Source organism: Tamandua tetradactyla, chromosome 4 (assembly GCF_023851605.1).
Source record: "Tamandua tetradactyla isolate mTamTet1 chromosome 4, mTamTet1.pri, whole genome shotgun sequence".
Taxonomy (NCBI): domain Eukaryota; kingdom Metazoa; phylum Chordata; class Mammalia; order Pilosa; family Myrmecophagidae; genus Tamandua; species Tamandua tetradactyla.
In genome coordinates this window covers 45,404,174-46,557,606 of record NC_135330.1, presented here as the reverse complement: position 1 = coordinate 46,557,606, position 1,153,433 = coordinate 45,404,174, and the positions used below count along the sequence as shown (strand labels likewise).

General features: G+C 34.5%; 1 protein-coding gene, 5 long non-coding RNA genes, 2 other non-coding genes and 4 pseudogenes across 9 annotated transcripts; 8 read left to right on the top strand and 4 right to left on the bottom strand.

The window, feature by feature from the left end:
- Positions 1-3,129: 3,129 nt before the first annotated feature.
- On the bottom strand, positions 3,130-4,219 carry LOC143678926 (septin-2 pseudogene; annotated as a pseudogene).
- Positions 4,220-159,575: 155,356 nt separating this feature from the next.
- On the top strand, positions 159,576-161,130 carry LOC143678925 (ubiquitin carboxyl-terminal hydrolase 12 pseudogene; annotated as a pseudogene).
- Positions 161,131-250,379: 89,249 nt separating this feature from the next.
- On the top strand, positions 250,380-288,770 carry LOC143678924 (uncharacterized). Its single transcript, XR_013173479.1, has 3 exons — positions 250,380-250,520; positions 250,945-251,008; positions 288,647-288,770. It is a non-coding gene; the product is annotated as an uncharacterized LOC143678924 (long non-coding RNA).
- LOC143678923 (uncharacterized) lies at positions 281,946-318,590 on the bottom strand. Its single transcript, XR_013173478.1, has 3 exons — positions 318,481-318,590; positions 289,999-290,059; positions 281,946-282,202 (listed from the first exon to the last, which is right to left on the bottom strand). It is a non-coding gene; the product is annotated as an uncharacterized LOC143678923 (long non-coding RNA).
- A 141,733-nt stretch (positions 318,591-460,323) lies between these two features.
- On the top strand, positions 460,324-1,013,876 carry BRINP3 (BMP/retinoic acid inducible neural specific 3). The gene is made up of 8 exons (XM_077157266.1): positions 460,324-460,422; positions 538,134-538,419; positions 754,221-754,411; positions 774,504-774,694; positions 858,641-858,746; positions 868,058-868,294; positions 923,596-923,818; positions 1,012,422-1,013,876. Exons 2-8 carry the CDS (start codon positions 538,184-538,186, stop codon positions 1,013,536-1,013,538), a joined length of 2,301 nt encoding a protein of 766 aa, XP_077013381.1. The 5' UTR covers positions 460,324-460,422; positions 538,134-538,183; the 3' UTR covers positions 1,013,539-1,013,876.
- On the bottom strand, positions 462,149-462,968 carry LOC143678922 (THO complex subunit 7 homolog pseudogene; annotated as a pseudogene).
- LOC143678921 (cytochrome b-c1 complex subunit 7 pseudogene) lies at positions 466,898-467,233 on the top strand (annotated as a pseudogene).
- Positions 778,892-858,667, bottom strand: LOC143680773 (uncharacterized). The gene is made up of 3 exons (XR_013174172.1): positions 858,626-858,667; positions 784,943-785,003; positions 778,892-778,941 (listed from the first exon to the last, which is right to left on the bottom strand). It is a non-coding gene; the product is annotated as an uncharacterized LOC143680773 (long non-coding RNA).
- LOC143681956 (small nucleolar RNA SNORA2/SNORA34 family) lies at positions 836,533-836,669 on the top strand. Its single transcript, XR_013174991.1, has one exon. It is a non-coding gene; the product is annotated as a small nucleolar RNA SNORA2/SNORA34 family (small nucleolar RNA).
- On the top strand, positions 909,123-911,510 carry LOC143680771 (uncharacterized). 2 transcript variants are annotated; one of them, XR_013174171.1, is made up of 4 exons: positions 909,123-909,235; positions 909,574-909,699; positions 910,705-911,014; positions 911,349-911,510. It is a non-coding gene; the product is annotated as an uncharacterized LOC143680771 (long non-coding RNA). The 2 variants fall into 2 exon arrangements; XR_013174170.1 differs by lacking the exon at positions 910,705-911,014.
- Positions 1,013,877-1,037,637: 23,761 nt separating the features above from the next.
- On the top strand, positions 1,037,638-1,049,379 carry LOC143678920 (uncharacterized). Its single transcript, XR_013173477.1, has 3 exons — positions 1,037,638-1,037,721; positions 1,048,392-1,048,518; positions 1,049,269-1,049,379. It is a non-coding gene; the product is annotated as an uncharacterized LOC143678920 (long non-coding RNA).
- Positions 1,038,477-1,038,578, top strand: LOC143681873 (U6 spliceosomal RNA). Its single transcript, XR_013174925.1, has one exon. It is a non-coding gene; the product is annotated as a U6 spliceosomal RNA (small nuclear RNA).
- Positions 1,049,380-1,153,433: the final 104,054 nt, after the last annotated feature.

The following is a 1,153,433-nucleotide window of genomic DNA, read 5'->3' as shown; positions in this document are numbered from 1 at the left end:
TTAACCAAAGTCACAAAAGACTATATGCAGAAAACTATAATAAATAGCTGTAGGATATCAAGGAAGACCTACATAAATGGAAGGATATATCATGTTCCTGGATCGGAAATCTAAACATGGTTAAGATATATTTCTAGCCAAACTGATTTATAGATTAATGTAATACCAAATAAAATCCCAACAATTTACACTGTAGAAATAGAACAATCAATAACTAAATTTGTTTGGAAGGGCAGGGTGCTCTGAATAGCTAAAAATATCTTGAGAACTGAGAATGAAGTGGGAGGTCTCACACCTACTGATATTAAAGCATATTTCAAAGCTACAGTGGTCTAAAAAGCATGGTACTGGCATAAAAATAGATATACTGACCAATGCAATCAAGTTGAGTGTTCACATATAGACCCTCTCATGTGCAGTTGATCTTATTTTTTTAATGTGTAAACAAGAATGCTTTATTGATCAAAAGTTAGCTTTAATGGATACAAAGCTGCTGTGTAAAATTAGTGTTCTCAAAATACATTTCTACATGTAGATATTACCTCTTAGTAAAGAAACAATTATGTATTAGCAAAAGCATATATTTCTATGCAGGCAATAATACAGAAAGGGATTCACAAGTGTAACTTGGGTCCTAGTCTCCAAAACACAGGACACTTATCAGGTGGCAGTTTGCCATAAGTACGACATTAATTCAAACAAACAGGGCTTATACTGACAGCCTGCTTTTTTTTCATCTTTAGTTTCCTCTAGCATAGTTAATAAATACCAAAATAACCCAAATAACTGACCTTGTATGGGGGTATTCTATGGTTATGGAACACTGTTCCTTGGTAAAGGCATTGCCCAAACCACCTAAACACGGAGCTTTTAATCATTTACAATTAAGCAGTGAAAGGGCAAAGTTAATGAGACCAGATGAGTTTCTGCAGTACTGCAACTGCATGACTGGTATATATATTTTTTTACCCCATTTTGCTTTTTGTTTTTGAACAAAACAAAAAACAAAGCAACATCTTCATCCTCAGATTAAACATTTGTCAACCTCACCTACTGTGGTAAAATGAAATGTGGAACCAGCACCCACTCACATCTACATCACAGAGAAAGGCTGAAGAAGCTCCCCTATTACTACAAAAAGTGAGGGGTACAGGTGAGAACCTTGACCTCAGGGCTCACCCTCTCCACCACCCTGTCCTTAAAATATGAAATGTCCTTCATTCTTATATGATGCATGGAGAGATGTCCATTACAGTAAATGAAGGAACTGACAAAAAGATGAGACAGTATGCACACAGAATGATCACTGTTTGCCTCTCATTAGACAGTCATTTAAAAAGAGACCATGAGAAGCAAGAAATAGGAACTGTGAAAAGCTGGCAGGCCTCTAGTTCTCTTGGGTTCCAGAGCAGGACCACGGGTTGTTCTGGGCTACAAAGACAAGTTTACAAAGGACTGTGATTCCCAGGGCGAGGACTAACCTTCCACATATGCATTTATAGAAAACACATTACAGAACAGGATAAAAATACAGGATAAAAATGCAAAATGATTGTTTTCTGAACAAGTCAATTGTTCATTTTCTTTAAAAAGCTATTTATAAACTAAGTTGAGCAAAAATAATTTTGCTGATTGATCCTTATGTAAGAAAGAATCCCAGGTGCAATCTGAAAATCAGAGCCAATAGCTACTTTGATTTTCTCTGTAGCACAGCACAATTAAGACCAGTGGTGAGCACTACAAAAGTGGCAGGTTCTCTGAAATACTGATTTTAAAAATTATCCAGCACCAAAAGCAGAAAAAAAGGAAAAAATTATCCAATGCCAGAATCCAGATGCTTCCTAAAATTCACCCCGAAAAGCCTGTTATAAAAAAAGCTAGATATAAACGTATATCTCAATGGATAACTCTATCTCATTTTAGTTGGTATACTACTTTGCAAGCTGCTGGAATGCAATGCATCAGAAACAGAATGGATTTTTTCAAAGGGGAATTTATTAAGTTGCAAGTTTACATTCTAAAGCCATGAAAATATCCAAATTACAGCAAAGCTATAAAAATGTCCAATCTAAAGCATCAGGAAAAGATATTCTAGTTCAAGAAGGGTGGTGACATTCAGGGTTTCTGTCCCAAATAGAAAGGAACATGGCAACATCTGCTAGCTTTCTCTCAGGCGTCTTGTTTCATGAAGCTCCACTGGAGGTATATTCCTTCTTCATCTCCAAAGGTCTCTTGCTGCATGGGCTCTAGTGGTTTGTGTGGATCTTGTGGTTCTTTAGCTTTCTCCAAGATTGTTTCCTTTTTTAAAGAATTCCAGTAAACTAATCAAGGCTGGCCTGGAGTAGGGGGAGTCATATCTCCCTGTAATCAAATGTTAATACCCACAATTGGGCAAGTCCCATCTCTGCGTAGATAATCTAATCAAGTTATCAACCTGCTGTGCTGAATAGGGATTAAAAGAAATGGCTGCCTCCACAAGATGGATAAGGATTAAAATATGACTTTTCTGGGGTGCATAATTCTTTTAACATGGCACAGTTGATAAACAGATGAATGTGCAGATGAATTAAAGGCATTGAATTCTAGCAGCAAAGTTTCGTTTTAGGTATTGTGCCCAACCACAAAAGCGAGGACGTGAGTGCAGAGTCTCTGTGCAGTGCTATTACTAAATGATAGCATTGTACTAAGTTGGCTGTTCTTTCTGTATCACTAGGTAGGTGTTGTTATGCTCAGGAACATTCTGAGTAAATCTGAATTTTTTTTTTCTACATAAAATGAATAGTGCTCATCAATGATAAGTCATTTAGTCCACCTGAAATAAAAAAACTCAATATTAACTATATTTGCTGAGTCATCTGTGAAATGATTCAAACAATAAAAGTCAATAAAGGAGGAAGAAAAATGAAGATGGACAGTTCACCTCACAAAATATATAGTATAGCATAGCAATAAAAAACACATCAAAAATACTTTATACAAAACAATACGCACCAAAAGTTTTTAAAAATTAAATTCTCAGGCACAGGTACTGTGAAACTTGGATGGACAATCTTTGAACAACCTCATGAAAAACATGCACCTTCATCCCTCCTGTGGTATGTTTCCTTTTCATTCTTGGAGAGCAGTTCCTCACATGTGGTGCCCATGAGCACTGCCACCACCATCTTCCCCCTGAATTTGCATCTGCATCTGCATCTGCACTTACATTCTTGCAATCATCTCCTTCATGCAGTGAAGTTCAGCTTCCTTTTCCAGCAAGATCTGGTCTTTATTCATATCCTCCTTCTCCACTTTTCTGCTGCCCCTCTTAAGCCTCTTGGAATGGAAGTTGTCGTAGTGGAGGACCTGGGCCACCTCCTGCAGGTCCTGCATGTTGGTGATGACCATTGTCCTCAGCTTCAGGAAGTCACTGTGCTCTGGGTTCTCCACTCCCATGACTACCCACGGAGAGGCAGCCTCTGACCTTCTTACCTTTGGCTTCAATCAACTGATTGGATCCAATCACTGAAAATGGAATGCTGACCTTGACTGTTCAAGGAAGTCTAGTCTGCTCTTTAAAGTCCTCATCTTCATCTGACTCTGCATCAGGTGAGTGAAAGATTTTGATATTAGGTTCTTCAATTTCATCCAGAATCCTCCTCTTAACCCACTTCCACTCCTTCAGAGTCAGTGTGTTCACCTTGGTGATGACCTGCACAATGCTCACCTTGTTGTGTTTTGCCTTCATGAATGCCACATCCAAGGATTTAAGGTCATGTCCAAAAGGTGAAATAAGGTGAAAGCACCAGTACACTTGATTATCTATAATGTGACATGGATTTAAACCACTTTCATTGTGCAAATACCAACTGTTTGTCAGTGTAGGAGATAGTCTTAAAACAATCCCTTCAATTGATGGCATCACCTTAGTTGGGTGTGTCTACCATGGTCAGGCACAGTTTAACTCCTTGCTCTTCAGTCTCAACCAGTGAAGTTTCATGTGGACAGTTCTTTTAATTTTCTCTGCTGCTCCAAGTATGGGTCTTTCTGGGCAGATATCAGCCAAGAAAAATCCATTTATGAGCATTGATTTTCCTAGACCCAATTCACAGACCACCATTAGTGTGAACTTGAAAGCATTTTTCATGGATTTTCAGTGCATTTTGTTGGGAAGATTTGCAAATCCAACATAGTAAGGGGTTTCTGGACTCACAAACTGAATTTGTTGCTGCTTCAACATTTTTGTGAAGCGCTGTCCATCATGGCCGAAGACCAGGTGACCCAAACAGTTGATCTTTGATACGTGGTTAAGTCAACACAAATGGGACAAAGCAACATCATCAATAAATGGTGCTTAAAGAACTGGATATCCATTTGCTAAAGAATGAAAGAGGACCCCTATCTCATATCTTATATAGGAAATAATTCAAAATGGGTGAAAGATTTAAACATTAGAGCTAAGAACATAAAAATTTTAGGAGAAAATGTAGGGAAATATCTTTAATATCTTGAAACAGTGGGTAATTTCCTAGATGTTGCACCAAAAGAATAAGCAATGAAAAAAGATACAGATGATACAGATGAATGGTATCTCCTAAAAATTGGACACTTTTATGCAACAAAGAACTCTGTTAGGAAAGTAAAAAGGCAATTATACAGTGGAATACAATATATTGACACCACATTTTGGATAAGAATTTACTATCCAGAATATATAAAGAGATTCTACAACTCAATAGCAAAGAGACAAACAACCCAGTTAAGAAATGGGCAAAAGTTATGGACAGATACTTGTTGGAAGGGGAAATACAAATGACTCAAAAACATATGAAAAGATGCTGAACTTCACTGGCTATCAGGGAAATGTCAATCAAAACCACAATGAAATATCATATCACACCTATCATAAAAAAAACAGAAAACTACAAGTGCTGAAGAGCCTGTAGAGAAAGAGGCATACTTAAACACTGATGGTGGGAATGTAAAATGGTGCAAAATACCTGGGAGGCAGATTGGCAGTTCCTCAGGAAGCTAAGTACAGAATTGCCTCATGATCCAACAATCCCATTACTAGATATATATTCAGAAGAATTGAAGGCAGAGGCACAAACTGACATTTCTACACTGATGGTTGTAGCAGTATTATTCATGATTGCCAAGAAATGGAAACAGCCCATATGTCCATCAGGCAAACAGATTAACAAACTGTATATATATATATGATAGGATATTATACAGCTATAAGACAGAATAAAGTCATGAAGATGTAGCAATATGGATAAACATTGAAGACATTATGTTGAGTGAAATCAGACAGAAACGAAAGAATAAATACTGTATGGTCTTACTAATAGAAATTAACATTAATGAGCAATATTTGAGGGTTAATGTTGAGAACATAGGCTATCAGGAGATAGAAAAAGAGTAGAGATTGGGTATTTGATGGGAAAAGAGTACAGAATAGTCAACAAAATTGGTAATGAAGATTCAGAAATGGATAGCACAATAATATCCGATGGTAGCATAATATTTAATGTATACTGAACAAAGCTGAATGTAAGTATGATTGAAAGAGGAAAGTTAGGGGTATGTATGACACCAGAAGGAAAGATAGAAGATAAAGACTGGGGCTGTACAGCCTAGTGAAACCTAGAGTGGACAATGATGGTGATTAAATGTACAAATATAATAAGGTTTTAACATGAGGGAGAACAAAAGAATGTGAACATTACAAGGTATTGAAAATGGAACAGTGTATGGAAAAAATAAAAGCTAGGGTCCATAGTTAATAGTAGTTATAATATGTTTTGTAATATGCATCGTAATATGCTTCCATAAATGTAATAAGGCATTATGCCAGAGCTAAATGTCAATAAGGAGAGGATATAGAGGAGGGATTCTTGCTGCAGTTGTTGTTTCTCCTTTTTATTTTTATTTTTTCTTTTTTATCCTTCATTTTCATTTACTCCTCTTTCTTCACAGAAGCAATGGAAATGTCCACATATAGATTGTGGTGGTGAATGCATATCTATGTGATTATATTGGGAATCACTAATTGTTTATTTAGGATACATTGCATGGTGTATGAATAAAACTATGAAAAATACACAGAAAGATACAAGTGCTGAGAAATGTGAAGAGAGAGAGATGTACCTTTTCATAGTTGGTAGGGAAGTAGAATGGTGCAGCCTCTCTGGGGCACAGTGTGGTAGTTACACAGGAGTTTGGGTCTTCGATTGTCACATGATCTTGCATTGCCCATGTTAGGTGTATTTTTGGAACAACTGAAAACAGGGACACAAATGGACATTTTCATAGTAATATTGATGATTTGCAATGGATGGAATTGGCTAAGGGTACATCAAATGCTGAATAGAAAGGTGAACTGTGGTAAATATATACAATGGACTATTGCATGGCTGTAAGAAGGAAGGAATTTGGAGGCATGCAAATAGATGAATGAACCTTGAAGACAGTATACTGCAAAATAAGACAAAAATGAATAAACAGATATTATAATGACTCACTAATATGGACAAGCCATAATGTGCAAACTCTGAGAATTGAATTTGAGAGCATAGGTTATCAAGGGAAGGCTTATTATGAAGGTTTCTAGATTGAAAGCTCTTAGAGCAGTCATCTTTTCCTGAGTTGTAACAGTTATTTTTAACTTCTGGGATGGTGTGCTGGTTTGAAATAATCGTGTATCCTAAAAAAGCCATCTCTCAATACTAATCCTATCATGTAGTTGCAGTCATTCACTTTTAATCCAGATCCAATATTGGAGGGTGGAGCCTCTTGATTAGAATGTTTTATGGAGATGTGACACACTCAATTTTTGATTAGATAAAGATGTGACACTGCCCATTCAAGGTGGGTTAGTTAGTTAGTTTAAGAAACTCATGGAGGGGGAAAGCTGATCTGCAGACATTTGGAGATGCAGAGGAAAATGCCAGAAGAATTCCAGGATCTGTAAGAGCCATTTGATACCAAAAGCCAGAAGAGAAGCCCAGCAGTTGTTGCCGTGTGGCTTCCTATGAAATGCTAAGCAAGCCAGAACCCAGAGTTTTGCCCCAGAGAAGCATAGTGAGGGCCCACATATCCTTAGAGAGGAAGCCACTGAAATTAGAAGGACAAAGCAATGAACTGGGAGCAAGAACCTCATATGCCAGCCACATGCCTTTCCATGTAACAGAGACACCAGGATGGAATCAGCCTTTCTTCAGTGAAGGCATCCTTTTACTGATGCCTAATCTGAATATTTTCATGCCTTAGAATTATAAACTGTTAACTTAATAAATCCCATTTGTAAAAGCTGGTCCATTTCTGATATATTGCATTCTGGCAGCTTTAGTAAACTGGAAAAGATGGTGAACACTTTGTGTATAAACTGGTAATTCCCTGGAATTTTGGTTATGGAGTAAAACCTGAAACTCAGAGCCAGAGTTCTTCAGCTATGAAGGTCAGCATTACCCCATGCAACAACTGTTAAAAATACTGAAAAAGAGATCAGACTTCAATTAGAGATACAAATTAAGCTGATCTGGTTAGGACTAAGGTAAATCAGAGTAAAAGGTAAAGGATGATATTTACTGTACTTTAAAACTTAAACGTCTGTGTGAGACCCAAGGAAGAGAGGTTTATTTGGTGCAAAATGTGTATTTTCTGTAGCATACTAATTTAACTTGAATCATTCATTTACTTAAGCACTATAATTACATGGAATCTGGAATGAAGAGAGAGGTTTTGGTGGTTTGTACAGGTTAGTGTGATTCTCTGATACATCCCAGAGTAATCTGGGCAGCAGATAATAAAACATTTGTAAAACCCCCTTGAGGGACTTGGGGAAAAATGTGGAAACATCAAACTTCCCTACCTAGGGAATTCCTGATGTTCTCACAAGCATTGGGGAGTACCAATTTAATAGACCAGCCATACAGTCTTGAGATTTGCAATTATGAAACTTATTCCTGCAAAGGAAAATCTAAGACTATTTATAATTATGCCTAGAAGTCATTTCCAGAAAACCTCTTTAGTTCCTTAGATGTGGCCTCTCACTCTAAGCCAATTCTGCAGGTAAACTCTCTGCCCTCTCCCTACTTGGAAACTGACTCTCAGGCTGTAAGTCTCCCTGGCAATATGGGACATGACTCTTGGGGATGAGCCTGGACCTGGCATCAGGTGCTTGAGAAAGGCTTTTTGACAAAAAGGGGGAAGAGAAATGAAACAAAGTTACAGTGGCTCAGAGATTTCAAATAGAGTAGAGAGGTCATTCTGGAGGCTAATTCTTATGCATTTTACAGATATCCCTTTTTAGTTTTTAGTGTATCAGAATAGCTAGAAGGAAATACCAGATACTGTTGAACTGTAATTCAGTAGCCTTTATTCTTGGAGATGATTGTGTAACTATATGGTATGACCATCTGCCTGTGAAAGCCTGTGACTGACACTCCCTTTATCCAGTGTATGGAAAGATAAATAAGAAAATAAAGACAAAAAAATAAATATTATGGAGGAATAATATGTTTAGGATATTCTGGGTGTTTTCTTAATTTTTATTTTTATTCTTTTTTGAGTAATGAAAATGTTCAAAAATTGATTGTGGAGGTGAATGCACAACTTATGATGAAACTCTGAACTGTTGATTGTACACTTTGGATGAGTATATGGTATGTGAAAACATCTTGATAAAATTGCATTAAAAAAGTAAAAGAAAAAAGAAAGAACTCCTTAGCACCCCCTATTTTATTTTTAATATCATTATATTTTATTAGTCTGTAAGTCCGAAACATCGAAGACATTAATAATCAAAATCTTCATCACTTAGACAATAATCACTTGATTACTTTTATCAGTGGTATGTTTTACATTGGGTACAAAATTAGAAAAAAAAATAATAAGCAGAAGGTCTTTAAATACTCTTCAACCAAGGTAGAATGCTGACATGATGCTTGTCAGGAAAATCCTCTTCTTTATCTGTTCTCTCAGAAAGGGTCACTCAAACTGAATTTCAGTGTGTTTTCCAGAAGAGATCAATTCCACAGGGGCCGTTTGCAAATGAGACCTTCAGGAAATTTATGGTAGTCTGACCTATACTCTTGGAATGTTTGTGGAAGGCTAATAACTTTTCTAAGGTTAGCTGCAAAATTTTTCTGAAAGACCTGTAAGATTTTTCAGCACATTTAATTAATTTTCCAAATTGTGTAAGGCTTGTTGACCAATGGCTTCCATCTATGAAAGGCTCATTCTGGTCCATGATATCAATATATTCCATTTCTGAAATTTTAGAAGCAGCTCCAGGTAAGGATTATGCAGATGCTCTTCTTGGTCAAGGCTGAGGGGAAGAAAGGAAGCTGGTGATATTTATACTTACAGCATAGTTAGAATGGGGTAAACTTAGTATTGTAGTTCTCTGTTATGTCTAGTTCCTGCTGAGGAAAATTATCTCAATGACAACCGTGGATAAAAGCAGCTTGGAGCCTGCAGTAGTGAGCCCAAGCCTGCCTTGTTGAAAGCAAACCCTGCTGTATGAAGGGGAGGAGGTTAGCCTGCCAATCTTTTTTTTTCAATTTTTTTCATAAATTTTGAATTATTCTCTCTCAAAGAATCATTAGGTTTTGTTTGTCAATTGTTTACACTTTTGTTGGAGAAAACTGCAATGCCCCAAAATCTTTTGCTGAAAATGTGAAATATTGTACTTAACAGATGGGATAAAGCTCTTTACAAACAAGCCCAATTACACTGTGTTTGAGTAGAACATAAATGAGACATTTCACAAAATGAAATGTTGCATTTTGATTAGAACCTAAACTTTTCCAGCCATTTTAAGAATAGCTGAGTTGGAGAATCAGTGCATTCATTTTAGGGGAATACATTTTGGAATTAATACTGAATACATTTTTTAATGCAAAACTTGTACTTTCATGTTAAAGTTGTGAGAAACCACTCACCATGAACCATTTGATTCCTTTTAGTACTGTTGTGGAAAGATTGTTTTTGATCGAACCATTTTCTCTTTGTATTATGGGAACAAATGTTGATTTTGTTAGTGTTGACTGATTTTCTTAAAAAAACAAATATTGAAAACGTCTGAACTGAGATTCAAGTATGGTTTTATTTTGGCAACTTCTAATTGCAACATCTATAGCCTTTGAGAGGTTCTTAAGGATTTATTGCTTGTCATATTTTATTGACAGCTATTGCTGACTTTTAATGCTTTATTCAGCATTTTAATAATGTCTCTATATATTATATATAGTACATCAATCAAAATGTGCCAATGTAAATTTTATTGATCAATCTGAACAAAAAATAAATTCTACTGTTAGTTCTCCAAAGCAGGACTCCTATTAAATGCCTTATTTGTCCCCTATCAGCCAGCACATCACTTTTTCTCAGAGTAGCTTCCATGAAAACCCATTGAAGGAATTATACTGGCCACAGTACGTTGATTGAGCACTTACATATTTAAGATACAGCTAAAAGTAGCACTATTTTCCAGACATTGTGACTTCCTTTAATCCTCCCCAAACCCTATGCAGCTACTATTAGCTACTATTCTAATAACAATGATATAAGTAAAATTATAGTGATTTAGAGAGACCAGATTTAGATTTTACTGAGATGAGGTAGTAAAATATAAACACAGGCTGCTGATTTTCCAAACCCACTCCTATTCCTTATCCATACTTCTCTCTGGATGTCTACTTCATTCTTCTCTCATTATAAAGTGAAGCCCTTTATTATTCCAATTTCTCAGATAGAATACAGCAGTTCTTAAACCATTTGTTTCCTCATTATAGTCTGTTATACAGACAAGCTTAATCATTCTCTAAGCTGCAACCCCATATTCTCAGGGCTGAGGGCTAATAGTCCATTTTCATGGCTTAAGTTCTGAGGCAATTAACTCTAGTGAGTTTGGAAGTTTTGTGGGCCTGTGTGTTGGAAAGAGGGGGAAGGGTCACACTACATTAACAAAGCTGATGTGACCCACTGTGGAGATACCGTGTTGAGCATTTAAGTAAAAAATGTTTGTTACGCTCGTAAAAAGAAGAAAAAAAAATACTGAATACAACTAAAAAAAAAACAGAGCCTCTAAACTTTAATTTTTATTAAAATATAATTTATACATAAGATGTAAAAATAGGAAGTATCTGTTTCATTGAGTTTTGACAACTGGATACAGTCATGTAATCAAAATCCAAGAAAAGTTGTACAACACATCCATGTCCCAGCTAGTTTTTCACTTGCGTCCTGGCCAGTCATTTGCTCCTTAATGTCAGAAGCAACCTCGGCCTTACTTCTGCCATCGGAGCATACCTGCTGTTGTTATTCACACATGTGGAACCACACAGTATATATTTTGGCATCTGGTTTTCCATTGTTCAACATGATGTCTCTGATGTCCGTTCATGCTGATCATTTATCAACACTTCATTCTTTCTCATTGCCAAATAGTATTTCACTGTATGGATTTTAAATAAATTGTTTGTTGATTTATTATTTGTAGACATTTGTGTGGCTTCCAGTTTTCATCTGTTATAAATAAGGCATCCATGAAAATATAGACGTCTTCTTGTGGGCATAGATTTTCATCACACTTGGGGCAATTGTATGAATGTATGGGAGCCTAGGAGCAATGAATGGAAGAGAGGCAGCTTTTAGCAAAATACAAAAAAGAACTTGGGGAATACTAGACTTACCCAACTGATGTAATAAAATATCTCAAGGTCTCCATATTTCTACATCATTTAAAATGTAAAATAAAGGCTGGAAAAGTATCTGCCAAGTTGGAGGGTGGAGGGAGAGATTTTTGCTTCTGTTGAAGTTGCAGTAGTTTCTTTCTTTGTGTTCTGCTTTAGCTTAAAGAAAAACTTTGGGAAGGCAGCTTCTGAATCTTTTGAATTTCCTGTGATAGGAATATCTTTTGCTCTTCAAGGTGGGCCCAGGACCACAACTGAGAATTACAGAGTGGGGTCAGTCACACATGCTCAGCAACCTTGGGGGGGGGGGGGGTCACTTGCACACCAGAAAGAAGAGGGTTGGGGCCCCATCACATCAGCCCACATCAGCCCACCTCCCTGATCTCTGGGTCACTATGTAGTCAGTAAATTCGAAGCTTGGGAGAACTTCCACGATATTTTCTGACATGGAGAGGACTTGGAAGTTAGCGTTTGAGATATCCCTAGATTTTTCTTCTTTTGACTTCTTCCCCTTTGTATCCTTTTATGATAAAAATTACAGTCATAAGGATAGCACTTTCATTGAGTTCTGCAAGTCATTTTAGTTAATTATCAAACCTGAAGGTTTGGTGGGAACCCCTGGATTTGTAGTCAGTTTGTCAGAAGTACGGGTGCCCTGGAACCCCAAACCTGTGACTGGCACCTTACTTTGTGGAGTCCGGCCTGAGCCACAGTAAGAATTGAGTTACTGCAGTATTTGCGGTTTGGGTCAGAAGCTGTTGTGGAAATTGTAGAAGTTTCTGATATCTTTATGTCTTCCAACTCTTACTATTTAAACCAAGAGAATTCGGTTATAGTGCATTTTCCTGATATTTTAAAGCAGGAAATGTCTTTCATGCAAATAGTTTATTTTATAGGCAAGATAACTGAGGAATAAAAGTAGTTGAAGTATTTAAGTTGAATTTTACATTTATTTCACTGAGTTTGGAGGAAAACTGTGATCAGGACATAGAAATTATCCCAGATTTGCACTTAGAATAAATTTCTGCAACATTCAAATGTCTATTTTCTGTAAGGAAATACCAAGTTTTTGAATCCTAAAAGATACAAAATAACACTAAATAACGCAGTCCAGTTTTTAGAGTTTATGAAAATTCACCCTTGAAGATTACATTTTACAAGATGCAAAATATCTGCATATATGTAATTCCTCAGAATATTTTTGCACACAACAGATAGTAGTTATATAAAGACCTTATATTTGTGTTCCATATTAAGAAAAGAAAAAAGAGAATTCCCACACAAAATTCAAAGTCTTTGAAGGTGTTAAACTGTGATTTAGTAAATTCGGTTTTTATTTTTCTCACAACACCAACTGTAAGTGTTATTTAACAAAGTGACTTTGGTTTGCATGAATGCCCTTTTAAAATGTCTGGAAATGTGGCTTAGCAGCAGGACTTTAGCCACTGACTCAAACTAAAGCAAAGAACTCTAAAAGTGCAATTGTTCTGTGAGAATCCTCTGTGGGAAATGGAAATGAAAAATGTGTTGAAATGCAAATTTCCTTCGTATTCTTACAAATTCTGCTCTACAGGGATTCAACTTTTCAAAGGAATCTTCTACATTTACTACTCCACTTGTTAAATTGTAACTTCCTGGGCCAGGATTTGTCAAATGATCAGAGAACTGTGACTACAGGGCTACTTCAGATATGCTCCCACCCCTGTTACATTTTACACCTTTCAGCCCAATACTAAAGAGACTGTATCTGTAAAGTGCTGTGGAAGAGGCTATAAAAAGGCAGCTTTTACTATATAGCCATCTTATTAACATAACAAATCAATAACTGTAGACATTCTGGTCATTCTTCTAGAAACATAAGCAAAAGATACATCTCATTGTATGCCATCCTCCAAACTATTTATAAAGTAAGTTAAAATGAACCTACATCACGATTTTGAATTTTAAAATAATTTAAAAGAATTCTAATTTTTTTTCTCAGTTGCTATGGGATGGGGGGGGGGGTAACGCATACACAGGTATGAGGTTTTATGACCTTCAGAGAAGTTGTAGATAGTTCATCTCCCACTGTATAAACTCACCCTGCATTATGCATATTCACTGTATAGTAAGTTAGCGGCTTTGAAAAATTGTTTTGCAGCAGCCAGAGAGCTCTGTAGAGCTGAATCAGAAGCTTCTGATACAGGAAATAAAGGTGAATTTTCTGCTTTTCCAACACTTTTCCATTCTATCAACCAGAGCAAATCCACTTTGATCGGATTCATTTATTATATTTCTGTCTGGAAAAAAATAGTATCATGAATATATATGTACAAAATGCACTCACATATGCACAGGACTCCAATGGGCGGTATGTATGACAGTGATATCCCAACTATAGTGTCTGAGCCAACTTGTCACTGATAACGCATTATAAGCCTCTAATCATAGATCTTTCGTTAGAGGAGGAAATGAATATATATTTCTATAACTATGTGTCTGTCTACTTGGTTTAAGTTCAGCTTATTATGCAAGATCTATTTTTCCTGTTTGCTGTAACGGATATACTTCTATTGTTGTTTAGAATTGGTGAATACACCACACAATATAAGAAATCACGGGTCATTTTGAGCACAGACATAATCTGAATTATTTTATAATGTCATTTGGCTGTTGTGTTGTGACTAGAATATAAGATGTTGAATGTGGAAGTATGGGCAACTACTGCCAAACTGCTGCAATGATGCAGGTAGGAAATGAAGGTGGTTTGGAAAGGATGGTAGTATCAAAAGGGATAAACAGTACTACAATTTTACATATATTTTGAAGGAGAAATTGGTGGAATTTCAAAGATATTAAATGCATCATGTGACAGCACTAGAGATGATGAGAAGTAAAATTGTATAGTACATATATTGGACATAAAGCAAAGTGGGCTTGCAGGTATGAATGATATGGGGGGGAAGTGAAAGAGTACAGAGGATGTCACAGAGAATTGTGATGACATTAACTGAGATAGCAAAAACTGGCATAAACAAATTGAAAGAGGAAGTTTGTTTGTTTTTAATGAAATCTTTACCTAAAAATCCTAGCTGATAAGTCTAACAATTTTATATCAGCTTGCAAATTGCTGCTTAATAAACCATCTCAAATTTAGTGGGTTAAAATCCTTTTAAAAAATTATTCCAAATTTATAAACCCTGAGATGGGGGTTAGATAATATTGGCTAGGCACAGCTGATGTCATTTAGGTTCATTCATGCATCTGTGAGTTTTTTCGTGGTATAATATGAAATTAGCAGCTTTCCTTGATGTAGTGAAACAAGCCCAAGGTAAAATACAGTAATTTGCCCAAGGAAAGAACAATAAATTAAAGAATAAAAACAAGAGTCAGAATGCAAAACAAATATACATTCTTTGCATGTTTGAAAATATGCTAAACCCAGGTAGTTAAAGTATTGAGGATTCATTTTTAATGAAATAGAATTACTTAAATTTATATATTTACTATTCAAGAGAAGATCCCTTTAAATATATAGTTTTGGAGAAATAAAGTAAATAAAATTACATAATTTGAGATCCCCATAAGACTGAAGAGATTTCATGTTACCTTCTTAACTCTATCCTATGGCCATATTTAATTAAGGAATATCTTGAATTCTCTTTTCTTTAATAAACTGCATATTCTCTGAATACACACATACACACACTCTGAAACAGTCCAAAGAGATTTGAATCTGCTGATACAGCTTGCCAGAATTAAAAAAAGTAGAAAATATTATAGGGACAAAATAAAATTAAATAAAAGGACTTGTAGAGATGAAGAATCTGACAGTCCTGACTTTTCTCAAAAAAAAAAAAGAGTATTTTTCATCATTAATTTGTAGAAGAACAAGTATATCTCCAGTGTTTTCATCTTTAAAATATTCTCCCCGATAAGTTGCTCTCTGAAACTTGGTGACTTCAAATAACTATTTACTTAGGTCATATATCTGTAGGATTGTAGTTTAGGTTGGCTGAGCTGATACTGGGTCCCTTCATATATATGATTAGTTTATAGGGATGGCTGGTCAGCTCTACTACTGAAGTTGACTTTGGCTCTTCTCATCCTCCAGAAATCTAGCCCAAGCTTGTTCTCACAGCAGAAGTAAATCTATCATGAAAGAAGTAAAAGCACAAGCAGAAGAACACAGTATCTTGAGGTGAGCACTCAGAACGAACAGAGCATCACTTCTGGATGATTCCGTTGGCCAAATTAAGTCACAAGATCGACCCGGAATCAGAGTGGAAGGAACAACAACGTTATCAATTAAGGGACATGGATAAAAGGGGACTATTAATTGTTACCATTAATGCAACTGATCTATCAGACTTCTTATACTGCGAGTTAGTCTTCATTTACATTTTTTCCTTGAATTTCAAAAAGTTAAGTAAACATGCTCTGTGTATTTTTTGCCTTTTACAGTTCAGAAATGTTTAGAAACGCCTTATTATATTATTAAAAGGCACCCTTTGCAAAAGAGAAGGAGCCAGGTTTTAATTTCTGTTTGGATTTCCTTGAACAAAGTTAAATTCTTTTAAGACATTTTTTCTTATGTAAGATATGGAGAGTGGTATAAATTTCCCAAGGTTTTCTAGGGATTAGGGGAGATGTCTATAAGCATCTGGACCTTATAAGGTAATCAGTATGGTGGGGTTAATGTTTATTATTATCCATCTAATTTAATTCATTATGGTGAAATGTTTTCAGTTCATGAAGATATTTATCTTAGTATACAAACTCCAAGGAAGACTATTATGTATCAAGTCGTAGGTGTCTGCCAGCCTTTTAAATTGTATGAGTCCCATTGATACTTGCTCGATTTTGATCTGTTTGATTATTTTATGAAAGATGATTATGATGCTTTCTATAGCAATCAATGCAAATTAGATCTTTTAGCAATAGGATATAAGATTTTCAATAAGTATGCACCTAAAGTAATAAGAAATTCAATAATAATATTGACTATTTTAAAATTAGTTATTGAACAATTAGTTATGTGACACTATTCTTTTAATTGTCATCATCCTCATCATCAAAGTTATTATTCATTGAGTTTTTACTCTACCCGGTTCTGATATATCCTATACAATTCCAATAATTTGTTATCGTCTAAGTAGAAATCATTATCCATGACTTTTAGGTGGCAAGTAGAAAGGGAAATATATATGGTACTAGATTGTTTTGTTCAGTTAGAGAAACAATATTCATTTTAGAAAAAAACATAAAATGAAAGAATAAAATAAGCAAATATAAAGCACATATTACCCCATCTAATCAAAGAAAACCATCATGACCATTGGGTACAAAAGACATTTTAAACTATGAAATTATGAGTTATATGATTTCAAATCTACTTTTCAGTAAAAAATTTAGCTTTTCAACAAATATTTATCTCCATCATAAAGAGCTATAAGTTCCTAGCCTATTATTAAGCTCTTAACTCTTATAATATTGTGCACAAAAATATCCAAAGTTCAATAGTTTACAGCTACATGCATTAACCTTCCCCAGTTCTGAAGAGCATATGAACTTGAGCTGGGTTCAGGTCTAACCACAACTATGGGTCAAGTCTAACCATTATTGTCCCAGAAATCATTTCATTCTGGGACCCAAGTCTGAGGAGCAACCACTCTTCATTTTTTTGTTTGTTTGTTTGTTTGTTTTTCATGGTAGATTGAAGTTGCTCAAGATGGAAAAAGAAACAAATTGCCCTTAAAACCCTTTCTCAGAGTGAAGACAATGTCACTTCCATATTCATACTACTGGCAAAAACTATATCCAAGCTCAAAGTCAATTGAGTATGGGATTATTCTCTGCTCACAGACTAGAGATGAGGATAATGACTTTTTGCTTAAAATTTGAATACACGCAAAATTTAATTATATAGTTTATACAACTTAATTTTGTTAATGGATATTTAGGATGATTCTACTTTTTAGTTCTTAATGAAAAACTGAAATAAATATATCAATACTTCCTTAATTCCTCATGAAGAATTGTGAAATATGAGCACTCAAGTTTGTTATATGGCAGCATGGTAGGCAAATCACAACATATAGGCAAGTCGTCTTGTTTCTATGATATAGTTTAATTGAAATGCAGCCACAGACATTAATCTACATATTTTCTATGGCTGATTTTGTGCAAGAATAAGGAAATATTTGTGACAGAAATAATGCCTGCAGACTTAACATGTTTATTATCTTGTCCTTTAAGAAAAAGTTTACTGACCCTTAATTTATAGATATGACTGCCCACCACACTTCCCATGTCTGTATGTGCATGCTGCCCTTTCTTTCAAGAAAGGGAGTCTACTTCACCTCTCCTTGAAGCTGGACTGGCCTTGTGGCTTGTCTTAACGAATTAAATATGGCAGAAGTGATGATTTGAAAGTTCCAGACCTGGATGATAAAAAGACTGACAGCATCTATTCCCACTCTGGAATGAAATTAAAAATACCAAGCTATTCTGTTGCAGAGATGATGTGGAGTAGAACCAAGATGCTTCTGTGATCTGATTACCCAGGTGAAATCCCAGAGGAGTGCAGACCTATGAAGGACTCCAGCCGGCACCATGTGGGGTGGGAGAGCTGTCCAACCAAGCCCAGCCAATCCAAAGAAATAGGAAAAACAGTAAATCATTGTTGAAGTTACTAAGTTTTGGGGTGGCTTTTTATTCATCCACAAGCAACTGAAACATGAACTTGCAAATGGAAAACAAAATTTCAAAACTTTAATAATGGCTTTGGGCTGAGCTCTGAGAAAAGCTAAAATGCAGTCAGAAAATTGTTAGGGGAAGCTGGGAAAACAATGAGGCAATTGTTAACTGGTGACTGGAGACAGAATGAACATTATTTCATGTGCACCCATAGATTATTACCTACTAAAGTTCTTTTAAATGTTTCTTGAGCCTCCCTACACATAAATAACTTTTTAAGTCTTCTGTCACTTACATTATTGTATTTCTGAAATATTTTATTTGAAAATCAGTCAAATTAAAGAAAAAGTAATTAAAGGCGGTAAACTTCAGAATTAACAGTGATTTTCCCTTATTTCTCTAACTGCCAACCTCAGTAATGTTAAAATATCCCTTTCAGATTTAAAATGGAAGACTGATTAATGAGCTTTGAAATTACAATTTTGTAATCTTTTATAGCAGTGTTGAGCTTTTTTTTTCTTCATAGTATGTTCTGCTTAGTGAAGTAGCTAAATGTGTGGCCACTTTTCCTCACATATTTTTCTTTTTGCTCTAACCTGCAAATACAGATATGACTGTATGACTATTTTTGGTCTTATTCCAGGATGTGGAAAATAATGGAAGAACCCACTAGATGACAGGGCGAGGCTCACTCTAGCATCTAGCCTATTGTTATCTTTTTTCTTCCCAAGCGGTGCTGGGTTGCTCTTTCCAGAGGCCTCTCAGGACAGCAAATTTCAAACGCTACTATCTTGGTGAAGGAATTCTAAAGGAAATGTTCCAAATATGCCCCATTTTTTTTCCTTATTTCCTCCAAGTGCTATAATTGAATATGTCCCCAAATCTATCTTTCTTATAGACAGTATAGTGGCTTTGATACTACCACTTAGCTAAAATGGAATAACGTCTCTCAGAACTTCTGTTTCTGCATAGTTTTAAGTTCATATGGGTAACAAGAAATATTTGCATGTAATTTAAAACATGAAGATGAAGCAGCTGCCATTACTTTGTAAAGGTAGATGTAGGATGCCAGGAACTTTCACAATTTGCATGCATTTTCACAGAACTGCTGGCTTACTTCTTTGGCATGTCACAGCAGCTGTCTTATCAGCTTCCTTATCTCTCACCAGATCTCCTATTTTAGCTTCTGAGACCTAGTGAGAACATGTAGAGCTTGGCAGTAGAGGGTCTGGTTCCTTCCACTGGCTCCTACACAATCAAGGTTGAAGAAAGTGAGAGACAGATGCAGACTCCAAAGTGTTCTTGTAGGTTCCAACTTGCCCTTGCCATTGTCTGTTTCAAATCCAACTTTTCTTCCTACCTAATGAACTCCACTGACCTGCAGAAACATCAGATGCACCACCAGACCCAGATTAACAGAGTTCAATAGAATTCTTTACCAGCTTTCCCAGTTGCCTGAGGTGTAAGCCCTCCCTCTAATAACCCCCTTCTCCCTTGTCTCTTACAATCATTTGGCTCTCTTGATAAAACTGATACAGGGAATATCAGTGTTTAAAAGTGAGATGTTTAGGGCCCAACTTTTTGAGTTCATATCCAAATCTTAGCCTCTTACCTGTTGTGAAACCATGGCAAATTCCTTAGCCTTTTTGTGCCTCAGTTTTTGCATTGGGAACATAGGTACAGCAATACTACAATAACATGGAGCTGTTGTGTCAATTAATACATTTAAATGTTTAAAATAAAATTAGCAATATTTATTTATTTTTTTTACTTTTTATGCAACTATGTATTTTCTCAGGAGGAACAGATATGAATTCACTATATGCTACTTTCATTCAGCCTGTTTAAATCTCCCTGTTTCGTATATATGTGTCAAAATCTTTGTTTCAAATCCCAATGCACAGCGTCTTCTGAAGTTTCATATTCAATTGTCTATTTTCATTAGCATCTGGGAGAGAGGGATACAACTATCTGAGCTGAAGTCACCTATTCAAAAATAAGAAAGCCTACTGTTTCTCCAATATTTAGAACAGTACCTTGGACATAGTAAGCATTCAATGTTTTTGAATAAATTAGTAGTTTAATCCATTTAAATTATGTGATTTAAATTGGTTTATATTATTATCCCTATTTTTCATTTAAGAATGGTTGTGGAATTATTAATAAACCTTTGTAGAAAAATAAGGTTTACTAATAATTCCCTAAAGACAGAAAAAATAGTGTTGTGTCTGTATATATCTTTTTATCATTCTCTCTCCTTCTGTTTTTCTCTTTGCCTTTGAAAATGACTTGAGGCACACTTCAATTCCACAGCATAAATAAAAGGCACAGGCTTGCTAAAAAACGTTTCTGGAAACAAGAGGGAGGCTAACTATTTCTTTATTTCCAATCCAAATATATCTTCAGAAGCTCAGTTTCCTAAATTATAAATACATATCCAAAAGTTACTCATGGAGGTAACTACATACTGTAAGTAAACCTGTCAGCTGAACAAGATTCTAATTCTTTCTTAACCAGAAATATGAATCAATTGATGGTATCTATGAATATTCAATATATAATATACAGACGGTATATAGAATTCTTAAGCATACTTTGGAGCCTTCATCTATTATTTCACAGACTAATTGCCCTACAGGAATATAGTAACAATTGCCTTGTTGACAGATTAATTACCACTGCAGATGGATCAGTGAACTAATATACCAGATTATACATGAGAAAACTAAAGCTTAGTTGTTTAATGACTGGCTCATTCAGCACCCTAGCGTCATTACTTTCCCTTCTCCCATTGATAAAACCTAGATTTTACTTTGAGTCAAATTATCTCCTCCATTTTGGCCGTGTGATTAAGGTGTGTTTAACCCACTCTCATCATAGGGGAAGCCCTGGTGTCTTAAATCAAGCTCTCCCTGATCAGGAGATTTATTCAGGTTTCATTTATGTAGCAGTTCAACCCACTGAGATTGAGGCAACTGGCATGTTTCTGTTCGATGTTTGTAAACTGCTACAGAATACTTGCCTTTTCTGATTGCTTGTTTTCTCCAAATGAGGAAGTATGATACCCTGAGGATAAAGTCCTCTTACCTGGAAACAGAGAGCAACTTTGGTTTGTTTGGAATATTTTATACCTTTTTTTGTCTTGTTTTACCAGTTTGAGAGAGGTGTCTTCTTACTTGCTGTGGAATAAATAATTACTTCTCCAACCCCTACCTCCAGATATTCGTCATGTAAAGTTCACCTTATAAGGAAAGAGAGAGTTTTTCAGATGTGCTAAATCACACATGTTGAGATGGAGAGAATAACCAGTATTATTTAGGTAGTCACTAAATGTACCTCAAGAACTGTTTGAGAATAAATTTTTGTGATAATTTGTTATTAAATGTGTGGTAATTCATTACACTAGCCACAAGAATCCAGTACACTTGCAATTAAAATATTTCTAATTAATATAGAGATGAGAGTTAAACCAGGTCTGTCTAATGCCAAGAATTCTGTTTTACAAATTTTCAGGGGAGATGAGATGTAGACAATATGGAAAAAATGCCTGTGTTAACATTCCATCATTTTTGACCATGTATTTTTGATTAGTTAAATAAATTGATAATATGAAGTTGAAGTTAAAGCCAATACTGTTTCAAAATAGTTCTTTCTCTCTCTCTTTATATATGTAGAACATATATATTATATACCTATGTGTGTGAGAGTAAGTGTATGTATATGTATATGCAAATATGTACAGAACTCCACATAGTTCTCAAAATTTTTTGAAAGAGAAGGAATATTTAAGGGCAACAGCATTTCTTTAGCTTCATTCTTGTTTGGCTTTATCAATAATATATTTTGAAATCATGCTATTATTATGTCCCTTCTGGATTTCAATCTTCTGTTTTATTTTGCCTCATCTTTGTTTCTTACTGCTCAAATTATATTCTCTCTTGCCTCAAAATCTGCAGCTTTCTAGATCCCTAAGAGATCAAAAGAGTATTGTATTTCTTTACATCTAAATGTTGGTTTCTCACATATTCCTTTCTCAATGCCTCTCAATGTGCTCAAAGCACACTTCAAATTCTGCAGCACAGATATGAATTAGAATACATTTGCATTGAATAGAGGATCAAAATTCAGCACAACTTCAATTCATTGAAACACATGCACACAACAGATTTTTGATGATTTTCATTAGAGATTTTAGCATATATTAATTATATTTATATATAACAATTTGGAAATATCTAACATACTAAATTTAAAAAGTCTTCTGTGTAAAATTTTTTAAACTTATGTTGCACATAAAAATACATTGAAAACACACTAAAATGCTTTTTTATGCTTAATTTGGGTGAAAATAAAATATCAAATTGTTGCACAAGAAATAAATTTGTGGTTAAAATAAGTTGTGTATTTTATGTTCTTTTATCTTGCCGAAATTAATATGCATTTGCATTTTCATTCATAATGTCATTTTTACATTTTGAATATATATTTTTTAAGTCTGGCACTTATGATTCCAGCTTCCTTGCTTCTTTGGAGTTTCTGTTTCATGAACACATCAAATATATCTTCTTCAGGACCCTTTCAATTGCTGTTCCCCTTATTTTAACAGTCTTCCCCAAGGCTGCATCTCTTTCTGTTCACCTACATGCACTTATTAAAATGCCTTCTCACCACAAAGACCTTCTCTGAACATCTCGTCTTAAATACCCTACAATGGTTCTGGAAAGATGGCCAAATAGGGAGCTCAAGATTTGCCCTACTCTAAGGAAACGTTAGAGAAGGGAAGACAGGGTGACTGAGACAGTGATTCAAGAGTGCAACTGACCTGGGAGAACCTTCTGAACCATATAGGGTGGCTCTGGTTCCAAAGGCTGAGGAACGGAGAAGCGAAAAACTGGAGCCTGATGTGGAAGTGCAAAGCTCACAGGAGGGCACACATGGAAAGATGGGGACCAGGAAGTAAGCCAAACCAAGTTCCTTGAATGTGCTACCTTCATCAGCACAGTCCGGTGACCCATGACTCACTCCACACCCCATGTACCTGAACCCAGTCACCGCCCCTACTCCCCCCACTCAAAGTGCCCCCATCCAACCAGCTCCCAGCACCCCACACCAGCACCACAAGTGCAGTCAAACCACCTTTCCTGCATCCCCCCTGAGCACTACCTCTCCCTCCCTGCTCCCTGCAGGCTGTCACAAGTGCATAAAGGTTGCAGGTGCAAACTCCATACCCAGATTACACCAGCCCACTTCTGATAGTGCTGCACAGCCTCACCCTGCCCACCCTGAGCTCTGTACATCAGTTTATGGCACTCCTAAATGTGTGCATGAGCAAGGCCCCCAGTCACATCCTTTAAATCTGGGAACACTGGTTTTAAACACTCTTACACCTGTGCATGCACATGGCCCCCAATCACATCTTTCAACTCTGGGAATGAATGTCAGTTTACAACACTTCTAGATCCATGCATGGGCACAGCCCTAAGTCATGCTTCCCATCTCTATGAAAATTCTGATCTGTGCAGCCAGGTAAAATCCACCCCCAGCCCATGAAGACATAATGCTGACCTGCTGCCATAGCTCTGTGCATAAGCACAAAGGGCCCTATGCCCTAGATCAGTTCACAACAGGGTTATACCCCCCAGGTCTGTGCATCTGCACAGTTGCATCTTCTCTGGCCACAGGCCACCCATGTTTACAAGAACCGGCATGACATCCTCCACCTGTGCCTATAACTGTGATGCAAGCCATCAGGGCACTATTGTGCCCTACCCTGTACCCTGCACCCTATTGAAGAAAATCAACTCCCAAAGTAAACCAATCAAGGTATTTGCATGTGACCAAAACAACAGAAGATCACTAAGCACATCACAATGCAGTCAGATAAAGCCCAACCCAACAACCAAATTAAAACACTAGAGGAGGCACAGACAGATGTTGGAACAACTAATCAAAGATGTTCATATAACTCTACTTAATAAAATAAGTGGGAGGGTTAATGGCATAAAAGAGACCAAGAAGACAGTAGAAGACCATAAAGAAAAATTGAAAGAATAAATAGAAAATTAGCAGATATCACAGAGGTTAAAGACTCTGTTGACCAAATGAAAGGCATACTAGAGGCATACAACACCAGATTTGAAGAGACACAAGAAGGAATAAGTGATGTAAAGGACAAGATGACTCATTTTGAACAGTCAAAACAGCAAATGGCAAAAAAAAAGTTGAAAAATTTGAGTTGGATCTCAGGGAAATGATAAACAAGGCAAAGCACACAAAGGATAAAGACCCTGTTGACCAAATAAAAAACAAACTAGAGGCACACAATACCAGATGAATGAAGAATATGTAATATAGAGGACAAAATAACTGAATTTGAAAACTCAAAACAGCAAATGGCAAAAAAAGATGGAAAGATTTTAATTGTATCTCCGGGAAATGATAGACAAAACAAAGTACACAAATACAAGAATCACTGGTGTCCCAGAAGAAGAGAGGAGTAGGAAGAGTCATTGAGTATATATTTGGGGAAAACTTCCCAAACCTTATAAAGGACATAAGTATACAAGTCAAAGAAGCCCAACCAACTCCAAACAAAATAAATCCAAATAGGCCTTCCCCAAGACACATACTAATCAGTCTGTCAAATGTTGAAGAGAAGAAGAAAATTTTGAAAGCAGCAAGAGAAAAACAATCTTCTACATACAAGGGAAGCCACATAAGACTGATTTCAGACTACTCAACTGGCACCCCGTAGGTGAGAAAGCAATGGTATGATATATTTAAGATCCTGAAAGACAAAACTTCCAGCCAAGAATTCTGTATCAAGACAAATTGCCCTTCAAAATGAGGGAGAGATTAAAATTTTCATAGACAAACAAATTCTTAAAGAATTTGTCAACAAAAGACTGGGCCTACAAGAAATACTAAAGGGGTTTCTGCAGTTGAGAAAAAAAAAAAAAACAGGAGGGGGTTCTAGAGGAGGGCACAGAATTTAAGAGTACCAATAAGGGTAACTTAAAGGATAAAAAGAAAAAGAAGGAAAGCAATATGTAGATCTGACAAATAAAATAAAAAAAGATAAGATGGTAGATTCAAGAAACACATTTTCAGCAATAATTTGAATGTTAATGGACTAAAATTACTGATTAAAAATGCATACTGGCAGAATAGATTAAAACATATAATCTAGTTGTATGCTGCTTACAAGAGACCCATCTTAGGCACAAAGATACAAATAGTTTGAAAGTAAAAGGATGGAAAAAGGTTTTCCATGCATTTGTAACCAAAAGAAAGCAGGAGTAGCTATATTAATATCAGACAAGATAGATTTTAAATGTAAAGGTATCATAAGAGAAAAAGAAAGACACTATGTATTAATTAAAAGGACAATTCACCAAGAAGATATAACAATCATAAATGTATATGCTCCCAATCAAGGAGCTCCAAAGTACATGGGACAAACATTGGCAAAACTGAAGGGAATGATAGATGTTTCAACAATAATAATAGGAGAATTCAATACACCTCTCTCCCCTATAGATAGAATAACCAGACAGAAGATCAAGAAGGAAGCAGTGAAGTTAAACAACTGGATAAATTAATTGGACCTAACAGACATATATAGGTCAGTGCACCTCAAAACTAAGAATATACATTCTCCAGGATAGATCATATGCTGGGGCACAAAGCAGGTCTTTATATATTTTAAGATATTGAAATTAGTCAAAATGCTTTCTCTGATCACAATGGAATAAAGCTAGAATGGAATAACCACAAAAGAATGAGAACATACACAACTATGTGGAGATTAAATAATACAATCTTAAACAACCAGTGGGTCAAAAAGAAATTGCTAGAGAAATCAGTACCTATCTGGAGATGAATGAAAATGAGAACAGAATTTATCAGAAATTATGGGGTGTAGCAAAGGCTGTTCTGAGAGGGGGCTGTATTGCCCTAAAAGCCTATATTAAAAAACAAGAAACAACAAAAATTGAGGACTTAATTGCCCACCTGGGGGAACTTGAGAGAGAACAGCAAACTAACCCCAAAGCAAATAGAAAAGAAATGACAAAGATTAAAGCAGAGTTAAATGAATATGAGAATAAAAGAACGATAGAAAGAATCAATAAAACCAATAAAATTGATGGGCAACTAACAAGACTGACATAGGACAAAAGAGAGAGGATGCAAATAAACAAAATCAGAAATGAGAAGATGTGCATTAAAACAGACCCTGAAGAAATAAAAGAAATCATAAGAGGATACTATGAGCAACTATATGCCAACAAACTAGATAATTTAGATGAAATAGACAAATTCCTGGAAACACACAAATAAGCTACACTAACTCTGGAAGAAATAGAAGATCTCAACTGTAGGAGCCAATGGTTAATAGAAAACCTGCAGAATTTATTGGGAGAGACTGGCTTCAAAGTGGTGTCAGTAGTAAACTGTGGAGACTGTTATCTGGTTACTTGGAGGACAGGCTGAGAGGGAGAGGATGTTTGTTTTTTTCTTAAACCCCAAGGTCTTGTTAGCTATCTCTTGTATGTAGGGAGTAATATACTGAAAAGTAGGCATTCTGTTTTATCATGAAATGTATGCATGCTTTTAGGCAAGTAAACCCTGCAGTATATAAGCAGGAAGTAGTTAAGAATAAAGTTGTCTGTTGTCTTTACTGCTAAAGCTTCAGACCCCCTGATCCCAGTCCCTCTCTTGTTTTACTTTAACACTCCTTAGGGTCATTACAGCGGCTAACACTCAACAAACCAATCACAAGTAAAGAGATTCAATCCGTCACCAAAAATCTTCCTACAAAGAAAATCCCAGGGCCGGATGGCTTCAGAGGGAAATTTTATCAAACATTTCAAAAAGAAGTAACACCAATCCTGCTCAAATTTTTCCAAAAAATTGAGGAAAAAATAGCTCTACTTAATTCATTTTATAAAGTTAATATAATTTTAATAACAAAAACCCAGTGAAGATGCTATAAGAAAGAAAACTACAGGCCAATCTCCCTAATGAACATAGAAGCAAAATTCTCAACAAAATGCTAGCAATTCAAATCCAACATCAGATTTAAAAAAATTATATACCACGACCAAGTGGAGTTTATACCAGGGATGCAAGGATGTTTCAACAGAAGAAAATCAATTAACATAATACAGTAAATTAACAAATCTAAAGGGAAAAATCACATGATCATCTTGAATGGTGCTGAAATAGCATCCACAAAATTCAAGATCATTTTCTGATAAAAACACTCCAAAAGATAGGAATCAATGGTAACTACCTCAATATGATAAAGGGAATAGATAAAATACCAATAGCAAGCATTGTACTCAATGGAGACAGACTGAAAGCTTTCCCCCTAAATTAGGAACTAGACAAGGATTACCACTTCACAGCTATTGTTCAACATTGTACTAGAAGTTCTAGTGGGAGCAATCAGGCAGGACAAAGAAATAGAAGGCATCCAAACTGGAAAGGAAGAAGTAGAATGTTCATTATTTGCAGATGACATGATACCATACTTGGAAGATCCTGGGAAATCTACAGCAAAGTTATTTGAGCTAATAAACAAATTCAGTAAGGCAACAGGATATAAAATTAATGTGCAAATATCAACAACATTTCTATACACAAGCAATGACCTACCTGAGGAGTCAGTTAATGAAAAACTTCCATTCAAAATAGCAATTAAAAGAATCAAGTACATAGTAGTGAACTTAACTAGGGACATAAAGCACTTGTACTGGGAAAACTACATAATATTGCTAAAAGAAATCAAAGAGGATCTAAATAGGTGGAAAGACATTCCCTGCGCATTGATAGAAAAGCCAAATTCAGTTACGATGTCAATTCTCCCCACACTTACTATCTCCAATAAAAAGGATAAACATGAGAATTCAACCATTCTTTTCGCATTTGGTGTAACGGAAGGACTCATTAAGGTAACAGTTTATTAAATATATATATATATTTAGAGATAAGAAGGAAACTGATCAGGTTAGGATTAAAGTAATTCAGAACACAGAAGACAGGAAGACAATGTCTATATCTTAGAACTTCACATACTCTTTGATACTGAAGGAAGAAAGTTTTATTTAGTCTGGAACTGAAATTTCAGTAGTACATAATCTAACTCAATCTATCTGCATAATTTATTTTCACAGCTGAAACACAGGGAGCCCAGAATAAAAATGAGGTCCTTTGATCCTGTATAGCCTAATGTAATGCCTGGATAAATCCTAGAGTGTATTAAGCAGATAATCAAAATGTATTGGCAAAGTCCCTTGAGGGATGGGAGGAAAAATATGGAACTATTAAAATTTACCATCAGGAAATGCCCTGATATTATGTCAAACTTTAGGGACACTCAAATCAATAGGCCATACCCTTGATTATTAGAGTTACCCTTGTGAAGCTTATATAAGTAGTGGAGAAGCTTAGACTACCTATACATGTTTTTAAGAGTTATTTCTGAAGGACTGCTTTTGCTGCTCAGATGTTGCCTCACTCTCTCTAATTCCAACCTTGCAAGTGAAATTATTGTCCTCCCTTTTACATGGGACATGACATCTGGAGGTGGAAGTCTCCCTGGTGACGTGGGAGATGACTCATAGTGATGAATTCAGCCCTGGCACCATGGGACCACCAATTCCATCCTGACCAAAAAGGGGAAAAGAAGTGTAACTATAAAGTATCAGTGGCAAAGAGAATTCAAGTACAGTCAAGAGGCTATGCTGGAGGTTGCTCTTATGCAAGCTTCAGTTAGACCTTGCCACCTATTATAACCTGCCAACCCCCAACCAAGTCCATTCCAGCCAATCCTCAAGAACACCTAGGGCAATATATAAAATTCCACAAGGTTTCCCTGCACTAGTGTAACTTTCCAGAAACCTACAACCTCCAGATGGAGGGCCCAGCCTCTCCAGAACATCAGATGATTCCATCTCCCTACCCCATATTAGTGACAGGCTCTTCCAACATGAAAAAGTTAGAATGACCATAGCCCAAACACCCCTAAAGAGGAAAGAAAGATCAAAGATGATAGCGGAAATATACAGAGAAGATAGGATTTAACAAACAGATATGACTGCTGAATCATGAAAGTGATACCTCTTTTAATCTCCAATATCTTAGAACATCTAGAAGTAAAAACCTTAAAATTGTGGAATTGTAACCCATATCAAACTCTGAAATATGCTCTACAACTAATTGTGGTGCTGTGCTTTGGAATTTATTGCTTTTTTTAATATGTTATTTTTCACAAAAAAGAAATAAAAAAAGGTGATTGTGGTAACAAAAAAAAATAATTTAAGCCCTCTCACTTCCTATATTCTGGAGCAGCTAGAAGAAAAAATCTGAGAGGATCATATGGCAGCCCATGACAAACTCTGGGATCTGTCCTTTGATCTAGTTGTTGAAGAGTGCTTTGAAAACTACTGGTTATTTTATTTCTTTGCTTTGTATATATGTTATAGTATACAATAAAAAAAAGTTTTAAAAAATACCCTACAGTACACTCAGTACTCCTTATCCTCGTTTTGCATTTGCTTTAATTTTTCAACACATAACATATTACGTATTTTCTATTTTTTTATACTTTGTTTCCTCCACCACCTCTATGTACTCTTTTCTATCCTGTGATGATGATTAAAAAAGTATAAATCACTTAGAATACTTCTTACTATATAGCAAACCCTTAATAATTATTAACTATGGTTGATCTATGCTGAACCTTCACATGGTGGGAACTGGTACGTTTATGCTCACTTTAACATAGTTTGAACTATTACTAAATTGGTTGAAAATGAGAAAAACTGTACTGAACTTATAGGGATACCATAACCAATGCAATCTGTAAAATGTTTTTCCTTTCCCCAGACCCCTTCACATGCAGCAAACAAAACATCAAGGAAACTGTTTCTATGATAAGGTTGAAGTCAATTCAGATTGATCAGTGTCCAAACAGAATATTAATTACTTGGTAATAAATTATGTTGCTGTTGTGAATAATGTTCAATTATTCAGAACTATAACCACATTGCATATTATTTCATGCTGATCTATACTCAAGTAATCATGAAAAATTGTGTTATTATTTACTAAATTCCATCTGTAGATTCACTTAGATTTTTATGGTGACAGTCAATAACTAAACTTCAAAGAAAAACAATTTTGACTCTTTTTCACTGATCATATATTATTTATTCAGTTTTGGATCCATATGTTAGCTACAATTTTTAGTAAAGTATTTGATCAGAAAATTTCTAGGAAACACTTTTATCCTTTTAACTGACCTCATGATTCTAAGATCCTAAGATTTCATCTTTAATATATTTTATGTAGGCTTTTATTAGATTCACTTATTTTTTAAATGGCACTTATTTTCATGATTGAATATTGAGTTTTATTGAATTATTTTATCTACATCTTTTGAACCAATCATTCTATTCTCTCTTATTTTCTACGAGAATGTTATATCAAACCACACTTGCATTATTTGATACTCTTTCTATATATATATATTCACACTTGACTGAATTCAACTTTCCCTCAGTTTATTTAAGGATTTTGTATTTATATTTGTAAGTGAGATTGTCATTTTAATGCTCATTTTGCCTTGTGAATATTATCTCATCTTCCTTGTGGAAAAAAGTAATTCAGCTTTTCTTTTCTTCTTTCTCATAAACTGTGAACATAATATTTTTTTATTGCTGTAGGATTTTTTTATTTGTAAGTATTACCAACCTAAGAAATTTGTAAATTTGAATTATTTTGAGTGAGGGTTGTAGAAATTTGATTCTGACTTGAAATTTAATTTATTAAATTATTATTGCCTTATTCATCCATGCTATTGTTATTGAGTAATTTTGGAAATCCACATTGTTTAGAAAAATCATTCATGTAACCAAAGCTATCAATGTAAAAATAGCTTTAGCATTAGTTATGATTTTTAAAATTCTGATTTATCAATAATCATATCCCACTAATGTTCTTTTATCAATATATCACATTTTTATCATTATATCTACCTATTTAATCTATACTATCATCTATACATCTAGATATAGATGCAGACATCTCCATTTTTCCCATTTTCTTTGTCAAATGTATCTGTATAAAATAATATGTTCCTACTGCATACTTTCATATTTTATAAATGCTTGTTTTTACACAAAATATATTTTAATTATGTTGGAATTGAAATTCTTTTATATTTTAAAAGAATCTTTGTTTTAAAGTTTGTGTTTCTCCTGAAGAAATATATTAACAATGTCAATTAGACATTAACATATTTCAAAATTTTAGTTAATAAAATATTTTAGAACATGGTCAAAGCATCTTTGTTAATCTTAGTTCTGTAACTGAGAATTTGTCCACTAAAACTATAAGGCTTCCTCTGAGCTTTCTGATGCGTATTAACATTGGCTTACATAAATTGTTCTATTTTCAAGCCATAAGACTCAGAAAAATGTTCAATCAACCCCAATTCATGTAGAATTTGGAAGTCACGTCAAGAAGCTGGGATATATTCATTCCAGAAAACCCTTCTAATTTTTGCATCTTTTTGCAGATGTTGGGTTGGTTTTGCCCAATAAATGCAGAGTTAACAAGTGTTTGGTTTTCTGGTACCTTGGGGTCAAAAGGAGTGTACAGTCTAAAGGTTTCACAGAGGTGCTCACGGAATTGGCTAGGGGCTGTGTCTGCCTCTTGCAGGACTTCAGCAGTTTTTGACATTTTGATTGTCTTTTTGGTCCCCTTTGTCAAGCCTTGAATGAGCATAGTTTAGTAGACATTTAAGTTACTTTTGCCAGCTTGAGTGTTTGGGTCCCACTGCAGATCAGCATCTGGGAAGGGGTTTTGAACATACTGGGATGCATTCACCATCCCTACAGGAGCTTTTTTCCCAAGCACTTCAGGACAGCTTGTGAAATCTGTCTCCACTTCTGTGTTGAAGAGGGTGATGCAGAATTCACAGCAATCTTGCCAGGTTGGCCGACGGGTGTGTATAATTGAATGGAGCAAGTCTATGATAGCCTGAGGCTTCTCAGTGTAGGAAGGAGTGTGTTTTTTTCAGTTTATGAGCTCAGTGGTAGAAAAAGGCTGGTAGATGAATATTGGCTGACCTCCTTGCAACTGGCCATCTGTATTGTAGTAAACTGGTCCTTGAGTTTCTTGCAGGGGCAGTTGCAGAGCTCATAAACTGTAGGTTTTCCAACTTGGGATTGAAAGTTCCAGGTTAGTGGGATTTCTGAGAGGGAGTTCTGGCAGACTGGGACCAGGAGAGATGGGAAGTGATAGCGGAGAGCTAGCTGGAGTACCCTGATAAGGTGGAGTTTCCAGTACAGGGTGTCAGGGGAGCTGATAGTGCTTCTGGAACCACAGCCGGTGCTTGAGATGGGGGTCAGGAAGCCAAAGCTGAGTAAGGCAGAGGTAATGGGTTTTAGTTGGCAGCAGAGAGGACCAGAAGTCTATAGAAATGTCCAATCAAAGGCATCCAGGAAAAGATACCTTGGTCAAGAAAGCCAATGAAGTTCAGGGTTTCTCTCTCAGCTGAGGAGGCACATGGTGAACACAGCCAAAGTTTCTCTCTCATCTGGAAGGGCACATGGTGAACATGGCATCATCTGCTAGCTTCTTCTTTTGGCTTCCTGTTTCATGAAGCTCCCCAGGAAGCATTTTCCTTCTTTATCTCCAAAGGTCAATGGCTGGTGGACTCTTGCATCATGGTGCTGCAGCATTCTCTGCTCACTCTGAATCTCTTTCATTCTCCAAAATGTTTCCTCTTTTATAGGACTCCAGAAACTTATCAAGACCCACCCAAATGGGTGGAAACATGTCATCACTAATCCAGTTTAACAACCACTCTTGATTAAATCACATCTCCAGAGAGATTATCTAATTACAGATTTAGACATACAGTATTGAGTAGGGATTATTCTGCCATTATGAAATGGAATTTTTATTAAAACATGGCTTTTCTAGGGTCCATGTGTCCTTTCAAACCAGCACAGCCCCTCAGATGGCCATCCAACTCCAAAAGTGGGCCAGTCCAATTGGCAAAATTTGTGCAACTGTTGGGGTTTAAACTTCACTTCATAGTCTCCCAGTAAACTCTTTTTTTAAAAAATTCTTAAGAAGGTAGATTAAGGGGGTTTTGCTTTCAGTACCACCCATAGTGATCCTTCCAGGGCACCAGGCAACGAAAGAATAGAAGGTCCTCTTGGAATGAGGTGGGCTGGTAAAAACCCCCAACCTGGACTCTCTTGTTGAGAGGGTCACTTTATGAGCCATATGAGGACCCATAGAACTGCAGATCAGGACACACAATTTACTTCATGGTTGGCAGAGTCCTGAAGCCTCAGGACAGAGCCATGTCTCATTCACACTTTTTCATACACTGGGCACTCAACAACATGACAAGTTATGTTGCCTCCAAAAATCAGAATGTATCTAACTACTGGGAGTTTTTCCTTCAACATCTCCTCTGTCTGAAGGGTAAATGGCCCAGTTTAGGAGGTGATCAGTCTCCTCTTCTGCCTGAAAGGCAGGGCCTGTCACTCCCTATACCTGATCAAATGACTATTCTTACAGGACTGATGGGCTGAGCTCCAGTTCAGTTCTCAGGGCTACTGATGTCCCTCCTGAGTCCAGGGAAGCCAATGTCTCATTCCAATCAGATGACCCAAAACAGAAAAAAAGATTCCAGGAGCACCCAGGGATGATTGAGATCAGCTTGTGGCTTGGGCCTCCTTGGAGATAGGGAAGGGACACAAGGGTGTCTCTCCCTTGGGGTGTGGAGTTTCCCTGCCAATTCACCAGAAATGAGGTAGGGAAAAACTCCAGACACCACACAAGAAAGCACCAGAACCTCTGAGAAGTGGACAACCTTTTTTATTGCCAGCAGGCTCAGAGAACTTCTGTCCAAAGTTCTCTGAGCACCATATATCCCTTGTCTCCAGATTATGTAGGCTAGCAGAACTTAAAGGGCAGGAGTTACCATGGGAACAGACGGGGTGGTGCTATAAGCTCTGGCTCAGGGCTGATTTCTTTTAACTGGACAGTAGACATTTCATTTTGTTATGCAGGCAGGCCTGGGCATTCCTGGACATGACTAGGCAGATACAGTGGACATTTTGTTTCACTACCTCTTCCAGAAATCATATTTTTACACATTCTTCAGAGTACACAAATCAATAAAGTCTTTTCAGTAAGGGAATACAGCAATAACACTGAGGTCCCTCTTATGAACTACCTCAACATGAAAACTTGCTCAATCTCCTTTCTTATGAGGGAAATACGAGCTAAAACCATAGTGAAATAGCATTTTCCTCCCAAAAGAATGACTAAAATTACAAAGTCTGAAATATTAAATGCTGGTAAGAATGTGAAACAACTGAAATTCTCATATATTTCTGATGGGTCTTATGGAGGAGTAATTAAGGAGTAAAAGGACAGGTAAGATATAAGCTTCATCCTGGCAATTATGGAAAAAGATTAGAGATCTAAATTGATTTCCCATCACTCATCCCTTCACTCACTGTATTGTACTCAAGCTAACTGGCTCAAACTTCAATTTTACTTCAGCTCCTCCTCAAATCTCATCTTTTCAGAGGGAATTTTCTTGACCTCTCTTGTTCTCTACCATATCTTATTGAGTAATTACTTGACCTATATGACAAATTATTTATTTTTTTTTGTTTTATCTCTCTCCCCTCACTAGAAAATGGGCTCTGTAAGAGATTTTAACTCTTCTGTTCACTATTGTATTCCCAATGGAAAAGTGCTTTCAGTATAATAGTACCTCATTAAATGATTTGTGGACAAAAAGATGGGTGATAATTTAGAATGCGTCATTTGGGAAAGTTTGTCTTGCCCTGTACAAGGCACATACTTATGACTTTGTGACCATCAATGCCTGTAGTTTTATTATTTTACACATATAATTTAGGCACAAGATTTATTTTTCTATGTAATCTGTAATATGGTCAATGTAAATTATTGTGATATGACATCTAAACCATTCATTATGATATTTAAATAATCATGAATATTCAGCTATTTTATCACTGTCCTTAATTATCTTTAGCAGGATAATTTCAACATGAAAACCGGATCTTTTTAGTCACATATTCAGAATTTTATGCCTATCCATATACTAATGAACATTTGGAAAAAAATCCATGCCACAGAGCATGCATATTTACAGCTCTTAGAGCTTTATTGGCAATCCAATTATATTCAGAATTGTTAAAAATAAATTACTATTGATTAAGTTGAGGGAAATATTCCAGACAATCTACTTTTTTAGTTAGAAAAAGCAATTCATTAAAATTCAGTTCTCTTTTCAGAATGAATATTGTGATACTTTCACCTATATGACATTTTAGAATGTTTTGAATGTGGTGTTTGTAAAAACTCTATACAAATTTTGTTAACTGCTTAGATGTAAAGCATAGAAGGTGAGTCTGGTTAATTAAACAGAAAAGACTTTCATTAACTGAGTGTTGAGTAATTATAGAAATTTGAGGAGAAATTAATAAACAGATCCAAGACTAAATTTCAACCACAATGCTACAAATCATGTTGCAGAAATGGTTTAATGCCATAAAGGAAATAGCCTCCTTTAGCCCTACTGCTGGCCCACCAGGTATTTTAGCTGACAACTTTTACCATGTATCTGACTCTACTTCTTTTCAATAAAATGGATTCTATCTAAGGTACTCCAAACAAAACCAGAGTAATGGAGAGTAAACAATACCATCAGGACAGTATATGTTTTTTTGAAAATGAATCCATAGAAAATCTTGATATTTTTATGGTACCATAAGGTGCACATGATATTATGACTGAGACTTATTAATAGTAGCTTCTCAGAATGCTTGATAATCAAACTTTAGTTTCCTGTAAGCAAACAATAAAAGGAAAAATTGCATGCAGATATGTTACTAGGGCATGATCACAGGACATATACCCTAAATACATGAGGAAGTTTGGATTTGAAAGACTGAAACTGACCTGCAATACGCTAAGAGTTGAAGCCTCTTCTGATCTGACAGAGATCTTTGAAGCTTGTTCCAAAGTGATGCAAGGAGAATGGACTTTTGTGCCTATTCATTAGCCAATAATTGGCAGCCAGCTGCTCCCAGAAAGATGGCAAAATTGTATTCTAGGCAATTGACCTCAGCAGAGGACAATTCTGTCTGACAGCCATAGCTGTGAGCCTTCAGTCAGCAATTATCTGAATCGAACATCACAGTATCTGCTACATTCATCATTGACAACAAATTTTGTTCATAGAAGTAGATGATTTTTAAAAATGTAAAAAACTCAGATCATTAAAAATGTTCAACTTATATTTAAAGAACTTAAATGCTCTACCTTTTCTTTCTTTGAAAATTTAAAGGCTCAGATTACTTGTAACCAGGTACATAAATTTAGAATCCAATGTGCGGGTTTGAAACCCTTATGTACCCCAGAAAAGCCATGCTTTAAGCTGGATTCAATCCTGTGGGGCCAGCCATTTCCTTTAATCCTGAGTTAATATTGCAGGCGGAAACTTTTGATTAAATTATATCTATGGCCTTGGGCATGCCCAAGTGTGAATGTGGCCTTTTGATTAAATGGAGATGTGACTCAACCTATTCAAGGTGGGTCTGGATTAGTTGCGCAGAGTCATTTAAAAGGAGAAATATTTTGGAGATGCCTCAGATGCAGACTCTTGGAGAATAGTTGCTTTAGAACTGACAGAACCCACCAGACCCAGATATTTGGAGATGTAAAGCCTAGAAGATGCTGCCATGTGCTTTCCCGTGAGATGCTAAACAAGCCAGAACCCAGAGCTGTGTCCCAGGGGAGCTAAGTGAAGGCCCAGAGACACCTAGTGTTCTAGTGTGCTGGCTGCCAGAATGCAACACACCAGAGACGGACTGGCTTTTAATAAAAGGGGATTTATTTTGTTGGTTCTTCAGAGGAAAGGCAGCTAACTTTCCACTGAGGTTCTTTCTTACGTGGAAGGCACAGGATGGTCTCTGCTTGTCTCCTCTCCAGGCCCCTGGGTTCCAACAACTTTCCCCGGGGTGACTTCTTTCTGCATCTCCAAAGGCCTGGGCTGAGCTGCGAGTGCTCAGATGAGGAATGCAGAGCTGCTTAGCTATGCTACGTTCCAATCTCTCATTTAAGCACCAGCCAATTAAGTCAAATGTCACTCATTGCAGCAGACACGCCTCCTAGCCGACTGCAGATGTAATTAGCAACAGATGAGGTTCACGTACCATTGGCTTATGTCCACAGCAACAAGATTAGGTATGCTCACCTGGCCAAGTTGACAACTGAATCTAACTAACACACCTAGTGAGGAACCCTCATAGGAAACAGAGGCTGAAAGCAACAAAACCCAGGAATAAGGGACCAAAAGATGCCAGCTATATGCCTTCCCAGCTGATAGAGGTGTCCAGACAGAATCAGCCTTTCTTTAATGAAGATAACCTCTTGTTGATGCTTTAGTTTGGATATTTTCTTGGTACTAGAACTATAAGCTTGTAACTTATTAAATTCCCTTTTTTAAAAAAAAAATATGTTCCATTTCTCATATTTTTCTTTCTGGCAGTATTAGCTAACTAATACAACAACCAACTGTTGTCACATTTTTATCTCAAAATAATCCTGATTAACTAATGTAAAGAACTAACATGGATGGTTATGCAGCCATCATGCACCTAAGCTGCTATGGTCAGATAATCCAATATATGTAAAGACCCAGAGTTTTCTAGTATCACCTTGGTGCACAAAAAGCAAGCCCTCATGTAGATTCCATAGTAGATCTCTGATGCTGAAGTACCTCATTAGCCTATTTCAGGGCTGCACAGTCATCATCATGCTTACAAATAATGAAGAACTCAGGGCTCACCCTCTGATCCTGTCCCATTTTAACTGCCCTACGATGTGCTCCAGGTGAGGTTATTACACCATGTCTATTGAGAAGTTCTAGACTATAGAGTTGACAATATTGTATATACTTATTATAAAAATAAATCTTTGCATTTACTAACATTCACTCCAACAATCTTGCACTGAGCTTCCATTTAAATTATAAAATATCATACATTTTCTTTTTACATTTTCTTTTTAAAGAGAAAAATACATTAAATTATTTTAAAAGACTGCATATTTAATAGTTGTACAGAACAGATAAAATAGTAAAAGGATATTTCCTCTCAAAAATCTTGTTAGTTTTGATAGTTTCAGAGCATACATAAATGCAAGTTCTTTACAAGTTATTTAGTGACCAACCAGAAATTTATGAGAATCATTAAAAGATGTGGTGTTTTTAAATTTTACTTTGGAGTATTTGTTTAGTGTGCCTTAATGATGCCTGTGAGAGAGTGGAAAAATATACAAAGAAAAATGTATTAGGGGAAGGGAAGTTGGGGGCTGCAACCATGAAAAACAAATGCAGCTGAAGTACTTTTAGCCTCAGAAATGCAATTTAATAAAGCAGTTTGGAAGTGACTACCTAAGGGAAATAGTGACTCAGTCACCTGCTCACCTCTTCCAGCATTATCACTATCCAAAATCTTACTGAGAAAAGTATACTTGAGACTAGTATTCATCTGAATAAAAAGTAGCATTATTTCCTGCTGTTCAGGGGACTTTCTCAACATACTTTGAGATTAAGATTTAGATGAAAGAGAATCTATTACCAGAAAAGAATTCAGAAAAAGGATAAGTATGTGAGAGCTGAAGTAGTCAAGCAAAACATTTATATAAAGAGAATATTGAATGCTTTATAAATGCAAATCTGTTTAATATATCCAATTTTCTTTTCATTTGCAGTCATTGACTGATGCTGTCAAGCAATATTTTTGAAGACAAATCTAAATTATGAAAGCTTTAGAAACCATCTGGTATAGGTAAACCCCAGTATCAGGATGACATCTGTTATTTTCAATATCACTTATTAAAATTAATATATTATTTTTCAACTTTTGCTTTTTAAAATAATGCATTGTGATACTTAATAATCTGCATTTTCTTGCTGCTGCTAAAATGCAAATAAAATATAGTGATTAATCAAAGGTAAGTGTTCTAGCAATGTTTTATGTCTATTCCTAAAATTGGAAATAAGCTACATTTGTAATAAAACTAAATGTTTCACTTAACTAAAGTTTTCCCAATATTTGTACATATAAAAATCCTTCTAGGACATGGAACAAGCTCATTAGCATGACAGCCAATTCCTCTCTTATCTCTCCACGATTATCTGCCATTTCTTTCTGACAGGTTTTTACTTTGATATTAGCAAACTACTGAAGATTTATACACACACACACACACACACATCCTTTTCATTGTCTCACTGTGCTCTGTAGTCTATATCCTTTAATGTTCAGCTCAGTTGTTTCCAATTCTAAGCAACCCTTTTTAGCAACTCTAGCTATCTTTCATTTGCCAGGCAGAAATAAGTATCTCTCATACACTACCCAAGCACACTAGGTATGTCTGCTTCCTTATACTTAGCATTTACATGCATGAGTTCTGTTGCTTTGCTTGCTTAATATGACACTATAAGATCTCTTTGGAATTTCAATATAGTATATATACAGAGTTGACTGAAGAGAAATTACAATGAAAGAAGCTTTACCTGTTTTTACTATTTTCTTCTAAGTGTTTTCTTCCTTTCATTTTAAGCACACTTTATTAGCATTCCTGTCTTCCTCAACTCATCTTGAACAGAAATTATTTATTTTTGAAAAATGAACCACTATATACTATTAACTTGGGCATAGAATAAAAGAGGAGATCATGTAGTTATCATGTGTTGATATATTAAAGAAAAGACTGTGGTCTAAATAACCTTGAAATTGGGGCATACATATTAGGAATACACTTTTATCCAGATTAAAAATAAATAGTAAAACAATAGTTAAAGTTGTATTTAAAATGTCAGTTAACTGGTAGTTAGTCTTTAGAGTCAAAATCCATCAATTGCTATAAATATGGCATTGAGCTAAATTTTTGTTGTCAACTCTCATTTAAATTCAAATACAATAAACTATATTCTTCTTTTGGCATAAACAAATATTTTAACTATTATAACAGAAGAACATCAGTGATATAACCTAGGAATATGTTTTAAAAATAGCTAAAACACATGGATAATTCCTGCAACCAAAATATAAAATTCAACCTTTTATTTTTCTGAGAGAATAATAATGAATAAGTCTCATTAAGAATAAGGATTTAAACTATTTATTTCTCTTCATAAAAGTATCGATTTTAAACAGCAATTCTGGAAAGTATGCTCCTAGGAAGAAGAGATACATATACTTTTCCCTATTCCTCCTGCTAAGTACTTACTTAAATCCCTAGACATTATATGTAAATCCAAACATAAGAAAGTTCTGAAAAGTGGAGAGAAGGGAAAGCAGCTAGGGCCTTTGAGATCTGAGGAATTAAATGTTGGTGAGTTCTCTGGATGTTTTTTCTGTGTCATTTATTTCAGACTTGGATGTGAAGAAGTTAGCAGCCCAGAAATCCCAATGGTTGCAGAACAAAAAGAAAAGCAAAAATATAAATATATAGATAAACAAACAAGAAAAATAGCTACAACAAAGTTTACTCTTTTTAGACAAATAGTCAGGAAAGGGCCAGCCTAGCAAGGCAGGCAACTTCTAACAATAATCACTCTACTCCAGCCAAGCAGCACAGAAAAACTGTGGTTTCACTCTACCCATGTCAGGAAAGCCTGAGCTGGGAGCCGAGATTTCCACATGCATGGAGCTATAACAGACACACCAACACAATCACAGGTTGGTTTCAAGAAGATACAATAGGAATATGGAATGTCCACCCTCTCTGGCTGGCAACAAGCAGCTACTCTTGTTATCAGTGGAGACTAAATGGGAAGTCCAGAATCTTCCCACACCCAGAAGTAAGAAGGTGCTCCCCTTCCTCATTGCTGGGATGGTGTCTGTGGAGGCTCATCGGAAAGACCACTGAGGTGTCAGTGGAGACCACACGAGGGGCCAGAATGCCTAACTCTGCTCAATAGTAAGGAGGATCCTATGCATTCCATTCCTGCCTCAGGTGTTCATTGAGACGGAGTGGGGAACCTAGAAATCTAGCCCGACCTGTTAGTAACAAAGCAGTGTCCCCATTCCACTGCTAGAAAATTGTGTCAAAAATATATAATAACTAAAAAAGAAGGATTAAATAAGATCTTGTGTTTCATAACTTAAAATTGAAAATGACCACGTTTCAAGTGAAAATTATCTGTCATACAAAAAACTGGGAAGATCTCAAACTGAAATAAAAAAGATAATATATGCTCTATTAGTGTCATAGACTAGTAATAAAATCTGGATACTTGGACACTGAAATTAAAATATGATACATTTACAATCACTCAAAACCACAGAATACTTAGATGCATAATAAACAAAACTAATACAGAAGTTCCATGATGAGAACTACACAATGTTAATGAAAGAAATCAAACAGCACATAAATAAATTGAAAAATATAACATGTTCATGAATTGGAAGATTCAGTAATACATATGTCATTGTTGCCAGACTGATACACAGGTTTCACACAATTTTTATCAAAATCTCACCAAGAGAGACTTCCGGAGAAGATGGCGGCTTAGTAAGACGCGCGGGTCTTAGTTCCTCCTCCAGAACAGCAACTAAAGACACAGAAACAATACGAAACAGCTCCCGGAGCCACGACAGAGACTAAAAAGACAGCGTACCCCATTCTGGAACGGCTGAACGGGCAGGGAGAATCCACTGCGGTGAGATACCCGAGGGGCGCGCGTTTTCCCGGCCGGGGCGGCTGGTGACTGGGGTCCCCTCCACGCACGTGGCTCCCCGGTCTGACTGGGAACGTTGGATAGCGGGGCCCTCCCGCCACACTTGGTGTCTCGGGCCAGCTGGGCAATTTGGACCGGCACTCCCCCAAGCCGCGGCGGCCGGCGACCCCCCCTCCACGCGCGGTTTCCCGGGCCAACTGCAAGATTCAGCTTGACAAGTTAAAGGAGCCACAGCACCTTTTACTGGTGGGACCCCCGGACAGACAAGCACCACGAGTGCCACCTACTGGACAGGAAAAGAAAAACAGAGCCCAGAGATTTCACAGAAAAACCTTTCAACCAGCCAGGTCCCACACCCAGGGAAATCTGATCAAATGCCCAGACACCAGCAGAAAATAATGGATGATGCTTGGAAAATTGAAGATGTGGCCCAGTCAAAGGAACAAACCAATAGTTCAAATGAGATACAGGAGCTGAGACAACTAATGCTGAATATACGAACAGAAATGGAAAAACTCTTCAAAAACCAAATTAATAAATTGAGGGAGGACATGAAGAAGACATGGGCTGAACAAAAAGAAGAAATAGAAAATCTGAAAAAACAAATCACAGAACTTATGGGAGTGAAGGACAAAGAAGAAAAAATGGAAAAAACAATGGATACCTACAATGGTAGATCTAAAGAGACAGAAGCTACAATTAGTGAACTGGAGGATGGAACATCTGAATTCCAAAAAGAAACAGAAACTATAGGGAAAAGAATGGAAAAACTTGAGCATGGAATCAGGGAACTGAATGACAATATGAAGCGCACAAATATACGTGTTGTGGGTGTCCCAGAAGGAGAAGAGAAGGGAAAAGGAGGAGAAAAACTAATGGAAGTAATTATCACTGAAAATTTCCCAACTCTTATGAAAGACCTAAATTTACAGATCCAAGAAGTGCAGCACACCCCAAAGAGAATAGACCCAAATAGGTGTTCTCCAAGACACTTACTAGTTAGAATGTCAGAGGTCAAAGAGAAAGAGAGGATCTTGAAAGCAGCAAGAGAAAAACAATCTGTCACATACAAGGGAAACCCAATAAGACTATGTGTAGATTTCTCAGCAGAAACCATGGAAGCTAGAAGACAGTGGGATGATATATTTAAATTAGTAAAAGAGAAAAACTGCCAACCAAGACTTCTATATCCAGCAAAATTGTCCTTCAAAAATGAAGGAGAAATTAAAACATTTATAGACAAAAAGTCACTGAGAGAATTTGTGACCAAGAGACCAGCTCTGCAAGAAATACTAAAGGGAGCACTAGAGTCAGATACGAAAAGACAGAAGAGAGAGGTATGGAGTAAAGTGTAGAAAGAAGGAAAATCAGACATGATATATATAATACAAAAGCCAAAATGGTAGAGGAAAATATTATCCAAACAGTAATAACACTAAAAGTTAATGGACTGAATTTCCCAATCAGAAGACATGGACTGGCAGAATGGATTACGACCCAGCAATACCATTGCTAGGTATCTACTCAAAGGACTTAAGGGCAAAGACACAGATGGACATTTGCACACCAGTGTTTATAGCATTATCTACAATTGCAAAGAGATGGAAACAGCCAAAATGTCCATCAACAGATGAGTGGCTAAACAAACTGTGGTGTATACCTATGATGGAATATTATGCAGCTTTAAGACAGACTAAACTTATGAAGCATGTAATAACATGGATGGACCTAGAGAACATTAAGCTGAGTGAGTCTAACCAAAAACTAAAGGACAAATACTGTATGGTCCCACTGATGTCAACCGACATTCGAGAATCAGCTTGGAATATATCATTGGTAACAGAGCCCAGCAGGAGTTAGAAACAGGGTAAGATAATGGGTAATTGGAGCTGAAGGGATACAGACTGTGCAACAGGACTAGATACAAAAACTCAAAAATGGACAACACAATAATACCTAAGTGTAATGTAACTATGTTGAAACACTGAATGAAGCTGCACCTGAAATACAGTTTTTTGTTTGTTTGTTTGAAAAAAAAAAAATCTCACCAAGATTTTTGGTAGATACAGATAAGATTATCCTAAAATATACATGGAAAGGCAAAGGAACTAGAACAACTAAAACAATTTTTAAAAAGATTAAAAAAAGGCAGCAAAGAACAGTCTACTCAATTTTAAGGCTTATTGCATAGTTACAGTAATCAAGAATATATGGTATTGGCAGATTAGTGGGATGGAATAGAGGTTCCCAAGATAAACCAACAAAAACCTTCCCAATTAACCTCTGATGAAGATACAAAGGCAATTTAATAGAGGAAATATAGTAAACTTTTCAACAAATGGTCTTAGGACAAAGGAATATCCATAGGCCAGAAAAATTAACCTTCATAAAACTTTATATAAAAATAGATCATGGACTAAACAGTAAAATATAAAACAGAGAAAAATTTAGAAAAAAAACAGACAAATGTTCAGGATCCAGGGTTAAGCAAAAACTTGACATAAAAATAAAGCAAATTGATTTTTTTCAAAATTAAAAACCTTTTCTTTGTGATAAATAATCTCTAGAGGATGAAAGGACAAACCATAAAATGAGAAAAACATTTGCAAAATACTTATCAGTCAAAGAACTATTTTTTTTAATTCAACAGAAAAATAACCAAAAACCCAATTTAAAAATGGCCATAAAATATGACCAGACTTTCAACAAAAGAGCATATGCAGATGGCAAAATGGAAAGTAAACATATGAGAAGATGTTCAACCTCATTAGCCATTAAGGGAATGCAAATTAAAACTTCAATAAAATATCACTACATACCTTTCAGAATGGCTAAAAATAATAGTATAGCACTAAATGCTTGTGATGATGGAGAGAAGCTGGATCATTCTCACATTGCTGGTGAGAGTAAAAATGGTACAACCACATTGGAAAACAGTTTGTCAGTTTCTTTAAAACAAAATAAAATGTAATAAACAGGAAAACTAAATATTCAGCCCCATGGGACCCAGCAATTTCACTTTTGGGCATTTATCTCAGAGAAATGAAAACTTAGGTTAGCACAAAAACTTGTGCAAAAATGTTTAATGCAACTTTATTCATAATAGCACAAAACTGGAAAAAAAAAAAACAAGTAACCTTCAATGGGTGGATGATTAAGCAAACTGTGGTGCACATATACCAGGAAATACTACTCAGCAATAAAAAGGAATTGACTATTGATACATGCAGCAACTTGAATGAATCACCGGAGAGGTATTCTAACTGGAAAAAAAAGCTAACTCAAAAAGGTTGCATATTGTATGATTCCATTTATTAGCTGAAAATGACAAAATGATATTAATGGAGAACAGATTATTCTGCCAGGGAATAGAGAGGATGCTGTGGGAGAGAAGGGATAATGCGACTATTTAAGGGTAATAAAGGGATCCTAAGGATAAATAAAATGTCCACTATCTTTAATGTCAGTATCCTGGTTGTGGTATTTTACTATAGTTTTCCAAGATACTATCAGTGGGGAAAATTAGGTAACAGTTCCAAAAGCTTTCTCTGTATTAATTCTTCAACCGCATATGAAACTAAAATTATCTAAAAATTAGTTTAATTTCTTAAAAACCACTTATGTTGAAGATTAGGAATGGTGAAGACAACTTCCATTGCCACCTAACAATATATTCCCTAAGGTGGATATATTAGCTAGGGTTCTCTGGAGAAACAGAATCAGCAGGAGATATCCATAGATAAAAAAATTTATAAAAGTTTCTTACATAACTGTGGGAATGTAGTGTCCAAGTTCTGTAGGGCAGGCCACAAGCTGTTAACTCTGATGAAGGTCTACAACGAACTCTCAGGACATGTGTCTGGGCAACTGTGGGAATGTAAGGATCCAGGTCTGTGGGGAGGCTATGAAGCTGATGACTACAATGAAGGGTCTGGATGAACTCCAAGGAGAGGCTCACTGGCTGAAGTAGGAAGAGAGACTGTCTCTTCTGAATCCTCCTTCAAAGCCCTCTGGTGATCAGATTAAGTATCACTCATTGCAATAGACACTACCTTTAGCTGATTATAAAATGCAATCATTTGCTGTGGATGCAGTTATGATTTGAACTCAAATTATGATTTGAGTCCATGAAATGTCCTTATAACAACAGACAGGCCAGTGTTTGCCCGATCAGATGGCCAGGCACCACCACTTGGCCAAGTTGATACATAAACCTGACCAGGATGGGGGAATAATAAAGATTCTAAATGAATATAGTATGCACTTTTAACTCAAAAGCACAGATGCATATGAATTAGAAAGACAAATGTTCATCTTATCAATACAAATATTTAATTTCCAAAAACATATTGTACTTCTAGATAATCTATTGTAAATATCAGTTATATAATTTTAAAATGAGGCAAACAGATATATATTAAACAATTTATCCTATTTATTATTATAGTAAATCCTGAACAGCTGTGTAACTTCAAAGCGTTTATAACTTTTTTTTTTTTACATGGGCAGGCACCAGGAATCGAACCTAGGTCTCTGACATGGAAGGTGAGAATTCTGCCCCCGAGCAACCATCACACAGCCCAAAATGAATAGCAACACTAGTATTTATTACTATTCTTTATACTGTCTTGGAAACAAACATGAAAAGGCCATTATAACTAATAATTTAATGGTGTTCACTGTAAGATTATAAAGAAATGAGGTATCACCTCCTTAGTAATGTTTCAGAAAAATGCAATAAAGATTTATTGAAAACTATGTATCAGAAACTTTACATGGCCACAGTAATACAATAATACATATGTTTCTTCCTTGAGGATTAATATTTGGTGACTATTATAAGTGTAAAATTATAGTTACTTGGCACAAACAATGTACTTTGAGAAACAGAGGAGGGAGAAAATAATTATTGTTAATGTTAAACCTAATACTAAGGTGAGAAAGTTTCCTTTAAATCATTGATGTAGTATAAGTAAAAACAAGCAAATCTATTTCTTCAATTCAATCACATTAAATATTCAATCACACTGATTTTTCTTTCAAACACATATTTAAAAGTAGAGTTTAAATTGAATTATGATAACTTTTCAATTTATTAAATGCAATACATACTAAAATATTTGAAAAGGAATTTTTCATGGTAAAACAGTCCAAATGAGCTCTCATCTTTAAACTTTCTAATTCAATTTAGATGTTCTTTTATTTTAAATATGAATTGTTTGTTACATACATATTTTAATTTATTTGCTCCCATATCTATTCATGCATCATTTCCACATAAGAAATAATCATAATTAATAAAATCTACTTTTCAAATAGTCACCAAAATCCGAATATGGAATTAGGGTACTAAATTATATAAATTATCTCTAATTTTTACTTCACTATCAAGATTGATGCTTATTTTGCAGGTAAGAAAATGATGAATTTTGTATCTAATCCTAAATTATTTTCTCTTTCTACTCTACTACTTGAAAATATGGACTAGGTGATTTGTCTATTAAATAAACTTTACTTGTGATTTCTTAGGAAGGGATTATAATCATATTTAATAGAGGAAATTAAAAAAAAATTGGTGAGTATTTGTAAAATACATTTTCCAAGACATCCAATGTAACTTTCACTGAAGTCTTTTCTTTCATCTTCTCATCTATAATGCCAGATAAAATCTACATTAAGAAATGAAGTAAGTTATGAGGAAACCTAGTAGACTATTCATGGTATTTTAAAAATTAAGAACCTGGTTGATTTTTAAGGTACTTCATTAATATTCAGTATAATACATATTACTCTTTTATAATATGCAGTGTGATTTTAAAGTAGTAAAGAAGTTTTATAGCCATTGCTATTACATGCCTGATGTTATTTCTATAGTTTATATAACAAAAACAATAATATTATACATTTATAAAATATTTTGAATTTTCACAGGTATTTCTACATTTTATTAATAGTACAACCCCTGTAATTATGTATCCTGGTAGTTAAGAATATAAGTGAAGAAACCATGTTAACTGGACTTCCATCTTGCCTTCATTTTCACAATTGATTATGATTGGGTTCTACTGGTATACCATAAAGCTCATGATGACTTCAACACATGATGAATTTTTAATTCATGAATAAGAATTTTTAGTAAGAATTTTTTCTTCTTTTCATATTAAAAATGTCACAAAGTTCAGAGTGAAATGCTTCTAATCAGGGACCCACTGTTCAGCTGTTCCCTCTACCATCTTAGAGTATAACCTTCATTCTGTGCTTTCAATTTGCCTGCTAGACTTTTAGTGTAGCCATATTCCAGGCATCTAGAAAATGGAAGGTTAGAGAATATAAGGAGAGTGCCCTGAGTCTACTTCCAAGAACCTCATCCACTGGTTTATGCTTAACCTGTTTTGGCCATTTCTATCTGTGGGGTAATCAAACCAATGGTAAATATTTTATCTGCACACATTTCTATGCCAACAAGACAAATTGAAAGGGTAAATGGAGATCGGTTAGGCAATTCAGAATTTCTGCTACAGTCACTCTCTCTGTTTATAAAGTTGCATTAAAAATTGAAAAAAAAAGAGATGACATTATACATCTCAAGCCTGATATTTATTTCAGAAATCTCATGGTGACAAGATACATAGCAAAAGTCTGAGACCATAATTGCCCATTCACTCTAAGGAAGCACATGGAGATTTAGCAAACCAGATCTCATAAATACAGATTTTAAGCTGAATGAGTACAGAATCTGTGGCCAAGGTATGAGTAAGACATAAATGACACAACTGTGGCTTCAGGATTCCCTGCCCTGTCAGTGTTTATTGCTTATCTCTTACCTCTCCCTCAGCATGCTTAGAGGACTAATTATTAAGCCTGTGCATAGGACATAAAAAACAAGTTGAAGATTATCCACAATACTGTTTACAGTAAGAGAAGCTCCATCCATTTCCTCTTGATTAGAGACCATGAGACACAATCCTTGAAGATGACCAAGATTTAAAATCATAATTTTTGGGTCATGTTTCCATTGAGTGTTGCAGACCACCCAATTTCCAGAAGACAAGTCTGCAAGGGATCACTGTTGGACAAATTAGTCCTTACTTCTCAGTTTCTTCATATGACCTGAACTGGCCTATAAGCATGATGCACCACTCCTTCAGTAAACTCCCATTTCAACCATTAAGGTGTGTGAGGCTAGTCACTGACATTGTTATGGAAACACTGCAAGATTGCTGAAATAGCCAAGATGCTGAATTCATACCATATTCTATGCAGGCAATCTGGTGTTGATTTCCTGAGATGTGAAGGAAGTTCCAGTGATAAATAGCATGAATTCAAAATATTCCATCTGAATCACTGGATCACTGTGATTTCAGAGGCATGTTCAACTGGCAAATTCATATATGCTCACCAAATTGACACTTCCATTATCCTAAGCCTATACAGAGAGGGTAAATTTGAAGTCTTCTTATTCTTCTCTTATGATTATTCAGTGCCTTTTTCTAATATTCTTTCTATTTTTATTGTTAAGAAATCAATTTGACAGTACAAATCCATCTATTGACAGGAAAGAACACCCATGTTTCTATTCTGTCAACACAAAATTGTATCAGGGATACGTTAAATCTTCCCCACAGGGAAACATGACCTGTTTTGATTTGATTCGGTTACTCTTTTCAAAACAGTTAATAAAAACCAAAGGCTCTTATTCTCCATGGTTCCCTGTTCAGAATTAGAACACGGACTCTTGAACTGTTGGGAACTTTTGCTGCTGTATTAGGAGAGCACCAGAATTTCCTCCTAGGCCCCAGCTCTACCCTACCATGGTTTGAAAGAAAACAGGTCCTCCTTCAACATGACAAATAGATGAGCATATGTACCTTGCAATTGAAGCTTTGTGATGTGTCTAATTTCTGGCAGAAATGGCTACAATGCAATTCATGGATGTTCTAGCTGAATTCCTCAGTATGATGAAATGTTGGAAAAGTGACAGGATCCAAGTCTTGCCATTGTCCAGTCCTAGCAATTGAGCAGGAATAATCATTTTAAGGTAATTTCCACTGAATTTTGTAGAAAGTCAGTTACTTTTCTGAGATGGTGGTCTTGGGCAGGTTTACAGTTACCTTTCATTGGGCATGTTACTTGATCTTGGCAGATGGATTCCTTCAGAAGCTTGTGAGGATTAAATAAAGTAATGCAGAGTTTACAGATGTATTAGTTGTGTATTAGAGTATAAATAACAGACTTAAGTGTTTAATTATTATTTCATATATAATTATATCATTATAATTATTAGTTTACATAGTATGTGACCATATATTATATTCATCACATGAATAATGAAAGTGAGACTCAAAAAGAGTAAGTGATTTGCCCAAAGCCACGCAAAATTTAATGATGGCATGAAGACTACATCATCATTTACTATTATCTAAAATCACTTTACCTACATGCAAAATATATTTTGAGTTATATGTATAAAAAGGGACAATTTTCAATATAATGGGAATACAAAGAATTTATACTCATTAGTAACCTTGAAATTTCTCCTTCATAAAATATGTTGCTATAATATATTTTAAAACATTTTATAAGAAATATAATTGTTTCTCTAAATTGGATGATAGTACAATTTGGAAATGGTTCTTCAAAAATACAAGCTCCAAAAGAATTGAGCTTGAGCAATGATGCTATAAATATGGAATGTAATGCTATAGTCAACATAAAGGAAAATAATATTTCTTGTCTAAAGGATACTTATTATTTTTCAATTTTATTTGAGGAGGCGCTAAAAGGCACAGGGTAAATAATTCAATGTTTCATATTGTGAGGAAAGAGTATTGTGGTAAATGGTATTTCTTTCTGGGAAATTTATCTTTTAAATCACAGTTATTCTTTTCCCTCTGATTTAATTAAAGGAAATTGAGACTATACCAAGTATCAGAATAGAAAAGTCAGCATAGTATAGCATTAAATGCACAAGCTCTGAAATGATCTGCTTAGGCAGAACTCCAGGCCCCACAGGTCTATATCACTACTCTATAAGCTTCATATTTCTTATCTATAAACTGGAATAATGATAATATGTTCTTCTAAGATTGGTAGTTTATTTAAATAAAGGAAGCAAATTAATGTTCTTTAAAAAGTGTCTGATACAAAATATGTTAATGCCAGAAATGTTGGTTGATGTTAAAAAAACCTTTTTTTAAAATAAAAGAAACAGAGAACATCTATATTATTTATTTTTTCAGTATTGTAAATTATATAAAAAGGCATTCTTTTTCATTTTACTACAAAAATATTTGAAAAACATTGTCTGATTTTCGATCGTTTTATTTTATGTATTAGAACGCTCTTTCTCTCGAGTTTCGTTAAGAACAGTCAGACAAAACTACAACATGCAAAAGTTTCATTTTTTATAAAGATGAGTTTCAACATTCACAAACTTTTGGTATCATGGAAATAAGGGTATAATTAGGTATTCTAGAATTCCATCTTGTACTTTACTGATGCAGTAAATTACAGCAAATTTGAAGTTTATTCTTCGCTTTAACAATATTAGTTAACTGACTGTAATAATCTTCAAAATATAATTTCTATCCATTTGCTTTGAGGGTGAAAGTTATGAAAATTTCCTGCTGTTCACCTTTTTAATGCATATATTATAGAATGTTAATTATTTTTCACTTAAAATCCAGAACAAAACAAAATGCCCACTCTCACTAATTTTGTTCCACATTGTACTCCATGCTGTAGCCGAACAATTACTTAAAAAAAAAATCCATATTTGAAAGAAGAAAACTTTGCTTTATTCATAGATGACATAATGTTGGACATAGAATATTCTACAGAAACCCACAAAATCTATTAGAAATTTAAAAAGAAATTATATAAATTAACTTTGTATAATTTTAAATTATATAATTTAACAAAGCTGCAGGATATGACATTTAAAAAAATATAAAATATAAACAAAGATGTATATCTCTGTAAGAAATGCACAGTCTAAAATGAAATTAAAAGGAAACATTGTTTAAATTAGCATGAAAAAGAATAATTAGAAATAAATTCAACCAAATGATTACAAAACTTTTACACCAAAAATTACAAAATATTGTTGAAAGACGTTAAAGAATATCTAAGTAAATAAGTAAACTCAATGTTTATGGATTGCAAGACTTGATATAGTAAAAGATGACAATACTCCCAAAATTGATCTACAGCTTTAATGCAATTCCTATAAAAATTCCAGTTGGCATCTTTGCAGAAATTGACTGGCTGATCTGAAAATTCAAAGGGAAAAGGAAAAGACTAGTCCAGAAAAACCAAAATACTCTTGAAGAGGAAGAGCAAAGATGGAGGACTGATGTCTGCTGATTTCAAAACTTACTACAAAGAAAGTCTCTTCCACAAATGGTGACAGCAAAACTGTTATTCACATGCAAAAGAATGAAGTTAGACTCCCTCTCACACAGTTCAAAATGTTACCTCAAAAAATCAAATACAGCAATGTAAACTTGAAAACCATAAATCCCTCAGAAGATGATACAGGAATAAATCTTTATGAGCTTGGATTTGACAATGGATTCATCACTATGTCACCAAAAGCATAAGTAACTAAAGATAAAATGGAAAACTTGAACTTCATCAAAACTAACTTTTTTTTTTTGCTTCAAAGAATAACATTAAGGAAATGAAAAGACTGACCAGAGAATGGAAGAAAATATTTGCAAACCATATATCTGATAAGGGATATTATCCCAATACATAACAAAATCTTATACTTCATCAATAAAAAGATAAATAATATAGCAAAGTAATAAGCAAAGGATTTGTGTAGACATTTCTCTAAAGAAGGTATACAAATGGGCAGTAGGCACATGAAAAGATGCTCCACATCATTAGTCATTAGGAAAATGCAAATCAGAACCATGTGTTACCATTTTACATTGTTAGGATTGCTGAAATGAAAAAGACTGATGTTAACAAGAGTCAGGAAGAGGATGAAAAACTTTGCTGACAGAAATGTAGAATGGTGCAATGACTTTTGAAGACAGTTTGGAAGCTTTTCAAAATATTAAACACAGAGTTATCTTAGAACCCAGCAGTTTTACTCTTAGGTACATATTGAAGAGGAATAAATATATGTATTCATGCAAAAATTGTACATGAATATTCATAGCAGCACTTTCCACAATAGCCAAAGAGTGGAATAATCCAAATAGCCATCAATTGATTAATGGATTAACAAAATATAGCATAACCATACAATACAATATTATTTAGTGATAAAGAGAATTGAAGTATTGGCACTTTCACGTTACAATATGGATGAACATTGAAAGCATTTTGCCAAGTGAAATAAGTCAAACACAAAAGGACATACATTGTATAATTTCATTTTCATGAAATCTACAGAATAGGTGACTCTGTGGACACAGAAATTGTCAGAGGCTGTGGTTTAGGGGAATGATTGAGGGTGACCAATAATGGGTAGAGGATTTCTTTTTCAGGTGATAAAAATATTCTAAAGTAAATAAAATTTCATTAACAAATCTGAAAGCTAAATTAAACCTCAGGTGAGGTGTATCATGAATATCAATTCATAGATAGTTGTAACTTTTCATTCTATCTGTTTTGATATGCATAGCTTTACTACTGAATTCTACTTTTCTATATAAAACATAATTTGACATGGGGAAAGTATAACCTATAATGCTCTATAATAAGTATGAGTAAGACCTTATACATTGATTTCCTTGAGAAATACTGATTTTTTCCATGACTTTTGGTAACTCAATACTGTATCCTAATTTGTGAATTATTTTTTCACAAATAAATTATTTTTTCACTATTTTGCTGAGCAAAGTCAGCAAAATAATATAGAGGTCATTGCACTCTATTTCTAATCTTCCCATTCACCACTGTGTGTCTTTGATCTTGGAATCTCCATCCTCCACAGCCCCACAGACACTACCAGTTTACTCTTCAATGACATATCACAATTGTATGTCCCCTGGACAGGTGACCACAGTTATTGAAATAGGAATAATCCCAATATTCTATTGCAATATCATGTCAGACAAAAATATTCCATGCTCTTGTACATCCTCTAATTCAACCATTGTTCTTCAAAGCATAAAGTTTCTGCTCTGTAACTAGGTCTGAATAAGTTTTCATTATCAGCTATTTCCTTGGTACAAACAAGTCGTTATCCTCAATCATTGGCTCCAGTTCTTAACCTCTCTCCAATTTACTCTATTTTTTCTGGTAATGTTATTTTGAGAGACTTGTCTCCTATCACTGTGCCTGTGTTTGGGACTTCCAATTCTAAGGCAACCTTTAATACTAAGACACAGATTTTGGTATGGAATTTTAATTCCACTCAAAAGACTCTGGAATTTTCATGCAGATTAATCTGACTGCATTCCTTAAATCTTTTCAAATCAAACTTTCAGGAAGTGGCAATCTTAGAGTCATATAACAATTTATTGTGTTGTTGTCTCTGAACTGGATTTCACTTTAAGTAAGCACTCTAAATTTGCCTAAGGCATTCACACAGATCAAATTCTTTTGATTAAAACAAAAGAGAAAATGTCAGGCAGCACACAAGTATTCACATTTTAATTTGTAATGAACTCAGAGATCACTTCCCTCTCCTGTTATTTTTGGAGTCTACCTTCTTGGATGTATTTTACTCACTGGGCTCTCCAAAGTCATGTACTGCCATGTTTAATACTTCAATCTTAAAAGAGAGTAGACAGGGAGAAAATAAACTGCTAAGTTACTCTCCACATTGCATCATCTTTCTTTTCTACTCTAAATTTCAGAAAGCATCACCTCACTGAATTCTGAACCAAAGTATTGCTGCATCTCTGCCTTGTGGCTGTCACTTCCTTTGGCAGTAAGTGATGAATATTCTCCATCAATAAAATTAACTACAATTCCTGAAATGATTCTTTGCAGTCACAGTGCAATTATTAGTTCTGAGTCAGTTTCACCTTCATTGAGAATTGATTGAGGAAAGGCTGTTTTTCAAAAAAGCAATTACATTATGATAAGTCTTAACACTTTCTCATGTGGTTTTAATATATTTCATTAAAGAAACAACTAATTGTGGAACATTTAGTATTCTTAGGAATTATCCTAGGTACCAAGAAAATAAAGCACTTATGCTTCCTCTGATAAATCATAGCTTCATGAAAATGAACTTGTCTTCATATAGAGGCTAAGTGCACAATTGTATGACTTTTTTTCAAGTATTAGCACATTTATATTTATGAGATTCTTCAATTTTGACAACAATTACTAATATTATAGTCATTAAGATTCAGGAATCATAATGCAAGTCACGTGTAATTTGGAATTGGTAGAAATTCCTGTGAGCATAACTATCCATTCTTTATGCTCCAATAACTGGACCATTTAATGATAGAAAAAATATATTTGTAGGCAGAATAAGAAGAGACAAGGTTGAATTTTAACACCACTGACCTGGGCAGGTCACTATGGCTCAGCAGGCAGAGTTTTTACCTGCCGTGTCAGAAACCCAGGTTTGATTCCCATTGCCTGCCCATGAAAATAAATAAATAAATAAATAAAACCACTGACCTGGTCAATTCTGTGCAACTAAGTCAATTAACTTGCTTATTGCTATTATGTTAACAGGGTATGGACTATTTTAAGTAGTTGCAGGCCATTACTGAAGTATTATTAGCTAATAAAACTATTCAGAGTATAAAATTGTTGCCAATACACCATAAAAATTTGTTTCAAATGTATGTACGTGACCTATGAAAGGCAAAATTAAGTTGATTCCATATGTTGCATATCTAACTTCTGGAACTATTAGCCAGTGAAAATATTATTTTAAAAACATTGGTCATGAAAATGATACTACATCTTTTTTGCGTGAGATTTAACAAAAAAAAGAATACTTAAGTCAAAAGTTTTCAGAAGCTTATAAGTGCTTTGTAAAAACTTGTTTTAAAATATCTTTCTATTCCTTTTAAAAGTGAAACATCAATAACAGTAATTTTCACAGTTATGTTCCACATAGGTTTTGTCTCTTCCTTAACTTTAGCAAGTCAAAGGTGCTGAAAGGTGACCCAACTTCCTGCTGTTGCTCTTGAGCCAATGGCAATTATTTTCATTCTAGGTTAATAGGGCACCAACATCACAACATATATTCCTACAGTTGAAACTTTGCCATTTAAAGATTAGAAGCTCTTTTGAGAGGAAAACAGAGAAGCGCTTCCATCTTACAAGACCATTTATAACTATCTAAAGAATATGAGAATATCATTAAATCATAAAACCTTCAATTTAAGGTTGCATACTATATTTAGTGATGAACCTATTAATTAAATTATATACATTGTCAAAAGTTGGAAATAAGAAAAAATAAAGAATATAAACAGTTAACTTAGAGAAGAAACTCAAAATACCTGGCCCTCTATGATGGAATACTCAAAATCCTTAGAATTCAGGAAAAATGGAAATGAAAATAACACTGGAATATTGTTTACCCCTGTTGGAACAGCAAAATTTCAAAAGCTGAATAAGACAAATTACTTCTAGGATGAGGTGTTAGAATCATCCATGCAGTAAAATTGAGTGAGAGCATGTAGAAATCAGTAAAAATAATGGGCCATGAACTGAAAAATATAACTAGTTTAAACCTCACTACTTAAGATCCAGAAATGAATAAAAAGAAAAGAAAAAGGTAAATAATTAGGAAATAAACAGTTATAAAAGTGTTTAAAAACATGCGTACAAGACAATACTACTCAGAGAAATATAAAAGATGTGAAAATATTTTAATATAATTTCTTTTCAATCTGTAGATTTTAGTATTCCCTCTGTCTTGTTCACTCTCTCTCTCTCTCTCTCTCTCTCTCTCTCTCTCTCTCTCTCTCTCTCTCTCTCTCTCTCTATTTATCTGCATCTATCTATCAGGTAAAGTTCTTACATCAACTGGGCTACATTATGGAGCCTGGTTGTTCGGGTTGTTTGGTCCCACAATCACTAGCCTGATTGTTTCTGTGAAGGTAGTTTATAGATTTAAATCATTATTAAAGTTGATTGCAGTTTTGACTGATTACATCTACAGTCACAAAGGAGACTGCCTTCATCAATGAGAGAAATCTCATCTAATCAGTTGAAAACCTTAAAGGGAGAATTAATTATTTCAGCAGTCAAAAAGAAGAAATTGTATATCTATTTCAGCCAGCTTTGCCTGGGGAATTCATTGAACCATTCAGTGTAATTCCTAACTTGTCACTTGCCCTGTGGAATTCAGCCTTGCCTATCTTCCTGCATTAGTTTGGGTTCTCTGGAGAAACAGAATCAACAGGAACACTTGCAAATATAAAATTTATGAAAGTGTCTCACGTGACCACGGGAACTCAGAGTCCAAAATCCACAGGGCAGGCTGTGAAGCCAGCGACTCCGATGGAAGGTCTGGATGAACTCCACAGGAGAGGCTCACTGGCCGAAGCAGGAATAGAGCCTGTCTCTTCTGAATCCTCCTTAAAAGGCTTCCCATGATTATATTAAGCATCACTCATTACAGAAGACACTCCCCTTTGGCTGATTAAAATGGAATCAGCTGTGGATGCAGCTGACGTGATCATGATCTAATTCTATGAAATGTCCTCATTGCAACCGACAGGCTAGCACTTGCCCAACCAGACAAACAGGTACCACCACTTGGCTAAGTTGACACATGAACCTGACCATGACACCCCCCCCATCCCTGTGATCATGTGAGCCAATTCTTATTTAAAAATCTCATTATACACACACACACACACACACACACACAGGATATTATATATATATATATATAGTTAGAATGGTGTGTGTGTATATAAAATATGAAAATAAGAAAAATCTTATTTTTCTGAAAACAGAAAATGAATAAGAATAAGAAAAGTATCATCCAATCAGTCGAAGGCCTTAAAAGGAGATCTGATGGTTTCAGCAGTCAGAAAGAATATCCACCTCTACTTCAGCCAGGCAGTTTCTTCTTGAGAATTCATCAAAACCTTCACTGGAAGTCCCAACTTGTGGCCTGCTCTGTGAAATTGGGACTTGCTAATTCCCACAGTAATGTTGATTCTCTTTCTTTGGGACCTTTGTCTAATACACTATCTATCAATCTATCATCTAACTATCTTTCTATCTGTATTATAGCTCGTATGTGACTATCGACTGCTATCATGTATTGTATATACATATGTAAATATAGAAATAGTCAGATAGATCTCAATATTTGTTCTCCCACACTGCAATAGATTTAAAAATGATATATTTTCTTTATAAAACAGGTAGCTCTGGTAATATTTGGTGGCATAGGCATTCAGTGGGTTTCAGTGAGATACAATTAATAAATATTTGCCACCACAATTCAAGATCTTGAATTCAGAAAAAGTTTGATCCCTTGAGGACCTTTGATCTGAACCTGGACATCTCCCTGATTGCAGTGTCAAGTCTCACAAGACATTTTTGCTCTGTTTTTTCATCAAGCACCCAAATCCTGAATTCATTTTGTCTCCTACAAATTAGAAACACTGTTTTAGAAATCCTTTAGTTGTCCAACAATATTTGAAAACATATCCTTGCTGGAAACCTACCTTATTACTGACACTATCACTGTGACTACAGGATATAGGGTGGACCCTATAAAGGGTCCTACAGGAATAGGGTGGACCAGCACCGAAAATTTTGTTCACATGTCAAAACTAAATATGCCACACACACACATGAAGAGGATAGAAAAGGTTTATTACTTATAGATGAGTTTTTATATGGAGAATAGGGAAGTCTCCCAAGTTGGTGTGAAAACAGTTTGAGAGAGCAGGAAAAGGATAATGGCTTAGGGTTTTAAGTGGTTATGGAGTGAGGTTGTGTTGAGGATGGATATATGCGATTGGTGGACTGTGTGGTTTAAATCTTCCACTGGCATGAAAAGTAGACTCATCCAGGCTTTCTTCTCAGTTTCTTCAGACATGGGGCAGAAGACAAAAAGGAAAGGTGAATCTAAAGGCTGTGAGCAAAGATGAAAATATGGACCCAGATTCTATTAATACTTCTGGTTGTTTCTCTGTCTGCAATGAAAATTTTTATTGTGAGTCTCTAAGATGAAATTCCTAAGGAAATTGACAGGTAAAATTTTCAGAGTAATCTTTTGAGCCATACAGAAGTTCTTTTTATACCAATGTCTTCATAGGATGAACTTTGCCTTGAGACACCTATTAAAAATGTTATGAAAGGAGTCATGGGCATCTACCAACTGCATGAGCCAGAGTCTGATACAAGTCCTAGACTTTCCAAGAATCAAAAAATGAAGCTCAGTTCCTATAGGCTCTTTATATAAGGAATATAAACATAATTTTGCAAAAACATCATTTTGAAAATAGCTCCCTTGTACATCAAATGGCCTTTTATTTAATGCTAAGCAACTGAAACAAATCATATAACTTCATCTACTTCTGGACAACTCTCTTGGTCTGTTTGAAAAGTTTGTTCTACAGGACCAGGACAGAATAAGGCATTGGTTGTTTTTTATTGCACAGCTTCATGGTCAAAATCAAATCAAACTTATTTACAATAAAACAAAGCTCCACTTTAAGGGCGATGACTATTCTGGTGCTGGAATTACATGTTAATGATGATTTTCCTAAAAAGGAAACCAAATAAGAAAAACTCTTGAGAACTATAAAGGTCTTTGTGAAGAATATATCATAAATATTATGATGGTCTGATGTTGGTCTGGAATTTGTTACAGTCAGCTGGAAAAGTGTTTAATTGCCTAACCAACTTTCTCCTAAACTTTTCTCTTTTCTTACTTATTTAGGACTATTTTTATGAAGTTTATGAAGTTTTTATGAAGCATAGGAATATGCATGTTATGGATGTCCCAGAAGGTGAAGATAAGGAAAAAGGAGTAGAAAGAATATTGGATGAAATGGTCACTGAAAATTTCCCATCTTATTAAAGACAGTAAATGAGAGATCCAAGAAGTGCAGTATACCCCAAACAGAATAGATTTGAACAAATCTACCCCAAGACTCTTACCAATCAGATTTTCAAATGTCAAAGACAAAGAGAAAATTCTGAAAACAGCAAGAGAAAAAGTGATCCATCACATACAAAGGATTCTCAATAAGACTATGTGCAGATTTCTTAGCACTAAACACGGAGGTGGGAAAGTAGTAGTGTGATATATTTAAGATACCGAAAGAGAAAACTTGCCAACCAAGAATTCTATATCCAGCAAAAATGTCCTTCAAAAGTAATGGAGAGGGTAGTGTGATGGTAGCTCAGTGGGAGAATTCTCACCTGCAGACCCGGGTTCGATTCCTTGTGCCTGCCCATTGAAAAAAAAAGGTAATGGAGAGTTTAAAATATTTTCAGACAGACACAAAGAGTTTGTGAACAAGAGACAGGTCTATAATAAATACTAAAGGGAGCATAAGGCAGATAGGAAAAAAAAACAGGAGTGGGAGACATTTGGAGAAGAGTGCAGAAATGAAGTCTATCAGTAAGGGTTAAAACAGAAAAAAATTAGATATGATATCTCAAAATAAAGTAATAGCAAATGCAACAATGTAGATGAACTTCCGGGATATTATTTTGAGTAAAATAGCCAGAAACCAAAGGACAAATACTGGATGATCTCATCAATATGAACTAACATTAACAAGCAAGCTTTCAAAGTTAAAATTGAGAGCAAAGGTTTCAGGAGACAGAAAGAGGATAAATACTGGGCATTTGATGCTGAGGAGTAAAGAATGTTCAACAGGATTGATTGTAAAGATCCAGGAATTGACACCACAATACTATCTGATGGCACCAAAATATTACAAGTAAACTGAAGAAAGCTGAGTGTGAATATGGTTGAAAGAGGAAAGCTAAGGACATGTATGACAGTGGAATGAAAGATCAAAGACAAGGACTGGGACTGCACAACAGCAAAACTTAGAGTGGACAGTGATGGTGAGTAAATGGACAAATAGAACGTTTTAAATGAGGGAGAACAAATGAATGTCAACAGTTTAAGGTATTGAAAATGGGACAGTATACAGAAAAAATAAAATGCTAACTATAGTCTAGAGTTAACAGTAACATTGTAATATGCTTTTATTAAATGTAACAAAGGCAGTATGCCAAAGCTAAATCTCAATAAGAGTGGAATATAAGGGAAGGGTGTGGAATTCTTGGTGGTGTTGTTAATCCATTTCTTAAAATGTTATTATTATTTTTTATTCTTCATTTTTATCTTTTTCTTCTTTCTTTGTATAAGAAATGGAAATATCCTTATAGAGATTGTGGTGGTGAATGCAAGACTTTTTTATTATGCCAGGAACCATTGATTGTTTACTTAGGATAGACTGTATGGTGTGTGAATAAACTGTTTAGAAGTAAACAGAAATATAAAAGAGCTGGAGAAAATGTTGGAGGAGAGATGTACCTATACACTGCTGGTAGGGAAGTAGAATGGTGCATCTCCTGTGGAGGGCAGTGTGGTAGTTCCTAAGGAGGCTGGGTCTGTAGTTGCCATTTGATCCTGCAACCCTATACATAGGTGTATACTTGGAAGAACTGAAAACAGGGATACAAATGGGCACTGGTGTTTATAGTGGAAGTTATTTCATTATTTGCAAGGGATGGAGGTGTCATAAGGGTACATCAAGTGACTAATGGGAGGGTAATCTATGGTGTACAGATACAATGATTATTTAGTGGCTGCAAGAAGGAATGAAGTTGTGAGCCATGCAACTAGGTGAATGAACCTTGAGGACAGTTTGTTGAGTGAAATAAGCCAGGAACAAAGAGACAAATATTATAATGACATGCTAATATGAACTACCTACAATGTGCAAGCCCTGAGAAATGAATTTAAGAACATAGGTATTGGGGGAGCCTTATTGTAAATATTTCTGGATTGTAGACTTTACAAAAGCCAAATATATTCCTGAGTTATAACTGTTATTTCTAAATCCTGCAATGTCAAACTGTTTGTGCATAACCTGGACATTCCCTGGGGATTCTGATTATCTGCATGACTCCTTGTACTCAGAGCTAGAGTACTGCAACTATGAAATTTAGCAATTGTTTAAAAAGATGAAAAAGATATTAGACTCCAATTAGAGATATAAATGAAGCAGAACTCATTAGGACTAAGATGGATCAGACTAAAGGGTAAAGGATGATATTGGCTGTATTTTCAAACTTCGAATTCCGTGTGAGATCTAAGGAAGAGTTGTTTATTTGGCAAAAAATATATATGTATTTTTTTGTAGTAGGCTATCTAATTTAACTGGCATTGTCAGTTTATTTGAACACCATATTTACATGGAACGTGAATAGGGAGTGAGATCGTGTTGGTTTGTACAGGTTAGTGTGATGTCCCAGTGTATCACAGAGTAATTTGGCAAATGATTTTTTTTTAAAGTGTTTGCAATGTCCCCTTGAGGTATTGCAAAAAATTTTGAAACATTAAACTTCCCCACCCAGGGAAGACCTGATATTCTCACAAACATTGGGGAGTACCAATTTAATAGTCAAAGCCCAGGATCTTGGAGTTTACCCTATGAAACTTATTCCTGTAAAGGAGAAGCTAAGACTACTTATAATTATGCCTAAGAGTCATTCCCAGAGAACCTCTTTTGTTGCTCAAAAGTGGCCTCTCTCTCTTTAAGCTAACTCTGCAGGTAAACTCACTGCCCCTGTCCCTACATGGGTCATGTCTCCTAGGGTTGTAAATCTCTCTGGCAACATGGAACATGACTTCCAGGAGTTTGGACTGGCATCATGTGATAGAGAAAGAGTTCTTGACCAAAGAGGGGGGATAGAAATGAGACAAAATAAAATTTTAGTGGCTGAGAGATTTCAAATAGACTCAAGAGTTCATTACGGAGTTTATTCTTAAGCATTATGTAATATTCCTTTTTTAATTTTTTGTGTATTAGAATAGTTAAAAAGAAATGCCTGAAACTGGTGAACTGTAATCCAGTAGCCTTGTTTCTTTTTTTTAAATATTTTAATTGACAAATCTTCACACACACACAGCCCATACATGGTGTACAATAAACGACTCACAATACCATCACACTGATGTGCATTCATCACATGATCATTTTTTAGAAAGTTTGCATCACTCCAGAAAAAGAAAGAAAAAAGAAAAAACTCACATATCCCATACCCCTTACACCTCCCTCTCATTGACCAATAGTATTTCCGTTTACCCAATTAATTTTAATATCATTATCCCCTATTATTTATTTATTTTTATCCATATTTTTATCCATATTTAATCCATATTTTGCTACCCATTTGTCCATACGCTGGATAAAAAAAGGATTAGAACACAAGGTTTTCACAGTCACATAATAAAAGTCAGATTATAAAAGTCTTTATACAATCATCTTCAAGAATCAAAGCTGCGGGAACACAGCTCAACAGTTTTAGGTACTTCCCTCCAGCCAGTCCAATACATAATAAATTAAAAAGGTATATCTATATAATATGCAAGAATAATCTCCAGGATAACCTCTTAGATATGAAATCTCTTAGCCCCTGAAATTTTATTTTATCTCATTCTCTCTTCCCTCTTTTGGTCACGAAGGCTTTCTCGATCCCATGGTGCTGGGTCCCAACAAATCTCAGGAATTCTGTCACACATTGCTGGAGAGATTTATACCCCTGGGAGGACATTCGTAAAAAACAACTGTCATATGTTAACCAAAAAGCAAGAGGGTTAATTGGGCTTCACTGACTACTACCTTATGAATTAGTTATAAGAAAGTCCAGTTATCTAGGAACATCAGATCCAATTTAGCCTTTATCCTATTGCAAGCAAAGAAGGTCAGATACTACAAAGCATTCATGTAAAGTACTAAGTCTTGTTATCAAGAGGCAGTCTGTCTTCTAAATTTTCTAAACAACCCATGCATGGCATAAACTTAGATACATGGAAAAGAGATCAGAAAAGCACGGTTTTCATTGAAGACCCAATGGGTCCATATGCATATTATTAATATCTAGCATATAATAAAATGTTAAAAGGGTATTCCTTGGATGCTTATCTATGAAAAGAAGAAAGATACATGATTCTTAATTCAGTAGATGTTGCTCTGACTGAAGACATTAGGTTGAGGATATTATGCTGGTTTGAAGCTATTATATACCCCAGAAAAGCCATGTTTTAATCCTGAAACAATCTTGCTGGGGCAGCCATTTCTTTTAATACTGATTTGATATTGTAAGGCAGAAATTTTTGATAGGATGATCTCCACAGGAATGTGGCACATCAAATTGTGGGTGCGATGTTTTGATTAAAAGGAGATGTGACTTTGCCCATTCAAGATGGGTCCTGATTAGTTTAAAGGCGGTGCTTTAAAAGGGGAAACATTTTGAAGAAACCTCAAAGTTATGCAGATGGTTGGAGAACAGTTGCTTCAGAGCCCATATAGCCAGAGACCTTTGGTGAAACAGGAAATGCCCCTAGGAGAGCCTTATGAAATGAGAAGCCAGGAAAGGAAGTTAGCAAATATTGCCATGTGCCTTCCCAGCTGACAGAGGTGTTCCACAGGGTGGCAACCTATTCTCAATGAAGGTAACCTCTTATGGGTGTTTAAATTTGGACATTTTCACAGCCTTAGAACTGTAAACTTATAACTTATTAAATTCCCTTTTTAAAAGCCATTTCATTTCTTATACATTGCATTCTGGCAGCTTTAATAAACCAACACAGATACTTAGGAATCCTCAAAATGCACATGATCTTCAGGAAGAGACTACTTACACTCAAGACCTTCAGACCAGACAGACAGTTATATGAGGTAAGCAGGAAATAAAATCTCAGAGAACAAGATCCATTTAAAAGGAGCCACATCAGGATTTCTAACTGTGATTTTATTCTCCATTTCCCTGCCTATTTATTTACTCTCTGCTGATTTGTTACAGATTACTCCCACATAAATGTCAACTCTAATGAGTCTCCAGTCCTTAATACTGATTTTTGTATCCTTGGTCCCTTCTTGGCATGAGTTCAAAACCAAGCAATGCTTTAAATGAGATTTGGTTAAAACCAAAAACTAAGTAAATAAATAAATACATACATACATACATACATACATACATACATACATAAAATCAAACTGACTGCTGGATTGTTCCCATTTCTCATTGTTGCCACCCACTTCTTTGGTATCAGTTCCTTGTAATGCATCAATTGGTTTCCTGGGCAATTGGATTCAATCACTAAGTGATTCTTTTTAAGATGGCCAACATTAAAAGAAGCCTAACTGCTAAAATATATTCCCCATGCCCTTTTAGATCATTCTATAAATGTAAATTCCAGTTGCACAGAAATAACAATTAGGGAACATTCAAGAAGAGGTAGATTTTGTTATCAAACTTCAACAGAAATAGAGTGTGGGAAATATACAGGGAACTTGTGTTAGATATTTGGAGGCAGTCAGACTCTTAGAGACCTCAAAAAGAAAGTAGATTACTTAGGCTTAAGTCAAGATCTTTTGCTTTAGACCTATCTGATAAGCTCTGTTCTACAAATTATATTGCCAAATGCTGAACCACCTTTGATTAGTAGTGCAAAAAGGTTAAAATATGATTTATAAACCTGGTAAGCAATTTGACTTGAAAACATAACATTGGCTGACCTGTAACCATACACGTTGGATTTGTATCACAAAACTTTATTGGCTATTGAATAAAAATCATAGCATTTTTCATGTGAGGAAATGGGTGCCTGCCTTTAGGACAATACCTGATAAATTGTTAGGTAACATAATTCAAGAAGGAGAAAAACTAGACCACATATTGTTCTACACTGCTAGCTGCTGGAATACAATATACCAGAAATGGAATGGCTTTTAAAAAGAGGAATTTAATCAGTTGTTAGTTTACAGGTCTAAGCCTGAGTAAATGTCCCAATTAGAACAAGTCAATGGAAATGTCCAATCAAAGGCATCCATCCAGGGAAAGATACCATGGTTCTAGAAGGCTGATGAAGTTCAGGGTTTCTTTCTCAAGTGAGAAGGCACATGGTGAACACAGTCAGGGCTTCTCTCTCAGCTGGAAGGGTTCATAGCAAACACGGTGTCATCTGCTAGCTTTCTTTCCTGATCTCCTGTTTCATGAAGCTCCCCAGGAGGTGTTTTCCTTCTTCATCTCCAAAGGTCACTGGCTTGTGGGCTCTCTACTTCTCCTTTTTTTTTTTTTTTTCACATGGGCAGGCACTGGGAATCGAACGCAGGCCATCTGGCATGGCAGACGAGCATTCTTGCCTGCTCAGCCACCATGGCCCACCTGGCTCTCTACTTCTCGTGGCGATGTTGTTCTGCTCTGCTCTCTCTGAATCTCCCATTCTCCAAAATGTTTCCTTTTTTATAGAACTCCAGAAACTTATCAAGACCCACCCAAATGAGTGGAGACATGTCACCTAATCCAGTTTAACAATCACTCTTGATTAAATCACATCTCTAGGGAGATGATCTGATTGCAGTTTCAAACATACAGTATTGAATAGGGATTATTCTGCTTTTATGAAATGGGATTTAGATTAAAACATAGCTTTTCTAGGGGACATACATCCTTTCAAACCAGCACACACATTGAGACCCAAAATCTTAACAACTCGGGGAAATTTTGCACTATTATTTTTTCTGACCTCAAGTCGCTTCATGTTTTGCAAGAAGACAGGAAAGTTTCAGAGAATTCAACATGCTGTGGCTCAGAAAATAGCAAGAAAATGAGAAAATGTTATTAATGCCATGGAGTTCCTTATCTGGGAAATTAATAAAATAGTACATGAAATATTGTTCAAAAAGTAGTTAATTTAGATATAATATGAACTTCACAAGAGGGAATGTGCTTTCTTAAGTTATGAATGTTGAACTTGCATCAGCCTCCTTGGTCAAATTTGGATTTTGATCTGAAAGTGCAATGTGTACTCTGATCACATTCCTTTTCTTAAATTTCCTGTGTTGTTCTATGTGTTACAATGACAAAGTGTAAGATATCCATAATTTGGAATGCTGCTTTCTGATTTGCCAAATGATCAAGAAATGTTCAAGAATATGAAAATATGATGCTTGATGTGTTACAGATCTTTTATATTCACCAGTACTTAATATGCAATCATAGCACCTCCAATAGCAATACATATCTGAATTTATCAGATTTGCAAATATTTTCTATGTACCAATTTAAGCTGAAAAATCAACATGGAGGTAGGGGATGGAGAATTAAGATAACCTGTACTATATAGTTTAATAATCAATACTGGGAAATACGAACAACTGTGTCCACATGACAGATATTGGCAGCAGGAAATCATTGCTGAGAATGATAAGGTTGTAAATCAACTTATTAGTGTCTCTACTGCACAAAATTCTTGCCAACCAATATTTCTAGTGAAATAATTATCTTATCTGGGTAAAAATTCCTTTATCATAACCATAGATTGCTTAGCTGGGTAAGCAGCTTGCTTATCAAATAAGTTCTTATTTATTGAAATGTACTCTAAAATACCCACCTCTTATTTATTATCTACTAGTCATAACTTATTATAACACCCAGTCTGCCCAATCCTAATCATATAACTGTTTTGAAAAACCCACCTTTAACCATTTCATCCCAGAATCTAAAGCTCTACAAAAATCCTCTCCTCGGGCAGGCCACGGTGGCTCAGCAGGCAAGACCGCTTACCTGCCATGCCCAAGGACCTGGGTTCGTTTCCCAGTGCCTGCCCATGTTAAAAAAAAAAAAAAAAAAAAATCCTCTCCTCATTTCTTTTTACTGAAAAAAATGTTGACTGCATCATGGCGGCTTTCTCCATTACTGTGGCAGAATTAATAAACTTAGTGATGCTTCATAATTGGGTCATTCTGGTGGTCTTGGAGAAGTTGCCATTTATAATTCCTACTTATTTTAAATGTATACTCCATTGCAGAATTAGTAACATTTGTTTAATTCTATTTTAGTCTATCAATACTGTAAATGTTTTTGTAGATATTTTATTAGAAATTAATGTTGACTTTTCAAAGTTACAAATTAAAGGAGTACATTTTTTAAGGTAATAAAAGAAAGACTGGAAGAGAATGGTAAATTGACCAAAACTGTAGCACAAAGATAATTTTAAATACTAAAGGAGAAAAGAAATAAAAAAAAATTAAAAAGTCAAATTTGATGACCCAAAAATAAAAAAATAAAAAGATTGGAATAAACTGAACAGATTCATAGTGAATAATGGAAAATTACCGAATAGTATAGCAACATGTAAATGGAGTTTCCGGAATGAGATGAGAGAGAGAAATAAACCAGAAAAATCTATTAAGGAAATAACAGTTCAAAATCAATTACAGACTTAGAAAACATAGGGGACTAAAAAAGGATAAGAACACTATATACAGTGCAACAAATTATTGACAGTTAAGCACCACACATCAATGGATCCCTGATAAGGGGGAAATCACAAGGAATTTAGAAAATCTTCTAGATAAGTTTCAACAACAGTATAAAAATAAAACTTGTGCAGTTTAAATGGAAATTTAAACACTTAAATGTTTATATTAGGAAAGAATATTTTAAAACTGCTGATCATTATTTCTACTTAAAACTAAATTATTAGATAATTTTTTAAAAAATAGAAAGAATGAACTCATAAATAACAAGCAGAAATTAATGAAATAGAAAGTAAATAATGGGAAGAAAAATAATGAAATGAAAAGTTGAAACTTTGAAAAGGATTAATAAAATTGACAAAACAGCAGAACTGATCCAAAAAAAAATTAACAGTGTTAGAGATAAAGAAAGATATAATTTAAAATCCAACAGAAATAAATGGATAAGAAATATTATAGATACATTTACAGCAATATATAAAAATGGATAAAGAAATGTAATAAATACGTTTATAGCAATACATAAATCACTTAAATAATTATGGTTCTTTAAAACAAAAATGATACATGAAATAGACTGCCTCTAGGGCTTTGTATCAATTAAAGAATCTGTACTTATATAAAAAATATTCTCTTTCCATAAAAATGTAGAGGAAGAAGTGGAAGAGAGAGGAAGAAGAAAAAGAAAAAGAGGAGGGAAAAAGAGAAACCCACATGCTCAATATTTTATGGCTAATTATATCTGAATATCTAAAAAATGAAAAATACCTATATTACACAAACTCTCTCATAAATTAGAGAGAGAGTAAACATTTTTCAAAATATCAGGCCAGTATAATCCTGATAACAGAAGTTAAATAAAACTTTTCAATGAAAGAAAATTACAGATCATCAGCTTTCACAAATACAGAAAGACCATTATCAAAATATTAGAAAATTCAATTCAGTAATACATTAAAATGGCAATTCATCATGACTAAATTGGTTTATCCCAGGAAAGAAAGAATTTGAAATTTACATATTGTGCTAATTTTCACCAAATTAACAAAATAAACGAAAATAATATGATCAACCCAATAGAAACAAATCATTTAACAGAGTCATTCATGTTTTTAAAAAGAAACAACAAACTCAAAATTAAAAGGAACTTCTTCAATCTGATAAAGAATTATCTATGAAAAACCTGTAACTAAAATTATATTTAAGTAGTCTGCTCTCACAACTTCTATTGAATGTTGTTAGTTTTTTTAGCCAGTGTATTGAGGAAAGAAAAATAAATAAAAGCATAAATATTTGATAGTAAAACAAGATTCTTCTCTATGTAAAATATCCTAAGAAATCTACAAATATCTATAAGTAAATTTAGTAAATTATCATAAGATGTAGAATAGAAGGTCAATATGAAAACATCAATTGTATTACCATACACAGCAATTGTTTCTTAGTAGCAAATTGTTGTGAACTGAAATTTAAAATATTCGTTTTCAATATCATCAAAAAGTATAAAATCCTTAGAACTAATCAAACAAAAGACAGGTATAAGTAGTACCCTGTAAACTATAGAACATTGCTGAGTGAATTTTAAATAGTTTTATATGTATTCTATAGAATAATAGTGATTGCTCATCGTTATTTTAGTTTCCTTGACTACTCTAGCAAATGCATGCAATGGATTGGCTTACACAAAGGGAATTTATCCACTCATGATCTTGAAGCTAGGAATAATCTAAAATTGAGGCATAATCAAGGCAATGCTTTCTCTCAAAAGACTGGCATTCTGAGCCTGGCTGCTGGGGATCCTCAACCTTTACTCCTCTGTCATGTGAAAATGCACAGAGCAGCCTCTCCTCCCCTCTCTCTTTTATTCTGTATTTCATTGAATTTCAGCTTGGTGCTTCCTGTGGCTTTCTCTCTAGCTGTCTAAATTTCATTCTGTCTCTAAAGGATTCTGGTAATAAGACTAAAAGCCATAATGATTCACTTGGTCCTTGGTCCACATCTTAACTGAAGGAAACTCATCAAAATATCCTATTTACAACGGGTTCATACCCACAGGGATGGATTAACTTTAAAAAAATTTTTTTTAGAGTATCTAGCTCCAAACTATCCCCCCAAAATCTTCTTTCTACATGCAAAATTTAAATTCATTCCATCATAATATCCCAAAAGCTTTGTCATTTCTGTAACAATTCTTAGTACAAAGTCTCATCATAATTGATTATATGTGTGGTCTATCCTTGAACACAATTTCCCTTTGTTCCGGACCTGTGAAACCTAGAAAACAAGTTATCTGCTTCCAATGTACAATGGAGGGACTGAAATAGGATACACATCCCCATTACGAAAGGGGTAAATTGGAAGGAAAACAGGAGTTATGTCCCAGACAATTATGGAAACCAGCAGGGAAAATTTCATAAGATGTAAAGGTCTGAGAGTCATCTTTGGACTGAAGTTGTGTCCTCTGGGCCTGATGGAGTGGCACATCCACCTTGTCTAAATGCTTGCACAGTGGCCATGCTCTTGCCTAACATTAGAGTGAAGCCTTCATCCTTTCTAAGTATCATTCCCGAGCTCCCCATGAACACTGGTGTGGCAGCCAGGCTTCCTTCAAACCCCTGGGCACAGGCCTCATTCCTTCCAAGCATCAGATGTCAGCTAGGCTCTACACAAATGCCAAGGCACAGGCTCCACCCACTCTAAGCACTGGGGTAGAAGCACTCTTCTGGAACTACAGGACCAAAGGCCAGCCCCATTCAAAGATGGAAGAAGATGGCATGCCCCCTTCAAGCCCAGGGGACCCACATCCATGTGTAGGCTGCTCTCTTGGCCTAAAGAGATATCTTTTGTCCACACCTCAGCTTCCTTAATCCTGCCCTTGAAGTCATTCTTCGTTCAAACCATCCCTTTTCTGTCCCTTTTAGTCCAGGCCAGCAGTGGTTGCACTCATACAAATTTGAAACAAAAACAATTTGACAATTTTGCAACAAAAACAATTTGACAATTTTGCATATAATTTATAGGGATCCAAAACATGAGACAATAGAATTTTCCATAGATATTTATTGTAAAATTGTATTTCCAATCCTGACTTTCACTGAATGGCTGACTGCTTCACCTGAATCCCTATTCTATAGGTATTTGCCTTTTTAGAAGTTCATGGAAGTCCCTGATAGAGGCACTTCTGGTACTCTTCATATACACACTGTCTGGATAGGCACAGAATTTTCCAAACTATTAGTTGCTGCTTTACTTGTCCTTAATAGTTCAGTTTTAAGCATCTCATTTCCTCTCACACTTTATTATATATTGCAAGGAGAAACCAGGCTGCACTTTTCACACTTAGTTTTGAAATATTCTTAGCTGAATATCCTAGTTCATTGCTTTCAAGAACTGCCTCCCATCCAACAGAAGAACTCAAATTCAGTAAGTTCTCTGCACTTTAAAACAAAGGTCACCTTCTGTATTAGTTAGCGTTCTCTAGAGAAACAGAATCAACAGGGAAGACGCGCAAATATAAAACTTATAAAAGTGTCTCACGTGATCGTGGGAATGCAGAGTCCCAAATCCGCAGGGCAGGCTGTGAAGCCAATTATTTCAATGGAGGGTCTGGACGATCTCCACAGGAGAGTCTCGCCAGTCAAAGCAGGAAGAGATCCTGTCTCTTCTGAATTCTTTTTAAAAGGCTTCGGGTGATTAGATTAAGCATCATTTATTGCAGAAGACTCTCCCCTTGACTCTCCCCAGCACTTGCCCAAACAGACAAACCGGTACCACCACTTGGCCAAGTTGACACATGAGCCAACTATGACACCTTCCCTCCATTTTCCAGTAATACATTCTTCATTTCCTGCAAAGACCTCATCAGAAGTTCCTTTAGCATCCATATTTCTACCAACAGTCTCTTAAAATCAATCAAGGCATTTTCTAACAAGAACCTCACAATTCTTCCAGCATCTACCCCTTACCCAATTTCAAAGCCATTTCCACATTTTGTTGTTATTGTTGTTATTTGCAATAGCAGCACCCTGTTCTTCTGCCATCAAAGTCTATTTAAATTTCCTTGGCTACTCAAGCAAATATCACATCATGAGTTGGCTTAAACAATGGAAATATATTGGCTCATGTTTTTGAGACTAGGATAAGTTCAAATCAAGTCATCATCAAGGTGATGCGTTCTTCTCTAAGCCTGGTTCTCTGGGACTTGCTGCCAATGATTCTTGGTCCTTGGCTTTTCTTTCACATGGCAATTTACATGGCAGACTCTCATGGCATCTCTCTTCTTTTCCAGGTTTTCTTGTCTTTCAGATTCTGGCTACTCCCTCTGGCTTTCTGTTTGTCAAAATTTCATTTTTCTCATGAAACTCAAGTAATAGAATTAAGACCGATCCTGAGTGAGTAGGGCCACAGCTTGAATGAAGTAAGCTCATCAAATGTCTTACATAAAGTGGGTTTACACCCACAGGAATGGATTATGTTTAAGAACATGCTTTTTTTTGGCTTTGTTTTGTTTTGTTTGCTGAGATACATATCTCCAAGCCACTGTACCTTGTAACCCATAATTCCACATTGAAGTATTTACCTATGGTAGTTTGAAGCTATTATGTACCCCAGAAAAGGCCATGTTCATTTAATCCACTTCTATGAACATAGATCTATTGTGGGTAGAACCTTTGATTATGTTATTTCAATTTAAATGCCCACCTCATTCAAGTTGGGTGTTAATTTTCTTACTTAAGTATTTTATATGAGAATAAAACACATACAGAAGCTAAGAGATGAAATTAAAAGAAGCTCACAGTAAAAGCCCCTGGGGAAGCTAAGAGAGAGAGAGATGGAAACACCCAGAGAAATTTAGAGAAAAGGCCTCAGACAAAGAAGCTAGAAGCTGAAGAAATGAAGCCCAAGAGAGAAGGACCAGTAAGCATGGCCATATGCCTTGCTAAGTGACAGAAGAGACCAAGCTCTCAGGCAACTGGTCATCAGAGAAGGTACCATCCTATTGATACCTTAACTAGGACATTTTCATGGCCTTAAAATTTTAAATTTGTAATCTAATTAATCCCCATTTTTAAAAGCCAGTCCATTTCTGGTATATTGCATTTCATCAACTCTAGCAAACCTAAACATTACTCTAGAGACCGAAAAGTATAGCCAGTCAAAAATTTTATGAATTTACAATATGAGTTAGTTTATACTAGCCAAAAATTGGAAATAAGTTAAATGTCCATAATAGGAGAAGAAATTATTGTGGCATATGCCTACAGTGGAATACTACTCAGGAATGAACATGAAGAAACTACTGATACATATGTCAACATGGATGAATCTCACAGATATAATACTGAGTGAAGGAGATAAATATAAATAGTATATTCCACATGAACTTATCTATGTGTGAAAAATGCAGAGATATATGTTTGCTTCTTGCACTGAGCATAGTCTTAAACAAGTAAAATTTCTGGACTGTTCATATTCTTTTCCCTTATAGGGGTCAGAGTTACATGGATGTTTACACTTACCAGAACTTATCAAATTGTAAACATTACATATATGAATTTCACCATATTTAAAATATCTCCATGAAAACCTGGGAATATATATTTAATTCTAGTGTATAGGTGTACATTTCCCATTGGTCTAAGTTAGCAATGTGAAACTACCTTCTGCGTATTGTTAGCTTGAACAAATTAATAAATTAAAGATAAATTGAGTAAACTAGGTGATAATTTAGAAAGGAATTGAGTAAATTCAAAATTTTCAGTTTTTAGAGAAGGAAAATAAAGTAATTGAAGAAAGATTAGCGAGTACGCTTGTGGTTGTACCAAATTTTGAGATATCAAATGAACTCACACACATGCAAATAACTACATACAAATAAATATTGATAGGTGAGATAGATAAATAGATAATTATAGCCCTTAATAATTATGTATAGAGAGAAATAAATTAGTAGATATGGAGACAATGTATTTATCTACCTACCTATCTATCTATTTATCTATCCATCTTTCGAGAACAATTTCAACTGAGAGGACTGAAAAACAAGGAATAAACACAAAAATCTCCCAGATCATAATTTTTAAATATCATTCTCCATTTCTTCGTTAAGTGCAACCACAATTCCTTGAAAAAGTTATTGATTCCAGGTTGTAGTAGGGAAAGTACAAAAAAAAAACCTTAAAAATCTTGAAGTGACAATTTTAGAAGAAATTCGAAGAAACCTGGAAACACTTCAAAGGACACAGGGGCCAGCTTAAAGCAATTCCTGCAAGCCAAAATTTGTAATTTAATAATTAAAATAGATAATGATAAAAATTGATTATGATTCATTAAAAAATGAAATTCTACAAATTCATACTTACTAAAAATTTAATTAAATACATAAAAGGAGGAAAGAAATGTTCTTTCTTATATTGAAGTACTACAATAGATATTGAAACATAAAAAGAGTATAAACTGATATATAAGTTTGATGAGGAAGTATTTTTTCATTGTTTAAAAATATTTCCATAAAAATTGCCTAGTCATTACAAAGGAAAAAAATAGTACCCTAACAGTGGACAAATATGGCAGACTCTAAATGACCAAAGTTATATCATCAATATTGTGACCAAGTGGCATCCTGTATCTCCTGACATGGTGCACTAAGAAAAAAAATTCATGGCTTCAGTGAATAATCTGAACATAATCATGAAATACATTCTATGAAAATACTACTCTTCAAAAATGCTAATTGAAATACTCAAAAAAACTGAAGAAATGTTTCAGATTCAAGAAAATAAAAGAGAATTGTAGACAAAATTAACTTCTATATAAATACAAGTTTTCTTGCATTTGATTTTTAAAAGTTAACATAAGCCCACATTACCTGGAGTTAGTCAAACTGCAAGACTGAAAACTCATTCCTTCAGGCTGCCAACACTGCCACATCTTCTGGCCCTAAATACAGGGACCTACAGTACAACTACATAGTTAAAGGTAAGAGTCCACACGATACTACCCTCATTTCTGATACCAACTGCAAGTTCAGGTTTACCCAAACCATGATCAGTTTCAGTAGTTCTCTAGAAGGACTCAGAACTCATGGAAAACTTTTATGTGCTTGGTTAGGAATCATAACAGGGAAAGGATAAAAAAAATCAGTGAAAAAAAGATACATCGATCAGAGTTTGGGAGCATCCTACCAACGCAGTTTCCACTGTTCTCAGGATGCATTACGGTTCTGACATCTATGTGTGACAATCTGCATAGAGTATTGCTAAACCAGACAATCCACCCAAGATTTTTAGTTCCCAGCATTTTTATTAGAGCCTCATAATGTAGGCAGGATTGATTGATTAATCGCCTATGTGATTGAAAGAACCAGATCAACTCTTCCCTCTGGGTGTTGCTCTGGTATCAAGTGGCCCAAGGTGCCCACCATAAATTATTTTGTTAGCATCAGCTCTCAGTTGTGGTGCAAAGGGCCTGTCATGACAACAAAGATACACTCATCATTCTGGAAAGACCAAGGGTTTAGAAATAACATCCCAGAAGCCCTGGACAAAGGCCAGACGACTTTTTGCTAAGGCCAAATTATTTACTAACACATGCTCCTAATACTATAATAAAACAGCAAACACAATAGAGATTCAGTACATAAACATGAGAACATATGGTTACTTAGTGTCTGACAAATGTTTTTTTTTTTTGAGGTCTGTAAGGAAATAATAAATAATCTGAAAAATTTTAGGTTCCTATCTTGTGCTATACAAAAGAAAATGTGGCATTTAGAAAAGTCCTGGTGTTTATAAAAATCAGATTGTCCATTTTAGGACAATCTGAATTGTCCTCAATGTCCAGAATAGATAGAAATTCCTAAGTAAAAGACAGGAATATTGAATATATTCAGATTTTAAAGTTTCTTTTTTTGACAACTAATACCTTAAACAAATACGAACGTGCAAAACAAATTGCAAAAATATCTGCCTATCATTGAAATAGAGTGCCCAACTTAATAAGAAAAAAGAACTGTATTAGTTATTTATTGATGTGTAGCAAATTACTCCAAAACTCAGGACTAAAAAAAAATAATTGATTTTCTCATCCTTTCTATGGGTCAGGAATTCAAGAGCATGATTGGTGGGTGTTTCTGGAACAGGGTCTCTCATGTGGTTGCAGCAGGATGTCATTGTGGGTTAAAGGATGTGCTTCCAAGCACATTTACAAGGCATTTGATGGGGACCTTGATTTATTGCCTCTTAGGCCTTTCCCAATGACAGGATGCCTAACTTCCTCAAGGTGAGCAATCCAGGAGGTAGAAAGGAGGCCCATTTTTTTTGTGACCTTATCTCTGAAGTTGCATACAATTACTTCCATATTATTGTATTTGTCAGTCATTAAATTCAGTGAACGATTTAAAATGATTAATTAATCTTAATTAAGTTCTGCCTCCTAAAGGTAGAATCATCAAAAATTTTGGATGTATGTTAAAAACACCATAACAATATATGCAATAGTCATAATAAGCATTGATATACTCAGGGAAATGTAGGAAAAAGGAGAGAACATTAACTCAGGAACTCGTTCCCAATACCTTCTCCTCATTGGTCTGTAACTCCCTTGGAGCTTCTCCATGCTTTCTCATTCCATCAGGATTTTTGTTGTGGTGTTACTTCAGTTTTAGAGCCATATAATTTCTTTCTCTCTTCTGTGGCACCTCTAAAGTTTGGTTTAGGAGATGCATCCAGCGACCCATGTTTATTATTAATCAGCTTGTGTGGAACAACACACTGATCTCTCTATTATAAAATGTAAAGACATAGTTATACAACACTAACATATTTTTTATTATACATATTTATTCATGAAGTTTGTCTTTCTTATAAACTCTCCAAATTTATGCTTTGTGAGTTTTCCCTCAATATAGTAGATCTCAGTGAATATTTTGTGGATATTTCCTTAATAGTACAGTAGATGTTCTGTAGATATTTCTTGAAGAATGTAAATATTTATACAATGACTACTTTATTGTTTTCCAAAGAAAGGCTAAGAAAGTATTTTGGATACATATAAAAATTTAGATTACATAGATTTCCAAGTTCAAAACCTGAAGTTTTTACAGAAAACCTTAATGCAGTCAGGGATATTAATGAGAAATAGTGGAATCTAGAAATATTAGGTGTTGTGACACATAAGAAGGACATGTTAATGACTTAAACATTGTGAGTTTTTTTCTAAAAAATACACATTGACTATCTTTGCCACAAGCAGCCAATGTTACAAATAATACTTGAAATGTCATAAATGTATCTTACTTTTCATTGTTTAAAGCTCTTTCTCAATAATGAGTGTTTCCAGATCACTTGTTTTATGTTTTAGGCTTTACCGTAACTAATTTCAGCATATTCAATCTACAGCACAGCATTTCTCTAGCTTATACAGTTGGAAGACAATTAAAATGGAATTTTATAGGAACATTTTGTGTTTAAAACAGATTTGAATTCTCAGTAGAAAGCATATTTGATATTTTATTTCTCACATTTCACATCCTCCAGCTTTTTGATGTTACATCCAAATTGTGACACCACCATGTAACCCCATTGTCGATTTTTTTTCTGTAGTAAAGTTCATGAACTGAGTATTAATAAAGCATTTCCTTTCTAGCGCTCACTCAAGAAGACTTCTAAAAAGTCTTCTTGGTAATAATATTTTATTGTCATCTTTAATGCCAAACTCATGCACTTTTTTTTTTACTGCATTTCTAAACCACATATTCCAGTTCAGTCAGGAGTTTAAACATTATATATTCCAGATTGTGATCCACACTGAGATGCAAACAGCATTAGGTTTAATGCAGCTGTCATAAGGAAGTGTTATAAAGTGCTCCACAGATATAAAATGCAAGCTTAAATGTTACAAAATTCATTGAAATTAAGGATAAGCAAGGAGAAAAAGATCATTAAAATTTTTGCTATATTATATGCTTTATAAATGAATGTTATATATATATATTATATAAGCCTGTATATTTATAGATATTCTACATACATATTTTCAGCCTATAGTATGACTAATGTATTTAACATCAGCCATAAACCATATATTTTATGAAATTCTGAGTATACAGCAGTGAATAAAACAAACTCTTCCCCCCATGTAGCTTATATGCTATATAGAAATACAACATATCAAATCCTGTTGAATACCATGAAGGATAATAAAACAGCAACAATGATAGAGAGTCTTTGAAGTGGAATGGAAAAGGATCCTATTTGGTATAGAATAATCATTAGAGGAGTCCCCCTTATTAGGAGATATTTGAATAGAAACTTGAAGAATTGAGGCTATGTGCTATACTGTTAAGAAAGAATATTCCAAGTGAAAGTGAAAGCAGGTGATCCCTGAGCTGCAAATAGACATAAATGCTCATGAGGACTTGTATGGAGACTAATATGACTGACAGACTGAGAAAAGGCAGTAAAAGATGTGATTAGAGACGTGGCATTTTGTTTGTATCATGGAGGGCTTTGCAGGTCATTTGAAGGACATTGATCTTGAAATGATTTACATTTTATAAAAAGTTTAAGAATTTCAGAAAAATTCATATGATTGTACAGAAAGTTTTCATATACCCCACATCCAATTCCCACTATTACCAACCAAATTGGCTCCTCACAATTCTTCCAGAATTTTCCCCTTATGCATTTAAAAATCCATTCCAAGCCAAAATGTTTCCTCTTCTAAAGGATTCCAGTAAACTAGCCAAGACCCACTTAGAATGGATGGAATCCCAACTCCAAGAGTTACCACCCACAATTTGGTGGTCCAAACTTCCATGGGTAAAGCTGCCAGATAGCATTATTGAATGAGGATTAAAGATCATGGCTTTTCTGGGATCCACTCCAGATTCAAACTGGCACATCCCACCCTTTGGACCCCAAAAAGACATGTTCTTTTGAAATGCAAAATGCATTCATCACATAAAAATATCAGAAACCTTAAAGCATTTCAGTTACAATACAAATGCAATGCAAAGTTGTTTTAGTTTGCTAGCTGCCAGAATGCAATATACCAGAAACAGAACAGCTTTTAAAAGGGGGAATTTAATAAATTGCTAATGTACAGTTCTAAGGCCAAGAAAATACTCCAATTAACAAGTCTATAGAAATGTCCAATCACAGGCATCCAGGGAAAGATACCTTAATTCAAGAAGGCCGATGAAGTTCAGTTTTTCTCTCTCAAGTGGAAGGACACATGGTGAACACAGTGTTGTCTGCTAGCTTATTCTGCTGGCTTCCTGTTTCATGAAGCTCCCCAGGAGGGATTTTCCTTCTTTATCTCCAAAGGTCGATGACTGCTGGACTCTGCTTCACATGGCTATGTCATTTGCTGCTCTCTCAGAAAAATCTCTCTTTCTCCAAAATGTTTCCTCTTTTTTGGACTTCAGAAACTAATCAAGACCCACCCAAATGGGTGGAGACATACCTCCAGCTAACTCAGTTTAACAACTCTTGATCATATCACATCTCCAGGGAGATGATCTAATTACAGTTTAAACTATTCAATACTGAATAAGGATTAGAAGAAATGGCTGCCTTTACAAAATGGGATTAGGATTAAAACATGGGTTTTCTAGGGTACATACATCATTTCAAACCAGCACATAGTTTAAAACCAGTGCAGAGTCTCATCAAAGACTATTACAGGCATGATCTGTTCTAAGACAAAATTCTCCTCTAGCTCGGAACAAATTTTTTGCTGTCAACATACAAGGGAGGAAAGTCATAGGAAGCATATTCCCATTTCCATAGAGAGAAATTGGAAGGAACACAGGGGTCACTGGACACAAGCAGTTGTGAAAACCTGCAGGGCAAATTCCATTCAAAGTCCGAGAGTCATTTATCTTCAGGGCTTTAGGAAGTGGCAGTCCCACCCCTATCAAGGGCCTGCACAGCAGCCAGCCTCTCTCTGAATGCAATCTTGGGGAACATTGAGGAGACTACCTTTTTCTTGACTCCACCCTCTCCAAGCATCAGGACCACACCCAGACTCTGCCATCTCCAGGACACATGCTCAATCCCTCCATGTGGTGCAGCCAGGCTCTCCCCAATCCCCACAGAATGTGCTCCACCCTCTCCAAGGCCTGAGGCAGCACAATTTTTCCATTGCAAGAAGGTGGAAAGCCCATCCTCTGCCTTCAGGGCAAATTCACCCCCTCTAGGTGCTTGGGTGTGTCTTCTCTCCTGCCTCAAGCCTTCTTGACTTCAGACTCCAGCCTCCATGGTTCTGCCTCTGAAGACATTTTACCTTCACTTTTTCCCTTTTCTGAGTCCCCCAGTCGAGGTTGGCAAAAGTTTTATTTATACAGATCCCAGAGTACTCTTGTTGGCTCTCTACGTAGTAAGCAAAGATCTTGCCCTTCAGACAGAATGGGTTCCACAGATCCTTCCTGGATAACTCAATCTCTAATCCTGGCTTTTTCTGAAATGACTGACTGGTTCCACATTTAATTAAATCCTCATGTGAGTCACTGTTCTCTGGGGTCTTCCTCACTGGAAGCCCAGAATTTTCCAGAACATCAGTTTCTGGTTTCTCTGTACTCAAGAGTTCAGTTTTTAATTTATCTCTTTCCTCTCACATTTTACTATAAGTTTCAAGGAGCAGACAAACAGTATTTTCCACCGATAATCTGGAAATTTCTTTTGCTAAAATATTCACATTCATGGCTTTTAAAATCTGCCTTCCAGCCAAAGCCACTAGTCAATTTTGCCAGATTATCTGCTATTTTAAAATAAGGATCACCTTCCTTCCAATTTGCAAAAACACACACCTCATTTCTGTCTAGAGCCTTGTCAGAGGTATCTTTAGAGTCCACATTTCTACCAACAGTCTCTTCAAAGTATTCTAGGCCTTCTCTATCAAGCTCCTCACAACTCTTCCAAAATCTTCCCTTCATCCACTTAAAAAGCTATTCAATATGTTTAGTATTTGCAAACTGTTTCAATACCCCACTTCTCAGGTATCAAAATCTGTTCTAGTTTACTAGCTGCCAGAATGCAATATACCAGAAAAGGAAAAGCTTTTTTAAAAGGGAAATTTAATAATTACAGTTAATAAATTCTTAATACCTTTACAGTTCTAAGGTGAAGGAAATGTCCCAATTAAAGCATGTCTATAAAAATGTCCAAATTACTGCACCAACAAGAGGTTACTGTCACTCAAGAAAGGCCAATGAAGTTCAGGGTTTCTTTCTCAACCAGAAAGGCACATGTGAAAATGGTGATGTCTGCTAGCTTTCTCTCCAGTCTTCTTGTTTAATGAAGCTCCCCCAGGTGTGTTTTCCTTCTTCATCTCCAAAGGTCTCTGGCTGTGTGGGCTCTCTTGGGTCTCTTGGCTCTCAAAGGGACTTTCTCCAAAGTGTTTCTCTTTTAAAGAATTCCAATAAACTAATCAAGACCCATCTAAAAGGGTGGAGTCACAATTCCATGGAAGCCATCTAATCAAAAGTTACCACCCACAATTGGGTGGGTCACATCTCCATGGGAACAATCAAAAAGCTCCCAGCCAGCAATATTGAATGAGGATTAAAGGACATGGCTTTTCTGGGATCCACAACAAATTCAAACCAGCACAATTTCTATGAGCAGACCACCTTTAAGAAGTAGGGAATCCTGGTCCCCCTCCTTGAAGTAGCAACAACACCACAAAATATATGAAATTTTTCTGCATGGAAGATTTTTGTCTTCTTGTGGAAAATATTTATTTATTAAGTTATTTATATGAAAATGAACTTATGAATATTTATTTTATACTTTCTGGATTGCAATCCAATGATACTTTTATTTTCTTGCCCTAATTCTTTCAGCTTTGGCCATTATTGGCGCTTTCAGAGGTTCTTGTCTCCATTTGATGCACTCCAATTAATTAATGAAAGCATTTCTTTTAACTTCCTTATTTTTTGACACTTTACAAGATGTCCCAGACTCATCTTGCATATTTTCCTATAATCAGCCCTTTAGAAAAATGTCCTGGTTCCTTTTATTGGAGAATAGTATCAGAAAACAACATCTCGGTTCTATATATGCTTATTGCACTGGGGTGGCAGTTCTTTCAGTTCTTTTAGGCCATAGCCCATATTATGGCCTAAATATTTCATTTTCATATGTAACAGATTATATCTATATTAAGCTAACTGTGAGTTTTTACTCCAACTCTAGTATGTTATCATATGGATCATCCTAGTCTTCTCCACTTAATAACATGTAAATTCCTACTTTAACAGGGGAGAAACCTGGCTGTCAACACTTTCTAGCCATTTACTTCATTATTCAATTCCTGTATGCATGTAAGCAGTACCAGACTCACTAATCTGTACCCCATGGAAAAAAATACTATTAGCTCATGCACAGCCCTTGTGTGCAATTCTGTTTTTACTTTAGTGTTATATACCCCATTCATTCCCATAGTTTCTCAGGTCAGTGCCTGCTCCCACACCCCACCCCGCTTACTGAGGCTCTTTCATACAATTGTAATGCAGTTAGCATCTCTTGTCACAGACTGAACTACTCCCTGAGATACTCTGACCTCCCAAATGATTTTTTTTTCTTTGCATACGTTAAGTTTTACTCTTCATGCTGTTACGTTCTATGTATTATAACAAATGAATAATGTCCTATTTCCATTATTACAGTATAGAGATAGTTTCACTCCCCGTAAATATCCTGAACTTTATCTAGCAATCCCTCTTCTTATCCAAACCTCAGGCAACCACTGATCTTTTTATTCTATAGTTTTTGTCTTTTACAGAATGTCATATTATTGGCATCATAAAGTATGTAACATTTGCAGACTGGCATCTTTCACTTAGCAATATGCATTTCAGTTTCTTTGATGCCTTCTCATGGCTTGATAGCTCATTTCTTTTTATCATTGAATAATATTCCATTTTATGGGTTTAGCACAGTTTTTGTATCCGTTCACCTATTCAAGGACATTTTGCTGCTATTACATTTTGGCAATTATGGATAAAGATGTTAAAATCATTTGTTTGCAGCTTTTTTTAGGGACATAAGTCTTAAAATCATTTGGGTATATTCTTAGAAGCAAGACTGGGAAGACTATGTTTAGCTCTTTAATAAACTGCAAAATTATCTTCCAAACTGATCGTTCCATTTTACATTCCCACCAGCATTGAATGAAAGTTCCTGTTTCTCTGCAGCCTCATCAGCATTTTAAATGCATTTTTTAAAATTTTTTGTCATACATGTAGATGTGTGGTGTCTTAATTTATAATTTCTTAATGATGAATAATATTGAGGATCTTTTCAGATGCTTATTTGCCATTTGTATCTCTTAATTGGTAAAGTGTCTATTCAGATAATTTACCCAGTTTTAAAATTGGGTCGTTTATTTTTTAATTATTGAGTTTTAAGTGTTCTTCATATATTTTGGATACAAGTTTCTTCTCGGATAAATATTTTGTATCATTCAATGGCATGTCTTTTCATTCTGTTAATGACTTTCACAGTGTAGAGGTTTTTTGTTTTGTTTTCTTCTTTTTACAATTTACCATTTTTTTTCTTTCATTGATTGTGCTTTTGGTGTTGTATCTGAAAACACATTGTGAAACCCAAAGTCACATAGATTTTCTCCTGACCTTTTTTACTGGTAGTTTTATAGTGTTGCATTTTCTGTTTAGGTGTATAAACCATTTTTAGTTAATTTTGTTAAAAGTGTTAGGTGTGTTTGTATATGTTTTCTTTTCGTATGGACATAGAGTGGTCTAGCACAGTTTATTGAAAGGACTAATTCTCTTTATTATAGTAGCTTAATGGTAATATTTCAATTTGGTAATGTCCGTCTACCCAACATGTCTCATATTAGTATTGTGTTAACTATTCTAGGTCTTTTAACTTTCCGTATAAACATTAGAATTTAGCTGTTGATATGTCAAAAAATACATTGTTAGGATGCTTTTTGTGATTTTACTGAATCCATAGTTCAAGTTGGAAATAATTGAAATCTTAGCAATATTGAGTTATTAATCCATAATGATAGAATTTCTCTCCATTTATTTAGCTTTTTCTTATTTTCTTCATCAGGGTTTTGTATTTTTTCCACCTATGGATTCTGGATGTATTTTATGGATTTGTATCTAAGTATTTCTCTTCAGTGCTATTGTAAATGCTACTTTATTTTTATTTTCAAATTCCAGTTGTTCATTGCCAGTATACAAGATAGCAATTAACATTTTAATATTAACTTTATATCCAGTGGTCATAGTATAATTGCTTATTGATTCTACAAATATTATTTCCTCAATTAGGGCAGATTTTCTACATAGACAATCGTGACATCTTCAAGCAAGGGCAGTTTTATTTCTTCATTTACAATCTGTATACATATTATTTTATTTTCCTATATTATTGCAATTACTCGATGCTCAGTAAGAGGAGGAAAGGATTGGAGCTATTTAAAATGAATCTACTATTCCTGCATTATGTTCTTTGACAGAGAAAATGTAAGTGCCATGATGTACCATAGTCTTATTTTTTATTTTTTTTATATTCTTATTTTTAACAATGCAATATATTGCTTGTTTTTCTATATTCACCCAAATTCAATAAATTGGTATATGAAGTGCCTTTCTTTCTCTCAAAAAAAACTTTAATTAGATTGAAAGTGGAATTTTTAAGTGATGAGCTTGGACATATAGGACATTTCCAAGCAAATTGTGGAGGTACAGCCTGTTTTCTCTTTGCTGCTTAAACTGAAACATGACAAGAAAGATATAAACTGAGAACTGAACTATTAAGGAAACAAGAATCAGCACTTGTTCAAGTTATTTAGGCAACCTGAAGTTGCTCGATAAGTTACAAAAGCCAATTTTTTTTTTTCCTCATGACCTTAGGTGTGATTGTCATATATTGGTAATATGAATGTATTTATATATAGCATTTTATTTAAACCCTTGGATCTCTTGCCAACTTGATTAATTTTTATTCAATTTGCACACATTAAATTTCGCTCATTATCAATTTTATTAGCTTTGACAGATACATAGAATCACGTCTCTACCTACTCAGCTCCATACATAACAGTTTAATTACCCTCAAAAGACCCATGTAATCCTCTCCTTAGTTAATCCCTCTCCTTACCTGCAGTCCCTGATAGTGACTGATCTGTTTCTGTCTGTAAAGTTTTGTCTTTCCAGAATGTCATATAAATGGGGCCAGGTCTGTCTCCTTTTACTTAGGAGAATGAGTTTTTGCGTGCATCAATACTTAATATTTTTATAGTTAATTAATATTTCATTGTATGGATGTAGCACAGTATGTTTAAATAGTCTCCCTGGTTGAGGACATCTTCATTGCCCTCAGGTTTTTGAAATTATAGATAGAGCTTCTATAAAAGTTATTACAGGTTTTGGTGTGAACAAAGCTTCAACACACTTTTATTAAATATCTAGGAATATGATCGCAGGGTGATACATTGTCTTTATAATGATCTGCCAAATTCTGAAGTTGGCAGCACCATTTTGCAGTCTCACTTCCAATGAATAAGATTTCCTGTTGCTCTGAATCTTCACCAGGATTTATAAATTATATGTATTTTATTTTTATCTTAGCCATTCTAATATGTATACTCTGCTATAAGTATAAGACTTCAATTCTCATTTGAGTATCTTTTGTTCTTTTTATTTGCCACCCTTACAACCTTTTGGTGAAGTGTCTGACCTTATCATTTTCCCATTTTCATTGTATATTTTTTGTTCCTTATTGTTTTAATAGTTCTTTACATACTCTGGTTGCAGATCATTCATCAGGTGTGGGATTTGCAAATATTTTCATCTGTGACTTACCAGCTTGTCCTCATTTTCTTAACATTCTTTTTCATCTTGCAAAAGTTTGAAATCTTGATCTATGTATTTTCTATCCTTTTGCCATTATGATTACTGTATTTTTTACAGTAAGGTTTGAAATGAGGTAATGCAAATTCTCCAACTTTGTTCTTTTAAGCTTCCTTCTCAGAATTCTTTTGGCTAGTCTTGTTTCTCTGTATTTCCATATAAATTTTAGAATCACCACATATAATATCTATAAAATGCTTGCTGAGATTTTGGTTTGGATTGCATTACCTTTATAGATCATATTGAGGACAATTGAATCTTTAACAATGTGAATTCTTTTAATCCATTAATATAGTATCTCTCTCCCCTTAACTTTTTATTTTTTCAGTGCTTTGTAGCTTTCCTCGTAAGTTCCTGCACATATTTCATTAAATATATACTTAATCATTTTTCTCTTTTTTTGTTCCTCTTGGAAATGGTGTTTCTATTGTCAAATTATAATTATTTATTATAGATATGTAAGAATATAATTAACTCTTGTATTGTGACTCTGTGTCCTATAACTTTTCTAAGCATACATATTAGTACTAGGAGATAATTTGTTTTCCCTTTGGTAGGTGTTTTAGTATCTTTTGCATACACAGTCCTGTTGTCTATGAATAGAATAATTTTATTTCTAATCTGCATAGCTCTTATTTTACTCCTTATTGCACAGGTTGTCTTCCAATACAATCTTGAATAGAAATGGTGCCTTGTTCCTGCTACTAAGGGGAAGATATTCAGTCTCTCACAATTAAGTATGATGTAAGTTGTGTATTTTCATAGACAGTCTATTAGGTTAAAAATGTGCCCATGTATTCCTAGTTTTCTAAAGATAGATATCATGAATGACTGTTGAATTTAATTTAATGTTTTTCTGCATATATTGATATTATCAGGATTTAAAAAAAATTTATCTGATTATAGTTTGCTCTACATTAATTGATATTTGAATGTTGTGCCAGTCATGTATTCCTAGGATAACCTCATATGGTATGACTTATTTCAGTTTTTATATTACTGGTTTCAATTTTCTCATATATTCTTGAGGATTTTTTATCATGAAAGGTATTGATCTGTAGTTCTGTTTTCTTATAATGTCTTCAATTTTCCTGTTTTCTTGCAGAGATAGTGTAGAATTGGTAGGATTCCTTTATAAATGTTTTGTAGAATACACCGATGACATCATCTGGACATGTGTGTCTTCTATTTAAAAAATATTAACTATAAATTCAACTTCTGTAACAGATACTGGACTATTCAAATTATCTACATCTTCTTGAGTGAGTTTAGATACTTGGTGTCATTCAAGGCATTAGTCCATTGAATGTGTTACCAAATTTATGAGCATAAGGCTTTTCTGTAATGCCCCCTTATTATTCATGTATGTACCTTCCCTTTTTTGCTAGATTGATTCATCTAATCAATATTTTCATATAACTAGCTTTATTTACAGATTTTGTTTTATATTCCAATTTTTCCACTGTATATATTTAGTTTTTTTCCCCTTTTATTTACTTTGTTTGGTTTTCCTATAGTTTTCTTTGTTCCCTGCTTGTTTGTTTGCTTGAGATTTAAGCAAGGCTGATCAGTATTTGAAAATCAATCTATTTATTCTGCCATATGACAAACTCAATAAGAAAAAATTGATTAAAATTTTCCAAACTAGAATAATTGTAATGTTTTGAAGAAAGCAAGTTAAAAGATGGGTTGTAGAAGAAGAGCACAAAGAAGAATTTGAAACAATAAATAAAATTGTTGTTTGCAGGTCTGGTTTCATCCCTGGGAGTCATCTCCCACATTGCCAGGGAGACTTTCACCCCTGGATGCCATGTCCCACGTAGCGGGGAGGACAATGATTTCACTTGCAGAGTTGGGCTTAGAGAGAGTGAGATCACGTATGAGCATTGAAAGAAGTCCTCCAGAAGCAACTCTTAGGCATGCCTAAAGGTAGTCTAAGCTTCTCTGCTATCTATATAAGCTTCACAAGAGTAAGCCTCATGATCGAGGGCATGGCCTAACGATTTGGGTGTCCCTAAAATTTGACACAATATCAGGGGATTCCTGAATGATATGGTTGAATAATTCCATATTCTTTCTCCCCTCTCTCAAGGGACTGCGCCAATACTTTTTGATTATCTGCTTAATGTACACAGATTCTGAAGAACTACAAGAAATCATAACAGGATACTATGAACAACTATATGCAAACAAACTAGACAGCTAAGAGGAAATGGACAAATTTCTGGAAACACACAAACAAGCTACACTGACTCAGGAAGAAATATAAGTCTCAACAACCCAATCACAAGTAAAGAGATTCAATCAGTCATGAAAAATCTTACTACAAAGAAAACCCCAGGGCCAGCTAACTTCACAGAGGAATTTTATCAAACATTCCAAAAAGAACTAACACCAATACTGCTCCAAATTTTCCAAAAAATTGAGGAAAAGGAAACTCTACCTAATTCATTTAATGAAACTAATATCATTTTAAACCAAAACCAGGTAAAGATGCCATATGAAAGGAAAACTACAGACCAATCTCCCTAATGGTCAAAGATGCAAAAATTCTAATAAAATATTAGCAAATAGAATCCAACAACACATTGAAGAATTATACACCATAATCAAGTGGGGTTTATACTAGAAATGCAAGGATGGTTCAACACAAGAAAATCAATGAATGTAATACAGCACATTAATAAATCAAAAGCAAAAATCACATAATCATCTCAATTGATGCTGAAAAAGCATTTGACAAAATTCAGCATCCTTTTCTGATAAAACCGCTCTAAAAGATAGGAATCAAAGGTAACTACCTCGGAATGATAAAGGGAATATATGAAAAACCGATAGCCAGCATCATACTCAATGGAGAGAGACTGAAAGCTTTCCCCCTAAGATCAGGAAGAAGATAAGGATGCCCACTGTCAGCACTATTGATCAACATTGTACTAGAAGTTCTAGCTAGAGCAATCAGGCAAGACAATGAAATAAAAGGCATCCAAATTGGAAAAGAAGAAGTAAAACTCTCATTATTTGTAGATGACATTTCTCGGAAGAGCCTGAGAAATCTACAGCAAACTGACTTGAGCTAATAAACAAATTCAGCAAGGTGGCATGATATAAAATTAACATGCAAAAATCAGTAACCTTTCTCTATACAAGCAATGACCAAGCTGAGGAGTCAGTTAAGGAAAACATTTCATTCAATAGAGCAACTAAAAGAATCAAGTATTTAGTAATGAACTTAGCTAGGGACATAAAGGACTTTTACACAGAAAACACGATTACATTGTCAAAGAAATCAAAGGAGATCTAAATAGATGGAAAGACATTTCCTGCTCATGGGTAGGAAGGCTAAGTATCCTTAAGATGTCAATTATCCCCAAACTGATTTACAGATTCAACACAGTACCAATCAAAATTCCAACAACCTACTTTGAAGATTTGGAAAAGCTAATTACCAACTTCATCTGGAAGGAAAAGAGAACTAAATAGCTAAAGGCATCCTAAAAAAGAAGAATAAAGTGGGAGGATTAACACTCCCTGACTTTAAAATGTATTATAAAGCCACAATGTATTGTAGCTTTGGTATTGGCACAAAGGTAGAAACATTGACCAATGGATTTGAATCGAGAGTGCAGAAGTAGACCACCAAATCTATGGTCAACTTATTTGGCCCCCAAGTCCTCTGAACTGGGACAAAATAGTCTTTTCAATAATTTGGCATGAAAGAACTATATGTCAATAACCAAGATAATGAAAGAGGATCCCTATCTTACACCTTACACAACAATTAATTCAAAGTGGATCAAACACCTAAATATAAGAACTAGCACCATAAAGCTTCTAGAAGAAAATGTAGGGAAATATCTTCAGGACCTAGTAATAGTAGATAGCTTGCTAAACTTTACACCCAAAGCATAAGCAACCAAAGAAAAAACAAATAAAGGGGAACTCCTCAAAATCAATGCTTCTGTACCTCAAAAGACTTTGTCAAAAAGGTAGAGAGGCAACCAACTCAATGGTAGAAAATATTTGGAAATCACATATTGAACAAAGGTTTGAGTTCCTGTATATATGAAGATATCATACAACTCAACAACAAAAGAACAAACAACCCAATTATAAAATGGGTCAAGAATTTGAATAGACATTTTTCTGAAGAGCATATACAGATGGCTCAAAAGTATCTTAAAAGTGATGCTCATTTTCATTGGCCATAAAGGAAATGCGAATCAAGACTACAACGAGATATCACCTTATACCTACAAGAATGGCTGCTATTAAACTAACAGGAAACTATAAATGTTGGAGAGGATGTGGAGAAACTGGGACACTTGTGTACTGTTGATGGGAATATATGAGTGTAGCCAATATGGAAGACTGTTTGGTGGTTCCTTAGGAAGCTAAATATTGAGTTGCCCTAAGACCCAGCAATAACACTACTCGGTACATACCCAGAAAAGCTGAAAACAATGACACAAACAGACATTTGCACACCAATGTTCATAGCAGCATTATTCACAATCGCCAAAAGATGTAAATGAACCAAATGCCCAACAATAGATGAGTGGATCAACAAAATGTGGTATTTACATGTGATGGAATATTATGCAGCAGTAAGACAAAATGATGTTCTGAAGCACATGACAAGATGAATAAGCCTTGAGGACATAATGCTGAGCGATGTTAGCCAGACACAAAAGGATAGATACTGTATGACTCCACTTTTATGAACTGCATAAAGGTATAGTCAGAGGCTTATAGTACAGAATATAGGCGACTTAGAGATACATAGAAACTACAGATGGGTGAACTGTTAACTAATGAGTTTGAACTTCAGGGTAAAGGAATAGATAGGAGTGAATGTGGTTCTCTAGTGGGTCTGTAATATTACCTTATTGAAGATGAACAAGGTTGAAAGTGGTTGTATAGACCTATGTGTCCCATTGATTAACACTAGAAATATGAATTAGTTCTTGCAAGAATTACTTCAGAGATGTGATTCTTGTACAAAGAGTGTTTAAATACAAGGTACAGGGGGAAAACTGCTATTGCATGCTATGAACTATGTTCAAAAGGAAACCATCAGCACTACCACAGCAACAGTAGAGGTAAATAATAGGGAGAGGGACAACAGTTAAGAGGAGTTTAGATTTCTTATTTGGCAAGGGTGCGTTTATTGATTTACTTTCTCTTGGGAACAATAAAATTACTTAAAATTGAGAATGTTGATGGACTGTGGACTTTGGGCCCTGTACATGATTTTTGTCGAAGGCAGGTGACTGAAGGATGTACTGACTGAGAGGTAGATTGATGAAAGATGGTGTATACTTATGTATACTTTTTTTGTGCTGCCACACAAAGAACAAAGTTGTGAGGCATGCAGTGATGTGAATGAACATGTGGGACAATTGGTGAGACAATTGTGACAGACTCTTCCAATATGAAAAACTTAGAATGGCCATAGCCCAGACATCCGTAAAGAGAGGGATGGAAAGATAAAAAACTGGTGAAGTTATACAGAGAAGATAGGATTTAAGGATTAAATATATATGATGAATCATTAAATTGATGTCTCTTTTAGTCTTCAGTATTTTATAGCAGCTAGATGTATAACCCTAAAATTTTGGAATTGCAGCCCATGTCAAAATCTGAAATCTGTTCTAAAACTAATTGTGGTACCATGCTTTGAAATTTATAGCTTTTTAAAATATATGTTATTTTTCACAAAATAAAGAGGGAAAAAAGTTGATTGTGATGATAAAAAAAAATATTCAAGCCTTCTAGCCTCCTATATTCCGGAGCAGCTAGAAAGAACAATATAAGAGGATCATATGGCAGCCCATGACTAACTCTGGGATCTGTCCTATAATACTTGTTGAAGAGTTCTTTGAAAATGATTGCTTTTTCATTTCTTCACTTTGTATATATGTTATACTATAGAATTTGAAAAGTTAAAAAAAAGTCAATTGAAAATTCAAAAGACACCTAGAATATCAAAGTATGTTTGTTTTCTTTTCCAATAAGGGGGATATTTTATTTCAAAATTTAGAGTCATCATGCTTTGGAATGTGTTTCAATAGCAGTGTAAAAACAGGCAGTAGTATGGCAGAATAAGAACTATAGTCAGTCCTCCTACTAAAATGAGTGAAAAATTTTCATTAATTACAAAAATGGATATTTCTATGTATTACAAGGATACCTAGTATTTTGGAAATTTCCAAAGGTAAAACATAATAATGTTAGCTTAAATTTCTAAATATTTGCATCAGTGCTTCTAAAATAATTTTTAATGATTAAAAAATACACATAGATATGAATACGCTTATCAAAATATGTTAATATTGATAAAACTTTATGGAAAGCTATTCAAAAACCATGAAATAAATGAACAAATACATCATTGCTATGAAATGGTAGGTTCAATGAATCAATATACAAATTATCTCCACATATTTGTGGCTTCTATGTATTTCAAAATCCACAAATTTCACGGAAATTTTATGAAAGGAGACTGTGTCACAAATAGTCATGGTGACTAAAAAGGTTTGCTATGGCAGTATTTGACCTAAGTTTTCAAGAATAATTATAGACTTCTTGGAACTAAGATAGAAAAAATACTTAGCTCTAAGAAACTAAAAAATAAGGTATCTTATTTTGGGAAAAGGGACATTGCATAGAAAATTAAAAAGATGCTGCTGGTGGGAAATTTTTTTCCACATAGAAACAAAAATTAAATGAGATTTCTAACACATTACTGTACATTGAATTTTTTCCACTTGTGAAAAATTGTGAAAGGCAACATCTTACATTTTAAAATGTTGTGTAGACTATGTTTATGACAGAGTAGGAAAGGATTTTGATAAACAAAACATAAACATTAATTATGAAGTATAATTTAAAAAAGAATCAGTTCCATTAAAATAAAAACATCTCATATAAAATACTATGTATTAAAGATGCTCACTTTCAAATGTGGAGGCATTATTTGGAATATGAATACTATATAAAGATTAAGTTGTGTATTTGTATATATATTGTTACATATATAATATAGAATTATATATTTGCATATGTGTATGGGTGTGTGACCAACAAATTGGATAGAATGTGGACAGTTATTTATAGCAGAGGAAGCACAAGTGACCCATAGTGCCCATCATATATGGTAGAAATAGCCAATTCTGCCACCTACTCCAGCATGAATTCTCCCCTTTGTACATTCTGTGAAGGAAATCTATACTTTTAGAATCTTAGCAAAGCAATGATTACTTAACTCCAGATGCCAGATGTCTTTGCATCTGTATACAGTCTTGAAGCCAAGGGGTTCGGATAATGGAGATGGGTAGAAGTGATATTTGCATCGTATTGGGTAAGCCTTTCAAAGAGAGGCTCATTTTCTTTTTTACTTTATGCCTCTTTCCCTAGAACTGGAATTCAGATCTAAGGCCAGAGGGCCAGTTTCTGCTGTGGCCATGATAACACAGCCCTGGGAGATGATGGAGTCACGAGATGAAATGAACCAGGATTCATGGGCAACCTCTTAGAGCAGAACAACTTTCCTGCCCTTGGCTAGCCATTTATATCAGGAAAGTTTCATCAGAAAGAATCAATAGCTAGTTTGTTTTAACAACGAACATGTTGAACATTGCTCAATTACCTATAATCAAAATTGGGATTGAAAGTGAACTGAAAGATTTTGAGACATATGCTGCCCTCACTTTCACTGAATTAACATGGGAGGCAAACAAAATATTTACACAATTTTTAGGAAAGTCAAAATGTTGGTATTTATTTTTAATCCCTTGCTGCTTTTAACAAGCTGGTACAGAACAGATTAATAAATCAGAGCAAAGACATAGTGCATGCATCTCTGCTATTGAGGCTTCCTTGGATTGCAGCTGCATTCTAAATTGTCTGAGAACACATGAACTTGGAGTCTTACAGTTATAAAAGTCAACTGTTTCTCTACACTGAACAACAGTCAATAAGATTATAGAGTCTACTCATAAATGTTCTTAGACAAAAATGGTGACCTGCCTAGCTGCAAAGATCAGATTATGTATATGGTCTGTTCACCCAACCTATTATTTCAGATGACATCAAGGTAGCTGCCATTAAAATGAGTATAGATGTCAGTGAATTAAAGAGGAGAGTCATCCAGGCTTATGTATAAGTCCAGGTGAGACTGTTGATTGTAATTTCTTTTACATGTTGCTGAATGGAAGCAAATAAATCGGAAGCTTCCAGGGTGTTTGAGAAAACCGGATTGCCCAGAGACAAGAAGTCTAACTTCAAAGCCAGTAGAGGTTTTTCATACCTCGGTGTACCTTTTAGTTTACCTGGAAATGTGAACTAAAAGGGAGTTCATTGTAAAAGCACTGCCCCACCAAATAAGATAACCTCTTCAATTGTTAATTTAGATATGGGCAGAATAGACAAGAACAATCCTGTCAAAGATGTTCTTATAAATAAGTTAGTTCACCATGGAGAAAGGGAGTCTATATAGCATTTGTCTAGGAAGATTTCATAAAAGATGAGTGATTTCATTGTGTGTCCGTTCCTCTCTTTTCTAATTGATCAGGGGAGGGTTGTGAAATGAATATCATTTGTCTGTTGACCAGAACATAAGAATTCATGTCTAAACCTTCCAGATAACACTGTGCATCACACAGAGATTGACATGATCAGATTGCAGATAATTAGTTGGAGAGGAATAGTAACTGAGGTTATAATAAAGTAAAGAAAATGTGATGCTGATGACATAGGCACCCACTCTCACCTGGTATTGAATGCATTTATGCTTGGCATATCAATTCTGTAAGACTGAGGAGAAATGGATCAATATTGAAATATTTGAAAGCTCCAAAACACTGCTGTAATGTGATGTGTTTAGAATCAATACTAACCTTGCTGTACCAGTTATGTCTCCTTTAAACTGAAAATAGCAGTCTCCACTCTTATAGCTGTCTTAATGCAGTAGATATTTTAAGTCCTATATCCGTAGAGCATTGTGCAGTGGGACACATACCAGATGTGACATTGAAGGACCAGAGTGCAAGTCCCAATACTGTTACTTACTAATATAAGAATGAACTTGGGCAAATTAATCTCTCTAAATTAAATTACTTCCTGAAAATGATGAAATGATAATACTATCTACTCCTTAGATTTGTTGCAGGGATTAATGCATCTATAAGACTTTCCATATTTGTAATAGGCAAAAAATTGGTTGATGGAGATCCACTTTGAAAAAGCATGAAGGCTTGGTCCCACCTGACAATTCATAGTGTACTTTTGCACAAAAACAGGCTTTGATAATTCATACAGAATATAAACATGTTTGAATTTATTAACAATTGTTTTAATGAAATTAAGAACATATGAGCCCTTAGTGAATATTTGTTGCATACATGAATGAATATATTTTTTTAAATTTCATGGCACTTATTCAGACCTAAGTTGACTGCTAACTGATAAACACTTCCCAAACAACATGGTGATAAAGTAAATTTGACTTTATTGGTTTTTACAAAGGAAAATTATCATTCTTGCAGAGACTTAATAGCCTACAAAACAGAAGACATCAAATACTAAACACATACCACACACTTAAACATCACTGAATATTGATGTGAAAAGTAAAGTGTAATGCCTCACATCTTTTCACGCCTATGATCTGGTACATAAATACACTGTGGTCATGAAACAGTTGCAAAATGCAATGGCATAGTTCTTGACTTTCTATCATACTGACTTTTACAACTCTTCATTCTACTGAATATATTCATCGAAAAATCTTACTTCTAATTCTCAAACAGTAACCCACTCAATTCATTTTCCTTGCTCTCAGTTTTTGATCTAATTAAGACCATCCTCTAAAGCAATATAATCAAATAGCTAATTAATTTATCTTCTGATGGTTATATTTCGCAGCAAATATTAACAAACTCAGAATATGTTACTTTGTTAATTTCCCAAAGTCCCAGTTATTTCATATTTTTTTCCAAAAGTATAAGTGCAAAATCCACAAAAATAGTTTGGAAATATGTTATCATTCTAAAGTTTATCTCACATGCAATCTTGTATTTTAAAAGGCAAAGAGAATTTAACTACTTTAGTTGGTAGATGTCAGGCTGTGGTGACTTGTCCACCTTGCACCTAGTTTCCCAAAGATAAGTTCTGAGCCACTCATCAGTCATCCTTCCAACATGTTTTCTTCACTCTCAAATGTTCAACTTGCTTTATGAGTTCATTGTTAAAAGACGTTTTATTCTACCCATTTCAGGAAAAAAAACCTTCTAGAATAGCTATCAACATTTTTAATGCATTTGTTACTTTCCATTAAGTCACACTATATCCACACAAATGATTTTGAAATGGCTGACTGCTTCTCTTACTACTGAAACTGAAATGCCAGGGTCAAGGTAAGCTCTATTTAGGCCAAGGTGTATTGGCACTTGTTGTCGCTCTCCAACATGTTTCTCTCCAGGAGGTTGGCAGGGTATTACTGGAGAGTTCCCTTTATATAGCTTCACAAAAACTGAACTTTATCATTAGCTAGGATACAGTGAATTTGTAGAACAAAATCAATACTTAGGCTTTAAGTGTCTCAATAATTGTAACTGCTACATGCCCTGGATCTGTGCACTTACATCAGGATTTGAGTGTTTACTTTGTTTTTTAAGAAGAATTCGTATTTTATATTTCTCTCAAGCAAAGTTATGGTAAAAAAATTGAAACTCTTCTTGCAGGTAAATGAATGTTCTAAGATTGAAAAATATCATACTCTACTACTTAAAGAAATTATCCAAGCTCTCTCTAACATTTAAAGTAGAGTTTTGATTACATTTTTAAAAAATATTCTATATCCTTTAAAGTCATAATTGATGTGACAAATATCACAGCATAGTGTGAATGTCCCAGGGTCACTATGTAAAGAGCAAACAATTCATAAATCATTGGTCATAATTGTGAATATTAAGTAAATAGGAAAATCACATTTAAAAACTCTAAAATTGTGTGAAATTTTAATATTCTTAAACTATTTGGAAAATGGCTTAAATTTGTTTTCTTCCACTTCAAATTAATGACACACAAGTTTTTGTTTGCTTTTAAATAAATTAGATTTAAGGAATCCTAAAATACACAAAAATGAAACCACAGAAATAAATTAATTAAGTATAATATTTGGTTTTATGATATCAGATAATTAGAGAACAGAATATATTGAATAAAAATAAGTATAACATGCCAAGTAAAATGAGGGTTTTGTTAAATGAAAAGTAAATTTCATTTGCAATTAAAGTGTCATAACTTGTTCTCTCAGATTCAGGTCCTAGCCGAAATCCTATGTGTGATTTTTCAGACTTGACCATAGGTAATTACAAAAGCTTTCCCTGGCGGGCTTGCGCTCCCCACATCAGTGTTGGTGCAAAACTGATGCATCACAGTCTCTGAAGGAAGATAAAGACAAGGTCTAAGGCTGCCCTGGCAAGTCATGCTCGTACACACAGCTGAGACCTTCCTCAGTCACCTCTTCTGACCCCTCCTTTAAGGGTTGGGAATGCGAGAGGAGGAATCCTTGAGGACAGTTTTCTCCATTCTGTCTCAATAGTTAGTACTTTTCCTCTCCTAGTGGCTTAGTCACCACACCCATAAATTGGCAGGGTCTTTTTGCTAAGGGCTGCCTCTGCAGTGAGACATACCCTATGTCTGCAGTGATTCTCCTGAGCTTTAGCCAGGGGTGCCACTCCATGTGGAAAAATGGAGCACAAAGGAGCCAGTGCTTTTCTTCCAGGTTAATTGCTTGTTTATACCATTGCAATAATTGATTAATGGCTTTAATGTTGTTTCCATTCTGGTTTTAATTTTTTTAATTGGCTACCCACAGTCCCAGGTAGCTCAGCTCAGTTCTTTCTCAGCTCGGCCTAAATTGAGGCAGTTCTAGGACACAAATTGCATTAACAAAGGATAGAATTTGAAGCATATACTGATCACATTGCCAAATCTAGGGCAAAATAAACCATTTGACAGGCACCCACACAGGAAAGTCATAAAAATGAGAGCAAAAAACAATGCCCCACTACATCCCATGAATATGATATAGGCTGCCCACCAATCTTACATAAAAAGATTTAGAGAAGAATTGAAATTTGAAGACAAAAGAGTGACCTCAGAATTCTCTTTGCAGCTAAATTACTTTCGAGGTGAAAGAAAAGGAAGGATATTTTGAAACCCATAAAGCCTAGTGAAATATTTTATGTATGAATGCTCCCTTCTCCCAAGTTGCACACAAACCAACATCCACACACATGCATGGGAGTGCACACACGCTAAAAAATCCAGACAACCAAAGAATAGTTCATAATTAAAAGTTAAGAAATTGGGATATAACTTGTACTCTGTTATTATACATTGAAAAATAGAAATACGCTTTGTGTTTTTTAATGCGGTTGCCAAAAGAATAAGCTTTAACCATTTTACTACAGTATCTGCAATGAGAATATCTCTAATTCCCTAAGTTGCAATTTATTTTCTTTTAAGTGTCCAAAAGAAATGGTTCCGTCCCATCTCACAAATCATGATGCATACAACACCCCACTATTTAGTCTTCAAGATTTCCAGTATTTGCTCCTGGGGTGGAGATAATAGGATGAATGTATATATAATGAAATGATCTGAACTATTATTTTTCCAAAACATTCGGGAGGAATGTTTTGGAAAAACAAACTAACCTCCTATTTTTTGGGAGGTGAGGCTTTTATAGCAGAAAAGAAAACAGATTTAGTGAACCATTTTTCATGGTACATAGAAGAAGGACAAAAAATTCAAGTTTGCCTGAGACGAAAGGAGCTTATTATATAGCTTAGGTTTCTTTGTCAAGAAAAATGTCCAGATAAGTGTTTGGAATAAATTCTAATAACAAAAAATGTCTTCCTTATGTATTATCTCCTGAGATTTAGTAGGGGAAGTTAAGTCCATATATATAGATTAAATTCTAACCAGATACTCATGACAATTTGGAGTAAGTTTTCAGGAAATTGCTTTATAATTATTTAATATTATAAATTCCATATTGTATGTTCTATTTATAGGAAAACACATTTTAGAAATTTTTTTTTTCAATTCAGGGTCATCTTCATGAACATTTCTGATACTAGAGAAAAACTTCTGATACTGGAGAAAATTTTCTTTTTTATATAAATATAATTAAAGTTATCAATCCTATTGAAATACAGTATAATCGGAGAGAAGTTAAATGAGATTTGGTCCTCAAAGCATATCAAATTTAATTCTATAAGAGGAAATATAGGGTGTGGAAATAATTAGAAAACTCCAGGAATAAATAAATCAAAGCTCTACTTTAGGATCACATTGCTCAAATAGCAAATTAATTTATGTAAGGGTTTTTCATTGATCAGGATATGTTATATTAGGAATTTTTCTTTTTTGAGGTTAAATTAGGATGTTTCTTTTTCATGCTCAGGGTAATTATATCAAGGTGATATTAAACTGAAAATTCCATGTTATTATTATAGTTTCAAAAGCTGAAAAGCTTGTTAAAATAGTTTTCAGTTAAATTATAATCCTGGTTGCTAGTGAATTTTGATTTATTTATGCTATTTTGGTTTATTTTTTTAAAGATGTTCTTAGAAACTATCCCACTCATTTAGATTCCTATTTTCCTTTAATAATATTTGAACAAATATAAAGGATCTCCTGACCATAGATTGCATTTTTCATCACAAATATTGAGGTTAAATTCAAAGTGGTCACAAGGTATTTGTGGTAAATTTCGTGTGTAGAACTATTAAGCAATCATCTTTTTTCCCTTGCATACCACATCTACCTTAGGCTATTCACTCTTTTGTTTTCCTTGAAACATGGATTAAGGAGATACTTTCTTCTTAAAAGAGTATTTTGTTTAATTTCTTCATTGAACATGTGAGGAAATCAGATAAATTTGACTTGTCCAATTGTTAGTTTCCCTGTGCAATTCCCAGTCCCTGCTCTGGCATATCATTCTGTTGTCCCTTGCTTTGGATTACATTGTCAAGGAAATAGAATCCCACAATAATTGCAGGATAAGCTATGCTTGGATCCTCACAAGCTCATGTCCCAAGCTGAAAAAAAAGTACATAGATAGAAATCTTTCTCCTCCTTTGGTTTGCTGTTTTATGTTTTTATGAGAAGGATTTCTTACTACCTGACTCACACAAGCATCCTTGTCTTTGCACACTGGATTAGAACTAGAAGTGTTCAACAGGACATCTGTAGTTGCAAGGAAGACGGGGACAGTTACCAACTTTACCGAAGGGCTGAAAATGTCATGATAGGCTTAAAATATCATGTCATTCCTTGGGGCTATACATTGAGCAGAGTGAGACTTCGGATAGCAAAGAAGGAGGGAGAAATAAATTAAAAAATCAACAATTGCTAGACATACTTACTCTACTAAAAATTCCCATCTCAAATTGCTAAATCCATTTGTACCTGCCTCGTTCACTTAATGAATAGGTTAAATGCAACTTATTATTGCATCTGGACCTTTCTCTATAAATTATATATTCAAACTCCAGCCAATTGTATTTTAAAAATTACTTGAATCATGTAATAATGTTTAAAATGCTGCTAAATGTAATTTATCTTCAGTTGTGAAGTCCAAGGCTAGTGGAAAATCTGTTGAATCAATTTTCTGCTGTGAGAATGGACACATGATTTTCAGGATTGGTGTTTTCAAACACTCAAATTTTTCAGAGCAAATTATGTATTCCACATCAAATCTAGTGAATCAATCCTTAGGTGATACCTATTAAAATTGTAAACACATCAAACATATCAGACTAGTGCTAATACAATGTTTAATTCAATGCAAATTAGATTTGTTTGCCCACTGTATATAAGCACACAAACATATTTTTCTACTACCCTCTTGGGGTACCAAAAAAATTCATGTCAAAATGCCAATATTTGTTAAACTAAGTGAAAACTTGTAAAGGTTTGCATGCTTTTTCAGGAAAAAAGACTTTTCCTTAAATGCTTTAGGTGCCCACAAAGCATATTCCAAAAAAAAGAGATAATTATTAGCATCACAAATTTATATGATGTATTCTTAAGTAAGACTTTAATTATATCATCAAGGACAATTTTAGGTTCCATATCCTCTGTGGATTACACAGAAAATAAATAGATCGTCTCCATAGATGAAGTGACATTTTATCCAATGAGGAAATAGATGCTGAACAGCATGACATTTCTGTCTTCTGTTAAGATCAAAGTGACAACTCCATCCTTTTATCTGGATTTACAGACTATAGGTAGGTGATGATCCTCAGCTCCCATGCTTATTTACACTGAAAAGAACAGTGCTGTAAATAGATGATGAGAATACTAAATAGATGATGAGATTACCATTGGTAAGTGGTGCTGTACCTGAATTTGCTTTGAATCTCCTCAAAGTCACTTCACATTTAATTATCTACAATCATAGATAATATCATTCTAAGTGATATAGTATCTTTCATTATTATATAGCATATATATTCTTCAGCACACAGCCTATACATTTATTTAATAGATTTAAGAAGAACCTAGTAATTAGAATGAGAGAAAGTGGATTTGCATCCAACTCTAGTATTTAATAGCTCTGTGAGCATGGGAAGTTTATTTAACCTCCCTGAACTTTACTATTCAAGTCCATGTAATAGTAACCATATCACAGTGCACTGTTGACATAACGGTTTGTCAATATCTAGTATATTGAATTGTCTAAATTCATTTTCATGCTTTCATGATATTTAGCAAAGTGGATATAGCAGTCCCCTTATCTCCTAATTAGGGTGAATTCTTTGGCATGTTTCTATGAATTCTTAGGTTTATATCAGCTCAGGCTGCTTCAAGCAAGGAGGCTTTATTAAAGTAAAAAAGGTGTCCAAACTTTCATGTTTACACTGGAATGGTCAGTGTAAAATTGAACTGCAACAATTCAGATACTGGAAACATTCACCACAGTTACAGAGACTAGGTCTCGGCAACAGGTTATCGTGTTGTCTTCAGCAATAAGATATGTTTTTTATCTTTTGTAATTACAATGTGTTAGGTGCTCTCTCTCCCCCTTTAAATCAATCTCTGTCTCTCTCTGTCTCTGTCTCTCACCTTCTTTCTCACTGCCTGTCACTATGTTTCTACTTCTTTTGTAATCACCGACTACCTTCATCTCGTATATTCTTCTTTTCACTTCATGGGTTCAGTTAGTTTAATTGCACATAACTGCTTTTTATGGATAGCCCCTCATGCCACTGCCATCTTCTGCACTATTTTAGAGCATCATTTCTGTTCAAAATTTCCCTATGAACTGACAGGTAATTTACTTTCATTTCCAAGTTAAAATTATCAAGAGACAAATTGAGAGATTTAGTATCAACCTTGTCGGGTCAAGATTTTATTGCCTAATTACTTCACAAAGTGCTGAACAGGGGTTAGAGTTAAAGGAAGTTTCTCTTAAATGGGGAATATGTATGTGGCACTAACATGACTTATCTCCGAAACAGATCCAAGCTTCCGGGTTTACCTTGGGGTATTCTAGAAACAATGGATGAATGGCTATCGGAGGCAGTTTTCCTCTTTCCTATCACTATCCATCTCAAGTTCTAAAGTGAATATAAAAACATTTTACGTACTAAACTCCTAGAAGCAAATATAGAGCATAGTCTACAAAGAGAGAAGAGATATTAAGGCAATTTAGATCATTAGAATTTTTCTTAAGAAAAATAAATGTTAAAAACAAAAAAACAATGGTCTTGAAAACAATCCACATTATTCTTAAAGTTGTTTAAGGCTCTGAAAAATACTAATATTTTTGTGTATACTAATAATGTGTAATTAATACTGATTTTGGAGAAGACAACAATGAGTTTTCAGCAATAGAAAAGAGAGAGTAGGTTTGGAGAAATAGTGTTCTCTGTTTCACCAACAATTGAATTAAACACTTCCTTAAGGATCAGGCTTTCCCACTGTGCACATCATAAATAAAAATGAAATTTTGGAATGCAACCTGCAGCACATTGGGATTTAGGTAGTTTAAAGGATCTTACATGTTTATGAAAAACAAACACAGGCGTAAAGAAGCATCATAAATAAGTTTTATGCAAATATCCTATGCCACCTAATTCATAAAGATTTGAAATACATATGACCCTCAAAGGCCTCAATTTTAGCTGCTTTTCCACATTATAAAATAAAAATATTATCTGATTTTTTAATTTTGCAAAACAAGCTAAAACAGCAGTGATCTAAGACAATCTGTCAATAAAATAACACTGAATTTTTCCATATATATATATTGATGATAAACTGAACCCAAGTCAGAAGATAACTCCTAATCAAGTGCTTTTCCATCTTCCCTGAATAGAGTGCCATTAAATTATATTAGTCCTTCCCTGACATTATGAATGTCCAACTTGCTACTCTTCCATCGGAATTCTTTCACAATAACTGTATTTGTTTCACTTCCTGTTCATTTCCAGTGTGATTTATTGAATTTGCCTTTCTTTCCATGTTCTATCTTTCCCTTGCATTTGATGATTGAATTCAGTTTTCTTAACTTTGACCATGAAGGCTTCTTAAGTAAAGGTTTTTGTGATAGATTGCAATAGAGGTTCCAATTCTTCACCCCTCTCTGAACTTACACCTGTTCTCTACCATCATAGCTGGAGTATACTCAACCTTCCCTTGTCTCTGGGCCAAGCCCTGTGTCTAGATTTGGTAAGTGATAAATGGGCAAAAGACACTGTGTGCTTTCTGAGCATAAGTCTTAGGAAGCTGCATGCTTTTTTTTGTTTGTTTGTCTTCTTATGCCTGTGTCATAACCAAAGAACATTCCAATCTAGCTTCATTGTTCCAGGATGTGGGTAAAAGAAATGCAGAATCAAACTGTCTCCAACCTAGATCAACTGCATTGCAATTACTTGGCTAGTAATAAAGATTGTTGTTTGGATTGCTTTATATGCAGCAGTAACTAACTGGTACAGACTGCTTTTGTTGTGTTTACCTTTCTAGATCCTTTGAATAATCAATGCCCAGTTTCCATAACTGACTTAACCTCAGATTAGACTAAATGACCCATGTCTAGCTTCTCCAGTGAGCTGATGGACTATACAGAGAAAAATTATGTTCTAAACTCAGCAGTTAACTTAAACGGACATATCTGGGATATGTCAGTCTCTCTGGGAGTATTGACTAGTTCCCAGTGCCTCACAAACAGAATGAGAATATTTGGGCTAGGACTGCACTATCCAATATGCAGCCACCAAGCATATGTAACCACTTAAACATAAATTTTAGTTGACTGATATTGAATAAAATTTAAAATTCTGTTGATCACACTAGTCCCATTTTGAGTGCTTAATAGTCAAATGTGAATAGCAGCTAATATTTTAAAAAACACAAGTTTCTAGAACATTTCAATCATTCCAGAAAATTACAGTGGACAGATTGGATAAAGAATCAATAGGAATGCATCTAGATTTTAAATGATCATTTTTAAATTTTATGACTTTAACTATACAATGATTAAGGTATTCATAGAAGATTAAAAAAATTCTGAATGAAATTACAATAAAATGAATGGTTAATAGATATTTCATCTCCCCTTCCCCTTTTCTGTTTTTACAAATAATCTGCTTTGGCATTTGCTCATTTAATGAAGTTTTACCCTTTTATTATTTGGATATATTCCATTATAGGGTTATTCAGAAACCAAACCATGAGAATCAGCGAATTGGTAATTAATCAGGAGAGATACCTAGGATTTGTTCTAATTCAAATATAACTTTATTTCCATTGCCTAAAACACAGCACAAGGAAAAACACAAATAGGTGGATGTTTTTATCCAGGTAGAATAAATATATTTGTGGGGAGCTAATTTGACTTTTAAAATTATGTATAAGCCAGGCTTTGTTTTATCTTATGGCACTCTCCAACTAACGAACCTTCCTGGATTTCTCAAACATTCTGCATCCTTTCCCACCTCAAAATGTCACAGATGATATTCTTTAGCACGTGTGAATCTGTGTGTGGGGGGTGGGGGGAAGTATTCCCTATTATTACTACACTTCCCTCCTTTATTACCTTTATTATTCAAAATTAATATTTTATCTTAAATAGACTTTTTTCAGTTAAGGGTATGACTGATCCATACACACTTAAACTAGTGGTGGCAGAGACCAGACATAACATTTGGATGAAAACATTGAGGACATTGCTATTGGAAGCAACTGAAAATGAGAGGCTGATTTTATACAGGCAAGCAATTGGCAAGATTGTCACTTGTGATTTGGAAGATAATTGCTTACTAAATTTGTGAACTTGTAGATTTGGTTAAAAATATTTCAGTGAAGGTGTCGAAAGTACCTCCTTGCTTTTTATTGTTTTTGTGCTTGTTTTATATATGTATAAGATAAAGATTGAAACTGATTAAGTGATGAAAGTAGTGATCACTTTTCAAGCAGAATTTAAAGGAAAAAATTCTAAACCACAGCTTAATGAGTTGGGAAAAAACAAACAAACAAATTATTTATCAATTTCAGTTTCACTAGTCACAAAAAGTTCTCAAAATAAGAAATGGTCTCTGGGAAATGATCACATTAAGTGTACAGTCAGTAATTCCCATAATCAAATGCCTTTAACACTTTTTGCCAAGAACTCAAAAAGATTTAAGGTGGTGTACAAAGACTCTCTGAGCCAACTTATGAAACTTCAAGGATTCTGAAGATGCCAATTTGCAGATGAAACTAGAGTTATCTCACAGAGATTAGCTTGCCTATGCTTCATCTTTTGAAGTATATTATGAAATATATTAGCTTGGACAAAATTGGATAGAGAAAGTTTACAATGAAAAGAGGTCTCTGGGTCTCTAACTTCCCACAAGCAGAAAACAAAATGAGAAAACTACTAAGCTTTCCAAAATACTTATTAATCAGATTGTCAAATGTCAGAGACAAAGAGAGAATCCTGAAAGCAGCAAGAGGGAGGTGACCCATGAAACACAAGGGAAGGTCAATAAGACTAAGTACATCTCTTTCAATGGAAACCATGGAGGTGAGAAGGCCATGGTATTATATGCATATATACTTATTTATTTATATGATACTGAAAGAGACAAAAGTCAACCAAGGATTCTGTATCAGGCAAAACCGTCCTTCATAAATGAGGGAGAGTTTAAAATATTTTCAGACAAACACACTGAGAAAGTTTGTGAACAAAAGACCTGTTCTACAAGAAATACTAAAGGGAGCACAATAAGCAGATAGGAAAAGATAGAGGAAAGATATTTGGAGAAAAGTGTGTGCATGAAGATTAGCAGTTAGGGTGAAAAATAGAGTAAAAATAGAAAGAAAAGAATAAAGAAAATAAGACAAATAAAATTCAAAGACAAAACGGTTGAGGAAAGTACTGCCTTTAGAGTAAGAGCATTAAATATTAACAGATTAATTACCCTCTCCTCTATGGGGGATATGGTATTCTGGGATGAAAGTCCCCTTGACACAATGGGACATGATTCCCAAGGATGGGTTTGGCTCTGGCACCATGGGGTAGATAATGCCTTCTGGACTGGTGGAGGGATAAAAAAAAATAACAAAACAAGATATCTCTAGCCAAGAGAGTTCAAATGTAATCAGGTGGCTATTCTGGATGTTGCTATTATGCAGGCTTCAGCTAGATATTGCTCATTGCCATGGTTTGCCAAACCCAGCCAACATCATGCCTATTAACCTGGAGACACCTATGGCCTTAGCTGAGACTCTATAATAGATTCATGCACTAAGTTTACTATCCTGAAACCCATTGTCTCCAGAGGGTTCCTGGGCTAGATGGTCTCTGGAACCCAGAGAGGCCAGACTCTGTGGGAGTATTGACTAGTTCCATTCCTCTGCTCTATGTTGTTGGCATCTATTTTCAGCATGAAAAGATTGGAATCTGCATGGCCTGAAGATCCTTACCAAGAAGGAGAGTATTCAGAGAAGGTGGAGGAGTTGTACTAGGGAAGATGGGATTGGGCAAATGGGTATGACTGCTAAGTCACCCTATTGATACTTCTGTTGACCTCTGATGTTTTGGGGCAGCTAGAAAGGGAGACATATAACTGTGGAATTGGTAAACCACACCAGACTATGAGGTCTGTTCTGAGCCAGCATGCTGGAGTGTACTTTAAAACTTACTGCTTTTTCTTTTCTCTCTCTCTCTCTTTTTAATTTTTTTTGTATATATGTTGTATTTCACAATAAAAATCTTAAAAACAAAACAAAGAAAAAACTGAAAAAAGTTAGTGAATTAAACTCCTAACTAAAAGGCATAAATTGGTAGAATGGATTAAAAAAAAACAAAATGAGATTCCATCTATATCTATATGGTGTCTACAAGAGTCTCACTTTAGAGCCAAGAACAAAACAGATTGAAAGTAAAAGGTTGGAAAAAAGATATTGCATGCAAACAAGAACCAGAAAAGAGTGGGGATAGTTATTCTTTTATCAGACAAATTAGACTTAAAATGTAAAGCAAATAAAAGAGACTAAGAAGGAAACTGTCTATTAATAAAATGGAAAATTCATCAGGAAGACATAACAATCATAAATAACTATGCATCAAGCTATAGTGCCCCAAAATACATCAGGCAAACGCTGACAAAACAGAAGGGAGACATAGACACTTTACAATAATAGTTAGAGTCTTTGATACTCCACTCTCATCAATGGATAGAACATCTAGACAGATGACCAATAAGGAAACAGATCTTGAATAATACAATAAATGAACTAGACTTAACAGATATTTACAGAATATTCCATTGAGCAACATCAGGAAATACCTTTTTCTCAAGTGTGCAAGGATCTTTCCCCAGGATAGACCACATGTTGTAGCACAAAGCAGGTCTAAATACATTTTAAAATACCAAAATTATACAAATCACTTTCTCAGATCACTTTGGAATGAAGTTGGAAATTGATAACACACAGAAGTCAGGAAAATTCACAAATATATGGAGGTTAAATGCACACTCTTAAAACCCAGTCGTTTATGGAAGAAATTGCAAGAGAAATTAAAACTTACAGGATGCAACAAAGACAGTGCTGACAGGAAAGTTTATTGTCTTAAATGCGTACAATAAAAAAAGAATACAGAGCAAAAAAATTGAGGAATTAACCTCTCACCTGGAAAAACTAAAAAAGAACAGCAAACTAACCCCAAATCATACAGAAGGAAGGAAATAAAAAGGATTAGAGTATAAATAAATAAAATTGAGAACAGGAAAACAATAGAGAGAACTAACAAAACAAGAAGGTGGCTCTTTGAGAAAATCAACAAAATCAATGGATCCTGAGCTAGGCTGACAAAGAAAACAAAAGGATGCAAATAAATAAAATCAGAAATGGAGAAGGGCATAACTACTGACCCCTCAGAAAAAAAGAAGATAAGGAAAGGATACTGTGAACACTTAACACTAACAATCTAGACAATTTGTAACTTATCTAGGACAAATTCCTAGATAAGCCTGAACTACTAGCATTGCCTAGAGAAGAAATAGAAGACCTCAACAAACCAATCACACATAAAGAGATTGAATCAGTTACAAAACAAAAACACAAACAGAAGTCCAGTACCAGAGGGCTTCACCTGTGAATTCTACAAGAATTCAAGAAAGAATTAGTACCAATCTTGCTCAAAATCTTCAAAAATACTGAAAAGGAGGGAAAGGACCTAAGATATCTATGAAACTAATATCATCATAATACCAAAAATAGACAGAGATACTACAAGAAATAAAATTATAGACTAAACTTTTTAATGAATATAGTTGCAAAATCCACAACAAAATACTTGCAAAGTGAATTCAGTAGTACATTAAAACAATTATATAACATGACCAAGCAGATTTTGTTCCAGTATGCAAGGCTGGTTCAACACAAGAAAATCAATTAATGTAATAATCCACATCAGTAAATTAAAGAGGGAAAACCACAAGATCATCTTGAATTATGCACAAAGGGCATTTGACAAATTTCAGCATCCTTTATTGATGAAAACATTACAAAGGATAGAAATAGAAGAAAACTTCTTCCACGTGATACAGAGAATATATGAAAAACCCACAGCTTCATATCATACTTAATGGGGAAAGACTGAACGCCTTCTCTCTACAATAAAGAACAAGACAAGAGTGTCCAATGTTACTTTTGCTATTCAACATTGTACTAGATTTCTAGCTAGAGAAATTAGGCAAGGAAAAATAAACAAATCCCCAAAATGGAAAGGAAGAAGTAAAACTTTCACTGTTTGCAGATGACATGATACTATTTGTAGAAAATTCTTTAAAAAATCTACAACAAAGCTACTAGAGCTAATAAATATATTCAGCAACATGGCAGGATACATGATTCAGCAATCAATTATTCCTGCTTCTATATAGCAGGAATGAACAATCTGAGGAGGAAATAAAATAAATTCTATTAAAATAGCAAAAATAGTATCAAATATTTAGGAATAAATGTAGCCAAGGTCATAAAAGGCCTATACACAGAAATTTACTGAAATAAATAAAAGAAGACCTAAATAAAGTGTAGGTGTTCTAGTTTACAAGCTGTTAGAATGTGATATATCAGAAATGGAATTACTTTTAAGAAGGGAAATTCATTAAGTTGCAAGTTTACAGTTCTAAGGCTGTGAAAATGTCCAAATTAATGCAAGTCTATGAAAATGTCCACTCTAAGGCATCCAGGGAAAGATACCATGGTTCAAGAAGGCCAATGATGTTCAGGTTTTCTGTTTCAACTGAAGAGGCACATGACAACGTCTGCTAGTTTTCTCTCTAGGATTCTTCGTTGGCTTCCCTGGGACTCTGTCCATTCTGTGGGCTCTGTCAATTCTGATGGCTCTAAAGCTTTTTCTAAAATGGTTCTCTGCTTGTTCTACTAAGCAACCCCATCTTGAATGGGTGGAGATACATCTCTATGGAAACCATCTAATCAATAGTTACCACCCACAATTGGATAGGTCATATCTCAATGAAAACAATCAACAAGATTTCACCCAGCAATACTGAACGAAGATTAAAGGGCATGGCTTTTGTGAGGTACTTGCTAGCTTCAAATTGGTACAGATGGACATATTGTATTCATGGATTAGAAGGCCAAATATAATTAAGATGTCAATTCTACCCAAATTGATATATAGATTCAATGCAATACTAATTAAAATGAATACTAATTCAATGCAATACCCAATTTACTTAGCAGAAATAGGAAAACCATTAATCAAATTTATTTGGAAGGGCAGGGTGTTCTGAATAGCTAAAAATGTCTTGAGAAAGAAAAATGAAGTAGGAGGTCTCACGCTACCTGACTTTAAAGCATATTGTAAAACTACAGTGATCAAAATAGAATGGTAATGGTATAAAGACAAATGCACTGACCAGAGGAATTGAATTGAGTTTCAGAGGCGGAGCCTCTCTGCTATGAACTGTTGATCTTTGATAAGGCAGTTAAGCAATTGGTGGTTGGAGAACAGGATATCCATTTTCAAAAGAATGAAAGAGGACTTTTATCTCAAACCATATACAAAAATTAACTCAAAATGGATGAAAGACTTAATGATTAGTGCTAAGACCATAAAACATTTAGAAGAAAATGTAAGGAAATATCTTCAGGGTCCTGTGATAGAAAGTGGTTTCCTAGGCCTAACATCTAACACTGGAGCAATGTAAGAAGAAATAGATGAATGGGATATCCTCAAAACTGAAGACTTGTGCATCAGAGGACTTTACCTGGATTATACTTCAGGGAAGTAGAACGGTGCAGTCTTTGGAAGGCAGTGTGGTGATTCCATTGAAGAGTAAGTATAGGGTTGCCACATGATCCTGCAACTTGGAAGAACTGAAAGCTGGGACATGAACAGGCATTTGAATATTGATATTTATGGTAGCATTAATCAGATTTGCAATGGATGGAGGTAACTTCTGTGTACATTGACTGATGAATGAAATAACAAACCATGGTGTATGCATGTGGCAGAATAATGACTGACTGCAGAAAGGAATGATGTCATGTGGCATGCAACTAAGAGAATGAACCTTGAAGACATTATGTTGTGTGAAATAAACCAGAAAAAAATGGACAAATAATGTATTGTTTTACTAATATAAACTAACTCTAAAGAGCAAAGTGAGAATTGAATTGAAGTACATAAATTATCAGGGGAAGGCTCATTGTAAAGAAAGTTTCCTGGACTGTAAGCTCTTACAGCGGTCACATCACTTTCTGGGTTTCACCTGTTATTTCTATTTTCTGAGATGTCGTGCTTTTTGTGTGTAACCTTGTAGTTCCCTGGAACATTTGAGTATCTGTGGAACATATGAGATTAGTATTCGAGTTCTACAGCTCTGATAGCATTACCTCATACAGCAACTGTTAAAGAAGGTAAAAAAGAGATCAGACTTCATTTAGAGATATGACTGAAATGGATCTGGTTAGTAGTAAGGCAACTCAAAATACAGGGTAAAGGATGATGTTGTCTGTATTTTATATCTTCAACTTCTGTGGAAGACCAAAGGAAGAGTTATTTATAACATCCAAAATTTAAATTTTCTGTTGCACACTATCTAATTAAACCTGTCTGGTCAATTTATTTAAATAGCCTAATTACACGGAACCTAGAATAGGGAAGGAGATCTTATTATTACATCTTAATAAGGAGATCTTATTACATTTTAATGCATAATACCCAGAGTATTTTGGGCAGAGAATAAAAACATGTTTGCAAAGTCACCTTGAGGGATTGGGGAAAAAGGTGGAACTATTAAACTTCCCCACCTGGGGAACCCCTGATATTCTCTCAGTCATTAGGGACTACCAGTTTAGTGAGCCAAACCCTTGATCTTGAGGCTTGCCCTTATGAAATTAATTCCTGAAATGGCAAAGCTAGGGCTGCATATAACTATACCTAAGAGTCACTTCAACAGAGCCTCTTTTGTTGCTCAGTTGTGGCCTCTCTCTTTTTGCCATCTCTGCAAATAAACTCACAACCCTTTCCCCTATGCGGACATAACTCCCAGGACTGGAAATCTTCTGGCAATGTGGGACGTGACTCACAGGGATGAGCCTGGCCTTGACATCATGGGATTGAGACTGACCAAGAAGGGACAAAGAAATGGAACAAAATAAAGTTTCAATGGCTAAGAGATTTCAAGTAGAGTCAAGAGGTCATTTTGGAGGTTACTCGTATGCAAGCTTTAGTCAGATATTTCAAACTACCATGGTATGTTATTCCCCAACCAATAGTATTCCTGAAAACCCTAGGCCTTATCTAAGTCTCTATAAAAGTTCTTCTTAGTAAGTTTATTTCCTCTTAACATTAAGGCCTTCAGATAGATTCTAAGCCAATTAAGTCCTGAAACCCAGAGGTACCAGTCTTGCCAAGAAAAAACAAGAAACAAAAAATGAACTGGTTCATTCTCTACCCCAGAAGCTCAACACCCCTTTCCAGAATGAAGATATTAAAATGATCATGTCCCAGATATCCCTGAAAACTGAAAGAAAGATCAAATGAGAGGAAGGAGGCAAAACTGAGAAATTAGGATTTAACAAATGACTGTGACTGCTGACTCATACAGATATTTCTTTTTTGAGTCTCTTGTTTTAGAATAGTCAGAATGAAATGCCTAAAGTTGTTGAGCTGTAATCTAGTAGCACTGATCTTTAATAATGACTGTATCACTATATTGCAAAAAAATAAGTCAGTTGCCCATGTTTGTAGGAATCTACCTCTGGAGGTTTTATTTTGTTCCACTGATCTATCTATTTATCCATAAATCTGTACACATATATGTGTGTCAATACTACACTGCATTAGGTAACCTATCTCTATGTAAATCTTCAAAAGAATAGATTGCAATACAAGTGGTCAATATGAGGGATGGGTAAAGGATATGGAATGTATTTTTTTTTTCTTTTTTCTTTTATTTCTTTTTCTGGAGTAATGTAAATGTTCTAAAAATTATTGTGACAATGAATACACATGATGTGATGATATTGGGAGCCATTGGTTGTATGCTTTGGATGGATTGTAAGCTGTGTGACGATAACTCAATAAAAGTATATGAACAATTATAAAAAAGGGAAAATAAATGATATTCAAAACAGTTAAGTAGATCCATTAGGCTTTATTTCACTGCATCTAAAATATACACTAGTGGCCTTCAAGATAAACTAAGTTGAGCTGCTCTGACAGAACCTGTGGTGATTTGAAACTGTACTTACTCCCAGAAAAGCATGTTCTTAAAGTTAATCTATTCCTGTGGGTATGGATGTAAGCAATATCTTTTGATGAGGCTACGACAGTTTAGGGTGACCCACCTCATTCAGGATGAATAAACTCTTACTGGAGTTTATTATAAATGGCATGAAAATACAGAGAGAAGAAGAGAAAGTTTTGGCATCAAGAAGCTAAAGCAATGAGACCCAGAAGAGAAGGAAGAAACCAGCAAATTCCCCCATGTGCCTTGCCATTTCGCAGAGGAGACGAGGATCACTGGCAGCTGGTCTTCAGAAGAAAACATTGCCTTGGTGATGCTTTGATTTGGAAACTTTCATGACTCCAAAACTGTAAGCTTATAAACTAACAAATTCCCATTGTTTAAGCCAAAATCATTTCATAGTATCTGCTTTAAGCAGACCAGGAAACTAAAAGAAGGCCACTTTTTTTTTTTTTTTTTGGCATGGACAGGCACCAGGAATTGAACCCAGATCTCCAGCATGGCAGGTGAGAACTCTGCCTGCTGAGCCACCATGGCGAGAGGGCCACTTTGACACAGCTTCTCTACTATTGACCATTGATATACTTGATATGACCTTGTGAAGAAATCTGTTAGAAACAACCTACAATTCTTTACAGCTTTCATTGATTTTTATCTCCTTTGTCAACAACTCTGTTAAAAAGAAACAGTTATGGGTTGAGTTCTAAGAGCTCAGCAGACAACTCTGGCTACTAATAGAAACCCAAATTCATACCTTAATAATACTTCAGGAAAATGCTCAACTAGGAATAAATTCTTAACATTTTAAATAATACTTTTGAGTAGGGATTTTTTAAGGAATTTAATTTGTCCTCTTCTCACCTCTTTTCTTTAACTTGAATTAATAATTCAGTCATCTTTGGATGTACATATCCTATGCTATGAAAATTACAAAGATAACTTTTTACATTTTGGTGATACGATTTTATTATCCCCATATTAACTTCTTTATTTCATTATTACATAATGTAAGCATATGCTAGAGTCTCTCAGGTTGGGGACTAGATATCCATATTTATAAAGCTCCTTTGGAGATCCAAATATAAATGTAAGATTGAGAGCCACTATTCTTGGTGTCCTAAGGTTTATTCTTATTTTAAGCTCTATTACAGAAACATAAATACCTATAGTAATTCACATTCATTCCTTGGTAACTGGTTGATTTTAAACTTTTTTTGCCAATATAGCAACAATATTATTAGCAGTAATAATTGTATCTAATATTAGCATATAATATATATGAGGAACAATGATACAGAAATAATTAGACATTGTATGGCATTTAAGCAGCATAAAAGTCTTATGATGACTCAAGTGAAGATACTTTTTCTAACCAAATAATTGAAATACAACAGAAGTTAGTGTAATTTTATTTAGACAACAAAAGAAGGTAGAAATAATATTCTTGTGATTTTGATGTTGAGAATAGGCAAGAATGAGACAAGATATGTCCAATGTTTAAAATGGTATATAGAAACCAAAGGGGAGAAATTTATTATACTACTAAAATAAAATTGAGTAGAAAAAAATATTAAAGGCATTTTTAAACAATATATACTGGGATCTGTAGTCAGGTCTCAGTTGTGTACCTTCTACAAAGAGAGACACCAAAGCACATTTCTCAGAATCCCTTTCTCTTTATATGCAAAGAGTGTATCAATAAGATGTACTCATGGAAAATTTAGAAGTTGGAAAAGGAGATGATTTTCTTGAAATAATTTCAGTTGAACTCTTGAGAATCATTTACTGAATCATCTACACAAATAGGCAGAAGCAACACCTATAGAGATCACAAAGATTCACAGGGAATTCTGAGCCAGCTCCTGAGATCACCCTCTTCTGGGTGAATGCTCTCTGGTTTTCACTCTCCAAGTATTTCTGACAAGTTTGGAGGGTTTTTTTTCCCAATAGTAAAGCAATTGCTACTTGGATTTCCCTGAGTGGCTGCATCTGAACTGTAGTTAATATTAGAATAGCATCACCTCAGAGAAGGGCGTTTGAAATTGGTTCCCTGTTCTGAGAATTTAGTTTCAGCAGTGATTTCAATGCTAGTGAAAAGTGGGATACTGGTTATCTGTCACATGCAGGGCAAATGAGTTACTAAAATTTTCACCCCTTAACTGTCTAGAAAACGTTTTATAGAGGAATAGGCTTCTAGAGACTTAGTAAGTAGCTGTTCTAAAGTAATGCTACATTATTTTGTTGCATTATGTAATTCAAAGTCTATGAAATGTGTAGGTCTCTTCTATCTACTCTGCAGAGTTTTGAGAAATAAAGGACAAGCTGGAAACTTAATTTTTAAGCTTATTGTATGGTGGGACTTCCATGACTGTCCTGAATTTTTTTAATCCATGTAATGGTTGAGGTTTCTGAAAACCAAACTCAAAATCTAATTTTGCTGACTGAATTACCCTTTAAAAACTGGAGATATGTGCATAGACTAATAAAATATTCAACCTATTGGGTAGGGAGTGAGATCAGATAATACTGTCAAATATTTATTATATGATGAACATCAGATGTCACACACACACACACATACAAACTACAAAAATTGTTTCAAAGGATATCTGGTAACAGAGGAGAAAATATTTTTGGAAAAAAAAATAAAAGCACAAAATCAATGAATACATTTCCAGATACTATATCAAAACTTAGATAAACAAGGGATAAATCATGAATAAAAAGAACAAGGGATCTAACATAAATAAAAAGTAATATTCAAGAATAACATCTTTTCTAAAAGTTGAGAGACCAACCCATTGAGAGTGAAGCAAGGATGTAGAGTGCTTCTGGACAACTTAGTAAATTACAAATGTTTTAAAAATATTACTAGGAGGTATATTTCTAATAGGGAGTTAGAAATTATTAGTGATTTCTAATAATTTATTAGAAATATGTTATTTCTAATAATATATTAGAATATAATATATTATATTTATAGTGTAGGAATTTATTAGTGATAGATATTTGTGGCAGAAGAAGTTTGTTACCACCTGTATTAGTTTGCTAAGCTGCTGGCATGCAATATACCAGAAATTGAATGGCTTTCAAAAAGAGAATTTAATAAGTTACAACTTTACAAATCTAGTGCTGAGAAAATGTCCAAACTAAGTCATCCAGTAAGAGATACTTTGGCATAAGAAAGGCTGATACTGTCCAGCACACCTCTGTCAGCTGGGAAGGCATGTGGCTGGCAACCTTGCCCCTGGGTTCCATTGCTTTTGGCCTCAGTTTCCTGTTGGGGTTCCTCATTTTGTAGATGTGGACCTTCACTTTGTTCCTCAAGGAACAACTCTGGGTTCTGGCTTTCTTAGCATCTCATGGGGAGGTGCATGGTAATTTATGCTGGGCCCTGCGTCTCCAAACATCTGGGTCTTGTGTTGGCTCTATCAGCTCTGAAGCAACTGTTCTCCAAGCGTCTGCATTGGTTCTTTCTGCTGCCACCGCAAGTATCTGTGTCAGCTCTGAGCTCTCTCTAAAATGTTTCCACTTTTAAAAGACTCCAGTAATCAAGATCTAATTGGGATGGGTGGAGTCACATCTCCATCTTTCAAGAGATCACATAATCTAATCAAAAGTTTCCACCCTGCAATATTGAATCAGGAGTTAAAGAAACAGCTTCCCCCACAAGATTAGATCAGGATTAAAACATGACTTTTCTGGAGTACATGACAGATTCAAACCAGAACATCAGCAGATTTTTCTCTTATACTTCATAAAACAATAGATTTTAAAATAGTCAAATACTCACTTAGCCAGACATAGTCTGACTATATTTCCCAGTCTTCTTTGAACACAGATATAGGCAAATGTTTATTTTCTAGTAAATGAGAGTGAGCAAAAGTGATGTGTATAATTTACAATTCCCTTTAAACGAAGACTAAAACCTGGCCTTTCTTATTCTCCCTTTCTGCTGGGTGGAATATAAACAGAATGCCAGTAACTGGAGCAGACATCTTACATCATGAGATGGAAGTTACATAATGAGAAAGACAAAATAAAGAGATAAGAAACAGATGCTAGTACTTTCTCAGACTATTACACAGGAATGTAAGAAACTTCCTCTTGTTTGATCCACTAATATTTTGTATTTCTGCATTTGAGCTGCTGGGCTGATATCTTAATGACACAGTAGTGCAGTTGATTCTCAAACATTTGTTTGCATTAGAATCACACTGAAGAGTCCTTAAAACACCTATTGCTGAGACATCCCACCAGTTGTCTTAGTTGATAATTTGCATTTCTAATGCATTTGTTTCTGATGTTGATGCTGTTGGTTTTACTATGATTTCTAACCACCACAGTACCAAATTGTCTGAGGAGTAGTTTCACCCGTGCATAACAGAAAACAATGAACTTTGCTTCATCTGTGGCTGTATTTATTATTTACAGAAAGAAGTCTTCATAAGGCAGTCCCAGTGTGACTTCAGAAGTTCAATTAAGTCATCAAGAACCTAGAGTTATTTAAATATTTCAGTAGTTACAGTTTTATTGATTGATAACATTTCCCTGAAAAAATAAATACATATAAGTAGAGTTATAATATTTAGAAATAAGAACAAACTTACCAAAAGTAAACTGCTCTTTTCATTATGAACACTTTTAAACAATTGTCTTTATTTGTGTGTATTATCATTTTAATACCATAAATAACTAAAAAAAAATAATAAACAATTTGTAGTTTTAGTGCAAGAAGCAGAACCTTGGAGCTCATTCTGGTTACCTAAAGAACGACCTATCTGTGACCCGCCCCCTAGTCAGGACCATAGTTCTATGGTTATTAACTTTTTTCCTTCTTTTTAAGTAAATACTTAAGTAAGAAAAACAAACATAATATATGTAGTAAGGATATTCACGATCATCTCTAATTCTAAAACCAATAATAATAATTAATATAATAATATAATATTATATTATAATATTAATATAATAATATTTTATAGTATCCCCTTGTACTTTCCCTTGCTAATAAATATATAGAATGAGTAGGTAGATAGAGTAATTGAATAAACATTTTTAAATCTCTTTTCACATAAGTTTTTCATATATCATTTAATAATGATATCACTTAATATTTATAAAGACATGATTTTAACACCTTTATAATCTTAGAAAGGTGTGTAACATTTTAATAAATCCACTTTTCAAAAATGACACTTTTCACATTTGTTAGAAATTCTGAATTAAAACTGTATTTGAATTTTGTGCTTTTGTGTTCGTCTAGGATACATCTTTAGATCTCTATTATTCATTTGAGGATAATAGCATCTTTAAGTTCTTAATGTATATTAAAAATCTGCCACCCAGCAAGGCTGAAAACTTTATATTCCACCAGCAGTCCTTGAGTTACCCCAGTTACCACAAGAATATTAGCTTTTTATTGATGAATTTTGTGTTTTACCCATATATGCACTTTTGAATAGTTTTAGAATAAACTTAATTTCGATATAGCCTGTATTCTTTCCAGGCTTCTGAGTTAAATTGTGAAAAGTGTGGTCTCTGTCTTAAGTATGCTTCACTCTTTTTTCACAGCTCATCTCTGCTAACTTCCTATATATTTAATGGTCTCATTTTTTGTCACCTGGATGCAGACGTATCACCAGCTGCATGCATTTGAGATTCTACAAGATAAGTCAATTGGTTTGGAAATAGAAGATTTAATTAAAAATCTTGTCCATTAGAATCACGAGATACGAAGAAATCTTGAAGTTTGAGCCTCGCTGTGAATGAGTTTTGGCTGCTTAAAGCAGCTGAGGGAAGTCAGTGCAAGCCCCGCTGAGCAGCTGGGAAGTGTAATTGGAACTAATTGCTGATTGGAGACCGGCAATTACTAATTACTCTCACCTGTACAATTGGCCTATAAAAAGCCTAGGAAAGGTAAATGTAAGAATCCAATTTAGTAATTTCTTACAGGGAATCTTAAAACAGACAAAGCAAGTGATTTGAAGCCATGGATGAGAGAATAAGGAAGAAAATAGTGAACTACAAACACTCTCACCTAATGATGTGTCAGCTCAGTGTACAGTTATAGTTGCCTGAAAGATACACCTTTGTTTAGTGCATGAACCAGTTCCAATCATGTGATTACTAAAAGAAAATTACTCTCCCAATTTTAGAAACAGCATTTCAGAAAAGACGAAGGCATTTTAAATATGCTGCAGAAAATACTACCGTAAAAGGCAAATCAACTCAAACCTGTTCTGAAAAAGATATTTTTTTGTGATCATTTTTACAACTTTCTTTTGGAAGACAACTAATTACCAATAAAATATCAAGCATTTTCTCTTGTTCTTCTAGGAAACTAGTTATAGACCCACTAAGCTGTTAGCCAGGAGGATAATGATCTTTACAAATATATACTTGTCTTATATCCAATATAGAAAAGACTATTTATGCATTCTATTTTTCTCTATAATGATCCCATGATGTTGTATTTTTTTTAACTTTCTCAGTCAGAAACTTCTTCATTTGTAAAATCTTAAAATATAACTTCTCAATATTCAAAGAAAAAGTGGAGAGCAACCAATTGTGTAGATACAGACACACCATAGTTGGTGATACGAAAGATATTGAATAGAATAATATACAAGAGGAAAGAGAGAAAATATGGAACAGTGAAGCAATGTTATACTTTTACCTGGACACGTTTTTTGGAAAACAACATAATCTCATGTTCTAGTAAGAAATGAGAATTTTCAATAACACATTTGGGGAAATTGTATAGATACATAAAATAAATAATGGTGGATGGACAAATTACTGTGGGGACAATGATTTTGGAAAACACTGAAATAAGGTTTTGGCTAAGAAAGAAGACAATTTCATCTTAAGTAACTGGACTACCTCTAGTTGTATATGTGTACTTATCTAATGAACAAAGTATTAAATCGTGTGGAGAAGACAGGGGTGGATGATTAGATAACACTGTCAAATGTTTATTGTATATGATATGAGATATCACAGAAAAATAATATTGTCATGAGGATGTTTGATTTACAGAAGCAGTATTTTAGAAAGAAAAAAAGTTAGAATAGAGCTTTCAAAATTGTACCGATAAGGTACCTCATCAACCATAATATGAACATTAAAAATTAAACTGTTATGGGTCAGTCATGTGACTGGTTTATATTTCTGGGGAATCCTTATAGGAAATAGTTCTGTTTGAAACACTGGAAGAATTCCTTGTTCTTTCAAAAGTGAGCACAATTGTGTGAGGGTAGATGCATATAAGTTAGCACTTGATTAGGGGAAAGGAGAGAAACACAAAAAATAAATCTTTATGGGTATATATTAAAGATAATTTGGCAAAATGGAGTAAATTGGTGCAATATTTTTTACACAGATACCAAGAAAGCACAGAAGCAAAATGATAGTAACAATCTTTTTAAGCTATTATTTTTATTCAACTAAAAGCACCACACCCATTTCATTAGAATCGAGATTTCTTCCTGTACTTCAATAGTCGAATGAAAGTGTCTTTTCCTATATCCTCTGCGTTTCTTGGGAAGTTGAAAATTTTACTGGGAAGTTAAAAATTTTGCTGAGTCATACTTGACTTCAGTTTCCTGGTTCTCCTAAAATTTCAAGATCTCTCCTAGCATGAGGCTTGTAATTTTCTTTTTAATCACATTAACCCAATAGAAATGAACAACAGAGTGCACATCCTCAATTTTTTTCTAAATACAGCTCAATGGAGGTTATGACATGATCAGGGGTTATATTTCACAAATCACAGAAATAATCTCCCTGCACTTAAGTGCAGATTACTTACTCATACTTATTTTTTATTGGCTTCATCTTTTCCATCCTTTATTCATCCCTTTTCTTTAGTAACTTTTTGTTCTTTTTCTTGCCATTTCTCACATTCACACCCAACCATACTTTTCCCAAATGTAATATGTTCTTCTGCAAGACAATTTAGCTATATTTAGTTCTCTTTTCTTGCTCATTCTGGCCATTCTATAAAAACATTCAAAACAATCGAACAAATATCAAAAGGCTCATACTGTTTATTCTAACAAAGATTATTCTTTAAGATACATTTTTTTTCTCCCCGCTTAAGACTTACCTTTTTGTTTTCTTGTTTTTGCTTTCTCTTACCCACAAGATGAAAAACCTTTGGAATGCCATGTGGATAATTTCATCAACAATAAAATATACAAACAAATTAGGGACTAGTAGATTATATTTTTGACTATAATATTCTTCTGAAGGTTCCACTTTCTAAATATCTATTTTTGAGAATATACTTGGTAGAACAAGATGAATTATTTAACTCGATGTGATCATGTTAAGAGGCCCCTGATTTCTACAAAGTTTGAAAAAGGAAAATAAATTCATTTAAAACCATCTAAACACAGGTAGGTTATTGGAGATGTTCACTTTCAATAACTTCATCCAGTACTTTAAACTACTGTGGCTTGATTCATTCAACCCTTTTGAGAGACCTGGACATTTATGAAACATAGAAATGATTTATATATAGGAAAGATAGAGAAATGCAGAAAGTGTTCCTTGGCTTTGTTTGCAAAGACAATATAGGATAAAATTATTTCATTATTTAAATGCTTTTTAATACAAATTATTAAGACTTTTTATTTACTGAGAACAAAAATATATATTATTAAGACACTAATGATTTTAAATTGGTTTTATTAAATTTAAAATGAATGAGACAGCCAGATTTGAAAAACAAATGAATTTTTTTTTTTAACTTGGAATGAAATGGTAAATGATTTATTAAAAAATACTTTTAGGCTAACGCTGCAAGATGATAGATTATATAGAATATTTCCCATCCCTTTCTCTCTGAAACCACCCAAAAATGACAAGGTAATTGACAGTTAAAACCTTTATTGTATATGTAATTAATAACCGTCCATACTATAATGTAAACTATTGGACAATAATATGTAAAGAAGGGCTGCTAATTTGGATACAATTGGACAAGTTAAGAATAGAAGCAAAAGCATTCAGAGTTACTAAAGCAGATTACACAAACCTGATAAGTTCTTACTTTGGAACAATATCAATGTTTGACACATCAAATGACAGGGACAACGGGCTTAAATCATGATTATACAGTGATAAACCATCTTTAAATAAAAAAACAATTTGACTGGGCAAAAGATAAGGCAGTAAAACCAATGGCTGCTGTTATGCCAGGGTTTCATTGAGCAAAAAGCAATTCTTCCAAGCTTTCATGAGAGTTATATTCGCATGTAGGGGAGTTGAGGATAATGTTCTCATAGGTTATAACTCAAGCCCCATATAAGCCATATATAACCAGGTGACAAATCAACAATATTCCACAAATAGCTTATGCAGAAAAAACTCCAGTGCTAAGTAGGAATCACAGCATGAACTTGACTAATGCAAAAAATCACTAAGAAGGAAAATAAGGGGAAATGAATATGGATAAATAAAGGTGAATGAAGAACATAAAAAGATTACATCACAGAACAATAAAAATAATTTTCCATAAACAAAATTTTAAAAAAATCTGGTCTTCATGATAAATTGCCATAATCACAAGGAAAATGCTAGATCGAGAGGAAGTAAAAATCAAATTAGTAGAATTTTTAAAAGTAGAGGAAAAACAGAATGATCATGAAAAGGAAATCTTCATTAGAAGTAGTAAAAAGGGGAATAGGTGTTGCACAAAATGCATGTAGGGTTGTGGAAGACTGTCTCATCAAATTGAGCACAATTATTTTGAAGAGAGGAAACAGTAAAAGGAAATTCATTTTTAGTGGCATGTAAATAACACAAAGGAGATCCAATATACTTATAATTGTTCTTAAAAGGATATGTTTATTTAAAAATCCTTCTGAAGTGCTTGAACTGTAGCTAGTCCAAATTGAAATGTGTTTTTAGAATGATCAAATTTTAATACTGATCATTATAAATAAATGCAAAATAGCTCAATATACTCATATTGATTATATATGGAAATAATATTTTGGATGTGTTGGGTTAATTTAAAATTCTATTAAAATTAATTTACCTTTCTCTTTAGACTTTGCCATTTCACTCATTTTTACAATCAGTTTTCTCTTCTGTTTTTAAAGGTGGTTTCAAATACTCTATTTAAATAAATACCTTCCTTGACTGTACCTCAACTGCAGATGTCGCAATATCTCCTCTGCTACTCAGCTAAATTTCCCAAACATTTTTTATTCATTTCCCCATCATCATTTCCTTCTCACTGGTGATTGACTTCTGACTCCATTAATCCACAGATATTTTCTGCCAAGTTATCTCTTGATGGCCAAGACCTGTTGGCATTTTAAAGTATTTATCTTATTTAGTACCTGTCAAACATTTACCTTCCTGAAACTTCTTTCTTTTCCAGAATGTGCTACTTGCCTCATTTTTCACACCTCAGGTCCCTGTTTCAATTACCTTTACAGACTAATATTTTCTGTATATGCTTGTGGTCATATTCAAAGCTGTATTTTATTGAAATGTGGGAGAAATCCAATTCAAACAAGTTGCATTGGCTCACATAATGGCAGCTAACAATTATTGAGCCCTTATGTTTACTAAGCAGCTTCTAATTAAGACATATTCAATCCTCACAACAATCTTATTATTTTAATTATAATGCTCAAAAACCTTAAACTAACTCCTCAACTATCACAGATTTTAAGTGACAATTATAATCCAATCACACATACCTGTCCTATATAAGGCACCTTTTAGCATACTGGATCAAAAAACTTTCATCCTAGAGTCCCTGACCACATGATCACTATTTTGGCCTATACTTAGGGAAGAGACCCTTTGGAGACTGGTAACTAGGTATAGATGCCATGCAAGTATCTATAAGCATAACTCTAAGTGATGAATTTCCCTAAGTTTATGAGTCATTTCAGTTATTTTAATATATCAGTGTACAATAATTTTAAGAGGGATAATAAGCCTATTTTCTGAATTGGCTGAAACATGTAATCTTTTGAATAAACAGCTACAACTCGAAAGAAGAAATCTATTATGGCATCATTTTAGAAGTGTGTGCTAGCCAACAGCCTGTATTAAAACTTCAAAATAAGATGAATGATTTATGAAGTCTCTAGAGAAAGTCATTTGTAGCTTTGAGATGCCACTTATGCTTTCTGTCTGTTTAGGTTTGTTGCCCTCATTTGCACTTAAATACATTATTCTTCTTACCTCAACCTCCCATAAATAACGTGGATTTATATCACCATTCCAAGCAGTTTCATAATACTATTGAGGAACATCTTTTAATACAATAATTTTAAGGAAACTGCTTAATTCACTTAAAATTTTTAATTGAGGGTGTCTCCAACTATAGATCTACTGAAGTTTTTCTCAACACAGAGAGGCCTGAACAAGGAAAAGCAGTATTTGTTTAAGTTAGCTTCCCATGTATTTTACAAAATGATAACTCTGCTATTATTTTTCAGTTTTATAACTTTCAAACTTTCTACTTTTTCCATATGAAAATGATTTTTTTACTAACATAAATGTGAATTCATTGGCTGTACCTATTTCATCTTCCTAAGACAACATTTCAAAATGAAAATGTGTTGGTTGCTAATGGCTAGACATATACAATTTTATCCTATCAAATACACTGGTTATGTTAGTGTATCTGTTTTTCTTGTTTTTTTGGTTTGATTTGATTATGGTTTTAACATGTGGATTCTGAAGTTTCTGTTATTATCTTAAATTCATTTAGAAATTATAATGAATGTATGAGTTTGTGTGTGTATGTGTACTTTCCCAATGAAGAAAAGCTCATTTCACCTGAGCATTAAGTATCAACATGTTTTGGCCTTCACCATCACTCAAAATATAATCCTGCAGAGTCTAAAGAGAATGTATTAAATTCTTATATATATATATATATATATATATATATATATATATATATATATATATATATATATATAAGTCCTATTCAATATGTATTTTTAAAATTTTATTTGAAAATTTAAAATTTTTCACATCTGAACTGGTAATATTTTAAAACAAAAATATATATTTTAGTAATTGTTAAATAAGAAAGAATATAATTTAAAACCTTTGAGTAGATTTATGATGTTTCTGATAATAGTTGGAAATGAATAAAAAACATTTAATTAAATCCTTTGGTCAAGTTTCTCCACTCTAACAAGTGTTCAGGTTTGACTGACAACCACTATCCGAAGTTGCTAATGGACTATGTTTCACCTTGTCATCAAGGCTGAGAATGTGGCCTCTGTTTTAAGGCAGTGGAAATTTAATGTACAATTTATGTTTTTACTGACTTGCAATCTGAACCATATTTTACAAAATGCTTTGTTTTATTTATTGTTTCTGGAAATAAGCAATCAAATCATTTTAATATGAATGGGGAATATTTGTTAATTAGGGCTTGTTTTTGAAAAAAGATATTTCGGTTCAAATGCAGGCCAACAGGTAATAAGATGATATTCAGAGAAAGTTCTATTTGACCAGAGACCATTTCTGCTTTATTTACATCCTAAGATTTCTTATAAATAACTCTGAGTTAAATGTAATTAGGAATTATAATATAGTTCATTACTTTTTCATTGTATTTTATTAGCAAATTTAGTTGCAATAAAGAAAATACACTAAAAACAACCAGAATTAGGAAAGATACAGCCTGCCAAAACTTGTGCCATATTATGTTGAGAATCTGAATTTTCATTGGTTTACACAGGATGCAGAGGATAATGAATAACAGTCTGAAAGAAAGCAATTTTAATCTTTCATGCCCAGACAAACAATTGTACATATTAGATAAATAATTGAGAATTACTTTCACATGTGCAAGGATTCCAACGGTTCTGTCTTCATATACCATGGCTGAATAAGTTAATTGAGGGTGAACTCTAGCAAAACAGAGACAAAATTGCAAACAAGAAACAGAAGCTGTTATCCAAGAGTTCAAGGAAGGGAAGTCACAGGAAGAAATTTTTGCAAGAGATAGGCCGAAAGCATTCATTCTGGAATGGAGCAGTTAGAAGATGATTTTGATAAAAAAGGTACTCTGTGCCGATAGGTGAACAGTGATCAGGATGTGACAATGGTGTGTAATCCTTAGGTTCTTGAGAAAAACTATTAGAACTCTTGCAGGAAAAAAAATGAAAAACTGCAAAAAAATAAATAAATAAATACCAAATACAAATGAAATATAGTTCACTCTAATAATTGAATAATAAGTGGAGTATAAGATGAAAATTTTCAGTTAACCTTGGTATTGACCTTGTTCTCTTTTAAGATATAAGGGGGTCCTACATTGTGTACATGGAGAGAAAAAATCAAAACACAATTTGGATATTTATGGAGTCATGTTAATGTTGTTTGATATTTGTAACATATTTTTCTTATGTGTTGTAATGTCAATTGGTCTTCAATTCCTTAACTGACATCTAGATGATTCCGTCTTTGTTTCTGTAAAAGTTCACTTCTTGTCTTCCTTACCCTCTTTTCTAGAAATACTGGCCATCTTTTTGGCCAGACTTGTTCCTGTCTTAGCATTGTTGTTTTAGCTGCTCTTTCTTTCTTGAATGTTTTTTTTTTTCAGATTTTTGACCTAGTTAGTTCATCCATCCTGTAAGTAAAGCGTCACATTAAAATTATTTTTATAATAACCATTTCTGGTATCCAGATCTGAAGTAGAGATTCTTCCAATGTATGGTTATATAAAACTTTATCAGTTCAATTGTTGACATTTTGGATATTTCCAGTCTGGGTTATTATAGGTTAAGTTTCTGTTAACAGTCGATCATGAGTCTTTGTATGAATATAAGCTTTTATTATTATTATTATTATTTGGGGGGGGGTGCATGGTCCGCTAATCAAACCCAAGTCTCCTGCATGGAAGGTGAGCGTTCTACCACTGAACCACCCATGTGTGAATAAAACTCTTTGATATTTCTTGGGTAAATATCTGGGGCCTGAATGTCTGGTTGTCTATATGTGTTTATCTAATTTTGTAAGAAACTGCCAAGCTGATTTTTTTCCCCAATTGGTAGTATATTCCCACCAACAATGAATGAGTGAGCCATTTGCTCCACATCCTCACCAACCCACAGTGTTTTTAAATTTAGCCATTCTAATGAGTGTATGAGAGTATCGCCTTATGGTTTTAATTTACATTTCCCTAATAAGTAAAGGTGTTGGTCCTCTTTTCATGTGCTTACATGATGTCCATTTATTTTGCGGGATGAATTGCTTTCTAAACTTTTGCACGTTTTTTTCTTAAATCAGGTTGCTTAATATGCAATTGAATTATAAGAACTCTAAATACATACATACATTTATATCTCTATATATAAAGGTTCTAGATCCAAGATTTTGCAAGAAAATGTTTTGCAAATATATTTTTCTAGTCTGTTGTTTGATTTTCCATTTTTATAACACTGACTTAGAAGAGTAGGTTTTTAAAATGTTCTAAACTTTTGATGACATCAAATTTATCAATATTTTTCTTTCATTGTTTACACTTTTATTTTGTATCATAGCTTAAAAAATTGCTTACTTAAAGATTGTAAATATTTTATATCTTACATTTTTTCCAGGAGTTTTTGAGTTACAGCTTTATTTTTAGATTCTGGTGTGTGTGTGTTTGTTTTGTGTGTGTGTGCATGTGTGACTAATATAAGGTAAGGATTGAGGTTTGCTTTTTCCATACCATTTTTCCCCAGCATCATTTGGATACTTTTTTAGGCGTTCATTTAATAACTTCCTTTTCTGTTAAGCTAATTTAAAAGGATTCTTCTGTTTTTAAAGTCGAAGATAACCCAATGCATACAATTTATTGGAAAGTGTAAAAAGATGAGGTAACAAAGGAAGATAATGTAGCTAGGTCAGAAATTTTTACTAAGATGCTTTAACTAAGGAGTTGATGAAGAATTTTAAGGTAAGAAGTGGTATAGTCATGTTTACAGTTTAAAGCAAACTCTGGCTTCTGTGAGCAGGGACAATATATATTCATCCCTGCTACTTTATTTGTAATACTAAATACTTATTTTCCCCTTATTTTACATTTCAGTGAAGAAATGTAAAAGCATTCAAAGAGCAGTTGAAGAACTGATGGTTATAAATGCATCCTATTACTCTGAGCATTTATCATTGCCTTGTTACCCTGCTAAATACTAGTGAATTAAGTCAATGTACTCAAGTCCTACATTTCTTATGAGGTAGAGCTGAAGAGGATAAATGTACACTCCTTTGCCAAAGTAAGTAAGATTCAACTTTTCCTCTATTTGTGATTTGTAAGATTTTACTTTAACACAGGATTAAAATTTAAATATACACAATGTTGTGTAGATGCACGAGTGAATGTTCCCATTCTTGATGCAACCCCTTGTGTACATGCTTAGTATGTAGAAGTACAGACACTAAAGAATGACATTGTTAAATGCATAAAGAAGTATTCCACTTTGCCAGAATTCATAATTTTAGACTGATCCCTAGAAGTCAAGTCAATGACAAAAAAGAAAGAAAGAAAGAAAAAGTAAAAAAATAATAGGTGACTTTTTGCAGGAGGCGAATTACATGAGCCTGTCTCAACTCCAAAGGAAAAGCCAAGTTCCAAAATAATGTAATTTATTAAATATTCCCAATTTAGATTCAGAGAATAATTTGCAAACTTGCAAAGAAGAACTGTGCTGGTTTGAATCTGTCATGTACCCCAGAAAAGCCAAGTTCTTTAATCCTCAGTCAGTATTGCTGGATGAAATATTTTTGATGGTTTCCATGGATATATGACCCACCCAGTTGTGGATAGTAACTTTTGATTAGATGGTTTCCCTTGGGATGTGTCTCTACCCATTCAAGGTGGGGTTGATAGTGGAGCCCTTGAAGAGGAAACCATTTTGGAGAAAGCACAGAGCCACCAGAACCAAAAGAGCCAGCAGAATGGACAGAGTTCTGGGGAAATCATTGAAGATTCCTGGAGAGGAGCTAGTAGATGTTGCTATGTGCCTTTCCACCTGGTAGAAAAACCCTGAACATCACTGGCCTTCTTGAACCATGGTGTCTTTCCTTGGATATCTTATCTTGGACATTTTCATAGCCTTGTCTTAATTTGGACATTTTCATAGCCTGAGAACTGTAAACTGGCAACTTAATAAATTCCTCTTTTTAAAAGCCATTCCATTTCTGGTATATTGCATTCTGGCAGCTTGCAAAATAAAACAAGGAGTAATCATTTATATTTAATAACTGAATAAGTTGATGAAATATGGTACTGTTCAAGAATTATAAAATCACTGAGAATTGTTGTAGAACATTTTGAAGATGTTTTGCACAGTTGAAGATGATTATCATGAATTGGGATGTATGCTCATCAAGCATGGGTAGTAGCTAAAATGTTATTTGATCAATCAAGAGTTTTTAGAGAAAGCCTTGGAGGCATTACATTAATGGCCATATTCTCATAGAGCATTGTCATAGTCAGCTTCATGTGTCAACTTGGCCATGTGGTGGTACTTGTTTGTCTGGTTGGGCAAGTGCTGGCCTTTCTGTTGCAATGATGGCATTTGTAAACAGCCAAGGGGAGTGTCTCCTGCAATGAGTCCTGCTCAATCTAATCACTGGAAGCCTTTTAAGGAGGATTCAGAAGAGACAGGCTCTTTTCCTGCTTCGGCTGGCGAACCTCTCCTGTGGAGTTCATCCAGAGCCTCCATCGGAATCATCAGCTTCACAGCCTGCCATGCGGATTTTGGACTCTGTGTTCCCGTGGTCACATGAGACACTTCTTTAAATTTTATATTTGCAAGTCTTCCCTGTTGTTTCTGTTTCTCTAGAGAACCCTAACTAATGCAAGTAGTCACACTGATCCTATGCTTATGTATACATATGATTTAATAACATCGAATGAATTCAACAGAAATTTAACAGAATTGCTGACTCACAAAATGAATGATATTCATCATTCATTGCTTTTAAGTTAATTATTAATTAACTTAATAATTAATAAATTATTAATTATTTAATTAATTGATATTAATTAAAGAACACAGGGAATGGGGTTTCCAAAATCCATAAGTGAAAAAGTTTGAAAAGGGTCTTTTAATTGAAAAATGTATCCAAAATATGTGTGTGTGGTTTATTACAAATTTAGAGAATTTTTTAACAATTTTGTTCCAAATTATATATAACCATAAAACATTACCTTTATGATCATTTGATTATCTTAATTCTTGTCCATTCTCTAACTCTAAGATCATCTGTCAGGCTTTGATGAGGGATAGAATGTTTTATTTTTTTTGTATGCTATATGCCCGGGGTCACATTTCATTCTTTTTTCTATGTGAGTAGCCTGTTATTGCAGCATCATTTGTTGAAATTTTGTTTGTCTGATTTTCCTTTCTTTCTTGGCTTGTTTGTTTTTGGGATGTGCATGGGCTGAGAATCGAATTCGGTTTCCATCATGGCAGACAAGAATTCAACCAATGGACTATCCTTGTACCCCAAAGAATGGAATTTAATAGAATAAGGGACTTAGAGAAACATTGGAAGAACAAGAGCCCTAAGTTCAGGGAAGCTCCTAGCCAGGAACTTAAAAGCAAATAGTCCTCATCAGCACACTGGGAAGCTGCTGTAATTTTAATGCTCCTGGAGTAAATTCTAACTGACTCATTCGGCAATAACATTGTGGGTGGATCTCCAGAGTTTGCCAGGAAGCTGATGTGTCTGTTCCCAGCTACCCAACTGAAAAATGTTGCCATATTCTCTTTTTCTGTTTTCCCAACCAGTCTCGTATTAGTGAGATTCACTGATAAACTCTAACCTGAAACATGTAGGAAAGGGAAACAGAACAGTATAGTTCTCACCTTCACCTCAGTGAAGAAGAAATCTTATAAAGATCTAGTTGCGATATTGGGTTGACAATCACGATATGACACACTAACTTTTATTTCCTATTTTAAATAATGGAAAATTAAATCTATATGCCTACAACAAAATAACTAAATAATAGGATAAGTAGCATTTATTGATAATATAATAATAAAACATACATAATACCACAAAATAGAATTTATTTTACACATTTTGATATCCAAGTTAAATGATTTACAAATTAAGTAAAAATTGGTCACTTGATAGTCACATCATTCTTCAGTTTAGCATGCTTTTAAAACTTATATCCCATTATTTCCTAAATTCAACTATACTGCTGGTGCCAGGTTTGCTTGCTTATGTGTGTTGGCTCATGCTAGTCCTCTACTTGAATTAGCTTCATATACTAATCTCCAAATATCAAAGTGCTACCTACACATCAATTTTATCGTAGTTGGCTGGCTTGAGGATGGTGAGCATTCTATTTGCTTGCTGATTATTGCTCTCCAGAAGGACTCTTATGGGAATTTTGCAATGCAAATTCAAATTCTGGCCTCTCCAAGTATGTCTTTATATACTTTTATCCTTGGTACAGAGCTCTCAACAATATTTATTGAATATTTATAATATCCAAGACACTCTTCTTGGCACAGGAAGACAATAATTCAGTGGTTAAACCTTAAATGATCTTGATTGATGTCCTGAGACAATCAGATTGCATGTGATTGAAATAACGATTGCTATAGTGATATGTTCACTATTTTATGATCCTTGTTTGCATAGCTTTAAAGTTTTAAAAGTAATTACTCATAAGTGATTTTTATTTCTTATGTTCCCTTGTCTTAGATGTGTTGGGGTATAGTTCTCTTAGAAAGTTTTGACTCAAGGGTTCAAAGATCTTAAGGTCTAGACATGTGTGGAGCTGGGGGCTGAGGAAGGAAGCAACAGGCATATTTTAATCCTGTTCTCCAATTCATCTTTATCAGAAAAAAAGTGGTATTTTATTTCCTCACTGGCTTGAGTAGATTTTTCATTTGTTTAAATATTTGGTATTGAGGGTGTTGTTTACTAGCACTTACAAACATACTATTACATTCTGACTTGAATTATATTTATAATTGCACGAATTATGTTTCCTCTTATAGTTATAATGACTTATATTATCTCACTTAGATTTTATTTTAAATAGCACCTAGCATCTTAACAGAATGCTATTGTAATTTAAGAATATTACATACATATATAGCATACAATTCAGTGCATGATATATAATATACCTTATATTGCAATAACTTAATATATATGCATATGCACATGTAAAAACATATATAAATATTTGTGCTCTGTGTTATTTTAAAATATATATATATATACACACATATATATATGAGTAAGTGTTATTTATTTAGTACAGATTATGTAAGTAGACAAAAAACCGCATCACATTTTGTTACTGTAAAGATTAAAGTCTTCCAACAGACTTATTTATTTGTTTGAATATTTTGATCATCACTTGAGGAGCATGGTTAATTAGCAACCAATGGTTTCTGGGCTGCTTTTGCAGGAACTTAAATACAAATGACAGAGAGTTTAAATTTTGCTGAAAAGAATACACACAGCTTAACTTGTTTAAGGCTGTAGAGGCAAATGGGGAATTTTGTTTGAAAAGGGGAAGTTGATATTGTTGGAAGGCAGAGATAAACTGATTTCATTTGATTTTTCTGAATTGTATATAATATCATCTCTAAAATGTATAATGTAAATTTCATTAATTTTCAATGAATTATGGTGCTTTTCTTTTCTTTTTCCTTAGGGAAATTGAGGGAAAAATGTGAACAAATGCTGTGTGCCGTTCCGAGGCTGATAATAGATAATGCGCATTCAATCTACAGGCATAGTCCTTTGTATGTGACACATTTATTGGCCACCCTGAATTTAATGTACGTGTGAAACTATTTTATTTTTCTCCAATAACCGCCATCAAATGCCTACTGAATTTAACTTTCTAGGTTATTAATGTTATGTGAAGGTGTGCCGCTTTAACAAGCAGTATCTTGTACTGTAATTTTACAGTAAAGATTAACGTAAGAATGTAAAATACAGAGTATTCAATTTCCAGTTCAATCAATTCCAATTTAAAACTTTGATTTTATAGACAATCAAACACTAGTCTTCTCCTTGCTCCCAGTACCGACCAGATTTCTCCTGGTAGGTTTGGAGGCTTTTGGTTTCAAGAATGATATCCTATTCAACATTTGCACCTGGCACTTAATGGTCTCTATTTCTTTAATAAGAAGCATTCTAATAAATAAAACCAATAATCCCTATAAGGACAGAGAACATTACCAGGCCAAAAATTGAATTTACCTGTCTCCAATTTATCTCTTTCAACCATAGGTATTCTTTACAATGCTTGCATATTTCCAGTACGGTGGAAAGCATGAGTGGTCAACCATTACTGAATTAATAGTATGACTAGCTGTCTTCATGTGACTAAATTTAAGGCCTCTGGCAGAGATACTTTCTTAAATAATTTTCAAAATTTGGGCAGAGAGATTTCTGAAAACTAGTGAGCATTCTCCTGATGAAGCAACAAAACTCTTAGGGAAGGGTTTTCTTCCAATCTTTTTATCTTATTACTCACTATCTAGTCTTTTGAAAGTTTATGTGGTTTGAGGGATGAAGCAAAGTGAAGGAATGGTAATACTTTATACTCAATACTCAATTCATCCGAATGGCAGCAACTCAAGTACGTGCTTTAAAGAACTTGTCATTTAGTTGTTTCAAAAAAATATAAATCAGGTGGGGAAAAGAAAGCAGGAATACCTAGACAGTTAAATTTGTGAAATTTAACATAATAAATTCCCTTCTTGAAGTTTTACAACATGAATTAGCATATGAAGGGATTTGAAGGATTTTACAACAAATTATCCAAATTAATTTTGTTTAATTCAGACTTTATCAAGAGTTTCTGACCACAGAAGTTATTTCCAACATACCACACTTAATTGATTCTAAGACAGTTTTTCAGTTTTACATCTCCAAAATTGGGAAGCATGTGGAGTGGTTAGAATTGTATTCTCACTGTATTTCAGGTGGCAGTGTTGATGTTTTTACCATTGCTTGCATATACCCAAAGTCTTCACAACTTTTCATGTTTGTTTCACTTGGGGTTTTGTGAATCACTGTTACTTCATATGTTAATTTGAATTGCTTCTAAAAATGTTTGTCATTTGTTTTCTGAAAAATCCCATGGAAACTTTCTAGTTAGATAAAGAGAGAGCTCTTATAAGAATCTGAAGGATGAATGCCATTAGTTTGGAAGAAAATCTAGAAGACAGGAGTAGAATTCTCTTTTAAGAAATGTAGAATTACTGGTATTATAGCTATGTGCAATCCAAGTTGTAATATATAGCTATGGTTGTTACTAAAAAAAGGAATCTCTATTTCTTATATACTTGTGGATACAACACTGACAGTTTACATTAAATCAAAATATATATGAAATATAAAATACTTTCCAGGTTAAGCATAGTTAAAACAGAGATCATTTTTATAGTTCATAGGATTCTATATAAACTAGCTAAATAAAAATCATATAGTATGCATACTGAAAGTACACATAGCTATTTTCCATTTTGAAAATTAAATATCAAAAATTGAAACTACTTTTCTTTCCATATAATATTTGATTATATCCACTGCTTATGCTCAAGATCCAGAAGAATATGGTAGATTCAGAATGATGGGGAAGGACTTGTGTAGGGCATCAGCACCCTTGTGAAGTTAACCTTTGAGAAAATTTGAAGGAAGGTAAGGAGTCAGCCATTGAAAATAGCATTCTAGGCAGCATAACAGCCAGAAAAAAAATGTCTTAAGGTAGACAGAGAGTTTTGAAGGAAAATGGAGCCCAGATTTTCTGGAGTCAGGTGAGTGATGGAAAGATTAGGAAGAGATGACACAATAGGGACCATATCATTTTAGGTAATAAACTGTCCCAATTTGCTAGCTACTGTTCTGGTTTTAGCACTCAACATCCTGTGTTTCAGTAAGCCACTTAGATATTTGTTCACTCTATAATATGTTATAGATCAATTAAATATTTTAAATAGAGGAATCAGTGATGACTTCTGGATGTCTAGACTGAGCACCTGAGAGGATGAAGTTGCTGATAGAGATGGGCTATGGGCGAAATAAGTTTGGAGGGAAAATCATAGTTTTGACATGTTAAATTTCAGATATCTATAGGTCATTGGATACATGAGTTTAGAGTTCATAAGAGTAATTGGGAATTGTCATCCTACAAATGGTATCAAAGTTATGCAATAAGATGAGATCACTAAGTCAGGAGAAGAAATGTAAAAGACAAGAGGGACGGATATTGAGTCATATACTACGCACTGGAAATCATTAATGAAGAAAATTATAGTGGATTTGAAAGTAGAATTGATTACATTGCGTTTAAGAGTTAGAGAAGAATGGATAGAGAAATTGGAGGCAGTAAGGATACTCTTATTTCAAGGGTTTTGCTGCAAATGGAAAACAGATATAGGGCAGCAGCAGCATGGGGAATAGGATCAATATTACATTTTTTATCTAGATGGGAGAGATAATAAATGAAGAAATAATAAATGAAGAAATAGTTTTGTACTGGATGGAAAAAATCAAAGATGTATGGAATAATGGAAAGAACTACTATATTTATATCTATTGGTTGGCAAAAGAAGATGTGAAATTATATACTTTAATTAAAAGGATGCTAATTTTTCATTTGCAAAGAGAAATAAGGAAGAAGACATGAATTTAGATTCTGGAAGGTATGGATAGATGTGGAGATGAGAGGTGGTGTGATTTCTATTGATTGCTTCAAGCTTTTGTAAATTGAGAAGCAACAGCAGCATCTGAGAGTGAAGATGAGAAAGAAAGTATTATAGTGGGGATGAAAGAAGAAGGAAAAAAAAAAGCAAGTTAGTTTTGTAGGAGAAAGGAGCACACATCAATTAGGAAAGCAAAATCTAGCTCCTGGGCTGTTCTACAGGACTGATGATGTGTCGTCATCAGTTGTTTTCCTTTCATCTCATTCAGTTGCATAGTTGCAGGCAAAGAGTATATAAAAGGTTAATTTTGGCTGTGTGATTTGAGCAAGAGAGCACAGCTATATGAGAGAGTGGCAAGAGTGTTTTAGTGTATATGAATGTGGTTATAAAGAGTGATCATGAAATGTAAAGTGGATAAGGAATGAAGAGTGGGGTTTGAGGATCATTGAAAACTTTCAAGAATCAATAGATTATGGGTCGTGATAGTTTTGAATGATTGCTTGAGTGGCAAAAGGACTCAACTGGAAAGCAGTCGATGGTGATCAGAAATTGAATGCAATAAAATGAGATGATGTGTTGGAAATTGGTGATACTGCCCAGGTGGCAGGTATGGCCCTGAAAATAAATGAATGCTTAGGCAGAAGAGAAAACAAGATCATTGGTGAAGAGGAATTCATGAAACTTAGAAGTGGTGGTGTTGGGAAGATTTCTGACAGATACATAAAAATTGATAAGAATTAAGACCAGAATAGGATTGTTGAGAGTGATATGCTGACAGGTGCAAAAACTAAGGCCCTTTGCGGTCAGTAAATTACAAAACCAAAAAAAAAAAAAAAAAGAAGTGTAACAAATGATATAATCTAATGACAAAGAATTCAAGCCTTGGGAATTTTAGGAAAGCAGGGGGACAACCATTTGAAGGTGCAATGAGGAACAGAGAGGACACCAACCTTCTTCTAAGTACATTCATCTGGAGTTTGTGGGAAGAGGTCATTCCCTTTAAGATGTGGTAGAAGTATCAAGGCACTTTGCATAAAAGCCAGGTTTTCAGCAAATAATAATAGTGATATAGAGTGCTTTGTCTTTAATGAACTTTAGAAAGGCTGACAGAGCTTTAGAAAGGTTGAAGAAGTAGAAAGAAGACGTTATGACCTTTTCAGGTATAGAGGATATGGAAGATGACGGATGAGCAGGATGGCTGCAGCTTCCTATAGTAACAACAATAAGCAACGTAAAGAACATAAAATAATTGCCACTGGTGGACCCAAAGCCATTGGTGTGGGGATACTGGGAGTACTAAAGAATAAGGAAAGGTAGGGAAAGATTATGTTGAATATAGATTTGTCCTCCTTTCCTTATGCACATTAAAAAGTATATACCTGACTAATAATAATACTTAAATAAGTAAATTTGTATATATTCTGCCATTAGAGAAGCCAGAACATATCTCTATACTTTAGTACTAAGGTGTCTTTGAAAATAATATTTCAGTCTATTAGCACATGTATATTGACCATTGACTTTTTTTAATCAAGTCTTCTAAGCAACAGGATATTACATAAGACAGGTTAATCAGAAGAATGGACCTCGTATTTTCTTTACATAACACTTGAAATGATAAATACATAATAAATTGAATTTCAAATCATATTTTCTCACAGGGTCTTTTTTTCCTCATTACAATTCACAAACAACTTGATACTTTGAGGCAGCTGCTTGAATTTCTGATCATCAAAGTACACAAGAAGTTTCCCAACATATTTTAACTTCAGATAGTTTTCTTAAAGTGACCAAGACCTCTTTGCTTCAAGATCATCAAAAATAAACAAACAAATAAAAATGTAAAAAAAAATTTCAACATCTTGCACAGTAAACTTTCGCAATAGTTCTTTTCTTTCTGGAACCTTCTCTGGTAAAGAAAAAAATCCGACTATGAAACATGCTATGGAGATACATTCATTTATAGTACTAAAATATACAATGTAATTTACTCATTGTATGAGGCTATGCCAGTGCCTAAAGTCAGGCAAATAGCTTAATATACATTTAAATGAAAGGAGCAGTACAAAAATGTGGTCTTTGGTGGCCAGATTGAAGAGCATAAGGTTTATTATAAAAGTATGAAAATAGATAACCAAAAAAAAAAAAAAAAGAATACAACTTGAAAAAAAAATCCCTGAGCATCTATGAATTCAAGAGAATGTAAAAAGGGATGGACTCCTATAATTAAAATTATTTGAGTTTAATTAGCACCTCTGCCTTGACCCATACCAGATCTAGTTAAAAAATGAAAGTATGATCATGAACAGTTACTTCAGTGAAAAATTATGGAGGTTTTTCAAACATAACAAAAGAAAAATGCATGTTTTTTATAGCCTTAGATTATGATAGAGCTTGTCAAAAGGTGATATGGAGATAGATTACGTAAGGTGATAGGAGTGCTATGGAAGGTAACAGAAAGAACTTCACAAGGGAGAGGATATGTGGTAAAGACTGGGGGTGAAGTGTTCCAAGGGGGAATCAAAAGAGGAAGTTTAAAGACTCGAAGGCAAGAGGTCTTCTAGTAATTTTAAAAACCAAGGAGATCGGGATGCCTAGATTAGAGGCAATGAGTAGAGAATCTCAAAGCGAGATCAGAAAGATAAAGGAAAACAAGGTCATGTAGTGTCCACTGGAAGGGCATTGACTGTTATTTCTGGGATCTTGGATGCCACTGGAATATGGTAAATGAGAGGAGCCTGGTACAAGCTGTAACCCAGACCAGATATGGAGTTCAAGGCTGTGGCTTCCAGTAGAGTGTTAGCAGGAAAGGTGGTTAAAATGAGTCAAATACAGATATTTTATAGAAATAGCTAGCAGAATTTGCTGCTAGATTGCTTGTGGAGTTGTGAGAATAAGAGGAGTGAAAAAATGACTTAAAGTTTCTGGCTCAAACCTCTGGTAGAATCTTATTTTTATTAACTAAAAAGGAGAAGGCTGTAGGAGTAGGAGATTTGACGGGGCAGGAAGTAGTGTGGTTTGAGACATATTAAATTTCAAGAAGATATTTTAAGTGGTCTGAATAGTGATGAAAGCTATCTATCGCAATATCCTTCTTAAAGAGCCACTTGTTTTTAGGGACATATTTTAGAATTAGGGGAGCCTTAATTGTATAGGCTTCAGTTTATCATATTAAAGTTATCAAAGTTATGTTTTTCTACTTTATGTGTTTCTTCTGTCACCTAGCAGCAGAAATATATGTTGCTGGATATATTAAACAGTAAGAAACCCATAACACCATTAATAGTTTTCTATTGCTACGTAACAAATTACCACAAACACAGCAACTTAAAACAATGCACATGATCTCACAGTTTTCATGGATCAGGCATCCATGATATAAGTTAGCTGGCAGTTTAGACTCTGCTAGGGAAAGATTATCTGTGTCCTAGTCCATTCAGGATGTTGGCAGAATTCATTTCCTTGTGGTTATGTGTCTGTAGTCCCGGTTGTCCTTCTGGTAATTGGCTGGCGTGTTAGTTAGATTCAGTTGTCAACTTGGCCAGGTGAGCATACCTAATCTTGTTCCTGCAGACATAAGCCAACGGTACATGAACCTCATCTGTTGCCACTTACATCTGCAGTCGGCTAGGAGGCATTTCTGCTGCAATGAGAGACGTTTGACTTAATTGGCTGGTGCTTAAATGAGAGAACGCAATGTAGCACAGCCTAAGCAGCTCAGCATTCCTCATCTCAGCACTTGCAGCGCAGCCCAGGCCTTTGGAGATGCAGAAAGAAGTCACCCCGGGGAAAGTCGTTGGAACCCAGGGGCCTGGAAAGAAGACCAGCAGAGATCATCCTTTGCCTTCCACGTAAGAAAGAACCTCAGTGGAAAGTTAGCTGCCTTTCCTCTGAAGAACCAACAAAATAAATTCCCTTTTATTAAAAGCCAATCCGTCTCTGGTGTGTTGCATTCTGGCAGCTAGCAAACTAGAACAGCTGGAAATCACACTCGCCTCCTCAAAGTCACCCACAATTCCTCACCATGTGGTCCCCATAGGCAATTCACATCGTGTTCTTTTTTGGCATGGACAGGCTCTGGGAATTAAAACCAGGTCTATAGCACAGCAGGTGAGAATTCTGCCACTGAGCCACCATTGCACCGCCTTCGCTTTCTTTTAAAGGATCTCCTGATCTTTCGTAGGTCAGTACCACCCAAGAGAGTTCCCATTTTGATTAATCGAAAACCAACTGATTAGTAACCTAATCATAGGAGAGATGTCCCGTTATATCCATAAATTCTGCCCACACTCAAGAGGAAGAAATCACACAGAACATATACATGAGGAAACCATAATCTTGGGAGCCACTCTAGAATTTTTCTGACCACAGTTTCCCTAAAATTTCTCATCTAATGAATGAGAATTTGGAAAAACGTTGTTGGCAAAATCAATATTATCCATGATTGTATGGGTCATGATGTATTCTTTCATTTGATACAACCCATCTTTAATATTTTGATGGGATTTATCAATTCTTTTATACATATATTTATAAAATGTGGGTTATATATATAAATATATATATATATTATTAGGAAATTCAGTAAAATAAGCACTTGCTGCAAACCATACAAAAACTTGACCTCTGTGTAAATTTTACTGCTAAATAACATTAAGTAACATTTAGGACATAAGGAATCATTGATTCAAACTTCTGTTTGAAAAAAGTTTGAGAAACTTTATTGAAATTTGATGAGCACATATTTTTCCTATAACCTAAGATTAATGAGCATACAAAATTTTGATAAATGTGCTATTAAAATAGAAAAATTACATGGAAAGAATAAAAGACAGTCATTACTCTGAACAAGCAGATGTTTTCTTTTCACATTATACCGCAAACTTTCAGTAGACACTGCTAATTACAGTCTGTTCACTGGTATTCTTGCAATTCAAACCATTAACCTTCAACTGAAGCACTAGTTTCTGCATAAGGTACATTGTCATTGCAGTGCTCTTTCTCTGTGAAAGAGTATGCATGCTTGCAGACGCAAATAACCATTGAATGGATTTAAGGTTCATTTTCTGTTCTAATGTGAAAAATAATAATAATAATCCCCAATCTCTCCTCTTCAACAACCCAGAATGAGGCATAAGCTATTTAGCCATTTTCAAGGAGAAACAAAAATATTTTAATTACAGAATCAGTAATAATGTATTGCTGAAAAATAGTTTGACAAAAACTGAAGAAAAATACAAAGAAAATTAGAGGAGTAATTTAGCAGTTTCAAAAGGAATGATGTGCAATTATAATGCACAATTAAATTCAAGACTATTCTTCACAAAAGAAAAGGGAAAATGGCGTGCCCAAATAACAGATGCTTTGTTTAAAATGTAGTTTTAGTGTTCTTAATTACTACTTAAGATTCAGATTCTCTTTTTAGGGTTATAAGAGCAAATAATCACTAGTTCCTCTCATTTCTATAACATAAGTTTAATAAGATGGTGATAGCTCATCTACTAGATGAGTCTAAATAAACACTTTAGCAGAAAAATTACTTTATTCATTGCTCTCTCATTTAACCCTTTAAATGCTATAAGAAAGAGATGAGATCCAAATATATTTAGATTACTTTCTTGCTAAAATGATATATATGTTTGTTCAAATAGTATCCATATATGAAAAATAACTTTAATGTATGCAAACAGCAATATTCCATCTGATACATTTTATATAATATGTTCAGTATATAATTATATATTTTCCCAAAGCAACAAGTATAGAATATTAGAGCTATTTGGTTTCATCTATTACTAACAAAGCAAAGGATTCATTATGCTACTTGACCAGACAGCATTTAATATTTCACTTTCAACTTCAACCTGCACACTGTTCCTTTAAATATCTGATAATTTTATTTAAATCATATTCTTAAGCTTAGCCTTTCAATTTAGTAACAAATATTTTCTGAGCATTTATTGCCTGTGAGCACCGTGCCAGGCACTTGGAGATTACGGAACAGTTGCAAGTCTGGATCTCTCTTCCTGACTTCCCTACATTGTAGACAGGGTACAATGTATATTGTACAATGGTGCAAGAATTATATACATGAAATAAATTTAATTGTTTACTTTTAAACTGGAAAAATAATAGTCTACCTCAAATGTTTCTGTGATTATACTATCTATTAGATGTATTTTCCTTCAAGCTTGAAATAATGGATTATATGATGAAAGCCAAATAAGTTCATCAACTCTTGTTAAGTTCATTTAGCTTAGTTTTTTTTTTAAAGTAAAACTGCCAATAAATTCTGCCACCTATAAAGCAGTGTGTCATTAAACAAAGAATGCCCCACTTTAAGATGACTGCAGCAAAAATTCAATTTCCTTATGATAGAATCTGCTTACTTTTAGAAGGCAAGGACATTTCAAAGATACCATATTTCCATCATTGAGCAACTTTTGCATCATCTAGCATGAGTCATAGGACAAACTTTTCAAGTGTTTTCTCATACAACTCAAATCAATCAATATAGCAGAACTGCCACTAGTGCAGGTTTAATTATTCAATAAATGTGTATAAATGAATGATGAATGGAGGATTGAGTATAAATATGCAAATATAAATAGAATGTTGCATGTTGCAACACAATGAAATATGGTAGAATGAGTGAAAATAAGGCAGTGTCTTAAGATAATACAACAAACACATCGGTGATTTCAAAAAATGAAAAAATAAGATTCATAGACCAGGCTTTACAGTGTCATATTTTGCTTCCATGCCACCCTCTCTCCAAGCCCAGAACAATAGTGACTAATTACATAAATGTTGCCCTACATGTTTTATATACATTAACTTGGGTTATATTATGTCAACCCATGAGGAAGACACTATTAATAATGTTCTGGGTTATAGATGAGAAATTGAGTAATTTACTTAAGCCTGCAGAATTTAGAGTTAATACAACTCAGGTTTAAATTTGCAGTTTGCTCCAGAGTTTGAGCTCAGAATCACTATATGTGCCTTCATCTTCAATGTCTTTCCATTATTGCATTCTAATAGTTTTCAAGTAAATTAACCTACCTGATCATTTTCTTGCACACTAATTCTTCTCAACTCCATCCTGTGGACACAAGACCAAAATTAATGCTCAATTTCATGATTTTGTTTTTTGTTTACAGTCATTCTTTTACATCTCCTCATCCAGTCATCTTGTATCCATCTGTCTAATCTATTTATCTGTTACCTATCAACTTATCTATCTCATCTATTTTCTATCAATCTATATCTGACTATCCATTATTTATCATGTATTTATTTATCACTATCATCTATCATCATATCTTTATAGTTTCTTCTTTAATTAGACTTGCAGGAAATGGCACACAAAGAATCTGCCTCAAAATTTCTTGTTGCATCTTTTTTTGACATTTACTTCATTATGCATGCATTATTATAGATCATAATATCCAAAATAAAAAAATTTGAAAGTCATAATTTTAAAAAGAAGGTAATATTTCACTTATCTTATTGAGGAAATTGGTATAGGCTTTGATACAGATCACCCTATGGAAATAGTTACCCTGAGTTTTTAGAGGTAGCTCAAATCCATGCTTCTAGGTGATATAGAAGTGAAAAAGAAATTGCTTTTGCCCCATGTAGATTTCAGTTCAATTCAATATGACTCAGTTTGACCAAAACTTTGAGCAATTACTAAATCGATGTTAAGAATGCTACAGATAAGATAATTTACCCTCAGAATCAGATAAATATTCACTGAAGTTTTTTTGTGATGGGCTCTTCTAAGGCATCAGTGCAAAATTATGAAAAAATAATAAACAATAACATTGATTCTTTTATTATATTTTATTTCCAATGGGCTTTAAAAGTCCTTTTATAAATGTAGATAATATGCATATTCTTTTAAATTAAGTTGTAGTGATTGTATTTACTCTATTTCCACTATTAAGTAAAGTATTTTGAATTGCTTATTGTATATAATGTAGATAATTAACAACTGTGAAGTTTGGCCAGTTAAACCGGTGTCTTTTTAATTTCTGAGAAAATATTTTCTAATTTAAATTGTTTATTGGAATGATTTTCTCCCTGAATTAACAAAAATAGATTTATTCATAAGTGGTTTCATCTCTTACCACTTACAAATGTAAAATAACCAAAAGCATATGCATATATAAATTTGACATGCATCAAGAATACACAGTTATGCCCTATTCCTATTTACTAAATCAGTTCGGAAATAAGGTGGCTGTTGACCAAAATGGTGAACTATTTGCTATTACATAGATATCCTCTTAGTTTATATAATCTTTTTACACTGTTCTTAGGGCTCCAATATTGCATTCAAGAAGCAAGTGTTTCCTTCCATTCCCTTGGGATATTACTTGCAGTTAGTTTTCATTGAATTCCATTCAACTCCTGGATGAAATTGACTAATGGTCTAATCCTTCTAGAAGTATTTTCAATTAAATAATGCACCAGAAACTTAAATGACATAGATCCAGTAGAAGGGATATTTATTCTCAAATCTTTAAAATTTTTGATATGCAGATGAAGACACTTTAGACGGAAAGATATTTCTGGCTTCCTGGAATCATACATCATAAATAGTCACCAGTAACATCTGTCAATAATAATGACGTTGTAGGTAAGATTAAAATAATTAAAATAACAAGAAGAACAACAACGTACATTTCAAATAATCAGATTTTTAATAAGTAATTTGAAAGGATAAGAGTATGTAATAAGCAGGGTACTATACTAGTTTAAAGGAAATTAAAGAGATTAGTAAGAAAAAGAATTTAGGTAAGAGGAATTTGTTCTAATGACTTTAATTTTTATTTTGATTCCAATTGTCCTGTATTTTTCCAATGGTACACTTGTCTTTTCTCCATAGGTCTTTGTTTCAAAGAAATCAAAACAAAAAACTACCCCTGAACAACATATTTTAAGTCCTGAATATGCCTTCTCAGAAGGAATAATGAAGAATGAATCTTTTTCCCCTGGTGAAACTCTTGCTTGGGGTTTCTTCTGCAATGGCAAAATGTTTTGTTTTTTTTTTCAATCTTCAAGTGCTTTAGGGTAGAGAAGCACTACAGGAGGGCTAGGGTTAGAGCTAATGAACAGAATATTGCAATTTACACTCCTGATTTTTAAGTCTTAGCCTGGACAAGTATAAGAAGATAGAATATAGTGAGGGAGGTCATTTGGGAACTAGGATACAAAAGAATAAAAGAGAAAGCTGTTTCCAGCAACAAATAATGCCCTTTCTTAATCGACATGGAACACCATGGAATAGAGAACTTGATATTATGAGCCATATAATTTTTAGAAAGACAAAGATTTATTGAAATTAATTTATCTTAATACTGTCAATTCATTTTTTGAAAGGAAAAGTGTAAATTAATTGTTGATATAGGGGAAATGGTGAAAACATGCAAAATACCAGGCATTGATATTTACTTGTTCAAGCAGAGGTTTACATAAACACGCTTCAAATTTTTATGATGCTTGTAAATATTGAACACCTTGTCTTTGTGTGAGCGTCCACTAAAAAACAGAAAATAATATAGTGTTTGTGTGAGTGCACACTTAAAATATGCAGAAACTAATACAGTGTCTATATGAGTATGCATTTGAAATATGCAGAAAATCATATAGTTTGGATTGACTTCTAAGTGCAAAGTGTAGATTTGAGAAAAAATAATAAGTAAAATTTACAGATCTGGAGAACAATATTTTACATATTTAAAAAATTGTCATGCCATTGAGCACAATTTCTGTTTATATAACACAATCTATAAAGGTAGATGTATTTATCGGGGTTTTCCAGAGAAAAAGAGCCAATAGGAGATGATATATATATATATATATATACATGCAAACACACACACGAGAGAGAGAGAGAGAGAGAGAGAGAGAGAGAGAGAGAGAGGAGGCAGAGAGGGTGGGACAAGATTTTCTAAAATACTTGGCTCACATGACCGTAGTGGACAGCAAGTCCTACTTCGGTTAGGTAGGCCCCATGTTGGGGATTCAGTGAAGCTCTCCGTGAATTTCTCAGAGGAGCTGGCTGGCTGAAGCAGAGACAGAAATCATTCGTTCTGACTGCTGAAATCATCAATTCTCCTTTTATGGCCTCCAGCTGGTTGGATGAGACCTCTCATCACTGAAGGCAATTTCCTTTGTTAATTTCTGAAATAACCAGCCATCGAAGCAATAAACTCACTAATAATTTAAATCCACGAATATTTTCCCAATAACCATCAGGCCAGTGTTTACTTGACCAGACAACTGGACACCATAACCTAGCCAGATGAACACATGAATTTTACTTAACTAGCACAGCAGGCATTTCATCTTTTTTATTTTTTTTTATGTGTGGTACCGCATTACTTTCTCCATAATTGTTTCTCAAATTAAATTAAATTCACAAAAAATGATAAAAATATGTCATATTTTCTCCTTAATTTCTGTAAGAAAATTGACCTTCTGAGGAAAATATAAGGTGTACATGTGTTCTATTTAATTTTGTTTGTTTGAATATATGCAGAAATGTAGATAACTAACACTACGTTTTTAAAAGAATTACTGCCCCACCTTTAGGTATTTAAAATTTTCACTTGCTACAAATCGATATGAATTTCGAAGTTCCACCCCTGAATATTATGAAAAACTGGAAAGCAAATATAATAAAATAAGCCCCATGCTATGTAGAAACAAAAAATAAACAAACAAAAAACTGTGTTTAAGTTAGTAATAGAAATAATGCTTCCAAGAAGACGATGCACACAAACTTGTACTATAACCAACTATATGTCCCTTCTAAATAAGAATCCCTACTGTTGATTCCATATTTCCCTCCAAGTACTACTCTAGTTCTTTGCTCCACTACATAGCAAAACATTTTGAAAGAATTATATCCCCACACCCTCTCCACTTACTTCCTTTTGGATATACTCCCTTGATTTCCCAAATTCCAATGAAATATTTCCCATCAAAGTGATCCATGAAATCCATACGATTATCTTATTGACCTCTTGGCCGCATTTAATACAGAGATATATTGCATTCTTCTGGATGCACCATCTTTATTAGCTTCAGAGATGAGAATCCCAATAGATGTCACATTAGCTGCTATAAACACTTACAGCAGCAGGACCGTCTTGTCCTTCGGATGGAATAATTATTATTAAAGTGGGTTTTGCAGGTGTGTTATTTTGTTCTGATAAGTACCCCAGACATTCAGTTTCATCTTCTTTTCATTTTTCTTTTTGTTTTTATTCTCTGGATGATCTTATAAAGAAATGTCTTTAAATACCTTCTACATGATTTGCTTTTTTTCTCTCCTTCCAATCCTCCCTCCCTTCTCTCTCTTTCTCTCTCTCTCTCTCTATAGAAATATATACGTATAGAAAGATCTTATCTTTTCTTTGAACTCTAAACCAGTTTATCTATCTTCCTCCTCTACCTTTCCACTTGGATGTATAACATGTATCTATCTATCTATCTATCAATCCACATGTCTATACTACACAACATAGATAGACAGACATAGCTATCAGCATAAAGGAAAATGAAGTTTTATTTATCCTAGACTTCTTCCACCAGGAGTCAGCTGTGCCTACAGTTTGTGGTATATTTAATGAAAATGTTGGTTCTCAATGGGGTAAGCCAAGAAGAGCTGAAGAACAGAAACAAGAACAGCATAGGACAATTTAAAAATGGAATTTAGGTCAAGTAAATATTTCCATTCACAGTAAATTACCGAGAGCCCTACAAATTCTACAATTCTTTTGTCTTACTTTTTTAAGTCAATTAATTAACAGCAAGTTTCAATGAAGCAGATTTGAGGGGGCATGACATCAGGTTTTTGCAAAATATTCAAACTGTTATTCAACAATACTGCTTTCTTTTCACATTTGCATTACATAGATCAACTTATTATTGAATTGTTACGTAATTGCAATAATAATAAAAGTAAACTTGACAGAGAGAGGTGGGGTCGGTTTATATTTCACACTTGTAAGTGCAGACATTAAATTGTGGAAGCCAAATTGCATGGAATTTCCAGAATTTAGACTATTATCCACAAATATTTATTTTGTTGTAGACATCAATAAGTAATCTTTACACAGGGTTAAGTCTTATCTGGTGGGGCACTTCAGTATATATCAGTTAAAGTACTTATCCAGTGCTGCAGTTCCCTAGATTGGGCCAGTTATCAAGTAATGTAAAACGTTATTTTCTGTATGAACATTATTATGGAAACAGTACAACAAAAAAAGAGAGAGAAAGAGAGGAAAGGAGAGAAGAAGAGAGAGGAAAGAAGGAAGGAAGGAAGGAAGAAAAGAAGGAAGGAAGGAAGGAAGGAAGGAAGGAAGGAAGGAAGGAAGGAAGGAAGGAAGGAAGGAAGGAAGGAAGGATGGATGGAAAGAAGGAATGAAGGATGGAAGGAAGGAAGGATGGAAGGAAGGAAGGAAGGAAGTAAGAAAGGAAAAGTAAACAGAAGAAAGGAAACCATGGCAAAACTCAAAACTGCAACCTGTCTTCTTTACATAATGTAAATGATAAGTCATATATGATGGCTTAAATTCCCAGTTCAAATATAGCTTGATTAACACTTTTGAAAAGAAAGCTAAGACATTGAAATGTTCTCTAAAAAATCCAAATGTGCAACTGTTTATTATTAGTAGAAAATATAACTAAGGTTGATCAAACATTCCTGCAGTGATATTTGTGCATTTCATTTCTTTTTCACTCTTTTGGCTTATTCAAACAGAAGAAAAATGTTTGAGTAAAGTCTTTGTAACTTAATTCACAAGAATCTCTTGCAGCTCAACATTCAATCACCAAGGAAATTGAAATCCCTTTAACAGCAATATCAATGGGGTAATAACACAAGAATCCTGATTTTTCTACCTATACAGTGCACACAGAGATCCTGTGGATATTAAGAAATATATATTTCTTCCACTTAATTTTACCTAGACTGAGTTGACTTTAATTCCAACCCCATTGCAATCAGTCTGGCTATATCCTCCTTACAATGTACATTAACCTACAAGTATTTGTAGGTGAATTTTGAACCATGCCTTTGTTTATCTTAGAAATAGGTCAGATGCTTTCCCTCTCTCTCTTGCTTTCTCTCTCCCTCTCTCTCACTCTCCCCCCCCATATATATGTATATAGAGAGAGCAGAATTTGTGTATGTATGTATGTATGTACTTATGTATATATGTATCTATTCATCAATCATCTATCCATTCTATGTACATTAGCAGTGGAAAAATCAGTTTTTAATGTTTCACATGTTATGTGAGTATTTGTCATGCATTTGCTAGTGTTTCTATTCCCAAATCTAGTTTTCTACACATAACACATAACAACTAAAATATGATTTTTTAACTGTCAGTTTTACAGCTTGAGGTTGATAACTATGGATAAAATGTGAACATATTCTAATCTAATTCCTTATCTTTGCTCTTTCCAAAACTACAAAACAACAAAATAACAGGCAAAAAAAACGATGAAAATAAAACAAATTCTCCTTGTAGAAAACTGTGGGTGGGAAGTTTTAAAGCCTTTTAACCATTATGTCTTCTGAACCTCATTGTGTGATTTAACAAGAGCTTTCTTATACTAGTTACCTTTCCTTGCAACAGTATGTTGTTCTCCTAAGGCAGTAAAATGTTATATAAAATGATTTATCTCTCAGAAGTCCCAGAAGTGGAAACTGAGCTGAAGTGTACTTTAGAGCCTCGGAAACTTCCTCCAGGCAGAGTAAGGTGAACTTCTTTGTGTGAGTTCAATTTATTCTTCACTGTGCAGCTGTGCTTCACTTCAGAGTATAAATGTGAGACCATTGCAAAACCACAATGGAAAAAAAGCATACTTTTCTGTGCGTAATGATTACAAATCACAAATGAGGACACAAAATATTAATACTAATTTTATTTGAATGAGTAAAATTAATCTTAGTAAATATGCTATTTTCTTAAATCTACATAAAATAATACCTAAAAGTCTTTTTCCTCTAAATTAAAGGCACATGAACACAAGGTTCAGCAGTTTTTGGAAATATTTTATCTAGCAATATTTCAGCCAGAAGAGATATATCCAGAACTGATTTCTTAGTTAACAAATAACTGACGAATAAGGTAGCTGCACAGTTCAGGTCTATGATAATGTACTACCATATTAAAATTAAGTATTTTGTTCAAGCAGTTGAAGCAAAGCTCTATTTAAGTTTAATGCTCTGATGTATTACCCTGTGTTGTTTCTCTTTTTTCCCTTTCCCAAATAGGAATTTCTTTTTCTCCTCTAGTGCATTTATTCAATTCTCCATCCATCCATTTTATTTAGTGTGTTTTAAGTACAATTATTTTTTAGCCTTAGGAACCAAAGTAACTGAAGTGAAGAAATGTGCACAGCCCTAGGATCTCAGATTTGGATATGTACTCCATAAGTGGGTAAGATTTCCTGTGCCTCCTTTAGTGAAACAAATAGCAAATTGTATTAAAATTGATCGTGGTGTCACTGGACAATGAAAATGGGGGCATTTTAAAGTGTTTGTTTACGAAGAAATGCATGCGGAATTGGGAATCCTCTAGATTGATTCTAGCAGCCACTCACATTCTGATTTTACAGTCTGAGCACTTATAATCCCTTATTCTTGGTCCAGTGGCCTGCGTGAGGAACTGTCTCAGTGTTTCCAGGAGTTGCAGGCGATATGGACCAAATTCAAGCTGTATGTCACATTTTCTTGAGCCAAGGGATTTCATCAGAGGTGGACATGTAAACCAAAAAGAAGAAAAGAGATTCCTTGAGAACTTCTGTTGGGAATATTAGTGCAGAATTTCTTCTCTTTCCCCCCTGGAAGTGATGCTGAGGACGTGAATGATCTGGGACTGCCGCCACCACCTTAACCCAATGGGAGGTCTTTAAATGAAGCACGGGAGGAACCGAAGTGATTGATGAAGAAGATCAGTGATAGGCGACATTATATAAAGCCTGAATCAAGCAGGAGCCAAGATTGTAAAATATGTTCATGGACTTTTCAATTTTATAAGCAATGTCTCCCTCCCTTTCTTACACAACCGGGTCTCTGTTTTTTGTTTTTCTTTTTTTTGGTGGTTGCTTGTTTTTTCCTTAAAAAGGGTTTTGTTGATTTTTCAGTCATTGGACTTTCAAAAAGTCTAAACTGAAAGATAAAGATAAATTGTGGGACTAGCATCTTGTCTTCTTCATGAGACTGATCTTCCTTTCTAACCATGTGGCTCACATTTTGTTGCCATGTTCTGAGGTGTTCTATGCCCCTAAGCATTGTTCATTTGAGTAGGAATGAGGATTCCCTGGCCTGACACCCATAACAATCTTTTCCTGGGATCTTTTAAACTATAAATAAGAATGTCAAATCTCCCTAGAAGTGTGAATCATAAAATTTAAATCTTAAAAGCCATAAATATTTATGTGTCTCAAATTGTGTCAGAAGCCATTTTGCAAATAGACTAGAATTCTTTCTATTAGAAACCAGAATTATGAATGGTAAATAATAATAGCATATGGATGTAAGTTTATGCTTTTTGGAAATGGGAACAAATAAGACTGGGCTTAAATGTTTGAAGATTATAAAAACTAATCGAGTATGAAAACCTAGAGAGTCAGAAAAACATGAAACCTTTGGAGTTTATTAGATTTTAGAATAGGCCAAGTCATGTCATTATTTGAAATGTAATTTTAGATACTAGTATAGGTGTTAGTTATGAGCAACATAAATATATAATTTCATGTAAGGCTTTGATGACATGTAGAAACGAAACCACTGCAGGACATAGCAATGGATTCAGATATCTCATTAATTTCTCATAGCCTTTTTTTTTGTTTGGAGCGCAGAAAATCAAAATAAATTATTTTGGTAAGAAAAAGTAAATTCCACTTTTCAGCCCCAGTTTGCTCTCTTTTTTCTATGGCAAAATGAGGAGAGTTACCTGTTGGTTTTTCCGTCTATAAGAAATATTTAAAGCAGGATAAAAGAAGAAATCAAATTTGAAACAAATAAATGTAATGCATCTTGTGTTCATTTTAATGGTTACTCAGTTGTTTACTCTGGCATTTACCTCATACTTCAAAGCTGTAAAATATAATAGTCATTGATGAGAATCATTCGGAGAATCAAGAAGTTCCCCTCAGTGCAGTGAATGCACAGGAAGGAGAATTGTATGGAATATTTAATGGACTACCTACCAGAAATAATGTTTTTGAAATATTTGAGTATTTGAGTCAGTTTTCTTTTTCACAGAGAATTTTCCAAAATGGTAAAAGTGTTATACGAAATTCTTTGTTCAAATATATATTACTACTACCAGGAAAATGGTGGAGAGGGGTGGACTAAATTCACCCCTGTTCCACGGGACAAGATAGGGAACAGAGAAAGAACGACTGGGACTGCAGTCTGGGGGGTGGGGGTGGGGGAATCAAACAGGGTCCTCAGTGTTTCTTGAGAAGAAGAGCAGCAAGAAGATCAGGATGGGTAGGGCAGGGGAGATATGATGAGCCATGACCCTCACCAGGGAAGACGGGTGTGAGGAGAATTGCAGAGTCAGGGAAACCGACCATCCTTCTGCTCTCACCTGTGCCAGCTACTGGCTGGGGAAACCTCCTTGCGTGGCCTGTGAGTTGGCAGCATGTGTGGGGAGTTGGAAGGTATGGGTGGCCATCCACATGAAGACCTCACCCCCAGGCACTGGCCGCAGTTGCCTGGCTAGGCACCACGCATGGCCAACCTGTCAGATGCAGTGAGCTGCTGATCTGGGAGTGCTGGGCACTGCTGCTCCACTGCTCTCCCAGGTGCTGTGGTTTACTCCCCCATCCCACTTACTGGGACAAGCCCCTGCCATGGGTCTGGAGCAGACACCCAGGCGATGCATGCTATCATCCCAGGGGCTGGTGCCGCTGGGGAGGAGCAGGCCTGAGGGAAGGAGCTGCCTCAGGAGCACCACAGGCTGGAAGAAGAGGTAAGTGCAGTCTGGCAAACTCACTGTCTGCCTAGGTATGTTTTAAATATATTTAAAATATATTCATTAATATTATTATTATTATCATTATTTACTTCTAGGTATATATATATATTTATATGTTTATATTTTATTGTATTTATATAAGTTTTATATGCTTATATATTTTTATCTTTGTTTATTTTTTGCTGATTTAAAAAAAATTCTCTTCCTTTCATAGGCACCAGTCTGAGTTCATTCCACATGTATCTTGGGGTCACTATTTTTGACTTTGGGGCCTACTCCTACTGAGGCATTTTTTCTTTTATTTTTTTTGTATTTTTCCATATTTTTAAATTTGATATTGCTAGTATTATTATTATTTATTTTGCAGGTTGCATGGACAAAGAATTGAGCCTGGGTCTCCTGCATGGTGGATGGACATTCTGTCACTGAACTACATGTGCACCCCTGCCTAAGATGTTCAAGATGAATTGTGTCCCCTACATGAGATCTGGACCTTGATGGAAAGTAACTGACAAACCAAGTGCAAAAGGGAACTTTCAATGCACAACAAAGTAAATAGAAAACTTTAGATGAGTGCAGGAAAAGAACTTGCAAAATAACCTTATTAAGGTAATTAAATGCTCTGAACACAATAGAAAATTACAAAGCATATGAAGATCCAAGCAGAAATGGTTCAGCCAAATGACTGAATCAAAACACTGAAGGGGAAACAGAATATGGAACAACTACTGCATATTAATAAAAGTGACAATTCACCAAGATGAGATAACCAACATAAGTGTTTATGCTCCCAATCAAGGAGCTCCATAGTACATGAGGCAAACTTTGGCAAAATTGAAGGGATCTTTAGACATTTCAACAATACTAGTGGAAAACATCAATACACCACTGTCCACTACAGATATAATACCCAGACAGAGGATCAACAATGAGATAGAGAACCTAAACAGTGTGATAAATGAATTAGACCTAATAGAAATATGCAGATCATTACACCAAAAAGCACCAGGATATGCATTCTTCCTCAGTGCACGTTGAACATTTTCCAGGATAGTTCATATGCTAGGACACAAAATAAGTTGTTTATAAATTTAATAAGATTGAAATTACCCAAAGCCCTTTCTCTAACCATAGCAGAATTAATTAATGGTGAGTGATTGAAAGCATTCCACTAAGATTGGGGACAAGATTAGTACAGCCATTGTCACTGCTATATTCAACATTATACTATAAATCCTAGCTGAAGTGATTAGACAGGAGAAATAAATTTCTTATAAGAAATATAAGAAAGAAGAAGTAAATTTTTCATTATTTGTAGATTACATGATCCTATACTTAGAAAACACTGAGAAATCTAGAATAAAGCTTCTTGAACTAATAAACAAATTCAGCAAAGTGATGGTATACAAGATTATTGTACAAAAATGAGTAATGTTTATAAACACAAGTAATGACCTAGTTGAGGAGGCAATTAAGGAAAAAAATCCATTCAAAATAGCGACCAAAAAAATCAGGTATCTAGGAATATGCCTAACCAGGAATGCCAAGAACTTACACAGAAAACCAGGGATGTCAAGGACTTACACAAAAAACTACAAAACATTGCTAAAATTAATTTTTAATGCCCTAAGTATATGGAAAGACATGTCATGTTTAGGATAGGAAGGTTGAGTGTTGTTAATATGTCAAATCTATCCCAATTGATCTACAGATTCAATGCAATACCAATTAAAACCTCAGTAACCTAATCGAAGAGTTGCAAAGTTAGTTATCAAATTTATTTGGAAGGGAAAGAGACCCGAAGAACTAAAGATAACCTAAAAAAGAAGAGCAAGTGGGAGCAACATAGAAGTCTAACACTTCCTGACTTTAAAAGTTACTATCAAGCCACAGTGGTTAAAACAGCAAGGTACTGGCACAAAGATAGAAGGACTGACCAATGGAGCTGAACCAAGTATGCGGAGACAGACCACCAAATCTATGGAGAATTGATCTTTGTGGGGCCCCCAAATCTACTGAACAGGGACAGAATAGTCTTTTCAATATATGGGCATGGGGGAATTGGATATCAGTAGCCAAAAGAATGAAAGATGACCCCCACTTACACCTTATACAAAAATCAAGATCTAAGTCCAAAAGCCAGTACCATAAAAATTCTAGAAGAAAATGCAAGGAAATATCTTCAAAATCTAGTAATAAGAAGTAGCTTCTTGAACTTTATAACTAAAGAACAAGCAGCAAAGGAAAAAATAGGTAAATTTACCATTTACTCCTTAGTCCAACATATCTATTCATCAAAGGACTTCGTCAAAAAAGTGAAGAGGAAGCCAACTCAGTGGGAAAATAAAAGCTTATATCCTGTGTATATAAAGAAATTATACATTTCAACAGTAAAAGAAAAACCCAATTATAAATAGAGAATATGAATAGACAGTTTTCTGAAGAGCAAGTAAAGTGGCTAACAAGCAAATGAAAAAATGAAATTAATTTTTATTAGCTAAAAGGGAAATGAAAATCAGAAAACAATGAGAAATCACCTCACATCTATAAGAATGACTCCTCTTAAACAAAAATAAAACTACAAATGTTGGAGACGATGTGAAGAAATTGGAACATTTATTCACTGTTGCTGGGAATGTAAAATGATGCAGTCACTATGGAAAACAGTTTGGTGATTCCTTAGAAAACTAAATATTGAGTTGTCCTATGATCCAGCAATGCCAATACCATACCCAGAAGAGCTGAAAGCAGGGACACAAATACTTATTTGCACACCAATGCTCATAGCAGCACTATTCACAATATACCAAAATGTGGTATATACATTCAATGGACTATTACGCATCAGTAAGACAAAATGTGGTCCCTAAGTACATGATGACATGGATGAACCTTGAGTTCATAATGCTGAGTGAAATATGTAACACACAGAAGAATAAATTTTGTATGATTTCACTATTCTGACACTGGTAAAGGTTATTGCACAGGTTACACTGTAGAAATTAACAAACCTAGAGGTACACAAATCTAGAGATGAGGGACAGCCTAGCCAATGAGATTGAACTTAAATGCAAGGGAATGGATAGAAGTGATGGTAAATAATTAGTGGAATTATGAATAATATAGCCATATTGAAGGTGAATATAATTGAAAAGGGATGTATAGTGCCATGTATCCCACTGAGTAACTATGATTTTAAATAAGTTATTTTTGTAAAAATATTTTTATTGAGAAATCTTCACACACATAAAGTTCATACATGGTATACAATTGGTGGCTTACAATATTGTCACATAGTTGTGTATTCATCACCATGATCATTTTTAGAACATTTACATTACTCCAGAAAAAGAAATTTTAAAAAAAAAAAAGAAAACGTTCATATATCCCATACCTCTCCCTCCGTTGACCACTAACTAGTATTTTATTCTACCCAATTTTTTTACCCTTTATCCCCCCCTATTATTTATTTATTCTTTTTTTTTTCACTCATCTGCCATACTCTGGAAAAAGGAGCATCCGACAGAGGTTTTCACAACCATATAGTCACATTGTAAAAGCTCTATAGTTATTCAAACTTCTTCAAGAATCAAGACTACTAGTTATGGCTCAACAGTTTCAAGTACTTCCCTCCAGCCACTCCAGCACACTATAAACTAAGAAGGAATAGCTATATAAGGCATAAGAATAAACTCCAGGATAACCTCTCCACTTTGTTTGAAATCTATCAACCACTGAAACTTTATTTTGTCTCATTTCTCTCTTCCCCTTTTGGTCAAGAAGGCTTCCTCAATCTCATGATGCAGGATTCCAGCTCATTTGGGAGTCCTGTCCCTCGTTGCCAGGGAAATTTACACCTCCAGGAGCCATATTCCACATTGGGGGAAGAGCAATGAGTTCACCTGTCAAGTTGGCTTAGAGAGAGAGGCCTGAGCAACGGGGGTTCTCTGGGGTTGACTTTCAGGTCTAATTATAAGTAGGGTTATTTTCTGCTTTTCAGGAATAAGTTTCATAAGGGTGAACCTCAAGATTGAGGGTTCAGTCTATTGAATTGGTTGTCTCCCAGTACTTGTGAGAATATCATGAATTCCACAGTTGGTGAAGTTGAATATTTGCTCCTTTCTCAGTCCCCCAAGGGGACTTTGCAAATACTTTTTTATTCTATGTCCAAATTACTCTGGTATATTTTGGGGTACCACACTAACCTGTACAAACCAACAAGATTTCATGCCCTATTCAAGTTTCCATGTAATTATGTTGTGCAAATAAACTGATCACAGAAGATAAGTTAGATAATGTGTTACCAATATATGAATTTTGCACCAAATAAACAACCCTTCCTTTGGTATCACACAGAAGTTGAACTTTTAATATGTGCACCAAATCATCCTTTACCTTCTATTCAATTTATCTTAGTCCAATCCAAATCAGTTTGACTCATATAAATAAGTTATTGCATGAACTATTTCAAAGGTTTGATATTGTGCAGGGTCAATAGTAGGAGGGCATGGGGGAAAATAAAAATGCATGCTATGGCCAATAGCTAACAGAAAGATATCAACAGCACTACCAGGGGCAGGGAGGGACAAGTCATAAGGGGTAGTTTTTATTTGATATTTGGTGACACTATATCTGTTGCTTCTTTGTAACTATGGACCAATGAAAATTATCTAAAATTGTGAGTGCTGCTGATTGTACAACCAAGTGAGGGTTCTGTAAGACATGGTTTATCTATTTTGGACATTATCCGTGATGTCCAATAAATGGAAAGAGCCAAAGTGTGCAATGACTGAGAAGCAGAATGGTGAACTGTGATACATATATGATAGATGGTGTGGCTACAAAATGGAAGGATGTCTAGAGGCATGCAACGAACTGAATAAATCTTGGCTACAATGTGTTGTGCAAAATAAGCCAGAAACAAAAGACATATTTGCTAAGGTCTCTTTCAGAAAATAGCCCTAAGAAGATTTGAGCCTAGATTATGAGCCTTTATAGCAGCCACACTTAGTCTGAAATTGTAAGTGTATTTCTAGATTCTGAGACACTGAGCTATATGTGCATTAGCTGGTATTTCCCTGGAACTTTGAATAACTCTGTGACCCCTGAGATCCTGAAATGGAATGCTGCAGCCCTAAAAGATAGCATAGCTATACACAATAACAGTTATGGTGATCAAAAAAGAGATTAGGTCTCAATTAAAGATAAAAATGAAGCCAATCTGGCTGGTACTAAGATAAATCAGAATAAAGGATAAAATATAAAAATGCATGTACTCTAGACCTTCACCTACTCTGTGAGACCAAAGGCAGAGAGTTTTATTATATCTAGAACCTAATTTTTCTGTAACACACAATCTAAATCAACCTATTTGGATACTTCATTTAAACAACCCAAACTCCTGGAGTCCAGAAAAAGAATGAGGCCTTTTAATTCTGTATAGCTTAATGTAATACCAGGATATATCTGTATGGTGGGCTGATAACTAAAAATTATTGGGAAAGTTCCTTGAGGGTCCAAAGGAAAAAAAAAATGAAACTATTCAACTTTCCCATCTGGGAACCCAGGGTACTTTCTCAACCATTGGGGACTTCCCAGAAAATAGGCCAAGCTCTTGACTTTGAGGTTTGCCCTTACGAAGCTTACAATCTGTAATGAGGCCTAAGAGTTGCTTCCAGGAATCTTTTATTGCTCAATTAGTCTCTCTCTAAGTCTAACTCTGTAAGGAAAATCATTACCAGTTCCCATACATGTGGTATGACATTTAGGGTTGAAAGTTTCCCTGACCAAGTGGGGCATGACTTCCAGGGATGAGTCTCACCCTGCCACCATGGGATCAAAATGCCTTCCTGACCAAAAGGGGGGGAAGGAAGTGTAAAAAATAATGCATCGGGGAGAGCCCGAGCGCCTGCGGCGGCGGAGGCGGCGGCGGCCCTTCGGCGGCAGAGAGGGCTCCGGTCCGGGGGCGCGCGGCGATGGCTCGGGCCGCCGGGCCTGCGGCGAGAGCGAGCGGCCGGGCTCCCTCCTCCCGCGCCCGCCGCCGCTGTGATTGGGTGGAAGATGGCGCTGGGCGAATGAAAATCCTAATGACAGTCTCCAAATTCGCTTCCATCTGTACCCTGGGCGCCAATGCCTCGGCATTAGAGAAAGAGATTGGTCCAGGACAGTTTCCGGTCAATGAGCACTATTTTGGATTAGTCAATTTTGGGAATACCTGCTACTGCAATTCAGTTCTTCAAGCACTTTATTTTTGTCGTCCATTTCGCAAAAAGGTTCTAGCATACAAGAGCCAGCCTAGGAAGAAAGAGAACCTCCTTACGTGTTGAGCAGATCTCTTCCATAGCATAGCCACACAGAAGAAAAAGGTTGGCGTAATACCTCCTAAGAAATTCATAACAAGATTACGGAAAGAAAATGAGCTTTTTGACAACTACATGCAGCAAGATGCCCATGAATTTTTAAATTACCTACTAAATACAACTGCCGATATTTTACAAGAAGAGAGAAAGCAGGAAAAACAAAAAGGCCGTTTACCAAATGGTAATATTGACGGTGAGGACAATAACAGCACACCAGACCCAACGTGGGTTCATGAGATTTTTCAGGGAACATTAACGAATGAAACCAGATGTCTTACTTGTGAAACGACAAGCAGCAAAGATGAAGATTTTTTAGACCTTTCTGTTGACGTGGAACAAAATACATCAATTACTCACTGCTTAAGGGGTTTTAGCAACACAGAGACCCTCTGTAGTGAATACAAATATTACTGTGAAGAATGTCGCAGCAAACAGGAAGCACACAAAAGGATGAAAGTTAAAATTCTGCCCATGATTCTAGCTCTACACCTGAAAAGATTTAAATATGGATCAACTTCATCGATATACGAAACTTTCTTACCGGGTAGTTTTTCCTCTAGAACTTCGCCTGTTCAGCACTTCAGGAGATGCCACCAACCCTGACCGAATGTATGACCTTGTTGCTGTCGTGGTTCACTGTGGAAGTGGTCCCAATCGAGGCCATTATATTGCAATAGTTAAGAGTCATGATTTTTGGTTGTTGTTTGATGACGACGTTGTAGAAAAAATAGATGCACAAGCTATTGAAGAATTCTACGGGTTGACGTCAGATATCTCAAAGAACTCTGAGTCTGGTTACATCCTTTTCTATCAGTCTCGGTATTGAATGGGGAACTGTGATGAAGAAATACTTTCTGCCTCATTTCTTCTCTGGTTATTTTGGAAAGAATCAAGCACTGATTTTTCAAGAAAAGAGAGATGCAGGAAGCTCAGGGGGCAGTAGCACACTTTGCACACAATAAAGCAAAGACTGGATTCAGAAGCCCTTCTATCATGATAGTTGATTTATTTGCTCAGGTATCATGCTGTCTGTGCAGTTCCATTCAACACGTAAGTGAAATCAGAGTTACTCAGCTTCTCTTGTAAAACAGCCTTCTGGTAATTGACATGCATTTTCTCTTTATAAATTGCACCAATAATTATTTGAACTTCTTGGGTGCAAGAAAAAGAATAGGAATCTGTACTGGATTGTACTGATTATTTAAGAAGATAATATTGAATACACTGCATATATTTGATTTTGTTTAGTATGCACAGAAAGCATATTCAGTGGCTTTTTTCCAAGCATAAACCAGATATACTTTTGGGCCCAACACTCGCAGTTGCCTTCCTGATGTAATAAACAAACAGATACTAGAATTCAGTATCAGGAAGACAAATATGTTTTGCTTCTCTGAAGAAGCTTATAATAATATACAGTATATGTATATGTAGGGAACAATTGGTCAAGATTGACTTTTTGTTTCCCCAAGGGGAAAGACTGGCTTAATAATTATAATTTTTTTCTTATTTATTTTACTTAAAACTGGTAGAATCTAAGTATTGTATGAAGTGCCCATGATTCTGTCAGTAAATTTGAACATATTTTTATTAGTTTTTGTCAATTTAATTAGTCCTTTTGTTTGTTTCTATTTTTAAGATGAATTTAAAATTCTATAGGAAATCAGATACCTTGAGAAAAATTTCCAGGAGAAACTGATGTCTTTGGCTAAATATTTGTCCTTTTGTTATAGTTTCTGAGTCAATTATTTTATTCAGCTTTAATTTTAACAAAATAAAAATATAAAAAATTCAAAAAAAAATAATGCATCAGTGGCTAAGAGAGATCAAATAGATTAAAGAGGTTATTCTAGAGGCAACACGTATTTCTGCTTCAGTTAGATAGTACTAATGGCCATGGTTTGCTAAACCCCAACCAACATCACTCCTATTAACTATTAAGAACACCTAGGGCTCAAACAGAGATGCTATAAAAGTTTCATAGTTTAAGTTTGCTTTCCTGAAACCTATAAATTCCAGAAGATTCCTGGACCAGATAAATACTGAAACCCAGTGGCACCAGCCTCTCCAAGATTATCAAGTAATTATACCCCTCTAATCTTTAGTGTAGATGACCCTTCTCAACATGAAAAAGTCAGAAAGGGTATTGCTTAAAGATTCCTATAGATTAAGGGAGAAGGATCAAAGGAGAATGAGGAGGAATAACAGAGAAAATAATGTTTAACAAATGAGTATGACTGCTGAATCTACATAGTAAAATTCCTTCTAGCCTCTAGTGTTTTGGAGCAGCTAGAAGGAAAAATCTTCAGTGGTGGAATGGTAACCCAAAACAAACCCTGAAATCAAGTAGTTCTGGAACTAGTAACTACTTGTTGAAGTATGCTTTGAAAATTATTACTTTTTCTTTCTTTTCTTTGTAGATGTTTATATTTCACAATAAAAAATTTACAAATATATATATACATTTTTTATCAATGATAAAAGTTCCACAACATGTGGTTGATTTTTTAGCACTGCTCTATGTAAATAACATCCATCCTCTCGGTAATTATTATTACTAAGTAATGTCATTGAGTGGAAAATGCATTGTTGCTGTTGTTTTGCAGTTGTTTAATGCTTTATAGAATAATTTATGTTGTTAAGAAGAAATACGCTTTTTACTTCTAATGTTTCTGCTGGCAGCTCAGTACAGCTTTCAGAGAAAGACTTTTTTTGCCACTTTTTAATTGACTCACCATGGGCAAATTATTTAATCACTCAAATTTATTTTCTCTATATTTAAAGTTTTAATAATAGTAATACCAATCTGATAAGCTTTTTGAGAAGATTAAAGGAATAACAAAGTCTCTTGTTCTTATACCTGCACAGAGATTAATCTTAAAATTACTTAATCTCTGTGAACGTAATAATTGGACACTTCATCTAAAGAGAAAACATTGAGTTAATGTTTTTAAATAAAAGTCTGCATTTATTTAGAGTTCTATGTTGGCTTATTATGTAGCAATAAAGTATGACATTAACTTGTGTTAATTTGAAAGTTTCTGTGTATCTTGACTGTAATTATGTATTGTTTTCAAAATTTAAAAAAACGATCCTAATTATAAATGCTGTTTATTCTGCCTCCATGGTCAGTATAATCATGGTTACGTTCAAGGTAATAAAGACAAAAGATTAAAGTAATTTTATCAAAATTAAAGTGTACCATAATGTAAAACAGATATTTATTATTCTCTTATTACCTCAAGTTTGCCCCTTGAGGTTTCTTAATTTTTTTTTTTTTTAATTTTTGGTTAGAGTGGCCTGGAGGAGACGTTTCTACACATTTTACTCTTTATTATTATTTTCTATAATAAATGCATTAAATTTAGAGGGATAATTTAAAATGCCTCTTGAAGCCCTATTGAATAAAGGGGAAAAAATCAGTCACTGCAAATATTCAATAGAATAGTAATGTCAACATCATTCTGAAGAGAATAACTTATTCCCATATATAATAATTTATTGTATATTGTTTAGGAATTTGGTTTTCTTGTTTACAGTTGGATAAATTTATTTTTTATTCCACATTCAAAATAGGATTTATAGTTATCCTATATTAAAAATAAAATATACTGTACAACGATGCACTTATAAAAATAAATGATATTTCTTCTCAAGTGAATTGAAATGCATAAGAATCTAGAATTCTGAGAAACCATGTACATTTCTGGGCACAGTTTGTTTTCCTCATTTGGAGATTCAGCAAAATGTTCAGTCTCAGATTTGAGAACTCACATTAAATCCAAGGGAAACTAGAAGAAAAGCTTGTCCCTGAGTTCAGTGTTTTCAAACAATGGAGTTATTGTCTCTAGTTATGTTATGGTTCACTGCACTCTCCTAGCAACAAAAGTGAGACAATTTGGAGAACTTTTTTTCAAAGTGTTCCTAGAAAATGCTTTGGACAGGACTTTTCTGTGTTACCTGAACTCACTTTCCTAGTTGAGAAAGTGGCAGTTGAATATGTGTCAATAGTTAAGACCAACGTTGTTGGAAAAAGAAAAATAGCAGCACATTTAACAAAAAAGTAATTAGAACTTTATCCTAGAAGCTGTTGACACAATGCAATACAGTGTTGAACTGCCCTAAGAGATAGGTCTTCAATTCAAACTGCTTTAGAATTTAGACTGAGCGCTCCAACAATAGAATGAAATATTTGTTGTATCTATTTCGTACTTGCTGAAGTAAATACCACCCAATGGGTTGCTTTAACAACAGGAATTTGTAAGCTCACCATTTCAGAGGCTAGAAGGTTTCTTTCCTTGTAAGGTGAGAATCTTCTGACTGGCCGGTAATCTTTGTGATTCCTTAGTTTTTCCGTCTCCTGGCAATGGCCATGGTGGCATATTTTTGGTTCTCCAGTTTCACTTGATGACTCTGGCTTCTGGCTATACTCCATGGCTTCTCCCTCTGTCTGACTTTCACCCTCTTATAAAGGAGTCCCTGAACACAGATGAAAACCCAACCTGATTCAGCTGGGCTACACCTTATTTACCTGGGTCCCCACCCACCAGAAAGAGGACCAAGACCAAGAGTATATCTGGACTGGAGCACACAATTCAATCTACAGCATCTGCACTGATTTTTTTTTCAAGATGTGTTAAACATGATCTCTCTTTTTTTCTCTCTCTGCATTCCCCCTCTCTGTCACTGTCCCTTTCCTCTCTTCTCATGAAGATTTTGGCATAGAATTTTGATATATTTGTATAATAAACAGGCCTAGGTAGGTTTATCTGTTACAGAGATATGCCCCTATTTATTTTTAATTATTATATAGAGGTGTCTGTTTAATTGTCTAATCCCCCCCTTGTAATATTTGCACATTAAGATAATATCTAAAGCACTGTGTTTTGGCTTTTCTTGCAAAAATAACAACAACTTTATTAATGTAATCAAGCTGTGATTTGTTTACACAAGTGAAACATTTCCCTGCCTTATGCTTCTGACGTGCTAGAAAGGACTGAAAAGATTGCACAAAAAGAGGTCATGAAAAATTGAACTCACCCTTAATATTTGCAGGAAAAATGGTGAGGCTCTGCCAAACTTCTGTAAAGTCAAACTTATAATTATCACTCACAAAAGGGAAATTTATAGCACTTAAATTCGGTAAGGCATTTTTAAACTTAGATACATCACTGTAGTATCTTGACATTGAGTATCATAGTCGACTACTTAAAAAGTACCCTGCACAATTTAAAACAGGATGTGTCATCTCAGCACTTTATACTGATTGAACAAAATTTCACTAACTGGAAGTTGAAGCATTTCATCAGACACAGATTGTCCCAAACTTGCAAGTACAATTTTCTCACCTGGACCTCTAATAACCATAAAATGGCAGTTTACCTTTCTCCATTGTGATGAGAATAATAAATGGAGAGTGCTCCCCAGCTTCTAAAGCCTCTAATTTACAATAAGGAGGATTTTATTAAGAAGGAAAATTGATCATAAACAATCATAACCCTTAAAGTAAATAAGGATTACAGAAATAGTTGAGCAAAACATACCAAAGATAACATTTTTAAAATGATAAAAGGCTAATGGTCCACAGTTCTAGAATTTTAACCAAGAGTATGAAATGGTACAAACACAGAATGACTTAATCCCAAGATGAGATCATTACTCTGTAAAGGGAACTTAAAAACCAAGTAAGTTAAAAATTTTTGTTGATTTTAATTTAAAATGTAATTGCTGAAGAGTATTTGTCCATGTTTCTGATGCAATGACTCTTGTATTACTTATAATAATAAAGGACTATAAAAGACTGAAAATAAATAAAACGTATAAAAAATATCATCTTTCATTTACTGTATTCTCTTGTGTAGTTACAAGATGAGGAAAAATTAACTGAGAAAAATCTATAAATTTGTGTTTACATTTTAATTAGCACAGGCATTCTAATAGGCATGATATTTTGAAGTGCTTATTTTATACTATGACTATTTAGATGAGTTGTTTAAAGATACTAGCAAATTCAGGCAGTGTTTAGTTGATGCTAGTATCTGCTTTTCTCCATTAATCCACCATCTTCTCTTATCTGGACCACTGTCCTATTGTATTAACTAAACTTTACTACTCCCATTTTCAGTTCCTTCTCTACTGAGTATGGTTTGGCTTTCTTTTTTTCCCTGAAGTAAACTAGATCACAGCCTACTTAATACCTTTTAGAGACTTCCATTACACTTGAATTCCTATTTTTTCCTGAATTGCTCCTGGTTCTCCAACCTCACTCAGCCTTTCCATTCTGCAGCTCATTTTGTTCCACTCACTTTAATCTTCTATCTAGTCCTCAAACACACCAAGACTTTGCCAGCCTCGGAGATTGTATACATGCACTTTCCTGAAGTCCAAAGTGGGTAGCTCTTTCTCAGCCTTCTATTTTTAAATATCAGATTAATCACCTACTCAGAGAAGCCTTCCAAAGACATTGAGTCAGAAATGCTCTTCCCAATTGATCTTCATATTTTGACTGATTTTTCCTTCAACTTACACACAGAGATTATTTGTATTTTTGTAAATTTAAGTTTTGTTATTGTATCCCTATCTGACTCTAAGCTCAATGGGAGCAAGAAACATGTTACCATATTCACGAGTCTATTTGTATCAATCAAGAGCATGACTTGTACATAGGAGATGTTCAATAACCACTTGTTCAATCAACGAATGACTAATCAATCAATTCAGTGCAATCAGAATACCAATTAGAATAAAGTTTATCAATTTGAACACACAAACACATTTTATTCAAATATAGTGGTATATAATTATATTTATATATATTAGACTAGGTATATAATTATTATTGTTCATATTCATGATGAAAGATTTTACAATCTATTTGTTCTATTGATTGAAAGCCTTCTGATTTGTTAAAACTTCATCCCATACTGTGGAAATAGAAAGACCACATTTACTGTTGATTTTTAAGATTTTCTCCTTAAATTTCTTATTAAAGTACCAACCAACCCCTGATTCTCATATTGTTGCCTAACCTACTTTAAATCAATGTTCTTATCATAAGTCCCCATATATAACTGAGGATGCATGCTAGTTTTCTAATTTGGAATTTGAAAATTTTGAAACATTACATTAAATTAGAATTCTTGACTTTAATCTAACATACTCTTAGGTCTGAGTTAAGTCATGATTTTACATCCATTGGCTGCTACTTTCTTGCTAAGAGAGCGTGGACAAGAAGACTACATTCTCTGAGTCCTCATTTGCAAAAGTGAGATTCTATAGAATTTAGCATCTAAATTGAGATATTGCATAAAACTGCTTAAACGAGTGTCTGACAAATAATACTTTCCCAATAAACAGTAGATTTAACCTAACAATTGGGTATTTTTTTCTGTGGACTCTCAGAGACTCTCCATTCCCACATGGCCTTCCCAAGTAGCCCTTCCGTGTGATCTCAAAAATAAGTTAGCTAGACTTCCTAAATGGTATCTCCATACTCAAAAGAGCACAGAAGTAGAAGCTGACAAACCTTCTTAAGAAGCAATTCATTTATGATATCTTAAATTAGCTATTTTCAAATGAGGTATCACTTCATAAACAGGGCATATGTCCTTTAAACCTGCAAAGTATCGATTGACAGAAATCTATGTGCCTTAATGAATATAGAAGTAAACAAATGTGTACTTCTTTGAAAACGACCTGGGCCACAAGACCTGAGGTATGTTTTGTACACAGTAGCATGTAGATGTGAGCCTTGTGTAACCACCGCATCTCACATCCATATTAGTCTCTCTAATAATCTCTCAAGTTATCTGTCAACCTGTTCTAAATCCTCACCTTGATGGCAGAGAGACTTTCTTACACAGAAATAGAATCTATTGTGATCTGTGAGCAGCAACAACAAAAGCATACCTCGTGATTGCACAATTAAAGATGTTTTCATGGGTTTCCCCTGAATTGCTTTAACTGACTTTTTATAGGTTAATTCTATCAATAAGGATGTATATATCTCATTCTTCACTATTTATTTTACCTCTGCTTTTTTGCTCAGACTGAGAATAACAGTCAGGCTCTAGAATCAAAATTTCATTTCACATGAAATTGTTTAAAGTAAAAGCACTACAGTGGAGAAGTGACATAGTCAAGAGTCACAAGCATGGATTTTGAAATGAGACTAGCCTCTGTAAATAACAATTGTTTTACTTTCATAAGTGAGAGTGCTCAGATGTAATAATTAGTTATTTTCAATGAGTCCTTCTACCATGGCAAAATATTTAATATTAAAATAATGTTCCTGGCATAATTTTAATTGTCATTCATTTAGACTATATAGGCCATTCATAGTAATTATTTCTTCCAGATTAAGTAAAAAATACCTGTAGTAGTCAGGATGCTCCAGAGAAACAGAACTAACAAGATACATATGTAAATAATAACAAATGTATTAGATATGAATTGGGTCATGTGGCCATGGGGAATGGTATATCCAAGCTCCACAGGGGCAGGCCAAAAGTTGGAAACTCAAAGTAGTGATGCTCAGCACAAGCTAGGAACTCCAGTGAAGGTGACAATTTTCCAGGAGAAAACTTCGCCGTCTGAAGTAGAGTTAGAAATTCTTTTTCTGACTGCTGCTATCATCAGATCTCCCTTGAAGGCCTTCAACGGACTGGGTGAAGAGATTTCTCTCATTGCTGAAGGCATACTTCCTTGTTGATTGATGATATAATCAGTCATAGAAAACTCAACTGACTAATGATTTTCTCCTATGAAATACCCTCACAGCAACAACGAGGTCACTGCTTGTTTGACCAAACAATTGGATGCTAATACACAGTCAAGCTAACACATTAAATTTACCAAGTCATTGCCTATATAGTATGTTTTACTGTAATTTTCCATACGTTATGGTGCATTTTCTTTAGCCTTTCCCTTGTGTTAATGATCCAACTGGTTTGAGATATCCACATGATAAGGCTCTGCATATTACTGGCAGACATTAGGATCCAAATAATTTAACTTACTTTGTTAAATAAATTTATTGTTAAGTCCTTTCTCATTTTATAATAGGGTATCCCAGCAAGAATTCAGTATAATAAGCTTCATTTTTGCTTATTGGTTAAAAAGAACATTACTTGATTTTTTTTTTGAAAAAAGAATCTCGATAGAACAATTCTAGTCTAATAGAAAAATGATATTTAATGCGTGTTAAAATATAAATAATTATTTTGTACTTTGAAAATATTATGAAGACTATAATTATTTAACTAATTAATTAATAAAAGAAACTTTGTTATGTGTAGGGAATAATTTCAGATTCTAGGCTACAGTTGCAAATAGGAAAACACCTGTATCTATATGGGAGTTCACATTCTAGTAAGAGATAGCAAAAGCAAGCAGACAAAAATAAACAGCATAATTACACATGACAGTACTCTTGTTTAAGAAAAATAAGGATAAAGAAAATACTTCTGGTGATTATGGGCGTAGTATTAATGTTAGGTGGTCACAGAAGTCTTTTGCAGATATAATGTGGGAGCTGAGCCCTGAATGAAATGAGTTAGAGCAGCAGAACTTCGAGAGAGAGTAAGCCTTGTAAGGAGCTGACAGATGTTTACTCAGGAAAAGCGAAAGGCAAGTATGACACCCACATGGCAGAACTGAGTTGGGCATGTTCAAAAAAAAAACAAGAGGCTGCTGTGACTAGAGCAGAGTAAACAAGAGGAAAATTGGTAGAGGAAATGAGTGGACACCCGGAGACTGGAACAAGTAGAGTCTAACAGATCATCATAAGGTTGTTTGGATTTTATTCTGAGTGTGACAGGAAGACTGGTGAGTACAAAGCAGAGAACAGGCATGATCAAAACGATTACTCTCAAAACCATGTGTATATTGCCTGGAGATAGAGTACTGTAAATATGAAAGGTAATTAGTGATGCAGTTATTGCTATAATCCAGAGAGATAGCTGTGGTTGTAAAATGATGTGATACATTAGGATTCATGCTACATTTTGAAAATTGGAATTCTCAGGTTTGGTATTGAAAGGTAAAAACACTTGTTTAGCCTCACTTCACATGTTCCGCGTAATCTACTTTCTAAAACTGGAATAATGGTTTTTTTTAAAATATGGATTTTAAGTGTGTAGTAGCTTGAGAAAACTCATACAAAAGATCAAATTACAGTATTTTATAGGTAATCTATGAGTCTGAATATAAAAGTAGATGAATGGTACTAAGAAAAAATTTATAGTTATTTTTATCTGATGTTAATACTGCAAAAAATGTTTAGAAAAGCACATGAGAGTTAGTCATCAAAATTCCATAGTACTTCCTCAATGTATTGTATATACCAGTGCTAAATTCTCTTATTGTAACTTATAATACCAATATATATTTCAACTCTGTTTTACTGTAAACAACCATAAACATAAAAAATTATCATAAATCACTTTTATTGTCTTCTTATAAAGACTTTCTTCAAATGTTTGTCTCTAACTATAATTAATCCCAAACTCATTGGTACAATAATTAAAGCAGTGCACAAAACATGAATTTGAATTGAAGCTATGATCCAAAATAGCATTGAATGTTTTTTTAATAAATATCCAATAGAATTATTGCAACATAAGAGATACAACATATAAAAGAAAGTGGGCTTGGAACATAATAGGTATTCAGTATATACTAGTTTCTATTGTTATTTATTGTCATTGTAATATGCTAATCATCAAATTAAATGGTATCATTCATACGATCAATAATTAAACAGTGAGCAAATTAGGGAAAACAGATCTTAGAATCAGCAATTAGCCTCAAACATTCGGGTCTATAGGAACTGAAGAAGACTGTCTAAAATAATTTTGAAGAAAAGAATCTTTTGAATAAGAGGAGAATGATGTAATTACAATCCACTGTGGTAGTTAATTCATATGCATATAATAAAATATGTGATCATATTTGAACACGGTTCATGTATTTTTTTTAAAACCAACAAATACGCACAAATATACATTTCTGGAAATTTTTCACCAGAAGAGCTATAAAATATTCCAATAGAAACTCTTCTTTGGTCAATAAACTAACAAGCAATCGACTTTCCTGGGCATCAAGCCAAATAAGTATGATAATGCTGATTTGAAACATGAAGCCCTCTTGTGGAATGTCTGTTGTGTGCTCATATATTTGCCAAAATGTCATAGAGCGGGAGAAAAATACCCTAAACATATCTCTTACTGTACTCATTAAATACTGTGAAACCATTAGGGCAAATTATCATTCATACTGCACCCCACTCTGTTTGGCTTTGTTTATAGAATCTATTTAAAAGTACTTGGAGAAAACATTTGCCAAAATTTTAATAACATCAAATTCCTAGTAAATAGAGTGCTTTCAAGTGCTAACAACCTATAAACATGGTTATAAAATCAAGCAAAATAATATAGAATCAAACTGACAACTGGATGAGCACTTTAGCCACATTTTATTGGACTTCTTCAAACACGTTCAGCTGGAAAATAAAAGCTCTTCTTTCTTTGAACTACTGAACTAGAGAAGGTAGTTGAATTAAGCAAGTACTTAAGGACTGAAGAAAGATAATAAGTAGAACTTTACAGAAAATGATGATTTTAATGTGTTTTATTAAACAAGTGTGAGAGTAAACAAAAGCTTTAGAATGAACATATCAAAATATGAACTATGATAATTGAAAAAAGCACACATTAAGCACACACTATAAAGTAAATGTTTACTTATATTATTCTACATTTAGTTTATATACCTTCACAATATATATTACATTACAATAAAAACTAAATAAGCAAAGAACAATTCTCTTCAATTATGCATGAACTTGGAAACACTAGATAAATATGTGCATAATGGGAGCTTACATTTTCTTTCTATTTTTTGTGATTATGTGCTCATCACCTATTGTATTTTTTAAAAGATCTTGAAGAAGAAATTTACCCATATTGAGTTACTTATATTCTACTGTATTCAGGATCATTTCATCAGGATAATTTTGAATAAGCATTGAAATGAAATTTGTAATAGGGTTCTATAGAGAAAAGAAAACTATCCTTAAGGGATAATTTTATGACAATTTTCTTTGGAAAGTGGGGAAGTTCTAAATGTACAATCTCTCATCAGTCCCTAAAAATGAGCAATCTTTTATCAAAATTAAATCATATTTTATTTCAATTTTGATTGACATTGCCCATAAAGAACTTAGATAAGATTAAGCATATAGTCAAATACAGCAAAAGTAGACATTAGAAAATAAATATTTAAATCGTGTTTCCTGTAGTTACAGAATCACCAGGAACATATGAAATATTAACAGAGAACTTTACATACATTTAAAATCCCCAAAACCTCTGATACATGTATATTATGTGATCTAACAAATATAACAAATTCATTCATTAGGCACATTTTGATAGCACACCTGCTGTGACAAAAGTCAATTTATAATTTAGGGAGACATTAATCCACTCCACAATCTGACAATACTTTTAACACCTTTGTGTTAACCCTTATTACATTTATGCCCTATAACTGTATGAAAAATTAAAGTTAGTTTGGACCCAAAAAGCCAATTCTTTTAGCTATAGCTATCAAAATATACTTGATGTTCAATAGATAGAAAAAAAATTTCCTTATTCTTCATTCAGATGAGATTTAGGTCAAACTTGAATCCCCTTTGAACAGGCATCCAAAAATATTTTCCATCTTTTGTCTCATAACACCTTTTTTCCCTCTCCCTTACTGCAGATTCCTGAATTCCTCCTACTCCCCATATTTTAGTGTTCCCACTTTATGGCTCAGTCTTAGGCTGGTTCAACTTGCACCACCAAGTCTCTGAATCAATCTGAACAATTTGAACATTTAGTTCCAGTAAATACCATTAAAAGTTATCACCAAGATGTTTGTGGTAAAAAGCAAAACAAAACAAATAAATATATATATATATCAGATATGTAACATATAAAGATTAACATTTGAAGGTCAAGCACAATACTCATATTATGTGTAATACATAAAAGAGGTTCAATGAACATGAAGAAATCACTATACTCCTGGAGACCTAACAAAGACATTGAAATGACTTCCTTGGTAAGTATTAAATCTACATGGCCTTACAAATTTATCAAGACGAAATTTGTGTATTTCTAAATTTTGTACTGAAAGGTTGTAAAAACATTGTTTAGAATTAAATGTTAATATATAACAATATATTTATATGATATTTAATAGTGTTTCTTATATTGCACAAATGTACGGTATCTAAATAAATGATACACTTCCCTGGTCTTACATTTCCTGCCAGTTGCTTGAGTGTTTAGCTAGTTTTGGCAAACATTGGAAATTACTCATTAAAGTGAGGAGCACATTATTTTCTGAAATGTGATGAAGCTGAGAATTGACAGCAGGGAGTAGAAGAGGGTTGGTATCACCATGGGGAAGTGTTTCCCCTGCAGTCACAATGTGACCTGTGGTATGTTAGATGTCACTGAGATACGTCAGTTTTCCAGGAAGAATATACAGGAAAAATTAAAATAAAATAACAATGTACCAGAATGGTAAAGCAGCCCTTTAGGGCAAATATTAAAATTTTGGTTATAAAAAGAAATGCTTTTCTCTTTATTTTACTTTGTTTGCTAGATTTTCATAGCATTGTATTTGAATTAGCTAAAAGATCCTATTGACTACAGTGTTTTTTTCAAATCTAGATTTTACTATTCATGTGAAGTTCTCTCCCTTTTCTGAATCCACATACTGTTCTTCTGCGACGTGAATATCCTGACCAGCGCACAGCATGAACCGCTGCCTGTGCTGGCTGTTGGTTGTGGTATCTGCTTTCATTGAAGCATCAAGTCTTCCAACACTGGCTAGAAAGAGAAATTGCGTCTATGTTTAGATCATTTGAAGTACGAATGCAAATCAGGTTCTGATTCATCTGTAACATAGTTTAGAAAGAGGTATAATAAAGAAATTGCCATATTAAAAATCTAGCCAGTTGTTAAGTGATCCCAGAAATTAGATTGAGAAAATGTTAACTCTAGATCTGTTAGGGCTTCTGTAGACCCTGGGGATTCTCAAGTAACCCTGGTTTTTAAACTGGATGGTACAATTAACTTCTGGCTGGATGATGCATAATTACCTTTGTAATCAACCCTGACAATTCTTATCATATGCCTGGACTTAACACACCATTAGATGCTTTGGGAAATACTAAAAACATCTTATCAATGGGTTTATGTAAATAGTTTTGGCAAACAGCTCTGCGTGAAAAATCAGTCAAAAATAAAATTTGTTTACCAGAGGGGAAGTATATGATCAATATTATATATTTCAGACTCAGGAATTCTTACGGTTCTTTCCAAAGGTAGAATAATGGTTTATTAGAACATTTGCTCTTAATTTTATTGATGAGGGTTATTTTCAGTCAATAGGTAAAGAAACATCAGAAACAGTTTATGTTAGGACAGAACAATTCCCAATGGTACTCTTACTGTGAATCTTGATAAATTTAAACCCCCAGTTTCAGAATTATAAGATTTATTACAGAAGGTGGACAATTTCTTGTGAATTCAAAATTGCCAATTTTACAACTAAGAGATACCAAATTATTTGGTAAACTCTTAGAATAATATATTGTTTTCTTTCCTCAGTTTGTCCTAAAACTAATAAAATGTATAAATCTAAGATTTTCCTTTTAAAATGAAATATGATTTCCGATTCTGAAAGTCGTTGTCTTTTCCAAACTTTTCACTGAAACATACAATACACTTGCAACCATATTTGATATGGTTATAATTGACTTAAAATATAAAATTTTGCAATGTATATTTGTAGAAATGCATATATGATTTATCAGTATTTTTAACATCTTGATAGGAGAATACAATTTGTAGAATGCTGTATAGATTATTAGTATTTGGGGCTTTAAATTGTCTCTTGGAAAGGTCAACACAATCTCCATTTAGTAATAGAGGTACAGATGGAAAGCGAGAGTGATGAATGATGGAATTTACTCTTGTTCTGAAATAAAGTGTGAAATATTTTTTAAGCATAAAATACAGGACAGGGAAGATTAACGTGAGCAACAACAATTAGTAAACATAACTTAAAAGATGTAAGTTTTCATACGTGCCACACATGCTAAAATGCATGTGAGAAAGATATTTTAAGTGCAATATAAGCTTGTATTATCATCAATATTATGATTTTCTTGATGAGATATATTTACCTTCTGTGCACATTTTCTGTGCTCCTCTTACAGCAGCTATTTTTAAAGTGTCGAGCTGTGATTCAGCTATTATTAGAAAGACTGCCAGTGGCTTTTATCTATATTTTTTAATGGTCAGAATGCATGGAAACACCTTTTAGACATTTTTGTTTCTTACAAATTAAAGCATAATATTATTTCCTGTTAATTTAGGAAACATTGGGAATGTTTTATACTTTTCTCAATATATCATTCCTTTTGTCACGTATGGGAGGAAATGCAAGTTTGTCCTTGGAGCCATTAGGTGCATTTCTTCACCTGGTGTGGGGCTGCATTGAAGGTGGCTATGTAATTCGCTGTACAATCTAAGTAGAAAAAAAATGGTTTATTTATTGTTGTGGCATATTGAAGTTACCAGGAATTGAGAATAATAAGCCAAAGGCAATTTGATATTAAGTGGCTGTGTGATTGGGAAAAAAAATTAAAAGGAGATAAACACAAATAATGGCAAGTTGTATGGAATACTTGAATCACACACAAATCTCAGGAAGCATTTAAAATCATGAGAGGAATAAAAAAATTATATAATTCTGTTTAATTATATTACAAAATTAAACTGAGTGAAAATACTGACACAGAACAGTTCAATATTAACAGAAAAAAATCTAATTCTATTTAATATATATTTCATCAGGCTTTATTAGAGAATTGGATTAGAGAATAGTAGAGTTCATAAAAATATAAATAAAAAGAACAAAGTAAACATATTACTTATGAATATGGAAATAATTAAAGGAGTAAGCAACAAAATTGTTGCAAGTGCTCATACCTGAGGCTGAGAATGTGGGCTTCTTCCTTGAGTTTCTACCTCTACCCTGGGAGCAGTGCCTACTCATCATATGCACTGTTCTTATATTCTTTAGAGTTTCTTTTATTTCCTGCTAGCAAATCCCTTTTACTCCAATCTCCTGCTATAGTTAAAAATTCATTTTATTAAACTTTCCCTGTTAAATTACTGTGTAGCTTCTTTCTAGTGATTAGACTAGACTTCTGCAGTTTCTATTCATCATGGGGCTTCCTCTTGTTTTCTTCTATATTAGACAAATATTTCACTATACCTATGCTTTCATCACGTGGAAATATGAAATTGAAACAGAGACTTGCTTTTAAAAAAATGAGGTGTATTTCCCTGTGGAAATGCAATATATTCCCATGTGTTTAATAAAAATAAATGTATCCGGGCAAAAATTGGTATATGCCTATGATTTTTATATGAATCAAACCTGGAGGGAAATGTGATTTCTGGGACACTGGAAAGCTGGAGGCAGCAGCACTGCTCAGGGAAGTCTGGCCGCTTATTCTCCCTCACAATGTTGATATTGTGGTGCATTGACAGTGATTTAGATTAAGAAATAGAAGTGCTGTGTTTCTGTAAATTTTTTTCAAATGGAAGAATTAAAAGAAAATTGTTGGTTTAAAGTCCTGCTGAATAGGTACGTAAATGCCAAGAGTTTGGATACAGCATAAAACAGTTTCTTATATTTGGTAAGACCCACCCACCACGGATAGGACTTGTTACTACTCATTCCTGATGGTATCACCCTGGATACCTTAAGTTTTGTGGCATCAATTCCTCCTTCATGATTTTCTCATCTGATTTTTCATACTTGCTAGTAAATAGAAAAATTGATACAACTTTGTAACGTGTATGTGTGTGTGTGTGTGTGTTGTGTTGCTGTATTGGGGGGCGCCTTTCCAACATCAGTCTTTGCATAAAACTGCAATACCATGATAAGAGCCATGGTTTTTGGAAACAGCAAATGGTGTAAAACTTAATCTGACTGAAAGAAATAATAATTTTGTGAAATGCAGCAATATGCAAAGTATGAAAATTGCATGGAACCAAATCATTTCACTGATAATGACTTTTTAAAAAAAGAATATCCATTGAGTAAAATGTAAATTACATATTCTGAACCAAAACAAATGTTTTCAAAGCAATCTAACTGGAAATAATTGTGCTTCAGTTCAGTGAGCATATGCCTGATAACATATAAGATGCTATGTCTAAAAAAAAATGTAAATTATGTGTGCTGTCTTCTGTTGTAAATGACAAGAGGACAGACATGCATAAATATCACCCAATTAAACTCTCAATGCAAATACTCATGAGACAGAAGACATGTTGACATGATGCCCATCAGAAATGTGTGCGCGTGTGTGTGCATCTTAGTTTATTGTGGACTCCCCCAAGTTAGAAAGCACTACTAAAAGATGACTTCCATTTCATCATTTTCTATTAATGCTGTAATTGTAAAACTTTGTTAAAATATAATGTGGTACATTTTTCAAGACATGGGAATAAAATTTTCATCTCAAATTAAAAGTTTTAAAATAAAGCAAGTCTCAGATGAAATAACCAGTTTATACACACCTGTTTAACTGAATAAGATAGTTTATTTATCCCTTTCTTGAAAACAAAAGATTTTTAAATTATTTTTCTTATACTTTAGTCTTACTCTCTACTTATGTTATTCAACTGTGAGCACACTATGCACATATGATATAATTTTTCTGATTTAATATAATTATATAAGCATTTTTACATTTCATTACATATTCCTTAGGCATAACTTTTTGCATGTCTGCCTAGGATTCATTTCTGTGTGTGAAAAAATCTACTTAATCTTCACCCCACTTAGGATATTGAAGAAATTATAAATTGTTCATTTCATAACAAAAAAACTGAAATTACTATATTAGTATATATTTAGTAATTTAGTAAACTAATATGTATTTATGTTTTTTGTATACTTAAATGCCTAGGAAATCTTCGTTTCTGGTAGAATAGTTTGTATCACAACTGTTGAGAAAAATTTCGAACAAAAATAAAAACAGAGATACTATAAACATCTATTTGAAGGTGTCCCAGAGACACTAAAATCCTTGCAAAACAGTAAGCCCTGAAAGATGAGCTGGTCAATCAATTATAACGTTGACAGTCTAACCTTATGATGAAGGAAAACTGGCAGGAAATCGTCCCAGAGAGATACTGAAGCTCAGTTTTAATATAGTCTAAATCAGGACTAAATTGCAAGAAAACTGCCTCTAAATCTAATAAGGCCAGAAGGTATGAATCCAGAACTTTAAGTTAGCTCTGCAATTTTCATACACAAGCTCCGGATTTAATTTAAAAACCAGAGATTATCAGAAGATGTAACTAATTGCCAATAAACCCAAAACAGACATTAATAACAGCTCAAAGGCAATCTGTACTCTCAATGAGTATACTGACAAAGAAAATAGAAATAGAAAACAAATGGAAAATTTTAACAGAAAACTGGGTTCCATAAAAGAGAATCAGCCTTCTAGTGTTTATTTCCATTTTCAACTAAGATGTTGAGGGATGCAAAAGAGCTTTGTTCCTTCAGTAACAACAGCAAAAGTCAACAATAACAACAAAAAACCCAGGCAAAATAAAGATACCTTTCTGGATGTGACCTAGAGAACTGTACACAAGAGAATCTGATGAACTGAATTCCAACGAGAACTGAGTCATCTGTAGGTGAGCGGGAGTTAACACTTTATTTGTTTAAGGAGAGATAACTCCTCTGTGTATAAGCAGGTCTGATACAGGCAGAGAGACTCCATGAGAACCTGAGCAAAATGACCGCTGTGAACTAACTTTAACATATTAAAGTCTAGGAGAGCTACAAGTACGAGTAAAGATCACCCGACCCAGGGTTCTTTCCCTCCTATTTCTTCAGTTTTTCCAGAAAAGTGGCAGTGGAAGAGAAGATGGTGAATGGAGATATAAGAAGTAGTCCTGCCTGTATTCACAGTTATAAGCAGTTGAATTACTGGATTTCATGGATGGGAGAAGGTAAGAGTGACCACTGGGGGGTAAAGAGTGACCATTGCGGGGTATAGTAGTACTTTATTTTATTTTATTTTGTATGTTAGAAATATTAGAATGCATTTCATTTTGGAAAATATTTCATTGATTTGTACACTCATAGATTGTGCACTTTCCTGAATATATATCATACAATTTTTAAAAGTTTATTTTAAACTTAAATTCACTAAACAATATGCTTTTAATTTTGTAAGTGCATTTCTAAATATGTCTAAGTATCCATTATCTATCTGTTCAGTAAATCTGACTACAAATACTCTAAAATATTACCAGTGATTCTTTCTGGATTAAAGAAAAGTTTCTCTCAATATATGTTCGGTACCTTCAGAAGTTTTCCATGAATTTAAATTGATAAAAGAAAAAGTATTATTTTAAAAATATTTCATTTATGTTCCATAATCTACAGAGAAAAGTCAAATGTTTTTATTATGGAGTTCAATTTTGGAATATTTTATTCTCTCTATTGAACTTTTTTTGTCATCTACATGTAATTATTTGGTTTGGCCCTGCTGTATTTCCCATCTACACAATTATACTTTCATTGATTCCCTCTCCAGTAATGGTGGTTTCTTCTTTTTTTTTCACCTATCAGCCACCTAATAATAGTTAAATTTCAGTTTATGTCAACTTCTCTCTTAAATTTTCCCTAATTCTTCCCCTCTCCCCCCAAATATCCAATGTAAAATACAATGAATAGTACAGGATCTATATTATAGCATCACTTATTAATAGCTGTCATATAAACTTATGTGCCTAGTATCAAGAATGGCACCTTGTAGAAGTAGTAAATTATTTTCAGAAGAATGAGTCTGTGAAAGGAAATAGAGGGATAAAAGCAAAGAAGGAAGAAAGGAAGGGAGTGGGAAATGTATCAATGTGGGTCCAATCATGAGAAAGAAGCAATTCATTTATGATATCTTAAGTAATTAGCTATTTTCAAATGAGGTACTCACTCCATAAACATTAATATGATTAATAATAATTATTATAACAAAGGATTAGTGTAACAAGCAATTGGTTCGTAAGAAGTAAAAGAAATCTAAAGAACATAGCAATAAAAGATATAAAGTACCGGGCTGAGATCCAATTATAGTTGGAGCAGGCAGTCTTAGCTCATAAAACAGCAGAGAAGTCACTTTGCAAGTACCAGCAGAACTTGCGGGATAGTCATTTTCCAGAATTTTCAGAAATCTGCATGCTATGGTGCCAGGGAGGTGTCCCACCTGTGGCACTTGGGTATAAAACACAAAAATGCTTGTCAGGGAAGCTGTAGTCACCGAGTAGTTCTTTCCACTGTGCATTCCAAGGACCAGACACTGAAAAACCCTGTGAGCATGGCAGAATCCCAAGGCTGGAGAAAAATAAATGCACTGAAGGAGCTGGGTAATGGGAGAGCAACATATTCTGCAGAAAGACAATACTGGAGAAGCTCTGCATGCTTTAAAACAAAACACATGCTAGAGAGCACATGGGAACCAAGAAGTAAATCTCTAGATACAATGTTTTAAGAAATTAAACAATAAACAAATGCAAAGATTCTGTGGGATGTGTAGATTGTGGCCATTTTTAATACCATTATCTTACATGCATACCTTTTATATCTGGTTTCATTATTCTTGACATATATATATTTTTTGCTTGTTTGTGTAATAGGGTTAACTCATCAAAAGAAATTCATGGTTTATTATTGAACAGTATTATTTCACACATATTAAACAAGACACTAAAATAAATAATCAAATGCATAAAAGTATATATATATAAACAAAAAATAAATAACTATAGCTTTTAAATTTGAGCTACAAAATAAATACTTCCACTAGCACTAAGAATACACATGCACATACAAAAACAACCACTAAAAAATTGTTCATAAAAGGATTTTTATTGTTTTCTTATTTTTTACTCTTTTTTTCCTCATTTAAAATTGTACCGAATATCTTTGCCTCAAAGTAAATTCAGGTTTAGAACAGAAAGTGCTATGAATCTGTTTGACTGCTCAAAGTAAAGTAAAGTGGCCTATCCCTAAAACCACATCCCAAGCCTACTTAGGCAACATAGAAATACAAATGTTTTATATAATTTTACATGGATTTTCTTCATATAATCACTATTTAGTAAGATGGGCCAAATGAAAAAAATCACTGTTTTGAATTATGGAATATTTAGAATGAAACAATCATTTATTCTTGCTAAACAAATGAAATTTAAAGCAGACCAACTAAATATTTAAAAGTAAGAACTCTAGAAGATTTATCTTAATTAACACATATCTAGGGTCAAAGTTAGATTACTAAATTATGCACATTTCAGTACGTGCTTCTAAAGAAATAAAAACAATATAATGTAAGTCAGATTCATGGAGACGGTGATTTTGAAGAAGTTGTGTGAGAAAATTAAAACTCATTTTGAAGGGAAGTGTATATTGGGTGGTGACATAAAACCTTCAATAGGTTCCACATTTCATGATCAAAATTTGCCAAGAACCGAGGGAGAGCTAAATTTAACTAGGATAGTCAGAAACATATTGGAGAGAACAGGAAGTAAAGATGGTATTAAGTACCCTAGTGCAACTACACCTTTTGGGCTGCTGTGTAAAAAGCTTTTCAATTCCACCAAAGGTGTCTCAATTATTCCTTCAAGGACATAAAATTTAATATACCAACATTTCTTCTAGAAACATCGTTTTTTTTCTCAGAGATATTTCAAAATGTCATCCTTACAACTGTTAAAACAAATTGGAACTAGTAGAAAAGACTTTTATGACAAAACCTCATGGAACAAAGATTTTGAAACAAATTTATATTTATATAAGTATATACACATATTAAATATGTCATCCTCATACAGACACAGATAGAAGACATTAAGGTGAATGTGTATATATATGATAGACTATTAAAAGTGTATAAATTGGGCGGGCCGCGGTGGCTCAGCGGGCAAAGTGCTTGCCTGCTATGCCGGAGGACCTCGGTTCGATTCCCGGCCCCAGCCCATGTAACAAAAACGGAGAAACAGAATACAATAAAACAAGAAAATGTTTAAAAAAAAAATGTTTCCCTTCCTTCCTTCTATCCTTCCTTCCTTCTCTCTGTCTTTCCTTTAAAAAAAAAAAATTAAAAGTGTATAAATGTATATTTGATAGATTAATGATATAAATTATTTAATGATTATAGCTAAGTTTTGTCAGGAGACTTTATATTAAATAAATAATTCATTCCTTACAATGGCTCTCTGTTACTGGTGCTAACAGGCTTAACATGCAGGTAAGGGGAATGTGTTTAGAAAGCATAACTACACTTTGGGAGATGACATAGATGTTGAGTTGCAGTGGTGAATTATTCGTTATCTGTTCATCTTAGAGCTGTAATATGTGAATTTCCTCCAATATTTCAGTAGGACAGAGGTCATTTGGGATATCAACTGTGACACAAAAATTAATTAAAAATCTGTGTTCCTAGTAATACTTCCTAACACTTACTGAATTAAAAATTCAATCAACAATGAAGGTACATCTATGTAGTTTGCTGTCATATAGTTGCTGCTATCAAATTATGAGAATATAATCTGCCACGGTTAAAATTTTGATAAAATCATCTTTAAAATTTATGCAGTTACACACTTCCCATGCCATAGACACGGGTTTGATTCCTGGAGCCTGCCCATGGCCCCTAAAACAAACACAAAAAAAATGTAATTTATGCAATCACATTATATGTCAAATCTTTGAGCAAATCATAATTTATCTGGAAATTATTAGAGATAGGGAAGTAATGTTAAGGTTATTCCTTCCCTTCTACATCTCAAGAAAATTATAGTCTTGAAAAGAGAATGGATTGAATCTTTTAATATTTTTCTGATGAAACATCTCACATACATCATTAGGTTTAGCTTAGTTTTCTTTGTCCATTTCCATTTTAAAACTAGTATTTTTTTTAAGTGTGTTATAGAAATTAAAAGTGGTCATGGCAAAACCTGAGCATTTCTCCTGTGTTTGTAATCTAGGATATCTAGATCATGTTGAATAAAAATAATTGATGCAATAAAGCTATTGCTGTTTTTAGTTAGCCTCTACACAGATCAAGGAAATACAAATATCCACTTAAAATGAAAATTTCACTGCTTCTAAATAAAATGCACAATTTTCCTTCTCATTTCAACTTAAATTGGGTCTTTCATGTTGAATACTTTTTTCTAAAAAGCCATAATACAAGTGGAGTGGTTAGTGAATGTTTGTTTAAAAAGACCTCCGTAGCAGTCATGATATCTCATGCATTCATGCTACTATGTTTAAAACATGCCTCTCTTATCTAATCACATTTGAGGTGTCAGAGAAATATCAGGAAGCACTTCTTGAAATATTCCTTAATCGCTTTCTTACAGCGGTATACAAAATGCTGGAAATAATTGGAAACAAATCGCATCTGTTTGAGCAAAAGAATCAGTCTGCATGCACTGAACTGCAATTGAAGGACTACTTATTTCCATCAGACACAAATAAATGTACTTGGCTGTCTTAAATAATGAATTTAGCCAGTTTATATGAAGTAAATAGCTGATAGTTTATAGCCACCAGAAAATAAAAAGAATATATGTGTAAAAGTTTAGTTTATATTTTAGTAAAAAATGAAATATTATATAGCGTTAATGGACAATAATACACAGAACCATTTTTAATGTCTTTATAAACACAGATGGTATTTCAAATGTTACTTTTTTATTTTGAAATTGGTAATTTTATAAATGATAATACCCTGTGCTGAAGAGCATACAGTGACGTAATATAATCTTAAATTGCTGACATAATCCATGTATTTTTTCATTAAAGAAATTGTAGGTTTACAGAAAAATCATGCATTAAATGCAAATTTCCCATATATCATCTCATTTTTAACACCTTGCATTGGCATGGTACATTTTTTTCTATTCATGAAAGAATATTTCTATAATTGTACTATTGACTATAGACTATTATTTGGAACTCATATATATCTATTCCTTTTTAAAAGGAAGTTTGACAATATGCATGTTTCCTTATTTTTTTAAATTTTTGCCTTGTAATAAGTTTTTATTGAATTTTAATATACAGAGAGCTCCCAAATCATGAATAATCAACTTGATGAAATTTCACAAACTAATTACACCTGTGTAATCACTGCTGAACTTTCAAAAACTAGTAAATAAAATACTATCAGCATGTCATAAACTCTCTTTTGTTCCAATCCAGTCATTATTTCCCAGATGTAACCACTATCCTTACATTTAGTACCCTGGACACTGTCACACAATTTTCTAAAGATGAAGTAATTATACTCTGACAAGTAATGTATGAGAGGTCCTGTCTTCCATATGCTTGCTAATATTTGATATTATCAGGTTTTCTTCCTTAAAATTTTAGCCATTCCATCAGTTGTATCTAACAGAAAACTAACTTTACAATATTTCACTGAGATCTAATAAAACCTCTTCAAATATTTATTGATGTAGGAGCTCTTTATGTATTTTAGATATTCTGAATCCTTTGTATGTATGTATATATATATATACATATATATAAAAAGATATATATATATCTTTTTCTAGTCTACGCTTTGACTTTTCATTCTCTTATGAGCAAAAGTTCTTACTTTTAAGAAAAAAATTTTTTATGAACAAAGATTTAATATTAATGGTACTCAATTATTTAAGATATTCTTTTATGGTTTCTGCTTCTAGCTCCTGTTGAAATAAACTTGGCATACCCCAATACGATTATGAATTTCTCTTATATTACCTACGATCTCTTTCTGGACACTAAATTGTATCCTACAGACCTATCAATCTCATTAAGCCTATATTACATTGTTTTAATTATTGTGGTTTTATAATGTTCCTTGAGTATTTATTAACCCACTTTCTGGAAGTATAGTATCAATTCAACAAGATGTACCCATTTCAAGTGCATGCTAGGTGACTTTTTACAAATATATAAAGAGGTGACAACCACCATAAACAAGGGCATAAGAATATTTCTATCACCTTCAAAAGTTTCTTTTGTGTCCCTTCTCAGACAGTCCCCATATCTAGACCCATTGATCAGTTTTCCATCAAGATTCCACTTTAAAGTACTGTAAAGGGGACTGAGAAGAGAGAAGCCTGCAAGATAGGAGCCAGCTAAGTGAGGAAGGGGAGTCAAGGAGTTGGAATTACGTAATTGTCAATCCAGCTGATAATTCCACCCTGAGGAAAACTGAGTTAGAATTTACTTTTCATTTCATAAATGTAGAGGTCAATGATTATTGAAAACTGTGCAGAGGATTATTTAATGGAACAATTTAATTAACAAAAAGTCTGTTAGCAGACACTGAACAACGCAAATCCCTAGCATCTGTTTCCTTCCAACCATGACTTTTCAGACAGAAGTTTTTATATAATTCCTGAGTCTTCTTGGAAAAGATTTCTACACACTTTTCCACATTGTTCCTGCCTACTAGTCAACGCCTAGGGCACCTGACCAAAGACATCGCTGACGGATGGTATAGAAGATGTTTAAGTGATATTTAAACAACATATCCTCAGAACTATTGCCTTGGGGTTCAAATCTCAGTGCTAGTACTCTCAGAAACTTTGGCCCAGCTACTTAACCCCTTTGTAATTCAATTTCCTGATATGCAGACTAAGGATCATAATAGTATTAACTTTACAGAGTTTTTATGATGTTTATAAGTATACTTGCAACAAGTGCCAGAACATAAGTACAGACGGAGCATTAATAATTACTATTATGCATAAGTTTCTCCATTAGTGCCAATTAATAAGTAGATTTGTGATAAGACATTCTTCACCAAATTACCTTTTTATTACTTATATTACCAACAAACAATATTTTGCTGTCTGTTGAAGTAAAGAAAATATGATTTTCCCTACATCATTGAGAAAAGAACATAGGAAGAAAAACTTCATTGTGGGCCTTTTCATAGACACACTCGTAGCTTTTAATCAAGTTCACTTTTCCTTTTATCCCTTAACATTTATCATTTACTTAAACTTCCATAACTGAATTTGATTATCATTCAGAAAAGCCAGTCCCAGACACTTAGGGATCAGTATGTATTCAGAACCTATTCCTATTTCTGCAACACTACAGCTTTGGAAATCTTAGTCATGCAAAGCAGAGAATGCCTCAGGGATTTCAGCAAGACCATCATTCATGGCTGTTTCCAACTCAATTCTTACTTTACAAACTAAGGCTGGGGGCAGTTTTGTTATTCCAAGTATTGACATTATCTTCCTGGTATATAAAAAATTAAACCATAGGTAAAATCTCTGAATTCTTCATACTATATTTGGGACAAAGAATTGAAATCGCTTAGCTCTTTCATGAATACCTGACATTGATAATCATTACTGATACAAATCTTAATAATAAAATTGGGAAGATCAGAAGCTTTAAAACAGTTTATGTATATATAACGGCAAAAGTAACCCTCTTCAGGAACGTCCAAGAATTGAAAGAAAATTCATCTATAAATTATTGAATGTTAAATTGAGCAAAAAGGATATCCTTTCACTCAAAATTATATTTTCCCTTAAATGCATTCTGCAGAAATTCTGTTTCACTTTACTTCATTTATAGATGATTTATTGGTAAGTATTTTAATAGTATTTCAAGCTATCAGATGTCTTTTTTCAACTTGCTTTTTTAAAGATTTAAAATATTTTTACATAACCCTTTAAGGACATATGACAAACAAAAAAGAGCATTAAAATCGTAAGTCTATATTGCATTGCATTTTCAGTAAATATACCCATGTGGCCACATTCAGATCGTGAAATAAAACTGTCAGAAACTTATTACCCATTCCCTACCCCATTCCAGTCACTAACCTACACTGAAGTGACCTTAATTCTGACATTTATCACCAATGATTATATTTGTGTGTTTGTAAACTTAAAATTAGTAGAAACAGGTAGTCTGTATTCTAATTTATCAGGCTTATTTCGCTCAATAGATCTTTTGTGAGATTCACCGATATTGTTATGGAGAGCTGTAATTCATTCTAATAGCTGTGAGGCATCCATTGTATGATATATTTCAATGCATTTTTCAAACTATTATGACAGGCATTTGTGTCATTTCCAGTTTGGGGAATCTTGATTAAGATCTAAGTATATTTCTGTACGTGCCTTTTGAGGAACATACATACCCATTTCTTCTGAGTATAAACCTAGGATGGGAATAACTAGGTATGGCTTTGTTCACCTTTAATACATCACTGCTAATAATCCAAATAGGTCACGCACATTTACATTTCACAAAAAGAATAGGAAGAAAAAAAGAATAGGAAAATTCCAGTTAGGTCTGCCTCATAAGCATTTCCTGATATTGAAAGTCATTTAACTTTCATTCATCCATTGATTGGATAGCATCATAGTATTATTACTAATGAAGGTGATTCTCTTATATTTATCGACCAGTTAGATAGTCCCTGTTTTCAGTCTGCTCAATTTAGCCCAGTTTCCTACTGGGTTTTTTTGTCTTCTTCTCTAGATTTCTTGGATTACTTTTGCACATGCCCATTTTGTAAATGTTTTCTCTCACCCAGTTACATACTTTTTTTTTTTCATACCCTTAATTTTAAACTGTGATTAATAGATGCTCTTATTTATTGTAGTAAAATTTATCAAAATTTCTGTTATTATAACTGCTTTTGTGTCCTCGTAAGGAAAATTAATTCCCTGAGGGATTGATAACAGATGCTGACTTTCGCCTGTCCTTCTTGTACTGGAGCAGACTTCTAGGAAGTGTCTATCAAAAGGATTTAAAGACATGTACTACCCAAACCTAGCTGAGGTAAAGGCAGTGGTTTGGTGCAAACAGCAGACATACCATAAGGTCTAGGAAAGATGAGGCCAAGGAAGGGAATTCTTGGGGATAGAAGGACTTTGAAGGACGATGTTGTACACTGGGAAATCCAGAGTGCAATATGCCTATGTGGGGACAGAAACTTGCTCAAAAAAGACCTGAGAAAAGCTCAGGCTTGCATCTCTGGCTGTTCTCTGGGCTCAGTGCATGAAGAAGGTGGAGGCTAGAGCACAATTCTAAAGGGTTTCACTTAGTATTGAGGTAGTGCCCTAGCTCAGAGGCAATTTGCAAAGACCCTGAGACCATTTTTGCAAAGACCATTTTTGTTGTTGTTGCTTTGTTTAATTTGTTTTCACTCAGGGTATTTAAGGAAACCTCTGCTGTGTCACTGACTAACTACTGAGATATGGAAGAGAGACTTCAATGACCACGTACAATAAGAAATATAATTGAAAAAAATAGTTTTTTTCAAACACATTACAAATGAACACATGTATCCTTCAACAATCAACACCAGAAAACCCTGAAATTATGAAGAATCCAATTTCTAGAGTTACCACAATATAATATTCAAAATATCCAGTTTTCAACAAAAAATTATAAAGCGTATAAATGTGTTAGTTTGAAATTGCTACGTACCCCAGAAAAGCCATGTTCTTCAAATCCAATCTTGCAGGGGCAGATGCACTGTGGGTGGGACCTTTCGATTAGGTTAGTTCCATGGTTTCTATGGAGATCTGACCCTGCCCATTCAAGATAGGTCTTAATCAGCTTACTGGAGTCCTTTAAGGGGAATGTTTTAGAGAAAGTTCAGACACACGTATTTGGAGATGCAGAAGGAAAATGCCCCAGGGGACAAGAGAAGCTGAGAGAGCCATTTCAAGCCAGAAGCTTGGAGAGGACAGCAGATATTGCCTTGTGCCTTTCCATGTGAAAGAGGAACCCAGATGCTAGCTGCCTTTGTGCTGAGAATGTAACTTCTTGTTGATGCCTTAATGTGGCCATTTAGAATGGTAATTTGTAGGTTAATAAATCCCCTTAATAAAAGCCAATCCACTTCTTGCATATTGCATTCCAGCAGCTTTAGCAAACTAAAACAGATATTGGTGCCAGAGAAGTGGGATGCTGCAATATGCAAAAATTAAAAATGCCGAAACAGTTTTTTAAATGGATAAGGGGACGATACTGGAAGAATCATAAGACACTTGATAGAGAAGACCTAAATTGTTTTGAAGAGACGGTTAGTAGAACTAGTGACTCTAAATATAATTCCAATTAGGCCTTAGAAACAAATAATGAATATTAGGTTTTTAAACTGGAAAGCAGATAACTCTTGTTTTAAAGTGGCAAATACTTTGGCAAAATTGAGTCCTGGTGCAGGATGACAGGGATATCTAGATGAGTAAATTTCCAAAATAAATGTGAAAAATGTAGCCTGGCTTCTCCTTGCAGCTTGTAGCAAAATGCAACAGGAAAGGGATAAGTTGAGAATTAAACTCTTAGGTAAAAGAAACTAGAAATTGATGGCCTGAAAATGTTTGGGCTTCTAGAAAGTGGTACCTCACAGAATAGTTCTCCATGTGAGGATTTAATAAAACCTGGAACCAGTCAGCCATTTCAGAAAAATCCAGGATTGGAAAACTGGCAGTTGTGTTGCATGATATGTATACATGGAGCCACTATCAGTCTGGGCTAAAAGGGACAGAAAATGGACAAATTGAAGGAAAACTGACTTCGAAAGTAGAACTATGGAAGCTAAGGTCTGAAGCCAAGAAATATTGGGCAAGGAGAATGCATGCATCCATGCATGTAAAGGGGGAGTTTGCCCCCCAGAGGCAATGGGTGAGCTGAAATGTGTTGCTGCCTCAGCCTTGGAGAGTATGGAGCACATTACCTGAGGTTTGGGGAGAGCCTGGCTACCTCCCCAATATTCTGAAGGGGTTATGCATTTATCCCATAGATGGCAAAGAGTCCAGGTGCCAACAACATGCTTGAGGAGAATGGGGCTAAGGATGTGGTGGTCTCCCCAATATTTCCTGATGTTGTAACCCTCACTCCAGCATTTGGAGAGAATAAGGCTGCTACATAAGACTTTGGAGAGGGTGGGATGGCCACTCTTTTAAGCCCTGAAGATAAACCATTTTTCTGTAGATGGCTCTCAAGATTTGAAATCTAATGAAGTCTGCCCTGCAGATTTTTGTAATAGTTTGAGTCCAGTGATTTCTATTTTCCTTTTAATTTCTCCCCCATGAAAATGTAATGGTTATCCTATGACCGTCCTTCCTTTGAATAGTGGAATCAGATAACTTGTTCTGTGCTTCACAGGACCATAGCCAGAGGAGAGCTTTGCCTTATGATTAATCATTCCTTTAAGTGATTTTGATGAGATTTTTGTACTGCTTTGAACTTTGTATTCTATTTGTGTTGCTACTGAAATGATTTAAGGCTTTTGTGATGTTGTGATGGAATGAATGCATTTTGCATTTGGAAAGCACATGTACTTGGGGGGCCCAGAGCATGGAAGGCACTGGTTTGAAACTGCTACATACCCCAGATGTTTTCTAATCCAGTTTATTGGTGCAGACCTATCGTTGGGTAGGGCCTTTTGATTAGGTTGTTTCATGGAGGTGTGACCCCACCATTAAGTGTGTCTTAATCTGCTTACTGGTTTCCCTTAAGTGGAAATCATTTTGGAGAAAGCTTAGACACAGATGTTTAGAAATGCAGAAGGAAAATGCCCCAGAAGATGCTAGAAGGTGGAAGAGCCATTTGAAACCAGAGCCAGGAGAAAAAGACAGCAGATGTAACCATGTGCCTTTCCCATATGATAGAGGAACCCGGAGACCAGCTGCCTTTCCTTTTAAAGGTATCCTCTTCTTGATGTCTTAATCTGGATATTTGCATGACCTTAGAATTTTAACTTGTAACTTAATAAATCCCCTTAATAAAAGCCAATTCATTTCTGATAAATTGCATTCCAGCAGGTTTAGCAAACTGAAATAATAAATAAAGAGAGAGTATGATTTATCCACAGGATAACTGACACCCTCAGAAATGACCTGTGAGAAGTGAACACCGTGAATGTATTAGACAAAGGCTTTCAATAAACAGTCCTAAATATACTCAAAGAGCTAGAGGAGACTGTGGATAAAGCCCTAAAGTAAACTAGGAGAACAATGTATGAACAAATAAAGACAGTCAATAAGGAAGTAGAAATCATGCAATTAAATATAAAGAAATTATACAAATTAATTAAAACAATAGAAATTATGGAGCTGAAAAGCATATATAATAATGAAAAATTCACTCAACAGATTTGAACAGGCAAGAGAAGGAATAGATGGACTTAAAAATAGGACAATTGAAATTGCACAGTTTGAAGAGCAGAAAGTTAATGGCATAAAGAAAAAATTGCAGATCTCAAGGTTCTATGGAAAATCATCAAGTGTACCAACATACATGCTGTGAGAAGGAAAGATCAAGAAAGATGGGCAGAAAGAATACTTGAAGAAATAATTGCTGAAAAATTCCCAAATTTGGTGAAAGACGTGAATTTATACACCCAAAGAGTTCAACAACCTTCAAGTAGCATAACACAAAGGCATCTCTATTGATACATATGTTAATCAGATTGTTGAAAGTCAAATGCAGAGAAAGAATTTTAATAGCAACAAGAGAAAAGCAATTCACCATGGACAAAGTGTCTTCAATAATATTCACAGCTCACTTATCACCAGAAACTATAGAGGCCAGAAGATAGTGGTGTGACATATATAAACTGCTAAAAGAATAAAAAACAATAACCAAGAATTTTATCTTCAGCAAAACTTTCCTTTAAAAATAAAAGAGATATTATGACATTCTGAGTTAAACAAAAGCTGAGGTAGTATTTTTTCCAAGTAGATATGCCAACAAAAATGCTAGAGAGTCCTTCAGGTGAATTGAGATAAAAATCCTATAAGTGTTCAATACTTTTAAATTTATTGAGATATTTTATGACTCGTATTATGGAATAGACTGGTGAAATTTCCATAGCCTCTTAGAAAATTGAGAATTCTTCAGTTTTTCATGTAGTGCTCTCTATATATCAACAGACCATCAATACTTGATGGCATTATTCAAGTCTTCTACATCCTTATCAATTTCTATTAAATCAGTTAAAGAGAAAAGGGTATTAAAATATCCAATGGTAATACCTTTAGTTTTCTCAGATATCATTTCATGAATTTTGAAGCTGTTATTACATTCACATACCTTTAGAATTTTTACTTATTTCTGAAGATTTAACCTGTCTATTTTTATGATATATTCCTCTTTATCTCTGGGTTCCCTTGACAGTGACCTCCATGTATGTGCTGATCCATTTGACCCTTGCCTGGTGACATAATTCTTTGGGAAAAAATGAAACCGTGAAGGGGCAGGCACTTTCTCCAGTTTAGCTTGATGCTTATTCTATTGCAGTACATTATTAAATGCGTGACTATTATGTTCAGTTGAGCTTGTCTTTAATAGCTACTCAAATAAGTAGCAGCTCATCACATCTCTCCCAGTTCGGCTCCCTCAAATCAGTTCAGTTCTTGACACAATGTTATACTATTTTGTTTAATAGAGCCAGTTGACTCTTAAATCAATTTGAATAAATCCAAAATAGTCACCATTTCTAATATTTTAAATTCTTTACTTGATTGAAACTTCAATGTGATATCATTTCTCTTCAGCCTCACTTAGTACAGGGTTGTTTTATGTAAATAATCTCAGATTTTATTTTATTTTTTTGAAACTGTCTTAATTTCACTTTGTTTCACTCTCACTTTTAATGAATAATTTTACAAGGTGTAAAATTTATTATTATTTTCAACCCTTTAAATATAACACTCTACCTTTTCTCTTGCTTCCATTTTTTTCTGCTAAGAAGAGAAATTTTGCCTGGAGTTTGCTGCACTTGATGTTTTTCATCAAATTTGGGAAGTTTCAGTGATTATTTCTATAAGCATTTTCATGAACAGTACTCTTTCCTGCCGGGCCTTTATATATATTTACATTCCTTGATATTTCCCCACAGTCACTTAGTCTCTGTTACCATTACAGTAATCATTTTTTCTAGCAGTTCTTCTGGTGATTGTTTTCTGCTGAAAAATTATTCACCTTATTTTTTGTAGAATCCAGTTGATTTTAATAAATTGGGTGAATTTTTAATAGATAAAATGTATTTTAACTACTACATTAGTTAGGGTTTTCTAGAGAAACAGAATCAACAGGAAATATTCATAAATATAAAATTTATAAAAGTGTCTCACGTAACCATGGGAACGTAGAGTCCAAAATCTGTAGGGCAGACTGTGACGCTGATGACTCCGATGCAGGGTCTGGATGAACTCCACAGGAGAGGCTCGCTGGCAGAAGCAGGAAGGAGCCTGTCTCTTCTGAATCCTCCTTAAAAGGCTTCCATTGATTAGATTAAGCATCACTCATTAAAGAAGACATGCCCCTTGGCTGATTATAAATGGAATTCGTTGTGAATGCAGCCAAAGCAATCATGATTTAATTCTATGAAATGTCCTCATAGCAACAGACAGGGCAGCACTTGCCCAACCAGACAAACAGGTACCACCACTTGGCCAAGTTGACACATGAACCCGACCATGACAACTACTGAATATTCTATTTGGTTCTTTTTCATTGTTTAGGGTTTTGTTTTTATTTTGAATTATTGGGCATTTTCTGTTGTATTTCAAAGAGTACTTTATTTTTTTTGGTGCTACTACTACTAATAAAAGTAGCTTTTTGTTATATAACTGACAAATGTTTTTAATATCATATTATTCTTCTTATAAATTCAAATATGGTACTTTTGTCAGGAATATTTTATTTACTGTGCAGTCAAATGCATCATTATCTTCTTTCACAATTTTTGAATTTTCAGTCTCAGTTATTAAAGCCTTCTCCAAAGTAAGACAATAGAATTATTATCTTGATTCATTTGGATAGAGTATAATAAGAGGTGAGTGGGCTAATTAGGACTTCCATGAACCAGAGACCTGGAAAAGAAATAGTTGGTCTGGATCCTGAGAAGTGAATGATATATGCAGAGACTGAAAAAACAATGTGATCAGAGAGGTGTATCAATACATTAGGAGTAAATTAATGGAAATTTCCAAAACCTAATTTTAATGAATGAAATAAGAGGAAGAACTATAAAGAAAGCTAGAGTATTACCCTGTGGAGATATCCACTAATCAATCACCTTACAATATTTTCCTCTGGACATCTTATAATCATGAAAGATTGGACCTTAAAATTATGAGCTCATCAAGGTATTGTTGTGCTTTTTATAGTGCATCTGCTATCGTTTTTTTTTATTTTAATGCAATTTTATTGATATATATTATACATTTGCACACCATGTAATCATCTAAAGTGTACAATCAGTGGTACACAGTATCATCATGTACCTGTATATTTAACACAATCAAGTAGTTTTTTTTTATTTTTTTGTGAAAAATAACATATAAACAAAAAATAATAAATTTCAAAGCACACTGTAACAGTTGCAAAACAGATTTCAGAGTTTGGCATTGGTTGCAATTCCACAGCTTAAGGTTTTACTTCTAGCAGCTCTAAGATACCGGAGACTAACGGAAATAATATAAAGATTCAGCAATCGTACTCATTTGTTAAACCCTACCTTTTTTGTATAACTCCACAATCTCTTTTGATCTTTATCCCACTTTTTAGGGGTATTTGAGCTATGCCCATTTTAACTTTTTCATGTTGGAGGGTCTCTTAATAATATGGGATAGGGTGATGCCTGTGTCCAATCAAATAAAGCTTCCCCAAAAACTATTCTAAAAGTTAATGGGTTCATTTCTCTTATACTTTCTAGTTCTTTCACAATTGTCTTCTGTTAAGATTTTTCTTAGTGCTTGAAATAGTCATTTTATATGCTTTATTCTTGCTTCATTTCACTTTTTTCGGAAAGGGTCTATATTTTTAAATTAGTACTCACTCCATCTCCTACAGTCATTTCATGGTTCACACTGCTCACAGCACCCAGAGGTCTGCTTACTAATTTCAAACCATAATTCCAAGGATCATTATTGAGGCTTAAATTGTGAGAAACAGAACTTGGCTATAATGACATCGTACATAGAAATAAATTTAGTAATATGTAGTAAAACCTTGAACCCTATCCAGTAGGCATTAACTATGAAAGTACTAAAAATATCTCATTATAGGGTAATTTCACTTTTAAGGGGGTGATCTTCCATGGAATTGAGAAGATTAAATGTGTTTTGGAAATCAAAGTGTTTTAAACTTACAATACTATTGTTAATAAATAAATATAAATAAACAAAGATAATGCAAAACACAGAAAATGGGCTTCTGGTCCAGAGAAGATGATGTGGATGCATTTCTCCCTGCTCCATCCTAGCTAAGTACAACTATAAAATCAAGTAATAGTGTGAGATAGAATGAAAGGAAAACTCAGAAAGATGAAGTAAGAAGGCTGACTTAGAACTCCACAACTCAAGAAATAGCACAAAAGCAGAGATCTTCTACCCTAAAGGGCAAAGAAAGCCAGGCCTGATGTCTCTGATCCCAGCATAGCCATGGAAGGTGACCCACATAGGCTAACTCCTCCGTATAACAAACTGCTGAATACCAGGTAAAGGGAATTTATGAGGAGTCCCACAGACGACAGGCATGCAGTAGAAGCACTCACTCTCTTCCCAGCCTGGCCTGAGGCTCTCCATCTCCACCAGGAGACAGCCACTCATCAGGAGGATTATACCACAACCAGCAGCCGGGACTGCGAAGCAGCTTTGACCCTATGAACCTAAAATACTTCTCATTTACCTAATGTCTCCAGGTGGCCAGGCAGTACTGGCAAGAGGGCCACAAGTGGCCCAGACCAGGAAGATTTGTCATCCCGGTGGGCCTGGGAGTCCGTACCTCTGCCCTGATGTTTCAGGCTGCTCTGCCAGGATGAAACTCTTGCTTTCTCAGGCAGCATGAACAGGGAAATGTGGTAGACCCCATTACACCAGCTAAAACAGCTTGAGCAATACAGAATCGCCAAGGCTCAGAAAATGAAATTGTAATTTGGGCTACAGACCACAAAAGGAGCCCACAAAACTTAATGGAATGACTGGTGCAAAAATAAAATTTTTAAACAGGACCCAACACAATAGAGATTTGAACAGCACAATGAAGCAGGAGTTAGTTGATATAAATAAACTACCCCACCCCACAAAAGTAAATTAAGCATTTTTTTTTTTCAAATGTGACTATAGCATTCACCAAAATATACTTTTTTCTGGGCAATAAACCATATCTCAATGAATTTTAAATAATTGAAATCATACAGAAGTTGTATGGATTCAAATTATTTACCAATAAAAGACATCATAAAAGTTTCTAAATACTTCAAAATTAAATAAAAGACTTTCAAATAATTCATGTGCAGATGAGAAAGTCTCAAAGGAAAATAAAAACAAATAAACCTGAATGAAAGTATATATATGACATATAAAAATGTAAGAAATGACTCCAACATAATAATTATGATAAATCTCAAGGGAAATATGAAGTGAAAAAAAAGGCAATCTGTGAAAGTTGTATACTGTATTATTCCATATCTATAACATCCTTGAAATGACAAAAAACATGGAGAACAGGTTAGTGATTGAAAGGAGTTGGGAGGGGATTAGTTTGGGAGGGTGGTGGATGTGACTATAGGAGGAGGGATTTTTGTGGTGGTAGACCTCTTCTACATCCTGAGTGTGACAGCGGATCCGTACGCATACGTGTGTGATGAAATACATAGATCTAAGTATACACACAACTGAAGTGCAAGTAAAACTAGAAATCTGAATCCGTTTTTAAGCTTGTAGTAGATGGATATAGATACATAGGTAGATGATGGATCAATAGCTCAATAGATCTGTAGCTAGACAGATAGGTGACAGATTATTTTACTACATTTTAAGCACTTTGAGTTTGACTGTGTGAAAGTTTGTGTCTCATAAATATAAACATTAGATTGGATTTATAAGCTCAATGTGGTCTTGATGCCAAATTGGTCCTAAATTGTGTTTCCATCCTAACTTCTTAGGTTCTTTCCCCTCACCCTTCCCTCAGCTTCGTGTAACAGACACAACATTAACAGGAAGGAGACTTGCCTCAGAGAGAAGTTGGAAACCAGCTGGAAACTCAGGAAAACCTTAATCTTTTTAAGTCTCAGTTTCTTCTTTTTGATTTAAAACTGGAACACTAAATCTTTGAATCCTAAAACTCTGTTTCCCACACTTCCTCCTTCACAGATCTCTAGCTTTGTTCCCAAGATAGTTTTTTGTAAACCTAAAAATCAAATATCACCCAGAACTTTCCCTTTTCACATGGCACTCATCTTAGGCATGGATAAGCTGCCAAATGTCTTATAAACCTTGGATTGCAGTCCCTGCATAGCTTGGTTCAGTGCAGACATTTTATTTTATCCGAAAATTTAGATATACTGTGTAAAGGACTTAATTATTAATTAAGAAATAAATTAATAAAATTTTACTTCATTATTATTCTATTAATCTTAAAAAACAACACCCCATTTGCTCCAATCTTGTTTTCTACCCCACAAGAACTGAATCTTCTTCTACTTTTAATTAGAGAAGTTGTAGATTTATAGAAAAATAATTCATAAAATACAGGGGTCCCTTATGCCACCCTGTTCTTACCACCTTACGTGTCTGATATATTTGTTACAGTTAATGAAAGAATATTTTTATAACTGTATTATTAACTGTGTAGTACATGGTTTACCTTAGGGTTCACTGATTGTGTTGTACAGTCCCACTGATTTTGTTAAGTTTATATTCTAGTGTATATACACAAAATATGCATTTAAAAAAATAAGTATTTTTTGCATAGAACTACATATTTTATGACAACAAATAAAGATAAAGTGGTGTTCATTATATTTTTCATTTAAAATTTATGTAAACCACTTTCTTTAGAATATTTCTCAAATCTATGTGTTAAACAATCTTTTTAGCAAGGGGTTAAGAATACCTAAATGTTAGTTTTATTTGTCATTTATTAGCAATGACTAAGTCCAAGACAATATTTGCTCTTACAAATCCATCGTGAACTGCAGTAACAGAGGAGAATATGTGATATGGTGAGGCAAGGAGGAGGAGAGGTGGGGGTGTTCCAAGAAGCAAGCACCTATTTTCCTGTCTGCCCTAAGCAGTGACAGAAAAAAATGCAAGAACCTGGGCTTCTCTTGGACACTTGGAAAAACACACACACGTATGACTATGTCCGTTCAAGCAATGAAAAAAAAGAAAGGGAAGGGAAGGGAAAGGAAAGGAAGGGAAGTGAGTGGAAAAGGAAGAGAAGGGAAGGGAAGTAGGAAAGGGAAGAGGAAAAAGAGGAAACAGGCAAAGGGAATGTAAAGAAGAGGACAGAAAATTAAAGAAAACTGAAGAGAAACAAGCTGTCTTTCCATTCCATCAATTAAATAAAAACAGCTGAAATGATTGCTTCTTAAACTACTAGCTTTATACAGAGACCTCAAAAACTAGCATGTTTATCATTAAAATGCCTTTAAACTAGATAATTAATATAGCGCCACTCCTGATTGGTGAATGGAGTGCTATGAAGTTGAGTGCGGGATGATTCTTGAGTTTCCTCCAAAGTCAACCTCTATTCTGGGCAGTTTGTTTTTTCTGTCCACATACAAGGTCACTCATTCCCCACAATTCTTTTAACATTCCTCTCAAATTGTGGCCAGTCAATGGTCTCTGCTCTCCAAGTTCATCTTTTTACTTTCATGGCCTTTTTACTATGTTGGTCATTATACTCTGTTATTAGAATACTGTCCCATGGACCAAAAATAATTTAGCCCTGCACTCCTATAACTGTATTTTCAGAGTAAATTTGGATATTAGATATTTGGCTGAGATGTAAGATGTTTGGGCATGGATGAATAGGAGAGATTTGTGCTGTTCTGATAGATAGAAGTTGGCATATAAGTGATGAGCAGGGAGTAAAGGGAGTAAAGTTAGGTTATTCATATTGTCTTTGTAGGTGATGAATTCAGTCTGGATATGCATCCATTCTATGACTTTCTGCAAATAATTTAAAACAGAGTTGCATCAACAGATAATTTAAGATCTACAACTCTGCATAGTACCTTTGACTAATACAACTCTTTTGTGAGAGATAATCTAATCTAGGTCATGAAAATATCCTAATGGTTCCCAGGGCTAAAGTAACTGTAAGGTATATGTTACCTGGTACCACTACTTCCAACTTTTCATTCTTTATGCCCAAATATTTACAGCTTTCTTTTATATGTTTGAATGCTCACTGATGAGTGTCCAAATTAATAAAATAATGATCATGAGCTAAGGAAGAATTAGATAGATTTAGGGTACATTTCTCAAGCTTAAACAAACCCTGAGTTGAAAGTGAGAGTGAGGAGGGAAGGAAGGAAGGAAGGAAGGGAGGAAGGAAAGAAAACAGAAAAGAATTAGATGGTTTTATGGAAGAAGGTGGAGATAGGAATTCTCTGCTAGCTTCCTCCAGTGAGCTTTAACAAGGAAATTCTTCATAAACTTTTCTGACCCATCACAGAGGCCTATTTAGATACTATGTGAAATTCCTTTTGAATTGTTTTTATGTGGGACGTTAAGTAAATAGCAATAAATTTCAGGTGGGAACCTAAATTCAATCACCTGAGAACAAACGCTACCTATCCTGAAACTTCCTCCTGAATTCTCAATCTCAGAATACGTCTATAGAGAGTTTCACTTAACTACTGCATTTCCTCACACTGCTACAAGTCTAAAATACACCCTTACATTTTTTTTTAACCCTTGCTATTAATTTCCATTTAGGCTCCCCGGCACCAGTTAATGTTTCTCTAGTTTTTTGTCACAAAAAATTTAAATATGTTTGACATTTTTCTTTTATGGTGACTCCTCCTTTCCCCTCAGATCTAGTCAATTATAAAAGATTTGTCAATACGCTAAAAAATGTTTTACTCATGAATTTATTCCTTTGTATTAGCCTGAGAATGACTTATAGACATTTATGGCATCTTGCTTAAATTATATTAGGTTTCTGGTTGAGATCAGGTTTCTAATCTCTTTTTCAATAGATCCATCTTACATATTATATTATGTTTTGTTTTCTAATATACTAATTTTCACATCACACTCTTATGAAATCACTAAATACCATCAATTACTTAAAGTAAAATTATTTCATAGAGTACCCTATAATCTACTTCCAAACTCTTATTTCCTATCTCCTTATTACCAGTTCTAGTTTGCTAGCTGCCGGAATGCAACACACCAGGGGTGGATTGGCTTTCAAAAAAAGGGGATTTGTTTAGTTAACACAGTTCTTCAGAGGAAAGGCAGCTAACTTTCAGCTGAAGTTCTTTCTTACGTGGGAAGGCACAGGGCAATCTCTGCTGGCCTCCTCTCCAGGCCTCTAGGGTTCCAACAACTTTCCCCAGGGTAATTCCTTTCTACATCTCCAAAGGCCTGGGCTGAGCCGCAAGCCCCGAGATGAGGTATGCTGAGCTGCTTGGGCTGTGCTACCTTGAGCACTCTCATTTAAGCACCAGCCAATTAAATCAAACATCACTAATTGCAGCAGACCACGCCTCCTAGCCTACTGTAGATGTAATCAGGAACAGATGAGGTTCACATGCCATTGGCTCATGTCCACAACAATAGAACTAGGCCATCATCTGGCCAAGTTCACACCTGAATCTAACTACCACATTACCTTAGCCAATTATATCTTAAACTCTTCTGTCTTACAACCTCATACAGTGCCATTCATTCTTCTTAGATGATGTTTGATTCTCCTACACAACTCCAATCCCATCTTTTATTCCAGTTTCTGTTCAAAACAAACTCCTCAGTGCAAAGAACCCTGACTTTAGCTTATCAATCTCTCATATTTCTGAAATTCTTTGGCAAAAATAAGTTTTACATCTGTTTCCTATTTGATAACTTTAGAGAATTTTTGTACTAGAGCACAAGCCTTTTCTATTTAGATACATATTTTTAAAAATTATTTCAATGGCTGAACGTTTGCTTACTTATCTCAGCTAGGGTTTGTCAAAAATCAATCACTGCATCCAGATTACAAGTTTTGATAGCAAACTTTCAAATTTTTTAAATTACTTGCTGTATTTAGAAATGTTGATTTTAATTATAATTTATTTGATTGCTATTATGTTTTATTTGCTTCTACACTAGTCACCAATAATTTTCCTTTGTGAACAGTTTAGTAATGGCCACTTATTGAGGTTTTTTAATGTGATTTTTTTCCTCTTAGTATTTCTATAAACTCATATTATTTAAACAATGTGAATTTTAACTGTTCTAATTGATAAAAACTGCATGTCCATAAATTTTGTTTATCTCTCTTTTGATATTGAAAATGATTTAGTATTTCAAGACAAATATGTCAATTTTGCCTGAGAGTATGACAATTTTTTTCTAATGTTGAATGTCTTACCCACTCTCCATGTTTGACAAATATACATTTTTAAAAGACTTCTATAAGTCTTACCCCTTCTGGAGTTTATTTTAATAAGTGATGTGAGAACATAAATTTACACCTTTTTTTAAAATTACTTTTCAATAATACCAATATCATTTGTTGAAAATAAACGTTTTTTTCCTTTAATTTTTGTTGTCTTTTGAAAAATATATCAACTTGTTTTACATAGGTGGGTCTGTAGCTAAGCAATCAGTTTATCACAGTGATCTATCAATTCTTGAATAAATACCCCAACATCAACATATGGTTATTTATATGTTTGGATGATTGCAAGATACACTCTCTTCTGTTAATTCCTTCTCACCTTCTATTTTCAATTGTTTAACTGGAAAAATGCATTTTTGAATTCTTTTATTTTGTTTTAATAAAGGAGTCTCTTACCAAATAAAGTGTGTGTAACACTCAAAAGTATCAAACAGATGAAAGCTGAGTGTCTTTGGATTAAAAAGCCTGAATTCTTGCTCACTGGGATTGTGCCACATCACATCCTTTTGTAGAATATTAGAGCTCTTTGAACTCACTTTAAGCATGGCATTCTGGATTAAATTTAATATACTGCTGACAAGTTCCCCCAAACTTGAATTTGGTTAAAATTGCATAGCTTATAAACCAATTTGAATATAATTAATTCATCTTCAAAATTGTGCCTGTTATCAATTTTTATTGTCCTTCAGCTTCCAATTCTTCATCGACCTGCTTCTGATACTGCAACCTTTCTCCCAAGCCAGCTGACACAATATGAAAACTTTCTCAGTGGAGGGTGCTAGAGGGACCCGGAAGTGATATAGCTTATCTGTTTCTGTTTTCTATGTGCTTTTCTTGATTTGTTCCTCTGGTGCACAACAACCAAGCCTGGGCTGGGACCCCAGTAGGGTTCACCCCTCCAGCTTGCCAGTTCAAGCCAGTGGTTCAAGCATCCTCCGAGACCTGTTTCCTAGGGCTTCTTCCCTCTCCTTTTCTCCCTTCCTCTCTTCCTCATTCTCTTATCCTCCTTAGAGGATACATCTTTCAAATTATTCACATCTTTGAAATTCATCTCAGTAGTATAAAAAATATTTTTTTTTTATTTTTGTTACATTTAGGTAGCATTTTTTTTTTAATAAAGAGGTTATGTTTCAATTATATTGTGCATGAGGTCATATCCATTATATTTTCTTATGACATTATTGAAACATAAAAGGCTAATGCTATGCTTTTTAAAAGTATTTTACTCATGTTGGAACATTTTACTAAATTTTTTTTAAACGATCTTCATTTATTTTTGATAAATTCTCTTTTAAGGGAACTTTTCTCTGTACATAATGCTTGGTTTACCCCTTCTTCTTCAGCACCCCAATTTCAGAAATATTTCCTGTGTTTATAGATAATTATTTTATGTCTGTGCAGTTGAGTAAAGAGTAGAGAACAGCATCATCTATGAATGGAAATTGGAGTCATAACATCCCCCCAAAAAACACTCCTACTATCCTTACCCTCACAGACAACTATACTACCCTGATATAAAGTCATGATAAAATTATAGGATTTAAAAGCAGTATATTCATAGGTGTGTTTGTGCAGCTTGTCGAAGGAAGCCAGCAAGAATTCCTACATTAATTTTCATTAAGTTACTCATGAAAAAAATTACTATTATATTGATTATCTTCCTGTAAATGAACAGTTCAAGAGTGTAATTTCACATACTGTACTCTTAGGTCACTGAAATGGATCAGAAATGGATGTAAATTACATTAACTTTAAGAGTATTCTGAATATTAAGTTGAAATTCACCCCCATTTCATTTTCTTTCTCACTTTTTTCCCCAGTAAATTTCCCAGTTGAGTTTACCAGTGTTAACAATGTTATTAATAGCTCACAATTAGTGAGTGGTTTTGTGAGATCCTGAGTTTAATGCATTCTTTGTGGTACTTTATAGACATTAACTCATTCAATTTCACAATGACCCTTTTAAATATCACTGTTCTTCTTCTAATTTTTTGAGTGATAAAACTAGAAATCAATGATATAATATGCTCCACAGTCATACACCCAAGAAGCAGCAGATCAATGATTTGAACTCTGGTAGTTTTACTCCAAAGGTCATGCTTCTAAAAATTGCATTTATTGCTTCTACAAATGGCAGAACAGATCACATTATACAATAGTAGGAATATGAAAGTTCCTCTCAATTAAAAACCTTTATCCATTATTGACTTTTGCAAAATGGAAATAGCTAAATTTTGGAAAAATGAGATTTACAAATAAATTCATTGTCCCTGCAGCCCTTCCCCATCAAAACGTCCTCTCTCATATTTTTATTCTACTCAGATCAGCCAGAGAAGATTCCACACTTCAAATGTTTGTATGGTTGGTGCTGAGGCAGCTGCAACTTACATATCTTCACTGAGTATATCTCCAAAGTCAAATCCATCCAATCCTAAGTTCCACTTTTCAAAATATCCAGGGCCAATAACACAAATAGTTTTATACTAACACAATATATATACATACACACATGCACATCCTATCAAGTTGCTGGAATGGAGGAGGTAATACAAAGAATAGTAGGAAAGAAGAGAAGGATGGAAGGAAGGAAGGAAAGAATTGCTCTCAATTTCTCCAAGATTCCAATCAGTCTGATTCTGTTACGAAAAGTGAGAAAAAATTTCTCTGAGAAAAATAATTTGATATCATATTTTTCAAGCTTGTTAAGAAAACCCTCCTATTTTTAATATCTTCTACTTTAGAGTGGCATTTAAATATGTATTCTCTTAGTAATGAGAAATGTGCAGTGTGAGCAATGAGTTGTAACTCACTCCTCTTCAACTCACCATATCTCTTTAATATTGATCTCCCTGCTTTAAACATGCAAATTCTCATTTCTCATTTCTAACCCTTGTGTTCCAAGCACCCTGAATGTTGAATTAAAAACAGTTTTTTTTTCTAGAGTTAGAGAAAGAAAAGAAATTTATGCTTTTTTTTTAACTTATTAATGTATCTCACTGATAAACCAGCATGGAAAATTCAGGGATGGGGAATTTTATCAATCACTGTATTATAGACTCTTCGCCAGGAAGAACAAGGGAGCCTTACTGACTGCAATCCTGGGCTGAGTACCTTCCTTCGTCACTAGCTAATGTTCCTCTTTGTCTCAGGGATTACTCTTTGTTTTAATGTCTGTATAGTCTGATATTAATATAGCCAGTCCAGCTTTCTTTTGATTAATATTCAGGAGGTGTGTCTCATTCCCATCATTTTGCTTGTAACTTACTATGTCTTCATATTTAAAATGGATTTCCTACAGAAGTCATATAGTTGAGTCTTACCTTTTTTTAATCAAATCTGAAAATGTCTGCCCTTTAATTAGAGTACAGAGATCATTTACATCAAATGTAATTTTAATATAATTGGAATTAAGCCTACATCTTACCAATTGTTTTATATGAGATCCAAACATTCTCCTTGTTTTTCTTCTTTCTTTCCTAACCTTTTGATTGAATGAGTATTATTGATAGCTCCACTTTATTTCAAATTGAATTTATTAGTAATATATCATTTTATTTTGATGGTTACTTTTTAACAATTCATCTACTTTGAAATATAATACTGCTTTACATATGGTGTGAAAATCTTAGTGAACTTCCATTTCCTACCCCCACTTCTTTGCACTGTTCTTGTCATACATGTTACATCATGTGTTATAAAACCCCCAGAATACATAATGACAATTTTTGTTTTGTTAAAAAAATTAAGAATAAGAGAGAAATCCCTTATATTTTTTCTCATGATTTTGAATTTCTGATGTTTTTTATCCTTTAGATAAATAACAATGCCCATCTGATATCCTGTTTCTTTTCTTTAAGATTTATCATTCTTTGCAGTGCACATCTGTTCCAATGAATTCAGCTTTTGTTTGTCTTTAAAAGTACCTCTTTATTATTTGACTGTTATATCTACCTCCATCTTCATTTGGCCATCTTCACTCTGTGTTTGTCTTTTTCTCCAAATATTCCTTTTCCTTCTAAAGACAGCAATCGTTGGATTTGTATGCACTCTAATTAAGTAAGACATCAATTTAACTTGATTACATCTGCAAAGACCCTAAGTCAAAAGGTTACATTCACAGGTTCCAGATGGATGGAAATTTCTCAAAGATACACTTCAACCCAATACACAACCCATTATTTCTAAAATCTTCAAAATTAAGGGAATAATCAAGCATTTACTTTTTTGTTTCCAACATAAACTGGGTATCAGTGTAATCAAACAGTTGATGAGGGACACTAGCTCCATTACAAAAGTTTCAGCTACTAAATTGAAAAGGATAAATGAAAATAGAATTACACAGTTTTGCAATGCCTAGTGAATTAGTGAATCCAGGTACTGAGAATCATTGGCTGCTGTTAGCATAAAAATAAAGGCTGCGCATGTCATATTTTGCCTGATAAATTATTTACCACTATCTCTAAACCTGAATTTGATCAATCATTTAAATGCAACTAATTTTTTTCATGAGTGATAAAGAAACAGAATGGTGAAACTGCACTACCCAGATACAAATATTAAATTATACTGTGTGAAATGCTATAGGAAAGTCAAACCAGTTTCTTCACAAGTAAATTGTCAAACATAAACAAACAAACTCCTATATATTAAAACTATAGATTAAAATAAAAAATCAAGAGATATAACAGTCCACAGTGTATGAAAGTCTTTTGAATCTGGACTCAAAATAAAACTGTAAAAATTATACATATTCGAACAATTAGAATTTTGAAAACTGACTGGATATTTGAAGTTAAAGTTATTAAGAAAGCAAAGTTCTCTTGGTATGATAATGGTATTGCGGCAATATAAATAAAAGAAAGATAATTTATGAGTGAAATAATATAATGTCTGAAATTTGCTTTAAATACTATAAGGGGTGGATAGAAATATAGGTGAAGTAAGAATGACTATGAGATGATTATTGCTGAATCTGGAAGATAACTGCCTGGATGTTTGTTGGGAAACACATCACGGCCCCCACAAAAGGCATGTTCAGGTCCCAATTCCTGATCCTGCGGGTGTGAACCCACTTATAAATAGGACTTGAAAGATGTCATTAGCTAAAGCATGCACAAACTGCCTGAAGGTAGACCTTAATTTGATACAGCTGAAGTATTTATAAGCAACAAAAATTGAACACAGAAAAGGAAGCCAGAAGTTGAAAGACAATGGAATCTGATAGAAAAAGGAGAAGATGCCGCCATGTACACTAACATGTGTGCTGCTTTGGAGCTGTATGTACCCCAGAAAAATGTGTTCTTAAATCTAATCTATTCCTGTGGATGCAAATCCACTCTAAGTAGGAATTTTTGATGAGTATACTTCAGTTGAGGTGCAACCCACCTCAGTCAGGATGGGCGTTGATCCTTTTACCAGAGTCCTTTACAAGAGAATGAAAACCTAACAAAGAGAGAAAGTTATGGACACAAGAAGCTGAAAGCAATAAAACTCAGAAGAGATGGGAGACACAGTAGGTGCTGCCTCATGCCTTGCCATGTGACAGAGGAGACAAGGATCATCAGTGGCCACTCTTTGAGAAGAAAATATCACCTTGATGATGCCTTGATTTGGATATTTTCTTGGCCGCAAAGTGTAAGCTAATAAATTCCCATTGTTTAAACCAACCCTTTTCATTCATTGTTTGAGCAACCTAAGAAATTAATCCTCCTAAGGCACCCCAAAGATTGCTGGCCAGCCAGAAAATACTGACCCCTGGGAGAAGAAAGGCTTCTGTCCTCTGAAACCATAATCCAATCAATTACTGCTTCTAAGCCAACCTATTTCATGGTATGTATATTTTTTAGCAGCTGGGAAATTAAAATAGTGCTCATTACACTATTAGGTCAATATACATATTTGAATTTTTTGAATTGAAATATTACATGAAAATGATAAAGATTTAGGCCATTCTTTATCAAATAAATGGTGAGAATACAGGCAACAGAAAGAGTTCTGGTACCACAAAATATTCAATGAATAGTTATCATTATTCCCATTTTTAAAGTGTCAGCATAGGGTTGAGCTTTAAAAAATGGGCTGGAGAGTCTGGCTTTCATGGCAAATTTACTCAACAAACCCATGCTATAGGAAGTGTGAACGTAGTTCAATGGTAGAATTTTCGCCTGCCATACAGTAGACTCGGGTTTGATTCCCAGACCATGCACTTCCCCAAAAATCAAACAAACAAACAAGCAAAATCAACCAAATAAAAATGCAACAATTGGTGCTTCAATAACGGGATACTCCGGGGGGGGGGGGGGATGAAATGTAACCCCACCATACAAGATACAAAAATAAATAAATAGCAAGCTATAGTTTCCTCACTTGTAAAATCAGCACAATGAAAGTACCTGAATTGTGATAACATATTATAAGAACTTAGAAATTGATCTTCAGTAGTTTGATTAATCCTAAAATCACTCTTGCCAGTGTTATCATAGCCTAACCTCCCAAATCAACGTAATTAATAGGAATATATATGTAAATAATAATATTGCTATATTAGTAGTTGCTGTTACACTGGCACTTTATTCTTCAGGATAAATTTATTTGGTAAATGTATATGCACTAGCTTCAATGTTATTGAGGATCATTCAAATAAATATTATATAAGGCTTTAAAAGAAAGGTATAAATCAAAATGGTCTACATAATCAAAAGATGCAGAGTAATAAAACGTATGCAGACCAATAGAAAAAGGATTTCTTTTCTCATGAATTAGTTATATGACTTGTGTTTAGAAAGAAACTTTGGAGTTTTATCATAACATAACTTTGGAGTTTTTTCATAACATACCAAATTGGGTTTACATTTTTGTAAGAACAGTAGTTTGAAATATTTATGTGTCATGAAAATATTTATTATACAATGATCTATTAATAAATTCAATAAATTTATTAAAATAGCAAATGCATACTCTTACCTAGGTACTTCTAAATAAAAATAGAAAAATACTAAGGACCCAAGGCCTTTTTAGTTTATGAATTGGACACTGAATAGTGGTTTGAAAATTGTTCCCTTTGGTTTTAAATACGTATCTTAGTTTTTCTGTACTCTTATGGTTTATGACATCGGTATAAAGTATAAACTGAATATAACCTCTGTGAGTGCTCTGGTGATATGAAACATTCAACTTATTACAAACCTTAGGACATAATTATACAGGTTTTAGACTTGTTCACATATAACTACCTGTAAATTTATGAAGAAAAAAATTCAAAATTACAAAAATCTGTATTCTTTCCTTTGAAAATATTGTGATAAGGTTTTAACACATCATGTAATTTGCATCAAGACAAAAAATATTATTAAGCTCTTCTCATTTTTGAAAAGTATTTATGATGAAGTACTATTTAGTCAATTAAATCTCATTCAGTTTTCAAGCCATTATACAAAAAGACAACTTATAAATAAAGCACAGAAAAGAGATTTGTAATTTATCAAAGGGTGATTGCATTTCATACCAGTGCATCTTTACTCATCCAAGAGTTTCTGATATGAGAATTTTCTTAAATGTAGATAATTGTAATTTTTAATTTAAGGAGTTCACTCTGATGAAACTGATATAATTTTGACCTTCAAAGCTTTAAAAACTGAGCTACAGTGGAGGAAGTATATTAAATTGCCAAATCTTTTCTACTTTTACTTAGTTCACTATGGAAAAATATCTTCTTTTGCAACTTTTAAAAAAATTACTTTTGTAGTCCCAGTTTATTCATATATAATGCATTAATCATTTATGTCTCATTCAAAATATCCTCAAACAATTGTCCCCTCAGAGTCAAATGACATATTTTAGGAAGTTATATTTCAAGTATTTTGAAAGCTTAATAACAATAGATAAAAACTGAATTATTCAAATTATTTTATCCTCAATTAATTAATCAACATATAAACTGCTGAAGGTGTGATAGAAAGTACTTATACCAATAAATTACTCTATTTTCAATAAAGTTCAAGAAAACCTCATATTTGATATACATAATTTAAAAAGAAAGTATTTATCTGTGTATACACTTGTATATTTATGAAAATTGTACTAAAATTATTTTCTCTGGGTCTATACTTCATAAAATTCATGTGACCTAAAAATTTTTTACTTAAACTAAAATATTTAAAGAATACATTTTAATTTCCATTACATATTTTCAAGATATTTAAATGAATCTATTGTAATTCTAAAAGAAGTAGATTTATGAAACTATATAATCACTCTTTAAAAATGCTGTTCTGGTTTGCTAGCTGCTAGAATGCAACACACCAGAGATGGATTGGCTTTCAATAAAAGGGGATTTATTTAGTTGATGTACAGTTCTTCAGAGGAAAGGCAGCTAACTTTCAACTGAGGTTCTTTCTTACATAGGAAGGCACAGGGTGATCTCTGCTGGCCTTATCTCCAGGCCTCTGGGTTCCATTAGCTTTCCCTGGGGTTCTGCATTTCCAAAGGCCTGGGCTGAGCTGCAAGTGGTGAGATGAGGTATGCTGAGCTGCTTGGGCTGTGCTACATCGAGTCTTTCATTTAAGCACAGCCAATTAAATCAAACATCATTAATTGCAGCAGGCACACCTCCTAGCCAACTGTAGATGTAATGAATAACAGATGAGCTTCACATGCCATTGGCTCATGTCCACAGCAATAGAACTAAGCACCTTCACCTAGCCAAGTTAACACCTGAATCTAACTACCACAAATACTATAATTTTAATTTCTAAGTTTATTTTTCTGTGTATCCTAAGACAAAGACTTTAGGTTGATAATGAGGCAATATGAACAATTTTTCCTATATTTGTCAAATGCTGTATACATATTTGGTACTTGCTACCTCATTGAAAACTCATTTGCAGCTAATACATACCTAGGAAATAATGCATTTATGTTTTCTACAATTTCTTCAATAATTTCAAGCATCAGATTCAGAAATTTTTAATTCTGCACATGTTATTGAGAAAATGAAAATTGTGAAAGATAAGCCATAAGTGCTTTGATTACACCTTGTTTGAAATTTTGAAGTTATGGTCAGAATCGCAGGCTACAAGTTTCAGCAGTGCATATTGAACACCTTTTAGTGAAAAAAAAAAACCTTCTGACATTTTTTTTTAGAATATGAAATGCTTGTTTACAATAACTTCATATTTTATACTAAATGTAGGACATCAGGAAGGATGTCTACTTCAGCCAGCACAGTAGACCAGATGTTCATTACAGTCTTCCAACTGCAAACAACCTTAATTTCTAGAAAATAAAGCTTCTCAAAGTAACTGAAAAACTGGAGAGAATATATTGTATATAGAAGAGAAAGTAAATGTAGGGAGGAACTCAGAAAATTAAGTAGAGCACAAACAAAAGGACTTAGTAATGAGGGCATTTGCCAAAAAAAAAAAGTGAGTTTCAGTTTTTCACAGGCTCAAAGGAAAAGGAGCATAGGATCTGTGATGGTTCGGTTCTGGTGTCAACTTGGCCAAGTGATGATGCCCAGTTGTCTGGTTAGGCAAGCACTGGCCTAACCATTGCTGCAAGAATATTTTGTGGCTGGAAGATAAACCAGAAGGCTGGTGTATTGAATTAATAGTCAGTTGATTAAATTTGTGGCTGATTACCTCTGTGATCAATTAAGGCATCTCCCACACCAGTGAGATGATCCAATCAGTTGAAGGGAAAAGAGATCTTTTTCACTGCTTCTTCAGCCAGTGAGACTTTCCTGTGGAGTTCATCCAGACCCTTCATTGGAGCTGCCAGTTTCACAGCCTGCCCTGGCCACAGATTTTGGACTTTTCCATTCCTACAGTTGTGTGAGGCAGCTCTATAAATTTCATATTTACAGATCTCTCCTGTTGATTCTGTTTCTCTAGAGAACCATGACTAATACAGGATCCAAAGGAGATTTTTCATAAAAGTTGGGAAACCTAAAAGGCGATTACTCACTAACCTAAGATCCAAATTTCTGAATATTGACAGTAAGGGTGAACTAAGGATAAACCTATCTTCTAAATCAACAGAAAAATTGCCTGCACTTGTTTGGCAACCAGTGGAGTGAGAAAAAAAAAAAGTTTTGGAAATTAATCACTAGAAGTCAGTCCTTACATGAGTTGCAGAATGAATTCACACTACTTCACAAAAGATTTGAGCTAAAAATAGTCCGGTAACTAAGTCTCTAGAATCATTTTTATTTATTTTATCCTGATGAGAAAAATGAAGTGTCTGGATCAGATGTAGACTTTTAATACTACAGGACCCTTGAACTGGTCGCTTATGCCTTAATCTTTCATTTAGTAACACAGTGAGAACAAAATGTACCAAGCACAGACAGCAGGCTTTTTCCAGAGAAAGGGAAGTTCAAAATTATGTCCTGGGGTGTATATAGGAAGAGTAACCTAGTTTCCCATCTTCTCCTCCAGACATGAACAGGAAGCGATTTTATATTTCTAATATAAACAAAACCTCTCTGGGTAGAAGAGGTAAAGTCCCTGGGTCTATTCCCCTTTGGCATGTGTCCAGGGAAGATGTCTCTAAATCTCTTTTGAGATATCTATTTTAATTTCCATGGCTTGTTTGCTATTCTAACATTCTTTAAATCAAGTTGTCGGCAATTATTTTTTTATTAGAAAGCCCTAACTGTGAAGTAACATCAAAATAATCATGTAATATTTTCCCTATGATTTTTTTTCCCTAAGGTTTCATATAGTTATAATAAAAAATACTTTCCAAAGGGACCTTCATCTCAGGACTCAAATGATTGCCATATAAAAATTTCCATAAAATTTTATCTCACATTCAAAAATAACAACACATATGCACACAAAGAACCTTACAGCATGAGTCAGCGCTAGCAGAATAGCAGACAGCTGAATCAGACCAAAATTGCAAAAAATGAATTCAAAGATACAAAATATTAAATAACAATATTTAAATTATTTAAGCACATAAATAAGGAACACATTTTCAGTTGAAATATATTACTGGAAATTAGTAGGGAATTTATAATTAATGAAATCTAATTTTTCATAACAAACCCCATTATATCAGTGGTTCAGTTTGATGTATAGTTTTTTCTCACTCATGCATTCTTTGTTAAACCATTTAGCAGAGCAGTGTGACAGTGGTTCAGTGGCAGAATTCTTGCCTGCCATGCTGGAGACCCAGGTTCAATTCCCAGTGCCTGCCCATGCAAAAAAAAAAAAAAAAGAAAATCATTTAGCAAAGTGGCATTAGAAGGAAACTCCCTTAACTTGGCCAAATGTATCTTCAAAATTTTACAAAACAGCAAGATACTTTGTTGTTATAAAATGAAAAAAAAGAAAAAAGTTTTTTAATATTCAAGAGTTGGATAAGAGGGCCAGCTCTTACAGTTCTATTCAACATTGTAGTGGAGCTCCTAGTCTGTATAGTAATATAAATAAAATGTAAAAATTGAAATTTTTAAAAAGAACTAAAATTTTCATTATTCACAAATTATATGACTCTATGTAGAAAACTCAAAATGGTCTATATAGAAATGCAGGATTAGTGAGTTTTTCAAGTTTTATGTATATAAAGTCAATATTCAAAACCAAACACACTTGCATGCACTAGAAATAATCTAAACAATAAAATTTATGGCTACAGAATACTTAGAGATATCAAAATATCAATTACCTAGAGATAGTGATGGAATTTTACAATTTGTCCAAATTGTTCTAAAACCTTATAAATTCAGTGTCAAGTGTTGGAAAAGATAAAGATAAAACATAACCTCTCTACACTACTGGAGATAATTTGTCATTACTTATAAAAATAAAGACAAGCATATGTGAAGTAGAAATTCCAAGTCTCAGAATAAGACATTGAGAAACTTTTGTACCTGTGTATACCAGAAAACATATGCAGTAATTTTCAGTAGGATTGTATATATTAGTAGAACATATGTATATAAATGGACAAGTAGGAAAACAGTTTGTGGTATATCAGTACAGATTCCAATGCAGAAATGAATATGAGCAGTTTTATCCTACAAATTGTTGAATTCTGCTGAAATAATGTCAAAAGAATATAGAAGGAATAATTTCCTATAGATGTTAAATACAGAAATAATGAAAAACAAACAATGTATAATATTTACTAATATAGTCTCATATAGTAAATTTATATAAAAACTGAAAGAATAAAAAATGAAAAATTTAGTGCAACAGTTATATATGAGAGGGAGTTCAGGAAAGAAGTAGTTAAAATAAAGAAGGATTACAAAGAGCACTTACAAAGTAAATTAAAAAAGAATGTTTGATTACATTTCTATCCTATGCATTCTTTTATATCTACTCAATATTTAATATTAAAAATATTAGGTGACTGGAAAACTGAGAGTAAGTAAGAATTCTCTAGGTTTTATGATTAGGAATTAAGGCCCCTTTTTAGGTAACAAAATGTATTGGTCTCAAGGCCATGCCATTAAAACGACCTACAGATGTTTCTAAAATGTGTACAGATGAAACATAGAAGTATGGATAAAGTTAATAACAAAAGTTGAATATTTTTAAACAAGAAAATCTTGTGAAGAAAAAAAATTGAATACATATTCCAAATAGTTTTTCAGTGAAGAAAAAGTATAAAAAGTGACTTCTGGGTCAAGATGGTGGCTTAAAAAGTGCGTGTTTTAGTTCGTCCTCCAGAACAACTACTAAATAACCAGAAACAGTACAGAACAGCTCCTGGGGCCACGTCAGTGACCAGACACACAGCATACCCTAGTCTGAACCAGCTGGACCGGCTGCGAGCACCCCCCCCCCCGAATCATGAGTTCCCAAAGCTGCGGCGGCCAGTGACCCTCCCCCACAGGCTGCTTCCAAGAGGGGAAAGGAAGGGACTTTACCAGCAGCAGGGATGGGACACAATCAAACGCCAATTGTGGAACTAATTAACAAATTCTGACTACTAAAAATAGGCTCCCAGCTTAGGTGAACCTGATCAAAGCGGAGGTTGCTCATTTTTGCCCCAGTGCCAAGGGGGCAGGACTGACAGAAAAAGGGGGAAAAAAAAAGAAGGAAACAGAGGTTTTTGTGGCTGTGTATCTACAAAGACTTGACTGCCTCTGGATACAGCGGCAGGACTTTTCAGGCTACACCTGCCCCAGGCATAGGCAGAAGTGAGCTCTTTTTGGGGCTTCTCTGGAGCCTGTGCCTCCCCGAGGGGAGGGGTGAAGCCCAACTCAGGTGGAATCCCTCCATCAAGGAATTCAGACACCAGGGCTTGGTAATTTGAAGCCATTAAAACCAGCCTACAACCTCTCCTCTGTCTCCACCACCCCCAGCAGGGAGAGTCTGCCAAAGTTAAAGGTACCACATCATCTTATGCTGGTGGGACCTGCAGTCAGACAAGCGCCACACACAGGGCAGGATAAAGAAAAACAGAGTCCAGAGACTTCACAGGAAGGTCTTTCAACCTGCTGGGTCTCACCCTTAGGGAAAACCGATGCAGGTGACTCTTTCCTCCTGATAGGAGGCCAGTTTGGTCTGGGAAAATCTGGCTGGGGTCTATAATATCTAAGTAGACCCCCCTAAGTGTGGTGGGGGGGAAGGTACCACACAAGCAGGGCAAGAAACAAGAAAACAAGAACTGAAAATTTCTCCTCTGTTAAACAAAACTTAAGCTAAAGGTCCAGATAAAGCTGAACAGAATGTCAAAAAACAGATAGACAATAAATTCATCCAGCAAGAAAACCCTAGATAAAAGAAGTGAAAGCAATCTCCAGAATAAACTAATTAAGGTAATTAAATGCCCAGATGCCAGCAAAAAAAACAAATCACACTAGGAAAATTGAAGATATAGCCCAGTCAAAGGAACAAACCAACAATTCAAATGACATACAGAAGCTGAAACAATTAATTCAGAATGTACGAACAGACATGGAAAACCTCATCAAAAACCAAATCAATGAATTGAGGGAGGATATAAAGAAGGCAAGGAAAGAAAAAAAAAGAAAAAACTGAAAGTCTTAAAAAACAAATCACAGAACTTATGGGAATGAAAGACACAGTAAAAGAGATGAAAAAAACAATGGAAACCTACAATGGTAGATTTCGAGAGACAGAACATAGGATTTCAAAACTGAAGGATGGAAGATCTGAAATCCAACAAGAAACAGAAACTATAGGAAAAAAAAGGAAAAATATGAGCAGGGACTCAGGGAATTGAAAGACAATATGAAGCGTATGAATATACGTGTTGTGGGTGTCCCAGAAGGAGAAGAAGGGAAAAGGAGGAGAAAAACTAATGGAGGAAATTATCACTGAAAATTTCCCAACTCTTATGAAAGACTTAAAATTACAGATCCAAGAAGTGCAGTGTACCCCAAAGAGAGTAGATCCAAATAGACATACTCCAAGACATTTAATAATCAGAACATCAGAGGTCAAAGAGAAAGAGAGGATCTTGAAAGCAGCAAGAGAAAAGCAATCCATCACATACAAGGGAAGCCCAATAAAACTATGCACAGATCTCTCAGCAGAAACCATGGAGGCAAGAAGACAGTGGGATAATATATTTAAATTATTAAAAGAGAAAAACTGCCAACCAAGAATTCTATATCCAACAAAATTGTTCTTCAAAAATGAGGGAGAAATTAAAATATTTTCAGACAAAAAATCACTGAGAGAATTTGTGACCAAGAGACCAGCTCTGCAAGAAATACTAAAGGGAACACTAGAGACAGATACGAAGACAGAAGAGAGAGGTGTGGAGAAGAGTGTAGAAAGGAAGACTATGAGTAAAGGTAAAAAGAAGGAAATTTAGATATGACATATGAAATCCGGAAGGCAAAATAGTAGAAGAAAGTACTACCCATGCAGTAAGAACACTGAATGGTAATGGATTAAATTCTCCAATCAAAAGACATAGTCTGGCAGTTGGATTAAAAAAACAGGACCCATCTATATGCTGTCTCTACTCAAAGGACACGAGGCCAAGGACACAAATGGACATTTACACACCAATGTTTATAGCAACATTATTAACAATTACCAAAAGATGGAAACAGCCAAAATGTCCATCCAAAGACAGTTGACTAAACAAACTGTGACATTTACATAAGATGGAATATTATGCAGCTGTAAGATAGAATAAAGTTATGAAGTATGTAACAACATGAATGGACCTTAAGGACATTATGCTGAGTGAGATTAGCCAGAAACTAAAGGACAAATACTGTATGGTCTCATTGATATGAACAGACATTAGTGAATAAACTTGGAATATTTCCTTGGTAACAGAGACCATCAGGTTATAGAAATAGGGTGAGATATTGGGTAATTGGAGCTGAAGGGATACAGATTGTGCAACAGGACTGAATATAAAAACTCAGAAATGGACAGCACAATACTACCTAACTGTAATGTAATTATGTTAAAACACTGAATGAAGCTGCATGTGAGAATGATAGAGGGAGGAGGCCTGGGGACATAAATGAAATCAGAAAGAAAGATAGATGGTAAATATTGAGATGGTATAATCTAGGAATGCCTAGAGTATATAACAATAGTGAAATGTACAATGTACAAATTTTAAAAATGTTTTTGCCTGAGGAAGAACAAAGGAATGTCATTATTGCAGGGTGCTGAAAATAGATGATAATTAATACTTTAAAATGCCACCTGATGTGTGATACTAAAGCAAAAAATGTTTATTTGTTACAAAATTTATATTTTGACTAGAGCATTTCCTAATATAACTCATGTAGATAGTTTGATTGAATGTTATAAGTGCTTGGAATCTCAGGTAAGACATGAGATTTTGTTGGTTTGTCCAGAGTGATGACCCAATGAATCCCAGAGTGATTTGGTCAGTGACTGGAAAAGTATTTGCAAGCCCCCTTCGGGGAATGGTGAGAGTGGGGATAAATTCAACTTCCCCAAGTTGAATTCTTGATATTATTACAAGGAGTGTGGACAACCAAAGCTATAGGCTGAGCCCCCAGTCTTGGGGGTTGTTCATATGAAACTTAACCCCACAAAGGATAGGTCAAGTCTACTTAAAATTTAGGCCTAAGAGTCACACGCAAGAGAGCCTCTTTTGTTGCTCAGATGTGGCCTCTCTCTCCAGCCAACATGACAAGCAGTCGCACCACCCTCCCCCTCTCTGCATGGGACATGACTCCCAGGGGTGAGGACCTTCCTGGCAATGTGGGACAGAGATCCTGGAAGGAGCTGAGACTCAGCATTAAGGGACTGAGTAAAACCCTATAATGAGCTGAGAATTAACATCAAGGGATTGAGAGAACCTTCTCAACCAAAGGGGGAAGAGTGAAATGAGACTAAGTATCAATGACTGAGAGATTCCAAACAGAGTTGAGAGATTATCCTGGAGGTTATTCTTATGCATTAAGTAGATATCACCTTGTTGTTCAAGATGTAGTGGAGAGGCTGGAAAGAACTTCCTGAAAATGTAGAGCTGTGTTCCAGTAGCCATGTTTCTTGATGATGATTGAACAATGATAGAGCTTTCACAATGAGACTCTGTGAATGTGAAAACCTTGTGTCTGATGCTCCTTTTAGCTACTATATCAACAGAAGAGTAGAACATATGGAATAAAAATAAATAATAGGGGGAACAAATGTTAAAATAAATTTAGTTTGAAATGCTAGTGGTAAATGAAAGCGAGGGGTAAGGGGTATGGTATGTATAATCTTTTTTTTTCTCTGTTATCATTTTATTTCTTTTTCTGTCTTTTTATTTTTTTTCTAAATTGATGCAAATGTTCTAAGAAATGATGAATATGCAACTATGTGATGATATTAAGAATTACTGATTGTATATGTAGAATGGAATGATATCTTAATGTTTTGTTTGTTAATTTTTTTAATTAATAAAAAAAGTTTAAAAAAGTATAAAAACTGCTTAATCTAAATAAGAATTGAAAATAATATAAAATAAAATTATTTTTGGTAAAGTTAATTGACACTCAAAATTAGGTTTTATTATCCATTTCATGCCAAAGAAATCACATGCAATCTGTATTCATGATTACAGGGCTTTGATATACATATAATTTTGAAATACTTATGTTTTCCACATAAGTTATTTGCGTCTTGTAATGGCATGCAGGGATTGTCTAGCATGCAACTTCCTCAAACAAATCCTTAGTTTTCTGATTTACTCATCTGGGATTGGGACAGGGGATAGAGTCTTTTTGGTAAGTACAAAAGATAATTTTCATAGGGGTGAACTGTGGAGCACACTTGGAGAAATGTTTATTTTAAGGTAATTAAAAGCATTTCAATAAAAACCAAAGTATCAAAAAACAATAATGTAAAAGGAACATATTTGCATATCACTTCTCAAAAAATCTAAATTAAATTCTCTCCATTTTTGCATTATTCTCATAGGCTGTTTACTGAAATGGGAAAGGAATTTTATAATAGCATAAGGTTGCAAACCATATGGTGAAAAATTAGTTTTGCAGTTAAGGTCTAGATGACAAAGTTCTTGAATACATTTATCAAATTTTCTGTGGAAAAATTATGTTACAACTTTTAAATTCTCCCTAACAGCAGCAGTGACAGGGCTTTTATGGTTCCTTAATGGGGGCTATGTTTTGACATCTTTAATTTTAACCTCTGTACTTTGCACAGATTACCAACCAGACTAAAGACTGTAGTTTTCAGAGGGCTATACCTTAAAATGATTTTCTTTCTGGAAAGAAAACTTCTAGGTAGAAAATTAAAACATTTTGACTGTGCTCTAAATTCTGTTCAGAAAAGCATAAATGCGTATAACTACATTTGTAAGAAAAACAAACTGAATCTTTATATTTTAAGCTGTGTTTTGAGCTAATAATTGTGTGTTCCAATATAACACCTTTTCTCTTCTTTAGTAGTCTCTGACTGGGGAAAGTGGGTGGTATCTAACTTTGGTTTAAGCAATCTTAAAGTTCCTGCTGAGTTACATGAATAACAGAGAAATGAAGCTAAAGCACTCAAATTGACATCATGCCAGCAATGAACAGCCTTTAAAATGCTAGATTCTAGAAGGCATACAACAAACAAATGAAAAGATTACCTTTTTGATTTAAGCTGCCTCTGGCAGGAAAATAAATAAGCTGAAAAATCCCTTCTACTTAAAAGTAAAAGATGTGTTTAAGTATTTATAAATATAAGTTGTAAAAGCATTATACAACAGGTTTTATTAAATGAAGAAGGAGAAGAAGGGGGAAAGAGAAGAAAAGGAAAGAAGAGTACCGATATGTTGCAAAGTACTACTAGGGTACTTTTGTGTCATGTTTTAAATTAAAATAAAGCTTTGGAAAGGTGAATTATGAGATTTTGTTAAATACATATTTTAGTACGTGTTATGACAGTTATCCCAAGGAACAATTGGGAGAAAAGTATAGTAATTGAAACTATGACAAGCAAACATTAGATTTTAGCAAAAAAAAATCAAAGGAGTGAAACTTTATAAGACTTTTTATTTTTGGAAACCAGATATTAATTCTTAAAAGAACATGTTTAAGGGACATTTAAATGTAAAATAAACAGAGGTTTGCCAGAAATTTCTTTTTTAATTTAATTAAGTGAAGATTTCCATAAATTCCTATGAAACTCAGGAAATATTTCATATCATGTGAATTTTAAAGGCGCTTTCTTAAACATTTATAGTTTTGCTTTTAAATATTTGCATACTTCCCTTTTAAATCTCTAAATTAATATCCACTGTGTAATACTTTTATGGAAACATGCATATTTTCTGACCCGTTTATGTGAATTTTAGACTTTGGCTAATTAAATGCTGAAATAGAAATCATATGTTACAACTGAAAAAGTTAAACTTTCATACTGTAAATTTTAGAAATAAATGGTCATTTATAGACATATATCTAGGAGTTTGGGAAGATGGCAGAAGAGGACAGGTTGAGTACATACTTGTTGCAAGGAATAGCTAGAGAAGGGTCAGGAGGGTGACCGAGACATTGATTCCAGGGTGTAAGGGACCTGGGAGAGACTTCTGTACCACACAGGGAGGCTCTGGTTGCAAAAGCTAAAGAATTGAGAAACAGAGACTTGGAGAATGTCCAGCTGGTGCAAACAGCCTAAAACAGAAGCCCAGAGTGCACAGACAAGGAGATAAGGACTAAGAAATAAGCCAAGCCTCGCTCCTTGAATGCACTACCCTCGCCTGCACAGTTCCATGACCCACAACTCACTCCACACCCCTTGCACCTGAACCACATCACCTACAGTCCCCTCCCCATGCTTCAAGAACCCATGCCCTGCCAATCCCCATGAGCATACCCCTCCAATACCCTCACCCCAATCATGCACACCTGCTCCAGCCCAACCTACTTCTCCTCTTAAGTGCAGTCTTGCCCTGAACTCTACCTCCCAGTCCCTGCCCCTTGGAGGCTGTTGACAGTGCATAAAGGCTTAGGGCACTTATGTCCATACTCAGGCTACACCCGGCCCCAGGCCATACAGTCTTGCAAACCCTCCTTGCCCTCCCCCATGTGAGTGTGCTACAGTTTACAGCCCTTCCAAATCTGCACATGCGCTCGGTCCTCTGTCATGCCCCCAGTTCTGGGCAAGCACTGAATTGCAGAACCAGGCCACATTGATCCCCAGTCCATGCAAGCACAATGCCAACCCACTGCCCTGACCTCTCCTTATGTGCACAAAGGACACCATGCCCTAGACCAGGAAACACCAGAGTCCTGCCCCCCAGACCTATGCACCCATACAGCAATCTTCCTTGCCTGCATCCATGCTCACAAGCACTGTTGTAGCATCCCTAACCTGCACCCATACCTGCACTGCAATGCATCACCCCTGTGGTGCCCTGCCCCATGCCATGCATCCTGCTCCACAAATCCCAATCCACAAATATAAGACTTTAGAATACTGAAGGAGATTAATTTCCAAAGTAAACCAATCAAGATATGTACATGCCATGAAGACAGCAGAAGATCACTAAGCATATCATGATGCAGACAGATATGGCCCAGCCTCACAACCAAATTAAAACATGATAGGAGACACAGTCATTGGAAGAACTAATCAAAGATATTCATATAACTGTACTAAATAAAATAAATGGGAAGGCTAATGACATAAAGGAGATCAAAATGACACAAGAAGAGCATAAAGAGGAATTTGATAGAATAAATAGAAAAATAGCAGATCTCACAGAGATTAAGGATGCTGTAGGCAAAATAAAAAACATACTAGAGATGCAGAAAAGCAAATTTGAAGAGCCAGAAGAAAGAATAATTGAATTAGAGGACAGGGAACTGATTCTGAACATTCAAAACAGCAAATGGCAAAAAAGATGGAAATATTTGAGTTAGATCTCAGGGAAATGATGGACAAAACAAAGCATAATAAATATACAAATCCTTGGTGTCCCAAAAGGAGAAAAGAAGAGTAAATGACTAGGAAGAGCAGTTGAGGATATAATGGGGAAAACTTCCCAACCCTTATAAAGGATGTAAATATGCAAGTGAAACAGGTTTAACAAATTCTAAATAGAATAAATCCAAGTAGATTTTTCCCAAGACTCATACCAATCAGTGTGCCAAATATTGAACAGAAGTAGAAAATCCTGAGAGTAGCAAGAGAAAAACAATCTACTACATACAAAGGAAACCACATAAGACTGTGTTTAGGGTGCTCAATTGTCACTGTGGAGGTGAGAAGGCAGTGGTGTGATATATTTAATATCCTGAAAGAGAAAACGTCTGGCCAAGAATTCTATACCCAGCCAAATTGTCCTTCAAAACTGAGGGAGAGGCAATCCTGAAAGAATTTGTCAATAAGAGACTAGCCCTACAAGAAATACTAAAGGGAGTTCTGCCTGTTAAAAAAAAAAATAAGAAGAAGACAGAAGAGGGAGGTCTGGAGAAGGGCACGGAATTGAAGTGTATGTAGAGCTGACAAATAAAATCCAAATGATAGGATGGTGGGTTCACAAAACACCTTTTCAGCAATAACTTTGAATGTTAAACTAAACATAATTAAAAGATACAGATTGGCAAAATAGATTAAGAAATATTTCAGCTATATGCTGCTTATAAGAAACTCATCTTAGACAAAATGATAAAATGATACAAATAGATTGAAAGTGAACAGATGGATAAAGCTGCTCCACACAAGTTGTAACCAAAAGAAAGCAGAAGTAGTTATACTAATATAGAACAAAATAGACTTTAAATGTAAAGATATCATAAGAGACAAAGAAGGGCGCTATATATCAATAAAAGGGAAAATTCTCAAAGAACAGATAACAATCATAAATGTTTATGCTCCCAATCAAGGAGCTCCAAAGTACATGAGACAGACATTGGCAAAACTGAAGGAGCAATAGATGTTTCAGCAATAATTGTAAGAGACTTCAATTCACTACTCTCCTCTATAGATAGAACAACCAGGTAGAAGATCAATAAGGAAATAGAGAACTTGAACAACTTAATAAATTAATTAGGACAAATAGACATATATAGTCACTATACCCAAAAATACTCAGATGAACAGTCTTCTCTAGTGCTCATGGAATGTTTTCCAGGATAGATTATATGCTAGGACACAAAACAGGTCTTTATAAATTTAAAAACATTGAAATTATTCAAAGCACTTTCTCTGATCACAATGGAATGAAGCTGAATATCAATAATCACCAAAGAATGAAAACTTTCACAAATATATGGAGATTAAATAACACATTCTTAAACAACCAGTGGGTCAAAGAAATCAGTAACTATCTGGAGATGAATGAAAATGAGAATACAATGTATCAGAAATTATGGGATGTGGCAAAGGCATCCCATCCATGAGAGGTAAATTTATTGCCCTAAATGCCTATATTTTAAAAAATAAGAAAAAGCAAATATCGAGGACTTAACTGTTCACCTGAAGGAACTTGAGAAAAAACAGCAAACTAACCCCAAAGCAAATCAAAGAGAAATAGCAAAGATTCAAGCAGAGGTAGATGAATGATTGAACAAAAGAAAAAGAGAAAGAATCAATACAACCAGAAGTTGGTCCTTTGAGAAAATCAATAAAATTGATGGACCGCTAGCAAGACTGACAATGAAAAAAGGAGAGGGGATGCAAATAAACAACATCAGAAATGAGAAGGTTTACATTAACACAGACCCTGAAGAAATAAAAGAAATCATAAGAGGATACTATGAATAACTATATGCCAACAAACTAAACAACTTAGATGAAATCGACAAATTCCTGGAAAAACACACAAATGAGCTACACTGACTCAGGAAGAAGTAGAAGATCTCAACAAACCAATCACAAGTAAAGAGATTCAATCAGTCATCAAAAATCTTCCTTCAAAGAAAAACCCAGGACCAGATGGCTTTTTGGGAATTTTATCAAACATTCCACAAAGAACTAACACCAATTCTGCTCCAGCTTTTCCAAAAATTTGAGGAAAAAAGAATACTACCTAATTAATTTTATGAAGTTAATAGAATTTTAATACCAAAACTGGGTAAAGATGCTTTAAGGAAGGAAAACTACAGGCCAAACTCCCTAATGAACATAGATACAAAAATTTCAACAAAATGCTAGCAAATTGAATCCAACAACACACTGAAAGAATTATACACCACAACCAAGTGGAGTTCATACCAGGAATGCCAGATAGTTCAACACAAGAAAAACCAATTAATGTAATACCGTACATTAACAAATTGAAAGGTAAAAAACACATGATCACCTCAATTGATGCTGAAAAAGCATTTGAGAAAATTCAACATCCTTTACTGACAAAAATACTTCAAAAGATAAAATCAAGGGTAGTTTCCTCAACATGATAAAGGACATATATGAAAACCAACAGCCAGCATTGTGATCAATGGTGACAAACTGAAAGCTTTCCCCCTAAGATCAAGAATGAGAAAAGGATGCCCTCTGTCACCACTGTTATTCAGCATTGTGCTAGAAGTTCTAACTAGAGCAGACAGGACAAAGAAGTAGGGCATCCAAATTGGAAAGGAAGAAGTAAAACTTTCATTATTTGCAGATGACATGATACTATGCTTGGAAGGTCCTGAGAAATCTACACAAAGTTACTTCAGCTAGTAAGCAAATTTAGCAAGGTGGTGGGATATAAAATCAGTGTTCAAAAAGCAGTAACATTTCTTTACACAAGCAATGACCTAACTTAGGGGTCAGTTAAGGAAAAAATTCCATTCAATATAGCAACTAAGGAATAAACTTACTTAGGAATAAACTTAACTAGGGATGTAAAGGACTTGTATACAGAAAACTACATAACATTGCTAAAAGAAATCAAAGATCTAAAGAAGTGGAAAGACATTCCATGATCATGGATAGGAAGATTAACTATAGTTAAGATATCAATTCTTCCCAAATTAATCCACAGATTCGACGCAATACCAATCAAAATTCCAACCTACTTTGAAGACTTGGAAAAACTAGTTACAAAATTTATCTGAAAGAGAAAGAGACCCCAATTAGCTAAAAGCATTCTAAGAAGGAACAAAGTGGGAGGATTAACACTCCTTGATTTTACAACCTATTATAAAGCCACAGTGGTCAAAACAGCATGGTACTGGCACAAAGACAGAAGTGTTGACCAGTGAAATTGAATCAAGAGCACAAAAACAGACCAAGAAATCTACGGTCAACAGATTTTTGGCAAGGCCTCCAAATACACTGAACTGGGGCTAAATAGTTGTTTTAATAAATGGCAGGTGAACTGGATATCAATGGCCAAAAGAGTGAAAGAAGACCATTACCTTACACTCAAAAAATAACTCAAAGTAGATCAAACACCTAAATATAAGAACTAGCACCATGAAGCTTCTAGAATAAATTGTAAGAAAATGTCTTTAAGATGTAGTAATAGGAAGTAGCTTCCTAAACTTTATACCCAAAGCACAAGCAACAAAAGAAAAAGTAAGTAAATGGGAATTTCTCAAAATCAAATGTTTCTGCACCTCAAAAGACTTCGTCAAAAAGGTGAAGAGGCAGCCAACTCAATGGGAGAAAACATTTGGAAATCACTCATTGAACAAAGGTTTGATATCTTACATACATAAAGAAAATATACAACTCAACAACAAAAGAACACCAACAAAAAACCCTATTATAAAATGGGCTAAGTAATGAATAGGCATTTTTCTGAAGAGCAAATGCAGATGGCTCAAAAGCGCATGAAGAGGTGCTCATCTTCATTAGCTATAAAGGAAATGCAGATCAAGACTACAATGAGATGCCACCTCACACCCATAAGAATGGCTGTATTAAACAAACAGGAAACTATAAATGTTGGAAATGATGTGGAGAAATTGGGACACTTATGCACCGCTGGCAGGAATGTATAATGGTATGGCCACTATGTAAGACAGTTTGGCGGTTCCTTCGGAAACTAAATATTGAGTTGCCCAATGACTCAGAAATAACACTACTTGGTATGCAGCCAGAAGAGCTGCAAACAGTGACACAAACAGACATTTGCTCACTGATGTTCATAGTAGGATTATTCACAGTCGCCAAAAGATGAAAACAATCCAAATGCCCATCAACAGAGGAGTGGATTAACAGATTGTGGTATATACATATGATGGAAGATTATGCATCAGTAAAACGAAATGATGCCCTGAAGCACATGACAAGATGGATGGGCCTTGAAGACATAATGCTGAGTGAAATAAGCCAGACACAGAAGGATAGATACTGTATGACTCCACCTTTATGATCACGGTAAAGGTAAAATCAGAGGCTTATAATACAGAATATAGGGAACTTAGAGATGTATAGAAGCTACAGATGGGTGAATGGTTAGCTAAAGAGATTGTACTCATATAAAGGAATAGATAGAAATGAAGGTGGTTCTCTAATGGGTCTGTAAGTAATAGTACTACATTGAAAGTGAGCAAAATTCAAAGGAGTTATATAGGCCTATGTGTCCTACTGATTAACACTAGAAACATAAGTTTTTGTGAGAATTACTCCAAAAATGACTTGTGTACAAGGAGTGTTTGTTTAGGTCCAGGGTACAGAGGGGCACCTGCTATTACTTGCTGTGGGCTATGTTTAACAAGGTAACATCAGCAGTATCACAGCAACAGCAGGTAAACAGTGGGGGGAGGGACAAGAACTAAGGGGAGGATTAGATTTTCTATTGGTGAAGATTGTTTATTGGTTATTTTTCTCTTGGGAACAATGAAATTATCTAAAATTGAGAGTGTTGATGGACTGTGGACTTTGGTCATTATCCATGATGCCTAATGCAGGTGGCTGAAGGATGCACTGACTGAGAAGTAGATTGGTGAACAATGGTAAATACAGATGATCGAACATTTTGCTGCTCCAAAAAGGAATGAAGTTGTGAGGCATGCAATGATGTGAATTAACCTTTGGAACATTTGATGGGGGAAAATAAGTCAAAAATGAAAGAACAATTATTGTATGGTTTCCTTTAGAAAATGCTTATAAGAAAATAGGGGCCTAGATTGTAAGCTCTTATAGCAGACACAGTTAGTCGAGAGTGCTAATTATTATTTCTAGATTTTGAGAGGCTGTTTTATATAAATGTGTAATGTGGTGTTTAGAAATTAGAATGAAGCCAACCGGGTCGGGATTAAGGTAATTCAGAACACAGAGGTAAGGAAGACATTGTCTATACTTTAGAACTGCACCTACTCTTTGAGACCAAAGGAAGAAAAGTTTATTTTGTCTGGAATCTAAATTTTCTGCAGCACATATTCTAACTCAACCTAGCTTCATAGCTCATTTGAACAATCAAAGCACACAGTGCCCAGAATAGGAATGAGGGCCTTTAATTCTGTATAGGTTAAAGTAATGCCTGAATACATCCTAGAATATAGTAAGCATGATAAAAAAGTATTGTGGCAAATCCCTTGAGTGATGGGAAAAAATATGAAACTAATAAACTTTACCATCAGGGAATCCCCTGATAGTGTGTCATATCTTAGGGACACCCAAATCAATAAGCCAAGCCCTTGATCTTGAGGCATACTCTTATGAAGCTTATGTAGGTAGCAGAAAGCTTAGCTTACTTATAGGTAGGCCTAAGAGTTATTTCTGGAGGGCCTTTTTTGTTGCTCAGATGTGGCCTCATTCTCTCTAAACCCAACTCTAAAGGAAATAATTACTCTGCCCTCTATGTGGGACATGACATCCAGGGGTAAATGTCTTCATGGCATCATGGGAGATGACCACAAGGATGAGTAGAGTCCTGACCAAAAGGGGGAAAAGAAGTATAGCTAATAAAGTGTCAGGGGCTGAGAATATTCAAATAGAATCAAGAGGCTACTCTGGAAGTCACTCTTGCGCAAGTTTCAGTTAGACATTGCTACCTATCATAACTTACCAAACCCCAACCAAAACCATTCCAGCCAATCCTGAAGAACTCCTAGGGCAATATATAATCCTACAAAAGCTTCATGCACTAAGACAACTTTCCAGAAACCAGCAGCCTCCAGATAGGTTCCTGAACCAGGTGAGTCCCGAAATCTAGTGGGTCTAGCCTCTCTAGGACATCAGCTAGTTTCATCTTCCTACCCCATACTGGTGACAGACCCTACCAACATGAAAAAGTTAGAATGGCTATGGCCCAAATACCTTTTAAGAGTGGGATAGAAAGATCCATGGTGATGGTGAAGTATTACCAAGAAGGAAGGGTTTAACAAATGAATATAATTGCTGAATAATTAAACTGATATTTCTTTTAGTCTCCAGTATCTTAAAGTAACTAGAAGTAAAGTTCTAAATTGTGGAATTGTAGCCCATGCCAAACTCTGAAATCTGTTCTACAACTACTTGTTGTGCTGTGCTTTGAAATTTATTGCTTTTTTTGAATATATGTTATCTCTCACACACACACAAAAGGTAATTATGAAGACAAAAAATATATATATATTCCTTCTAGCCTCCTATATTCCAGGGCAGCTAGAAGGAAAAATCTAAAAGGATGGTGTGATAGCTCATGACAAACTCTGGGATCTGTCCTGTAACTACTTGTTGAAGAGTACTCTGAAAAATTGCTGCTATTTTCTTTCTTTGGTTTGTATAATTGTCATATTATAGAATTAAAGTTAAAAGAAAACACATTAATCTATGTATAGATATCTGAAGTCTTGTTCCCTAGAGGATAAAAAATAAAAAGGAATCAAACACTCTCACATATTTATTTATATTCTATTATTTCATATAAATGTTAGCTGCTCTCTCTGGTATGAAAAAGTGAAATTGAGCCTTTTTTAATAGGTGAAGAATCACCTAAACTATGTATTTTGACCCAAACTAAAAAATTTGGAACCCCACCCTGTCATGGTCAGGTTCATTGTCAACTTGGCCAAGTGGTTGAACCTGTTTGTCTGGTTGGGCAAGTGCTGGCCTGTCCGTTGCAATGAGGACATTTCATAGAACTAAATCATGATCACGTCACGTACATCCACAGCTGATTCTATTTGTAATCAGCCAAGGGGTGTGTATTCTGCAATAAGTGATGTTTAATCTAATTACTGGAAGCCTTTTAAGGAGGATTCAGAAGAGACAAGCTCTCTTCCTGCTTCAGCTGGTGAGCATCTCCTGTGGAGTTTGTCCAGACCCTCCATCGGAATCATCGACTTCACAGCCTGCCCTGCAGATTTTGGACTCTGTGTTTCCATGGTCACGTGAGACACTTCTATAAATTTTATATTTTTGAGTGTTCCCTGTTGATTCTGTTTCTCTAGAGAACCCTAACTAATACACCCATCAAAAGAAGACACTACATGGCTGCGTATTCATCATCTGACTATTCAAACTAGGTACTTTCCCATTTGTAAATACCTTGATTTACATAATTCAAATGAAGATAGTAAAATATGCAATGAATTCTTTCATTTTCTTGTGAAAGGAATAAGAGATTGAAAATATTTTAAAACTTTAGAATTAAGAGCTTCAAAAATATCATAATTTAAAAACATTATTTGGGATGAATTAATAATCTAGTTATATCAAAGTTGGAAATAAGATGGGCTAGAAGCAGATTTTGTGTCTTGTGATTCAGCAAAGAAAAAGAAAGTATGGTAAAAATTTCATTTCAGGGCTTAGTAAAGTTATATGTTAGAGCTTGTAATAGTTTGAAGCTGAAGGGGCCCCCTGATGATCATGCTCTTAAAGCCAACCCGTTCCTGTGGGTATAGACCTATAGTTGATGGGACCTATTGATTAGGTTATTTCAGGCCCCAGGTGGGTCTTAATCCTCTTACTGAAGTCCTTTATAAGGACACAGAAGACAGAGACAGGCACAAAAACTGAGAGAGAAAGCCATAGAAACAGAGGGGAAGGCACTGAAGCCAAAAGCTGGAAGTAAGAAGAAAGAGACCAGCAAATAAGCCACATGCCTGGCCACATGTCAGGGGAGTCCAAGACCACCGGCAGCCAGTTTGGGAAGAGAAAGCATCACCTGTTGTTGCCTTGATTTTGACATTTCCAGGGTCTCAGAACTGTAAGCTTGTAAGTTAATAAATCCCCATTGTAAAAGCCAACGTATTTTTTGTTACTACATTTCAACAGCTTTAGCAAATAAAAACAGAACCCTAAGAGCATTGTGGTCCTTAATACAAAATTCGCAACTGTAATCCACTATAACCAAGAGTTTGTGGGCTCATTAAAAAATTTCTATATATACACATATATTCTACAAATGCATGTATTTCTTTATAGGATTTCTCTCAATAGTAATGATAGGAATTCCATTTTTATGAAGAGTGAAAAGTGATAATGTTAAATCTTATAGATGTATTGGTAAATATGGATTTATTGATTGATTTATATATCATTTTTATTGATATTGATTTATAAGACAAATAAGGCCTTACCTTTGTTAGCATTTGGATTTTTCAATTAAGGTAGAAGTTGAATAATGGATTAGAAATTCAATATGTGCTAAAAACTAATTTTCAAGAAAAAAGAAAATAGTATGCCTTCTTATCATATCCTAGCTCTAGTGTTTAAAGTGACTTGGAAACTTGACATCCCGATTCACTGATACTTAATCTTAACACTCAGACATTTATTTCTAATATTAATGTCCTTTAAATGGTACCTGGACTCCTCAGTTAGGGAGGGCACAAGGTGAGCTTGAAATAATTTATTATTGCCAGAAGCAAGATGGCATAAATTATATATGAATTCCTCTTGTGTCTATGGGACAGACACAGCTGCTTTAAAGGACTCCCTCTGGTTAAGTTTTTCATAAATTTCACTTTAATCATATTGTATGTATTCAATTGAAGATTAGTTAAATCTGTGCAAAACAACACAAAAAAGCAAGACAAAAGCTAATTTTTTAATCTAACTAATAAGATTTAAAATAATCTTATTAGTTACTGCAGCATAATCTGGACTATGAGTTAAAAGCCCTGTTACATAACAATATTCAAAAGAAAAATGTATTGGACTTTTACAGTAGTGTATTCAGGTTGACTTTTATGAAGAATGTAGAAGTGGGTTAAAGTTTATCCTTTTTGGCTTGTAAAAAAACAAATGCTTATTTACCCTCGGTAAATACTTGACAGTATTCTACACCCCAAATATTCTTAGCTATCAGTTAGAACAAACATTGGTTATTCATGCTTATTTATACAAATATCAAGTATCAGAATGCATTAATGAAGTGGGTTAAGTCATTTCATTCAATATGTTAGGGTTGGGTTATTCGAACTTATTCAATTTATTTCATTTCTCAGCATCTGGTGGATTTCCCTTCCCATTTCCTTCCATGTGATTTTCTTTAGTCAATGTGTCACTTCCTTTAACAGCTGATGTGCAATTTGAGGCCTTCCTTTTTTTGCCAACTCAGCAATTGTGGGTCCATAAAGTGGAGTCTCACTCAGTGGGACAATGTAGAGCAATCCTTCTAAAACCCAATACAGATGTTTATTGTGAGTAAAAAATAAAATTGAATTGAAAAATAATCTTATTACTTACTGCAGCATAATCTGGACTATGAGTTAAAAGCCCTGTCACTCATGTTAGAAATTAAACTGACAATGTTCAGGCTAGAAATTAAATTAATATTATTAGTACAATCTTTTAAATGTCAATATAAAGGGACAAACCAGGCATTACTTATCACTAGCTCTGCAGAAAGTCATAAAGCCCGAAACTCCTGGGTGAGTGCTTCCAAAAGAAAGAAATAGTATGTCTCAGACAGTGTCAACAGATCTTTAAGATCACATCATGCCAATGGATGCACATATTTAACTTTTATCAACTGAGAATAAACCTTTCATTTCATGATTATTGTTAAAAACTTGGAAAAACAGACTAATGAAGATATTACGGGACATTTAACCTGGCAATTCCTTAGTATCAAAATGATAAAATAATGAAAATAGAAGCGTGGGGGATAAAAGTTGGCCCAAACAAAAGAGGGAATATGACTGCCAAAATTGAATAAGTTTGCCATAATAAAACTGGTGTGTCTTTATGTGACATCTGCTAGCAATTATGCATTTATTAAATGCTAGGACTAAAGTATTAAAATAATGTTTCTAATTGTTTAAGAAGTGCCAATATCTTCCCGAATTCTAAGGAGATATTGTTACTGTTGATGGATATTTAATCGAAGAATGGAGCTAAATTATGAAAATTTGAGGTAAAAGATTATTTTAACTGTTAAGTATGGAAGACATCCTTTCTCTAGGAAAAAAATCCCATACTTAAGTGATCACAGAGTGTGGAGTGAGTTGCTACATGGTGTGTCATGGTAACACAAGCTTGCACACAACAAAAATTTTCAGCAAATAATCACTTTGTTACTTACATAGCAAAAAAGTCTAAAACAGCAGGGGAAGAGATCCCATCATGGTCAGTTTCCTCAGAAGCCAAATGCTCAGGTCAGGATTAGTGAACAGCGGCTCTGAATGTCCCATTTTGCTTTGGAGATGAGAGATGCCTGGACTGGCAGAGGGTATTTATAAAACCCCATGCAGAGGAGTTCTGGCCACTGGGAGTTCCCATTTTGAGAAATAGCTGGAAAAGCTTTTTCTGTGCTTTGGGTTCAAGGGGTGGTAAGACCTTTCTATCAGATGTCTCCCCTGGGCTATGAAATGGAAAAATATTGAAATATCTGCACCCAACAGAAACATAGGGAGAGTAAGCAGATGGCCACTGGTAATTATGCTGGGACTTTTCCAGCACAGAACCAGTTATTTTCACTGAAATTCAAAGGAAATGATGCATAAGGGTAATTTCATTCTAACCAGGCAAACAAATAAATATATACACACATGTATTTATTTATCATGCCTTCATTCAAAAAATAATGTGCAAGATATTCTATATTTGACTAACCCTTCACAGAAAACAATTATAAGTTTAAGACAAAATATAAAATGCAACTGTTGAAAGCAGTGTAAAACTACCAAAAGAGGAGAGAAACTGAAAGTGTTTTAACCATTTAAAAAAGGCAACCCCAGTATCCACTAGCTTACACAGTTTTTCCCCTGGGACACTTCTCAGATCAACACTGCAGCATAGCTAGAATGTAAGCAGAAAACTCAATCTTGGTGGAGTCAGGGGATTAAGCTGGAAAGTTATTGCTAATGGCTAAAAATTTGCAAACTTTTCTTAATTTCTAATCTGACCCCTGGACTGCACGTGCACAGATGAGATTCCCAATTCCAGATGGAAATATCTGGTAAAAATATCAGATGGAATTCTGAAAAGTCTGAGCAAAGATTTTACTGATTTGCCATACAAAAAGCGAAAGAGTATGGAACCCCTCTCACTTCAATTATGTGTAACATAAACACCTTGGGACTCTCTACTGAGCTCCCAAAAGAGGCATTCTTTAGGAATAAAGACTACATCGGAGGACAAGATATTCAACAATGTGTGATGTATAATAATAAGACATATTGGCATTGAAAAAGTAAGTAACCAAGTCTGCAAAAGTACAGGAGATCTGCTGGTATTTTATCAGCAGATAAAACTAAGACAAAAATCGATGCTTTTTAGAGGAAGTTAATCCAATCCAGAATCTCTGAAAAGTAAGAACCACAATATCCAGCAATAACAAAAATAAAAAAACAAAAGGAAAAAAACAGCCTACTGGATTTACAATGAATCCATAAAATGAGAAAGAGACAAACAAATCAATTAATTGAAACAGACTCACAAGCAATTCTGATGATGGAATAAGCAGAGAAGAAATTTATAATAACTAAAAAATATGTCAGAATCTATCAGAAAAGATGGATATGATATGTAAAGCAAAGGGGATTTGGGGAAAGTTTTAGAAATGTTAAAAGAGAGACAGATGAAAATGTTAAAATTGAAAAATATTGAAATAAAAAATCATTAGATGGAATTGTAGTGGGCAGATGCCAGGGTGGTCCCTGTGTTATATGCCTGTATAACTTCTTCCCCTTGAGTGTGGGTGGGATTTGTGACTTGCTTCTAACCAATAGAATGCAGTACACATGCAGGCCTGTCATTCCCATGACTAGTTATGGCAAAGTTGATAGAATACCACCTTCTTTATTAGGTTATACTATATATGACTCCGTGTTTTGTTGATCTAATGAAGTAAAAACTCACATGGAAAAAGCACGTGAAGCCAGGAACTACAGGATACTCTAAGAGCTTAAGGGGACCTATTATACCTGAGTGTGGCTTCTGATGAACCCACTCTAAAGAAGCATCATCATCAGATTCATATTCATACAACCAAAAATAAAAATGAAATTGGAAGCAGATTCTCCGGATGAAAGCACAGCCCAACTGATACTTTGATAGTATATAAAATCCTAAGCAGAATTCCCCACTAATCCAGGCTCAGACTCCTAAAAGAAACTATGAGATAATAAATATATGTTCTTTGGGGCACCAAAGATTAATTTTTACACAGCAATAAAAAGCTGTTTTAGGAAAAATAGGAGATTGACAAAAATACAAGAAAGGATCAGTGAATGGGAAGGCATAGCCATAAATATAAAAACTGAAGCAAAGAATGAAGAATAATTTTAAAGTGAAAATAAAAGTCATCTCAGCTTTGAGATGGTATAGAACAGGCTTATAATGAGAGTCCCACAAACAGAGAGAATGTGTACAAAAAATATTTGAAGAAATATGTACAGAAAATTTTCCTAATGTGATTTGAAAAGGCAATCCACAGCTACAGGAAGTTCAGTGAACCACTTCCGAGATAAATAAGAATAAAATCAAACTTAAGACACATCACCATTAGACTGCAGGAACCAAAGCAAAAGGCAAAATCAGCAATAAAACTTATCAGAAAATAGAAATATCAGAAAACAATGTAAAGACCTCTTAAATTGTTTTAAAACCCAAGATTTTATGTCTATGAAAAAAATCCTTCATAAATAAAATGAAATGAGAATATTTTCAGGCACTACAGAATTGCAAAAACTATTTTATCATTAGCTGAATCATATTATAAAAAATGCTAAAAGGAGTTCTTCAGGTTGAATAAAAATGTTACCACATGGAATTTGGGAATCATAGGAAGAAAGGAAAAAAGGAAGAGAACTAGAAAAGATAAATATTATGGTAACTTTTAAAACCATCTGTTTCCCTTTATAAAATCTCAAGTTGAATCTTATTATGAATCATAAATGTAGTCTCATTAAATTTTAAAGAACTGAAATTTTATAAAGTATGTTCTCTGATCATAATAGAATTGGTTTAGAAATAATAACAATTATATATTTATAAATGTATAATATATTATAAATGTATAAATATAAATGCATATATACATTACCAATAATTGGAAATTTAAAAAATATTTTTAAATAATTCATTAGTCAAAGAAGAAATCACAAGGAAAATTAAAACTGAAAGATAATGAAAACACAAGAAAGCAAAATTTGTTGGAGGCAACTAATGCATATTTAGAGGGAAATTAATAGTTTAATTGCTTAAGTTAATTTTAAAAAAAAGACCTATATTTTATCTTTTAAAAAGAATAGCAATATAAATCTGAACTAAGTAGAAAGGAAGAAATAAATTAATAAAAATAGAAATTCTTGGAATGGTAATAGAAAAACAATAAACAACTTACAAAAGTTGTTTCCTTGAAATGATTAACTTGTATATCCCCATCTACACTGATCAAAATAGAAAATAGTGAGAGGACAGCATATCTTACAGGTACAAATGGATTAATGTGTGAATATTTAATGATTTTGATACAAGGACTTTTTTTTTGAAAAATACAATTTACCAAAGTTAAAGAATAGGAAATGTAAAATATAATCATCCCTATGTTTATTAAAGACATGCCGTATGAAATTTAAAACATTTCCACACTGAAAGATCAAAAACTGAACATCAATGTCGAATTCTATCAAATATTTAAGGAATAATTATTGCCAGTATTATAATGAATCTTTCTGTAAAATAAAAGAACAACCCCCAAGTTGATTTATGAATCCACCATTAACTTGATGCCTAAAAATGATTAAGAAATTTCAAGAAAGGAAAATTACAGATCAATTTTGTTCATGAATATAAACACCAAAATAAATCCTTAAGAAATATTAGGAAATAAATCCAGCAGTTTATTAAAAACATAAAATTCACTACAACTAAGTTGGTTGTATCCCCTGAATTCAAAGTAGTTTCAATATTTGAAAAAAATCAAACAATATAATAATTCACCACATTATTAAAAGAATGGGGAATGCTTCATCATCTCAAGAGATAGAAAAAATATTTGAGAAAAAAATTAACATTTAAAATTTGAACAAAAAAAAATCAGTAGAAAATCTACAAATATCCTACTACAACTTTTATGTGAATTTAGCAAGGATGCAAGATATTACATCAACATAAAATAATTCATTTTATTCCTAAATATAAATACCAAACAACTGGGAAAGTAAATTGATAAACAACAAAAATCCATACCATTAAAAGAAAACAAAAGAAGTTATTGTTTTATTCAATAACTTCCTTTCTAGAACTAACTAAAAGACAATGGTGATTATAAGTAGTGAAAATATAAATACTCTGATTCAGCCTTCATTACAATTCTAGTTAAACCCATGACTGTATTTCTTGTGTAGCTAATGAAAAACGTTGAGAGGAGCACCTATTGTCAAGAGTATTTTAGAGAATCAAAAGATTAGCTTAGCCACTCTTTTCTGTTTTAAAAAATAAGAATGCAATTCCTTTTCATGCAATACTGTGTGTTAAACATTCTAAATTACAAAACGAATTCTAATAAACATTCTTTCACATGCAGAGATGAGACTACAAAAGAAATATTATAATTTCTAGCAACGAAAAATGAAGAAGGGGCATAGACCAAGGAATATGTCATCACTAAGCTATCAGTGTCTACGAAAAATTAGCCAGTATCTGTGCTTTTTAACAAGTAAGTGGAGAACGGGAGAAAAGGACTGTTAATGTGCAGAATGTAGAATTATCCCCAAATTATAATTCTCTGTTAAGCATTCACAATTGCAGGCTTGCTCTCCTGAGGATTTGAGATTTCAGTTTACATTATATGTGTAGATTGCAGAAACTCAAGTCAAGAAATTCACTTTAATATTTAGGCACAATTCAGTTCTTGTAATATTACTGCATACAGAGCTTCCATTACATAAACATGAAATTCCATTAAAAGAAAAAGTGAGAAGGCACAATAAACTTAATAACCAGCAGAAGAAAGAACAAATATGGAAGTCTACATTTTACCAGTGATCCTAACTAGCATAATTGTACAATGAATTAGAACAGATATTATTATTTAAATGAATGAAAGACACTAACATTTTCAGAAAATGATTGTCTATTCAAAAGAATCTATACACTGTTTAATCGAATGTATCAATATGTATAAATATTGACAGATATAGAGGTTGGTAGATATAAGGGCAATATTTTAAAATTGAGTGGTTTACTAAGACAGAGAAAAAATTTAAAGTGCAATAAGACAAAAAACATCACTTACAGAAAAGTATATAAGCTGCCTAAAACTAACATCCAAAAAACGTGTATTATGGAACAAATTTTGGAATCCTGAAAGACATTAGAGATGTCAAAAAAAAATGGAAATGTAATATTTTCAAAGACAGCAGGACAATGTAAAAAACATGTCACTTTATCATTCTAATTAATACATAAATTTAAATTCTAAATAAATACCTGAGTGATTATTTAAGAGTGGGAAAATATACCTTGCCTATAATTATTTTATAGTTGCCACAAGCATAAAATAGAAAAGACAAAGTTAAAGAAGAATAAGCTAACAGCACTGGTCAAATAGCTATAAAAATTTTTAATAACACTGTAATAATTTTAAAAAAATGAATTGGTGCAATGCTAAAAAGCAATTCAATGAAACAGAAGAGATAACTAACAAATGAAATGACAGAACTGTTGTAATTTGATAGATGGCACTGTCGACTAGATTAATAGAACAAATAGACTAAGCACTAAATAGTGCTGGACTATTTTACTATTGAGTAAAACTAAATACCTAATTCTCACTACATGCAGAAATCTATTTTGGGGTTTAAAGAACAGAAATAGAGAAGTATATACTAAAAATTTTTATGAAAAGTTTGTGAGACAATATAAAATTAGGATAGGAAAATAAGTCTTAAGGTACAGACAATAATAAAAGGAAAAACATTTAAACATTTGATCCATTTGAATTCTAAAAGTCTTATTCAACTAAAGATATAATAAAAATAATAAGAAAAGTGGCGGACTGCAGAAGTATATAGCAGCAAATTTTAACAGGCAAAAAAAATTTAATTTTCCTGAGCTGCTATAAAAAATACCACATAATAGGTTACTTTAAAAATAGGAATTTATTGGCTCACGTTTTCGAGACTAGAAGTAAAAAATGAAGATAAGCATTATGATGATTTTCCCCCGAGGTCTGTAACATTCTGGTGCTGGCTGTCTGGACTCCTTCAGGTTCCTGGGCTCGTATCCCTATTTCACATCACATGGCGATGTCCTCTCCTCTGAGTCTCACGGACGTTGGCTCTGGCTCCTTCCTAGGGCCTTCTCTGCTCTTGGCTGATATTTCTTTTGGTTTACAAAGGACTCCAGTTTTTTGATTAAGGCCTCATCTAAAATGACATCTTCAGGAGAGCCTATTTACAAATGGTTCACACCCACAGGAGTGTAGATGAAGATAAGAACATGTCTTGCAAACTAAGGTCTATAGTTATCAGTAATATTTTAATATTCTTTCATTAATTGTAACGAAGGCACTATACCGAAGGTAAATGTCAATAATAAGGGGATATAAGGGACTGGTGATACTTTTTTTCAGCAGAAATGAGTATGGTTTCATATGACTGTGGTGGTAAATGCATAGCTATGTGACTATACCAAAAGCTGTTGATTGTACACTTAGGATGGATTATGTATGAATAAAACTGTTAAAATAAAAATTAAGAATATACAGGGGAAAAGATTAAGAACATGCTTACACTGAGGTTCGTGATTCAATCTACCACAAGATCCAAAATAAATAGCCCAATATAAAAAAGAGTGAAATATATGAACAGGAATAAAATAAGAAAGAAAATGTGAATGTGTGATAAAAATACAAAAGAGATGTTCAAACTACCGGTTTATACATATATGAAAGAGCCTCTCAAAGCTCAGAATAATATATGCCTGGTATTTAGAGATAAGAATGAAGCCAATCAGGTAGAATTAACGTAATTCAGAACCTAGGGGTAAGGAAAACATTGTCTATATTTCAGAACCTCACATACTCTTTGAGACCAAAGGAAGAAAGGTTAATTTTGTTCGGAAACTAAATTTTCTATAGTGCATAATCTAACCCAACTTGTCAGGATAGCTCATTTAAAAAATCAAAACACAAAGAGCCCAGAATAAGAATGAAGTCCTTTAATCCTATATACTTAATGTAATGCCTGGATACATCTTTGAAAAATAAATAAATAAATAAAAGAGGTGCTCCAACAAATAAGTTGCCTGAGACACACTAATTAAACCCATGTTATTATTTCTGGCCCATAAATGGAAAAAATTAAAATCTGTGACATGAAGAGTTAGCAAGGAGATGGAGCAAATTGCTGGCAGTTGTTGGACCTTGTGGGTGTTGCAGAATAAAAATAGTTTCTCTGCTTAAGTAATTTAAATATTAAAGTTACAGGAGAGTGTTAAAAAAGATCGGCATGTCAGCATTAAGATAATATAGATCAGATTGGAGAAAGTGTTTTAAACATACATAGACAATGGGCTATGTAAATAAATGGCTAATTCAGTAATTGAAATACTTTAAAAGTAACTTATTCTGTGGCTGTAACCGGACCAGGGAATAAGTTCTTTGGGGAGGGAGGAGTCCCACATTCCGAAGGCAGAGGCAATAGGGGATGGAGAATGACAAAGAGGTGAAATGAGTATTCCTCAATTGTTACAAATACCTTGGTTGGCCATTTTTGCAATGTTTAATAAAGTAAGTGACATACAATCCATCCCCTAGAAATATAAATCAGAGAAACCTTTGCATATTTTCACAAGTAGATTGTAAGTGAATATTTAGGGCAAAGTTATTTATAATATAAACAATGCAAATGATATACATATATATATCCACTAACTTGAGAACAGATAAACACACTTAGTCTATTTATATCATTATATATCAAAAGAAATCAGTGAATTGCCTAAGCATTATAGAGTAACATATATATATATATATATATATATATATATATATATATATATATATATATAGCAGAACCTTATTATTGGCATTATTGCATGTAAATAATACATAGAAACATGAAAATGAATAGATTTATTGTTGATGAATATATGCATATGTAGTGTGAGAAATACATGGAAATTATAAATATCAAATTCAGTTTAGTGGCTACTTTAGATGCAAAAGTTGAGGTGATATCAAGGAATATACAGAAGATCTTAACTGTTTTGGGAAGAGGGTATTTCTGTGTTTATATTATACATAAAAATTAACTAATGTAGCAAAATGTAAAGAGAAAGTTAGAAGACATTTTTATGTATGATAATAAAATGTAAGTTAAAAGCTTTACTTATTTCCTCATATGATAGTTAGGAGCCTCTTTTTTAATGGCAAAGAATTTCTTCAGGGTAAGTTTTCCATAAGATCCCATTTGGGGAAATGGTTGGTAAATGATTTATTCTAGCAAAGTATTATAAACTTCAAAAGAATAGGCTGGCTCTTTTGTTGCTCAGATGTGGCCTCTCTCTCCAGCCAACATGACGAGCAGTCTCACCACCCTCCCCCTCTCTGCGTGGGACATGACTCCCAGGGGTGTGGACCTTACTGGCAACGTGGGACAGAGATCCTGGAATGAGCTGAGACTCAGCATCAAAGGATTAAGAAAAACCCTATAATGAGCTGAGAATTAACATCAAGGGATTGAGAGAACCTTCTCGACCAAAGGGGGAAGAGTGAAATGAGACTAAGTGTCAATGGCTGAGAGATTCTAAACAGAGTTGAGAGATTATCCTGGAGGTTATTCTTATGTATTAAGTAGATATCACCTTGTTGTTCAAGATGTAGTGGAGAGGCTGAAGGGAACTGCCTGAAAATGTAGAGCTGTGTTCCAGTAGCCATGTTTCTTGATGATGATTGAACAATGATAGAGCTTTCACAATGAGACTCTGTGAATGTGAAAACTTTGTGTCTGATGCTCCTTTTAGCTACTATATCAACAGAAGAGTAGAATGTACGGAATAAAAATAAATAATAGGGGGAACAAATGTTAAAATAAATTCAGTTTGAAATGCTAGTGGTAAATGAAAGCGAGGGGTAAGGGGTATGGTATGTATAATCTTTTTTTTCTCTATTATCATTTTATTTCTTTTTCTGGTGTCTTTTATTTCTTTTTCTAAATCGATGCAAATGTTCTAAGAAATGATGAATATGCAACTATGTGATGATATTAAGAACTACTGATTGTATATATAGAATGGAATGATATCTTAATGTTTTGTTTGTTACTTTTTTAATTAATAAAAAAAGTTAAAAAAAAAAAAGATGTAATGTAGAACTGTGTTCCAGTAGCCATGTTTCTTGAGGATGATTGAATAATGATTTACTTTCAAAAAAAAAAAAAAGATAAAGAAAAAAAGCAACCATATTTTATTGCTATTTTTTCTCATTTTTAAACGTTTTTTATTATGAATATATATATACAAAAAACAATAAATTTCCAAGTACATTTTAACTAGTAGTTATAGAACAGGTTTTAAAGTTTGGTGTGGGTTATATTTCTATGATTTTTCATTTTTTCTTCTAGCTGCTCCAAGATATTGAATACCAATAGAAATAACAATATAATAATTCAGCAGTCATACATTTGTTTAATTCGATCTTCTCTGTTATACTCCTTCTCTTTAAATAACATACATACATAAAAGCAATAAATTTCAAAGTGCAACACAACAACAACAACAACAAAAAAGAATAGGCTGGGAGTTAGTAGCATATTTTATGGAAAATAGGAATTATTTAATATAAGGACAAAATGTCCTAGCAAACTTAATAGCTCCTTAGACTATTACTGTATTAAAACTTGGCACAAAACTTGTCCTAAAACTGACTGACAAAATATCATGCTTTGTGATTTGGAGCAAGATAATTGATATCATAGAATCTTAGATTTCTTATGTATAAAGGGGAGCTAATGAAAGTTGCTAAAGGACAGGATTATTAAAAAACTTAGAGCATCTGCAGGACATAGTGAGTGCCTAATACAAACATGTTTATTTACATTATATTTTTTAACATTACTCTCTGAAGGAATTTCCCAAATTTTCTATTTTAAATTAAATATGAATTGTAATTTAATTGACTACTTGTTTTACTAAAAATATAGTAAAACCAGGCTTGGGATTACCCAAAAGGGTGAGCATATCCCACCAAAATACTATGTAATAGCTAATTCAAAATGCTATGCAATAGCTATATTCATAGACATACAGTAATATGCAATACTTCACTATTTAAAAGTCCAATCTGGCCTAGTCTCTAGAAGGGAGTAGAATCAGATAGACACTCCAGATAACCCACAAGACTAGGAACACAGGAGTGATGAAAAGAACCACCAAGAATCAATACACTCAGTGCCTACCCATGCACCCTGCTCGCTTCACCAAAATCTATGGAGCTAATTGATACACAAGGCATCATGGAAACACAGGCTTTGTGTAAGGGATGAATCTAAACATTTTCATATGTGCACATCTTAATCAAGGCAGAGGCCTAAATTAATTATGCTTATAAACTCAAAAGTCTGCAAAAGTAAATACGTTATGCATAATTAATAAAAAGGAACACGAGAAACAAACGTACGAACCAAAGAACTCCTATATAGCAATGTCTAAGAAAACCTAGTTTGCTATGTTCAGAGCCAAATAATTTTACTGGGTAAATCTAGCTTGCTGTTGTAACTCAGTTTCTATTTCATCCATTTGAATATTCGAAGTTCATTTTGCTATACATTGAAGAGTTATGTTCATTCACATTTTTAATCGTATGTTACAAACCAGATCTTCAAAACCATCTTCACTCTTTCAGCAAACGGTCGTTTATTATTTATACAGCATAAAGGGTCCAAAAGAGCAATGGAAGACATCCCAACATGGTCGGTCTCCCCGCTCGTGTCAGGATCACGGAAGACAACCCTGCACACCCTGCTACCCAGGGGAGAAAAGAGACAAATCTACACTTCCCTGCCAAGCTTCTCACCCTAATACACACAGCTGGAACTGCTAGTTCCCAGTTTTGGAGTTACGGTCTGGTCAACCGTTCAATTAGTCCCAATGTATCCTCTGGTCCATGGAATGGCAACATATTAAAACACCTGCACGCAAATGAAAAGGACGAGAGGATAGGCGAGAGGTGGGAGGCGGCCGCTAGGTGTGTCCGTCACGTGCCCAGGACTCATCCAATCAGCTTCAAGACTCACTACAGATTCCTAACCTCCTTTGTTTCAGGAAACACCTGTGATTCCTGGAAAGGTCACGTTGGTACAGAGAAAAGCACATTGCAGGGACTAAAATATTTTTGCCGTGGGTTAAGAAGCTGAATTTTTTCTCGTTATTTCTGCTTTGCCAAATAATTGATTTCTGAAATTCTGGAGCTTGCTTGATTCCCTGGACCTGGAGGACCGCAAGCCCTTGGAAGTTTTTACGTGTAGAGGCAGAGACCATATGTAAATCTTTCGATATTCCCTGTGTCTAGTTCAGTGCTTGGCATGAGTAAGTTTCCTATTAAATGTTAAAATAAGTATATGTGTCGAAGTCTCCCTCCTCCTTGTCTTTGCTGAACTGTCCTATGAAATTCCCTGACAAAATAAATCATATTTACACGTGTCTTAACCTACCAAGCAGGGTGTGGGAAACCTGTCTGTCTTCATTACTGATATTGCAGTTCTTACCGTACCTCTGTGGCAGCTCTACTTGAATTTTACTTGTTGTGTTGAAAGATAATATCACAACAAAAACAAAGCTGAAATAAATACAAAATTAACATTTATAAAAACACAGATGACAAGGGAAAAAAGCCTATTTTTCCAATTTATTCTAATGGACAGAATCCCCAGCTTTTCTTTTTATGCTTTTTTTCAATATTGCATGTGATCCAGGGACTTCCTAGAGAGCAGTGGGATATATATAAAATTATGAGTTTCAATCTAATTCATCTTGGCTGGCTTCTATGATATTTATTATTTTTGTCTGGATAGCCCTGTAGCTATAAAAATCATTTGAAGACAGCTAGTAGTCAGGAACCGATTTTATGTTTGAATGCATTAGGAAACTCAGCTTCATTAGTATCATCATGGAAATACAGTTCATAGCCTTGGGATATTTTCTTTTTCAAAGAAGATATTAACTCTAGGAGACCAACATATAAAGCATAGAACTCAGTTTAAGTGGTAAATATTTGGGAATTATTGAAAGTTGAGTGAAAACTTTGAATTAGTGTAGGAATTGCTCATTGAGAATACTTTTACCTAACATTGCTCTTTGTTTTCTTTCTCTAAAAAGCAAAATATGAATGTAGTACAAATAGCTTTTTTCAGTCAATCAAACCATAATAGAAAAGGAGTGATTAAAATGGAAAGAATGTGAAGAGATAAATATAATAAAATATCATGCATAATTATTTTTATTTGTGTTTTGTAAAGCACAATTATATCATTTGTTAAGTTTCATATAATTAAAGATTTCTTGAAGGAGTTTTTCTACTTGCTAATGTCAAAAAATTCATATCATTCTGTCCATTTAAATAGCATCGTTCAAATTTCATTTTGTATTTTTTGAAGGTCTCTAAAAACATGTAGGTAATAGTCACTCATAGTAAAGTTTTGAAATAAGGAAGATAAATGCCTTTTCTCTTTTTTCTATTAGTCAGAAATATATTTTTGAAAACTGAATTGAAGACATATTAAATATATGTTTATCAGGAATTATATTTTACTGATTTACATAACAAACCAAATAAAACCACAAGAGCTAATAACAAAAATTTTCAACATGATTTAAGGATGGAGATACACAGACTACACCAGGGCAAGGATAGCAGTACTAGGGGATGAAATGGGGAGCATACCTTTCATTAGACACACTTAGACAAGGCAATGTTAAAGATTCAATCAATGTGACTCACAAAAGATGCATTTAAGTCACAATCCATGTTTTGAAGATGAGATTTATAGGTAGAGCTTTGAAGATGTTATTTTTATGAGCTCATTTGTGAATATGAGCTTCAAAGATCTTAGCCAGATGAGGCCAACTTGAATCAGAGTGGGCCTTAATTCATATGCAGCAGGTTTTTTAAACAAAGGAAATTTGGAGGCAGAAGTCCATAGAAGCCAAAAGCAAGAAGCCAGCAGTCAGTGGAAATCAGAGAGGCAGATTCAAGGAGAGATTGTCATGTTTCAGGTGACTGGCAGAACGATACCCACTCCAGGAGAAAGCAAGCCCTGCCAATACCTTAATGTTGTACTTCTTGCTTCCAAAACAATAAATTCCTTTTGCGTAAGCCAACCCATTTGGTGGTATTTGTCATAGCAACTTCAGTAAACTTAGAGGGACATGCAAAGTAAAAAAGTGAGCTTAAATAAATTTCCACAAGTGAATGTATATGTTCTAATTTTGATATCAGAAATGAGGAGAAACATTGAAGGAAAATCAGTAGAATTTGTGTGTCATAGGAGATTAAGGTCCATCTGGATTCAATTTCACCTCATCCAAATAAGTTCACACCCACAGGACTGGGGGTTAGGATTTGAGCATGGCTTTGTGAGGAACATGATTTAATTTACCACACCAAGTAAGCAGACATTGGATAAAAAAATCATAAATTTCTTACTGTGCCTGTCTCATGATATCAAAATATATTTGGAGCAGCCCTGAAAAGATTTAGTTGGAACAGAAGAGGAAATCAGCAATAAAGTACAAAGAACAAGGACTTTAAATCAGGTTGGCTAGAATATATGCTAGATGTATCATTAATTCTCTGTGTTAACAAAATGCAGAAGATAATTATGCCAAAGTATTATTAAAGATTAAACAAGAACATATATTACAGAGTGAACAAATACGTGCTCCAAAAATTATATTATATAATTGACTAAATATGTTCAATTGAGAAATTAATAACCCATCAGAATGTTAGATAATTAGTTTATCTCATAAATTAATGTATCTATTCAATCTACATGTAGACTTTTATTTCCAAAGCACAGGCGCTGAAGTTAAAGTATACAGTGCCTGATTATAATAGGGTAGACAAATAGAAAAACAGTATAAATAAATAGAATGGTGATATAAACATGCTGTAATAATAAATAACCCATATCAAGATAGAATAATAAAATATTAAGTCATTAATGACTTTTTACTCCAAATTATTCACATTCCAATTTCTTATTAATGTACAAAACACATAGAAACGTTTATATAAGTATAATGCTTATCATGTTTTGTAGAGGATATACATGCAATTTCTTAGTTTTTGCAAGAGTTACTTTTCTTTTTTTTGCATGGGCAGGCACCAGGAATCAAACCCAGGTCTATGGGATGGCAGTTGAGAATTCTGCCTGCTGAGCCACCGCGGCCCCCCCAAGAGTTACATTTTTTAAATCAATTTCAGTGACCTTTGAGCTTTCTGTAGTTTGTCCTGCAGAAAAAGAGATAAAATTTTATTTTTGTTAAGGTTCATATCACATGAGGGCAGTTAACTTTGTTTTCCAAATGTTTGTTTTCTAAGGATAGCATTTTATCAACCTTGTGGGTATTATTTTACATTTCATTGAGAATTTCAAATACCTTAAACTTTATTTAAAGGATAAATCTAAGCATTCCCATATGAACACATTTTTATCAAAACAGGAAGCTAAATTCATTATGCTTATACTCAAAATCTGCAGAAGAATATTAGTGGAAAAAGAACATTACAAAACAAACAGGAACTAGTAAAGCTCCTACTTTGAATCAATGTCTTAAAAAACCTTTTCTGCTACGCTCAGTGCCAAATCATTTTACCAGGTAAATCTAGACTTATTATTGGAACTCAGTTTCTATTTAATATTTTAAGTTCATTTTACTCTACATTGAAAAGTTATTTTAATTCACATTTTAAATCACATGTTACAAACAAGGCCTCTCAAATCAGTCAGCATTCTGTCTGCATCAAGTACTGAATAGGACAGTGAGGTCCTTATAATACCCTTTAGGTCTGCATTTAATTATTGCTTTAGGAATTTTAAGTTTAATCATAAAATATTGTTGGAATTTGAAAATAGTCTTTTTAGGTAATCAATTATTAATCAATTATTTAGTCTATTAAATTCCATTATAAAAAACTTTTAAAAATGCTATAATTTTTACCATGTCCAAATAGATATTGCTTAACAAAGGCTTAAGTGGTACCTTTCAAACCTTATGGAAAGCAATCATATCCAGAAAGGTAATATTCTGGGAATATCTTTGATTCCAATCCCAAGTGTCATATTTCTTCTATATGCAATGTAAAAATTAATCAATTGCATAAATAATATAAAAATGCATGTTTATTGTAATAAATGAAAATAAAATAAAACTATACAATAATATATGGAACAAAAACATATCATCCTACTTGAAAGTTAACAGAGTATATATCATCTTATAGAGACTACTTGGAGCTTAATATTTGGGCATGTTTTAATAAAAACTCCATAGATGTTAGAAAAAAAGATATTAACTTGTTTTTAGTCAATACTTCTATCTATTTATGTCTACATACAACTTAGATTAAATTTAATAATTGTGTCATCCTAATTGTTTGTAATCTGACACTTAATTGTGTTTTATGACAGGTTTATGTTGAAAACACATGAAAAGATGGTCAACATCATGAGCCATCAAAGCAAATCAAATGCAAATCAAAACCATAACGATATACCATTTCATACCTGCTATTATTTTGTTAATATAAAATATATCTCTTGTACCCATTTAATGGTATCTCACCTTGAATTCTAAAAATACTATTGTCATTACCACTCCTTTTTGATACTATTCTTTTGTTATGACTTTCATTAATTTTTTAATTGCTTAGTCTTTGTATTTTAGATATGACTTATCAAGCTTCAAGAAATTTGATTTTGAGTTTTAAATATTTTAATCATGGACTTAATGTCTGAAATCCAAGTCCTTCCTTTTTATAAAATCATTTTTATGATAGATTTATTATCACTTTCAAGATAGTTTTCTTCTGATTATTAATTCCATTTCTTTAGTCACTAATTATTCTGTTTTTCAAATTTGTTATATTTTTATTGATAATTAAATATTATTTAAATATTGATAATTGGAGGAACATTTTTGGGCCTCCACTTTAAGTCAGACACTGTGCAAGTCCCTGAGTGTAAACTGGATAATCTAAGTGATAATCTCCATTTTTCTGGCAAAGAGTGAAGGTTCTGAATTCAGCAGTATGATCTTATGCTTTTGGAGGAAGTTCTCCAAGAGCACACAAGTTAGTTATTCAGCTGTTCAAACTAATTATTTCCAGCAACAATTAGTTACCACAAAACTTCTCCATTCCTGGGGAATTAAGTGTGGCATTTCCTGTGCTTGTTCCCAGTTTTCAGATACCAGGGATTTTTTTTTTTTCCTTTTTTTCTTTCGTGTATGTGTTTTTGGGTGTTATCTTTGTTCTGCTCGTGCGCTTCAGTTTACTTCAGCTCCTGCTCCACTTGTCTGTGTTGCTCTGCCTTTGAGTGTTGTGATAAGTTTTCCATTTCATTTATAAATAGAGTTAATGGTAAGCCTGTGGATTGGGAATGGCAGTGGGGTGGGTAGGAGAAATACTGCTGTCAAGCATCAATATGTGTTGGATAGAATACCAAAGGAGAACAGACTAATCCATTATTCTTTGTGTTATTTGATACTCTACATACTGTAAGTGAATATCTCTGTGGCTTCTTTAAAATCAAAATATTATCATGTCATGTATAGAAGACAATATTCACTTCCCATGTGTGTGTCCAATGTCACAGTTTTGTTTGTTCTGGTTTCTTTATAATTTTAAATCAGCCTTCCTCATTATCTTGAAGGAACTCCTGTTTTGTTAACCAGTGCCACCATATTTGTGCTGCAAATATTGCCCTGTCTTTTCAAGTGGTTTGGATTCAAGAGCAATGTAGATCCATGTAGTAAGGGTTTTGTCTTGATTATCAAATTCTTTTAAATTTTTGTTTTTAAAATTAAAAATGTAACATGATTTACTTTTAGAAATAGAATATGGACATTTTAAGAAAATGAGCTAACACAAAATTCAAAGTTCTTAAAATATATTTAAAAGTAATAAAAATTAATCTACTTCAGTATGGGAATATTTTAATTTAATTGCCTTAGGAATGAAATAGCAAAATAAGTATTAATGATGACTAGGAATGCCATAGTTTTGATTGGGTCTTATTGCTGATGACTTTGGAATACAATGTCTTGATTTTCTTTCAGAGCATATGTTAAGTGGCAGACCCAATCTAAGGTAACTCACAATGAGGCACATACCTATATAATTCCTTGCCCTTGAGTGTTGGCAGAACCTTGTCTTGTTTTTAACTAGCATAATATGTCAAATGTAATGGACTTTCACTTAATTATGTCATGTTATGTGGCAAAAGTGATGGGTTAGCACTCCCTTGATTATATTACAATATATGACTCTATCTTTGGAGACTGGAGCAAAAGGTATTTTCTATCCTGCTGACCTTGAAGAAGTAAATCACCATGTTAAGAGCAGCCTTTGGATAGGGTCTCACACAGCAGGGAGCTGTGGGTGGTGTCAAAGAACCGAGGGCAGCCTGCAACCATCATCCAGTAAGAAGCTAAAACCACAAGTAAATGAACTTTGCCTACCACCTGAATGTGCTTGGTAGCAAATTTTTCCTAGTCAAGCTTCCAGATGGCAACCCATCCGATTGATACCTTGACTGCAGTTTTGTGAGATCCTGAACAATTTACTCAATTAAGCTGTTTCTGGACTTCTGATCCACAGTAATTGTTAGGTAATAAATATGTGTTGCTTTAAGTCACAAAGTTTGTGGGAATTTGTTACATTGCTGTAAGCTAATGCATACGGTATTTTAAAGTTTTAATGGAAAGTTTAAAGTTTGGTAATGGAAAGTACCTTCAAGACCAATCCAAATTCTTAGTGAATAATTATAATTTTCAAGTATTATTCATAAAATGGCTACTATATTTTAAAATTATTTCAACAATGACTGCCAATTTTCTCAGTTGTGTAACAGAATAATACTTATGTCACTAAACAAGAAAGAGAAAACTGAAAAGAATGAAGTATGGGTTGTCATGGGAAAAGTGGGTATGGGCTATTATGATGCAAATAAATTGATGACTTTTAATGTGTATATATTGAGATTCCTGTGAAATCTCAAAAACATATGATGAGTGTCAACCAAGAAATAACAAACAAAAGCTGCAAGGCAATGAGGGCATTTATTTGGGCTCTTAGAATTGTAATTCTGAGAGCACATATTCAGGTAACAACCCAAACTGCAACTCGTCTTGACATTTCCAGGTAAGGGTTTTTAAAGAAAAAGAAAAAGTGTTCAATTGTTTGTAGTTGGTGGATTTGGAGTACTCTGATTGTCCCTCTGGTTAGATAGGTTTACTGAGTTCATTACTTTGTGGTTTATGGTGTCTGGATGTCCTTAAGATTTTGAGAAACATTGTTTCTTGAGACTTTGCATACTTTGGCCATTTGAGATATCTGGCTGAGATTTGCTTAAGAGTAAGCTCCAGAATGACTCTATCTTATTTACCTTTTTTTCTACGTTATTAATGCAGAATCCAAAATACATTTTTATATGTTGGAGGCTGGTAACACCAGACAACGAAAGACATAATGAGTAAAATATGAAAACAATATGAAAGTTGTCAGTTCAACAACACAATTATGACAATAGTATGATCATATATGTCTCATTTTAATCCTGCCTCAGTGATGTGCCTTCTGGTAGAGAGTCAAACTGAGCCTGAGCAAGAAACTTCAGTTGATAAGTGGAGGTAAGTTGAGAAAACTGAATCCTATGGTGCTTATGACATTTTCAGTAACTTTGCAGATACTAAGTATAAAGTGAGATAATTTGTAAAACAGTATGAAATAATGAGCATTAACATTGACATATAAAAATAAGGATTAAAATAAAATTTTAGTTCTAAACTTAGGTTTCAACGATACTGTTTCTAGTATTTTCTATGTATATCTCATGTCACTTCACTGACTAACTGCTGACGTCTTAATCCATTGCCATCTCCCCTCTACCCTCTGCTTTCTGTCAGAATACTTACTTTGCTCAAGTGTTGCCTCCCGGCCAGAGGGACATCTGTGCCTGGGAATAAAGTAATTCCCCTATTTCCCCTGTCTTGAGAAGTTGCAGGCATTCATGAGGCTAAGCCTTTCTATAAGCTCTTTTACAAGCTCTGTTGAGCAAACAGAGGGTAAAATTGTTGTTTACCCTCGGGCTGGAGGGAGTAAAACTTCTTGGAATATCGCATGCAGAAGTTTCCGAGAAGATTGCCCCCTGTCAAGGAGGTAGGGAGGAAGCGGGTGTGACCTGAGGGTGGTGACCCGCTTGATAAGGGAATCTCTGAGGATGCAAAAGGGAGGCAAGAAAACAGAATAAAGGTCTTACTCCCAAGAAGCAGGGAGCCCTGAGTGATGGAACCATACTTGTCTCCTGAGTGCTGATTTCTTAAGTCAACCTCGACGCCCCTCTCCTGACTCGGCTTCAAGAGCCGGACGCGGCACTCAAGGTGGCAATATTACAAGTTAAAGAATCCCATGTCCCTAAAACTGGCCATGTAACTCAATATTGGCGAAGATAATATAAATTGTAGTATAATGAGTTAGGCTTCTGGTTGAGCTCATTTCTGATGGAAAGGAACAGATTTAACAGGAAGCAAAATCATGTTCTATAGATGAAAGCTAAAACCACACATTGAAGGGAAACAGAACAGAGATCTGTAAGGGCCCTGGGTCCTTGGTTAATTTCCTCATGAAGTTCTTATTATTCATTGTACATGAGTCTATAACAATCATTGAAATGAGTATATGAGTTTTATTTTGTCCTAATCTGTAACAAGACTTCTTGACATATGTTAATCTAAAATTAAGATTTTAGATTTAGTAAAATTAATCTATATATTTTAGCAACTTTTGTCTGATTCTGTAAAAGGCAGCTTGTTGTAACCTTGCTGTTAATGAATTTAGTACTTGTTAGTAGTGTGCTGCAAGTAGCAGAAACTAAAATGTAAAATGAGCTATGTAAAGAGAAGGAAGTTTGGAAAGAGGGGGCCAGATATTGCAAGTTGATAAGACAGAACCTTTTTTATGCTTTAGCAGAGGATTTGAAATAATATACATAAAAGGAGAAACATTATATCAGTTTTAAAAATTAATTCCAAAAAACAAGCCTATTACCTGGATCTGTTTTTCATACATTACAGAGTCTGGAAGGAACTAAATTGATTTAAAACAAACTAAAAACAATGATTTGGTTATGAAAACAAGCAATTCCACTGCTCAGTAAGAGATTTGGAATCACTCTATCCCTTTTGCCCAAGGTTAGAGATCAAGGATATATTATTTGTATGGACAATATAAGCTGTTATCATAGATGCAAATACTAAAAAGAACAAAGATCTGTTTTCTTCTCACCATATTTACACATCTAAATCTTTCAGAAGCAAGAAGCAGACTTGAGTGATGGGGCTATATTAACTCTTGGTAGGCTTAAGTTATTCAAATAGATGGTAAGTTGTGAACAGAGGTAATTTAAGTTTTCATATAACCACTTTGTTGTGCTTGTCAGAAAAATGGGCACCAAGGTAGGAAAAATATCATATGAAAATAACAGACTATGAAAAAAAAAGAAATCTAGATGAGATTGAAACATTAAAATTAAACTAAAGACTCAAAAGTAGAATAAAATTGGGAGGCAGTAAAGAGTGAAATGATCCTATGGAAATTTTAATGACTGATGTTAAGAGCACACTTGAGAGAATAAGAGTGCATAGGCCAACAAGCCAACAAGTTGAAAGAATGAGAGAGAGAGATGATGAAACAAAGAGTCAATTGGAAATTGCAATGTTTCAAAGGAGTAATTGGAATAAAAACTGAAATCAAACTCAAAATCGAAGGAAATTGTAGTGAGCTGAAAATAGTGCCAAGTTTGCATATTTAAGAGTAATTAAAGGGGAAAAAAAAAGGGAAAACAGAACCTAAACACTTTCTGGGCACTTTTATTTCTTGAAATAGACACCTCAATAACCTGAAAATCCACCTTCTAGAAAAGGCCTTAGGAACACTGAATAAAATATCTGAAACTTACTTTAGACTCAGAGCTAAATTTGAAAGATTTTTAGAGAAATACTCATTGGCAATAAAAAGTGGAAAGTGGGGAACGGCATGTCAGCTGCACTGAGGGCTCCACGATGGGCTCAGGGAATGATTGTCAGTCAAAGAAACAAAGGCATTTTAAAGGCAAATATTTTTATTCTAGTAAAGCCAACATAAGGAAAGGTGCACACATTGATGAATTTTTGCAAAGTGCTATAAACACGAACAATTACCTGCCTGATAAAGAAAAAGAACATTACATGTGCCTATAACCAGTCATTACAATCCACAAAGGAAACTTGAATACTATTATCACAGATCATTTTGTCGATTTTTGAATGTTAAATTAATGAACCAAATAGTATGTTTTCTTTTGTATTTGGCTTCCTTTGCTCACTATAATATTTAGGAGTTTCAACAAGTTTATTGTGCATAACTGTGCTACACTCTTCTTGTATTTGCATATTATAAATTAATTATTGCTTTTATTGTAAGTGATGATTTGAGCTAGATTTTTGGCTGAGTATAATGTTGCTGCAAGCATTCTTGTGCGTTTCTCTTTGCAAGCATATTTCTGCACTTCTATTGGTTCTATAAATATACTCCTATACATAGGAGTAAACATGCTGCATTATAGAGTATGGATATGTTCAAATTGAATAGATTCAGCCAAAATATTTGCCTTTTGTGTTATCTTCATAATTCCATTGGTAGCGTATGAAAGTTTCAATTATTTCATGCCCCCACGATCATTTAACACTTTCAAACCTCCACTCTTCCCAGTGTATGTGTAAAGATATCTCTTTCTGGATTTACTTTGCATTTACTCATTGCCAGTGAGATTATGCATCTCTTTATTTTATCCATTATGCATACTTAATTGGCCATTTGGATATTCCAAAGAGGAAATTTACAAAGAATAAAGTGTCTTTCACGATTTCTGCTCATTATTTTATTGGATTTCTGCATTATTCTGCTTACCTTGTGGCTTGCTTTTTGCTTTCTTTATGTTGTCTTTTGGTTAAAATCTTTTGATGCATTAAAAAAATTCTTTGAAAGAAAAAAATTCCTTCACAGTCCATGTTTATTGTGTCCAATTTACTGTCTTTGCAGTATATAAACTCACAATGATTATAACCCTTTTACTCTTCTAGAATTTTCATTGTCAGCCTGAAATTACTTTTTGTATATGGTATAATCCACATTGACACTGAATTAACCAAGTAGTATTTTTCTTTTTTTGAAAATAGAATTCTTTCCTCACTTCATTGCAGTAGAAACTTGGTAATAAACAAGTTACCATATGTGAGAGAATCTTTGAATTATTTAGTTTCGCTGATCTATTTGGTTATTGATCTACAGATGATTTTATACTGTCTTAATAACTTTAGCTCCATAATAAGTATTTTCACTGTTATTTGATAGAATATGTCCTCCAAATTTATTTTTCTTCTTTGCATTTGAAAGGATTCTTCCTGGACTTTTTATCTCCATATAAACTTTAGAATCAGTGATTTCCACACACACACATACAGTCACTGAAAAGTTAATAGGAATTGGATTGAATCTGTACATACATTTAGGGTTCAGCAGGTTTGTAATATAGAGTATTCCAATCCATAAATAGGTCACATAATTCCACTTAGGTCTTTACTATCAACAATAATGCAAATTTTCTACTTAGTGATCTTGTACATTTTTGTTAAAGCTACTTCCAAGAATCTGATGATTATTTTGCTGCTATAAATATGAATTTAAACTTTTTAAAAAATATTTATAGTTAGACTGTAGAAACATTTTATTTTAGTTTACTTTGGCCTCATAAACAGCAATTTAGGTAAATTCACTTATTGACTAATAGTATCTGAAGTCTTAGAGAGGTTTTAATGCAGATAAGCTTATCAATAACTAATGAGAATTTAAAGTTGAAAGAAACGGTCTGACCAATCTCCTAAAGCCCATATGAAAGACATGATCTGTAATGAAGAGGTATAATTACTAGAAACATTAGTCTTGACCCACATGAAAAATACAACCAGTAGAAAGAATATTTTTGCAATTTTATTTTAAAATATTATTTACATAATTGAAATTTGAGTTATCATAGCCTCAAGCAGAGGCAAAGATAATTTCAAATATTGGTTATACAAATTACACATGCTATGAAAGATTTGCTTTGTGATTTAGGTTGTTTTATAATATCTAGAAAAAGAAATCAGCCAAATTCTTGCTACTGCCATATAGAATGATGGCCAATTTAGAAGAGATTACTCAGACTCACTCCTGCTTCACGTTCTTCCTATCTGCTGTGCCCAAAAGAATGTGTTTCATTTCTTTAGAATTATTAAAAATATCCACATTAAATAAGACAGCATATTTTACTTGTTTTACAATGTTTCAAAAATACTTCACTTTTTCCACAATCTTTTAAAAATTTCCCTTGTATTTTAGACTTAGTTCACAAAATATAAAGAGATAAAAGCATATCAAAGGGATATGCATGATTTGCCAAAGTTTGTGCAGATGTTTTCCTTTTAAATTATCATCTGGAAATTTGCTGCTTACTATGTGGTATAATTTCAAAAATCAGTCTTTTGCAAAAATTTGCTACCCTACAGCATGCTGATATTATAATTTTTGCTAATATGCCTAGCAAGCTCAATAGAAAACAATAGTCAGATATCAGAAATACAGAAAATATAATAATAATAGGGACCATCACTGTAAATGAAATGATACCAGAAGGAGTTAATTTTTTTCAATGGTTTTCAATTCAGATTGTGCATGTGAATCTTGGCTTGTTATAGAAAGTGACTTGTGAATAAATAACTTATGACTACAATGAAAACAAAACCGATTCATTTTGGAAAGTGATTAAATCAGTTAAGTTATTTCTTTAATTTATGTAAGAATCTTTTAAAGGGCGATAAAACAGTAGTTCATTGGTCATATTTTCACCTGCCATGGGGGAGACCCCGGTTCAATTTCTGGCCCATGTACTTCCCCAAAATACAAGCAAACAAACAAACAGACAAATCAATAAATGGTGCAGCAATAACATGGAAAAAGAATGAAATGTGGCCCCAGCCATACAGCTTACAAAAATATTTTTTTTCAAAATATTCAACATCATTGTTAAGAATATAAACTATTAACTTTGGCAATTTCTAATTGAATCTGTTTCTAGGTAGTTATTAGGAAAGTACCAAAGTGTAACGTTCAATTTTTTAACACAATTAATAGAAATTAATATTAGTTGTCAACAAAGTTAGATAGAAAAAATAGAAAACAATAGGGAATGTTTTAAAGTAAATAACAAATAAATGAAAATAATGAAAAATCAACCACATAACTTAGGACTACATAAGAGGAGGTTCAGAAGAATATTTTGAAATTTAGAAAAAGCATTCCTTAAAATTAAGTGTCCAACAATGTAGATTTACAGAGAGCCAGAATTATCAAACCCCAAGAACAATCGTTTTTCAAGAGTTAGGATTTTGTTTTTATGTTTTCTATATAGCTTGGATAGATGGCAGTGAGTATACCACTCAATGGAGTATAGGCTGCTTCTTACAAATAAAACAACTTTTGTTAAACTTAAATTTTCCATTATCACTCTTGGTTTATTGATCGTTATAACTTTGTTTTGTATTTATATAGATGTGTTAAACTGCATTTCAGTTGATAGAATTTTAAATTATAATTACATTTTACTAATCTCTTTTGATAATTAAAATTTTTTCAGAAAACACCACACAAATGAATTGATCAAATAGCCTTTGTTTCATAATATATACTTATATAAAAAACACATGAATAAAATAACTATACTATTATATATTTTACCTCTGTCATCTTAATGTTCTTAAAATTCAAGTTTACAAGACTTACAGTATATTTAAATATTTTCAGTTTTTAAAGAACTTATAATTTTAATAAATTACCTTGATTTAACAATTTCTTTCATTAATATACAGTCACCAATACCTCAGTCAAGTCACAGTTTACTATAGGCTAAAATTGTTACCACTTAATTTGAATCTATTTGTAATGGATTTCTAACACGCTAGTGCATTTATTAATTTAGTGGCTACTATATGAAATTATCAAGAATGTATTAGAAAACACTAATAATTTTAAATGTTAGGTAACATTTCTAATATAGCTCATTTAGTTTTTTATATATATTGCTCTTGTAGATTTGAGTAAAAATTTCCTCTAAACCTTTCCAAAATCCAGGTGTTGATCAGTGATGTATGTCTCAGATGGGAAATACACAGAATTACTTTAATTGCCATGAGTAATCATTAAATAAACTGAGATATGCTTACAGAAGGAATTGATTTTACATTAGCAAAACCATGTCTCCTTACCTGAATCATTTTCTCTTTGTTTTGCCAAGTTTATTTTCCCCTCATAGGTTTATTCTAGCATTTAATATTTTTAAAATCTAATGGAGGAATAATGATATCTATTTTGGATATGCTCAGAATAATGACTTTAATCCTTCTCCTCTTTCCTCTGCTCTTTGCCAGTTTATTATTTTCGGCTCACTGTAGAGTAATGCAAAGGTGTTCTAGAATGAATATTGAAATAGTATTTCTTTTCACATCAACTTTGCCCACTGTGATGGTAGAAGCATTTTTTCCACCAAGACTTTTCATTTAATCTTATTGATCATTAAATATTTAAGGTCTTGACTTCCGGAGAAGATGGCGGCTTAGTAAGATGCACGGGTCTTAGTTCCTCCTCCAGAACAGCTACTAGGGAAGTAGAAACGGTACAGAACAGCTCCCAGAGCCATGACAGAGACCAAGAAGACAGCATACCCCATTCTGGAATGGCTGACTGGCTGGGAGAACCCACTGCGGTGAGATCACCAAGGGACGTGAGCTTCCCCGGGCCGGGGCGACAGGCGGCCGGAGTCCCTCCCTCTCTCCTTCCCAGGCCGGCTGGGAGATTTGGACAGGCGATCTCCTCAAGCCACGGCGGCTTGCGCTCCCCCCACGTGCGGCCCCCAGTCCAGCTGGGAGAATTGGATCAGAGATCCCCCAAGCCCCGGAGACCAGCGACCGGGGTCCGTTCCAAACATGTGGCTTCCTGGCCTGGCTGGGAACTGTGGATAGGCACTCCCACAAGCCGCGGTGACCGGCGCCGCCCCACCACGCTTGGCGCCCCAGGCCAGCTGGGAAATTTGGACAGGCGCTCCCCCAAGCCGCGGAGGCTGGCGACCCACCCCACCCGCGGATTCCCGGGCCAGCTGGGAGATTCAGATTGGCACTCCCCCAAGCTGCTTCGGCTGGCGACACTCCCCTACAGCGAGAGTTTTCCAAAGTTAAAGGAGCCACAGCATCTTTTACTGGTGGGACCTGCAGGCAGACGAGCGCCACGAGCACCACCTACTGCGCAGGATAAGAAAAACAGAGCCCAGAGATTTCACAGAAAAAATCTTTCAACCTGCTGGGTCCCACACCCAGGGAAATCTGATTAAATGCCCAGATGCCAGCAGAAGATAATGGATCACACTCGGAAAATTGAAGATATGGCCCAGTCAAAGGAACAAACCAATAGTTCAAATGAGATACAGGAACTGAGACAACTAATGCTGAATATACGAACAGAAATGGAAAACCTCTTCAAAAACCAAACCAATAAATTGAGGGAGGACATGAAAAAGACATGGGCTGAACAAAAAGAAGAAATATAAAAACTGAAAAAACAAATCACAGAACTTATGGGAGTGAAGGACAAAGTAGAAAAGATGGAAAAAACAATGGATACCTACAATGGTAGATTTAAAGAGACAGAAGCTAGAATTAGTGAATTGGAGGATGGAACATCTGAATTCCAAAAAGATACAGAAACTATAGGGATAAGAAAGGAAATTTGAACAGGGGATCAGGGAACTGAATGACAATATGAAGCGCACAAATATACGTGTGGTGGGTGTCCCAGAAGGAGAAGAGAAGGGAAAAGGAGGAGAAAAACTAATGGAAGAAATTATCCCCAATCAAATTATACCCAATCAAAAGGCATAGACTGGCAGAATGGATTAAAAAACAGGATCCTTCTATATGCTGTCTACAGGAAACACATCTTAGACCCAAAGATAAACATAGGTTGAAAGTGAAAGGTTGGGAAAAGATATTTCATGCAAATAACAACCAGAAAAGAGCAGGAGTGGCTATACTAATATCCAACAAATTAGACTTCAAATGTAAAACAGTTAAAAGAGACAAAGAAGGACACTATCTACTAATAAAAGGAACAATTAAACAAGAAGACATAACAATCATAAATATTTATGCACCAAACCGGAATGCCCCAAAATACATGAGGAATACACTGCAAACACTGAAAAGGGAAATAGACACATGTACCATAATACTTGGAGACTTCAATTCACCACTCTCATCAATGGACAGAACATCGAGACAGAAGATCAACAAAGAAATAGAGAATCTGAATATTACTATAAATAAGCTAGACTTAACAGACATTTGTATGACATTACATCCCACAACAGCAGGACACACCTTTTTCTCAAGTGCTCATGGATCATTCTCAAAGATAGACCATATGCTGAGTCACAAAGCAAGTCTTAACAAATTTAAAAAGATTGAACTCATACACAACACTTTCTCAGATCATAAAGGAATGAAGTTGGAAATCAATAATAGGCGGAGTGCCAGAAAATTCACAAATACGTGGAGGCTCAACAACACACTCTTAAACAACGAGTGGATCAAGGAAGAAATTGCAAGAGAAATTAGTAAATATCTCGAGGTGAATGAAAATGAAAACACAACATATCAAAACCTATGGGACGCAGCAAAGGCAGTGCTAAGAGGGAAATTTATTGCCCTAAATGCCTATATCAGAAAAGAAGAAAAGGCAAAAATTCAGGAATTAACTATCCACTTGGAAGAACTGGAGAAAGAACAGCAAACTAATCCCAAAGCAAGCAAAAGGAAAGAAATAACAAAGATTAGAGCAGAAATAAATGAAATTGAAAACAATAGAGAAAAATCAATAAGACCAGAAGTTGGTTCTATGAGAAAATCAATGAGATTGATGGGCCCTTAGCAAGATTGACAAAAAGAAGAAGAGAGAGGATGCAAATAAATAGGATCAGAAATGGAAGAGGAGACATAACCACTGACCTCACAGAAATAAAGGAGGTAATAACAGGATACTATGAACAACTTTACGCTAATAAATACAACAATTTAGTTGAAATGGATGGGTTCCTGGAAAGACATGAACAACAAACTTTGACTCAAGAAGAAATAGATGACCTCAACAAACCAATCACAAGTAAAGAAATTGAATCAGTCATTCAAAAGCTTCCTAAAAAGAAAAGTCCAGGACCAGACAGCTTCACATGTGAATTCCACCAAACATTCCAGAAAGAATTAGTACCAACTCTCCTCAAACTCTTCAAAAAAATCGAAGTGGAGGGAAATCTGCCTAATTCATTCTATGAAGCCAACATCACCCTCATACCAAAACCAGGCAAAGATATTACAAAAAAGGAAAACTACAGACCAATCTCTCTAATGAATATAGATGCAAAAATCCTCAATAAAATTCTAGCAAATCGTATCCAGCAACACATTAAAATAATTATACATCATGACCAAGTAGGATTCATCCCAGGTATGCAAGGATGGTTCAACATAAGAAAATCAATTAATGTAATACACCATATCAACAAATCAAAGCAGAAAAATCACATGATCATCTCAATTGATGCAGAGAAGGCATTTGACAAGATTCAACATCCTTTCCTGTTGAAAACACTTCAAAAGATAGGAATACAAGGGAACTTCCTTAAAATGATAGAGGGAATATATGAAAAACCCACAGCTAATATTATCCTCAATGGGGAAAAACTGAAAACTTTCCCCCTAAGATCAGGAACAAGACAAGGATGTCCATTATCACCACTATTATTCAACAATATGTTGGAGGTTCTAGCCAGAGCAATTAGACAAGAAAAAGAAATACTAGGCATCAAAATTAGAAAGGAAAAAGTAAAACTATCACTGTTTGCAGACGATATGATACTTTACGTTGAAAACCCAGAAAAATCCACAACAAAACTACTAGAGCTAATAAATGAGTACAGCAAAGTAGCAGGTTACAAGATCAACATTCAAAAATCTGTAGCATTTCTATACACTAGCAATGAACAAGCTGAGGGGGAAATCAAGAAACGAATCCCATTTACAATTGTAACTAAAAGAATAAAATACCTAGGAATAAATTTAACTAAAGAGACAAAAAACCTATACAAAGAAAACTACAAAAAACTATTAAAAGAAATCACAGAAGACCTAAATAGATGGAAGGGCATACCGTGTTCATGGATTCGAAGACTAAATATAGTTAAGATCTTAATCCTACCTAAATTGATTTACAGATTTAATGCAATACCAACCAAAATCCCAACAACTTATTTTTCAGAAATAGAAAAACCAATAAGCAAATTTATCTGGAAGGGCAGGGTGCCCCGAATTGCTAAAAACATCTTGAGGAAAAAAAACGAAGCTGGAGGTCTCACACTGCCTGACTTTAAGGCATATTATGAAGCCACAGTGGTCAAAACAGCATGTTATTGGCATAAAGATAGATATATCGACCAATGGAATTGAATAGAGTGCTCAGATATAGACCCTCTCATCTATGGACATTTGATCTTTGATAAGGCAGTCAAGCCAACTCACCTGGGACAAAACAGTCTCTTCAATAAATGGTACCTAGAGTACTGGATATCCATATGCAAAAGAATGAAAGAGGACCCATATCTCACACCCTATACAAAAGTTAACTCAAAATGGATCAAAGATCTAAACATTAGGTCTAAGGCAATAAAACAGTTAGAGGAAAATGTAGGGAGATATCTTATGAAACTTACAATTGGAGGCGGTTTTATGGACCTTAAACCTAAAGCAAGAGCACTGAAGAAAGAAATAAATAAATGGGAGCTCCTCAAAATTAAACACTTTTGTGCATCAAAGAACTTCATCAAGAAAGTAGAAAGACAGCCTACACAATGGGAGACAATATTTGGAAACGACATATCAGATAAAGGTCTAGTATCCAGAATTTATAAAGAGATTGTTCAACTCAACAACAAAAAGACAGCCAACCCAATTACAAAATGGGAAAAAGACTTGAACAGACACCTCTCAGAAGAGGAAATACAAATGGCCAAGAGGCACATGAAAAGATGCTCAATGTCCCTGGCCATTAGAGAAATGCAAATCAAAACCACAATGAGATATCATCTCACACCCACCAGAATGGCCATTATCAACAAAACAGAAAATGGTAAGTGCTGGAGAGGATGCGGAGAAAGAGGCACACTTATCCACTGTTGGTGGGAATGTCAAATGGTGCAACCACTGTGGAAGGCAGTTTGGCGGTTCCTCAAAAAACTGAATATAGAATTGCCATATGACCCAGCAGTACCATTGCTAGGTATCTACTCAAAAGACTTAAGGGCAAAGACACAAACGGAAATTTGCACACCAATGTTTATAGCAGCGTTATTTACAATTGCAAAGAGATGGAAACAGCCAAAATGTCCATCAACAGAAGAGTGGCTAAACAAACTGTGGTATATGCATACGATGGAATATTATGCAGCTTTAAGACAGAATAAACTTATGAAGCATGTAATAACATGGATGGAACTAAAGAACATTATGCTGAGTGAGTCTAGCCAAAAACTAAAGGACAAATACTGTATGGTCCCACTGATGTGAACCGACATTCGAGAATAAACTTGGAATATGTCATTGGTTACAGAGACCAGCAGGAGTTAGAAACAGGGTAAGATAATGAATAATTGGAGCTGAAGGGATACAGACTGTGCAACAGGACTAGATACAAAAACTCAAAAATGGACAGCACAATGATACCTAATTGTAATGTAATTATGTTAAAACACTGAATGAAGCTGCATCTGAGCTATAGTTTTTTTTTTGTTTTTTTGTTTGTTTGTTTGTGTCTTTTATTATTATTATTACTACTTTTATTTTTTTCTCTATATTAACATTCTATATCTTTTTCTGTTGTTTTGCTAGTTCTTTTCCTAAATCGATGTAAATGTACTAAGAAATGATGATCATGCATCTATGTGATGATGTTAAGAATTACTGATTTCATATGTAGAATAGAATGATTTCTAAATGTTGTGTTAATTTCTTTTTTCTTTAATTAATAAAAAAAAATGTCATCACACTAACAAAAAAAAATATTTAAGGTCTTTCTATTTAGACTTTTGCAATTTTAGTTTCTTCAGGACTCCGATCATGTTTGAATAAACTGTCCATAAGGTTGTTTCAAAGCATTTGGGACCCCCAACTATATAATAGAATGGTATTGTTCTCCAGTCTGGCAATATTTGATTGAAGATGATCATCTTGACCAACACTGTTCTTCAAAGTTGTTCTGTGATCCATTGCATATTGTTGCATTTAATCGTCCAACAATAGTTTTTGTAAATTGCAATTATCTTTGCTTTTCATTACTGTAAATAAAGTTTTATAATTTAGTGGAGTAATAAAGCCTGATAGGAAGACACAGGAACGTTGCCTGGCTCATGCTCTCACTCACTTTACAAAAAGGAGAGAAGGGAGACTTGTTCATATTTATGTGAACCCACTTTGTGCCAGAGACTTTTTTGGTGCTTTAATAAAAACCACCATCTAAAATATACAGAAAGTATGACACCTGTTGAATGTTGTGCCCAGCACTTGTGATGAATTAATTTATTTAACTGCAACAACATCTTTCTGAGAGAACACCATTTCATAGATAATTTAAGAGACACTCTGAAAGGTTAGATTCTTTATTCCTGTAAATTAAGGGATCATAGTTTATACCAAAGTGATCTCAAAACCAAATCATTCAACTTTATATACATTATCTTATTTAATCTTCATAATATCACTAAAGGTAAATACTGTAATTGGCATGTCACATTAAAGAAATAGAGTTTTAGTGGCAAGTCATTTAAAATAAACTCATCAAATTTATGTATTTAAATATGCAATTTCTTCTACATTATCTGCTCACTTGAAGATACTACCTCCCCTCAGTTGCAAAAGACAAATATCTGTAAGTCATCTATTACTGAATGCTGCTAATGATCTTTTTTAAAATATATTTATTGAACAAGAATGTCCCATGTGACTTTTTTTTTCAGTCATTACTCTATGAATAAGGATTACTTGATGATTAAAATGGGGATGCAATAACCACAAATAGATAACATATTAGGTAATGATTTGTGCTGTGAAAAAAAGATGAATTCTTAGATAAAGCAGTGTGTGTGTGTTCATGTGTGTGCCTGTGCGTGCCTGTGTGCACATACACTATTTCAGATTGAATGGTAAAGAAGATCTCTTTAATATTGAGAAATTTGAGAGAGCGAATGGAGAAAGTCCTTCCTGATTATTTCAAACATCAGTAAGCTCTCCTTTTCTATTCCAATCAACTTCATAACATATTTTATTTCAACGTAATTTTTTTTGTTATTCATGATCTGCTATAATCTCTGATTTCAAATATAAGCTATTTATGGAGAATATTGTCTTACTTATCTTTGTATTTTTAAAAACACCAAGTATATTACCTGAAAGCATGAACCCATATCAATTTATTGGGAAATTGAACTGAATAGGATAATGACCTCTGAGTTTCACTATAGCTGTTGTATCAAAATGCTGTTATTTTATGCTTACCAGAGATATTGAACCATCAGCTGTGGCTACAAGGGATGTAATGGACTGAAATTGGGAGAAAACACTACATGGTCTGTTACAATTCTGCATGCCATGCAAGCAGAGCCATTGGCTGTCTTTGTTCCAAATAAATGTTGCAAAGATGCTTGTTTGTATAGAGAACAGTCTTGGAAAATAGAAATAGTATCTTCCTCTGACACATAAGAAAGCAAAAAGGGAAGAATCTCATGTATTTTACAGTTTTGCACAGTTGATTAGGGGAATACCTAGAGAGCAACAAAAAAGTTATTGGAAACAGTGGCCCAAAACATTGCCCTCAAGCATCATATTTGAACATATTTCTGCCTGCAGGTTAAGTGCTTCTGAAATAATTTAAAGTGATGAGGAAGGAGAGGAAGTTAATAAAATATCCAACCAAAATGCATTACAATTACAGAAATAAAACCCAAATATGACAAAGAAGTCATTGTTTTACCATTCAATATGAAGTCTTATTCCTTTCATATTTTAAAATGTAGTAATACTATATATTATCAACTTGAATAGATGAAGGGTAACAGACACTAATCAAATTTCTTAATTTACCAGTGCAATATATTTATGACATTCCTTCATCTCTTTTGGATAAATTATTAAGTAGAAACATCTCAATTTTTTCCATACATAAGATATTCTAGCCTGTTCATCAACAAGTTATTATGTTTTTACTTGAGGACATTTACCTGGAATATTATTTTTTTACTTGAGGACATTTTATATAAAATTTTCCATGACCAATTCCTACTTAAATTCAAGTATAAAGTCATATTTCATTAGAACTTATACATAATTTACTATGTAAGGACCAAGCCGGCTTTTTGCAAGCCTAAGATAAAGTTAAGGACCATTAAAATATTTTTATACCTGATGAATTATTTACCAGTCATTAACTCATATCAATTAACTTATCCCAATTGTTTTACCCAATCATCCCATTCTTATATAAAAGAGTCACATTATACATATTTTTTGCTGCATAGCCTGTAATTTAAAATTGTGACATTTTCAATATTGAAGGATTATAAATTGCATTGTTTATCCAAGAAAATTCTGATGCCTTCTGTGCTATCAGAGTAGATGAGCCAACATAAAGATTTAGTAGGACAGCAACTCATTCAATAATTATGTTTTTTTTGTAACCTAATAATATTGGATAACTTTTATGAATTTTACATGGATTCATTATTACAGTGACATAGAATTTTTTCATAAACCTAGTAATTCTACCTTATTATGTTACTTAGGTCTTTCACTGACTATTTTGTTTTTGACATTTTATCTGCTTGGACTAAGTGTATGTCTTCTAATTCATTGCATCTTTTGTCACTCTTGTTATATGAAATGTGCTGCTGTATAATTGGGTCAAATATATTGCTAATGGTAATATCTTCATCATGAACAATTCAAGTAAATGATACTATCCATTTCAGTGTAAGTATGTCAGCTCTTAAGCATGCTTAACTTCTGCTTCATGACTTGTAAGGATACAAACTAAAAGGGAACAAAAAAAGGAAAAATGTTAAATTAGACTTCATTAAAATTAAGAATTATGTTCATTATAAAACAGCATTTAGGGAGTGAAAATGAAAACAGAGTGGGAGAATGTGTTTGCAGTACATATACCCAGCAAAGTAGTTATAATATCTCTAGATAGACAGATAGATATATCTGCACCACTATACTGATAAATCAATTAGTAAAAGACAAGTTTAATAGACAAATTAACTAAATTTAAAAAGAACATAACCAAAAGTTCAGTAAAATTCCAAAAAGATATCAACATTTCTAGAAAACAGAGAATGTAATTTAAAATAACTATGAGACGTTACTGGCAATATTCCTTTATTACGTTTGACCTGACTGATTTTGTCAATGAAATAGGATCACAAAGGCTGTGTGTAATACCCTGGCTTAAATTTTAAGAGTCAGGATTCGATTCATCATGCTCCTGGAAGTGCCTCATTGACTCTCCACCAACCTGGGGATCTGCAATGAGCAGAATGCCCTGATAACTTGTGTTAAAATTGTAGTACTAGAAAGAAGTAAAGATGGGCTTTATTAAGTGACTGAGAATTTTTACTTGTGTATTACCTAGCATATTTTAGTATGTTGTATTTCAGTGGGTAAAAACTAACTTGTCAAAGGTTAACCTTCTGCTGACTGACATTCCAAAGGGGACAGTGAGCTGCTTCACAATGAGACTATTGGAAACTGAAAACTTTTCAATGCAATCCCACTATAGCCAAGTGTCTAAATCAATGAAAGCTGAGTGGTACAGTTGCTATCAGAAGTCTTGGAACCCAATCCATTTTCACACCATGGGAGGATGGTTTCCCTTTACCATGCATGGTGAAGTGGCAGAACAGCACAAAATGACATGGTTCTGTTTACTTTTTATGCTGAAATCTCAAGGCGTGACCCCATCTCTGAAACACTAAGAGGGGAACTAATGTTGCCAACCATGTGGATTATAAATCCTAGAGATCATATGTAGAGGCTCTATTTTCAGCATCTGGCATCTGGTTCTGATAAATCATTAAACACAGTCATTTGTTCTTCAAGTTAATAGGACAAATGAAAGAAAGTTGCCCCTACATGGCTTCTCTCTGTACGTTTCTCACAATAAATGCTGTTCCTGGCCAAATTTTGGGCTGTTTGGTCATTTGCCATTGTTGCTTGCTAATCAGTAGCACTTATCACACCTTTCCTGAAGTGTCATGGTTGCCTCAAAGATAAATTGTATTAAGACAAGCATTAATCCCCTATTAGCAGTGAACATGAAAAAATCTCGCATGTTATACATTCCTAAAACCATTTGTCCCATCACAAGTATATTTGCAGCCATTTTTTAGGAACTGTGAAATTGCACAATGGGTTAGTGTCTGCAATGGTTCACCTGTGGTTCAGGGACACATGCCAAAATGCCCCTTCTCACTCCTTTCCTTTGACCCCCTTTCCTGACTCCTTTGAGCCATTAAGAAGTCTGAACTGAATCCATTGCTGAAGAGTGAGGGAATACTAACTGGAGGTTCAACCATTGCTTGGATTCCTTTTGTTGGCCAATCCAACCACAGCCATGTCAACTATGTTTTCCTGCTGCATATGATATTTTGCTTTTAGGCCAATACACCCTGCTAGGCATTTTCATTCCATAAGGGCTTCAGTTTAAGGCTCTTCAAACTGCCACGGGATCATGGAATTGGGATGGTACTTTACAGACAGGGAAATTCTTATATTATATCTGAGTGATTGATAAGGGTTTGTAATAAAATCTAGGTGATATTTTTAAAATAGAAGCCCAACACAAGATCTCAAGGGTTTATCTGAAGCCTAAAAAATCAAGAGTACATATGTGGTGGACGGAATGCATATGAACACTGCAGTTGCCCACCACATATTTTTGGTTCATCTCTTAGCCTCTGTTAAAGCTGAATCTACTATCTGGTAATGCCTGTGGCTGGAAGAGAGACGGAAGTTACTGTGATGTTACCTAAGGACCCTACCATGCTCCAAGCACTCCATGACCTCCTCTGTCAAGTCACACTAGAAAATAATTGCCAATTACTGGCAGAAAATAACTGACATTTTATCAGCAATGGATCCCAGGATGCAAAGCTTTGCAGAACATTTTGGAATTTTTTCTTCCAAAGTAACAGGAACTCTCTAGTCAATGAAAGAGACTTGGGAGCAAGGTCACTTCTAATGAAGTCTTTTTTTATATCTAAACTGAAGTTGTAGATTTAAACCTCATTGGATTCCCATCAATGCCTATTGTCAACCAACACAAAAGGCCAATGACTCTACCTCAACCTTTCGAACCACTTGGTTACTGGCCAGTCACTCAAATTTCTGCCTGTGTTTTAGTATTAGTTCTACAAAATATTCAATACTTACCAACTGGTTTATGGCCAGAGCTTCTACAAATATTTGAAGCTTTACTCTAAAATAATCTTAAAGAACTTGTGAGAAAAATAGTTCCTGAAATCTGACATGTTTGGGGTTATATGTCTGCAACCTTAATTATTAAAATTCTCCTTGGCACAAACTTTTTGTCCTTGAATGTCTTATAGGTATTTTACTCCACTATTTATTGAGATTAAAAATCGGATGCTAACTTGATTTTCTTTCCTTTGTAAATAATTGTTCTTTTTGCCTACATTTCTAAAGGGGCTTTTTTATCTTTAAAGTCTAATAATAGTTCCATAATGACATGCCTCTATGTTGACTGCTCATAGCGATATCTGCAGGTATACCATGCATAATTTTGTTGTCCCATTATGTTGTTTCCTTGTTTTACTTCTATACTTATCACTTGCTCTCTACTCCTTTTTATCACTTTTTTATCTCTTTCCTCTCCTTGGATTTATTCACTTCTACATGCTATGTACCACATACTTTCAATGCTGACCTTGCAAATTGTCCTGGTAGTTTTCCCTTGTTTTCTTCATAATTTTTCCTTTGCTTGAATTATTTACATATCTAGTTATCTACTACTATATATTAAATTACCCTAAACGTTGGTGGCCTTGAAAACAACAAATCATTCATTTTGCTCCAAATCTTCTTTTTTTTAGGGTTGGGTAAACATACTCTTTTCTGCTTCACACAGAATCAGCTACAGTGGTTTGACTGGAAGACAAAATATCATCTTCAAAGATGACTTTGTCATGTGGCTGTCAATTGAGAGCTCAAAGGAAGCTTCAATGCCTTTCCATCTGAACTGGCTATAGATATTATGTTTTATGCCACTCTGGTGACATAATACATTCTGGTAAATTCATCAGGCTCTTTAAGACTCTTTCATAGACACCAAAATATATAATATATTTTTCTTAGACTATTCTTTGTACCTCAGGTCAATCTTATTTCTGTGACATAAGTATATTATATTTTCAGGTGAGATATATGTTGTGTGATTAATAAAAGCTACAAACACAGTTCTAAATGTGGTGCTTCATATATGGTAACATAAAAATCAGGTAGATAATAAATAGTAGTTACCACATGAAGTTATAATACAATTAAATAGTCATGTGTTTGGAGTCAGAACATCATCACATGAGGCCCTGTTGTGAAAAAAAATGAGGTATCTAATGACTTATAGTTTCTAGTGTAGAAAGTGAATAACAAAATGCCTGAAATATAAGAAAGCCTCAATAATTAGTGGCTATAATTTGAAAGTGTAGGTGATAATATTTCATATATTAAAATGATATAAAATATAAAAGGTTATTGTAACTCAAAAACCTTGATATGATGTGTGTGGGTGACACTTTTAGGAAAATATCCACGTATCCCTTAAACCTGAAGTCAGGCTTGGAATCATATTTAGCAACTTCATTGATCTTCTTTCCTCTCTGTACAATGTAGACCCTGGGGTAGGGGTTCTCATTAGTGGTGCTTTGCCCTCCCCCCCACCCCACTAGATATTTAGTAATATCTGGAGACATTTTTGATTGTCATAGTTTGTTGGTTCTTTTGGTCTTGTGATACAGGCCACGGAAGCTGCTAAACATCCAGCAATGCACGATGCCTTCCCTTTCCACCCTTATCCCTCATCTCTGAACAAAGAATTATCTAGACAAGATAGCAGTGATGCCATGGTGGAGAAATGCTGCTTTGGCATAATTTTCCTTCTGACTGAAATAAATCCCTTACAATTCAGAATATGCAATATTTACAAATAGAATATTGATGCTGCAGTGTCATAGGCACATTTTTTCAAGTTATGTTTACCTAAAATTTTTTTTTTTTACAGTTGAAGTATAATTTTTTTTTAGGTATGGAATTGCAGTTTGGCAACTATTTACTTTCAGCACATATTTCTTATTGATAAATCGGAAACTGAGTCCCTCTGCTTTATCTTGAAGTCGCTCTGCTATTTTGTCTTGCGTCTTTAAAAGATCATATCTTGCCTTCAGATTTCTACAGTTCGTTTTCATAAATGTAGGTGTGTATTTATTTGATATTGTCCGGGATTTATTGAGCTTCTTGCATTAGTAAATGGATGTTTTCCATCAGTTCCATAAATTTCTCAAGACATTATCTGATCATATATTGCTGTATTGACACAGATAGGAAAGTATTTCAGCAAAAAACAGAAATTTGTATTTTAAAAAAGCATTTCAGATTCCATAAACATGAGAGATTCTATGGACTGACTTCTGGCTATCACATTACTTTATTAAAACTAAATTATACTTAATCTCCATTTGTTGAAACACCCCCACTATACACAAGCAAAACAGTATATTTGTTTTACCAATTTGTTTTTCACTATTTCAGTTATAAAATTTTAGCAAACTTATAAGCTCAACTATACTAATTTATTTTATTTGAATTCCCTTCTGTAATCTTATTGCCAATAATTTCATAATACAAAATAATTAAATTTGCTTCTTTGATTTTATTATTTATCTAAAATTATCTTATCATAAACCTTATAGAATTTTACACTCTATTACTGGTTTAGAGTATAGTCCAATGATAACATTTTAATTCTCACTTCTTTACTTACTAGGTTTGCATCCATGGGAAAAATATTAGCTTATCTAAACACTCAGTTTACTCAATCCTAAATTAGCATCATTAATAACTACATTGGAGTGGTGTTACATGGATTAAATTAAAGTGTTTATGTGTGTATGTATATGCACATAAATATGTGTGTATGTGCATTTATTTATATATATATATAATCACCCAGCACACTGTCTGACTTATTAATGGTATTTAGAATAAATCTTAAGTGGCTGACTAGACCATTCAATGAAGTTTTTCTTCATGGATGAGCTAACCACTTGAAAGAATTAAGATAAAAATTGAATCACAATTTTAACCTCCAGAAGTTAGATTTTTTTTTTGTTTTTTTTTTATTGCTCTACTACAATTTGAAATGTATGAATGGATTGGTGAATAACTATTGCATTTGTATTTCTAGTTGTTTTCTTTTATTACCTTTAGTGGTTTAGTTCACTTAACTAATAAAGAAAATTTATTTATTAAAAAATTTAAAATGATCAGGTTTCAATTAGGTATTTCAGATGTTATTGATATTATTTTTTGTGCATGCTTTTTCAGTAAAGCATTGTTGAAAAGTTTCCCTGAGTAGTATTCTGCCTTGTTGTGAAGGAAAAATGCCATGTTGATTTAATTTTAATCATTCTATTTAAGCAGGAAACTCAGGAGAGTCTTACATAACATGACAAAGTATTTCAAATAAGATTTCATTGATATTTTAAGTGAAAAATAGAAAGCATTAAATTTTCTTTTTGGAAGTGAAACTTTTTTTTTTCTAGAAATCATCTGTGACATGTATGACTTTTAAGTATTATAATAGTGTTTTGTGTGGGTTGATTAAATAACTGAAATTATTCATTTATTCATCTACATGGATATACTTTAATCAAAACAAGCATTAATTTCTAAGAAATTTCTAGACTTCATATTAACAATTATGTCTTCAATTATAGCTTCTAATTCAAACTAAAATCTCCCTGCATCTGTTCAGGGAAAAAATTACATGGAATAGAAAAGCAAAGATGGCTAAATTCTAAGTTTTTGGTTCATTTAGTAAGAATTTCATTTCAGAACTGAACATTTAGCATTATTAAGAATCCCAATGAGGAAAACAAAGCAAGGACAAGGAATGCATTTAGTCAGAGATACAGAAATACAATTTTAAGATTCTGAAAACAAAATAGTCCGAATGAAAAATAACTAAATGAGATAACTTTGAATCCAATCCAAATATGATACCGAGTTTCTAATTTATATTAGATTTGGTAGTAAGTTATATAAAATTGTCATAGTGCTTATGAATGATGTATTTTTCCAGAATGTCATCTGTAAAAAGGATAAACAAATCTGGTAAACCTACTAAGATCTGAGTTTAGTTCATCCTGGGCATAGATCGAAGAAAACTGTTTTAAAAATTGTTTTTTTTCATAAAATAGTTGCCCACCATTTCACTTCTCTACATCACCTATCTTCAATGCCCCTTCTCTTCTTATGTTTCATATATATATTTATACAATGGCATATGCAGCAAGAAGATTGAGGATACCTGCAAGACAGATGGTTTTAGTATTTAAATATTAAAGTAATTTTATTCTAGTTAACAAGTGTTTACTAACAAATGCAATAAAATGTAAAACTCATTATATATATAATTTATACATATATCCTATACATATATATATTCTAATACATTAATTCAACTCATAGAATTTTAGGGTAAGCTTTGGTAACTGATGTCCTAATTTTATACCATGAGTTATATTTAATTGATAATACAGCGCATGAATTATAAAACTCAGACAATTTTAAGGCTCAGAAAATATTTTAAAGGTAATTGTTTTCAATTTATCAAATTGTGAGGAAAAATTCAACATCATAAAAAAAATCATTGTAATAAAGTGAAAGTATTTAATGAGACAACAAGTCATCTAATAGCTTTCTTTATTGTTGCCTCAGAGGTAGGTAGTGGGGACAAGAACAATAGTGGTGCAGGCACAGTTTCACGGATCCCTGGAAGTCATTGAGTAGATTGAAGCAGTAAGGGTGGCTGTATACAACGTCTTCCCTCTTCATTTGAGTGTCTCCCTCTTGGCCATGAAGGATAGCAGGTGATTTAGCAGGCATTTTGCTGTTGACATTGTTGATGGGAACTAATAAGGTCTAGGGCACGTGGGGAGTACAGATAATTAGATGTGTATTTGGCTAAAGGTATGAAACTCATACCCAGTTGCCTTCCTCTTGCTATGAAGCACCAGTTATTGAATAGTGGCCACAAGGCAATTTGTTTCCCTATGTCAAATCATAGATAAGATAAGGTACCCAATGATAGCATCAAAGAATGAGCACACCAACATTTTCTAGAACTCAACAAATGATTGGGGAATTGGGAATTCTTAGAGCAACATTATGATGAAAGATTTATGCTATAATTTATACTACAGCATAAGCACTTGTGTAATTTATTTTAGTTGGAGAATGAAAGGAAAAACATTTTTTACTTTTCTTGTCTACATTATTCTTTCCAGCTTTTTCTCTTCCCAGGAGTTACATATATCAAATGGCAAACTCTTAACTTTAGTGATTATAAAGAATGAAATATTTAGTAGACGTTAAACTGATGGACAGTACTTGTCCAGATAAACCAAAGTCTGCAAAGATCCCTCAGATATGAAATAAAGTCCTTCCTTAATTGCTCACATTTGCTCCTCAGATTTCTGGTTTTTTTCTATTTATCAAAGGAAGCCAAAAAAGATGCAATTAAAAGTTATATTTCATGGATAATTAGTAAAACATGGTGACTGATTTTTTCAATTAAATATTTTCTCTGCTTTGAGCAAATTTTTTGTCACTAAGTAGACATGTTATTTCATTATGCTTTGATATTAATAGAGCTTAGTTATTGCTGGACAGATTCTATTGACAAAAAATTATTGAATGAAAGAATGAGTGAGCTATAATGATGAACATAATATTCATAGGAAGGGCGATATGTGAGAAAAAGGGAAAAGTCAACTATTATTTTACTTTTGAGTTTGTAAGTTTTCATTTGTATAATATGAGCATACATACTAGAAATGTAATAAAGCAAATGAAATGTCTTTTTCCCTTGATATAACTGCTGTGAAATGAGAGGAAATAAACATGAAAAATAATACTAAACAAATAAAAATAATAAATGTTATTCATCCAATCTGTGCTTTAGCTTTCCTTCTGTTTATCATTTTTCCAGGGAAAGCCTGTATGATAAAGTTGCTACTCATAATATCCATTGTACTTCAATATATGAGTATTATAGGAGAGAAGAGTGGTTAAAATAACATTGAGTACTAAGTTTACATCTTATACACAATGCAACTTTATTATCATTCAATCTTCATAGCAATTCAGGAAAGTTAATTGTCTCTTCTGAAAAGGGAGCATGTATGATCAACTTGCATACAGCACTTAAATCAGGTAGACCCAGACTTTAAATATCACAGACTTTAAACTCTATGATATTATAGAGTTTATGCTATTTCCAATGGGCCATAGCATTGTCTGAAGAGAAATTATGGTGAGATGCTGAGTGTCAAAGAGGGAATGTGTCATTCACTGGACTTGAATTTCAAGCACATAGTGTTTGCTTTCAGTCTTCCACACAGACCTAAAAATCTAGCTATATTAATCCACATACTTGTCCTCAAACCATTCTCTTATTCTCTGTATGTCCTTTTATTCTTTCCAGCTCGCTTCCCAGGAGTGCTTCCTACCATGTTACATATATCAAATGGCAAATGTAAATCCTATAGAGTCAAAAAAATTCCACATCCCCATAAGGAATGATTTCTACTTATGAATAATTATGGAATGGACTGAAAATTCATTTCTCTGGTGGCCATTAATTTACCCCCTTCTCTTCACAAAAGTGAGGTGGCAAAGAAGTTTAATACTTCTCTTTACAATACCTAACAATCAATTATTTGACATATTGAAACTAATAAAAAGTATCATGATTCTTATGTATCATGTATTCATCTAACTTCTTTTAAAAAATATATACAATACTACCCAAAACACTCTACAGACTCAATATTATACCTACACAATTTCCAACAGCCTTTTTTAAAAACAGAAATAGAAATTCATATGGAATTGTAATGGGTCCTGAAGAGCCAAAACAACTAGAGAAATGAAAACAAAGTTAAAGAACTCATACTTTCCAATTACCAAATTTACCACAAAGTTACAGTAATCAGAACAGTGTTACTGGCTTAACAATAAATATATATATACCAATAGAATATAATTGAGACTTCAGAAATAAACCCATACATCTATGTCCAGTTGATTTTCAGCAAGGATGACAAGACCATTCAATGGAGAAAGAAGAGTCTCTTCAACAAAGCTCCTGAAATAACAGGATAGCCATACACAAAAGAATGAATTTAGACCTGTACCCCATATAATATTCAAAACTTAATTTGGGCGGGCCGCGGTGGCTCAGCGGGCAAAGTGCTTGCCTGCTATGCCGGAGGACCTCGGTTCGATTCCCGGCCCCAGCCCATGTAACGAAAACGGAGAAACAAAATACAATAAAACAAGAAAATGTTTAAAAGATGTTTCCCTTTCTTCCTCTCTTCCTTCCTTCTCTCTGTCTTTCCTTTAAAAAAAAAAAAAAAAAAAAAAAAAAACTTAATTTGAACTGATTGGACAACATAAAAATAAGAACAAAGCCATAAAGCTCTTAGAAGAAAACAGAGTAAATCACACATTTCTGGTGGGTACTAAAAATCGTTCAGGTTCCATGGAGAAAGTTTGATGGTTCTTCCAAAAGTAAAATACTGAATTGACCTATGACTCCACAATTTCCCTTGTAGGTAAATATCCCAAAGAATTCTTGAAAACAGGTACCTAAATAAGTACACCTACGCAAAAATTCATAAATACCCTATTTACAATAGCCAAAAGTGAAAAAGAACTCAAATGTTTACCATCAGGTTCATGGATAAACAAATTCTGTTACATACATAAAATGGAATATTACCCAGATATAAAAAGAAATAAGCTACTGATATATGCCGCAATGTGCATGAACCTTCCAAAACATGATATATTGTGAAAGAAGCCAGAGACAAAAGGTTACATGTCGTATGATTCCACTTATATGAAATATCCAGAATAGGTAAAGCCATGGAGACAGAATGCAGATTTGTGATTGCCAGGGAAGCAGGGAGAATGAGGAAACATAAGGGTATGGGGTTTTATGTTGAAGTTATGGAAGTATTTTGGAACTAGATAGAGTTAATGATTTCACAACATTGTTAATATACTCAATGCCACAAAATTGTTTCACTTTAAAATGGCTAATTTTAAGTTATGGAAATTTTACCTGAAATCATTTTTTAAAACCATATATATACTGCATTTTCTATATGTTATATAATTTTAGTTACCAAGAAATGAAATTACAGTGGGTGTTATTTCCAAATCCTGTAAAATGTTGCCAGAACCACATAATTTTGCAAAAGCTTAGCTCTGAAACTATTTATTTGGGGGCTTTGAAATATTTACCAGGTTAAATAACATTATCTCAGTCCCTTGCAGTCTCAGAAATTCGGTAATGCTCTTTTAGTAGCTACCATAGCCTTCATTTCCTTTCAACTGGGCATTCTAATTTATTTGTATTTTTCTAAAGAAAGAAACCTGGTAGGATTTCCTTAGAAAATAATATTTTTGTAAAACTGAATTATAGTTGATTCTCATTATTTGTGACTGTTATAGTCTATAAAGTCTCCGTGAACTCATAGTAATGAATACTGAACCATTGCTCTTGGGGGCAAAATGTTTGTTTTTTTCCTAGAGCCTCTGGTCACAACAACTTAATTAACCAATTAATACATAACTTTGTTTTATTTGGGTTATTGTTTAAAGACTTTATTCAAAATATATTGTTGTATCACTAACATTGATGTTCTGGCTAAACTTCTTGTCTGAGCTAAGTTTATCTGGCATATCTTTTTTTGGTCTTAAGATGCATCACACCTTCTTGCACTTAGGAACACTAGACAGCACTGCAGCATTACATTTGGGGGCCATTTTAAGCAATGAAATCACACACACACACACAAAAGCACAAACATATGAAAAAATTAACACTAAATATCCCATGAAAAGGAGAGCATAGTGTTGCCTTGTTTGACCTCAGTTGGGAATGCATGCATCAAGAGATGTTGTGAATGACAGCAAAAGCTCTGTGAATACTGATTTTGGAGTTACAAATAAGTTTTAACAAGCAGCTCGATTTGAAAATACAAAATCCATGAATAATGAATATCGATTATATAATAACTTGGAAATGTATCAAGTAAGCTACCTAAGAAAGGATGAATAGTATAACAATCTATGAATTCCTCTCTTTTACTATATATTAAAAATGATTAAAAATAGACTGAGTAGAAATTGTTTCCGGAAGCACGCTTTGGATAAATTTTAACTATGTGAAAGCTCAGAGATTTTTTTTTTTTTTTAACATTTTTTGGATATTGAGATGTAATTCACCTTGGGGTAGTTTTAAGGCAGAGTTTTCATGCTACAATTTCATTTAACAGCCTTAGAAAATATTTAATTATTTTGTATAAGAAAAGATGAGAGTAATATTCTGGATTCTTATATATATTTGATATTTTTCCTTTTAATAACAGCTTTTTAATTCTATGGCAGCAACAGTCCATAAGGGGATTATTTTGTCATGAAGTACTTAATTTTGAAAATGTCTACATAATTATAGATAGTTGTTGAAAGAATGTTCAGTCTATTTCAATAAATTTAGACAACAATTCATATGAAACATATTCAAATGGAAATGCTAATTGTCGACATATTTTCTGAACTAACAAAGATGATAAACAAAATCCACTGATTACAAAATGAACCATAATTAGCATTTTAGTCATATGTGTTGATATAGTATGTGCAACTACTTTGTACTGAATCCATTTTAAAGCAGTTTGCTATTTTTTTGAAGGTTAGTAATATGAAAAGAAAAGGGGAAGAAGGAAAACTTATTGTGGTTTAGACAGGAATCAAATTGGCAAAAATAAACTCACAAGACAAAAATACATGTAGTAGACATTTTGAAAAATGTGTAAGCAGTAGAATTTGGTATACAAACTAAATTGAATGTTAATAAAGCTTTCCTTTGTTTTGATGGAGAAACCATATCAGAAAAGAAAAAAAAAAAAAAAATCTTGGACTTAATTATGTCCTGGCACTCAATTATTTAACTAGTGGAGAAACTGCACAGATAGACCAGGTTTTTGATCAACTTTACAGAACAGAACACCATCAGGGTAATATTATTCTGTGTTCATGAAAAGAGGAAATCACACATTTACAGGAAAGAAAACTCAGAATTTTGAAACAAATAAATAAATAGTGGGAAAGATTTAAGTTGGTAAGTTTGTAATATCTTGCTATGCTTTTGTCAGACTGGACAAGAATAAAAGCAGAATAGGGAAAATGATATTTCTCTTTACAATCACCTATTGTATAATTTAGAATACATCATTATAATTAAAAAATAACACTTTGTATTAAAGTGAAAACAAACAAGTTTGACAAAGTGAATTAATAAAAAAATCTGATGAAGCTTTATTTTTTTTGAAGTCTGGGAAGATTTTGTCATTATAGGAAAGTTACAGGGGAGCAAAAGTTGAATTGCAGATTTAAATATAGAAGAAAAATTAATACAAGCCGAGACTAATTTATGTTAAGTAACCGCAAACTGTCATCTTGTCAAAGCCTAAATTTCACGTAAACAAACACAATCTTACTCATTTACCTGAATAGCTCTACTAATGACTTTTAAGGAAAATTATTTGACTGCAGTTTAATTGGTTACAAACAAAATAAGGCAAAATAGGAAACTCGAGTTGTAGACAGAGCTATTAGTGGTGTTACTCTGAAAACAGAATGAGCATCCTCTGAAAACCAAAGTACAGAGGAAGTTTATTGAGCTAAGGTAGCACGCATACTGGAGCACACCAAAAAGAAATTGCTGTTCACAAGGGCTGGTTCAGGGGTGACAATTTATATGGTTGTTTGGGACAAGGGAGGATGTGGCAGGATGAAGAAGGGCAAGAAAAGATGCGAGTTGCCAGGAAAGCTTGAACTATGTGAGCTCCTGGAGCAAGGTGCCTTTGGGTCATAGTCCATTAATCACCAACCTACACAAGCAATTATTTATTGAAGGTTGTGGTTAACTGGTGAAGATTAGTTAACTTATTGGCATCAGTCTGACTCATTTTATCATAGCAATGGCAAGGATCTTATCTCTATAAGCACATGAGGGATCTTTGGCATGTCAGCCTGTCTCAGTTGTTTTTGTTTCCTCTTTGTAGTTTCATAGATAAAGCAGGAGTTTAAGAAAATCAAGAAGATTAGTGAAACTATTTGCCATTCTACCTTTACAGTGGTTAAGTAAGGCTCAAAGAAAACATATTTAATACATTCTACTCCATTTCTCAAGGGTAAATGTTACTTATAGTAATATTTGTTTAGAACTCTATTCACTGCAAGGTATGGTAGAATCAGAAATGTTTTAACTAAGTAACAATTTCAGGTAAAAATATTTCTATCATCTAAATGAATGACAAAAATAAGTTAAATCATGTCATATGATTATTTCTTATTAGTACAAAATAATTAAGACCATTAATGATGTTTCAGAATTTCATAGCTACTTTACTTTCAAATAATTGGTATGGGGGATTGATTTTTTTCACCTGGCGATACTCTACCAATAGAATATTAAAATGAGTAGTGCACATAGTTACTGTTCTATACATTGAATAAATTGAATTTAAAGTGATTATTGTATGCAAAATTATAGTGTATGATGGAAAAAATAGAAAAAAAACTTAACTTTAATCAAAGCTGTTGACAGCAGGTTTATCATTTTACCATAAGTTTCAATACAAAAGTAGTGAGAAAAAGAGTTGACATTTTTTTCTTCTGATAATGTTATATTTATTCAATATTGGGGATCTACATAAATGGATAATGGATTTCTTTTCAATGAAATATCTAACAAAAGCACTCTTGAATACTTGCTTTAAATTCCTTGAAAATGTAGTCTTTTTTAGATGTTTTGAAATATACCTTGCTATTTTACTATACATAAGATATGTTTTTGCCCTAGTAAAATGCATGTTAAAAGAATATTTTAAAAGTAAAAATAAGTAGAAACCATTTAATTAATCTCCTGAAGATTAGATAATTTTAAATTTAAGACCATGAATTCAAGAGAAGCATTCTTCTTTACTATCTCAGAAATGAGAAATCGTACCAATGATCAAGCAGCAGAGAAAGCAGAACATTTTACATGAGCACAACACAATGTATCAGCTAAATGTATCAAATAAACTTTTAAAATCCCTTTCATAGCTAAAGGAATTAAGTACGTTTCAAAATGGAACCCAAATTAGTAGCCCCCAACAGAAACAACAAAATTCACACTAAAGCAGTTAACAGGACAAAGCAAAGTCTTTTGGGGACTCTGACACGTTATTTTCTACATCCATTAACTGATTTATCTCTTGCAGGGCAGGCACAAAGGTGGAAAAATTTTTATTCACTTTTGCAAATCAAGTGTAACCTTGATACCGAAACAGAAAAATACCAAATATTTAAAAAATAATAAATAAATACAAGAAAATAAAATGAGTATGTGCAAGATTTCAAAACATATGGTTTTTATTCTAGAAAGGGGACAGTGGTATATTTAAAATAGTGCTACTTAATTATTTGCTTTCTGTAAAGTCAAAATTTCTTACAATTATGAGTGAAGTAAGAAAGATAAAACTCATTTTACTACTTGATGGTGCAGATCAAATTTTTCATGTATTTTATTCTAATATTTCTACAATACAGTTTGCACACTGCTTAACTAAATTCACCTGCAATTATTGCAATTTACCAAAGCAATTTGCCTATCTTATTAGTCAAACCTTATTCCATCCCAATTACTCTATGTTCATTTTTTTTTTTTAGGTGTGTTATAAAGAATATAGATTCAGATTTTATGTGCATCACAAACTATAATCAAGATTCTATTTCCTGGACTAGACTAAATCCATGAAATCTCCATTGGGAAATTAGTAAATACATTTTTTTCAGGTAAAACTTGGGATTTAAAGAAAAAACAAATTAATTAAATTTAATTATAAAATTGTTTCTGAATAAGATAAAACAAAAGCAAAAATCTATTATACTCCAAATTTTAAATACCTATTTTACATCCATTTCCTTGTGCTTTTATAGGTAATACTTTCTTCCCCTCTCACATTTAATTTTTTTCAAGTCCTTAGATCAATATATAATTTACTCTCTTATCTCAGGAGAAAAAAGAAAAAGGATAACAGAGCAGACCCTCACTTTTCTGAAATTCTAAGAAAAATAACATGAAACCAATTACCCAAAAAGTAGTAGGGGGCGGTGCAACCGTGGCTGAGCGGCGGAATTCTCGTCTGCTGTGCCTGAGACCCGGGTTCCATTCCCAGAGCCTGCCTATTCCAAAAAAAAAAAAAAATAGTAGGATAAGGAGAAAAAGAAGTCAAACTTGAAGAAAAAAGAAACACGTTTATAATTCAAAGTGTAATTTTAATAATTACAATGGTAACGACTACAACTGGATGGTCTCCACCATTGACTTCTGTTTATCCGGCACAAGTTTTTGAGTCTCAGCTTTCTCTTGCATAAAATGCAAAATACATACTTTGTAGCAAATATAATTAGTAAATGTGCATATATGTGGATATGTAATCTTGTTTGTCTCAGGCAGTTATTATCACAATTATTGATAGCTACTATTAGATATCAAAATTTATCAAAATCATCAAATTATTTTATCTACTATAGTAGAATTTTTTAAAAAGTGTTTTGTTCCCACTAAGGCCAGAATAGGGTAAGAATGCCCACTCTCTCCATCAATTTTTAATTATTAGTTATTAGTGAATGTGATTTGGACAAGAGGAAGAGAACATAAAATAAAGAAATAAAATTCTTTCCATTTACAGGTGACTTGGTAACACACATGGAAAACCCTAGAGAATACAATTATATACCACCCCATATACAATTTAAAAATATATAGAAGAATTCAGCAACTTAGTAGAATATAAAATTCCCATACCAAATGCAATGAGTTCATACCACAAATAAAAAAAAAACAGATAGAAAATATAATGGAAGAAGAAATTGTATTTATAATAATACCAAAAAAAAGAGGAAATAATCTAGTGTAAACTTAAAAAGTATTCAAAAGTTACATTAAGCTTCTCCCTAAGTTAATTCATAAACTTAATGTGATCCCTATGAGATTTCTTATAGCAGTAGACAAGGCAGGAATACTGGAGGTCATATGGAAAGTAAAGTTGCAAGTGTGACTAGGAAAACACCAAAAAAAGAGTGCAGTAGAGAAACTAGTCTTCCCAAATACTAGAACATAACCATTGGTGGAAACCAAAGGTATATAAAAGAAGTTCTGGAACCATATATAGAAATCTATTTGCATTATGAAGGTGATATCTCAAATCACTGGGCAAAGATGATCTTTTTGGTAAATGGTGCTGAGATAGTGAATAATTGTTTGTAATAAGAACGGCAGATATATAATTATACAGATGGTAGAATAAATCATTGGTAGATCCTTTTATAATCTAGTTATAGGAAAGACCTAATTGTGATGACAAATTCAGAGGAAATGAAAGATTGAAAATTTTGATTATATTAATATTTAAAAAAATTGAAAAACAAAGGAAGCATTCAAGAAATTCAAGGCAACTGAACAACTAGGATAAAATAGTTGTGATTTTTAACACAATTACAAGATAGTATCCTTAATATAAGAAGAACTTTAAAAAATTGAGTGTATAAAATACCAAATATTCTATAGAAATATACACAAAAATTGTGGTCATATAATCCTTACAAATGCACATAAATGATTCAAAAATAAGATATTCAATTTAACTCACAATAAAAGAAATACATAATAAACTGCACTGATATAACTTTGTTGCTTATTAGATTTGGAAAATGAAGACGTGTGACATCTACCATATGGTGACGTTAGAGAACAAGACAACCTCATACATTGTTTGTGAGAGAACAAAAAAATGTACAAATCCTGTGGAGAAGTAAATAATATCCAACAAAATTAAGCAAAATTATATAGATGGATACCCAGTTAACCCACTCCCAGGAATTTATCCTGAAAATATGCCTCCAACAATACAAAGCTCTACATGGCTGTGAAATTAAAAATGAGGATGATCTCTATGAACAATACAGGGTGACTTTTTAGGAGATATTAAGATTTAAAAGGCAAAGTGCTAAGAATTAATGGGAAATAAGAATATATGTGCATGTATATATACATATATATGCATGCACATGTACACATATATGTAACATTACAAAAAGAACACAGAAAAGAAAAAAAACAGAAAATGGTAGAGTTCAATACTAACAAAGGGAGGGAGTTAGAGAGTGGAAAGTATCTGGGAAAAAGTCACACTTCTTTAAGTATGACGTTTTATGTAGTTTTGCCTCTTGGAAGCATTGTAATGTTTTACATATTCAGAAAATTAAATTAAATAAAAAAAAATGAGAAGGGAAAATAAAAACTAAATTAAAACTGAAAGCAAATTGAACAAAGGAATACAAATGTATTTCAAATAAATTACATAATTTTGAAGAAAGAAAAAAAGAGGGAGAAGAAAATTAATCTAAGTCACCTACGAATAATATATTTGCTTAAATATTCTCAGTTTTGGACAGAGATTAGAGCAGGAGAACTGCAAACAAATCAAAGTGTTCTTGTAGCCCTATCTGTGAAGCATTTCTGAAACTATTTTAGGCATTTTACAGGATTGAACCAATGAGTAATTGAGTTGATCTCAGAGTTCTCATTGAGGAAGGAGGCACCTACAATTATAAAATGGGGGAAAGGAAAATAAAGCTCTGTGTGGGTAGATTGGAATTGCTGATGTTAGAGTCAATTTGTGGTTTCTAAAACGGGCATGTTTATATGCACTGATATTTGTATAGAAATACCTATGTATGCTTAAACATGCATGCACACATTTCATATGTTTTATAAAGACCTAGAAGCAAGTATACTGCAGTAGCAGTTAGCACACCTTGTGTCCATGTCTTAGTTTCTATGCAATTTTATTTTCACTGCAGAAGAAATTTATTCTTTTGAATATTATTTCCTGAAAATGATATTGTATCTCATTTGTCTGATACAGTAAGGTTGTGACATGAGCTCTATTATTTAGTATATTTGCAGTTGCACAACTACGTCATGTAATTTTTTGCTTTTAAATTTTTAATTTGTTTTATGAGAATTTCTTAAATTATGGGATGATAAGAACAAATGAAATTTCGAATCACCAAGCTGACATCTTAATTATTTATTCAAATAAATGGATTTTAATTAATAATACATTGAATTTAATTTTATGCATTTCAGGATATAAATTAAGTATTTATTTTCAGTGATGTTGATATCTAGTCAATTTCATAGAAAACTTGAATTACACATCTGAATTTTTCACATGTTTCTGAAATAATTCTCTTGCAGAAAAAAATTAGTCTTGAAGAATTAATGGAGTTTAATTTTCCTTAACAGTTTATTCTGGTTATGAAAGACTGATTAAATATTTAAGAATAAAATAAATCAAGTAGATAGCCTAGTCTTTTGTAATTCCTGTGAATTATACACATATGGAGTGACAGCTCTATAATAAATAGTTCCTCCCCAAATCTTAAAATACAAAAATTATCACCCTTTAGGAAATGCCTATGCAATAAAAATGAAATTCAATTTTAATGTTTTAAGTGTCCTTTCAATTATAATCTGAGAATTAATAGTCTGAAAAACCTTGGGCATTGAATAAAATGTATGATATAATGTTAGAAATTAAATTCAACTTAAAGTTAGCTTAGAGATGCTGAGATAACTTAGAGATGCTGAGGTTTTCTACAAAAAGCTTATGAAAACATCTAAGTTTTGTATATGAAATTGGTGGAAATATTTTGAGCTGATGTAAAAAATTGCTTTAATATTTGAATTAGGTTACAATTAAGTTAAATTTGATGCATGAAGAATCTTAAGACACTTTAGTGAGAAATTTGACTGTAATATCTGTGTTATAATTTATTTTATTTATTCTCAAATATTCATTGAATGTTTATTTGCTTGACTATTTGTGGGTAGTTGGGATTAAGCAATAAATGAGAGTAAGTCCTTGTCCTTACAGGAGACAGACAATGCACACTGACAAAGTTCACTGATTTACATGGTGATGAATTCTAGGATGAAAATAACCAGAGGTACTGAACCAAAGAATGGCTGATAGAAGGGGAAGGCTGCTTAAAAGAGCAGTCAGGAATGGCTCTATAAAAGAAAAATAGTATTTGAATAGAAGCTTACTTGATGAAAATTAGAGAGCCACATGATTGGGGAAGTAGATTTCCAGGAAGGGGGAGCTTTGTGGGCAAAGACTCTGAAGAGTTTACCACCAGTATGTTTCAGAGATCACCAAATATTTTTTATCTTATGACTGTTTATTGTTTTGTTGAGGAATGCAAAAGCAATTGTTGATGAATCTTCTGTTGTTATTCAATCAGCTCATCCAACCCTCACATCTATGAGAGGGAACTAAATCATCACTTCCCTTAAAGGAAAGGACTCCTCATTTACTATGCCTGCATCACAGAGACGGCAAGCAGTCAAGCAGGGAAAGGACCGCAGCTCTGCCCTGCCCCAGGTGCTCCCACACAACCTCACTGCTCTTTGACAGATTACCCTCCGCACATATCTTACTGAGAAATTGTATATACAATTTTCACTTAAAAAAATGGATTTGTGAATTTTGTTGTGATCATTTTTGTAAATGTCTGTATAACTAGAGAAATTTGGGGGCGTTGAAAAAATATAGATGGGTCACAGACCTTTCTAAGAGGAGTTATAACAGAGAAGATAAGATTTAACAAATCAGCATGACTGCTGAATCATTTTATTTATTTATTTTTAGTCTCCAGTATCTTGGAGCAGCTACAAGGAAAAACCTGAAATTGTGCAGCTGTAACCCATACCAATCTCTGAAATCTGTTCTATAACTACTTGTTGCAATGTACTGCAAAATGTATTCCTTTTTTGTGTATGTGTATACATTATATTTCATGATAAAAACTTTCAAAATTTTGGAAAAAAAAAAAAAGACCTTTCTAACAAGCAGAGTCTTATCAATTTTATTCATTCATACATCAAAAAGTAAGATAAAATTGTTTAATAAGTTGTTTTGATGAATGTGATCATAAACATAATATTAAATTTTTATGCCCAAAATTGTTCTTAAGATGAACTAATTATTGTTTTCTGATAAAAATTTCATAATAGTCCAACTGAAAAATTCTTCTTCCTCTGGTTAACAAAGCAGTCATGTAATACCAAGGGGAAAACATTTCTGTAACAGATTCCAAGTAAACTTCCCTGATAAATGCTTGAACTGCTTTGGAGGAAATTGTTACAGAAATGTAATTCACTGTTTATTCTTATTCTCACTGTCAATTATATTTATTGCCAGACATAATTACTTTATAAGTTCAACAATGACATCTAAATTTGTACGCTGTTCTAGTTTGCTAACTGCAGGAGTACAATATACCAGAAATGGAATGGTTTTTTAAAAGGAGAATTTAATAAATTGCTAGTTTACAGTTCTAAGGCCAAGAAAATGACCCAATTAAAACAAGTCTATAAAAAGGTCCAATCAAAGGCATCCGGGGAAAGTTACCTTGGTTCAAGAAGGCCGATGAAGTTTAGGGTTTCTCTCGCAAGTAAGAAGTCACATGGTTAACACAGTCAGAGTTTCTCTCTCGTGTGGAAAGGCACATGGAGAACAGGGTCAAGGTTCCTCTCGCATCTGGAAAGGCACATGGCGAGCACAGCATCATCTGCTAGCTTCTTCTCCTGGCTTCCTGTTTCATGAAGCTCGCTGGGAGGCATGTTCCTTCTTCATCTCCAAAGGTTACTGGCTGGTGGACTCTGCTTCTCGTGGCTATGTCGTTCTGCTCTGCTCTCTCTGAATCTCTTATTCTCCAAAATGTTTCCTCTTTTATAGAACTCCAGAAACTTATCAAGACCCACCCAAATGGGTGGAGATATGTCATCACCTAATCCAGTTTAACAACCACTCTTGATTAAATCACATCTCCAGGGAGATGATCTGATTACAGTTTCAAACATACAGTATTGAATAGAGATTATTCTACCTTTATGAAATGGGATTTAGATTAAAACATGACTTTTCTAGGAGACATGCATCCTTTCAAACCAACACATATGCAAACACGTAGCATCTATTTTAATCATTTTAGCTTGAAAAACCTTAGCTGTTCTTGCTTTCAGTAAATTGTAATTAAAAATACTTAAATCAAAGAAATAACTTTAAAAATTATAAAAACATCTAGATTCTATTTTTCAAGATAAAAACCAACACATCTGTGTGCAGGGATAATTTTTCTGAATGTTTCAATTTCTTAAAGCTATTTAAGTTAAAACTCTTAAACATGCAATACAAACTCAGGAACCAACTATAGCGCTGTTGCCCAGTTCAGCTTTTGTAATATTTTATAACTTATATCAAGACAATACTTTACATGTTTTCAAAGAAATTTCACATACATGATCGCCTTTGATCCTCATAACAATACATTGAGACCCAGAGGGTAAATATTCAAGTCCAAGCTTATGGGATCTCAAGGGTCTTTCCATGCTCCCTCTTTGCCATCCAGGAAAATAAGAAGAAAATGTAGGTACAGAAAAACGACTATAAGACTCTTAAGTTTTGTAAGTTTCCAGGTTCAGCTTTTGTACTAGCTCCTATCTATTTCAGTCATTAAAAATACAAAATATCAAACTCCTGCTGTTTTTTTCAGGGACAGCAAGGAAGTGGCTTAGAAGGGAGATGCTGTTCAACTCAAGAGTTTAGAAGAAAAAAGTAAAGTAAATAATATGTTTTTGATCTTTTAAAAAAATTACACACAATGCATACTCTTTATGAAGAAGCAACATTTGCTATATGTGAGCATCAAATTCATATCATACTTTCCTTGGTGAAGTTTATTCTTGTTTGCGTTACTCAAATCTTGCTCTTTCTATTTGTTCCTCTCAAAGTTCTCTTACTAAGCTTTAATATATTTCAGGTTATCTAATGTTCAACTGAATGCATCATTAATTCAATCTACATATTTAACATGTGAAGATAATCTGAAAGTAATTATCTGCTAAATATTTGTTAGAGGAAAACATTATTCATTCATGACAAATTAAGCTATTTTAAAATCCAAATTATTTTCTTAAATTATTTATCTGTGTGTACATTTTATGACACCATCTTTGAAATTTATTTTGTTTTTCCAGTTTTGTCAGAAATTAAAAAATGTGAAAACAAAAGGCATTTTATTTGTAACAATTAAATCTTGTTTATGTTGTAAACATAAGCTTTAGAAAATATGTATCATGGCCACATAAGAAACTACCCCATAATCCAGTTGCTATAAATACTACTACTACTAGTTTCTTTTCAGGTATCTGTGAGTCAGCTGGGGCTCAGCTGACACAGGCAATACTCCCTAAATGACAATATGTCAGTGGCAGTGGCTGTGTGGCTCTACTTCTGAATCTAGCTTGGAGGTGCCAACAGGGGTAGCTCTACTTCACATGACTGTCTTTCTCCATGGACTAGCAGATGCTCAGACTGTGTTCTTTTCATAGAAAACTGAAACACATGAGGTTTAAGACGTACTGGCACTTCATCCATATGTAACCCCAAAGCAAGTCATTTAACCAAGTTCAAGTCAAGGTGACAGTGAAGATGCATTCATTAAAAGGATGAACAGGGGAAAAATTAGGGCCTGTCTTTCAACCTACCACAAAAATATTTGATTATACTTAGCTGTATATTTTGAAAAAAAATTAAAATGGAAAGTTAAATTTGAATTTACCATGAAATGTAAAAATAATGCAACTGTGGGGATGTAAGAGTCCAAGGTCTGCAGGGCAGGCTGCAAGCTGGCAGCTCCAATGAAGGTCCTCAATGAACTCACAGGAGAGGTTGACTGGCTGAAGCAGGAAGACTGATTATCTCTTCTGAATCCTCATTAAAAACCTCCTGGTGATTAGATTAAGCATCACTCATTGCAGAAGACAATACACTTTGGATGCAATCAATGTGGCCATGATTTAAGTCCATGAAAGTCCTCATAGAAACAGATGGGCCAGTACTTACCCAACCAGACAACCAGGCACCACCACCTGGCCAAGTTGACACATGAAACTGGTCATGACACCTAAAATAAGCAAAATATTATGTTATATTTGAGGCATATCTTAAAGTGAAATATAATTTTATTCTGTTTATTATTTTTCAGCAGATAAATGTTAAATAAGAACTACATACCTCAAATTCTTCATGATTTTGAAAGTATAATAAAGGTTCCTACATAATAAAAACTGTGCTAAACCTTTTTAGGAACTAATTTAATCTTAACAAAACTATCATGAAGTAGGTATTATTATATCCATTTTTAGGATGATAAAATCGTAATAGAAAATTAATATGTCCAGTCAAAAAATGATTTAAACTCATGCATTCTCATTCATGAAGCACATGATCTTGCAGTTATTAATTTGTCTACATGAAAGTGTTCTCTGATTTTGTTAAGTGCATCTAAGGTAATGATAAGTATAAAAAATAGATCTAAAATAGCAATATCTTCAGGAAACTCAAGGCAATATTTTGAGGGAAAAAAAGTGTTTTTCCAATAGTCAGTCCATGGAAAATTCTAGAGCAATTTAATCCCCTGATTAAAAACCAATTTGAGGATCCAAGATGGCGGCTTAGTAAGGTACATGTGTCTTAGTTCCTCCGACTCCAAATCAACTAATAGGTGAACAGAAACAGTACAGAACAGCTCCTGGGGCTACAGCAGGGAATGGACACACAGCGTAACCCAGTCTGGACTGGCTAGTCTGACTGTGAAACTCGGCTGCGGTGAGATCCCCGAGCGGCGCGTGATTTCCCGAGCAGCCGCAGCTGCGGTGGTCCGAGCTAATCCCTCCCTCCTTCCCGGGCCGGCTGAGAGTCTCGGAGAGGCAAGCTTCCCAGCCAAGGCGGCCGGCGCCACACTTTTGCGGGCGGCTTCGAGTCTTGGCTTCGAGTCCGCGGCTATGAGTCTCAGATCAGAGGGCTATCCAAAGTCTGGGCTGGCTAGTCTGACTGCGAGACTCGGCTGTGGTGAGACCCCCGAGCAGCGCGCGATTTCCCGAGCAGCCGCAGCTGTGTCGGTCCGAGCTACTCCCTCCCTCCTTCCCGGGCCAGCTGAGAGTATCGGAGAAGCAAGTTTCCCAAGCCGAGGCAGGCGGCGCCCCTCTTTTGCGGGCGGCTTTGAGTCTCGGCTTTGAGTCCACGGCTACGAATCTCGGATCAGAGGGCTATTCAAAGTCTGGGCTGGCTAGTCTGACTGCGAGACTCGGCTGCGGTGAGACCCCCGAGCGGCGCGCGATTTCCCGAGCAGCCGCAGCTGCGTCGGTCCGAGCTACTTCCTCCCTCTTTCCCGGGCCGGCTGAGAGTATCGGAGAAGCAAGTTTCCCAAGCCGAGGCAGGTGGCACCCCTCTTTTGCGGGCGGCTTCGAGTCTCGGCTTCGAGTCCGCGGATACAAGTCTCGGATCGGAGGGCTATCCAAGCCGCGGTGGCCCCCCCCGTGGGAGGCTTCCTGGTCCGGTGGGGAATCCCCCAGGCCCGCTGCGGCCTGTGACCAGCCACAGGGTCCCCTCAAGCCGCGGCAGCTGACGCCCCCGCTACGCGAGGCCCCTGAACCAACAGAGAGAATTAGATCTGAAATCCCCAGGTCACGGAGATCGGTGACTGGGGGAGACCCATTCCAAACACTTGAGACAAACGTGTGCCACGAGCGCCACCTACTGGGCAAGATAAGAAAAACACATCCCAGAGATTTCACAGAAAAATCTTACAACCTTCCTGGGTCCGACACCCAGAGAAATCTGAATAAATGTCCAGACGCCAGCAGCAGAAGATAACTGTCCACGCTCAAAAGATTGAGAATATGGCCCAGTCAAAGGAACAAACCAATAGCTCAAATGAGATACAAGAGCTGAGACAACTAATGCTGAATATACAAACAGAAATGGAAAACCTCTTCAAAAATGAAATCGATAAATTGAGGGAGGACATGAAGAGGACATGGGTTGAACATAAAGAAGAAATAGAAAAACTGGAAAAACAAATCGCAGAACTTATGGAAGTGAAGGATAAAGTAGCAAAGATGGAAAAAATAATGGATACCTACAATGATAGATTTAAAGAGACAGAAGATAGAATTAGTGATTTGGAGGATGGAACACCTGAATTCCAAAAAGAAACAGAAACTATCGGGAAAAGAATGGAAAAATTTGAACAGGGTATCAGGGAACTCAAGGACAATATGAACCGCACAAATATACGTGTTGTGGGTGTCCCAGAAGGAGAAGAGAAGGGAAAAGGAGGAGAAAAACTAATGGAAGAAATTATCACTGAAAATTTCCCAACTCTTATGAAAGACCTAAAATTACAGATCCAAGAAGTGCAGCGCACCCCAAAGAGATTAGATCCAAATAGGCGTTCTCCAAGACACTTACTAGTTAGAATGTCAGAGGTCAAAGAGAAAGAGAGGATCTTGAAAGCAGCAAGAGAAAAACAATCCATCACATACAAGGGAAACCCAATAAGACTATGTGTAGATTTCTCAGCAGAAACCATGGAAGCTAGAAGACAGCGGGATGATATATTTAAAATACTAAAAGAGAAAAACTGCCAACCAAGACTCCTATATAGAGCAAAATTATCCTTCAAAAATGAGGGAGAAATTAAAACATTCTCAGACAAAAAGTCACTGAGAGAATTTGTGACCAAGAGACCAGCTCTGCAAGAAATACTAAAGGGAGCACTAGAGTCAGATACAAAAAGACAGAAGAGAGAGGTATGGAGAAGAGTGTAGAAAGAAGGAAAATCAGATATGATATATATAATACAAAAGGCAAAATGTTAGAGGAAAATATTATCCAAACAGTAATAACACTAAATGTCAATGGACTGAATTCCCCAATCAAAAGACATAGATTGGCAGAATGGATTAAAAAACAGGATCCTTCTATATGCTGTCTACAGGAAACACATCTTAGACCCAAAGATAAACATAGGTTGAAAGTGAAAGGTTGGGAAAAGATATTTCATGCAAATAACAACCAGAAAAGAGCAGGAGTGGCTATACTAATATCCAACAAATTAGACTTCAAATGTAAAACAGTTAAAAGAGACAAAGAAGGACACTATATACTGATAAAAGGAAGAATTAAACAAGAAGACATAACAATCATAAATATTTACGCACCGAACCAGAATGCCCCAAAATACGTGAGGAATACACTGCAAACACTGAAAAGGGAAATAGACACAAATACCATAATAGTTGGAGACTTCAATTCCCCACTCTCATCAATGGACAGAACATCTAGACAGAGGATCAACAAAGAAATAGAGAATCTGAATATTACTATAAATGAACTAGACTTAATAGACATTTATAGGACATTACATCCCACAAAAGCAGGATACAACTTTTTCTCAAGTGCTCATGGATCATTCTCAAAGATAGACCATATGCTGGGTCACAAAGCAAGTCTTAACAAATTTAAAAAGATTGAAATCATACACAACACTTTCTCGGACCATAAAGGAATGATGTTGGAAATCAATAATAGGCAGAGTGCCAGAAAATTCACAAATACGTGGAGGCTCAACAACACACTCTTAAACAACGAGTGGGTCAAAGAAGAAATTGCTAGAGAAATTAGCAAATACCTCAAGGCGAATGAAAATGAAAACACAACATATCAAAACTTATTGGACGCAGCAAAGGCAGTGCTAAGAGGGAAATTTATTGCTCTAAATGCCTATATCAGAAAAGAAGAAAAGGCAAAAATTCAGGAATTAACTATCCATTTGGAAGAACTGGAGAAAGAACAGCAAGCTAACCCCAAAGCAAGCAAAAGGAAAGAAATAACAAAGATTAGAGCAGAAATAAATGAAATTGAAAACATGAAAACAATAGAGAAAATCAATAAGACCAGAAGTTGGTTCTATGAGAAAATCAATAAGATTGACGAACCCTTAGCAAGATTGACAAAAAGAAGAAGAGAGAGGATGCAAATAAATAAGATCAGAAATGGAAGAGGAGATATAATTACTGACCTCACAGAAATAAAGGAGGTAATAACAGCATACTAGGAACAACTTTACACTAATAAATACAACAATTTAGATGAAATGGACGGATTCCTGGAAAGACATGAACAACCAACTTTGACTCAAGAAGACATAGATGACCTCAACAAACCAATCACAAGTAAAGACATTGAATCAGTCATTCAAAAGCTTCCTAAAAAGAAAAGTCCAGGACCAGACGGCTTCACATGTGAATTCTATCAAACATTCCAGAAAGAATTAGTACCAACTCTCCTCAAACTCTTCAAAAAAATCAAAGCGGAGGGAAAACTACCTAATTCATTCTATGAAGCCAACATTACCCTCATACCAAAACCAGGCAAAGATATTACAAGAAAAGAAAACTACAGACCAATCTCTCTAATGAATATAGATGCAAAAATCCTCAATAAAATTCTAGCAAATCGTATCCAACAACACATTAAAAGAATTATTCATCATGACCAAGTAGGATTCATCCCAGGTATGCAAGGATGGTTCAACATAAGAAAATCAATTAATGTAATACACCATATCAACAAATCAAAGCAGAAAAATCACATGATCATCTCAATTGATGCAGAGAAGGCATTTGACAAGATTCAACATCCTTTCCTGTTGAAAACACTTCAAAGGATAGGAATACAAGGGAACTTCCTTAAAATGATAGAGGGAATATATGAAAAACCCACAGCTAATATCATCCTTAATGGGGAAAAATTGAAAACTTTCCCCCTAAGATCAGGAACAAGACAAGGATGTCCACTATCACCACTATTATTCAACATTGTGTTGGAGGTTCTAGCCAGAGCAATTAGACAAGAAAAAGAAATACAAGGCATCAAAATTGGAAAGGAAGAAGTAAAACTATCACTGTTTGCAGACGATATGATACTATACGTCGAAAACCCAGAAAAATCCACAACAAAACTACTAGAGCTAATAAATGAGCACAGCAAAGTAGCAGGTTACAAGATCAGCATTCAAAAATCTGTAGCATTTCTATACACTAGCAATGAACAAGCGGAGGGGGAAATCAAGAAACGAATCCCATTTACAATCACAACTAAAAGAATAAAATACCTAGGAATAAATTTAACTAAAGAGACAAAAAACCTATATAAAGAAAACTACAAAAAACTTCTAAAGAAATCACAGAAGACCTAAACAGATGGAAGGGCATACCATGTTCATGGATTGGAAGACTAAATATAGTTAAGATGTCAATCCTACCTAAACTGATTTACAGATTCAATGCAATACCAATCAAAATCCCAACAACTTATTTTTCAGAAATAGAAAAACCAATAAGCAAATTTATCTGGAAGGGTAGGGTGCCCCGAATTGCTAAAAACATCTTGAGGGAAAAAAACGAAGCTGGAGGTCTTGCACTGCCTGACTTTAAGGCATATTATGAAGCCACAGTGGTCAAAACAGCATGGTATTGGCATAAAGTTAGATATATTGACCAATGGAATCGAATAGAGTGCTCAGATATAGACCCTCTCATCTATGGACATTTGATCTTTGATAAGGCAGTCAAGCCAACTCACCTGGGACAGAACAGTCTCTTCAATAAATGGTGCCTAGAGAACTGGATATCCATATGCAAAAGAATGAAAGAAGACCCGTATCTCATACCCTATACAAAAGTTAACTCAAAATGGATCAAAGATCTAAACATTAGGTCTAAGACCATAGAACAGTTAGAGGAAAATATAGGGAGATTTCTTATGAATCTTACAATTGGAGGCAGTTTTATGGACCTTACACCTAAAGCAAGAGCACTGAAAAAGGAAATAAATAAATGGGAACTCCTCAAAATTAAACACTTTTGTGCATCAAAGAACTTCATCAAGAAGGTAGAAAGACAGCCTACACAATGGGAATCAATATTTGGAAACGACATATCAGATAAAGGTCTAGTATCCAGAATTTATAATGAGATTGTTCAACTCAACAACAGAAAGACAGCCAACCCAATTACAAAATGGGAAAAAGACTTGAATAGACACCTCTCAGAGGAGGAAATACAAATGGCCAAAAGACACATGAAGAGATGCTCAATGTCCCTGGCCATTAGAGAAATGCAAATCAAAACCACAATGAGATATCATCTCACACCCATCAGAATGGCCATTATCAACAACACAGAAAATGACAAGTGCTGGAGAGGATGCGGTGAAAGAGGCACACTTATCCACTGTTGGTGGGAATGTCAAATGGTGCAACCACTGTGGAAGGCAGTTTGGTGGTTCCTCACAAAGCTGAATATAGAATTGCCATACAACCCAGCAATACCATTGCTGGGAATCTATTCAAAGGAATTAAGGGCAAAAACTCAAACGGACATTTGCACACCAATGTTTATAGCAGCGTTATTTACAATTGCAAAGAGATGGAAACAGCCGAGATCTCCATCAACAGAAGAGTGGCTAAAGAAACTGTGGTATATGCGATGGAATATTATGCAGCTTTAAGGCAGGATAAACTTATGAAGTATGTAATAACATGGATGGACCTAGAGAACATTATGCTGAGTGAGCCTAGCCGAAAACTAAAAGACAAATACTGTATGGTCCCAATGATGTGAATCGACACTTGAGAATAAACTTGGAATATGTCATTGGTAACAGAGTTCAGCAGGAGTTAGAAACAGGGTAAGATAATGGGTAATTGGAGCTGATGGAATACAGACTGTGCAATAGGACTAGATACAAAAACTCAAAAATGGACAGCACAATAATACCTAATTGTAAAGTAATCATGTTAAAATACTGAATGAAGCTGCATCCGAGCTATAGGTTTTTGTTTTGTTTTGTTTTGTTCTTATTATTATTACTTTTATTTTTTTTTCTCTATATTAACATTTTATATCTTTATCGGTTATATTGCTAGTTCTTCTAAACCGATGCAAATGTACTAAGAAACGATGATCATGCATCTATGTGATGATGTTAAGAATTACTGATTGCATATGTAGAATGGTATGATTTCTAAAAAAAAAAAAAAAATGGTCAGCACAATACTGCCTAATTGTAATGTAATTATGTTGGAACGCTGAATGAAGCTGCATCTGAGCTATAGTTTTGTTTTTTTTTTCTCTTATATATTTTTGTACTTTTTATTTTTATTTTTGTTTTCTCTCTGTGTTATCACTTTATTTCTTTTTCTGTTGTCTTGCTATTTCTTTCTCTAAATTGATGCATATGTACTGAGAAATGATGACCATACACCTATGTGATGATATTAAGAATTACTGATTGCATATGTAGAACGGAATGATTTCTAAATGTTGTGTTAGTTAATTTTTTTTAATTAATAAAAAAATAAAAAAAAACCAATTTTATTATAGAGCTGTGTTCCAGTAGTCATGTTTCTTGATGATGATTGTATAATGATATAGCTTTCACAATGTGACTGTGTGATTGTGAAAACCTTGCGTCTGATGCTCCTTTTATCTACCTTGTCAACAAATGAGTAGAACATATGGAATAAAAATAAATAACAGGGGGAATAAATGTTAAAATAAATTTAGTTTGAAATGCTAGTGATCAATGAAAGGGAGGGGTAAGGGGTATGGTATGTAAATTTTTGTTTGTTTGTTTTCATTTTATTTTTCTGTTGTCTTTTTATTTCTTTTTCTGAATTGATGCAAATGTTCTAATAAATGATCATGATGAATATGCAACTATGTGATGATATTGTGAATTACTGATTATATATGTAGAATAGAATGAGCATATACTAAGAATGTTTGTGTTTCTTGCCTGTACTTTTTTTAATTAATAAAAACTTTAAAAAAAATTTGATCATCCTTTAAAAATTCACCTAATATCTTTTTTCATATGTTTAAGCATCTATTAAAGGGAAATAGAAGTTGCATAAACTGTTGTAACACTTAATAACTAAGTGTAAAGTACATCGACATTCTAACTGCACAATCTTATAGCAATATTAATTCATGTAACTGTCAATAAACATATTGATTTAATGTTAATTTTCAGCAAAATGACACATTTAGCAGTCTATATCTAGATTAATGTTTAAGTTTATTCAATAATGTAGTAACATAATTTATCGTAGGGAAAGAAAATGCACGCAAAATATAAAGCCTTTTATTGCATTAATGCCATCAGGAGGCATGGCAACTGTTCTAGTTTGCCAGCTGCCAGAATGCAACACAACAGAGATGGATTGGCTTTTAAATAAAAGGGGATTTATTTTGTTAGTTCTTCAGAGGAAAGACAGCTAACTTTCCACTGAGGTTCTTTCTTACGTGGGAAGGCACAAGATGGTCTCTGCTGGCCTCCTCTCCAGGTCTCTGGGTTCCAACAACTTTCCCCAGGGCGATTCCTTTCTGCACCTCCAAAGGCCTGGGCTGAGCTGTGAGTGCTGAGATGAGGTTTGCTGAGCTGCTTGGGCTGTGCTACGTTGCGCTCTCTCATTTAAGCACCAGCCAATTAAGTCAAACATCATACATAGCAGCAGGCATGCCTCCTAGCCAACTGCAGATGTAATGAGCAACAGATGAGGTGCATGTACCATTGGCTCATGTCCACAGCAACAGAACTAGGTGACTTCACCTGGCCAACTTGACAACTGAATCTAACTAGCGCAACAACATACCACAATATCTCAAGCACCTTTGCAGAAGTAGAGGAAGAATAGTGAAATATTACTTTCAAATATTCCATACATTTACTTATAAAAATAACTTAATTCGATTCATAAATGAACAATTTGTGGGTAGTGACTAGACATGTCTGTTATTAAACTAGCTTGAACCATTTCCTGTGGCAAGCATTTGCAATAATGGATAGTATGCAAAGCTAATTTCTCCATGCTTTGCCATTCTGCTTTGATTTCTGAAAAGTTTTTGTGTCCTCAGAGCAGTCCCAAAATTCGTGACTCTCCTAGAGTATTCTCCAAAGCTTACTAAAAGTTCTGCATTAAATTTATCCCTGCCAAAACAAGTCCTACATAAGTGCCCATCTATTCTCAGTCAGAGTGCTTTGCTGACTCCACTGAGTAAACCTGCTTTTTTATTCAAGGAATAGCTTGCCAGTGGCCTAGATTTTCTACAATGACTAAGTGTGAGGTACCACTGGAACATGTGCATTTTTCCAGGATCCCAAAATTTGGGGGATGTGCCAAGAATTAAGTAATAACTAGAAGAAAAAGTCTTCTGACCAGAAACAATGCATAACTGCTAAATTTCCATTAAGCTGGTCTACAAAGATTGGATCCTGTGATATTTGCAATGCAAATGGGTAAATCCAAGCCAATGGTATTGAAGGGAGAGCACGACCAGGACCATATGGTGGGGACTATCTATCTCAAACATATTGACTCCTCTAAACATGTTGACCCTTTTGATGGATAATCCTCACTTGTAATCTATATTGATTCCTTTCTATGATACTGCTTAGGTTTTTGCATGCCACTAATAGTTGCCAATGAGATGCAGTTGCATGAGATGAGAATGAAGAAAAGTTTGGATTTTAGCAAAGATGGGCATTTCCAGGCACAAGCTTGAATCCTTGTTCCCCTTCCAGACACCAGCTTCAGGATTGTGGGGCAGCCATGCCTGCAATAGATGTTTCCTGCAGTTTTCGGAATTCGGGGTGTCAACCTCACCTTCCTTGCATCTTGTATGCAGATTACAATAACAGGATTTAAAGACCTATTGGCAGCCCTACTCAACTTGTATTCCTTCAGTCCCCCCTGCAATTTAGTAAACACTTCATTCCCTCTACTACATCCATTATTGATGGAAATACAGAGAAGTTTCTGCTCTCCAACTCTAAACTTCAATTATGTACTATTCTCTTGCTAGGAATAGTTCTAGGAAACATGTCTTCAATAATAAGAATTTGTAATTAGTTCTCATTTGTTACTATCTTTAGAAATCTGATTAATAGCAAAAACCTATATGTAAATTTTGATCCAGCAGATTATGGCTTCATAATATAAGTGGAATTTTCATCGTCAACAGATCTCTTATATGAAAGTTAGTGGGCTGCTTGGGAAAGTGATATGCAGGTTGAAATGAGGTCTTTGGTGGATACTAGATGTTTTAGTCTACAAATCTCTTTGAGCCTTTTAGGTAAGCATAAGCAACCCCTTTCCTCAGGTTGAGGAAATTAGCCATCTTTCATTTGAAGATCTTTAATGAACTCACCTGAGTGACTAATTGATTTAAATACACTTTAATCTTAAATATATGCACAACTTTAAAGCTATAAGATGTGCATTTATACCTGTACCTGTGTCTAGTAACAGGGATCATCACAGTGAAGAATCTAATCCTCTCACCCAAATCCCTGTCTGAACCATATCACACTTTTAACTTTGAAGAATAGAGGTGGCCAAGCTAACTTCTATATTCTATGACACTACCAGATACTATACTGTAAATCTCTCACATACCCCCGAAGAGATTTGGAATCAAGTACCCAGAACCCTGAGGTGTCCAGCTTCTAGCCATAAATGCATGCATCATCTTCAGGTATGACCACAGACAGTTAAAAAATCTTTACCTACCTGGCCTCATGGTGCTACTGGACAAAGGCAATGGATTCTTTTGCCTGACATGCTCAGTAACAAATTCCTGATACACTGAGGTTTCAAATAGAGAAGAATTTATTACTAGGTGCGCAGCAGGAGAGCAGATGGCCTGTGGGCCCAAAATCTGTCTCACCGTGTTTAGGAGGTTCAAGCTTTTTATGGATTTTAGCAAGGGGAGATGAGGTCATCACAATTTCAAATAGCAAGTTTTAAGCAGAAAGCGAGACAGTGTTATCATTATCATTTCAACAGGAGAACTTAATCAGAATGGAGGGGAGGCAGAGCTATCATTTTAATACTAAAGGTATAAGCCAAATGCAAGGAAGACAAGCTATCTTTTCAGCAGCAGAATCTAACCAATATGATTTACAAATGTAAGGGGCTGGAACTAGTTAATGACTCATGTCAAATTCTTCATTAGTCTTAGAACCTTCGCCCTACAAGAAAATGACCAACGACTGGATAAAGAGAATAACAATTCTTACAGTCATAAAGGCATACGATAAGTGCTTTACAATTATTTCAGATATGGCAGCTGAATTGTAGCTTAGGGATTTCAGGTATTTCCCTGTGTCTACTCAAATATACCAGAAAGCAAAAACAAATATCTGTATAATGATTTAGTAATCAAATTATCCCTTAAATCCTGATTTCTGGGTTACAATTCCTCACCCTCATTTGATAATTATCTGTTTATCTTGCAGGATATTTGAGCGATGACTCTTCTAACTATCTCAAAGCTGGAAAGGGGCATTGTTATTAAAGAGAAGAGGAATGAAATGATGAAAAGTTTAATCGTTACTAGGGGGCAGACGAATGGAACAATGAAAGGTTTCCAAGAATACTATTGGTTGGGGTTTGCCATGCTGAGGCTACTTGTAATATCTTGCTGAAACTTGCAAAAGAATAACCTCCAGAATGACCTCTCAAATCAGTCTGAAATTTCTTAGCCTTTGAAACTCTATTTTTTTCCCCCTCTGGTCAACTAATCAGTGATGCCAGGACCAGGCTCATTCTTGGGACTTCTGCCTCATGATGCCAGGGCCAATTATGTCCCATGCTTCCAGGGCCAATTATGTTTCATGCTGCCAGGGCCAGCCTTATACAACTGGAAATAAGTCCCTTGTGGGGTGGAGGGACAGAGTTTGGCTCAGAGAGAGACCAAATTTGAGTAGCAGCAGAGATTTTCTGGAGATGATGCTTAGGCATTCAGCATAAGTAGGTTTATTTTGCAATTACAGAAAATAAGTTTCATAAAAACAAGCCTCAAGATTGAGGTCTTGGCTTATTAAACTATGAGCCCCTCTTGCTTAAGAAAATTTCGGGAATTCTCCAGGTGAGAAATTTTTCTGTATCCCTCAAGGGACCTTGCAGATAGTCTTTCATTTTCTGCCCAAAATGTTGAAGTGCATCATGGTATAACATTAACTTGTACAGAATATTAAGATTTTATTCCTTATTCTATGTTCTATACCAAATAAAGTTGAATTAGTTTGCTTAAATAAACTGGACAGATTAGTGTGTTACAGAAAATCTAAACTTTGTACAAAATAAACTTTTTTTTTAGCCTCACACAAAACTTAAAGTTTTAAAGTACAGACAATATATATTTTTTTACCTTGCATATTGACTTACCTTAGTTTTAACCAGATCAGTTTCATTGCATCTTCAGAGTTTGATCTTTTTAATTTTTTTTTTTAACAGTTGCTATATGGACTTATGCTGACTTTCATAGCTGGAGAACTAAGTCTGAGTCTTAAGTGTCACACACCTTAAAGTTCCAAGGAATACTAGGTTATACAAAGTGCACAGCATTTCAGAATCTAAAGGTGACAGTTAAAGCTTACAATCTAAGCTCTAATTTTATAAGCATTTTTCAATGGAGCTATTTTTAGAAACAAAAACATTAAACAGTTGTTGCAATAATGGGATATTCACATAGAAGAAGAATGAAATGTGACCCCCACCACACAACACACAAAACAGAAAACAACCAAAATATATATACAGTCATTTTGTATTAACAAATCATTGCAGAGGTTCTGTTCCATTTCACGTTTACACATTTGCCAGAGTTATGTTAATTAACAGATAAAATATAGTTTTTATATCTGTCTTGCATCCCTTTAAAGTCTTTTCTTGTTATAGATGGAACTCTGGCCTACAGCAAACCACATATACTTTTTGAGATGTATTAGAGCAAAGCAGTATAGTTGACAAGTGAATTTGGCTGTTTCTATGATCTGTAGTTTTTTAAAGAATAATTAAAACATGAATAACAACACCATACCATTGCTTAACATCATATAGACTAGTATCAGTATATAACATGGACAGTGAGAACCAATTTTTAGGAATTTTATACAATCTCTAAGTATATGAATAATATTTTACCTATACAAATTTAACCAGCAACAGGACAGAAAATCCTGCTTTTTAAATACTTCCCAAATATCTTCCATGCAAAATGTTAAACTATTTTAGCACCTTACTTTTACACGGTGAAAGAACAAATTATTTGTAACAGTTTTTTACCTTAACAGTGAGCAGATTTGTCTTTTGAAATAGAGGATGACAGGCCAATGTAAACACTAAAAAGGATATTATTCTGATGTATATCTTTGTTTTCTAAACAGATCACTCAAATGATTAAGAAAAAACCTTTTGAAAACAGTATATGAAGGACAAACTAACATTTTTGTAACAGGGAGAAAAGTAAAACTTTAGTTTTTGTATAAATACCCTGGTGTTCTAGTTTGCTAGCTGCTGGAATGCAATAAATACACCAGAAACAGAACAGCTTATAAAAAGGAGTTGTAAATTTACAGTTTTAAGGCCATGAAAATATCCAAATTAAAGCAATTCTATAAAAATGTCCAAATGAAGGCACCAACAATAGGTTACATTCACTGAAGAAAGGTCAATTAAGTTCAGGGTTTCTCTCTCAACTGGAAAGGCACATGGTGATGTCTGCTAGACTTCTCTCCAGGCTTCTTGTTTCATGAAGCTCCCAGGGGCATGTTTCTTTTTCATCTCCAAAGTTCTCTGGCTGTGTAGGCTCTGGTAGTTATCATGACTTTGCTCCTCTTAAAGCTTTTTTCCAAAATGCTTCCTCTTTTAGAGGATTCCAGTAAACTAATCATGACCCACCTGGAATGGGTGGAGGCACATCTCCATCTAATCAAAGGTTAATCCCCTCAATTGGGTAAGTCATGTCTCTGTGGAGATAACCTCATCAAGTTTCCAGCCTATAGCACTGAATAGGGATTAAAAGAAAACCTGTTCCACAAGAGGGGATCAGGATTAAAACATGATTTTTCTAAGGTAAATAAATAATCCTTTCAAACTAGCACACCTGATTTGACACAAAAGCTTTCAGATTTATTAAATTTCGGTCAGCACTGACTATGACAGACATAATTAACTTTCATAAACTCCTTTTTTACAACTCTCTATAGTCATTCAAGTCTTATAGTCAGCAATGGCTATAAAGAACAGAATTCAGCTCCTCCATCTCTTCACTACTTTCTGTATCCATTGAGGGCATGTAATCAGCAATGGCTATAACAAATTAAATTCATTTCTTTAAACATTTTACCATCTTCCATATCCATTCCACCTACAGTTTTTGTTTATCCAGATTGCACATAATCAGAACTAAATTTGACAGAAAATTCATAAAGTTTTTTGAACATGCATACTTCCTTCCAGTAACAGTATTCATGAAGGGAAAAAGAGGCAGAGATACTACGAAATAATGAAATAGGAAGAAATTTATGCTTGGATTTGGAATGCAGCCAAGCATTTATATACTTTATACTCAGAACACACAAATGATTACTTTACAATATGCATAAAATCTCTCAGTCCAATTTAGTGCTACATTCAAAGGTCAGAAAAGCACCAAATTTGAAATATAATCAGTGTTTTGACATTTAAAATATTTTTATCCAGAAAAAAACTCAAATTTTCCACAAAATTATTCCCAAGTGCTAAACAATACCAGGAATATGTTAGTTGACAAAATTAAATTGTGGCTTCTAAAATACAAGTTCAGAGCTCTATTTACTAAATGCTACTTTCTTATTTAAAGGTCTTGCAAGTGTCATCTCTTCTATAAAACCTTCTTAGATCATTCTTTATCTGCTCTATGAGCTATTTTATTCTCATTAGTTCATATCATGGAGACCATATAATAGTTGTCCTTTTGTGTCTGGCTTATTTCACTCAACCTGATGTCCACATTGTCACAAAGTACTTAATTTTAAATTGAGAAAAAGCTGCATACAGTTAAGAAAGCTTAAATGAAGCAAAATAAAATAGCAGAAGAGTATATCCTCAGAATGTTTTTTGTTCTCTCAGGACACGCATTTCTAAAGAAACTATAAACTCTTACCAAACACTGTGGACTATTTGAAATCTATTAAAACTGTTAGGTGCCCTAAGTTTCAAGAACAATAAATGACACTATTCTCTGCCTGCAGCTAGAAGACAGACAGAGCTGAAGACCCAGAAAAGCTTAACTGTAGTTTGGCTAACCATTAGTAAAGGCTGAATTCTCATCTTAGACACCCTCTTCAAAGTTGGGATGGTGATAGGGAATGAGTGGAGCTCTGACATCTGGTATGGGATTATCCACTCAAGACTGAAAAGGCCAGATTTCTTTCAGCCTTCTGTGCACACATGTGGCTCAGCCTCCATTCTCCTCTCCCCTGCTTGGTAAGACGTTCCCCTCTTGTGTGAAGACTATGCAAAAGACTCAAATAAGGCAGTTACCTTACAAACCATTGCTTGACATCCTCAGCATCTGCTCACACATCTTCTCCAGCCCCCAGTCCAATAATTGGGTAAAATTTCATTATCATTCCACTTGTGAAATGCTAAACCTACCAAGCTGTGACTATTAACGCCGCCTTGAATTTTTCTTCAGAGCACCAGACCAAAATATATTTCTCTTAACCAGAATTCTTTATTTTCATGTTCCAGGGGAAGTTCAAACTCAGCACAGTGAACCTAAATTCTTCTTCTCCTTGATGCTTTCCTTAGTAATATTGATCAGACATAACAGAGTACTCCACATTTTAGCACAGATAATTAGAGGGTTACCTATTACTGGGAGTTAATATAGCCCTTTTGCAGTATGCACTTTGAATCCAGACAGCCTGAGTTCAAATCCTACCTCTCATGTCTTTGAAGTTCAGTTTAATCTACTTAATAGCATGATTATGAAAATAAAGTAAAAAGTATATATACATACATGTTTATAACTATAACTAGCACATAATAAATATTCAATAAATATTAGCTACATTTTTATTACTTCAAATGGAAAATTAAAAATTTATGCGGGCAGCGTGCCCGGTGGTCCCCCGGATCTGTCTCTTGCTTCAACAGTGTTTGAATGGAACAGACCTGGGGACTCTCCCCCCACCTCTCCGGCCTCGACCACCCTCCAACTGCATCTCCCGCTGCAACCTCCGGGACCAACTTCTGGACCAGCCCCCGCCTCCGGGACCAGCTAACAGGTTTTTTGTGGTTAGCGTCTCATTGTCGACCAACCATGAGCATCCAGATCTGCCAGAATTATACCGCCAATGCGGAGGCCTCTGTAAACCGCCTGGTCAACAGGTGTCTGCGGGCCTCCTACACCTACCTCTCTCTGGGCTTCTATTTCCACCGCGATGATGCAGCCCTGAAGGGCGTGGAACACTTCTTCCGCGATTTGGCGAAGGAAAAGCGCGAGGGGGCCGAGCATCTCTTGAAGATGCAAAACCAGCGCGGTCGCCGCGCGCTTATTCCAGGACGCGCAGAAGCCGTCCCAAGATGAGTGGGGCACAACCCCGAATGCCATGGAAGCCGCCCTGGTCCTCAAGAAGAGCCTGAATCAGCCCGTTTGGAACTGCATGCCCTGGGTTCTGCCAACTCAGACCCTCATCTCTGTGACTTCCTGGAGAACCATTTCCTAGATGAGGAGGTGAAACTCATCAAGAAGGTGGGTGACCCCCTGACCAACCTCCGCTGGCTGGCCGGCCCGCAGGCCGGGCTGGGCGAGTATCTCTTGGAAAGGCTCGCCCTCAAGCATGACGACTAGGAGCCTCCAGAGCCCAGAGGCCTTTATGGGCCCCCTCTGCATTCCCCTGGCATCCAGGCTTCTGCCTGAGCCCCTCCCTCCAGCCAGGACGCTCTTTTTAACCAGCTGCCCTGCCACCCTCTAACAAGCCTTGGACCAAGTATGAACAACAAAGCTTTTTGCAGCAAAAAAAAAAAAAAAATATGAGAACCCATTATAGTATTTACATTTTACTGTATATTTAACCCTGTTAAATCAATTGCATAATGAAGTAAGAAATTAACTGAGAGCACTTTAATGGTGAAGTGATAGAGGCATTTCCATTAAATACAGGAGATTAATAAATGTCTAGCACTATTACTATTGAACATTTTTTCTAGACGTTCAAGAATTTATGATCAATACAATCCAAACTAAAGAAATGTAATGAAAATAAAAAGAAGCAGAAGTAACCTAACACTACTCGTGGACCATGTGATTATTTATCCAAAAGCAGACAAATAAAAAAATATCTAGAAGAAAAGCAAAGACTTTAGGAAGAAAATAAGATAATCAATTATAAGATTTTTTACATCTTATAATTCGTTTATTTTTTTAAAAATTAAAAAAAAACAATAATAAAGTGAGAACCAAGGTTATAAAATTAGAATGAAGAAAAAAATGGCATTCAGAATCACTAAATGTAAAGTGTCCGGCATAAGCCTAAAAGTGATGTTTATAAAGCACATGAAGAAAATTCCAACAGGCTATTGACAGAAAATATGAAACTTTTCTAAATGGAATTGTATGCCATGTCCCAAATGAGAAAAATGAGTACTTTAAAGGAGTAATTTTTCAAGTCTATAAATTTATTTTAATACCAATCAGAATTACAAAAATATGTTTCAGTACTTGATTAAATGATGCCAGAGTTCATCTATGAAAATAAGTATGTGTACAGAGAGATGTAGAAGAGTTATGCATTGTATCGTGATGAGAAATTGCCCATTATATGTTACCTAGACACTAAAGCTAAAATTTTTAAAACAATGTGATGCTGGCAAAAGTAATTTAACTTCATCAGCAAGAATGGCTTTTTTTAAAGATGTCAGAAAACTGATTAACATGTAAAAAAAATCAAAAGCATAAAACTGTGATGTTAAATAACATTATTTGCAAGTTATGTTTTGAAAGTCAACATTCCAGTGGTAGAATGCGCGCCTTCCATGCGGGAGACCTGGGTTCAGTTCCTGGACCATGCACATAAAAAAAAAATTAAAACTCAATGTTCAAATTATACAGAATTTCTATTTAAGTTGATCATAAAGTGTTCATATTAGATGGTGGTGATGGCAGCACAAGTTTGTTAACTAACAGCACTGAAACATGTATTTGAATGTGATTATAAGGGGAAAATTTAGGTCGCATATATGTTATGATAAAAATTAGAAAATTGAAAAAAATATAGGCCAGTATAAAACCAACAGCGAACCCTCTTATAAGTGATAGATTACAGTTAAAAGAACAATTATATAATTTGCATTCGTGAATTGTAACAAATATACCACACTAATGCAAGCTGTTAATAATGGAGCAGTATATGGGAGCTTTGTATTTTATACAGGCTTTTTCTGTAAACCTACAATTTCTCTAATAAAAAAAAAGTCAACACTTAACAGGTGGTAAAGAATTCTTAAAAATCAATAAGAAACAGGCAAACACCCAAGCAGTATTTCTAAGTGATTTACAAATATCCACTCCCATACTCACGTGCCAATGCTAAGATGAAAATGTTAAACATAAACTGGGAAAGTGTGAGGATGTTGCTATTTCTTGATAGTACTGAGATGAGTACCAGTTGTAGTCAACTTTCTAGAGGGAAGTTTGGAAGTATCTGCTGTAACAGGAGCAAACACTAATCCTCAGAACCAAAAGGGACTGATTTGTTTAGTTTATGACATTTTCCTTAATTTAAATGACAAAATGCAGATCTACATTCATATGTATAGAATGCTTTCATATTATATTCTAAATGAAAGCTTCATAATGGCAAAGGATGAGCATGATATAGTTTCATTTCTGTTTGTGGAATAAACAACATGCACAGAGAGAAGACCGTATAAAACTTCATCAGAATTCTAACGTTATTTATCTCTGGGTAGTGGGATCATCATTATTTATTCTATCTTTATGTTTTTATCTTTATTTTATACTTCATATTTATTTGTCTTTTCTTATTAGTTTTGTAAATTGGACACGTGGTACATGGATTCATATAATCATATAACAAATTGCATTTTTTTTGCATTTAAAAGTATTGATTCAGTCACTCTTGCATATCCTTCATTGTACTTAAAGTCTGTAGTTAAAGAATTCCTTCTTTATTATTATGGATATATATTTACACAGAATGGTCACATTCACTGGTAGTTCAGACAACTTTAAATACTACATTTATAGAAAACCCATAATTAGGATATCTAGCTTGAGGTTACTAAAAGACTTTTTTTTTTTTCATTAAAAGACTGATATAAGGGCAGGCCACAGTGGCTCAGCAGGCAGAGTTCTTACCTGCCACACTGGAGACCCGGGTTCGATTCCCGGTGCTTGCCCATGCAAAAAAAAAAAAAAAAAAAAAAAACACTGATATTAAAATGCAAGACTCAGAATTCTGATCCTAGTAGAATTTCTTTTAAAAAAAGGTTAAAAAAAAAAGTAAACAATGCTATTTAAACATAGTGCCTCAGAGAGCCGCTGCTAGAGGTACCACCCAGATAACCTCCACGCTAGCAGTGTCGTCATAGCTTTCTGGTAGTGGTTTGAATCAGTCTATAGTACACAATATCCAGACACTTCCTTGGATAATGTTAACTTTAACTTATATAGATTAAATTTTTCTCCTCCTAATGCAACATTTTAAAATGTTTTTCCAAAAAAATTCTCCATCCCTTCTGTCATATATTAGCTTACTTTTTACACTTAGCATGTGATTTGTTCACTATAGGGAAAAATGAAAAATGAAGAAAAAAAGGACAACCATGGTGTCCCGTGCAGATCCCTTTGGATCACTCTCTTAGCTCAGAGCTCTTCTGCCAGCTTCTGTAGGCTTTGCAGCAAAGAGTTCACATTGGAAAATTTCTTCACATGATTGCCCTTGATAACTGGAGCTGCTTTGTAAGAAAACTATAAATGCTTGGGAACTTTCAAAACCATCTTCATAGCCCAGAGCGGTTACAGCCAATTACAGACTGGTTGGGGATTATAAAACTCAGTTCTGTTTTCCTCTAGGCAGGATAAGCTGTTGGGTATAATTTACCTTCCAGAGATCCCTGAGGGATAAGCTGAGTGTGGAAGTTGACTTGAAATTGGAATTTGTTTAGCATCTTCTCTCACTCATTAAAAGAATACATTGAATAAAAATAAGTACAACTTCAAGCAAAATAATTCCATACTATATATCTAATAAAATGCTCTCTAAGAACGATCTTTCAATTTAATCTAGGGAATTTTTTTTTGCCACACTTTAGCAATAGAAGGTATGCATGCAACTATTCCCCTGTTCTGCGGGGTTTCTGTTTACATCTTCAGAGCATGCAGAACCTACGATTATTGACATGTCTTTGTACTTTGTACTTTGTTTTCTTATCTTTTTTTTGTTTTTCCATATCCATAGTTCTTACATGCAAATAAAATGTTTGCTCTAAAGTTAGTGTCTTATATGATTGTGCTGAAGAAATAAACTTTCATTAAAGTATATAAATAAACAGATATTCTTATTTTGAATTATGTGTTCATTTTTACCCTCATTATTTTTGAGAAATATAAATATTTTTATTTTATTTGCTTTCCTTTCTGCTTCAACTGGATTGAACACATTTAATTCTTATTCTTTTGGCATGAAATAACCACACTAGTCAGCATGTTCAGATGCTTCGAAAGTCTCATCAATTTAAATGCTATTGCTTTAAACATTTGATGACTGTACATACAGCTGTATGAAAACTAAAAGAAACTTGAAAAACAATACTCAGTAGTTAAAAGTTTTACTCTGAAAAAGGAAACCCTGACTTTTTGATGATTATTTTACACATTTGGCAAATACTCAAGAGCATTTGTAGAAGCAAAAAAGTCTATGGCTTCTAACATGTTCCTCTATCTCAAATATTAAAAACAAAATGTTTTTAAAGTAAGATATGTTTCAAGCGTGATCTTCATCCCATATGTTAATGGTGAACTACCATTACGTAAAATGTCATGAAATTCATTAAGGAGATAATAGATCTGTTCAAAGGTTGTAAAGCATTGTGTGTGTGAAGCATGCTCCAAACTTTAGTGCTTACTCTAACCTGAAGGATTATGGGTAAATTGTATAATCTCTCTAGTCTCAATTTTCATATAGTAGTGCTAAAAAATAGTACCAGTATTACAGCATTTGTGTTAGGTATTTATCCATGTTCTACAGTGCTTTCTCTTCATTACATCATAAGTAGCATTTTGTAAACATAAACTGGGCAGAATAAGAGAAATATTAACCAAATATTTACACTCATGCTTGTATTTGCCCTTATTTGTTCATTTATTCCAGAAGTGTTATTGAGTGTATACTACAACAGGACCTTGTTGTAACTGAATTCAACTGTGAAGATCCAAGCCAGACCCTCCCTACCATATCAGAATGAGTTTCTGTATGTAGCTTCCTACAATGACCAGGACAGAAATTAAAGGTCATCAGAGGAGAGGGGAAAGAATGTACAGATGATATCCTAAACAAAGCATGAAAACTACCCCCTTTGATTACTGTTGATAACAAACTTCCAGGCCCCTTTGTCACAAGACCTTGCTGAAACTCTTGTCACGCCCTTCTTCTAAACCCTTGTAAACTGTCCCTTGCACTCCCCACCCTTTGTGGAATGCTGACTTCCATTTACCAGCCAGCCAACGTTGGAAACAATCTTCTGTTCATACGTCCCAATAAAATCCATGTCTAACCTCTGCCTAGCATGTTCCTCGGTTTTAGGGCTGACCAGACCCAAGATTTCTAAAAGCTGGTTTGGACATCAACACACACAAATTCAGGTATACTCAATTGGCAATCTAAAAAAATAAAATTGGAAAGAAAGAATGAAAATTTTTAAAAATTATTTATACGCTTAATTTTGTTTACTTATTGTTCCTAGTGTGCTGATTTGCCTTATTAATAAAAAATATATATGGTTGTTATATTCATATAAGAAACACTTTTTAAATAATGGAGTTCACCATTGTGCCTGACAAATAAAGAGCCAGGAAGCACAGAAGTCTCTTTGTCCCCCTTTTCCCAGGATGCTCTACGATGGTGCCCTGGCTTCTAGATCTTCAGAACAGGAATTTTGAACAGTTTTTGCTTGTCCATTATCTGTTTTTGGAGGAGTGATTCTTGTAGCGTCTTACCTCACCATCTTCTCCAGAAGTCCTCAGGACATTTTTAAGCAATAAAACTATGTTTAAAGTGTATACAGAATCCTAAAATGAATGCATTTCCCTATTGGTTCACTGCGCTAAAACACTTACACTATAGATTATCTTACTTAAACCCCAGCACAGCCCTGTGAACAGGGACATTTCAGATAACGCTGCTCTTCAACCTACCTCCCTGACCATCAATCTCCACCTTTCATTTCTCAGTCCATCACCGTTAGATATTCAAATGGCGAAAATCATGGCAGTTCTCAAGAATTAGCAAAGACAGTTGGGAAGATATTGTCCTAGTTTTCTAAACTACCAAAAGCAGATATCAGAAAATGTGTTGGCTTTAACTATGGGAATTTAATAGCTTACAAACTTACAGTTTTGAGACTAAGAAAAATGTCCAAATCAAAGCATTGTCAAGCCATGCTTTTAATGATCCTGGACCCTACTCTATCACAGGGCTGAGCACATGGTGACTTCTGCTGGTCTCCCTCTTCTTTTCCAAGTTTCCTTGCTTTCAGCCTCTTGCTTCTGTAATTTTCTCTCCATCTTGAATTTTATTTTATTTATTTATTAATTTTTGGCATGGGCAAGCTCCAGGAATCGAACTCAGATCTCTCCATGGCAGATGAGAATTCTGCCACTGAGCCACTGTTGCACCGCCCTTCCCATCTGAATTTCATTCCTTTTTAAAGGACTCCTGTAAAAGAGATTAAGACTCACGCTGAATGAGGTGAGCCCCAACTTAAATTAAGATTTTATTCAGCTAAAGATCCTATTTACAATGTGTCCACACCCACGGGAAGCCATTAATTTTAAGTACATATTTTACTGGGAAACATTCAGTTTCAAGCCATCACAGATATCAAAGTCCAATTCTCTCATTTACAGATTATGAGAATTTGACCACTTTTGATAATAAAGGATCCACCCAAATTCAGAAAATATATTCAGATTGTCAAATCTTATATATAGTTTTTTATAGTTATGCATCACATATTTATAGTGCTTTCCATCTTTAATTTTAACCATTCCTTTTAATAGCATTGTTAACAAACAATAGTGCTTTTTCCTATTGAAAATTTACCATTTCAAATGGAGGTTGCTTATTTTAGAGGAAGAAAATAAATGTTTACATTGTTTAAAGTAATTTTGCATGAAAAACACAGCTAATGGGTTCTAAAAGCTATGGGTCTTACATAAACTACAATCTCCTAGAGAAACTGTAATTCATTAACATCATAGGGTGATTGTAAATTCAGAACAAGAAAAAGATCAATTCCTTTGTGTGCCCTTTTAGTTGCTGTAGTTTTTACTTATTTTTACCCTTTTGTGTTTTCTTATTTCGTGAAGTTATTTTGCAATTTGTTAAATTTAAGCTTATTGTTTGAGACGGTTTACACACATATATCAACTGAATTACAGTCCTGGAAATTTTCCTACTTTAAATCATATTGTATTATTAACAAGAGAGATAGGCTAACAAGAGAACTATTTAATACCTAGCATAGTTAATTCATTTTCTCTTAAACAAAATTATACTAGATAAGGTATAACTGTTTATGATGATTGCTTATTTTAAATGTATGAGTTTTGATTTCCCACTTTATTTGTATTTACATTAAATTAAATTTGCAGGCTATTGTTTGATTGGTATATTTCTATTTTCAATTACATATTACAATTTTTACATTTGCTTTTATTTAGTACTTTGATATCTTTGAGGAAATTTTATGCCCCTTTTATATGGGTAGGTTATGAGAAACAAATTATTTTAGAAACAATCTTTTGCTCCTCTATCACTTGTTCAGCAATAATCTCATTAAAGCAATCCCACAGTTTGTAATAGTACATCAATGCCGTCTTACTAATAAGGATCTAAAGCATTCATTTTAATTTTGAAAAAAAAAAAGAGTTTAAAAAATTAATCTGATGTTACATATGGGGCACTTTTATGCAAGTATCCAACTAGCAGCAACTGTCAGCTGAGAGAGTAAGGAAACAATATTCAGCACAAACTGGAACATCAATGATGTAAAAAAACTAAAGGCAATACAATGAAAAGGTCTAAAGCAACTCAAGAGGGTTTGTTTTCAATATCATTTTAAAGTTCAATGTACCTCAGCGTGTGTATGAATTTATTTCACAAATAGCCCGTTTTAAGTGAAACATATTTTTGTGAATTGTTAAATATGACATTTTCAACCATTCTGCAAAAGTAGAAATTGCTCACTAGGGATGGAAGTCTTTGGTAAATTAAAGATTAGAAATTGATATTTTGAGAAACGGAACTTCGATGAATGTCCTTGGAACAAAAGTTTGGAGATGTCCAAGAACTCTTCTTCCCATGAAATAAGAAGCTAAAAAAACTTCTAAACCACATTTCCCCTATCTTCGGTGGCACACATATTTAAGCAGCTTTTCTCATTTATTTCTAGGAAGTAGGTCATCTAAATTATGCACATACTCTATCTTCCTGCAGCAGTAAACATGCTGTTCTAATCACCTTTGATTGCTTAAATTTGCTGAAAAGAGATTATTCCCTTTCATTTACCACACACCATTTCTGGTCTCTGTGTGTTTTTATTACTTAGCTCACTATTTAAAATATTGACTTTTATTAATGAATTAACATTCCGGATTAACAACGTCATGAAATTTATACTATCAAACTCCTCTCAATTACTGAGTAGGTAAAAATTGGACTGTATATATACAAAGTTATTATGATAAAATAAAATTGTGATTAAATTATAATGCTTAAAATGATCATCTCTACAATATTAATAATCTAGAGGTCAGAAAGGATAAATGAAAAATGTGAGTTAAATAGCTAATTATACTATGGACAACTATGCAGTCATTATATATAATATTTAAATGTAATTTGAAGCCAAGTAATTAATTATACACTTTATAGACTCTATGCTTTGAAGTACTTGAAGATACAACATGTATTGGGGAAAAATTGGAACGAATCATGTAAAAAGATTATGGTCATTCACCAGTGAATGGTGAAATCACGAATGGTTTTTATGTTTCTTGATACATTATTTCATATTTCTTGATACAATATAAAAGTATTGCGGATATATGATTCTTTGATAACCAATCAGAAGTCAAAAGGTTTTAGAAACAATGAAAAAGAGTTTTTATACATTCAATAAATACAACTAAATCAATGCATTAATTGCCTTTAAATATCATCTATAGGATGTGAATCTCTGCTTGTATTCATTCTCTGATTTCCAGATCTATATATCCAAACTTCAGTTTGGCATTTCTGTTTGAATATTTAATAGTCATCCAACTTGTAACAAATGCAAAATTGAGTTCTTAATACCTATCCATAGATAAGTTTATCTTGTATTCTTGCCCATCTCAGTAATGTTAGCTCCATTCTTCTTGTTGCTCAAGCCCAGAACCTTGTGGTCACTTTTGTTTCTACAATTTTCTCATATTTTTTCATTCACCTTATCAGCAAATTTTCATGGCTCAGTGTTCAAACTATAATTTAGAATATGAAAATTCCATACCACCCACTCTGCCGCCATGGATTATCACAAAATCTTCAAAATCTTCAGTTGCTTCTGCCCTTGCTCCCTTTAGTCTAATCTGAACAGTGTAGCCAGAGTGCTGACATAATGTGTAGGTCAGATCAGAGCAGCGCTGTTCAGCACCTCACAACATCTAAACATGACCCTTGATAATATAAATCCAAGTACCTACTATGATCCACAAGATACTACATAAATCTGACTTCTTAGTCATTGTTAGGCTACCCCCTGCCCCAGTGAATTAACTGACCCTTAGCAAACACTTCAAGCAGCTACCTCCACCCATAATTTTCAAGAGGCCCCTTACAAAGTGAATCTTGCCCCAGGTAATGTGACAGTCCCATGATTCTCCTGCACCTCCCCTCTGGCAGCTGCATTCCTGCAAGAGCTCTCCTTTTCCAACCTCTATCCACCAGCAGTTACAGCCCTGCATGGCAACTATAATCTTGCAATAGCCCTCCTTATCCAACGTCCTCTCTTTGGAAGTTACAGCCCTGGCAGCTGCAAACTTGCAATAACTCCCCACTTAGCCTGCCAACTTCTCACTCCCAAGCTATTCAATGAAAATTGACCACCTCCTGGTCCCTGCCAACCATTTTATATAAGCTGTATGCCTTCCCCTGCTCAGGACTGTCACCACATAGCTTCACCACTAAGCTCTTTTGATTGAGTTTTGAATTCTTCTCCCTCCTGGTCAAGAAACCTATCATTTTGGTGCAAAAACCCAGGCTGAAGTTTGCCTGACTTCAGCACCAACACTGACAAATCATCCTCAAGCTAAGGAGAATGCTCTCCTCTTTTCTGACACTCTCTTTCTAGGGGAAAGTTGCCTCTGCTGGGTCCAAGACCCTAAGCTCTGGACTTAAAACTTTCAGGAGGGGTGTCTTCTTGATTATTCCTAAGTCATTTCACTGGGCTTAAAACTATCAGGAGGGAATGCCCACTTGATTGTTTTTAAATAATTTCTCTGGGCTTAAAACTCACAGGAGGGGACACCCTCTTGTTTATTTCTAAGTAATCTAAAAGCAAGAGTTTCTCTTTACCCCATCCGCTATCATGGAAAATGGGCAGTCCTTAGATTTACTGCTGATTTAAGACCTAAAAGGTTAATTTTTGCAATACTGCCTAGCCACAGAATCAGGTCAGTTTGACCAAAAAACAAAACCCTTGACCCACAAATTCTACTAAACCATCACAATTATCGTCAGTGTCTCAGCAAGTGGCGTGAAGTCCCATATATCCAGGCCTTCTTGGGTTGGGTAGGTACCTCTCTCTCTCTCTCTCTCTCTCTCTCTCTCTCTCTCTCTCTCTCTCTCTCTCTCTCTCTGCCAAACATGTTCTACATATTAAGTCCTTCTCCATTCCCCTCTCCTGAACAAATTAGTTCTGAACCCAGTGTTCCTTCTTCTCCCCCTTCCAGTCCATCCTTTAATTCCACCAAAAATCTTCTCTTTAACTCCCCTCCCCCTCCTCTCCCAGTCGAGCTACAGCCGCTGTTGAAACACAGCCAGAAGATAAAACCTCTATCTCCAGAGCAAAATATAAATAGCCTTGAAATATGAGTAACTAAGTAAAGTCTAATAAAATTTCATTAGGTAAAAGAAAAATCTTAAAAAATATGGAAAAGTTTTCCCGGATTTAAGCTTGGGACAAATTAAACAATTGCAGTAGATTTTCCAGAACTTGATAATTGATGTACTTTTTTAAATGTTTATAATTTTAAGATATTATGAAAACAAACATTTTTTTCAACCTCTGATAAAGAAAGTTTATGGTAAACTTTAAATTAGACAAATACATATTTATTCTGTTTGGCTGTGTTCTCCCCAAATTTATACCAGTTTACTCATAAAATAAGCTAGCCTAAAGTAATATTGAATTGTATTAAAAGATGTTTATGTTGTCCAAAATTAAAGTTTTCTGTATCACACTATCTAATTTAATCTGTCTAGTTAGTTAATTTAAACAACCTAATTCAGCCTTATTTAATACAGAACCTGTAATAAGGAATGAATTCTTAATATGCTGTAAAAATTAATATTATGCAGTGATGCATTCCAGAATATTTTGGGTAGAAAATGGAAAAATGTTTGCAAAGTCCCTTGTGGGACTGGGAAAAATAGAAATATTAAACTTCCCATGTGGGGAATATCTGACATTTTCTTAAGCGAGAGGGGCCCCCAATTTAATAAGCCAACCCACAATTTTGAGGCCTGCCCTTATGAAATTTATTTCTATAACAGCAAACTGAATCTACTTATGATTAGTGCCTAAGAGTCATCTCCAGAGAATCTCTGCTGCTGCCTAAATGTGATCTCTTTCTAAGCCAAACTCTGAACTCCCCCTCAATGTGGGACATGATTTTCAGGGGTGGAATTCTGGCCTTGGAATCATGGATTAATTAATCAAAAGTGGGGAAAGAAATAGAGTTTCAATGGCTGAGATTTCAAATTGAGTCAAGAGGTCATTCTAGAGGTTACTCTTATACTGATTTCATCCAGATATTGCAAACTGCCACAATACGGTAACCCGCAACCAACAGTGCTCCTGAAAACCCTAAAAAATATCCTGTGCTCTGTAAAAGTTTACTTATTAGTTTGCTTTCCAGAAACTTGAAACCACCAGATTGTTCCAATACCACAGAAACTCTAAACCCAGAAATACTGGACTTTCCAAGAACAACCACCAAAGTTTATCAGATCATCCCTTTCGCCCCTTAATAACAATGCCCCTTTTCAGCTTTGAAGCAGTTACAGAGTTGTCACCCAGATATCCCTCCCATTTTTAGGTTCTGTCTCTTAAAACTTTTAACCAGATTTACTCACAAAACCATCCAAAAGATGACAAATCAGGCTGTCAGCAACATGTAACTCCTCCAGCAAAAACATCAGTACTAGCCACTGAGCTGTGACAAAACAGGGATAGCTCTATCCCCACCCCCCACCAGCTAGAAACAGATATAGAAAACAGACCTTTGCCCTCAGCATCCCAAGAAAATTAAAATAAAGGGGCTGGAATATTAGGCTGTCCCCTCCCCCCATGAAGTAATCGACCCTTACAAACATTCCAAGAAACTCCCCCGATCCATAACTTCCAGGATGTCCCTTGCAAAATCAAACCTGCCCCAGCTCATCTGATAATCCCTTGACTGTCCTTGAATCCACTCTCTGGCAGCTACATTCTTGCAATAGCTCTGCTTATGCAACCTTTGGCAGTTACAGCCCCAGCAGCTACAAGCTTGTGATAAGTCCCCATTTAGCCTGCCATATTCTTGTTCCCAAGCTAGACAATGAAATGAAAATCCACCACCTCCCTTTCCCTACCCCCACCAACCATCTCATATAAGCTATACCCCATCCCCTGCTCAGGACTATCACCATCTCAGGTATCAGCTCACCCACCTGCACATAGCTTCACAATAAAGCTCCCTTAGTCAAATTTTGGTCTCTTCTCCTCCCTCCCAGTTAAGAAATCTGACTCCCCCACCAAGATAAAAACTCTAGGAAGCAGAGATTTGCATGCATTTTTTTTGTGTGTGTGTTTCTAAACATTTTTAATGCCTATAATTGAACCTTATACATAGTAGGTGCTCAACAAATATTTTCTGAATGAGTGAATCATCACAATGAATTTTTATATCTGAAGTCAAGGCTATTTTCCTACTTTGTTTTATTGAATTGGCTTTTAGTCATTAAGGGTTGTCACATAGTTTTTGCTTTGTCTGGTATTACTGGGGAAGTCACTGACACTCTCAGCAGTTATCTCTCAGCCCTCAATTACCTGCACCTCCTTGTCTTTGTGTGTAGATGTTTCAATTTGTTTCCATACCCTAATCCACAAGAGACATTAGGTCGAATGGAACAGCCTGATCTTGTCTTGAACCTGAAACCTGGGACAAGCAGTTCCAAAGGTGTTCTAGTTTGCAAGCTGCTGGAATACAATATACCAGAACTAAAGCAGCTTTCATAAAGGGGAATTTGTTAGGTGGCATATTTACAGTTCTAAGTCTGTGAAAATATCAAAATTAAGCCAAGGTTATAAAAATGTCCAAATTAAGGCATCCAGGAAAGGCCGATGATGTTCAGGATTTCCCTTCCAGCTGGAAAGGCATATGGCAATATCTGCTTCCTTTCTCTCCAGGCTTCTTCAATGACTTCCTCATGGCTCTGTTCATTCTGTTGGCTCTGTTGGTTCTGGCAGCTCTAAAGGACTTCCCAAAATGTTTCCCTCTTAAAGGGCTCCAGTAAGCAACCCCACCTTGAATGGGTGGAAACACATCTCCAAGAAAACCATCTAATCAAAAGTTACCTCCCACAACTGGTGGGTCACATCTCCATGGAATCAATAAAAAACTTTCCACCTAGAAATAGTGAATGAGGTTTAAAGGACATGGCTCTTCTGGGGTATTTAACTTCAAACTGGCCCAAAAGACTTGCAAGAAAACTCTGCAAAAAGTTTTGTTCAGTGGCAGGGCCCCATTCCCCTGCGGTATATAAATAGCGCCCACCTACCCCTCACCCCATCCTGGAGCAGCACAGATTTCCTTTATCTCGGACTGGAATCTGGCTGTGTGAATTCGCCATCTACCCTCCCGGACTAGGAAAGGTGGCCTCCCAAGGGGTCTAGCCACAGTGGGAACTCTTCCCCTCCCCTTTTGGGCTCTTGTTGCTGTATAAATAATAAAGCAGTTATTTGCTGAAAATTTCAGTTTTGACTGAGCCTGTATTCTCACAATGCACCTAGAGCAACCCTCCCCACAAATATTCACAATATACATATGTTTAGTTACCCTGTGTGAGGCAGTAACAGGGTCTATTAAGGCAGGCTTCAGAGGCCACGATTGCATCCTTCCTTTCCTGCAGCAGTGAGACTTTGAGAACTCAATGAAACTCTCCTCTGTCTCTCTATTGTGAAGAACTAAAAGTTCATTTTAATCTGCTTCCACAATTTCTAAAGAAATACTGATTCATTGGAAAAAAAATTCACATCATTATGAGGAGCACATCATAATATATGGATCATTATATACATTGTAAATCAATATTTTAAAGTATTAATAAATTGAGGGTGTTTATAAATATTCCATACACTAATTAGTTTCACAATATATATCAGAGCATGATGATTTGCAATCTGATGTATTTCTAACTCTGAAACTTATAATATGATGCTATGAATAAAAATATATTGAATACATACACAAAATAATCGATATGGATAGTTGAAAATACTTTGAATGCAATCTCTGAGATTATTTTTCAAATGCTATTTTAAGCATCATAACATTTTATATAAAATGTTATTTGGGTTTGAATAAAAGGTTTCTTATGAATCACAGACAAAGAACTTTATTCACAGGTTTACATTGAAATAATGAAAATATTGGCAAGTTGTTTCTCTTCATTGGCCTGGAACACTTTCACTTTCCTTTATTGTTATCTCATGGGATCTGTGTCAAAAGCAAGTTGTCTAAACATCTTGTAGTATTTCTTCCATTACTCTAGCAATTAATACCTTTATTTCTGTCTTTTGGTCTCTCTCTGTCTCTCTCTCTCTCTCTCTCTCTCTCTCTCACACACACACACACACACACACACACACACACTCATGCACACATGTATCCTCAAGTCTCAATTTTACATATTTAATAATAACATTTGCTTTGGGCCAGAAAAACATCAAAGCCAAGATTCAGCTTAGTAACAAAAGTTGTAAATATATCTCAAATTTCAATAATAAAGTTTCATTTTGCAACCACAAGTAGTGACTACAATTATAGAAGTACTTAAGATTTTCTAATTCCAGACAGTAATATTGGGGAATAGGTAGACATTCAAAATTATGGCTAGACCTTTATATGTGGTTCAAACAGAATTGGATTTTGAAGTAAACATAAATTGCATTTCTTAAATATTCATAGAAAACAATGTTAAATTATTCAAACTAAACCCTAATTCACTATTGCAAAGAATTAAGTTCCAACCACAAAATTAGAGGAAACAGTTCTCAAAAGACAGCCCTCCCTTCAGACACCTACAAGTTTGGAGTCCTCCCAGTCATGCTCACTTTTGAACAACTGGCTACAAATTTGGGGGTTCCCATTAGAATGACTCACAGAACTCAGGAATGTGCTTTACTTACAGTTACAGAGTTTTCTCTAATAGCAAAAGTATACAAATCAGCCAAAGGAAGAGGCACATCGTGTGAATTCAGGGCGGTGGGGTTCCAAATGCAAAACTTCCATCATTTTCATAATGTGTTACCTTCCCTGCATGGAAGTGTAATAATTCTTCAAGAATGTTGCAGAGTTTTTACTGAGGTTTCATTACTTAGTCACAATTAATTGAATCATTGCCCATGTGATTGAACTCCGTCTCTAGCCCACATTCCCCACCTTGGAGGCAATGATATCACATCTTGTGGTTCAAAGCCCCAGACCTCTACTCAATGTGTGACCCTTCTGATGTGTCCCCCTCCCAGGCTGAGTCACATGCTTAGCAGAAACTATCCAGCGGTCCACCATGAGTCACCCTTCAGTGTTAACTCTTACTTTTGGTCTGAGGGACCCATCATGAACATCAAAGACACTTCCATCATTTGGGAAATTTCAATGATTCAAAGGTTACTGCCCAAGAATTTGGGATGAAGACCAGTTAAATTCTTCTAGATTTAACTAAAACAAATCTGTACAGCAGATAAAAATACACAGTGATAAAAACATATACTTCTTCACCCAACTCTAAAATATTTGTACTCTTATGTGAAATAGTCAATAGAGAAGTGCTTGCTGGAACACTTCTGTTGAAATTCTATAAAATAATCCAAATTTTATTGTGTAATATTGAGTTTATGATGTTCTTATTTAGTTTAAATGAATGTATTAAGAGGTAAATTTCCCATCCCTCTTTTAAATCCAGGAACCATCTCATTCTTAGTACACCCCTCTATTCTATATGTCTGCATAAAAGGTAGAGAGGATTGAATTTGAATTACCAGCGTTTTAAGGCCTCATGGGTTGCATTTACAAGTGAATGGGAAACACATTGATACAATAAACAGTATCCTTAGTCAGGAAACTTAAATCTGATAAGAATATTTTAACAGACATTAATAAATTTACATTTAGCTCCTTTGTGCTGTTCTTATCTAATTATCTGTGCCAGTAAGAAGTTCCATGAGCCAGCCATTACTAGTCTCACGCAAATAATAAATTTCAAACTTAGTCCATTTATAGTAGTTTCAAAACTACTGTCATTGTTTTTTTTTAATTTTTTTATTAATCAAAAAAAAGAAAAGAAATTAACACAGCATTTAGAAATCATTCCATTCTACAAATGCACTCAGTAATTCTTAGTATCATCACATAGATGTATGATCATCATTTCTTAGTACATTTGCATCGATTTAGGAAAAGAACTAGCAAAACAGCAGAAAAAGATATAGAATGTTAATATAGAGAAGAGAATTAAAATAATAATACTAATAAAAATATATATATATAAAGGAAAAAGAAAAAAACAAAAACAAAAGATACAAACACACAAACAAACAAACAAAAAACCATATTTCAGGTGCAGCTTCATTCAGTGTTCCAACCTAGTTACATTACACTTAGGTATTATTGTGCTGTCCATTTTTGAGTTTTTGTATCTAGTCCTGTTGCACAGTCTGTATCCCTTCAGCTCCAATTACCCATTATCTTACCCTGTTTCTAACTCCTGCTGGTCTCTGTTACCAATGATATATTCCAAGCTGATTCTCGAATGTCGGTTCACATCAGTGGGACCATACAGTATTTGTCCTTTAGTTTTGGGCTAGACTCACTAAGCATAATGTTCTCTAGGTCCATCCATGTTATTACGTGCTTCATAAGTTTAGTCTGTCTTAAAGCTGCATAATATTCCATCGTAGGTATACGCCACAGTTTGTTTAGCCACTCGTCTGTTGATGGACATTTTGGCTGTTTCCATCTCTTTGCAATTGTAAATAATGCTGCTATAAACACTGGTGTGCAAATGTCCGTCTGTGTCTTTGCCCTTAAGTCCTTTGAGTAGATACCTAGCAGTGGTATTGCTGGGTCATAATCCATTCTGCCATTCTATGTCTTTTGATTGGGAAATTCAGTCCATTAACTTTTAGTGTTATTACTGTTTGGATAATATTTTCCTCTACCATTTTGGCTTTTGTATTATATATATCATATCTGATTTTCCTTCTTTCTACGCTTTACTCCATACCTCTCTCTTCTGTCTTTTCGTATCTGACTCTAGTGCTCCCTTTAGTATTTCTTGCAGAGCTGGTCTCTTGGTCACAAATTCTCTCAGTGACTTTTTGTCTATAAATGTTTTAATTTCTCCTTCATTTTTGAAGGACAATTTTGCTGGATATAGGAGTCTTGGTTGGCAGTTTTTCTCTTTTAGTAATTTAAATATATCATCCCACTGTCTTCTAGCTTCCATGGTTTCTGCTGAGAAATCTACACATAGTCTTATTGGGTTTCCCTTGTATGTGACAGATTGTTTTTCTCTTGCTGCTTTCAAGATCCTCTCTTTCTCTTTGACCTCTGACATTCTAACTAGTAAATGTCTTGGAGAACGCCTATTTGGGTCTAATATCTTTGGGGTGCGCTGCACTTCTTGGATCTGTAAATTTAGGTCTTTCATAAGAGTTGGGAAATTTTCAGTGAAAATTTCTTCCATTAGTTTTTCTCCTCCTTTTCCCTTCTCTTCTCCTTCTGGGACACCCACAACACGTATATTTGTGCGCTTCATATTGTCATTCAGTTCCCTGATCCCCTGCTCAAGTTTTTCCATTCTTTTCCCTATAGTTTCTGTTTCTTTTCGGAATTCAGATGTTCCATCCTCCAGTTCACTAATTGTAGCTTCTGTCTCTTTAGATCTACCATTGTAGGTATCCATTGTTTTTTCCATTTTTTTCTTCTTTGTCCTTCACTCCCATAAGTTCTGTGATTTGTTTTTTCAGATTTTCTATTTCTTCTGTTTTTCAGATTTTCTAGTTCAGCCCATGTCTTCTTCATGTCCTCCCTCAATTTATTGATTTGGTTTTTGAAGAGTTTTTCCATTTCTGTTCGTATATTCAGCATTAGTTGTCTCAGCTCCTGTATCTCATTTGAACTATTGGTCTGTTCCTTTGACTGGGCCATATGTTCAATTTTCCGAGTGTCATCCATTATTTTCTGCTGGTGTCTGGGCATTTGATCAGATTTCCCTGGGTGTGGGACCCAGCTGGTTGAAAGCTTTTTCTGTGAAATCTCTGGGCTCTGTTTTTCTTTTCCTGCCCAGTAGGTGGCGCTCGAGGCGCTCATCTGTCTGTGGGGCAGTCGCCCGGGAAACCGCGCGCGTGGAGGCGGGGATCGCTGGCCACCGCGGCTTGGGGGAGTGCCGGTCCAAATTGCCCAGCTGGCCCCAGTCGCCAAGCGTGACGGGAGGACCCCGCTATCCAACGTTCCCAGTCAGACCGGGGAGCCACATGCATGGATGGGACCCCAGTCGCCAGCCGCCCCAGCCGGGAAAACACGCGCCCCTCAGGTATCTCACCGCAGCGGATTCTCCCTGCCCGTTCAACCGTTCCAGAATGGGGTACGCTGTCTTTTTGGTCTCTGTCGTGACTCTGGGAGCTGTTTCGTATTGTTTCTGTTTCTTTAGTTGCTTTTCTGAAGGAGGAACTAAGACGCGCGCGTCTTACTAAGCTGCCATCTTCTCCGGAAGTCCCTCCTGTCGTTGTTTTTTAATCTTAATACATTGGTTGACTATTTCACAATTTGAAGGAAGCACTGTGAAAAATATTCTTTTAAATTTTAATATGGATTTTAAAAATTTAAACTATGATATAGTCCATATACTAAATACATATTTTGTTATTTTTGACAATTTTATTTTTAAATACATTGCATCTCTTTAAGCATATGTTCTGGCAAAGGGAGCAAAGTCCTGTAGAGTCACCAGTTTCTTTAAAGGCCAGGCTATAAAGACAATAGGTGACATAAAAATCAGAGATGTCATAGAAAGTTTAGTATGTTCAGATTTATTATCAGGAATTATAAAGAAATTTAACTCTTCTTCCTGAGTTATGAGCAGCGAGCTAAAAATATACCTGGTTGATAAAGAACAAATGTTATTTAAAGCTGACTATAAAGACTTCTCATGTCACTGTAGTCTACTAATTAAAAACTCTGAGTTGTTGCTTCCAGGGGATATTAAATGCTTTTACACAGTGGACAACAGGAGATCCACTTTCACTTGTACTCCAAGAGGAAATTTATACATTCAAAGGAATTTTAAAATAACATTACCATCACCAGGTGAATTGATGCTGGTGATAATAAAGAATCAGAGACCTTGGGTGAGAGATTAACACAGACAGAATTGCAGCATCAACTGGCACTAGAATTAAAAAAATAGACCAAGCCAAAGTATTTGCTGAGACATCAAATGACACATACATTAGAGAAAAGCATCCAAACAAACATAAACTAGAAACTAAGTCAAAACTGCCTCAAGTTAAAGTGAAATGATGTTTCCTCCTTTCTTGAATCTACTGTTAATAGAACAAGCCCTGGAGTCCCACTACTTGGGCTCAAATTCAGGTACAGCTGCTAAACGGCTGTCATCTAAGGTCCCACATAGCATGCTCAAAAGATGTTAACTGAAGAGAATGTAAAGAAAAGTTTACTTTCCAAGGTGTAGGCAAGGTTAACCAACAAAGATATCTAGGCTCTGAGGGACCGGCCAGCCACAGCGGAAGGATTATCATCTCCAGACTGATGTGGAAGGGAGAGTGCGTAAAATTAGATTTCACCCAGAATCCAGCAAAGATTGCAGATGTAGACAGGGAACTACCTAAAAGATGCTGTGGCTGTGGGAGAGGACAGTCAACGTCAAACCAACATTCAAGCAGGGGATTAGAGGAATCAATAGCTCTTCTGCAGTGTCTTTCTACTTCCAACTGCCAGTTGCTTCCATCAGTCAAAGCAAAATAAAAGCCAGAGGCAGAGTGATGCTGGGTGATGCAGTACCTAGATATTTGCCTCCTGAGACAGAGAAGAGTGATAGACGTAGAAGAGCAATTCTTTCTCAGATGTGGGTAGGGAGCAGGGACAATAACTTTCTGTTTTAAAGGACACATGTTTCCTTCACACAGAACTGTATACTTGAATTTAAACTTTCTCACTAGGATTTCAATCATTTATTTAAAGTATTCACTTCCTCCCTTCCAGGACTAAACCAGCCACAGGTTTTAACTATACAGAGTCATCAAAATTGGGTATGTCCCTCAGTGTTTCCACCGCCAAATAGTTACATTACTTGTAGACTTGAGGAATGAAACTTTCTCTTAGCTTGTTTTCACTGTAATGAATTTAGCTTACATTTGTAAAAGCAAACTTCGCTTAAAAGATCCTTTAATTCTAGACTCTTACTTCTAAGGTGTTTTCAGAAAAGGCACATATTGTTTTAGATAAACTTCTTGTGACAGGTGTAGAAGAGATAGACAATAGAACCCTGAATCTGAGAAGACAAAACCCAGCCTAAAATAGGTAGCTAGCATAGTCTTGAGACAGATGGCAAATTAATTTCATGAATGCCAGTCTCATATGAAGCCTAGTTTGAATCTGGATATAGAAATTCATGTGTGAATCTAGATGGGTCCTGTTTTAGTTTCTTGGCTGCTAAACCAAATACCATGAAGCAGGTTGGCTTAAACAATAGGAATTTATTGGCTCACAGTTGTGAGGCTGGAAGAAGAAAACCACAGGATTGGATTAAGTTTAAGAGCATGTTACTCTTATTGCAGGACCAAAAATACTGAATGAGACTGAAAGATTTACAAGGATAATATTTAAAACAGTCTTTAATATACTCGAAACCATTATGGGAGACAATGTTGTCTAGAGAACAAAGGATGAAGAGAAGAATGCTGTATTCTTTCACCAAACACCATGAATACCACTTTCATTGACTACCAGACCCAATAGGATTCATTACATTATCAAAACATGAACATATTAAAGAAAAGCTTTGTGAATATATGTAGATATTTGATAATTACAGAACACTAACCAAACATTTTGAGTTCCACTCTGAGTAGGTCTCATCTATTTGCCTTTGCCTTAGTCTCACCGCAATCATAGAAGGCTAAGGAAATTTACCCCAGATTTCTGTGGTGGTTTGGAGATTAGTACCCCAGAACAAACATGTTCTTAAGCTTAATCCATTCCTGTGATGTTAACCCTTGCAAATAAGACCTTTTAATGAGGTTACTTCAGATAAGATGTTGCATGGGATGGGTGTTAATCCTGTTACTGAAGGTCTTAAGGGAAGGTCACAGAAAGAAAAAAAAAAGCCAAGAAGGAGCAGCCAGAGGTCAACAGGAACTTGGGAGAGAAGAGAAAAGCCAAGAGAGGCATCCATATGCTTTGCCATGTGACCAAGAAGCCCTGTGGCAGCCAGTCCCAGGAAGCCACTGTCTTCTGGGAGAAGGCATCATCATGTTAACACCATGATTTTAGACTCCTTGTAGCCTCAAATCTGTGAACTAATAGATTTCCATTATTTAAGGCAGCTCATTGCATGGCATTTGCTTTAGCAATGAGGAAATTAAAACGATTTCTCAAAATAAAAATGTTTGGTTTAGGCAGATGATTGAAAGACAGGTAGAGAGAGGGAAATAGAGAGAGATGGTTATGGCTATATAGAGATAAACATAGTCATAGGGTTAGTTTTAGGTGTGTAGATGCAGATGCAGGTATAGATGAACATACATACACACATGCATAGAAGTCGCAAGTAGTTTCTGGATTAATTTATATAGTTAATGTCAACCAACCTCAGTTTTATTTCTTGTATTCATGTGTTTCAATTAAATAAAGAATTTATTCATGTCAGACTTTTATAAATGAAGCCAAAACCCATCACATTATTTTGCTGGATATGAAATCTAAAAATCTTTGCAGTCTACATCAGTATGAATTTAACTAGAAAGAGGTGACATCTTAGAATCTCCTCTTTCTTCTAGGCATCCTTTTTATTTTTCTTTCTAGTAATACAGGAGCTGTGCCATGGGACTTAAAGTTGGGTCTCAAAACATAAACTAAACAAGCAAAATTTCATGTCAGCTCCCCACATATTATTTTGAAATCAACATTCTTAAATGTCTCTCCCAGCTCCTATCCATTATAAATACACACACACACACACACACACACACACACAGGCACGCACGGACACACAACCTTTCTCTCCTCTAGCAGTATTCTCCTAAGCTATTTCATCAGAAGCAGGGGATCGCTTATCTTTCACTAGCTAATCTATTTTATCTTACTTAGGAACATTGGCCACATGAGAAAACGGTATTTCTTTAAAAGATCTTCCTGTTGGGTACAAGCATAACTTTTTCATTGTAACATTACACATTCTGAACCATGAACAATGGAACAATTTATGCTTCCTTGTTTCAATGTAAGTGGAGAAGAGATGAAAGGATATTCTGCAAAGAAAATTCTCAATATACATACTAAAACTAGCTTTACTTTTCTTGAGCTGAACCATGGTTACATAATCACAAGAAAACTTGAACGCACATCTTTACAACAGAGAATTCATCAATTCTGTCACTTCAGCAAAAAAGTGAAAAGTGATATGCTAAGCAAAGACCTGACTCTTCTGTTCAAAATGAAAGAAATCTCCGGAAAATAAATCAAAATATTCTGATGGATTTCATGTCATACTTATAATTGTTCCAGCAAACAAAATTATTTAGAATGTTGAGTAGAAAAATTCTGAGATGCATAACTTGATTTCACCTAAGTACTGGTGTTTACAAAGGAAAAAAAGAAATTTAAAAAAATGGCTTATTGGTATATTAATACCTAAATAAAAGAATATTCTATGTTTAAGTATTTCACTTTAAAGTGAATATTTATTTGGTGAGCATAAATAGTAGATAGTAGCTATCCTTTTTTATCTATTTAAATAGCTTCAAAGTATCGATTCAAATAATTATGAATGAGGATGCAATACTAGTTATAGTGGTGTTACAGTTTTGCAGAATAACTAAATTCTCTTAAAAGTCAACAAGGTATACTCAAACCTAGATGTGTATAGGAAATACACCAATTTCAATTTTAGCATGATTCTGAATTAAATTAATATCACATCTAAATTCACATCCAAAGTTAAATGTGATAGTACATTAGACTCCTAGAAGTATAACTAGTAAATAGTAAGCATTCATTAAGTGTTAGCTATTATGATGCTGTTATTTCAGGTTTGAAATTCATCTAATCCTGATTCTTCTTATATTCAAGTTATTTACAAAGATAGCTTTGGGATAAATCATTTCATATATCGAAACCTATTACAGTGTAGTCATTCAAGCACAAATATGTCATTCAAATGTCATTCATTCATTTTTTTCTGTCTTCCCTCAATATTTTCCCTTTTCAAACTGCTATTGATTGCTGATTTTGTGAAAAGCGCTTTTTTAGGTTATGATGATGCAAAGATTTAATGACTGTTCAGTATTACATTAAATTTTTTGATGTTATTGTTGTGGGGCATAGCAAAAGAGAGACCACACAATTCAAAAAATCTGCAAGCCGACTTCCGGAGAAGATGGCGGCTTAGTAAGACGCGCGCGTCTTAGTTCCTCCTCCAGAAAAGCAACTAAAGAAACAGAAACAATACGAAACAGCTCCCGGAGTCATGACAGAGACCAAAAAGACAGCGTACCCCATTCTGGAACAGCTGAACGGGCAGGGAGAATCTGCTGCGGTGAGATACCCGAGGGGCGCGCGTTTTCACGGCCGGGGCGGCTGGTGACTGGGGTCCCCTCCACGCACGTGGCTCCCCGGTCTGACTGGGAACATTGGATAGCGGGGCCCTCCCGTCACGCTTGGCGTTTCGGGCCAGCTGGGCAATTAGGACCGGCACTCTCCCAAGCCACGGCGGCCAGCGACCCCCGCCTCCACGTGCGGTTTCCCGGGCCGACTGCCGTGCAGACAGACGAGCGCCACGAGCGCCACCTACTGGGCAGGAAAAGAAAAACAGAGCCCAGAGATTTCACAGAAAAAGCTTTCAACCAGCTGGGTCCCACACCCAGGGAAATCTGATCAAATGCCCAGACACCAGCAGAAAATAATGGATGACGCTCAGAAAATTGAAGATATGGCCCAGTCAAAGGAACAAACCAATAGTTCAAATGAGATACAGGAGCTGAGACAACTAATGCTGAATATACGAACAGAAATGGAAAAACTCTTCAAAAACCAAATCAATAAATTGAGGGAGGACATGAAGAAGACATGGGCTGAACAAAAAGAAGAAATAGAAAATCTGAAAAAACAAATCACAGAACTTATGGGAGTGAAGGACAAAGAAGAAAAAATGGAAAAAACAATGGATACCTACAATGGTAGATCTAAAGAGACAGAAGCTACAATTAGTGAACTGGAGGATGGAACATCTGAATTCCAAAAAGAAACAGAAACTATAGGGAAAAGAATGGAAAAACTTGAGCAGGGGATCAGGGAACTGAATGACAATATGAAGCGCACAAATATACGTGTTGTGGGTGTCCCAGAAGGAGAAGAGAAGGGAAAAGGAGGAGAAAAACTAATGGAAGAAATTATCCCTGAAAGTTTCCCAACTCTTATGAAAGACCTAAATTTGCAGATCCAAGAAGCGCAGCGCACCCCAAAGAGAATAGACCCAAATAGGCGTTCTCCAAGACACTTACTAGTTAGAATGTCAGAGGTCAAAGAGAAAGAGAGGATCTTGAAAGCAGCAAGAGAAAAACAATCTGTCACATACAAGGGAAACCCAATAAGACTATGTGTAGATTTCTCAGCAGAAACCATGGAAGCTAGAAGACAGTGGGATGATATATTTAAATTACTAAAAGAGAAAAACTGCCAACCAAGACTTCTATATCCAGCAAAATTGTCCTTCAAAAATGAAGGAGAAATTAAAACATTTATAGACAAAAAGTCACTGAGAGAATTTGTGACCAAGAGACCAGCTCTGCAAGAAAAACTAAAGGGAGCACTAGAGTCAGATACGAAAAGACAGAAGAGAGAGGTATGGAGTAAAGCGTAGAAAGAAGGAAAATCAGATATGATATATATAATACAAAAGCCAAAATGGTAGAGGAAAATATTATCCAAACAGTAATAATACTAAAAGTTAATGGACTGAATTTCCCAATCAAAAGACATAGATGGCAGAATGGATTACGACCCAGCAATACCACTGCTAGGTATCTACTCAAGGGACTTAAGGGCAAAGACACAGACGGACATTTGCACACCAGTGTTTATAGCAGCATTATTTACAATTGCAAAGAGATGGAAACAGCCAAAATGTCCATCAACAGACGAGTGGCTAAACAAACTGTGGCGTATACCTACGATGGAATATTATGCAGCTTTAAGACAGACTAAACTTATGAAGCACGTAATAACATGGATGGACCTAGAGAACATTATGCTGAGTGAGTCTAGCCCAAAACTAAAGGACAAATACTGTATGGTCCCACTGATGTGAACCGACATTCGAGAATCAGCTTGGAATATATCATTGGTAACAGAGACCAGCAGGAGTTAGAAACAGGGTAAGATAATGGGTAATTGGAGCTGAAGGGATACAGACTGTGCAACAGGACTAGATACAAAAACTCAAAAATGGACAGCACAATAATACCTAAGTGTAATGTAACTAGGTTGGAACACTGAATGAAGCTGCACCTGAAATATGGTTTTTTGTTTGTTTGTTTGTGTGTTTGTATCTTTTGTTTTTGTTTTTTTCTTTTTCCTTTTTATATATATATTTTTATTAGTATTATTATTTTAATTCTCTTCTCTATGTTAACATTCTATATCTTTTTCTGCTGTTTTGCTAGTTCTTTTCCTAAATCGATGCAAATGTACTAAGAAATGATGATCATACATCTATGTGATGATACTAAGAATTACTGAGTGCATTTGTAGAATGGAATGATTTCTAAATGTTGTGTTAATTTCTTTTCTTTTTTTTAGATTAATAAAAAAATAATAAAAAAAAATCTGCAAGCCTACTTGGAATCTTTATTAGCCAGCCAGTGACTGCTTCAGAAACCCCCAAGATGGAAGATTCAGAGAGCAGCCCCTAGAGGTTCTCAAGGGGGGCTTATAAAGGCAAAAACCTCAAGCTTATCCACAGAAGCAGGAAAGGGGTATTATCTTTTTAGAGCCACATCTTGGTTTAAGCAAGTAAGCTTATCTACAGAAGCAGAAAAATGCTGTTAGCTCTTGCAAAATACATCCCATTCTTTTAATTTCTTTTAAATAATTATGAATTATTTAAAAGAATAATTTATATTATTCTTAACAATGACTATTGTCCAATTTTTAACTCTTTGGGACTTTCCATCCTGAATCTTGTGACTCCAGATACCTTCTCCTTGCTAGGGCCTGATTTATTGCTCCTGATCTCCCCCAGTTATAACATGGAAATATAGTAGAAACAGCACAGTCTTTACTTTGCATATGAGACATAATTTATCATCAGTGCCTAATATGATCAAATTTTCCTCATAATAATAAACAACACATTTTTATATAGTGGGAAAAGCCTTATATTCAGATACCTCAATTTTTTTCTGTCTTGCAATAATACTTCTCCATATAACTGAAAGAGACAAAAAATGAAAAGATTTCTCATTAGTTGCCATCATATTTCAGGTACTTTCATTTGGATGTACAATTACCAGGCAAATGTTTCTCTTTCTCCCACTGTCTTATGAAACTGATTCCAAAGTAAAGCCTTTTTCAAATTAATTAACACAAATTTAGATTAGCTGGGCAAGAGCCTGAAGCAAAATAGAAATAAGAATTTAGTCAGAAACCCTCACTCATTTAATTGTTAACTTTCTATTAATAAAACTTTCTATTACTGGACAGTTTCTAATCCTAGCTTGCTGTTAATTGCCTGGTTATTGTCATCACTTATATTACATTATGTTCTAGAGCACTCTCTCAGTTAAGAAAGACACGTATGCCAAGGATCTTTACTTAATAACTGATAATTGAACTTCTTGTATTAATTATTTCACATACAATTATACCACAGGATCAATAACAACTTAATGAGCCTCATGTAGTCCTTGAAATAGTTATAAATTATTCACATCTGAAAATGAACAGAGTTAAGTTCTTAAAGCCTTTAAGGTCACATTATAAAATAAATTACTAGACTAGGATGAAAATTTTTTAAGCTGAATGGTCTTTACAATAATATCTGGCACTTGTGTATTGGGGCATTTAATAATCAAATATTAATTTAATAATCAAATATTAAATTATAAATATGTTACTTTAAAAGGTTGAGTAATTCTGGGTGGGCCATGGTGGCTCAGCAGGCCAAGTTCTTGTCTGTCATGCCAGATACTGGGTTCGATTCCTGGTGCTGGCCCATGCAAAAAAAAAAAAAAAAGAGTGAGTAATTCTATTGTAAAAATACAAACTACTTTGCTATTTAAAATAACATATTAATGAAGCATATTAACAAAAAAATTCTATTCTAGTTTACCAGTCTAAAGTGCTGACTTCAATTTTTTGTATCTATATCCTATATGTCTAAAAGAGGATCTAGAAAATGTAAAAGTTGGCTGAATGACATCTTTTACCTCAAAATTAAATTAACTCAGATAATAATATTTTTGTGTCTCACCAGGTAATATACGTAAGTTTTAAGAATATTTCTAGAGTTAATATAAGACAGAAGCATATGTTAAAATAGTGATCATAATCTTTACTTGCTTCTAGAGCACTGATTTTTATGCAAAGTTCAATTTGTTTTGTGCATTACCTTATTATATACTAAGCTATCTCAAGACAACATATTTCAAATTTAAGCAAAGAAGAGGAATCAACAGTTCATTATTATTACCTTAAGTACATTGTAAATTGAAAATCTCTTCTTCTCTTTCACTATAGTTGCCTTAATTAAAGCACATACAAATATGGAAAAATCAGTTGTATAAACTAGGACAAATAAATAAATTTCTGAATTAGAAATTTAAAATAGGGTATTTTGGACTTAAATTCAAAATAAAAAAATCACAATGTACACTAACTTTATGATGGAATAAAAAATCATGGAATATCTACGACAAATGTTGTGGGGACTTGTCTGAATAATTATTTTAATAAATATTATAAGTAAACTTTTAGCACATATTACAAAGGAGAACTTTGAATAAAATTCCTATCTGAAAGGGGAAATAACCTTAAGATATCTAGGACACCCTAGTGTTGTCTTCATTAATATATGCTTTTATCTTTATTTCCACAGGAAAGGAAGGTGATGTTTACTTTAATTTCTAAGAGATTTAAATATGCAAATATATTAATCAAGCCTTGAGGTAAATACATATGGATACATTAAATTATCCAAATCTACTTTGATGGTCTGTAGTTTGCAGACCAAATTTGTTCTTAGTAGTTAATGCTTTCTTCAAATGTTTTTAAAGATATTTCTGGCACTATTAGTAGTGTTTATGTATTTAATTGGATAGGGAACAATTTAAATTTTTCATTTACATATGATTGGTGGTAAACTTATTTCTGTAAGTTACAATTTGCATGCACTATCATTATCTATTAAGAAATTTTTATTTTTACATATGTATTTTTAAACTGAGTTCGCTTTTATATGCCCTGGAAATATATATTTAATATTTAGGCCTCTATGATTTTGTCAACACTACTTTTATGTAATGCACTATTGAGAGAAAATTCTCCCCTTTGAACATTTATAAAACCAGAATTCACAAGCAAAATCAATTTTAATATTTACTGGAAGTTTTTTTCAAAGGAACTGGAAAGCATTAAGTATTCAGTAGAAAAAAATTGTCATAAATTAGGTAACTGAAAAATGTTAACATATACTTCTAAATCTTCAAATATCTTCTATGTATTATTTAGATAAAAGTCTTTAAGGAACAGTGAAGGAAGAATGATTTCAAGTAGAACCAAGAAAGCAGAAATCTGAATGGAAGAAATCTCCTCAGGCTAAAGAGTGGGCCCACCCATATGAATGGAAAGGGCATGTCTGTCCCTATGCTTGATGGGAAAGGCCGTTTGTCCTGGTACTAGGAGGAAGTGGGTCTTGCATCTTGCTATTCAGGGAGAGTGCTATCACCCCAATACTGACAAAAGGTGGGACCTATGCCCCAGTAATTTGGAAAAGCATGGCCACTATACATGTGTTGGAAAGAGTGAGGGTGGCCCCCTTAGCAGACCTGTAGGAGAAAGCATCAATTCAAACTGACTCTCAGAACTTGAAATCTAAAGGAGTTTACCTAGCTGGGTTTTGAATTTGTTTGGGACCTATGAACCCCTGTTTTCTTCCAAATTCTGCCTTCTGGAATGGAAATGTCTGTCTTATGCCCATCCTGTCATTTTATTTTAGAACCAGATTACTTGTTTTCTAGGTTTTGCAGACCCATCAAATGCAGTGGAATCTCAGCCCAGGTTAGACCATACCTGTAATAGATCTTGATGAGATATTTTTTACTTAGCATTGCGATGAAGATAACTTCAGGGGTTTGGGATACTGTGATGGCATGAATGTATTTTGAATATGGGAAGAACATGACTTTTGGGGGTCCAGAGAGCACAATGTGACAAATTGAATGATGTACCCCAGAAAGAAAAAACTGTTTCCTTAATCTTAATCTGTGTCTGTGAGTGTGAACACATTGTAATTAGGACCTTATTTTTAGTTAAGGTATGGGCAACTGAGTCAGGATTGGTCTTCATTCTATTACTGGAGGCTTTATAATGAATTCTACAGAAGAAAGCCACCAGGGAGAAGTATCTAATAAAAGTGAGAAGCCAAGAGAATCTTGAATAGAAAGTAAAAGACATTGCCATGTGACAGAAGAGTAAGGATCCAAGGGCCTCTGGCAACCATCCCCAGAACACCAGTCTGCAAGGAGAAAACATTACCTTGCTAATACCTCAATTTTGGATTTCTGCTAGCCTAGTGAGACAATAAGTTACTGTTGTTAAGCCAAACCACTGTAGATTATTTATTTTAACAGCTGAGAAATTGACAGGAGCTAAAAATATGAGGTAGAGTAGAAAACAAGATCACTGAGGAACAACTCAAGGAGGTGAGGGAGCGGTGTTTAGAAAAAATAATCTACATATTCACTGAAATTGACAGTTAAAACAAGAGTGGGAGCTAAGAAATAAAATTGTTAGGATTAAAGAGAGAGTGACACAGGTGCGGGTAGGTGAGAGCAACAAAGTGTTGGAGCTAGAGAATAGAAGAGGTTGATAATCAAATCCAGATTCTGGATTTGGTGGGAGGAGAGAATGAAAAAGATCTTGAGGGGCCAATGAGGGGCAATAAATGACCTACCACCATTGGCACAACCACAGGTACAAGAACTCTGTAAGAAAATTTTTTTTGCTAAGAATATGAAGGTAGGATTTTTGAGAAGTTAAGGGTAAAGGGAAATTTGCTGTTGATGGAACATTGATGTTAGAAGATACAGAGGGAGGGTTTCCTAGATGAAGGCTGTATGGTGCATTGGGGAAATAATAGCAGATATAAACAGCCTTATGAGGATTAGAATGTGAGATGAACATTGAACTAGGAGTCTGAGGCTTCTTTTGGTTATTACATAAAAAGGAATAATGGGTATATATGACATTAGTTCCGGTTGACCCAAAGTGAATAGAGGTGGTGAGATTTTGTTGTCATAAAGCGGGATGAGGTGTGCTCATCTATAGAAGGGCAGTTTTAGACTCGATATAAAAAACTAACTCTTGAGAGTATAGCTGGCCTTGGAATTTATTTTCCACTCAAGTATATATTTAATAGTCTTTTGGTCTCTATTTTATAATTGATTTTTTTTTTGCCAGCCAAATTGTTAACTTTGTCATAACTTTGAAATAGTCTCTGTTTGCTTATTTCCCAGTTACTTATTTATATATCCATCTCTCTATTTTTATCTCTGCCTACCTATTTGCTACCTATCTATCTTTATCAATAGATAGATAGGCCACAACTGTCTCTAGCAATTAACTCCTTCAAAAGTTAAATTCTCTGGTTTTCATTATATTCGAACTTTGCATAACCATCACCACTTCATGTTTCAAGATATTTTCATTATCTCAAAAATAAAACCCATATTGTCAGCAGGCACTCCCCTCTCATTTCTCCCTTCAACCACTAATCTATAGTCTTTGTCTGTGGATTTACCTATTCTGGAAATCTCATATAAATTGTGTCTTATTTTATGTATTTTTTTGTGACTGGCTTCTTTCACTTAGCATAAGGTTTTCAAGATTCATTCATTCTGTATCATATATCAGTAGTTTATTCCTTGGTATTGTCTAATGATGTTTCATTATATTTGATATAACATATTTTGTTTATACATCAGTTGATGAACATTTGGGTTGCTTCTACTTTTGGATAATTATGCATAATTCTGTTATGAGCATTTATGTATAAGGTTTTATGTGAATACATACATTTTAAATTCTCTTGGGTATATATCCCTAGGAGTAAAAATGATGGGTCATATTAACTCTACACTTAAAATTTTGAGAAACTGCCAAACAATTTTCCTAAGTAGCACTATTTTATAACTAAATCAGCAACTTATTATTGTTTGAATTTTTCTATATCCTCACCAAGATGCTATTGTGAATTTTTCATTTTAATCATTCTTGTGCATGTGAAGCTGTATTAGTTATGGTTCTCTAGAGAAACAGAATCAACAGGGAACACTCGCAAATATAAAATTTATGAAAGTGTCTCACGTGACCGTAGGAACGCAGAGTCCAAATTCCACAGGGCAGGCTGCAAAGCCGATGACTACAATGGATGGCCTGGATGAACTCCACAGGAGAGGCTCACCAGCCTAAGTAGGAATAGAACCTGTCTCCTCTGAGTCCTCCTTAAAAGGCTTCCCATGATTGCATTTAGCATCACTAATTGCAGAAGACACTCCCCCTTGGCTGATTACAAATGGAATCAGCTGTGGATGTAGCTGATGTGATCATGACCTAATCCTATGAAATGTCCTCATAGCAACAGACAGGCCAGCACTTGCCCAATCAGATGAACAGGTACCACAACTTGGCCAAGTAGACACCTGTCCTTAACCATGACAGAAGCAGTATCCCATTGTGGTTTTGATTGTCATTTACTAAATGATTAATGAAGTTGAGCATATGTCCACATGATTTTTGAACATTTGGCCATAATCAGGTACATGCTTTGAAAATGTACTTTGTCTTTTCACTTTCTAGTGTTATCCTTTGAAGTACAAACTATTGAAATTTGAGGTTTTATCTATCTATTTTTTCTTTGTTTCAATTGTAATTTTGTTTCATATCTAAAAAATCATTGCCTAAGCTAAGGTTACAAAAATTTACCTGTATATTTACTTCTAAGAATGTTATATTCTGGTTCATATATTTAAAACTTTGTTTAATTTTGGGTTAATTTTTGGATGTAATGTAAGACAATGGTCCAACTTGATTATTTTATATGTGTATGTCCAATGTCCCAGCACTATTCATTCCTGATGGTATTATGCAGGCACTCTGCTGAAAATCAATTGACCATAAATGTATGGGTTTCTGGACTTTCAACTCATTTCCATTACTCTGTATATCCTTGCCTGTGCTAGTCCCACACCATCTCAAACTTCTGTCACTTTGTAGTAAGATTTGAAATTGAGAGGTGTGAATCGTCTTTCACAAAATTGTTTAGAAAGGCAAAGTCCCTTGCATTTTCACACGAATTTTATAATGACTTTGTCAATTTTTTTGCAAATAATATAGTGGAGTGATGGACACTTAGATAAGAAGCTGTGGAAGCAAGAAATTGAAAGCAACTAATCCTGCAAGAGAAGGCAGAGACCCACAGACGGTGTCCTGTGACTTGCCATCTGACATAGGAGTCCAGGTATTGTTTTGATGATGCCTTGATTTGGACGTTTTCATGGCCTCAGAACTTTAAAGTTGAGAGGTAGGGCAATATGGGAGCTTAGGCATGGAATTTAGTTAGTCTTCTAAAGCAGTTAATAAACTGCCAGGAACTGCCTGGAACAACTGTCTGGGGACATCCATGACTGGACACACATTGCACACTAGTCTGGAATGCGTGGAAGGACTAAGATCATAGGGCAGAACTGTAAGTAAAGCCCCCAAAATGTGGAGGTTGGTGTCCCTCCCCAACTGGGATGGCAGGCTGAGTGAGAGACACTGTCTCATGGGAAAAAGAAGCAGCTCTACGAGGAGAAAGGAAAGGTAGCTCAACCAATCCCCAATTGCGGCTTAAATTTACAATTTTTGACTGCTGAAAACAGGCTCCAAGCACAGATAGACCCAGAGAAGCCTGAGGTCTCTCCAAGAAGAGAGAAGAAAGACTACACAGTAAGAGTAAAGAGTAATGTCATGACATGTGCAACAATGTGGATGAACCTTGAGGACATTACGCTGAGTGAAATAACCAGAGGCAAAAGGACAAATACTGTATGGTTTCCGTATAAACAAACATTAAGGAGGAAATTTGACTGCTAAAGTTGAGAACACAGGTTGTCAGCAGATGGAAAGTAGGTAGAGATTGGGTATTTGATGTTGAAGGAGTACAGAATGTTCAACAGGATTCATTGTAAAGTTCCAGAAATGGATAGCATAATAATATCTGTTGGCAGCACAATATTGTAAATACCCTGTATAAAGCTGAGTGTGTGTATGGTGAAAGAGGAAAGGTAGGGGCATGTATGATGGCAGAATGAAAGATAGAAGATAAAGACTGAGACTATATAGCTTAGCAAAACAGAATGGACAGTGTTGGTGTACATAAAAATCTACAAATATGAGAATGGCTTACATGAGGGAGAACAACTGAATGTCAACATTGCAAGGTGTTGAAAATGGGATGGTAATAAGGAAGGAAATATAATCAATGCAAACTAGGGTCGACAGTTAACAGTAACATTGAAATATGCTTCCTGTAAATGTAACAGAGACAATATACAAAAGTCAAATGTCAATAAGAGAGGAATACAAGGGAAGGGCATAGAATTTTTGGTGTATTGTCGTTGTTTTTCCTTTATATTTTATTTTACTTTATTTTTTATTCTTCATTTTCCCTTTTTCTTCCTTTATGGAACAATAGGTATGCCCTCATATAGAATGTGGTGGTAAATGCATAACTATGTGTGCTGGTTTGAAAGGATATATGTCTCCTAAGAAAAGCCATGTTTTAATATAAATCCCATTTCATAAAGGTAGAATAATCTCTATTCAATATTGTTTGTTTGAAACTAATGAGATCATCTCCCTGGTTGATGTAATTTAGTCAAGAATGGTTGTTAAACTGGATTAGGGGATGACATGTTTCCACCCATTTGAGTGGGTCTTGATTGGTTTATTGGAGTCTTATAAAAGAGGAAACATTTTGGAGAAAGAGATTCAGGGAGAGCAGAACGATGTAGCCATGAGATGCAGAGAGTCCATGAGCCAGCAAGCTTTGGAGATGAAGAAGGAAAACGCCTCCCGGGGAGCTTCATGAAACCAGAAGCCAGGAAAGAAAGCTAGCAGATGATGCCGTACTTGTCATGTGCCCTTCCAGCCAAGAGAGAAGCCCTGACTGTGTTCGCCATGTGCCCTCTTACTTGAGAGAGAAACCCTGAACTTCATCAGCCTTCTTGAACCAAGGTATCTTTCCCTGGATCCCTTGATTGGACATTTCTGCAGACTTGTTTTAATTGGGACATTTTCTCGGCCTTAGAACTGTAAACTTGCAATTCATTAAATTCTCCCTTTTTAAAAGCCATTCCGTTTCTGGTAATAGTGCATTCTGGCAGCTAGCAAACTAGAACACTATATGATTACACTAGGAACCATTGATTGTTTACTTAGGATGGATTGTTTTGTGTGTGAATAAAACTGTTTAAAAATCAACCGAAATACACAAGTGCTGGGTAAAATGGGGAGAGAAAGAGATTTACCTCTTCCCTGTTTTTAGGGAAGTGAAATGGTACAGTCCCTCTGGAGGGCAGTGTAGTGATTCCACAGAAGACTAAGGATAGGGTTGCCATATAATCCTGCAACCCCATTATTAAATATATTTGGAAGAACTGAAAGCAGGAACATGAATGGACCTTTTCACATATTTATGTGAAAATGTTGATGTTTATGGCAGCATTCATAAATTGCAATGAATGGAGGTTGCTTAAGGGTACATTGCCAATGAGTGGAAGGGTGAACATTAAACTATACATAAAATGGAATACTGAGGAGCTGTATGAAGGAATGAAATTGTGAGGTACTGTAACTAGGACAGTATGTTGAATGAGATAAACTGGAAATGAAAAGATATATATTATATTGTCTCACTAATATGAACTAAGTATAGTATAGCTATGAAATCCAGCATTACCCCAATGATCAACTCTTAAAAAGTTGAAAAAGAGACCAAACTTCGATTGGAGAGATGAATGAAGCTGATCTATTTAGGACTTAGATAAATCAGACTAAAGGGTGAAGGATAATATAGACTGTATTTTAAACTTCAACTTTTGTGTGAGAACAAAGGAAAAGATATTGATTTGATGAAAAATTTATGCTTTCTGTAGCACACTATCTAATTAAACTTTTATGATCAGTTTTTTTGAATAATGTAATTATATGGAGACTTGAATAGGAAGTGAGATCTTTTTTATTTGTATATGTTAGTGTGATGTCCCAATACATCCCAGCATAATCTGGACAGAAAATAAGAAAGTATTTGTAAAGTCCCCTTGAGAGATTAGGAAAAAAAGTGGAAATATTAAGCTTCCCCACCTGGGAAAGCCCTCAATCTTGGGACTTGCCCTTTTGTAACTTATCCCTGAAAAGGAGACGCTAAGCCTACTTGTGATTATGCCTTAGAGTCGACTTTTGAGAATCTCTTTTGTTGCTCAGACGTGGCATCTCTCTCTAAGCCAATTCTGCAGATAAACTCATTGCCCACTCCAACCCCCACGTGGAACATGTCTCCCAGAGTTGTAATTCTCCCAGGCAATATGGGACATGACTCCTGGGGATAAGCCTACCACTGGCATCATGGGTTGAGAAAGTCTTCTGGACCAAAAGAGGGGAGAGAAATGAAAGAAAATGAAGTTTCAATGGCTAAGAAATTTCAAATATAGTCGTAAGGTTCTTCTGGAGGTTATTATTATGTATTATGTAAATACCCTTTTTAGTTGTTTGTGTATTAGAATAGCTATAAGGAAATATCTGAAACTGTTTAACTGCATTCCAGTAGACTTGATTCTTGTAGATGATTGTACAACTATATAGCTTTCATGATGTTATCATGTGATTGTGAAAGCATTCTGACTGATGCTTCCCAATTAGTAAGAAAATAAAGGCAAAAATAAATGAATAATAGGGGGATAAGTTGTATGGGATGTTCTGGGTTTTCATTTTTATTCTCATTCTTATTCTTATTTTTTAGGAGGAATGAAAATGTTAAAAAAATATTGTAATGAGGAATGCAAAACTATATGGTGGTACTGTGAACCATTGATTGTATACCTTGCGTGATTATTTTATATGTGAATCCAATAAAATTGCATAACAAAGAATTGTAAGCTTATAAATTAATAAATCCCCATTGTTAAAAGCCAAAAAATGGAATGAAATTTTGATAAGGATTATTGAATCTGTAGATCATTTTTGTAAGGTTTGCTATCTTTACAATATTAAGTTTTCCAATCCATGAATATGGGATATCCATCCAATTTTTAGGTCTTCTTTAACTTCCTTTAGTGATGTTTCACAGTTTTTACATGCATATCTTATACTTTTTAAATTTATTCTTAATTATTTCACTCCTTTTCATACTGTTATAAATAGGATTTTCTTAAATTTATATTATGTTCATTGTAGGTGAATAGAAGTACAATTGATTTTTGTATATTGACCTTGTATCTTGCAAACTTACTCAACTTTCTAATTCATTCTTAAATTTTTTGTTAATTCCTTAAGATTTTCTAAATATATGATCATGTCATCTGTGGAAAAAACAAAATATTCATATCTTCCTTTCCTATGGGCATCTTCTGTTCATTTTTCTTGCTGATTTTTTTCTGACTGGATTCTCCTATAAAACTGTGAGGAGTAGTAGCAAGAATGGGCTTCATTGTCTGGGTACTATTTTTAAAAGGAAAGCATTTAATTTTTATCATTAAGTATGATATTTCAGGTTGTATAAAAGGGTCTAATTACCTATTTATATTTCATCAGTAAAGCATATTGGATTTTGCCAAAGGCATTTTCTGTGCTAATTTAAATGATCTAGTGATTATGTCCTTTCTTCTCTTAACATAGTATATTGCATTAGATGATTGTACCTTGTTTAAATATAAATTCCTGGGATAAATTCCAATTCTTCATGGTGTACAATCCTCTTTTTATGTTATAGGATTCAGTTTGCTACTATTTTTGTTTGTACTTTTTGTCACTGTTCATAAGGAATAACTGTAGTATTTTTTTTCTTGCTACGTCCTTGTCTGATTCTGGTTTGCCTGGGTAATACTGGGTTTATAGGATGAGTTGGAAAGTAGTCCCTCTTTGTTTCCATTTATCAAAGCAGCAGTAACAATATACCACAGACTGATGGTTTAAGCAACAGGTTTCACTATCTCGCAGTTTTAGGGACTAGAAGGCCACAATCAAGGTGTCACCAGGGTCATGCTTTCTGTGAAGTCTGTTGTGTCCTGATCAAAGCTTGCAGGCAGTAAATAACTCAATATCTTTCTCCATAACCTGGCCCTCTCTGTCTTTATCTGCCTCTGCCTGATTTTGACAAAATATTCTATGCTTACAAGGATTCCAGTCATATTGGATTTCACCCTACCTGATTCAGTCTGTCTTCAAATTAACCAATAACATCATGGAAGAGTCTATTTACAAGCAGAATTCATATCCACAGGGCTTGGGTTTAGTTGTTGAAATAATCTTTGTGGGTGTGCCAATTTGAAAATATTATGTACCCCAGAAAAGCCATTTTTAGCTCTGACTCAATTTTGTGGAAGCAACTGTATCTTTTAATCCTGATTCAATACTCTAGGTTGTAATCTTTTGGTTAGCCTACCTTCACAGTGATGTGACACACTCAGTTGTGGGAATGACCTTTTGTTTAGATGGTGATATGACTCCACCCTTTCCAGGTGTGTCTTGATTAGTTTACTGGAATACCTTAAAATAGGAAACATTTTGGAGAGAATCAGAGCTGATAGAAATGACAGAGGCAACAGAACCTTCAGAGAAGAGCTGATACAGATGCCAATACTTGGAGAATGAAGACGCAGATATTTAGAGATGCTTGGAGCCCAGCAGATGTCACCATGAGATGTTAAGCAAGATAGAACTTGGAGAGAGCCAAGGGAAGTCAAGAGATGAAAGCCACCCCAGAGAAGCAAAATAAGGAATACTCATAGGAACAGAAGTTGAAAACGATGGAGCCTAAGAACATAGGATTAGCAGATGCCAGCCACGTGACTACTCAGCTGACAGAGTTGTTCCTAATCCATAAACCTTCCTTGAATTAAGCTGTCTATCCCTGGATGCCTTAGTTTGGACATTTTTACAGGCTTAGAAATCTCTCCCTGGAGATGTGATTTAATCAAGAGTGGTTGTTCAGTTGGATTAGGTAGAAGTGTGTTTCCACCCATTTGGGTGGGTTTTGATTAGTTTCTAAAATCCTATAAAAGAAGAAACATTTTGGAGAATGGGAGATTCAGAGAGAGCAAAGCAGAATGACGTAGCCACAAGAAGCAGAGTCCACCAGCCAGCGACCTTTGGAGATGAAGAAGGAACATGCCTCCCAGGGAGCTTCATGAAGCAAGAATCCAGGAAAAGAAGCTAGCAGATGATGTCATGCTCACCATGTGCCTTTCCAGATGAGAGAGGAACCTTGACCGTGTTCACCATGTGCCCTTCCAGCTGAGGGAGCAACCATGACTGTGTTTGCCATGTGCCTTTTCACATGAGAGAGAAACCCTGAACTTCACTGGTCTTCTTGAACCAAGGTATCTTTCCCTGGATGCCTTTGATTGTACATTTCTATAGACTTACTTTAATTGGGACATTTTCTTGGCCTTAGAACTGTAAACTAGCAACTCATTAAATTCCCTTTTTTTAAAAGCCATTCTGTTTCTGGTATATTACATTCCAGCCACTAGCAAACTAGAACACACTATTTTCACAAACTGTGTAAAATGTGAAAGCATGTTCCAGCATTTTATTTAGGCAAGAGTTAATTATGCACTAAGGGAAAGAAAGCAAGACAGTAGTAACTTCTCTGTTGATCATTCACTCAGGGAACTGCCTGGGTTTCCACACAGACAACAATGAATGGTCATTGTACAGTTTGTTGTGGTGAATACTTCATGTGCTTTAATGAGTTACAGATGGATTGAGCAGCTAGTCTTCTTAATGCAGATATTCAGAAGACTGGCATCCAAGTATAGCCATGTGCTCTTTTCACAGAAAATGAGTGCCATTGGAAAAGATTTGTTGGAATGGATGAGAAATTGTTCTTCATTCCTAATAATATTGTTGTGGAGTGAATAAATGATGGGTTGGCCGGTGCAACCATGGCTCAGTGGCAGAATTCTTGCCTGTGGTGCCTGAGACCCGGGTTCAATTCCCAGTGCCTGCCCATGGAAAAAAAAAAAATGGGTTGATCCCTCTTTACCCAAAAGATATATCATGGATAATGGTACTTTTAGTAAATAGATGTAAGCAAATTGAGGACACAAAACATACTTAATAAGACTGAATATATGTATCTATTTATCATTCCATGGAGGTACTACTTAACATTTAACTATAATGAACTTAACTACAACAAAAATTCTATCATTGATTTCTGATTATGGATTGTCCCAGGGAAATCAAAAAGCATTGTGGGGGTAAAAAAAAAAAAAGAGAGAGTCCCAATCTTGTAATGTATTTCTGGGAGTAAAGAATGGCTAGGGGGAGCAATTTCAACAAAAGAAGAATTGTCCTTACTACAAGATATTAAAGAATATATATTCTTTAATTGTAGGCATTATATATATATATAAGGAGCATATTTTAAAAGTTGTGAAGCATTGTTTCAGGCATTCTAATAATTCACTGATCCAGTTAACAGATGTATAATTTCTGGATTACAAATCTTCTCATTGATGTCCGAATAGCAATTTAGGAAAGATTTAGAAAATAATTTTTTAACTTTCAAAATAACTTATATTGAAAAGTTATTTTTAAAGGAGCATATTAATTTTATATACACTGTCTTGTATGTGACCTTAAGGAAAGAATTTTATGGGTGTACAAACCCAGGCTCAAAAATGGTAGCTGGTAGAAACTTAAAATACCAACAAGGACACATGAGCAATGTGAACCTTTTTTAATGATTTTAAAATATATGTTATTTAGCATATCAGTAAAATTATCTGAAACATAAGCCGTCAATGGAGTAAAAGAGGGAGAGAAATGGATCCAGGAAGATGAGAAATAAGACCTGATTTCAACATATAGTTTGTTGGCAAAAATGAAATGCAGTTTAACATGCTTCTCAAGATATTACAGTAGCATTTTAAAGGGTTTGTTACTTTAAATGAAACAATTATACAAAAAAATATATTCTCAGCACACTCTTGACTTTTCTTCCTACCTTCATTTTCAAAGGGCTTACTTTCTTTAAAGGAAACAATGAATCAAGCAAATATATTCTTCTTTGGAGGCTTCACATTTTGAATCTCTTCATAACTTCAAAAAATCCGAGTTTTCAAATGAGTCCCCACATTTAAATTCTTTCTGAAATGCATTGTGCAGGAGATAATATGATCTAGAAAGGCAATCATTAATTTTATTTCGCCTTTTGTTTATGTACTGTAGGCAACGTAGAGGAAACGTAAAAAATTGAGATGTATTTGTCATTCTTTAAAAATGAAATCATGAGGTTAGATTCTTACTCCAGTAAAAGAGTTGTCAACAATTTGATAAAGCAGAAACGTTTAAAATACTCATATAAATGCTGGAGAATAATTTAATGAAGCTGATCCCATAATGAACAGATGCTATAATAATTTTAATAAATAATCAGATCTGGCTTAGAATTACATCATCCCCTCTGCTAGCTCAATACAGGAAAAGTTTATTCTCATAACATTTGTATTGTATGCATGTAATTGTGTCAGAAGCATAGACATCATTAAAATAACGGGCTCTCCAGAAAGTTTAACAAGAGTTGTAACTGATATTGCATGCATTTTGCTATCCATGTCTATTTCTCTCTCCTGGAATTATTATAAGGAAGGAAAAAGCCATGTTTAATTTAATATAAATTTAAACCTGATGCTTTTAACATATGTTAAAATAAGAGGAAAAATTAGTAAATTCATTTTCTATGAAAGAACAATTCAAGAATGAAGAATTTGTTGAGCATATAATTTAATTTTCTACCACAAAGCAATAGAAAGCCTGGTGACAATATATTACAAAGTAGGTACATCGGTTTTTTTGTTTGTTTGTTTTCTTGATAATATAGCACTTAACATTTTTACAGAACATATGCAATGTCATTTATATAGGCAAAATTATTAAAGTAATCATTAACTATTTTCAATTTGGCTCTGATTAAAATTAAATTCAAAAGATGGACTATAAACTGCAGTAGTAAGAAGCTTGAGAGTGTAAAAGTATATTTGAGAATGCAACCCTAAAACAAAGTCAAACTAGTTTAGATAGATAAGAAGATTAGCAAACATTTATATACCAGTTATCATTACATGTGGATTTGAATTTCTCTGTTTCTTATCATCATAAAGTGGAGTTTCTGTTTTTTATATTTGCTGAGTCTGTTCCCATGATATTGAAAAGTTGATATTAATAATTTCAAAGTTTGCTGTTTCATAACTAAGAGATAAAAATGTTATTTTAATAAGATGATTTATTAAAATGTGTGTAATATGAAAATACTATCATTTAACTATGTTTGCTTAGGCTGGTTGAGTTTATCACTGATCTTACTATAATTAACTGAGATGTATTCAACAATATTCGGCGAATACTTAGTATCTGGCAAGTACTCTTTTAAGCTCTGGTGATACTGTAGTTACAAAATATGTCAGCATAGAGCTTTCATTCTAGTCAGGCAAACAAGTTAAATGAATTCAATAAATGTAAATATATCAATGATAGAACTGCTATAAAAGGAAATGAGACAGGGCAAGGGAGAGAACATAATAGAGAAAGGGTGCTATTTTATTATAGGATACTGTTATGGGTGAAATTTTATCTCTCAAAAGATATGTTGAAGTATTGACTCTCTACCTCTAAATGTGATCTTATTTGGAAATAGGCCTTTGCATATGTAATTAAGTTAAAATTCAGTCATATTGAATTGGCGGGGGCCTTTAGTTCAGCATATTAAGAGAAGAGACAGAGACACATGGACACAGAAAGAAGAACAACCATGTGAAGACAGTGACACACAGAGGGAAGACAGCCATGCTAAGATGGAGGTAGGACTGGAATTATGCTGCCATATGCCACAGAATGTCTGGGGCCACTGGAGTTGGAAAAGGCAAGAAAAGATTCTTTCCTAGAGCCTTTAGAGAGAAAATAGCCCAGCTGACATGTTGATTTAAGACTTCTAGCTTTCAGAACTATGAGGGACTAAATTTCTACTGTTGTAAGCCACCCAGTTTGTGGTGCTTTCTTATGGTAGCCCATAAGAAACGAATACAGATGGCAAAGCAGGCCTATCAGCCAATGCGATGTTTTAACAGAGGCCCATGGAAGGGAGGGTGTCACATTCTGAGAAGAAATACGAGCAAGTGCACAGACCCTGCCACAGGAATATGCCTGATCTGTTCAGAGAACAGGAAGGAGGATCAGTGAGATGGGCTGTTTGGACTGTGGTGGGAGCAGTGGAAAGGGTGTCCATGACTGTATTATAGAAAACTTGAGCTTCCCCGATGCAAGCTAATGCAAAGACCATGCAGGAAAAACCCAACGCTGAAGCTAAATTCCCAAAAGAGTTTATAATTAAATCTTTATATAGAAACTGATTCAGAGCAAACAAGAAAGCATTTCAAAATTATAACATTTTCAATATCTAAGTTTTAAAAATGAAACTCTTATTAAAGTCAAACCCCAATTTTCCATCTCCCCTTCAAGGCTCAGTCAATTAATTTCTACAACGAAGCTCGGGCTTCTGTCCTTAAATCTGAGAGTGTATATCCATTTGTATATTTTACTTTACTACCTACTTATCTAATAGTCTAACAATTAAACATGCATTTATTATTACATGACCAAAAGAAAACTCCTGGCTTACTTCCTTAAATCTGCTTTATCCCCAGGATCTCCTATCTTTGAAATAGGTGACAGCTTTAACTAGATGCGTCAAAACTTGGAAACATTCTTGGCTCATATCTTTCTCAAAACCTCAACATCTAATACATCAGCATATAATAATCATCATCAGCCTCAATTCTGACAATTTCTCATCGCATCCACTGCCATTCTTCTCCTAGTCCGAATTTCTACCAGGTTTCCCTTGGACTGCAGCAACAGCTTCCTTTATCTCTGAAGTCTCTGCTTCTGCTTCTCTCCAGGCCCCACACCCTTTCCTCAAGTTAGATTATTTCACTCCCAGCTTGAAACCTTATCGTGATTTCTCTTCTCACCAGGCATATAATGGAACGTTCCTGCCCTGGTTTCCATCTAAGGCTGCCCACCTCTCCAACCTCAAATCCTACCACTCTCACCCTGTTTCCAGTGACACTGGCCTCCCTTCTGTGGCTTCCACCTGGTGCGCACTCCTAGGGAGGAATGCCCCTCCAACAGATGCTACGGCACCAGCAACCTAACTACAGTCAGGCCTCTGCTTGAGTATTACACCCTAAAAGGGGCGTTTCCTGACCACCTTTTCTGTAATAGTACCCCTACTGTGAACCTTTTCTTCAACCAAGTTAATTTTCCTCCATGAGATTTGTCATTGCCTCTGGGTTCCAACAACTTTCCCTGGGGGGATTCCTTTCTGCATCTCCAAAGGCCTGGGCTGAGCTGCAAGTGCTGAGATGAGGTATGCTGAGCACAGCCTACATTGAGCTCTCTCATTTAAGCACCAGCCAGTTAACTCAACGTCATTCATTGCTGCAGGCACGCCTCCTAGGCGACTGCAGATATAATCAGCAACAGATGAGGTTCACGTACCATTGGCTCATGTCTACAGCAAGAGAACTAGGCATGTTCACCTAACCAAGTTGACACCTGAACCTAACTACCACAAATTTTTTTCATTTAACTTTTCTTTTAAGAATTGGGGAAAAATGCCTTTGAATGTTTAATGCTATTAGAGGGTCAGTTTTAATTTGCTCAATTTATTTTAATGCTTGTCATTTTCACTTGACATCATGATTTGTGATAGTTATTAAATTAATGACCAATTGATGGATGACATATAGATGTTTGGTCAAATCAAAATAGAAAATAATTATTTTATGTGCATATTTTAAATAATAAACCTCAACTAAAATTGATGTTACAGCACATCTTTTATTTAAATAATCTATTTTGGGGTATTTTCATTGGAGTCAGAATAGTGGTTCATTATTTGGTGAAGAGACTGATTTTGGAAATGCTAAAATTTATGTTTTTGTCAGTTTTGATTAGTTTTGTAATATGCCTAAGTCGTTTAAATATTTCAATAATGGTTTCTTAGTATTACACTATGATGAATCAAAGGTATAATCATTACTGCTTTATTCATATTAATTTGCATACTCTATACGATTTTATGTAATTCAAATAAAACAAAATACATGAAAGTATTCTCTAAACATAAAGCCCTATTAGAAATATGAGTCAGAGGATTCAATAGGGAATTGATTTTCATATAAGGAATGATCCATATAACTTTGGTCAACAATCACTGTGCAGAGGCTGTCTATAGTGACATCCTTCCTGCGCATGAGGGCAAGTTTAGGATGTGAACCTCCCTAAATTTTAGTTGCTTCAGAATGGAAGCTGCTAGACTATGCATTTCTGAGAAAATTCCCACTTCGCAGTGTTGTCCCTATGCCTTGTATTTCATGGTTCTTCCAACCTACAGTATTGAATCAGTAAAAGAAACGGTTCCTTCCACAAGATGGGATAAGGATTAAAACGTGGCTTTTCCGGGATACTTGATACATTCAAGCCGGCACGCATGGTATGTTTACAGTATTAGAACTTTTTGCAAGCATTATCTTATTTCAAGATCATAAAACTTCTTCACAGAAAACAAAATCACTTTTAGAAAATAAATTTTAGAATGCAAAACATATATATTCACTTGACCTTTTTCATAAGTTTAAACATAATATCTAGTTTATCTGTTTTGTCATTAAGGAAATAAGGCTAAAGATTTGAAATAAATAGTAAACCATGTGCATATTCATAAGACAGGGCATTTGGGCAACAAGCAAAGCATTTCTAAGCAAGTAATCAGATGATTCTTCTGATATATGTGAAGTACAATCAAAAGGACAAAACTTGCCTTTAATCTTCTCTACCGTATAAATAACAGTATGAAATTAGCACACGGGGGACTCAGGCATCACTAATATAAGCCTCAAACAGCTATAAACACTTGACAGATTTAGAATTTTATTCTAATTACTTTTTCAATGAGCAACATTATTAGAAAATCATGTCCATTATTATTTCACCTTGAAGATTACAACTGAAATTGTATCCATATAACACTTTCTCATAAGTGTTTGCATTTATACACTGTAATAGTTTGCTAAAGCTGCCCAAATGCAATATACCAGAAATTGTAATAGCTTTTAAAAAGGGAATTTAATGCTACAAGTTTACAGTTCCAAGACTGTGAAAATGTCCAAATTAAGACACCAACAAGAGGTGTTGTTGTAACCAACAATGAAAGTAACCAACAATGAAAGAGGTTACTTTCATTCAGGAAAGGCTGACACTGTACAGAACACCTCTGTCAGTTGGGAAGTCATGTGATTGGCATCTCCTGGTCCCTTGCACCTGGGCTCCCTGCTTTTAGTCTCTGTTTCCTTTGATTTCCTCTGTAGGCATCTGTTGGCATTCACCTAACTCCTCTGGTACGCAACTCTGGGTTCTGGCTTGCCTTGCATCCCCTGGGAAGGGACATGGTGACGTCTGCTGGGCTGTGCCTGTGTGTAGGCATCTGCTCTCTGCACTGCAGGCATCTCCAAACATCCATGTCTCTGGCATTTCTGAAGAAACTGTTCTCTAAGCGTCTACATCCGCTCTGAACTCTCTCCAAAATGTTTTCCCTGTTAAAGAACGCTAGTAACGTAATTAAGGCACACCTGGAATGAGTGGACTCACATCTCAATTCAATCGAAAATCTAATCAAGTTTCCATCCTACGATATTGAATCACCATTAAATGAAATGGCTGTCCCCACAAGATTGGATCAGGATTAAAACATGTTTTTTTTCCCTGAGGTACATAGTACTTTCAAACCGGCACACATACCTTTTTTTTTTTTTTCAGAATAAACACATTTACTGCCATCAACATGCTATGGTTATAAATAACTTTCAATACACTATAGAGAAACATGGAATAAGGTTCCTAGAACTTGGCCATAGTTTGATTTTATATCTTGTTAAAATTAACCCTAACTTGAAAGACTATATTGATCACTGATTTAGTAGAAATATTGTAAAGAGAAAAGTTATCTGGGCAGTAATGCAGCACCATGGAAAAACATTTCCTAATTCTTGGGATATAATTTCCCTTTTTCTAATGTACTGCTGGCCTTTACTAACACCTTCTTTCTATAGGCAGGGATTCACAGAGCCGACTACATCAAAACTTTCTTCCTCATATTCAATAGCAAAGGAGTACTTTTGGTGATCTGGATAATTTCTAAGTTCTTTGGCCATGTTAACAATCTTTCACACACGTTAGTTTTACCGAGAGCTCAACCTCTGGAAACATACAAAGAAAATTTGCTCTAACTCCCTGTGCTGGTTTGAAAAGGTTTAAGCACCTTGGAAAAGCCATGTTTTAATCCTAATCAACTTTGTGGGAACCACGGTTTCTTCTAATCCCTTTTCAGTACTGTCTGTTGGAAACTTTAATTAGTTTATCTCCATGGAGATGTGACTCAATCACATCTAATCATGTGGTATTGAACTTGACTAGTAATCAAAAAAAGAAAATACAATTACTAATGCCATAAATGTTTGATCTCTGATACAGTGCTGGTGGTCCTTGCCTTTTCAACATCATTGTTTTTTTCTGTGAAGAAAAGTATCATATTTAAACCTCCAGCTTTGAACAGAAATTTTGTCAGGGGTTTACTGAAGTTTATTGAAAGGTGAGTTATAAACAGAATTTTATTACTATTAAATACTATAAAAAAGTATGCTGGTATTTTGTACCTAAAATTGACAAGAACGTCTGATTTTTTTTTCATATGAATCAAAACTATTGACAATATCCTAAATATTTATTAATTATATTGCACTGATAATGTATTCTAAATATTCATATAGGAAACATCAAATCCAACAAAAATTAATTTATACAATCCATTATAATCATCATTTCAGTTGGCTAAGAACTAAACTTTCAAATATTTGTGACATTTTTTGTATAACCTAACCTCATGGTACAGAAGTAATTATTTAATTGTAAAGTATAATATTATTGTTGTGCTTTATAAAGTGCTTTGATCATCAATTACCTGCATATGAATTGCTAAGAAAAATTAAAATATTTGGTGCCTTGTTAAAAAGAAACTTGATTAGATGGAGACCTACCATGCCAGGTAGGTCTTGACTGGTTTTACTGTAATCCTTCAAGAGAAAAGCACTTTGGAAAATTCTAGAGAATAAGAGAAAGCCACAAGATTGTGAAAGAGCAGAGAACTCCACAGAAGTAGGAAGCAAAGAGTCCACCAGCCAGTGACTTTTGGAGATGAAGAAGGAAAACACCTCCCAGAGAGCTTCAGGAAACAATAGAGGCCTAGAGAGAAAGCCAGCACATGCTACCATGTTCGCCATGTGCCCTTAAAGCTGAGAGAGAAATGCTGAACATACCAAGGTCTCTTTCCCTGGATGCCTTAGATTGGACATGTTTATAGATTTGCTTTAATTGGGGTATTTTCACAGCCTTAGAACTGTAAAATAGCAACTTATTAAATTCCCTTTTTTTAAAGCCTTCCATGTCTGGTATACTGCATTCTGGCAGCTAGCAAACTAGAACACCCCCATATAATGTCACATCACATTCCATTAATTTAGATGACAAATATTGTAGTGGTTACATATAAATACACATATATAGTTTATATGTGTTTCTATTAAATAAACAGAAAGACATTCCAAATATCAAATATGGCTACATTTAGAGAAACAAGTAGGATTATAGCAATAGGTGAATATAGATTTCAGATTATATTCTATATCTTTAAATATGGTTTGAATAATTTTTCAACGTAATTATAATCATGAGTTAGCTGTGCAACAACAACAAAAGAAACCGGAAAGGTTGAGTTGGTTACTGTCCTACTATTTTAATAATATTAAAAAGACTCTAACACAGTAACTCTTTGGGTTTTGTTGTGGTGAAATAGTACCTAATCCTTAACCTCATTAGATTTGCAGTACCTTATAATTTTCAGTTTTATCTTCATTTGGTTTAGCAACAGCCTCTTCCATAGTATATTATTTAAAATATGAACTAACAAAATTTCATTTTAACTTTGAAAAATCCTAATAAAACTTTGTTGAAAAACTCTTTCCAAAGAAGTCTATTCCAAACCAGTTTTTAAATAGTCTAACTACTATGAACAAATGTAGTTTAAATATCTAGGAAAAAGCACTTTTTATGAAAGAAAAATACAAGTTCTTCTGCAAAAGAAAAATAAAAGTTCTTTCCGAAAAGAAAAATAAAATGAGTCTGAGAAAGCATGACCACAAAAACACTTTTGTCAGTAACATTACAGTGGGTAGAATGATCATTTACTAGTTCTGTAGGAACACTGCATATGATCCCTTTCTAGTACTGCTGAAAGGCAAAGAAATAAACAAACAAATAAACAGTGCTATGCCTCTTAATTGATAAAGAAGCTGGAAAGACAAGCAGCCTATCTGCACTGGAAAATGCAGTAAGTAGCATCTTATGATTTGTGCAGAAAAAAAATCTGGTATTTTAGGATATATTGCTCAATGAGTTTTCAACTCTTAAATTCAGATTAGGTTAAAAATCTTGCAACCATTATGGGAGGGGTTTTATTCCAAAATATAAATTCAAGATGAGTTTCTAAGACAGTATCTAACTTACCGTATTATGTAAATCAATGTATCTTACCCTTTAGCAAGAAAAAAATCAGTTTTGCTTCTAAATGATCTTTACATATAATGATAACATCTATCTGATTCTGTAAAGACTACTGTCTATCTTAAAATACATGGATAAAATCTAGATGTTTAGATGTCATAATAAAGGAAACACCACTTTTGCATATCCTAAATACATGCAAAATACTTAATAGAACATACAAACACTTGTACACATCAAGTGGTAAAACAAATCAGTTACCTCGGCAAATTTCAGGCATTGGGAACACCATGTGCATTGTATATATTTAAGGAGTTTGTTCTACATTTTTAAAAAGAAAGAGATTTGCCTTTTTTCTTTTTTTAATGAAGAAATAGCAAAACACTTATAATCACTTTTTAAAATAGGAGAAATAGCAAAACACTTACAATCAAGAACCGCGGAAGAGTTAGTTGGGTAGGGATCACACTGATGTTTTACAGTTAACCAAATAATGTTTATAAAAAGGAAATTCTTAAAGGTAATATATGCACAAAATTTATACATTGAAAGAGACTTTGAATGTTTAGTATAACTGTCGTATTTCTGGTATAGCAAGCAACATTAGAAAACACAGTTGGAATAGTGTTTAGGTACTGTGAGTACAGATTCAAATTAAAAAAAAACTTCAGTGTGAATGAAACACCAGGCAAATATAGGGAGATTTATGAAAGGTAGAGTGTTGCTCTGAGACCTTAGAAAGTTTAATAAAAGTTTTAATTTAATTTTGTTCTAATATTTGGAATTGAAATACTGAAAAATAATTTCTTTTACTAGCAACCCACTTCTTATAAATACCCTTTGGTACACTACATTGATTAAAATATTTTGTGGTATACAGAATAATATTCTCCTAAAGGTATCCACATCTAATCTCTGGACACTTACCTGACAAGTGGAAATTAAAGTAACAGATGAAATTAGGTTACTTAATCAACTGACTTTAAATTAAGGACATTACTCTGGGTTATCTGGGCTAATCCAATGTACTAACTTGATCTTTAAAATAGAAGAGGAATGCAGAACAGTGGTGTTAGAGTGAAAGGAGGTGAGAGAAACTCTACCAGCCATTGCAGCTTTGAAGCAGAAGGGAAGCTAGCACCAAAATTCTGGCAGCCTCCTGCTGGAAAAAGGCAAGAAAATGAACTCTGCCTTAGAGTTTCCAGAAAGGAATACAGTATCGTTGACCCCTTGATTTTAGTCCTGTGAAACCCATCTTGGAACACCAGAACTGTAAAATAATGAATGTATACTATTTTAAACCACCAAGTTTATGCTTTTTTTTTTACAGCAGCAATAAGAAAATGATACATGCATGGAAATATTTTCTAAGAAACTTCAAGGGCATAAAGTTCATATTTCTTTCATATTGGTGAAATAGGAAGCCATGATTTATGTAATATCTTCTCAATAGAGCTACCTTAAAGTGCAAGTACAAATTCCTAGGGGTAAAAAATGAATAATCTTAAAAGGCAAGGCATTTAACCCTAGTTTACTCTTAACTTTCATGCAACCATACTACGGAAATTAATAAAGCACTTTAATCACATAGCATCTTATTTGCAAATGCTTCTCAAAGACCAAGGAGCAAACTTCTTAGCTTCATGTGTATAAAAGAAGTAAGGCATGATTTTAGAATAATAGCACATTAGCCCTTGAAAAATTAAGATTCCTCAAATCCAAAAGTTATCAAAGATCTCTCATAGGGAAAAATGTAGCTAATTTTTACTATGCTCACAAAATGGATTTTCCATCCATTTTCCCATCTAATAATTACAGTCCCTTCCCTAACAGGGAAAGGGAAAACTGTAATCCAAGTTTTCTTTGGATTTCAAAACTTAATCCTTTATTGCACAGCTGACCTCTTTTAATATATATATTTATATATGTAAGAAGTGGTGGTTGAATATATAAAATAAAATCTACATGTTTACTCTACAATGAAATAAATGAAGTTAAAATGTGATTTTTTTCTTTGAGTTATCAGTTAAGAGGTTTTGGGCTATTTATGCAGTAAATATTTTTGCACAAAATCCAGTCATTCACAGATGCAGACTCAATATATCACTGACTCAGTAATGTCTGGGTGAATAAAAAATTGAACCCTTTATTGAACATTTTTTTAAACATACATAAGAAATATAAACAGATTGGACAGATGACGTACAAACTTGTAGAACTCATCCAAATACAGACTAGAAATAAAGAATTTTTCAGTTTAAGAAACAACAATGATTTTAACACTGAAATAGTTTCACAAATGCCTTTAAATCTTCAGCAAGGCAGTTAGTCATTGGTCTGTATTAGCCACAGGTCATTTAGTGATATTTCTTGAGCCAGAGGACATTTGTATAAGGTTTGGAATGTATTCAGTTCTGGCAGGAACATCACATGGGGTATAGAGCAACAGACAAAATGTAGTCCAGTAAGCAAATCAAAGGTTGAGTCCATGGAATTACAAATCACTGTAATTCTGTTAAACTGGGAAATTGTATGGACTCTAGATATGATTGCACCTGAATTTCCTTTCTAGACACATGGTATTTGTATAACAGGTACTAGTATCTATGGATAGTCTTAAATAAATTTATTTCCTTCTCATCTTAAAGGTAGAAAATAATAGTCTATATTAACGTCATTCTTCTTAACTATCAAATAAAAATTTGCAAAATCCCTTCAGCATTTTTAATCCAATGTGGTAAAGGGAAGGAAAGTGAGGATATGATCATGTAAAATTTAAAAATTCATGTTTGATATTCTTTTTTAAAGAAACTTTATCAAGATATATTCACACACCATCCATCCATCCAAAGTGTACAATCAATAGCTTTTAATGTGATCACAGAGCTGTGCATTCATCACCAGAATCAATTTTAGAACATTTACATTATTCCAAAAAGAAAATCCTCAAACCCTTTAGCAGTCACCTTTCATTCCTTCTATTCTTCCCCAGCACTATATAACTACTAATCTAACTATCTCTAAATACATTTATTTATATTTACATTTTATATAAATGGAATCACACAATATGTAGTACTTTCTGTCTGAGTCCTTTCACTTAGCATAATGTTTTGCTGTTGTTTTTATTTTAATTAGAGAAGTTGTAGGCTTACAAAAATTTTGTGGTACCTTCTTTACAGTTGATGAAAGAACATTAAAATGTTGTTAATTATAGTCCACGATCTATATAAGGTTCATTTCCCCATATACAACCCTATTAATAACATCTTGTAGAAGTGCCGTGCATTTGTTATTATTCAAGAAAGAACATTCTTATTTTTGCACCTTTATCTACGTTCCATTGTCCACAACAGCTTACACTGTGTTATACAACCTCAAGTTTTATCTTCTAACTTTCCTTCTAGTAACATACACTACCCAAAACTTCCCCTTTCAACCACATTCACCAACATACTACAACTTGTTAACTATATTCACAATGTGCTACTATCACCACTATCCACTTTCAAACACTTATAATCAGCCTATTCTGCACAAATTAAGTGTTAGCTCCCTTTTCTCTATCTCCATTTTATATCCTGGTAACCTATATCCAATTCTAACTCTCTGATCTTGCTTAATATAATTAGTTCACATCAATGATACCGTAAAATGTTAGTCCTTTTGTGTTTGGCTTATTTCAATCACATGTCCTAATGTCCTCATGGTTCATCCATGTTGTTGCATACATCGGGACTTACTCCTTCTTACAGCCATATAATATGTCATTGCATGTGTATACCACACTTTGTTGCCCCAGTAATTGGTGAGAGGACACATGGATTGCTTCCACCTTTTGGTAAATGTGAATAACGCCTCTATGAACATCAGTGTGAAAATGTGTGTTCTAGTACCCACACTTAGTTCTTCCCGATATAAACCAAATGGCAGGATTGACAGATTATATGGCAATTCCATACTTAGCTTCCTGAGGAACCATCTAAATTTACTCCAAAGGAACTGAACCATTTTATATTCCCACCAGTAGTGAATGAGTCTTCCTATTTCTCCACATCCTCTCCAACACTTGTAGTTTTCTGTTTGTTTGTTTTTTTTTCAATAGTGGTCATTGTAGTAGGTGTAAATGATATTTCATTTGTTTTGATTTGCATTCTCCTTATGGCTAAAGGGATATTGATAATCTTTTCATGTGTTTACTAGCCATTTGTATTTACTTTTTGAAAAAATGTGCATTCAAGTCTTTTGCCCACTTTTAAATTGTTTGTTTGTTTTTTACTGTTGAATTGTAGGATTTCATTTTATCCTCTAGATATTAAACCCTTATGAGATATGTGTTTTCCAAATATATTCTCTCATTGACTTTCTCAGAAAAATCTTTTGAAGCACAAAAGTTTTTAATTTTGAGAAGGTCTCATTTAGCTATTCCTTTTCATGTTGCTTGTGTTTTTAGTCTAAAGCCTAAGTAACTGTTGCCTACCACAACATCAAAAGATGCTTCCCTACATTTTCTGCTAGGAGTTTTATAGTCTTGGCTGTTATATTTAGGTCTTTGATCCATTTTCAGTCAATTTTTGTATAAGGCATTAGATAGGGGTCCTACTTCATTAATTTGCATATGAATATTCAGTTCTTCCAGTATCATTTTTTGAAGAAACAATTCAGTCCCAGTAGTGTGGATTTGGCAGCGTTGTCCAATATAAATTGGCTATAGATGTGACAGTCTATCACGGAACTCTCAATTCGATTTCATTGGTCAATGTATCTACCTTTTTGCCATTACCAAGCTGTTAGGACCACTATAGCTTTGTAATATGCATTAAAATCAAGAAGTGTGAGTTCTCCAACTTTTTGGAGAACTTTGTAGAAACATCATACTTTTTCTAGATGTTTCTGTCTATTTGGGACCATTTTCCCTTCCAAATAAATTTGATAATTGGTTTTTCAATTTCTGCAAATTAGAATGATATAATTTTGATAGGGATTGCACTAAATCTTCTTTTTTAATGTTTTTTTTCCTAATTGTTAAATATAACATACATACACAAAAGCAAAGAATTTCAAAGTGCATTTTAACAAATAGTTATAGAACAGATTTCAAAGTTTGGGATGGGTTGCACTTCCACAATTTGCACTCAATTTGTAAATCAGTTTGGGTAGAATTTACATCTTAATGATACTTAGACTTCCAATCCATGAACGTGATTTGTCCTTCATTTATTTAGGTCTTCTGTGAGTCTTTTAGCAATGCTTTGTGGTTTTCTGTGTATCAGTCCTTTATGTTCTTAGTTAAACTTATTACTAGTATTTGATTTTTCTTGTTGCTATGGTAAGTGGATTTTTTTCTTGATTTCCTCCTCAGACTGCTAATTACTAGTGTATAGAAACAGTACTGATTTTTGCATGTTGATCTTGTATCCTGCCACTTTGCTGAACTGGTTTATTAGCTCTAGTAGCTTTCCTGTATGTTTTTTGAGATATTTTATATATAGAATCATGTCATCTATAAATAGTGAAATTTCACTTCTTCCTTTCCAATTTGGTTGCATTTTATTTCTTTTTCCTGTCTAATTCCTCTAGCTAGAATGTTTAATGACTGTGGTAGCAGTTGGCATGGTTTTCTTGTTCCAGATCTTACAGGAAAAGTTTTCAACCTTTCATCATTATATATGTTGTTAACTGTGGGTTTTTATATATTCCCTTTATCATGTTGAGGAAGTTTCCTTGTCTTCCTGTCTTTTGAACGGTTTTTACCAAGAAAGGATGTTGGATTTTGTCAAATGCCTTTTCTGTATCAATTGATATCATCAAGTGTTCCTTCCCCTTCAATTTGTTAATATGGTGTATAACATTAATTGATTTTCTTGCATTGAACCAATCTTGCACACTTGTAATAAAACACATGTGATCACAGTCTGTCATTCTTTTACTGTTCTGTTGGATTCGATTTATAAGTATTTTGTTGAGGGATTTTGAATCTTAAGAGAAATTAGTCTACAATTATCTTTTCTGGTAGAATCATTATCTGGCTTTGCTATTAAGGTGCTTTTGGCTTCTGTGCTAGTTTTCTAGCTGCCAGAATGCAATGTACCAGAAACAGAATGGCTTTTAAAAAGGGGAATTTAATAAGTTGCTAATTTACAGTTCTAAGGCTGGGAAAATGTCCCAATTAAAACAAGTTTATAGAAATGCCCAATTTAAGGCATCCAGGGAAAGATACCTTGGTTCAAGAAGGCGGATGAAGTTCAGGGTTTCTCTCTCAAGTGAGAAGGGACATGGCGAATGCAGTCAGGGCTTCTCTCTCAGCTGGAAGAGCACATGGTGAACATGGCATCATCCGCTAGCTTTCTCTCCTGACTTCTGGTTTCATGAAGCTCCCCGGGAAGCATTTTCCTTCTTCATTTCCAAAAGCCACTGGCTAGTGGACTCTCTGCTTCATGGTGCTGCAGCATTCTCTGCTCCTTCCAAATTGCTCTCATTCTCCAAAATGTTTCCTTTTTTATAGGACTTCAGAAACTAATCAAGACCCACCCGATTGGGTGGAGACACGTCGTCATCTAATCCAGTTTAATAGCCACTCTTGATTAAATCACTTTTCCAGGGAGATGATCTAATTACAGTCTCAAACATACACCATTGAAGAGCGATTTATTCTGCCATTACAAAATGGGATTTTAATTAAAACATGGCTTTTCTAGGGGACATACATCTTTTCAAACCAGCACAGCTTCATAGAATGAATTAGGTAGTGTTCTCTCCTGTTCAATTTTTTTGAAGTGTTTGAGCAGGATTGATTGATATTAATGCTCCTGAGAATTATGGGTAGAACCACCCCTGAAATCACCTGGTCCTGAGGTTTATGGTGTTGGGAGATTTTTGATAACTGCTTCAATCCCTTTACTTGTAATTGGTCTTTGAGGTCTTCTGTTTCTTTCAGATTTAGTATATGCTGTTCATGTGTTTCTAGGAATTGGTCCATTATATCAACAAGTTGTCTAATTTGTTGACATACAGCTGTTCATCATATTTTATTACCCTTTTTTTTATTTCTTCAGTGTCAGTAGTAATTTCACCCCTCTTTTTTTAATTTTATTTATTTGAATCTCTTTTTTTTTCCTTTGTCAGTCTAGCTAAGGGTTTGTAAATCTTACTGATTCTCTCAAAGAACCCACTTTTGATTTTGTGAATTGTTTTTTATTTTATTATCATAAATTGCACTTATTTTATCCAATCTTTGTTATTTCTTTCTCCTGTTTGCTTTAGGATTAGTTTGTTCTTCAATTACTATTTCTAGTTCCTCCAAGTGTGCAGTTATGCCATTGATTTTAGCTTTTACTTCTATTTAAATGTAGATTTTAGGGCTGTAAATTTCACTCTCAGCATTCCCTTCACTGCATCCCATAAGTTTTGATATGGTATGTTTTAATTTCATTCACTTAAAGATATCTACTGATTTCTCTCACAATTTTGTCTTTGACTACAGATAGTTTAAGATTGTGTTGTTTAACCTCCATATACTTGTGAATTTTCCAGTTCTTTCTTTGTTATTGATTCCCAGATTTATTCTATTATGGTCAGAGAAAGTGCTCTAATTAATTTTCATCTTTTTAAATTTATTGGGACTTGCTTTGTGACTCAACATGTGGTTTATCCTGAAGAACAATCTATGTCCAGTTGAGAAGAATTCATATTCTGCTGTTTTGTGGTGCAATATGTCTATTAGGGCTACTTTATTTATCATGTTATTCAACTTATCTGTACACATTTTATCATCTGTCTAGATGCTCTATCCACTGCTGAGAGTGGTGTACTGAAGTCTCTGACTATTATCATGGTGATGTATATTTCTCTTTTGTTTTGCCAGTGTTTACAACATATATTTTGGGGCACCCTGAGTAGTTGTATAAATATTGATGATTGCTATATCTTCTTGGTGGGTTGTCTCTTTTATTAATATATAGTGTCCTTCTTTATGTCATATTACAACTTTTAACTTAAAGGCTATTTTTTTAACATTAGAATAGCTACCCCAGGTCTGTTCTGGCTAATGTTTGCAAGGAATATCTTTTTACAACCTTTCCTTTTCCACCTATTCATGCTTGGGGTTCTAAGGTGAGGCTCTCATAGGCAGCATATAGATGGATCACACATTTTGTCCATTCTGCCAATCTGTTTCTTTTGACTGGGAAATCTAATCCATTAACATTCAATGTTATTACTGTAAAAGCAGTAGTTACTTCAACCATTTTATCTTTTGTTTTACACATCATATTTTATTTTTGGCTCTCTTTTTTAGTTACCCTTACTGATAATCTTGATTTCTACACCCTCTTCCAGACCTCCCTTTTCTGTCTTTTCCTTTCAGCCTGCAGAACTTCCTTTAGGATTTCTTGTATGGTTTGTCTCTTGTTGACACTCTGTTTCTGTTGATCCGTGAATTCTTTAAACTCTCCCCCATCTTTGAAAGAAAGCTTTGTCAAATATTGAATTCTTGTCTGGAATTTTTTCTCTTTCAATACCATAAATATACCACACCACTATCATCTCACCTCCATAGTTTCTTGCTTAGGGTTTGTTATTGATTGGGTTTGCACTAAGGCTATTCTTGGATGCTTAGTCTGCCTTCTTCTAGACCTTTAAAATACCCATGTGTGCTGGTTTGAAAGGATGTATGTCCCCTAGAAAAGCCATGTTTTAATCTAAATCCCATTTCATAAAGGCAGAATAATCCCTATCCAATACTGTATGTTTGAAACTGTAATCAAATCATCTCCCTGGAGATGTGATTTAATCAAGAGTGGTTGTTAAGCTGAATTAGGTGATGACATGTCTCTACCTATTTGGGTGGGTCTTGAGAAGTTTCTGGAGTCCTATAAAAGAGGAAACATTTTGGAGAATGAGAGATTCAGAGAGAGCAGAGCAGAATGAAATAGCCACAAGAAGCAGAGTTCACCAGCCAGTGACCTTTGGAGATGAAAACGAAAATGCCTCTCAGGGAGCTTCATGGAACAAGAAGCCAGGAGAGAAAGCTAGCAGATGATGCTGTGTTCACCATGCGCCCTTCCAGCTGACAGAGAAATTGTCATGTGCCTTCTCACTTGAGAGAAAGACCCTGAACTTCATCAGCCTTCTTGAACCAAGGTATCTTTTCCTGGATGCCTTAGATTGGACATTTCTAATTGGGACATTTTCTCAGCCTTAGAACTGTAAACTAGCAACCCATAAAACTCCCCTTTTTAAAAGCCATTCCATTTCTGGTATAATGCATTGCAGCAGCTACCAAACTAGAACAGCATGTTTAAGTGACAGGATTTTTTGAGCTCTGGTTCTGCAGTATAAATTTTAAAATTTCATTTTTTTTTGCCTTTTTTTTTTTCTCTGCCAGGGAAAAGTGTCCCTCCCTCTGTTCATTCTCTGTAATTCCTTATCTTTTCTGTTTGTCTTGCCTTTTTAAACTCTCCCTTCATTACCTGTAGCTACTTTCACCTGGAGGGAGAATTATGGAATAGAGATCACTCAGAGAGGACTTTCCAAGTCACTATTTCCCAGCTTGAAGGGGGCACAGACCAGTTCCAAAGACCCTTGGGGAGAAGGTCAAGAAAGATATGTAAAACTCTTTTTGATCAATCCCTGAAGCTGTGCTTCCCTCCCATGCCCAGAAGATTATGCTTATCAGCAATCTTTTCCCCACAACCCAAAGAGTTTTTGAACCTTGAACTTCTACTGCTTTGCCCCTTTCAGGGGCAGGCTTGCAATAAGGGCTGGACTGTCCTTGTCTGTGGTAGGCTAAAACCATATATGAAAGCCAGGGCCCAATGATCCCAATTTGCTGATTAAAAACCAACATCAGTTGGTTTTGACAATGCCTCCAACCCCTGTTCTTTGGGAAGAGGGCTTCCACATCCCTCTTTGTATTCAGGTTCATCCACAAACTGAACTGAATACACTCGCCTTGAAAGTGGGAGTTAGGGGCCAGCAGTCACCACTGAACGCTTTACCCACAGTTTATCCCATTCTCCACTGGATGTTGTGCAATGCTCCCCTGGCCTCTGGAGCTTCAGATAGTTGTTTCAGACAGTTCCTACTGGCCACTAGCTGTTTTTGGAGAATGAGTGAGGACTTCAGCTTTCTACTCCAATTCTCCTGGAAGTTCCTTGACATTCTTTTGAACAGCTCTTTCTTTTGGCAATTATCTTATTTTGTTCTGGGCAGTGCATAGCATCTATAAGGAAGAAAATAGCAGGTACCTCCTATTGATGAAAAGGTAAAATTTTTGACAGCCATTACAAAATAATTTCTGTCTTTTGGAAAAAAAGGGAAAAATCACTTGACGCATTTCAAATAAATGATGAAAATACAGATGCACTCTATGACCAGTTTAACAACCTTCTCCTTCATGGAAAAAGAAGTGCACTGTGGGAGTCTAAAACCTTGGGGAGTTTCCACTGACTAGGAATAACTCCACTGGTGTTATGGATGGAAACATTTGCCACCATTTTGCCATGCCTCAATTATATGAACTATGAGGAAAATCATTTTTCTTTTATATTGGATATCAAACTAATTAGTCATACTCATATACTTTTTGGAATAACAATAAGAGCCCCAATACATTACCCTTTTGTGTCTGGAAAGGCCATTGGATTACAAAATCATTTTTCCATTAATTATCATGAGCTAATTTCTTGTTTGTTTTTGTTTTAGTTCTTGTTGTGTGGATATTGCATACTATTGAGAACTCCCTAAAATCTCTTGGCTAACAAAGGAAATGAACTAAAGCCATATCTCTAAATATATGATCAATCTGGAGGAATGAAGTCAGACCTGGAAGACAGGTAATAACGGTCTGTGCTCTGAACCACCATCAGGCCGGATGCTTGTCCACGTGCTCCCTGCACCAGTCCCTCCCATGGCTCCTTCTCTGCTTGTCTGATACATGAAGAGCAGGAAAGTAAATATCTACACCACTTTTTCTTTAATGATGCCTTTTTTTTAATTATTCATTTAGTTTTTCATTCAGTGGCTGTCTATTTTTACTTCCCCCCCTCCACCTCCTTCTTTACTTACCACATTCAGTTATATATTCAATAAATCCTTTTCACTGTTCATATGTACTTCTAGGCCTTTGAGTTATAGCAGCAAATGAAATGCCAAAAATCATTTCTTAGGTCAAAATGGAATTTACATTATGGCTGAGATAATAAGCACGAATAAACAAGGAAAATATATGGCTTGTTAGACTGGCTTAAGTGATCAAAAAAAGGTACACAGTGAATAGAGAGTGTTGGGCTGGGGAAAAGAAATGAGATTTTGGACAGAGAAGGACCCAGTTAGAAGGCACAATTTGAGCATTACCCAGAAGACTCAGTAGCTTAAACAGCAGTCATTATATTATGCCTCCTAATAATTCAAGAATTTTGGAAGGGATCAGCTCAGCAATTCTGACTTGGAGATTCTCATGCAGTTACAATCAGATGGTGGCTGGAGCTGGAACATGTCATCTTAGTTCATGTCATCATAGGCTTCTTTATGGTATCTGTCAGCTATCTGGGGCTTTCTTAGAGAACAACATCCTCAGGACTGCTTACAGTAGCTCAGGCCTCTGGCACAAGTATAGCAGCACGGGGGAGTTGCGGCAAAGTCCTTATGATCTTATTTTGGAGGCCATATAGAGTCACTTCTGTGTTAGTCAGAAACCCACCCCAATTAAAAGTGAGTTAACATTAACACTTCTTAGTGGAAAGAGTTTTAAAGTCGTATTGTTAAAGGAACATATGTAATATGATATACTTTTACCATTATTTTGAAATATAAAATATGCCACAGTATAATGGAGTCACATTCCTTTTATTTAAAATGCCTGGACTTGTATTCTTGGGATATTCAAAATATTTAAAATTCTGTGTCTTAGTTTTATGATGCAAAAATTGCTATAATACTATTTCCACTTCATATGCTTTTTGTGAGAGCTGGTACAAGTAGGCACTTGATAAATAAAAGCTATTTTATATGTACTTAACCATAAAAAGAGAATTATAAAATTCAACAAACTAGTAGTAATATTTTGTTATATTATGTTATATATTAACTCGCATTATATTACTCGAAACATTTGTAGTATATATTATATTTCTAATTGTTTGATGGCATGTATACTCAGATTACTGTCTAGAGACCTCACTTATGGACTGTTTCACCACTCATCCAACCAATATTTATTGTACATCTAACTTGTGCCATGCAAAGTGTTTTCATATCTGGAGATGTAGCAGTAACAAGACAGAAACATCGCCTTCTAGAATGAATGATGGAGTCTTCCTGATAGTAAAGTAGGGATATTTAATTTACTGGGATAAGGAACTACTCGAAATTGAAATGTTTTTCATTCAAACTTAAGATATTTTATCTCTCACTTTCAAGTTTTACAGGTTCTGTGATAAATTCATTTACACCTTTCAATCTATTCTCACTATACCCAAACAAACACCCATACAATTATCTCCATTAGAGAAGGCCATTGTATTGGTGGACTTCTTTATTGTTTCACTTAAGTGGAGACAAAAATTAGTCGTCCTCTAATATTAGTTTTTCCTCTTCTTCCGTTAGAATAGTTCAGCTCTATTGATGACAGATCAATATTTCCCAGCTAGATTAATTTTCCCAGCTTTTTTTTTTTTTGCATATAGTTATGACCATTGTACAAGTTCAGGACAATGAAATTTGAGGAGAAATTATTCTTAAAACAATCTGACATGCACTCCTTTTATGATCTTCTTCTTTCTGCTGGTCACAAGATGGGCATGATTGTAGAAGCTCTCATGAGCCCATGAGTTTCTACTTACTGAAGATGGAAGAGACACTTGCCAATCATGGAATGCTTGAATCTACATTGTGTTACACAAGAAATACATCTTTGTACTATATTGTGAGGTCTCTTTGTTAGAGAAGGAAAGCCTATAAACTAATTCAAGATGAAAGCAGGGGGAAAAAGTTATTTTGTGCTCCCAAATCCCTGAGGGCTAAGTCTCTCTAACTGGAATACCGTCAAAAGAATGCATGAGGGTGGACAATAAAATAAATTATGATGGCATTGTGTTCTAACCCATTAAATAAAATAAATAGCATGTGTCTACTCTGATATAAATAAATGATTAAATATATAGAACACAGTATACATCTTTAGAAGTATATCAAAAGATAGTTCCCTTTATGATTTTGTCATAAAAGGAAAAATAACAATGACAGTGAGGACACTTGGCAGGCGCCACTTTAATTAGGTGATCAAAGTAACAACACCAGTAATAAGACAAACGGATATTATGTATGTCCTGATATGATGCACTGCCAAGGGAACAACAGAGTTGTGATGATGTCTTTGCCCAAACCACAACCTCAATCTAAGCATGAGAAACATCAGACAAATCCAAATTGAGGGGTATTCTGCCAAAAAACTTAACCAGGATTCTTAAAAGTGTCGAAGTCATTGAAGATAACACAAGACTGATAAACTTTCCTAGAGTGCAAGACACCGAGGAGACATGAACATAAAAGGGATCCTGGGCCAAAAAAAGATATTAGTGAAACAACCAGTGAAATTAAAATGAAGTTTTTATATTAATAGAATTGTATTAACGTTACTTTTCCAGTTTCTATAACTGTACTATGATTAGGTAAAATGTTAACATTTGGAAAAGTTAAAAGATGAAGGAACTCTTTTGCATTATTTTTGCAAGTTTGGTAAGTTTAAACTTATCTCAAAATAAAAAGTAAAAGAGAGAGAAATACTGCCACCATGAATATCAAGGATGCAAAATTGCTGTTGTGTCTCTTTTCATAGAATTATGATTTTTTTACACTTTTAAGATCTTAAGAAGTCAAGTGAATTAATTAAACTGAGAATAACTTAGAGTGAAAACCGGAGGAGAAGGGGTACGGGAGTTTACTATACTATGACTGTATCGCAACGGGACTGATAGAGAACTAAACATGCGTAGCCGTCCGCACCCGACACCCACATGTGCTGCCATGTATAGAAGGAGTATGGACATGGAAGTCAGGCTCCATCATTAACGTTGACTGGGGAGCATTATTTCATATTTCTAAATCCCTTTTTTTCCTTTGCAAAAGCAAATTACAATGTGGTAAAATCATTTCAGAATTAAAGTAAATAAGCAAAGTAAGAATAGCAAATGCCAATCACATATTAAAAATTTCAAAAAAATGATGTGACCCCTTTCCCTCCACTTAAACTGTTAGAGGAAATTAAAGAAACTTAGTAAGTACCTTTTTAAGAAATGCTATTACCCCGTAACGATTTTATCTCCTGTGTTTATAAGACATGACATTAATTAACTAAAAACTCCGGAAAAAATCTTCTGTAAATATAATAAATGATAGTGTTGTCATGGAAATAAATCTGGTATATACCATTTACTGGTCAACACCAAATATAAAAATGATACATTTAATAATTAAACTTTCTGGCAAAATGAAACAGTAGTGAAACAAACATCAGCTGCTTAAGGTGAGACTTATAATGAGGTACATTTGTGACTGATTTTATTTTAGAGTAACTGATGCTCCAGGAATAACATGATTTTATGGGAGAATGTGCATTATGTGAAGCATATTGGTTCGCTGAGATGCTTATGATCATTAGAAAAAAGAAAGATGCTGTTAAGTCAGATTAATATGAACAAATAATACAAATGTGCTTTTGTGTGGAAATAAAATTGCTCTATATTCCTAAGTTATCACAGATGCCCTGCTTCAATGTGAATTGATTTAATTATTTTCTTACAGAATTTGTGCCAAATTAAATAACGGTAGTATAAAAAAGGCACAATGAAAAGAATTTGTATAATGATATATTTCTTAAAATAAAGCCCATAAAGACTATAGGTACAGCACTGGAGGGACATTTCCATGTTTGCATCCACCAGTGGCACCATAGATGTGCTATAAGGGAGTTTTCATTCTTGAGGAAAGGTAAGCTTTGATATTGGAAGTCTTGCTCAAATCTGAACAAAACCAACATTTTTAAATAGTCTTGACACAGGAACTTGAAAGATCTGTCCAATGAAAATGAAAGTAGAATAACAAGCACACACATATTCTGGTTTACAAAGAAAGGGTTCTGACTGTAACAGGTTTCCAAGGCTTTCTGGCCCATTCTGCATGAGAGTCCAGAAAAACAAAAGAAAAAAAATAAATAACCTTAGAGGTGATCCTCGAAGTGCAACGTGAAAAGTCTCGCTCTTTGCACTAAATACCAAACTTTAGTCCAGAGTGTCTGCCATTTAAATCATGAGGCAGTTACAATCTTATTACATCTACTTACCGTATTATTCCCCTTCCTCTCACATTCAATTTTTCTGGTACGTAAACCTGTTGGGTGTCTCGACCGGGAAGGAGAGGAGAGGCTCAGGCTTCCAGCGGACTGAGGCTGCGGTAGACTGAAGCCAGCCGGGTGGGCGAGCAGGTGAGCACCCAGACAGCCATCTGGAGGTGGGGGGCGGGGGTGGGGTGGGGTGGGGGGCAGGGAGGCGGGAGGTGGGAGCGGAGGGTTCCTTGGGCTGCAGAAAGACGGCGTGACAGCCGCGGGGTCATGGCTCACCTCAGAGGATTTGTCAACCAAACCGTGGTAACCGCATCATGAAGTGCTCCTTCGGGGAGGTGTGCACGTGTGACAACGGTACCAAGGGGGTGGTATTCATCAAGATCATTGACCTGGAAGGAGGAGAGATCAAAACTGGATTAAAGGAGCTTTATTATAAAGCTATGCGCAGATGGGCTGATGCTTAAGATGGTGGCAGCCCCTAGTAGGAAAAGGGGTACAGCTTATATAAAATGGTTGGCAGGGGTGGGCCACGGTGGCAGAGTTCTCGCCTGCCATGCTGGAGACCCGAATTCAATGCCTGATGCCTGCCCATGCAAAAAAGAAAAAAAAGGGAAATGTTTGGCAGGGTAGAGAAAGGAGATGGTGCATTTTCACTGTTCAGCTTGGGAGCGAGAAACTGCAAGCTAAATGGGGAGTTATCTCAAGCTTGTGACTGCTGGGGCTGTGGCCTGCGCAGGGGGGATGCTGAATAAGGGGAATTATTGCAAGATTGTAGCTGCCAAGGCTGTAATTGCCTAAGGGCGGAAATTTGATAAGGGGAGTTATCCCAGGAATGCAGCTGCTGAAGGGATGTCAAAAGCAAGGACAATCATGGGGCTGCTGCATGTGCAGGGGCAGGTTTGGTTTTGCAAGGGACATCCTGGAAGTTATGGGTGGGGGACTTGAACTAACAAAACTGTTATCTCTTTCCAAGTAAATGACCCCTAAAATTATGAAACCTCACATTTATGAGTTGTCATGCAGCAATGTATGAAAACAACAATAAATGCTTGCAATATTCCTATAATTTTATGCTTAAAACAATGTTGGGGAAAGAAAGGATTTTTTTTTTCTTTCGCATGGACAAGCACTGGAACTTGAATCCGGGTCTCCGGCATGGCAGGTGAGAACTCTGCCTGCTGAGCCACTATGGCCCGCCAGAAAGAAGGGATTTTATCATATTATTTCCACCACTTATTAGTATAAAAATTCTGTTCTTTTACATTTATTATAGATAGTATTGTATTTATGGATTTTATGAAATATCTAATATCAATATCCATGAAAATTACATTAGTATAGTTGTGAAGAATTAGTATTTGTCAGGTAAAGTGATAACATCTTAATGCAATGTCAGCATGAAGATCTACAAGTGATGTCCAGTAGAACTTTCTGCCATGATGGAAATGCTCTATATTTGTATGGCATGATATGGAGGCACTAGCCGCAGGTAGCTACTCAATTTTGGGCAGTGTATTTGAAGACCTGGATTTTTAAATTTAAAGTTAATTAATTTAAACTGCCATAGTCATATTGTTGCTGAAGAATTTTACAGCACAGACCAGATCATTGTATAAGATTCTCCTATGATTCCCACTCTGAAATTCTGTCATAATTTTACATCTAGTTAATCTACAGAGCGTTCTTTATTCTAACACTGAAACAAAATAACTGGCCTAGAGAAATTCAGCATGGACATAAATAACTAAGCAAATAATTATGTGAATACGTGGAACAATTTTTCTTTTACCCATATGAGGATACAAGAAAAATGTTATATCTGGCTTATTTTGCTTTATTTAATTAAAGACCAAATGCCCTACTCTTATATGCATGTTCTGGTGGCGGGGTGGAAGGACCTCTAGATAATGAGGACATTTTACACGGTAGTTGATAATATAAATATTGCATTGTAATGTGTTAATAAGTCAAGTTGCTTTGTGATTTTCCAATTTTTTAATTTACAATCTTTTATAATGTTGTGGCCAAAGGCTATGTGCAAGATTAGTATGGTGGCAATTATTCGTACCTACTTGTTCAGTTTGGTATTCATTGGTGATTGAATTTCCTACTGATTGCCAATAGTAAATACCATCAATGTGTTTCCATGGGCATGTAATAGGCATTGCAAGATCTCTTAGGGAAATTTTTCCAAGACAACTGTTTGCATAGATTTGATATCCTCAGGGGGATCCCTTGGAAGGTGGTGGTGTGACAACATGCTACTACCAGGTTCTCAGCATTATTTTTTTTATCTCATTTTATTTTTTTATTATTTTATATTTAATTTTAAGGAAATAAGGAGAAAAAGAGAGAAAAAAAGAGGAAAGAAGAGGGTAGAGAGGAGGGAGAGAAGGGGGAAGGAAGGAGGGTAACGTGGGCAGAAGAGCACCACATTCCCCATCTGTCCCCAAGATCTTCATCCAGATCACACTGGAGCAGAATATCAGAGGAAGCTGCCCTGACTTTCTGTCTGGCAGTTCATCCCTTCTTGGCCAGTTATTCAGGGCAACACATTTGGCTTGCCTGAGTCTTGACACTGTCATCTTTTCCAGAGTCATAATATTGAGATTATACAGTTTTTATCTTTTTGTGTCTAATTTCACTGAGTACAAGGCCCTCTAGGTTCATCCACGTTGTCATATGCTTTGGAACTTCATTTCATCTCACTGCTGCATAATATTCCATCATGTGTATATACCACATTTTGTTAATCTCCAAGGGTCGCTGGTTTGTGGACTCTCTGCTTTGTGGTGCTGCAGCATTTTCTGCTCTCTTTGAATTTCCCATTCTCCCAAATGTTTCCTCTTTTATAGGACTCCAGTAAACCAATCATGACCCACCCAAATGGGTGGAGATATGTCGTCACCTAATCCAGTTTAACAACTACTCTTGACTAAATTACATCTCCAGGGAGATGATCTGATTACAGTTTCAAACATACAGTACTGAATAGGGATTATTCTACCTGTATGAAATAGGATTTTGATTAAAACCTGGATTTTCTAGGGGTCATACTTTCTTTCAAACCAGCACAGTGTGCAAATGCCTGTTTGTGTCAGTTCTTCAGCTCTTCTGGGTACATAGCAAGTAGTGGTATTGTCAGATCATATGATAACCCGATATTTAGTTTCCTGAGAAACTGCAAAACTGTCTTCCATAGTGGCTGTATCATTATACAGTTCCACTAAGGGAATAACTGCTCTAATTTCTCCACCTCCTCTCAAACATTTGTAGCTTCCTGTTTGTTTAATGTCAGGCATTTTAAAAAATATTTTTATGGACAAATCTTCACAAACATACAATCCATACACAGTGTACAGTCAATGGCTCACATTATCATCACCTAGTTGGTTAATTGTGTACTCATCACCAGGATCATTTTTAGAACATATGCATCACTGCAGAAAAAGAAATGAAAAGAAAAATCCCATACCCCCCATAGTCTTTACCCCTCCCTGTCATTGATCATTAGTATTTCAATCTACCCAATTTATTTTATCCCTTAGCCCCTTCATTATTTATTTATTTTTATCCATTTTTTTTACTCATCTATCCCTACCCTGGATAAAAGGAGCATCAGACAAAAGGTTTTCACAACCACACAATCGTGTTATAAAAGCTATATACATTTATACATTCATCTTCAAGATGTATATGTACATTCATCTTCAAGAATCAAGGCTGCTGGAACATAGCTCAACAATTTCAGGTACTTCCTGCATCCACTCCAAAATACTATAAATTAAAAAGAGATATTTATGTAATGCATAAGAATAATTTCCAGGATAACCTCTAGACTCTGTTTGAAATCTCTCAGCCACTGAAACATTATTTTGTCTCATTACTCTCTTCCCCCTTTTGGACAAGAAGATTTTCTCAATCTCATGATACCAGGTCCCAGTGAATCCCAAGAATTCTGTTTCACATTACCAGAAAGATTTATACCTTTTGGAGTCATGACCCACGTAGGGGGGAGGTCAGTGGATTTACCTGCCGAGTTGGCTTAGAGAGAGAGGAAAGGCAGCCATTCTTATAGGTGTAAGATGATATCCCATTGTAGTTTTAATTTGCATTTCCCTTATAGCTAAAGAAGACAAGCAACTTTTCATGTGCTCTTTAACTATTTGTGTTTGCTCTTCAGAAAAATGACTATTCATATCTTTTGCCCATTTTATAATTGGGTTGTTCAGTCTTTTATTGTTGAATTGCATAATTTCTTTCTATGCATGAGATATCAAGCTTTTATCTGATTGTACGGGTTCCAAATATTTTTTCCCCATTCAGTTGGCTGCCTCTTCATGTTTTTGACAAAATCCTTTGAAGTATGGAAGCTTTTGATTGGAGGAGCTTCCATTTATCTAATCTTTCTTTCATTGCTTATTCTTGGATATAAAGTTCAGCAAACTACCTCCTATTACAAACTCCTGAAGATGTCTCCCCATGTTTTTTTTCCAGGAGTTTTTTACTACTGGCTCCAATATTTAGGCCTTTAATCCATTCTGTAAGGTGTAAGATATGGATATGAGTCCTCTTTCATTCTTTTGACTATTGATATCCAGGTTTTCCTAAGCCCATTTATTGAAAAGACTTTTCTGTCCCAATTTAGTTGATTTGGAAACCTTGTAAATCTGATGGTCAATCTCCACATTCTTGATTCAATTCCATTGATCAGTACTTCTATCTTTGTGCCAATACTGTGCTATTTTGACAACTATGGCTTTGTAATAAGCTTTAAAGTTTGGAAGTGTCAATTCTCCCACTTTGCCCTTCTCTTTTTGAGACTATCTTTAGCTATTTGAGGTATCTTTTCCTTTCCAAATGAATTTGATAACTAGCTTTTCCAAGTCTTCAAAATAGGTTTTTGGAATTTTGAATGGTATTACATTGAATCTATAGATGAATTTAGGGAGGTAGGACTGACATCTTAACAACAATCAACCTTTCTACTCATGAGCACAGAATATCTTTCCATCTGTTTAGATCTTCTTTAATTTCTTTAAACAATATTTTGTAACTTTCTGTGTACAGGTCCTTTACTGCCCTGTATAAGCTTATTCCATAAACTTTATTTTTTAGTGGTTATTATTTTTTTATTTTTGAGAGCAATCTTAGTAATTATTTTGAATGGAAATTTTCTTTAATTGTCTCCACATTTAAGTCATTACTTGTATATAGTAACATTTCTGATTTTTGTACATTTATCTTATATCCTACTACTATACTAAATTTGTTTATTAATTCATGTAGCTTTGTCATGGATTTCTCAGTATTTTCTAAAGTATAGGATCATGTCATCTGTGAATAATGAAAGTTTTACCTCTTCCTTCCCTATTTGGATGCTTTTTATTTCTTTTTCCTGCTTAATTGCTCTAGACAGGACTTCTAGGATAATGTTGAATAATAGTAGTGACAATGGGCTTCCTTTGTCTGGTTCCCAATTTTAAGATGAAAGCTTTCAATCTCTCACTGTTGAGAATGATGCTGGCTATGAGTTTTTCATATATGCCGTTCATGATGTTGAGGAAGTTTCCTACAATTCCTGCCTTTTTTAGTGTTTTTACCAGAATGGATGTTGAATTTTTCAAACACTTTTTCAGCATCTGTCAATATGATCATATGATTTTTCCCATTGAATTTATTAATACACTATATGTCATTATTTAAGTTTCTTATGTTGAACTGCTCTTCATCCCTGGTATAAGTCCCATTTTGTTGTGATGTGTTATTCTATTATGTATCATTGGCTTTGATTAACTAAAATTTTATTGAGAATTTTTGCATCTATCTTCATTAGGAAATTGGTCTGTCGTTTCCCTTTCTTGTAACAACTCTATCTGGTTTGGGTATTAAAGTGATATTAGCTTAATAAAGTGAGTTAGATTATGATCCTTTTTCCTCAATTTTTTGGAGAGTTTCATCATAATTAGTGTCAGCTCTTTTTAGAATGTTTGATAAAAATTCCCCTGTGAAGCTGTCCAGCCATAGGTTTTTCTTTGTAGGGAGATTTTTTTTGATAACTAATTGAATCTCTTCCCTTGTAATTGGCTTGTTAAGATCTATCTTTTCTTGAGTTAGTGTTGGGAATTCATGCTTTTAGAAATTTACCCTTTTCATCTGAGTTATCTAGTTTGTTGTCATATGTTCATAACATCTTATTATTATTTTTAAAAAATTCTTCAGGATGAATGGTAATGATTCCACTTCTCATTTCTAATTTTGTGTATTTGCAACCTTTCTGTTTTTTCATAATCAATCTAGCTAGGGGTCCATCAACTTTGCTGATTTTCTCAAAGAACCAACTTTTAGTTTTGTTGATTCTTTCTATCTAATTTTTGTTCTTCAGTTCATTTATTTCTCTTTTCCAATTTTCTTTGGGGTTAGTTTGCTGTTCTTTCTCTAGTTCCTGCAGCTAAGCAGTTACAATCCTTTATTTTTGCTCATTCTTCTTTTATAATGCAAGCATTTAAGGTGATAAATTTCCCTCTTAGTACTGCTCTTGACACATCTGAAAGTTCCGATATGCTGTGTTTTCATTTTCATTCATCTCTAGATATAACAAATTTCTCTATCAATTTATTCTTTGACCCACTGATTGTTTAAAAGTGTGTTGTTTAATATCCATATATTTGTGAAAGTTCTGATTCTTTGGTAATTGTTAAGTTCCAATTTAATTTCATGTGGTCAAACAAAGTGTTTTAAATAAGTTCAATCTTATTAAATTGATAAAGACCTGATTTGTGTCCCAGCAAATGATCTATCCTGGAGAAAGTTTTGTGAACACTGGAGTAGAATGCATATCCTGGTATTTTAGGATGAAATGATCTATATATATCAGGTAAGTCTAATTCATTCATCACATTATTTAAATTCTCTGTTTCCTTATTGATCTTCTGTCTGGTTATTTTATTGATAGAGGAGAGTGGTGTATTGAAATCTCCCACTATTATTGCTGAAATGTCAATTGCATCCTTGAATTTAGCCAGTATTTGCCTCATGTACTTTGATGGGGAACATAAACATTTATGATTGTTATTTCTTCGTGGTAAAGTGCCCCTTTTATTGATACATAAGGTCCTTCCTTGTCTCTTACTGCATCTTCACATTTAAAGTCTATCTTATCTGATTATAGCTGTCCCTGTTTTCTTTTGATTAAAATTTGCATAAAACATGTTTCCCATCCTTTCATTTTCAATCAATATTTTGAGGTCTAAGATGAGTCAAAGCATATAGATGGATCATATTTTTAATCCATTTTGCCAATCTATATCTTAATTGGTGAGTTTAGTCTATTAATAGAGTTACTACTGAAAACGCAGTTCTTGAATCTACCATTTATCCTTTAGTGTTTATCAGATTTAGTATTATTTTCCCTTTCTTTCTTATAATTCTTTAAATTACCTTTACTGTTATTCTTCAACTCTGTATTTCCCCCCAGATCTCCTTTTCCTGTCTTTCATTTCAGTTGACAAACTTCTTTCAGTGTTTCTTGTAGGATAGGTCTCTTGTTCGCAAATTCTCTTAGCCTTTGTTTGTCAGTGAAGATTTTAATCTCTCCCTCAATGTTGAAGAAGTTTAGCAGGATAAAACATTCTTCACTAGAAATAATTCTTGGCTAGAAATAATCTTAAATATATCATACCACTGCCTTCTCGCTTCCATGGTGGCTGTTGAGTAGTCTCAGCTCAGTTTTATGTGGTTTTCCTCATAAACAGTGAATTGCTTTTCCTGTATTGCTTTTATGACTTTTTGCTTCTCTTCAGTATTTGACGTTTTTATCAGTTTGTGTCTTGGAGTCAGTCTATTTGGATTTATTCTATTTGGGGTTTGATGGACTTCTTTGATTGCATATTTATGTCTTTTCTAAGAGTTGGGAAGTTTTCTCTTATTATATCCTCAACTAGCTTTCCTATCCCTTTGCTATTCTCTTTTCCTTCTGGGACATCAATAATTCTGATATTTGTGCATTTCATGTTATTCATCATTTCCCTGAGATCTAGTTCGATATTTTCCCCATGCTTTTTCTCCTATTGAGAAGTAGCACGAAGTGTATGGCTACACAGTTATTTTTATTAAGATCAATAGCTCAAAGAAATAATAAATATCCTAATTATCAATACATGTTCTTTTACTGCCTATTGAAAAAGAAAATTAATTTAAAATCACATGTAACAAAGGTTTCTTGAGTGAGATAGTGTTTATATATTTAAAATTCTACCTATACTCAATCAGTGATAGAATGTTAAAAAGTACAATTTGCCTTTAAATTTATGTTGGTTAAATTTGTACTTAACAACACTGTTCTAAAAATCTTCAACTCACGTCCTCAACAGAAAAGTAGACATCATTTCACCTGTTATCAACCAAAAACATGCTAAAAAATGTAATTTTCTTAAGAAAATAGAGCAAAAAGATGCATGCTTCCACCACTTTCTCTAAAGCATGTTACATTTATCCAGCTTAAAGCAAAAGTAAAAGGTAAAAAAGATGAGTTTTCCTGCCTGAACTCATCTCTTTGCCAATAGATTGTTATTGTCTTAGACTCCTTTCTTAGTTAAGTCAACTACATAATGCTTAAATCTCAATTCATGAAGCATAATTTATGGTATTTTTCCACAGCTAATTAAGATCTATTGTAACTCTTAATTTTGGGGGGCTGATGAAACCTTGCTTTTAGCTAGTTTCCTGCTCTGTGTTGAGTCTAATGTCCTGGATTTACTCAGTGTCAAAGTTCTTGCAAGGTACATCCACTGCACCTTCTCCTTCTCATTCCCACTGAGTTGTTTGGACCTGCTGTTTCTCTTCCTTTTATTTGCTACACCACTGGATGCATAGGTGCCATTCTGTTGCCCCATGCCATGCTGGTCACATGAGATTTCCTAGTGCTGTGCAGTTCAGCACAGGAACCCCCAACCACATAACCATTAAGCACTTGAGATGTACCTCCTAGGAATTGAGCTGTGCTATAAGTGTAAAATATTACACCATATTTTGAAGACTGAACATGAAAAAATAAAAATATCTCAGTGATTTTTACATTGAGTATCTGTTGCAATGATTATATTTGGTTATATTGGTTTAAGTTGACCATATTACTAAAATTTATTTCTTTAAGTATGCTACTAAAAAATTAAAATGATATATGTTGCACTGTCAGCCTAAATACACCACATTTCTGGCCCCAAAGATCTTGCAGCTTCTATAGAAGGCAGATCTGTGGTTCTCTGTGTTCTCAGATCTCAAAATCTTTCTGACCATTACGTTGATTAATTCTAGGGTTAACAGAGGTTAGGAATGGACAGGAATAGAGAAACACATATCTCTGAGAATTGGTCCACAACCAATTCTCTTTATACAGAATATGTTTATAATCTGGTGGGGTTATAGGGAGAAGGTGTGGCAGAGAAGTAGAGAGGGATGAAAACTTTCTATGTTTCTCTTTATGAAATCTCTCAGATACTATTTCTATATGAGATTCCCTTAAGTTGCCAAAATAGCCTAGTCTTCTGAAATGAAAAATACATAAATAGAGAAACAGATTTATTTTTTTACCTTCTGCTCTCTTTTCCTGGTACGAGAATAATTTTATAGAACGAATAGAAGATGATGTAATAGCAGATGTAGGATGTGGAAAACTGCTTATGGCACCGGCAGTGTGCTGGCCATCTTGTGGTCTGGCGCCATTTTAGGTACTGACTCAAGTTAAGTTTTTATTTCAAGTTAAGTTTCTATTTCCTCACTTGTGCTCTGCCCTTCCCCAAAATCAGCTGACCAGCCTTGGTTGATCTGCCTTTCCCAACTTAGTCTCTGCTGATTGGTTGCTTAACTGCAGGGTAACGCCCAACCTCTGCTAACACCCGATACAAGTTACCTCCCCTTTCTTGCTGTATAAATACCCTGGATTCACCCTCAATAAACAAGACTTGATCAGAATCCTGTCTTGTCTCCATTCTCTGTGTCTCTTGTCCCCTCCATTCTCGCTCCCTCCCTCAGGTCCAGGTTCGTCTGTCCTGTGGGTCAGGTCAGTAGGATACTAAGAAAATGAAATAGCATTTTCATTTTTGAAAGTATTAAGCACATGAACATAAGCAAGAAAAGGGCACACATCAAGGGGGGAAAGTCAGGTATAAATATCTTCTTGGTAAAATAATATTACCAAAAACAAAAATCAGAAAACAGAGCAAATATATTTTTTTAAGTATATTGCTTTTTCAAAAAAATGATATTATTTCATATACCTTGGTAGGAACCCAGCCTTTTTTCACTTAATCATATTCTGTTGACATCTTTCTAATGTCAATACTTATAGATCCATATTTATTATTTTTAACTGCTATGTTTATTCCATGATATGTAAATATCACCATTACGTTAGGACTATTTTGGAGGGAAATTCATATTGCATTCATTTTCTTATAATTAATATAATAAGAATATTATGCAAATACTTATGTAAACAAGAAAATCATTATAACAGGTTATATTGAAAAGTCCAAATGTGGATATGGTAAGATTGAAGAATGAATTTCAACCCTTCCCCATTTTTGAACCAGACTATATTCTCAGTATTTCTCTGGACCAAATAGTTCATATGAAATGAGTTGACAAAATGTTTATTAACTATTTGGGAGAATCTTGCAATTGCTGCCACTGTTTGGAAATCCAAGCCAGCCACAGATCCCACAAGTTTTCATATCAATAGTTAAGCTAGAACTGACAACTGCTACTGGATGGTACATGCCAAAAGGTAGTTAGGACCCAGATAGACTTAGGTTAGTCTACTGGATTACTGGAACTGCTGGCCAGCTGGATGGGAATATTTGCCTTGGCCATTTCATTAACCATTCAGTTAAGCCACTCCCTGTCTTTGACATTTCTAGACATAACTTATTTTGTTAGGAGGGTCTTTCATGGGAATTCCAGAAATCACATATATAGAAGTCAGATTATAGAATAAAAAGGTTTGTACAATAAAATTTTGACATGTACAAACAAGCCATTCTTTAAATTTCTGTATAAATGATATATTTGTCCACCAAGCTTTCTTCCTTCTCCTCTTCTGTGAATATTTATATTTCTTAGCCTTCTTTACAGTTAGAAAAGATAGTGTACCACTTACATGTAAAAGATGATCCTTTAACACAGATGATCCTCCATGTTTTTTCCAATTTTGAAGTATTTCAAGGCTATGAAGAGAGTAAGACCACAAGGTAGGAGGAGTTTGGGCCTGGAATGACCATGGAGAGCCATGTATTAATTGGCATTTGCATGAAGGAAAAATGAATTCTTATTTTATCAAATCACTGAACTTTGGAGTTGTTATGTAAGGTAGTTTGTCAAAGAGCAGAATGAATTTTGCATAACATCCCGTTGCTCTTAATTAAGCTGGAAACTTGGAAAAACAAGTATCAGGTTATTTTAACTTACTTGGTGAAATATAGTACTCCTCCTAAAAAGATTTATAAAGATGAATTCAGATTATTTAGTGAAAGAAAGAAAAAGAAAGAGAGTTTTATTCTTCATCATTGTTATTATTAATTTTTATTATGGTAAAATATACATAAAAATCATTTTAACCATTTTAAGTGTACGAGGCTTTAAGTACCTTGGCATTATTTTGTAGCTTTTACCATTATTTCCAGAACATTTTCATTATCCCCAAAAGAAACTTAGACCCATTCCTCTCTTTTCCCAACCACCCTGATATCACTTATCTGCTTTCTATCTCTAGGAATTTGCTCATTCTAAGTATTTATTTAAGAATGGTTATACAATACTTGTCCTTTTGCATATGGGTTATTTCATTCCATGTAATATCTTCTAGATTCATCCATGTTGTAACATGTATCAACACTCTATTTATTTCTATGGCTGAATAATATGCCATTGTATGTATTGACCACAATTTATTGTTTCATCTGTTGATGGCCCTTGAGTTGTTTCCACCTTTTGGCTATTGTGAAAAATGCTGCTGTGAACATTGGTGCACAAATATGTGTTCCAGATCTTGTTTTCAATTATTTGGGATATATACCTACAATGGGATTTCCAGGCAACCTTAGCTTTTTAAATAGTTTTAATGTACCATTTATCTGCACATATTTGACTACATTGGATATTGCCAATTAAAAATCAATGTTGATATACTGATTGGAATTTTTTTAATGTTACATTGAAGATCTCTTTGTACAATAGTGTTTGATTATTTTTTTATATATGGTATTCTATTTTTCCCAGTTGGTTGTTTAAATTAATGTATAAGATTATTTAATATTTATTAGGCATTTATTTATCTATCCAACTACAATGTAATAAATATCTGATTTATTCCAAGTACTTTGCTAGTTCTTGGAGAAATGGGGATCAGCAACCACAGTTATTTTCCTGGCACATGTGGAGCATACTGTTAGGTTAAAGAAAAGGAAGAAAAGATCAATAATCGCACTTCTTAATAATATTTACTGAGGAGTAATTTATGTGTTGAGCATCATTTTTGGTACTGGAAATATAGTGGTGATGAAATCAGTCAAGGGCCTTGCTCGAACAGATCTTTAATTCTAGTCAGGATAGAAAGAATATCAATAGATAATGAGATTATTTCAGAAAGTGATAATTTCTATGAAGCAAATAAAAGCAAATAACTCAAAAGAAGATGATGGCTGGGACACCTGTTATCAATACGGAGATCAAAGCAGAATATTTTGAGCAAATGGCATTTCATCTGGGATTTCAGTGACCAGAAGGCGCTGACTTTAACAAGATCCCAGGATAGAACCTTTTGGAAAAAGCAAACACTTAGTGCAAATATCCTATGGTTGAATACATTTCTTACTTTAAGAATTGGAAAGGAGGCCAGTGTAGCTAGAAAATCCTAACTGAAGGAGAGATTAGCAAGATGCCATCAGATTATTATTAGGAGGCCAAATCATGTAGGGATATATAGGTGAAGAGAAGGATTGGAAACGTTATTCTCTCCTGTTTTTTTTTTTTTTTTATTTTTTTTCAAAATGTGTTCATTAGTTCAATAAACTATTTCTTCTACTTTAAGTTAGAGTAAATCAATAGACTATTTTATTATTATAGGAAATTAAACTTAATTTAATAGTTTGCATCAAGTGTCCCAAATTTCTCTAAGAATGTAACTTCCAAATGTGTTCTGTTTATGAATATTGCACACCTAAATGAAAGTTCAAATACATATGCAAACATATAAATGAGATCATACTTGAAAAGACCTGGCAATTTTTGGCACTTAAAAATTATTAGATTTCCAACACACCTTTCACTCACATACAAAACACACACACACAAACACGCACATATGCCCACACATTATAAATGTATACATTTATGGGATATACACAAATTCACTGAAAATAAATGTAACATACAAATAACTAATGGGTGCTTGCAGATTTTTTTAGCTACCTTCCACTGGGTATATTATATTATTTTCTCTGGGATAAAGCCTCCTTGAAAAATTGTGCTCTACCATTTTAATGCAACAGACTAGGTATCAGGCCTGTGGATGAGAATGACGAAGTGTGTTATAAAAAGGATTTAGTAAGTTTCTGGGTAAAAGTATGACTGGCTATACAATGCACTGATATCACTTGCCAACCGTTCCACACACTGTCATCCAAACCTACCGAGAGAAACATATCACTCACAATACTGACATATGCTATAAATTAAAGCTACATTTTACTAGTGTAAAAATAATGCAAGTGAAGAATAGAAAATAAGTTTAGGGAAGTAAAGTAAGTTTAGGGAAAGTTATCATGTTTTTATTTGTTAAACAAATAAAATTACAGAGAGTGAAATCTATGTCAAATTTGTAGGCTTAAAGAATTGAGTGCAACAAAATTTTCAAGTAATTTTGTTTTGTTTACTCGTGGTATTTGTAAATGATTTTTTTTTCTCTAGAAGCCTCTAAAATACATTTATCTAGCACAAAACTAACACAAAACGTTCTTGAATATTGGGAAAATCTGAGCCATTTGGAAATTAATTTCTCTATATTAAAACTAATTCCATGTGCAAGCAAGGACTGAAGTTTAAAATGACTCAAATGCAAAGTTTCAAATAGGGAGTTCGGCAATGCATACGCTCAAGAACTCCAGTGTTTTAGTGTAATATAATTAAACATCGATATCCAAGAATGTTTATATTCACACATTAAATTATTTTGTAGCTCATAAAATCATTGGGTTATGGGAGGAGGTGTGTGTGGAATACTGAGTTTCTTGGATTTTCTTTTCAAATGGGTGAGTGGAGTTGTGGGATAATGAGGAAGAGATTAGAATGTGTTAAAGATTGCAGGTTTCACTTATTTTAGATTACTTGCAGAGGGTTTGAAGCAGTTTTCACCACTGGAAGAGAAGTAGAAAATTTCTCCTAATAATTTATTTAAAATGGAGGCAGGCTACCTTTTCCTTAAGTCAGTACAGGCCAGAGGAAGTGTAATTTGTGAGAGATGCAACGATTCATAGACAGCTGAGCAGAAACTAAGGGGAGAAGATATGTCAATTCTATCTCTGGCCATTCTTGCTATCACAGTGTACTAGAAGGTGCCATTAGGGAAGGAAGGACACCTAACCAATGTAGTAGTCACTCTTGTGGTTCTTCAAGATTTTGAACTCATGAAATGCTTGAAAACTCTAAAAGCATTTTTATTTTGTATCAGGGAAATTATTCATTGTTTAATCATTAAGTAGGGCGCATGCCTTGAATGAAATGACAAATCAAGTTAGTTTCAAGGTCATTTACTTGTGCAAACTTGTCCCCAGAAAGCAGAGATTTAAATTGATGATAGTAGGAAATGCAAATGTCACTTACTGAAAATGGTGATATAAAACCTTCTTTAGTTTTAATCAAAATTTTAGAATTATAACTTTTAAGATGAAACTTTATCAAGATCTTTTACACCCAAAACTCATGGAAGCACAAAGAAACTGTTAAACTAAACTTATAATTTCCTAATACAAAACTTATTTGATTGTCACAAAACAAGTAAAGGTACTTTTTTCTTTATCATTTTATATTAAGCAATGCTTATTTTTAAAAACTCAATAAAGTGTCCTAACATTATGCAGACATTAGAAACAGACTGTGAACTGTAAAGCCTTTGCTTGGAAAGCACAAAGTTTCAAAGTCTTTACACTTGAGTCTGGGTAGAAGTTTTGATCTTTTTGAGTCTCAGAGCCCAGAGGTTTAGTCAAGAGGAAGCTGGATCAAAGCCCATCTCTCTGAACTATGTCAAGAGAGAATGGTTAATCGTGTTTACTATAAATTGGGAAGCAAGGCACCAAAAGCATGTTTCCAAATGATGAATATGAAATCTAGACACGAACATAGTGAGAAAGGATAGCGTTTTATATCTTCCTTTAATGAAATTTCCTTAATAAAATATTTCAGTGTTCTTTGGGAAAAAAAGAAAAGTATGATATGGGTTTTATATGCTTATTTGAATTAACCAAAGTATAAAAGGTTGTATATATGGAGATATTGTGCATTTTTCCAACTTCAGACATGCCTTTTTTATGAAAATCTTGTGAGCATAAATTTTTCTATAAAATTTTCAATTGCATCATTGAAATGGACACACAGTAACAAATAAAAATATCTAATTTAAAATAATGTATAATTGATAATAGCTATCACATAATATGTAATGCTTAACTTTCACTTTGCATAGTTCTTACATCAATAGTACCACAGTAATACCAAGGTACATAATGGGGGGCGGGGGCAAGAGTTAGGAGGAGGTTTGAATATTCTATTTGGTGAGGGTGTGTTTATTGGCCATCTTTCTCTTGGCAACAATGAAATGATCTAAAATTGAAAGTGTTGATGGACTGTTTACTCTGGACATTAGAAATGAGTCCGGGTAGAATGAGGTGACTGAAAGATGCATTGACTGAAGTGGATTGGCGAAAGATGGTGTAAACATATGATTGAACATTGTACTGCTACAAAAAGAACAAAGTTGTGAGGTATGCAACGATATGAATGAACATTTGGTGAGGCAAAATAAACCAGAAACAAAAGAGAAAATATTGTATGATCTCATTTAGAAAATATTTATAAGAAAACTGGGGCCTAGCAGTCACATTTAGTTTAGAACAGCAATCATTATTTCTGGATTCTGAGGGGCAGGTACTTAGAGATCAGAAGGAAGCTGACCAGGTTGGGATTTAGGTAATTCAGAACACAGGGATAAGGAAGAAATTATCTGTATTTTAGAACTTCACCTATACTCTGAGACAAAAGGAAAAAAGATTTATTTTGTCCAGAACCTAAATTTTCTGTAGCACATCATCTCAGTCAACCTGTCTGGATAGATCATTTAAACAAACCATATATAGAGAGCCCAGAATAAGAATGAGAACCTTTAATCCTATATAGCATAAAGTAATGTCTGGCTACAACCCAGAGTATATTAATCTGATAATCAAAAAGTATTGGCAAAGTCCCTTGAAGGATGGGATTAAAAATATGGAACTATTAAATTTTATCATGGGGGAAATCCCAGATATTGGGACAAACATTAAGGAAATGCATATCAGTAGACCAAGCCTTTGATCTTGAGGCTTGTTCTTGCGAAGCTTAGATATGTAGCAGAGAAACTTAGCCTACCTATAGGTATGCCTCAGATTTACTTCTGAAGGACCTCTTTTGTTGCTCAGATATGGCCCATCTCCTCTAAGCCCATATCTGCAAGTGAAGCATTGTCCTCCCCACTACATGGGACATGATATCCGGAAGTAAAATTCTCCCTGGCAGCATGGGAAATGATTCCCAGGGATGAGCCTGGCTCTGGCACCATGGAATTGGCAATGCCATCCTGACAAAAGGGAGAAAAGAAGTATAACAAATAAGGTATCAGTGGCTGGGAGAGTTCAAATAGAGTTGGGAAGCTACTCTGGAGGTCACTGTTATGCAAGCTTCACTTAGACATTGCTACCTATCCTAACTTGCCAAACCTCAACCAAAACTATTCCTGCCAATCCTAAAGAATGCCTAGAGCATTATATAAGATTCTACAAAGGTTCCATGCAGTAGGGTCACATTCCAGAAACCTAGAACTTCCAGATGGGTCCCTGGACCAGAGAAGTCCTGAAATGCAGAGGAGAGGGGCCAGCCTTTCCAGAACATCAACTAGTTCCATCCTCCGATCTCATATTATCAACAGCCCCTTCCAACAGGAAAGAGTTAGAATTGGCATAGCCCAAATATCCCTAATGAGAGGTGAAAGAATAAAGTTGATGGTGGAGTTACACAGAGAAGACAGGGTTTAACAAATGAGTGTTAGTGCTGAATCATTATATTGAGATTTCTTTTATTCTCCAGTACTTTGAGCAGCTAGAAGTAAGAATCTAAAATTGTGGGATTGTAACTTTGTCAAAGTCTGAAATCCGTTCCCCAGCTAATTGTTGCATTGTACTTTGAAATTTATTGCTTTTTTATATATGTAATTTTTCACAAAAAAAGAGAAGTATAACAGATGATAGGATTTAACAAATGAGTATGACTGCTGAATCATTATATTGATATTTCATTTGTTTTCCAGTGTCTTGGAGCAACTAGAAGAAAAAAAGAAAAATTGTAGAACTGTAACACATACTAAACTTTAGAATCTGTTCTACAACCACTTGTTAAAATGTACTCAGAAATTTATTGCTTTTTTTGTATATATGTCATATTTCATGATAAAATTAATTAAAAAAAGAAAAAAATAGTTCTTCTACATAAACCTAGCGGCATACTAGAGAATTATACCGTTTCATGGAAACAAAGCAATTAATTGGTTTCTATTTATTAATCCATCATAAATATAATGAAAACACATGAGCAAACAAAATTTATTTCTACCTTAATTTAGGATTAATGCTGATGATAATCTTATCAATGCTGATATACTCAAAAGTCATATACTTCAGTGTTTCTGAAATATGTATGCAAATACACAATAATGATTTGGACAAAAGTCTAAATTAAATGCTAGAGACTTAAATATAAGTAACAAATTATGTTTATTCATCTATTCACTCAAAATTATTGAACTGTATACTGTGTTTCAAACATTAAAGTATGTCTGGAATAAAATGTTTGTCCAGATAGCAAATTCTCTACCACACTGAAAGTTTCATTGTGACATTTAAAATAATCTTATAAAGTTTCTTTGATTAATCTGTAGAAATTATATTATTTTCACTGAATTCTGAGTATAGCATAACAGGCCTTACTTTTTTGTCTTGTTTTGTCTTATTTTATTATATTCATCAAATTTAATGTTTGGGAAATTGTCAATATTCTTATATTACTTTTCTCCAACTCTTTTTTGTATGTTAAATTGTTTGATTGTTTCAGAGACTATATTTAACTACACATGACTCTGTTTCACTCTTTAAAAATAGCTTTTTCACTACTGAATTTATTTTCCATAAATTTCATTCATTTTGATGGTTCAATTCAGTTGATTTTAATAAATGTGTACAGTTGTGTAGATATCCAGTTTAGATCATTTCTGTCACCATGCAAAGTTCTCTTGCACCCATTTGAAGTCAATCCATTATCTCATTTCCATCTGTAGCCCACCACTGATCTGCCTTCTGGTTTTATAATTTCGCCTTCTCATGAAATTTCATATAAATGGAAGCAGGTATTACGTAGTATTATGTTTCAGATTTCTTTTTTTGAGATTTGTTCTTATTCACATTGCATGTATAAATAGTCTGTTTCTTTTTTATCATGAAGTATTATTCCATTTTATATCAGCAGTTCTACAGCTTTTGGTGTACTGAAATTGCATGGTTTTTGTTAAAGCTTTATTAAATTTTTAAAAAAAATTCTAGATTTTAAATCCATTTTGATGCTATTGTAAAAGCAATTCTTTTCTTAAATTCACTTTTCAAACATTTAAAGAGTATATAGATTACAATTGAATTTTGTTTTTTACAATTGATTTTTGTATAGTGATTATGTGATTTGCAACTTTGCTAAACTCCTTTATTAGTTTCAGGAGGGCAATGTATAAGTCTTTCCCAAACTCTTAGAAATTTCTATACATGAGATCATGTCATTTGAGAATAAATATAGTTTTATTTCATCTTTTCCAATTTGTATGCATTTAATTTCTGTTTGGTCTTTTGCTGTACTGGCTAAAATCTCCACAAAGCACTGATAAGAAGTGGCAAAAGTGAACATCTTGCCCTTTTCCCAATTTTAAGGGGAGAACATTCAGACTTTCACCATTAAGTATGAGCTTAGCTGTATGCTTTGCATAGATGCTCTGTGTTAGGTAGTGAAGTTCACTTTTGTTGCTAGTTTGTTGGTATATATGTTTTAAAAATCACGTATGGATGTTGAATTTTATCAAATGATTTTTCCTCCTTTATTGAGATGATTTTATGTTTTTTGTCTTTTATTCTTTTATCATGGTATGCTATCTTAACTGATTTTTGAATATTAAAATAACTTTGCTTTCTAGTGATATACCCCATTTTCATGATACATGATCATTTCTATATTATTGGAATTGCTAATATATAATTAAGGATTTTTGCATTTATGTTCATGAGAGATACTGTAGTTTCTTTTTCTTCCAGTGTCTATTTTGTTTGACTAAGCGTAAAATTGATCTTAGAAAATGAGTTGGGAAACATTCTCTCCTCCTTTGTTTCCTAAAAGAGTTTATGTTGGAATGGTATTATTTCTTCCTTAAAATGTTTAATAAAATTCACTGCTGAAGCCATTTCAGCTTGGACTTTTCTTTGTGGGAAGATGTCTTTCCTTCATACACTTAAAAAAAAAAAAGCTTCATTTACCTCATGAGCCCATAGGGAGTATTTGCAAATTTCCAGGAATTTGACCATTTCATTATATTTATTGGCATTAATTCATTCATAAGTTAGCATCCAAACCTTTTAATTGCTCTGGAATCTGTAGTGATGTATCCTCTTCCATTCTTGTTTGATAATTTATCTCTTTCCCTTTTCTCTGTCCCCTGGTCAATATTTCTAATGGTTTATCTAGTTTACAGATATTTTTAAACAACTAATTTTTGGTACCATTGATTTTTCTCTATTTTTTTTAAATATAATTAACTTTCATTCTCTTCATCTTCTCTCTATTCCATTAACTTTAATTTGATTTCCTTTAAACTTTCTGGAATCATAAGTTGCACACTTAGATCAATGATACTGGTTCTTTCTTCCTTTATTTTTTTTTTCCATTATTGACATTGTGGTTTAGAGAACAGTCATGCATAAAATACAGGATTCCCCATGACATCCTATTATTGACACCTTTCATTGGCATGGTGCATTCACCACAATTGATGAAAGATCACTTTTATAATTGTATTATTAATTCGTGGTTTACCTTAGGGTTTACTGGTTTTGTTTTACAGTCCCATGAATTGTCTTTTTAACCTATGCATACAACTTAAATTTTCCCCTTTTATCACAGTCAGATATATGAATCCATGCTGTTAATTATTCTCAGAATGTTGGGTTGCCATCGTTGCCATCCATTACCATTCGTGGTTTATTCATTTAACTAAATATCTTCAAGATTATATCATGTCAGCAAAGCACTTCTTTATTCATTTTTTACCACTGTATAGTATTCCACTGTATGGCTAGTATACAATAATTTATTTGGGTAGTCCCCCATTGAAGGCATTTAAGTTGTTTCCAATTTTATATTTTACAAAGCTACAGTGAATAAACCTAGGCTTCTTCATTTTTTATGCTTTATCTTTAAATTTTTATTCTATTAATATGTATATGTGACCCCAAATTTCCTATTTTAACCATATTCACATATAATATACAACACTGTCACTTACACTCACATACTGTGTTACTATAACCATCACCCATTTCCAAAACCTTACAATGAACCCAAATAGAATTTCATTAGAAATTAGGCTCTGACTTTTCATTCTATACCCACAACCAAGGCTAAGACAACAAATATTCTAGATTCTAACTCTATGAGTTTGTTTATTCTAATTATTCTTTGTCAGTGAGATCACATATTATTTGTCCTTTTGTGTCTAGCTCATTTCATTCAGCATAATGTCTTCAAGGTATATCATCTTGTTGTATGTAACAGGACTTTATTCCTTGTTCAACTGAATAATATGCTTATATATATCACCTTTTTGGTCTATTCTTCAGCTAATGGACACTTGGGTTGCTTCTCTCTTTTGGCAATTGTGAATAATGCTTCAAGGCACACTGGTGTGCAAATATCTATTTAAGTCTTCACTTTCTTTTGGGTATTACTGATAGAGGGATCGGCCAGGTCATATGGTAATTTAATATTACCTTTTGTTTTGAGAAATTGTCAAACTCTCTTCCACAGTGCTGCACCATTTTACATTGCTACCAGCATATGAAAGAATGTTCCACTTTTCTCCACATCCTCACCAATGCTTGTAATTTTCTATTGTTTGCTTGCTTGTTTTTATTATTAGCCATTCTGTGGGTATGAAATGACTATGCCATTGTGGTTTTGGTTTGCATTTCCCCAATAGCTAGGGATATTGAGCATCTTTTCATGTGATTTTAGCCATTTGTACATCCTTTTTAGAGAAATATCTGTTCAGGAATTTTTTGCCGATTTTTTTAGATGTGTTATTTGTCTTTTTATTGGTGTGTTGTAGTATTGATTTCAAATCTTCTGGATATTAAAACCTTAGCAGATACATGGTTTCCAAATATATTCTCCCATTGTGTAGGTTGCCTTTCTTTTCAATTTCATGACAAAGTCTTTGAAAATTTAAAAACAAATGTTTTAAATTTGAGGTTGTCCCATTTCTCTATTTTTTCTTATATTGCTTATGCTCTGGATGTACAGCCTAAGAAACCATCACCTAACCCAAGATCTTGAAGATGCTTCCTTACATTCTCTTTTAGGAGTATTACAGTTCTGGTTCTTGTATTTAGTTCTTTATCTTATTTTGAGTTAATTTTTCTATATGGTGTGGGGTGGAGGTCTTACATCATTCTTTTGCATATGGATGTCCAGTTTTCCCAGCACCATTTCCTGAAGAGACTATTCTTTTGAAATTGAGTGGATGTGGCAACCTTGTAAAAACCAAGTAGCTATAGAAATGAGGGTCTATTTCTAAACTCTCAATTCAATCCCTTTGTATATATCTATCATTGCTCCAGTACAATGACGTTTTGATCCACGTAGCTCTGTAATGCCCTTTAAAGTCAGGAAGTGTGAGTCTTCCAACTTTGTTCTTCTTTTTCATATTTTTTTTTTATTATTATAAAAGGCCTCTTAATCTTCTAAATATATTCGATAATTGGCTTTTCCATTTCTGAAAATTAGGCTGTTGTAGTTTTGATTGAGATTATACTGAATCTGTAAATCATGTTGTGTGGAATTGACATTTTAATATTTGGTTTTCTATTCCATGAACATGAAATGCCCTTCCATTTATTTGTATCTTCTTTGACTTTTTAGCAATATTTTTTAGTTTTTGTGTACAGGTCCTTTACAACCTTGGTTAAATTTGTTCCCATATATTTAATTCCTTTATTTGCTATTGCATATGGATTCTTTTATTGTTTCCTTCTCAGATTGATCATTAGTAGTACACAGAAACAGAACAGATTTTCACATGTTGATCTTTTACTCTGCAATTTTTCTGAGTTCACTTAATAGGTCTAGTCACTATATTGTAGATTTTTCAAGACTCCCTAGGTATAAGATCCTGTCCTCTACAAATAGTGAAAGTTTACTTCTTCCTTTCCAATTTGAATGTCTTTATTTCTATTTTTGGCTTAACTGCTCTGTTTAGAACTTCCTGCAAAATTTTGATTAACTGTGGTGACAGAGGGCATCCTCTTTTTGTTCCAGATCATAGGGGGAAAGCTTTCAGCCTTTCACCATTGAGTATGAAGTTGGTTGTTGATTTTTCGTATATGCCCATTATGATGTTGAGGAGGTTTCCTTCTATTCTTAATTTTCAAAGGTTTGTTATCAAGAAAGGATGCTGGATTCTATCTAATGTCTTTTCTGCATCAATTGAGATGATTATGCGGCATTTTTCCTTTCATTTTGTTAATGTGGTGCATCACATTAATTAATTTTCTTATACTGAACCACTCTTCCATACCTGGGATATAGCACACTTGATCCTGGGGTATAAATTTCTTTTCTTATAGTATTTTTATCTGGCTTTAGTATTAGTGTGTTGTTAACCTGATTGAATGAGTTAGGTAGTATTCTCTTCTGCTTAATTTTTGGGGAGAGTTTACATAGGATTGGAATGAATTATTCTTGGAATGCTTGGTAGAATTTACCTGTGAAGCAATCTGGTCCCAGGACTTTCTTTCTTGGGATGTTTTTGATGAGAGATTCCATCTCTTTACCAGTAATTGATCTGTTGAGATCTTATATTTCTTCTAGAGTCAGTTTCAGTGTAGGCTGTGCATGTGTTTCTAGGAAGTTGTCCATTTATTCTAATTTGTCTAATTTATTGGCATACAGTTGTTCTTATGATTATTTTATTTCTCTGGGGTCAGTGGTAACATGACCCTACTCATTTCTGATTTTGTGAATGCTCTGTATTAATTTTTACTCTCAGTTTCATTTATTTATTTAATGGAACCCCTGCTGGTCTGGACTGGAAGGGACAGAAAATGGATAGAAGGAAAAATAATTAAGAAGCAGAACCATGGAAGCCAAGGTCTGAAGCTAAGAGAGCTCAGGTAGGGAGAGTGGATACACCTATGCCTGTTTTCCCTAGAGGTAAAGGGTAAGCCTTCTGTCTCAATGTCCAGGAAGAATTCTGGTCCTCCAGGCTGCAGAGAAGGTGGTGCACTTTCCTTGGTGGTTGGGGGGCGGGGAGGGTCGTGGCTGCCACCTCATTGTTCTGAAAGTATTGAGGGTGTGCCCTGGAGATGGCAGAGAACTTGTATGCCAACTAAAGCTTGAAGAACATGGGGCAGAATAAAGGTGGTCTCCCCAATTTTCACTGATGTTGCAACTCTCATCCCAGTGTCTGGAGAGAAGAGGGCTACCATATAGCCCCTTGGAAAGAATGGGATTGACACTTTCTAAAGCTCTGAGGATGAATGACTGTCAAACTTTGAAATCTCATGGCATTTGCCCTTCAGGTTTTCAAAATTGTTTAGGGTCAGTGACCCCTGTTTTACTTCCAATTTCTCCCTATGACTTGTTCTTCTTTGTATATTGGAAGAGATTAACTTTTTCTAAGTTCAAAGGTCTAAAACCAGGGGAGAATTTTGCTTTAGGACAGACAATGCCTATGACTGACTTTGATGAGATATTATACTATATTTTGGTTGGTTTGTTCCATTTGTATTGTCACTGAAATGGCTTAAAGCTTTTGTGATGTTGATATTGTGTGAAATGAATGTATTTTGCGTATGGAAAGATTCTGTGCACTGTATGCAGGACAGATGATCATTCTTAGGCAAAAAATATTTCTGTTATTCTATTTTAAGATTAAGTATGGCTTAAGGTGATATGTATAGTTGCTAAGTTGATAAGGAATGGATTCTTTAGTAGTTATTTTCAGGAGTCAACTTGACCAGGTGATGTTGCCCAGTTGTTTGGTTGCTGTGAATTTAAATCATCAGCATGTAAAATTCATATATGGCTGATTTCATCTGTGGTCAGCTAAGGGGAGTGTTTTCCAAAATGGATGAAATTTAATTTAATTAGCTGGAAACTTAAAAGAAAGAGGTCAGAAGAGAGCTCAGCAGCTCAGACCAAGATGTTCGGAAATGTAGAAAGAAATCACCCTGGGAAAAGCCATCCAGAAGCCACAAGAGAGGGCCACTGGTCATCACTGTGTGCCTTCTTATGTGACAAAGAAATCCAGAGGAATGCCAGCTCCCCTTCCTCTGCAGAACTCTTAATTTGTACCTAAATAAATCCCCTTTATAAGTCAGTCAGTTTCTGATATATAGCATTCCAGCAGCACTGACAAACAAAAAGACCCACCATTTCTCATACTGTTCATTATTTCCTGTGTATCCGATTTACCATATCTTATCATTTCCTTTCATCCTTAGGCTTTCCTTTAACATTATTTGTAAGGCTGGTCTGCTGGTAATACATTCCTCAGTATTTTATTATTCATACTTTAATTCTTGAAGGATACTTTTGTTGGATAAAGAGTTTGGTTGACAATTTTGTTTAATGCTTGAGAATTTTTAAAAATATTATTTCCCTGCCTTCTATTTTATTGAGAACTTATTCAATTATATTGTTGTGCCTGTATATCAGGCATCATATTCTTTTGCTGTTTTCAAGATTTTGCTATGACTTTGGTTTTCAGCAGTTTGATGATTATGATCTTGTGATTTTCTATTATTTGTTGCGCTTCTTGAATCAGTAGATTAATATTTTACCTCAAATTATGGACATTTTTAGCCATTATTTCCTTAAATAATTTTTCTGCTAATTTTTTCCCTCTCTTTTCTCCTTCTGGGACTCCCACTAAACTTATGTTAGAATGTTTATTGGTGTCCCGTAAATCTGGAGCCCTTTTCATTTTTTAAAACTTTCTTCCTTACTTTTTGGATTACATAATTTCATTCATTCTACTTTCATTTCACTCATCCTTTCTTAACCCATTTCAAATCTGCTGTTGAATATACGTAGTGAATTTTCATTTTATTATTGTATATTTTGCGATACTGTTCATCTGCAGAATCCAATTTGTTTCTTTTTTTACAGATTGTATTTCCTTATTGAATTTCCTATGTGTTGACTGATTGTTAGAATGTTTCCCTTATTTTTTTTAATATAGATATAATGGCTGCTACAAAGTGATTGTCTGCTAACCAAAAAGTTACAATCATTCATGTTCAGTTTCTTTTGATCGCTTCTGTTTTTTTCTCTAAGAATGTATCATAATTTCCTGTTTCTTGGTATAACTAGTAACTTTTGGATGAAAATACTGTAGTAATTCTGGGTTTAAAAAGCCTGAAGTTTGTTATCTTTAAGTAACTTGCTTAAACTAAAACTACAGACTCTATCTTTCCTGTAGTATGTAGCCACTTATTTAACCTCTCAGGGTTTTTTCTTTATTTGTTTGTTTTATTTTTACTTATTGATTTCTTTTTTTTTTTAGCCTATCACTCTAGGGGCTTCCCCAGTGTCTGCATAGCTTAGTGGTCAGTCAATGAATTGGACAGAGGTTGTGCTAATCACGTCAAGCACATAATGCTTCTACCCACTGCCAACTGAAGTTTGTGAGTTGAGGAGCACATCCAAAGTTTCAGTCAGTTTTCAAGTTTTCTTTGGCATTCACTTTTCATTAGACTATATAGGGTCTTTCATAAGTATGCATAGTTTCTTAGTCAGCTAGGAATGTATGGATAGCTTTTCTCAGTTCTTTATGGCTCTCTCATTTCTAATATTTCCCCTTCAAATTTCTAACTAGATAATTGTCACAAACCATGATCAAGCAAAGATGCAGTTTTTACCCCATCATTTCCAAAAGATTCTATCACTTATATCTAGCAAAGCAGTGGGCTTCTCTCCAAGAGGACAAATCAAGCCTGCACTCCTATGGCTAGACAGCTGTTAATTTTCATGACTGCCTCATGATGGAAAAAGAACTATTCCCAAAGAGCTTGGGGAGAGGTGGGCAGGAAGAGTGGGAACAAAAGCTGTCTATACTAGAAGTCAGCAGATTTTCATAATTCTTCCTCAAAGTTCCATCATCTTTTTAAGAATATATGCATCTTGGTTTGTTCTGTCTTGAAATTGGCCAATTCCAGTTTCCACAAATGGATCGCTTTAAAATCTTTTTATCGCTTTTTTTTTTTTTTTTTTTACTGTTTTAGTCCTTTTATCCCAAGCCATACTTTCCAACCAATGATTACTACCATTACTAAAAGTCCCTTGAGCTGTCTGCTTTGGCTTCTTTTCATTTTTGTAAGTTAACAACCACACAGTAAAAGTCTTCAAAAGCTGAAGGCAAATGCATCAATTTTATAGGTCTCTGAAACCATTCTTAAAAGTCATTATAGGGGGTACGAGGGTAGTTCAGTGGTAAAATTCTCATCTGCCATGTGGGAGACCCAGGTTCAATTCCCAGCCCATGCACTTCCAAACAAAGAAACCAACAAAAAACCAACAATCAAAAAATTCAATGAATGGTGCTGTAATAACAGGATACTCACATGGAAAAAGAATGAAATGTGACCCTGCTGTACAGCATACAAAATAAAAGTCATTATAGGGTGCACAGGTGGTTCAGTGGTACAATGCTTGCCTTCCCTGCAGGAGTCCCAAGTTCGATTCTCGGACCATGCGCCCACACTCAACCCCCCAAAAATGTCATTATAAATAAAGTGGTTAAACTATTGAATTAATTGGTCAATCAACTCTAGGTTCTCTCCTTATCTCCTTCTTACTTCACAAACCAAGCAAGTAGTTATTTATAAAATATATAAATGATGTAAGATATGTGGGTTTTTATCTGTGGATTGAATAGTTATAAAATGTCACTTCAATACTAAATATATAGTTAACCCGAAACATTTGAATGCAGACACTATTACATTCTAGACCTACAAACTGAGTTATTTTATTAAATAACTATTATAAAAATACTTCTTAAAAGACAAAAACTCTATTATTTCAGTTTTAGATAGAGATGCATATTGCCTATGACGCATAGTTAACCTGTGTTTGGTCATGAGAAGTAAACCTGAAATTTAATGGGAAAAAAAAAAAAGAGGCTGGTGATTGAATTCCCTTACAATGTGTTACATTATGTGATGTCTAATCATAAATTCCAAGGAAAGACAAAGGCATTTAGATAGGAGAATCACAGTAAACATGAGCTTCCCAAGTTCTCATTAAATAGCAAAAATATGTCACTAAATAAGAGCATTTTTTAAAAACGTGGCATATTTGGAAGAATACTGATAAAAGATTGGGTTACATTTAATTGGAAGGCAGCAGTGAGCAGGGGGATCTAGGAAGCTAGAACTGTACTCAAGTGAAGGGAAAACAGCTTGTTTAACTAGTCTTAATTAAATGAAGAGCAAAGCTATGATTCCTAATGGGCTAGAATTCAATCAAGCTGTGATAACCAGCAGGGCAAAGAGAATCAGGGACACATGCAAAGCAGTGAAATGCCTGCAAAAAATCTAAGCAGGGAAATCAGTGTTAATGTATGTCACCAACATACCCCTGAGAGAAATCAATGCATCAAGAATGCAGTCAGTTGAAAACGATTTCCAGAGATGCGAGCAGGGGTGAACTGAGGCCTTCATCAGAGAGGTCCTCAGAGCTGCATTTAGAGGAGATTGAGACCTGGCTGAGAGCCTGTCCTCCTGTCTGGCTGATGTCTGAGTTTTTCCAGGGTTTAAACTATTCGAGAATCTTCATCCATCCACAACCAGCATTTCAACCTTTGACTGCAGAGCCAGGAAGCACAATCAGGTCAGTGGAGGTGAGCAGACAGGACCTTCTCAATCTCTCTGAACATGCAGTGCAGAGCCGGGTGGATGATGAAGACTCAGCTGTGAGTGCTCTCCCTGTGGTCCTCTTCCCCAAACTCTTCACTGCTGCCTTAACTAGAGGACAGGCCAAGACTGTGTAGGCACTGGTGCCCTCCCCCTGCCTCCATGTGGGATCGTTAGTGCAACAGGCAAAATCTATATTGGAAGCTATGGTAGATGGTTCTGCCAACACTGCTTTTCTCGGGAAATTGAAACCTTAAGTCCTGAATTTGAACTATGAAAATGAGTACTAAAGTACTTCTTTAGTCTCACCGAGACATTGGTAGAATCAGGGGTAGATTACCTAACACCAAATCTCAGAAAACAACCTCAGTGTGACTGAGAACTTGTGCAAATACATGCAGACCTTGAAATAATTGGTTTTGATTTTTCCTGTGGGTCTGAGATCCTCTCTTACACACAGAGAATGGAAAGGAACAATGGCTGTCTGTGCCTCAGCTATTGCACACTGGACATCAGAAAAGTGACATTCTGAAGCTTCATGGAGATCCTGGGAAGGCTGAACCTGGAGTCCTTCCAAGCACTGAAGCTGATGAACAGCTCTGTGATATCTGTACATCGTCCCTAACTGATTTTAATGAGTTTTTACTTTTAACCGGTTTTTAATGAGTTAGGGCATATACGCAACCTGAACAATGTCATGTTCAGGAATGAATGTTTCTCCTTACTGTCCACTTCAAGAAGGGCCACTCACCCAGGCCAGCTACATCAAATGCTCAGAGGTCTTCAGAAACTATTGGAGACTCTGTTGATCATAGAACGTATACTTGCTGCAAACACGTAGCCTACTAGTGTCAAAGTGCTCATGCCACTGTCTAACAGAATCAGTGCTATGTAACAATAACTTGTCCCAAACAGTTCCTATGCCCTAAGATTCTTGCGGGTGAGGTGTCAGGCACCCAGAAACACATGAGCTTGAGAAATGTTATTTGAAGGAAACCCAGCTCAAAGTTGTCTTTCCTGCCCTGTGCATGTGCTCCCATCTCTGTTCACTTGCCTTTAATATCAATGCAGTTTACACAGCAGTCACATGAACGTGCTTGAGCACTTAACAGGGCTAAAGGAGCTGAAGCATGTACAGTCCCCTGTCCCTGCTGAACAGTGGGGACTTGGATGATTACAGGGAGTTGAACTTCAATGGTATGGAAAATGTTGAGAGAACTACATTGAGGTGACATAAGTTGGCTAATTCTATTTTGTATACTAAGTTATAAATAGACAAAGCAGACATCATTGGGAAGAGCGGCAGCAGTGGATTTCCTGAATAGATGATGTAGTTTAAAGAAATTATCAAAAGAAATGTCAGAACCATCTAGTGGTCATCACTGTTGCTGGATACAGCTGTGACTTAATTATTCATGAAATGTATATGCACTGGTTGAAAGTGCATAGTAGCAAGTGTTGATATGAATTTGGGAATTAAAAACAAGCTCTCAATGCTCAAGTTCTAGCCTGTTTAAAAGATGTCCCTTTTAGGATTGTTATGGCTGCTATTCAGGATCACTTGTAGTTCGTTTGAATTTGATGTGTGTTTTATCCATTTCTGCAATGAAGGTTGCTGGAATTTTGATAGTGATTGCATTGAATCTATGGCTTGCTTTGAGTAATATTGTCATCTTTGATGGCTATGCTTGTATGAAGCTGTATGCACTCCAGATAATTATGTTCTTAAATTGAATCCATTCCTGTGGGCATAAATCGATTGTAAGTAAGACCTTTCGATGAGAGAGACTACATTAGTTAAGATGTGACCCACCTCAATCAGAATGGGTATTAACCCTAGTATTAGGGTCCTTTATAAGAAGATGAAATTCAGACAGAGGAGTGAAATTTAGACAGAGAGAGAGAAAGCTACAGGAAGTAAGGAGCTGAAATTGAGCCAGGAAGTGAAGGGAGAGAGCAGCAGATACCTTTACGTGCCTTGACATGTGACAGAGGAGTGAAGGATTGCTGGTTACCAGCCCCAATATGCCACACTCTTTGGGGAGAAAACATCACCTTGGTGACATCTTGATTTGGATATTTCACCAGCCTCAAAATATGAGCAAATAAATCTCTACTGTTTAAGGTGAAACATTCATGGTATTTACTTAAATAACTTAGGAAACTGAAACACTACTGTTGAGTTTTCCAATCTGTGAACATAGGATGTTTTACTGTTTATTTGGGTCTCCTTTGATTTCTTTCAGTGGTATTTTGTGTTTGTATGTATGTGCAAGTCTTTCATATCCTTGGTTAAATTTATTCCCAGAAATTTTAATCCTTTAGATAGAATTGTTTTAATCTTTTTTTGGATTGTTCATTACAAGTGTATAGAAACACAATTGATTTCTAAATGTTGATCATGTACTCTGCCATTTTGCTGAAGTTGTTTACTAGCCTTAGTACTTTTCTTGTAATTCCCATTGTATTTTTTGTATATAAGATCATGCCCTCTGCAAATACAGAGTTTTACTTCTTAAAAATATTTTTTCAGTCCTATTTTGAATATAAATCTGCAGGTCCATGCATTTGGTTTAATTATAATCACATTCTAAAATGTTGCATATTGTTAAAGAGTTAACCACAAGGGTTTTAAAAGTTGCCTTTTACCTATGCAAAATGGTTTTTCAGGAATTTGCCAAAAGACCTTTCAGAAAAGTGCCATTTTGTAGTTAAGTTTCAATATATTTCATGTAGCAGCAATTTTAGCCTAAACAAGGGTCTAATAACCGATTAAACAAAGAAAAAAAAAGTAAAATGAAAACACATTTTTAACTTAAACAATAAAATGTTATGTCACAGGCAAAGTTGTGCAAAAATTAATATTTTAGTTCATGCAAATATCCAAGGTTCTCCATTTTTAGGCACTTTCTGAGACAAAATGTAACCTAAAAGGGTAGAAACAGCCCTAAACCCATCAGTAATTGTTAAAATTAACAGTTAATAGACAAAGAACATAAAAATCATAATTAAGATTGTGGGGTTTTTTTGGTTTGCTTTTGATGGTAGGGCAGAAGCAGGATTAAAGACACATGCTAGACAATATAAAAACAGACCCCCTCAGTACCCATGTGTCTGTTAAGACTTCAGAGTGGCAGCAGACCAAATTTCTGGGGATATGAGACTATTAAAATAAATGGTACTGGGAAAATTGTATAAGGCTATCTGTCTTATTTTGCCAGGTTGCTGTGACAAATAGCACACAACGGTTAGTTCAAACAGCAAACATTTATTGTCCCTGGTTCCAGAGGCTACAACTCTAAAATCAAGGTGTCACAAAGCCATGCTTTCTTTCTGAACTTTATGGTGTTCTGGTATTGGCTTGTCATGACACTCGGGGTTCCCTGGCTTGCATCCTGCCTCCCATCACACGGTGAACCCTCTCTTCTTGTGTCTTCTCGTCTTTCTGATGATTTCTGGCTTTAGGCTCCTTTGGCTGCATCTGAGCTTCCACCAGTCATAGAGGAAAAAGGCATGCCCTCATTCAGTTTCGACACACATAAATTGGATTTTAGAAGTTCCTGCTCACAAATTACTCCACACCTTAATTGATACTATCTCTTCAAAGGGTCCTATTTACATATGAGCTTGCATCCACATCTACAGGAATAGATTTAAGATTCAGAACAAGTCTTTGTTGGAATGCATAATTCACACGACCACACTTTGGAAAGAAATAGGTATAAATATCAACATTTATAGGTATCAGTCCCAGGTGGAATAATGACTCAAATGTGAAAGGCAACATTTTAAGACCTTTTAAAAGAACAATTTCACAGTCTTTATGATCTTAGGTGAGGCAAAGGTTTCTCAAAAGATTAAAAAAATATTTGAAGGCATGGTCTAATAAATTCAACTGATACATAAATATTAAGAACATTTCCTCATCCGAGAATACCATAAACAAAATTAAAACCACATGCCCCAAATTTGAACAAAGTATCTACAGCATATGTACTTGACAAAGATTGGTCCCCAGAATAGTTTGTATCTATAAATTGTTTCTTATTAAATCAATAAGTAAAAGACAAAAACCTCGCAGAAAAATTTGCAAAGGAAACAAATAAGTATTTCACAGAAAGAGAAGCAAAAACGATGGATATACATAATAAAACAATGCTTATTATCATCAGAAATCAGGAAAACTTCATCATTTCCTCACCATATATCTTTTTTTTGCAGGGGGCGTGGTATGGGCAGGTACCAGTAATCGTACCCAGGTCTCCAGCATGGCAGGCAAGAACTCTGCCACTGAGCCACCATCACTCACCCCATACATCCTTATCTATGTACGTATGTTATCTATCTATCTATCTATCATTTTCCTGTCTATATGTCTACATTTTTTTCTAATATTAAATATTTAGCAAGGATGGATTAATAACAACTTCTATAAGGGTATAAATTGCTGAAAACCAGTTTGAAAATCTACCGTTATTTTGTAACATTAAGAATGAAGATAAACATATCTCACATCCCAACTAGGCTAATCTTAGATGTACAGGCTGGGGAAACCCTTGTATATATGCATGGAGAGTCGGGTGAACAAGAAAATTTATAGCAGTTTGTTTTTTAATGGTAAAATACTGAAAGAATCCAAATATCTCCATCAGTGACAGAGGTGACAAATGAACATACATAAAATGGAATATTATTTAGCATGAATGCACTACACTATACGTATTTATACATATGAATTAATATATCCCACAATCATATTTTCCAAAAATAGTAGGTCACAAAGATTAAATGCAGTATGATCCAAATTATACAATGATGAAAAATAAGCAAAACTAAAATATATGCTTTCTAGGTAAAATATATATAGTTATACTTGGTACAATGACAAAGTGAAGAAGTGAACTTGTACAGATAAAAATCCAAAATAATAGTGGTCATATCTGAGGAAAAAGAGAGGAATCATATCAGGGAGGTGCTTTTTGAATGTATTAATGAATTGATAATATCCTAATTCTAAGCTGTGACTATATGGGTGTTTATGGTATTTTTGAACTAGAATTGTCTTCTAAATATTCTTTTTATGAATATATCCATCATAATATAAATCAATATGGGGAATTAAAAATGGAAAATAAATGAAAGTGGATAAATTTAATTTTGGCCATTATGAATCTAAAATATCTTTGGAGAATACAATTGTTCTGTGCTTAGGTATTTCAGTTTAACAAACACTAGTCATTAGATTTCCTCTTTTCATTTAATATTTATCACTTGCCAGACAAATCTTGGTTCTAATTCTCCCTTCAGTCTGGCACTATGACTGTGCTGACCACCTCTTAGAATGGTCTGTATGTTTCATTTGTGTTCTCCTTGGCCACAGTGGCTACCAAAGCCTCTGAGCTTCATGAACCATCTATGTACTCCTTCATTCTTTGCCTGTTTTGAGTATTCTTAGCAAACCATTTGCTGGATCCCCCAGAATCTGGAACCCTTCTTTGTCAAATTGTTGTATAATTCCATGATGCATCATTTCACATTGTGCAAAGGGGTCATTCTAACTTTGAATGATGCCTCCTGGAATTGTCAAAATTGGTGTCTTGCCTGGAAATATAAATCTATAATTCTCAATCTTCTTAGTATCTTTTCCTTGAGTGATCAATTTATTTTTCCCAAGATTATATAACCCATTATTTGACTTTGCATGTCATTGCCTCCACCAATTTCAACCCTATTTAATTACTTGTGTCTTGTTTCTTGTCTGCTATGGATGTGACAGATCATTGGTATGTTTTAATTGTTATGATGATTTCCAAAGAAACTATAAATAAACCATTGCTTAAAGACCAACTGAAAAAATGCTTTTTAAACAATCATTGTCACAGCAGCTCCTCCAAAAAGTGAAATGTTAATTGCATCCTATTCTAAATTCTTATAACACAAAATTTTGCATTTAATTTATATTGAGTCAAATATTTTGTCATATTGCTTAAAGGATATTTGTTGTGCTCTCCAAAATGGGCTGAAAATTCCTTGAGGACAGAGGCAATGTTTTATTCATTCTTTATAACGATCCCTTCTGGCTACCTACCACCTCAGTACCTAACATTGGGCTAGGTTGTCTTGCTCAGTTACAAAAAAATATATGTTAATTAAATCTTCAGTGAATTCCTATAGCAAGATCCCATTGGTACATAATAGACTCCTCAAGTTAACCAACTTGTAATTTCTTGGGCTTTTGCTCCTTTATTCCTCAATAAAATATTGAACTTCAGAATCAGTCTGAGTGAGTTTCAGAAATCAAGTCTTACGGTACCCAAAGGTTTATTCACTTTTTAAATGTGACTGGGTTGCACTAACTTTATATCAAGAAAACACTATCAATTAACAAGAACTTTCTAAGAGGCCAAGCCTCTCAGTAAATTATAGTTTCTCTAAAGCCTGAAGTCAATTAATATCTACTCATTAATGTTTATCTAGTGTCATTGTCTCTACTCCCCAAGGGACTATCTTGCTTTTCAAGATCCACTCAAATAAATTGCATTTAGTTAGTGATGCTTTACTGCAGCTGTTCATCCATGAATTCTTCTACATGCAAAGGGTAAGAGGAAGTACAGGCTAAGGTTTTATTCCTTAATTATAATTAGAAACAAACATAGCAGCAAGAATAATTTTGCTCTCAATTTCTAATAGACTGTAAACTAAAGGTCATCCAAATTTCATAGCTTGGAATGGATTCAGAATTGTATTGTGCCTTTTTAAGTCCAACTATTAAGGAAGTTACTTACCTGTATTAGCTCTCTCTTAAGATCCTAATGTATATGTAATCAGAAATCAATACATTAAAACACTTTTGGTTTCCTTAAACTCAGAACTTTGTGAAAACAACATCAGAATTTCTTGAAAACTACCAATGCTACAACCTAAAATAGCATTTCTTTTCATTTTTGTCAGCAATAATACTCAGTGAAACATGGAAGGCTTTTAGTATTAGCTACATAAATAGCTACAGATAGTTGCATCGAATGCTGTCAGTGCTCTACACACATACCGTCCAATCCCCTTTAAATTTCAAGGTACCTCTTCTGATTTGGTGTGTTTTTACTTCCAAAGGCCTATATCTGAGCATCTGCAGTGGGCTTCCTTTAAACTTCAGAGTGCCTGGGAGTTCACATTTCCCTAGGGCACTCTATATTTCCTAGGAGAACTTCATTGTAAGTCACGTATATAATCATCTTAGTCTGCTTCTGGGTACCTGGCAGTGATATGCAATCAGTTATAATGCATATGCACTAAGATGTTGTATAAACATTAGTTCAACCTCACCTAGAGTCTGTGGATGGCCCAAAACCAGACCCAGGGATTTTAAGATGTTAGTTCGCAACTGAACTTTCATCTTCCCTGGAAACTTGACTTTGCTCAAGTTCACTAGCTGGATGTCTGCTTCTTCCTTCAGAGACCATTATTATCTAATTATAGAGAGTTTCAGATTATTGCTTATTCACTTGCTCAAAGAACAATCTTTGGATACAGAAGCTGTAAAGTTTGTTTCTATGCAAGGTTTTGTTTCCACCATTTTATTACAGCAGATTCTCATTGCCTTCTTATGAATTGCAGGATGACACTTTCACACCTCATTTCTACAACTCTCTAACCAGGACATTCTGAGACACTACTTTCTGGACTACACTTTTTTGTTACCCCTAGTTTGCCTTCTACTTATTGGTGGATTGGGTTTTTTTGGGGGGGTGCGTGGTCCGGGAATTGAACCAGGTCTCCTGCATGGAAGGCGGGCATTCTAACCACTAAACTATCCGTGCACCCCCTGGGTGAGAGTATTAAATTTCTTTTTAAATGAAAAACATTTCTTGCATTTAGTTAGGACAGAAAAGGGATTCCTTCATTGTTCAGTATCATATAATTTCCCTTCTAATACTCATATACCCCTTCCTGGAAACCTACACTCAGAAGCATTTATTGCTGAAGCATATAATATCCAATAATTGAGGAAACAATAGCATTATACTCTCAGGCCATTATAGCATTCATGAAAACCCTCTTATTATTATCATTATTACCAAAGTTAATTTTATTCATGTACAACCTTAAATCCTTTTTTGGAGCAAAGTCGGTACGGTCTGTATAAGCAAGTGATTATAGTCATGTGTTTGCCTCACAAATTTGCATACAATTCCACCTATTTCCATTCTGTATCCTTAAGATAATTACATGAAATTGCACATCCTAAAATTGGGTTATTGACTCTGCAATGTTGTCGTATTGGTTTCTGATTTGATTTCTGTTTTCCGCAAAACTCTTTTCAATCTGGCTTCTCATTAACTATTTCTACACCTTGCTCATGCTGTTACTTGATTTTCTATTGCTATGACCTTCCACTCAATTAAACCGTTAGCTGGTGACAAAGTACAAAAAAGGTATTAGTGAAATAACTTTATGATGGTTAAGGTGGTCAGAAATCAGAATATGTCTCCATAGTTACTGTGTTTAAACTACAAGCAGAGAATGAGGGGACTGAGGATTTACCATAGGTGTCTAGGATTGCCTCAAATTGATAATTTAAGTGAAAAGGCACTCTGGAGACAAGATACGGAAAGAAAAATAAAATCCAGTATACAAAATTTGTAAAACAAAGTTCAGAAATTAGACATGTATATTTAAAGATTTCTTTAGGTCTATCAGCTAGAAAGGAAATATAAATCCTGATTGGTTTTTAGTGATTTCCTTGTATAAATACTTATATTTTTATATCAGGTAATTTTAAAAAACATTTGAGATAGTTTATGAATTTTTTAAAAAGGTAGAACCATTACAAATAGTATGTATCAAAAACATATGTTAAATTAGCTGAGATTCCCAACTTTACATTGATGTATTTTTAAATGTATAGATATATTTAGAGTTCAGATATAACCTATTAAAGCTTTCCGAAAACGTATAGGCCAATCTATAACATGAAGAGTTCTGGTCTAGGAGAGTACTTCTCAATATCATTTTAATAGAGCATATAATTTTTAAGTAGGAACTTGGACAGTGCCCAAGTGGGAAACTATTGTATAGTATGAGAAAAAAGGTTTAGATTTCAAAATTCCCTGTTGTAGCCTTCATCTAGCCATCACACCCTCACTTAAACACACACAGACACACAACAACTTAGAAGGTATTTTTTAAGTGTCATGGGTAGCCAGTAAGGACATTAAAAATAGTGTATCTTTTAGAACATGACAATTTAAAAATCAGAGGATGGTCTAAAAAGCTTTTAAAAATAAATATGGAAGAAAAATCTAACTTCAATCCTTAATTATAATTAAGTGCCTAGCAGACAAGATAATGAAAATTAATTTGAAATCATTCTTGAACTACACATATTCTGTAACATATTGTCATGAAAAGCTATAGACATTTCATTTCTAGCTTCTTCTATATATTAACACAACTTGTAAATATAAACATAGTACAATATTCAAGAAATATGTCTCCAATGTGAAGATGAAAATGATTTTTCCTAGGGATTCTTACAATAAAATTATTTAAATACAATAAATGGATTCAAATTGAAATACATGAAACAAGTTTTAGTTCCACAGAGCATGAGGAAATAAGGTGTGGTATTGAGGGAATTTCCACAATGGTCTAGTATTGAAATACTATTAACACCTTATGGAGAGGCTCCTCTTATTTTTATTTCTCTTACTCATTTAATAAAGGTCTTTATTACAATGTCTTGTTTTTTTCATGAGCAGGCTCCGGGAATCAAACCCGGGTCTCCGGCATGGCAGGCGAGAACTCTGCCATGGAGCCATGGTTGCCCGCCCTGATGTCGTATATTTTTAAAATATCAATATTTCAAAAAATGTATATAAAATAGTAGTTTGCTAAATATTTCCTGATTTGTTACTCTGTTAACATTAAATGCAAAAATAGGGTGACTAAAACATCTACCATCAAAGATTTAAAATTCAAGTAGGAAAATAAATATATCATTGAGTGCCAGGATAAAGAACTAATTGCCCTTCAGGCCCAAAGTATAAATGGTGTACTTTATGGAACAATTAAGAAATGTTAATGGTTTGCTTCATAGAATACACTGAAAAAATAAAACATTTTGTCAGATGGAAGAAGCAGTTAGTTATAATGGATTTGCAGGCAGTAGGATAACATTACACGGTGTAGGCAACACCAAAGTGTAGGAAAATTCAGTCAACCAATACTAAAAATCTAATATAAGTACAATCTAGGCTATGGGTGTACCAAAGGATAAAAACACATATGAAATATGTATACAATATAGATATTCAAGATTACTAGGAAGAGCAATGGCACAATCAGACCTGTATTTTAAGATGGCCCTCTTCAGCACTAGTGACAAAAATAATAGTTAAGATAGTAGGGAGAAAGGAGAAGAATAGCAGGATATGCTTGTGAGGAGTTTATTTAAATATTTCTAGGAAGAAATAATGCCCTGAATTAGAATGACAGCTGGAGTCATGGAAAGAAATGCACATGGTAGAAGGCTGTAGGTCACCTTGGGGAAGGCTGGGAAAAGGTTAACAGTGCAAAATATGGGCAGTGTAACAGGGTCCCTCCCCAAGAGTCTTCCCATCATTCAAGGGGCTCTGGGTCTATAAACTGTCTCAAGTCTGTGAATTGATTAAGGGGCAGTGACTCTCTGTTTTTGGAATTCATGTTAGACATCTCTTCAATTGCCCTAGAATTCTTCAGCTTATACAGCTCAAAAAAGAGTTTAGTAGATTGCCCATCTATTTTACTTCCAGGTAGCCCCATGGTCTACTAGTTAATGTCATAATTCTCCACGAATTAGATTATTTTGACTGCTACTTTGAATCTGCTGTCCATTATGGTGACCACACTCACCTTGTCTAGGTGATTAACTGTTGCCACCTGGCTTCTGCCAACTTAGGATACAATCATCCCCATTCTGTTTAAGGATTACAGCTCAGTGACAGCAGTTCCCATAGTAATATCTGACCTACAGAGAAAGGCAACTACAGAGCTCTTCAGGGATGATGGAGTTAACCTCATAAATTTATTTTTCAAAATTCTGGTGAAAGATGTTTCCTCTGGACATTTCTGCGGTGTGTGAGCAGGCCTTCCATGATAAATCCACTCTAACATTTCAATCTCTCTAAGCCTTTGGATCCCCTCATGCACATTATTCCAGGGCAGTTCTGGCATTCCAACTTCAGTTAATGTTGGCCATCTCTTGATCAATGTCTCAGTCAACCATCCAAACAACTTGTTAATGCCCTTTCACACACCTCATGCTAAAACATTGAACGCAGAATCTCTGCTTAGTGGAACCATATCAATAAATTCATCTTGATCCATATATCCCTCCTACCAATATCCCGCACCCTTAATATCTATTCCCACACACATCTTTCCCTGATTTCTCACTACATATATTACAAAATGTATGAAGCTCTTTTGGAGTAAAGCATACCTCTTCAGGGATCAAACTTTGTACCTCACCTTTTGGGGCCTGTTGGGACTTTAGGCATAGGTCTTAAAGAAAAGAGGGGTGGTAGGAATCAGTCATGAAAAGAATTAGAAGTGTTTTTCAAGTCAATTGCCCCAAGGCATTCTATTGCAGTTTAATCTGGTGAAATAGGATTAATCATTCCAGACAGGGAATGAGGGCTGTTTCCCCAGAGGAGATGGGTACAGGTTTAGTAGGCACTGAAGGGTTAATCTCTTTAGGTGGAGGTTAGATGGCAGACTCCTCTGGGCAGATTGGAGGCCAGGAAGTGGTTTCTTCAGGGCTGACTGGAGGCCTGAAGATCTTTCCTCAGGGCAGATGAGAGGAGGGGTGGCAGGTTTCCTCAGGACAGACCATTACACTTCCATCAAGAAAAGGTTTAGGGGCCGGCCACGGTGGCTCAGCAGGTAAGAGTGCTTGCCTGCCATGCCCGAGGACCCGGGTTCGATTCCCGGTGCCTGCCCATGTAAAAAAAAAAAAAAAAGAAAAAGAAAAGGTTTAGCAGATTTCCAGTGTTTCCATGTTCTCCATAGCTATCATTATCAAGCTATATGTCCCCATCCCAAGTTTCAGAATCCCTTCTTTTCAAATGAAAGCCCTTACTTTAAGAGCAGACACCTGCAAGTTTGGGATTTTAGTTTACATTCTAGATCTGCTACTTACACGATGAGGCTCTGTCTCTGGTTTTCAGAGATGTCAAGTCTGTGATCACAGGGAATAAGATTTTTTTCAGAGCACACATGGAAACTTTTACATCTTTTATACGGTGCTTAAGTTGCAAATTTGAAGACTTAATTCATCCCTTTCCCTCATAACTGTATCCAGTGTATCTAAGCACATCCAGCCAACACCATTACACCTCTTAAGTCCACAAAACTCCATTAAGGCATCAAAAACACTCTCATTCAGAGGTTTATGCCTCTTATAAGCATACAGTTAGCAAAATAGAATGGTGAGATTTTGCATCTCTTTACTGCCAACTCACCCCATGGACTGTCAGTGCCATCTTGATTACTGGAAACAATGTCATTAGTGCCTCTGAATCTCATCTGAGTAGAAAATTGTGCCAGTTTGAAAGGATTTATGTACCCTAGAAAAGCCATGTTTTAATCCTAATGAATTTTGTGAGAGCAAAGATTTCTTCTAATCCTCATTCAGTACTATACGTTGGAAACTCGACTAGGTCATCTCCACAGAGATGTAACTCCATCAATTGTGGGTTATTAAATTTGATTAGATGGAAATCTGTCTCTAACCATTCTATGTGAATCATGATTAATTCACTGGGATTTTATAAAAGAGTAGACATATTTTGGAGAGAATGCCTTTGAGAATTATGAGAAAGACAACAGAGCTAGGCAAACCCATGAGGCCGAGAGAAACACAGAGTCCCCCAGAGAGCAGAGGATGACAGAACGACTAGAGCCATGAAGTAGAGTCCACCAGCAAGCCACCTTTGGAGATGAAGGAGAATGCCCTTGATGGAAATTCATGAAGCAAGAGGCATGAAGAGGAAGCTAGCAGATGATGTTGTGCTCTCCATGTGCCTTCACAGGGCAGAGGGGAACCCTGATGTGTTCGCTATGTGCTTTTCCACTTGAGAGAGAAACCCTGAACTTCATCAGCCTTTTTAAGTCAAGGTATCTTTCCCTTGATGCCTTAGACTGCATATTTCTATAGACTTGCTTTAATTAGGACATTTCCATGGTCTTAGAACTTTAAACCTATAACTTAATAAATTCTCCTTTTGAAAAAGCCATTCCATTTCTGGTGTATTGTATTGTAGTAGTTAGCAAACTAGAACAAAAACCAAGAGTAAAAACCCATTTTTAAGATTGTGTTTCTCAAGAATCATTCACAATACCAACCTATATTAGTTAGGGTTCTCTAGAGAAACAGAACCAACAGGAGATATATGTAAATATGAGATTTATAAAGATGTCCCATGCAACCACTGGAATGCAAGAGTCGAAAATCTGTAGGGTGGCTGTGAAGGTGGCCACTCCAATGAAGGGTCTAGATGAACTCCACAAGAGAGGCTCGCTGGCTGAAGAAGAAATAAAAATTGTCTCTTTTCCCTTAAAAGTCTTCAATTGATTGGATCAAACCCATCTTTTGCTTTTGGGAGACACACCTGTACTTGATCATAGATGTAATTAGCCACAGCTGCAATCAACTGGCTAATGATTTAATAAACCATCCTTCTGGTTTATCAACCTGTCACAAAATATCCTTGCAGCAATGGTTAGACCGGTGCTTGCATGACCAGACAACTGGGCATCAACACCTGGCCAACTTGATACCAGCACCCAACCATCACACAGCCTAAAAGACAAGAAGATATATAATCATGCCTTATGCAAATTATATGAGGAAGAAGATACACCAGTATAAACAACAGATAAAATATAAGTGGGAAAAAAAAAGAGACTAAGCTTAATGCTATTAGATTAGCCTCTGTCCCCCCCCCAAAAAATAAGTTATATATTTAAAACAATGGATAAATGTTGAACATGGTGGAGAACGATGGAGAAAATGAGGTAATCATTATTGAGGAATTATTATCATAGATATTTAGGATTCTGTTGCTCTAAGACAAATATTTTCTCTTAAGGGTAGCAAATATATTTTAGGATAAGTTCTGAATTTTTAATAAAAGAAAAAATACATTTTGAAATATTGGGTGTATCTGAGTGAAAGATACTTTATTTTAGTATGTGGGTAAAATACATTAATGATTCAGGCCAGTTAATTAGAGAATCTATAATAATGACTATGCGGGGTTTATCATACTGCATGTAATAGTTATGAAGGATATATAAAATAAAATTAGGAAATTGGTGCTAAAATCTTAAAGGATGTTGAGATAAAAGTCACAGACCTTAGCTGATGCAATCATCATCAGGATATGGTCCACAGGTGAACAACATACTTCACACCAGTACCTTTTTAAAATCAATTTTTAAAACAATTTAATATTTTATAATAGACCATTATTAGTATCTGACTTGTTCGTCTTCATTATTGTACTCTGTCACATTTGATTTAATAATTTAATATTGGTAGGAAACTATTGTGATAAGACAGTTTTGATAACTATTCGAAAGAATGATAACTTAGTGGTTTAAAATCCAGGAAAATATATATCTGCCGTTTCTCTTTGAAATTCTAAGACCAAATGTGCTTTTTTTTTTTTTTTTTTTTTTTTTTTTTTTTGCATGGGCACCGGAAATCGAACTTGGGATTCCAAAATGGGAGGCGAGAACTCTGCCTGCTGAGTCACCTGTAGCCCACCCTGAATGTGCATTTTAATATAGGCAATAAATTATTTGTATTCTAACTTTAAACATGATCACAAATTTTCACTGAAATTCTTCCAATGTCTGGCAGTAAATTTAATTTTTACTGTAAGCATCTGTAGTCATTCATCCAATGGTTATAATATTAATTTTGAGTAATAACTCATAAAATGTCAAACTTATTTTAAATGTATCTTACCATATTAATCTATATCATTTTCTTCAAATAAGACCATTCATGAATTACTATCATGTATACTTACAAAATGAAAGCAACAAACAAGAACATTGTCATGGTTAGGGACAGGTGTCAACTTGGCCAAGTTGTGGTACCTACTCATCTGATTGGGCAAGCGCTGGCCTGTCTGTTGCAATGAGGACATTTCATAGGATTAGGTCATGATCACGTCAGCTACATCCACAGCTGATTCCATTTGTAATCAGCCAAAGGGGAGTGTCTTCTGCAATTAGTGATGCTAAATCCATCATGGGAAGCCTTTTAAGGAGGACTCAGAGGAGACAGGTTGCATCCTGCTTTGGCTGGTGAGCCTCTCCTGTGGAGTTCGTCCAGGCCATCCATTGGAGTCATCGGCTTCGCAGCCTGCCCTGTGGATTTTGGACTCTGCATTCCTACGGTCACGTGAGACACTTTCATAAATTTTATATTTGCAAGTGTTCCCTGTTGGTTCTGTTTCTCTAGAGAACCCTAACTAATATATCTTGGTACCAGGAGTGGTTCTTAAGGAACAGAATCTGAAAAATGGGTTTTTATGAATAGTTTTCTACTCTGACTGGGCTCAGAGACACTAAGAACTCTGATTCCCGTAATCAGAATGACACTCCCAATACATGGACTGAGTTGGCAAAGGAGATAGTCAAAATATCATCATTCGATTCTCCTAATGCTTCGCTTGTACGAAGCCAGACTCTGGGGGATAATGTTTTTGACACCTTTACAGAGTTTTGTAGGAATAAGAGTTATAGAGATGTTGGTTGGTTATTGTTAGATACACTGTCTACATTAAAGGGTGAAAGGGATGGGCTTAAGGCTTCAAACAAGAAGCTTAAGTGCCGTCTGAAAGATGTAGAGGTTTCTATGAGTATCCTGAAGGAAAATTTTATTTCCTGTAGCCGTAGACTTGAGATCTCTGAAAATCAGACTCAGAATCTTATTGTTAGAGTAGCAACTTTACAATGTAAACTGAAATCTCAGTCTTGCATGGTGTCTGCCGTTAAAGTGAGGGCATTGATTGGAAAGGAGTGGGACCCTGAAAAATGGGATGGTGACATATGGATTGATAATGATGTTGGGGGTGAGGTTGAAACCCTAGACCATGCTGAGCCTTCTTTAGATAACCCTGTAATAGTCTGCCCTGAGGACATAGCCACCCCACCTCCAGCCTGCCTTGAGGAATTGGCCACCCAACCTCCTCCTGAAGGGATTAGCCCTAGAGTTATTAATCCTGTTTCACCAGATGAAACTGCAAATGAAAGCCCTGAAGCAAATGGCTTGGAAGATATTTCTAATTCTTTTCATGACCCACCCCCACCACCCCTCATTTCTTCTAGACCTATAACTAGACTAAAGTCCCAACAGGCCCCTAAAGGTGAGGTACAAAGTATCACACATGAGGAGGTACGTTATACTCCAAAAGAACTGTGTGAGTTTTCCAATTTATATAGACAGAAATCAGGGGAATATGTGTGGCAATGGATTTTAAGAGTGTGGGATAATGGTGGGAGGAATATAAGGCTGGATCAGGCTGAATTTATTGATATGGGCCCACTAAGCAGAGATTGTGCATTCAATGTTATAGCTAGAGCAGTTAGAAAAGGTGTTAACAGCTTGTTTGGGTGGTTGGTTGAAACATGGATCAAAAGGTGGCCAACATTACCTGAGGTTGAAATGCCAGAACTGCCCTGGTATAATGTAGATGAGGGGATCCAGAGGCTTAGAGAGATTGGGATGTTAGAGTGGATTTATCATGCAAAGCCTGCTCTTACACCCCAGGAATGTCCAGAGGATGCACCTTTTACCAGAACAGTGAGAAATAAATTTGTGAGACTAGCACCATCATCCCTCAAGAGCTCTGTGGTTGCACTTCTCTGTAGGTCAGATATTACTGTAGGAACTGCTGTCACTGAGCTGGAATCCTTAAACACAATGGGGATGACAGGATCCCGAGTTGGCAGAAGCCAGGTGGCAGCACTTAATCACCAAAGACAGGGTAGACGTGGGTATTATAATAGACAACAAACTCAAAGGAGGCATCAAAATTATATGACACGCAGAGATTTGTGGCATTGGCTAGTAAATCATGGGGTGCCTAGAAATACAATAGAAGGGCAGCCTACTAAATTCTTGTTGGAGCTGTATAAACAAAAGAGTTCTAGGTCAAGGGAACAGAAGTCTAACCTGAATTACAAAAACACAGAGTCACGGCCCCTTAACCAATTTCCAGACTTGAAACAGTTTACAGACCCTGAGCCCCTTGAATGAAGGGGAGGCCAGGTCCCTATGGGGAAAAAACCTGTTACACTGCCACAAATTTATACTGTTAACCTTCCTCTAAGTCTTCCCCAAGGAGACCGACAGCCTTTTACCAGGGTAACTGTGCATTGGGGAAAAGGAAATGATCAGATATTTCGGGGATTATTAGACACTGGTTCAGAAGTGACATTAATTCCAGGGGACCCAAAACGTCACTCTGGACCACCAGTCAGAGTTGGGGCTTATGGAGGCCAGGTGATCAATGGAGTTTTAGCTCAGGTCCGTCTCACAGTGGGTCCAGTGGGCCCCCGGACCCATCCTATAGTTATTTCCCCAGTTCCGGAATGTATAATTGGCATAGACATACTGAGCAACTGGCAGAATCCCCACGTTAGTTCTCTAACTCGTGCAGTGAGGGCTATTATGGTGGGAAAGGCCAAGTGGAAGCCACTAGAACTGCCCCTACCAAGCAAAATAGTAAATCAAAAGCAATACCGTATTCCTGGAGGGATTGCAGAGATTACTGCCACTTTTAAGGACTTGAAAGATGCAGGGGTGGTGATTCCCACCACATCCCCATTCAACTCTCCTATTTGGCCTGTGCAGAAAACAGATGGGTCTTGGAGAATGACAGTGGATTATCGTAAACTCAACCAGGTGGTAACTCCAATTGCAGCTGCTGTTCCAGATGTAGTATCATTGCTTGAGCAAATCAATACATCCCCTGGTACCTGGTATGCAGCTATTGATCTGGCAAATGCTTTTTTCTCAATAGCTATTAGTAAGGACCACCAGAAACAGTTTGCTTTCAGCTGGCAAGGTCAGCAATATACTTTCACTGTCCTACCTCAGGGGTATATCAACTCTCCAGCCCTATGTCATAATCTTGTTCGCAGAGAACTTGATCGTTTCTCCCTCCCACAAGACATCACACTGGTCCATTATATTGATGATATCATGTTGATTGGACGTAGTGAGCAAGAAGTAGCAACTACTCTAGATTTACTGGTAAGCATTTGCGTGTCAGAGGATGGGAGATAAATCCAACAAAAATACAGGGGCCTTCCACCTCAGTAAAATTTCTAGGTGTCCAGTGGTGTGGGGCATGTCGAGATATCCCTTCTAAGGTGAAGGATAAATTGCTGCATCTGGCCCCTCCCACAACCAAAAAAGAGGCACAACGCCTAGTGGGTCTTTTTGGATTTTGGCGACAACATATTCCTCATTTGGGTGTGCTACTCCGGCCCATTTATTGAGTGACCAGAAAAGCTGCTAATTTTGAGTGGGGACCTGAACAAGAGGAGGCTCTGCGACAGGTCCAGGCTGCTGTGCAAGCTGCTCTGCCACTTGGGCCATATGATCCAGCAGATTCAATGGTGCTGGAAGTGTCAGTGGCAAATAGAGATGCTGTCTGGAGCCTTTGGCAGGCCCCTATAGGAGAATCACAACGCAGACCCTTAGGATTTTGGAGCAAAGCCTTACCATCTGCTGCAGATAACTACTCTCCTTTTGAGAAACAGCTTTTGGCCTGCTACTGGGCCTTAGTAGAGACTGAACGCTTAACCATGGGCCACCAAGTTACCATGAGACCTGAGTTGCCTATCATGAGTTGGGTGTTGTCTGACCCACCAAGCCATAAAGTTGGGCATGCACAGCAGCACTCTATTGTAAAGTGGAAATGGTATATACGAGATAGAGCCAGAGCAGGTCCTGAAGGCACAAGTAAGTTACATGAAGAAGTGGCACAAATGCCCATGGTTTCCACTCCTGCTGCCACATTACCTTCTCTTTCCCAGACCAGAGCTCTGGCCTCTTGAGGAGTTCCTTACAGTGAATTGACTGAGGAAGAGAAAACTCGGGCCTGGTTTACAGATGGCTCAGCACGATATGCAGGTACCACCCGAAAGTGGACAGCTGCAGCATTACAACCCCTTTCTGGGGTGTCCTTGAAGGACAGTGGTGAGGGGAAATCCTCCCAGTGGGCAGAACTTCGAGCAGTGCTCCTGGTTGTTCATTTTGCTTGGAAGGAAAACTGGCCAGAGGTGCGTTTGTATACTGACTCATGGGCTGTTGCTAATGGTTTGGCTGGATGGTCAGGGACTTGGAAAGACCATAATTGGAAAATTGGTGACAAAGAGGTCTGGGGAAGAAGTATGTGGATAGACCTTTCTGAGTGGGCAGAAAACCTGAAGATATTTGTGTCCCATGTGAATGCACACCAGAGGGTGACTTCAGCAGAGGAAGATTTTAATAATCAAGTGGATAAGATGACCCGTTCTATGGATACCAGTCAGCCTCTTTCCCCAGCAACTCCTGTTATTGCCCAATGGGCTCATGAACAAAGTGGTCATGGTGGTAGGGATGGAGGTTATGCATGGGCTCAGCAACATGGACTTCCACTCACCAAGGCTGACCTGGCTACAGCCACTGCTGAGTGCCCAATCTGCCAGCAGCAGAGACCCACACTCAGCCCCCGATATGGCACCATTCCCCCAGGTGACCAGCCAGCTACATGGTGGCAGGTTGATTACATTGGACCACTCCCTTCATGGAAGGGGCAGCGATTTGTTCTAACTGGAATAGACACATATTCTGGATATGGGTTTGCTTTCCCTGCATGCAATGCTTCTGCCAAAACTACTATCTGTGGGCTTACAGAATGCCTTATCCATCGTCATGGTATTCCACATAGCATTGCTTCGGATCAAGGAACACACTTCACAGCAAATGAAGTGTGGGAATGGGCACATGCTCATGGAATTCTCTGGTCTTACCATGTTCCCCATCATCCAGAAGCTGCTGGATTGATAGAACGGTGGAATGGCATTTTGAAAACTCAATTACAGTGCCAACTAGGTGGCAAAAACTTGAAAGGCTGGGGTAATGTTCTCCAGGAAGCTGTGTATGCTCTGAATCAGCGTCCACTGTATGGTGCTGTTTCTCCCATAGCCAGGATCCATGGGTCCAGGAACCAAGGGGTGGAAATGGGTGTGGTGCCACTCACTATTACTCCTAGTGATCCACTAGGAAAATTTTTGCTTCCTGTCCCTGCTACCCTGAGTTCTGCTGGTCTACAGGTTTTAGTTCCAAAACGGGGTGTACTTTCTCCAGGAGAAACAACAGTGATACCACTGAACTGGAAGTTAAGATTGCCACCTGGCCACTTTGGGCTACTTATGCCTCTGGATCAACACACCAAGAAGGGGATTACATTATTGTCTGGGGTAATTGACCCTGACTATCAGAAGGAAGTAGGACTGCAACTACATAATGGAGGTAAAGAAGAGTTTTCTTGGAATATAGGAGATCACCTGGGGCGTCTATTAGTACTACCATGCCCTGTGATTAAAATCAATGGAAAACTGCAACAACACAATCCAGGCAGGACCACTAATGGCTCTGAGACTTCAGGAATGAAGGTTTGGGTCACCCCACCAGGCAAAGAACCATGGCCAGCTGAAGTGCTTGCTGAGGGGAAAGGGAACATGGAATGGGTAGTGGAAGAAGGTAGTGATAAATATGAACTTCGACCACGTGATCAGTTACAGAAACGAGGACTGTAATGCTGTTTTGTTTGTGTTATACTATTTAAGTTGTAAGATATCAAGTTTAAGAATGAATGTTGCCCAAGGATTTGCACGCTATTCTGGAGAGATTTAATGTGTTTCCAGTTATATGCAGGACAGTTGAATATTGTCAGGTAAAAGAAAAAATGTGTGCTTATTTGTTTTCATTTGGAAATTAAGTATGGTCTAAGGTGATATATATATATATATATATATATATATATATGCCAAGTTGACAAGGGGTGGACTGTCATGGTTAGGGACAGGTGTCAACTTGGCCAAGTTGTGGTACCTGTTCATCTGATTGGGCAAGCGCTGGCCTGTCTGTTGCAATGAGGACATTTCATAGGATTAGGTCATGATCACGTCAGCTACATCCACAGCTGATTCCATTTGTAATCAGCCAAAGGGGAGTGTCTTCTGCAATTAGTGATGCTAAATCCATCATGGGAAGCCTTTTAAGGAGGACTCAGAGGAGACAGGTTGCATTCCTGCTTTGGCTGGTGAGCCTCTCCTGTGGAGTTCGTCCAGGCCATCCATTGGAGTCATCGGCTTCGCAGCCTGCCCTGTGGATTTTGGACTCTGCGTTCCTACGGTCACGTGAGACACTTTCATAAATTTTATATTTGCAAGTGTTCCCTGTTGGTTCTGTTTCTCTAGAGAACCCTAACTAATACAAACATAATGTTCAGAATATTCTGAACCATTAATAAAATTACCATTGATAAAGGAGAAAGCAAACAAAAAATAGATATAAATAAATCACAAAACTGTCTTTTTAAATGAACAAGAAAATAAACAAAGTTCTTAAAATCTTAAAAAAATGTATATCAAAAATGAAAAAATAATAAGAATGAGAAGTCATATACGTCAATAGAGAAGAGTTTAAAATATTTATAAGAATTTACTGCTTGCAACTTTAGGAGAACAAACGTATATGACCTGAGGAAACGAATTGTTTCTTTACAAAATATGCAGTGACAAGAAGAATTAGAAAACTTAGAACAATGGAGAGACAAAATTGGGGAGGAAATTTAAAATCTATTTCAAAAGACCTTAAGGAGAGTTGGCTTTTCCACTGTATTCTATCTAAAACTCTAAGTAATAGAAAATTCCAATGATATACACACTTACCTAAACCAAAGGAAAAATAATAGACAGCTGTCTAATTTATTTTATCAAACCAGCTGTATCAGCACAAACGATGTGCAACCTCTCACACTGTTCTAAGCACCATGTAGCTGCAGTTAGGGAACAGTACTCAGGATGGGGGACCAGGCTTTCCTCCTTGGCAACAAGTTCATAACTGGACCAACCAGCTGCCTCCCTGCAGTGTGTGGCTCATCCAGCCATTTCTGACTGGGTGGAACACCACGTTGCAGGTCATATATCTGTCATCCCAAATGGCTACATGATGTTGGAAAAGAAAACCTGAGAGAATGAAGAGTTAATAGTTCATGGAGTAAACCTTGACCAGAGAGAAATGAAAGACAGGAGGGGGCCTGCAGATAAATCATTCCTCTCTCTCTTTGGGAATACCACTGAGGAAGCATTTCTCCCCAAGGCCCTTTTGGAAAAATACTGAATACCCAGTGAAAGCTTTTGAAGCTGTCTGCTCTATTTTTTCTTGGGTTGTTTTAAACCCAAGAGTCAACATGGCAAAAATGGTTTCATTTCCCATTGAATCACATCTTTCCTTGCCCGTATTCCTTTCTTCTCACCCTACTGTCTTATACATGCATTTCCTAAATAAACTATCCATTCTTTAATTAATTTTCCATGTTCTATTTTGCAAAGGACTTAGGCTGTTATCAGTGGTAAAACAGAAAAATTAAAGAGAAAAAAAAAGAAAACTTGATAAAAATAATTCACTGTATTTAAACTCAAAATCCCAATTTTTTTTAACCATACAGACAATTTCCTACCCAAGAATAGCCAATAAGTGTATGAAAAGAGACTTGACCCATTAAACATCAAAATATAAGCCTGCCCATGTAAAAAAAAAAAAATATATATATATATATATAAGCCACTGCCATCGAATCATTATTATATTGTTTTAGTGCATATCTAAGGAAATTACTCATAATCAAGTAAAAATGTCTGTATATTTTAATATATGACAGAGGTTGCATTTTTTAAGTGAATTTAAGGATGTTTTGATTGCTAAATGGATGGTATTGCTGGTTAACAAGAAGAAAATAAAGGCAGATTCCTATTTCACACTATAACTTAAAAATCAATTCCAAGATAACTTAAAATATTAATTTAAAAATGTCACAGTAGGGCGGGCCGCGGTGGCTCAGCGGGCAAGAGTGCTTGCCTGCCATGCCGGAGGACCCCGGTTCGATTCCCGGCCCCAGCCCATGTAAAAAAAACAAGCGAACAAACAAAATATAATAAAAAATAAAGATGTTTCCCTTTCTTCCTCCCTTCCTTCCTTCCATCCTTCCTTCCTTCTCTGTCTTTCTTTCCTTCCTTTAAAAAAAAAAAAAAAAAAAAAAAAAAATGTCACAGTAAAATCTAGTACTATAAGGGTATAGGACACCTTACTATTTCAGAAGCAATAAAGGAAATAGATGTATTTACCATATTAAAAATTTAAACCTGTCACAACAAAATGAAAAATCCAAATCAGCTCATGACAAAAGGCTAACACAAAACAAAAAAGTTTCAAAGTTTAAGATAAAATTATTTTGAAAATTTGACCAAGGATATAAAGGTCTGTAATACATCTATTAAAAGAAACTCCAATTTATTAGTTGCCAGGAAATGTAAATTTCCAAAAATATTTGCATTACTCTAAATGTTAAGAAGATTAGAGCATAATCCAGTAAACAAAAAAATGTATATCATTTGTAGTCTAGGTATTTGTATAGTGATAATTACAGCATTGACAAATGTTATTTGAGGAATAAGCAGGTTCTCAATTGTTTTTTTTGTCTTGTTTTTAGATAAGGTGGTCAGTGAAAGCCTCTCCAAGGAGGTGAAATTTGAGCCAAAACTAAAGTGAGGGACGAGTCAGGCAGCTCCTGATGGAAGGACCTCCAGGCGGAGAGAACGGGAAAAGTGAAAAGTGCATGAAGTGGCAGCAAGTTTGAAGAGTTCCAGGAAGGAGAACAGTTGAGAGCTGAGATCAGAGAAGACAGCTGGAGGTTTACATGGGCCACATAGACCAGGAAGAACGTTAAATTTAAGTCTGTGGAAGATTCTGAGCATAAGAATGGCAAGGTGTGATTTACGCTTATTGTTAAGTTAAAAAAAGCAAGTGACAAAGCAAGGTGTGAAATATGTTGCTGTTTCTCTAAAAATATTCAAGAAAACAAACTGAATCCTTCCATATGTACCTGTTTGTATGAGCAAACTTTCTTTAGTACCATTTGTTACAGTGGGTCTATATTATTTTTATAATTTTAAATCATAAAAAGAGGATGATTGTGAAGAAAATTTAAAATGTTCAGGCATAATTTAGTTAAACAGAAAGTACAATAAGCACAGAATAGCAAAAAGATAATTAATTCAGACTTGTGGTTGTAATTTGTAAAAATAATATAATGAAATGTCCTTTTATAACTGACAGCTAAGCAATTAGACTTTTATTATTTCTATTTACATAATGATAGTTACAATGTAACACCTTTTAGGAATCATATTCATAATCTCAAAAAATTGACTTAAATCATGTTTAGAAATCAGAATTTGCAATTCAGTGTAAAAGTTTTGAATTTTTGATATGAGTTAATCAAAACCAGTATTTTTTTTCTATGACTCGGCATTTGTACATAATAGTTTTTGTTCTACAATCAGTAAAATGAGGATGATATTTATCTATCTCATGGGATTGATATAAGGATTAATTAGATAATGTTTCTAAAATGTTTGAGGGAATTAAAAGTGCTAAGTATTATTATGCTTATTACTTTACCACTGACTCATCTGTATTCCTAAAAGACTTAGTCTATTACTTGGCTAGCAATCAACATTTCCACTCATCAAGCCACTAAAAATAGCTTCAAATTTTCTCCGACTTGGCCTAAAATAGTTTTCTTTGTAATTGTCTCACTAAATAACAAGTCTTTTTACGATATCTCACTCAATTTAATGTCATTTCCCTAGAAGATTAGTCAGTCAGATCTCAAATACCCTAAATTATTTCCTAAGCATTTAATTCATTTTGTGTAATAAACATTGCTTTAACATAATGCCTATGGAAGCATAATCAGAACATTTCAAAAGATTTGCAAGGCAACTTGTAAATCTTAAAACTAGCATTACAATATAAGAGTACATTTTGGTGATTACATTAATGCAGATATATTTCAGGTAAGATCCTCAAATATTAATTCATACAGAATCCCCAATGATAGCCATATCCCAAAATAACTTTCCTCATTCATTCCTTTACTCATTCAATAATGTGTGTGTGTATGTGAGTGCCTTAGTTAAATCCCATGCATGTTTTTTTAGGTAGAATCTTTGAACAGTATTTACACATATATATATTTAATTCTATAATATTTTTTCTTTAACAGATAAGTTGTGGGTTTACAAAGCAATCATACATAAAATACAACATTCTCATAAACTGCCCTATTATTAACACCTTGCACTGACATGAAATTTGGACAATATTTTAAAGTGTACATTCATACAAAGGATTGCATGAGTTTTGGAAAGAATATTTTAAAAATGGTAAAAACAATGACATAGGCAATATTCAATAGTCTTCCATGTTATACAAAAGAAAATGGGGTCAAATTTAAATTGTATTTATATTAAATGAAAGCAAAATAATTTGAATGAATGTCAAAAGTAAGCCCCAAATCAGGGTATGTTGACACATTTTTTTCTCTGAAGAAGGCATGGAGTTATTATACTATTTCTAGATAAATTGAAACCAACAACATTTTTACTAACTCTTCTAGTATAACCTCTGTTTTATAGGAATGGATATATGATTTTACTGTAATAATTCTGTTTGAGTTTCCAAGTTTTACAATTAAATGTCACTGAAGAAGAGGCAGATATTGATGATCTCTTCAATATTACAATCTTTCTGTCAACTTGTAACAACCATGTATTATTCTTAATTTAAAATTACATTAAACTTATGAACACATTGAAATATATATATACCTGTTAAAGGAATGTTTGCTTTTAAAGAGAAAAAATCCTTCTCTCATGTTCTGTTGCACTATCAGATTTGTTTAGTGAAGTTTAGAGAACTACCATTGATGCATTTGGAATGCAATATACTTTTACTTTAACACTAGGCAGTAAGAAAATATACAGCCTCTTTTTTTACAAAGACAGTTTCTGTTAATAGAATCTAGGTATACAATGACATATAAAATGGAATGCAACAATTCACATCTGTTTTATGTTAACTGAAAGTTTTATGGATATTGATTGTTAAATTTCTATAATGGAAAGCAAAAGTGGCTAGCAGATAAGATTACAAAGCATTTGAATGTTGCTTTTAGGATGTATATTACAGAGACTTATAACCAAAAGAAGGCATATTATTTGGTGACTGTTACACTGACTTTTTAAAAAAATTTATTTATTAATTAAAAAAAATTAAGAACAAACAAAACAAAAACATTAATGTATCATTCCCCGTTCTACATTATAATCAGTAATTCTCAATATTATCACATAGTTGCATATTCATCATTTTTTAGAACATTTCATCATTTCAGAAAAAGAAATAAAGACAACTAAAAAAGAAATAAAACAATAACAGAAAAAAAAGATTATGCATACTATACCCCTTACCCCTCACTTTCATTTATCACTAGCATTTCGAACTAAATTTACTTTAACATCTGTTACCCCTATTCCTTATTTTTATTCCATATGTTATACTCATCTGTTGATATGGTAGATAAAAGGACCATCAGACACAAGATTTTCACAACCAATGATTTTGATACACTTTAAGGTTATTTTACTATTAGCTTTTAAATATGGTTACAGAGCTGGAAAACTTTGGAAAGATTGATGGGAGCTGAATGCTCAGGAAATGGTATTAGGCTATGAAAAAATATATGTAAAGATTCACTTAAGATATGTTCTGGATGAAGGACAGAGGTCTGGAAAACATCAACATTTAAGGGTCAGTAATACTAGCAGAGTCCATAAACAAGATTGAGAAATAAGGGCCACTGAGCTGGCATAAAATTAAGTGCCACAAAAAGCAAGAAAATAAAGTAATCTGAAGAAACAGATGGTGGTCAACAGTATGTAATTGTACACAAAATGTAAGTGACAAGATAGTTAAATAGAGTTTTGAAACAGAAAGGGAAGGAAAAATAAGCCGAGTATAACATAGGAAAGGAAAAAAAAATGAAATAGATTGAAGAATGAATTGTAAGTGAGGACGTGGAGACAAGTATAAACCATTTTTCAAAAGGTTGCCTGTGAGCAGTAGAGTTCAGAGAGTATGGCCATAACTGTGAAAGAAGGAGAGTGGTGATATGTCACTGAATTGGGGAGGAAAGGAAATTGAGGCCAGGATGTGGAATGACATGTCCAAATGAATGGGAAACTACCCTGAAAGATTGATAGCTGGCTTTTTATTAGAAAAAATGATGGGGCCAAATAGGAATGTCTTTAATAGATGATGAGGGAGAACAGTGAGGACAATGTCAAAGAAAGTTAGAGATGCTTCTATTCTGGTAGCATGAGCCTCAAAAAAGCAAGTGTACCCTCAAAGGAAGGGTGAGGACTACAAAAACACTTACCACATCTGGTAGCCTTAGAGTATAGGGAGGAAAAATAAAACCTAATAGAAGGACCAGGAGAAAAGTTTCCTCAAAAGAGCACCACATTTTATTTAGAACAGGGAGATTAGTGGAATACTTTTATTAAATTGAAAAAGCCAGAGTTTGGGTTTATTTAATGGATTGGTTGATTAGTGACTTGATTATCAGGTTAGGAAGGATTCCAATGTACAAAAGGTTCAAAAGCAAGTCATTCTCATAGGAAAATATGGCTGTTCTAAAAATAATGCTGATTTTGTGTGTGTGTGTGTGCGTGTTGTGCAAGTATGAAGAATTCAAGGAAAAATAATCCAAAATAAGAATAAAGGTGAGAACATAGCCAAAGAATGAATGTTCAAAGCTGTAGACAACAACTGATGACACACAGGGATTTTATAAATAAAATTTGCCAAAAAAATGTGGGGAAACATTGGGTTATGAGAGTAAAAACTTATTATTTTTATATATGTGGATATAAGCTCTGGTTTTAAAATGTGAAGAACTAAGGCAATTAATATTGCTGCCACGTGATTGGACTTTCTAAGCTAACTAGTTCTATATTTTCAGTGTTGGCAATGAATTTGCAATTCCTGAACCCCCATATTACATTTTCAGATTTTATGCACCTTCACCACTCATAAATCAAGTTAAGTTATGTAATAATTTATCTTATTTTATTTTATTTATTATTGTTGACATGGCAAGGCACTGGGAATTGAACCCGGGTCTCCGGCATGGCAGGCTACTGAGCCCCCGTTGAGCTGCCCTATCCAATAATTTTTAAAAGATGGTTAGGATTATAAATTATACTTGATTCCTAATACATCATGACAAGTTTTGATACATTGATTAATGTTTAGCACGCATCACTATAGGAACTTTTTATCCCCTACCAAGAGAGAGAAAACCTAGCCCCAAATTACATTTTGAGTTCTAGGCTCCTTGCCTGAAGGAGGGGAAGAGCTTCTACGTGGCTTTGTATTGTAAGGTTGAGAGCCGAAGTTGGCAAATTCCCAAATACGTATTTCCAGAAGGAAGACCACATCAAGCTGTGGAAGGTGGAAGGGGGCTACCTATGAGAAGACATGGTGAGAGCTGTATGAGAATATTTTGTGGGTCTTCTGGAACTGAGGACCAGAACTCTGCTTGTATTTAGTCTGATTCTATCCAAACTGAAGGCAGCAGACTCCTATATAAAGAATTGCTATGTACTGTTACAGAAATTGAGCATTTAGGCACTATAATCAGAAGAAGTCCATCCAGCCAAAAGTGCTCAACAAATATTCGAGAAGCAGTATTGGACAGCACACTGGGAAGCAGAATAAGCAAAATAAATTTAGTGCGTATCTGAGTAAAGAACTCAAGATATTCACCACTCTTCTGGATCTGCACATCAATAGTTCTAGAAGTACATTAAGGTAATGTGAAGAAGCTCTCCCACAAAAACTGAAATGCAATTTCTTGCTGGAACAGATTAAATTACTTAAAGAGAATGAGATGTATACTTCATTTCAATGTTGAATTTTTTTGTTGCTACACTTCATTAAATATAACCTAATTGTGAAGAGCAAGATGAACTAAGAGCATTCCCTTTATGTCAGGATGATGTGTGAAATATTTCTAATTGTCCCCCAATTTCCCTGTGAGCAACAGATAACCTAAGAAAAAAAGATACCAAAATTCCAGTTTTTAAAAATGAGAATCTTGGGTCAAGAAAATTGGGAATACTGTACATGCACATGGAATTAGCTGTCTGCCTGTCTTCTTTCATCTATGCTTCTGTATCAGATAAAGAAAAGAAATAACTTGAGTTCAAGAAAGGAAGAAATAAAATAGAGGACCTCTCTATTTTAGGTTTTAGTGCTCTATTCCATACACTGAGTCTGGGAAGAATGAAAATAGCAATGAAACCTCCAAATAGGTTCAGCCAATCCTTTGCAAAATGAGCTTATGCACAGCAGTCCTGATTTGTAAGTCTTGAGTCAACAACTTCCTTCATAGTAAGTATCCTTTGTGTCACCGGGCATTAGGGCAAGGAAAGTAAAGGTCTTTATCCGTTAACCACTGCTGCATAATAAACCACTCCCAAACTTGGTGGCTGAAGAACATGATGACATACCATTGCTCACCAGTCTACAGGCTGGCTGGGTGTCTCTTCTGGTCTTGCTGGCACTCCCTTTTGCATCTGTGGGAAGAATCAGTGTAGGTAGATGCCTTCAGTGACCTTCACATGTCTGACATCAGCAGCAGTCTGCCTGGTCTAGAGGACCTTGTTGAATTGAATTCCCTCTGTTACACGTGATGTCTGATGGTCCAGTAGAGTAGCCTGGGCTTGTTCATCTGTGGATTGCTGTTTACCAAAAGCAAAAGTGAAAGCCCAGAAAATCTCTTAAACCTTATAGTCAGTACTGACACATCTTCACTACATCCTATTGACCATAGCAGTCACAAATCCAGATCGGACCAAAGAGGTACAGAAGTAGCCTCCAACCCATAATGAGAAATAATAGCTACAAAATATAGAAAAAAATGATAAAGATTTAAGGTCATATTTGGCATCAATCTTTCACAGGGTCCTTAGGGGAAGAATAAGTGATGGCCAATGCTCTAGGTCAGAAAAGAATTTTAGATAAAGAGCACTCTAATAGTTCCTAAAAGAAAAAGCTGTAAAGTAAACAGAAGGAAGCTAGTAGGTCTACAGCAAGGTTTGCAGATGGATCAGGGTGTTTTCATAAGAGAAGATACAGTATGGCTAATCCAGCTGGATTTGAAGAAAGCAAGGATACACCTGAGAATAGTGCAGTGAGAAAAGGAACATGTCCACGGATCAGATGAAACTGCCTACATCCACAGAAGCTAATAGTATAGTATCAAGAAAGATCAATAATGCATCTTAAATATTCCCCAACCCACAAATGTGGCTGACATTTTCATAACCACTGGAAATTTAGCATGTAATTCAGAGAGATTAAAAGTATCAAGTGGAAATAATCCTAAATATAATTGCAGTGTTAACTACCTATGTCTGATAAATAACTGAAAATAACATAATGGAAATAACCAGCTGCATGTGCACCAGACAGAATCAAGTGTAAAAGATATAAAGTAAATCTAGTTATGGAAAAATAAAGTTACAATTTTTCATACAACTGTCTTTGCCACTGCAAAATGAATACCCACTAAACTTTATTTCCTAACTCCATCAACATTCTTATTGAAAGGTAATATTCATAAATTTGATAAGGCATTTAGGGGAAGGACTAATTAGAGCCAAAGACCAATAGAGCAAAGCAGCTCTACTTCTGGACTTAAAAGAATGAAAAGAACCCTGGAGTTTTAACCTTGGTCATAAGACAACCTCAACTCACATACATTTGTATTGAACATTAGTCATCGCTAATTCTAGTAATAGAAATAGTCAGATTCAAATATAATCTGATAGGGACCAGAGGTTGTGATGTAACAATACCAAAGAAGCTCAACATTCATCAATCCAAACTGGTGCAGCTGTCCAAAGACTTATTTATATTAAGGATATTAGTTATATATGAATGACTGTTGTTAATGTGTTTTTTATTCACTTTCAATAACAAAGAAATACAGTTGTGAAGGGACTAATCTAGACTTATAAATTTAAGGAGAAAATTTGAGCAACTTCATTTGGATCTTGCCTTTCCACTGCATCTATAATACTTGGGAAAAATGTAAGGTTTCATTTTTTTTTATTGTAGTTAGTCATATTTCAGGGGCTTATTGCATCTTCCTAAGTTACTTATTTTGTATATTGTATTCTAGTCTATTTCCCTTCTCTCTGTTGCTTAAAATACAATGTGATGGCTGCAAGTTACTCTAATAAAGATGCTCATATCAATCTAAACTCACTCGCACTTCAAAGTTTCCATGACCTCCCTAGGTATGTGCTATTATCAAATATAAATTTTCCTAAAAATTAAGCCCCTACCAGGCACAGAAGTACTGCTATGACATTTGCAATAATCCATTTATTTACTCTCCAATTACTTAAGTATCAAAATAACCTTAAGATTTATGAGAAAAGGATAAAATTGGGTTATTTTCGCTAGTTTTTTTCCCCAGAGGAATGAAAAACTAACCATTTAGAAACAGCATGTGAGCTAGATTTTCACAGAGCTCACAATTTGTGCTGTGTTTTTTGTTTTTGTTTTTTTTAACACTGCTTCAAGCCCTCATTATTTCTATAGATTTCAAACTAAAATTGCCAGGCCAATTCTTACTGAATGATCTGTAACTAGCCAGTCATTCAAATTATCAAATAAGAATGAGGAAAAAGAAAAGCCACTCAATTTAGACAAACCAAAATGCAATTTTATAATTCATATTTGAACCCCAGATCTGAATCAGGCCTCTGAATTGTTCATCATGTTCAAACACTCACTATATTTCAGGGAGCAGAAGAAAGTAGAGTCTTTGTTTACATTTCTGCCTAAATTTGTTTTATTTAAACCAAATAAATAAATCCTTGGTTTTATTTAACACCAAGGATCCCTACAGCTCTGTATTTAAAGTGGGGAAAGTGCTGAGAAGCAATGAGGTTTCTTTAGTGCTTGGAGTGGGTAAATTTCCAGAAATCCTCATCAGCTAATTCAGTCATACACTCTCATTACATTCAGATCCCTTGGGGTGTTTCCCTAAATAGTGGCATGAAGCTATTACACCTCAGAAGCATAGATGTTAAAGTCCAGAAACCAATAACTCTCTGCTTAGGCCATGTAAAGGCAATGCCAAAAAGAGTGTGTGGGAAGGAATCTGTGACTTCTAAAACTCTCCTCTTCAGTCACATGTCTAAAAGCAAGCCTTTGAATAGTCAGAAAACAGCATCTTCACAGCCAGCCCAGTTACAGCTGCTGCAACTGACTGAAAATGTGGCTGAGATACAATTGTAGTAGACGCTAATGAAATAATTCTTATATTATAGATCTGAAAAATGTCATTTAAAAGTTATTGAAATCCAGCTATAAATACTCTATAACAAACTATGTACATGAATTCTATTTATAAGTATGACTATGTATTAGACTTTGACTTTATTCAAATTTCCTTTTTGGTTAGTTAGTTAGTTATGTAGGAGGGGTCCAACCACCTATGCAGGAACTTAGACTTAATTCTGCAATTACAAAAATCCATTCATCTTCTAAGTAAAATGTAGTCTAAAATCTTAGCTTAAAGGGAGCCATCACTAACATAGAGATGGCAAAAGAAGGAAATAAAGGTATTTAGGAATTCACAAACTCTATGAATATTTTTACTCAAGAATAAGCACTGAGATGTCGACATTGACTAAATTTGGACCTGCATTTTGAAAATTTTGAATGGAAAGCAACTGAATTCAGATCTGACTGCTTTGCTTCCTACGGAGAATTCCCTAGGCCCTCAAAGAAAAACATCGTCTTTGAGCTGTTCCTTCTTTCAATCTCCTGACCTCTGCAACCAAGCGTATACGTAATGAATCCTCATTACCCACCATTGATGTGGTGATCTATGCAGCCTTTATCTACCAGTCAAGGCTTCATAATAAAGTTCTTATAACATTCTTCACTCTGAAATTTCACTTGACTTCCCCTACAAACTTGATTTCTATGGCTCTTGGTTCCACCGTAGATTCGAATAAATTACCAAAATGTATTTTCTCAAAACATACCATATGTTTAATCTTATAGAAAAAAGTAAGAAAATAAAGCTTAGGTATGGTTAGAGACATTTCACTCATCTTTAGACGCCATTGAGAACTACAGGAAAATAGAAAATACCAGAATCCACGCTTTCAGGGACCCTCCTGAAATTCAAGGACGGCGATTATGAGGAGCCACTGCAGTATCGCATGTATACAATTATGGTACTTAGAAGTACACATGTGAAGCATGGGAGGTAAATGAGGTGAGTACTGGTGCTGACTGTATATATAAGCCATGGAGAGCCATGGAGAGACAGTGTAGATAAAAAAACAATGTGAGCATGTTTCAGGATTTTATGTAATACTCTATAGGTTAGTAGGATTATTAAAAGGATTCAGGCAGAGAGATGACATGATTGTGTTATAAACATAAAATTGCACTAAAGGCTGCTCAGAGGGTTCTGACTGGGCTTAATGTAGATGTGGAACAACTGGTTACAAAGATACAGGTGAGAGGTGATAATGCAGATGGTGACCGTTTAGATGAGAAGGAAAAAACATTCGTGAAAAGTCTAGGAAGCAGATAGACCATACTGGGTGGCATAATAAATGTCTCTGGCAAAGGAGACTGTCACTCAGAACTCTTAGTCTGAAGGAACAGAAATTGATTCTGTTCATACGGCAGGGGATGGAGAGAAGAGCTAGTGGATGGCTCAAAAAAATCTCAAATGTTTTCCTGGGCCAGCCTTAGAAATGTACAGAAATAAAGAGACTAAAGAGCTAGAATAACAGTCAGAATCATGTCACAAAATAAGTTGGCATGGAAATGGAACTTTGAGGGTTATATCACGTGTGCACAGGCTACACAAGACCCTACATGCCATTAGCAGTGGCTGGAAAGTGGGTGTTGATGCCCCTGCCGTTACAACCTCCCCCCACCCTTGTGACTGTCCCTATGCATTGAAGGACAATGCAATTAAGAACAGTTAAAATGAAGATAAGGGCATCTGGTCCTCCAAGGCAGTCACTTGTGTGTGTGTATACCCTTCTTAATACAAAATGATCATCTGATTGTATCACAAGTACAGAGTTAATATTATATATCATGATTGCAAAGTATTCTTTTGTTAAGAATGGTGCTTCTGCTTTTCAGCAATTATCCAAAATATGCAAAACTAATTGAACTGGATTATCCATCTCTTTGTATTATCTTATCCGTACCAAACTCTTTCTATTGTTATGTTGCTGACAATGAAATGCCACATTTTGTTTACATTAATATCCTATTTCCATTCATATGATTTTTATGCTAGATGCTATGTTTTAGCATGAGATTGTTACCATAAATAGGAAAGACAGCCAGCTATTTATAAAAGAATTGCAATATTTGTTTCATATCTAAATTTTTCATGATTAAAATTTCTAGTCATCATCAGCAATAATATGATAATAATAATTGTCTTATTTAATTTCAACAGTAAATGTCCCAGGCACCGTGGAAGAGGTGCAGCTTATCCCATTTAAGGCCAACCTTTTCATGTGCAATTTGAAACCAGATCTCTCCTACCATAGGGGACTCTCTTCTGACTTCAATGTCTTTATAGACCAGGTTCTTCTCATCACTATTTGGGAAATAATTACTCTAACAGTTATGGTGGTTGAGTTTACAGGCTTTGGAATTGGACTAGGTTTGCTTGAATTAAGTTTTCAGCTATCAGCTGGGTCATCTTGTTTAGATTACTTAAGAGTTCCGACTTCTCAAATTTCTCCTCTGTAAAAAAGGGAAAATTATACCTACTCCCATGGGTTTTTTAAGGACTAAATGAGTTAATAAATGTAAAGCATTCATAAAATGGTCTGAGAAACAGTAAACAACAAATATTAGATTACATTATTACTGTTTTAAAATGTTTTTACCTTCAGTTTACTTGTATTTATCATTCACTTTCCTTTCCTTCAAAAAAAGTTTCTTAAAATATTGATACATTAGTCAGAGTTCTCTAGGGAAATAGAATCAACAGGAAATGTCTGTTAATATTATGAGATTTTTGTAAAAATTGTTTCACATGACTAGGGGGGGCACAATTCCAAATTCCATAGGACAAGCCACAATCTGGGAACTCCAATGACGTTTTCAGTGAGTTTCCTAGGAGAGCTAGCTAGTTGAAATAGAGATGGAAATTCTCTCATCTGACTATTGAAGTCATCATTTCTTCTTTTAAAGCTTCCACCTGATTGAATGAGATTTCTACCATTGTTGAAGGCAAGTTCCACAGTTGTTTATAGATGTAATCAGTCATAGATGCAATAAACTTACTGATGGTTTAAATCTATGAAATATACTAACAGTAACAGTCATGCCAGTGCTTACTTGACCAAACACTGGACACCAAAACCTGGCAAAGTTGACACACGAACTTAACCATTACAATCAGTACCAAATAATAAAATATTTAATAACACAAAACAGTTTAAGATTAATTATAAAGCACAATAATTAATAATTATTAATTATAATGAATAATGATAAAGCACAATAATTGATATTGCATATTAATATTTTACTATTAAAATATCACTTCTGCTTTTTCTCTGCCGGCCCGCCGCGCAGCGCCCACGCCCCGCAGCAGCCGAGCCGCCCGCCCTCCTTCTCCCCTCTCTTTCTCCGCCGGCCCGCCGCGCGGCGCCCACGCCCCGCAGCATCCGAGCCGCCCGCCCTCCTTCTCCCCCCTCCTCCCCCTCCTGCTCCGGCTGCTCTCCAACCACCACGGTGCCCTCTTCCCCCGCCTTCACCGTGCTCCTCCGCCACCAGCCTCGACAGCCTTGCCGCCCTCACCTTTCCTCCTCCAGAACAGCTACTGGGGGAGTGGAGATAATACAGAGCAGCTCCCGGAGCCACGAGGGAGATCAAAGGGACAGCGTACCCCATCCTGGAACGGCTGACTATCTGGGAGAACCAGCTCCGGTGAGATCACCAAGGGGCACGGGCTTTCCTGGGTGGGACGGCAAGCGACCGGAGTCCCTCCCTTCCACCTTCCCGGGCCAGCTGGTAGAATTGGACAGGCGGTCCCCTTAGGCCACGGCGGCTGGTGCCCCCACCACACGAGGCCACCCGGAACAACTGAGATAGTTGGGTCGGAAATCCCCAGACTGCGGAGAACAGTGACCGGGGGATCCCTTCCAAACACGTGACTCCCCCGTCGGCTGGGAACAGTGCACTCTCCCGGGCTGCGACAGCTAGCGCCCTCCTGCCACGCTTGGTGCCCCGGGCCGACTGGCTAATTAGGCTGGACGCTCTCCTGTGCTGCGATGGCCGGCGACCCTCCCCGCGTTTGGAACCCCGGGCCGGCTGGCATTCTTCCAAGATGCTTCGGCTGCCGAACCTCCCCTACGACGAGAGTTTTCCAGAGTTGAGGGACCCACAGCAACTTTCGCTGGTGGAACCCACAGACAGGCGTGTGCCACGAGTGCCACCTACTGGGCAGGATAGGAAGAACAGAATCCAGAGATTGCACAGAAAAATCTTTCAACCTGTGGGGTCGAACACCCAGGGAAATCTGACTAAATGCCCAGACGCCAGCAGAAGATAACGGATCACGCTCAGAAAATTGAACATATGGCCCAGTCAAACGAAGAAACCAATAGTTCAAATGAGATACAGGAGCTGAAACAACTAATGCTGAATATACGAACAGAAATGGAAAACCTCTTCAAAAACGAAATCGATAAATTGAGGGAGGACATGAAGAAGACATGGGCTGAACATAAAGAAGAAATAGAAAAACTGAAAAAACAAATCACAGAACTTATGGAAGTGAAAGATAAAGTAGAAAAGATGGAAAAAACAATGGATACCTACAATGACAGATTTAAAGAAACAGAAGATAGAATCAGTGATTTGGAGGATGAAACATCTGAATTCCAAAAAGAAACAGACACTATCCGGAAAAGAATGGAAAAATTTGAACAAGGTATCAGGGAACTCAAGGACAATGTGAACCGTACAAATATACGTGTAGTGGGTATCCCAGAAGGAGAAGAGAAGGGAAAAGGAGGAGAAAAACTAATGGAAGAAATTATCACTGAAAATTTCCCAACTCTTATGAAAGACCTAAAATTACAGATCCAAGAAGTGCAGCGCACCCCAAAGAGATTAGACACAAATAGGCGTTCCCCAAGACACTTACTAGTTAGAATGTCAGAGGTCAAAGAGAAAGAGAGGATCTTGAAGGCAGCGAGAGAAAAACAATCCGTCACATACAAGGGAAACACAATAAGACTATGTGTAGATTTCTCAGCAGAAACCATGGAAGCTAGAAGACAGTGGGATGATATATTTAAATTACTAAAAGAGAAAAACTGCCAGCCAAGACTCCTATATCCAGCAAAATTGTCCTTCAAAAATGAGGGAGAAATTAAAACATTCTCAGACAAAAAGTCACTAAGAGAATTTGTGACCAAGAGACCAGCTCTGCAAGAAATACTAAAGGAAGCACTAGAGTCAGATACAAAAAGACAGAAGAGAGAGACATGGAGAAAAGTGTAGAAAGAAGGAAAGTCAGATATGATATATATAATACAAAAGGCAAAATGGTAGAGGAAAATATTATCCAAACAGTAATAACTCTAAATGTCAATGGACTGAATTCCCCAATTAAAAGACATAGACTGGCAGAATGGATTAAAAAACAGGATCCTTCTATATGCTGTCTACAGGAAACACATCTTAGACCCAAAGATAAATATAGGTTGAAAGTGAAAGGTTGGGAAAAGATATTTCATGCAAACAACAACCAGAAAGGAGCAGGAGTGGCTATACTAATATCCAACAAATTAGACTTCAAATGTAAAACAGTTAAAAGAGACAAAGAAGGACACTATATACTATTAAAAGGAACAATTAAGCAAGAAGACATAACAATCATAAATATTTACGCACCGAACCAGAATGCCCCAAAATATGTGAGGAATACACTGCAAACAATGAAGAGGGAAATAGACACATATACCATAATAGTTGGAGACTTCAATTCACCACTCTCATCAATGGACAGAACATCTACACAGAGGATCAATAAAGAAATAGAGAACCTGAATATTACTATAAATGAACTTGACTTAACAGACATTTATAGGACATTACATCCCACAACAGCAGGATACACCTTTTTTTCAAGTGCTCATGGATCATTCTCAAAGATAGACCATATGCTGGGTCACACTAAAGCAAGTCTTAACAAATTTAAAAATATTGAAATCATACACAACACTTTCTCGGATCATAAAGGAATGAAGTTGGAAATCAATAATAGGCGGAGGGCCAGAAAATTCATAAATACATGGAGGCTCAACAACACACTCTTAAACAACAAGTGGGTCAAAGAAGAAATTGCAAGAGAAATTAGTAAATACCTAGAGGCAAATGAAAATGAAGACACAACATATCAAAACTTATGGGACGCAGCAAAGGCAGTGCTAAGAGGGAAATTTATTGCCCTAAATGCCTTTATCAGAAAAGAAGAAAAGGCAAAAATGCAGGAATTAACTGTCCACTTGGAAGAACTGGAGAAAGAACAGCAAACTAATCCCAAAGCAAGCAAAAGGAAAGAAATAACAAAGATTAGAGCAGAAATAAATGAAATTGAAAACATGAAAACAATAGAGAAAATCAATAAGACCAGAAGTTGGTTCTATGAGAAAATCAACAAGATTGATGGGCCCTTAGCAAGATTGACAAAAAGAAGAAGAGAGAGGATGCAAATAAATAAGATTAGAAATGAAAGAGGAGACATAACTACTGACCTCACAGAAATAAAGGAATAATAACAGGATACTATGAACAACTTTACGCTAATAAATACAACAATTTAGAAGAAATGGACAGGTTCCTGGAAAGACATGAACAACCAACTTTGACTCAAGAAGAAATAGACGACCTCAACAAACCAATCACAAGTAAAGAGATTGAATTAGTTATTCAAAAGCTCCCTAAAAAGAAAAGTCCAGGACCAGACGGCTTCACATGTGAATTCTATCAAACGTTCCAGAAAGAATTAGTACCTACTCTCCTCAAACTCTTCAACATAATCGAAGTGGAGGGAAAACTACCTAATTCATTCTATGAAGCCAACATCACCCTCATACCAAAACCAGGCAAAGATATTACAAAAAAAGAAAACTACAGACCAATCTCTCTAATGAATACAGATGCAAAAATCCTCAATAAAATTCTAGCAAATCGTATCCAACAACACATTAAAAGAATTATACATCATGACCAAGTAGGATTCATCCCAGGTATGCAAGGATGGTTCAACATAAGAAAATCAATTAATGTAATACACCATATCAACAAATCAAAGCAGAAAAATCACATGATCATCTCAATTGATGCAGAGAAGGCATTTGACAAGATTCAACATCCTTTCCTGCTGAAAACACTTCAAAAGATAGGAATACAAGGGAACTTCCTTAAAATGATAGAGGGAATATATGAAAAACCCACAGCTAATATCATCCTCAATGGGGAAAAATTGAAAACTTTCCCCCTAAGATCAGGAACAAGACAAGGATGTCCACTATTACCACTATTATTCAACATTGTGTTGGAAGTTCTAGCCAGAGCAATTAGGCAAGAAAAAGAAATACAAGGCATCAAAATTGGAAAAGAAGAAGTAAAACTATCACTGTTTGCAGACGATATGATACTATATGTAGAAAACCCAGAAAAATCCACAACAAAATTACTAGAGCTAATAAATGAGTACAGCAAAGTAGCAGGCTACAAGATCAACATTCAAAAATCTGTAGCTTTTCTATACACTAGTAATGAACAAGCTGAGGTGGAAATCAAGAAACGAATCCCATTTACAATCGCAACTAAAAGAATAAAATACCTAGGAATAAATTTAACTAAAGAGACAAAAAACCTATATAAAGAAAACTACAAAAAACTGTTCAAAGAAATCACAGAAGACCTAAATAGATGGAAGGGCATACCGTGTTCATGGATTGGAAGACTAAATATAGTTAAGATGTCAATCCTACCTAACTTGATTTACAGATTCAATGCAATACCAATCAAAATCCCAACAACTTATTTTTCAGAAATAGAAAAACCAATAAGCAAATTTATCTGGAAGGGCAGGGTACCCCGAATTGCTAAAAACATCTTGAGGAAAAAAAACGAAGCTGGAGGTCTCGTGCTGCCTGACTTTAAGGCATATTATGAAGCCACAGTGGTCAAAACAGCATGGTATTGGCATAAAGATAGATATATCGACCAATGGAATCGAATAGAGTGCTCAGATATAGACCCTCTCATCTATGGACATTTGATCTTTGATAAGGCAGTCAAGCCAACTCACCTGGGACAAAACAGTCTCTTCAATAAATGGTGCCTAGAGAACTGGATATCCATATGCAAAAGAATGAAAGAAGACCCATCTCTCACACCCTATACAAAAGTTAACTCAAAATGGATCAAAGATCTAAACATTAGGTCTAAGACCATAAAACAGTTAGAGGTAAATGTTGGGAGATATCTTATGGATCTTACAACTGGAGGTGGTTTTATGGACCTTAAACCTAAAGCAAGAACACTGAAGAAGGAAATAAATAAATGGGAGCTCCTCAAAATTAAACACTTTTGTGCATCAGAGAACTTCATCAAGAAAGTAGAAAGACAGCCTACACAATGGGAGACAATATTTGGAAACGACATATCAGATAAAGGTCTAGTATCCAGAATTTATAAGGAGATTATTCAACTCAACAACAAAAAGACAGCCAACCCAATTACAAAATGGGAAAAAGACTTAAACAGACACCTACCAGAAGAAGAAATACGGATGGCCAAGAGGCACATGAAGAGATGCTCAATGTCCCTGGCCATTAGAGAAATGCAAATCAAAACCACAATGAGATATCATCTCACATCCACCAGAATGGCCATTATCAACAAAACAGAAAATGACAAGTGCTGGAGAGGATGCGGAGAAAGAGGCACACTTATCCACTGTTGGTGGGAATGTCAAAGGGTGCAACCACTGTGGAAGGCAGTTTGGCGGTTCCTCAAAAAGCTGAATATAGAATTGCCATACGACCCAGCAATGCCATTGCTAGGTATCTACTCAAAGGACTTAAGGGCAAAGACACAAACGGATATTTGCACACCAATGTTTATAGCAGCGTTATTTACAATTGCAAAGAGATGGAAACAGCCAAAATCTCCATCAACAGAAGAGTGGCTAAACAAACTGTGGTATATACATACGATGGAATATTATGCAGCTTTAAGACAAGATAAACTTATGAACCATGTAATAACATGGATGGACCTAGAGAATATTATGCTGAGTGAATCCAGCCAAAAACTAAAGGACAAATACTGTATGGTCCCACTGATGTGAACGGACATTCGAGAATAAACTTGAAATATGTCATTGGTAACAGAGTTCAGCAGGAGTTAGAAACAGGGTAAGACAATGGGTAATTGAAGCTGAAGGGATACAGACTGTGCAACAGGACTAGATACAAAAACTCAAAAATGGACAGCACAATAATACCTAATTGTAAAGTAATCATGTTAAAATACTGAATGAAGCTGCAAAAAAAAAAAAAAATCACTTCTACATATGCCTTACATTTACTTTCTCTTAATTTTTTTCTAATTAATTCAAACTTAAAAAAGAGAGGCAAGAATGTAACTAAGAGCATACATATATTCTTCACTCAGATTTACCAATTCTTAACATTCTGTCACATTTATTTTAATACTCATTCTCATTCTCAAGCTCACACACACATGCACACACTTACACACATATGCACACATACTCCTGAACTTTTGGGACCAATATTTATATCATCACATGTTCTCTGGGTTAACCAAGACAAAATTGCTTTTTTTAATTCCTGGTTTTACCCATTGAAAGAGCCTAGAAACAATGATTTCCCAGTAGTAATGAGCACAGCTAGGCATATATGAAATCATACATTCAGGAATGTCCCCTGCCTTACACCATTTCATATTTTTTCTTCATTTTTTCCATATTAAACACATGTATAAACTATTTATTGAACTACACATAGATACATACTGTTATATTATATACTAATATTTATTGAAATAATAAATTTATTGATATCTCTGGTTATAAACCAACCTGGATATATCCTTTCCTACCCTTGCTTATTCTATATATTTTCCTCTTTTCTTATCTAGTGAAAAACATGAGTCCCAACCACATCACTATTCTTATTCTTTTGCTTAATCCTACTCCCTAAATTACTGCCAAAACATACCTATTAAGTAGAATTCAGGATTGTTTGCCAATACTTTTTTCTTTTAACAGAGAGCATAGTGTCAAAGAACTGGGTTCAAATTTAATTGGATTAGACATTCACTTTTTTTTTTACTTTTTATTTTGAAATACAGACTTATAAGAAGTTGCAAAAATAATAGAGTCCCATATATCCTTCATGCAACTTCTCCCAATAGTAACATTATGCATAACTGTAGTCCAATATCATAACCAGAAAGTTGGCATTGATACAAAACTGTTAACTAGACAACAACCCCTATTTTCAGTTTTAGCATGCATTAATTTGCACAATCACTTTGAACCCAAGGGCAGTCTGGCTTCTTTTCTTCCATGCAATTAAACTCCTCTAGAGCAGATCATTCCTATTGCTAAATGCAGTGCATGGAGAGTGTTCAACTCATATTTATCTGATGTTTATGGACATTTGACACAATTGGAAGTATTTTTACCCTTTTGATGCACTGATACTCTTCTGCAGTATCTCCTCCTCCGTCCTTTTCAATATTCTCTTCCTTTGCCTATCCATTGAATGTTAAGTTTTCTGTGGTTTACAACTTTGGTCCTTCCCTTCTTCTTACAGTACTAATGTAACAGTGCCACATAACAGAAATTTGATATGTGATTATTGAGTACATGAACTGAAAAACTGTACCTTTGTGGAACACTATTTTGGCATGTTTACAATTATAAATAAGTTTTTTAATAGGTTTTTTCAAACTCTAGCAATTAATGATCTTAATATTAAAATGTAGTCTTCAAATTAAAGCTTAATAGAATAGGTAGAATGAAAGAGAGATTTCTCCCTATTATACTTTAATTCTTTGTTCAAGGAAGTGAAATGAGCTTTGTTCATGGAAACTTGATTATACAGCAGTCTGAAATGGTTTGAATTCTCTCAACATCACCTCATTTTTAAGGTTTCTGTTATTTTGATTCAATAAAGCCGTCGGTTTTCAAGCTTCATCTATCTGAATTCTGTCTCATTTCATTCATAGTACAATGGAAATAGGACCAGATAATGTGAAAAGGCAAAGTGAGGAGCCATGAATTAGAAGACAAATAAAAAGAAGAGACTAAAAGCCATCTTTGTGATTTGTTCACAGTTTGAATTATTTTACCATTTGAAAAGTAGTACTCTGCTCTTGAAATTTATGCTAAACTATATGATTATGCAAGTACTTAAAGCAGGTAATGCACATACTATTATTGACTTTATTTCACAATATTGTTACATCATAAAAATTAAAAAGGATATTAATAGACTTTGAAAAAATAGAAGTTATCTATTACTGATGTGAAATATACTGTGCATACTGATTTCCTAGGATATTGGAATTGGGCCGTTCATTCTATGCATGAAGTATATTATGTTTTTCCACAAAATAGCTTTGTTAAGTAAATAGCTGGCTGCAAAATATGGATTTATATAATCATTCAAAGGTAAATCAAGTCTACATGGCACAATTGATTTGTTTATTCCATATAGTGGATAATAATGAAATATGAATTAGAAGGCTGTACAAAAATGTGAATTAAGGGCATTATGGCCATTATTACTTATAAGGATAAAAAAGTGAACAATGAAAGTAAACATATGATATCAACAAAAACGAACAGTAATTTTGAGTAGTTCTGAAAATATGTTAGAAAGAAGATTAAATAACACAGAACGATACTTCTACAAAAAGGAACAAAGTTGTAAGGTATGTATCGATGCAAATGAACCTGTAGGACATTTGGTGAGGCAGAATAGGGCAGAAACAAAAGAGTAAATATTGTATGATCTCATTTAGAAAATACTTATAAGAAAACTGGGACCTAGATTTTAAGTTCTTATAGCAGTCACATTTAGTGTTGAGTGGCAATTGTTATTTCTGGATCTTGAGGGGCTGCTTTATATATGTATAACCTGGTATATAGAGATAAGAAGGAAGCTGACCAGGTCAGATTATGGTAATTCAGAATAAAGGGGTAAGGGAGGCATTGTCTGTATTTTAGAACTTTACCTACATTTTGAGACAGAAGTAAGAAAGGTTCATTTTGTCCAGAATGTAAATTTTCTGTAGCATATAATCTAAATCAACCTGTCTGGATAAATCATTTAAACAATCCAACACAGGGAGGCCAGAGTGAGAATAAGGGCATTTAATCCTGTATAGCTTAATATAATGCCTAGATACATCCTGGAGTATATTAAGTAGATAATCAAAAAGTATTGGCAAAGCCCCATGAGGGATGGGAGAAAAAATATGGAACTACTAAATTTTACCACAGGGGAAACCTCAGATACTGTGTCAAACATTAGGGACATGCAAAACAACAGGTCAAACCTTGATCTTGAAACTTGTTCTTGTGAAGCTCATATATGTGGTGGAGAAGCTTGGCCTAACTATGGGTATGCTTAAGAGTTCCTTCTGGAGGACCTCTTTTGTTGTTCAGATGTGGTCTTTCTCTCTCCAAGTCCAACTCTGCAAGTGAAACCATTTTCCTCCCCTCTATGTGGAAGGTGACATCCAGGGGTGAAAGTCTCCCTGGTGGCATGGGAGATGACTCCCAGGGATGAGCCTGGCCCTGGCACCATGGGATCAACAATGTCATCCTGACCAAAAGAGAGGAAATAAGTGTAACAAAGAAGGTATCAATGGCGAAGAGAGTTCAAATGGAGTTGATAAGCTACTCTGGAGTTCACTCTTTAGTAATCTTCCTTTAGACATTGCTACCTATGATAACTTGCCAAACCCCAACCAAAACCATTCCTGCCAATCCTAAAGAATACCTAGGGCATTATATAAAATTCTACAAAGGCTCCATGCACTAGGGTAACTTTCCAGAAACCTATAACCTCAAGATGGGTCTCTAGAAATGCAGAGGGACCAGCCTCACCAAACATCAACTAATTCCATCCCCTATCCCATATTATTGACAGCCCCTTCCAACATAAAGAACTTAGAATGGGCATAATCCAAATATTTCTAAAAGGTGGGAGAAAGAACAAAGGTGATGGTGGAATTACACAGAGAAGGTAGGATTTAACAAATGAGTATATTTTCTGAATCATCTCATTAAATTCATATTTCTTTTAGTCTCCAGTACCTTAGAGCAGCTAGAAGTAAAAACCTAAATTTGTGGAATTGTACCCATACCAAACTTTGAAACATGTTCTACTGATTGTTGTGATTTACTTTGAAAGTTATTGCTTTTTTGTATATATAATATGTTTCACAAAAAAAAGAAAAAAAAAGAGAAGCACGAATATAGCAGAAGAGATAGGATTTAACAAATTGAGTATGACAGCTAAATCATTATATTGATATTTCTTTTGGTCTTCAGTGTCTTGAATAAAATAAAATGAAAAATTTTATGAATTTTTCTAGAATAAAAAATGAAAAATCATGGCTCTGTAACCCATATGGAACTTTAAAATCTATTCTGTAACTATTTGTAAAATGTACTTGGAAATTTATTGCTTTTTGTGTATATATATTTCACAATAAAACATAAAAAATCTAATAACCAATCAAAAAATCAAAATAAAAATGATACAAAATGAGGATTTACTAACTCAAAATTATCAAATACAAGTGGCTCTATAAAAACACAAAACAAAATAAAACAAATTTGATAATTTATGCTGTGGGATAAGTAGTGATTGTTATGCATCCTATTCTATAACAATGTTTGTTTCTTTAATATTAATTAGATTATAAATACTAAGTAAGTACAATATTAGTAAGCACATCCTCATTTATATGCAATTTTTCTCAGCAGGCTAATCTTTTTTTTTTCAAAAATTAATATTTTTATTAAATCAAGTTTAAAATATCCATTGTAGAAAAGTCAACAAGAGTTTCAACAAAACCAAAACACATTTTTATACAATATATGTATCTATTAGCAGCAAACTACTTTGAGAGTTTATCTTCTTTTTAGTTTAAAGTATAAACCATGTAAATTAGTATGGAATGTTAGCAAATCCACTTTTCATCCTCTGTTCTGAGACCTGGGCCTTCTAGTACAAGATACTTTGAGTGTCATGAATGATATTAAGAAGAAACCCAGATTTAAAACTAAAGCATAGTGAAACAGAATGGCTGGTTGAATCTAACTACTTCATAGTTACACGTTATCTCTGAAAATAACAATGAGCTCCACATAAACCGGCATTGTGTATATGTTAGTGTGTTAACACAATTTTTAAGGTTAGTAATAGCAGTCCAACTGGACCATCGAGCATTTGACTATTCTTTAAAACATCGGGTGATTCACAAAATTTTAATTAAATCAGATAAACACATCAATACAACCTGACAAACTGCATGCAAATATATGTATGTATATATACAGACACTCATATATATGTGTGTGCGTGTGCAGTTATACACATACGTCTTTAACTTTGAATGAATTTCTAAACTGAGAAATGAAGCCAAACCTCTCACTTCAATATACATAGAATATAATATCATCAGCTGAAAATATCTAATAGATGTTTAATCTTAGCTAATCAGAAATACTGGCTATTGAAAAATCTTGAGGCCAAAGAGCTGTCATTCAGCTTACTGGTTTGGACTTACAAATCAGCCAAATGAACAAGTGCCCAACAACAAAACAAATTTTTCTCTTGATATTTCCCACTAACATCAAAAAGAAAACATTTTTACAATGATCAGCAGGCTAATCTTTTAAAGCAATCCTCAAAAATGCTGAAAATCTCATGAAAGCATCTTTCTTTGGTTTAAAAAGAACTGGTTCGCAAACTTTAAACAGCTAAACTTTCCAATTTATTAAGCTATCTATGGAATATACAAGTGTAGAAAATAATTGGCAAGGGCATTTTCCCATTTATTAAAAAAATAATAAACTTGCCTACTCCTGGACTATATTTATTAACTTTGATAAAACTCTTCCATATCTGGGGGAAAATATCTTCATTAATCCTTATTTTAGAGGTAGCAATACAGGTTTCGTAGCTTAAAGTTTAAAAGATTGACTGTCATTTCAGGTGCAAATTCAAGAGGAGAATTAATTGTCCTAATAATTTAATTGAGATTCTCATTGCTTAGGGCTCTGAATACATAGCCATTGAGTTTCGCTTGCTCTCTCAACCCCATTATTATCATAAATTATTTTTAGTGTATGATGTTTAAGAATGAGAGGATTTTCATTCATAGTGAAACTCCTGCATCATCTTATGCTTATCCTATGTCTTAAAATACTAATCGGTAAAGAGAAGGTTGGTTTAGTCTGTTAGGTGGCAAAAATGCAATAAAAGTGAACTGGCTTTTTATAATGGGAATTTATTAGTTTGCAAGCTTACAGTTCTAAGGCAGTGGAAGTATCCAATCAAGGCATCATCGAGATAATATTTTCTCTCTGAAGACAGGCTGTCAGCCATCCTGGATTCCTCTGTCAGGTATCAAGACACACGGCAGCATCTGCTGGTCTCTCCCTTCTATTCTAGGTTTTGTGGCTTTCAGCCTCTGGCTTCAGTAGTGTTCTAGTTTGCTAGCTGCCTGAATGCTATATATCAGAAATGGAATGGCTTTTAAAAAGGGAAATCTAATAAATTGCTAGTTTACAGTTCTAAGGTTGAGAAATTGTCCCAGTTAAAACAAGTCTATAGAAATGTCCAATTTAAGGCATCCAGGGAAAGCTACCTTGGTTCAAGAAGGCCGATGACATTCAACGTTTCTCTCAGCTGGAAGGGCACATAGCGAACATGGCAGCATCTGCTGACTTTCTTGTGTCTCTACAAAAGGGAATCTCTCCAAAATGTTTCCTCTTTTAAAGGATTCCAGTAAGTAACTCCAACTTCAATGGGTGGAGATACACCTCCATGGAAATCATCTAATCAAAAGGTACCACCCACAACTGGGTGGGTCACATCTCCATGGAAACAATCAAAATGCTCCCACCCAGCAATATTGATTGTAGATGAAAGGACATGGCTGTTCTGGGGTCCACCACAGATTCAAACCAGCGCAAGCAGCATCCTCCTCTCTGTTTCTATGGCTTACTCTCTCAGCTTCTGTGTCTTTCTTTTCATCTCTCAGTATTCATCCCATTTATAAAGGACTCCAGTAACGGGATTAAGACCTATTAGGACACATCTCAACTGAAATAACCTAATCCAAAGGTCCCACTCCACAACAGGTTTACACTCACAGGATGGATTAGCTTTCAGAACATGATTTTTGGGAGTCTATTCAAACTACCACAAGTTAAAGATAGACCTGCAAGGTTAAAATGCTAAAGTACACCTGCAATGTCAAAGCAGAAGTACACCAAAACCCATGGTAAACAACATACAAATGTTTACTACTAATTTAATAGCAAATAAATAATAGCAGAAAATTTTAAAATGTATTACAAACAATGAACCGACACACCAACGTTCTTGACGTACAATCATTCTTGATATATGAACATTCTTGACATGGTTACAATCAATGGCTCACAACATCATCACATAGTTGTGTATTTATTACCATGATCATTTTTTTGAACATTTGCATCTCTCCAGAAAAAGAAAGAAAAAAAGAAAAAGCTCATACATGCCATACCTCTTACCACTCCCTTTCATTGACCTCTAGTATTTCAACCTACTCAATTGATTTTAACCTTTGTTCCCCATTATTTGTTTATTTTTAACCATACTTTCTACTCATCTGTCCATACCATAGATAAAAGAAGCATCAGACACAAGATTTTCACAATCACACAGTCACATTGCAATAGCTGCATCCTTATGCAGTCATCTTCAAGAAACATGGCTATTGGAACACAGCTCTACAGTTTCAGGCACTTCCCTCTAGCCACTCTAATACTCCATAAACTAAATAAGGGATATCTATATAATGCATAAGAATAATCTCCAGGATAACCTCTTGATTCTGTTTGAAATCTCACAACCAGTGACCTTTTATTTTGTCTCATTTCTCTCTTCCCCCTTTCGGTCAAGAAGGCTTTCTCAATCCTTTGATGCTGAGTCCCAGTTCAATTTACGATTTCTGTCCTACATTGTCAGGGAAGTTTACACCCCTGGGACTCATGTCCCATTTATAGAGGGGGAGGGCAGTGAGTTTGCTTGCTGTGTGAATGAGAGAGAGAGAGAGAGAGGCCACATCTGAGCAACAAAAGAGGTTCTCTGGGGATAACTCTTACGCCTAATTTTAAGTAGGCTTAGTTTGTCCTTTGTGGGGATAAGTTTCATATGAACAACCCCCAAGATTGAGGGCTCTGCCTATTGATCTGGTGGTCCCTACTGCTTGTGAGAATATCAAGAATTCTCCAGATGGGAAATTTGAATTTTCCCCCTTTCTCCCAATTCCCCCAAGGGGACTTTGCAAATACTTCTTTATTCACTGTTTAAATCACTCTGTGACTTATCGGGGCATCACACTAGCTAGACAAACAACAGCAGAAATTTTAATAGAAGAAACTGTCACAGATTTCCAGCATTTAGGCAAAATGGAAAAAGTAATTCTATATTTGAGCTGTACTGTTCTATCTGGGTAAGCAAATAATGAATTCTTTCATGGTAATATCCATAAGCTTTCTTTCTTTCCTATCTCTCTATATTTTGATCGCATCATCTGCATTAAGTTCTCAATAGGTGCTTGTCATTGTTAGGTCAAGTTTGTTAACTTATTTTGAAAGATTTTTTTGCATTTTTGGAAATTTATACAAAACAAGAATCATATTTATACTTATTCTATAACAAGGTGATCCTGTTTCTATGTATTTTCCTAAGGAATAAAAATTCACCAGATTTTTTAAGCATGAAATTATATTAATTAAACATTATTTACAATTAAATACAGACATTCAAAAATAATAGAAATATTTAGCATGTTACTATGTATCAAGAAAATAAAATAACTATTAAGCATTCATCAAAATGCTAAATATTTTAAGCAATAATATCAAGAGAAAAAGCAATATATCAAATGTTAAAACTATCTTGATGATAAATTAGGATATAGGATATAGGATAGTGCTTGATGAGCACTTAGAAGAAAATTCAAAGGCAGCATCTCAGTTTGTCAGACTGCTATGTCAGCTTAACTGCGGGATAATTTCCTGGCTTGCCATTTTCAAGTCTAGGGAGGTTGCTTCTCCTTGGGGTCGGCAGCCTACCCCAACCCTTGCGGTTCCTCGGCTCACATGACTGCTTCTTATCACACAACATCCTCCTCTTTCCCTTCAACTTCCTAATTGGCACTGCTTTCTTTCACTTTCTGTGTGTGTGTGTGTGTGTGAGTTTCCACTGCTTATTAAGGACTCTAGTAATGCTGATTAAGACCCATCCTCATTCACTTGAGCCATACTTTAATTAAAATAACATTTTCAAGTAACCTTATTTATAATGGATTCACACACATAGGAATGTAGATCAAGACCAAAACCTTATATAAATTGGGGTACACAATTCAATCCACCACAGGTAATATGCAAAAATTAAACTATGTTTTAAGTGACAAACTGTTTCAATTTATTCCACCTTCTTATCTTTCTCTATATCACATCCTGAATAATTTGAAAATGGAATGTTAAAATAATTTTATATTGCAAAGTCGATATTTTAAAACTTTGACAAGAGCTAGTCTGTTCTTCCAAAGATTTCCAAGATCTAAAATAAAAAATATTGTACTGAATTATTTTTGGTGTTACACTAGCTACTAGAAAGGTAACACAGTATAGATCTAGATAAATGAAAGAGAGAGAGACTAATCAGGTGTATTTTATTATTGATGTTGTTTAGAATTACTAGAGCATGGTGATAAACTATAAACTGCCTTTAAGATATTTTCTTTTTTGTTTTAAATTTTCTATAAATAATATTTACATAACCTATATCTACTATGCAATAAATAATTATGTCCCTATATTCTTTTGAGTTTTATCTTTTTATGGATTTTCATTACATTTATTTTGTAAGGTATGTTACTAACTTAGTAACTACTAACTTAGTAACTTATGTTACTAAAGGCCAATTTTAATTATTATACTAATGTTCCATTTGAATCAATGCCTAAAAAGAGGACCTTTAATGCTCATAATTAAGCACTGAAATTATTTCTTCATAAATCATACTTTGGAAAGTCCACTTTGCTTGGCCTCTGTTAGCCTTTCTTTTGATACATTTTTCACAATTTTTTGTCCTTCACACTCATTCATTATATAAAGCATATTTGGAATAGTTATATCCTACTGATCAATTAAATTATTTCTGTATAAGTAATCTTTCTTCACTTCAATACTGCATGTTTTTTGCCTTAAACCATACTTTGTTAGATATTAATATAGCTATGCTAGCTTTCTTTTGGATAATATTTTGTATGGCATTTTTTCCATTATTCTACTTTTGATCTTTTCGTAGCTGTATATTTAAACTTTGTTTCTTGAAAGCTTATATATGAAAGTGCCTTATTTTGACTGATTATTTTCAACTTTTTCTCAATATCGTATTCTGGCTTTATGTCTTTCTTGCTTTACTGGTTATTCTAGAAATACAATATATATATCGTCACTGCCTTTTAAAAATTGGCATTTTAATTCTCTCTGTAAAATGTTTAATATTAACTCTATTCACCTCATATTTTATATGCTCTTATTTGTATCTAGGTATATGTGTACCCATATATATGCAAAATAAGACGTCATATTTATTTTTTATACACACAATATTTATTTAGATTTTCCTATATATTTATGTGTTACATGACTGTTTATTTCTATCTGTATTCTCAAACTTCCATCTGTCATTGTTTTTTCTCTGTCTATAAAAGATTCATCAGAGAGTGTTTGCTAGTCAAGTGGTTTTCAAATTTTGTTTGGAGGATATTTTCAAGTAACTGTATATTTCTAGGTTGGCATTTGCTGTGAGAGACAATCTATTTCTGGCTCAGGAAGTTCTACCAGATTCTCTCTTTTTCATTTGTTCTCTTTTTTGCCAGATCCTGGATTCCATGTTTTGTCCACCAAATATTGAAGGGTGTAAAATCTCTGGAAAGTGTCTTAGCCTCTCAGCCTCCTATTCCTGAATTGGTAGATGCCCTTATGGAAAAAAATGAACCCCAAATGTTAGACTCACTTCTGCTGTTCTTTTTTATGTGGATGTCATCTCTGTAAATTTCATTGTTCGTTAGGTCTCTGGTGTCCTCAAGCACAGGATAATTACTTTTCATGTGGCTTTTCTAGTTCTTAGTATGAAAGATGGACTGAATGATCCCATTTGCCATTGGTGAAAGAACGTATTCACTTCTTGCAATATTATGTGAGGAAAATCCAGGCCTATTGCTGGATATAATTCAGCCCAGTAATTTTTTTTTCTTTTTTCTTTTTTTTTTTTTTAAGTACATGGTCCAGAAATCAAACCCAGGTCTCCCTCATGGAGGGCAAGCATTCTACCCCTGAACCACCCATGCACCCCAGCCCAGTAATTTTTACCACCAAATAATTTTCCACTGTTTATTTTCCAATTGCCTTAACAAAGGGCTTTTGTCTTTTGAAGTTTTTCTATTAGAAAAAAAATACTACTATGAATATTTTTGTGAATGTCTCTTCATGCAAAAAGACAATAATTTACCCTGTATATAAATTCTAATCTGTGGGATTCTGTGTTATTTTTTCTTCCAGAAAATGTTTTCTGCTGCTACTTTCATAGCTTTTGTGCCCTTAACACAAGAGCCATTTTAGGCCAACTGGTGTTTCAAAGTTCAAAATCTCCCAACAGTATTCTGTGCCTTATGGAAAACCAATACTTTAGGATTCGTTCTGTTTTAAGAAACTCAGCTTTATCTGCTCCAACTCCTCATCGCTGACATCTTCACCCAGTGTTTCTCAGGTCCCAAGTTTCTAAGTATTGATACATCCTTTGCAACTTGCTCCTGCCTTTGCTTCTAGTTACCAAAGCATGGGCCATTAGCATGCAGGCTTGGCCTTTGACCCAAAGCCTGGCTTATGCTTGGTTGTTTGTTTGGGGGCAAATACTTGGAGACTGTGATAGTTTGGAGCTATGAACTCCAGATAAATACGTTCTTTAATTGTACCCATTCCTATGGGTGTGAACCCATTGTGGCAGAAGTTTTGATGAGGTCACTTTGGTTAAGCTGTGACCAAATTCAGACAGAAAAGGTCTTAATCCTATTACTTGAGTCCCTTATAAGCAGAATGAAATTCAAACAGAGAGAGAAAAAGTCACAGAGGGAACATCCAGTAGCTGAAACTCAAAATAACCTGGGAAAGAAAACAAGAGCCAGGAGAGGCCGTGCGTGCATTGCCATATGCAGACCCAGGACCAAGGATCACTTGCAGCCAGCCCGGAACACCAGTATCTGGGCAAAAAGCATCAGCTTGACAATTCCTTGATTCGGACTTCTGTCTTAGGTAAGAAAATGTGGTCAATAAATTCCCACTGTTTAAGCCAACTCATTGCATTATATTTACATTGTCAATAAAGGAACTAAAACAGAGACCTATCCAACTTTAATTATTATCTCAAAATATGTCCAACCATGTTCTGGTCATTGTGGAGTAGAATAATTATTTGGACCTCTTATTCTGTTATGATCCTCCAAAGAGCTTTCAGAATTTATCTCACCCAATCCTTACAAAGAGCCATCACATACAAACTGTTATTATATCCATTGTGCACATCTCAACACTGAGTACTTAGGATTCTGGGCCTATGTCACACAATTGACAGACCAGAGCTACTTCTTGAACTTAATTCTTCTAATGCTTAAACTCTGTCCTTTCCTCTTCAGAAGTACATTTTTCACAAATGATTTTCACATATTAAACTCTATAGGTATAACTTTAAAACTGTATGCTTTACTGGAGAGGTCCGTAAATTTATTGCCTGTTCTAGTTTGCTAGCTGCCAGAATGCAATATACCAGAAACTCAATGACTTCTAAAAAAAAGGGAATTTAATAAGTTGCAAGTTAACAGTTTTTAGGCCATGGAAATTTCCCAATTAAAGCTAATCTATAGAAATGTCCAATCTAAGGCATCCAGTACAAGATACCTTAATTCAAGAAAGCCAATGAAATTCAGGGTTTCCTCTCTCAAGTGGAAAGGCATATGGTGAATATGGTCAGAGTTTCTCTCTCATTTGAATGGCACCTGGCAAACACAGCATCATCTGCTAGCTTCCTCCCTGGGAGGCATTTTCCATCTTCATCTCCAAAAGTCATTGGCTGGTGGAATCTCTGCTTCGTGGTGCTGTGGCATTCTCTGTTGTGGCTTTCTCGAGCTCTGTTGTTCTTCTCTGCTCTCTCTGAATCTTTCACTTTCTCGAAAATGTTTCCTCTTTTTTATGATTCCAGTAAACTAATCAAGACCCACCTGGAATGGGTGAAGACACGTCTCCACTTAATCCAGTTTAACAACTACTCTTGATTGAGTCACATCTCCAGAGAGATTATCTAATTAAAGTTTCAAACATACAGTACTGAATAGGGATTAGAAGAAATGGCTGTCTTTACAAAATGGGATTAGGATTAAAACATGGCTTTGCTAGGGTACATACATCCTTTTAAACCAGCACAGTGCCTAAAAAGAGTTGAATGAAGGAGAAATGAAGTCAGCAATCAAAAAAGAAAAATTTTCAATATCATCTATTTCATTATTTAAAGCCATTCTAACACTGGCAAAACCAAGTATTTTCAGATGTTAAATTATTTAAGTGTTTAGTTAAAAGACATTACATATATCTTTTATAAATATATATACAATATTATATATCTTTTGTATACATTATATACATGTTTTTATATATGTATACAATGTTACACATATTTTGTAACATTGGAATCACTTGAATAGATTTAAATAGTCTAGCCACCCTGAGAAATTTGATATATAAACTGAAATACTGATGTTGACTTAGATAATGTATTTCAGCTGAAAGGCCTCTTTGCAAACAGAACAGTTTATCTGTACATGTAATGTACTTTATTAAAGAAGAAAATAGACAACTTCTTATCACTGCATTTTTTTCTGTTTCAACACGATTCAAGTTTCTTTCTGATTTTTTTCTTATTTTAAATGCTTTTATTTGAAATACTTTCAAACTTACAGGAAAGTTACAAAAATAATACAAACCGCATACAGAGAACTCCAATATATTTCTCTCCTCCCAGATAAAAAGATTTATGAATTTTGTCATTTTTCCATATTTTTCATATCATTCTATCTGGCAGCCTATCAACCATCTATCTCTTTACCCATCTTTCACTCTGTCTCTTTGTCAATTTAACAATCCATTTCCAAACACTTAAGTTTGGGTTGTACATATCATGCTCACTGAACACATAATACTGCCATATACATTTCCTAAGAAAAAGGGTATTCACCTACTATCCAATTTAGGAGTAGTTATCAAATTTAAGAAATTGAACACTGATATAAAGCATACTTAATATATGTGAAAATAAGTGTAGTCTATAACCTAATTTTTTCATATGTCAAATTCAATGATGGAATGTTCAGCCTTTTTTCCTCTCTTGTCTGTGAGCAGAAATATTTTTCAATGGCTCATTTCTTTCTGAGCAGTAGGCCCCAACTGTGGGCTTAAAATATTTAGTAAACAATATTATAAACAGATTTGCTTTTATCCCAGCTTTGCTTTTCCATTTATAGACAGAGGCAAAGTAAACATAGTGTAATTCTTAAGGGCACTTGGATTGTCAGAATAAGTGAGCACGGGCTTCAATGTAAAGTTACCAGCTGCATTAGCCCCTAAAAGAGAGTCAGCTTGTCCTTTGAAGCTTCGAAACCTGGCATTGATTTCTCCTCTCCAGCTAGGAAAGTCTAGATGGCATCTACTTCCAATGGAAGGCTGTTTCATCCACACTGAAAATCTGTTGTTTAATGTAGCCACTTTCATCAATTATCTTCACCATATCTTCTGGAGAACTTGCTGCAGTTTCTAAATCAGCATTTAGTGCTTCACCTTGTGCTTTTATGTTTCCTTAATTCTTGTGAACTTCTGATAGCTTCAAAATTTCCTTCTGCAGCTTTCTCACCTCTCTCAGCCTTCGTATACGTGGAGAGAGTTATGACCTTACTCTGGACTAGGCTTTGGGTTTAGGGAACGTTGCTATTGGTTTGATCTCTGCAGTTGTTTGAAGCTGTTTGTACTCCAGAAAAAAAAATATATATATAATCTTAAATCTAATCCATTCCTGTGGGAATAAGCACATTGTAAGTAAGGTCTTTTGATGAAGCTACTTCACTTAAGGTGTGGCTCATCTCAATTGGAATCAGTATTAATCTTCTCACTGGACTCCTTTATAAGAGAATTAAATTCAGATAAAGAGAGAGAAAGTCATGAAACAAGAAGCTGAAAGCAGTAAAACCTAGAAGAGAAGGGGGAGACCAAGAGACACTATCATGTGCCTTGCTATGTGTCAGAGGAGCCAAGGATTGCTGGTGGTCAGTCTTTGTGTAAAAAGTTTTGCCTTGATTATGCATTGATTTATACATTTTCACAGCCTCAAATTGTAAGCTAATAAATTACTATTGTTTAAGACAACCTATTTCATGGTATTTTGTGGAGCAACCTATGAAACTAAAACAATCTTCTATCTAGGCTACTAAAACTTTCTCCATATCAGTAATAAGGCTGTTTCATTTTCTTATTATCCATGTGTTCCCTGGAGTAGTATTGTTAATTTCCTTCGAAAACTTTTCCATTATATTTACAACTTGGCTAACTTTTTGATGCAAGAGGCCTAATTTTAAGTCTGTCTTAGCTTTTGATATGCCTTCCTCATAAGCTTAATCACTTGCAGCTTTCTTTTGGTGGGGGGGATGCTGCATAGTGGGGGTAAATTTCATTCTTTCTCTATGTGACTATCCTTTTATTGCAGCAACATTTACTGAATTTTTTTTGGCGGGGAGGGAGTGCATGGGCTGGCAATTGAACCCAGGTCTCCCACATGGCAGGCAAGAATTCTACCACTGAACTACCTTTGCACCTCCTCCAGCTTTTGATTTAAACTGAGGGACATGAGCCTCTCATTTGAACACTCAGATGTCCTACTGACAATGTTGTTACATGTCAGTAATATGGGGGCATGAGAAGAGGGAGAGAGATTGGGGAATGGATGATTAGTGGAAGAGTCACAACACCCTCAACATTTTTCAGTTAAATTCCCCTTCTTATATCGGCAATGGTTCATGGTAACCCCCCAAAGTTACAATGATAAAAATCAAAGATCACAGAGCACAGATGACCACAGCAGTTATAATAATAATGAAATAGTTTGAAACATTGTGGTCATTACCAAAATGTGACATAGAGAGACAAAGTGAGCACATACCACTGGAAAAATGGCACTAATTGATATGTTTAATGCAGGGTTGCCGCAAACCTTTAATTTGTAAACACACACACATACACACATATATGAAAATGCAGTATCTGAGAGGCACAATAAAATAAAACACAAGAAAATGAGGTACGCCTGTACAAACAAACTATGCTCCTTTACCCCTCCATTACTTCACCTTGTCACAAATTACATGTTTATAAATTATGAGTCAAAGGTCACTGAGTTTTCATTACATTTCATGCATTTGCCTTTCAGATCCTGTAGGAAGTAAAAAGTGAAGCTATAAACTAAAAATCAATAGTTCTGGCATTTATATTTGTGGCATATTTCTCAGGGACTGGAGCCTAGCCATGCTTAAAATTTTTTAATCCTTCTCTCCCTCTCTACATTCACTCTCTGCCCTCCGTACCTATAACCCCCCTCTCTGTTCCCCCCTTCCCCCTCTTGTTGTAGACCGCCCATTTCCGTAGCTCACCACTAAACTGCAAGCCTTCCTGTTATTCTCTTCACTCCTCTATACCTAACCTAAGCCCTCAGCCTAGCAACTGCCTCCTGCCTTGTGTGATTGGCTGTCCCTTCCTGACGTGTGCGCCCAAGACTCCACCCCTCCCAGAGAGTACTTAAGCCCCACGCTTACCCCGCTCTGGGTCGTCCGAGCCCCGGGGTCTTCAGACCCCAGACGTCTCACTCCTCGGGTTCCCGGGTGGCCCATCCCGGTGTGTATCAATAAAGCTTTAACCCGTACCTGGCCTCAGTGAAGACTTTACTCGCGACCGCCGGCTGGGGAAAGCGCCGGCTCCAGCTTACCCAGGTTAATTCCCGCGAGCTCGCCCCAAACCCACCCAGTGTACCGGTCGCGCGGCCCGGCTGAAGCTATCAGCGGCAATATTTATCCCTGTTATTACCCTCACTGGAGATCTTTTTTCCTCATGGGCTTCAATCTATTATCTATTATCCCCTCCTTTCAACCTGCTTAACTCTCTTTAGCATCTCTTTTATGGCTGTTCTAGGATGAATGAACTTCCTTAGTGTTGGTTTATCTGGGAATTTCTTAAACTCTCCTGCATTTTTGGAAAACAGTTTTGCCAGATAAACAATTATTGGTTGGCAGACTTTTGCCTTCAGCACTGCCTTCTCAATTACATGATTTCTGTTGAGAAATAAGCATGTAATCGTATTGAGGGTCCCTTTTATGTGACATGTTTCTTCCGTCTTGTGTCTTTCAGAATCCTCTATTTCTGGCACTCAACAATTTGATTATAATATGCTATTTGTTTTATCCTGTTTGGAATTTGTAAGTATCATGGATGTTTTTATTTCTGTCTTTCACTAAATGGTGAAAGTTGTTATTTCTTTGAATATTCTCTTTTTTTTTCTTCTCCTTCTAGCACTCCCAAAATGTGTACTTTGGCACACTTGATGGCATCACACAGGTTCCTCAGACGCTGTTCATTTTTCTTTATTTGTTCTTCTTTCTGCTCCTCAAATTGGATGATTTCAATGATCTTATCTTCAAGTACTCTGATTCCTTCTTCTACCTTGCTCCGATTGTTGTTTGAGCACTCTAGGGATTTTTCTATTTCTCTCACTGTGGTTTCCAGCTTTGTTGGAAACTATCAACAAAGCTGTTTCATATTTATGTTTCATATATTTCATAAACATATATTTATGCTTCATATATATGTTTCATATATCCTTCTTGCTATTTGTATTTTTTTATGGTCATTATTGTTTCCCTGATTTCCTTTAGTTATACATATTTATATTTTATGCATTTTTCCTTTAGATTTTTGAGCAAATTTGGGACTATTTAAAATAATATTTTTCTGTTATGTCCCACTTCTGGTCTTCTTCATTGGTGATTGCTAATGCTTTAATTTTCCCCTTTGCCTGGGCCTTCAATTTGAGCTTCTTTTTAATTTTGTCTATTCTTTTGTTGAAACCTAAGCATTTGATTTTTCAGTTTCATAGCTGAAATTTGACTCTGAGGCATCTATTCATTTACTTTTAGATCTAGCTAGTGTTATGACAGTGCTTTCCATGAGTTCTATGACTTAATATATATATTTATAAAATACATAAATATCCTAGACTTAGTAGATTGATCTGTGAAAGCGCTCTCCTTCAGGGCTTATCCATACAATGAGTTTAGAGAATAGCTCCAGGCCAAAGCATAGAGGCTGCCCTGATCATCCGTGCTCATGTCTCTTACCTTGGGCATGCCCTGGGAATTCCCTCATTTAAACCTATAGCAGTGCCCCCCTCATCACTTAAAAACTATATTTTTCCGGTCCAGGGCACTGTACTGTATGTCCTTAAGTCAACAATTTCTTGTCCTTGGCAGTTACTTGACTGCTCGTCCACAGAATTCTGGAAGCGATTGGTGAGCTGCTTTCTACACATATGACAAGTCCCTCAGGCTACCATCAACAGATTGGGACAAGCAAAAGACATGCTTCCAGTATGTGCATGAGTGTTGCTCTACTTCCTCCAGAACCAGGGCCATGGACCAGATCATTGACCAGCTGACACAACAGTGAGTAGGCAGGAGAGGGGCCGGTCAGGGCACGAGCATAACCAACTGCCTTTAAGTAGCCTTTTATTTTTTTCTAATTCAGTGCCCACCTTGTTACTGCAGTCCTTTAACTGTTTTCTGAAACTTTGAGGAAGATGGTTCTGCCAGTTCATTGGTTGCTCAAAGCTTCTGTGAGTGGACTGAGCCTTAAAGTACGTCACACTGCCATCTTGATTGGGCAGGGTCTCTTTGGACATATGTTCAATGGCCAAACTGAATGTTTATTAATGCACTTTCTGGTCATATATGGGGATCAATGTCTTAATTATATTAAATTGGTTAATATCTGGCATATATTTATTCTAAAAGCTTTTCTAATTAAAGGAATATCTAATATCTTCCATCTTCTTTTAAAATACTAAACGTATCCTGTAAGAAAAGCTTTCTCTGCTTCATGAACAAAATACCAGAATTTTGAAAGTGGAAATTTTATGAAGGAACACATTATGATCAAATAGCACATTTTTATATAATGCTCACTGTTCATCTATAACTATTAAGCCCTGCCTGAATGGCAAGTTCGGGAGACACAGCAGAGAGTGAGGAGCCCACATAGTTCATCATACAACTTTGCCATTAATTATATTCTCTATGTGGCATATTCTGAATCTTAGGAAGGTTCTTTGTTACACTCACAAGAAAGGATGATTGGAAAGATAAGATGCAAGATGTGTAAGCATTATGACCCCGTGAAGTCAAATGAAGAGGACACTGCGAATGACTCTGTGCAAGGGCACTAGGAAATTGGGGAGAATTAAAACTGACAGAGGATTCTGGCTCTGACACTCAGTATGCTACAGATTGTTATATGCACAAAGATCAGAATGTATTTTCAGAAACATAGAACAAAAAATAAAAAGGCATAAGAAAACCATATCCAAAACTGGGAATTACTGTGAGGAAAGAAAATAAATATTTAAATTAATAAAAATGCAAAACATTCTATTATTAATTTGATGGTAAATGTTAGATGTTAACTAGGTTATAGTGTCCAGCTGTTTGGTCAAACACTGACCTAGTTGTTACTGTGGAAATATCTCTTAAGATGGGGTAGCAGCTACAATGAGTTGACCTTGAATGAAGGAAATTATCCTCCATAATATGTGTTAGCCTTATCCAATCAGTTGAAGGTCTAGAGGGAAAGAATGCACAGTTCCAAATATAAGAAGAATTTCTGCCTCATAACTTAAATTCTTCCTGGAATTTCCAGTCTGCCAGTTTCCCTACAGAATTTGCACTCAAGAGTTCAATATCACCTTTACTGGAATTTTCCCATACATAATTGGGTCTTGCCAGCTCTCACAAGCACTTGAGCCAATACCTTATAACAAATGTCTTAATACTTATATATACTTATATATATATATATATATATATATATATATATATATATATATATATATATATATATATATATATATACAGAGAGAGAGAGAGAGAGAGAGAGAGAGATGGATAAGTTGATACACACATATCTTGTTGGTTTTTTTTCCCTGCAGTACCTAGAAACAGTTAATTAACAGGAAAATTTTCATGACTATATCCAAAAATATAAAGGCCAATATCCTCAGAATGAAGCAGAATAATAAATCTCACTCTTCAACTCAATTTTTTTTTCTTTTTGAAAATATTTTATTAAACATTTTTGGAATACTTCATTGTTTAGGAATAAAAAAGCATTTTAATAAAACCAAATCTATACTAAAGTCACATTCCTTTGTGTGAAGAAATATGAATGAAATGTACATTAATATTTTAAAGTATTTCACTGCAGAAATATCTTTAATTAGCTCAAGATACTATGGTTATGTAGCTATTTCAATGTTCTTGGAAATGGATAGCAATCATGCTGGTCTATGGTTTAGGATTTGTTTCCATGCTTGTCTCTTGAGCTTCTTTCACCTCTGAGAGCTTTTCGTCATTCTCTAGTGTTTGCTGAAGTTTGTGGATGGTGCTAAGAAGAACATGAAACTGTTTGTCTCAATTCCAGCTTATCTTCAAAGCTTTCTTTAATATGTGAAAGATGCTCCAGTTCTTTTCCCAGAGCCTCTAGTTCCTTTAATGTTTCATGCCTGTCTGGATGATGCTGGATTACTTTTGCCAAAGCATCATATTCTTGTTGATTTTTTCGTACTCGTTTTGCTTGAAGAATTTGCTTTTTGCACTCTGCAATTTTTTCATGTGCTCCAGCAATGCTACATTCTATTTCTTTGTAAATTTTTTTTTCATAATTTTCCATTTCTCTGAGATTCATATCATATACCAGCAAAGTTTTGCCCATTGAAAATTCACATTGTGACAGTGTGCTCAGCATACGTTGATACTGGCTGTATCCCTCTTCCTGGGATCCAGAGTTGCACCATTTAATGAAACTCTTTACTAGTAGATTAATTCTCCGGTCATCTCCAGCACCATCTCCATCAATCAGGAGCCGCTTCCGTATGAGTTCGTCGTCAGTCACGGCTTCCATGGGGTGCGCGGCGGCAGCGGCGTAAGCTGAGGTGGCGGTTGGCCTCAACTCAATTTTTGAATAATAAAATTACCAAAAAGATTTAAAAGTAAGATTAATATTTCAGATTGTAAATATTAGATGTATCTCCCCAAATAATGTAATCTAAATAAGTTTGTAGAAAAATTTCCCTAGTTTATAATAATAGAAAATTTTAGACTTTGAAAACTTTATAGAAACCTTTTTGTTCCAGCAAACATTTAACAGATACATGAATTAAATTTTTTTATGAATCAAATACTTTTAAAATAACATTTTATGCTTACATGAAATACATAAAAAAAATTCTATTAGAATCATTTAAATCACTGAAGCCAAACTGATGTGAATTCAATATTGGTGTCTCAGAGAAATTTTGGTGTTCCTTATAATTTAAACCACTCTTGGAATTTTCATAGACTTGTATACAGTTAAAATCCCCTTGTGGTCACCAATGAATAGTAAGCCCAAATGTTTCTTTCTTTCTTTCTTTCTTTCATTGATTCATTCCTAACTGAAATCCTAACCTGCCCTGCTGCTGATACAACAGCAAGTGGGCCCCCCCCCCCGCCATACTCACAAGGATTTTAGATTCTAGTGAATGGAAAAGAAACAAAAACAGTCAATCGGGCAACAGTAGAGATAGAGATCAGAAGATAAAGACAAATATGTTATTGAGTGAAAGTGTCTGGAATATATCTATACAAATTTCAAAGAATGGGAGTGAGGGCATTTCAGGAGAAAGAATACCATGAGATAAAGAATATAGATTTGAAATTATGAAGAGAAACTTGAATTGTGTCTTGCAGCTTGGAGGTACATCTCAGGAGATTCAGAAATGGAAGAGATACGTTCAGTTTTTCTTTTTAAATAGGTCATTCTGGCTGATGTGAGCCATGTAGGGACGAGGAGAAGTAATTCTAGAGCAGTAAAACCAATCAGAAGCTTGTTCCAGTGACCAGGTAAGAAGCAGCGTGTCTGAATTACAATGTGAAGGAAACGATAGATGGAGGACAGGCGAGGAATCACGTGTCTCTAACCCATCAGGTAAGACTGGCAGTAACCTGAAACTGATCGGACACAGAAGATGGCTAAAAATAAGGAATCCAAGATGTGATCAAGCTTATGGTTTCAGTGAGCAGGTTGACTGCAGACCCAAAATAGAAATAGGAAGCAAGGGAACAGCTTTGAGGAAAAAAAAAAAAAATGAAGTGTTCAGTTTTGAATGAGTCTCATGTGCCTGTGGAAAATAGAGTTGCATAGATCCAAACAAAGAATAAATGAACATAACAAGTATATGTAGGCAGTTTAGCTTTTCTTAAGTAGCACCACTATTTTTTCTTCTCAAATACTGAAACGTTTGCACTCATACAGAGTATGTTCTTTGACCACAGGTGAATTAACTTGTAATAAATGATAGAAAAAATATCTGGAAAACTCCTAATATGTAGCAAATGACATGCTACTAAGTAATCCATAATTCGAAGGAGAAATTACAAGAAAAATTAGAAAATATTTTGAAGTTAAAGAAAGCAAGCAGAAAACATAGCAATTTGTGATATATAACTAAAGTTGTTCTCAAATAAATATTTACAGCTTTAAATGATTATTTTAGAAAAAAACAAGTTCTAAATAAACGCAATAATTCAAAGCGTCCACCTTAAAAAACTAGAAAAATAAAAGCCATCATAGAATTGAAATATACTCAAAGCAAAAGTATACATAAATGAAATAGAAAACAATACCAACAATAAAAAAAGTAAAAAAGTAATGAAGCCAAAATCTTATTTGTGGAAAAAAGTCAATAAACGAAACGTTTAACTAGACTATTCAATTAAAATACGAAAGAATACACAAATACCAATATCAGAATGAAAAAGGGCACATAATAATAGATCCTATAGAAAATTAAAGGATAACGGGGCGTATCGCTTAAAAATGTATAATACATTGACAACTTACATGCAATGTAAAATTACCTTCAAAGGCACAACTTATCAAACAAAACCAAGAAATGGAAAACTTGAAGTGCTTTGTTGTCGACACAGCTGAGACAGAGGTCACGTGCTCACTGCAGAGCTACAGCGAAGCCGTCTCTGCGGGAAAAGGCACCTGATGTCCTGAAAAGACTGAAGTGTTGCAAAACTGCTTGAGTCTGCGGCTGAAGGAGGCCTTGGGAAACGTGTAACTTTTTGACTCATCTGGTCACACCGAAGCAGAGGGTTCAGGTTGTGATTCCTCCTCCCCCATTCTTTAGTTATATCTTTTTACTTTCCTTATTTCGCAGCCCTATAAAATAAACAGTGCTGAACCTCTCCGGGTCTTTGAATCTCCATCTGAGCTCAGAGCCCCACCTGCTGCCGGCTTTAACTATATCTTTGTCTCTTATGTGTCTCTCTCAGTTCTTCATAGCCTCCCTTCAGTTCCCAGCTGTGCTGGGTGTGGCACTTTGTGTGCGTGTATATATATAGATAGATATAGATTAAAAGAGTCCAGAAATAGAACCACACATACATGGTTAATTGATATTCAATAAATGTACCAGTGTAACTCAATTAGGATAGATTAGTCCATTTAACACATGGTACTGGAGCAACTGGCTATCCATATAAACAACTGAACCTTAATTCTTGCCTTACACCATATACAGAAATTAAATAGAAATGGATCCTATCTCTAACAGAAGAGCTAAAATTATATAAATTGTAGGGAAAATACAGTGGGCAATTTTTATGAGCTTGGTTCAACAAACATTTCTTAGAAAGGGCCTAAAAGCATGAATTATAAAAGAAACAAATTATAAATCGGACTTCATAAAAATTAAACATACCCATTCTTCAAAAGTTACTATTGGGCGGTACGACGGTGGCTCAGCAGGCAGAACGCTAGCCAGCTATACCCAAGACCTGGCTTCGTTTCCTGGTGCCTGCCCATGCAAAAAAAAAAAAGGAAGAAAAGAAAAGAAAAAACAGTTACTATTAATGAAATTAAAATGCAAGCCACAGGCGAGTAATAAAAATGTGTGTGGGCATGTCTATGTGTGACAAAAAATTTGTGTTCAGAGCTCTAAGGACTTTTACAGCTTTTAGAAAAACCACAAAAGTAATAAAGAATTTTAAAATGGTCAAATCAAAAGACACTCCGGGAAAAAAAACAATATATACATGAATAGCAATTTACACTTGTTCAAGTGTTAGATATCATTATTTACCTGAGAACTGAAAAGTAAAACCACAATGGAATGCTGAAGAGAAGAGCTAATTTTTTTTTTTTAATTTAGAGTATCTCATATATTGGTGAGGACGCAGACTAGCTTAAAAAGTCGTATTTTGCCAGCAAGAATGTAAAATGGTACACAAACTTTGGAAAACAATTTGTCAAACATTAGAACATTTATAATATGATCCTGCAATTCTACTTTCTGGAATTACAGTAAAGAAATGAAAACACTTGGCCATCCTCAGATATGTGCAAGATTTTCACAACAGCTTTATTCATAAAAGCATAAAACCGGAAATAGCTAAAAGTCCATGAACAGGTGAATAAATAAAAATATCATTGTAGAGTCATACAATGAAAAATTACTCAGGTATAAAAAAGTAATGCGCCACTGAAAGCCACAAGAACATGAATAAATCTCAAAAACATTATGCTGAACAAAAGAAGTTCAATCGTAGGATCCCATGTACATGAAATGATAGGTCTAAGTTATAGTGACAGAGAGCAAGTAAGTATTTCCTAGGGCTAGAGTCCAGAAAGGGAGACAGAGGTCAATGTCTGAGAACCAACACTAGGAATTTTTCTGGGTAATGGGATTATTCTATATTTTGACTGTGGTGATGGTTACACAAACATATAAATTTGTCACATTTCTAAATATATGCTTAAGTGGGTGCATTTTAAAATATATATAAATGACACTTAAAAAGAGTTGATTAAAAGGTCAAAATGGCGAGCCAGCCTGCTGTTGCAGCATCAGGCAGATGGCTGGATGGTATTCAAAAATGGTATTGCAGTGCTGCAGGGTTCAATAAACTGGGGTTAATGTGAGATGATACAATAGCTGAGACGGAAGATGTGAAAGAAGCCATAAGAAGGCTTCCTGAGAACCTTTATAATGACAAGGTGTTTTGCATTAAAAGAGTACTGGACCTGAGCATGAGACAGCAAATCTTATCTAAACAGCGGTGAACAAAATATGAGGAGGATAAATTCTATCTTGAACCATTTCTGAAAGAAGTTATTTGGGAAAGAAAAGAGAGAGAAGAATTGGCAAAGAAATAATCATGTATTAAAATGATGCAGCTGTCCCCAAAGTACTTTTGTGAAGGTGGTAAAACCTAAAATGTACAATTTAAGGACTATTTAGGCAAAAATGTATTATTTTAAACAAATATAATTTGCAATAATTATTGGAGTTTTTGAATTCTAAATCTTATAAACTCTTAACTACTGATTTCACTTATTTGTTATAACTGTTTCCAGACTTCTAAGCTATATTTAGCTAGTGTTTAATTGCTTCCTGAGGGCTCAGAAAGAACATTTAAATCAGTTCTCACTGCTAGATAACCTCAATTTACTAAAGGGTATAAGAATGTAATGTTATACCAAGTAGTCACCTTTACATTGCCTTTGTATGTTAGCAAGATTCTTGGAAGTCAGACCCATAAGGGCCTAATTTGCAGGTATGAAATGGATCAATAAGCAAGGGCCACTATGTCATTCCACTTGAAGTAAACAAAGCAGTCCAACAGACTGGCTTTCATGTTTCATAAGTCTTCAGTAGAATGAAAAGAAAAAGAAAGGATTCACTCCTCAGTTTGCCAAGATTGGGAACCAGCCCCAGTTCAACCACTCACTGGCTTTCAAAGCATTTGATTTTGCATCCCAACCGATAAAAAAAAAAAATGTGTACAGCCCCAATATGGAGATGTATACATCATATGTATGTGCTCCGGTGCGGATGTTTATATTAGAAAACAAAAGTAGATATTAGAAAAATAGATAAATATATAAAGCAAATTATAGTTTTCCCCCATATTCCAGTGACTTGACCACTACTGTTATAAAAACTTTTTTTTAACTATTGTATAGGGCATATTACAAGGATTGAACATGAGTGAAGTTTTAAGGTTTTAGCTTGATTACCTTGAATATAAACTAAAATAATGACCTTTCTACCTTAGATTCTGAAGCACTTTCTTTGGTGGCAGTGAAAGGGTTGGAAGTACAGAGAGCAGGGAGGGAATTATGTGGACACCAAAGTTGTGCACAGCACACCAGTACCGTGTGGGGTAGAAATAACTGATGGGGATCTTACCTTGAAGGACAAAACAGACTAAGAAAAACAAGTTTTAGATTACATTTTAAATTCTGAAAGAATCAAAAGTGTGTATTTATATTTAGTGGCTGTGTATATATGTGTATGTGCATGCATGCATAAATCACCTCCCCTCCCAAAGATGAGATATGATGCTCCACATTCGTTATGTTTAAGTTGCACCATGATCATAAAAGGGGTCTTTTTTAAGTTATTGTAAATATATTAGAAAACCTCTTTAAATTCCTTAAGGGCCTCTTTACTAGTGGATATTAGGATTATTTTCTGAAACACCTATCCTGAAATTATTCTCTAAAATTCTCTGTTGTCAGTTCCAAATCTGTTAAGATACTCATTTGACAATGGATTTGCTCATGGTAAAAGCAGTTCTACTTTAGCACATAATATAAATACGATTTGCCATTTCACTTTGCAGTCAACTTGTATTATATTTTTGGAACTACATCTAAAATCAGAATCTGATAAGATGTTGATAGATGCCAATATTAAGGGATGATTTAGTAAGAGACTATTTACTTAAAGGTCAATTGATGAGTTAACATGCATCCAAAGCAAATCTAATCGTAGGTCCTAAGATGATAAGCTCTTACAAACCAAGGACCCCCAGTGTTTTAGTGCTGACTAGTTACGCTCCAATTCCGTTTCTCTTACCACTTCAAATGAGTTTGAATCTCACAACTGTTAATAGGAGTAATGTTCACATAACCTATATGGCAAATATTTTGGTAATACGTATTAAGAACCTCAAAATTGTTCTGAATCCAGTACCCACCACCATTTACTGAGGGATCATTTTATGATTTTACATTTGGCACTTTATAGTCATTTAATCTCACAGCAATACAGTGAGTTAGGTATCATTACCCTTTGTTCACAGATGAGGAAATTAAAGCTTATAGAGGTAAAAAAAAAAAAAAACAGTTGAATAAAAAATATGCATCCAATGGCACGCTATTTTGCCATAAGAAATTTAGTATCTCACAGAATATTAACAATATGGAAAGACACTCTTGATGTGTTTTATAAAATAATAAGGATCAAAAATCAGATTAAAATTTTAAATCTCCGTAGTGAGATGATGGGTTATTTTATTCTTTTTCTTTGTGGCATTTGTATTTTAGTTTGACGACTTGAACATATAATGAAATTTAGTTAGAAAAAATAAAGTTCTTATCCTTATTTTGTATTTATTCACTATATTTAGTTTGAAAATTTATTATCTAGAATCCACTTGTATAAGGAGAATTGCAGAGTTAGCAAAACAGTAGGCTGTTCAAATTTGTCAAATTAAAATGAAGTCTTTTATCTTTTACCGTGGAAATAGTTTGAGCCTTTTTGTCATGAGGTCACAAAATAGGAAGGAATAAATTAATATACTTTTAAACATATTTGTAATTCAAATTGTACATTTTAGACTCCAATTTGGAATTAGTATTGGATTCTTTTATCAATAGAAGGAATACCAAATTAAAAATATAAAAACCTTCTTATTATTTTGATTTGAAGGCAAAAGAATGATGGAAAAAGAATTATAACACTTAAGATGACTTTAGTTTGAAATTGGAAAGATGTGGAAATAAATAATCCAGGACCAATTTTTAAAAATCATCAAGCTGACCTGTATCACCTAGTGAAAGGGTCTGAATATGGGAATATATACAGAACAATTATTCCATTTCATATAATTCTGAACTTCAAAGGCATGCCATACATAATTAATGAAAGAGAATCTTTTAAGATATGCCTGTGTCTTTTATTACCATCATGATATAGATTTTTTTAAGTAAACAGGAAAAATTTGTATGCATAAAATCAAGTTTGAATTAAAAGGTAATCTGCTAAGATTCCAATGCAAGTTTCTAAAACCCAAATCATTCTTCATGCGGTAAGTCTAAAAAAAGTTCCAAGGAACAATAAACTTTATTAAATAATCAAACTGTGATTTGCACATACAAGTGGAAAAGTCATTTTTTGTAGCTTAATTTAGAAGCTGAATAGAAATTATTTCACTTAAATCATATTATGACAATGACCCATATCTGTATTTGGATTTCCCATTTGTAAGCTTGGGTCACCAGGGTTGCATAGTGACAACAGGCTTATCAATTTTGCTGATTCTCAGAAATCTTGAAGCTTATCAAGGAGAAATTTTGTATGTATATAATTTTATATATTTTTCTAAAATTTGAGGAGAAAAACTGAGACAAACATAATAATACATTCTGTTATTATGATAGAAAGTGTAATAAATAAAAGTGCCTATGCTTTTTTTTTTTTTAATTTTTTTATTAATCAAAAAAAAGAAAAGAAATTAACACAACATTTAGAAATCATTCCATTCTACAAATGCACTCAGTAATTCTTAGTATCATCACATAGATGTATGATCATCATTTCTTAGTACATTTGCATCGATTTAGGAAAAGAACTAGCAAAACAGCAGAAAAAAATATAGAATGTTAATATAGAGAAGAGAATTAAAATAATAATACTAATAATATATATATATATATATAAAGGAAAAAGAAAAAAAACAAAAACAAAAGATACAAACACACAAACAAACAAACAAAAAACCATATTTCAGGTGCAGCTTCATTCAGTGTTCCAACATAATTACATTACACTTAGGTATTATTGTGCTGTCCATTTTTGAGTTTTTGTATCTAGTCCTGTTGCACAGTCTGTATCCCTTCAGCTCCAATTACCCATTATCTTACCCTGTTTCTAACTCCTGCTGGTCTCTGTTACCAATGATATATTCCAAGCTGATTCTCAAATGTCGGTTCACATCAGTGGGACCTTACAGTATTTGTCCTTTAGTTTTGGGCTAGACTCACTCAGCATAATGTTCTCTAGGTCCATCCATGTTATTACATGCTTCATAAGTTTAGTCTGTCTTAAAGCTGCATAATATTCCATCGTATGTATATACCACAGTTTGTTTAGCCACTCGTCTGTTGATGAACATTTTGGCTGTTTCCATCTCTTTGCAATTGTAGATAATGCTGCTATAAACACTGGTGTGCAAATGTCCGTCTGTGTCTTTGCCCTTAAGTCCCTTGAGTAGATACTTAGCAGTGGTATTGCTGGGTCGTAATCCATTCTGCCATTCTATGTCTTTTGATTGGGAAATTCAGTTCATTAACTTTTAGTATTATTACTGTTTGGATAATATTTTCCTCTACCATTTTGGCTTTTGTATTATATATATCATATCTGATTTTCCTTCTTTCTACACTTTACTCCATACCTCTCTCTTCTGTCTTTTCGTATCTGACTCTAGTGCTCCCTTTAGTATTTCTTGCAGAGCTGGTCTCTTGGTCACAAATTCTCTCAGTGACTTTTTGTCTATAAATGTTTTAATTTCTCCTTCATTTTTGAAGGACAATTTTGCTGGATATAGGAGTCTTGGTTGGCAGTTTTTCTCTTTTAGTAATTTAAATATATCATCCCACTGTCTTCTAGCTTCCATGGTTTCTGCTGAGAAATCTACACATAGTCTTATTGGGTTTCCCTTGTATGTGACAGACTGTTTTTCTCTTGCTGCTTTCAAGATCCTCTCTTTCTCTTTGACCTCTGACATTCTAACTAGTAAGTGTCTTGGAGAACGCCTATTTGGGTCTATTCTCTTTGGGGTGCGCTGCACTTCTTGGATCTGTAAATTTAGGTCTTTCATAAGAGTTGGGAAATTTTCAGTGATAATTTCTTCCATTAGTTTTTCTCCTCCTTTTCCCTTCTCTTCTCCTTCTGGGACACCCACAACACGTATATTTGTGCGCTTCATATTGTCATTCAGTTCCCTGATCCCCTGCTCAAGTTTTTCCATTCTTTTCCCTATAGTTTCTGTTTCTTTTTGGAATTCAGATGTTCCATCCTCCAGTTCACTAATTGTAGCTTCTGTCTCTTTAGATCTACCATTGTAGGTATCCATTGTTTTTTCCATTTTTTCTTCTTTGTCCTTCACTCCCATAAGTTCTGTGATTTGTTTTTTCAGATTTTCTATTTCTTCTTTTTGTTCAGCCCATGTCTTCTTCATGTCCTCCCTCAATTTATTGATTTGGTTTTTGAAGAATTTTTCCATTTCTGTTCGTATATTCAGCATTAGTTGTTTCAGCTCCTGTATCTCATTTGAACTATTGGTTTGTTCCTTTGACTGGGCCATATCTTCAGTTTTCCGAGCATCATCCATTATTTTCTGCTGGTGTCTGGGCATTTGATCAGATTTCCCTGGTTGTGTTACGCAGCTGGTTGAAAGCTTTTTCTGTGAAATCTCTGGGCTCTGTTTTTCTTTTCCTGCCCAGTAGGTGGCGCTCGTGGCGCTCGTCTGTCTGCACCGCAGTTGGCCCGGGAAACCGCGCGTGGAGGTGGGGGTCGCTGGCTGCCGCGGCTTGGGAGAGTGCCTGTCCAAATTGCCCAGCTGGCCCGAAACGCCAAGCGTGACGGGAGGGCCCCGCTATCCAACGTTCCCAGTCAGGCCGGTGAGCCACGTGCGTGGAGGGGACCCCAGTCGCCAGCCGCCCCGGCCGGGAAAACGTGCGCCCCTCGGGTAGCTCACCGCAGCAGATTCTCCCTGCCCGTTCAGCTGTTCCAGAATGGGGTACGCTGTCTTTTTGGTCTCTGTCGTGACTCCGGGAGCTGTTTCGTATTGTTTCTGTTTCTTTAGTTGCTTTTCTGGAGGAGGAACTAAGACCTGTGCGTCTTACTAAGCCGCCATCTTCTCCGGAAGTCTCCGCCTATGCTTTTTATTACAAGTTCTTTCAATGCTATTTTGAAGTTAGAATATTGAAGGAAGTTTTTTTGTTTGTTTGTTTTTTGTAACCTAGAGTCAATCAAAATAAATCTATAGAGTTTATAAGAGAAAGATCCACAACTGAAAGGCTGGCCCAAGTCATCTTCATATCTTAAGTATGCAGAGCCAAGTTTTGTCTTCTGCCCTAAACATCCATATGTTTTTTCCACAGTATAAAAAATGCCACCCTACACTCCACCACTTCATACCAGTGGCTCTTGAGCCTATAAAGCCAAACCCTTGATAACCTACTTGCTAATACAGTCCTTTGCTTTAAAGATTGAGAAATCATCATATCTAGGCAGATGAAGTCAGATGTTTTGTGTGCACAGCAGCAACTCAAATGAAGCTCAGATCAGGATGGCAATCCAGGAAGTTTGTAGCAGGATTCCAGGCAGAGTAATATACTAAAGTAAATAAATGAAAATATGAACTTATAAAATGGATAAAAATTATGAGTCTTGTTCATACTATAAAAAGTATATTATTCAGTTTGCAAAAGGAATTATTGTAAACCTTAGTTAACTCACCTAGAGGATATAACTACACATTATCGAATCATTAAATATGCAATCTCCTTTATTGGTCATAAAAACTGTCCTGGGACTGGTGGAATTGTTTCATGTTACAATGATGAAAAAGAGACTTAAAGGAGCCAAGAAATTTGTACAAAATCCCACATCTGGGGAGGGGTGGAATCAGTTTGCCCTGCAATTTTCCACCCTGAATTCAGAACATTAAACCACCTGAGATTAATTTATCTCAGAAGAGCAGAGAATGAGAGCAAAGGAGGCAAGGAAATAGATGCTGGATTTCCTTCAGCTCTCTTCTTTCCCCTGACACACATTTCTCTTTTCTCTCTCCAAGCCCACCCTATCACACCTTTAAAAAAAATTATAATAGCTGTTCTTTTTCATGCACTTCCAGTTGTTTTTTAAATAAATATTTAATGAGATAAAATTTAAATGTCATAAAATTCACCCTTTTATGGTTCACATTCTTTTTTTTTTTATTGCACTAACAAAATTGTGAAAACAACATTATAATTTTAGATTTTTTTCACTACCTCAGAAAAAAATACATAACTATTAGCAGGTATTCTTCTCTTTTTTTTTGCACCCTAACTCCAGGCAAACACCAATCTATTTTCTGCCTCAATGGATTTACCAAATCTGGACATTTCATGTAAATAGAACCATACTATATGGGTCTGTTTTGATTTTTTTTTTCATGTAGCATAATTTTTCAAAGTTCCATCCATGTTGCAGCATGTATCTTTACTACATTCCTTTTTAATCAATGAATAATATTTCTCTCTTTTCATGGGTGTACTACATTTTGTTAAGCAATTTGTCAGTTGGTGGACACTTAAATAGCTTCCACTTTTTAGCTCTTATTGCATAATACTCCTATGAACATTTATGTACTTACTTTTGTGTGAATTTATATTTTCATTTCTCTTGGGGCTATACCCAGGAATGGAATTTCTGAGTGAAATGAAGTCTGTATTTTTAAGAACTGTGAAACATTTTTTCAAAATGGATGTATCATTTTGCAATCCCAACAGTGGTGTACGAGGGTTCTAATTTCACAAAATCCTAATCAACCCTTTTTACTGCCCTTTTATTTTAGCTAAACCAATGGATGTGCTGTGACATCTCATTATGATTTTAATTTGCATTTCCCTAAAGAGTAATGATGCTGACCATCTTATCATATATTTATTGGCCATATGTGTAATTTTGTAGAAATGTCTACTTACATTATTTGCCCATTTGTAATTGGATTGTTTCCCTTCATTGTTGAGTTATTTAAGAATGTTCTATATATTGTGGAATAAAGTCCCATATCAGATTTATAATTGACAGACTATTTTCTCTCATTTTACGTTTTTGTTTCATTTTCTTATCAATGTCCTTTGAAAAAGTTTTTTATTTAAAAAAAATATTTTAATTTTGTTTGGGCTTCTGTTGTTATATCTAAGAAACCTTCATTTAATCCGTGATTACAAAGACCTGTGCCTCTATTTTCCTCTAAGAATTTTATAATTTCAATGCTTATATTTAGGCCTATGATCTACTCTGAGTTAAGTTTTGTACTTGATGTAATATAGAGTCTAACTTAATTCTTTTGCATGTGGTTGTCCGACTGTCCTAACACCATTATTTGAAAAGACTATTCTTTCATCCATGTAAGTGTTTTGGGTCCCAAACATCAGTGAACTTCAAATGTAAATATACATATCTGGACTTTCAATTCTATTCCATTTATATAGATGTCCATCTTGATGCTTGTTTGCAGTAACTTTTGAAGTCAGAAAGTTCTTCAACTTTCTTCTGGTTTAATGCAAGCATTTAAAGCTATGAATCTTTATCCAGCACTGAGGTAGTCATGTCCTACAAATTTTGGAATTTTGGAATTTTGTTTCTATTAATTTCACAATATTTTCTAAATTCCCTTAGTCCTTCTTTGTTATTTAGGATTGTTTGTTTACTTTTCACATATTTGTGAATATCCTAAATTACCTTCTGTTGTTGATTTTTAATTTAATTCCATTGAGGTCATAGGATATTCTTTGCATGGTTTCAATCTGTTTAAATTTATTGAAACTTGTTTTTATTGTAAAAACAGTATTTTAATTTTGTTTGGGCTTTTGTTGTTATATCTAAGAAACCTTTGTTTAATCCATGATAACAAAGACCTATGCCTCACAAAGAACTCACATTGTCTATGAAAATGTTCCCTGTGACCTTGCTAAGAATGTGGGTCTATTGTTGTTGAATGAAGTGTTCTCTAGGTTGGATCTATTTGGTTTGTAGTGTTCTTCTACTTCCTTGTGGACCTTCTGCCTAATTTTACTATTCTGTATTAAAAGTAGGGTATTGCAGTCTCCATTACAATTGAATTATCTACTACAAATCTGTCATTTTTCATATATTTTGAAGTTCTTTTCCTAGGTCCACATATATATTTATAAGTGTACTATTTCCCAGACAGATTGGGAATATTATCATCATGGAATGAATTTCTTTATCTCCATTTACAATTTTTGTAAATCTGTTTTGTCTGATGTTAGGCTATTTCCTATTGATAAATCCTTAAACATTTCAGATTTCCTCTCCTTCCCATTTTTGTTTCAAGAACATTTCCTAGTATGTTGAATAGTCTACTGGGTCTTCATCAGTATCAGTGGCTGAGAGAGTTTAAATAGTGTTGAGAGACTACTCTGGAAGTTGCTCTTATGCAAGTTTCAGTTAGACATTGCTACCCATCAGAATTTGCCAACCCCCAACCAAAACCATTCCAGCCAATCCTAAAGAACACCTAGGGCAATATAAAAGATTCAACAAAGTTTCCATGCACTAGGGTAATTTTCCAGAAACCTACAACCTCCAGAGGGGTCCCTGGACCAGGTAAGTCCTAAAACCTAAAGGGCCCACCCTTTCCAGAACATCAGCTAGTTCCATCTCCCTACCTTATATTATTGACAGCCCCTGCCAACATGAAAAAATTAGAATGGTTTTAGCCCAAATACCCCTAAAGAGTAGGATAGAAAGATGAAAAGTAATGGTGGAATTACACAGAGAAGATAGGGTTTAACACACGAATATGATTGCTGACTTATTAAATTGATATTTCTTTTGGTCTCTAGTATCTTAGAGCAGCTAGAAGTAAAAACCTAAAGCTGTGGAATTGTAACTCATAACAAACTGAAATCTGTTCTATAACTATTTGTTGTGCTGTGCTTTTGAAATTTATAGCTTTTTTCTACATGTGTTATTTTTCACAAAGAAAAGAATAAAAAGACAATTGTGATGATGATAAAATAAAATATTTACTCCTTCTAGCCTCTTATATTCTGGAGCAGCTAGAAGGAAAAATCTGACAAAATGAAATGGTAGCCCATGACAAACTCTGGGATCTGACCTTTAACTACTTGCTGAAGAATGTTTTGAAAACTATTGCTTCTTCTTTCTTTGTCTGGTACATACATTATATTATACATCAAACAAAGTTAAAAAAAAATAGGCTTAAGAGTCACCCTCAAAGAACCTTTTTTTTTTTTCTCAGATGTGGCTCTCTCATTCTCTCTCTCTAAGCTGACACAGCAAGTGAATTCACTGCTTTTTCCTTCTATGTGCGATATAACTCCCAGTGGTATAAATCTCCCTGGCAATGTGGGACAGAAATACTGGGATGAGCCAAGATTTGGCATCAATGGATTGAGAAAATCTTCTTGACAAGAAGAGGGAAGAGAAAATGAGACAAAATAAAGTGTCAATGCTGAGAGATTTCAGAGACAAGAGGTTATCCTGGAGGTTATTCTTTTGCATTATATAGATGCTCCCTTTTTAGTTTATGGTGTTTTGGAGTGGCTAGAGTGAAGTACCTGGAACTGTGAAGTTGTGTTCCAGTAGCCATGTTTCTTGAAGATGATCGTATAATGATAAAGCTTTTAAAATGTGACTGTGTGATTGTGAAAACCTTCTTTCTGATGTTCCTTTTATCTATGGTATGGACAGATGAGTAAAAAATATGGATAAAAATAAACAAATAATAGGGGAGCTAAGGTTAAAATAAATTGAGTAGATTGAAATATTAGTGGTCAATGAGAGGGAGGGTTAAGGGGTATGGTATGTATGAGTTTTTATTATTTTCTTTTTTATTCATTTTTCAGGAGTGATGCAAATGTTCAAAAAATTATCATGGTGATGAATACACAACTATGTGATGATATTGTGAGCCATTGATTCTACATGTGTAGAATGTTTGTATGTCAAGAATGTTTTTATTTTTTTATTAAAGTTTGAAAATAAAAATATTTTAAAAAATCTATCTTGTCTGATGTTAGGGTATTTCTTATTGGATGAATCCTTAAAATTTCAGATTTCCTCTCCTTTCCATTCTTGTCTCAAGATCCTTTCCTAGTATATTGAATAATCTACTAGGTCCTCATTGTGGCAGGAAGAGGAGGTCTTAGATCTATGTAATATTAACTGAATTCATATTGGACTCTGTGACAATAATGCCCTTTGTCCAACATTCTAATGCATGCTTTGTTGGCATCTGTGGTGTTTTAACTTATCCTTAAAATAATTTGCTTATTATTGATTGTATTCCATCTCATCTCTCATTTTGTCCTCCCCTTTGAGGTCTGCCTGTGATTTTCATTCATTTTTTTTTTTAACCTGGGAATTCCTCCTTCAATTGTTTTCTACAAGAGCATTTCACCTCACTGTAGTAAACCTTCCAATGAATTTACCAGATGGCATCATTAACACCTAATATGTCACTCTAAAAGGCGTGCAGAAAACTTTGTTCTGTTTTCCACCATCCAGAACTCGATACCAACTTTTTCTAATATGCTGCCATACCATGAAAGTGATGCTATATCCACCTCAGTTCCTAACATATAGGGAAAAAGAAAGCAAGAAAGAGAGAGAAAGATAGAGAGAAAGAGAGAGAAAGAAAGAGAGAAAAAGAGAAAGAGATAAAGAAAGAAAGGAAGGAAGGAAGAAAGAAAGAAAGGAGGGGGAGGGTGGGAGGGAAGGAGGAAGAAAAAGAAAGAGAAAGAAAATGAAAAAAGAAAACAATGTAAAGCCTACTTTTTCTTTTGTAAATCACAGTATTAATTTATAATGAATCATTGAAAAAAGGTGATTTTTCAATTTGACAGACACATTATTGATTAATTGATCTATCTATTATTACCCATTTTTGTGGAAATAAAATTTTCAGCTTTGTTTTTTTAAAAAGTACATTATTCTTTATCAAGTGCTTTCTTTTGCTGAACAAATGTAAGAAGGAATAACTTTTTTATTTACTTTTTTCCTGATTTAAAATCATTTTAAAGTTAATTTACTCAGAATCTTGAGAGAAAATAATTTTTATTTTGCTTTGTTCTGAGTTTATATTATGAGTAGTAACTAATGAGAGCAATAATATCACTTACCACTAATAATTCAAAATTTTATTTGTAAGAAACCATGATGGGAATCCAAATTCAGCACGAAATTCCATCATGTATCATTGAATATTTTAAATTTTTTAGGACAGTTTCTATTCAAGATTAAGTGGGAATTTAGCTTTATGCACCAATTTTCTAATTTTAAGTAATAACACTCCAGCTCTAAAACCTGAGAGATAAATGTAAAATATTATCAAAAATATATATGATATAAAAATATCTATAAATATTAATATCTACAACTAGAGTAAGTATTTACTTTTAAAAACTTGGAACTCAGTTCCAGGTCAAGATGGCATCTTAACAACGTGTGCGTTTTAGTTCATCCTCCAGAACTACTACTAAATAACCAGAAACAGTACAGAACAGTTCCTGGGGCCATGTCAGTGACCAGACACACAGCGTACCCCAGTCTGGACCAGCTGGACCCGCTGTGAGCACCCCCCCAAACCGTGAGTTCCCAAATCTGCAGCAGCCAGTGCCCCTCCCCCACAGGCCACTTCCCAGAGGGGAAAGGAAAGGACTTTACCAGCAGCAGGGACTGGGCACAATCAAACGCCACTTGTGGAACTAATTAACAAATTTTGACTACTAAAAATAGGCCCCCAGCTTAGGTGAACCTGATCAAAGCGGAGGTTGCTCATTTTTGCCCCAGCGCCAAGGGGGCAGGACTGACAGAAAGGGGGAAAAAAAAAAGAGAAGGAAACAGAGGTTTTTGTGGCAGTGTATCTACAAAGACTTGACTGCCTCTGGATACAGCAGCAGGACTTTTCAGGCTGCAACTGTCCCAGGCATAGGCAGAAGTGAGCTCTTTTGGGGGCTTGTCTGGAACCTGTGCCTTCCCCAGGGGAGGGGTGGAGCCCAACTCAGGTGGAATCCCTCCCTAGGAATTCAGACCCAAGGGCTTGGTAATTTGAAGCCATTAAAACCAGCCTACAACCTCTCCTCTGTCTCCACCACGCCCCCAGCAGGGAGAGTCTGCCAAAGTTAAAGGTGCCACATCATCTTATGCTGGTGGGACCTGCAGTCAGATGAGCACCACACACAGGGCAGGATAAGAAAAACAGAGTCCAGACACTTCACAGGAAAGTCTTTCAACGTGCTGGATCTCACCCTCAGGGAAAACCGACGCAGGTGACTCTTTCCTCCTGATAGGAGGCCAGTTTGGGCTGGGAAAATCTGGCTTGGGTCTATAATAACTAAGTAGACCCTCCTAAGTGTGGGGGGTAGGGGGAAGACACTACACAAGCAGGGCAAGAAACAAGAAAACAAGAACTGAAAAATTCTCCTCTGTTAAACAAAACTTAAGCTAAAGGTCCAGATAAAGCTGAACAGAATGTCAAAGAACAGATAGAAAACAAATTCATCCAGCAAGAAAACCCTAGATAAAAGAAGTAAAAGCAATCTCCAGAATAAACTAATTAAGGTAATTAAATACCTAGACGCCAGCAAAAAATAACAAGTCACACTAGGAAAATTGAAGATATGGCCCAGTCAAAGGAACAAACCAACAATTCAAATGACATACAGGAGCTGAAACAATTAACTCAGTATGTACGAACAGACATGGAAAACCTCATCAAAAACCAAATCAATGAGTTGAGGGAGGATATAAAGAAGGCAAGGAAAGAACAAAAAGAAGAAACTGAAAGTCTGAAAAAACAAATCACAGAACTTATGGGAATGAAAGACACAGTAAAAGAGATGAAAAAAACAATGGAAACCTACAATGGTAGATTTCGAGAGACAGACCATAGGATTTCAAAACTGGAGGACAGAACATCTGAAATCCGACAAGAAACAGAAACTATAGGGAAAAAGATGGAAAAATATGAGCAGGGACTCAGGGAACTGAAAGACAATATGAAGCGCATGAATGTACGTGTTGTGGGTATCCCAGAAGGAGAAGAGAAGGGAAAAGGAGGAGAAAAACTAATGGAGGAAATTATCACTGAGTATTTCCCAACTCTTATGAAAGACTTAAAATTACAGATCCAAGAAGTGCAGCGTACCCCAAAGAGAATAGATCCAAATAGACATACTCCAAGACATTTAATAATCAGAATGTCAGAGGTCAAAAGAAAGAGAGGATCTTGAAAGCAGCAAGAGAAAAGCAATCCATCACATACAAAGGAAGCCCGATAAGACTAAGCGCAGATCTCTCAGCAGAAACCATGGAGGCAAGAAGACAGTGGGATAATATATTTAAATTATTAAAAGAGAAAATCTGCCAACCAAGAATTCTATATCCAGCAAAACTGTCCTTCAAAAATGAGGGGGAAATTAAAACATTTTCAGACAAAAAATCACTGAGAGAATTTGTGACCAAGAGACCAGCTCTGCAAGAAATACTAAAGGGAACACTAGAGACAGATATGAAGACAGAAGAGAGAGGTGTGGAGAAGAGTGTAGAAAGGAAGACTATGAGTAAAGGTAAAAAGAAAGAAAATTAGATATGACATATAAAATCCAGAAGGCAAAAGAGTAGAAGAAAGTACTACCCATGCAATAATAACACTGAATGGTAATGGATTAAATTCTCCAATCAAAAGACATAGTCTGGCAGAATGGATTAAAAAACAGGACCCATCTATATGCTGTCTCTACTCAAAGGACACGAGGCCAAGGACACAAATGGACATTTACACACCAATGTTTATAGCAGCATTATTAACAATTGCCAAGAGATGGAAACAGCCAAAACGTCCATCAACAGACAGTTGACTAAACAAACTGTGACATTTACATAAGATGGAATATTATGCAGCTGTAAGACAGAATAAAGTTATGAGGTATGTAACAACATGAATGGACCTTAAAAACATTATGCTGAGTGAGATTAGCCAGAAACAAAAGGACAAATACTGTATGGTCTCACTGATGTGAACTGACATTAGTGAATAAACTTGGAATATTTCCTTGGTAACAGAGACCATCAGGAGATAGAAATAGGGTGAGATATTGGGTAATTGGAGCTGAAGGGATACAGATTGTGCAACAGGACTGAATATAAAAACTCAGAAATGGACAGCACAATACTACCTAACTGTAATGTAATTATGTTAAAACTCTGAATGAAGCTGCATGTGAGAATGATAGAGGGAGGAGGGCTGGGGACATAAATGAAATCAGAAAGAAAGATAGATGGTAAAGATTGAGATGGTATAATCTAGGAATGCCTAGAGTATATAATAATAGTGAAATGTACAATGTACAAATTTTAAAAATGTTTTTGCATGAGGAAGAACAAAGGAATGTCATTATTGCAGGGTGCTAAAAATAGATGATAATTAATACTTTAAAATGTCACCAATGTGTGAGACTAAAGCAGAAAATGTTTATTTGTTACAAAATTTAGATTTTGACTAGAGCATTACCTAATATAACTCATGTAGATAGTTTGATTGAATGTCATAAGTACTTGGAATCTCAGGTAGGACATGAGATTTTGTTGGCTTGTCCAGAGTGATGCCCCAATGAATCCCAGAGTGATTTGATCAGTGACTGGAAAAGTATTTGCAAGCCCCCTTCAGGGAATGGTGAGAGTGGAGAGAAATTCAACTTCCCCAAGTTGAATTCTTGATATTCTCACAAGCAGTGTGGGCAACCAAAGCTATAGGCTGAGTCCCCAGTCTTGGGGGTTGTTCATATGAAACTTAATCCCACAAAGGATAGGTCAAGTCTACTTAAAATTTAGGCCTAAGAGTCACCCCCAAGAGAGCCTCTTTTGTTGCTCAGATGTGGCCTCTCTCTCCAGCCAACATGACGAGCAGTCTCACCATCCTCCCCCTCTCTGTGTGGGACATGACTCCCAGGGGTGTGGACCTTCCTGGCAACGTGGAACAGAGATCCTGGAATGAGCTGAGACTCAGCATCAAGGGACTGAGAAAAACCCTAGAATGAGCTGAGAATTAACATCAATGGATTGAGAGAACCTTCTCGACCAAAGGGGGAAGAGTGAAATGAGACAAAGTGTCAATGGCTGAGAGATTCCAAACAGAGTTGAGAGGTTATCCTGGAGGTTATTCTTATGCATTAAGTAGATATCACCTTGTTGTTCAAGATGTAGCGGAGAGGCTGGAGGGAACTACCTGAAAATGTAGAGCTGTGTTCCAGTAGCCATGTTTCTTGATGATGATTGAACAATGATATAGTTTTCACAATGAGACTCTGTGAATGTGAAAACCTTTGTGTCTGATGCTCCTTTTAGCTACTGTATCAACAGAAGAGTAGAACATATGGAATAAAAATAAATAATAGGGGGAACAAATGTTAAAATAAATTTAGTTTGAAATGCTAGTGGTAAATGAAAGCGAGGGGTAAGGGGTATGGTATGTATAATCTTTTTTTTTCCTCTGTTATCATTTTATTTCTTTTTCTGTCTTTTTATTTCTTTTTCTAAATCGATGCAAATGTTCTAAGAAATGATGAATATGCAACTGTGATGATATTAAAAATTACTGATTGTATATGTAGAATGGAATATCTTAATGTTTTGTTTGTTAATTTTTTTAATTAATAAAAAAATTTTTAAAAAAGTAAACATTAAAACATCAGCAATATTCCAAACATAAAAAAAACTTAGAACTTTAATAAAATCAAAGAGTCTTCATGCATTTCCGAAGAACCAGAGTCCGGAGGGAACTGTACATATCTTTTAAGACAAATAGCAATGCAATACTTATATCCCCAGGGCAGGTGTGAAGACACACAATTTCTATGTTAAAAACATCTATTTCTTAAGAAAATAGTAAGGACAAAGTTCCTTTGTAAAACAGAGTGGAGAGAAATCTAAATTGCATTCAACTTAAGCTCTTTTATCCAAGTGCATATATTATTAGAAGGAAAGGAAATAAAGTTTCACTATTTACTACAGCAGCAACCCAACAGGAAAAACATAATGGATGTTTCTTGATCTGAAAAATAACCAGATAGATATGTCTTGATTTGGGAAAATAGAAATATGGTGGAAAGGAAGTATAAGAGGCCTGAGAGAAAGTATTACTATGGGTTATCTCCATTAACATTAATAAATAATATTGACAAAGTTAAATAATACTACAGTGATATGGACTCAAATGATCATTTTGATTTTATCAGTGAAAGTTAAGTGTTAATTGTCCAGAACCGATCTGTAAGCTGACCCCCCCAGTCAAAAGCTAATGCTTGGGTATTCAGTTCTGGTTAAGAATAAAGCTTGATCTGGGCCTTGATCCAGCCAAAGCGGGTTGTGATTTCCAATGCACAGACACTGGACTAGCAAGATAGGAACTCCGACACAGTGCTGCCCTGTTATTTCACTGTTTTGCCAAACTTTTCCCATTCAGGCATCTTAAAGGATTATGCAACCTAAGGATCAATTTCTCTCTCCTGCAGTGTGACATCACACCCTGTTAGAAATCTGGGTGGTGGGCAGTAAAGCACCCACATGATTACTGTCCACATTTCTCTGAATTCTCCCAATAACCACTCTTTCAACAGGCCTTGAGTATATAGCTGTAATGGTGTGCCCTTGTTTGTGGGACTATCAACTCCAAAACCCCAACTTCATGAGACAAGTTTAAGAGTAAGCAATATTGTATTCATTGAAAAGACCAGGTATTTTGATTAGATTAATTAAATTAGTTATAATAACAAAAACAGCGTGGTCCTGGAATCAACCTGGGCCCTCCACATGGAAGGCAAACATTCTACCATTGACCAGGCCATTTTTATTGAAAAAAAAAGAAAAGAAAAAGTGACGATATTGTCTACCTATGAACATCGTACTATGCACAACCTGACCTTTAATATTACAGTATCAACATCTAAGGGCAGCTAGCTTGATTGCAGTTTTACAGTGACTTGAAAACCTAATTCATTGACTTATACAATAAATATATAATAAGTGACTCTAGGCTTTAGGCCTGTAGTAGGAAATTTTGCTTAGTCAAAGTTGCCAAAAGCCCACCAGAGGAGTGGAGCATGATTTCTGACATGAAAGTTGAATAGGAACATCTCAGGTATAGATGAAAGGGGATTTTTCTAGAGGCAGAAAAATACCAACTGTAAAGACCATATAGCAGGTAGAAGAGAATGAAAAGCAACAGTGTTTTGAGTGAAGATGGCAAAGAAGACTTTGGTTCAAGTTGAAGCTGGAGAATTCAGCTGAGCCTAAACTATGTGGCTTATAAACTAAAGTGGGGAGTTGCAGATTCATCTTTAAAGTACTGGAAACCATTCAAAAGGCAAAGAATTTTAAGTGAGGCTGAGTTTTGAAAGATATCTTTGACTATGTTGTAGATAATTCAGATTACATGCAATTAGGAGGTGCTTTCATTAGTCCAAGTTAATAATGATGATAGTTTGGACAAAGGCTATGAAAGTAGAATCAGAACAATAGGCATCAAAAGAAATTTACCTCATACCCAATACTGTTGAATGTGATATGGGGGAAGAAAAGAGGGTTGTTTAAAGAAGACTTGCACGGTTGGATGAATAAAAGTACCATTCACTGATATTGGGGATACTGGGAATTGATTAAGGTTTGGGAGAAAGAAACATGAATTCAGTTTTGAGATTATTGATTTGGAGTGCTATGTCACATTCTTCTCATAAGAGACATTCCATGGTCACCTGTACACATCATTCAATAACCCAGAAGAGATCTCACCCTCATAGAATACATGTTCCAGTTTTTTTGCACATAGATATTCCATAAGCGGTCAAGAGAAACAAATGTGGATTATTTAACAGAGGTGGGAGTTGATTGGAAGGAGTTTTATTAGCTCAAGAATTCTCTAGGATGGTCACAGAACCAGATTCAAGAAATAATCAAGAGAAAAGAAAGCAGTGGCCAGAATCAAAACAAAACTCATATCACAGCTTGTCTGGTGAGGACTTTGATTTTTCTTGCCCCATACACCGGTTTTACTTCTGTGCTTCAGGATGTTGGATACTGCTGCAGGCATTGCACACACTGTTGCAACTACTGAGACCGGAAACAAGAGGCTACTGCTGCCTCTGCTGCAGTCATGATTACCAAAATGATATCTTACTTTTTATAATTATTTATGTTTCTAGTTGGAGATTTAAATTGCTAGTTTTGTGCGTATTATTAACTAACCTATATATGCACTTTGTAGCTTCTCTGAGTAGCAATCCACCATATTCATTGTGCAATTTCTCAAACATATGGAGTTTCATACACTGCACAATGAATGTTAACACAAATGTCCAGTCCAGTCATTACCCTAACTATATAATACATTCTAAATATATTTCTCGGGTGAGAAAGTGTAAAGTAAGAAAATGAGAATACTACCATTTTACAAAGTTAATCTAAATCAGTTATTCCTAAATGGCAGAAAATGTCTCAGAAAGGGTTCATTGTGATTCACCTTGCTTTTTGCCCCTATACATTCTTGTGGGTTTTGTTGTTTGTTTTCATATCCTGGGTTTTCCAATTTGTGAATGCTTTCATTTTGGAAAATAGTAGGGAAATTTCTATAACCCACAGTTGATTTCATGAGGCCTTTCTTGGGAGGATAGTCTATATATGAATATTATCTTCCATGAGACAAAAAGGAAGGTAGTGAATTGCTGCTGTTCTAGACTGATGGTTAAATAGTACCAAAGATCATGAGTTTAAAGATGAGTTAGCATAGAGGTAAATTCTTTTTATCTTGGCAGAGTGTGTACATATGTCTTTACCGATCTTGTACTCCATGCAGAGTTTCAGGAGGAATGTGAGAAGACTATGGTATACTCTAAATTAGGTTGAATAATGAGGAGATACAGAGATCACTAGCTATATCATAGGGTATGAAGAATTTCCTTTGGATGCATAGAATAAAAGTGACCTGTATTATACAAAACATAGTAATATTTAGATATAGTATCTATAAATAAATTTGCTTTTTCTCAATTCTAACACAATAGAATTTCATGAACTACTATATGTAAACCAACAATTTTTATATTAGGCAGAAGTTACTGCTGAAAATATTTAGTGAGAACTTGTTTATATAAATATGTCAATTATGAAATGATTAAAATGTATTTAAGCCTAATAATATGCATGTGTTGTACCTGAGCATTATGAATCTATTAATGGCTTACATTCTTTAATACTATATTTATTACTCTGCAAATATATATTTGCCCTTTAAAAAGTCATACACTTTTCTAACAGTTGTTCAAGAAAATGGTGACTTTTTAAAATCTACTATGAACTGCTCATGCTCAACAACAAATACTGTATTACTTTCTACAAGCAAATGAAGCTTTTTATGGGCCTCTCAAAAAAAACTTAGGATTTTATCAAAGAAATTTGAGAACAGTTTCTGAAAGAAACTTTAAAATATTTGGTTATATTACCTGTAACCATAATTTCTACTCATCATTCCAGATCTCTTCTCTCAAGTTTTCAATTGTTTATGTTGTTTTTTCCCTGTATGAAATAAATAAAATATAATGAAACATAAGAAATTGAGTGCATGTCTCATTTTACTTTACTATCTTTGAAGTCTCAGTGTCGTCTATATGTACAATATTTACTTTGAAATGCTTTGTGTCTTGCCCCTAAGGAATGTCAATTTGTTCATGAGAGGATGGTAACAAAATGATAGAACTATAATAGCATAAATGTAAAAATAAGAAAACATAGTACATTAAGTATTAATGTGCAATTATATTTATAAAATTTCCTTGCTTCACAATTTTTTTACATTATTTCCATTTACATCCTAGACTGGAAAAAAATTTCAATAATTGTAATCTCAAACGCATTATAATAATGTCAATAAGTATTAGGCAATATGTGGGCAAAAGTATGCATAGTTACGTTAGCTCAATTACCACTTGTTGTAGTTCTAGCTGCCAGAATGCAACACACCAGAGATGGATTGACCTTTTAATAAAAGGGGATTTATTTCATTAGTTCTTCAGAGGAAAGATAGTTAACTTTCATCTGAGGTTCTTTCTTACGTATGAAGGCACAGAATGGTCTCTGCTGGCCTCCTCTCCAGGACTCTGGGTTCCAACAACTTTTCCCGGGGTGATTTCTTTCTGCACCTCCAAAGGCCTGGGCTGAGCTGTGAGTGATGAGATGAGGTATGCTGAGCTGCTTGGGCTGTGCTACATTGTACTCTCTCATTTAAGCATCAACCAGTTAAGTCAAAGGTCATTCCTTGCAGCAGGCAGGCCTCCTAGCCCACTGCAGATATAATCAGCAACAGATGAGGTTCACATACCATTGGCTCATGTCTACAGCAACAGAACTAGGTGCCTTCACCTGGCCAAGTTGACAAATGAATCTAACTACCAAACCATTCTTCTGGAATTAAATTAACATTTAAAAAAAATGAATAATTGGACTAGACATATTTTTGGTCTAATATAGTGAGTATTATTTGGATATTTTAATTCAAGGGCCTATTGACTTAGTATTAAGTATTAGGAATCTTTGTGTATTTTGAATTCAAGTTCTTTATTAGACAGATATTTTACAAATATTCATCTTTTCATTTTCTAAACAGTGTCTTTTGCAAATGGAAGTTTTTAATTTTAGTTATATCTAGCATCAATTTCATCTTTTGTGGATCATGCTTTTGCTGTTGTATCTAAAAACTTACCACCAAACCCAAAATCAACTAACATGTCTTTTATGTTATCTTGCAGAAGTTAAAATTTTGCATCTTATATTTAGGTCTATGATATATTTTGAGTTTAATATTTTGTGAAAGATCAGAGCCTAGGTTCTTTTTCTTTCTTTTTCTTTTGCACTTGAATATCAGCTGTGTGAGCACCGTTTGTTGAAATGTCTATCCTTCCATTTAATTTTCTTTGCTCTTTTGTCAAATATCAGTTGGCTACATTTCTGTGTGTTTATTTCTGAGCTCTCTGTTCTGTTCCACTGATCTATTTTTCTATTCTTTTGCCAATACCACAATGCCGTGTTTACTGTAGCTTTATCGTAAATCCTGAAGTCAGGTAGGTTCAATCCTCTGAATTTTTTTCTTCTACTTCAAAATTGTGTTGACCTTTCACATTTCTATGTAGACTTAAAAATCAGTTTGTCAACATCCATGAGATGGATTGCTGGAATTTTTATTGGGATTACATTGAATCTATAGATCAAATAGGGGAGAATTGTCATCTTAATAACATTGAGTCTTTTTGTCCATTAATTTGGAATATCATTCCATTTATTTAGATCTACCGTGATTTCTTTCATCAGAGTTTTGTAGTTTTCCTCATTTAGATTTCTAAAACAATTTGTTAGATTTATTCCCAAGTAATTCATTTTTAATGGCTGCTAATGTAAATAGTATTGTGTTTTAATTTGAAATTCCAGTTGTTTATTTCTGATATATAGGAAAAATTGACTTTTGCATTTTAATCTTATAACCTGCAAACTTGCTATAAGTGTTTATTTGTTCCAGTAGATATTTTTTGTCTTATTTTCTTTTAGTTTGGTTGTACATTTTTGTCAGTACTTTGGGACTTTCCACACAGATATCATATTATCTGAGAGCAAAGCTGATAGTATTTCTACTTTCCCATTCCACATACAGTTTATTTCCTTATCTTGTCTTATTGCATTATCTTGGACTTCTAGTATGATGGTTGAATAGGAGTAATGAGGGTAGATATACTTGCCTTATTCCCAATCTTAGGGAGAAATCATCTAGTTTCTCACCATTAAGTACAATGTTAGCTATATCAGGGTGAGGAAGTTACCCTCTATTTATAGTTTGCTGAGAGCTTTTATCATGGATGTATGTTAAATTTTTCAAATGGTTTTCTGTATCTATTGATGTGATAAGATGATTTTTCTTCTCTAAGCTATTGATAAAATGGAATGCATTAATTGCTTTTTGAATGTCGAACCACCCTTGTATACTTGAATTAAATCACACTGGTTGCCTTCTATAATTATTTTTATACATTGTTGAATTCTACTTGGCAGTATTTTGTTGAGGATTTTTGCATTTCTATTCACGAAAGTTATTGGTCTGTATCTTTCCTTCTTGCAATTTCTTTATCTGATACTGACATTAGAGTAATGGCGGCCTCAATAATGAGTTAGGAAGCATTGCCTCTGCTCCTATTTTCGGAGATTATAAAGAACTGGCATGATTTCCTCCATTAATTTTTAGTAGAATTCAACAGTAAAACAATTAAGTTCAAATACTTTCTCTTTTGGATGGTTATTAATTATTGATTCAATTATTTCAATAGATATAGGCCTATTAAGGGTATCTATTTCTCCTTATATGAGTTTTAATATACTTTGTTTTTAAAGAAATTTGTCCACTTCATCTAAGTTACAAATTTGTGGTTATAGAGTTGTTGATGATATTCATTTGTTACACATTAATGTTCACGTGATCAGTAGTTATGGCCTCTCTTTCAATTCTGATGTTAGAAATTTCTCTCTTCTCTGCTTTTTGCATGGGCAGGCACTGGGAATCAAACCTGGGTCACCAGAATGGCAGGTGAGAACTCTGTCTGCTGAGCCACCATGGCCCATTCTCTTTCATCTCTTCTTGTTCTTGGTTACCCTGGCTAGCAATTTATCAATTCAATTGATCTTTTCAAATATACAACTTTCAGTTTTTTTATTTACTCTTTTGATTTCCTGTTGAAATGTTTCTGATTTCTGCTCTAATATTTATTTACTTTCTTCAGCCTCCTTTAGTTTATATTGGTCTTCTTTTTCTAGCTTCCCAAAGTAGAAGCATAGATGATTGATATTAGATATGTTTTTCTTCCCTAATATATGTATTCAATGCTATAAACTTCCCTAAGCACTATTTTAACTGTATCCCACAAATTTAATAAGTTGCATTTTCATTTAGGTCAAAATATTTTCTAATTTCTCTTGCAAAGTTTTCTTTCACCTGTGTGCATTTAGAAGTGAGTTATTTAATCTCATATATTTAGAGATTTTCTAGCTTTGTTTCTGTCGTTAATGTTTAGTTGAATTCCACTGTGGTCTGAAACCATACTTTGTGTGATTTCTATTCTCTTAAAATTGTTGAGGGGTGTCTTTCGTCTATCTTGATGAATGTTTCATATAACCTTGAGAAAACAGTTTACTCTCCATATATGGATAACTTGTTCTATAAATACCAATTGTATCCAGTTGTTTGATGCTGCTATTCAAATTAATTCTAATCTTTCTGATTTTTCGCCTTATGAATTTATCAATCACTGATAGAGAAGTTTTGAAGTTTATATAATATATATATTATATATAACAGTGGATTTGTCTATTTCTCCTTGCTATTCTATCAGTTTTTGCTTCATATATTTTGACACTCTACTGTTAGGTGCACACATAATAAGGATTATGAAATTTTTAGGGAATTGACCACTTTATCATTATGTAATGCTAATTTTTTCCTTGATAATTTTCCTTATACTGAGCCCTAATTTATCTGAAATTCATACAGCTATTTGAGCTTTCTTTTGATTACTGGCAGTACAGTATATATTTCTCCATCCCTTTACTTCCAATCTATATGTTTCCTTATATCTAGTGTATTTCTTATGAATAACTTAAGAAAGGGTCTTGCTTTTTAATAAATATTGTCAGTCTCTGTTTCTATTCAAATTATTTAGAACTCTGGTAGATTCAATTATGTATCCCAGCAAAAGGCACTTCTTAATCTGAACTTGTATTCCTCTAGGTTTGAACACATTTATAAATAGGATTTTTGAAGATGTTGTTATTAGTTAAGATGTAGCCAACTGATTCAGTGTGAGTCTCAATCCATATTACCAGAGGCTTTTTAAAGAAGAGACAGAAGCCAGAAGTCAGCAGCAACCCAGAAAGCAGACATAATGGAAAAATAACAACCATGTGATGGTTGACAAAGATGTAAACTGAGGAACCCCAAGAATTGAGAAAAGAAATCACAAGAATACTACAAATTTGGGGGAGAAAACATGATCTTGCAAATTCCTTGATTTTACACTTCTAGCCTCTGAACCCTGAGAAATAAATGCTTGTTGTTTAACCCAACCCCTTGATTGGTATTTGTCATAACAGCTGGGTAAATGCAAACAGGACCTTTCACACTCAAGATTATTGATATGATTGGAGTCTGCCATATTGGTAACTATATTCCATTTGTTGCACTTGCTTATTTCTTTTCTTTTTATTTTACCCTCTTTTTCCATTTTCTCTGAGCATTCTGTGTGATTCCATTTTATCACTTCTCTTAACATATAAATTCTATCTCTTTTTAAAAATTTTTAGCTGTTGCCATAAAGTGGGCAGCAAAATTTACTCTTAATCTAAGCCCATTTTGAGAAAACACTACACCATCCCACGAGTAGTGCAGGCACCTATTGGGAGTATTCTGAATTCCTCTTCCTATTCCTTCATAAAATATTCTCATTTATTTCCTTCATGTATGTGCTATAACCACTGAATACTTATTTATTTTGAATAAACATTTATCTATTAGATCAATTAATATCAAGAAACATAAAATATCTCATTCTTTCTTTAATATTCTTCCTTTCCTTATATTGGTCAAAGTTTCTGACTTTTAATTTCCTAATTTGCTCAAAGATAGACCATGAAATGGGTCAGGTGAAAAAATAGGAATTTTTCAGCTTACGGTTTTGAGGCTAAAAGACTGTGCAAACCAATGTGTCATCAAGGTTATGGTTTCTTTCCAAAAATTGACATTCTGGGAGCTGACTGCTGGCAATCCTTGGCTCATCTATGGAAAGGCACATAGTAGCATAGTAACATTATGCAATTGTTCCCTTCTCTTGCATGTTCCAGCCATCTGTTTCCTATGGATTTCTATTTCTCTGTATGAATATCATTCCACATATAAAGGGCTCCCATGATAGAATTAAGGCCTATCCTGATTGATCTGAGCCACACCTTACCTGATAACCCCACTGACGATCTTGTGAATAAGGGTTTCATACTCACAGGAATGGATTAAATTTAAGAACATGTTTTTCTGGTATAAGAATAGCTTCAGATCATGACACTGCCCTTTATCATTTTCCATTACTCTGAAGAACTTTGAACATTTCCTGCAAGGGATAACTGCTGGCAAGAAATCTTCCAGTTTTTTGTTTCTTCTGAGAAAGTTTTTATATTTCATTCACTTTGAAGGAAAATTTCACTGATATAGAGTTTTTTTGGGTTGAAGTTTCTTTTCGTCTTTCAACACCAAATATTTCACTTCTCTTTCTTCATCTTGAAAGCCAGCTATTACATATTGGGTAATGGGAACTGGGACAGAGGGTCCTTTAGTGTCAGAGTTTATGTTTTTCTGACTAGGAATTGTGCAATGGTTTACTGTTTCCTGTAGCTGTAGGTGTCATAAGCTTCAATTTCCTCTAGTGTCTTTGTTTGTACCTCTCCTGTTGTCTTTATTTTCTTTAGAAACTCATCCTTAAGTAAGTCCAAGCATTGAAGTTCTTTCAATTGTAATCTTCTGCTAGTTAGTATACAGGAGCCCTATTGGTGTAGTGGTAAGGTGGTATATATTGATGTGTTAAAGCTATAAAATGGGAAAGTTTTAGAATGGGTAAAGAGAGAATAACCTGGAATAGGAAATAAGGGGCAAAGAGTATCACATCTCTAGACATGGTAGCAGTAGGCCAGATGTCAAATATAACACAATGGTGAAGGATTTTGACTATAATGGAATTATACCAGGAGTTGGTGGAGTGAAGGGCAGAAGAGGTTATGAAAAGGAATATATGGAATCTTATCAGTAATTTTACTAGGGATAGGTGATTATCTGGAAAAGTTAGGCCTGTTTGTAATGACTGACACCAATTAAGAAGACAGGATTGATGAAATAGTCCAAGGCATGGCAGGGATTTCAGATGTGGGAGGAAGGACAAAAACAGAATGAGCACAGTGCTCCCAATGGACTTACTGTTCAAGTCTGCATTGTCTAATATCTTGACTTCCAGGTCGAATTTGAGCTGGAGATCTTAAAGGGAAACACCCAAGGCCATATATGTTGATTCAGTTAACAAATATTTATCAGTTATCAACTATGTGCAGAGCTCCATTCAGGCACTGGTAAGGGCTGCAATACTCTGCATTACTTAGCAAGGCACCACCTGGTAAGCTGTCTTTCTGACTCCTGGCCACAAGCAACTGTGGAGTCTTAGCCTGCACTGAATGTACAGACTGATGCTTTAGTCATACAAAAGAATTTTCAATCTGAAAATGTCAGTGTAACTTATACTACCATCCTTGTTCTCCTCTCTTTAATAGGCACAAAGCTAGACTTCATTAATAGCCCTCTTTGCAATCAGATAAGACCATGAGAATGTGTTCTAGCAAACGGAACATGAAAGCAAATGTTGTAGGCGCGTCTAGACTTAAATTTCCTATTGATCCTGTATACTCTCTCCCATTAAGTAAGCAAAGAACATCTAAGAACTTACTTCAATGCTGAACAATGAGATAAAAGAAGATTGGGACCCAGAATCACCGTGAATCATATCACCCAAATCCTGCTAACTCAATTGAACAGTGGGTGAGCACAAAATTAAATTTTGCATTGAGCAACTGAAATTTAGGGTTATTAATTACAACATTTAACCTATACTGATGAAAACACACACCGCATTTCACCTTCTCCTCTTAAACTCTAAACAATCTTCTCTTGCCAACAAGTGCAGGAAACAGGTAGAAAATTTGCATACTTATATAACTAAAAAGTAATGTAAATGAGTGCAACATGCTGGACTCATTGCTGAAGAGATCTTACACATAAGCTAAAGACAGCAGCTAAAATTCAACTCTAGTTATGATTTTCTCTTGTTGTTGATATGATTTTGTTAGTATCTATTAGACAATTGAAGGTCATGACCCTGGTTTTCTTATTCATCCTGTTGTCCTAGGAAATGCTTGGCTCATGTAGGGCAATCAATAAATTTGTTTTTCTTTCTAATAAAAAGATGATTAATGGGCGGGCCGCGGTGGCTCAGCGGGCAAAGTGCTTGCCTGCTATGCCGGAGGACCTCGGTTCGATTCCCGGCCCCAGCCCATGTAACGAAAACGGAGAAACAAAATACAAGAAAATGTTTAAAAGATGTTTCCCTTTCTTCCTCTCTTCCTTCCTTCTATCCTTCCTTCCTTCTCTCTGTAAAAAAAAAAAAAAAAAAAAAAAGATGATTAATGATGTGAATGAAGTGCAGGACAAAATAAAAAGTACTATATTTTTATCAGTACACTGCCCTTTCTTCCTACCAGGACATGATGACTGTAACTCACTTATTTTTATATCCCTGTAACATTTAGAACCTTGCTTCTTACACATAGTACTATCAATAAATGGTTGTTGAATAACTGCTCAATAAATATTTGTTGAATTGACTTTTAGACTTAGTCTCCTTCCATAAATATGAAATGAATTCATTTTATATAGTCTGTTAGAATTGCTTTTGTCTGTAAATTCATATTTTCTCTTCAGAGACAGTTCTCCAGGGTTAATGTGAAGGATAGGTTTTCATCCTCCTACAGGGTATGTATTTTTTCAGAATAGGAAGAACAAGCATTAGAAAGATCAAGAGAATTGGTAATCAAGTAGCTTAGTTTCTCTATATTTTCATTAAAGAGGTGAAAGGCCTTAGGAGTTCATGAGACAAAAATTAACGATACATCCTAATTAAGTAATTGCTCAGTTCCTTTTCTCGATAAGACCACTTTACAAAATGCAACAAGAAAAAGACCAAATTACTTCATATTAATTCTTTCATGGAAATAAAAATCCACCTACTCCCTGTCAGTCATTCTCTTGTGGTCTCATTTGAGAATGAAAATTTCTTTTAATATTGGCTAATTTACAACGGGTTCTGCATTTAATCTTATTGTCCTTGGTGTCTTTTCATCATACCAAGGATATTACTTTCTGTATAATTTTCAAATTTAATGATCATTATGCACTTTCTCACTGCTATGTCAATTTTTATTATACCCAGGTTAGCATGTATTGGATGCTGATATTTGAAAGCTTTGTATTTTGTAGCATAATCTAAACGAATGAAAGTATGATATGTTGCATGTCCTTAAGTTGCTAGTTGGTTTATTCTTTTTTTTTTTATTTATTTATTTTTTTTATTAATTAAAAAAAGAATTAACAAAACAATTAGAAATCATTCCAATCTACATGTACAATCAGTAATTCTTAATAACATCACATAGTTGCATATTCATCATTTCTTAGTACATTTGCACCGATTTAGAAAAAGAAATAAAAAGACAACAGAATAAGAATTAAAACAATAATAGAAAGAAAAAAAACAAAAAAAACAAAAACAAAAAACCTATACCTCACATGCAGCTTCATTCAGTGTTTTAACATAATTGCATTACAATTGGGTAGTATTGTGCTGTCCATTTCTGAGTTTTTATATCCAGTCCCGTTGTACAGTCTGTATCCCTTCATCTCCAATTATCCCTTCTCTTTTTTTTTTTTTTTTTTAATTAACGGAAAAAAAGAAATTAACCCAACATTTAGAGATCATACCATTCTACACATGCAATCATTAATTCTTAACATCATCACATAGATGCATGATCATCATTTCTTAGTACATTTGCATTGGTTTAGAAGAACTAGCAACATAACCGAAAAAGATATAGAATGTTAATATAGAGAAAAAAATAAAAGTAATAATAGTAAAATCAAAACAAAACAAAACAAAACAAAACAAAAACCTATAGCTCAGATGCAGCTTCATTCAGTGTTTTAACATGATTACTTTACAATTAGGTATTATTGTGCTGTCCATTTTTGAGTTTTTGTATCTAGTCCTGTTGCACAGTCTGTATCCCTTCAGCTTCAATTACCCATTGTCTTACCCTGTTTCTAACTCCTGCTGAACTCTGTTACCAATGACATATTTCAAGTTTATTCTCGAATGTCCGTTCACATCAGTGGGACCATACAGTATTTGTCCTTTAGTTTTTGGCTGGATTCGCTCAGCATAATATTCTCTAGGTCCATCCATGTTATTACATGGTTCATAAGTTTATCTTGTCTTAAGGCTGCATAATATTCCATCGTATGTATATACCACAGTTTGTTTAGCCACTCTTCTGTTGATGGAGATTTTGGCTGTTTCCATCTCTTTGCAATTGTAAATAATGCTGCTATAAACATTGGTGTGCAAATGTCCGTTTGTGTCTTTGCCCTTAAGTCCTTTGAGTAGATACCTAGCAATGGTATTGCTGGGTCGTATGGCAGTTCTATATTCAGCTTTTTGAGGAACCGCCAAACTGCCTTCCACAGTGGTTGCACCCTTTGACATTCCCACCAACAGTGGTTAAGTGTGCCTCTTTCTCCGCATCCTCTCCAGCACTTGTCATTTTCTGTTTTGTTGATAATGGCCATTCTGGTGGGTGTGAGATGATATCTCATTGTGGTTTTGATTTGCATTTCTCTAATGGCCAGGGACATTGAGCATCTCTTCATGTGCCTCTTGGCCATCCGTATTTCCTCTTCTGAGAGGTGTCTGTTCAAGTCTTTTTCCCATTTTGTAATTGGGTTGGCTGTCTTTTTGTTGTTGAGATGAACAATCTCTTTATAAATTCTGGATACTAGACCTTTATCTGATATATCATTTCCAAATATTGTCTCCCATTGTGAAGGCTGTCTTTCTACTTTCTTGATGAAGTTCTTTGATGCACAAAAGTGTTTAATTTTGAGGAGTTCCCATTTATTTATTTCCTTCTTCAGTGCTCTTGCTTTAGGTTTAAGGTCCATAAAACCGCCTCCAGTTGTAAGATCCATAAGATATCTCCCAACATTTTCCTCTAACTGTTTTATGGTCTTAGACCTAATGTTTAGATCTTTGATCCATTTTGAGTTAACTTTTGTATAGGGTGTGAGAGATGGGTCTTCTTTCATTCTTTTGCATATGGATATCCAGTTCTCTAGGCACCATTTATTGAAGAGACTGCTCTGTCCCAGGTGAGTTGGCTTGACTGCCTTATCAAAGATCAAATGTCCATAGATGAGAGGGTCTATATCTGAGCACTCTATTCGATTCCATTGGTCGATATATCTATCTTTATGCCAATACCATGCTGTTTTGACCACTGTGGCTTCATAATATGCCTTAAAGTCAGGCAGCGCGAGACCTCCAGCTTCGTTTTTTTTCCTCAAGATGTTTTTAGTAATTCGGGGCACCCTGCCCTTCCAGATAAATTTGCTTATTGGTTTTTCTATTTCTGAAAAATAAGTTGTTGGGATTTTGATTGGTATTGCATTGAATCTGTAAATCAATTTAGGTAGGATTGACATCTTAACTATATTTAGTCTTCCAATCCATGAACACGGTATGCCCTTCCATCTATTTAGGTCTTCTGTGATTTCTTTTAGCAGTTTTTTGTAGTTTTCTTTATATAGGTTTTTTGTCTCTTTAGTTAAATTTATTCCTAGGTATTTTATTCTTTTAGTTGCAATTGTAAATGGGATTCGTTTCTTGATTTCCCCCTCAGCTTGTTCATTACTAGTGTATAGAAATGCTACAGATTTTTGAATGTTGATCTTGTAACCTGCTACTTTGCTGTACTCATTTATTAGCTCTAGTAGTTTTGTTGTGGATTTTTCCGGGTTTTCGACGTATAGTATCATATCGTCTGCAAACAGTGATAGTTTTACTTCTTCCTTTCCAATTTTGATGCCTTGTATTTCTTTTTCTTGTCTAATTGCTCTGGCTAGAACCTCCAACACAATGTTGAATAATAGTGGTGATAGTGGACATCCTTGTCTTGTTCCTGATCTTAGGGGGAAAGTTTTCAATTTTTCCCCATTGAGGATGATATTAGCTGTGGGTTTTTCATATATTCCCTCTATCATTTTAAGGAAGTTCCCTTGTATTCCTATCTTTTGAAGTGTTTTCAACAGGAAAGGATGTTGAATCTTGTCGAATGCCTTCTCTGCATCAATTGAGATGATCATGTGATTTTTCTGCTTTGATTTGTTGATATGGTGTATTACATTAATTGATTTTCTTATGTTGAACCATCCTTGCATACCTGGGATGAATCCTACTTGGTCATGATGTATAATTCTTTTAATGTGCTGTTGGATACGATTTGCTAGAATTTTATTGAGGATTTTTGCATCTGTATTCATTAGAGAGATTGGTCTGTAGTTTTCTTTTTTTGTAATATCTTTGCCTGGTTTTGGTATGAGGGTGATGTTGGCTTCATAGAATGAATTAGGTAGTTTTCCCTCCACTTCGATTATTTTGAAGAGTTTGAAGAGAATTGGTACTAATTCTTTCTGGAACGTTTGGTAGAATTCACATGTGAAGCCATCTGGTCCTGGACTTTTCTTTTTAGGAAGCTTTTGAATGACTAATTCAATTTCTTTACTTGTGATTGGTTTGTTGAGGTCATCTATGTCTTCTTGAGTCAAAGTTGGTTGTTCATGTCTTTCCAGGAACCCGTCCATTTCCTCTAAATTGTTGTATTTATTAGCGTAAAGTTGTTCATAGTATCCTGTTATTACCTCCTTTATTTCTGTGAGGTCAGTAGTTATGTCTCCTCTTCCATTTCTGATCTTATTTATTTGCATCCTCTCTCTTCTTCTTTTTGTCAATCTTGCTAAGGGCCCATCAATCTTATTGATTTTCTCATAGAACCAACTTCTGGCCTTATTGATATTCTCTATTGTTTTCATGTTTTCAATTTCATTTATTTGTGCTCTAATCTTTGTTATTTCTTTCCTTTTGCTTGCTTTGGGGTTAGCTTGCTGTTCTTTCTCCAGTTCTTCCAAATGGATAGTTAATTCCTGAATTTTTGCCTTTTCTTCTTTTCTGATATAGGCATTTAGAGCAATAAATTTCCCTCTTAGCACTGCCTTTGCTGCGTCCCATAAGTTTTGATATGTTGTGTTTTCATTTTCATTCGCCTCGAGGTATTTGCTAATTTCTCTTGCAATTTCTTCTTTGACCCAGTCGTTGTTTAGGAGTGTGTTGTTGAGCCTCCACGTATTTGTGAATTTTCTGGCACTCTGCCTATTATTGATTTCCAACATCATTCCTTTATGGTCCGAGAAAGTGTTGTGTAAGATTTCAATCTTTTTAAATTTGTTAAGACTTGCTTTGTGACCCAGCATATGGTCTATCTTTGAGAATGATCCATGAGCACTTGAGAAAAAGGTGTATCCTGCTGTTGTGGGATGTAATGTCCTATAAATGTCTATTAAGTCTAGTTCATTTATAGTAATATTCAGATTCTCTATTTCTTTGTTGATCCTCTGTCTAGATGTTCTGTCCCTTGATGAGAGTGGTGAGTTGAAGTCTCCAACTATTATGGTATATGAGTCTATTTCCCTTTTCAATGTTTGCAGTATATTCCTCACGTATTTTGGGGCATTCTGATTCGGTGCGTAAATATTTATGATTGTTATGTCTTCTTGTTTAATTGTTCCTTTTATTAGTATATAGTGTCCTTCTTTGTCTCTTTTAACTGTTTTACATTTGAAGTCTAATTTGTTGGATATTAGTATAGCCACTCCTGCTCTTTTCTGGTTGTTGTTTGCATGAAATATCTTTTCCCAACCTTTCACTTTCAACCTATGTTTATCTTTGGGTCTAAGATGTGTTTCCTGTAGACAGCATATAGAAGGATCCTGTTTTTTAATCCATTCTGCCAATCTATGTCTTTTGATTGGGGAATTCAGTCCATTGACATTTAGTGTTATTACTGTTTGGATAATATTTTCCTCTAACATTTTGCCTTTTGTATTATATATATCATATCTGATTTTCCTTCTTTCTACACTCTTTTCCATATCTCTCTCTTCTGTCTTTTTGTATCTGACTCTAGTGCTCCCTTTAGTATTTCTTGCAGAGCTGGTCTCTTGGTCACAAATTCTTTCAGTGACTTTTTGTCTGAGAATGTTTTAATTTATCCCTCATTTTTGAAGGATAATTTTGCTGGATATAGGAGTCTTGGTTGGCAGTTTTTCTCTTTTAGTATTTTAAATATATCATCCCACTGTCTTCTAGCTTCCATGGTTTCTGCTGAGAAATCTACACAAAATCTTATTGGGTTTCCCTTGTATGTAATGGATTGTTTTTCTCTTGCTGCTTTCAAGATCTTCTCTTTCTCTTTGACCTCTGACATTCTAACTAGTAAGTGTCTTGGAGAACGCCTATTTGTGTCTAATCTCTTTGGGGTGCGCTGCACTTCTTGGATCTGTAATTTTAGGTCTTTCATAAGAGTTGGGAAATTTTCAGTGATAATTTCTTCCATTAGTTTTTCTCCTCCTTTTCCCTTCTCTTCTCCTTCTGGGACACCCACAACACGTATATTTGTGCGGTTCATATTGTCCTTGAGTTCCCTGATACCCTGTTCAAATTTTTCCATTCTTTTCCCTATAGTTTCTGTTTCTTTTTGGAATTCAGATGTTCCATCCTCCACATCACTAATTCTATCTTCTGTCTCTTTAAATCTATCATTGTAGCTATCCATTATTTTTTCTATGTTTGCTACTTTATCCTTCACTTCCATAAGTTCTGCGATTTGTTTTTTCAGTTTTTCTATTTCTTCTTTATGTTCAGCCCATGTCCTCTTCATGTCCTCCCTCAATTTATCGATTTCATTTTTGAAGAGGTTTTCCATTTCTGTTCGTATATTCAGCATTAGTTGTCTCAGCTCTTGTGTCTCATTTGAGCTATTGGTTTGTTCCTTTGACTGAGCCATATTCTCAATCTTTTGAGCGTGGACAGTTATTTTCTGCTGCTGGCGTCTGGGCATTTATTCAGATTTCTCTTGGTGTTGGACCCAGCAAGGTTGTAATATTTTTCTGTGAAATCTCTGGGTTCTGTTTTTCTTATCCTGCCCAGTAGGTGGCGCTCGTGGCACCCGTTTGTCTGCGGGTCCCACCAGTAAAAGGTGCTGTGGGACCTTAAACTTTGGAAAACTCTCGCCGTCCTGGGGGTTCGCTAGCCGAAACGGCTTGAGCCGGCCCGGGGTCCGAACGCAGGGAGGGTTGCTGGTCGCCGCAGCCAGGGAAAGAGCCCGTCCGAATTTCCTAGTCAGCCCTGGGCAACAAGCGTGGCGGGAGGGCACCAGCGGCAGCGGCCCGCCCGAGAGAGTGCACGTTCCCCGGGAGTCACGGGTTTGGAAGGGGCCTCCCCCACCGTTCTCCGCGGCCTGGGGGTTTCCGATCCAATTCTCTCAGTTGGTCCGGGGGCTGCGCGTGGTGTGGGCGCCAGCCGTCTTTGTTTCAGGGGACTGCCTCTCCAATTCTCCCAGCCGGCCCGGGAAGGGGGAAGGGAGTAACTCCGGCCGCTTGCCACCCCGCCCGGTAAGGCCCACGCGCCTCGGCGATCTCACCCGAGCTGCTTCTCTCAGCCAGCCAGCCGTTCCAGGATGGGGTACGCTGTCTTTTTTATCTCTGTTGTGGCTTTGGGCGCTTTCTGTATCGTTTCTACTCCCCTAGTAGGTGTCCTGGAGAAGAAACTAAGATCCGCGCGTCTTACTAAGCCGCCATCTTCCAGGAAGTCCCTAGTTGGTTTATTCTTATAGACTATGTCCTTCTATCCCATCAGTTCCCTGTGCAATCAAGTTTGAAGGACGAACATGGCTTTTGACTCACTGAATATGGTGGTTTATTCAGTTGTTGGAGGAACAGAATATCCATGAGCAAGGATTTGCTTTTAAACCATAAAGTTGCTGGAAAGGAAGTTACGTGATTTTTTGTTATACTTTTTGCATGATTGGCTGTAGTAGCTTCCTATGATTGCTCCAACATTTTGCTACAAATGCAGTGGCTTAAAACAGCCCAAATTTATTTTCTTACATTAATGGATATCAGAAGTCTAAAGTAGGTTAGCAGGACTGTATTCCTAATTGATTGTTCTAGGGGAAAAAATCTATTCCCTTGCCTTTTACAGCTTTCAAAGAGTGTCCTGCTAATATACCTTGGGTTGTGGCCCCATCTCTCTGACGACTGCTTCTATCATATACCGTTCTTTCTCTACCCTGACATCCTGCCTTTCTCTTGTAAGGACCCTTGTGATTTCATCGGGCACACTGGTGTAATACAGGAACTCCCCCTCTCAAGGTCTTTAATTTAATTACATCTGTAAGGTCTCTTGCCACATAAAGTAGTATAGTGACAGTTACCAGGAAATAGCATGCAGACCTTTTGGGAACCATTATTCTTCCTACCACACTGACTAATTATTGAAGTCCATGTACAAATAAGTATTTTATAAAATTGCTTCTAATCTTTTGCTTGAGTGCACTCAAATTTACGTTTTGTAAGCTACCTAAAAAATTATGCAGTTACATATATGTCAATTTATATACATAAGCCTATGTACCCACTACCTACATCAATGATAGGTGTTGGTTGTACAGATTATTTATATTTTTGTTAACCTAAACATTTTAATTCTAAGAATTCTGTATAGAAAAATACTATAAAAACTGTTAGATTTATGACTCAGCCAAAGATATTAGAAATGTTTCACTCCTTTAAGAAGGAGAGGGCAGATGAAGAATTTTCACATATATAAATAACTTTCCAACATAATAATAAATGTATTTATAACATTTTTTTTACATTTCCACCATATTTTATTTCCTCCAACAGAAAATACAGTATACTGAGAAAAAAGACACAGTGCTCTCCTTCACAGCATTGATGTAATGATTAAATTGCATAGTGGGAAGGATGGTGTTTATAGATATATAAAGCCCTATGCAATAGCAAAGTGTCATTAATTTTTTTTATTCGAGAAGTTGTAGATTTTTGAAAAATCATGGAAAAAATACAGAGCTCCTTATACTCCCTTCACACATGCAGTCTTACCTATTATGAACATTTTGTATTGCTTTTTTTAAAATTTTTATTCTAGTAATATGTATACAACCTAAAATTTCCCTTTTTAAGCACATTCACATATATAATTCAATGACATAATTACATGTGCAATGTTCTACTAAACTCAACACTATCCGTTATCCAAGTTTTCATCACCAAAAACAGAAACTCCATACCAATTAAATATTAATTCTCCATTCTCACACCAACCCTGGCTCCTGGTTATCCATATTCTAGTTTCTGACTGTATAAATATGCTTATTCTAAGTATTAATATCAGGGAGATCATCCAATATTTGTCCTTTAGTTCGTGGTTTAGTTCACACAACATGATGTCTTCAAGTTTCATCTATGTTGTCACATATATCAGAATTTCGTTCCTCTTTTGAAGCTGAAGAATATATATACATATATTATACATATATAATTTTGTGTATTCATTTATCTTTTTATGGACTCTTGGTTGTTTCCATTTTTTGACAATTTTGTATAACTTCTGTGTGCAAATATCAGTTTGTGTGCCTGCTTCCAATTCTTTTGGGTATGTGCCTAGAAGAGGGGATATGATGTCATATTCTAATTCTACTCTTAACTTTCTGAGGAACACCCAAATGTTTTACACAGCAGCTGCACCATTTTACATTGCCACTGACAATCAATGGGTGTCAACTTCTCCACATCCTTCTTCAAATTTATTTTCATTTTTTTTTTGAATAGTAGTGATTCTATTGGATGTGGAATGTAATCTCGTTGTTTTGATTGCATTCCCTAATGGCTAATGATGTTGAACATTTTTTCATGTATTGATTGCCCATTTGCATATTTTCCTTGAAGAAATGTCTATCCAAGCCTTTTACCAATTTTTAAATTGGGTTGTTTGTCTTTTTGTGAGTTCTATATTTCTATACATATTATTATATTAAACCTTTCACAGATATGTGTTTTTCAAATATTTTCTCCCATTCTGTAGGTTGCCTTTTGATGATGAGTTCCTTTAATAATACAGAATTTTAATTCTGATGAAATTTCATTTACCTATATTTCCTTTGTTTCTTGTATTTTAGATGTCAAGTCCAAGAAATAATTAACAAACACAGGTCCTGAAGATGATTCCCTATACTTTCTTTCAGAAGTTTTATAGTTTTAGTTTTTATATTTAGGTTTTGGATTTATTTTGTATTAATTTCTTTTATATGGTGTAAGGCAGAGGTCCATCTTCATTGTTTTGCACATAGATATGCAAACTACTGGCACCTTTTGTTGAGGAGATTATTCTTTCCATTATTGAGTGGACTTGGTACCCTTGCCAAAAATCAATTGTCAGTAGATGTGAGGGTTTATTTCTGAACTCTCAATTGAATTCCATTGGTTTATATGTCTGTCCTTGTGCCAGTATCATGCTGTTTTGATTGCTATAGCATTTTAATATGTTTTAAAATCACTAAGTGTTGGACGGGCCATGGTGACTTAGCAGGCAGAGTTCATGCCTGCCATGCTGAAGACCCAGGTTTAATTCCCGGTGTCTGTCCATCCAAAAAAAAAAAAAAAGATCTTCCAACTTCATTCTTCTTTTTCAGGGTGGGCTTGATTTTTTAGGGTCCCTTACCCTTTCATATAACTTCAATGATTGGCTTTTTATTTCTGCAAGAAAGCTGCTGGAATTTTACTTGGGATTATGTTGAATCTGTAAAAAACTTTAAGTAGATTTGACATCTTACCAACTTTTAGTCTTCCAATCCACTTTTTCTTTTAACAATGTTTTGCAGTTTTCCATGTATGTCCTTTATATACATGGTTAAATTTTTTCCTAGATATTTGATTACTTTACTTGCATTATAAATGGACTTTTTCCTTGATATTCTCATCAGATTGTTTGTTACTAATGTACAGAAACACTACTGGTTCTTGCATATTGATATTGTATCTGGCAATTTTGCTGAATTTATTTATTAGTCCTAGTAGTTTTTCTGTGGCATTTTCATTATTTTCTCTATATAAGATCATATCGTCTGCAAATATGGAAATTTTCACTTCTTCTTTTCCAATGTGGATGCTTTTTATTTTCATCGATCTTGCTAGAACTTTCAATACAATGATGAATAGCAGTATTGGCAATAGGCATCCCTGTCTTGTTCATGATATTAGAAGGAAAACTTTCAGTCTTTCACCATTGAGTAGAACGTTTTTTTTTGTTTCTTATATACCTTTTATCATATTGAGGAAGATTCCTTCTCATCTATGGTTTCTAAGAGTTATTCTTGTCAACAAGTGGTGATGGATTGTGCCAGATATTTTTTCAGTGTCAATTAAGATGATCATGTGAGCTTTTATTTCGTTTGTTCTACTAGTGTGATATAGTACTGTGGTGATTAGATTCAGGTGTCAACTTGGCTAGATGAAGGTACCTACTTCTATTGCTGTGGACAGGAGCCAATGGCATGTGAACCTCATCTATTGCTGATTGCATCTGCAGTTGGCTAGGAGGCATGCCTGCTGCAATGAACAATGCTTGATTTAATTGGCTGGAAGCTTAAATGAGAGAGCTCAATGTATCACAGCCGAACAGCTCAGCATACCTCATCTCAGCACTCGCAGCTCAGTCCAAGCCATTGGAGATGCAGAAAGAAATCACTTTGGGGAAAGTTGTTGGAACCCAGAGGCCTGGAAAGAAGGTCAGCAGAGATCATCCTGTGCCTTCCTCCATCAGAAAGAACCTCAGTTGAAAGTTAGCTGCCTTTCCTCTGAAGAGCTACATGTTTCTAACAAAATAAATCCCCTTGTTTTAAAAGCCAATCCATCTCTGGTGTGTTGCATTCTGGCAGCTAGCAGACTAGGACAGATTTGGTACCAGAGAAGTGGGGTGCTGCCGCAGTTTGCAAATACCTGTCATGTTGGACAAATTTTTTGGCTGCATAAGGGGAAGGTTTTAGAGGAACTGGGAAGAGAATGATGGAGAAGTCCTGGAGTGCTTGAAGAGACTGTTGGTATAAATGGAATCACTGCCAATCTGGACAAAGGGGGACACAAAATGGAGAAATTGGAGTTTGCAGAGTGAGAACCATGGAAGTTCGGGTCTGAAGCCAAGAAACCTCAGGCCAGGAGAGTGGACCCAACCATATACATGGAGAGGGTGAGCTTGCCTTTAACGGTGAGGGTGAGTCTCCCACCTTACTGCAGTGTAAGAGTCATGCAGCCTCAGGCCTTGTAGAAGGTACAGCACACTCCTTGGGGTCTGGGGAGAGCCTGGCTGCCAACACATGGAAGGGGATGAGTGTGTGCCCTGGAAATGGCAGAGAGTCCAGTTATGGCTCCCATGCATTGGAGAGGGTGGAGTCCAGAAAAAGGTGGTCTCCTCAATGTCCCCTGAGGTTGATTTGGAAAGAGATAGGCCCTTGGAAAGGGTGGGACTGCCATTTTCTAAAGCTGAAGGATAAATGAGTTTCAGACTTTGAAATCCAATGGTGTTTGCCCTGCAGTTTTTCAGAACTCTTTTGGTCTTGTGATTCCTGTGTTCCTTTCAATTTCTCCCTATGGAAATGAAAATATATACCCTGTGACTGTACTCTTTTGCATATTGGCACCAGATAACTTGTTTTGAGATTAATAGGTCCATAGCCAGAAGAGAATTTTTTCCACTTTAATGTTGTTTAAGGTGATGTATATAGTTGCCACGTTAATAAGGAATGAACATGTGGAAGTTCGGTTCAGGTGTCAACTTGGCCAGGTGAAGGTACCTAGTTCTATTGCTGTGGACAGTCACAGCCAATGGCATGTGAACCTCATCTGTTGGTGATTTCATCAGCAGTTGGCTAGGAGGCATGCCTGCTGCAATGAATGATGTTTGATTTAATTGGCTAGAAGCTTAAATGAGAAAGCTCAATGTAGCACAGCCCAAGCAGCTCAGCATACCTCATCTCAGCCCAGGCCTTTGGAGATGCAGAAAGGAATCACCCCAGGGAAAGTTGTCAGAACCCAGAGGCATGGAGAGAAAGCCAGCATAGATCACCCTGTGCCTTCCTGCGTAAGAATGAACCTCAGGTAAAAGTTAGCTGCTTTCCTCTGAAGAATTACACATTTTTAATGAAATAAATCCCCTTTTATTAAATGCCAATCCATCTCTGGTGTGTTGCATTCCGGCAGCTAGCAAACTAGAACAATTACATTAATTGATTTTCTTATGTTGAACACCCTTGCATATATTGGATAAATCTCACTTGATCGAGAATATTAAATTTTTTAAATATTTTGTTAGATTCAGTGGAAGAGCATTTTGTTGAGGATTTTTTAATCTATATTCATAAGGGATATTTGTCTATAATTTTCTTTTCTTGTGGTATCTTTATCTGACTTTAATATGCGGGTGATGTAGGCCTCATAGAATGTGTCTGAAATTGTTCCCTCCTCTTAAATTTTTTGGAAGAGTTTCAGCAGGACTGGTTTTAACTTTTCTGGGGACATTTGGCAAAATTCACCTCTAAGCCATTTGGTCTGAGGTTTTTCTTTAGTGCAAGGTTTTTAATTACTGGCTCATACTCTGTACTTGCTATTGGTCTGTTGCAATATTCTATTCCTTCTTGAGCCAGTGTATGTAGTTTGTGCCCTTCTAAGAATGTCTCTGTTTCATGTAGATGATCTAATTTGTTGGTGTACAGTTATTCATGCTTACTCTTATAACCCCTTCTTTAAGGGATTGTAGTATTTTCCCCATTCCCTTTCTGAACTTAGTTATTTGTGGACTTGCTCTTTGTTTCTTTGTCAGTCTAGCTAAAGACTTGTCAATTTTATTGAACTTTTCAAAGAAACAACTCTTGCCTTCACTTATTCAATTGATTTTTTTAAATTGTCCATTTAATTCATCTCTGTATAATCTTTGTATTTTCTTCCTTCTTCTTTTGGGTTTGGTTTGCTCTTCTTTTTTCTAGATCCTTTAGTTGGGAGATTGAGTCTCTGATTTAAGATATCCCCTTTTTTTTTTTTTTTACAGAAGCTCTAAGAGCTAGAAACTTCCTTCTTAATACTGCCTTTGCTACCCCCCATATATTTGGTATGTTTTTGTTTCATTTTCACTTATCTGAAGATACCTCCTAATTCCCCATGTGATTTCTTCCTTAGCCCATTGGTTGTTTATGAGTGTATTATATAATTTCAATATAATTTTGAGTTTTCCAGTTCTCCCTCATTTATTGATTTGTAGCTTCATTCTATTTTGAATAGGAAATACATTGTATGACTTCAATATTTTTTTTTTGTATGTTCAATCCTTTATTTGTCTCTCTCAGCAATCAATGTTGATAAGAAAACATAAAATTTTACCTGTAAGAATTAGTGGAGAAAAGTGTCCCCCCTGATTCAAATCTGAAGGATGTAGTAGAACTTTTTTTTGGGGGGGGGGGTCTTTCATTTTTTTTTTTTTTTATTAACGGAAAAAAAAAAGAAATTAACACAACATTTAGAAATCATACCATTCTACATATGCAATCAGTAATTCTTAACATCATCGTGACTTCAAATATTTTTAATTTATTATGTCTTGTGATATAACATATGACCTAACATGGAGCATAATCTATGCACACTAGAGAATAGTATGTTCTGCTGTTGATGTGAGAAGTGTTCTATATATGGCTGTTAGGTTTAGTTGGTATAAAATTCCAACTATTTTCTATTTCTTTATTATATTTGACAGTGTGTTCTATCCATTATTGAAAGTGGTATATGAAAATCTCCTACTATTAATATAGGGCCATCTATTTCTCTCCTCGAATTTGTGAATATTCCACATATATATTGGAGCTCATATATATTTATAATTGTTTATACATATTTATATCTTAACATAAATTTTTATTTATAGTATTATATAATTGTTATATCTTCTTCTTGAATTGACTCCTTTATCAGTACGTAGTAATCTTTTTTGTCCTTGTAACAATTTTTGACTTAAAGTTTATTTTATATGACATTAGTATAGCAACCCTGACTTTCTTTTGGTTTCTATTTGCATAAATAAATAAATATTTATTTATTCCATTCTTTAACTTTCAACCTAGTTGTGTTTTGAATTTATGGTAGGTCTCTTAAACAACTCATAGTTGGATCATGCATTTTAACAGCTTATAGGTGGTCATGCTTTTTAATCCATTCTGTAAAACTGTCTTTTGTCTGAAGAGTTTTATTGTTTTTCAGTTGCAATAATTACTAGGAATGCAGGGTTTTCTGCCATGTTGCCAATTGGTCTTTGATAGTGTTGTACCTTTAAGGTTTTTTTTGCTCCTCAATTTTTGTGTTAATGCCCACTTTCATATTTATTTAATTTTTTTTTGTTGTGTCATTTTGAATCCCTTCTCATTTCTTTTTGTATATGTTTTTCTGATATTTCCTTATGGTTACGATGGGTGTTTATATTCAGTTTCCTAAATCTGTATCTTCAATAGCAAAGGTATACCTTGTTCCTATACATCTCCATTCCCCTACCTTTTTTTTGGTGGGGGGGGCAGTGCATGGTCCAGGAGTCAAACCCAGGTCTTCGGCATAGAAGGTTAGCATTCTACCACTGAACCACTGTGCACCCTAAATTTGTTTTATATATTGTATTTGCAAAACCACGGACTTATTATCTTCATGAACCTACAAGAAAAAGTGGAGTTATGTACCAAAAGGTACAATGCAATAATATCGACATTTATAATTGCCCAAATAGTTACAGCCACCAGAAATTTTTATTTCTTTTTGCTACTTCAACAGAGGCTGAAGAATTCCCTTTATCATTGCTAATAGGGCAGCTCTAGTGGTGTCAAACTACTTCTACTTGTGTTTTCTGCAATGTTTTATTTCTCCTTCATTTTTGAATGACAGTCTCACCATATATGAAATTATTGTTGGCAATTTTTTTCAACCATTGAAATATTTTATCCCACTCACTTTTTGCCTTTTTGGTTTCTGATGAGAAATCAACACGTTATTTTATTTGGACTCCCTTGTACATAACATGTTGCTTTTGTTTTGTAGCTTTCAGTATTCCCTCCTTTTCCTTGACATTTGCCAAGTTGACTACTGTATGTCTGGGCGTACTTCTCTTTGAGCTTATCTTGTTTGGGGTTGTACGCCTTCTTTGATATGCATATTCACATCTTTCATTAAATTGGTAAAAGTTCTGCCATTATTTTCCTGAATATTTTAATATGCCTTCTGTATTTTACTCTCTTTCTTCTCCTGAGACACTCATAATGTGTACATTATATGTATGGCTGGTGGTATCCCACAGGTCTTTTTAGTCTCCATTTACTTTTTAAAATTATTTTTCTTTCTCCTCCTTAGCTTGAATCATTTCAATTGTCTTCTATTTGAGCCCACTGATTCCTACTTCTGCCAGCTACGATCTGTACTTGAAACCCTCTTGACAATTTCTTTTCATTTCAATTATTGTTGTCTTCAACTGTAGTACTTCTGTTTAGTTCCTTTTTAAAATTTCTCTCTTTATTGAGTTTTTTTTTTTTTTTTCTTTTTCTTTTTGTCATGTTCAAAGTCTGGTTTTCTTCTTTGATGGTTTTTAGATTTTCATGTTGTTCCTTTGGATGGGTCAATATTTCCTGGTTCATTATTTGTCTTGTAATCTTTTGTTGCACTCCTTACATTTTAATATCTTAAAGTGTTGACTCTAGGATTTAGTCCCTGAACTAACTGTTCTTCAAGTTTGCATCCAACCCAGCTAATGATATGGCAGAGATTTCCTTGACTACCAGGACTAACAAAAGCAAACCAACCAATGCAAAAAGTACATTTGCTTAGCCTGCACATGCCAAAAAACAAAATTCCCTCCTTTTTGGGTGATGCAACAGTGGCTCAGTGGCAGAATTCTCACCTGCCATGTCAAAGATCTGGGTTTTATCCTCAGAGTATGCCCATGCAAAAAAAAAAACAAAAAACAAAAAAAAAAACGTACATTTGCAATTTGGCTCAGAGTTGGCTGGTGCTCTTCTCCAGAGTTTAGCTATCCTATCAAAAAATAAGCCCAAGGCAAATGTGAAGTGGGAGGACTTTCCTGCCTTCCTTGGACTTGAGCTTTTGTTCATGGGCTCAGAAATTTTCCTTGTTTACAGGAACTCCAACTCCCCCTCCACACCCTTTGAAATACACTTTCTCCCAATCTTGAGTGCTTTATTATATGATTTGAAGCAAGTAATCCTTTGCCTCAGGTCACTTTAACTCACTTTTTATTTTACATGGCTTCAGCAGTCTTTAAGTTGGTTATGCCTGCAAGGGAAGCTCTGGAAGGGTGAGCCAGAGACGGGTGTCATGGTTCAGTCTTCCAGGCTTCCAATTGAAATACTGGAACATAGTTACAGGCACTGTAGTATGCCTATAGAGCTTACTCTTCTCCCTTTAGAATAATTCCAGAGTTCCACAATGCGAAAGCACACTGGCTCCACACTGTGACATGGAGAAATTTGTGGAGGGGTCTAGCAATTGTGCCACAAGCCTCTCTTACTGTCATTCTTGGTTCAGCCCTTACCCAGTTACTGCAACCTTTGAACTGTTTTCTGGAGCTCCAAAGAAGATGGCTCTGCTAGGTTTTGCTGGTTGTTAACAAAATTCTGTGGAGGAATCGCACCCCGGAGCATTTTATACCACAACTTTGTTCACCAAGAACTGTCTAAATTGACATAAGTTATAATGTGATTGGATACACTAGGCCAAAAAATGTCAGATATTCTGAAAATATTTTGAGAAATACTATTATATAGTGAGGATATTCTAAATGTTGACTAATCTAAATAGAGTAAGTCTTTGTAAGAATGTTAAAGAAGTAAGTTTGGTGAATTACTTAACTTCATCCATTAATAAATATTTAGTTTCTTCTCTAGTCAAAGTGTGTAGAAGGTGATGATGCAAAGTGAGAGAGTTGAGAATTAATGTGAAAAAACATAGTTGTATTCTTCCTTCATAGAAATGATAATTGACAAAATATGCTTTAAAATAGGTTAAGCTTTGAACTCCTTTATATGCATGTGAATATTTATTAGTACTCATAGGCAAATGCATACAACAGTGCAAATACCATTTAAGAAATTCTGTCACAAACTTTTATTGAACTCAAATATTTTATATAACATAAAAAAGTACAATGCGAATGCTTAATCCAGGAGTGATAGCCCTTTTGAAACTACATGACTGACAAATGGATGTTAGTGTGTTTGCCTTTTAGGTTCCATTTTTCATTTCCAAAAATATAGCTCACATGTAACACTCCACTGTTGATATACATGAAAGAATGAAGAAGACTGATATGGCTTGAAACACTTCAGGAAACTCTACTAAGTGGCTCAGGTCTGGTAGCTTTTCTCCCAATTAAGAAAGCCTTTTGTTTAACAGAATATATTTTGTTTTTTGTTTGTTTGTTTTCCATAACTCTTGTCTTAGTTTCTTCAGTTCTTTCAGATTGTGTGTGTATGTATGATTTTAGACATACATTAAGGTCTACAACCCAATGCATGAGTCAAAAAAGCACTGACAATCTGTAGCTCTTCCAAAGAAAATAGAACTACAACATGAAATGTTATCCAATCATGGGAGGGCTGAAGAGGGGAGATATAAAATAAGCAAGGAAATAAAACCTTTTGACAATGCAGAGTATTAGTTATCAATAAAATAAACAAAAGATGATGCAATTTATTCATCTTTGTCCTACTTTCTCTTCCTTTCATTTGTCCTAATCCAACCTCAAACAATGACTGTTTTAGAGGATAATGATAGATTTTGATTGATTTAAAAGAACACTAGCTAAGAAGGCAGAAAATTGTATTAAAGTTTACTTGAGTTTGTAGTCAGAGTATGATTACACTAATCATTTAAACTTTCAGGCTTTCAATTTCTTCATCAAAATGAGGGAGTTGGACTAAATGATATTCAAAGTCCCTTCACGTTCCAATATACTTTTTTTGTGTTTAGACTATATTGGCCCAGTTTATTATATTAATTTTATTAGAGAATGATGTGAAAGTACCTATACACATAGGTACTTAAAAAACTTCAGTAGCTTTCAAACAGAAAGCTCCATAAACAAAATAAACACATAGCAAAGAGAAATAAAATCCACATATTAAAATATTTTAATGAAGGCAATTATATATGCATATGTGTATGTGTCATATAACACTCTTGTATACAAGGAACAGTCAGAAATTACTTATCTTTCTACAACCCAATATTGTTATACATTAGATTTAAGGTTAAGATAATATGAAGTACAGTGACATCAGGCTTCACAAGTAAACTGTACAGTAGAATATATTTGCGAAAGTAAACTGCACTTTGAATGTTGTTTATTGATTAGGAATTTTAGTGGATTAATAGGTAAGAAATACTTTGGGTGGTACTCATAGACTTAAAAATAACAGAGCCAGGATAGCAAACAAAAATATGTTCAAATAATAAAAAAATATGCCATGTACTAACAGCAGATGTGCATTGTAATTATACAGGAAAGGACATGCTCAAATAAAATTACCAAAAAGCATGAGTTTTGAGAGATGTCTATGTACAAACTAGATCTGTTCTGAAGGTAAAAGCCAGCTGGGTATATACAGTTTATAGGTTTCTTTTGAGGTTGATCAAATGTAGTCCTATGATTTATTTTATTGTTCAAATACTTAAATTGTATAATAAACTTTGAATGCTAGAAACTGTTTTATAGTTCAGGAACTATGGGTTCATAAAGTTGATATTTTTCTTATCCTGTCCTTTTTGCTTTCAAATATTTAAGAATGGTGGTTTCATATTTGTTTCACATACAAAATAGAACTTTTAAAGCGATATTTTCCAAATTTAAGTTAGGTTGTGTCCTTAAGAAATATTGCTATTTCCATAAATAGTAAATTATGTAACTAGGTTAAGGTAGTATAATCGAGATCTCATATGAAATATTTTCTTTATATGAAACTTTTTAGGTTGTATTTGTAGTGAATGTAATTCAGCAAATTCATACTTATTCCTTGGACCTTATTGGACCTAGCAGTATTTGTCAGCCTCTATAAAACACGGAGATACACAGAAATCATCTTCTTAGTAAAACGAGATGACTGAAGAAAAACTTCCACTCTAGGACATCACTAGGGTGGGAATACAGCCTAAGAAAAAAAAAAGAAAAAAACAAAAGAGTTATACAGATGAGTTCTTGCTAAGATGTTTTTTTCTCTTCCCAATTTCACTATAATACAGGCTATAGTTATTTGAAAACATATACTTTGTATGGCTGTTGTTATGCCATTAAAGTATCTCTCTATTGGAATATTATAGTAATGATTTCTAAATTTGATTATTAGGACTGAAGTCTACTTCTTTTCAATGGAATTTTAAAAGCAGATTATCAGGGCGGGCAACAGTGGCTCAGTGGCAGAGTTCTCGCCTGCCTGTGGGAGACTTGGGTTTGTTTCCTGGAGCCTGCCCATGTAATAAAATATATATATATATATATATATATATAAATAAATCAGATTATCATATACGAGGTTAAGGTCATACTGTTTATCAGGAATGTTTTGCTAATTAGCATATCCTTCACTACAGAAAAAAGCTTAGGAGTAAGGAATTTACAGCAGAAGGATTCATTACATTACAGGAAACTAATTTAATATGAATATTTTACCAATAAAACATATAATTCAAAATTGCAATAATTTCTCTTTAGAGGATGTCTCCTTTAATTTTTCACATTCAAAATGGTCAATTTACACTTGAAAACTAAGTTTGCACAATTTACATAATTGTTTATTCCCTGCACCTATGTACATATAACCTAAGTGCAAGCAAGAGCTGTTTGGCTTCTTGCCACTCCTACACCTACCCAATCTTCACATAATGGCCATCTACAGGCTGGGGGTGCTATAGACTCATGAAAACCAGAGGACTTCATGAATTCATAGGTATGGCCACAGCATGCAAATGGATATTCTGAACACTACAAATTTGTTTCTGGCTCAAGAACTAGAAGCAAGATGTATATTAGTAAGTGGCTTTAATTGAGCTTGCAAAAGAAAAAAATGAGCATTCTCCTCTCTGAAACTGAAAGAATGCTATATTTTAGAACATGACCAGGATATACTAAAAGCTTATAAATAGGGCTACTATCTAAAATTGCTGTCATTTTCAGAAAGGAAAGTGAGCTAATAGGAAATTAGGGAGATATTTGAAAACCAGTTCAGCTAGCAAACAGGGATAATTTTCACCAGTGTTTGGTTTTGATTGTAAACTACGAAAGACCTTAAAAGGGACTTGTCTCCCTAAAGAACCCTACTGCTTCAAATTCACCCTTTAAATGTTATTACATTCCTATGAAGGGGGGGGGGAATTCCACTGACCTGTAGCTCGTGATTTACATACAGAGAGCAAATAAATGAATGAAATGGGGGATGGGTAGCAAGAAGCAATGTGTTATCCTATCAAGCCACACAAAATAAGATTGCTTACTAAGGACATTTTTATCAGAAGGCAAATGTTTATTACCTCTATCATACGGAGCCTTGGTTTCTGAAAGAAATCAAATTTCACTCTACCTTGTTCTCTTCTTAAAAAGAGAGAAACGCAGAATTCTTAAGCTTCGGGACCGGGAGGAAGACAGGGCAGAGGGCAAAAGGCTCCCACAGCCTTCTTTAACCAGATGCTTACTCGGAGAGTGAACCCATGGGGAAGGGACGGAGGTTCTTCTCCAAAGACTGAAGGGAGGGGCAAAACATCATTTCATAGACGAAATATAAATCATCTACAAACAGAATTAACAGCTTCTCAGTCACACAAGCAATTCCCTGCGGGAAGCAGGTTTTAAAGAGGAGAGGGAAGTTCCTGAGTTGAAAGAGAGAGATTGGAATTTGGGAATCGGAGAGGAAAAGGGAGAAGGAATAAAGCTAATCTTACCCATCGATCAGACGATCGTTTTGTGCAGTACCTGGATACGAAAATGGCAAGATAATGCGTTCTGCAGCATAGCCATTTCTAGCACACACTCCCTGGGTTACTGTGCAGGAATCGGGGGGTAACGGGTGCTCCTCAAAGCCAGCCACCTGCTCCCCCAGGGACGGTCCCCAGAACCTCCAAAGCTCTAGCTTCGAAAGCGAGGTATTTGGAGCTGAGGTTTCAGACGAAAGTCGATAGTCTTGAGTGGAGGGCAACAGGATTCGCCGAGGAAGCAGGACCAGCCAGGGCTGCTGCAGCCGCGGCCGCTGCGGTATCTAGCCGGTGTTCCAGCTTCCTAACCCTCCCGGGCACAGCCCCCTTGCCTAATCCTCAGTGCGCGCAGCGCCCCTATAAGCGCCCAGCTTCTCAGCCTCCTCCGCATTTTCAGCCCTTAGATTTTTTTCCCCTTAAGGCAGTCGCTGACAACCGGTTAGAATGACCGGTCATTCTAACGTGACCGGTCGTAATGGTTTATTTGGGGGCTTAGTTCTGTTTAATTGTCTTTACTACGCCTCCTTCAGCAGCTGCAGGTGACAGGGTTCAAAGGGAACCCTTGTGAAATGCCCTGACGATATACTATTAATCCTAGTGAGAATGTTCCCAACCCAGGTAACTCTTAAAGAACTGAGAGTGGAAAGATCAGAGCAGGATTTCCGAAGAGGCCCCCTCTTGTGTTCTCATTGGATCCTCCCCAGCAGCCGAATTTATTCTCGCTGCTATATCTATCAGGATGACTACAGCCTCGCTCACTAGTTCTCTCTTCATCTCCTTGTCTTCAATACATGCTTTTACTTCTCTTTGCAGATTTGTCTGAATTCCACCTCTTGTTCTCTGGGGTTTCACAGCTTCTGTCTTTAGCCACTGTATGGGGATGTAGTCTGTAAATTTTCACTTTGCCTAAGGATAATCACAAACAAGCCCCCCCCCCCCAAAAAAAGCACCTCTTTTACATTTTGCTTCCTTTCATTGGGGGTTCGTGGCTCTCCGTGTAACTGATTTTTACTTGGTTACATGCCACCAGGAATTGCTGATTATTTCAAAGTTCCATCACCCTGCAGCTCACTTCATTACCTTGATTTAGAAGATCATGGAATATCTACTTGAATTCTGGATGTATTTTTTTCATAGTCATCTTGCTTCTTGAATCATCATTTGGTAAGTTATACTTTTTGTATGTTATTAGAAACTTATTACTTTTGTTATTTTTATTAAGCTTTGTTTTTAAAAAATGTCTCATTTTTTAACATTTTTATTACTTTCAAAACTCAAAAGTCTGTGTAACCATATCTATTAATTAGTACATTAGTTGCAGTTGCGCTAAGATATATCCCATGCAATGAATTACCTCACTACCTTTTATAGTCTTCATTTATTCATTTCTGTCTTCGCTTATATTACAAGTATATGGGACATTAACTTCCTCCCTCACCAGTATTAACCCTTCTTGGCACCCATTCCTGTGCCATTTGAAAGGCCATATTATATATGTTTATCTAAGAGAGTTTCAAAGAGACCTGTGACAATTGCAAGGTCTGGTCAAGTTTACTAGTCTGTAATCTTCAGAAGGTTGTTCATGTCAGTGTTTGTTCATCATAAGCAATTATATGACTAAGGAAGGACTTTTGTGAAGTGCATTCTATGGATTTAGCAGGGCACTAAGCACTGAGATGTTACTGCATGGTAAGATGAGGAGTGTGAGTTTTGAGTGCATCATTTTTCTAAAACATCCCAAATCACATATGAACACAATATTTGGGGCATTATATTTAGGAGTACATTTCAGATTTTGTGAGTGTAATTGGTGAGCAGCTTATTAGGACACAGAGTGCTCATTTCAGAGGCAGGGAGCTATCAGAAGAAACCAATGATTATCTTATTTATAATAAATTAAAATTCAGGAACAAGCTTTACATGAACATTTTAATTGCTTTCCTCCTCATACTTGCCCACTCCCTACCCTCAGTTTTCAATAACTAAGTTACTATGGTCAGTGATTTTGCTTTATGTACATTTTAATGGTCTTAACTGACAGTTATGATTATCACCTCTTCCTTCAGTGTAGCTGTGTTTAACTCTTTTTTTTAAGATTGAAATCTTTGCTTTTACTTTACATCTTAGCAAGGGTGCAGTATTCTTTAAATGCCAAGTCTGCATGTACAATAATCTCTAATGATGGTTATTGAGGGTTTTGAGATTTACTTTAAAACCATTAACCCCCACCCCCACCTCCCTCCAGCAAGTTCTGGCTCTTTACTGTATTCCCTTTATTTGAATACATGGAGGTCAGAATCTATTGTTTAAGCTCTTCTTTCTTTTCTTCTTTTATTTTTTTATTTCTCTGTGAGAACTCTTTCTGTCGTCATTGATGGCTGACGCGACACCCTGAGCTAGATATATTTTGATTCAAAAGCCCTTTTTAGCATCCAGACTTAAGAGTTCTCCAGCTGCAGCACCACCCCATCCCCCCAGCCTCCGAATTCAAGGGTTTTTCCCCTTGGCTCCCACCGAGAGAATATTACTGAAACTGTCTTCCACAGCACTTGGCGCCCCTCACCAACCCCACTGATTTCTACCTGGTCTCTTTCCCAGTCCGGTTGCCCTTCTTGTCGTCAGCATCGGTGACTTCAGTTGAAGAAACGAGGGCTTAGTGTAATTCACCCATTCAAACAGCCTCTTTGGAGGACTGCTGCTGTTGCGCAGGAGAGGAGGGAGGGGGGCGGGGGTGGGAATAACTTTCAGCGCAGTCAGATCTTTTCGTCTTAACGTAGTCTACCCCAGTCAGGCACAGACATTTGGGTAAGTGCGTTTTGCTGTCTTATACCCTGACGCTCACGCCTGCAAAAGGAAAATTTGCATCTGAGAGGCCCCCTCAGCAAAGGACGCTTTAATCAGGGGGCTATCAACAGGCGATTCTGCCTAGAGATTTCTCCGCAGCTCACGGCAACGCCTAAACTACCTGGGCGCCTGGAGCACGGCAGAAGGTGTCTCGTTGACTTGGCTGGTCCTAGGCTTGGTACTGGGTGCGGGACTGACCCGCGCCGGGTAGGGACGGCGCCGCGCTCTCTGACCTGCCACACAGGCTCCGCGCTCAGCCCCTGCAGCGGACGTGTGCTTGGGGCAGGCATTTGCAGCCCAGAGTGCGGTGGGGCGCGCCAGGAGATTTTCCTCCTCTTAAGCTACGCTTCCAGCCTTCCAACTCGAGCAAAACCTCTTCTGTGTGAGAGGATAGCCTTGAGATATCCAGAATTTCTTGTCAACGTGCTTCTGCGTTTAAATTAATTAGCTAATTTTTAAATGAGCTATAACTAAGACTAGTAAATGATGATTCTTTGGTTTGCTGCTTTCTGAAAGCCTAATAACGGTCTTCATGCTACTGCTTAGTTAAGTTAGAATTGCTAAATGACTTCTGAGGTTCAGTGTTAAAGTGTTGTTGACCATCATACCCTCCCATGATTCACCAACTTCCAAGAATCAGGTAGGCAGTGGGGTCAAGATGAGAGTGAGATTTCAACTTGAACCCATAGCTTGGGGTATAAGGTTGAAGATAGAGCCAAAGAGTGAGGACTGGGAGCTGTTAAGGTTGTATTATACCCACTTTCAATTGGGCTTTTATTGTTATTTTCCCCCTTTTCTGGAGATGGGGTGGGAGGTGGGTGAACCTGGGGACTGGCTGCTTTCTCTTCCAGTGTCCACCAGAGAGGGGGGTGGTGCTTCTTGGCAGCTGGTTTCTGCTAATTATCCAGCCAAGCAGTGGCAAAGAGTTTGTCTCTGATGGCTGTCTCCTATTCTCCAAGAGTTGCACCAGAAAGCATTTTATTTTGCACTAGGTCGAGAACGTGAGCAGCCCCCTTAGATTGGGGACCTCCTTCTAATGGGAATCAGGCTAGGAAAGGTTCCGGAGGTTCTTCCTCCGAAGATAAGATGTAAGTTTCCAGCTGTGTGAGACGCTAAACTGCTGTTTCAACAGAGGAAGAGGTGACTAGCATTGCAAAGTAATCCCGGTATCGCTTACAAGTATTCTAGTCAGTCAAATGTATCTAAGCAAAGAAGAAAGCACCAGGGTATAAAACTGTCACAGCAGCTTGGAAGATAGACGGTTCTGATTTCTGGGACTTTTTCTTTTGTATGCTGTTAATGTATTTACCATCGTGCAGTTCAGCAGGTAAGGACCGAAGATCTGGCATTTGTAATATCTATGTTTCATTGACTATCATATAACCTGTGTTTGACCCATCCTGTGATGATTTTTCCCTGTTTCAAGCAATGGAATATATGCCTTTTAAACTGGTCCTGCTATGGTGCATAACTTCTTAATATTCACATTCCATGATTGCATTTAAATGTCTAACGTGCATTCATTTAAATGTTTTACAATATTACACAAATCATAATTTGGAGTGTGAGGAGAGGAAGAAATAGCGAGGGTAGAGAGTTAGAGAAGGGATACATAATCCCTAGCAAGTATAGAAGATGGCAGTTGCAGAAATGCCTTAAAACATTGCTTCTTGGTAAGGTCACAGACCTTTATATATACTAGAGGACAGTTGGAGAACTAATTAGGGTGTCTTGATCTAGCAAGGTAAATTGACTGCTTTAGAGAAATGTTTGATTGGCATTTTCATGTTATGTCCTCAGTCTTGAAAAAAAAATCCATGGGATAGGGGTGGGTTTGGTTTCAGGTAAGATGAGAAAAGGCAATGCTATGTATGACCTCAGCATATAAATCTTTTGGTTTAGGAAACCACTTGGAAAACTAAAAGAAAAAAATTATCAAAGCATATTTATAGAATTATGGGCAATATCATATAAATAAAGCTCTTTTAAATTTGATGTTTTCTCGATGTATAATTTTAGCAGCCAATAGATTTATTCCACTCTCAGATTTATTAAACTCAATTAAAATAGCATAACAATTTTTAATGTTTTGATAAGTTTTGTTGTTATAACTTATGTTGTTTTGTTTTATTTTGCTTACATGTTGAAGAAGTGTGGATTTCCCACAGAGTGAAGAAAAAAAAAACTACTAAGACACAATCCTAAAACTATCTTTTTACCTCTAATACTTTCTTCTTAGTGCTTACATATATTTGGAAATATTTTTAGTTCTTGTCATTCATTGTTGTGGATTCTTAATGAATAATTTTTCTACTTGGGATACTGATAAAATCTTGAGGGAATAAGAAAGATATTTGTAACTTTGGGTCATAAAATTGCAAAGCTGTGCTTTTCTTAGTTGGATACAAAAAAGATAGTTTCTACTCTACTGGAGAAAGTAATTCATCAAAGAATTCCTATTCCTTAATCAGTGTGCATATACCCTCTGGAGTTTTGTTGTGTAAAATATATTCATTGTGCATATGTTCATATTTGGGTGGGTGGAAAAGGCTTTTATTTTAAAACTACATTGCTTTAACAATATTTTCTAAATTAAATAGATTTTATACTATAAAATGGTAGATTTCATTTATCTGTTTTTCTGTTTTCTTTTTCATTTGTCTTTTGATCAAATAATATTACCATGATTCCATCTTCCTATAGAATATTTTCCATTAAGAAACCCAACATTATACTATAATAGGAAAGTACATATTTATAAACTATAGTTCATCTTGGTTTTCTTTATGCAAAATGTTTGGTAGATTATAGTTAAGCAAATGGAACCTAAGGAAGAAAAATAACATTGGGACTCTAATGAGTGTGTGTGTGCATGTGCATACATACACACTGCCATTAGCACTACCCCTAAATTTTATGTTGTTTATATATAAGTGGAAATTCTTTGCAGAATAGTGCCTTTGTGTGTTTCTCTCAACAAGTACAAAGAACATAACTGGTAGAATTTCAAAACTTTGATGCTTCATTTTCAACCTATTCTTCCATTTCCTATATTTCCATATTTTGAGGTTTTTCATATATTTTTTTAAAAGGAGCAGATACTAACCAGAGAAAGAGTCTGAAAGTTTCAGTAGCTTAGAAAATTTGACTACAGAGTTCAGACTCCAACCTAAGTAAGACTTAAATCTTTGACAAGTTTAGCACAGATTTATTATTTCTTTAAAATATCCCAAAGCTGTTTGATTGTCTAACTTATAATTAATGAGATACTTTTCTAAGACACAACTTGTTCTCTTTCACCTTCTAGTGGTGAGTTACTGGGAAAATAAAGTATTGATGGATCTTGGACTCTTTCCTGAATTTCAGTTTTAATTCTACCGATGATTTCTTGACCAATCTTCATTTATTGTCCTTATTTCTTATATGGGGAAAATAATGTCTACCTCAGAGTTGTAGATAAAGTGAAATAGGAGATGAGTATGCTTTAAAAAGGCAAAAATGCTATGAAAATGAAGTATATTGTGGGAAAGTTAGCATTTAGGTTTCAATTTTTTAATGTCTCTTTTGATAAAACTGTATCTCCATAATAGAAATAATTTTGCCTCAACTATATCTTTGTTTTTAGTACAAATATATTTGTGTCAAATATTGAGTGTATGTCTTTTAATTTAGCAGCTACTTAGACCATTTTATTTAGACATTTAAGAGTGTACCTCTGACCAGTTTCTTAATGCATCATACAGGTTTGGTTTTATTTTAGTGTATGCAATTCATGCATTCCAAAGGAGAGCAAAAGAACGCAAATTAATTTTCTGTTTGGATGTCAGTGATTGCTAATCTATAAATGATCTTATTCTAGAAGAAGAAATTCAATCATAAATGTAATGGCTTATAATGGCCTTTCTTCTGAAGGTACTGGAAGTTGTAGCCATATATTTATGTAGAGGAATCAAAGGTCCACTGCAACCATTTATACTGGTCATCAAATGTCTTTGTCATTAACATTTTAAGACATGTATGACTATCATTTCAAAGTGCATTTGATGCGTTCTCAGGATTATATATTCAATTACATATTTTCAGAACTACCTAAGTTGCAAGGTCTTCATAGATAATTATTTCATATGGCATGAATCCAGTCTTCTATACCTAATATTTGAAATAAATTATTCATACAAATAATTTTGGCATATTTCTCAATTTCATATTCAAAGGAATTAATCATGAATGATTAATTGATGCTTTAATGATTGAAGTAAACCCAAGTATGATTGTATAGCCCAACTCTTTTCTCCTAAGATTAAAAAAATCTATAGCTAGTGTTATATTTTCAATGATTTACTTAGATTAATAATTACTTTGTCATAAAAAATAGTTATTTTGATTTTCAGAATGTTTAGTTTTAACTAAGAAAGCTCAAATTGAGATGGGGAAAAATGTCCTACAATGTACTAAATTAAGAAACATTATAGATTTTCGTTCTTCTATGTTCATTGCTTTTTCTTAACTATAGTTCATAATTGTTCAGTGTTTTTATTTTTATTACATTTAGAGTTGAAAGATATTTAACCTCAGTGTGATCTATTTTTGCTTGTAGTTATTTTCTTTATAAGTGTTGATTTTGATGCTTAAACCTTAATTCACTCATGTGGATGCCTTTAAGAGCACCCAAAGGAAACAGATTGCCTTTAATAGGTAATAAAAAAGATACCATGTTATAGTTCCAGAAAATTAAATCTATAAAATACACATTTATTGATTGACTTAATAAATATGTGAACATTACATTCAAATGTATTGTAGCTTTCTACAATTTAAGAATTATTCTCTCATAATGGTAGGTTTCATTTAAATTCCATTATAAATGTATTGTGAAAGAACACTTACAGATAGACTTATTCTTCCTGATTTCTGTGAATATCAGCCAACCTCATCAGGACTGAGCTGTTTTTTATTAACTTCACTGGACTCTTACATTTGGTTAATTTTAAAAGCTATTTCTAAAATATGGCACTATTAAAAAACAATCTAGCCTTGGGAAGACCAGAATTGAGTAAGCGTGCATTTAGATTTCTCAATGTCAAATAGTAGCCAGTATATAAACACATTTCTTCTTCATAAATGTATTAAACACACATTCTCACAAATGAAAAACAGTTTCCTTAAAATATTTCAGATGACATCTACTAATATGTCAGTCTGAAAAAGTGATAAAACCAAATCAAAGGATAAATTGGAAACATAAAAGCCTGACTTCATTCAAGTATCATATTAAAACATTTCATATAATATGCAGCTTGAGGAAAATTGTGTTCTATGTAATATATTACATATATGTGAATAAATAATACATGTACAAGATTGTGCAACTGCTTTTAGATATGCAATTTAACTGTGTGTAGCAGTCTCTTTCCTTGTAGCTAAAGTAAATATATGAATGGAATTTAATTCAATTGCAAAGTTCCTGGAATAGACAATATCTTCAAGTGATTTACATGTCTTTAGTGCATTAACATTTCTGATGGTTTGAAGAATCAGTCCTCTAAATGTATCTGTAGAGATGGTGGAGCAGTCTTTTTCATAAAGTAATATATCTTAAATGGTAATAAGCTACAGAAAATTTTTAGAAGAAAAATCCTTAAAGGTTGAATAAATCACACAGGAAAGTTGTCCAAAATATTATCTTTAAAACTGCATGTTTCTCAACATTTTCTTATATGACACCAAGCGTATTAGTATAGAGGCCAGTATAGATTACTCAAAAAATGTAAATATGATGGCTGTACTTGTGCTTATAGTAAAAGACTACCTCATTATTTATGCAGACTGGTCATTAATATATAAACATACATTTCCAGTACATTTTATAAATATGATAAGCAATATGTTCAAGATCGTACTATGGAGTTATGAAGTCAAAGTTTCCAAAATTAGAGAAATAGAGAAAAAGGCACTACCAATTATCAATTTTTGACAGCAATACAAACAACTAGAAAATAACATTTTTTTGTTCTTTGAGATATGTACAAATTTCACACCAAATGGAATTTTATAAACAGTTTGCTAATTTTTCTTCTTAAACTAGCTAGAGTAAGCAATTATGATGAAATGTGCTTCCACATTTAGCCTGTCATTCACAATCACTCAAAGATAGCACTTTTTGTTATTGTTTTTAGCATATTTGTTTTTTAAATGTGAAATAAGAGAAGTTCACATTCTGGGAATTTAGACCAGAACTTCAGAACTTAGAAAAAGGGAATCCTGACTCATGTCTTAAGGAGCTTCTACATTTAAAAAAAAATTAATCTCAAAATTTATTTCTTTGTCTCAAGTGTTTTAAGCATCTGTCCCACCTTTGAGTGAGACATAGCTGATGGATTTACAAGCCTCTTTCTCCCAAGATTCACACATTTTGCAGTAGACCACTTTGTGTTTGAAAACTTTTAGATCAAGGATAAATTACTGACATTTATATAGAGAGCTATCTTTACCTTTTGGCTAAAAGCTGTAGAATATGCTTAAATAGTAATAACTGTGGGGAAAAATAACTCCAAGCATTGATGTGTCCTCTAAGAATGAATTATAGTGGGTTTTCATTTATTTCTTTCATGAGTTTTTGAAATACAGACATTTTAAGATATCACCTGTTCAACCAATTTTGAAAGATAGTAAATTAAAATCGTATCAAGATTGCCCAGAATGAATGGAGAAATTATACACGCCAACATTGCTAATTTAGAACTATCCCCAGCAGCTACTATTTAAATAAATCAATTATGATTGACAGTAAGAATCTGCAGCTCCAATATAAACTGTTGTGATTAAGTATTAAAAATATTTCCTTCCTATCTATAACCTTGAATAAGTAAGGTAAATAAAAGTTGAATCTAGTCTTACATGATTCTTTCATTACAAGAGTAATGAACATTTTACATGTTTACTACATTTTGTATTGTAATTTGCAAAGATCTGAGCTGAAGATGACAATTTACTTGTTCAGGATTTGAAACCAACCAAGTATTGTTCAGAAGATAATTCTTGACAATTTCAGACAGATGATTTACAAATAATGCTTACTGTGTACATGATATGCTAAACATAGCTAATAGTCAATGTTCTCCTATGGTCAGACATAGTAAAGTCCTACTTACTCCTTCTTGTAATTGCCTTCAAATTTTGGCTGTTTTTTTAAAATATTTAAACTCTTCAAAAATATAGATTGTTTTTCATGTATTTTTACCTTGGCTTTCTTTTGAGATTTAGTATTTGCACTTTTTTATAACTTTCTGAGTTAGAAGACAACTTGGGATATTTAAAAGCTACATATATTGACAAGAATGGTTCTTGAAAATATGAAGACTTCTCAAAATCACATGCTTGGGAACAATGGTGAAAGCAGTTGTTTGTTATTAAGAAGAAAGATTAGTTAGATAAACTAGAATACATAACTAATACCAGGCACTGGAAGCCTGATTGCCCTATGAAAATATGGGCTATTAGAGCATCTCTGTCACTTTAGTAAAATGTGCAAAGATGGTTATTAAAGAGACATCCTCTAATAGATGGTGCTCAGGAGGCATTGGAGAATGACAGCAGATAAAGATTTAAATATTTGATACAAGGTTGGTTTGCTTGTATAGATTACCTTTCTTTTGGTTATTATTTTTGGCTACAATTTTTAAAAAGTATTTTCTGGCTATCTCATCAGCTGGGCACACTGGGGAAAGCCTTGAGAATATAACAATGAAAAGATGGAACACTTGCTCTTAAGTTACTTAGTGTTTCTTGGCTATTTGAAGTACAGTTTGTATTAATTAATTCACCGGAGCAATGTAACACTTTGCCACTCATTCTATTTTCACAGTATCTGGTTTTGATACTGTAAATATAACTCTCTTTGAAAGAAGAGGAGGGATGTCAAATTTCTGAGTCCCAAGAAGGTCAAAAATAAATATATCCTCTACCCAGGGTATTAAAGAATAACTATTAAATAGAAATGCAGAAACCAGGATAGTTCTGAAAATAAAATCATAGCAGTTCTCAGACTGATGACTTAGTTGACATCTTTCTTACTGTAGTTCTTTCCAAAACTGTTAGTTTCTTTATAATGGAAATATTTTCAATAGGTTATAACTTTTGATTTTAGTAATTAGAATTAACAAGAACATTGGGTTAACATTACAAGAATTTACATTGCAAATTTAATTTTCCTTTTCCGTATATATTTATTGAGTGCCTTCTATGTGCAAAGTTTTGTTGTTTGTATTGTGTTCACAGGACTGAAAAAAAAAATAGATTTGAATCCTACCCCAGGTGGATTTACTATCCTATGAATTGAATGACATCTATAACCAGGATTAGAAGACATGTTTAAGGTTCCATTAGTGATATTTATACACCCAAATTCCTAAGTTTGATCAGTTTCACTTTTATACAAATGGAAAAAATATACCTGAGGATTATTATTTTAGAAGATTCTTTTCTGTAGTTTAAACAATTAAGATGCTTAAAAATTAATAAATATACTGAAACACCTTTGAAAGTTCCTTAAGTATAATAATCCCTTTGTTGTAAATTTAGAAGATAGATTATTTATTATGTTTCTCAATATAATAACTCCTAAAATTTAGCTCATTTTCAGCTAAGAGGCCTTGTGAACTCTAAGATCAGTTTTAGATCATCCAGATCAAAAAATTTACTGTCCGTTTGATAACCAACCTCCAACATTTCTTAACTTCATCCCAGTAATAAGTCTTGTTCTTGGAATATATGAGTAAGCTTTCTTTGCACCAGTATAAATGTCTTTGCTGAACAGCATTATACTACTAGTTTTTCCAGGATCACTGCAAAAATAAAGCATTTCAAAAATGATGCAAAATTGTAACTGAAGACACTGTCCATAAAGGCAGAACAAAACTGTAATTATCTTGTATTTGCATAGCTTTACACATAGTTTGTGCTGAATAAAGAGTTTTTCAATTACATTTATCATGCAGATTTCTCAAATTCCCTTTAAATTGGGATTCATTTGACAAAATTTTTTTAATGACAAGAAATATTTAATCTCCTGACAAACTATAGATCTTTCTCTTATTGAAATATGTCAGAGAAGGCAGAATTATATTGTCCAAATGTCTGCAACTATTATTTCCATTTACCCCTGTGTGTTGATTCTTCTGTTTTACCTTTCTGATAGTATAAGATGTTAATTATAATAAATTTCCTGCAGCATTCCTTATATTTCATTTTAAAATAAGATTTTCTGATTTAAATATACTAATCTGCATTTGAGTTTTATTCTTTGGTTTCTAACCAAATTCCTTCTGAATTAAAATTAAATAAAATCTGGATCCTATCAGTGTCATGCAGTCACTTGAGTTAAAATGTTGTGGTATTTTATATTTATCAGATATGCAGGTGATTATTGTATTTTGGGCTTTTACCAATAATATCTCCTATGGAACTGTACAGAAATAAGGAATGGAACTGCCTTCCTTCTTTCTAATCAATCCCACCATTAGGTAGTAGTATTTAACTCCTCTTTACTGGTAGGACAAGATTGTATTGACAGGATCAAGCAGGAGATTAGTTCCCTCCACAATATATATTCCTCAGAGGAATACTAACCTTCATTAAAATGGAAAACACTTCAAGCTGTTAGTCAGAAGCCCTGTATTGCCTGATCAGCTAAAATAAATAACAAGGACCCACTGCCATATAGGTTTAACAGAGCTAAATGAGTAGAAAGGTGGACTTAACCTATACAATGTGTTTTAAAATAAGGAGGATCATAAATTTTGAGGAAGAAAGAAAAGAGAACAAAATGCAATAATTCATTGGTAACAAATTAAATATAATGTCTATCCCCTGGTTGTATAAGCAGATTCAATGAAACAGCCTGTAAAGTGATTTTCTTAAACAAAAGGTACTCAGTGTATATTTATAGAAAACTTACTATGTACAAGAGAGTGTAATGAGTACTAGGGACCATAGAATCTACTAAAATATGACCTTGGCAGGTCCTTCATAATCTAGACACAGACAAAAACTGTTAAAAAGGATAGTACTAACATACTGTGGAATATTAGAAGATTCACGAATGGAAATCCACACAGGCTACTCTTATTCTAATCATTGGCAACCTATTGAGTTCAGGACTTTCACCTTTAAAATTCAAAAGGAATTGATAATTCAAATAAGAATGTGTTTCATTCAGTTATATAGTCCCTGACTGAGTAATGTCAGGTTTAGTAGCTGCATAGAGTTGAATAGTATCTTTTTATTTTAGGGATTATCACTATATTTTACTTTTTTTGTTTTGTTTTGTTTTACTTTTTTGAGGGATATTGAAAGAATTATCAATGCCTAAGGAAAAAAAAGCTGGGTTTTTTTTCTGATTGTCAAGCAGATCCATGCTGAAAGTTAAAATGATTTCCTTCCGATTTCTACATGCTAATATTTATTTCAGTGAAACATAGTGAAAGCTAAAGCAACCATTTTTCTATATACTCGTTGGAATAAGAAAAAAGAGAGTGTCAAAATTATATTTATATGGAAAATGGCACAAATGTAAGGTATGCATTATTTTGTATCTTGATTAATTGCTTGACGTTTTTATATAATCAAATGCCAAATTCTGCATCATTTGGTTATTTTAAAATATATTACCCTTAAATAAACAAGGTCTAAATTAAAGGAAGGATGATTTTAGGTCATTTGAAGTCTAAACTTATAGATCATAACAAATATTTGATTAAAATAGCTATAATGTATAATTAATGAGGTCATTATTTAAAAATCAAAATTCATATGTAAATGCATGTAGAAAAGTCATACGTTCCATTATCTCTACGTTTAAATGTGCATATTAAACTTCATAATTGAGTTTAATTTGCTGTTCTAGAAAAGAAATAACTTCAAAGCTGTCTTCCTTATAACCAGAGATATTTCCTGTCAAATGAGTTTTTATATTTTTTTTCACTGTAGTCCTATGTTCTCCCACTGTTATCCCTTTAAATATACCTATTAGAAATGATTTTCATTTTCAATTATCTGGTGTATTTGAGAACATAAAAAAATGACCTTATTTAAAAAGTTATGATTATATTCCAGAAAAATATTAGATGTCATCTCCTTTTCTGAAATTTCATTATGTCTCCTATTGTGAAACACCAACTCTGTTCCATACGTATTGGATAGCTGTTTTTTGTTTTTAGTAATACCATAAAAATTTATAACAAAACTGATTAATCAAACCCTATTGGATTAGTAATTCAGTTTCTATTAATAGCAGATAAACAAATTCAATCAGTTAATGGTCATACTTTTTAAACCAATAAATCATACATATAACCTGAGATAATTTAGTTTTCTAATTTTTGAGTTTATTGTACAAATTTTAAATTTTTCAAATGAAATCACATTTAGTTGATTTCAACTATCACCTTTACTGAAAATGAGAATTTTATAAAGTTGACTGTGCATGAAAGCATATAATATGTAGTTACTCTAAACACTTGATTACAATAGTTTGAGATAAAAATCTTATCAATTTTATTTTATTATCTACTTGTATTTGTTTCCATTTTCTATTTTAATTTTTAAATTTTATTCAGAAGTATTTCATGGGAATGACCACAGGCATCCTAATAAATAACTTTCACTCATCAATCAGTCCTAATTAAATTGCAGTGTGGTATAGGGGAAAATATGGCTTTTAATTTGACTTCGAGGCTACTGCCATTGAATCCTTGCTCCACCGCATGTTCCTTCACCTTGATCCTCTCAATTTTTAAACCAACCAGTGTGGATAATCATATCAACCACACTACTGCTGGGAGGTTAGGGTAAGGTTGCGAAAGTATTTCATATCATAAACTCTTGATGAAGGTTAATTTTGTTTTGAAGGAAATAGAAAAGACACATTGATTTTTAAAATCATTTTCTTCTGTTTTCTTTGGCGGGGTGAGGGCAACTTAAGAAAAGTTATCCCTAGTATGAAGTTCCAAGGAAGAAGGGAAGGCTATTTAATCACAGTTTCTGTATTATTATTCTTCAAATTTGAGAGGGATGTGTGGCAGAAAAGCCAAGGCACCTCAGAGATTACCAACCAGTCAGAAGAGACCAAGCCTGAGAGGAAGCAAGCCTCTGAAATCAGGAGTCAGTAAATTCCTCTCGTTAAGCCAACCCACTGTATGGTATTTGTTTTAGCAGACAGGAAACTAAGATCATTTTTAGTGCTAAGCAGTGAGGTACTGCTATGACAAATACCTAAAAATGGGTAAATGGCTTTGGAATCTGTTAATGGGAAGAGAATGGAAAAATCATGCAGTGCCTTATAGAAAATCTATAGTTTGGAAGAGACTGTTGAAAGAAATATGGACATTTAGTGTACTTTTGATGAGGCCATAGAAGGGAATGATGAACGTGTTTTTGGAAAGTGGAGGGGAGACCATACTTGTTATAAAGTAGGGGAAAACTTGGTCATGATTGTATTCTGATGTAGGATTGAAAGTGAAACTTGTAAGTGATGAAATTGTATATTTCGAGGAGGTTTTTCAGTTGTGTGTGGAAAGTGGATCCTGGTTTCTCTTTGCATCTTATATTAAAATATGAGAGGAAAGAAATAAGCTGAGTTGAAACTCTAAGAAGTTGATAATATCGAATATTTGCAGCCTATCTAGATTGTGTGCCTTGAGCCTAGTGCCAGAAGAGGCTGTATTAAGGACATCCCTGAACTGTGGGGAAGTAAGCCCCAGATAACAAGCCTTATGTGAGGATTGAACTGAATATCCCTTTGCTAAAAAGAAGTGGCTGAACCTGGATCCAGTCAGCCATTTCAGTGTAAGTCGGCATTGTAAATGCAGACATCCTAGAACAGTAAGTGGGAGGTTCTTTTGGGTGATGTTTTAGAGTCCCTGGAACTACATGCAAAGCCAACTAGGTATCGTGGAAATTTTTTTATGAATAGAAGCAATGCCTGAAAGTGAAGAGAAGGGATGAACTGAAAGAATTTCAATCTTTACTTCAACCAGCAAGCTTCTTCTGGGGAATTCATCCAAGTTTCTAAATTGCAATTTGTCCTATAGGATTAGGACTTGCCAATCCCACAGTCAGTATGAGCCAATTCCTATAATATCTTAATATTTAAATGACCCTCTGGCACAATATAAACAATTGGGGGATCTAGTTAAAGGATTTTCTTTATTCTACTAGTCTCGCAGAATTTCTGTGGATTTTATAGTTTTCAAAATTAAAAAAAGAAATCTTTGGCAAAATTATTTTATGAAATTTGGTGGTATAAGCATGATCTCAGATGGTTTTATTCCCTGGGAAAATATTTGGTGATGTTATCAGAGAAAAATAATTAAAGGTGTAGTACAAAAATTATAGAGAATGTAATGTTAATTGTATAAAAAAATAGTAATTAGTATGTGAACATCCAAATAGCTATTGTATAATAAGATAATGTGGTCGAAAAGATGAACTTCTAAATCAATGATTGCTACTTTTTTATTTTTAATGTCATGGGAATTATAATTTTTTTTACAAATTTCAATATTTTATGAATTTTAAATACATACGTGATACCAGTATTTCCTAGATAAATTTAAAGTACTGCCACCCTGGAACAGAATTATAGAGAGCTTTAAGAAACAATAATTATGTAATATTATACAGATTGTATGTATTTTATTTTATGTATATGTTATGTAGTATATATATTGTTATATATCACTAAAAGCAGTCATATGCAACACACTTTTGGTGTTTTCTTTTTTCTTTTAGAATGCACAAATTTTCAGGACCAGTGGATATTTGCAAATACTTAACTACCATAAGGAGACACTCTTAATACTGAATTTTAATTTGTTAAAAGGAATTTGTCATAAGCACAAAGTGTAGGCTATATACTGAATATCTATTTTTAATATAGTGAGCAATCTCGATAGTCACTGCTTCCTCTTTTTATGAAAAGGAAAATTTGATTAATACTACTTTTTAAAACATGAACTCATGTTTGTTTTGTTTTTCATGTTTTCCTTTATTCTTCAATTTCCTTTATTTTTCATAAAATGCACCTTTATGTCTTCCAGCAAATGTTGAGCATTGACATTGTCATTTCCTTAATTGGGCCCTCGTAAACTTATTCTGAAATAGTGTTAAAGATCATTTTGTATTTTTCCACATTCCATGGAGAAAACTGATGAATTTCACTTGATTTAATAATTTTCACTCCCTTTCATTGGACTTTCTAAATTCCCATTCTTAGCAATGCTTCTGAGTTTAGCAGATTACCTCAGTAGCACCTCCAAATATCCTCAAAGCTTATTTTGGACATAAATGAACTCTATTCACTACTTTTGATCATTGGTAACCTATATTTGAGAACCATCTCAAGGAGAGATAAAGTTATTAACTTAATCAGATAAAAGAACCAATTAAGGCTATTCAGCGGTAACTAAAAAATAGTATTCATATAAAGGGGGCATTCAAATGTGCATTTATCTGTTTTTGAGGAATGAAGCCCTTTTCTTAGTGAATACTGAGTTTAATGACCACTTGTACTAAAGAATTTTAAAATCTTACATGGTTGCTTTATGTATTCTAACACTTATTTTTCTCCCTGTCATCCAACTTCATAGCAAGTTCTCAAAGATTGCTTCAGTAGGACTTCTGAGGTATCAGAATTTGCTACTTGGCTATGGGTTGACCTGATAGCATTAAACGTCCTGTCTCTTAATTTTTTAATTTTTAAATTTTTTCAGCACCCTGCGGTAATGACATTCCTTTGTTCTTCTTCATGCAAAAAAATATCTTTTAGATTTGTACATTTAGTCACTATCGTTATACACTCTAGGCATTCCTAGATTGTACCATCTCAGTATTTATTGCCTATCTTTTTTTCTGATTTCATTTGTGCCCACAGCCCTCCTCCCTCTGTCATTCTCACATTCAGCTTCATCCAGTGTTTTAAGATTATTTTATTACAGTTAGGTAGCATTGTGCTGTCCACTTCTGAGTTTTTACATTCAGTCCTGTTGCACAATCTGTTTCCCTTCAACTCCAATTACCCAATATCTTACCCTAGTTCTACCTCCTGATGGTATCTGTTACCAATGAAATTCTCTAAGTTTATTCACTAATGTCAGTCCATATCAGTGAGACCATACAGTATTTGTCCTTTTGTTTCTGGCTAATCTCACTCAGCATAATGTCCTTAAGGTTCATCTATGTGTTACATGCTTCATAACTTTATTCTGTCTTAAAGCTGCATAATATTCCATCCCATGTATATACCACAGTTTGTTTAGGCACTCGTCTGTTGATGGACATTTTGGCTGTTTCCATCTCTTTGCAATTGTAAATAATGCTGCTATAAACATTGGTGTGCAAATCTCTTTAAACAGATTTTACAAACAATGATTGTGAGGGAAAAAATAATTTAAATTTACACAAGATTGATATTTCCATGTACTAACAAACTTTTCTTTCAGAAAAATTGGTTTTTGAACAGAGGTGGGAACATGTACCCAACCATAAGTAGAAAGAAAAGAAACAAGAATAACTAAAACCTTTTATTTTTAATTAAAATAAATTTTAGTTATTTATTTATGTTTTACTTTAAACTAAAATAAATTTTAAACTGAAACATTTTATTGGAAGTAAGAAAATGTAACTTCTTTGTAACTACAATTAATTACATATTTCTAGTCTGAATATATTTGATCGGCATGTTAAGTTCCTTTGTTAACTCTCCCTACAAATGATTTAATATAAACCTGTCATCTTCCTATATGTTAAATGAGGAAATAAGAAGACTGTAAAACATACTGGATATATTTGGAAAATAAAATGAATAAATACAGTGATTGCAGGCAATTGCATATTGAAAAGTTATATAATTTGAAATAGGACTTTTAATGCCATTAGGTCAACCCATACCCTACTTTTATAACACTTTATCTTTTACAAAGTCATGTGTTTGAACTGAGTTGGGTTTAATTTTAAGGTAAATAGTTATAAGAACTTCATATTATTATGAAATTTGCTTTTAAATACTCCCAATGTGCTTACCACATCCTAAGGATGTTTTACAAATATTAACTTATTTAATCTTTGTAAGAGATTGATGAGGTATTCCTCTATGACAGTTGAGGAATCTGAGATACAGCCACGTGTGTGAAATCACGCAGCTGGTGCAGAAGATTTGAACTGAGATTTGAACATGGGCAGGTTAGCTCCAGAGCCCATTCTCTTAATCATTATCTATACTGTCTCTTGTGTTATAAACTTGCTATATTGGTTGTTCATGAATTCGGAAAAAAGAAGATTTTGCTTCTAAAACTATTTTCTAAACTATTAATTAGGAAGTTTGGAAAATATTTTTTAGATATTTTCAATAATATGCTTTTTATTACAATTAATTTTGGCAATAGGAAAGCTCTGTTCACTTAGTTGATGTGGCTATGAGTTCCATTAGACTAAAAATCATTTCCTTTGAGATTAGATAATAATGTGGAAATTTGTTTCAATAATTTATTCTATCTTTGCTTGTGAAATAAAACATTTTATTGGAAGTAAGAAAATTTAACTTCTTAGTAACTGCAATTAATTAAATATTTCTAGTCTGAATACATTTTATCGGCACAATAAAAATGTGTGTGTGAGTTTAAAAGATAAGGGCGGGTCATGGTGACTCAGTGGCAGAGTTGTCGCCTGCCATGCTGGAGACCCGATTCCCGGTGCCTGCCCATGCAAAGAAAAAAAAGAAATAATTATTAGTCGTAGGAGGATTATACAATGCCATTACACACAATGATAATTCTTAATTTATGAAAGTAAAACAGTTATGTATTTTTAAAGATAAATGACATATTTCTTTCATAAAAACACAATTACCATGTCAGTATATTTATTTATTTTACTTAGCAGAACTGTAAGTTATGAGTTGAATCATTTGACAGTGTTTCATTAACATAAATAATTTATAGGAAGTCCAGAATCTCCAAACTCCTACACCAACTCATTTTTATTATATCATGTTATCTCTTGTTATGATAAATCATTTTTAAAATGTCCTGATTTTTAAGACGTCCTGTTCTGTTCACAAAAGTGTTTATTCCTTATTTACCCGAGTGGGGTAATTCATGAGTGGGACAACTCATATAGAGTGGGGATATTGGTCCTTTTAATTTTGTAGTGTGTACAGCTATGAACCAGGCCACCTTGGTAATATTGTATCATTGTTTTTAGATACTTTATGGTTACAAAATTGTTCTATACCTCATATATAAATAGCTTATACATTAAATTAATAATTATAAAGTTATATCTAGAAAGCAAATTAAAACTATCAGTTTTCTTATCAAAACACCAGACAAATCTTGTAACTACTCTAATTAAAATCTTTTCTTAATACTGTGTACTTTGATTGTTTTCTAAAAAAGTTTGCTGAATAAAAAAACCCACAACCAAAATTTCTCATTAGTCAGAATGTAGGCACTTTAATAATATCATTTGAAAAGATGGATAAGGATGGAAAGTAGAATTGCATCCAGATATTCCTCGAATATTGTGTAGAATACAGGCATCGCATGAGATGCATGTATGAAATTATCTATACTATACCACATTAAGAACAAATCTCTTGTTATTTTATTTCTGGATCCTTATAAAAAATGTATGATGTTATTTTACAGTTTATGAGTATTCTACATTGTGTGTTTATGTGTGTATATGAATTTTCTAGGTATGTCTGTTTATGTCATAAATAAGACATAGATGCACATTTAAATATTTTAACTTAGAAATAATTTAATTGTTATCCTGTTTAAGTAATCAACATGCTCTTAAGAAAATAATGAAAAAAATACCTGAATATACACAATGCATATATGTATAATACATATATATGCATGCAAATACATATTTATATATTTATTTATTATCAGAACTATGGTTTTGTTCCCAGTACATGCTGATTGTGGAAATAAGACTCTGAATGTCTTTAATTCAATTAAAAACATTTCTCTAAAAGCAAGTAAAATAAATATGTAAACCTAGATATTAAAAATTAACACAATTATGAAATATTGAAACATATTTTATGTTTATTTTGAAAGTGTCCAATTTTATAAGACATTTAAACAGTAAAAGAATATTAGTGGAAACTTCTAATTGCTCCATACACATTAATGTTCCACCAGATGACATTGTTATGAGTCCTGATCTCTGACTTATTTTTCCAATAAATACCAAAAAAAAAAGATGAAAAGTCATTCGGCTCCACCAAAGAAGAGAACTCTTCTTGATTTGCTTAATATTCACGTTTGCAAAATCTCATTTTAAATGATGGTGCTGGGTGAGAAAGCAAAATGAAAGGATTAGGCACCTCAGCACCTTATTTGCCAGAAAAGAATTTTATGGGGGCTAACTAATTGCCTGTGTATTTTGTCTAGGTGTTGAGGGAAAGCTAAGAGAATGAAGGCTCTAAGTCCCCAGTGGAAGCATGATATGGCGGAGCAGAGCTGGTGCTGAATTGTTCTCTCTGATGGCTCTATGGGAGTGGATAGCACTGAGTCTTCATTGCTGGGTTTTAGCGGTTGCTGCTGTTTCGGATCAGCATGCCACAAGCCCCTTCGACTGGCTCCTCTCTGATAAGGGACCCTTCCATCGCTCACAGGAATACACAGATTTTGTGGACAGAAGCCGGCAGGGATTTAGCACAAGATACAAGATATACAGGTATGAAGCAAAGGGAAAGTAATTACAGAGATACCATCCTCAAAGGTTGTATATAAATGAGAAGTTTCTTCAAGGGAAAGTTTCAGATGGGAAAGGGTTATTATCAGAAGGGTTAGTATTTATCATGTACTACAGTAATGCTTTCCTATTATTTAAAATATTTCTTATAGATGTGTAACATATTGTGAAAAAATGTAGGTAACGGTGACCACTTATTCCTCATTCCAAAATTCTAGACTGCTACACTGCCTGAAAGTAAATGCTGATTCACCTTGAGGATGTGTGTCTTACTTGAAATAACCAAAAGTTTAAAGTGAATTTGCTTGAATTGCTTTTCCTTTCTATCCTATACCAGGTCATGTTACTATTACCAGCTTAAATGGAAATGGTATTTTCTACTAGTCACTGAGTACAGCCACCTAATCCTTTTTTTACCTGAAAGATAATTGTACATTCAGAAGCTGGGGTGCGTAACAACAGTGCAATGAAAAGAAATAGCAGATGAATAGGACATGATAGCAAACCAAGAAAAAGGAGGGGGTTAAGATAGATGACCCTTAACTTTTATTACTCTTCTATATTTGAAATCTAAATGAGTTACACAAAAGGAGTCATACATTAAGTCCAACAATGACTGCCTGCTCTCCCATAGCCCAGTGAATCCATTAAATAGAGGAATTACAAGTTGTTGCCTGAATGGATTAGATTGTATTGATCTGTGTCATAAAGGATGTTTTATGTAAAGTTATTGGTTTGGTTTGTTCCATAGTGAGAGAAGTTTACAATTCCCAGTGATCAGGTTAAAATTTATGAACAATCAAAGCTTTCCTTTGTATTTTTGTGTGCCTGTGTCCATAGGCATTGCTGTATAAATAATTTATTTTATGTTGTATGTGCACAAGAGGGCACTGTGCTTCAGATCTATATGTATTCTTTTATATAGCATCGTGAGGAATTTATAAATCCAATCGGCAATATATATTTCCAGAGAAGAGTGAATATGCTGAGAAGTTCTGTGGAGCATTGTGCAATTATTGGTGTGTTTTTAATAAGAAACCTCTTAGTTAAGGCAGCCAGCATACTGTTACAAGCCTAAAAATGATTCATTCCAATATAGAAATAAAATGACAAATACTAAAGATTTTGTTTCTGAAATGCAGTTAGAAACAGTCAATATATTTTGATTCCAAGTTCACTCATTTTTCTGTGTTTTGGTTGGTTTAGCCAGATTTTCATCCCAAATTGTGTGAAGCTATTTGAATTTAAGATTGTAAGGATGTCTTATATTTTAGCATTCTGCAAGGGATTTTTTTAGCAGTCTGTCATACAAACTGATGCCAGAGCATGTCTTCATGATTTATCGGCGTCTCTATCAAGAGGTCTGAGGTGTTGTCTTAATGTGGGATTGTTATGGTTTGGTCAATCAGCTGTGAGTGGCAAACAGGGCTTGACATATTTTTAGAGGCCCATTATTTGAATCATAAGACTGAAAGGTAATGAAAGAAAAAAATGCTCTGAGGTTTGTTTGCAAGGCTCATATATCCCATTTAGACTTCCTGAGACTATGATCCTGAAAAGCCTCATTAGCTCAGAATTCTTCAACCTTCTTAGGTCTTGCCTTTTGTGATTTGAATAAGCATGTGTGGTCATTAAGCATGTGTGGTCATTAAGTCTGCTAACTATGGTGTAGGTGTCCTTTTTGTTGTTGTTTTCCCGGATGCACTATAAATTCTTATGAAACATTTAAACAATGCCTGATGATGCTATGATAATATCTTGTTACTATAAAATGAACAATATAATAAAATCATTATATAAGGTTCCTTCAATCCTGGCACAGTGTTATTTCATTTGTCTTACTAGTATTTCCCTAAATTTGAGGGAACTTTATTCTTTCTCTATCAAAATGCCTGTCTGTCTGTTTATCTATCTATCTATCCATACTTCCACATCTATTTATCCAATACACTGGATCCTCTATTCAAAGGAAGTCAATGTATTTTTGAGAGATTGAAGTATCTCAAGTCTAGGAATTATAATAGCTTCCTGATATATTTTGCTAATCAAATATTTACCTTAAAATGATTAATTACTTGAGATTTAATCTTTCATAAATGTTTACACTAAAATGCAGAATTTGTGAATATTTAAGAAAATCAATACTTTTGATAGTTGGGCACTTATTTCATCATTTTGAAAGTCCACTTACTTTTCAGCTAAATTCTATAGCTATTCATTTCTACAATCATAAGCTCCTTCATATATATGTGCTGTATTGATACAGTTTCCTAAAAGCAGTAATTAAAAATTATAAAGTTAAAACATTTTAAACCTGTTAAAATAATTATAGCAAGTCTTTTCCTGTTGTCCCTCTTTATTTTATCTCCTGCACCAGCAACATATTTTCCTTTTCACCCCAAGTAGAAAACAGCAAGATCATAAGAATTTGGGCAAAGTCAGGCATTTTAAAATGTCATTTTTTTATAAAAAAGGTGCATTTTAGTCAAATAATGAAGTTTGCATTTGTGATTTAAATATTAATGCACATGTAAAGTACTTCTATATTTTTCTTCTGAAACTATGTTATGAATTAAGAGATGATTGTCATCTGGATACACCACTGAATAGGAAGATTTAAAATATCAATGTCAGCATAACTTTTACTAAATCATATATTAAAAGTTGGGTCTTAAACTACTTTTTCCACTTAGATACAGATTGAAAGTAGAACTTAACATGGGACTTTTAAAGCAATATTGTCTACTTTAGAAAATGGATTAACCCTTGAGAAATTCTATCCACTCTGAAGATAGGATAGAAATTCACTGAATCTCTTCAGAAAATGGACCCTTGTGTTTGCAGTTATTATTTTCTAAAAATATCCTTAGACAATATACCCATGAGGAAATCCTTGAAATTTAGACCCAATTACCTTGAACCAATGATATGTCTCCAAAAAGGAGGCATTTCACATATGTAAATGGATTAAAACTTCAGATATGGTGACACAAAATAAAAATCCTTTTCTTCCCCATAAATTCTAGCATTAATTCGTTAACTACATGTGCAAATGAATCATGGAAAAAAATAATAATTTTCCTACAAACTTTCAAAATACCATACAGATATATCATACTACTTCAATTTAGCTTGCTTTTCCAAAGCACATAAATTTAAGTATGCTTGTGTAAGAACAAGACACAGTGAAGGAAAATGCAATGCTTTATTGATCCATATGGTCATGTTCCCTGCCAAATATTATATTTAAAAAATGACTTGAAACAGACTAGATAGTCTAGAAAAATACACCCAAATGTATTGACACTACATATATAACAATTTTAAATAGTGTGGCAGAAAGAGTAGACTTTGGGATAAATAAATGCTACATTATGGGTACCTTTATGGTAAAAGTATAACTTGTATCCTTTCCTCTCACCATATGCAAAAGTTTATTTTCCATAGGGTAAGGATCTAAATAGAAAAATATAAAGACTTTAGTAGGCAACATAGGAGAATGCCCTCCTGATCTTGGAATATATAAAGATTTTTAAATCACAATTCACAAAGCATACCAAAATACTGATCAGTTCTGTTATATTAAATTACAACTAGCGTGAATATAACTTTCTGTACCAGCATACACAAATCTCCTTATGATATAAGTTAAAGAAATATAATGAAAAACTTGTTTATGTTAGGCAAAAATAAATTACGTTGCTTTGAGATGTATTCACTTTGGGTAAAACCTAAAGAAAAACAAAGATTTGACAGTGAAAAAGTTCGAATAATGGTTATCACTGTGGGGGGAGGATGAGACCTAAAGGGAATAAATACGGAACTTCTAATGTATACTTTTTTATTAAGAAGAAATTTTATTTTATTATTTATTACAATCCCATTATTAACATTTTGCATTAGTGTGGTGTGGTGCATTTGTTACAATTTGTGAAAGAATATTTTAGAAATTTTACTGTTAACTATAGGTTCAATGTTATCTTGACAATATTCAATTTCTTTTAATCTGTGTGATTGATTCACGTGTGCTTTATACTGTATGTACATATTTCATTAACTTTTCTATGTGGATTTTATATTTCACAATATAAAATGTTAAAAAATAAATACATATTATGTCTATTTTGAATTCAAAGCCTGAGATAATTAAGTGGTTTATTTCCTTTGAATGATCCCCAAATAATGTGTACACTAGTAAAGTATTTTAAACCATTTTAAATTCCATAGGACTAGTAAGTAAATGATTAGTACACTACCCCATTGTATTTTAGGATTTACAAATACATTCATGTACCAAGACGATTTTTGCTCATTGCTTTAGAGTTTACAAAGACCTTGTATATGTTTTTACATGTGATTTTTACCATAGTTTCCCAAGTATGGTATTATTATACCAACTTGAAAAGGCTCATGCTCAGAAATTTTAAATAGTATCTCTATAGTCAAATAGCAGACAGTGGTAAAAAAAAAATAAATTATATTTCTGTACTTCAATAACAATTTTACCGATATTAAAAGCATAGATAAATAACTAAACTTTTGGAATTAAATAACCTATTATTTTTTAAAAATCTAGCGCACTAATTTTCTATTTTTGCATATATTGGTTAATTTTGCTCAGTAGGTATATCTTTCTGTTGTTGTTTTTTTCAAGTATATGTATCTTTCTATCTAATATATATTCCATGTTGCCAAAAACCCAACAAGAATGCATGAGACTGTTACAGTAAAGGCTCCTAATGAATCGCAACTCCTCTTCTCCACAACCTACCCTCACTGATTTTGCTTCTAGTCCTGGGTCTTGCGTTGGCCAATGTGACATTAGCAAATATGATGCAAGCAGAGGTTTATGAAGTGCTTCTGTGCCCCAGCTTGCCTGGAAACTGGCCAAAACCACTCTGTGAAGAAGTCAAATCTAGACTAATGGAGAATGAGATACCACATGGGGTAGAGATGAGCCATGCCAGTTGATGTTTCTGGGCCTAATAGCCAAGGACAGTAAAAACCATGAGCCAAGGGGGGCTATCTTAGGAAAATCCAGCCCAGCTGAGTTGACAGATAACTTCAGCTACAGGAGAAAAGTTACAGTAGAAAACTTAGGCAACACTAGAAGAGAAATGCCCTCTTAACCTGGCCAAAATTGTTGATTCATAGAATCCTGGACCCCAAATATGTTGGTTTAAACCTCTAAGTTTTGGGTTGTTGACTATGTGGCAACAGATAATAGAGACATGTTTTCTTTATCAGAAACATTTATTGAATAATTTCATTATTAATATCAAATGATCAAGAAAATATCATTTAAAAATAGTTACTTTTTTAAAGAACATCTTCCAAATAGCAATTTCTGACAAAGTCACTTAAAATTTCCTTCTAATATACTGTGAATCCACAGGGGCAAAAATGAAAACTTATAAACACACAGACAACTAAGATTGATGTACAATTTTCTGCCAGAATCTGAGAAACATTTCATGAGTTGCATGAATCAATCAGTAGAGCTGAACTGAGAATTAAGTTCAGTTATTGGTAGCACATATTTCAATGCTTAAGGTAGAGGAAGCCTAAAGGTCTGGACAGAGGTGGCCATTACCTGAAATATAGTCTGAAGCTGCATCATTCACACCAGCAACTTATTCAGAAACCCAGGGTTGGTGCATGCTTGAAACTATGAGGTCCTCTCTCAGGCAGAAATATGTTTTTGGATGTAGCACAGCACTGATGCTCTCTCTCTCCTACCATTTTTGAAGATGGTAGCGCCCAGAAGTAATATTGTAGGAGTAGATTTACCAGATAACTATGTCCCATGCAATATTTGGGACATACTCATAACTAAAATATCATTCAGTGGAAGAAATTAACCTTTTCCTAAACTGCCCCCCCCAATACACACATATGCAAACATATACAAACATGCACACTTAATCTTCTCAGTAGGTTGTAAGACATTGTGACATCTACAAAACAGAAGAAGATAATGTAAGGAAAGAAAATTTTGGAAAGAAAAAGGAATGGGGTAAGGTAAGGTAAAATGTAAATGTAAGGTAAGAATGTTTCAGCAGGAATAAAATCCACATTAAAAATAGGAGTATGAAATCACACATAAATATAAAAATAATACTTAGAAGAAAAAATATTTAAAATGAAATGTAATGATTAATTTAAAATAACCTGGGTCTATAAATTCAGATGCCATAAAAAAATACCTAGAGAAGTGCCAAAATGAAAACTGAGTAAAATCTCAAAAATAATTGAGGTGATTCAAAATTGGAATTTATTTTAACATTGAAACTGGTATTGGAAAAAAAATGGGTAAAAGACTGTGCTTGGAAATCTTAAGGGTAATAACTTGGTGAATAAAAAAATTCCCTGCTACATGTAAAGACATAGATAAAGATCTAAAAATAAGTGAAGAGGGTAAAATTGGAAAGCTTAAAAAAAAGTGACTACAGAACAAAACAAAAATAGAATGTATTCTAGTAATTGTCAATATTTCAAACTCTAAAAATAATTACTGTGATTGAATTAAAAATTCTTTGGTTATGCTATTTACAGCAAAGTCACTCTAAACAAAATTATACTTATCGTAAAAAGTGAAAGGATTATCAGCTCTCTCAAACACCTTACCATATTATCTACTGAATAGTATACTATATTGGACCTTATAAAAGAAGTTGACACAGGCATAATTATCACATGAAATTTTAATCTATCATTTTTATTCTTGATGGCTGAAATAGACCATTAAAAAGCAGTGTGGAGATGGGGAAAGGCAGATCTGAAAGGTGAAGTTAATACTATGTACCAACACATAAAATGTGTGCACTAACAAACAGTATGTTTCTTCTAAAAAAATCCATGTTGAATGTATAAAATTTGATTTTATCCTAATGCACAAAGAAAAATTTCAGTATTTTTAATAAATTCAACTCTCTAAATCATACTATGCTATCTTAATGTCAAGAATTCAAATCTAAATTAATTAATTAAACTAGTTTCTCATGAAAATTGAACATCCAGAGTATTGTGGCATTAAATGTGATTTTATTTTCAGAGAATATTCAAACTAGGTAAAATCTTTCTTATTCTTTGAAAAATAAAGCTAAGTAAAACAAACAAATGCCAAAAAATCAAACACAGAAAATAGAGTTCAAGTTATTTTTGTGTGATTTTATTTTTAAAAAATAATATATATGCCCATTAAAAGGACTACGACTAAATGCACTTAAATATTTGATTATCTTATTTGATTATCTGTGGTTGGACGATTTTATAGATTTCCCCCATATTTTGACAATGAGGATGTATGATTCCTATGATCAGACAAATTAGAAACTGTCATTAAAAACATGAGTCATGAAATTATTTGCAGAGTACTGTTAAGCAATTAGCAGTGTAATTATAGAGAATTGGGATTATTTATATAAAAGTCAAAGCAAAATTAAAAGAATATTAAATAATCTTAGAGACAGAGCACTAATTTTTAAAATAATTGAAGTAAAACAACTTTATACCACAAAGAATAAATATTAAAAAAATCAGAACTATTATATAGAACCTGTATATAGTGCAGACTGGAAAAGCAAAGAAAATGGAACCAAATATTGTGTATTTACCATGTAATTGGTACTTTACACGTTATCTCATTGAATTCTTCAAACACAGTAATAATTAACTTTTACAGATGTATAAAAACATAAACTTGTCCTTTATTCTCCCCTAAAGTCCATGAATATCTCTTCATTGCATTTATGATATTTCATTGAAATTCTAGGTGACCCCTCTGAAATGTGAATGTCATGAAGACAGGACCTAAGTATCTTCCTATTTATTTATATATTTTATTTTATTTCTACCTTTTTTTTTTTTTTTGCATGGGCAGGCATTGGGAACTGAACCCGGGTCTTCAGCATGGCAGGCGAGAATTCGGCCACTGAGCTACTGTGGCACACTGCCTTCTATTTCTATCTTTGTGTTCATTTTCTTATTCTCAGGGCAAGTCAGTGGTTCATCCATCAAAGGTATCAGCTTTACATTTGGGTCATCTCACAGAAAATGTCCCCTCTTGTCTGGAAGCAAAGAGGCATGGATCATTTCCCACTAACCAACTGTATTATTTCTGGTTTATAACTTAGTTGCTTAGACCTAAACATCCTCATTTGCAAAATTAATAGGTGAGCACTAGATGATCTCTAAAGCTTATTTGAGCTGTAAAGTTCAATGCTTTTAGTTCCAAAAGCAAAATGAATACATATCAGAACAAATGATAAGCATTAAAGCAGAAATCAACCATGCTTAATTCTTTTTTTTTTTTTTTTTTTTTTTTTTTTTTTTTTTTTTTAAGGAAAGACAGAGAGAAGGAAGGAAGGATAGAAGGAAGGAAGAGAGGAAGAAAGGGAAACATCTTTTAAACATTTTCTTGTTTTATTGTATTTTGTTTCTCCGTTTTCGTTACATGGGCTGGGGCCGGGAATCGAACCGAGGTCCTCCGGCATAGCAGGCAAGCACTTTGCCCGCTGAGCCACCGCGGCCCGCCCCCATGCTTAATTCTTATGTCAGCATTGGCATATTTTTTACAAAGGTCTTTATAAGTACATCGTTAAAATAATATCCAACAGGGCAGGCCGTGGCAGTTCAGCAGGCCAAGTTCTCGCCTGCTAGGCTAGAGACCTGGGTTCGTTTCCCGGTGCCTGCCCATACAAAAAAAAAAAAAAATCCAACTATATGATTCTTCTGCATTCATGCATACTTCAACATAATTTTGTACTCACTCCCCTTCTCTCTGTCATTCCATTCTTTCCTATTTCTTGTATACTATATAGTAGGTCTTATAGTGATAAGGAAGCTACTTACCCTATATGGCTTATTTACTATATATCATTCCATTAGTCTCAGCACACTTTAGAGAGCAGTGATAAATTGAGTATTCTTGGAAGTGATTTTACACATATATAACTTATATTATATGAATACATTTATTCAACAACTCTAGTTGCGTTTGTAATTTTGAGAAAAACAGAGAACACTTTTTATTTAATTATAATTCATAATAAGAATACACATATGACTCCATGCTTTAGAAATTCTTTAGTTTTCATTGGGAAATTTTCAGTTAGGATAACATAGAAATATTAACTCAAGGGTTTAGGAATTTTAATCCACTTTCAGAAAAACCAATACTTAATGGGGAGTGTGTATATGCTCATTATAAATAAAATGTTATCTTTTCAAATATAAGTATAATTTATGCTATGAGTAATAATTTTCAATTTAATAATGGACACATGTTTGTTGCTATTAAAATGAGGAAGTGAATATTGTCTTAGTTCACACAATTATTTACAGAAAAGAAAATAACAATTATGATTTTGTTTTGACATTCAAATGAATAATTTGAGGATTTCTATCTAGTTCTTTCTTACTCGGTACTCTGTTTCTTCACTGTCATTATCTCTGTGGTTTTCTAAATTAAATTACCAAATATTCAGTGCTGTTTTCCTTATCCTTTGTCATCTCTCTTCTGGAACTTTCAAGTAGCTGAGTTTTTTTTTTAAAGGGCATTATTCCAATAATTCATAAAACAAAACTAAAAGAGGAAAAAAAAATTCAGGAGAGCACCTCTTTGAATATTCCTCTGCTTTTTTCCTGGAGCATACGTGTGGTGTAGGTTTGAATGGATTCTAATGATAAAAACAAGTTATTTGTGTCATGATATTCCCCATGGTAAATTAAAAAAAAGGTGTTAAAATATCAAAATGTCTTTTCTGTCTTTATATAGAAATAAAGTAACAGTTCTATGTATGTGCAAAATTTAAATTTTTTCCAAGTGTTTGAAAATTAGTCCTAAGAGTAAGTTTAGATTATCTCTTTTGTTTTAATAGACATGCGATGTAAATAGCAGAGGAGTATACCTTTGGCTTCACAAAGTAGTAGACTGAAGGCTACACCTATTTCTGGTTTAAATATATTTTAATTATCTAATCTATATAATTATGTCATTCTTTTCTAGAAGTAACACGTTTTACAATTTTTTGAGATTACTTTCCCTATAAATTGTTTATTTTCTTATTTTTTTCCATGGGAATCCTTATTTTGTGATTTACTTTAGGATATAGAATTATCCAGGAAAGTACATGTAGCCAAGAGAAGAGTCTTACATCAGTTAATTAGTAATATTTTTATCATATGCATATCATATTTATATATAATACATAGATGTTCATCAAATGATTGTTGAAAAAATGACACAACATATGTATATGGATTCTTTAATTTCTTCCTCATATATTTCTCCAAGCACCCTAGTAAGCAAAGGCAATATAAAAGGCAATGCACCATTTATTATATTAGCAAACTCATGAAAAATATTAATGAATCATTTTAACTTAATATGTTAAATGAATATGCTAATAACTCTTATAGGCAAAGGGGAAATATTCATACTCTTAAGTGGCTATTAGAGAGTTATAAAATAGAAAACAAACAAGGTTCTCTGAATGTTTTATTGGTAGTTCAGAAACAGAAGGATTCCACAATATTTACAAGTAGTTCGCTTATGTACAAGTTTATTGTTAAGGCAAGAATACCTCTGCTGACATAAGGTTTTCTTTTTGTGAGACTGTCCCCACTTCTTTTTTAGTAATCTTCCTTTCTTTTCCACACAGCTGCCATCAATAACTCTCTTCCCTTTTGAGGCAATTGAAAAGTTCCTAAAAGACTGGCTCTGCCATGCATTTGCATGTCCTTTTTCTAGGAGACATTTCCCTGGCTGCTCACTTAAACAGATATTAGCAACTCTAATTAAACTATCTCTTCTGTCGGTCTGAAATTAGAAAAGGCTTTAAAAAGTGATAAAAGCTCTGTTTTGCTGTGGTCTTGTATGCCAAGCGCCTTATCTTAAATACACAGGCAACTGTTACCCTGAAACATAATATAGAAATGGATTTTAATAAATATACCGAATTAAAATATAGAACGTATGTTCTCAAAATTGCAGCCTTTCAAAGATTTACCACTGTATTAAATGGAAATTTTTCATTCAAGACTAAATTCAACCCATGTAGGAATGCTTTTCCATGTTTATTATAAAAATTAAAGGGATAATAACTTTACCTTCAAGCATCTTTTCAGGAGTAAGACTTTTTTCACATAAAATGAAAGATTCCAAGGATTGAAAGTGATCTTTAAACAATGATATTTAACTCACACTATTTAACTCCTATCTATTATTAATACTGTAAGTAATTATCTAGCCTTTCTTTCAATGTTTCTTTAATTGGGTACTCACTACATCCTAGGATAACTGAGTCCAGGAATGAATACATATGACTGAGAAGAAGGTCTTTCTATGAAAAGCTAGAATCTGAATCTTCTACCTAATACCTAAATTCTACCTCTTCATGGTTCATTCACATGATGACACCTGGGCCTCATATTTTTTCTTTTGTAGAAATAATATTTTGTTCTATTGCGTGTGCTTAGTATGGCATGGTTTGATTTCCCTATTACTGATAATTCCATGTCATTCAAAGTGATAAAGAAACAACATGCTGGTTTATTTAAAATCTGCGCATTTGAAAAGAATGTATCCTATATATTTACTTACATGACTAATAAAAAACATTTTGCAGAATAAGAATAAAAGTAAAGCCCTAAGCCATATCATGAGAGACCCTCCAACAATTAGATAAATTTCAACTTTTTCAAGTGTTCAAAGTCTTTTATCAGCAATTTCATAATCCCCAAACTGAGAATAAATCCTTTTATTTTAGCACATTTGGCTTCAACATATTTATTTTTGCACTTAATGTGAATGCTCATATGTTTAATTTCAAAATATCAATACACTCATTATGGGTTGATACCTTAGTCTCCACTGAGAACATTGCATGACACACAATATATACCTTATTTTCCACCTAAAATCTAAAAATTCTGAATTCTGAAACACACTTGACTCCAAGGGTTTTAGATAAAGTACCTTGAATTTGATTTAACTTCCAAGCTTTTTTCTATCTCCTCCAGTAAGATGTTATTTTTGTCTTAGTTAAATGCTTCAGAAAAATTCAGGTATTATAAAAAATACAAAGTGATTTTGTTGGTATTTGGCTAACAATCCCATTCCAAGGAGAGATTACATGAACTTCATTATTTGTTCTCAGCTTCTTCTTTTTGTTTTTCCTAATGTTTAAAACATTAAAAATGCAATCTAGGGCATTCCTTCTCCATTTTGAACATTGGAATTATATTCTAAAATATTTCTTTTTTTTCATGAGGCAAAATTTGCACCATTTCTTCATAAATACTGATTCATACAGTGACCTTCTCAACCTTGTATTTTATTGAAAGTTTTTCAATCTTTTTCATTTGACTTCTCACTGAAAGAAATAAATGATTTATTTTTGGCATTATGTTAATTTAATCCAGTTCATATAGAATAGGGAGGGAAAAAAATTCATAGTAGAAAAGAGAGGAAATAATTTGGCCGTAAAACACTGAGGTGTCAGACCTGTGGCTGTCATATACACTTCATGTAAAAGTTAAAATTACATCATCCTTCCATCGTCTAGTAAGTGAAGATGACCGGAAGTATTTATGCTATTTCTCATTATGAGATTTTATTAAACGAAAGTTCTTACTGGTCATCTTTCTGACAGAAACTATTTCATAACATTAATAATTATGTAGGACATTACCCCTACATACGGAAATTAAAAGTTTGTAAATACATCATAGAAATTGGCTGCAGATTTTTCTTTAGGATCAACATTTGAATTGTTTTTAAATATAGTTTTATGACATAACTAATTTTACCAAGTTTGTTAAGGTTGTCTAGAGAAACAGAACCAACAGGCGAGATCTTTAAAGATGAGATTTATAAAGGTCTATCATGTAACCATGGGAATAGAAGAGTGCAGAATCTGTACAGCAGCCTCTGAAGCTGGCAACTCTGATGAAGGGTCTGGACGAAATTCCATGGGAGAGGCTCGCAGGCTGAAGAAGCAGTGAAAGATTCTTCTTCCTTGAAAACCTTCAACTGATTGGATTATCTCGCTGCAGGAGATATGCCTTAGTTGATCACAGATGTTATCAGCCAACTGACTGATGATTTAATCAGCCAGCCACGAAATATGCTTGCAGCAGCGTTCAGGCCAGTGTTTGTCTGACCAGAGAACTGGGCATGATCCTTTGGCCAAGTTGACACAAGAACCTGCCCATTAACTGAGAGAAAACAATACCTGAATATAAGGAAGATAGATTTTTCTAGAAAATAAGTTTTAAAATTCATGTGTAATAATTTTTCAAGATAAGTACTCCTAATTGCGTTTAAGAAAGATTAATATTTAAATAATGTACGATACAAAAAATATCAAATCTATTGCATGGTAAACAGGCTTCCATTGTTGGTCCTGCCATGATAATTTAGATGTTATTTTAGAAAATAATGCTAAGCGAGTTCTTTTTATTTTACAAAAATTATACAGCATCGTTTGCTGTCATCAAATGCTAAAAGTTTCAATGAATGCATTTTACATTATATTAAAGCTTTCTAAAAACTTGATTTTAAAAAATGTTTGATTTAATTTAAAATACACTCTATCTAATGAAAATATTTGATATTTTTAAACAGTATATATTTGCTGTGCCAATATAATCCCTATGCCTTATTTATTACCTTTTAAAATATCTTAAGTTTTGATATATTCAATTTCCTTTTCAAAGCATGTTAAAATCTCCTTAAAATATTGATCCAAAATTATTCTAGAATTAGTGACAATAATGGTAAAAATAATTAAATTCCTGGATAAAACGCCTTATAATTTTACTCTCCAGGTAAAGATTGTTGAAATTTTATGATGAAATACAAATTCCTTGATAATGCAGCTTAGGACGATTCTTGAATATTATATTAGCATGTTTCAGAACAAAACAATAATTCAAAGTGTTGTTCCCTAAAACCTAAGGCACTGTGAACTGTGAAAAACCTTTCCCTTTCTCCAGAGGGAAAATAAATCCAAAATGAGAATAAGAAAATTTGTCCATGTGGAACTGACATCTTGAATCTCCTCTTTGCCCTTATTTACAGAATCAAATGATCTCATTTAAGGAAACAAGATATAATATGCCATGAGGTTATTATTACATATCTTAAACACTTAGATTCTCTACTTCTTTTTGGCATGTTAACTACCATAATTGGGCTCATATTTTAGCCTCTTTCTTGACTAGATCACATTTTGAGCTTTACAGTTTAGGCCTTAGGGTCATCAGGCAATCTCCTTTCCTCTTCTAGCCTCTGCAGCACTTTTCTATTGGACAGCCACACAGTTCAACATCATTTGGCCGCTACTTCATTATCAGTCTCCTGTCTTGGAGTAAACTCTTGGTTTTACAGAAGAGTAAAAAGGGGAAAAAGATGCAGCAAAAGAGAAATGAATGGTACCAAAACAGGTATTGCCATACCTAGAGAATCCAAAAAACTTAAGGAATCTCCAGAGAATACAAAATTGAGAAGAGTGTTATAAGCATGAATTCAAGAAATGGAAAGATGGAAGTAGAGTAATTCTGAAAAAAAGGAACAGTTCTTCCTTCATGGTAAAGACTCTTAGGATACTACCCTTATTATATAAAGGGGTTTATAATGGAAGGTGCTTATTTTCATGAGAACTGGAGACCTTCACAAAAAAGCCTGTGTGGAGAGGCTGAGAGAGTAATTTGTAACATCAGAGAAGTGATGTCAATTTTATTTATTTGTGTTAAATATAAGAGAATCTCATGCCATGCTTGTGTTATTTAAAACTTCAAAATAAAGTTTAAAATGAAGACTCAAACCAAATTAGGGACTCAGTATTGCATAAGAAACACTTTATTTTAATTTATCCAATTTCAGTGAAAGACTCATTTTCTTTCTTACATTAATATTTAAATGAGCATTATACCAACTCATGAGCAACACATTCTTCTTTTACTTGGAAGTGTGGGGGATGGAATGCAATGAAAGTCTCTTTTAGCTTTATGTCAGTTGCCCTGCACTCTTTTGGAATCAGAAGGAAAGAAAAATACTCACCTGGGGTCACACCTCCACCCTTCTGTGTCATCTTTCACACATGCGTATCTCTGAAAATGACAGCATTAGACTGAGTAGACAGAAGGAGAATAAATTCAAATTAGAAAAACACAGGCTCAATTCTTACTCTGCCATAGGCGATCAGGGGCAAACATTACCTAGACAAGCCTGAAAATACCAGTAGATTTGCTTTCAGGAATGAGACTGGTGGATCTTGTGAAGGAGATGGGGGAATTTCCACACGGGGCTAACATTAACTTATCCTTTGCTCTTGCTATCACATAAAGTATACTGATAGCTGGGAATGTATCACGTTATGACATCTTGGAAGGAAACATTTTCTTTTCCTTGGTTATGGCCTTGCTTCTCAAGGGCAGGAGTAACAAATGCTCTGTTTGCCTTGGTAACTTTGCCCAGTCTGAAACACTGAAAAAACTGCTGTTCGTCAACTATTTATGGAATTAGGTTCAATATTTATCAGTATTGTTAAAATGTGGAACATTTTTGAAAATCGTACCGGTGGCTTTAAATTTTAAGGTTTTTATATGACCTCATATAAGAAGGCTTAACCACAGAATAAGCTACCAGTTTAATCTAACAATGGAGTTCCATTTGGTAAAATGTTCCATTTCTCCAAAGTCAGGAAGTTAGTTTTTGGACAACATGATTCTGAAAATGTTATATATGCAAAATAAACACTTGTATGGTCTTTATTTTAATATAATTTACATACAGAAAGAGTGAAAGAGGAAGAGAGGGAGAGAGAGAGTTGTTGGTAGGGTCATCAGTATAAAAACAAATCTACATATGGTTTAAAAATCATATTTAATGTTGCCTTATATGCTATTTTATAATAAAGCAGCAACATTTTTGCTATTTTATAATTTAATCAAAATGTCTAAAGGTTGCTTTTAATATTATACAATGAGCAAAGAGTGATTTTATAATACTTTTTGGAATTAAAAGTATATTAGCGATCAATAATGTTTAATCTCCTTTTACAGTTTTAACTTTACTGAGAAATCTTGAGGAAAAGATATAACTTTGTAAAATTATCTGTAGGTAAATTTGGCCCATGATACCTTTTTTTTTAACATGACTTCTGCAGTTCTACTATGTATCTTACGAGGGAAATTTTATATCAGAATCCTTTGGATCATTATTTTAGATAATCATTCTTGCATCATACATTTTATTGTCTATAAATGTATTGATACAAAAATTACATGGATTTAATTATGCTTCAACATAATCTTAAACAGTTAATGTGTACATCAAAAATAAACTCATTAAACAATTAAAAAAATAAGCATACAAATTATTTCAACATATAAGGATGTTGTTGAATCCTGTAACCCTAAAATACCACCAAAACAACCTGATGGTAAGACAAGGCCCTGTTTATTCTTACTGCTATAACAGAGTGTTCTACGATAGACAGACTTCGAAGCATCTCGTGGTGGTGGTGGGGGCAAAGTTGGAATATTTATTGAGATTTTAGAGACTTGTTTAACTTGGGTCTTTCAATAAAAGCAATGCAAGATTTGAATAGAATTGGTTGAGAATCCTGGATATAGTTTAGAATTGGTAGATTAAGCAAAAAAAAGAATTTTAAGTCTAGTGGTTCAAAGAGTCTTGGTTATAAACTGTTCTTTGATGTTTTCTGTTAAAGAGTGAATGGGTCTTTGAGAAAAATGCTAGAATAAGCTGTAAATTTATATGAAAGTTGCCTTCCTGGGAAAGGCAAGATAATTGCTTATCCCAGAATTTCCTGGGATAATAAAGTTATGCTAATGGAGATATTAATATAGACAGCTACTTGCATATGGATCTCAGAACTATGCAGTTTTATTGAAGTTGGACAAATATAACCTGGAAGGGTTAAATTGTTCAAGATCTTGTACCTGTTTGGTGGGCACCAGGACTAAAGACCAAATTCTTTCACATCTAATATTTTGCAATTTTGTTGATGAAATTCAGTGAGGACACTTAAATTGTTTATATGGATTTAATAATCTAAATACCAAAATGCCATTTTAAGTTACACTAATTCTGAGGGTTCTTTGAGAAATGTTCACTTAGGTGAAGTTTTGCTTTCATTAAATGATAGAATTTGTAAGTCTTTTATACCTTAGATTGTAATTGCCTAATGATCTGATATTATCAAAGACTATAGCCTTCCTGAGAGCAAATATAATACCTTGCTTATTATCATAGCTCAAGGATGTAGAATCAAGTTTTTGCACATAGTATATACTCAATAAATATGTGATTGATGAATGAATAAATGAAAGAGTGAGTGAATGAGTGAGTGAGAGATAGAATGAATAATTACACTACTGTGAAGTTTATGTCTGAAAATCTTTCACCGAATGGCACTGAGTGTCTAAAGTTCAGACAAAGTCATCAACTTGTCTCCAGCATTTGGCCAATTGAGCCAATGGAGTCTTATATTTCTATTTGCTTGAGCACAAGTTTTGACATTAAAATTTTTATATATTACATAAGATGAAATATTCAGATACCCTTATTTAGGAACACAGCATTTTATTTAAGAATATGACTTTTTAATGGATCATTAAGTATGTGTATATGTTCCACATAATTGCCATTGAATAATTTGAAACATAAAGAGATGAAAATGTTCCTTTTTGTCTTCTTTCAGGTATTATAATATATCTTGAATTAATTTATTCCATAAATTTTTGGTAATTTGGGCCAAAAAAAGTCACCAGTTTTTGGTCTTCTCATAAAGATTGCTGGACACATCATTTTAGAATTCTTATCTCTGGATTTATCCACCATGGGTTGCTGCAAGTACACTCACCCGACCCCAGCTTTGGTTAATCCACTTGAAATCTAATCCACTTAAAATTCCATGCTGCTCCAGATTGAATGAAATTTTAACTATAATTTGCCTATAAGTAGGGCAAATGATTTCCTCAATTTCATGCACATGTTAAAAGATCAGTTTTAGGAGAAAATCTTGACTGTCATGGAAACATAAACTTGTATAGATATTTTATTAAAATTAATTAATGAGGGAACTAGACAGAAGTTATAACTGGTTCAAAGGAGAACTAAAAATGGAATTCTAGAATGAATTTATAGATACTGTATTCTAGTTTATTGCATAGTGGGGAGGAAGATTAATTGTCCCTCCACTTGAAAAAATTTACTTGCATGTCTAGGAACAAGAATCATTTGCATTTATATCAGCTATGTGAAATTTATATAGAGTTTTAAAGCTCAAAGACTAGGGAAAGCACAGTCCTTATAGAATCAGAAAATCCAGAAGTAATGCTTGGACCATGACATATTTTCTTTTGAAGACAGACAGTGATATTTTTAGTTTATTTCAAAGTCACTTTCAGTTTTTCTCTACTATCTTCTTTCCCCTTCTCCACTTTATGATCATAAACATCTCAATGAAAGATTATTCTTGGTCACAAAAAATATCTTAGTTCTATTAGGTTTTGCCTGATTACTTACATAGGTGCAGCAAGGATATTAATTTTCCAAATAAGCTTACTCATATTTGCCATGCAAATTCAATAATTAATACCACAAATTTAATTTCTGTTTGAAAGTTTTTATAAGAAATCTTGGATTGGATTTCATGACACTCTATCACTTTTTATTCCAAAATAAGTACACCTAGTCCAAAAAATTCTCCCTACCAAATTTCACCTGCAGGTCTTAGATTGACATGTAAAGTCCTTTCCTACAATATGACAGAAATGAACCTTGTAAGCCATATACCAGGTCAATTTTCCTGAGTAGGTTCTGTGAGAATTGGTTCCAGATCTTGTCCTACTATAAATATGACATCCCAGGTAAGGTTTGTTGTATAATTGATTTGTTTAATTAAATCCTGGTGAAGACTAAGATAGGTTTTTACTGAATTTATGTAAATAAATGCAATTCAGTGAAAAGTAAGGAGATAGCAAGAGCTGAATTCTGAAGGAGATAGGCAAAAATCAGATGTCAGTTAATATATTTTGTTTTTGTTTACAAAAATGGAATTTATGATATTGTGTCTTAGCTAGCTTAGATAGCATTGGCCAAATGCTGGAAACAAGATGATGATTTCATCTGAACTTTAGACACTCAGTGCCATTTGGTGAAAGCTTTTCAGACATAAAGTTCTGAAAGTGGATGTACTGAAGAAAGGCTTTAAAAGAAGGATCGCATATACAGAAAATTGAACTTTAAAACACAATGAACTGGGCAGGCCATGGTGGCTCAGCAGGCAGAGTTCTAACCTGCCATGCAATTATTTTTTGATCTTCAGGATCTTAGGTTAAAATTCCCATTTGTTTTGAAACGATACGTGTGAAAGTTGCTTTAATGATGTAAATTCAGAAACCTTAACCCTGGATCTAGTCTTTACAGTGCCAAAAGTTTGAAATATCTGGTAGTCCTTTTTGACAAATCTTTGAGATTAGTCTCTGGTAAAAGACACAAGTTTTGAGACTGCGGGGGAAATGGTGGAGTAGAAAGCTCCAAGAATCAGTCCTTCCACCAAAACAACCACTGAACAGGCAGGAACAGCTGAATACAACTATTCTTGTAGTTGAGTTACTGAAACTCCAGAGGCCGAAAAAGAACTGTACAGAATCAAGGAAGAGCAGGATGAAGAAGCTAATAAACTAGGTTAAAAGAACAGTAAATTTCTCTCTCTGTGCAGCAACTGCTGGTGCCCATTCCCCGCTGTCCCAACACACCACCATGGGATCCAGTCCCTGGCTAGCTCACTGGTTACAGAAAGGGATGTAAAAGTCTTCTTCCTCAAGAACAGTTGTAAACATGGCCAATTGCTGATCATGGCTTTTGGTTAAGATCACTGTGGGCCAGGATCCAAGGTCAGCTGTGGTTTCAAGTCGCCCTGGATAGGGGTAGAGGTTTAAAGATGCAGTGTTTCTTTAGGACAGCAGGGTACAGTTAGCTGAAGGGCATTTGCTGGGCAGTCCAAGAAAACTCAACTTTGGGAAGCCATCATAAAAATTTTTGGTGTCCTTCATAATACCCTCACCAGGACACTGTATCCCCTTTAAGAACCCCTGGCCCTGTTGTAGCCAAGAAAGACTTGACTTGGAAACATTCTCACCGGGTTGACCCTCTTCCCTGAATTAACCCTCCAGGTAAAAGCAGTTAGAGCTAATGAAAGAAGTATAAAAATCTATAGAGGCAGATAGTCTAGGACAAAGGTCTGTAGGTTTTGAACACCCAGGAGAGGGAGGTTTATGTCCTGAGTAAAAGAGGGGATGACCAAACTACTATAAACAGCAGAACCCAAAACAACTAATAAGCAAAATCCCAGGACAAAACAGAGGCCTAGAAAGACAGGGAAAACCAGGCACAGTGCATTCAGTTTGGGAAAACCTTCCTAATAGGAGGGCTGGAGATCAAGAAAATCCATCTCACCCTAGATGATTACAAAGCCAAGAAACAGACATCTCAGGGAACAAATCCCACAGTTAGCATTTAAAAATATTAAAATGTACAGTGTGCAACAAAAGAATATAAGAAAAACAAATAAACAGGAAATGATGGCCCATCCAAAGAAAGAAGATAAAACTACAGTAAACACCAATGATGAAGATGAGAAGTGGATATACTGAACAAAGCCTTTAAAAGAAGGATCTTAAAAATGTTTAAGGAAATGAAGTAAAGTACACAGAAAGAAGTAAGGAACTAAAGGAAATGAAAAGTGCCCAGGAGGGTTTCAAGAGCTGATTGGAACATACAGAAAAAATATTCAGCGAACTTGAAGACAAGACACTTGAAACGAGTCAAGCTGAGAAGCAAAAAAGAAAAAAAAAACAAAACACTAAAAGTGAAAACAACTTAATACAGCTATGTGACACCATCAAGCACACTACCATACACATTGTGAAGTCCCAGACGGCAAAGAAACAGAGAAGAGGGCAGAAGACTTAGTCAAGGAAATAATGATGGAGAATGTCCCCAACTTGGCAGAAGACGTAAATGTGCACATCCAATAAGATTAGAGAACACCAAACAGGATAAACATGAAATAAAATGCCACTCATCATATAGTGATTACACTATTTAATGCAATGGACAAGGAGAGCATTCTGAGGGCTGCAAGAGAAAAGCAATGTGTTATGTACAAGGGAGTCCCAACAAGTGTGAGTGTTGCTTTCTCATCAGAAACCATGGAGGCAAGAAGGCACTGGGTTGAAACACTTAGTGTGCTGAAAAAAAAAAAAAAAGCTAGCCAAGAATGTATTATCTAAAGAGACTCTTTCTGAAATGAGGGAGAGATTAAAATAGTTTCATATAAACAGAAGCTGAGGAGTTCATCTCCACTAGTTCTGCTCTATAAGCAATGCTGAAGGATTTCTTTAGATTAAAAGTAAAGGACACTAGAAACAGTTTCAAAGCAGCCTAAAGAAATAAAGATCAATGGTAAAAGTAACTATTTGGGTAATTATAAATGTCAGTATTATTATACTGTACTGCTTGGCATGTAACTAAACTTCGTAATGCAGGTGCTAAAATGCAATTGTATAAAAAGTAGTTGATAAATCTGTTTGTGGACATACAATGTACAAAGATATAAGTGGTACCAAGTACAAAAAAATGGTGGGGAAACAGGAATATAGGAAAAGTATATGTGCATTCTATTGAAGTTAGGCTGATACCAATCCAAACATGATTGTTATACATTTAGGATGGTAAATTTTACCAAATTTTGACCATGTGGTATCCGCAAGGAAAATAGATGAAAAATATTTCTAGATAGATATGAGAAGGCACTCAATATGGTACAACACACACACACAAAAAAACAAATAAATAGTCCTCAATGGAAGTGAGGGGCAAAAAAGCTATAAGACTTATAAAAGCTAAACAGCAAAATGCAGAAAGAAAGTCCTGTATTATTAGTAGTAACTTTAGATGTAAATTGATTAAACTCTCCAGTCAAAAGGCAGAGATTGACAGAACATAGAAAAGCATGACCCAACTATATGCTGTCTGCAGGAGACTCACCTTAAATTCAAAGATACAAACAGGTTGAGGGTACAATGATGGAAAAAATACTAAGCATACTATTCAAGTAGTAATCAAAAGAGAGCATAGGTGGCTATACTAATATTTGATAGGCTTTAAATTAAAACAGTTACAAGGGACAAAGATGGTGATTATATGCTGATAAAGGGTGCAATTCAACAGGAAGGTGTAAAAATTATAAATATATATGCATCTAACAGCAGAGTCCCAAAATAGGTGAAGCAAATACTGACAGATTTGAAGGGAGAAATTAACAGTTCTTTATTAATATTAGGAGCTTTTAACACACAACTCTTAATAATGGATAGAACATCTAGTCAGAATATTAATAAAGAAGTATAGGACTTGAATAATGCACTAAACCAACCAGACCTAACAAATATAGAATAATGCACACAACAACAACAAAATAATACACATTCTTCTTAAGTGCATATAGATCTTCTCCAGAATAGACCATATAATGGGTCACAAAACAAGCCTCAATAAATTAAAAATATTGTAATCATATGATGTAAATTGTCCGACTTGAATGGAATGAAGTTAGAAATCAATAACAGAGGGAGAAAGGAATAGTTCACAAATATGTGGAAATTAAACAACATACTCTTAAACAACCATTGGGTTAAAGAGGAAATCAGAAACAAAATTAAGAAATATCTTGAAGTGGATCAACAAAACCAAAAACTGGTTCTTTGAAAAGATCAATAATATCGACAAACCTTAAGCTTAGATTTACAAGAAGAAAAGAGAGAATAAAAATAATGAAAATCAGAACTGAAAAGGGGAACATTATTACTGACCCTGCTAAAATAAAAAAATGTCTGTAAGAGAATCCTTTGAACAATTATGCAAATAAATTAGATTACCTAGATGAAATGGACAAATTCTTAGATACACACAATCTACCTACATTGACTCAAAAAGTAATAGAATATCTCAACAAACCAATTACTAGCAAAGTTATTGAATCCATCAACAACAGCCTCCCGACATAGAAAAACCCAGGACAAGATGGCAAAATGGGGAATTCTAGCAAACATTCCAAGAAGACTTAGCTCCAATTCTACTTAAACTCTTCCAAAAAACAACTGAAGAGGAGGGGACACTCTCTAACTCACTCTAGAAGGCAAACATTGTCCTCATAATAAAGCTGCATAAATATACCACAAGAAAAGAAGCTATAGACCAATATCTCTAATGAATATAGATAGAAAAATCCTCAACAAAATGTAGCAACCACACCCAAAAGCATGTTGAAAGAATAATATACTATGATTTAGTGGGGTTTATCCATGGTATGGAAGGTTGTCTGAACATACAAAAATTAATTAATATAATATACAACATTAAGAGAATGAAGGGGGAAATATGATCATCTCAATTGATGCAGAAAAGGCATTTGACAAAATACGACACCCTTCTTGATCAAAAGATTTAAAACACTAGGAATAGAAGCAAACTTCCTCAACATGATAAAGAGCGTGTATAAAAAGTCCACAGGAAACATCCTACTTAATAGTGAGTGATTGAATGCTTTCCCTCTATAAACTGGAAAAAGACAAGTATGCCCACTGTCATCATTGTTACTCAACATAATACTTGAAGTTCTTGCCAGAGTAATTAAGCAAGAAAAAGAAATAAAAGGTACCCAAATTGGAAAAGAAGTAAAATTTTCTCTATTTGCAGATGACATGATCCTATGTAAGGCAACTGATTTTTGACAAGGTGGCAAATACCACTCAACTGAAAAAGTATAAGAAAACTAGATCTCTATTTGCATAAAAGGAGGACCCCTACCTCACACCATATACAAAAATGTCAACTCAAAATGTATCAAGGACCTTAATATAAGAGTTTGAGCTTTAAGGAAAACTTTCGGAAGCATCTTCAGGACCTTGTGTTAAGCAAGGGTTCCTTAGACCTTATAACCAAAGCATAAACAACAAAAGAGAAAAAAATAGATAAATGGGACATCATAAAAATTAAAACTTTGCTCTTCAAAGGATTTTATCATTAAAGTGAAATGACAACCTACACAATGGAAGAAAATATTTGGAAACCACATATATAATACAGTACTAACATCCAGAATATATAAAGCAATCCTTCAAATTAAAAAAAAAAAATTTGTTGTAAACCAACAAATGAACATACATTCTTGACACACAAACATTCTTGACATGGTTGCAATCAATGGCTCGCAATATCATCATATAGTTGTATATTGATCACCATGATCATTTTTTAGAACATTTGCATCTCTTCAGAAAAAGAAAGAAAAAAGAAAAAAAAAATTGTATGTGCCATGCCCCTTACCTCTCTCTTTCATTGACCACTAGTATTTCAATCTACTCAATTTATTTTAACCTTTGTACCCTCTATTATTTGTTTATCTCTTATCCAAATTTTTAATTTGTTGTCCATAACATAGATAAAAGGACTATCAGACAGAACGCTTTAAAAATCACACAGTCACATTACAAAAGCTAAATCATTGTACAATCATCCTCCAGAAACATGGCTACTGGAACACAGCTCTGCAGTTTCAGGTACTTCCCTCCAGTCAATCTAATATAATATAAACTAAGAAGGGTATATCTATATAATGAGTTACAATAACCTCCAGGATAATGTCCTGACTCTGTCTGAAATCTCTCAGCCACTGACACTTTATTTTGTATCATTTCTCTCATCCCCTTTTTGGTTGAGAAAGTTTTCTCAATCCCTTGATGCTGAGTCCTAGCTCATTCTATGAGAAATCATTTAATTTAACAACAAAAAGACAACCCAATTGAAAAAGGGGCAAAAATATAGAAATGACCAGAAATAACTTGAAAAGATATTCTACATCACTAGCCAATAGGGAAATGTGAATTACTATCACAGTGAGATATAACTTCATATCTATTAGAATGGCTACTATGTAAAAAATGGAAAATAACAAGCATTGGCGAAATGAGGAGAAATAAGAACTCTCATTCATTGCTGATGGCAATGTAAAGTTGCAGCTGCTGTGGAAAACAGTTTGGCCATTCCTCAAAAAGCAAGTATAGAACCGCTAATGATCTGGCAATCCTACTACTATGCATATAGACAAAAGAATTGAAACGAAGGACTCAAACGGATATTTGCACACTGATGATCATAGCAACATTATCCACAATTGCAAAGGGATGGATGCAACCAACTGTCTACCACCTGAATGGGTAAATAATATGTGGCATATACTTACCATGGAATATTATTCATCTGTAAAAAGGAATAAAGTTCTCATACAGGCGACAACACATTGAACCTGTTAGATATCATTTTGAGTGAAATAAGCCAGCATGAAAGGACAAACATTGTATGATCTCATTGATGTGAAACAATTAGATAAGCAAATTCATAGAGGCAGAATCTAGAATATAGGTTACCAGGGGATGAAATGGGGATAGGGAATGTGAAGCTAGGACATAAAATGTTCAGGATTCCTATTTGAAATGATGGAAATATTTTGGTAATAGATGGTATTGATGGTAGTGCTACATTGTGAATGGATTTAGTTCTGAAACACATATCTGAAAATGATTAGAAGGGAAAATATTAAATTGTATATATGGAAATAGAACAAACATTTTAAACAGCCATGGGACTACACTATGCAAACATTAAACCCCAAGTTAAACTACTGTCTTTCATATTACAACTATCAAAATATGCTATCATTAATTGTAACAAATGATCCACACCAATGCAAGATTTTGTTGGGATGGTTTATGGGAATCCTGCATGACTGTTCTGTAAGCCCTCAACTTTCCTGATAGATAGATAGATAGATAGATAGACAGACAGACAGATAGATAGATAGATAGATGCATTATTCCAGTGATATGAAAGAGAATATGCAAATTGATAGAGACAGGAAGTAGACTACAGGTTACCAAGGGTAGTGAATGAAGGGTTAGTGCATTATGGGTGTTGGGTTTCTGTTTGGGGTGATGGTAAAGCTCTAGCAATGGATATTGGTTAGGGAAGTACAACATTGTAAATGTGATTAATTCCATTGAAATGCAGTTTGCTTTGGAATAGTTGAGATGTGAAAGTTCATGTTGTACATATATTTTCACAATCAGGGATAAAGAGGCTAAAGAGGCAATACCAACTGAATGCAAAACATGACCCTGGATTGGATCTCATAATGAGGGACAAAATGTCAAAAAGGATATTATTGGGACATATGAAAAAATGGAATATAGATTAATGTGTCACACAAATGAATATCCTTGTTTTTAGGAAAAGTACTTGGACGTATGATGCCTTCAGGTAACATGGTGCATACAACCTATTCTCACTGTTTAAAAATAGATTGAAGGGTAGGTAGGTAGGTAGATAAGAACGACATGTCAAACATGGCGAAATGTTGAAAATTAGTGTATCTGGGTATTTGGGTAGGGGGTATATTGGAGTTCTTTATGGGTTTTATATTATTTTTGCAACTGTCCTGTAAGTTTGAAATTATTTTGAAATAAAAATTTTATTTAAAAACAGACATATGCCCACTTGTAGCTTAGTGTCTTCAGACAAGCATCAACCAAATTAAAATATTATCTGTTAAGTGACAGATACTTAGAATGGCTGTTGTTAATTCATTCCTAAGTTTCAAATTTGAAAGTTCTATTAAGTGTTTATTATATGAAAAAATCAATTGACAAAGAAATTCATTTGTGGTACTGGCATACAAATAAAAATAATAAAGTCATTCCAAAGAAATAAATAGAAGAAAATTTGTTTTCCTTCTCTTGAAATAATAAAGAGTATAAATAAACCTATGTAAAGCACAGAAAAGTATTCTGGTAAGAAAATAAATTTTTCCTATGTAGGTATATGACACAGAAGGTAAATAATATCATTTTATATTATGCAAAGTTATTAATCAGTAAATCAAATAAGCCAGTCCATCAAGTTGAGTAAATGTTGCAAACATTTTGACTTTCATACTTTTCAGTCTTGGATATTGCAACAAAGGCAAGCAAAATTCACTTCTCAAATATTGTCCTTCTTATGCTTATTGAGATTCTGGAACTCACACTTTTCTTCAGAACAGATCTCAAGGTTTACATGAAGTCAAAGCTAATTTCTTGTTAATGCTAAGATGCAATTTTATGTTAATATGAAATGATTTCATAAACTATCTTTAAATAATTCAATAAATACAGATTGTTAAAATATCTCAGTTTTAATCTCTAATACAATAAATACTTGTCATCCTAACCCACACAAACAAAAAGTTCATTGGGGTCCTCAAAAAATAGTCTAAAGGAGTCTCATGCCCCCCCCAAAAAAATAAAGAAAGAAATAAAAAAACGCTGCTTTATGGTAAAACTACTTACACTTTGAAAAACAGAGGCACATACACAGTTTTCGTTCTCTATTACTATTATTCCTCGTGCATGTTCTACCAGTCATATAAACTATAAGTTTTAACCGAAACAGCTAGCTTCTGTTTAACAGAAAACCAGTGTATGTAATTGAGAACTTTTTACCATGCACAAGCATTTTATCAGACTAGTAAAGATCTTGAAAATGCATAATACGATTCCTTACATCATACACATCCCTTCCTCACCTTTTTAATGTGGCAAAATTAACTTGTTCATTAATAAAACTGCATATAAACTTTATGTAGTAATGAAAATTAGAAGTAAATATATATATATGGGAAAATGACAAGAATGATGTCTAACTACTCAAAAGAAAATTAGAGGTCAGAAAACAATGAAATGCAATTAGAGATAGAAAGGTAGAGAGAGAGATAGAGAAGAGATACAGAGAGAGGGGGGAGAGAGAGGTACAGAAAGATAAAATAATTTCGGATTGCTAGTTATTGTAAATAAACGATTAGAATTGAAAGAGGAAAAATGGTGTGTGTGAGTAATAAAAACAGTAATGGTAATGGAAACGGAAATGGTAGAATCTCTGAAGAGGTGATACTGACACCAGAAAAATGAGAATGAGCTACACAAAATGCTGCAAGGAAGTACATCACACCTAAAGGAAAAGACAGTCGTTCATCAGAGAAAAGGCTTAGTTATAATAGAAGCAGAATGAAGCTCTGGGAAGTGGGATAGATGAGGTTAGAGAGACACTGGTGTACATCATGGGGGCTTTAAATGTCAGAGTAGAGTTCAGATATTATTCTAAATGCAAGGGGAGATCCCTGAAAATATATAATCGGAGGATAGTGGGTTGATTCGATTTACTTTTTAAAAGGTCATTCTTGGCACGATGAAGAGAACCGATTGGAAATAGAGTCGTAGAAACAAGGAGAGCAGCTAGGAAATTTCCAGGAATCTAATAAAGAGAAGATGAAGTGGATAAGGTTTTGCTAGAATAAAATGAAATTCTTTCACCTTTTTTTAGTTCAAATTTAGAACAATAGTTCTAACTTCTCAGTCCCTTAGGAATAACCCAGTTAACAAAGCAGCATGTTCTTAAAAGTTTTATTCTTTATTTCTACTTTTAACTAAGTCGTATTTCATTACTGATCTGCATATATTAAACAGATTATATAAAGTACCAATTTTACAAAAAATAAAAACTACACATTATTTATACTTTCTATTCCAAGAATATAAATGTTATTATACTTATCAAGTGATTAACACAAGCAACCCATATTTCACTACTTTAACAAATACCAGGTGCCATTATCTTTGAATTTTTGATAAGTTTGAGCTTCTGGAGGCTAATGCTAAACTATGCCAGGTCCACTCCTTTTCTTATCTCATGGCAAATGAAGGACTTCCAACAGATGGATTAAACTAGACTTATTCCAAGAGACACGAAAAACAGGCTGGCATCTCTATTTAATCCTGTAGCAATAAAACAATTTAATAAACTCCTCGTTGCCATCTCTTAGAACAGACAAAAGAATTGCAAACAAAAACAGATGGTTCTTATCTTGTACTAGAAAGTGGCAAATCTGAAATCACGTGTTTCTTCACTGTGAAATTATAGATACTGAAACACACATGAAGCCCTGGAAGATGAGGATTTCTGATGGGTGATTGGTCAAAATACAAAGACTGAAAATCATGGTTTTCACTTTTGTGTATTCACGATAAGGTTTCTGAATATCACCAACTTTGAAGGGCCAAGAGGGTAAGCAGAATATTTTTCCTTCAATAGCTATCTGCTGCACTGGTTCTTCAAGAATGTGATGGTTTTTAGGTATGTTATTTTAGGAATAGGAAAAATGAAATTACATTATTTTCAATTGCAAAAAAAATGCATGACTTTAGTGTTATGTTTAACGCGATGTGGGGTACAATCTGACTCATGTGAATGTGAGAAGTAACAAGGTGTGGATAGAAAGATTTTGCTATATAGAAAAGTGTTGAAGACTTACATATTTGTGATTTGCAGTTTTGAGTATTTCCATTTATCACTCTTCCCGTTTGTGTGTGTATTTGGGTATGTAGCACATACTTTGTTACTGTGTTCTCCTATTGCCTTCAGTACAGTCCTTTGAATACCATTATTTAGTTCTTATTTTATGCTAAAAATGAGTGTCCTTTAGGGCTTATGGGTTCATGATCAAATTCTTTTTACTTTTGAATTGTTTCAGCAATACTGATATGTTTATGAATGACATTTCAAATGATGATGCATGCAATTTCAGGGTCATGGTCATTTAATTTGCATTACCCCATGGAAAAGCAGATACAGTTAGAAAGTTGAAACTTCTTGAAAGAAACTGTGATTTTAAGGTTTTTGATTGTGGATGCGTTCATTTTCTTCTGAGATTTTTTTTCCCTAGAAAATCATATTTTTAGTTTAATAATTTATTAAAATAATTGTTTTGTAAAATTTACAAAATACAATTTCTATGGAAAATGCTACCTTTTAAACTTGTAGACAAATAATTGGGGATTGAATCATGTTGCCCACAAAAGGCATATTCAGGTCCCAACCCCTGGATTATGGACCCAATTGTAAATATGACCTTTGAGGAAGTTAATAGTTAAAGTTTACCCAAACTGAATGAGGTGGAAGTTATAAACAAGGACTGAAGTCCTTATGAACAAAAGAAATTGGACATGGAATGAGAAGTAGCCAGAAGCTGGAAGTCAAGGGAACACAGAAGAGAAAGAAGAGGATGCCATCTTGCTATTGTCATGTAACAGGCAAGCCAAGGAAATCCAGAGTTTCAGCCAGCCAGAAGATATCGACCTCGGGAAGCTTTCTAACCTCTGAAACCATGATCCACTACCTCCTTGTTGTTAAGTCAACTCATTTTATGGTACTTGTTTTAGCAGCCAGGAAACTAAAATACCCATGCATATAAAAAATCAAATACATCAAAAATCAATTAAGGAAATCAATAGCGATGGTTAATGTATTACCTCCAGAGAAAATTTCCATTAAAATTCCAGAGTAATTTTAATTTTATAGTACTGTTATGAAAATTCAGGAATGTATTGCATTTAAACATGGCCATTTTTAGCAGCAACATTTTTTATTATGAAATATAACATATATACAAAAAAAGCAGTAATTTTCAAAGTGTATTCTAACAAGTAGTTACAGAACAGGTTTCATAGTTTATTTCTAAAGAAATATCAGTGCAGGCTAAAAGAAATATCAATACAGTGATTCAGTAATCATACTCATTTATTAAAACCTGTCTTCTTTTTTATAACCCCTTCTCCTTTGATTCTTCTTCCACACTATAGGAATCTTTGGGCTATGCCAATTTTAATTTTTTGATGTTGAAAAGAGGTTTTGATAATATAGGACAGGGGAATGGAATTATTTGATATTCTTGAGGCTGGCCCCTCTGGGTTTAAGGGCTTATCTAGCCTAGGAATCTTCTGGAGGTTATAGGTTTCAGGAAAGTAAACTTAGTAAATGAAACTTTTATGAGTTTCAGAGTTTTAGATATTCATTAGGATTAACAGGTATGATATTGGCTAGGGTTTGGCAAAGCATGACAATTAGCAATATCTAGCTGAAGCTTGCGTAAGTGTAGTCTCCAGAATAGACTTTCTCCATTATTTCTCTTAGCAACTGGTATCTTGTTTTGTTATCTTTCTTTGCCCCCTTTTTGGTCCACTGGCTTTGTCAATCCCACAGTGCCAGGGTGAGGCTCATCCCTGGTAGTCATTTCTCACATTGTCAGGGACACTTTCATCCCTGAATGTCATGTCCTATGCAGGAGGAAGGGTAATGATTTTCCTTTCAGAGCTGGGCTTAGAGAGAGAGAGAATGGCCATATTTGAGCCATAACAGTAGTTTCCTGGAAGCAACCCATTAGGCCTAATTATAGATAGTCTTTTCTTCACTTCAAAAATAAGTTTCATAAGGATAAGCCACAAAATTCAAGGGCTTGGCCTACTTTCTGGACAATCCATAATGTTTGAAAGAGTACCAGGGGCCACCCAGAAGGGAAAGTTTAATAGTTCCATATTTTTTCGCCAGTCTTTCAAGGGACTTTTTAATTATCAGCTGACCACAGCCTGAATTGGATGTAGGTATTATATGGAGCTATACAGAATGACATTTCTTTTTCCCATTCTATAGTCTAGGAGTTTGGGTTAAATTAGCTATACAGACAGGTTGATTTACATAGTTTGTTACAGAAAATTCTAGACATAATAAATATCTCTGCCTTTGGTCTCATATAGTAGATGAAACTCTAGAGTACATACACTATCATCCTTTGCCCTGTATCCTGGTTTACCTTCATCCCAACCAAATAGGCTTTTTTCTTTTATCTCTATTTGAAGCCTAATCTCTTTTTCAGTTACTTTAACAGTTGTATGTAGCAATGTTGACTCTCAGAGCTGCAGAACTCCAGCTTTGAGTGTTAGGTGTCACAGAGGTATCTAAAGTTCCAGGGGGAATATCAGTTCATACATATACAGCACAGCATCTCAGAATCAAGAAATTGCAACTCTGGACTAAGTGTGGCTGCTGTAAGAGCTTACAATCCAGGCTCCAATTGTCTTATAAGTATTTACTAAAACAGACCATACTATATTTGTTCTTTTCTTCCTGGTTTTTTTTGCACAACATAATGTCCCCACAATTCATACACTCCATTGCATGCTTCACAACTTTGCTCCTTTATGTAGCCGCACAATATTCCATCATATGTATACATCACAATTGCTTTTCTACTTCTAATTTATTGTACCCTACATCGATTGGGCACCATGGGTATGTCCAAAATAAACTATGCCTTACAGTGTCCTCACTGCAATTGTACAATCAGCAATAGTCCTAGACATAGTTGCTTTCTTTCTTTTCTTTTTTTTAACAATTCAACATATTTTATTCTAAGCACTTTTTTTTTAAAAAAATTCATTTATTTTGTATTATCAAAATGAAATTGTATACAAACATGAACATTCTTAACATACAAGTATTCCATGTATGGTGTACAATCAGTGGCTCACAAAATCATCACATAGCAGTAAATTCATTGCCATGATCATGTCCCAGAACATTTGCATTACTCCAGAAAAAGAAATAGAAAGAAAAAAAAGAAACTCACACATACCATACACCTTATCCCTCCACTCTCACTGACCATTAGTATTTCCATCTACTCAAAAGATTTTAACTTTTGTTCCCCCTATTTTTTTCTATACCCCTTACCACTCCTTTTCATTGATCACTAGTATTTCAATCTACTCAATTTATTTTAACATTTGTTCACCCTATTATTTATTTTTAATCCATATTTTTTACTCATCTGTCAATATTGTAGATAAAAGGATCATCAGACACAAGGTTTTCACAATCACATAGTCACATTGCAAAAACTGTATCATTATACATTCATCTTCAAGAAACATGGCTACTGGAACACAGCTCTACAGTGTCAGACACTTTCCTCTAGTCTCTCTAATATGCCTTAAACTAAAAACAAGGATATCTATAAAATGCATAAACATAACCTCCAGGATAACTTCTCGACTCTGCTTGATATCTCTCAACCACTAACATTTTATTTTGCCTCATTTCTTTCTTTCCCCTTTCTGTCGAGAAGATTTTTCAATCCCTTGATGCTGTGTCCCAGCTCATACTAGAATTTGTGCCCCGTGTTGCCAGGGAGGTTTATACCCCTGGGAGTCATGTCCCATTTAGATAGAGGGAGGGTGGTCAGTTTGCTTGCGGTGTTGGCTGAGAGAGAGAGAGACCACATCTGAACAACAGAAGAGGTTCTCTGGGGGGTGACTCTTAGGGCTAATTTTAAGTAGGTTTAGTCTATTTTTTGTGAGGATAAGATTCATAGGAACAAACCCCAAAATTGAGGGCTTGCCCTATTGATTTGGTTGTTCCCACTGCTTGCAAGAATATCAAGAATTCTCCACATGGGGAAGTTGATTTTTACCCCTTTCTCGCCATTCCCCAAGCAGACTTTGCAAATACTTTTTTATTCACAGTTCAAATCACTCTGAGATTTATTGGAGCATCACTCTGGACAAACCTACAAAATCTTATGTCCTACTCAAAGTTCCATGTACTCATGGTGTTCAATTAAACTGTCCATGTAAGTTATATAAGGAAATGCACTAGTCAAAATATAAATTTTGTACAAAATACACATTTTTTCTTTAGTCTCACACAGAAGTTAAAGTTTTAAAATATGAATTACAAATCTATATTTAACACCCTGCAATATTAACATTCCTTTTCTCTTCCTTATGTAAAAATATATTTTTAATTTCTACATTTAATCACTATGTTTGTACACTCTAGGTATTCCTACATTATACCATCTCAGTCTTTATCATCTGCCTTTCCTTCTGGTTTCATATGTACCTTCAGCCCTCCTCTCTCTGTCATTCACACGTTCAGCTTCATTCAGTGTACTAACATTGTTGTGCCATCCATTTCTGAATTTTTACAATCAGTCCTGTTGCACAATCTGTATCCCTTCAGCTCATTACTCACAATCTACCCTTTTTCTATCTCTTGATGGCCTCTGTTCTTAACTGAAATTCTCCAAGCTCATTCATTAATGTTAGTTATATCAGTGAGACCATACAGTATTTGTCCTTTTGTTTCTTGCTAATCTCACTCAGCATAATGTCCTCAAGGTCCATCCATGTTGTTTTATGCTTTATGAATGCATTCTGTCTTACAGCTGTGTAATATTCCATCGTATATATATATATATATATATATATATATATATATACACACACCACAGCTTGTTTAGCCCCTAGTCTGTTGATGGACATTTGGGCTGTTTCCAACTCTTGGCAATTGTAAATTATGCTTCCATAAACATTGTTGTGTAAATGTCCTTATGTGTTCTTGCCCTCAAATCCTCTGGATAGATACCTAGCAATGGTATTGCGGATCATATGGCAATTCTATACTTAGCTTCCTGAGGAACCACCAAACTGTCTTCCACAGCAGTTATAGCATTTTACATTCCCACCAACAGTGGGTAAGTGTGCCTCTTTCTCCACATCCTCTCCAGAACTTGTCATTTTCTGTTTTACTGATAATGGCCATTCTGGTGGGTGTGATATGATATCTAATTGTGGTTTTGATTTGTATTTCCCTAATAGACAGGGAAGTTGAATATGATTTCATGTGCCTTTTAGCCATTTGTATTTCCTCTTCTGAGAAGTGTCTGTTCATGTGTTTTGCCCATTTTGTAATTGGGTTGTTTGTCTTTTATTTGTTGAGTTGAAGAATCTCTTTATATATTCTGGATAGTAGTATGGTCTTAGAGCTAATATTCAGGTTTTTGATCCATTTCGAGTTACTTACTTATAGGGTGTGAGATATGGATCCTCTTTCATTCTTTTGCATGTGGATATCCAGTTCTCCAGGCACCATTTATTGAAGAGGCTGTTCTGTCCTAGGTGAGTTGGCTTGACTGTCTTATCAAAGATCAATTGTCAATAGATGAGAGGGTCTATACCTGAACACTCTATTAAATTCCATTGGTCAGGATATCTTTATGCCAGTACCATGCTGTTTTGACACTGCAGCTTCATAATATGTCTTAAAGTCAGGTAGTGTGAGACCTCCGGCTTCATTTTCCTTCTCAGGATATTTTTAGCTATTTGGGGCAACCTGCCCTTCCAGATAAATTTGGTTATTGGTTTCATTTCTGAAAAGTAAGCTTTTGGGATTTTAATTCGTATTACATTGAATCTATAAATCAATTTAGGTAGAATTGACATCTTAACTATATTTAGTCTTCCAATTCATGAACACTGTTTGCCCTTCCATTTATTTAGGTCTTCGTGATTCCTTTTAGCAATTTCTTGTATTTTTCTTTGTATAGGTCTTTTGTATCCTTAGTTAAATTTATTCCTGAATATTTTATTCTTTTGGTTGCAAATGTAAATGAATTTTTTTCTAAATTTCCTCCTTAGATTACTCATTACTAGCGTATAGAAACACTACAGATTTTTTGAGTGTTGACTTTGTAACCTGACACTTTGCTGTACTCATTTATTAGCTCTAGTAGTTTTGCTGTGGATTTTTCAGGGTTTTCGACATATGGTATCATATCATCAGCAAGCAGTGAGAGTTTTACTTCTTCCTTTCCAATTTTGATGCCCTGCATTTCTTTTTCTTGTCTAATTGCTCTAGCTAGAACTTCCAACACAATGTTGAATAACAGTGGTGTCAGTGGACATCCTTGTCTTGTTCCTGATCTTAGGCGGAATGTTTTCAGGTTTTCCCCACTGGGAATGATGTTAGCTGTGGGTTTTTCATATATTTCCTTTATCATGTTGAGGAAGTTCCTTTCTATTCCTATTCTTTGAAGTGTTTTCAATGAGAAAGGATGTTGAATTTTGTCAAATGCCTTTTCTGCATCAATTGAGATGATCATGTGCTTTTTCTGCTTTGATTTCTTGATATGGTGTATTTACATTAATTGATTTTCTTATGTTGAACCATCTTTGGATACCTGGGATGAATCCTACTTGGTTATGGTGTATAACTCTTTTAATGTGCTGTTGGATTCAATTTGCTAGAATTTTGTTGATGATTTTTTGCATCTATATTCATTAGAAAGATTGGGCTGTAATTTTCTTTTCTTGTAGTATCTTTGTCTGGCTTTGGTATGAGGCTTCAGCCAACAGCACCCTCATGATCATCTAGAATGAATTAGGTAGCCTTCCCTCCACTTCATTTTTTTTTTTTTTGAAGAGATTGAGCAGTATTGGTACTTTCTTGAATTCTTTCTTGAATGTTTGGTAGAATTCACATGTGAAGCCATCTGGTCCTGGACTTTTCTTTTCTGGGAGCTTATTAATGACTAATTCAATTTCTTTACTTGTGATTGGTTTGTTCAGGCCATCTATTTCTTCTCAAGTGAATGTTAGTTATTCATGCCTTTCTAGGAGGTTGTCCATTTCATCTATGCTGTCTAGTTTATTAGCATAAAATTGTTCATAGTATCTTCTCATTAACTCCTCTATTTCTATGGCATCAGTCATTATGTCTTCTCTTCCATTTCTGATTTTATTTATTTGCATCCTCTCTCTTCTTCTTTTTGTCAACCTTTCTAAGGGGCTATCAATCTTATTGATTTTCTCATAGAACCAACTTCTAGATTTGTTGATTTTCTCAGTTGTTTTCATGTTCCAATTTCATTTATTTCTGACCTAGTTTTTGTTATTTCTTTCCTTTGGCTTGCTTTGGGGTTTGTTTGCTGTTCTTTCTCTAGTCCTTCCAAGGAAATGGTTAATTCTTTGATTTTTGCTTGCCCTTCTTTTTTGATATAGGCTTTCAAATCAATAAATTTCCCTCTTAGCACTGGCTTTGCTGCATCCCATAAATTTTGATATGTCATGTTTTCATTATCATTTGCCTTGAGATATTTACTGATTTCTCTTGTAATTTCTTCCTTGACCCACTGGTTGTTTAAGAATGTGTTGTGGAGCCTCTATATATTTGTGAATTTTTTAGCACTCTGCCTATTATTGATTTCCAACTTCATTTCTTTGTGATCTGATAAAGTGTTTTGTATGATTTCAATCTTTTATTAATACATAGTGTCTTTTTTGTGTGTCTTATAATTGTTTTACATTTAAAGTCTAATTTGTTGGATATTAGTATAGCTACTACTGCTCTTTTCTGATTGTTGTTTGCATGAAATATATTTTCTCAACCTTTCACTTTCAACCTATGTTTATCCTTGGGTCTAAAATGCATCTCCTGTAGACAGCAAATAGATGGGTCCTATTTTTTTTTTTAACCTGTTCTGCCAGTTTATGTCTTTTGATTGGGGAGTTTAATCATTAACATTTAGTGTTATTACTGTAAGGGCAGTATTTTCTTCTACCATTTTGCCTTTTGAATTTTATATGTAATACCTAATTTTTCTCCTTTTAACCTTTATTGATAGTTGTCATTTCTACACTCTTCTCCTTACCTCTCTCTGCTATCTTTTCCTACCTGTCTCTAGTATTTCCTTTAGTATTTCTTGCAGAACTTGGTCTCTTTGCCACAAATTCTCTCAGTGGTTTTTTGTCTGAAAATGTTTTAATTTCTCCCTCATTTTTGAAGGACAGTTTTGCTGGATATAGAATTCTTGGCTGTGGTTTTTCTCTTTTAGTGTCTTAAATGTATCATGCCACTGTCTTCTCGCCTCCATGGTTTCTTCTGAGAAATCTATGCATAGTCTTATTGGGCTCCCCTTGTATGTGATAGATTGCTTTTCTCTTGCTGTGTTCAAAAGTCTCTCTTTCTCCTTGACATCTGACATTTTGTTAGTAACTGTCTTGGAGTACATCTATTGGATCTACTCTGGGGTACACTGCATTTCTTGGATCTGTAATTTTCAGTCTTCCATAAGAGTTGGGAAATTTTCAGTGATAATTTCCTCCATTAGTTTTTCCCCTCTTTTAACCTTCTCTTCTCCTTCTGAGACACCCACAACACATATACTCATGCACTTCATGTTGTCATTCAATTCCCTGTGTCCCAGTTCATAGTTTTCCCTTTTTTTCTGTACATTTTCTTTCACTTGTCAGATTTCAGATGTTCTGTCCTCCAGTTCACTAATCCTATCTTCTCCCTCTTAAAATCTAACATTGTAGGTTTGCATTTTTTTTCTTCTCTTCTGTTCTTTCATTCCATAAGTTCTGTGATTTGTTTTTTTAGACTTTCAGTTTTTTCTTTTTGCTCATCCCTTTCCTTCATTATATCCTCCCTCAATTCATTGATCTGATTTTTGATGAGGTTTTCCATGTTGGTTTGAACATCCTGAATTAATTATTTCAGCTCCTTTTCTCATATGAATTATTGGTTTGTTCCTTTGACTGGGCCATATCTCAATATTCCTAGCATGATTTGTTATTTTTTGCTGGTGTTCAGACATTTAATTTCCTTAATTAATTTATTCTGGAGATTGTTTTCACTTTTTTGACCTAGGATTTTCTTGCTGGATGACTTTGTTGTATATCTGTTCTTTGACATTCAGTTCAGCTTCTTCTAGATCTCAGATTAGGTTCTGTTTAACAGATCAGAATTTATCAGTTCTTGTTTTCTTGTTTCTTGCCCTGACTGTATGGTTCCTTTTCTTTTTACCCCCTTAGGAGGGTCTTCTTAGGTATCATATACACCAGCCAGATTTTCCAGACCAGACTGGTCTCCTCTCAGGAGGAAAGAGTCACCTGCCTCAGTTTTCCTGAGGATGATACCCAACTGGTTGAAAGACTTTCTTATGAAGTCTCTAGACTCTGTTTTTCTTATCCTGCCCAGTATGTGGTGCTTGTCTGCCTGTGGGTCCCACCAGCATAAAGTGATACAGTACCTTTAACTTCAGCAGATTCTCCCTGCTGGGGCCATGGTTGAGATAGAGGAGAGGTTGTAGCCTGACTTTAATAACTTCAGTTTTCCAGACTCTGGGGTCTGAATTCCTTGAGGGAGGGATTCCACCTGAGTTGGTTCCTCCCTTTCCTGGGGAAGGTACAGTTTCCAGGGAATTACTTCCTTTCACCTACCCAACCACTTTGCCTCTCAGACAAGCTTAATTCTGTCCTTGCCTGGTGTAGTTGGAGTCTGAGATGCTTTGCAGTTATATGAAAGAGCAGTCAAGGTGTAGAAACACAGCCACAAAAAAAGAAAAGAAAAGAAAAATCCTTTGCAGGGCAGGACCCCCATTCCTTGGGTTTGCCAATCAAGAATCTAAGTTGGTGCATTGCTCTATGTATCTCCAGTTCCTATGTGCCCCCTCCTTTCCTTCAGGGCCCAGGCCTTTCCAATCTGAGAAAACCTCTGTTTGTCTTTTGCTTTTTCTGTCAGCCCTGCTTCCTCTGAGTAAGGGCAAAACCCAGCAACCTCAACTTTTACTGGAGGTTCAGCTGAGCTGTGGGTCTATTTTTAGTAGTCAGAATTTGTTAATTAATTCCACAATTGGAGCTTGGTTGAGATCAGCCCCTAGCAGTTAAGTCTCCTTTCCCCTCTAGGAACAAGCCTTGGGGGAGGGGCGCCAGCCTTGGCAGCTTGGAGTACTCACTGTTCTGGGTGAGATCTCAGCAGTTGCAGCATGTCCAGACTGGTGTATGCCATGTGTCTGGTCACTGATGTGGCTCAGCTATTATTCTGTACTGTTCCTGGCTATTTACTAGCTGCTCTAGAGGATGAACTAAATTCCATGCCTCACTAGGCTGCCATCTTGGACCCTCTCCCGACAAAGCTTCTTAAGCTAAACTTCTAACTAGGAAACAATGCATAATGTGTTATAAATAACCTATTTCCTGTGAATTTTTTATAATGTTTACATTACCCTGTAATTCTAAGAGACATCTTAATACTCAGGAATAAGTTTTCTGAAGAAACAAACCTTATAAGGTTAAAATTTGAATAGGATAAATGAATTTCAATAATTTACAGCACAATTAATTTGTTTTTTAAAATTATACAATGTTGTTGAACTATTTCATTTTATAGATTGCCTCCAATAGAAAGAACACAACAACTGAATTTCTTACTTCATAAAGCTAAATTATGGCTTTTTGTCAATACTTCAACATTCCATACTAAGAAGAGAATGTGGTATCCTATCACTATTTCATATTTGATGATCTTTAAATACTGTTGAGAATTGGAAATTATCCCTGTTAATGGTGGAGTAAACTGCAAAGTTTAGATAAGGGAAACCCATGTGTAATATCAAAATATACTTTAATTGTAGAATTTAACAGCCAGGTTCTTCTTATTTCTTGGGCCTGCATTTCTCCTCTCACTGACATTTGAACCACTGACCTTTACCATTTGGTTTAGGCACACTTAGCTCTTGTTTAATTCTTATTTATAGGTAAAGGAATTTAAATTGCTATGGTCCAATGCTATAAAATCGAACCTTTTTTTTTTTTAACCTTTTTATTTTACTTGTCCAATTTGAAACAAATAACTCAGTTCTGGCAAATGAAGTTCTGCTCCAAGAGTAGGCACTGACCTGTACAATAGGGCTGGCAATTAGCTTACTATTATGGTTCTCTGTCTTGAATCTTAGCATAAATCACTTACCTTTATTTTATACTTTTAAATGTGACTGCTGGTAATGTGGTGAATGAACAAAAATGGTTGACACGTGGTATCTGAATAATATTTATTCTTAGTTATTCGCTTACCCTCTAATAAAGTTAATATTTGAAGTAAATTTTTGAATGGTCATTAATGCCAGCATCAAGTTATAAGGAAAGGCAGAAGAGATTAGGCTAGGGTGAAAACAGATTTTATGAGAAATTTTGCAAAACTTTTGAAACTATATGAAAGTAAAAGTGCAAATAAGCATAAAAGATTTCTGGGACCCTATGTAACAGGAATTATGCTGTAATTACTATGTTCCTCAAGTTTATCTGTAAATGCATTTATGGATATGCACTACTAACATAGCCCTTTGAAAACAGGCAGACGGTTTGAAATTAATTACAAAATCTTTAGATAAATTGTTACAATTAAAACAATATTTTCAAAAAAAACAATGAACATATTTAGTACAAATTCCAACAGTATGAAAACATATACAGTGACAAACAAGTTTCCATTTTATTCTTGAACTTTAGCAGCTGGTTCTCAATTTTTATTAGGACAATGATGGCTTCTGCACATTTATAAACTCACCATATTCTCTATAGGGGCTGCATAGTGTCCACTGGATGTAGAAACCACTATTTATTAAATAATTCTCCTACTGTTGGTCATTTGAATTGTTTCCCGTCACTACAGAAAGAAAATATGTATTTGTACATATGCCTTTGTCCATTGTACCAACATATCTATAGAATGAATGTCTAGAAGTGTTATTGCTAGATCGAAAGTTATATACATTTGAAATTTGAGTTAATTATTGAAAAATAGTCTATTGAATTAGTGACCAGGAGAAATTACCTTTGAAATAACACTTGAAGGGTACTGAGGATGGAATCTCTATCCCATGAGTTGTAAAAATGAATGAATGAGTTGTAAAAATGAGTAAGAGAAGGCAGAGATTTCAGGCAATCTTTACAAGAAGATCTTCATTGGTAGAGAGAAGTGAGAGTAAGGAATTTTGAGCAAAACCTTTGTGTGTGTGTATATATATATATATATAAAGCCTTTATATATTTTAAATAGGACAAAACATAAGTATATTTTAGTTGTGACATATTAGCAATGGAGGGGAAGAGAAAGAGCTAGAAGGCATTCTTTCCCTGAATGAAAATCACAAGAATTTCTATTCATAACATATTCAGAATGAATAGGTTATTAGTCTCCTATAGCTCTTTTAAAAAATAACTGCAGACATAGTGGCTAAGAACAGAACAATTTATTATCTTATAGTTCTCATGGTCAGAAATCTAAAGTGGGCTGGAAGGGCAGTATTCTTTTCTCTAGAAGGACCACAGCTTCTTTTTTTTTTTTTCTATATTCTAGAGATGTTTCACATTCCCTGGCTTGTTATTCCTTCCTCCGTCTTCGAAGCCATAAGTGTAGCATTTTCTAATCCCTCCTTCTTTCCCTGACCGCTGCTTCCATTATCATACCTCCTTCTCTAACCCTGATGCTCCTACGTCCCTCTTCTGGGGGTCCTCGCATTTATTTGAGACCACCTGCATAACCTCCCCAATCTCAAGGCCCTTAACTTCATCACATGTATCAAGTCCTTTTTACCATATAAGGTAACATATTAACAGATGCTGGAGACTAGGACATGGGCCTCTTGGTGGCAGGGGCGTGAAGGGACATTATTCTGCCTGCTACAATGTGAGTTTAGACATCCACATGGAATTTAAAAGATGGTCAAGTGTGTTTCTAAATGATACACTTAGAATATCCAAGAGAGGGCAATAATAAAAAATATGTATGGCAGTGGTTTTCATAGATTCATAATATTGTATAGCTATGAAATAACACAATTCAATTTATATGTATTTGATTCATGTTTACCAGTATAGGGAAACTAGTGCCCCTATTGTATGATTTAGAAATATTTTTTCCTATTTTTGGTATTTATTTCTCTCCCTATTTTACCAGGCAGAATAAAATAAAAATAATTTGTTCTTAGAACTCTGTCTTTATGCATGGAATTGTATTGGCAATAAGGACAGTTGTGAAAAATGCGTGAATATAAAGTAAAACTATTCCTACAGTGCAGCAAGGTGTGGTGTTCGCCTTGGATCATGCATTTTAGAGATCCCAGCACTGCTCTATGTCTCCCGTCTTGCATATACTCTAACATTTGTATATAATTTTATGGTTTGATTTCTTTTAGGTGAGGGCAACATAGCATGAGAGATCATCAGTCTGACACGCAGTACCTGTGGTACCAACCAAACACCATTCTCAGTGTCGGTGTTCTACTCCGGCTCTCTTAGAAGCATTTTTATGGACTAAATTATCCCTTGTATGAATTCTTCTTGCTTCCTGGCCTTACTTTAAATTTTATTAGTTTCATCAGTTTTTTTTTTTTTTTAACCACTCTTCCCTTTAGATTCTTTCCCACCCGTAACTCCATGGTGATTTGCTTAACTCAACTTTTTTTTAGCAGTCTCCACGAAGTCCCTTAGCTCTGAACGTCTGTGCTCTCTTCACTGCTGAGACACTGTATGAATAACATACAACATATAGATCGAGTCTATATCCTGCCACTGAGGAACTTAGGTTTAGTGGCTTCATAGTTCAGTGCTTTGATTTTTCCCCCTTTTTCCTGGCCATTAACAGTGTTCTCAAACAACTTTTCTCCTTTCTCTTCTGCTTTAATCCCCTCAAAGTATCAGATAGTAGATATTTCATTGTTTAAGGTGTTAGATATTTCATTGTATTAGATTTTATAAAGTTGTTTTTCCTTCTTCTCTTCCCATTTTCCCTCCTTCCCTTCCTACCTCCTTCCTCCCTTTCAGCAAATAATTTTGAGTACCTAGTAAGATACTGAAGATATGTTGAAATACAGATCTACTTATTGCAATCTTAACATGTGAATTTTACCTGTTTTATATCTAAAGATGACCAAGATTATATCGACTTCAAGTTCTCTAATGAGAAAGTTGTCTCGTCAATGAAATGATTTTACTGTAGTTGAAAATTTAAGGCACATAATGAACCTGGATTACTAGAAAAGAGAGTTCTGCCATTCTAGTAAGAAGGTTGCTTACTAAAGTAGCACAGACACAAAACACCTACTTGCTTTCCTTTTATTCAAAATACTAAGTCAACCAGTACTTATTAGTGTTCCTAAGCACTAACTTTTTAGATTCTGAAGTGATTTAACATGTTGTTCAAAAAAATAAGTTGAGGGACATCGATGTATAAATCACACACACACAAAAAGAGCATTAGAGGGATAAATGTGGATGAATAAGAGGTCTTCAGATTTACTGGAGTAAGCTGCAGTGTGAACGTAAAATGATAGAAGTGATAATTTCCAGAGTCTTATATTAATGCATGTATTTTGAAGAATGACAAGGAATACTCAGTTTTATACTTAACAATAAGGACAGAGTAAATAAGTAACCCAACAGACTGCTATTTGTCGGGGTTGGAAACATGGAACTGTTTGAATGGACAGAGCAAGTTTCAAAAGTTGGACATAGTCCAAGGGATTCTCCCTCAATATTCATGAATACATTCATTCATTTAATAAAAATATATGGTATCTCAGTAGACAGAATCTGCAGCAATTTTAAATATTGAAATGATTTTGAAAATGATTTTCTTAATTATTTTATAAAAATCTGTTAAAACGGGGGCAGGCAATGGTAGAGCAGTGGCAGAATTCTTGCTGCCATGCCCGAGAGCCGGGTTCGATTCCTGGTGCCTGACCATGAAAAAAATATATATGTATTAAAAGGGGGTATTTGTGTGTTATTAGCTCTTCCAATTCAAATTTTTACAGTGGATACGTAGATGAAAAGGCAGATACTGAAGGCAATTTTGTGATATAGTGTGTTAGCTTATTTTTCTATTTCTGCAATTACACTTTTATTTGAATAGGAACTCCAAACATTTGCCAATCTCTTTAGAATTCTTTGTGTTTTCAATTATTGTTTTCTGGCAATTTAGATTGAAAGAAGGCAATGTGAAAAATACTGTATTATACAAAACACAGATTTGCTTAAAAATGTAGACACTGATTTATAAGCATAGTTATTTCTCTGAGAGAAGTAACTGGAAGTCATTGTTGCTGTAGATGTTGATCCCTTGGAGCCTTTTGCTCCAGTTAATTAAAAAAATGCATATCCAGGAAGTTTCTTCCTAAAATAGAATGCTATAAAAAATTCCATATAATTCTAACTCATGATTAATGAATATTAGATAGCATAATAGTGCTCAGCTGATTTTTGATTTATAAAAAATCATTGAGATAATTCTGATTATGAGCAATTGTATTAAATATATACTTTAATATGCTTTTATTTCAAGCAAATTTGCACAGACATTAACTCAAGAATAATTAATAGCTATAACAATAATTCACAACTGAGTTTTTTTTAAAAGCAACAAACTTCCCTGGATATTTACAAATGATTAAAGTTATTTTATATATGTGGTCTAAATTCAACTACTTTATAAACATCATATGCATTGGTTCTTGTTGAAAGGGGCTTCAAGATTGCTTTTTCCTCTGATTTATTTCCTCATTCTTACAGGTAATCTTTCAATAGGACATTAGTGGTTTGTGCTTGGTAGTATGTGGCCATACACAAATACAGAAAGTATTTTAAAATAACTAGAAATTTGGGAAACTATATTTAATACACTGATGTGTAATTATTTTTCTTATTTTTTTCCGTCTAAGGTCGAAAGACAAAAGCACACTGCCTAATATACTGGCGAATCATTTGTAGAAGCTCGCCTAGTTTTCCTCATGCATATAACTTCCAGGTATAAAAGTGTTATCAAATCTCATCTAAGAATTTGATTCCATGCAGGAGACAAAAATTATTTGGTTTCAGAGATATAATACTTTAAAGGTAGAAAGAAGAATAAACAAATACATAGGTCAAATTTAAAGATAAGAGAAACAACTAAATGGCAGAAAATTCACAATTATTAGATGTTCTCATGTTCTGGGTAATATACTGGATATTTGAAACAGAACTTGGTACAAATATATAAATTATAATAACTCTCTAAGCTTACCATTGAGAGACAAGCAAATTTAAATGTTAACAGATTTCCTTCTACCATTTTTTCCTAGGCATACTGTACAAAATATGAGATGATATAGCTTTTGTAAATCTATTTTTTCCTAAAATTTATAATGCAAACCCTCTCCTTATTGTTTCCCATAAGAAATGAGAAGATAGAATGATAGAAACTCTATACTGTATGTAATAGAGTACATAAATCAGTACATATGATTTTACCATGGCAACCCTTCTATTTTATACTTATATGCAACACACACACACACACACACAATATATATATATACACATATATATACACACATATACACACTCAATATACACTCATCCATATGGGATGGGTAGGGGAAATTTAATGATGAGATTGGGGAATTTTGGTTTCTTCTTTAGAAATGATCCTGAAAATTATCCTCTGGATTTAAATATATATTCTCATCACGTATTCCCAAACTAAAAGATACATACAGATTTTTTGCAATCCTCAAATCATATTGTAATGTTGAAGAAATGTGTGCTTCCTCACTTTTTGAAGCAGCATGTTATATGTATCAATATATAATATTAGAACTTGCAATACTGACATTATATATAAGGATACATTTAAATTTTTGCTGATTAAAAATAAAACTCTGGGCTTTTCATTATTTATTGGATTTTCATGAGAGTCAGATTTATTGACTTCCTGTTGAAATGATACTGTTAGGGAGGAAGGTTTTATTGCAATGATTTTATTTGAACCATTTACCTTTCAGAAAGCCACAAATCAACATTGTTTGGGTCTAATGGTTATTGATTTGGAAATAATTCTAACATGTACAGTCCTTTAGGGTCAAGCAAAGGTTTTGCCAACTTAGCTGTTATACATTACACATTGTCTAAGCTTCTTTTACTGCTCCACTTTATTTGTTTTACAGTTAATATTTCCAGTTAAAGAGGTGAAATGGACGCTTTTGTCGTTACATGCTTTGTACCTTGTTAAATATGTCGATGCTGACTCAAAGTAGAATTTGACACTATGTGAATGTTAAAAACTCAGAATTGTTTGACATAAATAATTTGGCATTCACTTTCTTGCTATCAGCATTCTCCCCTTTTGTAATAATTGGTTATTGGAGATTGATTGAAGGTATGAAATATTAATCCTTTATCATTAGGTGGTATGTTATGCTCATTGTCAAACAACATCTTTGTGTTTGTCAGCACCTGTCTATTGAGTTTAATATCATTAATATTGCCTAGAAATTGTTGAATCATTTCAAGTCTACAACCACAGATCTCTTTTCAACTCATCATTTTCTTCATTTAAGTCTTTATTTTCCATCTACGTAAATAGATGGAACAACACCTCCAATTCATAAGTTTCATACTCATTTTCTGCCCTATATCATTACCTTTTTTTCTCATTATTTTATACTTTGTCCTTTTTCTTTCCATACCAAGTTGCCTTTCCAATGTTTTCCTCAATGTCTTGCCTCACTTATTTGAAGTGTCAGTTCTGTTTGTAGTTTGCCTTCAGTCCTATTTATGTATTATTGCAAATCCAGTTCCCACAAAGTCTCCCCTTATCTTCTCCACTATTTGCTTTCTCTGGTTCTCCTCACCACCTCCAGGATGCTGCATTTCAAAGAGGCCGTGACATTTACATACTTCTTTGTATGCTGTTGATTCTGTCCTAAAATGTTTTCTAATTTCTGAGAGAAGCATCCATTCTAAAGGTGACATTCCTGAGAGTTTGGGATTTACCATTATATGATCTGTGGTGTTTTTTAAAGTCCTTGCAATAGTTTTGTTTATCTAATCTCTAAACTGTAAAAAGATCCAGTGCTTAAAAACAGATACTTTTACTGCACTTCTTGTCTAGTAGTGCTCAGGAGGAAAGTAGTTTAGTGGGCAGAGTTTATAGACCAAAGTTTCTAGTAAGCATTCTTTAGTGGCACAAAGGTGAGATGTTATATTAAATTACTGCAGATTCCTTGATAATCTGAATTGAAAAGGTATATGAATCCCCAAAATCCCCATAGTAATATTTTACCAAAAGCGTCCATAGCCACTGTTCTCCCCCATTGTATCATTCTTTGCATGAAGACTCTATCTCCCAATTTAAATTATTTCTCTGCCAGCACCATGCTGTTTTCACAAAGTTGATTTCTCTGTATAGATATAGAAATAATAGGAAGGGAAAATACGATTCTGAGTGATGGAAAAACAATATCTATTCATTACTTTTTATGCTGACCTCAATATTTTGGCCATGCAACAGCATATTCCACAGGATAATGAAATAATGTCCACAGCAGAATTTAAGATAAAGGTTAAGACTCAAGAATTTTATACATAGAATAGTTGCCTTTCATAGAAAAATGCAGGAGAAATATATACTTAGATCTGTAATAAATTGAAACAATGAAATAAAATTTAACATTCAATACTGCAAAATCAATAAGAGAATAAGCTGTGAGCACCACTGAAACTAGGCAAACATAACCTTGTTTTATGTTGGTCAAAATTAGGTTAAAATGATATGAAATTATAACATGCCTTTGATGGAAAAATAATGTGATGTTAAACAACTGCTGTAACAATAATCAGAAACAAACTTCTGTGTCTCTCATTAGTGACAGTAGGTTTGTGTGCATTTGCTCGGGGTGGGGGGGGAGATGGAAGGAATGAGTGAAGACACAATTTGATAAACTAGCTGGTAAATAGGAAAATAAAAAAGAATATTTTATTTTTTAGACATTTAGTTTAAATATTCATTTATGCAATTTAATACCTAAAATTAGGTAAAGTATAAATAAAATTAAATTGAAAAGATTGACAGTAGTATTGTTATCAAATAGCTAAAGGTTCAGTGATTTCTGGCATGGCAAGAGTGATTGACTTTTCTGCTGCCAATGTCACATTTATGGAGGGAAAATTGTGTATTTATAAGAATATATTTTAATTATTTGCAATGTAGCATACACTTTTTTTTTAAGGAAATAAAGATAAAATTCAAGACGATACAGTGGACTGAGCTGCCTTACAAAATCTTTCAATTCCTAAGGTAAAGAAATATAGAATAAAATGTGAAAAACAGAAGGAACACATAGTTGTAAAAAAAAAAACAAACACGTAACAAGTGCATGGGTATCTAGCGCTTCATGACTAGGTTTAGTGTCCTAATGCCTCCTCAGGGAGGGAAGAGTACAGGCCTTAGACTCCTTCCTGCGAGGATCAGGAGTTGGTCTAAGTATCAACTATCATATAATAAAGCAGTATAAAGAGTCAGGGTTCTATAAAACGCCTCCCCTTCACTCAACTGAGATCTATCAGTGGTAGTTTGCCTAACTCAGCCAAGATCAAGAACTGGGCACACTTCAAAAAATCAGATTTAAGAAACAGCAACCATAAGATCTAGTTTTGCAAAAATCGTTTTCAATATATAAAATAATTTAAAATTTAATAATTATATGCCAGGATTTTAAAGTCTCCTGTAAAAGTTACTGATTTTTTAAATGACATGAAATGTCAAATGTAGGCTGTAGCATGAAAAAGCGACTTATTCAGCCAATAATTGCATATGTAAAATAAATGTTTAATACCCCAAGTATTCAATCTCCTCTTTAGTTTCTAAATGCAGTTCAAGATTTTAAGTTCACTCTTTCCTCTCATTGAACCTGCACAGAACTGGAACTCAGCTCTGATTTTTAGAAACAGTGCTTAGTAAACCTAAATATGTGATACTTATGAGAAAAAAGATCACTTATGAATTCTAGAAATCCTGTAGCTACGCTGGAGATCAGTATGTGTCCAGCTAACTATCACATCAGAGGAGATTTGTGATGAATCTTAAGCATATGTCCTGAATTTGTCAGTTCTCTTGTTGACTTCCCCTACAGCAGGTGTCACTTTTCATTTATTATTTTTGAAGGTTTAAATAATTTGATAATTTGGGATCTAAGTTTTGGCTGTCTTTCCTGAGGTTCAAAATAGGCACTGAGCTATATGATCATCCCAGGTGTAGATGACTCAGTGTATTCAAATGTCACCCACTTCTTTACTGAAAAGGATTTATTAACCAGATTCTAGTGGGAGCGAAGAGTATATATTCATTAATATTATATTGGCCACTGTTAAAGATGCCGTGAACAACGCTAAATGCTTCATACATTGATTTATTTAACCATCAAATTATATGAGTTAATTACCACATATCTCTATGATACAGATAAGGGGGGGGTTGAGATTTACAGAAATTAACAAATTCAGCCCAGGTCATAGAACTAATGCGAGATGGAGTTAGGATACAAATCCAATCATCTGATGAGATGTCAGGGCTACGTTAGGAGAGCGTGGACTGGAATGAGAATCTTTCCAGAAATAGGCACTAAAAGGAAAATTCATTCAATGGGTTGCCAGAAAAAGAGGAAGGGTTAAAAGGTTTAAAAAAAATAGCAAAGTAAAAGAAACCAAAGTAAGGAACACCCGTATTAGAATATGGAGTAGTAAAAGAAGAGAGCAGAGGCACATGGGCTTCATGCTCGTGACCACATTTGATTTTCTCAAAAACTGAGTCTAGTAAATTTTTCAGGTGAGGAAACTGAAGCTCAATTTAAACAATTCTCCCAAGGACACAGAGCTAGCAAGTGCCAGTGCCTGGATTCAAACTCACATGCCATGTTAGCTGCTAATGTCTATAAACATACTCAGATAACTATAACTTAAAAAAAAATTATAAATGTTAACAACTATTGTTTATAAGCCTTAGAATGAATAATATGTCTCATCATTAACTCTTGCTTCTTAAAGCCTGGGTGTTTTCATAATGCCCAGTTTTAAAAAGTATTTTCATGCCTTTAACCAGGATGAGTCATGATATTTTAGCACAAATTATTTATGGTCTTAAAGTACCAATGACTCATATCACCACGTAACTGTACTTTATCCTTAAGTTTTTAGGTGGCAAATAATAAAACCATTACAGTTTTATAGACAGATATAATATGTATCTATGTGTATCAAAAACCTCTCTCTTTACCATAATGATAAAAGTAAACATTTACAATGACCATTTAATGTGGTCCCCCAGTTGCAATATCGTGCCTCTCTTGCTTCCTTTTATAATAATAATCGTCATCTATTTATTATTGTATAATGCTCAATATTTGCTCCTTTTTGTAAGAAAGCATGCCCGTTATATACAGGTCCATACCAATTTTGATCATCTTTATAAATGCAGCACAGTGTCTGGTTCAGCAAACATCTTCGGGAACATTAACTGAATGAATAACTTCAAGATACTTTGAAAAGTTTTAAAGTAATCATGCATTAACAACAAACCACAATATTTGCTGAATGATACAAAAATATGAATAAATAGCAAAGCTGAGCTATTTTAATGACCTTCAAAATGCTAGTGAGATAATATCAGAGAAAGTAGATATAACATTTTTAATACAATTTGACTGTAACTTTATTTTCAAAATTATTTTTAAATTCATGAATAGATAGTTCCATGCACAAAGTGGCTCATTTTAATCTGTGGGTTAATGTGGGATTATATTTCTGTTTCTTGATTATTTTGTACATTTCAATAATAGAATACATTACTACTAAAATTTTATTTTATGATTTACCATTATTAAAAGTGTATATCTATCTTCCCAGACTTCAGTTTTGTTTCAGTATGGAAGGTTTGAAAGTCAGCTACATATAAGCACACACACCACTCAAAGGTTTAAAAATCCCCACGGAATTGAATATATCCATCATATATTTCTTAGGTTAGATTTCAGAGAATTATTAGAAGTTCTTTCATACCATAGTATTTTAAGCATTTCTTTGTTAATTTAATCATTACTTCATTTTAAATTTTTTAAGTACGGTGTATTGACTCATAATGTGTCAGAGGAAATTCTGCTTTCTAGAATTACAATGGTGTGAAAAGAACAAAATCAAAAAAACCTTCCCTCATGGAAACTGCAACCTACTTGAGGGATGTAAAGAGTAAACAAATAAATACGTAAACATTATTTGGGATGGCAAGAAATACAATCAAGAAAAAACACCACCTGGAAAGTAAACAGAGTGTCTATATACATTTGAATGTTGGAGGCAGACTTTGCAATTTCAAGTGGACAGTCAGAAAATCCCTCATTAAGAAAGAAGAATGTTCATAACATACATCCAATCTATTTTTCAGGGCAGTTCCATAATAGAATTCCAAAACATAGGAAGACATAACAGTATATTAAAAGTAAAATACAATGTTACCTTCAACTACATGCCTAATTTTGCTTCATGTCACTTTTATAAGTGTTTCCCACACAAACCATCTTTTGCATCCAGCCAAATTTCATTCTCACAATGCCTTATGCTCTTTCTAAATATCAAGATTCTGCCCACAGATTTCTTCACTAGAGTTCAGCATTATAGATTGTTTACTCAACTCTGTGGCTCAGAATTTTTGTATGACCAACAACATCAGAAAAACATTAAAATCTTCATTTCTCGGAAGTGGTTTGGAAATAAAATGGCCATACCCAGACTTTATAAATAATGAAAATATTGCATAGCTTTGATAGCCAGCACTATGTTAGGAAATTTCAAATGGTGCAGAACAAGTATGTAAATAATTAGAGGGATGTGGAAAGTTTTGTGTGAGGATCAGTTGAGAATATTAGGAATTTGGGGATTAAATTTGACAAAGATTGCAAAAGATGGGCATAATGATTTCAGGCCTCACCAAATCTCACTAATTAGGACATGCCTTTTATATTTTGTGAAAAATAAGCCATGGAAAATACTTATTTATATGGTCACATATGCAACTCATTCCAAGCAATGGTGATGAGATTCGTAGAGAATCAGTTACTTTTCATTAAACGTCTACTGTAAACATGATTAATCCTGGTCATGGGATCTCATTTGATGTGGGAGTTTTTATATACAATGGTGTTTCTTCATATGTTTACTTGAAATAAAATAAATAGATTAATTTTTGGCCTTATTTTTTAAAAGATTGCATCTCCAAAAATTCATTAGTCATAGAAGGACTGTTGAGTCTACTAAAAGTCATTGTTTCACATCTAATAGCCTGGTTGCACTTTATATCACCTCAAATAACAAATTAAAACTTTAAAAACCCACTTGTTCAAATACCCACTCATATTTTTTATCAATGAGCTACTCACTATTGTAACTTTTCTCCTGCAGCTAGGGATCAAAACAAAACATTTGTGATAAGAAATAGGACAGCGATTGTTGAGAATACATATGAATAATCTATGATTGGAAATATATTGGATTGCAAAATGAACTAAATTTGCTTTCCGATTGCGAGGATTAAATATTTGGGTGGTTGTCAGTAGAATAATTTGTGCCAAGATGATATTTGCGTCGTTCTTTTATAGTAACTAAGAATTATGCAACTATTATATTTGCTAACGTCATCAGGGCAGAAAACTAACACCTCTGCACTCAAGAGGTTTCAATGAACAAGCTTATTCTGACTTCTTTCTGATGACTGAAATAGAAACCTTAGAGGGTGGATGGGCTGAAATCCCACTGGAAACACATAGTCTTTTGTTAACATCCTTGTTCAGACACAGCAATCTATAAGATCTTAACTCTCTTTGTGGGATGTTTGAATGAGATAGGTGATGTTAAGCGACAGGATTTGTGGTGTTCAGTTTTAAATAACACTAAGATTTTTCCCCAGAGTGATGGATGGTTTGATGAACTTTCCTACAATTGCAGGATTGAAGTTTCCATTTTTCTAAACAGAAATTTGTCCAAACCTAATACTATATTGAAGTTATCTGGACAATTCATACCTTAATTAAAAATTGTCTAGTGATGAGACTGGTCATATGTATAGAATGTGAATTAAATGGTCAGAGGTGAAAACATTGATCATTTCGTTTAACTCCTTATTGCAAACTGAAGGATTATTGACTACTGGATTTTAGCTTGCTCTTAGGATGAGGTTGGGAAGTCTGATCAAATTGAACTTGCCTCCTGAACCAAATCTTTCCTTTTACCCTGCAGGCAATCAGTTACTGCATCATTCCAAGCTCTGACAATCGTTAATTTTTTGCACACACATCTTGTACACCTGTTCACAAGAATAAGGCATAGTAACACAGAGACCGTTCAGTGAGTGTGACAAGTTGAGACAATTGGGGACATAATTGCGTCCAAATGATTGACAGACAATGTCAGCTCAACAAACGAGAATTTTGAGTGCAGCTGTATGTGTCCATCATTGCTTCAAGACACTAACACATGCTCCTTCTTGAATAGTTGTTAAGACATGACGGCATGTACAACCATCTGTTTGCTTATTGAATCTTATTTAAGATTCATGTATAGATTCATTATAAAAATTGACTTTGGCCCCCATATTTGGTTTGCTTGCAAACATATTGTACCAACACAGCTGATATTGAAATAACTTCTCAAGATAACTAAGTAATTCCAAAAGACAGAATGCTTTTAAATAACAGTTACATACTGACCTGGAAATATTTTTTCTAAGTAGGAAAATTTTTTCTTGAGTTAGCATTAGCCTCTATGCCAATATTTCTACATTAAATTTCTGTTTTGTATGACCATAGCTCTCATTCATTTTTTGGAACATAATACACACATACATAATAATAGATGTGCATATATTATATATATTGCATGTACATGTCTGTGTATGAATATGTAAGCATATGTGTGAATGTGTGTTTTTGTGTGTGTAATCTTTAAAACCTAGGAACCTTACAGAGAAAATACATGAAAACTGGCAGGTGGGGTGGGAGAGGTAAGATTTGCTATCAATGTTCTTTTACCATCAGATTTCACAACTTGGTATAAACTACTTCTGGATATAGTCTTGTGTTAGATATGCATTCATTATAATCAGATATTTTTAGAACTAAATTTCTATGGAACACACTTATGGGATAGATAATTGTGTTATTCATCTTCAAAGTCAATTATAAATATTACTGAACTGATTCTTATTTTACCAATATAGCCAATGCTTTAAACTTAAAATACATATCAGTTTTTTTTTTTATTTTTGTCTCTGTGGAGCGATATAGCCCAAAAAGAGTACTAGATTTTCTGTTATTATTAACTCTATCAATTCAGTTAGCTATTGCTGAGCAGGCCATGATTGATTTTAGTTTTTGAAAGTTGGTTCAGAGTGCTAAGATTAATTTTGTTTCTAAATGAATCATTGTGAAAACATGCATATCATTTCTTTCATTTCCTCTTTTTATCATAAAGCAACCCATGTAGTTGGAGTTTCCTAGTATTTCAAGTTTACTAAGGGAATGAATATAAATTTTAACATTTGATTTTCTCTAGATAAGCTAAACAGCCTCTTCATTATACAAAGGCATATGAAAAATACAGAAAAACTCTAATTCTTCTTAATGGTGCTTTAATTTTAAAGGCAAATACTTTAGAAAGAATGATTTATATGGCAATAGAATTCAAATTATTTAATTTTCCTTAGAAAAAATAAACCCTCAGATGTACCTTTGAAATAAGGATCCATCATGCATCACTTGAACTCAGCAATATATTGCATTTGTATAGGACACATTCTGTTTTTTAATCATAGCTGGTTGCAAGACCACAGGATGTGAAAGATCATAAGCAGTTTTTGCCAGCATCTGGTCTGAGACATACAAGCTAAAGCAGCACAAATCTAAGTGGGCAGGTGGAAAACTGATGAGGCGCTCATAGGTGCTTACACTGGATTTTGCCTCTTCTTGACAGTATCTGTGCAGCTCACTTCTGAGTTGGTTGAGTATGGTCTACCTTATACATCCCTACTCAGGGTTAGCTAAACTGCAAAAGTTTGAGGGTACAGTCCCCCAGACTTCCATGTCTGCCTAAGAGTATTAACCCAAAGTGAAAGGAGTTAAGGTCCAGCTACAAAGTTAAGGGAACTGTCCACACAAAACCATCCTCACTTCTGACTCTAACTTCAAGTTCAGGAATTGCCAAAAAACATCCTCAAGTTTGATAATTCAGTGCAAAGACTCACAGAACCCACTGCAACTTATCATATTTATGGTTATGTTTTATTACAGGGAAAGGAGATCAATAATCCCTGAAAGAAAAAAGTCATAGGGCAGTGTATGAGAGGGTTCCAAACATAAAAGCTTGTATTGTTCTCCCCCATGGGGTCAGGACATGTTACTCTCCCAACAGTGGTGTGACAACATGCAGGGAGTATTGACAAATGGAAGTTCCATTTGACTGATACTGGGTGACCCAAGTCCCCACCCTAAACCACATGGTTGGCTTTTCTGGCCTGGCTGCCCCTACCCCAAGACTGTTATGTATGGCCAGCCATTGGCCTAAATAAAGATCCTCTATCAGATTACAGATTACATTCCAGAAACAGGAACAAAAGCCAGACCTTTCTGAGTAAGACCAAATTCTTTACTATGCAAACTCCTTGTTGAACCAGTTTCTGACTAAGATGCACAGAGAATTCTGTAACTGAAACACAAGCTCACTTTATTTGCTGTACTGTTTTTCTCTTTTGCAGAATTCTTACATAAAAACAGATATATTTAATTTTAGAATTATGCTTAAAAGCATTCAACAGTTTGAGATTGGCTAGTGTCATTCAATTCTGAGTTGCTTTTATAATGGAGAGAAGACTGGGATACTTTGGATGGTGGGAGATATATGTGCAGTGATGAGGAAAGTAAAAAAAAATATTTAAGAAAGAAAAACAAATTGCAGAAATAGGAGAGAAAGAAATAAATACCAGGAAAATGTATGGAAGTTATATTAGGTCAAAAATTCAAAACGATGGTGCCCAAACTTTTTTTTTTTTGACATAGGCAGGCTCTGGAAATTGATCCCGGGTCTCCGATGTGGCAGGCGAGAATTCTGCCACTGAGCCACAATTGCACCACCCCTGATATTTTTATTAAAAAAAAAAAAAAATGAGAAAATAATTTTTTAAGAGCATAAAACACTTTGAAACATAATTCATTTTTCTTCATTAGCAAGGTTTTACTGAGAGATTGTTTCTCATAACTGACACTTTTATTTATAAGATGTGAAATTTTACACTTTTTTTTTTTTTTTTTTTTAAAGGAAAGACAGAGAGAAGGAAGGAAGGATAGAAGGAAGGAAGGGAGGAAGAAAGGGAAACATCTTTTAAACATTTTCTTGTTTTATTGTATTTTGTTTCTCCGTTTTTGTTACATGGGCTGGGGCCGGGAATCGAACCGAGGTCCTCCGGCATAGCAGGCAAGCACTTTGCCCGCTGAGCCACCGCGGCCCGCCCGAAATTTTACACTTTTAAAACGCTATCATCGACAGGTTATTTTATTGTCATTCCTATTCAACTCTGAATTTTCAGTCTAATTGAGAAAAACACACATATTTTCCATAAACAGTGAGAGTCGGGGCGGGGGATTAAATACCTTGAAGAGTGTAGTATAGCTAATATGAAAAATGCAGTATAACTAATATGTCATTTTATGATTTTTGTACTGTTTGGGGAGGATTGGAAATCAGAGAGGCCTGATTGGTGCTTCCTGGAAGGAATCAATTAATGGACAACATACAAGGTGATGAGGGTCTCTATTAGGGTACCTGAGGCAGAAATAACAGAGAAGGGTAATAAGCAATTTTCTGCATAGGAAGTAGGGAGAAAACTGCAGTGCAGAGAGTTTTAAATAGGGTGAGGTCAACAATGTTCAAGGCAATGCTGAAGGTCAAAACTAATGAGAACTAATGTGGGGATTCACTGTGCTGAACATTTTCAGGAATTAGGTATATTTAATCTAGGAACTAGGCACCCAATGAAGAGATTTATTGTAATTCTGTTTTATTCCAAATCTTACACAGCTAATAATTAATTCTCTAAATTCATAGAGGAAGCCTTCTATTTTTACATGATTTATGATATCTGGCTGTCTCTCAATGAGTCAGAACCAAGTTGAATAATAATAATAATACTGCTTTCTAAAAAGAAATAATTATTAGATTAAATTATTAAAAATAACAACACTCTCAATATTTCTCCTTCATCCCATCATCTCTACATCATTAGTTACATCATATTTTTAAGTCAATAAGGTGCTGTATTAGGGTTCTCTAGAGAAACAGAATCAACAGGGAACACTTGCAAATATAAAATTTATGAAAGTGTCTCATGTGACCGTAGGAATGCAGAGTCCAAAATCCACAGGGCAGGCTGTGAAGCCGATGACTCCAATGGATGGCCTGGATGAACTCCACAGGAGAGGCTCACCAGCCAAAGCAGGAATGGCACCTGTCTCCTCTGAGTCCTCCTTAAAAGGCTTCCCATGAATACATTTAGCATCACTAATTGCAGAAGACACTCCCCTTTGGCTGATTACAAATGGAATAAGCTGTGGATGTAGCTGACATAATCATGACCTAATCCTATGAAATGTCCTCATTGCAACAGACAGGCCAGCGCTTGCCCAATCAGATAAACAGGTACCACCACTTGGCCAAGTTGACACCTGTCCCTAACCATGACAGGTGCTAATTTAACATTGAGATAATCTTTGTATTTATAATGAGAACAAATTATCTCTTGTGAATAGTTTATATGTTTGCGTATCTGCTACTCATATCCTTCTGTTTTAACTTTAGAAAGCAAGATCCAGAATGTGGCATAAAAACTTATACTATGGGAAAAGTCAAATATATTTATATAAAATATCAAAATAAGTAAGTCATATTTAAGTTTTCAACAGATGACTTCCTGGAAAGTATTACAAGAACAGCAACTGTATTATATCAGCAGAGTAGCGCTAAGATTTAAATACCTCCATGTTCCTGAATACAGTTATTAATGAAATGTCAAATGACAACAGGTGTGTGATGTTGAGCAAATATACTTAGAGCACAAGAGTTCTGCCAAAGACCTCAGTATACACTGCGAGTGATTCAAATGTATAAAATGTGTATTTCTGCACTTGATTTTTTAAGGACTATGAAGCCGATGTTATAATTTTGTTTTAGAGCTTAATTTTATGGGAAATGTTCTTTTTAAAAAGCCAATAAATAGGTGATCTCTAATATTTTAAAAATTATCTCTGAGATGAATTTATTTACTTTAATTTGATTCCATTTTAATAGATTTTAACAAATTTTTGGTTGTTGTTCTCCACATGAAGTTAGGGCCTTTATACAATTCTGAACTGTCAATTTCTTAGCAACAGGAAAAATGGGGAGTATCATGGAACTAATTTTATTTTGTGGAATAAATGTGTCATGTAAACCTTGTATTTCATCCCCTATGTATACTTTCCTCTGGTTTAGTTACAATTATCTAGCGAAAAATAACCCAGGGCAGTTTTGATCTGGAAGACAACCCTACAGCTGGCTCTATTAATAAGGAGTTTCAGTCACAAGTATAGGTTAGCATTGTGCTAAAGACACTGAGGTTAAATTTCTGGAGTAAAGCCATCAATGCAGCAAAATCTCAGACAAAAAGAACCTAAGTTCTCTAAACTTTATTTTCTTACTGTTGAATGACAGTAATAATAATAATAATAATAACTTTTCAACTATATGTGATAATGAATGTAAGGTACTTCACAGTAACTGGAATATATTTAGTGCTGAATAAATGTCTGTGTCACTGTTACCAATCTTAAAATCACATCAGAGGCATCCACATTCTCATAGAATATAGGTTGTCATGAACATTTGTGAACATCTACTTGACTGCAAAAATCTTTCAGACGATTACATTACAGTAGTGTGATGGTTGGGTTCATGTGTCCACTTGGCCAGGTGATGGTGCCCAGTTGTCTGGTCAAGCAAGCACTGGCTTATCTGTTGCTATAAGGACATTTCTTGGACTTAAATCATCAGTAGTTTTATAGCATCTCTGGCTTATTATATCTGCAGTTAGCTAAGGGGTGTGTTTTCTGCAATGAGAGACTTTAATCTCAGCAGTTGAAGGCTTTTAAGCAGGGGTGACAGTTTCAACAAGTCAGAAGAGAGAACTTTCATCTCTTCTTCAGCCAGCCAGTCTATCCTTGGGAATTCATCGAAGACCTTCATTAGAGTGCCAGCTTGCAGCTTGCCCTATGGAATTTAGACTCGTGCACACCCTCAGTTATGTCAGACAATTTTATGAAACTTCATAGTGTTTCTAGATATCTCCTGTTGGTTCTTTTTCCCTAGAAAACCCTAACTAATACACATGGTTAGGTTCTGTTTCTGATTTTGAAATTTAGTTTAAAAATAGTATTTCTTGAGAATTTACAATATGCTAGGTGCACTCTAGATGCACCATTTGTTACTTGAAATAAACCAAAGTTCCTTTTCTCATAGGCCTCTTGGTTAGGGGAGGCAAGGGGCATATAAGCATATACTCAGCAGATGTTTATTAATCAGGCAACAGGTTGCAAACTAAGAAACTTAAAAATAGAGAGAAAGCAATTTGTGTGCATCTGCAGTATAGCTAAGAGCTATGTCTTAGCTTTATATATTCATGAATATTTAGCTCATATGGCTGTGAAGGAAATATAAGCTTAAAAAAATGAAATAAATCTTTGAAGAGGACCATGTTTCCTGAGACAACCTAATGGGATTGTGTACTGAGCTGATCATTACTTAATCAAGCTTCAAATTACATGCTATAAAAGTTATTTAAGGGAGCCCAATATTGGGTTAAACTTTAGGAACATATTGAATGAGGCTGAGTCATAATAAAATGAAACATGTATAATAAACAGATGATATATATAAAGGGGGCATAATTTGAAGACCTTTCTTAACACTGAAAGATGTTATATTGAGATTTTCATTAATATTATACTCATAGACAACCTTTTGAATAATCCTATAATTATAAAATCGTGATTATGGTTAGGTAAAATGTGTCCTCCAGTGTAACTATTGTTTATGTATGGTGTGTGCATGTGTTCTATTAATGATTCATGTGAATTGAAGTCATTAATTCAATTTATATTGTTTACAATTTGTTGACTTGCAAATTAGTAGAATTCTGTCACACAAAATTTAGCCTTGCTTTATACTTGCCATCATGAGGACATTTATTTAGAGGAATATGTTTTGAATTTTTTTTCCGGTTGGCAGTAACTTAGCTGATGTGTGCTTCACCAAGCATATTTATTCATTCAACAAACATGCATTTCAGCAGATGCCATGTTAGAGAGTTATTTTTCAGCCAGATGATATGGAAGAAAGATGTAGGGGGCTATATAGATTCTTAGAAGGCAGATTTCCCTTTATTACTAAGTCAAGATGAATTTTTGAGCTAAAGTATTCAGATATAAATCGAATCCTCCCCAATTTACCTATGTAAGTCAAATAAATTTGAAAGTTCTTGAACTAATCACATATTAAAGTAGAAAATTAATTTATTTTGAGATTTGATATTGGACCAAGAAGAGCAAGTAACATAATCTGTCTTTAGACTCAAGGCAGAACATCTTACCATCTAGTTTTTGATATGGAGAATATTATAACAGTGATTCCACTTGGATTGTGATTTAATGGCTTCTGGACACTATAATCAGTTATTAGTTATGTGGTTAAGGAAAAGGTTGCCAACTGTCAACCCCATGTCCATTCTTCCTTTTGCCTTTATAATAGTGTAAATTGTAGTAAAATATACTACTATATTTTCCTGCTTCCCTGAATATGGACATGACCAATAAGTGAATATTGGTTGTTATAGCTCCTAAAAGGTAATGTTTATTTAGGAGAGTTCTGCACTTTATTCCTTTCTAGTCTCCTACAATGTTGGTTCAGCAGCTACTTTATGATCATTGAAGGGCTTTGGGAGGGAATCTATATACTAAGTTTGTCAGAATAAAAAGATATGAGACAGGAAGACTTCCAGGAAGATGGCTGAATAGACTAGCTTGAGCTTAGCCCTGCTTCATGGAAAAGTTAGAGAAGGAACAGAAGGGCAACTGAGGTGGTGATTCTGGAATGCGGCTGACCTGGGAGAGCCTTCTACACCATATGGGACAGCTCTGGTTGCAGAGGCCAAGGAACTGAGAGGCAGAAAGCTGGAGTCTAGTGTGGAGGCACAGAGCCCTCATGAGTGCACAGACAGAAGTGCAGATCAGGAAGTAAACCAGGCCACATCCCTTGTGCATGCTACCCTTACCAGTGCAGCCCTGTGACTGGTGACTCATCCTGCACCCCACACACCTGAACCCCATCACTCACTCCCATTCCTCATGCTCCAGGCACCACCACCCCACCACCCCCAGGGCACAGACCTGCCCCCACCCCAATTCCAAATACAGCCCAACTCATCTCTCCTGCATGCCTCCTGAGCACTGTCACCCTCACTCTTTCCTGCAGACTGTTGCCAGTGAATAAAGGCTATGGACACCAACCTCCATACTCAGGCTACCCCTGCCCCCTGCCCTACCATCAATAGAGTGGCAAAGCCTCACTGTGCCTTGCCTAAGCTCTGCACATCCATTTTTGGCACTCCTAGTCCCATGAATGCACATGGGCCCCCAATCACATCATTCAGTTCTGGGAACTGCATTTTACAGCAGTCCTAGAACTGCACATACGCATGGCCTCAGCCACACTTCCCAGCTCTGAGAAAGTGCTGACCTATGCAGCTGGGTCACATATGCCCCCATCCACAAAGGCATAACACCATCCTGCTGCCACAGCTCTATGCACGCACACAAAGGGCCCCATGCCTTAGACCAGCACACACCAGGGCTATGCCCCTGAGACCGGTGCACCCACACAGCTACATCCTCCCTGTATGCTGGGCACCCATGTTCACAAGCATCAGCATAACCTCCCAACCTGCACCTATACCTTCCCTGTAACAAATCAGCACAATGAGTGCCCACCCTGTACCCTGGCCCCTGCTGTACAACCTTTCTGCAAACACAAGGCCTTAGACTACTGAAATAAATCAATTCCCAAAGTAAATCAATCAAGATATTTACATGCTATGAAGACAGTAGAAGATCATTAAGCAGATCACAATGTAGACAGATATAGCCCTACCTAATAACCAAATTAAAACACCAGAGGAGACACAGATGCTGGAACAACTAACCAAAGATGTTCATACAACTCTCCTTAATAAAATAAGTGGGATAGTAAATGACATAAAGGAGATCAAGGAGACAGTAGAAGAGCATAAAGAGAAATTTGAAAGAATAAATAGAAAAATAGCAAATATCATAGAGATTAAAGACTCTGCTGACCAAATAAAAACATACTAGAGGCACACAAAATCAGATTTGAAGAGACAAAAGAAAGAATAAGTGATAGAGAGGACAGAATAATTGACTTCGAGGACTCAAAGCAGAAAATGACAAAAAAGATGGAAGAAATTGAATTGGATCTCAAGAAAATGATAGACCAAACAAAGCACACAAATATAAGAATCATTTATGTCCCAGAAGAAGAGAGGAGTAAAGGACTAGGAAGAGTAGTTGAGGATATAATGTGGGAAAACTTCCCAACCCTCATAAAGGACACACATATACAAGTCAAAGAAGCCCAAAGAACTCCAAACAGAATAAATCCAAATAGGCCTTCCCCAAGGCATATACTAATCAGTCTGTCAAATGTTGAAGAGAAGCAGAAAATCCTGAAAGCAGCAAGAGAAAAGTAATCTACTAAATACAAGGGAAATCAAATAAGACTGAGTTCAGACTACTCAACTAGCACCCTGGAGGTGAAAAGGCAGTGGTATGATATATTCAAGATCCTAAAAAGAAAAAAACTTCCAGCCAAGCATTCTGTACCCAGCCAAATTGTCCTTCAAAATTGAGGGAGAGATTAAGGTTTTCACAGACAAAGAAGTCCTTAAAGAATTTATCAACAAGAGCAAGCCCTTCAAGAAATTCTAAAAGGCATTCTGCCAGCTGAAAAATAAAGAGGAGAGGGAAGTTTGGAAGAATTGAAGAGTACCACTAAAGATAACTTAAAGAATACAGAGAGAAAGAGGGAAAAGAATATATAGATCTGACAAATAAAGTAAAAAAGATAAGATGGTGGAATCAAGAAACACATTTTCAGTAATAACTTTGAATGTTAATGGACTAAACTTACCAATTAAAAGATACAGATTGGCAGAATAGATTAAGACACATAATCCAGCTATATGCTGCTTACAAGAGACTCATCTTACATACAAGGATACAAATAGATTGAAAGTGAAGGGATGTAAAAAGATTTTCCATGCAAGTTGTAACCAAAAGAAAGCAAGAGTAAGTATACTAATATCAGGCAAAATAGACTTTAAATATAAAGACATCATAAGAGACAAAGAAGGATATTATATACTAATTAAAGAGTCAATTCTCCAGGAAGATGTAGCAATCATAAATGTTGATGCTTCCAATCAAGGAGTTCCAAAGTACATGAGACAGACATTGGCAAAACTGAAGGGAGCAATAGATGTTTCAACAATAATAGGAGGAGACTTCAATACACCACTATCCTCTATAGATAGAACAACAACACAGAAGATCAACAAGGAAATAGAGAAGTTAAATAACTTTATAAATGAATTAGACCTAACAGACATATATAGGTCATTGCACCCTAAAGCACAAGGTTATACATTCTTCTCTAGTGCTCATGGAACATTTTCCAGGATAGGTCATATGCTGGGGCACAAAATAGATCTTTATAAATATAAAAATATTTACATTATTCAAGACACTTTCAGTGATCACAATGGGATGAAACTGGATCTCAATAACCACCAAAGAATGAGGACATTCACAAGTATATGGAGCTTAAATAACACATTCCTAAACAACAAATAGGTCAAAGAAGAAATTGCTACAGAAATCAGTAGCTATCTGGAGATGAATGAAAATGAGAACACTACTTCTCAGAACTAATGGGATGCAGCGAAGGCTGTGCTGAGAGGGAAATTTATTAAATTAATTTATTAAGAAACAAGAAAGAGCAAAAATCGAGGACATAACAGAAAACCTGGAGGGACTTGAGAAAATACAGTAAATTAACACCGAACGAACAAAAGAAGAGAAATAACAAAGATTAAAGCAGAGATGAATGTATGGGAGAACAAAAGAACAGCAGAAAGAATCAATAAAACCAAAAGTTCATTCTTTGAGAAAATCAATAAAATTGATGAGCCACTAGCAAGACTGACAAAGGAAAAAAGAGAGAGGATTCAAGTAAACAAAATAAAAAATGAGAAGGGCTGTGTTGCCACAGACCCCGAAGAAATAAAAGAAATCATAAGAGGATACTATGAGCAACTATATGCCAACAAACTAGAAAACTTAGATCAAATGATCAAAATCCTGGACACACACAAGCAAGATACACTGACTCAGGAAGAATAGAAGATCTCAACAAAATAATCACAAGTAAAAAGATTCAATCATTCATCAGAAATCTCCCTACAAAGAAAAGCACAGGGCCAGATGGTGTCACAGGGGAATTTTATGAAACATTGCATTAAGAACTAACACCAATCCTCCTCAAACTTTTCCAAAAAATTCAGGGAAAAGGAACTCTACCTAAGTCATTTTATGAAGCTAATATCATTCAAATAAAAAAAAAATCTAGGTAAAGATGCTATAAAAAAGGAAAACTAAAGGCCAACCTGCCTAATGAACACAATGCAAAAATTCTCAATAAAATATTAGCAAATCAAATCCAACAGCACATTAAAAGAATTATACACCATGACCAAGTGGGGTTTATACCAGGAATGCAAGGATGGTTCAATGCAAGAAAATCAATTAATGTAATGCAGTACATTAACAAACCGAAAGGGAAAAATCACATGATACCTCAATTGATGCTGAAAAAGCATTTGACAGAATTAAACATACTTTTCTGATAAAAACCCTCCAAAATATAGGAATCAAAGATATCTAACTCTATATGATAAAGGGAATATGTGAAACACCAATAGCCAGCATCGTACTCAATGGAGAGACAGAAAGCTTTTCCCCTAAGATCAAGTACAAGACAAGGATGCCCACTGTCACCACTATTGTTCAACATTGTGCTAGAAGTTCCAGCTAGAGCAATCAGGCAATACAAAGAAATAAAAGGTATTGAAATTGGGAAAGAAGATGTAAAACTCTCAGTATTTGTCTATGATATGATACTATACTTGGAAGATCCTGAGAAATCTACAGCAAAATTATTTGAGCTAATAAAAAAATTCAGCAAGGAGGCAGGATATACAATTAATGTGCAAAAATTAGTAACATTTCTATACACAAGCAATGACCTAACTGAGAAGTCAGTCAGGGGAAAAAAAAAATCCATTCAAAATAAAAACCAAAAGAATCAAACACTTAGGAATGAATTTAACTAGGTATGTGAAGGACTTGTACATAGAAAATGGCATAGCATTGCTAAAAGAAATCAGAGGAGATCTAAATAGGTGGAAAGATATTCCCTGTTCATGGATAGGAAGGGTAAATGTAGTTAAGATGTCAATTCTCCCCAAATTGATTTACAGATACAACACAGTTCCAGTCAAAATTCCAACAACCTACTTTGAAGCTTTGGAAAAGCTAAGCACCTAATTCATCTGGAAGGGAAAGAGACCCCGAATAGCTAAAAGCATCCTAAAAAAAAGAGGAACATAGTGGGAGGATTAACACTCTCTGACTTTAAAACCTATTATAAAGCCACAGTGGTCAAAACAGCATGGTACTGGCACAAAGACAGAAGAATTAACCAATGAAATAAAATCGAGAGGGCAGAAATAGACTGCCAAATCTATGATCAATTGATTTTTGACAAGGTCCTCAAAGCCTCTGAACTGGGACAAAATAGTGTTTTCAATAACTGGGCATGGAAAAACTGGTTATCAATATCCAAGAGAATGAAAGAGGACCCCTATCTTACACCTTACACAAAAATTAACTCAAAGTGGATCAGACACCTAAATATAAGAACTAGTACCATAAAGCTTCTGGAAGAAAATGTAGGGAAACATCTTCAAGACCTAGTAATAGGAGATAGCTTCCTTAACTTTACACCCAAAGCACAAGCAACAAAAGAAAAAATAGATAAAGGGGAAATCCTCAAAATCAAATGCTTCTGTACCTCAAAAGACTTTGTCAAAGAGGTAGAGAGGCAACCAACTCAATGGGAGAAAATATTTGGAAATCGCATATTGAACAAAAGTTTGTTTTCCTGTATATATGAAGATATCATACAACTCAACAACAAAAGGACAAACAACCCAATTATAAAATGGGTTAAGAATTTCAATAGACATTTTTCTGAAGAGCAAATACAGATGCCTCAAAAGCATCTCAAAAGTGATGCTCATTTTCATTGGCTATAAAGGAAATGCAGATCAAGACTACAATGAGACATCACCTTACACCTATAAGAATGACTGCTATTAAACTAACAGAAAACTATAAATGTTGGAGAGGATGTGGAGAAAATGGGACACTTAGGCAATGCTGGTGGGAATGTATGAGTGCAGCCAATATGGAAGACTGTTTGGTGGTTCCTTAGGAAGCTAAATATTGAGTTGCCCTAAGACCCAGCAATAACACTACTTGGTATATACCCAGAAGAGCTGAAAACAATGACACAAACAGACATTTGCACACCAATGTTCATAGCAGCATTATTCACAATTGCCAAAAGATGTGAATGAACCAAATGCCCATCAACAGATGAGTGGATCAACAAAATGTGGTATTTACTTACGATGGAATATTATGCAGCAGTAAGACAAAATGATGTCCTGAAGTACATGACAAGATGCATAAGTCTTGAGGACATAATGTTGAGTGAAATTAGCCAGGCACAAAAGGATAGATACTGTATGATTCTACTTTTATGACCAGCATAAAGATATGATCAGAGGCTTATAGTACAGAATATAGGGGACTTAGAGATACATAGAAACTGGAGAAGGGTGAATTGTTAGCTAATGAGGTTGAACTCCAATATAAGGAAATAGATAGGACCGAAGGTGATTCTCTAGTGGATCTAGAAGTAATATTACCATATTGAAGGTGAACAAGATTGAAAGGGGTTTTATAGCCCTACGTGTCCCACTGATTCACACTAGAAATATGAATTAGTTCTCATAAGAATTACTTCAAAGATATGATGCTTGTATAAAGATTGTTTAAGTCCGGGGTACAGGGGGAAAACTCCTGTTGCATGGTATGAACTATGTTCAAAAGAAAACCATCAGCACTACCACAGCAACAGCAGAGACAAATAATGCAGTGAGGGACAAGAGTTAAGAAGAGGTTTAGATTTCCTATTTGGTGAGGGTGTGTTTATTAGCTTTCTTTCTCTTGGTAACAATGAAATTATCTAAAATTGAGAATGTTGATGGACTGTGGACTTTGGGCCTTCTGCATGATGCCTGATGAGTGCAGGTGACTGAAGGATGCACTGACAGAAAAGTAGAAGGCGAATGAAGGTTGTGCTGCTACAAATAGGAACAAAGTCAAGAGGCATGCAACATTATGAATGAACATGTGGGACATGTGGTGAGACAAAATAAGCCAGAAACAAAAGAACAACAATGGTATGGTCACCTTTAGAAAAAGCTTATAAGAAAACATGGGCCTATATTGTAAACTTTTAGAGCAGACACATTAAGTCCAGAATGGCAATTATTATATCTGGATTTTGAGAGGATGTTTTATATATAAAGTCTGATATGTAGAGATAAGAATGAAGCTGAACAGGTTGGGGTTAAAGTAATTCAGAACATAGGGGTAAGGAAGAGAGTGTCTGTATTTTAAAACCACACATACTCTTTGAGACCAATGGAAAAAATGTTTACTTGATCTGGAACTGAAATTTTCTGTAGTGCATAATCAAATTCAATCTATCTGTATAGGTTATTTGAACAATTGCAACACAGGGAGCACAGAATAAGAAAGAGGTCCTTTAATTCTGTATAGATTATTGCAATGCCTGGAAGCAACCTAGAGTATATTAAGCAGATAATCAAAAAAGTATTGGCAAAGTCCCCTGATGGAGGGGAGAAAGAATATGGAACTATTAAACCTTAACATCGGGGAATCCCCTGATAATGTGTCAACTTTAGGGTCTATTGACACCCAAATCAATAGGCCATGCCCTCCATCATGAGGCTTATTCTCATGAAGCTTATGTATGTAGCAGAGAAGCTTAGACTATCTATAGGCGTACCTAAGAGTTACTTCTGGAGAACCTCTGATGTTGCTCAGATGTGGCCTTAGTCTCTCTAAGCCCAACTCTGCAAGTGAAATCATTGCCCTACCCACTACATGGGACATGATATCCAGGGGTGAAATCTTGGCAACATGGGAGAGGACCTGGCAGCATGGGATCAACAATTACTTCCTGACCAAAAAGGGGAAAAGAAGTATAATTGATAAAGTATCAGTGGCAGAGAAAGTTCAGATAGAGTCGAGAGGCTACTCTGGAGGTTGCTCTTATGCAAGTTTCAGGTAGACCTTGCTACCTATCATAACCTGCCAACCCCTAACCAGGACCATTCCAGCCAATTCCAAAGAACACCTAGGACAGTATGTAAGATTTCACAAGGGTACCATGTGCTAGAGTAACTTTCCAGAAACCTATAACCTCCAGGTGGGTCCCTGGTGCAGATAAGTCCTGAACCATAGCCCAGCTCTCCAGAACACCAGATATTTCCATCTCCCTACCCCATATTAGCAACAGATGCTTCCAATATCAAATATTTAGAATTACTGATAGCCCAAACAACCCTCAAGAGAGGTATGGAAAGATCAAAGGTAATGGCGGAGTTATACGGAGAAGATAAGATTTAACAAATAAATATGAATGCTGAATCATTAAATTGATGTCTTTTAGTCTCCAGTATTTTAGAGCAGCTAGAAGTAAAAACCTAAAATTGTGAAATTGTAACCCATGTCAAAGTCTGAAATATGTTCTAAAACTAATTGTGGTACTGTGCTTTGAAATGTATAGCCTTTTTGTATATATGTTTTTAATCACAAAAAAAAGAAGGAACAGAAGTCGATTGTGAGGATAAAAAAAATATTTAAGCCCTCTAACCTCTTATATTCTGGAGCAGCAAGAAGGGAAAATATGAGAGGATTGTATCGTAGCCCATGATAAACTTTGGGATCAGTCCTGTAACCACTTGTTGAAGAGTGCTTTGAAAACTATTGCTTTTTTATTTCTTTGCTTTGTATATATGTTATGCTATACAATAGAAAAGTTAAAAAAAAAAAAAAGGCATGAGACATCTGTATCACTAATGACTTCTAAAGCTGATAACCTTCCCATCCCAAGAGGATTAATCCCTAATAGTACAAGCGGTCTTACAAATAAGTAAAGAGAAGTTGAACACTCCATAATAAAATGGATGACGTATATATGTAGACAATTTACAAAAGAAGGAAGAAATAAATATATTCATCTTTACTACTAATAAAAAATATTAAAATAAATATTTTAATACATTAGACTGATGAAAGTTAAAAAGATTAATCTTACCCATAGCTGAATGTCCTGTAACAACCTTTTTGAAGGACTTTTGGTGAGTGTGTTTTGCAATGTTCAATGTTTGCAATGTTCAACAGGCTTTCCATCAGCTTTGTCCAAAGGTGAGGCACAAGTGGAAGAGTGAGGGGCAAGGCTCAAAGCTGTCAGCAGTTAATCATCCAAAAATGTAGTGAGACCCCTTAGTACCTACCTTCCCCAATTCTCATTAACCCTGGGAAAAGGTAGGGTGAGGTGGAAGAATAAGCTTATGCATTTATTTCTCTTTCTCATTATGTTTGTTGTTTCATCATTGAATTCTGATATTGCAGGTATTTCCAAGTTAGGAACCTTGCCAGTGGATTTTCATCAGAGAATCAATCCCAGATTTTATAACATAAGGGATAGTGGCGGTGGTGGAGAGTATTGGGGTTGTCAGGGAGGAAAGGGGGGCTCTAACTACTCTATAAACAGACTTTCAATAATCTATTTTTTTTTTGAGCACCATTTCTTCTAGCACCTAAAAGCAAATTTCTTCGATTTGCCTACACATATTCCTTTAGGTTTTAGCTGATGCTCATTTCTTTAAGCTAGTTTTCAGTCTATGAGCTTTCCAAATCCAAATTCATTTAAATATCAAGTCTGCTGCTATTCTACTCTCTGCTTTAGGTCTTCCACCTTGTGAATTTATACCTTTTTAAAATTCTTACTGCCGTTTGACAATATTTCTGAAAGGAAACAAAATAGACATTTGTTCAGTAGGCCATATTTCCCAAATAATTTCGTTTTTTTCAAATCACTCCAGTCAGATTCTTGCCCCAACCACTTCACTGAATTAATTCTTGTCAAAATATTCAGAAACTTCTCTTGCTTTATCCAGTGGTTGATACACTGTCCTCTCTATAGTTTACCTTCAGCAGCATTAGATTCTGTCACCAGATCCTTTTTGAAACATTACTTGTCTTTCAGGACAACATGATTCATTGATTTTACTCCTAGCTCAGTAGTTAGTTCTTCTCAATCTCCTTTTCTGATTCCTTTTCCTCTTCCTAACCTCTTAACCTTCAAATTTTCCACAATTTTGCCCTCTTTATTCTTTTCTTCAATGTCCCTACACTCTCTGTAGATAATTCCATCCAATGCAAATACCTCCTTTTCACTTCTATACGCTGATGACAACCAAATTTGTATTCCAGCCCCAAACTTCCTAATTCCAAGTTTACTTATGTCTTACTTTATAGCAGATATCCCAAATGTAACATGTTCAAAGAAGGATGCTTGCTCTCCTTTCCTCAAAAAGCCTTTCCCCCAATGTCCACATCTCAGTGATCGACAAAACTGTATTTCCAGCAGTTCAGGCCCACATTCTTGGAACTGTACTTTCCTTTGTCCCTCATATCTTATCCACTTTCAAGTTTTATGGTTTAAATTTTATGCTATGTCTAGGACTCAAGCCTTTTTTCCATTTCCAACAATACTAAATACTAAATGATGATATAGGCCATCATGATTTTTTCACCAGACTTCTACAACCTATTCTCTTCACAACAGCCAGAGAAATCTGAAAGAAAGAATGAAGGATGATAGATAGATGGACAGGGGGAGGGAGGAGGGAAAAGATGGAAGAAGGGAGAGAGAGTGGATGGAAAGAATGAAAGAATTAAAGAAAGAAAGAAAAAAGAGACAGGATAAACAAAAGGGAAAGTGACCAGTTCATGTCACTTTCCTGCTTAAAGTATTCTAATGGTTTCTGTCACCATGACCCACCATAATATATGGGGTTTCACTTCTGCCTACTCTCTGACTTCATCTTTTATCTGTCACTTATTAGTTTCTACCCACAATGGGCTCATTGTTTTTTCTAAACATGTCCAGTTTGTTTTTCCTTATGTCTTTAGTGAAGCATCTTCCACTCGCCTCAGTTTTTCACACGGTCCACTTCTTCACTTCATTTTCGAATGTAACGAGTCCTGAGTAAGTATCTCTTACATGAAAGATATTCAGTGTAATTCTCAGCTTCTGTTTTCCCAAAGGGAGTTATTCACTTCAATTTCCTCTAATAAAAATGCTTAGTTAAAGGAAACTAATTGAAACCGCTTCTGCCAAATAATTGTCAGTTTGGAAAATATTATCAATTTCACTTAAAAAAATTACCCCAGGAATTTTTAAAGGCGTGATATATGCAAAATATCTTTACTTCTAAATCAAAAAGGAGCTAAAATATTAGACTGTAAATTTGAAGGAGATAGATATTTAGAAATCCAAAAGATAAGAAGTTTTTTTGCTTTTCTCTCTAAAGCATGCTATGTTCTTAGAAAAGTTAATTAATCTATAAATGTGTATATTTCTCTTTAAAAGGGAGTAGATTAAAGATAGGAGGTTTTTTTCCTGTTTGGTATAGGGTTTCTCAACCTCAGCACTATAGATATTTTGGATCAGATAATTCTTTGGTTGCCCTGTGCATTGCGAGATTGTTAGCAGGGCCCCTGGCCTTTACTTACTTGATGCCAGTAGCAATTGTCTTCCCCTGCCCTCAAGTTGTTAGAACCCGAATTTCTCCAATGTTGCCAAATGTCCCTGAAGACAAATCTCCCCCCAACCCCATCCCTGGTTTATTCCAAATGATTTCTTCAGGCCCCCTCCAGCAGTGACATAGTGCCACTCTACCTTAGAGATTGATAGCCTACAAATGCTGTTTGATACTGCTGTGACAGCCACAATGTCTCCAGCCTACTGCAGGCACTGCCAAATATTCCTTGGAGGGCAAAAATCTGTCTACATTAAGAAGTCTGATGTGTGATAGTAAAAGTTTTAGGTATTTTACTATATGAAATGAAAAACAAAAAATATAAGATGGAGATGTAAAAGCAACCAAATTTCGCTGAACCGATGTTCTTCGAATTCATCAATCATATTTGTATTTTCTAATATTTTCAGATCTCTAAATCAGAGCTTTTTGGAGCCAAAAGTGGCCATTAGGAGAGTCTGGTTTAACCCTGTCACTTACTAGATTTAAGAAACTGAAATAATAACAGCAAAATGTTTAGTACCATGCCGAAGATCACATGAACAATTATTTTTCAGAGCGATGCATATACAATCTGCTTAAAAAAAGACAATTTTATTTATAACAAATAAATTACAAAAAACATAGATATATGAATGAAGAGAAATTACAAAAAAACATAGATATATGAATGAAGAGATATATGAATGAAATATATCAAGACCTAATATAATTACTGTGATTATACATTTGATTTAATTTGGAAACTCACCTCAGCCAAAGCAATAAATTCTCATCTAATAAAGTGTCATCAGGTATTCAAGGAGACAACATATTTTTCTATTCAGAAATTATAAGATAAATTTGTTACCTTAATCAAATATTTTTTTCATTTTCTTATGTCCAATATTTTTTCTTAATAAAAATCAAAGGCATAACATTAAAATGTTATTCACTTTTTTAAAAAAGTAAATTAGTGAAATTAATATGATCCTTTTGCAGATACCATACTTTACACAAATTAGGGTTTATATTGTTCTTTAATGAAAAGCTGGATAATAGCAATATCCTCAAATTTATATTCTCGGTAGGTAACTTGGAATTCCAGTATAATTTTTTGAGTATATGGAGATTCAAATATTCTGGATAGCAGGCTTACTACAGGTAGGTGGGCTAATCTATTGTGCAAGATGGTAAACCAGAACTGTACTGGTACCCAACCGGAAGGACCCTATTGCATTGTGGGTGAGGGCCCCAGAGTTGCATGACAGAATTTAGGCAGGATATAATCTTTTTTTTTTTTTTTTTTTAATTTTGGATGCATGGTCCGGGCATCAAAGCACAATGTTTTGCATGGAAGGCGAGCATTCTACCACTGAACCACCCAAGCACCCTTACAATTTTTCTTCCTAAATAGGTTCCATTGCTGCTGCAATGGAAAATGAATGAAAAATTAGTTTTCATGTAATCAAGGAGATTCTGATGAAATAACATGGCTAATATTTTAGACTGAAATATTTTAAGATGGATTAATCTAGCATCTAACTTGACCAAGAAGAACCTCAATCATATAGTGGGAAACCCATGATATTGCACTGATTTCCCTTCCCTTTTCATGCTTTAGTTGAAGTGAATTAGCTATTTTTATCTAAATTAATTACTAGATGGAGCTGTTCAGTAATTTCCACTTGAACTCTAGGACACGTATCAGAGTCAATTATTTTGGTTTTAGTAGAGTTGACATGGAATGTATTTTTTCCTTACAGTAATGAGACAACAACATCACTAGCTTTTTTGAGGAAACCCCTGATACATGATGATCTAAAACTCTATTTTGGACATAGAGGATGCTTGCTTATTTTAAATTAACTGGATGTTTGTCACAGGGTGATAGTATGTATCCCAATTCACCTAAATTCTGTATCAAGTTCTTGCAAAATAAGTAAAGGAAAAGCCAAGCTTAATTACATTATTTTATATCACTTGAGACTGAAATATGATCTGTCATGAGGCTCATCCAGATTGTTCTGACTCTTGCAGTGGTATGAAAATACAGGCTTAGGAGAAATAGTAGTATTATGTGATTTGTATTAAGTTTATAAAACATGGCCCATAGCCTAGTAAAGGAAGATGATAGATGATTACCGTGAAATCATTTTCACCGCTGAATTTTCAGTAAGATGAAAGAAAGCGGCCAGCGGAGAAGTTGTGTTTCAGTCCTGCTAGCACAAAGAATTAGTGAGAGAGCTGAGATTGATGCCAATCTTCTGTAATTGTTTCTGTATTTTTATTTCTGTAACTATACAAAGAGTTAACAATTAAAAATTTTACAGCCCTTGAAAGTTTACATGTCACAAAATCTTGGCCAAATCTAATCTAATTAGTCTGAAAATATTCTTTGCTTTTTCTAAAATAAACAATAACTTCAAAATCAAGCATGAAATGTACAAATGAAGGAATAGGCAAAATCAGGCTGTTTTAACATCACAAATCATAAGGTATTTGTTAAATGTTATTAAACACACAATATCACTCTTAGTAACATGATAAAAAGGATGCATGGATCTGGCTGACTAATCTTCAGTTTTATTATCTGAATAGATTTGGTTTAATTTTGTTGCTTGTCTGTCCTTTTTATACATTTACTGCAGCGTATCTGGTATGGTAAAAGATTACAGCAACTTGAATCCCCAAATCCACCATCAGAATCCAGAAAACTTAAAGTTAAGAGTAAAAAAAATAATCATTGCACATTTTTGCTTTATTTCAGAATATTGTATCTGGCAATTCCCTTCCTTCAGTGTGAAACCATTTCTCGACTGTGTCTTGCTTGCTAATGTAAAACTGCACTAATTTGAAAGCCTCCAAGCTGCATTCTCTGTGATTCCGCAGCATCATTATAGCTCAACTCTCCTCATTATTATTCATGCCAAAAAACTATGTGACATGTCTATGATTCTTGAGAATATTCCATGCTACTGTAAACTAAGAAAATATATACTACAAACCAAGAAAATGTATTAGTCCCCAAATTCAGGAATTCTTGATATAAGGCATAAATGTTTTTTTTAACTATGTTAATAAATTCAGAAACAATTTATTCCTTTTTTAGTTCATTTGTTTACATTTTTTGGTTTTCTAAAATAATTTCCATGAAGAATTTTTTGAAGCCTTATGAGGAACTATTTCATGACAACATTCAGTTGTTATTTCTAGTTCAAAGCCATTTTGAAAACTGAGGAATAACTTGAAACACTCTATCCCGTATTCTAAAATTGTTGTTGTTGAGAGACACACTAGAAAGTCCAGAAAGAAATTTGACTTTAATAATATATAAATGACACCATAAAAGCTATGTGTATTATTCGGTAAAACACTTAATCTTTCTGAGCCTTAATTTGCTCACCCATAAAATTGGATTAATAATTTATCTTCCCTGGCAACCTCACAGGGCCTTTGAAGGACTAAATGACATGATATATAAGAAAGAGCCTTGAATACTATAGTGTCTTATGAAGATAAAGTGATATTGTGATTAACTCTTTTTTTTAAACTAAAGATTATATTTTAATCCATTTGTTAACCATATTCCATCTTTGTTGTATGAAAATATTAAAACTTTTTAGTAATTGCCAGTATTCTCTCACCAAATGAATGTGAGTATATTAACACATAATGATGGTTTATGAAATTATAAGCATCTATAACACTATTAAGAAAAAAAAAAACCTTATCTTTTTAGCATGGTTCTATTTGTCCATCAAAAAAAATTCTAGAATAATATCATTCAATTGAATTATAGCCCTGGGTTATAGGCGCGGACCAGTGGATTAATTTTCCTTCCTTCAATAACAACTGTTCAAATACATAAGCTTGTGCTGTGGTATTAAACTGCTATTAATTTTGGTTTGCCCTAGACTGAAATGTTTTCCATTAGAATTCTTTATGAATACAAAATCATAGAGACTGTAAAATAACCAGTAATTTGATCGACACAGCATGGATTTTGGAGTAGACAGTTCAAGGTTCAAATAATAATTTACATATTCTCTCTTCAGGTTTCATCATGGACTATATACTATCAATACATATGAGAAATTAAATGAAAACAAAATGTAGGAATATTATCTGTCACACTCTAGATCCCTAATTTATATATATTTCACACACATTAAGACGCTTTGCCTAAAATCTACATTGCTCTCTGAGCCAAGAACTGCTCCCCAATTTTCACTTTGCTTTAAAAATATCAAATAGCCTAAGGGGATGGAAAATTGATTGAAAATCACTATAATTGAAGATAACCTTTAAAGCAAAGAAATTAGAATCAACTATCCAAAAAACTTGAAGAAAGTTCCAAAAGACTGAAGATGTTAAATATCCAGTATTTCTCAATTCAACTCTGGAATCAACATTTCTTTCTTACCTTTCTTTAGAAAGTACATTTCATATTCATATGCTGATTCATTGATATGTTGATTCACTCCTCATGCAAACATTAAATCAATCATGTACTCAGGGGATATTCAGTGAGTCTTTACATGCCATGTTCTGTGCTAGGCACTGAAGAGAGAGTGAAACAATTTGCCTTCTAAGTCTTTGTTTGATTAAGGTAACATGATGTTGGCTCCTCTTCTCTCCGTACACAGTTTTGTCAGGAGTTTTGATTGCACTCAATCTGTATTCATTCTGTTGAAAACTGGAACCAGACCTGGAGGCTATGCAGCTGCTACAGCTTTGCCTTTAGAACTCAAGTGATTCACCTAGCAAGACATTATGGGTTAACTGAATACAAATTTAATAAATTTTTACTGTGTAAGCCAGAGCATCATAACTTGACACATATCAAGTCAGATTATAGGCTGTTCAGCTGGTTTCTTCATGCTCATATTTCCTGAGGCCAATCCAATACTGAAAGAGTTTCAAATGACTTGAATGTGTAATTTGATTCAAAACATTCTGTTTTTTTTTAGGACGGTATGAAAAATGTTTTAATAATAGAGAAAAGAGTCTAATATTTTAAAACAATTTCATGTAAGACACTTGTGTATAAGTCATGGCAGAAAAGTTTACCAAGTGTTACTTTGTGAATATAATTTGTTTTTGCTTTTTTAGCGGAGGTTCTTAACATTCTACTTTTGGCCTGTTGTATAGAGTAGTCAAATATTAACATTGAAATCTGTATATTTTCTATCAAGTATAAAGTTTGACTTTATTTTAATTCTCCTGTAAATTTAAAGCCATGTATGAACCTAGAGCATTTTCATTTGGTCTGTGAAAAAATTTATGCTTTTAATGACAAGACATCTTACTTTGGAAGCATTTTCAAAGATATTTTATTTTAACAGAGCCAGAGAGGATTTCTTTTTTAAAGAAAAATCAGATTTCTAAACTTGAGAGTTTCTATTAAATATAAAAATTATGCAACTAATTTTAATTTACAATAAGAAGGAGCTATTACAAGACCATTAAAATTTCAATGTTCATGTGTCTAAATGTCTTCCAGCTGACGAATATATGAATATATGAATTGCATATATTTCTACAATTTTGAGAATATCTTATATTCACTGATAAAGCTAGAATCAACTATGTAGCTTTTTGATTTTCTTTTTTTTTTTTTACATGGGCAGGCCCTGTGAATCGAACCTGGGTCTCAGGCATAGCAGGCGAGAGCTCTACCTGCTCAGCCACCGTGGCCTGCCCTGTAGTTTTTTATATCAAAACATATTGCTTTAATTTCTTTAATCTAAAATTCCCTTTTAAGGAAAAAAATACATAGAAATTAAGCTTTACTGTCGTGTCTTCTGACATCAGTGACCCATTCAGTAAAGTTTCATATGAGTTTATTCTCCACATCGAAAGGTACTGTTATTCTCATGATAATTGTGGTAATAGATTTTAACTATTACCTACCAGGTGTAGATTGTGCATATTAGATTAGGAAGGAAAAGACTTGCCTGCTGTAATGTAATAAACTATATATGTTATATTAACTTCCTAGAGCATTTTATAGTCCCCAAAATACCACACACTTGGTGGCCTAAAACAAGAGAAATTTATTTTCACACAGTTCTGGTGGCCAGATCTGAAATCAAGGTGCCAGTTGGATAATGTTCCTTCTGAAAAATCCTAGAGGAGAGACTTTCCTTGCCTTTTCCAGCTTCTGGCGGCTCATGGCATTTCTTGGCTTGTGACAGGACCCTTCAAACTCTGCCTCTGTCTTCACATAGCCTCCCTCCCCTGTCTGTCTGTCTATGTCCTCTCCACTTCTAAGGACAGCAGTCATTGGACTAGTGTCCTAAATCCAGGATGGTTTAACCTCATGATACTTAACTAATTGCATCTACAAAGACCTTATTTGCAAAAAAGTTCACATTTTAAGTTAGGTGGACATGAATTTGGGGTATCGCTATTCAACCCACTACCTATGATAATTGTTTGTATGTTTTGTTTTGTTTATTGAGGAAGAGGAATGTTTATGAACACGAAAACATGGGTGAATACCATCACTTCAAGTTGTTATTTCAAAGAGGTTTGCATTAAAAGTAACGGGAGTTTATAAAAGCAAAAAACATTATTATTCCAATATTATTTTGTTAACTGCGTATGTATGCATAACTGAATATATGGGTTGATAGAAATGACTGTAAAGTTTTTGTTTTCTTTCTTTATTTTTATAAAATCAACTCATTTTAATCTTCATAACAACCTAATGTGGTAGATGCTATTGTTATCCCTTTTGGACAGCTTTTATTAGTTTGGAAGTATTAGGCTGTAATAAATAGAAACACTAACACAAAATGGTTCGCATTGATGCATCTCAGATTTTAATGTGCTTAAAAATGCCCTGGAGATCTTATTCAGCATAGGCACCACACCCAGAAGTTCTGATCCGGTAGGTCTGGGGTAGACCCAGAATCCAGATTTTATCAAGCCCCAGGTGATGCTGATATTGCTAACCTTGGGCCACAGTGAAGATGCTCGGGCTAAACAAAGAGTCTGAAGACTGGGCAGGCTCTAGGACACCACTAAGACCCAGGCTTTTTTCTCTCCATTTCTCTGCTCTGTACTTCTCTGGCACACATTGGATTTGTCCAAGGAAGGCTTCGCTCAGGGTCATTATATCAACGAAGTAACAAGTGAGGCATCAAGCTTCCTTGTGCATGTTCAGCAAAAGAGAGAGGAAGCTATTTCTGAATCGTGAAATATAAGGTGTTTTCTTCAGCCTGATTGGACCAATATATATCATGAGCCTAACTCATAGTTACCAGGGAACTCCAAGGCCTACTTGGTTTAAGCAAGGTTTCCTGAAATAAAATCACTGGCCAAAGAGCTAGAATTACCCGGACTGGTTTAGACTAATCAGGATTCACCTATGGACCTATAGACAAGATAATAGCTGAACTGACTGTTGTAAACAACTGAGCAAAATAAATGTTTTATTTTGGGAAGAGATGGAAGACCACTAGTAGGTGACTCCTAGTGTTCTACTCCCACTTTCAAAATACTCAGCAATGACCAAGATGTGTTTACACACAAACTGATGCATAAAAATGCTAGAAAATAGATGTGACTAATCACAAACTAACTGACGAAATTTATTGGGTTATTTTTGAAATAGCTAGAAGTTTCATTGAATTAAACTTCTTCTTTTTCAGGGTTACGGAACCCCATAACACTTTTTTTAAATACAGAATTAACTAATAAGTAGGTTTGACTCTTTTTCTCAACAATTTTTGGAAACCTAAAATGTTTTCAGTTTATCATACTCTTTCAAAATTAAATTTTGATTTATTTACATTTCTAATTTAACTTGTATGATATATATTATTTATAAACTATAATTTTTAGTTTATTACTATAGACATATGCCTACATATATATTATATAAGAGGAGGGCATCAAAGGAAAGGTATTGGGCATAGGTGGGCCTTGTAGGCTTCCTGAATGAGTTCAGTCTTAACTATAAAGTCTTATAATACCACTTCCATATCCAAACTTCTAGGAATCTCAAATGACTGATAGAAACATATCTCTTCTGAATTCAGTTAGGAAACTGTTCTTTTGTTCTATCATTTCTATGTCACACCAGATGTTTTCACACAAATCCTTACCTGGATTTGGGGTGTCTCCATTCACTTGTATCTTGAATCCACCATCTTATCTTTTGGATTTTATTTATCAGATCTATATATGCTTTTCCCTTTTTCTCTTTTTTACCCTTTAAGTCCCCCTTACTGGTACTCTTCAATTCTGTGCCCACCTCCAGACATCCCTCTCTTGTCCTTTTTTTGTTTTTTGTTTTCTTTTTCAACTGGCAAAACTCCCTTTAGTATTTTTTGAATGACTGGTCTCTTGTTGACAAATTCTTTCAGGATCTGTCCCTCTGACTCACTTGTTTCTTGTATTTCAACCATTCACGGTTTTGAATGTCAACTGTGCTGGGTCCTCAATAAATGCTTGTTATCTGGTCAATGAATGGACAGTGAAGAAGGGTTAACAGGAGAAAAATTAGAATGGCGTCAAAGATAATGAATTGGAAGAATTAAGGCTTGTCATTAGACTGCATGAATTGAAGATCACTACTTAAATAAATTTGGGCCTCAGTATGCAAATCTGCAAGGGAGGGGATAGCTAAATTTAAATGATTCCAGATATGTTTTCCATATTTGAAGTCAAATGAGCCTAATATTGGCCTTTGTGTTTCTGATACCCAAAAGTATAATGGAGTGGATTTCATATCAGTTAGACAGGCCAGGAGTTAGAGAATCTTTTCTACTTACAGTATATGCTTCTATAGAACAGTCTCTGTGTTGGCTTCAGTTTAACAGTCATGTGGGTGCTCGACACAGGGAAATACGTGAGGTATGTGTTTCTGTTGCACTTACACTCATATGTGCCCCGAGACTGATTGTGAACAGATGAGTATCATATACCCAACTACATTTTTCCAGCTATTATAGCCTCCCAGAAAATTCTAAATGGGACCTATTTGTTGTAATTTATAAGGATATACTTCAATTTCATACCAAAGTAATGCCACTTTCATTTTTAGTGCTATAGCCATTGCAACTAGATGCAAAAATTCAGATCACAAATTAGCTCCCTGGGTAGGCTTTCTATTTTTAAGGAGGGATTTGAGTAAGTACAAAAGCAAACAGAAAAACTCAATTAAATTTTTTGAGAACGTGTATTTTTTTTATCTTTCCTGCCTATTGGCACTCCTCTTTTGTTTGTTAATTTTGGGGGCAATAGATATTTGTTTTTCAAGTGAGTGTGTGATTTAAAAAAAAATGTTAAGTGAATCATCTTGATTCATACATATCTGGCATGTCTTGAGACTGTTTCAGAATTTAGCGATATGGTCTACGTTTATTTTTGAAGTATTTTTTCTTAGATTCAAAGGCATCTAACAGATAGATTGTGACCAACCCATACGCACAAACAAATCATAGTCACTGGAGGACAAAAGACATAAAAACATGTTTTAACAATGCAACCTTCCCAATGATAGACATATGCCTACAGATGTGTTATAAAAGAAGAGGCACTGGGTATAGGTGGGCCTTGGAGGCTGCAAGAGCTCAGTCTTAAAAGCTGGGTAGGTTTTAGATCCCTAAGAAGGCAGGATTATTTGGTAGCAGAAGAACCTCAGACGGAGGAAGACAACATTCTAATTATATCATCATCTTAATCTCCTCACTTATTATTATAATATTGATAATACCTACCTCATAAGTCTTGTGAAATTAAAATAAAATTTAAAATTAAAGCTCTGTGTTTAATATAGTAAGTGCTCAGTAAATGTGAGTTATTTTCTTTTTATTCTTTTTATCTTTCAGTAAATTATTGGAGATTTTTTTTAATAATACTGTTCCATTTAGTTAGGCTGTGCTAATATACATTGGATTGTGTGTCTGTGTGTGTGTACAATAACTGGGATTATTAAGGAAAAGAGCTAATTCTTTGATTTAAGGAAAAGATGAACTATATCAAAATTAATATCTTTGCCTAAAAGATTTATACGAGAGACGATTTCTCAAACTCCAGATTGCATAAGAATATGTATTATTCTTAATACATGATATATTGTATTATGTTAGTGCAGATGCCTGTGCCCTGGGATGTCTGATTCTGTAGACTTCTTTCACAACCCAGAAACATGCCTTTTTACTAGTTACACCAGGGGATTCTGTTGCACGTTCTCTGTGGGCCATACTTATAGAAATACGTGCACCAAATAGATTATGTAGACTATTTGGCCCAGTATTCTGCATTGATCTGGAAAGTGAAACATTATGTTTTTAGCAATTAAGGTTTCATGGATGAAGTTAAGTAGGATGATAGGATGAAATCTAGACTAGATGCAAGTGAATCTAAATTCATTTGAGCCAGACCAGTAATCTGTGCATTCATTATTGTATTTTCAGCATCATACTTAGTAGATGAGACATATATTTGACTGTAAGAAATAAATCTCCTATAAAATAATGGTGTCTTTTCTATCACTTATGATTTTGAGTTACTCCTCCTATTAAATCAAATGTTCAAAGTAGACTATATTTAATATAAAATTAACTCCCTGTTAATCAGATATAGACTATCAATGAAGGTTTTAAATCTAACAGTTTCTTCCCTTTGCAAACATCTTTAGGACCTTCAAGTCCAAGGAACTTGTGAAGTCGATGTGTGCTCAAGAAACATGAACTAATGTTAATGTTAATGGAAGTGGGATATTAATTATAGGATAATTTGGCTACCGTCTTAAATTGTATAATGTATCACAATGTGAAAACAGATGACTTTTGGGCAGTGTGATTAGTAAGGGTACTTCAAAATTAAGCCAAATTCTAATTTGTGTGGCTTATAAGAAAACATTATTCCTTTAACAAATGTCACAGGTACATTTACTTCATATAAAAAGAGTCTACAGTATATCTGCCATAAATCCTGTAGGATTGTGTCATTTCAACAAAACTTGACAGACTCCTCTATTTATTTGCTTTTCTTAAGAAAAGATTGTAGAAATATCTTAAAGCATAACCTGGATGATTCAGGATAATTTTTTATATATTATTACGCAAATATAAAATATTATCTACCCTTTGATTTTTGATGAAGATGTGTGTGGTTAATTACAACCTTCATTCAATCCTATATTCAAACTCTAAATGGATATTTGATTTTGTTTCCTGGTTAACAAGAATTTGGATATCTAAGTTTCAAACATTAAACATGCTGATTCAGGGAATATGAAATTTAGATTATGATTATATCAGAGAGTTTCACTGAGAGAGAATTAAGATATGGTATGGAAGAAATATAAAGCCAAAAGCCCATTGCTTCCTGCCCAGGGATGGGCTATAGATAAAGTTGAGGTCTATAAAATAAGCGAATATACAGGTCCAAATTTATGGGGATGATGGGAGGAAGCGGCTAGAAATAGCTGATAGATAAGAAAGTTGGAATACAGTATCCTGTGTGATATACCTCAATGGTTGTTAGATTTCATGTTTCTCAGGGAAAGCTGTCAAATGAATAATTCCATGATGTGTGTCGCTTTGTTATTATAGAATATGATTAAAGAGATGAAATAAGGCATTGTTCTAGGTTCCCTGCAGCTTACAAGCAGTAAGTATGCAAGGTACCATAAGTCCTTGCTTAGCAAGGTAAGGGGCTGCAGAGGGGTTGTAAGTCCACTGGCAGAAGCTCAGATCAAGTGATTCTATGGATTTGAATTGTGAGAAGGCAAACGACCATGTTCTCTTATGGTAAGTATCAGGACAAACTGAACCTTGGTCTGTGGCAAACACAACAGTTACTGCCTGCTGCATCCTCATCCACCCTTTACTTCCATGTGGTTATGGAAGTCACACATTTCCCTCAACTTGCAGAGGGATTTTTATTTTAATGGAAGAATTTGAATTTGATGCCTATAAAGTCAAGAGATATACCTAAAGGGAAATGTTTAAATACTGAAAAAAACTATGTTTACCGGAATTGACATCAATTTAGTTGTTCTTTCCCCTCTCACTCACAGCCTTCCCCATTTCCAGCCTTCTTAAAAGATGGAAACTTTTAAGAAGATAGGATCATGGAGTGAGAAATTAATGTAGGAATTGATTAGGTACTATTTAATAAAATATACATCTCAGTTTGCAGCCTGTTTTATGGGATTTCAAATAATATTTTAATGTTCTTGAAATTGTAACAGAAAAGAGAAGGCTACTTATTGGAAAAAAATTAACAGTCACACTAGAATGAAAATTTCCATGGTTGTGACTGGTAAGGTCATTGTTTTACAAACAATCAATAAAATCCTTATCTTTGAAGGCCTAGTAAGAAATCTTTGAAGGCCTAGTAAGAAGGAAGTATCCAAACCCACACAGCTTAAGCCAGGTCTCAGGAAAGGGAAAGGCTTTACAACTTTGCCAGTACTTCTCCCTTCACCTTACTGGTTGAGGATAAAAACATTTTGCTTTATGTGACATATGTTTGTATTATGCATTATCTAACCTAATCATTAAGATGTTATAATTAACTTTAATTTTAAAATATTAAAAGCTGTTAATTCTTACTTGCTGGCAGACATTGCTTCCTTCTGATGGAAATTAGACTGTGAATTTAAATCCCATTGTTACTATATACTAGCTGTGTGACCTTGGGAAATTTAACCTTATTATGCTCTGGTTTCTTCCTCTATGAAAGGGCAATGATATTTCCTGTCTTCTCAGTTTGTTAGTTGGCTGATAATGAATATTAAGAATTCTGCATCATGCCTGGTATATTATTAGTACCTCAAAAATTCACCTTCTTGGGCGGGCCACGGTGGCTCAGCGGGCAAAGTGCTTGCCTGCTATGCCGGAGGACCTCGGTTCGATTCCCGGCCCCAGCCCATGTAACAAATACGGAGAAACAGAATACAATAAAACAAGAAAATGTTTAAAGATGTTTCCCTTTCTTCCTTCCTTCCTTCCTTCTATCCTTCCTTCCTTCTCTCTGTCTTTCCTTTAAAAAAAAAAAAAAAAAAAAAAAAAAAAAAAAAAAATTCACCTTCTTTTATCATTTCTCTTGTATAAAATAGAAATAAAAGGAGATAAAAAAGATGATCTGCAAAGATGTTACAAAGGATATATTGTGGCTTTGAAAAAACGTTAGGGGTAAGAACTAATGATGTTTCATTATTTCAACCACCTAAGCAGAGTCAATATACTCTTCAGGAGTTCTATTCTCATATATATATATATATATATATCTCATATTATATATATATAATATATACATTTATTATATATATATATAATATATACATTTTAATTGAAAAATCTTCACATACATGCATTCCATACATGGTGTGTACAATCATTGGCTCATAATATCATCACATAGTTGTATATCCCTTACCATGATTATTGTTTAGATTATTTGAACCACTCTAAAAAAAAAAAAAGAAGAAGAAAAAGAAAAAAGTCATATGTACCATAGACCTTATTCCTCCCTCTCATTGACCACTAGTATTTCCAAGTACCCAAATTATTTTACCCTTTGTCCCCTCTTCAGGGGTTCTAGAAAGGAATATTCCCCACAGTTGAATAAAAAAGCTTATATAAGAACCATTTATGACAAACTGATTTAAAGATTCCAGCCAGCGTATTCCTTTAGCAATAAAGGATAAAGACTGAAGTTCAACGAAAGAAGGATTTGTAGCCAAACCTGCAGCTACCAATAGCAAGCACTAGTGAAATACAATGAAATGTAAGGATTTATATTCTTAATGAGTTAATCTGTCAGATATTTGCTAAATGCCTAGTAGGTGCACTAGGAATGAGCACAATGGTGTATTCAATTGAAATGTATTAGAAAACCAGATAAGATGCTTAATAGTTTTAATAGAGAATTGAATTGTGTAAGAAACAGTTAAATACAAAATTACTTTCCTTTTATTAAATTTCTGTTTTTCCTTCTGTTAGGCATATGTATGGAAGCTTAGCAATTCCAACCCATAATACATGACATATAGCAGTTTTTAAATACATTTTATCATATTAAGCAAATGAATTTAGAAAAATTTGGAGAGATAAAGATCATGTCTTTGCGTACTTCCTTTTTAGCTTTTGCCTAGTTAAATCATACATTTAGAGAAAGGGATCAAAACAAATTTTGATTAATTTTTTTACTTATGGAAGAATATAGTAATTTTTAGGCCACAAGGTAAGAAAAATAACTGCTTGCATGAAAGCCATTAATATACAAGACAGATTGTTACCACAAACTGCACAATATGCATTGATTTTTAAGATCTTGCCCATTAAAAGTATTATGTACAAGACTTTCTCAGTGGTTTTATTAAGTTTCTACTTTAAGAATAACACATTCTAAATGTGTCACAAAAGATATCTCTTTGAAATGGTGTATTTCTACATGCATTCTGTCTTTCCATTTCCAGAAGGCTAAAGATCTTGAAGGAATTAGGTACTGTGTACTAACTAGCTATTTAACTGGTAAACTAAGGTGAATATCCATAGAGTATATTTTGCAGGTATATAAATCTTTGTGTAAAGAATCATTTAATAATAAACATAATTTATATGGAAATTGTAAGCATTAATAATCAGCACAGTATACAATATTAAAAAAAGGAAACATGGATAGCAAAACACAGTTTCTTTTTATCTTTAATTACATTTTGTTTACTAATCTTTGTTATACTTTAGTTTTAATCTTATTCTCTTTATTAACAAATATTTGATTTTTTAACTGCTTTAGTTAAGGGAAGAATAGGGCCCCTGAGATTATTGCTTGAAATATTCTGATTAAAGAAACCAGCATAGTTTACAATAACGTAAATCCAGAGGTTTGACTTTTTCTTTTGAAATAAGAAAAGAAATGCATATTCTCTATGGAAAAGAGAATTAACAATTTGTAAAACAGTGCAAGGAACCCATTACCAGCTGAAATCATGATATTTTAATTGTACTATTCTTTAATAATTCCATTTTTATTAAAAAAAAGGAAATTGCATTTTGTTCTGAGGACTTATTATATACTCCATAATGAAGAAACTAAATAATCAGAAGTAAAGAGAGAGGGAAATATTTTAAAGTATTTTAAAAGTGAAAGGCTAGAGATTTTTGCAAATAATGTACACATATCCAGATTAAATTTCTTACTTTGAATCAAGCTCCAAACTAATTATGATGAGCAGTTTACCTATAATACTTCACTTACCTAATTGGTAAGAAATTCAGAATACTCAGAATTGATATTAAATATTTTGAATGCTTTAAAGCTAAGTTAAAAGGAATGAAAAACTTGTCATTTAGTAATTTCTCAAGCAAAATAGGAGCTTTAATGCAGAAGGACAATTTCAAATAAAATTCTTAAACTACTTTTCTTCTATTTATTTCCTATTCCCTTGGCTTAGTATCAGGGTATGTGCATACATTAAAAAACTACTTAAAAATGAAATTCTGCACTGAGTGCACAAAACTAGCCATAACATTTATTTTAGTATAATCAAATGCAAATTTCAGCAACCATTTTCAGAGTATTACATTATCAAGAATTTTCAACATGCTCATATATTTAATAGTTTTAATCTGTAAGCCATATATATAACAAAATTAATCATAAGCCTATATTTTCCATTTTTCCTTTAAGTATGTGATTATACAAAGCAATTAGAAGGGAGTCTGAGAGGAAATGACATTTTCTTTTTAAAATTTTCTAACTTCAATTGCTTTACATACATGGTGTAAACATGCTGATTTTATGTGATGCCTTCTCTTATATCACAAAATGGACTCCATATAGATCCTTGTATCTGAGGTTTTGTTGGTCTATATGATGGGAAGCATATCAAAATATCAGCAAAGTCTTGTGTTAAGTCTAAAACAATAAAAATTCCATGTGAATTAATTGTGCTAACTGTATTCCTTCCCCTCCACAGGGAGGGCTCACTTTCCCACTATACCTGGATTTACCGTAGCATCCAACTTAGAATTGCACCAAAGGCAAATGCCATAACCAATCAATAAATTGGGTTGGCATAAGTGCTACCTGGTCTTAAGAGATGTGTATTCATCTTACCTTTCACCTCTTGATCCTTTGGCATGCTACATACATAAATATGTATCCAAATTTATGCATAAATATGTATATATATATGCTTCATAAATCTATCATTTTTGCCAGAGCCCTTCAGTTAATGTTGAAATAAATATTAGAAATATCAAAATTAGAACCATGTGCCAAATAATAACATTCTCCCATTATTATTATTACCTATAACATTTCAGCTATTGAGAGGCCCATTTAGGTACTTAGTAGGACATGTTTCACAAGGATAGATTTATTTTTTCTTAACATTATCTTATTCACCACTTTGCTTTTGCAATCTTGTGATTCAAGCCTGGCTATAACTACAAAGAATGCATGATAGGTTCTGAAAATAGCAAGAGACAAGAAAGAAAATTCATGTTTATATTATGCAACAGAGTGTGCAGAAATTCACAATATAATTTTAAAGTATATTTGGAGGGGGGTATTAACATTATGGCACTAGAATATTTTGAAGTTAATCTCAAGAACAGGTTTTAGTTACAGCGTTTGGGTGTTTGACCACACAGCTTTCCCTTGCTCCATTTCTAACTTCATACTGTTTGCTATGCTAACCAACTAAAATGGCAATACATTGAAGGTTAGGGTTATGCACATTGGGTACATTTCCAGTAAAATAATGAGAAACTGAAAAGGATTGCCTCTGAAAATTTATTAATGTTATGGCCAATTTAGGTCTTGCACTTAGAGTTATAAAGTTGACTGTCTAACAGCAGAAGAAATTATGTAGATAGGCATATTTTTGAGTTTATCATCAGTTGATTCAATTTAACTTACACTAAGGTTACAACTCAATCATTTTCTACATGTAAGTCACCACAGGAAGCCCTGGTATAAAAGTAACTAAAAGGTATAAATTCATAACTTACACTTCTAAGAAATCTATACAGGTTAATAAAAATTTTTGAAGAACAATTTGAAAATATGTTCTATATGAAATATACTTTTATTTGCTTTCTAATAGTTAATATAGGACTAAATATCTTTCACAATGAAGTTTTTATTGATAGTACTGTTGACATAGTATAAATGGTCTTTCTTATTTGAATTGACATGCAAATGACATCAGATATAGACTATCAGTAAATGGAATCCAATATATATTTGTCAGATATCTGTGATGAAGCACTACCATGAACCACTGTGAGGTTTTACAAATGAATAGCTAATGTCTCATTTATTCAAAAAAGCTTTCTTTTCATGAGACTATCCCTCTTCGGGTGCCCATTAAAAGCAAGAAAAGAGCACAGCTTGCAGAGCTCCTAATGATCTTGAGGTGGGGAGGGAGTTCCAGCATTTCTGTTATTCCAGATAAGATCATCTCTCCAAAACCTCACCAGTATTTTAGTGGGCATAAAGATGGGCCTTAAGGCTTCAGATCAAACCACATCTCTCCAGGCTCTCCATGACCTAGGTTAGTGAGAAGGAGGGTCCTTGAATCCTACATATCCCTCTCCTCCTACTCAACATTCACAGATTTGCCCCAAATATATACTTTAAGAACTGCAGGATTAGCCCCATTACCTCTATTTCTGTTTTCACAATAATTACTACAAAAGGCCCCAGACTCCCATGTCCCTCATTTGCCCATCTCTTATTCGCATTCTGATCCTAACTACCAAAACTTCTTCTACTACTAGGACTCTGGGACTCAAGGTCACTGATCAACATAATTCTTTTATACTCATCTGTATTAGTCAGGGATATCTAGGGAAACATAATTTAGAGGAAACATCTGTAAATATTATGACATTTGTATAAAAATTGTCTCACACAACTATGGGGATGCACAAGTCCAAATTCCATGGCAGGCAGCAAGCTGGGAACGCTGATGAAAGTTTTCAATGAATTCCCAGGAGAAGCTAGTTGACTGAATGGAGATGGAAATTCTCTCTTCTGAGTGCTGACATCATCACTTTTCCTCTTAAAGCCTCCCACTGATTGGATGAGATGGCTGTCATTGTTTAAGGCAATCTCCTTAACTAATTGTCAAAGTAATCAGCCATAGATGCAATAAATTTACTGATTACATAAGTCCACAAAATAGTGCCCACAATAACAATTAGGCCAGGGCTTGCTTAACCAAACAACTGGACACCATCACATAGCCACATTGTAACACGAACCTAGCCATCACAGTCCACCCCTTCTCAAACTGGCAGCCATACACATCATCTTAAACCATGCTTAATGTTTAAGTAAAAAACAATAACTCACACTTTTCATCTAACAGTACTCAACTGTCCTGCAGACAAGTGGAAATATGTTAAATTTCTCCAGAATAGGGTGAAAGCTCTTGGGAAATAGCCATTTTTAAACTTGGTACCCTATAACTTAAATACTACAAACTGTAACTAATACATCTTATGTTATATAAGAGGATAAGATAGAGAATAAAACAAAGATAGCTGCTTTATGTAGCTGTGCAAATACACCCCTAGCAAAACAAGGAAGAAATAATAATAACCATTATAGTTCCCCTTTCTATAGCTGGTCATGTGGTCATAGTCTCTCTCTCTCTCTCTCTCTTTTTTTTCCTCTCATAGTCTCTTTTTACTACTACCTTCTGGCACTACCCATGCCATGTTCCTTTTACCCCCAATAAGCCCACCAGCTGATTGTGGCTCTTTGCCTGTTTTGGTGACCCAAACCTTCATAACTGAACTTTCTGGGCCATTGTTGGTCCTGCATGGATTGGGTTGTTACAGTTTACCATTGACTTTACCATGGAGCATGGTTTAGTACTAAGAGATGCTCAAGGGATTCCAGGCAAACTTTTAGTCCAGGCAAACGTTTCTTTACCTCCACTGTGTAGTTGCGAGCCTATCTCCCCTCGGTAGTCAAGATCAATTGCCCCAGCCAGTACAGTAATTTCCTTCTTTGCCTGTTGAGTCAGAGGGATGAGAAGCCCATGGTGGCCAGGTGGCAATCTTAACTTTCAATTCAGTGGAATCATCATTGTGTCTCCTGACAGAAACACTCCTCCTTTTAGAACTAAGACCTGTAGAGCAGAGCTTAAATCTGCAAGGACAGGAAGTAAAAAAAAAAAAAATTCTAGTGGGTCAGTAGGGTTAATTGTGAGTGGTGTCACTCTCATTTACATCCCTTGATTCCTGAACTCATTTATTCTGGATACAGGAGAAACAGTACTACACAGTGGACACTGTTTTTGAGGTGTTAGTGCCTTTGAATCTTATCAGGTAAGAGAATCAATTCTGGTGTAGAAATCTCATTCTTGTTCCTCAATAACCACCCCACTTGTGGTACCAAAGCTGTATTATTCAGAGTTCTCAAGGTAAACAGAATGGACAGAAGGCATCTGTAAATATTACGAGATATTTGTAGAAATTGTTTCACACAACTGTGGAGATATATAAGACAAAGTTCTGTAGGGCAGGCAGCAAACTTAGAACTTTGATGCAGGTTTTCAATGAATTCCCCAGAGGAACATAGTTGGCTGAATGAGAGATGGAAATTATTTTTACTGACTACTGAAATCATCACTTCTAGTTTTAATGCCTTCAACTGTTTGGATGAGAAATATCTCTTTGTTGAAGGCAATATCCTCAGTTGATAGTAGATGTACTCAGCCATAGATGCAATTAACTTACTGATGATTTAATTCCATGAAATGTGCTCATAGTAACAAGGATGGCCAGTGACTGCTTAACCAAACAACTGGACTCTGTCACCTCGCCAAGTTGACACATAAACCTAACTGTCACATTTTCCTCTTCTCTGAATATTCCTTTTAGCTTCTTTCACTGAAACTGGCTTTGTCTTGAGGACATTATTGGTGTGTCTGTTTTCTCTGTCACAAATCCAATGCTAGTACCACTAGGCCAAGAAGTGGGCTAAGTGTCCTTGAACTGCTCTCTCTCCTATGTAAAACTTCCTCAGGTTTGAATCACATATTGTCAGAGTCCCCAAGCCCCATACCATGCTTTCAGGTAATCCCCACTTGTCCTTGAAGATTTTAGCTGCTCCTTCATTTTCACTCTATGCAACAATATTTTTCTGTCATAATCCTTGAGGATTTTCATGGTTACATGGATGATTGTTCTAATACTCAGAGCTCTCAGTTACTTGACCACTTCTCCAATAAACCAGGGATGAATACTCTCCTCCTTTCACTCAAGTACCCACACATGCTCATTTCTTAGACCTTGTCATTATCAATATTTATAATTGCTTCATAATTACAATTTCAAGCATCTCATTTTTGTTCTGCCAAGGTTAATCTCCCTAAAATCAGAACTCCAATACCTTGTCTCACCTCATTTTCTCCTGTTTTCCTACCTTCTGCTATCTTGTCAAATCTCAATATTTCCCCACTGTTCCTTTTCTCATATTATGATAATACTCCTTCATGAAAAAAATAACTAAGTAAAGCAAGCTCACCCTGCTACAAATGTCCATTCCATCTCATCCCTTATCACCTTCTCAAAGTTATTGCTCCAACATTTCTCCTTCTTCTCTTTAGCATCAATGATATTTTTCCATCTACATCAGGCAATTTTTATCCATATACAAACATGCTATTAATGCTCATATCAATTAACATACACAACAACCATATATTTATCTTTACCCACTACTGCCCATTGATCTGTAGCTCTGGACAGTGGAACTCATCAAAAGAGATTTTGTTCCTTGATTCTGTTCTTATCAGTTACACCAAGAAATTCCATGTGGCTAAAATCAATAGTTAGTTCTACTAATAATAATATTTATTATTTTATTGATGCCTATTAATGCCTTCAGGAAAAGGAAATAAGAAATTGCACCAAATGATATGCCTTACATTTATGCTTTCATTTCCCATATCCCTTACGAAATAGAAAATTACCTCTCATAGCCATGCAATACATTCTTTCACTTCAATGTGATTGAGCCAAATTAGGGCCTGTGTATTTTTCTTGATAGTAGGCACTATTGAATACTTTCCATCATTTGGATGGCTTAAACCTTGGTTACTTGACTAGTTATTTTCAAGGGGAATGTATTGGTTTTGTTTCATCAAATGTATGCTTAGAATTAGGAATGAACCATTTTTTTTTCCTGAGTATCATGAGCCATATTGTATAAACTTGATATTTGATCAAAATTGAGATTCTTTTAAGAAGGAGAAATGAGGTAATATAGTTGATAGATGGTAGAGAATGACGACTATAGATAGTTGGAGATTCATTTTTTTCATCAGCATGAATTGTATCATGTATGAAAATTTCACATCCTGTTTATACCCATATGTTTTTTTTATCCATTAAGAATAAAAATGCAATATTTATTCAAAATCTGGCATTTTTATTATGTGGTCAAATTTTACTTTTTTATCTTGTGCTAAGATAATTTTGCATGGTTCATGATGTTGTTTCTGTCTATACACTCTTCTGTCCCACTTTGCCTTATTCCTACACTATATTTTAATCCATTTACTTTGCATTTATTCAAGTTATAGTTAACTATCTACTACAATGTCTTATATCATGTAAGCTCATAAACTAGAGCTTTCAGAATGCCACACTTCTAGGACACCTTCCCTTACCATCTCCCTGTATACAATCTCATAGTATATTGTACATCTTTATAGCACAATTGAATGATTGTGGTAATTTACTTTTGTGTAATTACTTGTTTGGTGGATTTTCCCTGTGTTCTATAAGAGTTGTGAGTATACCTTTTACCACTGTATCACAGATATCTGGGAGTCTTTGGATCATAGTAACTCAAAATGTATTGGTGACTACGCCAATTTGAATCATTATGTAACCCAGAAAAGCCATGTTTTAATCTTGATCCAATCTTGTGGGAACAGTTGTTGCTTTTAATCCTGATGCAATACTGTAGGTTGGGAACTTTTGATTAGATTATCTCCACAGAGATGTAGTGCACCCAATTGTGGGTGTGACCCTTTGATTAGACGGACCCGTAACTTCACCCATTCCAGGTGAAGTCTTGCTTAGTTTTACTGGAATCCTTTAGAAGAGGAAACATTTTGGGGAGAGTCTAAAAATGATAGAAATGACAGCGCTAGCAGAAACTTCACAGCAGAGCTGACAGATACTGACACTTGGAGACCAGAGAAAGAGATGCTCAGAGATGCTTGGAGCCCAGCAGACATTGCCATGAAATGTTAAGCAAGCCAGAACCCAGAGAGAGCTAAAGAAAACAAAGAGGTAAATGCCAGCCCTGGAAAAGTAAAGTGAAGAACCCCCCAAGGAACAGAGGCTGAAAGCATCAGAGCCATGGAGCAAGTGACCAGCAGATGCCAACCTCATGATTTCCAAGCTGACAGAGCTGCTCCATACACATTGGACTTCCTTGAATTAAGGTATCTTTCCCTGGATACCTTAGTTTGGACATTTCTATAGACTTAGAACTAACTGTAAATTTGTAGCCTATTAAATTCCCCTTTTTAAAAGCCATTCCATTTCTTGTATACTGCATTCTGCCAGCTTTCAAACTAACACAGTGACTGAAAGAATGGCTAACTTTTTAAAATGGAAGCTAGAGGCATATATAATATCTTTCCACATAATCTAAAATATTAGCCTCTCATAATTGTAAGATAATTCTATATTCATTTCTAATGGTAACATGCTCAGAGAAGAAATTCTTGTATGACTTATAAGATAAGTTTACTTAGTCTCTATATGTCCATGCATGATGAAGAGTAATTTCTTACATTGGTATTGGTTTATTTTTATTAATTAGTCAGCTCTTATATCATAATTACATGCTAAATTATATATAACAGTGCACACATATATATGTAAAATAGTTTTTACAGTACTAATCTAGTCATTGGGATGAGAATTGAATGAAGCATCCAATCCAGTCTCCTGAATTTATCCATGTGAGAGATTGAGGAGATTTGGACCAATGTATAGCTTTAGAGATAAGTGGCTAGTTTCTGCACATTACTGAAAATGGAACCAGCAAGAGATGTTGACTTGAAGGTGGAATGAGAGAGAAAGAGAGACAGAGAGATTGAGACAGAGATAAAGCGTCACGAATGACCTCACTTTGTTTTGAGTGATGGCAAGAATGAAGTTGTACTTTATTTAGAAGGGTAGGATTTGGGCTAATTGTGTTTTAAGGGAGAAGATAAAGAGTTTATTTTTTACTATTAGACTTCCAAGTAGAGATGCCCAGGAGGTGGTTTGTATCTCATCCTAATTAAGCAAAGAGATCCAAGTTGAAGTTACAGACTTGGACCATCATTAGTATAAAGGTAGCATTCAAAGGCATGAAGCTGGATGAGATCATCAGAGAGGTTACTGCCAAGAAAGAGAAGAAGTCAAAATAAGCCTTTCAAAACTCTGGTGCTTGAGGAACAGCAAACAAACAAGACTAAGAAAAAGCAGCCAATGAGTTGGAGAACCAGGATAGTATGGTGCTCTGGATGCCAAGATCATCATACACATGTACAGTCCCTTCGAGAATTCAAAACGGATCCTTCATCACCTTTAACCTCCTTATAATTGTCTATGGTTTTCATACCTTACCTAAAATGTAGTATCAGAAAGGAAACTGTGTCCCAAATTCAGTTTGACAGTGCGGAGTACAGTGGGCCTATTCATTCCATGATAAACTCACCATAACTCTGTTAATGCTGCCTGGGATTAGATTAGCCTCTGCTAGCTTGTCATATTATTTCCTTTGATTAACTAAAAATATCATTCTCTTTGGCATATGAACTGTTTTCAAGCCAATATTCCTCCATCCTTTCACTTTCATTATTGATTTCTAGAAATTAAATCTGGAAATTTGCATTTATCCTTATTAAATGTCATTATTTGGTTATGACTAACATTGCCTTTCAAATTTACTCTGATTCTTATTTCAGTTGTAATATGAAAACCTGGTAAATAACATTAATTGCATTTGCCAATTCATTAATAACAATGATCTGTGAGGACATCTGTGGCAATTTACTAGAAAACTCTACCCAAGATAACATTGACTCCTCATGTCATGATTAAGAGATGATGTTTCTTGGTAGTGTTACTATTGTTCACAAAGCATTTTTAAAAAATCAGAATTGGTCCTGTTTTTTTTTTTTTTTCTCACTTTGGGATAAGAATGTATATTACAGCAAAATTAGAGAATAAATAAAAATCGAATAGCATTTTCATGCTATATCATAGTAAAAAAAGTAGCTAGCATTAACTGACCTATAGGTGTTCTAAGCATTTTACTTGGACAAAATAATTTAATCCTCACTGAACTCCTATAAAGTAGATTGTATTAGCATCTCCATGTATATGAAAGGAAATCGAGGCTTAAATAAGTTAGTAAATTAACTCTCCATTTACTTGTTTTTAAAAAGACAGTTGATATATATTCCTAGGCATGAAACTATCATCCAATCCATCCAGTATGTTATTCTGCTTCCTTACAAAATCAGTCTCTCTAAGAATGTCTGTATAAAATTAAAACCATTAGAAATCTCACCAACAGATATAATTGTCACAAATTATTTTTTGCATATTGTCATTTTAAAAAATGAATCCCAATTCTTATACAAATTGCTTCAAAGACTTTTCTATTTCTTTACTTAAAAAAAATTCCATGAACATATTTCCATGGTAAAGAGTGCATAGGCCAGTAGCATTAATTTAGTAGCCATATAGTTTCCATTTAAATGATGAGTCACTATTTTACAAACACCTATCACCTAATTTTATTTTTATATTTTTTATATTTTAAAAAAAGTTGAAAAAATTATCATTATAATATTATGACCATTATAGTAGTTAAGTCATGTTGCTTAATTTTAACCCAGGGTGCTCTAAGAAATAGTGGCCTTATCTTGAGTAAATTACTTAAATTACTTAGATCTGTACATTTCAGCCTGCTTATTTTAAAAATCCATAATAAAGTATTATCTTCAAAGAGCTGAGAAATGGATAAAGTAAGAGAGTGTAAGAAAAAGGTCATGATAGTACCTGGGAAAGTAAAATCTGCTGTTTTCACAGTTATATTTTCATAATTTATCCCATTATTTCTATACACTAAATTTTGTGGAGTGAAATTTTGGAATCATAGGATATTTATAATTATGTACTTTTAGGTATATATGACTGTTTTCTTCCAGAATTATTTTACTATATTCCATTAAAACTGTACAAGTACAAAATGTGTTTAACTACATTGATATAGATCAGCGCTTTCACTACTTTGAATGAGAAATTGTGTTTAAAGTTTGATTTTCCTGAAAGCGATATATAGCCAATTTATATCTTAGATATTATTTATGCCAAAAGGAAGTTTTCTTTCTCTTATTTAATACATATCTCAGAAGAATTGGCTTTCTTTAGATCCCGTTTTGATGGCCACCAGAATATGAACTTGTAATAAGGAAAGTCTCAAAAACATAAGTTGAAAGAAAAGAAAATAATAGTAAAGAGATGAAAAAGAAATTTAGGGCCAAGAGTGTCCCTTCAGTAAATAATGAGGAAGGATATGATATTTGCACATTTTTGCATGCAGATGAGGTGACCTTTGAGGGTTGAAAAGAATATTTGTGTTTGTAGGGATCCCCTGGTCTTCATATGCCTGTAATCCAATTAAGGAGAGCAGTCTTTCTGAGTCCTTCCAGGAGAGCTCTATGATTGATTGATTGCATGAGAACTAAGAGTTTAATTTGCCAGAAAAATAAAGGCTGGAAAATCACTACTAAAAGTGGTCAGTGTGTTAGTTTAAAGGAAAGAGCAGATGGGGCATTGCTCACAAAACTTAAGATCCCAATATTAACCTAAACGAAATAGATGACCTTATAAAGGAATGTTTAACTCAGATTCATCGTCTTTGCTTCCCCGCAGGTGGAAAAGATTAGCCATATACTTTTGTCCTTTTCATATATGTTTCTCATGATCTGGGGATCCTGAATTTATCAAAAGTAACAAAAAATAAATACCAATATTGATGTCTTACTATGATTTAGATGTGTGCATTATGTTTCATTTCAAAAATCCTCCTGAATTATAAGCACACAAGTTATTTTAACATTTACTATATAAGACATTATATATTGCCAGGTTTTAATTCTAAACTTAAGAAAAATAGATTTCTTATTCCTCATGAACAGTAACAATAAGAATTCTATGTTGAAACTGCTTCATTAAATCAACAGCAAAAAGACAAACAACCCAACGAAAATGTAGGCAAAGGACTTCAATCAACATGTCTCCAAAGAATATATACAAATAACCCATAAGCACATGAAAAAAATGCTCACCATCAATATAGTCATTAGGGAATTGCAAATCCAAAAAACCATGAGATACCACTTCATACTCACAAATTTGTTATTTATAAAACAGAAAATAACAAGTCTTAGCAAGGTTGTGGAAAACATGGAAACCTTATGTGTTGCTAGTGGGAATGTAAAATGATGCAGCTACTGTGGAAAAGAGTTTGGTGGTTTCTCAAAGAGTTACATGTAGAAATACCATATGACCCTGCAATTCCACTTTTAAGTGTATACCCCCAAAAGCATTGAAAACATGGACTCAAACCAATGCTTGTACACCAGTGTTCACAGCAGCATTATTTCACAATTGCCAAAAGGTGGAAACAACTCAGATGTCTATCAATAGATGAACAAATAAACAAAATGTGGTGTATACATACAGTAGACTATTATTCAGCCCCAAAAAGGAAAAAAAAAAATTCTGATCATTCTCCAACATGGATAAACCTTGAAAATATTATGTTTAGTGAAATAAGCTAGAGGCAGAAAGACAAATATTGTACAATTCCATTTAAATAAAATATATAAAATAAGAAAATTAGCAGAAACAGAATGTAGATCAGAAGTTACCAGGGGTTAGGGAGAGGGGAAATGAGCTATTGCTTTAAAGGTAGAGTTTCCATAAAGGGTCATGAAGATATCTTGGTAATGTTTGGTGGTGATGGTAGTAAATTTAATTAAAACCCTGAGGTGCGCTCTTAGAAATTATTAAAATGGGAAATGTTGTGTTATATATATTTCACTAATATAAAAGATAGACCAAACTAAAGTTAAAAATTGCAATGCTATCAGAATCTTGGAGTTGCTAAGTAGCAAGAGGGCCTCAATTTTAGGGTTGGTTTGGTTTTATTTGCTTTGTCTTACAAAATACAGAACAGAAATAATGCAAAAGGAATTTTCATTTTAGGAAATGTAATATTATTTTGCAAATTATTGCATAATGGAAAGGCATTGAAAGGTAATGATAAGATTAATAACTAGGATTCTGCTTTTAGATTGCCTCAGTTTCAAACTTGGCCCATCATTTACTAAATGTGTGACCTTAAGAATGTTACTTAACTCCTCTGTCCTTCACTTTCTTCATTTATAAATTGGAGATAATTATAACAAATCATGTGATTATCGAAGGTGGAAAGAAGTTGTTATATGTAAAGTACTTAGAACATCTAGCACATAATAATCACTTAATGATTAATAACACTTATCATCATCATATATCTGTATAATTTGTGAAAGTATGAAAACATTTGCCTATAATGATCAATGTTTAATGTATGTAATATTTAATAATTTGAGGAACTTCTTATAACCATTCTTATCTCAAATTATCTTTTGAAGTCCATTTTCATATTACCATTATATAAGCAAAGAAAAATAAGTTTGGTGTTCAGAATCAATAGACTGTAAAGTGTCAGAACTAGGATTTATTAATTAGGGCTTTTCATTCAAAATATGTTTCACTAACCATGCTTCATTTTGTTCATTAGTAAAAGATGATTTACTCTATAATACTATAGAATTCAAGCTAAAAGTATTTATAGGTATGAATTTTGTATACTTAATACATAGTTCATTATTTTCTGGAGACTTAGAGGAAAACAGGGTAAAATATCCAGCATTAAGATAGTATTTCTTGCTTGGTGAGAAACAGTTACATTGATTGCTATGCTTTAACAAGAAAAATGTTATGCTGGAACTTGATTATGATGTTTTCTTGCTTCTGTATATGCTCATAATTACTGTGCTTCATATCATTATAATCTAAATGTGGCAAATGATGTATTCCCCAAATTATAAGCCAGGTTTCATTGTTATTTTAATATCATCACAAGAAATTTAGCTTCTCCTGAGTCTAATGGCTAAGAAATTAAAAATCAAAGGGCATTACTCTGCGAATGACCTCATACAAAGCACCCAGTTAGATATTTGCCTCGTCAAATTGAGATGAATAGAGAAGAAATAATGCATTCAGGAATGGGTGTATGCCAATAAACTAATTTCAAGGGCCTCCTTTCATCTCCCTATTCCACCTGCACCACTGAAAAGACACAAATCAATACTGTATCTATGCTGGATTGTCAATTTGCCAAACCAAAGTTGTGAAAGCACTTGAGAAAATTTAGAATGAGGCTGGGTCTACATGACTGCAGTGAATTGAAATGACTGCAGCATTTGCTTTTTCTGGATTGGTATAACTTGTTTCTACGGTTTGAGTCTCCAAGCCCATAACGAGACATCAATTTGGATCTTATAGCCTGGACGGACCTGCTGGAATTGTGATTTGGCCAATTCTATGGCTGCTATTTTATTTTAACAATTTCTAAATCTGATTTATTTTCAGGCTTCAAACATAAAAATCTAACAGATAAAGAAAAATTTATTGATAGATTGTGAAACATTGCTACAAATACAAGAATACTTAGGTAACCAAAGGAGAAAAGTATTTTAAACAGACTTTTTAAAAACACAGTTTAAAATAAAACTTTTTAAAAACAGTTTTATTATCTAGAATAAGATTTTAGTAAAATTTATAATGCATTTTCTGAATCATGATTTTAACATGCATGAAAATCACAATAAACATATTTTACATAAAACATTTTGTAAGCTAAGTACTTTCAACACTCTTAAAATCTATTTTATAAAGCCCTGTGACATAATCACATTCTGAAAGCGTTGCTTTGGAAAACATCACATAATCCACTGGAGATGTAAGCGGAGCTGCAAAAGGATTGATTGCTTTAGATATGTCTTAACCACAGGAAATGCTTTTCTGTGCTTATTACAATAAGGGATACACTTTTGTAAGCTTTTGCAGTTACAGTTAGTAATTTTTTTTTCCAATTATTGACACAGTTTTATTTGTGGATGCTAATTTTGTGAAAGGAAATTTATACTGATAGGATAGTCCTGATATTTGAAAGCAGTTGAAATTCATTAGAAGGACATTTGAATTGTCAGATAAAGGACAACTTTGATTGGCATGTCCTAATAGGACAAAAAATCGTAAATATGTACTTTGCTTTGGCATTTGCCAAAGATATTCAGCCATTTCCCAGGAAGATTAAGAAATGAGTTTCTCCCCCTTCCCCTGGCTTTAAATAAATTAAATATTTAGCTCAGTGTGATTTGTTGGAAGAATTCATAGATTGGAGTGTTTTTTTTTTTCTTTTTTAACACATTTCACTGCTAAGTTGAAGTATGAGTTTGTTAAGACTCATTAAGTGAGTCCACATTTATAATTTTCTCAGCAGCTATTGAATTTGCAGTTGGAACCAGAAACAATGTTTTCATTTGTGATGGTGTATTAGGAGGGAGAATGTAAATCCCAGTTGTGTAGGCAAGGAAAGATGTGACAGGGTTTCTAAGTATGAAGTAATTAGGAAAAGTTGGGAGAATAAAAATAAATTAGCAGTGTGTACATGCATCTTTTTTTTCCTGTTTTTATATTTCATGTCACTGACAAAGACAAATGAAAATGGAATGTTCATTGTAATGCAAATTTTTACTCTTGCAGAAGTAGAAAAATATTATATTTTAAAACAATCCATTAATAAGAGAAAACGTATTTCCACGTATCTGTAAGGGAAAAATGATTTTATGCAAAATGTGAGTATATGTTTCATATGTGTACATATAATATAATGGCACTATTGATTATTTAAGTTTTATGTTTTGTACCTAATTTTTTAATATCTTGAGATTTACTTGGAACATTTAAGCCTGATATAAAACTTTCTAACATGAAAACCACCATATAAAATATAAAGAAATTATTTCCAGAAATTAGCTGTCTGAAAAGGAAAGAATATTGAAATAGTCTTGGAAATAAGAACTCTCCCACAGAATTAGAACTTACAAATATTAGTGTGCATTTGATAAAATTGAGTGATAATATGAATGAGAATTATCTGATGAATTAGCAGAACAAAGTGCTATTAATTGTCATTAATTATCATTATTATTTGATATTTAAGGAATTTCTGGGAAAGTTTTATAAATATTCTTATATGGTTTACACAAAGATGGTTAAAAGTAATATTGAAGATCATTTTTATATATGTATATGACAAATGAAAATATTAAAGATCCGTTAAAGTTATAGAGAGCAATTTCTGGAAATGTTAACAGAAGATAAATACATACACTTACATGTATATACATACATTTTCTGTCACTTTTATTTCTTTGTAAAACAGTGAATGAGAATCATGTATCATAATAAAAATAATTTGGGACTACTCTTGTAGCTCAGGGTTACCTCTGCATATAACTTTAAAGTAGCCAGGCCAAGTAACTTGTAGGCACTGAAAGCCTGTGCTGCGACAACCACCGAAAAATCTAGGTGAATCACCCACACTTTTTTGCTGGAGGAAAAGGTCAAAGAAGAAAAGCATTGCAAGTAAGAACTAGGATCAAAACACACATGCATTTTAAGAATGTAATACTTTTAAGAAAACGGATAAAGAGAGATTTGTAAAGCTTCTTTTCTAATGGGAATATGGGAAAAGAGCCAGCCTGATACAGGGGTCTAGTATAGGACTTTGATCCCTTTGAAGTTACAGATTAACTCTGTAAACTTCAGCAAGTTACTTATTCCCTATGACAATAAGTTCTTTTTTCTGTATAATAGCTAAATTTTAACATCTACTTTGAAGGATTGCCAATATCATTTAAGTTGGAAATCTACAAACCCTGAAACCCATCCTAACTCTAGATTTACTTCAGTTGTAGGTGGGGCTTTGCTTACTCATCATAGTTGGTCCAGAATCTCCAATTTGAATATTTCCTCCTCTCAAAGCTTGGTCCTATTAACTTTTTTTTTTTTTTTCTGAAAGAGAAACGTCTCTCTAGAGAATATCATTCACTCCCATAGTGTTAAATACAAGTATTTCTGATTTTATTTTATGAAATTTGCTCTCCCTTCAGAGGTCCATCCTGATTCCAATATCCATCTATTCCAAGTTGATATATTGAAATATAATATATATAATATATAATTATAACTATCTCAAAGTTAACATATTGAAATGGAGTTCTTGATATACTTCCAAAATAGCTCCTCTCCCCCCAACCACTTCTTCACCATCAGACACTTAATTTTAATAGCTACACCTACAGAGTATTTCCACTCCTCTTTCTTCCATTACTCAGATTCAATCCAATAACACACCATACCTTTTAAAATTTCCAATTTATCCATATTGCTCCATACTCATACCCCTAGATGTATCCAGGATATTATTATATTTGACCTGGCCAATTGTTATAGGCATGCAACAGTGCAAAGTATATTCATATTAGAGAAGCTAGAGGTGAATTTCACAATATTTCATAACTTCTCAGGAATGCTAATTAGGCCACATAAATCTCTTGAATCAACATCTTTAGTGATTTTTCTATTGTTCATAGAACAAAATCTAAACTGCTTTCCATAGCTTACAAATTTCTTAGACCTTTCTTTTCTTCTTTACTATCATCCAGCCACCCTCATCTCCAAGCATCTTTTCCAGGCCTTTGTACTTGTTCATTTCAACAATTTCATGCAGCTAGTGGGTGCTTTTGAAGCTTATTAATAGGATTCTAGAGTCTATGCTTTTAACTATGATACTATGTAACCATCTGCTCAACTGCAATAAAATAAAACTCATAGAAAAAGCCAACATCTGTACATTGTGTAAATATTTATTGAGTACTTTTTATGCACTAGGCATTCTTATAGACAGAAGGAAAAGCTGGTGTAAAGGTCTTAAAGTGGAAACAAGGTTGATGTGTTCAAGAAACAGAAACAAGCACAAGGCATGGTGTGAAGTTGGAGAATGAGGCCAAAATAAGTAGGGCCTTGAAAGTCAAGGTAAGGAATTTGGATTTTATTTCCCAAATTCCGTTTACTGAAGGATTTACTTAGGAGGTTATGATTTAACTTTTTTTTAAATAAAGTCTTACTTTTACAGCTGTCTGGAGAATGGGCTTTTGGGAATAAGAGCAGGCATACCAGGTAGAAAAGAATGACCATGTTTGATGCTATGGTAGTTTGAAGGTGTTGAAAAGATGTGGGCACATCAGGGATATATTTGGATGTGGGATGACAGACTTCAGGAAATGGAGTTTAGAGCTGCACTGGGCAACACAAGAGTCATTAACCACCTGTACCTATTTAAACTTAAACTAATTAAAATAAAAAATTCAGTCTCTTTCTAGCACCATTCACCTCTTATGTACTCAATAGCCACCTTTGGTTAATGGCTACCGTATTGGAGAGTGAAGATACAGAACAGTTCTATAACTTCAGGAAATTCTATTGGCTAGCATTCCCTAGAGCCTACTCAGGGTCTTGGTTCTGCTCTTCTTCCTTTATCATGACTAAGAAAGAGAAAATGGTTATAAAAAGAGAAACAAACATCAAAATAAACCTTGAAAAGATAAAACTATTTTACTAATGTAATATGCTTAAATCAATTAATACCGATGTAAGAAAGATTCACTCATAGGTTTGTGTCAGAAGTCCAACAAAATACATTCTCTTATGGAGTAATGTTTATGAGAGTTCTTTTATGGAGAAAATATTGTGTAATATTTAAGAAGTTATGCTATGGTATTTGTTTTCTAGCTTAGAACTGATTAGTGAATAGATCTTATGTTTTGTTTCTTCATACATAAAATGGGGATACTATATTTTGAATATTGGATTGTTACGAATACGAAAAAGATAAAAGAGCACATTGACTAGCACAGCTAAAATGCTTACTTGATCATAAAAGAATACCTATGAAAGTCAATTAGGGACAAATAGGCAGATAGATTGTAAAAATGATTTAATGGCCCAGGTCTAATTTAGGTATCCCTGATGCAAATTCTGGGTAAATTGCTCAGATTTATTTTGCAATGTGTTAAGTATGCATTCCTTTGAATGTACTAAACATCAAGATGTGCTGTTACTTGAAGACATGAGTTAATCAAAACAATGACCTAATGAAAGCCTCAGAATGCCCAAAGATAAGTAGTCACTTAGTTTCTTCAGGACCTCTTTCCCAATGAGCTACTATCATACGGAAAAAGTAATGTTTATAAGTTCTTATGCATGTAAAAAACTGAAGGGACGTGATTAGTTCTGTAGTGACACATTTTTTATGGTCTTGGCAAGTTTTGAATTCCTCAATATTTAAGGGATGCCTATAGTCATGTGAAGGGTAGTATTTTTTGATCAAATTACAAAGATTTTTGTCATCAGAAAAGGCTATGATAGATATGAAACTCTTATTTTTATTGCAATGGAGTGTTTATTTTATTTGAAACCAAGATTACTATAATTTGTAACTAAAGTTCTCATTAGAGAAAATGGAAAACAAAATCATTAAGAAGTTTACTTTTATGCACTCAAAATGGTAAGGTTTTCACATGTCAAATATTTATAAGGGACTTTATGAATATTATTCTCCACTCTTTATGAAAATGAAACTTGAAAGGATTTTTAAAGTGAATTTCCTATAGATGTGTATAAACAAATGCAATTAGATTTGCAACAAAAATTGTTTCTCCATAATCCAGCTACGTGAGGTGTTGAACTTGATTGTCAGTGTCCATTTTGTATTACCAGTGGGTTTGAAAGTCCTTACAGCACTACCAAATATCAAATTTATTTCCATTCTGCCTTCCTTTCTCCATACCTCCAAAATTGATCCACTGCATTCCTTCCCTGTTAACTCTTAAACCTTCTTCTGGTCCTTTCAGATTTCATCATGTCTCTGGGCTTAGAAATGTACATGATTTTTCTACAAGAGATAAAATCAACCCTCTTCAAATTTCCATAAGTTATATAGAAAGAAGATGCAAAACTGTTGATTTATGAAAGTGAAGAGGTTATTTAGACAAACTATTTCATTTATTTTCTTGTCTGATCTTACATCATTTCTTTATGTGGATAAAAGCAATCACACATATATTTTCATTTTCCCTTTTTTAACCAGAAGTATATACTTTTCTTTATTTTAACCTTGTGGATTAGGGGTCTTTCTATGGAAGTGTATATTGATAAGGAGTGCCCTCATTCTATTTTCATAGCTGCATCTATCTCCATTCTGGTGAATTCCTCAGAAAGGGAAGGGGCTATGCTTCCTGATGCCACCAACTTCAGCACAAAACTTCAGAGTCCCAACCTCGCCTTCTATGTTGTTATAACTATACACTTGTCAAAGTATGAGAATGGAATATATTTTGCTTAATGGTTTGTTAAAAATATAGATACATAATATGTGAGCCTCCACTTTTATTCTTGCTCTGGATCCTGCAAATGGTAGTGGAAGGCTCATGTGGAGAAACACCGCAGCTTATACAACCAGGGCCCTTTTAACAGATGTGGAAGATTTCCTATTTTTTGCAATTATAAATCATGCTATGGTAAAAACATTTCCCTATCTTCATTTCATAGATGTGCAGGTCTTTCTGTATGATAAATGCTCAAGACTAGGACTGGGAGGTCAAAAAGTGCATGCTTTTGTAATTTTGATAAATGTGGTCAAATTGCTTTGTCAGTCCAATCACTTCATTCTAGCAATCAGCACTCTGCTCAATTTTGGGACTTTTGTCAATCTTAGTGACAAATAATATCAGATATAATTTTCATTTGTATTTCTCTCATTGTGAGTGAGTCTGAAAATAATCTATAGAAAGGCTAATTTGAATTTATTTTCTTGTAAATGTTCTGTTAGTATGTTTTGCCCACTTTTCTAGTGGATTGATCTTTAACTTGCTGATATATAGGGTTATTTATGAAACGGCTATGTATAAGTAGGCTTTTTTCTATAATATGAACTGATTTTTTTTCTTTTACCTGAGACTATGGTGAGTTATTTTAGGTCTGGCTTGGTATACATATTTATTTGTATAGTGTAATAATTAAGTTTTGCAGCATAGTTACAAAGCCCTTTCCCACACCATGTTAATAAATAAATTTAGGCATGTTTTCTTCTATACTTTCGTTGAATATACACATACATATTTGGATTTTATCTTAGTGTAGGATGAGATATTGATTCAACTTTATTATTTTCCAAAATATTATTTAGTATTGTTATATCATTTATTTAAAAATTCATTCATACCTGATTTATTTAAAATTACACCTTTACTATATGCAAAATTTCTGTGAGTGTTTGGATTTATTTCTTGAATTTTAGCTTGTTCTATTTATCCAGATACCACTAAATTGCTTTTTAAATTATTTAGTACTTACTGTATGTATGATTTTCTGATAGGCTTAATCTTCCTTTGTTGCTTTTCTTTCCAAAGTTTTCCTGGATATTTATGTTTATTTATTTTTCTATATATCCCTTATAGTCAACTTGCTCCTAACATCTCAATATGAGGTTGAATCTTCAATCCATTACATAGTATATACTTTCATTTTTTTCCATCTTACTTTTGCAATTGTTAAGAATGCTTTAAAATTGTCCTCAAATTTCCCCTTTTCCACTGTTTATATCAATTTCATGTTTTTTTGTTTTACTCTTGCTATTATAAATAAGTTCTTTTCTACCATTACATTTTCAACTGGTTGTTTTTCTTCCAAGATATATTAATGGCATGGGTTCTAATTATAAATTTCCAAATGTTGTATATATTACCCCCTTGTCTTCCTGGAATACACCTATCTAGTGTATATAAAATATAATATGCTTTGAATGAGGTCCTGAAATTTATTTTCTAATATTATATTTAGACTTTTTCATTGATACTTACAACAAAGCTCGGTCTCAAATATTTCCTTTTGTTGTGCACTATTTGCTTTTTTCTGTTGATTTATACTTGCAGTATGTAAAAATAATATTTGGAAAGAAGTCTACGTTCATGAATATTTCAATGGAATGTAGACTGATCTGTTCTTAAAACATTCCTGTTCTAGAAACTCACATTACCCCATAAACAAGTAGTAAAAAGGAGGAGGATGACAGCATAATATGGTACTCGCATTGGTTCATGCCTCTTCATTTTTTGTGCATCTAGGGTATACGCACTAAATAACAACAGCTGAAAAGAAACTACATTAGCATAGGCGCCTGCATTTACTACTTGTTCTGGAAGCACTTTCTTATTTGCCTTATGGCTGGTACTTGTCTTGATCTGGTGACAGCTAGAACTTTTCTGGAACTAAATGCAGGCTATGGCCTGAGCATTACAGACCAGCAGCCACTGTTTCTAGTCAGCCAGGTGATGTGCACGATACGGGTCAGCGAACACCCTAGGAAAGCAAAGAAGGAATTTCTCTCAGGGAAGATTTCGGAATGCAATAGAGTTCCTCAGCAGTGGAAATGGTCACTCACTTACCCTGGAGGCGGAGACAGCGCAAGACTGCAGAGCACAAGAGAGCAGCTTGGAAGACTTCCGAGGGCCCTCCAGCCTGTAGGGTTAAGTGATTTCTGAACGTCCGCGGTGTCAGAACTGACCTGCGCGCTCTGAGCGTCAGGAGCCTACCGTAGCTCAATTCCACTCTCTGTGCCTTGGACAAGTGTATCTCTTGACCATCCCCAGGCCTAGACCTATGAACAACCCGCACTGGAGGAGTAGCAAACTGCTCTAGTTTGCTAGCTGCTGGAATGCAACACACCAGAAACGGATTGGCTTTTAATAAAAGGGGATTTATTTTGTTAGTTCTTCAGAGGAAAGGCAGCTAACTTTCCACTGAGGTTCTTTCTTATGTGGGAAGGCACAGGATGGTCTCTGCTGGCCTTCTCTCCAGGCCCCTTGGTTCCAACAACTTTCCCCGGGGTGATTTCTTTCTGCATCTCCAAAGGTCTGGACTGAGCTGAAAGTGCTGAGATGAGATATACTGAGCTGCTTGGGCTGTGCTACATTGCACTCTCTCATTTAAGCACCAGCCAATGAAGTCAAATGTCATTCATTGTGGCAGGCACGCCTCCTAGCCGACTGCAGATGTAATCAGCAACAGATGAGGTTCATGTACCATTGGCTCAAGTCCACAGCAAGAGAACTAGGTGCCTTCACCTGGCCAAGTTGACAACTGAATCTAACTACCACACAAACAAACTCTGATATTTCAGCCTTCCGCGTAGGGTCGTGGGGAAGGCATTGGAGCATCTGTGGGAGGGACACCTGGCACGGGCAGGTGCTGCACTGCCCATACTCCAAGGCGGGGATATGTGAGTGTCACTTGGCCAGCTGGAGCTAAACCATGATGCGATACCCTTCCTTGGTTTGGTTCTTGCTACCGAGGTCCGTAAAAGTCAGTGTTTCCACCTCCATGTCCTGGAAACAGAGGATGTGCCCTGAGTCCCATACTCCACCGGAACTGGGCCAGCCTCTGTACTACCTCACAGTAGGTTAAATCCTCTAACCTGTTTCCCCCACAAACTTTGATATTTTTATACACAGTTTTATGTTGTAGTAGCTTTATAAAAATGTATATGCAGAAAATTCTGTGCTTGTTAGTAGATATCCCCAAATCGACTGACCTTGTTTTTATTCACTGCAGTATTTTCCCCCACATACATTTTTCTTCCTTCTCTATTGCTTGTTTAGAATTATATCACACCCTCGTGTCAGTTTTGGCGAATTCAATATTTCTAGAAAATTATCCATTTTACTTAGATTTTCAATTTTTTTGCACAGGTGTGGAAAGTAGTCAATTTTTATACATTGTATATATGTATAAAAATTGACTACTTCTATTTATATGGTGATTTCCATCTTGCTGTTTTAGTTTCCTAGCTACGAAAATAATGGGGTGGCTTAAAATTTATCGAGGCTTGCTTCCCCTCAGGGTTGGTGTAGTCTGACTGGCCAACTATCCCTGGGGTTCTTTGACGTCTCTGTCACATGGCAGTGTGCATCACATTTTCTTCTTTCTGTTCTGGGTTCCATTGACTTCCGGCTTCTGTTTCCCTAGGCTTCCTCCTCTGTGTCCAACGTCCTTTGCTTATAAGGACTGCAGCCCTATTGGATTAGGGCCCACAGTCCTTCAGTTTGCCCAAACCTTAACTAATAAATTCTTCATAGGTTCTGTTTAAAATGGCTTCACACTCACAGGTTAAGGGGTTAGGATCTGAACATGCATTTCATGGTGGACATGATTCAATCCCTAACACTTGGTTATAATTTATCCCTTGTTTCCTTAATTAGAGCACGTGTTGTTTTATCAAATGTATTTACTTTTAAGGCCTCAGCTAAGGCTATTTTTATAGGTGTGTACATGCATCTGTACATGCATGTACTAATTCTACTGACTGGGAAAGGATAAACGGAATGGCAGCTTCTCCGAATCATTGTTGTAAGACCTTCTTCTCTTCTTACTTTACAATTCTTCAGACTCTTCAGTGAGACAAACAAGGGAGTATGGTGCATGTTGGCCAGGTGAGGTATGATACTGGAAATGAATGAAGCCAAGGAATCCATATGTACAGTCTCCAGGAGGTACTAAAATATTATGTAAATTAGATTATTCAAAAAAAAGGACGAAATGTGTGTTTACTTATGTTCTTTTGTAGTGATGATTAGTAACTGTTTATAATTAGGTCAGGCATTGTCATAAAAATGTCATAAAACATTTTAATATTTTGAACATTACCCTGAAATTTAGCCCTAAAAATGTTAGCAAATATTTTAGTCAGTAAGATCATAGTTTACATTAAATATGCCCCAGACTAAAGCTTTTCTCAAGCAACATAGTTACAGGAAATATCTACATATATTTTTTTAGAAACCACAAGCAAATATTCTTTTAAAAGTCTATGGAAGTTCCATAAATCTCAACCCCCAGATGTGTTCCTGAACCAGATAAGTCCTGAAATGCACAGGGGCCAGTCTCTCCAGAACATCAACTAGTTCTGTTCCCTTATCCGATAATAACCACAACCCCTTCCAACATGAAGAAGTTAGAATGGGCATAGCCTAAATACCCTTAAAGATTGGGAGAAAGATCAAAGTTGATGATACAGTTATAAAGAGAAAGTAGGGTTTAGCAGTGAGTATGATTGCTGAATCATTATATTGATAATTCTTTTAGTCTCTGGTGTCTTGGAGCAGCTAGAAATAAAAACCTAAATTTGTGGAATTGTGACCCATACCGAACTCTGAAATCTATAATTAATTGTCATGGTGTGCTTTGGAATTTATTGCTTTTTTGTATATATGTTATTTTCACAATAAAAATAAATAAACAGAATAAAATTAAATTAAATTAAAAAGTAAAAAATAAAGAAATAATCTATGGAAACTCATGGCTGTTTTAAGAGTATTTCCAAAAACAAAGTTTCTTTTTGGAAAAGCATTATTATGTATTCTGTATGATTTTGTCAGGAGACATTCAGAGAATGCATATTTAATATTAATTTGGGAACTTTATTGATATTCTAAAAATGGAATATTTTGATATAAGAAACATTTTCTCTGATTTTAACAAATGTCTTCTTTTAATCCATGCCATTATTTGAAGTGTAAAACTTGATTATCCTCTTCAATCTAACATTTCATAATTATATTAGTTTGGTTTGGCAAAATTAAATTTTGAATACTAGGTAGACTTATTTGACATGATGCTCTTACCATAATGACGTAGTTGATAAAAGCTGTTTTCACAATGAAAATAACACATTCTTTAACAGATTTCCATATGACACAGCACTAAGACTATGGAAACCCTCTTAAAACAACATAGCAGGGTGGGCCACGGTGGCTCATGCCATGCCAGAGGACCCCAGTTCGATTCCCGGTGCCTGCCCATGTTAAAAAAAAAAAAAAAAAAAAACAGCAACAGAACACGTTCAAAGCTCAACATATTCGACCCTTAACTCAACTGTGTATCTCCGACTTGTCAATATTGGAAGTATTTCTAAAAATGAGAAAATTGACTTGGTATAAAACTCCAACAGATAAAAATTTCCAGTCATTTTATCTGATTCTGTCCCATCTTATCCACAGCTCCTCAGGACAAACTATTTTTGTATCTGTGTGCTACAGATACACTCACCGTGATCTTTCCTTCCTCACAGCCATTGTGTGTCCTTTTACTAGAGAGCTTTTACCTCTTCATTACTTTGTGACTTTTCATTTACACGTCCCAAATCAATCCAGATTTCTTCGAAGAAGTTTTCCCTGAACTCTCATATTTGACAGGTCCTACACACACACACACACACACACACACACACACACGCACACGCACACGCACATGCACATGCTCTCATTTTCCTTTGCGGCACTTATGATAATTTTGTTAGAAATACTACTTTTATATTTCCTTTGTACCTGTTTCCCTCTGAGTAAAGAAAGGTAAGCCTCCCAAGTACAGGATTCTGTTCTGGTTATTTGCTATTGCATTTGTAACAAAGTAAAGACAAAGAAGGCCACCAAATTCATGCATATGTGAATGGGTGAATGGATGGATGAATAACACAAAGCCTCTTTCTCATAGTTACAAAACTCCATTCAGAGCAGTCATCTCCAATTTTATGGGTGCTAGAGACAGCCTCAGCTGCCGTTTTCAGGAGTCAGGCAGGAATCTGGTTTGTTTCAGATCTGCTTGATTAATTGATATTTACTGATGTCAATATGGCAAGATCAGAAATGGTTTGATTTTGTAGTTAGAATCCCTTAGTGATTTAATGTCTCTTGAGGCAGCTTTACTTTTGGTCACCATTGATTTTGTCTAGATGAAAATCCTGCTGGTAAATTGATTACAGGTCTAATTTGATTCTTATCAATCCATAGAAGCAGTACTCCTCAGGCAGTTATACACAAAGGGAAATTAATTTGCTAGACAGTCCCTTTGTAATTCAGTCACTCTTTCCTTTCTCTCTTCTTTCAAATTATATTTTTAGACTCAGCTTAATTGGTAAGGCCAGGTCTAGTTTTTTTTTTTTTTAAGCTTTCTTATACAAATTATTTTCAAAGTCCATCTTGCAAGCATTATTGAAATTTACCTTATGCATTTAACATATGATATATTGTAATATTCTTAATATTACTCAAGACGTCTTACAGTTATCCAACCTCTACTTGAATAGTGATATGTTAGACCTATTAATATAGTTTGTTATTATAACAGACACAGAATGCAAAACGTACATTTTGTTGCATGTTGTCTCAGTGTAGGACTAATTTTTTTTTTTTTTTTTGCTTCTTAGCTTTTTTTTCTTAGCTTTTTGATTGTCACATTTCAGCCTACTCCCTACGTTCCACTATCTATGGTGTAGTCTTATTTCTTTCCATGAGATGGAAACTGTTATAACTGACTTCTCACTAGACAGATTCATTTGTATTCTCTAAAATAAAATGTCCGGAACACTTAGATAAAAGCATACATACAAGTGTTATTTCAAACTTGATGCAAGGGACGTTTCCTGCAACAGACCAGTTCCGATTCATGCTTGTTAGAAACATTTACAGGAAGAAGAGTTATAACATAACCATGCAAAATTAAAAATAGGGGGATAAAAGTCCTTAGATCAGTAGGCTTCTGACTGACAGCAGAGTGGGAGGGAAATTAGCTTCCCAGAGGCAGAATGAGTCCCATTAAAATTTTATCTTGAAGTTGCTTAAACGTTTTATCAGAAATGTTAATTTCTTCTGAGAAGGAGGTTGTGAATTATATTTCAAGCAAAAACATAAACACCGGATTTGAAACATCGTTCTTCCTTTTTCCTCCACCTTTTGCTCTGTACACTCCCCAAACACTGCGTTTTTGCAGTTGAATTCATCTTCTCCCATCTGCCAAGTTGAATCTGCATTCTCGTCTTAGTTCTCATCCGGAGTGGTAGCCCAGCATTCACCAGAGTGGTCTTCTAATGTCAAAACCTAGAAAACATTCCAGAGAACTCACTGTCCTTCAACCGCTATATCCAATTAATCTTCACACCTGTCAATTTTATGTCGTTTTTCTTTTCCTTTTTTCTTTTTTTTTTCTGTCTGTGTGTGTGCATTCTCTTTACTCCATTCTATCTACCACTGCTCTAGTCCAGCCTGTCTCATCCCTTTCCCTGGTGATGACAGGAGTCCCTTAACATAATTAGTGGCGACACCCTCATGTCTGTCCTCCTGACTGCACTGAGAGCAGTCTTGCATAAAAGAAATCTGACCAGTTACACTCTTGTTCACTATCACTCAGAAATGCCCCACAGTTCAAACAATGACGTTAGAGTGCCTCAAAAAGCATACAAGAACTTCATGAAAACCCTGCCTCTCTCTCTCTCATCTCTTTTCGGTTTAATTTCATATATTCTGATCTGTAATACTGCATTACATTTCAGTGGCTTCGTTAACAAGTTACCACACAGTTAATAGATTAAATCAAATAGATTAAAATCAAAACCGTTTCTGTGAGTCAAGATACTGGGCATAGGTGAAACAGGTCCTTTGCTTAGATTATCACAGGGCTGAAATAAAAATAATGTCTGGGCCATGCATTCCTGCATGCAGGGTCATCTTTCATTCTCACATGATTGCTGGCAACATGCAGTCCCTTACAGTTTTAGCACTGAAATGTCCATTTCTCGTAGGGACCCAGCAACATGAGATAACTCTAATTTCCTGGCCACGTGATCCTGTGCATGGGTCCTCTGGGACTGCCAATCTACCTTCCTTTGGAAACAGCTCATACCCTGTTAAACGCTTACCAGTTAGGTCAGGCCCACCCAGGTGATCTCACATTTGGTTAACTCAAAATCAATCAATAAATAGTCTAATCATAGGAATGATATCTCACCACATTCAAAATTCTGCGTGCACTCAGAGGGAAAAGATTATATAAGTCACATAAACCAGAGATAGGGAACCTTAGAAGTCATCTTTGAATTCTGCCTATCAAAAATACAAACTAGTCTGATTTCCTGTGAATATGTATTCTTTTGCTTATGCTATGCATCTTCTGCTGGGAAAGCTCTTCGTAACATCTTGCTCCTAGTTAAGTCTTACTTACCATTTAAGATTTTGTTTAGGTGAAGCATTCTTAACAATATCTGTGTCCCCTTAATTCCCAAGATCAACTAAGGTTTCCTCTGTTTCTTACAGCATCTATTTACACTAGCGTGATTCCTGTTATTGTAAGACTGTGTTTATATCCAAGGATAGGTATGAATTCTTCCTCTCTGTAACAGCAGTGCCCAGTAGTGTTTGGCATACAGTAACCTAAAAATAACATTTTCAGCTGAAGTAATTTTGCATTGGGAATGATGGTGTAGAAAAATAATAGCAGAATATGATAGCAATGGTATAATGTTAAGTAAAAATTTTATCTAGAAACCATCTACTTTTACCATATCATTAGTGTGCCAGTTTGAAAGGATGTATGTACCTAGAAAAGCCATGTTTTAATTCTAATCCCATTTTGTAAAGGCAGCCATTTCTTCTAATCCCTATTCAACATCATGTGTTTGAATCTGTAATTAAATATCTACCCAGAGATGTGATTTAATCAAGAGTGGTTGTTAAACTGGATTAGCTGGAGATGTGTCTCCATTCATTTCGGTGGGTCTCGATTAGTTTCTGAAGTCCTATAAAAGAGAAAACATTTTGGAAAATGAGAGAGATTCAGAGAGAGCAGAGCAGAACGACATAGCCATGAGAAGCAGAGTCCACCAGTCAGTGACCTTTGGAGATGAAGAAGGAAAATGCCTCCCGGGGAGCTTCATGAAACAGGAAGCCTGGAGAAGAAGCTAGCAGATGATGCTGTGTTCACCATGTGCACTTCCAGATGAGAGAGAAACCCTGACCATGTTCACCATGTGCCTTTCCGGGTAAGAGAGAAACTCTGACTGTATTCACCATGTGCCTTCTCACTTGAGAGAGAAACCCTGAACTTCATCTCTCTTCTTGAACCAAGGTATCTTTCCCTGGATGCCTTAGATTGGACATTTCTATAGACTTGTTTTAATTGGGACATTTTCTCAGCCTTAGAACTGTAAAGTAGCAACTTATTAAATTCCCCTTTTTAAAAGCCATTCTGTTTCTGGTATATTTCATTCTGGCAGCTAGCAAACTAGAACAATTTGTTTCTCTAACTATCTCCTCTATATACAGTATGGTCTTTGAGGAAAGGCCCAGTATGTCATTCATTTTTATGTTTCTGGTAGCTAACAGATTCCTGAAACAGTAAAATCTGAAAAATGTCTTTCATTTCAGCTGAATTGGCTGAAACTAAATGGGGGAAATATCAAGTGTGAAAATTCTTTCAGTAATACGAAGATACACATATGCATGTACACACTGGCATCTATTAATATGTAATATTAAATATCAGATACCTTTCATAGACTTTAAAGCAAGATTAAAATTATTGATGGAATTATAAAAAGAAAGCCACTTTTGGAAATGGAAAGAATTCAATAACTATTTTCTGTGCCTCTTCTGCAGATAGTTTTTTAGGTATTTCTTCATTTTAAAATCTTCCCTCACCTTGGTGAGGTTATAATATTATTCCAAATTTATGAAGTAGGACAAAATTATGGAGTTTTTCTTCCATTCTTTAACCCTTTTCCTTACCAATGATCTATGCATAGTCTTTATAGAATCTGAATGTGTTCTGATAGATCTTTATAAATATCTAAAGAAGGAAAAGTTAGGATCCTGGAGCTCTTACAGCTAGAAGTAGCTAAGGAAACAGTTTAGGTAGTAAAAATGAATTATTACAGACTTGAGTTAGGTTAATTTATTGTTTGTTTATGAATTATATTACCTGTTTGTTTTTCCTTTCTCACAACGAAAGTTATTTCTTATTTTCTTCTTTGGGCCGCATGAGTTTATTCAAACCCCAACTTCTCTTGTTCTAAAGAACAATTCTATGCTTAGATTATTTCTACAGAACCTAGAAGAATGCAGAAGTAATAATGGCAATATGCGAATTTCCTTGCTTTATTCCTTGAGGTTAATTGTGTGTGTGTGTATGTTTACTAGACAACAGTAATTTTTATAAGATGAAAAAAATACAGGCATAGCATATTGTTTTATTTTGAGATCAAAGCAGACACTAGCAGGCATAAATCTTCATTCATTCATTTAACAATATCTGTTGACTGCCCAGGGTGTATAACATACTCTAACTCAAATTGGCTTTAAAATGATGAGCAAGAAAGGCATAGACTGTTTTCTACAAGGCTTATTCTTAATTTGCCTTTAGGCTGCATCAATATTTATTTCAGCTTCTTCAGATAGATGTGTTCCCTGCTCCTCCATATAACTTCTCTATTCCATCTTGAATGTATTTCCTCAGTGCTAGGTATATCAAACTTTTCCTTTCTTATATTTCCAGCATTTTCCTTTCTGTTAGCTGCTTTCTTTAACCTTGCAAAGATCAGAATATTTATTTCCTAAGGCAGATTTGGGGCATTATTTTATCTCCCTCAAATAGAGTGGTGTTGAACATATAGTGAGTACTCAATAAAAATTTATGGAATGCTGAATAAATGAGTTGAGCAAAATTTTTATTAGCCTTAACAAGTAGCAACGGAGGTCTTTCTTGGACCCTGGCAGCTCTTTACCATCTCATTAGTTGTAAGAGTAGAGTTCTCCTTTTTTTCTCCCCAACCTCTCTCTACCTCTTAACTAACTTGAGTCAAATATTTCTTTCATTTCTCTCCTGAAACTGCCTTAGCTAAAAAGAAAAACTGTCCTTCTAATTTCTATCCAATACGTCCTTTATGGTCTACAACAAACTTGAATGCTCTTCTGCATTTTTAATAATGCTGATGACTTCTATTTTCGTGAAATGTTCTGTTACCTTATCTTCATAAACAGCACGTTATTGAAAATATTACTTGCTATCTGATTAAGACACCTCAGTTTTATTTTTCCCACTCATCTTCTTTCTTCTAAATATTGATCATCTTAAGGGTTATATCCTTGCCTCGTCTCTTTTCATTTCCATTGTAATCCCCACCTTACTCACATGACTTAAATTGCTTCTTAAGTTGTACCTACTTACTGTTGGTAGGGAAGATGAGAGGTACAACTCCTCGGGAGGGCAGTGTGGGGTTCCATAGGAGGCTAAGGGTGTGGGGTTGCCATATGATCTTGCAACCCCATTGCTGAGTATATACCTGGAGGAATTGAGAATGAAGATATGGATGGACATTTGCACACTGGTCGTGTATGGTGGCAGTGTTCGTGATTCGCAGTGGATGGAGGTGGTTTAAGGATACAGCAACTGAGGAATGGAAGGGGGAACTGTGCTGTTTACTTACAAGGGACTAATGAATGGCTCAGCAAGAAGTAATGAAGTTGTGAAGCATGCAACTAGGTAAATGAACCATAAGGACAGTATTTTGAGAAAAATGTCAGAAACAAAATGACAAAAATTATTATGCCTCACTCATATGGACTAATTATACTATACAAACTTGGAGAATCGAAATTGAGAGCATGGATTATCAAGTTGGGGTCTATTGTAAAGATCCTAGATTGTAAGCCCTTACAACAGTCACATATATTCAGGAGTTGTAATTGTTGTTTCTACATTCTGAGATGCTGGGCTGTTTGTGTATAATCTGGTCATTTCCTGAAACTTTGCATATTTATGTGATACCTGAGACTCAGCGTTAGAGCACTGAAGTTATGAAAGTCAGCACTAACCCATTCAGCAACTGTTTAAAAAGCTGATAAAGTGATCAGACTTTGACTAGAGATAGGAATGAAGCTGATCTGGACAGGATTAAGGTAAATAAGAATACTGAGTAAAGGATGATATGGTTCATATATTCAAACTTAAATTTCTCTGTGACACCAAAGAGAGGGATATTTATTTGGTGCAAAATTTATATTTTGGGTAGCATATTACGTGATTTAACTTTTATGTCAGTTTACTTGAACACCATAATTACATGGAATCTTGAGTGGGGTGTGAGATCGGGTTGGATTATTTAACACATCTGTATAACTATATTGCTTTTACAATATGGCTGTGTAATTGTGAAAACCTTGTGTCTGATTGTACAGATTGGTCTGATGCCCCACTATACCCCAATGTCATTTAGATAGAGAATAAAAAAGTGTTTGCAATGTCCTCTTGGGGAACTGCGGAGGAAGGAGGAAATATTAAGCTTCCCTATCTAGGGAATGTCTGATATTCTCGCAAGCAGTGAGGACAACCAGTTCAATAGGCTGAGTCCTTAATCTTGGGGCTCACCCCTATGAAACCTATTCCTGCAAAGGAAAGGCTAAGCCTATTGATAAATACACCTAAAAATCACCCGCAGAGAACCCTTTTTGTTACTCAGATGTGGCCTCTTTCTCTAAGCCATCCTATCAGGTGAACTCACCACCCTCCCCTCTGCATGGAACATGACTCCCAGGGATATAAATCTCCATGACAACATGAGATCTGACACCCATTAATGAGCCAGAACTGGCATCATGGCAATGAGAAAGTCTGCCTGACCAAAATAGAGAAAAGAGAAATGAGACAAGATAAATTTCACTGGTTGAGATACTTCAGAATTGAGATTTATCCTTTAGGTTATTCTTATGCATTATACAGATATTCCTTTTTAGTTTATGGTGCTTTGGAGTGGCTAGCGGAAAGTACCTGAAACTGTTGAACTGTGTTCCAGTAGCCTTGATTATTTAAGACGTCTGTATAACTATACAACTTTTACAATATGGCTGCGTAATTGTGAAAACATTGTGTCTGATGCTCCTTTTATCCAGAGTGTGGACAGATGAGTAAATAAATAATAATAAGGATAAAAAATAAATAAACAGTAGGGGGAAAAAGGTTAAAGATTGGGTAGATTGAAATATTGGTGGTCAATGAGGGGGAGGGGTAAGTGGTATGGAATGTATGAGTTTTTTTCTTTTTTCTTTTTTCTGGAGTGATGCAAATGTTCTAAAAGATGATCATGGTGATGAAATCACATGATATTGTGAGCCATTGATTGTATAATATGCTTGGACTATATGTGTGTGAAGATTCCTCAATAAAAATATGTTTTTTTAAATTGCTACCTAGCACAAAGTATGTTTCTAACCCTTTCCTCTCTTAAGTTCCATTCTTTCATTTTTAATTGACTATCAAGCATCAGTATATTCAAACAAGACATCAAACTGATAGTATGCAAAATCTAACTCATTTATTTATTACCCTCCTGATTATCCTTATAGGGTTTATCAACCCAGTCTCAAATGCCAACAATTGGGAATCACTATTGACTTCTCACTCTGTCACAACTTTTATATCTAGTTAGGTTCAAGTGGTAGTCATGTGAGAGTTAGAAAATGGTGCTGAAGACAGATCTGGGGAAATGGCAGAGTAGGGAGTTCCACGTCTCAGTCTTCTCATTAAAACAATTGTAAAGCAGACAGGGACTGACTGAAACAACTATTTTGAAACTCCAGAGAACAGGAGAACACTGCACAGCATCCAGGAAAGAGCAGGAAGAAGAGGCTGATAAAGCACAGTAAAGACCTTTAAATTGCTCTCTTCATGTATCATTTCCTGGGGTATAACCCCTACTCTTGTAGCAAGCCACCATGGGGTCCAGCCTTTCACTAGCTGCCAGTAACAGAAAAGGATATAAAAATTCTCTTCCCCACATTAGAACCGAAATGAAAAATTCCCAGGAGGGTTTCAAGAACAGATTGGAGTTGGCAGAAAAAAGAATCAGTTAACTTGAAGACAAGAAATTTGAAATGAGTCAGGCTGGGGAGCAGAAAGAACAAAGGAATAATAAAAGCAAAAATAGAATAAGACAGCTATGGGACACCTTCAAGTCCAGTAATATTTGGATTATGGGAGTTCTAGAAGGAGAAGAAAGAAAAAAAGGGGGCAAAAAGAAGAGTCAAATAAATCATAACAGATAACTTCCTGAACTTAGCAGAAAGTGTGAATATGCACAAACAAGATGATCAGAAAACCCCAAATAGGAAAAACATGGAAAGAAAGACATGCTGTTATATATTGATTACACTAGTGAATATAGAGGACAAGGGGAGAGCTCTGAAAACTGCAAGGGAAAAATAGCATGTTATGTACAAGACAGTCCAATTAGATTGAGTGTCAATTTCTCATCAGTAACTATGGACATAAAAAAGCAGTACACTGAAATACTTAAAATGCTGAAAAATAACAACTGTCAGCAAAGAATTTTAAATTCAGCCAAGCTCTCTTTTAAAAATGAGGGTGAGATTAAGACAGTTTCAAATAAACAAACGCAGCAGAATTTTATCACCACTAGACCAGCCCTACAAGCATTGTGAAAGATAGTTCTTCAGACTGAAAGGAAAAGATGTTAGACAGTGAAATGTCGCATAATAAAACAAAGACCTGTGAGAAAGGTCACCATTTGTGTAATTATAAATGCTAGCATTATTGTATTCCATTGTTTGGTATGTAACTCCACTTTTATTTCCTATAGTTACTAATATGTAAATGCATAAAAAGTACTGACAAATCTATGTTTTGGGGCATAGTAAAAAGATACAAGTGGTAAAAAGTACAAAAATATGTTGGGGGAACAGAGAAATATGGGAAAAGTATATTTGAATGATACTGAATTTAAATTGGTATCAAACCAAATATGAATGCTTTGTATTTAAGATGTTAAATGTTAACCAAATGTTGACCACCAGCAGTATAGATGAAAAATACATCCAGATCAAAGTGAGAAGGTGCTCAATGTGGTACAATAGCAAAAACAAACAAACAAAAAAGCAAATAGACATAAAAGTAGGTTTAAATGGATGTGAGGGATAAAAAAATATAAGACTTACAAAGCCTAAGTAGCAAAATGGCAGAAGAAAGTCCTATACTATCAGTAGTGACTCTGAAGGTAAATGAAGTAAACCTCTAGCTGAAAGGCAGAAATATTGGCAGAATGGATAAAAAAGCATGACCTAACTGTATGCTGTCTGTAAGAGATTCACCCTAAAATCAAAGACACAAGTATGTTGAGGATGAAAGGATGAATATAAATATGCCCATGCAAGTAGTAACCAAAAGAGAGCTGGGGTGGTTATACTAATATTGGATAAAATATAATTTAAGTCAAACCAGTTACCAAGGACAAGGAGGGTCATTATATAGTGATAAAAGGGGTCAATTCAACAGGAAGATGTAACAATTATTATACAACAATTATATATGTGCTTAACAGCAGAACCCCAAATCATATGTCATCAACACAGAGAGATTCGAAGGGAGAAATTGACAGTTCTACAATAATAGTAGGAGACGTTAAACATACTACTCACAATAATGGATAGACCATCTATTCAGAAGACCAATAGAGAAGTACAGAATTTGAATGATACACTAAACCAAGTAGACCCACCAGAAATAGTGAACCCTGCACCCAATAAAAAGAGAATATGCCTTCTTCTCAAGTGCACATGGGTCATTGTCCAGGGTAGACAGACCACATATTGGGTCACAAAACAAATCTCATGAAATTAAAATATATTGAAATCATATGATGCATGTTCTCTGACCACGATGGAATGAAGCTGAAGTCCATAATAGAGGGAGAAATGGAAAACCCAAAAATACCTGAAAATTAAACAGCATAGTCTTAAACAATCAATGGGTTAAAGAGGATATCAGAAGCAAAATTAGAAAGTATTCTGAGGTGTATGAAAATTGAACATATGAAAATTTATGGGATGCACTGAAGGCAGTGCTGAGGGAGAAATTTATAGCTCTAAATGCTTATATAATAATAGAAGAAGGACTTCAAATCAGAGACCTAGCCTTAAAGCTGAAAGAACTAGAAAAAGAAGAGCCAACTAAACCCAAAGCAGGCAGAAGGAAGTAAATAACAAAGATTAGCATGGAGATAAATGAAATAGAAAACAAAACAACAACAACAAAAAATAGAATAAACCAAAACAAAGGTTGGTTTTTTGAAAACATCAATAAAATTGGTCACCTTTAAGTAGACTGTCAAAGAAACAAAAGAAAATACAAATAATAACAATCAGTAAAGGGGGTAGGAAGGATATTACTACCAACTCCACTGAAATAAAAAGGACTGTATTGGATATTATGAATAACTGTATTCTGATAAATTTGATAATCTAGGTGAAATGGACAAATTCTTAGATACACGTAATCTACCCATATTGAATCAAAAAGAGATAGAAGATCTCAACAAACCAAAAGCTAGTAAAAAGATTGAATCAGTATTCTAAAACCTATGAACAAAGAAAAGCATGCAACGAGATGGCTTCAAGGGGAATTTTACCAAACATTCCAGGGAGAATTGACACCAATCTTGCTTAAACTCTTCCAGAAAATTGGTTGGTGCAATGATGGCTCAGTGGCAGAATTCTCACCTGTCATGCTGAAGACCTAGGTTCAGTTCTTGGGGCCTGCCCATGTCAAAGAAGAAACATCTCTTCCAGAAAACTGAAGAAGAGTGGAACATTTCCTGACTCACTTTATGAGGCTAACATCACCCTTCTATCACAGCCAGATAAAGATATCACAAGAAAAGTAGAGACCAATATTTCTTATGAATATAGATGCAAAATCCTCAACAAAACACTACTAGAGGAATCCAACAGCATATTAAAATAATTATACACCACGATCAAGTAATATTTATCCCTGGTATGCAAGGGAAGTTCAGCATAAGGAAACCAATTATTGTAATACACCTCATTAACAGAATGAAGGAAAAAAAAACAAAAAAAAGAAAACCTCATGGTTATCTCAATTGATGCAGAAAAGGCACTTGACAAAATACAGAACTGTTTTTGATAAAAAAAAAAAACACTGAGAATTCTAGAAATAGAAGGAAACATCCTCAACATGATGGAGGGCAAATAAAAAGGCCCCAACTAGAATCCTACATAATGATGAAAGACTGAAATCTTTCCCTCTGAGATTAGAAACCGGACAAAGATCCCCACTGTCTCCAGTTATTCAATATTGGAAGTTCTTGTCTGAGCACTTAGGAATGAACAAGAAATAAAAGGAATCTCTATTTAGGCTCCCTAGGGAAACAGAACAAACAGGAGATATCTGTAAATATGAGATTTTATAAAAATGCCTCATGCAACTATGGGGATGCATGAGTCCAAATTGCATAGAGCAGGCTGGAAGCTGGCAACTCTAATGAAGGCATTCAGTGTATTTCCAGGAGAGGCTGGCTGGCAGAAATAGGGAGGAAAATTCCCTTTTCCTACTGCTGTAATTATTACCTCTCTTCTTAAAGACTTCAAATGATTGGATTTAATGTTTCTCACTGAAGAAGACACTCCCTTTAATTGACTATAGATGTAATCAGCCCTAGATGCAATATGCTTTCTCATGACTTTGGTCCACAAAATGTCCTCATGGTTAGACCAGTATTTGCTTGACCAGACAACTGGATACCATCACCTGGCCAACCTGACACAGGAACCCAACCATCACAGCATCCAAATTGGAAAGGAAGAAATAACACTTACTCTATTTGCAGATGATATGATCCTATATACAGAAAAATCCACAATGAAGCTCCTAGAGCTAATAAATGAATTCCACAAAGTGGTGGGATACAAGATTACAATAAAAAATCCATAATGTTTCTATACACAAGCAATGAACAATCAAAGAAGAAATCAACAAAAAAATACCATCCACAAAAGCAACTAAAAGAATAAAATATCTTGTTATAAATCTAACTAAGGATGTAAAGGATTTGTATATGGAAAACTGCAAGATATTGATAACAGAAATCAAAGAAGATCTAAATATATGAAAGGATACTATGTGTTCACAGATTAGAAGACTAAATATTGTTAAGATGCCAATATTACTCAAAGCAATTTATAAATTTAATGTAATCCCAATAAAAATTACAGCAACTATCTTTGAAGAATAGAAAAGCCAATCATCTAATTTACATGGAAAATAAGAGTTCCCAAAAGCTAAAGGTACATTGAAGAACGAAGTTGAAATACTCACACTTTCCAATCTTAAAATTTACTACAAAGCCACCATTAACAAAACAGCATGATACAGGCACAAGTACAGACATTGAGAAAATTGGGATCAAATTGAGAGTTCAGAAATCAATCTCATATTTATGGCCAAATGATTTTTGAGAAGGCAGCAAAGACTACTCAGATCAGAAAGAATAGTCTCTTCAACAAATTGTGCTGAGAAAACCGGATCTCCATTTCAAAAAAAAAAAAACTGCAAAAAAATACAAAAACAAAGAAGAAAAGGAAAACACCCTACCTGACACTATATACAAAAATCAACTCAAAATGAATCAAAGACCCCAAAAATAAAACATTGGGAAGCATCATCAAGACCTTTAGTTAAGCAATGGTTTCTTAGGCATACTCAAAGCACAAGCAACAAAAGAATAAGTACATAAATGGGACCACATCAAAATAAAAAACTTTTGTTCTTCAAAGGACTTTATCATGAAAGTAAAATGACAACATACACAATGGGAGAAATATTTGGAAACCACATATCCACATATCCAATAAATATTGGTTGAATATCCAGAATATAAAAAGAAATGCTTCAACTTAACAACGAAAGGAAAAACAAGCCAACTGAAAAATAGGCAAACTACTTGAACAGAAATTTTTAAAAATGATATCCAAATGGCCAGAAAACACAAGAAAAGATGCTCAACATCATTAGCCATCAGGGAAATGAAAATAAAAACCACAATGAGACACCATTTCACATGCATTTAGCATGGCTTCTATTAAAAACAAACAAACAAACAAACAAAACATGGAAGTGCAAGTGTAGTTTAGTGATAAAATTCTCAACTCCATGTGGGAGAACCGAGCTTGATTCCTGGTCCATGCACTTCCTCAGCAAACAAACAACAAACAAAAAAAATTCAATAGATGGTGCTGTAATAACAGGATACTCACATAATGAAATGTAACCCCACCACACAGCATACAAAAAAAAAAAAACACAACATAAAATAACAAGTTGGAGTAGATGCAGAATAACAAGAACACTCATTCATTGCTGGTGGTGATATAAAATGGTGCCATCACTTTGGAAGACAATTTGGCAGTTCTTAAGAAAGCTAAGTATGGAAATACCATATGACCTGATGATCTCACTTCTAAGTACATACACCAAAGAATTGAAAACAGGGACTCAAGCAGATATTTGCACACTCATGTTCATAGTAACATTATTCATAATTGCCAAAATATGGAAGCAACTCAAGTGTCAATCAAACAATGAATGGACAAATAAAATGTGGCATATATATATATGGTGGACTGTTACTCAGCCCTAAAAAGGAATGAAGGCCCGATACAGGCAGCATCATGAATGATACAGGCAACAACATGAATGAACCTTGAAGACAAAATGCTGAGTGAAATAAACCAAGCACAAAAGGGCAAATATTTGTACGAGTTCACTGACTTGAAACAATTAGAATAAGGAGGCCGATAGAATTAGGATCTAGATATAGGTGACCAGGTGTGGTAGTTAGATTCAGTTGTCAACTTGGCCAGGTGAAGGCACCTAGTTCTGTTGCTGTGGACATGAGCCAATGGTACGTGAAACTCATCTGTTGCTAATTACATCTGCAGTCAGCTAGGAGGCGTGTCTGCTGCAATGAATGACATATGACTTAATTGGCTGGTGCTTAAATGAGAGAGCACAACGAGGCACAGCCCAAGCAACTCAGCATACCTTGTCTCAGTACTCGTAGCTCAGCCCAGGCGTTTGGAGATGCAGAAAGAAGTCACCCCAGGGAAAGTTGTTGGAACCCAGGGGCCTGGAGAGAAGGCCAGCAGAGACCATCCTGTGCCTTCCCACGTAAGAAAGAACCTCAGTGGAAAGTTAGCTGCCTTTCCTCTGAAGAACTAACAAAATAAATCCCCTTTTATTAAAAGCCAATCTGTTTCTGGTGTGTTGCATTCCAGCCGCTAGCAAACTAGAACAGATTTTGGTACCGGAGAGTGGGGTGCTGCTGCTGCAGTTTGCAAATACCAAAGATGTTGGAAAGCCTTTTTAAATGGATAAAAGGAAGAATCTGGAGGAGTTGTGAGAAGCTTAATAGAGAAAGCCTAGAATACTTTGAAGAGACTGTTGGTAGAAATGTGGACTCTAAAGACACTTATGATAAAGTCTTAGACAGAAAAGAGACATGCATCGTTAAAGACTGGAAGGAAGGTGATCCTTGTTTTAAAATGGCAGATAATCTGGCAAAGTTGACTAATGGCTTTGGCTAGAAGGCAGATTTTAAAAGCCATGAACTTGTGTATTTAGCAGAAGAGGTCTCCAAATTAAATGTCAAAAGGGCAGCCTGGTTTCTCCTCACAGCTTATAGCTAAATGTGACAGGAAAGAGACAACCTGAAAACTGAACTATTGAGTAAAAAGAAACCAGAAATTGAGGTCCTGGAAAATTCTGGGCCTCCAGAAACAGAGACCCCAGAGAATGGAGCCCTGTGTGAGGATTTAACCGAATGTGGAACCAGCCAGCCATTTCAGAGAAAGCCAGAATCAGACATGGAGTTATCCAGGAAAGATCTATGGAAACTCCTTATGTCTGATGGGCATGATCCAAGGCTACTGCATAGAAAGCCAACGAGAGTGCTGTGGGACCTGTATAAACAGAGCCACTGCCAGTCTGGACTGGGGGGTTCAGAGAAGGGACACATTGGGGAAAAAGTAACTTCAGAGGCAAAACCATGGAGACTGAGGTCTGAAGTCAAGAAGCCTCAGGCCAGGAGAGCGGACCCACCCAAGCCCATGGAGAGGGTGAGTTTGCCCCGAAGGCAGAGGATGGGCCTTCCACCTCATTGCAGTGGAAGAGTTGTGCCGCCTCAGGCCTTGGAGAGGGTGAAGCACATTCCTTGGGGTTTGGGGAGAGCCTGGCTGCCACCACATGGAGGGGTTGAATGTGTGCCCAGAGATGACAGAGAGCCCGGGTGCGGCCCCAGTGCTTGGAGAGGGTGGAGCCTAGAAAAAGGTGGTCTCCCCAATGTTCTCCAAGGTTGTATTCGGAGAGAGGCGGGCCTCTGTGTAGGCCCTTGGAAAGGGTGGGACTGCCGCTTTCTAAAGCCCTGAGGATAAATGACTCTCAGACTTTGAAATCTAATGGACTTTGCCCTGTGGGTTTTCAAAACTGTATGGGTCCTGTGATCCCTGTGTTTCTTTCTCCCTATGGAACTGTGTATATGTATTGTATGAATATTCCTCCTTTGTATGTTGGCAGCAAATAACTTGTTATGAGTTTTCAAAGGTCCAGAGCAAATGGAGAGAATTTTGCCTTAGGACAGACCATGCCTATAACTGATTTGATGAGATTTTATGCTATCTCTACTTTGGTACTTCATTTGTATTGCTGCTGAAAGGTTTAAGGTTTTCTGATACTGTTATAGAATGAATATATTTTGCATTTGGAAAGAGCATGTCTTTTTGGGGTCCAGAGGGTGGAATGTGCTGGTCTGAATCTGTGGTGGACCCTAGAAAAACCAGGCCCTTTGATCCTCATTCAATATTGCTGGGTGGGAGCCTTTTGATTGTTTCCGTGAAGATGTGACCCACCCAATTGTGGGTGGTAACTTCTGACTAGATGATTTCCATGGAGGTGTGTCTCCACCCACTGAAGGTGGAGTTGCTTACTAGAATCCTTTAAAAGAGGAAACATTTTGGAGAGTGTCCCCTTTTGGTAGAGCCACGTGAAAGCCAGCAGACGCTGCCATGTTTGCCATGTGCCCTTCCAGCTGAGAGAAACGTTGAATGTCGTCGGCCTTCTTGAACCAAGGTATCTTTCCCCAGATGCCTTAAATTGGACATTCCATAGACTTATTTTAATTGGGACATTTTCTCAGCCTTAGAACTGTAAGTGAACAACTTATTAAATTCCCCTTTTTAAAAGCCATTCTGTTTCTGGTATATTGCATTCTGGCAGCTAGCAAACTAGAACACCGGGGTGAGCTAGGGATAAGGAATGGGAGATTCAGGGTTCTTATTTGGAATGATGGAAATGTTCTGGTATTGATGGTAGTGATGACAGCACAACATTGCGGTCACAATTAACAGCACTGAACTATGCATTTGAATATGATTAAAAGGGGGAATGTCAGGTTGTATATATAGAAACAGAATAAAAATTAAAAAAAAAACCTTGAAACTTCTATGCAAATAGTGAACCCTTAGTTAAATCATGTGTGTAATTAATAGCACAATTATAAAAACGTGCTATCATCATTTGTAAGAAATGTTCCAAAGCAATGCAAGGTGGGGCAGTGTCTGAGTGTATGGTTTATGCATGCTTATTCTGCAAAACTACAACTTCTCAAATTTAAAAAACAACAACTAATAAGAATAAAATAGTTTCCTACAAAAAAAAAGAAAGAAAATACTACCCATTTCTCAGGACCTTTTACTTCCATTTGCTAGAAAATTATCATATATTTTAATTTTTACTATTTTCATTAAAGATGTTTACTGCCACTGCTCAGGAAAAAAAGTTATAAGAAATTTTAAAGTAATTTCCACTTTGTGCCCTTAGATGTAGCACCCTTTCATATAACATGCACAAGAGGCCTCCAATGTCCTGTTGATTTTACCTCTGAATATTTCTTAAATGTGATCTTACTGCCTATTCTCTTTTACCCTGCTGATCTGCACTAGTAGTTTCCTGGCATCCAATAGCTATTTTATTTTGCAATATATTACTTAGCTCACTAATAATCTCTTGGTTAATGCCTTTGTTGTTTCTTCTAATCCTTAAAGCCTCATATACTGACCTCAGTTTCTTTTTACAGTCCTTTCCTGCTCTATTCTGTATATTTCCCTGTCATTCTGCTATGACTTCTTTGCTTGAGTCAAATGGTGCTTCTTATTCTCAGAACTAAATTACTTTCATAGTTTTAAAAATTTTCACCCATTTCCCCATCTTCCATAAAATAGTCTCCATATCTTATCACCTCCTGAATAAATACATTTCAAGTCTTTGGTGGCATTTTCCCTAATGCCTTAATAGAGTTAGTTGTGCCTTTCCTTATGCTTCCTCAATACTGTGTAGTATATAATATTTGCCACTTTAAATTATAATGATTTGAGACTTCCCTGTTTCTTTCTCTAGATTTTAAGTTCCTTGAGTGAACCATAGATTATTTTTCTTTATAATTACCATGCTCAACACACTGTCTGTTTGCTTTTGTAAACAGGAAGAGAAAAAGTAAAATCAGCTGGTAATAAAGTTAAATACAGGTCACATGTTTCCAAAGAGAAAATTATGGAGCCTGGGAAAAAATCAATGCCATTGCCTTTTATTTTTTCCTATTAAAGACTGTCATTTAGGTAATATATTTTTGTTACAAAAAATTGTGCAAAATTAGTTTCCTTGAGAAATTCATAGTATTTAAACTAATTTCACATAATCCAGAAACAATGAAAATTAAGAACGTATATGTAACTTTCTTAGATTTCAGATTTTTAGATACATTTTTAGATACATGTACAGGTGTTTCCACATTTTTCACCTCAGTCTTATTTATGCTTTTTATTTTGTCTAAATGCAGTTTTATTAGGCAAACCTGCCCCTACACCCAGATAGAGGTAAAGTAACCATATGTGACCTTTTTCAGGGATAATTTAAAGCCTTCTTACTGGTGTGATTATTAAGTTTATAGCCTTTCAATATCTAAAGTGTTCTAGTTTGGTCAATAATTTTAAAGTTACCATAATAACATGCAACATTGCTAGCTTAATTAGAGTGTCATACAAACCTTTGAAGGATAACACTTTGGAAGGTTTGAATAAGTAATACTAATTATTTCATGTTTGTTAAAAATGCAAACTGCCTTTGCAAAGAATCTCAATAGTAAGACCCAGTCAATGTACTATTTAGCTTCCACTTACATGGTGGACAGGATAAACACTCGACAACTGCATCACCTCTGCCTTTTTATGTAATGCTTTATGCCCTGAAGTGAGTCTTCCTTTCTCTTTAATATTCTAACCCATATAGATTTGTATATTGCCTGCATAAATATATCAGTTATTACATTCTGATGCTCCTAGAAGACACTATCCTGAGAATAGACTCAGCTGTACCCTAAGACCATAAATTTAGCATCCTGACTGTGGAAATTTTAAACTAAAGGAACTGAAAATTCTCATGATACAGAGAGCTAAATGAAAGAACTATACAAATGAAGCAATACTGCAATTGAAGTTCTTCTAGAAATTATTTTAAGTCCCATCTATTTAAAAAGAAAACATTTATAACCACAGGCATCAGTCAAGTTAAAATTTAGGTTAAGTAGTTGACTCAATGAGGTCAGTCTCCAAATATCTTAAAAATAAATAGGACATTTTTTGCAACTAAAAAATTGGTCTGAGAAAACACTCTACAATTTCCCTAATTATCAGCCCCAACCTGACTATTATAAAATAAATGTTTATCTTTAGAGTAAATTATAATTTGAGGTGTTAGAAGTTGAGAGAGAAAGAAAGAATTGGGGAAGAGTCTCTATAAATGCTGTGGAAAGTAATTATCAATATCATTCCCAAAGCCCCTTCTGTTCTTCCATGAAAACACTTTTTACTGTGTCGTTCTGCATGGGACTGTTGACCTAGTTGTCTGCTCTGTCACTGTTTCCCATTCCAACTCCTTGGGGGAACCTTGGTTAGTGCTGTTCCTGTAATGCATTACCCATTTATTAAATGAGTGGATAAATGAATGAGTGATTATTTCCATTCAAATGGGGTAATTGGATTACTTGGTGAGGTAGGCAGGGTAATGGCCCCCCAAAGATGCCCATGTCCTAAGCTCTGCAACATAGCGAGAATATGTTACCTCACATAGCAAAAGGGATTTTGCAGATGTAATTGAATTAAAGACCTTGATAAGGGGATACTATCCTGGATTATCTGGGCAGATGCAACCTAGTCAACCATCTTTATAAAAGAGAGACAAGAAGGTCAGAGTCAGAGAAGATGTGGTGGCAGAAACAGAGGTAAGAGAGGGTGAGAGATCTGATGATGCAATACTGCTGGCTTTAAAGTGGGAGGAAGACACCATGAGCTAAGGAATGTAGGCGGCTTATAGAAGCTTGGAAAGACAAGGAGTTTAAAGCTTTCTCCCTATGTGCCCCCAGAAGGCACAGGGCCATTTCAAGCTATTTCCAGATGATGCACTTTGTTGTTTTAAGCCACTAAGTTTGTGGTAATTTGTTACAAAAGATAGAGGAAATTAATAAACCTGGCATCTGCTGCTGCTTATCTATCTTTCCAATACCATCTCATAGAACCAGAACAGAAGAATTGTTTTTTTAAACCCATCTCTCTAAAACCTAAACTCTTAATCAAGTCGTAGTCAGCAATAACAATGCTAGATTTTCTAAACTCTTTTATAGTAAAGTAGCAGAAGGAGATGAGTTGGAAATTCACGATTCCTTCATTAAACAGATATTTGTTGTGTCTCTCATGTTCCAGGATCTGTGCTTGAACCTAGAGATAGAGTTTTTATTAAATAAAGTAATCATGTTTTATGCTTTTTATGGAACACACATCATTTTAGTTGAAATTTCAAATGGTTCAAGAAAATAGTATAAGAGATTTTTCATTTAGAAATCAAAATTTGCATTGAAATTATAACTGCCAGCTATGTTGAATGACTGCCACCTACACTCTGGGATTTCTTAGGAATATAGATATTGAGCAAGTAAGCACATATGTAAATATATGCTTTTATATTGTGAGAGACACATATATAGTTCATATGCATACTATATGCAAATCCTTTGAGTGCTGTTTCAAAAAATAACAAGTTTTGGAAGAAAAATAAATCTTTCATTTGGCAATCTGTTTACTAGATTTAGTAATGTTATGCTATCTGAATGCTACCTAGGAATGTTCACTGGTGCCTTCTAGTGTTTGAACATTTACCATAGGCCATAGCTCTTTGTGAATACAATTAAATGTAATGCTTCTTACTTATTAAGTAAAAGTTTTACATATAAACAACAATGACTAAAGAATATAAAAAATATTAGAGACGAAGTTACTGTTTCAGGAATTCCTTATGATCCCTGCTTCTTCTGATTTCTCATTTCTAAAATCCAAATATTAATGCTCAGTGAGAATTTGGAAAGACTAGGTGTGGCTGCAGTTGAATTATATAAGACCAGTTTAAGCAGAAACCAGAACATTCAGAAGCTTGAAAGCCATATTTTGGATTTATTATAAAAATTATTTTAAGCAAGTAGGGAAACTTTGACAAGGTTTAGCCAGAGAAATAACAAGATCTATGATTGTTTGTTTTTATGGCAACTTCATATAAAGAATGATTGAAAGAGTAAAAACTGGAATAAACAAAAACAGAAACAAAACACTTAGGAGGCTACTTATCATGTAGAAAAAGAGAAGTATTTTGCCTCCTATAGGAAGGTGGAAGTGAGACAAAGAAATGGACAGATTTTAGATTTACTGAAATATTAGAAGGTTGAGAAAGAAAGGAAATGTTTTTTTTGAAAAATTTTTATCCTAACCTGTACATCTTAGTATTTAATTTTCATGGTACAAAGTGCATTATCTTTATGCACACTCATTAAATTTGCATTTATGAAATATCTTTTAAGAGTCAGGTTCTCTTTAGGTGTTAAGAATTCTGAAAAAGAAGATCTAGTTCTTGCCCTAAAGCAAGATTTCTTATCCTTGGCACTGAGAGCATTTTAGGCTAGGTAATCCTTTGTGTGGGGGAGCAGACCCAGTTACTGTAGGATGTTTTACAGCATCCTTGGCTTCTCCTGTCGGGTTAGCATTCCACCTTTAATATACACATGTTGCCAGATATCTCCTGGGGAGGCAATATTGGCTCTAATTGAGAGCCACTCCCCTAAAGAGTCTGACATAAGGAGAGACAAATAAATTGAAAATTATATATATGTGCATATTAAGAAATTTGGATTTTATTGTGAAGGTAGTGGGGAACCATTGAAGAATTCCCAAAAGGAAGTGACATGGACAAATTTTGTTATCAAAAACTCATCTAAGAGCAAAATGGTAAACTGGCAAGAACTCTGAAGGCAAGGAATTATTTAGAGGATATTAAAATGGAAAATAGTGAGATTTGGCCCCCTTGAACTAATGCAGTGATACTGAGGATGTAGAAATAGTGATAAATTTGAGGATAGTCAGATGGGTTGGAATACACAGAATTTAGTTACACATTAAATACTGTGGGGAACTGAGAAAAAAGGTCATATTTTCTGGGTAGGGTGACATTGGTAATGTATCATCCAAAAACTTTTTTAAAGAGACGGAAATTTGAATGTGTACAGGAACTCACACAAATAGCATGCACACATATAAGTACATAAGCATCAAACAAGAAAACTTTTTAAAAGTGTGATAGCTTATTTCATTTGAATTATTTTTGTAATTGTCATACTTCATTTAGATACTTAAAATAATTTAATTTTGAGTAAATAACCATGGTCATTTCCTACACCAATAATAGTGAAATTTTAATCACACCAAATTGTATCATTTAGTAGGAAGTGATGCCACTGACACAATTCCAGGCTCATCTCACTTTCAAAAAGCATAGTTTTACTTTACTACTAATCAGAGGATCACGAGTGTTGAATTCTTAGGTTATAGTACTATTAGGCTACATTTGCGTCATTTTGAAGAATACTAAGAGATAATAACCTTTTGACGTTTTATTTTGTGAATTTTGTATTGCAAATTGCAGGTCATGTTTATTCTTATGATACTATATTTCTTTCTTAATCTAATAGGCCTTGTGATTTGTTATAAAAATCCCAGAAATATGTAAAATATGGAATAGATTTAAAATAAAATATATCTTCTTGTGAGAGCCTGCATATATGATTTTAGTTAAAAAGTTCAGTAAATTAGGTTTTTAAAATTTTGTTTTGCAGCTTTATTTTTATTTGTCTGTTCATTACCAGCTACAATAAAGAACCTTTGCTATGTCTGCTGTAAGGCTTAGATGTCACAGAAAATGTACTACATACAGAGTTCTGAATTTCCTAGCTTCATCCTGTGCATGCGTGTCTGTGCATGCATGTGTGCATGTGTGCATGCTTTAGGGGCATTAGGATACTTGTTACAATATAATTTCCTTTGATAGAAAGCTTTGGTAATATCATGTCAGCATAAATGTAATGAAGGAGCAGGTTTTGTTGTGAGGGAGTGTGTGTATGTATGGGGGTTTGAATCAGGAAGATTGTAAGAAAAAACAATAAAATAATGCTGTATTAAATGGGACACAAAGTATGAATTAGGCAAAGATGTTTTAGGACATTGCATAAAAACATATTTTGGCTTTAAAAATATATATCTGAGTCAGTTTTTCTAATAATATATAAGGGAAAAATATAATAGATTTTCTGTAACTTTCTTTGAGCTTAAAGCTTCAATCTATATATTTTTGATCATAGAATTTAACCATTCTCAGTATATGTAACACCTAGATGTCTGTTTTTCTCAGCACGTCTATGGTAGATGTTTTATGGGAAAGCATTTCTGTTTGTGATGCTGTTCTCCTCATTGAAGAATATTGGACCTAACACCACGTTCCTTTTTGATCCTCACTTTTACCTTTGACCCTTAGAAATGCGCCCATATATTCTAAGTTTCCCATAGTGAGGCAACACCACCCAAACAGATGGACATTTACTGATTCTGGGAAGAGTGTTTAACCATAGTTTTGAAGGTCTAAATTAAATTTTATTTTGCCAAAGTCAAATATGAATCAAATTATATAAATGGGCTGGCCATTTAAATTTTTACATATTACAAAGAAGATACATTTTGTTTTGCCTACACAATTATTTTTTCATTTGTTCACCTATCAGTGTAATAAATTATCACAGAATGTTGGAGCAAGGTACAAACATTTCTATTACTGCATGTTCTAGTTTGCTAGCTGTTGGAATGCAATATATCAGAAACGGAATTGCTTTTAAAAAGAAGAATTTAATACATTTCTAGTTTACATTTCTAAGGCCAAGAAAATATACCAACTAAAGCAAGTCTGAAGAAATGTCCAACCTAAGGCATCCAGGGAAAGATACTGTGATTCAAGAAGGCCCATGAAGTTCAGGGTTTCTCTCTCAAGTGGAAAGACACGTGGCGAACATGGTCAGGATTTCCCTCTCAGCTGGAAGGGCACATGGTGAACACGGAATTATCTGTTAGCTTCCTCTCCAGCTCCCAGGAGACATTTTCCTTTTTTATCTCCAAAGTTCATTGGACTCTCTGCTTCATGGTTCTGCGGCTTTCTTTTGTAATTTACTCGTGACTCTGTGGTTCTCTACTCTCTCGGAATCTCCATTTTATTCCAAAATATTTCCTCTTTTATAGGATTCCAGTAAAGTAATCAAGACCTAACTGGGATGGGTGGAGACATGTGTCCATCAAATCCAATTTAATATTCACTATTGAGTGAGTCACATCTCCATGGAGATAATCTATTTAAAGTTCCCACATATATTACTAAATAGGGATTAAAAGAAATGGCTGCCTTTACAAAATGGGATTAAGATTAAAGCACAGTTTTTCTAGGGTATCTACATCCCTTCAATCCAGAACATTGCACATATTATATTGGTTGGTTACAGAATAGTAAAGACTTTTATGATATGTAAAGATAAAAACTTTACCTATGAAAATTTTAAGGAAATTCAGAAATCTTTACATCTGGCTTTATAAAAGCATATTTAAATCACTATTTCAAAAGAAATTTCCACCATATTAATATATTAATGATAATTTAGTTTCACTTTTTACCAAATAATTCACCTACACTGATTTGTCCATCTGAGAAATTGTGAAAATTGATCAGTGCAAAAAGTGCATATTGGAAAGAATATTAAATTCATACCCATATCATAAAAAAACTACTGATTCATTTTTAAAGCTCATTAACAAAGCTATGTGAATCTTTTAAGGCTAGAATCATATGTTAGCCTACAAATAGCTAGAAGTTAACAGAGAGCTTATTTCTATAATTTTGGAATAGGAGTTTAAAAGGTTGAAAAGTCTGGACTGACAGTGCTGTTTTTCAACAAGGCAAAAAAATTGATTTGTCTCCTAAATGTACACTTGTTCAGCCAAATAGTAGTATATTTTTTCTTAGTGGTTAGTACATAGAGATTTTGCAAATCCATATTTACATTATAAAACTGCTTCTCTTCCCAATTTTACTTTGTCAGGTTTTAATTCTTCAAGATGAATGAATATTCATAAATTATTGATTATATCCTTTGGCAAAGTAGATAAAGTGTTGCAGGAATTACAAATATTTTCAAAACATAAGGAAAATAACTGGTAAAATAGGTCTGGCATATGTTGGCAGTGTTTCTAGTATAACTTGTTCTGCCCCTGTCATTGCTTGGACTGAACAAGGGAAATTTGATGAGCAATGGAAATGCAAAAAACAAACAAACAAAAAAACCCCACAGTACATAGACTACAAGATATTAAAAATGAGAAAAGTCTTTTCGTTAAGTGGCATTAATTGTAAAGCAGAGAGTACAAGCTGAAAATTGAAAAATATGCAGGACTGTAGCTTAATCGATTCTGGCCCTACAAGTTCCTGTGGTGGAGAACACAGAGAAGGCTAACATGTGGTCACAAGACTCTGGCCTATGGTACCATTTGGAAAATAGATCCATATGTTACCATATCTTCTAAACTATCAAGAAATAGAGTAATTCGTTTAGATTAAGCACGGCTCCATGTAAGAGAAAATCTAAGGACACAGTGGTTTGAAAAACTGAAAGTTCATTTTTGTGTTAAAAAAAAGCCAGGCAATCTAGAGATATGAATGGTCGTTAGTCACCTGGATTATTTTTTAAAATTTTTACTCCACCATTTTAGCATTTGATTTCCAACTTCAAGTTCAGTTTTCTAACTGTTCTTTGTGCTGCCGAAGCCTTGCAGCCACAACATCACCTTAGACATGAACAAAAAGGAGGTAAGGAAGATAAAAGGGACACTGGCCGGCTGTTTGTCTTTTTTAGGGAGTCCAACCCATTAACATTTATGTCCACTTATGATCCAGTTAAGAAATACACTTTTTTAGACATGTTACAACTAGAACACAGTTGGAAATCTGTATCTAAGGAAGTTTGAATAGTGTTGAATAAAACTTATAATGCTACTCCATGTCTGCTTTAGCTTAGTATTGCAATGACCCTGTAAGTGCTAATGCTTGATATTCATCATTACTTTGACTAAGGTTATGGTTCTTTTTTACCCTCCCCACCTTCCCAATTTCATCTGCAAATGTCATGGTTTCCAGACTGTTTTGAATACTAATTATGTCCTTTGTCTTTTCCTTGCATTCCCTTCATATTCCTAGAAGAAACTCTCCATGCACCTTACCCTACATTAAGTCAGAGCAGAAAAGAGCTGCATGAATAAAGCTTTTCTGTTGGCCACATATAAGGACAGCTCATCTTGGGCCTCCCAAATGATCATATTTCATAGAAGAAAGTCAAATGAAGGCACAACACAACTAATGATTAGCCTTTCCTTCCTTCTCCCTTTGTAAGAGGTAGAACATTCAAATTTCTCGTTGACTTTTTCCTTACCTAAATATGAAATCCTTACCTTCCCAAAACATGAAGTCCATAATGAATGCCTTCCCTGATGTGTGGGGCAAATACTTCACATGCTCTAGTGTTTGTGGAACATTCAGGCCCCATCCAGTGTTGTTCCCCTTCAGGACCATACCTTCATATATTCTAATGAAAATGAGTCTAATAAGAAATGGAAATTAGATTCCATCAGCTTAAGACTCCAAAACAAGAGCCACTAAAATAAACTAAATGATGATATATGTACTTTCGTTTATAAAGTAAAGAGCAGAAATAGAGGCACACCCTTAAATCTAACACCTCTTCTCCTCAATACTCTCTATCACGTGGAGTTGGAGTTCTTCACCTTAAGACATTCTGAAAATTATCTCCCCGATCATGCCATCCTGTTGTCCTTTCCTCACATCACTGTCAAGCTACACCGCATTCTTATCCCTGCCTAAAATCTCTCCAAATTATTTTACAAGTGAGAAATTAAAAATAGGGGAAAATGTCCCTTGAAAATAATAAGGGGAAACTTAATTTTGGTAGACTATTTTAAAATGCAGGCATTTGAATCAATTCAAACCATAGGCTAATAAGGCAGTCATTATCTGGAGACATTTGTCCTTTACTGTCCCTTACCAGCTTTAGGAGTCTGTTCTAAGATTATTATTGTACTTGTCTCTTGGTATGCAACATCAAGACAAATTATACCTACAAAATTCCAGTTGCTGAATTTTATGAACAGAACCTAAAAATTCCCAATAACTTGTTTAATGTACCTCATTATATCACAGGAAAAAACAAAAACAGAAAGAAACATGCAAGCAGAATTATAGGGTTGTGGTATCATTTGAAGAAAATGTGATATGTTGTGAAATAAATATCTGCTTCTTAGGTAGGGGGTGAAAAAACACTAAGCCTATACTGAAGTATGATTCTTCCTAAAAATTTTGCTACTTAAGGTGCAATTGAACTCTAAAAGGATGTATCTCTTCCTCATGAGTAGATGCAATAGCCTAAGCCTATAGGATTTGAGTTCAGAGGCTAAACATGGGTCTACAACCTGATGGTATACCTGTGGTATGTGTCAAAGTAGTAGACCTTTGGGGAATAAAACATGCCTAATACCAGGGTCATCTACCTCATAAAAAATATGGAGCAATAAGAGAAACTTTGTCAATAGAGCAATAATCTTACTTATGAAGCAAGCTTCCAGGAATCTATTCAACTATTCAGAATGTGTCAGGATAATTTTAGTCATAAAATCATGGGCACAAACAGACTGGTTTTGAAGCTTCTAACAATTTTAATTTATTTTATATAAAGGTTTCTGACTACTCAAATTGAATTATGTGGAGATAACTGCCTTCTCTCCAGGTTTCTTATGTCCTAGCGAAACATTTTGAGATTGATCAAACAGTATTTATTGGGTGAAATTGCATAAAGGGAATACTTCACTGAATTTACAAACCTCAGATCATATGACCCAAACATTTAGCAAGTACTGAGGCCGAAAAAGTACAAAGTGGTAATAACTAAATTCAAGGTAAAAACCTGAATTTCTTTCAACTTCCTAGGTTTAGGATCCATAAGAGGCTATTTCCTTCCTTTTAGGCTTTCAGAATGGCTATTTGTATTTTATTCCTCTGTTATATACAAGCTTATACTTCCTATCTGAATTTTATTGAAGGTCCTATAAAAAGGAAAGTGGCAAAGTAATGTTTTGGGTATGTTTCCAAGGTTTAAATTTCCAATTTGGTCTATTCCATTTTCCTCATTATAATATAACTGTATCAACTTATTCTCCTACTTAACAATTGCATTTCCACATTCTATGGAAAACCTTTAAAGCATGACTTCGTTCTTTACTTTCTTTGAGATCTAGCCACTTGGCCATGTCTTAGATTTTTAAGGATGCCATAGTAAAGTACCATACACTAGATGACTTAAAACAACAGCAATATATTATCTTATAGTTCTGGAAGCTAGAAGTTCAAAATCAATGTGTTGGAAGGGTCATGCACCCTCAGTGTTTGTAGGGAAAACTGTTCCATGCTTTCCTGGTTTCTAGCAGTTCCTGTAATTCTTGGGCTTCAGTGACTGCCTGTTATTACATGGCATTCTTCCTTGTGTGTGTCTCTATCCAATTCACTCCTTCTCTTAAGGACACAACTTAAATTAGAATAGAGTCCATCCTAATCCAATAACTCCTCAGGTTAATTAATAACATCTTTGAATACCTTATTTCCAAATAAGGCCTCATTCATTAGAATTAGGGTTTGAGACTTGAGCATGTGCTTTGGAGGGACACAATTTAACCCAAAACAACTACCTACTGTAAAAGGAAGGTATTTCCTGCCTTACATGTTAGATTCTGCATTGGTAACTGGAAAACTCCCAACAATAAAAAAAAATAAGCCCCTATTTCAAGCATCTAGTGATCATCTCATGGGTCATGAACACAAGCCTTCCATAAACCTCTGCATCACTAAGAAAAAATAAGATTACACATTTAAAGTATGTGCACCATACTTTAAACCATAACTGCACCATAACTGTACCACCCACTGCCCCGAGACTTTTGCCATTTCCTGGATATTGCAATTTTTTTTTTTTTTTAGGCCACATCTGAGCAACAAAAGAGGCTCTCTTGGGGGTGACTCTTAGGCTTAAATTTTAAGTAGACTTGACCTATCCTTTGTGGGGTTAAGTTTCATATGAAGAAACCCCAAGACTGGGGGCTCAGCCTGTAGCTTTGGTTGTCCACACTGCTTGTGAAAATATCAAGAATTCGACTTGGGGAAGTTGAATTTCTCCCCGCTCTCACCATTCCCCGAAGGAGGCTTGCAAATACTTTTCCACTTACTGGTCAAATCACTCTGGGATTCATTGGGGCATCACTCTTGAAAAAACAAGCAAAATCTCATGTCCTACCTGAAATTCCAAGTACTTATGACGTTCAATCAATCTATATAAGTCATATTAGGAAATGCTCTAGTCAAAACATAAATGTTGTAACAAACATTTTTTGCTTTAGTCTCACACATAGAGGTGACATTTTTAAGATATTAATTACCATCTATTTTCATCACCCTGCAATATTGACATCCCTTTATTCTTCCTCATGCAAAAACATTTTTAAAATTTGTACATTGTACATTTCACTATTGTTATACACTCTAGGCATTCCTAGATTATACCATCTCAATCTTTAACATCTATCTTTCTTTCTGATTTCATTTATGTCCCCAGCCCTCCTCCCTTTATCATTCTCACATGCAGCTTCATTCACCATTTTAACATAATTATATGGCAGTTAGGTAGTATTGTGCTGTCTATTTCTGAGTTTTTGTATCCAGTCCTGTTGCACAGTCTGTATCCCTTCAGCTCCAATTACCCAATATCTTACCCTATTTCTATCTCCTGATGATCTGTTACCAACGACATATTCCAAGTTTATTCACTAATGTCAATTGAACTGATATTGCAATTTTTTGGTGGAAAAAAGTATTTCACATTTGTTTTTTAGTGAATAGCTATTAAATGTCTACTTTATGCTAAGTGATAGCAACATGAAGTAAAAGACAAATAAGATATGATTCCTTTCTAACAGAAGTTTTTAGACTAGTAGGAGACGGAGACATGACTGATTTTATTCTTGTGCTTGATGGGAAGTTATCAACCAGACTTGTCTTAAAGGATTTTGTAATCTGTTTTTATAAGTCTTGCTGTTCATTTGGTTTGCTTTTTTCTTTATTTGGGAGGAGAGAGTGAATATATATGTATAGTTTGTAAACATATTTTACATTTTTAAAGCACTGACTTTAGTTGTCTGAACAGAAAATACTCTTTTGTCAATTATATTTTTAATGAAATTATGCTAATGCATTAAAAACTGACTAGTATATTTCTAACTGCAGGTTTTCATACATTCTAAAATATTGAATTTAAACCTCTGATCTTAAGAAGCTGGAAGAAAATATGAATTTCTAGCAAATATATGAATTAAGAAAATTCAAATTGGGAGAGGGTCAGACAAGTTGAGAAGTTACTTTTTCTTCACACTGGGAAGATGGTTTGCTATATATAATATGTTTTTCAAAAATAGAGCATTAATTGACAGCATCTCAAAAATTAGAGCAAAGATGTTAACAATCTTGTCTTCTGTTTCCAAGATCATGTCATCACTCTCCACTTGTTTATTTTCCCTTTCCATGAACACATGGCACAGGAAAACTAGCAATTTCAGTTTCTGTTTTATGGCCAAAATGAACACTTGATAATTACTTTTGAATAATGAACACAATGGAAATATAAAGCACATAGGAGCCTGAAAGAGTATAGCTAAAAAGCTTAGACTCAAGTTCCTGAGCAAAATATTTAGCACCTTAAAGCCTTCATATTCTTAAATATAAAATTCCAAACTTACATGATGGTTTGGGGATTAAAAACTAGAGCCTGAGATAATTATATACAATGCTATAGCTTTTACAATGTGACTGTGTGATTATGAAAACTTTGTGTCTGATGTTCTAACTAGTACAAAATATGGATAAAAATAAACAAGTAATAATGGGAACAAAGGTTAAAATAAATTAGGTAGATGGAAATGCTAGTGGCCAATGAGAGGGAGGGGTGAGAGGTAAGATATGCATGAGTTTTTTCTTTTTTATTTCTTTTTCTGGAATGATGTGAATATTCACAAAAAGTGATCAGGGTTATGAATACACAACTATGTGATGATATCATGAACCACTGATTGTATACCATGGATGGAATGTTTGAATGTTAAGAATGATTGTGTGCTTGTATGTTGTTTTATTACTAAAAATATAAACAAACAAACAAAAATGTCCCACTCTACAATGCAGGATCAGGATTAAAAGAACATGGCTTTTCTGGGGTACATAACAATTTCAAACTACACCTTTTCATGTGTTTTCCAGCCATTTGTGCATCTTCTTTAGAGAGATGTCTGTCTGTTTAGGTCTTTTGCCCATTTTTTGATGAGGTTGTTTGTCTTTTTGTTGTTGAGTTGAAAAATGTCTGTGTGTATTCTGGATATTAAACACTTGTTAGATATGTTGTCTCCAAAAGAAAGCAAACAAACGAAAAAAACCCAAGTGTCTGCAATGCCTTTGCATGTAGCAAGCACTGAACTGATACTACTGGTATCATTATTATGATAATGGTGAACAAACTGTGTGGAGGGGGCATTGTGATGGAAAGAAGGTGTATCCCTCCTTTCCAAAGACTATTCTTATTCATATTTGATCTTAAAGAATAATTTAATGAATTCCTGAATATTTAGAGTCTGCTACACACTAATTACTGAGACTACAACAACAGCCAATTCCTATAGGTATCTCTATTATTTTGGGAAAGAGATTTGAGTCAACAGACAAGAACAAATTTGTGTGATAAATGCTATGATAAGCACTAAGGAAATTTGCACAAATTTACAGATAAGACAAAGACAGTAAATTAACCTAGCCTTAGGTAATTTGGATATTGTTACTGGTGAAAGTGAAATCTAATTGGAGTTTTGAAGATTGAGGGGGAGTTTGTCAGGCAGAGCAGGAGGGAAATAAAGGGCATTCCAGGGAGCATAAAAAGGGGCCTGATTTAAGATTGACAGCTAGAATTTTCAGTTTAATTCCAACCGTAGTTATATTGACGGATATTGACACCTACTACTTATATTTTGGCTAAGAATAAGCATAGGAACAACTGTGATCTACATCAAAGAGTGAAAAGTCATTTGAGGGTCATAGAAGAATCAAAGCCGAAAAGAAATTGTTATTTAAAGAGAAAAAGTTTAAGGATTTGTTGCATGTATTTAACTACATTTTAGGAGAGCATTTTGACTTCAGTTAGATTAGTAATCTATAGCCTTAGCTTTGTTGCTTTACTACCCAATATTTTCCTATAGTAGTTGCATATTGACATCTGAATAAATCTGCCTATGTTTTTATTATTACAGTTTCTACAATCTTTTCATTCCTCTTCACTAAAACACTGCTTTTACTATTTTTCTCTTGTTATTCTTTTACATGTCTTTAAAAAATTATGTCAGATCATTTTAGTACAGTTGATAGTTATTCCCATTAATGCATGAATTTCTGTGTTTGCATTTGTAAAAATATTAAAATGATAGACCCACAAGAAATGACATATCTTCTGAATAATCCTGTGGATTGAATGTCATTATCATCTATTAAAATATGGGGATTTTTTGAAGTAAACTGGCTATTTCTGTTACCTTTGATGCTGATCATGTGTCTTTCACATATAGAACTGATTTTAGGACTAAAAATTGCTTGGTACTTAGGACAGAAAGCCTGCTTGGCAGAGTTAGCCAAACTGCAAATTTTAAGGGCACAATCCTCCACAAGACTGTCATTGTTCTGTTACCAACTGCAAGTTCAGGATATTTCCAAAACCACCCTCTGGTTTGATAATTCTCTAAAATGGCTGATAGAACCATTAATGTCATTATATTCAGGGTTAATGTTCAACAGGTTTAAAAATCAGCCAAAGGAAGAGACATGGGACAAAATTTGAAAGGGTTCTGCAATGTTTTGAAACTCTATGTACCCCTGAAAAGTGTGTTCTTAAAGTTATCAATTTCTGTGGGTGTGTACACATTATAAACAGGATCTTAACTTAAGATTTGACCCACCGCATTCAAGGTGGATCTTAATCTTCTTACTGGAGTCCTTTATAAGAGAATGAAATTGAGACACAGGGAACAAAAGCCACAGAAGCAGAGGCTAGAGGCAGTGAAACCCTGGAGGGAGAAAAAAAGACCAGCAGACAATACCATGTGAGACAGGAGTCCAGCATCACCCACAACCAGTCTGAAAAAAAGAAATCATCATGTGTTGATGCCTTTATTTGAACATTTTTCTCGGCCTCGAAACTGTAAGTTTGTAAACTAATAAATGTCCAGTGTTAAAAGCCAACCCATTTCTGGTATCTTGCTCTCAGAAACTTAGAAGATTGAAATGTGTTCTCATAGTGATGCTAAGTAGCAATGGGCTCAGTGCCTGAAGCCAATCCATGACACCAAGACTTTGAGAAAAGGAAGAGTTTTACCGTGAAGTTGACAATCCAGGAGTCAGAAGGCAAGCTCAAATCTGTCTCCCCAACTTGAGAAATACATCATTTTTTAGGATGGAAGCAAAAGTGGTGGGGATACAGGTTGCCATATTCAGATTGGCCATTTATAGAATTTTCCATATATGCATATGGACCAGATCTTCTTTGTTGAAGGACTACTTGTACACTTGTACTTCATTTGCTTCTGATGTCTCCTCATTTTCCTAATTTTGGTTCCAAGGAAGGTGAATTTTTGTTCCTAATATCTCAAGCATTATTCCAGCATCAAGAATCTTGTTCCTGAGCACTCTCCAGTTTCCTGCTTGTGGCAAAGTTTGACTGCTGTAAAAAAAAAAAAAAAAAAAAAAAAAGTTCAGGAAAGAATTTTAGTTATGTGAGAGGAAGTAATCCTGATAGGCAAGTTTCGGCTTGAGTATTGATTTTAGTTAACACTCCAAGCTTTCTTGCCCATGGTTTCTGTTCCCCCTATGAGTTATTTACAATACTTAATCATGAGGGATTTAGGGCAGTGACTGCCCTGGCTGCTTCATGCTGATTAGGGGTGTTTTCCAGGGCTGGAGAAATGGAATTCTTTTGTGTGACACTGGAGGCACTCACTGGTTCCTGTGGCTAAGAACGTTTAGGAAAGCAATATATGCTTGGTTATCTGAATGGAGCATCAAGTAATTAATTAGGGACTTAATTTGGAAAGGAGGAATAGCTAAAGAAAGCAGAGTAAGAGGATTAGTAGACTTTGTAAGATAGGTTGAAGAAGGTAGCCTAGGCTATCAGGGAACCAGGAGAAAGGTCAATAAAATATGTGAGGTGATCCAAAAATGACTTAGAAAGTCATTTCCAAAAAAATTTTGGAATGTGTTGGCAATTTCTCAGAATTCAGTTCTGAGAACCTGTTCAAATTTCTTGATGTGGAAACAACAGTCTTCTCCAAGAAAGGCGCAGTTGCTGCCTTAAATGACCAGAATAGCATCTAAAGTCCTTTGGCTTTGGAGGACCATTTCTGCTAGAAATGTTATCCGTTTTCCTAGTCCAAGAAACATGGCTGAATCCACTGTAGACCTGTAATGAGGTACTTTTGATGGCTATTTCTAAGTCAAAAAAGCCATGATTAGGAAAGGATAGACATAGGAAGGCATAGTCAGTGCCTTGCTTTTCCTCAGCTCATCCTCAGGATGGTGCTGTGCTCCTGTCATTTCAGAGGGAAAAGTTGATAGGAGGTAAGAGACCTTAAATTTAGGGTTAGAGATAAGTTTAGTTTGCTGTGATAAAGCGCGTCTGGCATTAGGGAGACAAAGTCACATATTTCATACTAGGAATAAGGTAGAACTATATATATTTTTTGTTTCCACATAACCAGAAACATCCTGTGTCTTCTGTGAACAAAGAGAGAGGCATGCAAACCTGGGAGCTCAGATTTTAAGCATTTATCCATATTGTCTCACAAGGGACTCAGGTGTTGTTCTGTTGGTATGTTAACAAGACAAAGAGTTGAGATAATAGCGTGACACCACTGTAGTCATAAGGGCTATCTACATTTAAGGTGTCAGAAAAGCAGTCTCTGGTGAGGGAGAGGTTGTTTTATAGATTTCCACTAACTGTATCTACCTGGTAGGAGGTATTGGGAAAGAATCCTTTTTGGGGCTACTCAAGCCCAGGAATAAGAACTATGGGGGTGAAGGTGGGGTCCAGTGTTTATAACTGCTGGGAGGGGTCCTTGGGTTTGGTGGTAGTAGGTGGAGTTAATAATAGAGCAGGACCATAAAGGGATAAATGGAAAGGTTTGTCCACTATTGACAGCATAGGGATAAGTTGAATATTCAAGAGGAGTATTACTGAAGATGGCTTTAGACTGAATGAATTCCCAACTACAACATTTTTGGATAAAGTTCTAAAACTTTATAGGAATATCCTTAATCATTCTTATTGCATAGGTTTGGTCTTTGGATGACTGATACAAAAGAAAGTGGAAGTCTCATTTCTCCATTGGAGAAATGGTCGGTGGAGATCATGAGAGAGATTATAGATGCAAAGTGAAAGGTTAAGTAGCTTCTCATTGCCTATTGGGACCCCCCAATATTCAACAGTTGAGGGGGATCCTGAATTAAAGAACATTTTGGCACATTCTCCCGTGGGTGGACCTTCCCATGAGTAATAATTGTAGTCTTTCCAAATTCCATTGAGAAGCAACCTGTCTTATAAAGGGGCAGGATCAGCAGTAAGTGTGGCTTATTGCTACACTTACTATCTAGTAGCACTCTAGTAATTGCCTGACAGATGCTCACCAATAGTGAGTCTCTATTGTTCAGAGCCAGAAAATAACTTTTATTTTAAATACTTTCTATTTCAATCCATATCGTAACATAAAAAATAAAGTTATCTTTAACTAACACAACTAATAATATATTACAAATAAAGATGGATTAAAAGCTAAGCTAAAAGTAAGGGAGGGAGGAGAGAAGAAGAAATAGCTTAAGATTCTCTGAATCCATTTTCCTGATTTTCATGGGTGAGTTTTCACATTTTTAGAATTTTTAAAGTTTAGATGGTCTGTATTTCGAATCTTTGAATCTCTTATCCAGAGCAAATTTTGAAGCCTCTTTATGAGATATCAAGGTTTTAGGAAATAAGTGATTAATGAGTGGTGAAGAGATATACTAGACTTATTGAGGGTCCTCCTGGACCCGTAAGTTTAAATATGTATAACTTTTAAAAGTGGATCTGAGAGCAAGTGGTATGTATAAACAAAAAACATGCCTAACATTCTGTGTGGGTTAATGGAATTTAAAAATTCACCTGAAAATCACACCATGACTTAGAGAACCATTAATCATTTATGACAGTTTTTATGACAACATGACAATGTATATTCCACACAGTTATTTTAAAGTGTACTTCATAACTCCTTCAGTGCTCATTGCTTCTACTTTACATTACTGTTCTTTATCACTCTGTCGTAGTATATTCTTTTGAATTTCTATTTTAAGGACATTGATACTGTTCCAGCCCGAAGGGGGTTATCCAGCCAAAAGACTAAAGAAAATACTAGACACTGATTGAGACATGAATTTTATAGGGGACTTATGCACAGAAGACAAGTCGAGGCAGTCTGAAGCCAGTCATTCAGAGCTCTATGTGCCAGCAATCCATCTTGATTAGAGGGAGAAGCAGGATTTTATAGTGGGTATAGAAAAAGAAGGCACAGAGCCAAGAGAGTGTATGCACCTGTTGCTAACAAAATTCAGTTTCTTAATATTTGTCTCTCTGACCACCACTTCTTACAAAGTTAAACTTGGGGAAAGATAAGAAAGACACAAAGCTGAGAGAGTATGTGCAGGAATGTGCATAATTGCTGGAGAAATTGGAAGAGTTGGAGGATATTGAAAAATGTAAAAATTTTGTTATGTTACAGATACAGTATAAATTAAAATAATGTTAAATTGTTCGACTATTTGGACTTAATCCTATGACTAGCAATAATTTAATACTATGCCTATTACCATCATTATAATGTTAAATTTTTCATCTACATAGCTAAGAGGATTGTATAAGATTGATTATGAGTGAGCATTTTATATTATGCCTGTCCTTTCTTTTGTGGTCTGATTCTCATCAGATTTTTAAAGATGAATGTGAGAAGAAATCATGATTATCTGTGAAAGTGTTCTCTAAGTACTTCATCATGAAAAAAATCATTTTTACTAATGAAGCAGATATGACTTATATTTGCACTCAAATCTTTTGAGATGGACTGTTGGGGAACATACGATTTAGTGATAGTGGTTAAGATATGGCCTCTTTAGTGTCAAACTGCCCAGATACTATCAAGTGTGGTGCTTTCTAACTATGAGTCATTAAAATTTTTATTTATCTATTCTATAACTCAGTATACCCAGCTCAAAATTGGGCATGTTAAGATACCAGTCTCAAAGGAGAAATACATTACTACACATAAAATAGCACAGTGTTTAGCATAGAGAACTCTAAAAACAAAATAGTTACTATCTAAGGATATTTTCAAAAAGAACCTTCATGTTTTTAGCAATGGCTGAGGATTCTGCACAATTAAGATTGAAAAATACTGCATCCTACCTTCATGTACATGGTGTGTTTTACCATGTATTTGGTACAGTTTTCCAATGATATGTATTATCTGCATATTTCCTCATGAGCAATGGCCTCATTACAATATTTTGTATCTTGCTATGGTATACTTTGTTATGCTTTACCCTTATATTAAGATTTAACCCTTGCTGCAGAATACTTAGAGAGACAAATTGCATAGGGAATATGGATATAAGAGAATGTCTCAGGGAAGAAGCTTATTATATGGATATTTGTAAGGATTAATCTGCTTTCTAATGATGTCTTAGTATTTCATTTTTGAGTGAAAATACTTTCTCTTTTGAGTGAAGTAATTTCAATTTCTTTTGGATGCATAAGATGACATGAAGAACATAGAAACACTTTATTGATTGATAATAGTAACTCTGCCTCTGGCAATTGCAGATATTTCCTTGACTTTGTCACCTTGAATGAATCAAGTATAAAATGTAATAATGATGATGACGATGATAATAATAAAAATATTAATTCCTGTTCTCCTTCTATTCTTGTTCTCCTTCTCTTTATCGCCTCTCCTCCCCCAGTCATGGTCTTCTTTTTTGTCATCATCATCTTCTTCCTCCTTTTATAATTGTCATTACTGGAACAAAACAATAAAAGTAAATCATTGTTGAAAATATACCATGTACCAGCATTTGAATAAGCACTTTAAGTTACATGCAATGCTCACAATAACTATGCAAAGTACAAATTATTTTCCCATATTGTGGTTGAGTAAACTCAGGCTGTTAAGGACTTCTCAAAATGCCATAGGAAGCAACAGAATTAAGACTCAGAAACAGGTTTATCTTGATTGAGAAACATATTTCCTTTTCACTTCACTGTGTAGAATTTCTGCTTTTATTTATTTCCAGCTTAGCTTCTCTCTCAAGAGTTAGCCCTAAATGTTCAATTTCTTTCTGTCTATATCTAATGCAGGTTCCTAAAAATGTCCCCCTGCAAATCCGAATCATTATCTTTCTGTCAACTCCTTTATTCACAATACCTCTTCTTCTTCTGAAGTCTAAGGTTGATGGTTCCTGCTCATCATGCACCCACCAGTTCCTCCTCTTTGGCTCAGACAGTCAGTCATCGCCACATCTACCTGGACGTCTTAACTTCAAGCTCTCTGCCCTTCATTAATTAAGACCTCCAATGGCTCTCCAATTCCTACTGAATGAAGTCCAGGATCCTTAAGCTTGTATTCAAAGCCCTTCATGATTTGACCCTAACATGCTTTTCTGTTTTTTGCCCATATCCCTCATTTATATTCATGCTATGCTCCAGTCAAATAGAATTGGTTGTCATTTGGACATGCCTAATAAGTGGTTAATATCTATATTTATTAACTTTTATCCTGAAAAAAATAAAACAAGAACAAGAAACACATGAGATTTCTGGAGCAGGTATCAGAATTATTTATTACTGGCAGCAATGGCCACAATCACTCTCTTGTTCCCAGTCCTCCAAGGAGACGCAATGAGAATAGAGGTCAGGTGCACATATGGGGGTGAGGGGAGGGGCAGGTATTACAGAAGAAGATCCTGAAATCATAGATCTAGAAGTTTGTATAAGCTACACACTGCCCAGCTGCCACCCTTACCCCTCTTTAGAAGGGGAGAAAAACCTTAATTCCCTAATGTAAACAAATCATTTGCAATGTAAACACTTTTTTCAAGAAGGAAAAAGGGAGAGTCTCTGCCTGAAATGCAAGCCATTGAATCCAGGGAGATTGGTGGAGCTGGAGCAAGTTGGTATAATGTGCCTTGTGGGAATACAGACTCAGGTACAACACAGTTTCTGAACAGATGACAACTTTATTACTTACTCAGAACAAATGGCCCTCAAGAGCAGAGGAAGAGGTCCCATTGTGGCCAATTCCTTGGGGAGGCCAAGTGCTCATTCAGAGTTGATAGATGCATCTCTGCAGGCCCCACTTCACACTGGAGCTGAGGGATGAGGGACCCTGTGTGTTTTTTTTTATATACCTCCAGGATTGATGCTTTTTTGCCACAGAGCAAAAAGCACATTTCAGGCAGGCTTTGTGCAGAGTTCCTTCCCTGGCAAGCAGCAGGGGATCTTTGTTCCAGGTTTCAGGTTCCAGGCAGGGTCAGGTCATTTTGTTTCTGGGTAGCTTGTTTTTCAGGATTGAAACCCAGTGCTCCCTATCTCAGGATGTGAAATGGAAATGCACTGAAACATCTGCATGTATACCAGCAATAGGAGAAAGGGAGGGAGGTCGGTGGGGTCTGGAAGATGGCCTGAGTGTGTCTGTGACTTCCCCACCAGAGTTAAATACTGTTAACTTAACAGTTGGCCTGGATAGCTCCAGGTCTAACTCCTTTGAAATGTGAAGAGTAGATAGGTCTGGGGAAATAGTGTTCATGCTCTTAGCATGTCAATATATTTTGTACCAAAAGCTCTAAAGATGCATTTGGTAGACAGAAGTGGCTCCCCAAACATCCACATACTACTCCTAGAACTTGTGAATGTATTAGGTTATGTGGTAAAGGGGAGTTAAGGTTACAGGTGGAATTGAGGTTGCTAATCAGCTGACCTGGAGTTGGTGAGATGATCCTGGATCATCCAGGTGAACCCATTATAATCACTAGGTTCTTATAAATGGAGGCATATATAAAAACCAGAGAAATAGCATCACAATAAGTTCTCAGACTGATGTTGTTCTATTTGAAGATTGAGGAATGGGGCTGCCTATACAAGCTAGAAAAGGTAGGGGAACAGATCCTCCCATAGAGCCTCCAGAAGGAATACAACCTTGTTGACATCTGGATTTCAGCCCAATGAGACTTCTAGAAATTTATATTTATTTAAAAATTTTTATCTTTTAAGCTACTAAATTTGTGGTCATATTTTTTTACCAAGAATAAAAAACTAATACAATGCAGAAACGTGAAAATGTTATTATTTTCCTGATATGTGTGTGTTTGTATATGTATTTGTGCTTGTGTTTGTGTATGTATATATATATATAAATATACATATATTTATATGTGCATTTATGTATATATGTAAATATACATATATGTATATTTGTGTGTGTATATATATATATATATATATATATACCTGTGTTTGTGCGTTTTTATTTCAACTCTTTACCTTTGCTATCTGTTCTTATTTCCATTTTCGTTGCATCTTAAAATAATGTTATCTTTATTCTCTAAGTCCAGGTCAAAAGATACCTCTTTTATACTTAGACTGATAATTCCTTTCTGCAAACATATATGTTTTTTATTCATAGATAACATTGGTAACTTGACTTAAGAATTGGTCTTCTCTCTCTCTCTCACACACATACTTTGTTTTGTGTGTTTATATCTTGAGTTCATGATATTTCCTTAACTATATTAATATTTGCTATATGTATTTAGGAACTTGGCAATATTAATTTTACATTAAATTTAGCATTGCATTTTTGTGAGCGTCATATCAGGGAACATGCATTAAAATAAAAATGCATTTCAGAGATTTTGTGCAAATGAAAAAGGAGAGGTGTGAAAAGGTTATTAAATATCATAGGTAACATGTATAGACGAGGTTTTGCACTAATTATAGATGAATATTTTAAAAGATGCTTTATTTCTCCTCTTGGGTTTCAGTGTATGCGTGTGTGAAAATTGCCTGCAAAGTGTATGCAAGCGTTCTCCCTGGGTAGAATGGAAAAGGACAGGGATATTTTTAAGTTAACCACTGTGAAGAACAAAGAATAATTGACCAGTGGCTTATTGTTTTCCTGTGAGGTGAAATGATAGTTGGTCTTCTAGATTTCAGAAACCTTATACCTTATACCTTGTACCTTATACCTTATGCAACTCTGAAGGCCATCTCAGCTAAAGCAGGGAAAAGAGCGGTGTCCCTAACATCAGGAATGTAAGCTCTACTCAATACATTAGAGCAAAAAGTACAGGAAAGCAGGGATATTTTTTTTTCTTTTTTGTTAACTGATACATCTCTGGAGCTACACATTTTTTAACTAATGAATGCATATAAGAAGCATGCATTGTCTGAATCTGATACTCACTTGGTGACTGAGTCAGACCCCAGACAATCTTGGCCTACTCTCAGAGAGTGACTTTAGGGACTGAGCTGAGACGAGGTATCTGGCATCGAAAGGAGAAACTGCCATTACATTCTACAATTTTCTTTTTGAGGGGAGCCACAAAACTTTGGTGTCTTGCCCACAATGAAGGTTCTATTCAAGTATATACATGTGGACAAGGGAATGAGGATTTGTATGCTGTTACTCAGTTTACCAACTATTTCTAAAGTAAATACACTTCTGTTTTTTTTGGAAGCTGCATGTCAGAAATACCAAGGCATCATTAGCCTATCAATGTTAGAAAGGGTTCATATGAATTGTTCATAATTCTAGAGTTATTAGATTCTCTCCTGTTGCGTCCTCCAAGGATCTATCATTAATCCATAGCTGGATAACCCAGTAAATATAAACGCAGTGCGTACTCTGAGCTAGATCCATAGTGTCTTCAAAGACTTTGCTCTGTGGCAGGGTATAAAATACTTGATACTGAGATAAAGATTCTTTTTTCTTGAGTGGGCAGCACATGGAAAGACTCCTTGAGGCCTTAAATTGTCTGCAAGGGTCTCTTGGGGGAGTGTCCTACACTTTTGTAATCCTTAATTGCTTTTCAAAGCACTGAATTCTTTACCTGTTTGCTCTCAGTAGCTACTTAATCCAGAGGTTAGTCAGGACTTTCATAATCATTTGGGAGGAAGGTTTTTGCTTTTTGTTTTTTGTTTCTAAGAGGTTTATTTGTCTTTAATTTCCCTGTGTTGCCCAAACATTACAAGAAATCAATGTGGAAAATAATATGGTGAGACACTTTTAGATGTTACAGAAATAGTCATATTTTAATTCTCTCCTTTTGATATTCAGTAATGGACAGTTAGTCTAGTCAATCAAATTTCACTAGAGTGTTGTTTTAAAACTCATGTCTGATAAATTGGGCATAAAAGTCTGGTTTAAAAATGTATGCTCTTTCCACGGAAAAATAATTTAATGTCTTTTGCTCTATTGAATTACAAGTCACAAATAAAATCAAGACAACATCCATAAATACTAATCAACAATGTGCCTTATTTAAGTAAAAATATTCACTTCTGAAAATAACTATAGAATTCAAACTATGGTTTTCGACTGACTTAGAACAAATGCCTAACTGAATAATACTATTAGAGAAAGTGTTTGGTTTGTTTAAATATTTAAAAAAAAAATACGGAGTGTGGGAGTTGGCTGGAAGGCAATTCCAATAATTCTCCACAGAAGGCAGGATTTACATGAATAGCTTATGCTGTATTAACCACTCTGAAGGAAATCAATCATTATACAAGAAACATTCCCGTCATTATTGCTATTTGGACTGCAAAAAGAAGGCCTACCCTTCACAGACTTTCATTTACTCTTTGGACATTATCGATTTCTTTGCCTGCCCGTCTTTTACATTAAGAGTTGATCCCCAAGCTACCATCCTATTTTCTCATAGGTCACAACCACAATGAATTGAGGTATGATTCTAGTGCAGAATGTACAAATATTATTGAAAGATGAGTGCTCAGTGTTATCAGGTTATCAGACAAAAGGGGAAGAATTTGATTTCAGTTTTTCAGTACAGAATTACAATCCTTTCCCAAATATATTCTCAATTTTAATGGATCTTCAGGCTATCTGCAATGCAGCTGGTGCAACACAAAGTGTCCTGTGAAGCCTTAAATACAACACTGGCAAAGCAGATTAACTATTTTTGTGAAGCTTTTGAAAGGCTCCTGTCCTAAAGAGAGTGAGGAAAATTGGCTTGTTGCTGAGCATTCTTTCCAGATTATAGTAAACTGCCTACTTTCCACACTGAGAGCTGAAGAAAAATATTTAATACTTTTCCCATTCAGGATCAGCTATACTCTGTCTCAGAAAATAAAATCTTAGAAGAAAAATAGGCCTCTTATGTATACCAGATTACACAAATAATTCACTTGTTTTAATTGGCTGTCACACCTTGAAAATATGCACAAAAACAATTCCCTTTCACAGGTAAGAAAGTACTGCTAATTTGGCTTTAGCTCTTCGTGAAATGATGGTGCTCCTTACTCTCACTCCTTACTAAAAATTTCTACGTCTAAAATTTTATTACCTTACATTAAAAATTAATGGACTGTCATTAGAGTTCTGAGACAATATCTATTATCAGAGTTCTGTGATAATATTTAGTTGAGGAAAGCAAGGGATAGCTTACTAAGAAGAAATAATACTAATGCAATTATACTAAAGTGCTAGATAAATGCAAGTGTCTGTCCAGAATTTGTTAGGCTTATTTCAATTAGACATCCCTCACGTTTTGATATATGTGTTTTTTCTCCACATATTTTGCTTCTGCAAATGCTTCTTAATAAAACATATATTATCAAAAAACTGTAGCTGTGCTGAAATAAATGCTTTATTCTCTCTCCTAAACACTGGGATCTAAAAGGGTAAATGAGCCTTAAATTAAGTTTCCTTTGTGAACAACATACAAACTGCTATTTATCCTGAGTTAGCAATCTCATTAAATATGCAAGGACCTTAATAAGATTCAAAGTTTCTTTAGTTGGAGAACAGACATTTTCTTAGGTACCTAGTGCCTAAATTTTGGATTTTTCCATGGAAGATTCTAATTCCCTTGACATTAATAGGTATCCGTGGCTTTCTTCCAGACTCCCTGCAGTATCCAACCCATAATGTAGTTTATTAAAAACAATCAAACAAAGCACATAACAAGTATTCTAAATTTATTATTCAAATAATGTAGAAATGGGATTCTTGCTCAGAGCCCCTCCATAGAAAAGATCTCGATATAACACAGATGGTGCTAGTGGGTAGTTCATGGCCCAGAACACAAGTCTAATGTCCAAGACTACTGTTATGTATTTGTGAATCACTGGAATTGAATAATTTTGGAATTAGTAAAAGCTGTAGCTTGAAGGAATCCTAATGGCTACTTATTCTAACCATTTCATTTTAACAGTGAGAAACTAAGCCAGACTTCTTAATAGATCACATTTTTTTAATATATCAGATTTCTTTTTTGTTTTTGTTTGGACAAACACCGGGAATCGAATGGAATGATTCCAGGTCTCTGGAATGGCAGATGAGAACTCTTCCTGCTGGCCACCATGGCCCGCCCTATATCAGAGTTCCTAATATATCACACTATTGGATTCTAAAAGAATTCCTACTTTTAGCGATTCAGAAATAGACTTATGTGCCAGATTGAAAGCATTATATACCCCAGAAAAGCCACATTATCTCCATGGAGATGTGACACACTGAATTGTGGGTGTGAACTTCTGATTAGATGGAGATGTGACTCCACCCATTCTAGGTCAGCCTTGATTAGTTTACTGGACTCCTTTAAATGAGGACGCATTTTGGAGAGAGTGAGAAACAACAGAGCCAGTAAACCTCAGGGCAGAGCTGACACAGATGTCAACACTTGGAGAACAGTGACATGGATGGTTGGAGATGCTTGGGGCCCAGCAGATGTCACCATGAGATGTTAAGCAAGCCAGAACCTGAAGACAGCCAAGGGAAGCCAAGAGAGAAAAGCCAGCTCCAAAGAAGCCAGGTGAGGAACCCCCACAGCAAGGGAGGCTGAAGACAAAGGAGCTCAGGAGCAGGAGACCAGCAGATGCCAGCCACATGACCACCCAGTTAACAGAGGTGTTCCTGACACAGCAGCCCTTCTTGAGTGAAGTTAACCTCTTGTTGGTGCCTTAATTTGGACATTTTTACTTCCTTAGGATTGTAAATTTGCAACTTATCAAATTCCCCTTTTTAAAAGCCATTTCAGTTATCCAGTTCTGGTATATCATATTCCAACAGCTTGCAGACTAACACAGCTGACTATACTATGCATCATCCTTGAACTCCCAGAAACACCAAGAATATTTGTTACTTACCAGATGTCACATCTGAAAGGAAGAGAAAGCTTCCTCTCCTACTATTTCTAGTGTTTCTCTACTCAAACATCAAAGGGTAAAACTCTTCACTGTCAAAGTACACATGATAGATAAATTAGACAAATTTGGGACACTGGCTCTGTGATTTTTAAATCTCCTTTATAAAGAATACTTCCTACAGATAATGCTTTATTTTTATGTTGAGATATTTTTCATAGGAATAACTTGAGTTTGTTTTGAAATTATTTTGTATTATAATTTCTAAATTATTATAATATCAAAGGATTAACAAGTCATACATTCTTTGAAATTTCTGAACATATATTTGGGAGTAAGACCTCCTAAAAGATTGAGAACATGAGAAGTTCATGTATAATATCTCATACTAAATATTTTTATTCAACCAAAAATCAAAAATATCTTCTTTGACACTCTAGAATCAAACCACTAAATTATTCGAATGTGTATCTTAACAACTATATTTAAGAAAAATAATTACTTACTAGGTAATTCTTTTTCATTATCTATTTCTTAGTAAATGATAAATTACCTATAGGGTAAAGATATCATCCTCTTATTTGTAACTTCAGCATCTAGAAATCTTCCTCTTCTGGATTTACTCCAAACTTTAAGGGGAATTGTAAACTCGTATAACCTTAGCCTGTATCCTGCATCTAACTGAAGCAATAACCTAAGTTATTTTTGAAGAAGGTACAGGGGTTCAAATTGCAGATATTCAGCTCATTAATTCCTGCTCCTAGTTTCCTTTTGATTATCTTACTACTACCTGCCTATACTTATCTGGGTCTTTCTGGTTCACTTTGTTCAAATCTTTCACCTAAGTTTTCCTTCTTTCTCTAATGCTAAATGAAAATTGTGGCTTACTAAATTTTCCTGGATTCTTGTATAAGTGAAGAGAAAAAGAAACAGGGAGACATTAGATCAAAGAGGGGATAACTCCAAAAAAGTTATCAGGAATAAAAATTCATCAAGCCCATTGTGGCACCCAGTATAGGACATCTCTTCCTGAAGGCAGTCTCTCTTCTGTTAGTGGTGTTTCCCCCTTTCTACAGAGACAGTGTGTGTGTGTATATATATATATATATATATATATATATATATATATAATTATTTTTTTCATATTCCTGACCCTAGGAAACTTCCTGTTTAGGCCTATGTTCTAGCTTGCTAGTTGCTGGAATGCAATATACCAGAAACGGAATGGATTTTAAAAAGGAGAATTAATAAGTTGCAAGTTTACCATTCTAAGGCCAAGAAAATTTCCCAATTAGTTAAAATGTCCAATCTAGGGCATCCAGAGAAAGATACCTTGGTCCTGGAAGGCCGATGACATTCAGGGTTTCTCTCTCAAGTGAGAAGGCACATGGCAAACACAGTCAGGGTTTCTCTGTCATCTGGAAAGGCACGTGGTAAACAGTGTCATCTGCTAGCTGTCTCTCCTGGCTTCCTGTTTCATGAAGCTCCCTGGGAGGCATTTTCCTTCTTTATCTCCAAAGGTCACTGGCTGGTGGACTCTTTACTTCTTGTAGATATGCTATTCTCTGCTTTCTCAGAATCCCCAGCTTTCTTCAAAATGTTTCCTCTTTTATAGGATTCCAGTAAACTAATCAAGACCCACCTGCAATGGGTGGAGACACGCCTCCACCTAATCCCGTTTAACAACCACTCTTGATTGAGTCACATCTTCAGGGAGATAATCTAATTAAAGATTCATACATACAGTATTGAATAGGCAAGAAATGGCAGCCTTTACAAAATGGGATTAAGATTGAAACATGGCTTTTCTGGGGTACATACATCCTTTCAAACCAGCACAGAGAAAGTCAAAGACCAGTTAATATTAGAAGGCCTACTCCATTCTTTTGGCTTACTTAGGGAAGACCTAGTTACATGTCATTTAAAAGCGCGCAAAAATTATCTACTAAGCAAAATACAAGCTATCCTAGAGATGAATTCTGTTCAACCCTGGGATAACGATGTTATTTTCAGAGCATTTTTCTTCTTGTACTATTTTTAGGGATTAAAATATCATTTTATTCATGTGGAGAAGATTATGTATCTCCAAAAAATAAAAGGAAATATATCCTATCTCTGCTTTCCCTCCTGAAGTCATATATAAAAGGAAAACAAACAAAAATCTGCAAACTTTGACTGATGAAGTTAGAAACATTCACAAGGTATTTCTTTTAGTTTTCTAGTGTGGTTTTCCTTTCTTCACTTATGAATATTTAGAAAACCCTTTTGAAATTTCCAGCCTGACACCGCTCTTACCCTTGAATTGAGGTTGGGTCAGGTTACCGAAGATACACCAAGATAAACAAAGTAGAAAGTGAAACAGATGATGAAATTCATCTGCTTTGTTAGCTGCTCTACCTGACTTGCAATCACTTCACATAATCCAACTTGAAATTTCTAGGATTTATTTTACTTTACTGTTATTTTTTAACTAAAGACCTGGGTGTGTGAGTTTGTGTATGGGTGTGTGGTGGTGTGCTGCTCTTTTAATAACACTCCTATTATGATGAAAACTATAAAATTATGACATAGTACAGCTAAAATTGGGATTTGGGAAATTGAGTAAACTCATTAGGGTCATTATGGACACCTAGAAATATTTGAAGTATTGCCAAGTAGACTGAGTAAGTAAATTAATTCTGTGTTACTCAGAGAACAGAACTGGGATCAGTGAGTTGAAATTAGAAGCATTGATTTCACAGTGATCTCACAATTTAGATTAGACTGTATTGTGAGGAATTGAACTAGCTTTCACAGAAAGTTTTTAGAAGATATAAATGGTCAATTGCTATTTATGTTGTTCAGGCAACTCCTGCATTGGGTAATAATTTTGATGACATAACTTTTAAAGCTATTTTCAATTTTATGGGCATTTCATAAATAGGGTATTAAAATTAATGTAAAATTTAAAGTTTTGCCTTTAAAATGTTATGCCATAATTTGGTTGTTGGTAGTGTCTATTCAGTTCAGATTTATTTATTGAATAAGAAATGTGCTGTATTTATCCTCTGTAATTTTATCTTGATTTTGGTTCTTTCACTCTCTTGATATCTTATAAAATTAAGATTTGGTTGCCCACTGCAGTAGCGTAGTGCCATTAACAAATGTGATCACAGTTGTCTCTACTGTCCACATTTACTTCAGGAGAAGGCCTTTCTTTTTTGAGATATTTTGAAAACACCTGAGCTTGAATCATAATTTCACCACTTAACAGTTGTGTACCTTATTAGCTTTTTTTGTGCTTTGGTTTTTTCATCTGCAAATTAGGAAGGGAAAAAGTCTGTCTTAGTTAACTGTTGTAAGAATGAAATGAAATACTTTGTGTAAATCAGTTAATGGAGTGAGTCAACATACAAAATAGTAAGCAGCCAAGACATAATATGTTGTTAATACTGAATATATCTAGTATATAGTGTATAATGGCTATAGTATAACTAAAAATAGCTTAAGGATAGGAATAGTTTATTTTTCATTTTTTTATCCAGTTTTTTTTTTACTAAACATGGTATTAAATAAATGTTTGTTAAAAAATAGGTGCATAGTACATGAATGAATGCAAATGAAAGTGAAGCAAATCACTGCAGAACCCCTCAACACTGAAATCACACCCAGATTCTGATAGCCTTAATGAATTGTCTTGTTAAATAAAGAAGCATATATTCTATTGTGTTTCTCTTATTTTTTTATTAAAATGGAAGATCATTTAGTTAGCTTTTATTAAATGCCTTTCGAGTAATCATGATAATCTGAAACTAGCGTAACTATAAATAGGACTCAACTTTGCTGCTATATGAAAGGTGACTTTAGTTCGAGACAGTCAAAGATTGCCAAAAAGAAATTTGAAAGATATAAAGAAGAAAAAACACGTAGAAAGGGGCTTATTCTTTCTAGAAGGATTCTCTTCCTGGTAGCACTCTGCCAGTACACATTCCTGAGTGCACAGTCACAGGATCAAACTTCAGCTGCTTTCCTCCTGTCGTGCCCTTACTAGGAAAAGAGAACAGGTAGATCTGGAAACATACTTGGAACACACTGGTGGAAGGAGCTAAGAATGTACAGATGTGGTAGTCAGAATGAGTTGAGAATAATTAGTAATTGACTACCATTCAATATACCAAGCTGCGTTCTTTGGAAATGCCATCTATTGCTTTTGTCTGTGGGGTCTTTAGTTGGGGTAATTTGCCCCTTGACATCCACCTACCTTACCTATTCTCCCTTTCCAAAAGTAAAACAGCTAAAAGATAAGGAAGAGATGTCATTATATGCACAGATTATTTTGTAACTTTCACATAGGTGCACATAATACCTATTGATCTTAGACATATATGTGCATTTTACTAAAGCTTCATATGTGAACACAAAAGTGCATTATGTTCTACTGTCTAGTTATTGGAAAATTATAATTCAAAATAAGGTTAAAACAGATGGATGCTATAGATGGCAGAGCTTACTAAACAAATTATAATAACACCTACTGATACCTGAAAGAAATGTATTACCCCAAAGAAAGAACAAGCAGAACAAATAATCATAACTAAATCAAGAAAATACTAATGATCCACTAATAAAAGATTTTTTTTAACAATAAAGGAATTTGAGCCATCAGCATCTGTGCATGCATAGAAATGACCTTGTGACCTTGCTAAGTACTAATGTTTTAGTTATGATAGGCTTATTGCTACAATAGATTCAAAATTAATGAATTAGATATTGGTAAGGCCTATTTCTTGCTCATGTAATTGAATGGCATGGGTGATATGCTTTCTTCAATATATGGCTTCCATGTTTGCTCTGGAGGTCATTCCCATTACAGAAAGAGAAGGGAAGAGAAAGCAGAAGTTCAGATGGTAGGTTTCAACAGGCCAGATCTGAAAGTAACACGCCCTTCTGCTCCCAGTTCCTTGGCAGAAACCTGTAACATGATCACGTCTGACTGCCTAATTGTCTCTGTGCCTGGCAAGAACAGAACATGGCTTTCGTTGTTTTCAGTGAAAATTTTGCAGACATTACCACACATGGAAAAAAATTGCCGTCTCAAAGGCATAAGGAAGAGGCTCCAGTGATCTACTGTCCTAACAGCCTTCCTCTAGTTCGTGAAATCTAGATAACAGTAAGTTTTCATAGCTATGACAAGATGGTTTTACATGGTCATTATGCATACATTAGAATAGTCCATGAATTGAATATTATTAATCAGGAACAGAATTACATTATTTTTCTGGTTGTTTGACCATCAGGGAAATTTCACAGGTTTCTTAGAGCTTTACAAAATAGTTGGTTAGTTTTCATTTGTTTTGGAATTTTCAAGTATTGAGTAATAGGATCCCTATAAATAGCTCAAACTAGATATTCCTGAACATGTGAAATGACAATGTAGGAGTCATAATTTTGATGTAGGATGCAGAAATGACAAAAGCTTTTTGGACATAGGCAGAACAATGACAAACACAGTGCCAGATCAACATAAAGATTGTCTTTTTTTAGTCTTGTGAAACTACTGGCTTCTCATTAGATATGTGCCTTAATGGGTATTACAGACTAATTTATACTTTCTTGGGTGGCCTAGGCTTTATGTCAACTCCTGTTAAATGCCCCTTTTTTATTCAAAAAGCATCAGTTTACATTTCTGATCAAAGAGTTTGCATGGACTTGATATTGTGGACTTGATAACTTAGTAAAAAGTTTTCAATTTCAATTTCCTACCTCTTCTAACACCTTCAGAAGTGGGGGTCAGTTTCTTCTTAACACTTTTTGCCATCGTTGTTTTCCACCATTTTTTCTCTATGTTTCCTGACTGTGATTTTATCATTTTGTAGGTCTGGAATTTAAAATGACTGAGTCCTTAGCAACCATAGTTTTACTTTTGTGAGTCATTACTGCTTAAACCATTAAATCATTTATGTAAGTGTCTCTTCTCTTAAGGACATTATAAGCAAACCAAGAATTTTGTGTTCTGAAGCAATGTCTAATCCTTTCGATATAAAACTTTAAAACTCCTTTTTGGTTCCCTCACCATTTTATAAAAACTTCTTTCTGAATTTCAGCCTTTCTAACATAAATGCTAAATGTTCGTGACATTTTTGCATTCATCACATCAGTGTGCCGCATATTAATTTTTGAACATTTGTTTTAAAATCCAAGCACACTGGAAAAAAAACAAATTTATTAATATTGTGCTCTTTTATTTTCATGTTCCAAACAGTCTTTGTGATATAACAGAATTTTCTTTTTTGAGCTTTATAGGTTTTGTAAATTTTAGTTCCACTTGAAAACCCAATATTATAGGATACTATAATTTTTAAAAATCTACCAATTTGCATTTTTTCCTGATTCTTGACATTCTTTCTAGTGCCAATAAATTAAAAGTAATTTATTTCTCTTAATTTATAACAATATAATGTTAGTAATCATTTTGCACTTTTAAAGTAATTCTATATAGCTTATTATGTATTGATACATATATTTAATTAAATATTAAAATAATGTTTTAGAAATATCATTTGATAATCAGTTGTAGTAATTACATATTGATGAAACAATTTAAACAAGTTTTTTTCCAAAAATTACAACAAGAGAAACACTTATTAAACTTTGGCCATTATTTCAGGAGCAATATTTATCATCATATTGTGAAACAGAATGAACTATTATATTTTACAGTGATTTGTCAAAGCTAAGTTTTCCCTCAAGATAATTATATTTTTTATTACAGCATATCCTAATTTTAGAAACTGCAATATTACTTTGTCTCCTCGTTTTAGGTCTTCATTCTCTTTCTGCTACTCAGTTTTGAGACAGCACACAATTTGACTATAGGTCGTAGAAAATGACCATTCTTCCTTGCTGCTTACCAAAGCAAGTTGGTATCTTGAATTATAATGGAGAGTGTGGATTAACTAGAACTTGCAATTTCTTCCGTATGTCTTTAATGTCTATTCATTTATTGACATTTAGGCTGAAAGCAATTTCAACTGTTTTTAACTGTGAATGGTGGTGAAAGAATTACTTATATGTAGTGTTTGTTTGTTTAGAGTTCATATCATTAATGATAGAAGAATGCTCTCTTAATAATATATCTGGCATATCTTAAAATGGCTTTTTAAAAATAATTTTCACTTTCAGGATGCATTTTGTATATATTTCTTTCAAAGAGGCTAAGAATTTATTACTAAGCACTGTTATCCATTCAGGCAGTGAGGCTGCAAAGGGATTTTTCTCTTACAATTTCTTACACGTGACTGATGGCTTTTCATTTGCAATAATTATGCAGCTGTCTTATGATTCGGCCATGCTTGTCATGTTTGTCTTGCTTTCTTGTGTAATCTCAGTGACACAAGTTATAATATTTAACTACACAGAACATTAAAATAAGCAATGTGGATGTGAAAAAAGTCTGTGAAAACCTTTCAAATTCCTTTAAACATGTATCTGAAGTACATACTATTTTGGTATTTGTTAACTATTCAATCAGTTAATACTATTTTATTCACCCAGTTAACTAAATTCCATCAAATAAAAAAATTCAATGACAACAGTATACCGCATTCCTTAAAAGAAGAATTACAATAGTTAGAGGGTATTATTTTTTTCCTTTTATAAATGTTATGGTTCTTAATTAGCATCTCCATTGCTCCCATTTGAGCACTAAATATGTCAACTACGCTTTAAAATCAAGTTATCATTTTGATAGTCAGCATCCTTTGAGACTGTGAATAAAATAAAAAAAAAGGTCCTAATATGTTTCTAAAGTCTGTTAAGCTAATCAGAAAAATGATGGTAATAAAAATATTGCATAATATTAAGATACAATTTAAGGGCAGAAAATAGTTTGTTTCTCATCTCCCACAGATAAGGACAGTCATATGAAAGAGATGTCACTGCTGTTTGTCTGTTCTTCATTTTGCTGCTGATCCATTTGGAGTTAATTTGTATTTTCAATAAGAAACTATCAATATGGCATATGTTTTGAATTAGTATATTCCTAACTAAGACTATGGATCTCAAAATGTTATTGGGGCAAGTTGCATAATTCTTCTGATATAAATTCAATAGTAGAAGGGTTTTAAAAATCTTTCTTTCATAAATTCTAAAGACTTGCTTAAAAATTGTAAGCCTTAAATTGTCACTGCATGCAACCCAATAAACAATATCCATTTTATCAACAAAATCTACTTCTTGCTATGGTAAATTGAGTTTTGTACCCCAATGTGGACATGTTTTCAACTCAATCTACATTCCTGTGTTTGTGAACCCATTGTAGATAGGACCTCTTAAAAGTGTGATTTTTAGTTAAAGTATAACCAACTGAAGAAGGGTGGCTCTTCATTTAGATTACTGGAGGCCTGTGATGATTAATTTCATGTGTTGACTTAGCTGTGTTAGAGTCCACTGTTTGGTCAAGCAAGCACTGGCCCTGATTGTTATTGTGAGGATGGATTTAAATCATTCGTCAATTGAGTGCATATAGAGTTGGGCTAGCTACAGCTATAGTCAACAGAGGAGATTGCTTTCAGCAATGAAGGGATTCTCTCCATGCAAGCAGTTGGAGGACTTCAAGGGAAAACTGAGTATTTCAAAAAGTCAGAAAGAAAAAACTGTTTCCACTTCAGCCAGCATTTTTCTCCTGGGGAATTCAATGTCACCTTCATTGAGTTTCCAAGTTGTGGCCGGCTCTACGAAATTCAAACTTGCGATCATCATAGTTACATGAGCCAATTCCTCTAATAAATCTCTTAACATTGGTTCTGTTTCCTTGGAGAAACTTGACTATTACAAAGCCTTATAAAAAGCAAACCATGGGGAGGAGCTAGAAGACAGAAGGTAGGAGACCCTGGAAGAGAAAGGAAAGGGTATCACCAAGTGATGCAAAGCAGGGATACAAGCCAAGGAAGCCTAAGGATCAAGGCAGCAGCGCCAGAATGTTGCAGACTTTGCAGAGAGAACATTGCCTTGTTTATGTCTTGAGTTTGGATTTTTCCTAGCCTCAAAACCATAAGCCAATAAATTCCCATTTTCTAAGCCAAACCATTGTGGCAACTCATTTGCCAGCATCCTGGCAAAGTAAGACTGTAAGCAATCGTTTTTCCAAATTCTGTAAAGTTTTCATACTATAAAGAAAAAAAACAACCGTACTGTGTTTAATATTACTAGTTCTATTAATTCTAGGTGAAAGTTTTTAGTGTAATTATTTTTTAATAAAAATTCATTAGGAATATTATTTGATGTGTTTCTAAAGTAAAGATAATGAAAGATCAATATGAATAATTATGATGAGAAAATAATATCCCAATTTGTTTCATCAATTCGTAAAACTAGTGGGACTAAAAAACTTTTATTGTATCTTAATCAGGACGCTACGCCTTAATATTTTTGATAATATTTATTTCAAGTACTTAGTTCCATCATTTCTAAGATTTTGGAAATATACAGGTCTCATTTTTTATTTAAATACATAAGATACTTATGGTTTAAACATCATTTTCTCATTTATTTCTCTAATGCATTGTTATTCTAGGATTTTTATATAGTCAATTGAAGAAGTTGGAAACATAGGTGAAAGGTATTTTGAGGAGCATGTTTTTCCGATGCATATGAAAACATGATTATATTTTGTTCCAGTTGATGGTAACAAATATTATGGAAATAGATTCCTTCCTTCTCTGATAGATATCACTGGGTGTTGGGTTTACATGGCTGTGCATGTTTGATTTATTCCGTCTCCTGACCCAACTCTATTATTCAATATTTTGGCCACTAGATGGTAGGGTTGTTTTGCCTAACTAAGTAGTCTGGCCCTGCTCCCAGTATGACATGGAAAAATTAAAATAATTATTTTCTAAACATATCTTTAGTGTTAAAGGAAAATTTTTATAAATCTCAACTTTCAGTCTGGTAATAGAGATATATAGTTAAATACATTAATATCACAAAGAGCAAGAAAAGAATTTCTAATTTCTAGAACACCTCTATTCTGTTTTCCATTTTTAAACACCTTTATTCTTCCACTTATTAGTTTATTTTCAGGACTTCCATTATGTTCTAAGCTCAGTGACAAGTGATGATGATACAATGATAAATATATCCTAGCACCTATTAAGGAACTTATTCCCTAGTAGGCGGATGGGCGAACAAAGAGGTTTAAGAAAAAAAAAATTACAATGTGCTAATGGAGGGTATAGAATAAGGTGGTAGTAAAACCCAGAATAAATAAAAGCAGTGGAGTGAAGAAGATGAACCAGCAAAGAAAGAGATAATCATGAGGAGAGGAGAAGGAGTAAAGCAGTATATCTGGTTCTTCTGGCTTCAGGAAGAGGAAGTGAAGACAGATGGATTGGGCTTAGGTTTGTGCAGTTGGCTGGAGTTGTTATATTTGAGGCCACCACAAACAAGGAATGTGCTAAAGTTCTGTTTGTGATTAGCCAACCTGAAAGATCAAGATGGGCAAGCCAGAGCAGGACTGTGAAGAGTGCACAAGGTCAACAACCTTTTCTTTTCATCATTACATTCTTACAGAATTCTTTGTGTATTTCTTTTCTTTTAGATTGCTTAGAACACTCTCACTCTCCCAGTAAAAGAATTAAAACTGCTCATCTAATTGAAAGAATGAGAGATAGAAATGCATGGTTAGTGAAATACATGGTTCTATGTCTGATATAACCAGTTTAGGGAAGAAGGACCAGTCAAGAACATGTTCCAGCTTCATGTTTCAATTATCAGTTGGTCCAAGGGTCTCCAAAATATTTAATCATGATCTACTCTTTGTCCTTCTTTTAAATAAGGCAATGAAGATGGGGCCAGAAATAATAGCCAAAATTTGTCCCTACTTCCACATTAATTGTCAGACACAAGGAGAGCCTACAGTCTATATAGGTGCAGTACCCTGAGAAGCATTTCAAGAGATTAGTTGATATGGACAACTTGTGCCAATATGTATGCAAATACCTGTTTCTTTTTTCAAGATTATGGTGAAATGGAGATTGGAGCTAAACTGTTTTCCCCAGCCCAATTTCTCAGTCAATGAAGGGCATATTAGAATAAGAAAAAATGATACGTCTGAGTAATGTCCTTATACAAATGAAAGAATAAGTCTCATTTTCATTCTCATTAATGCCCAAAAGTTCTGAAAACATGAGATGAAGTTAAATAAAACTAGAATAGGATGAAAGCTCAGCTCTAAATAAACAAAGGAGGTTCCTGAGAAGAGAAACGAAGTCTAGCCATATTTGTCATATAATCCAAGATGTGTGGGTAAGTTTGGCTGACTTAGAGGTATGGAGATAGAGGAGTCAGTGTGAACATGACTTCACTTTCCCCTAGTCCTTTTTAAAAAAATATTTTATCAATGTAAAGAAAGGGGAAAGGTGTATTTCCTTTCTCTGAATAATTTCTTTTTAATTCAATCTTTCGAATATATATTGGGCTTTTAAAAGCCAGTCATTTTGTTCAGTACTGGTCAGGTTTATGGCTGAACCCTGGCCACAACTCTAAGAGATAGACCTATATGTGACAGATACACTATAATTCAACACAGGTAACATAAATACAATTCTCAATCCAGTGTAGCAAGAACACGCGCTAGGAAAGCATACTTCTATTCTTTGCTGCCAAGATTTTCACTGATAAGAAGTTAAGACCAAAAATGTTACAATATAAATGTGAGTTAAATAGGCAAGAATAAGGAGCAGGGATTTCAGGTAGAGGTAATAACAGACATAGGTGTAAGAAAAAATATGTATGCTGTGTTTGGAAATTTGTGATAGTTCAGTGTGATTTTTTTCAATGTGACTTTCTTAAGAATTGCATTGTAGGACAGAACCACAGAGAATTGAAATTCAAGAAAAAGAGAATCATTGATGGAATAAAGGACAAGAACATGTGGCAGAGAATTGGATCTCATGCGTGAGATGGAAGTAAAGGGACATCACCACTTTCTTGAGAAAAGAGGGAAGAAGGGAAACTTGGGAGCTGTAACAGACAACTTGAGAAATAGTGATAGGGAATTTGAGGATTTTCTCCCTAATGCTCTCAATTTCTGCCATGAAATTGGAAACAAGGTCATCTATGGACAATAAGGGAGATATGGGAAGTTTTGAAATAAGTGGAATAGAACTTGAAATGACTCTCCTCTGGGAATGTTTGAGTTCAGGATAGGTTTGAGGCCAGCCTCATCCATTGTTGAAGCTTACGACTTAGCAATACACTGAAGTATCACTGCTTCTTCTAAAGAAGATCCTGAGAATGATTGGGGATGAAGGCAATTGATTTTTGAAAGGCAAGATATTTTAGATACATTTTAAAAACCATGACATGAACTAGCAGTTCCTTTTTTTTTGTTCTTTAAGAAATTTTCATTTTTTTTTTGGCTACACAGGATGGTTATGAGTCAGGGAGAAATGGAGAGTAGGGGAGACTAGGTAATGTATTTCAAGTGAGAGACAGTATGTGTCCTAACAGCTTTGGGTTAAAAAAAATAAAAAAACAAACAAACGTGGATCTGAGAGATAATAAAACAGTAGACACACAAGAATTTGCCAATTAATTTTATTAGGAATGAGGAAAAGAAAAGAGATACAAAGATTGTATAGGCAGACAACTTGTACCATTTGCAAAGAGGAACTAAGGGAGGACGCAAGCCTGGAGTAGAGGAGACATGGGGCTTGTATATTGGGGTAGGAGATATGCTGAGCTCTGCTTTGGGGTACATTGGATTTAAGATGCCAGAAGAATGTTTTCCTTATTAAATATCAGTATATTATTTATTTATCTATTTCATTTGCAAGCACTCCCCCTTCCACATTCCCCCATCTCTCCCCATCCTATTAATTGACATCTGCTTTCTATCTATGTGAATTTGCTATTTCTAGTCATCTCTTAAAAGTGATACACAATTTTTGTCCTTCTATATGGGTATTTCACTGAGCATACTGTTTTTAGGGATCTTCCATATTGAAGCAAGTCTCACGACTATTTTTTGTAAGTCTGAATGATATTCCGTGCTGTGTTTGTACTATATCTTGTATATCCATTCATTTATTGATGGACACTTAGGTTGTTTCCAGATTTTGACTATTGTGATCAGTGTCACTATAGACATTGGTATACAACTATCTGTTTGCAATCCCGTTTACACTTTCTTTGGGTTTATATTTAGAAATGGGGTTGCCAGGTCATGTGGTAATTCTAGATTTAACTTTTTGAGCTACCACCATGCTGCTTTCCACAGTGCCTGTATTTGCATTCCCAGCAAAAATGCACTAGAGTTCCAGTTTCTATGCATCTTCTCCAACACTTATTTTCTGTTTGTGTGTTTGCTTTTTTGAATAATAACCATCATTGTGGGTGCAATGTGGAATCTCAGTATGTTTTTTTAATGCAATTTTATTGAGATATATTATATATTCACATATAGTTTAATCATCCAAATTGTACAATCAGTGATTCACAGTATTACCATAGAACTGTGCATTTGTCTTTACACTGGATGAAGGGAGTGTCAGTTATAAGGTTTTCACAATCTCACAGTCATACCTTAAAAGCTCTATAGTTCAATCATCTTAAAGTTCAACAGTTTCAGGTATTTCCCTCTAGCTACTGTAATAACCTCCAAACTGTAAAGGGATGTCTATATACTGCATGAGAATAACCTCCAGAATGATCTCACAACTCTATTTGAAATCTCTCCACCACTGAAACTTCATTTTGCTTCATTTCTCTTTCCCTTTTTGGTTAAGAAGTCTTTCTCAATTTCATGATGGCAAGGCCAGGTTCCTTCCTGGGGGTCGTGCCCCACATTGCTAGGGAAATTTACAACCCTGACAGTCATGTCCTACATAGAGGGAAGGGCAGTGAATTCACCTGTGAAGTTGGCTTAGCGAGAGAGGCCACATCTGAAGAACAAAAGAGGTTCTCTGGAAGTGACTCTTAGGCGTAGTAATAAATAGGCTTAGCTACTCCTTTGCAGGAATAAGTTTCATATGGGCAAACCCTAAGATTCAGAGCCTGGCTTATCAAATTGGCAGTCCCCAATAATTGTGAGAATATAGGTCTTCCTCAGGTGGGGAAGTTTAATTTTTCCTCAGTCCCTCAAGGAGACTTACAAATACATTTTAGTCTTCTGACCAGATTACTCTGGGATGTTTCAGGGCATCACACCAACCTGTACAAAGCAGCAAGAGCTCACTCACTATTCAAGGTTCTATGAAGTGAAGGTGTTCAAATAAGCTGACCAGACAAGTAAAATCAGATAGTGTCCTACCCGAAATATAAATTTTAGACCAAGTAAACATCTCTTTCTTTGGACTCATACAGAAGTAAAAGTTTTAAAATACAGTTAATATCATCCTTTACCCTGTATCCAATTTGCATTAGTCCTACCCAGATCAGCTTCATTCATATCTCTAATTGACATCTAATCAATTTTTCAATTTTTTTTTTTTTTTTTTTTTGCATGGACAGGAACTGGGAAATGAACCTGGGTCTCCAGCATGGCAGGAGAGAACTCTACCACTGCACCACCATTGCCTGCCCTCAGTGTTTCTAACTGTTACTGTATGGGGTAATGCTGGCTTTCATAGCTTCAGAACTCTAGCTCTATGTCTCAAGTGTCACATAAATACCAAAGTTCCTAGGAATGGCCAGGTTATACGCAAAAAGCTCAGCCTCTCAGAATTTAGAAATAGCAGTTACTTCAGAATAGATGTGAGTGCTGTAAAAGATTATAATGTACAAACTTTTACAATAAGCCTTCAGCTAATAACCTCTGCTCTCAAATTCAATTCTCAGAGTTTGCATATTATATTAGTCCATTTTAGTGATGTGTTATAATATTTGTTTGTTTCTGGCTTATTTCATTCAACACACCATCCTCAAGTTTCATTCACCTCATTGCATGCCTCACTGTTTCATTCCTTTTTGCAGCACTCAGTAATCTCCACCATAGTTCCCCTTCCATTCTTCAGTCAATGTACCATTAGGCCACTTTTATCCATCATGAAATGCAAACACTGCCACCATAAACACCAGTGTGCAAATGTCCATTCATGTCCCCACACTCAGTTCCTCCAAATATGCAGGTAAGTATGGGGTTGCAGGATGATAGGGCGGCCCCACCCTAGCCTTTTGCGGAACCACCACAAAAGCCTTCCCTCTGCACACAGTGTTGCAGAGGGGCTATAGCACTCTACTTCCCTACGGACAGTGAATAGGCACATCTTTGTCTCCACATTTTCTCCAGCTCAATGTAGTTTTGATTTCATTTCCCTAATAGCTAATGATGTTGAACACATTTTCCTGCATTTATTGACCATTTTACATCTTTTTGTGGGGAAATGTCTATACATGTCTTTTGTCCATTTTTAGTTTTTTTTTTTTTGTCTTTCTGTTGTTGCATTGTAAAAGTTCTTTATATATTGTGGATTAAACCCTTACCTGATATATAGCTTGCAACTGTTTTCTATCATTCTGAAAGTTGTATTTTCAATTTCTTGTTAATTTCCTTAAAGGAAATCAAATTTATTTGTAGTTTCTTTTGTTTGTACTTTTGATGTCATATCTAAGAATCCATTGACAAATCTCCATCATGAAGGTTTGTCCCTAGGTTATCGTCTAAGATTTTTGTAGTTTTCACTCTTACATTTAGGACCTTATCCATTTTGAGTTGAATTTTGTATATACTATGAAGTAGTATCTTAATCCCATTCTTCTTCGTGTGGCTATCCAGTTTCCACAACACCACTAGTTGAAGAAATTCTTCTTTCCCACAGCCTGTACTCAGCATCTTTGTCATCAATTGGCCAGACATGTTGGCCTATTTCTGGACTTTTTATTTTGTCGTACTGATCTACCAATCTCTTTGTGCCAGTACCACCATGTTTTGATTACTTTATTATTCAATTTGAAAACGGGAAGTATAAATCCTCCAACCTTGTTCTTCTTTTTCACAATTGTTGAAACTATTTGGGGCCCTTTGCAGTTCCATATAAATCTGAGGCTTGCTTTTTCCATTTCTACAAAAAGATCTGCTAAATTTTAGTAAAGATTGCATTGAATTTGTATATTGTTTTGGTTAATATTTCCCTTTTAATAATTATGCTAACTCTTCCAATCCATGTCTGTGGAATATCTTGCCATTACTTTAGGTCTTTAATTTCTTTCAGCAGTATTTTGTAATTTTTGGTATACAAGTTGATTTGTACCTTTAGTTAAATTTAATACTAGATCGGTTATTCTTTTAGGTGCTATTGTAAATGCAATTGTTTTCTTAATTTCCTTTTCAGAGAGTTCATTTTTAAAAGTACCAGTTCTTCAGAATCATCCTATTATTACTGACCTTGAACATAAAATAATGATTAAACTGGTGAACTTGAGAATCATTTGGGTTGTGCTATGAAATTCTTTCAGACCTTACTTTGAAGGTGAATATTAACATGGATGCGTTTGTACCAAGAAAAGCAATGGATTTCTGATTTTAGAGGTCTCACTAGCTTAATAATTCTGAGGTTTCCAGGATTTCTGAAAATTGAAGGTGAAGGATTCAGTGAAATAAACAGTTTATACTCATTTCTAAATATGTTCTTTATACAATCACTTTATACTTACTACTATTTTGACAAAACCTTCCCAGAGTTATCAGTGGTTTACTCTTGTTCAAAGAGTTACAATTTGAGAGTAGGATTTGCTTTCAATGCACTTATTTCCAGTGCCATGTAATCCCACTAAAAGTATCTCTAGAGTCATAATTTCCAATATATGCTCTATTTGTTTGCCTTCTTGTCCCATTATCTCCTCCAATTTAAAGTGCTCTCTTGAGACTAGCTTTAACCAAAAAAATAGAAAAAGAGTTTGGTGGATCTTGTGGGAAGTTTTGGCAGGCATAGATGTGGCAGAAACTTCCATTCACATCTCCTCAGTAGAGAAGTCAACTGTATAGCCGCACCCACTGCAAGGGAGAAGAGGAAATGGTGCCTATGTGGGTGCTCAGGGAAGAGTTTTTGAGGTGTCAGACGGGATTCTCTGCTGCAAAGGCTTACTGAGATAAAACATTTACCATATTTGGAAGGGGAATTGACAGAAAGTGCTCAGTTAATGTTTCATATATTATTATGCTGCTGTGTTATATATAATCAAAATTAATTCTTATCATGTCAGTCTATAACACTTCCAGTTTTCTTCCCAACTTTCTGAACATTCATAGCTTTCTTTTCCATCTTCTTACTTAGTTGACAACTTAAATGTACATTTCTCTTAGGACTTTGCTGTCAGATATTTTTTTCTTCTTACTCGTCATTCTCTGTAATTCTTTATCTTTAGGTGATCATATACTTCACATAGCTTTAAATGAATTTCCATGTTGATTATTTTGAAAAACATAGCTTAACTGCTGACCTTTCCCTGAACTCCAGAACAGAATTCCAGATTAACTGGTGTATGTCTCACCTGGGATGTCCCCTGTATCTCAAGCTTAGCGTATTAAAAAGTAAACGTGTTTTCAAAACTTTTTTTTCTTATGTTGTATTTCCTTATACTAGTCCCATCATCTTCCTAGTTTCTTAGAATAGCAACATAACTATTTTCTCCTATAACTTACCCTTTCATACCTTCAGGATTCAGTGGCTAAATCCTCCAATGATTCTCATTGGTTCATTTGCTTTAATTCCCTCTGTGAGTTTATTTCACTCATTATCTTTTATTCAGTCAATTAAAGTAGCCATCTAAAAAGCCTTCCTTCCTACAACTTCTATACTTTGCAGTTAATCTTTGATACTGCTACTAAAATAATCATGGTGCCAGACATAAAGCCATCCAGTTATTTTCCCTACTGTTCTCTAACACGTTAATGTGTTTAACGTCTTCCTAATGTAACCTCCTTTAATCTCTTCCTGAACTTGAATTTTCCCTGTCTTCTGGAGCGTTTCATTTCATAGTAAATAAATGTCCTAAGTAGCCTCTTCTCTGCATGATTTCTACTTCCAGTTGACACCTAGCACTCGGCTTTAGCTGTCCCCTGCAGCCTACTTAAAAAGGGCAAGCTCATTCTCACACACCCTTTCTTACCTTAAATTCATTTCCCTGTGCCACTACCATATTGTTATTCCTTATTGTCAATATCTCCTTTCCCCTTGAATAAAATTGTCTTCTCTTCTGAAGCTTAAACTACCAGAGAATCCAAACCTCTGGAATTATGGATCATTTCCTCATATCTACTGAAGATGGTATCACATGGCTCTGTACCTTTCTCTTTACACTAGACTTGCCTACTCCCTGAGGTTATTTTTAACATCCATTCGAAGCACCAATTCTTATAGTCTTAGCTCCTCTAGATTTTCATGTTTAGTGACTTTCTCCCCCATTTTATCTGAATGACCCCTTTCTTAGCTACATTCTTGACTTTGTCATGACTTATAACTGCTTTATATCAGAAATATTAAATTTAACCATCCCACTCTTAGCAGTCTTCTGGCTACAGGTGTCTGGCTAGACTCTATCTCACTCTATCTTTCTTCTGTTGATTGACCCATGTACTATTTTTATTTTGTCCTCTTCTCCCTCGATTTTCCTCTTTATCTGGTTTAGCTTTCAAGATCCATCACTTCATCCCTTTTTGGCAAATATTAAGATCATAAATCTGTTGTTCTTTTTTCAAAGTTATTTGTCAAAACATCAATTAAGCTGAATGTCCATGTTCAAGTAGACTATTTCTTCTTGCCATTTATACTTTATACAAAACAATCTTGACTCATCTTACCCTGCTTTCAGCTCAAATATCACTTTTTCTCAAGGTCTTCTATGGCATTTTACTTTAAGTTTGATCCTAACTCTGGTCCTTTTAAGGCTCTACTTCTTTTATTAACCTTCAACTTTTTTTTTTTTTACAGTTTTCATGCAATATTTTTTTAGCACTAGAATACCTGTTGGTTGAGGAAGGGACCCTATTTTTCATGTCATCAAAGTCTTTAGTGTCTTTCTTTCTTCATAGTCAACTCACTGTTTACTTTCCTTATCTTACCTTTCTTGGTTTCAAATTTTGCCATCCTCACACTCTCTGCCAAATTTGTTTTGCTCTTCCCTGCTAAATAATATTAACAACGACAGCTAGCATACTCTCAGCTTTGTGTCTTACACATCTGCATCCTTCTACATTTAGTAAAATATAAGTAAAATTTTCTCATTTTACTTAATTCTTATATGTTTTCTCAGTTTAGGCAGTTGTTTTAGTTTTACATCTCTGTTTTAATCATTTACCACAAATTTAGTGGCTTAAAAAGACAGATTTTTAAAAATTTTTTACCTTACAGTTTCAAAGGTTATAAGTCCAACACACATTTCTCTAGGCTAAAATCAAGATTCCTTCTGGAGGATCTAGTAGAGAATAGATCCAGCTTTCTTACCTCTTACCTCACATCACTGGCTCATTTCCCCATTTCTCCATCTTCAAACTAACCTTGTCTGTACAAGGGCTTCTTAAGTGCCATCTCTCTGATTCTTTCTTCTGATTCACTTCTCCGTGTTTAAAGATCCTTGTGAATAGATTGAACCCTCCCAAATAATCTAGGATAATCTCCCTATTACAAAGTCAGCTGGACAGAAACTTTAATTCCATTCGTAACCTTAATTCCCCTTTTGCTTGTAACATAAACTACTCACGGATGCTGAGAATTAGTATGTGGACATCTAGGCAGGCATTATGATGCTTACCATAACATTTGTTTTTTCAGAAGACCTTCACTTATGTTAAAAAATGCTCCGACTTCCCCTTAAATATTACTTATCATAATATAAGCTAAGGCCTAAATATTTACCTTCCTCTACATCTAGGCCCTAAACTGCATGATACCAGGGCCTATATCTTTACTGCGCCCTGTTATAGTACCCATGCACATAGTAGTCCCTCAGTAAACAAATAAATGAATGAATGCAAGTGAAGAGAGCCTGGACTTGAAGTCAGAAGGCTAGCTGAAATTTCTTGTTCTACTACCCACAGATTAATGAGGTATTCCATTAATTATACCTTCTTCTACATTTCCACAGCCTGCTATGAATATTTTGTCTTCATTAACTATATAAAATGTTTAATGGCCTTTCTGCCTCTCAAAATTGTCAAATTAGTAACGAGCTAAACACGCAAAAGGTGTTGCTAATTGATTAGCATTATATTAACATAAATATAAAATTATGCTATTAAACTTAATTTGGTCTCTTCACTTCTTTTCTCAAACGCCCAATCATAAAAGTCAGTCCTGAAAATAAGTCTTATATGCTATATCATTAAATTAAGACCCTCCTCCACCTGACTTAAATTGATAATTTATTGTTTTCTCAGGTCATATTCTGTAACATATCTCTATTTTGCAGTCAATTTAGGTTATACTCTAATCCTAAATCTTACCATATCCTATTGTTCATCATAAAATGGCACATTATTAAATTTCAGTGTAAATTATATTTGCCCGGGATACTTATGACAACTGTCCACTGTATTCTCCCTCTAAGTATAACAGTAATAATATTAGTGGTAGTGAAAAAATTTATTTCAAATAATACAAGTGGCTCTCTATATATTACATTTCCTGAGTTTCACTCTAATATCCTGAGTTTTATTTCCATTGTACAAATGACACAAATGACAACATGAGGTGTTGTAGTTAGGTACAGGTGTCAGCTTGGCCAGACTATGGTGCCCCGTTGTTCTGTTGCTGTGGGCTAAATCATCAACATGTGAATTTCATCTATGACCGATTACATCTGCAGTTGGCTAAGGGGAGTGCCTTCTGCTATGAGTCACATGTAATTTGAGTAGCCAAAGGCTTACAAGAGAGAGCTCAGAAGAATGCTGAGCAGCTCAATGCAGCTCAGCACAACACAGCTCAGAGCTCAGAGCCTGCTCAGACCCAGACGTTTGGACATGCCGAAAGGAACCACCCCTGGGAAAGCCATCTAAACCCAAAAGCTGGGAGAGAAAACTAGCCGCTGTTGTAGTGTGCCTTCCCAAATTAGCAAATTTGGAACTAAATAAATCCTCTTCATAAAATCCAACTCACCTTAGGTGTATTGCATTAGACAGACTTAGCAAACTAAAACATGAGGTTTCTGATCTTCCTGTTGTTCTATTATTCCCAGAATTCTTTTTTTCCTGATTTTTCATTTACCAAAATATTAATAAATCTTAATGCCTTCAGATCTAACCTACTTTTCAAGGTTTAATTTCCTTGATTACCATTAATTATACCTTTATTTACCTTTCCACAGCCTGCTATTTGTGTGCCTTTTTCTCAGATATTTTGTTCTCCATTTTTTAAAAAATGCTTTTTTGATACAGCTTGATCCCCTGACAGAGATCAAGGTCTATAAAGTATTATTTTTAAACCTCAAAGGCTTTAGTACAGTGTTCGATAGTTAGAAGTCACCCGTTATAGGTTGATAATGAATTAGATAATTTAGATGGCAAGCGCAAGGAGTGTGAGTGGACCAGGTGGCTCTTGACATCTCTTCCAGCTATATTCTATTTTATAAAAATTACATTTGATGGAACAAAGCTCACCTGAGAGAGTAAAGTACTTAGCTACAGGTTTTATGATTTTGATTTGACTTTTAAAATTTACTTCACCAAGTGTTTCAGTTTGCTAATGCTGACAAAGTGCAATATACTAGAAATTGGTTGGCTTTTAACAGCGGGAATGTATTAACTTATAATTTACAGTTCTTAGGCCAGGAAAATGTCCCACTCGAACCATCAAGAGGGTGATGCCTGGACTCTGAAGACAGGCTGCCAGCAACCAGGACACGTCTGTCACATGGGAAGGCACGTGGCTGATGTCTGCTGGTCCTTTGCTCCCAAGTTTGGTTGTTTTCAGCTTCTGGTTCAGTGGCTTTCTCTCTGAGCTTCTATGGGTCCTCTCTTAGCTTCTCTGGGGCTTTTTTTCTGAGTTTCTTATAATTAAATCTCTTTCAGCTTCTGTATGTGTTTTATCCTTTCACAAAGGCCGCTAGCAAGAGAATCAAGACTCACCTTCAGTGAGGCAGGTCACATCTCAGTTGATATAACTTAATCAAAAGTCTTACCCACAATAATGTAGACATCTGTGTAGGCATTATTCTGCTTACATCTACACCCACAGGAATGGATTAAAAAAACATGGCTTTTTTGGATACAAAGCCGTTTCAAGCCACCTCATCATGTATTCACATATCAGAAGTACAAAGCCCAAGAAGTTAGAGGCTACTGAGATCAGTTGAATATGTCTCATAATTCTGCCTATTCTCCTTATAGTAAGTGCCTAAACTATAAATGTACTTACTTCTCTAAATGCCAGTTTTCTCATTCAACAAATAGGGCAAGTTGTGATATGGATAAAAGAAGATAGCGCATAGAAAGCAATTATCAAAATGCCTGGCAAATATCTAGAGCTCAATAAATATTAATTATTATTGATCATATTATTAACAGAATAAGAAAATTGTGCAAGTAAAACTGGATAAATGGTATTTATATGATACATTATATGTGATTAGTATTCAAATGCATAATCACATAGTTTGCGGAGTTTTCCTTTATAAGCTCTCATAGAAAGCCTTCCCTACTTATAAATTTTAAAATGTAAGTTCCATTACAATTTGGTACATTCTTTTTCACTACTCCCAACTTCCCTTCACCTCTACCCCACTTCCCCATCCCCGGGTACTTCTCCATTCCTACCACACTCCTTCTATTCTACCTATGTTTTTAAACTTTCATCTGGTTTTACATAAATGCATCAGAATAAAACATTGCTAACTTGTGTTGGTCTGATTTACTAAGCATCTCACCAGCTACACAAAAAGATCAAGGGAACCTAGAAGTACAAATCTTCTGTATTTAATTAAGTAGATAATCAATTTTATCTATCAAATTTAATTATACTACACTGAAATAAGTCCAAGCAATTATATTTTTACTTTCCTTAATTTTTATTTTCAAATCATTGTAAATAGTAATCTGTGGTACTATCTTAATATGATAATATATATGTGAAAGGTAATTTTTAAAATAGAAATCATGTAGTATAAAATTTGTGGTTGAAAATAGTGATTATTGCAAGGATGCACTGTAGAATGGAAATGCATGTTTACAATTAAAATTGAATAGAATGAAAATGTTGCTTAAACAATAAGCCACATATTGCCAGAATAGCTTATCATAACCACAAGTTTGAAAAGATTTCCAATTAAATGTTATCAACTATGGAATAAATCACATGAGACATGTGGTACAATATTCCACCCCCTCAATCACCCTTAAGCTTTAGCTATCTATTATTATCTGGTGATACAAAATGAGATTTAATTTAAGCTTTGGGCTCAGTATTTCAGAGCCATAATTTAAGAAATGTTATCTTGTTTTTCTTTTCAAACTTTTGTCCCTCTTACATTTGAAAGCTCTCAGTAACTCGGGAAAAATCTTCTCAGAAGAAAGCCTGAGAATATTTAAAGTGCCTCTTATGCTATTTCATTTCCTATTTGGAGATGCAAAGGCAGTTATAACTGGATCTATAAACGAGGTGCTTTAAACACTTAGGAAAGGCTACTCTATTCATTTCATCACTCCAACATAGAGTCAATTATTTAGAAGATCACTAAGAAGCATAAAGTAATATTTTTTCAAATATACCTGCAGAGTATATAAATATGTTGTCAGGAATCCTATTATTTTGACTTCTCTCCATTCTTTAGTGCCATTTCAAGATTTATTTTATCTGTTTAGAATACATCTATATTCCTTTTAATGGTACCTCTAAGTTATGGCTCATTTTCACCTGTATAGGAATTTTGAGGACTATTATATTCATAGAACTGCTTTGCAATAATCCAACTGGTAACAATGATCATCATTTTCTATCAAGTCTTGGTATGACTTCAAATGTGGTTAGTTACTTAAGTATAAAGATGCTTTCATCAGTAAATGTTTTCAACTAAAAGGTGATTTCAGAAATAGTTATCATACAACTTAGATTTTTTCTGGTAAATTTTGATTTTAAATACTATGTTCAACTTACAAATCATATTCTCTGACAATTGGCTCTGAATATATGATCAGCATGTCTCGAGACTTATGTATATTAAACCTACTGGATTATGTATATAATCCTATTAATCAGTAGGATCCTAGAAAGTCCAGTCCAATCTTTACCAACTGTCTTTGTTCTATTAGAACAGACTCATTGTTTCACCCATCCATTCTCTGTTCAGTCCCACTTTCAATATTACCTTTTTTTTTTGTATTTTTCTTAACTTGAACAGATCATAACAACTTCCCTTCTTATAAAACTGTGATTTTTTTTTAATACTGTCCCAGAGAATAAGGTCCATGCCCCTTAATCTATAATCTATTTAGTATAACAGTAAAAGTAATAGATGGCATGGTCAATACTACAAAAATACATTTTTCATATTCTGTGATCAACCTTTTAATAGTTTTACTCTTTGAATCCTCAGAACAAGTTATCATTATTTCAATTGTAATCCTATTTCCTTTTGGTTCCCAAACTCAAACCCTTAATCATTATACTCTGCTGCCAACTTTATTTCGACGTTTTAATATGTAGCTCTTTTCAGCCTACTGTCCAGTCACGGAGGATTAATCTTTGTTCCATCAACCTTCTCTATGCTCTCATTTATCCATGTCTGTGCCCAGGCCTTTGCCTCAGCTTTGGATGCTTTTCTCCCATTTCTCACATATGGAAATCTTTGTCCATTTGCAAGGCAAAGTTTAAATGCTGCATCTTCCCTGAAGCATCCCCTGATAATCCAAATTGAAATAAATGTTCTACCTTTTCAAATCACATAACTTTATAATACTAGCACATGGTACTTTATTTTTGCTCTATTAATTCATTGACACTATTAGTAGAATTCTAACGCCTGCCTTTAGATATCTAAAATCAAGAAGAAAGTAAGGGTTAACAGAAAATGCTTGAGTTTTGGAGTGAAAGATATCAGGATTTCAGATCAGATTTAAGGATTAAATACTGATTTACCAAGTGGGTAAGGAGAGATGGAGAGTAGTGTGCCCCTTTCTAATCAGGGTTTTAGACTTTGCACTCATCAACCACAGTTAAGGAAGTAACCTGCACATAGTAGGCGCTCATTCAATGTTTCGTTACTTGAAATATGTTGGAAATTAAATAACTGCATTTTAGTGCCTCTTGGGCTAATGTATGCATTTCATTTATTCTCATTTTGGAAGACCTGAAAAGGAAAGACATGTACAATAAATACATTTTGATTTTGGGGTGAAACAGAGCAATAAGGATCCTTGGTGTAAAGGTAAATGCTTTAGTCATCTTTATTGAAGGCTGATCTGAGATTACACAAATAATAAGTTCGAGAGGTGGGGAGACGGAGAAATGTAGAGAAAACAGTAACATAGGCGAGCTGTGAAGATTAGATTTTACAAGCATGTGATAGTGCTCCAACGTAGCCAAAACTGATGACCTTGGCTTTTCATGGCACTCCTTGAGTACATTATTAAGTGCTAAACATTACTTTAAGCATTTTACATATTTTATCACATTTCTTCCAGAAAGGCATTTTGGTCAATAAAAAAACTTCAGAATGGTTTTGCAATCATTTTTAAGCATACATAAACTAGAGTATTGAAATATCAGAAAAAATATGCATTTTAATTGTTACAGTTGACTGGCAGTTGTCTTACTATCTTAATAACAAATTAGTGTTCCAAGAAACACTACTATGTTTTACCCTGTTATTTTCTATAGCATAAATTTGGGCTGTCAAATACTTTTCTTTGTAAGCTAAAAAGAAATGAAAGAATCTCATGCAATTAACTATAAATGCTTTTTGTTCAATATACTATCTTGTTCCTTATTAGATTTTCCCATTGTAGGTGTTTTACTTGGAATTGTTTTAAATTAGAGAACTAGTTGTCAGTTATAACAGCAGCCTTATGAGAAAAACAAATAGACATTGAATCCTGTTATACTAAAACATAAAAATAATAAATGAGAGGGAGCATCCAATACCTACAGACTGTCCCACAACTACCTATTCTGTCTTTCAGCTATTGGGCCCTAAAGAGACTGCTATGAAATCCAGCATTGTGACTTTTGAAAACTATAGTCAAAGATTAAAATAAAATGAATTATATTAATTTGGCAGATGCATTGTGCTTTATGCTGAAGATTTATTTTGAAAATTATATTTTATTTTATAAATAGGCTTAACTAACTAATATTTTCAGATTAATTTATTAGAGCCAAAGGAACTACCATAAGAATAATTATTATTTTAAGTGAAAGGTAACTTAAATTAACTTTCCTTTATGAAAATAATCTAGGAATTATTAAATAACTGGAAAATAAAAATTTATTTCTCCTCAAATGATGACTTGGCAGCATGAATATATTTTAAACACAATTTTCCTATCCTGTTGTAGGTTGAATCATGTACCCCCATCTAGACATGTTCTTAATCCTAATCTGCATCCCTGTGGACATGATTCCACGTAAGGAAGATCTTTTGAGGATATTATTTTCAGTTAAGGTACAGCCCAGCTGAATGAGGGTGGACTGTAATCTGGATTGCCGGAGTCCTTTATAGGCAGTAGAAATTCAGACAGAGAGTGAGAAAGCCATGGGTATCTGGCGGAGGTTACAAGTGAACAGAACCTGCAAGAGAAAGGAGAAGACATCACCATGTGATGGGAAAAGTAAAAAGCCCAGAAAGCCAGAAGGCTGGGGGGAAAGCAAGCTTTCTAGTCAGTGCTTTGATTTTGACTTCTGGCCTCTAAAAGTGTTTGGTTATTTAATCCAACCCATTCTGTGGTACTTGTGATAGCAACCAGAAAAGCTAAAGACACCTGTGCATCTTTATTATCTTATGTTACGAAGAATAATAAAACACCAAATGAGACCTGTAAAATAAATGTCTTAAAGAGTCAAATACTAATCATTTGAAACTTTCTCCCAAAAGAATTTTAGGAAAAAACAATATCACACTTCTCTGAAAATATGTCTGAATTGTGTCTTTACAAAGAAAAAAAGTTTATTAAATATTCTTTTCTTTTACATGTTATACATAAACAAATTGGCCATTTTTATATAAATACTAAAAAGTACTTGAATATAAAAAGAGCATTGTAAAATATGTCAAAAATACGGAGTAAATATTATCTAAATCTTGGAAATGTTTGAGAATAAAAGGGAATGCAAATGAGACACGATGTATGACAACAGTTATACTGGCACTTTCCCAAGAGCCTGAGAGTTTGGACTCAACACAGGAAACAAAGATAGAAATACAAAGATAAAACAAAGCTAGAAAATAGAAATACAGCAATGTATTATATATGTAAATACCAAGTATTCACTACTGTCCTTGAAGCCCACTTGCTTCCCTCCCTAAATGCTTCTCCTTCTTCCAGCACAGAGATTGACAACTAGTCCCATTTTTATGTTTGCCATACTCATGTTTTTTATTTATAATTTTAACATGCATGCTTGTATCCATAAGATTACATGCATAAGTGCAGTGTTTCAGCATGTATTCTTGTGCTACTTGCTTTTTTTTATTCAAGTTATAGTTTGATATTAATCCATTAGGTATAGTTGCAGAGTACTACATACTGTGATTATAAGCTGCTTTATACATTTTTTTTTCACTCATGAAAACCTTTTAAATGTTCCCTGGTGTTTATACACAGGTTTCTCTAGATCTATTCTGGGGCAATGGTTCTCCAACATCAGTGCACATCAGAATCACCACGGATTGTTTGTTAAGTAAGATACAGGTGGCTTGACCCTGTCCCCAGAAATTCTGATTCGGTAGGTTTAAGAAGGTGCTTAAGAATTTGCATTTCTAATGAGTTCCATTGTTTTATTTGACTGCCACTGGTTGACAATACACTGTATTTACTATTACCTATTTCTAACACTCTCCATAACCATTTTTGTTTCTTTTTAGGAATTTTTTGGAGCATTCATTGGGTATTTTTAGATCTTCCTTAAAAAACAACCTTTATAACTATATAGCTATATCTTTATCTGGGAATTTGCAGAATAGTTTGTCAAAAATTGACATCTTTACAATGCTAAGATCTTCAGTTTCTTTCAAACTTTATACTTTTATTCACAAGGATCTTGTATATATATTTGTTAGGTTTATCATTCAATTAATAAATATATTTAAAAATAGCTCCTTGGTTTTCTCAGAACCAACAAAAAAGTCAAACTCCCCAACTTAGAATTACATGACAAGCATCACTTTGGAAAGTCCCTACCAAGATGCTATACTCAAAAAGTCAGTTAATCCTCTAGTAAAGTATATCAGGATCATTTAAAACTAAAGACCTGCTTTCACTTTATTTCTCTCCATAAGGTCCTTGCTCCAACCAACAAATTGCAACAGATCGCCAATTTCCTTCTTTCTATTTTATAAAACTGCCCACAAACTCCCCAGCCTTGAAGCTATTTTCACTTTTGTGATCAGTTTCCTTGCTGCAGCAATCTTGGTGTCCTGAATAAACTGTTGTACACAACTCAACTCCAATTTTCTCTTGATAGAGCTCTTTATTTTTTGAACCTATAGGAATTACTGTTGTTTTCAAATAATGTTCTAATAATGCTACTCTTATATACATTGCAACATACTTTATGTTATTATTTCAAATACACCAATTTTGCTAAATTGTCTTTTTGATTCTACCAATGTTCTTGCGGTTGATTTTGGTTCTCTACATACTAAAACTTATATACGTATATTGTATATAATGTCAGTTTGCATCCTCTTTCCTCTCTTCACATTATGACTTTTTTCTTGCCTTTCTTCACTGTGTAGAACACTTAGGACAGCTTTGAGTTGAAATAGTTTACAACAGCCACCCAAATCAAGTTCATGATTTTATTTTGTTTTTATTTATTTTTATTTTTTATAAGTTCATGATTTTAAATGGAAAATTTCTAGAAGGACTTTGATGTTTGCTGTAACATTTGGGTGTGTGTGTGTGGTACATGGTCTGCTATAACATCTTAGAAATGAATTTTTCTTATATACCAGAAATATACTGATTTACTTTAAATTCTGTTATCAGTAGAGATAAATATGAATTTCTCCTTCAAAATATTATTATAGCATCCTGCACTCATACATTTTCTAATGTTAAATCAACTCTATCTTCTCTAATTCCTTCAACTCTTTCATGGCATTGTGTCTTTTCTTATTAATTGTTAGATATAGTCTGCTAATATTTTGCTTCCAACTTTCGTATCTATGGCATTGAGTGAAATGGCCTGCTATTTTCTATGTTCATCACTATTCTCATGAGTTTTAATAGCAAGGGTACACTCTCTTCATAAAGTTAGTTTAAAATGCCATCTTTTTATACTTTTGAATAATTTAAGTATGATTGAAAATATTTGTTTCTTGTGGTTTAACTTTTCAATGTAGTTGAAAAGGATTTTCTCAATGACTTCTTTACATTTTGGTGGTAAAAAAATCTCTTTTACTGCCCTCTTTTCAATTTCATTTCTATCTTAATCATTTCTGCCAAAGTTTACTCATTTTTACTTCTAATGAACCAGCTTTGTGTTTATTGACTTCTCTATTGCAGTTTTCCATTTTATTATTCTATCATCTATTTTTGTCTTCCTTCTTTCTCTTTCTTGGTTTTAGTCTTTTTTTCTTTTTCTTACATCTATTACAGATGCATAGATAACAAATGTTCAGTCTTTTCTCTAAGTATTTATGGTTATAGATTTCATTCTTCAAACTTCTTTAGCTATGTTCCAGAAAGGTTAATATATTGTCTTATATATTATTTTTCAAACTAATTTTTTTTATTTCTGTAATGATTACCTCATTGGCTCATCTTTTTTTTTAGAAGTATATTTCTAAATTTGTAACATATTGTATATATACTAAAAAAATTAGAAACATACTGTTGTTTGTTTTTGATTTCTCTCTAAATTGCACTGTGGTCTGAAAACTATATATATGATGCCAATATGGAAAACATGTTGTCTTACTTTGTGATTTAGTAAGTGTTCTAGTTTGCTAGCTGCCAGAATGCAATATACCAGAAATGGAATGGCCTTTAAAAGGGGGAATTTAATGAGTTGCTGGTTTACAGTACTAAGGCCGAGAAAATGTCCCAATTAAAACAAGTCTATAGAAATGTCCAATCTAAGGCATCCAGGGAAAGATACCGTGGTTCAAGAAGGCCAATGAAGTTCAGAGTTTCTCTCTAAAGTGGAATGGCACATGGCAAACACAGTAAGGGCTTCTCTCTCTTATCTGGAAGGGCACATGGGGAACACGGCATCATCTGCTAGCCTCTTCTCCTGGCTTCCAGTTTTGTAAAGCTTCCCGGGAAGCGTTTTCCTTCTTCATCTCCAAAGGTCACTGGCCGGTGGACTCTCTGCTTCGTAGTGTTGCTCTCTCTGAATCTCTCATTCTCCAAAATATTTTCTGTTTTATAGGACTCCAATAAACCAATCAAGACCCACCCAAATGGGTGGAGACATGTCATTCCCTAATCCAGTTTAATAACCATTCTTGACTAAATCGCATCATCCAGGGAGATGATCTCATTACAGTTTCAAACATACAGTATTGAATAGAGATTATTCTACCTTTATGAAATGGGATTTATATTAAAACATGGCTTTTCTTAGGGGGCATAATTCCTTTCAAACCAGCACAGTAAGTATCCAGATTCTTAAATATTCTATATGGTTTGGATTATTTTTATTCTGTTTCCTATATATAGTTTCCTAAATAACAATTAATTGAGCTTCAATAATTGCACAAATATTCTTAACTTTCCTGACTTTAGTCTATCATTCACTGAGAAAGGTGACTTAAAATGTCTTGATAGAACAGTGTATTATTTTCTTCGAATTTTGTTTAATTTATGTTAAACAAATAAGACATACGATGTTTTATGCTGTTTGCTATAAACATTTAGAATGGAATACATTTTCTATGTTACAGAATCACCCTCTGGTTCTGTAGTAAGATTTTTGTCTTAGAGTCATTTATATGTATATGGCTATACCTAACTGCTTTGTTTTAGTTTGTGTTTGCCTGTTATATTTCTTTCCACACTTTAACCATGTCAATTTTTAATGATGTGTATCAGTTTAAACCACATATAGTTGCATTTTTATAGGTACGTTTTTAAATAACAATCTGACATTTTGTAGTGTGTCATTGGCATGCTCAATTTGTTTTATTGACTGACATACATAAAATTTATGTCAGCTGTCTTATTAGTGCCTTTGATTTTGCAACTTTTCCTTACTGGTTTTCTCTCCTTGCCTTTTTTTGAATTTTTTATTTTGTTTATTTAATCCAGTTGTTTATACATTATAGTTCCATACTTTATTTGCAACTTAGTTTAAAAAATGTATAGTAACATTTTGCATTCTAATGTTTATCAGTAGATAAAGATGGAAAACGGAAAGACTTAGAATCCATTTATTCCATTTTCTCCTCCTCTTAAATTTTAGACTACAGTTTATGTGAATTTTAGCTCTGTTTCAGTTTTTAATAATACTGTGTTTTTACACAATCAATATTCTTTTAAATTTAACCATAGCTTTGTCATTCATATTATCTTATTTGGTGACAAAGTTCAAGAACTGCAATTGTTTTTCTGTCCTACTAGAAGCAGTATTATTTCTAAGTTATTCTTAAACCAAGAGTGCTGTCCCTTGAGGCCACAGTTTTATGTGTGTCTTTATGGGAGGAATGAGGTATCTCTTATTTCCTTCCCACCTTAGATGTGTCCTGCATTTTACCACCTATTCCCAGAATCCTGCTACATCTTAAAAACTGAAGTTCAAGTGCATCTAAGTTAGGTAAATGTTGTCAGAGAAAATGCCAGCCTTCATTTCCGTGTCATAGCTTTCCCTGATTTTTGCTTCTGAAGAATCTAATTTTCTTGCCAGTTCTTCAACACATTTTCATGGTAGAGCTAAATCACCATCCTGCTGTAAACTGAAGATTTGTTCATTATTTTTAATTGTCTCTTTGTTACTGCTTTAAAGTACAAATCTGAGGAAAGGGGAATAAAGGAAGACATTTCTGTTTTTTGGGAAAGGGGAGTGTGGTAGTTCGATTCAGATGTCAACTTGGCCAGGTGAGCATACCTAGTTCTGTTGCTGAGGACATAAGCTAATGGTACATGACCCTCATCTGTTGCTGATTACATCTGCAGTCGGCTAGGAGGTATGCCTGCTGCAATGAAGGACGTTTGACTTAACTGGCTGGTGCTTAAATGAGAGAGTGCAACATAGCACAAGCCAAGCAGCTCAGCATTCCTCATCTCAGCACTCACAGCTCAGCCCAGGTCTTTGGAGGTGCAGAAAGAAATTATCCCGGGGAAAGTTGTCAGAACCCAGAGGCCTGGAGAGAAGGCCAGCAGAGACCATCCTGTACCTTCCCACATAAGAAAGAACCTCAGTGGAAAGTTAGCTGCCTTTCCTCTGAAGAACTAACAAAATAAATCCCCTTTTATTAAAAGCCAATCCATCTCTGGTGTGTTGCATTCTGGCAGCTAGCAAACTAGAACAGGGAGAAAGAAAGTCATTTATCAATAGAGAAATAGATTTTTTTTTTTTTAGGGATGTGTAGTGCATAGCATTATTGATAATTACAACTTATGCTTTGAAAAATTTAATTACGTGAAAGAAAAATGAGACCGAATTTCAGTAGTAAATATCACCCCAGTTTTATGATAATGTCTTTGAAGGAAAATATGTTTTCTTCTGTCCACAAATATTTATTAAGTATATCTATACATAGGCAATTTATGTATACACAGGGAGACAAACGCATAAAATATTTTTGGGACAACCCAGATGTCTCTTCCTACATTCTAATTAAGAGTCTTATTTAGGAATTGTTTAAAGGTACTTTTAATAGGAAGCTCAGTTCATCATAGTACATTTCAGTTTAAAAAGCCAAAATTATTTTAATACAAATTATAAGTTATAATCTTTAATTCATGTACTTAACTATCAGTCTTTTGACTTTGACAATGTCATTAATTTGTTAGGATTCAGTTTTCAAATATATAAAATAATGTACTTTCATTTTAGAAAGACAAAAATGACATTTGGAAATATTAGGCTAAATAAAATATAGCATTAAAATTTATTTCACTTGTTTCATATTACTTTTTTAGTCTATCAGAAAATTTAGAGGTACATTATATGATTCACATTTGTGACTCATTATATTTCTATCAGGCAGTGCTCATTTATGAACTGTTTCAGTTTGGAAAAGCATCTTAACTGTGCCTTACTGTCATCATTTATGATATAGCGATAATAGCTACTCACAACTTACAGGGTTATTGCGGGTCTTTATTGGAAAATAGATGTAGTTATAGTTGATTGAACTATATTGTTATTTTCACAAAGGATATATTCAATTATTTCGGTATTGGAGACTTGTCAATATGTATCTCTGAAAAATATTTTGATGAATTACATACTAGATAATGTGAAATATTTTTAATCTTGAGAAGTTTAAGTAAGTAAATTTTCTTCTACAGAGTAACATGATTTTAAAACAAAAAATCTGAAGAAAATACATTTGAATATTTTAGGTTAAGTGCTTTATTTTACAAGGTAGAAAACTAAGGACCAAAGTGATTAAGTGATGCAGTCAAGATCTTAAAACAAGTTACACAGAATTGTATAAGGACAGAGTTCTGTCTCTAAGTTCCCATTTTTAAAAACTTTTAAATTAGTTTATTAAGTATTTGGTGTACTTCTGCATTAGATGACTACTTGTTAACTATTATATGAAATACTATCTCATGGTAAAAACAAATCATCTGTTTTTTTTATTTTTTAATTTTTTATTATAGAGTCATTTACTCTTTAAAATACCTAGGAGTAAGGGAAAGAAGCGACTTACTGTATCTAGGTTGATAATTAGATGAACTGAGTCATCTTCAATTGATGGGGCAAATTACCAGCAATTTTCCAATTTGCCAGATTTTCACATATATAGCGTGAATAATTGAATGATGAGAATGACCCAAAACTGGAGTAATTGATTTTGATTGGGTGAATTCAGTACCATCTGGACATCCAGCTTTGCTAACTTTTAATTGACCCATTACTTTCCAAACAATCCTAATACCTACTTTATAAAATAGTTCCTCATGCTCAAACCAGAAAGGGGAAAGCAGTTATTAGAATACTTAATTGCAATCTTATTCAAAATTGAATAAATGAAATAAATGGCTGGTTTTGAATGGTAAATGCTCCTTTCTTTCAAGTGTTAATTTTATAATTACATAATGATGATGCCTTATTTCTTAATATTTAACTTGTGATTCTTACTGTCTCATTTTCAATCTTTATTGACTATTAATTCTATATTATCTTGTTATGGCCTTCTAGCTAGTATATGTTTATTTTGCAAAAAGTGCAACCATCTTCATTATTACAGCTGTCCCACTCACATCTGAATTATTTCTTTTTGATGAAACATTTCATTCAGATTATCAGCAGAGGGGTCATTATGCCATTTAACTTATGGTTTTGTGGATTTTAAAATATTAATGTCCCTAATAAATTTAAATGTAATTATTCTTTGAGGATCTTCTTGGCATGATCTTCCTATTAAATTTAACAAAAACTTAATTTCCATCTGCTGCTATATGCTCAAAGTTGGAAAATTCAAATAAGTAATTACTAGAGTTATCAATGTGTCCTCTACAGCATATAATAATACCTTGGGACACCCTCTATTCTCAATTTGATGGTGATATGCCAATTTATTTTATATGTTAGAATTTCATAATTCTATTTCTCTTAGTTTGGTGCATTTTAAAAGCACTATAAATATATTATCATTAAACATTTTTTATGGTCTTTAGTTCTGTTTTCTAAAACTCATAACAGTATTCAGCAGATAGGAGGTGAATTAATATATTCTGCCTCTTGAGAAAATATTTGCGTTGCATTTGCATTTATATATATATATACACACCCACAATGTTAATTATTCAAAAAGTATTCTTAGTGAAACTCTTTAATCCTGTGATACCTGCCTGTTTCATATTTATGGCCTGAGCAACACGAAAGGTGGAATAAATTGAAAACTTAGCTGAAATATCAATGCCATTTGGCATTGAGGGATGCCTAGTACTCTAGAACAGTAGTTTATATAAATTCAAAATAATTATACTGAATGATTTGAGCTAGTGCAACTGATTTTTTTTTTTTTTTTTTAGTTCTTTTTGAAGGCTTGTTGGACTTTATGTTATAGACTTTTGGAAAATTTACAATGTGGTGTCATTTTTCTTTTTAAGGAGTGCTCAACAAATTGTACCACAACTTTCTATTTAAAAAGAAAAAAGCCTGGCTTTACAGAATTGTCAGCAAAAACACTATCAATATGGAAATGTACAAAAATATAGATAAATAAATCATAGCTTTAACTATAGATGGAGAGAAATATGTTTTTAAATCGATCTATATTATATATAATTAAATTACGTATTTTATTGGAAAAGTGCTTGGTCTTACCATCATTTATCTCAGGAAGTAACATTATCTGTGGACTTTCTATATATTTTAAGAAAACCATCCCATTAACTGAACACAAAACTCTCCATCAGATTACTCCAGTTACACTTCAGCTACATCAAATTGTCTATGTAATTACAAAGAGGTGTGTATCCTCTTGACTTTATTTCCTCACCAACCTCTTTTATGCTCTTATAAAACCTCTAAAAAATATGAGGTAAATTTTTCTTAAATTTTAATTCCACAAATCTTCATTAAATTGTGTAAAATAAAAAGAAAAGATTTTTACATCACCTTTTATCGCAGACACCTGAACTAATATTCTAATAATTTCTTAAGATTTAACAGGAATTTTAGGCTCTTACTAGTGTTTTATGTTTAAAAATGCCATTACATTTTAATATCTATTATAAAATAAATGAAAATAATTTTAAAAGTGTTTTGACAGCTTTTGATTCTGGAAGAAGAATTAGACATGGTTTTCAATAATTCTCTTGCTCAGTACAATTAAAATTCCTAGAATTATGTATATAACAATCCCAAGATGACTCTAAGATGTATAAAGAACAAGGTGGACTTGCTAGAGACTTTGAAACCCAAACAATGACACATCATGAGTTTCCTCTTTCCCCTTCATATATACCAGTCTAGGAGCTAACAAATCTAGCTCCCTGGCAATGCCAAGAGGCACAGACAATAGAAGTCTCAAAAAGAACATGTTCTCCCTAGCCAAAGAACCAGAAAAGAGGTAACCTGGCATGATAGAACATTTTTAGATAGCTTCTCTATTCCAGCCAAACACCACAGGAAAAAACTGACCCCACCCCCACTCAAGCCAGTAAAACATATGGAATGTTCATATGTTGAGAATGTTCATGTTGCATGTTGACAGATTTTATTAATAAAAATAAAAGATGTTACTATGGACAAAAAGTGATAGTACATAATGAAAAGAATCAGTCCAGCCAGAAGTCACTATTTGTCTAAAATAATATGCACCAAACAGAGCTACAAAATATGAGAAACAAAACTGTTAGTACTGAAGAGAAACATAGAAAATTCCACAATTATAGTTCAAGTTCTCAATATCTTTCTCTCAACAATTAATAGAACCAATAGACAAAAACCAGAGGAGTATAGAAGAACTCAACTTTATCAACCAGTAAGGTCTAATTAATCTACTATTTATAGAGCAGCCCACCCCAAAACATCAGAATATACCTATTTTCCAGAACCCATGGAACATAGAACATATGTTGGCCTACAAGAAAAATTAAAAAAAAAATAAAAGAATTATAATCATCCAAAGTTCATTCTCTGACCACTATGAGGTTATACAAGAAGTCAACAACAGATCATTATCGAAGAAATATCAAACACTTGGAAATTAAACGTCAAACTAGTAACACTGCTAAATAAATCAAAAGTCAAAGAAGAAGTTTGAAAGTCACAATGCCACCCCAACCAAAAGGGGAAAAAGAAGTGTAACAAGTCAAGTAAGGTATCAGTGCCTGAGAGAGTTCAAATAGAGTCAAGAGGCCACTCTGGAAGCCACCCTTATGCAAACTTTGGCGAGACATTGCTACCTACCGTAACTTGCAAAAGCCAACCAAGACTATCATAGCCAATCTTAAAGAACACTTAGGGCATTATATAAGATTATAAAAGTTTCCATGCTCTAAAGCAACTTTCCGGAAACCTCCAGATGGGTCCCTGGACCAGAAAATCCTGATACTTATGGTGGCCCAACTCTCCAGAGTGTCAACTAGTTCCATCCCCCTATCCCATATTATCTACAGCCCCGTGTACATGAAAAAGTTAGAGAAAGATCAAAGATGATAGTGAAGTTATACAGAGAAGGTAGAGTTTTAAAAATGAGTATGACTGCTGAATATTACATTCATATTTCTTTTAGTCTCCAGTATCTTAGAGAAGCTAAAAGTAAAAACCTAAAATTGTAGAATTGTAATCCATACGAAACTCTGAAATCTTTGTACAACTGATTGTGGTAATGTGCTTTGAAATGTATTGCTTTTTTGTATATATATTAGTTTTCACAAAAAAGAAAAAAAGTCAATTGTGATGATAAAAAATATATATATATTCCTTCTAGTCCCGTGTATTCTGGAGCAGCTAGAAGGAAAAATCTGAGATAATGGAATGGTAGCCCATGACAAACTCTGGGATCTGTTGAAGAGGGCTTTGAAAATTATTGCTTTTTTCTTTCTTTCCTTTGCAGATATGCTATATTGTACTATTAAAAAAAGTCTACAAAAAAAGATCCCTGCATTTGGAAATAATTAATGTAGGCTATGTATATATTTATTCGGAACTCTCTGGCTACCAAAAAGGGCCACAGAAAAAAGTCCACAATCCCAGGAATTCTTTATTTCAGGAAGCAAAAGAACTGTAAGAAATCTCTCTTCTGATATTGTATATACAGAATTCTGATGGATGAACTTTACAAGTATGGATTTTTGTTCAGCACTGTTATTTAGTAAAGCCCTTAGAGGCCACTGAGGGGTTTGAGCTTATGTGTTCCTTTTCTGCAGCATGATCCAAATATTTTTTCATGCCGTTGTCTCTCCCCCAGTGATGGGAGGGGACTTCCTTGGGTTCGAAGAATAAAAAGGTGCATTATTTATAGAAAATTTTTAAACAATAAGAAAAATATCTAAACCATGTGCTTGGGTTTCTAAACAATGCCAATGATAAAATACTTCTGTCCTCATAATCTTCTGTCTAAATTTTAAATAATTTCTGCAGTTACTGTTGTGTTTTAATGATATAGTCATGTATACATGTTTATGCTTCAAATGATAACATTATAATTACTTAGCCCTACATAAAATTCAGTTTTACATGGGAAAAAAAGTAAATCAGAAATTCTTGTCCTAAATGAAAATGGAAACACAAACATCAAAAGTTGGCACAATTTAAGTAGTGCTGAGAGGGAAAATTATCCATTGAATCCTCACAATAGAAAAGAACCTCTATTATAAGTTATGTTCACAAGGATCTAAAAATAAAAGAACAGAATTAACTCAAAGCAAGCAAAGGTACAGAAATCATAAAGATAATAGTAGAAATCTATGAAATTGAAAACAGAAAACAGTAGATTAAATAAATGAAACAAAGTTGTTTTTTTTTGAAAATATCAAAAAATTGGCAAATCTCTAACAAGAAAAATAGAGAAAGGAGAAGACAAAAATTTTCACTATCAGGATTAAAGCAGTGGATATCACTATAAACCTGGTGGATTTCAAAAGGATAATAAAGTTATTCTACAAACTATATACACATTCATCTGAAACCTAGATGATCAATATCAGAAACAAAGCAGTGGCAATTACTACAAACCCTGTGAATATCAAATGGGTAATAAGATAATACTTCAAACTATACACACATACATCTGAAAACAAAATGAAATTGACCAATTTTTCAAAATTCACAAGCTACCACAACTCATCCAATATGAAATAGATAATTTATTAACTCTATGATTATTAAGGAAACTGAATTAATAACTTCAAAATTTCCACTAAAGAAATGTCTAGGCTCAAACAGTTTCACTGGAGAATTCTACCAGGTGTTTAAATAAGAATTATCACCAATTATATACAATCACTTCCAGAAAACAGAATAGGAGAGAACACTACCCAAGTTATTTTATTAACCTAGTATTACCCTGATACCTAAACCAGAAAAAACATTGCATGCAAAAAGGGAAACTACAGACCAATATACCTCATAAAATTTTTGCAAAAATCCTAAAAAATGTGCAAATAGAATTCACCAAATTATAAAAGGAATTATAAACCATGATCATATGGGGTTTAATCCAGGGCTGCAAGGCTGATTCAATATTTGAGGATCGATAAGTGTAATCTACCACATAAATAGGCTGAAGAAGGAAACTTCACATGATCATATTAATTGATGCAAAAAAAGCGTTTCGTAAAATTTAGCAGCCATTGTATTTCTATGTACTAAAAATGAATACATGGGCAGTGAAATTAAAAACACAATGCCATATACATTTAAAAAAATGCTTAGACGTAAGTCTAAAAATCATTCACAGATTTTATATGCTGAAAACTATGAAATACTGAGGAAAGAAATTAAAGTAAAACTCATGATCCATGTTTTAGAATAGCCAATGTGGCACAGATGCCAATTCTTCTCAGAATTGATATCTGGACTTAATACAATTCTTATCAAATCTCTGAAAGATTCTTTTGATGAGATTATTCTGAAATGTATATGTAAAAACACAAATAAAACTACAATAGCTAAAATAATTTTGAAAAAGAAAAATAAATTGGGAAGAATCAGTCAAATCAAATTTGTGACTTTATAAAGCAGCAGTGATCAATATCGTATGGTATTTATGGATGATAAATGCATGGACCAGTAGCAACGGCCAGAGAACCTAGAGATACACAAAAACATATTTTTTTTACAAAGATGCAAAAACAATTCAAAGAAAGATGAATAACCTTTTCAACAAATGATGCAGAAACAATCGGACATCCATAGGTTAAAAGAAAAAATTAAAAGAACCTTTATTAAATCTTGCATCTTACACAAAAATTACCTTAGTATGAATCATTGACTTAAATGCAAAATCTAGAACTATTAAGCTTTCAGGAAAAATAAATCACAGAAAAAAAATCTTTGGGATCTTGGGCTAGGCAAAAGCTCTTAGATTTGATACAAACAGTATGAACAACAAAAGAAAAAACTAATAAATTTCATTACATCACAAACTTTATGAAATTTCCTTTTAAGAGGGTGAAGATACAATGTAAAGATTAGGAGAATATATTTGCAACCCACATAGTTGATAAAAGACTATTATCTAGAATTTATAAAGAACTCTCAAAATTCATCAATAAAAAAATTCAAATAGAAAATGCTAAAAAGACGTGCCCACATATTCATGGAAGAGGATATGCAAATGGAAAAAATGCACATGAAAAGATGAACAACAGCATCATCCATTAAAAAATGCAAATTAAAATAAATCATGTGGATGCAAGGTGGTAGAATTCTCACCTGCTGTGGGGGAGACTCGGGTTCCATTCCCAATCCATGCACTTCCCCCAAAAAACAAACAAACAAGCAAAACAAACAAACAAAAAATTCAACAGGTGGTGCTGCAATAGCAGGATACTCAGATGGAAAAATAATGAATTGTGACTCTACCATACAGCATAAAAAATAAATAAATAAAAATAAAATAAATCACAAGTAGATATCACTGCATACCTATTAAAATAGCTAAAATTAAAAATAAAAATAAAAGAAAGTAGTGACAACACCAAAAGCCGGCACGGATGCAGAGAAAATGGATCACTCAGGCATAGTTCATAGAAATGTGAACTTAAACAGTTGTTTTGAAAAGAATTCAGCAGTTTATTAAAACAAAACAAAACGAACTAACTAAACATACAACCACCATATGACCCAGCATTTGCCCTGTTGGGCATTATGTCAGAGACATAAAGACAAAACTTATATACAGATGTTCACAGCAACTTTATTTGTATCAGCCCAAATGTGGAAACAACCCAGATATCCTTCTACAGGTGAATGTTGAGACAAACTGTAGAATATCCCTACCATGGAATGCTACTTTAGGAATAAAATTTAACAAATTATTGATATGCTTACCTTATGCCTTCGTGATTATAAGAGCTGTTATGCCCTTTGTCTGGCCATTTTGTTGTAGGAGAAAGGCCCTGTTCTGGTTAGCTGGCTGCTGAAATGCAATATACCAGAAACAGAGTGGCTTTTAGAAAGGGAAATTTAATAAGTTGCTAGTTTACAGTTCTAAGGCCGTGGAAAAGTCCAAATTAAAGCAAGTCTATTAAAATGCCCAAATTTTTATATTTTATAACCTCTTGTTTGTGGTTACCTTCACTCAACAAAAGTTACCTTCACTCAAGAAAGGCTGATGAGAAGAACTTCAGGGTTTCTCTCTCAACTGGAAAGGCACATGGTGAAAATTACATCTGCTAGCTTTAAATCTCCAAGTTTCTTGTTTTCATGAAGCTCTCCTGGGAGTGTTTTCTCCAAAGGTCTCTGGCTGGTGGACTCTGTGGTTCTCATGGCTGTTTCTGTCATGGCTCTCTCATTGTTCTGAAGTTTTCTCCAAAATACTTCCTTTTTTAAATGATTCCAGTAAAGCACTCAAGACACGTGTGGAATGGATGGAGTCACATCTCCATCTAATTAAGTTAAAATCCACAGTTGGGTGTGTCACATCTCCATGGAGATAACCTACGGGTGTGTCACATCTCCATGGAGATAACCTAATCCAGTTTCCAACCTACATTATTGAACAGGGATTAGGAGAAACAGTTGCTCCCACAAGATTGGAACAGGATGAAGACGTGGCTTTTCTGGGGTGCATAAATCCCTTCAAACCAGCACAAGCCCTAATGCGGATGAAGTCAGCCATTAACTAGCCTCAGCCCCAAACGTTTGTAAATCATCTGAACTAGATTCTGCTATTGAAAAATAACTTGTCTTCCTTCCTTTTGGCTTTAATTCTGAAGTGATAGCTCTGCCTCCCCTCCTTCCAGCTGATATTCTCCTATTGAAATAATAATGTTAACACTGTCTCCTTTTCTGCTTTGAACTCGCTATTCAAAATGACCCCATCTCCTCTTGCTAAAATCCTTAAAAACCTTAAATCCCCTAAATTTGGGGAGACAGATTTTAGACCAGTAGGCTGTGTGCTCTCCTACTACACACCTAGTAATAATCTCTTTTTCTCTTTGAAAAACAAGAACAAAAACAAAAAGCAAATTGATACCTCCGACAGATTGAATGAATCTCCAGGAAATTGTGCTGAGTGGAAAGAAGCCAGTCCCTAGAGATTATACATTATATAATGCCATTTATGTAACATTGTTGGAAATAATACTGTTATAGAAATGAAGAGCAGTTTGACGGTGTTAGGAGTTAAGGAAAGTGAAGTCAGGAGGAAAGTGGATATTGCATTGAAAGACATCACGAAAGATCCTTCTGCTGATGGAAATGTTCTGCCTCTTGACTGTGTCAATACCAGTATCCTGGTTGTAATATTGTACCACAGTTTCGAAAGACGTTACCAATAGAGAAAACTGACTAAAGGGTACCTGGTATCTCCCTGTACTATTTTTTTATGACTGCATATGAATGGACCACTACCTCAAAATAAAAGTTTAATAAAAATGGCTGTAGCATTCAACAAGTGCCATACTTACAGTCAGTTTATCCATTCAAAGAGCAACTATCGAAACTTGCTTTATGGCAGATGCTTACAATTATTTTATAGTATAAAGACATGCAATTCATAATTACTCTTTGACCATAGGTTTACCTAGAACCTTCAGATCAAATAAGACCTGTGAACTTCATCTCCTTTCTCTTGCTGAGTTAGCTGTTCCTATTTGTATGCATTGTCAGGATTTAGCACCAGTTTTGGAAAATGAGAAATACTCACTAAATATCTAATTAATTAATCAATTAACTCATTATAAAATAAAAATGCCCCATTTTCTAGATACTAACTTTCCCAGAGTCATTGACATAGAAGAGATGATGCAATCATAGAGAGTCAAGAAAGATTTGTGGCCTTATAAGAAAGATCTCTAAGAAGGAAACAATCTCTGGAACTGAAGCTGCTGCTTTGCTTGCTTCAAAACCATTAACCTTGTTAAATGGGCTTTGAAAATGGTCTTGGTTTTCTAGAGGGGCCATAATACATTACCACAAATTGGGTGGCTTAACACAACAGCAATTTATTTTCTCACATTTCCAGAGGCTAGAAGTCCAAAATCAAGGTATCCAAAGGGTCAAGCTTCTTCTGTGGTCTGTAGGGAAGAATCTGTTTCATGTCTTTTTTCTGGCTTCTGACAGTGGCTGGCCATCCATGGTGTTCCTTGATTTATGGTATAAATCAATCTTTGCTTCCGTAATCATAGGGCTGTCTTCTTTCTCTGTGCCTATTAGTGCCTCTTCTTCCCTCCAAAGAAGGACAACAATTATATTGGATAAAGGGCCTACCCTAATCCAGTATGGCATCATTTTTCATTTGCAAAGCCCCTATTTGAAAATAAGGTCATATCATAGATATTGGGGGTTAATATTTAAACTTATCCTTTTGGGAGACATGATTCAATCCATAAAAGTAACTGAATTTCTTCTGCAAGAAGGCAGAAGAAATCAGTGGTTAAATTGTAATAAAAGAATTGATTGAAAATCAGAGTTCCATGTCTGTTGGTGCTTTTCCCTGTTTTCCTAGTGCCAAAATTTATGTGGGTGAATTTAGCATTTGACTTTCTTATTTGACACTTATGCCATATGGTACTTTAAATCCTAAGGCACCATATTAATTGAGGAATTAATAGAGATAAAGAAAAGCACTTATGACATTTATCACGTAGTAATTTGCTCAATAAATGTCAGTTAGTATTCATGCTACATTTCATGATGTATGTCACTATTGTGGCAAATGGAATGTTAATGAATATAAATTGAAAATTTAATTTTTACTATATATTAAAGTATTGTTAATATATCAGTTAATTATATTAGCAGCATGAAACTTGCTTATGGTAATTATTTTGTAGACACTTTTCATTAAAAACTTACTCCTTTCAGGTTTTACTGTGTCTTGTATACCTGCAGAGTATTAACTATTTTTAAAATGAATCCATTTCTTGAAATCATCTTTAAAAAACTCAAACTGATGGTAGTTACATGGCAGATATTGGGAGTTAAATACTGTTAGTTTTTTACATCTATTTTCGTTTGTTCTTCTCAGCCTCTAATTTTTAGGGGGATTTAGAAAGTTAACTTAGTCCTCTCCTTGCAAAATGATATAATTTCATTTTCTTTTTCCCTTTTGTCTCCTCTTTTCTCCCCCTACAGTTATATGTATTCTTGCAGTTGTCTTCTCTTCCCTACCCCTCCCCGCCACACACACATACTCTTTCCTCCGTTTAGAGGAATTTCTTTAGGTACTTCCATGATTTTGGTTCAAATTTTAGGTTCCAATTTCATTTGCCACATAGTGTAACTCTCCATACTTTTTCTACATTTATCAGTTTTAGATTTGTTGATCCAATTTCCTTCAAAGTCAGTACTGAAGTAATAAGCCCCCAAAGTGTTTTTAGTTATTCTTATATTCAATGTCCAATCTTGCACTATTATAACATTTTTATCTGCCCTTTCTTCTCTCTTAATCCAATGCCACATGAGCTAAGATATACCTTTTTGTGTTTCAGGGATGTTTTGCTCTTTGCTCTTTTAAATTTTCCTCATTTCCTGCATAATTGGTCTTTATCTTTTAGGCTTGTTCATACTTTTTAATTGGATGTAACATATCTATGTATTTTGCCTATTAAATAAGTAGTTGAGCTTGTTCTTTTTCTTGTGATTATTCTTTATTTTCTATAAATATTTAAATTATTTGTATAGATTTTCTCAAATGAAAGAGTCCTATATGTCAAAGTTTTGTGTTAACCTATTTTTTGGTGTAAATTTGTTAGTGGTTTTCTTTAAAGTTTTTTATTGTAAAATATAACATATACACAAAGAAAAGAAAGGGAAAAAAAATTTTCAAAGCACATTTTAACAAGTAGTTACAGAGCAGATTTCAGAGCTTGTTATAAGTTACCATTGCATTCCTGGTATAAACCCCACTTAGTTGTCTAATAGGTCGTTGGATTCAATTTGCTAGATTTGTTTGAGAATTTTTGCATCCATGCTTATTAGAGAGATTGGTCTATAGTTTTCATTTCTTATAGCATCTTTAACTGGTTTTAGTATTAGAGTGATGTTAGCTTCATAAAATGAATTAGGTAGTTTTCCTTGTCCCTCAATTTATTTTGAAGAGTGTGAGCAGGATTGGTGTTCTTTTTGGAATGTTTGATGAAATTCCCCTGTGAAGCTCTCTGGTCCTGGGCTTTTCTTTGTTGGAAGCTTCTTGACAAATAATTGAATCTCTTTATTTATGATTGGTTTGTTGAGATCTGTTTCTTCTTAAGTCAGTGTAGGTAGTTCATGGGTTTCTAGGAATTTGTTCTTTTCATATAAGCATCCTAGTTTGTTAGCATATAGTTGCTAATAATATCCACTTATGATTTTTTAAAATTTCCTCAGGATCCATGATAACGACCTCCCTCTCAGTTCTGATTTAATTTATTTGCATTGATTTTATTGATTTTTAATAGAACTAATTTTTGGTTTTGTTGAGTCTTTCCCTTGGTCTTTTGTTCTCTAGTTTGTTTATTTCTACTTTAATCTTATTTTTTTCTTTGCCTGTTTATGTTGGGGTTAGTTACCTGTTCTTTCTTTAATTTTACCAGGTGAGCAGTTAAGTCCTCGATTTTTGCTCATTCTTCTATTTTAATATAGGCATTTGGTTTAATAAGTTTCCCCCTCAGCACTGCCCTTACTGCATCCCATACATTTTAATATGTTGTATTCTCATTTTCATTCATCTCCAGATATTTAGTGATTTCTCTCATAATTTCTTCACTGATCCACTGATTATTTAAGAGTATGTTGTTTAATCTCCATACATTTGTGAAAGTTCTGGTTCTTTCATGGTTGTTAATTTCCAGCTTCATTCTGTTGTGATCAGAGAAAGTGCTTTGGGTAATTTCAATATTATTAAATTTACGAAGACCTGCTTTGTGTCCCAGCACATCATCTATCCTGGAGAACATTCCATAAGCTCTAGAGAAGAATATGTATTCTGGTGTTTTGGGGTGTAATAATCTATGTATATTAGATCTAATTAATTTATCACATTGTTTAAGTTTCCTATTTCCTTGGTGATCCTCTGTTTGGTTGTTCTATCTATAGGGTAGAGTGGTGTATTACAGTCTTCCACTATTATTGTTGAAATACCCATAGCTTCCCTCAGCTTTTCTAAAGTTTTCAGATTTTGGAGCTCCTTGATTGGGAGCATAAACGTTTATGAGTGTTATTTTATCTTTGTAAATTGTCCCTTTTATTGATATGCAGTGCCTTTGTCTCTTGTGATGTCTTTACATTTAAGTCTGTTTTATCTGATATTAACATAGTTACTCCTGCTTTCTTTGGTTATAATTTGCATAGAACATCTTTTCCATTCTTTCAGTTCCAATCTATTATTTGTATCCTTGAGTAGAAGATGTCTTTTATAAGCAGCATACAAATGGATCATACGTTTTAATCCATTCTGCCGACCTGTATCTTTTTTTTTTTTTTTTTTTTTGTATGGGAAGGCTCCGGGTGACCAACCCAGGTCTCAGCATGGCAGGTAAGAACTCTGCCAACCTGCATCTTTTAACTGATGAGTTTGGTCCATTAATGTTCAAAGTTCTTACTATATAAACAGCTCTTGAATCTACTATCTAATCTTTTGGTTTTTATTTGTTGGATCTGTATATTCTTTTATAGCTCTCTCTTTTTACCTTTTGAATTACTTTTATGGGCATCTTCAGTTCTGTGACCTCCTCCAGACCTCCCTCTCCTGTCTTTTTTTTCCAGCTGACAGAACTTCCTTTAATATTTCTTGTAAGAAAGGTCTCTTGTTGACTTGTTCTCTCGGGCTTTGTTTGTATTTGAAGATTTTAATTTCTCACTCAGTTTTGAAGGACAACTTGATGGACACTGAAGTTTTGGCCAGAAGCCTTTCTCCTTTAGAATATTAAATGTATCATACCACTGCCTTTTCACCTCCATGGTGCCTGTTGAGTAATCTAAACTCAGTCTTATGTGGTTTACCTTTTATGTAGTGCATTGATTTTCTCTTGCTATTTTCAAGACTTTCTTCTTCTCTTCAACATTTGACAGTCTGATTATTGTGCATATTGGAGTGGATCTATTTGGATTTATTCTGTTTGGGGTATGTTGGGCATCCTTGATTTTCATATTTATGTCTTTTATAAAGATGGGAAGTTTTCTCTGATTATCTCTTCAACTAACCTTCATAGTCCTTTATTCTTTTCTTCTCCTTCTGGACACCAATGGTTCTTATATTTGTTGTGTATCATTTTCTTGAGGTCCAGCTCCATTTTCCATTTTTCTTGCCATTTGTTATTGCACTCTACTTCAATTGTTCTGTCTTCTATCTCATTTATCCTCCCTTCTGCTTCTACAAGTCTGCTATCGTGTGTCTCTAGTTTATTTCTAATTTGATCTACAGTATATTTCATCTCTGTGAGATCTATTTAATCTTTCTAATTCTTCTTTATGCTCTTCTAGTGCCTTGTTGATATCTTTTATTTCTTTATAAATATCCTTGAATAGTAGTTCAATATTCTGTATGTGCTCTGGTGTTTTGACTTGGTCATTTAGTTTGACCATTCCTGCTTGGATCTTTATGTTCTTTATGATTTTCTGCTGCATTCTTGACATTGGATTATCTCAGTAAGGTTGTTTTACGAGTTGGTTTCCTTACTCTTTGAAGTCTTGTAGTTACTTGGGCTTCATTGATGGTCCCCTTTTGTTCTTGGTTTGTCTGTAATTCCCTATTAAACAAAGGTCCAGATCTCATGGGGGAGGGTGTAATTCTACTTGTGGCTGTATTAAAAGCAAGGCAAAAAAGATGCACAGATGGTTCAGCTAAAGAATGCCCACCTGTCATGCAGGAAACTCAGTTTCAGCTCCTGGCCATCTGACTGCTCAACTACTCCCAACCACCTCCCCCTTTCTCTCTCATCACCTGCCCCTGCATATACACAGTCACACACAAATTCATACATTACTTTTAAAGCCTACCTTTATTCATCAAAAGTGCTTTTACTCTATAGAATTAAGGGCATTAGTTTTCAAACTCTTGCTAGGTATGCAATTTTTGAAAAGTTATGTAATTTGTACCACAGTTCTGACATTTATGAAAAGAGTACTATACATACATCACTATGTGACAGTTTAAACCTCATAGACTAATATCTTTAAACACAAGTCTAATTAAATTTAAATTTGCAATTCCACGTTGAAATCAAAGTTAAAAAGTTATTTGACAATCAAAATTCATTATCACTGAAATGAAAATTTTGCTTTTTGGATGTCAAACTTTAAACGTATTGTCTATTTAGTGGGTAATGGTACTACATGTAAAAGTTTTTAGGAAAAAAAACTAGTAAAATATACATTGTATATTTATTTTTCCCCTAGCAAGAGGGGAATTGGGTTTGTACAAATCAGAATTCTTCCCTTCCCTTATGGTTGACACTGATGTGCGGCATTTAAGGTCCTCTTATAATTGAAATAGCAGGGATTATTGAAATCAGGGATTGCATAACAGAAGCACTGAATAATACCATTTCACATTTCACTGCATTAAGAGGCAATTGTAATACTTTTTTCAATATTCAAGTATATGTGTAAGATATTAGTGGAAGTAGATTGTTACCTAGAGTTTAGTAATTGTCAGTTTAAAACAATTAAACTGTCAGTCACTTGAACACTCAAAGAGGTTAGTTGGGAAATGTATTCCTCCAATGAGCTTAGTTTTCTATGAAATTTAGCCAGAGTGTGTGCTCACAAGCCAGAAACTGAATCCATTTTCATATTCAAGTGGTTATTTTACTTTAGTTTACATGATGAAATTTACTCATTTGTTAATTCTGTATGCATTTGTTGAGTGACTACTAAGGCTCATGCGAGCTCTGAGTTTTAAGAACACAATAGTCATAAAAAGAAGATAAAATCTATGTCTATGTAGAGCTTATTGTATAATGGAAGATGCATACACTAGTCAAATCCTTGTATGGGTAAGTATAATAAGTGACAGGAAGGAAAATAAAATCTTCTATGAGCACATGTAGCAAGTGGATCTGAATTATTTGGAGATGGGATATGGGAGAGATAAGACAGTAATTTCCCCAGGTATTATTACTGGTGTCTTTGAAGTCTGTATAGAGTGGCTGATATTTAAAACAATTATTTTATATAAATCCAAGACATGGATATTGGAAAGTCTAAATATATATTAGACATATATATTTTTTCAATTTGTAATCCATAGACTGATGGTAATATCCGGAGTAAAGTGACATTATCAATTTGTAGTTTGCAAACTTTTTGTGTGTGAAGTGGTATTCTGACAACTGAAGCCTGATTCAAGATTAAAGGTTATCATTGTGGGAATGGATAATTAATACCTTATAAAATTAAGTTAAACATTTTCTAAAAATTAATTTTTTTCATGATATACCTGTATCTGATTTCCCTATCACATTTGGGTGAGAAAGATATAAAACTAAGAGCAAGAAGAAATAAATTATACTTATCTTAAAATGTTTGATCTTCTGTACAACATACTTTAATTTGCCTTAACTATGTGGGGAAAAACAAATTTTAAGAGTTTGCTTTTAAGTCATTTTTTATTTTTTTACATGGGCAGGCACCAGGAAATGAACCTGGGTCTCAGAATGGTAGGTGAGAACTCTGCCACTGAGCCATCGTTGTCTTCTTTAAGTCATTTCTAAATTTATTTTAAGGAAAATATATATTCTCCTAAATTGAATTACTATTCAATTTTTAGTTTTCATATCTTTTATTATGGGACATTTTCATAAAAAGATCAAAACTTTGTATTCATATTCTCTAAAAATGTAGTTACTTTGAAAAGATACTCAATCTTGCATCTTCACATCGTGACTTGAAATAAAGCAAGATATGAAGTTGCAATTTGTTGAATGCTTCAATAATTAATTGGTTAGCTACCTTGATATTAATCATAGATATTGAAAGTTTGATCCAATGTTTTAGGTAGACATTGAGCCATCATAAAGAAATATCAGTGAAATGACTTCTTAAATGCTTGGAGAAATTATTAGAAAGCACAATGATTTTCTATTAGCAGAATCTACTCTTTTGATACTCATCCCCCTGAGCACTTTATTTCTTAGTCTATGTCTGGACCAAGAAAAACAATTTGCAGATTATTTGAGTGTGATTTTACCGATTATTTCATGTGTTAATTTTATTCATTAAAAGCTATTGCTTTGACCAGCAATGTTTATTTATATTTAAATAGTTGATATCTGGAGACAAAATTCTGCGACTCCACAAAGGATAAACATACATTTACTAAGATGTGAAAAATGTTCCCCACACCATTCTAGTTAAGTTTTAGAAAATGTTCTTTTTCAAACAACTTTAAAGAGTCAGGATTATTAGACCTATGGTTATAGATGAAGTGTCTTTACATAACTGGCTTTGAGAACTTACAAAAATTCATATGTTGGTGAGGAAATGACTCTTTAGTTCTATGACTCCAAAATCCATTTATTTTGACAAACTGATACAGGCACCCTCAAATACTGAAATTCATGCGTGGAATAAAAATATTTCCAAGATAAAAAATTACTTCTGTAATTATGAATGTAAAAACAAAAGATGTTTGTATTTGCTTATTGCTTCTTTCAGAGAGAATCAAAGTACTTTAGCTCATTTGTATTATGCTTCTTGATTTGTCTACATTGATCAATACTGACTAAATCTGTACAATCATATTAATATGATCAAGGAATGATTACATGTTGATATAATATTTTACAGTGCATGAGGTTCTTTATATTCCTATTAAATGAAGTACCTTTGGAAATAATAGCAGTGACTGTGATAATTGAATTCTGTGGTTTTCTCCCCTTAAATTTTGAATAAAACTCTAATTAAGGAACTTCAAAAAGTGATTAAAAACTATTTAGGATAAAATTTAATCATTTTCAGTTATTTCATTGCCCCACAAGTTTAATATATTTGAAGAATTCGATGTGTTTAATCCTAACTACAAAATAGAACTTCCTTTAAATATTTCCAGTAACCAATATCTACCTTATTTGATTCAGTGGCATAGTCAATAGTCTACAGCTATAATGAATCCCTGTTTCTTTACTGGGATGGGCAGACATTTTATTGCAATCTTATTATTTTTCTTCTCTAGTTTGTTAGCTCAAGCAAAGCACAACAACCATTAATTGGCCCTTCTCAGAAAGATTGCATGTAAATAGTCCACTTAAAAGTATATTTTGCTTTTAATTTTATAGATTCATTCTGCTGAATGCCTAGCTTCAACCCAAAACAACTACCAAGATTTTAAAATTCCAACTACTGTTAAATAAAACAAACAAGTATGGATGTGTCAGAAGGCAGAAGGGTAAGAGAATGAATTCTCTACTCTTGATTCTCTGCCAACTGCTTAACATACAGCTGCTTTAAAAACTCTGGCTTCAGACCTGCAGTCATCCAGGCCATTAGCAGCATTTCCCTTTTACTGGCCCAATGGAAAACAGCATCATTTGAGAGATGTGGAAGCTTTGCAGAAAGAACATTAACAGCCACTTATATATATATCAGTTACATATAATAAAGCCATGGGAAACTAGCATTGATTATTAGTGGCATTTCTTAAGTTGTATATGATTTTTATGAACATAATTAGAAGGTTATTTGCTACTAAAGATAGGCAAGTCAATTTATGACTCATGTTGAATTTGTTCACAGCGGATTTGTGCTTGAGTAATATGCTTCAATTTTATGCTATATCTGCACATTTTAATGAATATTGATGGAATTAAACTTATGGGCCAACAAATGTAGTAATGTGAAAGTAAATGTAATAATAACCTTTATGGCTGTTGATAAGCAAATTGATGTAGTGTAAATTAGCAGATAAAGATAAAAATCTTTTAAGCAAATATATCATCTGGTTTTGTCAATATTTTTTCATACTGCTTTTTCTTTGGTATTGAGTCAAAAATTCCAAATATTGACAGTGACAGAGCCCCTGTTTATTAGTAACTGAATATTTATACATTCAATTTTAAAGAAATCATGGTAGTTAAATGCTTCGAATACACTTAGTACCCTTATGTGTATCATAGAAATTAAATGCCAAAAAGGAAGATTAATGGCAACTTGACAATTATGTAACCACTATTTAGATAGAATTCGCTGATGTCATTTTTGTTTTTCAACCTTTTTTTATGAGCTGGTTGGGGATAAATGATAAATTCGTTGTGGAAAAGTAAACATTACATGGACTCACATAAAATAATTGGTACTTGCAAGTCAGAATTTTTAGAAGCAAACACACAGCTCTAATAAACTAATAGATTCTCCTTAGAGCCAACAAAACATTTTCAAAGTAATGCTTTCACTGAACTGGCTGTAGTCCTTTGGTATATTCTACAATATAGTTGTGCCTCTAACAGGGCTGATTTATGAAACTCGAATGATTGTGTTTATTTCATTTAAAGACTTTCAAAAGTTACAATGTGAAGATGCTTATGTTCTGCAAAGATTCCAACTACAAAGAAGCACTTACTTGGATACAAAAATGTTTTTTATTTAATATAAACAGAAAGCATCTGGGTATAATCCTGAGATGCCTTTAGGTGAAATACTCTCATTATGATGATTACACCCAACAATATATTTTCAATTCGGCAGTCACTGCCTTGTTTTTCCAAATATTAATGAAGTCATGTTCTTGGTATAATTGAGGTGAATCTTAACTTAAGGGAAAAAAATAATTTAGAAAAACAATCATAAGGTACCAGTTCATGTATAACTATTAGCTGTCTTCTCAAGTTACCCCAAAGCCAAAATGTTTTACATCATAGTAGACTGCTAGAAAGCAAGCAAACAAACCAAGTAACAATCTTAGAGGCCTAGTATTACAAAATGTATGTCTAATACATACAATTGTCCATCCTGGTGCTGCAGGTGTATGGGTTAGGGGGGTGGCAGAGAAGGGTGGAGTTTCAATTTTCTGTGTTCATCAAGGTTCCAGGTGATCATACAAGCTCAGACTTCCTTGGACAGGGTCATGTGTGCACATCAACTCTAAGGGGCTCTAAGAAATGAAATCTTCTCTGTGCCCAGAAAGAAAAGAATCTCAGTCTTTATAATGATATTTAATATCTCCTACTTATATTTGTACTTCACTGTCCACTGATGACTTCACTGTCCACTGATGACTTCCATCACTTAAAGTGTTTTATTACCATTTCTCAGGATCATTGCAGTTTCTATCTGGGTTTTCACCAAAAGCTCAGAGATTGTAATAGTGATCATGTATCACTATAGTACAAATGAAATGTACTGAATAGGTAGGAGAGCTCTCTCAGATCTCAACATAGCTTTTATGTTTTCTGTACAAACTACACTTAATAAATATACACAATAGAAGTGCAATGTTTTACTTCATGCTTTATATTAAAAACATCAAAAAATCTTGAGGAATTTTATATAAAGCTCCTGAGTTAAAGAGAATGATATGCTGTAGTTATGAATGATACTGGATTTATCTCCTTATTTAATTGGTTGGTTAGTTAGTATATTTAGTTCTCGTCTTAGGTTGGTGATGCCTCAGAGAATTTATTCTTTAATTGTGGTTGTTGCAAGATAGAGACAAGGTATCAATCAGAAGGAATGGGAAAGTATCATGGCCAACTCAAATGTTACAAGGTGAATTGAGGCAATTAATTGAGTTTAACAGATTAAGATGATAAAAAGTATCTGAAAGATGAAAAAAGGTCCCTGGAAGTTTGTCCACAGTCTTAATGTCTTCTTAGCCTTACAATGCATGTTCATCTAAGAGAACAGAAAGTATATTCAAAGTGAATTAGAACAGGAAAATTCATATCAAAGAATAGTTATAAATTGGCTTGAGGAGCTGTATTAAATGAGCTACTGCATGCTTGTACTTTTGCACATGAAAACATTTTAAGGCCTTTGAAGTATACTTTACTCTTTCACATTTTGTCCCCTTTCAGGCCTCTAGGGCAGAGATTTTCTCATATTCATCTATATTGCAATATATTTGCAATGTTTCTGGTAATTGTGGACAGTAAATAGTAAACAAAATATTTTCTTGGGAAGGCCGATTCTGCAAACAGACAACTGATCTCAGAAAATGGTCTAATATATTTGATTTAGCTCTTTTGTGTTATATCTGTTCTTTGTCAAATTTAAGGGAATCAAAGCAAAAAAAGTTATTAATACTTCAGGTCAATATACTTCAGATAATGGGTTTGAATTTGTATATGTATTAATCAAAAAAGATAAGCAGAGTTAATATTGTACTCTTCTACTACCTTTTTACTACCAGTCATCTAGCAAGTAATAGCAGTTTGGAAAGGGTTTATAATGGATATAAAATATCACCCAGTGAATAAATATTCTTGGTTGTTTAGAGTTTGATTAATGAATTTAGCAGGTCAAAACTTAATCTATGAATATGCATATAAAATGTAATAAATTTAGCACTTTAAACCACTGACAAATCATGACACAATTTTAAGTTCAAGTTACACTACTCTCCCTTGAACAACTGTAAACTTTTTTTGAGAAAATGACAGTAAACGTTTGAGGTTAAGCTTGTTAACTTTTGTAATTAATGAGTTTAGATCATGGTTATCCTGGTACAATAAATAACATGTTAGAATTCTTATAAAGCTATATATGTGTGTGTGTGTATACATATATATATATATATCTTGTGATACAGCATGAAAGACTGAAACTTAAATATTTGGTTTTAAATGGTCTCTTTGACAATATGTTAATATATATATGCACACACATTTATATATATATATATATATATACACACACACATACACACATATATACTCTATATATTCTACATAAAAGACATATGCAAAAGAAATTCAAAATTTGATATAAACCCAGGTTTGGAAATATAACGAAGACCGTTCTTACTCTCTTTTAAGGAAATGTGAATTTCCATGCTCTAAAAGCCTACCTTTACTGAAAAGAAATATTTTATGTAGATTTTTAAAGATAATATACAAAATCATCTACATCAGTAGCTCTTTAAAAGCAAGGTCCTCAGAATGGCAGTGTTGGCATGCACTGTTAAAGTGTTAACTCTTGGCCCCATCCCAGACCTAATGAATAAGCAACTATAGGGTAGCATTTCCAGTCATTTTGATGGATGCTGAAGTTCGGGAACCATTGGTAGATCAATACTATCCAAACTGTTTAGATCAGCTGTTTTTGGGGAAGAGTTAGAAAGGGTTTTTGAATGAAGGAAGCACTAAGTTCATTTATGTTCAGGTCAGTGTCTTCCCTAGATTCCTTAATTAATCTGATCTCATAATTGTTTATAAAAACTAGATTAACTTTGCTGTCACATGTGTGCAACATGTGCAAAATATTCATAGTTAGTGTCGCTGTCAGGAACATGCTTCTTCATCCTGGAAGCATTTAAATTTCATCATTCTGTATGAATCCTTTCCCTACCTCCCTGCACTTAGCAGCTTTTCTTCTTTCAGTTGTCAGCCTTAATACTGCCTCTTCCTGGCCACCTAAGGTAAAAATAGGATAATGCCACCTGTAGCTCTGTTGCCAAAGAGAACAGGCTGTACAGTTCATTGCACATATCACAATCTGAAATTTCATTTTTGAAAACTAATTTCATGTCTTTGTCTATTTTTTAAGCTCTTCTAAAATATAATATATATCCTTCTTTAGAATAAGCACCAGATGGGTCTTGTGCACAGGTGTATCCTCATCATGAACTGTGCTTGGCACATTGCAGGCATCTGAGGAACTTTGGTAAAAATGTAAATAAATTTGGCACATGCTTATTTAATATTTAATAAACATCTTATGTGCTAAATATTGAGCTACATTATACAACCAGCACTGTTAATTCAGATGGAGGGAAGAGCTTCTCTGTGGATGGTATTCAAATTTTTATTAGACCATTTCTCAGAAAAATACATATAGCTGATATCATGTGATCCAGTTCACCGTAGTCCTTTTCCAAAGCATTATTATATTGATTTTGACTCAATATAAATGCATTGAGGTTTTGTAAACATAATTACCATTTCTCTAATGTAGCCCAATCTATCCATAAAGTCATTTTGCTTCTTGAGAAATTGTTAATCAAGTTGAATTTATGTTTAAAAACGTTATAAACAAATATTGTAAAGAAAAAAGTTTCCCGTTGTTCAGTTTTTAAGTTTCATAATATCCTTGAGGTTTTACAAGTTTTCATTTTATAGTGAATAGAGAAAAGAATAATTAGAGTGATGAAGATAAAATGCATTCTCTTTTTACAATTTCCCTTAGAAAATGACAAAATATTACCTTAGTTTTTCTATTTTTGAGTAAGCCTACATTCATATTCTATGCATGGTAAAATAATATTTTTACAAATAAGTTTTTCTTGGGAAAAAGAAAACCAGTAGAAACTGTTCACTTTAAATACCTTGTCTTTAGGTTTTATAGCATTCACCAGTCAAATTCATTCTAGATACTGCTTCTCCTACTCGTAGCACATGACATATTGTTACAAGCAAAAAATTGTTGTAATGTAGTGACCCCAGCTAAGCTACCCAGTGAACTCTTCAAATGAAAGCATTCAGATAGATTATGTACTTATGAATAAAAATAAATTTGCTTTTCAGGGAGTTTGGCCGCTGGAAAGTAAATAACCTTGCAGTCGAGAGAAGAAATTTCCTTGGCTCCCCTCTGCCTCTTGCCCCTGAATTCTTCCGCAACATAAGACTTTTGGGACGTCGACCTACCCTTCAGCAAATCACAGAAAACCTTATCAAGAAGTATGGGACACATTTCTTGCTATCTGCTACTCTGGGAGGTACGACTCTTTGAAAATACTTGTGCCTGTGTGTGTTTATGCATAAAAACATATAAATCAAAGTAAAAATGTCATTAGTTCAGATAGCTACAGTATCAACAATAGCTAGGATGTATTCATTAATTTATTCAAGCCATTTATTGAGTGACTTTTAAGTACCTTGTACCGTGCTCACAATTGTAACATAGATGAATATTATTTAGTACATATCTGAATGCAATTTGCAGTCTAATAACATGCATTAAATATAGGCACAATTATTACTTCCTTACAATACAAGGAGATATAGAAATGTTTATTAAAAATGTGAGTGACCACAAGGGAAAGTCATCACTTCTAGCTACAGAGAGCAGAAAAGTCTTCCTAGAGTAAATGTATTTTAGATTGAAGTTGATATGAAGCCTTGAAAGAATAAATGTGTATTAAGATGCATGATAAGAAAGTAGAGATTAATGCACCACTTCTTCCTCAATAAATTTTTAAATTCAAAAAAATTAAGACAGCTGTTGTTCAATATTATTTTATATTGGTTTTATCACGATCATACATGGTTCATCATTTTTAACACCCTTAAATGACATTCAGGGAATTAATGTGTAATAGGCAAAACAACATTTTCCTAAATTTACCTAAAAACACCCCAGGATTCTATGTAAGTATTTAAATCTGTGCATGTCTTCAAATATCCAACTATTGTCTTTAGAAATAGATGCTCGACTTTCCTATGATAACGAGATCGAATAACATTGGCTATGAAAGCCATAAAGACAGTCTAGACGAGAGACCCTGCTTCCATATCAGTTTCTCAATAACTTTACAGAAGCCTGGCAGGCTGACTTAAACTAATGGTGCAGTAGCATATGAAAGGTCACTTGCTCTTTATTTTCCGTGTCTTAGAGAATGAATCTTTTTCTTTCCTTCACCTGTCAATCCAGTCTGTCACCAAGATGTGCCAGCTAAATTCCTCTACACTTTATCCCAAATCAAACTTTATCCTGACCTCCACCTAGCATTCCTAGGCCAAGTTACCATCATTTACTCCTAGAATACTCCCTGTACCATCCTCCAAATACATTTTTTTTAACTTGAATCAGATCATATCATTCCCTGTTTTAATTAGAATCTTGAACTGATCTCTTAAAATGAAATTCTTTTTTTTTTATGATTTACAGGGCTCTACATGAATGATCTAACCATGGCATTCATATCAGATCTTACCTCACTCTTCCTCATGCTTTAATTTTTTTAGCCACAATGACCTACACAGTTCTCTATTTAAATGTTACTTTTTCAGACAGTCCTTACCTGAGCACCTTATCAGCAGTATACATTTTGCTCAATTATGTTGTGGTCTTCCTTTGCATTCTTCTTAATATTCCTTATTATGGAAAATCAGTTTACTTATTTGTCTGTTGGCTTATTATTTGTCATCCTTGTATATTTTCCTTGAAAAATTTACCAGCATTTTTCACAACTTTACTCTAGTGACTATAGTTCTGCTTGGTGTACATAGTGGGTTGTTATTTAATATTTGTTAATGAACAAGTGAAACCACACTTTACCAGGGGGTTGAGTTTGTCCAGTTCACTAGATGTATACCAAACATTCATGATATAAACAGAGAATAATTGATATCTTAATTCACAGAGGAGGTCAAATGAAAGAAGCTAATTCAGAGAGCCAAAAAAGCAGGTCAGTATCACAAGTCAATATTCAGAATAGGGTATAGTAAGGACCCAAGAAAGTGCAGTGAACAAGTGGTAGAGAAGTTGGGTAAGTAGTAGATCCATAGACACATTTAGGGAATGTAAATTTTCTGTGTGACCTTAAGGAATTTAAGGTGGATAGTATAGTTTAGGGGCGATAGGTGAACACAAAATGCTTGAGGCTCTGAATGTTCACTATTTCTCCAATATTTTCTTCCATAAAGGAATAATAATAAAATAATAAGTTAAAGAGATCAGACACACTTGTATTTAATCCTGATTCGTCCTCCTCCTTTTTTTTTTTTTTAACCATCTGTGAGACTTTTAAAAACTGTTAAGTAACTTCTCAGGTTTTTAATTTCCTTGGCATTAGAAAGGTATAGAGTAATAATTGTGTATTATGGTCATGGAAAGTTTAGGGTTAATGAGTGAAAATGTCTTTGGCATTGTATGTAACAGAATTTAAACATTCAATGCATTTGAACTATTATTGCTATTACAACAGCGTGGATAGCCAAAAAATCACCACATATTCCAATAATTGTGAAAACAATGATTATAGGAAGGCTGTGCTTAGTAATGTCAATTATTATTAATGCAATGAAGTAAAAAGAAAATTAAATTATTTCTGTACTTTATTTTTAAAAGTCCACGCTTTTAAAATACATACTTGGCTTTACTACTATTTTGTCAACAATGATGAGCATTTAGAAAAATTTCAGAGCGTATATTCTCCAAATAAGAATTTGAAGAAAGGGACAGAGGGATGGCAGAAGACATAAAAAAAAAAAGAAGAATTCTCATGAACAGTTTTGTTTCTTAGTACCAAAATTACAGCAAATCTTTCTATTTAATTGTTTTATTGTTTACTTAAGGGGAAATGCATATATGAATAGATAAAAATACACAAGAACTAGATAGATTCTTCCGTGTTGAAGATATTTGCTTCCTACCCAAATATTACTATTTCATTGCCCCTCTAGAAAATTGTCAGTTTCACTCACCTGCTATTTGCTGAGTAATCCTTGGATTTAGTGTTCACGGTGTATTTGCTGTGGGAATCCTTTTCTTCTCAAAATGTTTCTTATATTCTCCTTCAGGAATCTCTTTTGGCTGATGTTACTAATTCAGCTAAAAGGCATGAAAGTATTTAAGTAACTTAAGGATATACACTAATTGCAATTAAAATCATACCAAGTATAATTCAGGCAGTTTAAATTTTGATGTTGTAATTACATTAAAGCTTCTTTGTTGGCTATATGTAAATGCGTTTAGCGTCATATGTTCTGCCTGATTGATCATAAACTTGTATTTCTACTTTTGTTTTCTTATATTGGAACTCATCCATTCTCTCTCTCTTTCTGCCTCTTTCTCTCTTTCTGCCTCTTTCTCAACCAATCTCTGTCTCTATCAATCTCTCTCCACTTCTTAATTGACTAAGTCCAAAGAACAACCATAATACAAGCACACTGAGAATGCCATGTAAATAAGCAAATCTTTAAGCAAAGCGGCAATTATTTTGTAGCAGGATTTTTCCCAAGAAACTAGATCTTTAGAGTGAATTTAATGTTGAGTGTATTATACTCACTGCCAGAATGACACTTGTGAAAAGCAACTTTTTCTTTCCAAAGAGGTATTTGGTACATCATATTATTGACTTAGACATAAAATTTTGAATGGCATATTTGAAGTCTATAATGAAATATTTTACGTCAGATAAAGTCAGTGAATGAATTACTTTCCTATAGGGAAAAATAAGTGCAAAAACACATAACATTCCCCACATTTCATTTTATAACTTCCAGAGTATTTATCAGTATAGCAATTCCTCTTGTTTCTACTTTGGATAATGGTATCTAAAATCCATCACTGCTTAACTATATGAAATAAGCCACTCAGTTTAAATAATCAATCTTGAAAAAGTTGCACTTGTAAAATATATTGATTTCTTGCTATGGAATAAATTTCATGACTTTTTTGTACTATATTTCAAAAAAATTTTAAAGTATATTTATCTACTAATTATGTGAATAAATAGTGTATGTGTGTACTGAATATGTAAATATATTTTAAAAATGGGTGACTAGGGGCAAAATAAACCCTTGAAATTATCGGACTTATGGGCATGGGGTGCGGATGTCCACTGAAAAGGATGCAAATAGGGTTATAAGTTAATTTTAAAAGACAAAGGACAAAGGAGGATGGAGACCAAAATATTTATAACAGGATTTATTTGAAAATTTATAGCAAAGTTATATGGCAATTTTAAAGGTGCCGTAATCCTCATCTCCAAATGAGGATCTCCAGAATTGTACACACTTATCCACCTAGTCATAGCCCTGGAAAGCTGCTGGTCTGTCCTCTATGAAGCCTGTCTTTCCATGACCCGAGGCGGTGAGGAGCAAAAATATGTCCTCTCTTAAGGGCAAGCAGATCCCAAGATAAACAGGAATATGATGCGATGTTACTGAGGTGTCAGTTCCTTTCCCACCCCAGGCCTTTCTATGAACTCACTGCAGCTCTGTGAACAGCAGTCAGGATTTGGATGACAGTGAGAGCTGTTCAAACAAGTACTTTTCCATGGAAAGTAGAGGAGTGAGGGGGAAAAGTACTTGTTCCATAATAAAGATGTTATTTAAAAATTTGACTGAAAAACATCCTAGAAGTAGTAAATGCCTAACATTTAAAATTTATTAACACAAAACAACTTTAAAAGATGTTTTCCATTCAGAACAGTATAAAAACAAGTCCAGTTTGGTCACTCTTTTTAGATACACAGAGCCAGTCTTCTGGAAATTTTTTCTGAAGGTGCTGCTTACGAGAACATGTCTTTTGGTTACCATATTCCTCAACCTAAGTATTTTATCCAATATTGATTTCTTTTTAAACAGAGAAAATATTTTCTTAAGTATTGGAATGAAAAAAATTCATGATGGATACATAGAATCTTATTTTACTAGAATAGTGATTGAATGTATACTACTTTAGCAACCACACAATGTATAATTAACTTTACCTTCAAAAGTAGTTCATTTAGTTTGAAAATTTTATGATATATTACTTATGTGTGTCTCTTTCAAAGAAAGAACAGAGGTCAGAATTCAGCCGCTGGAATGCAATGTGGATAGAATAACAATTAGATTTCTTCCAATTCCTTGCATCACCATATGTATAAGAAATCCAGAATAATATCATCTAATCTGAGAAATAGTCAATTCTCACTTTGCTCTGTGTGAATTATGTTGGGTATAAACCATCCACAGATAGTGTTTAATTCTACCTCATGCACTATCTTCTTTCAAACTCAATTCACAGCTTGCTTTCTAATTTTCACTTGGTATATTCTTGGGAAATACAAATTCCTCTCATTTTAGTTTAACTGTGACATAATTAAGAAAGTAAATCTGCCAATATATTCATTAACTAAGTACAAACCAATACTTGAAAATGCATGGAACTGTTTCCCTCTATTAGAACATATATTCTAACAAAAATAACTGAAATAAAGGAAAAAAATATTTTCTGAAGTTTTAAATCCAAGAGAATCATTAAAATAAATGCAATGAAGTGGGGGGAAGGGTTGCATTTAAAAGTAAATATTTACTCACAGAACTTAATTATATCACTTCATCCTCTCTCATGTTTCTCTGATAAAGGAAATGAAAAATGTGAAGTTAAAGCAATATTGTTAGTTAATTTTAATGGTTACAGGCCAGTTATCTACTAAAATGATTTGAGACCATTTATATAAATAATGAAACAGTTAAAAAGGAGAAAATGAGATTAAGATTGCTATGCCGTTTGATGTTAATAATGGTGTTCTTGGCAACCAAGGCAAAAGATAAATGTTAAGTATAATATCAGAAATGTAATTGTAATTTTTCTAGTTTTTTTATATAACACATAGGGGAGATAGATCATCTGTCCATTTGTTTGACAAATATATACTGAGTTACCTAAAACAGTGCTAAGACCCAAAATAGTTCTTAAAAGAACACTCAGAATCACTGATAAAAACAGGCATTTAAATTGTTAATTAAATTTTATTGTGGCTTAGAGTCTCATAACTTGAGTGTGGTCTATGGACATCAGCATCAGCTTCACCTTGGAAATTGTTAGAATTGCAGAATCTCAGATTCCATCCCAGATTAATGAATCAGAATCTACATTTTAACAAGATCTTCAGGTGATTTATATGCACATTAAATCTGAACAGCACTGTTTAAAGTATCTATATAAATTTAAAGTGCACTTAACTGTTCCAGGAATCACACTTCTGAGAATTAATCTGACAAAAATAATAGCAGGAGTTTGTAAAGATATGTAACAAAAATTTTCATTATAGAATTGTTGGTAAACAGCTCCCAAATTAGAAGCAACTTAATTATATTTCACTCAGGGTAGATTCAGTTCTACCTAACCGGGGACCATTTATTTCCAGTTCCCTGTTTTTTATTTTTTCATGTAATTTTATTGTGGGCAATTTTGTTTAGAAACTTTTCAGTCTTTTCTTAGGGATAACTGTTAATCATTGTAAGGTCTATTGCTTATGTTTGAAGTGTTTTGCAAAACACATTAAATTTCTTTGTCAAAGCTGTATAATGTTAGCCATTTCCTTCTTATAATATCTTGCAGATGCCAATTGGTGTTGTCAGCATGTCTGTTTCTTACTGTCTTTCTATATTTAGCACTGCTTCTTCCAGAAGACTATTTTTCTAAGATTGCTCCTTTCATATGTCTATTTGTTTCTAAAACATTCTTTTTTCCCACATAACTGTATTAGTAGAAAGATAGTTGTCATCTAAAGGTGTACCATTTAGCATGTAGAACTAGGGAAGAATGTTTATCAGTAGAAGGAACAAAGTAGACCCTATGCGAACCTGACATCTCTCCAAAATAATAGCAATGCCTGAAATATATAAGATACTAGCACAAAGAATAACGTGGTATGTTATTATCAAAATAGCATAGTTTTAGATAATATATTAACTCAGAAGTAAAACCTACAAACAGTTACTTTGCTCATATTTGTCATCGTTATTCTTGTGAAGAGAATTTCTGCTGAAATCGTAATTTTATATCAGTAAATTTCACACCACAGCAAAGCAGGCTTTAGCAATGCGATCTTCAATTTTAAGAAGTTGCATGAACAAAAAGAGTTCTTCCCTAAACAGATTTTTTTTTCTGGGTGTCCTCTATGCTTTAAATAGTAGACAACTGAAGTGCAATGGTGATGGAAGGAAGGAAGGAAGGGACACTGCAACCCTTAATAGTAAGCTTCATTGCAGTAAAAATTGAACCCCAAATGTTAGTGAACCCCAATCTTAGTACATAATGACTTGTTTCTCTCTGATATCATATGTTGACACTCTGGATCAACCTGTGATTCTGGTCTGTGTGTTTTCTCATTTGGGGAATCAAGCTGGAGGAAAAGCCTATCTTTGGGTACACTATTCTCCTAGCAGAGGGAAAGAGAAGTGAAAAGTTGGAATGCTGTGTTACTTCTTACAAATTTGTACTAGGTGAGGACATACATCTGGTTTACTCACATTCCAGTGACCATATCATTTTCCTTTCCAACAATAAGATAAAGGGAATTCAGTCATGAATTGCTCATAGTCCTTCTCTACAATGGGTCAATAGCAATTTATGCATCCATGATGGTTCAGTAAGTAATTGTAAAGAATAATGCAGTTTTTCACAACATCATTATTAATTTAAGTTAGATTAATTTACTCATTCTGTTATCCATTTCCTGTTCAAACTTTTTGTGAGTATTAATTCTATCCTCAGTAACAATATGCACAAGAATACAAATTCAGAAAACTCAAGTGAAAGGTTGAGTAATATGAAGACTTTTTAATTTCTGTTCTTCACGGACGTAAAACAGATGATTTGAAGATCAGAATAGATAAATACTAATTCTGAGCAACACAGCATAGCAAGTGTCTAATCCTATGAAACAATCATGGGATAAACATTAAAATCATGATATTTTTTCATTGCCCTCTGTTTCTCATTCTCTATGAAAACGTCCTGTAATAAGTGCTTTTAATGTCCATAAACTATCACAGTATTTTGGTTGTAAAAAACCCAGCTGCATGAATTCTATGTGGAATAATCACATCTTTTTATATACACTGCCATTAATCCTTTTCACTTTCTAACAGACTCATAATGTTGAATCATTTTCAAAATCACATTCATTTTTTCAAAATATCTGGATGTCCTTTGGTACCCATGCCTTGCTTTTGAACTACAGCTGGTTAAATAATATGAATAAAAATGACATTTGAACACAGAATTTTTTTAGCTGATTGAATAATACCATCTCAGTTTTCAAATATGAATATTGCATGGCATTTATGTAGAATTATGATCAACTTTTATAATCAAATACTTGAGGAAGATTTACAATAAAAGTTGAGAACACATTCTTCTATCTCAAGACTCTGTGAAAACCATAAAGATCATAAAAGTGAGTATTGTGCATAATTAAAAAAAAAACAAAACTCTTAAGAGAACTGAAATAGGCTTATTCTCCATGTAGAGTGAATGACCCTGTCAAAATATTTTATATATTTAACAACCTGTGTTAGTTAGATTCAGTTGTCAACTTGGCCAGGTGAGCATACCTAATTTTGTTGCTGCGGACATAAGCCAACCGTACGTGAACCTCATCTGTTGCCAATTACATCTACAGTCAGCTAGGAGGTGTGTCTGCAGCAATGAGTGACATTTGACTTAATTGGTTGGTGCTTAAATGAGAGAGCACAAAGGTAGCACGGCCTAAGCAGTTCGGCATTCCTCATCTCAGCACTTGCAGCCTAGCCCAGGCCTCTGGAGATGCAGAAAGAAGTCACCCCGGGGAAAGTTGTTGGAACCCAGGGGCCTGGAGAGAAGACCAGCAGAGACCATCCTATGCCTTCCACATAAGAAAGAACCTCAGTGGAAAGTTAGCTGCCTTTCCTCTGAAGAACTAACAAAATAAATCCCCTTTTATTAAAAGCCAATCCATCTCTGGTGTGTTGCATTCTGGTAGCTAGCAAACTAGAACACAACCCATGATTAAAAAATATGAAATTTTGCACAAGCAAACCAGCTTGCATTGAATATATCTGTCTGGTCTACTGTAAGTAAGGTCTTAAAGCAGGCATTCATAAAAGAAAGAGCAGTTCTGGGTAATGTAAACTACAGATTTAAACTACCCCACATGCTTCCCTGCAGAGAAAGCTTTTGGATACATGGATTAATGTTCCACTGTAGAGAAGAAATGTGAGCGATCTATGAATGTATTCTCTTTATTTGGTTATTGGAAATGATAATCCACCACTATCTTTAATAACTCCATACATTTTGATTACAAGATCCACTAGAAAACAATTTTGACTAAGTCTAGGTTTCTGTGGTGAAATTCAATATCTATGAAATTTCAATTTGTGAAGATTTGAAGCCTTCTCATTTACTGTTGGGCCCTAATAAAAAAGATAAAGGAAAGAAAACTAATATTTAATGTAAAATGTTACGTGTTCTGCCAGGCACTATAGAGGAATTATATTGTTTAATCTTTCCAAACATTCAAGTGAAGGATGTTGCCTTTTGTTTTGGAGATGGAAATGCCAAGAGTTTGTGTGTCTTTACCAAAGTCTCACAATCATCAAACAGAGGGACTATGAACTGCTAGAATTTGCCCTTACATACATCTGACTCCAATATTCATGGTTTCTCCACATTATGTTATTACCTCCATAAATCTTCAATTAGAGTCAGCATTTTTTTAAATCATGGAATTAATTAAAAAATGTAAAGAGTTACAATGATTTCTTTTTTGTATTTTATTTTCCCTGAGCCTGAAATACATATTTATTCTTCAGGGTAGAAGTAGGAAGGCATGTTTACCTGTAACTTACAAACAAATACGGATTCTGTTTTGGTTTACTAAAGCTTCCCAGTATGCAATATAGCAGAAATGAGCTGGCTTTTCAATGGAGATTTATTAGTTTGCAAACTCATAGTTCTAAGGCCATAAAAGCGTCCAAATTAAAGCACCAAGAAAAGAAGATAACTTCTCTGAAGAACAGCTGTTTGCACAAGGGGGTCCTCTGTCACGTAGGAATGCACATGGAAGGTATCTGCTGGTCCTTTGCTCTTAGGATCCATTGTTTTCAGCTTTTTGTTTCAGTAGCTCTCTCAGTTCCTCAGGAGGCTTTTTCTTTTTCTAAGTTTCTCTGGATATTTCACTCTGAGCTCTCTGAGTGTTCTCCTTCTTTTATCCTCATAAAGGTCTCCAGCAAAGAATTAAGACCGCCCTTGATGCGTGGGTCCTAGCTCTATCGAAACAACTTAATCAAAAGATTCCTCCCACAGGAAGGGATTAAAAGAACATGGTCTTTTCTGGGCTATATGATAGCTCCAAACTAGCACACACTGGAAAACAGAAGAAAATATTTTTGTCTCCTATAGATAGAGAATGAAAACATCATGATGATGACTATAGGCCATTATTTCCCTATGTGAATTTCTGATTCTCAAACACATCTCAGTGTTTGTTTCATTGTTCATATCACTATGAGGAGGACCACTCAAAAGAGGGAGCCTTAGTGCTTATGATATGTCATTTTCCAATCATATCATGGTGCTGTCTAATATTTGTAAAATATTCTCATCAAATTAGCTTTAATTCATTTTTAAAAATAATTATATGCTATTCTCCTCTTTCTTGGTGAAGGGGGCCCAACTGGGGTCCTATTAAGAAAAGTTTGAAGATGTAGACTATTTTACATAAAGAGTGAGGGCTTAGAGAAGGACACATTATTTAAAGGACTTTTGGGGGAAATCTTTACTCTCTGTATGTGAATACAAACAGTAAGACTATAGTTAATAAATTTCTAAAGAAGTAGGAAAGTAGGCTTCTATTCATCACAACTGAGGCAGATTAGCAAAAATGACCAGAAATGGTCAAGTATGGAATGAGTTGCAGTTCTCAGGAATTGTGGTGAGTTAACGAGAATAACAATATACAATCAATATTTGAATTCTTTCTCTATTGTAGTCACATTCTAAATCTTAGATAATATCTGATCCATGCTTACAACCTTTCTCTGAGGAAGGAACTAAAATCATGCTCATGTTACATGATGGGAAACTGAGTCTTAAATTATTCAAGATTTTCTGATCTAAATTGAAGCCAGCATTGGAACCCAAATAGACACTAAAAGCTGGGTACACTTACATCTGTTACCCACTGTAACAACTGATTCTATATTTTTCTCTCTTCTACAATCTCAAAATTCGGTGAAGGAGCTCATCCTAGTGGTAGAAATTAACTCTGTTGTCCGCAGATAAATAATTTTCATTTAATGTTTGAGGATCTGTAATGATGGGAAAAATCACTCTTATACAAAGAGAGACAGTGAATATGACTCTCTTCACATATTAAAATGGCTTTCTTGCATTTCTATCTGGCTCCAGAAGGCAAACCTAATGTTCAATAAGTCGATTGAATGAATGTTTTGAATTTAGTATGGTACAAAATTGAAAAAGAGATTAGATTTTATAAAGAACAATTAGGATTCATTCCAAGTAAAGAATCTGTAGAAAACTTTGGGGATGCAGTGAGACTGAACTTGGAAACTGAAAAAAATGAAACAAAAAACAATATATTTTCCATGTGAGATCATCTGGGAACTGCAGAATCGTCTAGAATTTTATTTTAGCCATAACATGAAAATAACAAATCCACCAATTATTTATGAATTTTTTATTCATAAATTGTGAATTAGCATGCTTTAACCTGGACCAGACAGATAATGAAAATTATGTCCACTCCTGGCATTATATTTCATTCTTAAATGAAATTAGAGACTAGTACAACAAATGACATATTCCTATAAAAAATAAAATATATAATATATAACCACCTTACTGTTACTACTATTAGTAATTCTACTTCCAAAGAGACTAAGTGAAGTTTATGTTTTACATTCACATTTATTTGTGCTCAGAACATAGAAAAAACATCTACATTCAAAACCGGTATTCTAAAGTCGCTTAAAATATTCTTTTCTTCCTGACTTTGACACATGGTTAGGAACATTGGCCTCTGATTTAATTTTTTTGGGATTTTGTTTACTTACCTGATTCAATTTCCTTTTTAAAATAAATAAAGCCTTTTTTTGGTGTGCTTCCAGTTCTTTTTAAAAAAAAAACTTTTTTATATTGTAAAATATAACATATATACAAAGCAAAGAAAGAAAAAAGCAATAATTTTCAAAACACACTTTGCAACAAGTAGTTATAACCAAAAAAAAAATAAAGAAAGAAAAAAAAGCGAAAACAAGTAGTTTTAAAACAGATCCCAGAATTTGTCGTGGGCTAAGATTCCATCATCTCAAATTTTTCCTTCTAGCTGCTCCAAAACACTGGAGATTGGAAGGAATATAAACATAGTGGTTCAGCAGCCGAATGTTCCAGTTTTTAACCACTATACCCAGATATTTTCAGTGAAGTCTTATTTCCAAAATTTCACCACCCCCTGGTCCCTCCCTTTCCCTTTAAATAAATGTTAATATGAGGTTTTGCTTTATCTTTCCAGTGTTTCTGTTTTGTAAATAAACACATGTATGCACCACATATTTATGTCTTTGTATCTTTCCCTTTTTAAGAACATGCCACTTGTGAAACATTTTTTATACAGTCTACTTGTGTCATACATAGAAATGCCTTTTAAAAGGCATTTGTGCTATTTTTCAAATATTACAAATAAAGCCTCAATGAGAAACTTTTTGCATAGGTTAGCCAGTGTTTCTTTGGGATAGATTCCTGAAAGTAAGACTGCTGAGTCAAATATTGCTAAATATTGCCGAATTCCCCTCTATATACCAGAGGGACTATTTCTCTCCAGCTTACCAGTAGAATGTTTTGTCAAATTTTTGGATTTTTGAAAATTCTGTAATTGTGAAATTATATATAGATTTAGTTTTATTTTTCATACTATGCCTTTGATTGAGTATCTTTTCAAATTTACAAAGGCTGTTTTTTATTTGTTTTTATTTTTTATCTTTTATCTGTTTTTCTATATGAATCTTCTGAGTATGTGTGTGTTAGGGTGGTTCTTGATTCCCATGTACCCTTGGAATGTTAGTTATTAGCCCTTTATCTGTTATAAAAGTTGCAATATTTCTTTCCAAACTTCCAGCAAATATAAACTTGATTTTCTTATGGTTGTTTGTACAGAGAAAAATTGATTTTACATGGTATAATTTTTGCTTTATTTTGTTTTACGGACTCTGAATTTTTAGTCATAATAATGTATTTCTATCCATGGCACTTCACCAGTTTTTTTCTGGTGAAATTTTTATGTTATTAAATATGTATACCTCCAAACTTTATGGAATTTGCTAATATCCAATAATATCTTTTATTTTTCAAATGACTATTCACTTTTCACATTGTCAAATGTTAAAAAGTCCATCCTTCCCAAAGAATGAATTTAAATCTTTAACATACACTAAATTTCCGTATGCACTTGTTTTTTTGAGGAGTTTCTCTTTCTTATTCCATTGGTGTGTCTATTTGGGTATCATTATTACGTTCTTTTAATTAATTAAACAGACTTCACAATGTGCATATGGTAAGGCATTCTTACCTTTGCCTATTCTTTTGGAAAGTTATCCTGGTGACTTTTATTAGGCTATTTTTTCCATCTAAAATTTGTAACTGACATGAGGAGTCCTAGAAACAATCCAAAAAAATGATCTATTGGGTTTTTTAATCATATTACATTAACACTATAAATCAATAGGAACAAATGACATATTATAATGTTGACTGTTCCTGTGCAAGAACAAAATATGTCTTTCCATTAATACCTATTTTGTCACTTTCAGGATTGATTTATAGTTTTGCTTATATAGGTTTTACATTTTTCTTGCTTTTTAAAATGGTATGTTTTACTCCATTATAATTTCTACCTACTTATTAATTGTATATTTCTGTCTATCGCTTTAGTAATGTTTTATTATTTCCTGCTACCTTACCAAGTTCTGTTACTGTGTCCATTGCTGTCTGTGGGTTTTCCAGATGCATCATCATATTATCTGCAAAGTGATAAAGTTTAAAGTTTTTTCTACCCATATTTCTCCAATTATATTTTTCTTTGCATTCCATTATATTTATTAATATTTTTAAAAGTAGTGCCTATATTGGGTATATTGGCCTCTTTCTAATTTTAATGGGCTTCCTCTTAGATTTCCCCATTAAGTAAGATGCTGCCTTTTAGTCTGTGGATTGAAAATTTTATCCTTTTAAGGGATTATCATAAGATTACTCATTAATTAAAAATAAGAAATGATTATAAATTTGCCTCTAATGCCTTTTAGCAGTAATAAAGTTCTATTTATATGTTGTTAATGTTTTCCACATTTGAACCATCATTGTACTCATGGAAGAATCCTAATTGGTCATGAGATATTAGTTATTAGTTATTTCTTTTTCCTTTAATTTACTGTTGGATTGTTTGCTGTTGTTTTATGGGATATTGAATCAATATTCAAAAGATGTAATGTTGTCAGTGGTTTTGTTATTTTCTGTGTATGTATGTGCTTGTATAATCTTTGCCAGCTCTTTGTGAAATTATGCACTCATTTCATAGAAAACAACTTGAAAGTCTACCTCATTTCATGCGCTTTGGAAATATTTTATTAGGTATCTTATTTTTTGATCTTTAAAATTTCTGCAAAATTCCCCTGTGAAGCCATTTGGACCTATTAAATGTTTTGTGCTTGTTTTTGTATTCATGGAGATGTTTACTGACCATTTTCAATTGGTCTGTTTAGATATTCTATCTATACTGTGGTGAATTTTAATAGATAATACACTCCTAGAACATATATTTTATCTATGCTTTCAAAATTCTTTGTGGAATATTTTACAAAATAATCATTTATGTTTTTTCTCAATATTCTCCTTTAGTTGTATGTTTACTTCAATCATTTCTTTTTGTAATTTACATAATTGAAAGGGTTGTTGGCGTGTTTTGCTGATCTTTCCCCCCCAAAAAACTGCTTTTGCCTTATTATCTCTATTCTTCTCTCTTGTTGTTTTCTAACTCAATAACACATGCTTTTATCTTTTCGGTTCATTCTTTTATTTCGTGTGAGTTTCTTTGTTGGCATTATTTTCAGTTTTAGACATATATTTAACTCATATTTTTGTGATACAGATAGCATTGGGTATATATATGCATTTTCCTCTAAGCACTCTTTTAGCTGTGTTGCTTAATTCTAATATGCAATATTTCTGTCAGTTTTTTCCCCTAGAAAGTTTGAAATTTTTGCTTGCATTTCTCAAATTTAAGAGTTATATAATAGAGAATTTTTCCTGGGGAAATCCATTTTTTATTTTGTATTAATTTTTAGTTTTATTATATTGCACTCAGAGAATGACAGTGCATTTTAAAAATAATTTATAGTCTTTACTAAAGATTTCTTTATAACAGAATATATGTTCCACTTTTATAAATTTTCTACCTCTTCTTGGATTTTTTTTCCTTTCTTAGCAATATAGGTTTAATATTTATTTATAAGATCTACCTTATTAATTTTATTGTATAGATCTTTAATCAATTCATTTTTTTATTCCCCCTGGATCTAAGTCTAAGAAATGTATGTTGAAGTCACTTTGTAGTACTTAGATATGTCTATTTCTGCATATATTTCCTGGACTTTTTTTTACTATAAAATATTTTTGTTAGAGCAACTTTGTAAAAATTTGTCTTCAGCAATATGGGGTATTTTTATTTTTCTCATTTAAAAATTTTTATTTCTCTGTTGTTTTTCTAACTCAATAACACATGAGTGTTATTTTATCTTTTTAGTTAATTCTTTTATTTCATGTGAGTTGAAATAAAATTCACATTATTTTTAGTTTTAGACATATATTTAACTCATATTTTTGTGATACAGATAGCATTGGGTATATATATGCATTTTCCTCTAAGCACTCTTTTAGCTGTATTGCTTAATTCTAATATGCAATAATAGTTCTATAATATCTGACATCAAATATTAACTCTGTTTCTCTTTACACACATTTGCAATGATGTCTTTGTCATTTTATTTTTGATCTTACTTAATCAGATACGTCCCTTGTAAATGCCAGAAGGCTGCGTTTTGCTTTGTATACCAAACTGATTTTTTTTTACAATGATTGACCTTAGGCTATTTGCATTACTATTTAAATGTCCTTTTTCTAGAATATTATTTTATATTTTATAAACAAATAGAGAACATATGTGTGCTATACTTTTTTTTTCCTGGCTCTTCTTCGCATTTCATATTGTATTTAGAAAGTTAAAATATTATTTGCTTATATAATCCTTTGGTCACTCCTATTATAAGCAATACTGAAACTGTACTTAAAGCTTCTAAAACCTCAATTGTCAATTTCTGGTGATATTCCTCTACTGAACTGATAATAACGAGGTAATAATCTAACTTATTATAGTTTCCTCTTATTTATTTTTCTCCTTGGTTTGTTATAGCTTGTATTACTTTTTATATCATCATGGACACTTATGTTCCAACCCAGTTCTTTGAGGGCTTAGGTCGGGGCAGCCCAAGAACAAAAGACACATCAGGCATGGAGTTAGACGTAAGTTTATTAGGAGTTATGGATAGAGCAGATCTTCCCTGGTGGTGGCCGGCTGTGGAAAATGAAGGTTAGTGCTCCACACAGGGGTGGGGCTAGTGCAAGGGTTTAATGAAGGTTTAGAACAAGTGTGTGAGAACAGCTTTTCAGTAGGGTCTCCTGACACGGGGGGTTGGATATCTGCGTTGATCATGAGAGGGAGGTTACACTGCCTTGCTGATGATACCACTGGTACCTTCTTTCCAACCAAGGAGGTCTGATGACCTTTGATGTCTGCTCATGGCATGTAGGTGGCTACAGGAAATAACCTGCTCTGGCTATGGAAAGGAATCCTAGGCTCTGGATCCCCACACTTGCTTATTATGTTGTCTCATTATCTCTATATTTTAATAAATCTTAATAAAATACATTCAATGTTTCATTCTGACCTTTTATACAAGTTTTGGCAATCATGTCAAGGTTGTTTTAAGCTTGTTACCAAAATGAATTCCTCAGAAAAAGCTCATGTATGGAATAGTTCAAATTCTTGGGTGTAGTTTTTTGACTATGATTTTATAACTCAAAGAAAATTTGGCTGTCCGTAGAATTCTTGTCTCACATTTTCTTTTTGGAAGCATTGGAAAAAGTTTACTTCCTTGTTTCAGTATAGACCATATTACTGCCATAATATTTTATGACATTCTGTACTCTACACTTGCCTGGTTTTATATGTTTGTCTGGATGACCACATTATTTTTTTCTTATCTTTAAATTCCAGTGAATTGATTGTGTGCACCATTGGAAGTGTTTTTTTTTTTTTTTCCCAAATGCCTTATGTTCCCTTTCAGTATGTCAATTCAAATCTTTCATTAAGAATTTTTTGTCATAAATATAAATGTTGAATATTGAATTATAATTTTTAATATATGCTTTGTTAGATGACATGCATTTTTTAAGGGACACTTCCATTATATTTATAAAAACTTATTTGATTCTGTTCTTTAAATCTTTTTCTCATGAATTCTCCCTCTTTCCCTTCTTCTCCTCCTCCTCTCCCCCCTCTTTTTCTACCCCCCCTTCTAGTTTTCCCTTACTTAATTTTCTATGGTAACCATTGCTCCTGTGTTCTTTTAAACTTTGTTTTTAGTTATTTATTTCTCTAATTCTTTCCATTGTCTAATCATAAACTTATTTGTGTTGTTTTATCAAATTTTAATCATTTATTTTATTTCTTTTACCTCATTATGAATCCTAGATAACTGTTTTCATTTGTTTCTTCTAATAGTCTTTCCATTTGGATGAAGATTCATTTCTTTTTCTGTTCTTAAAATAATTTTTGGAGGTTAGATCATAGTCCCTTTTTGTTCTACTTGTTTAAATGGGTTATGTTTTTTAGCAGGAGGGATTAGCCACCCCAGTTTTAAAATCAAAGACTTCATCCTATGTATTACTGTAGAATCCACAAAATATCCTATATCAATGTAGCTACTTGAATCTCTGAGTTACATCAAGTTCCAAAAAATATTTCCTTCTCCACTCCTGTCTTAGCCCTTGATATCTACAAGCGTTTTCTAATATAGATATGATAATTTCCTCACAGTTTTGCTTCTATTGGGGCTGTTTCTATAAACTAGCTGAATTACTTTGTCTCTAACTCAGAGTTATGTCCTGCTCGTTTTGTTTTATATGTCCAGTCACTTTCTCTCATAAACAGTCTCTTTCTTTAAGGAAGAACATATTTTCATAAAGTATATGAAAATTGTGATTTCTTAGTCCACAAACAGCACTGTTGCTTTTTCTATATCTCAGCACAGGCTATTCATGTGTTTTTTAAAATATTTTTTCACAACATGGCATATGGGTGAGTTTTCCTCTAATTCTTTGTTCATTCTGAGATGCACTCAAATTTTTGCACAGGATTGATCTTCTGGGGGTAAATAATTATTGAGGATTTTCTGTTTCTATGTCATTTTAGGTCTGTATTCCCTTTCACTTTTGGATGTCCCACCCCAAGCTGTTTATCATTCACATGCCCTAATGCTGTTCATGATTTTTCCCACTCATTTGTATTCTTGAGGGATATTATTTTCTGAAGCTATCCTAGTCAGTTTGCTTGATTTCCAGTATATATTTTGGGTCCAAATATAAGCTGGGCATTGATTTTTTTAAAACCATCTGTTGATATCTTGCACAGATATCAGTTAACATGATTTCTTGAACCTAAGTTTGAATTCTTACTTAGGATTAGCTTTTATATGGGCAAAGTCAATGTAAAATTGATATTATTTTTAAGATGGAGAGAAAATGCAAAATCTTCTAATAGACAATCTTATGTGGCCTTTTATAACACTAGCTTGTTAGTTTTAAAGTGGGAAAATGGGTTCCTGAGAAAACTTGACAAATATCAAGTTTGGCAATTGTGCTAGATGACCATGTAAAAATATGGAAGGCTGAAGATTTCAAGTTCTTATTGTTAAATCGAAGTAACATTGATGTTTTTCCTCAGCATTTGAACATTAAAAATTGCAGTTTATAGTGTTAGATACTTAAAATTTTGACTTTGAGAATCCGTTGTCATTACCTTAAATAGGTAGATTTGTGATGTTCATAAACCATATTAACAAAAAAAATAAATATAACATTATTTGTAACAGAATTCTTAGTTTATTAGTAATAGAGTAAAAATACTGTTTAGGTGCTTCTGTTTAAAGTCATTGTATTTTAATTTTTTTCAGTTGTTTTTCCTATACTACAAAACACTAGACTTCTTTTCCCTGAGTGTTCTCTGTTTTCAGAATAAAACCTAGATAACATAACATATATCAGTACAAACTAAAGCAAACCTTTGGTTATCTGTATAAAAATAAATTATAACACCATGGAAAATATGAATAATTTATTATCTTATAACAATTTATTGGAACTTATATGTGTGCTTACATTTATGATTAAATGGGGCTCTAACTGATAATCAAACATTATACAATAGTTTGGGAGAAGCAGATACAGGAGAAGCAAGGAAAATTCAGACTTCATCGCTTCTCCCTATTAAACACTCAAGAAGTAAACACCTAATTATAACTGAAAGCAGCTTCATGTATCCTTCCCTGGCTTGTCCACTTCTTCTGGTAAGAATCCTCCTTAATCACGCTATCACGAGCCATATTTAACAAATAATTTCCACATGTTTTAAAAATGTCCCCATGTTGAACAGACTGTGAAAGGTGGGTTTACTTTTAATCATATGTGTGTGTATTTATTTATGTTTTATAGACACACCTATGCCTTCACTGCGTTTTAAATGCATAGTTGAAAACTGCTAAACTTTGGTGATACGCATTACCATGTTTCCATTTTTCCAGTCATGCTATTCTGTGACCAAAAGTTTTGAGTAACTACAGTTTCTTATTATGTAAGCCTCATGCTCATTCTACATATTATCTTAATTTGCTTTGGATTCATATGAGTGTTAGGTAAGCTAAACTATATATGAAAGTCAGTGAAAGCTAGAGAAATCATCCCACAAAAGCTAGCTATGAACCAGTTCCCGAAATATGTGTTGAGAATCTACCAGGTCTCAGGCCTTTCTCTACGTGCTTGGTAAATATCCATGAGCAAAAATTGCTAGATTCCTTCTCTTCATTTTACTTCTCAATGCCTTGTTTCATTATGATCATAAACTAAGCTTCCCCTCCGACAGATAACTGAAAATTGTTTTTATGTGGAAAATGGAGTAATTTTAACTGTTATTAATGCAGGAGAGGAGTCACTCACAATTTTTGTGGACAAGCGGAAGCTGAGCAAACGGTCTGAAGGAAGTGACTCTGGCACCAATAGCTCTTCCGTCACTCTGGAGACGCTACATCAACTAGCTGCTTCCTATTTTATTGACAGAGATAGCACCCTCAGGAGACTGCACCACATCCAAATTGCATCCACTGCCATAAAGGTATGAATGTGTTTACCTTAAAATTATGTCATTCCATTGTTCTACCAATATCTAAAATACATTTCTATATATTTGCATGTCCTGCTGATTTTTAAAATGGTTACAAAATTATTCTAACATTTCCATCTGTTTTGATTTATGTTTAACACAAAGTTGTCTGTACTTTGATGCAATTTTTCACTTTATAACTGGGTCAAGTGTTTTCATAGCAAGTATAAATTGAAATACACTGGAATTGTATAAATTTAACTTGTGGTGCCCAGACTCTCTCACAAGTTGGACATCAATAACCTTCATTCTAATACCACTGATTTATTTTGTAATCCTTCATATTTTAATTTACGCATTTGAAAACATTATCCTAAGAAGGGGGCTCAAAGTGGTCCATGGCAAAAAAAAACATAATAGAGTCCTGGTTTAGGGCATATTTCTCCCCAATATTTTAAAGATACAACTACGAAGTATAAGTATTTAGCTAGATGTGCCATAATCTAGAATCAGTGGATTGACTCCATATGTTCAATAAACTCCTTTGCTTTTGTACTAAGATTGACTTTATCAAAACTGAGAAAAAAAGGAGAATTATAGAGCATTTCATTTTCTCCAGAAAAAAAAAGGAAGATAGAAAGATGCTATAGTCTCCCAAACAATAAAATTTTTAGACATATTTCTTTCACAGTTCAGGTCACTGTGCTATTGTGTTTGGTGAGAGATCATTGCAAAACTAACAGAGACAACACAGAGTGATTGTTGACAAAGGTAACACGAGCAAAATAAAATATAAAGAACATTTCACTGTTGCATATGTAATATTTAATAGTTAATTACAAAAGCAGTCGTTAAATATGTAATTTTATTGCTTTGTGAGACTAAAACTAACTTACCATTTGAGTATTATGTTGGGCATGCAAGGAAAATTAACCCTATGGAATGTCTTTTATCCAAGATGTATCGGGGAGTATGAAAGGTGATATGGAATTATCTTTAACTTAAGGATTACACAAACACTGCAGCAAAGTCCATACACATCTTCAATGTTGTTAATGGATGGGGTTGGGAAAAAGGCTTCTGTAGATGTAAGTTACACAATTATAGTTTACTTCTGACATGTGGGACTAATGTATTGAGTAAGCAAGCTTATAACTAGCATTTGTGGAAAATACTAAATTTATATTTATATCATATTTATTTAAATTAAATATATTTATTTATATTATACAGTAAACTATAATACTAGTATAAATAGAATAGTTAAAAATGTAGGCAGCTCAAATGCAGATGATCATTTAATTTTACAATTTTTTAAGGTAGGATAAAGATAGGTATTTAGCTTAAGTTTGTTCATTACAAATAGATGTTTCCAGAAATCAATTTTAATTATAAGAAGAGTAAACAAATAAAACTATATTTTCTCATAGAAGGTATGGTTGTACGTACTTATTATATGGCTATTGATTTCTTTTGCTCAGCATTAATGGAATTATACAATAGAGTTTTTGAACCCATATTAACTAAGAAATAGTCATATATGGTTCATATCAAAATGTAGTGACTATTTGTAATAATTCTTTTCTCCCAAAAGAGAATTATATGTTGCAAATATAAACATTTTAATGCAAAGACTATATTATGCAGACATTATTTTTATACCCTAGTGATAAACATGGGCATAAGTCTTCATGAAGCTTTTAATCAATCTTTGTAGTATAAATGCACCCCAAAGAAAAAGTGATTTTTATAGAAAGCGGGTAATATAAGATTAACTCTGGGGAGGAGAAAAGAATAACGTGGAAAAATGGGAGATTGAAAAAAAAGTAGCTTAATCTGAGAGGGATACTGGGAATGTCCATTTTCCATTCACCATGGAAAGGAGTTCCAGAGCACGTAATAGAAATATTTTAAAGTGAGTGTAGAGTGTGTAGAAATGGGTAGAAAGAGTGGGGCTTTAGATAAGGGAGAGAAAATAGAGGGCAGTATAGGGATGTGTTCTAGTTTGTTAGCTGCCGGAATGCAATATACCAGGAACAGAATGGCTTCTTAAAAGGGGAATTTAATAAGTTGCTAGTTTACAGTTTTAAGTCCACCCCCAATTAAAACAAGTCTATAGAAATGTCCAATCAAAGGCATCCAGGGAAAGATACCTTGGTTCAAGAAGGTCAATTCAATTCAGGGTTTCTCTCTCAAATGAGAAGGTACATGGCGAGCACAGTCAGAGTTTCTCTCTCATCTGGAAGGGCACATGGCGAACATGGCATCATCTGCTAGCTTTCTCTCCTGGCTTCCTGTTTCAGGAAACTCCCCGGAAGACATTTTCCTTCGTCATCTCCAAAGGTAGCTGGCTGGTGGACTCTCTGCTTCTCGTGGCTCTGTCATTCTGTTCTCTCTCAGAATTTCCCTCATTCTCCAAAATGTTTCCTCTTTTACAGAACTCCAGAAACTAATCAAGACCCACCTACAATGGGTGGAGACACATCTCTGCCTAACCCAGTTTAACAACCACTCTTGATTGAGTCACATCTTCAGAGAGATAATCTGATTAAAGTTTCACACATACACTATTAAATAGGCAATAGAAGAAATGGCAGCCTTTACCCAATGGGATTAAGATTAAAAAATGGCTTTTCTGGGGTACATACATCATTTCAAACCAGCACAGGATGATACAGGGGTGGATTGTTGGGGGTGGGGGACAGGATTTGAACAAAGTATCCATATCTTGTGTTGTAACTGAAGAAAACAGGAAATGAAGTATGTGTGCCAGTTAGCAACAAGGTGGCTAAGAATGTAGTGGCAAAAATGGGTGCCAACTTGAGTTGGTGAGGAGTGGGAGAGAGAGTAAAGTAAGCAGAACTTTCCAGATTTATTTTATGCCTCAGTGGGGTTCCTTTTCTAGGTAGTTGCAATTTTCAGCAATTGGTAATCCTCAGGTCCAAAATTAGCTGCAGTCTTGGTTGTACTGAAAGTTCCAGGGAAGGGCTCTGTGCTAAGGCTTGCAAATCCATATATTCAAGCAAGAATGAAGTAGAACACCTGGTATCCAAATCACTTCAGGTGTACAAGCTCCCTGAATTACATGCAGACTTTTATGTGCCTGAACATTTTTCTTTCTTCTGGAGACTTTTTATTTTCATTAGTTATTGAAGTGTCTGTTCGTGGATAAAATGTGTCTCTCCTCAAGTATAAGTCTGTCTAACATTGCAAATGCTGCGGTAAATTGATTATGAATGGATGGAGGACGGGGAGGGGTAAGTGAGCTTACTTATGAAATAATTTTTTGTTGAATAAATAAGTTAATGCAAATTGCTTTTGTAATGTCTTGAAGTCAGGACCTTAACTCCTTTATTAAATCTCTAAAGGTTCCAAATGCATTGCTTTTGTATTTTAAATAATCAAATTAAGTGCAGCAAGAGCCACCATTTCTTTGGGTACTACCTTCCGTTAAGAACCACATAGTAGGCATTTAATTAGTTAATGAAAGTTAAGTGCAGCTGTGTCTTGGGTCACAGAATTTTGAAGATGGAGTCTGCTAAAAATAAAGTCAAATAAGATCATTATCAGATAACAGCAAAATATAATTAAATCTGCTAAATAAGCCAGCTTTTATCATGCTTATTCTTACAATAACACAAAAGATTTGGGCAATTAGTGTTAACTATGAGCCAGTTTCTAGAAAATGGAATAGAGCATGTTGTTTTTATCTCTTATAATTATGATGTAAATGCTAACTGTAGTTCAGCAACACATCTGTAAATAAGAAATGACTGTCTCAAAACCTCTCTAGTAGTTTAATTTCCATACTCTTGTATTAATGACATTTATATCAATATTATTTCTTATATTTCTCATATTATTTCTAAACCAATAACATGTAAAATATAATATCTAAAACTGGCCATTATTTTAAGAAGATTAAATTCAAATGACTCATTATCTAAAAGATCACACTAACATATTCTTCAGGCTTATTTTGAAATAGTCTAATAAACTTTACTATTATGTCATTGACAGTGATGAGAAAATCAAAACATGTTGTACATTTGGGGAAAAATGTAAACCATCGCCTGACTTATGGCATGGCCTATGCATTTGCTTAATATTTTAAGTTTTATAAATCAGATTATATGGGTTTGGTGGGGACAGTCAGTTTCCTCTCTCCTCCATAATTAAGCCTCTGGTGAGGAGCTACATAGTTTACCTGAAAGTTTCAAGTGATGTTGAAAGAGGCTCCACAGCTTGGATCTGTATTTCTGAAGTTAAAAAAAAAAAAAAAAAATTAAAAGTTAAAAAGGTATTTTTTAAAATTAGGCCTGATACTAATTTTCTACGAAGCACTTTTTCGAATTTTATTAAAATATATTTACATATCACACAAAACATCCAAAGTATACAATTATTGGCTCATATATCATCACATAGTTATGCATAAATCGCTATGATCAATTTTAGAACATTTTTATTTCTCCAGACCAGAAATAAAAATAAAATATAAAACCCAAACCCGTTATCCTCCCTATTGTTGAACCATAGTATCGGTGCAGTAAATTTGTTTTTGCTAATGAAAGAAATATTAAAATATTACTGTCATATATAGTCCATGGTTTGTAATAGCTATGTTTTTTCCCATACACCCCTCTATTTTTTTTACATTTGTAGTAGTTCATGCAAAAACTTATTTATATTTTTAGTGTTAATCGGTGACATACATGAGTTTACACAACCACTTTCAATCAAATTCACCTACAATATGTCATTTGTACCTATAATACCATTAACGAACTACCATCACCTCTATTCATTCCCAAACATTTATGTTCAACCTCGTTAACAATTCTGTACATATTAAGTAACCAATCCCTCTTCTCTAGCTTCTGTCGATCTCTAGGTACCCTGTAGGCTACATTTTAGGAGTTCACATATTCTGTTTAGTTCATGTAAGTAATGCAAAAGGACAGATATTGTATGATTTCACTAAGAAACATTTTTGATAATTAAATTATTTTCCTTTTGAGAGTAAAATCAGTAAAGTCTAATGAGTGATTTTAATTTATTTTACTTCTATTTGTCCAACATAATTTACTTTAAGAAGACCCAAGATATGAAAATGTACAAGTAAGCCCTTCATAATTATTAGAGATTTTTATTTCATGCATTATTTTCACTTTCAGAAAGTATCACCTTTGTTTCCCTTTTATATGGAAAACTCATTAGGGTTATAAAGGTGATTTAATTTATATACAAATGTAATGAATTTTGTACAATCAGTGATCTTTAAGAAGTTGAACAATTTTGATCAAGATGACCAGAACTCTGAAATTTTTGCATGCATGTACTTACCTGACTCAAAGTTTCTTAGCACATATATTCAATGTAGGTCTTGTAAATTTAGTTTCATGATTTTATTCATAAGAGCAAAATTTCCATAATGATAAGAATCATATATTTTTTGTATTCTGAACTATCATATGATTGGCAATAATTTTACACGTTATATTACAGATACATATTTCATGGTGTAATGCCCTCTCTCCTTTTGTTTCACAGGCCTAATTTGTTGTAGGTCGAAAGAGGAACACTTTTTAAAAAATGCTTGTCTTTTAATCAAACTAGCTTATATAGTAGCTGCCAAACTTTAAAAACTAGTCGAATGAAATTGGTCATTCTTGTTTGGACTAAATCAAGTCTATAAAAATCAGGAAATATTTTTAAACTTCCATTTGTCGTGCTTTTCATGCATCTCTTTCATTCAACTGTTCATTTTCCTAACTGTTCCTAGTCTAAGATGTTTTCTCTGGTGTCAAGACCTATACTTTTTGACTCTATCTTGTTTTATTTGTTCTCTGCTATCACACATCTCAGTGGTTATGTAGTCCTCAATCAAGATACATCTTGTGTTTATCTTTCATGTGATAAAATAAGTATAACTTTATTTTCTACACTGTACTTGGTGCAAACTAATTATTATTATTTTTTCGTTTGCAAAGAATATTTGAAGTGAGCAGATTGAACAAAAATAAAATAAAACAAAGTAAGTTAAATAAAATTAAACATCTCTTAGGTAGACTGACCTGCTTCTAACCAAGTAAGAGTAACAGAGACTGGATTCATCCTCTTATCCAATATAGCCTTAATTAATTAATGTAAATAAAACAGAAAATATAGAAAACAATCTTTTGAAGGTACTGAACGTTAGGCAACAAAAGACAGTTATTCCTGATAGATGGGAATACCCCTGATTGCCCCAGATTATTGACTTGAATCTGCAGGAAGCATCACAAAGAGAGAGAATCCAGGCAGATTCTAAAAGATTCTATAAGTTGAAGATACTGAGCTAATAGTTTGGTGAAATCTAAACTATACTAGTTTTTTTTTGACAAAATAGTGAAAAGGAGAAATCTATGCCGAGAAGGAACCATAAAGATCTGCATTTAGGCCCTTACTAGCAAAATTTCAATATACATGAAACAAAAAAAATGATAGGCTAGCCAAGAAATATAGAGATATTCATCATTATAGAAAGGTATTTTAACCACCTTATTTCAACCATTAATAGAAAAAATAGAACATCAACAAATACATTTAAGCAATTCTATCAACTGATTTGAACTATTTGATGTTTATAGAACACCTCAACTCAAAACAGTAGAAAACATATTGTTTTTCAAGTGTGCATAGAATATTTACAAAGATGGGCAATATTTTGTGTCATAAAATAAGTTTTAATAGATTTATAGAGGTTTAATCCATGAAAATTTATAAACAATAAAGAGATTTCTGAGAAATCCTGAAATAAATATTTTAAAACTAAGTAATAAACTTTCAAATGATCTATGAATCAAAGAAGAAAAAATGGGATAAGAAATTATTTGGAACCAAATGAAATGAAAACACAATATATCGGAATTTGTTTAGAGGAGAATTTACAGCAAACAATGTTTTCATTAGAAAATAACAAAAGTTTGAAACCAGTGACCTCACATTCAGTCTTAAGACACTAGAAAAAGATGAGAAAGATAAGCCTAAAAAAACTAAATCTTAAAAAATAGATCACAATGGAAATCAATGCAGTGACAGACAGAAGTGATGGAGAAAAATTAATTGGTACAGAATCGTCACTTCCGTATGCGGTGCTGGAAGATTGAATATCCATATCCAAGAGAAAGAAACAGGATCCCTATCTTATACAAAAATTGACTCAAGTTGGGTCAAGGTGCCAATTATAAGAACTGGGACTGTAAAACTTCTGGAAGAATATATAGGGAAGTATCTTCAAGATTTTGTGATACTTGGAGATTTGTTAGAATGGATACCCAAAGCACAATCAATGAAACAAGGACTAGATGATTGGGACCTCTTCAAAACTGAATATTTTTGTGCAAAAAAGGATGTGGTCAGAAGGTGAAAAGTCAGCCTACTCAAGAGGAGAAAATATTTTGAAACCACATATCTGGCATGGGTTTAATAGCCAGGATATATAAAAAATCCTACAACTTAACAATAAAAAAGCCACTCAATTTAAAGATGGATAAAAGACTTGAAAAGACATTTTCCTAAAAAAGGAGTACACATCACCAAAAAAGCACGTAAAAAGATATTCAACATCTATCAGCTATCAGGGAAATGCAAATCAAAATGACAATGAGATATCATTTCTCACTTAACAGAATGGACCTTATCAAAAAAAGCGGAAAACTTCAAGTGTTGGTGAGGAAGTGGAAAGGACAAATATTGTATGATCTCACTAATATGAGCTAACTACAATAAACAATAAACAAATGCACACAGTTGGAGTCAAGAATAAAGGTTTCCAGGAAATAGAATGTGGGTAGAAAATGGGGAGTGGATACTTAATGTGTGCAGGATTTTTAACTGGGTTGAATTTGAATGTTTGAAAATGGCTGGAAGTGATAGCATGGTATGGTAAGTGAAATTAATGCACTGAATTATGCTCATGATTGTGATTTAAAGGGGATAGTCGGAGTAAAGTATGTCAGTAGAAAGGGAAAATGAGAGGGTAAACATGGGTTATATAACATAGTGAATCTTGTAGTGCCTGATAACTGTGATTGATGATACAGTGAACCATTGATCGCACACTTTGGATGTAATGCATGATATGTGAATATATCTCAATAAAACTATTGGAAAAAAATAAAAAAATAAACAAAACCCACAAAATTATCGGGTCTTCAAAAAAAAAGAAATCACTCAACGGGGATTGAGTATATTAATGTGAAAATCCCTGCTGAACACTCTCCAGTGAAGTGGTGAAAACTACTTAAACAACAACAAATATTTGAAACCTCTGGAAATGGCCCTAAAGGTGAATAGCAAATGGAGAAATACCTGTTCAAAACACCTATAGGAATTTGTTAAGAAAGGCAAGAATCTGTGTATTTGAACCAATATTGCTCACTTTCTCTACCCTCACAGATAAGCAAGGCAGAGACCGCATTTCAGAGTACTGCAGCCAAGAACCCAGGGCTCCTTCTCCCCAAATATCTCAGCTGCATCGCTTTCTTCCTGGGAGGAGCAAGATGTCAGTGTTGCTCATCCTACCCCAAGCTTCCTTTGGATGAGATTAAATATAGGTTGAGTATTGATAGATGGAGCCTCCATTTTCCACCAACCCCTAAACATTCAGTGGAGGCTCCAACTTTCACATGGCACACTGAAAACATGCAGAGATTTTGTCTACTTTTGCTTAAAACAGGCTATAAAACAAATAGCTCCTATTTGCTCCTCAATGGAACCAATATAATTTTCAACATAGAAGAATTTCATGCCTAAAGGTACAACGTAGATGAATGGAGGTTGTAGTGAAATGCAATCGAGAAGAGATTCAAGATACAGCTGAACTGTGGGATAGTTGGTCTCCAGGAGAGAATCAAGGAAATAGTCCTGCTGGGGGCAAAAAGAAAATTAAACACTGACTTCAAACTATTCCTTTAAAGAAGCTAGAATTTAATTTGATGAGTTTATATATATATATATATAACAATTATGCTTCAGGGAGTTTTAAAAGCAATAGCATAATCAACCAAATACTGGTAGAGTTTAACTGCAGGATATGGTCACAGAAAAGAGGAAAACAGTCTTACAATAACCACTGTCATCCCAAGGTGATTGCGGGCATATCCAAGTCTGCACCTACCGAAGAAAGATTATCATAAGCTGAATATTGTTGAAGAGGGAAGGTACAGATTTCATTTAAAAAAATTCCAGACAATTACCAAATAAATAAACAAGCAAATAATAATAACTAGCCCCAGAGGGAGAGTAGTACCCAAGTTGCTGCAACATATTATCTAAAAAGTCCAGTTTTCAACAAAAGATCATGAGGCATGCAAAAAATAGGACAGTATCACCCGTACACTGGTGGGAAAAAAGCGATTGTTTGTGAGAGAAATGAGATGTCAGATTTATCATATAAAAAGAGTTTAAAGTAGCCATTATAAAAATGTTCACAGAACTAAAATAAAGATGATTAAATAATTAAAGGAAGATCTGATGACAATGTTACACCAAAAAGAGAATATCAACAAAGAGATAGAACTTGTTTTTTAAAAGAACCAAAGAAAATTATGGAGTTAAAAATTATAACTGAAATAAAAATCAACCAGTGGAGCTCAACAGTAGATTTAACTGGCAAAAGAAAGAGTAAACTAACTTGAAGGTAGATCAGTAGAGTTTATGCAAACTGAAGAAGAAAAAGAAAAGAATGAATAACAATGAAGAGATCACCACAGAAATGTGGAATACTACTAAATAAATAAATAAACATGCAAAATTTGAGTACTGGGAGAAAAGAAGAAACTCAAAAGAGCAAGAAGCAGAATAAAATAAACTAAAAATAATGGTCAGAAATGTCCCAACTTGATGGAAAAACAATAACCTACAATAAGCTCAATGAACTCCAATTATGAACAAAGATATCCACTAATAAATACATCATGTTAAAATTGCTGAAATTCAAAGACAAGGAGAAAATCTTGAAATCAACAAGAGAAAAAAAATGAGTTTTTATAAAAAAGGGTATGCCAATAAAATTAAGAGCTGACTTTTCAGCAGAAACAAAGGGTTCCAGGACACAGTGAGAGGACATAGTCAAGTGCTCAAATAATAATAAAACAAACTGTCAAACAAATATCCTGCATCAAGCAAATATATCTCTAGAAAATGAATGTGAAACAAAGACTTTCTCTGATAAATAAAAACTGGGAGAATTTGTTGCTGGTAGACACATCTTACCAGAAATCTCAAGGGAAGATCTTCAAGCTGAAAGCAAGTGATCCCAGACGGTACATCAGATCTGCATAGAAAAACAGATCACTGGTAAGGATAATTGTGCAATTGAAAAAGACAACAGAAGTGTCTATTTTCCTTCACGGCTCTTATTTTAAAGACAATTATACAAAATAATATATGCATAATGTGTTATTAGGCCTATAATATTTAGAATTATAATATTTGTGTAATATTTTTGCCAATATCAGCACAGAGAAGATAGATGGAAACCAAAATGTATGGACTAAGGAATTGACTTCAAATGATAAAGTAATAATTATAACAAGGATTGTTGGATTTGTAACATTAATAGATATAATATGCATACCAATATTACAAAAAAAGTAGAGAAAGGGAATAGAGCCTTATGAGATAGCATTTCTATTTGTCATCAGATTTAATCTGGTTTAAATCAGAAGTTGATTTGTGCATGCTGAATAATCACAAGGCCATCACTAAAAATAATTCAAAATCAATATTATAGAGAAAAATCTAGTAATTAAGGTACTACTTGAGAAAATAGTCACTTTATGCCAAAAAAAAAAAAAAAACAGGAAAGAAAGATTAGAGTAGCATAACATAATAAGACATATGGAAACAAAAACTAAAATACCAGATGTAAGTCCAATGTACCAGTAATAGTATTAATTGTGAATGTATTAATCCGTAAAAAGAGAAAGGTTGCAAGATTGGTCAAAAAACATGATCTGATTATATGCTATTTGTAGATATATATATAAAATTCAAAGATACAAATAGATTGAAAGTAAAAATATGAAAAAATTGTATTGGGCAAACAACATCCCTAAGAAAGCTGGAAAGATTGTCCTAAAATCAGAAAAACTATGTTTTAAGTCCAAATTATTACTTAAGTTAAAGACATTCATTTTAAATGATAAAATGATTCATCTATCACAGTTATAAGCTTTTAAATATTTTAATAGAAGATCAACAAAAAAAGAAAATAATTGAAAGCATTATAAAACAACTTGACTTATCAGAGATCAATATATCTCAAAACAACAGAATATACAATATTCTCAAGTTCATGTAGAACATGATAGACCATATGCTTGAGCATAAAACATACATCAATACATTTGAAAGATTGTCAATAATACCCAAAGTTTCTTCAACTACATGGAATGAAATTAGAAAGTGATATCAGGTAAACAATGGAAAAAACAAAAATACGTAATAATTAATAACCATTAGGTCAAAGAATAAACCAAAAGGAAAATCAGAAATTACTTTGTAATGAAAGAAACAGAGCCAACAAGAGAAAATTAATACACAGCATTTCAAATATTATAGGATGCAGCTATAGCAGTGCTAAAGGAGATTCATAAAGGTGTCCCATGCAACCAGGGGAATGGAACAATCCAAATTCCATAGACAGGCTGTGAAGCTGGCAGCTCCAGTGAAGGGTCTGATGAAATCCATGGGAGAGGTTTGCTGGCTGAAGACATAGAGAAAAAGTTTCTCTTCTTCCTTAAACGTCTTCAACTGATTGAACTATCTCCTTGGTAGAAGGCACGTCTTAGTTGATTACAGTTGTAATCAGCCACAGATGCAGTCAGCTGATTGATAATTTAATGCACCAGCCTTCTGATTTATCAGCCAGCCATGTAATATCCTTGCAGCAATGGTCAGGCCAGTGCTTGCTTGACCGGAAAACTGGGCATCATCTCTTGACCCAGTTGACACCAGAACCTAACCATTGCAGACATTCTGAGTAGACTTTTAACAAGTGAAGAGTTAAAGCAATAATTAAAAATCTACCCACAATGAGAAGTCAAATCTTAAATGATTTCACTGAATTCTGCGAAATATTAAAGAGAAATTAATACCACTTCACAGACAGTTCCAAAAAATGTAGAGTGAGGGAACACTTTCCAACTGATTCTATGAGGCCATTATTACCCCTGATGTTAAAACCAATAAAAGACATTCCAAGAAAACTATAAGTCAATATTTAAAATGAATATGGATGCAAAACTTCAACAAAATTCTAAACTGAATCCAGCAATATATAAAAAGAATTATGCACCATGACTCACTTAGTTTATCAGAGCTGTTATAACAAATAGCACACACTGGTTGGAATAATAATTTATCGTCTCACTGTTTTGGAAACTAAAATCCAAAATCAAGTTATCCATAGGCCATCCAAAGTTTGTTAGTATGCTTGTGGTTGCTCAGTTGCTCCCTGTATCACATGGGTGATCTGTTTCCTTCCTCTTCCTTTGGTTTCTACCACTCCTTTTCAGTCGCTTGTGTCTTTTTCTATAGTTCCTTTCCTCATAAGGACCCCAGTCATACGGGATTAGTGTCCATCTTGTTTCAATTTGACTTAATCTAAGGATTTTTGAAGTTCATTTTTTAGATGAAGCTTCACTCACAGGACTAGGGTTAGGACTTGAACATATTGTTGTAGGGGACTTGATAAAATATACCGCAAATACCAATAATTTTAGGATTGTTCAACATCCAAAAATTAATTCATGCAATACATCATAAATATAATAAAAAACTTACATGATCATATCAAAAGAAAAATAGAAAGCATTTGACAAAATCTAATACCCTTTCATGAGAAGAATACTCAGCAAGCTAAAAAATATCCAGTCCATTAAAGAGCATCTATATGAAACACACGGTTATCACATTTGATGGTGAAAAACTGGATGATTTCCTTCTGGTATCAGGAGAAAGGCAAGGACGTCTGAACTCTCCACTTTTATTCTGCATTGTATTGGAGGGTCTAGCTAGGGCAGTTAGTCTAGAAAAAGAAATACAAGGCTTTTCACAAATTGCAAGATCTTGTATATAGAGGATTCCAAGAACTCCATTAATGAACTATTAGAATTAATAAACGAATCCAGAAAGGTTATAAGATACAAGATATCTATGCAAAAATTAATTGTATTTTTATACACTTGCATTAAACACTCAGAAAAAAAAACTTAAGCAAACAATTCCATTCATAACAGAATCAAAAAGAGTAAAATGCATAGGAATAAATAGACAAAGGTAGTACAAAAGTAGTGAAAACTACAAAACATTATTGAAATTAAGAAGAACTAAATAATTGGAAAAATATCCCATGTTCATGGTTTGAAAGTCCTAACGTTGTTTGAAAGACAATACTTCCCAAACTGATCTACAGGTTCAGTGTAACACCCAACAGAACCTTAGCTTATTATGATTTTTTATTTTGGTAGAATTTGGTAAGATGAGTCTAAGATTCACATGAAATTGCAATTGACACAGAATTTCAACACAAATCTTGAAATAGTAAAGCAAAGTAGACAACTCACTTCCTGATTTCAAAACTTACTACAATGAAACAAGATCTATAGGCTAATGGAATAAATTGAGTCCAGTTGATATCAATTCACCAAAAATAATCAGCTGATTTTTGACAATAGTGCCAAGTCCAACAATGAGGAAAATAGCCTTGTTAACAGTTTGTTTGAAAACTGGATAGCTATATACACACCATATACAAAAATTTTACTTGCAGTGGATGAAAGATCTATATGTAAGTGCTAAAACCAAAACATTCTTAGAAAAAAACATAGGGGTGATTTTTAAATGCCTTGGAATTAGGAAAAAACTTTTATATATGGAATCTAAAGCATGAGCCCCCAAAGAAAAATTAGATGATTTAGACTTTATCAAAAGTAAAAGCTTTTGAGCTCCAAAGGACACCATTAAGAAAGTGAAAAGACAATGAGCAAAATGGAAAAACATTACAAATTGTATATCTGATAAGGAATTTGTATCCAGAATATATAGATATATATTTGTGTATATATATATTGTGTATATATATATATATACACACAAAACTCTTACAATTCAATAAAAACAAAGACATAAATTATCAAATTTTAAAAACGAGCAAAGGATCTGAATATGCAGTTTTCCAAGGAAGGGCGAATAAGTAAATGAATAATATTTAACATTATTAGTCAAGAGGGAAATCCTTATCAAAACTGTAATGTGATATATTTCATAGCCATTAGGATCAACATTATCTAAATCAACAACTCAGATAATAACAAGTGTGGACAAAGATGTGGTGAAATTTGAATACTTACACACTGCTTGTGGGAAAGAGCAATAATGTAAACACTTTGGAAAACAGTCTTGCGATTTCTCAAATGATTAAACATAGATGTCCTATATGACCCAGCAATTCTGTGCCTAGTTACATAGGTAAGTAAGTAAAAATGGAAACATATCCACACAGAAAAAGCTTGTAAATGAAAGTTTTTGGCAGTAGTCATAGTAGCCCAAAAGTGGAAACAAATTAAATGTCCATCAACTTATGAATGGATAAACACGTTATCGCATAACCATACAATGGAATATTATTCAGTTAAAAAGTAATGATGTGTTATACATGTGACAGCATGGATGAAAATTGAGGACATTATATTGTGTGAAATAAGCCAGACACCAGACACAAAAAGGACACATATTGTATGATCTCACTGATGTGATAGAATTAGAATAAGCAAACTCATAGAGTCAGAATGCGGATGACATTGATGAACCTTGAAACAGTATGTTGTGAAAGAAGCTAGTCAAAAGTCCAGTTAGTTAGCAGTTTTAGTATTCTCTTTATTCTAGTTTTAAATACACAATATGAAATGCATGTTTGTGCACCCATCTGTGCTTGTTTGAACCTGTTGTATGCCTCAGAAAAGCCATGTCCTTTAATCCTCATTCAGTACTGCTGGGTGGGGGCTTTATGATTATCTATGGAGATGTGACCCACCCAATTGTGGATGGCAATTTTTGATTCAGTGGTTTCCATGGAGATGTGTCTCTTCCCATACAAGGTGGGGTTTGCTTACTAGAGCCCTTTAAGAGGAAACCATTTTTGAAAACTCTTTAGAGCCCATGCAGCCTCCTTTGGAGATAAAGAAGGGGAATGGCTCCGGGGGAGCTTCATGAAACAAGAAGCCTGGAGAGAGGAAGCCAGCAGATGTCTACCACGTGCACCATGTGCCCTTGCTGTTGAGAGAGAAACCCTGAACATCTGTGGCCTTCTTGAACCAAGTCATCCATCCCTGGATACTTTAGATTGGATGTTTCTATAGCCTTGCTTTAATTTGGAAATTTTCACAGCCTTGGATCATGTAAACTTGCAACTTAATATATTCCGCTTTTTAAAAGCTGTTCCGTTTCTGGTAGGTCACATTCTCCTAGCTTGTAAACTAGAACACCAACCATATTTGAGTATATCTATTAATCTGTCCATCGTCTATCTACCGTCTATCAATCAATCAATCTATCTATCCATAACTATCTATGCCATATTTTCTTCTGACTTCCATTGTTGCCAATGAATAGTTAGCCCGAATTTTTGTGATTTTCTCTTGAATATAATGCTTTGCTGTCTTTGGCTGTTTGTAAGATTTTGTTCTTTATTTTGGTGTTCAGAACATTGATTTTAATATGTTTGTGTGTGTTTTTGTTTGTTCTCTTATTTATCCTGTTTGACGTTTTCTGAGCTTTTCAGGTCTGGGGATTGATATAACTCATTAATTTTGAAATGTAATTTCTTGACCAATTTCTCATCAAATACTTCCTCTGTATTATTTCTTTAACTCTGGGACTGTGATTATATCTTAGACTGTTTAATATTGCTTTAAAAATCACATACTATCTGCTTCAGGTTGTCATTGTTTTTCCCTCTGTATTTTAATTTGGTTAATTTCCTATGACCTGCCTGAAGTTCTTTCATTTTTTCCTTTATTTGCCAAGTCTGATATAAATAAAATCAAATAAATTCTCCATTTCTTTTATGTTTTTCATAAGTACTCTTATACTTGCTTTTTTATTAACATTTTTAGTTGTGAAATATGACATATATACAAAAAATAAATTACCATGTACATTTTAACAAGTATAGAACAGATTTTAAAATTTGATGTGGGTTATAGTTCCATGATTTTCTGTTTTTTCTTATAGCTTCTCCAAGACACTGGAGACCAACAGAAATGTCCATATGATTCAGCAGTCATTCTCATTTGTTAAAAATCCTATCTTATCTGTTTTACTCCTCCTTCCCTTTAAATAATATATATACATAAAAGCAATAAATTTCAGAGTACTTTCAACAATTAACTGTACAACAGATTTCAAAGTTTGGTATGGATTTAAATTCCACACTTTTAGGTTACTTTTAGCTGCTCTAAGGTATTGGAGGCTAAAAGAAATGTCAGTATGATGATTCAGCAATTATATTCATTTGTTAAACCCAACCTTCTCTATATTACCCCACCATCACCTTTGATCTTTCTCCCATTCTTTAGGGGTATTTGGGCTATTTCAACTTTACATGTTGGAAGGAGCTGTCATTAATATGGAATAGGGGGATGGAACTAGTTGATGTTCTGGAAAGTCTGGCTTCTCTGCATTTCAGGACTTATCTGGTCCAGGGACCCTATCTGGAGGTTATAGGTTTTGGAAAGTTACTCTAGTACATGGAACCTTTGTAAAATATTATATAATGTCCTAGGTGTACTTTAGAATTAGCAGGAGTGATTTTAGTTGTTGTTTGGCAAGTTATGATAGGTAGAAATGTCTAACTGAAACATGAATAACAGTGACCTCTGCCATATCCTCATGACTCTATTTTAACTTATTTGTTACACATTTCCCCTTTTCTGTCAGGATGGCATTATTGATCCCATGGTGCCAGGGCCAGGCTCATCCCTAGTAGTCATCCCCCATGCCACCAGGGAGAAATTAATTCCTGGATGTCATGTCCCACATAGGAGGGAGGGCAATGGTTTCTCTTGCAGATTTGGGCTTAGAGTGAGACATAGAGACCACATCTGAGCAACAAAAGAGGTCTTCTGGAAGTGATTCTTAGGCATGCTTCTCTCCTACATATGTAAGCTAATCTTCTCTCCTACATACATAAGCTTCACAACAGCAAGCCTCAAGATCAAGGGCTGGCTTATTTATTTGGGTGTCCCTAATGTTTGGTACAGTACCTGGGGTTTCCTCAGTGATAATATTTAATAGTTCCATAATTTTCTCCCATCCCTCAAGGGAATTTGCCAATACTTTTTTGATTATCTGCTTAATGTACTCTGGAAAGTATCCAGGCTTTATATTAAGCTGCACAGGATTAAAGTCCTTCATTCTTATTCTAGGCTTCCTGTGTTTGGATTGTTTAAATGATCTATCCAGACAGACTGAGTTAGATTACATGCTATAGAAAATTTAGGTTCTGGACATAATAAAACTTTCTTTGTTCTCAAAGAGTAGGTGAAGTTCTAAAACACAGGAAATATCTTCCTTACCCATGTATGCTGAATTACCTTAATCCTGAACCAACTGGCTTCATTCTTATCTCTAAATACCAGGTCATGCGTATACAAAACAGCCCCTCAAAATAAAGAAATAACAATTACCACTCCTGACTAAATGTGACTGTTATAAGAGCTTACAATATGGGTCCCAGTTTTCTTATAAGTATTTTCTAAATAATGCACTATTTGCTCTTTTGTTTCTGTGTTATTTTGCCTCACCAAATGTCCCACAGATTCATTCACATTGTTGCATGCTTCCCTACTTCATTCCATTTGGTAGCAGCACCGTGTTTGATTATATGTTTATACCATCATTCACCAGTTTACTCAGTCATAGATCCTTCAGCCACCTCCATCTACTGGGCCTAATGTATAATGTCCAAAGTCAATAGTCCATCAGCACTCTCAATTTTAGATAATTTCACCATTCCCAAGAGAAAGATAACCAATAAACACACCCTCACCAAATAGAAAATCCAACCCCCCCCGACTCTTGTCCTTCCCCCCATTATGTACCCCTGGTATTGCTGCAGTGCTGTTGATATTTTCCTGTTAAACATAGCACATAGCATGCAATAAAATTTCCCTCCATATTGCAAAATTATACACTCTTTGTTCAAAATTTATACCTTTGCAGTTGTTTATACAAAAACTTTAAAAATATTTGTATTGCTAATTGGTGTGACAAATTAGTCTACATACCCTCTCTCAATCATGTTTACCTTCAATATGGTAATATTACTTATAGACCCATTAGTGAATCACCTTCACATTTATCTATTCCTTTATAAGTAAGTTCAGCCTCATTAGCAAACTGTTCACCAATCTCAAGTTTCTGTTTATCTCTAGGTGCCCTATATTCTGTTTTATAAGGCTCCAATTTTACCTTTACCATGGTCATAAAAGTGAAATCATACAATATATATCCTTTTGTTTCTGGCTTATTTCACTCAGCATTATGTCCTGAAGGCTCATCCATCTTGTCATGTGCTTTGGGATATCATTTCATCTTATTGCTGCATAATATTCCATCATATGTATATATTACATTTTATTGATCCACCCATCTATTAGTGTACACTTGGATTGTTTCCATCTTTTGGCAATTGTGAATAATGCTGCTACAAATATCAGTGTGCAAATGTCTTTTTATGTCCTTGCTTTCAGCTTTTCTGGATATTTTCTGAGAAGAGGTACTACTGGGTCATAAAGCAACTTGATATTTAGTTTTGTGAGAAACTGACAGACTGTCTTCCATAGTAGCTGTACCATTATACATTCCCACTAGCAATGCATAGATGTCCCAATTTCTCCACGTCCTCTCTAACATTTGTAGTTTCCTGCTTGTTTCATAGTAGTCATTTTTGTAGGTGTGAGGTGGTATCTCATTGTAGCTTTGATCTACATTTTCCTTATACCTAATGAAAATGAGCATCTCTTCATGTACTTTTTAGCTGTCTGTATTTGCTCTTCAGGAGAATGTCTGTTCATAATTTTAGCCCACTTTAAAATTGGGTTGCATGTTCTTTTGTTGTTGAGTTGTATGATTTATTTATGTATATAGGATATCAAACCTTCATCTGATGTGTGATTTCCAAATATCTTCTCCCATTGAGTTGGCTGACTCTTCATCTTTTTGTAAAAGATTTTTCAGGTGCAAAAGCACTTGATTTTGAGGAATTTCCATTTATTTCTTTTTGTTGTTGTTGTTGCTTTTTCTTTGGGTTAAAGTTTAGGCAGTTACCTCCTATTACTAGGTCTTGAAGAGGTTTCCCTACATTTTCTTCAGGACCTTTATGGTACTGTTTCTTATATTTAGGAGTTTAATCCAATTTGAGTTCGTTTTTGTATAGAGTATAAGGTAAGGGTCATCTTTCATTCTTGTAGCTATTGATATCCAGCTTTCCCTTGCCCATTTATTGAAAAAACTAATTTGTCCCAGTGATTTGGGGACCTTCTTGAAGATCAGTTTACCGTAGATTTGGTCAGTGCTTCTATTTTTGTGCCAGCACTATGCCGTTTTGACCACTGTCGCTTTATAAGAAGTTCTAAAATAAGGGAATGTTAATTCTCCCACTTCATTCTTCTTTTTTAGTATGCTTTTAGCTATTCAAGGTCTCTTTACTTTCCAGATTAATTTGGTAACTAGCTTTTCTGAGGCTTCAAAGTACATTGTTGGGATTTTAAATGGTACTTTATTGAATCTGTCGATCAATTTGGGTAGAAGTGACATATTAACCATTCTACCCATGAGCATGGAATGTTTTCCCACGTATTAGGTCTTTTTTTATTTCTTTTAACAATGTTATGTAGCACCTTGTGTACAAATCCTTAACATTCCTAATTAAGTTCATTCCTAGGTACATGATTATTTTATTTGCTATTTTGAATGGAATTTTTTACTTGACTCCTTGTTTAAGTGACTGCTTGTGTATAGAAGCATTACCGATTTTGCACATCAGTTTTTTAACCTGCCACCCTGTTGAATTTGTGTATTAGCTAAAGTAACTTTGTTGTAGATTTTTCATCGACATTAATTTCAGGATTTTCCAAGTATAGTATCCTGTCACCTGTTAATAATGAAAGTTTCACTTTTTCCTTTCCAATTTGGATGCCTTTTATTTCTTTTTCCTGTCTGATTGCTCTTGCTAGAACTTCTAGTGAAATGTGAATAATAGTGTGACATAGGGCATCCTTGTCTTGTTCCTGATATTAGGGGTAAAGCTTTCAGCCTCTCACCATTAAGTACGATTCTGTTTATAGGTTTTTCATATATGCCTTTTATCAGGTTGAGGAAGTTACCTTAAATTCCTACCTTTTGAAGTACTTTTATCAAAAAAGGATGTTGATTTTAGTTGAACGGTTTTACAGCATCAATCAAGATGATCATATGATTTTTCCTTTTCAATTAATTAATGCACTGTATTACTTTAACTGATCTCTTTTTTGTGGGTTAAACCATCCTTGCATTCCTGTTACACATCCCACTTGGCCATGGTGTATAATTCTTTTAATGTGCTGTTGGATTTGATTTGCTAATATTTTGAGAATTTTTGCATATATGTTCATTAGGGAGATTGGCCTGTAGTTTTCCTTTCTTGTAGCATCTTCACCCAGTTTTAGTATTAAAGTGATGTTAGCTTCTTAAAATGAATTTGGTTGTGGTTCTTTTTCCTCCATTTTTGAGCAGGATTTGGTGTTAGTTCATTTGGTGTATTTGATAAAATTCCCCTGTGAAGTCATCTTCTTTGTTGGAAGATTTTTGATGACTGATTGAGTCTCTTAATTGTGATTGGTTCGTTAAGATCTTCTATTTCTTCTTTAGTCAGTGTAGTTTGTGTGTTCCCAGGAACTATCTAAGTTGACTAGTTTGGTGATGCATAATTGCTAATAGTATCCTCTTATTATTATTATTTTTTATTTCTTTCAGATCTGTGGGAATGACCCCCCTTTCATTGCTGATTTTGTCTATTTGTGTACTCTCTCTTTTTGCTTTTTCAGCTTTGCTAGTGATCCATCAATTTTACTGATTTTCTGGAAGGACCAACTTTTGGTTTTATTGATTAATTCTGTTGTTCTTTTGTTCTCTCATTCATTTAACTGCTTTAATCCTTGTTACTTCTCTTCTTCTGTTTTCTTTGGGTTTAGTTTACTGTTTTTTCTAAAGTTCCTCCAGGTGAGCAGTTAAATCCTGAATTTTTGTTCCTTCCTCTTTTTTAATACAGGCATTTAAGGCAATATATTTCCCTCTCAGAACATTCTTTGCTGCTTCCCATAATTTTGATATGTTGTGTTCTTATTTTCATTCATCTCCAGATAGTTATTGATTTCTCTGGCAATTTCTTCCTTGGCCCACTCTTTGTTTAAGAGTGTGTTGACTCCATATATGTGTGAAAGTTCTTGTTCTTTGGTGGTTATTGATTTCCAGCTTCACTCCATTGTGTTCAGAGAAAGTACTTTGAATAATGCAATGATTTTAAATTTATAAAGACCTGTTTTGTGCCCCAGAATATGATTCATCCTGAAGAATGTTCCATGAGCACTAAAGAAGAATGAATATCCTGCTGTTTTTGGTGTATAATGGCCTATTTATGTCTCTTAGGTCTAATTCATTTATCAAATTGATTACGTTCTTTATTTTCATGTTGATCCTCTATTTGATTGTTCTATCTGTAGACGAAAGTGATGTATTGAAGGCTCCTACTATTATTATTGAAATGTCTATTTCTCCCTTCAGTTTTGTGAACATTTGTCTCATGTACTTTGGAGCTCCTTGATTGGGAGATAGAGATTTATGATTGTTATTTCTTCTTGGTTAATTATCCCTTTTACTAATATGTAGTGTCCTTCTTTGTCTCTTATGATGTCTTTATATTTAAAATCTATTTTGTCTGATAGGAATATAGCTTTTCCTGCTTTCTTTTGGATACAGTTTACATGGAACATCTGTTTCCATCCTTTCACTTTCAATCTATATCCTTGTGTCTAACATGAGTTTTTTGTAAGCAATATATAGCTGTATTATATTTTTAATCCATTCTGTCAATCTGTATCTTTTATCTGGTAAGTTTATCCATTAATATTCAAAGGAAAAGCATTTCTTTCATCCACTGTCTTATCCTTTTGATTTTATTTGTCAGATCTATATGTTCCTTTCCTTCTTTTTTTCTTTTTAACCTTTAGGTTATCCTAACTGATAGTTTTCAATTCTGCATCCTCCTCCAGAGCCCCCTCTTCCATTTTTTTTTTTTTTTCAGCTGGCAGAACTCCCTTTAGTATTTCTTGTAGAGCTGGTCTCTTGTTGACATATTCTCTCAGCCTCTGTTTGTCTGAGAAATTTTAATCTCTCCATCCATTTTTTGTTTGTTTGTTTGTTTTGCATGGGCAGACACCAGAAACTAAACCTGAGTTTCCGGTATGGCAGGTGAGGACTCTGCCTGCTAAGCCACCATGACCTGTCCTCTCCCTCAGTTTTGAAGAACAATTTGGCTGGGCACAGAATTCTTGGCTGGAAGTCTTTCTCTTACAGGATCTTAAATATATCACCACAACCTTCTTACCTACATAGTGCCAGTTCAGTAGTCCATATTTATTCTTATGTGGCTTCCCTTGTATGTAGTAGATTGATTTTCTCTTGTCACTTTTAGAACGTTCTTCTTCTTTTCAATATTTGACAGTGATTAGTATGTGTCCTGGTGTAGGCCTATTTGGATTTATTCTATTTGGAGTTCATTGGGCTCCTTTGATTTACATATTTATGCCTTTTATGAAGGTTGGGAAGTTTTCCTCTATTATATCCTCCACTAATCTTCCCAACCCTTTACTCTTCTTTTCTCCTTCTGGGACACCTACAATTCTTATATTTGTGGGCTTTGTTTTATTCATCATTTCCCTGAGATTCAATTCAAGTTTTTCCATCTTTTTGTCTCCTCTGATGTTTTTATTTGGTCATTAGCCTGGACTGTATCTGTCTGCATCTTTATATGGTTAGTGATCTGTTGTCCTTTTTGCCATATAAATATCTTGATAGGATTACTTTGGGTATTGATTTCCTTCAGTAGGGGTCCAGGGTGCCTGGATTTGGATGTGTGAATGTGTAGGGGGGTAAGACACAGGTGGCAGAGTTTGCCAGATGTGTCAGGTAGGTGAAGATGGGGGGGGCCCTCAGCATGTACAGGGGTGGGGTTGGATAAGGATGCCCATTTGTGCAGGGTAGAAGCTATGTGGCACAGATCTGCACAAGAGCACTTGCCAGGTATAGGAGAAGGGTATTTTTGCCGTGGGGTGGGGCAAGGGTTGTATGTGTGTGGGGCAGAGAGCTGGAGTGCAGAGGTCAAGGGGTCTGAGCATGGATACCTGGATGCCTGGCAGGGAGGATGTGACTTTGCAGGTGTGTGGATTTGGCAGGCAGTGCCCTAGTGTGTCTGGGTCTGGGCGGCAGGGCCCTTGTATGCACCTGTGCAGAGCTCAGGAGCAGTGATGTGGGATTGTGCCTACATGGGCTGGGGCTGGGTGTGGCCCGCATGTGCAGGTCAACACATACCCAGAGCTGAGGGGGGTAGCGGGAGTGAGCACTTGCACTTGCCTGCACCTGGTGTGCCAGATGCTAAAGTGCATTTGCGCAGAGCTCAGGAGGGGCTGGTCAGGGTTGAGCGACAGTAGGCGCTGGGTGCAGATGCGACCCTGGCATGAAGGTGAGCACCTGCAGTCCAAATGCACAGGTGAACACCTGCAAGGAGCAGGGAGGGAGATGGGGATCAAGGGGATTGCCACAGGTAGTGGGTCTCAGGCAGGGTGAGACCAGACTGTGCGCTTGTGCGGGAGAGGTAGGTCGGGCTGCGACAGACCAATGTGCATCCCTGGGGCAGGGATGTTTGAGGGTGGGGTCGGGCTGGGATGCTTAGAGTGCGGTGATGGTGGTGGGGGGTCGAGTGACAAGGTTTCAGGTGTGTGGGATTTGGGGTGAGTCGCGGGTCACAGGGCTGTGTGCCTGGGGTAGCGCCTTCAAGAAAGGGGTTTGGACTACTTCCTTGCCCCAGCTCCCTGTGCACACACTCCTTATGCTTCCAGACTTCCTTCTGGAAATGGGCTTACATTTGCTTTTCATAATAGCTTGTTTGATGAAAATTTTCAATTGTTTGTGTGTATTTTCCAGATTTTCTACTAGAGGTATTAACATAGCCATTATTGTTATTTAAAATTCCAGCCTGATAATTATAAACTCTAGATCATGGTTTGGTCTCCTTCTATTGAATTATTTCCTGTCTTTATGGTCTGTTATTTTTATGCCTTTTCACCTTTTATTTTCATTGATTATATGCCAAATATAGCAAATAAAAATAAGAGACTAAAGTAAATAATATTTACTCATAAAATGAGTATACTCATTCCTCTAAATGTGTGACTAAGTCCTTATATGGAGTTATGCTAGAATTGTGCTTTCTTACAACTTTCACTTGTTTAATTTTCTTCTAGCCTTAAATATTTTGAAACTCAGGTATGTACTGTCCTATTAGCTGGGCTTAGGATCTTGCTGAATGAGATTCAGGAAACTATATTTGTAACAATGCAACTGCCAGCTTTCTGAATGATGGGAAACCTCTTTCTTCTTTATTGTCTGATTACCAATCTTCCAGGGCCCTGGGAAATTATTTTGTATTTCCAGTCTTCTCAAGTTTCTGCACCTTGGAAGATTTCTCTTCACCCTAATGTGTTATCCCCTGCATTTAAAAGCACAAATGGCTTGCACTCCCTGAAACTCTGTAATGCCTCAGAGGTATCTTTTTAAGGTCTCCTTTCCTTTTTATCCTGTTCTTGGTTAAAACCAAAAGTAACTTGAGGGCTTTCTCCCAATTCTCTTGCCGTGCCCAAGCCTTAGGACAGGCTTGTATTTTGGGAAGGGCCGTGTACTGCAGCTAGTATTTCCCTCAGCTCTGCTGCCTTTCCCCTGGCCATTCATTTACTATTCCCCTGTACTCGGTGAAGGCTCATGGGAACAAATTATTAGGTGTGTATATACACAATTCAGAGCTTCTCGGTATTTTAATCTATCATCCTGGGCCAAAAACAACCATTAAATGTTCTTTGAAGTTTGGAAGGTTTCACTTTATTTTATGAAAGGCAGATTTATCCTCCTCCTGCCTCTCTGACAGGTATGAAAGCAGCTTTGTATTCCTTTTCTGCCAAGAAATCTTCAACATTTTCTGGATTTATGTTGCATTCTGTATTCTCTTATAGTTAAAGAAAAACAAAACTTTGACTTTTAGCTTATGTCAATTATTTTTATTAGGATGAGAGTAGTAATCTCTTGTGTATCTTAACTAGAATTGCAATTCTTTATTTTCAGGTTCTGATATTCCATTCCTATTTCCCTATAGCTCATGAAAACTCTAACACTTGTTCAAAACACTTATATTACACTATCTTCTTTTCCAAGACAAGGTCATAAAGTTTTCCTGGAGAAATAGAGACACTTAAGATGTTTATATTCTCCCCTACATGTCTAATGTTATCTGCTATTGGAGTACATGGGTTCCAATATCATAATCCCCGCTGCTTCCCTTAAAGATTTCAGAACTAATTAAGAAGTACTTCTAGGAATTACAGAGGTTGTCAAAATAGGAAGTCCTATTTCAAATAAAATATGGATTATAAGGCATTATGTAGAAATACAATCCTAACTTCAAAACAGTTCTCCCAGAATTAATGTCAGATAACTAGCACTCTCCCTCGGGGGCAGAGGCTATTCCCACAAACATAACACATGAAAGAACAGACAGGAATACACTTTCACTGAAACCAGGTGGTATTTTAGTAGGAGCAAAATTAAGTGTACACAGTTCCTTCCTCTCATATCAATAATCTGGGAAGTCTGTTTATCTTTGATGAAAGGCACTGAATGTGTGAGGGAGTTGGTCTAAGAGGACACCAGAGTCACCCTAGCAGAATTTCTGTTATGGAAATATTAGGCATAGGGAAATACATTTCCCCCTCCAACACCTAGGGTGCCTTCCTTAGATTGAATATGACTAATGCCTCCAGATTTTGAAAATAACTCTCTCTATATTGTGACCACTGTTTGCATAAATATTGTTATCTAAATAAACCTATTTTATTGCACTGGAATATAATTTTCTCCATGAAAAACCTTCAAATGACACCTTTAAGAACAGAATATATGGCATAAGCACTCTGCCTTCAATCAGGAAGACAAAACATCTTGTTTATTTGTTTTAAAATGCAGGTATTAGAACACTAAATTTAAACAAATCTGCCTGACAATTACCCTTTTAGAGATGGGAGGCAAAATTCAATAGCATTTTGTCAGAGGTAAGATCTTTCTACTAGAAGTCTGTATTAGTTTATTAGAAGCATTGATCTCGGACAGAGACTCTCACAAGCAATATTTTAAATCAATAAACCCTTTAACTCCATTTCTAACCACATATAAAGTAAACTTTCTATTTCTAAAAGAAAGTCAAAGCTGCAGATGTCAAGTAATACCACCAGTAAAAGATATTTCTGTTTCCTTCAGCCTCGTTTGGCTGCCCACGGGTTGTGCTAACTCTGGCTGACAGAAGCAGGTAAGCAAAAGGCAGGGAAGGTCTAAAAAATTACTGGAGGATGTATAACTTTGAGCTTCCACATTTTTCTGTCTCCTGTCTTAACTGTGTGTTGTCGTGTATGTATCTTATCAAGCATATGTACATGTTTGTGATCACACACGTATATTTTCCCATATGTGGATATGTTAGCTGGCCATATTGACTGACTATATTTATTGAAACAGCTGTCATATCCTAATTGATTCTCTGCTAGATTCCAGTTTTCCCCAACTGATCAAACCCAACCTGTTCTTCAAATTTTAAATTCCCTGAAAAATACCGAATTAAAAAATCAATGGATATATATACATTTTCCTCTCAGATTTAAAATACTCTTTGAAAATACAGCATAAAATTTAAAAAAAAACGAAGTTTTCACAAGGCTGATTCAGATATTTTGTCGATTATACAGAGTTATTATTTCATTGTTTATGCATTTTTTTAAAGGAGGAAGTGAATGCCCTTAAAAATATGCTCACATTCAAGAACCAGAGGCTAGAACTCATCTTAGATCTTCTTCCCAAGTTAATCAAATTGATCTGAAGATCTGCAAGAGACATTGTACTACCATGTGGTGTGGCAATATATAAGCTGTTGTTTAATGTTCATATTTTAAACAGCTTTATTGAGTTATAATTCACAAACCATACACTACATTCCTTAAAGTTATACAATTCAATCTTTTTTTTCCGTTTATTCCCATACATGTTCAACCATCACCACAATGAGTTTTAGAATATTTTCATCACTTGAAGAAGAAACCCCATACCCTTTAGTTATCACTCCCTTCCTCTCCTTATCTCTATTCCTAACCCTTATTAATCTACTTTGTGGCTCTGTAGAGAGCTCTATTCTAGACATCCATATAATTGTAGTCTTTTGTGACTGGCTTTTTCACTTAGTATAATTTTTTCAGGGATCATCCAAATTGTAGCATGCATCAATACTTCATTTTTTTTGACTAGATAATATTCTGTTGTGTAGATATACAATATTGTGTGTATCCATTCATGCATTGATGCATATTTGGGTGCTTCCATGTTTCGGTTATTGTAAATAATGCTGTCTGTTACATGAATGATGTAAAATAGAGTAGTAATTAAAATTAATCTTCTGCAAATAAATAAAAATGTTGGTTTTCCCTTGGAAAGGAATAATGCCTAGGAATATCCAAAGGAATCCTGGAGTGCCCTTAATGCCCTATTTCTTGATGTGGATTCTGATTACATGTTCAGTTTATAAAAATTCATATAGGTGTGCAGTGCTTTTTGAAATATGTATATTTTAATTGATAAAAAGCTAAAAATAGAGGAAATTGGATATTACCTATTAACTCCATTTAGAACACAAAAACTACTAAGTAGGACTAATACAAGAGAAGAGGGAAAAGTCAGAGAAAGATTGAAGAGGGGAAATGGATGTGAAAAGATAATCTGACCACCTTCAAAAATAACCAATTTTATAACTGATAATGAATATGAAATTATTGGGTAATGTCTATAAAAGTCTAGTGAAAAAATTATAGCTCAAGAATCAAACTTAAGAAAATATGTTTTTAGTCTTTTATTTCTTAGTACCTAAAAACAGACTCTTTCAAGACTTACCACACCTCAACATCTGGCAAGTTTCAAACTTTCATGGGTGTGAATGTGAGAGAATTTAAGATACAGATCAGAAAAAACAAAGTTCATTTTCACAAAATTTCTAGGTAATTTTAAATATAGTGCCCTACTGCAGGATGCTGAGTTCTAAAACCACTAATAGAAACCACTCTTCTATGAAACATTTTTGCTAGAAGCCAGGTTTCAAAACAAGGCTGTTATATATGTCAGCCAGACCCAGAAGAAAGAACATTGGTAGCATTCATCAACTTCCTAATTATGGCTCTTGGATTCCATTCAAATAGATATTCTGCTCAGAGGGAGTACATCAAGATCAAAAAAACTGACAATTGGTTTAGGAAAGTCATTATGTTCAGAATGTTAAACATTTCCAACAATCTTAAAGTCTTTCCAGTCATAAAGACATTCAACTACATGCTAGAGAGAGAAAGTGCTCCTCTAGGTATTGATAATATGCACAATTAAAAAAAATTGAAGTAATATCAATAAGACAACAACTTCTTGTACTTTGTTTAGTCAAACCTCAAAAAAAAAAAAAGGAAGGACTAGAAAGAAAAAGAAAAAGAAGGAAAGAAAAGAAAGGTGAAAAATGAAGAAAAAATATTGGCATCTTTACAGAATACCCATTGTGAATCTATAGAATGCTTTTCTTTAGGCAGTTAACTATAAATAGCTATTTATATATTAAGTAAAATTAACATTTGATCCATAATAATGAGAAAATTAAGAAAACAAAGATAGAGTATTTTCCAGGTTTAAGGGCACTTTTAGCTTAACAGAGTTGTATTTTCTATTTTGTCATAATTATTTAAGAGGAAATGCCAAGTCTCAAGACCAAGATAATGATGAGGATGAGGTGAGGCAGTAAGTGATTGAGGATTATCATATGTGGAAGAATTTTACTAATGAACGATTGAAACTTTTTTGATTTTAACAACCCTAAGCTCAAGACTAGAATGCATGTAGTCACAGGTCTCTTAGATGCATATTGGTCCTGAAAAGTATGCACAAAACCTGATCAGGAACTCTCTTCTTTTGTAGGTTTATTTTTTAAAATGTTGTTATTATCATCATCATCATTATTATTATTATTATTTACAACCCATCAAGATTCACATTCAAGAATTCCAAGACTTATAGACTGGTTTTTCTTCCAATACTATCTTGAACTGATTATTTTAATCATCTTGTAAAGGTCTCCTTAATCAGTATCCTTAATTTATTCACTTTTAAAATCTGTATATTCATCTCTCAAGGAACTCACTTCTTTTTTTGAATAGTTATAGCGACTTGGACTCTAGAGACAAAGTGAGAAGAAATCCCAACTCTGCCAGTTTTTAACTATGTGACCTTGACAAATTTAGATACCTTCTCTTTGCCTTTGTTTCCCTCTCTAAAGTGGAGATAATAGAGATTTGTAGTGAGCCTCAAATAAGTTAATATGTGCAAAGTTCATAAAACAATGCCTAGCATAGAAAAGTCCTACAAAGTATTAATTAATTGTTATAGAAGACATAGTTACTGAACATTTATTATATTTCAAGTAGTAGCTTATTTATTTTTTGATTGCCTCACAAAAGGTTGGTACATGAAAAGAGCTCAATAAATGCTAATTGAAATTAAATGAACCTAACTCAGCATGAGTAGAATTGATGATGTTGTATCAATCAGAAACTGCAGCCATGACAGAGTTTCAGGTTGCTATAATTAGGCAAGTGTCTGCAAATATAGTAGGCATGCTGAAACAGCTTTGAAAAGTTTCACAGAAATCCCCACTAGACCTGTATCTTTCAACAGCCCAATATTTCTTCTCCTTCAGAGTAGCAGTGAAGGAGATATTTCAGTTTTCCTAATAAACAAAAAGAAAGCTCAGCTTTGGCGGTAGTTCATTTTTAACAAGAACGAACAGTTGCTTTTTGTTTTTAAGAGCATATTTTCTACCTCCTGCTCTCCAAACCATCAAGACCACAGCACAGTCAAAACAGGAAATCCCATCAGTGGTAACGAATATGTAAACTCTTCAGCATAATTTTCATCTTTGAAATGTTTGCAGCACTGAACATGGAGCATTGTTCATGGACATTCAACAAATGAGTTTATTATGTTTGAATTTATGAAGTATAAGCTGTCAATAATAAAGGTATTCAGAAGAGAAAATTTATCTTCCTCAACAATGTACAAGCAGACTTTTTATTTAATCATTTTTACAGCATATCTGTCAAATCTTTATGTAGAGAAGCATATGTTCTGCCATTTATTCAAATAATAAGAATTCAATTCTTTCACAATTACTTTTATGTTAATCATTGGAGAAAAAATTGGATTGATTTTCTTAAATGTAATACTAGTTCTGAGAGTAGAGGAGGAAATTATTAATGAGATTGAAATGTATGGCATGATCCATGCACAATGTTTTCTTTGGTAAAACAAACAAAGAAGCAAAAAGATACTATTAAATATCATCTTAAGTTAAATGAAAGAAAGAGAATTTTACTTTCTACCTCTCCCACATTGTCTAGAAAATGGTTCATCTACCTGATGTCATTAGGCATTATGTGTTTTCTTCAATTCCATCTATTGTGTTCTCGGGCATATAGCTAAGTGCTGGAGAGGGTAATACCTCGTATTACCCTTTTCTCTACAGATTCATGCATAGTCCCCTTTTCAGCATGACACGTAATGTCAGAAGGAGCGGTAGAGCGTAGCAGTGAAAAGCTGTTATTGTGGAGTTTTATTCCCCTGAGTTGGTGTCCCAGTTTCACCATAGATTGATTTTATGATCTTGCATGAGTTAACCATTTTCTCTTTGTATCAGTTTAATCATTTGTAAAATGGAAATAATAGCAGCGTTTACATCATAAGGTTGCCATGAAAATTAAAAGTGTCAATCAATCTAAAGTGTTTAGAACAGTGCCTGGCACATATTAAGTGCTGCATATATGTTAATTTTGTTAATTATTTCCATGAGTATAAGTTCAAATTTTGGAAGATAACTTGAGAACTCAGGCACACACTCTAATGCAGAAAACAGTTTTGAGGATAAATCAGGATCCCCTTCAAGAAGCTGGTCTTTGTAGAAGGAATCAAATCAAGTAGTAGGGAAGGCCATATTAGTTGTTAGAAATGAACTATTACATAATCTGTGCACTAGAACTTATGAAAACTCACTGAAGCTTTATGAATTCCCACCCTTAGTCATTGGAAAAATGATCTATAGAAAATTATGAAGTTCTCCTTCCTTAATGTTTTTTGAAAATGTCAGGGATAACTTTAACAACTCTCTACCAATGGTAACTTCATTTTTACCTAGATTGCTATCATTAGCTGTGCATACTGAGAATAGCTCTAGGTGCTCTTGACTTGTCTTTTATTTTTAACAGGGTACTTTTTTCATGACTAAAAAGAGTTAGGAAAAGGTAAGGCATTTCCCCTTCCTAATGCTAGAAATGTTCTAACAGTTTGAGAAAATAAGGACAACTCCAGGAAGGCTCATATGCAAAGTAAATCTTTTATTTATATAGAGATTTCTAAGTTTGTAAGAAAGTATATGACCCATAGATTCAGTCAATTAGAAAATGTGTTGAGGGAATGAATGACCTATGTTCCAGTTATTATCAGTGTAACACTTGTAGGGAGGGCGTTGAGCAGCAAACGTAATATAGCTATGTCATGGTGACAAATAAGCCCCTTATGTAATGGATTTTCAATCATGTTAATGGTTTCTTGCATGCTACCTATGCCATGTTTCAAGTTCAGTATAGGTTTAAGAAGCCTCTGGGCCCACTGTGAAACAGACTGGAGCCAGAACTCCACTGGCCACTATAGGCCCCTCCTCTGACTTATGAACCACAGTGATGTTTTGAGTCTCTTAGAATTAATGTAAGCCAGCTTTTGTTCAGTAGCTCCCCAAAATATGAATATTTCTTCCCCAATTCACAGTCACTCTGGTAAAAGGCTATAGGTCCCTTTAGGGTAGGCTGGCATAAAGATTAGCAGTATAAATATTTGACTGTGTAATGAGGCCCTTTCTCCAGGGAATTTGGCCTCCCCTTCATTACAGGGTCTTTGTGTCTGTAAAGTGGCTCAAGTCAGGGAATCAATCGCAGGGCTTTGACTCTCTGTTTTGTTATTCAAGTTAAACTCCTGTTCGCTTGACCTCAAACTCTTCCATTTATACAGAGAATTTAGTAGACTTCCCATCTTTTTTACTTCTAGGTAATCCATCATCAACTAGCAATTCAGAGGATTCTGTGGGTCAGTTTTTCTGATTACTGCTTTCTCTTTGCTGTCCATGATGGTAACTATGCCCATCTTGTCTCTGGTGATTAAGTGCTTCTGCCTGGCCCCTGATACCTGGCATCCAATAAACCACATTGCATTTAAGGATCACTGTTCAGTGGTAGCAGTTGCTACTCTCAGTGCTGACCTATAAAGAAGTTGCATGATGCTCTTAAAAGATGCCAGGTGTTTCCCTCACAAATTCATTTCTCACAGTTATAGAGAAAGCTGTTTCCTCTGAACCATTCCGGGTTGGTTGAGCAAGTGTTGAATGTAAATCCACTCTAACACTGCAAGCTACCTAAGCCTTTGGATATTTGGATATATTAAGGATATTCAGGCATTTCACCTTCATTTAGTGTTAACCACGTTTTGATCCAAGTTACATACAACCACCCAAAGAAACTGTACAGACCGTTCCTGATCCATGAAGCTGTAGGATTTTATCCAAAATCTCTGTTTACTGGGTCCTATCAATAAATTCAGCCTGACCCAATTTTATATTCCTTCCATTTTTGGCCCACACCTTTAATATCCATTGCCGCACATATTCCTCCAACTTATGTTTGTAAACATTGTAAAATTCATGCAGCTCTTTTAGAGAGTATCACACTTCCTCATAGATATATTTTGTGCCCAACCCTTTGGAGTCAATGGGGCTTGAATTTAGTTTTAGACCTTGAAGCAAAAAGGAGAGGTGGAGATGCTTTATGAAGAGAAACAGCAGTGTCTTGCAGGGCAAATGACCTCAGTGGAAGGCATTCTAGATTCTTCGGGCAAAGTAGACTCAACCGCCTCAGGCAGGGTGGATGGGTTGCTTTTACAGCCCAAGAAGTCTCAGCAGAATTGAGGAATTCAATACCTCAGCTTCACAAAGGTTTCCCATATTTGCCTATTAATATTTTCAGGATCCGAATCCTTCCAATTCAGTCCCCTCACTTTAACATCAGAAAGGCTGAGAGTTTGGAAATTCAATTTGTATTGTAATTCATTCATCACAGGATGAAACTCTAGGTTTCGTTTTCAGAAATTCCAGTTCTGTGGCTACAGGAGTTTTTAAATTTCCTTAAATAAGATATAGGAACTTACAGGTCATTTTTTGCAGTACCTGAACTAGGAAATTGAAGCTCTGAGTTCGTGGTTTTCTTTACCCAGTTTCTCCAGTACAGTTAGGAGCAACCAGCAAATGTTATTATACTTGTTATTTGGACAAAATGTTTTAATGTTCAAATACATGGACTTGAGAAACTTGCCTTTGATAAGTATTTGATTATCATGGCTCTCCAGAAAAACAGAACCGATAGATGTCTATATGCCAACAGAGATATAGATATATATAAAGAAATTTAATTTAAGGAATTGGCTCAACAACTGTGAGGGCTGGAAAATCTGAAATCTGTAGGGCAATTTAGCATGCTGGAAACTCAGGCAGGAGTTGAAGCTGAAATCCTGTTATTTTCCATGAAACCTAAGTTTTTTCTCTTAAGGCCTTTTAACTGATTGGATTATACTCTCACATTATTTGGGGATCTTTGTAACGTTTGTAACATGATTGTAGATGTTAACCACATCTAAAAATACCTTCACGACAAAATTAGCATTTGATTAAATAACAGGGTACAGTAACCAAGTGAAGTCAAAGCATTAAACTATCCATGACAGAGCAAAGATATCTTAAAGTCTCCTCCCTGATTGATTTAGGCCAGAGCATGTTTTTTTTTTTGAATCTTCTAATATCATTATTTGTACGAATAAATAATTGTATATTTGAGATACTTGTTATTTATTGAACTATTGGCATATAAAAACTTAGGATGAAGAAGTATATATGTTTTATTTCCTGTAAATTATATCAACTATCAACTAACTCCATGTTGACAATCTCAAATCTGTACTTCCATTCCCTTCCTCAAACACAAATTGCTCTCTGATACTTAAGAATGGATTCTTTACAGTTTCTTTCTTTCCCTTAATTCTCTGTACTAGTCAGCTAATGCATTCTGCAAATACTTATGATTTCCATCTCTTCTCCATTCCTGACAGAAACCTCATTCAGGCATTTCCCTTTTTATATTTAAGATATTCTTTCTGATTTCATTATATAATCTTTCAAATTCAGCCTACCTATTGTCCCAAGGTAAATCCACCACAATACTTTCTCTAACAGTACTACAAAACGGCTCAGCATTTGAAAGGTTTCTTACTCCCTGTTGTATCTAATGCCCCACAGATAGTAGCCTCTGCAGTTAAATGAGACAATGTCCCTGATCAATTCCGGTTCAATGATTTCATCCTGGACTACCATAACCATATAAAGGATAGGTTTATAAAGTTGTGGAAGCCAGAAAAGAAAGTGAATAGAGATTCAAAACCATTCCAATAAGCTGCGGTGGAAATGAATTTAAATATATAACATGTAATCAACATAAATATAAATCTTAAAATGATATTGTATTTTCTCTATAATATCATAAGCATTTAATATTTTATCCTTCTATCTTAAAATTAGAGAATGTTTTGCCCAGGAAATTAAAGAAGTTGTAGCTAGACTTAAGAAATAATTTAATGTAAAATATATAATACCTAGTTGATAATGGATATTTTCCCAATCATGTACTTAAGAGCGCAAAGTTTGGGTCATCAGAAATCACTAGAGGATATGATGGGCATAGAGATGTATGTCAGCTTGCTGCTTTTCCTTCCAGCTGAATTGTAAAAAGTTGAAGTTTATTTACTTTTAAATGTTAAAGTGTTTTTAAAGTGCTTCAATTTAGTAGCATTTCTATCCTGAAATGTTACATTAATTTGATATTTGTCTTGTATCCTTTTTTTTATTTTCTAAGACAGAAATCTGAGTTGACCTTAATTATATTTTCTTTACTTTTAAACTACAGTCTTGTATTAGCAATTTTCTGACTCATAAATGGAAAATTTTGTTATCTTAAAGAAGATTAGATATTTTCCTTCAAATTTAGTGGTACCTCTGAGAAATATAATAATCCTGTCAACTTTAAAATGTATAGCATTAGTCATTTGTGACTTATGTAAGTAGAAAAGGTTGAAGCCCATTACATTTAAGTATATGAAAAATGTACTATCACTTCCACATAACTCAAAAATGGTTAAAGCAATTTCATTCATACTCTCAAACAAGTTCACTTTTGGCCCAATTTAAGTTTGAAAATCTCATCCAAAATGTAATCATGCCTAGAAAAAGTTATTACCTAAAAAGTCCATGAAAATTATGAAATTAACTTCTTTTTTACTTAGTATATATTATTTGCCTAATTTTTAAAAAGGTTTACTTTTATTTGATGCATATTACGATATAAATCAGTTGCAAGTTTTAAAAAATTGAGTCATCTTGTTAAACTAAATTTTTATCTCAATAAAATTAGTTAAAGCATTTAAGTATTTCCTAGTTGAATTAATAAAAGAAGAAATTAAATGAAAACATACATATGTGATCCTATAAGTGTCACATAAAATAAAATATTTAGGTTCTTATGTTAATGTAAGTTTTCCAGCAGTCTACAAATTTCCCAACTAAGTTGCTTATTTGGTGAATGTTTATTTTTTTATCTGTGATTGCACAACACTGTACTAGCTTTCCCAGGTGCTACTGTCCTCTTAGCTCAAATCCCAAAAGGAACGCTCCTAGAGTAGGCCTGAGTCTACCCCACAGCCTGAAGCCAGGCTCTGAAGTCAGCTGACCCAAAGACCACTGTCATGGTTAGGGACAGGTGTCAACTTGGCCAAGTTGTGGTACCTGTTCATCTGATTGGGCAAGCGCTGGCCTGTCTGTTTCAATGAGGACATTTCATAGGATTAGGTCATGATCACGTCAGCTACATCCACAGCTGATTCCATTTGTAATCAGCCAAAGGGGAGTGTCTTCTGCAATTAGTGATGCTAAATGCAATCATGGGAAGCCTTTTAAGGAAGACTCAGAGGAGACAGGTTGCATTCCTGCTTTGGCTGGTGAGCCTCTCCTGTGGAGTTCGTCCAGGCCATCCATCAGAGTCATCGGCTTTGCAGCCTGCCCTGTGGATTTTGGACTCTGCGTTCCTGTCACGTGAGACACTTTCATAAATTTTATATTTGCAAGTGTTCCCTGTTGATTCTGTTTCTCTAGAAAACCCTAACTAATACAACCACTAAGGAAAAATCAAAATAAAACATTTTATCATCAATTTATTGATTGAAGAACAACCTTCAAGGTAATTACTAATATGTACAAAGAAAGCAAGAAACGACTGTGGATCTATGGAGGTCTGTTCAGATGTGAAGGCTTCTTGTTGTAAGAATGAGAAACTCCACAAAATTAGGACTGAAACATAATGGTGGATTCGCTGGATTAGAAGGGTTTGATGGTATAGGTATCAATTAGGGTGCTATTGCAGTAAATAACAGAAGATAAAATGAAAGCTTTAACTAATGCAGTAACAATACAGAAAAATATTGGTTTGGAAGGAATAGTTGGAATATTGCAGACCAACCAGTATAAAGTGTGGAGGAGAAAGTTGGAGGAGGTAAAAGTGGATTTAAAGTTTTTGTACTGGGATATGGTGGATGGCATTTTCCTTAGTTTAATAGATCATGGTAGAAAACTGATAGAGCATGCATAGAGATAATGAGCTCATTTTCTTGCAAAAATCAAGAGATATTAATGATAAACAGGTAACTTCGAGAAGATAGATTTATGGAATTATGGATTATGACATTCCAGAGAGACTCTAACAAGGAGAAAAGACATGGACATTGTCAATATAGAGAAAATAGATGGGAGTGAATTAGACCAATCATAGAAAGTATATTGATCAGGAAGAAAAGAGGGACACTTTGGGAAGATGGCAATTTGTAGAGATTGACTTTCCTCCCATCGTAACTCCTGACCCCAGTCATCTACCTTTCTTGAATCACACAGACTTTATGTGCCCACAGAAAAACATGTCCTGGATGGTCTAAGTATGAGACCTATTTGAAAAGTTTCTTCCATCTGAGAAGACTTCAAGCCTGAGGAATAGCTTGTAAAAGATGTAATTGATACTAGTGAAAAATTTAGCATTTAAAGATGCCAGCTCTATATAAGTTTAGCTCTTTTTCTTGAAGAATAATTGCATACATGAACAGAGTTTTCTTGTCTGGGATTGTAAATCTTCTCAGGGAGGGGAAGCTAACCCTAATACCTTAACAAAGAACCAACAGATTCCTGATGTTCTTCTACCTGGGCCCACAGACACGTGGAACACATTTCCACCATACTCATGGTTGCTACCACTTACGAATCCTAATATTCTAGTACCTGACTACAGCCCCAATTAGTAAACAGAGAAAAAATATCAATATATATAAAGAAAATCAGTCCAGCAAAGGAAGGCTAAGTAGAACAACTACTATAGCTCCAAAGGAATACAAACACTTTAGAAATATAACCCAAATACATTGCTGTTAAGATTAAGAACATAAATTAAAAGAAAATTGTCCTAGCTCAAAACAATAACAAAAAGAAACAAAAATACAAGAAATGAACATTGCGCTAGGACATAGGCGATATATCCAATAGAGAGAGGATTTGAAAACGTGAGAATTTGCTATGTAGGAAAAGGCAGTCAAATCAAACAGAGGAATCAATTCTACAGCCTATTGAAAGAAAAGAACTGCAACTTAGATATAACCGTGAAAATAGTATTCATTTGTGAAGATGAAAGATTTTGCAAAAATTAAGATTTATCATTCATGCACCAATCAGAGTCCTTAAAAAAAGGATTGCAGTTAGAAAAAATTAAAACCAGAGCTCTCAAGATATGGAAGAAGAGTTAAAGAAATCGCGATAGGCAGTAAACTTTGCAATATGTACGTGTGTGTGTGTGTATTCATAGAGTACATTCTAAATCCAAACTGATAGATTGAAAGCATGCAATAAGAATTCTAAATAAAGATTTTTAAATCAGAAATCACATATTGCAAAGGATATTCTATTAATGGCTTAGAATTACAAAAACTTAAGAAAACAATAACAAGAAAAATTAAAACAAATGTAAAAATCTTGTATATAAGGTGGGAGAGGAGGGAAAAAGAAGGATTCCAACATTATGAGGAGCAGAGAAGCTGGAGAATGGAGAGTGAGAGGGTGAAGAATTCAGTAATATATCTCATCATAAAGTTAAGGACACACTGGGGAATAGAGCTTCTTGGTGGAATACCATTTTTATATTAGGGAGTGTTTAATTATAAGTATTACAGGGAAGCTAGATCTGAAATGAATGCAGAGGTGCCAAAAAATTCACAAAATTATAAGAGAAAAAAAAGGCAACTTGACTATATCAACAAAATAATGCAAAGCAAATGGAACAACATAAAGTAACAATCTTAATATAAAATAGAAAGGAAAAAGCAAGAATATCAGTTTAAGCCAAAATATGTGTATTAGTTTTCCCAATTAAACAGCAAAAACAATATAGAGATGGTTAAAAAATAAGAACAAATTAAAACAGCATGATGCAAAAACAGGCAATGCCTTCTCATATAATGTGGTGGAAGAGTTGACAAACATATCTGTCCTACTGAAAATAACTTAAATGGTGGATAAAATATCCTTCTATGAATTCACAGGTTGAAAATAAAGGAACACTGAAATCAATGAAAAAAGAAACCAAATTAGCACTCAGAAATAAGCTTTTGTTCTGTGGGCATTTGCTGAACTAGATGGGTATGTGGTTTACATATTTTTTTTTTTTTGCTTTTTGGTTTTTGGTTTTTTTTTGACCTCATGGGGCTCAAGGTACAAAAATCAAAGTTTAAGTTCTCTCCAAGAGGTAGAGTCTAATACGAATATTTTCGCAAATTTAAAACCCAACAAATTTAGTACATGACATAAACTATCCCCATTCTCCCCCACTTTCTATCTTGAGATTCTCTGACAAATAGACCATTTATAATCATATGCTGGCACGTGAGTTTGGGGCTTGAATTTTTTTTTTTTTTCGGTATGGGTAAGCACCGGGAATTGAACCCAGGTCTCCCACATGGCAGGCAAGAATTCTGCCACAGAGCCACCATCATGCCACCCAGGGGCTTGAATTTATATAAATTTATATTTGTAGTGCTAACAGAATGCACACCAATAATTTGATCCTAAAGTAGCAGAGAAAATAGACTTTAGACAGAAGAAAGATACTTTCTGATGATACCTACTCTTATCTGTCTTCAAAGAATTTCTGTAAATAAAGTTTCATAAGCATTTAGTACCTTAAGGAAGAAAATATCACTGAAACAAGGATATAATGATAAAAGATACCATGATATATGACAGAAAGCATTCATATTAGAAAAATAAATTTATAAATATATGAAAGGAAGATTAAAAAACTCATTTTCACAGATGATACAGCACCTATGCTAAAAATACAAAGTATCCATAATTAAAATTAATGAACATAACACATTTTATACATCCAAAACAGTATACAAAATTAATTTCTTCATATACATATGCTAAAAACAATTTTAAAATGAAATTAAATAATACCATTAAGATAGCTTCAACACTATTAAGTATGTATAAATGAAATAAAATATGTGCAGTTTTTGATAATGTGTAAAGTTTTATTGAAAGTCATGTAAGATGACATAAAAGTTATGACTTGTTTATGGATTTAACCATTCCTCCAAATTGATTAATACAGACAATGCAACTCTAATCACAAATTACATTAAATAAATATTTGGATGTTGAATCTACATTTATTTTGAAGAATACAATAGCCAGGAACAGTCAGGAAATTCTGAAATATGAACAAAATAGTGGACTTGCTTTTCTAGACATAGAAATTTGTTATAAAGTTAGGGTAAAAAGCCTGTGGTATTGGTATAAGGGTAGATAATAGAATAGAGATATGCATAAATAGGCACAATATATGAGAACAGTGATATGCCATGCAATAAGTAAAAGAGAGCTCTTCAATGAAAGGGACAGGACAATGACATCTTTATGGAAAGAAAATTTTCAAGTTCTTGGCTACTGTCACACATCATTTGAGAAATTAAAAATCAATTCCATGAAAGATACAAGCAAGTATAAGAAGAGAAATTTAAAACTTTTAGAAGAATGGATAGGATACACTTAAAACTATAGTGGAAGTAAGATATTGTGTCTGAGAAGAACCCATAAAATATATTATCAATTTTACTATATTTAAACTTAAAATTTCTGTTATCAAGAGATGCTGAAAAATAGTAAAATACAAGCCATAAACTGAATGAAAATTTTAGAATAACATATTACACAAAACAGTTTAAAAATATATATATTTTAATATTATGTCAATGTAATCAGTGTGTAAATACTTTATTTACAATTTATCCTCAAACAACATGATTGTACAAAAGTTGGAGAAACCCTATATCTGTAGCTACATATGGAGATTGCCTCTGAGCTCCAACTTCAGTATGCACAAGAAAAACTCAGAGTAGGAACAACTAAAACAGCTAAGGAGACAAGAAAACCTTTACCACAAGAAGGAGATTCTAGGGGGACAACAGATAATTTTTGCTAGAGAGGTTTTTCAATAAAACAAACAGGAAAAGTCCCTTATTACAGTGCAGGTATTAAATTTTACTTCTGTGAAATACATGACGTTTCCCATTGCATAAAACAGCGCGTAGGAAATAAAGGAATGTCTTCAAGGAATTTGTAAGACCTCTGCAATAATTATTTTATTAATATTATGCAGAACTCATATGTTCCTGAAATCATACATAAGCAAATGCAAGAGGAAGAATTCAAAAATCAAAATAATATAACAAAACAGTTATTCAAAGCAAAAGCATGTAAAATTACAAGAACGCTTGTAATTTTAACACATTGGTACTTTAAGGGACAATAATTTCACAAAAACTGTGAAGTCACCAAAATTTCCCTAAACTGCTACACAGGTAAAAATAGCCATAATGATGAATTTGTGTTTCATAATGAAAAACTGAATTCAAATAAATCGAATAACTGGTATTGAGATGCAAAGTTCAAGTGTTATCCTTTCCTTGCATCTATTTGCTTTACAAAGAGAGAAACCACAATATATGAAAATATTCCCTACTTTAAATGTGGCATCATCATTTCAAAAGCTAGCCCAATTAATTAAAAGTATTTAATTATAGTGGGGAATCTCAAGTTCCTAAGTAGTCCATATTTAGATAAATTGGAGAAGACATTTTCGACCAGCACTTTCAAAGAGCCCTCAGTGGGACTGTTGTCAGCCTAATTTAATATGGCAGTCTTGTATTTTAAGCTCACACTTTTGGGGATACATTCCCCAGTCTCCTTGATGTGGGGACTGCAAACATATCTGCTATTCACTGTGGCAGGAAAATTAAAGACTATTGAGGCCTCATGTAAAGTTTACAAAATATATTTCTTTTAGTCCTTCGAGGACAGACTTACAGAATGTTTGACTCAAATAATCCCATCCTGTAAATAGATTGGTTACTCTTCACTTTGAAAATGTGATAAGTGGGCTATGCCAAGTTTGATATCAACTGATCTAGATTTTTGAATTTCAGTTATAGATGAAAACTATCACAATTCACTTTTTTTTCATGGTACCTCATGATTTATTCATTTGTTGGTGGACATTTGGAATGTTTCCACTCTAGCAGGACATATTAAATTATTTGAATCACAAGCGTCTTTTCTCTCATTCAGTGCTTTTAAAACAAACATTTTTTAAATTATAAAATGAATGAACAAAAGTTCATAAAAACAAAACTTCCCACCGGGCACAAGGGTGTAACACGAGGCAGTGTGGGTAGAGGAGGGGGTGTCAGTCCTTGCCCTGCAGCAGAGCCACAAACTCAGTCCTTTTTTTTTTTAATTTCAAAGTACATTTTAACACATAGTTACAGAGCAAATTTCAAAGTATGGTATAGATGACAGTTCCACAATTCAGGTATTTCCTTATAGTTGTTCTAATATACTGGTGACTAAAAGGAAATACCAATATAATGATTCAGTAGTCCCACTCATTTGTCAAATCCTATCTTCTCTGTTAAAATTCCTTGCTTTCATTTCATCCTTCTCCCAGTATTTAGGGATATTTGGACAATGTACATTCTAACATATTTGTTGTGAATCTTCATGGAGTAAGGGAATGCAACTGGTTCAACTTGTACATCTGGGTTTCAGGGCCTATCTGGGATGGAACAATTTGGAAGATTTAGTTTTCTGAAAAATTAACTTGATAAGTGAAACTTACAGTCTCAGGTAGAGCCCTGAGTATTCTTTAGGGTTTTTAGGAATACTGTCATCTTGGGTCTGGCATACTATGGCAATTTGCGATATCGAGCTGAAGCCTGCATCAGAGTAACCTCAAGAACAGCCTTTCAAATCTATTTGAAATCTCCTACCCACTGAAACCTTATTTTGTTATGTCTCTTTGCCCCCTTTTGGTCAAGAGAGCATTTTCAATCCCATGTTATCAGGGTCAGGCTCATCCCTTGGAGTCACGTCCCGCATTGCCAGAGAGATTTATACATGTGGAAGACATGTCCCATGTGGGAGGGGTCAGTGTTGAGTTTATCTGCAGAATTGGGCTTACAGAGTGAGAGGCCACATCTGAGCAGTAAAGGAGGTTCTATGGAAGCGGCCCTTAGACATATTTATAGGTAGGCTTAGCTTCCTTGTTAGAGAAATAAGTTTCATAAGAGCAAGCCTCAAGATCGAGGCCTTGACCTATTAATTTGGTAGTCCATAATGCTTGAGAGAGTATCAGGAATTTCCTTAGTGGGGAAGTTTAATAGATCCATATGTTTTTTTCCAGTCCTCAACAGGATTAGTATTTTTTTTTTATCTGCCCAATATACTCTGCAATGTATCAGGGTATTACAGAATTACAAACTCTCATTCCATATTCTATTCTCCATGTGTTTAGGTTGTTTTAATGAACTGGACATACAGGCAAAGTTACATTGTGTGCTATAAAAAATTTAAATTTGGAACAAAATAAACATCTCTTCCCTTGGTCTGTGACAGAAAGAGAAGTTTTAAAATGCAGACAATATCATCCTTTACCCTGAATTCTCAATTACCATAGTCTCAACCAGATCAGCTTTGCTCATATTTCTACTTGAAGCCTGATCTCTTTTTTGGCTTCTTTAATAGGTGCTTTAAGAAATGATGTGGACTTTCAGAGCTTAGAACTCTAACCCTGAGTCTTACTTATCACGCAGATACTCAAATTTCCAGGAAAATCTCAGAATATACACATAGAGTGCAGCATCTTAGAATTTAGAAATAACACTTAAAACTCAGGAATATGTGACTGTTGTAAGAGCTTACAATGTAAGCCCTAATTGTCTTATAAGTGTTTTCTAATCGAGACCATACAATATTTGTCCTTTTATTTCTGACTTATTTTGCTCAACATAATGTCCTCAGATTTATCACCTCGTTGCATGTCTCACCACTTTATTACTTTTTGTAGCCACACAATATTTTGTCATGTGTACACACGACAGTTTGCACTTTTACTCTTTGTCTATGTTTCCTTTGGCCACTCCAGCCATTGGCTATCCTGAATAATGCTGCCATAACCATCAGTGTGCAAATGTCTATTTTAGTCCCTGCTTTCAGTTCCTCTGAGCATAATCCTAGTAACAAGATTGCCTAATCATCTGGCCACCCTATATCTAGCCTTCTGTGGATCAGTTACATTTCTCTCCGTGGGGGCTGCACCACTCTGCTGCCCTACCAACACTGAATAGGTATAAATCCCTCTACACGTTTTCTCCAGCACTTCAATCTTTCTCCTTATTTATTTATTTTCAATCTGCTTATTTCATTGAGATGTATTCACATAGTATATATTCCATCCAAAATAATCAACGTCTCACAGTGTCTGACTTAGTTGTACAATCGTCATCATTCCCCATTTTGGATAATTTTCATTGCTACAAAGAAAAGTAACAGATAGACAAAGACACAGCAAAGAGAAAACCCAAAATAGGCTTTAACTATTATCTTCCTACCCCCTAGTATTTAGCCCTAGTATTGTTGTAGTACAACTGAGGTACTCCTGTTAAATATAGTCCATGGCTTGCAATATGTAGTTTTCCCCATACACCACTCTCTTATTAACTCTTTGTACAAATGTCCTACCTTTGAAGTAGCTTATTCAAGGACTTATTTATATTTGTAGTACTAATAGGTGAGATCATGACTTTCAACTATACCTTTAATGTGGCGCTACTACTTATAATCCCACTAACGAACTACCATCTCCTCTATCTATTCCCATATATTTAAATTCAATCTCATTAACAAGTCTGTACCTATTAGGTAACCACTCCTCCTTCTTTAGCTTCTGTCTAGCACCACATCCCCTATAGTTTACATTTTAAGATTCTGAGTTTACGTTTTCTAGGGGGTTCATATTAGTAAATTCATATAGTATGTCTTTAATTTCTGGCATATTTCACTCAGCATTATGCTTTTAAGATGCATCCATGTTGTCATATGATTCTGGAACTCATTCCTTCTTACTGCTACATAATATTCCATCATTCATACATGTACACATTTTGTTTAACCAATTGCCTATTGATGGACACTTGGATTGTTTTCATCTTCTGGCATTTGTGAATAATGTGCTGTGAATATTGATTTACAGATGTCTGTATGTGTTACTGCTTTCAGATCTTCTGGTATTTAACAAGCAGTGGCACTGCTGGGTATAGGGCAACACGATTTTCAGTTTTCTAAGGAATTGCCAAACTACTTCCAACAGTGGCTGTACCATTATACATTTCCAGCAGTAGTGAATAAATGTTCCAATTTCCCCACGTCTTCTCCAAAATTTGTAGGTTTTTTTAATTTAATGGCAGTCATTCTTCTAGGTGTAAGAAGATTTCTCATTGTGGTTTTAATTTGCAATTCCTTTGCAGCTAATGATGATGAACATCTCTTCATGCACTTTTTAGCCATTTGTATTTCCTCTTCAGAAAAATGTTTATTCATATGTTTTGCATTTTCATAGTTAGGTTCTTTGTTCCTTTGTTGTTGAACTGCATAGTTTTGCTTATATATATACTGGATATTAAGCCCTTATCAGATATATGGTTTCCAAATATTTTCTTCTATTGAGTTGACTGCCTCTTCACCCATTTGACAAATGACTGACTCTTCACCCATTTGACAAAGTCCTTTGAGGCACAGATGCGTTTATATTTTTAGAAGTTCCCATTAATCTATTTTTTCTTTCATTGTTTTTGTGCTTTGGGTATAAGGTCTAAGAAGCGACCTCCTATTACAATGTGTGAGGATGTTTCCCTATATTTTCTTCTAGGAGATTTATGGTACTGGCTGTTATATTTAGGTCTTTGATCCACTTGGAGTTAATTTTTATATAGAATGTGAGGTAGGAGTCCTCTTTCATCCCTTTGACTAAGAATATCAGCTCTCCCAGCCCCATTTATTGGACAGAAAATTCTGTCCCAGTTCAGTGTATTTGGTGGCCTAGTTGAAAAATCAGTTGACCATAGGCCGGGTGTCTATTTCTGACTCATTTTGATTCCATTGATCATTATGTCTATCTTAGGACAAATACCATGCTGTTTTGATCACTGTGGCTTTATCATAAAGCTTTAATATCAGTCCTCCTGCTTTCTCCTTTTGAAAGATGTTCTTGGTTATCCAAAGCCTTTTTTCATCCCAAATAAATTTAATAAATATTTTTCCATGTATGCAAAGTAAGTTGTGAGAATTTTGATTGGTATTGCATTTAATCTGTAGATCAATTTGGGTAGAATTGATCACAACAATATTTAGTCTTCCTATTCATGAGCATAGAATATCTTTCCACCTATTTAGGTCTTCTTAGATTTCTTTTAGCAATGTTTTGTAATTTTCTGGGTAGAGTTCCTTTAAACCTTGCATTCCTAGATTCTGGATTCTTTTAGTTGCTGTTGTGAATGAAGTTTTTTTCTAAATTGCTCTCTGTCACCTCACTATTTGTGTACAGAAACATAGCTGATTTTTATGCATTAATGCTGTGTCCTACCACTTAGCTGAATTTATTAGCTCAAAGCTTTGTCATAGATTTCTCAGGATTTTCTAAATATGGGATCATGCTATCTGCAAATAATGAATGTTTTAATACTTCTTTTCTGATATGGATGCCTTGTATTTCTTTTCTTGCCTAATTGCTCTAGCTAGAACTGCCAGCACAATGTTAAATAATGGTGGTGACAGTGGGCATCCTTGTCTCATTTCTGTCTCTCACTGTTGAATATGATGCCGACTGGGTTTTCCTATAAGCTCTTCATCATATTGAAGAAGTGTCCTTTGAGTCCTACCTTTTGAAGTGTTTTTATTAGAAAAAGATCTTTAATTTTGTCAAATGCTTTTCAGTGTCAATTGAGATGATCATGTGATTTTTTTCCCTTTTTATTTCTTAGTGTGTTATTTTACATTGATCGATTTTCTTATGTTGAACCACTGTTGCATACCTGGAAAGAACCCCACTTGGTCATGTTGTATAATTCTTTTAATGTTCCTTTGGATTTGATTTGCAAGTAAATTGTTGACAATTTTTGCCTCTATATTCATTATGGAGATTGGCCTGTAGTTTTTCTGTCTGGCAGTATCTTTATCTGATTTTGGTATTATAGTGATGTTCACTTCATAAAATGAGCTCCATTTTCTTCAATTTTTTGGAAGAGTTTGGGTAGCTATGGTGTTAGTTCTTTATGGAATGCTTGGAAAAATTCCCTTTTGAAACCATCTGACCCTGGACTTTTCTTTGTAGGAAAATTGTAGATGACTGACCGAATATCTTTACCTTTGTTTAGTTTATTAAGGTCTTCTATTTTTTTTCTTGAGTCAATATAGGTTATTCATGTGTTTTGAGGAAATTGTGTATTTCCTGTAGGTTGTCTAGTTTGTTTCCATACAGTTTGTTCATGGTATCCTCTTATTAATTTTTAAAAAGTGTCTCTAGGATCCATGCTAATGCCCACCCACCCCCTATTTTTTATTTTGTTTATTTGCATCTTATCTCTTTTAGAGGCATTAGGGCAATAATTTCCCTCTTGTCACTGCCTTTTCTACATCCTGTACATTTTGTATGTTATATTCTCATATTCATCCATCTCCAGATATTTACTGATTTTTCTTGCTATTTGTTCTGTGAAAGTGGAAACGAGAAAGAAAGTTTAAATATGTGTACTCTTAACATTTTGAAAGAATTCAGAATTAGAAAAATAGAAGCATTCACATAGAAAAACTCAAATATTTATTCTCCTTGATAGGAAGAATTAGAGAAAAGTGTTGTTCCTTACAACATACAATTTCTGAAAGCACATTAAATGATCTGGATAGGTATTTCAAAAACAAAATATCTGAAAGTAGCAATTTTTTATAAAGCTTTTTTTTCCCTTAAAATAGAAACTGTGGGTTTACAGAACAATCACACATAAAATACAGTATTCCAACACACCTCGCATTGGTGTGGAGATATTACAATTGATGATAGCACATTTTTTTTTTATAATTGCACTATTAACTGAAGTTCATGGTTTGACTTAGGGTCCACTGTTTGTGTAGTGTAGTTCCACGGATTTTTTAAAATTTGTACTCTATTAAGATGTAATCAATATAATATTTACTCTTTTAATCATGTTCAAGTATATATGTCAATGCTGTCAATTATATTCGCAATGTTATGCTACCATCACCACCATCCATAAGAACAATATTTCCATCATTCCAAAGAGAAACCTTTTTCATTTTAAACCTTAATTTCCCACTCCCTCTACCTACCTTGTCTGGTGACTTATATTCTATAGTTTGATTCTGTTGGGTTGCTCATTCTAATTGCTTCAAGTCAGTGAAATTATACATTATTTGTTCTTTTTCATCTAGCTAATTTCACTTAGCATGATGTTTTCAAGGTTCATTCATGTTCTTTCATGTATCATGAATTCATTCATTTTATGGCTAGATGATATTCCATTGTATGTATATAACACAAATTATTTATTCATTCATTGGTTGATGGATACTTGGATTGCTTCCATCTTTTGGAAATGGTTAATATTGCCACTATGAACATTGGTGTGCAAATATCTTTTCAAGTCTCTGTTTTCAAAATTTTTGTGCATATACCTAGTAGTGGGATTACCAGATCATATGGTAGTTCCATAATTAGTTTTCCAAGAACTGCCAAGCTGTCTTCCACAGCAGCTGCAGCATATTTCATTGCCACCAGCAGTGAGAGTTCTTATTGTTTCACATCTTCTCCAACACTTGCTATTTTGCATTTTTGTAAAAGCAGCCTTTCTAATGATTATGAAATGGTATCTCATTTTGGTTGTAATGTGCATTTCCCTCATTGCTAATGATGTTGAGCATGTTTTCAAGGGCTTTCTGGCAATTTTTATATCTTCTTTGGAGATTTAGCTATTCAAATCTTTTACACATTTTCACATTGGGATGTTTGTCTTTTTGGTTGTTAAGTTAAAGCATTTCCCTTACATATTTTGAATACTAAATCTTTATCAGATGTGTGGTTGCCAAATATTTTCTTTCACTGTCTTGGTTGTCTTTTTACTTTCATGTCAAAGTCCTGTGATGCACAGAAATGTTTTTTGTTTGTTTTTTTGTTTTAATTTGGATGAGATCTCATTTGTCTGCTTTTGCTGTTGTTGCTTGTGCTTTGGGTGTAAAGTCTAAGAAACCATTGCCTAGTACAAGGTCCTGAAGATGCTTCCCTACCTTTTCCTCTAGATCTTTGATAGTTCTAGGTCTCTGAACCATTATGACTTGATTTTTGTATATAGTATAAGTAAGAGGCTCAAGTTTTTTGCAAATGGTGGTCCAGTTTTCCCAGAACTATTTTTTGAATGACTATTCTTTCCCAATTCAGTGTTCTTTCTCTGTTGTCAAAAATCAGTTGTGAGGGTTGATTTCTGATTCTTGATTAGATTCCATTGGGCTATATGCCTTGTTATGTACCAGTATCATGCTGCTTTTTAAAATATTTTTATTGACAAATCTTCACACATACATTATGTACAATCAATGGATCACAATATCATTACTTAGTTGTGTGTTCACCACCATGATAATTTTTAGAACATTTGTATCACTCCAGAAAAAGAAATAAAAATAAAAAATAAAAAAACTCATACATTCCTTACTCCTTAAACCCCCCTCATTGACTGATAGTATGCCAATGTACCCAATTTATTTTAGTCCTTATTCTTCCTATTATTTATTTGTTTTTATTCATATTTTTTTTTACTTATCTGTCCATACCCTGAATAAAAGGAGCACCAGATACAAGGTTTTCCCAATCACACCATCACATTGTAAAAGTTATATTGTTATACAATCATTTTCAAGAATCAAGGATACTGGAATACAGCTTAACAGTTTCAGGAACTTCCCTCTAGCCACTCCAATACACCATAAACTAAAAAAGGATATCTATATAATGCATAAGAATAACCTCCAGGATAACCCCTTGTCTTTGTTTGAAATCTCTCAGCCACTGAAACTTTATTTTGTCTCATTCCCTCTTCCTCCTTTTCTTCAAGAAGGCTTCCTCAATCCCATGTTGCCAGGTCCTGTCTCATCCAGGGACTTTTGTCCCATGTTGCCAGGGAGACTTACACCCCTCATAAGGGTTGTTGTTGTCCCACATAGGGCGGACAACAGTGAGTTCACCTGCCAAGTTGGCTTATTGACTACATCTGAGCAAGAAAAGAGGTTCTCTGGTGGTGAATCTTAGCCATAATCTTAATATTCCTTTGCAGGAATAAGTTTCATATGGGCGAACCCCAAGTTCGAGGGCTTAGCCAATTGATTTGGTTGTCCCCACTGCCAGTCAGGAATGCTCTAAATGGAAAAGTTGAATATTTCCTCTTTTCTCTCCAGTCCCCCAAGGGGACTTTGCAAATACTTCTTTATTCACTGCCCAAATTACTCTGGCATATATTGGGGCATCAAGGTAACCTGGTAAAATGAACAAGATGTCATGCTTTATTCAAGATCCCATGTACTTATGGTGTTCAACTAAACTGACCATAAAAGTTAAATTAGGTAATGTGCTACCAAAAATATAAATTTTTCACCAACTAAACATCTCTCCCTTTGGTTTCACAGAGACTTTGAAGTTTTGATTACTTAAATAAGTTTTAAGATTGGGAAATTTGATGGAATGTTCTTCCATTTATTTAGATCTTTTACTTCTTTCAGCAATATTCTGTAGTTTTCTGTGTGCAAGTTTTTACATCCATGCTTAGATTTATTCCTTAATACTTGATTCTTTTGGTTGCTATTGTGAATGGAATTTTTTATGGGTTCATTCTTCCAATTGTTCATTGCTTGTGTATGGAAACACTTGATTTTTTTTTATTTTTAACTTATATTGTATAGTATAAAATATATACAAAGCATAGAAATAAAGAAACAATAATTTTCAAGGCACTCTTCAACTCTTCACTCTTCAGTTACAGGACAGATTCCAGAGTTTGTCATGGGCTACCATTCAGTTCTCTCATATTTTTCCTTCTAGCTGCTCCAGAATATAGAAGGCCAGAGGGCTTAAATACTTTTTATTAATATTTTAAAAAGTTGATCACAAGCAACTTTTTCTTTCTATTTTTTGTAAAAATAAAATATATACATTAAAGCTATACATTTCAAAGCACAGCCACCACAATTAGTTGTAGAACATATTTCAGTGTTTGGCATGGGTTGCAATTCCACAATTTTAGATTTTTACTTCTAGCTGCTCTAAAATACTGGAGTCTAAAAGAGATATCAATTTAATGATTCAGCATTCATATTCATTTGTTGAATCCTATCTTCTCCGTATAACTCCACCATCACCTTTGATCGTTCCATCCCTCTCTTTAGGGGTGGTTGGGCTATGGCAATTCTAAATTTTTCATATTAGAAGGTCTAACACTAATATGGGGTAGGAAGATGGAACTGTCTGATGTTTTGGAGAGACTGGGCTGGGTTTCAGGATACCTGGCATTTTTTGCATTGATCTTGTACCCAGCCACTTTGTTGAATTCGTTTATTAGCTCTAAGCTCTTTGATGTGGATTTTTCAGGAATTTCTGTGTATAGGATTATATCATCTGCAAATAGGGAAATTTTTATTTCTTTCTTTCCAATTTGGATGCTTTTATTTCTTTATCTTACCTAATTGCCCTGTCAATTGCTTCCAGTAAAATTTTGAAGTCAGCAATTTTTCTCGCCCCTGGTCTTACAGGGGAAGACTTCAGTCTTTCACCATTAAGTATGATGTTAGCTGTCATTTTTTCATCAATTTAAGGTCCTTCTATTCCTAGTGGTCTAAGTGTTTTTATCAAGAAGAGTGTTTGATTTTGTCAGATGCCTTTTTTCTACATCAGTTGAGATAATCACTGACGTGTTTTTTCCCCTCCATTCTTTTAAATAATGTGTTACATTGTTTGATATCCTTATGTAGAATCAACCTGGCCTATCAGGGACAAATCTCACTTGTATGGTGTATGATTTTTTTAATGTGATATTGGATTCAATTTGCAAGTATTTTGTTAAGGCTTTTTCAATTTCTCCATCGGTTTCTCTCTTTATATCTGTCAGTATTTGTTTCATATGTTTTGGTGCTCTGCTGTTAGGTATATATATATATTTATAATTGTTACATCTCCTGTCAAATTGCCCGCTATATTGGTGGGACCCTCTTGCCCCTCATGACTGCTTTTGACTTAAAGTTTATTTTACCTGATATTAGTATGGCTGCCCCAGCTTTCTTTTTGTTACTACTTCCACGAAACAGTAGTAATGTCTTTTCACTTTGTATCTTCTTGCATTATTGAATTTGAAGTATTCAAAGATCTGCTTTACATAAAGCATGTAGTTGAGTCATGCTTTTTTACTCATTCTGCCAATCTCTGGCTTTTGTCTGCAGAGAGTAATCCAAGTATATTTAAAGTCACCACTGATAATATAGTACTTTCTTCTGTCATTTTTCTATTTAGCTTTTGTGAGTTTATATTTACTGGGTCCCATAACCCTTCCATTAATGTTTACTTTTATATTTATTTGATTTTATTAATGTTGTACATAATGAGTGACTTATTTCTTTCTGCAAATATTTTAAACCTGTTTTCTCTTTGGTTACCATGGGGTTAAGTTTTAACACCTTAAATATATAGCAATCATATTTTGCTTTACACCAACTTAACTTAAAAACATGCACATAAACTTTTCCTATAGCCATTTCCCCACACCTTTTTTGTAACTGTTATCAGTTATATCTTTGTATGTTATATGCCTGAAAAGAGATTTATCATTACTTTTTATGCATTTGAATTTTAGCACCTGTAGGAAGTAACGAGCAGAGTAACATACTGTAAAATACACTACAATGATACTGGCATTTATAATTGCCTAAATGGTTATCTTTACTGCCTGTCTTTATTTCTTCATGCCACTTTGAACGACTGTCTAGTGTCCTTTCCTTTCAGTCTGAAGAACTCACATTGGTATTTCTTATAGGAGAGATCTGGTGGTGATGAACTACTTCAGCTATTTTTTTATCAGAGCATGTCCTAATATCACCTTCCTTTTTGTAAAAACATCTCACCGGAAATAAAACTATTCACTGGCAGTTGTTTTCTTTCTACACTTCAAGTATTTACTCCCATTACCTTATTGCCTCCATGATTTTAATGAAAAACTGGCACTCCATCTAACTGAGACTCCCTAGTACATAACATTTGCTTTTCTGTTGTAACTTTCAGAGCTCTTTCCTTGTACTTTGCATTCAACAGTGTGATCAATATATGATGGTGTGTTTTTCCTCATATTTATATTGTTTGGTGCTTTCTGAATTTCTAGGGTGTGCAAATCCATGTCTTTTGCTAAGTTTGGAAAGTATTCTATTATTCAACATTGACTATTCATTTTACCTTCTATCTTTTTATTCTGCTTCTGTGTCTCCCATAATGCATATTTGTATTTTGATGGTGTCCCAGAGATTCTTAGGCTATTTTTGCCTTTAATAATTCTTTCTTTCTACTCATCAGCTGATACATCTCCAGAGTCTTGTCTTTGAATTCACTGATTCTTTCTTCTGTGCACCACAATCTGCTCTCAAAATCCTGCTGGATATTTTTTATGTTGACTATTATGGTACTCAACTCTAGTAATTATGTTTTGTTTCTTTTTAAAATTTCTGTCTCTTTGCCAAGACTCTGATAGTGCTCATTAATTGTTTTCCTGGTATTCTTTATTTCTTCCTCTGTATTTTCCTTCACACCTTGAGGATTTTTAGGATCTTTTTTTGAAGACTTTTTCAATATGTCCATATTGTGATCTTCTTCATTGGTGTTTTTGTAATTTTTATCCTCTTCCTTTGCATAGGCCATTATTTCCTCTTTCTATGTCTGTTTTGTACTCTTTTTCTTTTCTTCTTTTTTTTTTGCACATTCTACATTTTAATATTTCAGAATCTTAACTTTGGGATTTATAGGCTGGGATTCATATCTTTAGGTTTTGTAACAGCTGGTGATAAGACACAGTTTTTCTTGGGCTGCAGCCCTCCTTTCTAGAATGTCTGACCAAGGTGAATGCAGTTTGCAGGGTTTTCCCTGTCTTTCTGTCCTGTATAGTAAGCCTATTATTAAGAAAAAATATATTAATATAAAAATATTAACATTTATGAGTCAATTCTTTAAAAATGTTTACATGTAATTAAACTTCAATTATTATTGGGTGGTAAGAATTGAAATAAATTCTATAGTAACACAGACAAACAGGAAAAATAGAAGGGAGAAAGAAAAAAGGGCACTCCACTACCAACTTTTGAAATGGAGCCAGCATGCCATATGGACACCTAGGATAACAGCTCTCCTGATTTTGTATAATAGGATGAGTGAAATTAGAGGAAAGGAATATAATAAATATAGACTATCTTCCAAAAATGTCAGCAGTATCAGTGGAACTAGTAGTTACTCAAAGGGACTTAAAGGTAATTTCCTTAAATTACTACGTATTATGTATGAGAAAGTTAGGGCATATAATTATCTCTGATTCCTCTTGGGAAAGGGTGATATTGTCTTAATGACTAGAATTCAGGTTTTTAAATTCATGTAAAATTGAATCAAAGGAGCAATAGCTTATGAATTGACAGGAACTCTTTGTTGTATAATATACAAGACCAGAAGCTACAGTCACTTTGGTTCTACACTGTTAAAGAGGTGTCAACTTTGAAATAACTTTGGGAATTTTACTTCTATATTATTAGGTATTAAAAGTGTGCCATAGGGTGGGCAACAGTGGCTCAGTGACAGAGCTCTTGTCTGCCATGCTGGAGACCTGGTTCGATTCCCACAGCCTGCCCATGCAGGAAACAAAAAACAAACAAACAAACAAACAAACAAGTAAAGTATACCATTACTCAACTTTTTATCATTTAACTACTTTAAGTTCAAAATGTATAAATTTTAAAAATGTTGTCAGTTAATTTGATCTACATTTTTTCCAAGGCTGCACAGTTATTTGAAGTGGGTACATGCACTCTAGGTATATATATTTATTCACACTAAACTCCATCCCAAATCATCACTAATATCATTTCCATGTATTTTGTTTCCATATGTATATTTTACTTAAAATATCTTTGAAAACACTTTTTGAGCATGCATATGTGAATACATATATGCATATATATAAAATGAACTGTACAGATGTATGATATATGTATATCATATATGAATTATGTATATATGTATGATGTAAATATGAATGTCATTCTTACAAAATCTTATAAAATACTGAAGTTAATGAAATGCAGATATTGTATGCCATCAGAATGGATAAAATAAACAATTTCATTTATCTAGAAACAGTGTCACCTTGGTTCTAGGGAAAGATCCTAAAGTGTCCCAAAGAAATTTTTAAATCAGGGTCTTGACTACCATGGAAATCATACTTCAGAGTCTTTGGATTGTTTTTCTTTAACAAAACCGTAAATTTGTATGAAGATTTACTATTTAAATGGCACTTCATATACATTTTATCATTTGAATCTCATAATGAGTAGGCAATGCAGGTACAGTATTTTTATCCTCCATCTATAGGGGAGATGCTGAGGCTCAGAAATTTCATACTTATGGTTACACAGATAGTTAGGTGACAAAACTGGAAATAGAAACCAAATTCATATCTGTAGTTTGGTTCCTTTTCTGGAAATTTAACTGCTTAATCCTCTATGCTTAAAAATTTAACATAATTTTTATATTTGTTATATGAAACATTATATTTTTAAAGTTGGAAGGTCATTCATCAATAACTTAAACTATATTTAATAGGCTGGACAACTTAAAGAGGAACAGAGAAGACACTGAGTAATCTGAAAAGACTTCATAATTTCCACCCCTAAAGTTACTTTCCTTCAGGTATGGGAGAGTACGTTAAGCATTCACTTAGAAAGTATGCAGGGACAAGTCTACTGAACTTGCCTATCTGACTTCTTTGTTATTAAGTTTTTAGTAACGGACGTTTAAAAATTGAAAAGTAGGGCTACTAGAGGAAAGCAAAATAGTCAATAAATGAAAGTTAACAAATTAACATTAAGGTGGGGAAAGGGGCAATTAACATAAAAGAGCTGAAATAATAACATGTATATTTTCACCAGTGAATAGGCAAATAGCCTGCCGCATGCACTGCTATGTGATGTAGGAGCCCAGGAGCCCCACGATTACAGGCCGGCCAGAGGGTATCGACCCCAAGAGGAAACCAGCCATCCAACCTCTGAAACTGTGCTCCAATAAATTCCTATTGCACAAAAAATCCATTGTATGATAATTGTTACAGCAGCCAGGAAGCTAAAACAAATGAGAATTTTGTTTGGTAACCTTTCATAGAAAAGGGGAAACACACAAATTGAAGATATATACTCATTAAGAAAGTAATTTCTCTTTATTTCTATGATTTTTGTCTACTAAATGTATTGTTTACATTGTAGAGATCATAGAATTGTTGGGTTGTGTGTCTAAAGACAGACTTCAGAGACTCTAAGCTAATAGACCTGAGTCTTTTTCACTCTCAATTGTACTAATCCTATAAATATTTCCCATGCATATAATGTGCGGACTACACTTGAAGAAACACTAGTTCCATGAAGCTACAAAGATTCCATGGAGGTACAGATGTCTCTTGGAACCCTGGTTGCTGGGAAATACATAGCAAGAAAATTTTTATGGAGGAGAAAATGTTATGGGGGAAAGGTAAAGGAAAGAAGAGGAAGACAAAATTTGCTATAAGAGTTCATATTGTATTTTATTATTTTAATTCTAAATTTGTTCATGGAATGCACAAATAAATATATAGTTTTACAATGACTAAACTTTCATTCATTCCACATTCTGTATGTTCATGGGCATAAACTTTTAAGAATAGAGAATGACCTTAATTACAATCCTAAGGCTATATTCTAATTTAAAAAAGTGGAGGGCATCCAAAAGATGGAAGTAACCCAAGTGTCCATCAACCAATGAACGGACATATAAAATGTGGTATATACGTAGAATGGAATATTATTCAGTTATTAAAAGGAATGAAGTGCTGATATATGCAGTAACATGGATACACTTTGAGGATATCATATTGAGTGAAATAAGCCAGACAAAATATTGTATCATCTCATTAATTTAAAACAATTAGAATAAGCAAACACATAGGACCAGAATATAGACTATAGATTCCTAGGGGTAAGATGGGGATAGGGAATGGGAAGTTAAGGCTTAAAATATGCAGCATTCCTATTTGGAATGATCGAAATGCTTTGGCAGAGGTGGCTGCACAACATTGTGGACATAATTAACGGCACTGAAATATAAATCAAATGTGATCATAAGGGGAAATGTTAGATTGTATATATGGTAACAGAATAAAAGTTTTACAAAAGTCCGTGGAGCTGCACTCAACGAACAGTGAACCCTAAGGTAAATTTGAAGAGTACAAGTATTAAAATGTGCTAATATTAATTGTAACAAATGCTCCACACTGATGCTAGGTGCTGGTGGTGGGGTGGAGTACGGGAATCCTATTTTTTTATGCATGATTGCTCAATAAATCCAAAACTTCTCTAAGTAAGAAAAAACTGGAGGTGGGGGGAAGGCATGAAGCAGCAGTAAGTAATGTGATTATAACATTGCTGAATGGTTTGGCCAATAAATTGTTATGAATTTTTCATTCATGGAATTTTAATGATGCATATGTAATTCATATGTCATATAAGATTCTTTTCTTATCTATAATTCTTTACCTTGGTTTGAAGTCATTTTAGTGAATCTCTGACTTTTAGTGACAATCAAATCCTAAAGAATTTATATGTGTCTTAACTTTTCTTGTGAGAAAGCCAATTTATTTTCTGAAAAAAGTGAAATGACAGCAGAACTGTTTCTGTAATGACCAGTTGCAACAAGAAACCCACTTCTGCCTTTCTAATTGTGCCTGAGCCTGTTGAGCTTTAGTATGCGGTGCTCATCTGTTCTCTCGGGTGCCTGTCTAATTGGATGACAAATGGAAGAATGTGGCAGTCTCAGTATGAAAGTTTTGCTATTGTCTGCACAGGCATTAGTTGCTCTATTATAAAAAGATAACTGAAGTCAGAAGCTTAAGATGTGCTTATGAAATTCAGAAATATTTATTGCACTGAAACTTCAAAAGACTCTAGTAAAAATGTTGGGTTTTTAATCATAAGCAATAAGAAATGTTTTGATAGGTATTTCATAATAGTGCTACTAAGCAAAGACTCTCAGAGGAGTAATACAAAAATTTTGATAGTCATTTTTATAAAAATAAAATAGTGAATCCACTGGAAATGTTACAATACCCTACACTGACTCCAAAATAAAGGAGAAAATTTGCAATAATAATAATACAGTTTTATGAAATGCTTGACATGAAAGAAGCTTGTGTCTAACCAGGTACCCTGCTTTAGCATCCCTAGTAGGCCAGAGGCTTTGTGGAGAGACTGGTGTTTGGCATTCTGACAGTGACAGATTGCCCCATGGTGTGTGTCTGAGCACTCGAAGCCTAATGGACTGGCAGTGCCTTTGATTCAGCTTTAATTGTCCTATAATGTGATGAAAAGTGCTGGCACTTCAGCGCTTGACATTTGTATCTGTACATTTTTAGTTACTCTCTCAAAAGAAAGCAAACATAATACAATTAATAAGCTTTCATATAATCTAGAGCGTCAGCCCTAAATTAACTGCTTGATTAGACTCTGCATGAGGACCAATTGGGCAGATTGGGTAGATTTAGAAATATACCAATAAAAGTATATTCGACCGCAGGCATTAACTGAGGTCTGGTTATGTTTAGTGTAACCGTTTGCTCACTGGTCTTGGCAAGAGCCAAGAGACCTTGTTTGGTACTGTAGTTGCACTTGTTCAATTGTAGGTTGGAGTCTATAGCATCATTGCTGTGTTCAGCTTGCTGTTTTTCTTGTTTGTTCCATCATAGAAGAGGGAAAACATATCAAGGTAGAGGAATTGCTTTGTGTACTTACATCTGGAGGCACAGAAAGCATTTGAGAAAGAATTGGGAAAAACGGTAGGAAGCAGCTCATGAATGTAAATTTTGCAATTACCGATCACTATCTCCAAGGGAAAAGCAACTGAGGCTGATGTGACTACTTGGGATTCTTCCCTAATCCCATTTCTTCAAAGACTTTGTCATATTAACTTTAGATTTTCAGTCAGCTCCCAGTTTTGTGTTTTCACTTGAATGGAGTGGCTGACTACAGCACTGTTGAAAATGATTATAAAATACCAGAGAAAATAGTGTACTTGGATTTAAAATCATTTTTTCCATTGTGTTTTAAAATTTGTAGTCATTTCAGATAGAATGAATGACTAAAAGGCAATGAGATTGTAATTTATAAAACAAACAATAATGAAAATAAAGTAATTTTCAGTGTTCTATTACTTCTGTTTGCTTCCATTTACATAATGAATAAAGTGAACACTGTTTTGGATTATATTTATATTTTAATTTTTTATGTGAAGCAACAGAGAAAAACATCTGGCACCTGAGTTCCTAAAATGAATTTCTCTAGATCAAGGGATGTGGCACTCAAGCCCCAAGAGCGGCAATGACAACTGCAGTGGTGGCCTAACAACCCTCTCCAGATGCGGACATCACTCCACGGCCATAAACCTGGTTGCAGTCTCTTTCTGTTGCTTGTAGCTGCCCTGTGGCAGGGAGGCTTTACCTTTTTCATTATCAATATCGAAAACATCAGGAAACACTTAGCCAACTGTAGTGTAATAACAGTATCTCTTTAGACCTCATACAATGAACTGCAGGAATGCAACATCATTAGTTGTAGCTATCACAAGTGTAGCTTTTAGAAAAATGTGTTTTCTAACCCATGTAGTTAGAAACCTAATGAAAGCTTTTTGGCTTTATAGTTGCTTGAGCTAACTCTCTGTTATTTAAAAAGTAAATCAAAATAGCATCTGTAGTAGTGAGCTTGTGGGCTTGACCTCTCCAAGACTAATCAAGTGCCACCCAATTAAATTCTATAGTAACCATGGTTTAAGCACAAAGCTGTCTTGTTGTTACCTGGCAACCTTGTTCTGATTAAACTTATTCCACATGACACAGAATAAACACTTTAAGAACCGGAGTAAAGTTCTCTTTTCTAATTGTGCATGTGATTTTGTATTTTAATGTGTGCTCTACAGGCTTACAGGTGGTTGTTTAGAGATAGTGTATAGCTGTATTATTTTTATGGAGGGTAATTCATAGGATATGAAAAAGTAGGCCAATTGTTACAGCCACACCTGGACTGATGGTGGCAAGTAGAAGAGAGAAATGGACTGAAGCAATTACTCTCCAAGAAGACTTGTTCACTTTTGTACCTAAATAAAATGCATACATTTACTTCTGTTAATACTCTCCTCAAATCTTTGTAGTTTATTTTATATTAACTTATCTTTTATAGCCCAGAGTTATATTGTTTAGTTTGCACATGTTTTAATGCACCTATATAATTTAATACTGTTTACAGATCACAGTTTTTATCTTTAATTCTTCATGTATTACTGCTCTTTCTGTAGAAGACCTCTTAAAAGCTTTTAAAAATTCAATACCATAAATGAATTATTCTAAAATTTTTTTAAAAAGTTATTCATTGAAATTATGGGGAACAGAATTAGGGAAATAGTCATGGCAAAAAATAATTTGCATATATAAATGATTCAATAATAGTATATGCTCCTTGACATTAAATTTGCATTTGATTCATGCTTGTGCTTTACATGTAAAGATTGGAGAGACATCTGGGCATTGGTTATATTGCACATACTATTTTAAGCTGCCATTTTATGGTTGGAGCAAGTTCAAGAAAACATTGACAATGTCAAATATAGTTTAAATCACTATACTAATTATGTAGAATAAACTAAACTTAATGCTTATGTCATGGAGAAACACGAACATTTTGCATTGATATACCTTTGTATTTTTCATTTGAGAACATACAGAAATTCATTATGTGCATTTTCACTTTTCCCACAAAGCTAACTATAAATAATTAGGTAATTTAAAAGTTAAGGGTTTATTTGCTAGTGAAATATATTTATTCCCACATGGAGGATTTTTCGTGTGTTCGATATGCTTCTTATAATTAACACTCTTATAGTTTATTATTTTTATTTCAAAATTAAGCTCCAAAATTACTGCAGTGGGATAAAGAACTAGGACTACATTGAATTGCATTTTGTATTAGGTGCTTAGAAAAATGTTAAAATGAGAATGACTAGCATAAGGGAGAAAAAATAAACCTAAATGGCATAAATATCTTTAAATTCATTATTCACATTTGAAAGAAACCAAAACTACTATAAGGTACTATCTTTGGCTGAGAAAAGAAAAGAAGCACCATATTTTTTCTTCTATATCATCAATATTTTCTAAAGCTTTTTGTTAGTTCAATAGCTGTAACTATGTGCAGTTGTAAAACATCTTTATGTTTGGTAAGAGAAAAAAAAGCAGGCTACTTTAGGACATAATAGAAACTAATCAGTGTTTATAGTTTACTCTTTAAAAGCCCAAATTAGCATAATAAATGAATATGAAGGAAGTTATATTTCAAAGTATTAATATATGAATACTTCGAATAAAAGCTTATTCGTTTGGCCCTTAATCAAGGCCAGCAGTTTGATGGAGCTGTTGGTTTCAAGCAGGAGCCTAAAGAAATGGCTTCCTATGGTCTGTTGGCCACTGCAGAACTTTGAAAATGTTCTGGTGAATTCATTAGAAAGAAACATCTGAGTCATTGCGGACAGCTGTGACCTAATATTTATTTGTAACCTTTACAAAAGCTGGGAATCCAAAATATAGGGATCCTTGACTTGTTCGTTAGAATTATAATTCAGTTAAACCTAACTATTACCAATAAACACTGTGGAAAGATTTTCCATTCAAAACAAAACAAAACATAAACAAAAAGAAAAATAAAACAGCTCATTTGTTTGTCAGTCTGTCAAAGATATATTAACCTGCACATTCATAGCATTATTTATTGTTCAAGAAAATGATCCAAAGATATCACACCATTCTAACAGACTTTTATATCAATCTAGAACAATTAAAGTCTGCTTTCTTATAACTTTATTATCAAAGAGCAAAAGAAAAAGAGAATTAGATTGATCAAATCAAGCAAAGTTCCAAAACACTTTTTAACCATAGAACTTGGAAACCAGCATAACATATTTAGAATGGATGTTTGATTTATGAATTAAAAGGTCTGGGTACCAGTTTCAGGTCTGATTCCACTTACATGATGCAGAGCTAGCTAGTTGACCTTCCTGGGTTCCAGGTACCTCATTTATATAATGAAGTGGCAAGACTAGATGATTTCCAAGACTCTTGGTAGCTCTAAATTTATATATAATGGTGCTGCTTCCTTTTCTTCAAGAGTTTCTCAAAAGTTTAATAAAGTAACTTAAGTAATCTTTTGTAATAAAGATTTTTAGTGAAAAATAAATTATATATTCACTAATTTAGATTAATGTAAACAGATGACTGCCATTTAATTTTATAATTACCATCATAAAACATAAGAAAACTTTCTGGTGAGACAAAGGAGTAAGAAATAAATTGCAAGTGTTATCCTCTAATTCATGGTATTTTTATTCCCTCAAGTTATCCTCAACCTTAGGAAACTGTTTCTTGTTTTGCTTTAAGCAATATTGCTTTGAAAAATATTTCCAAATGAACCTATTGAGTTAATTTTAAAATTTTCCTTTCTTTTTGTGTATTTTTTTTCTTTTTTGTGTATTTTTTCTTTTTCATTATTTTTGCATTTTTTTCTTATGAGACAATTTTTGATATTCTTATCATCAAGGCTTGGGTTTTGACTATTAACTGCATGAATTCTGTAGACTCTTATTAATATCAGATATTTTGATTATTTAAAAAGACTTAAGTGCTTTAATAATCAAATGAAATCTGGAATGCAGTTATCATTTTATCATTTAGAAAAGCAGAATATTTCAAATAGGCTAGATTTATAATAATGCTATTTTTAATGTACTTTTTAGAATTGAGTTTAATAAAAAAGAAAAAATTCATTTCTTTCTTATTAGAGATAAGTGTACACTTTGGAATTATGGGTACCATTGTAGTTTTCAAGCTCCCAAAATGTAATATATCAGAAATGGAATGGCTTTTGAAAAGCGCAATTTAGTAAGTTTCTAGTTTACAGTCTAAGGCTGAGAAAAATGTCCCAATTAAAAAAAGTCTATAGTAATGTCCAATCTAAGGCATCCAGGGAAAGACACCCTGGTTCAAGAAGACCGATGAAGTTCAGGGTTTCTCTCTCAAGAGAGAAGGCACATGGCAAACATAGTCAGGGCTTCTTTCTCAGCTGGAAGGGCACATGGTGAGATCAACTAGCTTTCTCTTCAGTGGCTTCCCTGGGCCTCTGTCCATTCTGTTGGCTCTGTCGGTTCTGGTGGCTCTGGTTTCTTTCATGGCTCTCATGGCTCTCTCATAGCTTTTTTTTCCAAATGGTTCCCTCTTAAAGGGCTCCGGTAAGCATCCCCACCCTAATTGGGTGGAGGCACATCTCCATGGAACCGTCTAATCAAAACTTACCACCCACAGTTGGGTGAGTCACATCTCCATAGAAGCAATAAAAAAGATGCCACCCAATAATATTGAAAAAGGATCGATGGACATGGATTTTCTAGGATACACAACAGATTTGAACTGGCTCAGGTACCTATATAACCAAATGAAATAAGGAAGAATAATCTATAAATTAGTTTCTAATAAAAGGCCGATTTATCATGTGTATGTCTATGGCCCTAAAAGGAAGCAAAATTAACATGAAATAATGTAAGTTGATCATATATGGATTGGATTTTTAAATGAAGTCTTATTTTAATTATCTAAAAATAAATCATTTGTGTTTCATAATCTGTCATATGTCAGATTTTTACACTTCATTTTTTTGCAAAATCACATTAGAATAATAATCACTTAAGCATAGAGATCTAAGCTAGTTTTGTCACAGCTAGTTAGCTATAGTTAGATAGATAGCTAGAGAGAGAGAATCATAGAGATGGAGATAGAGATATAGATGACATGTTATGTACCCTGTTCATGAAGAAAAAAATATGAATCAACTTTTGTTGACAAATATTTTATTGTTATAAAACAAGAAAAGTGTACGATCATAAGTTTTTAACTTTGAAAACGTTTGAATAACCATCATCTATTTTTGAAAAGTAGAATATTATTAATACTCAAGAAGACATTTCATGCCTCCTTTCCATCACTCCCTCTTGATAAACATAACAAACCTCTTGCTTTCTGACACCAAACATAAAATCTGTTTGCCTGATTTTGAGCTTTATATTAATGGAAGAATTATGTTTGTGTTGATTTCACTCACCATTAAATTTGTTAGATTCATTCAGTGCAGTATTCAATTCCTCAGTTTACTTATGGACCATATTGTTTATTGACATTTAGAAATTGTTCTATATGAGGTTTAGAATAGTGCTGCTATGAAACTGCTTGCTGTATGTGTGTGTCTTTTGATACACACGTGTTCACATTTCCATTGGCTGCATACCAGCAGTGAAATTACTGGCTCATAAGGTTTGTTTGTGTTTATATGGTAGATTCTTTCAAATATTTTTCTAAAATTATTGTACCAATTTATAGTGGCAATATTATATCAGTTCTAGTTCCTCCACATTATTATCAACACTTGACATTTTCTGGCTTTATATTTTTTAAGCCTTCTGGTGTTAGGGTAGTAATATCTCATTATGCTTTTAATTTACATTTCCTTAATAAAGACCTTGAATGCTGTTTCATATTTTTTGATGTTTAGATATCCTCTTTCTGCATATGTTTCTTAAATATGGCATTGACTTGTAGGATTTCTTTGTATATTTTAGATAGGATTCATTAGTTGGATATATGTTGATCACTGGAAAAAAAAAGTCAATAGCAATTCCACATAGCTGTATATAATGGATGTGTGTGTGTGTGTCTGCCATTTTACAATATACAAATACATTTCTTGTTTCACTTTACTTTTTCAATTAGCACCAACATTTTCTCACACAATGTTTTTTCTTTTCTTTTTGATACACTATTGGATTGTGTTCAATACCACAGGTCTTTAGCAAACTTGTTTGTTTTTTCCTTCCTCTATCTATTCTGTGCCAATTAAGTGCCCATTTACTCCCTCACTGATATTTTTGGTTCAGTCTTATTGCTGATTTTTCCTATTACATTGTGCTCTATTTGCATATGGATGTGACCTTGTGAAAGTTTGTGCATAGTATGGTTCAAAGCAGTTTTTCTTGGGATAATTTAAAATGCAGGTAGCCTGTCTCTTCCTAAAATTAACAATGCTAACATTCGGCACTTATATCAGGAAAAGTATAAACTTATGGCTTAATTGAGGAATAAGGAGTAGATATTTCCAGTAAGTTCCCACTAAAGTTATTTGTGCTTTTGCTTTTTTAATAGTAAATAACTTAACAGTTTGTATATTTTTTAAAATAATTAATGTGGGTCAGGAGTGATGCTGACCACTTGATATGCGTTATGTCCTTTTAGCTTTACAACCACCAATTGCTGTAGGAGAAATTTTAACCATTTCACCGGAGAAAAACTTGAAGCTCAGAGAGATCCCTCTCTAATAAGTGGTGAAAGTAGGATGATAACTCAGGCATGTTCATTTTCTTTCAGATTATATGACATTATTAGGATTTTGATTAGAAAACACTTTACATTCTTAATATAAATTTGAAAGTAGATTCCTTAATAGAAGTACTTTCATTGAGGAATGTGGTATATTTATGGTTTGTTTACACTTCTTTTTTTTTTTTAAATCATACTTCTTCTACCTTTAATTCTGACTCCACCCCTACAAGGTTAAGGAGAAACTTGCTTGCTGTTATCATAGATTGATATTTAAGAAGTCTTTTACAAAATAAAATATGCTAGAATATATAAAAGCAATCTAATTTAGAAGGTCATGTTGGAGAATAAGATTGAATTGACGAGCTCATGTTTCAATCCTCTGTGTAAGTTCCAAGCAGTGAGTCCACTGAAGTAGTGAGGAAAAGTCTTATATATATTTTTTATTATTATTAATGGAAAGAAAAAAAAATTAACACAACATTTAGAAATCATACCATTCTACATATGCACTCAGTAATTCTTAACATCATCACATAGATGCATGATCATCGTTTCTTAGTACATTTGCATCGGTTTAGAGGAACTAGCAAGACAACAGAAAAAGATATAAAATGTTAATATAGAGAAAAGAAATAAAACTAGTAATAATAGTAAAAAAAAAAAAAAACTATAGCTCAGATGCAGCTTCATTCAGTGTTTTAACATGATTACTTTACAATTAGGTATTATTGTGCTGTCCATTTTTGAGTTTTTGTATCTAGTCCTGTTGCACAGTCTGTATCCCTTCAGCTTCAATTACCCATTATCTTACCCTGTTTCTAACTCCTGCTGGACTCTGTTACCAATGACATATTTCAAGTTTATTCTCGAATGTCCGTTCACATCAGTGGGACCATACAGTATTTGTCCTTTAGTTTTTGGCTGGACTCACTCAGCATAATATTCTCTAGGTCCATCCATGTTATTATATGCTTCATAAGTTTATCTTGTCTTAAAGCTGTATAATATTCCATCGTATGTATATACCACTGTTTGTTTAGCCATTCTTCTGTTGATGGACATTTTGGCTATTTCCATCTCTTTGCAATTGTAAATAACGCTGCTATAAACATTGGTGTGCAAATGTCCGTTTGTGTCTTTGCCCTTAAGTCCTTTGAGTAGATACCTAGCAATGGTATTGCTGGGTCGTATGGCAATTCTATATTCAGCTTTTTGAGGAACCGCCAAACTGCCTTCCACAGTGGTTGCACCCTTTGACATTCCCACCAACAGTGGATAAGTGTGCCTCTTTCTCCGCATCCTCTCCAGCACTTGTCATTTTCTGTTTTGTTGATAATGGCCATTCTGGTGGGTGTGAGATGATATCTCATTGTGGTTTTGATTTGCATTTCTCTAATGGCCAGGGACATTGAGCATCTCTTCATGTGCCTCTTGGCCATCCATATTTCCTCTTCTGATAGGTGTCTGTTCAAGTCTTTTTCCCATTTTGTAATTGGGTTGGCTATCTTTTTGTTGTTGAGTTGAGCAATCTCTTTATAAATTCTGGATACTAGACCTTTATCTGATATGTCATTTCCAAATATTGTCTCCCATTGTGTAGGCTATCTTTCTACTTTCTTGATGAAGTTCTCTGATGCACAAAAGTGTTTAATTTTGAGGAGTTCCCATTTATTTATTTCCTTCTTCAGTGCTCTTGCTTTAGGTTTAAGGTCCATAAAACCGCCTCCAGTTGTAAGATTCATAAGATATCTCCCTACATTTTCCTCTAACTGTTTTATGGTCTTAGACCTAATGTTTAGATCTTTGATCCATTTTGAGTTAACTTTTGTATAAGGTGTGAGATACGGGTCTTCTTTCATTCTTTTACATATGGATATCCAGTTCTCTAGGCACCATTTATTGAAGAGACTGTTCTGTCCCAGGTGAGTTGGCTTGACTGCCTTATCAAAGATCAAATGTCCATAGATGAGAGGGTCTATATCTGAGCACTCTATTCGATTCCATTGGTCGATATATCTATCTTTATGCCAATACCATGCTGTTTTGACCACTGTGGCTTCATAATATGCCTTAAAGTCCGGCATTGCGAGACCTCCAGCTTCGTTTTTTTTCCTCAAGATGTTTTTAGCAATTCGGGGCAACCTGCCCTTCCAGATAAATTTGCTTATTGGTTTTTCTAATTCTGAAAAAAAAGTTGCTGGGATTTTGATTGGTATTGCATTGAATCTGTAGATGAGTTTAGGTAGGATTGACATCTTAATTATATTTAGTCTTCCAATCCATGAACACGGTATGCCCTTCCATCTATTTAGGTCTTCTGTGATTTCTTTTAGCAGTTTTTTGTAGTTTTCTTTATATAGGTTTTTTTGTCTCTTTGGTTAAATTTATTCCTAGGTATTTTATTCTTTTAGTTGCGATTGTAAATGAGATTCGTTTCTTGATTTCCCCCTCAGCTTGTTCATTACTAGTGTTTAGAAAAGCTACAGATTTTTGAATGTTGATCTTATAGCCTGCTACTTTGCTGTACTCATTTATTAGCTCTAGTAATTTTGTTGTGGATTTTTCTGGGTTTTCTACGTATAGTATCATATCATCTGCAAACAGTGATAGTTTTACTTCTTCCTTTCCAATTTTGATGCTTTGTATTTCTTTTTCTTGTCTAATTGCTTTGGCTAGAACTTCCAACACAATGTTGAATAATAGTGGTGATAATGGACATCCTTGTCTTGTTCCTGATCTTAGGGGGAAAGTTTTCAATTTTTCCCCATTGAGGATGATATTAGCTGTGGGTTTTTCATACATTCCCTCTATCATTTTAAGGAAGTTCCCTTGTATTCCTATGTTTTGAAGTGTTTTCAACAGGAAAGGATGTTGAATCTTGTCAAATGCCTTCTCTGCATCAATTGAGATGATAATGTGATTTTTCTGCATTGATTTGTTGATGTGGTGTATTACATTAATTGATTTTCTTATGTTGAACCATCCTTGGCCACCTGGGATGAATCCTACTTGGTCATGATGTATAATTCTTTTAATGTGTTGTTGAATACGTTTTGCTAGAATTTTATTGAGGATTTTTGCATCTATATTCTTTAGAGAGATTGGTCTGTAGTTTTCTTTTTTTGTAATATCTTTGCCTGGTTTTGGTATGAGGGTGATGTTGGCTTCATAGAATGAATTAGGTAGTTTTCCCTCCTGTTCGATTATTTTGAAGAGTTTGAGGAGAGTTGGTACTAATTCTGTCTGGAATGTTTGATAGAATTCACATGTGAAGCCATCTGGTCCTGGACTTTTCTTTTTAGGGAGCTTTTGAATGACTGATTCAATCTCCTTAGTTGTGATTGGTTTGTTGAGGTCATCTATTTCTTCTTGAGTCAAAGTTGGTTGTTCATGTCTTTTCAGGAACCCATCCATTTCATCTAAATTGTTGTATTTATTAGCGTAAAGTTGTTCATAGTATCCTGTTATTACCTCCTTTATTTCTGTGAGGTCAGTAGTTATGTCTCCTCTTCCATTTCTGATCTCATTTATTTGCATCCTCTCTCTTCTTCTTTTTGTAAATCTTGCTAAGGGCCCATCAATTTTATTGATTTTCTCATAGAACCAACTTCTGGTCTTATTGATTTTCTCTATTTTTTTCATGTTTTCAATTTCATTTATTTGTGCTCTAATCTTTGTTATTTCTTTCCTTTTACTTGCTTTGGGATTCGTTTGCTGTTCTTTCTCCAGTTCTTCCAAGTGGACAGTTAATTCCTGCATTTTTGCCTTTTCTTCTTTTCTGATATAGGCATTTAGGGCAATAAATTTCCCTCTTAGCACTGCCTTTGCTGCGTCCCATAAGTTTTGATATGTTGTGTTTTCATTTTCATTCGCCTCTAGGTATTTACTAATTTCTCTTGCAATTTCTTCTTTGACCCACTTGTTGTTTAAGAGTGTGTTATTGAGCCTCCACGTATTTGTGAATTTTCTGGCACTCCACCTATTATTGATTTCCAACTTCATTCCTTTATGATCCGAGAAAGTGTTGTGTATGATTTCAATCTTTTTAAATTTGTTAAGACTTGCTTTGTGACCCAGCATATGGTCAATCTTTGAGAATGATCCATGAGCACTTGAAAAAAAGGTGTATCCTGCTGTTGTGGGATGTAATGTCCTATAAATGTCTGTTAAGTCTAGCTCATTTATAGCAATATTCAGATTCTCTGTTTCTTTATTGATCCTCTGTCTAGATGTTCTTTCCATTGATGAGAGTGGTGAATTGAAGTCTCCAACTATTATGGAATATGTGTCTATTTCTCTTTTCAGTGTTTGCAGTGTATTCCTCACGTATTTTGGGGCTTTCTGGTTCGGTGCGTAAATATTTATGATTTTTATGTCTTCTTGTTTAATTGTTCCTTTTATTAGTATATAGTGTTCTTCTTTGTCTCTTTTAACTGTTTTACATTTGAAGTCTAATTTGTTGGATATTAGTATAGCCACTCCTGCTATTTTCTGGTTGTTATTTGCATGAAATATCTTTTTCCAACCTTTCACTTTCAACCTATGTTTATCTGTGGGTCTAAGATGTGTTTCCTGTAGACAGCATATAGAAGGATCCTGTTTTTTAATCCATTCTGCCAGTCTATGTCTTTTGATTGGGGAATTCAGTCCATTGACATTTAGAGTTATTACTGTTTGAACAATATTTTCCTCTACCACTTTGCCTTTTGTATTATATATATCATATCTGATTTTCCTTCTTTCTACACTCTTCTCCATGCCTCTCTCTTCTGTCTTTTTGTATCTGACTCTAGTGCTCCCTTTAGTATTTCTTGCAGAGCTGGTCTCTTGGTCACAAATTCTCTCAGTGACTTTTTGTCTGAGAATGTTTTAATTTCTCCCTCATTTTTGAAGGATAATTTTGCTGGATATAGGAGTCTTGGCTGGCAGTTTTTCTCTTTTAGTAACTTAAATATATCATCCCACTGTCTTCTAGCTTCCATGGTTTCTGCTGAGAAATCTACACATAGTCTTATTGGGTTTCCCTTGTATTTGATGGATTGCTTCTCTCTCGCTGCTTTCAAGATCCTCTCTTTCTCTTTGACCTCTGACATTCTAACTAGTAAGTGTCTTGGGGAACGCCTATTTGTGTCTAATCTCTTTGGGGTGCACTGCACTTCTTGGATCTGTAATTTTAGGTCTTTCATAAGAGTTGGGAAATTTTCAGTGATAATTTCTTCCATTAGTTTTTCTCCTCCTTTTCCCTTCTCTTCTCCTTCTGGGACACCCACAACACATATATTTGTGCAGTTCACATTGTCCTTGAGTTCCCTGATACCCTGTTCAAATTTTTCCATTCTTTTCCGGATAGTTTCTGTTTCTTTTTGGAATTCAGATGTTCCATCCTCCAAATCACTAATTCCATCTTCTGTCTCTTTAAATCTATCATTATAGGTATCCATTGTTTTTTCCATCTTTTCTACTTTATCCTTCACTTCCATAAGCTCTGTGATTTGTTTTTTCAGTTTTTCTATTTCTTCTTTTTGATTAGCCCATGTCTTCTTCATGTCCTCCCTCAATTTATCGATTTCGTTTTTGAAGAGGTTTTCCATTTCTGTTCGTATATTCAGCATTAGTTGTTTCAGCTCCTGTATCTAATTTGAACTATTGGTTTGTTCCTTTGACTGGGCCATATTTTCAATTTTCTGAGCGTGATACGTTATCTTCTGCTGGCGTCTGGGCATTTAGTCAGATTTCCCTGGGTGTTGGACCCCACAGGTTGAAAGATTTTTCTGTGAAATCTCTGGGTTCTGTTTTTCTTATCCTGCCCAGTAGGTGGCGCTTGTGGCACACGTTTGTCTGCGGGTTCCACCGTGAAAGTTGCTGTGGGTCCTTTAACTCTGGAAAACTCTCGCCGTAGGGGAGGTTTGGCAGCCGAAGCATCTTGGAAGAGTGCCAGCCGGCCAGGGGGTCCGAAGGAGGAGAGGGTCGCTGGCCGCCGCAGCATGGGAGAGCACCCGACCGAATTTCCTAGTCGGCCTGGGGCACCAAGCGTGATGGGAGGGCGCCAGCTGTTGCAGCCTGGGAGAGTGCACTGTTCCCAGCTGGACCGGGGAGTCATGTGTTTGGAAGGGACCCCCCCCGGTCACCGTTCTCTGCAGTCTGGGGATTTCCAACCCAACTCTCTCAGTTGGTCCAGGGGGCCTCACATGGTGGGGGCGCCAGCCGCCGCGACCCAAGGGGACTGCCTGCCCAATTCTGCCAACTGGCCTGGGAAGGAGGAATGGAGGGACTCCGGCCACTTGCCATCCCGCCTGGGAAAGCCCGTGCCCCTCGGTGATCTCACCGGAGCTGGTTCTCCCAGACAGTCAGCCGTTCCAGGATGGGGTACACCGTCCCTTTGATCTCCGTCGTGGCTCCGAGAGCTGCTCTGTATTGTCTCTACTCCCCCAGTAACTGTTCTGGAGGAGGAAAGGTGAGGGTGGCAAGGCTGTCGAGGCCGGTGGCGGAGGAACCGGTGAAGGTGGAAGAGGGCATGGTGGTGGTTGGAGAGCCGCTGGAGCAGGAGGGGGAAGAGGGGAGAGGGAGAGTAGGGCGGGTGGCCAGCTGCTGTGGGGCGTGGGTGCCGCGCGGCGGGCCAGTGAACAAGGAGGGGAGAGGAGGGCGGGCGGGCTGGCTGCTGCAGGGCGTGGGCGTTGTGCGGCGGGCCGGCAGACAAAGAGCTGTTTACTCTTCTTTTGATCCAGTATTTTTTCATTGTTTTATTGTTACTTTTTTTTTATGTGTAGATTTTCTTCATCTGCTTCTAGTTGAAATAATTTCATGACTTCTGTGTATTACTATAATCTTGGGGTGAAATTTATCTTTACAACATATAGAATTGTAGGGAAATTTGATATAAACTAGTGAAGAGTTATTTTCAAGTAAATTATCTTTACCCTTTTTCTTTTATTCTAAATAAATTTGGATATGTATTACTTGCTTATGTAATTACTTCCTAACTGTAGATATAAAAGACATTTTAAGTTTTTTTCTTTTTGAATTAGGAAGATTATTGGGTTTTCTTTTATTCTCTGAAAAAATCCCCAACTGTGAAACTAATATGTAGTAGCTACACTGCAGGAAAAGTTGAAAATAAATCAAATGCACTGCCCTTCTTCCACTTACTATATTTTTGTATCCTTTCTAGTTTTAACAACCCATATAAAACAAAATCCACATGTATTATTAACTACAGAAATACAGAGCTCATTTATCACATTTAGAAGACAAATTGGCCCTAAACAAACTTTTGAAAAGGTTCAATTTTGCATTCAACAGCTGTTTAGCTCCATATGCCATGATTCTCAAGGCTATCCCCCAAGCACATATAATTGCTCTCATGGTGTTCAGACACCATCCAGTAGAGCAACTCAGGGAAACATTATTGTTGGGCTTCGAAGACTGTATTCCTTTGCTTTTGATAGCCTCCTTCCAGGAAAAGAATAAATACATTAAATAGAATAAAAACTCTGTTTCTCAGTTTGAGTATCATTTCTCAACGTCCTGAATGTTAACATTATGGGTTATAATCAGCATTAATAATTTTTAGCAGTTCTACTTGGATGTATTCAACTTCCTATACAATCTGTCCATGTACAGTCAGTGTTTTTTAGTATAATGGCAGAGTTGTATATTCATCACCACAGTCAACTTTAGAAAATTTTCATTATTCCACCCCAAAAATCTCCATACCCCTTAGCAGTCACCTTTCCATCCCTCTATCCTTCCCCAATCCTGCATAACCACTGACCTAATTTTGTCTCATGGATTTATTTATGGTTGAAATACTAAAATATTACTGTTGAATATAGTTCATAGTTTGTATTAGGTATGCATTTTCCTATATAGCACCCTATTATTTACACTGGATACTAGTGATATACTTTTGTCATAGTTCATGAAAGGATATTCTTATATTTGTAATATTCACCACAGACATCATCCGCCACAAGGTTCTCTATGTTATAATGCCCCATTCACATGCATAATTCAGTGCTGAATTATACACACAGTGAGGTGATACCATCACCTCTATCCATTTCCAAATATTTACAATCATCCTAAACAGAATTAAGCATCAGCTACCTATTCTCTACCCCCATTCTCTCTAGAATATAGATAACCTATATTCTAGGTTCCAATGTTGTGAGTTTGCTAATTATTTGTAGTTCATGTTAGTGATGTCATACAATATGTCCTTTTATGTATGGTTTATTTCACTCAACATAATATCCACCAGATTGATCCATGTTTTTGCATGCATCAGGACTTCATTCCTTCTTACTGCTGGATAATATCCCATCATATATATATATATATATATATATACCACATTTTACTTAACCATTTGTCCATTGATGGACAGTTAAGTTGTTTCCATCTTTTGGTGATTGTGAATAATGCAGCTTTGAACACTGGTATGGAAATGTCTGTTTATGTACCTGCTTTTAGTTCTTCTGGATATATACCTAATAGTGGGCTTGCCAGATCATATGGCAGTTCGGTTCTTAGCTTTCTGTCTTTCACAGTGTTTTTACCATTTAGTATTCCCAACTGCAGTGAATGACTGGTTCTCATTTTCCATATCCTGTCCAAAACTTGTACCTTTCTTTTTTTTTAATAATTCCAATTATGTGAAATGATATCTCATTGTACTTTTGATTTCCATTACCCTAATAGTGTTGTTGAGCATCTTTTCATGTACATTTTGTCCATTGGTATCTCCTCTTTGGAAATAAGTCTATTCGAGTCTTTTCCCCATTTTTAATTGGGCTGCTTGTCTTTTTATAATTGAGTTGTAGGATTTACTTATATGTTCAGGATAATAAATCCTTATTGGCTGTATGGTTCCCAAATATTTTCTCACATTGAATAGGTTGCCTTTTTACTCTCTTGAAAAAAATCTGTGAAGCATAGAATTTTTAAATTTGAGGCAATCCCACTTATCTATTATTTCTGCTTTATGAATAAAGTCTAAAAAATCACTGCCTACCACAAGATCTTGAGGATGCTTCCTAACATCTTCTTCTAGGAGTTTGATAGTTCTAGCTCTTATAGCCTTTAAAAACCTGGTTTTGTGGATGTTCTTGATTGCTGTCATATTCCCCAGTGTCATGCATTTCTGGTCTAATCTTTGTTATTTTTTTCCTTTTGTTTACTTTAGAGTTAATTTGCTATTCTTCTCTAGTTCTTCCAAGTGAAAAGCTAACTCCTCAATTTTTGCTCTTCTTTCTTTTTTGCTTGGACAGGCACTGGGAATTGAACCCAGGTCTCCAGCATGTCAGGCAAAAATTCTGCCACTGAGCCACTGTTGCACCACTCTCTTCATTTTAATATAGGCATTTAAGGCAATAAATTTCTTTCTCAGTACTGCCTTTGCTACATCCCATAAATTTTGATATGTTGTAATTTCATTTTCATTTGCTTTGAATTATTTAATGATTTTTCTTTTAATTCTTTTTAATTTTCTTGATCCACTGTTTTTTTAAGTGTGTGTTGTTTATCCTTCATATATTTGTGAATTTTCTGGCCCTCTATCTGTTATTGGTTTTCAGCTTCATTCCATTATGAGCTTAGAAAATGTTTTGTATGTTTTCAACCTTATAGAATATATTGAAACTTGTTTTGTGACCCAGCATGTTGTCTATACTTGAAAATGTTCCGTGAGCCCTGTAGAAGAACGTGTATCTGCTGTTGTGGGGTGTAATGTTCTGTAAATGTTTGTTAAGTCTAGTTCATTTATTATCATATTCAAAATCTCTTTTTTCTAATTGATCTTCTCTTTAGATGCTCTATCTATTTATAAGAGCTGGGAATTGAATTCTCCAACTGTTATGGTAGAGATGTCTACTTCTCCCTTCAGTGTTCTCAGTATTCTCCTCATGTATTTTGGAGCATACTGACTCGATGCATAAATATTTATGATTGTTATGTCTTCTTGTTGAATTGTTCCTTCTATCAATACATGATGTCATTCTTTGTCTCTTTTAGGTGTTTTACATTTGAGGTCTAATTTGTCAGATATTCATATAGCTACTCCTGGTCTTTTCTGAAATATCATTTTCCAACCTTTCTCTTTCAATCTATTTTTTTCCTTGTGTCTAAAATGAGTCTCCTCTTATACCATAAAGCTAGGCCCTGTTTTTTAATCCATTCTGCTGTTCTATGTCTTTTGATTGAGGAGTTTAATGCATCAGCATTTAATGTTATTACTGGCAAAGCAGTACTTTCTTCTACCATTTTATCTTTTGGATCTTATATTTCATATGTAATTTTCTTTTATCTTTTTTAGTTTTACTGATAGTCTTAATTTCTATACTCATCTCCAGACTTCTCTCACTTGCCTTTTCCTCTCTGTTGTGCTCCCTTTAGTATTTCTTGCAGAGCCAGTCTCTTAGTCACAAATTCTCTCAGCCATCATTTGTCTGAAAATATTTTAATATCCCCCCATTTATTATTTTTATTTGTTGCCATGGGCAGGCTCTGGGAATTGAACCTGGGTCTCTGGCATGGCAGGGAAGAATTCTGTCACTGAGCTACCATTGCCCACCCCACCCCCTCATTTTTGAAAGAAAGTTTTGCTGGGTATAGAATTCTTGGTTGGCGGTTTTTCTCTTTTCATTTCTTAAGGACATCATACCACTGCCTTCTAACTTCCATGGTTTCTGCTGAGAGATCCACCGGCTTATCAAGCTTCCCTTGTATGTGATGGATTACTTTTATCTTGCTGCTTTCAAAATTCTCTTTATATTTGACATTTGACAATCTTATTAGTAAGTGTCTTGGAGTATGTCTATTTGGATCTTTTCTGTTAGGGGTATGCTGAACTTCTTGGGTCTGTAATTTTATGTCTTTCATAAGAGATGGGAAAAATTCAGTGATTATTTTCTCTTTTGGTGTTTCTCCTCCTTTTTCCTTCTCTTCTCCTTCTGGGAAATCCACACCATGTATATTTGTGTACTTCATATTGTCATTTAATTCCCTGAGACCCTGCTTATATTGTTCCATTCTTTTCCCTATATTTTCTTTTGTGTGTCACATTTTATATGTCCAGTCCTCTAATTCACTAATCCTTTCCGCTGCCTCCTCATATATATTGTAGATTTTCATTGTTTTTTTTTCATGTCTGCTATTGTGCCTTTCATTCCCACAAGTTCTGCTATTTTTTCAAACTTTTGACTTCTTTTTGTTCACCCAGTATCTACTTTATATCCCCCCTCAACTCATTGCTTTGATTTTTTATGAGATTTTGCATATTTGTTAGATCTTCCTGAATTGGTTGTTTCAAGTCCTTATCTCATTTGAAGTGTTGGTGTGTTCTTTTGACTGGGCCACATCTTTGATTTTTCTAGGATGACTCCTTATTTTTTGCTGATGTCTAGGCATTTAATTTCCATAATTAGTTTATTCTGTAGGTTGTTTTTACTCTTTTACCAAGGGTTTTCTTGCTGGATGGCTTTGTTTTCCTTCTGTTCTTTGAAATTCAGTTCAACTTCTTTAGAACTCTAGCATAGGGTCTATTTAACTGATCAGAATTTTTTAGGTCTTGTTTTTCTGTTTCTTGCCCTGCCATATGAAGCCTTTTTTGGGGAGTGTCTCATCAGATATTATAGACCCCAGTGAGATTTTCTCAGACCAGACAGGCCCACATGTCAGGTGGAAAGAGTAGCCAGAATCAGTTTTTCCTGAGGTAAAGCCCAGCAGGTTGTCCAACACTTGTCTTTTCCTTTCAATCTGCAGAACTATCCTTAGTACTTCTGGTAGGATAAGTCTCTTATTGATGAACTCTCTCTGTTTCTGTTTGTCTGTGAATATTTTAAGCTCACCTTCATTTTTTTTTTTTTTTTTTTTTTATTGCATGGGCAGACACCGGGAAATAATCACCCACATTTTTGAAGTTAGTTTTGCCAGAAAAAAAATTCTTGGTTGGAAGTATTTTCTCAGTATCTTAAATATATTATAGCACTGTGTTCTAGTTTGCTAGCTGCCAGAATGCAGTATGCCAGAAATGGAATGGCTTTTTAAAGGGGAATTTAATAATTCGGTAGTTTACAATTCTAAGGCTGAGAAAATGTCCCAGTTAAAACAAATGTATAAAAATGTCCAATCTAAGGCATCCAGAGAAAGATACCTTGGTTCAAGAAGGCCAATGAAGTTCAGGGTTTCTCTCTCAAGTGAGAAGGCACATGGCCAACACAGTCAGGGCTTCTCTCTCAGCTGGAAGGGTGCATGGTGAACTCGGCATCATCTGCTAGCTTACTCTCCTGGCTTCCTGTTTCATGAAGCTCTCTGGGAGGTGTTTTCCTTCTTCGTCTCCAAAGGTCACTGGCTGGTGGACTCTCTGCTTTGTGGTGCTGCAGCATTCTCTGTTTTCACAGAATCACTTGACTTTCTCTCTTGTCATTCTCTTTTATAGGACTCCAGTAAACTAATCAAGACTGACCCAAATGGGTAGAGACATCTCCACCTAATCCAGTTTAGCAACCACACTTGATTGAGTCACATCTCTAGGGAGATGATCATATTACAGTTTCAAATATACAGTACTGAAAAGGGATTAGAGGAAACGGCTGCTTTTACAAAATGGGATTAGGATTAAAACATGCTTTTTCTAAGGTACATACATCCTTTCAAACCAGCACGCACTGTCTTTTTGCTTCCATAGTTCCTGATAAAAAATCAAACTTAGCCTGGTTGAGTATCCCTTCTATATGATAAATTGCTTTTCTCTTGCTGCTTTCTGAATTTCCTTTATCTTTGGCATTTGACATTCTCATTAGTATTTGTATTGATGTAGGTCTATTAGGATTCATTCCATTTAGAGTACATTGTACTTTTTTTGAAATGTATATTTAAATCTTTAATAAGAGTTGGGAAATATTTAGTCATCATTTACTCAAATATTTTTCTACTCCTTTTGCCTTTTATCTACTTCTGGAATAACCAGAAATTGTATGTTTGTGTCCTTCACTCTGTCATTCAGTTGTCTGAGACCCCACTCAATTATTTTCACTCTTTTCTCTATCTGTTCAATTTCAGATGCTCTTTCTTCTAACTTGCTGATTCTTTATTCTGCCTGTTGAAATCTGCTGGTATATGTCTCTAGTATATTTTAATCTCTCCAATTATGCCTTTCATTCCCATAACTTCTGTTCATTCTCTTTGCATGCTTTCACATTCTTCTTTATGCTCACCCATTGTTCTTCTTAATATCCTTTATCTCTCTAGCCATATTCCTTCATCTCCTTGAATTGATTTAGGAGATTTGCTTGAACATCTTTGATTAGTTGTTCCAAATTCTGTTTCTTCTCTTACATTTTAATCTGTTTCTTTTAGTGGACCATGTCTTTTTGTCTTTAGCATGGCTGTAATTTTTTGCTGATGTATAGGCACCTGATTATCTTGATGTGTTTACTCTGATGGTCTGATTTTCTCTCTTGCCTAGTGTTTTCTCATTGATTGCCTTTGAGTTAAGTTCTGCTGTTGACGCTTGGTTCAACTTCTTCTAGATCTTCAGAATTGCCAGGGTTTAACTGATCAAAATAAGACCAGGAGCCCATGATGGGACTCAAACCCATTCCAAAGGGCATTGGAGAGAGTGTCCAAAAAGACACTGAAAACCTTTTCTGTTTGGTTCCCTGAACTGCATTTTCCTGGCCTGCCTAGCAGATGTTGAACTTTGGCACACTATTCCCTGTAGCCTTAAGATGGGAATGTTTTTCAACCTCCACAGGCTCCACCCAGGTGGGGGAATCATCGTGAAGCAATGTCCAAGGAGAAACCCTATCAGGGCAATCTATAGCTGCAATTCAGAACTGGAACTCAGCATTCCAAATTGATCAGCAACCAAGCTCAGAACTTGGCCTGCTCCCTCAATTCCTGGGGAGGAAGGCTTCCATGCCATTCTCCATCTGCAGCAGACAGCCACAGACCATACTGAGACTTCTTACCTCAGAGGTGGAGGATGGGCACCAGCCACTGCTACGGCATGATTCCCTCATAATTTCTTTGCTGCAGTTTCTCAGTCTCCCGGTCCTACTAGTTCTTGATACTAACTGTCACCCTTGGCCTGTTGAGCCCCAGAACTGCTGTTTAAGACATTTCTGCTAATGGTAGCTGCTTTTGGTGGAGGAGTGTGCCCTGCAGCTACCTACTCCACTATCTTCTCTGGGAATTTTCCCCAGCCTTAATCGTTTTTGTGTTAAACTTTGAAGTATTCCTTCTTTCTTGCTGTTTTACTTTGTTAATTGCTGCCATAATGCATCATATCAGAAATGGAATGGCTTTTAATGAGAGAATTTCTAAAGTTACAAGTTTACAGTTCTCAGGCCATAAAAATTTCCAAACTAAAGCATCCAGAGAAAGATACCTTGAAACAAAAATATCTGTCATATGGGAAGGCACATGGCTGACGTCTGCTGGTCCTTATTCCCATTTCCTCTGCTTTCAGCTTCTGATGCCAGTGGCTTCCCCTCTAGACCTGTAGGCCTTCATTTAGCGCCTCTGGGATAAAACTCTGGATTCTGGCTTGCATAGCATCTCATGGGAGGCACATTGCAATGTCTCCTGGGCTCTGTATTTCCAAAAGTCCACATGTAGGCATCTGTTCTCTGCCAGCACTCCAAGCATCACTAAATATTTGCCTCTCTGTTGGTTCTGAGTTTTCTCCAAAATATTTCTTCTTTTAAAGCGTTCCAGTAAACTAATCAGGACACACCTTGAGTAGAGGGAGGCATAGCTCCATCTAATCAAATGGTAATACCCACAATTGGGCATGTCGCGTTTCCATGAAAGCAATCCAATCAAACAGAGCCTACTCTGCAATATTAAATCAGGATAAAAAAAAATGGGTTTTCTGGGGTACAAAACAGTTTCAGACCAGCATATATGCGTTATGTATGGAGATCCCTATCGACACTTTTATATATCAACTGATGAACAGAAGCTCAAGCAATTGGTACCACAATTCCATAATTAATTCTGCACAGAAACAGCATCTGTGCAGAATTATTTTTTACAATAATTTGGCTTTTTTTCCATTTTCATTTTCATTCTTTTTATTAGAATTTTTAAAAATAAAATAAATTTGGGCACATTTATTAATGCTGATAATAAAACATTAGAATCCTTAAATATAAGAAAATTGAAAATAGGTATGTCTCATTGGATGTGTGAAAGCTATGCATTTTTATATTAAATCAGGTAATCATGAGCGATTTCAGTTATGAAAAAAAAGAACAATACTAAATTATATATAATATGCTAGAAGTTTACCATCGTGAATTGTGAAAGATAATTAAGGAAGATGTAGATCTAATTTATCCAGATCTAGATGTACAGATTTCAAAGCTTTTCCAAATTTATAAGCTTGTTATTTAATTTCCTTACATTTGTTCTCAAGAACAAAGTAACCAAATACACAGTGCAGTCTGTAATCAGATAAACTTATCCGACTTTTCCTATATCAAAGTTTTCCAAGATCTTATATGTCAATTATTTTTTGCCTAAAGCTAGTTTTATTTAGAAAATTTCCTGAAAATCACATCATTAGGGATTTTTTTTTATACTATTGTGCAGTTGGTGGTGATGGTTTTTGTATATGTGTGTGTGTATGTCAGTGTACATGCAGTGTGATTGGGCAAAAACTAAATTATATGGTAACTAAATGAAGATTTAAATTATCTTAAATCCTAAGTATTTCCTTTAATACCTTTAATCCTTTCTCTGTTGAGCACTTATTTTTAAATATTAATTATTCATACATGTGTATACACACACACACACACACACAATGTACGTTATATATAGTAACACTATAAATTATTTCCCTGAACCAAATAAGGGATGAGATGCTCAGTATCACCACTGGGGAGCAGTGGGTAGTGGAGAAGAGCAAGCTGGTGTGGTGTTAGGAAAAAATTTACAGCCTGCCCATGATAAACTGGCTTTTCAACTTGCTATGTATTTAGAGTAATCTTGGTTACTATAGAGGATTTATTATTTAAAGTATGATAGTGTTGTCATCGTCCAATTAAGCATGCACTCAATCTATCTCAACTGCCACATTTATGCTTCTGTCTTTGATTATACCTATAAGTTGATGACTCTTAAATGTGTGATTCTATTTTCATATTGTTTCCAAGAAATAGACCTGTTTTGTTTTTCCCCCTTACTACATGTTTGCAACTAAAAATCCTGTGCAACTGAGAGTATATGTCTTGAAAATGCCCTGACATGCATGTCCCAGTGGCGCTTCTTTGTTCCCTATTTTAATGTTATCACTTATTCTAGAAATCAATCACATTTCCCCTTCTTCCATCACCTTCTATTTTCAGTGTTTCAAGTCTTGTCAATTTTATCTAATTGTTTCTCATAATCCATCTTCTTCAGATAAACTGTATTGCCACTGCTTCATGCAGGGCTTCGTCATCTCAATAATGGTCTTAATATCTTCATTTCCTTGATTTTCCCCTCACTGTTCTCACTTCTCTTTCACCTAAACAATATCCACAGGCTTGCACAAGAACCTAAGATGCACTGGAGGTACATCAATGAACAAAATAGGCAATGAACTCTTCACTTGTGAAGCCTGCATTCTAGTGAGGGGTGACAACAATTATTCCAACAAATTAGTGAATTATATAGCATATTAGAAGGTGAAAATATTGGGCAATAATAAGTAGAACATGGTAAGGATAAAAAGAACAATGGATGGAAAAGGGAAGTGTGGGGAGGAATTCGCATTTTTAAAAGTTAGTTCAAGTAGCATTAAAAAGGAGACATTTAAGGAAAAAACTTAAAAGGTGCTGATGAATGAGCCATGCAACCTACTGGGGGAAAGCATCTCTCAGGTATAGAAAAAACAAGTGAAAGATTCTGAAGCAGGAATTATGAAACCTATTTAAAGAACAGTGAAGAAGATAGTGAAGAAGACAGTGAATGGAAGAGAGAGAGGAGAAATGAGTTCAGAGAGGTAACAGGGGGCTGGATAATATGGCACCTACCCAGTCCTTGAAAAAGCTCTAGGTTTTAGAGTAAGCAAAACAGGAATCTACTGTAGGGTTGAGAATAGTGGAGTGACATGATATTAATCATGTTTGGAAAAGATCACTCTGATGGCTCAGAAAAGAATCTGTTTTTAAATATCACTACAATACTACTCTTCTTTAAAATATTTTGTTCGTATTTAAAATTGCCTATGGGGTAAATTTCCAATCACATATTATTGATCGAACTTGGTCACCTTCTTTCTTGCAAATATTCATCCTGAGACATTCATTGAAAAAATCAGCCTAATATATGAGATTCCATGAATAAGTGCTAAAATTATACATAGAAAGCCATAATTATATAGAAACCGTAAAATATTACAGGTGGAAGGCTTCAACAAATCCTATTTTTTATTTTTTTTTTGTATTTAATGTGCGTTTCTTCTTAAGGACAAATAAAACTGAGAAGTGAAAAGAGGGGAAAGAGGCCTTTTTAATCAAGTTGTATAGTAGGGCATATAAGCAAAAATACTGAATTTAAAATGTCCACTTGTTGGGAGAAGTGGGACAGATAGAAGCCAAACAAAAGAGTTTAGATTTTGATGCCCCTATAAAAATGAGAAAATTACAGATTTAAAGTAGAATAAAATAATGAAATCTGTTTTTCAGACAGAGTAGCCTGGAAGATTACTTTGATCCACTGAGGAAAAAATAATTTTTCATGTAAGTCAAAATTTACTATCTTAAGGCTCATGCCCCTGTCATAGTCAGGGTAGAATCATTCACCTTGTATAAGTGATACTTTTGACCATACATAGCTTCTGTTATTTTCCTGGAAGAGTTATGCCTGGCCAAAAGGAAGAAAACGGAATTGAAGACAGAGGGAATTATAGTGTGCCTTTGAGCTTAGGAAAGTGTGTACTGCTGGTTTGCATCAGAGCGTAGACCTTTTGGTGTTATTTACCAACAGAAATACAATATTAGAGTGTAGCAACTACGCTGAACTGAAAGAACCTGAAAGTTCTAATGTATATAATAAAGTTACCGTTTTGTTCGTCAGGTAACAGAAACACGGACGGGTCCTCTCGGCTGCAGTAACTATGACAACCTAGATTCTGTCAGTTCTGTTCTGGTTCAGAGTCCTGAAAATAAGATTCAATTGCAAGGTATGTAGGTAAAATTTCATTAATTCTGTACAGCCTGGATGATATTTATCCAGTTGTGATTTCTTTCATATATTTTTAAAACAAGTAGTATATATGATACAGATTTTTTAACTCGTAAAAATGCCCTAATTTTTAACTGAAAAAAAAACATTTTAGACAAGGTGAAGACAATGTCAAAATTCACTTTTCTTCTCATAATGAGTAATCTATATGGATGAAAAATTTACCAGGAGAACATTTTACTTACATACAGTAATCTTTATCTCAATAAATAGCAATTTCTCCACAAGTCTTCTTGAATTTTTTTCTCTTATACCTTCTTGAAAAGTTTGTAACTATATTTATGTACCTTCTATTATGAACTGGTGACATTTTAATTTAACACAACATAGTTAAAATGACTACATTTTTCTTTTGATAAATAGAAATGTTCTTTAGAATATATTATCAAAAACATATTCACATTATTTTCCCTTTTAAAGGTAAGTTAATGTGCTAATGGTAATAATTCATCAGTTACTTTAATAATACCTTCTTTTGTTATATAATTCAACAGAGAGTTTTTATGCATAAGAACTTTTAAGTAATATATGCTACCTAAAACTAATGGTTATAGGCATGTATACTTGTTCATTTCTATTGGCAGGAAAATTATGAATGTATACGTATATGCTTGCCTAGATAAACATGTTCAAAAAAGGCTTTCTGGTGACACTTATTGGCTAAATATATTTGACTGATATAAGGGGTTATTTTGAGTGGTTTTCTCTAATTTTTCTTTACTCATTGTATGTTATAGCTGCATTCATATTATTTCTGTTTTATATAAAAATACTTAAAATTTCCATAAGTTATGCCATCTTTTCTCAAATTTGTAACCTTGAAATATGTAATAGCATTGTGTTTTTATAATAAATTAATGTCATTTATTTTTAATTGTGAAGAAAATTACAAATAAGTACTTAAATATTTTAACATTTTAAAGGCTATCAAATTTATCAAGTTTAGATTTTAAGTTATTAAAATATAGTTTTCTCTCATTTAAATTGAAAAGTGGTCTACTAATATTACTTGCAATTCCCTACTGCTTAATCCTTTTTAAATGTATGGATGCGAAAGGACAAGGACATTCATACGGATTTGCATATTATTTCAATTGGTTTATTAGCAAAAGTTGTTAGCAAGATTTAGTGATACTTTCTGTTTAGCACTGTGTTCAGTTTCAGAATGAGACTATCTTATAAAGACAAAATATAAGAAAACATCTGCTGTATATCAATTTTGAAAAAAGTTAACACAAATAATGTATAGGGGGTGCAAGGGTAGTTCAGCGGTAGGATTCTCGCCGGCCATGTGGGAGACCTGGGTTTGATTCCCGGCCCATGCACCTCCGTCCCAGCACCCAGCCCCAGTCCCTGCAAAAACAAACAAATACGCAAAGAAATAAAGAAATCAAGTAAACAGAAATTCAACAAAGAGTGCTGTAATAACGGAATTCTCACATGGGAAAGGACAAAATATGACCCCTGCCATACAGCATACAAAAAAAAAAAAAAGAATATATGAAGCAGCTCTTCTATAGTTATTTCCTCATTTTTCAATTATTTGAATATGTCTGTCTGCATCTGTATCCTTCAACTTAGTTGTCAGGTGCGTATTTTCAATTGACTATTACAACTTTATTTGCACCCACAGGGGTACAAAAACTTTTGTAAAGATGACCTTAAGAAATCAGTTTAAATGCACTCCACTTTCACATGTACTCTTTCTTAATTTGATTTGCATTTATAGTCCAGGTGTCATATTGATTCACCTTTTGACCACACCTTTCACTTTACAAAAGGATGCAAACCATTCAATTCTGAATCTTTGTGACCATGGTGCTTTTCCTTGAGAAGCAGAAAAATCTGTCCATGACTAGAGTAGCAATTGGAGAACCTGATGTCACTAAAGAATCCTTTACCATGGCACTACTGTAGGGCTTTGTGTCTTTTATGGTTGGCTAATTAGTTCATTGTTTACTTAGGTGGTTGATCATATGGTTTTTCTGAGTGGCGTTGTGATTTTAAGTAAAATATGAAGTCTTAGAAGTATTAGAATCAGGATCTTCTGTTTTGGAATTTTCTAAATTCAGATATATAATTGAAAGAAAGCTGGAGTTATGACAGTTTATCCCTGGACTCTTGGTTGGGGGTCAGAGGATTGCTACTGAAGTAGAAATTTATCATAGCAAAGCAAATAAAGCATGGATAAGAAGTGTTGACAGGTGCAGCATGAAGCAGAATATTAAGAGCAAAACTCTAGGACTGACCTATCTACAATTAACATTCAGAAATGAGTGAAGTACCAAAAACATACAAATAACACATTAATTTGGATTACAAATGAGGTGAATAAAATGTTTCCTGGTCACATGTAAACCTGATTTACCTATTGGACCACAAGGTGTAGCTTATAAAGCAGACATATTTAAAAATTGAATGAGCCATATTCACAACTCCAGATTACTGATGAATGTACTTAAAAAAAGAAAATTTACTTAAGACATATGAAAAAAAGGTAATTGTTTTAAATGTCTTGGCGAATATATATTGAAATCAATGCTGTTTTAATTTTTCCCAAACCTTCTGAGTATAGCATGCCAGAAAAGTTCCTCTGAATGAAAGCGTAACAGGAGTAATCAAAAGCCATTTAAAATCTGGGTGCATGGGTGGTTCAGTGGTAGAATGCTTGCCTTCCATGTGGAAGACCTGGGTTCAATTCTTGGACCATACCCCCCCCCCCACAAAAAAGCCATTTAAAATAATTGTTAATGACCCTTTGATAAAGTTCTCAGAAATCGAGTGAATAGATTACTTGGATCCCAATATTTTCTTTTAACAAAATTTACACAAGTTTCTGAAATAATCCAATAAATAGTTTAATGTAATTTTGGATGATGAGTCATTATACAATTTTGGGGGGCTTAACATAAAAAAAGAATGATTTTGCTTAATAAAACTTTTTATACCAATTTATTGATTTAGTGGAACACATTTTCTCAGTGTTTATATCGACTAAAATGAAAATAGACAAATAATTTATGCTGAACTCAGTGTTATTCTATCAAAAGAACTGTATATATATATTTATAAACTAATTGGAAATATGAGCTTTATCCATTTACTAAAGTCATGGGATTTCAATAAACAGTACATTTGTGTTTAAAATATATTTATCAGGGCGGGCCGCGGTGGCTCAGCGGGCAAAGTGCTTGCCTGCCAAGCCGGAGGACCTCGGTTCGATTCCCGGCCCCAGCCCATGTAAAAAACAAACAAACAAACAAAATACAATAAAACAAGAAAATGTTTAAAGATGTTTCCCTTTCTTCCTCCCTTCCTTCCTTCCATCCTTCCTTCCTTCTCTCTGTCTTTCCTTCCCTTCCTCCCTCTCTCTAAAAAAAAAAAAAAAAAAATATATATTTATCAATACATGTAATAAATTTAATCCTATTAAACTGAGTAGTAAAGTATTAATTATAATTTAAACCTGAGTATTTTATTTAAATATTTTCATTACTGGGAAATTATATAATTTAATATAATTTTAATACATCTCTCAGAAAAAAATATATTTAGTCATTTATTTTTGTGGCAAAGAAATAGAGCCTTGTGATTAAGGAAAGGAAAAAGACGTATATGAATAAAAATATTTTACCTCAGAACAAAAACTGGTATGGAAAATAGAATGAAATTATGAATTGAAGCATATAACATATGTATATGTTTAAACATTTAAGAACAGCTTGCTAATATTCTATTTTAAAAGGTTAATGTTAGATGACAAATCATTAGGATTAGGTTACATTTGGTTCTATGGTACATAGAAATGTGATGTAATATTTTTACTTTAAAGTATAAATAGGTATAATATACCATAACACCTAATTTGGATCTATTTAATGTAGTTTGAAAAGTTTACATGGCTCTTTTATGAAGTCCAGGGTGATGCTTAATTTTCTGTATCCATTTTAGAGAATTCATGAGCAAAACAGGTGTGCCATTCACTGGTCTGCTGAGCATTTTCACTTAGATGTTATATTTTGACATTGTTATTTTGATATAGATAACTTCACAATTTGCTTTTATCGCTCATCAATTTTGTAAAATTCCCATACATTTATTCCACAATTATTACTTTTACCTTTTCCCTCCTCTCATTCTAGGGTTCCAATTAAATGTATGTTACATATTTCAATCATGAACCATAGACTTTCATGCTGTCTTCTTTATTTTATATCCTTCTGTCTTTTCATTATTTGTTCATACTTCCTTCTGATATTTTAGTTTACTAATTATCTCTTTTGCAGGGTAAAGTCTGCTGTTAAATTTATCAAATGCTTCTTAATTCCAATTTATGTATTTTTATTTGTAATGTTTCCGTTCGTTTACTTTTATAATTTCCAGTTCACTTCCAAAATTGTCCATCTTGTCATTTACTTTTTGATCATGTAACTGAAATTAATTTGCAGTTCATTTTTGATAATCTCTCTAGAGGAGTATCCTGTGGCTAAATTCCTGTTTTGTTTTGTTTTTACTTATTAGATGTCCATTATAATTTTTAATGAATTCTGGATGCTGTGAATGAAGATTTGTAAAAGTAATTTTAGATTCTTGATATGTAATCTTCCAGTGAGGATTTAGTTTTGCTTCTAGTAGGTAGCACCTTATTCCATTTTGAACTGAGCTGTATAGGGTTAGACTTCAGACCCAGTGAATACCAGTTTATTTAGTTATTTTTATTCTTGTTTTCTCCCTGTATATATATATATAGCCTTTCTGGTTTCCAACTAAAATCTTGAGGAATTTATTATCTCTACCATGGCTGGCATAAGACTTTTACTTTTGTCCTTCCGATCAGGCAAAACAGTGAGGGGGAAGTTGCACCCAGTGTTTGGCTTTTATCCGCAGGAATTTCATTCTTGCCAAAAGAGTACCAGAAATCTCCTTGCTTTATTGACCTTCTGATCCCTTAAAACAGATTAATATTTTGTTCATATTTTCTAGCTGTTCCAAGTGAGAGAATTCATTCAAAACAAACTAGATGCCAGTGCAGGAAACAGGCGTATTTTATTCTGCAGTTCTGCCTGGTGTCTTCCCACGTGCCTGCCTCCACAGAATCAGAGCTCTGCTTCCCAATCATCACCTCAGTACTAACGAGATTCTAATTTCCACTCAACTGTTCCTACACTTTTTAAAAATCGCCTAGGGCAGCTCCTAGCCACTCTGAGTTCTCTGCCAACATAGTCCAAGTTATTTCTCTAGGTATCAATTATTGTTTTTGTTAATGATTTGATTACAAAATTGCAAAGTTTTGAATGGTCTAGCCCTAATTTTTTCCCAAAAGCTTTGTTATTTTTAGTGTGATTTTACAGTAAGTCTTACTCTTTTTAGCTATTGATATGTACCGATATGGCAGAAATGCTTATGCATTTTTAAAACAAACACACTGTTTGTTCCCACCAGTCACTCCTCAATTTGTTTCTCCATCCTTCTCTATTCTGCAAAAGCACTTTTGTTTTTTCAAATGAAAAGATGTAGTAAAATAATTTGTTTTATGATTTTATTATTATGTGATGTCTCCTTTTTTTTTTTTTCCAAATTAAAGTAGAAGTAGAACAGCACTTTCTATATATCTGGTCCACACAGAATTAGTTTCCTCAGACATTATTTATTGATTTCTACATCTCATAAGCAGAGACTCTGGTTCATTCTTTCTGTTTTCAAATACCTAAAGGGATGTTTTCAGAAGGAATCACTAGTTACTTCTGAAGTATATGCTAATTTGGCATCCATAGGACTAAAAGACATTTTGATTGCTTTATCATTTTATGCTTCTGCCATTTAGCATGTTTTACCTGCCTTATAAAGTATCATCTACTAGATTTTCATTTCTCCTCTTCTATCTTGTTCTATTTCTTCCTCCTCTTTCCATCATTTCCCAGATTTAGGTCTTTTTTGTTTTATTTTATTTATTTTTTTTGGTCTCAACAAATCTCTTTTCTTTATTCCTTTTTCTTCCAAATAAGTACCACTCAAAATAATGTACATGCTTATGAAACATCAGTGATTTGTATATCTAAGTGGTACTTAAGAAGTGGTACATCCCATACACTTCGCCATAAAATAGGATCTTCAATAAGATGACTCCAAATTGACCTTTCTAATAAACTCACTCATTTCATTTTTATAGCTCATATGCATTGAAACAGTACTAGTATGTGCTATTTTAAAAATAACATCCCAATCTTTGTGTGTAATGCCATTAATATATCATCCTTTGCCACCAACAAGCTACCTCTCAAAGTTAAAAACTATCCATGTCTAAAAAATGCAAAAGTCCTATTTTTTCATAAAGTTTTCTTAATCTTGTGAACCTAATATAATTGCTTAATCAGTTAATTATATTAAGTGAATTATGTGTACTACTTCATTTGTAGTTGCTAAATACTGTCATGTGATGTTTTATATAGTTACTTCTCTTAGTTGTCCTCAATATACTTCAAGTACCTTTAGGAGAAGGAATATGATAGAGTCATCTTGATAATTCTTTTATTAACTTTATATTTGAAGTACTACCAAAGTTACAAAGGTCCTTATTAAAATCAAACTCCAGAAAGAAAACTACAACATATATTTCTATTCCACAAGATATCCAGATACACCAATATTACCATTTTGCTATACTTGGAATACCTCTCTATTGATCTGTCTATCCATCTGCCGTCTCTAATCTGCTGTTGAACCCTTCTAGGGAACTTTTAATTTCTGCTACTATGGTCTTCATCTCTGTTTGGATTTTCTTAGTAATTTCCATCTCTCTATTGACATTCACTTTGTGTTCATCCATCATATTCCTCATTTATTTTAGTCATTTGTCCATGTTTTCCTTAAGCTCTTTGAGTATGTGTAGGACATTTTTAAAAATATATTTTTTAAAGAATTTTAATTGTCAGTTTTTCATATCCAACTCATTGTTTCTAATGCTTTAATATTTTCCTTTGCCTAGGCTATCACTTCCTACTTCTTTGTATGTTCTGTAATCTTTTGTTGAAGCTTGGACATTTTGATATAATAATATGTTATCACTGGATTTTGTGTTCTGATGCACTATTTCTTAAGCTTGTTTCCAGCTTATGTTTGTTTATTTGAATGTCTGGAGCTAACAAATAAGAGAAAAAAAAGAAAATACCTTTCTGCAGATTGACTTATTTGAGAGCTTTCTTTCAGACCTTATCCATACGATGATTTTAGAGAATAGCTGGAGACCATAGTAAAAGATCTCTGCTCATTCTTTTTGCACGTGTGCTTGCATCTTGCCTTGGGAATGCAAGTATGGCTTAGGAATCCCCCCATTTACACTGATACTAAGGCCCCACTTCTCTAAGAAACACTTATCTCAGGGTGCATGACGTTGCGATATATGTCTTACACCAACAGTCTCCTACCCCAGGCAACCATGAGTGGACTGCTCTCCAGCAATGTTCTGCAGAAAAACTCCATGGGCTGCCTTCTACCTGAAGGGCGAGTTCTGGGATTATGAGCCGGCAATGAGTGTCCTGGTTCAGTCTCTCACATCACTCTTCCGGATAGATAGATTTTTACATAAATGCTCCAGTGTGTGATGAGCTTTATTCTGCGCCCTCTAAAATCAGGACCAAAGACCACGCTTGGAGTATGGGGTTGGCTCCATGTGAAACTGGCGAGGGGATCGGGAGGGGACAGCCAGGGTGCCACAAGATCCTACAACTTTTAAGTGGCCTTTTCCTTGATTTGATCCTTGCCCTGTCACTACACTCCTTCCACTGTTTTCTGAAGTTGTTTCCACCAATTCTTTCTGGTTGTTCAAAGCTTCTGTTGGGAGACAGAGCACTAAAGCTTCTAATACAGCCACCTCAATTAGGACCTATCTTCGTATCTTAACCCCACCTAGGAATTCTCTTTGAAAAAAATAAAAAACACTTTTTAAAAACTTAAGTTGAAATGAAAATGAATATAAATGAATGTAGAACTGAATATTTTTCCTGATCAACATATAGGAGAGTTAACCAGAAAAAATGACTAGGTATATTTGTCAAATGTATTTAAAGTAGATTTTTTCCCTAAATCTTAATTGACTATTATTTATCAATCTCAGATAATAGTTAGAGGCCTAACTATTTTCATTGGAAAGGGAACATGTAAAAACTTTAAAAGTTCAAAATTGTATTAAATTGTGATTCTGTATTGGCAAGCTATTTCCTTACTTTTATACATATTTTTCCTTACTGACTAGTTTGTGTATTTATAGACCTTTTAGTAGGTCTTTGAATATAATGCAAAATATTGTTACTAATTTTCATTGAAATATTATAATAAATATAAAATATTTACAAATTTATTTACTATAAATAGTTATCAAAAGACAGTACTGCATGGTATGATGGTGGCTCAGTGGTAGAGTTCTCACCTGCCATGCTAGAGACCCAGGTTCGATTCCTGATGCCTGCTCATGAGAAAAAAGAAAAAGGCAATACCTCACATTTAATTTTACATCCCTTGTGTTCACTTCTGAGAGTCTTCTAAGGAAATAGCAACTTCATCAAACCTGCATCTAGAAAAGTAATGAGGTATATCACCAGGACTGTCTTTATGCATGTCAAGGAAATGAACTGTGAGATAACTACTACAGTCCATCTGCTTCCTGGTTGTCAGTCTTAGAGATCACTCCTCAACAACAGCCGTACTATTTATGTGTTGTTAATAGAATGAAATATGCATTACCAGCAACTTTCCACAACTATTTTACCCTTGTATTATTTAATCTAAGTAGATATGGGATGATAGTCTGAAAAGAAGATGAAAAGATTAAAAAGCATTTGAAAATAGTGGTGGAAAATAAATTTGCATGCCTACTTTCAAAAGCTATAGGCCGACAGGCTCTAACCACATTATGTAAAAGTAACCCAAATATTATGATCAGTTAAATGAAAAAGCTACTTAGATAAGTTTAAAAAACAAAATCAGACAGTCTCAGGGATTGATACCTCCATAGTTTCTGGGATTCTTGAATTGCATATGGAGTCAGCAATGTGGAAAGTATTATAAATATTTACAGTTTCGTAGACTTAGATAATTTTCTAATAACAGTTTTAAATGGCACATAAATACAGACATTAATATATTTAATTTTGAACATTGTATTAAATTTTATTAAATAGTACAAACTATGTAGAATAAGTATTTTACTTTTTTTGAAGAATAAATTTGTTTACTTGTTTTTTTTTCTTTAAGGGCTTCAAGTCCTCCTTCCAGACTATCTTCAGGAGCATTTTGTACAAGCAGCTTTGAGCTATATTGCTTGTAATTCAGAGGGAGAGTTTATCTGCAAAGACAATGACTGCTGGTGTCAGTGTGGTCCCAAATTCCCAGAATGCAACTGTCCCTCCATGGACATTCAAGCCATGGAAGACAATCTTCTTCGAATAACTGAAACTTGGAAAGTCTACAACAGTGACTTTGAGGACTCAGGTAAGACATATACTTAGATGTAATAATTCTAAACTTTGACAAAAAAAAAAAAACTATATTGGAAAACCTATTTTACCACTTAGGGAAAAAAAAGAAGCTATCACATATTTGCAAGATATTTGATTTTAATTTTTTATTATCAGTCTTTCAAATGAAAATACAATTACTTTTATTATTGGTTATTCAGTATTTTACTGAATGCATAGATGGTACTTTGTGTATTTCTCTGTGTGCTGACTTTAGTGCTTAGGCTGCTCTTGAGTTGATAGATTAGACATTTAATAAAAAAAACCCTTGCCTTTTTCAATTCAAAAACATCATCTGCCATATCTCAGGAGTATTTGATACTGGCTTCCAAGTTTCATTTGTTAGGCAAAGTGTAGAGTTTGTTTTATATGTTGTCAACATTAATATGAATATCATAAGTACTCACCTTTCACTTAACTACAAAATTAAATCAATTCTGATTTAATAGTGTTCTGTGGGTTTTGCTTTTAGTTATTCGTGAACTTTCATGAATGAATCTGTCTGCTTTCAGTGTTGCTTTTACTGAGTACACAACATGTAAGAGTGTACATTTAATAAAGCATTGAAGTTAAAACAATAAAGGAATGTAAAAGAAGCCTCAACATAAAAAAATATTAAAATAAAAATATACAATCAGATTCATAATTAAAAAGTAATAAAAATTCTCAGGGTGTTAGTATAATTATATAGCATTTAGTCAAAAATATACTGGATATAACTAACTTTCATATTGGCAGAGATTCTACCTGGCAAGAGGTCAGATTTGTACACATGAATGTTTTGATTCTTCTTATGATTCATTTAGCCAACCACAGTAGCAAAGGGATAATGGATCTTCTAAATAAGAAAACCTACAATTTATGGTTTTAACAAGTAACCTACTTTTTATTGTATAGTTCCACCAAATAATAGACCAAAAGCTTACATGAATATATAAATATATTTAAGTAACTGTATTAATAGAGGTAATAGATGTTAGGGTAGATGTAGTGTTTCTTAAGATATGTTTCTATTAAAATGGAGTATAGTAAATAGTCTTCCTCAATTTTAGTAACATTTATATTTGCATAAACAGTACAAACTATGTAGAATCAAAGGTATGTATCCTTTTGATATTGTTGGAAAAATTAATTACTTTCTCTTCTCAAATTCAGCTTTTCCAATTTTACCAACTTAATAGTCAAAAATCATGTATTAGCCATTTAAAATAAACTGTGTATTCAGAACCATCTGATATTTCTAAAGAATTATGGCATGTTCCAATTTTAGAAAATAACAATATAAAGTAATGTTCCTGGGGTTAAATTTAAGTACATATATTTTCACAGTGTGTGCTAGTTTAGACCAGTGAGTCCTCCCATTCTCTGAATTTGGGGAAATAAAATAGGGTACTTATTATTTTCCATTCAAACAGCATTAAAGAAAGATCACAAATAAGCATTTTGGCTTTCGTTTCATATAAAATGTAATAAATTGCAGCAAGCCAACTTTTCCATTGACAATAAGTAAAAAGCTGGATTAATTTTTTTTAATTATATTTTTAAAGCCATAATAGAGTGTGGAAGCAACAAAAACTAAATGGACTAAATTCCTGGCAAGAGAGTCTATTGGACTCAAGTTGAGGATTCACAGTTTTGTTTGTTTTATTTTTCCTCTCTTTGGCAGCTCTTACTTTAGTGTGGAAGCTGAGAACTGTGCATTCCTCTGGCTGAGTGACTGATAGGAGAATAGGAGAATGATAAACCAGGAAAAGCCTTTGGAGAGACTGGAGTGACAAAATTATGGGCTCAATGAGCCTAAATAAGATCATATTTTGCTATAAGATATTTTTCTGAATTTTAAATTGTGCTGATCATTAAAGAATTAGGTCAAAGACCTTTGAAAACAAAATGAAGTTTACCACAGACCCCAGGAGTTTAGAAGATCAAGACCCACTGGGGGAGGAACTTGAAAGCAAAAGAAAGAAGAGTAGAAAATACCTAGAGGGAATAATAAATTGACACTGAGTTTTTTACAGGTACTTTTCCCTAGGGCACTGAGTTTTTTACAGGTACTTTTCCCTAGGGCATATTTATTAATTCAAAGCAGAATTAAAGGATAATATTCTAGGATTAGCCCCTCACAAATGCTACTACACTGAGACAGAGAAACCTGAAGAAAATTTGTCATTCACAGTAGACTGAAGTGGCAAAAAAGGGTTTAAGCTCTCTTGAATGCACAACCAGTTCCCCATTTAAGACTTTTGCCTCATTTGGAATCTAGATGTGACAAGCATCTAAACAGATAAACTAAAAATTTTCAAATTATATGGAGTTAAATTTTCGACAGGGTTAAACGACTAACGAGACCAGGTACTTAATTGGAAGCTCTGGAAGTCTACACACTCAGAGCAAGGGAGAACCAAAGAAAGAATATTTAGAACAATTATAACACTGACCTAGCTCAAATCCTGATCGAATGAAGGAGATAAGTTCCCATACCATCTGCTAAATAAAGGAGATGGTGACCCATGTGGAGGATTCAAACATTTCCTGAAAGCTTACAATTATTTTTATAAATGATTTCTCACATAAAACACAAAGTTATAATATATGTGAAGAGACGAGACTTTATGAGCACTAACAAAAGAAAATATGTAAGACAGTAGAAGCAAGATGATCTAAGTATTGAAATTAGCAGAAAATATTTCCAGATAATTTTTATGAAAGTGTTCAAAAAAAGAAATGAAAAGATTAAGAAATGCACCATATTTAGAATTCATAAAACAAGCTCAAAGGGGAGTAGAAAAGTGAAAATTGCAATATCTGATACCAATAAATGAAAGTTTTGTTTTAATCAGGGATTTGGCACAGTGGGTGATCAGATGAGTGAATATCATGAAGACAGGACAATGAAATATAGACAAAGGAAATGGTTAAAAGAAAAAAAAAAGGAAGAAGAAAGAAAAGAAACATGGATGAAAGAACAAGAGGAATGTGAGATAAGCAACAGTTCTAATATATCTGAACTTTAGGCATAGGAGAATCGTAGAGAAAAAAATTGGCAGAAACAATATATGAGGAGATAATGGACACAGATTTTTAAAACCGAGAGCAACTTGGAGTTTTCCAAACTCAGAAAACACGAGCAAGATAAATACAAAGAAAAACAGATAGGATAGGACTTACACAAAGCAACATAAATACAAAGAAAAACACAAATACAATAAGATTTACAGTATATGAAAACAAAGGGAAGAAAAACATTTTTAACATATTAAGAGGGAAAAAAGCATATTATTTTCAAATGAGCAATAATAAGCCTGACTTCTCAACAACATCAATAGATTTTGATATTTTCGTAGAAAAAGAAAACTATAAATATGGAATTATATAACTTTGCAAAATACTTTCAAATTCAATGGTGAAATAAAGATGTATTCAGACAAACAATCTTAGGTAAAAACCTGGAAATGCAAAGGAAAAGAGTAATATTTGAACTAGCAAATATGTAGGTAAGTAAATGAATATTGACTGTGCAAAATAATTGTAATGTGATGTGGAATAAAATAATACGTAGAATTATAATATATGACAACAATAATGCAGTGATGAGTGAAAGGGAATTAAGCATTCTGAGGTACTGACATTACTGAGGATCTGCTAATAGAAATAATTTGTATTCTACTGAAATTAATTAAGAATATACATTATAATCTCTGGGATAGCCTCTAAAAAGAGTAAAAGAATGTTTACTTAAAAGATAATAGAGGATGAAAATCATATAAAATTATTTTATTATTCAAAAATAAGAGGATAAGGAAGAAAATGAGAACAAAAAGATCTGAAGATCTGGTTCAAATAGAAATAATGTACAGGAGGATAAGATTGCATTTTCTTTTCATTAAATGGTCCTGGGTTACATATAAATCTACTGTCCAGGATCATACATTAAATATTCAATTTTACTTATTACATCAAATATTTTATTTTACTTATTATATTAAATATTTTAAATAAAAGATCACAGTGTAAGATTGTTTAAAATAATAAGAATAAAAAAAGACAATTTCCTGCTTACCAGAGACACCATTCAAATATAAGAACATAGAGAAGTTGAAATAAAGGAGTGAGAAAAAAAGTTATAATGTAAACTTAGCCAAAAAGATAAGAAAATTTGTAAAAGAGCAAATTTGAAGGTAAGATACATTAATATAGATAAAGAAAAGAAGGATATTTTATAATAATAAAATTCATCCAACAGTAATATATTATAAATATGAATGGACATCTAAAAAACATGAAGAAAAATATGCTAGAACTAAAAGGAACAAAAGACAAATTCACAATCATGATGATGGTTGTGAATTTAACATACCTTGCAATAAGTGATAGAACAAATATTAGTGAAGATTCAGAGAATCAGAATGGAAAGTTAATGAGATTGACCAAATTGAAATATATAGACTATATGTAAAGACACAAAAAAATTAATATTAGTTTCCAGTACATCTGGGGTATTTACCAAATTTCATCATTGGATGGACCATAAATCAAACCTGAACAAATTTCAGACTATGTTTTCTGACCACAATAGAATCATGCTGAAAGCAATAATTAGAAGTTAAGTAAGTAATACCCATAGCCTGCAAACTGATTAATGGGCTCCTAAAGGATTTGTTGGTCAAAAAGAAGTTAAAAAATTTAGAAAACATGGTGAACTGAATGATAATGAAAATAGAATACATTGAAAATTGTGTAATTCAGCTAAACAATTGCTTGGAAGGAAATTTATAGGTTTGTACCATACTTTACAAGAGAAGGAAGTCTAAAAATCAGCTATTAAAACTTTCACCTTAAAAATTTTAAAGAGAAATAACTATCCCTTTAAGTTACATAAAAGGAGAAAATAAAGAGAAGGGCAGAAACCAATGCAGTAGAAAATATTCATGTTACAGAAAATCCACAAAGCAACAGGTTGGTTACTTGAAAAGATTAATATGACTAATGATTACCAAGAATAATCAAGGCAAATAATATTTAAAAAAAACATTTTTTAGTAAAAGAAATGTAAAAGAGCACATCACTAAAGATGCTACACACATCATAAAAATTATGAGGTTATTATGAAGAATTTTGCACCAAAAATTTGCTAACATATTGTTCAGTATACTTTTAAAAAATGGATACAGTATTAAAAAGCTTTCCTTATAAGAACTTTCAGAAATAAAAGAAGAAAATTATGATCAATCTTCCTTATGAACATACATGTGAAAATTTTAAACAAATATTATTCATTTATAGAGAGTAAAATATAAAAATGATAAACTTTATAATTAAATAGAATTTATTCCACTATTACTGCATTTACAAAAACAATCTAATTAATTCACTACATTAATGGAAAATAGAAAAGAATCTTATAAACATCCCAATAAATTCAGAAAAATATTAGACTGATTCATGACGAAAAGGCTTTAAAGAACAGATGGGTAAAGATGGGAATAAAATGCATGTTCTAATAATTCTAAAACCTTCACATGAAGGTAAAAATTGAAAGACTTCCCCTGAGATCAAGAATGAGACAGTGTGGCTCATTATTATTACTTGTACTGATGAATATCCTTGTTAGCCCAACTAGGAAAGAAAAACAAATAAGAAGCATAAAGAGAAAGAAATAAAGCTAGCATTTTTCATAGACAATATGATTGTGTACAGAAACATTTACTGACTGGAGATTTAGAAGCAATTCGACAAGAGTACTAATAAAAGTCATAGTTTTAATCTTACCTCCATTTGGGTTGTCCATCTGCCTCTTAGAACACAGGCTTTTATCCTGCTGCTTTCAAGTGTGTTGTGTGACAAAAATAATGATATACAGAATAAAACTACTTGTTGCAGTGATATCATTGAAACAATTTCCAACACTGTAATATTTTGTATTCAATTATTTGTTTTAATGTGTGTATTTACGTGATTCGTACTTAATTTGAGGAGTTTCCATGACATTGCTGTAAATTTTATGAAGCATCAGCAGGCAATTTATTTTTTTCAATTTCAGTGTATAAATAGTTAAAGAGTGAACACACATATTTTGTTAATGCATTATATCTTTAGTAAAACCACATTCAATTATCCACAGTTGTAACTGAACACTGGTAAAATGTTATTTAATTTGCATTGGCTTCAATCCAAAATTAGTAAACTGTATGAAGGAACACTTATGATGGCTTTGAGAGGAGTACTTTTAGTTAGACACATATAGTAAACAATAGAAGAAGCAAGGGAAAAGAGAATATATTGGGAAAATGTTTCTAAAATGTTCTTACCTCCCACAGACTTCATTAAGTTGATCACCCTTATTTTAAGTACTTTGATTGTAAGGAAATACAATAGCTTATTTCATTTCCCTGATGAGTGGCTGTGCATCAGTTTCATGTGTAAGTAACACTCTAAACATTTTTGCTGGGGATTCCTGAATTTTAGGTAAGATAGATAATCATTTGTGTATATCTATCTATATGCCTAAAATTCAACTTCAGTTATATGAAGATAGCCCACGAAATTGGAAGAGGGTGGAGTTTTAGGTTAATTTCAAATGTTTAATTCAACTTAACTTGAAAATTCAAAATATTTTAAATAACAAATCTAAAATATATTTTAATGAAGCTGGGAGAAGTGTTTATAATTTATTTAATAAAAATACAGTATTCGAGTGATAAATTAAATACTTCCTTAAATATAAACAGCAAAATAAAGCATATCAATTAGAATGCAGAATAACAATATTGAGTGCAATAATCTTCACCACACAAAAAGGAAGAAAATGCTATTAAAAATTCTGTTAGGTCAGGATAACTTGTATGTAAATAATTTTCACCTGTGTGTGCTTTCTGTTTTGCCAAATGTAAAATACAATCAGTAAATCAGATTAGTTTTGAATAAATCATTTTTATATTTAATTTGTTTTGTTTTGTAATAAATAGGTCCTGTAAAATATACCTGTTACTGTCTGCATATGAAAGAGTCTGGGAATTTCAAAATAAAATTTATTTCTTTTTTCTTATCTTGCAATCTGTGAGAATTTTCTGCAATAATAACAATATATAAACAAATCTAATCATTCTTTAAGTTTAGTTTTTTAATACAAATTAAGGCTTAACAAGAAATATTGATGCAGTATATGTAACACTGACTAGAGTAAAAAAATGGATATATGTTAAAGTTATAGGTAAATATACAGGAAAATCTGAAGGCAGAAAAAATGAAACATATACTCTCACAATAGCAGTAACTAAACAAAAACTGGTTTATGCTGCATATATAAATATTCAAAAATCATAAATTGTTTTACCGGTACTTAGAGAAATCTTCCACTCAGATCCAGATCAAGGATGCCAACTTAATTAGAAAACTGGAGGTCCTTACAGTTTTACAGTTATAGCTAAATGATCAAAACCAACATGTAATATGGATTGTACTATACAAACATTTACCAAGATTGTGTGACAATTAATCACTAAATATATGCGAACACAGATTTCTCCTAGTAATTTTCCAAATTATTCACAACTATATTCTGAATGAATGAGAAACAATTACTTAGTCTAAAAGTATGGCATATGATAATATGATTGTAAATATCAAATAATCTTAAAAAATAATGAGCTTCATTGACATAAAACACCAACCATTTAGATATTTTTCTACATGATGTATTTTTTTGTATGCTGTATGGGGGGTCACATTTCATTATTTTTTCATTATTTTTTCATGTGAGTATCCTATTATTACAGCATAATTTGTTGAATTTTTGTTTGTTTTGCTTGTTTTTTTTTTTTTTTTTTGCTTGTTGTTGTTGTTGTTGTTTGGGAAATGCATGACCGGGAATTGAACCCTTGTCTCCCACATGGCAGGCAAGAATTCTACCACTGAACTACCCTTGCACTCCCTTCTACATGACATTTTTACTCTGGAAAACTCGTGTTCTCACTTGGGGGATAGGAAATCTGAGATGTTTTGTATATTCTTGCAACATATATCTTCCTTAGGATGATGCCTGTTAGATGGAAGGATATTGATTTGGTGATGCATAAATAGAAACTAGAGGCCATCTTGTAATGGGAATTGTTTATCTATTACTTTTAGAGAACATGGTCCATTTTAGCATTTGATTTGAAATCAGATACACTAATGCCGTAATGATAAATGTATTGAATGCTAAAGTACTATGTAAAGGTTTTGTTAGCTTGATTTACAATGTTTTTTTAATGATCTATTTATTCGTTTTATTTTTATGTAGAGCATTCTTAATTTTCTTTTTCATAACACTGTGATTTTCAAACCAGCTGATATTCATTTGTTTACGGAAGAAATAAATTTTTCAGAGGAAATAACTTTATCTCAACAAAATATTTGAATTGTAACTAACAGACCATTTTACACGCTAAAATTTTTAATCAAATCTTATTGTTTGCTGCCCAGTTTTCATTTTCCTTCCTTGACAGTAAAGTATTCAACAATTTCTTTGAGGAATGCCCACTTCCCTTCTTAGCATTTCATAATATATGGGCTTAAGCTCACACTGAGCTCCCAAGCTGGGCTCTGACTGGTGCTGATGAATCACTGGAGTTAATTTCCCCAGTTACAAATGTAAGTTCAGGACACATGTAAAACTGACTCAGTGAGACCCAAGAAGATATTTTCTTGGAGCATGTGGAGGCAAAGAAAATGTTCTTGCTTTCCACAATATCTACAGAGAGAGTCATTAGCTTTTCTTTTTACGTGGTCTAACAGCATCCATGAGACTTGCTTGACCCACGCTGTGTGGAAAATCACATCAATGAGCTGCTTAATTTTTTCTGCTTCCAATCCACCTTGCCTCTGGACTTTAAGTTGCTTGAACCAAATGATTCCCTTCAAAGTTAAGCCAATTTGAGATTGTCTATCATTCAGGACAGGCTGGATAATACTGCAGAATAATAAGAATAATAACAATAAAAACTCAATGATATCTGGGGAGTATAACATTAAGTTTTATTTCTTCTTTACTTCCCCACTGCTAGTTGCTTGTGGGCTCTGCTCTATGACTTTTTGCTTCAGGTCTCAGGCTGACAGAGGAAGTCCCCATTTGGGAAAGAGCTCATCATGGCAAGCTGTATATTCACTGTATCATAAAGCTTCTGCCTGAAAGTGACACATAACACAAGTGCTAACATTTCATTAACCAAAACACTTTGCCTATGCCTCACTTCAAAGAGGGTAAAGAAATGCATAAATTATTATTTTCCTGGTTAAGGAGTCTAAATACATGTGAAAAGCTCTAATAAATCTATAATGCACTGTTTTTGTTACCAGGTATTCAACTTCCTGCTCTTGCCAAATGCAGAACCCACTTAACCTATCTCCGGTGGACTAAACAAAAGTCCCATCTATTGCTTAGTCTAGCTTGATGGAATGACTCTTATAACCTTTTCATCAAATTCAAATGTGGCTTCTTTTGATCTAAAGACGTATGAAGCAAAAATAAAGTTATATATATATATCAGGTTTTTCAAGGCAGATTGGTCAGGATAACTACAGTAAACCCTTCCTTAGGAAGGGGGAAGACGAGGAGATACAGAGCAAGTCCAAGTGTATTACAATTCTGAAATCCTATAGGGAAGACATTTTGAGGGCCCCTTTACCTGGAGGTGGGGAATACCCACTAATTAGTCCTCAGCTTTTCTGTCCTGGAGTTTCTCCCTTATACATTGTTTTTCATGGATCCAAGCTCATACATGTGAATGGTTGTTACTATTTCCTCCTTCTCCGTAGCCACAAATGAGGTCTGATTTGGAGAATATGCTCAGGGAACAGCATTCTCAATCTCCTTTCTCGCCAAACATTTGTGACCAAAAGGTCCTTTTAAATCTTAAACAGCACAGCATTTTTAGCCCAGTCATGGGTTCTTTGGTAGTATAACTAACTTAAGGATTTATCTTTTATCCATTTGAGTTTAATCAGCGCCTTGGGCCAATAGCTCCATCTTCAATTCTATTTTTTCTGGATGTGTTTCCCATGTTTTATATTTTTCTTTTTCTTTTCATCCTCTCCCCCTTCTCATCTTTTTCACTTGAATTGTGAAATTTTATTACTCTTACTTGTGTCACACCCCCTAATTGGGAGTACTTATTGGGTGCCACACCTTCTTTTGGAAGACAAATTCATGTATTCCATGTATTCAGTGGCTTAACAAGGAGCATGGAGACCAGATGCTAGATTTATTTTTCATTTTGGTGTGGGGGTGTGGGGTGCATGGTCCAGAAATAGAACCCCAGTCTCCTGCATAGAAGGCAAGCACTCTACCATTAAACCACATATTATATTTTTAATTGTATGAGTTTTAATTGGCCATTGTAACTAAATCATTTATTTCAATATTGGAAGTTGAGAACAGTTGCCTATTTCAACCTTACCTGATTCTTGGTCTCTCTATACCCTTTTATTTGTGCTTTTAAACTTGTCAGTTCTTCTCTGAACTTGATATGGAATATTAGAAATCAAAGACCACAAAAATGCATAATCCAAAATTGTCTTTGGATTATGACATTGGATTTATTTCCCCTCACACTATTTGTCCATTGCGAGTTGGCTGTGAGGTCTTCTCTCTGTCTCCTCACTCTAGGACTCAGGCTAAACAGAGCAGCCACCATCTGGAGCACTGCATCACTCTGACAGAGTGTAATTCCTTGCCCTACCCTTGCCAGAAACAGTCAACGGCAACAGAACTAACATTCTATTTTCTGACCTCTTTCCTGGCACTGAGTTTATTAGGTGCATGATCTTCTTCCCCAGCTACCACTGGCAATATTTTTACCAGCTGTTTCCTTACTGATTCTCATGGATTGTCATCATTCCAGCCCCTAATAAAGTTGTTCTTGAGACACAAGATATACTCAGTCAGTGCCACAAGTTCAGACCTTTGCTCTCTTCAGCACTGTCCCTAACTCCATTTCTGGCTGCAATTTCTGTTTAAGTCAGGGTAGACTAGGTAACACTACAGTAACAAATACCCTAAAATCTCACATTGAGATCTCAAAATGAGAAAGCTCATTTCTCATTTATGTTGCATGTCTACCACACGTTGGCTGATTACTCTGCTCTGCATTGTCCTCACTCCTGGACTCAGTCTGAGGGAAATGCCACCATCTAAGGTGGTTTGGTTATGGAGGCAGTAAATTGTTCAGTAAATTGTTATTAACTCTTAAAGTTTCTGCTGGAAAGCTATACATTACCTCTGATCACATTTCATTGCCAAACTCAATTTTAGAGGAAACAGAGAAATGCCATTTTATCGTGTACCTAGAAGAGAATCCAGAATATTTGTGAACAGCCAAAAGCTCAGCCACAGTTGGCTTTTCAGATACAAATAACTGAAAACATTGTGATCTATATCACCTGACCAAATAAACTCATATAGTTGAATCAAAGTGTAGTTTGCTCTATTCAAAGTTCCACAGTCTTCCATATTAAGAGGGAAAAGTGAGGTATGTGTAATTAAGTAAATATTGACAAATTTGACCCACTGAACCCATCATTCTATCCAGGAAGTCAGATAAACCAACTTTTATCTATAACGAGCTATATGATCATTCACAAGTCATATAATCTCTTACCAGCTACTTCATTTGTCATTCATCTACTTACTTAAACTTAGATGAGCAAAATAGAAAATTCTCATTCTGAATTAACTAGCATGTATAATAACACTATTTCATGGGTAAAACATTCTTAGCAGTCTTTTGCTTCTCTTTATAGCATAATTCTTTTAAAGGAATTAGAAATGGGAATGTAAGTATAAGGGAAAGAAAATGACGCTTTAATGATATAATTCTCAATCGTGTTTCTCACAATATTTGTGTAGTTTATATCCATTGTGATAATCTGTGCACTGACTATACTGTATTTACAAATATAACTATTTCCAAGAACAGTATTCATCTTTCAGGCTGATATAGTGAAACTAATTTGGTTTTCAATATTGTCTGTCCTGACTGATCAGTGGTTATCACCTTTGCCACGACCAAGTTTTATTCTATACTTCAATTAATTTTGTAACACCCTCTGAAATAAGATGGCTGTAAAGTGCCAAGCAGGTGTTTTATGTAACAATTTCTGATTTAGATCCCAAAAGGCTTTCTGCCAAATGCCTCCTGCTGGTCCAGTTGGCCTGATGTATTTTCATGCCTAGATCAGTGCCATCATCTCCACTCTCTGAAAAAAGTTTGACATTTCTTGAGGGCGGAGAACACCATGTTTCTCTATATCATTAAACAAAAACTAGCACACTGCTGTATATATAGTGGACACATTGTATATCACGATGATTTATGTTGATTGATCAGTGAATGAGATAAAATATTTATGTGCTGCTGGACATTGCCCACATATTTGATTTGATCTTCCTCTTTCAGTGTCTCTGGGAATGTCACAGTTAACTGTAATCCAAATTAATCTTTTCAAAGACTTATTTCAAGAAATGCATACTTCTGGTCTGTATTATATTGTATTTTTTACGTAGGCATTTTGAGGGTTTTTCTTTTTTGTTTTTTTTGGTCCAAATCTGAATGAGATCATGAACATCTGCCATACCTTGTGCCTCACTACAAGGTAATAGAATATAAAGATGCATCAGAACACAAAGATACAGTGTTTCTTCCATCAGTTTGAATTTATTTATTATGAAGGATTGTCTTTCAACATAAATGCTTATGTGTTTGCTTTAAACCTATCATAATCTGAATTTACTCAATGGATAATATCTAATTAATTGTGTAAAATAGCCAGTTTAGTATGAAACAAATTATCAAATACTTTGATTCAGTATTGTAAAAATAAAATAAGTGGTGACTTCATTAAATTTTAATTGTTTATTTTCTCATATAAATACCAACTATGATGAAGAGATATTACTAAGTAATAATTTTAAATCAGATCATTTTTACTTGCTACTCTATCATCAGTTTTATAAGAATTTTATGTGATGGTGATTCTAGGATGTATGCACACTATGCCATTATTTGGGCCATTTTGACAAAATGGTTATTTGTTTCAATTATATACACTTGGAAACTATGACAAAGATTATCTTCAGTCAGTGTATTGGTACCTTTTGCAATAATCACATAATGGTCAGATAGACTTTGTTAAAACTGTCCAATATCATATACTTGATACTTTTTAAATCATTCCATTGTATTAATTCAGTTTTCAGATAATGTTCTTAGAAAGGACAAATAACAAGATTTTCTATTCATTCATTTTCAGATAAATTTCCTTTTTTTTTTTTCCTAAGAATTTCATCCTTCTCCTAAAGCAAATGAGTAAACTCTTTATATAGTTAACTTTAATGTGTTTGCCATAATCGGCTTTATATTTCACTAAATGGAGACAGCAGTGGATAGAATTTTAGTCTGAACTTTTGGGTACATGCAGAAATACATCTTATAGTAGAGCATAAGATATGAATGTGAAGTCAAGTTATATCATGTGAAATATTTTCTATTTGGTCACAAAACCTTTAAAATTAGATATCTAAAGTGGACAGCAAAATTTCAAGATTGCTAAACAACATTGATGTGAAACATTATTATGAAGTTGTCATTTGTCCTCTTCAGTAAATATCGGTGGATCTCATCGTCATAGGCACATAATAAAATCACCATTCCTGCACCATTGTTAGGTATGTGCATATGACTTGGTTGGATAAAAGAGTTGTGGAAGTAAACAATGCTTATTCTCTAGAGTAACTCTGTACTGGTTTGAAGATATTTGTAACCCAGGAAAGCCTTGTTCTTTCTCCTAATCCAGTCTTGCAGGGGCATACCTATTGTTTAGGGCTGAAACTTTTATTCTGTGAAGATATGATACAACCGATTGTGGGTTGGATCTTTTGATTAGATGGAGATGTGACTCCATCCATTCGAGGTGGGTCCTAATTAGTTTACTGACATCTTTAAGAGGGCTCACAGACAGGGAAAGAGCTCAGAGCTACCGTAAATGCAGATATCTGGAGATGTTTGGAGTGCCAACAGAGAAAGTACATGCCTACACATGGATGTTTGAAGATGCAGAGCCAGCAGATGTTGCTGTGTGCCTTTCCATAAGATGCTAAGCAAGCCAGAACCCAGAGTTTTACCCTGGAGAAGTTAAGTGAAGACCCATCACATTTAGAGAGAAGCCACTGGAATCAGGAACTGGAAGCAATGGAACCAGGAATAAGGACCTACAGACACCAGCCATGGGCCTTCCCATGTGACAGACATCTGCCTTTCTTTTGAGTCATGGTATCTTTCACTGAAGGGCTTAGCTTGGATATTTTTACAGCCTTAGAACTGTAAACTTGCAACTTGCCATATCCTCTTTATAAAAGCTGATCCATTTTTGGTACATTGCATTCTAGCAGCTTTAGCAAACTAAAACAAAGCCTTTAAGAGCCAGGCATGATTTTATAAGTTTGCTTCTCCAGCCAAAGCAATGGAAAGTGTTCCAGACGGTGATGATTCTAATGAATTTTGTTATTGAAATAGGATATGGGGAGTAGAGTTGCCAGTCACCCCAAGGTAGATATGTAATCTCAGCAAGGAATAAACCTTTCTTGTTTAAACTTCGTAATATTTTGGTGGTGTTTGTGACTTCAGCATAATCCACTTATATAACGTATATTCAGAAGACAGGGGTTTTGATTTTATTATTTATTATAAATGAAAGAAATGCAGTGATTGGTAATCATCTAATTTCTGTAATTTGAAAAAGTTCGGCATTATGATATTTTCAGTTTGATTATTTTCTATAAGAAATATATACTCTATTTTCCAAAATTTATGAGACCAGAAAGTATATGTACCTTTTAAATACATTTCAGATTTTACACCATCTACTCTTCAAAGTAACCCTGTGAAGTACCTAATATTATGATTGTATATATATTTCCATTTTATAGCTAAGAGAGCTAGAGCTCAGACATATTAAGTATCTTGTCCAGTATACCTAACAAGTGGTAAATCCAGAATTCAAGCTCAGAAAAAAGTACGTAGTCCTTGCACTACACCAAACTCATAAACAACTGCTATTATTACGTAAGGAAGACTCTGAACTTTGGGTCATAAGCTTGTATTTATCTCTGCATACAGTAATTCAGATAGTAGCTTGTTCTGATCTAGAGGCTTCAATAAGCCCCTTAGTATAAAAATTGAATACATGTAGCAATTCACAAAGATAGAGACCCATGAAAAGACATTGTTTAGGGCTATGTGTATTTCTATGAAATAAGGTATTTCTAAACAATTCATGCATAGTTCAGATTCCTCTAAATGTTGACTGTGAGGTTTTTATATCATAATCTTACTTCATTATGGAATGATAGAAAGCTTTAGAACCAAGACAGGTACCACTTATTTTTAGAATGACTTGAACTCCATGCAAGGTGCCTTTAGTCACTGTTAATATTTACTATTTACTTTTCAGCAAGGTTTATGTTACTTTTAAGTATGCTAATATAAGCAGAAACATTAAGTCTAGGATGGTATTTCTATATATCTGGCATTTTCTAAAAAACTCGATTTGTTCATTATCCCTTATAACTCAAATTTTATATGAGTTGCTAAGTGAAAGCTTGTGGAGTATTACTAGGTTACTAAGAGCAATTATCACTCTGTAAAAGATATCTTTCCTTTGGCTTGACCAGTGCCCTTTCAACCTCCTTCATTTCTCTTTTTGTGACACCTATATAACACGCACATAACATCTGCCATGCAGCTAAATGGCTGTCACTGAGAGTTCCATTTAATTTTTGCTATCTTGATAGTATGATCTTAATAGCTAGCCTTGAAGAAGAAATAACTCTTCTATTGGAAAAAGTCAGTGCTTCATTTAAGGAGCTGACAAAGTGTTAGTAGAAAGATCTTGATATTAATTGGCAGCAAAACAAATGTGTGGTGTTATGTCAGGTTGTCAGGTAACTGTGTTGGGTGAACTCTGAACAAACATCGTACTAGGAAGGTTGACCACATTTGTCACACTGGCTATGCAAGATAACACCCAGGAAATAACAAGATAAATTTCCCCAAACACCATTAAAGCATAAAGTCATGCATGGACTCTTAAAGCTGACAGGCACTTTAGCAGCCAGCTTGTCAAACCTACTCGATGCAGGAATCCTCTATTTCATGCGATTTAGTGTTTATAATTTTACTTTTGTTTCAGTTATGATGATCTCATTATATCTCTGCAATACATGTCATGCTTTGAACAGCTCTAATGATAACATTAATCTCATTGTTATTATTATTTTTTTCGCATGGGCAGGAACTGGGAAAGGAACCCGGGTCTCTGGCATCTCTAGCATGGCTTGCAAGAACTCTGCCTGCAGAACCACTGTGGCCCGCCCAATCTTATTTTTTTGAAATCAATTTATTATTTATTTTCTACTTTTCTTCAGGAATACCTTAATGTTGCATTGCTGAAACATGTGAACTCTTAGCTTCTGTTCTGTGGTCTTAATCCTCCTTTTCTCAAATTTCACAGAATGTCTAATCCTTCTTCTATAGGGCGCCCTTCAGGTATTTGAAGACTTCTACTTCAAGTTCGCATTTTTTATTGTAAACTTAGTATTTTCTCTGTTAGATTATTCCTTACTTCAGGAAATATCTTGACCATTAAACATTCTCATCATCTGCTTTCGACAATCTCAGTTTTTCATAGTCTAACTTTTTCACTGGAATTCAGAACTGAGCAGAGCATACCACTATTAATGTGGTTTCATTAATGTAAAGTACAATGATTAATTACTTCCTTTATTCAGGACATGATAATGTCTAAGGTTCATTTAACTTTGGGGCAGTTATGTTGAACTGTTTATATGTATTGAGCTATGAGCAAAAATATGTAGTTATTTTTTTAAACAAACTACAGGTGAGTCATATCCTCGCTATTTTTATTTTAGTATACACACACACATAAACATTCACTTTTTAAACCTAATGCTGTACTTTACTTTTTCTAATGCTTTGAATTTCAACTGTTATAGTTCCAATAATCCCTGAGCTCTTTTTGAATCCTGATTCTATCATTAACTAACAGTGTATTTTATGGTTTATTATTAATCGTTCACTGTTTCTTTTTTTTTTAATAGAACAGGCAAAAATAGTAGAACTCTGGCCTACAACACGAGAGTTTCCCTAGAATTTGCCAAGACTTCTGTATTGTTTTTAGCCATTTTTATTAGACTTTAAATATTCAATTTTCATATATCTAAAATAACATGCCATGAATTATGTTTTGTCACATACAACCCATTAAATAAAGCGAAGAGCCCCAAATTAGCTCTAATTCAAATACCTCATTTGCAAGAATATTTTAGGACATGGATAGTCTTGTTCTATGCAATAAATACAACTCGTACAAATATATCAGAGTACTCTCTCAGCCGGATGACATTCACCATCCTCTTGTCCTGTAGTAGCTAATTATCTGGTTGTAATTTATATTAATATAAAGTTTTACTGCAGAACCAACTGACAGTATTTCTTTCTGCTTAAAAGTTCTTAAAGCTTATGTAACTCATAATAGAGAGACTTGGTGATACTGACGATATTAACCTCTGTTCTGTGATTGGGAGCAGAGGAACTCGAAGCAAAATCAAAGTGTGAGGGAGAGGATGTTTAGGCTGGCCCTAAACATATTTGAAAGTAGCATACACTTGGGATTTTCTTATGCCTTTGCTTAGATCCATAAGTAAGCAACACCCAAATTTTGGACCTATGTTCTCTTCATTTCATGCATGCTCCCCGCTATGCTTCTAAAAACGTTCAGTGCCCAAAATAACCTTGTACCCCATACCATGTCAATCAGGAAGAACTAGGTAATAAATAAACTCAGAATCTCAAAGCTTTACAGAAACAAAGGTTTATTAATCATTTGTACTTCATGTTCACTGCGAGTCAGCTCTGCTCTGCTCTTTACTCATCAGAGACCAGGCTGAAAGAACAATCTCTCCTGTGAATATGTGAACATTTCACACCATTGTTGTAAGCAGAAAAGAGACCTAGATAAAATTCATGCTGGTTCCTAAAACTTTGGGTCAGAAGTGGCGTTTCTCATTTATGCTTACATTTTATGGGTTAAAACATGTTATATGGCCAAGCTTAAATTCAAGGTCGTGAGGGTGTATTACTCTTCTACAGGGAGAGACTTGACAAAGAAGGGACAAATTATGAATGGACATTTGTAAAATTTATCATAATTGCTATGAAAATTGGTATGAATTTGCTGAATTCAACTGGTCTCAATATTTAAGAGGGGAAACAACTAGTTTGAACCAGTCCATGCTTAAAATTTAATGATTGGTCATTCTTTGTCACTGTCAGAGTTCTTTGAATTTTTAAAGGAGGTTACTCATTTGTCTTAATTAATGTCTAATTTGGGGAATTTTAGATAAGTTGGTGCAATGAAGATTCCATGTTACTAGAAAGGTGGTGTTTTGGGTTATTTGGCAGAAAGCCTTGTAATCACTTCAAAGTATCACAATATTTCAATGTTAGAAAATTATGTTAGAGATCACATAGTTTGTCCTACCCATGCAATATTTGAATTCCTCCCTTATAACATTTTGAGCATTGTTGAGTGAGCTTCTTCTGATCAGATTACTTATATTCTCTGAAGGTAAGTTTTAGATAAGCATTACAAATTTTTCATAAATGAAAATTTATGTCTCCTGAATTTCTATCAACTCATCTAATTTCTGACCTCCTGAGTTGCACATATGGAATCCCAGTGTCTTTTCCACTTACTTTAAAAAAGTATTATGAGAGACAATTCATTGCCAGAGAGTCTTCTTTCTGACAATCTAAATAAACTATATAATACCTTTGATTCCACCTTTCCTTTCATTACAAGATTTCAAATGTCTGCATTGTCTTTCTCAGTCTCTACTTTCAATTTTCTTCTTTGGGTTTGTTTTATAGCACTCCAGGTATAACCTACTGTGTACAGAATTAACAATTTTTCAAAACTCAGCACAGCTCTTACATATTCTCAAAATAATTCCTGTCTGCTACAGCTTTATAAGATCTCTTTCAGAGCAAAATTCAACCAGCTTTTATTTCATTTCAATTTGTTTCAGTTAATTCAATTTTTACTTCAAATGAAAACCATATCTGAAAAGGTATCTGTATTCTTAAGCATTTTGATAGTTTAAATTAAAAATAAATATATATCAGTAATGTAAATAACTATTGTATTTAAATGCCTTGAACGTCAGTGTATAATTGACAATCTAAAATATTTTGTGTTATTTTAAAATGGATATCCTTATTTCTCTGAGAAAAATGACCCATTGTCTCAGTTGGAAATATGTATGAAATTGTGCAATAAGAATGATAGCAAATAATGCCAACATGCTGTTAATTTTTATCTTTCATTATTTTTTTTTTCTTTCCTGGTATCTTATTTTCCCTAAAATGCATACTTATGTTTTGGAACTCTCAGATGAAATACAAGGTACTTAATATTAAGGAAGTCTCCTAGGAGAAACTACATCTGTTCAACTATTTTTGAACAATGCTTTAACTGCTTATCGTTTTTAAATTTCAAAACAGTTGATAACACTCTAGATGTGGAAATTCTTTCTAGGAGGCTATAGAAAATTCCAAGTAGTTGGAACTGTAAGGAGCAAATATTTTTATAAAAGAAATATGCTTGTAATGTGTGTCTTTAAAAATATTCTCCTTTCCTTCCAGCTCCACCTTATGCTCCTTTACAGAATCAAATATTTTTTTCACTTACAATCATTCTTGAGTATATATTTTATTTAATGTATTAAACAGCATTTAAAAATAGTATAGTCTTCCTTCCATGGCAGTTATAACCTTCATCTCACATCAACAATAAAGTTTAACAATGCTGCTGATGATAATATTGGTGAGAGAGAATGATGCATAAATATGACTAATGAAATTTTGCCTAGTTTATCCTGGTATAAAATTCAGAAAGAATGAATACAAGTCAATACAGTATTACATTCTTCAGAAATCAGTAAGCCCATCTGAAGGTGACTATAAAAATTGTAGCTGCTCATGTCACATTTACTGTTACAATAATTTAAATGGAGTGGAAGTATACTGGACCTTTTCATGGATTCTGTAAGTGGCAGTATTTGGTGGTCAAATGTCCTTTATTCTTAATTGCTCTCTTTCCCGACTTTCAGGTGACTTCTTGAGCAAAATCTATAGGCATTTAAGATTTGGGATCTATGTCTGTGTTTCAGCAGACATCTTATTTTCTGAGATTTTTATCTAAAAGTAAATGCTTGTGAAAATCTACATGTTTAGGGAGGTAAATTCAACACTAATCTCCACATTTATGTACTATTCCCTCTCAAGAAACAGAATAAAATATAGACTTTATGATTTCTATTTTCTTGTTCTATATATTTTTCTTCAATTCAAATTCTAAATTCTTTGGAGGTCTAAAATTATCTCAAAATGAAAGGGATAGTACTTGGAGCAAAGTACAAAGTGCCAGAAGACTTGGCATGGCTCATGAATAGCAACTATCAGGTACTGAGTATATGCACAAGTGATATATAATGACTCAAACCGTGTCCTCGAGAAACTCAGAATCTGTCTGGAAAGTCATATTTTAACAGTTAATTTCAGTATAACTTAGACACAGGTGGTATTGGTGCAAGGAAGGAAAATAAAGCCTGGTGTGGTGATGAGAAGCAATGAGGGAAATATTCCTGAAGAAGTGACACTTGAGCTACATCAAGAAGAATCAGTAAGCATTGGCTATGCCAAAACTTGTCATGTACAGGGACTGCAAGATTATAAATTTGGAGGAAAACGGTAGAAAATGAGACTAGTGAGTTGGACAGTTGTCACATGGGAAAAGGTTTGCATTTTGCTTTTGATTTTTTGCCATATTTAAAAATATATTTAAATTTAGTGACATAGAACATTAGGAAGAGGGAAGGAGATGGCTGAATTTTGCTTTAGGCAGAAAGTGCTTTGGGCAGAAGAGCAGGTTGCGGTCTTCAGCAATCTGTTTCAATTATTGTCTCTGTTTCCCTTTGTTGTAGCTTTCATCTTAGACTGTTTCCCTGTGTTGTGAAAATGATGGCATTGGCAGCATCACCAGAATTAATTCCTGAAACAGACAGAATATAATTTCAAAAATGTTCCTGAAAAAGTAATGGATTGAGCATATTGATGATTTGGGGACATGTACAAAACCCTGAACTAATCATTACAGCCAGCTTCGGTGGTGGTGGAGATGAAATAGGAGATTATTGCAAAGGATAAGGCAATAAATGAAAATGATTTAAGTCTGTGGCACTAACGTAAAAGAAAAAAAGATGAAGTCAGGAAATATTTGAGGCAAGATATGAAGAGTTTTCTTAATTTACATTCCCTCCAAGAATAATGGAAAAAGACTGAAGTAAATGAATACATGACAGGAACAAATAGATGTGTATTTAAAAATACACAATTCACAGTTCTTTTAAATTTAATTAGGGGTCTATCTCATGCCTAATCGTTACTTGTGTTTGTTTGTATGAGAAATTGCAGGGTGAAGTGTGCCCATGACACTTTCCCAATGATTACTTAATTTCCATTTGCAGGATGAGCTCCTTTAACTGAAGCTAAGTATGACTCTGAGTTGAATGGAAACTAAAATTCAATTATTGATTCTGAAGCACATAGTATAATTTTTTTCATTAAAATTTTCCCAAGGTTTAAACATCCCCAGTACAGAAGCAGATATGGGCTATCCAGAAAGTTATGAAATCTTATCATATCAGAGGAGCTATCTGGCACTGGGCAAGAAATATGACCGTTTCATTTACAGCGCCATGGGTCTAAATCTGTGTGCCACAGAAGGTGATGTACCTGGCTAACGACGCCATACACCAGCAGATAGCCTACCGGTAATGAGTGAAGTTGTAGTTCTGAAGGAATAAAGATCTACTTTCAGGGTTCAAGTTCACAGTTTCAAAGCACATTGTATATAAATGGAAAATGAAGTAAATGTTGAAAACATTTACTTTTCGGTGTTTTATTAAAAGTTCCTAATATTTTTACTGAAATGAAGAAAATATTAGTTTTATTGTTATATATGGTAGAATCAATACTCCTCTTAGGTGAACAGTAATTCCAACTGTCAGAGTTTGAGATAAATCAGTAACAATCCAAAGAAATTTTAGTATCAGATGCTCAGGAGGAAGATACTATTGCTGTATTGACTTTAATATTTGCACATAAACACCAAGTTTTGAGCATTAATTTGTATCTGATGTATTTGTAGTATCTTGTGTACAGTCCCTAAAATAAAAATCTGGAAATTGTTTTTTTTTTAAGACCTGAAACATGGAAGCTAAGGTTGGGATAACTTGTCAGTAAGTGATTGTAACATATGTTATGTAGCAGTAAGAACCATTACATTTATAGAACTTTGTTTCGAGAATGGTAAAGGAGAGTTCCCATGTAGGATCCAGGGCAGTAAATACTAAACATGCTATATCTTACTGACAGCCAACAATGGGCAACTCATATGAAATGTTTTGGATGGAGAAGATATGCCGAGTATGCAGATATTAGGGATGTGTAACTGAAAACGTGTTTTTCAAATAATTGAGTAGAAAGTAGAGACAACCAAATACATTTTTTCAAAAATTTTAATTGTGAAAAGAGGAAGGACATTAGGGCAGTGGCTTGAGGTGAAAACAGAACTCAGTGGATATTGCTTAATTAAGAAGATCTCTAAGCATATTTTAACACTGTAGAAAATGAAAAGCTGAAGAGGATATCACTTAGCCAAGAGAAAGGGGACTGTGAATCATGTCACAAAGTCTTGAAGCCATGGACACAGACGTAGTTATAGTCGTCATATCTTTCTCTGAAACAAGAGGAAAGGAGTGCTTCAAAAATATAATACATAGGACAATTTAGAGGTAAAAAGGAATGAATTTATCTTTTTAAAAAATCTTTTACAGGAAGACAAAGAAAATACAGATTAGTGAAGAAGGGCTATGTAAAATATTTGCTATACAATTAAATACCCAATAGGATTAGAAAAACTAGTATTATATGAGAAAAAGAATGTAGAAAAATATATGTAAATTATAAAATGCTATGCAAATATTTTATTTTTATTTTGAAAGTGATCTAAGTTTTTGGATAGAATTAAACCAATAGGTGAGATAAGTGAGCGCCAATTTAATGTCAACAAAATTTACATTGGACACCTAGATATATCTAATTGTGACTGTGCATATAATGTACTGTACGTACATCATATGATACATGTGATGTTTTTGGCAGGATTAATGTCAGAGGGCCAATACTTAGCAGATTAAAATTTTTGTGTTTGTTTTTAATCTTCATGGTGAAAGCAAGCATAAGAATGAAACAGAAATATTTTGAATGCCTAAAGTTCTAAGTAAACTTGTAAACATAGTTCAACATAATGCCTTTACCCAAAGAAATGACTAGAGAGCTATGTTGAATTATTTATGCAAACCATCTGTTCCTTGCTGATCATATCTTCCAGGAGTAGAAAATCTCATGGCCTTTGGACATTAGCTACTACTACTTCTAGATGAGCAGCTGTTTACTTATCAAAAACCCATGCTGAAGCTGTTTATCCTAAATTGGTATATTTCATTAGTATCTCCAGGGCTCTGGCTGGGTTAATAAATTTAAGCAGCATTCTCTTTACAAACAGGTGCTGAAGTGGCTTATCGCAATTCTATCATTTTAAAAGTACTATTTGGGAAAAAAATACCTATTTTTGGTTACAACAAAATAGTGAGATTGATTTCATTTACTATTATTCTCTTTTATGAAAAATAATTCATGGTTGCCACATATGGTACCCCCATGGTGCTGTGCTAATCCAAGTGGGCTTAATCTAGAATGTTTCAACTACAATTAATAAGTTTATAAGTGGTTATTAAAATTACAAGAAGACATTTAAATAAAAATGTTTGCAGGTCGCTTGTTCTAGTTTGCTAGCTGCCGGAATGCAATATACCAGAAATGGAATGGCTTTCAACAGGGGAAATTAATAAGTTTCTAGTTTCTAGTTCTAAGGCCAAGAAAATGCCCCAATCAAAACAAGTCTATAGAAATGTCCAATCAAAGGCATCCGGGGAAAGGTACCTTGGTTCAAGAAGGCCGACGACGTTCAACATTTCCCTCAGCTGGAAGGGCACATGGCGAACATGGCAGCGTCTGCTGGCTTTCTCGTGGCTCTACCAAAAGGGACTCTCTCCAAAATGTTTCATCTTTTAAAGGATTCCAGCAAGGAACTCCACCTTCAGTGCGTGGAGACACACCTCCATGGAAATCATCTAATCAAAAGTTACCACCCACAATTGGGTGGGTCACATCTTCATGGAAGCAATCAAAATGTTCCCACCCAGCAATATCAAATGAGGCTCAAAGGGCATGGCTTTTTCTTGTGTCCACCACAGATTCAGACCAGCACATCATTCTAATAGTGTCCTATGGTTGCTATAAGACATTACCACAAACCTGATGGCTTAACACAACAGAAATCTATTTTTTCACAGTTCTGGAGGCCAAAAGTCTGAAATTAGTATCACTGGGCCAAAATGAGGATGGTGGCAGGACCATGCTCCCTCTGCAAACCCTAAGGAAGGATCTTTCCCTTGTCTGCTCCAGCTTCTGATGGCTGCTGGTATTCCTTGATTTGTGGTCACGTGGCACCAACCTCTACTTCTGTGGTCACATTTTTTCCTTCTCTTCTGTGTGTGTAACTGTTGTTCATTTCTTTCTTATAAGGATACATTTGATGGTATTTAGGGCCCACATGGGAAATCCAGGATAATCTCCTCGTTTCAAAATCCTTAAATTAATCACATTTGCAAAGACCTTTTTCCAAATCTTTACATGTTTAAGGAATTAGGAAGTGGATGTCTTTGGGAGGTGGAGTGGGGGAAGGATACATTTTCCAGCAAAGAACATTCCTCCAAATAATAAATAAGATTGATAATTCTCTATGTAGTTAGGGCTCCAAAACCTCTCGGTAATTCAGATACTTGAGAAAATAAGTGTTCAGTAAATTTTCATAAGCTGGTTTCATAACTTTGAACCAACTTTCTTTATCTCACACAAGACTAAACGGCAGAAACTCTTTCTTGGATTATCTCTTATCAAGCATATTTTATGTATTCTGAGACACTTAATTTCCTATTGTATTCCCCTTTCTTTCTTCCTCATATTAATAGTTTCTTTCACAGGAAGCCCAGTAAATCACCCCAAATAGTTCGTAAACCAGTCTGTTCAAGGTATCCAGGAAGAATAAAAGGATTCATAAGTTTAAAAACAAAGCACACTAAAAAATGGGTGTCAAAAAAAGATTGCACAGGGCAACGTGAAACAGGCAAGGATTGCTTTGCTTGTTGCTACCATGGTAGAGAGAGAGACGTCATCTTTACAGCAAGCTTCTTAAGGGCCTGGGATGGAAAGTGGAAAAGGAGTAGATGATAAAGGTAGTTGATCACTGGGATGGATGAGCGGTTTACTGAGTTGAGATTAGGACCACTAAGGTCTAATGTTATCCTTTGCAGTAATTAGGCCACCTGGAGGCTATAAGAGCTGGAGGGAGAAAGAGGGAGAAAAAAAAAAAAAAAAAACTACCTAGTTAGGAGCTTTTAAGGCATCTGAATAGTCAGGGATGAAGGGAGAGGGAAGTAAGGGTCATGGAATCAGGAAGAAGTCTGTCTAAAGTTGAATCACTATAGAGGGAATGAAGATTGAGTTTGTCAAGGTCTCTCTTGAATTCATTAATGTTTACTTTTGGTAAAAATATTGTGGAATTGATTTCAGCAGAGGGTAGACAATCTTCTGAGGGGCTACAGACTTATTATATTACTTACCAAATAAAAAGAAAATTAAAAAAATAAACATAACATAAAGCAACAAAATAAACAATGCATAAATCATATCAGAACGTTTAAAATATTGGCCTTTGGCTATTGTGACTATCTTGCCTCAGTTCTTTTTCAGATGAGCCAAATGTCTAGCCTCTTTTGCTAAACCTGGCTTCCAGAACCTGAATTATTCTTTTTTTTTTTTACCCTGATGCTGGGTTAACATTTAATTCTCTTTTTTAGCAACAAATTCCACTGGTATTTCCATTTCCCCTTTTCCTTCTCCTTAGGCCAGTGTCTGAGGGTCCTACAAAACCTCCAGCAAAGTTAATAGCTCTCCGCTTTCAAAGTCTTCACTTCCATTTGGAAGCCTATTTCGCTGATGCTAATTGAAAATCTTCAAGAGTAGTCATAACAATCCACCCTGACAAAGGAACCCCTTCTGGACACTGATATTAGGTAGAATGACTTGGGACATGCTAGAAAAAATGCAATTCTTCCCTTTATCATCTAAATTTTGATTAAGGGGAACATCACTTTTAATGTGCTTTATATAAGAAATAGCATATTTAAAGATCCTTAGTGACCCAATACTATATAGATTTAAAAAAATAAGTAAATCTTTGATTTGTTCTGAAACTAATTTTTTATTGAGTCAGACAGGGAGCATGGGAGATCATGGTTTTGTTTTGTATTTTCATTTAGAAAAAAATAAATTTAGAATTTATTTTAAAATGTCTCAATATGCTGAAGCCTAACCTTTTTTTTTCTTTTAGCACAGAGACAAAATCTTTGTTACCTAAAGGCTTGCTTATAAATATTTCCTGTGAAGTTTTGAATAAGAGGTCAGAAATTAAGAACATTCATAGTGTAACCAAGAAGTTAAGATGTGAAGGATGATTATGATTACTGAATCATTATATAAATATTCCTTTTGCTCATTCTAGTATGTTAGAGTCAATGGAGAGAAATACCTGAACTCTCTAAACTGCAATTTAGCTGTCTTCATCTCTGATAATGATTGTTAGTCTTTAACCTGTGCCCTTATGATTATAAAACTATTTTTACTGACCCTCACTTGTACCTACTTTATCCAGTGTTTTGACTTTGGAGTCTTGTGATCACTTAAGACAAATACTAGTATTTATTCATGAAAAACCTTGGGTAAGCCCAGTACTAACCCACCACAATTTCAAACTCATCTTGATAACCAAATCTGGACCTAATAAAAATGGGACTGCCTGATATGCACAATACTTAAATTTCAACCTACTAGTGATCTACACCTCATTAGAATACTGAAAATCATGCCCACCATCATTTTAAGGCTGCCATTTTCTTATACCTTCTATGACTCACCACTTAATCAATTTGCCCATGCTCAATAATGAAATCACCTCTAATTACATCATCTGGAGCCATTCTGCCCAATATCTAGAAACCTTTTGATACTACAAATGTGTCAGAATTACTGCAGTCTGGGGAGATAGATTTTTGGGCTGATAGGCCCTCTGCTCTCCTGCTTTGCACCTTGCATTAAACTCTTTATCTCTTTGAAACCCGTGTGTCTCAGGAATTGGTCATTGAACACATAAGGCAGAAAATCTACCACATTTGTCTGGAATCAATAGTCCATGTTTCCAAAAGTCAGTTTTGGAACATGTCTGCAAGAAACTTGTTCATCACTAATCTAGTAAAAAATTAGGTCAATTTGAACAAAAGCAATAAAAAAAAAGTCCTGAATTTGATAAATGTTGAAAAAAACCACTTGGTTAAAAAAAAAAAAAAAGACAGTTGCATAACAATTTTCTGTCTTTAAACTGTTTTTCCTCTTAAATAAAAGACTTTTATGAGTGTAAAGTTGTCTGATTTTCAAATTTGAGATCAGTGTTCAAAAATACGTTCTTTTTCCCTGAATAAGAATGCCAAAGAAGATGTGTTGGATCCCAGAGAAAACCTGTGTAGGGCACTCATTCACAAACCTTGCTGCAAATTTTAGCCCACAGAATTCATTAAAATACTGATACCTGGATCCTATCACAGAAAATTTGATTTATTGGAACGGGGTGCAACCTGGGAATTCAGTTTCTATAAATCCCACGTTAGACTAATAGCAAATAATAGCAAAGTTTAAGACAGAACTACTGCTGTAGAGAAAGACCATTTCTCCTGGTCAGCATTGAATGATTGATGATTGCTAAACTGCTATCAAGTGAGGGAGATTGTACCTGAGAGATTAGCAAGGCAGAGTTACACATGCAATTAAATGTTTAAGTTCTGATTTTTTACCCAATCAACCCTAAAAGTATCTCCATTATCTCTTTACTTATAGATTACTAGTTCAGAATGATGATATTTTTCCTATTTGCATTTAAAAAATATTTCCACTGAAGAGAAAACTTGAAAAATTAAAGTTTTCCACCCTACTTCTATTTTTGTGACAAGAAATGCTTTGTGAAGGGTAAAATGTATTTTCAATAACATTAGATGATGACCAAGTTATTTTACAAATACATCTATCCCACAATATTGAATGCAAAATTGTGTAAAGTAAAATTGTTAGCTATGTTACCACATGATTTCATTTTAATATAACCACTCTGCTTCCCTCTGCTTCCCTCACTCCCCCGTTACATAATTCTCTTTATAATCCACTTTCTTTCAGGATTAAAATGATTAACTAAATTCTTAAGCTCAGGACAAGAGTTTGTATACTTTACAAAGAGGTAATCATTTTGGAGGGGTGGGGGCATTTTTCCGACAATCAAGAGTTTGCCTAGGTAATTGCAAAAGCTGATGGCCTGAGAGAGCTGGAACCTGAGCCCTAACTCCGCTTAGGAGTGCTGCTTCTCTCCAGTTGTGTGAATTTGAGGGCACATAATTTTACTCTAGTTTGATTATCTTTAAACTGAAGATACAGAACTATTTCAGAATGCCCAAATCTGACCTGACCTAAGACTCTATAGGGGGTCCTTCAAAAATACAGAGACCTGGAGCTATAGACACAATGAATCAAAAAATGGAATATGATTTTAAAAAATGGATTTATTTTTTGTTGCTCTTAAACCATATCACACCATCCAAGCAGGACTAATTATTATACTGGAAACTGGATTACTTTCCTAATGAATTCACAGAATCTACACTATTAATATTCTATGATACTCTCCCCATGCATTTAGTTATTAATTAAATAAACCGTTTTTTTAACATTTTATTTGTGGAGAAGTGAGGTGATCTTGTCACCTCGTGATTGAATCACGTCTCCCACAAAATATATGTTCAGTCTTAATCAATATTCCTATGTGTGCAAACCCATTTATAAACAGGACCTTTGAACCTACTATCTCAGTTAAGGCATGGACTCATTTTTGAAAACCCTATTTTGGATAAGGCCAAATTGAATTAGTGTGTGCCTTAATCCATATGACTCAAATCTCTTTATGACAGGGGAAATTTGAATACAGCAACTAGAGAAAGCCACAAGAGGAGACCACAGACTATTATGTGATAGAGGCAGAAACACAAGCTAAGAAACTTCAAGGACTGTGGAAAGCCAGCACCAGAACGCAGGCTCTGGGAGAAAGCTTCCCTGTCAACTTTTCAGTTTTGGATTTCTAGCTTTCCAGTTGCGCAAGCCTATTTGATAGTATTTCTTATAGAAACACTGCCAAACTAAGACAGATGCTAAGGTTTAAAATATGAAGTAAGCATGCTCTACGTCTTTGATAGGCACTCAGGGTCATGATAGCAAAGAAAACAGAATGAATGACTGTCATGGGTGGACTGAGGAAGAAACATTCGTGATTACTGAACTTTTGGCCTGTGTCCTCAATAGTGTTATCATCCATCTTTGTGAAGATAAATAGCTTTATTCTAGTATTTTAAACTCACAGTGTATTTTGGGGGGCAAGATTTAAAATAGATTAGGTATTCCCCCATGTATCTGAAATAATTTTAGCTATTCCCTTCACCTGTATACCAGATACAGGTGATTTTATTTTAATATAACCACTCTGCTTCCCTCTGCTGGATTATGTTATATCCATCATGCATCCCTGATTGAGTCTCTCAATTACCTACATTTGTGTTTACACTTAAAGACTTAGGTCTAAGTGTTTAGATTTGAGTGTTATAATCTACTATATAGCACTATATACTATTAAGATAGTAAGAAAAATGCGAAGTGATGTCTAGAAATTATAACCTAGAATCAGGCTGATTTCTGTTATGAGTTATTGTTTCAGAGATACAGTTTCTTTTTTCTTAAACCGTGGGTTTGTGATAATTAACAAATAGATATATAAAAGGACTGAGTAGTACTTTCTCTATTTTTCACACTGAGTTCAGTTAAATATTATGGGCATGTTCTAGTTTGCTAGCTACCAGAATGCAATATACCAGAAACAGAATGGCTTTTAAAAGGGGGAATTTAATAGGTTGCTAGTTTATAGTTCTAAGGCTGAGAAAATGTCCCAGTTAAAGCAAGTCTATAGAAATGTCCAATCTAAGGCATCCCGGGAAAGATATCTTGATTTAAGAAAGCTACTGAAGTTCAGGGTTTCTCTCTCAAGTAGAAGGGCACATAGCAAATGTAGTCCGAGTTTCCCTCTCATCTGGAAAGTCACATGGTGAACATTGTCAGGGTACCTCTCTTATCTGGAAGGCCACATGGTGAACATGGCATCATCTGCTAGCTTCTTCTCCTGGCTTCATGTTTCATGAAGCTCCCCAGAAGGCATTTTCCTTCTTCATCTCCAAAGGTCACTGGCTGGTGGACTCTGCTTCTCATGGCTATATCATTCTGCTTTGTTCTCTCTGAATCTCCTTCATTCTCCAAAATGTTTCCTCTTTTATAGGACTTCAGAAATTAATTAAGACCCACCCGAATGGCTGGAGACATGTCGTCACCTAATCCAGTTTAACAACCACTCTTGATTGAGTCACATCTCCAGGGAGATGATCTAATCACAGTTTCAAATATACAGTACTGAATAGGGATCAGAAGAAACAGCTGCCTTTACAAAATGGAATTAGGATTAAAACATGGCTTTTCTAGGGTACATACATCATTTCAAACCAGCACAGGGCATTACATACAGAACAAACACAAGAAGTGTCTAAAAAGTAGAGAAGATGATAGAATGGCTCTGGACCACAGAGCATGAGAAACAACTTGGTAGTGATTCTCTGTTGTGTGTGTGTGTGTGTGTGTGTGTGTGTGTTTTGTCTTGTTTCTTTTTTTTATCCTCATATATCATAGCCTGGGTGCTGGGACAGCCATAAACATGGAAACACCAATGCCAGCAGAAAAAAAGGTCCCAAGAAAAGCCTACTCTCTATAGGCAAATGACAAGGAAATAGGCAACCTAGAGACACAGGAAATTTTTACATAATAACTACCATGCTCCAGCAAAAGATAAGAAATAAAGCTATGGCCATTCACATAGGACAAGAAAAATTCTCTCTTCTATGAAAGACCAAGTAGAGAATGCAAATTTCTATTCTCACCAAGGTGAAATGAGGTACCCCAAATGCTAGACTAAAGTGGTATTGCAGGCCAAGTGGGGAGACTGGTCCTTCATCTCTGTTGGGTAGTAATGTTCACCTCCTTTGCAGCAGGGTGTCAGAGGAGATCTAATGAAGAATCAGGACTTAACCACCGAGGTGGTGCAGCGGCCATCTTCTGTGGTGTCAAAGAGGGTATGTGGGCAGGAGAGATGATGCACTCAGGCACTTCTGCCAAGACAGTATCAGCAGGGACTGAGAGGGAAAACTGAGCTTGCATGACTGCCCGGCAGTAATGAGGGACTCTACTCCCTGTGGGTTCAATGGAGACAGGTCTGAAAACTGGAATTCTATCCCCACCTGGCATTAGGGAGGCAGTCTCTCTCTCTTCCCTGCTTGCATAGTATTAGAAAACAATTGCTAAAACATACTTAAATAAAACCCAGTGTCTCCTAACATAATACCCAAAACAGTTAGGTTTCAATTGATATTATTCACCATGCAAAGAAACAGAAAAATTTCTACTTGAGTGAGAAAAGGCTATCAACATATGTGAACAGCAAGCTGACACAGATGTTAAAATTACCTGACAAGAATTGTAAAGCAGCCATTGCAAAAATGTTTCAATGAGAAATTATGAACATGCTTGAAATGAATGAAAATGTACAAAATCCTAGCAAAGAAACACAGTTTCAACAAAGAAATAAACCTTATGAAATAGACCAAGTAAAATTTCTGGCGATGAAAAATAAAATAAAAAAAACTAAAACAAGAATCTCAGTAAATGGGCTCAGCTGCTCTCAATCAAGAGGACAGAGGAAGGAATGAAGGACCTGGAAGACAGAAAAATAGAAATTATCCAATCCAAACAATAGAAATTGTACTGAAAAATAAAATGAATAAAACTGCTGAGACCTCTGGGACATTGAAAAAAATAAAAAATAAAAGATCTAATTTCATGTTGTGGGAGTCCTGGAAGAAGAGGAGAAAGAAGACAGTGCTGGAAATTATTCAAAGAAATAACAGTTGGAAATTTCTCAAATTTGGCAAAAGACATAAAACTACAATTTCAAGAAATTGAAAGAACCTAAACAGAAAAATTTCCCAAAAACCTACATTAAAAAAAAAAAATCATGGTCAGATTGCTGACTAGTAAAGATGAAGAAAAAAAAATCTTGAAATGTGTTTTTCTTTGGTGTCATTTCAATAGACGGAGAAATGACACCCTACCTCTAGAAGAAAATCTATTTGAATGACAATGAATTTATTGTCAGAATCTATGGAGGCTGGAAGGAATTGGTACAACATTTTCCAAGCGTTGAAATAAAGAACTGTTAACCTAGAATTCAATATCCAGCAAAAATATCCTTCATGAATTAAAGAGAATTCAAGCCATCCAGGAAATCTACCTCAAAATAATGACTAGAGAAAATTTACTAAAAAGGAATGAAATGAAAAAAGAAGGATTTAGAATGTCAAGAAGGAAGAAAGAACAATTGAAACAATAAAAATATGGCAAAATAAAATAAATTCCCATTTTCTCTTAAGTTTTCTCAACTATGTTTAATGGCCAAAGCAAAAAATGTAATACTGTCTAACATGTCATTAATATAGGGAGATTGAATACTTAAGACCAATATATGATAAATGGAGGTGGGTAAAAGGAGCTATAGGGAGGCAAGATTTCTATACTTTATTCAAATTTCTAAAAATTCTTCCTCAAAAGTACACTGTGGGGGTGCACAGGTGGTTCAGTGGTAGAATGCTCACCATGCGGGAGACCCGGGTTCGATTCCCAGACCGTGCACCCAAAAAGGAAAAAGCACACTGTGATAATTTACATATGTTAATGCTATAGCTAGAGCAAAAACTAAACAATCTATACAAATGGATACATCTAAAATGCTAAGCTTAAATCAAAACAAAATTCTGAAAAATATGCAAGTAACTCACAGAAAGACAGGAAAAAAGTAAATGAAAAGAAAAACAGGGAACAAACAGAAAACAAAAGAAAAAAATGGAAAATTTAAGCATTAACATACAAATGTTATGTGAACTACGAATGATCTGCTTTATTTGTTTTGGCCCAAAACTAGAAATAAAACTGTACCATATGAATTGAATAGTTAAACTGTAGTATATTTTATATTGAATTCCTAATATGAAGTGAATGAATTATTACATTGATACCTGCAAATACTTCAATAAATCTGAAGGTCCTCATGCTGGGTTAAAAACAAAAGCCAGTCACTAAAGATCACAGACTGTCTGACTTCATTTGTTTAACATTTCAAAATGAAAAAATTATAGAGATGGAAAATTATTAGTGGTTTCCAGAGATTAGGTATGGTGTGAGGAAGCGGCATTGATGTGACCATAAATTTACAGAACCAAAAATACATTTGTTGTAATAGGAGAGTTTTGTATGTTGATGCAGTGGTGGTTATATCTGTCTACCATATGATAAAATGGAATAGAACTGCTTACATGCATTATACTAATGCCAGTTTTCTGGTTTGGATAGTATACAATATTTATGTAAAGTGTAATAATTGAGAGAAACTGGGTGAAAGGTACACAGTATCTCAGTGCTATTTTTGTAACTTCTTGTGAATTTTTATTATTTTTAAATGAAAAGTAACAAAAGGGCTTAACTAACCACATGTTGAATGAAGAATGCTACATTTAAATAATAAAGCTAGTAGTGTATCTGAAGTCATTGAAATTTATTTGGAATTAGAATTTTTGATCATTTTTGAGTAGCAATTATAAGTAATATTTGTTGAGCAATATCTGTATTAATATACATAAATGTTATAAATCCTCTATATGGGTTACTTGTGAAAATACATAACTTCCCTGGATTTCTCAGTGTTCCTGTAAAAATTCTTAGTCCCCTGAAAATATTTTCACATATTATAAGGATTAGATCTGTAGCATACATTTTTCTAATGCTGGAGCTAATTGATCTAATATGAAAGAATACAATTTCTCCTATTCCCTTCAGAAGGCCAAATGACTACAGTCCACAATAGGTTCCTTGGTTAAAACTCAAAAGTGCCATGAAAACTAGGACAGCTATCTCCCTAGATATGTACTTTTCAAGTAGGTATAAAGACCCAGAATTTGGAGACACTTCTAGTTGAGAAAGATGAGACACATAGGCCTAAATGGCTCCCGGAGAGGTTTTATTTGCACACCAAAGATTTCAATTTAGGAGTCCTGCCACTAATTTTCTCAGGAGACCCTATTAAGTGAGGAAGAAACCAGCTGCCCCCTTCTCCCTTGTGAGGAGGAGAAAAAAAAAAAAAAAAAAACTTTTTCCTGGTCTCTGGCCAAGGGTATGTGAAGCTGCTAGGGGAGAAATACAAAAACTGTGTTGACATCATCACATCACCCTAAGGATAAATACTGAAGCAAAAGGTGGCTAACACATTTTTATTTATGATGAGATATATAAGAGAAAATCTATTTTTGGAGCAAAGCACCTTATATGATTATTCAGGATAAAATTAGTTAATACAAATAAAATGAACCTATCATTACTCTACTTTACAGACAGGAAACTGAGACTCAGATATATAAATAACCTTCCCCAAGGTCACATGATTTCTGGATGACAGTGAATGACTAGAGCCTAATGGCCCAATTCAGAATCTATTCATTTAGCAACTGTCATAGAGAAGGGAAAAAGTAAATTTAAGACGATCAGAAACTAATGTCAGGTAAGTTTTCTTGAGTCTTTTTCTCACAAGAGATCCATTTTATTAGAAGGTTGGCTCACTTTATATGCAAAGCAATTTATTATTTTCATGGAGATATTCCTTGGGGAAGTTTTAAATAGACTGATGAAATTTCAGGATTCTTAATAATTATTTAAAATTTAAAAAATAGGGTATCAATAATTATGATTTTTTGCCAGGGGATAGGAACTGGTTTGAGGATTATAGGAAAAAGGGATATCAAAACAGGTTGCCATAGCTATTCAAAGCAACCTGGGAATATCATGTTTAAGATAGATTGCAAACAGTCTCTGGGAGTTCTCTCTATAATTATGTTTGCTTTATTATTTTTCAAGGGTGTTAATTGCCTACTAGTAATTAACTTCCCCTGTGGCTGTCAAGAAGTATAAGCAATAGAAAGAGCAAAGGGACCAAACTGCCATGATTTCTGCGACCGTTATCCTCTTCTCACCCCTGGCTAGGTGTTTCTGTTTTAATAAAATGAACAGGTGCAAATGGATGAGATTTCTCCAGAAAGCCAGTAGCTAAATCAGTTCATCTCATGGTTCTGAAATTAAAATGCAGCCAATCAGAACTCTGAAATATAATTGCTTCATTTTCAAACTTAAATACGTTATGTGCCTCCTGCTAGTGCCGCACCTGGCAAATCTACTTATTAAAGTTATGAAGGGAAGAGTTTGCTAAGACATTTTAAATATTATGCTGACATTGTAATAAAGCAAGGAGAAAGGCAGGCTTGATCTAATTCCATTGATGTCTGCTCAGTTCAGTATAGAGCACTATTCCTGCAGAGCTGAAAACCAATTTCATTCATGGAAATATTTCAAATAATTTTGTACAAAGTAAGACCTACTGAATTTAAATATGCCACGTCCATTATAGCTTCTGCAGTTTCTGTTGAATTTTATCACTCATGTTGTACTGTCATTTGGTTAATATCCTTTTTTAACAAGTCTGTTTTCTTTCATACCTGCATCAAGTATCTGTACATTTATAGGTATGAAACTAATGGGCAATGACTATAACAGAAATGAAATTTAGTTTCTAGCATGCTGGCAAAACAATCACAGGCATTCTGAGATGTGAATAATCTTCAACAGCAAGCAAAGAATATATAGAACTGGTACATCATTCTTAGATATTTTACTCTACTCATTCCTGGATTCTATAAATAATAAACAAAATTATGTTGGATTTTTGATTGACAAAATATATACAAAATGAAGAATTACAATTTGCTATTATCTTGCATGAAAGACAATTACACTGAAAGAATCTTTAAAATGCAGATACTTTATAAACTAACAATAATAACAGCATAAACTATTACACAGAAAAAAAACTATATTGAATGAGGTAAAATTTTAAAAATCTAAAAAAAGTCATAAAAATGGAAGGAATATGTCCCTAAATACACAATGTTCACAATTAAACATAATACACCACTATTCTATATGATTTAGGAATTATAGATCTACAGTAGGACAAGAACTTATAATATTTTAGATTTTAAAATAGTATTATGATACAAATACTGCATATAACATAACGTTCCAATTTCTCTGGATCAGATATAATAGCCTCATGTCACTTCAGTTAAGATTTGTTACCCAAAAGAGTTTGGTTAGATCAGGCTTGGTGACCAAATTAGTTGTAAAATTTTAGGTATCTTTGAATTTTATCATTGAAAATATAGGATTTTAGAATTTATTAATAAAACTGATTTTTTAATTTTTCATCAACTTGATGAAAATTTTTAATTTTTTTTTATTAAAGGCATGCATTAAAGAGCCCTGTTTTCTTATTTTCAAAAATATTAAACCCAAACTATAAAGTCATATAGATTATGTCATAACTAGATTTGTCATTACTGCATAACCTTGTCTTCCCTGATTACCATAGATAAAGGTATTAGAACTGGAGTGGGGACATAAGAGAAAAAAATAACGACATTGATCTAGTGATCAGTACATGGATAGAAAGGAAAAACGTTAATTTTTCTTTTTAGTAATGCTATCATCTTCCGTTGCCTCATAAACTTTTAGCTGTAGGGATAGAGGTTAAAAAACAAAACCTCTGAGGTATGTGTTGATGGCTATTAGCTGTGTTGGCCGTGTTTTAAAGAATGAGCTCTTTTGGAGGCATGAAAAGGATAGAGCACAGAAATCTGAGGCCTTCAGAGTTAGAAGACCCAACTGCTTCTTGACCCCAAATATTAAAATGAAGAACGAGAAGGCCTTAGGAATTCATCTTCAGTAAAAGATCAGAATAAGGGCGTGTACTTTCTTTAAAATCTTCACATTCTCAAGATAGCCAGTCTTCTTTGAACCTGAGAGAGATAAAGGCAAAAAAAAAAAAGTAAAGAAATGTAGCAGATCTGTGAACTATTTATAGAAGAGAACTATAGGTGAGGTTACTGGCACAGAGGTTATTTGAAAAGGAAAAACTTTCCAGAAAGCAAAACCACGACCTAATCAAGCAACATTCTCCACCACCACAGTAAGAAAACTGTCTTATTTTCCTAAGCTGTTCCAGAAGTACCATAAAATTGGTTGGCTTAAATAATGGAAATTTTGAGGCTGCAACAATGTTCAAATCAAGACATCATCAGGGTGATGCTTTCTTCCTGAAGACTGGCTGCTGGCAATTCTTGGTTCCCCTGCCACATGGCAAAGCATGTGGCAGCATCTGCTGTTCTTTCCCATCACTTCCTGGTTTCATTGATTTCAGCTTCTTGCTTCCCTGGCTTTCTTTCTGTCTTTCTGTATTCATTCTTGTATAAAAGTTTTCAGTGATAGGATTTAAACCTGTGATGGTTAGGTCCTGGTGCCAATTTGGCAAAGTGATTATGCCCAGTTATGTGGTGAAGCAAGCACTGGTCTGACCATTGCTGTAGGATATTTGGTGACTGCTTGTTGAACTAGAAAGCTAATATATTAAATCATCAGTCAGATGATTGCATCTGTGGCTGATTACATATGTGCTCAACTAAGGCATGTCTCCCAGAACAGATAATCCAATCTGTTGAAGGCTTTTAAGGAAGAGAGACTCTTTCACTGCTTCTTCAGCCAGCAAGCCTCTCCTGTGAAGTTCATCCAGACCCTTCATTGTTACTGCCACATCACAGCCTACTATATGGATTTTGGACTCTTCCATTCCCACAGTTTCATGAGACACCTTTATAAATCTCATATTTACAGATTTCTCCTGTTTGTTCTGTTTCTCTAGAGAATGCTGACTAACAAAAGACCCATTCTGAATGAGGTGGGCCATACCTTAGCTGGAGTAGCCTAATTAAAGTGTCCTACTTACAATGGGTTCACACCCACAAGAATGGATTAAGAACATACAGCTTCAAACTACCACATACCCTAACAGGGTCTGCCATGTGGGATCACTACAAACAGTGCCTTCCTTATGTCACCCATCTTACATTTAACAAATTGTAAAAGTGGTAATGTTTACTGTGGTTAGTCTGTTTTTATTGCGTGTGAGAGTCAAATAACTCATCATTTAAATTTATTGACTTGCAGAACAGAGGGAGGCATACCTGAACTAGATTTTTACCAACTATCTCAAGTCTCCTAGAGGTCTGGTCTTTTGAACTTGATACAGTGATGATATGTTTGCATAATTGCCCTGATGGAGAAGAGAGTATTTTCTATATGTCAGAGCAAGGCAGAAAGGGTAGACAGTTACAGAGAGAGTAATGCTCAACAAATATTTCATTTGCTCACTCATATATTCCAACCCCCTTGCAGTTAGTTGGTGCAATTTGACAAGATGTAACAAATAAAGCATAAGTGCAAATAAAGGGCATCATTTATGAACTGAAACAGCAGAAAATTTCTTGTCATTTTTTCTTTCATTTTTGTGAAGACCAGGGAGACCTTATATTTTAGGGTGCATTGTTAAAAGATGTAGAACCTTCTTTAGGGTGGGACCCTACAGAGCCCATCAGTAACCCACTGGGCATGTAATGTGATCAAGATATAAAATTCCATTATTTTAAAAGCTTTGGGCATTGGGGATGGTTAGTTATAACAGCAAAACTTGCAAAATATGTCTGATTATATATATAAGACAAATACAAGATACATAAGAATATATATGCTGTATATAAAATGTATATGTGTATACAGATATACCACACAGAGGTACATATATTCCTATAGCTTTATTTTTCTTTCATGTAAAAACTAAAAATTGTATGGTGAACTTTTTAATATGTTTCTCTAATATACAGTACTGTCATTTAGTTGTAATATATAAAGAATCATTTATAAACACTCTTAAAAAATTAAATTGACAATACATATTTGTACAGAAAAATACTTCTGGCTAAGGTTTAGTATTTTCATGGGATTTGATTCATATAAAGAGTACTTGGAACTGAGAGTCTAATTTTTTTAGGATAAGTTAAGTAATGTATTATGAACAACTAAAATTCATTGGAACATAAAAATAAATGAAATTTCATTTTAGTTCTTAATGATTTGCTCCAGCATTTGAAAGATGGCTAGATATTTTTAGACACTTTTTCTTTGGTGAATCACTATCATAATACTTGCACAATAGCAAAGTATCGTTTTATTGAACATTTATTTGGGAGATTAAAATATTGATCCCATTGTAGATCAATCCCTCTGATAACAATTTCACTAGCTTTGCAATTTGCTATTTCAATTTAAAATTGTCAGTGGTATTCGACCTGCTATTACATTTATTGTTTGGATTACTATTGAAAATATTGTTGTGGGAAAGAAGTAATATTGCTATGATTTTATTATTTGACCACTTTTCTTATACACAATGCCAGGACTCTACAAACTCTCAGGATTTCAGGCCATATGGTATCATTTATATCTTTTATGACTGGCTCTCTGGGTCTCCCACTAAGAATAGTAATGGCGATTTTCAGAGCTATGGTCTTAGCAGCTCTCACCACTGCAATGGATAATGCTCAAACTTTAAAATCTGGCAGTATTTTCCAGGAAAAAGTCAAACGATAACTGTAAGTCTCTGTTCTCTCTGACTCGTTAAAATACAGATGAAGTGTCTGACAAAAAGAGCAACACTGTTGAAAGGATGCAGAGGATGTTAAATATGAACTAGCATATGATCTTATCTTTGATAATTATGTTTAGATGATTTGAAAAATGAAGCATTGCATGTTAAATCCTTGGAGAATGAATATCACAAATTTATTTTTCCTTCAAATAAACAGCATACCATCTTTGGTTGATAAGCACATAAAAGATAATATTGTTTCATGACATGATTCTGGTCATGTTTGTTATATCATAATAAAGTTTGTTATTATATATTAAAGCTATATATCTATTTGGTAGTTGGGATCAATGTGCCCGAGAAAAATACATTCTTAAACTTACTCCATTCCTTTGGTTGTGAACCCATTGTAAGTAGGACCTTTAGATAAGGTTACTTTAATCAAGGTGTGGCATAACTCAGTCAAGATGGGTCTTAATCTTGACACTGGAGTCCTTCATAAGCAGAATGGGATTCAGACATGGAGAATGAAAGCTGTAGAAAGCAAGAAGCTGAAGGTCAATGGAACCCAAAGGAAAAGGGAGAGGCCAGGTGAGGTGTAAATACATTGTGATGTCACAGAGAAGTGGCCAAGGATCAAGGACCAAGGATCACCAATAGCAGACCCAGGGTGCCAGACTTCAGGCAGAAAGCATCACCTTGATGATCCCTTGATTTGGACTTCCCCTTGCCTTGAACAGTGAGACAATGAATTCCCATTGTTTAAGTCAACCCATTGCATTGTATTTGCTTTAGCAATGAGGAAACTAAAATATCTATTTTATATATTAGCAACTTATTAAACATATTTGCTACCTAACATGAATTTTGAGATTTGTATGTATAAAGACTACTTATATCTTTCATAATTTATATATCTTTCATATATAAAAACGTATAGTCTCTCCATATATATGTATATATGCATGTATGTTTATACATATTCATGTATATACACATATGCATATTTAAAATAATGAAATTATTAGGTTTTTAAATCCTTTCTATATGTCCCTCCATTATTATTTTCCACACCAGATATGTACAATAGAAGAGTGAAAATTATATAGATTGTTAAAGATCGTGGATAGCAAGAATCAATTCTGATGGTGGAGGAAACATGTCACCACTCTGAACCTAAGTTACCTCAACTATAAAAGGAAGGTAATAGAACTGAGATGATCTCATTTATGTCATAGGACTGATGAGGATAATAACGTGTGATTGCTAAGTGCCTGCCTTACAGATCCAAGATATAATCCTCATACACTTTAGAGCAGGTATCTTAAAGCACAACCAGGGAGCCCAGATAACCCCTAAAATATGTTCATGGGATCCATGAGATCAAGCTTCTCATTATAATAATATTGTCGTTTGCATTTTTTTCACTTTCATTCTCTTATAAGTATACCATGGAGATGTCTTGAAACTCTATAACCTGTTAAATTGAAACAAATTGAATCCAGAAGTAGATATGAGAATCCAGTTATTTTCTCTTAAGTCAAGAGTTAAAGAGATTTGCAAAAAATATATTAAATGGTTCTAGTCTTCTAAATAAATATTTTTTGTCTTGAAAAATATTGTTGTTTTTCAAAACTATGATACATGAAAAGAGTTTATTATGGTTATTTCTGAAGAATTAATAGACATTTAATTAAATATGTCAAAAATCTATAAAATATCCCACATAAGTGAAAGCTTTTTGGTATCCTCAAGGCTCCAAAAAGGGCTCTCAAGATAACAAGTTTGAAAACCATTGCTTTAAAGACTTGTATTCCTATCTCTTTCTTTCCCATCCTCAATTATAACAGCCTGCATATAAGAGCAGTCCATCTACTGCTGTAGCTACCTCAAGGATTTAAGGAGATGAAGACCAAAGTCTACCCCTTTCCCTTGGCTTTTCCCTCATTATTGCAAAATAGCTGCTCCAGCTTTGGTTCTGCATTTCACTCATGAGGATGTAGGAAAGGTTAAGAAGGAAGAAGTAATGCTTAAAGATGAAAACCAAGTAAAACTTTGCTAGAAGTTCCCCACCAATTTCTGCTTAGCTCCCATTAGCCAGAATGCTCTCCCAAGTATGTTTGACTGCTGTAGTAATAAAAATAGGAGAATGGATGTGGTGGGAAACTAACCACAGCTGTCTGACTTGCTGTCTTCATCTGGACTTAGGAAAATGAAGACACTAAAATTTCATAGGACCAAAGGGTTTAAAATGGGAAATGAAGATTATATGAAAAAGACATTGTCCAAAGGAAAGAATGAAAAGGATAGACAGAAACATTCATAATTCATTTAATCTTGAAGCACTGACACAGATGGAAAGCCAGAACCTGCAAGCAGGTCCAAGAGGCTGCAGACATATGACCACTGTGAAATAGAATCCATGGCCCATGGCGAGGTATTTGGAATTTGCTGGACCTGGGCAAGCTGCCATTTCTATGGAAGATGCTGTGTCTGTGGAAGACACTATGTCACTATGGTAAGGGACGGGCGATAATGCGGTAATGCCTGACGTCACCTCTGTCGCTATGACTTTCTGAGGATAATGGCTTCCACTTCACTTCTACTTTCCATATCTCACCTGAGTTCCCCTCATCGGTGAACTCTTCACACAGAATTGTATGAAAAATAGGATCGTGGAAAGAATTCTCAGTTTTGGACTGATATCGATGGTGCCCAGTTCATGACGAGCAACTTAGCACAACTGTCAACAATGTGTAAAGTATAAATGTCACAGTCTAAAGTATTTTTATATGGAATAAATAGATTAAACAGGATAAATTATAACTATCATCTGTTTTTTTTATTCAAAGGAATGCAAAGTCCTGACAAAATTAAGTAATGTTATGAAAACTGTGTTGGAGGACTACAACATGATGTGTACTTGGTTTTATTCAATACAGAAGAGACCTTCAACAACTAAGCAACATGAGAAATCACTTCTAATCATGATTCAATAAAAATAGACAACCTGATATCTCTTACTTGTACATAAAAGCCGATATATAAACATTTGAGTAAAGAATTAGTTTATACATAACGGTTTAGAAATTTAGTTTTCAACATACACACTGATTCTGTCCTGTAGAATTAATTATTATATTGTTTTCTTTGAGTAGTTTGTTATCTTATATTTAAGATGTATAAGAAGTGAGGGAAAAAAAGCAGATGCCTACTGATTGTCAAAGAGTCCAATAGCCACCTGGCTTTCAATTCTATCTACTTTCATGGGGAGACACTTGGTATGGTTTAATGGAGAGAGCCTTGTCTAGACATGCTTTTCCAGTCATTTCTGTACAGAATCAACATTGCTTTCTTTTTTCCATGGTTTCCTTATTTGGAAGTTGTGTCTATTTTTTGTTAAAAAAGTTCTGAAACAATTTATTGGAGTTCCGTCAAGTGACAAGGGACTCAGATAATTACTCTGTCTTACAATGAGTCATAACTATACTTGGAATCAGTAACTTCAGGTAATACCCTTTATCGTTGTTCTTAATTCAATTTAATGATAAATTTGCTATTCTGTGCAATGAAAATCAAAACTTTGATGATTTTTTATAGAGATTTTTAAATTTTCCTGTTTGGAAATCTTTTCTAATAGTTGAATAGTATTATTTTAATAATTATTATGTTTCTTATGAATGAATATCACACTTAAGGTGACATAAGAAAAAAATAAGCTAAGGGTAAAAGTTCTTAATTTAAGTGCTAATTCTACTTTTTTTTTTCTAGACATGTTTTTATAGGGAAATCACTAAACCTCTTTGGCTTTCATTTTTATTGTGGTTGAAAGGAATAAAAACTGCTGGCTGCAAAAATCGATAACTGACCTACAAGGGTGGGGTGATACCAGTATGTGTTTTCCTGTTTACTGTGAGTGCAGTAAAGTCTTTCAATGCCCACTATTGTCATGCTCCCTCTGGACTCCCTGCCTGCTCCTAGGTACATGGCTTCAAATGAGTTAAATCTGGTAGGCAAATGTTACTCATGTGTTCTGCAGTTTTCTTTGAAGAATTTTCAGAGGCTTCAAATCTAGAGTAATTTACTCTAAATTTCTAAATCATGATTGCCATTTCAACACAATGAACATACCAGCAATTGGTACTGTATAGAATTGAGAGAGTTTAATTCCTAGAAAAATGCTTGATACTTAAAAGATACTGAATGCAATTTTCTTTATGCAATCATGAATATATACTTTTAATTTTGCTTATACTAATTATTACATGTGATTGCAGGGTATTTTGATTAATATGGCATCTAAACACCGAAATTTTACTAGCTGAAACCTATTTCTCAGTTTCCCATCCATCAGTTAAGGCACTTTTCTAGGTTTTCATTGTGAAATTTTTCTTTCAACCTGAATTTCCTTTTGTTCATTGTGTTCATTGAGGTATTGAACCATAATGTATGTCTTATTTCAACTTTCTTTTCTCACTGTGTCATTTGTGGCATCATGCTTTATATGACCATGTTCATATTCTAAGATTTTCTAAAAATTTGTACCGTGATTAAATGTGATTCTTCATATTACTTAGCTGTTGAGGATTTTTTATTCCATATTGAATAAAACCAAATAGATTTTGTGTTGTATTCCTCCAACACAGTCTTCATAATATTACCTAGTTTGGCAGGACTTTGAATTTCCTGCGTAAAACAATATATGACATTTCTAAGCTCTGCATATGTTTAGATTTAAATTTAGCCTTTTCTTTCTGGTTCTTCCTAATTGATTAAGCCATCTAATAAATACATATTTAATACCTACTATGAATAATGTGCTTTCCTAGGCTTTGGGAAGGTAAAATACAACTAAAAACACCGTCCTATTTCTCACTCTCCTTTTACATTTCCCTCATTTTATATTTCTACTATTTTCCTCAGGTTTCTCTCATAGTTGTCTCTGCGCAATGATACATCATTTCAAATTAGTTTCACACCACATCCCAACCAAACCAGGCCTTCCTACTGCACCAGTATTATAAGCTTAGATGCTATAATGCTAGCGAAGAGTGTGCCAAACAAAAGCACTCTTTAAATATAGGAAATAATAATTTTATTTTCCTGTTGGCTTTTAAAAGTATTTACTTCTTAAGGCAGTTGTCATATGTTTTTTAGTTTTGCTTTCTTTGGGATTCTAACTAATAACAGTGCCACTTTGAAGAATTTGCTTAAACTTGCTAAGGTACGATTTCACCCCAGTAAAATGCAGAATAGAACAGTATCAATTTCATAAGACTATTTAAAAATTAAATGAGATAATCCATGTAAAGCACTCATCACAGCATGCTTAGGAACACTGAATAAATTATGAAAGAAGCTAACATTTATTCATAACTAATTACATATAAGCCATTTTATTTTTATAGTAATTATTTCATTTAATCTACACAGAAAACTTATGAAGAAAGTACTATTATTATAACTAGAATAATAATTATTACTATAGTGTTAACACTTAAATAGCACAGTGATTGGCACATCACAGACACTCAATAAATATTGGTTAAACTCTTATTGAACTGAAGGCTATGATTAGCTATACCAGATCTCAATTAGCTATACCAGTGAGGGTTCTTGCAAGGAATAGAATCTGACTTGAGCAGAAAAGAAATTTATTTAAAGACATTGGATAGCACTTAGAATCAGTGGGAGGCCTGGAGAATCTGGCTCAGAGACTATGCCAGGAATAATGTCTAAGTGACATAGCAGGAGTAGTTCATTGAAGATATCGAGGGGTGCTCTGACACTCCAGTAAGTGACGTTGAAATCATCATTATCAGTGTGTAGAATTCATTCGATGCAAGAGTTGCATATCATTCCTCTTAAAGGGAACTGCAGGAGCGTTTACTTGTTCTTTATTTTAGACGGTATATCCAAATGAGCTCCAGACCACTGAATTCTCAGAAATTTGACTCTGGTATCAGTCTCCTGAGTTTTAATAAGATGTATTTGGAATCTTCATAGACAGCTAAGGTGTGAGCCAGCAGCTAAGAAAATTGATCCTCCTGTTTTCCATGTCTTTTCAACGTGATGTCATTAACATGATATAATTCATATAATTGTGGCCCATGTCATAGTGAAATGATCAATGGCACTGTAAAGTAAATTGAGCCACAAAGGAAGATAAGTGATTAAATCCTATAATAAAATGGGGATGGGTAACTCTCATGCCTGGCATAAACCTGCTTCTGGTATTCTCTGTTTACGATAATAAAGAAAACATTTAGAAAAGAGTCAGTATACTCAGTGCTGGGAGTTGTGTTATCATTAAAACTACTGCATCTGGAATAGCAGTTTCATTTAGAGTTAGTTTATGATTAATCCACAGTCAATATGGTGTGTTAATTGGACGTAAAATATAAATGTTGTCCTCACAACTTTGAAGTGTTGAATGGATCTTTGATTCCGGCAATTGTCCTCAGCATGAAGAACAAGCAATATTACTTTGGACTGGTACTTTTAGTAGGAAGAAAAAGCTCTACTTTACCCTCTTTACCGTAGAACTTAATAAAAGTTCAGGGGGCCAGTATGCTTCTAACTCTTTAATCAAGAATAGACAAAATAACCATGGGATGGGTTAAGGTTCTACTGAACCAAATTCGAGGTATATTCAGAAAGAAAACCAATTTACTACCCTATTTCTATAAGGCACACTCTGATTCATGGACTACTATATCATTCAGGGTCTTCAGAAATTCGCAGTGCAAGGGAAAGGCCTGCCTCACTAAGGCTGTGGTGCAGGAGTCCTGAGACTTTGAAATGATTCAAGACTGGGAACTGGGTAGTTTTTTTTGTTTTGTTTTGTTTTTTTCTCTCTCAGGATGTCTAAAGTCAGGCTTCCCTTGCCAGACCTGGTTCAGTATTTTTCTTCTTCTTCAATTTTACAAAACAAATGGTATCTCAGGGTACTTAAGTATTTCAGTACTTAAGATAATGATTGATTATTAAACTCTGAAATTCCTACATGTCAGACCTTTCAAAATAGCCCCATAGGCCCTATTGTGAATTACAATACCCAAGTCCACCTTTCCTCTGAGGCTTAATAAGCCTCACTCACAGTGCAGGTATTCGTATCCTCATTTAAATCAGAACACACATCTGATTGCACACTCTGAATGGTGTCCCAGACTGTAGAAACTGCCAATAGAGTAGTCATCATTACTTTTCACCAATTCATTTCATGCTTATTGTCTCCAATAAAATATAGCAAATTCTTGATGGTCTATTGGGAAATTAACTTTCTTTTAGGTTCTTCTCAATAAGTTACACTAGGGCATGATATGTAATAAGCTGGGGCATGATAAAAATGGGCTTCTCAATGAAACCAATGGCTTCTCAATGAAGTCCTTCAGATGGAACAGGAAGTGCTATCCATTTGGGCATGAAAAGCTAAAATTGGTGTTTAGGATTATTATGTTAATCCCAATTCTCCCACATAGCTACCTTCCAGTTCCCAGGTACTTCTTAATCAGGGTTCTTTCCAACTTTCTGTCAGGAATTTAAATCCAATTTTAGGATTAAAGTTTGTTTAGAAGCCCCCTATAGCTGCAAGAGATAAAATATTCCTTTAGCAGTCTATGAATTTCTCTAGCATTCTTTCTGTGTTTTGAGAAGAAACTGTAGGAATTAAAGCTCTTCATGCAAGCTACGCCTGTTAGCAGTAACCAACTCAAACCCCAGTCTTTGAATTCCCAAGCCCTTCATTCAGTTCTAAGCAGGTAACTATTCACAAAATCCAGACTTAGAATAATCACTCCAATCCAAAGGTAGTATTTCTGTGGTCAATGTACCACCCTAACTACTGTACATCTCGGTAAAGCCTTTGTCCCAATCAATCCAGGAAACCAACTTCACGTTCTTCCTGTTGTTCTCAAAGGCCAGTAGTCACCTCTGAGACCAATCTTCTCTCAGTCTTAGCTTTTCATGTCAGGTTAGAAAAATAAACTCCAGCTAAATTAAACTGATAAAGAATTCATTAAAGGACATTGGGCAGCACATAAAATCACCAAGAAAGGCTGAAGAAACATGCTCTTGTGCTATATAGTCAGAACAAAACTAAAAATCTTGCAAGAGACTGATACAGTGAGGTCATCGCTGTCACAGTGAACAAGATGAAGGACAAAAGTCACTGAAAACTACTCTTGCTGTTTTAGCTACTATCTCCTGAGAGAACTGTGCCCTCTTTTTCTTTTCCTTGACAGCTTTTGACCCAAAATCTGTATGGGAACATCTGCTTGGTGTAGCTTTAATTATTGACCCACTATGTAGCTTCAAGGGCACAGGGAAAGTGAGGACTTAACACATCCGCTCAGCTTCAATAGTTAGAGGTAAGGCTCTGCCTGGGTAATTTCCCAAAAATTTTAAAGGAGTTCATAGGCAGGGCAACCCAAAGAATGACAGATTATTCTGCTTGACTTAACTTCTTTTCATATATTAATGTACTGGTTTGAAGCTGTTATGTACCCCAGAAAAAGCCATGTTCTTTTAATTCAGTCTTGTGGGGGCAGACTTATTGTTGGGTGGGATCATTAGATTAGGTTGCTTCCATGGAGATGTGACTCTGGCCTTTCAAATTAGGTCTTAATCCTTTTACTGGAGCTCTCTGTGCAGAGAATAAAAGTCAGAAAACACAGAGAAATCTCAGAGATGACAGAGAGCAGAGAGATAAAAATAAGACACAGACACTTAGAGATGCTAATCTAAGAAATGAAATCCAGAGTTTGCTTCAGAGAAGCTAAGTGAGGACCCACAGATTCTTAGAGAGGAAACCACTGGAATCCGAACCTGAAAGCAATGAACTGGGGGTGAGACAGCAGATACCAGCCACATGCCTTCCCAGCCAACAGAGGTGCTCCAGATGCCAGCGGCCTTTCTTCAAAGTCAAGCTGTTTTTCTCTGGAGGCCTTAACTGGGACATTTTCATGGCCTTAAAATTGTAAGTTTGTAGCCAGAGAAATTCCCTTTGTAAAAGATAATCCATTTCTGGTATATTGCGTTCCAACAGCGTTAGCACACTTGAAACAATTACCATGCAAATATGATGTCTATTTTAGTAGAAAAAAGCATCCAGGAAAAAATACCACCAATTTTGAAGCAACAACTAAGGAATTAGTATTTGTTTCTGATTCATACATATACCTGAATGCCAATCAGCTTGTTGTTGCCTCATATATATATATATATATATATATATATATATATATATATATATATATATATATGAGGCAATGTATATATATATATACATTCAGGAATAGCTTTATTAAGTCATGCAACACTTTTTAAGAACTATATGGAATATCCAAACGTTTTTAAATGACTTAAGAAACAACTAGCAGATCTTTGGTAAGCAATTTCTATAATTAACTATAGCTTATTCATTTCATTTAATTGTTTAGTGTATCTTTCTCACAGCAATTTATCAAAACTTTTGTTACACAAACACATTACTTAACAGTTAAATACTCTATGGAAAGAATATGAGACATTAACAGGACTTGAAATGTTTAAAGTAATATGCAGTATGGGTTACACAAAGGACTGTGGTATCTTTTAATTCATTTTCATATTTTAATCTTTTTAAAAACATTTTCTCTATCCAATTTTCATTTCTTTAAATGCATCATACTGTCTCTTTTCTCCTCCTCAAATGCTAATGTTTTTTTGCAATTTAAGTTCTCTTGGTTCAAGCTATTTCATAGGCTTGTCATTTACTTAAGGCAGCATCATAGCATGTTGTCAAATTTAGGATAAACTTTGTGCCCGTGGCTTATAGGCTGATTTGAATAGAATTTCACTGATATGTGGTTACTCAAAGTTGTATTGGTAATTTACTGTAGAAGTTGGGAAAATTCTAACTTGCCACAAAACATTCAAATATTCCTCAGAAGAATTTCAAAAAGAAAAATTTGTTAAAGTTAAATATTGACCAATCCTAACAAGGTTATGGCATGGGTCAAAATTTGTGTATTAGTTCCACCCTCTCAAGCATCAGTATCATTTCAGACTTGGGTTATTTTTTTCACATTTGGGACACTGATATTCTAGATTCTCTCTCTCGACTTTTGTTCCCATTTGCCTTTTTTCCCTATTTTCATCTCCACATCTATCCTGTTTTGCCAGTCCTTTTTCTTACCTACACAAGGCATTTCTATAATGTCAAGGTTTTCAATTAATTTATTTGCTAGACACATCTTTGCCCTTGAAAATCATAAGAAGACAGATCAACTCTTACCCTCTTCCAGAAATCCATTACTACAGAATATTCCAGTTGAGCAATCACTTAGAAGGTCAGTTGAAGATATAGTTTGCTGTTATTTGGCAACATTGGAGGAAATATTTAGTTTTTACTAAGTCTAAACCTATTTTAGAAAAACAAACAAATAAATAAAAGTCCAGCCACAGAAATAAAGCATACTTGCTATGTGCACAGATAGATAACCCCCTAGTACCGCATTTAGTATAAGGAGATAATGCTTGTTTTATTAACTTATTATTATAGGAAAGTTTGAAATAGTAGAGTATGTTGTTAGCATATATTTATTTCATAAAATCCTAACTTCAAAAACATAATCAGAAGAGATAAGTTTGAAGGAACTGCATCAGAATTATCACAAAGTCAATAATGACCATTCTTTCTATTAAAACAAAATGCTTGTATGGATTCTGGTTTGGTTTGCTGAAGCTGGACTCTGAAGTCGAGCTGCTGGCATACAGGATACCTCTGGCACATGGGAAGGCACATGACCGATGTCTGCTTGTTCTTTGCTCCTGAGTTTATTGTCTTCAGCTTTTGATTCCATCAGTTTCCTCTCTGAGCTTCTGGGGAACCTCCCTTACTCCTCTGGGGCTTCTATGAGCTTTTCTTAATTTCATCTCTTAGCTTCTCTGGGCTTTTTCTCTATGTCCATTATCCTCTTATAACAAACTCCAGCAAGAAGAATAAGATCTACCTTGCATGGGGAGGGTCACATATCAATTGAAATAACCTAACCAAGAAGTCCCTACTGAAAATAGTTATGCACCCACAGATTGAATTAAAGGAACTTAGGTTTGTTAGTTGAGTGGTTAGAATGCCCACCTTTCATGCAGGAGACCCGGGTTTGATTCCCAGACCGTGAACCCAAGAGAGAAAAAACAAAAAAAAAGAAGATAGACTTTTCTGAAGAACATCACAGATTCAAACCAGCACACCACCCATAGTTCTGTTTACCATTGGAAACAGCGTAACTTTTTGTTTGTTTGTTTGTTTTTTAGTGAATTTAAAACTCACAAAACCATTTCTTAATGATAAAAAGTACTAAATAATTTTTAAGCTTTTCAGGAAATAAATTATATGCTCTTACTCTAGGAAATCTTAGAATACACTTGAAAATATATGTTAAATCAATTACAAATACAAGTGTTGAACCTTTGAAAATATATAATCCACTATATTTGTCAATATTTTTAATACTCCTGAATACAGGCAGAAATACAAATTAGGACATAATATTTTAAATGGTCCTTTCATACCCTGAAACATCTCAATTTTATTTAACTGTGAAGCAGAAGCATGAAAAGAGCTTGAAGATATAAATGCATAAGATCAATATGTAAATGCAGTGGTGTTAGAAAAACATTTTGCTGACAGTAGAGTTATGTCTCTAATGATTTTATGCGTACTGCATACAAAACTGCTCCAAGAAAGTTTTCTAGAAGGATTATTGTGAGGATTATTTCAGTTACTATTTAAAGCATTTAAAATTTATCCACCCAAACTAAAAACATATACCTTAGGGAAGAGAGATCAAGAGCAATTAAGAAATCATTAATTTCAAAATTATGCTAGTTAGATATCAAGTGCTAACTAACTAGAGCTGTATCAGGGGAGAAAAAAAGCAGCAAAACTTGTTTGGGTATCTAAAACAAAAAATAGCCTTTCTTAATGGGGAAGTACTAGTAGAATTCCAGAGAGTTAACCTTGTCCCTAGCCATCTGTTAATCTGTTCAGCTAGTTATTTATTATTTATCTGAAAGATGTCACCTAGATTAATTCTCTTTGCCTCCATATAATTTATTAATATCATACATTTCCCTCTGTATTATTTTTTGCTTCATGTTAATTTAGTTAAGACTGTGACTGATTGTAAATTCTTCTCAGTATAGAACCATGCTTATTTTCTTTATTATTGTGGATTTTGCTGTTCTTTTAATTCAGTTTCTTTATCGTTCCAAAAACTATTCTGAGTGAAAGAACTCAATCAATATGTACTTATAGACAAATAATTACAGATTAATCTCTCTGTAATAACCTAGACTAAATTTAGGTTTTCTGGGTGACTTCTATACGACATTGATTTGTTCCATTTAGAAGTGCATTCACATTAAACAATATGGCTATCATTGTTTGCTTAGAGTTTGTGAAATCCAATACTTCATCTATCTAGCATGTCACATTGGAGAATGCTGCAGGGTAAAACATTAGCTGACATCCCTAATCATTTTATTTTTCCTTTGTAGTTATGTAAATAACTTGCTTCATTTATATAACAATTCAAATTTGTCATTCAAATGTCATTGATGTATTCTATAAATCTGAACTTTTCTAATTGTGAAAAATGAAAGCAATGATATTCAAGGGAATATTTTGCTGATTCTCTTGACTTCTAAAGAGAATCAATTTCAGATAATTGAAAGTGTTTTAGAATTTGAAAATATTACATGACATCACATAGTCATTTTTTTTAAGTTTAGATGAAAGTTGTATCCATTCTCGCAGTCGTAGACTGAAACATCTGTGGGTTCTTTGAACAACAGGTATTCAATAAATGTTTTGGATGACTGTGTGTGGTGACTCTTGATGATTTCATAATGAAGTAATTATTCAAGTGTCATAGAAAACTGCTTCATAGAAATCACACTGTCAGTTTTCAGCTCACATACACTATTATATACCCTTTGGCACAAATAATGAATTCTATAAAATATTATTTAAGTTAAATATAATTTAGTGGTTTAGAAATTTCCCCAACTATTGTAGAAAACTGAAAATAAATAAAGTATGCATACACATTAAACAATAAAATCTTATCAAAAGTGTTCAAGTAAAAGATGACAATGAAATGAAGGATTACTTTTCAAAATAGTGGCATCTGTTCTCTGCATAATCCAAGGAATGCTTTCCAATTTCCATGCATCAATTGCTTTATTCAGAATAGGGGATTTTGCAAAAGAGACATATGGGACGAAACAAAATGTAAGGTACAGTCAAATTGGAGTTTTAAAATGCATGTTTTGTTTATACCCTGCTTACTTAAAAAGTGATTTGAAGTGTATTAAATGGATACATTCTCTAAATTTTTTCCTATAATTCTTTACTGTAAAAAGATTTTATTTTATTTTTCCTTTCTCTTCAGGTTAAATGCTTTATTCTCAATGCCCAAAAATGTCAGTGTTTTGTACTTTTTTTGCTCTTGAAGAAATAATAATCCCGGTATTCATGAAACATGATTTGCTCTGAACTGTGAAAAAGAAAAAGTTGCATTTCCCAAATTGATGAAATGATTTGGATCTGGATATTTAAAATATATATAAATTCATTGCTCTAAATATATATATGAATTAGTATGGTTTACTTTATCAAATGTGAATGATTTATTTCAAGAAATGCTGAACAATGATTTGGTGATTTAAAAATAGCGCAAAAGGCAATGCCTACATACAATTAATAGGTATTGAGAAGCCTGGTGAAAAAACAGTTGAATGGTAGTATCAAAACTGTAACTGGATGCTAGAAAACAACTGTTCATAAACCTGTAGGCTTTTAAAGGTAGATGTATTTATCATTATTTAAAACTTTCCGTATCATTTACAGAGGAGGAAATTAAGGCACAGAGAAGATGAGGGTTAATGCATACCATATAGCTTATTACTGATAGAATAGGGACTAAAATGCAGTTTGTGCTGACTTGTAAAATAATAATTCATCAACCATTAAAAAAATTCCTTAATCTTCTGGAGGTTGGACTGGTAGCGGTATTGGTTGTTTATGTTTGGGGGAATAATATCAGCCATCATGGGTGCCACAAGATATCCCTAATAAAGTAAATCCTTTAAACAAGTACTAAAAGCAATGAAGAGTTTTTAAATTGGGTAAACCATGGTGGCTCAGTGGCAGAGTTCTCACCTGCTGTACCAAAGACCCGGTTCAATTCCCGGTGCCTGTCCATGAAACAAAAAACAAAAAAACAAAAAAAAGTTTTTGAATCCTTATTCATCATATTTACTTCAGAAGAAAGAGAGAGATGGGAAAAGAGACCCAACTATATTTTGTGTTTAGATATTTAATAGGATTTTCAAATTATTTATTTTATTGTAACATCTTTTATTCCAACAGACATTTTAAAAGAAGGTGATTTCAAATTTGATAATTATTGATGCAAACACAAATCAATGTTGGCTGATAGATTATTTTTATTTTTCTCTTGTGTATTCAGTCATGTTTTAAACTGTTATTCCATGACAACTTAGAATATGGTCAATTAAGGGAAATATTCAGAATGCTTAGATGAAGATCATTAGTTTCCAGTTTAAAAGTTTTCTTTTTCTTTAAACATTAATAAAATCATTTAGTAGTAATTATATACATATCTTTTCTATACTGAGTTAGTGAACATTTATGACAACTTTTCTTTAATATGCAATACTTTAGAAGGATTATTAGTGCTAATGCCATAAATAAAATCTAGATTAATGATGTCTATATACGGGAGAAATTTCATTCAAATGCTATCAAAAGGAGAATATGAAACAAATAATTTGAAATTAAACTTCCTGTCCAAACTCTTTGCTTTATCACGTATGCTAATTTTGATTTTCCTTTACCATGCAAGTTCTATTTTAAAGGGAACAAAAAGAAAATCCTAAGGATTCAAAATTTCCCATCATTCTGTTAATTGCTACTATGAATATAAGACAGTATTTATTTATTGTAACACTAACGTATTAAATTTGTTTTGGAGGAGAAGGAAAAGTAATTGTTTTGTAATGTAAGTGCTGAATTTTCACTTTTTTCAGATGAATTCAAGTTCTTTATGAAAAGGCTACCCATGAATTATTTTCTGAACACATCTACCATAATGCATCTGTGGACAATGGACTCTAGCTTTCAACGCCGTTATGAACAACTGGAGAACAGCATGAAGCAACTTTTCCAAAAGGCACAGAAAATCGTACACAAGCTCTTCAGCCTTAGCAAGAGGTGCCATAAACAACCACTCATCAGCCTGCCAAGACAAAGGTAAGGCATTTTGATAAGAGAGAGAACTATAGACATTGGTTTGACAGTGATCTCTTTTTTTTTTTCCTGAATGCTGGCATGGTAATATGCATAGTGTATTGGTCATTATATTATTGGAGATCATTTTAAGACAAAGCATTTTCTAATCTCATAATAACTTGTTGCTACTTTCAAAAGTAATAGTAAACTTGAGAACACTTACAATAACACCTCTTTTTTAGTGTGTGTCTTTTATTTTCAGAATCAATAGATCAGTCCAATTGTTCTCATTGTAGTTAACTGATAATAGTTCTACCATAAATAGAAAACCACACAGTCCTATATATCTGGAGCACAGGAGGTAAGCACTTCAAAACGGGAAATTTCTTGATATATAAGTTTCAAATAAAATAATGTAAGGTTTATTTTCTATAGGCAGTATTTGGAAAACCATAGATGTCACTCCACAGGTAGCTCTGAAAATTACTGTGAAAGTCTGTATATTTTATATGAATGAGGGCACCAGGCTATTAAAATATTTATGGCTGAGTTGATTTTGGAAAGCACAGTTTTTGGATTTCTTACTTTCGGGTATATTGATGGGTCAGTGTAATAAAAAGTTGCATTTATCTATATAAGATCAGATTAAAATACGTAAAATAAAATTTTGGACAATATTGCAAAAAATATGCATTTGTAGCAGTCTTGCTGCTATGAAATCCTTATATTATGATTTGATGCTAAATAAGAAATCTATAACCATAAATTTCTTTCACTTGAAAAAGACATAGAAAATCAGTATTTTTTTTTTAAAAGGTCATTGGTATCTTTAAAAAATCATTGGCTTTTAGTATATGTAGAGATTTGTGCAACCATTACTATAATCTAAATTCAGAACATTTTCATTTTCCCAAAAAAGAAGAGCCAAGAGTGCATTAGCAGCCACTACCCATCCCCCAGCCCACCTCATGTCCCCAGGCCCAGGCAAACACTACACTCTGTCTCTAGATTTGATCCTTCTAGTCATTTCCTATCAATAGAATCATTCAATATGTGGTCTTGTTTGAGTGGATGTTTTCACTAAATATAGTATTTTCAAGTTTCATCCATGCTGTAGCATATACCAGTAGTTCATTCTTTTTATTATTGAATACTATTCCTTCGTTTGGATACACCACATTTTATATACCCAGACATCATTTGACTAACATCTGTGCTGTTTTCATGTTTTGCCTATCGTTAGTAATTCTGTAAGAACATTTGCATATGGACATGTTTTGAATTCTCTGGGTATATACCTAGGAGTGGAATTATACATCATTTAACATTTTAAGGAATTTCCAAATTGTTTACAAAGTGGTTATACTGTTTGGCTATTTCATCCAGTCTTCAATGAGGACTCCAAATTCTCCACATGCTTGCCCACGTGTTATCACCTGTCCATTTGATAATATTCATCCTACTGGATTTGAAGTGGTCTCTTGTGGTTTTTATTTGCATTTTCTTAATAGCTAAAGATGTTGAGCATACGTCCCTGTTTTACTGTGTCTTTGCATATCTTCCTTGGAGAAATGTTTACTCTGCCCATTTTATAACTGAGCTGATTTTAATATTATTATTATGAGTTGCAAAAGTTATTTTTGTATTCTGGATACCAGTCTCTTTTCAGTTATATGACATACAAATATTTTCTCCCATTCTTTGGAAAACTTTTCCCACTTCCTTGATCAGCCTTCTAGCTCTTTCTCTCACTCTTGTTCTTGCCCTGCCCTCATTATCAGTCTTGTTCTCTCTATCAGTGTAGCTAAAGATTTGTTAATTTTGTTGATCTTTTCATATCCAACTTCTACTGTCACAGATTTTCTTTACTGTTGATCTCTTCTTTATTTCATTTTTCCACTCTAAACATTATTATTTCCTTCCTTCTGCTGGTTTTGTGTTTAGTTTTGATTTCCTTTTTCTTGTTTCATAAGTATGAAGGTTAGGCTACTGATATGAGAAGTTTCATTTTCCCTGACATAGGCCTATACAGTTATTAATTTCTAGTTTTTGCTAATGGACTTACCCTCCAAAACTGAATTTATGACTGCTTCCAAACAACCCTAAGCTTGTATTTCTCCACGATACAGTTTCTCACCAAAAGAAGAGCAAAGGAAGGAAGTTCTCTTTTAATTTCACCTTCTGCACAAAGGACTTTGGGGCTACCCTCAGTAGTTTCAAGGGAATGTTTGATCTGCATCCTATTACTATCGTTATTTTGTGTTTTCCTTTTCATTTATCTCAAGGTAATTTCTAATTACGTTTGTGATTTCTTCTTCACCCATTACTTAGGAGTAAGTTGTTTAATTCCCACATGTTTGTAAATTCCTAAAATTTCCATCCATAGTCAATTTCTAATTTTGTTCCACTGCTGACGGAAACATATTTGTATGTTTCATCCATTAAATTGAGGCTTCCTCTATAGACAAGCAAGTAGAATATCCTGGTGAATGTTCCATGTGTGCTTGAGAAGAATGTGCATTTTTTGTTTTGTGGGTAGGTAAGTTCTAGAGAGACCTGTTATAGCTCATTGGTTTATAGTGTTGTTCAAGTCTTATATTTGCTATTTATTTACCTATTTGTTCTATCATTATTGAAAGTGGGGTATTGAAATTTCTAAGCACTATTATTGAATTATTCATTTCTCTCCTCAATTCTGTAGGCTTTTTAAAAAATGTACTTTGTATCTCGATATGTATTTAAAATTTACATGTCTTTCTGATGTTTTGGGCCTTTTATAAATATCATATGTCGTTCTTTATCGCTAGTAACATTTTTGATTTTAAAGTATATAGTTTTCTGATATAGTTTTCTGATACAGTTATAGCTGTCAAGTCTTGTGGTTGTTGTTTGCATGATGGATCTTTTCCATCTTTGAATTTTCAATTCATTTGCAATATTTCAACCTAAATTTTTCTACTTTAGAGAGCAAATAGCCAGATCTAATTTATTTTAAAAATCTAACCTGACAACTTCTATCTTTAATTCCTTTGTTTTCTCCAGTCATATTTAGTGTTATTTTGATATGTTGGATTTATATGTGCCATTTCAATATTTCATTTCTATGTATCTCATGACATTTTATTACTCTCTCCTCCTATGCTTATTAAGTAAATATTTTTAGTGAAAATTTTAATTACCTTAATAACTTTTCCTAATTAAAAATAATCTTATTTGCAACTCTACAGTATATAATACCCAACTCACTTACTACAATCTTTACCAAATTTACACTAAGTCAATTCCAGGGAAATACATAAACCTTACTCTCATATAGCTCCATTCTTTCTCCTCTTTCGTGTGTTGTTGTTACTATACATATTAATATTTATGTATTACAAACCGACAATATATTGCTACAATTATTATTTTATATAATTGTATGCCTTTTCAAGAATTTAAGCAAAGGAGAGCAATTAAATATTTATAGACTTTGTTGTATTAACTTTATTATCAACTAATTATTATTGTATTCATTTATTGCTATAGATATGAGTTACTGTCATGCACTGCCTCTAATTCATTATTGTTCCCACTTGCCTCTTCTTTGGCTCATTTTGTCAAACATATTACAGTGCTATGTTATAAGCCTGAGAACACTACTACTATGTGGTATGTATTTTGTTTTATGCAATTTACTTCTTAAATCAGCTAAGAGAAGAAAGGAGAAAATTATGCAATTATACCATCCCTCATAACTATTTACATCACTGCTTTGCCAATTCTCTTTATTTTTGCTTGAATTTTAAATACTATCTGATGTCACCTGCTTTCAGCCTCTAAAATATCCTTTCGTATTTTTTGTTTGTCTTTTGTTGCTGAGTTATAGAATTTCTTTATGTATTCTGGATATTAAACCCTTATAAGATATATGGTTTCCAAATATTTTATCCCATTATGTAAATTTATAAAGTTCTTGATGCACAAATGTTTTACAATTTGATTGTCTCACTTATGTATTGTGTTTTCTTTTGTTACTCATGATTTTGGTGTAAAGTCTAAAACCGCTTCTTAATGTCCTGAAGATGTTTCTTTATATATTCTTCTAGGATTTTTGCAGTTTTGGTTCTTATACTTAGTTATTTGATCCATTTTGAATTAATTTTTGTATACAGTGTAAGATAGGGGTCCATTTTCATTCTTTTGCATATGGATTCTCAGTTTTTCCGCCAGCATTCAATGAAGAGACTATTCATTCCCTATTGAATGGACTTGACACCCTTGTCAAAAATAAGTTGGTCATAGATGCGAGGGTTTATTTCTGAACTCTTAATTCAATTCCATTGCTTTCAACTATCCTCTTCTTTTTCAAGATGAGGTCATTTACCGTTCCATATGAATTTGTTGGTTGGCTTTTCCATTTCTGTGAAGAAGTATGTTAGACTTTTGGTAAGCATTGCATTGAAACTTTAAATCACTCTGGGTAGAGTTGACATCTTAACAATGACAATATTTATTCTTCTAATCCATGAACATCAAATGTCCTTCCATTTACTTAGGACTTCTTTATTTTCTTTTACCAACATCCTGTAGTTTTCCTTGTACAAATCTTTTGCATCCTTGGCTAAATTTATTCCTAGATATTTTATTCATTTTGTTGCTATTTTATATGGATTTTTTCTTGATTTTCTCTTCAAATTGACCATTACTAGTGTATAGACACACTAATGATTTTACATGTTGCTTTTGTACAAACTTTGCTGAATTTGCACAATCTCCTTTTGTTCTGATCCCCACTGAAAAGTAGATTTTTGAGTTACTAAGAAAATGGCCAGAGTAGCACACTCAAATGAGAAACATGTTGCCTCTAAAATCTAAAGAGAATAGCTAGGCATTGTGCCTCATTTTCAGTTGCAGGAAGGGCCAGATTCAATAGCTCACCCTTAATCTCAGAAGAGATTTATTGATATGCACCACAACACTGGAAACCTAGAAATTTCACTGAGTTACAAGAAGGTCCTTGAATTTTTATTGGATTTATCACTCATCCTCTGAAATACAAATGTCTTCCTGATAAGTCTGCAGTAGTTGCTGATTCTTGCTTACTAGGTCCAGTCAACATGATGTCATCAATATAATAGACCATTGTTTTGTGGAAGGGAAAGATAATCAATAATTCCCTGTGAACTAGATAATGACATAGAGTAAAGAGTTGATATAACCATTTGGTAAGGTAGTGAGGGAATATTGCTGACCTTGCCAGTTGAAAGAAAACTATTTCTGATGATCTTTATTAACAGACAAAGAAAAAAGTATCTGCCATATCAGTAGCTGCAAACCCAGTACTAGGGTATGTGTTGATTTCTTCAAGCAATGATATCATATCAATAATAGCTGCTGCAATAAGAGTTACCACCTAGTTAAGTTTACAATGATCGACATCATTCTCCAAGATCCATGTGTTTACTGTACAGGCCAAATAGGAGAATTGAATGGGAATGTGGTGGGAATCATTACTCTTGTATCTTTCAATTCTTTGTTGGTGGCACTGATCTCTGAAATTCCTCCAGGAATGTAGTAGTGTATTTTTCACTTGTTTATTTGTTTTGCTTTTTACTGTTTTTCAAGTCAAGGAAGCTCTGTTAGCTTCCACTTGGCCTCTCTTACCATAATAGCCCTTACTGTACATACCAGAGAACAAACAGGATTCTTCCAGTTTCTGAGTATACCTATTCTAAATAAGTCTTCTGGACCTAGGAAAATAGCCACAGATGGGCTTGTGGACCCTGGATCCACTGCAAAATGAACCTGATCTAAAATTCCATTGATCATATGACATCCATAAGTTCCTTTACAGACTGATGGACCACAATGACATTTTGGGGGTATACTGTAATTAATAACAATGTCAAGGAAGTGTCTGATAATCCCTGAAATGTCTGACCATTTTCTTTTCCTCAGTACACAGTCACCCTGGCAAAAGGCCATAGATTCCTTTGGAGAAGACTATGAGGACAATGAACAGTACAAATTTTTAGCAGAGTAGCAGCATTTTCCCCAAGGGGACTTGGCCTTCCCTTCATTCAAGGGGTTCTGAGCCTGTAAAACTGTCTCAAGTCTGGGAATTGATTGAAGGGCTGTGACAAGTGTTTCATGTTTCAAGTTCGACTTTTGTTCAACTGACCTAGAACTCTTCTGCTTATATAGATCAAGTAAGAATTTAGTAGACAGCCCATTTTTTTATTTCAGGTATCTGATGATCAACTAGCCAATGCCATAGGTCTCTGAGTCAGACTATTTTGTGTACTGCTTTAACTCTGTTGTCCATTATTGTAGTCATGCCTACATTGCCTTTGGCAATTAAATGATTAGCTGATGCCACTTGTCTTCTACCAACCCTGGGTCTGAACATCCTTACTGTGTTTAAGGATCCAAATTCAATGGCAACAGTTCCCAAAGTAATGTATGATCTACATTACTGTAGAGAAGACCAACTACAGAGCTCTTGAAGGATGATGGAGCTGCTTTTCACACATGTATTTGTCATTATCCTGGTGAAAAGTGGGTGTCATATGGACATTCCTGGGGCAGGTGAGCAGCTCTCACATGATAAATGCACTCTAACATTCCAGTCTCTCTAAGACTTTGAATTCCCTTACGCACATTATACCAAGACAATTCTGACATTAGGACCTCGGGTAATGTAAGTCCATGCTTCATCCAAAACCTGAGCAAACTATTAGAGCCCCTTCTACTCTGTCAAGCTACAAAATTGAATTCAAAATCTAAACTTATTGGACCCATATCAATAAATTCAGTCTGATCCAACTTTATGTTCTTTCCATCCTTATCCCACACTTTTAATATACATTCTACACAGATTCCAATAATTTATGTCTATATAAATTGGAAACATCATGCAGTGTTTTAGAATGTAGAGCAGCTCTTTATGGATCACACTTTGTACTTCACCTTTCATGAAGGGCCTGGTTAGATGTCAATATATTGATATGTCTGCAAGAAAATAGGGGTGGTGAAAGTGGCTCCTGAGAGGGATTAGTAATATCTTTCAAACCAACTAAATCAGGGCATTCCATGGAAATTCCATGTGGTGAAACAGGGATGATCTCTTCAGAGGTATGAGTGTTGTTACCTCCTATGAGACAAACACAGGCTATCAAGCACAATTGTAATCTCTTCAAATGGAGGCTGGCTAGCTAATTCCTCAGGGCTGACTTGAGATTGGGTGAGGGATTCCTTAGGGCAGACTATCACATTATCATCAGACAATGAAGACTCAGAAAAATCTAAGGTTTCGCTGTCCCCTCCCAGTCATCATCTTTATCAGCCCATATGAACTCATTCCAATTTTCAAGGTCTCATTCTTTTCAGTCAGTATCCTCACTTTGACACAGATATCCTGCAAAGTCAAGAATTCTGTTTACATGTTAAGTTACCCCCTCCCACAATGAAACTCTGGTTTGGGTTTTTAGAAATCTCAAATCTGAAGCTACAAGAATTAAGATTTTCATTCAGGACACACATAGAAAGCTTCATGTCCTTCATGCAGCACTTCAAGCTGGAAATTTGAAGACTAGAGCTTCTCTCTTTCTTTAAAAACTACATCCAGTCTATTTAGGAACAACATTATACTTTCTAACTCCACAAAACTCTGTTAGGATATGAAATACACTGTCACCCAGAGCCTTGACTTTTTTTTTTTCTTCTTTTAAGATTTATATTTTTAATTCAGCATATTAGTAGATTGATAGAGAAAAACATGCAGTCATTTCAATGGAGGTAACAAAAACATTCAATAAATGTTTATGATAAAGTCTTGAACTAATAATACAAAAGAACTTTATTAATCTGAAAAGTATATATAAAAAAAAGTAACACCAACATCATTCTTACTCCTGAAATTTTAGAAGCATTTTCATTTACAGTTAGGAACATGTCAAGGAACTTCACTGCTTTCTTATAACATTGAACTGGTGTTCCTAACCAGTGTTCTCAAGAGTCTGAGTTTACATTTCCTAGGGCATTCGTATTAGTGAACATATAGTATCTATCCCTCTATACCTGATTTATTTCACTCAGCATTGTGTCCTCAAGGTTCATCCATGTTGTCATATGCTTCAGAACCTCATTTTTTCTTACTGCTGCATAATATTCCATCTTGTGTATGTACCATAGTTTGTTTATCCACTCATCTGTTGGTGGACACTTGGATTGTTTCCATCCTTTGGTAATTGTGAATAATACCACTATAAACATTGGTATGAAAATGTCTGTTTGTATCACTGCTTTCAGATCTTCTGGACATCTATTGAGCAGTGGGATTGCTTGGTTGTAGGGTAACTCAATATTTATTTTATGAGGAATCTCCAAATTGTCCTCCTAAGTGACTGTAGCATTATACATTCCCACCAGCAATGAATAAGAATTCCAATTTCTCTATCCTGTCCAACATTTGTAGGATCCTGTTTCTTTAATGGCAGCCATTCTTATCAGTGTGAGATGATTTGCATTTCCCTAATAACTAATGAAGAGAAACATCTTTTCATGTGCTTAGTAGCCATTTATATAGCCTCTTCAGAAAAATGTCTATTCATAGCTTTTTTTTCCATTTTATAATTGGGTTGATAGTCCTTTTGTTATTGAATTGTAGGATTTCTTTGTGTATACTGTATATCAAACTCTTATCAGGAAAACGGTTTCCATATATTTTCTCCCATTGAGTTGGCACCTTCTTCACCTTTTAGGCAAAGTCCTTTGAGGAACAGAAGCATTTTATTTTGAGGCATTCCCATTTAACTATTTTTTTTTTCTTTAGTTGCTTGTGTTTTGGGTTTAAGATCTGTGAAGCTACCTCCTCTAACGAGACTTAGAAGATGTTTCCCTGTATTTTCTTCTAGGAGTTTTATGGTACTGGATCTTATACTTAGGCCTTTGATCTACTCTGAATTATTTTTCATATAGTGTATGAGGTACATGTCCTCTTTCATTCCTTTGGCTATGGATATCTAGTTATCCCAGCACCATTTATTGAAGAGACTATTCTGTCCCAGTTCAGTAGATTTAGGAGCTTTGTCAAAAATCAGTTGTCTATATATCTAGGGTGTCTCTTTCTGAACTCTCAGTTCAATTCCATTTTTGATATGCCTATCTTTGTGCCAATACCATACTGTTTATAATACAATGGCCTTATAATAAACTTTAAAGTCAGGAAATGAAAGTCTTCCCCCTTCATATTTTTTAGGATGTTTTTGGCAATTTGAGAGCTCCTCCCATTACAAGTAAATTTGGTAACAAACTTTTTTCAAGTCTGAAAAGTAGTTTGTTGGAATTTTTCTTAGTGTGCTGGTTTGAAAATGTCATGTACCTCAGAAAATCCATGTTCTCTTAATACTCATTCAACATTGTTTAGGCTGGAACTCTTTGAACAGATTGTTTACTTGGAGGTATAATACACTCCATTGTGGGTGTAAACTTTTAATTAAATGAAGTCATGACTTTGCCCATTTAAGCTGTGTCTTGAATTGTTTACTGGAGTCTTTTAAAAAGGGAAACATTTTGGAGTGAGTCCAGAGCCCACAGAGTGAACATGAGACTCAGATGTTTAGAGATGCAGAAAGAAAATGCCTCCATGGAAGCTGTTTGAAACTAGAAGTCAAAGACCCCAGTAGATGCCAGCCACATGCCTTCCCAGCTGACAGAGGTGTTCTGGACTCATAGGCCTTTCTTGAGTCAAGGTATCTTTCCATGGATGCCTTAGTTTGGACATTTTTATAGCCTTAAACTGTAAACAAGTAATTTAAATAAATTATATTTTTAAAAGGCACCCTATTTCTCATATATTGCATTCTGGCAGCAATTAGCAAACCAAAACAGATTTTGGTATAAGAGAAGTGGGGTGCTGCTGTGGTTTGCAAATACCAAACATGTTGGTATGGCTTTTTAAATGGATATGAGGAAAATGATAGAAGAGTTGTGAGGAGCTTGATAAAGAAGACCTAGAACGGTTTGAAGAAACTATTGGTAGAATTGTGGACTCTAAAGATACCCCTGAGGAGGTTTTACACAGAAATGAGGTGTGTGTTATTGCAAACTGGAAGGAAGGTAATTCTTGTTTTAAAATGGCAGGTAATTTGGCCAATTGAGTTCTGCTGTTGGACGGAAGCTAGAATTTAAAGCAACATCCCAGGATACTTAGCTGAGGAAATTTCTAAAATAAATGTGGAAAATGCAACTTGGCTTCTCCTTGTAGCTTATAGTAGATTGTGTGAGGAAAGAGGTAAGTTGAGAACTGAACTCTGGATGCAACAGGAAATAAATCAGTTGAAAACTGAACACTTGAGTACAAAGAAAACAGAGATTGGTGGTCTGGAAAATTCTAGGCTTCCAGAAAGTGAGATACCAGTGAGTAGGGCAAAATATGAGGATTTAACTAAATATAAAAGCAGTCAACCACTTCAGGACAAGTGAGGATTGGTGATGGAGTTATCCAGAAATGACTTATGGAAAATCCTGTTGTCCGAAAGCTATGATCTCTACATACTACATTGAAAACCAATAAGAGTGTTGCAGGTTCTGTATAAACAGAACCATGACCAATCTGGACTAAAAGATGCAAATTGAAGGAAAAATGGCTTAAGAGGTCTTGAGCCAGGAAACTGCAGGCACATAGAGCAGACACCCATGCACATAGAGATGGTGAGTTTGCCCTGGAAGCAGAGGGCAGGCCTTTTGCTTTGTTGCTCAGGAAGTTTTTTGCCATCCCAGGCCTTGGAGAGAGTGGAGTGTATAAACCAAGGGTTGGGGGAAGCCTGGTGATCGCTCCGTTGTTCTGCAGGGTTTGAGCTTGTGTCCTGGAGATGGCATAGAGCCCAGGTGCTTTGCCAATACCTGGAGAGGTTGAAGCCAAGAGAAAGATGGTTTGCTGCAATGAATCCCAATGCTGCAACCCTCACCTCAGTGTTTGCAGAGGGCAGGGCCACTGCATAGGCCCTTAGAGAGGATGTGACTGTGCTTTCTAAAGCCTGAAGATAAATGACTCTTGCACTTTGAAATCCAGTGGAATTTGCCCTGTAGGGTTTTAGAGCTGTTTGGTCTGATGACCCATACCTCCCTTTCCATTTCTCCCTGTGGCAAAATGGGAACATGTATCCTATGACTGCCCTTTTATTGCATATTGGAAGCAGATAACTTGTTCTGAGTTTTACAGGTCCAGAGGAGAATTTTTTGTCTTAGAACACACCATGACTGCAACTAACTTTGATGAGATTTTGTACTGTTTGTGATCTTGAATGCGTTTCTCTTGTTACTGAAATGGTTTAAGACTTTCATGATAGTGTAATCGAATGAATGTATTTTATCTATGGAAAGAACATGTCTTTTGGGGGTTCAGAGGGTGGAATGTGCTGGTTTGAAAATGATATGTACCCAAGAAAAGCCATGTTCTCTTAATCCTTATTCAATACTGTTTAGGGTAGAACCCTTTAGATTGTTTTCATGGAGATATAGTCCACTCAATTGTGGGTGTGAACTTTTAATTAGATGGAGCTGTGATTCCACCCATTTAAGGTATGTCTTGGAGTACTTTAAAAATGGAAGTATTTTTGGAGAGAGTTCAGAGCCACAGAGCCAACATGATATCTAGACATTTGGAGATGCACAAAGGAACTGCCCCCGGAAAAGCTGTTTGAAATCGAAGCTAAAGGTACCAGTAGATACTATCCTTTGTTCTCTAGTTCATTTATTTCTGCTTTAATTCTTTGTTATTTCTTTTCTTCTACCTGCTTTAGGGTTAATTTGCTATTATTTTATTCTTTGTATGTTCAGTTAGCTTTCTTCCTTTTTAATGTAGGCATTTAGTGGTATAAATTACCCTCTCAGCAATGCTTTCACTGTAGCCCATAGGATATGGTATGTTCTTTTCTCATTTTCATTCACCTCCAGATATTCACTGGTTTCTTGTGCAATTTCTCCTTTGACCTGCTGGTTGTTTAAGAGGGTGTTTTTTATCCTTCATATATTTGTAAAGCTCTGTTTCTTTGGTAGTTATTGATTTCCAGCTTTATTCCATTATGGTCAGAGAAAGCGAGAAAGTGCTTTGAATAATTTCAATGTTTTTAAATTTATTGGGACCTGTTTTGTGCCACAGCATATGATCTATCCCAGAGAATTTTTCATTAGCACTAGAGAAGAAGGTATATCCTGGTGTTTGGGGATGCAACAATCTATTTGTGTCTGTTAGGTCTAATTCACTTATTATGTTGTTTAGATTCTCTATTTCCTTATTGATCCTCTTTCTTGTTCTATCTATAGAAGAGAGTTGTGTACTGAAGTCTCCCAGTATTGGAGATGTCTATTGCACCATTCAGTTTTGTCAATGCTTGTCTTGTGTACTTCAGAGCTCCTTGACTGGATGCACAAACATTTATGATTGTTATTTCTTCTTGGTGAATTGTCCCTTTTATTAACATATAATGTCCTTACTTGTCTCTTATGACATCTTTGCATTTAAAGTTGTTCTTTGTTTGATAAAAGTATAGTGTGTTGGTTTGAATATGTGGTAGAACCCAGAAAAGCCATGTCCTTTAATCCTAATTCAATATTGCTGGGTGGGAGCATTTTGATTGTTCCCATGGAGATGTGACCCACCCAATTGTGAGTGGTAACTTTTGATTAGGTGATTTCCATGGAGGTGTGTCTCCACCCATTGAAGGTGGAGTTGTTTACTGGAATCCTTTAAAAGAGGTAACATTTTGGAGAGAGTGCCTTTTGTAAAGTCATGAGAAAGCCAGCAAGTGCCACCATGTTTGCCATGAATCCTTCCAGCTAAGAGAGAAAGACTGAACTTCATTGGCCTTCTTGAACCAAGGTATTTTCCCTGGATGCCTTTGATTGAATATTTCTATAGCCTTGTTTCAATTGGGACATTTTCTTGGCCTTAGAACTGTAAACTAGCGACAATTCCCCTTTTAAAAAGCCATTACATTCCTGGTATATTGCTTTCTTGCAACTAACAAACTAGAACATATAACTACCCCTGCTTTCTTTTGGTTACAGCTTGGATGGAATATTTTTTTCCATCCTTTCTCTTTCAATCTATTTGTATCCTTGGGTATAAGATGAGTCTCTTGTAATCAACATATAAATGAATCATACTTTTTAGTACACTCTGCCAATCTGTATCTTTTAATTAGAGAGTTTAATCCATTCACATACAAAATTATTACTGCAAAGGCAGTACTTGAATTTAACATCTTATCCTTTGTTTTTTATTTTTCAGATCTGCTTTTCCTCCTTCCTCTTTATATGCTTTAAATTAACTTTTCTAATGCTTGTCAACTCTTTCTTTGCTCCTCTTCAGAACACCATATCCTGTCTTTTGTTTTCAACTGATAGAACTCTATTTAGTATTCCTTACAGGGAAGGTCTCTTGTTAACAAATTCTCTTAGCATTTCTTTGTGAAGATTTTAAACTCTCCTTCACTTTTGAAGGACAACTTTGCTGGATAAAGAAGTTTTGTCTGAAATTTTTCTCTTTCAGGTCATAAATATGTCATACCCCTGCCTTTTTGCCTCCATGGTGGCCATTGAGTAGTCAGAACTTAGTTTTATGTTACTTCCTTTGTATGTGATGAATCTCTTTTCAGCATGTTCTCCTTCTCCTCATTTGATAATCTAATGTCTTGGAGTGGGCCTATTTGGAGTCATTCTAATTGTAGTTTGTTGGCCTTATTTTATTTGCATAATTTTATCTTTTATAAGGTTTGAAGAGTTTTCACCAATCATCTTTTCAAATGCTTTTCCTAGCCCATTACTCTTCTCTTCTCCTTCTGGGATACAAATGATTGTTATGTTCATCCATTTCATGTTGCCCATTATTTCCCTGAAATCCAATTCAAAATTTTCCATCTTTTTCACCATTGGCTCTTTTGTTCTTTTGCATTCAATAGCCCATGCTCTAGTTCACTTTTTCTTTCATTTGCTTCTTCAAATCCACTGATGTGTGTCTCTAGTTTATTTTTAATTTGATCTACACTGTCTTTCATTTCAGTATTCTTTTCTGCTAAATATGCTATTTTTCTATTTACTCCTTTGAATTTTTCTTCATACTCTTCTGATGTCTTCTTGCCATCCTTTATGTCTTTAGCCAACACATTGAAGTTGTTTTGGATATTTGTTAATACTTCTTATATTACTTGTTCCAAATTCTGCACTTCCTGTTGCTTTTCAATTTGGCCATTTGGCTTGGCCATCTCCTCTTGCATTTTCAAGTGCTTTGGAATTTTCTGTGCCTTTCTAAAAATTTGATTATCTCAAGAATACTATTTTGAAAGTTGCTTTCCCTTGCTGGCCTAAGATTTTATAGTTGCTTGAATTTGCTTTGAAGGTCAGAAAAGCAATCTGGTAGAGTGCAGTTTCCCTATTTTCCTGGCAGCTAGTATTCTTGGCCCACTTCTTCTCTACAACACTGTTTCTCCCCAGTTGCCACTGCATGCTGGGCCAAGCCCAACCAGCTACAATCCAGTGAAGGTCACCACTGTAGATGTGTGCTGTTAGCCACCAACTCTAGGGTTAGGGCTTGGGCACTGTACACATTAAATGAGACCCCGCCTGTGGGTACAATATGTCTGGTGCTTCCCAAGCTCCCACAAGGAAAGGCCTCAGATTGCAGCACTGAGAATTCCCACCTCACCAGCCAACAGCTGGCCAAGGGGTGATCTGCTTTCACCATCCAGCAAAACCTGGATTTGTATTAGGGCATTACTTTAGCGATTAGATTGTCCATGTTTCTCAGCCAAAACATGGTTGGGTACCTATGCAGGGTGTGTAGAACAGCTCCTACTGTGTCTGTTGTATGAGTTGGAGAAGCCCTGTAATTCCCCTGCATTTACCAACTTAACCAGCAAGTGATGCTGCTTGATGATTTAATCGTCCTCAGAAAATTTTTACCTCCAAGCCTTGGCAGCATCTGACCAGGTGGAACTAAATTTATCTCAAAGTCCTAGGTGTGTCTGACCAGGCATGGCTGAATTACCTCAAAGCCATGGGTACCTCTGACTAAGCAGAGTTGAATTATTTCCAAGCTGCAGCTGTGTCTGAGTGTCTGAGCACCCCTAACCCCACTTCCTCTGTCCAGGTGGGGCTGAATTATGTCATGGAACCCTGGCATTGTCAGACTGCTTGGGGCTGTAGCTTTGGGGTTCCTGTGCCCTTACTTTACCAGTCAAAATTTGGCTCAATGTGGGGCTATGTCCCCTAACTTATTTGCCACAGAGGATTCCTCAAGTTGCACCAGTCTGTCACCTTTTTCCAGGCAAGGACTGGGCCTCCCATTGCTCTTTCCCTCATGGGCAGGAGAAGGGCACGAGGATCCAAGGCTGAAATAATCTCTGTCCATGTTTTCACAGACTCTTTGTCCCTCACTGATCTGGACCTTGAAATGCCCTCTCCTGTCCTATGTCCCCAAACACTTCATTTTGGGTAGTCTCAGCCTGGCTCTTGCTGCTTTTAGAGATGGTTTTGCAGTTCCCTTCCTAGCCTTCCATTTGCAAAATTCCTCCATGCTTCCCTTTTGTATTCTGACCTCCCCCATGACTCAAGTCTGGTTTGGGTCTTTGTGGGCTTGGGTCTCTGTGTTTGGATATAGTTCGGGACCTAACTGCTGTGGGAGATTTTATGGTCTACATCCTTGGTGGACAGTGGGATGGATCCTGGATACCAACTCTGTGCACTTCCCTAAGGGTGTGAGACCATGTGAGAGGGGAGAGGTATGGACCAGCCAGTCAGGGATGGATGTTTCCTAATTGGTATTTTTCTCTTACTTTGATTCAGCTTTTATGGAATGCCTTTCTCAAGAGTTCTGTCCAAGTGATAATAGTACTTTTATCTCCCATATCTCTAAGAGAAGTTACCAGTAGCTGTTTACATTACCATTGATGATGTCAACCCAGGGCCTTGCCTTTTATAAGCATTTGAGTAGCAGTATCCAATGATAATATTTGGTGTCTCTCTATTGCCAGTTCATGCCATGGACTGTCAGTGCCATCTAGAGCATTAAAAATAGAATCATTAGTTAATTTTTTTTTCATTTTAATTATTGTACATTTCACTCTAAAATCCCATTTTATCTCTTATTTCAAATCATTTCTATCTCTTTTTTGATATTATCTAGTTGATGAGACTTTGTTGTGTCTTCCTGTGATTCTTCTGACATAGTCACTTTAGTATTTTGAACATATTTATAATGGCTAGTTTGAAGTCTTTGTGTGTGACAGACACCATTGTGTCCATTTAAAAACAGTTCCAATTACCTGCTTTTTTTCTCAGTGATGGGTTCTACTGTTCTATTTCTTTGCATGCCTTATGAATTTCATTGAAAACTGGGCATTTAGATAATACATCTTAGTAACTCTGAGGGCTGATATGCTCTCTACCTGAGCTCCTTAGGTTTTATGTAGTTATTATTTACTGGCATTTGTTTGTTTAGTGATTTGGTTGAAATCACTAGTCTGTGATGTGTATTGTATGTGTAAGTCTGTGTAGTGTATTTCTTCTGCAGTGTGCAGCCTTGGACATTCCTGCTCAGATTCAGAGTTTCTCTTCCTGTTTTTATATTTTAGCTTAGCTACCTGAGAGTTATTATGAGGTCAGTATTAGTCACTTCTTTGTCGAAGGTTGTGCTGAAGTCCATGTCTTAGTTTCCAGGTTGCTATGACAGACAATATATGAGTCAGCTTAAACAACTTACTGGCTCACAGATTTGAGACTAGATGTCCAAATTTGAGGCATCATCAAGGTGATACTTTCCCTGTAGCTTTATATATATATATATATAAATCCAATAATATGATTAGGATGCATTCTGATTCATTTGCCCACACCTTATCTAAAAATATCATCTTTGAAAGGTCCTATTTCCAATAAATTCACACCCACAAGAATAAGATTAAAACTAAGAGCATGTTTGTTCCCCCCCCCCCCCGGGGTACATAACTGAATCTATCACAATCCCTTCTAGGTGGTTAGATTTACCATTGAATATGTGTGTGTGGCTTGGAAGCCTTCTAATACATGAAACTATGTCCCTAGAATGCCTTAAATATAAAGCCAATTAAATGAATTGTCAATGAAGTTAAATACTCTCTATATAAAGAAATGCTTTGCTGGAATTTTCATTTCCAAACAACTCTCTTGAGTCATCTAATCACAAAAATCTTACTGGGCTGCAGATTGTCAAAGAGATCACGTTTCCAACCACTAAATATTTAATAAAGGATTTTCTTTTTAGTTAGAAAAATGTCTTCTGAGATGTCATCAAATTGGTGGGTACAAAATAAATCAACAGAATAAAATAAATATGTATTATTTGGAGCAGAATAATATAAAGTATAGAAAAGTCTCTGTTTCTAAATAAATAAAAGAATGCTGGAGGCTTTTCTTGTTTTTTTTGAGTTAGCATGAGCCTTATATTGTGTGATTATTACTCATCACACACATGCACAAACAAGACAGACATTTTCCTAGATGAAAGATTTTATTGAATTTGGGTAGTTTCACATCACTATTTTTCTTTCACTACAAAGGTGAGATTTTTTTGTTTTTCTCAAATTAATAAAATACTATAAAAAGACCTTAAGAAAACAAATATAAATACATATGTATGTGTATACACACACATTTTCACACAATACAGTCTGTTAATAGATTAGTGAAGAAATAAGAAGGTTGGATATGAGATATATTTTTAGAAATTTTTGAAAGAGGGTGTATTAGTTAGGGTTCTCTAGAGAAGCAGAATCAACAGGAACACTCACAAATATAAAATTTATAAAAGTGTCTCATGTGAATGTGGGAAGGCAGAGTTCAAAATCTGCAGGGCAGACTGTGAAGCCAGATTCCGATGGAGGGTCTGGATGAACTGCACAGGAGAGGCTTACCAGCTGAAGCAGGAAGAGAGTCTGTCTTTTCTGAACCCTCTTTAAGAGGCTTCCTGTGATCATATTAAGCATCACTCACTGCAGAAGACTCTCCCCTTTGGCTGATTACAAATGGAATCAGCTGTGGATACAATTGACATGATCATGATTTAATTCTATGAAATGTCCTCATCGCAACACACAGGCCAGCACTTGCCCAACCAAACAAACAGGTACCACCACTTGGGCAAGTTGGCACATGAACCTGACCATGACAGAAGGATAGATAAGCAATCTCAGTGACTTAGTTCCATTTGAAATTCTATTTTATGTCTTATAATTATAGAAAATTTTCTTTACCGCAACCAGCATGGTTCAGTTGCAGGACTGAAGGGAGGAGACGGCAAATTGGGAAAGAATACAAGAGACAAAGATAAAGTTAAAGTTGGAACCAGGTGGAACTCTGAGCTCAGATGGAGGCTCAAAGACCCTGAGAGGCTCAGCACTGTTTATTTTATAGGGCTGCAAGGTAAAGAAAGTAAAAAATGTAACTAAAGAAAGGGGAAGGAAGAAGCAGGATCTGAACCATCTGCTTCAGTGTGGTGGGATGAGTCAAAAGTTACACATTTCCCAAAGCCTCCTTCTACCCCAGACTCAAGCAGCTTTGCAACAGTTTAGTTTTTTCAGGACATCAGGTGCCCTTTCCCACAGAGATAGCTTTGCTCTATCTCTGCAGCAAGCATGTGACCTCTGTCTCATCCATACCCGATATTCTTACCTTTAATCTTGAATTTATTCCACCCTAGGAAAGGTTTCCCAATTTCTGATATTTCAAAATCTTGAGAAATAAGGAAAAACAAATGAAAATGATACCTGTAAAAGTATATCTCAACTAATAAATTGGAGTCCTCACACTTTTGGTGTAATAACTGATACGTTGAAGTTACTCTTTATAATGTAGAGGGTAGTTCTTCATATATGATAAAGCTGACACTCAGATTACTCTCATTAAATCTGCTTTATCACCACTATAGCTCTTATATATTCATTTGACATCAAAACTACTTTTCTTACATTGGTTAACATTGAAGCTTGTGATATTCTTCTTTCTGTAAAGTAGTCAACTTTAGTTGTTAGTCTAAAACTTTCAGATAAATAACAATGACTTATTCAGTTCACTAAATGACAATACATGTAGCCATTATTGGAATGTATTTGCATAATGTTCCTAAAGGGTAAGTTAAGCACACTATTTTGTACTGTCCTGGTTTATCCATAGAGCTGCCAATCTCAGTAATGTGCTGGTAATGGTTTAACAACTAGTTCTCTAGGGGAACAAACCTTTGGTATAGACCCTTTGCCAATTTGTACAGTATGAACATCCCCACCATTGTCAATTTCACCTTACCAATGCCATGTCACTGAACACAGCTGTGAAGAGCTGTCTCATCTGAGTTTGGACCTGTAGGTGACTGTCAAAAATTGATTAAAATATTGTTAAGACATTATCTCTTTTTCATTAATGATAGAAAGTGAGATTTGATGAAATGAATTCCCTAGTATCAAAAAGGAGAATGAGTTTGGGTCTACATTATTCTTTACATAAGCCCTGTGTCATACATGTTATACACTTCCTGAAAGTGTTCAAAAGGGATCAGCAAACTAAGGCTTATGGGCCAAATCCAGCCCATCACTTGTTTTTGTAACAGTCTGTGAGCTGGCTGTTAAACATTTATAATGATTAAATAAAATCATTTGCAAGAGGTCATTTAAACTGTATGCCATTTACATTTTGATGTCAATAAAGTGTAGAACACATCCACATCCATTTGTTCACCTATTTATTGTCTGTGGCCACTTTTATGCTCTAATGGCAGAGCTGAGTGTTGACAGAAATAGTCATAAAAAAAAAGCCTAAAATATTTACTCTCTGGCCCTTTTCAGAAAAGAAGTTTGTAACTCCTGCTGTAACATAATATGCACTCTCTCTTTAAAATAAGCTTTGTGTGCCTTAAAAACATTTTAATTAATAATTATCTGAATCATTTAAAAAAGTACAGGTCATGTTAGAGAATATTATTACAACAGTGTCCATTATTTGCATAATTGTTATAATTCAAAACTAGATTGTGTCCTGAATCCTGAGTTTTCATGAAATAATACTGAATAATTTCATGGCAATAGCTCAACTTGTTATATGGCCATTCTAACATATATTTAAATACATATGTGTGCATATATATTTATATTTAACACTTGTTTGAGTAGTATACTAATATATTAGTATAATGTTCATTCAAAAGCCATTTCAAATTGTTAACTAAACATAGAATTGCATTACTTTCAAGAATCCAGCTAAGTTTCTGATCTTCCTCCTTCTTCTACCCTCAACCCCTCTCCCATTCCCTCAATCCTAGAATAATTCAAAGTAATGCTGTGATCAGGGAATAAAAGGTGGGGCAATAACTTCAACTACCAAATGAGCACTTGAGGAAAATGGAATTGAAGGAATTAATAGCATTTGTTGATAGGGGAGAATAAATAGGTGTCTCTGGATGCTGAAATAAACTATGGTTTTTGGGAATGATTTTCCCTGTCCTCTGCAGACCTCTGAAAGGCTGGAATCCAGACAGTGTTTGCAGATAATCTAAATGTTTAGTTATCTGCCTGGGTTCCAAGGGACAGTTTTCAAATTCATAGATAACAAGAGCTCAATAAATATTTGTCAAATATTCTGTGATATTTGCCTTAATACTTTAGTTCAACTTCTAGCAATATATAGCAAACGTGTGTTATTACTTTATATAAAAGTCTTCCCACTCATTATAATTTTGATCACCTGTTACAATATATGTAAGTTTTATTTTGTTTTATTTCATCTTAAGGAAGTGGTCTCCTTCCCTCGGTGACCAAATATATTTTGTGTAGTTAACTAGCCCATGGCTTAGCACCTGACCCAGTTTACAAAATCAGAATTATTTTCCAAATGCTTCCAAATGGACCTGAGACAGAGTTGGTCTTGAGGTGAAAAGAATTGCTAGCCATGTCTTTTGCACTGAGTATGAGCCCAGTCCATGATGGATTCTTTTCTTAATTTCTTTAAATCTAGTCTGAGAGAAGAAAGCTGAATTTTCATAGCCGATTTTGCACATAATTTTTTATTATTTATTATTGGAGTTGAAGTATACAAAGAAAACCCAGACTTGCACAGACTTGTTGAAAACTATGGGAATAGTCTTTTCTGATAATTGTGGGTATTGTTTTTTGATAATATGCCAAAGTTATCAAGTGGTGGTTTCCTGAAGGTTGATGTAATATAGAATCTGTAGCCACTTGATTAATATTTTGAAATCTGTTATGTTAAATTGTTTTGCATATCTTGTACTTTGAGTGGATCTTTCATCCAAGCATACAGAGTCATGTGCTGGCCATTTGGAAAATATTGATTCACTTAGTTATGAAGATCTTCCAAATGTTGACACATTTCATTATATAATAACAAAAACCTCAGTCCTTATTATCATTATTGAACTCATGAGAAAAGTCTTTAAGTATTGGAAAACTGCCAGTCTCAGAGTGACAAATACAATTTCCCAAAGTCCTTGAATGTTAGAATTTTATCATTGACATCAAACATGTCAATTGTTTGTCTTGAAGTGTCAGGTTCATTCTGTTCATTTTGCTCATTTCTAAGAACCTATCTTACAGATATTCAAGCTTGAATAACCACAGTTTGTCAATCATTTTTTCAAGTAAAAATGGTTTTCCACAAAAATGTGGCTACCTTGGATTACAAATGAAGCAATTGCATAAGGCTTTTCTTTAAGGCAACCATTATAGTTCAGTGTGTAATAAAAGTACTCAATGAAAGTGTCCTATTGTAACATATATATATATATATATATATATATATATGATTGAGGTTCAATAAATTCATTTTTTTTACTGCTGTATCAAGAACATTCTTAAATGACACTAGCTCTTTTTTTGTTGTTGTTCTGGAAGTATATGGAATAAAAGAATATATGCCTGCAAGTATAAATAATACCAACTTGATTTGTGCTAACTCTCCTGCATTTTATCCACCATTACTTTTAGCACTGTCACAGTAGACATCAACACAATGCAAATGCAAAAAGAGTCTTAGTATTTTTATGAAAATAGTTTTGACTTGTTCAACCCCTGATAGGATCTTGCTACAAACACTTTCTATGCACCCATTCAACTACCCACCCAGGGCTCGTGTGGACCACACTTTGAGAATATTTCACTAGACCTATTTCCTTTCCACATAAGTATCAAACTGACCTAGAAAACAAATTGTAGAGCTCTAGTAGATGTTACTGCATTTTTTCCTTTACTAATACAACCCCCAGTTTAAGCTGAGCAACTGGTTTCATTACAGTTCTCAGGCTACTTTGAACCCTAAAGGAGGACATGACTAATTCTGGCCAAATGGATATAAAGGCAAGAATGTATGAAACTTCTGAACTGTCTTCCTAAAGGTAGAGGAATATATGGCATTTCCCTTCACTAAAATCAAATGTGAAGGTCTGCACTAAAGATGACAGCATAAAGAAACTAGGCAAGGATGTTATAATCCAAACTCTTTGGAACCATTGTTTCAGCCTTGATTGTTTATGGTTGCACCATTATATGAGAAAAGAATACATTTCTATCTTTTTTGGCTTATATTACTATAGCCAAACTTTCATTCTAACTAATAAAGGGACTTTATTGAAATGGACTCCAATTCCTTTAATATTACAGAATCTGATTTAATTAAAATGGCATTTATATATTAATACAAGGGGCTTTCGCTGAAAGGAAATTTATATGAAACTGTAGGGAGAAGTCATGAAATTAAATTCCCTTGCATTTCTATGTTGCAAAAGAATTTTTATTATTTTGTGTTTCAGCTGCTCCACGGTGACTCATCAGCACAAACTAAGTAATAATGAAGCAGTAAATTTAAAGAGTTGAATATTTCAATGTTTTCAACTTTTATTGAGAAAAAAAATATATAGTCATTATAAAGTACCCAGCACATGGAAAGTGCTTGAATAATTATCATTTTCTGTTTTCGAGATACAAATCACCCTTTCTTACTTATAGATAGCTTGCAATATTTTAATGAACTTTGCAGAAAATGTGTTTTCATACTCAAAGTTTCTCATGGAAATAATGGTACACATTCTCTTAATAGAGTAGATTCCAATTCAAGAGATCCAGGAAGATCAACCAATAAATAAAAAAGAAAAGACAGTGGGTATGGTCTTCTCTTCTTAGTATAGGGCCACTTCTAAACAAATTTCAAAGTAGAAAAATTTGTTCTTGTTATTCATGACATTTCCTCTCACCCAATTCTTGGTTTAGCCTATACTGCAGCATAAAATGAAAGCCTTTGAGATTGTAGCGTTGTGCCTGCTTTTTCATCTTTTTCACAGAGATAAAAGGTCACGTAGAACAACCAGAGTTTGTCACTTGGGCATTTTATCCAAGGAAATCTTTCTGTGACCCACAATCTATACAAAAAAGCACTCCAGTCTCATACCAACAGATGCACATGTTTTTAGATAGCTGATTTTCATAACATTAATAAAACCAAAGGGTCTTGCTCATTTTAACAATACTGTAGATTTATGTTTGTGTATGTGTTTCTTTGTGTGTGAGACTGGGGTAAAATGACAGGTCATCAACTCTGAAAATGATGGGTCAACAGCTCATTATGTGTTTTAAGCAAAAATCTCATGTTATCATCCTATTACTTTTTAAAATATATTTATTTTCTCATGTGAGGATTAGAAGACTGAGAATCAAAGGGAGTTGTTTTTGCTTCTTTTTATTTCATGTGGTTAGCTCTGCAAATATAATTTTACTGCTTTTCATGACACCTTCTGATCAAACTAAACTTGACCCTCTAGACTCTTATCATAGTTTCCTTTCTTTTTCTGGTATCTCAATGAGTTGCTGGCCAAAATAATCACATGTGAGGATACAAACCATATAGAGAGCTCCCAGAAATTGTTTTAACACTTAAGCTAACTTGCTTAAAAGAAAAATCAGGTTGTATAGAGCAAAATCTTAGAAATAAAGTCAATGATTTTGATATTAAGAATTCCCTGTCCCAACACTATTTGAAGTTATTATCAGTTTGTTTAAACAATCAGAATCAATTCCTTTATGGACACTGACCACAGGTTTATGAAGCAGAGGATGGCCAGAAGGTTCTGATATTAGTCTTAATTTTCTTCTTACTAAGGAATTGATGATAAGCTTCTTCATGTTACACTTGTGGGGCCCAGGGCATTTGAAGATGTGAACAGCCTACTACAATGGCTGCCTAAAGTACTTCTGGGTCTGAAGTTCTGGGAGAGAATGATTCAGCACTTATTATATAACATGATTTAGCAAACTTTATGCATCTTTTTGGCATGTTGCCACCTTTGTGTAGCAAGATATAAAAGCCCATCCTTGCATAGCCTGCACGGCAGAGGGAAATGATTAAAGCCTGACCACTCTCTACTGAGGGCTCCTCCTGCTTTCTTTTCACTACTGGGCCAGAATGACCAAACCTTGCGCTAGGACCTAACACACTAAACAACTTATATTTTGTGAGATGTTCATGATAGTTTCCTAAAGTAACACATAAATACGTATGTTTTATACAAGTATCTATGATAAAGCAAATTTGGAGATTGCTAATTACTATAAATTCATGTTGGAAATTTACAATATGTATGTGCATATTCAATAATCTATAACTTCTACAATTAGGAAAACTGGTTAGTTTGCTTAAACAGGAATTTTCCAGATCACAAATTCTTATTTTCTAAAACAACTGTTAACTCCCCAAGCTACACACATGGGGACCACTGTGCAATCATTAAAAAAATTGTAATAATAATACTTAAAGAACTTGTAAGTTTACAGAAAATTATTATTGAACAAAGGCCCTGAATTCTTCTGCCCAATGCACTTAATAACCAATTCCTAGATACCAGGGTTTCAAAGAGAGAAAGAGTTATTATTACTGCATAGGAGGAGAGCAGATAGCCTAAGGCACAAAAGCTGTCTCCCCAAACTGCAGTAATTCAGGTAGTTTTATTAGAGAAAAGGTGGGCAGGATTTAGGATAATGAGCACCTTGGCCCCAGATGATATAATTAGAGTTGATCTAATTATTGGGCATGCACAGATTGATTACATGTCTAGCCACATAATAATTGAAAGAAAATGGCAGAATGGGGTATAGGTGACTTGTAGGTTAAAGTCTAAGCTACATGCATGTTTGGCGGGCTCACTTAGGTTAAATCCAGTTTCAGTCATTGAGATAATTTTGGATTTTAGGTTGGTTAACTCTGGGCAGACTCAAGACCCTTACTTAAAAGAAAAATCAGGGGTATAACAGCCATTAGGTGCTATCTTTAGTGATTACAAGACTCTAAAGTTGAAAAACTGGATAACTAGGTACAGATGAAGGTTAGCCGCATTTCCCAACCACAGGGACAGAAGATAAAGGCTATATAACCATTGCAGAAATCAAGGCAGCTGGATTAGAATTCAGAGATTTCAGATATTTCCCTATTTACTGCAATATACCAGAAAGCAAAAAGGAGTATTTATGTAACTATTCAGTAATCAAAATCATCCCTTAGATCCTGATTTCTTGGTTATAAATCATGTAAAAAAAATACATCGTTCCCATATATGCCCCATAATTAACACTTTGCTAATAACAAATTGTTATTATTAACAATTATTAAAATTAATGAAAATATAATAATTGAACTTTTAACTATAATCCATAGTTTACATAAGGGTGTATTTTTCCCCATACACCACTCTATTATTAACATCTTGCATTAGTGTCGCACATTTGTTATAATTCATAAAAGAACATTTTTATAATTCTATTATTTGCGGTCCATCATTTGTAACAGAATTTACTGTGTTTCAGCTTTTCATTTTTTCACAACATATATATGAAACATAAAATGTCCCCTTTTAACCACATTCACATATATAACTCATTGCTGTTAATTACACACACGATGTTGTGCCCAATAATTTTTTACCCACTTCTTAAAGATCCTAGAATTTTCTCATTGTAACATAATCAACTCATCCACCAGAATATAGTCGATAACTGAGTTAGAGATTCAAGAGCAGGTTAATATTACAAATTCTGCTTTTTCCAATAAAATTTACTTGACTTGGGGAAAGAAAATCTCATTTGAATTATTTGAATGATTAATTTAGCCAAATGCTGAAACATGCAGAGTGTAATCACTAATCTTCTTAATACATTTTATAATGTATATCCTTGTGCAGAATCCAAAAAGGAAATAGCCTTCCTCAGCTCCGTTCATTATTGTTTTTTTTCACATGCTCAGTTTATATCTATATTTCTTTATAGACATGCACAGATATATTCATGCATAGTAAGTTATTAAACATGAATGACAGAAATCCAGATTTCATTTCTTTGAACATTAAACTAATATACTACCATTGAAAAACAAATAGCTTTATGAATCAATAAGGAGAAACCACATATTGCCAAATTATATATCACAGCAAATCTCTAACAATGAAAAAATAATTATTTGAAGCATTCATTTGAGACAGGCAGTTTGAGTTAAAAGTGAGTAAATAAATTTCAAAATCAATGCCAATTGAAATCAAAATCCCCTATTTCACAATCCAGATGAACTTCAGACAGCAACAAATAGAATAGCACAAAAGAACATTGATGTGACAAAAGAACACAGGAGAAAATGAAGGCCAGTTTGTTATGGTTGCTCTATAAACCTAGCAGGAAAACTTCATATAGGTTTCTGAAATGAAACAAAAAAGATCAAGTCTGAGGTAATACCTTCTATTGAGCTGAAATAAATTAGTTCATACAAGCAGTAAGGTTAGTTATAAAAAAAATCTAAAAGCAAAGCAGTAAGAATATAAAGAAAACCTTCCAAGTTAAAGGGATTCTCTCTCTCTCTCTCTCTCTCTCTCTCTCTCTCTCTCTCTCTCTCTCTCTCTCTCTCTCTCTCTCTCTCTTTCTCTCTCTCTCTCTCTCTATATATATATATATATATATGTATATATATATATCCTCAATATTGTCACCTATTATCCTATGTGATAATATTGAGGACATACCATTATCTAAATCTGTATCTTCAAACACATAATAAAACATATGGAAGGCAATACAAAATTATGGTTTAATCTAAATACGTGATTTTTTTGTTTGTTTCAAAACCACATCTGAATTCCCAGTGAAATGAACAATATTATATCTGCTCTCAAAGTTATAGAATCATTGGATTTGTTTGCAGGAATATGGGTTGATTTTTGTAAGATACACTGCAGGAAACAAATAGCATTGAGAGCAACACTAGCCAATCGACAATTTACCACATGCAAGTGCAATACCCACCTGAGTAGAATTTGGTGGCACCCAACAATCTCACCAAGTACAGAGCCACAGCCACACCATAAAAAAGAGAGAGAGTTGTGGTGCTGTCTCACTGAAGAAACCTGCCATGGTTAGCTTGCTGTTAGTTAACATATATTAAGCACCAACTGTATGTCCAACATTGCTTCAAGTGTTTTACCTCTTTTAACTCATTATTATGTGCTGCAAGCTAGAAAGCATTATTACTTAAGTTTACAGTTGAAGAAGCTGAGGCTCAGATAATATGAACAACTTCCCCAAGATTACTCAACTAGTGGTGAAGGAGCTCAGATTTAAATTCAAATAATTTGGCTACAAAGCTTGGATTCTTAATTGCTACACCTATGGTGCTTCCTAGATTTTTCTTGTTCATTTGAGAAAGAATCCCAGTTCCTGATAACATCTCATTTAAAGAAATATGACAGCGTATTGAATTCATGCAGCAAAAGCATGCAACCACATACTGGAATAATGAGAAAACAAGACAGAGTTTGGGGACATAAAATAAATATGATTACTAAATTTAAAACTAAAATGCAGGCAGTCAAAGCCTACAGAAAACCAAGTTAATTTATTAAAATAAGTGCTTGAGAAAATAACCTAATATTATCAAAAAAAAAAAAAAGAAGAATAAGGAATGTAATTTAGGAGGAGGAAAGAGGAAGGTGCATGAAGCATATGGAGGTGAGTTGAGACATGCATGATAGACTATCCAGAAGGAGAAAGCATCTTTTTAAGAAGCAGTGAAAGAGAGGACAATTGAAGGAGGGAGAGAGAGAAAGAGAGGGAAATTTTCTTGGAAGAAGATATCTATCTTTAGATGATAGAAGTCTGACTATAAGGGGAAATTTAAGAAAAAGGATTGTGTGTTATGGTTTTGAGTTAGTAATCCATTGTTTTTAGCTAGTCTATTTTGTTCTTCCTAGCCCACCAAGCGGTTGAAAGACTGCATATTTTTAAAAGTCCGTTTATTTATTGTGTTCATGGACATAAAGGAAAAGACGCAAAATGTGCATATTATTTAGCATCTTGTACTCCCCTACCTGACTCCAGGTGCAAAAACTACATTTGCCTGTCAGAGTTGAGCCATTTTCGTCTCTGGGTGGTTGTAACTGAAGACAGACGCTGCTAGTGGCTCTTTCTGGACCACGCTGGCTTTTAGAATTCCCATCTCTCATTCCCGGAGGAAAGCAGAGGAATATAGTAGCTTTCCTGGATGCCATCTAATGGATAGATTAAAGCCAAATGCTGCAGTCCAATCTGTAATCATAAGAGGGAAGCTGACTTCTCTGGTCTTTCACTTGCCGACTCTTGTAACAAAAAAAGTTATTGTTGTTGTCATTTTGATTTCTCTTTGGAAAGTAAACAAGCAAGTAAGAGGAATACTTTTTGTTTATTTTTTTTCTGAATGTCCAAGCACTAAATACTAGAGTATGGCACTTCAATCAACAATATTTTGATGGGAAAAACAGTGGCAAGAATTTATGCTAAGACAAATGATTTCTGATGTAAGAGGGGAAAGAAAGGACATTCTCACATTTGAAGAGTCTTAGATATTATACCCAAGCATTCCTTCTGAAAATATTACATATTAAACCAAGAGATTAATAGAATAGGTAATTCAAGAATTCTATGTGAATTGTTTTTCCTGAAATCAACAAAAACATTCTATTATTAGATTTATGACTAAGAAAATAGTCCTTATTATTTAATTTTAGGAAGTTATGTCAATAAGATAAAACAAGGGCAAAATTAACAAAAATAGAGATAATAGTATTTAAAAAGATATTATTCTTAGTTGATAGCATGCTTATTTTTCTGGAAAATCTCAGAGAATCAACTGTATTTTACCAATTAATCAGTTACAAAATTAAATAAAGAGAATTAAATAAACTACTAGTAGATGAGCAAAAACAGTAAAGAAATAGAATAGAACACTTCGTTCATAAATATGTCAAAATAAATAAAATGTCTGTGCTGGTTTGAAAGGATGTATGTCCCCTAGAAAAGCCATGTTTTAATCTAAATCCCATTTTGTAAAGGCAGAATAATCCCTATTCAATACTGTATGTTTGAAACTGTAATCAGAGCATCTCCCTGGAGATGTGATTTAATCAAGAGTGGTTGTTAAACTGGATTAGGTGACGACATATCTCTATCTATGTGGGTGGGTCTTGAGAAATTTCTGGAGTCCTATAAAAGAGGAAACATTTTGGAGAATGAAAGTGATTCAGAGAGAATGGAGCAGAATGACACAGCCATGAGAAGCAGAGTCCACCAGCCCACGACCTTTGGAGATGAAGAAGGAAAATGCCTCCTGGGGAGCTTCATGAAACAGAAAGCCAGGAGAAGAAGCTAGCAGGTGATGCCGTGTTCACCATGTGGCCTTCCAGATAAGAGAGGTACCCTGACTGTGTTCACCATGTGCCTTTTCAGATGAAAGAGAAACTCGGACTGCGTTCGCCATGTGCCCTTCCACTTGAGAGAGAAACCCTGAACTTCAATAGCCTTCTTGAATCAAGGTATCTTTCCCTGGATGCCTTAGACTGGACATTTCAATGGACTTACTTTAACTGGGACATTTTCTCAGCCTTAGAACTGTAAACTATCAACCTATTAAATTCCCCTTTTTAAAAGCCATTCCATTTCCGGTATATTGCATTCTAGCAGCTAGCAAACTAGAACCAATATCTAAGAAAATAAATTAAAACAAAATTATTTAGGATTTTTAAGGAAATTTGGAATAAATGCAGTTTGCTCATGTTTCTGAATGGAAAAATCTTATATTCCTCTACCAAATCAGTTTTATATACTTTAATGGAACACTGCTCAAAATTTACCTAGACCAAATAAGCAGATAGAGGTATAAATACTATTTCTAAAGGGTGATAGTGATCATAGATTAGCATTGCCTTATATTAAAACCTCCTCTAAGAAATAAAATAATATTGTGGAAGTGCTGTGGTCACTCTACTGAATAGGCCCCTGGAAATTACTTTATCTTGCCATGTAACTTGTGGGCAATAAGAGTTTCCTACATGTAACTTGTGGGCAATAAGAGTACCTATGTTATAGAATTATGTTGATTAAACCAATTTATATATGTAATATGGCAGCATTTATTAAAATAATAATTTGATGATGATACTGATAATAATGATGTCATAGTAATTGAAATAGTGTAGAAAAATACTATGAAGAAAAGAAATAGACCCAAGTACATGTAACGACTTGATTTATTACTACAGCAATCAGTTGGGCTACAGAATATCAGGAAGAGGTCATACGAACACACTCATTGTAAGAGTAAACTAATTTCCTGATCTTAAATTATTTTTAAATGTGGAGATTCATCAGACCACATTCCATTATCATAATAGAGTAGAGTTAAAAATTTTAAATGAATATTTTGAAGTACAATGTTTAAAATGAAATTCTTAATTCTTCTGAAATTTAAAAATCCACTACTAGGTAACCCTTGGGTCAAAGAAAATCTAAAAGACAATTACAAACTCTAGAGAAACCAATGAAAAAAACAGAATACTTCATACCAATACCTACCTATGAGACACAACAAACTTTGGACTCAGATTAAAACTTAAAGTTTTAAGTGCTTGAATTATTAAAGAAAAAAATTAAAAGTCAAGTTCCTTAGAATTTGTAGCCATTTATCCTTTCATTCAACAAATAAATGTTGGATGTCATTTATAAGTATATGTGGTACATCAGCCTATTACCAAATTAAAAAAAAAAAAAATCCTTGCCTGCATGTTTGGAGCTTGTATTTTACTGAGTAGAGAAGGAAAATCAATTATAGCATGCTAGAAGGGGAAAGGTTCTATGGAGTCAAATGAATCAGGAAGGAAAGTAAGAAGTGCAGAGGTGTTGGTGGTGTGCGTATGTGTAAACAACTTTCTATGAGGTGGTAAACAAAAATTGAAGGAGGTGAGGGAGTGAAATGTATGCTTGAGGAACAGAGTTACATGCAGAGTGAACACGTACAAAGCCCTGAGATGGGACCAACTGCCCAAGGAATAGTAAGGCACCCCTATAACTGGAAAGGAGCGAATGAGGATTAGTAAAAGCAGGTGTGATCAGAGTGATCATGGCACGGGAAGATGAGCAGATTATAAGGAAGGGTGATAAGATATCTACTTTGAAAAGGTATCAAGATGAGTGATGTTCAAAGATGAGATTTCACTTACCTTTAAAGGTTGTACATGTTATGGAGATTTCTCCAGGCAGTAGGAAACTGTGGAATGCAATACATTTTATAAAGCCAGAATAACTTCAACTTGAAAAAGATGATATGAAAATGGAAACTGTAGATGAATATTCTTAAATTTTTCATTCAATTATCAAAAGATGAAACTTCTTACTGAAAGTAAAGTGATCACCTGGAAAAAAGACTACAGCATGCTGTTTTGCAATTTATTTAAGGTATCAACCACACAGCTAATGGTATTATCCATTTATTATATCCCATTCCCATTATCAATTCCATACTTGGAATCAGCTATTTTTTAAGGAGTCCTATCTCATTTCAGTGAAGATTAGTATTAGAAAATGAAATGTGGGTGATATGGATGTGACTGCATACATGTATATGACTGCTCTGGGCAGAAACCAGCTGTAAGCCACTTTGGTGAAAGGAAAAATAAATATTTTGCATTTCAGAAAGGCATAAATTCATATGGAAATTTCTTGGATTATACTTGATATGTTTTCAAGATTCCTATGCCTGTAAATTACCTTTTTTGTTCCCCTAGTATCTCTTATTGAATCTCATACAAGTGGTGAGCTATCTGTTTGAGTATTTGTTTGTTTCTTCATAAAACTTCCCCACTCATTTTCAAGGACACAATACCTAAGCAGGCCAAAGAGACAGCATGCTTCTTACATGAACTCACGAAGCCATAAAACCACTAATTTATTCATAATATCCTGTGTTAAAGTTGTAAATGGTCATGGCTATGTGAGTCCCAGGAAATTAACTGATTCATATCACCTATCTGTTTAGGGACTGCTAATTCTAAATTTTGAAGTCCAGTGAGCCCCTAAAAAGGGATATTCTGTTGCTACCAATGTGGCTTTTGGATAGAAAGCTAAAGTCGCACAGACACACTTCAATACTGATATTCAGACAGAATCAGACCACAGAGGTTGACATTGTGGCTAATGTCCATTCTGATTTGTTGAGTGTTCATTCTGATTGGCCAGTGTCCATGCAATACTCTTCACTAAGTATTTTCAAAGTCAGTCCTAGTATATCCTTGTAAGTCTCTCATGGGAGAGACTTTTCTCAGTGATAGGGATGTTGCTTGTTGAAGCGCTGCTCTCAGGTCATTCTACTGTTATTTCCAAATCCACAAACAGAAATTGTTCACCCATGGGTGGACTGTCAATAGAGTGTGTTCTTCTCAATGTGCTTGAGAAAATTTTCAACTTGTTTCTCATTTTTAGCTGCAATGCTTGACTTTTGAGTAAGCCTCTGTGCTTGTTTGAAGTTACTGTGTAGCTCAGAAAAGGCCACGTTCATATAATCCATTCCTCTGGTGCAGATCTGTTGTTGGTAGAACCTTTTGGCTAGTTTGTTTTTATTTGAGATGTGACACACCTCATTCAAGGTGGGTCTTAATCCTTTCACTGGAGTCCTTTATGAGAGAATAAAGGACGAGAAAAGGTGAGAGAGCTTAGAGAGAAAAGCCACAGAGAAGCTGAGGAAGGACCCACAGAGGAAGTCATTGGAACCAGAAACTGAAAGCAATGAATCCTAAGAATGAAAGACCAGCAGATGCTGCTCTATGTGTCCTCCCATGTGACAGAGATGTCTTGAATGCCAGCACCTGTCCTCAGAGTCTAAGTAGTGTCCTGTTGATGCCTTAGTTGGGACATTTTCACTGCCTATCAACTGTAAATGGTAAGTTAATAAATCCCCATTGTAAAAGACAACCCTCTTCTAGTATATACTCCATTTTGGCAGGTTCAGCAAACTGAAACAGTCTCTTTACGAGTCAGTTTCCCTTTTCATCCAGGAGTGATCCTGTCTTTGTTATTATCTCTCTTGACTTAATTAAATTGAACCAAATGGATACATGGTCCATAGGGACGGCATCCCACAGAGTTGGAAGTAGCATGTCTTGGAACTAAAAGTCTTGATGAGCTCCAAGACACAAAAATTGTGATATAGATAATCTGACTAAGGCCTCAGTTCTTTATCTTCCTCCACTCAAAGCTGAATGTATAATTTTCAGAGTGAAACATTTTCAGTTTTTTATTAGAACCCTTTACAAATCACCTTTATTTTAAAGAAGAAAAAGAAGTACTTAGGCTCTCAACCCTTATTTTCTTTGCTCAGAAGCTAAGAACCTTCAAGCCAAATTCTAAACTCCCTAAAAGGAAATACCAAAATTAGTTCCAGTCTTTGTGAAAGGCTTTTATTGATAACAGTTATCCAGACATAATTCCAGACTCTCTTTTTATTTCAACTGTCTACAACCAAGCAAAGTCATTCTTTTATCTAAATAACTTTTATCTAAATACAATGTATTCCTGAAGAAAAGTTAACCTTCAGTTGTCCCAAGAGTACCCCAATTAAGTTGTCCCATTAAATTGTCCCACTAAATCGTCCCTAGAGTACTCCAATTCTACACATTTCCATTTGGAAGTTATGTTTTCCCAAGTATAAAAACATTTCTCAGAAACTCTCATGTGAACATTATTTAAACCAAAACAAAAACCCATTCAATTTAGCATCCTAAGTCACTACATTTTTTCTGATAGCTTCTTCTGTGAAAACAAAAATAAAATCACTAAGGATAAAAGGAAGTATGAAGTTTGGTATCATTCTTTACCAAATCCAAGTATGTAAAAATTTAAAGTTCTCTAGCTCCATCTGAGTACCAGCCACTTCTAAATCCTCAGTGGTGACCTGGTTTCTGAATGAATACAACCAAAAAATTTTCTCTTCCCATAACTAATTATGTTGAACATCACTTCAAGTGCTTATTAACCATTCATATTGCTTCTTCACAGAAATGCATTTTCAAACTTTTTGTTCATTTTTTATTGGGTTATTTGTGTTCTTATTGCTGAGTTACAATAGTGTTTTACATGTTCTCGTAAAAGTGCTTTCTCGGATAGATGAATTGCAAATATTATCTCCAACTACAGGCTTGCCATTTCATTTTCTTAATGGTGTCCTTTGAAATACAGACCTTTTTAATTTTTAAGAATGCTTATCAATTATTTTCTGCTATGCTGAGACCTTTTGAGCCCTAAGAAATCTTTGTCACCCCTGAGACTGAGATTTTCTTCTCCATTTCTTCTGGGATAAAAATCTTCTTATATTTTATGTTTTTTATAAAAAATCTTATGTTTTTTATTTATAGTTACTTCTTTGTATTGGTTTTGCACTTTTGTATTAATTCCCCTAACTGTTATGTTATTCGATGCTCACATTAACCTGGTGTTATGGTACAAGGAATGTTTCTGTTTTTTGTTTTTTTTTTTCTGTTTTAAATGAGGGAAAATGATGATCAAAATATTAAATGATATTCCGAAGGTCATGATGTAAGAAAATGATAGTGATAGTCCAGAATTCTTTCCTGGTCTAGTTCACTTTCCTCTAGCCCACCATGCAGACAACCATTACCAAATCTGAGATCTCAATCAAAGGAGTGTGACTGTAAAGCCCAGGGGCAGGCAAAATCTTTTACAAAACACATTAATATCACAATGGGAAAATTTGCACAAAAGCCACAGACAGTTGACATTCGTTAGAACTTTTATAGATAAAATAAATTAGATGTTATCTGGAAATAGTTGATGCAGTTAAATAGGGGAACCTATGAAAAGCTGGCTCCATTTAAAGAAATAAGTTCTTAAAGTGTGGGGGCAAAAAGATCCTTTCAAGAGTAGTTACAAGCGATTCAGTGAATCGTTCTGCACCTGTTGGTAAGAGGAGGGGCAACTGCTCAAATTCCAAGTTGGATTTGCTTCAAAGATTAAAAAGAAAAACTTCTCTTTTTGTAAGTTTTTCTTTCGTGTGAATAGAGATTTGTCTTTTGAAAGGGAGGTGTAGAAGACTATAGGGTCGTTCTCTGCCGAAGGCACCTGTGAATCTTGGCAAAATTAAGCATCATAGGCTACTGGTATGAATAGCTATATAGTATGAGGGTAAGAGGTGACCAGTACTGTCTGATGAATGGATCCATGGAATGCTCATTTTATCCCTGAGTCACGTGATTAGATTGAAGGTTAGGTCTTGTTGTGAAATTCAGTTCAGTTTAACTCACCACATTTGAAAACATAGCCTTTGGCTTTTAATCTCAGAATTTTACTTTATAAGAGATTTGTTGTGATGTAGAGAGAATGCCAAAACTGCATTTTGTCTGGTCTTAAAATTCTGGTTTTAATAAATAAAATTAACCCCTTGTTTTATCTAAAGTTAGCTTTTAAGTTTGCAATAGGGTCAATAATTAATGATGGACTCACAGGTATAAATTCAGTTCTGTGCCTAATTCAATTTATTCAGTGTGGCTAAGTAAACAGGGATTACAGATAAATTACTTCTATGGCAAAGGACCCTACTTGCCAAAAATAAACATATGATACTCAGGGTACTATCATACAAATGTGGATTTTTACTTTTTTAAAATTTTTATATGAATATTCATATTTAGGCTTATTCAATAAAACAACATTTTAAAGTAATCAACATGGTTTTGACCACTAGTGAAAAGCATTTGTAAAGATCACTTCAACACAAGCAATGTTAGAAAAAAAGTTTAAAAAGAGAAATACTTAAGGCTATGAAAAACAAAACAAGATAAACCAAACATTTATATGAGTCCACCTGGGTTGTTGCTTTTCTGAATGCCTTCATCTTCTTTCCTCTCTTTATTTGCTACATAAATTTCTACACATCCTTCCAGGCAAAACTGAAATGTTATCACTCTTCCTGAAAAGTTTTCTTAACTCCTCTTCTCTCTGGCAAAGTTAGGATTTGAAATTTTGTGGTCTATATTCCTCAATGAGGACTTGATATATTTTTATTGTATTGCTCTGCTTATTTGTTTCTCTTTTCCAACTGATAGTGAGCCCAAAAAGTAGGGATTACCTTTTACTCATTTTGTAACCCTACAGCTTAATTTAGTAGACATCTGTGCTGGTGTGAGAGGATATAGGTAACCTAGAAAAGCCATGTTTCCATCCTAATCTCATTTTGTAAATGCAGCCATATCTTCTAATCCCTATTTAGTAGTGTATGTTTGAAACTGTAATTAGATCATCTCCCTGGATATGTGACTCCATCAAGAGTGGTTATTAAGCTGGATTAGGTGGGGACATGTATTCACCCATCCTAGGTTGATCTTGATTACTTTACTGGAATTCTATAAAAGAGGAAAGTTTGGAGAAAGCAGGAGATTCAGAGAGAGTAGGGGAAAATGGCATAGCTACAAGAAGCAGAGTCCAACAGCCAGTGACTTTTGGAGATGAAGAAGGAAAAAACCTCATGGGGAGCTTCATGAAACAGGAAGTCAAGAGAGAAAGCTAGCACATGATGCCATGTTCGCCATTTTTGCGTTTTCAGATGAGAGAGAAACCCTGACCATGTTCACCATGTGCCTTTCCACTTAAGACAGGAATCCTTAACTTCATCCGCCTTCCTGAACCAAGTTATCTTTCCCTGGATGCTTTAGATTGGACATTTCTGTAGATTTGCTTTCATTTGGACATTTTTATAGACCTAAAAACTGTTAACTTGCAACTTATTGAATTCCTCTTTTAAAAGCCTTCCATTTCTGGTAACTTGTATTCCAGCAGCTAGCAAACTAGAAAAGCATCCAATAAGGTTTATGATGGGTAGACTGCTTCTCCTATAGAAGAGATATTTTATATTACATGTGAACAGAAGAAAACCTTCACCGTGTAGATTCATGCCATAAACTATAGGCCATATATGACTTAGATGAGCTTTAACATTCAGCCATCAATTAGCTTTGCTTCTCAATTTCTGAGTGACTGTTTAAAATGTTCACTATTTTCATCAAGTCCTCCTATCCACCTTTACTTCTGATGCTGGTTACTTTCAGAAGATCACATTATGTTGTGCTTTACATTGCAAGTAACTAATAAGCTTAATTATTACATATACATAATATACATAAAAAATATACATAATAGGTATGATTTTTTAAGTCACACTCCAATGTAAAGACAATCGTCATTTTCCCCCCAAGATGCAATCTTTTCACTTTGAGGCATAGAGTTTTATCCAATGCAGAAAGCAATGTTATTATTTCAAGGTTTGTTCTTTCTTTACCTAAAGGTCAACTCCAGACTGTGTTTTAACTGTATTCAGCTATTAAATCCCCTCTGCTACTCCCTTGCATTGATTCTAAGATGCACAAGGGTTTTCAAAGCTCCACTCAGATTTGACAGCTTTTTGTGGGTCTTCAACCTTGTTTGTCTGTCCACAATGCCCCCTTTCAAGAGTATAAAAGCCAGGGTGGGCCATGGTGGCTCAGTGGCAGAGTTCTCGCCTTCAATGCTGGAGACCCAGGTTCATTTCCTGGTTCTTGCCCATGCAAAAAAAGAAAAAAAACTATTAAGAGCATATGACCCAAACCCAAGCTTGGTTGACAATCTACACAGTGCATATAGCATCCTCTTCATCTTTATTTGCAGGACGTTCATATCTTTTGGCAATCTGTGACCTGCTAGACCCAAGGAATGAAATGTCAAGTTTTTGAGGCTTCCTTTGTCCCTCTTTTGCTCTACCTCTGCTAATTCTGCATACAGCCAGAATTTCTTCAAAGATGCAGATGAACTGCTGATTTTCTTCATTTTCTTGTGGACATGTGCATGCTATATGTGTGAGCAGTCTTTACTGCGTCTTTATTTCCAGACTTAATTTTAAATACCTTTTCTAGAACACAAAATTATAAAATATAGTGGTAAGATAACTTTGTTCTACAAAGTTAGCTACTATAGTAGTGTATGTATTATTTTACATTTATATTATATTTATATTTATATCTTAACGTGGAGATAGTTATACAGAGATATTTAGGAAAATAGGATATTAACTGTGTATATTGCTTTCTAACCTGTCTTTTAACTTATAATACATAATAAATATCCTGAAATGTTCAAGTGATGTGAAGAATATAAATGAAGGCAGAAACAGTTTTCCTTTATTCATAATTTATAATCCACTGTCTTCTGAAATAGTTTTGATTTGAGATGAACACATCGATGATCTACATTCTGAAACTGAGTATGTAATCTCCAAATCAGAGTCACACAAAGGTATCATTGGTCATTGGTCTTTTTATTAAAGACAAACATATTTTTCATCGTTGTAACAGTTGCTGTCTCCATGGGACATTAATAAATAATTGTGATTTCTGTTCATTTCTGTAATATTTACCTTAATTTCCAAAAGTGGTTCCTGCTCTGAATTCATATGCTTGCACACCATAATTAAGTGCAGCCACTGCAATAAAAATAACAACATGTTTCATAACTCCTTTGTAAAGAGGTGTTATCTTGAAAATACTAAAGTCCATGAACTCCAATTTTTTCTAATAAATGAAAGAAGTATTAGAGCATAACCAAAGCAGAGACAATTCCCAGAGTATTACCATAAAAATGCCTTATATAGAACATCTTAACAAAATGTATCCCATTAAAAATATTATTTAAAAATTCTATAATGGCATCATAACCATGTGTCAATTTAAATTGAGAATTTTTCTTAACAGCTCTATAGTTTTAATTCCCATATGAATTTCTGATAGTAAATGCGGTAATGTTTTGTGGGGATGCAATTAATAGACACCAGTTTGGTGTTTTGGAAATATTTAACTTCATGGAAGGGAGTCTTGTTAAATAAGGCATTGATAGCCTCTTTTGATGCTAACTGAACTATATACATTTACTCTTCTGGTAATCAAATCTTCTTTGAATTCGATTAAATATATGATGCCTAGAATTAAACCTGTAGAGAAAAGACCCAAGCCTCACCCCAGATTTTTTTCCACGCCTCTACCTGAGGATTTTTGTACTGCCCTGAAGACTCATGCTTCAGCTCTTCAGGACCAGTTACCCCCAAATTTAGTGCTTCATCCTCACTCATATATTTAATTCACCAATATTATGTAAACCAAACACCCATCTCTACCACATGGATTAAAATGTACACTGTAGGGTGATACAATGGTGACTCCGTGACAGAGTTATTGCCTGCCATGCCAGAGACCCAGGTTCAGTTCCTGGTGCCTGACCATGTAAGAAAAAAAAGAAAATGTACACTGTAATTTTATGCATCATATTAGGTAATTCCATTCCCACCTAGACTTAAAACACTTGAACAGATTCCCATTTGCTTGGAGGTAAAACTGAAATCCTAGGTCTAGGGCCAGTTTATTTGCAGGGCTGTCCTGGAATCCTCCCATGCATTGTGCCACCTGCACCAGCCCCAGCCTCTTCACTTCCTTGGATGTGCTTGTTGCTGCAAACTTACTGAGTCCTTGCACGCACCTCCTCTTAAGCCCAACATATTCACTCTCACAATCTTCCTGGTTCCCGTAGCACAATCATTTTGAACTTTTCACAAGGTAATTTTATATTTATTTGTGTGTTTATTTGATTGCCTTTCTCCCCTGTTAGACGGAGAGCTCCATATATTAGTCAGCTCAGTATTTTATCCTCAAAGTCTAGTGTGATTTCTGTAACAAATGATCATTATACCATTTTATTCCAGGAAAATATATGCTCTGAGAAAAGAAAAATAAGGTTACTTGAGTTTTACCCACTGTTTCCTAGCACACATATTATTGAGGGATCTCTTTGTATCGATCATTGTGCAAAGTTCTTTTCATGCCTTAATGTGTAATCCTCACAAGTTACATACTCTTATTATCCTCATTGTCAGATGAGGAAATAAAGGATTAGAAAGACCAAATATTAGATCCAATCTTCGAGAGGTACTAAGAGGCAGAGCTGAGGAGGAGCCAGGGTTTGTACATTCAGGCTTCCCCTCTCAAACCCTATCCTTTCTATCTTGAGGTAGGTGGTGAGAGAGATATCCAGCTATTGTAACGATACTAGGTAATGTGTTCAGGTTAACAGAAACTCTAAATTATATTTGCATTTCTTTTTACAGTTGACTTTCAATCACCTAAATGCTTAAATGTCTGATTTAGAATAAGTGACTTACTATTCGTGAGATTACATTTAATCTGTATACAATACTACCTATTTCTACTTTAGTCTCACCAGTCTACCTGGTTGAACAAACGAAAAGCAGGAATCATCCTTGTTTGTTCTCTCTCCTTCATACTCCATGTCCTACCCAGCAACAAGTACTGGGATCTTAATTTATAAGTATATCTATTCCATTTACCTAGGTCTTTCTAGCACTATGACTTCTACCATTGCCTAAACTAAGGTATTGTCTTGCCAGGGTTGCTATGACAAATGCTGCACATTGGGTTGGCTAGAACAATAAGAATTTTTTGGCTTCTGGTTTTGAGACTAAAAAAAAAAAGTCCAAAATCAAAAGAATGCCCAGGCCACTTTCTCCAAGAGTCTATGACATTCTTTTGCTGGCTACTGCCAATCCCTGAGGTTCTTTGGCTTATATTTGTGTATTCAGTCACATAGTGATATCTCTCCTTTATTGCATCTGTGACTTCAGGTTCTTTTTATCAGGCCTCTAATTAAGTTGGATAAATGTCCACCCTGGTTCATTTCACCATACCTAAACTAAAAATAACATCTTCAAAAGGTCCTATTTACAATGGTCTCACACTTACAGAAATGTGGGTTAAGATTAAAAACATGTGTTTATTGGGATATATAATTCAACCTACCACAGCTGACATCATGTTGCCTTGGAACTGTAGACATAGCAGCAACATCATAAATGGTGTGCCTCATTCCGCTCCTGCTCTCCTCTCCCATTAAATCCATTATCTACACATCATACTTTTTTGATAAGACATAATTTGCTTTTTTTTTCTGTTTCCTGTTTCACAGAGATTGTAATCCAAATCTATGTTTTATACTTAATGTGATCCTCCTTGAACTGGCCCCTGTTATATTACGGTCCACTAACTCACTATGTTTTAGCCAAATTTATCCTCTTAGTTATCCCTTTCATGTCAAACCAGATATCTGTACTCTGCCTAGAAGACATCTCTTTTGCACAGCTTTCTTATTCTAATATTTCAACTCCCAATTCCAATGTCACCTCCGTAGAGGCTTTGTCCAAGGCTCCTTTCATATTGTAGTAGTCACCCAATATTTTCTATGATTTTACACCCTTTTGTTCTTTTCATATCAATTGTGCTTATCTAATATTTTCTTGTTTATTTATTGCCTTATTTATTTATTGTGAATAAAACCCTGGTGGGGCCACGTCTAACTTTTTCACCATTGTATTCCTTACCCCAACATAGAATAAACAGAGTAGGTGGATTTTTTAATTTGCTTTTTGCTTTTTGTTTTATCAGTTTGGTTTGTTTGATATGATACTTAAGTGCAGACATTCATGCTAATCATACACACCAGTTCATAATTAGCATTTTCATTCTATGCCAAGACCTTGTCACATTTTATGTATGTAATTTGCCATTCTTAATCCTTTATTACCATTTCTGTTCCTCTTCCTATCAGAGATACTCTCTGTTCCAGTTTGCTAGCTGCCGGAATGCAATATACCAGAAACAGAATGGCTTTTAAAAGGGGAATTTAATAAGTTGCTAGCTTACAGTTCTAAGGCTAAGAAAATGTCCCAATTAAAGCAAGTCTATGGAAATGTCCAATCTAAGGTATCGAAGGAAAGATACCTTGGTTTAAGAAGGCCGATGAATTTCAGGGTTTCTCTCTCAAGTGCAAGGGCACATGGAGAATAGAGTCACAATTTCTCTCTTAGCTGGAAAGGCACATGGTGAACACGGTCAGGGTTTCTCTCTCATCTGGAAGGGCATGTGGTGAACACACTGTCATCTGCTAGTTTCTTCTCCTGGCTTCCTGTTTCTTGATGCTCCCCTGGAGGCATTTTCCTTCTTCATCTCCAAAGGTCGCTGGCTGGTAGACTCTGCTTCTCATGGTTCTCCAAAATGTTTCCTCTTTTATAGGACTCCAGAAACTTCTCAAGACCCACCCACATGGGTAGAGACATGTCGTCATCTAATTCAGCTTAACAACCACTCTTGATTAAATCACATCTCCAGGGAGATGACCTGATTACAATTTCAAACATACAGTATTGAATATGGATTATTCCACTTTTATAAAATGGGATTTAGATTAAAACATGGCTTTTCTAGGGGTCATACATCCTTTCAAACCAGCACACTCTCTATTGGAATTAATATATGTCTTTAAATATGTATGTGCCATTTAAAAATATGTAGTGATGCTTTGCAAGTATGCATTTCTCATTTTCATTAATTGAGATATACATTTGGTTTAATTATTTATCGAACATGATGTTTTTAACATATATGCATTTTCTATTTCTATATTTTCCATCTTCCTATTATTTAATAGTATTTCTGAATCTATGTGCACCGTATTTTCCTATTGGTTCACTTAGTGATTTCCATTTAATCTATCTCCACTGTAAGATCTGAGTAAGAATGCATATATTTTCAGTGAGACATGAGTAGATATTTCTTCAAACCAAACCACTGTGTGGTTTGGAGCTGTTTGTACTCCAGAAAAGTCATATTGTTTTAATACATTCTTGTGGGGGCAGACTTACTATTGAGTGGGAACTTTTGTCTAGGTTATTTCCATTCAAGTTGGGTCTTAATCCTTTTATTGAAGTCCTTTATGAATAGAATAAAAGATAGAAAACACCAAGAGAGACAGAGTGTAGGGAGATGAAACCAAGTGAAGGATGCAGAGAGAGAAAAGCACCCCAGAGATGCTAAGAGAAGACCTATAGGACACAGAGGGCACAGAGCACATTTCAGTTAGGATTTTCAGAATGATTAAGAACTTTCCAGATAAATAACACTCTTTAAGAGGTTCAAGGCAGAGAGATCATATGCAAATGAGCAGAAATGGAAACACTGAGAGTGGGTTCAGGAATCTATGAGAATAAACCATTAACAAATTTGATATGAAAGTCATGAGTACATTGTGAATTTTCACATTAGAGAATACCACCAAGTGATGTTCAAATCATGGACAGTTGACAGGCTTTTCTTGCACATAAATGCTTCTATACCCTAGCCTCTAGGATGATCAGTTCAAATCTTTGCTATTCACTTTGCATGTGTTTTCTTTAGTCATCCCCCACATTGTATTTCTGTATGTACTATTGTATCGATCACAAAAGATTAAAATGTCACGTATCTCCAAGTTCAGTTGCAAATGACCAAAATAGAATATTAAATAGCATAAACCATAGGACTATTGTAATTTAAAGTTGCCAGCCTGTAAGACTGAAGAAGATTGGGGATAAGTAAATAAGTACCTGTAGGTAAAGACAAGATAATGAGGAACTTTGTAAACCTACAATAAGGCACCATTGATTACTAGAGCAGGGGAATGATATGATCAGATCAGCCTGTTAGATATTTCACTTTGTGATAGTATGAAAGATAGTTAGGTGAGGCTGAAATTAGAGGCAAGGAATATTCAGGCAATAAAGGACAAAGATTTTCACAGAAGTGTACAGATAACAAGAGATATTTATGAAATAGATTGAGCAGATTGTAGGGCTATGTGAGTCAGAGGATGTTAGAAAGCTGGAGACCCATTAATTTGCTGAGATAGGATAGTTAGAGGTAGTGAGATAGAAATGGTACCTTCTGTTTTTCTATTTCAGGGTTTTTCAATGAGCAGATTAGTACATTGCTAGTTAGTCTCAAAATCTACCATGTCAATCTTCAATGGAAGTCACAACCAATGAACACCACATCCACTTCACTGTAAATGAAGGCTTTTTGTACAGCTTTTGATAGCAAAATTTCAGTTATACAGGTTTCCCACTAGGCAAGTAATGTAAATAAACTTGCTTATTCTCAGTTTTATCACCTAAAAAGTATGAATTATAATATCCATCTATATCAGTTAGGGCAGGCTAACTTTTTATGCTGTATGTTGGCATCACATTTCATTCTTTTTCTGTGTGAGTATCCCCTTATTGCAGCAGCATTGTTTGAATTGTTTGTTTGGTTTGGTTGGTTTCTTTGTTTGTTTGTTTGGGAGGTGCACAGGCCTAGAATCAAACTTGGGTGTCCACATGGCAGGTGAGAATTCTGTTACCGAACTACCCTCGCATCCCCAACAAATAGACTCTTAATAAGTAACGAACAAGCACAAAAGGGATTTGTTTTCCCTTATTTAAAGAACCTAACACAGTTCCAGTCTGGTAGAAGGGGGGAAAGTGGGATTATTCTGGTGTGGCATTGGATCTGTGCCCCATATATTCATTCAGAGATCCAGGTTGATGGAAGCTTTTCAGGACAGGAACATCTGTCAGTAAAAGGGACAGTAGAGTATAGAGACAATCATCTGCTTTTAAATGACCTGGGCCGGAAGTTATCTCTTCCATCCATAGTTCATTGTCAAGACCTTGTCATGTGTCCATACCTGAATGCGAAGAAAACTGGGAAATAAAATCTCTGGCTATACAGCAACCTCCCGATTAATACCCCCTATAGGCAGGGGAAGGGAGAGCATCTCTGCCGTACTAACTCTTAAGAGTTATTGGAATAATTGAGGAAGATAATGCATGTTGTTGTCCTAGAACAGAGTCTAGCATAAAACAACTGCTCAATGAATATTAGTTTGAAGGGAAGTACTGTGGGCCATAAACATCAGTCTCAATTTCCCTGTTCTCAAGACTTTTGCAGTTAGCATTTTTATCTCTACTGAAATGATGTTATCAGTTATCAGTACTTAGACTTAATAAAAGCAAATAAAAAGGTTCGCATACTAAATCTAGTAGTTACTAACTAATTTTTTTTTTTTTTTTTTTTTAACATGGGCAGGCACCGGGAAACGAACCCGGGTCCTCGGACATGGCAGGCAAGCACCCTTACCTGCTGAGCCACCGTGGCCCACCCACTAACTAATTTTTTGCTGGAGAAAGTAAAAATTGTTTTGATGAAAGACTTAAATTGAGTAAAGCAAACAAAAATCAGACCATTAAATGTTTGATTCGGGAGGAGACTTCTCAGTGCTCAAAAGGCATCATAAAGACACAGGGCATCACTGCAGCAAAAGACTAAAGAAAAAAGAAAGTTTTAAAAAAGGAGGAAAGTCAAATAGCTCAAATATCTGAGTCAATTCCTTTATTTGTTCAGAAAAACCTGCAAACTACAGAGATAAAGTATCCTGTCTAAAGTCAGTTGTGCGTGTGTGTTTGTGTGACAGAGGCGGAATTGATATCTGAACACATTTCCAGAATTCTTTCCTGGAGATAAACTTTGCTCCTGCACCATTTTTCCTTGCCTAGCAAACTCCTATTTTTTAGCACAACCACATTGAGGTATATATTCAGAAACTCAGAAAATGGATTTATGCATCCAAAATAGATATGTTTCCTAATGGATTTTTCTAAAGAAGAGGTATTTTGTTTATGACAGTGTTTTAAAATTAGGCCTGTTTTTCTTATTCAGATGCCTGCCATCATTATTTACCTCTTACTCTATCTTGATTTGAGAAGTACAACTTGAAAATAGCTTTTTCAGCATTATATATCTAGTATATGGGATTAATGCAACGGTGTTCTCTGTAAATCCTCTGACTTTCAGGAGAATATGTCGGAGGAATAAAAAAGGCTGCAATCCAGGCAGCTAAAAACAACCTGTTGTTTACTAACATCATCTACAGTTTAAAAGCCTTCAGAATGTCAATAGCAGTCTCATTCTTCACACTAGCCATGCGGCTCTAAACACAAATTGGCTTATGGTCCTTAGAGTGTAGAAAGTGCACCTGTTCTACTTTAATGACATTTAAAAGAACATAACGCTGCAATTATCTACTGCATGAATTACAAGTATCCCCAGAACTGGTAAATAATATAGCACCACAAACTAAAATTATAATTCAATGCTTATTTGCATGTAGATGACTCTACATATGTCTCTCCATGCACTCGTCATCTAGTAGACAATGAAACTTTCACTTTAAAAGATGTTTCTGTTTATAATTATTGGCTGAGCTGGATAAAATCTAGACTATTTTATAAAGAGGAAACTATCAGTAAGAATAGAAAGAAAATAGGGTTTATTTTTAATTAACCTTTTTCATTTTTTGGTCCTAATTTTGATCCTTATTTGAAGGACAGTAATACAGAGGGGTTGTGTAGAACAGATTGCTAAATGAAATTGAAGCCCAAGTAAATTTATTTATTTTGACAGAAAGTGAGAATAAATGAAATCCTAGTAAAAACTCTATTCTGACTGCCCTGTATAAACTTGGTAGACTTAATCAAATCATAATTTTGACGTATTCATTCATATGATATTTAAAGATTTAAAATTATTTTGTATTCTTTACTTTGTGTAGTAGAATTGGCATTTGCATAAATGTCTTCTTTAATCCAATATACAGAACATTTTGATAAATAACTGGACTCAAAAAGGATTTGCCAAGTGCTAGATTAAAACTTGATAATACTAGTAAACGTTTTATCCAACTTTCCTTTGTCCCACATCTGTCAAAAAATTGGTCTGCATGGTTTATTCTTTATCTTGATTGCTGATTCAGCCATAGATAAAGACATTCCATCATTCAATTGGTAAAGTGGCAAACCATGGCAAATATCAAACAAGAGTTAAGGCTGAGAATATATTTTATTAACACCAATTAACACTGTTGTATAATTAATATTGTGTATATTAACAACAATGTGTATAGAGCATGGAATTGTATCACATTCTTTCTGTTTTGGCATGTGTCAGTCAGAATTCCCTTCTTTAAATTCTGCACCAAGTTTATATTTTAGTTCTGTGATATCAGTAGACACTGATAACCTCTATCCATTAGCTAACTGTATGTTTTACTTTTAATTTCTTCTATATCTTTCATTAACTTAATTACATGTTTCACATATTTAAAAATCAATAGTGATCTCAGGCGTAACATAAGGCTGGCAAAGTTCTTCTTTCTACTCCCACATTCTTATCCTTCCTCAATTGTTTTCATTCTTCCACTTGTGCAGACCTCAAGCCTCAACTCTGTATCTTACACACCACAAGTAATATATTAAGCAGCCTTGTTGGCTTTATCTCTAAACTTTATTGAAAAGTTACCTATTTCAGCACCATAATATCTCACCTGGGTTATTACAATAATCTAACTTCTTCCTGCTTCTGCGGTTTTCATTATAGTCTTCTCAATACATCTGTGAGTGACTCTTTGAAAGTGTGCCAGATTTTGTCTTTCAGGACCAAAGTCCTCAGTTACACTGCCTTCTTGCCATAACACAAGCATGAAAAACACACCCTTAGCTTTCTACTTACTATTTTATTGCATAGAATTCTAGTTTCTCTATGTATCTACATAGAATGTTCCTATGTGCCTTAAATGTCACCTCAGTGGTTGTATTAGTCAGGGTTCTCTAGAGAAACAGAAGCAACAGGAGATATTTATAAATCTGAGATTTATAAAGGTGTCTCCTACAACTATGGGAATGGAAGAGTCCAAAATCCAAAGGACAGGCTGTGAAGATGGCACCTCTGATAAAGGGTCTGGAAGAGCTACATTGGAGAGGCCCTCTGAAGAAGCAGTGAAAAAGTCTCTATTCTTCCTTAAAAGCCTTTGGCTGATTGGATTATCAGTTGTGGGAGGCATGCCCTAGTTGATCACAGATGTAATCAGCCACAGAGGCAATCAACTGATGCATGATTTAATACACCAGCCTTCTGGGTTATCAACCAGCCATGAAATATCCTTGCAACAATGGTTAGGACAGTGCTTGCCTCACCAGACAACTGGGCATAATCACTTGGCCAAGTTGACCGAAAACCTACCCATCACTATCCACACTTGTCAACTTGGCACCTATACACACAACTTGAAATATGCTTAACTTCCAAATAGAACTCAATAACAGACGTGTATTTCACCTAACAATACACAAATGTCCTGCACTACATCTTTCCAGGATAGGGTGCAAGTTCTTAAGTAATATTCAACTTTTTTGGGGGGCGGGGGCAGGCACTAGGAATCAAACCTGGGTCTCCAGCATAGCAGGCAAGAACCCTACCTGATGAGCCACTGTGGCTCACCCAACATTCACTCTTTTTTTTAACATGGGCAGGTACCAGGAATCGAACCTGGGTCCTCTGGCATCGCAGACAATCATTCCTGCCTGCTAAGCCACTGTGGCCCACCCCCAACATTCACTCTTAAACTTCATATCCTGTGACTTAAATACTATAATATGAACAATACAGCTGTGCCATGAGCTATAAGAGGAAAACAAGATATTTGCTTATGTACAAATATAACATACCATCACAAAGCAGGGAGGAAATATTCATAAATCAAAGTCCTCATTTCTTTAACTGGTAATATGGTCACAGTTCATATTTATCACTACCTTCTTCTACCATACATCCCATGTTCCCTTTACCCTCAGTAAGCACTTCAGCTGCCCATGGTTCTTTGCCAAGTGGGGGGACCAAAACTTTCATTCTTGAAATTTCTGGGTTATTAGTAGTCTGAAGTTTCTGGGTCATTAGTAGTCCTACCAGGATTAGGTTGTTGCAGTTTTTCATTTACTTTAATCATAGGGCATGGTAGTACTAAGAGATGTTGTAGGGGATCTCCTGTGTTACAGAAACACTTTAACCCCATTGTGTAGTTGTGGTACTATTTATACTTGACAGGCAGGGTCAGTCATCCCATATCGAACAGTAATTCCTTTTTGTACCTATTGATCCAGTAGCATGGAAGCCTAAAGTGTTCAGGTGGCAGTCTTAACTTCCAGTTCAATGGAATCATTCTTATGTCTCCTAGTAGGAGCACTCCTCCTTTTGGAATTAAGACCTGTGTACCAGCAGAGCTTAAGGTTTCAGGGACAGGAAGCAAAACTTTTCCTAGTGAGCCACTAGGGATGATAGTGAGCGTTGGAATGGTGCCACTCCCATTTCCACCCCTTGATTTCTGGACCCATGTATCCTGGCTACGAGAGAAACAGCATCATACAATGAAAACACTACCCCAGCTATGCAAGGAATTGCCACCTAGTTGGCACTGTAATTGGTTTTCTAAAGGCCATTCCATTATTCTATCAACACAGATGTATCTGGATTATGGGGAACATGGTAAGGCCAGAGAATTCCATGAGCATGTGCCCATTTTCACACTTCATCTGCTGTGACGTGGGTTCCTTTATCAGAAGCAATGTTGTGTGGAATACCATGAATGGATAAGGCATTCCACAAGTCCACTGCTGGTAGTTTTTGCAGAGACATTGCATGCGGGGAAGGAAAACCCATATCAGAAGCTTTCATTCCAGTTAGAATAAATATCTGCCCCTTCATGGTTGAAGGAGTCCATTTAAACAACCTGTCACCAAGTTGCAGGCTAATTACTTTGGGAAATGGTGCCAAATCAGGGACTGTGTGTGGGTCTCTGATGCTAGCAGATCAGGCTGAGTCCATGCATGACCTTCATCCCTACCACCATGCCCACTCTTTTCATGAGCCCACTGGGCAATGGCAAGAGTGGCTGAGGAAAGAGATGACTTGTGTCCATAGGATGGGTTATCATATCCACTTTATTATTAAAACCTTCCTCTGCTGAAGTCACCCTCTGGTGAGTGTTCACATGGGACACAAATGTCTTCATGTTCTTTGCCTATTTTGAAAGCTCTGTCTGTATACTTTTTCCCCATATCTCTTTGTCACCAATTTTTCAATCATTCTCCTTCCAAGTCCCTCACCATCCAACCAAATCATTAGCAATAGCCCATGAGTCAGTATACAAACACAACTTTGACCAGTTCCCTTTCCAAGGAAAATGAAAAAAACATGTGCACAGCTCAAACTTTTCCACCCAGTGAGAGGATTTCCCCTTACCACTGTCCTTTAAGGACATCCCAGAAAGGGATTACAATGCTGGAGCTGTTCAATTCCGGGTGTTCCCTGAATATTTTGCAGAGCCTTCCGTAAACCAGGCCTGAGTTTTCTCTTCCTCAGTCAACTGAATGTAAGAAACTCCCCAAGAAGTCATAGCTCTGGTCTGGGAAAGAGGAGGTAATATGGCAGGAGTGGGGGCCATGGACATTTGGTCCATTTCTCATGTATCATACTTCAAGATCTGCTTAAGCCCTATCACTTATACAGCATTTCTGTTTTGTGATGGGGTGTTGCTGTGCACACCCATCTTTATGGCTTGGTGGGTCAGACCACACCCGTCTCATGATAGGCAATTCAGGTCTCATGGTAACTTGGTGGCCCACGGTTAATTGCTTAATCTCTGCTAAGGCCCAGTAGCAGACTAAAGGCTGTTTTTTCAAAAAGAGAGTAGTTATGTGCAACAAATGGTAAGGTTTTGCTCCAAAATCCTAAGGGTCTGCATTGTGATTCTCCTACAGGGACCTGCCAGGTGCTCCAGACAGCATTCCTATTTGCCAATGACACTTCTAGCACCATTGAGTCTGCTAGATCTTATGGACCAAATGGCAGAACAACTTGTACATCAGCCTGGACTTGATGCAGAGCCTCCTCTTGTTCTGGTTCTCGCTCAAAGCCAGCAGCTTTTCTGGTCACTCAGTAAATAGGCCAGAGTAGCATCAAATGAGGAATATGCTGTCTCTAAAATCCAAAGAGGACAACTAGGCATTGTGCTTCATTTTTGGCCATTGAAGGAGCCAGATGCAACAGCTTATCTTTCACTTTAGAAGGGATATCTCAACATGCCCCACACCACTGGACACCTAGAATTTCACTGAGGTGGAAGGTCCCTATATTTTTGTTGGGTTTATCTGTCATCCACTGACATTCAAATGCCTTCCCAATAAGTCTAGAGTGCTTGCTATTTCTTTCTCACTAGGTTTGATCAACATTATATTATCAATATAATGGACCAGTGTGATGTCTTGTGGGTGGGAGAAATGATCAAGATCCTTACAGATAAAATTGCAACATAGGGCTGGAGAATTGATATACCCTTTAGGTCATACAGTGAAGGTATACTGCTGGCCTTGTCAGCAGAATTCCAACAGTTTCTGATGGTCCTTCCTGAGAACTACTGAGAAAAAAGCATTTTCCAGATCAATAGCTGAATACCAGGTACCAGGTGATGTGTTGATTTGCTCAAGGAACGATATCACATTTGGAACAGCAGCTGTAATTGGAGTCACCACCTGGTTAAGGTTATGATAATTCACTTTCATCTTCCAAGAGCCATCTATTTTCAGCACAGGCCAAATATAATTGAATGGAGATGATGTGGGAATCACTACCCCTGCATCCTTCCAGTCTTTAGAGTGGCACTAATCTTTTCAATCCCTCCAGGAATGCAGTATTGCTTCTGATTCGCTATTCTGCTAGGTAGGAGCAATTCTAGTGACTTCCTCTTGACCTCTCTTACCATAATAGCCCTCACTCCAAGAATAAGAAAACCAATGTGGGATTCTGCCAGTGGGCGAATATGTCAATTCCAATTATACATTGTAGAACTGGGGAAATGACTACAGAATGGGTCTAGAACCCACTGAACCCACTGGGAGATGGACATGAGCTAAAACTCCATTGATCACCTAACCATCTTAAGCCCCCTACTCTGACTAGTGGACCAGAGTTATGTTTTGGGTTTCCTGGTACTGGTGTCACTTCTGAGCCTGTATCTAATAATCCTGAAATATATGGTCATTTCTTTTTCCCTAATGCACTGTCACCTTGGTAAAAGGTCATAGGCCTCTTTGGGGAAAGCTGAGAGGAAGGTTAGCAGTGTAAATTTGGGGCAGTGTGAAATTATCCCTCCCCAAGAGGGCCTGACCCTCCCTTCATTCAAGGGACTCTTGGTCTGTGAACTGTCTCAAGTCTGGGAATTTATTAAAGGTCTATGAGTCTCTGTTTTTGTAATTCAAGTTAAACTTCTGTTTGCTTGGCCTAGAATTCTTCTGCTAATGCAGCTCAAACAAGAATTTAATAGGCTGCCCATCTTTTTAACTTCTAGGTAAACCATAGTCGACTAGCTAAAGTCACAAGTGTCTGCAAGTAAGAATAGTTTGACTGCTGCCTTGGATCTGTCCATAATGATGGTCATACCCACCTTGTTTTTGGTGATGAATTTTCATCACATGGGTTCTGTTAACTCAGAATTCAGCCATCCCCACTGTGTTTAAGGATTCTAGCTCAGTGACAACAAGTACCACAGTATCTGATCTACAGGGAAGGGCTACTACACAGCTCCTCAGGGATGATGGAGCTAGTCCCATGACTTTATTTCTCAGGGCTCTGGTGAAAGATTTGTCCTCTGGACATTCCTGGGGTATGTGAGCAGGTCTTCTATGATAAATCCACTCTAACATTCCAGTATCTCTAAGCCTTTTTATCCCCTCGTCTACATTAAACCAGGCAGTGTTGGCATTTTGACCACAGGTAATGTTGGCCACTTTCTGATCTGTTTTTCAGGCAACCATCCAAACTGTTAATGCCCTTTCTAACCCCTTGAGCTACCACATTGAATGCAGAACTTCTGCTTAGTAGGCCCATATCAATAAATTCAGTTTAATTCAACTTTATGTTCCTTCCACCATTATCCATTAATATCCATTCCCACACATATTCCCTGATTTCTGACTACATAGATTGGAAAACTTTTGCAATTCTTTTGGAGTATAGCATACCTCTTCATTGGTCACACTTTGCACATCATCTTTTGGGGCATCTTAGAAGTTTATTCTAGTTATAGGTCATGAAGAAAAGAGGGATAGTGGAGATGGGTCATGGAAAGAAATAGAAGTGTCTTTCAAGCCAATTGCCTTAGGGCATTCAATGGCAGTTTCATCTTGTGAAATAGGAATGCTCCCTCCAGGCAGAGGAGTGAGGGTTTTCTCCCCAGAGGAGAAGGTTACAGGGTTAGCAGACACTGAAGAGTTAATCTCATTAGGTAGAAGTTAGATGGCTGATTCCTCTGCAGACTACAGGCCTGGAAGCAATTTCTCCAGGGCAGTCCATTACAGGTCTATCTAGTGCACTCAGCAGATTCCAGAGATTTCGTCTCCCCTTTGCCACCATTATTAAGCTACATATCACATCCCATGTTTCAGGATCCCATCCTTTTCCAATCAAAGTCTTTAGTTTTAACAGCAAATACCCTGCATGGTTGAGATTTTAGTTTACATTGTAAATCTGCTACTCACACAGTAAGGGTCTGTGTCTGGTTTTCAGAGATCACAAGTCTGCAAACACAGGAAATAAGATTTTCTTTCAGGGTACACCTGGAAACTTTTACATCATTCATATGGTACTTAAGGTGCAAATATGAAGCCTTCAGCTCATCCCTTTCCCTCATCACTGTATACAGTGTATCTAACAACATCCAGCCAACATTACACCTCTTAATTACACAAAACTCCATGAAGGTGTCAAAAACATTCTCACCCAGACCTTTTCCTCATATAAGCATACAATTAGCAGAATCTAAAGGTAGTATTTTGAGTATCTCTTTTGCCAGCTCACTGCATAGACTGTCAGTGCCATCTTGATTATTGATGTGCCTCTGGGTCTAGTCAGAGTAGAAAAGCAATCGTAAAACCCCATTTTAAAGATTCTGTTTCTCAAGTACCATTCCTAGTACCAAGCTGTATTAGTCAGGGTTCTCTAGAGAAACAGAAACAACAGGAGAGATCTGTAAAGATGAGATTTATGAGGATGTTTCATGCAACCATGGGAATGGAAGAGTCCAAAATTTGTAGGGCAGCTGTGCAGCTGGCAGATCCAATGAAGAGTCTGGGAAAATTCCACAGGAAAGGCTTGCTGGCCTGAGAAACAGCTAAAATAGCCCTCTTCTTCCTTAAAAGTGTTCAGCTGATTAGATTAGCTCTTGTGGGAGGCACACCTTAGTTGATTACAGATGTAACCAGCCACAGCTGCAATCAAACTTAATGATGTTTTAATACACCAGCCTTCCAGTTTATCATCCAGCTATGAAATATTCTTGCTGTAATGGTGAGGCCAGTGTTTGCCTAACATGACAACTGGACATCATCACTTGACCAGGTTGGCACCAGAACTCAACCATCACAGTGGTGAAGTTTTTTTCTTTGTCTGTTTTTGAAATGACATGCCATCTTCACACCCATTTTTGTGGTACTATCAATTTTTCTTACTCTTCTCTTTTCTTCCTAGCATTTAACACCACTTAATAAATTATTTCCTAGATTACTTTTTAAATTATCTCTCTCCTCTAAACAAAATATAAACTCCATGTGAGTAAGGACACTATAAGTTTCATTCCAAATCTGGAATAGTACCTCATCCAGAGTTGACACTAAATAATTATTTGATGAAAGAGTAAAAATTCAGTGTATGAGCAATTTTATTAATTTTGAGCACTTGACTTCTTGTTTCCAAAGAGGAATAGTTATGCAACTTAAGTTTAAAAATATTAAGGAAAAGAAAATTTCTTTTTTCTAGTAATGGTGACAGGTGTTGACTTTTTTAGAGGCTTGTGTCAGCTACTCAAGCTTATTCCAAGTATTATATGCCAATATCATTTTCTTTTTCACAAGTCTTTGAATTGAGAAAGTGTAAGTTTACCTAAGACTAGGAAAACTGAAATATTACCTTGGTATTAGCTAAGTTATTATTTGTCTGCAAAATGAAAAGGCTGAAAAAGACCTTCTTTGATTTCAACTGTCTGTAGGTTCTGGGGAGAAGGAAGAGAGTATATAGGTCAAAACTGTGGGAGAAAGAAAAGCAAAATTGCTTTTAGAGAACCCAACTGCTCAGACTTCTATACAAGAAAGAAGGCAGTTTGAAAAATAGATGCATGTTGCAAGAACTACTCTGGATTAAATATCTTGGAGAAACACTGATCTTTCACTTTACAAAATATTTTTAAAGCTCCCAATGTGTTGCATTTTATGTGAAAGTACATTTCCAAATATTTTAATATTAATATTTCAAGTTAAATGGTTGATCACATGAGTATTTTCAGTAGAGATCATTTCTTTAGGCAAGTAAAGAATGAATTTTTAATTTCAGTCTGAGCATATCAAGGACAACATTTGTAATAGCTGTTCAAATAGATTACTGCACTTTATAATTCAGAAATGAAAAGAAATTTATATCAGAAGCTATCTATATAAAAACAGACTGTATTAATTTAGATTGCATTTTATTGAAAGCATCTTATAAGATTTTAAGTTACTGATTTTTTCACATTTGTGGTTTTATTCCATATTGTGTGGGAATAAGACAAAATTTAGTGAGCTTGTATTCTTACTTTTAAGAGATAAATGAGCATTAATCACTTCTGATCAAATTAAATACTGTGTTTTCACAAGGGCCATTGAGCCCTTTTAGTGACCACCTCTGAAATTATTTGTCAAATGTTTTTTTTCTTTGCTAGCCTTTAAGTTAAATAATAGAAACTGAGTCCATCTTCGTGTTTGCGGTATCCCAGTACTCCTTCCCTTGTATAGTGTACATTCTAGAGAGCTGGAAATGGAAGGCAGACAACAAACAATAAACAATTAAATATTCAGATAACTTTCGATAATAGTAAGATTTATGTTGTAAAGAGTAACTAAGAAGGAGAGTGACACTTTACATAGGTGAATCTCTCTGACAAGGTAAAATTTGAACCAAGTCATGAAAAATGAGTAGGAGGCAACCATGTGAATCCAGGTGAAAAACAGCAAAATCAGAGAGACTGAGAATCATCAGTAAGCTGTGCTCTGGGAATTTAAGAAACAAAAACAAAAGCAAACTGTGCTGGTCTGAATCTGTGGTGGACCCCAGAAAAGCCATGCCCTTTGATCCTCATTCAATATTGCTGGGTGGGAGCATTTTGATTGTTTCCATGAAGATGTGACCCACCCAATTGTGGGTGGTAACTTCTGACTAGATGATTTCCATGGAGGTGTGTCTCCACCCACTAAAGGTGGAGTTGCTTGCTGGAATCCTTTGAAAGAGGAAACGTTTCGGAGGGAATCCCTTTTGGTAGAGCCATGAGAAAGCCAGCAGACACTGCCCTGTTCGCCATGTGCCCTTCCAGCTGAGAGAGAAACGTTGAATGTCGTCAGCCTTCTTGAACCAAGGTATCTTTCTCCAGATACCTTTGATTGGACATTTCTATAGACTTGTAATTGGGACATTTTCTTGGCATTAGAGCTGGAAACTAGCAACTCATTAAATTCCTCTTTTAAAGGCCATTCTGTTTCTGGTATATTGCGTACCAGCAGCTAGCAAACTAGAACACAAACAAACAAAAAATGAATACTGAGGTGTTTTTCATTCAATGAATTTAAATCCATTGGAAAGAAAAGATAAGTAAATAAACAAATATAGTGCCAGGGAATTAAATCAAATGATAGCCGTATATGAATAAGAAAGTTGGGAAGCACAGGAGAGAGTAGGATGGAGGTGGGAATGTGAAATCTTCGTAATATGGCAGCCAGTCTTCCAAATTTAAGATGAACACATGTAAAGTATAGAAATTCAATTTAATAAAATTATGTCATTTGTAAAAATCAATGGTTAAATACCAATGACTCCTTAAAAATATAATTATATTTTCAAATTTTTAATAGGAAGAGAGATTACTATTAGCAAGAAGTAGGCAAAGGCCCATTTTTAGTCTCATTTTCTCTAACATCCTGCTGATAGAATTGTCTGTTAATGTAAAAAATTAAATATTCCAGTCAAACCAATTCCACTTGTATTAGTTAATATGTCTGTTAAGCTGATGTGAAGAGGAAAATTCAAGAGATAGCTTACAAAATAATTAAAAAAAAGCTTACATAAGAAAGTTTCTCTCTTATGTAAAGATTTAAGTAAAAGTTTTAGGATGGCTCCACAAAGTTAGACACTTAGCTTCCTTCTAGTGTGATGCTTGACCATCTTCCGTATATAACTTTAATATTAAGGTACAGGATGGCTATATCATTTATCATTATAGTGGCTCCATTACAGCAGAAGGAAGAGAGAAATGGAAAATGGAGAGCACACTTCTTTCCTTTGAAGTCACGACACAGAAGTCACATGCATCACCCCATTTACAACCCACTGGCCATAACTTGTTCTTAATTCATTAAGCTACAGGAAAGGTTAGAAAGTATGGCCCTTGACTGAGTGGCTATGTGCTCAGACAATTTTCTTTCTTTTTTACTGTGCAGAGAAAGGAAGATAGAATATTAAGAAACAATGTGCAATTTATGCTATACAATTCCATTATGATTTTAAATTTAAGTGCTATATTCATTTCTGGAAATGTAGCAAATTTCTTAGGATATAATCAAATGAACGCTGCAAAAAATCAATTACATATTCTAAATTATGCCCTCATTCTCACTGCTTATGCCTTCATCATCAACAAAACCCTCATGTTCTTAATTGTCAGAAAGGAAGCATATGATAAAATTTGTTAAAAGAGAACAAAGATATATTTTAAAACATTTTTTAAAGATAAAGATATATGTGCATATCTGCATCTCTTTCTCAATAAAATATTATATATGCCTATAAATCTACACTTTAGAGTGTTGTTCATGGCAGAACTTTTTATCCTATTTTACTTTTTAAGGGTTTGAATAGCACGACCTTTATTGAATTGAAAGGACCCTAGTTTAGGGGTTTGAATACTTATGTTCTAGGCCTTGATTTGCTACTAATTATCTGTGCGACCTTGGGAAATTATCCTTTCTAATCTGGTTTCAATTTTCTCAACTGCCAAATGAAGGTATTGGACAAGGTGATCTCCAAGGTCCAATCTTGCTCTAATTTCCATGATTCTCTGACTCATGGTACATTGTGAATGCTGATCTAATTAAATTTCTTAGTCACCTTCAGAGCACTCTATGGGATATATTTTCTCATGACGTTTAAGAGGTTGATTCCTATATCTGTAAAGATTTGAGTTAAATATACACACTAATTTGTGCCCTCCTAAAAGGCACAGAGTGGAGCTTTTGAACATGTTCACTAATTGGGACAAAAACTCCTCTCTTCTTTATTATTCTCCTTACATTACTTGTTCACATCTCTGTCTCCTCTGATTACATGATGAAATTGTTTGATATTAATTTTATTCCCATACTAACATATATAATGCTTATATTCAAAACTGCTTCTTCAATATGTTGTAAAAATAAGACCGCAAAAGTTGTTTTTAGACTGTTTAAGTTGTAATTTTTTCTTTAAATATCTTCAATTATCAGTGTTCTCATATTCATTATTAATAAATATTTACTGAACAGCTTCTCAATTTCTGTATTATATATATTGCTGGGCTCCAAGTATATAGACCTAAGATAATAGCAAATCTCAAAAGCTTAGGATTACATAGGATGTATAAATATATAGACACCTTAAATGATTTAATAATCACCAAGGACCTGGTAGTAACTGAAGACAATTAATACTACCTGATTTTTTTCATTAAAATAAATGCAGGGCTTAAATCAGCAAAGCCTGAGGCAGCTACTCAGGGAAGAGAATAATTTAAACAAAGATGTAGTGGTGAGCATGTTTAGCAAATAATGCAGATAAAGTTAGTCTTTAAAGGTGTATGGTAAAATATACATTTAGGACGATAAATGAGATTATATTGTAAGGGCCTTGAATGTCACACTGCAAGCATGCAATGGGAAGTCAATCCATTTGTTTGCTTTATTACCTCCTTCTGGATAATATAATTGCTTATTTAGAAAACAATTGAGAAAAATGTTTCCAATAATCCAATTAATAGATTTGGTGGCATTATAAGTAAGACTAAAGGAATTACAATGAGGAGATGATATAATTAGGTAACGGACTACATAGTGAAGCAGTGTAAAGAACAGTGCAAGATCTGAGTTTTCCCCCTACTTAGCCTGTTATCTTTCATCCATGCTGGCAGAAGAGATAAGACTCGTAGAAAGGACCTTTTTACTCACAGCACAGTGAACAGAATAAATACCAGTATACTTGCAGCGATTTTCCATGCCCCCAGTTCTCACAGGAGTGATGTGATTGATACACATGAATGCTGTACATGCAGTGGTTTTTCTCAAAAACCTGGGTCAAGGGCCCCGTACTTTTTGAGCAAGCAGCAAGCATTGTAACAAGCATTAAACAAGCCAGACCCTCTCTCCTGAGACGTGAACAGTTGTCCTATAGTCACCATCAAGCTATGTTACCTTGATCTACTTAACTGGCTATGTGACTGTCTTCAGAAACTTAGTATCAGAAGGCAGAGTGCTTCTCAGTCTGGCACACTCAATCACAGTGTTGTGGAATGCTCAGGACTCATGGTGAACTGCTTTCTCAATGGGAGTAGAACTGGAAGTTCTATACCAGATTTCTGAAAGCTTCTGAAGTCTATAGCCTCAGATTTCCCATCTTCATAACTTCAGTAGCTGAATGCATTCAAAGCATTTTAACTGAAAATATAATGAATCCAATGGCAGAAAAATAATATTTAAAAAACAGGAGATTAGACAACTGAGTTCGGGTTGATTATTGGACTGGGTGTTGGATACATGAATTAAGTCAAGGCATCACTTATTATCATATGTAACATATTATTCTCCATGTTAATATCACTCTAGTATTCTTCATCTATCCATATCAAATTCATTCTGCAATCCTCAGATATGTAACCTCTCTTTTTTGCTTATTTTGATCCACATAGCTATTTTTAATTCATTTAATTATTAGAATACACCCATAATTTACTTATTTTATGTTATACAATTATTTCATATGTTTATGTATTTCAAGTATTACAGACACTTGAGTTTAAGGAACACCCTATTTATTTTGTAATTCTACCTTTCCCACTTAACCCATATAATATTATCTGAAGTTGTGCTAGGTATATAATCAGAACTTATTAGGTGCTTAATGGCTAACCTTTCTCTTTTATGTTTATGTAAGTTTTCCATAAGCAAACAAATTCAGATTGTACCTACATTTTCAATCATCGCAAAATAGTGAAACTCAAAATAATACAATTTTTGGCATTTATTTATAGAAATACTACTTACTTCTATAAGTAAATGTATATAACATTCTCTAGGATTTTCTGTGAAAATTGGTTTAAAACAGTATTTTGAGTTTATCCAGTTTTGATTTTTAATACTCCACCTTCCCTTTGCCTCGAGGTTTTAACATGTGCTTTGGCCTTTTAATTGTACAATTTTTGTTGCCCTGCCCTCTTGGTTCTATAATATTGTAGTTTCTTTTGGGTTAGGTTTTTTGTTTGTTTCTGGATTTTTTTGTTTACAAATCATCTTCTGTGAATCTATAATACATCCCTGTTATAATCCTCTACGTATCCCCATGTAATGAAGCACATCTTTATAATGATTTTGGTGATTATACTAGTAGCAATCTGCCACCGAAGCAAACTATGGCTCCAGCCCATTTTGTGTTAGATTTAACAGGAGGTTGTCTTTCGAGATATTTTTTCACCTTTGCATATTTACCTGATCAATTCCTAATTCCATATATAATTTAATTTCATAAGATTTTCAGCTTTATAGGAAACATGTTGTGCTCAGTTAATAATTTCTTATTTGCATTTTCCCTAGTTTAGTTTCAGTACTGTATAGCATGTCATAATTTAACCCAAAGCATATTTTTGTTTGTTTGAGTTTTGGTTTTTGCCTAGAGACCTAAAACAAAGATGCATTATCTGAAGGCATTCTGTGGCTTTAATGCAGATGGTATTTTTAAGTTACAATCTTGATCTCAAATACCCAGTTTTAGGGAAAATCTGTACTTAATAAATGTAGGTTTGCAAAACTTTATTTAAATGTTTGTTCTTATTAGTGAATTTTAGTTATAATAGTTATAATGGTAATATTTACATGTTCTAACAGATGAACCTGCTAATATTTTCATATCTTACATATTTCATTTAATAATGCAGATCATATGTAACGAATGGTTTTCTAGTTCTTTTTCAGGGAAAATAAAACTTTATTTTCAAGTATTTCTTCATTCATTAACTGTAATGAAATAACCTTATAGTAGAGGAAAGATAATGCTGAAGAGGGACGTGGGTGAACAGAGCTTTTCAGAATTCAGAATCACTTGCTTCTTATCATTAGGCAATGGATGTCCTCAAATATATCTTTAATAATGGCCTGACAAATCAGTAGAAGGCTCTTCTCTCCCTCAAAAAAATTAAAATAACTGATACAGGTGTTTGAAGGAAAGAAGAGGAAATGAAGCTACATGATATCTATTTGCTGGGTTTGATGGGTTCAGAGTGAACTCCTTAGTTTATTGTAAAGGATTAGACAAACAAACGCGCCTTTTTAGGAGAAGTAAATGCTGAGTTTGGTGGTGCTGAGCACAGCAGTACTGAGGAGTGGCCCCAGAGAGTCCCCAGTGGTTGGTGCAGAAGCCATATAACAGCTTTCCATCTTGGATGTAGCATATTCCAGATCCTTAGCTGCCAGCTTGATCTTATAATACAGAAAGGTATATGGAAATCATTAGCCAATCAAAATAAGTTACAGTTGAAACCTGCTATCACTGTCTTTCCTGTTCCTCACATAATTTTTTCCCAGTTACCTGCTTTGGTGAGAAGTGAAAAACTGTCTGAACCATAGCCTCTGTATTCAGTGCAAGTGGGCCTTGTTGATGAATAAATGGTAGAATAAAATGGTAGAGGAAAGTTTAAAAAATTAAGTAATCAGAAAAATGCAAATAACAATTACCCTTTGCTTCCCTTACCACAAATACTATCTCAACAGACTAAAAGTTCAAATTTAAAGTGCCACTATTAATGTTAAATCATGACTTTTCTCATGGGTCAGCAAGCCAGGAATGATACGAGATAATCCACTGAAAGAGGCTTTAGATTGATAAATGCGTCAGGATAAAATATCTCAGTTCAATAAATGTCTCTTGAATGAATAAACAAATGCATAAATAATTTAAGTTTTCCTTATTTCTCTATTACATTTTTTGGCCTTTCTTTCCTCTCTATCTTCCATTTCCTCCTTCTCACTTTAGAACTGGCTCACATTCATAACACTCTCATATATATATATAGGTCACTTAGGATTGATTCATGTTTTAGGTGCCTGAGGAGAATACCATTACTTTTTATTGTGCTTTTAGAAGGAAGCTTGTTTGATGGAAAGGAAGTAATCAGTAACACATGAAAGTATCACACTGTCTGTTCAAATCCTAACTCAGCCATTTCAGTATTTACGTGAAAAAGTAACTTTACCACTCAGTGTAATTCACTTTCCTTATCTATAAAATGGAGGGAATATTAATACCTACTTCATAGGTTTATTGTGACTCTAAATGAGTTAATAAAGGTAAGGTGTTAAGAAAAGTGTCTAAACACAATAGGCATTCGATATTAGACACATGAGAATATTAAGTCTTCATTAAAAAAATACCTATTACTGCAGAATTAAAATTAAGCATGTGAATAAATCAAGGGCCACTTTATATACAGACAATAATTATTTTAAGAATAAAATTAAAATAAAAGTTAGCATTAGTTTTTAATTAACCTGGGAATATAACCAAGTATCTTTCTACTAAAATAAACAATTATAATAGACTGTTATGTTACCATACTTTATTTCAACCTTTATTTGAATTGTAGGTTATTATAATTAATATAACTATAACAGGTTATTTATTTATGAAAATTCTTTAGATAGTCACAGAATATTGTATGAAATCAGAGTTGTTTAAGGTACTACATATTTTGAATTTTTGTAAATTGTTTTCAGGTGCTGGGATATATATTTGTGTATGTTTGCATTGATATATGTGTGCCTGTTAAGGTGTGTCTATATAGATGTACACATCTATATAGATACGTATATATATACACACACACACACACACACACACACACACACACACACAAATATATTTTGAAGGCAGAATACTAATCTAAGCATAAAAATTAGTAAAGTTTCCACACTGTTTTGGTTTGCTAAAGCTGCTGGAATGTCGTATACCAGGAATGGATTGGCTTTTATAAAGGGGATTTATTAAGTTACAAGTTATATTTCTAAGGCTGTGAAATTGTCCAAATTAAGGTACCAATAGGAAGATACCTGCATTCAAGAAAAACCAAGACCGATCGAATCCAGGGTTTCTCTGTCACATGGGAAGGCACATAATAATATCTACTGTCCTTCTCTCCAGGTTTTTGTTTTCAAAGGGCTCTCTCAGCATCTCCAAGTGTCTGTGTCTGAGCTTTCTCCAAAATGTTCTCCTATTAAAGGACTCCAGTAAGCTAGTTAAGACCCACCTTGAGCAGGCAGGGTAACTTCTACATGGAAGCCTAATCAAGAGGTCCCACTCACAACGGAGTGGGTCACGTCTCCATGAAAGCAACCTAATCAAAAGTTCTCACTCACAATAGATCTGCAGTGACAAGAGTGGATTAGAAGAACATGGCTTTTCTGGGTACGTAAGAGTTTCAAACCAGCACAAACACTATGAGATTTCTGTGTACCTTCCATCCTAAAAAAAGTACACTTTGGTCCAATCAAACCTTTGATGCCAACTTCTAGTTTATAAGAAATTAATTTGAGATAAAGAGGCATATTAAATGGCATCATGAGAAATCAATTAGTGACATGCAGAGGGTGGGACATTTTGCAGAACAGACTTCATTTCTTCAGTCAGTTGTATTGGGGAAAAAATGAAAGGGTTACTTAACATAAGAGACAAAACTACCTAATGAAGTGAGCGGAGTCTCTTTGGACCCTGACTTTTAAAAACTAAAAGGAAAGACATAAAAATTACTATCATGGAAATTTGATATTAATTAGCACTAGTAAGTTAGGGTTAATTTTGTTTTATGATCATGGCAACACTGTGCATTCAAAACTACATACAGAATGCTTAAGGATGAAATCACATGATGGCTGAGATTTGCTTTAAAATCTTCTAACACTCCCAGCTCCCCTCCCCGGGGGGGGGGAAAAACCTGTGAGGAGGTAGATAAAATTTATAAAACAAACTTCATGTTTTTTGAGGGTAATGAAGGAACACCTGGATCCTCAGGTAAAACTTCTACTATTTGTGTATGTTTTAGAATTTCATAATATAAAGCTGTTAAATTGATAAAGATTGATTATCAGCTTCTTAAGATTAGCTGTCATATCTTTTAAGACAATTATTTTATAAGATGGGAACAATACTTATTAAATTGCTTGCATTGTTATGCGTACATTTTCATATGCACAAACTCAAGATTCTTGTGGAAAGTTGTTAAACATAAATATTAAGGACTGATACTCAACTGCAGAACATTTTTAAATGATGCTTCTTGTCATTAATTTACTGCTAATAACAAAGAGACAATTCTAACATGGAACAATTGGATTAGGAAAGAATTTAGACTTTTAGTTCTATATGCTGCAAATGCATTATGCTGAGAAGGTCAACTATATTTTCATAAAGTAGGATTTTAAATGCCAAAAGCAATGACAATTGCTCCCTTTTCACCAACTCTGTCCTGATTTAACTAAGTAATAATCTGTCAACTTGAGAATGATTCTGAAAATTATGGTGTTCCTATATCCAAAGCAGTATTTTTAAAAATATTTCTGTAGAGAACTGTCTCTGCTTACAGAAATTCAAGAAGCATAACACACTCAAATTCATTAAGCAAAAGTAGAACATCATAAAATCAGAAGTATTTCATATGCAAATAGGCAAATATGTTTGTAGTTTTAACTCATTCTTTAATGTCTCTTCAGGTAACTGCTCCATAAATAAAATACACATTTATCTCATTGGATTACTGAATCAGAAATCTACTAAGAAAAGTAAAACAAATCTGTTGATTTGAAATTGTGTTTAACTCCTTTAGAATGCTATGTTTACACCAGCCACTGACATTGCAAGAACATTTGAGGACACTTTACCAGGGTGGGTATCTAGTTATGTAGTAGTCATGCTACTTTGAATTTAATTTGCCCAACAAATAGCAGAAAGGACAGCAGGTGCTTTTGCCTAACTCCATTGGTTATGATTAGAGATATTATAAAACTATGAAAATTAATGTTGACATACCGCTTTGAACACTAATTTTCTTGTGTGTGTGACAAGTCACAGCATATCTGAAAGGTGTGTATTCCCACTTGCCAGAATCATATTATTTGTTAGAACCTTTGGTTCCTAAAGCAGATGTTGTCTACTTTAATCAATTTTCAGCTATTAATGGTAGCTTTTAACTACATTTGTGAAAGGCAGATACTTTCAATTAGAGTTTTTCAGGAGCAACATGACATTTATTTTGAGGAGAAATTTAAAGCTGCCAGGATCTATTGTAGCATAGCATCATCTAGATAAAAAATTACCAAGTATAAGCATTACCATATGCAGCTTCAGAGAACAACTTAATTTTTTCTTTGATTTTACACTACACAGGAGGTGACGAACAGCAACTCTCCTTAGTGGTATGGAATGAAAGGAATGGTTATAGAATGAATGGCAGCACAGGTAAAATCCATCACAAATGTCCCCAAATGGTGATCAGGATTTGTTTTCTTTCTCAGGGGATTTTTCAGAGAAATATATACATTTACTTCAAATCTCTTTTTCTTACTAAAGTAAAAGAAAGCTAACTAGTAGAAACCTTCATAGAACATGTTCGGAAAATCAGTTTCATCCAGCATATTTTATGTGTGATCAGTGATGTTAAATTATTCTTAAATAAACAAATAGTAAATAGTCTGCAATAAAAAAAAAAAACTGCAATAAGATATAGTCTGTCACCTTAGCTTTTTCACAACCACCGTTGACTGTGGCAACTTAGGGCGTTTCTCTTGTCTGCCCAAGGAGAACAAAATCTCAGAGTTTCTTACATCTTTTCAAAAAGAAGAATAAATGGGTAATAATTTTCAAGTAAATGTGTTTTGCCTTACTGAGGAGTATTGCTACTAATGTTTAAGAGAACTTAATATAAGTAAATTAAACAGACTATACCTACTGGCGCCCACTAAACATGTCTATCATTTTACACATTTCCTAAGTTCATTAACTCATTTTCTACAAAAGTTATTGAGTGCATAATAGGAGCCAGATACTGTTCTAAATGTCAGGAATAGAGCAATGAACAAATTAGATAAAAAGCCCTAACCTCATTTAAGCTAATGTTCTAAAGAAGAGAGAACGATTTAAAGCAACAATAAAAATTAGTGCTATTAGAAAAATAAGGAAAAGTAGGGTGACAGAAAGGGTTGGGATAGCCAACCATGGCAATTTTATATAAGATATCCAGGGAAAGATTCACAGAGAAAATATTAGTCTATAGATGGTTAAAAAAAAAAAAGGAGGAGTAGAAAGTGGAAGAAGATTTGGAATAACTGTTTTAAAAATTTTTGAAGGAAAAAAATGCTACATTATTTTCTTTAAACCTGAACAACTATGCTTTGAATACTAAATTGAATGTTGTAGGTTTGATTTAATCCCACATTCTTTCCTGGGGAATGTAATGTTTCAGCAAACTTCTCACCAAAGCAACTTAAGGCATTGATGTATGGTGAGATATTTCTTTCAATATAGTGGAGTGAGAAGGAGCTGTACTTTACATCATTTACAAAAGTGATATATGTGGGAATGAACTGAAACAAGAAAACATTTCTTATAAGAATCCAAATACTGTCAAAAAGACACATAAAAAAGACTTGATTTCAGAAAAGGTAAAGCATGCATTGGTTTAAAAACTCAGTGTGTATATATTGCTTCTTATTTACTGCCTATTTCACACTCCAAAACTATAAATTATTGTTCTAAATTTTTTGTGGAAAAATTAAAAACACTGTAAAATGTAGGGTTTGCTATTTGGCATATGTACTAACACACCCAAGGAATTCATAATATGCTAATTATTCTAGTTTGAAGCTCTTATGAACCTCTGAAATAATCATGTTCTTAATCTTTTCCTGTGGGGACAGAACTATTGTGGGTGGGACCTTTGGATTAGGTTATTTCAGTTCGGATGTGACCCACCCAATTCAATGTAAGCCTTAATCCTTTATTGGACTCCTTTATGAGGATAAAAGAGAAAAGTTTAGAGTGTTCAGAGAGAGAGAAATGCCCATAGAAGCAAGAAGGACCCACAGGAACTGAGAGAAAGAGCCACTGAAGCCAGTACCTGAAGGCAACAAAACCTCAGAGAGAAGAACCAGCGGACTTTGGCCATGTGTTTTCCCATGTGACACACAGAAATATTCAATGATTATAATATTTTTTCAATAAGTATTCTCATATTATTCGAAGTTAGAATATATCTTCACAATCAAAGAAAATAGTTAATGATTTCAATATAAGTTTGACATCATTTCAAGAACAATGGCATTGTAGGGATATAGCTGGTCTAGGCTAAAATCACATACTTCATGTGACCATGAAGACCATACCTCCAGGTTTTATTTTTAACAAGTAATGAAGAGTTTCTAGGCATAGCAAATAATACTTGAACAACGTACATTCACTCCCAACTTAGGAATGTGACCTCATTTGGAGATAGGGTCTTTGAAGAGATTATAATTAGTTAATATGGGGCCAAACTGAGTATGGTGGGCTCCAATCCAATATAATGGGTGTCCTTATTATAAGGGAATATGAGGCCCAGACTGATAGACTGAGGAGAAGGCCAGGAAATGATTGAGGCAGGGACTGAAATTTAAAGATTGCTTGCCAACCATTGGCAGCTAGGAAGGAGCAAGGAAAGATTTTCCTCTATAGATTTCAGACACCTAGAATCCAGAACTGCATGACAATACATTTCTGTTATTTTTAAGCCACCCAATTTTTGGTATTTTATTATAATAGCCCTAGAAAATTAAGAGAATATACAAATTGTTCAAGTGCTCCATGCCGTGGACTCCTCCACCCATCCTCACACACTGAAGCCTTCTTGATATCACAGTAGGAAAATCAAGAGAATATTTTGTTTCCAAGGATGAATGCTTCTCTGAAACTTTCAACGTGTTTGAAAATGCCTGAAAACCTAAGGATTTCTTATTTTCAAATAGTAGGAGTTCTGGAGAAAGAACTTTTTTGGCATAGTTCAGCAACTTGATCATATGCTGTTTTTTTATTTGATTGTTGCCTATTTTGGCATTCCTCACAATTTTCCTTACATTTCTGTTGTCTTGAAATCACAAGATGGCTGCCACACCTTGAGATATAAAGTCCATTTAAGGGTAAAATAAGAAAAAATATAGAACTAACCATGGCTTTTGTCTTCCATTAGAAAAAAGAAGCTATGGCAGAATCTCCCCAAAATTAAACTTCTGCTCGTGTTAGGACCTTGTCACATGGGCACATCTAAATTCAAGGAAAACTGTAAAAATAATTCGGACACATTGCCTTGAATAAAATCAAGTGTCTGTTGATGGAATAAAAGACTTGAGGATACTGAATAGGTGACAAATAATATATGAGACGTCCACTGTTAAATTACGCATTGAGTTTCTATGCCTCACTTATCTCCTCAGCCTCCTTTGCTCCTCACACATGTAGACACCTGTAAAATTTCAATGCATTTAAAGTGATCAGGCAGTTTAAAGTCAAATGGAAAGAAACATTGAATAAACTACTGTATCTACATAAGGATGTGAATCATCAACTAATTCCTTTCCTAAATAATCTCTTAGTAAAAGCAGATTAGTCTGGCTCATGATAATTTATTGTCAGGCTTATTCTATGCAAGAAACATGATTAAAGTGCTCATATAATAATAATTTAACTTCCAGAATCAAAAGCAAATTACTTTTGGACCTGTGTTCATTTAATTTTTTTTTTCTTTGGCAGAAGATGGATGTGACCTAATAATCATTTCATTGTGACTCCAAATAGAAGTGAGAGAAGTCTGCTTTTCTTTCATTTAATTGAGTAGGATGGCTCTGTGAAGACCTGAGCTACATCACCTCAGAATCCCTTTTATACCACCTGGTTTTTTCACAGGGTCTCGTGACTTGAGCGTAGTCTATCAAATATAGAGTTGCATAGGTTTTGTGATGTATCCCTGGTTAAACTGCAGAAAGATTATAAAATACCATGGGGATATGAAGATGCCAGTATGAGATACATCTTCATCTTACTTTGGGTTGTTGGTTCATATTTTTCCAAAGCTTATCTGGGCTTCCAAAAATATTTCAGACAATTGTCTTCAAAGTTACTCAGAAGATGTCTAGAAAAAACCTTCTTTCTCAGTATTTTTTCTCCTTCGTGTCTTTTTAAGACCAGTCAGCATCATAGATCATATAGTGCTGTGGCTCATTGGTGACAATATGCTCTAAACTGACAAGGCATCCTCTGCACCTTAGTTTCCTCACCCATAAATGTGGATAATGATAATATTCTCTTCTATAGAGTTGGTGTAAGGACTAAATACTCGTTAGTATATGAAACATGCTTACACAGTCCTTGGTGTAGAGCAATTTCTGTGTATGCGTTTGTGATTAATATTAATGGTGCACTTGAAGAATGTATAGTTTCTTTAGTGGCTCTGACTGAGGAAAGGAGAAAATGTGCTTCTCACTTCTCATGCATAAATTCTGTGGATCTGATGAACTATCCTTGGAATGGCCTTTCTTGACCTTTGGCTTAAAAATTAAATAAGATTCTATAAGACCAAACTATTTTTATTAGAGCAGGACATTACTCTATGTATCATATGTAAACACATGTGAAAGAACCTAACTGTCTAACATTTCTGTATCATGATTCTTGCAATTATCTGCGTATAATGTGACTTTCTCCTTTTGTCTTCCAAAGAATAATTTTATTATCAATGATAAACTACAAAGATAATAAAAGAGTTGAAGACATGACCTAAAACAAGTTTACAGGAAAAAGACATTAATAAAACTGGATTTCCAAACTGATGTGAAATTAGATTTACTGCTCAAAAAATCAAATTAAGTCTGAACTTACAAGACTGAGGAATAAACATGGATTTTTTCCCCCAGCCAATAGAAAAAATTAAACTCTTGAAGTGAAATAACAAGTTTCTATCTTTCTGCCAGTTGATAAGAGGTTCCCATTTATACTGTTGTGGTTTACCCTGAAAGGAAGAGAGAACAGTACATTTTGAATGCTCATTTGATTTGTGTCACTGCTGATAGCATCCAGAAACTCATTTTTTCCCAGTCAGATGAAATTTTGGTTAATGGAATGCCTAGTACACTAAGAAGAAAGAGATGTTCTGCATTATATAAGTCTGACTGAGAATCCAAGGATTAAAGTGTTGGCACCACTATTTGTTTTATGAATAAATGTGGAATGGTCATTTAAAACTCATTCATCATTTTCTGTAGCCTCATCTGAAAAATAACAATGCCAAAAACGAGTAGACAAACTGGGTTGCTTCTCGCTCCTAAAGAATCATTTGCTACATTCTGACTTTATTTTCTACAAACTTAAATGTAATATTTAAATTTTTAGAAAACATAGGAGATGATTACTAACTATTCTTTTTCCCTGATGAACAAAATCCTGTGAAATAGAAGCGAGTTTTCTTTTTTGCATTAGTAAACTAAAGAGGCTGATATTTAACATGGTGAATTATTACTCCCTAAATCACTGTTCAAGTGCTTGCACCAGTTATCACGTGCACACCACAGTATTTGCTTATTCTGCAAAAAGAACATTTCTAAATGTCTGTGTACCCATTCATTTATGCTGTTTGTGGTAAAACCATGCACCACATTTATGATTCTGAGTACAGGGCTTTATCACCACAGCTAGCTGATGGTCATATAAAGTCTTTGCATAAAAGGTGTGACTTTTGATATGTTTTTGGTGGATGAAGTTCCCATAAGCAGCATCTCTGGAAGGTAGTGTTATTTGGTGTTTTAGTTTAAGTTGCTCAGTTTCTGACAATTATGCTGCTCCAAAATTTTAATCTACCCTAATACCTTAAAGATGATCAGCTGAAAGATTATAGTTCAATCAATCAAACTTCTAAAGACTAATATACAGTGTAGAATGTCTGATTTCTATTTTTCTGACATAGATATTACATGACAAAATTCTTGCATCATTTTGGTCAGTCATATTTATCATTGGAGGAAAGTTGTATCAGAAATCAAATCAATATCATAGATCATTTGGTAATCAAGGAATCAGAGCAAGAGAATTTTAATTGATTGACTTTGATTACTAATAACTTTGCATTTTGATATCTGGGTATGTTCATGGTCATTACCAACATCAATTTGTCTGGAGATCTGAGCTCATGCAATCATTTTGTTAGGGCAATCTTGTCCCTGGATGATTCTAAGCTAAACATTGCCATATATTACTATACTGAGCAGCCCTCTTGCAGCATACACTTTTCTGTATTATTATTCTTCTATCACCTTTATTTAGATAAATATATTTTAAAATAGTTGTTAATACCTTTGACTACTCTGAGGTCATACTCTTCCAGTTTCTGAATTAGAAAATTTTTTAGTTTTCAGGGCTGCTCAAGGAAATACCATGAAATAGGTTGGGTTAAACAATAGGAATTGATTTGCTCATGGTTTTGAGACTAATTAAAAGCCCAAATTCAAGGCGTATCAAAGACTTAAGTGAATTTTGATAAATGATACACTCACATACCCATGACCACAATTAAGATACAGAAAATTTTAATTTATTCCAGAAAGTTCTCTCATGCCCACTTTCAATATTCGTCCCCTAAAGGAACAACTATTCTGTTTCCTATAATCATAAATTTTAATTTTACCTGTTCTTGAACTTCATATAAACAGAATTATACAATGTATGCTCTGGTATCTAGCTTGTTTTACTCTGTGTAATGTTGATATTCATTGTAGTGTTGTGTGCATTTAATTGCTGAGTAGTGTTCCTTTGTGGAATATACAACAATATTTTTAATCCATTAACCTCTAGATGGACATTTTTACTATTTACCATTTTTGGCTACAGTGCTTAGATATGCTAGAACATTTGTTTTCAAGTCTTTTTGCAGACATATGCTTAACTATAAGCTTTTGTAGATACCTTTGTGGAGGTTACCTTCTATCTAGTTGATGTGAATGTTTTATCATGAATAGCCTGTTAAATTTCATTAAATGCTTTCTCGGTGACTATTGCCACAAGTATTTGGCCTTTCTTTATTAGTCTGTAATTATGGTGAATTACTTTGAATGGTTTTCTAATGTTAACCCACCTTGCATTCTCAGGATAAGCCATTGTTGATCATGATGTAATGTCCTTTTGTATATATTGCTGGATTCAATTTGTTGTTACTTCGTTAAAGATATTTCATCTATGTTAGTGAGAGAAATTGGTCAGTAATTTTTTTTTCTTGTAATATCTTTGAAAGTTTTGGTATCAGGGTATTGTTAGTCTCATGAAATAACTTACAAAGTGTTCCTTCTTCTTTTAGTTTTTGAAAACTTTTTTTTTTTAAGAATGGTATTACTCCTTTCTTAAATGTTTGATAGAATTCACCATGGAAGCCATTTTGGTCTCGAGTAAAATTATTTATTCATGCATATATAAATATACATACATACATGCATACATATGTATTTGTTGTCTTCAAAATATCAAGATTTATTCATTTTGGATAAATTTAATGAATTTCTGCCTTTCAAGCAATTTATCATTTCATCTAAGTTCAAATTTATTGATATATAGTTGTGCATAATATTCCCATATTATCTTTTTAATATCTGTAGGCTCTGTCTTAATATCTTCTCTTTTGTTTCTATTATTGGTAATTTGTATTTTCTCCATTTTTATTTTCAACTCATTAGGAGTACAGTAATCATTCACATAAATTATTATCATTTTATAAATTTACTCTATTGTATAGTTTCTTTTTTTAATGTCTGCTCTTATCTTTTTTATTTCCACCATTCTGATTATTTTTAAAATGCACTCTGCTCTTCTAGCTTCTTAACTTAATAATTTAGGAAACTTTTATCATTGTTTTAAATATTTCTTCTTTTCAAAATAAAGCTTTTAAAATTATTAATTTCCCTTTCAGCCCTGAAATAAACTGCATGGGACAAATTAAGATGTTATATGTTCGTTAGCATTCACTTTTAAATATTTTATAGCTTCGTTCTTCATTGTCTCAAGGGTTATTAAGAAGTGATGTTTAATTTCTACATATTTGGAGCTTTTGCAGATACCTTTTAGTTATTGATATATAGTTTAATTCCATTTGTTCAGATAATATATTCTGTAAGAGTTCATTCTTTTGGAATTTATTGAGTCTCTGTTTTATAGCCCCAAATTTGGTCTATCTTAGCAAAACTTTATTTGTTCTTTTAACTTAGTGCACTTGAAAGTATTTGGCAGTTTGTGGCAGCAACCTTCTATGAATGATGGTGAATGATAGTGTCATTCAAAACTTCTATATCTTTGCTCATTTTTGTCTACTTGATCTATCATCTTGGAGAGGCTATTTAGACCTTAAAATATAATTTTGTGTATTCTTATTTTTCCATTTAGTTTGGTTGTTTTAGTCCCTCCCTCCCCCTCACTGTATTACTGAAACTCTGTTTGGTTGTATTACACAATTAGGGTTCTTATGCCTTCCTAATGGATGCATTTGTTTAACATTAGGCAATGTGTCCCTTTATCTCCTTCCACTTCTTGCCTTTAAGTCTGCTTTATCTGATATTGAAATAGTCACACAAGCTTTCTCATCATTAGCATTTGCATAGTATACATTCCCCTATATTTTACTTTCAGCTGAAAGCACTGCTCTTGTATACAGTATGTAATTGGGTCTTGTATTTTAATCCAGTCTGATAATCTCTAACTTTTAATGAGAGTGTTTAGTCTTTCAAGGTTCAAAACTTTCTAGCTTATAACTCCTTTGGTCATTTTCTAATGCTTTTAACTATTTTTTCTTTCTATTTTGCTCAGAGTTTGTAATTGTTATTATTGGTTACATCAGCTCAATACCAGTTACTCTGCTATTATACAGATTTTCAATAAGAAAGGGAAAGGAGAAATTTGTAGGACTTTTGATTGGAATTACATTAAGTATAGAAATACATTTGTAGAGAATTAATATTTTTTCATAGTGATACTATCTCTACATGAATACTTCATACTACTATATTGATTTAATTATGCTTTCGAGTATTTTAAATAATATATTTATTGTAATTTTATTGCATATATTTGATTAGATATATGTTTGTTATTGTAATTTCAAATCTTAACTGCCTGTATTTCACCCGTGATTTCGAAGATAATCACTGGGGTATAAAATTCCAGTTTGAGCTGTCAGTCTTTTACTCACTCAGTTGTAAGTAGCCTCTGTTTCTCTTTGGCTAGTATGAAGATTGACTTTGGTGAACTGCATGTTAACTATGACCTGAGTAGATAAGTGTTTCTGCTTATTTATCCTTGCAGAAAGTTTTTATTTAGAAATTTTGTTTGCATAGACTCCGTAGTAAGATACTTTTTGGTTTCTGGGGATTCCAGTGAAACAACATAGATTTTCTTCTTTCTGTTAAGGAGCTTATAGTTTAATTTAGAAAACTAGCATTTAGAAAATTATAGATATAACCATAAGTGGTGGTGTCAAAGATAAACTGAGGTATTCTTTTTTAAAAATTAAGTTTATTTGGGCAACAAATGATTCGTGAAATAGGGAGGAGCTCTGCCAAAGGAATGGAAAGGGTAAACTTATATAGGGCAAATGTGGGAGCAAGTGAGGAAATGTTCTGATGAAGTTTCCATTTTACATAGGATATCCTACAAAGTGGGGGCAGATATACACTGCTTAGTATGGTATGCTTATCCATTCTGACAAATTCTCTCTACTGTGCCGAAACTGGTTTATCACCATATGTTGCTTATTTACAATTCCATTGTCCCACTTTCTAGGAAATCATCTGCAGGTTAATTGGTTTGTGTTCAGGGAAATCCTTTCTCTGAAAAAGATCTCTCTCGGCATTGTCCAATGCATGCTTACCATTTTATTTTATAACCAGTCCCTGCTTTTGGTCAATTTTTCAATAATCTCATTAGGAACTTCACCAAAACATACTGATCACCACCGCTGATTTCTTTTCTTGTCAATTAGTCAAGTAGACTCATTCAGGCATGCAGTTCCTTTGCTTCACTTTGTTGATTGCAGTGAGGTTAACTGGGTAGCTGTTCAATTACATCTAAGACTCTTTAAATGGGGTTACTTAGTTGAATGGACATGGGTATGGCCCTCTCTCCGAGTCATATCTGTTATGTTTTCTTTTAATTTTTAGTTAGTAAAAAGAAGAATCTGGTAACCTATAGGAGTGTGCTATAGTTTTCTATTGAACCCCAAATTTCTCTCTATAGTCTTCCTCTGTTTGATCAACGATAATTCCAAAAAAAGTTTATACTTGATCAGAAAATAAGGCTGGTTCCATTAGATTTAATCTGATTATATCCATAGGTCCAACAAAAATAGCAATTTATCATGCAGGCCTTTTTCAGTGCTTTGCTGGAAGTTTTTGTAAGACCTCAGCTTGTACTTTTAAAAGCCACTTGAGGCTAGGAAACCAAACAAGGAATCCAATACCACATTTCATCTGCAGAACCTCCTTCTTGAGGTCCCCAAAGTATATGGTTCCTAAGCCTGCCAGAAGGTGGCCTTCCTTATTCATCTGTAAAGCTGAAGTCCCTGGAGCCACATACTGGACTAGTTTTTCCAAGAGCATTTTGTAAGCATTGATACCCTAAGGCCAATCTTACTTCCGTAACAGTCTCTGATCATGTCCAATTAAATGAGCATCCTTCTCAAACAATCCATTATAGCAAAGTCCTGATTATATAACCAGTGTCTCCAATTATGTCCTTTTAGCATGGAGGACAGATTCTCATTGAACCTATGCAAATAATTATTTTGCCATAAAAAATAATAATATTCAATAAGAGTTTCCAAATTCTAGAGGGATTGGGCATGGGGAAAAGGAAAAATATTTTATGAATTATAGATAGCTTCAGGGAAAAAAGTAAGATATCCCTTGTACCCAAAAAACAGAATATTAAAACATCAGCAACAATACAAAGAGAACTTGTAATAATGATTTATCAGTTCATTCCATTCTAGGTAGTTAATCCTTGTTCTGCTCGATCTCAGCAACCTGTTACGTTCTCCATTAGAATTGTGGAATATTGACTCTGACTGGTGATATAGCCTTGAAGTTATTTAAGAAATGTCATTAGAATCCTGTGCCCCAGAGTTACCTAGCATAGTCCTCTAAGACTGTTCTTGTTAAAGATGAAGTGCTCTGACCTGCATCTGATTACAACTGTTTTCAGGGAAGCATTGGAATAAAAATGATCTGTAAAAGATTTAAAATGGCCATGGTTAATTTATTACTGTTTTACAAAAGTGAAAGTTCTGATATGAATTCATTACAAAAGTAATGCAATTGAGAATTGAATTTTGTTGCTTCTGCTGCATGAAACGTTATTTAAAAATAACTGAAATTGTGATCAATAACACTCTACAGTTGCATAAAATCAGGCAGATCAGTTCTAGGGTATCCCATATATAGTAAGACCATCAATATATCTCTAAGAACATTATATAATTTCTGAAATATTAAAATATTAACATTTTACTTATACAAATTTAACCAACAGAGGTTAGACAATTCTTTTTAATTCAACAACACTTTCCATGCAATCCATACCATATCAAATAAACTTATTTCTAGCACTTCTCTTTTTACAGGGTAAAAAACAAATCCTTTGTGATTTTTCAGGGACTGTATGGAAAATCCCAAGGATAGTTTGAGATTCAAAATACTCATTCAGGGTTTGATTTGGAGAGGGTGAAGTGTGAAAAGTTGTCAGTTTTGAACTTTTCTTCAGTAGGATCATGGGTCACTATGAAACAATATTTGACTCCCTAATTAACCAAAGGGACAATAAAAAAATCTCAATATTAAAAGAGGAATTAACATGATTGTAAAAAAAGAAGAACAATTTTTTTTTCAAAACTGAGAAGACTTGTTCTCTACAATAATAAAGGATGATAAGTTAAATATAAAGCAAAGGGAATTATTCTGATAAGTTATAGAACCTTTGTCTTTTAGGCAGATGTTCATATGGCTAAGAAAAATATTTTATATCTTTTGATTAAGAGCAATAAGTAATGCAAGAAAACATTTTTTTCATTTTAAGAGATAAAACCAAATTCTAGTTTTGCATGAAGATACTGTCTGATAAGAAGCATCTTAAAAATATATGCTTATCAAATCTTAGCCAACATTGAGTACAACAAATAAAATTCCTTTTCCGTAAACATTCTAGAACTTTCAATATCCATTCAGGTTTTGTCCTACACATTCCTGTTTTTGATTTTGCAGCAAAACAGTCATTTTACTTAAGGACAAATTCCCTCTTTCATTTCTTAGCAAAAACATGTACAATACACCTTAATATTGAATTTACCAAAAAGGTCTTGGAAACTGTCTTCTGGTTGACATCCTATAAAATGCAATTGGTCTTGAAATGAAATTTTCTGATGTTTTTCAGAAAAATAATTGAATTTGTTTAAACACAAATTTGCATTATTCATTATTTTAAACATCTACTAAATGCTAGCTTACTTATCAGTAAACCTGTATAAATTTAGGCAGAACATAAGTAGAATAAAATTATATGCTTCCATCATACTTAACATTGGTAACACAGAAGATACAGCTGTTTTTATTTAACAATATTATATGTTGTTTGCCGTGTGAATTTGAATTTAAAAATACTTAGCTTTAGTTTTACAAATTTTCTTTATGCATTGGAAGTATTAGACATTCAGTTTCTTTAAGTTCTGGGATTTTAGCAGTATTTAATTTATATATGTATTTATTTATCTTTAAATCAATTTTAATAGATTTTTAAAGGACTTATATCAGTTAATTTGGTAATTAAAACCCAGAGATGGGAAAATATTATGTGTCAAACATACACACCTAGAGAGTTTTTAACTTCAATTTGAAGTTTTTCAACCATGAGTCATGCATAAAAACACAGAAAACATTGAAATGCAAAATTCTCTCCTTACCCCATTTTAATATTTTCATCAGAGTTTTTGGTTTGGGCAGATGGAACAAATAGGGGTTAACTGCTTAACAGGAGGGAAATGTTTTCCATTGATGTTTATGGAGGAGACTTTTCAGATTCTCTTTATCCTGATGCATAATCTTATAAAAGTTTGCTCTCTTTCTAGAGCCTTTTTGACCTTAAGATTTACTGTAGAAAGAAGAATCCTGTAGGTCTCTTTCAAGACCCATTCAGTCAGCTTTTGCTTTCCAGGAATTAGCATATGAGTTACAGACTAAAATGTATACACGCTAATATATGCTCATATGCACCCAAAAGAATTCTAAATTCTTTTATGAATAATTATGCCTCTGATTTCCATCTTTGACCACAGATTAAAGGTGTTGGTAGTCAGAATGCCAGACTCTTTGGAGGACCTAACCTTAAAGGGCACTTGTTGAATTGCTTTTTCTTCCTCATCTTCTAAGACAAAGGGTGAATAAAAAAGAAGGTGAGTAAATTCAGAATAACTAGGCAGAGGAAGATGAACAGTTGGTGCTGAAGGCACCATCAGAGTCAAATCAATTTGTCTACAGTCCAAATGGGTTCTCTTGGTGTCATGGTCAGGTTCATGTGTCAACTTGGCCAAGTGGTGGTACTTGTTTGTCTGGTTGGGCAAGTGCTGGCCTGTCTGTTGCAATGAGGACGTTTCATAGAATTAAATCATGATCACATCAGCTGCATCCATCCACTCAGCCAAGGGGAGTGTCTACTGCAATGAGTGATGCTTAATCTAATCACTGGAAGCCTTTTAAGGAGGATCCAGAAGAGACAGGCTCTCTTCCTGCTTCTGCTGGTGAGCCTCTCCTGTGGAGTTCATCCAAACCCTCCATCGGAATTGTCAGCTTCACAGCCTGCCCTGTGGATTTTGGGCTCTGTGTTTCCACGGTTACGTGAGACACTTTTATAAGTTTTATATTTGCGAGTGTTTCCTATTGATTGTTTCTCTTGAGAACCCTAACTAATACACCTGACTTCTTGTTTCTTAAGTCTTTTCATTGGAATTTTTAAGGAGTCTTTTAATGAAGCTATTTTAGAACACTAATTCCTTAAAAATATATGTCTCACTGCTTTTGGGATATTCAGGATTCTTTCTTTTCCTGAGGCACCTCTCATCAAGATGAAAATTTCTCCATCATGGCCATATACCTGCAAACTAGCTTTATGATGGAGTGCCTATTTTCTCTATACATAGTGTTGATTTTCATTCATTTCCAAAGAGTGGCTGTCATACCTGAGGCCTCATATTGACCCAGTCTAGTTTTAATGTATACAAATAAACTTGGATAACTTGACACAAGGCTGTGGAACTCAGATCCAAGAGGAAATTACCTGTGATCTCCACATGCAGCAAGAAAACAGTGAGCACAAAAAATGGCTCTCCAGGTTCCTTAGCTGGAATAGTCATTGCTCTTGGGGAATGCTAGGAATGTCCTTCGGATCCTGCTTCTGGTACCAGATTCTGTCAAGGATAAACTGAGGCATTTTTAGAATTTTGTTTATTGGGGTAGCGCACAATTTGCAAATCAGAGAATGCCATACTGAAAGTGGTAAGGAGATCACCTAGAGAGTGTGGCAAAGGGGAAGCTAATATAAGGCAATTGCAGAGGCCAGTGAGAAAAGGTTCTGATTGCTTGACATTAAGTTTGCATTTTATATAGTGAGGAGGGGTACTTACAAATTTGGGAGCAGATATACATTGATTTGTACTGTATGTTCATAGTTGATAAGCTGTCTCTACTAGACCAAAACTGGTTTATCATCAGTATCTGCAGTACTGAAGGGTGCATTTCATTTTCTTGGACAGCTCCTGCCAGTCAACTGTTTTTGTCTTTTGGGATATACCTTTATGAAAGGAGTCCTTTCAGCAATAACTGTCATGGGTGGTCACTTTATTTTACTTAACAGTGGTATATTTTAGTTAAAATAAGAATCCATTACACAGCAATATGCAGGTATACCTGGTTAAATTATAAATAAAGAAATATAGATAATAAATATTTCATACAAAGAATTGTCATTGTAAGTGAAACTGTAAAGGAAGACCACTTAGAGTAGGAATGATTCAGTTTTGAGCCTTGAAAAAATAGACAAGAAAGAATATTCAATTCTGAAACAAAAAGAATTCAATGACGTTGAGATTGAGCATGACAGAATTAGAGAAGATAATGAATACAGGCTTCCTAGAGGAGAGGAAATATTTTATTGAGTACTGGAAGCTAGGCATACTCAGATTGTAAAGAGCTTCAGAAATTAGAAAGAGTAGTTTAGGTTTATGTGAAAGATACTGGGGTATCATGGAATTAGGAACGGATCAATATGAACTAGATTAGCTTGACAGCCCTTAAGATAAATAAAACAAGGGAAAAAGTAGTCACAAGGTATGCAGAAACCAATATTTCAGGCTAAACAGATGAGTTATCAATCATTGAGGAGAGTGGTGATGTTTGTATATAAAGGAAAGAAAATAATTTCCTATCACTGTGGGGGGACACATATCACACAAAGACAGACAAAAGAAGTATTTTGATGGTCATGTGATCTGATTTTGGCAAATTTATATTTTGATTTTTAATCACAAATAAAGGTTTAAATACTTTTAGAAGCACCATGAAATTGGATTAAATTATTTAAGAGATAGTTCCATTTGTTTGCAAGTTTTCAATGTTCAACAAGAACATTGTATTGATTTTCTCTAAATTGTTAGGGAATTAGCTATGAAAAATAGTTTAAAGAACAAACAGCTATTATGAAAATCAGTTCAGTTTGTTTAATGAATAGCATGCCCTGAATATCAAGAAAATCACATGAAATTTTAGAAAAAAATTCTTAAATCAAGGACATTTCCAATTAGGACTTTAATTTGCTTTTTTCTGCTTCCTCTCTGATTTATTCATTAATTTCTTTTAACTTATCAAATTTTATATTTAGTTTGAAATATTAGAATCAGTGATGAATGAATATATGAAGGGTGAAATAAAAAGACCTCTCTGAAAGCAATATGTTATTTTTAAAAGTCCTGAATTATATTGTTTAGATCTTCAAATTTGGACACATTTTGCACATATCTTATGAGGGTTTGGAAGGTTATAATGCAGGAATTTATGTAGAAGCGTCATAAACTGACTTATGTGTCAGATGATAAAATGAAGTAAACAGATTCGTCTTTCCTTTGCAGCACATTTATTGAAACAGAACAGATGATTTGAAAATAATGACTCAGTGGGTGAAAACCAGGATGTTATGAAAGTGCATAGAAGAGGCTTAATTACCCATATTTGAAAAATAATTGCATTTGTGTCCATGTTCCTCAACTACATTGACCATTCAACAGCCTTAATTTGTACATAATAAATACTTCTGAAGCCTTTTCATCTTAATATCTAATGTGATTTAATGGGTCCAACCTTTTAATTTTTTAGTAATCTTTGGAGGAAAATTAAATGTGGACTCTGGGAAAATATTTTTATTATTTAATAGTCTTCTCTTTACTTACAGTAAGATAATCGTGGTTTTGTTTGTGTATCTCATGTTTCTCAATTTGAATCTGAATCTGTGTCTTTTCCTATTTTATGTCATAATTAGGATATGTCTATTGATTTTACTTCATAGTACCAAATGCTGCAAAAATCTAATAAAAAAAAGTGTCAGTTGTTCTCCAGGAAGTATGCAGCTCTCTCTGCATACATAACCCAACTAAATGAATTAATAAATTATTTAGACTACATATGTTCATAATGGTAAGAAGCTGTGATTCTGGAGTAGTAAGTACATGGACTATACTTTCAGCTTTCTTACTTGCTATTTTATCTTGGGAAAGTTGAAGTTACTTAAGCTCTTGACAACTCATTTCCTTAAGATAATTTGTGGTAATATTCGTCCCTACATCAAACAGTTGTAAGAGTTGTGAGAATTAAATGACATAATGCTTGGAAAAGTACTGTATAAGATGAAACCTCAGTGAATGTTGTCATTAGCTAATATCCTTAGAACATAAATCTTCGACCGCCTCATTCATTTTTTCATTGTCCTCCTGCAAATTAAAATGAGTACACACTTCAATTCAGATTTATAAATTAAAATACATATATGTGTATATACATTCATAGCTATATCTATAATGTATCTATTTCCTTGGGAGACTCACATCAGAACAACCTTTGAAAGCAACATTTCCTTTTTTTCAAGGCATAAAAATATTTCCAAGAGTGAAATGGCTGTGCCAGGAGTGGCAACATGAAGCCCAGGCAACACTGCCAAGCCTGAGATGGCCAGAGCAACAAAGTTGGAAGAGAGAGAGTGACAAAATTTCACTTGTTATTATCACTCTGTGACTGAGTTTATGATTGTTTAAATGTCTGCTGGTGCTTCACACCAAATTTATATTCCTTTTAAATACTGAGGTCTGAGAAGACCGTCTATGAAGGGTGAAATGAAGTGGTCTACCCAAATGAATAGTATTTAACTTCAAAAAGATACTGAAATTATATTGTTTGGTCTTCAGAATGTTGATTGACATTGCACAGATTTGGAGAGCACTAAAGGATTAGAAGGTTGGAGTAAGGAAACTTTGAAATAAGATTATAAGTGCTCAGTGAGAATTTAACTGTTGGAGGAGGCAATTGTTTTTCATTAATATAATGCCTAAGTGCAAATTATTATACATCTGGAATATATGCCTTAAATTTGAGCACTATTGTTATCACAGATTTTTGAGCATTTGAAAACTATCACAAAGAGGTCATCTATACATTTCTAAGTAGTCTTAATCGTGTTACCAATAACTGTGCCTACTTTGATAAAGTTGAATGCAGAGATAACTCAAATATTATGCATGCAATGCATGAATTATTAAAGAGAATATTAAATTCTCCATTTTCTGAAGAAAGAAAAAGCAGTTGTAATAAAGAATTGCCCAATGTCCTTTCTTTAAAAAGTAATAATAGTATTAACAGTGATGATAATAGGAATAAGAATTTACATTTATTGACTGGCTATTCTGTGCCCAGACATTCTTTTAAGTGCTTTGCTTGCAAATGTGTTTGAGTTTCTGCAACAGCCCCGTGAAATATTCTATTCCCATGTCATACATGAGGCAATGGAAAAATCTAAGTAACTTTTACCTAGTAAGTAATAGAAATAAAATTCAAACTTAAGAATTTGACTTCCAAGTAAACAGTCTAAGTCAACATAGTGTACAGTCTCTCAAGAGCCTTAAAATATCTATATATACATATATATATATGTATATATAGTTACTAAAATGTATTTTATCTTTAATGTTTTTCTACTTTGGTCATAAATATACAGATACATAAATATACATATATATATTTTTTTTCCTGGAGTCATTTATCAGCACTTCTTGCTGTCGTATAGAACAAAACTTTTCAACACCCATTTAAAAATGAATACATTTATATTTTCTTATCTGATCATGAGTCTTCATTCTGATGCTTAATAGACATGCAAATGTGAAAGCCATTAAAACTTCTGACCTTCATTGTTTTCCACATTGTAAATAGATTACCAATTACAAGCTGTTGGAAAGGAATTGAACATCATGACTATAAAGTGGCCAACCCATGATATGGGAGATATTCACTAAGTAGTGAACATAGCAAAATGCATATAATAAGATGGGCTTCAGTGGATACTGTATTCTTCCTGGGTATGTGTATGCCAAAAACTTGTATGTGTAGCACTTAAAAATTTTAGTGTACCGTGTCACCAACAGAGCCCCTTCCATGAATGCCAATTCAGAGTGATCTACAGCCCCTCCCTTTTCCACATAAACAAATTCTTCCTACTTTCTTCTTGATGGTTAGCTACCAAGGAGCCCTTGATAGGCACTTTTGGTTGTTAATTTACATGTGTAAAGACCTTGAAGCCTTAGTGTACATAACAATCTTCTGGGACTGCATGCTTTAAAATGAGGTTCCTGGGCTCTACTCTTAGAGATCTCAATAGTATGTCCGGTATGGGGCATGGAAATCCATTTCACCCATCACACCTGACATCACTTAAAGAGAAGGAGAAGACCAAATCCTAATAGATATTTTTAAGAGCAGCAAAAGTTCAGAGGTATGCACTTCATCCATGTTGTTTAATTATGAGCAGTTATTGTGTCTGAGACTTTGTGACAGGAGGATTTAGATAATTTTTCATTTCAAAAAACAAAAGAGCAGCAACTGATGTCACAGATGAAGACACTGAGGGTCAGGAAGCTGTATACGTTTCCCAGGGTCATGCAGAATAAAAATTTGAACTAATGTTTGAATTCAACCTTCAGCTGAAAATGAAAGAGACTAAGAAATTTGTCACTTTATAGAGTAAATCCTGGCCTACAAATGAAGTTTACTAATTCCCCCCAAGTTCTTTTTTGACTTTAATGTAACGTGTTTCAGGTGGGAAAGAGCAGATCTTCAAAACATGGAGAATATTTCAGGCTTAACAGAGACTAGATGATTGACATAAACACTTTATCAAATTAGTATGCTGCATGATTTCTCAAAGGTAATAATGCTGCCAGCTTTTAACTAATGACTTTTTTATTTTCAAATAAATGACTTCTAAAATTAACTCTAGAACGTAGCTTCCTTTTTGTAGTGCTATTCCATAAAAGAACTTTTAGAAATTATTTTCAAAATGGAAACTCTCCTGCTTGTATATAGAGTTCCACACTCTTTGAATTATTCCATATTGTTGTATTTATCACATATTTGTTGCTCTTTTAGTAGTCTATCTTCCCTTCCTTTCTTTCCTTTTTTCATCCCTTTCTTGTTTCATTCCTTTATTTAATCTTTTTTTCAATAAATATTTATTGAGGATCTGCTAGACACGTCAGGAACAATGCCACAAACCTTATATTCAGCAGCAAAAGACCTGCCCCATGCAGTTTGCAATTCATCTTTTCATCACTGCATCTTTTATTTTTAATCCAACTAGGGCCTAAATTGTTTCTCTGGGTAAATCTCCAATATATGAATAAAGTATTATTCATATTATTTTGCTTTAAATGTCAGATATATGAAGATATATAGAATAAAAATACTTAATACAACATAATTTTGAGTTTTGAAGAGACTTAAAATAAACAACATTAAAGGTATTAAAATAAAATAAGAACTGCTGAAATGTCTTTTGTTGGAAAGAAAGCTATTGTGATCATCTGGGTGAGTGAAAAATCCATTACACAATCCTTAAGTCTCTATTTTTGAAGGCTGCTCTCACCAAGCCTTTAAAAGAAAATAAATGACTGTTGACTTTCTTATCCCTTTAACCATATTCTCTACTTATAAAAAACATTAAAACAGTCAAAAGGTAGGTAGTAAGGGAGCTAGGACAAGAAATAATAAAAAAGAAACTCTACATGCTACTCTTCTGTCCCAGGGTAACAGAGTTTGACAATGTGCTGAGTTATCAATTTTCATATAGGACAAGCTGAAACCCAAGAAGCCAAAATGTATTACTTCAGCCGCACATCTGCAGAGATGTGAAAGGCCTGGAAAGGACTGAAAGCTGGAAAATCCATCGCTTTTTTTTTAAAGTGTCCAAGTGATTCTTTGCATAGTGCCCTAGTTTTGTGAGCTCTGTCTTTGGCCTTAAGCCTATTTATTTCATTTTTTGTTTCATCCTTATGATTTGGAAATATGATTAAGTCTTACAGTGAGACATGAGTTGGCTCAGAATTTATGCTTAGGTTTCAGGGAAGAAAATATAATTTCCAATCTAGAAGAGGTATATATTTTATATTCTCTATATTAGATACACATATATAGATAGGAATAGGAAAAGAAAGACAATAAGAAAGAAGCAAGGAAGGGAGAAGAAGGAGGAAACAAAGAGGAATTAACTGTGGAAGAGAAAAATGAATGGGATAAATATGTCAGTTACTGCAGATAACAAATCAATAATAATAATTTCTAAATCCTGTGACTGAATATAAAAATAATAAACCAAACTATTTCATACATGATAAAAAAGTATTTTGCAGTGATATTCTGTGGTGGGAGAATAGGCACCCACAGTGAGAGGAGCAGAGGTAGTCATGTAGATATATGGCTTATGAAGTGCTAAAGAGATGTGCATCTTGTCATTTCACAGACCCTGAACATACTCCTGGGAGAGTATTTCAGAGACCGTATCTTAAAAGTCCCTAGAGAGGGTTGGAAATGAATCTAATAGTTCTACAATATAGTCAGTGTATCTCAGTAAAAGGAATAAAGAAGAAAGTATTTTCCTTTGATTTGTTGTTTGTTCCCCTTTCTTTGGTTATACAAAAAGCATAGTTCTATTCAGGGAAGCTGGAGAAGAAAGGCAGTTGTATGTATTTAGTTCTGCAAATATCTATATGTATGTTGTATAACTGTTCTATCTACACCATGGAGATAGGTCTTTCCAAATGTATTAATCAGTTTAGGGTTTTAAATTTCACTTAAAAATACACTTATTCAGAAGAAGCTCCTTTGATTCATACATGCATTGTTTTCAATATTTAATAAATATTAAAGGCCTATGATCTCCTGGAATGGATGTATAGCTATGAACAAAACACATGCAGTGTGTCAAGCTGGGCATGATATGTAATGGGAGAAACAGTAAAAACAAGTAAGTACATAATAATAAAAAATTTTAAGTTTGAAAAAAGTGATAGGAATTAAAATAGAGGATATGAGAGAGAATAAGTTGACTATTTAAATTTATTTGGAAAGACAGAAAAGATTACTTAAAAGCCACATACATAAAACAGTGGTATGTTGCAGTGAAGAGGATGGGGAGAGCTCAAAATAAGTGTGTAATATAAACAGCTCAAGTATTTTTCTGAATATCTTAATGAATTTTTAAAACTACGTAAACAGATTAATACCTGTTTTATCAACATCCCACATATACAGTAAGATTTTTAAATGCCATTAATGTATTAAATCTAAAGGATTAAGTGCAATGTATTCATCTTTTTGCAATATGTTCATTTTGCAGAATATCTCATATATACTAAATAATGAACACCAGAAAGGCATTAGAATATTAAAAACTATAATTTTTAATGTATGCTATGAAATATTCTAAATACATAAAAAGTTTATCTAATTTATTTCTCACAAAACTCAACACAGATAATATTTCTATCCCCATTTTTCAACTGAAAAAATCGAAGGTTGTAGAGGCCAAACAAGATTATCCATAAACATATAACTAATATGTGAAAACATTCAAAGCCAAAATTAGCTAATCCCGAGGCCATGCAGTTTTCCTTCATTTTATTAATTGAGATTTTAAAACACCAATAGAGTTTGAGTAATGTGGGAAAATAGGAAAAATAAGATCTTAAACCGCCATCGTGATTAGCTTGATTTCTAAGAATCAGTAAGAAAAATGTTAATGACACAAATCAAACACTTTTAACTAAAACACTTAACCTTTACTAAAGGAATTGTAGTTGGTTTAGAATCATTTTCAACTATTTCCTTGAGAAATCTACAAGAACAAAATCAAACATGTTTTAACAATTTTTATTTTCCCCCTCTCACTGGGTATTTGTTCTTTCATATTAATAAAACCATAGAATTTAAATACATTGATAATTTGTTGTTCATTTTTCTTTCAAGTTTTCTGTACTTTGTCTTCAGACTTCTTGCTACCCTGGCTCTCCATGGAGTGAAAAATAATTGAAAAGTCATCGCTTATATGCTATAATTCTGCACTAGATATTTTATGATAAAACTACTTATTTCTTTTGTTGGCAATGATTTTAAAGCAACCACTGGTCCAATTACATCCCCAATCAGCTCCACGTAGGCTAATGAAGTGGCATGCAAATCTCTTTTCAGGCAACAGATGTTCAGAAATGCTGCATTCCAGTTCCCTTCAAACTGTTAAACTGACTGGAATCAACCTGAAGAAATGATAGCCAAGATTTCATCACTCGGGCTTACTACATTACAAGACACACACACACACACACTCATAATCACAAAAGTCTTTGTATTTATACAGATTTGTTTTGTTTTGTATTTCTAGAACTTCAGCTTACTGGCTCACGCGCATCCAGTCTTTCCTCTACTGCAGCGAGAACGGCCTTCTGGGCAGCTTTGCAGAAGAGACCCACTCATGCACGTGTCCGAACGACCAGGTGGCCTGCACGGCGTTCCTGCCCTGCACGGTGGGCGACGCCGCGGCTTGCTTGACCTGCGCGTCGGACAACCGCACCCGCTGTGGCACCTGCAACGTTGGCTACATGTTGAGCCAAGGGCTCTGTAAACCCGAAGTCGCTGAGTCCACGGATCACTATATCGGCTTTGAGACCGACCTGCAAGACCTCGAGATGAAATACCTATTGCAGAAAACCGACAGACGAATAGAAGTCCATGCCATTTTTATCAGCAATGACATGCGTCTCAATAGCTGGTTTGACCCCTCCTGGCGTAAGCGAATGCTGCTCACCTTAAAGAGTAACAAGTACAAGTCTAGTCTGGTCCATATGATCTTGGGTCTCTCTTTACAGATTTGCTTAACTAAAAACAGCACTTTGGAGCCAGTATTAGCCGTTTATGTCAATCCGTTTGGAGGCAGCCACTCTGAGAGTTGGTTTATGCCCGTGAATGAAAACAGCTTTCCAGACTGGGAGCGGACTAAGCTGGACCTCCCCCTGCAGTGTTATAACTGGACGCTGACGCTGGGAAACAAATGGAAGACGTTTTTTGAGACAGTTCACATCTACTTGCGGAGCCGCATCAAGTCAAATGGTCCCAATGGCAATGAGAGCATTTACTACGAACCTCTGGAGTTTATTGACCCTTCCCGGAACCTGGGCTATATGAAAATCAATAATATTCAAGTGTTTGGCTACAGCATGCACTTTGACCCTGAAGCAATTCGGGACCTGATTTTGCAGCTGGACTACCCCTACACTCAGGGATCCCAGGACTCAGCACTTTTGCAACTACTAGAGATAAGAGACCGTGTAAATAAACTCTCCCCACCTGGTCAGCGTCGTCTAGATCTTTTCTCTTGCTTGCTTCGTCATAGACTCAAACTGTCTACTAGTGAGGTGGTGAGGATCCAATCCGCTCTGCAGGCGTTTAATGCCAAATTGCCAAACACAATGGATTATGACACGACCAAATTATGTAGTTAACCATAAATGTCAAGCACAACCCAAAATCTTGAAGGAGTTTTTACAGTGCTTTTGTGGAACAGTTTATGTTTGGAAGAGTACATTTAAATTGTCTTTTCAATATCTGTCTTATATCAATCAATTACATTGGATGGCAATTTACACATATGAACTTGCTGACAATGAATATATGATATTGCAGTTTTGATTTATGGATGGAATAAATACTGACACCAGTCTAGAAGACATACTACTTTTTACAACAAATTTCATTTGTAATTTTATATGTTCCGTGGCAATGCTTTTGTGCATTACATCCTCTAGAGGGAACATAAAAGGAAACCAATAAAATTTTGTAGCTGAACAGTTATTAAAAAGAAGTGCTGTGGGATTCTTTTTTTTTCTGTAAAATGAGTTATATTTTGACATAGTTTGTAAGGACCTGGGGAAAAGTCACCAGTTTTTTGTTGTTGTTTGTTCATTTTAATAGAACCATTTGAAAGTCCCTTTCGGTGATCTTTATGGAAAACCCAACCAGGCAGAATGGGTAGCATTCAGTTGTGTTTTTATGGTTCCAGCATAATGGCAATGGTAGGTTTATTCTCTGTATTTATAAACCATTCCTCAAGATACCATCACTATTAAACAGTCAGATAAACTATTTCGCAAGTCAATATCAGAACATTGCAGCATATATTGATTCAGAAAAATCAGTGCAATTATAAGTACATCATGGAGAAAGTAAATCCTTAATTTCCTTAGCAATTTGCTTTGTCATTTTCTTTGTGTTCTAATAACCAATATTATGCATAATCATTTGCATTTTAAGTACTGATGAACTGTTTTTTCTAACCCTTTACTGATTTCAATAAAATAACATCGCCAGAATTAAAAAAATGTAATATGCTTGCATAAAATAAATGCTCAAATAACTAAATTCAAATATAGACAGCTTGTCTCCCCAGAGAAACTACAATTGCTAAAGGATATTTTGAGGAGCAAGACTTTTTAATAAACAAATTATTTCAGTTCACATTTTTGGTTTGAAAGTTAAATTAAATTTCCATATTACTGGGGGTGTAATATTACATATCATTAGTCTTTTTCTTCCTGTGACCTTAAGTTGCATAACTCTTTACATATATGGATGCATCTGTGAAGCATATGATAGTCATCACACCGCTACTGAATATATGTTGTATACATTTTTTTTTCTTGTAATTTAAGCAAATGCATTGTTCAAACCAGCTTCTCTTTTGAGGTCATGAAGGCATTTCATAGGTCACAGAAAATATCTATGATATAACTGAAAAGAATAAGACAGATAGCAAAAGATTACGTAGTCATTCTGGATTATTGGTCTACTTGTTTTTTAATTTCACAGCATCATTAGGGCAAGCAGATATTTCAAACAAGAAATATTTATTGAACACTTACCAAAAACAATTGTTGTTCTACCTAGTAACTGACTAGCTGGATTTCCTGCTTTGTTCAACTGATTTTTTGTTTTGTTTTTACTTTGCTTTCTGTTCTTTTAGATTTTTCATTAGTAAACATATGTATACATACAATTTTTAAAAAGACCCCATCTTTCTAGTATTATATCAGATATTCTCCTTGTTTAATTACAGCAACTCTAAATTTAGGGTTATTAGTCCCATTTTCTTTAGCGGGAGTTAAAAAAAAAAAAAAGAGGCTTGAAGTGGCTTGTGAAATCCTTCAGGGTCACACACCAGGAAGTTGAAAGACCAAAATTTCAATGGAGATTTCTGGAATGAGCCTGTCTTTTTTGACTGCACCACTGAAATTTAAATGAGTCATCCTATTGCTGTATTTGATCTCAGTATGTGGAAAGGTATGTGGCAAAACAGGAATCACTTAAGATTGAGGTCAAGTAACCTAACATTACAAAACTCACACCTTCACAGTACACCTGAGAAAAATGAAAGAAAACCGACCTTTTATCATTTAAAATCAATCATATGTAGAGTGACCAGGCTTATCAACATAAGCAACATGTTTGAAAGACACCTGTTGTAAAAATCAGAATTGCCTCTGGGCCTTTTGCAGAAGAGTCTGGAAGTCCAGCTGTCCAGGGTCTCTGAGTTCTGGAAACCACCAGAGCAACAAGCAGCATGTCCAGCGAACTCTGAACAGCAATTCCTTAGTACTAAAGAAAACTGTCAGCAATGTCTCTTGTTTTATTGCATAGCTTACCCTGACCTGTCTACTTAGGAAAGAGAAGAGTCAACAGCCACAGGAAAGGGAGTACATAACCAAATTTTATTCTTGGACTTTCTGTGCTTGGCACGTATTAGTACAAAAGTCTGATTGGCTAGAATAAAATGGTCTTGCTCTAACTCTCATCCTATCATGCTATGAGTGAATCTTTTACATCTTTGAGAATTATTTCCCCTGAAAGTGGAGAAATGATAAAAATACCTTTGTCTGCATACTGTATCTAAGATAATATGAGTACTCAAAAGTGCTATATAAATGTAAGGGATAGTGACCAACATACTACTTTCATGTTTCTATTTCTCACATATGACCAGATATTAAGAAGTGTCCAATGAGCAATGGACTAAAATAATCTGATACATGAGATTACTAAAGGATGAACTTCATTTTTTATTTCATGTGAAAAAATGTAGTCTTTAAACATTCCATCTTTCCTGAGTTGCCTTACATGCAAGCAATTTTTGCTCACTGTGTTTTGTAGAAATTTGAGATGTTTATAAAAATAACCTCATCATAAAAATCTTTTTTGGAGCAAAAGTTTTAGATACATGCAAATCACATTTTAAAAACAGGTTATTAGGGCGGTGCGATGGTGCCTCAGTGGCAGAATTCTCGCCTGCCATGCCTGAGACCTGGGTTCCATTCCTGGTGCCTGCCCATGCAAACAAACAAAAAATTAGGTTGTTGACTTCTTTTTTTGTCATTGGATTTTTACTATCCATCTTTCAGATATCTAAATGTATTTTGAACTTAATAGATTCAATAAAACTTGAAATTCTGAGCATCAAAATCTTACTGAGAATACATCTGTTACCACTCCAGCTATTTTGATGAACACAATAGTTTGACTTGATGACTATCTACAAAATCTCTAATTGGTTTTAGCAAGTTAAATCAGTATCCAAATGGCCACTGTCAGATCAGTACAAATCCTGAAATAGATGTTGGCCTTAAATTAATGCAAGATGATGTATTTTCCCCTCATTGTTTAATTTTTGTGATTCTCATCAAAACATGAAGAAATATTTTGGAAGGACCGAGATTATTTATTTCCCTATAATCAATCATACATGTCTGTTTTCTGAAAGTGAACCTCCTTCATTTGTTTAATTAATTATGAATATTCAAGTTCCCTGCATTTTGATCAAGCATTAAATGTATTCATTTGAAGAAAATAACCTATTTGAAGCAACTTGATTACAAAATAAGACAATATCTATTTTCTAAAATGAGAGTTGTAGATTACAGGAATTTAACTGGAAAGAAACTTGATAGTTTCGGAAATCTAGTAGAAAAGAAAATTTTTAAGTAAGAAAAGTGGTTTAAGATTTTAAGAGGTCATATATAGCTTTTGCAAATAAGTGTGACAATTGAAAAAATACTGAATATATTGGGCTTAGAGAAATTGATTAAAACTCATTCTGAGTTGGTGTCTGGATATGGAGCTTAGAATAATCATTCTTCCCTGTGGTAATAAGTACTATATTTAAAATTTGAGAGCACAGGGACATAGGTGTAGAAACTTGTGATAGTCTTAGGAAATAGATGTCAAATCCTCTGAATCATTAACATTTAGGAATTCACATATTGTCATGTCCATTCCCTGGACCCTTCTGCTGCTGTTGACATTCCATTTCCCTGCTCTCCTCTGACATAATGGGATTTATATTTCCTCCCTAGGCTTTCCAGATCTAATAACTGAAGAAGTACAATTCAATCATCCAAATTTACCATCTAATATTTGCTAAATATAGCCTACTTAACTGGAAATTTTTTCAAATATCTCCATTTCTTTCACATGAAGACAACATTTATTTTAGTGAACTATGAATGGCAGATGAATTAAGATATCCATGCCAAATCATTTTATGTTAGGACATGACAGTGAACTGTGGTAAATTAGCACATATAAATGACTGTATTATGCAAAGTATTTTATACAACACAAAACAGAAATCCCATACTTGAAATTGTCAGGTATGTCAGCAATTAGACTAAACAATTAATGATTGAAGTATTATTTTATTCTGAATTTTTTTCTGTGACCATCATATAATAACTGTAATACATAATAACTGGTATATTTAAATATCTATGATATACTTTCGATTAATAAGAAACTGTTCTGAGGGTATTGTGAATTCAAGAATTTTAAGGTATGATGGTAACCTCATCAGTTTCTGACTTGTCTTTCTCCTAAACCAGCATTTTTATGGCCAGAAAATGATCCTGAAAGAATCTTCTTCAGCACAAGGATGAGTAAATAGGAACAAAAAAATGGTTCCCATAAAAAGTCTTTGTAAAAATAAAGGAGAAAATAAGACACAAGTGCCCGTAATAATACATCTAAAATTACTTACTAAAGAAAATTGAATAAATTTCATTTTGCAGAGAAGAATTTAAAAGGTACCTACTGCATTCTTAATTTTGAAATACAGTTTTGTTTGATTTTTATGACAGATTTTGAAGACCTTTATTTTAATACACCCATTCCAAATAATTAAAAGAGGGAAAAATAAGTAAAAACTACTCCATAGAGTCAATATACCATGAACTTATACACATTATAAACTTAAGTTATCCTTAAGAGATTAAGTATAAGTAATTATATAAGCTATCATAGAAATAAAATCATTGCTTAAAAAGCTTCTGTATATAATTCCAATAACTGTTTGAAATTGTTATGGAAGCATAGTCTTTCAATTGTTGTGCTTAAAATGTAAAATATTAGACCCTAATTTGTATTACAATTTGAATATTTCTCTGACATAAATTTTCAAAGCTTTAAAACACAGGAAGACTCCATAAGGTAAAAAAAAACAATGAGCTTAATTAGATTAATATAAGAAATGGCAAGAAAATTACTGTAAAGAAAAGACAAACCTAAGTGACAGTTTTTGAAACATATATTATGCTTCTGGAAGATTAGACTGAGAGTGTAAAGATGTCAGTTCTATCCTAAAATTAATTTTTAAATTTGCTTCCAATTAAGCAGGAATGTAATGAAGTCTTCCATTTTTATAAACATAATGCAATAATTTTAAAGTTTATCTGGAAAAAAATGTGTTTGAACAAACAAACAAATTTGAAAATAAGACTAATTAGTGGAAAATTCCTTCACCAGATATTGAAATATATAAGTAATGTAATGATGATGATATATACATTAGTGGAAAAGAATATAAAATTTAGAAACTAATTGTGGGTGGAAGGTGTGCAAATTGAATTGTGTGATAAAGTTAAAATTTATCACAAAAATTTATTTATGGTTAAGGGAAACATAGTTCATTCAGTTCGGGACATTTGGTTTTCTCCGTGGAAAAATTCATTCAAAACTCATATTTATGTACTAAAATGGAAGCAAAGAACAAATCAAATTCTAGTGGCCTAAGGAGTTAGCATCAATAACAAAAATAGTACCTTAATGCTAACTAGCTGGGAAGATTCCTAGTGTTGAGCAGCTACTGTCCAAGACAGTGCTCAGTCTAGGAGAAAATAATGTAAGTCAGAAATGCAAATCACATGTTATTTTACATGTTTTTGTAGCCATATTTAAAAAAAAAGAAAAAGAAATGGAAACAGGAGAAATGAATTTTAATAATGTATTTATTTAAGCCACAAATTCAAACTATATATGTTATTTTACATTTTCTTGTAGCCATATTAAAAGAGAAAAATGTAAAAAAAAAAACAGGTGAAAAAATTTTAATAGTATATTTATTTAAGCCAGTATAGCCAAGATATTATAATTTCAAATGTAATCAATACTAAGCATTATTAATGAGATGTTTTATATTCCATTTTGTACAAAGTCTCTGTGATCTAGTGTGTATTTTACATTTACACCCATCTCAATTCTGACTAACCACATTTCAAGGGCTCAAGAGTAACATTAGGGGAGTGGACACTATTTTGAGCGTGGCACTGTGGTGATTTTCCTTCTCTACCTGTTTCTCCTCACCAGTCCAGGCTGTGAAAAGATTTTCCTAGGTGGGAAACTCTCCTGCCATCTTGATTCAGTTTCTTTATCTGCACTTTACAGGTTTCTTGTTTATATATTTTCGTGAATGTGAAAATTAGCACCTATCTAAATACTTGGGTGGGCTTTCTGTATGTTTGTATATGGTGATTAGAAAGACAGGAGTCACCTGCTTCCTCCACGATCAGCCTACCCACATTTCCTCCATCAGTCCGAGGGTGTAACAGACTATGTTTCTATTACTGCTTTCACGTGGGCTCTAAGGATTTTTTTTTTCATTCTTATTTGTTAGTTCTGCTTACAAGGATGATTTATTTAAATAGTTTTCAATATTAATTAGGGAGCTTTTTCTTCATCAAAATACTGGCTATACCCTACTAATGGATGCCCACAATTCTTCCTCTAATTCCCCTTGGTAGTTTTCTAACCCATCCTCTATCCACTCACCAGAATAAGCTTTAAAATATAGATTTGTTTTACATTATCATTTAAAATTTACATTTGTTACACACCTCTCTACAGAATAGTGTTCTAATTCATTAGTAGGCAGGTGATTCCTTTCTTGATCCAACCCTCTGGTATTCTAAGGTTATTGCCCCAAACTCTTCTTTCATTGTATTTACTTCATCCCAAACTATAATCTACCTAGCAGATTATTGCGTAACATTCCTTTTTATGTTGTTTCATTAACGTCATTCAACTTCTATCACTATTCACTCAATCACTGGCTCCTTTTTCAAATAAATATTTGCTATTATACAACTGCTTTCAGTGCCTCAAATGTCATGATGTCTCTTGCCTCTAGACTTTTGCTTCTCCAACATCCTACCCTCTGACTGGAACAGCCTTTCTTTCCCACCCTTGATTGCCTTCCAAAACTAATAATTCTCATTCAAGAGTCAGTTAAAGAATTACCTCATGTTTGTGTTCATTCTTCATCTTCCCCTTAATAAAAGGGACCATTCATCTTAACCCTCCAACTGCACCAAGTTAAAAGTGCTAGAGAAAGACTTTTTAAATATTTTCTTGTACTTAATTTTTGTATAATTATATCTATTATGTTGTACATTCCTAAAAGGCAAAACATATATATTCATGTCACTTTTAAAACCTTTCTTATATACAGTTAATGTAAAGGCTGAAATCAAATGTGCCAGTTCACAATATGCTTGACAAATCCAATACATGGTGGTGCCATGAATGAATGATGAGAACAGTAGATCTGAATTTCAAGATTCTATAAAAATAGTTACTGAAAGTAAAGTTTTAAAACCTGCTGAGTTCATTACATTTTAGGAAAGTTTAATTAACACAATTGATGAACAAACAAAATGAGTGATGTTCCTTTCTTGCTAAATTTAAACATCATTCAATTATTTAAAAATAACATTCATTGATCATGATATCAGCAACATATGGTTCTTTCTATTTCTAGGGCTTAGAATCATTCGCCTGAGACTCTTCATTTTCCTTCAATATTTAATACAAGCACCTATTGCAAATATAAATTTTAGATGCTACCCAGCACAAAAGGGAAGAAGATGGAAAATAAGTAATTTTGTTAAGATATTTACATCTTTGCGTTTCATGCTAAAGCTAATGTTTCTATTTTTTTAAAAAAGAATGCTTTTAAGCGGAAAACCACAATTATCCTGAGTTATTTATTATTTAGTATTTTTAGATAAATATTTTTGTTTAAGTGACTGATAGTTGTTATGTTCTACAGTGAACAACCCTCTTCCACTTTGAGGCCACTAAGGGGAAAGACAAGCAAGCAGCCTCATACTTTAAAAAAAAATAATGATGTATTTTTAAATTGACCAAAAATAATTATTGATATTCAGACTCTCATACACAGTAATTATTACATGGCTCAGTATCCATACATAGCTTTCCTAAATCTTTTTAAATATTAGAACTAATAAAAATATTATGTTTAAGACATTTAAGTGGGTGGAGATGACTATGGTTATGAAATGTGTGAGATAAATTAAAATACTTACAGCATATTTTATTTATTACTTATAGGAAAGTGTTGAAAGTGTGTGAAATCTTTTCTCAGTTATGCTTAAAAATGTCTTCCGTGATCTCTCTAATTTGAATAATTTGTGTTATGTTTTCTTGTCTGGTTGGCCAAAAAATATATATAAGTAATGATATAATATACAATACATATACGTTTCATTATGCATAGCAAAAATATTTTATATTTTCTCTCCCACAAAAAAACATAAAAGTTTACAAGATACTCTATTCTTTTCTATGCTAATTTTCAGAAACAATTTAATAAATGCTTCTCTACAATAAACCTTCTTCATCAATTGACATTATATGTAAGCAGTATTTTCCTTTGGATCTACAAAAATAAATATCATGTGTACTAAATGCACATATCTTCAAGGTTTACCCCCAAATCAAAATATATGAGGCAGTAGAATAGCAAGAAATAGAGTGTAGACATTTGCCCCTCCAAATGCCTTCAAATATTATTCTGTTGTTTGTGTTTTTGCTGTTTACTATTACACTTGGGGAAGGGGATGGAAAGCATATATCAGGTTTCTATTCAGTTTACCTCAGTACTATCTATGATACAGTTTTTCTAGAAATATTTTAATACAAAATTTAACGTCATATATTTAGTTAATTTTTCTAAAGCACTCACTTCTATTTTACAGTGAAAAATCTAGCATAGTCTTTATTCAAAAATTTAATTGAATTATTTAAAATTAATTTAGTGTAACATATGATATTAAGGCCCTGATCATTCACTTTATAGATTATCGGTTGCTTTTTACTTTTGGTTATTGTTGTATTTAAGTTATTCATTTCTATCAATATTAACACAAGTTATTCATTTTTATCAGCATTAACTTAATCACTTTGTCATTTATTATACATTTGCTAATATATGGCAGGGGCTGTGCTAGGTATTTGGTATGCCAAGTGTTTTTATGTGGTCACTGGCCTTCAGGATCTCATTATGGTAAAAAAAAATTGAGAACAAGAGTGAGGTGGGGATTTTTTATTCTTTAACTTTTTGGTATCTATATTTAAAGGATTAGTGGAATTATAGTAATAAAGGTTGACCATAATTGAGAAATTTTGTTTTCTATGCTTTGTTTCCATCACATTACTTTATATAGCTGAACATTGACTATAATAAATACCACCAATATCCAATTTAATGCAGAAAACTGGCACAAGCTTCTAAATTCCATAAAAACACCATCACAAAATAGCCTATCAATAAAAATACTCATAATAAATTTTGTAAGTCAACTTTAATAGTGAAGTAATATTTAATAAAAATAATAATGATCAAATAAATACAATGAAAAACCATAATTCCGTTTCCAGTTTCAGTTCTGGCATGATCATTCACCTCTTTATAACAAGAAAAAAATGGAGCAAAATGAAACTCAATCACTTTTTATAGACCCATTAAAAAAATTGAAATTGTAGGACAAACTTCATTTCCAATTTTGAAGAGACAAGCAGATCCAAATACTAGAAGCCAGTGGATCCATGAATTGGAAGGAACACAAATTTAAATTTTTGACAAACTGCTGGAGGTTGAATATGGAAAAGTGTGATTGTGAGAGAAAGTCACACACATGCCCCCTCCACACGCTCATGGATTTTTATCTCTAGAACCCCACCATCGTCCCAGTGAAGATGAAAGAAAGACAACCTCATGGGTTTGCAGATTGGGCAGGAGGTAAATCATTATAACATGTGCCCTAAGCAGTCTCCATAAAAGATTATTTCCAGGGGAAAAAACATTCACCTTATGATAGAGCCTTATGCAACCTGGAGAAAGGGCATTCCTCTCACTCCAGACCTTACTGTCCTACCTAAACTGTGGGAATTATGCAATGGGAGAAACATTTGTGAATGTCACAGTTAATCATAGTTAACTATGACTGTTAACTATTAATCATAGTTAACAGTCCAGGGCCAATGGTCCACTGTAAGACTGAAATTTGATCATAAGAATATAGTATGCTTTCCCTCTACTACCTACATCTTAACAAACACATCAACTAGCTCTAATATAATAATGAATCAAAGCTGAAGCAGCTGTGAGATATAGACTCTGTCTTAAGAGGATACTGAAAGATGGCCAAAGTGAACCAGGTAGTAAAAAAAAAAAAGTAATAATGAGGTAGGGATTGAATAAAGGTACGTGAAATTCTGGCACCTACAGCTAGAACAAATATTAAAAGCATCTCTACTCCTACCCAAATTACCATTACCATCACACTTTAGGTGTGAAATCAGATCCTACAACCAAAAACAATATGATCAACTTTCAACAAAAAATACACTCCAAACAAACAAACCAAAAACAGTCTAAAGAGACAAAATAAGCATGAGAAATTCATGTGACACAGATGTGGAAATAATTTGAAAGGGCACTTAAAATAACTATGATTAATATATTAAAGACCCTGGTATAAAAAAGTAGATAGCATCCTTTTTATTTAAAAAAGGGGTAATATAAACAGAGGTAGAAATTTTAATGAAATATCAAACAGAAATATTAGACAACAAAATATTGTAACATAAGGCAGGCAATCGTTGGCTGTTAGACAACTCAGACAGGAGGGTCTAGGAAAACAGCAACAGTTGCAATCAATTTTCTCTTAGTTTCTCCCTCAACCACTCCTTAGCAGGGACAGAGGCAGTTGAGAATTTGGCACATTTCCATCTTAGCCCTGTGGGAAGCAGCAGGTTGAAACGTGCTATCTACTGGGCGGGATAGGAAAAGCACAGAATCAGGAGACATCACAGAAAAGATTGGCATCATGCTGGGTCTCCTCCCCAGGGAGCCTTGGTACTGTTCTATACCCCCTTCATGAGTCCTGGACCTCTCTTTTCTGGGGAAAAAATGACTGGAATAGGTCCTGTCTGTGGGGACCTGACTCCCAGAATCAACACTCCAGGTAAAAATAGCTGGAGAAAACAAAAGAAGTGTTAAAAACATACAGAAGCAAACAAAAAACAAAAAGAAGCAATCAGCATTCCCTGAGGAGGAAGAAAGTTGAGAAAGCTTTTTCCTTGGGATTAAACAATTGCAGAAATAGGACATTCTCAAAAAAATCATTTCACAAATGCGAAACATGAATAAAATAAATTAGAACCGGAAATAATTCTTATCAGCAATACACAAGCTATTCTAGAGATCTAGAATAAGTTGAAGCAAATGTCAGAAAAGAATTATAGCAGAAAGCTGATCAACAGGAAAACCCTAAGCAAGAGAAAATGACTTCTAGAATAAAATGATCAAGAAAATTGGAAGACTAGCCATCAGAAAAAAGTCACAATTCACACTAAGAAGTATGAAGCAATATTCCAGCATTTCACATGAGATACGGGAGTTTAAACAACAATTAGGGATGTTCAACAAATCTTCTAAATCAATTCAACAAGATCATGGAAAATGTAGCAAAAGAGATGAAGGATAGAAGAAATGAGGTTAGCATAAAGAATAACTTGGAAGCATGCAAGAAAAAAAAGAACTTATGAGAATGAAAGGCACAATAGAGGAGAAAAAATGCAACACAGAGGGTGGGCCACGGTGGCTCAGCAGGCAAGAATGTTTGCCTGCCATGCCAGAGGACCTGGGTTCGTTTCCCAGTGCCTGCCCATGTAATAATAATAATTAAAAAGGCAGCGGAGACATACAACAGCTGATTTGAAGAGGCAAGAGAAAGGGTCAGTGAACTAGAGCATAAGACATCTAAAATCTTACACACAACAGAATAGGTATGTAAAAGAATGGTAAAATTTGAACAGGGTCTTAACTGAACTGAATGACATCATGAAGAGCACAAATATATGTGTCCTGGGTGTCCCAGAGGGAGAACAGAGGAGAAATTGGGAGAAAGGATATTGGAGGAAATAATAGATGAAAATTTTGCAACTCTTATGAAAGACATCAATTTACAGGTCCAAGAAGTGCAACATAACCCAAATAGAATATACCCAAAGAGTCCTATTTCAAGACACTTACTAAACAGACTTTCAAATGCCAATGACAAAGAGAGAGTTCTGGAAGCAGCAAGAGAAAAGTGATCCATCACATACAAGGGAAGCTTGACAAGACTAAGTATAGATTTCTTAGAGGAAACCAGGGAGGTTAAAAGGCAATATTTTGATACATTCAAGATACTGAAAGAGAAAATCTTCCAGCCAGGAATTCTACATTGGGCAAAACTTCCTTGCAAATGAGGGAGAGTTTACAGTATTCACAGATAAACAGAAACCAAGAGAGTTTATTAGGAGAACTGTTCTACAAGAAATACTTAAACGAGTGATGCTGGCTTATAGGAAAAGACAGTTTAGGAGGAGAGTGTAGAAATGCAGAATATCATTAAAATCACTGTGTTACTCAGAATTCTCTAGCGAAACAGAATCAAGAGGAGAGAACTGTAAAATGAGAGTTATAAAGGTGTCACGTATAACCATCGGAATGGAAGAGTCCAAAATCCTTAAGACAGGCTGTGAAGCTGGAAGCTCTGATGAAAGTTCTAGATGAAATCCACAGGAGAGACTCTCTAGCTGAACAAGCAGTGAGAGTCCTTCTTCTTCCTTAAAAGCCTTCAATTATTGGATTATCTCATTGATCAGCTGACTGTTGATATAATACAAAAGCCTTCTGGTTTATCAACCAACCACAAAATATCCTTGCAACAGCAGTCAGGCCAGTGCCTGCCTGATCAGAAACCTGGACACCATCACTTGGCCAAGTTGATACCAGAGCCTAACCACCAGAGTGCACCCCTTGGCAATTTGGCAGCTGTACACATCACCTTGAAACATGCTTAATTTCCAAATAGAACACAATAACAGGCATATGTTTTACCTAACAAAACTCAGCTGCCCTGTATAAAACTGTAAATGCACTACATCTCTTCAGAATAGGGTGCAAGTCCTTAGGTACCATCCACTCTTAAACTTCATATCCTATGGCTTAAATACTATAACATGAACAATACAACTTATGGCATATGATAGAAGAAAAACACGATATTTGCTTATGTACAAATACAAACATACTCATAACAGATTGAGGAGGAAATATTAATAGAGTCACAGTCCTCATTTCTGTAACTGGTCATGTGGTTGTAGTGCATATTTATCACTATTTTCTTCTACTATCCATCCCATGATCCCTTTACCCGCAACAAGCACATCAGCTGGCCATGGTTCTTTGCAAGATGGGGTGACCCAGACCTTCATTCCTGAAGTTTCTGGGTCATTGGTAGTCCTGCTTGGATTGGGTTGTTGCAGTTTTCCATTGACTTTAATCACAGGGCATGGTAGTACAAGCGATGCCCTAGGAGATCTCCTGTATTCCAGAAAAACTCTTTTATACCTCCATTGTGTAGTTGCAATTGTATTTCTACTTAATAGTTAGGATCAATCACCACAGACAGAATAGTAATCCCCTTTTCTACCTGGTGATTCAGTGGCATGAGAAGACCAGAGTAGCCACGTGGCAATCTTAACTTCAAGTTCAATGGAGTCATTGTTGTGTCTCCTGGTAGGAGGACTCCTCCATTTGGAAATAAGGCCTGTGGCCCAGCAGAGCTTAAGGTTTCAGGGACAGGAAGCAAACATTTTCCCAGTGGATCATTAGAGGTGATGGTGAGTTGTGCTACTTCAATTTCCAATCCTTAATTCTTGTACCCATGAATCCTGGCTATGGGAGAAAAAACACCATGCAGTAGACACTGATTCAGAGCATGCATAGCTTCCTGGAGAACACTACCCCAGCCTTGCAAGGTATTGCCACCTACTTGGCATCATAATTGTGTCTTCAGATGGCCATTCGAACAAGCACAATAATTGGGTCTTCAAAAGGCCACTCCACCATTCTATGAACCCAGCCGACTCTGGATGATGGGAAACATGGTAAGACTAGAAAATTCTATGAGCATGTGCCCATTACTGCACCTCCTTGATCAGAAGCAGTGCTGTGTGGAATACCGTGATGGTGGACAGGAATTCCATAAATCCATGGATGGTGGTTTCTTTGGAAGCATTGCATGTAGAGAATACAAATCCATATCCAGAATATGTGTCTATTCCAGTCAGAACATATTGCTGTCCCTTATATGATGGAAATGGTCCAATGTAATCAACCTCCCATCAAGTAGCAGAATCATCACCTTAAGGAATGGTACAATATTGCCACCTAAATGTAGGTCTCTGGTGCTGTCAGATTGTGCATTCAGCAGTGGATATATCAAGTTTAGCCTTGGTGATTGGAAGTCCATGCTGCTGAGCTCATGCATGATCTCACTCCCTATCACCAAGCCTGTTTTGTTCATTACTCCATTGTGCAAAGGCAGGTGTGGCAGAGGAAAAAGAAAAGAATGATTTGTCTCCACAGGGTGGGGCATCTTACCCACTTGATCATAAAACCTTCTTCTGCTGAAGTCACCCACTGGAAGGAGTTCACACTTGGAGGCAAATATTTTCATGTCCTTTGCCCAGTTAGACAGGTCTTTTCACATATCTATCCCCTAGATCTCTTTGTCACCAGTTTTCAAATCATGTTCCTTCCAAGTCCCTGACCATCCAGCCAAATCACTAGCAATAGCTCATGAGTCAGTATGCAGACACAACTCTGGCCAGTTCTCCTTCCATGCAAAATGAAGAACCAGGAGCTCTGTTCAAAGTTTCAGCCACTGGGAAGATATCCCCTCACCACCGTTCTTTTAGAACATCCCAGAAAGGGGTTGGAGTGATGCAGCTGTCCACTTCTGAGCAGTCCCTGCATATTGTGCAGAAGCATCTGTAAGCCAGGCCTGAGTTTTCTCTTTCTCAGTCAACTGGTTAAAATTCTGGTCTGGGAAAGAGAAGGTAATGTGACAGGAGTGGGGGCAATGAGCATTTAGGCCACTTTCTCATGCATCTTACTTGTACTTTCAGGACCTGTCTGAGCACTATCTCTCGTATAGCATTTCCATTTTATGATCAAGTGCTGCTGTTCATGGCCAAATTTATGGCTTGGTGAATCAGACAATACCCAACTCAGGATAGGAAATTCAGGTCTCATGGTTACATGCTGTCCCATGGCTTCAGTCTCTAATAAGGCTTGGTAACAGGCTAAAAGTTGTTTCTCAAAAGGAGAATAGTTATCTGCAGCAGATGTTAAGGTTTTGCTCCAAAATCCTAGCCATCTGTATTGTGATTCTCCTATAGCAGATGCCAAATGTTCCAGACAGCATCCCTATCTGTGAATTGCACTTCTGGCACCATTGAATCTGCTGGATCATATGACCCCAGTGCCAGAGCAGCTTTTATAGAAACCTGGACATATCACAGAGCCTCCTCTTGTTTCAGTTCCCACTCAATAATAGCAGCTTTTCTGGTCATTTTGATAAATGAGCCAGAAGCATACCCAAATGAGGAATATGTTGTCTCCAGAATCCAAAGAGACAAATTAAGTGTTGTGTCTCTTTTTGGCTATGAAACAGGCCAGATGGAACAGCTTATCCTTCACCTTAGAAGGGATATTTCCACATGCTCCACACCCCTGGACACCTAGAAATTTCAATGAGCCAAAGGCACCTGTACTTTTAATGGATTTATCTTCCATCCTCTGACAAGCAAATACCTTACAAATAATTCTAGAGTGTTTGCTACATCTTGCTCACTAGGCCCAATAAGCATGAAATCATCAATATAACTGACCAGTGTGCTATCTGGTTGGAAAGAGAAACAATCAGGTTCCCTGTGGACAAGATTGTGACATAGGGCTGGAGACTTGATATGTCCCTGAGGCAGGACAGTGAAGGTATACTTCTGGACTTGCCAGCTGAATGCAAACTGGTTTTGGTGGTCCTTACTGACAGCTATTGAGAAAACAAAACAAACAAACAAACATTTGCCAGATCAATGGCTGCATACCAGGTACCAAGCGTTGTGTTGATTTGTTCAAGCAATTATACTACATCTGGAACAGTAACTGCAATTGGAATCACCACATGGTTAATGTTATGATATTGCACTGTCATGCTCCAAGTCCCATCTGTTTTCTTCACAAGCCAAATAAATGAGTTGAATGAAGATTTGGTGGGAATCACCACTCCTGCATCCTTTCAGTCTTTTAGAATGGCACTAATTTCTGCAATCCTTCTAGGAATATGGTATTGCTTCTGATTCACTATTTTGCTAAGTAGGCACAGTTATAATGGCTTCCATTTGGCCTTTCCTACCATAATGGTACTCACTCCATGAGTCAGAGAACAAGTATGGGAATTCTGTTGAGCCTATCAATTCCAATTTTGTATTCTGGAAGTGGGAAAAATGACCATAGAATGGGTCAGGGGACCCAATAGACCCACTGTGCAATGTATCTGGGCTAAAACTCCATTGATCACCTGATCTCCATAAGCCCCTACTCTGACTGGTGAAACAGAGTAATGTTTTGGGTCTCCTGGAATTAGTGTCACTTATGAGATAGTGTCTAATTATCCTCCAAATATCTGATCATTTCCTTTTCCTCAGTGTACAGTCACCAAGGTAAAATGCCATAGGTCTTCTTGAGGAAGGCTGAAAGGAAAGTTAACATAAATTTGGGGCAGTGTAAATGAGTCTTTCCCTAAGTGTACCTGACCCCCCCACCCCATTCAAAGGGCTCTGGGTCTACAAATGTTTCAAGTCTGGGAATTGATTGAAGGACCATGATTCTGTTTTGGTAATTCAACTTAGACTTATGTTCACTTACCTAGAATTCTTCTGTCATACAGCTCAAACAAGAATTTAGTAGACTGACTATTTTACTTCTAGATACCCCATGATCTATCCAACACCACAAGCCTCTGCAAGTCAAATTATTTTGACTGCTGCTTTGAGTCTGCTGTCTACTATGGTGGACTTATCCACCTTGTCTAAGGTGATGAACTGTGGCCACATGTCTTCTTCCAACTCAGGATCCAATCATCCCATTCTGTTTAGGGATTCCAGCTCAGTGACAGTAGTTACCACAGTAATATCTGACCTACACAGAAAAGCTATTACTGAACTCTTAAAGGATGATAGAGCCTGTCTCATGAATTTAGTTCTCAATCAATAAATTTGGTGAAACTTGGTAAATTTGTCTTCTGGATATTCCTGGGGTTTATGACCAGGTCTTCCATGACAAATCCACTCTAACATTTCAATATCTCCAAAATCTTTAAGCCCCTGGATCCCCTCACCTATGTTATACCAGGGAAATACTGGCATTTTGACCTCAGGTAACGTAAGTCGCCTTTGGATCCATGTTTCAGCCAACCATCCAAACAAACTTTTAATGCCTTTCTAACCCCTCCAGCTATAACATTGAATGCATAATCTCTGCTTAGTGGGCCCATATCAATAAATTCAGCTTGGCCCAACTTTATATTCCTTCCACCATTATCCCAAGCCCTGATTATCCTTTCCCACTCATATTCCCCTGTATTCTGTCTATGTAGATTGGAAAACTCTGTAGTTCTTTTGGAGTATAGCATACCTCTTAATGATTCACAGTTTGTACATTATCTTCATAGCTTATTACAGCTGTACTCTACTTATAGGTCATGAAATAAAGAGGGATTGTGGAAGTGGGTCATGAGAAGAAATAGAAGTGTCTTTTGTCTTTCAATCCAATTACCTTAGAGCATTCCATTACAATTTCTTCTGATTAAACAGGATTAGTTGCTACAGAGAGAGAAATGAGGGATGTTTCCCCGAGAGGCAGTGGTTACAGGGTTAGCAGGCATTGAAGGAGTTAAAATTATTAGATGGAGATTGGATGGAAGACTCCTCTGGGGAAACTGGAGTCCAGGAAGCTGTTCCTTCATGGCAGGCTAAGGCTGGGAAGCTTTTTCCTCAGGGCAGTCCATTACAAGTTTATGCAGCAAGGTCTCAATAGATTCCTGGGATCCCATCTCCCCATCACCATCATTATTAAACCATATATCACCATCCCACATTTCAGGATCCCATTCTTTTCCAATTAAAGCCCTTACTTTAACATCAGGTACCCTGCAATGTTGAGGTTTTAGATTACATTGTAATTCTGCTACAGGCGCAGTTAGGGTCTGTGTCTGGTTCTCAGATCTCTCAAGTCTGTGACCCAGGAAATAATATTTGTTTTCAGGGCACACATGGACAATTTACATCATTTATATGGTCCATAGTGTGCAAATTTGAAGCCTTCAGTTCTTCCCTTTCCCTCATCACTGAATCCAGCATATGTAACAAAAATCAGCCAACACAATTATACCTCTTAATTCCACAAAACTCCTTAAAGATGTCAAAAACATTACCACCCAGAGCCTTGCCTCATACAAGCATACAATTAGCAAAATATAATGGTGATATTTTGAGTATTCCTTTTGCCAACTCACCCCATGGATTGTCAGTGCCATCTTGCTTATTGGAAACAGTGTCATTGGTGCCTCTGAGTCTAGTCAGAGTAGTAAACCAATTGTAAAACCTTTTTTTAAGATTCTGTTTCTGAAGAATCACTCCTGGTAGCAAGCTATGTTAGTCAGAGTTCTCTTAAGAAACAGGACCAACAGGAGATATCTGTAAATATGAGATGTATAAAGCTGTCTCCTGCAGCTATGTGAATGAAAGATTCCAATATTTATAGGACAGGTTGTGAAGCTGGCAGATTTGATGAATTTTCTGGATGTACTCCATAGGAGGAGCTCTTTGGCTGAAGAACCAATGAGACACTCTTTTCTTCCTTAAAAGTCTTCAAATGATTGAATTATCTCATTGTGAGAGACATGCCTTAGTTGATCACAGATATAACCAGCCACAGATGCAATAAACTGACTGATGATTTAATACACCAGCCTTCTGGTTTAACAAACTGTAACATATCCTTGTAGCAATGGTCAGGCCAGTGCTTTCCTGTCCAGACAACTGGGCATAATCACTTGACCAATTTGCCATCAAAATCTAACCATCACATTAACACAAATGGTTAAAACTGATAGAGAAAATATATGGCATAAATAACTCAAAGGTTAAAATGTTTGAAGAAAGTACTGCCTTTACATTAATAATAAAGAATGTTAATGGGTTAAACTCCCCAATCAAAAGGAATAGACTGGCAGAATGAATTAAAACAAGAACGAAAATAACAACAAAACATGATCCATCAATATGCTGTCCACAAGAGACTCACTTTAGACACAAAGAGATAAATAGTTGTGTTTTTTTTTTCTAAGCTGTATGGCAGGGGGCATATTTCATTATTTTTTTCCATGTGAGCATCCCATTATTGTAGGACCACTTGTTGAATTTTTGTTTGCTTGTTTTCTGCTTGTTTGTTTTTTTGGGAAGTGCATGAGCAAATATTGAACCCAGGTCTCCTGCATGGCAGGTGAGAATTCTACCACTGAACTCCCCTTGCATCCCAGAAAATAGTTTAAAAGTGAAAGGATGGGAAATATATTCCACACAAATAATAAACAGAAAAGAACAGGGGTAGCTATAATGATATCAGACAAAATAGAATTTAAATGTAAAACTATTAGAAGATACAAAGAGGGATGCCAGGAAGGTGGTGCCCTAGAGGAGACAGGCATAAAATGGGAATATTCAGGCACCATGGAATAGCTAGAGAAAAGGCAGAAAACAACCAGGACAGTGGTTCCAGCATAAGAGCAACCAGAGTGGAACTTCTACATTATATAGGGATGATTTGGATGAAAAATAAAAACAAAGAAATTACATTTGAAAAGATGAAATGAATTTATTTATTCATGACTGCCTTTGGTTCTGGCCAGAGCAGGCGAGGGGGAAGCTTCACAATCCCACAGTCCCATCTCTGTAAACACCTGGGGAGCCATCTCAGTTCCACAGCTGGGAGCTTCCATGAGGGAATTTGCGAATCAACCAACCTGTTCTAACTACACACAGAGACCTAGTTGCAGTACACAGTACCTAAACCCCCAACTCTGAAGCAGGCCACTGCAGGCACCTGGTTTGGAGGAAGACTAGGTGGCTTTCCCCTTGGAATGAGAGAGAGGCACATTGCAGAGCAGAGCTGATCCAACTATTAGTAGGTGAGAAAGATGCTCTATCTTGTTCTACCTGTATATACTCTCCCCAGAGGCCCAGGGCACTCACTCCATGCATGGAGAAAAGGGAGTGAGATACATGGAAATACCAAAGGCTCGTCCCTCATCCCAAAGACTTGCAGGTGCACAATGGCGAGTGAACTTGCCGACCAACAAATAGAAGGGAATTTCTGAGCTGGCTGATGTCTGGGGGAAGTGAAATTCTCAGACCCACAGTCTGAAGTTATTCTTCTCAGAAGCCAGGGAATACCCAGACCCATCATGCCCTCAAGCAGAGCCTCTGTTGAGGTGCACAGTGCCCATGCCCACCCCCAGAGTTGCTGGTCTCCAGCAGGCATGGAAACATGCTACATTGACTGGATTTTCACAATTATAACCCTTCACAGTGGGTTGTAACAGCTAGGGAAAAGCAGGCTTGAAGAGAAAAGATGGCCTACCCGCTGGTAAGGCAGGGGAATGTGCACTCTGGCAAACTGCTGTTCTAACAAATATTCTACAAATGTGCAAATAGACTTGCATCTCCTGCAGTAGTCTTTGTCCTTAAGACCCTTAAGACTGGGTCTTACTGATAAACCAAGCATCAAAGGAGACTTTCAGTGCAAACACAAACAACTATTAAATCTTAGTAGAGTGAGGGAAATCAACTTTCAAAATAACCATATCAAGATAATCAAGTTCCAAGAAATTAGTAGAAAATCACAAAGCATATGAAGATTGAAGAAGAGATGACCAATCCAAATAACCCTACTAAGAAAACACAGGAGACACAGAATGTGGAACACTTAATAAAAAAGCACATTCAAATCTCCAAAATAACTTCACTGTGTTGGGTAAAGACTTAAAGAATATCAAGAAGACTAGAAAAGCACAAAGAAGAATTTGAAAGAGTAAATAGAAAATGGCAGGTCTTATGAAAATGAAAGAGCTTAGATCAAATAAAACATATAAAATATATACTAGAGACACACAACAGCATGTTTGAAGAAGCAGAAGAAAGAATTAGTGCGCTAGAGGACAGGACAACTGAACGTGAATGTACAAAAAAAAAGGTGACAGAAAAGATGGAAAAAATTGAATTAGATCTTAGAGAAATGATGAACAACATGAAGCATGCAAATATAAGAATTATTGGAGACCCACTGAAATTGTCAAATGCTAAAGAGAAGGAGAAAGTCCTGAAAGCAACAAGGGAAAAACATTTCACCACACATAAAGGAAGTCACATAAGACTAAGTACTGACTACTCAATGACCACCATGGAGGCAAGAATGCAGTGGCATGACATATTTATGATTCTGAAAGAGAAAAATTGTCAGGCAGAAATTTTTTATTCAACAAAGCTGCCCTTTGAAAATGAGGGAGAGGTTAATATCGTCATAAACAAACAAATGCTGAGAGAATTTGTTAACAAGAGACTTGCTCTAAGGGAAATAATGATGGGATTTCTGTTGGCCAGAATAAAAACAAAACAAAACAAACAAAAAACAAAAAAACAGAAGAGGTCTGTAAGGAACTCCCCAAGAGACAAAATATCTGGTCTGGGAAAGAGAAGGTAATGTGGCAGGAGTGGGGCCATAGGCATTTGGGCCATTTCCTCATGTAACTTACTTGTGCCTTCAGGACCTGCCTGAGCACTGTATCTCATATACCATTTCCATTTTATGATGGAGTGCTGCTGTGTCTGCCCAACTTAATGACTTGGTTGGTCAGACAATATCCAGCTCAGGATAGGCAGCTCAGGTCTCATGGTAACTTGGTGGCCAATGGTTAAGCATTCAGTTTCTGCTAGGGCCCAGTATTGGGCTAAAAGCTGTTTCTCAAAAGGAGAGTAGTTATCTGCAGCAGATGGTAAGGCTTTGCTCTAAAATCTTAATGGTCTACCTCGCAATGCTCCTATTGGGGCCTGCCATCCCTGTCAGTGACTGACACCTCCAGCACCATTAGATCTGGTGAAACATATGGACAGTATTCTAGTTTGTTAGCTGCTGGAATGAAATATCTCAGAAACAGAACATCTTTTATAAGGGGGAATTTATTAAGTTATAAGTTTATAGTTCTAAGACTGTGAAAAGTCCCTATTAAATCAAATCTAGAAAAATGTCCAATTTAAGGCACAAACAGGAGGTTACTTTCACTCAAGAAAAGATGATGAAGTTCAGGGCTTCTCTCAACTGGAAAGGCACATGGCAAACATGGCAATGTTTGCTAGCTTTCCCTCCAGGCTTCTTGTTTCATGAAGCTCTTCCAGGGGCATTTTCCTTCTTCGTCTCCAAAGATCTGTGGTTGCATGGACTGTGGTGGTTCTTGTGGCTCTGTTGTGGCTCTCTCCAAAATGTTTCCACTTTTTAAGGACTCTGGTAAACTAATCAAGATCCTCTTGGAATAGGCAGAGTTACATCTTCCTTTAATCAAAAAGTTAGTACCCACAATTAGGTGAGACACAACTCCCTGGAGATAATCTAATCAAGTTTCAAAATACAGTGCTGAATAGAGATTAAAAGAATTGGCCACTCCCACAAGATGGATCAGGATTAAAGCATGGCTTTTCTAGGGTATATAATTCCTACAAGCCAGAACAGTCCATGTGGCATAACAGCTTGTGCAGCATCTTGGACATCTCCTCTTGCTCCAGTTCCCACTCAAAGATATCAACTTTTCTGGCCATTCAGTAAATATATTGGAGTATAACACCCAAATAAGGAATATTTAAATATCTCCAAAATCAAAAAAGGATAACTAAGTGGTGTAACTCTTTTTTGGTTCTAGGAGGGGTCAGATGCAACAGCATATCCCTCACCTTAGAAGGGATAGCTCTACATGTCTCCGCACCACTGGACACCTAGAAATTTCACTGAGGTGGAAGAGCCCTGTATTTTTGTTGGATTTATCTCCCATCCCCTGACATGCAATGCTTTACAATAAGTCTGCAGTAGTTGCTATTTCTTGCTCACTAGTCCCAATCAACATGATATTGTGAATGTACTGGACCAGTGTGATATTTTGTGGGAGGGAGAAATGATCAAGGTCCCTGTGGACAAATTGTGACATAGGGCTGGAGAGTTGATATGCCCCTGAGGCAGCACAGTGAAGTTATACTGCTGTCCTTGCCAGGTGAATGCAAACTGTTTTTGGTAGTCCTTAGTGGCAACTATTGAGAAAAAAAATTTGCCAGATCAATAACTGTATATCAGGTATCAGGCAATGTGTTGATTTGCTCAAGCAATGATACCACATCTGGAACAGCAGCTGCTTTTGGAATAACAACCTAGTTACGTTTATGATATTCCACTGTCATCCTCCAAGACTCGTGTTTTCTGCAAAGGACAAATAGGAGAGTTATATGGAGATGTGATGGAAATCAACACTCCTGAATCCTTTGTGCAGACAGTGGCACAAATCTCTGCAATCCCTCCAGGAATATGGTATTGGTTCTGATTCACAATTTTGCTAGATAGGGGTAGTTCTAGTGGATTCTACTTGGCCTTTCCTATCATACTAGTCCTCACTCCATGAGTCAGAGAGCCATTGTAGGATGTAATCTACAGGACAGGCTTGCTGGCCGAAGAAACAGTGAAAAAGTCTCTTACCTTCCTGAGAAAACTTCAAGTGATTGGATTGTCTTATTGGTGGGAAACATGCCTTGGCCAAAGATGTAATCAGCCACAGATGCTATCAAATGACTGATGATTTAATACAACAACATTCTGGTTTCTCAACTGGACACAAAACATCCTTGCAGCAATGGTCAAGCTAGTGCTTGCCTCACCAGACACCTGGGCATCATTTCTTGGCCAAGTTGACATCAGAACCCAACCATCACACTGGTTTATTGCATTCTGGCAGCATATACATCATAATTACATGGAACCTTGAATAGGGACTGACATCTTTTCAGTTGTACAGGTTAGTGTGAAGCCCCAACATATCCCAGAGTGATTTGAGCAGAGAATAAAAAAGTTTATGCAAAGCCCACTTGGGGAATGGAGAAAAATGTGGAAATATTATACTTCTTAACTTGGGGATTTCCTGATATTCTTATAAGCTTTGGAGACTACCAATTCAATGGGCTGAGCCCTCAATCTTGGTGCTTGCCATTATGAAATATTCTTGAAAAGTTGAAGCTAAGACTTCTTATAATTATGCCTAAAAGCCATCTCCAGAAAACATTTTTTTGCTGCTCAAAAGCAGCCTCTGTCTCTAAACCAACTGTACGTTTAAACTCATTGATTCATGTCCCCTATGTGGACATGAATCTCCCTATCAATGTGGGTCATGACTGCTGGAGATAAGCCTGAAACCAGCAGCATGGGATGAAAAAACCTTCTTAACCAAAGTGAGAAAAGAAATGAAACAAAATAAAATTTCAGTGGCTAAGAGGTTTCAAATAGAGATGAGAGATAGTTCTGGAAGTTAAAAGAAAATATTTAAATTTCTATATAGGTATGTTTCTTTAGTGTTTAGTATATTAGAATAGCTAGAACAAAACACTTAAAACTGTTGAATTGTAATCTAGTAGCCTTGATTCTTGAAGGTGATTTTATAACTATATGGCTTTTATAGTGTAACCATGTGATTGTGGAAACCTATGGCTGGCACTCCCTTTATCCAGTATATGGACATATGAGTAAAAAAATAAGACCAGTGCTCACTTCAGCACTGTCTTCAACAATACATATATTAAAATTCAAGCGATATAGAAAAGATTAGCATGAGCCCTGCTCAAGGATGACATGCAAATTTGTGAAGTATTCCATATTTTTCAAATAAGCCTACTCCAAGGCACATACTAATCAGTCTGTCAAAATTTGAAGAGAAGAAGAAAGTCCTGAAAGTGGTAAGAGAAAAGTGCTCTCCACATTCAAGGGAAACCACATAAAACTGAGTTTGGACTACTCAACAGGCACCATGGAGGCAAGAGGGCAGTGTTACAATATAATGTAAATCCCAAAAAAGAATAACTTCTTTTTTTTTTTTTTTTACATGGACAAGCACTGGGAATCGAACCCGGGTCCTCTGGCATGGTAGGCAAGCGTCTTTGCCTGCTGAGCCACTGTGGCCCACCCAAGAGAATAACTTCTAACAAGGAATTCTGTATCCAGCCAAGCTGCCCTTCAAAACTGAAGGAAAGATTAAAATTTTCACTGAGAGTTAAAGACTGAGAGAATTTGTCAACAAGAGACTAGACTGACCCTACAAGAAATATTAAAGTGAGTTCTGTCAGCTAAAAAAGTATTAAAAGACAGGATAGTTGAAGTTTGAAGGAGGACACAGAATTGAAGAGTAACAGTAACAGTAACTTTAAGAATAAAAAGAGAAGGGGAAAACAGATCTAACAAATACAAATAAAAGAGAATATTTTAGATTCAAGAAATGTCTTTACAGTAATAACTTTGAATGTTAATGAACTAAACTCACCTATTAAAAGGTATAAATTGGCAGAATGGATCAAGAAATATAAGCCATCTATACAATGTTTCAAGGGACTCATTTTAGACCCATGGATTCAAATAGATTGAAAGTGTAAGGATGGAAACAGATGTTCCATGCTTACTATAACCAAAAGAAAGCAGGAGCAGACAAAATAGACTATCAGAAAAAATAGACTTTGAATGTAAAGATGTCATATAAGACAAGGAAGGGCACTACTTATTAATAAAAGGGACAATTCACCAAAAAGAAATAACAATCATGAATACTTATTCGCTCTATCAAAGAGCTCCGAAGTACATGAGGCAAACATTGGCACAATAGAAGGGAGCACTAGATATTTCAACAATAATGTGGGAGAGTTCAATATGCCACTCTCCTGTATGGATAGAACTTCCAGACAGAAGATCAAGAGGGAAACAGTGAATTTAACAATTTGATAAATGAAATAGACCTAACAGAAATACATAAATTGTTATACCCCAAAACACCAGGATACACATTCTTCTCTAGTGCTCATGGAATGTTCTCCAGGATAGATCACATGCTGAGGCACAAAACAGGTCTCAATAAATTTAAAAAGTTTGAAATTATTCAAAGCACAAGCTCAGACCATAGTGGAATGAAGATGAAATTAAATAATCACCAAACAACCAGAACTTCCATAAATATTTGGAAACAACATAACACATTTCAAAGAAGAAATTGCAAGAGAAATTGGTAAATATCTAGAAATGAACAAAAAAGAAAACACAATTTATCAGACCTATGGGATGTGGCAAAGACAGTGCTGACAGTGAAATTTATTGCCCTAAATACTAGAAGAAAGAGCAAAAATAGAGGACTTAATAGCTCATCTGGAAGAACTAGAGAAAAAACAACAAATTAACCCCAAAGAAAATAGAAGAATAGAAATAACAATGATTAAAGAAGAAATAAAAATGAATTGGAGAACAACAACAACAACAATAACAATGAAAAACAACAGAGAGAATGAACAAAACCAAAAGTTGATTATTTGAGAAAAGCAATAAAATTGATGGACTCCAGGTAAGGCTGACAAAGGTGGATGAAATAAACAAAATTAAAAATGTTAAGTGGGTCATTACCATGAAACCTGAAGAAATATAAAAATCATAAGAGTATGGTATGAGCCAACAAACTAGTCAACAAACTAGTCAACTTAGATTAAATGAACAAATTCCCAGGAACACATGAACAACTTACACTGACTTGAGAAAAAATAGATCACAATAAACCAATCACAAGTATAGGATTCAATAAGTCATCAAAAATCTTTCCACAAAGAAAAGCCCAGGGCCCGATGGCTACACAGGAGAATTTTACAAACATTCAAAAAGAACTAACACCAAGTCTCTTCAAATTCTTCCAAAAAATTGAGTAAAAAGGAAACCTACTGAACTTATTTTGTGAAGCTAGCATCATCCTAATACCAATAACGGGAAAAGGTGCAACAAGAAATGTAACTTACAGGTCAATCTCCCTAATGCATACAGAAGCAGAAATTCTCAACAAAATGCCAGGAAATTGAATTCAATGTCACATTAAAAGAATTATATACCATAACTAAGTGTGGTTTATACCAGGAATGCTAGGATGGTTGAACACAAGAAAATCAATCAATGTAATACAACACATTAACAAGTAGAAAGGCAAAAAAATCACATGATCATATTGAGCGATGCTGAAAAATCATTCAGCAAAATGTAACATCCTTTTCTCATAAGAACACATCAACAGTTTAGGATATATGAAAAAAAACATAGCCAACATCATACTCAATGGTGAGAGAAAGAAAGCCTTCCCCTAAGATTGGAAATGAGACAAAGATGCCTTCTGTAACCACTATTATTCAACATAGTACTAGAAGTTCTAGCTGGAACAATCAAGCAGAATGAAGAAATAAAAAACATCCAAATCAGGAAGGAAAAATTAAAACTTTCATTATTTGCAGATGACATGATAATATACTTGGAAAATCCTGAGAAATCTATGATAAAGCTTCTTGAATTAAACAAATTCAGTGAATTAGTGAGATACAAGATTAACGTGCAAAAATTAGTAATGTGTCTATACTCAGGTAATGACCTAACCAAGGAGAAAATTATGGAAAAACTCCATTCAAAATACCAACTAAGGGAGGGCCATGGTGGCTCAGCAGGCAGAGTTCTCACCTGCCATACCGGAGACCCGGGTTCGATTCCCAGTGTCTGCCTATGTTAAAAAAAATAGCAACTAAATGAATCATGTATATAGGAACAAACTTAAAAAGGAATGTCAAGGACCTGAACACAGAAAACTACAAAAATTGCTAAAAAAAAAAATCAAAGAAGATATAAATAGGTGGAAAAACATTCCCTGCTCATAAATAGGAAGGAAATACAATTAAGATGTCAATTCTAACCAAATTGATCTACAGATTCCATGCAATACCAATCAAAATTCCAAGAACCTACTTTGAAGACTGGGAAAGTTAGTTATCAAATTTATTTGGAAACAAAATATATCACCTAAAAATATCCTGAAAGAGGACAAAGTGGGAGAACTATCACTGCCTGATTTAAAGCTTATGTTAAAACCACAGTTGTCAAAATTGCGTGGTACTGGCACAAAGACAGAAGTATTGACTAATGGAATTGAATCAAGAGTGTGGAAATAGACTACCAAAACTATGGTCAACTGATCATCAATATAGTCCCCAAATCCACTGAACTTGGACAAAATAGTCTTTTCAATAGATGGGCATGGGAAACTGGATATCAGTAGCCCTAAGAATGAAAGAGTATCCTTAAATTATACACACAGTGAATTAGAAATTTTCTGTAACACATAATCTAACTCAACCTATCTGGATAGCTCATTTAAACAACCCAAACACATGGAGCCCAGAATGGGAATGAGGGCTTGCAATTCTGTATAGATGAAGGCAATATCCAGATATGTCCCAGAGTATCTTGAGTAAATAATTAAAAAGTATTGGCAAAACCACTTGAGATACTGAATAAAAAATATGAAAAAATTAAACTCTTCTACCAAGGAAACCCACGACACTGTTTCAAACACTAGAGACTCCCAAGTCAATACACCAAGCCCTTGATCTTGAGGCTTACTCTTATGAAGCTTATTTCTGTAAGAGAGAAGCTAAGCCTACCTCTAGTTATGACTAACGGTTATTTCTGGAAAACTTCTTTTGTTGTTCAGATGCGGTCTCGCTCTTTAAGCCCAATTCTACAAATTCTACATGGAAAGTCGTTAGCATCCCCCCCATGTGGGATATGACATGCAGGGATGAGTCTGGTTCTGGCACCATGTGATTGAATACCTTCCTGGCCAAAAAGGGGAAAAGAAATGTATCAAAATAAGGTATCAATGTCTAAAAGAGTTAAAATAGAGGCACGTGACTATCCTGAGGTCTAAGCTTATGCAGGCTTCGTCTAGATATTCCTTATTGCCATAGTTTGTAAAACACCAATGAGGATCAATTCCCATGAACCTTAAAGAACACCTAGAGCTAAAGCTGAGATTATACAACTGTTCAATGCACGATTTACTTTCCAGAAACCTACAATCCCAAGATCATTCCTAAGCCAGATAAGTCCTGAAATGCAGACAGGCCAGTCTCTCCAAGATATTAATGAGTTCTATCGCCCATCCCATATGTTCTAGTTTGCTAGCTGCTGGAATGCAATATACCAGAAATGGATGGCTTTTGAAAAAAGGGAATTTAGTAAGTTGTTAGTTTACTGTTCTAAGGCTGAGAAAATGCCCCAATTAAAGTCTATAAAAATGTACAAATTAAGGTGCCGACAAGAAGTTACTTTCACTCAAGAAAGGCCAATGAATTTCAGGGTTTCTCTCTCAACTGGAAAGGCACTTGGTGAACATGGCAACATGTACTAGCTTCATCTCTAGCCTCCTGCTCCATGAAGCTCCCCAAGGGGTGTTCTCCTTCTTTATCTCCAAAGGTTGTTGGCTAGTGGACTCTGCTGTGGCTCTAAAAAGGGGCTCTCTCCAAAATGCTTTCTCTTTTAAAGAATTTCAGTAAGCCAATCAAGACCCAGCTGAAACGTGTGGCACCATATCTCCATGAAGATAACCTAATCAAATTCCCAACATACAGTGCCAAATAGGGTTTAAAGAAATGGCTGCCTCTGCAAGATTGGATTAGAATTAAGCATGGCTTTTCTAGGTACACAAATCCTTTCAAACCAACACACCATATTAATGACATCCCTTTCCAAAATGATGAAGTTAGAATGGGCATAGACCAAATACACCTAAAGATTAGAAGGAGGATCAAAGGAAAAGGAAAAGTTATAACAGAAAGATAGGTTTTAAAAATGAGTATGACTGCTGAATCATTATATTGATATTTCTTTTAGTCTCCAGTGTCCTGGAGCAGCTAGTAAGAAAAACCTGCAATAGTGAAAATGCAACCCATACCAAAATCTAAAATCTGTTCTATAACTACTTGTTACAATGTACTTTAAAATTTATTGCTTTATTGTATATATGTTATGTTTCTTAGTAAAAAATGTTAAAAAAAATAAGAACAAACAGTAATAGGCAAAATAAAGGGTATGAGATGTTCTGGGTGTTTCTTTTTATATCTGTTTATTTTTTGGAGTAATGAAAATGTTCCAAAAGTAAATGTAAAACTATATGATGATTCTGTGAACCATTGTTTGTACACTTTGTATGATTATATAGCATGTGAATATATATCAATGAAATTGCATTAAAAAATGTGGTACTGGCATAAATACATATATCCTGACCAATAGAAACAAACTGATAGTTTTTAAATAGGCCCCTTCATATGTTCAAATGTTTTTTTGACAAGGCAGCCAGGTTTACCTAGCTGGGACACAACAGCCTCTTCATCTAACAGTGCTTCAAGAATGAATATCTATATCCAAGAAATGAAAGAGGAACCCTATCTCAAGTATACAAAAAATGAATTCAAAAATGGATCAAAAACTTAAACATTAAACTAAGACCATAAAATTCTTAAAAGAAAATGTAGGAATATATCTTAAAGAACTTGAGGTGGTTTTCTAGACCTTAAACCCTGGGCACAAGCAGTGAAAGAAGAAATAGATGAGTGGGATCTTCTCAAAATTGAATACTTTTAAATGTCAAAGGACTTTGTCAAGAAAATAAAAATTCAGCCTACTCAATGGTAGAAAATATATGGAAACCACAAAACCGAAGAGCATGTCATATCTAGTATATATATAAAGAAATAATACAATTCAATAACAAAAAGACAAGCCTACTCCATTTAAAAATAGGCAAAAGAAATGGATAGACATGTTACCAAAGCAGAAATATAAATGGCTAAAAAACAATATGAAAAAATGCTCAACTATATGACAGAAATGCATATCAAAAGCATAATAAAATACAATTTCACACCTACTAGAATGGCCATTATAAAAAAAACAAACAGAAAACTAAAAGTACTGGAGAGGATATGGAGAAATACATCAACTTATTCACTGTTCATGGGAATGTAGAATGGTGCAACCACTTTGGAAGGCAGTTTAGCAGTTCTTCAGGAAACTAAGTATAAAATTGCCATGTGATTAGGCAATCCTGTTGCTGGGTGTATACTCAGAAAAAGCAGGGACACAAACAGATTTTTGCAAACCAATGTTTATAGCAGCTTTAGTCACAATTTCCAATATACGAAAACAGCCCAGATGTCCAACAATTGATGAGTGAGTAAAGAAACTGTAGTTATACATATGATGGATATAATGCAGCTGTAAGAAGGAGTGAAGTCATGATTCAAACAATGACATGGATGAACCTTGAGGGCATTACATTGAGCAAAATAATCTACAAATAAAAGGACAAATACCACATGTTCTCACTAATATGACTAACTAAAATGAGAAAAATCTGGGTGTTAAATTTGAAAGAAAAGTTTATTAGGAGATGGAAAGAGGGTAGAGATTGGGCAACTGATTCTTGAGGAATACAAAATGTTTAATAATATTAATTGTAAAGATTCAAAAATGGATAGCACAATACTGTGTGATGGTCACACAGTACTTTAAGTATCTAAACAGAATTTCAGTATGTTTGTAAGAGGAAGGCTAGGGTTGTGTCTTTATCCATCAGAAGGAAAGATAAAGAATAAAAACTGGAAATGTATAACTTAGATGAAACTAGAGTTGATGATGGTTAATTGTAAAAATATAAAAAAGTTCTTACATGAACTAGAACAAATGAACATTAATATTAAAAGGTGTTAATAATAGAGTGGTACATGGAAAAATGCAATTAATGCAAATTAAAGTCTACAGTTAACAGTAACATTGTAACATTCTTCCATTCATTGTTACAACGTACTCTACCGAAGCTAAATGTCAATGATAGTGGGATAAAAGAGTTCTGGGATTTTTCTTTTCACAGGAAATGATAATGTTGCTATATTGACTATGGCAGTGAATGCATAACTATGGTATTATACTAAGAACCCCTGATTTTACTGATTTTACACTTAAGTGGGATTGTATGGTGTGTGAATAAAAGTGTTTTTTGTTTTTTTTTTTTTTTAAAGTTAATGAGAAATACCAAACCCCAGCCCAGGAAACTCAGTGACTATGAATCAGCATAAATCCCAAAAACTCAATACCTAGGCATATAATAGAAATAGCAGAAAATCAACTTCAGAATGAAAACTTTGAAAGCAGTCAAGTCACCTGGGAAACCATATTCACTATGGAGGAACCAGAATAAGTATTACATCAGACTTCTTGTTAGCAACCATGCAAGCAAGAAGAAGAGTACAATGAAATGTTTAGTCTCCAAAGGAAACATAAAAAATAAAAAAACTCACTATTTTACATACAATTAAATTATCATTTGAAAGGTCTAGAATAATAAACATGCATTCTCAGGAAAACTGAACCAGGGAATTACTCATCAGCAAACCTTGCTGTAGGAAGTGTTAAAAGAAGTTCTTCATGGAGAAGGAAAATAATATAGATCAGATACTAACATATATAAAGAAAGGAAGGACATTGGAGAAGGGATAAATGAAGGGGAAAAATCACATATTTTTCTTATTCTAAATTGATGTAAAAAATAACTCTTTGTTCAAAGAAATAGTAGTACAAAATGATGTACGATTACAGCATATAGATAATTGAAATAAATGACAACAATATCATAAGATATGTGGAGGAAGATAATTGCTATACTCTGTTATAAGGTGTCTCCACTAAAATGAAATTATGGATAGTTATGAATATCACTGCAACCACTACAAATTACTTTTTTAAATATAATTGATATATTTTTGAGAGGAGATAAAACAGAATTATACAAATGTGGGAAAAATTTTAAAAACAGAGACAAAGAACAAATGCAATGAATAGAAAGCAGTTACAAATATGATAGATATTTATCTCACTATATCAATAACAAATGTAAATGTGAGATGTCTAAGTACATCAATTAAAGTCAGAGACTGTCAGAATGTATTATGCAAAACAAAACAAACAAAAATAAACCTAAGACTCAACTATACATTGCCGATATGAAGCAAACTTTAAATGTAAGAAATCAGGTAGTTTTCAAGTAAAGGTTTGGAGAAAGGTATTTCATGAAAACAGTAATAAAAAAAATACCTGGAGTAGCTATACTATTTCAAATGAAGCAGAATTCAGAACAAAGGAAATTATTAGGGACAAATAATGGGGTGAGTTTTCCAAGAAGACATGTATCTTTGACATACCTATCAACAGAGGCCCAAAATATGTGAAGCAAAAGCTGATAAAGCTGTAAGGAGAAACACACAGTTCCACTGTTATATATATGTAGATGGAGGCTTCTATACCACTTTCTCAGTCACTGATGCATCAGGCCAGCAGGAAATTAGTAAAGATGCAGATGACATGAATGGTCAATCAGTTTGACCTAATTGATAAATATATACAGAATATTCTATCCATTACAGCAAAACACATTCTTTTCACAATTAGATGAGTCCTATGTGTTCCGGGGAAGAAGACCACAGGGTGCCATTTTCTTCATATCTTATCAGGAGTGTATACTATCCACATGAATTATTATGTGGATGCTGACCTTGTTCACCTGGCTAAGGTAGTGTTTGTCAGGTTCTTCTTTGCAAAATTACTCTTTTTCCCCCTTTCCGTACTTTCTTCTTTGGGGGTATGTTCTTCATGCTTATGGAATGGGGAGTTATGTTCTACCTCCTTCGACGGTTGAAGAGCTACGAAAATTAATTCAAATTCTTCTGCACAAGAGATACGTCTCTTTTTATCCATTCATTACATTCAATTATGTATTTATTTCAGTTTGTAATTGTGGGTATTTATTTTGCATTTTGGTTATAACCCAATATTATTTTATTTTATGCTCAAAGTTTTCTGTTGGTTCCTATTTCCCTTTTACACCCATAATGGTGATTTTTACTTGTTTTGTAAGCCCCTCTTCATTTTCTGTCACTGCACAAAACTGTAGGACCAACTTGTATATCACCTACCCCAGTTCTGGAATCATCCACACCCCCAAGGGCACCTAGTTACTTTGATTATAATGCAATTATAAACCAAAACCTGGGTGCCAGGTTTGTTCCTTGCCGCTCTCATCCCTCTTAGTTGACAGAGCAAGGATAAAAGAGTAATATAAAGAAGTCATTATTTCCTAGATGTTGGCACTGAACAAAGCACACTGGGTTAAAAACTAAAGAAATCTGAATAAAGTAAGATGTTAGTCAATAATAATATTCTAATAATCATTAATTATAACAAATGTGTCATATTAGTTGAAAGTTGAAGTTGAAAGTGAAGCATGTAGGAAGCCTCTGTCCAATCTTTTGTGAATCTAAATATGTTCTAAACAAAAGGTTTAGTTTAAAAATCATGAATTTATAGGATATTCAGTATATTACCAGATGTTTCATAAAAAAAAAAAAACATTTGCCAACAAAAATGTACACTCTTAAGTAAGATGTCCTAGGAAGTATTGCTTAACAACAATTAAAAAATCAATGGGTTAGTACTTCGTCTTTCTCCTCTCAAATCCATATTCTCATTTTTCCTATGTAAAATACCCAGCAAGATTATATTTCTTTATCTCACTTGTAGGTAGGTGGAGCTATGTGCTATATATCTAAATCCTCACCAATGAAATGTGAATGTAAATCTGCCAAGTTAGAATTTGGATTCATCCAAGCAAAAGAGAGGCCTGGCCTTTATCCCCAGCACCTGTGAGGTAATTTCTAAACCTTTAAAAATTTCGAAAATGAGTGTCTTTGTTAGTCATGGTGGACCCATCCCACTCATCACATCTAATAGCTTATGCGAAAAATGTGATTCAAGTTAGGCCTCTTGAGATACATGATATCAGTGCAAACTGTGGGGAGAGAGTGGCTGAAAATTGAGTTCAGCCACATGGACAGTTAATTAATCAATGATGCCTACATAATAAAGCTCCAAGCAAAGCACTGGACTTCAAATCTCAGGTGAACTTCCTGGATTGGCAGCACTCCATGCGTACTGTCATACATTGATACAGAGAAGGTAACGCGCCCTAGGATAGCAGGAGCCTTGGTTTGGGATCCTCCTAGACACCACCCTGTGCATTTCTTCCTCTGACTATCTCAAATTTGTATCCTTTCCTAAATATACCTTTGACGATAACAGCTTTCAGTGAGTTCTGTAAGGCTTTCTGCAAATTACCAAAACTAACTTGGTTTTGGAAAACCCTGAAACTCGCTGTTGTTGTCAGAAGTTAGGGTGGTCTTATGTGGCCTCTTACCTCTGACCTTGCTCTTGGATCCTAACTCCTTGCAGTTAGGACCCGAAGTCTTGGACTGACATGGCATTTTTGAGAACTGTGCCTTTAACCTCACAGTTTGGCCAGCTCCGGTAAAATGATATCAGCAATGCCCATCTCATTTGGTTACAAGAAATTTGCCTTAAACTTACACTTTTTCTTTCTTCTTTGTGAATGACCATGAAGGAAGCAACCCTGAAAATCATGGGCAAGGATGGAAGAGCCCCTCACTATTACTGAAACGACAGACTTCTGAGCAGATCCTAAAAACCCATCCCATCCTGCATGTTAAATGAGAAAGAAATAAATCTATCTCTGTCTTTAGTCATTCCATTTTAGGTCTCTTTATATTTGTTCAGGCTTCATTCTAACTAACACAAGCAGTACGCTTTCCATGCATTACTTTTTCCGTAATGTATCCTCTAATTAATATCTAACTATGGTAATGTGTTTTTATAATAGTGAGAACAAAATTTACAATTCAAAAATATAGAAATGCTTCATTTATTCAGTAATTCATCAGGGAGTAATTTTTTTTTTAATTTATAATAATATTTTCCAGAATCACAAACTTCATAACGCCTTTATGGCCTGAAACTGTTTTGCTTCTGATAGAGCTTTTTCTAAATGTCTTATACAAGTATACCAAGTAATCATAATGGCCATCAATTACTTTATGCTGTTGTAATAGTAAACAGCCTGTAGTTATTATTTTGGCACATGAGCTTGTTTTGCTGTAAAGTAAATGACTCCATATTGCTGTAATTTTTGTGTTTCTGTCTCTTGCACAAGAAATAGTCAATCATTTGGGCACTTAGCAACATGTAACTGTTCTAACACTCTTTTAAAAAATGTACTGCTCTCAGTTAAGGTGGTTGTGTCTGAATTAAGAGTAATTTAAATGTAAGTAGTGACCTGGTACAATCCTCTGTGATTAAGGGCATAAGGTTTTTGCACCTGTGGAACATATAATTTGACCAAATATGATTTGTCTTTGTGAAAATAGAAGTCCAGAAGAGTACTACTTATCTGTTATTGCCTATTGTGAGTCAAGGGTTTTACAAATATTTTCTGTTCTTTTGGAATATTTATCTAATATTAGATGGTGCTAGATTTGTCCAAGTTCATTTTACAAACTACTTCAATGAGATAAGGCTACATAAAATTTGAAAGATTTAGGTTATTTTTCCTACTGAGTCAGTTATTAAATCATATATTAATTTATTCAATAACAACAAAATACCAACCACTTATCATACGCTATCACACTGCTAAATTCTGGGAATAAAACAATAGAGAACAGTTATATAATTTTCAGAGCTCAATGGAAAATGAAAATATGGGGCTACTTGTTCAAAAATTATTAAGAATTTTAAGACAGTGACAGTAGAGCATTAAATCAAGCTCTTTTAAGTGCTGGGCTGTTGGTGACTGCCTAAGTGGCATGTCCTCAAAGCTGGCCCTGAGTGCTCTTTATGGGCACACAGGTACATGCTCCATGTGCATTCATGCCTTCTTCACTTGCTGAGATACACAAACGTGGCAGGACCTCGAAGAGTCATAGACCCAGAGATAAGAGATATATGTTAGCTCTGCACTACCTACTTCTGAATGACTATAGAAGAAAAAAATACAATTCTGTCTGGTTTTAAATTATTGTATGTCTTAGAATTTTTGCAATAACACATTCTCAGATGACAAATATTTCAATTGCAAATTTTCAAAAGGCCTCTGTTCTAATTTTCTAGCTGCCAGAATGCAATATATCAGAAATGGAATGGCTTTTAAAAGGGACAATTTAGGGTGGGCCACGGTGGCTCAGCAGGTAAGAGTGCTTGCCTGCCATGCCCGAGGACCCGGGTTCGATTCCCGGTGCCTGCCCATGTAAAAAAAAAAAAAAGGGGGGGGGCAATTTAATGAGTTGCTAGTTTACAGTTCTAAGGCTGAGAAATTGTCTCAGTTAAAACAAGTCTATAGACATGTCCAATCTAAGGCATCCAGAGAAAGATACCTTGGTTCAAGAAGGCCTATGAAGTTCAGGGTTTCTCTTTCAAGTGGAAGGGCACATGGCAAACACCGTCAGAGTTGCTCTCTCATCTGGAAGGGGACATGGCGAACACGGCATCATCTGCTAGCTTCTTCTCCTGACTTCCTGATTCATGAAGCTCCCCGGGAGGCGTTTTTTTCCTTCATCTCCAAAGGTCGTGAGCTGGTGGACTCTGCTTCTCATGGCTATGTCATTCTGCTCTGTTCTCTCTAAATCTTTCATTCTCCAAAATGTTCCCTTTATTATAGGACTTAAGAAACTAATCAAGACCCACCCAATTGGATGTAGACATGTCATCCCCTAATCCAGTTTAACAACCACTTTTGATTAAATCACATCTCCACGGGGATGATCTAATTTCAATCTCAAAACATATAGCATTGAATAGGGATTAGAAGAAATGGCTGCCTTTACAAAATAGGATTAGGATTAAAACATGGCTTTTCTAGGGTACATACATCATTTCAAACCACCCCAGCCTCACTGCAAATTTGACTGTATGTTATTTCAATGCCCACACATTACCATTAATTTTATATTTAATTTTTAGAGATATAAATTAAAGTTCAACAAAATTATTTACTTAAGTGATACCGAACTGTCATTAATATTGTCAAGGTTATGCCTCTGTTACTGGTTTTGTTACATGATATATCAATTTCAATAATTAATGTTGATGTCAATTATTTGAAATGCTTTACATATACAAAATATTACATACTGTATATACTTTATCTGGCTTCATTACGCTTGTCATCATCAATATCAGAAATTATACTGAATATATAACATTCTAGACACTGGAGGATAAGCTAGGGGTGTGTGATATAAGGCTTTGTTACTGCCTTCGAGGGCAGTAAAATAAATCTTATGATGGAGAACATACATTCTTTACTTCCTATCTACTAATGCTGAAAAAAATAGTTAATGTAATTTTTGTCTGTTTTTTTTGTTGTTGTTGTTCTTTTTTAAGCAATAAAAGCTATTCCTCCAACTGAAATCCATATAAATGAAAGAAATTAAAGCGATCCCTGTACTTTGGACAAATTGTGTCAAAATAGTATATAAGATGCTAAGCCCTGACCATTTAGCCCCATCATTGATCTCTTTAATGGCACCTAACTGATTTCCTAGCATTTACTTCTGGGACATATAACATAGAAACCACTGCATTAATAATAAATGGCAGTCAGGAACTCTGATTTTGCTGCACTAAGCATTTTATGAGTGGCTTCTGGTGCAATGCAGAACCCACTTACCTCACCCACTACCTGGGTTCCTTCTCTATTAAATTAAGTGTTTGATCTTAATATGCTTTAAGGTCTCTCCCAACTTAAAAATTTCTATTATTTCACATTCAAAATGATTCAAATTTTAAGGAATACAATTTACTGTATGAAAGTGGGTTAATAGAGTTCTCTTTGGGCAAAAGTAGTTGTGGAATGCTGATAGCAATGAGGGCTGTTGGCTGAGCTTTAACCTGTGAGTAGGATCTTAATAAATTAGGAGGGAGAGGACATTCCTGACAAATGAACGTTATGAAATTTGGGAATGCAAATGCATGTCCTAGTAACAATAAATACATTTGTTTAACATTGCTGGAAATTTTAATTTTCACTTTTGAATCAGACACTTTGATGTTGGAAGAGTGAACTTTTTTTATTGTAACATTGCTGAACACAATGATTTTCCATTTCTCATAAAGACTTTATCTCAGACATTTAAAAATTAATACTGCTTCACATTGGCAAGGCTTCCTGGACACGATCAGACACATTTGGCAACTTTAGTAATAAAGTCGCATTTAGGTTTGCCAATATCGCAGTTGCTGAAATCATAATGTCTATTGTCACATGCTGATGGGTGAGATGGAATAAAAAATTAAAAAGGGAATGATTCATTAAGTGAACTCACTTTCTACAGTAAATTATATTCCTTAAATTTTATGCTAATAACATTGAATACAGGAATTATAAGAAAGTATAACTAAATTTTAGAGAAAAATGCCACTCAGAAAAATGAGTCAGTAAAATCAAGGCTTTAAAAATTCAGCTGTCTATTCAGAAGATTCCAATAAAAATGTGATTACTATAGATTCACACAAAAGAAGGCTGTAGTCTTTTCAGCTACACTAAAACCTTTTCAAAATAAAAATATGTCAAAGGTAAAGTTTATCTACAGGAACTCTAAAGAAAGGAGAGCCCAAGATTCATAATTCATCTGTAGTTCTCCAATAATACCCAGAGTGAGCATGTCCTGAAAACTATTTCCTCTTTTAAGTTTTGTTTTTTCTATTTTAACATTCGTAAAAATGGAGTCTATGTCATATAAAACAGGTACCATTAATATGATAGCAGTAATTTTTCTTTTAGTTTTCTAAAACGCTTTTTTAAAAACTGATAGAACTGCTTAAAATCACTGTCTCAGAAGTAATAAATATATTTCATGCCAGCTATGATAATGAATAAATTCAGTCCTTGTTTATTTATTAACAAATTATTTTATAGAAATAAATGCATGGCATAGTTCTAACTGTTATGCAAATATTATCTTATTTAATTCTCACAGCAACCCAGTGAAGTCTATTTTTATCTCCGGTTCATAAACTGAATAAACCAAAGTACAGACAGGTGAAACAAATACCCCAAGGTCACCCAGTAGATACATCATAGAACCAGGATGTAAGCTGTGGGATTCTGATCCCAGACTCAGGGTTTGCTAAGCACTATAATTTCTGTCTCATATGCATTTATACATGTCCCTTTATAGCAACTTCATCCATGGTTTTCGTTTATTTTAAGAAAATCTTAGAGAACCTAAGTTCTCATATTGATTAGGGATATAACAACAATTTTAGCACATTTTAAAAGTGTACTAATAATTATTGACTCACTTCAACTACTTTATTGTACTTCTGTTTTTAAAAAATGATAATTGACTATGTATTCATAATATCAGTATGAAAAACCTGGAACGTATTTTTTTTTAGCTATGTGGAAATCACTGTGTATTTAATAACATAACCAAACTACTTTCTCAGACACAAACCATATCCCTTGGACCATTGCTCCTTAATTTCTTTATTTTCCAGCTCTTTTTACTCAGTTAGTATGACTCACTCCATTGAATGTTTGCATTGACAAGCAGCCAGTATTCATAAGATGTTAGTAAGTGTATTATTTTCCATTGGCTGTGTAATAAATTACCCTATACTAGGTGGCTTAAAAACAACAACAAAAATATTTTTTCACAGTTCTGGAGGCCTTAAGTCCAAAATCAGTATGATTGGGTCAAAATCAAGGTATTTGTGAAACAGCACTCCCTTTGTAGGCTCAAGGGAGAATCTGGCTGTTGCTTCTCCCAGCTTTGATGACTTCTGACTTTTCTTGGCTAGTGGTAGCATCCCTCAGTCTCTGCCTCTGACTTCATATCACCTTCTCTGTGTCAAATTCCTTTCTGACTTTCTCTTCTAAGGATGGATGTGATTGCATTCAGTCCAACTAATAATGTAGGGCAATCTTCCTGTCTCAAAATTTTTCAATTTACTACACCAAGAAAGACCCCTTTTCCAAATCAGACAAATGTGGCAACTTTAGTAATAAAGTATCATTTACAGATTGCTTTGATAAGGACCTGATCTCTTTTGCAAGCCATTATTTAGTCTAAACAGTAACAAAGTAGAAGTTGCTAGAGAAATATCCCATGTTTTCCTTGTAAACTAGAAAGGGTAATTGGTAAACATAAATTTAGTGTTTAAACATCTCTTTTCCTTCTTTCAAATAAAGTTAACATGGTGGTTACTAAGTTGATCTTTTAAATATCTGGACAAATAAAATATATATGTGAAAATGAGTATGTTCTATTTTTAATCACTTCATTCTAAATTATTCTTGATTTCATCTATTAAATGTTTTTTCTCTTTTGTCTCTCTAAATATAAGGGTATGTGATTAGAATGGGAAACACAAGGGTGAAATGAAATAATCTCAGCCCTCAAGTGGCTCAAAAACCAGTAAGGGAAAGTGATATGAAATCAAACTAATATGGTATAATCTGCGCAGTGATAGAGGCATAGACTTGGTAAAAAGTGATGATAGAAATAGAAAGCATAACATTCCTTACAAGAAGGCTTAAGAGAAAGGAAAATATCTATTTGTGGTCTTGAAAACTCAACAGAAGTTTTCTAGTTGTGTGAGTGGTAGATTCTATGGAAAATTATGAAAAGGAACCTGATAAGTGGCATTTGCCCTTTTAAAAGCACTTAATAGTTCACAAGGGTGAGTGGAGTGAGATTAGTTTGGATACATAAACATGGAACAGTTTAAGCATGGTAGTAAAAAAAATTAGACATGTTTTGTCAGTCAAGAAGGAAGGATAGTAGTGAGAGACTATGTAAAGATCAAGACACGCAACTATTAGGGAAGCAGAAAAGAAGTTAAAGAGATAAAAGTTGATGGGATTTGGCAATTGATTTTAAGTGAATGATGAAGAAGAGTTTAGACTTAATTCCAGGTTTCTATCTTGGATTACCTGATTGAAGGAGGGTTCATCAATCAGGATAAGCAATAAGGAAATTAAAGCAGGTTTGGCAAATCGAATAAGGACTTTAGTTTAGGATATATCAAGTAAAAATTCCCAGGAAATTTTCAAGTGAAATTGTCTAATGGGCATCTTGCTGTAAGGTCTGCAACCCAAGCTGGTTTGGAAATACATATTAGAAGTCATCTATATATCAGTAGTAGCAGACACAAGGATATGGATAAAAATATTACAAACAAATATGCATCATCAGACACGTATCATGAATGGAACCCTAGAGCAGAAAAAAATAAGTCAACATAGGAAGATAATCTGACAGAGGGATCAAAAAGTAATAAAAAATATTTTCTAAGAGGGAGAAAATTGACTCCTTCTAAAAGACAAAACAAGAGATAAAAGGAAAGGGTAATCTGTAGGGTCATATGCCACTTAACATATGTGCCAGATAACAGCAAGGCAAATATTAGGATCCTTAATGTCAGGGCACATATTAAGATCCTTAATGCCAGGGCAAATATTAGGATCCTTAATGCCACGGTATCATCTGACAAAAGTACATTTTCAGTTGTTTCAAGAGAGAACAGAACATGAGAAGGTAAATGCTATGAAAGCACAGAATCTTTACAGAAGCTTTTATATGTTCTCTGGGCTAAACTGAGTCTTTGCTTACATCCTAATATCTCACATTGAATGTGCAATACAGTCTGCAGAACCCAGGAAATACATTCCTGAGGAGTAAGATAGACCTGGAACCAGAATGTAAGGTAAAACATAAGTGAACGTCTGTCACATATTCTAATGTAAGTTCACTCAGACTGCTGCTGCCTCTTACTGTGTACCAGTGTTAGCACCTCTCTGGGCCTTTTATCAACCCTCCTTTAAGCCTTTTGGGAAAACTTGTGCACCTTAAGGACTTCTTAGGAAGGCTTATGATGGTTCCCATGAGTAAGAGTGGGGCAGATCATAGTGAAATTGCTGTTGTGAAGTTCTACTTCAGACCAGAAAGCCCATACACATACACATAGGCTGGGATAAGGGAATTAGTGATGGTTTCAGGAAAGAGACAACATTTGAAGAAAGCTAAAAGCTTAGAGACTTGTGGAGGTAAAATTGTAAATGCAAACATTATCAGCTTAATCACAGAAAACTGCATGATTTTTAAATAAAAAGCTAATAAAATTAGGAGTCTCAAGGAAATCCTTAACATGTAAGTGACACTTGTATTGATTGATTCTGAGGAGGACAAAAGTGTGGATCAAGAATCAATGTTGTTAAAAGGCAGGGACAGATTTGGAAGAATCATTTTATCCTTATTAAAACATTTCGATGATGCTTGAATAGGTTATGAATATAACAAACTTCAGTTCATTCTAAGGAAATCTTCTCTTTGAAATGCAAAGACTGAGTCTAAGAGAGAAAACTTAGAATGGAACAAAAGAATTAAAGAAGGGCTCAGATCATATTTCTACCCAAATTTTGATGTGATGCACATCAGTAATTTTATATAATATCAGAACAGCTAAGATTTTTGATGTGTATAAAAATTTCCTGACAGTATATTTTCAAAAGGACTCCTTTGGAACCAAAATGGTTGAATTTTTTTTTTTCTAGAAGCTATATATATATATATATGCCTCTTGTTCACAAGTCTAATGAAAATGTGAAATTCCCAACTAGGCTTGCATTTCATGCGCAAATAAGATGTGGAAATGAGAAACATTTTATTTCGCTTGCTCAGGAGGTTTTCTGTGTTTCATATGTTCAGTAGTTTCTAAATTCCTATTTAATAGAATGGTGTAGAAAAGAACCACCAAAAATAGATCTACCCCTTTCCATTTGGCACGTATTGGTAACCATTTAAGCCAAGTAAAAAATTATCCCATCACGTAGATGGCCATCTATTGGCAAGTTTGAATTAATTTACATGTAAAAACACAGACAAACACGTTAAAAACTCTAACTGTAAATAGAAGAGTTTTATTCTTTATCTCTTTTTTTTAACATCTCAGAGCCTGGACTTCCCATAAAACTTGAGATGTGGCATGACGAAACTAGAGGAAGCTACCTTCTAATCACATAGAGTTAAAAATATTTAAAAGTTTCAGAGTGTGGAGAGTGATGTTAGCTTATTTGCAGATTTTCAGCAAGCTATTAAATGTTTAAAGTTGCTGGTGAGAAAGATAAATAAATCACCTTATACAGACTAATGAAACTGAGGTCTCACAGCCTGTAGCCTGGACAATTGAGCCACTATCGGCTATATAGAAGCTAAATAAACCCTGGGGCTCTATTTCCATAGCCAGAAAACTTCAAAGGGAGTTCTAATTGGAATAAAAGAAAAATGAAATTAGAGTAAATTAATTGGCAATTGGTATTGGTTGAAATGATGGAATAAATAAACAGAACTAACTTCCAGCTTATAGATAGTTGATTTGATTTCTTTAAACTAAGTTCAAAATATTATGTCCTTTTAAAATAATGTATAGAGGTTATAGAGGTAGTTATTTTGTATTTTTTCATATCATAATTTAATATAGAGAAGTTTAAACTAACAATTCAGTTGACAAATTAGGTGATAAGAAGGGTATAGCTTTTTACATGGGATGGGATTAGCCATGAGTGACAAAATGTTTGTCCTACTCAAAATACCCCCTAATGGGAGCTAACAGAATTTCAGATGGAAAGTACACAGAAAACATGGATTCAAAATTCAGTATATTTCAGAGACTGACGTTGAATTGTCTACAGATTAATTTTAACTTAAAAAGTTTCTTAGTCATTTTTCCAGATAACGAGCTTCAATCAAAGAAAGATTAAAACTGCAAGAAAAAACACAGTGTTGGCACATGACTTCAAAATGATTTGAATATTAATGACGATTTTACATTCAGCTCATGAAATGCTCCCATGAAGATGTTACTGGTCGATGGACAATGTTCCCATAAACTGGCTCCGGGACCAGGTCTTTACAAATTTTGAGGTTCCATTACCCTGGAGGGCCTCAAATTCTTCAGGATTAAGTTGATGTATAGGGATGGAGATTTGAGAGGCCACACATCGCTTCTTAAACTCTTGATCCAAGCAATCACTGACATCACTCCAATTCATGTTTCATTGAAATAGACAGGTTGAGCCATCTAAACATAGGGGATTGAAATCTGCAGTCTCTGGCTAACTAGTCTACTACCAGCAACAACTGTGACAAGGTACCTGTTTTAGTTTTGCTTGGCTGCTATCACAAACTCCACAAACTTGTTTTGACCTACATAACAGGAATTTAGGGCTAGCAGTTTCAGAGATTAGAAGACTTGTTTCCACCCAAAGTAAGTAGCTTTCTGACTAGCTGGGAATCCTTGGGTTCCTTGGCTTTCCATTTACATGGTGATGCCCTCTTCTTTCTCTTCCAGGTTCCTGCTAGCTTTCTGCTTTACCCAATAGAATAAAAACTCATATTGATACAGTTAACCACACCTTCACTAAAAATAACATCTTCAAAGTTCCCTATTTACTATGGGTTCACACCCACAGGAATGGCATTAATATTAAGAACTTGTTTTTTTCCTGGGGTAAGTAACTCAATGCCCCAGTACCTTTCTGTAAACCAGTGTTTCTCAAATTGGTATTTGTGCAAATGTGTCTGGGCATCATGCAAAGAGATATGAAGTTGCATAATCAGTTTATGAAAATATGTTTTAATTACTCATTCTTTTTTACGATTATCCTAAAAATGAGTATATTCTCAATCTTAATAATGACAGAAATAGTTAATATTTATTGAGTGTTAACTAGATGTCTGGTGATGTTTTAAGCACTTTGCAGGTTCTGTTTTCTTAAAACCTGAGATTATGCTCTAGACACATGATCCCACAGCACATGCCTGAGCCTGGATTGCAACCCCGGCATTTGCACTTTGAGTTCATGCTGTTAAACACAACTCTTTGCTGTCTGGGTGATTTTGTCATGACGAAGTCCTGAGGAAAGACTTTAGTGTCCACATTTATTTGTGTTTGTTCTCATATATGACAATAATTATAACAAGAATAATATTATTGAAAAATTAAATTCATGTTTTTAATACCAGCAGATCAGATTTCCCTGCTGTATCTATTAAGATAATGTTAAGCACAAGTAATAGAAGCACAAACACAAACTGTTTTAAATAATGAGTCAATTTTCTGGCTCACTTATCAGGAATTATAGTGCTAGACTGGACTTCTGGACTGTTAATGGTTTTGGCTCCATTTCTTTGTGAATTGCTTTTCAGAGTGCTTGCCCATGCTCATGCTTTCAGTAAAATGATTAAAGTCATTTCTAACCTCAAATTTCTGTATAGCAGTGCCCACAAAGAGTCATCTTTGAATCTCTCACTAAAGAACAAGAAAGAGAATATTCTTAACTCTCATCAAACTCTCTCATTTCTCATTTGCCTGAATTAAGTGGAGATTTTAATCCAGTGCTTCCTAATATTTTTCATGGAATTCATGGAAATAATAATGTCTGTCCATTATGGTGGAGTTAAAAGACAAAACAAGCTCATGGCCAAAGACAACAGATTTGGGGTCCTTTCTCACAGCACGGCACATGGGGTCATGCCAAGAGCTGAGCAGATCAATTTTTGACACCTATAGCACATTCACCATAAACTAGTTGAGTGCTTACGCTTCAATCATACGCTGACAAACATGTCAAATACCTCTTAGATTAACCAGGCCTGCCATTGAAGCTGTTTTTCTCTAGGAATTTGTGTCCAGATTTTCTGATTCACAGCAGTAGATTTTCATGATTCTTTGTTTTGTGCCCTATGCAGGAATGACCAATGACTTCTATTTGGTCAGGTGATATCAAGTGTGGAGAACTCTATCTCTACATCAGTGGTTGATCAAAGCTGAATTTCTTCCTCAGGAAATTTGCATCAATAAGTTGTACATTTTTATCATGATGCTTGATTATACAGAATTTCTAGGATCCCAGTATTGAATTTACAGATTTTATCTATGTGGGACCCAATAATATTCTTTCCCTCTTTATCTCCCATTTTCCTTCATTATAAATTTTAAAAAATGCTCATTTCTATTTGGTACAAAGCTAAGGAATCAAATAATTAAAAGACTTTTAAGAAAATTCAAATTCTCTTACTCCATCTTTCTCCAGACCCAACCATGTTTCAACTCTTTTAAGTGTTATTAATTTGCAAATTTATAATCAGAAGACTTTTAGTGTGCCTTCATTGTTTATCAATTGATTTCCTATAATTGCAGAAAAATATTTATATTTTAAAAATACCTCCTGCTTCTTCCTTCATCTTCCCATATATTCATGTTACAATTGCCAGTTAATCACAAGATAACATTTGCATACAAAATTAGGTAAATCTTCATGACAGAGCCAAGTGGTATATACTAATAATTACGTCTTTCCTTGAAAAATAATTGATTATTCTAAAACTAATAATTCTATAATTTTTAGATTCAGTGTTGTTTGGGTGAATTCTGATCTGTTTTATTTCCATTCATTTGGACATGATTCTCTCTCTCCAGACCCGGACCTCTTTCTTCCTACAAAGAAATATTTATGGTCGACCCCATCTCATCTCAAACCAATTCTACCTAGTTTAAGCAATTGATGGAGGAAGAAGTGTTGCAATCTTTCAGCAACCCTGCGAAATGAATGCACACAGACGCGGACACTTCCTGTGGAATGAGTCACACAGTCACACAGAAGACAGACAAGATGACTGCAGCCCCGAAGAGCTTCAGCTGCTTTATTTTATATCCTTTCTCACAGCTCTTTTGCTGACCAAGCCCGCTTTATTTGTATAATTTTCATTGCTTTCTTGTTATCTGGCAATCCTCCCTCCCGGATATCTAGGAAGCAAAAAGCAAACATTCCATACTTCGTGTACACATCCTATACCGCCAGATAAGGCTCATAACCAGGAACTCATTGTTTGCAGCAGACCTTCTCAAGGCCACTCTGAAGCCAGTCACTCCCAATAAATTCCGCCAAGTTTTCTATTAAATATTTCTTGATATCTCTAATTTGATATATATAAGAAAAAATATATATAAGGAAAACGTATATCAAATTAGAGATTTGAGATAGAATGCTGCTAGGGTCTAAGGAAAAAGTTACTCTTAGAAGTTAAAATCTGTCTATGATTCTTTTCTTTTGTAATTGAACATTAAAATAATCATAATTACATATAAAAGTCTTTGAGAGGCTTATAGAACGTGTACTTAATTTGCAATATTGTGCTAATAAAAAAAAGCACTTAAGGGAGCTTGTTAAGAGAGTAACACGCTAAATATAAAATTGGAGTAGATGGTAGGTAGCAATAAATACAACATGTATTCCAGAAATTAAGTGCTAGAAATAAATAATGGTGCTGGTGGGAGGAGCATGTTAATAAAATAAATCATATTGGGCAATAAGTTATTATTGTTTTATGGGGTAACTATTTTAAAATTTTTCCTCCCAGATTGCATATTTGAATATTTTATACTTTTTTCTCCTGTGTTTCTTGGCTTTTGGGGACCTTGGTGTATTGATTGTACTTTTTATTCAAATTAATAATTAAACCCATTTTTTTGGACTTAGATGTACATCATCTGAAGAAGGAAAAAAAAGCAATTGAGCAATCTATTTGAAATTGTAACTAGCAATCTTTTTAAAAATAAATTTATTCTCTGTTGCTCGGCTTTAGAATACCCTATAAAAATGACTGCATAGTATGCTATGATATTTATTTATTTATAAATAAATTTATTGCCCTATTGAGTTATCATTTTTATTTACAATAAATAACATATGCTCTAGTTTGCTAGCTGCCAGAATGCAATATACCAGAAATGGAAGGGCCCATGGGGAACATGGCATCATCTGCTAGCTTTCTCTCTTGGCTTCCTGTTTCATGAAGCTCCCTTGGAGGCATTTTCCTTCTTCATCTCCAAAGGTCATTGACTGGTAGACTCTCTGCTTCGTGGAGCTGCAGCATTCTCTGCTCTCTCTCATTCTCCAAAATATTTCCTCTTTTATAGGATTCCAGTAAACTAATCAAGACCCACCTGAATGGGTGAAGACACATCTCCCCTAATCCAGTTTAACAAGAACTCTTAATTGAGTCACCTCTCCAGGGAAATGATCTAATTACAGTTTCAAACATACAGTACTGAATACGGATTAGAAGAAACGTCAACCTTTACAAAATGGGATTAGGATTAAAACATGGCTTTTCTAGGGTACATACATCCTTTCAAACTCCATGATATGCAATAAATATTATGGTCAAAGAAACTTTCAGAGCATTCCTAATTATTTCCTTATAATAAATTCCTAGAAATAGAACAGCTAGATCAAGGAGCATGAATATTTTAATGACTTTTGAGATATAGAGTTTTTTAGTTCCTTGCTTGATCAAGTAAATGCCACTTGGTGGATTGGCTTAAACAATAAGAATTTATTAGCTCACGGTTTAAGTTTTAAATTACTTAAAGCTCACGGTTTGATTTTTCTCAGTGAACGATATAAGATGAAAACCCTTACCATCTTATAGAGAAAGATCTATTGCATTCTTTTTAATTTACAAAAATGGATATTTACTTATCTTAATCTTATAATTATAATCCTTGCATTATACTAAGGATATATTTTATTTTTTATCTAGAGTCCATAATTAAAATTGCTTGACTACTTCCTAGACTCATATGAAAAGATATAATCCAGATGGATCAGGTTAATTAAAAAGATATGGGTCTAAAATGTACTATATTTCATAAAATAGTCTTGATTTTATATTTTAATGAGTTAAATAAGCAGAAGAAATATATGATTTGTTAATGTTAACCACAAGTATTAATCCTTGCAGATTCCATTATAGTCTCACCACAGTCATGAAAGAATACATACAGTCTTTATCTCCTACGAGATGGACAGTGGAAGCTTTTGACAACCTCTCTGGCTATGGTCCAGCTATTTGTTTTTAATGTCCAGGAAATTTTATTTCTTGCATTCAAGCTTGGAAAAGTATATTTCCATATTCTTTCTAGAATTTCTATGTATTTGGAGAGGAAAGTGGAGTTTCCAGCACCTGTTCAGCCATATTGTCCAGAAATGTTTTATTAACAATCTGTTAATAATGACACAGTGCTGTAAACACACAATGTATGCCATAATTTTATTTTCTTTAATATCATTAATGTAGAACTACTAAATTGTCACTAATAAATAACCTATTTGACTCCATCCAAATAGGTTATTTATATGATGAATGCATAACTGGACTAGAACACAGTTTTTATGTTTTATTGTTTTGTGTATATAATTCATTGTGAAATGCAAGTGATACTGATGGCAAAATAAACTTCATTTATTCTCCTTTATTTATCTGCCTTTAGAAACAGGAACTATGGAAGTAGCTCCTAAGCTTTATCCAACTTCTTTGAAATAGTTTATGTAAGATACAAATTGTATTAGAACTTAACAGTAGGCCAAAATGGGGGTGACAATCTCCCTGACCGTGTGAAGCGTGACTACCAGGGATGAGTCTGATCTGGCACCATGGGATCCACAATACCTTCCTGACCAGAAGAGGGAAAAGAAGTGCAATAAAAAAGGTCATCAGTGGCTAAAAGAGACAAGGAGGCTTATTCTGTAGGCTACTCTCATGCAAGCTTAAGCCAGATAGCACTAACTGCCATGATTTGCTAAACCTCAGTCAGCATCACTTCTGTTAACTCTTAAGAACACCCATGGCTCAAAATGAGACTCTATAAAAAGCTTTATGCACTAAATTTATTTTCCTGGAATCTATAATTTCCTAAGATTTCCTAGGCCTAATAAATCCTATAACCCAAAGGATTATAGGATTTTTTTGATCTTTTTGATCAACTATTAATTACATCCCCCTGTCTTTTAGTATACTCCTCAATATGAAAAAGTCAGAATGGGCATTGTGTAAAGATCTCTATAGATTTGGAGAAGGATCAAAGGAGAAGGAGGAGTTGTAGCAGAGAAAATAAGATTTAACAAATGAGTACACCTGCTGAATCACTATATTAATATTCCATCTAGCCTCCAATGTTTTGGAGCAGCTAGAAGAAAAAATCAAACTAGGGGGATGGTAACTCATAACAAACTCTGAAATGTGTTCTGTAACTACTTGTGAAAGTGTATTTTGAAACATATTGCTTTTTCTTTCTTTTCTTTGCATAAATGCATAATATTATATTTCATAATAAAAAAAACATTTTTATAAAATAGGCCAAACTGTAGTGTCCAAAGTAGAAGCTGGAAATATTTTTCATATTTAATACTTATAATTTCAATAGTATAATTTCCATTTCTACACATTCTTAAGTTTATTAAGAATTTAAGGTTATAATTTCTATAGTATAATTTTCATCTCTACATACTTTTAATTTTATTAATAATTAATATTTAAGATGAACTCCTAGAAGCACTACAAATGCTGGCTATTCAGGACCAAATGAGATAACCAACCATTGTGTAGCTCAGAATTGTCCTCTGGATCTAAGTTAGCCAGGTGTCCCATCCATGTCTCTTTTGTGGAATAAAGTAGTTCATTAAAATAGTTAATCTGGCCTTTTCTGAACATGTATGCACATTTTCAGAATTAAAGTATAAGTTGCACAATAGTATGGTAGATACCACTGATTCAAAGAAAAAGATTTGGAAAACACAAAGATAGGCTAGCTTTTATGGAGAGAGAAGCATTTCAGAATTAAGCACGGAGAGCATTAGGTAATACAAATCATAGCCGATTTAACAGATACAGAAAATGTCCTAAGTTTTCTGGTCAGAAAGCAGAAGTGCAACATCATTCAATTCAGAGGAGAAAGTGGGGGATAGGGGCAGGATAAGGAGAAGAAGGTACACAGTATTCATATTGCTTCATGCAGAGGAACGAGATGAGCTGTGAGTTGGAATTCGTCCAAGTGGCACAAAGTGTCCAACTGAGACTGAGTTATGTAGACAGTAGTCCTGGTTGTCGAGATACAGAGCATATATCTTATGTTAAGAAACCATAAATAATAATAAAAATGCATATGTAAATGACCAAGTAATAGTTAAGGGTAGAGTAAACCTTGTTAGAAGAACTTTTGTGGAGGGATTTATAAAGAATCTGTATTGCAATCAAAGAATAAGATCACAAAGTGAAGAAGATCTTGCACAAAATGAACATGAATCTGCATGCTGAGAACTTCCTGGATACCATACTGAAGAAACTTGACATGACTGTTATTAGTAAGTTCCTGCTTCCTGGGTTACTATAAGGGTCTATCTGATGAAATGGGAGATAATCCCAGGTAGGGAAACAGCAGATCTCATGCCATTGGTGTGGCAAATTTTAGTAGTAAGCCTGACTGCTGGATTGTTTGGCAAATTTGGGATGTTCTACTTTTATTAATTTCCCTGCCCCTTGCTGATTCCAAGTAAGACTGACCCCACTCAAAGGGATTAGGATAAACAGAAATATAATCAACCACGCAAGTCTAGATACAAATGTCAATCATACTTCTTTGAAGAATTTAGAGAAATATCAGATTGAGTAGAGGAAAATGGGATTAAAGAAAAAGTATCAATGTGCAATTCATTTCAACACAAAAATTTTAAATTACTTAAGAACTGGAGCTATATCAGGTTATGTTCATTTTGTATCTTCATATCATTTCCAGCAGATTTTTTTGTGGTGAAATATATATACAAAAAAGAAAGAAAAAAGAAAGCAAAAATTTTCAAAGTACACTTCAACAACTTCAACAAGTAGTTACAAACTGATTTCAGAATGTGCTATGGATTACCATTCCACTAATTCAGATTTTTCTTCTAGTTTCTCCAAAACACTGGCAGATAGAAGAAATATTAATATAGTGATTCAATGTCTTGCTTATTTGTTAAATCCCATTTTCTCTGTTATACTTCCTCTTTCTCTTTTGTAAACATTATTCTGTTTTTTTAAAATATTTTATTGAAAACTCTTCACACACATACAGTCCATACGTCGTATACAATGACTCACAATATCATCACATGGTTGTGTATTCATTCCCATGAAAACCTTTAGAACATTTGCATCACTCCATTAAAAAAAAAAAGAAAAAAGAAAAACTCATTTATCTCATGTCCCTTACCCCTCCCTCTCATTGAGGACTAGTATTTCAATCTATATGATTTTTTACCCCTTATCATCCCATTATTATTTATTTATTATCCTTATTATTTTACTCATCTGTCAATAGTTTGGATAAAAGGAATATCAAACACAAGGTTTTCACAATCACACAGTCTCATTGTAAAAGCTATATAATTATACAATCATTTTCAAGAATCAAGGCTACTAGAATATAGTTCAGCAGTTTCAGGTATTCCCCTCCAGCCACTCCAATATACCATAAACTAAAACAAGATATCTATATAATGCATAAGATTAACCTCCAGGATAACCTCTCAACTCTGTTTGAAATCTTTCAGCCTCTGGAATTTTATTCCACCTCATTTTTCTCTTCCCTCTTTTAGTCAAGAAGGCTTTCTCAGTCCCTTATGTGGGGTCCCAGGTTATCCTGGGTTTTCTATTTACAGAAGAATTTAAGCTGCACTAAATGACAATGAATACTTTCCAAAAATTACATGCAACTTGTCAGCTTAGTTCTTTCCAAAACAGACTACCTATATATCAGCTATCCACTAAAAAGATATCTTAAGACTTCATTCACAAATGGCATTAAAGTGTAATTTGTTTATGTGGGCAAGACTGTTTATTCATCCCTGCTGTCTCAGTGATTGGAACATAAATTTCTTATGAGCTTACATGTTTTACTGCATTAAGAAAAGCCAAGCACAGCAAACACCAAGACACAACAATATGTCAGAGATTTCTTCATATTTATTGCATTAATTTATTAATTTGTCAAATATTGATTGATCTCCAGCTCAGGACTGACATGCCAAGTAACGGATCAGAATGCACACTATTCCTGATAGTCCCCAACTTTTATTCTTTATTCTTCAGTTTATAAAACTACTTTATTCATGGGTTCTTGCTTATAGCTTAAATATAACCATTGTCAAATTTAATTACATTTCCTAGTCCTTTTAGTAATGCTTAGTGTCAATGATTCTGCAAGGTTATGCTGTCTGGTGAATTTCTCAAAAGAACAAGACCCTCTCTGTATAGATTTCATCTTATCTGTCAAGGTGTTCAAATAAAACTTGAGTTCTATTATCTTATTAGTATAGAGGTTTATAAGGTAATTCTTAGAAAGTTAGAGAGAGAACAATAAGTTTCCTTTCCATTTCTAAAAAAGAATTCTAGCATGTGTTCTCCAAGGGGAAAGATAAACCATTACATAATATTAGCTTTAGCTCAAGAGAACTATACAAACTTTAATGAGAAGTATTGAACCAAGTCATACATTCAAAGAGGACCATTCATATAGGCTAGGAAATTTTGTTTTCCTTTTTGTAAAATCTCTGCTATGGGGCAGTGTGATGGTGGATCAGTGGCAGAATTCTCACCTGCCACGCCAGAGATCCAGGTTCAATTCCCAGTGCCTGCCCATGCAGAAAACAAACAAACTTAAGACAAAGAACAACAGAAAAAAAAAACCTCTGCCATGACAAAAGATCAGAAAATTGGGTATACTTCAAGTCTCTAAATTTTTGGTGGTTGCTGAGACTATTCTGTTCAAAGTTACAGAAATGGAGATTATTTTTAAACATCTCAAAGGCGTAATTCAAGGGGAAAAAAGCATGTTGGAAATAGCACCAAGTTCTTCACTTGTGTAAACATTCCGCATATAAATTGATCGAATGAAACATTTTGACAGATTATTTGGCAGACTCAGCTTGTATGAAGTTATTTTCCATTTCACTGTAAAAAATAATTCATGGCTAAAGTAATGGTAATAGTCTTTTTTGTCCCTCAGTGAAGTGTCTCTTGTGTATAAAGTGTCACTTCTTACTCTCTCTAGCTTAATGAATTTAATAAAACTTAATAAAACATCTTCAAACCTAATGAAGCATTTTAATATGCAAAGCAAAGGAAAAAATAATGTCTATCCCAAAATTCCATGGATAAAAAAAATAAAAGTAAAATGCAAAAAATCTTTTGGAGGTGGGGAATGTAGATAGAGCATGACTTTTTCAGAATGAAAATTTACAAAGAAATTAAAAGTTTATTTGTCAAAACAGGTAGTGTTTTCAACCTGAAATTAAGAGAAAGTAGCTTTGCAATATAGTTTGAAGTATATGTACACAGATACATAGTTTTGCATTTATATTGTATTTCATAATGCTCCATGTATTTAAAGTCTCTGTTGCACAAAACTACACTAAATAAATGACTGTCTTTTAATGTGATAGTGCCAAAAAGAGAAGGAGAGACTAAGATGCTTATGCATGGAAGGATGTTAGGGATGTTAGGACCTTGAAGAAGGCAAGTGTGATGTTTAGGTTCTGTTAGGTTTCAACATGGCCAGGTGATGGTTCCCAATAGTCTGGTCAGGCAAGTGAATGTTACCTACGGACTTGCACATTATTCTGGAGAGATTTAGTGCATTTCCGGTTATGCATAGGACAGTTAAGTATTGTTATGTAAAACATGTGTCTGTTATTGAGTACTACTTGGAGATTAAGTATGATTTAAAATGATGTATAGCTGCCAAGTTGACAAGGGGTGGACTGCGATGATTAGTTTCAGGTGTCATCTTGGCCATATGATGTCCAGTTGTCTGGTCAGGCAAGCACTGGGCAAACCATTACTGCAAGAATACGTTCAACTAATGGTGTGTTTTCCACAATGACAGAATCCAATCCAATCCAATCAGTTGGATTGAATCCAATCAGTTGAAATTTTTTTTGGTGGTTCCACTTCCTCTTCAGCCAACCAGCCTCTCCTGTGGAGCTTATCAAGTGTATTAATTGGAGTTGTCAGTCTTGTGGCCTGCCATACAGATTTTAGACTTTTGCATCCCATCAGTGTATAAGGCACTTCAATAAATCTCATATTTGGAGATACCTCCTGTTGGTTCTGTTTCTTTAGAGACCTTGACCATTACAGCCTGGTACTAGGAGTGGTTTATGAGAAACAGAATCTTAAAAATGTGTTTTTTCAATTGTTTTTCTGCTCTTATTAGATTCAAAGGCACTAATGACTTTTTTCCTAGTAATCAAGATGGCAATGGCAGTCCATGGCAAAAGTTGTCAATACAGATACACAAAACATCACTGTTTGATTCTCTTAATCATACTCTCATGTGAGTCAAAGTCCTGGGTTATAATGTTTTTGACAAATTAAGAGTTATATTGATGTTGCCTGGTTGTTCTTAGATTTGCTGGGTATAGTTATGAGAGAAAGGGATGAGATGAAGGCTTCAAATTTGCAGCTTAAATGACATATGAAAGATGTAACCATTTCCACAAGTGCCCTGAAAGAAAATCTTAATACCTATGGTCACAGACTTGAGATCTCTGAAAACCATACTCAGAATCTCATTGTGAAAGTAGCAGATTTACAACTTAAACTAAATTCTCATCTTTGCAGGGTGTCTGCTGTTAAAGTAAGGGCTTTTACTGGAAAAGAATGGGATCCTGAATCTCGGGATGGGGAAATATGGGTTGACAGTGATGGCAATGCGGACATGAAATCCCTGGATTCTGCTGAATCTTTGCTAGACAGACCTGTAATTGTTTTGTCCTGAGGAAATAGCCACCTTACCTCCAGCCTGCCTTAAGGAAACAGCTTCTTGGCCTCCAGGCAGCCTTGAGATGTCTTCCATCCAACTGCCACCTAAAGAGATTAATACATCAGTGGCTGCTAAAACAGTAACCACCTCCTATGGGGAAACAGCATTTATTCCTCTCTCTGGAGCAATTAATCCATTTTTTCTCAGATAAAACCACAACAGAATACCCTAAAGATAATTCTCTTGAAAGACTTCTAAATATTTTCGTGAGCCACCCCCACAATCAATCTTTTCTTCAGGCTCTATAACTAGACTGGAGCCCCAACAGGTTCTAAAAGGGAGGTAAAGATTGTGACCTGTGAGTAGTTACATTATATTACAAAAGAACTGCATGAGTTTTCTCATTTGTATAGACAGAAATCAGGGGAATATGAGTGGGAATTGTGGGAGGAGTACAAAGTTAGATAAGGCTCAGTTTATTGATATGGGCCCACTAAGCAGAGATCCTACATTCAATGTTGTAGCTCGAGGGGATAGAGAGGGCATTAACAATTTGTTTAGGTGGTTGGCTGAAACATGGATCTAGCCCTGTGACTGACAGAGGGTGCAAGGATGGTTCAATGGTAAATTCTCACCTGCCATGTGGAAGACCTGGGTTCAATTCCTTGCCCATGCACTTCCCAGACAAACAAACAGGGAAAGAAAATCAGAAAATGGTGCTGCAGTAAGGGGATACTCACATGGAAAAAGAATGAAATGTGACCCCACCATACAGTACACACACACAAGAAAGGTGACTAACATTATCTGAGGATTAAATGCCAGAACTGCCCTGGTATAATGTAGAGGAAGGGATCAAAGGGCTTAGAGAGATTAGAATGTCAGAATGGATTTGTCACCTGCTCACAGACCCCAGTAATGTCCAGAGGACACACCTTGGGCCAGGACTTTGAGGAATAGATTCGTGAAACTAGCTCCATAGTCCCTGAAAGTCTCTGTAGCTGTCCTTTTCTGTGGGTCAGATATTACTGTGGGAACTGCTGTCACTATGCTGGAATCCTTAAACACAGTGGGGATGACCGGATGCTGAGTTGGCAGAAATCAAAAGGCAATAGTTAAATACCATAGACAAAGTGGCTGTGGCTACCTTAAAGGATATCAGACTTAAATCAGCAGTCAAAGTAATCTGACTCATGGAGATTTATGAAGTTGGCTAGTAGAACATGGGGTATCTAAAAGTAAAATAGATGGGCCATCAACTAAATTCTTATTTGAGCTGTATAAGCAGAAATGTTATAGGTCAGGTGAACAGAAGTCTAACTTGAATTACAAAAATAAAGTCATGTTCCTGTAATCAATTCCTAGACTTGAGGCAGTTTACAGATCTAAAATCTCTTGAATGAGGGGAGGGCTGTGTACACTTGGGAAAGAACACTGTTACTCTGCAAAAATTTACACTGTCAACCTTCCTCCCAGCCTTCCCTAGGGAGACATCTGACCTTTCACCAGGGTAATAAGGAATTTGGGAAAAGGAAATGATCAGATATTTCATGGATTACTTGACACTGGTTCAGAAGTGGCACTAATTTCAGTAGGCCCAAAGCATCACTCTGGTCCAACTGTTAGAGCAGGAGCTTATGAATATCCGGTGATTGATGGAGTTTTAGCACAGGCCAATCTCACAGTGAGTTTCCTGACCCATTCAAATATATTTCTCCAGTTCTGGAATGCACAATGGGAATCGACATACTCAGCAACAGACAGAATCCCCAATTGGTTCCCTGACTTGTGGAGTGAGGGCTAATATGGTAGTAAAGGCCAAGTGAAATTTACTAGAACTGCCACTTTCTAACAAAATTAATCAGAAGTAATTCAAAATTCCTGGAGGGATTAATGCCACTCTTAAGGGCTTGAAGGATGCAAGGTGGTGATTCCACCAGACCCCCATTCCCACCACATTCCCATTCATTTACCACACAGGCCAACTCCTATTTGGCCCATGTAGAAAACAGATGGGTCTTGGGGGATGACAGTAGATTATCATAAGCTTAACCAGATGATGACTCGAATTGCAGTTGCTGTTCCAGATGTAGCATCGTTGCTTCAGCAAATCAACACATCTCTTGATAGCTGGTGTACTTTTGATCTGGAAAATGATTTCTTTCTCAATAGTTGTTATTAAGAACCACCAAAAACAGTTTGCTTTGAGTTGGCACAGTCAGCAGTATACCTTCACTGTGCTACCTCAGGGGTATATCAACTCTCCATTCTTATGTCATAATCTTATCTGAAGAGAGCTTAATCATTACTCCTTCCCACAAAACACCACATCCACCCATTGTATTGATGATATCATGTTGATTAGACCCAATGAGCAAGACGTAACAAACTACTCTAGACTGCTGGCAAAACATTACATGTGAGGGGATGGGAGATAAATCCAACAAAATGCAGGGGTCTTCCACCTCAGTGAAATTTCTAGGATCCCAGTTGTGTATGGCATTTTGAAACACTCTTCTATGTTGAAAGATAAGCTGCTGCATCTGGCCAGTCCTATAACCACAAAAAGAGGCACAATGCTTAGTTGGCCTCTTTGGATTTTGGAAAGAACAAATTCCTCATTTGGGTGTGCTACTTTGGTCCATTTACTGAGTGAGAAGAAAAACTGCTAGTTTTGAGTTGATACCAGAACAAGAGGAGGTTCTGTGACAAGTCCAGGCTTCCATGCAAGATATTTTGTCACTTGGGCCATACAATCCAGCAGATCCAATGGTGCTGGAAGTCTCAGTGGCAAATAAATATGTTCTCTATAGCTTTTGGCAGATCCCTATAGGAAAATGACAATGCAGGCCCTTGGGATTGTGGAGCAAAACCTTATCATCCTCTGAAGATGACTATTGTTCTTTTGAGAAATAGATTTTGGCCCTCTACTGGACCTTAGTAGAAACAGAACACTTAACCGTGGGCCACCAACTTACCATGAGACCTGAGTTGTCTATCACATGATATGTTGTTTCTGACATACCAAGTCATACATTTGGGCATGCACAGAAATACTCCATCATAAAATGGAAATGTTAAATAAGAAATAGAGCTAAAGCAGATCCTTAAAACACAAGTCAGTTATGTGAGGAAGGGGCCTAAATGGCCCCCATTCCTACCACAATATCTTTCCTTTCTAGCCCAGAGATCCTTAATAAATCCATTTGACTGAGGAAGAGAAAACTCAGGTCTGGGTCACAGATGGTTCTGCATGATATGCAAGTACCACTCAAAAGTGGATAGTTGCAACACTACAGCTCCTTTCTGAGATGTCTCTGAAGGGCAGTGGTAATAAGAAATCCTCCCAGTAGGCAGAATTTTGAAGAGTGAACCTGTCATTTTTCTTGGAAGGAGAACTGGCTGGAGGTTCATTTGTCTAATGACTCATGGGCTGTTGCCAATGGTTTGGCTGGATGGTCAGAGCCTTTGGAGAACAAGATTAAAAAGCCAGGGACAAAGAGTTCTGGGGAAGAGGTATGTGCTTAGACTTTACTGAGTGGGTAGAAAGCATGAAGATATTTGTGCTCCATGTGAATGCTCACTAGAGGGTGACTTCAGCAGAGTGAGGTTTTGCTAATAAAGTGCATAAGATGACCCATTATGTGAATACAAGTTATCCTCTTTCCCCAGCCACCCATGTAATTGCCCAATGGGCTCATGAACAAAATGGGTAAGGTGGTAGGAATGGAGATCATGCATGGGCTCAGCAACTTGGACTTTCACTCACCAAAGCCAACCCAGATACAGCCATAGCTAAGTGCCCAACCTGCCTAGATACAGCCACTGCTAAGTGCCCAGTCTTCCAGCAGCAGAGACCTATACTCAGTCCCCAATATGGCACCATTCCCTGAAGTGATCAATCTGCTATCTGACGAAAGTTTACTGCAATGGACCAATTCCATCAGGACAGGGCCACTATTTGTTCTAACTAGAATAGACACATACTCCAGATAAGAGTGTGCTTTCCCTACTTCCACCAAAACTACCATTTGTGGACTTACAGAATGCCTTATACACAACCATATTATTCCACACAGCATTCTTTCTGTTCAAGGAATGCGCTTCATAGCAAATTAAGAGCAGAAATTGACACATGCTCCTGTAATTTTCTGGTGTTACCAGGTTCCCCATCAGTCAGAGGTAGCTGGGTTGATAGGCTCCAGTGGAATGACCTACAAAGACACAATTATGGCATCACCTAGGTGGCAATACCTGGTGGGATTGCGGCAATATCCTCCAGTAGGTTGTGTACACTCTGAATCAGCATCTACTGTATGGTTTTGTTTCTCCCATAGCCAGGATTCACAAGTCCAGGAATTAAGGGGTGGAAACGGGAGTGGCACCATTCACTATCACCTCTAGTGATTCAGTAGGTAAATTTTTGCTTTCTGTCTCTGCAGTTCAATGTTCTACTGGTCTACAGATCTTAGTTCCAAAATGAGGAGTGTTCCTGCCTGGAGACACAACAGTGATTCCATTGAACTGGAAGTTAAAATTGCCACCTGGCCACTTTATGCTTCTCATGATTCTGAATCAATAGACAAAGAAGGGCATTACTGGCTGGCTGGGTGTGTGGTCTTGACCATTAAGGGGAAATAGAACTGCAACTACACAATGGACATAAAGAATTTTCTTAGAATACCGAAGATCCCCTATGGCATCTCTTCTTACTGCCATGCCCTGTGATCAAAGTTAATGGAAACTGCAACAACCCAATCCAGGCAAGACTACCAATGGCCCAGAAACTTCAGGAATGAAGGTCTGGGCCACCTGGCAAAGAACCATGGCCATCTGAAATACTTGCTGAGTGTAAACGGAACATTGAATGGTTAGTGGATGAAGGTAGTGATAAATATGAACTATGATCATGGAACCAGTTACAGAAATGAGGGCTATAATGGCATGAAAATTTACTTCCATGTTTTGTTAGGAGTATGTTTATTTTGTATATAAAGCAGTTATTTTGTTTTCTTCTCATCATATGGCATAAGTTGTATTGTTCATGTTATAGTATTTAAGTTCTAAGATATCAAGTTTAAGAATAAATGTTACCTAAGGATTTGTACCCTATTCTGGAGAGATTTAGTTCATTTCCTGTTCCCAGTTCAGTTGAGTATTGTTAGGTGAAATATATGCCTGTTATTGTATTCTACTTAGAGATTAAGTATGGTTTGAATTGATATGTATAGCTGTCAAATTGACAAGGGGTGGACTGTGATGATCAGGTTCAGGTGTCAACTTGGCCAGATGATGGTGCCCAGTTGTCTGGCCATGCAAGCACTGGGCAAACCATTAATGCAAAGTTATTTTTTGGCTGATTTATAAACCAGGAAGTTGGTTTATTAAATCATCAGTCAGTTGATTGTGTCTGTGCCTGATTACATCTATGATCAACTAAGGGTGTGTCTTCTTCAATGAGAGAATCCAATCAGCTGGATTTACTCCAATCAGTTGAAGACTTTTAAGGAAGAAGAGAGGATCTTCATTTCCTGTTCAGTCAGCCAGCCTCTCTTGTGGAGTTCATCAACGGCATTTATTGGAATTGCCAGACTCATGGCCTGCCCTTACAGTCTTTGGACTCTTGCATTCCCACTGTTGTGTGAGACACATTTATAAATCTCATATTTACAGATATTTCATGTTGGTTCCCTTCTACTAGAGGACACTGACCAGTACAGCAAGCATAAGCTAAAGAAAGTCGACATTACTATCATACTTAAAATCTAATTGCATGAACTTTGCTGAAATTCAGATTTTTACATAACTGCTTTTAGTGAAAGTATTCTGTTAAATTTAGTTTTACAAGTAGGAGGGTTAGCACCATATTGAAATAAATAAGTATGTAAATATAGTGGACAGTGACAATGAAAATTAAGTTAAACGTATGGCAATGTCATTTGATGCATAAAAAACTAATAATTCAGTATAAGGTCAGTATATAACTAATGTATTCTCTATTATAGATTTTTTAAAAGACTATTAAATCAGATTAGACAAGTGCAGAAGAGTAGAATATATTGTTTCAATATAAGATAAAAGTTATAATTAATAACACGCTACTAAATTTCTAACATTATTTATTTGGCAATAAATAAGTATGGCTTTGAATATGAGTGCTTCAGCCTAGGCATGCAGCTATCTGGTGGGGTGACTATAGCAAATAACAATTTCTGAAAGCTTAGTGTCCTTGGTAAAATAAGGACTATCAATGTGATGTTTTCTGGTTATAATGTTTCTTGGGGGCATCATATGAGTTTAAATTTATAAAATATGTTAAAACTGCAAATCATATACATAATTAACTTGCTACCATTTTTATTGATATTATTTTTCACAAGTTCTAGATGGTGGCCAAACAGTATGAGACATCTTAAGATCTTGTAGAATAAGTATAAATACATTTATTTCCTGTGTTCTTGAACACATTACCTCTTTATTAGCAAATATTTATTTAATATCACTGCATTGCCCTCTTATAAAATTACTCTCAAATCATTGGTTCTTAATTCAGGCTGTCAACAAAACAAAGTCAACCATTGTCTCTCTGTTTCTTTTTATTTGTACAGTGGGTGTTTAGCCAATGAGCGGTCAAGTCATATTCAAAGAGTGGAAAAGAACTTTGCAAGAACATTGGGATTTATTGGAGTATTGTTCAGCAAGAAGCTCCTCAATTTTTCTTCAATTTTGGGTCGGAGTATTCTTGTCTCTCCAACTGACTCTGGGCTTGTCCATGAGGCTTGCTTTGTATAACAGAATGAGAGAAACATGATATGAGCAAAATATCTTGCTTGAGTGAATTGGCTTGCTTTTGTGTTCTAGTTATCACTGATAACTAGACACGTGGAGTAGTAGAACTTTACCCAGCAAAAGGCTGACTTAGCTTGAAGCACAACAATCCAGCCAAATCCAGCCTGGATTAGCCTATGTGCTACTGTTCACTTGCAGACACAGGAACAAGAAATAAATACTTGTTATTTTAAGACTTTGAGTTTTTAAATTATTGATATTCCATGCCACTGCAACCATAGCTGATTGGTAAAATGTCTTAAATTCATTGGTGAATTAAACTTCAGCCTGTAGAAGATAAAGGCTATGTGTTCATTTCTCCACAGCTTATAAGGAGAGGCACTAAAGTTTTGTCCCAGACTATTTTTCCAAGGATGGTTTTATAACAAATAGCTTTGAGAGATAATGTCTTATTACAGAGCAAAAAGCAGGTTTATTTGCCGCACAGTAAATAATATTACTTGAAGGCAAAGGTTGAGCAGCTTTCTGCTCATATAAAAGATTTGAATTGCCTAAATTCAGGGTTCCTCTCTTGCAACAAAACCCATAGTGTGTGCAGGCCTTACCTGACCTTTGTCAGGGCTTCTTGAGGGAATTGGGACTCAGGAAACCAGCACACAAAAATTTACGATATTCTGCCTACTCCTGTTGTTGAGGGTAAGAAACTCCTTGGTCTCTAACATAGGAGATATTTTTTTCTCTGACAGCATCTAAAAAATTAGGCCAGGCTAAATTTTTAGTTGAAAGCAGGATAAAATCTTAGGGCCCTTACAGTCTTGCGAACCTGACTAAGATTCAATCATTAGAGGAAGAGAATGCTCTAGAGACTAGAATGTGTAAGCCTACTAATGGCAGAAAAAAAAACATAATTGTCATAGTTCTTTCTAAACAAGTAATCAGGGTATTAAGAATAACTAAAACATCAACATCACAAGCCAAATCTTAAAATGGTAATTGTAAAAGTATACAAATATGTATATGTATAGAATAAATACATTTTTTGTATATTTCTATATTTTATATGTAAAAGGGTTCTTTCTAGAGCCCTATAAAACAGTGTGACATTTTGCTAAACTTGAAATTTTCTTTTCAAGCACCGATTTTTTAAAGAGAATTCCAAAATAAACTTGAATAACCACTAAACATTTCATATTAAATACAAAGAGTGAAGATTTACTTTACTTCAAATACAGATACAATGGTTCTTTGCCAATTTGTGTTTATTTGCTGACATTTGGGATGAGGCATACAATGTTTAAATAAAGAATATTAATTTCTACAGCAATTTACAAATTATGAAGTGATGTGTTATACCCCATTATGGAAACAAACTCAAATGATTTAAAGAATGATTGAAAGGAAACAAGTAAAAATATTATGTATCTGTGTATACTTATGAGTAAAAGTACATAAATTGTACAGTTACCATTTCCCAACTAAAGATCCCCTGTTGCATCTAATTTAGTTTTGCAACTTAAATTCATTTTTTAATCTTGTGTTTTCTGTTGGAACAAAGTTCTTCTACATATGGACTGCCATATTTGACAGCTAAGTGGTATGTGTTGAAGCAACTGCTCCATATTTTGTGTCAGACAAACACAGGTGCTGCTTCTCAGCATGATAAGTGACTATTGTGAAGCTTCTGCCATCACGTAAAACACATCAATGTGGTGTATATGTTCAAAGGCCCATGTTTTAGGGATGAAAAACACAGGAGTTTTGGGGGCATTGATTATAAAAATAAATGAAATATCCTCACTGACTATGCCTAAATCAAGATAGAAGTATGGGTCTGACTCCTTTATCATTCACTATGCATCAGTTAATAGTCAAAATTTAAGTGCAAGGTTTTGATAAGAGACTAGATATGTATGAAGCACTTTTGTGCTTAAAGTTAAGTAGTACCATTTACTCTACTAATTTTTTAAAAAATTGTTCATCTCAGGAATAAAGAATATTGCACATAACCTCTTCATTCATTCCTCTGTTCATTCACATATTCATTCACTTATTCATATAATCATGAACTCATCCACTAAAATTTATTGAATGGTTATGAAGTACTAAGTATAATTTTTGATGCAGTAGAAATAACAGTGAGCAAGACAGGAATAGTTTTTGTCTTCATAGAGTTTCCATTCTAGTAGAAAAGAGAAAATAATCAGGTTAAAAATATTAATACCAGATTCTGAAAAGAGATTTAAGATCATTTTAAGCAAAGTAGGAAACTAGAGAGTGAACTAAAAGTGTTTATTAATGAGTGGATAACAAACATCTTCTTACAGGGGTAACATATAATCTAGATATAAATTTTGTGAAGGTACAAGCCCCCCAAACATCTAGAGCTAAAAAATCATCGGGCAAAGACTTGATGAAGGAAAAAGCTGGTGTGCTAAAGAAAAAGCTCAAAAACTGCTGTGACTAAAGCAGAGCATCTACAAGATTTGAGCCCTAAAAAATATCATTTAATCTAAATATATACAGAGAGAGATGTTATGTACATATGTATACACATATACACATACATATATTTTACTTTCATGTCAATCAGTTATAAAAAAACAGCTTTGATTTTAGTTTTTTGTAGTTGTGTTTTTTTGTGAGTATTTGTTCTGAGAGCTTAATATGCAAAATTCACTCAGTTTGAAAGTTAGGAAGATGCTGCTAATGCTTCTCATATCTCATATTCTAATAAGTTAAAGACATTCAATATTTTTTAATGATTGAATGTACAACAGACAAATGATAGAGGTTAAAAAATAGCTGGCTTAAGGATATTGTTCTTAATAAACAGAGAACCTTATATGTTTTCTACATGGGTATTAAATGTTTATTCATTTATGAATAAATTAATGGTTAAATTCTTATTCATAATTAATATTCATTATGCATTGCCCTTTTTCATTTACATACCAATTCTAAAGTCAACAAAAGCTAAAGGTGAGGGACTCTAAAAGAAAGAAAGCCATAATTTGCACATGAACAGATAGAACCCCTGCTGGCCTATATATCCATATTCATTGGGAAAACTTAAAAATGTATCTGCTCATTACCAAGACAATAGACTGCATTCCTCCTATCTCCTGTTTCCTCATTCTGAATTAAATTACTATATTAGCTTGGGTTATTTAAAAAGACAGAAAGTATGGCTCTGTAAATATTTCTGTTGGTAGATATCATCATTAGACACTGTAATAATCTTTATACTTTCTCAGAAGTCTTTGATATCTATTTATCTTTCACCATCATCAGAAAAAGTGGAGATACAGGGAGGCCAGCAGTTTTCTTCTACCATTTATGGATAAAAGAAAGTGATCCAGAGAAACTAAATGACTATCCCATATCCCATTGATGCATTTGGAGCTATTAACCTGAACGTTGTTATCTGAGGCACAGTATTATTTCTAATTACTCTGCTGTTGTATCTGTTGTTCTTGTCTATATTCAAATACTCTTAACTTAGAGCAAAATAAATTTCCATGAAAAAAGCCATGAACTTTAACCATTTATGTAACACTTAAGAGTAAGAGATATTACTGAAATGACACTGAGTTTTTTTGTGAAAACATTTTTTTCTAAATGTAATTTTATTAAAATATATTCATATTCTAGACAATCCATCCAAAGTATACAGTCAGTGGCTCACAGTATCATCATGCATGCATCACCATGCTCAATCTTACAACATTTGTATCAATCCAGAAAGATAATAAAAAAAAAAGGAAAGAAAACCTCAAACATTCCATACCTGTTATCTCCTGAGACAGGCTTATCTTGCGGGGTCATGTCCCATGATGCCAAAGAGAATTACTACTCTGGAAGTCACATCCCACATAGGTGGGAGGGTAGTGATTTCGTTATCACCTAAGAGTTGTCTTAGAGAAAAGACACATCTGAACAACAGAAGAAGTTCTCTGGAGGTGACTCTTAGGCATAATTATAAGTAGGTTTAGCTTCACCATTGCAGAAATAAGTTTCATAAGGACAGGCTTCAAGAGCAAGGGCTTATCTTATTAAATTGGGAGTCCCTAATGCTTGAAAGATCATCAAGAATTCCTCAGCTAGAGAAGTTGAATAGTTCCACATTTTCCCCAGTTCCGTAAGGGGATTTTGTAAATACATTTTTAAAAATTTTCTGCCCAAAATGCTCTGGAATTTCTTGGGCTCTTACTTTAACTTATACAAAACAGCAAAATCTCATTCTCTATTCTAAATTCTGTGTATTCGATTGCTTAGATGAACTGACTAGACAGGTTAAATTAGATAGTGTGTTACAGAAAATTTAAACTTTGTACACAATAAACATCTCTTCCTTTAGTCTCACACAGAAGTTGAACTTTTAAAATACCAACAATGTCTTCCTTTACCCTGAATTCTGATTTACCTTTGTCCTAAATATGCCCATTTCATTCATATCTCTAGTTGAAGTCTGCTTTTTTTTCTTTAACGGTTGCAGTATGGAGTGATGCTGACTTTCAGAGCTGCAGAGCTTGGAATCTCAGGTTTCACACAGATGCCTAAAGTTCCAGGGAACTTTGTTATACACAAAATGCGAAGCATCTTAGAATTTAGAAATGACAGTTAAAATTCAGGAAAAAACGTGACTGCTATAAGAGCTTACATTCTAGGAACTTTTACTATGAGTCTTATTGAGTTCTGTATTCCTTGATCATCAATTGCCTGCCCAATGTCTGCCCACTTTATATTCCCAGATAACCTATTCTCTCAGATTCAATTCTCAGAGTTTGCTCACAATAGTTAGTTTATATCAGTGAGACCACACAATACTTGTCCTTTTGTTTCTAGCTTATTTCACTCAACATAATGTCCTCAGGGATCATTCACCTAGTTGCATGCCACACAGCTTCATTCCTTCTTGCAGTCACACAACATTCCCTTGTATGTATACACCACAGTTTGTCCTTCCATTTTTCAGTTGATGTACCTTTAAAGCCTTTTCCATCCATTGTAAATCATGAACAATGCCACCGTAAACACCAGTGTGCAAATGACTATTCATGCCCTGCTTTCAGTTCTTCCAGGTACATACCTAATAATGGGAAATTAAGAGAAGTGAGAGTGTCTTACAAGTTAAAAATATATAATGAATCTGGCTTAAAAAAAAACAGAAAAAAATAACAGTAGCCAATGGCTTCAAACATTGAAGCATGATTATAAAAAAATTACAAATCAAGATATTTGTCATATAAAATGAGTCTAAATTTCAGACTTACTCATGTTTGCCCAGGACTTCACACCCCTACACCCACACACTCACCCCCACAAAAATCAGAAAAAGAAAGGGCATTGATTGATGAGGTGTTATAGCCAAGAGGATCAATTTGAAAAGCACACATGGAATACCCCTAGGTACTCTAAAAATGAATGTGGAGAAATTTAAGAATAAGAGGGTAGTGCTGGAGAAACTGTTTTAGAGCTATGGGGAAACTGATTTTTTTATTGTGATACTGGTGAGACTTTTGAAATGTGTTTTCTGGTATATATATACTTATTGACAGTCAGCATTCTAATGTGGTACTGAGAAAATTCTTGGCTCAAGGACATGATTGGTCTTAGAAGCAGTATATATTTATGTTGTGGAGATAGATACACTCAGCTGTTACAGCTCACTGCTGTTAAAGCTGGAATTATATAATTTATATGTTCCATATATAAATTATATGGAATTTTATATATGGAATATAAATATAAATATATTTATATTTATTTATATAAATAATTTTTTGTATAATTATTATTATAATTATATAAACTATCCTGTCCTTGTTAACTTTGAATAACTGCCACTGTATAATTGTCACTGTCCTTGTTAATTTTGTTATAGACTGTGTGAGCCCTTGCCCAATAGCACAAAGTCAATCAGTAGACATCGAATTTTGATAAGAGAAAAAGTTGATTTAGCAGAGGCTAGCCTTGTGCAGATAGAATGATAAATAGTTCACTTGCTATTTTCCTGAGCTATTAAATTTAAGAATATTTATTGGATTAAACAAGGGAAGTGAGGCTAGGGATGTAAGGCTATTGACACATTGGGATTGGTTAGTGAACATTCAAATTCAGGGCTGTAAGTTGGCTATCATCATTGGCTATGTCTACATTTAAATTAGGAATTGCAAGTTGGTTTTATTATTGGCTGATACATTTTATTATCTGGAGGAGTGGGCTTGTGAGCATTGCCAGAATTTGTCATGGTTAGACTTTTTACTTATTTCAAGTCCTGTATTCCACTTCCCTGTTGTCTCTGCTCATTTTGATTTTGCTCACAGCGTATTTTAATGTTCTGGTGTTTGTCTTAATTTCAGGTCTCAGTTGAAGCTAATTAAGGCTGAGCTGGCTAGAACTGTCAATAGAAGAACTTATCTATGGAGTTATGGAGGTGTGGAGGTAGAAATTTCAGAGAAAAGAGAAGTGGAAGCTTTTTCAACCTAGTTATGGGCAGAGCTGCTTAGGCAGTAGGCTGGTGGAGGCTGGATTATGAAAAATGGTCAAGGTCTGTGACAGTTTGAGAAGTTTTAGAAAATAGGCAACATGTGTATCTTGTTTTACTATTATATGCTTAGTGGGTTGGCATATAAGTGCTTAATAATTACTTGTTGAGACATTTTTTTTTCACAAAATAAAGTGCTTGGGAAATGACACAGTGTTGAGTCCCTTGAAAATTTTATTTTACCTTTTAAATTGTTGTTCTAGTTTATCTATAATTCAATCAGTTTAGTTCCAAGTCAATTTCCCAGAGTTTGATCAATCCACAAGCTCCAGCAAGGTCAATTTTGTGGACTCATGAAACTGACTATAGGACTCTGGACAGTTCTCAATCCAACGGTTTTATTGTGGAATGAGTCTAGCATGCACCTTGGCTTCCTCTGGCAACATATTGCCTTTCCTAAAATTCTTCTTTTAAATAGTATCCACTTTTTAAATCTACCTTTAGGAAAGGATAATTATGTGCTTGAACAGTGACGTAAATTTACTTGCAAGCTATTTCTGTTAGAAGGTTCTGGGTTGACTGATGTCTTTAATTAATACATCAATTTTTTCAACTAGTCTACTTATTAAAAGACTGAATCTATCCTTGTGGGAAAAAATAAAAGGATGAAAAATTAAAGAGATACTTTAAATTATCAAAAAAGTTGGACATATACAACAAATGATGAAAATTATCTTCTGATTTCAATCTTCATAAAACAAATTCACTGCTCAATTCAGTTGAACACACATTTAGTATCAGTATAGGTATCATTAAAAACTGATCATCTTTCATTTTTTTAAATAAATTAAATGGGATCCATCTGAATAAACAGAGTTGACACTATATGAATTCAGCAGGATTTACACAACTATTAAGAGAAAACTCTTAGTAACTGTTTCATTAAGAAGTGAAGAAACAAAAAACAACTTTTAAAAATGTGCTTTAAAGAAGACTTTAAGAGAATCTAGGATTGGGTAGCATAACCGTACCATATTGGTTTCAAGAAATAATACTTTGAGGATTTTTTCTAAATTAATTACGTAAAGGTGACTTACACAAGCATATATTTTATATGACATCATAAAGGGAGTTATTTATATGAGTACTTTAAGGCCATGATGAATGTAAGCATGTTCTTTTTTTTTATTAGAGATGTTGTGAATTTGCAAATATGCAATCAACATTTCCCCTTTTAATCATATTCAGATATATAGTTCAGTGCTGTTAATTGTGTTCATAACATTGTGCTAGCATCACCACCATCCATTACCAAAATATTTCCATCATTCCAAATAAGAAGCCAATACATTTTAAGCTATAACTTCCCATTCTCTATTCCCACCACATGCCCTAGCCCCATCACATGCCCTGGTAACCTATATTCTAAATTCTGATTCTATGAGTTTGCTTATTCTAATCATTTCAAAATAGTGAAAGCATACAATATTTGTCCTTTAGTGTCCGGCATTTCACTCAACATGTCTTCAAGGTTCATCTGTGTTGTTTCAATATGAAGAATCCATTCCTTTTTACAACTGAATAAGATTCCATTGTATGTATACACTGCATTTTGTTTATCCATTCATTGGTTAATGGATATTTAGGTTGCTTCCATCTTTTGGAAAAGTCATGAACATCAGTTTGCAAATATCTATTCAAATCCCTTCTTTCAATACTTTTTGTTATATATTTAATAGTGTGACTGCTAGATCATTTAGTATTTCTTTATTTCACTTTCTTAGGAAGCCCAAAACTGTCTTCTTCAGTAACTGCACTATTTTACAATTATTCCCAGAAATAAAAGAGTGTTTCTATTTCTCTGCATCCTCTCCACAACTTATTTTCCTTTTTTTTTTTTTTTTTAAATAGCAGCCATTCTAATTGGTGTGAATTGGTATCTTATTATGGTTTTGATTTGGCTTTCCCTGATGACTAACGGTGCTGAACATTTTTCATTTACTGTATGACCATTTGTATATCTTCTTTGGAGAGCTGTCTATGCAAATCTTATGACCATTTTAAAATTGGATTGTTTTTCTTTTTGTTACATTGAAGGATTTTTTTACATATTTTGGATATTAAACCTTTATTGAACATGTGGTTTCCAAGTATTTTCTCTCATTTTGTAGGTTGTTTTACTTACATGATAAGGTCCTTTGAGGAACAAACATGTTTAATTTTGATGAGATTCCATTTTTCTACTTTTCCTCTCATTACTAGAACTTTGGATATAAAATCTAAGAAAACAATGCTTAACACGAAGTCATAAATATGTATCCTTATGTACTCTTCTAGGAATTTGATTGTTCTAGCACCTATATTTAGGTCATTGATTCATATTGAGTTGATTTCTCTAAAAGATGTGAGGTCCAGTGGAAGTAGAGATCCAGTTCTATCAATGCCATTTGTCAAAGAGATTATTGTTTCCCAATTGAGTGGTCTATGCCACCTTATCAAAAATTAGTTGGTCATAAATGTGAAGCTTGAGTTTTGAGTTTTCCATTTCATTGCATTGTATGTTTGTCTTTGTGTTAGTACTATAATGTTTTTATTTCTGTGGCTTTGTTACACGTTTTAAGATTAGGAAGTTTGAGTCCTCCAACTTCTTCTTTACCATCATGGCTTTATTATCTGGGAATTCTTCACCTTCCATATAAATTTGATGATTGAGTTTTCCACTTCTGCAAAGATGGATATTGGAATTTTTATTGGGATTGCATTGAATCTATAAATTATTTTTGGGGAGTATTGATATCTTAATGATATTTAGTCTTCCAATCCATGAACATGAAATAGTCTTCCATTTATTTATGTCTTCTTTAATTTATTTTGGCCATATTTTCTAGTTTTCTGTGTAAAAGTATTTTATATCTGTTTTTAGATTTATTCTTAAATATTTGACTTCTTTAGTTGCTACAGTGAATGGATTTTTTCTTGATTTCTTTTTCCAATTTTTCATTGTTTCTATACAAAAATATACTGATATTTGAGTATTGATCTTGTACCCTGCTACTTTGCTGAATAACTTAGGCTAAATTATTAGCTTTAGGAGATTTGTTGTGGATTTTTAAAGGTTTTCTGTATATAGGATCCTATCATCTGCAAATAGGGAAAGTTTTTACTTCTTCCTTTCAAATTTGGATGGCTCTTATTTCTTAATCTTGCCTAAATTCCTCTGGCAGTTGCTTCCAGTACAGTGCTGAATGACAGTTGTGTCAGTAGGCACAGTTGTCTTGTTCTCAATCTCAGAGGAAAAGCTTTCAGTTTGTCACCATTAAGCAGGAAGTTAGCTGTGGTCTTTTCATATATGCCTTTATTAAGTTGAGAAATTGTCCTTCTATTCCTAGTGTTCTAAGGATTATTACTTAATATATTAATGTAGTATATTACATTAATTGATTTTCTTATGTTGAAAATACCTTGCATATCAAGTATAAATACCACTTGATCATAGTGCATAATTCTTTTAATATGCTGTTGGATTTGGTTTGCTAGTATTTTGTTAAGTACTTTTACATTTATATTCTTAAAGATTATTTCTGCTTAGTTTTATTTTCTTGTTGACTCTATCTGGTTTTGGTAGGAGGATGATATTGGCCTCAGAGAATGAATTATAGAGTGTTCCCTCCTCTTCATTTTTTTAGAAGACTTTGCAGAATTGGAGTAAAGTCTCCTTGAAATGTTTGGTAGCATTTCCTTGTGAATAAGCACTCTAGTCCTGAGCTTTTCATTGTAAGAAAGGTTTTGATTACTTATTTAATCTCTTTACTAGTAATTGGTTTGGTGAGATCCTCAATTTCTTCGTTTGTCAATGTAGATAATTTTTGCATGTGCTAGTTTGAAATTATGTACCTCAGAAAAGCCATGTTTTTTTTATCCTGATCCAATCTTGTGGGGGAAGGCATATTCTGTTAATCCTGATTCAATAATGTAGGGTGAGATTTCTTGATTAGATTGTTTCCATGGAGATTTTCCCACTCAATTGTGGGTGCAACCTTTTGATTAGATTTCTTCTATGGAGATATGGCACACTCAGTTGTGGGTGTAGCTTTTTGATTATATAAAAATGAGACACCTCCCATTTAAGTGGGTCTTGATTAGTTTACTGTAGTTCTTTAATAGGGGAGACATTTTGGAGTTTATTCAGAGCCAACAGAAATACAGACACTTGGAGATTCTTGGAGCGCCAAGAGAGAGAGCACTTAGACATGGGCGTTTAGAGAGGTATAGCCCAGCAAACATCACAATGTGCCTTCCCATATGATATTAAGGAAGAAAGAACCTAGAGTTTTGTCCCAAAGGAACTAAGGGAAGAGCCACCACTGGCTTTTCCAGCATCAGAAGCTGGAAACAAAGGAACTGGGAACAAGGACCAGCAGATGTCAGCCAATGTGGCAGATATCAGCCTTTCTTGAATCAAACTAATCTTTTTCTGGATGCCATGGTTTGGACATTTTTATAGTCTTAGAATTATAAACACATAATGTGGTAGTTAGATTCAGTTGTCAACTTGGCCAGGTGAAGGCACCTAGTTTTGTTGCTGCGGACATGATCCAATGGTACGTGAACATCATCTGTTGCTAATTACATCTTCACTTGGCTAGGAGGTGTGCCTGATGCAATGAATGATGTTTGACTTAATTGGCTGGTGCTTATATGAGAGAGCACAATGTAGCACAGCCCAAGCAGCTCATCATACCTCATCTCAGCACTTGCAGCTCAACCCAGGCCTTTGGAGATGCAGAAAGAAATCACCCCAGGGAAAGTTGTTGGAACCCAGAGGCCTGGAGAGAAGGCCAGCAGAGACCATTCTGTGCCTTCCCACATAAGAAAGAACCTCAGTGTAAAGTTAACTGCCTTCCCTCTGAAGAACTAACAAAATAAATCCCCTTTTATTAAAAGCCAATCCATCTCTAGTGTGTTGCATTCTCACAGCTAGGAAACAAGAACACATAACTTACTAAATTCCCTTTTTAAAAGTCAACGGATGTCTGTTATATTGCATTTCAGCAGCATTTATTCAGATGCCAGCTACATGGCTTCCTAGCAGACAGAGGTGTTCCAAACTTATCAGCTTTTCTTGAATTAAGGTACCTTTCCATGGATGCCTTAGTTTGGACATTTTTATAGCTTTTGAACTGTAAACTGTAACTTATTAAATCCTCCTTTAAAAAGCCATCCCATTTCTGGTACATTGCATTCTGGTAGATTAATAAACTAATATACCAATTTAACATCCATGGCATGCACATATAATTTTCCTATACCTCTCTGCCCCCCAAAAAAGTTTTTCTACTTGTTACCACTTATACCTTTTTTTTTTTTTTTTTTTTACATGGGCAGGTACCGGGAATCGAACCCGGGTCCTCAGGCATGGCAGGCAAGCACTCTTACCTGCTGAGCCACCGTGGTCCACCACTTATACTTTTATACATTGAGTCCAAAAACCTAGAATTTTCCTTACTTTTATGCAGTTGCATTTAGCACCTGTAGGAAGGAAGAAATGAAGTTGCATACCAAACAATTCAATACAATAATTCTGGCATTTATAAGTACCCAACTAGTTACCTTTACTGCAGCTATTTATTTCTTTATATTTCTTTGAACCACTGTCTCATGTCCTTTACTTTCTGTCTGAAGAACTTCCTTTATCATTGCTTGCATGGCCATTCTATTGGTGATGAAATCTCTTAGCTTTTGTTTTCCTGAGAATGTCTGATTCTCTTCTTCTTTTATGGAAAAAAACTTCTAGCTGAATATAAAACTGGAAGTTGTTTTTCCCCACCACTTTGAGTATTTCAGTCCATGCCGCTCTTGCCTCCATGGTTTCTGATGAGAAATTGGCATTCAGTCTAATTGGAACTCCCTTGTATGTAACACATTGCTTTTCTCTTCTTCAGGCTTTCAGATCCCTCTCCTTGTTCTTAGCATTTGATAATGTAATCACTATAGGATGGGGTGTATTTCTCTTCATGTTTATCCTGTTTGGTTTTCTCTGAGCTCCTTGGATGTGCACAGTCAGCCATGCCCACCTCTGCTCTTTGGGAAGAGGTCTTTTAGGTCCTTTTCTGTCATCAGCAGCTGGCTAGTGTATGGACCCCATAGTGATCTGCAATGAGAGTAGGGAGTGGGTATAAATAGCTGTTGAACAGATAGTGCAATTTACAGTTTTTTGAACCATACTGTATCTACCTCTTCTTTCCACTCTGCCCTGCATGCTGTACAATATTCTTCTGGCCTCTGGAAGTTTTTGTGTTTTGTTTCGTTAGGTGCATCATCCAGGAATCAAACCCAGGTCTCCCAAATGGAAGGTAAGTGTTCTACCACTGCATGGAATCTGGAGTATTAAAGTAGCTGTTTCAGACATCTCGTTCCTGTTTAATAGTTGTTCTGGTGGGAAGATGACTACTGGAGCTCTGAATTCCCCATCTTCTCCAGAAGTCTCACCATATTTAAGTGTTGAAACAGAAGGCATACTTAACACTACTGTGATTTTGATTGATATTATGAACTCTCTGGAGAAATTTTTCATTTCAAATATTTTTCTGAAGCTTAGAAACAATATGTTTTGATCCCATACATTCTATGTATAATTCCTTACGAGTAGCTCCATCCTGAATTTACTTTATTTGAAGCAGTTTTCTGCTTGGAAAAATACATTGCTGAGAGCAGTAAGAAAAAATAAAACCAACTTGAGTACTACAAAGCTGGTTGTATATGGACTATAATTCAAAATAGAATCTAAAAATTTAAAGGGTTTGCGTTTCAGAAATTTTTCTTGAGAAAAATTTAGATCTAAATACAAATATACATGTGTAGATAGATACACACATTTATGTATACACACACACACACACACACACACACAGACATATATTTTACTTTGTCACCCAAAACCTCCACATATCAATACAGAAATTTAGTGATAATTACCAAAATAAATTTTGGAGACAAAAGTATTATTAAAACTACATATAAACCACCACAACAAAAAAACTATATATAAACAATTAATAAATACTTGAAATATGAAAATTTGATCAAGTCCTCCTGCTTATTCTCTCCTATTGGTATATACAGAGAATTGTTTGGGCAGCCAGAACCACTGCATCCTTTCATTTCCCAGTCCACATCATCCTATGAAATAAATTCCTTGCAATAAAGCCAGAGTTTATGGGGAAAGACAGGGCACTTTTAAGTGGGATGTCAGAATAAAAAAAGAATGAAGCTGAATAAACCACAGTGACAGTATACTTTCTGGAATTTATAGTTTCATTTGCTTTTCAAAAGATTTTAAAAACAATACAAATTGTTTCATATTATTGAGAAATGAAATCCAATCTTGAGCATTCCTTAAGGTAGAAACAATAGATCCTTCCCTAGGAAGTAATTCTATATACTAAATAAAAGTCGGCACAATGCCAGAAAGGTTGCTGTGCATATTTACTAGCCTACACACATGTTCAGTAAATGAGTCTTAAAGCTAAAAAATTCTTAAGAAGTGAATCTATTCCATAGGCCTTTTTACTAAAATAAGTTAGATTGAATAGTCTCCTGTCATTCACAGATGAATAAACAGGAAAAATGAAAATAAAATCAGAATAGGTATTATGTAACTTTTACATTTTCAACACACAACTGTTATATTTTGAAATAGATTTAATATTTAACACAGAGTAAATATTAGAAGGCTTTTGTTTTTCCTATTATTAAACCTGAGACAGTATGGTACGAGATGAGAGGAAATTAAGTAATATGAATAGAACTGAATTTAAAAATGAACTTAATTGAAAATTGGTAAAATATTAAAATCTGGACAAGATAAGGACATTCCTTAAAAGGTAAAAATATTTTGAGTTTAGGTACTAGAATTACTAGAAGAAACACCAACACAGAAAAAACAATGTAATGTGAAAGTCACAAATAACTTCCAGAACTTAGAGGGGGAAAAAAAGTACAAGTGGATGAATATAACCACTGAAAAGATGAGAGGCAAGTTTCAGAAATGGAGATATAACAAACAATTATTTAATATCTGTATTAATTAGAGTTCTTTAGAAAAACAGAATCATCAGAAAATATTTGTAAATATAAAATTTATAAAAGTGTCTCACGTAACCCCAAGAATGTAGAGTCCAAAATCTGTAGGGCAGGCTGTGAAGCAATGATTCTGATGGAGAGTCTGGACAAACTCCACAGTGGAGGCTTACTGGCCAAAGCAGGAAGAGAGCCTGTCTCCTCTGAATCCTCCTTAAAATGCTTCCAGTGATTAGATTAAACATCACTCATTGCAGGAGACATTCTCCTTGGCTGATTACAGATGGAATCAGCTGTGGATGCAGCCAAAGTGATCATGATTTATTCTGTGAAATGTCCTCATAGCAACAGACAGGACAGCACTTGCTCAACCAGACAAAAATGTACCACCACTTGGCCAAGTTGACACATGGACCTGACTATGACACTATCCTTAACAAAAAAAAGAAAAAAAAAGAAAGAAAATGATAAAACAAACAAATCAAAGGAAATAAAAGAAGTTGTGAAAATACAGTAGAAAGAAAAAGCTTGAGAGATGAAGAAATATCAGATTCTATGTATTGAAAAAGCCTATTGTCCACCAAGAAATATCAATACAAATAGACCAACAAGCATGCACATGCACATATACACGAAACCAGGGGATATTTTTTTTTTTGCATTTCATTAATAGCACCTTCCAGGCAACAGAAAACAAATTTGCTTTAAACAAATCAGTAGCTGAGCCAAGAGGGCTAACTTTGAGATGGCATGTTCATTAAGAAGGATGTACTCACAAAAGCCAAATTCATTATTTACCCGCTTTTCCATCCTCCAAGACAATTTCATAAAATGTGTAATGATGCCTGCTTTTACTCAAAATGAGTTCTCTTATTGAAGTAGAAGCACATACCTTTGGTCCAAAACAAATATTCAGGATCAGTTCAAGACTATGAGGAAAAACTATGCAAGATCATACCATAAATATAGGTGACAGTAAAATGCACAGTAACAATATTCTAGATCCAAGGAACAAAATATTTAAAATTGTACACTGATAGAAAGAAACAAGTGGCTATGATTCAGAAAATACAGAAGAAGTTCTGAAGACAGAGAGAAACCTACTACTGTGGATTCAGGGCCAATGCAGAAGAGCATTATCCCAACTGTTCATTATGGTTTATTATGAAGTTATAACTGAGCAGATAGTTTCTGGAATATTCATTAGAAATCATTGGTGATCAAAATAAACATTTGCCAAACTACCAACAACTCAGGGGATTGGCATATCAGTAGGGTTTAGTTGTCAAATCAGGTTGTGAAATAATCCATAGTACAGTAGAACTCTCTCCTGAACATTTGCAGCATACATTCATGCCACAAAAGTCACTGTTGTGAGGAATAAATCAAGAAAAAAAAATTCCAATAGCAAACAAAAGAATCAATTACATAGAAATACATTTAACTATGGGCACAAAAGACCTATAAACAAAAACTACAAGAAATTGCTAAAATAAATCATGGAAGACTTAAATAAATGAAGGGCCCACCGTGTTCATGGATTGGAAGGCAAAATATGTCATTTCTACCCAAATTGATTTATAGATTCAATGCAATATCAATTAAAATCCCAACCACACTTACTTTGCATAAATGGAAAAACCAATAAGCAAATTTATTTGGAAAGGAAAGTTGCCCCAAGTAGCTAAAAATATCTTTAGAAAGAAAAATGAAATGAGTGATCTCACACTACCTGACTTTAAAGCATATAACAGTGCTACAGTGGTCAAAACAGCCTTGTACTGACATAAAGATAGATATGCTGACTATTGGAATGGAATAGAGTGTGCAATAATACACCCTCTTATCTATGGACAATAGATCTTTGATGAGGTGGTGGAGCCAACTCAACTTGTGCAGAGCAGCATCTTCAATAAATGGTGTTCAGAGAACTAGATATCTATAAACAAAAGAATGAAAGAGGATCCATATTTCACACCCTGTAGATAATGTAACTCAAAATGGATCAGAGACCTAAACATTAGAGCTAAGACCATAAAACTTTCAAAAAAATGTAAATAAATATCTTATAAATCTTGTATAGGAGGTGATTTCTTAAACCTTATACCCAAAGTACAAGCAATGGAAAAAAAAAGCAGATAAATCAAAATTAAACACTTCTGTGCATCAAAGAACTTTATCAGGAAAGTAAAAAGGCAGCTTATGCAATGGGAGACAATATTTCAAAAGCGTATATCAGATAAGGGTTTAATATTCAGAATATATAAAGAGATTCTACAACTCAACAGCAAAAAGACAAACAATTCAATTTAAAAATGTGCACAAGACATGAAGAGACACTTCTCAAAAGAGGAAATACAAAAACCTAAAAGGCACATGAAAGATGCTCAACTTCATTGTCTATTAAGGAAATGCAATCAAAACCACAATGAGATATCATCTAACACCTACTAAAATGGCCATTATCAAAAAAAAAAAAAAAACAGAAAAAGATAAAAGCTGAACAGGATGTGGAAGAAGAGGCACAGTTATCCACTATTGGTGGGAATGTAAAATGGTGCAACTGCTTTGGAAGTCAGTTTGCCAATTGCTCAGGAAGCTCAATATAGAACTGCCATATGATGCAGCAATCCCATTACTAGGTATATATTCAGACAAACTGAAGACACAGACATGAATGGACACTTGTACACTAATGTTTATGGCAGCATTATTCATGATTGCCAAGAAATGGAAAGAACCAAAATGTCCAAAAATCAGAAGAATGGCTAAACAAGCTGTGGTATATATACGGTGGAATATTACACAGCTGTAAGGCAGAATAAAGTCATGAAGCATGTAACAATGTGGATGAAACTTGAGGACATTATACTGAATGAAGTTAGCCAGAAACTAAAGGACAAATACGATATGGTCTCACTAATATAAACTCATTAATGAGTGAGCTTTGAAAGTTAAAGTTAAGAACACACATTATCATGAGATAGAAAGAGGGTAGAGATTGAACAGTTGGTGCTGAAGAAGTATAGAATGTGCAACATGACCAATCATAAAAATTCAGAAATGGATCGGACAATACTATCTGATGGTTGCACTTTAATATAAGCAGACTGAAAGAAACTGAATGTGAGTATGGTTGAGAGAGAAGGGCTGGGGACAAGTATGACATCAGAAGCGGAGATAGACGATAAAGACTAGGATGGTAAAACTTATGAATACCAAGTGTAGACCGTGATGGTGTTTGAAAGATAGATAATTAATAGATTGGAAGAAAGAAAACAATAAAATCTCGTAGAAATCATTAAAGAAGAAAATACAAACATAAATTGTTACAATATATTCATGTGGATAAACATTCACACATTTAAAAAATTGAGTCCTGATTAGATAAAATAAAATCACATTTGTGATGAATAAAAAGAGATGGAAAGTTTAAAGTAAAGGTTTGACAGACATCAATCAAAAGAAAACAAATACAAAATGGAGTGGCAATCTGTGCTGGTTTGAAAGGAAGCATGTCCCCTAAGAAAAGTCATGTTTTAATATAAATCCCATTTCATAAAGGTAGAATAATCCCTATTCAATACTGTATATTTGAAACTGTACTAGATCATATTCCTGGTTGATGTGATTTAGTCAAGAGTGGTTGTTAAGATGGATTAGGTGACGAGATGTCCCCACCCATTTGAGTGGGTCTTGATTTGTTTCTGAAGTCCTATAAAAGAGGAAATATTTTGGAGAGAGAGACTCAGAGAGAGCAGAGAATGCTGCAGCACCACGAAGCAGAGAGTCCACCAGCCAGTGACCTTTGGAGGTGAAGAAGGAAAACGGCTCCAGGGGAGCTTCATGAAATAGGAAGCCAGGAGAGAAAGCTAGCAGACACTTGTTTGCCATGTGCCCTTCCAGCTGAGAGAGAAGCCCTGACTGCGTTCGCCATGTGCCTTCTCACTTGAGAGAGAAACCCTGAACTTTATTGGCCTTCTTGAACCAAGGTATCTTTCCCTGGATGCCTTAGATTGGACATTTCTATAGACTTGTTGTAATTGGGACATTTTCTGGGCCTTAGAACTATAAACTAGCAACTCATTAAATTCTCCCTTTTAAAAGCCATTCTGTTTCTGGCATATTGCATTCCAGCAGGTAGCAAACTAAAACAGAATCCAATAGGATGACATTTCAATAAATTACAAAGAGGTTAAAATTAAAGAAAAAACACAAAAGAAAAAGATAATACCTTAATAAGGAAAAAACAGTAGGAAGACAGAAATTTCTCTGTGCTAATTCTTTGGGAAAAACAATACAGAGATTAAAAATATCTCTGAAATACAGTAATAAAGCAAAATAGTAAACAGGAATTCATTAAATTAAGAGTGATGAAAGAGCACAGCTACAATTATATAAATTTCAAAAATACGTGAAAACCATGTGAACAATTTTTGTTGATTATTTTAAAATCATGAGTAAACTATAAAATGCACGTATTTGCTACAATTCTTGCCTAATAATTGCTGTTATTCATTAAAATCATCTTTCCAGTTGACCTAGAGTTTTTACTCTTTCTTTCCTACTATTTTTTTCAGTACCTGTGAACAAACAAGGTCTATTCACCCCTCAGACTCTTTTTCTTCCTAATTCTGATTAAATCATGGTAACTTCATTCCTTAATCTTAAAATTGAATTTTTCTTAGTCTATTTCACTTTCCTTTATTTTTTAAAATGAAACACAACTCTCACCTACTCCATGCCTGAACACATATAGCTGAATACGGGTGTAGAAAAAGCATAGCTTTTAGTATAATTCAGACTCTCTAACCTCTAGTTGATCCCTAATGATTCCTGGAGACCAACATTCTCCTGCTCTACTCTATGACAGTTTCATACTTTCTACTCTTATCTCAAATCTCTGATTTATTTTTCCACATATACTCTCTTGATTGATGGTCATCTTCACTTTGATGGAAGTTCAGCAGTTCAAGGAGAACTTCTTCAAATCTCCAATTCCAAATCTATCTACCAACAATATGAGTGAATTCTCTGAATTCTCAGCTATGAATATATACCTATATTCATAGGCATATGATGGGATAAGCCTATATCCCTTCATCTTCCACATACTTAAGGCATGTCACCTCAAGTAAACCACCCTTGTATTGTAATTCCCATTGCAATAGAAGAGGGTTGTTTTTCCTCCAACTTAATAAAACAAAACAAAACAAAACAAAAGTGTTCCCTTTCTAGATCCCTTTCCTATCATCTTTTACTCCAATTACTTTAGAGCAACACTCCTATTTTCCCTGTTTCCCAATGATCTTCACTTATTCTTTTATAAATCTATTTTAAACAGGTTTTCCAAACACAACTCTTTAAATTCCACTTATAGAGATGCCTTAAAATTTGCTAAATCCAATGATTAATTCTTGGCTTTCATTTTATTTAAAACTACCAATAACAGGACAAATCTGATCTTCCTATTCTCTCCTACGTTAAAGAAAGTCTCCAGAATACCACAATTTCTGGTTTTCTTCTTACATTTTTTGAATGTTCATTCTTAGACACTTTTGAAGGTAACATCTCTACTGACCTCTAAATCTTGAAATGCCTCTGGGCTCCAGTTTTTTTTGTACTGTTCTTCTATTTTTTTCCTAAAGTCAACACCTGTGATGATCTCAGCAAGTCACCTGTCTTTAAAGATCACTTAAATAGCTTCAACCAGCTATTACTTCTGTGAACTACAGACCATGGGTCTATCTGACTACTTCCCATCTTCGCTTCAAAATTTTGACAATGGATACCTTTAACTCACTATGGCAAAACTGAGATCCTGAACCTCTACCCTTCTCCTAGTCAGTAGTATTTGAACTCTTCCAAACTTGGTAATGGTAACTCATAATCCCAGTTGCATAGGACAAAAGTTCGGGTGTTGTGGTGGCTTGGAATTGTATGTTCTTAAATTTAATTCATTCCTATGGCTGTTGACCCATTTTAAGTAAGAAATTTTGATGAGGTGACTTCAGTTAAGAAGTGACCCACTTCATTCAGGATAGAATTTAATTCTGCTACTAGAGTTCTATTTATAAGAATGAAGTTCAGACAAACAAAAAGAAAGCTATGGAAGTAAGAACCTGAAATTAATGAAACCTGTAAGAGAAGGCAGAGACCAGAAGACACTGCCACATGTCTTCCTATGTGACGGAGGAACTGAGGATCACCAGCAGCTGGTCTTTAGGAAGAAAGCATGTGCTTGATGCCTAAATATGATTAGACATATTTTTGGCCTCAAAACCATGAGTGAAATCTCCATTGGTTAAGCCAACCCATTTCTTGGCATTTGCTTTGAGCAGCTTAGGAAATTAAAACAGTCATCATTGTCTTGTTTTTATTTCCTGACACATTCTATCCATTCTGTCAGAAAATCCTCTCAGCTCTACCTACAGAATAGGTCTAGCTATTGTTCACTTCTCATTCCCTCCACTGCCCACTGTTATACAAGTTGCGTTTATTCTTGCCTGCATTATGATAATGACCTTGTAACAGTCTCTCTGATTCTGCCATTGACTACTTTGAGACCTAGGTAGTCCTGTGCTGGTTTGAAACTTGTATATTCCATTAAAAAAACATGTTCTTTAATCCTGATTCAATATTGTTGGTTGGGATCTTTTTTAGTAAGTTGCTTTCTTGGAAATGTTACCCATCTTATTGTGGCTAACAGTTTTGTATGGCCCCCATGGAAACTGTTTGAAATGAGAATACAGGAGACAAAGCCAGCAGACATAACCATGTGCCTTCCCACCTAACAGAGAAATGACAAACATCATCGGCCCTTTCGTGACTCAGGGTATCTTTATCTGGACGCCTTTGTTTGGACATTTTTATGACTTGAGAACTTTGAACTAATGACTTAATTCCCTTTACAAAACCCAACCTATGGGGGTGTAAATGTACTTCACTGGTAGATTTATCACCTGCCATGTAGGCGACCAGGTTCGATTCCTGGCCCATACACTTCCCAAACAAACAAACAAGCAAAAACAAACAAATGAAAAACCACACCAAAAAAATAAAATAAAATTCAACAAATGGTGCTACAATAAGGAGATACTCATATTGAAAAAGAAAAAAAAAATGTGACCCCTGCTATACAGCGTACAAACAAAAACAAAAACAAAAAATCCAATCTGTTTCTGTAAATTACATATCTTGCGGCATTAACAAACTAAAACAATGCCATTTTCAAAGAGCAACCAAAATCTTATTAAATCTCAAATCAGATGTTTGCTTCTCTCTTCACACTTTCTCTGTGTGCACTTTTAGAAGAGCCCTTAATTATAAAGGCATAGCAGGCCTAGAATCCTCTGAACACTCTGACCTCATCTCTTACCTTTTGGTCATCAGTCTGCCCCACAGCCTCAGGTGCTTCATGAATCAATCTTTTCACATTCCCATTTCAGGGCCTTGCTATTTGCTATTTGTTCTGCCTGGAATTATCTTCCCCCAACAACTACATAATTAATTCCAACACTGCTCTGGGTCTTAGAAGTCAACTTCTCGGTGAAGTGCTCTCTGATCTCCATCTCCAATATATCAACAGTATTCCTTCATTTCCCCCTTCCTCACTCCATATGTGGCAGTTTGGAGCTACTACACACCTCAGAAAAGGCCATATTCTTTTAATCCATTCCTGTGTGTGCAGACCTATTATCAGTGGGACCTTTTGATTAGGTTATTTCAGTTGAGATATGACTCACCTCATTCAGGGTGGGTCTAGATTCTCTTACTGGCAGACTTTTTAAGAGAACAAAACACACAGAAGTGAAGAGATGAAATTGAGAGAAGCTCACAGGAAAAGCCCCAGAGAAACTGAGAGCCACAGACATCACCACAGAAGCTGTGAGAAGAAGCCACTGAAGCCAGAAGCTGGAAGCAGTGGAACCCAGGAGAGGAAACAAGCGACATCACTGTCTGCTTTGCCACATAACAGAGGACCTCAAGCTCATCAGTAATTGATCTTCAGAGAATGTGTTGCCTTGTTGATGCAATAATTTGGATATTTTTCATAGCCTAAAAACATGATCTTATAAATTAATAAATCTCCATGGTAAACCCAACCCATTTCTGGTATATTGCATTTCAGCAGCTTTAGTAAACCAAAACAGCATACATACACTTCACAACCCTCTTCTCTGCTTTAATTTATTTTCCTTGTTATTTATCACTAACTTTCTATATTTTACTTATTTATATTGTTTATTATCTGTTTTCCCTATGTCATGTAATCTTCATGAGGGTAAGGAACTCTGTTTTAATCACTGTTCTGGTTCCAGTACTTAAGGAGTGACTGATTAGCTGACTGCATAACACATATTTATTGAGTAACTATAAGAATAAGAAGAATATCTGCAAAAATCAATAGCTGTAGAAGAAAATGAAGGTAGCTCTTAATTATCTTTAAAAAAGATGTTGAGCCATGGTGGATTGATTCTTGTGTTTGTTTATATTTTAAAGGACTATATAAATCAAATACTATAAAAACTGTAGTAAAGCCTTAAAATAATGGAAATATGTATTCATCTTTTGAACTCAATATAAAGCTGATATAGCAAAAAGAGATTGTGAAAACCAGAGAATTATAGGCGCATGAATACAAAGTCCAAAGTTAAAAAGTATCAAATCAAATTCCATTATACATTAAATGGACAGTATTCCATAATTAAACAGGGTTTATTCTGTGTATTAGCTAGGGTTCTCTAGAGAAACAGAATCAATTGGAGATCTCTCTAAATATAAGATTTATAAAACTGTGTCACATAACTGTGGGGATGTAAGAGTTCAAGATCTGTAGAGCAGGCCACAAGCTGGCAGCTCCAATGAATGTCCTCTGTAAACTCTCAGGAGAAGCTGGCTGGCTGAAGCAGAAAGAGGGTTTGTCTCTTCTGCATCCTCCTTAATCCATCTTCTGGTGATTAGACTAAGAATCACTCATTCCAGAAGACACTCTCCTTAGTTGATTGCAGATGTAATAGGCCGTGGATGCAGTCAACGTGCTCATGATTTAAGTCTATGAAATGACCTCACAGCAGGAGATAAGCCGGTGCTTGCTTGACCAGACAACTGGGCACTATTACATGGCCTAGTTGATACATAAAACTGACCATCATGTTCTGAAACTGAAAAATAGTATTTTATCAGGGAATCAATTAAAATCATATATATATATATATATATATATATATATAAACATTTCTAAGTGACAAAAAATAAACTGTGAAGGGTTTGATGAATTCCTCTCTTAAAGGAAGTCGTATAGCAAACTAGTTACATAAAATTATTTTCACCATAATAAATACCCCATATCCAACAGCTAACAAGATGCATGTTAGTGAATGTCAATTTATATTAGGAAAAGAAGGGATGTAAGAGTCAGTATAAAATTTAGCAATACTGGGACAAAGTCTTATAATGGAATTGCATTGAATCTCTAAGGAAATATCTATATATAAGCATAGAATTTTAAAATAAAAGTAAATAACATAAATATATATATATAAATCCATTTGCTATATTTCAATTATGTGAAATATAACCACCATATTGTGCAGTTCAAAAACTCAAAAAATTATATTCTCAAACCTTATATACCAAAATAAATTAAATATTTAAAAGAAAAAGCAAACATTTAAAAATCAATAAAATATATGCAGGTAAATTCAATTCAAGGTGAAAAAATTAATTTTTGTTATGACAAGAAGATGTAAATCAAAAAGTTTATTTGAATATACAAATATTCAAAACTTTCTCTTTAAACTTAACATTAAGAATATTAAAATGTCAAAAATCAAGGTAGAGGGCAGGCCACGGTGGCTCAACAGGTAAGAATGCTTGCCTGCCATGCCCGAGGACCCGGGTTCGATTCCTGGTGCCTGCCCACGTAAAAAAAAAAAAAAAAAAAAAAAAAAAATCAAGGTAGAAAAAAACAAATGTGCATTGCTAGAAAATATAAACATAATGAGAGCAGGAAATGTGATTTTTTTTTATTGAAACAATTGCTTTGCACAAAATTGGTCCTTAACAGTATTTGCTTAACAAAATTCAGGAAAAATTACCACTCTCAAAAGAAAAAAAAAATCAAAGGAAACTAATAGACAATTCATTAGAAATGAATCAAAATGGCAAGCACACACATAAAAAAAATCATTGTTTTACACAACCACACACACATATGAAACACATTCGTGCAAACAGAAGAGCTGGGCAAAAAAGGTGTCAGAGGGCATGAGATAATTATTCATTTTAAAAGTTTTATGGTTCAGCCTTCTTTAAACTTGAAATGAAGCAAAAGGTTTTCTGCTTAGGCTAGATTGTTGGAGGGGAATTCCTGGTATCAGGAGAGTGGTCAAAGGTAATTCGTTACCCTTTCTTGGAGGAGACTGCCTTCCACTTGTGACAATAGCATCTTTATAATAGACCACAAAATCAGATGTCTCTTTTCCCTTCTACAGGAAAGGAAAGAGCAGCAGGAATGCTCTTCCTTTCCTTGAACTTTGGAAATGAACTTATAGCAAATGACTAAAATGGGAAATCAAGAACCTAAGGGTTTTTTGTCCACTCTGTCTTTACAGAAGAATTGATTTAAGAAGGAGAAAAAAAAAAAAGCATGGAAGGTAAATTGTGTGAATTCTACTGGTTAAAAATCAGAACTTGGAAAACTGTGACATATGATCCCAGAAAAGGACTACCTACTGATGGTGTGTGATAGTTTCCCCAATGCTACAAAGAATTCTTCATCATAAATATATTTTTCTGAGGAAAAACTTCCAGACTCCAAAGAGATTGTTGAGAATACCCTGCAAGTGTTTCATAGCTGACAATGAAGGAACATATGCTGCTGCTGAGGAAGAGTTGAGGAAAAATGGCTATAAAAGTGATAGTAAAGAATGATCTCCAGCTGTGTGTGTGTGGAATGTCATACATAACTGTATCATACCTACCTGGAGGGTGATGATTAATGGAGAATCAAGACCTAAATCAGAGTCTGGGTGAAGGAAAGTTTGTAGAAGTTGTTTCTTGCCAAAGAATGATCTTTTGAAGAAATTAAATGTCTTGGTAATATCTGCTCGACTCTAATTTTACTCTCTGGCATTGGATACTGAGAGTATAAGAAAGATTAATGAAATATCATTTATACTAGTATGTTAATTTAAGAACAATACCTGTCATTTCTTTTTAATGTAATCAGTTTTATTCAAAACTTTCTCAGTTTAATGTAAACTTAAAAAAAGCACTTTGACATGTTAAAAAAACTATAGAATTAAAAAATAACAAGGAAATATTAATATTTAAAAAATATCACATTAGGCTGATAAATGTTTCTCAGACAATAAATGAATAAGGCAAAAATGAACAAATGAATAAATATAACCAAAATAGTCATAAAAATTATAGGTAATATTTACTGAGAACTTATTATGTCCCGATTCAAAAACTAAATAGTAATCAAGAGTCCAGCAGATTTAGGACTGTCAAACATTTATATAGCTCTAACATTCTTAGTTCTGATAAAACAAAGTGTTTCCTCTAGCTTCTTCATTCTTTGGTCCCTCTTCCAGCCTCCCAACTCTAAGTCAGTGGGCATTAGCTTACACCTCTGGGCTTTGCTTAAAAGAATACACCTTAATTACTGCTCATCAGCATTTATCATGGTGACAGTTCCTGTTAGCAATGCTGTTTATTCTGCTCTCACCTTTTCTGTTTGGCTGGCAAATGAAAGACTTTTACGGTCCTTGAGGGAGCAATACTTCTCTATGACCAGCTGCTTTGGGAAAAAAAAAAAGATCATGTCTTCTCTTCAGTGTTGAAAATGAAATGGCACAAATGTAATAATTAATAGTCTCCTTTAATTTTCTTCATTTATAGCAGAGCAAAGTTAAACCAACCAAAAAGCCATTGAACAAAGTTTTAAATCTAATAATGCTCTAAGTGACTTTCAAGGCTGATAACAAAACTCTGCATTATCTGGTAAAGATCACATTCGTGTATTGCTTGACATACTTCAGTTATCGATAAGTTATTACTACACAATAATTATTTACATTCTTTTTCTTTACCTCCCAAGAAATTGTTTTGTTTGGTTATTTTGGATTAATAGTTTGCCATTTGTTGCAGGCTTTCTTAAAATCAGTGTTTAAAGAAGACTCACACATTCTCTGCCAGCTTTTTACAATTAATCAACTCAGAATCTTTGCTTATGAAAAGTACAAGTATATACTAAAAAATGAAACTGAGCTTCATATAATGAGATGCACTTTTAAAAAAAATGCACTGGTGCCAGGAGAGGGCTTTCATTTCTAGTAATGATGAATTTCATAGTTTTAGAAAAATAATAGAGTAAAAACAACTAAAAAATCAACACAAAAATATTGCAAAATATATTTTTAAACATCAAACGGCTACCAAAACGTTGAAAAATTACTTAGAAGAAAACAACAGAATCTTAGAGAGGTAAACTCAGTAAAGGGGGCATCATTTGACCAAGGGGCATTTGTGGATCGCAGAAGTAGCTAAAAGATAAACAAATACTTGAGCAGCCTCAGAGGGCCAAAGGAACAAATGCTGGGGATCTTAAATGCAGTAAGTGCAAATCAGAAATAAATCAAACCTTGTAACGACATCAATCCAGCTTGAAGGCATTGTTCCTGATTAGAAACTCTCAAGAACTGAAATTGAATTAAAGTGATGACGTATTTTTAGTACTGCCAAGTGCCATTTAAAAAAAAAAAAACAAATCCTCCTCGGAAAATATTAACATAAATTTTTGCCCCATGTTTATTAGGCAAATCTTTTATTTTTTCAAATTTAATACATAGAACACAATCAAAGACATTTATGCATATTAGGATCAAATGCAAAATGAAAAGAAACCAATACATGAAAAAGACTTGTGCTGTCATGGATTTTCATACACAGACTGTAGAATAAATACAGTTAATATTTCATGGAGATAATGTTAAGCTTTAAAATTTCAGCAGTGAACTGGAAACTATTGAAAGTGGCAATAAACATTTTTAAAAGAAACCACTAGAAAATGCAGATCTGAATATTTCATAAAGGAATTAGAACTCAGTGATTTAACAGCAGATTAGGCATAGTTTATAAAATAATGCATTGGAAAATAAGTTAGAAGAAAATATCCAGAATTACATGCAAGGAGCTAAAGAGTTTTAAACACAGAAGAAAAGATATAAACTTGAAAGATATAGAACAAGGTGTAACAACATTTAATTGGAGCCCAAGGAAAGGAAATAGAAAACATGGTAGAGGAAATATTTGAAAAAATAATAGCCAAAATTTTCCAAAAGTGAAAACAGGTAGAGCCCAACAAATCACAAGCAGAAAAAATACAAAAACAAAATATTCACCTATGCACATGACAGTTTCTATAGTGAAATTATAGAAAATTTAAAATAAAAAAGAAAATCTTACAAAGAGCCACAGAAGAGAAGGTGAAAGTTTAACAAAACCCAGAGATTGATAATGCATGCCTCAGGAGTAGCAGTGAAAATCAAATGATTGAATAATATCCTAAATATAATGAAAGAATAATTGTAGATAATCTGTATTTTCTCTGTCTCTGTTCTCAGTATCTCTTTTTGTTGTTCTGCAGTTTCGTCATAAAGTGTTTATATGTGAATTTCTTTTGAAAAATGTATCATGCTTGGAATTCATCAGTTTTCTTAATCTTCATCCATTTTGGAAAAATTTTCACACATTATTTCTAAATTTCTTCTCTACTATTCTATCCATTTCTTTTCTGGGGCTCTGTCTGTATGTATGGTTATCTCCACATTATTTGTCTCTTAACATTCTGTAGTTAAAATATTCCTTTATTATTCATCTTTCAGCTTCCAGGAAGGTCATTTTTTTTCAATTTTGTTTTCCAGTTCACTAATTTTGTATTCGGTATTTTAAATCTGTACCTCCCACATTTCTGTGTTCAATTTTCATTTTTCATTTCTACAATTTTTGTTTTTTTCAAATCAGCCTAGTCAATTTTGACAGTTTGTAATAGCTTTACTTTCTTCTTTAAATGTAATTAATTTACAAATTTTGCATTATGCAAAATAATGTGAGTTATTTTGCAAGTTTGGGTGCTCAGTTGTTTTCTGCTGTTGTTTTGTTTTTCCCCTAATGACTCCTTTCAGTATTTTTCCTTAGATTTTATTTTACCTTGCTTTATTATTTTATTTGATTTTTTGTCTTTTTCTTGTAGTTAAGACTTACTATGATTAGGAATCCTTTCCAGAGAGGAAAATGATTAATTTAAGATTGTGGCTAGAAATTACCATAAGTAAAATGTCTCTTTTATCCTTTCTCCACATTTAATCCAAAATCAATGTAAAGTAGAAACAGCAAAGTTCATTTTTCCTGATTCACCTACCAAGGGCATCATCCTTTAACAGGCCCTAACCTGTGTAGGTCTCTTACCTAATATCATTTTGTACTCAGTTCCTAAGTTCTGTCCCTTGTATGCCACTTATAGTCTATTGAAATGCAGATAAATTGCCATAAAGTGCCATAGCAATTTTCAGATGAACTTGAAGTAAATTTTGACTTCAATGATTAAATAAAAATTAGTTTTTACATCATTACTGGCCTCTACAGTTTTCCTTCAAACAGGTTCTCAACAAATGTTTTCTGAACGGATATTTCATTCAGCATGAGAGACATTTAATACTTGAAGGAATTATTTTGTTTCTGCACAAATAGTCCTCTCTAGTTTTTTGAGACCAAGGTGTATTTCTGTACCTAGTACTCCCAGACAGTGAGGCTATTTAATTGAATGCTTTTTTTATTTATTTGCCATGTGCAACTTTGAAATTAATTTTTTACCTTTTTAACTTTGCAGCTTAAAAATTTGGCAAATGTTTTGGAAGACTGACTTATAATGTGTTCGTGGAGCCCTCTTCCTTAGGGTAACTTCTCTGCCAAACCCTGGGAGAATAAAGAGGTTTTATTCTGACTTATCAGATCAATCTGCCTCAGAAAATGAGGAAAGTCCGAATTGCATTTGAAATTTCTATAGTTCTCAATTGAGCACATCAGTCCTGGGTAACCATGCAAAGCCCTGCTGGTTCCTCTTTCCAACAGATTTGGTCCCTCTGATTGGGGTAAATCAGAACCTCAGTTTTTGTCCTGGATCAACAAATATCACTCAGGGAAGAAAAGGCTAGCAAACACCTGGGGAATCTTGAAACACGATTTTTACAGTTTATATGCTTTTCCTTATTTACTTTTTTGTGGGTATTGACACCTCACAACCTACCACATTCTACCTGAAAATGAAAGTTTTGATTTCTCTTCATTGATGCTTTCACTTTCAGGTAGAAGTATATTTAACTTTCATTTGGATGTTTGGCAATTTAAGCCTTTAACCAAGAAAGTGAAATCTCAGCCTTCAAATTCTACTTCTCTCTTCCTCAGTATTCATAATGCTCAAGCCATGCAGACTTTTTTTTTCCATCTCCAAAGCATGTAAACTCATTCTAGCCTCAATGTCTTTGCGTATCTTATTCCCTCTGCCTGAATGTTCCTTCCTCAGATCTTGACAAACATACATATTTGCCATTAAACAGTTTTCTGGCCACTGTAACCAAAGAATCACCCATTCAGCCATTTTCTATTCTTCCTTTCCTTAAAATTTTCCTATCCTCTTTTACTCATAGCACTCTTTGGAAATTCATTATACATACATTTGTTTACATACTTATTGTCTGTCTTCTCCACTAGAATGTAACTCAATTACAGTAGATATGAATTATATTTGTCTTGTTTATGCTTATATTTCCAACACTTATAATTGTACCTACACATAGTAGGCATGAAATGCATATTTATTGAATCAACAGCTTTATCAAGCCTAGATTTTTTTTTTAGCTATTTAGTTACACATGGGAGTACTCTGAGAAAAATCCAACATTTCACAAGAAAACTAAGTCAACTCTGTATTTTATTTTATTTATCACATCAGAAGTGTTCTCTCTTTTGTAAGTAGAATTACTGGATTGAATTGAAACTTTGAGTTCTGATTCAATTTATGATTTTTGTATAGACACCATCTGAAAGTTATTTAAACATCTGTCATTATCAATAAAGAAGCATTTTGTCACTCTGACCTATGTGTAAGTTCAGAAGCATTCTTCCCTGCTGAAAAAGTACTTCTTATGATGTAGACTTTCTAAGTTTCCCTGCATGATTTCTCTCTATGCACAACTTCCACTCTGCAGGGAATATTATTTACCCAATATTCTTTACTCTACCTCAAAGCTACAAGCACTTTCAAGAATCTCACGAACAAGATTATGAATATGGCATTTATCATTTCACATGTGTTTTGCTCTTCTTTGAAATTCTTTCTCCTTAAAGTTAAATTCTGCAATGAATCTTTAGTCTTTCAAGGTCTGTAACAAAGAGAATGAAAACAAAATAGGAGAAAATTGCACAGTCCTATTGGTATTCTTCCTTTGAGCTCCATGGGGTTCTTGATTTTTCCAAGACATTTGAATCAAAGGAAGAAGCAGCAATTTTGGTTGTTCCTTCTCTAAGCAATATGCCTGGGGCAGAGTCTACTAAAGAGAGAAAGAAAGGGAGGGAGAGATTTCAGCAAAATGTGCTGAGGTCTGTGTTGCTGCCACTGTGGTGTTTCTATTTGCTACTACTGAACGAGCGTTTCACCTGCTTGTGTCACACTGTAAAGAACCACTATGGTACTTATGTAAGTTACTTATGTAACTAAAGGCCCTTATATTACAGAATTAGGAAGATGCAAAAAATATGCTACTGGAAAACAATAGCATACATAGTAATAAATTCTCCAGACATCTAAGAAAAATATTGTAGAAAGAAATGAACTGCGCCACCTCAGTGCACTGGCATGTTTAGCTATGTAAATGATTCTCCTAATCAAATATTATCAAAATTATTGGATAAAATGCATCTTTTGTAAGGCTACAGCTAATAGAATATCTGAGAAGCTATAAGTGTACAACAATATTTCATCTCCCTGCATAATTAATTTAATTGAAGTATCCTTGCATTTGAAAGTATAAAGAAACTAAAGCTACTGTCAAGGAAAAGAGTTGTGTTCCCATTCTGAGCATTTCTATCATTCAAATATAAACTAATGGGAATTTCAAAGTGAAAATATTGAGTATAACTAATTGAACACTTTACATTGCTTTTCTGGTTCTCCTAGTTATTTAGTCAGAACTGCAGTTAATATGACCTATTTATCATTACTCTGTGAATTTTTATTTCTTTGAATTGTTTCATGGCATTCCCTTTGCCTTCAATGTTAGAAGCTATAGAACCATTATTTCTTGAATAATTCAATAGCTTGCCTACAGCAGGTGATCATAACATTTTATAGTAATGAATTCAATAGTGTTCAAGAGCATATATATAATAAACGTTGGATTGAATACTAACATTCTTCATTCTAGCAATGGCAGTGCTAGGGACCTTATTTGAATAAAATAGGACTATTGGACAGAGGATGTTCAGTAGTGAGAAATATGCTACCATGATAGAAGCCAATGGGAACAGAGAGAAAATTTTCTAAAAGAGACAAAATCATGACTCTCATATAGATGTAAAGAGGAATACACTTTAAAGTTTTTATTTAATTCAAAGGCAAAAATGTTTTTCCATAGGGTGGTAAGGTGTCCCAAAGAACAGATTTTATTTGCGTATCTTTAGACAAATAATTATTTGGCAGTGCAATCACTTATCTACAATTAACAGTTATAAAATGGCCCCCAAAAATCAGAATCACATAATCATGGAGGGTATACACTAGACAGTATATAGATTTCCACTGAAGTACCATTTTTTCCCTACAAATGTGACATATAAGAAAAATGTTCAGTTAACTTTAAGCATATAAAAGAATTAAACTGAGATTGCTCACAGGTTCCTTAGAGGTTACAGCTTTTGAAGACAGAATGGCAGTATTTCTATATGCAGGGATTAGAGAAAGAATAGATCACTAGGAAAGTTTAGGAAATGTCATGATGATTTGTGTTCCTATCATCTATCTGTATAGAACAGGTTATATGGAACATTTCATGTTTAATTTGAATTTGGGTCACCAAATCTGAGAAAGGCAGAAAAGCGTATGATATTTTATCTGTAATCAGATAAAATGAAGGGACAACTGAGAAAGTTGCTTAAACATTAGGAATAAAAGAGGCCTTTAGCATCACATAAACCATTAGAAAATCCCCCTTTTGGACTGCGGACTGTAGTAGATGTACTGAATTTTACAACATACACTTTTCTTTGGGACTATTGCCTCATGTTTTGACTTTTGTGGGTATTTGCCCAATCTGTTTGGTGGAGTTAGGCCAATTCTAAGTAAAAGTGAGGAGGCAGACTTCACATTTATTGTTTAATTGCCTCACAGCTCCTCATCAATTTATTGTGAAATTCTGGCCTGAAGATGCCAGTAGGGAAAGGGAGACCACCGTTTTCTCCAAATAACATCATTTTCTAAATGACTATTGACATTATGAAGCTATTCAAACTAATCTATTAAAAGCATAAAAAGGCAATTAAGTTAGCTTACTAACATTTACAGGACTGTTCTATTCAGGGGATTGAGAAGCTGACTTAGTATGTTAATGCTCAACTCTGAGAAGGAATTCATGACTACTGAAATACATGCAAATCATGAAATTCAGCAACAGTAGATTGTGCAGACTGGGGTCCTAACAAGTAGGCACTTGATTATCGTGCTAGTTTGCAGTTGTTATGTACCCCACCAAAGCCATATCTGGTTTCCTGATCCAGTACTATGGGAACAGCTGTGTTTCTTTTCATCTTGATTTAATAAAATGGAGTGGAAACTTTGATTGGATTGTTTCCATGGAGGAGTGACACACCCAGTTGTGGGTGTGGCCTTCCGATTAGATGGCAGTATGGCTCCATCCACTCAAGCTGGTTCTTTATTAGTTTACCGGAGTCCTTTGAAAGGGGAGACGTTTTGGAGAAAACACAGTTGCTTGAGAGCTGACAGAGATGCAGACATTTGGAGATACTTGTGCCCACAGAGCAGAACGTTTGGAAATGCAGAGCCTAGGAGATGCCACCATGTGACTTCCCATGAGATGCTAAGCAAGCCATAACTCTGAATTGTGTCCCAGAAGAGCTAAGTGAAGCTGTACAGATGCCTAGAAGGCAACCACTGGCATTAGAAGCTGGAAGCAATGGAACCAGTAACAAGGACTAGCAGATGCCAACCACATGGCTTCCCAGTGACAAACATCAGCCTTTCTTGAGTCAAGGTAGCTTTCATTGAATGCCTTAGTTTGAACATCTTTACGGTCTTAGAAATGTAAACTTGTAACTTTATTCTTTTTTTAAAACCCATTCCATTTCTGGTATATTGCATTCTGGCAGCAATTAAACTATAACAGTTATATGTAATAGAAATGTTTTAAAACTATAGGCAAAAGAAAAATATATTTATTTCTATTTAATGTCTATATCATCGTCTCTCATACTTTATCGATATTGTTCATAGGGTATAATTTTATCAGTATCGCTCCATTGGTATAATTCCTTATTTTAGCAACATAAGACTCTAAATCAATACCGGCTACAATATAAATGCAATTGCATAATATTCTTTAAAGTCTAGTTACTTGTCCTAAGCAATGCTGCATTAGATTCCTTTACTCTCTTGTGCATTTGTACAGTGTTATTTATCTGTTAGAAGAGGAAATGTTTTTAAAGTGATTGTCTCTCCTTATGAAATGCATTTAATATTTTTCCTATAAAGATAAAATTGCAATACATTGTTTACCCCTACTTCATTGGGAGATTGTTTTATTGTCTGAAATTTGAATATTATTTTTTAAAAAGTTTCTAAGGATTCCCAGCCCCTCAAAAAAGCTTCTAATGAAATGCCTGAGGAAATAATATATTTGAATTGTTAGGATGTCAAAAACGTGTAGCCTTTTTGTTATTTGTGTTTGAGGATATTCTCTAAACTTCTAAAATTTGTTTATCAAAGACTTTTGCTTCAATGAGGAGTGGAATGTACTGTGTTCATAGAGAGACCACTTTGTATTGCAAGGGTGTTTATGCTGTTACCTTTATCTACCTTTAATTTTAATTATATTTTTAATTTTAATTGCAACTTTATTTATAACTCCTCATAGCAGATATACCTAAGGTCTTTATTAGGGATATTTGATTCTTGAATAAAATAGTATTTTATCTAATAATGATTATATCAAAGTAACCAAATTATAAATCAGACAAAGTAACTTCAGACTGTACGTCTCTTTAAGATACTCTATCATCATAGTAATCGTTAAAACAATTATGAAAATAATTTTATCAATCCCTTTAATAATAAGAAAGATGCTTTATGTATGCTATGAAGGAAACAAAAGCAGATAAATTATCACATAATTTTTTACTTGTGCAGCTCACTGGAATTGGGTTTTGAAGTAATTTTAAAATTAAGGATGTGTTTTCTTGATCAAGGCTTTTCCATTTTATTGTGCCAATTTTTTTGCTGCCATGGTGAACAAAATAATATAGGCATTTTCTCCTCAATACTGGTATGCTATATAACTAGATATACAGTATGGGACTGAGAGAAAATATTTTTATCTATCTCCACAGTTAGAGCTTTCTGTGAAAATTTTACTGAAACTTGGGAACTAAACTGAAAGACAGGGCTTGGAAGAAAAATTATGACTGATTAGACAGAGATTCATCTCTCCAGAAATACTCATTTACATTTCAAGGACCAATGAGACCCCAAGATCATAGAACTATCCCAGAAGTTCTAAAACTTGGAGATTTTAGCCTTCTATTTCCCAACAAACATTTATTTACACTCAAAAGTACAAAAACCCAAAGTTTTGTATTTCCAAGGAAAATTTATTTACATTAGGGAGCAAATGATTTCTCTTCAACTTTCAGAAAAGAAACAGAGGACCAGTGGTATTCTCCTTTAAAACCCTCTAGATCCATATATTCAGGGTTTGTTGACAACAGAACAAGCTCGGATGCATGTTGGTAACCTCTCATCTTTCTTTCACTATATCACCCCGAAAGGGAAAAAGTGAGATTTGGAAAACCAGCTCAATTTGCTGCAAGTGTATAAAAAACTGCTTTGCTCCTGAAACCACATGTTTGCATCCAGGATAATATTAATAAATATAGACATCAAAAACTCAGCACATAGCCTTTCTAAACAGATCATTATTTTAATGTGTATTTATTGTTAAATCTATGTGGGAAAATATTTCATGTACCTAACCCAAACAAAGCATAAATATCTTAACTTGTCATTGAAACAACAGTGAGAATATAATTGAACATCCATCAGTTCTCCAAAAGAATTCCTGAGGAAGAATGTGTTAGACAAACATTATAATGCTCATTTAAGAAAATCAGATTTCTGTGGCCATTCATGAGATGCTGAAAAAATTTTACATGTAATAATTTATTTTTCGGAAATCCCAGAGGATAGAGTGTGCCATAGAACTCCATGTATATATACATGTATACAGTGAATATTCTTAAAATCATAGGAATATTTAAAATATTCTATTCAATCATAAAATTGTATTGGTGATTCCGATTGCTGCTCAACCTCAACAAACCTTTCACAGTTCACTGCCATTGGCAGTGAGTTCTTTATTTGAAAGAAGACAGAATCCAAAACAAGATGGTACCTGACATCCTTCTCATAGGGCCTTTTGTTCTTCTTGCTTAAGTGCAGGAACAATAAATATTCTTCACGTGGGGCCACATGCAGAAAGTCAGAAATCAGGAAATAAGGGGTGGATGCGGACAGAATTAATCTGTGGATCAGACAAGATAGATCAGAGACCAACCAACCAACCAGCATAGCTTGAGGAGGCAGATTTCAATGAAGGGATTTATTATTAAATAGCATTATATGTTATGAAATAAACTGAAGGTTCGTGATAAAGTATGTTGATTTTGTGGGTATTATTTTTGAATTATAGATCTTATGCTTGCTTTCATATAAGCAGTTATGAATTTAAATGCATTTTAGGGAAGAAGATCCAAGGTTTCTCTAGAAATTTTTAAAATATTAATATTTTAAAATTAAATTAAAATTCACTGTGAAAGTGATAAAGTACTACTAAAAACCTAGATCTAAAGCAATTTAAAATCAAGTTGTTTTTGGATAAACAAACATTATAGAAATTTGAACTTGTGAGTCAGAGGCCACTGTTATGTGGGAATTTCCTCTCATTGAGAATGCGATCTTTTTTTAGGTTGGATTTTTTTTTTTTTTTTTTTATTAACGGAAAGAAAAAAAAGAAATTAACACAACATTTAGAAATCATACCATTCTACATATGCACTCAGTAATTCTTAACATCATCACATAGATGCATGATCATTGTTTCTTAGTACATTTGCATCAGTTTAGAGGAACTAGCAACACAACAGAAAAAGATATAAAATGTTAATATAAAGAAAAGAAATAAAAGTAGTAGTAATAGTAAAAAACAACAACAACAAACAAACCAACAAGCAAACAAAAACAAAAAAAAACCCTATAGCTCAGATGCAGCTTCATTCAGTATTTTAACATGATTACTTTACAATTAGGTATTATTGTGCTGTCCATTTTTGAGTTTTTGTATCTAGTCCTGTTGCACAATCTGTATCCCTTCAGCTTCAATTACCCATTGTCTTACCCTGTTTCTAACTCCTGCTGAACTCTGTTACCAATGACATATTTCAAGTTTATTCTCTAATGTCCATTCACAACAGTGGGACCATACAGTATTTGTCCTTTAGTTTTTGGCTGGATTCACTCAGCATAATATTCTCTAGGTCCATCCATGTTATTACATGGTTCACAAGTTTATCTTGTCTTAAAGCTGCATAATATTCCATCGTATGTATATACCACAGTTTGTTTAGCCACTCTTCTGTTGATGGAGATTTTGGCTGTTTCCATCTCTTTGCAATTGTAAATAACGCTGCTATAAACATTGGTGTGCAAATGTCCGTTTGTGTCTTTGCCCTTAAGTCCTTTGAGTAGATACCTAGCAGTGGTATTGCTGGGTCGTATGGCAATTCTATATTCAGCTTTTTGAGGAACCGCCAAACTGCCTTCCACAGTGGTTGCACCCTTTGACATTCCCACCAACAGTGAATAAGTGTGCCTCTTTCTCCGCATCCTCTCCAGCACTTGTCATTTTCTGTTTTGTTGATAATGGCCATTCTGGTGGGTGTGAGATGATATCTCATTGTGGTTTTGATTTGCATTTCTCTAATGGCCAGGGACATTGAGCATCTCTTCATGTGCCTCTTGGCCATCCGTATTTCTTCTTCTGGTAGGTGTCTGTTTAAGTCTTTTTCCCATTTTGTAATTGGGTTGGCTGTCTTTTTGTTGTTGAGTTGAATAATCTCTTTATAAATTCTGGATACTAGACCCTTATCTGATATGTCATTTCCAAATATTGTCTCCCATTGTGTAGGCTGTCTTTCTACTTTCTTGATGAAGTTCTCTGATGCACAAAAGTGTTTAATTTTGAGAAGCTCCCATTTATTTATTTCCTTCTTCAGTGTTCTTGCTTTAGGTTTAAGGTCCATAAAACCACCTCCAGTTGTAAGATCCATAAGATATCTCCCAACATTTTCCTCTAACTGTTTTATGGTCTTAGACCTAATGTTTAGATCTTTGATCCATTTTGAGTTAACTTTTGTATAGGGTGTGAGAGATGGGTCTTCTTTCATTCTTTTGCATATGGATATCCAGTTCTCTAGGCACCATTTATTGAAGAGACTGTTCTGTCCCAGGTGAGTTGGCTTGACTGCCTTATCAAAGATCAAATGTCCATAGATGAGAGGGTCTATATCTGAGCACTCTATTCGATTCCATTGGTCGATATATCTATCTTTATGCCAATACCATGCTGTTTTGACCACTGTGGCTTCATAATATGCCTTAAAGTCAGGCAGCGCGAGACCTCCAGCTTCGTTTTTTTTCCTCAAGATGTTTTTAGCAATTCGGGGTACCCTGCCCTTCCAGATAAATTTGCTTATTGGTTTTTCTATTTCTGAAAAATATGTTGTTGGGATTTTGATTGGTATTGCATTGAATCTGTAAATCAATTTAGGTAGGATTGACATCTTAACTATATTTAGTCTTCCAATCCATGAACACGGTACGCCCTTCCATCTATTTAGGTCTTCTGTGATTTCTTTTAACAGTTTTTTGTAGTTTTCTTTATATAGGTTTTTTGTCTCTTTGGTTAAATTTATTCCTAGGTATTTTATTCTTTTAGTTGCGATTGTAAATGGGATTCGTTTCTTGATTTCTACCTCAGCTTGTTCATTACTAGTGTATAGAAAAGCTACAGATTTTTGAATGTTGATCTTGTAGCCTGCTACTTTGCTGTACTCATTTATTAGCTCTAGTAATTTTGTTGTGGATTTTTCTGGGTTTTCTACATATAGTATCATATCGTCTGCAAACAGTGATAGTTTTACTTCTTCCTTTCCAATTTTGATGCCTTGTATTTCTTTTTCTTGCCTAATTGCTCTGGCTAGAACTTCCAACACAATGTTGAATAATAGTGGTGATAGTGGACATCCTTGTCTTGTTCCTGATCTTAGGGGGAAAGTTTTCAATTTTTCCCCATTGAGGATGATATTAGCTGTGGGTTTTTCATATATTCCCTCTATCATTTTAAGGAAGTTCCCTTGTATTCCTATCTTTTGAAGTGTTTTCAGCAGGAAAGGATGTTGAATCTTGTCAAATGCCTTCTCTGCATCAATTGAGATGATCATGTGATTTTTCTGCTTTGATTTGTTGATATGGTGTATTACATTAATTGATTTTCTTATGTTGAACCATCCTTGCATACCTGGGATGAATCCTACTTGGTCATGATGTATAATTCTTTTAATGTGTTGTTGGATACGATTTGCTAGAATTTTATTGAGGATTTTTGCATCTGTATTCATTAGAGAGATTGGTCTGTAGTTTTCTTTTTTTGTAATATCTTTGCCTGGTTTTGGTATGAGGGTGATGTTGGCTTCATAGAATGAATTAGGTAGTTTTCCCTCCACTTCGATTATGTTGAAGAGTTTGAGGAGAGTAGGTGCTAATTCTTTCTGGAATGTTTGATAGAATTCACATGTGAAGCCGTCTGGTCCTGGACTTTTCTTTTTAGGGAGATTTTGAGAATGCGATCTTTTACATTCAAATAAATTGTATATCCAAACTGTCTCAGCCATAATTCAACATGATGCAACTTTTGAAGCTGAAAAATCCAACACTATAATAGCTGACTCAAAAGCAATATAGCTTTCTCTGAAACTACTGTTAAAATCACAGGACATGCCATTAGATCTCAGCTTTCAGTTACCAGGGCACCCACATCTTCAAAGGAAGAAGCAATTGATTCCTACAAAGCAATTACAGACAATTTAAATGCAGCGTATGCCCTAAATGCTGTGTGGAGTGGAGATGCCCAACTGTGGCACTGTAAATGGAGCACATAACTGAAAAAACACAATTTTTACAAATATTTAAGGACTGTAACTCTTTTAAGTCAATTTAGCATTGTTACTGAAATTTAATTCTTGAAATTTTCATTAGGTAAACTGCGCAAATATTTTTACCTCTCGGAATAATTTGCAAAGTAGAATAGTAGGTAAGCATTCATACTTTCACCATAGAATAAACAGAAATATTTTGGCTTCTGAAATCCGTTATACAAATTCAACAAACGGCTGTAGAAATGCAACTTTAATACAGTTACTATTTTTGAATGCCTTGCTCAATAAAAGCATGATTTGTATCATGGTTCTCCTGGAAGAAGAAAAGAGTAAAGGTTTAGGAAGGTTAGTTGAATATTTAATTGAGGAAAACTTCCCAATCCATATAAAATACATAGATATGCAAATAAAAGAGTCCCAATGAAATGCATCTAAAATACAGCCAAATAGGCCTACTTCAAGACACATGCTAATCAAACTATCAAATTTTGAAGAGAAGCAGAAAGTTCTGAAAGCAGAATGAGAAAAGGTATCTGCAACACACTAGGGAAAACACATAAGACTGAGTTCAGACTATTCAAAAGGCACCATGGAGGTAAGAAGGCAGCGGTATGACATATTTAAGACCCTGAATGAGAAAGGCTTCGAGCCTAGAATTCTTTATCCGGCCAAGTTGTCTTTCAAAATTGAGGGTGGTAATAAAATCTTCAAAGACAAACAAAAACAGAGAGAATTAGTCAACAAGAGATCTGCCTATAAGAAATTATAAAAGGACTCTTCTCAGCTCAAAAGAAAAATACAGGTGAGGGAGGTCTGGAGGAAGGCACAGAATTGAAGAGCACAGTAATAATAATTAAAGGATAAAATGAGAAAGAGGGAAAAGAATGTTAAGATCTGACAAATAAAAGCTAAAGAATAAGATGGTAGATTCAAGAACTGCTTTTACAGTAATAAGTTTGAATGTTAATGGACAAACTCACCAATTAAAAGATACAGATTCACAGAACGGATGAAAAATAAAATCCATCTATATGTGCTTTACAAGAGATGAATCTTAGCACCAAGGAAAAAAATAGACTGAAAGTGAAAGGATGGAAAATTATTCTATGCCAGCTGTATACAAAAGAAAGTAGGAATAGCTATGTTAATATCAGATAAATCAGACTTTAAATGCAAAGACACCATAAGATATAAAGAAAGACACTACATATTAGTAAAAGGGATAATGCACTAAGAGGAAATAACGATCATAAACGCTTATTCTTCCAATCAAGGAGCTTTGAAGTGCATGAAAAAATATTGGCTAAATTGAAGGGAGCTATAAACATTTCAGTAACAATAGTTGGAGATTTCAATACACCACTCTCTACTATAGACAGAAAAACCAGAGTATCAACAAGGAAATAGAGGGCCTAAACAGTGTGATAAGTGAATTAGACTTAATAGGCATATATAGATCATTGCACCCTAAAACACCAGGAAATACATTCTTCTCTAGTGCACATCAAGCATTCTCCAGGACAGATAACATTCTGGACCACAAAATAAGTCTTCATAAATTTAATAAGTTTGAAATTACCCAAAACACTATCTCTGATCAGCACGGAATGAAGCTGGAAAGTAATAACCACCAAAGAATGAGCTTTTACAAATATATGGAGACTAAATGACTCACTCTTCAATAATCAGTGGGTCAAAGAAGAAATTGCTAGAGAAATCAGTAAATATCTGGAGACAGTTGGTAATGAGAATACAATCTATCAGAACTTATGGGTGTGGCAAAGGTAACACTGAAAAGAAAGTTTATTGCCCTAAAATTCCTATATTGAAAAAGAAGACTAAGCAAAAATCAAGGATTTAGCTACTCACCTAGACAAATTAGAGAGAGAACAGCAAACTAACTCCAAACCAAACAGATGAAGAAAAATAAAGATTAAAGCAGAATTAAATGAACTGGAGAACAATTTAACAGGCAAGTTTGATTGCTGAATCACTATATTGATACCCTTTCTAGCCTCAAGTGTTTTGGAGCAGTGAGAAGGAAAATTCAAAAAATAGTGGAATAGTTACCCATAACTAACTCTGAAATTTGTTCTGTAACTACTTATTGAAGTGTACTTTGAAAATTATTGCTTTTTCTTTATTTTTGTATATATGTTATATTTTACAATTAAATCATTTTTAAAATGCTCTAGAGGCAACAGCAGATTTGAATGGACAGAAGAAAGAATTAGTGAACAAGAAGACAAGACTATTTAAATCATACAGTCAAAAGAGCATGTAGCGAAAAGAAAAGAAAAATTAAGCAGTATCTCAGATATAGGAATAGAAGAAAATTTCCTCAAGAGGATAAAGGGTATATGAAACCCACAGCTAACATCAGACTCAATGGTGAAAGACTGAAAGCCTTCCCTCTAAAATCTGGAGTAAGAAAATGATGCCCAATGTTTCCACTTTTGTTCAAAATTGTGCTAGAAGGCCTAGCCAGAATAGTTAGAGAAGAAAAAGAAAAAAAAAGCATCCAAATTGGAAAGGAAAAAGTAAAACTTTCACTATTTGTAGACGATATTGTCTTATATGTAGAACATCCTGAAAAATCTACAAAAAAAAAAAAAAAAACAAAACTACTAGAACTAATATGGACTTCAGCAAGGTGGGAGGTACAAGATCAACATGCAAAAATCAGTTATGTTTCTGTACCCTAATAATGAGCAAGTTGAGTAGGAAATCAAGAAAAAAGATACATTTACAAAGGCAACTAAGGGAATCAAATGTCTAGGATTAAATTTAACCAAAGGGTATAAAGAATCTATACACAGAAAATCACAAAACACTGCAAAAATAAATCAGATCTAACTTTACTGAAAGACATTCTATGGTTATGGACTGGAAGACTAAATATTATTAAAATATCAATTCTTCCCAAAATAATTTATAGATTCAATGGAATCCCAATCAAAATTCCAACAGCCTACTTTGCTGAAATAGAAAAGCCAATTATCAAATTTATGCAGAAGGGTAAAGGGCATCAAATAACCAAAACCAACTTGAAAACCTAAAACCAAGTTGGTAGACTCATATATCTTGACTTAAAAACTTTTTACAAAATTACGGTGGTCCAAACAGCATGATACTGGCACAAAAATAGATGTACAGAGTAACGGAATTGAATAGAGAGTTAAGAAATAGACCTTCATAGCTACAGCCAACTGGTGCTTTTTTGTTGGTTTTTGTTTTTGCATGGGCATACACCAGGAATTAAATCCAGGTCTCCAACGTGAAAGGTGAGAATTCTGCCACTGAGCCACTGCTGCACCACCCCCAGTTGGTTTTCGACAAGGCTGCTATGTCCACTCATATGCAACAGAATGAAGGAGGACTGCTCTCTCACAATATATGGAAAAGCTAACTCAAAATTGATAAAATATATAAATATAAGAATCAGGATTATAAAATTCCTTAAAAAAATGTGGGGCAGTATCTTCAGTAACTTTTGTTACTGAATGGTTTCTTAGGTTTTACAGCCAAAGCACAAGCAACAAAAGATAAAATAGATAAATAGGACTTCATCAAAATAGAGCACTTCTGTAGATCAAAGGACTTTGTCATGAAAGTAAATTGACAGCCTACACAATGGGAAAAAATATTTGGAAGCTACATATCCAATAAAGGATTAATATCCAGAATATGTAAAGAAATCCTTCAATTTAACAAATAAAGGAAAACAACCCAATTTAAAAATGGGCAAAAGACTTGATCAGGCATTTCTACAAAGAAGATGTGCAAATAGGCAAAAATCATGAGAAAAGATGCTCAACATTATTAGCTCTGCTGGTTCGAAACTGTCATGCACCGCAGAAAAGCCATGTTCTTTCCTAGTCCAGTCTTATGGGATCAGACTTATTGTTTAGGCTGGAACCTTTTGATTAAGTAGTTTTCATGGAGATGTATCTTCACTCATTCAAGGTGGATCTTAATCCATTTACTAAAGTTCTTTAAGAGGGAAATGTTTTGGAAAAAGCTTGAGGTTCAGGCAGAAACATTTGTAGATAAAGAAAGAAAACACCCCCAGGAAAATTGTTTGCTGGCAGAGGAAGCCAGCAGACATCACCATGTGTCTTGCATGTGACAGAAAAACGCCAAACGCCATTGGCTTTTTCTTCAGAGTCAAGCTATCTTTATCTGGATACCTTACTTTGGACATTTTTATGACTTTAGAACTATAAACATGTAACTTAATAAATCCCTTTTATAAAAGCCAACCCATTTCTGGTATATTGCATTCCAGAGGCTTTAGCAAACTAAAACATTAGCCGTCAGGGAAATGCCAATCAAACCCACAAAGAAATATCATTTCACACCCATCAGAATGGCTACTATTACAAAAGTAGAAAACAACAAGTGTTGCAGAGGATGCAAAGAAATAGGAACACGTTAACTGATGGTGGGAATGTAAAATGTTGTAGCTACTGTTGAAGACTGTTTGGCAGTTCCTCAGAAAGCTAAGTATAGAATTACCATATGACCCAGCAATTCCTCTATTATGTATATACCCAAAGGAATTGAAAACAAGGACTTGAACAGATATTTGATGTCAATGTTCATAGGGGCATTAATCACAATTGCCAAAAATATGGAAATAACCCGATTGCTGCCTCTCAATGAATGGATATAGAAAAATATGTTATATACATACAATGGAATATTATTCAGACGTAAAGAATGAAGTCTTCACATATGTGACAAAATGGATGAACCTGGAAGACATTATGCTGAGTGAAATAAGCGAGACACGAAATACAAATATATGATCTCGCTGATGTTAAATAATTAGAATAAGCATACTCATAGTTAGAGTCTAGAATGTATGTTACTAGGGGCTGAGTTGGGTGTAGAAAATGCGGAGTTAATGCTTAATCTGTACAGAATTTCTATTTTGGTTGGTTGTAAAGTTTTGGAATGGATGGTGGTGATAGTAGCACAATATGTGTTTGTAATTAACAGCAATGAATTACATATGTAAATGTGATTTAAAATGGACATTTTAGGTCATACATGTTACAAGAATCAAAATTAAACGTTATACATATGTTTCATAATATAAAACAGTGAGCCCTATTTTAAACAATGGTCTGTATTTATTAATACAAGTATAAAAATGTTTTTTCATGAATTATAACAAATGTACCACAGTAATATATGATGTTAATAACAGGATGGCATATGGGGGACAATATTCCTAATGTAAAACATGGACTATAGTTGACAGTACATTTTTTATATTCTTACAACAACTGCAGCAAAGGTATACACCAATGTAAAGTGTCAACAATGGGGGACATATGGGACTGTTATAGTTTTTACATGATTTTTCATGCAAAAATATGTATGTAAGTTGTAAACCTTCAACTTCTGTAATTAATTTTTTAAATATCTTGAAACTATTTGTAAAAGTACAGAATGATCAAATATGTAAACTGTGAAACAATTCACATTGCTATCCATTGAGTGATGATGTAATAGTTGCATCTTTTAATCAATGTACTAAATGTAAATAAAGAGCATGTATCAATACTTTGGTTGACATTTGCTTACCTGTAATCCTTCAGTGGGGTTGACTGCCATGCTAGTGCCCTGTTTACCTGACTTATTTATTTATTTATTTATTTATTTGCCTCATAAACATCTTTGACTCATTTCATTTCAAAACTTGGCTAGCCCTGTATTTTTTAATACACACATTACTTGCTACATCCCATTCAATTTTTATTTTGGCCACATCTCAAAGTTTCTTTCTCAGTAACTGTCATTGTTTTAAATATATATGTTGTTAACAAAAGTGTAAGTTATATTTTTAAAAAACCCTGTGAATTTCAGAAATTGAGACTTCTACTTACTGTCAGTAGAAGGCAATACCCAAGTAGTGGGTATTTTCACCCAAAATCCACCCTGAAGGAATCTAAAAGCAAGCAAGAAACAGGGATCTTCAACACACAAAACAATGACTCTTCCTAAGGCAGATTAGAGTCAATGATATACAGATGTGTTATTCAATACTGAATAACAACAACAAAATAAACACACAGGCAAAGGTATAGGACTGAAAACTCTGTTACTGGTGAGTGTAGGAGATGTGTCACTGAAGTCCCAGATCATAGGGCTGCTGGAGGACACTGAGAGATTAGGTATGGATGAAATATTTTAAAGCTCTGTTCTTGCTTTTACTCCCTGCATCCTGTGGAAGGATGAGTGCCCCTTTGCTGCAGATATCAAAAGCTCATATTGGTGTCTGCAGGGCGGATACCAAGGTCCTGCAAAAGCTTTGCTGCATTCAAGAGTTGATTTAAAAATATGTCAACTGATCATAGATCCTTGAGGTTTTACTCTCGGGCTTTCACTTCTTCCTTCCCTCTCACAGTAATCTACTGTGCAAAACAGTACAGGAAACTCTTTTTGTTAATGCTACTGCTTCTAAAGCATTTGAGAGTGCAAGCAAAACCAAAGAGATATGCCATGTATGTGGGGTAGGGGGTGTGGAGTAGGGACTGGATGAGGTGGGGGGTTGGAGGGATCAGACTGGTTCTTAGGTACCTGGGTTTGTCACTCTGAGGCTTATCCCCTCCCCTCTAAACTCACAGACAACGGCCTGTTATAGAATCTTTCCTTTAACCAAAGTAACTGCATCTCCCAAGAGAGCACAGTCATATGGGTCAAAAATTAATTCCTAAGGAGCAAATATTCTGAATCACATATTATACTGAAGGAGAATTATTGGAAGGCAAAGACAAATAATGAAAGTTAGTTATTTTTAAGGTTATAAGGCAAAAACATAGGCAACATGAAAAATGAATTAAGAATAAAAAATTTAATTTTAATTTTTATCTATCTATATATGTGGCAGCAGAAAAGGATGAATAGAAGTGAAAGTAGGTTGCCTAACATTTAAGTTGAAACAAAGCAGCAGAATTTTTACAAGAGAAATCGTGAAAGGAGCAAAAAAGCAAGAAACATTTAAGTAAGCAAAAATAAAAAATACTATTGTAAAACTTCTGACTTAACAGTGATTAAAATAATGTCAGTTGTTAAACTTACCTGTTAAAAGACAGAGATTAAATATATGTTGCTATAAAAAACACATCTATATATCATTGACTCTAATCTGCCTTAAGAAGAATCATTGTTTTGTGTGTTACTGAGAAAAAAAATGTCAATTAAACTAGAAAAAATATCAATTATGTCTTATCCAAATTAAGATGTCTTAGAATTAATGAAATGTAGTAAAACATTAAAATTTGGAAACACATACATTAAATATTAACCAAAAGAAAGCTGGGATGGCAAATTAACATATGACAAAAGAGAGTGCAAGGCAAAAAAAAATGTGTAGTAAAAGCTCTAGAAAGATTTTATGTATTGGTAAATGGAACAGTAAAAGAAGATATGTCCACCATAAATATATACCCAACAACCAATGCAATATTAACTAATTATCAAGCAATTGCTGAAAGAATTGGAGAAATGTGTAAATCATTAATTGTAACTGGACAATTCAATGTAAAAGGATGTTTATCACAGAAACTTATAAATCAAATAGGTAAAAATGCTGATATATTGAAGATCTGAGAAATACAATTAATACACTCAAATGCTAAATATGTAAGGAGCATCTATCTCACCTTACAAATAGAGAAAACATTCTCTGAAGGCACAAGCAATGTATTCCTATTAGACAATTCAGAAAACCTCAGTTAATTCCAGATTGCGTATATCAATTTGTGAAATGTTTGATATTTTCAATCTCCTGTTAACCAAGAGTGATTGCTGTTGGCCAATTAGTTTTCCAGCAATTTTCATAATATATCCCAAAATTAGTATACACATGTTTATTGAAACTATACACGAAAGGCAGGGTTTTATTTTGAAAGAAACTAAATATGATTTCGCTAATTAGTCTGACAATAAAGGGTGGCTTTCTTAATTAGATTGTATGAAAGAATCAAATCATTATCAACAAGCATTGTATTGAGAAATGTAAATAAGCTGAAAAGTATTGCAATTTTCAAAAACCTCCTTTGGTAAATATTAAATAGCTATAATTAATGGTCATTCGATAAATCTGGGCAAAGCATTTTTGATGTACTTCCCAGACGTTCGTGGCATAAATGATTCTCTGCTAACACTGCCACTTTATTTTGCAAGTCACTGATTTTAGAAACTTTGCTTACAGCTTGAAGGAGAATTTTAGTTGTCAGTTATGTCGTAAAAACAAATTTTATAACATAATGTATTTATGTAGATATGTATTAATGTATTTATAATACAAATATAACTTTTACATATAATTTTAAAAATTCAAATTATTGAGTGACATTTCTGTAACAAACTGATACATTTGCTTCAATTTGTTTACATGAACAATAATTTTAACACTTAAAATTAATTTTTATGTAAAAAGGAAATGCAATTGCTATGATACCTACTTTAGTCTATTAATAGGTAATATTCATTATTTGATACATTGGAAATAGAGGATCATTCCCCTAAGTAAAAGGTATATTTTTAATAAAATTCTTTTTGATAAATCATAATTTATTTGATTTTATAGAGTTTTAATTAATAGCACCTAATATTGATTGTAATGAGAATACAATATAAAAAATAAAGTTTTATGGACAATTGAAAAGCACAATAAGTAAATTTCAATTCACATGCTCTTTTGCTTAAAATATAATAAAAGTTAATAAAAGATAAAAATATATTGCCTCAATATTCTGGTGAGGTTATAGATTAGAAAGAAAAGGTCAATGAGTAAAGGAATAATGATGCAATGATGATGGTTTTGATATTAGACTCTATATGTTTTAAAGTATTGCAACTATTTCACTTTATTTATTTTAAAGTATTTTAACAATTTTTTGTTAAATATATTTATACCTCATAATAAAACAGTTCTATATCTCTTATAATGGTTTTTGTTCCAGTCCATCTTTCTGAAGCTATTTGCATTACTAAGAGGCTTGAAAGATTGAGAGACAATCTCCTTTTGGAGCAGAGTTCATGTGTCAATTTTGACCAGTATAGTAAAGATAATGTTTGCTTCTGGGTCAAAGGTTGAGCAGGTTTGCTAGCAAACTTATAAGATTGGGGGTTTGCTAAACTGAGAGTTTCTCAGCATTCAAATGGACCCGCCTTTGGATTGCCCCCATGGGAAATGAAAACATGCCATGTGGTTGATTTGTCACGAGTAATAAAGCCTTTTGTTTCTGACCCAGGAGACTCATTTCTTGTGAAGCATTTATGAAAGTTTTCCAGGCTAACTTGATAGTTTTGCAAGTAGGATAAATTCTTGGACCCTTCAGAGCTTTTGACAACAATATTTATTGTAAGTAAAACTATATCTGTTGGAATTATTTACAATTATGATTAAATATTTAGACCAAAATACAAATATATGAGCTCAAAATGCAAATATCATTACTATAAATTTAATTTATTTATCTTATAATTGCTTGCCACTTTAGTAGTTTTAACCTCTAGGGAGGCAGGGTTATTGTCTAAATTTCTTTTTCATTACCTCTTCCCCATTAAATTTCTTGTCTGTTCACAGTATATATTTCAAAATCTATGTTGAATAAATAATGCTGTAATCAAGTCTACCATTAAAAAAGGCCAGATATTGGATATTTGAGAATTCAGAATGAAAGACAAAGGAAAAGCCTTATTTTGGTTTTATGAAATACGCAAATTTGGAGCTTACTTATATGAAAGCAAGTAAATTCACAGAGAACTCATTGAAAAGGTAAACTGAATTTTTCCTAGTTTTGTTTTTCAAAGTACTTGTAGGAAACATTAACAGCATCTTACTTGAGGACACCTTTATGGGTCTTATGGATTTTGAGATGATTATGACTAAATTGCATGACACAGAATCTCAGAGTTTATTTATTGTGTGGCCCACCTGAAATCTTGATGAAGTCGCAGAAAATTTAGAAAGAAATGGGAACAGACTTTCCATATATGTTACCAAGCACATATTTGAATTTATTTGCAATGCTATTTAGTGACGTGATGGAAGGACCCCAGAATGTTCTCAGTATTTTCAAATTTTCATAAAATATTATTCAAATGAATGCAAAATTCCAAGTATTTTTCAAGCATCCAAAGCATATATGAATGTTTAATGTTCAAAAAGTTTTGCAGGTAGCAAAAAACATGGTGGACACTGACAGAACGCATGAGCAGTATTAGTCGTGGTTATGTGAATAACTGAATATTGACACCTGCATAAACGAATCCTTCATACTTGTTGGTATATTAAGTATTTGGCCGAAATTTGATTCCAAGCATGAATGTAAATTTGAGGTAATTTATTATTATTGTTATTATTATTATTGTTTTTATTAAATGTCAGATGTGAGAACAATTATTTCTAAAGGACATTTGTTTTATCTGCATAAATGTTTCTAAAAACATTATAATTAGATATTTGTTTCCAAGTATTGACAACAGAATAACTTTTACAAAGTGCCAGAGAAAAATAAGATAACCAATTTCACAATAGTTGTATAAATGAAGAAGCTACCTAATTGAGAAATAGATGAATTTTTTAGTTTTATTGTCAATTTGTTAGAATGTCTTTTTTCTTTCTAGATATATGAAAAATTCAACTTCATTTGAGTTTTGTCCACATTGAATTTGTTTTCTAATCCAACGTGGTCTCCTTAATAATATACTTGTGTTACTGCAGGCACAGAATGTTTATGTTTTTCTTTCGATTTCATATGATCTCAGAACAGCATAGCAGAACACCAGCTAATTGACCTCTCTCTGTTGGCTACTAAACAGCAATTAGTATTTAAACTTTGGAATTTGGAAAGCTTAGAAGTAAATTTGCCACCTCAATGAAGATACATGATACCTTACTACGTTATCTCATTCAGGATACATTTCACCATATTGCTATGAAATACTCTGTGTCCATATGCCTTAGAGTTATAGTCATAGGTAATGAAACTTAAAGAGCTATTTAGTGAAATTCATAATTAATTTTTGAAAAGTAGGTAATTCTTTAAAGTGATAAACTAAAACTTTTCCAATATCTCATGTTTTTTCAATTAAATTTAGGTTGCAAAATCATGTCAATAAATAAAATCCTCACCAATCTTCTAAAAATTATGTCATACCGAATGAGTTCAAAGAGTAGTAAGATTGATTCTTAGGGCTTTCATTTACTCCAAATTGTTTATAGAATGTAATTCTATACTAGTTTAAAAAAAGCCAATTCATATTGGTAGAAATAATACAAAAAGTGTGACTATAAGTTTATTACTGTTTATTTCTTTTTCAATGATAATAAGCCTCTAGTGCAGCTCTAAATGAAAGTCAGGAGCTAAGTTATGTTGTGTTAATATGTAATGTAACTTTCTCAACTTCCAAAATATAATGAATTATTAAATCAGCTTTTGAATATAATTGATTATGTACCTATTGAGAATATTGAACTTCTATTATAAATAACTTACTTTTCTCAAATTTTTCATTCCTTTTTCCACTTTCTTATAAGTACATTTAAACTATTTTGAAATGCAGCTATCTAAATAAAGATACTAAAGTGTAAAGAGGTTTATATCTTTATTTCGGGTGGTTGATAATCACATATTTTAATCAGACAGAAAGAAAATTTTTGACTCACATGAAAGTGTTGTTTTTCTGAGTTGAGCCATAAACAGAATACCAATAAGAAAGAATTCCACTCTTCTTAGTTCATTAAATATAATAAATATTTTGTGCAGAACAGCTTATAAATTCAGTTTTTGTTATAAGAATGCATTATGAACAATATGGAAATAAAAATAAAGTATTAATCGTATTAAAAAGTAACAAAAACAGAAATAGACTATTTTATTAGCAAATATAATTCATATTTCAATTTTATTTCTGGGATTTAGTGTCTTATTTATAAAAGAATTTGTAAATATATTAATTTGTGGAGGAGGTATCTATATTCTTATCGATAGTTTTCCTTAGAATCAGTGTTCAAATATTTAAAAAAATTTTATCCTTCAAGCAGAATGGCAATTAGGAGGGAAAATGTATACAATGAATAGCAACTGAAATTGCATCTATAAATCATGGCTGAGAAAGAAAAGATTGAATGTTTTCTGCAGATGAAAACGTTTTATCCTTGAAGTCCCAACAGGGGGCCACTGGAACATAAATTAGTTCTTGATATGGAGTCCATTCTGTGAAGAGATGAAATGTTTTATTCCCATTACTAACATCAGGAGAAATGCACAAAAGCTAAGTCACCAGCACAAATACTAGAAAAAAATGAGAACATTTAAAGTGTTAAACAGAATATGAAATCAGGTGAAATCTTTTTAAAATTTCTTCTTTTTCTATTGCCTTTCTAGATTTAGACTCCCTTTTCACAATAAATGAGCTAAGCACTTTGGGTCAGTTCACTGCTCTGATAAAGCTCTGCAGATGGGAAATTGAGTATTTCAGTCATAATTTATGCATTTAGAAGCAGATATATTTGTGTTGACACTATAAAATCAGGTTATCTAAATAATGTAGTAGAAAGGATCCTTCTGAAATAATTGCTGTTACTCTATCACTCTGTGTATTTTCATTCATTTTTGCTTTCAGTCAAAGAAAGAGCCATATAGCAAATATTTGGGGGCATTGATATAAAGAGCCTAAACCCAGCATGATGAAACACGATGGACACTTACAAAATTCCCATCTTCATCAACCACTTCCACGTAGCCCTAAAGAATTGAAAATCTACAGGGAAAATGTATTTATGTGCAAACTTACTAGATCGATGTTCCTAAGCCATTTCTAAAAAGAAATTTTAAACACTCAGCCTCTAAAATGTCTTCAAAGTAGCTTAGATATTTCTGGCAGCCAGGTGGTATGAGAAAAAAAAAATCTTTAAGGGACAGTAAATTCAGGCATATTCAATTGATTCAAGGCAAGAGTTAGCCTTTGAGGAAAAGATAACTTTAAAGAAGAAGCTTACCAATGGTTGTATGTTCTGGTATGAAATTTGACAACCAGAGAAAATCATTTTTAATAGGTTCAGATATAGTCTTAAAACTATTTTGATAGTAATCATTGAGTAAAAAAAGATACTAATAATGACTACAAAAGAAATTCACGATGAAAATTTTCTTTTATTGAAATTGTATGTATAAACAAGTAAGAAATACTGCAATAAAAATCTCTAATAAAATTATTAGATTAATATTTTTAATTATATTAATATATTTTTTGAAAGAGAAAAATATGCTGGAGGAAGTGCTCTCATAAGAAGGGCTTCTGTTATCAGAGAAGGCCTTACATACAGAGTGACAATAGAAGTAATTCAAATTTCGTTTTTGCCTGTTTACAAAGGTTCTCTGACAGTTTAGGTCAAAACCTGTGTTTAAACATAGGAATATATGTGTATGCAGAAATTATAGATAAGAATGGCACAAGAAGTGAGTTTGCTAAATTCTGAACCACTGCCAATCTACTCATGAGAAAAATGTGTGCAACTGACTTTCTTGATTTGAATTCAGTTGGATAACTGAAAGTTCTCAGAATAGCTTTCTCTGTAGAATGCAAAGATTATTAAAGGGAATAATTAAAATCTTGCTAGTTTGAAATGTGCATATATCATATTATTAAAACAGCAATAACTGCAGGACTAGTTTTGATCTTAGCTCAAAAGGAGGAATTTTTCACAGAGAAATATTCGTCACTAACATTATTTAAAATTACCAATGTATGGTGATGATAAAAGAAGTGGACTGAATTTTAGTCAGTCTTATTATTATCTTAAAATTTTCTACAGAAAATACCCCATCCTTCTTATTAAACCCCATTATCTGCCTGTGGTATGCCATTCTTCAATACATTTATTCAGCCTGGGGCTGCCCACATGTTAACATCCCCAAATCTCCCCATATAGAGAATTCATAACAACAATTACTCACTGGGAATGGTTACATTTGGTGGATAACTCTATGAAGATACATTTGCAGAGTGATTTTCGGCAGGCCCAAAAATGTTCATTAGACATCTTGTCTGGCCTTTATTTTGTTATCAATTCATGCTCAATGAAATTGACAGCATAAACCTGTGGAGATTTGTTTTGCAAGGTTAAAAAAAAACTTTCTTTATCAAAGATTTTCTTCTGATGACATATGACGACTTCTGGTCAATTACCGCACACAAACCTCTTCGCATTAATAAAGTTAGCTCTCCCTCCTTTTCCGTGGTGAAGACCACTTAGTTCAAGTGAGAACAATCCACTTTGCCTTAAGTTATTTTTCTTTAGGTAAATATAGAAAAAGCAAATACATTATCCGAGAACTATTTTATTTGCTTATTTTCCTTCTTTCTAATTCATTTGTCACCCAAAATACTCAGTATTATTGTTATTTACTTACAGTTTGGTTTTACATTATATTATTAACAGTTGTTTTACAATTCACTTAATACAATTGAATTGTTATCTTTACCATGAACGTTCATTGTTGTGCTCTAGTAGTAGGCTAATATCTTTGTATACCCAGGCAGGCATTTGCTGTGTTATTTACAAGGGTGAACTCTGGAGCCTGAAGAAACATGTGGATTTAACTCCTCCTCCTAATAGTAATTCAATCTTGGGCAAAGTATTCTACCTCGTGGTGCCTCAGTTTACTCATCTATGAAATGGGTTAATAACACCAATCTGACATACTTGCAGTGAAAATTAAAATCATGTAACAAAAATTCATGAAAATACCTGGCATATATTTAGCGCTCAATAGATGCTTGCCCTTCTTATTGCCAATCTATTTGTAACAGATTTCCAAGTTGCTCAGTCAACCAAAAGTTTCTAAATGAAATGAATATTCTTCAGTTCTTATCTTATACATCCTATCAGCAGTTTTTCACAAGGTAAAACACTCTTTCCTTCTCAAAACACTTCCATCACATTGCTTTCCCCTGGATATTTTCAATCTTTTATCGAACCTTTTTATCTCTATTGCAGCCTCCTGTTCATTTGGTGTTTTGTGGGTTAGTTCTTTAATATAGGTGTTTCTAAGTATTCTCTTTTAGGTCCTTTTTTCATTCTGCCAATTTCTCCAGGGCTCAATTGTTATGGTGAATATGCCAAAAAGACCCAATTCCATATCCATATATCTATTTTCCTACTTGATTTCTATCTTTGGATCACAGTTCACTAAGTCCAAAACATCTCTTCCTAACCTTAAACCAGTATTCCTTTCTGTTTTCTTTCTTGGTAAATGCCAGTCCTAAGTATGAGCTTTCATAATTCAAAATACTCATGCTTTACTTGCTTCTGTCCTTCAAATCCAATAAATCCCTGCTAATGTTGAGCTATTTCTCAAATATATTTTGTGCTCATAAACTTTTATCCAGCTTCATTACTATTTCCAGAGTGCTTGTCCTTGTGATTTCTCACATTGATTTTTGCAAAAAACTAACTGGTCAATTTGCCCAAAACTCAAATATTGTCACACGATGTACTATAGCAATGTGACCAGAACAATTTTTCACATTTAGATCAGGTTTGAAGCTGTTTAAAATAGTACAAGAGATCTGCATTTTTTTATTATATAGTCCATAGTCGTTAACCTAAGATGCAGACATCTTTATGTGCTGCAGGCATATTTTCTCCTAATTTTAACTTTATACATATTTTCACACACTAGCTATTCAGTTTAGCTCTCATGTTCTGTGAGCTTTTTTTCACATTTAGTTTTTAAATTTTTTTCTTGTTGCTTGGCAAAAATTTCTTATATATTCTCTTGTATTAACTCCTTGGTAGTATCAAAATTATTTCATAATCTATATCCCATGTTATCATTTATTTCTGAAATTCTTTTTTGGGCAAAAATCTTTAATTTTAATAATGTCAAATGCATGAATATTTCACCTTTTTAAAAATACTCCTTTGTGTACATTAGGGAATACTTTCTCTAGTTCAAAGCCACAAAAATATTTTCCTTTATTTTTAAATCTTTATTTACCACTTATATTGTAACTATTACATTAAATTTTTAAACATTTAATTGATTATTGCTGGTGCAGAAGAATGCAATTAATTTCGTAAGATAATTACAGATTCTGCCACCTTACTGAATCCTATCGATTTTATTTTGCTTCTTACATGCAGTTTACATAAATATGATCATGTATTCACCATATGAAATTATGTCTCTTTTCTTCTAATTTTTTAATCTCATTCATATTCTAAAAGCAGTTTTATTGAGATATATTCACATACTATACAATCCATCCAAGATGTCGAATCAATGACTTTCAGAATACTCATACTGTTGCACATACATCACCACAATCAAATGAGAGGCAATTTGCCTAAAATATATTACCTGTTTAAAGCATATACTTCGATGAGTTTTGAAAAATATATCCAGTCATGTAACCACCATATTATATGAGGAATAAAGCATTTCCATTCTCTTAAAAAGGATCCTCGTGCCTCATTGTTTTTAATTCTCTTTTTCTTCCTACCGCCTTCCCTACCCCAGACAGCCATTGATATGCTCTCTGTCACTATATATTTTCTTTTTCTAGATTCGCATTAAATGGAATCATGGAGAATGCATAATTTGGGGTCTGGCTGCTTTCATTTAGCACAATGTTTTTTGAGATCTTTCATTCAAGAGCTTGCTGGGTTTTTTTTCTTTATTAGACATGCTATGGGTTTTCAGAATAATCATGCATAAAATTCACGATACCCATTCAGCACCCCACCAAAAACAACTTGTTTTGGTGTGGAACATTTGTTATAATTCATGAGAACACATTTTTATAATTATACTATTAATTTAAGTCCAGGATTAATGGTTCACTGTGTAATACAGCTCCATGAATTTTTTTTAATTTATTCTTTTACCATATATATAATCAAATATTTCTCTTGTTAATCATACTATATATGAAATAATATATATATATATGAATCATACATATATATGAAATAGTCATATATCTCAGTGTTGTTAATTTTGGTCACAATGTTGGGCTACCATCACCCTCATCCATTACCAAAACATTTCCATCATTCCAAATAGAAACTACATTTTAAGACTTACTTCTCATCCCTTATCCCCATCTCATATGCTGGTAACTTATATCCTAGATTCTAATTCTAAGCGTTTACTTATTCTAATTATTTCAAATAAGTGAGATCATACAAAATTGTCCTTTTTTGTTTGACTTATTTCACTCAACTTGATATCTTCAAGGTTCATCCATGTTGTCACATACATGAGGACTTCATTCCTTTTAATGGTTGAATAATATTCAAGTTGTACGCATTTACTATATTGTGTTTATTCATTTATCAGTTGATGGTATTTGGTTGTTTCCATCTTTGGGCAATTGTGAATAGTGCCTTTACAAACGTTAGTATGAAAATACTTGTTTGAATCCCTGCTTTGAATTCATTTAGGTATATTCTTATTAGGGGGATTGCTGGGTTATATGGTATTTCTTATAGTTAGCTTTCTGAGGAAATGTCGAACTTTCAGAGTGGCTATACCATTTTATACTACCATCAGCAATGAGTTTTTTAATTTTTCCACTCCATCATATATTTTCCAATTTTTTTAGAAGTACCCATTCTAAAGGGTATAAAATGGTGTGTCATTATAATTTTGCTTTGCATTTCACTGATGGCTAATAATGTTGACTGTATTTTCATGTGCTTTCAGGTAATTTGTGTATCTTCTTCGGAGAGATGTCTATTTAAGTCATCTGCCCACTTTTTAATTGGCTTGTTTACCTTTTTATTAAATAGAAGTATTTATTTATATATTCTATATACTAAACCCTTTTTGGATAAGGGTTTATATGTGGCTTCCAAATATATTTTCCCATTGCATAGGTTGTCATTTTACTTTCATGATAAAGTTCTATGAGGCACAAGAGTTTTAGTTTGATGAGGTATCAATTTGTAAATTTTGTTCCTTGTGCAAAGGGAACAGAGTCTAACAAATCACAGCATAGCCCAAGGTCCTGAAGCTGCTTCCCTATATTTTCTTCTTGGAGTTTGATAGGTCTAGCTTTTATATTAAGGTCTTTGATGCAGTTTTAGTTATTTCTTGTGTGTGGTGTAATGAAGGGGTCCTTCTTTTATTTTTGCAAATGGGGACCCAGTTTTGCCAGCATTATTTTTTGAATGAATTATTTCCCAATTGAGTTCCACTTTGCCAAAAATCAGTGGTCAAGTTAAATGGATAAACAAAATGTCATGCATATATGTGTGTGTGTATATATATATAGTAGAATATTATTCAACAGCAAGAAGGAATGAGTTCCTGGAGTACATAACAACATGGGTGAACTTTGAGGACATTATGTTAAGTGAAATAAGTCAGACACAAAAAGACAAATTTTGCATGCTCTCATTGGTATGAAATAATTATAATATGTAAACTCATAGACATACAATTTAGAATATAGGTTACTAGGATATAGAATTACGTTAAAGAATAGGTAGTGGTTGCTTATATGCAGAAAGTTTAATGAGCTTGAACTTAAATGTTTGGAAATGGATAAAGGTACATTATTGTGAGAATAATTAACAGTATTTAATGGTGTGTGAATGTAGTAGAAAGAGGAAGTTTAGTGTCACGTATGTCATCAGAAGGAAAGCTGGATGTTAAAACAAGAGAATAAATAACAGTAAATCTTGTGGTGGACAATGATATGATTCACTGTACAAATATTAAAATGTTCTTTCATGAACTGAAGAAAATGTATGACACTATTACAAAGACTTAATAATATATCAGTATATGTGAAAACGTACCTATTGCAAACAATGGACTTTAGTTAACAGTAATATTTTAATATTCTTTCATAAACAGTAACAAATGTACTGCAACAACACTATGGGTAAATAATAGGTAGCAATAAGGGATATGGAAGTATACGGGTTTTCTTTTTTTCATTTCTGGAGTAATGAATGTGTTCTAAAATTGCTCGTGGGCATGTATGCACAACTGTGTATTGATACCGTGAGTCATTGATAGTATACTTCAGATGGTTTTTATGCCATGTGAATATTTCTCAATAAAATTACAATTAAATAAATCCTTATGGAAAATATGTATGATAGCAATAGATTTAAAAATAGCTCTGGCACATGTGGACAAGCCCATAAACTCTACTGAGGAATGTAAAAACATTAAAAACAATATTACAAAGATTTCAATAGTCTGTTAAAAATTCTATAAAAGTTAACACAGATAACATATTACAGGTTACCAGGACCCAAAGCATGAGGGGAAAGGGGAATTATTTCTTAGTGCAGAGTTTCTGTTTGAGTGATGAAATATTTAGGTAATGGATGTTGGTGATGATAGTACCATATTGTGAAGGTCATTAATACCACTGAATTGTATACTTGAAGTGCTTAAAATGGAAATTTTTGAGTTGCATATATGTTACTACAATAAAAAGCAAACATTAAAAAGATATCAGTTGGCCATAATTGCAAGTTTTGATTTCAGAGCTCTCAATTTTATTCCATTGGTCTATATGTCTGTCATTGTCCCAGCACCAGGCTGTTTTAATATTGTGGTTTTGTAATAATTTTTAAGATCAGAAAATGTGAGTCCTCCAAATTAATTCTTCATTTTCACGATGGCTTGAGGTATTTGGGCCTTTTAATATTCCATGTAAATGTGTTGATTGTCTTTTCCACTTCTGCAAAGAAAGTTGCTGGAATAGTTATAGGGATTGCACTGAATTTATAAATCACTTTAGAAAAGATTGACATCTTAATGGTCTTTAGTCTTCCAGTCTATAAACATTGAACACCTTCCATTTGTTTAGGTCTTTGATTTCCTTTAGCAATATTTTATGGTTTTTTGTATACAAGTCATTTACATCCTTGGTTGGATTTATTCCTAGATATTTGATTCTTTTAGTTGCTATTGTAAATGGATATCTTTTTTCTTCATTTCTTCTTCCAACTTTTCATTGTTTGAATATAGAAACATACTAAATTTTGCATTTTGATCTTATATCCCATCATGTCGCTGAATTTATTAGCTCTAGGAGCTTTGTGGTGGATTTTTCAGGACTTTCTGTATATAGGATTTATATCACGTGCAAATAGAGAAAATTTTACTTCTTCCTTCCAAACTTGGATGCTTCTATTTCCTTTTCTTGCCTAATTGCTGTGGCAATTGTTTCCAAAATGATGTTGAATAACAGCAGTGGTGTCAATGGCATCTTATTCTTGTTCCTGGTCTATAGAAGGAAAGCTTTCAGTCTTTGACCAATAAATATAATGTTAGCTCTGGATTTCATATATGCCCTTCTCCATGTTAAGGAATTTTCTTTCTATTCCTAGTGTTCTATGTGATTTTACACGAAGGTGCTGGGTATTGTCCATTTGAGATGATATGTGTTTTTTTCCTTTATTCTGTTAATGTGGTTTGTTATGTTAATTATTGTTCTAACGTTGAACAAACCTTGGATACTAGAGTTAAATCCCACTTGATCATGGTATATAATTCTTTTAATTTGCAGTTGAATTCAGTTTGCTAATATTTTATTGAAGATTTTAGATCATTGGTCTTTAGTTTTCTTTGTGGAATCCTTATCTGGCTTTGGTACTAGGGTGATGTTGGCCTCATAGATTTAAGTAGGGAGTATTTCTTCCTCTCCGATATTTTGGAAGACTTTGAGCAAAATTCGTATAAAATTTTCTTGGAATGTTTGGCAGAATTCCCGAGTGAAGCAATCTGATCTTGGGCTTATCTTTGTTGAAAGGTTTTTGGTGACCGATTCAATCTCTGAACTAGTAATTGGTTTCTTGAGATCTCCTCTTTCTTCTTCTTCTTCTTTTTTTAAAATTATGGGCATTTATTTAAAAAAATACAAAATAAACTACAAGTCTGTCTTTGTTTGTTTATGGCTTTTCCCTGTTCTCTTTTATGAAAGTGGTAGGTTCCCTTACCATGCAGCGTCTAGCAGGCAGTACAGGAGACCCCTGTACTGGGGGAGGACATGTTCTGCCCACATTACGTTCAGGAATAAAGCAGCCCAGTCAGTGTCTCGCCAGGACTGTGGCTCTCTCTTAAGGGTGGTAGAGGACTTCCAAGTGGAGGGAGGTGGTCATGAAATTGACCACTGCAAATTCCTCTCTAGCCCCATGTTGTGAGTCAAGAAGGCAACTTCTAAGTGCAGATTTGGAAGAGCTGGAAAGGGGTAGGAGACTGGGGAAGTATTGGAGGAAAGAGCTGCAAAATAAACAGTGGATGACATTTGGGCCAGCCTTGTAGTTTGGGCGACTATCATGACTGTTTCCTAAAAAGGACTGTGACAGTGGACCTTAGTAGCTCTCCCACCCAGGGCAGTTCAGGGCAGTTAGAGCTTAGTCAGGTTTGGTTTGAAGTAAGATTCTTCAGAGGCTCTAAACCTGGCAATGGTTAAGCTACACTACTGCTTGGAAAAGTACCAGGAGCTTTGACCATTTCCTTCTCTGCCCCCTTTCCTCCCACAGTGAACATCAAACCCTCGTCATTTTCTTCCTTTGAGTTTACAAAGTAATAGCTTCTCAGTTTCTATTATTATAACTACAGACACTTTTTTCCCTTTTCTGAGAGAAGAGGGGGACAAGTTTGTTGATTGCGAAGTAAGCAAGCAAGAAAAGACAGCTAAAATGCTCCAGGGGCTGGTGTGGTAAAGCTCTTCTGTGTTCAGGAGCACCATAAAATGTTGGTCTTATTCACCAACATGGGCCTACACTACACACCTACCTCCTGGTCCTCTAGATAGCAGATGTCTCAGCTCATATTAAAGCTGCTTAATACCTCAGCTTAAATGGCTAACACCTAACCAGTGGAATAGTCTGACTGCTAGCACCAAATGCATTAGAAGAAAGTATGAAAGTTAAGAAGTAGTGAAAACACTGCTAAATTAAAAAACTCAGCTGAGTCACTCCTTCCTGAACCCCACGAAGAGCTCTTGGGGGCACCCATAGGTCTCTAAGGTAAAGACGAGGAAATCAGAATTCTGGTTGACTCGACATAGACCCTTAGGAAAGTACCTTAAGATGCCAAGGAAACATCCAACCCTCTTCCTTATTTTTTCAAGGCTTCAAAATCTGAGTCACTTAAGTGGAAATGTAGAATGATAGCAGACCACCACCAGGGCAAATTTTGCCTTCTATTACTTTGGGCTTTTCAACACCTCAGATGAGAGCTGAACTCCAGGTGGAGGGACTAATCAGTTTCAGTCGGGGGCAATCCTATAGATCAACCAGGGTCTCTACCATTTGATCCACCCTCTCAGTTGTGCTGGCCAAGGCTTTTTGAGAGAATATCATTGAACCTGCTATGTCTAAAGATCTGAAGGAAGTGGTTAAGAAGAGGGGATTTAGGGAAAAGAAGGAAGGAGATGGTCACCCAGTGAGGTATGCCTCTGCACCAGAACTCAGCAGTTTTCTTTGGGGCCAGAAGACACCCAACCAAGAGGATGGATGGGGCAAAAGGAGAAGTGTCTCTTCTCTAACTATCTTTTCTATTATCTGTTTCTGTTTACTTGATTCTGTCTGAGAAAGCTGGCAAGTGTATTATCCTGGGTCCTGAGAGCCCACCCTATGAAGGAAGGCAGGAAGACTGGGGAAATTTTCAACTATCAACTTCAAATTATCTCCCACCTTACAAGCTCCAGTCCATCCAAGGTCACCTCCTGAGATCTCTGGCAACACCAACAACCATGAAGGGGTGCAGGTATGCCCTGCCAGGCCATGACTGACTTACTTAGATCTCTGGCAGCTGTGGCCACAAGCAAATTAACATGCCAGACTTACTGTGTGTTAATGTTTTCTAAACATGCTTGTACACTCATGAACACTGACTGAAGCTCTGACAGAAGTACTTCCCCAGGCCCATTCTGTTCATTCCAAATCTCCAAAATTATAAAAGACAACTCATTCCCACTTCCCTCATAGTTAGGCATGGATTCTCCAAGCAGTCTGCACTTAGTAGCCTCCAGCTCATCATTTGCTCTCTTAACATCAGCTGTGTCATCTCACGCCAACCCTGGGAGTGGACCAAACTTGGAGGGAGAGAGTGGTATGGCCAGCAGAACTTGGAGTTCCTGGTCATTTGAGGGTTACTTAAAATACTCAACAAGGAAGGGCCTGTTTCTCTTACTGGAATTTCCACTCTCCTCAGCCCTGATAGTGATCCTTTTGGAACATCCCAGCAGACACACAAACATCAGAAAGGATGGCATATGGGTTGGGCTTCATGGTGACTATTGCTCTGGTTTCCCTCCCTGGTCCATGCCATTGTTGACCTCTAGATTCCTGCTGGTGCTGGCCCATACTACCTTATCCAAGAAAAATGAAGGACTGAAATTAATACTCCTGCAAGCCACCTTTCCCTCCCTGCTAGGGGATACCACATTCCTCCTCAGCATACCTGAATAGCTTCAAGGTATCTTTCCCTGGATGCCTTAGATTGGACATTTCTATGGATTTGTTTTAATTGGGACATTGTCTTGGCCTTAGAACTGTAAATAGAAACTTATTAAATTCCCCTTTTTAAAAGCCATTCTGTTTCTGGTATATTGCATTCTGGCAGCTAGCAAACTAGAACAGCTTCACTCCATTGTAGTTGGAAAATATACATTGTATGATTTCAATATATTTTTTAAATTCTTTGAGACTGTCTAGCAGCTTTCATGTGTAGCTTGTACAATTTCGCATTCCTGCAAGCAATGTGGGAAAGTTCTGGTTGTTCTACATTCTTGCCATAGCTTAATACTGTCATGTTTTACAATTACAAGTGTTTTCATGGATGTGCAGTGATATCTCAATGTGGAATAATTTTTAATACTTTGAGTATTGTTGTTGATAATCTCCTCATTTGTTATTTGCTCATTAAATTTCTAGAGTGTCCAATGAAAACTTTCCAATTTTTAGTATGGAGCATATATTCTAAATTTTTTTTTTTTACATTCTAAATTTTGACTTGTAGAATTCTTTATTTATTCTGTATTCAAATACTTTGTCAGATATGTATTTGCAAAAATGTTCTCAGGTGTTATGATTCACTTTTTTTCATTTTTATATTTTCCTTCACACAATCAGAAGTTTAAATATTGAGATTGCTTTGTTATTTTTTTCCTTTAAGTTTTATGCTTTGTATTTTATCTAAGAAACTTTTGCCTACCACAGTCAAAAGGTGTTCTCCTTTCTTTCATTCCAGAAGCTTTATGCTTTTAGCTCTTACACTTAGGTTTACAAAAAATGTTGAGTTAACTTTTCTGCATGATTTGAGTTAAAGGAAAACATTGTTTTTTCCCATATGAGTATCCAAAAGAGTCTGGCAACATTTTTTTTTTTTTTTAACAATCATTTCCCTCATAGAATTACCTTAGCACCTTTGTCAAAAATCTATTGACCATATAAAACTTTGTCAAATTCTGGACTCAGTATTCTGTTCCATTGATCTATGTGTCTATCAATACATTAAAACAATATTGCCTTTCTTACTGTACCTTTTTTTTTTTCTTTTCATGGGCAGGCACCAGGAATCAAACCTGGGTCTCTGACATGGCAGGCGGAAATTCTGCCACTGAGCCGTTGTCACACTGCCCTTTTTACTGTACTTTTAAGTATTGGTTAAATTTGCCTCCTAGAGGTCTTGAATCTCTGCCCCCAGTCACATGGCGATCTTTCTCTATCTTGTATCTGCGCTTGCGTTTACTATTGACCTTGGGTTTCTGGCTGCTCTCCGACTGTGAACAAATTTTTTCTGCTTATAAAAGATTCTAGTTATATGGATTAAGGCACATCTGGATTCAATTAGGCCATGTCTTAACTAAAATAACACCTTCAAAGGTTCTTTTTACATATGGTTTCACATCCACAGTACTGCAGATTAAAATTAAGAATATGTCTTTTTGAGGAAACAAGATTCAATCTACCCACTAATTTTATTTGTTTATTTTTCCTACCTTATTACATTGCCTAGAATCTTTAGCAAATTATTGAATTAAAGTGCTGACAGTAGGCACATTTTGTGGTTTATGACTTTAGCTTTAATAACTTTCATCAGTAATTAAATGTGTTGTAAGTTTTTTATATATGTCCTTGTGCAGCTTGAAGATAGTCTTTTGTATTCCTTTTTCATGAATGGGTGTTGAATTTTATCAACGCTTTTTATGAATATATTCATATAATCATATTGTTTTCTCCTTTATTTTCTTTATGAATTGTTTTTAGGTAGTAAATTAGCTTTGCATAGTATGGTGGATAAAGTTATGTACCATACTTCGGACATGTTCTTTGTGTTGGTGCAATACTAATGGGCATGAACTCCCAGTAAGTGAGATGTTTTTGTGTTGTCACTTCAGTTAAGGTGTATCCCAACTTTAACCCAAAATACAGGAGTCCTTTAAAGCTGAGTGAAAGTCAAATGGAGAGAGCAGCCAAAAGCTAGAAGTCAGTGACACATTGAAGAGAATGGCAAAGGCATTGGCCATTTGCACTGTCATGTGACATAAAAGCCAAGAGTCCCCCCAAATTGCTGGTCAGACATTATCATCTCAGGAGAGAAGTAAGCATTCTAGTCTTTGAAACCATGAGTCACTAAATTCCTGTTATTAAGCCAACACACTATATTTCTTTTAGCAGCTAGGAAAGTGAAACATATCGCTAGGACAAAATATACTTGGATATAAAAATCACTGTTTTTTATAGCTTGATTCAAGTTGTTAAAATTTTTTTAAGAAGTTTTGGAGTTAAGTTCATGAGTGATAACAACAGATGGTTTACTTTCCTTATGATATATTTTTTCCAAGTAACCCCATAAAATGGGTTGGGTTGGGTTTATCCTATTCTCTCTTCTTTCTTTTGTAAAAGTTATTTGTTTCTTTCCTGTTTTGAAGGATTTACAGGCTAGCCATCTGGACATAGAATTTTTTTCTTGTGATAAGTTTCTAATTATAAAATCAATTATGTAATGGATACAATATTATTCAGATTTTAAATTTCTTTTTTGGGTTAGTTTTATTAGTTTATGCCTTTAAAGAATTTTTTAATTTTAATTTATATTCTAAATGTATTGGCATAAAGCTGCTCATAAAATTCTCTCATTACTCGTAATTTCTGAAGGCTGTGTTGCAATGAACCCTCTTTCATTTCTGATATCAGTGGCCACTCTCTATTTTTCTTCATCAATATTGCTAGATATCAATTTTATTGATCTTTAAAAAAAAGCTCTCAGTGTTAATCATTTTTTCTGTAAAGAATCTGATACTATTCATTAATTTCCATTCTCATATCAATTTTTTATGTTCTTCTAAACAACAGATGTAATTTACTCCTCTTTGAACTTCTGTAAGGGAAATGCAGCTCATGGATTTGATACCTTTCTTCTTTCGTAATATAGAAATTTCCCTTTTATCCCATCTGTAGCTGCCTGTCACAAATTTTACTCTTGTATTCATTGTCATTAATTAAAATATTTTCTCATTTCTCTTGGAATATCTTTTGACCCAAGTGTCATTCATTATACATATATTATGTAATTTTTAGAAGTTTGAAAATTTTCCACATATTTTTCTGTATTTGAATTCTAATTTGATTTTGTGGTAGACAGATAAGAATATGCTCTATAATATTTTAATTAAAAAAATTTGAGCTCTGTTATTCATCAACATATAAAGAAAATATATAGACAATATCTACATTTTTAACTTGAGTGTTTAGATCATATCCATTTAATTTGATTTCCTACATCAATTTATTGCTGTATTTAAGTGCGCCATTTTCTTATTTCTTTTTTAACTTATCTCTTTCATTCCCTTTTAACATCATTTGTTTATGTTAAGCAAATGTTTTTATACTATTTTAAATTTCTCTGTCTATTGAGCTATATTTCTTTGCATGATTTTATTAGTTCTTGCTCTTGATGACTATCTCATGTAAATTTTTTTAAAAAATGTATTATTCCCTTATGTATAGTTATTTCTATATTTCAATATTGTTGAATGTTGTTCAAGTGTTATATTAGTTAATAATTTTCTACATATTTAATCTTTTAATTATTGCTCATTCAATTATTCAGAGAGGAATATTAAAATCTTCAACTATTATTGTTGATATAACTTTTCTCCTTTCAATTATTAATGTTTCTTCAATTATGATTGCACATATGCATTTGTCACTCATATCTTTCTACCCCATTGCCCATTTTATTATAAAAGTCTACTTTCTGTCTAAAAATGATCCTTATATGTATACATATTTCCTCTCCAGTTTCCTTTTACTTATTGTTTGCATGTGTATCATTCTTTCCTCTTACTTTCAAGGTATTTGTTCCTTATATTTCAAGTGCACCACTTTAAAGAAAATATGTAGACAATATCTACACTTTTAACTTGAGTGTTTATTTCATATCCATTTAATATGATTTTTTTACATCAATTTATTGCTGTATTTAGGTGTGCCATTTTCTTATTTCTTTTTTAACTTATCTCCTTTATTCCCTCTTAATCTTCTTACATTATTTGGTTATGTCAAGCAAATATTCTTATACTATTTTAAATTTCTCTACTGTCTATTGACAGTAGAGAGCTATATTTCTTTTCATGATTTTACTTGTTCTTGTTCTACAAAATATAACATGCATCTTTAACTTGTGAAATTATAGCTAAAAATATTATCGAATTATTTGTTAGAATGTTGGCAATGTAGTTTTATTTACCCCTCTTTTTGGCACTATTGTTTTCATATATATTTACCCATATGTGTCATAAAATATCTAATAAAATATTAAAATTTGGTTTGAATAATAATATCTTTGTTTTTCATCCCTTCCTATATATTTAAGTTAACATCTGGTGCTACTTCATCCTCCTGAATGTCTTCCTTCAGTATTTCTTACAGTATAGTCCTTCTAACTACAAAGTCTCTTTCTTTATTTCATCTTCATTTTGAAGACTAAGTTTTCCTGAATATAGAATAATGAGATTTCAATATTTTTTCTTTCAGTGCTCTGAATATTATTCCACTTTCTGACCTCCAAAATGTCTGAGAAAACGGCTTTTAACTGTATTATTGTTACCTTGCAGTATGTCATTTTTCTATTAATACTTTGAAGATGTTTTCTTTATCATTATTTTTCAGCAGTTTATCTCTGGTGCTTGTATGCAGACTTTTCATTCTGTTTATCCTATTTGGCAACCAGTGAGCATCTTGGCTATTTAAGCTGTTGTGTGTCTTCTATATTTGGGAATCTATCCATCAAATTTCTTTTACAAATATTTTCTTAGCTCTTTCTCTGTCTTCTATCCATTAGGAACTACTGCTATATCTGTGTCAAATAACTTGATGCTATCTCACAGGACTTTGATATTTTAGTCTCTTTTTGTTTCTGCCATTTTCTTATTGTTTAGATTTCATAATTTCTATTAGTTATCATTAAATATTTCTTTGTTTTGCTCTCTTAAATCTGTTAAGCCCATCCATTGATTAGTTTTTTCATTTCAATCTTTGTATTTCTCAACTCCAGAATTTCCATTAGATTGTTTTTATATTTTCCAGTTCTCTATTGAGATTCCCATATTGCTCACTCATTGATAATTTGCTTTTGCTTTCTTTCTTTTGAAATATTTTCCTTTAATTCTTCAAACATATTGTTATAGATATTTTAAAGTATGAGTTCACTAGACAAAAAAAAATGAATCCATTTGGATTCATGTTTACTTGGTTGCTTGCTTTTTTTTTCATCTGAGGTGTGTCATGTTTTTCTTTACTTTTGCCTATTAGTTTGGCAGAAAACTGGGCATTGCAGATGATATGTTGTAGTGATGCTGAAATCTGCTTTATACAACTGAGGACTGTTTCTTCTACTGAGCATTTACTGTGCCTGACACTCTCCCTGCATGTGGTGGTTTTTGTTTCTGCTGATATTTTTAATGATTTATGATTAGAATTTTTGGTTTCCATTCATTTCCCAGCCTTCTTGATGTCTCTCCTGTACCTGTACACTTTAACATCCAATACAGATTTTGTACATAGTTCATTTTAAAATTCTAGGGCTCATTCTTTTTTTTCTTTTTTTCTCAAAGTCTGCCCTAAGTTTCCATTTGGTTTGTCAGCCTTTGATTTGGTATCTGGGGTCTTTCACATACACATGGTGGGTTAAAATCCCCAAGGATTTTGAAAGAGTGCCTGATCAGATTTTGGTCTTAGCCCTACCATATTTCTGTAGGTAACAAATTTTTCTCTTTTAATTGCTAGTTGCTGTACTTTATCATCTGCTTTTGCAGGCTAGGCTAGAGAGGGCCTTAGACAACAGAGATATAAAATAGAATTCTTACTTGATTCATTAATGATCTTTTAAGAGCAAACTCTTCTCAGGTTTCTGACTACTTCACTTTTCAAGGAAAAAAAAAAGTTAAACTGTGAATACTAGATGGGGCACACGGAAATAAACAGGAACATAAATAATAAAACAACCCAATACTTAGGAAGGCATGTTGGGGATTGAAATGGCATTAATCATCTTTGCTTTTCAAAATTATTCCTGGAAACTTTCCCTTCCTTCTCAGGAGAAATCCCCCATGTTCCCTTTCCAAGTTACTGTCAGTGCTTTGAATTTAAACTGACTGCTGAGTCTATGATCACACCTGACAACGCTGGCTATGAGACAGAAAAAGATGGCCTCAGATCTTATAATTTCCACGTTGAAGACATCAAGTTGTGTTCTAACTCATGAGCTAATGAACTGATGTCATGAATGAACAAAACTGTTTGATATTAACCGCCTCAGCTAGCCCTTCTGAAATAAAGGACAGGACTGAATTGTTTGGACTGGACTAGGAGCCCTAAGGCAAGAGGCCCCATTGCAGAATGGCACTTGGGAACCTGTTCACCTGACTACCTGATTAATGTTTGTCTTGACTGACATATCCTAACATTGTCCACTCTTTCTTTCCAGGGCTGCCATATGTATGTTCTGGTATTGTACTTCTTGTGTCTGCACCCCGACTATCCACTATCTCAGCCCTAGAAGGCATTCAGATCAGCTGGAGAAAATTTGATGACTTGCATTTTCATTTAATTCAACAAATTAAAAAAAAAATGTATCCTAGGAATTCTTCTTTGCCCCATGTGGTATTTAGCAGTGGATTGTTTAACTTCTAAGTATTCTGATATTTTCTAGGTATTTCTTTACTAATGTAAGAGCTTTTATCAAGAACAGGGGTTGGATTTTATTGAATGTTTTTGCTATATCAATTGATCTGATCTTGTGATTTTTCTTCTTTAGCCTGTTAATGTGGTGGATTACAAGGATTGGTTTTAAAATGATGAACAAAACTTGAATACCAGAAATAAATTCCACTTGGTGATGGTCTTTATGTAATTGTTGGATGTAATTCCATTGTGACCTAATGATTTACTTTTCCTGGTTTCTGTTCTTTTAGGTGTGTTTTATGGCCCATAATGTGGTCTATCTTGGTGAATATTCCATGTGAACTTAAAAAGAATGTGTACTCTACTGTTGTTGGATAAATTATACAATAAACATCAATTAGATCCAGTTGATTGATGGTGCTGTTCAGGTCAGCTGCATCCTTACTGATTTTCTGCCTGACTGATCTATCAATTACTGAAAGAGATTTGGTGAACTCTCTAACTCTAATATTAAATTGGTCGATATCTCCTTTTAGTTCTCAGATTTTGCTTCAAATTATTTGATGTCCAGTTGTTAAGTACTGTTTTACTTACCTGAGCTGTTCAACCAAATGCCATGAATTGGGTCAGGTTCAACAATGGAATTTATTTGCTCGTGGTTTAAGGCTGGAAAACATCAAAATCAAGGTGACACCAAGGTAATTCTTTCTCCTCAGAGCCCAAGACATTCAGGTTGGCTGCCAGTGATTCCTGACACCTATGTCACATGGCAAGGCACACCAGTATCTCCTAGTCCCTCCCTTCTCTTCCAGGTTCCACCGATGTCCAACCTCTTGCTTCTTGTGGCTGTCTCTCCATCTGTCTGAATTTCACTCCACTTATAAAAGACTCCATAATAGGATTAAGATCTATCCTGATGAGGTGGGCCACACCTTCTGAACTAAAAGTCCTTTTAATTGATGTGTTTAGACCATTTAATAGTTGGATTCATATCTACTATTTTTAACTGCTTTCTATTATTGTACATAGTTTTTATTTCTTTTTCACCTTCTTCTCCTTTACTGTCTGCTCTGGTTTTACTGGAGTATTTTATACATTTCATGTTTTCTTTTCTCTTAGCACATCAATTATATATAATTAAAAAAAAAAAACTTTAGTGGTTGACCTAGAGTTGGAATACAAATTTATAACTACTCTAAAGTGACTTTTAAGTACCACATGCTGATTCATAAATTGCACAGGTATTTTATAGTGGAATATTCCCAATTTCTCCCCCCGTCCCCCATAACATGTTGCCATTCATTTCAGCATATAATATAACCTCTCGATACATTGTTCTTATTATTACTTTGAACAAAAATTATCTATTGGATCATATAAAAACAAGAAAAAAATGTCATTTTATTTAACGTCACTTATACCTTCCCTGGTGCTTTTCATTTTTTTATGTACATGTAAGTTTATTACCTTTATCATTTTTCCTTTTTCACTAAAATCATCTCTTGATTTTTCTTATAGGGCAGAATTGCTATTCATGAGTTCCCACAATTTCTGTTTATCTGAGAATATCTTTCTGGTTTCACCTAGATTTTTGTAGGATAATTTAGCTGGATATATAATTTGGAAACATTGGGACCAAGAATTAGGATTATAAAGATCATTTTGGAAGATTAAAGTATAACCTCAACTTAGCATTATGTTGTAGAAAAGACTTGTAGTCGAAGTTCCAAATTATATTTTGCAAATAAAATTTCATCGTTCCTATTATTCAGTAGTCAGAGAGAGACTAGCAGTAATCTGCTGGAGGTACATTGAGAATATGAATAAGAAGAAGACATTAACTTCTCTATTAGGCTGGGTTCCCTGGGGAAAAGACTTTAAAATAAACATTTCTATGAAGGGAGTTTGTGGAGAAATTGTGCAAAAAGAGCATCTGAATGGTACTGCTGTTGTCACTGAGGTGTCAGATTGTACCTTGAAGAGCTCTGGAGTCAGAAAGATTCTTCAGAGTTATTCCACTGAGCATTTGTACCTCATCATTAACCTGTTACTAGATTCTGGCTGAGAAGAGTGGGTACCACTAAGAGGAAGAAATTTCCTGTGGCCAAGAGAAATTCCTGGAAAATAATTCATTTTTAATAGACTCAGGTAGCCATGCTCACCAACATCTAGGGGGGAGGAAATTTCTTACTTTGAAGTGGAATCTGAAGTGGAATCATGTGCAATAACATTTATAACAGCTTTTAATTCACTACAAACAGCCACAGAGCTCACTAAAAGCTGTTATAAAAATGAAAATCAGCCAAGGGAAGAAGTTCTTAGGGCAGATTCAAGGTAAAGCCCTAAAAATATGGCTTCCATTGTCCTCTCCTCATGGAGTCAATGGACACCATAACCATATGGCAATATGAACAGAGTATTGCCAACCAAGGAAGTTCAACAGAACCTCAGTGTTCAGAGTCTGTGACAGGACTATCTCATGTAGGTACCTCTGACTCCCCACATGGTTGATCTCAGTCACCAACCCCTCACAAGGTCAAAGTGATACCATGTGACCCAGCAACCCCATCTTAATCACAGTGTTGGTGTAGCTCAAAGTTCCTCACTGGAAATTACACATTACTATCTGTTTGACTCAAAGTGCCCAGGGAAAATCATTTTACACGAGCTTGGAGCTTACTTTTCAGAAGCTGAGGTCAAAGGTCAGATCTTTTTTGGAGCAAGTTTAATTCTTTACTTTACACAAGGATATTTAATAATTAAGACTATATCTAGTAATGAGGCTTCTGCCATAGATAAATTGTGTCTTTGGCACATCTTTCATGTTACTATAGAAGAAAAGTAATCATACTTTCAATAAGTATTTATTACTTACCTGTAAAATCTCCGTGACTGTTTTAGATGCTTGGCTAAAGGAGTGAACAAAATTGAATTTGTCCATTCATATTGGAAATCACATTTAATTAGAATTATAAATGAACAAATAAACACATTTTTGCATGCCTATTATTGAAGCACAATTCTAGACCCTTCTGATATTTCAGCAAAAAAAAAAAAAAAAAAGAAAAAATAGAAAAATCCTTGACCTCAGGGAGCTTATATTCTTTTGAAAGGAACAGCTAATATAAAAGATAATATGTAAATAACTGGAAATAAGATAAAGCATGGAAAGGTGTATTAATGGAAACCATTTTAGTTATATTGGTCAGGGAAGGTTACACTGAAGGTTATGTGTTTGAGTAAAGATCCAAATGAAAGCTAGGCAAGCTTCCTAAACTGAAGTGAAACAAAATTTATATGTTTGAGCAACAGTAAGTTCAATGAACTAAGGGGTGTAAAAGAAAGGTGGTGACAAAAATAAAGTAGGATGAGGTAACACCCTGAAGACAAGGCTTTTTTAACCCTAGTTGTGTTAAGGAGTCATTGAAGAACTTCAAGCAGGGTAATGATGTGATTGGATAGACGCTGTAACAGGATCACTCATATTCTAATGATACATATAGAGTATAATTAAGGAAGAATAACTAATCAGAGAGCACAGGTATGAAATTATTGCAATAGCCTAGGTAAAATGCAATTGTGACTTACAATGAGGCAATAGCAGTCAATGTAGTTATAAGTTTTGCCATTTGAGATCTGTGGTAGTTAGGTTCAGGTGTCAACTTGGCCAGGTGAAGGTGCCCAGTTCTACTGCTGTGAACATGAGCCAATGGCATGCGAACCACAGCTGTTGCTGATTACATCTGCAGTTGGCTAGGAGATGTGCTTGCTGCAATGAATGATGTTTGATTTAATTGGCTGGTACTTAAATGAGAGAGCTCAACATTGCACAGCATACCTCATCCCAGCAATCACAGCTCAGCCCAGGTTGTTGAAGATGCAGAAAGAAATCACCCCAGGGAAAGTTGTTGGAACCCAGAGGCCTGGAGAGAAGGCCAGCAGAGACCATCCTGTGCCTTCCCATGTAAGAAAGAACCTCAGGTGAAAGTTAGCTGCCTTTCCTCTGAAGAACTATACGTTAACTAAATAAAGCCCCTTTTGTTGAAAGCCAATCCATCTCTGGTGTGTTGCATTCTGGCAGCTAGAAAACAAGAACAGGATCTATTTTGACGTTAGAGTCAACAGGATTTGCTGATGGATTAGAACCAGAGTATAATACAAAAAGGAGAAAAGGATGAATCTATATAGCAGTGTGATAAATGTTTGACACCTGGCTCTCCCCAAACATGTAGGTATGCATGCATGTATGCAAGAGTGTCTGTATATATATACATACATATATATATATACACATATATATATTATATATACATACACATATATACAAATATACATTTATTATACATTTTATAATATAATATATTTGCAGCTCACAGTTTCCAGAAATAAGATATAAAATACTCTTTATAGAAAATTCTATATAACCAATTCCCAGAAGGTTTTTATAAAATGTTTTGGCCAAAACTTTGTTTCTGATTTAAAAAATGGAGTTACATCCAAATCCAAAATTTTAATTATAAATGTCTATTAGAGTTAGCTTCAATTTTAAAATTGGCTTTATGGATTTCAAACTTAGGAAGTCAGCACTAGAGATAAATTTCGGAGAATTCAGCATATGGATAGTATCTATAACCATCAGTGCCAATAAAATCACAAATACAGATAGAGAAGAGGCTATAAGTCTGAGCCCTAGGGTCCTACATTAAAAGGAGGAAAAATATCCTTCAAAGATATTTGAGAAGAAGTAGACATTGAACGAAGATGAACACCAGAAAATGTATGATGTCCAGGGAGATAAGCAGCCAAGTATATCAAAAGGAGAAAATGAGCATCTGTACTAAATGGGGGTGAGAGAAATATAAAATTAGTACTAAGAACTGACCACTGGATACAACGTCAGAATCATTAGTGACTTTGATAAGAATTTTTCTAGTGCAGTGGTGGGGAAGAAAGTATGATACGAATACCATTATAGGTGGTAGGGAAAATAAATAAAGGCAACTATTTGGGATATCTTTGTTATAAAGGGGAGCAGAGAGAAAGGACAGACACAGGAGGTATAAAATTAAGAGAAGGGATAATTTTAAGAAAGGAAATATTATCTTCATATGTTATTTTACATAATAAAATCTAAAAAATGTTAGCACATATCTCCAATTTTTTTCAGATGTTTTATCTACATAAAATGGTGATTCTCTTAAAATTATGTGGAATGAAAATTCTATATGCTATAAAACTAATATAGAATTTGAATGTTTAAAATGAAAGTTATATAAGGAATCCTCTAACCCAGAATTTAGCAAGCTATGTTATATGTACTACATTCAAATTTATTTAATAAATAAAGTTTTATTTGAATACAGACACGGCCATTCATTTGTGTATTTTATATGGCTACTCTTGTGTTTCTACTGATTTGTCTAACTTGGAAAACGGACTGTTTGGCCAACAAAGCTTAAAATATTTATCAGCTGGCCCTTTACAGATCACTAACATAGTTTATACTACTCAATTCACATAAAAGAAAGCCTGAAGTTTATACAATTTTTTAGATCTTAATGTTTATGGTAGCCAGTTACCAAGATGGCCATGCATGATTCTTACTTGCTAGTGTGCTTATTCACACGTTCTCTCTTTCCACATGGAATCAGGGCTATCCAGTATGACTAATATATCATGATGGAGAGGAAAGAATATGCCTTCTGATTCTGGACTTTAAAGGGCATTGAACACTCTTTTTCACTCTTTCAATGTGGCTCTGGAAGAAGCTAGATACTACGTAATCAGGACACCAAACAACCAGGCAGATGGGCCCATGTGGAGAAAAGGTGGGGCCTTTCAACGGCAGCAAGCCCTCATTTGCTAACTATGTGAGTGAACTACCTTGGAAATTGCTTCTCCGGCCCCAGTCAAGCCTTCAGATAACTGCAGCTGCCAATGA

Coding starts and splice junctions, on each gene's coding strand:
- BRINP3 (XM_077157266.1), top strand. CDS start 538,184: ATGATATGGCGGAGCAGAGCTGGTGCTGAATTGTTCTCTCTGATGGCT. Junction 858,747..868,057: donor AAATAAGATTCAATTGCAAG/GTATGTAGGTAA, acceptor TTTTTCTTTAAG/GGCTTCAAGTCCTCCTTCCA. Junction 868,295..923,595: donor CAGTGACTTTGAGGACTCAG/GTAAGACATATA, acceptor CACTTTTTTCAG/ATGAATTCAAGTTCTTTATG.